Raw genomic sequence first — 1,153,433 nt, 5'->3', positions numbered from 1 at the left:
TGGACTTCAAGGCAACTGTGAATCCACAACTTGTGACTGCTTCTTTTCCTTTGCCCCGCCCGGAAGATCTTTTTGACAAACTGTGCCCGGGAAAATATTTTTCTAAATTGGACCTCGCGGATGCGTACTTGCAACTACCTGTGGACGAAGAATCCCAGCGCGTATTAGTGGTAAACACGCATCTTGGCTTGTATCGCTTCAAAAGACTGCCATTCGGGTGTGCATCCGCCCCTGCATTGTTTCAGCAATATTTACAAACTGTTTGTGCGTCGGTCCCTACTGCTGCGAACTATCTGGACGATATTGTGATCTCAGGAACGACAGAAGCCGAACATTTGCAAAATCTCCGAACATTATTTCAGGTCTTGCGTCAAAATGGTCTTCGCTTGAGGAAGGACAAATGTGTGTTTTTTGCTCGGGACTTACCCTACCTGGGGCATGTCATAAATGCCCAAGGTATACATCCGAGTCCAGAGCACCTCCGTGCCATACAGGACTTACCTGCTCCGCAAGATTTGAAACAGCTACAGTGTGTGCTGGGTAAAATTAATTATTATCATAAATTTTTGCGCAATGCTTCTTCCATTTCAGCTCCGCTTCATCGCTTACGCCGTAAAGGTGTTCCGTTCGTCTGGACGACGGAATGCGAACGCGCCTTTCGCCAGTTGAAATCGGCGTTACTTTCAAATACTTGCCTTACGCCATTCGATCCCCGAAAACCCCTATTGTTGATGGTAGATGCATCGGATTTCGGGATCGGTGCTGTGCTTGCGCACAAGGATGGCTCGCATGATCGCCCTATTGCCTTTGCGTCCAAATTGCTCTCATCTGCGCAAAGAAATTATTCACAAATAGAGAAAGAAGCTTTAGCTCTCGTGTTTGGTGTTACCAAGTTCCATGACTTCTTGTATGGTCGTCACTTTACCATCATCACGGACCACAAACCTTTGACATCGCTTTTTCATCCGACCAAGCCTGTACCTCCACGTACAGCGCAGAAATTCATTCGCTGGTCGCTTTTTCTCTCGCAGTACCGCTACGATATCTTGTATCGGTCCACTGCTAAGCACGGCAACGCTGATGCGTTGTCCCGTTTGCCTGTTGCTGAGGATAAAGCATTCGATTCTTCCGAACTTGCTTGCATGTTCATTGATTCGGAAACCGATGACGTGGTCGAATCGTTTCCGATTGATTTTCGTCGTGTCGCTACAGCCACAGCTGCTGACCCTGTCCTTGCTACTGTTTTGCATTTTGTTGCTATGCACTGGCCCTTGTCATAGTCGCGGATCGAGGATCCTTTGGTTCGCCGTTTTTTTGCTCACAGGGAGAGACTTTTTGTTCGACGTGGTGTTTTGTTGTCGCGTTCCGATAATGATCAATCCCGAGTCGTGGTCCCGCGATCGTTACAGTCCTCTGTCTTAAAGCTTCTTCACCAAGGACATTGGGGTATAGTGCGTACGAAACAACTTGCTCGTCAGCACTGTACTTGGTTCGGAATCGATGCTGCGATTACGAATATGTGCTCCTCTTGTGTGGCGTGTGCCGAACAACATTCCGCACCGCCGCGGAAATTCTTTGCATGGCCGAAAGCCACTTCCCCTTGGCAACGCTTGCACATCGATTTTGCTGGTCCATTCTGGAATGCTCGATGGTTGGTTGTGGTCGATGCTTTCAGTAATTTTCCTTTTGTTGTCCGGATGTCTTCCACGACGTCTTCTGCCACAATCCAAGCCTTGTCTGCTATCTTTTGCATTGAGGGTCTTCCGCAGACTATTGTTTCCGACAATGGCCCACAATTCATGTCCGCAGAATTTCAGTCATTCTGCAAGGCCAATGGTATTCAACATCTGACATCCGCGCCGTTTTCGCCTCAGTCAAACGGTGCCGCTGAACGATTGGTCCGGACTTTCAAGTCACAGATGTTGAAATTGAAAGAATCGCATTCTCGGGAGGACGCTTTGTTACTCTTTTTGTCCTCGTATCGCTCTCAGCCCCGCGATGGTCGCTCGCCGGCTGAATTGCTCCATGGTCGTCCTCATCGCACCCTGATGTCTTTGCTGCATCCGCCGCATCAGGTTCCTGTGCAGCGGCAGACTCCTGCTTTTGCTCCTGGCGACGTTGTCTATTATCGCAACTATCGCGGTTCACGGCGTTGGCTCGCAGGGCGCATTCTTCGCTGCCTCGGCCGCGCGATGTATTTGGTTTTGGGGGCCTCTGGTGAGGTGCGTCGGCATCTCAATCAGCTGCGCCTCTGTCGTCGCCTGGGTTCTGCCGCTCCCCGTCTGCTTTCAGCGACGGAGCCGTCAGGTCAGCGCCTTGGGGACCCATCTACTGGCTCGCCTCATCCCCAGGTGTTGCCGACGCTGCCTTCCATTTTGCCCCATGGCGTCGCGCCGCCGCCGCCGCAGCCGCCGCCGGCGCCGTCCGCAGTGGACGCTTCGCTGCAGCCGCCTGGCGCCTCCCTGGGTCACGCGCCGCCGCTCGCTTCCCGTGCCCAGCCGTCCTCCGCCATGGACCTCTTGCCCGCTCCGGACCAGGTGTCGTCGTCGCGCGTCGGCTTCCCCGACCACATGGAGGTCGACCCTTCGGCCCCTCTTGTCTCCTTACGTGCGCATACACCTCATGTTGACGTGCACCCTGGACTGGGTTTCCAGGCGTTTCCTAGCTCCCCTCGGACCGAATGGCCGGGTGCGGGTGGCACAGCCTCGCCTGTTGTTAGGCTCCCCACCTCATCGCATACGTCAACTTGGGGTCCTCCCCACGGCGGGCGGAAGCCTTATCTCACGACCGTTCGCCGATTTGCGGGGGAGGAATGTGGTGTCACCGTTAGACACCACACTTGCTAGGTGGTAACTTAAATCGGCCGCGGTCCTGTAGTACATGTCGGACCCGCGTGTCGCCACTGTGTAATCGCAAACCTAGCGCCACCACATGGCAGGTCAGAAGACACGGACTAGATCTCGCCCCAGTTGTACGGACGACATAGCTTGCGACCAGACGTACGAAGCTTTCCTCTCAATTGCCGAGAGACAGATTGAATAGCCTTCAGCTTAGTCCATAGCTACTACCTAGCAAGGCGCCAATTGTATCAGTGCTAATAGCGTACTAATATTCAAGAGATGTATTCCAACAAGAGAATAAAAGTTAAGTAACATCTACGTACTTTTCTTCTTATTCATTAATAAGTCTCATGTTCCAGAACTTCAAGCCCGTCTGCGTTAGTTTAGCGTGCACCTAGCTACCTCATTGTGTCTATGCTTTATGAGCTAGACACAACAGAAATATTTAAGAAATAGCGTGTGCAGAACTTGAAATTAGGGGCGAGTACTGCCACGTGGTGAGTACTGTGTGAGTCTCAATCTGTGTATGAGACAAAGGATAAAGAGAAGTACTCGTCCATGGTATCAGTTGAGGACTCGTGTGTGTGATGAATACGTTCTTAATATTACTTTGTGAGATATGTTTCCGTGTGATGCTTGATTCAAACTATAACACTCTGAGAGAGAAACAAGGTGAGTCAGCCGTCTATCCAGCAACACCACTTGGCTTGCATTGCACAGGAAGACGTGCATATATCTCCAGAGTTCATAGTAGGAAAGTAGAAGTACAAAGTGGGGCAGTGTCGTGTGAAACTGGGATAAATACTAATTGAAGTGGGAAAGCTGAAAGTGATAGTGTTGTGACTATTTATTGTATTGTATTGGCTCAAATGGTTCAAATGGCTCTGAGTACTATGGGACTTAATGTATTGTATTCCATGTTGTAGTGTGGTGTATGTCATGTAATTTGGGTATGTGTGGTTTTCATGGGAGAGTAGCAAGGTAGTTTCAAAAGAGTAGTGGGTTATGCTTGTTCCTTCTGTACCGCTCGGTCTGGAGGAAAGTTTCGTGATGATGATTGTGAGAGTCGAAGTGTGAGGTATAATAAAAGATCCACCATCCTATCCAGAAAGGGCACTGTAGCGTTAAATAATTACGAGACCGTAAGGTAGAGAATCACCAATGCCCACCATGCCCACTGGGCGGAATTTCTCATGTGTTATTGTTGTAGGTTATAGAATTTGTGTGTTTAGGTTATAGAATTTATCGGAATAAATAAGATAGTGAAAAGAAAAAGATTGGTGGACTTTTCCTTCGAATTGTATGTTGTCATGATGTCGCGAATTTATAATGTGTGCGCAATTCATATTCAGTGCGGTGGCCACGTGTTGATAAAAGCCGTTAAATAAAAAGAAAAAAGAAAATGTGGTATTGCCAGTGCGTAGTGAACAGTCAGAGTTCTGTAAATTACTGATAGTCAGATGTGCGTTTCCGTTGCGTATTATTAATACAGGAGGTTAATTTGTGACTTAATTGTGAGTAAGAGAGTTCATGCTACTCGATAAATAAGAATGAATTCACTCGCTTGGCAGACACTCATCTCGCAGGCCTGACTGCTTGATGCCATAGTATGAGCAAGGCATGTGGGTGCCTTTCAATACATATGACGAGAATTTTTCAGTGAAAAATACCTATGAGTTAGTAACAGGAATACATAATATTACCATACCGATAACAGCTAGATTTGCCACATTAGACATTAAAATTTGTATCCAATGTTCCGATGGCAGAAACAATCGAAATTATTAGAGAAAATCTTATATACCATAAGGTCCTGAATTACGATGAAATAATTGAATTAATGAATCTTCTTGAGACAACCTTAAGTTTTAACTATTTTTCGTTTAATGGTCTGATACATCAGCAGAAAGACGGCCTAGCTATGGGCAATTCACTGGCACGAACGATAGCGGACATTTTCATCAATAATAAAGAAGTTATGTTTTTGAAAGATCATCCGTGCATACGCCAGAAAATTATATACTATAAGCGATATGTTGATGACATTCTAATATTATTTGTCGGTACAATGGAGGAGATAAATAATTTGACGGAAATGTTGAACAGCATACAGCGAAAACTTACTTTCACGGTTGAACATGAACAACATAAATCTATAAATTATTTACACCTAACTGTTTTCCACGATAATGGACACCACAACTTTGGCATCTATCGGAAACCTACCACTACAGATACCATTATCCCTGCAAATTCATGCCACCCAAATGGATATAAAAAAAGCTTTCTTCTTCACAATGATACACAGGTTGAATAGAATACCATTAACACCAGAACAGAGACAGAAGAAGATTAACATATTAAAGCAAATTGCGATATCTAATGTATATAACGCATATAAAGTAGAGACGATACAACAGAAAATACACGTCAGACAGCCGAAAGTACCCGAAAAGAGAACTTTTGCGAAGATGCTGTATATGGGGACTGTATCAGATAAGATAAATAAACTGTTCAAGAATTCCGATGTTACGATTGCTTTCTCTACAAATACCATAGCTAATAGTCTTAGGCATAGTATAGGAGATGTTAAAAACAAGATGCTTGTTAAATCAGGTATTTATAAATTGACTTGTAAAGATTGTAGCAAAATTTACATCGGGCAAACAGGGAGAAGTTTTAATACCATATTTAAAGAACATACTACTGGAACAGCACGTAACAAATCACTCTTCGGACAGCATTTAGATATGGAAAAACACGCAGAAATCAATATAAGGGAAAATCCGAACATACTGCATGTAACCCAAAAAGGACGTATGCTGGCTATTCTAGAGAGCCTGGAAATTTTTATACATAATAAACGGAATCCGGCAGCGATGCTGAATGAACAAATAGAGAGTCACGATAAAAAAAATTTCGAGCTGTTCGTAAATATTATTTGTACACAATGATGCTACTTTTTCTTTTATTATCTTAATAAAGTCCTTTAATGGTGACGTAAACTTTTATCCTATCTTTAGATTTTTTAGATTATTCTTGATTGTCGATATTTCCACAACCTCAAATAAGTGAAAACTTCTCTGTGGATGAAGAGCCATGACATACCGCTACCACGGCAACGGACGCCGTGTCCAGGGCAAAGATAACACCATATGAACACACCAGCTGCTACCATGTAATCCATGGCAACGGCGGCCTCACCACAAGGAGTAGAGGGCGTTGTGCTCCTTCCATATTAACCGTTTTAGTAAATTGCCTCAAATGTTTTCTACGTAAATGTACGAATAGATATACTATAATACAAGACGACATCAGTTTTTATGTGTCACAGATTCTTTTACTTTATATTGTAGCACATAATCTAATATACTTTTACGAATTTTACGAGTTGACTACGGAACATTTGTTATTATTTTATAATTAACACTATGACTGTAACTCTTTTGAAATGGAATGGTTGCCGGACGGAGTGGCCGAGCGGTTCTAGGCGCTACAGTCTGGAACCACGCGACCGCTACGGTCGCAGGTTCGAATCCTGCCTCGGGCATCGATGTGTGTGATGTCCTTGTGTTAGTTAAGTTTAAGTAGTTCTAAGTTCTAGGGGACTAATGACCTCAGAAGTTAAGTCCCATAGTGCTTAGAGTCATTGGAACCATTTAAAATGGAATGGTTCCGTTTTCTGTAATTTACTGTCACTTAAATTTATGTTAAACCAAGGTGAGTAATAATTACATATAATAAACTGTATTACATGCCGTTGATCGCCGCTGGGGGTGTTGCCGTCTATTCAGGTGATCTCAGTACGCTATTTAAGCCCATACGAAGGGTTAGTCCCGCATAGTTTCCTGCCGTTATGCAGACAGGAGTGACACCACCAGCAATCGAACAATGGTTAACATATTTTAAAGTTACGTTATTTTAGCTGTTGTATAATAGAATCTTTGTGACGGATATCTATAATTTCACAGTGTAAACGCCCAGAAGATGACCCCTACGTCGGGTTGAAACCGGTTGGCGGTATAATAATAATAACAAATGCGAATAAGACTGTTTTTGAATTATTGAGTACACACTAGATTGAGAATGTAGATAGACGTCTGTACAGCACGTCCATTCATAGGTAATTCTCCAGTATTTACACCAAAGTATACCACAAAGCGATCTGCATATGTGTAGCACTTCGATTATAGGGCGTAGTTTACGATTACGATTGCCAATCTTTCCCTATGTGGATGGGAGTCACAGAGCATTTTTGCATTATTACGATAAAATTAGAGATTTGAAGATCTTCTCGATTGTTTTTGGCCAACGCTCCCTGCAATACTGTTGCAGATTTAAATTGTAGCTGACCAGAAGTAGACCACTACATTGCACGTCTCGTAAAGGAACAGAGTGAGCCGGTTCTGTAACCTCTCTGCAGTGAGCTCTGCTCCGCTCCGGTCTTACTCACAGCGCCCGTCCAAGTGCACAATATCTCTGCAGATGCGCCCATTCGAGGAGGTTAACACCCCTTACAGGTGTATAGTAGATACGAGGGTGTTGTGGTTTTATAACAGACGATTATAAAGAAGAAACGTGATTTATGCATGAAGGAGCTCCAGACGGATGCGGTTTGAAGCATTTTATGTAAATCAGCTGACACAGACATACAGGAAACAGAGAAAACGCACTGCAATTGTTGAATATGGTATTGGAGGTAACTGGATGCATTCTAATGCAGTGCTATAATATGCCGTCCCTTTTAGAAAAATATTGAATTTGTGCTAGGTGTTGGCAGTTTATCCCGCAATTGAGCAACACAGCCCAACGTAGGACCACGAGTTCTGTGTGCAAGTGGAAGGTTACCATGGGTGGTGGTAAACTGCGGTAAGACTGTTACATCTCCTCTGGCAACTGATGGTAGTGTTTATTTCCTCGTAAAATGTCACGGTTTCTTCGTATGGATTTTCGGCTGTCAACGATCATTTTATAGGGCTGTTGTGAACGTATCATAATTTTCGAACCGTAAGCGGGCATGAACTTGGTAAACAACAGGTCTTATACACCTCTGGAAACATACGTAGTGCTTTCTTTCTTTGGTGAGGAAGGTACTAGTTTTATCACTGTACAGTTTGACACCATAGGTCATCGTAGAGAAACTTTCATGGAGAATATATCGAAATATATTTCTTACATTGGAATATTAACAGCCTTGAATCCCACACGAGTCGAAGCCACACCGCTCTAGCGTTATTGCGTATTTTAAGTGCAGAACCGTGTAGCCTTAGGAATGCATGGTTCAAATGGCTCTGAGCACTATGGGACTTAACTACTGAGGTCATCAGTCCCCTAGAACTTAGAACTACTTAAACCTAACTAACCTAAGGACATCACACACATTCATGCCCGAGGCAGGATTCGAACCTGCGACCGTAGCAGTCGCGCAGTTCCGGACCGAAGCGCCTAGAACCGCTCGCTCACAACGGCCGGCTAGGAATGCATGTTTTTATGTTCCACGATTATTTCTCTCTTACCAATAGCTTATTGGTACTGACCTCAGATACTAGAACAATACTTCTGAGCTGATAGCGCTGATGATTACTTAAAATGCTTCAAACTAGAGCTCCATCGTGCCTAAACCACATGTTTCTTCTTCATAACCGTCTGTTACATCACCACAACACTCTCATATCAACTTTGTACTATACGCCAATAAGGGATGCTAATCTTCTCGACATTTTAACGTCCCAAACTTTTACACGAAATTACCCAGAATAATGTAACTATGCCAGACACCTCTGGATAATACACCAATAATCATACAAAGATCAAAACGTGTAATTAGTTTAAATAATCGTGAAACAACGGCACCCCTCTCCTTTCTTTTTTGCTCTGCTCTTTCGCTCTTTTTACCATTGTGTTTGTCTTTGCCGGCCGAAGTGTCCGTGCGGTTCTAGGCGTTGCAGTCTGGAACCGCAAGACCGCTACGGTCGCAGGTTCGAATCCTGCCTCGGGCATGGACGAGTGTGATGTCCTTAGGTTAGCTAGGTTTAACTAGTTCTGAGTTCAAGGGGACTAATGACCTCAGGAGTTGAGTCCCATAGTGCTCAGAGCCATTTGAACCATTTTTTTTTTTTTTTGGTCTTTCTTGTATAGCTTGATTCACGTTAAGCAATTAACTTTGCGGATACAATGAAATGGTCATAGGAGATCTTTCTTGGATTGTTACTTAACTATTTTTAACTGGAGTTATTATGAGAAATCAGAATATCAAATGCGTGCATATGAATATCGCGCGTTTCGTGTAGAGGATCTTTAGCTTAAAAATTAGGTTGTGTGGAATAGTGTAAATTGACTTTCGTTTCTTTAAAATATACTGTTAAAGATTAATCATGTTTCACTTCTAAACCTGTCCTTCCTTTACACATTCATAATTTTGTGTGTTTTCTTAAATACGAAAGCTTTTTTTTCGTTAACATAATTTGTGTGGGCCGTTTCATGCGCCATAGACATTTGTTTGTGGAAACCTGCAATCATTTTAATATTACCAAGTCCAATAATCAGTTTAACACTAATTTCCGCAAGGAAACGTGTTTAAAGTCACGGTCGCTAGCAAATATTACCAAAAGATTTGCTCTCCAAGCCAAAACTGCCGGCCGTTGCCACTTTAAGAAGAAACTGCATTAATTTTTGTAAAAGTACTAAATTAAATAAGTCATTTAACGAAGGAGGCCCCAGTCTCTTTTAACGTTGCCGCCATTGCTTTTCATTTTAATATACAAATAGCTCACAACCCGAAATCGCCTTTCGTATTAATAGCAAGTAAAATAGTTAAATCCCAATTAACGGGGGGTGACGTTAAATTGGCGACCTCAGACGAGGACTGCAAAGGAATACAAAATAAATGAAATTTAATTGTGTATATAATTGTTAGAATATCATGTTTGTAATTATATGAATTTTCTGTTGCATGTATCAAAAACATAACTAATGTATACAATTGATAAACATCAAAAGAGTGAACCAAGAAGAGGAATAATAAAAGTAATAACGTGGTAAGAAATCGCAACAGTAAGGTAAGGAAAAACAGTTCTAGGCCAAATCTCGTATTTCGTGTTAGAAAATAGATGGACCTGAAGTCAGATCCTGTGTAATTTATAAAATTATTTCGAGTGACGTTTACATATTTATGTACAAAAATTGGTAATTATTACATCTTGAAGTGATTTCGGATGTACTCGTAGGATATGTATTTGTAGGAAATTGTTTCTTTTTTTTGTGTTTACGGCTTTGGTCCATATAACTCATTGATATGGGGAAAATAGGAAAGAAACCGACAGCCGCAAAAAATGCTGATATGACGGCAGAATTAGTAGCCAAAATTGAATTACCAACTCCTGTGTTTGGTTCTTTTGTCGAATTGTATAAGGGACTACCAGATTTTACACAGCAAAATTTTGAACAACCTACGAAGAAACAAACGGCGCAAATGAATGAAAATTTCATACATCTTGTGTGAGAGTAGACCGTAAAAGTTAGTACGTGTATTCAGCTCAAAATGAACGAAACTTTTAAGCAATTTGTAAATCAACAGAAGGAACAAATAAGCGGTGAAATTTAACACCAGATGAATGTTAATGAACCACGGACCTTGCCGTTGGTGGGGAGGCTTGCGTGCCTCAGCGATACAGATAGCCGTACCGTAGGTACAAGCACAACGGAGGGGTATCTGTTGAGAGGCCAGACAAACGTGTGGTTCCTGAAGAGGGGCAGCAGCCTTTTCAGTAGTTGCAAGGGCAACAGTCTGGATGATTGACTGATCTGGCCTTGTAACAATAACCAAAACGGCATTGCTGTGCTAGTACTGCGAACGGCTGAAAGCAAGGGGAAACTACGGCCGTAATTTTTGCCGAGGGCATGCAGCTTTACTGTATGATTAAATGATGATGGCGTCCTCTTGGGTAAAATATTCCGGAGGTAAAATAGTCCCCCATTCGGATCTCCGGGCGGGGACTACTCAAGAGGATGTCGTTATCAGGAGAAAGAAAACTGGCGTTCTACGGATCGGAGCGTGGAATGTCAGGTCTCTTAATCGGGCAGGTAGGTTAGAAAATTTGAAAAGGGAAATGGATAGGTTAAAGTTAGATATAGTGGGAATTAGTGAAGTTCGGTGGCAGGAGGAACAAGACTTCTGGTCAGGTGACTACAGGGTTATAAACACAAAGTCAAATAGGGGTAATGCAGGAGTAGGTTTAATAACGAATAGGAAGATAGGAACGCGGGTAAGCTACTACAAACAGCTTAGTGAACGCATTATTGTGGCCAAGATAGATACGAAGCCCACAACTACTACAGTAGTACAAGTTTATATGCCAACTAGCTCTGCAGATGACGAAGAAATTGAAGAAATGTATGATGAAATAAAAGAAATTATTCAGATAGTGAAGGGAGACGAAAATTTAATAGTCATGGGTGACTGGAATTCGAGTGTAGGAAAAGGGAGAGAAGGAAACGTAGTAGGTGAATATGGATTGGGGCTAAGAAATGAAAGAGGAAGCCGCCTGATTGAATTTTGCACAGAGCACAACTTAATCATAGCTAACACTTGGTTTAAGAACCATGACAGAAGGTTGTATACATGGAAGAACCCTGGAGATACTAAAAGGTATCAGATAGATTATATAATGGTAAGACAGAGATTTAGGAACCAGGTTTTAAATTGTAAGACATTTCCAGGGGCAGATGTGGACTCTGACCACAATCTATTGGTTATGACCTGTAGATTAAAACTGAAGAAACTGCAAAAAGGTGGGAATTTAAGGAGATGGGACCTGGATAAACTAAAAGAACCAGAGGTTGTACAGAGTTTCAGGGAGAGCATAAGGGAACAACTGACAGGAATGGGGGAAAGAAATACAGTAGAAGAAGAATGGGTAGCTTTGTGGGATGAAGTAGTGAAGGCAGCAGACGATCAAGTAGGTAAAAAGACGAGGACTAGTAGAAATCCTTGGGTAACAGAAGAAATATTGAATTTAATTGATGAAAGGAGAAAATATAAAAATGCAGTAAATGAAGCAGGCAAAAAGGAATACAAACGTCTCAAAAATGAGACCGACAGGAAGTGCAAAATGGCTAAGCAGGGATGGCTAGAGGACAAATGTAAGGATGTAGAGGCTTATCTCACTAGGGGTAAGATAGATACTGCCTACAGGAAAATTAAAGAGACCTTTGGAGATAAGAGAACCACTTGTATGAACATCAAGAGCTCAGATGGAAACCCAGTTCTAAGCAAAGAAGAGAAAGCAGAAAGGTGGAAGGAGTATATAGAGGGTTTATACAAGGGCGATGTACTTGAGGACAATATTATGGAAATGGAAGAGGATGTAGATGAAGATGAAATGGGAGATACGATACTGCGTGAAGAGTGTGACAGAGCACTGAAAGACCTGAGTCGAAACAAGGCCCCCGGAGTAGACAACATTCCATTAGAACTACTAATGCCCTTGGGAGAGCCAGTCCTGACAAAACTCTACCATCTGGTGAGCAAGATGTATGAAACAGGTGAAATACCCTCAGTCTTCAAGAAGAATATAATAATTCCAATCCCAAAGAAAGCAGGTGTTGACAGATGTGAGAATTACCGAACAATCAGTTTAATAAGCCACAGCTGCAAAATACTAACACGAATTCTTTACAGACGAATGGAAAAACTAGTAGAAGCTGACCTCGGGGAAGATCAGTTTGGATTCCGTAGAAATACTGGAACACGTGAGGCAATACTGACCTTACGACTTATCTTAGAAGAAAGATTAAGGAAAGGCAAACCTACATTTCTAGCATTTGTAGACTTAGAGAAAGCTTTTGACAATGTTGACTGGAATACTCTCTTTCAAATTCTAAAGGTGGCAGGGGTAAAATACAGGGAGCGAAAGGCTATTTACAATTTGTACAGAAACCAGATGGCAGTTATAAGAGTCGAGGGACATGAAAGGGAAGCAGTGGTTGGGAAGGGAGTGATAGAGGATTGTAGCCTCTCCCCGATGTTATTCAATCTGTATATTGAGTAAGCAGTAAAGGAAACAAAAGAAAAATTCGGAGTAGGTATTAAAATTCATGGAGAAGAAGTAAAAACTTTGAGGTTCGTCGATGACATTGTAATTCTGTCAGAGACAGCAAAGGACTTGGAAGAGCAGTTGAACGGAATGGACTGTGTCTTGAAAGGAGGATATAAGATGAACATCAACAAAAGCAAAACGAGGGTTATGGAATGTAGTCAAATTAAATTGGGTAATGCTGAGGGGATTAGATTAGGAAATGAGACACTTAAAGTAGTAAAGGAGTTTTGCTATTTAGGGAGTAAAATAACTGATGATGGTCGAAGTAGAGAGGATATAAAATGTAGACTGGCAATGGCAAGGAAATCGTTTCTGAAGAAGAGAAATTTGTTAACATCGAGTATAGATTTAAGTGTCAGGAAGTCATTTCTGAAAGTATTTGTATGGAGTGTAGCCATGTTTGGAAGTGAAACATGGACGGTAAATAGTTTGGACAAGAAGAGAATAGAAGCTTTCGAAATGTGGTGCTACAGAAGAATGCTGAAGATTAGATGGGTAGATCACATAACTAATGTGGAGGTACTGAATAGGATTGGGGAGAAGAGGAGTTTGTGGCACAACTTGACCAGAAGAAGGGATCGGTTGGTAGGACATGTTCTGAGGCATCAAGGGATCACCAATTTAGTATTGGAGGGCAGCGTGGAGGGTAAAAATCGTAGGGGGAGACCAAGAGATGAATACACTTAGCAGATTCAGAAGGATGTAGGTTGCAGTAGGTACTGGGAGATGAAGAAGCTTGCACAGGATAGAGTAACATGGAGAGCTGCATCAAACCAGTCTCAGGACTGAAGACCACAACAACAACAACAGAGGAAAAGTTAAGTGCAGGTTTTCGGCGGGTAGCCGAAGAGCAGTCTGCTGAAATACGAAAAATAAATTCGAAGATAGAAACTGTTACTAATAACTTTGCTGAATCACAAATTGCATATAAAAACATACCCGAGTTTGAAAGGTAGTTGAACTCGGAAGTGAGCAAACTAAAAGAAACGCAGTCCGTATTGCAAAATACTGCACAACAGATCGCGTTGTAAAGTGAGCAGCGGAATGAAGAGTTCTTACCTGGTTGCTTGACAAAGACAAACAGCTTACCGAATGCTTAACAGAACAAGGAGACAGAATTAATATCGACTTCGTCAGCTGGTTGCATCGAAAGGATGTTGAAGTGTTATCTCAATACGAAAAGGAGAATATTGATGTAAAAACAGAATTAGAACAAACTGCCTGTTTGCTTCTGTCTCAGGTTCCTCCGCCGACGTTCGTCTGATGATTTTTCTGACGTTTCTCCAGCACGAATGGCTGGCATTGTCAAAGTTTCACCCTCCATTGGTGGTGGTGAACTGGAACCGAGCTCACGGCCGCAGACTACATGTACCTGGCGCGCCAATGTTCAAGGGCTTCTACGCAGTCATTTCCGGTGCGGTTCTCATGCTACCTGCGACGGTCGTTCGCTACAAAACGGGAAACCAGGATCCGTTTAGCCTTAGCCTATCTTCTTTCTTGTTGAAGCTATACTTGTGTTTGTGTATTTCTACAGCTTCTCTGAACAAGATAGTTATTCTCTACAGCCAGTACTTCCTTGTCGGCGAATTTTACTACGTGGTCTGTGTCACACAGCGCGTGCTCTGCCGCGGCCGATTTCTCTATCTGCCCCAACCTGCAATGTCGTTTATGTTCTGTGATCTTGGTGATGATTGACAGTCTAGTCATTCATACATCAACTTTTCTGCCTGTCGTAGTATGTAGTACATTCCCGACATTCCAAGTGGGTCATTTTCTGCTTTGCCGATGTGAGACTCTCTTTGATCTTCTTAGTCGGTTTCCATACGTTGCACCATTTCCGAGCTAATTAGCATTGAAATTAGATAATAAGGTCGTTGAGCGCAAAAATTCATGCTGTCTGCCAGAGACGATGTTGCCAAATGTGTACTTCGTTTGGTTCCCTAAAACAAGAGATCGATATAGAGATTGTACATGGGACGGTATTAACTAGGGAAACTCCCCATCGCACTCCCATCACATTTAGTGGCAAGACTGAACACGGATCGAGCATGAAAACAGGAAGAAGGCGTACTGCACTACGAAAAAAAAAAAATCAAAATGGAGACAGTGAACGCTCCAAGCTTAGTATGTGCAACGTCGAGCGGATTGGAAGATCCGTGTCGTTGTGGTTGTGTGACCACTACATTCATTAGTTACAGAATATGAGTCATATGAGAAGAATATATTACCGTCGCAAGTAAATGTGATGAATAGTGAGAGCAGGCGAGATGCCACGTAGCCCACTCACATGAATGGAAAGAACAAATAAACGGGTGTGAACTATGTTACGACAAAGGAATTAAAGCGTCAGAACTTCTAAAACGGAACGCTAGAGTCATAACTTGTTCTACGTGTGTAGAAAAAATATGAACGTACGTATGCAGGTCCATTTCTTACACTTCGCTGTTGCAAACGGATGTTACACCAAGACGCAGACACAAATTGGAATACGGTGGGCAGACAAGTCAATGACCGGGCGGACAGTCCATAATTTTGTGAGAGAAGAAGTGGAGTAGGAGGACGAATCGATCCCGGATCTCCTATTTTGCAATCCAAGACCATGACCACATAACAACGACGAAGAGGCTCTTCGGATTTGCTCGATGTTGCACATCTTGAGCTTCGACAGTTCACGATTTCTACTTTGCTTCTTTTCTCACAGTTCAGTACACCTTCTTCCTCCTTCCATGCTTCATCTGTGTTCAGTTTTTGACGGGCTGTCCATAGGGCTAACTTATCACTAAATCTGAGGGGTCTTCGATGGTGGGAGTTTCCAACGTAAGGAGTGAACCGAAGCCAAAGGCTGAGCAGTCTCGACCGCTATGATCTGCGCTACGAGAAAGCCTGACACTGATTGCGTCTGGCGCGCAGTCTGATTGGCTAACTTCACAGTTATTTGACTACAAAATGGAACATCGTATCGAATTTTTTCCTAACAGTTTTTCTCAGTATCCTTACTTTTCAGACTCTTTTTGACCACCCTGTATGTGTGGTCAATTTGGAATTCAATGCGTTGTGATACCGAGATAATTATGCCATTTGCTACCTTCATAACAACATCACCTAAGGCTACGAATTTCTCTAGGAAATTTTGGAGAATGTCAGGAACTTCAAATTATTCCTACAGTCTATCGATCTTTTCTGTTTGGCTTACAGACACCTGTAAGCATATGCGCAATAGTTCATACTTTGTTGGTGAGTCGAAACGAGTGTTCTGAAAGTTATAAAAGATGCGGTTCTCGATCGCACCCGAAATTTTCCTACTGGCAACAAACCCTTATCCCACGCCGGCCGGCGTGGCCGAGCGGTTCTATGCGCTACAGTCTGGAACCGCGCGACCGCTACGGTCTCAGGTTCGAATCCTGCCTCGGGCATGGATGTGTGTGATGTCCTTTGGTTGGTTAGGTTTAAGTAGTTCTAAGTTCTACGGGACTACTTTTCCCATCCCCTCGTCTACAGATATCTCTATCGAAATTCTTTTGTTTCCTAATACCCACTGTCACTTTCATTTCAGTCTTCTCCTCTTTCATTACTCCTTTCACTTCTTATAATACCAAACAAGGTTTGAAGGTGCTAAATTAATCAATATCAATCCTACTGCCTCCATTATCTTACCGTTATTATTAGTGTTACTATTACGATTATTATTATTATTATTATAAATTATTATTCTTATTGATAATGCTAATTATTATTATTGTGACTGTTATGTAATGTTTTTTGGTATATATTGTTCCTGGTCAGATGTAAGAGACGGCCTTAAGGCCCTCATCACGTCAGTCTAAATAAACAATAAATAAATAAAAGTTTCGGTTTCTTAGTTAACACGATCAGTTTTCCGTGAAGAGAGAAACCAGCAGAGTATTAAGATGTGATGATTTATAATTCAGTTCTAACTTAAAATATGTAAACGAAACAATGAAACGAGCGTGGATACATAGCAGTTTCTCTCAGACGGAAGTCTATCAGTTTTGTGCAGTTCCATGGAGCGTCAGGCATCACCAGGGGAATAAGACGGTTGCAGGAGTAGCCGGGGGACATTGCAAGAAGAAGCAGTACACTTTCTTTCGTGTAATTATTTCTTTTAAGACATTGCATCATGTCATAGGTTTAGCTAGCAGACAATGTAAGAAAGAGCTCCAAGTGTCCCCATTGCGAACCAGGATCACGAACGGTACGTGGGAACCAGAGGCAGACAATCGTTGCAGCAGCGTTTCGACCTCATTTCCGCAGTTCCTCGTCGTGACAACTGCAAGGGTCACTGGCTCCATCGATGGGAAAGTGCAGCGGTCTCTCAACAACTCTCTAACTTCTCAACTTCCTATTTGGCTATGACGAAACAGATAGAACTATCACTATCGTTAGAGAGAATGGACAGTACTGAATTTGAGAGCCAATTTTTATAAACTTTACTGTGTCGACAAACGGTTAGTAATCTTTGTACAAGGATGATAGGTCAAACCTAAATATGTGACGCAATCGCCTGAGGCAGTGACAGGGGAATCATCACTATAGATTGAGAGCGATCCACGAACTCGAAGAAAATTACAGAAAAGTGGCATATTAAGAAATGGGACCTGGATAAGTTAAAAGAAATACTGATAGTGGAGTGTTTCAAACAGAGCATTACATAGTGATCGAATGAAACAGGGGGAAGAAATAAAACAGAAGGCGATTGGACTACTTTGAAGTATGAAACAGTGACGGCAGCGTTAGGTAAATGGACTGGAAGACAAGGTACGGTAGAAATCATTTGATAACACACGAGATACTGAATTTAACTGAAGAACGGAGAAAATATAAAAACACAGGGAATGAAACAGAGAAAAGGAATTCTTCCTCTTGAATTCTCAGTCCATAGGTTGGCCGGCAGCAATTCTCGTTCTCCATTTTTCTTTGTTAACTGTCCTTTGCAGTATATGTAATTGTGTTGTTCAGGTTGTTCCACGGATCAGTTGTTATGCTGGCTTGTTACGTAAACAACTCAAAAGAATTTATCAGTAAGCACTGACATTGTACATACTTAGGCACTTTTGCAGCCTACACCTGGATAGCGTTCACAGACATTAAAAGCGTTGAAAGTCTCCAGAATCTACCACATCATTTCACTCTGAGCTACCCTTCATCTGTTTAAAGTCATCCCCCTCCTCATCAGTTTAATGGGTGTGAGGTGGCGAAAGTAACATGTAAAGACACGTTTAATAATAGAATAACGCTGCCTGAAGGCTAGCACTATTTTAATTTATATTAGTATCAACTTGAAAGAGTTTTTCGTTTGCATATTAAAGTTGTTTGAACGTACAGAATGTGTGGGCTAGAGGTATAAACAAAACATGCTTATAACAAAAAAAATTCGACATTTTATGTCGCTGGTCAAATACGCAATCGATAGAGACACTCTGCAAAATGTGATCTCATCATTTCATGAACAGCACTGAGCTGTATGGAACATGTGCACAAATGTGTACTGTGCAGTACTACTGACGGTCAACATTTGGACGCCACAACGAAATGTGTGTTTGATATACTTATCGGAGTTAAATCTGTAATACGTGTTCAGCGGTTTGCAAGAAGAGAATGGAACGTGGATCCTCCCATACGTAAATCCACTTATCATTGTGACAGAACTCCTCGAGAACAGGAAAGTTTGATTTCAAATTCTGAAAGACATCCTAAAATACATGTGAATGAAGAACCGTGGAACATGGGTTCGATGCATACGCTAGAAGTCCACTGAAATCCATTAGGCAAGCTAACAAGGAAGTAGGTTTGACATTGCACAACATTGTGCACAAACGTCGCTGTTTGCGTGCTTACAAACTCCGACTTTTGCATCACATTAAGCTTGAGGTTTACCGCGGAAGATGTGAGTTTGCTGTTGAAATGTTGCATCATATAGACGAAAACGACGACTATCTCGATGTGCTGCTATTCAGCGTAGAATTTATATTTCAAGTCTGTGGCAAAGTTAACCGACATAACTGTCTAATATGGACAATATGGGACACCAGGAGAAGAAATTGAGTACGAAAGAGACACACCAAAAGTTAAAGTGTAGTCGGGATTATGTAGACATAATGTGGTTGATCCATTTCTTTTACAGAGTCTACGATAACATGGCGAACTATGCAGTTTCACAGATGACTCCCGACGTCATTTTCCAGCAGTACCGTGTCCCACTCTACTATCATGGGGATGTTACCACATTCCTCCACGACGGTTCCTAATCGTTGGATCGGAAAGAGGACGGGGGGGGGGGGGGGGAGGAGGTGAGCGGGTTTCCATTGTCCGGCCCCCTCGGTTTCCCCATCTGACTCCGCTGGATTTCAGTGCATAAGGTTTATCAAGGACTCTGTTGACAGAACAAACTTTCAATATCTGGTAGATCTGAGACGAAAGATATACGCTGCAGTACAGGCCATAACAACTGTCATGATTATGGACGTCGGGTGAGAAATACAGTTTCGTTCCAAATCTGTCGAAATACTAACGTTTGCCACATTGAATTGTAGCAACATGCATAGAAATGTTGAACCTCCTGAGTACAATTTTGGACAAATAAAGTTATAAACCTTAATAGTACTGAAATATAAATAAATGTTTTTATATTGCTGTAGCTCGGACACCCTATATATTTATTAGTTAGTAACCATATTTAAGTCCACTATTAACTCAACAAAGCTCTCTGTTATCTTAGTAAAATAAAGGAAATGGTTTATGAAATTTCAAATGACTGAGAATTGACGTGTCCATCATCTAAAATGAATTTTCGTTCAGATCCAAAAACTAGCTTCAGATTGTGCTAGTCTGTAATATTTCCGAAGCAATGGAACATGTTATATTATGATTTATATTTCAATAGTATTAATTCAGCTGGTTCTTTTCGATTGTATCTGAGTGTGTAAGACATATCAGTTAAAGCTTCACCTGATAAACGTTACTCTTCAAAACAGTCGTTTAATGTAAATTTAATATTGCATAGCGGTTACCTTTGTTAAATCGGGGTGCAATTTTGGAATTAGCCAAATCAAAACGGCTCTAATGAAACCTACACTGGGATGACGAAATTCATGGGATACCTCAACATGGATTGATCTCAACAAGTCGTTGGAACACCCCTGCAGTAATGTTGAACCATGCTGTCTCTATAGTCGACCATAACTACTACAGTAGTACAAGTTTATATGCCAACTAGCTCTGCAGATGACGAAGAAATTGAAGAAATGTATGATGAAATAAAAGAAATTATTCAAATAGTGAAGGGAGACGAAAATGTAAGTCATGGGTGACTGGAATTCGGTAGTAGGAAAAGGGAGAGAAGGAAACGTAGTAGGTGAATATGGATTGGTGCTAAGAAATGAAAGACCGAGCGAGGTGGCGCAGTGGTTAGCACACTGGACTCGCATTCGGGAGGACGACGGTTCAATCCCGTCTCCGGCCATCCTGATTTAGGTTTTCCGTAATTTCCCTAAATCGCTTCAGGCAAAAGCCGGGATGGTTCCTTTGAAAGGGCACGGCCGATTTCCTTCCCCATCCTTCCCTCACCGAGCTTGCGCTCCGTCTCTAATGACCTCGTTGTCGACGGGACGTTAAACACTAATCTCATCCTCCTCCTAAGAAATGAAAGAGGAAGCCGCCTGATAGAATTTTGCACAGAGCACAACTTAATCATAGCTAACACTTGGTTCAAGAATCATAAAAGAAGGCTGTATTCATGGAAGAAGCCTGGAGATACTGACAGATTTCATATAGATTATATAATGGTAATACAGAGACTTAGGAACCAGGTTTTAAATTGTAAGACATTTCCAGGGGCAGATGTGGACTCTGACCACAATCTATTGGTTATGAACTGTAGATTAAAACTGAAGAAACTGACAAAAGGTGGGAATTTAAGGAGATGGGACCTGGATAAACTGACTAAACCAGAGGTTGTACAGAGTTTCAGGGAGAGCGTAATGGAACAAATGGCAGGAATGGGGGAAAGAAATACAGTAGGAGAAGAATGGGTAGCTTTGAGGGATGAAGTAGTGAAGGCAGCAGAGGATCAAGTAGGTAAAAAGACGAGGGCTAATAGAAATCCTTGGGTAACAGAAGAAGTATTGAATTTAATTGATGAAAGGAGAAAATATAAAAATGCAGTAAATGAAGCAGGCAAAAAGGAATACAAACGTCTCAAAAATGAGATCGACAGGAAGTGTAAAATGGCTAAGCAGGGATGGCTAGAGGATAAATGTAAGGATGTAGAGGCTTACCTCGCTAGGGGTAAGATAGATACTGCCTACAGGAAAATTAAAGAGACCTTTGGAGAAAAGAGAACCAGTTGCATGAATATCAAGAGCTCAAATGGAAACCTAGTTCTAAGCAAAGAATATAAAGCAGAAAGGTGGAAGGAGTATATAGAGGGTCTATACAAGGGTGATGTACTTGAGGGCAATATTATGGAAATGGAAGAGAATGTAGATGAAGATGAAATGGGAGATATGATACTGCGTGAAGAGTTTGACAGAGCACTGAAAGACCTAATTCGAAACAAGGCCCCGGGAGTAGACAACATTCCATTAGAACTGTTGAAGGCCTTGGGAGAGCCAGTCCTGACAAAACTCTACCATCTGGTGAGCAAGATGTATGAGACAGGCGAAATACCCTCAGACTTCAAGAAGAATATAATAATTTCAATCCCAAAGAAAGCAGGTGTTGACAGATGTGAAAATTACCGAACTATCAGTTTAATAAGTCACAGCTGCAAAATACTAACGCGAATTCTTTACAGACGAATGGAAAAACTGGTAGAAGCGGACCTCGGGGAAGATCAGTTTGGATTCCGTAGAAATGTTGGAACACGTGAGGCAATACTAACCTTACGACTTATCTTGGAAGAAAGATTAAGAAAAGGCAAACCTACGTTTCTAGCAAAACGGTGCGATTAGTAGACGAAAGGACGTGCCTCTCCAATGGGAACCGAATACATTTGATCGCACGGTCATAGGTCAACCGATTCCGCCACAGGAAAACACGTCTGATGTATTCTATACGACAGTGGTGACGGCATGTGCATCACATGACAGGAATATGTTGTCGACCCACCCAACTTGTACACTTGGCGAATGGGTAAAAAGATTCTTCTACCCTGCCCGATTTAGGTTTTCTTGTGGATGTGATAATCACTCCCAAAAAGTGATTAAAACATAAGAGTTTGTCACATAAACTGCAACAAATGAATGCAACAGTTTCACAGTTGCAGTTTTCCCTGTGATCTGTCAAAACATATGGTTTTCAAGTTTTCAAATTTTTCCGCGTGTAGACCGCCAAATCCTGCATATGTCCAAGCAAATCTGAACATGTCCTGGAATTTTGGAGAGCGAAGTTGATTATGTGTGAGTACCTGAACTTTGATAATTGTCTGAAAATAAAAATTTTTTCACTTGAGGGATGACTTGAACCACGGACATCTTGTTCCGCAGCTGCTCACGCTATCCACGGGACCATAGAGCTCCTCCATTCATACTTTCCTTGATGTTGCCTATCTTGCACATGGACTGCTCAGTTTGTATTTTTTGCTTCTTTTTTCATAGTTCCATACAACTTCTTCCTATTTTCTCAATTGATCTGTGTTCAATTTTTCAAGGCCTATCCACTGTGCCGACTTATAACTAAATCTGAGGGGGGTTCGATGGGGAGGTTCCCTTGTTAGAAGCTAGCTTAAGGAAAGGCAAACCTACGTTTCTAGCATTTGTAGACTTAGAGAAAGCTTTTGACAATGTTGACTGGAATACTCTCTTTCAAATTCTGAAGGTGGCAGGGGTAAAATACAGGGAGCGAAAGCTATTTACAATTTGTATAGAAACCAAATGGCTGTTTTAAGAGTTGAGGGGCATGAAAGGGAAGCAGTGGTTCGGAAGGGAGTGAGACAGGGTTGTAGCCTCTCCCCGATGTTATTCAATCTGTATATTGAGCAAGCAGTGAAGGAAACAAAAGAAAAATTCGGAGTGGGTATTAAAATCCATGGAGAAGAAATAAGAACTTTGAGGTTCGCCGATGACATTGTAATTCTGTCAGAGACAGCAAAGGACTTGGAAGTGCGGTTGAACGGAATAGATAGTGTCTTGAAGGGAGGATATAAGATGAACATCAACAAATGCAAAACGAGGATAATGGAATGTAGTCGAATTAAGTCGCGTGATGTTGAGGGAATTAGATTAGGAAATGAGACACTTAAAGTAGTAAAGGAGTTTTGCTATTTGGGGAGCAAAATAACTGATGATGGTGGCAGTAGAGAGGATATAAAATGTAGGCTGGCAATGGCAAGGAAATCGTTTCTGAAGAAGAGAAATTTGTTAACATCGAGTATAGATTTAAGTGTGAGGAAGTCGTTTCTGAAAGTATTTGTATGGAGTGTAGTCATGTATGGAAGTGAAACATGGACGATAAACAGTTTACACAAGAAGAGAATAGAAGCTTTCGAAATGTGGTGCTACAGAAGAATGCTGAAGATTAGATGGGTAGATCAGATAACTAATGAGGAAGCGTTCAACAGGATTGGGGAGAAGAGAAGTTTGTGGCAAAACTTGACTAGAAGAAGGGATCGGTTGGTAGGACATGTTCTGAGGCTTCAAGGGATCACCAATTTAGTATTGTAGGGCAGTGTGGAGGGTAAAAATCGTAGAGGGAGACCAAGAGATGAATACACCAAGCAGATCAGAAGGATGTAGGTTGGAGTAGGTACTGGGAGATGAAGAAGCTTGCGCAGGACAGAGTAGCATGGAGAGCTGCATCAAACCAGTCTCAGGACTGAAGGCCACAACAACAACAGCTGTGAAAGTGTTGCAGGGGGAGGATTTTGTAAGAGGACCCAGTTCGTTTTATGTAAGCGCGGCCCGCCTGACTATGGAGCTACTACCAGCTTGCACAATGTCTTGGCCGGCCGTTGTGGCCGAGCGGTTCTAGGCGCTTCAGTCTGGAACCACGCAACTGCTAAGGTCGCAGGTTAGAATCCTGCCTCGGGCATGGATGTGTGTGATGTCCTTAGGTTTGTTGGGTTTAAGTAGTTCTAAGTTCTAGGGGACTGATGACCTCAGATGTTAAGTCCCATAGTGCTCAGAGACATTTTTGAACAGTGCCTTGTTGAGAACTTGGGTCCACGGCTTCGTGGGGTTTGCGCTACACTCGAACCCTACCATAAGCTTTTACTAGCTGAAATTGGGAATCATCTGATCAGGCCACGGTTTTCCAGTCGTCAAGGGTGTAACCGATATGCTCACGAGCCCAGGAGAGGTGCTGTAGATGATGTTGTGCTGTTACCGAAGGCACTCGCGTCAGTCGTCGTTTGCAGTAGCCCACTAACACCCTATTCCGACGCATTGTCCTAACGGGTACGTTCGTCTTACATCCTACAACTGTTTCAGCGTTTATTTCACTCAGTGTTGCTTCTCTGTTAGCACTGACAACTCCACAGAAGCGCCGCTGCTCTCAGTCGTTAAATGGAGCCTATCGGCCACTGTGTTGCCTGTGGTGAGAGGTAATCCCTGAAATTTGGTACTATCGGTACATTCACGACACTGTGGATTTCGGAATATTGAATTCCTTAACGATTTCCTAAATGGAATATCGCATGCGTCTAGCTCCAACTACCTAGTTTCAAGGTTAGTTAATTCTCGTCGTTTGGCCATAATCACCTTGGACAGCTTCCCACATGAGTCACATGAGTACAAATGGCGCCGAGCGGGGTAGCCGCGCGATCTGAGACGCCTTAAAAAACGTCCGCGCGGCACCCTCCATCGGAGTGTCGAGTCCTCGCTCGGGCACAGATGTGTGTTGTCCTTAGCGTAAGTTAGTTTAATTGTATTAAGTAGTGTGTAAGCTTAGGGATCGATGACCTCAGTAGTTTCGTCCCATAAGATCTTACCGCAATTTTAGTACAAATGGCAACTACGCCAATGCCGTGCCCTTTTATACCTTATGTACCAGATACTAGCGCCTTCAGTATACATGCATACTACTATCCCGTGACTTTTGTCATCTCAATAATATATTAATTCTTCCCCTCCCATTCCCCTCCCTCCGGATGGAACTTGCGTACCCCCTCTGTCTGCGTCTAGTGCCACACCACGTGAAAGCACGAGAACCTTTTCGAAATGTGTGCGAACCGTGGAATTAAGTGGAAACGTGGGTAACAGCCCTGTATTCACCTACTCGGATGTGGGAAACCGCCTAAAAGCTACATGAATCCGGACGGCAGATTTGATCCGGGACCAGAGAATCCCGGAAGCGGCGTTCTAAGGCTTGCGTCTATTCGGGTAGCTTAATTACACTGAGGTGACAATATGCGCATATAGAAATGCCGGTAGTTCCGCGTACACAAGGCACATAAAAGGGCAGTTAATTGGCGAATCTGCCAATTTTAATCAGGTGATTAATGTGACAAAGTGTCCAATGTGGCTAGGACCGCAAGAAGGAACTGAAAGACTTTGAACGCGGACTGGTAGACTAGTTGAAGCTAGACGCAAGGGGCATTCCATTTCGGAAATCGTTAAGGAATTAAATATTCCCAGATCCACAGTGTCAAGATTGTACGGGAAATACCAAATTTCTGGCATTACCTCTCACCGCAGGCAACTTTGTAGCCGACGGACTTCATTTAACGATCGAGAGCTGCGGCGTTTGTGTTGAGTTACCACTGCCAACAGACAAACAACCCTGCGTGAAATAACCGCATAAATCATTGTGGGACGTAAAAACGAATGTGTCCGATAGGACAGGGCGGCCAAATCTGGCGTTAATTGATTATGGCAAGAGACGATTGGCGCGGCTGCCTTTGCTAACAGCACAACATCATCTGCAGCACCTCTTCTGGGCTCGTGACCATACCGTTTGGACCCTAGACGACTGGAAAACCTTGGCCTGGTCAGATGATTCCCGATCCCAGCTGGTAAGAGCTGATGGTAGGGTTCGAATGTAGTGCATACGCCACGAAGCCATTGATCCAAGTTATCAGCAAGGCCCTGAGCAAACTGGTGATGACTCCTTAATGATGTGGGCTGTGTTTACATGGAAAGGAATGGGTCCTCTGGTACAACTTAACCGACCACTGACTGAAAATGGTTATGTTTGGCTAGTTGGAGACAACTTACAGCCATTCACCTTTCCAAACAACGACGGAATTTTAATGGATGACAAGGGCCACGTGACGGACAACAGACGTTCGCGATTGGTTTGAAGGACATTGTAGACAATACGAGCGAATTATTTGGCCACCCAGACATGAATACCATCGAAAATTTGCAGTACATAACCGAAAAGATCGACAAGACAGTTCATGTTCAGAATTCCACAATAACAACACTTTCGCAATTATGGACGGCTTTGGAAGCAGAATGGCTAATTATTTATGCAGGGGACTTCCAACAACGTGTTGAATCCATCTCGAGTTGCTGCACTATGCGGGGCAAAACGATGTCATACACGATATTTGGAGATATCCCCTGACTTTCATTACAAAAAAAGGTTCAAATGACTCTGAGCACTATGGGACTTAACATGTCTGGTCATCAGTCCCCTAGAACTAACAGCTACTTAAACCTAACTAACTTAAGGACATCACACACATCCATGCCCGAGGCAGGATTCGAACCTGCGACTGTAACGATCGCGCGGTTCCAGACTGAAGCGCCTAGAACCGCTCGGCCATGACTTTCATCACCTCATTGTGTATCAAAAGGTACTGAACAGTATTGGGAGATAGAGGAAATACATGGCACGAAGTAACTAAGAGAAAGGGTAAATTAGTAACATAAAATCTGTGTCATCAAGAAATAGCCAGTTTGCTAACGGAGTTAAATGATTTTGGGTGTGTGGGCAGGCTTAAATCTAGTAGGAGGAGACGAAAGCTTGAGTAGAGTAAGATGGATCTACTGCTCGTTGGGTACAGTTGTTAAACGGAGATGTAGTGCATTCCACAGGCTAGCGAGGAGAGCTGCATGAAATGAGTTATAGGACTGAAGACCATAGCAACAAAATGACGATATGAGAGCCTAGATGGTAGACCTCCGTGACATAAACGACGTATTAACTGCTGGTGCTGGCAGATGCACGCGGTTGCGCCTACAGCGGACTGAGCAGCGGCGCACTGTAGTTGCTGTTGGACCCCGGCCGAGGGAACAGGCCGGCCCATCAATCATGGCGGAGGACGTGCAGGCGGCCGGCTGTGGCGTGCCATTCATCCGGCAAGTAGCGGCTCTCGCTGCTACCTGGCTGGCAGGCTCTTATCTGCAGCCGCGTGTTGGTAAACACGGCGGAGCCAGTGACCGGGCGAGGGGTGAACGGCCCCCTCTCTGCTCGCCGTTGGCGCGAACACCACATTCCTCGTCCGTCGCTGAGAACCCGTGCGACACAAAATGCGGGAGGCGAAAATGTTATTAAAACAAAGAGGAACAAAACATTAGTTGCCATTGGACACTGATTTATATCAATGGGGCAAACCGAAAATTTGTACTGGCCCGGTATTCGAACTCAGGTCTCTTGCTTATTAGGCAGACAATACTAGGCAAATGATCCTACGCAGATGAACACTACGCCATCCGGACACAGTGGTCACAACAGCCGCATGGACTACCCTACGACGCATCCCGTCACACCTAAATTCTCAACTCATACCACACACTACTTGGTTCAAATGGCTCTGAGCACTATGGGACTTAACTTATAAGGTCATCAGTCCCCTAGAACTTAAAACTACTTAAACCTAACTAACCCAAGGACATCACACACATCCATGCCCGAGGCAGGATTCGAACCTGCGACCGTAGCGGTCGTGCGGTTCCAGACTGTAGCGCCTAGAACCGCTCGGCCACCTCGGCCGGCCACACACTACTGCTGTAGTGCCCGTGCTCATTGGCCACATTATTCGCCGATTCGCGTGAGTTCCAGACTGGTGTGCATCTGCACAGAGGGGATCATTGGCCGTCACCGCAGTTATTATGTATGTGATGTCTGTTCTTCCAGACATGTCCGAAAGAGCGGACACAACATATAGAAAAAATGTAATTCATTTTCGCTGTCGTGTTCACATGTTAGTCTTGTATCCATTTTGCTACTCCGAGCAAATATTGGTTTCACGTGCGCCAGTTATTTCCTACATCTATATCATACCCCCCGCCCCCCCCCCCTCCGCCACCTCCTTCACTGTCCCACTCGTGAAAGGAATGTGCGAAGAATTACTGTCGATAAGCTTCATATTGCATCTAATTTCCCAAATTTTCTTGGTGCGGCTATTTCGTGAGATGTATGACAGAGGAAGAAATACGTCTTCCGACTCTTCCCCGGACATTACTCACTCAAAATTTCGATATTAAGCTTGTCCTTGATGCACAACGCCTCTCTTGAAGGCTGCCAATGGAGTTTTGTTGATCATCCCGCTAACGTCCTCGCACCGACTAAACGATCCTGTGACGAAACGCTCCGCTCTTCGTTGGATGTTGTCTGTCTCTTCCATCAGTCCTACCTAGTAAGGATACCATACTGATGAAGAGTGCTCAAAAAATCAGTCGAACAAACGCCTTGTAAACATCTTCTTTCTTGACTGAGCTACATTTCCTAAGATTCTTTATATAAATCACAGTCTAGCATCTGCTTTTGGTAGTATTTGTTATATGCGGCTATCCCACTTAAGGTCGCTCTGGATAGTTACTCCTAGTTAGTTTACGGCGAATACTCTTTGCAGCAGTTTCTTATCAATAGCAAAGTCATACAGATACATATCTTCTGGTAAACCTTCCGGGATGTAAGGTCGTGGTCCATGAAACTCTTCAGCTCCTAACGTTTCGTCCAGAACTGCGCTGGACATCTTCAGAGGGGTGTTTCTCCTCCGGTGAGTCTTGCCGACTGACGGGTCAGACTTTTTTTTTTTTTTTATTGATTTTCAATTCCCCCCGAAGGCAGTCAGACGTCTGAGAGCGACTTATATATTGTAGAAAGTGGGCGTGACCAGAGTTACACGTGATATCCAGAGATAATCTTTGTCAGAAATAAAACTTAACTATCGATCGTAATCTCGTCACGGATAAAACTGTCTAGCAATTCTGTAGTGCTACTGTCCAAATATCACCAAGTTTCATGGTCTCTTCTTTCCGATTAAAATTATCCCTATGTTTATATATTTCAATTGCTTCTCTACAAAGCCGTGGGTAATAGTTCGTCGTCGTAGATAAAATTTTTGTTTCGGAAAACCTAACTTGATGATTTCCTGACTGAAAAGCGTGTTCTGCTACAGCCGATTTATCTGTTTTTCCTAACCGGCAAAGACTTCTGTGTTCTTTTAACCGTGTATTTACGCTTCTTTTCGTTGTTCCAATATAAACTTTACCACATGTACACGGAATTTTATATACGCCACTGGCTGATAGAGGAGCGCGTTTATCTTTTACAGACCGGAGAACATGACAAATTATCTTCGTTGGTCTAAAAACAGGTCTAATATCATGTTTACTTAAAATCTTTCCAATCTGATACGTTACTTTCTGTATAAAAGGGAGAGAGGCTGTATTCTTCCATCGTTTTTCGGGCTTGTCCTTAGGCGAAGAAAATTTGTCATGTTCTCCGGTCTGTAAAAGATAAACGCGCTCCTCTATCAGCCAGTGGCGTATATAAAATTCCTTGTACATGTGGTAAAGATTATATTGGAACAACCACAGGCACATAGACACAGGCAACAGAGCATGCACAATGTCGGCACTAGTACAGTGTATATCCACCTTTCGCAGCAATGCAGGCTGCTATTCTCCCATGGAGACGATCGTAGAGATGCTGGATGTAGTCCTGTGGATACACGGTTAAAAGAACACAGAAGTCTTTGCCGATTAGGAAAAACAGATAAATCGGCTGTAGCAGAACACGCTTTTCAGTCAGGAAATCATCAAGTGAGGTTTTCCGAAACAAAAATTTTATCTACGACGACGAACTATTACCTACGGCTTTGTAGAGAAGCAATTGAAATATATAAACATAGGGATAATTTTAATCGGAAAGAAGAGACCATGAAACTTGGTGATATTTGGACAGTAGCACTACAGAATTGCTAGACAGTTTTATCCGTGACGAGATTACGATCGATAGTTAAGTTTTATTTCTGACAAAGATTATCTCTGCATATCACGTGTAACACTGGTCACGCCCACTTTCTACGATATATACACTCCTGGAAATTGAAATAAGAACACCGTGAATTCATTGTCCCAGGAAGGGGAAACTTTATTGACACATTCCTGGGGTCAGATACATCACATGATCACACTGACAGAACCACAGGCACGTAGACACAGGCAACAGAGCATGCACAATGTCGGCACTAGTACAGTGTATATCCACCTTTCGCAGCAATGCAGGCTGCTATTCTCCCATGGAGACGATCGTAGAGATGCTGGATGTAGTCCTGTGGAACGGCTTGCCATGCCATTTCCACCTGGCGCCTCAGTTGGACCAGCGTTCGTGCTGGATGTGCAGACCGCGTGAGACGACGCTTCATCCAGTCCCAAACATGCTCAATGGGGGACAGATCCGGAGATCTTGCTGGCCAGGGTAGTTGACTTACACCTTCTAGAGCACGTTGGGTGGCACGGGATACATGCGGACGTGCATTGTCCTGTTGGAACAGCAAGTTCCCTTGCCGGTCTAGGAATGGTAGAACGATGGGTTCGATGACGGTTTGGATGTACCGTGCACTATTCAGTGTCCCCTCGACGATCACCAGTGGTGTACGGCCAGTGTAGGAGATCGCTGCCCACACCATGATGCCGGGTGTTGGCCCTGTGTGCGTCGGTCGTATGCAGTCCTGATTGTGGCGCTCACCTGCACGGCGCCAAACACGCATACGACCATCATTGGCACCAAGGCAGAAGCGACTCTCATCGCTGAAGACGACACGTCTCCATTCGTCCCTCCATTCACGCCTGTCGCGACACCACTGGAGGCGGGCTGCACGATGTTGGGGCGTGAGCGGAAGACGGCCTAACGGTGTGCGGGACCGTAGCCCAGCTTCATGGAGACGGTTGCGAATGGTCCTTGCCGATACCCCAGGAGCAACAGTGTCCCTAATTTGCTGGGAAGTGGCGGTGCGGTCCCCTACGGCACTGCGTAGGATCCTACGGTCTTGGCGTGCATCCGTGCGTCGCTGCGGTCCGGTCCCAGGTCGACGGGCACGTGCACCTTCCGCCGACCACTGGCGACAACATCGATGTACTGTGGAGACCTCACGCCCCACGTGTTGAGCAATTCGGCGGTACGTCCACCCGGCCTCCCGCATGCCCACTATACGCCCTCGCTCAAAGTCCGTCAACTGCACATACGGTTCACGTCCACGCTGTCGCGGCATGCTACCAGTGTTACAGACTGCGATGGAGCTCCGTATGCCACGGCAAACTGGCTGACACTGACGGCGGCGGTGCACAAATGCTGCGCAGCTAGCGCCATTCGACGGCCAACACCGCGGTTCCTGGTGTGTCCGCTGTGCCGTGCGTGTGATCATTGCTTGTACAGCCCTCTCGCAGTGTCCGGAGCAAGTATGGTGGGTCTGACACACCGGTGTCAATGTGTTCTTTTTTCCATTTCCAGGAGTGTAAGTCGCTCTCAGACGTCCGACCCGTCAGTCGGCAAGACTCACCGGAGGAGAAACACCCCTCTGAAGATGTCCAGCGCAGCTCTGGACGAAACGTTAGGAGCTGAAGAGCTTCATGGACCACGACCTTACATCCCGGAAGGTTTACCAGAAGATATGTCATCCGGTCGTGAAAGCCTTCATACTATCATTCACATGCATTTTCCTATGTATGGGCGAGATGTTACATTTACCGGTATTTACGGTAAGGGTCAATTGTGTCATATATCAATGCTCTGTACGCCATTCTGCAAATCGGTACTGTCTTCTCCCATTGCTACCTAGCCGGGTATCCGCGTAGTCTTGGGCGCCTTGTCACGGTCCGTCCGGCTCCTCACGTCGGAGGTTCGAGTCTTCTCTCGGGCATGGGTGTGTGTGTTTTCCATAGCGTAAGTTAGTTTAAGTTAGATTAACTAATGTGCAGACTTAGGGACCGATGACCTCAGCAGTTTGATCCCGTAAGACCTTACCACAAATTTCCAAAATTTCCATTGCTACTTTGTTACACACAACCGCATCAGCTGCGAACAGTCTCAAAAAGCATCCGACGCTTCCTGCTAGATCATTTGTATAATATACTGTAAGCAATAACGGTCCTATCATAATTCCTTGGAGCATTCCGGAAATTACCTTTATATATGTCGATTTTGTTCTGTTACGGGTGACGTGTTATGTCGTCAAGGAAGCCTTTAATCCTGTCGCAGATCTGGTCCGATACTCGATTAACCGCATTTTAGTTTCACTAAACGGGAGTGCGGGACGGTGTTAAATGTCTTCCTGATGTAAAGGAACATGACACCAACTTGAGCACCGTTGTCTGCAGCGCTATGGAGTAACAGAGCGAGCTGAGACGAATGGTGTCTATAAATTAGATGTTTCCATTTCGTCAGCACTTTGAAGCGAGATTATCAGCAACATCGTAATTATTATCATGACGATAGAGTACGATTTCCTTATCGATGTCATCGAAGTCCTAAGGAAAAAGAGGAGGAGACTGGTCAAGGAGAAACGTTTGAAAATCTTATACACGCCAATTAATGCATGCGAAACTCTTTTGTTATAGCCACCTGACAACGCGATTTGTGGAGAAAAGTGTGAAGTGATCACTGATATAACTTTAACGTTCGTCAATATCTGGTGATTACACAGAAAACTCTCGAATCACTAATCTTGATTGCATATGAGAGGCTTTGGCACCAAAAGATAGAACATGTATATAGCAAATAGAGTTTTCTTTTTTCGAGCTGATCGCCATTTGACGGACGCTCGAGGATATTTAAGCACTTGAGGCAGCTGTAATTTCTGGAAAATTTTATTAGTTTGTATTGGCGTGAGACCATGCATTCGTAAATCACATATACAGCATACCTCAGGAGGAATGGCCGATATAAAAGGATATGACGTGAATGATCATTCGAAGCAAAAACGTATGGTAAACATGGACTCTAAAACGCATACCTTAAGAGCTAAGAGCTCTTGTTCAGTAGAAGAGATATGTTTAACAATATTGAAGATCAAGACTTGATAAAGGTATGAATTCTGGAGCCCATCTTATTAGACGTTTTTGCTTCGAATGATTATTCCTTTCACGTCCCTCAATATAAACCTTTCCTCCTGGGACACCTTGTACAACAGTTTACAAAGGTTATAGGATTTTACCAAGTAGTTTGATTTCGCTAATTCAAATATGAAAAAGTATGAGTCTCTTCAAGTACACGAAGGAAATCAGAAATTTTCTATGTTAACACATTACTTCCTTGCCTGTAATATGCACGCTACCATTTGAATGATTATCTCCCGCACTTGCTGTCTACATCTACACTCTGGGGGGGGACACCAAACAGTGAGGTCATCGGTCCCATCGGATTAGGAAAGATGGCTCTGAGCACTATGGGACTTAACGTCTGAGGCCATCAGTCCCCTAGAACTTAGAACTACTTAAAACTAACTAACCTAAGGACATCACACACACCCATGCCCGAGGCAGGATTCGAACCTGCGACCGTAGCGATCGCGCGGTTCCAGACTGTAGCGCCTACATCTACATCTACATCTACATGAGTACTTTGCAATTCACATTTAAGTGCTTGGCAGAGGGTTCGTCGAACCACAATCATACTACCTCTCTACCATTCCACTCCCGAACAGCGCGCGGGAAAAACGAACACCTAAACCTTTCTGTTCGAGCTCTGATTTCTCTTATTTTATTTTGATGATCATTCCTACCAATGTAGGCTGGGCTCAACAAAATATTTTCGCATTCGGAAGAGAAAGTTGGTGACTGAAATTTCGTAAATAGATCTCGCCGCGACGAAAAACGTCTTTGCTGTAATGACTTCCATCCCAATTCGCGTATCATATCTGCCACACTCTCTCCCCTATTACGTGATAATACAAAACGAGCTGCCCTTTTTTGCAGCCTTTCTATGTCCTCCGTCAATCCCACCTGGTAAGGATCCCACACCGCGCAGCAATATTCTAACAGAGGACGAACGAGTGTAGTGTAAGCTGTCTCTTTAGTGGACTTGTTGCATCTTCTAAGTGTCCTGCCAATGAAACGCAACCTTTGGCTCGCCTTCCCCACAATATTATCTATGTGGTCTTTCCAACTGAAGATGTTCGTAATTTTAACACCCAGGTACTTAGTTGAATTGACAGCCTTGAGAATGGTACTATTTATCGAGTAATCGAATTCCAACGGATTTCTTTTGGAACTCATGTGGATCACCTCACACTTTTCGTTATTTAGCGTCAACTGCCACCTGCCACACCACACAGCAATCTTTTCTAAATCGCTTTGCAACTGATACTGGTCTTCGGATGACCTTACTAGACGGTAAATTACAGCATCATCTGCGAACAACCTAAGAGAACTGCTCAGATTGTCACTCAGGTCATTTATATAGATCAGGAACAGCAGAGGTCCCAGGACGCTTCACTGGGGAACACCTGATATCACTTCAGTTTTACTAGATGATTTGCCGTCTATTACTACAAACTGCGACCTTCCTGACAGGAAATCACGAATCCAGTCGCACAACTGAGACGATACCCCATAGGCCCGCAGCTTGAGTAGAAGTCGCTTCTGAGGAACGGTGTCAAAAGCTTTCCGGAAATCTAGAAATACGGAATCATCTAGAGATCCCCTGTCGATAGCGGCCGAGAACCGCTTGGCCACACCGGCCGGCGGATTAGGGAAGAATGGGGAAGGAAGTCGGCCGTGACCTTTCAACGGAACCATCCCGACAATCGCCTGATGTGATTTAGGGAAATCATGGAAGACCTAACTCAGGTTGGGCGGAAGCGGGTTTGAACCGTCATACTCCCGAATGCGAGTTCAGTGTGCTAACCACTGTACCACTTTGTTCGCTAAGTGAGGTGCATGGCAGAGGGTAAGTCCCTTTGTACCAGTTATTAGGGTTTCTTCCTGTTCCATTCACGTACGAGGCGTGGGAAGAATGATCGTTTGAACGCCTCTGTGACTGTAGTAATTATTTTAAACTTATCCTAACGATCCCTGTTTGAGAGTTACGTTGTAGGTTGTAGTTTATCCCTAGAGTAATCATTTAAAGTCGGTTCTTGAAACTTTGTTAATATTCTCGGAATAGTTCGCGTCTGTCTTCAAGCGTGTGCCATTTCAGTTCTTTCAGTATCTCTGTGACACTCTCCCATGGATTAAACAAACCCGAGGCAATTCGCGCTGCTCTTCTCTGTGTACGTTCAATATCCCCTGTTAGTCCTATTTGGCACGGGTCCCACACACATTTGAGCAATATTCTAGGATGGATCGCACGAGTGATTTGTAAGCAATCCCTTTTGTAGACTGACTGCAATTCCCCAGTACTCTAGCAATAAATCTAAGTCTACCGTTTGCATTACCACAACTGGGCATATGAGATCATTCCATTTCATATCCCTACGAAGTGTTACTCCCAGGTATTTGTATGAGTTGACCTATACCAACAGTAAATCATTGATGTTGTAGTCATAGGTTACTACGTTTTCTCGTACGGTGAAGTGCAGGGTTTTATATTTCTGAACATTTAGAGCAAGTTTACAATCTCTGCACCTTGTTGAAATCTCATCAAGATCTGCCTGAATATTTATGCAGCTTCTCTCAGACATAACGTCATGATACATATCTACATAATTAGCAAATTGCCTGATTTTACTATTAATATTGTTTACAAGGTCACTAGTTGAATTGAAATACCTCTGGTATTCACCATGACGACGTTATTTTAAATGTCTTGGAATTTTCAAGTGACTCTCAGAAATACATATTAAGTGCGAAGTAGTTAAAGCACAAAATATAAAACGGCTATCGTTTTTTTTTAGCAAAAGTATAATCCATCAAAAGGACATACCTGATTTAGAGAGTCAGAGAGTTCGTCAAGTCTCAAAATGATTAAAAAATAAGAAAAATAAAAATGAGGCAACTTAGGGGCACCATGTAGTATTCAAAATAGTTAAACATAAATTTAACAAAATTAAAAGTGGTAGAAATATAATAAAAGACAAAATTATATTATAAGAAATTGATATTTTCAAGCTTTATGATCAAAGATATGACACCAAGTATTACTTAAACAGTAGTGACGTAATATTCAACTTAAGAGCGTGCACTGATGAATCAGAACATTACGATCACCTGCTTACTAGCGTGTTAGTTGAGGGGAGTTCACTATCATGCTCCCTGAACCACTGTAGCGTGATTGTGGCCGTGTGACATGGACGTCAAGCACGAAGGGATCCAAGCGGACTGTAATAATGGTCGCTAAGTCCATGGTAGTCATGATGCCACTGATTACCAACACATTAACTCTGATGAATGTCTACTATACATAACTCAGCTATGCATATTTCGAGCAACTGTCTGACAGGATGACAGCTTATCCAGACGCGGCGATCGACCTGATTTAACAATAAATGTGATTCATTCCGCCGGGTGACATGTTTCCATTGATCCACGGTCGAATCTCGATGATCGCATGCCCACTGCAACATAACTGGCAATGCCGTTGGGTCAACATCCGACCGTCGGCTACAGAGTCCCATGTTCAACCATGTCCGCTTAACACTGTGCTTTAAAGCACTTGCGACTGAAGCAGCATTGTACTCGGAGCAGGTACAACTCCACCCTCCACATTCCGTGTTGAGGCATGGACGTCTATCATTTTTCACCTAGTTGTGGGTTCGCCATCCTTCAACCATTTTCTACATATACTGGTGACAGCAGCACCGAACAGCCGACCAACTTCACCGATTGCGACTCGCTCATTTCCAGGCGCTGAGATGACAGTGTCTTTTCTCGTTTGCGGCCCACATCGTCTCTAGAACGATTTCCCTTTCTGCATGATTAAGTGTGCAGCAGATCATTGTAAGTTAACAAATGTGAGTGAAATAGGAAGGTGTTACTTAGATGTGGCGAAATCCATTCTCAGAACACTTTCAGATGAATGCCCACAGGTTCATCACATCTCACACATGCTTATACCTAGAAATGAACGATTTGCAGTAACAGAATCACTAACTAAAATTAATAAAATCTATCCTCATGTAACCTGTGTTTTCAAAAGCACTAAGCAACAACAGGCATTACCAGGTATGTAATATAGAGGTAGCATAGAAAACATCATCGTATAAACCCATAAACACATTTGTCATGAAGGCCTTGATTATCTACAGTTAAAATAAAAATATAAATTTCCCAGAGCTGAATCAAATAGTTATAGTTTACAATACCAGGCAAAACAACATTCATGTCTTCTAAAAGTTACATGAATTTTATGCTCACTGATAAGATCAAACAGAGCACTTTGATTTCTCTAGCCAACACATTGTATGCAGATCTGTGAAATCACTAATATTTTCTCTTACAGGTCGTTAAGTAATGATTAGTAAATAAATGAGAAAACAGCCATGAAGCTTACTATCAGCGCGATGTTCATTCAGTGAAATGATTCGACTTCATAGAACCTAGAACTTGATGTGAAAACCGTGTAAAGCTGTGTGACCAATGCACTCCTGCCCCAGCGGTGATGAAGTCTGTCCCAGCACCCAGTATCTGCCTCAGCGGGCTCAATAAACACACTAACCAAGAAACTGTCAAAAACGAGACCGCCACAGGAGTTGGAACAGAACTCTCACACCGTCCACATGGGTAGTGCCACTATCTGATATGAGGCTAACCGTGAGATGATCTCTGAGGTCACTGCCACATATCTTTGATGAGTCCTCAGTCCTTACATAATTACAGACTTAAGTGTGAGCGTCAATTTAAACTGGAGTGTGTGAACTCTTAACCCCTGGTTGGACCCTTTGAAAATATTATTCACAGTGAGGCAGCTAAGACAGGCCACCCAAATATATTCAGAATGAGTAAATACCGGGTGATCAAAAGTCAGCAAAATTTGAAAACTGAATAAATCACGGAATAATGTAGATAGAGAGGTACAATTTGACACACATGCTTCGAATGACATGGGGTTTTATTAGAACCAAAAAAATACAAAAGTTAAAAAAATGTCTGAGAGGTGGCGCTTCATCTGATCAGAATAGCAATAATTAGCATAACAAAGTAAGACAAAGCAAAGATGATGTTCTTTACAGGAAATGCTCAATATGTCCACCATCATTCCTCAACAGTAGCTGTAGTCGAGGAATAATGTTGTGAACAGCACTGTAAAGCATGTCTGGAGTTATGGTGAGGCATTGGCGTCGGATGTTGTCTTTCAGCATCCCTAGAGATGTCGGTAGATCACGATACACTTGCGACTTCAGGTAACCCCAAAGCCAATAATCGCACGGACTGAGGTCAGGGGACCTGGGAGACCAAGCATGACGAAAGTGGCGGTTGAGCACACCATCATCACCAATCGACGCGCGCAAGAGATCTTTCACGCGTCTAGCAATATGGGGTGGAGCGCCATCCTGCATTTTGGTTCTAATAAAACCCCATGTTATTCCAATCATTTGTGTCAATTTTAGCTCTCTATCTACATTATTCCGTGGTTTACTAAGTATTCAAATTGATACTGACTTTTTGATCACCCGGTATGTCGAACTGCGGTTTCTGCCAAGTTATGGCGGACAATAAGGCGAATTTCGAGATGTTCACAAGCAATTCTTAACGTTTATGGTCGCGGATTTACGATCCCGACTCTTTTTTTCTAATGGAAATATGCACTTTTTCTGTGGCATGTGGAAGAAGCTTCTAAGACAAGGTCAACGAAATGGCATATAGGGGATTTAATCAAATAGTATCAAGACAACAGGGCCACAAACAACTATCCCACTATGAGGAGAAGATGTTGCACCAATGTGTGACCTATTATACCAAATGTAAGCAGCATTATCCTGTACATACAACTTACATGCACACATGATGTGCAGCCAACCAAACACACACACACACACACACATACACACACATTTACACACCTATAAATTATGAAAACAATTCATCCAACTACTTCATATACACTTGCACACATAGATCTGCTGTTTAGAAATAAATGCGCATTCACATACTCAAACGAATAGTGTATGGAAGAGTCTTGATCCCTTTCACACAGATGAATCATAAGTTGTCATGATGTGACGAATCAATTGTAAGTTACAAAATAGTGTACACTTCATGGTCTCATGATCGAATGTTTGTTTGGCACACCACTTGCGGATAAGAAGAAGAATTCTCACTTGGTAGCAGGCTACGCAAGTAATCATCAATAATGAATGCCACTGAGATTGCATGACAGACACCTGTAGCCTGTCTTTGGGTGGCACCTGTTTACTTAAGGTACACATAAACTTTGGATTTATGACCCATGAATCCACACACTGTGTGCTGTTCATTGTGTCATTCTACAATGTTCTTGTTTTGAGGTATCATACCATAAGGATTATCGACTGCATATCCAGATATTTAGATTTCTTCAGGATTGTACCTAATTCCTTCACATGGATCGCAGCTTTCACCAAGCACATGAAATTGTCTATATCTATATATAGCAACTTTGGATCAGCAAAGTTTGACTTCACAATATGATAGTGAAATCGGTGCATGCAGAGTTTGGAAATTTCCAGTTTAGACACAGTTCAAGCAATTTCTTGCTGGCACTGACACTGACGTTGTGGACAACTTTGTCTCAATTTTAGCGTGAAATGGTTGCCACCCTTGGCTGTAGCGTCTCATTTGGTGGTGGTGAGCAAAGTATATATTGCGCTGGTAGGTGGAAAAAAGTTCGTATCATATGAAATTGTGGGTAACCTACAACAGGGGTAACCATACATTCAGGGGCAAACCGTATTGTCCTCTTTTGATTGACAGGCCCTCAACCTATTGTTCTGCTAAGAGGATTATGACCCCCTGGGGATAATACGTCCTTAACCGATTGTTAGGTTAATTGGTTTTCCATGCCACTTCTACCCCTGCTCCTTCCCTCTCCTTCCTCTGAGAAACCCAGCACCACTTCTGAAATCAAATTAATCGACTAATTAATTAAATTGACTGAAAAGTGGCGGGAAATAGCTCTGTTGCGTCAATTTCGGTGTTCACGATCTACTTCAGATTATTCGAATAGCCTCCCCCTACAACAATATCAGTTTGGCCGACTAATTAATTAAATCGGTATTCCTCAGGTTTCCTTGCCCCTCCCTTCTGGAAATATTGATTGATTGATGAAAATGTATTGAAGTGTATGAAATATTGTTTAACCAGTTTAAAATATGTGTGGAATATTCTTTATTTAAACAATTTACAGGATACTGTGTGGTGTATGGAATATAGTTTATTCAAAATATTTGTCACAAATCGATTGCAGTTTGTGGAATATTTAAACAATTGAGGTGCATTTTCATTCCGATCACGTAAGGAAACACGTAATTACCCTATCATACATCGCTTAAACAGATTTGAAAAAGTTTTTCGCATCTTACCACCCTCGCAGGCTGCCCGAAGTCTGGGTGCACTGCGGGACTTGGAAGCGCCAGTGGGCTCGCCGCACCACTGTTGGCTATCGGCTGCCCCACAGCTCTATGAAGTACTGCGCTAATCCTATAACAAAAGCACACACCTGGTCTGCGTCCTCTGCCATCTCAAGTAGTTACGTCCTGTTTCAGCATGCATGAACCACCCTGTCAGATACAAGCACACGCAGGACTCTTTGCTTCCAAAGCTAATGCATCACTGGGAATCGATCCAGAAATACTGCTGAAGTCAATAAATAATTAATTGATGACTAACTGACAACCTCAGCTGCCGAAAGGTGTTGTTGATATACCTCAATGTGGACAGCTGAAAATGTGTGCCCCGACCGGGACTCGACCCCGGGAATCCTGCTTACATGGCAGACGCTCTATCCATGTGAGCCACCGAGGACACAGATGAATAGCGCGACTGGAGGGGCTTATCCCTTGCACGCTTCCCGTGAGACTCACATTCCCAACTGTCCACAATTCTACATATGTATTGTACCTTATAGACATTTGCCCACCTACTCATTACTCGCGCACGCTTTGGCGATTCCCGTAAGAGTTTGGGCAACCTGTGCGCATTCGCACAGACGAAGCCTTTAACTATATATACGAAGACAGTAACTTTGAGAGGCACCCACATGCCTTGCTCATACTGTGGCATCAAGCAGTCAGGCCTGCAAGATGAGTGGTCTTCCAAGCGAGTGGATTCATTCTTATTTATCGAGTAACATGAACTCTCGTACTCACAATTAAGTTACAAATTATCTTCCTGTATGAATAATACGCAACGGAAACGCACATCTGACTATCAGTGATTTACAGAACTCTGACTGTTCACTACGCACTGGCAATACCACATTTTCTTTTTGTCTTTTATTTAACGGCTTTTATCAACACGTGGCCACCGCACTGAATATGAATGGCGCACACATTATAAATTCGGGACATCATGACAACATACAATTCGAAGGAAAAGGCCACCAATCTTTTTCTTTTCACAATCTTATTTATTCCGATAAATTCTATAACCTAAACACACAAATTCTATAACCTACAACAATAACTCATGAGAAATTTCGCCCAGTGGGCATGGCTTTACATTGGTGAATCTCTATCTTATGGTCTCGTAATTATTTAACGCTACAGTGCACTTTCTGGATAGGATGGTGGATCTTTTATTATTTCTCACACTTCGACTCTCACAATCATCATCACGAAACTTTCCTCCAGACCGAGCAGTACAAAAGGAACACGCATAACCCACTACCTCTGCAACTACCTACCTACTCTTCCATGCAAACCATTGAAAGGGTACAGTACCGCCCGACATTGAAAATAGGTACGAAACACTTCATTATTTTTGTCAGAACAACACATTTTTTTGTAAAATAACTCAATTTCAATTAATACAGCGAAGCCGGATACCAGTGTGGGAAAGAATGACAATTTATTTATTTAATTGATCACATGTGCACTCCCACAAAATAAATCCCTACATCCAGTTTGGTGAGATCTGTGAAATGAATGAATGTATGGTCGTCTGCTAACCGCAGATAGTGAATGTGAATATATGATCATCTTTGAGTCGATCCTTTGGCCACCTTTGGTGGGACCAAACAGATGAAATTTACCTGAGCTTTGAGCGCCTGAAATGTGGCTGGCCAATAAGGTAGCAAGGTGCTTCTCCCACTTCGACAGAGGTGCGAGAGAACCTGAATACGGCCATGTTTCAGCACTCTGCCGCTGGATCTTGTGCTGTTAAGACCTGTTTTAGTTGTGCTCCGTGATGACGAAAGAGTGGAGACATGGTATGCATGTGGAATATTTAAGAGTAGTTTGAAATAATAATTTCTCTATCTCAGGAACTTTTGTGGGGAGAATTAAATGTCAGGCAGGCAATATTAATGGGATTGTAGTAAGCATCGGAAGTGACCAACGGTCACAATGAAACCACGTGTAGCAATAAGTTGAAATACTTCCGTGTGCTTAAGTTAAGCTGAATTACTAGCGTGTTTACAATAAGTTGAAATATTTAAGAGATAGCGTGTGTACCATAAGCTGAAATATTTAAGAAATGGCGTGTGCAGGACATGAAATTAGAGACGAGTACTTCCACGTGGTGAGTACTGTGTGAGCCTCAATCTGTGTATGAGACAAAGGATAAAGAGAAGTACTCGTCCATGGTATCAGTTGAGGACTCGCGTGTGTGATGAATACATTCTTAATATTACCTTGCGAGATATAATTCCGTGTGACGCTAGATTTAAACTCTGAGAGAGAATCAAGGTGAGTCGGCCGTCTATCCAGCAACGCCACTTGGCTTGCATTGCACAGGGGGACGTGCATATATCTCCAGAGTTCACAGAAGGAAAGTAGAATTACAAAGTGGGGCAGTGTCGTGTGAAACTGGGATAAATATTAATTGAAGTGGGAAAGCTGAAAGTGATAATGTTGTAACCATTCTCTGTGTAGTATTTCATATTGTTGTGTGGTGTATGTCATGTAATTTGGGTATGTGTGGTTTGCATGGGAGAGTAGCAAGGTAGTTTCAAAAGATTAGTGGGTTATGCTTGCTCCTTCGGTACCGCTCGGTCTGGAGGAAACTTTCGTGATGATGGTAGCGAGGTAGTTTCAAAAGATTAATGGGTTATGATTGTTCCTTCTGTACCGCTTGGTCTGGAGGAAAGTTTCGTGATGATGATTGTGGGAGTCGAAGTGTGAGAAATAATAAAAGATCCACCATCCTATCCAGAAAGTGCACTGTAGAGTTAAATAATCACAAGACCATAATATAGAGATTCACCAATGTAAAGCTATGCCCACTGGGCGGAATTTCTCATGTGTTATTGCTGTAGGTTATAGAATTTGTGTGTTTAGGTTATAGAATTTATCGGAATAAATACGATAGTGAAAAGAAAAAAAATTGGTGGACTTTTCCTTCGAATTGTATGTTGTCATAATGTCCCGAATTTATAATGTGTGCGCCATTCATATTCAGTGCGGTGGCCACGTGTTGACAAAAGCCGTTAAATAAAAGACAAAAGTAAATGTGGTATTTCCAGTGCGTAGTGTACAGTCAGAGTTCTGTAAATTACTGATAGTCAGATGCGTGTTTCCGTTGCGTATTATTGATACAGGAGGATAATTTGTAACTAAATAGTAAGATACGAGAGTTAATGTTACTCGATAAATTAAGAATGATTCCACTCGCTTGGCAGACCACTCATCTTGCAGGCCTGACTGCTTGATGCCACAGTATGAGCAAGGGATTTGAGTGCCTCTCATAATTTCGACCCTGCCACGATTCCTTTGTCAGGATATTTTTTGCCAGGAGATTTTGTTGCCTGGATAATTTGGCGAGGATATATTTTGCCCGGATATTTTGCTGTTAGGGTTTGCTGTTAAGATTTTTTTTTTTGATGGAATATATTGTGATATCGCTAAGAAGTAAAATTTTTTCTGTTTGCAATTTCTTTCTGGATTGGTGAGGATCTTTTATTTTTTTATGTAATTAATTGCTATATTGTCCAAGGCTGGAAGATCGTGGTATAATTTTTTTTGCGTAATGGCCGCAGTAACTAGGTCGCAGTCGAAAAGTGTAGCCACCATGGAGAATAGAGAAGCAGTGCAGCAGGAAGTAGCTGTTGACCATGGGTTATTGAGCGAGAAAGACAAACACTCGGAACGGGGTGAATTTTTCAGTGGACCGCTGCTGGGTGATCCTTTATGCGGCGGGCTTTTTCCACAAACGCGGGCTTTTCCTGACGACGCGGGCGAGCCGGGACTAGGTCAGGTGTGCAGTGAAAGTGCAGCTACCCTTAGCGAAGCTACGGTTTCTCAGGTGAACGAGGTGAGCGCGTCGAAAGTAGCAAATGACGATGTGATACTGCAGTTTTTACAGAAGATGGATAGAGATAATAAGGAGAGAGATAGGGAGAGAGATAGGGAGAATAAGGAAAGATGGGAAGCGTATAAGGAAGGATTGGAAAAGATGGATAGGGAGTTTAAGGAAATAGTGGACGTGATGTGTAGAGGTAATAAGGAAAGATGGGAAGCGATGGATAAAGATAGTGAGGAAAGTATGGAGGCATTGGATAAGGGAAATAAAGAGGCAATGAGGAAGCTATACACAGTTATCGATGAGTGTCTGCCCGCAGTTAATAATCGGTTAGATGAGGGGGAGAAGAATCTGGGTGCGTTGAAGGAAGTATGTGACGCTGTGAAAGAAAAAGCTAATAATTTGGAGGTACAAGTATTTGCAATAGAGAGTGATACTACTGAGCGTATGGACGTGTTGCCAGATGAGCGAATCAAAGAGGTAGTGGTCAGAATGAATACGATTAGTGCAGATGTAGGAAAGATCAGTAAAAGAGGCGAGACAGGTTCTGACAGTACGGAGCGAGAGGTTTATGCCGACCAGGAGGAGATACAATCACTATTACAGTTTAAAGAGGCACAATTAGAAACCAATAGGAAACATAGGTAAGAACTCGCACAGTTGCAATTAGCGTGCAGAAGTGAAGGTGAAACACCACCAGGTAGACTGCAGATGGAGAGTGAGAAAAATTCAAAAAACGAAAATAGGCGGAAAGAGGAAGACGAATTCAGAGAGTCAGAAGAACGGTTGTGTCGGATAAAACAGGTGGCAGACCCAACTGGGTATAGTCCAAGGCTGTCTCAATTTCAAGATTCATTACCTTCATCGTGGGGACTGCTCCTCAAAACGAAGTTTGTGTATAACCATTTGAGGGACGAGGCTAGAGCGAAAATGCAGGAAGACATTAAGGACTGTAGTAGCTATTTAAATGAATTCTGGTCGAAAAGTAAGCAGGACCAGCTTAAGCAAAGCATATTGATGATGCCAAATCGTAACGAAGGTGGTATAAGGGATTCAGTGTCGTGCTATCAGGAAATGTTCAGACGAAACAGGTATTTGGATGTGACATACGAACCTGGGGAGTTCATTAGGATCTGTATAACGAAGTTGCCAGTGAGATTGCGCAGAGATATAGCGATAACAGGCAGAGGCGTAGACGATTCTGCGTCATTTCAGCACTTGTTACAAGGATTGGGTAATGAGAGCAATATCGTGAATGGAGACACGACTCATAGGTCAGATAGTGTCGAGGATAGGAACGGCAGAAGCTATCAGAATGACAGGAGAGCATGGAATCCTGGCATTTCTTTCTTGTCGTAATAAATTGATAGATAGGAGAAACTAATCCAACATATCAGCCCTTAATATCTTGCTCTAAAACACATGCAGCTGGCACTGAAAATTGTCTATGTAGCAGACATACTCTACTGATATGTAGGAACGCAAATACCATACTTCTGAACAGAGAATATAATGAAGTGCTGTGTATGGTTGTTCGGAATCTGGTGTTAGGGAAAGAGGCCACTAGCACCTAAGTTTCTAACACTTGGGCTGCCCATTTCTACCAGCTTGTATATTCTCTGCGCACATTTAATTTTCGTGTAAGCTCAGATTCCTAACTAGCAAATTTTTTACGGTGTATAGTGGACCATTCAGAGTGAGGCGGATTGTCCAGGAAAATGCTGTACTGATTGAGACGATCAAGGGAAAACAATCTCGTGGGCTTCATCACATTTCTAACATCAAATTGTGGAAAAGTTAAGGATAGATCGAAAGTAGGCTATTTATGGTAGATAGTCAGTGTATTTATTTGTGGTGTGAACGTTGTGCAGGGTCAAATCGAACATAAGAATTTTCAGGCGGGATGTCAGGAAGTATGACGGAGTTGACTGGTCGAATGAGTCATGAACAGGAGTCGACAGAGTGGTGTATGTACGTATTTTTTGTCATATGAATAAGGATCAAGCAGAAACGACGTGATGATTAATGAGTGAATAAAGATGGTAGATAGAGAAGCGACATGATAAATAGTAGTGGATAAAGGTGATATTTAAGGAAAGAAGCGACGTGAAGCAGTGTGATTAATAAAGAGAGATTCGACGTGATGAAACAGTGGTAAATAAAGGTGAGTGGAATTAATAATGTGGAGATGTCTTAGATGTATGTTACAGAGAGGCCTGTGTATGCCGCAATAGAGATTGACGCCAATGGCGAAGGAAGACCAGGAAATGATGGAGTAATGGACGGACGGAGAGCCGAAATACGAATGAAGAGATGAGGACAACTGCACAATGTGAAAGGACATAAAGGGAGTATGAGACCCAGATGGTGAACGTTGTGGAATACTGACGTAAGATGTAATATAAGTGTAGATCTAATTCTTAGCATAAAATTTGCGATTTGGCAAAAATAATATTTTTTGTTGTTGTTGAAGCCTGGTACCAGTATAACTAATCAAAACGGTACCAAGAATGTGTACAGTTATTTTGCAGGTTGAATAATTTGTGTATTTTTGTTCTTAGATGAAATGTCGCAATTCTAAAGTGATATTTAGCAGGAGCATTGATCAGTAAAGTGAATGCAGAGGTAAGCCAATGGAGAGAGGTGCCAAAGTGAAAGGACGAATTCGGAGACTGGAATGCTATCTCCGAAACAGCTTCATGTGTTATGTGGTTGAGTACAAGGGAGCAAAGGTATGGTATGTTGTCGTGAGTGTGGTGGTGTTAAGGTTAGCTGACTTCTAGACCTATTCTGTTAGTGTATTAATGAACTGAATGAGAAGGAAAATGTGATGTCTGGTGAGTGAGAGTTGTAGAGTAATGTGATCAATGCGCACACTCCTGTAAAGGGGATGCTACCGATCTGTAACTAAAACATTATTATGTATTGTTTGATTTGGATGAACCTCGATGGCAGGTCAGGATCTGACATCATGTGGATGGTTCATACGTGTCCTAGAAATGTTGTTATATATAATAAAATGTAAAATATGTAAAGAGATACTGATTTCAGTCTGTCACAAGCACAAAGGTGCATTGTATGTTGTAGATTTAGAGTCACCAGTTTCTAAAATGTTTATTGTGGTAGGATGTTAAAGTAGTTTACTATTTAATAACATGTGGTAGGTAATTGTGAGCTGTGTAGATTATTTCTTATTTTTTTGTTAGAACACTTTCAAGGGGTATTAATTTCAGTCTGTCACAAGCACAAAGGTTCACTGTATATTGTAGTTTTGGAATAAACAGTTTCTAATATTTTCACTGTGATAGGATGTTAGAGTAGCCTACTATTTTATATTGTAATTATGAGTTGTATAGATTGCTTATTATTCCTTTTTATTTTACGCTTTCATGTTTTGTATGAGGGACGACAGGTACAATCAATAGTAAAAGTGTGGGCTGTATATAGAAAAGAGATAAATGTTGATGTTGTATGTGTAGAAAACTAGGGTGTGTAATTTTATGTTTTTTAGAACAAAGATTCTTTTATTACCAATGTATCTAATAGATCATACATGTAATCAATGAGTATTTAAATAATGTAAGAATATCCTTTTTGTCTGTAATGTTGCGAGATGCATGGAAGGGTCTGACTGATTGGGAGTCGTAACGCCCATACCGCTAGCGGGCCGAGCTGACGTCGCCATGGCGATGGGCGACAGAGCCGCGGCACTCCCCACTCCACTGCCGGTCGGGGTACACTCCACACGCCCGTTACAGCAGGTCAACGGCCTGGGGCGACACGCACGTAACACTGGCCATTCATAAGTTCCGCCACCCTTACGACTGGGGAAAGTATCCCGCGGAGGCAACAGCGGGTGGTTTCTTCTGCTCAACGGCGCGCGCAGCGGCGCCACGGCAGAATGGACGACGCGCGGCAAAGCCCGGCGGGCATTTGTTACCAGCAACTATTAACTAGTACCGGACTGTGGAGCCGTGAAACAAGATGATTGCTCGTTACGTCTCCATAAGGTGGAAAGTGAAGGACTGGTGTTTCCACGTTGTGAGTGGTGGAAAAGATTTTGTCTTTAGCAGACAGGACGATCGTTTTGTTTTGTCTTGACCACTGAACGGTGGGATCCATAAACTTTTGGCAGTGACTTGTTAAGTGTGCTTTGTGAATTGCATGTGGGACGCTTGGCATACTTAAAGAGGACAGTTGTCGTTTGGTGACTAATTATTGTATGAACGCAAGAAACTGGAGTGGGACATTGACATTTGCGTCTGTAGTAGGAGACATTTCTTGAATTGGTGTGGGAATAAGTGCTGTTTGATGGAACTTACGACTTTTAATTACACCATGAACTGAAAGGACAGAACCGTGGGTAATAGTAGTTGTAGGGCCATTTCTGGACGACCAGATTCGTGTGGATGGTACTCTGAGAGTGACTATGACATTTGTGTTTAATGTGGGATACAGTTCACTGTTCAGTGCGTGTTCAAAATGCCGATTTGAGTGACTTAAAGACTTTCGTCCGGGTAACCATGGGAGAGCTTTGACACCGAGACAGTGTTTCTAGGAAAACTATCAACAACTTTTTGACCCCAAGAAAATCACAGAATGAAATGTTTCCGTGTGACTTGCAAGATAGGGAATAATGTATTTGTAATTGTGTAAATGTTTTTTTTATATGTTTCATTCCTGAAGGGACAGCAAGTCTAATTGTATTTTATTAACATTTGTGTTTAGAATAGTTAGTGTTTTTTTTGTTCTGGGTTATCAAGTTCACGTAGCATGTTTATTAGAATATTTGGTACAATGATGCTTTAATTATTAGCCGGTGGCGTAATACTAACGTAGCGGCTCTTGTTGCATTGGTCAGTAAGGTTGTCACAGGGGACAAGGGTTTGCATTGCACAACAAATATCGGAATTAACTGATGCATTTTGATGTCGTGGACAGTAATGATCTTGTTGGTGTGTTGACTGAAGCCACTTATTGTATTATCACAGTGGTGATATTTCACATTAAAGTGTAACGAAGGCTAGTCGAAATGCAAGTTCTTGTCGTCTAAATGTGTGACAACAGAGAAATGAGCAGTAGAGTAAGATACGAGAGCTACTGGTAGATTCAAGCACTTATTGCTAACTATTTATTGCGTGTATTGATATGGAGCCTAACTCCTACGTGTAACTAGTGTACGCAATTTTTTTTCTTTTGTTGATTTTGTTTTGTATTTAGACATTGCCGTGTAAAGATTATTATAACGCTATTTATGAATGCCAGATTACTTGTTCTGTGTTTGGACGGTGAGCTATTTAAAATTTCACGAGTACAATTACTATTTTCTTTTATTTGTCATAGAATTAGTGAAGTTTGGATTACTCATAAAAATAACGGAGATCCCGATAACTAAGCAATTTTTTATCTCACCATTACTTTTTATCTGTATGATGTAATGTTTTATTTGTCATGTGGATTGTTGTAAATTTGTATGTGTACGTTACTCCGCATTGTGGAGAGTACAATAATGCAACAACAGTGTCAATAATTTGGTAAAGTAACAACATTTGGTCGTCAATTTGAGGTCACCAGGGACTAAGGTACCCTCCTGGTTATTTTGATGACTTGCTATGTTTGTTCTAATACAGTTTTCTTAAAAAAATGTTCGGAACTACCCCCACATTGCAAGGATAGTACCGTGCCATTTTTTTTCTGCATGGGTAGCTGGTGGTGAAAGGGTACAGTACTGCCCGACATTGAAAATAGGTACGAAATACTTCATTATTTTTGTCAGAACAACACATTTTTTTGTAAAATAACTCAATTTCAATTAATACAGCGAAGCCGGATACCAGTGTGGGAAAGAATGACAATTTATTTATTTAATTGATCACATGTGCACTCCCACAAAATAAATCCCTACATCCAGTTTGGTGAGATCTGTGAAATGAATGAATGTATGATCGTCTGCTAACCGCAGATAGTGAATGTGAATATATGATCATCTTTGAGTCGATCCTTTGGCCACCTTTGGTGGGACCAAAGAGATGAAATTTACCTGAGCTTCGAGCGCCTGAAATGTGGCTGACCAATAAGGTAGCAAGGTGCTTCTCCCACTTCCACAGAGGTGCCAGAGAACCTGAATACGGCCATGTTTCAGCACTCTGCCGCTGGATCTTGTGCTGTTAAGACCTGTTTTAGTTGTGCTCTGTGATGACGAAAGAGTGGAGACATGGTATGCATGTGGAATATTTAAGAGTAGTTTGAAATAATAATTTCTCTATCTCAGGAACTTTTGTGGGGAGAATTAAATGTCAGGCAGGTAATATTAATGGGATTGTGGTAATCATCGGAAGTGACCAACGGTCACAATGAAACCACATGTAGCAATAAGTTGAAATACTTCCGTGTGCTTAAGTTAAGCTGAATTACTAGCGTGTGTACAATAAGTTGAAATATTTAAGAAATAGCGTGTGTACCACAAGCTGAAATATTTAAGAAATGGCGTGTGCAGGACTTCAAATTAGAGACGAGTACTTCCACGTGGTGAGTACTGTGTGAGTCTCAACCTGTATATGAGACAAAGGATAAAGAGAAGTACTCGTCCATGGTATCAGTTGAGGACTCGCGTGTGTGATGAATACATTCTTAATATTACCTTGCGTGATATAATTCCGTGTGACGCTAAATTCAAACTCTGAGAGAGAATCAAGGTGAGTCGGCCGTCTATCCAGCAACGCCACTTGGCTTGCGATGCACAGGAAGACGTGCATATATCTCCAGAGTTCACAGTAGGAAAGTAGAATTACAAAGTGGGGCAGTGTCGTGTGAAACTGGGATAAATATTAATTGAAGTGGGAAAGCTGAAAGTGATAATGTTGTAACCATTCTCTGTGTAGTATTTCATATTGTTGTGTGGTGTATGTCATGTAATTTGGGTATGTGTGGTTTGCATGGGAGAGTAGCAAGGTAGTTTCAAAAGATTAGTGGGTTATGCTTGCTCCTTCGGTACCGCTCGGTCTGGAGGAAACTTTCGTGATGATGGTAGCGAGGTAGTTTCAAAAGATTAATGGGTTATGATTGTTCCTTCTGTACCGCTTGGTCTGGAGGAAAGTTTCGTGATGATGATTGTGGGAGTCGAAGTGTGAGAAATAATAAAAGATCCACCATCCTATCCAGAAAGTGCACTGTAGAGTTAAATAATCACAAGACCATAATATAGAGATTCACCAATGTAAAGCTATGCCCACTGGGCGGAATTTCTCATGTGTTATTGCTGTAGGTTATAGAATTTGTGTGTTTCGGTTAGAGAATTTATCGGAATAAATACGATAGTGAAAAGAAAAAAAATTGGTGGACTTTTCCTTCGAATTGTATGTTGTCATAATGTCCCGAATTTATAATGTGTGCGCCAATCATATTCAGTGCGGTGGCCACGTGTTGACAAAAGCCGTTAAATAAAAGACAAAAGTAAATGTGGTATTTCCAGTGCGTAGTGTACAGTCAGAGTTCTGTAAATTACTGATAGTCAGATGCGTGTTTCCGTTGCGTATTATTGATACAGGAGGATAATTTGTAACTAAATAGTAAGATACGAGAGTTCATGTTACTCGATAAATTAAGAATGAATCCACTCGCTTGGCAGACCACTCATTTTGCAGGCCTGACTGCTTGATGCCACAGTATGAGCAAGGCATGTGGGTGCCTCTCACCATACATACCCAAATTACATGACATACAGCACACTACAACAAGGAATACAACACAATAAATAGTCACAACACTATCATTTCAGCTCTCCCACTTCAATTAGTATTTATCCCAGTTTCACACGACACTGCCCCACTTTGTAATTCTACTTTCCTACTATGAACTCTGGAGATATATGCACGTCTTCCTGTGCAATGCAAGCCAAGTGGTGTTGCTGGATAGACGGCCGACTCACCTTGCTTCTCTCTCAGAGTTTGAATCTAGCGTCACACGGAATCATATCACGCAAAGTAATATTAAGAACATATTCATCATACACGCGAGTCCTCAACTGATACCATGGACGAGTACTTCTCTTTATCCTTTGTCTCATACACAGATTGAGACTCACACAGTACTCACCACGTGGAAGTACTCGCCTCTAATTTCAAGTCCTGCACACGCTATTTCTTAAATATTTCAACTTATAGTACACACGCTAGTAATTCAGCTTAACTTAAGCACACGGAAGTATTTCAACTAATTGCTACACGTGGTTTCATTGTGACCGTTGGTCACTTCCGAAGATTACTCCAATCCCATTAATATTACCTGCCTGACATTTAATTCTCCCCACAAAAGTTCCTGAGATAGAGAAATTATTATTTCAAACTACTCTTAAATATTCCACATGCATACCATGTCTCCACTCTTTTGTCTTTACGGAGCACAACTAAAACAGGTCTTAACATCTCAAGATCCAGCGGCAGAGTGCCGAAACATGGCCGTTCTTCCGGTCCTCTCGCACCTCTGCTGAAGTGGGGGAGCACCTTGCTACCGTATTGGCCAGCCTCATTTCAGGCGCTCAGAGCTCCGGTAAGTTTCATCTCTTTGGTTCCAGCAAAGGTGGCCAAAGGATCGTCTCAAAGATGATCATATATTCACATTCACTATCTGCGATTAGCAGACGACCATACATTCATTCATTTCACAGATCTCACCAAACTGGATGTAGGGATTTACTTTGTGGGAGTGCACGTGTGATCAATTAAATAAATAAATTGTCATTCTTTCCCACACTGGTATCCGGCTTCGCTGTATTAATTGAAATTGAGTTATTTTACAAAAAAATGTGTTGTTCTGACAAAAATAATGAAGTATGTTGTACCTATTTTCAATGTCGGGCGGTACTGTACCGTTTCAGCTTGTTCTCGAAAGAACAGTTACTGTTGATGACCGTCCCGGTCGGGGTACACATTTTCAGCTGTCCACATCGAGGTATATCAACAACACCTGTCGGCAGCTGAGGTTGTCAGTTAGTCATCATTTATTCCAGCGAAACACCTGCACGGTCATCAACAGTAACTGTTGTTTTGAGAACAAGTTACTGTCTTCGTATGTATAAATAATTAATATCCGGTCCCATGACCATGATTAGGGGATGTAAGTCGGACACAGTAACTATTTCACACACAAACTGATGATGCCACAAAACTAGTAGCAGGCTGATTCAAAGTACACTTTAAAAAGACTGGAACTAAATGTTGTGTACAGAAAGAGAGACAGACAGAGAGAAAGAGACAGCCGTAGTTTGCTTTGCAGAAGAGAGAGGAACTGGCAGGGGATATCTAGACAATAACATTATTTCTTTCAACAAGAACTTTCTTGCTGTTGAGATGCCGGAGACTGTAGAAGAGTTTGCGAAACTTAATTATGTGAAGACAAGGAATAAAAACAATATTGGTAACGGCTGCATGGGGAAATGCCTTCTGTGCTGCCCGTATTGGGTTACGAGAACAGGCGGCATGTGACAGTGTCCACTTCCAAAGATACGTAGCAAACTGCAGGCGTATCGCTTTCATTATGAGTTTGCGAGAACCCATTTCGCAGATCCTTACTTTAGGTGGATGCAGTTAGATTCATCTATTTGGTGAAGAACTGCGATCCATATGAAGTAATGAGGTAGCACAGTAACTAAGTCGGCACGCCTTCATACACGACCAATAATCTTTATAGTATTGTTCCACAACACAAGATGGTTATCGGCCATACGAAAGGTGAAGCGAATGAATCGCCAATTTTGGAGTTTGCAGGTGTGTGACCAATAATTAATGGGTATCGCGCATTGGAAGGTGCCACCCAAAGGTGGGCTAAGGGTGTGCACTGTATGGTATGGAGAGCCGTCTCTATAGAGGAATGTTTGCAGGGCCTATACAGCGCTATTCATGGTGCTGCACCGCAGCTGCCGCATATGGTACGGGAGACCAGTATTCGATCGAGAGGACACGAGGTGTACACTGTGCTGCGGTCTAAAATCTGCCTGTCGCCCCATGATCGTAAACGGGTCATTCGTGATGATGGGACTGTAACTATCCCTAACACACATTACTCACATGTAGCGAGAAAGGGGTTTTGTTTGTGAGTGTGTGTGATGTAAATATTTATTTATTTATGTGTATTACATACATTTGTACATACACATATCAAGTGTGAAAAAAACGATAAAATGATATATACGCCCCGTGCGAAAAAGTGAAAAAAAATTAAAAAATCTATCTATATTTATTAAAAAAGGATAAACAGAAAAAATATTTATATTCACTTATACACATAGTGTATATTTCTACACTTCATTCGAATCTTGTAAATAGAAATTTTTTAAGCTTTTCACTTGCCGGTAGCCACCCAGTACAGATTAGTTTTTAAGTGTACACAGTCCATCATAATTGTTGTAAAACCTTTGCTATTGGGTCTGTGGAATTTAGTTGTAGTTAGAAAGTATCTACTCATTAGTTTTTTGAGCTTAAATTGTAAGTAGGCTGTTTAGGTTTTTATGTTGGTAACGCCACGTAGCGCTCTATATGAAAATCACTGACTGTGGTGTGTGAAGTCTGTGGCTGGTTGGCATTGTTGGAATAGTCGCTATTGTAGTGTTGGGCAGTTGGATGTGAACATCGCGTAGCTTTGCGCAGTTGGAGGTGAGCCACCAGCAGTGGTGGATGTGGGGAGTGAATGGCGGAATTTTTGAGAGCGGATGATGTGGACGTGTGTCCATCAGAGAGAGTAAATTTGTGAGACTGGATGTCATGAACTGATATATATATATATATATATATATATATATATATATATATATATATATATATATATATATATAATGACTTTTGAACATTGTTAAGGTAAATACATTGTTTATTCTCTGTCAAAATCTTTCATTTTCTTACTATGCCCATCCGTAGTTAGTGACTTCAGTAGTTAGAAACTTTTATTTAGCTGGCAGTATTGGTGCTCGCTGTATTGCAGTAGTTCGAGTAACGAAGATTTTTGTGCGGCAAGTGATTCATGAAAGGTATATTGTTAGTCAGGGCCATTCTTTGGAGGGATAATTGAAAGTCAGATTGCGTTGCACTAAAAATATTGTGTGTCAGTTTAGTGATGATCAGAATAAGTAAAGAAATAAATGTCTGAGTACGTTCAGTTTTGCTCAGTTGTTTGAAAATCAAATAACGTAAGGGGTTTACCAGCACAGTAATTCATTAATTTTTCTAAGGGAACGTTTCATAATTTATAAGAAAATTCTAAAAAAAACGTTCTCATCCAGTACTATTGGAGAAAAATAAATGTAAAAACTATTCTCAACCAGTGCCACCGTTGGGAGATACTGTTTTTCCTGGTTATTAGTAATAACGTGTAGGTTAAAAGTATATCTGCACTGAAACATCAGAGCCAAACTTTACCACAATAACTATATTTTACCTCACGAACTATATTGTAACTCAAGAACTATATTGTACTTTAAGAACTGAATTGTAGTCTCAAGAACTGAACTGTAATCTCAAGTTCTATATTATATCACATGAACTGAATTGTATCTGTGTGAATGTAATAAACGAAAAAATTTGTCACCTTACGTCTTTCCTGGTTTTTATTTACAGAAAACCTACCACTATGGCATTATGTATGCATATACTCTGAAGCGCCAGAGAAAGTGCTATAGGCATGCGTATTCCAATACACGTAAACAGGCAGAATACAGCGCTGAGGTCGGCAACTCATGTATAAGACAAGTGTCTGGCACAGTTGTCAGATCGGTTACTGCTGCTACAATAGCAGGTTATCAAGATTGAAGTGAGTTTGAACGTGGCGCTATAGTCGGCGCACGAGCGATGGGACACAGCATCTTCGAGGTAGCGGTGAAGTGAGGATTTTGCCGTACGACCATTTCACGAGTGTGCCATGAATGTCAGGAATCCGGTAAAATATCAGATCTCCTACATCGCTGAGGCCGGAAAAGATACTGCAAGAACGGCACCAGCGGCGACTGAGGAGTATCGTTCAGCGTGATAGAAGTACCGGTACAGCCCTTCCGCAGATTGCGGCAGATGTAAATGCTGGACCTTCAACAAGTGCCAGGGTGCGAACACTTCAACGAAACATCATCGATATACGCTTTCGGACCCGAAGGCCCAGTCATGTACCATTGATGACTGCATGATACAAATCTTTGCGTCTTGCCTGAATCAGTTAACACCGACATTGAACTGTTGATGACAGGAAACATGTTGCGTGGTCGGTCTCGTTTCAAATTGTATTGAGGGGATGGACGTTTAGGGGTATGGAGACAACCTCACGAATCCATGGACCCTGCTTGCCAGCAGGGGACTGTTCAGGCTGGAGGAGGATCTAAAATGGTGTAGATCGTGTGCAGTTGGAGCGACATGTGACTTTCGATACGTCTAGATACGACTCTGACAGGTGATACGTGCGTAAACATCCTGTCTGATCACCTGTATCCTTTCAGGCCCATTATGCATTCCGACGGACTTGGGCAGTTTCAGCAGTGCAGTGCGACACCCCACACGTCAAGAATTGCTACAGAGTGGCTCCAGGACCACTCTTCCGAGTTTAAACACTTCCGCTAGCTACCAAACTCCCCAGTCATGAACATTATTGAGCATATCTAGTAAGCCGTGCAATGAGCTGTTTTGAAAAGACCTCCACTCCCTCGTACTCTTACGGATTTATGGACAACCTAGCAGGATTCAAGGTGTCAGTTCCCTCCAGCACTACTTCAGACACTAGTCAAGTCTATGCTACGTCGTGTTGTGGCACTTCCGCGTGCTCACGGGGGCCCTACACGATGTTATGCAGGTGCACCAGTTTCTTTGGCTCTTGAGTGTATGAAGGCTGTGCAGGAGACAAATGGCATTAGTTATGAACGTAAGTGCTACTAAGGAGGGAAAGTTGAAGACAAGGAATAAAAACAATATTGGTAATGGCTGCATGGGGCAATGCCTTCTGTGCTGCCCGTATTGGGTTACGAGAACAGGCGGCATGTGACAGTGTCCACTTCCAAAGATACGTAGCGAACATTTCTAAAATTATAGCTCCTGTGCTAGAGTAGAACCACAGATGTGGGATCTGGGCAAAGTTGCATACTATCAAGGTGCGAGATAAAAGTACACGGGTTTTGAGGTAAAATATCATCTATTTTTCAACCAACTTATAAGTAACTTGACATTTTCATAAGCAGATAGAACAGCAACACTATTTTCACCGCTACGGTCGCAGGTTCGAATCCTGTCTCAGGCATGATGTGTGTGATGTTGTAAGTAGCGTGAATAAAAGGACGCTATGTGCAAGAAGCATGAAGCGCCCTTTGAATGTATCCTTGTTCCGCCCCGATATTGCCTAGTGACGTAGTGACATAATTCTCGAATGCCACATTTTGAAGGTATAACACACTGAAATTGTTTTCATCAATAGCGTTATCTTCAGCATGGGTGAGCCCGATAGGCATCCGAGATAGAGCATCAGCAATGATGTTCTTGTGCCCCGGAATGTACTCTATCGTGAAGTGGTATTCCTGGAGGAACACCGTCCACCGTCCGAGTCTACCGTGATTGATTTTGGCGCTCATTCGAAATTGTAGTGCTCGGTGGTCACTGTACACCCTGGTCGTGCGCCCGAACAAATAGTAACGGAATTTCTTGAGTGCCCAGACAATCGCCAGGGCTTCAAGCTCCGTGACAGAGTAGTTCCGTTCACTCCGCGAGAGCACACGGCTGGCGAACGAGATAGTTTTCCAGGTGGACGGGTCCTTTCCACCATCCATCTGGAACAACACCGCTCCCAGCCCCGTCAGTGAACTATCTGTCATCAGGCAAAACTCCTGATTCAAATCCGGATGGGCGAGCAATGGAGCGTTAACGAGTGCATTCTTTAATTCGTCAAACTCGCTCTGTGCTTGTTCGTCCCACATCCAAACGGTGTGCACATAAACGAGGGGTGGACAAAACATTGCGATTTATAAATCTCTTGTAGAAATTGCAAAGCCCCAAATAACCCCTGAGCTGACGCTTTGACGTGGGCGTTGCGCACTCCGCAATTGCTGAAATTTTTTCGGGATCCGGATGAATTCCATCCGCCGACACAATATGACCCAGAAACTTTATGCTTTCACGCCCGAACTGGGATTTGTCCAGATTCACGGTCACCCCCGCTTTCTCGAATACTTCGAGCAATCGATTTAGAACCCGGTTGTGTTCCTCCCATGACTTCTCTGCAATTAGAATGTCGTCCACATACACAGTTACGCGCGCTCTTAGGTCGTCAGGTAGTATGCTATTCAGGCCTCTTATGAAGGCGGCTGAAGAAACATTCAACCCGAAAGGGAGACGTTTAAACTGGTAGCAGCTCCCATAGCAGAGGAAGGCAGTGTATTGCCTGCAAGACGAATCGAGCATAATTTGCCAATAGCTGTTTCGGAGGTCAACGGATGACAAAACTTTCACGCCATGAAACCTTTGCAGCAGTTCCTCCAATCCTTCTGGCCTATCTGTCTCAGACATGATTACCGTATTTATTTGCCCCGAGTCCAACACCAAACGCACGGACTTGTCCCGCTTTGGCACAACGAGTAATGGCGAGTTGTATGAACTCCTAGCTCGCTCTATTATACCCTGCTCCAGCATCCTACTTATTTCGGCTTCCACACTGCTCTTGTGCACCAGTGGGATGGGGTAGGGCTTAACAAAGAAAGGAAGATGCTCGCGCACCGTAAAGCGGTACAGAAATCCATCAATTGCCCCCGGTGAATCCGAAAATACTCGGGAATGGCTTCTCAGAACGCGACACAGTTCCATACGATTCGCTTCCGAGGCTCCCGCACCAGCAATACACCTTTTCATCGCGCTCGTGAAAACATCGTTCCTACCATACTCATTAGGTTGTGAATCTAGGTCACTAATCAGATTGACCAAAACCTCCTGCCCAGGTCGCGACTCAGTCCTAACGTGAAATTTCAGACAGCTCACCTCAGACTCCTTGCGCAAAACACATTCCTCGAAAATTAGACTGACAGGGTTGCTCCCGGCAATGATAGTCATAACACCGCCAGCCACGTCGATTACGGCGCGGTGGGCATTCATGAAGTCAGTCCCCAATATCATCGCCACGCTCATCAGCGGCATCACAAAAAAATTGAATTCAAACTCATGTCCTTGACAGACGAAGTTTACTCGAGTCTGAACTTTAATTTTAACACTTTTTCCATATATCGCGCCCCTGACTGTAGTTCCTCTCACCTGGAAAGTCGGCCAACTCCCCGTTTCCTCAGACTTCCGAAACGCCGCCTCACTAATCAGCGAAAAGGGGCTGCCTGTATCGAGTACACATCTAAGACTGACTCCCCGAATGTAAACAGACACGACTGGGTTTACCGCGGGCACACCAATACTGTGGTCCTCCCTCAACAAATCTTCCCTAATATCGTCTTCCTCTATCAAATGCACATCAATATCACTGGTCCTCATTAAGTTGTCGCCAACCGAGTCAGCCGCTAGTCATTGATCCCTTTGATTAGGGTCATGTGGCGGATTGTGACGCGGGTTTGCGGGACGAATTTCAACACCCAATGGCGGACCACCCGTACTGTTTACAGCACCCCTGTTGTTGCTTGTTCGATAATTATTCTGTGGTCGGTCACGACTACCGTTCCTAGGTCCGCTATAATTACTCCAATATCTCTGCTCATTACCATATCTTCTAAACTCCCGGGGGTGTCTTTGATTTACTCTCGGCGAATGATGACGATTGGCATCGTTCGTTCTGCCCGCGTTCCGTGAGGAATCGCGACGCTGCCAACGCTCGCGCGCCCTGTAACTCTGAGGCGACCCGTTACGTCTGGAGTGCCACCTGTCTCTATGGCTGCGGCTTCGCTCGCGCGGCCGCTGCTCGTAGGCGCTCTGACCGTAATTCTGCGTGGTGCCATTCGCATCGCACTCAAGCTCTAAAAGGAAATTGCGAAACCCCTCTACGTCATCCTTACATCGTCCAGCAAGGATAACGTGCCGCAACTGCATTGGAAACTTTCCCAGGCAAATACGAATAATTTCTGCAGGTCCATAAGGATCGTCAAGATGTTTATTCGCCTGCAGCATGTGCTCGAACATCTGCACAGGGCTGGAGAATTTTGACCTGTTTAACTCTGGTAGCATAACGAGTCCGTGTTTTACACGACTTTGCGCTGCCACTGACCAATATATCGACAGGAAGTGTTGACGAAACTCCCCAACATTGTAGCAATTGCGTGCAATTGACCTCATCCGCGCCGCTGGCTCACCTTCGAGGTAGCCGCACATATACGCTATTTTGTGCGCACTGGGCCACGTAGGAGGGAGGGAGAACTCGAACTGCTGTAACCAGGCCCGCGGGTGAATCCCCGTAGCCGAGTTACGGAAGACTTCAAACTTCCTCACGGTCAGAAAATGTTTAAAGTCAAATTCGTGAGTTTCCCTTGGCGAACGTTCCTGAGGGGATCCGCGCCGTTCCCACCTGGTACGAGATCCGTGATCATGACGATGATCAAATTCGCCATCGTTCCTGGAATCATCGTCGGAATAATGGCCCTTTCGTTCATTTCTTTCAACTTCATGGGCCTTTAACCCTTTTAGGTGAAGTTCTAAACGGGCCATGCGCTCACATATTCCCTCGGTAACCCCTCTTTGTTGTATTTTTATTTCACACTGTCCACGCGGACATTTCGTTATCGACCGTATTTCGTCTGCATCCGCTGATGACGAGGTAATCGTTTCCCTATTATTGTCAGACTTACGCGCCACTGCGTCTGAGATCCTGGCTATTTCTTCTCGCATCTCTCGGTGGGCCGTGTCTTGTTTTGTTTGCGTAAGCCCTTGCTCTCGCTCGAGAGCTATTATCGCCTGGCTGAGGGTTTCTAGCTGCGCGCTAAGGTGGACCGAGCCGCAGTGTCCTCGATTCGGGACACAAGAGCCGCGTGGTCACTCTGGCATTGTTCCGCTAACGCGCGGAGATCCCTGGCGGAATTTCGTCCTACTCGGGACTCAAGAGCCGCTTGTTCACTCTGGCATTGTTCTGCTAGTATACATATATTCCCAGCAAACCTTTCTTCTTGCTCCATCACCTGCTTGCTAATGACTTGGTGCCCCTCTTCTAAGGCGGAGATGCGTTGGTCAATGATCGCCAGTTTCTCCCCAACACCCTGTACTATTTCACTAGTCAATCTTTTATTCGCTTCCTCGATATGCCTCCTATTTTCTTCTGCTTGTTTTTTATTCACTTCCTCGATATGTCTCCTATTACTGTCTAGTAATTGTCGTAGCATAGCCTGTAATGAATTTGCTTCTATCGAATGATTCGAAATCACTACGGCAGGCTCAGGATGGACAACACTTGTACTTGCGTTTTCCGCGTTCCTGGTCGGACTCGACGTTTTGACCTCGTCCTTGTTCAGGGTTATTGTCTGGCAGGTTTTTCCGATCGCGGCTCCCTGAACAGCTACGCGTCTCCATCATAAGGATAGTTACTCCGTGCTCCAAAATACAACAAGAATAATGCCAAAGTCTCCTAATGGACTCACAGTCCCCACAAAGCACCCAAGATTTACTATATGACACCGATACACGCCACAGGACAAGAGTCAACCCACACTTGTAACACAATTGAATACTAAATCACAATATCTATACAGTAATACATATACAAGATAAAACATGTAAGAAAATGCACACCTATATCATAAATTCACGTAAATTCTGTATCACAGAAAGACAATATACCAATTAGCACATCCAACCGAAAATAACTAATCCTCACTGCGCATCAGAAGATCTCTGGTTTACCGAAGTCCGTGAGCAGGGTAAGCCATGTGTAAGTAGCGTGAATAAAAGGACGCTATGTGCAAGAAGCATGAAGCGCCCTTTGAATGTATCCTGATAGCTAAAAGAGCCACGCGCACTTTGAATAAGAAAATGCTATTTGACACTGAAATCAATATAAAAGATAGGGTCGCCACCAACTCTAGCCACACGACAGAGAAGAGGTAGCACTGAGTCGGAAAATTACTTAATTTATTAATAAGAAAAACTCACAAAAGAACATTCATTGTAAAGTCATTGATAAAGAATGGGATGTAGTTATTAATATGATCCAGGCATTCTTCCCGTGAATCAAATATTGAGTAAAGTAAAGAGGGCGTGAACACCATGCGTAAGTGCAGCCTGCAGCAAGATTCGTGAAAACACGATCTATTCCAGAGCATTTATTTCAGATAAAAAAGGGACACTAATCACTACACCTGTGCACATGGAAACGCTATAGGTGGGCCAACAAGGAAAACTACAAGGTAAATGGCGAAGGTAACGGCGACGTAACATCGGTACACAAGATAAGATTGAAGGCAAAATTATTCATTCCTTAAAACATTGATGTAGTGCATCTATAGACTGCTGTTGCATGCTAACTATGTACAATTGCTTGTGAAATACTACACGTTTCATGACAGACTCGCGTGCCCACTCGGTCCGCGGAGACAATTTCTATGGACCGTGGCCAAATTTTAATCACATGAGACAAAGAAAATTCACAAGTACACAAAAATTACCAAGATCCGGAAAAGATTAGAAGCATACACACACAGTTGTAGGCACATAAACATTCACACTGAACCGAGGGCACTTCAACATATGCAACTCCTTTGTGCTGCGTTCCTCTCACGGATCAAAGTCAAGACTGCATTGGGAATCAAACTGAAAGTCTACAAAAGCCTTGCATTCCCTGCTGCAACCCAGCAAATAAATCTTTATAAGACGAAATTCGAGACCAAAAGCTAAAAGCTCCCCTCTCTATGTGACAACGCGCCACGCGGTCAGTCCAACTCACCCTTCTTCGACTGGAGCACAGCTGTGTACGCTTCCCGTACCGGCGGCAGACCGCCTCCCGCTTCTCCAGCCTCTTCCACGCTCCGCGTGGACCGGAAAACCCCAGGATGCCATTTCCGCCACCAACCTAACGCAGGTGGATTTCTCACAAGTAGCGGAAACCTCTTTGCCGACTTGACCACTACGAGAGTTGGCAATGAAAGGTGGCTACAGGACCCTTTCAATGTCCTTAGGTTAGTTAGGTTTAAGTAGTTCTAAGTTCTAGGGGACTGATGATCTCAGATGTTAAGTCTCATAGTGCTCAAAGCCATTTGAGCCATTTGGCAGAGTGGTTGGTGAACTATGTATAGCCACAGTGCTCCCTAACAAGGAGATACCACATGTCTTGCAGTGCCAGATCCCTAACGAGTGCCTGTGTGCCTGTAGTGACAGGTCTTCTGCCTGCTGAATCCAAGACGCTACTGAAATGGCCCCCTATGACATAGTGTTGTGTTGCAGTTGCCAAAAATATTTTGTCTACTGAGGTCGAAGTGGAGTGTGATTGTGAAGTTATCTGGACACGTTTAACAGGGCTAGGAGAAATAAAGTTAATTGTTGGGTGTTATTACCGGCCACCAGGTTCCACCGTGACAGTTCTAGAATCATTCAAAGGGAGTCTACACTCTGTAGCGCACAAGTACCCGGATCATGCTATACTAGTCGGAGGCGTCTTCAACCTACCTAGTATAGACTGGGATCTCTATGGATTCATTACCGGTGGTACAGACAAGCCGTCGTGTGAATTACTTTTGAACACATTATCCGAAAACTGTCTTGAGCAGCTAAATCGACAGCCAACGTGTAATGGAAATATTTTAGATCTGGTAGCCACGAACAGACCAGACCTCATCGACGGTGTCAGTGTTGAGACAGGGATTAGTGGTCATGATGTTGCCATTACGACTATGGTTACGAAAGTTAAAAGGTCGGTCAAGAAGGCTAGGAGAGTGTTCTTACTAGAAAGAGCAGACAAGCAGTTGTTAGCATCCCACTTAGTAAATGAATCGACTTTATTTACTTCCCGTACGAAAGACGTGAAAGAATTATGGGCAAATTTTAAACACATTGTAAATCACGCATTGGAGAAGTATGTGCCGAAAAAGTGGGCTACGGACGGAAAAGACCCACCGTGGTTTAACAGCGCAATTCGGAGAATGCTCAGGAAGCAAAGACAGTTGCACTCGCGGTACAAGAAATATCGGGAGAATGAGGACAGGCAAAAGTTAGTAGAGATTCGTGCTGTAGTAAAAAGAGCGACGCGCGAAACATACAACCACTATCACCGTCATACCTTAGCAAAATATCTTGCTGAAAACCCAAGGAAATTCTGGTCTTACGTAAAATCGGTAAGCGGGTCAAAGGCTTCCATCCAGTCACTCACTGATCAGTCTGGCCTGGCAACGGAAGACGGCAAAACGAAAGCTGAAATTTTAAATTTAGCATTTGAGAAATCTTTCACGCTGGAGTATCGTACAACCATACCGCCGTTTGAGTCTCGTACAGATTCCCGTATGGAGGACATAGTGATAGACATCCCTGGGGTTGTGAAGCAGCTGAATGGGTTGAAAATAAATAAATCGCCAGGTCCTGATGGGATTCCAATTCGTTTTTACAGAGAGTGCTCTACTGCATTGGCTCCTTACTTAGCTTGCATTCATCGCGAATCTCTTGCTCAAAGTAAAGTCCCGAGCGACTGGAAAAAAGCGCAGGTGACACCTGTATATATGAAGGGTAGAAGGACGGATCCTCAAAATTACAAAAAAATGGCTCTGAGCACTATGGGACTTAACATCTATGGTCATCAGTCCCCTAGAACTTAGAACTACTTAAACCTAACTAACCTAAGGACATCACACAACACCCAGTCTTCACGAGGCAGAGAAACTCCCTGACCCCGCCGGGAATCGAACCCGGGACCCCGTGCTCGGGAAGCGCTCAAAATTACAGACCAATATCCTTAACATCGGTTTGTTGCAGGATTCTCGAACATATTCTCAGTTCGAATATAATGAATTTCCTTGAGACAGAGAAGTTGCTGTCCATGCATCAGTACGGCTTTAGAAAAAACGCTACTCCCCCTTTCTTCACATGATATCTTGCGAACCACGGATGAAGGGTATCAGATGGATGCCATATTCCTTGACTTCCGGAAAGCGTTTGACTTGGTGCTCCACTGCAGACTCCTAACTAAGGTACGAGCATATGGGATTGGTTCCCAAATATGTGAGTGGCTCGAGAACTTCTTAAATAATAGAACACAGTACGTTGTCCTCGATGGTGAGTGTTTATCGGAGGTGAGGGTATCATCTGGAGTGCCCCAGGGAAGTGTGGTAGGTCCGCTGTTGTTTTCTATCTATGTAAATGATCTTTTGGATAGGGTGGATAGCAATGTGCGGCTGTTTGCTGATGATACTGTGGTGTACGGGAAGGTGTCGTCGTTGAGTGACTGTAGGAGGATACAAGATGACTTGCGCAGGATTTGTGATTGGTGTAAAGAATGGCAGCTAATTCTAAATATAGGTAAATGTAAATTAATGCAGATGAATAGGAAAAAGAATCCTGTAATGTTTGAATACTCCATTAGTAGTGTAGCGCTTGACACAGTCACGTCGATCAAATATTTGGGCGCAACATTGCAGAGCGATATGAAGTGGGACAAGCATGTAATGGCAGTAGTGGGGAAGGCGGATAGTCGTCTTCGGTTCAGGGGCAGAATTTTGGGAAGATGTGGTTCATCTGTAAAGGAGACCGCTTATAAAGCACTAATACGACCTATTCTTGAGTACTACTCGAGCGTTTGGGATCCCTATCAGGTTGGATTGAGGGAGGACTTAGAAGCAATTCAGAGGCGGGCTGCTAGATTTGTTACTGGTAGGTTTGATCATCACGCGAGTGTTGCGGAAATGCTTCAGGAACCCGGGTAGGAGTCTCTGGAGGAAAGGAGGCGTTCTTTTCATGAATCGCTACAGAGGAAATTTAGAGAACCAGCATTTGAAGCTGACTGCAGTACAATTTTACTGCCGCCAACTTATATTTCGCGGAAAGACCACAAAGATAAGATAAGAGAGATTAGGGCTCGTACAAAGGCGCATAGGCAGTCATTTTTCCCTCGTTCTGTTTGAGAGTGGAACAGGGAGAGAAGATGCTAGTTGTGGCACGAGGTACCCTCCGCCACGCACCGTATGGTGGAGTGCGGAGTATGTATGTAGATGTGGATGTATTCTTATTCAAGAGTGGAGCAATTTCTTTGGACTCCGGATAAAGCACCACAGCGAGATGTGCCGGAGGGTGCGTACACATTGACAATATGGACTGCTCCCTCCATAATGGCAAGGCCTCGTGCAGATGGCATCCAGTGCCTCGATGCCATCGCTCAAGAGGATGGCAGTTCCGCCAGCACCGTCGCTAGATGGGAAGCTGTAGGCCATGTACCTATAAATGTTCAATTGCAGTTCTGAGTGGACTTTTTGAAGAAGGATGATATCCAGGTCTGCCGCCTAGAGCATGTCATGGCACATGGGCGTTTTGATGACAGAGTGTATGCTTTTAACGTTGATCGTACCCACACGGTATGATTGGGACTTGTTAAAGCGGAGTATGTAAAAGCAAATGGCGGTCCCTTGGTGATAATGGGGTCAGTCTGCTACCCATCCTTATGGCAGCTTTAACACGGCACTTCTGCAGGTTTTAGGCTAACCTAAAGTGGGGGGGGGGGGGGGGCAGTCCCGTGTGGTGTAGGAGCGTCAAGGGGGTCTGGTGGGTCTTCTGCCTCCATTTCAGCAGTCCAGTAACCCAGTGTGGAAGGGGTCGGTGACGGCGCGTCTTCGCGGGCAATGGGCTCCATCACATGGTCTTTTTCCTTAGAGGCTTTGGTCGTGGGGACGTCTGGGGTGAGTGAGGCCGCCGTCCTGTCCGTGGCATCGGATGCCTGTCTTGGGACGGTACTTGTAGAGTCTGTTGGCAACGACGAGTCAGAGACTGTGTCAGCAGTTTGCTCCCTGTGCCCATCCCATTGGTCGTCTATCGAGAGGCGGCGTTTCTTATGATGCTCTGGTGACTATTGTTTCTGGGACTGCATGGTCGCCCCATCGAAGCACCTTCGGCCATGAGGCCCGTGTCCGGAACTAACGCCCCAGGTACGAGTACAGTGGTGGTGATGGCAGTGGTGGTGGTGGCACTGGTGGTGGTGGCAGTGGTGGTGATGGTGTTAGCGTGCGCTGTGTCCTTCAAGGGCGTCTCGTCGTGCGGCGCCACTGTCATGTCGTCATCGGCGGATGAACTCGAGGTCGCGTGAGACTGCGGCCTTTTATGCACACCGGAAGAACTGCTTCCACGTACGTAAGCAGTAATGCGCTCGACACCGCTGTCTGTACTTTTTCCGCACGTGGTTCCTGGACAAGGCTGCGCTGGAGGCAGTTTGATCGGACGTCCAAAGCCAGCACACATCCTCGGTTGTCCGTCATAAATATTGATGGTTCGGCAACCTCCGATGAACACGTACGACGGCACCTGTTCGCTGATTTCGATGCATACCTGTCGGACGCCATTGAGAGCATGATAGGTTTCAAATGTGACGCCGTATCGCATCAGTGACGAGCGCGGCCGGTACTTCGAAAGGCTGTTCGGATACGCGCACTGTACGTCCCCGCATAGCCGCGTTGTCCATGTTACCGTGCTGGCGAAAGCAGTAGCTGTTAGTGGAACGTCGGACTAGGGTGTCACAAGCCTCTTCGTTCTTCATCTTGAGGTAGACTGTAGTGGAAGCGATAGACAGGTGGATAGCTATCTGTTCGTGGAGATCGACATGCATGTCGTCTCTCTAAAAGCTTTCGATTTAATAAGCCTGTGGACGAGCGAAGGAATCGTCGAAAGTGAGTTTCACTGTCGCCTAGCGGTAAGAGAACGCCAAACTAGTGAAAGCTCTAAATCACAACAACGAACGCAGTACCTCGCACAGCGAGTAAACAAACACATGTGCGGATTGCTGCTCGGCGCCGTGTCACGGCCGATTGTCGACTGCGAGCTTGGCGCATGCAGCGAGCGCTTGATTCCTGCTACTTCTAATCGAGGGGGACGCAGCGGACTTCGTTGCCGAATGATGGGGGCGTAAGCCGTAAATGCATGCAATTTTGGACAGTTTCCCCTATCAGGCATCACAAAATGCCTTTCCATTGTTACTTCAAAGTTTTAAACGCGTTTCGATAGTTATTAAGTAAATCGTTTGCAGAAAAAAGAACGAGAAGTCACTAGTAATTTCATCTAAGTCACGTAATATACAAAAGCAGAGCCGACATTTTGAAATTTAGTGATTTTTAAACTTTTATTAGCATAAAAATAACAGGTATTTTGTGAGAATATTGACCGAAAATGTTTATGAAGAATGTATAGATGTTTGGTGAAGTTTATTATTTAATATCTTTCGTGCGGTGACGTTCGACGTTGCGTAAATAATAATAAGAAGTAAAGTAAGGTTAAGACAACGGGAGAATCAGACTGAGCATCGTAGCACTATGGAGAACAAATAGGGTAGGGATGAGAGCGTATCTGTGGATGATATGGTTTATTATACCAAGGACAGTCAGCAGCGTGTATCGACGATAACTAAAAAACAGCAAAAGATTATTGGAAGTTTGAACAAGTGAGCAACATGTGCGAGGAAGAAGTTTGAGTTGATGATAAACACGTAGATGCGGTAGTGAAGATCGGGGTTGACACAGAGTACGGGCACAGTGGGCTAATCCTGCCACATCAGTGGAATAGAGCGAGGGACTCGCGTGTCTCCTCACCAGTAGCCGACAGAGTTGCTGCCAGACGCACCCATAGCACTCTTGAAACAAATGGAAAGGGATAGAAAAAAAAGACGGAACACCATGTGAAAAACTTAGAAAAGAGGTTAGAAGAAGCAGGAAAGAAGAAGGAAAAATAAGCTAAAGAGGACAGAAAAGGCAGAAAGGAAGAGAAAGGGAACCAAAAAATTTAGAAAAGAAGACAGAAGAAGCAGGAAAGAAAGGGAACAAGTAGATAAAAATTTAGAAAACAAGCTAGGCGACAAATTCTAGAAGTCAGTTGAGAAATAGGCAGCACACATGAATAACATCGAAAGCTAGGCGGGGTAGTAGAGAAGTATGGAAGATGAGCACCGACTCAAAGCACATTGCGCTAGGAGCGAAGAAATATGCACAACTAGCTAGAATAGAACCGGCTGACGTCAAGAAAGTAGTGCTTGGCGCTGATATACATGCCAGGTTAGCCAGTAGCACCGCAAGGTAAAATACAAGAGTTTTGTCCTCACTAGAAACACTGGGTCAGAGTATCTCAGCGGAGAAGTCGAAGAAGACAGAGAAAACAGATAATGATCAGGTCCAATCAAAGAAACGTTTAAAAGAGAACCACGAAGGCATAGACCGTTTGGAACAGGAAGCACGGAAGGGGACACCACGCTCAGATGTCACTGAGTCTTTGCGTAGAGTCAATGACGGGATGCTCAATACACGCGGATTCACTGCGGGGCATCAGGCCGCAAGCCAGGTGCCACGGCATGGATACATGTGTCCCACTGAGAAGGTATGATACACATGTCATATACGATAATACAGAATAGCAGCAACATGTTACATGAGGTTTCGTATCGCGTGGAACAGATTAGAGTGACCGAGATTGGAATAAGCAAAAAGGCAAGAGAGGAGCCTGCATTTGACCACAAATATTTCTCTTTGGAGCTAAAGTTTAAAATTTTTCGGGATAATGGTAACACACCCTACCCGAGGGTTGACTGCATTGTGGCCACTGGTGTCCAAACTAGACTTCATTTGCGGACACACGGGGGGATGCACTGCTTTGCGACGAACTGTCGATCGTACTCAGAATTTATGGACGCTTTTCCCACCAGTTCTGGTTCTGGTTCTCTGTGATCACTTCCTCCTGACTGAGCATTCCTGTCATTTCTCCAGTCGTTGCTCCTACGTGGCTGTTGGTCGTTCCCATTGTAATTTCTTTTCCTTTCGCTCTCTACGGGCTCTGTTTCACATAAAATTACATCCCGTGGGCCGGCCGCTGTGACCGAGCGGTTATAGGCGCTTCAGTCCGGAAACCCACCGCTGCTACGGTCGCAGGTTCGAATCCAGCCTCGGGCATGCATGTGTGTGATGTCCTTATGTTAGTTAGGTTTAAGTAGTTCTAAGTCAAGGGGACTGATGACTTCAGATGTTAAGTCCCATAGTGCTTAGAGTCATATGAACCATTTTTGAACATCCCTTGGGGAAGGCTCTCAAATGCTTCCACATTATCAACGCATTTTCCTAAGAGCGCTCGGAAAGTGAGACACAGGATCGAATCAAACAAGAAATAATGCTGGCCGGATCTGGAGTAGTCAGGGTTCAGGTGCCCAGTCAAAATGTTTGAGGCACTAATCAAGAAAAACTGGTTCCTAGACACACCCTGTAGTGCAAACGAGATCATCAGATTCTGCTTCTCGAAACGTTCCGTGAATTGTTAGAAAGCGCTCTTAGGAAAACGCGTCGATAATGTTGAAGCATTTAGGAGCCTTCTCCACGGGGTCTAACTTGTATATGAAACACAGCACGTAGAGAGAGAAAGGAAAAGAATTTATGATGGGAACAACCAAGAACCACGGAGAGTAACTATTGGAAAAAGACAGGAATGGTCCGTCAGGAGGAAGTGATCACAGAGAACCAGAACCAGACAGAAAAAGGAAATGGGACTATACAGTGGAGGCAATAACATCCGGAGCTTTCATTGTACCTGGCACGAACCATACAGGAATCGTTAGGGGATCGAAATCGTGAGGACCTGGCCGCAAAACCTGACTAACGAACAGCGCTGTTGTAGCCGTACACAGGAGTTGTTTAAGAGACGGGCGCAAAAGATTTACGGAACTTCCATGACAGCTATCGGATTGAGTCGAATTCACATGTTGGTCTGTGAGAACACAGTAGAGATTTTGCTAGAAGAAAAAGAAGAAGTTGCGGGACAAAACCTACTTCCTATAATTATTGTCAAAATTGGAGACAATTGGCTGCGGGGAATTTAGACAGCGGCAGCAGTATCACCACCACTTCAGAGGCAGCGCACCAGCAGTGCATCAAGAAGTATTTTTGTCGAAAAAAAAAAGAGGAGCTTTGGTAGGCAAATGCACAGAGGAGAACCTCCAAACTCGATTAGAATTCGTGTGTCAAGGACACAAGCTTGAAGCAAATTTCTTGGTCATGCCGAACTTGGCGATTGATGTAATCATCGGCACGAACGGCTTGAATGAACATAAGGCTGTACTTGATCTCAGCACAGGCGAAGTTATTCTGCACAAGGGCACAACCGTCCGTATGCATTCGAGGAGCACGCCATACGAATGCAGATTTCAGCCAATTGTTAATAGCTCAGCCATACCAATAACGACAATAGCGATGATACTAGGTCCAGTCAGTTCACCAGGGAATCACGCGACGGAGAAAAGGAAGAAACAAAGGAACAAATCAAGGAAGTAATAGAGAAAAATGTGTAGATTATACTAGGTGTCGAGAGTACGAAGAGAAACAAATTAAGGAACATGTTACTAAAAAATACCGAAGTATTTTCCATCGGTTCGGAGTCTAAATTTGAGCAAGCGTGTGCCTTGCACAAGGGTGTGAAGAAACCATTTGCGAGGCAGCACTTTAAGAAAGCCCGAGCGGATTTTAGCCTCGCCATAGCAGCACTTCAGCCCAGTTTCGAACATTAAACTCAGTGACCTTTCCCAGGTGTCTGTTACAAGGCTTAACCAAGAAAGTACACCTGAATTCAGTAATGTGCATGAATTTGCAATTACACCCACATTCATACAACCCGGGTTCAGGAAAAGTGCTTAAAGGTACACGGTGTACTGAGTATCAAAGGCAATAAAAATGAAACTGAAGTTGGGTCAAAATCGGTTCCCAGCCTTATCTTATCCCCTGGGATGCTAAAAATAAAAGGTAACAAATGGTTCAAATGGCTCTGAGCACTACGGGACTTAACTTCTGAGGTCATCAGTCTCCTAGAACGTAGAACTACTTAAACCTAACTAACCTAAGGACATCACACACACCCGTGCCCGAGGCAGGATTCGAACCTGCGACCGTAGCGGTTCCGCGGTTCCAGACTGTAGCGCCTAGAACCGCTCGGCCACACTGGCCGGCAAAACGTAACACCGGCAGAAAAAAGACACTCTGCATAACTTGATAAAATTGCAAAATCTCATGATTGGCGGATTGATCGCCGCCATTCGGAGTAAAAACGAGATCTAGTAGATAAGCTGACAACGCTACAGGTACAAACAAACAGACTTGCTTTTAGCCAGGAGAACGTGAATATACGTTATACTAGACCAGAATTTACTACTAGTTGATTATAGGACAGCTACCGTAGCAATAACCAATCAGGGAACGAACTTGGAACAAACTTGGTCACGACTTCCATTCTGTTCGTCGTTATCACATAGCTCTGCCATGTCGGTGCCAGTTGCTACCATCAGTTTCAGACGTTACATACGGTAACGTAACAGTTGTTATTCCAGTTCGTTGTTGTCCTTACTTCTATGAGCGGCTTGTTTATTTTACGCATCATAATGTCCTAAAGTAGTTGGTAATATTACGTCCCTGGTAAACAAATCCAGTACTGCACGGTAGCGGACTGCGTTGGAAAGTATCCAAGAACAGCAACGTCCACCTGTTACTGCCGCAGCGTGTGTGCAGACATAAAAGAACGGACATCTCCATGACCCATGCTCGACCATCAGTCACATTATTTTGATCAATGTTTATAGGTATAAGATTTTGTCATGTCGTACGTTATGAAATGTGTAACGCTACAACCCAGTAGGAATAAAAAAAAAAACACGTCTGGTAAAATAAATACACACTTTTAGTAGTTGCGTAGTTGAAACTGAACTACCCCAAATAAGACTACTTTTTATCTGCCACATCACATAAAGAGAGTAAAGAACCTAAGAAAATGCAAAGACTGATGTCTGACGCGACATTAATAGGACCATTAAAATGTTTATCAAAATTTTTTCGAGATATGACTAGTTTCTTAGAAAGTCACGGCTTAGTGGAAAATGTTTGGTTTTGTTAATTACAACATCACGGATAACGGCTGTTGTAATTGGTGTTCAGGCTGGATTCCAGAATCTTTCTGCAACAGTGAGTTCTTTTGGTAAGGCTCATGTAATCTGATGAAATACCGTAGTCTCGGCGTTCTCAGTCTCGTAACTTACGGGTAAGAGAGCGATTTACTGCTGGCGAGGCTAGGAGGCTGCCAGTTAGTCAGAAACAGTTCCGGGTTACCGACGCCTGACCGCCGTATTTTTTCAGATTTATTTCCAGAGTCTTCCAACAATAATGAAGCCTTAGCAATGTCAAGAGGCAACGGGGGAAAGCTGTAGTAAATATTACGCTAATGTCGTAACTCAGGGCGACCTGGAAACGCGTAGCTAAATGTTGGCGATATCTCCAGGGTCACAAATGTTCACTAGGCCTCCAGTAGGTAATGCTTCAGCGCTCCACGTAAGCCTTCATTACCATTGTGGGACAGTTAACATTTAATACGATGCACTAATAACGAAAGCACAAAAAAGATATTTCTCTTCAACTGCACTATTCTCAATATCGGTTGAAATAGTACGTGTCATGCATATTACACGATCGACTTTCCTGTTTCGTTGGCGCAAGTTGCAACCCTCTGGCGCCAGAGAGCTCCGAATTGTAACGTGCAACGTGATGGGGCGTAACGCTGCTATGTCGGTGCGTGAGAAACATCGTGCGGTAACCGTGTTTCCAAAGCTCGAATTCCAAGAGTGCGTTCACAGACGGAGCACGCTCTCCTTCAGCAACACAATACTAGATCGCACTCGATCGCTGCGACATCTACAACAAGCCGACGCCTTGGAATAACTGTCATCGATCATCCTGCATCAGTCCCGACTTGGTCCAATCCGAATTCCTCTTGTTTCCAAAAGTTCAAGAACATCTTCGAGGAATTCACTTTGATAGTGTTGACGCGATGCAAGCAGAGTGGAGGTTGTGTCTGCGTCAACAGAACTATAGATTCTACAGTGACGCAATCGACAAACTAATCTCTCTTGAGAATTGTGTGTTTGTCGCCATGGTGACCATGTTAGAAATAAATCTGAAGGCATGAAGAATAAAGATGTAGAACGTTAGTAACGTTCGTTTTATTTAAAAATCTTAAAGAGTTTTCACATAACAAATTCGGAGGCATTGCTTTCCTGTACGCTCTCGTAGCAAGTAGAGGGGTTTAGCTGTGGAGATAGAAGGCACAGAGACAGTTACAACTAGAGAGAGAACAACAAAGTAAAAAAAAAAAGGGGGGGGGGAAATGAAGTTCACGATCGCTTCCCCTCCGTTTCGATTGCACACACTGTTCACTAGTCATTGGACAAAATTTTTTTCACGAAAAGATAATTTTCTGACTTACACTGTCAAAAGACGTGTTCCAGAAAGACCAACGTCTCATACATCTAGCTTATGAATGAGGACCACACAATCACTTCCAGATAAATAACGCCAATATTACTAACACCTTCTCCAGCGTTTATAACAGCCTCAGTTCAGCGAGAGAGAGAGTTCAAAAGTTTGTTTACTAATGCCACAAACAACTCAAGCCTCTCATCGATTACTAGTTTCCGCAGAGCTACCAAACTCGAGAATGTTGGTTACTACATTCCATCAACTGTCCCAGAAATTTTCTATGATATTAATACGAGCTGGTTTAGCCGAACAATAAAGGTTTGATAGGGTGTTTCGGTGCTCGTCAAACCTGGAACGAATGCCTGCAATACTGTAAACTCGGCTATTGTCAGCTTGGAAGAAGTGAGTGTTCACAGCGCACTCATAATGATGTAGTAAGAAGGTCAACAATTAGTCACGGATGATTTCGAGGTACATATCCTCGTTCATGTTCACATTAACGTGAAAGAGTGGGCCCATGATATGGTACAATAACCATCCCCAAAACATCAAAGAATCGACTCATATCTCAACTAAACCCTCTACATTCTGCAGGTTGAAGATCTCATTGGGCCGTCGGTGTTTACGGCGCCTTTCATCTTTTGAATAGAGGAATATTAGCGACTCGTTGGGCCAAATTACGCACCTCCAATCAACTACTGTGTTGTTTGTCATGATGAAGACGAGCAATTGTATGTAATAATTTGGGACCGCTCAATCGAATGGGCTTGTAAAAAACCACTTTCAAAGTCATTCCGTTGGTACCGGGAAGCAGACCGACGCTGTCCGTCAGCACTGGGTCTCGCATGAACGACTTGAGCAGTATTTGTTTGGGGTGACTCCACCTGCAAATCGCAAAAACGAAATTACAAATATCTCCTGAAATACCAGAGACAATATACCCGCTCATTCTTATGACAGACTCCCTGTGTGTGTTATTAACCATGCTTAGCCACTCAGGAGGTGAAGCTGAATACTGCCAAGGAGCAGGAAATGTGTTTTCAAGGTGTAAGGTAATAATCGTTTGCAGCCACTCAGGCAGAGTATTTAAGTTACAGAAAGAAGTATTCTGATAGTGTTATGGTTAAGAGTCCTTCTCATTGATACGGTCTTACTTTTTTTGTGTTTAGTGAGTGAGTACTCTGCTCCGTTTGAAACGGGCAATGGTCGTGAGCAAGAAATGTGGCTCAATATGTACACTATGTGATCAAAAGTATCCGGACACCTGGCTGAAAATGACTTACAACTTCGTGGCGCACTCCATCGGTAATGATGGAATTCAGTATGGTGTTCGCCCACCCTTAGCCTTGATGACAGCCTCCACTCTCGCTGGCATGCGTTCAGTCAAGTGCTGCAAGGTTTCTTGGCGAATGGCAGCCCATTCTTGACGGATGGATGCACTAAGGAGAGGATAGATGTCGGTCGGTGAGGCCTGGCACGACGTCGGCGTTCTAAAACATCCCAAAGGTGTTATATAGGATTCAGGTCAGGACTCTGTGCAGGCCAGTCCATTACAAGGATGTTATTGTCGTGCAACCACTCTGCCACAGGCCATGCACTATGAACAGGTGCTCGATCGTGTTGAAATATGCAATCGCCATCCCTAAATGGCTCTTCAACAGTGAGAAGCAAGAAGGTTGTTAAAACATCAATGTAGGCCTGTGCTGTGATAGTGCCACGCAAAACAACAGGGGGTGCAAGCCCCCTCCATGAAAAACACGACCACACCATAACACCACCGCCTCCGAATTTTACTATTGGCGCTTCAAACTCTAGCAGATGACGTTCACCGGGCATTTGCCATACCCACACCCTGCTATCAGCTCGCCACATTGTGTACCGTGATTCGTCACTCCACACAACTTTTTTACACTGTTCAATCGTCCAATGTTTAAGCTCCTTACACTAAGCGAGGCGTCGTTTAGCATTTACCGGCGTAATGTGTGGCTTATGAGCATCCGCTCGACCATGAAATCCAAGTTTTCTGCTTCCCGCCTAGCTGTCAAGGTACCTGCAGTGGATCCCGATGCACTTTGGAATTCCTTTGTGGTGATCTGGATAGATGTCTGCCGATTACACATTACGACCCTCTTCAACTGCCGGCGGTCTCTGTCAGTCAACAGACGAGGTCGGCCTGTACGCCTTTGTGCTGTACGTGTCCCTTCACGTTTCCACTTCAGTATCACACATCGGAAACACTGGGCCTAGGGATGTTTATCGAGTGAAGTGGCGCAGTGGGTTAGCACACTGGATTCGCATTCGGAGGACGACAATTCAATCCCGCGTCCGGCCATCCTTATTTAGGTTTCCGTGGATTCCGTAAAACGCTCCAGGCAAAAGCCGGGATGGTTCCTTTGACAGGGCACGGCCGACTTCCTTTCCCATCCTTGCTGAATCTGATGAGACCGATGACCTCACTGTTTGGTCTCCTCACCCAAACCACCCACCCCAACCCCAACCCTAGGGATGTTTGGGAGTGTGGAAATCTCGCACAAGAATTGGTTCAAATGGCTCTGAGCACTATGCGACTTAACTTCTAAGGTCATCAGTCGCCTAGAACTTAGAACTACTTAAACCTAACTAAGCTAAGGACATCACACACATCATGCACGAGGCAGGATTCGAACCTGCGACCGTAGCGGTCGCCCGGTTCCAGACTGCAGCGCCTAGAACTGCACGGCCACACAGGCCGGCTCGCGCAAGGACGTATGATACGAGAGACACAGAATCACCTGACCACGTTCGACGTCCGTGAGTTCCGCGGAGCACCCTATTCTGCTCTCTCACGACGTTTAATGACTACTGAGGTCGCTGTTATGGAGTACCTGGCAGTAGGTGGCAGCACAATGCACTTAATTTGAAAAACGTATGTTTTTGGGGGTGTCGGATACTTTTGATCATATAGTGTACGTATGTGAAGTAGTGAGACGTGCTAGGCTAGTAGAGTTTTAAGTGTCTTTGTCTTTTGTGTTGGTGTAATGGCAAAAGGGTAATTCTGTCGTGGACAGAATCAATGGGAGCGGAGTCTTCGATAGCACAAGGTGCTACGATGAAGGAGGTATTGAAAATTATAAAAGACGAAGTAGTTAAGATACGACAGGACAATGAAAATCTGTAGAAGAGACTGGTTGTATATTGAGCTAGGGAGAAGAAAATAGCCCTCCGAAAGTCTCCAGAGCATGAAGAGGATTTGCGGAAGACATTTGAGGGAACGAGGAAGGAGTTGAGGAGGGAGGACTGAAGTAAGAGGAAGCACAGAGAAGGAAGCAGGAGAAAATCGAAACGGAGGGGAACCAGCCTGGGTTTGGCTTTTCTGTTCCCATAGTACGTCCAGATGTACTAATGTGGATAAACCTGCCAATCCTGCGAGGAGCAAGCCAGAATTAAATGGATGGTGGCCCGATCTCGTGAATGAGAAAACCAAAATAATGAGTCAAGAGGGTAATGAAATCCTGCAGAGTTGGCTAAGTGTGCTGAGTACTAATTTTGTTGACGTTACGAAGAGCCTTGTAGAAGTATCAGATTTGATATCTTGTGGAATTGTTATTTTGTGTCCAAAACAACACCCTCATCAACATTAAATCGGAAAATGTGAGAAAAAAGTTAATAAATATTTTATAGGTCAATATATTTAAGAATGAACGCATCCTGTGATGTAAGACAGTTTATTAGAGCTTCGTTAGTAAATACAGTGCCCCAGTTGTCTTCTGTTGCTCGATCAGTTATCACGATAAGGAGCTTCCTGTTTCAGTTTCTTATGGTTCCGACTGATAATTATAGCCACTGCCGACTTCGTCCTTCGGTGGTCAGATATACGCTGGTGCCCGAAGTTCGAAATTCATTGACAATCTGAAGTTTGCCTGTGGTCGAAAGGTTTGTAACGCAGTTCATCTGGACACATCCCGCTAAATGCGAAGGTGCGTTATAAAATAAGTAGCAAAATTCACACATAAGGCGACGAAGTGGCGTGAGATAGGAAGGTTCATACCAGCCTGGGAGCGACACGTTATTCGCTGATTCACAATACCTATCTGTCACTATAGTTCCTTCAGAGAGCCGTAAACGACTCTTACTGTATAGTTGGGTATATGATCTGCAACCGTGTCTCCGATGATGACGTTATCACCGAAACTTTATTCCACATTTTTACGGAAAGGAAATTAGACGGTAATTTTTTCTATCTAGGAGTTCAAACGCGTGAATAGTGTTCAGATGGAATTTACACACTAATTTCTAAGTATTAGGCTTGACTGAAAAGGTATACACTCGAGGCTGTGTATTTTGGTTCATCTACCCTGAACAGAAATGCCTTCATTTAAAACAAGCATAAAATTAAATCCCATAGATTTTACAGTTAACGGAAGTAAGTGAAGGATCTGTTTCTTAGCGACATCATACTGTTCCACATATTTTTTATTATAGTTTTGACAACATCTTTCATCGCATTATTAAATTTAATAAAATGGTATTTATTTCCATATGATTAGGTGATGGTATGTATACATTTTTATTTTTTAAATTGCGCATGCGTCTGCTTGTGTGTGTGTGTGTGTGTGTGTGTGTGTGTATACACAAACTCACACACACACACACACACACACACACACACACACACACACATAGATACATACATGCCCCCCCAGTTAGCCGAGCGGTCTAACGCACGGCTTTCCGGATTGGGAGGGAGCGCCTGGTCCCCGGCACGAATCCGCCCGGCAAACTTGGGTCGAGGTCCGGTGAACCGGCTAGTCTGTGGACGATTTTTAGGCGGTTTTCCATCTGCCTCGGCTAATGTGGGCTGGTTCCCCTTATTCCGCTTCATCTACAGTATGTCGGCGATTGCTGCGCAAACAAGTTCTCCACGTATGTATACACGCAAAAATAGGGGTTACACTCGTCTGATGTGAGACGTTCCCTGAGGGGGTGGGGGGTGGGGGGGGCGAACCGCCCAAAAACCCCGGGTTCGGTGTGGGGCGGCGGAGGGGTGAAGGGGACTGCGGTAGTCGTCGTGGGGTTGTAGACCACTGCGGCAGAGGCGGGGACGGAGCCTCTCCGTCGTTTCTAGCTCCCCGGTTAACATACAACAGACACACACACACACACACACACACATGAACACAAACAGATGACAAACATCATAGAAACACTGAATATTTGTTAACTACGTTCCATCTTTATAGCTACATCATAGAAAAGCAGAGTGGCAGAACTTTTTATAACATATATATACGTCGTCCCAAATTTAAACTATATAATATAACAAAAATATGTGCGTATTCCAGGCCACTGAAGTGCCTTGCAAAGAATAAACTCGAAACGTGTATGGCACGAAAACTGTGTTTCATTTCGTTGTAATTAGGCGGTCCAAAAGTAAAATGCAACATACGGTAACTGTGTATACCGATTTATATTATATTCATTATTAGAAAAATAAAATGTATTCACTGTTGCAAAATTAACACGTGCTGCTTAAAGAGTCTAACAAACCAGAGTTCAGGGTGATATTTCTTCTACAATTTTTGGTACTTAAATTACGTTTAATATGTTTATTCTTGCTTAATAGTCATTAGTTATGAACAAGACATCAGATATTAGCATGTTGGTGGCTTCATTTACTGATAATGTTAAGTTATGTGGGGGCATTGGGCATATGGGACAAAAGGTTTTCCTTCAATTTGAGTGTGTGTCTGTGTGTGTGTGTGTGTGCCTGTGTGCTTAGTTTGTAATATTCTTTAAAATTCTGATAAAATGTGTTATTTGCTGCATCAGTATTTTTTTTATTTGAGAAAATGTGGAGTGATTTATGGTTATGTATAGAAGGTTCTAAGTATTCCAGAAGGACCATCTTTATTCTCTTTTCTATAGTGTGTAGAATATATGGGTTGGTTTGTATGTCTCTAACGGCTTGACTATGCGTATTTTGTGCCGGGTGAGCCGATGCAGTACATAGCGGGAGTGAAACGCTACATTTGATCAGCCTGTTACAGAGAGGTGCTCAGTGAACAAGGCAGCACGTCACTAGATAACCGATTTTGAATGCCAGGTGGTATTCGGTGCAAGACACACAGATCAAAGGACACTGGAGATTAGACGACAATCTGCGTTTCCGAGGTCCGCAGAGTCTGAGCCAGGTATTCAGTATCACAGAGATAAGGCTTCCAAATGTGTAAACCGTCGCACAAAACCTCCACAGCTGTTTGGCAGATGGGAGCTAGCTCGCCCCTCCTGAGCCATACGAGGCGACTGAGGTCTAGTATGAAACAGAAAGCCAACGATTTGATTATGGGACGTCAGGGATCTACATCTACTAAGTCTGTATGCAGACAAACACACCACCTAGGCTTTAGCACTCAGTGACCAACTCGTGTCCCTTTGGTGATATCGAGGCACAAAGCTCAGTGACTGGCCTGACCTCTGAATATTGCCACTCTGCCATCGAACAGTGGAGGCTTGTGGCATTGTTTCACTTGTATCGACCTGACTGGTGCTTCACAGTGAGGCATGTGTCAGATTAAACTATGGACTCAGCATGTCAATAAGATTATGTTCAGAGAACTGGTGATCCAGTTGTGGTCTGGCTTGCAGGTACGCCCCATTGCCCTGCTATAAGAACCAACAGCATATGCATCTATGTGAAAACTCTTGCATATCATCTAAATATCTTTCTGGGATAAGAGTACCATGATGCATATCCCATGTTACAGCAGGATAATGCGACAAGTTATCGTTATTTATTTGCATGCAGCAGAGATGGTGGGCGTTCCATGAGCACTTGCTCTCCCCCCGGCGACCACACCCCCCTATCATCCGATCTTCATACCATTGAGAACGTGACGGGATGCTATCTGTAGTGGCGTAGCAGGACAGCCAAGCCACTCGGAGGTAGCGGAAAGGCACGCGTTAAGCTCACGCACATTGGCGTGAGGTATGGAACAAGGTAAAGTAATTATCCTATAAAGAAAAGAACGTAGTTCTTGGAATACTTAACTTTAATCCACAATTGGAGAACATCGCTCTTGTTTAGACATTATTACACTGAATATAAACTGGTAATGGCGCCTTGCTAGGTCGTAGCAAATGACGTAGCTGAAGGCTAAGCTAACTATCGCCTCGGCAAATGAGAGCGTATTGGTCAGTGTAGCTTCGCTAGCAAAGTCGGCTGTACAACTGGGTGCGAGTGCTAGTAAGTCTCTCTAGACCTGCTGTGTGGTGGCGTTCGGTCTGCAATCACTGACAGTGGCGACACGCGGGTCCGACGTATACTAATGGACCGCGGCCGATTTAAAGGCTACCACCTAGCAAGTGTGGTGTCTGGCGGTGACACCACACTGTCGATACATGTGTTCACTCAGTGTACTCACCACTGACTACAGAAGAACCATTGTGGGCAAGACTGAAAGTTGAGTGGATCAATATGGTGTGTTCTAAAATGTTCTTTACAGCTTTGACTTCAGAAAAGGGGATAGGTAGAGAGGTGCAGTTTGCGTCATAATGTTCACACAAAGAGCTGAAGTTATAGTAGAGTTCGGCAGATTTCAGTGTATGTGACATCTGTAACATGTAATGTATCTAAGTTATATTCCAATTCCTCTCATGTCTGGACTAACATGCGCTTATTAATGTGTGCAATTGCGGATCTGATGCGAACTCACAGTTCATGTAGGTCCCACATTAGGGTCTGCTAGACAGCATCCTACACAAAACTCAAAAGAAAAAGGTGTAATGGGGTCACGTATGGTGACCAGAAAATGGGTCCCCCTCTGCCCATCCAGCAGTCTGGAAATGAGTAGTCCAAACTCTTCCCACGGATTGAGATCCAGTGAGGAGGGGCACCACCCAGCTGTAGCACGATGTCAGGTTGCAGTTCTTCAACCTGTGGAAATACAAACTGTTCGACCATATCCAGATAAACAGAAGAGGTTATTTACGCCTCCACAGAGAAAACTGGTGCTACCACATAGTCTTTGGACTATTGGTCACAATTTCCATGTTAAAGTTGGGATTCTTATAACTCCAGATCCTCACATTTTATCGGTTTACCTTCCTCAGCAAATGAAAGAGAGCTTCGTCCGTGAAATCATATTTTTCAGACTTCGCGTTTTGGCCTGTCAACAGGTTGAAGTGCTTTGCAGCAGTTGTATCTTGTAGGCATGAACCATCAGTCTCTTGTGTAGCACCCTGTATACAGTGGTTGGTGGTAACTGCAAATCTCGAGACGTTGGACGGATTGATATCACTGAGCTCCGGATAAATGCCTTTTGCACCTGTTTCACATCTGCATCACTCACGCCCAGACCTCCAGAACTCGTCCTCTTCATGATACTTCTGGAGTCCTCGGACCTCGTGTACCACTGTCTGTTGATCGGACGTGATGGTGGTGGGCTTCTGCAGCATGTTTGGCAGTTCTCTGGGTCAGGAAGTCAGATTGGTCTCTATCAACCATTCCACATACTGTGTCATTTGTTGGGAGTGAGAGGGAGGTGCAGTGGCCATTTTCGTCAGTAACTAAACCGGAAAACAAACTTGAAATACAAGTGATCAACGCTGTGAAGATCATTTTGGAAAACGTTGTATGTCTCCAGACCGATACCTAGCACCTCGTATAGTCTATGCCTTGGCTTGTTTTTGTAGTTTTTAGGGCTCGTGGAGAAGCAGTTTGGTGTTAACATCACATCTACTCAGCGTATAATGTCATCAGACATTTGTAATTTGATTGTTCCAGGAGAATACGTTTCTGTTGGAAATTAAATGTCCCTCGGTTTTGTAGTCGCTGAAGAGCGTGAACTCAGAATGAGAATGATGAGATAAGTAATCGGCAGTACACTTCTTCAATAATTCGATGTCTCACGTCTCTCGACTGATCAAGGAAATTCTGGGAAATCTACAACAGGATGGTGGGCGGACAAGAATGTTAGCCTCCCTTCTCCCGAATGTATAATGTGATCCTTTACTCACTTGTCTCCACTGATCAATAGTCGGTCACAGTAAGCTGCAGTGGTACTCGCGGTAAACATGAAATAATATTTACGATTGTTTTTCTCTTATGAACATATTATTAGCAATCATTGTCGTCGTAGGATAATATTCTCCAATGAAACAGTTCCTCATTTCTTCGGGAAGTCTGCTGCGATTGCTAACCTGCGAGCGATCTCACAAAGCGCCAGGTGAAGATCTGCTTAGTGTGCAACAGAACTAATGCTGGAGATTTTCTGGGCCTTTTGCTGCCATATTTCATGAAAGCTAATGAGCATCCTTCTGTCCTATCGATACACATCTGGTAGCTCCTGCATTAAATTACGACACATTAGCTAACACGGCTGGTCCATTATCTCGGAAAATTCTGACTGGACGCGGCTGGTCGCAGTAATGAAGCAGCTGTTATCGATCGCTGCGTGTCCACGACGTGTGGTACACGCGTGTCATCATGGACTGAGGAATGCTCTGTGGTTGCACAAGTCTGAGGCAGGGTGTCCTGCTCGTCTGCCATGCCCCGATCCGTTTACACTACTTTACATTTTCTCTAATGACCTCGTTGTCGACGGGACATTAAACACTAATCTTCCCCTTCATTATACTGATGTGAGTATCTTCATGTGCCAACAGTTGTGCAAAGGACAAAATTACTGCATCTGCCTATTGCTTTGAATTTGCGCGCATTTTTCTGTTGTTGGAAACACGCGGTGATGTTACAGTAAACAAGTACAGTGGTGCCTAAGGAAACCGCATCGCACTAACATTGCTTTCAGGACAGTTGAGCATACACTGTTAAGTGGTTGAGCGTGTCCTCGTGAAATATCACAACAAAGTCTCACAACGAGCCGACCGCAGCTTTCTCACTCCCTGGTCTGAACAATATTGTGATCGACTAGTACGATTTGTTAATCTGCGTACACTTATTTCTTTCTGTATAAATCGAGTGTATGGAATAGGGCACTTCCCGTTGCTGCACTTACTAGGGTATCTACCCACATCATTGATGTATGGTGTGCGGGAAGAATAACTGTTTAAACGCCTCTGTCTGCACTGTAGTTGATGTTGTCTCTGCGATCTCTACCAGAGCGATACGTAGGGTTTGTAGTATATTCCTAGATTTCTAACTTCAAGCTGATACTTGACACTTTGAACTAGCTTTCACAGGATTGCTTCTATTACAGGATTTTCATCTATTACAAGCGTTTGCCAGTTTTCTTCAGCATCTCTATGACGTCGCCTGTGGCTCAAACCAACCTGCACAGTTGCTGCTGCCCTTCTCTGTATATGTCCAATATCCGCTGTTAGTCCGACATGGCACAAGTCCCACACACTTAAACAGCATGGGTTGCAAAAGTGTTTTCTAAGCAATCTATTTTGTATACAGATTCAGTTTTCCAAGCATACTAACGAAACTGCCTCCTGCTTTACCTATGACTGAGCCTATGTGATCAACAATTTCATATCACAAAATATTGTTGCACGCGGGGATTTGTATGAGTTTACTCATTCCAGTTGTGAATCACAGATACTGTAGTCATAGCACAGTACGTTATTTATTTATTTATTTATTTCATTTTGTAAAGTGCATAGTTTTGCGTTTCTGGCCTTTTACAGCAAGTTGCGAATATCTGAACAACTTTGATGTTTTACCAAGGTGCGATTGAATATTTGTGAAGCTTCTACCAGAAAGTACCTGTAATGTCGTGTGCCTAGGGCCTCCCGTCGGGTAGACCGTTCTCTGGGTGCAAGTCGTTCGATTTGACGCCACTTTGGCGACTTGCGCGTCGATGGGGATGAAACGATGATGATTAGGACAACACAACACCCAGTCCCTGAGAGGAGAAAATCTCCGAACCAGTAGGAATCGAACCCGGGCCCTAGGGTTGACATTCTGTCGCGCTGACCACTCAGCTACCGGGGGCAGACAGTAGATATAATGAGATAACAGTACCTCTAATGAGGTAACAGAATAATTGCGAAAAGTCTGGGGTTCTATTAATACTGTCTGGAAAGTCACTGACATTTAACGTGAAGAGAAAGATCTTAAAACATTGCTCTGGTCACGCCTTGAGACTTCTACATCTGTCTAAGACTATCCATCCAAACTACATGTCGCATTGTCCCTACTAAGAAGTCTTCCAGTCCATTCACAAATTCCGCTTGATACCCATACGATCGTATTTTTTATTTCCCATCACAGTCAGTTTATTATCTTTACAGATAAACAATTACGAGTGTTTCAGACAGCCATCGTTAGAGGTGGGTGCTGCACTGGAGAATCATACATTGTTACCAACTTAAGAGTATTTTGCTACATTTACTAGTACATTACCTGTATTAACAATTATTATTTTTAATGTTTTCAAAATGTCGTTTCCTTTTAGTTCATAGTAAAGTTATTTTTTTTTATTGTGAATATTATGTTCTTTGTAGCTTAGGTTCCTTTCTGCGACCGAACAAAAACCATTTTTTTCTTTGCCATTGCATTTCGTTGCTTGTTGTACTTCATTAGAGACTTAAAATACACATATCTGTTTTGTAATATATACAAAATCAGGCAGCTAAGACAGGCCACCTTAAATTCTTCCAGAATGAATAAATATATCGAGGTATTGTTTTAGCTAAGTTATAGCGAACAGTATGGCCAATTTCCTATTGTTCTTAAGTAATTTTTATCGTTTATAGTCGCCGAATTACTACACTGACTAGGTTTTTCTGTAATGCAACTGTATACTCTTTTCTGTGACATTTGAAAGAAACTTCTAAGAGTATTTCAACGACATGACATATACGGGACTTGATATAATAGTATCAGTACAACAGTTCCGAAAACCACTGTCGTGCCGTCAGCTAAAGAGGTTTAACAGACGTCTACTCTATTATATCAAATGTAAGCAAACAAGCAACTCAAGTTCGGTTCATGTGTTTATTGTCACAACTGTCATACCAAGTACTTTGGAGCACCGTCAGCATTGCCACACGCTGTGAAGTGATTTTGGAGAAACAATACTGCGCGTTCAATTTCATCTTGAGTTAACGACAACACAAGCCCATGCTATAAGGCTTTCCGTGCCTTCGGAAGTCGTTGGTGATTCCTATTAGACCACTTGTTTTAATTTCCGCTACAGACAACAGTATACAAGTGTTTTAAGTTCAATGCGTATGCAGACCATTTTTTTTCCTGAACGACTGTTTAGTGTACTCCAAATGTTCTCTTTAGTGGGCCTGTAATTACATGTGCGGAATGGGAGGGTAAATGTCTTGTTAGTACCACACTGATTGCCTTACATCCTGTGGGATATCTTCCAATAACTGCAGCAGCAACATGTCTTAGGAACTCGACATATTTGAGCTCATTTAGCTTCCGTCAATAAAAAAGGGACAAATGATGCGGCTCTTGAAAAACACGCATCATCCGCGACCCTGCAAGAATAGTGACACAATTCAAAAATGCAATACTTGAGAGAAAGCGACTTAAGAATTCTAGAAAACTTATGCTGGTATGGTATAGGCTACATTTAAATTTAAATTAAGTATTTATGGCAGTAAATTCCGTAATATTTTATTCAATAGTAATGTGTACGTGTAGTTATGTCCTCGTCATTGCGGGAAGTTATCAGGTCATTATTAATTAGGTCTTTGAGTTGTGTAACTTTTCTTGTTTTTCTAAACACTTTTCTGCTTGAAAAACAAGTTGAAATTGTTTTATCAGGAAATACAAATTGCAAAATTATAATTTATGAATATTATTACAATTAATAAGGAGCATCAATAAGGTATAATTTAAGGAAAACAATTTACGAAAATACAGGTTCATAAACTCACACAATATTTGAGTACTTTTCGACGAGAAATGGGACGCTGTATGAACTCTCTTTACAGCAGAAGCTACCATTTTTTTGTTGTACGCGAATCACGAAACTTCGTAGCAGGACTTTGCAAAGTGAGGTATAGACACTGCATAAACACAAACACTGTAATAATCAATGATATTAAAATTACATTCAACTTATACACGAAAAGTGCCACAACTCAGAATCTGTCACTCTTCTTCAATGACCCACCCACACTTGCCAGAAGCAACACTGTTCTTGCCGTGGCGAATCATGCACAAGTGCACTTAAGTGGATAAAATGCGAGATGTAGCGTGTTTCGTGCATGTTGGGACAACACACGTGTGTTTTTCAGTACCACAAACTCAAATTTGTGTCACTTTTCTTGTCGGGGTGCGAAACGTTGCTAGACCTAGAGCGGTGTTTTTATCCACTTCTTTGCGTCAACGTGGATTTTCAACTGACAATTAGTGCAAATTGCGAAGATTGACTTGCTCATGGTTTGTATACGATGCTTCTTGTTTAAACGAAATTTTGCATAGATGTGCCCACATCAGTTTGCATTTTTTAAAGGTAACATTCGAAGAAATCTAACCAAGTCTGGAAGTCATTGGCATGAACCGGTAAACGCAACGAAACATGAAAAAGATGAAATTCGATGGAGTGTAGAGTACGCAAAACACTCGTTTGCTTCATCCCTCTCGTACTTCAGAGATATCTCTTTGCATCGTGCGGAACTGTTGCTAAAATACTAGTTTTATTTCTCTCATCAGTTGCTTTGATTTTCTTTGGCGTATTTTGTTCTCCAGACTTCCAGTTTCTAGAGATTCTTTTATAGTGTTTGCAAAGACAGATAGTGAGTGCCTGGCACTATCTGGATACTCTTCAGCATACAGCCGCTCCTCTGCTCGAATAGTTAGGTGACATTCGCCAAAAACAATGTTCATTTTTTCTTATGTCGTATACGTCGTGAATGACTCAATAGTTTTAATAGCAAGTTATCTGATGGTTGCAACAGCAGAACACAAACTGTAGAAGCGCACAGGTAAACACAAAAACCACACCTGAGTTACATGTTAGCTTACATTTGATATAATAAGGTACATGGCCTTTGAAAATCTTCTTTTGATTGTACGACAGTGGTTTGCGGGGCTATTACCTTGATAATATTTGAACAAGTCCCACATGTGTTATGTCGTACAAGTTCTGTTAAAAACTTGTTTCAGATACTACAGAAGAAGATATATACTCCTTCGCTGTAACTTGGCAAGGTAATGTGTTTTATAGAATACGACGCGAGGCCTTTTTAAAAAATCTGGTAAGGGCACAAAGTACTGGAGCTTTCATGTGTTTTAGGCGGGGCTTCCCGTGTGTTTGGCATCTTCTGTATCGGACACTGCACAATGTTTTCTTCAAATTCTGACCACAGCGGTTAACAGTGTCTGTTCTTTCTTGCATTTGCCAAAACTGAATAATAATTAATCAAGTCTTACAACCAATGCTGTTTGCATTTGCCGGCCGGGGTTGCCGAGCGGTTCTAGGCGCTACAGTCTGGAACCCCGCGACCGCTACCGTCGCAGGTTCAAATCCTGCCTCGGGCATGGATCTGTGTGATGTCCTTAGGTTAGTTAGGTTTAAGTAGTTCTAAGTTCTAGGAGACTGATGACCTCAGAAGTTAAGTCCCATAGTGCTCAGAGCCATTTGACCCATTTGTTTGCATTTTTGTACTGTTTTCACGGATTGTGGTACAGAAGTTCGATAAATACAACTCACTCTTCAACCCGACTGCTAAAAGAAAACAGAAAAAGTGCACAGTTCTTCATACAATTTTTGTTTGAAGTTATGTATAAAGAAAAACAATATATATAAGAAAAACAATTACTCTAACGGTTTAAATTCCCTGGTACGGTAGATGAAACTGACTGCGAGATGGAAAACGATATGGCACTTTTTCACAGCGCAGTGTAGCACAGCATTTTCTTTCTCACAGTCAGTGTTACAAAAAAGTCCTGTAGATCGTTGTTCAAAAATAACGTCCAATATGTAGCCTATGCCATCCGAACGCTTACTGGAGCTTTGTGCAAAAGTGTGAAGTACATCGTGCAAGTAACTTTCGAGATTTCTGGTAACAACTTCAAGCAACGACGTGTCTTTCAATAGTAATATAGATGAAGACTTAAAGCTGGGAATAACTGATCGCGAGTTTACAGCAAAGAGCAGTTTTCAGCCGGGAAGTAAATGACCGATTCTCTGACAAAGTAGGTGAGCTGATGGACAAGTTCAACTTTATAATCATTTACTATCCAGTTAAAACTTTTTTTCTACATCTACATCTACATGGTTACTCTGCAATTCACACTTAAGTGCCTGGCAGAGGGTTCATCGAACCATTTTCATATTACTTCTCTACCATTCCACTCTCGAATGGCGCGTGGGAAAAAGGAACACCTAAATCTTTCCGTTCGAGCTCTGATTTCTGTTATTTTATTATGATGATCATTTCGACAAGGAATTACAGAAAACTGTATTTAGTAACTCCGCTTTAGTGGCACCATCGTCGGTAACATTTCCATCGCTATCGCGCAGTGACGGTATTGACTGTTTTTTGCCGCTGGTGTACTTTACATACGACCAGAATCTCTTTGGGTTCTCTACCATATTTTGAGACAATATTTCATTGTGGAAACTATTAAAAGCATCTCGCATTGACTTTCGCACTAAATTTCGAGCTTCCGTGAAACTTAGCCAGTCTTGGGGATTTTGCGTTCTTCTGAGTTTGGCATGCTTTTTTCGTTGCTTCTGCAACAGTGTTCTGACATGTTTTGTGTACGACTGTGGATCAGTCCCGCCTCTTATTAACTTATGCAGTATGAATCTATCTATTGCCGTCAATACTGTATCTATGAATTTGAGCCATATCTGGTCTACACTTATATAATTAGCTCTGAAGGAAAGGAGACTCTCCATTAGGAAGGCATCAAGCCAATTTTTATATGCTGTTTTAAATATATATATTTTGCGTTTATTTTTAGTGGTTTTGGTTGATATGGTTTTGAGCCTCGCTACAATGACCTTGTGTTCACTAATCCCTGTATCCGTCATGAAGCTCTCTATTAGATCAGGATTATTTGTGGCTAGGAGGCAACCTTTTACAATTCGTGTGGGCTCATGAACTAATTGTTCAAAGTAATTCTCAGAGAAAGCATTTAGTACAATTTCGGAAGATGTTTTCTGTCTACCACCGGCTTTGAACATGTGTTTTCGCCAACAAATCGAGGGTAGATTGAAGTCTCCACCAATTATAACTGTATGAGTGGGGTACTTATTTGTAATGAGATTCAAGTTTTCTCTGAAGCATTCAGCTATTATATCATCTGAGTCGGGGGGTCAGTAGAAGGAGGCAATTATTATTTTGGTACAGCTGTTAGTTATAACTTCTACCCATAGTAATTGGCAGGAACTATCTATTTCAACTTCACTACAAGATAAACTACTACCAACAGACACAAACTCACCACCACCTAGTTTATTTAATCTATCCTTTCTGAACACGGTTTGCGCCTCTGTAAAAATTTCGGCAGAATTTATTTCCGGCTTCAAGCAGCTTTCTGTTCCTATCGATTTCAGCTTTAGTGATATCTACAGCGCTTGAGGCTCTGGTACTTTTCCAACACAGCTACGACAGTTTACAACTACAATACCGACTGTTGCTTGGTCGATTCTCGTCGTTTCTTTGCAATAGAAACGGTTTTCTTACACATTATAGATTCATGTCCGATATCAGCATTCAAGAATTTAAACGACCAAACTGCGAAGGGTAGAAAAAAATTTATAAAGTCAACGAACTTATATTTTTATGACATTGAGCTTTATAAGCCTATTACATAACGTTGTTGTTGTTGTGGTCTTCAGTCCTGAGACTGGTTTGATGCAGCTCTCCATGCTACTCTATCCTGTGCAAGCTTCTTCATCTCCCAGTACCTACTGCAACCTACATCCTTCTGAATCTGCTTAGTGTATTGATCTCTTGGTCTCCCTCTACGATTTTTACCCTCCACGCTGCCCTCCAATGCTAAATTTGTGATCCCTTGATGCCTCAAAACATGTCCTACCAACCGATCCCTTCTTCTAGTCAAGTTGTGCCACAAACTTCTCTTCTCTCCAATCCTATTCATAACGTATAGTTATACATAACGTATAGTAGTGTTATTTAGTATGATGAGTGTTCCAATACAACCTTCAGAAAATATGATCTCGGAAAAACTTACGTGTCCGATAGTAACCGAAGTTCTCCTACATAGGGCCAAGTACATGGGGCCACTACCAACGACCCACCCACGTAGCTGCGTGAAACGTTCTTTTCGTGTGTTCTTTGGAGCGGTACCAGACTCTCGACTGCGAGCAGAATCGACGCACTCTTGTTGTTGTGCGGAAAGCGAGACAAATTTACGCGACATACTGCTGTCCGCGGATTTAAAAGGAAACATTTATTGCCGGATCCTGATTGATTGTCTGCTCTGTGAAACTCGTTTTACACAGTCGACGTTCTTGTCTCCTTTGACTCCTCGAGACAAGCGAGTCAACTGCAGCGACCCTGGCGTTTTATCCCTGTACCGATTCGCGTGTGTCTCGAACGGTCATTTTTGTTCACACGTCAGCGGCAAATTGCGTGTGTCTGATCTTTAGTTTGGCGCCTGAACGGTGAAGTAACGTTATGAGGAACCATAAAAACCGTAATATAGTAACAAAAGGGCAGAATAAGCAATGATAACAGAGTTTATAAATGTCCAAAGCAAAATTCACAGTGGATGTTCTTGTCAAAAGTCGTGTAGTAATAGGAAATGTGTCGTGCAACCACTTCAAAACGTGCACATCTTCACCAGAAAGTATAAACGCGCAAACACTTCGAACACCGTCTAGAACGCAGTAAATAGCACATTTTTACTCTATCCTAGGCTTTTTTTATACTAAATGTCAAATAATATCAAAGACTTACTTATCTCTTCAAATAATTCTGTCTTTTCCGCTGCTGAAATAATATCCATTAAAAAACGGGTCTCTCTTTACGCTCTAGTATTTATTTCTGCACAGTGCAGACTTTTCCTCTGTAAAACGAAAATACATTATTCTCAAGTTGTCTAGGCTAATTTCTGACCTTAGCAAGTGTGATAAAAGTCTTATTAAGAGCTTATTCACGTCTCTCCTGTAGAAGAACATTAGTAGGGAACGTATCACTGAGCGAGGTGGCGCAGTGGCTAGCACACTGGACTCGCATTCTGCAGGACGACTGTTTAATCCCGCGTTCGGCCATCCTGATTAGGGTTTCCGTGATTTCCCTAAATCGCTGCAGGCAAATGCCGGAATGCTTCCTTGGCACGGCCGATCTCTTTCCCCGTCCTTTTCTAATTCGATGAGACCGATGACCTCACTATCTGGTCTCCTCCTCCAAACAACCCACCCCAAACCAACTCAAAAGTATCAGCACCTACTGCAACTTCAGTGCCTCACGAAAACAAAACAAACCACGCATAAAGCTTAAGAAGACAGGAAAACAAAGAATCTGTTTCTCTAGTAGAGGTTAATTACCAGTGTTAGCAGATCCTGCCATTATCCCCTGTTCCTGCGTTTGCGCGGCGTGCAGCGTACTGGGGAACTTAAAACCTTACACTCGGCACGATCTGCCTATACTGACAATGTAAGGTGGCACCTCATGCTGCATATGTAGCGCATTTATTATTAGTTGGTAAGCTACATCAATAGTATGTTATGAGCCCGCGATAGACTAACCATAGAAAAAGTCTGATAAGTTGGAAGCTGGCCCCAGTGTACCGATAAGTCAGCACCATTCGGAACACTTCGTGTCGACTGTCCTCTGTTTCAGCTTTCACGAAAATTTGTCCACCTTGCTTATTTTCATTCGCTTATGTCGTATGGTATTGTATTTTGGGGTCACCCTTCCATCCTCAAAGGACATTTTTGGCTCAGAAACGAGCAGATCGGGCAATAAGTCGTGTACCTTCGCAAACCTCTTGTCGACCCGTGTTCACTGGTCTGGGTATTCTGACATTGGCCTCTCAATATATATATTCTTTACAGTTAACAATATCGGCTTATTCCCAAGAATTAGCACTTTTCACTCAGTTAATAACAGGCAGAAATCCAATCTACATTAGGATCGCACTTTCTTGACTCTTGTGCAGAAAGGTGTGCAGTATACTGCTGCATCCATTTTCAATAAGCTATCACAAGAATTCAAAAATCTTAGCAGTAATCCACGGGCTTTCAACTTGAAACTGAAGAGTTTCCTCATGGGTAAGACCTTCTGTTCCTTCGAATAGTTCCATGAAAAATTAAGCTGATTCCTGTGTTATATTGTTGACTCCGTTTGCTTTAACTTATGGCTTGTCTTTGTTTGGGTTCATAAACCTTTTTTTTTCATCTGTTATTACTTTTATGTTGCAATTTCATGTACTGAAACGTTCCGTGACCTTGCAGAATTGTTCCTCAATTCGGCCCTACGGAAGTAGATGTGTAAAATGAAAGAAAAAAACAAATCCCTGGTTTAGAAAAACAACGGAAAGACTTGAAAGCAAATAAATCGCCAGGTTGGGATGGAATCCTAATTAGGTTTTACAAAGAGTACTCTACGGCACTGGCCCATTACTTACTTCGCATTTATCGCGAACCTCTAGCGCAGAAAAACTCCTAAGCGACCGGAAGAAGCGCAGGTGACTTCTGTGTGCAGGGTGTTCGGAAATGCCCGTTACAAACTTGTAGACGGGAGTGAGTACATACTGTTTTGAACAGGATCCCGTATCCGGAAACAACATCCAACGACGCAGCAGAGCGTCAAATTTGTGATGAAGTTACAAACTTTCTAGGATGATTGAGAAGGATGAATGTATCGTTTTGAGGTAACGGTCCCTGCATCGGAAACGAACGAGTCGAAAGCTAAAAGGGAAAACCGTTCTCATATCCCTGACAGTGGAATACATGCACTGGTACTATTGTTGATAAGACTGTAGGGAAGGAAACTTTCAGAGATAGTAGCACGGACCAATGTAAGAAAAAATGAGCAATAAAAATGGGCTCTAAAGTGTATACTTGAGGAGCTTCTCCTTGTGACACACTTCTCCCCTATTGAACAAGTGCTCATAGTTCTTAAGGTCTACATTTTCGAGCCCATGTTTTTTCTTCTTTTGGCCCGAATTACCATTCTGAAAGTTGCCTACCTACAATCTTAACAACAACGGTATCAGTACATACAGTATATTACACTGTCAGGGGTATCAGAACGGTTTTCTCTTAAAACTTTAGATTCGTTTGTTTCCGGCACAGGGACCCTTACCTCAGATTGACATATTTATCATTCTCCACCATCCTAGAAAGTTTGAAAATCATCACGGAATCACCCTGTATACACATAAATATACAGGCGAGGGCGCCTATAGCTTCGAAGCTCTGTAGCGACGTTGGATGACGTTTCCGGACATGGGTTGCTGTTCAAAATATTATCCACTCATTCCCGCCTACAACTTCTAGAAGTTCGTAACGGCAATTTCCCAACACCCTGTATAAGAAAGTTAACGAACGGACCCGAAAAATTACGGAGCAACATACTTAAGTTCGGTTTGATGTAAAACGCTTGAACGTTTTCTCAATTCGAAAATATTAAATTTTCTTCGAGAAGCTTACGTCCAAGAATCAACACGGTTTTAAAAAGTATCGTTCGTGCAAAATTCATCTTGCCCTTTTCTCACGTGATATTCTACGATCTATGGATGAAACGCAACAGGCATATTCCAGGATTTCCGGAAAGCTGAAACATCCCCTTAGAAAAATTAATGAATTACTGTGCTGATAATCCTCTACATTATTTGATTTTCAAACAGCTGAGCAAAACTGAACGTACCCAGACATTTCTCTCTTTACTTATTCTGATCAACACTAAACTGACAAACAATATTTTTAGCGCAACGCAATCTGACTTTCAAAAATCCCTACAAAAGAATGGCCCTGACTAACAATAACCTACACCTTTCATGAATCACTTACCTCACAAAAATCTTCGTTACTCGAACTACTGCAATACAGCGAGCGCCACTACTGCCAGCTAAATAAAAGATTCTAACTAATGAAGGCACTAACTACTGATAGGCATAGTTAGCAAATGAAAGATTTTGATGGAGAACAAACGATGTATTTACCTTAATAGTTTTCAAAAGTCATAATATATATATCAGTTCATGATATCCAGTATTACAAATTTACTCTTTCTGCCGGACACACGTCCAGATCGTCCGCTCTTAAAATTCTGCCATCTCTCTCCCCACATCCACCACTGCTGGCGGCTCACCTCCAACTGCGCAACGCTATGCGCTGTTCACATCCAACTGCCCAACACTACAATAGCGAATATTTCGACAATGCCAACCAGCTACAGACTGCACACAGCACAGTCACGCTACGTGGTGTTACCAACATAAAAACCTAAACAGCCTACTTACAAAGCATTTGATACCGTGTCCCAATACAGAGTATTAACGAAAGCGATAGGGTATAGAATAGGTTTCCAGGTACGTAAGTAGCCCAAAGTTTTCTTAAGTAATAAAACCCAGTACGTTGTCCCCGACTGTTCACCACAGCATGGGTATCGTCAGGAGCGCCCAAGGTGATTGTCATAGGATCACTCTTATTCTCTATAAACAGGGTGACAGTTACTCAACTATATGAAAAAAACCTAAATTAGTGCACACACTTTATTCAACGTGTAAACGTCACTACAGATATTCGGATTTAGGTTATGACTTGATCGATATGCCTGCCATCATTGGCGATGATGTGGCGCAGACAAATAGTGAAATTATGCATGGCCCGCTGAAGTGTCGGAGAATGGATGCTGTCGATGACCTCCTGAATGGCTGTTACCAGCTCAGCAATGCTTTTGGGGCTATTGCTGTACGTCTTGTCTTTAATGTAGCCCCAGGAAAAGGAGTCGCATGCGGAGAATATGGTGGCCAGTTGAGATCTAAGCGAGTGGCCTTTGGGTACCCGAGAGCGAGAATGCGGTCCCAGAAGTGGTCCTCCAGGAACAAAACACTCTCCTGCATCGTTGGGGTCGAGCTTCGTCTTGCATGAAGCACAGCTTGTCGAAATGAGGGTCACTTTAGATAATGGGGATCAAATCATCTTCCAAAACCTTGACGTACCGTCCGGTAGCCACCGTGCCATCAAGGAATATCGCACCGATTATTCCGTCACTGGACATTGCACGCCATGCACGCCACAGAGTCACCAGTTGATGGTGAAGAGACTTCTCCATCGCCAAATGCGGATTCTCAGTCTCCCAAGTGCGCCAATTTTGCTTACTGACGAATCCATCGAAATGAAAGTGGGCTTTGTCGCTAAGCCAAATCATGTCTGCGCATACTAATTCCCATTATACTCTGCGGCCAACCGTGCAATTTGAACATCCTAACGCAAACCGTTCAGAAATTATGACGATTTTATTTCATAGAGCTCAATATTTATCACCCTGTATGTAAACGATCTGACGGACAGGATGAGCTGCAACCTGCGACTGTTTGTTGGTGATGCTGTCGTATACAGAAAGGTGCCGTCGTTGAGTGACTGTAAGAGGATACAAGATGACCTAGATAAAATTTCTAGTTGGTATAATGAACGGATGGCAGCTCGCTCTAAATGTAGAAAAATGTAGGTTAATGCGGATAAGTAGGAAAAACAAACCCGTAATGGTCGGATACAGCATCAGTAGTGTGCTGCTTAACACAGTACCGTCCTTTAAATATATGGAAGTAACGTTGCAAAGCAATATGAAATGGAAGGAGGATGTGAGGATTGTGGTAGGAAAGGCGAATCGCCGACTTCGGTTTATTGGGAGAATTCTAGGAAAGTGTGGTTGATGGTGAAGAGACTTCTCCATCGCCAAATGCGGATTCTCAATCTCCCAAGTCCTTATGTACTGCTCGAGTGTTTGGGATCCGCACCTGATCGGATTAAAGGAAGGCATCGAAGCAATTCAGGGGCGGGCTACAAGATTTGCTATCTGTAAGTTTGAACAATACGCAAGTGTTACGGAGATGAATTGGGAACGCAGATGGAAATCCCTGGAGGGAAGGCGACGTTCTTTTCGAGGAACACTTTCAAGAAAATATTGAGAAGCGGCATTTGGTACTGACTGCAGAATGATTCTACTGCCGCCAGCATACATTTCGCGTAAGGACCATGAAGATACTAGAAATTAGGGATCATACGGAGGTAAATAGATAGTCGTTTTTCCGTCGCCCTGTTTTCAAGTGGAACAGGAAAGGAAATTAGTAGTAATGATACAGAGTACCTTCCGCCACGCACCGTACTCTGGGCTGCGGAGTACATCTAAATCTACATATACATACATACTCCGCAATCCACCATACGGTGCGTGGCGGAGGGTACCTCGTACCACAACTAGCATCTTCTCTCCCTGTTTCTATCCGAAACAGAACGAGGGAAAAATGACTGCCTATACGTCTTTGTACGAGCCCTAATCTCTCTTATCTTATCTTTGTGGTCTTTCCGCGAAATATAAGTTGGCGACAGTAAAATTGCACTGCAGTCAGCCTCAAATGCTGGTTCTCTAAATTCCCTCAGTAGCGATTCGCGAAAAGAACGCCTCCTTTCCTCCAGGGAAAGTTCCTGAAGCATTTCCGTAACACTCGCGTGATGATAAAACCTACCAGTAACAAAGCTAGCAGCCCGCCTCTGAATTGCTTCTATGTCTTCCCTCAATCCCACCTGATAGGGATCCCAAACGCTCGAGCAGTACTCAAGAATAGGTCGTATTAGTGTTTTATAAGCGGTCTCCTTTACAGATGAACCACATCTTCCCAAAATTCTGCCCATGAACCGAAGACGACTATCCGCCTTCCCCACAACTGCCATTAGATGCTTGTCTCACTTCTTATCGCTCTGCAATGTTACGCACAAATATTTAATCGACGTGACTGTCTCAAGCGCTACACTACTAATGGAGTATTCAAACATTACGGGATTCTTTTTCCTATTCATTTGCATTAATTTACATTTACCTATATTTAGAGTTAGCTTTCATTCTTTACACCAGTCACAAATCCTGTCCTAGTCATCTTGTATCCTCCTACAGTCACTCAACGACGACACCTTCCTGTACACCACATCATCATCAGCAAACAGCCGCACATTGCTATCCACCCTATCGAAAAGATCATTTATGTAGATAGAAAACAACAGCGGACCTAGCACACTTCCCTGGGGACTCCAGATGATACCGTCACCTCCGATGAACACTCACCATCGAGGACAAAGTACTGGGTTCTATTACTTAAGAAGTCTTCGAGCCACTCACATATTTCGGAACCAATCCCATATGCTCGTACCTTAGTTAGGAGTCGGCAGTAGATGTAGACGTGAGCTTCGTGCTACGGGTGACTCAATGCCCTCATATTCGATACGAGCACGAAAGTCGACAGACATGCCCGGCTGTCGAAACTGGGCAACAAGTACAGGCCATAGTGACGCCACGGAGGTGAATCTATCGTCTCCCCCGCTCCTGCAGCTTGCCAGTGTCCGTCCCAGCACGTCGGACAGCGAGTTCAGTGTCCGCGGCGTGCCGGCCGGGCCTGGTTGGCCGTCAGCGCCCACGCCCCGCGATCAGCTGAGCCGGCGTCTGAGCTATTCCTGATGGCGGCCGCGGCGGCGGCGGCTGAGGCGGCGGCGGCGGCCTCCCGCGTCGCCCACGTCACTGGCCCACGCGACTCCGCCGGCCAGAGGCCTGCCCGCCGGCCCCCTCCCCCTTCCAATTGTGCCCTCGTGTTGCCACAAAGTACCAGCCGCGCCACACCTGCGCCTTTCAACCCTGCCAGCACTTCCTCGTGTCTTCGCCAGGGTTATTTTTTTCCGAGGCCCTACAGCACATCTGGATCACCTGGCGACATCCCTGCCCCACGTGCCGCAGCACGGTTTTATCTAGACCCTTTCAACGTGCTTAAGGTTGGACACGAAGTCGCACAGAAGGCCTGCCCTGTTTCTTTATGGTTTCAAACTGTTACTCTTAATGAGAATTTTCTCTAATTTTCGATTATTTGTACGATTTTTGTATGATGAATGGTCTGTAATTTTACCATTTTTCCCACACTTCTTTCTCATCCCTACACCCTATCTTCGCTTTTCTTATCGGCCCTACTTGTACTTTGTTGGTTTATACACCGTTCTTACACTCATGTCTGTATTATAACGGGGCATCCATAATTAAAGTTCTAGATTCAAAACGATGTAGAATGAGAACCACTACGCCGGCTGGTGTGACCGAACGGTCCTAGGCCCTTAAGTCTAGAACCGCGCGACCGCTACGATCGCAGGTTCGAATCCTGTCTAGGGCATGGATGTGTGTGATGTCCTTCGGTTTGTTAAGTTTAAGTAGTTCTTAGTTCTAGGGGACTGATGACCTCAGCTGTTAAGTCCCTTAGTGCTCAGAGCCATTTGAACCACCTGAGAACCACTACTCAGACAAGTTGGTTGGTTGATTTGGAGCTAGGGAACCAAACAGCGAGGTCATCGATCCCTTCGGATTAGGAAAGGATGGAGAAGGAAGTAGGACGTCACCTCTCAAAGGAACCATCATGGCATTTGCCTGAGAGGATTTAGGGAAATCACGGCAAAACCTAAATCAGGATGGCCGGAAACGGGTTTGAACTGTCGTCTTCCAGAATGCGAGTCCAGTGTGCTAACCACTGCGCCACCTTTCTCGAAATGTGTGTGAAATCTTATGGGACTTAACTGCTAAGGTTATCAGTCCCTAAGCTTACACACTACTTAACCTAAATTATCCTAAGAACAAACACACACACTATGCCCGAGGGAGGACTCGAACCTCCGCCGGCACGAGCCCCACTCAACTCGATCGCTGCTCAGAATGATTTCAGATTTGAACAGCATATTACTGACGTTGTGGGAAACGTTATGGAGAAAAAATGACGAAAATCTTACCGATAGATGGCACTGTAAGAGTCTTCACTCAAATGGGGTAGGTTACAAATGCCAGATGAATCGCAAATGCTTGAAATGTCTCTGTTGGATTCCTTTCATGTTAATTTCTTAAATCTGTTGTCATTTACGGCATAAAGTCCTTTTCTAAATTTACTGTGGTGTTTCTGACTATCAGGGAGGAGACTGAGCAGTGAAACGTGTTACTTTTACACATAAACAAGAACGATCTGTCACACTACTACACTTTAAAACACAGTTTATATGTAATTCATGCCACACAGTCTCATACGGGACCTACATCCGCTTTCTTTTATATACTGTATATGATAAGATACTATCGTCCCCCTTCCCTTCTGTGTGAGAGGATGAATGAGCAAATGTATTTCTAGTTGCATGCTTGATGGTAGCAGACAAGCCTGTCTGCTAGACAACAGTAGGACCAACGTCGGAACAGGTAGCTACGCTTTCTAGAAGCAAAGAGGTTTCTATTCTTAGTATGGTCCTGTCTGTCCCCTGTCTTGTTGGTATAGGGAGCTGCCTCTCTGGTCACTTCCGTTTGTATTTAGGAAGCACGGTCGATAGGAGCCCAAGTCAGTCTGTCCGCGGCGAGCGTCTGAAGTTGTAAGACCTCCGGCTAAGCGCGTGTCTGCTAAGTCCGTAGGACAATGGATTTCTTAAGTTCAGCCTAACTGAAAATTTAATCACCTTTATTTCAGGTTTAGATCTAAAATATCTAATGTTATATTAAATTGCAACGCAGTGTATTTCGAGTGTGAAGTTCAGAATATCTTCCAGTAGTTGCTTTGTCACTACTTTGTGAGTAAAGTGGAACCACGTGTTGATCAGTAACTCTAACTAAGATCATCAATCTTAAATGCGAATGTGCGTGAGATTATAACGTCTCGTCTTGACAATATTTTTCAATATAGCAACTTTTCTTTATGTTCAACCCACGTGGGGTGTACTTTGTGAGACCAGTACCACGTGCTTATACAATTGTTTGACCCATCAGGTTAATAATAAGACGATAGTAACCAGTTCGAGGTTTTTCTTTTGTAAATTGCTTTTCGATGTAATTTATTTTAATTATCAAAATTACTGTGGAGTTACACTCTTTGTGTAAACCAAGTTGACCACGTAAAGCATGTGGTGTAATCATAAAAGTAGCCCTCAGCTATTCTTTTCGGGAAGATTTCACAGAGAGTTAGTATGAATTTAGTATACCAGTGTGTGGTAATTTCATGACGGACAGGATTGCGCTACGAACGTAACTTCTTTGGGTGAAAATTGAATCGGTTGGTTGTGGTTAATTTCCTCTTGCATATGTTTCAACGTTCTTCGTGTGTTTTTTATGAATGCAGTGTTGCATGTAGTCTCCCAATCTTGGCTCCCTTATTGAAGTGTTCCGTAAGATTACAAACTCACATTTACACAATCCTAAATAAGGCACCAGTTTAGTTATGAATCAAGTTTGATATTCTGAAATTTTAATGGAACAATGATCAATGTTAAAATAAATGTCCAAATATAAACTGATTTATTTCTTTTTATTTAAATTGTCTTTATATATATATATATATATATATATATATATATATATATATATATATATATATCACCGGTTATTGTAAGATGGATACTAAAAGATTATAATTAATGTTAGTCTGGATGGGAATTTGGTAAGCTAGACTGGATACCTGGTGAAACAGTTGCGCAGTAATGCAAGGTTAACTTCCCCAGACAGCTCACAGCTTTTAACCCGCTTTTATTGTCTATCAGCACCGCTTTCATAGAAAATTAATGCAACAACATTACATGTTTTAAATGGCTCTAAGCACTATGGGACTTAACATCTGAGGTCATCAGTGCCCTAGACTTAGAATTAATTAAACCTAAGTAACCTAAGGACATCACACACATGCATGCCAGAGGCACGATTCGAACCTGCGACCGTAGCAGCAGCACGGATCCGGACTGAAGCGCCTAGAACCGCTCGACCACAGCGGCCGACGGAGATAGAAATGAGCTTTGCCTGTCCACAGAATGTTCCACGGTCATTCATTGTCTATTTCCTTGCGAGTAAGAAATTCCAAAGCGAACGTTTATCTTGCTGGGAGGTCAGCAGGAAGCAAATCCTCAACATCGGAGAATTTATATGGATAGCAATGCAGGATGTTTCGAAGGTTTTTACGCACCGACTTTGCAGGCGGGTCTAACGTTCGGGTCTACTGCTTGTTTGTACTCCACCGCTCTGCCCGTCTTGGAATGCTGTGGTCACACTTCGACAGACGATTAAGTGATTTCCTACCTCTGTCACGCAGCCCTTCAAAAGAACCTATCTTTTCCAAATTTTGTAGTCAGTTTCTTCATACCCTCAGCAGACATCGGACCAATTCCTTTTTTCATATCCCATATTTATGCAGGGCTACACGCGCACAGTCACCGACGCCGGCCGGGGTGGCCGAGCGGTTCTAGGCGCTACAGTCTGGAACCGCGCGACCTCTACGGTTGCAGGTTCGAATCCTGCCTCGGGCATGGATGTGTGTGATGTCCTTAGGTTCTCGGGGACTGATAACCTCAGAAGTTAAGTGCCATAGTGCTCAGAGCCATTTTGAACAGTCACTGTTCTTGTAAAAGAGGTTTACCTTCAGCGCGCAATCATTCATGGAGATAGTCATGTTGAACGTCTCGGAGAGAAACTGAGGAACAGCCATGCGCCTCGCGTCTGTTGATGTGCATATTCTAACAGTTACAGTGCCATCTGTTGGTTAACTTTTCGTTTTTTTTTTCAATGACGTTTCCTACCGCGCCAGTAATACGCTGTACAGATTTGACGTATGTCTGGTTAGTGGCTGTCTTTCTGCAGCGTTTTGAAGTTTTGAAACTGAAACTTCAGTTATGGGTACCCTGTATATTCAGGGTCAGAATTAGTTCTCTGTTCATAGTTCTATTTTTTATTTTCATTGCCATGTTGTTCATTTACTTAAGTGGTCGCAAATAACCTCACTACAGTGATATCATCGCCGCCTGGTGGCTTGTTTGACAGTTAAGTTTCGTAACGCCGCTAACTGAACTACGTATGCTTCATACACTACTACGAGGGCAGTTCAATAAGTAATGCAACACATTTTTTTTCTCGGCCAATTTTGGTTGAAAAAACCGGAAATTTCTTGTGGAATATTTTCAAACATTCCCGCTTCGTCTCGTATAGTTTCATTGACTTCCGACAGATGGCAGCGCTGTACGGAGCTGTTAAAATGGCGTCTGTAACGGATGTGCGTTGCAAACAACGGGCAGTGATCGAGTTTCTTTTGGCGGAAAACCAGGGCATCTCAGATATTCATAGGCGCTTGCAGAATGTCTACGGTGATCTGGCAGTGGACAAAAGCACGGTGAGTCGTTGGGCAAAGCGTGTGTCATCATCGCCGCAAGGTCAAGCAAGACTGTCTGATCTCCCGCGTGCGGGCCGGCCGTGCACAGCTGTGACTCCTGCAATGGCGGAGCGTGCGAACACACTCGTTCGAGATGATCGACGGATCACCATCAAACAACTCAGTGCTCAACTTGACATCTCTGTTGGTAGTGCTGTCACAATTGTTCACCAGTTGGGATATTCAAAGGTTTGTTCCCGCTGGGTCCCTCGTTGTCTAACCGAACACCATAAAGAGCAAAGGAGAACCATCTGTGCGGAATTGCTTGCTCGTCATGTGGCTGAGGGTGACAATTTCTTGTCAAAGATTGTTACAGGCGATGAAACATGGGTTCATCACTTCGAACCTGAAACAAAACGGCAATCAATGGAGTGGCACCACACCCACTCCCCTACCAAGAAAAAGTTTAAAGCCATACCCTCAGCCGGTAAAGTCATGGTTACAGTCTTCTGGGACGCTGAAGGGGTTATTCTGTTCGATGTCCTTCCCCATGGTCAAACGATCAACTCTGAAGTGTATTGTGCTACTCTTCAGAAATTGAAGAAACGACTTCAGCGTGTTCGTAGGCACAAAAATCAGAAAACTTCTCCTTCTTCATGACAACGCAAGGCCTCACACAAGTCTTCGCACCCGAAAGGAGCTCACAAAACTTCAGTGGACTGTTCTTCCTCATACACCCTACAGCCCCGATCTCGCACCGTCGGATTTCCATATGTTTGGCCCAATGTAGGACGCAATCCGTGGGACGCACTACGCGGATGATGAAGAAGTTATTGATGCAGTACGACGTTGGCTCCGACATCGACCAGTGGAATGGTACCGTGCAGGCATACAGGCCCTCATTTCAAGGTGGCGTAAGGCCGTAGCATTGAATGGAGATTACGTTGAAAAATAGTGTTGTGTAGCTAAAAGATTGGGGAATAGCCTGATATATTTCAATGCTGAATAAAACAACCCCTGTTTCAGAAAAAAAAAATGTGTTGCATTACTTATTGAACTGCCCTCGTATCTATGCTCTTGTTGATATGTTCTGTAGGTTGAAATTTAGGTCTTTGTTTCTGTTATGCACTTTTTGGTTCCAGTACTGTCGCGGGATTAGCCGAGCGGTCTATGACGCTGATGTCATGGACTGTGCGGCTGGTACCGGCGGAGGTTCGAGTCCTTCCTCGGGCATGGGTGTGTGTGTTTGTCCTTAGGATAATTTAGGTTAAGTAGTGTGTCAGCTTAGGGACTGATGACCTTAGCAGTTAAGCCCCATAAGATTTCACACACATTTGAACATTTGGTTCCAGTAACAGGCTGTTTAATTGTTTCTGTGGGCACAATATAGCGCCAGTGTTCTTGTACTTTCACGCACCATGATGGCAAAACCTGTTAGTTAAGCTTTGTAACACAGTCTTTCTATCAGTTGAGTTCTGATGGTGACGGCTGACATATGTGACTCCACAGTTTGTATGAAAATTTTTACTTTTGCTATATCTACTTTTTGAACATTCCGTGTAAAAATTATTCTATATTTACTTCTAGTGACTTTCGCCAATTGCGCTTGTGTTTTGTAGCTCAGTACTTTTCTTTGACAGATGTTCTCATGATGAGCTCTGCCGCGAACGCACCAGTAAATAAGAATTTTTAACAGCGAGTAATCAGCTATTCTAGGGACCTATTCAGCAGTGGCATAAATCTATTTCTTTTTACAATTTACCTGCTTTTACGTGGACCAAATTCTCTACCTCAAAGTATTTGTAGCATTGTAAATAAAACCATTAATTTGTACATATAAAATGCAGAAGTTACGCCCTATAGTCCTGACGTCTCTCCATGCGATTATCACGCACTCCGTCCCTTAAAGGCCATGAAGGATCGATGATTACTGTCGAACGAGAACTTGCGGTAGGGAGGTACGGACTTCTTTACGCACCAGAACACGGTCTTTTACCAAACGGGTGTTTTCAACCTGGTGTGGATAATTGGCTCGATGCTCACGGCGATTTTGTCTGATTGGTATACAGATTCTGGACTGCAAGACTTTCGAATTGGAACTTTTTGATCGTCCCCTATATAACCGAGTGGAACAAGTTTTGTAGTAAGCAGCAAAACAAGAAAAATAAATGCATTTACTTCCGTTGCTAATAAAGTACTCTGACGCTTTCTACATTTCCGAGAGGTAATCATAAGGTTTAAAAACCTTCTCGAAAAAATCAAACTGTGACCGTGAAACGAAATGCAGGCGTGAAGAACACTATAGACTATAGTGTTCTCCACACCTGCACAAATGGACTTGCTCCACGCCAACGTTTTCTGCGAACGTCCAGCAGTGTAAGACCTGAAGAAGATCTCTTAGAATATCGAAACCGGTCATTTGAAAATAAAAACAAATAACTTAAATTCGATCACGGTCTTGTGTTTTGAAATAAGTTATGCGTTGATTTAGTTTTTGGTCACTATCAGTGTGAGTTGATACGAGAGAGGATACCGAATAATAAGAGCACAGGCTTGTAACCTATGGCTCTGAGACCTAGCGATTCGTTCCGTGGTTAGAGTGGGCCAAACTCAAAGAGAGTTGTGTGGACATTGATATATTTCTGTTCTCTCTCGTCCTGTGGCTAACTGTTGGTGGCTTTCCTAATGTCAAAAAGGCGCACTGCTAACCAGTGAGGCGTTTTTATAATAGAGAGTTGTGCAGTCGCGGAGCAGTTGGCTAGAAAGCGTTCTTGCTCTTGTGGTTATTTAAATACGCAGTTGATGCTTCGGGTAAAAATATCCGTCTACCGACGTGCTCGAGTCCTGTGTTCATGTGTGCTGTTGGTATATAATTAGAAGGGAAAATGTTGTCTGAGTTGCTTATTGTCTTATTGAATTAGGAAGCATAACGTTGTTTATGTACCACACACCTTAGTGTTCTCTCCTCTGGCGATAAATAATCATTGGTGTGATCTATTGTGGGCTTTTGGGATTATGTGTTTACTATTTTTAACATACGTATGATTTGGACGCACTTGGCAGTGTACTGCCTATTCTTAAAACTGCGGTATTAACCGTTAGCTGCGTTGAACACAGGCTAACTTTTGTTATGAACCTTGGAGCTTATTGTAATCGTAATTGAAGCTGAAGCTTGACCGGCACTTGTGTTTTGGAAGTGTGACTTGCATAAGTTCAGAAAATTGGGCGTATAGCTCGTTTAAACATCTAAAGACATTAATTTGAGAGTGCTGTGGCTGGAACTTGACCAACCTGAATCTGTCAGAGTTGTAAAAATTATGCATTTCCCATTTGCATATTTGAATTTTTAGAATTGTGCTGTTGATTAACTTTGTTTAGAGATTGTTTTGATATTTTGTAGGATAATTGTTTGCTCGTAGTTTGGAACTGGGTACAGAGTGTTTAGGAGTGGGGAATTCAGTTGTTGGAGAAATGAATGGTTTTAAAGAGTGTTCCCGTCTCTCAACCCAGCACCACCTCTCCACAAATCTCAGTTCTCGCTAGATAAATGTTTATGTTACTGCAGAAGTGCTATCATTTTTCTGTTTCATGTCGCTGGCTAACTAGGGTAATGCGCGGAGCATCATGGGAGCGACCCGGGCCCCGCAGAACTATATCTGGCCGCCAGCCACTGCGAGTCTAAGGTCGTCTCAACTGCGAGACGTACAATTCTTTGTCCACGGAATTCACGCTGTTCTTTCATTTTGACAACTAATAAATATTTAGTTAGTCTTTTTCACACCCTTGATTAAAATACATCATGTTATGCAGTCAGGTGTGCAATAAATAGGTATACTGAACTTAATTTGCCGAGTTCTTACCGTTAATACAATGCAGTAATAGGAAAATACTAGTTTTATTTGCGGCATACGTCGATCGAGATTTACGGGTTTCCTATTCTGCAAGGCCTGCAGAAACTTCTTCCATATTGTTTTAGCGAGAGAAAATTGAATTTGGATGTTTTAATAACACCGAATAAGAAAAAATATTTTATCGTCGGGTAAAATTATTGAAGATTTGATATTTACGTATAAGTTCTTTGAGAACATTACAATTTGTTGGTGGAGAGAACTGACAGTATAAATAATACGGAGTTTTCCTGCGTTATCGCCCTCCCTGCAACTTCTCTCACCAAGTTCCCGACTTCTCGTGTTGTAACAGCGAACCTGTTCGAAGCTTTCTTGAACATCCAAGCGAAGAAACGAAGTCCGAAACAAGAGGTCATTATTACACTAGGTAGGAATACTACAGTTTTCGTCTATACTCTCTTCGTAGGATACTCTGTAGTGCTGATCTTTGTCCTACGTGGATGTACGGTAGAAGCCTGCCAACGGAGAACTGAAATGTAGCATGCCTGCAGGTTGTCAGCTATACCGTCTGCCATGTTGTTGTTCGAGCAAAAAGCTTTGATAGGTCTGTAGCTGCTAAACGATTATTTATTTATTTATCGGTATAAATCGGTATCATTAACAGCAGCAGTATCTGAAGCACTGAACTATTTTGCAGTATCTCTTGTTATTTGATTCCTAGAAATTGCAGCAGAAAACATAGACCTACTTACTGAATTAAAATTGAGAAGACGTATTTACTGTATCTATTGTGCAGGAAACTAAGTATCACTTGCAACACTCTTCCCGAAACCTATTATCTTTCTCGTTACACACATTTCTCTGTTGGGAACACAGACCACGTGTGTTACCCAAAAGTACAGCATTCTTCCTGAAAACTCTACGTTTAATATAGTGCTGGGAGAAACTCATTGTTGTATTTTCAGCACGTGTCTCCACGATGCTGAGTGACAACATAAATGCTGGTAGGACTAGCCATATGAAAATTTATTTAGCTTTAGATTGTGCATTTGGATCCGATACACACGTTAATATAAGTTTATTTTTCCCTAAGAAGTACTTCAGTAATGCATACATCATTCGCAATTTATATAATCAATAGAGATATGTCTAAATAAATTATGACAACTGTGTTCAAGATGCGAATGTGATGTGTGGGACTTATCAGCTTAAGAATTACAGTATCTTTTATATCTATATCTGTTACAGCTCATGCGGTTGTTTTGCAAGACTGCTGAATGACTGAGTAACGCATATTCAGTGAAAATGGATGAAACATGAAACATAACGTTTTAATGTGCCTATCCAGATCTGGGTGACATTAAAGTTTTAAAGTGATACAGCAGAACTCTCACCGTTAGTTGCACCAACATGAAGTTATGGAAATACGGTTCTGCTTTCAGCAAACACAAATTCTTCTTGTTTAACACCAGAAATGAATCGGTGAAGTTTCATCATCGTCCGTGGGTTCATTTATTTTCTTCGTATAATGCACATACGTTAATCTGACGTATGGCATTTGTAGTACAGTTCATATTTTGTTCCAGTATGTCACTTCGTGTTGATCCAGCTTTTCCATGCTTCTATAGCGCACGCAAACTGTGCCTTCTAAGAAACAATATTACTGTTTGTCAGCTATTCACTTGTTCCGCCATCTTATTTTATGTTTACTGTGGAACAAGTGAATATCTCATAAACAGTGACAGCCCATATTAGAAGGCACCGTTTACATGGCCTATACAGTCATTAAAAAGTGTAACAAACAGAAAATTTCATACTGGAACAAAATAGCATCTGTACTGCAAATGTCAGAGAGCCGCATAAACATTAGTATCTCGTAATAAGAACATAAATGAACCCACTGCTGATGGTGAAATTTTTCCGAAACATGTTAATGAAAAATTTGTGTTTGCTCAAGGAAAAGCAGTATTTTCATAGTTTTATATCAGAAAGCAAACACGGCAGAAAGTGAGCTTCAACCTCAAGATGAATGTTACACTAGTCTTCAAATAGCTCATATAGCTCTTTTCCAGTATTCTGATAAAATTGATGCACCATATTCATGTGGGCACAGCATAGGAAAATGTTTTCTTTTGTGCTCAAGTGACGCTTCGTGGTCGCCATGAGGTACATTATGCATGTTAGGCCGATGCGTTCAGACAGCTGCAGTTCCACATCGCCTGGTCTATAAAGACTCGGTATATAATAAAATATAATATAATCAGGGGTAAGAATCTGTTACTTCAGCACCTATCTCGTATGCACATATAGTATTAATAAATTTCACACAACGGTACATACCCTAATATGAGTACATATAAATCGGACGATTTTTGGGCTATGATGAGTATGAAATTGGTAAAGTTAGGACCGTTTACGATAGAAGCGCCACTAGGATAAGTCTGTGTTACAATAGGCAAGAGTTTATACGTAGGATCTGTGAAGTTACTTTTCGCTTCTTAAGCTGAAACGTACAAAATTTGTCCTCTGTTAACCCGACTGTCGAAAGGCAGCTAAACCTAACGTTCCTGTTTCGTTTTAAATGTAATAAATGTATTACTTAGAAAAACGTTAAGAGAAGTCGATGTATTGGGAAATATTAAATTTACACGCTAAGCTTTTAAGGGCAAAGAGTCGAACATAAATTGCTACATATAACTAGGTTTTTTTAAAGTATATATGTATATATATACCGAGATATTTTATACAGCCAATTGACATCTTAATTTAGAGGCCTTCTCATTTGGTAATGAAATTTATTTCGCTCAACTCCTATTCAGACGCTATTGGAATACGTTTCTTTCGCCCAATAAAACGTGTGCGGAAGAGTTTATAAAAAGGAACAAGCAGGGACAATTGAAGCGCCCGTGTGAAACTCGTAAACTTTTCTTTAGATTCTAAGGCGTTTGTTCACGGCTTGTTACACAGTTATGTCGTACTGTGGGTGCTAGGTCCATGTTTTATTATTTATGAATTGCGAAGCTATGAACTGCTGCAGAACTTACTTCTAACTTTGTGGTTTTATCTTCAGATTTATATTCGCTATCCGAGATTAGATTTCTTGAACCACTTGGCTATTTGATTCTCTCTCTCACCTAGTCGTTTTTCTTCAGACAACAGGTACACACAGTTTCAGCTGACACTGTCAGTATTTGTGTATCTGTAAATTTAAAAATAGCTCGTTATTCAAATACTGTCAGTGACTCGTAAATGGATCTAAAGGAGAGATGAATACTTTGGACTTCGGAAGCATCTTAGTGTTGCTTGCGTAATGTGTTTCAGAACTGTATTACTTCATCTGCCGATCTGCAGCAAGGAAACAGCTGTCTCCTGTGTGTACTACCAGGAAGTTATCTACACTGATAAAGCTGCACAGTCATATGTTCAAACCTCTGGGAAAGCCAACAGTAGCGGTTCTACGTCAAGGATCACAGTCCGCTACCGACTAAGAGGACTGTTTTTACGTTCTACAAACAGCATCACTGGGTTAATCTGTTTCGAAAATTACTGATAAAGAGCTACATTCTGGCTCTCTCTGAGTCACGGGTGTTCTATCACGGACAGCACAATTGTTATGACACGGCAGCCGATTACACAGGGCTTGATCAATTTCAAAAGTGAAAACAGTGCCACCGATTACGCGATGTCGCTGTGTATGTGAAAGAAAATTATCACGTTTCTGGAAAGAGAACACGCAGATGCGCTCATTTATACATTATATCGCGTTGCTTACAAATAACTCTTATTCATTTTACGCAGATGGGATATTAGTTATAATTCAGTAATATAAGGAAGAATGCGCACCGTCACCTGAAGACGGGCATAAATCGCAAAACCAAGGACGAGCACGTAGACATTCACATACAGAAAACATGCGACCGTCGTTATTAGGGAAGTGTATCGGTATCCTTACTGTACATTTGGTATTGTAATGAAGTGGCAGAAAATGTTAATATAAAGTGTGCCCAGCTGAAAAGGGGGCTAAAGTTATATGTAAAGAAATTTTAATAACAATATTATGAAAACAGTTCATGTGGAACCGTTCAACTGTACATAATTGCAATTGACATTGATACATGCTTGGTAAGGGAGTGGATGGCTTCAGTCTAGAAACTCCTGGGTTTCTGACAGACCGAATTTTTCACTGTGTCCTGCACGTCCGTGTCCGATGTCTCAGAGATCGTTTCAAGGGGTCGTAGATGAGGGTGTCACATGGAGAGATATATGGCTATAAGGAGGATGTTTCAGGACTTCCCATCAAAATTTGAAGGAGTTCCAGAGTTTTATTGGCCACGTGTGGCCTAACATTGTCCTGAAGAAGCAATGTACCATTCGAGAGCTTGCCTCCGGATCCTGTTCTGGACCGCCTGTTCATGCCACAGCAACGTGCTGTAAAATTATTCAGCGTTAACTGTGGCACCCCTCCCCCCCCCCCCCCCCGGTAACTAGTCAACGACTAGAGGTCGTTCTTCGTCGAAAACGAAACTGAGTATCATTTCTCAGGCCTTCGGGCCAGGGTGGACTATTTTGGACGAGGGGAGCCGGGATGCCGCCGCTCCATGTTCATTTCTTTTTGGAGGCAGGGTCGAAGTAGTGACACCATCGTTCGTCATATCCTCCAATCTGTACAATGAATGTCATTCTATCTACATCTACATCCATGCTCCGCAAGCCACCTGACGGTGTATGGCGGAGGGTGCTCTTTGAGTACCTCTATCGGTCCTCCCTTCTATTCCAGTCCCTTATTGTTCGTGGAAAGAAAGATAGTCGGTATGCCTCTGTGTGGGCTCTAATCTCTCTGATTTTATCCTCACGGTCTATACGTAGCAGGGAGCAATATACTGCTTGACTCCTCGGTGAAAGTATGTTCTCGAAACTTCAACAAAAGCCCTTACCGAGCTTCTGAGCGTCTCTCTTGCACAGTCTTCCACTGGAGTTTATCTGCCATCTCCGTAACGCTTCCGCGATTACTAAATGATTCTGTGACGAAGCGCGGTGCTCTCCGTTGGATCTTCTCTATCTCTTCTATCAACCCTACCTGGTACGGATCCCACACCGGTGAGCAGTATTCAAGCAGTGGGCGAACAAGTGTACTGTAACCTACTTCCTTTGTTTTCGGAGTGCATTTCCTTAGGATTCTTCCAATAAATCTCAATCTGGCATCTGCTTTACCGACGATTAATTTTATATGGCCATTCCATTTTAAATCACTCCTAATGCCTACTCCCAGATAATTTATGAAATTAACTGCTTACAGTTGCTGACCTGCTATATTGTAGCTAAATGATAAAGGATCTTTCTTTCTATCTATTCGCAGCACACTACACTTGTCTACATTGAGATTCAATTGCCATTCGCTGCACCATGCGTCAATTCGTTGCAGATCCTCCTGCATTTCAGTACAATTTTCCACTGTTACAACCTCTCGATATACTACAGCATCATCCGCAAAAAGCCTCAGTGAACTTCCGATGTTATCCACAAGGTCATTTATGTATATTGTGAATAGCAACGGTCCTACGACACACTTGAAATCACTCTTACTTCGGAAGACTTCTCTTCATTTAGAATGACATACTGAGTTCTGTAATCTAGGAACTCTTCAATCTAATCACACAATTGGTCTGATAGTCCGTATGCACTTACTTTGTTCATTAAACGACTGTGAGGAACTGTATCGAACGCCTTGCGGAAGTCAAGAAACACGCCATCTACCTGGGAACTCGTGTCTATGGCCCGCTGGGTCTCGTGGACGAATAGCGCGAGCTGGGTTTCACACCATCGTCTTTTTCGAAACCCGTGCTGATTCCTACAGAGTAGATTTCTGTTCTCCAGAGAAGTCATTACACTCAAACATAATACGTGCTCCAAAATTCTACGACTGATGGACGTTAGAGATATAGGTCTATAGTTCTGCACATCTGTTCGACGTCCTTTCTTGAAAAAGGCGATGACCTGTGCCTTTTTACAATCTTTTGGAACGCTACGCTCTTGTAGAGACCTACGGTACACCGCTGCAAGAAGGGGGGCAAGTTCCTTCGTGTACTCTGTGTAAGATCGAACTGGTATCCCATCAGCCTTTCCTCTTTTGAGCGATTTTAATTGTTTTTCTATACCTCTGTCATCTATTTCGATATCTGCACAGCGCATCTCAACAGATCGGTCAGGAAAACACTCGTTATCACTGTCTTCTCTTTCATTGAAGAATGCTTGGGCACACGCTGTGCACCAACTTTGTAATAACGAAGCTTGTCGTGGATTATTGATGCACATTTCCTTTGCTCATCGACGGTTTAACAGCAATGTAGTGGTTCGACGATTCGCCTGCATGAGCTCCTCCCCAGCCGAAATCGTGGCGCTGGTAGTGAAGAAGTGCGGCTGCCCAGGGCGTGACATGTCCTTGATGTTTACACGTCTGGCCTCATGACGCTGACACCGCCGGAATGTTGTGCACTGTACGCTTTACTGCGCAAAGAAATTTTATAAGCGCTCTTTGTCCTGATCAGGAGGGATCCACAACGCAACGAACTGCGGAAAAAACTCTCCAGAAATGAGGATAGTGCTGCGACGTCGTTAACTCTGTTTGTGCAACTGCGAATATCACCACGGCATCTCTCAGCAGACACTGTGATTGCACACACTGTTGCTACAGCAGAGGTGTTCTTTTCAGTTGGGCCTACGATAGTAACCTCAGAGCTTCTGCAGACGGTACAGTTCTCTGTAATGAAGTACTTTAAGAAAACAGCTACACAAATATTCTTGATAATATTTCAAACTGGTGCTAATACTAGTAATTTGCTTTAAATTTTCAGAATAGTAAAATTTTTTGTTTCACTAAACTCAAGCACGTAGTACTACGACTACAGCATCTCACAATAGGAATTAGTCAACTCATACAAATACATGGGTGTAAGAATCTGAGTGGATAACGGAACGATCACTTAGACTCAAAAGTAGCTAAAGCAGGTAACAGACTTCGGTTTACCGTTAACATACTGAAATAATATAGTCTACAAATATGATTGCTTATAAAACACTTGTACTTCGTATCTTAGAATACTGGTGCAGCATGTGGGAACCTAATCCAGTCGGAATAACGGTGGGTATTAGAAAAATACAAGAAAAGTGCAGTACGGACGGTCACAGGTCTGTTTGACTCACGGAAGAGCATGGCGGAATTCCTGAAAACCTGAAGTGCCAGATGGTTGAAGACGGGCGCCAGATATACCGCTGAAACCTGCTTGCAAGGTTTCATGAAAGATCAAAACAAACTGCAAAACGATTTAGAAGAAATATCGGAATGGTGCGAAAAGTGGCAGTTGACCTTAAATAACGAAAAGTGTGAGGTCATCCACATGAGTGCTAAAAGGAACGCGTTAAACTTCGGTTACACGATAAATCAGTCTAACCTAAAAGCCGTAAATTCAACTAAATACCTAATTATTACATTTACGAACAATTTAAATTGGAAGGAACACATAGAAAATGTTGTGGGGAAGGCTAACCAAAGACTGCGTTTAATTGGCAGGACACTTAGAAAATGTAACAGACATACTAAGGAGACTGCCTACACTACACTTGTCCGCCCTTTTTAGAGTACTGTTGCGCATTGTGGGATCCTTTCCAGATAGGACTGACTGAGTAAATCGAGAAAGTTCAAAGAAAGGCAGCACGTTTTGTATTATCGCGAAATATGGGAGAGAGTGTCACAGAAATGATACAGTATTTGGGATGGACATCATTAAAAGAAAGGCGTTTTTCGTTGCGACGGAATCTTCTCATGAAATTCCAATCACCAACTTTCTCCTCCGAATGCGAAAATATTTTGTTGACACCGACTTACATAGGGAGGAACGATCACAAAGGTAAAATAACGGAAATCAGAGCTCGTACGGAAAGATGTAGGTGTTCATTCTTTCCGCGCGTTATACGAGATTGGAATAATAGAGAATTGTGAAGGTGGTTCCATGAACCATCTGTCACTCACTTAAATGTGATTTTCAGAGTATCCAGCAGATGTAGATGTAGTATCAACTGTAGAATTTAGAAAAACTGTACATTTCAGCCTTCTAGCCGGCCTGAGTGGCCGAGCGGTTCTAGGCGCTACAGTCTGGAATCGCGCGACCGCTACGGTCGCAGGCTCGAATCCTGCCTCGGGCATGGATGTGTGTGATGTCCTTAGGTTAGCTGGGTTTAAGTAGTTCTAAGTTCTAGGAGGCTGATGACCTCAGAAGTTAAGTCCCATAGTGCTCAGAGCCATTTGATCCATTTTTTCAGTTTCCTACGTATCGTTCTCGTAAGGGCCACATAGATAAGACCAGATATGTTTAAGGTGACATCCTTCCCCCGTTTCATACGCAGTTGGATGAGAGAGAAATCGAAACTTATAATACAACGAGGGCTGGTTTAAGGCCCAAATGACATAAGCCGAGCTGAGATAGCGCCGAGCTGAGATGGGAGCCAGAGGCGTCGCAACTGCAAGGTTTCTACACAGAACGTATCATAATTAGTAGCGGGCGCTTGGGGCTCAAAGCTGAGGGGGCGCCAGCGATGTCGAAGTGCCAGATTTATATACAGTGGGTGTCACAATTAGCAGCGAAAACTGACAGAAGTAAAACGTGTACGGTGGAAAAGGAGGAGGGGCCAGGGAGAAGGTGGTGTAGGAAGGGGGAGGGCTTCAAATGTTAAGTCACTCCTGTGGAAAAAATGGTCTCGAACCGGCTCTGATAACAATGTACGAGGGCCATCTAAAAAGCAATTCCTCCGAATTTATGTGAAGATATTTAAAGCTTTTTTTTTTTTAAAAAAAGGAAACAAACGTTGTAGCATGCTACATCTATATTCTTCATGTCCAGATATTTGCAGCCCTGAGCTTCTAGACTCCGAGCTGTAGTGAATAACGCGGTGGTGTGTGACGTATATGTGTCGGTCCGTGAGAAACAGCATGTTGTAATTGAGTTTCGAATTCGAAGAGTTCGCCCACACACTGATCACCCTCTCCTACACTAAGGCAATGCCATACCACACACGAACGCCGCAACACTGCAACAATCCAATGGCTACGGTTCGCTGTCATTAGTCATCCTCCGATTTGGTCCCATTCTATTTTCACCTGTTTCCGAAACTTAAAGAATACCATCGAGGACTTCACTTTGATAGTGGCGATGCTGTGCAAGTGGTGCAATGACGATATCGACAAACTATTCTCCCATTGGGAGAAATGTGTTCGTCGCCAGTGTGACTATATTGAGTAATAAATATGTAGACATGAAGAATAAAGATATAGATTGTTAATAATGTTTGTTTTATTTAAAATGCTTTAAGAGTTTTCACATAAAAAATTCGGAGGTATTATTTTTCAGCATACCCTCGTACAATACTAATTGCCTTCTTCCATGCACTTCATAGTGGCGTGTAGAGTTTCTATGCAGATGTTGTTGTACGTGTAAATTACAAGGAATGGGACAAAAAATTCTACGAATGTGTCGTGTCGATTGTGCTTCTATGTGGCGATAAACGAACTGCGGGCGTATTCACCTGATTTTGTCCTAGAACGTGTGACTTAGTCTCTCAAGGAAGTTGAGAACAAAAGCAAAGTAGTGAACTGCAACTATTCTGTTTTATACGTACTGTGCTATGCAGGTCATGTGATTCTCAGGAACTTCATTTTTTATGAATAAATGTCAGTCTCGACCACACAGGTTTTATTTTCGAAATTTTATTATACCTGACCTAGTTACAGTAATTTTTGACAGATTTTAATGAGTTGGATCAAAAGGACGTAGGTTGCAGTAGCTATTCGGAGATGAAGAGGCTTGCACAGGATAGAGTATAGTGGAGGGCTGCATCAAACCAGTTTTTTGACTGAAGACCAAAACAACAACAGTTATACCATAATAAATTTTTAAAAATATGTACTGTGCAGTCCAGGTCGACTTTTAGTCATGAAAGAAGAAGTTGCCGTGGTACTATTCTGATGACAGATCACTATTGTTAAGACCTGTAACAGAGTTTTATGAAAACGTTTGTCTCACATCCAGCATTAGCAAGTTTTTGGAGTTGCGTAAAGTTGATTGAACAGACTCATAAAAATCCAACAGAAGGCGTTACATTGTATCATTTGTTAGTTGAAAGAGAGCAGCACAGAAGGACTGCCGTACAGAAGGGATCCAGTCAACTGGGAGTGTGGGAATTGGTCACGTCGTCGCAAAAAGCTCTTTTAGATGGTAGCCTGCTAGTAGTCTTTCGATATGACGCCACTACGCCCACTTGCATGACTTTCCTTATTGCTCCCCAGACGTTCTCGTGAAGCTGATTAAAACACGCCGCAGAAGCGTTTCCCTCGAGAAAAGCGTAGTAATGTTGGTGAGTCAACACTGAAACCTGACCAGTTGCATTTATCAGGCGTCTTCCTGGAATATGAAGGACGAAGGACGATCGCATGCCTGTATCATTCAAACGCAGCCCTGCAATTAACATCCAACGGTAACAAATTCTGATGACTGCTACATATGGAACAATGTGATCCCTATTCTCCTCCGCATAAAAGGGAACTTCAGCTCCTAATAGCCAACCCTGACTTTGCAGTTGTTTTAGTAATGTAATATTATAAGTCTAGCTTCACAAAACACAAATCTTTCTTTCTTTTTTTCACACCCTTTAAAGGTTTTAACGAAAATTGGTTATCATCAGTAGGTGATTAATATTTTCCGTTCTTTCACTGGTAGTTGCAACGTTTGCGAGATCCTGTAGTGGCTGGCGTACGAGTCTTGACATTTCACCATAGCATCTGTGAAAGCACATACATGAGAGCTTTTATTGAAAAGTGGCTTTTTACAAACGATTGTGCAGTCTTCCACTTATTGGTTCGTTTCGTATACACGTAACTGGGCTGCTGAATTTAATGATTATATTCATGTCCAATAAATTAAAATTATATTTCTTGTTCTGTTAAATAGCATGTATTTGTCATTTCACTTATATGAAAAAATGGCAAATTGAAAATTAATTCCCACAGTTTAAAACCATACGGTATATGTAAATACACTCCTGGAAATGGAAAAAAGAACACATTGACACCGGTGTGTCAGACCCACCATACTTGCTCCGGACACTGCGAGAGGGCTGTACAAGCAATGATCACACGCACGGCACAGCGGACACACCAGGAACCGCGGTGTTGGCCGTCGAATGGCGCTAGCTGCGCAGCATTTGTGCACCGCCGCCGTCAGTGTCAGCCAGTTTGCACGGAGCTCCATCGCAGTCTTTAACACTGGTAGCATGCCGCGACAGCGTGGACGTGAACCGTATGTGCAGTTGACGGACTTTGCGCGAGGGCGTATAGTGGGCATGCGGGAGGCCGGGTGGACGTACCGCCGAATTGCTCAACACGTGGGGCGTGAGGTCTCCACAGTACATCGATGTTGTCACCAGTGGTCGGCGGAAGGTGCACGTGCCCGTCGACCTGGGACCAGGCCGCAGCGACGCACGGATGCACGCCAAGACCGTAGGATCCTACGCAGTGCCGTAGGGGACCGCACCGCCACTTCCCAGCAAATTAGGGACACTGTTGCTCCTGGGGTATCGGCGAGGACCATTCGCAACCGTCTCCATGAAGCTGGGCTACGGTCCCGCACACCGTTAGGCCGTCTTCCGCTCACGCCCCAACATCGTGCAGCCCGCCTCCAGTGGTGTCGCGACAGGCGTGAATGGAGGGACGAATGGAGACGTTTCGTCTTCAGCGATGAGAGTCGCTTCTGCCTTGGTGCCAATGATGGTCGTATGCGTGTTTGGCGCCGTGCAGGTGAGCGCCACAATCAGGACTGCATACGACCGAGGCACACAGGGCCAACACCCGGCATCATGGTGTGGGGAGCGATCTCCTACACTGGCCGTACACCACTGGTGATCGTCGAGGGGACACTGAATAGTGCACGGTACATCCAAACCGTCATCGAACCCATCGTTCTACCATTCCTAGACCGGCAAGGGAACTTGCTGTTCCAACAGGACAATGCACGTCCGCATGTATCCCGTGCCACCCAACGTGCTCTAGAAGGTGTGTAAGTCAACTACCCTGGCCAGCAAGATCTCCGGATCTGTCCCCCATTGAGCATGTTTGGGACTGGATGAAGCGTCGTCTCACGCGGTCTGCACGTCCAGCACGAACGCTGGTCCAACTGAGGCGCCAGGTGGAAATGGCATGGCAAGCCGTTCCACAGGACTACATCCAGCATCTCTACGATCGTCTCCATGGGAGAATAGCAGCCTGCATTGCTGCGAAAGGTGGATATACACTGTACTAGTGCCGACATTGTGCATGCTCTGTTGCCTGTGTCTATGTGCCTGTGGTTCTGTCAGTGTGATCATGTGATGTATCTGACCCCAGGAATGTGTCAATAAAGTTTCCCCTTCCTGGGACAATGAATTAACGGTGTTCTTATTTCAATTTCCAGGAGTGTATTAATTAATCTAGGATTCCTAAATAAAACTAGTGTCTGTTATAATAAATATCGTGTTGTTTACTGATGTCACTCACGATCAAGTACATGTATTTACTTAACCTTCTCAAAACAAGTTTCACACCGCCTACATATATGTGAACGTGTGTGAGCTTAAGTTCAAGGACAGTAAATGAAATAATGCACCTGTGACACAAAAATAAAACAATAACATAACCAATAATAGTCTGTTAGAAACTGCACATCTTTGTACAACAGTACAATCAAAGACTGCTGCTTGGTATTGCTCTATTCCATGAACTGTAACACGTTTGAATCCTTCTTGGTATGGTGCTCGATACTGTCCTCCTCTTCGACAGCAGTCCTTTTGAGGCCATCCAATGTGTGAAAAGGGTTCCTGAGATGACACGATGGAAGCTCCAACTGGCCTTAAACATGCAGACTCGGGTTAATGAAAAAAACTGCTCCAAAGAATTCCATTTAACTGATTCCCACCTACTGGGAGAAGGCGTTCATCATGTAGGCACGCTGTGCGTATGCATAATCTTGTTCAGTCCATCTCCAGTGCTAGATAATATAGACTGGGGCGCCCCGTCCCGATATTATTCAGTCCTCAAATTACTCTCGTTAGCAGTGGGGTCTGACTGTCGCACGTGGTGTAATACCAAAACGTGGCTGGCCTACCCCAGCATATGGGGCTGTATCCCTGAGACGGGAATTTTCACCATTCTTTTACAGCGATCATCAGTCGTCCGACAATTCTACACGCATGATTGAATTTGCTTCAAGTGCTTATATCTACAATACATACTAAATTTCTCAGGAACTGTGTCTGATCTTTCTTAACAGTTATTAACAAAGGAATTTAAAATACGAATTCTTGAAATATTGTCTCCTGGAATAGCGACCAACATAAAAAAGTAATGTTTGCTTTAGTTTACTATAGTGGCGCTTGTATCTTTTCAAATTAGTACAATTTTTGGTATCAAATAGCAGCCTACGGCCGTCTCACGATCAAAAATTAACAGTGCAAAATTCTAATACCTGTAAAGGATATTTGTAAAACATTTTTCTGTATGAAAAGCAAAGTTTGGTAGAAAGTGCAATGCCAAAATGTAGGCACCCTCTTACACCTCGAATGCAGTCATGATAATGACATAGACTGTTCAGCATACAGAAAGTTAAAATATTTTGATATGAAACACTGACAGTTAGATGCACTAGACCACACAGGTAGCAGGGTCAGCCATTAATATCCTGCAACCAGTGTATGACAGACTGCATTTTAGCAACGTACTGTTCATATGTATTCTCGAGCAAGTTCTTATAAAGATGGGAAAGACCCACCGCGATTTGATAGCCGTGATAAAAAAACTGATACCTAAACGAAGAGAGCTTTATCACAGATTGAAGAGGAGTCAAAACATAGCTGACCAAAAAAAGCTAAATGAAGCAAAAAGGAGTGTCAGGAGAGCAATGAGAGAAGCATTCAGTGACTTTGAAAGCAAAATTTTGTCAACCGATCTGAGTCAAAATCCTAAGAGGTTTTTGTCTTACGTAAAATCAGGAACATATCGATATGCTCTGTTCATTTACACGGTGACCATACTAGCACCGAAATGAAAGATAAGAGAGACAAGGTCGAAATACGGAGTTCGGTCTCAGGAAATTCTTTCACCGTGGAAGATCGTTGTCCGGTCTCTCCTTTCAGTTACCGTACGAACGTCGAAATGACAGATATTGAGATAACCTATCTCGGAATAGAAAAGCAGCTAAACAATTTAGTTGCCTAAAGAAGTAGACGACATACCTACAAGATTATGCGAAAGAACTTGCTCCACTTCTAGCAGCAGTTTATGATAGCTCGCTGGAGCCACGAAGAGTACCTAGCGATTGGAAGACAATCTCAAATAACTGTCGTTTTCAAGAAATAGAACTGTTGTTAATAGTTACAGGCTTGAAGCGTTGATGTCAATTTCTTATAGTACTACGGAAGAAGTTTTATGCTAAAGAATTATGAAGTTTTTGGAGAACGAAAATATCCTCTGTAAAAATCAACATGGAGTGCGTAAACAGAGATCTTGTGAAACTCAGCTCACTCTGGTGCTCTATAGTGTCCATAGAATTGTAGACAACGCCCCTCAGGTTGATGATATGTATCTTGACCTCAGGAAGCCAATCACACGACGATTAGTGAAAAAAAATACGACGTTACCGAGTCATCGGAACAGGTTTATCCTTGGATTCAATCCTTGCAGAGAGAACTCAACACTTTGCTCTTAACGGAACAAAATCGACAGTTCTGAAGGCAGTTTCCGAACTCCGAGAATGTGTGACAGGACCAATACGGTTTACTGCGAGCTAACATCCCAAAGATGTTAGGGCTCAATGCGGTTCTCCTTCATCGAAATGTCTTGGCTCAAACTCGTCTAGGGGTTGAACCGCACGTGTCGCATTACACGCCATAAATTAGACACTTGTGGCCCTTTGGTTAAATCGTCTGGCTGATGGCAAGTTTGCGAAATACGAAGTTAATATGACATATAATAACTGTAATAATAATATCGGGAACTAAATTATCGACCCATAAATGATGGAGGTCACACAGTTGCGATTTGGTTTAATGTTTATTCAGAAAGCAAACTAATTGCGAAAGTGGTCGTATTTAGAGTTACTGTTACACTCGATCGCATATCCATTTGACACGGTTCGATCATTCACAATCTCATCGCGAAACACAAGTCCGATACTCCACCTCGTCATTTACACGCAAAGTTAGACCAAGTTCCGCGATACCACACAACGCGAAATTCCTTAGGTCGTTTCACTTCCTGGCTGCCTAAAGATTGACTGTCCGCTTTCGCGTCTCAATCCGAACTATTCACTTTGGTGTCTCCAACCGAAGTGTCCCTCTGCCCGTCCCCGTCCACGCGTCTCGCGCCGAACATACTCGCTCAACTGTCGAGTACAGTTCCCTTCCCTAAAGCCGTCCATCTGAAAGGCTACAGCTTATTCTACATTATTTTACATTTTAATATATTTAAATAATCAAAGCTTGAGCACCTTCACGTTCTAAATAAAGTAACAATAATATTCATTGTTATATTCTTTTACGTAAAACCAATACAATTTCCTTGTTAACTTTGAATGTCACGGCCAGTAGCCGTGCACCACTGTGATTTCTGATAAATAAATAAAGAACGGAAGTAACTATTATGCAGTAAACTTTACAACAAATATTCTGTTACCTAATGATTCAATACGTTGTCATACTTTCATCATTAAATGTGTTTTGTGTGGAGGTTCAAATGGCTCTGAGCACTATGAGACTTAACATCTGAGGTCATCAGTCCCCTAGAACTTAGAACTACATAAACCTAACTAACATAAGGACATCACACACATACATGCCCGAGGCAGGATTCGAACCTGCGACCGTAGCAGTCACGCGGTTCCGGACTGAAGCTCCTAGAACCGCGGCCGGCTTGTGTAGAGGAAATGATGATCTGATGCTTAACTGAAAATACTGATAATTTAAATTTACTATATCTTTTAAACAAATGAAGTTACAGAGTTGACATTTACAACATTTTTCATTTTAATGATGCGCTTCTGTATGAAATGTCGATCGTTAAGATCGATCAAAGTGTTCATTTTTTAACATTCAGGTCTTTGTTACAAAACTTGTTAAGTTCACTTTAACAGTAAATCCTACACTATTGTAGATATGATCAATATTCAAGTTTTATTGAGATCGCCATGAAAATTTATGGAGGATTGCAGATTAAAATTTCTGTGGCTGCATTCCCTGAATTACTACAGAATTAAATAGTTTCAATAAATGTTACCCTTTATGACCGATCTTAGATCCGCCATATTTAACACTGCTATCTCTTCTTGGCCACAAAAGCCTTCCACTGTGTTTCCCTATGACATAGGTTCTCGTCTGTCTCAATCGCACGCTACAGCGCTTAGGCCTCAATAGACAAGAGACGCTTGGGAGTTTCCCCATCTCGTGGTGAATCTGCGCCCTTTGTGGCACGCGGTCCTGGACGACACAGTTCGTTTCACAATTCCTGTAGGCTGACTCTTTCGGCCATATATTTAAATGAGTGCACAGTGCCCCTTAAGTCACATTACAATGTACGTAAATGTTCTAGTAGAAAGCGTTGGAAGCTCATTAAGGCTTCGTAAATGATGCGGTTGTCTATAACATAGTAGCGACGCCAAAAACAGTGTTGAATTGCAGAATGTCTTGCGAAGAATTAGTGGATGGTGTAGTTTCTGGCGGTTGACCATGAACGTAAATACATGTTGCGAGGTGCCGGGGCTAGTAGTGTATTTAACACTAAATTCTACTAGAATCCACATGTGTAAATCATGCTCTAAGCCCCCCCTATTCTAACTCCGACTTTTGCTGTTGCACAAGGATAAAACAAATACACGAACTGACTCTAATCAACCCTGCTAGTGGAGTAGAAGAGAGTTTGGCACCTGCAATAATTTAATTTGATAAATAAGTTAAATAAACAAAGGTTTCATTAGCATAGTGAGGAATGATAGGGTTGCTCTATTGATTAACAGAAAGAAAGTTCTGTCCAAAATAACAATATGATTTATTAAGATTAAACGCAGAATAGTAAAAGAGACACAGGAAATATAAAACATCAAATCGGCTAAAATTGGAGATTCATACAAACACAGTAAAGGTGAAGTTGTCCCTAACTTAGATCGTGAGGTTTAGGACGAAGTGGTATGTGGAGCCAATTCCTTTCCACTCAAATCTCAAGAGAGACACACAGCTAACCCAATAGTAATTGCTGCCACTCGAAACTGAACAAAGTTAGAAAAGGATGAACAGGCGCGCTCTGCTGAGCTCTGATTATCACCTAGGAAAATCCCTATCTGCCGGTGCTGCGGACGTACATTACCAACAGTCTTCTTATCTCCCAGAACACGATGTGGCGTACCGCAGGCGAGGGCTGGTTGCTCAGACGTCCTCGACCGAAAGGCGACTGCCGACTACCCAGAGCACCCGCACAGGCCGAACACCGAACATTCCCGCCCCCACGACAGTGGCCGTGGTTACGTTCCAATCAGCAACTCGAAAACCGGCGGAAATTCCACTCCATTGCCGGAGCACTACCATTCCACCAATGGAGATTCTTGGCGCCAATTTCTGTGCTGATTTTGCAGAAAGTGCGGGAATTTTCCCGCCACAACTGCGTGGGTACACAAGTCATTCCCACGCCTCGCTGGTAGCCCGCCAGAAAGTGTTTTCGCAAGGTTTCTCTGAAGTAACGGAACCTCTAGCCCAGCCGCTACTTCACACCCCAGCGGGCGTGTCTCTTGACAATGTCGGCGTCTGAAAAGCATTCACTCGACTGCCTCACACACGTCGGCTTAACTCTCTCCAGTTCCACAGAGCCCGCCTGTCACCGGCCCACCCGGGTGACGAGAGACGCTGCGTGGGAAGTACGCGTGTTAAGGAAAAGCAACCCTCCACCGCATGCAACTAGAGAGGAGAATCGTAAGATAGAAATATGAGAGGGGGCTCATGCCACCTCTCATTGCCCCTACGCCATTTTAGATTGTAATTGGTGAGCGGTTGGCTCACTTAGGAGCAAGGTAGTGAGTCAATCGCCCAAGAACAATCTTACAAAGTGACTCCACATACCGCACTCTATAAAAAAGATCATTGCAACTGAAAAATGCAACTCATAGAGGGAGGATTATTTATGATGTAGCCAACTTCACCTTCTTAATATGGAACACTAACACTCACATCACACATCCATACCCAGGGAGCCCCTTCCAAACACCGATTCACGCAGACATTCACGCTCTAAACATGGCCCGGGCATCTGAGCCAAATATGGAGCAGTTTATTCTTTACAATCAGAGTTGGAGTGCTCCGCAATTAAATGCCCAAGATGTTACAACAATTTTAATCATTAAACTAACCTGACCTCACTCACACATGATAATATTTAAGTTAACAATCTCTTTGTGAGTTTTCAGAATCTAGTTACAACCTCCGATTCATTCTGTCTCCCTGCAGCAAGAATAACCTTTACAAAATGTTCCCTGAACTGATGGTCCATTCACAATGACAGTGGTGGTATCTGCTTCAGTTTATGGGGACTTCAGGCACACTGTTAGCATACACACAACAATAAACACAAAATACAAAAAAAACATGATGTGGAGAACAATACAGTAATCTGTAATAAGAATTACAGTGTAAAACACAAACGCATACAAGGTATAACATACATTACAGAAACAACATAAGAGAAAGAAATTTAAGAAAAACAAAAAAAACAAGGTTCATGGGGCATCAAATTGTGCGTGCACATTGCACAAAGTTCACGACTGTGCTGAGAATGAGGCACTAAATCACATTGTTAGAAATATCCGTGGCACTTCACAAATTCCATCGTACTGACATCACATAAGGCTAAACGTCGGGTGTAGTTGCTACGTTGTGGCAACAGCAATAGGGAGTTCTGGAGTGTCTGCAGTACGCTGTTGAGATTGTAGTCAGACCCACGCATATGATCACGGCAGTACGGTAGGAAGACACAGTGATAGGTTCTCCTCACGTCGATTAATTGTCTCTGAGATCTCCTTGTTGGGATACATCACTAGTCTAGGTCTCTTCTCTCGCTGGACAGAACTTTACGTTTCCCAATATTGCAGTTCGACGAGGGATGATGGCACGTGGAGTGACTCCACAAGTGTGTGAGGTCATCCATACAGGATCGAACTAGGAGCGACTATTGTTAAAAACTGCTCTCTAATAGAGAGGAGAAGTAAGACATGAGACCATACATTTGTTAGTGTGGCACGATACTGCTGTGTGTATGCAGATCGGCCAATGCTAGTGAGTTGTAAAAACCCAAACAGGTGAGTATAGAGCGTCCCTTTCTGTCCTGAGGCACATGAGGCGCAGGTTCTGACACGATATGTGATGTTCTTCGTGTACTCACGACAACGTGGTCTGCCGCAGGGAATCCCTCCAAGCGGCTGCCGCGTCCGGAGAGCTAGCAGGCTGTCGCGTGTCAGGGTCAACGGCCAGCCCCACTTTCGCTTGTGGCGGGGCAAGGGTCCCGTGTAATCCCTCAGGTAGGCAGCCGGGTGACTGTCAGCGTGTAGGACGGGACGCTCGCCCTCTAGCAGGTAGCCGAAGACCTCTTGTTTTTGCGCTGGCTGGCCTCTGCATTGCCACGTTCCTCGTCATCTGTACAATTCTTACAAAAGTCTTATGCCTAACTTTTTCCCATGACCTTCTATGTTATAATAAATTTACCTAATGAAACATTGATGGTCTGTCATTTCAGACACTCTTATTTTACTTTTATAGTTATTAATCTATGGCAATCATTATAACATCTAATCTAGACATGGAAATAATTTATTTTGATATACGTGTAGAGACCGATCTCAGTAAGTACATGGTGTGTGATAACTGATGCTTTGTAATGGATGAACAACTAAATGTGCGGGCCCGCACTAATATTACTATTAATTATATAGATCGACAGTAGACATGCTTCAAGAATTAACTACCATATCCCAACGATCTACATTCTACGTCTTTTAATTAAATTATGTTGTTATGCAGGTCTAAGTTTTACTGTGCTATAAAGAACATGCAACTACGCTACTTTCGCTCGCCCGTCGTCCCTCCATCTCGGGTCTGTGGTTTGGTGACCTGAAAAATAGCAACTCAACAGGCGCGCGCCACACTTGTGGTAGAAAACCCCCACAATATTAATCTAGTTATTGTTAAATCCTACAGTTTAACTTATCCTAGTATCGTACTTTCCCTTTTATTTATTTATTTATTTATTTTATTTATTTATTTATTTATTTATTTATTTATTTATTTTTTTATTTACCTTATACAATACCCTTACATAGTTCCTGTTACGCTGAGATGTCTTGCTGCTCGCCGCTATTGACGACAGTGATGTGCGCGCCGTACGACATGACCTCCGAGTTTTCATTACGCCTCACTGAAACTCCAGAGACTGGGTTAGCCATGGCTATACACGACAATAAATTTATAGTTGCAACTTCCTTCTCTATGTGAAGCGGTTTTCGCGATCGAAGTACACCTTTCCAGAAGCAATGTAATATGACCAAGCCAGGACTGGTTCCTGTTGAGGATTCAGACACCCAACACACGCCAGCTACACAGTATGTCACGAATATCCAAGTACAATTCCTTGGTGATTCATCTGTGACAAAAACGAGCAGCACGCTAAATCCCCAACCAGCACATTAGCATGGTAGGCTTTTATGCCCTCATTTCTCTCGTCTAGGGCACCATTAGAGTCAAATGCTCACAGGTTCACCCCGACTTGCAAGACAACGATACCGGCGCAGCTCTGCAAAAACTATACTGCCCATATTCACCCTCGAAATCGCGCAATATACCACAATCGTGCAGTGCACTGACGCGTGCCTGCAAGCATTGGTATGAACGTCTCACGAACTGGTTGTGGCCGCTATGGAGCGTATCACGACCTCTCAGAACGCTTCTAAGAGCACGTTCTTGTATGCGCCCGTTTGTGCGACGTCTCGTCACTCATCCTTATCCCTTAACATGGACACCAGATAGGAAAGGACAAAAACATTGCTCATGAAAAGGTAGTGTCTCCTACTCCATCGACATTGGAGATCGCGAACATAAACAAAAAGAGGATAGCAGCAGTAAATTCTTATGCAAGACAACGCAGCGTGTTAATACTTTAGCAATCTTAATCTATTAATGTAACGATTATTGTTCCCCGAAAAAAAGGTTCATATCTTTGCCTATTCTACTATGTACATTTCTTACACTACTACTATTCTACGAACTCCTTTATGTGAGAGAAGTGGTGGAGTCCTATGGACTAGCGTCAATCCCTTCTTAGACTCCCCCTCCTCTGACGTGCATTAGGATTTGGAGGTCTAATTTCAATCTCCTGGTTCTCCTGTTGTCCTTGATTTCGCTCCCTCCAATTACGGTCGCTTTGCCGTTCGTCATTCCTCCTGTCCCAGATTGCTTGTCTGGATTGACCCTGTTCCCTGACGTTCTGGTTTCCGTGTCTCTGGTTTCCATAACCTTGAATAGCGTAACCTTGATCTCGGTAACCCTGGTTTCCTAACTGACCAGTGCGATTATGCGATCTGTTGTCGTCTTCCCTTGCTGGCCCGTGGTATTTGTTATTTTGCGCCTTCTTCCTGTCCTTTGCGTCTTGTTTATCGAAGACTACTTCGAGTTCGCGCAGTAGACTCTTGAATGCATCTATGTCAGATCCACACTTCCCGACAAGTGTCTGTTGATACCTAACTGGCAATTTCGAAAAGCAAAATTTAATAATTTCTCCGTTGCTGTATGGACTATCTAAAAACTGATTCTTCTTGAGTAAGTCATCAAAAAATTTGGTTGCGCTCTTATGCCCGGACACTTCCAGTTCAGGACAAAATATTATTTCCTCTTTAATCCTGTCTTGCGTTTCCTTTGACCAGTAGGTCCGCAGGAATGCACCAACAAATTCCTGATAAGTCCGACACGTCGCTGCCACGCCCCGCATCTTTTCCGCGGCTTGGCCTTCGATGTGTCCACACATGAATTCTAATTTGGCCTGGGTTGGCCATGACGACGGTAATGAATTAGTAAATTGCATCACCCAGCTCTTCGGATGCATCGACCCTCCATTATCTTTGAACTTCTGGAATTTGAGTATCGACAGGAAGTGATTGTGATCAAAATTCTGTCCGATCCTCGCACTGGTGTTGTCAGACGTTTCCGATACTTGCACGTCTGCGGAGTGTCCTGATCTATCTTGCTGATAACTGTGATGTGCTACGTCTGTATCACAGTGGAAGTGGCATTCAGCATTCACTCTTCTAAGTGGGCTGCAATTATTGGGGCTATTACTCGCTGTTTCTGCGTGTGCATTGTTTGTTCCGCACGCTGTCACTGGGCTAGAGCACGGCGGGCTTTTCCTCGGAGACACAATCCTGTGTGCTCCATCATTGGTATCCGAACGCGCAGTGCTCGTGTGCCCATTTCGCTCTAGTTTTGCTATCCGACTCTCTACTTCTTTCATTCGTTTCGTGATGTTCGTAACCGCAATATTACCTTGAGTCTTTAAGGCCGCTAGGGATTTCGAGTGGACTTGTGTCGCACGTCGCAAGCGCCCTGCGAGTTTAAGAGTTACTCTTGCGATTTTCATTGCCCCTGTTGCTGCAGTTTTGGCTAGGCCTGCTACTTTTTGTGCTACCATTGACATTTGTTTTGCTTCTCCACATTCTTTCTTTATTGTTAATAATTCCCCACGAATTGCCCCTATATGCGAGATTATTGCCTCAGTGTCCCTCTTACGCTGTTCGTCAGCTTCTTCCTTCTCCTTCTTACGTTGTTTCTCCTCTTCTTCCTTCTCCCTCTTACGCTGTTCGTCAGCTTCTTCTTTCATTGATCGTAGGAAGCTCAGTATTGGGTTTACGTCATCTTCTTGATCCTCTTCAAACATGGGCGATGTAACTCTGGACACCTGGGCGCTAGAGCTCTGACGCGACCGAGCTGGCCTCTGTCTGCACTCGTTCGTTTGACTATAAACTTCTGCTACCGTCTCGACCTGTGTGCCTGTCTCTGTTTCATCCTCTACTTCACTATCATAATCACGGCCGCAACGCTGCTCTGAGATCGCGTCCAAATCACCTTCCTCATCAATGCCCCTGGCGTCCTGTCCTGCTAAAAATGTGCCCATCTCATCTCCGAACCTATTCCCGTCAGTAAACTGCCCCTTATCCATTATGCTATCCTCTTTTGTTTTAGCTTCGCCCGATAATAGTCGTGCCTTACTTCTCGTTATCATTCATAAAAACAAATTCATCTAAAATGCACAATAAAATTAATCTACTCCATATATTTTTTACACATAAACATAAAATTTCAACAACGCTGTTCCAACGCTGTAATCACAAACACAATTTGATGTGGTACAGAAACCGCACACAAATCCGACAAAGTGCGATGCGGTACAGACACCACATCAGCGAAACACAAAAAAAACAATGAACAAAAAATATATACACTGAAAACAAAAACTGTAGTCATGCGCCGCTACTTAAAACTAAACGCGGAACTACCAAAAAAAACTTGAGTATTAATCATTAAAAAAAATAGAGAGAAAAAAAAACTAGAATCCACATGTGTAAATCATGCTCTAAGCCCCCCCTATTCTAACTCCGACTTTTGCTGTTGCACAAGGATAAAACAAATACACGAACTGACTCTAATCAACCCTGCTAGTGGAGTAGAAGAGAGTTTGGCACCTGCAATAATTTAATTTGATAAATAAGTTAAATAAACAAAGGTTTCATTAGCATAGTGAGGAATGATAGGGTTGCTCTATTGATTAACAGAAAGAAAGTTCTGTCCAAAATAACAATATGATTTATTAAGATTAAACGCAGAATAGTAAAAGAGACACAGGAAATATAAAACATCAAATCGGCTAAAATTGGAGATTCATACAAACACAGTAAAGGTGAAGTTGTCCCTAACTTAGATCGTGAGGTTTAGGACGAAGTGGTATGTGGAGCCAATTCCTTTCCACTCAAATCTCAAGAGAGACACACAGCTAACCCAATAGTAATTGCTGCCACTCGAAACTGAACAAAGTTAGAAAAGGATGAACAGGCGCGCTCTGCTGAGCTCTGATTATCACCTAGGAAAATCCCTATCTGCCGGTGCTGCGGACGTACATTACCAACAGTCTTCTTATCTCCCAGAACACGATGTGGCGTACCGCAGGCGAGGGCTGGTTGCTCAGACGTCCTCGACCGAAAGGCGACTGCCGACTACCCAGAGCACCCGCACAGGCCGAACACCGAACATTCCCGCCCCCACGACAGTGGCCGTGGTTACGTTCCAATCAGCAACTCGAAAACCGGCGGAAATTCCACTCCATTGCCGGAGCACTACCATTCCACCAATGGAGATTCTTGGCGCCAATTTCTGTGCTGATTTTGCAGAAAGTGCGGGAATTTTCCCGCCACAACTGCGTGGGTACACAAGTCATTCCCACGCCTCGCTGGTAGCCCGCCAGAAAGTGTTTTCGCAAGGTTTCTCTGAAGTAACGGAACCTCTAGCCCAGCCGCTACTTCACACCCCAGCGGGCGTGTCTCTTGACAATGTCGGCGTCTGAAAAGCATTCACTCGACTGCCTCACACACGTCGGCTTAACTCTCTCCAGTTCCACAGAGCCCGCCTGTCACCGGCCCACCCGGGTGACGAGAGACGCTGCGTGGGAAGTACGCGTGTTAAGGAAAAGCAACCCTCCACCGCATGCAACTAGAGAGGAGAATCGTAAGATAGAAATATGAGAGGGGGCTCATAACATATTGCGCATATATACGAAAAGAAATCCACTGCTGTACAACTACGTATTGATGGCAAGTTGCTGGAAATGGTATCTGATGTAAAAAGTATAGCAGTAACCATCCAGAGCGATCTTAAGAGGAATGATCACATGAAACGAATGGTAAGAACAGCTGATGCCAAAGTGAGATTCATAGAAAGATTCTTTAGGAAATGTAGCTCATCCACGAAAGAAGTGTCTTATAAGGCGGTTGTTCGACTGATTGTTGAGTATTGTTCATCATTTTGGGTCCCTAACCGGGAAGGTCAGATGTAAAGACAGAGAAGATCTAACAAAGAACGACGCGTTTCGTCACGGGTTCGTTTAGTCGACGCGAGAGCGTTACAGAGACGCTCAACAAACTACAGTGGGAGACGTTACGAGAGAGGCGTTTTGCATCACTGAGAGGTTTATTATCCAAGATTCGAGTGAGCATTCTTCTAGAAGAGTCGGACAATGTATGCCTGCCTCCCACGTACATCTCACGAAATGAACAGAAGAAAATTCGAGAAATTAGAGCTAATACAGAGACTTAACGAGAATCGTCTTCTCATGTACCATTCGCAGGTGGAACAGGGAAGGGACAACCGATTAGTGGTGCCAGAAGTACGCACAGCCACACACTGTAAAGTGGCTTGCGGAATATAGATGTAGAGGTTGATGGATTGGTTGCTGCCAACAAGTACGGCCACTCTGTGAACATGAGCGTTTGATGGCTAGCATGCACTCTGCCGGCAGTCTCAGCGCAAGACCACCCCTGTGACGATTCCCTCACACTCGCAACTGATAAATTTCCTTTGTTAAAAGTAATTTGTAATTTCTTAAATTTCTTGGCGTTTTCCGAGATGCTTGCTTTTCTAGGGTCTTAGTTGCTGTACGAAAGTTAGCGTAGAAGTCTGAAAATAGATATGTGAAAAATGTGAGCACTTTTACTAAAACGTCCGTTTTCTTGTTGTCATCCTTTATATTCGCTCAGGTAGAAGACTGAGTTGAAAACTTTTCAATTCCAAGTTTTTTTTTTCTCCCTGATGGATAAAGTTCTGGTCTATTGCACCTTCACTTTGGTAGACCGGGATTTATAATCGAGGTTTGGTCCGTAGGACGTTTGGCTCCACTTCGTATAAAAAAGATTTTCCTCCTCTCAGCAGTCGCCCGATCCGGAACTATCCTGTTTACAGTATGGACTGCATGTAGCTTTCCATAGCTGTTACCTGTCTGCCAGCTGATCAAGTGATTCATTGTTACTGAGCCACTATCCCAACAGCCGTGGATATGATTATTGTAGGCAATGTGCCAGACCATATATGTGGCGAAATCAGAAATATGACGGAAGTGCAAAGGATCATAATGTAAGCTAGAAAGGAGTAGATTACTGAAGCAGAACGAGTGGATGATCACAGATAATCGAAGAAGACACAGAAGTGCATCGAGAGGGGAAAAGGAAACACCATCGACGACCAAGAAGATGGATGACAAATGTTAATGAACCTGGCACGAAATCCAGAGAGGTTTTGGCCGTATGTGATGTATACCAGGGCCAACACACAATCCGCACCTTCAATATGTGATAGCAATGGCAAAGTTATCGATGACAAAGCCATTAAAGCAGAATTAGTGAGTACCGTTTTCTTAAATTCCTTCATCAAACAAATTGCGGTAAATATTCCAGGGTTCAAATCACAAACAGCTGCCACACAAGTAATTTGGAAGTAAATACGTCCTAAGTCACATAATGACATTCTCCAGTTCACGTTGTATACTAATTAGGGGCCTTTACAAATATGCCGACGAAAAATTTCCACATTTAGCTGTCTTGTAGAAGATTTGTATCTAAAGACTAGAAAATAGCGCAGGTCGCACCAGCACACAGGAAAGGAAATAGTAATGCGAAGATTTGTAGAGGCGCATCACTGACATCAATTTGGAGTTTGATTTTGAAATGTATTCTGTGTTCCAGCATTAAGAAATACCCCAAAGAAAGCGACCTATTGACACATAACCATCACGGATACATAATATATCGTTCTTGTGGAACACAACACGAAGTAATGAGCGTTATTGACAAGGGATTTTAAATTGATTAGACTTCCAGAAGGCGTTTGATATTGTGTATGACAAGCGGCTTCTGATCGTATTGCATCGCTGTGAAGCATCGTCTCAGCTGTGCGACTGGGTTCACAATTTCCTTTCAGTAAGATCACTGTTCGTAGTAACTGGCGAAAAGTCATGGAGTAAAACAAAAGTCATATCTTGATATCTGGGGTCCACGATGAAGCGTTATAGGCCCTCTCCTTCTGTTAGTCTGTACATATTACTTAAGAGTCAATTTAAATAGTCCTCTTAGATGATTTACATATGGTTCTCTCGTTTACCGTCTGGTTACACCATTACAAGATCAAAACAGATAACAAAATGATGTAGACAATATGTCTGCAACATGCGTAAAGTGCCAGTAGACGTTACATAACAAACTGTATTACATCTCCACGAGCTTACCAAAAATTCAGTTAAATTTCGGTTACACGATATACTACATGAATGTAAAGCTTGTCTATTAATCTAAATACCTGGAAATAACAATTTAAATTGGTGTCGTCACTTAGGAAATGTTGTTGCGGGGAAGGTGAAACAAAAACTGTGTTTTATTGACAGGAGACTCAGAAGGTTCAACAAATCTACCAAATATGTGAAATGTATTTACAGTTGTGCATACAGTCAACTATCAGTTCTATAATGGAAGGACGACTATGAAAATATGTGCTGGATCGGGACTCGAACCCGGATTTTCCGCTTCACGCGGACAGTCACCTTACCGCTTTCGCTATCCGTACACGCCTCACAGCCAGACACAAATTTCTATATGTCGTCCTTCATGCATCACAACCTGCACTCGTAAACAATATGTAATTCCCCTGCCGGGGGAGGTTCAAATGGTTCAAATGGCTCTGAGCACTATGCGACTTAACTTCTGAGGTCATCGGTCGCCTAGAACTTAGAAGTAATTAAACCTAACTAACCTAAGGACATCACACACATCCATGCCCGAGGCAGGATTCGAACCTGCGACCGTAGCGGTCGCTCGGTTCCGGACTGAAGCCCCTAGAACCGCTCGTCCACTCCGGCCGGCACCAGGCGAGGCGAAACTCTTTGTGTCGTGCAGTCATCAAGAGTACACGAGTTGGCTTTCGATGATGTTTTGTTGACACTTGTTGATGGCCCCGCATTGGGATCTGTAGCAATTTACGGAAGGACTGCACTTCTATCAAGCTGAACGATTCTTTTCAGTTGACGTTGGTCCCGTTCTTGCAGGATCTTTCTCCGGACGCGGCGATGTCGGAGATTTTATGGGATTCTTGATATTGACGGTACACTTCTGAAATGATCGTACGGGAAAATCCCCAATTCATCGCTACCTCGGAGATGCTGTGTCCCATTGCTCGAGCAGCGACTCTAACACCATGCTCAGACTCACTTAAATGTTGATAAGCTGCCATTTTAGCTGCAGCAACCGATCTAACAACTGCTCCAGACATTTTTTGCCTTATATAGGCGCTGCCGACCGCAGTGCCTTCTTCTGCCTGTTTACATATCTCTCTATTTGCAATGGCATGCCAGTTCCAGTTTCTTTGGTGCTTCGGTGTAGTTGCGAACATACCAGTTTCTCGCATCCGTTGTTGTAATCTAACTAATATGGTATGTGATGTCATTACAACATAGACCGATGGCGGCACTCTCTTCTCAGTTTGTTTGCGCATCGTTAAACGAGAGATTTCGAATCTACATTATATCCAAACGGTACATTTCCAAGCATGGGTTCCTTGACTAAACTTCATCTGCTAAGTCCCCTCTAGAACCCCCACAGGTTGTATAATGGCAACAACGTTTCATAACGTTGACTACGTCATAATTCACGCAATTTAAAATGGAACTGTGCCCTCAGCATTATCAATATTATACAAGCGCTATAGATATGAAAGCCGGTCTGCAGACCATGCCTATGCAAGGGTCCAAATGAGGGCTATGCTGTCACGTTATGTCTTTCTCTCCAACCTTTGAGAAGCCTGTGTTTTTATTGTTTTTGAGAATTTTGCATTCCTCGCTTTTCTTGCTTAACTTTCTGTGGTTTGCCTGATCTACTCTTGTTGTCTCACGATCGTGTCGGATACAGTTTTTGCCGACAGGTACGGTCAATGTGCGAGTGGGCTCTTTTACGTGGCTGTGTCTACCATGGTCTAGTGCTTAGCGGCATTTCCTCAAGTTCATGGCATCCCATCTTCGATTTCCTGCCGGGTCGGAGATTTTTTCGCTTGGGTACTGGGCGTTTGTGATGCTCTAAACATTTCGTGGTCACCAGCTAGACGCGTTGCTTGGAGAAGTTGCCTCAAACAGCAAGATTTGCAGCAGGTGACAGTCGTGTTCTCCCATCTAAAAATTCCATATGATCAGTTACTTTCATGAACCTGGTTGGACTGGCACATTTACAAGATCGACTTCCCTGTCTCAGCTAACTACTCGAGACAAGTAAGACTGCTGCATTCTTGAACTGATTCTCGAATGTTTCGAGTGTTCGTTATCGTTTACGCGTCAGCGCCACGATTTATCTATTGTGAGAGCTGTGTGCAGTTTGGCACCTGAACGGTGCAAGTCAGGTTATGAGGGACTGTCCTCTTTACGAAAAGTTCGAAATATAGTAACGAATAGTGGAGTTAATTAAGGACCAAAGTAGAATTCATAGTGGAAGTTCTTGTGAAAGGTCGTGTGGTACATTCTTTACCTCGTGTGAACTGAAAGAATAGGAAAAATATCATCCAACCATTTCAGAACACATATATTAGTTTGTTCGAGAAAATACGCACTTGCAAACACATCAAACACTATCTAGAACACACTAAACAGCGCGTTTTTCACTTTAAGCTTCGACTGTTGTCGATTCCCGGCGGGGTCAGGGATTTTCTCTGCCTCGTGATGACTGGGTGTTGTGTGCTGTCCTTAGGTTAGTTAGGTTTAAGTAGTTCTAAGTTCTAGGGGACTGATAACCATAGCTGTTAAGTCCCATAGCGCTCAGAGCCATTTGAACCATTTTTTCGACTGTTGTTTTCTTGCTAAGTGCCAAATAAGATCGAAAATTATTTTTCTCTTCGATAATTCCGACTTTTCCACTGTTGAAATAAGTTTCAACAAAAACATTTCACTATGTAAGCTCTTATTTACATGTAGTGTACCCATTTTCTGTGTAAAATGTCAATACCTTTTACTTTCGGATGGTTCGTCTCTCTTGTAGGAAAACACTATTAAGAAAAATGCCCGCCGGGTTGGCGGTGCGGTCTAACGCACGGCTTCTCGGGCGGGAAGGAGCGCCTGGTCCCCGACACGAATCCGCCCGGCGGATTTGTGTCGAGGTCCGGTGAACCGGCCAGTCTGTGGATGGTTCTTAGGCGGTTTTCCATCTGCCTCGGCGAATGCGGGCTGGTTCCCCTTATTCTGCCTCAGCAACACTGTGTCGGCGATTGCTGCGCAAACAAGTTCTCCACGTACGCGTACACCACCATTACTCTACCACGCAAACATAGGGGTTCCACTCGTCTGGTGTGAGACGTTCCATGGGCTGTCCACCGGGGGCCGAACCGCACACTAACCCTGGGTTCGGTGTGGGGCGGCGGAGGGGTGAAGTGGACTGCGGTAGTCGTCGTGGAGTTGTGGACCACTGCGGCTGCGGCGTGGACGGAGCCTCTCCGTCGTTTCTAGGTCCCCGGTTAACATACAATACATACAATACAATACAATTAGGAAAAATACTAGGAGATCGTACAATCTTTTCTGTAACGAGAACTATGTAAACAATGCAATAAAGATTAAGAAGATGCTTAAACATAAAATCCACTTACATTACAGGAGTGCGGCATGGTAGGACATTTTCCTCTATTTCAGTATCAAGTATTTCAAAAAAGGGAAACAATCTCATTAATAGGAGAATCTCGTACTACTTGATACATTCTGTTAAATAAGAGCGTGGTCGGCACTACACACAGATGGTAAAATATATCGTCTCAGTCTTTTCACAGCCCAACAGAGGAAACCTTTGTCCTTCATGCAATGTTCATCAAGCATTACTTCACTTTTGGACTCTTGACCGACGCATATAAGAAGAGACATGAAAGCAACTTACGCGTCGCTTTTTAAGGCTGTAGCCACATTAAAGGTCCGAAAATGGGTGATGCCGTGGCGTCTAAATATATGGAGAAATCAAATCCAACTGTACAAAAGCACATAACACGCCATAAATTGGTGAAACACTTCGATGACTTTGAAGAACGTGGCTCAATTGGTAAAATGATTCTAGAAGTGGGAAAAAATTATTGCTAACCTCTGAAACAGCTGTCAACGAAAATTCAACGCATTTGGAAGTCTCTTCCAAGTGAATACGTGGAAAACTTGGTTTCAAACATTCCTTGGAGATGTCAAGCAATTATCGACGCTGCGAGAACTGGACATATTATTAACAATAATTACAATTTTTTGCTCATATGTGACCTAAGTATATGTTTTAGTTTGTTGTCAGCTACACTTTTCTACTGGTAACCGGACCACAATCTTACTTAACGGATTATATATAAAGGAACAAGCTTACCTAGTTGTGCGTTTTGGTAAAGGTGAGTACTACCTGACCACAATATTACTGCACTTGGCCCACTATGGCCGTTATCAGAAACACGTCGTAACGTTACACTAAACAAGTACAGTGGTAACTAAGGAACATGCATCACATTTTGAATGATTTCAAGACAGTTGTACATTTACTGTTAAGTGGTTCAGCGTGTTCTCCTTAAATGTTGCGATAAGAACTCACGATAAGCCGACGGAAGCGCGCTCACTCGTGGGTGCAATAATATTGTGGTCGACTAATAGAAAGGTCAGTTCGAGGATTAGAGCTATTTTTATTATGTATGAACGTTTATTACGCAGCACGATCTGTTGTGGTTGTTTCGTTTATATGCCGGAGGTACTTTGAAAGGGTCCTGTAGCCACCTTTCATTGCCAACGCTCGTAGTGGTCAAGTCGGCAAAGAGGTTTCCGCTACTTGGGAGAAATCCACCTGCGTTAGGTTGGTGGCGGAAATGGCATCCTGGGGTTTTCCGGTCCACGCGGAGCATGGAAGAGGCTGGAGAAGCGGGAGGCAGTCTGCCGCCGGTACGGGAAGCGTACACAGCTGTGCTCCAGTAGCAGAAGGGTGAGTTGTACTGACCGCGTGGCGCGTTGTCACATAGAGAGGGGAGCTTTTAGCTTTTGGTCTCGAGTTTCGTCTTGTAAAGATTTATTTGCTGGGTTGCAGCAGGGAATGCAAGGCTTTTGTAAACTTTCAGTTTGATTCCCAATGCAGTCTTGACTTTGATCCGTGAGAGGAACGCAGCACAAAGGAGTTGCATATGTTGAATTGCACTCGGTTCAGTGTGAATGTTTATGTGCCTACAGTTGTGTGTGTATGCTTCTAATCTTTTCCGGATCTTGGTAATTTTTGTGTAATTGTGAATTTTCTTTGTCTCACGTGATTAAAATTTGGCCACGGTCCATAGAAATTGTCTCCGCGGACCGAGTGGGCACGCGAGTCTGTTATGAAACGTATAGTATTTCACAAGCAATTGTACATAGTTAGCATGCAAAAGCAGTCTACAGATGCACTACATCAATGTTTTAAGGAATAAATAATTTGGCCTTCAATCTTATCTTGTGTACCGATGTTACGTCGCCGTTACCTTCGCCATTTTACCTTGTAGTTTTCCTTGTTGGCCCACCTATAGCGTTTCCATGTGCACAGGTGTAGTGATTAGTGTCCCTTTTTTTTATCTGAAACAAATGCTCTGGAATAGATCGTGTTTTCACGAATCTTGCTGCAGGCTGCACTTACGCATGGTGTTCACGCCCTATTTACTTTACTCAATATTTGATTCACGGGAAGAATGCCTGGATCATATTAATAACTACATCCCATTCTTTATCAATGACTTTACAATGAATGTTCTTTTGTGAGTTTTTCTTATTAATAAATTAAGTAATTTTCCGACTCAGTGCTATCTCTTCTTTGTCGTGTGGCCAGAGTCGGTGGCGACCCTATCTTTTATATTGATTTCAGTGTCAAGTAGCATTTACTTATTCAAAGTGCGCGTGGCTCTTTTAGCTATAAGGATACATTCAAAGGGCGCTTCATGCTTCTTGCACATAGCGTCCTTATATTCACGCTACTTACACATGGCTTACCCTGCTCACGGATTTCGGTAAACCAGAGATCTTCTGATGCGCAGTGAGGATTAGTTATTTTCGGTTGGAAGTGCTAATTGGTATATTGTCTTTCTGTGATACTGAATTTACGTGAATTTATGATATAGGTGTGCATTTTCTTACATGTTTTATCTTGTATATGTATTACTGTATAAATATTGTGATTTAATATTCAATTGTGTTACAAGTTTGGGTTGATTCTTGTCCTGTGGCGTGTACCAGTGTCATATAGTAAATCTTGGGTGTTTTTTGGGGACTGTGAGTCCATTAGGAGACTTTGGCATTATTCTTGTTGTATTTTGGAGCACGGAGTAACTATCCTTATGATGGAGACGCGTAGCTGTTCAGGGAGCCGCGATCGGAAAAACCTGCCAGAAAATAACCCTGAACAAGGACGAGGTCAAAACGTCGAGTCCGACCAGGAACGAAACGCGGAAAACGCAAGTACAAGTGTTGTCCATCCTGAGCCCGCTGTAGTGATTTCGAATCATTCGATAGATGCAAATTCATTACAGGCTATGCTACGACAATTACTAGACAGTAATAGGAGACATATCGAGGAAGTGAATAAAAAACAAGCAGAAGAAAATAGGAGACATAGCGAGGAAGTGAATAAAAAACAAGCAGAAGAAAATAGGAGGCATATCGAGGAAGCAAATAAAAGATTGACTAGTGAAATAGTACAGGGTGTTGGGGAGAAACTGGCGATCATTCACCAACGCATCTCCGCCTTAGAAGAGGGGCAGCAAGTCATTAGCAAGCAGGTGATGGAGCAAGAAGAAAGGTTCGCTGGGAATATACGTATACTAGCAGAACAATGCCAGAGTGAACGAGCGGCTCTTGAGTCCCGAGTAGGACAAAATTCCGCCAGGGATCTCCGCGCGTTAGCAGAACAATGCCAGAGTGACCACGCGGCTCTTGTGTGCCGAATAGAGGACACTGCGGCTAAGTGCCCGGTCCATATTAGCGCGCAGGTAGAAACCCTCAGCCAGGCGATAATAGCTCTCGAGCGAGAGCAAGGGCTTACGCAAACAAAACAAGACACGGCCCACCGAGAGATGCGAGAAGAAATAGCCAGGATCTCAGACGCAGTGGCGCGTAAGTCTGACAATAATAGGGAAACGATTACCTCATCATCAGCGGATGCAGACGAAATACGGTCGATAACGAAATGTCCGCGTGGACAGTGTGAAATAAAAATACAACAAAGAGGGGTTACCGAGGGAATATGTGAGCGCATGGCCCGTTTAGAACTTCATCTAAAAGGGTTAAAGGCCCATGAAGTTGAAAGAAATGAACGAAAGGGCCATTATTCCGACGATGATTCCGGGAACGATGGCGAATTTGATCATCGTCATGATCTCGGATCTCGTACCAGGTGGGAACGGCGCGGATCCCCTCAGGAACGTTCGCCAAGGGAAACTCACGAATTTGACTTTAAACATTTTCTGTCCGTGAGGAAGTTTGAAGTCTTCCGTAACTCGGTTACGGGGATTCACCCGCGGGCCTGGTTACAGCAGTTCGAGTTCTCCCTCCCTCCTACGTGGCCCAGTGCGCACAAAATAGAGTATATGTGCGGCTACCTCGAAGGTGAGCCAGCGGCGCGGATGAGGTCAATTGCACGCAATTGCTACACTGTTGGGGAGTTTCGTCAACACTTCCTGTCGATATATTGGTCAGTGGCAGCGCAAAGTCGTGTAAAACACGGACTCATTATGCTACCAGAGTTAAACAGGTCAAAGTTCTCCAGCCCTGTGCAGATGTTCGAGCACATGCTGCAGGCGAATGAACATCTTGACGATCCTTATGGACCTGCAGAAATTATTCGTATTTGCCTGGGAAAGTTTCCAATGCAGTTGCGGCACGTTATCCTTGCAGGACGATGTAAGGATGACGTAGAGGGGTTTCGCAATTTCCTTTTAGAGCTTGAGTGCGATGCGAATGGCACCACGCAGAATTACGGTCAGAGCGCCTACGAGCAGCGGCCGCGCGAGCGAAGCCGCAGCCGTAGAGACAGATGGCACTCCAGACGTAACGGGTCGCCTCAGAGTTACAGGGCGCGCGAGCGTTGGCAGCGTCGCGATTCCTCACGGAACGCGGGCAGAACGAACGATGCCAATCGTCATCATTCGCCGAGAGTAAATCAAAGACACCCCCGGGAGTTTAGAAGATATGGTAATGAGCATTGATATTGGAGTAATTATAGCGGACCTAGGAACGGTAGTCGCAACCGACCACAAAATAATTATCGAACAAGCGACAATAGGGGTGCTCTAAACAGTACGGGTGGTCCGCCAGTGGGTGTTGAAATTCGTTCCGCAAACCCGCTGCACAATCAGCCAAATACCTCTAATCAAAGGAATCAATGACTATTGGCTGACTCGGTTGGCGTCAACTTAATGAGGACCGGTGCTATTGATGATACTGATGTGCATTTGATAAAGGAAGACGTTATTATGGAAGATTTGTTGAGGGAGAGCCACAGTATTGGTGTGCCTGCGGTAAACCCAGTCGTGTCTGTTTAGTACATTTACAGTGTATATTTTCCAATGTTTTGATTCACTCTGGTGTGTTTAAAATTAAAGTGTATATTTTCTGTGAATTGTAAAGGGTCCCCCAATGTATGCGTAGTTATTTCTTCTTCTGAGCAGAAAAGAGTAGTGTTGTACAGCTTCATCACGTATGAATGTGAATGATTATGAGGCTCATATGAAGCGTTTCCTATTACAGTAAGATGGCTTTCGTTCTTTGATGACTAAAAAGGTATCGGGTGTGTTGGCGTGGCGAGTCAATGGTCGTAAGGTAATTCTTGATGATAAATTACAGTTTTAGTGTTCTTATTCCCCTTAGGTGAGCATGATTCAGTGAGATTTTTCAAATGTACTGCGATGTTAATGAAGCAACTTGGTGACTTGTAGGTGAAGGACTTGTGTATGAAGGGAGATTAATAGTGTTTGATTTTCAGAGCTGCCATCTTATAAGATATTTGGAAAGTGTAACTTGCCGTCACATACTACTAGGTACGGTTGAGGACACCAGGGTATGAAACCCCAGAAGATGTATATGGAAACAGCTTATAAACTCAAGCAGCTTGATATTTAATAGAGAATCAATGCGACTACCTCCAAGCTAAAATAACATGACGGTAGGTGAGGACCCCTGGGGACATTTGGTGAGTAAGTGTGTAATCATTATGAGTATCTTATGATAGCAGTAAGTTGGGTACTCATGGCCCTGGACAATGGATTTCTTTTGACAGTATTTTTTATGTACTTATAGGACGAAGTGTTTATGTGTTTGCTAATAGGATAGGATGATTTTTATTGCCATTTTTATGCCCACTGACCTTTTGCATTAGGCTGATGAATAGATGTTGAAACATTTACCATTTCAGATGTGACTTGAATGAACCTTCTGTGTCTCATTAATCATAACTTTTATTATGCAATGTCCATAGAAAAGAAGTCTCGGAAATTTTTCACAGATCAGCAAACATGTTCTACAAACCTTGGAGGAGCAGTCAATGGACAACGATATGGGTATTGGTGTTGAAAGGAATATTTTGTTTATATGTGGGAATTGTAGTCGGGCTATATGGTGATGGTGACTAGTACGAGCTGTGTAGATTGTGCATGAGAGCGTAGTTAGGAGTAGGTAGAGTTTTGTGTCTGTAGCTAGCAGCGGCGCCAAATCCTATCCAAATCCTGACCAAACCTTGTACAAGATCTACCCTGAATGATTGACAGCAGATGTAATGCTGGAACTATATTTTATAAAAAGGATTTTTTGTTTGTTTGAATATTGGTTATTTAATTTTCTTCGTTGTTCTTCTTATTAGTAATGTTAAGAAGGCCCTTTTTGTCAAGTTAATTTTGGGCACTATTCCATGTATTGATCAGGAGTGATAAACTCCGAAGATTTTGTGGTAATCTGTACACATGATATTTTGTAACGATCCCTGTGAGCGCAGTTCTTAAGTGGGTGCAAGGCCGCCTAGGGAGCATCCGCATCAGAAAGCACAGGGCTTGGTCCACCGGCAGGCGTTGCCGAACCCTGGTATCAACGGCGAAGCAGTGATGCGGCGAGCGGTCACAGCTGTTTCCCCGTCAGAGGGGAGGGGATGCTGGTCTTCCCCCAGGCGCAGGCTCACACCGGAGCCCGCAGGCGTGTCAACACGGCAGCGCCAGCTGATTGCCGGCGTTCCACCCCATGCGCTAGTCATCTGACAAGCGAAAGGGAAAGTGTGACGCACACCAGGCGAGGCCGCCGATTCCTGAGCGCCGCTAGTCCAGACGGCTGCTGCGGTGAGGTAACGCCCACTGCCCGGAGGGACACGGGTCCCACCACTGACGCATCAGCTGAGACGGTGCAACGAGGTGATAAGCGGGTCTCAAGCCCGACACCCGCACGAGTTTACGTCGACCTCGATGCGACGCAGAAGAGCGCGTGTCTCCCCACTGACACGACAGGAGACGGGGGCGTGTGTCGGTAAAACACATTCCTCCACAACACACGGACGACAACCGCCAAGCCGCCTTCTCGATGATGAGGCAGGGCCCACAAGTGGCGATGTCCTGCAAATCTGCAACGCCGAACCATCCCACAGTATGGACGCAGAGGGTGGAAACGGGCACGAGGCAACGTCGCGGGGTGCTGTCTAGGATGATCAACCTGGGTTACAACGGATGTTACAATCAACGCCGCTGCGAACTCCCCAGTTCAGTGTTGTGGTCCCCTAGTAGCTTATCCTCCAAGTCGCCTTTAGAAGAGACGCCCACCCCAGCACCTAAAGAGAATACCCAGTGAAACAACCATGTGACGAAAATGAAAAATGACAGCGTGTCAACGAGTTGATTTCTGGATGTGTTTTTGTACTCATGTCTTATTTTCCATAGGTGATTATTTACCAGCTGTCATACCATTGGGTTCATTAATGATTTTGTATCACTGTATTTGTTGTGAATATTGTATTTTGCACTTTCACTTGCATGTTTTTATATATGTCAGCACCAGATGATACTGCTTTGGTTCGTGATAATGATTTTGCATCATTGTATTTGTTTATATATTTATATATATTATGTACCTGTTCACCTATGTCTCTATGTTAACTTTTGATAGTTGGTTAAGGCAATTTTAAAATAATATCTCATGGTTGTGGTCGTAGTAGGTCAGATGACATGATGTTAGCGTAGGATATCACGCTTAATTTAATTTGTTCTGTTTGCTTTGCGGACCGCATGAGGTCACAATTATTGACTAAGGTCAGATAAAGCTCACTTGGATATAAGAGATTAATCAACTCTTTTGTGCTGCTGTTTACTGTTGCAATTGTTACTCGTTAGGGTATGTTTGTTTCGAAGACTGTTGGCGAATCTCCTAGCATGGCGAGAAAATTCGCGGCACAGTCTTCTCCGGGACGTTTGGGGTGATGAAAGGGTCCTGTAGCCACCTTTCATTGCCAACGCTCGTAGTGGTCAAGTCGGCAAAGAGGTTTCCGCTACTTGGGAGAAATCCACCTGCGTTAGGTTGGTGGCGGAAATGGCATCCTGGGGTTTTCCGGTCCACGCGGAGCATGGAAGAGGCTGGAGAAGCGGGAGGCAGTCTGCCGCCGGTACGGGAAGCGTACACAGCTGTGCTCCAGTAGCAGAAGGGTGAGTTGTACTGACCGCGTGGCGCGTTGTCACATAGAGAGGGGAGCTTTTAGCTTTTGGTCTCGAGTTTCGTCTTGTAAAGATTTATTTGCTGGGTTGCAGCAGGGAATGCAAGGCTTTTGTAAACTTTCAGTTTGATTCCCAATGCAGTCTTGACTTTGATCCGTGAGAGGAACGCAGCACAAAGGAGTTGCATATGTTGAATTGCCCTCGGTTCAGTGTGAATGTTTATGTGCCTACAGTTGTGTGTGTATGCTTCTAATCTTTTCCGGATCTTGGTAATTTTTGTGTAATTGTGAATTTTCTTTGTCTCACGTGATTAAAATTTGGCCACGGTCCATAGAAATTGTCTCCGCGGACCGAGTGGGCACGCGAGTCTGTTATGAAACGTATAGTATTTCACAAGCAATTGTACATAGTTAGCATGCAAAAGCAGTCTACAGATGCACTACATCAATGTTTTAAGGAATAAATAATTTGGCCTTCAATCTTATCTTGTGTACCGATGTTACGTCGCCGTTACCTTCGCCATTTTACCTTGTAGTTTTCCTTGTTGGCCCACCTATAGCGTTTCCATGTGCACAGGTGTAGTGATTAGTGTCCCTTTTTTTTATCTGAAACAAATGCTCTGGAATAGATCGTGTTTTCACGAATCTTGCTGCAGGCTGCACTTACGCATGGTGTTCACGCCCTATTTACTTTACTCAATATTTGATTCACGGGAAGAATGCCTGGATCATATTAATAACTACATCCCATTCTTTATCGATGACTTTACAATGAATGTTCTTTTGTGAGTTTTTCTTATTAATAAATTAAGTAATTTTCCGACTCAGTGCTACCTCTTCTTTGTCGTGTGGCCAGAGTCGGTGGCGACCCTATCTTTTATATTGATTTCAGTGTCAAGTAGCATTTACTTATTCAAAGTGCGCGTGGCTCTTTTAGCTATAAGGATACATTCAAAGGGCGCTTCATGCTTCTTGCACATAGCGTCCTTATATTCACGCTACTTACAACTTCTTGTGGGCTTCGTGCGGTGACGAGAACTGTAGGAGGCTGCTGTGCCGTACCCAGTTCCAGGGAATGTCAATGGCAGTAATCTCAGTGTATATATTTAATATTTTTGCAAAAGCATTTTGTTGAATTGGAAGAATGTCACTGTCTGAACTGGATGTCAGTCTAACATAAACGTACTCACTTACTTACTCCTTGGCGCTGTAGCCCGTGTAGGGCCTTGGCCTCCTGGACAATCTTCGTCTAATCTTCTCTGCTGGCTGCCTCGGCTCTCCAACCCCCATTCTTCTCGAGTCCTCATCCACGTCGTCTAGCCATCTGGTCCTTGGTCTGCCCCTTATACGTCGTCCTCCTGGCTTCCCTTTGAAAACTTTCTTGACTGTGGTACTCTCCATCACTCTTTCTACACGTCCCTACCAACGTAGTCTATTACTATTTATTTCTGTTACGATATCTGGTTTGTTGTACAATTCTCTGGTCCCCTTATTATTTCTGATTCGCCAAAAACCCCTATCGTTCACAGACCCGATAACTTTAATAAGTATCTTCCTTTCCCGTCTCTGCAACAACTCCTCATCATTTTACGTTATTGTCAAAGTCTCCAAACCTTACATCACCACAGGTCTCACTACTGTACGATACACTGTCAACTTCAGATTCCTACTAAGGCTTCTTGCTTTAAACACTTCAATCGGTTCGAAGTAGTTCCTGTTACCAGCTGTAATCCTTGCACGTGTTTCTTCTCTCGTATCATTAGTCTCAGTTACCAGTGAGCCAAGATATTTAAAGCTCTCACAGCGTTCAAATTCTTTCACGTTCAAAGTCATGCTTCTTTCTCGTTCACAATACCTTTTCCTATATGTTAACGTATACTTTGTCCTTAACTGATTGATTGTCAGCCCCATCGCCGCTCCATATCTTTCTAGTTTTTCAAGTTTTTCTTCCAGGTCCTGTTTCCTCCTGGGTAACAAATCAATAGCATCTGCATATGCAAGAGTCTGCGTCACTCTATTAAACAGTGTTCCCCTAGGGTTGCCGCTTTGTGTCTTTTGTATTCCCTTCTAAAGAGACATGAAACAGAATAATGCAGAGCACATCATCCTCTCCCAATCCTCCGTTAACTTCAAATGCCTTTGATAAAGTGTCCTCAACCTTCACTTTACATACTGTTCTTCTCAAGGACATTTGGACCTGTCTTATTAGTTTGTTGGTTACTCCTGCGTCTTGTGTTACCTTCCAGAGTTGATCTCTTTTGATACTATCATGAGCTTGTTTGAAATTAATGAACAGTTGGTGGACATCGATGTTATACTCATAACAGTTTTCAACGATCTGTGTGATGGTAAAGTCTGATGTGTGGTGGATCTATTAGTTCTTCCACTGTTCCGGCATATTTTCTTTGCACCATGTTTCCAATATAATCTCATGCAAAATCCTTACTAATTTTTCTCCACCATATTTTATCATTTCTGCTGTAATATTGCCTTCTCACAGAGCTTTATTGTTTTTAAGAGTCCTGATACTAGCTTTAACTTCTTCCAGTGTAGGTTCCTCGACAGAGTCTAACATAAAGACACATGCTAATCTCTTGTCAGATGTATTGTCAAAGTGTAATGAAGTCCTATTGTAAGTCCCAAGTTGTCGGAACACTGATTTGGTAGACGTCCGCCGAATCAGGATTTAAGAAGATTGCATCTAGTCGGGAGTTGGGTGACTACAGTAAGTGAGTTGTGCAGTTTATTAGTAACACACGTATTGACCGAAGTCTCGCAAGTGAGCCCGCCCAAAACAGGTTAAGTTCCGACGAAAGCCAAGCTCAAAAATTTCTGCGTGTGTGCAGCGTGCAGGATACTTGAAAATTTAGAACTACACACTCGGCACAATCTATAAAGGATTGACGTCGTAGATACACACACACCGCGGTTGTTTGCTGATTTACACGCAGGCACGAAAGGCGAACGCAACTCGGGTAGTCGATTTTGACGAGAAAGTCGCTCGTGTAAAACAGGCTTTACTGGTCAGGATACAAGCATATCCACGCGGCCGGTAGATGAATACTATCTTGTGTTAGATGTGTCCCGAAAGTTCCAGGATTGTTCGCCATTTCCAAGATCTACTACAGGTCAGTCGGTGGCGAAGTGACAGACAACGACGGTAGAGTAGTTAGAGACGGGAAAAACCGACCGGCTAAAGCAGATGCCTGTATGTTAGTTCTGATTAACAGGTATTTTTGAATACTTGTTTGGTCTCGGTTATAGCAGGGTTTTTTAATAACCGGCTAGAAAACCAAAATATCAGTTACTGATAGCAATTGTGTTAATGGTAAAATGGCTCTGAGCACTGTGGGTCTTAACATCAGAGGTCATCAGTCCCCTAGAACTCAGAACTACTTAAACCTAACCAACCTAAGGACACCACACACATCCATGCCCTAGGCAGGATTCGAACCTGCGACCGTAGCGGTCGCGCGGTTCCAGACTGAACCGCCTAGAACCGCTCGGCCACACCGGCCGGCTAATTGTGTTAATATTTTTGGTTTTCAAGTAAATCTTTTTTGTTAAGAAAAAACGAATAATTTTTGTTCGTAAAAGTTCCATTGCCTTGAAGCATTCTTTTATTATGCGAGTAGAAAATGGGAAAAGAGTTAAGGGCTCTTTTAAAAATAACGCAGACAGAAACAGCAATAAACCCATGGCATAAGAATTTGTACAGCATTTCTGAGAGAATAATGTACCTGTTACCATGTGCCATGACCTATTGAATGGTATACGCGTACAATGTGAGAGACTTGCCCCATCTGATATGTATCGTAATTTCACCCTTTACTACTGACTATTCGTAATGCCCATGCAGAGGTATGATCCTCAGTTACAGCAGGATTTTTGAGCAGAGTTTCAAAAAATTAGAATCAGCAGGAGAATACTGGTGATCGTTAGTAGTGAAACTTCCTGGCAGATTAAAATTGTGTGCCGGACCGAGACTCGAACTCGGGACCTTTGCCTTTCGCGGGCGAGGAGAGCTTCTGTAAAGTTTGAAAGGTAGGAGACGATATACTGCCAGAACTAAGGCTGTGAGGACAGGCCGTGAGTCGTGCTTGGGTAGCTCAGATGGTAGATCACTTGCCCGTGAAAGGCGAAGGCCCCGAGTTCGAGTCTCGGTCTGGCACACAGTTTAATCTGCCAGGGAGTTTCATTTCAGCGCATACTCCGCTGCAGAGTGAAAATCTCATTCTGATCGTTGTCAGTATTCAACCGCTTATCATTTTTCAAGAAAATAGCGAATGGTGGACAGATTGTTGTCTTTTATCTACCTATATAATTTAATATTTTAATCTATATATCTTTAAATTGAGGAAGGCAACATTTTTCAACTATTATTCGATTTTTGTGTTTATAACATGAAATAATAGCAATAAAAAAACTGAAAATAGATTATTTCATCAACCGATTATTTTGAGCGGTTTTAACGTTAAGGTTAGACTGATGTTGAAAAAAAAAAATACAAATCTAACTTAAAATCGGTTGCTTTAGCGATAACTGTCATAACTGTCGTCCCTAGGCCTAGCGCGGTCGGACGCTGGTGACCAGACTGCGAGCGCATGCGCGATGTCCGCCGCCAGACGGCGGCCCAGTGGCCCAGTGCTGCGGCCGGCCGTGACCCGTGACCCCGGCTGAGTCAGCGCCAGCGGCAGCCGCCGCCGCCGCCTGGCGCTCTGAATCACCGCACGGACTGCCCGCCACGACAGCCGTCACGCTTCGCCAGAACTCGCCTCTGAGCGCCCAGGAATCCCTGCACACTCACGCCAATCGTTTCTGCGATATTCCAACTTAGTCAGCGCAGCGCGGAAATCGTGCTAGCCCTGAGGCTGGTCGGCTACTAACTTTATGAATGGGAGGAAGTAACTGCTTCCTGAACAACTTCTGTGAGCTTGGTGTTTCGGATTTGCAGAGGTGTTGAATTTAATTGCCTCCTCGAGCATGAGTGAAGCTGCCGCTTCTATATACACTGAAGCGCCAAAGAAACTGGTATAGCCATACGTATTCAAATACAGACAGAATTCGGCGCTGCGGCCGGCAACGCTTATATAAGACAACGTGTGTATTGCGCAGTTGTCAGATCCGTTACTGCTGCTGCAATGGCAGGTTATCAAGATTTAAGTGAGTTTGAACGTGGTGTTATAGTCGGCGCACGAGGTAGCGATGAAGTGGGGATTTCCCGTACGACCTTTCCACAAGTGTACCGTAAATATCAGGAATCCGGCAAAACATCAAATCTCCGGCATCGCTGGGGCCGGAGGAAGATCCTGCAAGAACTGGACCAACGACGACTGAAGAGAATCGTTCAGCGTAATAGAAAAATGGTTAAAATGGCTCTGAGCACTATGAGACTTAACATCTATGGTCATCAGTCCCCTAGAACTTAGAACTACTTAAACCTAACTAACCTATGGACATCACATACACATCCATGCCCGAGGCAGGATTCGAACCTGCGCCGTAGCGGTCACGCGGTTCCAGACTGCAGCGCCTAGAACCGCACGGCCACACCGGCCGGCAACAACGTGATACAAGTGCAGTCCTTCCGAAATCGCTGCAGATTTCAGTGCTGGGCCATTAACAAGTGTTTGCGATCGAACCACTCAATGAAACATCATCAATATAGGCTTCCAGAACCGCAGGTCCTCTCGTGTACCTTTGATGATTGCACGACACAAAGCTTCACGCCTCGCGCAGGTCCGTCAACACCGTCATTGGACTGTTGATGACTGGAAGCATGTTGCCTTGTCGGAAGAATCTCGTTCGTTATTGTATCGAGCGGATGGACGTGTACAGGTCTGGAGACAACCTCATGAATCCATGGACCCCGCATGTCAGCATGGAACTGTTCAAGATCGTGGAGGCTCTATAATGTGGTGGGGCGTGTGCAGTTGGAGTGATATGTGACCGCTGATACTTCTCGGTACGACTCTGACAGGTGACACGTACGTAAGCATCCTGTCTCATCACGTGTATCCATTTCATGTCCATTGTGCATTCCGACGGACTTAGGCTTCTCAAAAAATGTTCAAATGTGTGTGAAATCTTATGGGACTTAACTGCTAAGGTCATCAGTCCCTAAGCTTGCACACCACTTAACCTAAATTATCCTAAGGACAAACACACACACACCTATGCCCGAGGGAGGACTCGAACCTCCGCCGGGACCTGCCGCACAGTCCATGCTGCAGCGCCCTGACCGCTCGGCTAATCCCTCGCGGCGGACTTTGGCTATTCCAGCAGGACAATACAATATCCCACACGTCCAGAATTGCTACAGATTGGCTTCAGGAACATTCTTCTGTGTTTAAACACTTCCGCTAGCCACAAAACTCCGCAGACATGAACATTATTGAGCATACCTGGGATGCCTTGCAACGTGCTGTTCAAAAGAGATCCCCACCCTCTCGTACTCCTACGAAATTATGGACAGCCCTGCTGGATTCATGGTGTCAATTCCCTCCAGCACTACCTCAGACATTAGTCGAATCCATGCTACACCGTGCTGCGGCACTTCTACGTGCTCGCGGAGGCCCTACATAATGTTAGGCAGGTTTACTAGTTTCTTTGGCTCTTCAGTGTAGTAATAGTAGCTGAGTACACGATGTTGCCCGGGTATGTATTCTTCTAAACATCTATTAATCCATCTCCTCCTTCCCACTCTCTTTGTCCATCTCCCTCTCTCTGTCCTCCATGCTTCGCTCCCAGTGACCGAGCGAGGTGGCGCAGTGGTTAGCACACTGGGCTCGCATTCGGGAGGACGTCGGTTCAAACCCGCGTCCGACCATCCTGATTTAGGTTTTCCGTGATTTCCGTAAATCGCTTGAAACAAACGCCAGGATGGTTCCTTTGAAAGGGCACGGCCGACTTCCTCACCCTTCCCTAATCTGATGGGAGCGATGACGTCGCTGTTTGGTCCCCGTCCCCCAAATCTCTCTTTCTCTGGCTGTCCTCCTCTTTCTCCTTCTTTATGTCTACCCCTTACTCCCCTTCTCTGTTCACTTCCACCTCCCCTGTCTCTGCTCACCTCATAGTCACCCTCTCTTTGTCCATATACTCCTCCTCCCTCTCACTGTCCACCTCCTGCAATCTCTCCCCTTCCCGACTATCTCTCCATCTTCTTTTCACATCTGCCCACCTCCTCCTGCCCTTTCTCACTACTCAACTTCTCCCACTCTCTCTGTCCGTCTCCTCCTCTTCTGTGTCCATCTCTCTTTCCCTCTATCGCTCTCCGTCTCCTCACCTTCCTCTCTCTGTCCATTTCCACATTCCCCTCCTCTCTATCCATCGCCTCCTTTCCCCTCTCTGCCCCTCCATCCCACCCTTCTCTGTGCATCAAACCCACACCAATAGCAGGTTGGTGCTTCTTAATCCCCCCCCCCCCTTCCCAAATACTTCTTTACAGATAGCAAGTAAAATATCAACTTTGGTTTAAATCAATGCAGGAATTTAAGAGGAGCTTTGTACTCACGTCTTCACCCATGAACACACATGTCACATGTAAACCACATATATTTAACAGATTTCTCTCATATCTGTAAATACATTTCATCTGTATCTCTAGCGAATATAACCCTGAAGTTTCGTTTTCAGGCAGTGCTATATTTATGAAATCTTATCTCCTGAACTGTGTGTCGAACATCGGTAAATTCAACGGTAAATTCAGCAGTATATGTGGATACTGTCTACGCAATGTGTTAGGAATAGAGTTAGTAGTAAAGAAGTAACTAATTAAAACGTCTTGTATGATGTGGAAGTTTTTCGGGTGTTTCAGTGTTATGACGTCATATCTCCTGAAATATGTACTGTACAATGACACAATTTTGCATGTGCTTTCAGTAATAGGTGTGAATACTATCTGCAAAATGTATCGGGAGTAGAGTAAGCAGTAAAGAAATAATATATTAAAACGTCATGACTGATGCAGCAGTTTTTCTGCATGAACAGCGAAAATGTAGTAAGCGATAAACTTCCTTCCTTCGATCATTTGGGAGAGGGGGGGGGGGGGGAGTGTTAGCGAGAAAAAGTTCCTTAAAGGTTTGCATTATGTGTAAAGTTTGCTGCGAGAGACTAAGTGCTCTCATTCCCAAATACTGGATGAATAAAGTCTGGATATTTGCGCGTCATTGACTACACATTTTTCTCACAGCCACCCCCACCCCTCTGATAGAAAGGTGGTTCTAATCCCCACAGCGCTTCTTTCCAGACAATAAATAATACGTTTACCAAGTCTGGTAGAAATCGATCCAGTAGTTTAGGAGGAGGTGTGAAACATACATAAATACGAACAGGTTGATTCAGCTGCCCCTACCGATGACGTTTTATGCAGCCCCCCAATCTTATATCTGGCTTTCAAAATGCCTGCGAGATGTTCATATTCACTCGATTGCTACGCGCAAACTCTTAATCTTACAGAAAAAATTAACAGGATCTTTTTGAAGGAAATTTAATGTAGTTAAATTTTGTACTGGGATACGTTTTAACTGGAGACAACAGGTTTCGAGGTATTCAAGAAATACGTACAAAAGTGACCTTCAATGTACCTCCACCCCTACACTCATACCTCACCAGTCAGGAGTGTTAGTATTTGTTCGTGGTATTCGCTCCTATTTGGTCTCTATTGTCTGAGATATGATGCCACCAGCATAAACGAACCTGTGAGGGTAATGAAAGAAAAATGACTTTTGCAAACGTTAGACTAAAACTAATCACATTGACAGCTCGATGCAGTGTTAACCATTAGAAGCTAAGTACTTTCGTACCCAGAAGGGTTGATGAAAACAACGTTGCAATTGTTTATCTTATGTTGTTAAAACTCACAGAACAGTCAGGTAAAATTTACACAAGCATCAGTTTCACAATTTGTAAATTTTCTACTAATTCGGTGGAGTAATAATACCATTCAATGAAAACCAAAAAGGGTATCACCGTAAAAATAGTTTGTGCAGTCTCAAATTTTTTCCAGAGGTATAGGAGGGAGAGCTGTGAACAACATACTAGAAATACTGACCGGTGGGGGCTGAGTGTGGGAGAGAGAGTGCGTCTGATTGTACGTTTTTCTTTTATAGTTCTAAAGCTACGGTCTCTAGCGAAAACCTATTCCAGTACGTAATTCAACTACATTAAAATTCCCACGAAAAGATCGTGTTTATTTTTTCTGTAGGACTAACAGTTTGCGCGTTGCGAGCGAGAAAAAATGGATATGTCACCCGTGGTTTTTGAAGGTCGGATATAACATCACTGGCTGCATAAAACGACATCGGTGTGGACACCTGAATCACTCTGCTCATTTTTATAATATGTATAATTTGTTGCTAGTCGCTTTAAAAACTTTTACAGTTAGTTAACTTACGAACCACTGGAGGCTTCTTGAGATGGTTGGTATTTATAGGCACTTTACATTTTATTCCAGATGCAGCTAGTATCTGGCAAAGTGGCCAACTGATGTAATTCCTGAAGTTCAAGTTGTGAGTATTGCACTTTAAAACAATACATTACACACCATCGCGGAAAGCACAGAACTACACTAAGAAGAACTGCAGATGATAAACGGGTATTCATTGGACAAATATATTATATTAACAGTGACATGTGATTACATTTTAAAGCAATTTGGGTGCATAGATCCTGAGAAATCAGTACCCAGAAGAACCACCTCTGGACGTAATAACGGCCTTGATACGCCTGGGCATTCAGTCAAACAGAGCTTGGATGGCGTGTGAAGGTACAGCTGCCCATGCAGTTTCAACACGGTACCACAGTTCATCAAGAGTAGTGACGGGCCAGTTGCTCGGCCACCATTGACCAGACGTTTTCAATTGAAGAGAGATATGGAGAATGTGCTGGCCAGGGCAGCAGTCGAACATTTTCTGTATCCAGAAAGGCCCGTACAGGACCTGCAACATGCGGTCGTGCATTATTCTGCTGAAATGTAGGGTTTCGCAGGTATCGAATGAAGGGTTGAGTCATGGATCGTAACACATCTGAAATATAACGTCCACTGTTGAAAGTGCCGTCAATGCGAACAAGAGCTGACCGAGACGTGTAACCAATCGCATCCCATACCATCTCGCCGGGTGATACGCCAGTATGGCGTTGACGAATACACGCTTCCAATGTGCGTTCGCCGCGATGTCGCCAAACACGGATGCGTCCATCATGATGCTATAAACAGAACCTGGATTCATCCGAAAAAATGACGTTTTGCCATTCGTGTACCCAGGTTCGGCGTTGAGTACACCATCGCAGGTGCTCCTGTTTGTGATGCAGCGTCAACGGTAGCCGCAGCCACGATCTCCGAGCTGATAGTCCATGCTGCTGCAAACGTCGTCGAACTGTTCGTGCAGATGGTTGTTGTCTTGCAAACTTCCCCACCTTTTGACTCAGGAATCGAGACGTGGCTGCACGATCCGTTACAGCCATGCACATAAGATGCCTGTCATCTCGACTGCTAGTTGGGATCCAACACGGCGTTACGCATTACCCTCATGAACCAACCGATTCCATATTCTGCTGACAGTCATTGGATCTCGACCAATGCGAGCAGCAATGTCGTGATACGATTAATCGCAATCGCGATAGGCTACAATCCGACCTTTATCAAAGTCGGAAACGTGATGGTAAGCATTTCTCTTCCTTACACGAGGCATCACAACAACGTTTCACCAGGCAATGCCGGTCAACTGCTATTTGTGTATGAGAAATCGGTTGGAAACTTTCCTCACATCAGCACATTGTAAAGTGTCGCCACCGGCACCAACCTTGTGTTAATTCTCTGAAAGGCTTATCATTTGCATATCACAGCATCTTCTTCCTGTCGGTCAAATTTCGCGTCTGTAGCTCGTCATCTTCGTGGTGTAGCAATTTTAATGGCCAGTAGAGTAGATACACTTGGTTTAATAGCAGAGCCACCTGAAGATGAGCCTCAGTAGTTTCGACACTAAGTAATGGAAGAAAAGCATTAGAAAGAATTGTTAATTTATAGCATCTGTTATTTCATACACTGTCACAGGTTCGACATTTCTAATGGACAAGATAAATAAATGAATGAAGTTGTTCAGTTGTGCCATTACTGATAGTGTAGACCTTCCGACATAGAATCCGTAACGACAAAATGAGTACATGTAAGGGAAGCTAGGTCAAGTGTATGCTTCATGTAAAAGTAGGCACTTCTTTCGCTGCAGTTTCCGGGAAACTGGCGCTGATTAGCCGTTGTAGCAGTGCTCTGTGACACTAAACTTGATATTTTCTGTGACTTATGCTATTTCTTGATATACAGATAAGTAAGCGTTTTTGCTGGGAGTGAAAGTGACAACCTCACTTCGTAAATTAAGCGTTTTTAAACTGTTTAATTTATTACATTTACTGTGAAATAGTAAGATGACAAGAACTATGCCCCTTACATGAAGTCATTAAAGATCACTGGACTCACGTTGAGTGGACAGTAGGGCTGAACAAAAATGACTGACAAGGCACAATGCATCTTGTAGAGGGTGTTGTATGAACGTATTGGAATAATTAATGTTGGGTGATGGTTTTAAAGTAATTCACGCGACATGAAAACTTTGTGGAAACGCGTCGATTTACTGGAGGCTGTTTTATCCCAAGGAAGTATTCAAAGTTGACTGCGGCCGGGCTGGGGAGCAGCAAAGGGAAGCGACAATAGGCAGCTTAGGACGGCTCAAACTCTGAGAAAGCGGTAACAGGGCGCGGTCTCCAGCTGCCTTAAGATGAGTGATAGTGAGGGGGGGGGGGTGGTTGACCCCATGCTGGTGTACCGGGAAGCAGATGGAGACCTTGTACGCCTGTTGATAAATGTCTGTTGCCCCGTTTTCAGTGAAACATGCGAGTAAGCCGTGCAAAGAGGCCAACATATGCGTGTCCGTGACTATAGCAACTTCATGCTGAATTCACGGTCCGCACATTCTGAAGTAAATCAGGTGAAGAGCGACAGAATGAAATACGCTGGCCTCCGATGGGAACATAGGACCAAGAAATTTGAAGTACTCTCCTGGGAGTCAGAATTCTGGAAAAATTGGTGTTTTGTGCAGACGCTAACCTTGATGGGTGGCCTGGGAGGAGCTAAACAGCAGAAGTTGAGAGGAAGGGAAATTTTTGTGGGAATTCGTTCACTTCCCGGAGCAGGCGTTGGTCGGCGCTGGGAAGCAATGCATAGTTAATGCGACTTGCTCTGCAATTGGTGTAAGTGATTTTGGTGGAGGAGAAACCGAGGCGAAGAGCAGACTGGCAGAAGTCTCTGTAGAGGTCTTCCATTCCCAGCTTGCCTAGAGTGCGGACGTGGCGTTCTTGACTCAGCTTGCCTGAGAAAGAGTGATCATCTCTGCAGTTTAGGACTTAGCAAACGTAACGATTTAGCTTGGAGATAGAAAGTTCTGGTTCAGCTATGTACTGAGCAGGATAGCTAGGAGTGAATAGACGAGCGCAGCCTTGCAGCACCATGAGGTCGGCCGACGTCTGCACAACAACGCCGCCCCGCAACGTTGAATTCGGTGATGTTGCGCCCACTCAGGCTTGAGTTAGGCATCTGATTAATTTGTTGGATCACGTCGGCAAAGTTTCCACGAGGGTTTCATGGGCCGTGTACTGTGGAATTCTTCTCGCACTTCGCATTACGCCTGGGTCAGTCGATAGGAATTACTTTTGAGTTATCGCGCTTTACTCCACGCTAACGCAATTTATTACCACTGCCTGTTAGGAGAGTCATGTAATGTGATGATTGAAGGTCGTGAGTTAAAATATGTTTGTGCTAATCGGCTGCATCTGTTTTCAATCAAGTAGTGGAAATCCCAAGTCACTTTCTTACTTAATGTTATGTTCAACATTTGCATTTGGTGTTCAATAGCTGAACATAACATCAATGTGTACCCCTTTTTAATTAAAAGTGATCAATTCTGAATCAATTAATGTCAACAATGCCACCGCATTTCAATCAGGAGTCAAAGGGCCTTATTACTTTTTTTGCGTTATCCGACATTGCGGCAGTTTTGCACTCTCTGTTGATCTGTTAGTCCATTACCTGAGGTGAACACACGCCAAAAGCAGATAAGTGACAGGTGGGGTGTTACAAAATCTACATACTACTGTTACATTGTGCATGTGGTAGAAGCCGTCTGTCTGTTATGTGGTAGAATTAACGATAGCTTTGTCAGTTAGTGATCTCTAGGGCAAGAGTACTCACCACTGCAGAAGTTTATTGAGAAGTGCCTACTGGTGGACAGCAACAGTAGAGAAGACAACATACAAAACTGCTGTTTAAATCATCAAATATAGTAGCATGACTGGAGACAATGATCCGGTGAAGTAAATCGCAAGCGCGCAAGCGGGAACGCCCATTTCGGACATCTGCTCTGTGTCAATATTGTCGTCAGTTGACACATGGCAGCAGAGGATCAAAACATCGAACACCTCCCGCTCACGACCGGTGAAGAATGATCTCTAACGGAAACAGGATGATAAGAAGAAGAAGTAAGCCCGAAAGAAAGGGAGAAGAAAAGAGAGAACGGAAACAGAACATTCTACAACAGGAAAAAACTCGTTTTGCAAAAAGGAAATTGCTCATAGCACCTCAGAATAGATATTCTAAAAACAATGTATTTCCCACGGATGTTTACACGACATGAGGGTGGATGTGTTTTGCGTACAAACGAAATGTAACTGTTCATAGTAATAGTGTTCAAGTCAGCATGTTGAGCCTGGTCAGTGGTTATCCAACCAAATGACACCTACGGAAGTTGTGCGTCTGCAGTTGAAACTCGATTTTTCCGCAACCAGAATCCGCAGTTTTTTATAACGAAGACGAAGTAACGAAGACGAAGTGCTTATGTTTTCCCAAAAGAAAAGAACTAAGTCCTTCGAAAAAAAAGAAAGAGAGAGAGAGAGAGAGAGAGAGAGAGAGAGAGAGAGGGAAAGGAAAGAAGTCAAAGTCAAACGTAGTATGTGCGGCCCCATTGATAAAGCAACTTCAGTCACAATTTATAGTATCGAAACAAGAAACTGTTTAATGCTGATCAAGCAAACAAACAGAAATCAAAACAGAACTCAAACACGTTGACAGAAAGTTTAGGAACATGAGAAGCACAATAATTCAGTAACAGTTGGCATAATGCGAGGACTGGTGCCATCAAGCCTGATTGTTTTGTGTACACGGCATGAGTGATATCTGACGAACAATTTATTATTGGAACTGTACTATTTCGTGCAAGAAAATAAATTATTTTTCAAAACAAGCATTTGAACAATACCTGGGGTCTCCAGCACGATCGAAATGTCGTTCCTTCCAAAACATATGTTTCATTTTGAAGGTAATACGCAAATTTACTCCATCAGATACGCTCAGAAGCAAAACGTGAAATTCTCATGGAGTGTTCTACTAATTAAAATGTTTTCTTACACGCCGTACAGCTCTCCAGATTTCGTCATGGGTGGGTTATTAATTCGACCTTCCATCTTTCAACCGCAGTTTAGCTGCTAGTTCAGTACTTCAGCGACTCGTTTTCGACCCAGTTCTCCTAAAGGGTCTACTCTCTTTCCAAAGCAGTAAAAGGGTATATTCCCCTCAAATAAATAGACCGTAAGTACACGATGAACCAGTTTCCTTTAGTCTAGACCTGCAATCCGTTCCTTCAGGCCCTTATATCCTTCATAAATTATCTTTACGCCGTTCGAAGTTTTTAACCCCTTTCAGCTTCGTCAACTGTAATAAAACGCAAACATTAGCAAGTATTTTCTGACAGTTTCGGGCTGCGTTACCTGTTGTAGAGGAAAGGGGTCACTCCTGGTGCTACTTCTGCAGAATATTCACTGAAATATAAATAACGTTAAATTATTTGTGTTATTTTAATGTAATTATTATTTCCTCCTTTTATTGGGCTCTGCATTCATTATCGTCAGCTTATCATAAATAAAGATGGGTAAGTAGTGGACATATAGGCATTCTGGAAAACCAGCTACTTGGCCTAGAGTCCATATGTACACAAGCTCCTGTAATTTATGACCTAATGCAAACAAACCGCTCATTTGGTGTATAGTTTTGTTTATTTACGATCTAATTATGGACAAATGCTTTTACCCTAATCTGCATAGCTGCCATTTTAATGAACATAATTTAGTATCGAAAATGACCGCCAAGTAGTCCATTTGCATAAAAGTCTAATTTAACTTTAACTTACCACAACTTACCATAACAGTAGCGCGTTCCTGTTGGTGAAATTTGACCATTCCACCACACTTTTAGGCACCCTGCGTCGCGAGATGGACTTGGCGTTGGTGCTCTTAGAGTGGTCGATCAACAGCAGCAGCAGCAAATTATGGTGATACTCGTAATTTGGTTGCTGCAATTTACAAGAGAGTATTGAGCCCCATGGCACTTTCTGCAAACAGCCCCCAATATACGGTTTTGAGGAAATTTTGTCGATATTCTCCTAGTATTCCAAAGATGCACATCAATACAAAACTCTAAATGTTTAACAGTTACCGCCACAGTGTGCTATTTTAACAAATACATTGGGGCCCATGTTAAACGATTGGCACAGTAAATAAATAGATGTCATGTGACTAGGGCCGCCCGTCGGGTAGACCGTTCGCTGGGTGCAAGTCTTTCGATTTGACACCACTTCGGCAACTTGTGCGTCAATGGGTATGGAATGATGATGATTAGGACAACACAACACCCAGTCCCTGAGGGTAGAAAATCTCCCATCCAGCCGAGAATGGAGCTCGGGCCCTTACGATTGACATTCGGTCGCGCTGACCACTTCGCTACTGGAGGGCGGATAATTGGCACAGTGCAATAATTTAACAAATGCAGAAATATCCCAAGTTAAACCATTTCCACAATGTATTATTTAACAACAAAATAATATGCTCCTGCTATGTACCTTCTGCAAACACACCAATGTATGGCCTAGCTATTTACAGCTTCAAGGCAACTTCACCGATTTTCTCACAGTTTGCCACAAATACCCACTTATGCATTGAGAGACACGCACATAAATGTGAGACTTTAAACGGTTAACAAGCAACACAGTGCAATATTTTAACAAATTACTCTGACATCCCAAGTTAAACAATTTCTACAATGCATTATTTAGCAACAAAAACACTCTTGCTATATGCTAAATATTTCATTATTACTGAGTTAAAAATAATGGCTGATGCTATCAGGCCTCGTAAGAGGAGTCTGATACTATAAGATTACCGTAAATAATGTGGGAAATCCGTTTAAGAACGTTTCTACACCCACTATACATCTCTGATACACACTATAAATAAATTACCACACCTGTTCCAAACCACTGTGATAGGAAGGAGGGCAACAATTTAATATTTATTTACAACAAATAAAAATTTTGCAAGACCTATCTGGCAATGTATTCAAGGGGCATCCATCAGCATGTGCAAATGGCAGCCCATCACCATTCACTGCTGTCACCAGCGCCGACTCAAGTGAGATGTCACATTGCAGTCCTCCTCCTCCAGACTTTATGAGATCTTTCCACATATATAACGAAGATTAAACGATTTATGATGGCTTCAGTAATTCTCTTAAGAATTCAACTGCTTTGAAACACACAATGCACAACGTGTATTAAGCGAACAGAGAATACAGAACACTTACCACATGCAGTTTTGAACTGCAGAGCAATTCTGAAATTTTATCTTAGCAGAGCACACTTGATGGCAATTGGCTAAAATGTATATGCTAACCCTCAGATGCATAATACAGATGTAATCTATTCCAGCAGCTGAATACCACATCATGATACCATAAACAACATCAATTATTCTACTGACACATTTTATTCATAAGTTTATGAAATTCACAACTGATTATGGTAGTTTTATCCTAATTATGACAGAATGATTGATGAATGTATCAACTAGGAACTGATATTACAGTTATGGGGGATGGCTCTCCCTTCGTTTGAGTTACAGCTACAGGGTACCACTCAGCAGAGTCATATGTGCATTTTTCTCTGCAGTTCCAGTATACATTTGCGATTTAGGTTTTGCAGTGTTTAGCCAGAATCGACCGAAACAGGGACATCAGAATCTGCCTGGACATCTAGTAGCACTAGCTCTATTGTAGCGATCGGTGCTGTAGGCTCTCACCTCAGAGAGTGATGTGTCATTAAAATACCATCAACCTGTTGTACTTAATTCCATATTAAGGCTTGTACAGTAGACATTTTCACATTGGCTTTACTGTGTTTAAAAAGGTAATGATGGTTACCACCTAGTAGTGGTACAGGGTGCCCTTGCGGAGTGTGTATGTAAATGTAAATGTAGGTGGTTTTGCTATTGCTGTAGTGCACCACACACAGCCCAGGATGCTCCAGACACATCCACGTGTAAGTCATTTTTCCTCAATGCACCTGATGTGCAATACATGTTAAACATGATTTCCCAGTGTAGAGCTCCACAACACTTTGAAGATACAGACCCCCTATTAATCTGATATAATATTAGTTTACCAGATATGTATTAACAGAGATGGTGTGGCTCAGAGACTCAGTGGTAAAGTGCCAGACTACAAATCCAAAGGTATCCAGTTTGATCTCTGGTCCATCCTAGGATTTTTCTGTCACTTATCACCTTTTTCTCCTCTGGAAATGTTTGAATGTGAAAAATATCGAGATCCACTGTTGTTCAGAATTCAAGTTAAACTGTAGGTCCTCATAAAACTAAGTTCAGAGGTTTGGGAGACAATGGAATACCAGCTCCAGCTGGACCTTGCCTAGCAATGCACTGAGGGGTCAAAACAGTCTGCAGACTGATAACTTCTTTACTCCCTTATTAAATGGGACATTGAGATGTACACCAAGCACCACTCCCCCTCCATGCACAGTGATGTGCTCCATGTATGTGGAATTAAAAGTGGATTTAGTACTTCAAGGTATGCATCTCTTAACAATATTACACACAGAAGAACGAAATATGTAATGATTTAATGGACTGTTAATTTTTTTCCAAATACTGCTTGAGAGTGCCGCATTTTCTTAAAATCTGTGGAATAACAGTACAGAACTTATGGGAACAGCTGATTATGCTTATTTCTTAAAACCTATGGAATGACAACATGTACAGCATCCACTTAACCACATGCTATTGCCATCCTTCTTTAGTCAAATAGGCATTCCGTAATATTATCAATGGCAAATTTATACTAAAAACATCATGTACGCTAACCGATGTCAGCTCTATTTCAGAGTACAGCTGCATGGTACCGATTTTTTCATAGTCTACCTCTCCACATGTGTTGCATTGAAATTACAATCTCTGACATATAGTATCTGCATTACCAACATCCACCTTCCTGATATTCGGATGCAATTTGGTTATTGCATTCTCAGTTACCATCTTCCTGATTTAAAATGCAACAAGCACTTTGTCACCAGCACTTCTTTATATGTACATCCCACATAATTATAATTTAGTAATCATCCAACGGTGTAGTAATCTATTCTTATTTTTAATGTTATTTTATCCATGTTGGACCCTCTGATTCCAAGCTGTTTATGGCAGTTGGTGAATGACGAAGCCAGGCCACAAATACTTTTTACATGTTTCATTTTAGTGCCATAATCGATGTCGGGTTGCCGTACTCGTGTAAGGATGGCTAATATTTTGTTAGACAGATGTTTTGACCAACAGCATGTCTTCTGCTACCACTCTGCTCAACAATATTTAATTGTTCAGTGCCACTTCATAAGTTGTTTCATTAATAAAAATACGCTAAAGTGTTTTTTTTATATTGGAAAAATTGTTGTGTTCACTTACATAAGTTCCAGCAGATGGTGATTTGTTTTGTTGTAGCTGTCTGCTGTCCACCCCTCAGGGGGTAGGCAGCGCCCTCTTCCCAGTTCGCAAGCGTTGCCTGACTGGAGCAGTAGCACAGTGGGTAGTGTAAAGTCGGCGGCCGCGACTGAAATGAGTGAACTGAATAAAGGCACAAAACGTATTGTGATTATCATTGTAAGAGTCAAAAGAATGTCAGCCAGTAACTTATTTAACTGCTAACAGCGATTTGTTAGATTATCGTCTAACAGTCTAAATGGGTTGCTAATCTACATTGTGAGATTTATACAGTTCAGTACAATTATGCAAGCTAATCATTAATATGCTTAAGAACTATTACAATGAACGGCGTGAAAATCAGAGTTGCTGGTGCTACGATAAGTTATTTAACAATTAATTAAGGCATCCTGTAATTATCGAAAAGAAATTGGGTAATCAGGAATTAAGAGGCTACAAACAGGATGGTAACTTCACACACACACGCACACATACACACACACACACACACACACACACACACACGTACCATTTTAATGCTAACTCGCTAAGAATTTATGGTTAGATGTAAGAGACGGCCGGAAATTCCGCAGCTTGACAGGTGAAACAAATGCGTAGATAAAAATAACTTATTCAGGCGACTAAACCGCGGAAGAGAGCGCCGCAAAAACGGTCGAAATGCTGGTTGTAGTTATTTTATTGTTTTATGATGATCTGGGATAACAAACAGTACTCTTTTATTCAGTTTAACACTGGTCGTGGAAGCCTAAGATCATATGCCCGAAAGCTATTTTGACCTTTGTAAATGCTTAGTTTGGGTTTTGAACGACCATTCCTCTTTCAATATACTCACATTTTCATACAGTGATTTAGCTTTATCTCCTTTGAACTTCCTATTGATTTCATTCCTGTAACGTGCCTATATGTCGGCACCATATGTGTTTTATTGTCATGAAAATGTTTTTACTGTTATGAGGCTAATGTTTTCCATTTTTTTCTTAGACATATTTGTATCTTTTGCATATATGGATTGCATTACCGATTCATATTTCCAGATAGCACTGCAGCTCCCATAACGTTCATGTATAATAACTACATAATTATTTCGTTATATATTTTACCTGTTTTCTGCGTTTTAGTTAATGTAGCTCCATTGGTACTTGTTGATGCTACTTTCCGTAAGGAATATGTTAAGAAATGTATTTTATGTGTTGTTCGGTATTATGCTTTTTGTCTGTGTGCCATATTTATGTCTGCTACTATTTATGTTTCACCATTTCTGTTTTGTTTTTTACACATATTTGATGATAGCCGTGTCCGAAACGTGTAATATTGGACTTATAAAGTCAGCTTGCTTCCAGTCAATGACTTTTCCTTAGCGAACTGTCTAGTATGCTGCAGAATGTACGTGTATTTTTTCCTGAATATTTTTGCGTTTCCTTCTTTCGTCAAGCAATTGAAGTATTTCTTTTGATAAACACAACTTATATTGGCTTGTCCATCTACTGTGACTATAATTTTCCGGGATTTCCATTCCTTCTTATCTGAACTTCTTTTCCTGGTATTCATTATTGCAGCATCTACACTTTCAGAGAAGAGAGAAGTTTCATATCACATCACTATTCCACTATATTACAGCATCAAACTTCTTTCCATATTGATTTTTCCTGACGAACTTTGGAGTGTGCTGGAGCTGCTCCATTACCTCAGTGAGACGAAGCAAAGCCGTGGAGAAGGATATGCAGACTCGCCAGCATGCGAGTCGCGTTCTCGTCGAACTTTTTTGTTTTTCTGTTAAAGCATCAAATTGTATCTAATTTACACCTCGAAAGTGCGGTATCTTGTGTATTTCTTTCTGTTACTGTTACCGTTATTTATACATTAAGACATAACATGAACTCCTCAAAGACGTAATAGACCATTTTGTTTCGTCCATGTCACAAGTAAAGCAAACAGAAAATAATAGTGAATACAGTAACGTCGTCTGTATCCATTGAGGTACGAAAACGCAATAAATAGGCTACACTAGATTTCACATTCTGCTACATGCAATAATTCCATTCTCTAAGTTTGCCGTCCAGCCTATCTTCGCAGAGCCGGTATGTACACGTATGAGCAACGTTTATTTAAGAGATGTTCAAAGCGACCACCTTGTATTTGCAAACACTTCGTCACTCGCTGGATCATACTTTGCTCGACCCTAGGCAACACACCTCCATCCATTACTTCCAAAGCGACACGTACACGCCGGCCACGGTGATCGAGCAGTCTAGGCATTTCAGCCCGGGACCGCGCGACTGCTACGATCGCAGGTTCGAATCCTACCTTGGGCATGGATATGTGTGACGTCCTTAGGTTAGTTAGGTTTAAGTAGTTCTAAGACTAGGGGACAGATGACCTCAGATGTTAAGTCCCATAGTGCTCAGAGCCATTTTTTGACACGTACGCGAGTTATTAGGTCGTGTACATGTATGGGTGAAGTACTATAAAGTTGATTCTTTAAGTGTATCCAAAAATTAAAATCTATTGGATTAAGCTCCGGGGAACCTGGAGAACAGAACATTGAATATCCACGAGCAATTGATTTCCCTGGAAACGCATCTTTTAAATCATTACGTCCATTCATTCCAAAGTGTGGAGATGTACCATCATGCTGAAATCATAGCTGTCGTCAAACACCAAGTGGAACTTTTGTAATGGGCGAAAGCAAAGTATTACAAAGAAACATACAATATAGGAGCGCTTTCAACTTCTCTGGCAATAGCTAAGCGCCCAAAAGCACTCCCCCCACTATTCCAGCACACAGGTTTGTGCCAAAACGTGCCTGAAGGCCACCTTCATGGGTGAAATGTGGCCTGTGTTCCGACCAATGATGGCTGCTGTGGAGGTTGAAAATATCTTCACGAGTGAAGTTAGATTCGTCACTACATATCACGTTATTTATAAAAGGTTCCTTCATATTCTGCTTGATGGGAAAGCCATTCACGAAAGTGCACTCGCCGAGTACGGTCTTCTGGACACTGGTGTAATGATGTGGATGTAGTTCTTTATCCTGAAACACTTTGACAACTAGTCTTTGAGATTAGAATTATATATTAATACCTTCAGCTGCTGACGGGCGTTGATATATATCAACGGGAACAGGTGAAAATGTGTGCCCCGATCGGGACTCGAACCCGGGATCTCCTGCTTACATGGCAGACGATCTATCCATCTGAGCCACCGAGGGCACGGAGAATTGCTCGAATGCAGGAACTATCTCGCTCACGCCTCCCGCGAGACCCACATGCTCACCTTATATGTCCACACGCTACTTTCGTAGTGTCCCTACCCAACACACTCACTACTCGTGGAAGACATTCTTACCAAGTCCCGTAAGAGTTCGGGTAATATGTGTGCATCCGCACAGAAGAAGAAGGTCATGGCCGGTATTGCCAGAACTATATACTTTATAAGGTATGGTGTCTGTTCTTTCGGACATGTCACTTCTTTTAGTCAAATTAGTACCTCCCCATTATTTACACGGTCTATCCATCTAATTTTCAACGTTCTCTTGTACTACCACATTTCGAATGTATCTAGTCTTTTTCTGTGTAAACCGAACGAGATGGTGCAGTTGTCAGTATACTGGACTTGCATTCGGGAGGACGGCGGTTCAAATCCCCGTCTGTCCATTGAGAAGGACCCGGCCCATTTCCTTCCAGATCCTTACATAATCGGCCTTGCGCTCCGTCTCTGATGACAAAGCTGTCGGCGGGAAGTTAAACTCTATTCTTCCTTTTTCTTCTTGTCTGAACTGTTTATCGTCTTCATTTAATTCCGTTCAATGCTACAATCTAGAGAAATATTCTGCTGAAAGGCTTCCTGTGAATTTACATTCGTCGTCAGCAAATTTCTCATTCGCAAAAATGTTTCGTACTATTGCTACTCTACATCAAACATCCTGTCCAGATGTGCATATCATGCGACGACCGGTTGGTCCCGCTTTGCTCTTCTGTGACCAGAAGGGCATTGCTTTGATGCTTCTTCTTCGACCGTCGTACTTATTTTGCTACTCAAATAACAAAAGTCATCTACTACTTTTAGTGTCTCATTTCGGAACCTAATTCCCTCTGTGTCGCCCTTAATTCGAGTACATTCTATTGCCCTAATTTAATTTGGTGGCATTCATCTTATAATTTATTTTCAGTACACTGTCCGTTCAGTTGACTCACTCATCCAAATCCATTGCCGTCCCAGACATATTAAAATATCATCGGCAATACACAAAGTTTTCATTTCTTCTCTCTGAACTTTAAATACCTTTCCAAAAATTCTTCTTCGTTTCCCACACAGCCTACTCAGTGTACATATTGAGTAACAACGGGGATAAGCTACAACCATGTCTCATTCCCTTCTCTTTTAGTGATTGTTTCATGTCTATCGGCTCTTATAACTGCAGTCTGGTTTCTGTAGAAGTTGTAAATAACTTTTCCTTCTCTGTATGTCATCCCTGCTGCATCCAGAATATCAATTGATATTCAGAGAAAATACTGAGGGACAGCTGCTATAATTAAAATTAAAAAAATAAATAAACAAAAATAAAAAGATCATAGTATTTTTATACAGGAACTGATATGGAGCGGTGGGAGGGTCGGACCAACCAGTGGAAGCACGATAAACAGGTTACTGTAAGCGAAAATAATTACATCCTGTTAGATAAGATAAATATGGAGGAAACGGGAACCTGTCATGGACGGCAACACATCTCTAAGTGGACGCAAAGTAACCGAAAAGATACATTTTTTTTAATTATGCCGTAGCAAACCTTTGTACTTTTTATATGAAGAAATTCACTGTTAACGTTTGTTTTATCTTGCAAGAAACGCTTTCGCCATACAGGCCGACTAAGTGAAGAAATGACATCTCATTGTGCTGCCAATTTGAAGAGAAAGAAGTAGAGGTACACAGATACTCACGTAAACTGGGAAATAGAGCACTAGCGACAGGAGCGGCTTGCGCAGTCGATATTATTCACTAAAGTCTATAACAGAGACTCCAAAATAATCATACATCATTACCGCTAAAAGTGATTAGGCATCAGTGTTCCTTTCGCTTTTATAAGAAGTGGCTTCCTTCTTCGAGTTGTGACGTGGACCTCAAAGATGATATAAGAATGATGAATAAATATTTCACAGAAATTCAACCGTCTAACAAAGACTCTTTCTCCAGTGTGGAACACCATAGTGCAATGTCAGATATAGGATTTTCATCTCTGGTATTAAAGGCAAATGCGTAACACTCATTCTTGTAGGTCTACGACACGTAATGGAACATACCACGAAGAGATTTTGCTACATGGCAAATGTTTAGTGGCAGTTTCATACATGAGTCTAAGGGAAAGTCCTGCACATCGATCATCCGCCATTTCTACTCTTGAATTCTCAAACGCTGCTGTCTAACCTATCTGTAATGTTTTGAGTGTGCTATTCTCTCTATCACAAAACGTAAGTGTTATACCTGGAAGCATTCAGAGTACCTCCACCACAGGTTGTAACAACAGTGCGACTAATGTCTCAGGAGGTAGCCCGCGCCGAATGAAAAATCCGAATCACGTTCCTCAGTAGTTAGGTGGTACGTCGATTTTCTTTTTTTTTTTTTTTTTTTCCAGGGTAGTCTCTGTACCTGAACACAGTGAATGAATGACTGGCTACCACGAAAACAGGTGCGTAAGGCCCATCGGCGGCCAATGTTTGTTTTGCGAATGACCATCGTGTGAAAAATAAACACTCAGGGACACAAGAGTTCTCCTGTCCACCATGCCTCGTCGCATACAGAGTGGATTACAAACAAGCGATGAACTTAAAAAGCAACGTAGTATTCAGGTTTCGCTAAGTAGTTACCGCCGCCACCCCTACTCCCCAAAGCTACTAACAAGTGTTTGCACAAGTGGCTCATCATATCTCAAACGTGTTGCGGTATAAACCGTGAGAAAAAGAAATAGCGATAATATCTTATGAAGCTGTTACAGCTCACATACAGTAAGACTGATAAAAATGTTGAGGCAAGAGTAACTGTTATGGCGGACGTACCGGTATTTGGTTTCGCTCTTGTGAACGATCTGTGATTCTAGCGAATAGATATAAAGTTTATAATGGAACTAATATCCAAAAACATGTTTCTAGTCAATCAAAGTGCGATAAATGTGGAATACATTAACTGCGGGTATAATTATAAACCTTCGTTTAACTTGCTATGTACCATATTTCAGGATTGCTTAGTCACAGTACGTAAAAATTTCGACCTTCAATATTGTGCTGAAGTGCTGTGGTCCACGTTTTTCAAGTTTTTCAAGCTTAAGTAGTCAAGAAAAATCACAGATATTGAGAGGCACACACATGCATTGCTCATACTGTGGCATCAAGCAGTCAGGCCTGCTAGATGAGTGGTCTGCCAAGCGAGTGGACTCATTCTTATTTATCGAGTAACATGAACTCTAGTACTCACAATTAAGTTACAAGTTATTCTCCTGTTTGAATATTGCGCAACGGAAGCGCACATCTGACTATTAGTAATTTAGCCGGCCCGTGTGGGCGTGCGGTTCTGGGCGCTTCAGTCTGGAACCGCGTGACCGCTACGATCACAGGTTCGAATCCTGCCTCGGGCATGGATGTGTGTGATGTCGTTAGGTTAGTTAGGTTTAAGTAGTTCTAAGTTCTAGGGGACTGATGACCACCGATGTTAAGTCTCATAGTGCTCAGAGCCATTTATTAGTAATTTACACAACCCTGACTGTTCACTACGCACTGGCAATACCACATCTTCTTTCTTATTTTGCGGCTTTGATCAACACGTGGCCATCGCACTGAATATGAATGGCGCACACATTATAAATTCTGAATATCATGACAACATACAATGCGAAGGAAAAGGCCACCAATCTTTTTCTTTTCACTATCTTATTTATTCCGATAAATTCTATAACCTAAACACACAAATTCTATAACCTACAACAATAACACATGAGAAATTCCGCCCAGTGGGCATGGCTTTACATTGGTGATTCTCTTTCTTATGGTCTCGTAATTATTTAACGCTACAGTGCACTTTCTAGATAGGATGGTGGATCTTTTGCTATATCTCACACTTCGACTCTCACACCCATCATTACGAAACTTTCCTCCAGACCGAGCGGTACAAAAAGGAACATGCATAACCCACTGCCTATGAAACTATCTTGCTACTCTCCCATGCAAACCACACATACTTAAATTTCATGAAATACATCACACTGGCAACATACAATACAAAGAATAGTCACAACGTTATAATCATATCACATTCAGCTTTCCCACTTCAATTCATATTCATCCCAGTTTCACACGACACTGCCCCACTTCTTACTATTATTTCCTACTATGAACTCTGGAGGATATATGCACGTCTTCCTGTGCAATGCAAGCCAAGTGGCGTTGCTGGATAGACGGCTGACTCACCTTGCTTCACTCTCAGAGTATTATAGTTTTAATCAAGAGTCACACGGAAACATAACACGCAAAGTAATATTAAGAACATATTCGTCACACACGCGAGTCCTCAACTGATACCATGGACGAGTACTTCTCTTTATCCTTTGTTTCATACACAGATTGAGACTCACACAGTACTCACCACATGGAAGTACTCGCCTCTAATTTCAAGTCCTGCACACGCTATTTCTTAAATATTTCAACTTATAGTACACACGCTAGTAATTCAGCTTAACTTAAGCACTCGGAAGTATTTCAACTTATTGCTACACATGGTTTCATTGTGACCGTTGGTCACTTCCGAAGATTACTACGATCCCATTAATATTACCTGCCTGACATTTAATTCTCCCCACAAAAGTTCCTGAAATAGAGAAATTATTATTCCAAACTGCTCTTAAGTATCTCACATGCATACCATGTCTCCACTCTTTTGTCTTTACGGAGCACACCTAAGACAGGTCTTACCAACACTAGATCCAGCGCCAGAGTGCTGAAACATGGCCATTCTTCGGGTCATCTCGCACCTCCGCCGAGGTGGGGGAGCACCATGCTACCGTATTGGTCAGCCACATTTCAGGCGCTCAAAGCTCAGGTAAATTTCATCTCTTTGGTTCCACCAAAGGTGACCAAAGGATCGTCTCAAAGATGATCACATATTCACATTCACTCTCTGTGGCTAGCAGACGACCATACATTCATTCATTTCATAGATCTCACCACTGGATATAGGGATTTATTTTGTGGGAGTGCACATGTGATCAATTAAATGAATAAATTATCCTTCTTTCCTACACTGGTATCCGGCTTCAGTGTATTAAGTGAAATTGAGTTATTATTACAAAAAATATGTTGTTATGACAAGAATAATGAAGAATGTTGTACCTATTTTCCATGTCGGGCGGTACTGTACCCTTTCAATATAATTAGTAATAATTTTTCCTCGTTTCCAATTCGAATTCTGTGATTTTCTTTTTTTATAAATCTAACATACAGCCTGTGACATGACTGTCACTATGCGATACTGTTTCATTTTTCTGCCGCTATTTCGTGCTTATTTCCTTGGTGAGAGTATTGACCTTGTTAGCCTGGGAGGAAAGATCTGTATCTTCTTGCTGGGAAGGTTCACTGCTGGTGTGCTCGCTAGTTATTGTTTGACGGCAGAAGGTGGTCAATGAGTTTCATTGGCAGTGCGATCATGCCCGAGTTAATCAGTTTCATGGAAGGAGAGCCATAGCGTTCTCCTTGCTTTTGTTGGGTAGAGCTGGCTCCTGTCCTCTCTGAAGGCCGCCATTACCATCCCCAGAGAATAACTGAGGATGCAGTCGTCCGAGCAGCATTGGAAAATCAGTTGCTGTCGCTCCAAATCTTTGATGTATCCAGTCAAATGAGTCGCCACTGCCATCGTGAATAGCATGAAGAGGCTATCCAATTATTGCACACTGTTAAATGTCAGAAGCGATCTCCTGTTTCTTAAGGTGTGTTTACACACCAAGGGAGTTGAGTTACTTGTCCCTGATCCGCAACTTGTGTTGCCTGTTTGATTATAACCTTGGTTTCATTTTCTCTCGTTAACTATGAATTAGCGAGCTGCCTTTCTGATGGAATCTTGCTGTTTTCTCCATACAGTCTTCCATACAATTTGGTACCCACACAGTGACAGCGTTATCGTGTACAATATCTATTGAGATTTTAGAGAAATTAAATATCTGTCTTTATTATTTGGATTATGTGCATCATAAAGAGCAAATGAAAATCTAATATACTCAGGCCTGACAAGGATTTCAAGATCTCTTAATTGTCCTACTTTTAGGCGACCCACAAACAACAAATATAACCTGTTGTATACCTAAGCTTTTGTTCATATTATGATGTTGTTTCGATTAGATACAGTGGCAAACATAACTGTCTGCTGTTTTAAGTTAGAGAGAGACCCCATCGAATTTCAAACATTTTTGTAGTAATAAGGCTCATTTTCACGAGATTGTCTCTGTCAGGTACAAAGTCTTCCAGCATTTGCATCGAACATAGCCTATATCTCCATCTCCTCGGTTTCAACGAAGAGCCTTTAAACTTTTAAATATTTTTGCTATGTAGCCATTAACAGATTATGCATATTTGACAATGTGGTGTTTGGTTGAAAACTAAAGCATCAACTGGTTTCAGTCTTAGACCATATTCAGTAGTTATCTAGTCAAAGGTACACACATAAATAAATAAAGATAGATTCCAAGAACAACTGGTTAACAACATCTTACAGAAAAAGAAAAAAAAAAGAAAAAAAAACGAACATTGAAATCTAGAAGATTACCTTGGTTAAAAATAAAATTAATAAAAGATTTTCGCTAGTTAAGTAGTGTCTCAGGTCAAACTGGAAGGAAAATAAAATTAAGGTTCCATGAACATATAAGATGTTAGAAAATTTCTCTGAAGTCTTTCACTTACCTATTCCAGTACCATGACCCCCTCTTCTCCCCCACCTATTCCACTCTTTATCTCTCCTCCCCTGCCCCCAATTGGGTTTCTCTTCATAATTAACCCATTACCTCCCAACTTATGTTTTTGGGAAGTGACAATGTTTTTCTATGTTTATATGATATAATGATGTCAAATGACGTAAATAAATCCTTTATTTATATTTTAAAGGGCTCAATGAGTAGAACTGCCTCATCAGTAAACAAATCACTGGGATAATACAGTATCTGATGTTTATACAAACATTTAGATTCTTATATTTCCTTTGAATATTCATATAACAGTTTTATTGTTTGTAAAGGAGAATTACATGTATTAAACAAAATTACATACACTTGTTACATTATTCATTGTTACTATATTTTCCTATTATAAATATCTTTCAGTTTTAGAAGACAAAACTTTATTACTTTTAAAATATACTTTACATACACCTGTCACTGTAAAAACCAATGATTTTCGGTTCTAACCACCTACTTTTACATTGTTTCATCTTAATTTATGTGGGAAGTAGTTGTGCCAAAGGGTAATGTTACATTTCTTACAAAATGTCTGTCGTCTGCCTTTGCAACTAGCAAACTGACAATGACAATGACTTTGGGATTTATGTGTTGACATGAACTGGTCCTTCCATCAGATCTCACTTCATGGAATTTTCTTTTTGCTGTTGCTAAGGGATTTCACACTCTACAACTAGTAGATTTTTCAGGTACTAGACGGAAAGACATCATTGGAACTCCAATACATTCAGATATCTAGCTAGATGTACCATGCAGTATACCATCCAGCTCTTCATAACAGCCATATCAATTATTCTTGTAAACAGAACCGAATATCATTCCTTGCTGCGTAAATAGTTGGCATTTTTACCAAATAGTCAGTCATACCAGTGTGCTCCTGCCATATTTATAAGTCTTTTTAATTCTTTATAAGCTGTTGCAGCTGAAAGTCGTCTTTCTGCTTAGTTATTCTACACCATGCGCTTGCAGAAGTAACCAGTTCCACAGCACCAAATTTGGTGCCAATAGACACGTTTATTGTCATTTCATATGACAAACTGGATTTCTCCACTTGTATCAAAGACAAAGTCGTAAGTGCCTTGTGGCAATTTTTCAATTTCTTTGCTCCATGAGGAGGGTACTTCTAAGTTCTGTTTTCTCACACTGTAGCTGTTGCCCTAAATCCAACATTTCGCAGATGCAGCAACAGATCTCGACTAGTGAAATAGTTATCAAAGTAAATAGTATGACCCTGACCATTTTCAATATACTCAAACATATTTAGCACTACCCTACATCCAAAACCAAGGTCAGTACAAGTCAGAACTGAAACAGTAACCTTTAAAGCACACAATGCCCATCATTTATGGCCAAATTGACTAGAATTGCCTCAAATGTACTGTATTAGTATGTGATGCCCATAATACTTCGTGATCATTTCTTCGACACTTAGCTTTTCTATAAATATACCAAAAATGCTGGAAGGACTCTTTTCATCTTTGTAATTAGTGGACTAACCTTAACCCTCTGTCATTTTTGTTGTCTTGAATTGAAAATAACCACTGAAATAAATTAAAGATTTTATGTTCTATTTACGACATAGATTTCATGACGATTTCCATTCCTAAGTCACCATCTTCAGACCAATAACGTGGTTTTGATGGATGTTTGTGATACCTTGACAAAAGTAGTAAACACACAGCAACATTCTCAGTTCTTCTGCATTAAAAGAGAAGTCATACACGTTTTTAGAATAGCTTGCATATCACAGTGATTATCTCGTGATATAATGAAACACATTATTCATATTCAATATATTTTCTCTAACTTCAAGTGAAATCCTATCCTTTCTATTGTTTCTCATTTCTTCTAGAGTTTCATCAGCTGAAACGTCATTTTTAGGAGGTGAAGTATATACTGGCTTCATTTTACTGTGAAATTGACAGTTTGTTACAAAGTTTCTTCTGTTTTCTGGAGTTCACTCTCTCTTCAGCACCCATTACCTCATTATCCACAGGTGCCAAACACATATTTTCATTACTTTGAAAACGAACTCCCACCAATCTGGGACCATCAAAAACATTCACAGTACTGTTGCATCATCATCTTCTTCATCTTCAATTGTCAAGGTATCAGAATCCAGAGAAACAACAACCACATCAACAATTTCATTGTTTTCTTCAACCAGTCTTTCAAAATTATCATTATTTCTAACGTCCAAAATTCCATCCATTGTAATGACTTTGAATACTACATCATAGTTGGCTTCCATTTTCTTTAATTTATTGTGCTACACTGAGTAAAGTAAACTTCACTCACCAACTCTACCACTAGAACTGAATGCTTTTAGTGTGTTGCTTTTATTAGAGCTGTGCCACCAGACAATACTGTTTTCTCTCAGGGACCCAAAAACAGATCATTTGTCTTTAAGCTCACTAAACAACTATGTAGGTCAATAATGGCAAATTAGTTGCTTGCATTATTATTGTATGTACCTTTTCCTACGCAATCAGTGTCAAAAGACACTAATAAGTAATTGATGAACATAGTGAGAATATAAAAAGTCACTTGCTTTACTTGCAATAATTGCAGTCTCATTTTAAAATATTAGAAAATGTAAGAAACGTCCCATAACAATTGCAACAGATTACTGAAATTATTTAGCTTTATAATTTGTAATTGTAGCTCAATATAAGACATCACATTATTAGTAATGAAACAAAATAAAAGACAAAAGAGCCTAAACAGATCTTTAATCTTGAGATGTTTTCTGATGTAAAACGGACATAATTAGTCAGTTTTTCTCTTTTACTGTGTGCTACTGTTGAATGACAATGACACATTCTTCATTACACATGTCTTCTTTTATGTGTCTCTGGAATGTGGCTGCACTACAAATGGGTTGTATTATGTTTTGTTTGTTTTTATCTGGCTGATTACCGTTTTTAAACACAAAATGTTCCTAAATATTTAAATGAGATGGCCAAACGCTGGCGACTTTTGGTCAGGGGATTACAGAATCATACACACTGGAACAGCACAAGACAGTCCCGGGATTGCAGGAGTGGGAATTATCCTCAATAAAGAGATAGGGTTAAGAGTAAAAGGATTTGTTCAACATAGTGAGAGGATAATTTATGTCCGATTGGAAACTAAACCAAGAGACACAATCATAATCCAAGTATACATGCCAACTACAAGGCACGAGGATGATGAAATCGACATGATGTATGACCACCTTGAAGAAGTAATTGGCAGAATTAAAGGAGCTGAAAACCTTGTCATCATGGGAGATATGAATGCCGTTGTTGGGGAAGGTAAACAAGAGGATGTGGCAGGGAATTTTGGATTAGGATTAAGAAATGAAAGAGGGGATAAACTTGTAGAATTCTGCCAAAGAAATAAACTTTGCATTACAAATACCTTCTTTAATCATCATCCAAGAAGAAGATATACTTGGAAAATGCCTGGTGACATTAATAGATACCAAATTGACTTCATATTAGTGAAGCAAAGATTTAAAAACCAAGTTAAGGACAGCAGATCATATCCAGGCTGTGATGTGGAAAGTGACCACATACTCGTTATGATGACGACTGAACTAAAATTCAAGAACATTAAAAGAAGAAGTACATGTAAACGGGATTTGACAAACCTGAAAAACGAAAATACACTGAAGCACTATCAACTAGAAACAGACAAGAAAACAAATACACAGGGCTGCAATGACATCCAAAGCAGCTGGGAAAAAATAAAAACTGGTAATTTAGAAGCAGCAGAAGAAGTAATAGGAAAAGAAAGGACAGAGAAAAGGAAGGAATGGATCACTAAAGACCTACTAAATATGATGGAAGAAAGAAGGAAATTAAAAAATTCTGTGAAGAAGGAAGACCAAGAGAAATACAAGAGTCTGAAAAACAGAATCAACAGAGAGGCAAAACAAGCAAGAGAAAAATACCTTGATGATCTCTGTATTTCAGTTGAGGACAACATGAGCAAGGGAAATATCGACAAGGCCTATAAATGTGTGAGACATTGCTTTGGAGACAGAAGAAACAAGTGTAGGGCTGTGATGGATGAAAATGGCAATATGTTGGATGACGATGATGAAGTTGCAAGAAGATGGAAACAATACATAGGAAAACTGTACAGTGGACCAGATCTGTCTGAAAACATCATGGAAGAAGAAACAGAAGTAGATGCACACAACATAGTTGAACCTATATTAAAGGTAGAGTTTGAACTAGCTCTGAAAAAATTGAAAAATAACGAATCGCCTGGTATAGACAATATCCCAGCCGAACTTCTGAAATCTAGAGGAGCAAAACTGAATCAGGAGTTGTATAATCTTGTTTTCAACATGTACGAGCAGGGTAAAATTCCTACAGACTTTGAGAAAAACATTATGATCCCCATTCCAAAGAAGGCAAATGCTACAAGATGTGAAAATTATAGGACACTCAGCCTAGTTACTCACGCCTCTAAAATATTAACCTCAATTATCCTAAAACGCATAGAACAAAAAGTCGAAGCTACACTCTCCGAAGACCAGTTTGGATTCCGGAAAGATAGAGGAACCAGAAAAGCAATATTTGCTCTAAAACTAATAATAGAGAAACGACTAGATAAGAACCTGAAAACATACATAGCTTTCGTAGATGTAGAGAAAGCCTTTGATAATGTTAAATGGGATAAGATGTTTGAGGTACTCAAAAAAGTAGGAATAGACCATAAAGATAGAAAAATGATATGGAACCTGTACAAAAACGAGACAGCAGTTATCCGTGGACGGACAAAACGAGAAGAGGTGCAGATACGGAAAGGTGTCTGACAAGGTTGCGCACTATCCCCTGTTATCTTTAACGTATACATTGAAGAGGCGCTGAAAAAAGTAAGGGAAAATTCACAGACAGGTGTAGTAATTCATGGCCAACGAATAGATATGATAAGATATGCCGATGATATAGCTGTCCTGGCTGAAAGTGAAGAAGATGTTGTAGTCCTACTGAATAGAATGGATAAAGTTATGGGTGAAGAATATAATATGAGAATTAATAAAGCAAAAACAAAAGTAATGGCATGCGACAAAGAAGATCAAGTGAAAGTCCAAGTTCATGTAGGCAATGAACTGCTTGAAAAAGTTGATAAATTTACTTATCTGGGCAGTAATACTACCAGGGATGGGAGGAGCAAGGTAGAAGTCAGAAGTAGAATAGCTCAAGCAAAGGCTGCTTTTAACAAGAAGAAAAACATATTAACATCTAAGAGCATCAGCCTTGAAACCAGGAAAAGATTTTTGAAATCATATGTGTGGAGTGTGGCATGCTATGGGTGTGAAACATGGACTCTCGGGACAGAGGAACAGCAGAAGCTAAATTCTTTTGAAATGTGGTGCTATAGACGCATGCTCAGAATAAAATGGATCGACAAGGTCACAGGAAAGAGCAGGTGAGAAGAGAAGCTTCTGGAGTTTCATTGTTAAAAGAAGAGTGCAATTTACAGGCCATCTATTAAGACATAAAGGACTCCTGAACACAATCATAGAGGGATATGTCGAGGGAGAAAGACCAAGAGGAAGACCACGACTGAGGTACATGTATCAAATCGTGAAAGATGTGGGATGTAACAACTATAAAGAAATGAAGAGAAAAGCTGAAAGATGCACAGAATGGAGACAAGCTGCCATTGTAGCTGTTGCAAACCAATCCTTGGATTGACCAATACAGAAGAAGAAAAAACTAGTGATGTATATGAGATATATTTCTTAGATCGTGGGGTTTCTTATACCCTCTAATATACACAGCCTCCAGTAGAATAATATGTCAAATATATTTTTGCTGGCATACTCACTAAATTAACATAAGCATTTATATCTCCATATGTTAGTTACACTTTTTCTTCAGAGCTATTTCAGTGCACTTCCTTTGCGACATGTCCCTTCCACTCTCTTGTTATATTTGTTACTGACATTATACACTTCTTATGGTCCTCCCTCTCAGAATACATGTTTTATTTTTATTATGTTTTAGGTCTCTAGGGTAGAACACTAGTGTAGCATTATTTTACTGTAATGTATCAGAAGAAGTTGGACTTTTATTGTAAATTTGCTGACTACTTTTCAGATAGTCCAAGATTTATGGTATGGAACATGGTCCTGAAAATCAAGGTTTCGTTGAAACATTTGGTCTACTGTAGGTTTCATTACACTATACAAGATTTTTATAAAATTTATTTTTATAAATTTTTAAGTTATTTTGGCTTATTAGACAATGTTATGTACTGGACAATTTTGTTCCTTTCCATTATTCAGTCTTAAACATATAGTCAATATGTCATCTTCTGTGTGAACTGTGCCGCTGTTATTCAAGATGCAGTTCCTTTGTATCTCAGAGAATAATATATCACATATTTTTTAACAGATACTATACTGTTAAATTTCTATGTGCATCATCTGCATGAATTGTAATTATTTGTTTATACACATGCCAGTGTGACCCCATATTTGCTCTAGACAATGTGTAAATTTGGCTGATACTTATCCTTCATAGTCATTGTTTTGGCGATTTTGATTACCATCTACTTAATATGGGACATTGTGTAATATTTGTTGGATAAGTCAACTGAAGCCTGAGGTCTAAGCTCCTTGTAATGTCTGAGGGCTCAACATGCTTACAAGTACGTATGGTATTTTACGTTATGCACCTGGATTAAATAATTTTCTTAAGTATCCTGCCTTACAGCTACATTAGTTTCTTAAAAGGAAAATTGCCTGATCATTATTAGTGTTGTATAAGCTTGCTACTAGCAGTTCATAAAGCCTAACTTGGACCCTCACTCAGTTATTCTGTGATTGGTTACATTTTCGAGATATAAATATTACTGCTAGATCAGGTTTTAAAAACAAACAATCTAACAGATATAGCAATCACGTGAGATGTGGTCCTTCACATGTAGTCGTTAATTTGAGGAAATGGCTGATTAATGTAACAAGGATGTAAATAAATGGTAACTGACAGTTTACACTTATTTTTAAGTACCTTATTTTCTAATCTGCTTCATGTTATGATCACCATTTTCATTACGTTGTGATTGATGATTGTTTTTTTACAAATCCCATAAATTATTATCCAATGATTACGCTACTGCTTAGCATTTATATACTGTGGAGGTTTGTACCTTTTTCCTGTGGGACAGATGTTTTTCTATATTTGTAATGGAAATTTCGTTTCCCATTTTATGTTTAAATCAGAAACGACGAAAGATGTTCGCCATAGATAATCTAGTCAATAAGCAGTTAACTCATGACAGATATACTTTGTCTCTTAAGGGGGCTTGCACACGTTCAGTATTTATTGACAGTGCTAGTTTGTCAAACGATGATATGAGAGATGTATTTACTTGAATTGTTTTTAATTTTGTAAGTACCAACATTCTTTTCGCACCTTTTTGTAACTTCTTACCATATTTTTGTATACTTTATTTACCTTTATTTGTACCTTTGGATAGATATCCATTGATGATCGACTAAGACTAAGCTGATTGATGCTTAAGGTTTTCAATAAAACAACTGATGGTCAAACAAGCATTTTATAAACATTAAACTTTATATCCATCTCATCATTCTTATTTCAGTATTGTGAGTCAAAGAAATGAAGGAAGACAGGTAACACTTTAATACTTCATTGACATAAGTGGTGGTTGTCCTTCAAAAAATACCTGACAAATGTGAGAAGTACTTGTTCTCTGAGGGTTTCAATAAATTTAATTATGTTTGGACATGATAGCAGCTTAGTGGTCTGGTGAAGTCCATTGGGCGCCACTTCAGTGACTTACATCTCACTAACGCACCCAAGTTATCCAGCTAGGGAAAGGAAACCTGGAATATTAAATGGAATCCGATCCTCATGTTGGTTATGGTGACTTCTCCTTTGAGAAGTGAAGGCTACGTTAAAAGGAAGATTGAAAAATACCTGTTCTGACAGAGTTCCGATCCCGCAGACACTCGGATTCCATGCAGGCACTTTCCCACTAGGACACCAATCTCGAATCACCTGGAAGTAGTTCATTTATAGGTTTTAGTGAGTGAGTTCGCGAGTACCAAAATATATGATTACATTGACTGCAAAACTTACAGTCAAGAACCATAAAATTTAGGAACGAACAGAAATTTCAACTTGATTATAGACTTGAATAATACCGTGTCGGGTTAACATGGCAAAACGAGAAGTTACAATTTATGTAAAAGTTGGTCACAAAGTGAAAAATATTGAAACAAATAGTTTTTGTGTTAATCGGAACCTGGATGCATGTGCTTGTCGATGGTTACTGCACAATAATTTTATGATAATGGTAGTAGTCTACAGAACCTCTCTGGGAAACTTTCAACTGTTTATGCGAAATCTAGATGCATTATTGATTTCTCAAAAGATAAGGACAGGAAAAATGAAATTTGGGCATTTCAATCTAATTTCAATAGTAAATTTTTCAACTCGTGAGCAGCAAAATAGTAGGACGCTGATTGATAAAAATTTTATAGACATACTCAGGTTGAAAGAATTAATGTGTACCCAGTTGCTAATGGACTATCTGATCATGATGCACAATTAATGGAAATAAGCATCATGGCATGTTACAAACTGGAGACAGGTTTATGCAAAGCAGTGAGTTCAGGATACAGTATTTCAAGGGTAAGATAACAAGGTGTTCACCCATGTACTTCATGTGGGTACCTCTTCGAGGAGCTAGGTGTTTTAACAGTGCTGTCATAATACATATTTTCGTTAGTGAAATTCGTCGTAAATAATCCATCACAATGACCTTTATTACTCATTGTTAAAGCTGACAGTGACTGAGAGAGGAGATCAATATATCGCTATAAAATGTTTTTATCATTCGTCCAATAACATAAAATGTCTGACAAGTAGCGAAGCAAGTTTTAAATCTGACTTAAAATCATTTCCCCTGGAGAGCTCTTTCTATTCTACTAACGAATTTCTTCTTAAAAAGTGGTACTCAGAAAAAAGAAAAGAATCATGTCTTTATGTGTGAGTAGGGATAAAATCATCAATCTGTTCATTACTGTTAACGATAATCATGTAAACATATTCTGTAAACTGACTCGTCCCTCATCATTTCGTTGGAAGAATCCTTCAAATTGTCTATGGAACATGTAACTAAGTAACTAACTAACTAACTAACAACCCTTACCAAGAAAAAACGGTCTTAACAGACAAACAGACAGACGGGCAACAAATGGCAAAAAAGTGGTGTGATTGCAGATTATCAATTTTCGAATTTTTTCCGTAGCTGTACAGAGAAACCTTGCTTCTTGTCAAATTTCATGATTCTACGTTAACCCTGTAGCTCTTGGCTTGTGAGTTTGAAAGTATCAAAATATTTGACGTAAGAGGTATCTTTTGACTTCATCGACTTAGAAGCTTAAATTTTTCGCGCCGCAAAGAGACCATACACTTTAGTATGTGAGATAAATTTCAGCTTGATATGTATACCCGTTCCTGTAAAAAAGCGGTCTCAGGTGACAGACAGACAAGCAGAGAGACAACAAAGTTACCCCGTAAGCGTCCCGTCTTTACCGATTCAGGTACGGAACCATAAAAATTATAAAAGAATGAGAGAAAGCGAAAGAATTCAGCAGTCGCATGGATTGGCTTACGGAAACGATAGGAAACCTACATATGGTTGAACGGATATAAAGCAGAACCTCGGTCTTCATAAATACGAATCCAGACTCTCTAGTTGTTTCTTCCTCATCACTATGCGATTCGCAGCACATCGAACTGTTGTACTTATTTCAGTCGGACACGGCTAGGCACAACATAAAAGATCCACACTACGACATTAATTCTCTCGATCGGAGAATGTAATGTAACTGGAAGGCTAAATAAAACGTACCTACCTTTTTGAAACAGTATGGAACGAGTAACGACCGTTTCCATTAAGCTGATAACTTTCGTAAATTATATTTTGAGGAACAAAAGTCAACTTTGTAAGGTTGTGTGTATATGCGTGTGTGTGTGTTGTGTGTGTGTGTGTTTGTTTGTTTGTGTGTGCCGTAAAAACGGTACTACTACCGTGAGCAGTTAATGAAATCAGGGAATATTAAGCTGAGCTGTAATATATGAACCTCTATGCACCAGAAAACAAACTGGAAACGCTCTCTGACCACGAATATTTAACGGAATTATCAAACACACATACACACACAAAGGGTTGCTTAATGTGAACACACCGGAAATGAATTTTATGTTGCCACTTGTTCAAACATTAAACGATAAGTAATTTCCACCAAGAAACTGTCGAGTGTGTTTGCTTACAGCCCTAAGCAATGCGAGTGAGAATGTTCCCTCTACCTCTGCTCCCTGCATCCTGATATGAATGAATAACTAAAACGTTACTTTCTTGAGCCACCGTGATCATTACTTCAAAATATGTTCTCCTCCCAGTACTGCAGTTAGAGAAACCCTCGATATCACGTATTCCACAAGATATCTCACATATTTACCAGACCACTGCACACTGCATTTACAAGGAAGCAATCTTCCAGAATAGCAGCCGACGACTTCCCTTTCTCCATCTAAAGGCAGACTCCACGCGAACATTTCTAATGCTTTACGATTGTAGAACGTAATTAATATAGTTAACTGTTTGTATCATATCTGCTATTTACGCGAAGAAATCGGCAGGCCGCAGTTGTGCACGATATGTCGGCGTGGCGGTTTGAAGTTGCGTTGAGAAAGAACAATAAATGACAGGCCTGTTTTGCACAAAAAAAGTTCAGAGGAAAACATTAGAAATGTTTACGTACACTGTTCTCAAAAGAATGCAGGTGAACAAAGATCTCACCCATTTTATTCATCATTGCGGAACCTCTGAACTAGCTCGCATAGACACCAAACAAAGCCAGACTGCCTGGCAAACCGAACAAATCAAAAGTTGCGGAGAATCAGCACCAAAGTAGTAAATACCATTCGACCTGTAGCATCACGCGGTTCCTAAACCGACGTCTGAAGATACACAGTGCATCACTGGAGACACAAAGAGCTTACTCCAAGAGTCTCACTAATCGGAATTGACTATAGCAGAAAGACGCAAAGGTATGCAAAGACAACTGTCAGTTGAATAAAATCAAAAATATTATGAGAAAAAGTCAGATTGCAGATCAACAGGCAACTGTCAGCTTCTTTTTCATAAAAGAGCTTTCTGCATTACGAGAGCAAGAAGAAAATTTGTCGGCCTAGAAAATAGATGCATAGATTTTTAAATTAACTCTGTACTGATATTTCGAATTGCTCTTCCTTTAGGTCAGTGAATTTTCTCTGATATTTATCGAAAGAGTGCATTCCACCTCTGAAACGCATTCCTGAGCCATACTCCATCTGACGCCGTTGATAACTATCAATCTCTCCTGTATTTTAGATCAGAACATGACCTAACTCGATTGAAACCTGTAATTACAACTTAAAGAAAAGAAACGCTGATCTAGACTGGTTCATAAAGTTCTGAGAATTTCCAAAACATTCATAAGTGGCTGCTGTAATCTGCTTATTAGACACAAATCGTTTGTCGCTATTTTTCTCCTTTAGTTCAAAATGGTTCAAATGGCTCTGAGCACTATGGGACTTAACTTCTGAGATCATCAGTCCCCCAGAACTTAGAACTACTTAAACCTAACTAACCTAAGGACGTCACACACATCCTTGCCCGAGGCAGGATTCGAACCTGCGACCGTAGCGGTCGCGCGGTTCCAGACTGGAGCGCCTAGAACCGCACGGCCACTCCGGCCGGCTTTCTCCTTTAGCGTCCCATCTGGCTTCATGCAGGAATGGGCAGAAGTCATGGGGCCCCAGGTCTAGTGAACACACTATAAAACTTGCCTCAAATTCCGAAGTTCTCGCTTTAACAAAGCACCTTTGTGGATAGGTGAAAGAAGACGTCATTATTTTGCGTTCACTTTTTCGTCTAAGTGGTGCAGAATCATTACGTATTCACAAATTAGTTTACCATTTTCAAGGGTAATTAACAGGAATAGTCCCCTTTGCACACCAGGAACGCCGTCCCTAACCTTTCTGGCAATTGGTATCGACTTCGTCCTCTTTGGGGCAGAGAGAAAGGTCCCCTATTTAATTTCTTCATCGACATCATGGACTTCCATCTAATCCACAGTAGAAAATTGATGCACAATATCCGTTTGTTATTACAAAGTCAAATTATCATTTACGCATTTGCGGTTGATCAAAGTTCAACAAATATGTCGACGTCGCACTCTTCAATGCTTTTTCACAATTTATGCCGTACTCGTTTCTTCTGATATCAGAAGATCTTCTTTAATGAATCGTATTCCTAGGAATAAAAAACTTCAAACGTCTGATTACTTTATAGATTAGTTAACGTGTAAAATATTTGACCTAAACATGTAAGTTAAGAAAAAAATAGTTTTTCATGATCTCAATGCTTATGACGTCATACCTCCTGAAATACTTGACTTACATTGCTATAGTTTTGGAGATTCATTCACTGCTATATGTAGATACTGTCTGCAAAACGTGTTGCTGATAGAGTTAGTAGTAAAGAAGTCTGAGCACTATGGGACTTAACTTCTGAGTTAATATGTTGTCCCTGATGTCGACGTTTTTGTGCATGAATAACGAAAATGTAAGCTACATACTTTTATCCTTTCATCTTTTTGTCGGGAGTATCACGGAGGGATGTTTCGTAAAGGAGTGTTTGTTGGAAATCGCTAAGTACTCTTATTCTCAAATACTGGACGAATGTAGACTGGATAGTTTTGTGCGTCACGAGATGCGCTGCTGCAGGATGTAAACACAGTTTAGAACTGTAATACTTGTCTTGCTGTGTTAAGCCTTTAATATAAGGTTATAACTCTTAATGAATAGATTATGACAGCATTTTAAATCATCAAACTCGCTCAATAAAAATATGAAATACTCTTTTTTTTATGTCTTCTGATAGAGAACTTTGGGTGACCGTGGCCCGGGTCAACAGTGTGGAATTAAATTATACTCATAGATGGCTATGGTGTCAGCTCGTTGGTGCACCTTTAACCGCCCGTCAAGCAATACCGTGTTGTGTATTTCTTTTTTCTTTTCATCTGTGACTGCAGGTTTTGAACGGCGTATTCAAGAAAAGTGCGCTACATCACAGTTTAGGCGCCCACTCCATGTTTGTTGGAAACCAAGGAGCAGATACCTCACAAGCAATCACCAGATTCGACTGGAATTCCATTTAAAGTAAAATTTCTTGCCGATATGGTGGCCCACTTAACTCATTTGAGCGAAACATACCCTGACATGACCATTTTAAGAATCCATACATACCAAGCACACAGATCACTTGATTTACGTTATTACTGAATGAGTAGAGTCATCACAAAAAATAAAATTACGTGGTGCCAATGCTATCTTTCTTCCGGGCCTAGAAATTCTCTCTTCTCGTTGTATTTACAGCAAACATTGCATGTAGAGTTATTCATGTGAAACTGTGCAAAAGTTTTCTGAATGTTTCCCAATCGTGTGACTGGGCCGGGACTTGGGTACCATCCCCGTATTCACCTAGTCGAATGTGGAAAACTGTATAAAAACCACATCCACGCTGTCCGGCAAATCGACACTTGTCGTTAATCCGCCAGGAAGATTTGATCTGTGAGAAGCGTAACTTCCCATTCCTAACGTGGCGCTTTCACATGTACGGCTATCCGAGCCGGTAAAGCATGGAATACGGTTACTGATTTCGAACCGTAGTCCTGTAGAAGAATGCTGTGGATCCGATGGGAGATAACATGAAGATTCATTTTATCCGCGATGGTCTGAGATCATCGCAGCAGTGCCTAGTGCTTACTTTAGACGAAACGTTAAGCTACGGGTAGCAACAGACAAAAGCTGTTGCAAAGTCACTACAGGGACTAACATCATGCGGAAGCTACTTGACATAACATAGGGCTTTTCGGCATCTACTTTACGAACAGCTTTAGCTTCGGTTTATTCTGCAACCTAATACTGCAGTCCCATCTAGCTTAACAGCGTCCTCTGTAAGAAAATAGACACCGAACTAATTTATGCAATGTGAAACATTTCGAGTACTCTCTCTCTCTTGCTACCAGTTCTATGTTATATACACTCCTGGAAATTGAAATAAGAACACCGTGAATTCATTGTCCCTGGAAGGGGAAACTTTATTGACACATTCCTGGGGTCAGATACATCACATGATCACACTGACAGAACCACAGGCACATAGACACAGGCAACACAGCATGCACAATGTCGGCACTAGTACAGTGTATATCCACCTTTCGCAGCAATGCAGGCTGCTATTCTCCCATGGAGACGATCGTAGAGATGCTGGATGTAGTCCTGTGGAACGGCTTGCCATGCCATTTCCACCTGGCGCCTCAGTTGGACCAGCGTTCGTGCTGGTCGTGCAGACCGCGTGAGACGACGCTTCATCCAGTCCCAAACATGCTCAATGGGGGACAGATCCGGAGATCTTGCTGGCCAGGGTAGTTGACGTACACCTTCTAGAGCACGTTGGGTGGCACGGGATACATGCGGACGTGCATAGTCCTGTTGGAACAGCAAGTTCCCTTGCCGGTCTAGGAATGGTAGAACGATGGGTTCGATGACGGTTTGGATGTACCGTGCACTAGTCAGTGTCCCCTCGGCGATCACCAGTGGTGTACGGCCAGTGTAGGAGATCGCTCCCCACACCACGATGCCGGGTGTTGGCCCTGTGTGCCTCGGTCGTATGCAGTCCTGATTGTGGCGCTCACCTGCACGGCGCCAAACACGCATACGACCATCATTGGCACCAAGGCAGAAGCGACTCTCATCGCTGAAGACGACACGTCTCCATTCGTCCCTCCATTCACGCCTGTCGCGACACCACTGGAGGCGGGCTGCACGATGTTGGGGCGTGAGCGGAAGACGGCCTAACGGTGTGCGGGACCGTAGCCCAGCTTCATGGAGACGGTTGCGAATGGTCCTCGCCGATACCCCAGGAGCAACAGTGTCCCTAATTTGCTGGGAAGTGGCGGTGCGGTCCCCTACGGCACTGCGTAGGATCCTACGGTCTTGGCGTGCATCCGTGCGTCGCTGCGGTCCGGTCCCAGGTCGACGGGCACGTGCACCTTACGCCGACCACTGGCGACAACATCGATGTACTGTGGAGACCTCACGCCCCACGTGTTGAGCAATTCGGCGGTACGTCCACCCGGCCTCCCGCATGCCCACTATACGCCCTCGCTCAAAGTCCGTCAACTGCACATACGGTTCACGTCCACGCTGTCGCGGCATGCTACCAGTGTTAAAGACTGCGATGGAGCTCCGTATGCCACGGCAAACTGGCTGACACTGACGGCGGCGGTGCACAAATGCTGCGCAGCTAGCGCCATTCGACGGCCAACACCGCGGTTCCTGGTGTGTCCGCTGTGCCGTGCGTGTGATCATTGCTTGTACAGCCCTCTCGCAGTGTCCGGAGCAAGTATGGTGGGTCTGACACACCGGTGTCAATGTGTTCTTTTTTCCATTTCCAGGAGTGTATTATTTATTCATTTATTTACACGTCAAGTTCCGTTGGACCAAATCGAGGAGGAAATCTCCAAGGTCATGGAACGTCTGAGTACATGACATTACAACATAAAAGTAATAATAGATAAAAATAAAATGTTTATGAACCCGAAAAAGTCAAGCCATAAATTTAAGTAAACACAATCAACAATTCGTCAAGAATCAGCTTAATTTTTCAAAGAAGTCCTCGACAGAATAGAAGCTATGACCCATGTCGAAACCGTTCAGTTTCGATTTGAAAGCGTGTGGATTCTTGCTAAGATTTTTGAATTCTTGTGGTAGCTTATTGAAAATGGATGCAGCAGTATACTGTACACCTTTCTGCACAAGAGTTAAAGAAGTCCTATCCAAATGCATGTTTGATTTCTACCGAGTACTAACTGAGTGAAAGCTGCTTGTTCCTGGGAATAAGCTAATATTGTGAACAAAAAATGACAGTAAAAATATATACATATATTGAGAGGCCAATGTCAAAATACCCAAACTCGTGAACAGGGTTCAAATTGTTCAAATGGCTCTGAGCACTATGGGACTTAACATCGGAGGTCATCAGTCCCCTAGAACTTAGAACCACTTAAACCTAACTAACCTAAGGACATCACACACATCCATGCCCGAGGCAGGATGAATCGCCTAGAACCGCTCGGCCACACCTGCCGGCTAACGGGGTGCGACAAGACGTTTGTGAGTTTACTCTACTTACTGCCCGAACCACCCGTTTCTGAGCCAAAAATATCCTTTGAAAATGGGAAGAGTTAGCCCAAAATATAATACCATGCGACATAAGAAGATGAAAATAAGCAAAGTAGACTAGCTTCCGTGTCAGATGTTAAGTTCCATAGTGCTTAGAGCCATTTGAACCATTTTTTTTTTTTTAATAGCAAGATTGGAGTCATTATGCGTCGGATGTGGATGTATATCGGCTTTTCGGTCATAGCAATTATTGATACCCTCTGAATCACAAAATTCCGGTGCCAAGAAGACAATTTACAGAGCAATTTCACATCAAGAGCCATGAGCAGGTACGACGACTTCGTATATGTGACACAGAATGTCGTCACAGCCATCACCTTTAGTATAATTAAAGTTTAGTATTGTACTCGTATTTATTTGCATGGACCAGTAATGTGCAAATAATAAGTGATCTAATTTCAACCTTGAGTTAGGAACATTAATTTATTCTTCTGTCTCTACCTGGATTGGTTCCTTTTCCTAGTCATTAAATAATTCCGAAAGTCCGAATTCTAATGAACTATGGAATCGCTATTGTTTTAAAAGTGTTTATTAGCTTTCATGGAGTAATAATTTTGTTAAGTGTTTAGTTAGTCCTCTGTGCTCCATATAATCAGTAAAAGTGAATGGTTAAAGTATGTTGACGGAAAAAATCGTCACACCGAAAAGGAGCTGTGTGACGTAAACCAAAGTTGGTAGGCGCGTTTCTACATCTGTAAGATGATGTCCTTCCCCCATGAACCATGGACCTTGCAGTTGGTGGGGAGGCTTGCGTGCCTCAGAGATACAGATGACCGTACCGTAGGTGCAACCACAACGGAGGGGTATCTGTTGAGAGGCCAGACAAACATGTGGTTCCTGAAGAGGGGCAGCAGCCTTTTCAGTGCATGCAGGGGCTGGGTCTGGATGATTGACTGATCTGGCCTCGTAACATTAACCAAAACGGCCTTGCTGTGCTGGTACTGCGAACGGATGAAAGCAAGGGGAAACTACAGCCGTAATTTTTCCCGAGGACATGCAGCTTTACTGTATGATTAAATGATGATGGCGTCCTCTTGGGTAAAATATTCCGGAGGAAAAATAGTCCCCCATTCGGATCTCCGGGCGGGGACTACTCAAGAGGACGTCGTTATCAGGAGAAAGAAAACTGGCATTCTACGGATCGGAGCGTGGAATCTCAGATCCCTTAATCAGGCAGGTAGGTTAGAAAATTTATAAAGGGAAGTGGATAGGTTAAAGTTAGATATAGTGGGAATTAGTGAAGTTCGGTGGCAGCAGGAACAAGACTTTTGGTCAGGCGATTACAGGGTTATAAATACAAAATCAAATAGGGGTAATGCAGGAGTAGGTTTAATAATGAATAAAAAAATAGGAGTGCGGGTTAGCTACTACAAACAGCATAGTGAACGCATTATTGTGGCCAAGATAGACACAAAGCCCATGCCTACTACAGTAGTACAAGTTTATATGCCAACTAGCTCTGCAGATGATGAAGAAATTGATGAAATATATGACGAGATAAAAGAAATTATTCAGGTAGTGAAGGGAGACGAAAATTTAATAGTCATGGGTGACTGGAATTCAACAGTAGGAAAAGGAAGAGAAGGAAACGTAGTAGGAGAATATGGATTGGGGGGAAGAAATGAAAGCGGAAGCCGCCTTGTAGAATTTTGCACAGAGCATAACTTAATCATAGCTAACACTTGGTTCAAGAATCATAAAAGAAGGTTGTATACCTGGAAGAATCCTGGAGATACTAAAAGGTATCAGATAGATTATATAATGGTAAGACAGAGATTTAGGAACCAGGTTTTAAATTGTAAGACATTTCCAGGGGCAGATGTGGGTTCTGACCACAATCTATTGGTTATGAACTGCAGATTGAAACTGAAGAAACTGCAAAAAGGTGGGAATTTAAGGAGATGGGACCTGGATAAACTGAAAGAACCAGAGGTTGTAGAGAGTTTCAGGGAGAGCATAAGGGAACAATTGACAGGAATGGGGCAAAGAAATACAGTAGAAGAAGAATGGGTAGCTCTGAGGGATGAAGTAGTGAAGGCAGCAGACGATCAAGTAGGTAAAAATACGAGGGCTAATAGAAATCCTTGGGTAACGGAAGAAATATTAAATTTAATTGATGAAAGGAGAAAATATAAAAATGCAGTAAATGAAGCAGGCAAAAAGGAATACAAACGTCTCAAAAATTAGATCGACAGGAAGTGCAAAATGGCTAAGCAGGGATGGCTAGAGGACTAATGTAAGGATGTAGAGGCTTGTCTCACTAGGAAAATTAAAGAGACCTTTGGAGAGAAGAGAACCACTTGTATCAATATCAAGATCTCAGATGGCAACCCAGTTCTAAGCAAAGAAGGGAAGGCAGAAAGGTAGAAGGAGTATATAGGGGGTTTATACAAGGGCGATGTACTTGAGGACAATATTATGGAAATGGAAGAGGATGTAGATGAAGATGATATGGGAGATAAGATACTGCGTGAAGAGTTTGACAGAGCACTGAAAGACCTGAGTCGAAACAAGGCCCCGGGAGTAGACAACATTCCATTAGAAGTACTGATGGCCTTGGGAGAGCCAGTCCTGACAAAACTCTACCATCTGGTGAGCAAGATGTATGAGACAGGCGAAATACCCACAGACTTCAAGAAGAATATAATAATTCCAATCCCTAAGAAAGCAGGTGTTGACAGATGTGAAAATTACCGAACTATCAGTTTAATAAGTCACAGCTGCAAAATACTAACGCGAATTCTTTACAGACGAATGGAAGAACTGGTAGAATCCGACCTCGGGGAAGATCAGTTTGGATTCCGTAGAAATGTTGGAACACGTGAGGCAATACTAGCCTTACGACTTATCTTAGAAGAAAGATTAAGAAAAGGCAAAGCTACGTTTCTAGCATTTGTAGACTTAGAGAAAGCTTTTGACAACGTTAACTGGAATAATCTCTTTCAAATTCTGAAGGTGGCAGAGGTAAAATACAAGGAGCGAAAGGCTATTTACAATTTTTACAGAAACCAGATGGCAGTTACAAGAGTCGAGGGGCATGAAAGGGAAGCAGTGGTTGGGAAAGGAGTGAGACAGGGTTGTAGCCTCTCCCCGATGTTATTCAATCTGTATATTGAGCAATCAGTAAAGGAAACAAAAGAAAAATTCGGAGTAGGTATTAAAATTCATGGAGAGGAAGTAATAACTTTGAGGTTCGCCGATGACATTGTAATTCCGTCAGAGACAGCAAAGGACTTGGAAGAGCAGTTGAACGGAATGGACAGTGTCTTGAAAGGAGGATATAAGATAAACATCAACAAAAGCAAAACGAGGATAATGGAATATAGTCAAATTAAATCGGGTGATGCTGAGGGGATTAGATTAGGAAATGAGACACTTAAAGTAGTAAAGGAGTTTTGCTATTTAGGGAGTAAAATAAGTGATGATGGTCGAAGTAGAGAGGATATAAAATGTAGACTGGCAATGGCAAGGAAATCGTTTCTCAAGAAGAGAAATTTGTTAACATCGAGTATAGATTTAAGTGTCAGGAAGTCGTTTCTGAAAGTATTTGTATGGAGTGTAGCCATGTATGGAAGTGAAACATGGACGATAAATAGTTTGGACAAGAAGAGAATAGAAGCTTTCGAAATGTGGTGCTACAGAAGAATGCTGAAGATAAGGTGGACAGATCACGTAAATAATGAGGAGGTATTGAATAGGATTGGGGAGAAGAGAAGTTTGTGGCACAACTTGACTAGAAGAAGGGATCGGTTGGTAGGACATGTTTTGAGGCATCAAGGGATCACAAATTTAACATTGGAGATCAGCGTGGAGGGTAAAAATTGTAGAGGGAGACCAAGAGATGAATACACTAAGCAGATTCAGAAGGATGTAGGTTGCAGTAGGTACTGGGAGATGAAGAAGCTTGCACAGGATAGTGCAGCATGGAGAGCTGTATCAAACCAGTCTCAGGACTGAAGACCACAACAACAACAACAACAAGATGATGTCTATTGAAATGCTGCACCAGTCGCATAATAGTGGCATAATTAGCACCACTATGAGAATGGAAATCTGGTTTGCTTTTTAATACAGGCTGTAGTGGTCGTGATAGTTACTTACCTTTGAGGTTGTACTTGGTGGCTCAATGTCAGACAAGAATATCTTTAAAGCTACAAAGCCGCGATTATCAACACGTGGCTGAGTTTGAACGTGGTCGTGTAATCGGACTACGAGAAGCTGGATGTTCCTTCTGCAGTGCTGCAGAAAGACTTCACAGGAATGTAGCCTCTGCACGTGATTGCTGGCAGCAGTGGTCACCCGAGAGCTCGCCCAAGGGCAGGGTGGAAGTTTGCTCTGTTTTCTGATGGAAGCTGGTTCTGCCTCTGTGACAGTGACAGCCATGTGTTGGTTAGAAGGAGGTCAGGTGAGAGCCTGCAACCAACCTGACTGCGTGCTGGACACACTGGACTTACACCTGGAGTTATGATCATTGGTGCGATTTAAATGACAGCGGGAGCACTCTCAAAGTTATCCCACGGACCATGATTTCAAATTTCTGCATCAGTCTGTGATTCGACCTGTCGTCCTTCTAGTCACTAACAGCATTGCAGAGGGTGTTTTCCAACTGGATAACGCTTGCTCGCATACTGCTGGTGTAACCCACTATGCTCTACAGCAGGGGTTCCCAACAAAATTTTCTCAAGGACCCCCTTACCGAGCATGATTGGTACCTTGTCATATCACAGTATCAAGTACCTAAAAAAGCCAAATTAAAAGTCTTTTTATACGTTTTCTATTTTTGGTACCTAGAAAAAATATTGACATATTCATTATTGAAAAAATATTGAGTTTAAAACTTTTTCAATTTAGCCATCATTGTTATTGTTAAATTTTTTATTATTACTCAAAATCTTTGTCTTCAAATCTGGCTCTTTCGTATAACATCCTCCTTAAAAAGATAAAAACTGAGTATGAACTGAAAATTATAGGAAAAAATTAAAGCTAAGTGTATTGGTCTTTCAAGTGTACTACACTTGAGATGGCATTGAGGAGATTGAGTAGACATGTGTGAAAAATAAGAAAACACTAATTTCATACAGGGTGTGGTAGTGTCAGTTGGCTCTAGGAAGACGCTAAACGCAGAAGTTAGCGTTCGCTAAAGCTCTGCTCATGCAGGAAGCGGCCAAAACAAAAAATCTGTTATCATATGAAATATATTTAACATATTTTTTTATTCTAATAACATCTTGCGGACCCCTCTTGCATAGCTTGCGGACCGCTGGGGGTCCGCGGACCACCTGTTGGGAACCACTGGCCTACAGGGTGTCGCCTGTTGCCTTGGTCTGCTCGACCACCAGACCTGTCTCCAGTCGACCGAGTGCAACAGGCGTGGAACTCCATCCCACGAACTGACATACGGAATCTGTACAAGACAATGAATGAATGCACGTTTGCAAGCTTGCATTCAACATTCTGGCGGCTACATTGGTTGTTACTGTGTCACCATTCCACATTTGCAATAGGTTATCTAGTGCCTACGTTAACCTGTGGTATCGCACTGTTAATCTCTTAAACATGTTATCTAGGCAAATCTATTCTCGATATTTCATTGCTCTACATTAAATGACGTTGCGATTGTTTTCCGTCTGGGTGTTTCAAAAGAATAAGTGTAAAGAAAAAAGCCTATTTACAATGTTTAACTGTCATTGATATTGAAAGCTTTGCTCGGTATTAAAAGTATCAGTATAGAACTGTAGTTGAAAGCTCCTCGCATATTAAAACTGTGTGCAGGATCGAGACTCGCACTCGGGACCTTTGCCTTTCGCGGACAAGTGCTCTACCAACTGAGTGTCCCAAGCATGACTGACGACCCGTCCTCACAGCTCTAATTCCACTAGTACCTCGTCTCCTACCTTTCAAACTTCACAGAAGCTCTTCTGCGAATCTTGCAGAACTAGCACTCCTGGAACAAAGGAAATTGCTGAGACATGGCTTAGCCACAGCCTGGGGGATGTTTCCAGAATGAAATTTTCACTCTGCAGCGGAGTTAAAAGAAGCATTGACGGACCATTGCATCTTAAAGGCCTGCTCCTGTATTATCTAATTGACAGATAGTAATAGTATTTTTATTCTTATAATTACGTTTATGTATTTTTGTTTATTTGTTTGAAGTGTTTGCCCAAAACCTACTCGGTAGGTAGCAAATTTTCTGAGTCCGCCCACCAAAATTGAGCCAGTACCTCTGTAATTCTCAGAGCGAAAGTATTTATGGAGACAACTGTGTTCTTGTGAATGTAACTGGAAACAATTTACTAAAACCGTAGTAGATTCAGGGTCCCCACGCTTCGCTTATGCTCTACGTAATGCAAAGACATATATGCTCCATTTGAAGACAAATAGTAATCATGTTGGTTAGTATGAGACTTTGACAATTATTTTTATTTTACTGTCTCTCGATAGTAAGGTGTAAAAGCCACCCCATGTCCAAGATACCTTTGCTCCTCCCTTACTCAATGGTACTGTGTAATAAACTTTCTTACTTTGAAACAGTGTACGTTAACGGGAGATAATTTGTTTCCAAGACATTTTATGCTTTTATCTGTGTTGTTCGGGAATAGCTACTTTTCAGACATTAGCTAGAGTATGCCATTGTCCAATTTACAAAACAGAACCGAATCCCATGAAAAGTCTCATACAGCCGTTAGTTTTCTTCATTAGCAGGGTATTTGTTTGGAATACCTTTGACTAATGGAATATCTTTGACTAATTAGGCTGGCGATCGTCTTTCATTTACATGAATACAATTTTACTTTCCAACTACAATAAAATTGGTTCGATTTCCGCTAAATTAACCACTGCTCATTATGGATAAGTAAATTTCTGGTGACAAAACATAATCCAGGTAATTTCCGTTAGCTCACGATAACGGTCAACTTTTAATTCCTGTAGTAGGAAAGAGGCCATGGGTAACAGAGAAAATACTTATTAGTCGACGAAAGAACGAAATACAAAACTGTCCAGGGAAATTAAAGAATATAAAAATACAAGTCGCTGGCGACTGAAATAAACAAAAAGTGTAGGGAATGAGAGGCGAAATGACTGGAGAAAAAAAGTGAAGAAATCGAAAAAGAATGATAGTTGGAAGGACTGAGTAAAATATAGAAAAGTCAAAAGGACCTTCATTAAAATGAAGAGTAAGGGGGGTAACATTAAGAGTGCTACGGGAATACCACTGTTACAGGCAGAGGCCAGAGCGGGTAGGTGGAAAGAGTACATTGAAGGCCTCTATGAGGGGCAGGACTTGTCTCTTGTGATGGAAGAAGAAGCGAAGAGACAGGGGATCCAGTATTAAAACAACAATTTCAAAGAACTTTGGACGATTAATGTCAAATAAGGCAGTAGGGACAGATAACATTCCTTAGGAATTTCTAAAATCGTTGGGGGAAATGGCAATAGAATGACTATTCACGTTGATGTGTAGAATGTAAGAGACTGGCGATATACCACCAGAGCTTCAGATAAACAACATGCACACAATTCCGAATACAGCAAGAGCCGACAAGTGCGAGAATTAACAGCTCACGCGTCCGAATTCCTGGCAAGAATGATATACAGAGGATTGGAAAAGAAAATTGAGGATCTGTTAGATGACGAAAAGTGAAGGAATTAGAGAGACAGTTATCACGTTGCGGTTGATAATGGAAGCAACACTGAATACTTTTTCGTAGGATTTGTCGAGCTGAAGAAAGCGTTCGCCAGTGTACAAAAGTGCAAGCTGTTCATGCAATATGTACAGAAACCAAGAGGGAACAATAAGCCTGGAAGACCAAGAACGAAATGTTCTGATTAAAAAGGCTGTAAAACAGAGATGTAGTCTTTCGCCCCTACTGTTCAAACTATGCAGAAAATAAGCAATGACGGAAATAAAAGAAAGGTTCAAGACTGGGATTAAAATTTAGAGTGACAGGATTTCAATTGTGAGATTAACTGATGACACTGCTACTTCAGTGAAACTGAAGAAGTGGTACAGAATATGTTCAATGGCATGAACCAGTCTAAAGAGTACAGATTAAGCATTGAGAATAAACTGAAAAAACACGAAAGTAATGAGAAGTAGCAGAAATGAGAACAGTGAGAAGCTTAATGTCAGAATTGAGGATCACGAAGTAGACGAAGTTAAGGAATTCTGTTGCCTAGGCAGCAAAATAACCCATTTCGGATGGAGAAAGGAGGACATAAAAAGCAAACTAGTAGTGGCAAGAAGGGCATACTCTGCGATGAAATGGTTAGTACGCGAGAGGAATTCGTGGTAGACTGCATCCAAACAGTGAGAAGACTGATGAGGAAAAAAAAGAAAAAAGAGGGTTTGGTGGTGACATTATTGGGGACTTAATCTCGTAGTAATAACCGTTACTACTGCAGAATGGCAGACTAGTAGAGGGTGTGCAGATTGCCATTGTGCGGAGGCAGCATGACAGATGTTTCCCCCTCTGTGAGGGGGTGGGCATTCATGTTTGCGGAGAGTGGGAAGAGAAGTGACCGCCTGAGCGAATAATCACTTTCATGAATAAACAGCGCTGCAGATAGCGAATCCGTCGGTAGGGAGTACCTTGTCGCGTGGCGGCGATAAGCGCGAGTCGACAACCTCGGCGGTCAGTAACTCCGGTGCGCCGTTCCCACGCCTGCCAAGGTCCCGAAAAAGCCGTCCGGGCCACGGCGGAAGGAAGCGAGGCCACGCGCCGCAGGTTTCGGTGGCATACGGCACGCACAACCTGCCGCCAGAGCGCACTGTCGTGGCTCAGTAGCAGCTACACTGGCCTCCCTGTACTTCTTGTTCTTTGTCGAGCCTAGGTCGTTGTTGTGGTCTTCAGTCCGAAAATTGGTTTGGTGCAGCTCTCCACGCTGCTCCATCCTGTGGCAAAGGCTCCTCATTTCTGCTTACCTACAACAACGCATGTCCTTCTCTGTAGCAGAGTGGCCACCAACAATCAATGTGGGACAAACAAGGTTTGTGAGAAAAGTAATGAGACATACAACGCTACGAGCGATCTGACAACGCCGTGTTGTTCCGTTTGTGTTCACAGATGTGTTCATCCATACCAGATACTCAGTCCGAGATTCAGATCCATACAGCCACCAATTTTTGAGAGCGACGTCATGAAGTTGTGTTTATGCTGTGAGTTACGAAAATGGATCAGCGGAATTTAGATCACCATTATGCCATCAAGTTTTGTGCTAAACTTGGGGAAACCACGCGTGTGACCTCTGAAATGTTACAACAGGGCCGTGAGGAACATTCCTTGTCAAGAGCACAAGTTTTTCGCTTGCAAAAATCATTTTAGTAAGGCTGAGGGGGGCATTCAACTCGAAAAACCAACGAGAACGTCGAACAATATTTTGAAGCAAATCACTTGTAATATGTTGGAAGCAAACGCTACTGTCTTCGCAGTAACTGATAAGGCTCTCCACTTTTCTAGTGTAAATACGTCTGCAAAAATTATCATGTTAGCTATTATTCTCGCTGTCGAAAAATTACGACAAGCTTGATGCAATGCCTTGGTTATCAGCAGTAGATATTTCCATTGCTTCGTTCAGCACAGCGAGTTCTGATTTCTGTTATAGTGGCCCCTACCATTGACTTGGCGGGAGATAATTAATTCCTCCAGCCATTTCTCGTTCACGTGAGGCACGTGGAAAAGCAAAATTACAGACATTATGTTCATTCCTGTCTTACTCATAATTTTAAAAAAAGTTAAAAGAAAGACATGCAACTATCATCAACATCTGTTAAAATCCAGTATATACTGAAGACCCAAAGAAACTGGTACATCTGCCCAATATCGTGTAGGGCCACCGCGAGCATGCAGAAGTGCCGCAACACGACGTGACACGGACTCAACTAATGTCTGAAGTGGTGCTGGAGGGAAATGACACAATGAATCCCCCATGGCTGTCTATAAATCCGTAAGAGTAACAGGAGGTGGAGATCTCTTCTGAACAGCACGTTGCAAAGCATCCCAGATATGCTCAATAATGATCATGTCTTGGGAGCTTGGTGGCAAGCGGAAGTGTTTAAACTCAGAAGAGTGTTCCTGGAGATACCCTTTAGCAATTCTGGACATGAGAGGTGTCGCATTGTCCTGCTGGGATTGTCCACGTCCGTCGGAATGCACAGTGGACGTGAATGGATGCAGGTGATCAGACAGGATGCTTACGTACGTCTCACCTGTCAGAGTCGTATCTAGACGTATCAGGGGTCCCACAGCACTCCTCATACAATTATAGAGCCTCCATCAGCTTCAACACTCCCAAAAAATGTTCAAATGTGTGTGAAATCTTATGGGACTTAACTGCTAAGGTCATCAGTCCCTAAGCTTACACACTACTTAACCTAAATTATCCAAAGGACGAACACACAGACCCATGCCCCAGGGAGGACGAACCTCCTCCGAGACCAGCCGCACAGTCCATGACTGCAGCGCCTGAGACCGCTCGGCTGATCCCGCGCGGCTGAACAGTCCCCTGCTGACATGCAGGGTGCATTGATTCATGAGGATGCCTCCATACCCGTACAGGTCAATCCGCTCGATACAGTTTGAAACGAGACTCGTCCGACCAGGCAACATGTTTCCAGTCATCAACAGCTGAATGTCGGTGTTGACGGCCCCAAGCGAGGCGTAAAGCTTTGTGTCGTGCTGTCATCAGGGGCTCACGAGTGGGCCTTCGGCTCTGAAATCCCATATCGATGATGTTTTGTTGAATGGTTTGCACGCTGACGGTTTTTTATGGCCCAGCATTGAAATCTGAAGCAATCTGAGGAAAGGCTGCACTTCTGTCACGTTGAACGATTCTCTTCAGTCGTCGTTGGTCCCGTTCATGCAGTATCTTTTTCAGGCGGCAGCGATGCTGCAGATTTGATGTTTTACTGGATTTCTGACACTCGTGAAATGGTCCTACAGGAAAATTCGCACTTCATCGCTACGCCGGAGGTACTGTGTCCCACCGTTCGTGTGCCGATTATAACACCAAGTTCAAACTCACTTAAAACTTGATAATGTGGCATTGTAGCGGCAGTAACCGATCTAACAACTGCCCCAGACACTTGTCATTTATAGGCGTTGCCGACCGAAGCGCCATATTCTGCGCGTTTATATATGTCTGTATTTCAGTATGGGTGCCTATTCCAGTTTCTTTGTCGCTTCAGTGTATTTCGCCATAGCTTACTGAGCCGTGCACGGTTCACGTTTATCCCATTTACTGTTTCTTTTCTTCTATTACGGTTCTGCCGCCTCGTTCTCTTATTCCATTTACTGGCGTCACTAACTTCCTGCCTTACTTGCCGCGAGCGGCAGCAGCAGCGCGTATCGACAAGTGCACTGTTGTACCATCTCTGGAGCGACCGATAGCATTTCCGGGTTGCTGTGTGTCTGGCAGTCAGTTCGGGTCGGACCAACAATGCAGTCGGGACGCAGCAGCAGTGAGGTCGGGGGACGGAGCGCCGGTGAGGCGCCGACAGCCAGTGCTCGCTGACCACTGGCGACACACATGAACTGTCCGACGGAGGGAGATTGGAGCGGGACGACCGTTGGTTGGTCGTTCGGTTGGTCGTCTCATCGGCCGACGTATATTTGGCCCTTTCACCGTTTCCGGGCCTGGGCAGTTGGTCGGTTGGTGTGGAGCAGCGAGAAAGTCTTCGTGGCGCGTGTCTGGCCGAGGTCTGGCTGCGTCCACGCGCGGTCGGAGTGTGAGGGTCTGTTTCCATTGCTATGATGTGCGTGGCTCACCGATCCCGGACAAGAGGGTTGAGTCTTTACTTAATCTACCAGCCATTCCCAACTGGTCACATTGTGTCGTTTGAATTAGTAATCTTGCCGCTTGATCCGTTGACTGTCTGTCGGTTTGGTTGTCGTCGGATCGTGAATGGTTGGTCCGACTGCCTGTCTCACATAAGCGAGAGTTAGTGTTTGACTTCCAGGCCGACCCTCGAACATCTGAGCCAGGCTCATGCAAGAATTGCGCCCGGAGCGCGAGACAGTGTAGTTCAGCGCCCCGTCCGCGACCGTGTCGCTAGTGTCGCCATAGGAGCGAGAGAGAGAGAGAGAGAGAGAGAGAGAGAGAGACCGCACAGCACTGCCCTGCGCTGGACTGTCCCGCGTTCAGATCTAATGTAAACAAAATATTCTATTTTACAATTAATTTTATGTAAGGGATATAGTCATATAGAGTCTCATTCTTACTGTTAGTAGTTACAAGTAAGTATTTTTTATTATACTTCATGCTACAATTTTTTGTATCCCCTTTCAGAGTTTAGAAATCAGATCCTTAGTTTGCTGTTTTGTAAGTAATAATTTTAACTGACAAAGTTTGAAAACTTATATAAAATAGGGTTAAGGTTACAAAGCTCTTTTATTCTTACAGTCAACATTGTTAAAGAAGACAACATTTTACACGTTTTTCTTTTTCGAGGAAACGATTTTGTCTAGGGTTGGTGGAATACTCCGTGAGACTGCTAACCTCAAATAATTGGTCAAATTTTTATCGCCTAGGAATGAACAGTTCTTAGTTTTAGGAAGTTACACATAAGAAAGCGGTCCTTCAGGCGGATATAGCACTGTAGGTCAATCAGCTGTAGTTGAAGCACTTGTGAGACGTCCTCTGCCCGAAGGGAAAACGGGCGAACAAATACACTCCTGGAAATTGAAATAAGAACACCGTGAATTCATTGTCCCAGGAAGGGGAAACTTTATTGACACATTCCTGGGGTCAGATACATCACATGATCACACTGACAGAACCACAGGCACATAGACACAGGCAACACAGCATGCACAATGTCGGCACTAGTACAGTGTATATCCACCTTTCGCAGCAATGCAGGCTGCTATTCTCCCATGGAGACGATCGTAGAGATGCTGGATGTAGTCCTGTGGAACGGCTTGCCATGCCATTTCCACCTGGCGCCTCAGTTGGACCAGCGTTCGTGCTGGACGTGCAGACCGCGTGAGACGACGCTTCATCCAGTCCCAAACATGCTCAATGGGGGACAGATCCGGAGATCTTGCTGGCCAGTGTAGTTGACTTACACCTTCTAGAGCACGTTGGGTGGCACGGGATACATGCGGACGTGCATTGTCCTGTTGGAACAGCAAGTTCCCTTGCCGGTCTAGGAATGGTAGAACGATGGGTTCGATGACGGTTTGGATGTACCGTGCACTATTCAGTGTCCCCTCGACGATCACCAGTGGTGTACGGCCAGTGTAGGAGATCGCTCCCCACACCATGATGCCGGGTGTTGGCCCTGTGTGCCTCGGTCGTATGCAGTCCTGATTGTGGCGCTCACCTGCACGGCGCCAAACACGCATACGACCATCATTGGCACCAAGGCAGAAGCAACTCTCATCGCTGAAGACGACACGTCTCCATTCGTCCCTCCATTCACGCCTGTCGCGACACCACTGGAGGTGGGCTGCACGATGTTGGGGCGTGAGCGGAAGACGGCCTAACGGTGTGCGGGACCGTAGCCCAGCTTCATGGAGACGGTTGCGAATGGTCCTCGCCGGTACCCCAGGAGCAACAGTGTCCCTAATTTGCTGGGAAGTGGCGGTGCGGTCCCCTACGGCACTGCGTAGGATCCTACGGTCTTGGCGTGCATCCGTGCGTCGCTGCGGTCCGGTCCCAGGTCGACGGGCACGTGCACCTTCCGCCGACCACTGGCGACAACATCGATGTACTGTGGAGACCTCACGCCCCACGTGTTGAGCAATTCGGCGGTACGTCCACCCGGCCTCCCGCATGCCCACTATACGCCCTCGCTCAAAGTCCGTCAACTGCACATACGGTTCACGTCCACGCTGTCGCGGCATGCTACCAGTGTTAAAGACTGCGATGGAGCTCCGTGTGCCACGGCAAACTGGCTGACACTGACGGCGGCGGTGCACAAATGCTGCGCAGCTAGCGCCATTCGACGGCCAACACCGCGGTTCCTGGTGTGTCCGCTGTGCCGTGCGTGTGATCATTGCTTGTACAGCCCTCTCGCAGTGTCCGGAGCAAGTATGGTGGGTCTGACACACCGGTGTCAATGTGTTCTTTTTTCCATTTCCAGGAGTGTATATCTATCGGCTGACGTTCGGGCGGTCCGCACGGCCAGCTAAGCGGCACGGCCCTGAACATACGAATTCGCCCGGGGCGCTGGCCGCGGGCGATCGCGGGCGCTACCGCCCCAGGGGCACAGTTTGGACGAACCTGATCTGAGCGCTCTTGGGTGTACTGCCTTTCCTTAAAAAAATTGTTCTTGTTGTTTGTACTTTTATGGCTTCTAGCCAATTTTTTGAAAATTACTGTTGATTTGCACTTAAGGCGTAAGCTTCTTTAGGTCTTCAGACTAATTTAAAGAACTGTTTCACGTAAGGCCTTTGGTATTTAAAAAAAATAATGTTATGGAGTTTTAAGTGTTAGGTCTTAAGCCAATTTCAATTTATCTTGTTTGCTCTTGAATTGTCTGATTCTTTGGGCCTTCAGCCTAACTAAAGAACTGTTTTAAGATAAGGCTTTGCCTTTTAAATTTCTGTTTTGGTCGAGTTTTGCCTGATTAAGAATGGTTTTACGTAAGGCCTTAGTTTTTTTTAAAAAAAATGTAATGTGTTGCGCTTTCACCCGATTTTGAATTCAAATTGTTTGCTCTGAAAATCTCAGATTCTTTGGGCCTTCAGCCTAAATAAAGAACTGTTATAAGATAAGGCTTGCCTTTTAAATTTCTGATTATGCTTGCGTTTTAAGTTATTGGCCTTCAGACGTTTTTAAATAAAAGTGGCTTTCAGCCGGTAATAAAGTCCCAAAGATTAAAGCTGTGTGTTTTTAAAAAAAAAATTGGACTCTTGTAATATTTGATCAAATAATAAAGTTGTATGTTCGAGTGCAACTGACAGTCCCTTATTTTGGCCCCTTTCCACAATTTAAACTACCTGTCCTGTCCTGCGGGTTAAATCGGACGTTTCACTTACTGCCACACGACAAGATTTCATACTGTACAGTGACAGAATAGTATTATGAAATGTCCCCTCACAAGCCTCTAGGGCAGACGGCGGCATTCACCAGCAACGAGAGCGTCGGCAGTACACGTCCGTCAAGGCACGCTGGAGCAGAGTGTTCCAGACTGTACACGCCGCAGACCCAGGCGCCGAGATTCGCGGCTGATACAGCGCCGAATTTACGCGCCTGCGCGGGGGCCTCAGTGCCACAGTTAACATTACGTTCCCATGCGAATGGGCTGGATACATAACGTTTTATCAAGCGCCACTGTAGGCCACCGCTGCTATAATTTCCGCCTCGCGCTTCCCCTCTTGACACGGGACATTTATGTCTGCGGGCCTTTTGGGTTCCACTGGTTCCCCGTTATCTGCTGTGACACCTGCGAACCATTGCCTTGTTCGTTACGTCCCTCCGAGCGCCGCTGTAACTTTTACTTCAAGGATTATAACAAACCGGCTCGGGTGTCTTTTTGCACAAATAGTATTTTAAAACTCTCCGCTCACGTTAAAAATAGACCAAGATTGTCGCCTGACGACGTTACGAATTAAGGGATGAAATGGGCGTCGAATTAAACACAGTAAGCCAAGAAAAGTTTTACGCTGATTAGGACGTCGACGAAAGTTATCTTAATGTCCAGGACAGTTGAGGGGCCTTCATAGGTAAAATGTTGTTGTTTTTCTTTTTTCTGATTACGGTGCTGATATTCAATAAAAGCGGGTTAAAGCTGTGAGCTATCTCAGGAAGTTAACCTTGCATTACTGCGCAACTGTTTCACCAGGTATCCAGTCTAGCTTACCAAATTCCCAACCAGACTAACATTAATTATAATCTTTTAATAGTCATACGACAACCGGTGATATATATATATATATATATATATATATATATATATATATATATATAGAGAGAGAGAGAGAGAGAATATATATATATATATATATTCTCTCTCTCTCTCTCTCTCTCTCTCTCTCTCTCTATATATATATATATATATATATATATATATATATATATATATATATATATATATATATATAGAGAGAGAGAGAGAGAGAGAGAGAGAGAATATATATATATATATATATATATATATATATATATATATATATATATATATAGAGAGAGAGAGAGAGAGAGAGAGAATTTAAATAAAAAGAAATAAATCAGTTTATATTTGAAAATTTATTTTAACATTGATCATTGAAATTTCAGCATATTAAACTTGATTCATAACTAAACTGGTGCCTTATTTAGGATTGTGAAAATGTGAGTTTGTAATCTTACGGAACACATCAAATATTGAGCCAAGATTGGGAGACTGCATACAACACTGCATTCATAAAATAATACACGAAGAACGTTGAAACATATCCAAGAGGAAATTAACCACAACCAACCGATTCAATTTTCACCCAAAGAATTACGTTCGTAGTGCAATCCTGTCCGTAATGAAATTACCACACACTGGTATACTAACTTCATACTAACTCTCTGTGAAATCTTCCCGAAAAGAATAGCTGAGGGCTACGTTGATGCTTACACCACATGCTTCACGTAGTCAACTTGGTTTACCCAAAGAGTGTAACTCCACAATAATTTTGATAGTTGAAATAAATTACATCCAAACGCAATTTACTAAAGAAAAACCTCGAACTGGTTACTATCGTCTTACTATTAACCTGATGGGTCAAACAGTTGTATAAGCACGTGGTACTGGTCTCACAAAGTACACCCCACGTGGGTTGAACATAAAGAAAACTTGCTATATTGAAAAATATTGTCAAGACGAGACGTTATAATCTCACGCACATTCGCATTTAAGATTGATGATCTTAGTTAGAGTTACTGATCAACACGTGGTTCTACTTTACTCACAAAGTAGTGACAAAGCAACTACCGGAAGATATTCTGAACTTCACACGCGAATTACACTGCGTTGCAATTTAAGATAGCATTAGATATTTTGGAGCTAAACCTGAAATAAAGGTGATTAAATTTTCAGTTAGGCTGAACTTAAGAAATCCATTGTCCTACGGACTTAGCAGACACGTGCTTAGCCAGAGATCTTACCACTTCAGACGCTCGCCGCGGACAGACTGCCGTGGTCCCTTCCTGAGCGTGGCTCACAAATACAAATGGAAGTGGCCAGAGAGGCAGCTTCCTATACCAACATGACAAGGGACGGACAGGACCATACTAAGAATAGAAACCTCTCTGCTTTTAGAAAGCGTAGCTACCTGTTCCGACGTTGGTCCTACTGTTCTCTAGCAGACAGGCTTGTCTGCTACCCGCAAGCATGCGACTAGAAATGCATTTGCTCATTCATCCTCTCACACAGAAGGGAAGGGGGATGACAGTATCTTATCATATACAGTATATAACAGAAAGCGGATGTAGGTTCCGTATGAGACTGTGTGACATGAATTACATATAAACTGTGTTTTAAAGTGTAGTAGTGTGACAGATCGTTCTCGTTTATGTGTAAAAGTAACACATTCCACTGCTCAGTCTCCTCCCAGATAGTCAGAAACGCCACAGTAAATTTAGAAGAGGAATTTATGCCGTAAATGACAACAGATTTCAGAAATGAACATGAAAGGAATCCACTACAGCAAATAAGAAATCACGAATCATCGTTAAGTTGTGTGTGCTTGTCGATGGAACAATGATGCGACCCTACGTCCTCCTCAGTCGTAAAAGTCGTGCCGTACTTTGTTGCTGCGGAAATGGATGGATGACCAAAGATATGGTTGTAGATTGGTTCCGTACAGTCTAAAGCTCGAGACAATGTGCTCTTTTGAAGAATCGTGGGATGTCGATTCTCGATGAACAGCCATCGGACACCAGAAGTGAAGGTAGAAATACCGGAATTAAACGCAGCTCTTATCGGCATTCCAGGAGGCATGGCTTCGCATCTACAAGTGATAGATGAGGTGGTGAATAAGCGATTTAGGGGCCATCTGAAACAGCTGTAATGCAACTTGTTACTTCAAGGTGGTCACGTTCTGACCCCCACCGGGAGGCTGATGAAGCCTTCAGTGTCTGTAATTGCGAGGTGGATCGAGACTGCTTGGACACGCATATCGAGTTCAGCTGTTGTAGACGGCTTTAAGAACTGCTCCGCAACAAATGCATTAGGTGGGTGTGAAGAGGATCCGCACTGGGAAGAAATTCAAGATAACCATGAAGTGACAGTGACACTGCAGATTCTGTGATTTATTCCAGGAGGAGGGCTAAGTGGCACCTGTATCTAACTAAGAGAGGCCTTATCTGATTTTCTGTGTACCGGTACTTTTATTGTCCCCTTCAGTTAAGTATAATAATACCGAGCGAGGTGGCGCAGTGGTTAGCACACTGGAGTCGCATTCGGAAGGACGACGGTTCAATCCCGCGTCCGGCCATCCAGATTTAGGTTTTCCGTGATTTCCCTAAATCGCTCCAGGCAAATGCCAGGATGGTTCCTTTGAAAGGGCACGGCCGACTTCCTTCCCCATCCTTCCCTAACCCTATGAGACCGATAACCTCGCTGTTTGGTCTCTTCCCCCAACCAACCAGTTAAGTGTAATATGATAACTATTTGTAAGGTTTCGGAAGTCTTGGATTCGGAGATACACGATATAGCGATATTTTACATCTGAGGTAGCATCAAAAATGATATTTTTCATCTGCTTTATCTATATGTCGATACTTCAGAAAATTCTGACATTTCTAGGCAGGCACAGTGTCGCGTCCCAGCACAGTTTTCCAATTTCTTTTTCCTTTGGCTTCGGTGTTATCTATGTGTTGTAATCAGGACGTCGACGACAATAAGGGTTTAGTTATCTTGTTTGTCAATCTTTATAACGGAAGAGAGGGAGGAGTTCTCCTTGATTGGGATGGTAATTCTCGTGGAGTTGGCAGGACTGATTTTCTTAAGTAGCAATTTATTACTTTTAGCCGATTCATTTATTGTTCTAACCAACACATTTGTTTGTTGTCGTATCAGACCAAAACCTCTTAACAGAGTATCAGATTCTCTCTATAACCGCTAGCAATATCATTTATCATAGGGCTTGTACTTACACTGCCGCTTAGTCTTCTATCTACTGGTCACTTGCCCTAAATCATAAATCATCAACACTTTGAAATAATTCGCTGCCATTCGAGGCCCACTTTCTGCACAGTACAAGAGCTATGTACCGATCAGTAACTTGTTCCTGCTACTCACTGAAATTTGTCTAACTTAATTAAAGACAGGCAGTCAGTGTTCAGTGCTACTTTGCCGTGTGTGTACCAGGATCTATCACCGGCTTCTCGTAGCTGAAGTGCCTACTGCTCCATCAGGCGTCGGTGTACTCCAGCTGCTCGGATTACTCGTTGAATCTCTGGCCTCTCTGAGCTTTTATTCCGTTTCACATTGGTTCGAGGTTCACACGGCCTTCTGCAGTATCTGTTGGGAATATTACCTAAGATACGATATTGGAGTGCCTATATTGTACGATGCAGCGTTCCTTCCGACATGCACGCCTATCCGAAGGAACATTGCAACGTAGTTCTCAAACAATACAGGCACTGCAATATCATTTTAATCCGCTAACACTTGGCAAGCGATCTTCAATTAAAATGTCACCTCTGTAAAGGAATATGCATAATGAATGTACGAGTGAAGGTTGTAGAGACATGGTTAACGACATATTGAAATTTGGGCCTGGCCGTGAGTCGTGCTCGGATATCCTACTGGTAAGGCATCTGCTTGTGATAAGCAGGAAATCCAGGTTCGAGTTCTGGTCCGGCATAAATTTTCACTGTCATCATTCCATTATACAGCTGATGATTGCCCACACTAGCGCCTGTGAATACTTTTACACGTATTCCCTTGGAAGCTTTCCTCGACATGTGATCATCTTGATGTTTGACTATCATTCTAACTTCTGCCAGGAATTCCTCCATTGTATGCATTGGAGGGTTACCACTCTGACACCTGTGACCGCGACCCGCGTTTCCTTGTTGAACCCCCACGAATAATCCTCACTGGCGTGTTTGGTCAGCCACTGAGATGAAAGCAGCTTTTGGTTGCTTCGGGACTCGTTATCTCATCCTGTTCGTCACCCATGTCTTCCATGCGTCTGAAAGCCTATGTCTGCTTCCACTGATGATCTAAAATCAACTCAAAATTATTAACATTTTCTGATCTGACCTGTAATTAAGATTACACTTAAGCCCCAAAGAAACTGATATAGGCATGACTATTAAAATGCAGAGATAAGTAAACAGGCAGAATACGGCGCTGCTGTCGGCAACGCCAATATAACAAGTGTCTGGCGCAGTAGTTAGTTCGGTTACTGGTATTAAAATGCCAGGTTATCAAAGTTTACGTGGGGATGAATGTGGACTTATAGACGGCGCACGAGCGATGGGACATAGCATATCCGTGGTAGCGATGGAGTAGGGATTTCCCCCTATGATCATTTCACGAGTGTACCGTGAATATCAGGAATCTGGTAAAACATCGAATCTCTCACATCGCTGTGGTCGGAAAAAGCGACTGCAAGAAAGGAATCAACGACGACTGAAAAGAATTGTTCAACGTGACAGAATTGCATCCCTTCCGCAAATTGCTGCAGATTTTAATGCTGGGCCATCTGCAAGTGTCAGCGTGCAAACCATGCAACAAAACATCATAGATATGGGCATTCGGAGCCGAAGGCCCACTCATGTACTCTTCATGACTGTACGACACAAAGCTTTACGCCTCACTCAGGGCCGTCAACACCGACACTGGACTATTGACGACTGGAAACATGTCGGACGAGTCTCGTTTCATACTGAATCGAGCGGATTGACATGTACGGGTATGGAGTCAACCTCTTGAACCGTTGGACCCTGCACGTCAGCAGGAACTGTTCAAGCTGGTGAAGGCGCTGCAGTAGTGTGGGGCGTCTGCAGTTGGAGTGATATGGGACCACTGATAGGTCTAGATGCGACTCTGACAGTTGACACGCACGTAAGCATCCTGTCTGATCACCTGCATCCATTCAGGTCTGTTGTGCCTTCCGGCGGACGTGGACAATTCCAACAGGACAATGCCACTCCCCACAAGTCCATAATTACTACAGATTGGCTCCACGAACACTCTTCTGAGTGTACACACTTTGGATGGCCACCAAACTCTCCAGACAAGAACATTATTGAGCATATCTGGGATGCCTTGCAACGTGTTGTTCAGAAGAGATCTCCACTCCCTCGTAGTCTTACCGATTTAGGGGCAGCCCTGTAGGATTCATGGAGTCAGTTTCCTCCAGCTCTAATTCAAACATTAGTCGAATCCACGCCACGTCGTGTTGCGGCACTTCTGCGTGCTCGCGGGGGCCCTGCATGATATTTGGCATGTGTACCAGTTTCTTTGGCTCTTGAGGTGCAGCCAGGTATTTTTCCTTAGTAACTGGAATGAGGTGCGCACAGCTTCGTGATGCCAGCAGAGAAGCTACTTGAGTGGGAAGTAATGGCTACAAGGTCTGGGATGGTGACAACGATCAGGAGACCTGTGTGTTGACTTAATGCCACTCCGCACTGCATCCTAACTACGCCATCGGCAGATGATGACATGGTGGCCGGTCGGTACTGCCGGCTCGACAGGGCCAGGAGAGTGAGCTTTAGCTTTTTAGACATGGACAGGTGACGGCGCCTCGTACTAGTTGCAGCGCGGCCACGCCCCGCACTGCGGCAAGCGCGGGCGGCTGCTGTCTGGCATGTGCCGAAGCCTGCGTCTGGTGCTGCGGCCGGGCTGCGGAGCGGCGGACAATGTCCGCGCGGAATGCGGGAGGCCTTGCCCGTATATAGGCCGCGCGGGGCGCTCGCGGCGTTCCCAGGGGTGACCAGGCGGCGCGCCTCCGTCCCGCGTGGCGCACGATGCGTCTCGTCTGTGATTGCAGCCTGCCAGTTGTGTACCCCACTACAGGGCTTACCAGCAGCCAGTACACTATAAGTCAATGTCAATTTGGTTTGTGTCAAGACTTACTAACAGACACAATTTTCTGCTTCACCAGTCACATTCTGCAGTTTCTTGCTATTGCGCCGCAGATTTCTTTGACAAAGACTTTTGATCAAGGCCCTCTGGTGACATCTATAGTTTCATACCTACAATCGCTACACTCTCTGGTGTGAAAGTTGTTACCGTTCGACAGCTGGAGTGACGCTAGCATCCCAAGCGGCGAGAAATCAGACAGTGATATGTGTCGGAAGGATACTGTATGTCTTATTTATTTTTCTACTTAATTAAAGAAGTAATTGTTATGTTTCCGCTTTCTATGTTTTTGTAAGCCCCGTCGCCAGTTTTATAAACACTCATCGCCACTTTTGTAAAGGGCTCGTCGCTGCTGCTGTGGAGGCCGGCTTCTGGTGTGGTACACCGCTAAGACAAATTCTCCCTGCCACTATTACACAGCCATGCTCCAGGGTCAGGTAGCAGGACAGGATAGCGAAGGTTCTACAACACTCCAAAAAATTAGTGACAAAGTCGAACTAATGAGTAAACTGATTTATTTATCTTTGTAACTTGTTGAATAATGAAGCCTGCAACACTGCTTGTAATATAACACGAAAAAGGCCCTCAGTGGCTAAGGGCAAGTAACCGTAGGTAAACTTCACAGTATATAGCGAATGCAGCTTACAACAACTGTCTGTTCACTTCTAAGAGTTCATTAAACGACGTTCCCTGTCTAAGTCAGCCCTGGACGGTGATCTATACACATGCTCATAAATTAAGGATAATGCTGATACATGGTGAAACAACGCTCTGGTGGGCGGTTTGCGGGTTTAAATCACCTCGTGGCATGACCATGCGGTTCATTTGACCTGTGGTCATCGCACAGTGGCGCTGGCAGCAGTGCACATACGCAGAGGTGTGTTGGTGCATGTCAGAGTACGGTGCAGCGAGTAAGTGTTCAGATGTGCTAATGGTGACTGTGTGTCAAAGAACACATATTGATGACGTTATGAAGGGTAGAATACTAGGGCGACGGGAGAATGGTCAAATACAGCAGTTCGTAGCACGGGCCCTCCGTGAGCCACAAAGTGTGATCTCAAGAGTATAACAACGATTCCAGCAGACAGGAAACGTGTCCAGGTGCTACAGTACGGGACGTCCACAGTGTACAACACCACAAGAAGATCGATATCTCACCATCAGTGCCCGCAGAGGGCCACGGAGTACTGCAGGTAGCCTTGCTCGGGACCTTACTGCAGCGACTGGAATAGTTGTCTCCAGACACACAGTCTACAGAAAACTGAACAGACATGGTTTATTGATCCGGAGACCTGCAAGGTGCATTCCATTGACCCCTGGTCACAGGAGAGCTCGTAAAGCCTGGTGTCAAGAACACAGTACATGGTTGTTGGAACAATGGTCCCAGGTGATGTTCATGGACGGGTCGAGGTATAGTCTGAACAGTCATTCCCGCCGGGTTTTCATCTGGCGTGAACCAGGAACCAGATACCAACCCCTTAATGTCCTTGAAAGGGGCCTGTATGGAGCTCGTGGTTTGATGGTGTGGGCTGGGATTATGATTGGTGCAGGTACATGCCTGCATGTCTTTGACAAAGGAACTGTAACAGGCCAGGTGCATCGCGACGTCACTTTGCACCAGTATGTGTGCCTTTTCAGGGGAGCAGTGCGACCCACCTTCCTCCTGATGAATGATAACTCACGGCCCCACCGAGCTGCCATCATGGAGGAGTACCTTGAAATAGAAGATAGCAGGCGAATGGAGTGGCCTGCCTGTTCTCCAGAACTAGACCCCATCGAGCACGTCTGGGATGCTCTCGGTCGACGTATCGCTGCACTTCTTCAAACCCCTACGACACTTCAGGAGCTCCGACAGGCACTGGTGCAAGAATGGGAAGCTATATCCCAGCAGCTGCTCGACCACCTGATCCAGAGTATGCGAACCCATTGTGCGGTATGTGTACATGTGCATGGTGATCATATCCCATATTGATGTCGGGTACAAGCGCAGGAAACAGTGGCGTTTTGTAGCACATGTGTTACGGGACGGTTTTCTCAACTTATCACCAATACCGTGGACTTACAGATCTGTGTCATGTGTGTTCCCTATGTGCCTAAGCTATTAGTGCCAGTTTTGTGTAGTGGCACGTTGTGTGGCACCATTTTCTGCAATTATCCTTAATTTATGAGCATGAGTCTATAACCAAGTGGGCGAGAGCTGCTATCCGTCTTCCGAGCAGGCTTCTGTCCGTTGTCGTCCGGTCACTGGCGGGTTGTACTCGGCCGGCAATTGGCCGAGGCGAAGTCGATATCTGCGTCCTCAGCGCCGCCCGTGGCGCTGGTGGAACTCGCGCAACTGGTGAGTCTCTGTGGCACTCGCACCAGCTCGCATATTTACGCCTGTGGTGCTTTTGACCTGGCTCTGTCTTGTTCGGACGACACATCACATGCGTTACCAAATTACCAAGTGACATGAATTTTTGCGAAATAAATGTGAAAACAAACGAGTTCCATTGATTCAGCGACATAACCTACATCTTATTTACGAAGAATTATTTCGAATATGGTATTGCAGTTCACTCCTTTGACAGCAAGAGAATATAAATACATATCTCACGTGTGAGAAGTCTGTATTTCAGCTGTTGTATGTTATTATTATATAGCGACGTTCCTTGACACGTATGAAACGTTTTTTGGACTCTAATGTTTCGCCCATTCTCACACTTCACTCGACTTTCTGATAGACCAATATTTTTAGTAAATGTAATTACTTTTGCATCGAAAGCGAATATGTTGAAGAGTCTTACCGTTTGTGGCTCAGGTGTGACCACAATTGTGCAACTGGTTTCTTCCCTTTTGCGAGACATTTTTATTGCTTTTTGAATTTTTATTACCACGTCTGTGCAGTTTTCCCTTTAGCTATGGGCGTGGTAGCTTATTTGGTACGGTAAATAATGTAGGTACTACATACATTCCATACAGTTTTCGTACATTACACATTCACTGATTTGTCTGGAAGTATAGTGAACAAGACTTCACGTTGTTGGGTAGATATATGACGTCTTTCTGCAAAAAGTACGTCTTCTGGTGTTTCCTGGCCAATTTTTGTTATTAAAGGAAAATGATATTGTTCAGTATGTGATTTTGTTGTAGAAATGTTGCATCGTACAGTCGAAAACACTGACTACCTCAATGCAGTGTTGTTCAGTGATTGAAAAACAACTACCTTCCATGTGTGTGGCAAAGTTAACTTACATAACTGTGGAATGTGGGGAAGTGAGACACCAAGGGAAGTGACTGAGTATGAAAGGGACGCATCAACAATTAATGTTTGGTTGGGATTACATAAATATGGTGCAATTGGTCGATTTTTATGGGGTTTACAGTGGTAGGGCACACACGTACGAAATTTCATAAAACTGCTTCACCTCCTGTGATAAATGTTGCACAAATAAAGTTATAAACCTTAATGAACAAATGTTTTTGTTCATATCTAATCTGGACACTGTATACTTGTTTGACTTGCTGAAGTTGCTTCTAACCTGTAAAATGACTTCAAATTTTATTTTGTCTATAGCTAGTAACCACGAGTACCATCACATTGATAGTTCCCAAGTACGAAGAATATGGCGTTATTAATAACACCAAACACATTAATTACAGAAACTGCAATAAGCGGTTAGAATGTAATAAATAACTTTAGCCATCAACTGTCATGGAAGTGCGTGCACTGCAGATGATGCAAGGAAGAAGTGAAATGGACCGAGTTGTGTATGGTGAAGTGGAAGTAGAAGTGTTGTCAAAAAATGTACGAAAGTGAAATGAATGGATTTATTTGTTACTGTAAATGACGTAACGTAACTTACATAAATTTTCTCCCCAAGTGATTTACATATTGGTTAATATGTTTCTGGAACAATGAGGGAAATGGTACACTGTGGTATACGAGTAATGCAAGAACATTGCAATCTCGAATAGCTTTCGCCTATTCCTAAAAATCTTAAAGTAAACATGAACGATCGTCTGAGAAATCGCATTTCTTAACCCTACACTGTATAATGGAGCATTTTTGCTACATGTAAGTTATTTGGTTGTAAATCTGTAGTCTTCCAACATATGACAGCAGCTGTTGTGTCAGAGTGTCTCCTTGACTTCTGTGAGGTTGTGTAACATCATTCTTTCTTAAATCTGTTGAAGCTGTGTTATATTGTGTGTTGTATCTTTGACAAACGTGTTCTATGATCTTTAATGGCGGCTGTCTACTGATACTGAATAAGTGTGTGCATTTACGAAGCAAATACGGGATTCTGAAGTCTTCAAAAATTATTTTTCTACAGAAAAGGTAAGGAATTATAGGTATCAATGTTGAATCTGTGTTTTCTTTTGGTTCTAGTGGGGAAAATATGTCAAAATATAAGTGTAGAATTTTTGCTACAACATGCAACAATGGTATTTTTTACGGTGTACAGTAATTGCCAGATTCATTTATTTGTAGTTGTTTCTTACATGGAAAATCGCTATTTGAAACCAAATGAAAGTTTTCGTTGCTAATGGAAGTAGTAATGGATGTAAATTAATTTTATTTTAGAGGTATGGACGTACAATTCATTGACGACAAATTTCTGAAAAGAAAGTTGGAGGAGGATGATATTCTTGCCATTCTTGAGTTGCCTTCTGGAAGTGAAGATGATTTCTCATCTGATGACTCAATTGCTGACCCCAATGTAAACATAGACACAATAATTGCCCGCGAAAGGCAAAGGTCCCGAGTTCGAGTCTCGGTCGGGCACACAGTTTTAATCTGCCAGGAAGTTTCTTATCAGCGCACACTCCGCTGCAGAGTGAAAATCTTATTCTGGAAACATCCCCCAGGCTGTGGCTAAGCCATGTCTCCGCAATATCCTTTCTTTCAGGAGTGCTAGTTCTGCAAGGTTCGCAGGAGAGCTTCTGTAAAGTTTGGATGGTAGGAGACGAGATACTGGCAGAAGTAAAGCTGTGAGACCGGGCGTGAGTCGTGCTTCGGTAGCTCAGATGGTAGAGCGCTTGCCCGCGAAAGGCAAAGGTCCCGAGTTCGAGTCTCGGTCGGGCACACAGTTTTAATCTGCCAGGAAGTTTCATATCAGCGCACACTCCGCTGCAGAGTGAAAATCTCATTCTATAGACACAATAGTTGGCCATACTGAGGACGACTGTAATAATGAAACTTCACATGTCTCCATAGTTTCAGGACCATATTCCTTGCCCATATGCCTAATAGGAATGATAAATCTGAGTCATCAAGGAAAAAGCTGAGAAGAGATCATATAACATGGAAGCTGCGTGATTTTGATTTTCCAGTTGATAAAAAAATATTCAAGGGGAACCTCCATCTAACAGATGAAGTTTGTGCTTTGGAAACACCATTTCAGTTCGTCACATATATATTTACAGATGGGTTACTGAATCACAATGCAGAACAAACAATATTATACAGTTTTCAAAAAGACCCAACGAATTCCTATAATACCAACTCTCAAGATATTTCCAAATTCATAGGAATCTGTCTCATATTGTCAGTCATGTCTGCAAGAAACACTAGGCTGTATTGGAACCCAGAAGTGGGGTTTTCTGTGATACGTGAGACAATGTCAGTGAATAAATTTGAGAAATTGAGGCAGTTTTTGCATTTTAATGACACCACCAAGGAAATTCCTCATGATCAGCGAAATTGTGATAAGCTGCATAAAATTCGTCCAGTCATAGAGTCACTAAAAAGCAGTTTTCCACAATACCACTTGAAGAGACTTGCAGTAGATGAGCAGATGTGTGCAACGAAATCAAGGCGCCATCTAAAGCAATACATGCCTGATAAGCCATAAAATGGGGCTACAGAATTTTCATGTTGTGTGGTATATCTGGCTTCACTTATGGTTTTGAAATTTCTGTTGGACAGGAAAATTTTCAAGCACACCACCTGGAAGATGAACCGGACTTGGGTGCCAGTTGCAAAGTTGTTATCAGATTAGCACGATGTATTCCAAATCATGTGGGTCATAAGTTGTACCTTGCCAGCTACTACACATCCTTAGCTCTAAGAACACACTTGGCTTCTCAAGGAATTTTGTCTCTGGGAACTGTTAGGAGGAACAGAATTCCAGACTGTAAACTTCCAACGGACGACGATTTGCAAAAGGAGTCAAGGGGAACATCTGTGGAGTATGTGACAAACATAAGTGGAACAGATGTATCCTCTGTAATGTGAAAAGACAATAAATGTGTCACATTACTGTCAACGTATGGAGGGGAACGACCGAGGTGTGCAGCCGAAAGGTACAATAGCAAGAACAAACATAGGGAAGTGATAAGAGTGCCTTGTGTGATACTTGAATCTAACAAACATATGACGAGTGTGCACCTTCACGATAGTCTGCTTGGATGGTACAAAATTGTAATGCGGAGCAAAAAATGCTACTTTAGACTATTTTATCATCTAATAGATGTTGCAACCATCAACGCTTTGATTCCCTCCAAGCGTGTTGTGACACACCAGTGTTGAAAATGTCTCCACTTTAATGAAGCTGTAATTCCATTACTGATAGCTGTTGTTACACTCTGCTTCTTATCTGTTAGATAAGACTTAATCCATGCCTCCACTATTGCACTTGCCCCGTAAAATTCTGTCTCATTGAGCAGAATTTCGTGTTGATACAGTCAAGTGCTGTGAATGGGTCACGTAGGGTCCTGATTGGTGCGAATTTGCTGTCCAGGCCCGTAATAGATTGTCAAACATTTTGTCAAACTACTTTGACCGAACTACTTCTGTGGCCCTACTAACAATATCGTCAGATTTTTCACCATAGTTCTTAGAGAATGGTTGCTGAAGTGTAAATCGTCTGTGCAGGAGCACTTAATGTAATGTTAGTGGCGAGCACATTACTTAAAAAGAAAGAGAAATGGAAACTATTGTAGGTGAAATCATGAATAGCGAGAAAAGAAGCTTGAAGGGTTCACCAGAATTTGCTCTATAAGCTACAGTGTGAGGACATATAGAGCTACGAAAATTATCTGAGAATAATCGAAAAAATATTTCAGTTTGTCCTTATGAAAGTAGCCCTTCATATTTGCAAACAATATACTCATTTAGCCCGGCACTGCATGAACTTATTTTTAATTATTCAATTGTGTTAAAAAATTATTTCAATAATTTTGAGTAGAAAAAATAAATTATAACTTTTAAGATTCCTTAATTTTTCACTTATTATTGCATTAAGGGTACAAAACGAAAAAAGTGCAAAAACGCTACATCATGCAGTAAGACTAATATTTGATATTGTGCAAAAATGCTACATCATGCAGTGTGACATGAAATAGGTTAGATTAGCACCATTCAACAAATTGTACAATCAATATTTCATAGCTTCTAAGAGGTAATTCAGCACAATATAGAAAAATAGTCATATATTTGCAAACTGTCAGTCACTATGAAATATTGAGAAACAACATGACACTGTAAAACATGACTCTTATTCAACGTGATAAATTTTGAAGGAATCAATGTTCTTCTTCTGACACAGAGCTATTCCACACGTTTCACACTGGACTACCGTAAGTTGGTACATTTACAGCGTTGACGCTTTTCCATCACTTTTGGGGACCAACACTACCTCTCTGTACATCAATTGTTGGCTGAGCTGCAAATGGAGACCTTTTCACTTCATTCTGAGGATTGCATGTTGGTCTACCTCACTTTCTTTGTATTCCTCCTACTTTTCAGAGACTTCTCCCAACGTCCATCTGAAATTCAGACAGTTTCAGTGTTTTTAAACCTCGATAATGGGACCATTGGTGGTTCTCATATTTATAGCTGACCGTATACTGTGTTCCACATCAGTTCACCCTCTTTGTCGACGATAGTTCTCTTTTAGTGCTTAAAAGAGCAGGGGAAGACCGTGAAAGCTCTGCTAACACTATGTTTGATAATATACACAACTGGCACAGCTACGATGGAGTCTCTTTGAAGGTCAAAAAACCCATTACATACAGTTTCATGTGATACAGAAGCAACAAGAGGACATAAGTATAATATATAATGGGCTACAAATACAGCTAGTCGATTCTTCTAAGCTCTTAGAAGTGTATACTGACAGCCAATTAAAACGGCTCGGGAATGTTGTACATCTTGCAAACAGGCTTCATTCCACAATTTTTGCCTCATACATAACTACATCATCTACACATAAGGATGCCAGTCAAAGTTGCTTACTTTGTGTATTTAGATGCACTGTTGCTTTACAGCATGATATTTTAATCAGTACTGAGCAAAAAAAGTTACATAAACCACAGGTTTTCACAATGGCATATCAATATATCTTCACCCTTATAGGTTTCGTTAGTAAAAACCGCCTTCTTTTCTAAACCAGTGGTGGAATACAAGGCCGAACAGGATTTACACAGTAAACAAACTTGATCCTTCTGCATAAAAAAGTGAGTTACTCAGGGATGAAAGTTTCCAACGCTCTAAGGGTACACATCAAAACTCTTGCTCTCGAAACACTAAAATTCAAGAGAAAATTGAAAGAATGCCTATTGTAAAGCTCATTCTACGAAATTTTTAGTGTCATCTGTAGAACAAGGAGTCATGAGAAAGTTGGTACCAGTCGGAGATGTCTGTATAGACACACCCGCAACTGTTTCCTTACGCCGCTGAAGCTCGAAAGTTATTTACGTGCGAGCTCAGTGACGGTCAGCTTACTCTTTTTGTAATCATAAATGATGTGCTAACTGATATATGTGTCAGCGAGAGCATCAATTTCATGTCATCTATGTGGACACTACTTGTCTCCAGAGTTAATTATTTAGCATGTTCAGGATTTAATAAGTTACTAGTAAGTTGCGTGTGCGTTGTAGCATCTGCTCGACCTCCTCCTGAACTACACTTTCCACCACAGTACACACAATTTGTGAATTTAGTAGCATCAGTAAGAGTGCTTGTATGTAGTTTTCTTCTACAGCTGGGACGTTTCACTAGTGCAAGCATAAATATAAATTATTATTGTAGTCTCGCTATGTTCACTAAGACAAGTGAGGAAACCAACATTGTCATACGAGAAAGCATAAAAAATTCTAAGAAAAATTTATGGTACCAGTGATATTAATGGTGTATGGATCAAAAGAAAAACTACAGATCTGTACACAGCACTAGACAAGTTCACTGATGCAATACGCTGAAGACACTTGGAGTTTTATGGTCTCATCTACAGAACCGTAAGACTGGATTAACAAAAAGCTATTTCCTATAACAAGTTAAGAAGGACTTACAAGAAGTGAACTTCACAAAAGATACCGTCAAAGAACGCAAAGTTTTTAGCATCCTAGTTGCAACTCACACATTCGCACAAAACCTTAATGGAAAATAGTGGACAGCGGAACACAAGAACCAATACAGCAAGTGTATGAAAATATTTTGGGAAGAGAGGAAGAAAAAGAAGCTGCCAGACCAGGCTAACAAGTTCAAATATGCTATTTAATTGACATAACGAAGAGAGAAGAAGAAATCAATAAATTATTGCCTTAGCAAACTGGGATGGATCTTGAAATACAATTCAAGTGACGTGTACCTGGACAAAACATCTGTATTTACGGTGATTACATTAGGTTAGTCGACAGAGACAGAAAACACTACAGAATTTACTGCCAGAGTTGAAAGAATGTTGAACTTATAAATGAATAAAATATCTTCGAAATGAAGAGTGAAAATACTGAACATCGTAACGAATGCTTTGGCTTTCCTTACAGTCTGCTTCGCTATTGCAGACGGATCTCATCATACTCATAAGCTGCAAATGGCCGAGGAAGTGGCTGCAAAATCAGTTATTGGCTTGGTATTAACAACTCCTCTCTGATTGCATCTAAGTTTATATCAACTCCATGAGAGCCTGTCATTCCAGCTGAGAGAAAGTTCCGAAAGAATGTGGATGTGGTTAAGATCTGTTTGACAAATCGTCTACAATGAAGCCTATAAGTGAAGAAGTCTGCCTGAGAAATGGCGCTTCTGACAACGAAAACTTGGAGCTCTGTTTCTCATCATATCGTAATTTTGATTGGCAGCATACTAATTCTTGCCCAAATGGCAGGTCCTCTGTAAATGCAGTCGCTCTCCTTTAACTTCTCTGAATGATTAATGTGAACCTATAGCAGACTTTGTTACACTTCCGTAAACATTCAGTCTGCATGAACCTGGATCTTTGTTCATGTTCCACATGCTACAAAGAAGTCGCAAACTTTCCTTTTCCGTTCCACCTTCTAAGATATTAACAGCCTGTGCCTTTCGGTGACGTCTGATTGCCCACTATCACCAGAAGGCGATGCCAGTGGCAAATCAGTCTATTTATACTGTCTTTTATTTGTTTGATGCTTTTCATGCGCAGTGGTAACATCGATTCCCGTCAGATCACCGAAGTGAAGCACTGTCGGTCAGGACAGCACTTGGATGGCTGACTGTCCAGTCTGCCGAGCGCTACTGGCGAGTGGGGTTCATTCAGCCCTTGTGAGATCAATTGAGGAGCTACTTGATTGGGAGGTAGCGGCTCCAGTCACGAAACTAACAACGGCCGGAAGAGTGGTGTGCTGACAATACGCCCCTCCATATCCGCATACAATGACGGTTGTGGGCTGAGGATGACACAGGGGTCTGTCACTGCAGTTGGATCTTCAAGGCCTGTTCAGACGGAGTTTGGTTTAGAGTAGTAATTCTTGTGACTGCCGACCAATAAAAAATAGTTCAAATGGCTTTAAGCACTCTGGGACTTAACGTCTGAGGTCATCAGTCGCCTGGACTTAGAACTACATAAACCTAACTAACCTAAGGACATCACACACATCCATGCCCGAGGCAGGATTCGAACATGCGACCGTAGCAGCCGCGTGGTACCGGACGCGACCAATAAGATGTTGTCTCCCTCCATTGCCCGCCGGAGTGGCCGTGCGGTTCTAGGCGCTACAGTATGGAGCAGAGCGACCGCTACGGTCGCAGGTTCTAATCCTTTTTCAGGAGATTAACCAGTCAAAAAACTTGTTAGTCTTGGCGATACAAAATATATGCGACTTACTGCCCCCCATGAACCATGGACCTTGCCGTTGGTGGGGAGGCTTGCGTGACTCAGCGATACAGATGGCCGTACCGTAGGTGCAACCACAACGGACGGGTATCTGTTGAGAGGCCAGACAAACATGTGGTTCCTGAAGAGGGGCAGCAGCCTTTTCAGTAGTTGCAGGGGCAACAGTCTGGATGATTGACTGATCTGGCCTTGTAACATTAACCAAAACGGCCTTGCTGTGCTGGTACTGCGAACAGCTGAAAGCAAGGGGAAACTACAGCCGTAATTTTTCCCGAGGACACGCAGCTTTACTGTATGATGAAATGATGATGGCGTCCTCTTGGGTAAAATATTCCGGAGGTAAAATAGTCCCCCATTCGGATCTCCGGGCGGGGACTACTCAAGAGGACGTCGTTATCAGGAGAAAGAAAACTGGCATTCTACGGATCGGAGCGTGGAATGTCAGATCCCTTAATCGGGCAGGTAGGTTAGAAAATTTAAAAAGGGAAATGGATTGGTTAAAGTTAGATATAGTGGGAATTAGTGAAGTTCGGTGGCAGGAGGAACAAGACTTTTGGTCAGGTGATTACAGGGTTATAAATACAAAATCAAATAGGGGTAATGCAGGAGTAGGTTTAATAATGAATAAACAAATAGGAGTGCGGGTTAGCTACTAAAAACAGCATAGTGAACGCATTATTGTGGCCAAGACAGACACAAAGCCCATGCCTACTACAGTAGTACAAGTTTATATGCCAACTAGCTCTGCAGATGATGAAGAAATTGATGAAATGTATGACGAGATAAAAGAAATTATTCAGGTAGTGAAGGGAGACGAAAATTTAATAGTCATGGGTGACTGGAATTTGTCAGTAGGAAAAGGGAGAGAAGGAAACATAGTAGGTGAATATGGACCGGGGGGAAGAAATGAAAGAGGAAGCCGCCTCGTAGAATTTTGCACAGAGCATAACTTAATCATAGCTAACACTTGGTTCAAGAATCATAAAAGAAGGTTGTATACCTGGAAGAATCCTGGAGATACTAAAAGGTATCAGATAGATTATATAATGATAAGACAGAGGTTTAGGAACCAGGTTTTAAATTGTAAGAGATTTCCAGGGGCAGATGTGGATTCTGACCACAATCTATTGGTTATGAACTGCAGATTGAAACTGAAGAAACTGCAAAAAGGTGGGAATTTAAGGAGATGGGACCTGGATAAACTGAAAGAACCAGAGGTTGTAGAGAGTTTCAGGGAGAGCATAAGGGAACAATTGACAGGAATGGGGGAAAGAAATACAGTAGAAGGAGAATGGGTAGCTATCAGGAATGAAGTAGTGAAGGCAGCAGAGGATCAAGTAGGTAAAAAGACGAGGGCTAATAGAAATCCTTGGGTAACAGAAGAAATATTGAATTTAATTGATGAAAGGAGAAAATATAAAAATGCAGTAAATGAAGCAGGCAAAAAGGAATACAAACGTCTCAAAAATGACATCGACAGGAAGTGCAAAATGGCTAAGCAGGCATGGCTAGAGGACAAATGTAAGGATGTAGAGGCTTGTCTCACTAGGGGTAAGATAGATACTGCCTACAGGAAAATTAAAGAGACCTTTGGAGAGAAGAGAACCACTTGTATGAATATCAAGAGCTCAGATGGCAACCCAGTTCTAAGCAAAGAAGGGAAAGCAGAGAGGTGGAAGGAGTATATAGAGGGTTTATACAAGGGCGATGTACTTGAGGACAATATTATGGAAATGGAAGAGGATGTAAATGAAGATGAATTGGGAGATAAGATACTGCGTGAAGAGTTTGACAGAGCACTGAAAGACCTGAGTCGAAACACGGTCCCGGGAGTAGACAACATTCCATTAGAACTACTGATGGCCTTGGGAGAGCCAGTCATGACAAAACTCTACCATCTGGTGAGCAAGATGTATGAGACAGGCGAAATACCCACAGACTTCAAGAAGAATATAATAATTCCAATTCCAAAGAAAGCAGGTGTTGACAGATGCGAAAATTACCGAACTATCAGTTTAATAAGTCACAGCTGCAAAATACTAACGCGAATTCTTTACAGACGAATGGAAAAACTGGTAGAAGCGGACCTCGGGGAGGATCAGTTTGGATTCCGTAGAAATGTTGGAACACGTTAGGCAATACTAACCTTACGACTTATCTTAGAAGAAAGATTAAGAAAAGGCAAACCTACGTTTCTAGCATTTGTAGATTTAGAGAAAGCTTTTGACAACGTTAACTGGAATACTCTCTTTCAAATTCTGAAGGTGGCAGGGGTAAAATACAGGGAGCGAAAGGCTATTTACAATTTGTACAGAAACCAGATGGCAGTTATAAGAGTTGAGGGGCATGAAAGGGAAGCAGTGGTTGGGAAAGGAGTGAGACAGGGTTGTAGCCTCTCCACGATGTTATTCAATCTGTGTATTGAGCAAGCAGTAAAGGAAACAAAAGAAAAATTCGGAGTAGGTATTAAAATTCATGGAGAAGAAGTAAAAACTTTGAGGTTCGCCGATGACATTGTAATTCTGTCAGAGACAGCAAAAGACTTGGAAGAGCAGTTGAACGGAATGGACAGTGTCTTGAAAGGAGGATATAAGACGAACATCAACAAAAGCAAAACGAGGATAATGGAATGTAGTCAAATTAAATCGGGTGATGCTGAGGGGATTAGATTAGGAAATGAGACACTTACAGTAGTAAAGGAGTTTTGCTATTTAGGGAGCAAAATAACTGATGATGGTCGAAGTAGAGAGGATATAAAATGTAGACTGGCAATGGCAAGGAAATCGTTTCTGAAGAAGAGAAATTTGTTAACATCGAGTATAGATTTAAGTGTCAGGAAGTCGTTTCTGAAAGTATTTGTATGGAGTGTAGCCATGTATGGATGTGAAACATGGACGATAACCAGATTGGACAAGAAGAGAATAGAAGCTTTCGAAATGTGGTGCTACAGAAGAATGCTGAAGATAAGGTGGGTAGATCACGTAACTAATGAGGAGGTATTGAATAGGATTGGGAAGAAGAGAAGTTTGTGGCACAACTTGACTAGCAGAAGGGATCGGTTGGTAGGACATGTTTTGAGGCATCAAGGGATCACAAATTTAGCATTGGAGGGCAGCGTGGAGGGTAAAAATCGTAGAGGGAGACCAAGAGATCAATACACTAAGCAGATTCAGAAGGATGTAGGTAGCAGTAGGTACTGGGAGATGAAGAAGCTTGCACAGGATAGAGTAGCATGGAGAGCTGCATCAAACCAGTCTCAGGACTGAAGACCACAACAACAACTCCCTTCTTTCATATGCTGGCCAATATGGCTGAACCTCTGTGAGCGCTCTCACACCCCTTACTTCAACTTCTAAACGATTTATGTGAACTAATAGTAGCCATTAGCCAACGACCTTGCCGCAGTGGTAACACCGGTTCCCGTCTAATCACCATAGTTAAGCACTGCCGGGCTGAGCAAGCACTAGGATGGGTGACCACCCAGTCTGCCGAGCGCTGTTGGCAAGCGGGGTGCACTCAGCCTTTGTGGGGCAAACTGTGGAGCTACTTGATTGAGAAGTGGCGGCTCCGGTCTCGTAAACTGACATACGGCTGTGAGAGCAGTGTGCTGACCATATGCTCCCTCCATAACTGAATCCAGTGACGCCTGTGGGCTGAGAGTGAAACGGCGGCCGGTCGGTACCGTTGGGTCTTCATGGCCTGTTCGGGCGGAGTTACTTAATAGTAGTTATTGTAGCATTTCATTAAGCATTCTGGCTGCACCTGGGCCTGTGTTTGTGTCCCACGTGCTACAACGAAGTACCAGACTTCCCGTTCCCGTTCCACTTTCTAACATGTTAACAGCGCATGTGTTTCGGTGATATCTGGTTGCCCACTACTTCTAGAAGGCGATACCAGTGTCAAATGAGTCTATTTATACTGTTTTTTATCTGTCCCGTACATTTTTACCAGTTACATAATGTATCATCAGCTTCTATGTGTTCTTTAGGTACTTAGACGCCTGCCGCTGTGGCCGAGCGAATCTAGGCGCTTCAGTCTGGAACCGCGAGACTGCTACGGTCGCAGGTTACAATTCTGCCTCGGGCATGGATGTGTGTGATGTTCTTAGGTTAGTTAGATTTAAGTAGTTCTAAGTTCTAGGGTACTGATGACCTCAGATGTTAAGTCCCATAGTGCTCAGAGCCATTTGTACTTAGACAAATGTTTTTTTAACCTCAGATGTAAACACGTGCCGGAAAACAATACAAGACCATCAAGGACTGCGTTTAGTGGCACCAGAGTGTAACATGTGCATACTAAGCGGTTGTAGTGTTAGCGATTTACTTGACTCGATCATCGACGATTAGAGGGCGCCCAGGAGGTCTGTGTGTGCAGCCTCTATTTCGACTTTTCAGCTAGTAGATATGCAGATTTTACAGGTGAACAGTGCTTGCAACATTCATTCTAGGGTTCAACCACGCTCCACGGATGAGTATGTCCACCTGTTGAATAGCTTCAGCCATTTGAACGGTGTCGCATTGTGGGCCTGCAGGAAGCTGGATGGACGTGCCGATGAACTACTGAAAGTGCTCCTCACAATGAATCGTTTTTGTGTCGATTCTTTCAACACCGATCTTTGGAAGATTACCACAACCACAGATAACGTTCTGGACGTCCGTGTAGTACAGACACACATAAAGGGCGACACATAGTGCGAGCAGTGGTGGCCAACTGAACATCATTCAGGGACCGAAATTCGGATACCTACAGTACCTGCTGTGTCATGAGAGATGATTGGGAACCATCTGCTTGCAGTAGGATTAAGACCACATGTGCCTTAGGCCAGGCTATCAGTGACACCGTGGCACCGTTAAGCGTGGCTACCCTGATGACATGAAAGAGCTGACTGGAGGAAATAACACTCTATTATCTTCAGTAATCACAGTACGTTCTGACTGTATGTGTTTGATGGATTCACACGTATATGTCATAGACCTAATGAGCTACCCACTCCAGAATGCATTCACTCACGACCAGCACCACCATTTCATCTAGATGGCGTTGCAATGACACACACATTCTGTTCCAGGCTTCAAGATGCGAAGGGCCATCAATTTTGTGGTCTCATTTGGTGTTTCTGCAGGGTAAAGTAACTAGTCCCTATGCTGATGTAAGCTGGACCAGCACACCGGTTGGCAAAGATGTAGCACAAAGACCAATCAAGCACACCTATCATGGGAGAGGCCAGAGACACACCCACAAGCAACATGCCGCCAACACCCTCTTGACAGCATGTATTTAGGTCACCGCCGCTGACCAGAGGGCCTCACTGACCCACTCAGTTGGCGTCTGTCACTTCACTTGTGGAGCCGACTCAGTTCTCATTGCAGGTTACAACGATACTTAGCGACCAAATTAGTGACCGTAAAGGGGCCAGCAGCATGACGAAAGTTTTGAATAGTAAGATTACCGATACTGTCTGCAAAAAGACTATTTGATGGGCTTGTACCACAACACATGGACTCTATTCAAGATAAAAAACTACTTCAAGTTCATGCAAATAAAGAACCGTAATAATCCATATATACAGTACATTTGTGTTGTTGAAAGTTGATACTGGCCACCCATAACAACATTCTCTCCCTTGCTTCCTTATGGTACAAGACAATACAGTCCCCACTACATTGCACGTCATGTTATTCCTATACTACTGGCATCTCTTCGACAGGAAGGTGTTGTGTGTGCTCTTTCGGCAGGATGATGACTGCCCACATGCAGCTACTGTGACGCAACGTGCTCTTCATGGCGTGCAACAAATACTCTGGCCAGCAAGATCACCAGATCTGTCGCCAATTGAACACATATGGGTCATGATGAAGTGGGAAATTACACGTTCTACTGGATCTGCAAAAAAATCATTGCCGAATTGCAACAAAAGGAGCAAGATGATTCGGACAGTCTATCGCAGGATGTAATTCGGCACCTTTATGATCGTTTTCATCCGAGAATACACGGCTGCGTTGCCGCCAGAGATGGGTACACTGTGTACTGATGCGATTCTTTGTGACATGTGTTCCATTCGGCTTGAATTTATTATCATGTACTCCTACAATGACTAACAACCTGCCGCCTCACTTGTCAATAAAACGAATATATCATTGAGGGTGTTGCATTTTTTTCCTTCAGCGTGAATAAAAAAGTGAAAGAAATCTCTGCAGATCAGTATGAAGTCATTTTTTCTTTTTTTTTCAGCAGCAGCTGTTGACGCTACAGCCATTTGATTTAATTTGTCTGATAGCCTGATACGCTGAAAGAGGCAGCGTCAAGTTGGAACACGTTCCGAATTGTCAATCAGCGCCCAGAGTGCTAGGAGACGCTTGAGTGACATTGTGTTTACCGTGTCTGTCACGCATTCTGGATTTCGAACAACGCGTGAACATTGCATGGGGGCTTAATTAAAACGAAAAGACTAATATTAATGAATAAATGCAATAATTTTACTAGCTGTGTGACCGGTTACGAAGTGTCGTAACCGATTGGCCCTGACTATTATTAGCACGCAATCCGACTGCTTGAAATAAAAATAGAGAATGACAAGGAATTTCCATTTACGCAATTGATTAATGAAGTTCCCTGCAACTATAAAAGTTACGAAACAACAAAGCACAAGTGTAACTGTTGTGTGTGTGGTAGTGTGACTCAACGTACATGTATCTGGCTCGGTTCTTTCTCAATACGACAAAATATTTTAAACACCATTTACAATGAACTAATTGAAAAACCAGAAATACTATAATTGCACATAGAAACCAGAATTACAAGTCTAATAAATGAACACGAGCCAGATGCTTTGTTGAATGTACCTGTGAGGAAGAGGGGTTGTTATTAAAGAAAACTGTAATACCTTTTTACGTCATTATATATTGACGAAAATATTACATTACACCAGCAGCATAAATCAAAAACCCATTTCCTTTCTCAAATATATTCTGACAATTGCATCTTCATCCATCTATACGTTACACTAACCGAGCAGTACAACATTTCAGTCAACACTCAGATCGTCTACTCTCTCGCCCAACAGAACTACGACTGCTCTCGACATCCTCTGAACTACTACTGCGTCCAGTGGAGGCGGCGGAATAATAATCTTTGGCACAATCTCTGGCGCTGTCACTCAGTGTAGCCACCTTTCAACATTAAGTTCTGTTTTAATTTGCATAAAAATGCCAAAAAAAATCCACGAAATGATGATACCGGTGTATGGCGAAAATGCAGTCATTCTGAAGAAGGTTTACAAGTTGTATGCGCGATTTAAAAGCGGAAATGAGTTGGTAGAAGACGAGCAGCGTTCTGGAAATCCACTTACCTCAAAATACGAAACCTAACGTCCAAAAAGTGGCAAAAATTGTGCGCTCAAGCGGGAGAATAACTATTGGAGAGCTTACTGAAGAACTTAGCACCTCATACGAGTCCTTGCAAAGCATTTTAACGGATTGTTTGTAAATGACACGAGGAATGCAAAATTTGTTCTCAGACTTAAGTGATGAACAGCAGGAACATCGTGTGTTAGTTTCCACGTATTTGAAGGATCGTGTTAACATGAGCTCTAGTACTCACAATTAAGTTACAAATTATTCTCCTGTTTGAATATTACGCAACGGAAACGGATAACACACATCTGACTACTAGTAATTTACACAACTCTGACTGTTCACTACGCACTGGCAAGGCCACATTTTCTTTCTCACCCAACGGCTTTGATCAACACGTGGCCATCGCACTGAATATGAATGGCGCACACATTATAAATCCTGGATATCATGACAACATACTGTTCGAAGGAAAAGGCCACCAATCTATTTCTTTTTACTATCTTTTTTATTCCGATAAATTCTATAACCTAAACACACCATTACATTTTCTACAAGAATTACACATGAGAAACTCCGCCCAGTGGGCATGGCTTTACGTTGGTGATTCTCTATCTTATGGTCTCGTAATTATTTAACGCTACAGTGCACTTTCTAGATAGGATGGTGGATCTTTTGCTGTATCTCACACTTCGACTCTCACACCCATCATCACGAAAATTTCCTCCAGACCGAGTGGTACAAAAGGAACATGCATAATCCCCTACCTCTGAACCTATCTTGCTACTCTCCCATGCAAACCACACATACTTAAATTTCATGAAATACATCACACTGGCAACATACAATACAAAGAATAGTCACAACGTTAAAATCACATCACTGTCAGCTTTCCCACTTCAATTAGTATTTATCCCAGTTTCAGACGACACTGCCCCACTTCGTAACTTTTCTTTCCTACTATGAGCTCTGGAGGCTATATGCACGTCTTCCTGTGCAATGCAAGCCAAGTGGCGTTGCTGGATAGACGGCTGGCTCACCTTGCTTCTCTCTCAGAGTATTATAGTTTGAACCAAGCGTCACACGGAAACATAACACGCAAAGTAATATTAAGAACATATTCATCACACACGCGAGTCCTCAACTGATACCATGGACGAGTACTTCTCTTTATCCTTTGTCCCATACACAGATTGAGACTCAAACAGTACTCACCACTTGGAAGTACTCGTCTGTAATTTCAAGTCCTGCACACGCCATTTCTTAAATATTTCCAACTTATAGTACACACGTTATTAATTCAGCTTAACTTAAGCACTCGGAAGTATTTCAACTTATTGCTACACGTGGTTTCATTGTGACCATTGGTCACTTTCGAAGATTACTACGATCCCCTTAATATTACCTGCCTGACATTTAATCGTCCCCACAAAAGGTTCTGAAATAGAGAAATTATTATTCGAAACTACTCTTAAGTATTCCACATGCATACCATGTCTCCACTCTTTTGTCTTTACGGAGCACACCTAAGACAGGTCTTACCAACACTAGATCCAGCGGCAGAGTGCTGAAACATGGCCGTTCTTCAGGTCAGCTCGCACCTCCGTCGAGGTGGGGGAAGACCATGCTACCCATTGGTCAGCCACATTTCAGCCGCTCAAAGCTCAGGTAAATTTCATCTCTTTGGTTTCAATAAAGGTGACCAAAGGACTGTCTCAAAGATGATCATATATTCACATTCACTATCTGCGGTTAGCAGACGACCATACATTCATTCATTTCACAGATCTCACCAAACTGGATGTAGGGATTTATTTTGTGGGAGTGCACATGTAATCAATTAAATAAATAAATTGTCATTCTTTCCCACACTGGTATCCGGCTTCACTGTATTAATTGAAATTGAGTTATAATTAGAAAAAATATGTTGTTATGACAGGAATAACGGAGAATGTTGTACCTATTTTCAATGTCGGGCGGTACTCTACCCTTTCAAGTCAAAAGCGGATATCAACGTCATGTTCTTAGCTTTTCTTTTTTTACGATACTGAGGGCGTAGTGGGATTAGTGCTACGTCCAAAGCGAACCGCTGTAAACACCGAATTCTACAAGGGCGTATTGCAACATTTATGAGAAGATGTACTGAGAAAGAGACCTGAAAAATGGACCAGTGGCTTCCTTCTTCATCACAACAACGCACCATGTCACACTTCGCTTTTGATTTGCGTGGTTTTGGACGGAAAAGGTGTTCTTTTCTGTCCATGTCGGCCTTACTCACCAGATGTAGCACCATGCGACTTCTGGCTGTTCCAAAAAATTAAAGCCGCTCTTAAAGGAAAACGTTTTGATACCATTTAATAGACAAAGTTATCGCGTTTTCGTTTGTGTAGGAAAGTAAACGGATATTGCGACATATAACAATTTCCTAATCAGGAATGAATTATTTAGTCTCACCTAAGTCCTTTGGCAGTTAAGTTTTTGAATCTCTGTGTATTGATCTAATTTATTCTACACAGTTCTTGCGTTTTTCTCCGTGTCTACAGTAGAGTTATGTAGTATACATCGTTTGTTCTTGTTTATCTGTATAGTGCATTTTCCACAGTCTTTAATACAGATAGGGACTGTGATTGCTGATTGCGGATGCGAACCGAGTTGGTGAGACTTCGCTTTCAGCTCCAGGCTGTGATGGCTTAGCGTACGCAGCTTAAAGTGGTAGTGGATGGGCATCAGTGTTGTGGGCCGGCCGTGGGGATCCAACGAACGTCCCGCATGTAGGAGTCCTCCAATCGATTCACACCAGTGGCCAGCTCAGTTGCTGCTTGCACTGAGGTTGACTCCTCAACCATGGTTGAATGGGAGGTCGCCTCAGGGCGTGGCAGGCTGCGAAAGACTTGCAAGAGGGCCCCACATAAGGCCTCCCCGGTTAATGTGACGAAGGGGTTTCAGGTGTTGCCTGTGGCTGGCTCTGTCTCTTTGCCAGATGCAGTCGCCTGTCCTGTTTCAGAGGGAACCTCTCGGCCTGCAAGATTCAATGAATCACAGAGGATGGGATTATTGGTAGTTGGGAGCTCCAATGTTATGCACGTTATGAGGCCCCTTAGGGACATGGTTGACAAGAAGGGAAAGAAAGCCAATGTGCACTCCGTGTGCATACCGAGTAGAGTCATTCCAGAAGTAGAACAGGTCCTTCTGAATGGCATGAAGAGCACAGGTTGCACCCAACCTCCGGCCGGGGTGGCCGAGCGTTTCTAGGCGCTACAGTCTTGAACCGCAAGACCGCTACGGTCGCAGGTTCGAATCCTGCCTCGAGCATGGATGTGTGTTATGTCCTTAGTTAGGTTTAAGTAATTCTAAGTTCTAGGTGACTGATGACCTCAGAAGTTAAGTTCCATAGTGCTCAGAGCCATTTGAACCATTTTGCAGCCAACTGCAGGTGGTGGCTCACGTCGGTACCAATGACGTGTGTCGTTTAGGATCGTAAGACATTCTCTTTGGTTTCGAGCGGCTAACAGAAGTGGTAAAGGCTGCTAATCTTGCTTGCAAGATAAAAGCGGAGCTTTCCGTTTGCAGCATAGTCGACAAGACTGACTGCGGTCCTCTGTTACACAGCCGAGCGGAGGGTCTGAATCAGAGGCTCAGACGGTTCTGCCACAGTGTAGGCTGCAGATTCCTTGACTTGCATCGTGGGCGGATGGGTTTCGGGTTCGACTAAGGAGTCCATTACACGCAGAAGGCGGCCACACGGGGAGCAGGGGTTGCATGGTTTGGACTGGGCGGTTTTTAGGTTAGAGGCTGAAATTTTTTAGAAGGTCCAATGATGTTCAGAAAGGCTAAACACAGTTGGCGGTGCCGTGTTTGTTGCTGTTAGAAGTAGTTTATCTTGTAGTGAAACTGAAGTAGACAGTTGCTGTGAGTTAGTACGTGTAGAGGTTTTTCTTGGCAACCGGAATAAAATAATAATCGGATCCTTTTACGGACCTCCCAACTCAGATGACACAACCACTAAAAAGTTCAAAGATAACTTGAGTTTAATTTCAAACACGTAGCCGACTCACACAATTACAAATAGTGATGACTTTAATTTACCCTCGATATGTTGGTGAAAATACATGTTTAAATACGGAGGTGCGCATAAGACATCATCCGAAATACCGCTGAACGCATTATCTGAAAATTATTTCGAGCAGCTAGTTCAAGAGCACACGCGAATACTAAACGGTTCTGAAAACACAATTGACCTCTTAGCAACAAATAATCCTGAGCTAAAAACGAGCACCAAAACGGATACTGGTGTAAATTAACACAGGATTTCCGCAGCGAGACCGAATATTATAATCCCCAAATCCTCCAAAAATAAACGAAAAGTATACCTATTTTTAAAAAATTAAAAAAGAAGAACCAGACAAAAATTTACTTGACGTCTTCCTGAGAGACAATCTCCACTCCTTTCAAATTAACAATGGAAGTGCAGACCAGATGTGGCTTGAATTCGAAGAAACAGTATATACAGCAATAAAGAGATTTATACCACATAAATTAATAAATGACGGAGGTGATGCCTCTTGGCTCACAAAAAGGCAGAAACACTATTGCAGAAACAACTAAAAAAGCATGTCGAATTTAAACGAAAGCAAACTCTCCAACGTTGGCGATCTTTTACAGAAGCTCGAAATTTAGCTCTGACTTCAATGCGAGGTGCTTACAATAGTTTCCACAACGAAACTTTGTCTCGAAACCTGGCAGAAAATCCAAAGAGATTCTGGTAATGTGTAAAGTACGCTAGTGCAAGACACAATCAATGCCTTCTCTGTGCGACAGCAGCGGAAATACTATCGACGTCAATGATGCCAAAGCAGAGATACTAAACACAGCCTTCCGAAATTTCTTCCCCGAAGAAGACGAAGTAAATGTTCCAGAATTCGACTCAAGAACAGCTGCCAATATGAGTAACTTAGAAGCTGATATCCTCGGAGTAGTGAAGAAACTTAAATCACTTAATAAAAGCAACCCTTCCGGTCCAGACTGTATACAAATTGGTTTCCCTTCAGTATATGCTGATGCAATAGCTCCCTACTTAACGATCATACACTACCTCTCCGCTCGACGATAGAACCGTACGCAAAGACCGGAAAGTTGCACAGGTCACACCAGATTCAAGAATGGTAATAGGCGTAATCTACTAAATTACAGGCCCACATCATTAACGTCGATATGCAGCAGGATTTTTGAACATACATTGTGTTCGAACATTATGAATTACCTCGAAAAGAAACGTCTATTGACACACAGCCAGCACAAATTTAGAAAACATCGCTCTTGTGAAACACAATTAGCTCTTTACACACACCAAGTGTTAAGCGCTATTGACAAGGGATTTCAAATTGATTCCGTATTTCTAGATTTCCAGAAGGCTTTTGACACTGCACCACACAAGCACCTTGCAGTGGAATTGCGTGCTCATGGAATATCGTCTCAGTTATGTGACTGGTTTCCCTGTCAGAAAGGTTACAATTCGCAGTAATTGTGGAAAGTCATCGAGTAAATCAGAAGTGATTGCTGGCGTTCCCCAAGGTAGTCTTTTAGGCCCACTGCCGTTCTTATATATATAAACTATTTAGGAGACAATCTGAGTAGCCGTCTTAGGATTATTACAGATACTGCTCTCGTTTATCGTTTAGGAAAGTCACCATAAGATCAAAGCCAATTGTAAAAGGATTTAGAGAAGATATCTGTATGGTGCGAAAATTGGCAATTGACCCTAAATAATGAAAAGTGTGAGGTCGTCCACATGAGTGCTAACAGTAATCCATTAAACTTTGGTGAGACGATAAATCAATCAAATCCTACGGATTGCGATTACGAACAACTTAAATTGGAAAGAAGATGTAGAATATGTTGTGGGGTAGGCGAATCAAAGACTAAGTTTTATTGGCAGAACATTTAGAAAATGTAACAGATCTATTAAAGAGACAGCCTACACTACGCTTGTTCGTCCTCTTTTTTAGTGCTGCTGCGCTCTCTGGGATCCTTACCACATTGTATTAACGGAGTACGTCGAGAAAGTTCAAAGAAGAGCAGCACGTTTTGTATTATCGCGAAATAGAGGAGAGAGTGTCACTGACATCATACAGGATTTGTGGTGGACATCATTAAGAGAAAGGCATTTTCCATTGCGGCGGAATCCTCTCACGTAATTTCAATCACCCACTTTCTCCTTCGAATGCGAAAATATTTTGCTGACCCCGACCTACATAGGGAGAAAAGATCATCATAATAAAATAAGGGAAATCAGAGATTGCAAGGAAAAATACAGGTGTTCGTTTTTTCCGCGTGCTGTTCGAGATTGGAATAATACAGAATTATTGTGAAAGTGATTCAATGAACTGTCTGTGAGGCACTGAACTGTGATTTTCAGAGTATCCATGTAGATATAGATGTAAATGTAGATGTAGATGTAGATGTAGATGTGGATTACTGATATTGAGATGGCTACGACAGAGCAGGGGAAGTCACCCAGAAATGCTTCCACTGATGGATTCAACGTCAGAATAGCAGTAATTTGAAAAGCGTAAATCAGACTGTGTATAAGCTTATTACTTTGTATCAAATTAAACTATTCGCCATATTTTTTGGTCGTATCTCGTAATTAGGTTTCCTCTCATTCCACTATTGCATCGTCGGGCATGGAGGGAATGACTGCTCATATGCCTTTGTACGATCTGTTAGTTGCGTAGTTCCTTCTCTACGACTTCTGCATGGTAGATTCGCAGGGGCTGAGAAATACTTGTAGCTTCTGCCCTGAGAAACTGTTGTTGTAGTGTACTATCGACGTTCCCGCAGGTTGAAAGGCAACTTCCTCGAGTGTCTGCCGATTGAGATTTTGTTCAAGATACGTGTTACACTCTCTCAGCAGTCGTAGGAGTCGCGACCAGTCACTTAGCTTTTCTTTGAAAATGCTCTTTGGTCCCAATTTGTTTGAACCCGTATGTAGCCCATACGTTTGAGCAAAATGGAAAATGACCCGCACAAGTTTTTTAAAGGAATCGCTTTTGAAGACGAACTGTAGTTTCCAAGTGTTCTTTCAATAAATCTCAAGACGCTCGAGGCAACAAGAAGAGAGCGCACTTCGACAGAAAGGATCACTTAGTGTAATGACAAATGACCTACTATGATGGCAACAGGTGCGGTATTTATCAGCTGTTAGAAGATCGAGTAGAAGACTTGGAATAAGAAAAATAGGGAAAATGACACTGTAGCGATGCTACAACAAAAAGTGTGTAGTAGTAAATACCTCCGTGATTACTTTTGTTCGCTCTTAAAAGTCTGAAGCATTTGTTAGTCATTCATTTTAGTACATGAAAATTTAATTTGAATTTCACGTCATATATTTGAATAGTACATTTGTTTTTTACGGACAGGCATTCTACATAAATTATATGCATGCATCGTGCACCAGCCCTAATTTGCATACTTGTAAATTACTAAATTAGTGGAGGATTTACATATTCGACAAGAGAAATTCATTCCAAACTGCTGTATACCTTCAGTATGTGGCTGTCGCTGTAAAACCACTATGCCGTCAAAGAGCATTTCTCTTTTAAAGATAAGGAATGGCTGATCATATACACTCCAATTCTGAAGATTACTTCGTTCGTAAGTGGTATACTTTCCACAATGTGAAAGTACACCGCCCAACTTTATTTTACGTGTTAACAATAAGAATCTGAGTGTAAATAAAAGAACTTTGTAATGTAATAGCGCACTCTTGTTAATGATCCGTGATGACAATAGTAATGACAATAATAAGAATTACAAGAAATTGAAATACTATGATCTCAGTAACGAAAATACTAATACGTGGTAGCTGAATGTGGACGTCACTGCTATCATGATTTTTGCCTCTAAATTTGAAGAGTTCTCTTCTTCAAACTCTAACATGAAAGATAAAACATTATCCGATACATAATGTTACTACCAATCACTAACATAACGAAAAAATGTTATACTACCGCCGCAATCAATTCTAGTAGCATACAGCAAACAACAAGAAGTAGAAATCAGTTCAGACACAACGAATGAGATAACCTCTTATCGAAATAATGACAGAATAATTCGCAATGAAAACGTCGGAGATTATGAAAAACAAATTCCGCGTATTTCTAATCAAATGGTATGTTCGAGGAGAGCTTCAAGTGCTTAGCTAAAAATAAACGACATTCTAGATGTCCTAATTAAAGCGACATGTATATGTGAATACACTAAAATACTTTGTAAAACATCAAAGAGAAAATTAAACGATGACATTTCCCTAAGCGCTAAGATAATGTCTTTAATTAAAATTCGTTTTTCTTTTTGCAGTTGTGAGCTGTAGAACTGGAGTATGACGGCACGCACTGAAGACGTAAAAATATAGATTTCATGTGACACTTCAATCGAATGATATAACTGCTTGTTATCCCAAGTGCGAAGCCCATAAGTGAAATGTGAAAACGCAAATTTTTACTAATGTTGTCAGTGTGCCAGCAAACTAAACATTGAAATACAGTTGGTTAGTAAAACTATTAAAGTAAATAGACACATGACTTGTTCAGCGTCTTAAAATGAAATGGGATGTATGTCAACGAACCTAACAGCACAACTGTATCGTCAGTGCTGTAAAAAACCTATTGTTGTTTTGCAGTTCTCAGACCGAAGACTGGATTAATGCAGCTACTCTGTCCTGTGCAAGCCTCTTCACCTACTAATAATTACTGCAGCCTACATTCATTTGAACTTGGCTACTGTTCTTGTCCCGTAGTCTCCCTCTGCAGTTTTTATCTCCCACATCTCTAGCGAATACTAAACTGACGATTCATTCATGTCTCAGAATATGTGCTATCAACTGATCCCTTTTATTAGGTAAATTACGCCACAAATTTCTTTTTTTCCTAATTATATTCAGTACCTCCTTGTTACTTGCCCAATCTATCTATCTAATCTTCAGCATTCATCTGAAGCACCACATTTCAAAAGCCTCTGTTCTCTTCTTGTCCGAACTGGTTATTGCAGCACTGTATGGCTACAATCGACATAGATGTCTTCAGAGAGACATCCTAATACTTAAATTACTGTTCGATGTTAATATATTTCTCTTCTTCAGAAACACTTTTCCAAGAGGTCGTGGAAACGAATCCCATTCGGACCTTGAATTTTTCAGTCTTCGTTTCAACTTAGCCTTCACCTGTCATCGATGTAAGGGGTCGCGACCAACAACTTGTTGTTATGATTTCACGTTAAAGTGTAGGAACAGTATATCATCCATTGTGTGGATGTCATTTGTTTATTTGAAAACCATAATTCTGCATTTTACATCCTCTCTACTTCGGCCATCATACGTTATTTAACTGCCCAAATAGCAAAACTCATCTAATATTTTTAGTGTTTCCTGTATAAAAGAACCTTTACACCAACAATAACAACTTTGTTTCAGACGTTACTACAGAAATATACTTAATATAAAAGTTTTATGGATTGTGTCATAACCAAAAACATAATCAGAAGAAGCTTTAAAAATTCGAGAGGACGGGGATGTGCGCAATTACTACCATATGGAATTTACGTTTCTTGTATTTAGTGTGAATTGTTATAGAATTGTGAGATATACACGTTGTGAACGTATCTACTACAGTTGTGCGAAACTCAGTTATGCATGCCACCATACACTGCTAGCGCTAAGCAGATGTGTGCAATATATCATGGTTTATCAGAAATAATTTTTGCTATGATGTAAGTACCTGAGGTGTGTACTTTTATAAATAAGGTGTTTTAAAATTACGCTGACAGATTTGTAGCAGATGTAGAAGGAGTCTTGAGGAACAAATTAAGGAAAAGAAACTGTAGCCAGGAACGCCATTCAGATCGTCACAGCACTTGTGCCTGCCGCTAGCCCTCCACTGCAGCAGCAGGTGTGGTGTAAGCGAACAGACCACAAGCAGGTTGAGACCTGTGTATTTCGATTTTCAGTGATCACAGCTGATTGCCTTGCTCATGAGGCAGATGGAGATAGATTTTGCATATACAGGCCTTGTCTCCTATGAATGCAATATTCTGTTGTTATGGTGTTTATTCAGTCTGCGCATTTGCACTTCCAGAAACTATGGCTCTTGAAAATAGAAACCTGTAAGCATTTATAGCACCACAGGCATTAGCATTTTCGACTCTATCAATACTTTAATACTTACCAGTGTTCTCATCTTTGCATCATGTTCCTCCTGATGTTTACACAAAGCATCTATAAGGAGGTGCATTAAACATGCATCACCAGTTGTGGTTCAAATGCATTGTCGTATACTTTGACTCTAAGATAATGATAATCAGTATTACATATGAATTACTTCCCGCCAATTGATTTTGGAGTGTTGCACTGAATTGGCTGGAGACATACAACAGCACCAGTAGTGGGACAAGGGCGGTGTGGCCCCACTCTCCATTGCTGCCAAATTTATTCAAGATGGTGGATCAAAGGTGGTGGCGATAGATATGGCAATGTCGCAAAGACATCATGGTGGGAAGCTGAAACTCTGGTGGGAAGATAGGTCAATTGGGATAATTCCACTAAAATAACCACCTCCCATCCCCCCTCCCCTGCCTACCTCCAGTAAATGGCGGGAAGATCAAATTCCAGCAGGACAATGCAGCACACCATGGCTACCATCGCTAACATAAGAAAATGGCGGGAAAATAGGTCACTTGGGCTACTTCCACTAACCTAAGTCATCCTATGTCATTTGACCACCACCTCTTCCTAGGAACTGAAGGGAAATGGACTCAGCCTGTGTTGGATAGGATGGACATAAGTCTTTATTTTGCATTTTGAGGCTGTAACTCCATCCTCTGACATGGCATCAATACAGCTTGCATTACAAATACTGGAGAAATATATAGCAGTGGCATGAGGGAGTTGCAAATACTAGTTTTATACCTCGTTCCTTAGCTGAATCACTTTCTAAATTCGGTATTTTATAATGTGGTTGCATCGTTGGCAACATGTAACCGCACAGTTGGTCTGATAATATACATCCTGGCAATCACCGTCTATATTCAATGTCGTGATATTTGTGTGGAAAAACCACTTCATTCAGATGTAATGCCATACCTCGATTTATAAAGCCAGTATAGCTTTTAACACGAATAATTGTGTGCACAGGTATAACCAAGACTGATTGTGATGGTAATATGGTCGTGCTTTTTTAACAAATAGTGGTTTGTAAGACGATTATGCGTATCTTTCTAAGACACAATGGCAGCTCTCGCAGGAAAAACTTATAAGACATGTCCAACCATCTGATTTTCTCTCAGTATTACTTCATGTTGCCAGCAATCAATTATTGGCACAGCAGTATACTTAGTAGTAGGGAGTGCAGGATAGGTTCGCCTTGAGCAACAGGCTTATAAAAGTTGTGTGTGTGTTCAGAAATGTGTAAAGGAAATGAGTAGTCCAGTTATAAGGAAGGTATGGATTTGACGTGGAATAATGTGATAGTGAAGGGGAAAGTACGTCATGTAAACCAAATTGTATAGATATTTCAATACCCAGAGCCACAGCCGTCAGCAGAGTGTATTTCCGATACTTCGTTCATTGTCGAATGTTGACCAATTGAGACCGTGATCGTACACTTAATTGTAAGTAAATCGATCAAATATATATGTGACTGGTTTCCTAGGATGATTCTGTCTGTGCCCATGAACTGTGGGGGGAATGATTCACATTTCCCTCTTACGGTAGAAGCTGTCTGAGTAAAGAGGCCTGTTGGGATGCAGGAATGTAGCTGAATTAACCGTGTCGTCCTCGAGACGGCCGAATAGTGAACTAACGCTTAGTATGTGTGGTTGCATAGAAATCTGAGATGGTTCAACATGGACGTGTGTTTGCGCTGAACCATTATTCCCTCCCATGTAAATTGTCCGATTGACTGCTTCAGCACATTTCCAATCTTTATTTGGTTGAGAGAACATTGATTGTGGTGTGCGCATCTAGCAGGTGAAAGACAAGTGGAAGACACGTTTGCTGGTTCTCTAGACATGAGAAACACCTTAGTTGACTTCGTAAATTATAAGGATAATTTGGTATCTGTGATATCACCGACATCGGTATTCGTGAGTGGAAATATCAGTTGACTCTATTTTTTTCGAGTTTTGAGGTCAAGATCTTCGCAGACAGGATAAGTTTCTAGTTACTCAATGGCTTACAGCACGTTCCACCTCGCTTAAGTTCCGTTTTTTTTTTTTTTTTAAGAAATAATTTCCTGTCTACATCTTCGGAATTATGTTGTTCAAGCTATCGGTAGCCTACTGCCATGTGCTTGATATCGAGAAGTATCGCGAAAATGGTATGATATTCTGACAAAATATGTGAAATTACATATGTTCTTGTAATCCCATAGTTGGAGATTGGTGTAGAAAGCAAGCAACCAAGCAGGTCGGGACCTGAAATCATGACGCCTTTGTGCCAAGGGGAACTGACCCAGCCTTTGTACAACAGTCTTCACGATATATGTACGAGTGTCTCACGGTCGACAGCTATATGAAAGATGCAAATGGTGTTGATTTTGTATTAGTGCAGGATATGAATTTTATGTTTACTACATCGACAGGGTACGTGGTGATATATTGTCGGGTTGGGGATTGGTTTCATGCTCTAATATTCAAACTTTCATCCTCAGTGGCAGAACAGTGAAATTGAATAAGAGTCTTTCCATATTTGATGTTCTTTGGGTCACTTTGTAGGATTTAATTGTCGGTGCAATATGGCGATCTGTACAAAATAGTTTTTTGCCCTGAATGTCTCATCTGCAGAAATAAAAAAATTGCAGACAGTGCTTACACACCAGCGGCATCAATAATTTAGTGGGTAAATTCAGTAAGAGTGAATGATAATGCTGAATTTATTCACAAGACGTTCTTTGTGCAGAGACATAGGAGCCTCTACATACTGGTGAGAACGTTTGCGTTTCAGAGATGTTTGTTGAAAGCAGGACTTAACTATTTCCAGGAAGGGTAACATGCGATGGGCAGGGTGCCACGTTAGGACCATCAGGGGGAATGCATCCGGCATTATTCTGCACTATTTTGCTAAACAGATTCTGTTAGGGTAAGAATTTCCATGCAGACAATCTGAGACATCACGAAAAATCCTACAAAAGCGGCCGTTAATCATTTCCGGGACACTATACAATTTCCGAGACGTTGACTGGGCTCTTATTTACATAGCCTTGTGACATCAGTATAACACTGAGAACCTTTTACATGCACCTGTCATGGTAAGTAGCCACATGAGCATTTCACAGCGATGCGTCTGTCACACTTGGCTGGTAAATGCGTGCATGGCTAGACAAAGCTGGCATGTCCCGTTAGGATTGCTGGGAATAATGCAGCCTGTCCTATTCTGGGAAGCATTGGAACATATTTCTTCTGTGGTTGTGAGGGTGAGTCGCTTGGCACTTAGGTCTTTCCTGGACTGCAGAAAGAGAGGCATCACAGAAGCAACAGTGAGCACACATGCATTCAGAGGATGACTTGGCTCTTATTTATATAGTCATAAGATGTCAGTATAACACTCGAAGAACTCTTAACTGTAGGTGAAACTCTTCCCTGCTGGCCACCAGCGCCAATGGTGCAAGTGCAATCACTCACACCCCATGCGTTTGTCTATCCAGCGGTGGCTTGCAGCGGCGTTGATGCATGCATGTGCTTGAATAGTTCGCTGATACGTCGTGGTTGACGACAGTTTGAAAGTGTTTTTTACGTGCACTGAGTGTTCATGCACGACATTATTTTCGGCTGTTTAAGGGCTGTGAGGGTGTCTGCAGAGCATTTTTCATGCATTATTTTCATAATTTACGAGTTGTTTTCGTGTCTGTACATCAGTGTATTGCATTATTTCGGTGATTTACGACTAGTTTTCATGTCTGTAAGCTGTGTATTGTGACCCCAAGCATGTCTGAGCGAGTGTTTTGTATCAGAGTAATAAATAAAGAATGTGAAATCTGTAAACAAATAAATGGTTAGAAAATAAATAAAGCACACTCCTTCCTTTCTCCAGCAGCTCATAACAGGCTGAGTCCTTTTCCCGCCAATTTCCCTAACCCAGACCGCCATGAGACGACAGCGCCCTCTGGTGGCAGTATTGTGTACTAGGTCAGTTGGACTTTGGACCTCATGGTGAGTACACTGGATGGTGGTACTGCCTCAAATTGTTTAAATAAAGACTGCAAACAAAATAAAGACTTACGTCCATCCAATCCAGCACAGGCTGAGTCCTTTTCCTGCCAATTCCTAGGAAGAGGTGGCATTCAGGTGACTATGGTTAGTGGAGGTAGCTCAAGTGATCTATTTTCCTGCCATTTTCTTAGGTTAGTGGAGGTAGTCATGGTGTGTTGCTGTATCCTGCTGGTATTTGAACTTCCTGCAATTTCCTGAGGGAGGGGAGGGGAGGGGAGGAGAGGGGTGGAGAGGGGAGGGGGGAAGGGAGGGTGTTAGGTTAGTGGAGGTAGCCCAAATCACCTATCTTCCTGCCAAAATTTGAACTTTGTGCCATGACGTCATTGCAACATTGCCATATCTATTGCTGCCATCTTTGAACCGCCATCTTGAAGAAATTTAACAACACTGGAGAGTAGGGCCACACCACCCTTGTCGAACTACTAGCACCCTGATTATCACAGAGGCAACAATAAATTGCATCTGGAAATTAATAGTAGAAAAGAACTTTTGGAAACAGAACTTGGTCCATTTAATATTGATGATTTAAACAAAGTCTTAAAATAGTCTCGAAAAAGGATGGAATTATGTGCAGTCATCAGTACACTTAAATCCAAAATGAGACAGTGAATGCAATGATTGATTTTAATCAGAAAGACACAATGTGAAGACAACTGGGTTTCACAAAAGGATTGGTTTTGAAGAAGGCTTCCAATAAATTTTACAGATCTGATGAGACTGTGTATGCACCGCACGGTCTTGGGCGCCACGTCACTGTCGCGAGGCTCTCCCCCGTTGGAGATTCGAGTCGTCCCTCGGGCATGGGTGTGTGTGTTGTCCTTAGCGTAAGGTAGTTTAAGTAGTTGTAAATTTAGGGATCGATGATCTCAGCAGTTAGGTCCCATAGAAATTACCACGAATTTTTATGCTACCAGTCAGTGCAGTTCGTGTCGACTGTAACGTTGCAACAACTCCTATTTCAATAATAGACTGATTGATACAATTTATGGATTCTTCCTGTCAGTTGGTTTGAAGTATATAAGACGGTAAAGCTATATATCTCCCAGTGACAGTTCAGAGATTGGATTATCTGGACCAGAGTAATAATTTAGAGAAACTAATGAAAACTTAAATTTCAGTGGCCAGACGTGATTTGAACCACCTTCTTCCGAATTGGGAGTGAAGTATCGTACATAATGATCTAATTTTGTTAATACTAATTGAAAAACTGTTGCCCCTGGATTCACATAAAATGTGGGAGCGGTACGAGAACAAGTAGGCATCAAAATAGATAATAGATTTTTTATTGAAATACAAGTATTCATATAATCCAGAATAGGATTTTCACTCTGCAGCGGAGTGTGCGTTGATATGAAACTTCCTGGCAGATTAAAACTGTGTGCCAGACCGAGACTCGAACTCGGGACCTTTGCCTTTCGCGGGCAAGTGCTCTACCAACTGAGCTACCAAAGCACGGCTCACGGCCGGTACTCACAGCTTTACTTCTGCCAGTACCTCGTCTCCTACCTTCCAAACTTTACAGAAGCTCTCCTGCGAACCTTGCAGAACTGGGTTCGTGGAGTCGTGCTTCGGTAGCTCAGTTCGTAGAGCACTTGCCCGCGAAAGGCAAAGGTCCCGAGTTCGAGTCTCGGTCGGGCACACAGTTTTAATCTGCCAGGAAGTTTCATATCAGCGCACACTCCGCTGCAGAGTGAAAATCTCATTCTGGAAACATCCCCCAGGCTGTGGCTAAGCCATGTCTCCGCAATATCCTTTCTTTCAGGAGTGCAAGGTTCGCAGGAGAACTTCTGTAAAGTTTGGTAGGTAGGAGACGAGGTACTGGCAGAAGTAAAGCTGTGAGTAACAGGCATGAGTCGTGCTTCGGTAGCTCTGTTGGTAGAGCACTTTCCCGCTGAAGGTACAGGTCCCGAGTTCGAGTCTCGGTCGGGCACACAGTTTTAATCTGCCAGGAAGTTTCATATTCATATACTGTCATAAAATTTTGCACGATTGCTGTGTATTTGAAGTGTACAAAGTAAAATGTAAATGAACATCACATTTATTTAGCGAGAGTCGGTTAACATGTTTAGGTGTGTGAAACTGGAACGTATTTTCAGCCATTCCACGTAATCTGAGTCCTCATATTAAATTATCATATTTTACACACAGAAAGGCCCAGAGCTTTTAATTACGCGTGGAAAGCGGAATTTAGAAACACGGATATTAATTTAATTTTGCTTCAGTGTTTATTTATCTGTGGAGATTTCCTACGTCTCCGCGCTAAAAAAAGAGTGAAAAGCGGATTTCCGAAACGGCATACGCGAACAGAAGAAGCACAGACGGAACTGCTAAACTGTCGGCAGTGCAGTGTGTGTGTAAGTATTCTGAGTTATTTCTGTTGTGGAAGGATTGTTTTTGAAAGTTAATTTGAAATTCTTTACGGCACATACTATATGACTGAATTTAAAAAACTGAAGATCATGATAGTTATGCTTCAAAACGTTGATTATTTTATTTCTCATTATTATTTCTATTCAAAACATGCCTAAAATCTCATATTAGTGCAGTCTTAGGTCACACCATGTACAAGAGTTTACGTTTAAGGGTGGAAAAACAGCGTGTTAGGCTATCATCTATTGCGAATGAACAAAAATTTTGAGTACTAATGATATTACTGAGTACACAGAGTCTTTCGTCGTAACAGTGGATTGGAATTATCAAGTAGAAAACAAAAATTAATTTGGTTGTAACATAGTCATACACACTACATTAGTTAAGAGATATGTAATTTTTTGTCTAATACATGTACTAGAACCTTGACCAGATAGCTATATATTCAGTTTTCAACGCTTAATGCACTTTCTCATACAGTAAGTGACCAATGTACCCGGGCACCTCAATGTAATGCGGAACCGATCATTAGATGTCACAGGAGGCGGGCCCACCAGTATAAAAGGAGGCGGGGAGTGCTGTGTTGCCAACAGAGCAGCAGTGACGCAGAGTGGGTCGGCCAGGAGGCCACAGTGACTTCGAACGTGAACTAATCACTGGATGTCGCGTAACAAATACATACGGGATAGTTCAAGCCTCTCATCAAGTCGATTGTTGGTGACGTGACTGTGAAACGGAAACGTGAAGGAACAGCCGTTGCCAAACTAGGACCTTACAGACGTGATTTATTGAGAGGCAGGGATCGTCAAGCACTGCGGTGTGTGACTGTGAAAAATCGCCGGAAGTCACAGAAAGGAGTCACATTTGACTTCCAAAGCGCTATCAGCAGTCTAGCTAGCACAATGAGCGTACGTAGGAGTACCCACACATTTCTGGAGTCTATGTAAGCCACGACTAAGCTGAGTACAGAGTGGGAGACTGGAAACGAGCGATTTGGAGTGATGAATTACGCTGTACCCTGTGCAATCCGTTGGCAGGGTTTGAGTTTGGCGACTGCCTGGAGAACCATAGCTGCCATCGCGTGAAGTATCAACAGAGAAGTACAGACGGGTTTGTGTTACGGTATGAGGGTGTTTCTCGTTATCAGCGTGTGTTTCCCTTATTTTGCTTAAGAAAATGATAAATGCAGAAGGATAAGAACTCATGTTACAGCGTTGTATGCAGTGTAATGAAAAGTAACAGTTCAGAGACTATGACTGTCAGTATTACAATGCAATCTACGATGAAGGAAACTTTGTGAGGTAATAGTTTCTGGACAATAATATTCCTGTAACGGAGTGGCCGGTCCTGAATCAATGCAACACCCGCGGGATGAGTTAGAACCGGAATTCGTTTCTGACCCCAGCATCCTGTGTCAAAATGTACCAGACGCCAAGTGTTGGCTCTTCTGCTTCTGTTACTCGAGGGTTAGGCCTAGGGCCTGTTGCAGTCTCACCGTGTCTTCCTCGGTTTACCCACACTCCTTTTGTCCCACGGTTTATAATCCATTGCTAGTTTAGGAAATCTTGGAGCTGACATACGAAGTACATGTTCTCTCCGTTTTACTTTGAACTGGATTGCCCTTTGAGGTATTGGTTGGACTCGTAATTCCTCCCTTATAGCTTAGTTTCCACTTTTGTCTTCCCTAGTGCAGCCTTTCACAGATCTTAGAAATTTTGTTTGTGATGCTTCTAGTTGCCGTAAATCTTCATTTCTCAGTGTCCAACTTTCTGACCCATATAGTAAAGCAAATATCTACCAAAAAATTCAGTTGCATTTCTTTCCTTGTTTTATTCTTAAGTGTTCATATTGTGTCACATATACTGTGGTAAGTATTAATTTTTTTTTTCAACCAACTTTGATTCCATCAGGAACCGTTGCGCACAGTGACCGAGGCTGTAGTGAAGTACAGACACACAGCAGTCAGTCGCAATCGCGTTAGTTTTTATTATGCTTGCAAATCTAGATTTCGGGTATAAATAGCCGTCTTCAGTGCAGTGCAGTGCCTGTTAAGAACTATAGGAGAAAGATACATGGAAAAATGTAGCGAAATCTTTGCTGTTTTTATAGATTTAGAAAATTCTTTTGACAGAGTTCAGTGGAACAAGCTGATGGATATTTTGAAGAGGAAAGGAGTAGATTGGAAAGAGAGACGACTGATACAGAATCTATATTTACAACAGAAAGTAAGGATAAGGATAGGAAATGAAATGTCAGAAGGAAGAAGCACTGGACGAGGTGTTACACAAGGTTGTTGCCTTTCCCCACTGTTGTTTAACGCATACCTTGAAGAGATTATTACGAAAGGCTTAGATGGGAAAAGAGCAATATGTATTGGTGGAAAGAGCATAGAATGTATAAGATTTGCTGATGACATGGTATTAGTGGTACAAATTGAGCGGGCAGTGAATGACATGCTGAAAGATCTGAATGAAGCTTGTGTGGAATATGGGATGCAAATAAACACAGCTAAAACAAAGAGTATGGTCATTAGTACAAGACGCAGACTGTCCAATATTAAAATAGGACGATCTACCATTAGCCAAGTAAGTGAATTTAAATATCTCGGAAGCACAATAACTGAAGACTTGAGATGTCACCAGGAGGTGAACACTCGAATTGCCATAGGGAAGTAGCGAAGGAAGCATTTAACAGAAAGAGCAGACTCTTATGTGGCAAATTAGATAAAGGACTAAGGAAAACGCTTGGCAATTTTTTTATCTGGAGTGTGGGGCAGAAACATGGACACTGAGACGAGAAGATGAAAAAAGGTTAGAAGCACCTGAGATGTGGATGTGGAGGAGAATGGAGAGAATAAGCTGGATGGAAAGAGTGAGTAATGAAAGAGTATTGGAAAGGGTTGGTGAGAGAAGATGTCTGCTGAAGGTTGTAAGAGAAAGGAAAAAGAGCTGGTTGCGACTTTCATTGAGAAGGGAGTGCTTGCTAGCAGATGCTTTGGAAGGATTGGTTTGTGAGAGAAGACTGAGAAGAAGAAGGAGATACAAGATGATAGACGACATAAAGGGAAGATGAAATTATGCAGACCTGAAGAGGATGGCAGAAGACCGGACAGCCTGGAGAACTACCATGTGGAAACCTGCCTGTAGGCAGAACACCGATGATGATGATGATGAGTGCATTTCCGTTACAATTCAACAGACTCGCGGCAGTTCATGCCACCATATGTTCGTGCAGGTGTATAGGCAGTGTCCTTCTGCCTGTACACCTGGAAGAACATATGGTGGCATGAACTGCCGCGAGTCTGTTGAATTGTACCGCAAATGCACTGAAGACGGCTATTTGCAGCCGAAATCTATATTTGCAAGCTTAATAAAAAGGAAATAGATTGCGACTGACTGCTAATATTAGTGGGGATCTGCCCTCGATTTTAGCCGATGACGAGGCGAGTGTCAAGAAAGTTTTAAGGTACTGTGATGTTTCTGGGCTTCAGCGTAGAATTTTAGGTTGGAACTTTTAGTGTGTTGCCGAGTGGCTTACCACTCCTTTTTTATTCTTGTAATAGGCCAGTTCCAAACATGCGCTATGTCTTTCATTTTACCCCTTCCCCTCCGTTCTCTTGCAGTTCTCCTCATTATGTGCTGCTTTCCTCTTTGCTACTGTAGACGTGCAAACTGCCTCTGTAGACTTTCACCTATAATTTTAATCCTATTTCTGCACTTGCTGCATTTTAGTGACACTCGTCCGTTGTTGATTCCGTTCGGGCGCTAAAGACTACACTGTTGAGCGCCCATAACACCATATCCATCCATCCATCTGCTATGTGCCTCTCCCTCATTAGTTTTTTTTCTATTTGCCGTATCTTGATCATATGATATGTTATATTCTAAATACGTGAAATGGGCTACATGTTCTACCGGTTTTTTATTGAGGACTATTTTTGTTCGTGGTGGGTGAATACCAGAAAAGGCCACAGCTTGAGTTTAATTTATAAATATAGTCAGATTTTAGCTCGCACTTATCTCTTTTACTTTATGTAATGCCATTTGTAATTTATCTTTACTGTCTCGTATGATATCTCTTGATCATCCACGAACAACATCCTTTTAAAATATTTATTCCGACACCCGCCCTCCCTCCCCCCCCCCACCCAATATTTATGCCTGATGATGTTCTATTTTTTTATCCATTCCCTGGTCATGTTATTTATATAGATACGGAATAATGTTGGCGACAAGCTACACCTTTGTTTTAGCCCTTGATTTGTTTGTATTTCACGTTTAACTCTTTACCCCTATCAGTTCTAATTCTGGTGTTCATAAAATATAATACCGACAAACCACAGAGACGGCTTCATGACTAGAAACGGAGGAATTAAGTCCTGAAATGCAGTGTTGCCACGGTAGAGAGCGCTGACGAATGAAAGTTCCCCTGACCATGTGGCGTGCGTTCCTTACGTGTTGCAGGCTGTGTGATTGACGTAACATACTGTAAGTAGGAGAATGGTCCGTTGTTCATGTCGGGAAGAAACCGCGTTGGTGTCAGCATACGGCCAAGCAGATGTAAACGGTCGAGAGGTAGCACGACTGTACCAATACAAGTACCCTCACAGACACGAACCACATCACATAATATTTCAAGCCCTTGTTGGGCGTTTGTGTGGTCATGGTTCCCTCCACACGGACGAACGTGCAATGTGGTGGCGGACTGTGCGTACACCATATTTGGAGCACCAGGTTCTACAGGATATTGAGACGTACCCCAAGCTCCAGGCAAGTGGCCCGCCAACATGGTGTAAGCCGAAGTATGACTATGTGTATCCTGCATGACAACCGCTACTATTCATGTCACCTGCAACGGGTACAACGATTGTCAGCAGCAGATTTTCCTCTACAGGAACAATTTTGTCGATGTTTTTTGCACCAAACCATCACAATTATGGGATTTCTGTCATCAGCCCTCTTTACCGACGAATAACTCTTAACAGAACTGACGTCATCGGTCTGCATAATCGTCAGCTGTGGGTTACAGGCAAGGTACGCGGTCAGAGGAACTTTGTCAGCGCCATCTACCGTGGTAACGATGCACTTCGGGTCAAGTGTTCACAAGACATTTGCTCCTCCATTTCCAGTGAGAAATTTTTCCCTGCAATCTGTCGTTTTCATTAATATTCATCCTGTATGTAGGCTTTGTGTGACTTCGATGTTTCGGGATTACTCTTTTTTTCCTTGTTGCCCTTAGCATGACTGTGTGACTTTGTCAAACGCTTTCTCATATCCACAAACGATAAGTGTGATTCCAGATTAAATTATCGTCTCTTCTGAATTATCTGTTTCAGTGCCAAACTTCGAATGTGTATGATCTTCCCTTTCGAAAACCTGCTTCTTCCTGCATTAAAATAGCATGAGGGATATTTCACAGTATTTCGTTTAATATTTTGCTGTAGATTTTGTAAGAAATACTAAGAATACTTACGCCACTGTAGTTACACGTACAGGGTGTTTCAAAAATGACCGGTATATTTGAAACGGCAATACAAACTAAACGAGCAGCGATAGAAATACACCGTTTGTTGCAATACGCTTGGGACAATAGTACATTTTCAGGCAGACAAACTTTCGAAATTACAGTAGTTACAATTTTCAACAACAGATGGCGCTGCGGTCTGGGAAACTCTATAGTACGATATTTTCCACATATCCACCATGCGTAGCAATAATATGGCGTAGTCTCTGAATGAAATTACCCGAAACCTTTGACAACGTGTCTGGCGGAATGGCTTCACATGCAGATGAGATGTACTGCTTCAGCTGTTCAATTGTTTCTGGATTCTGGCGGTACACCTGCTCTTTCAAGTGTCCCCACATAAAGAAGTCACAGGGGTTCATGTCTGGCGAATAGGGAGGCCAATCCACGCCGCCTCCTGTATGTTTCGGATAGCCCAAAGCAATCACACGATCATCGAAATATTCATTCAGGAAATTAAAGACGTCGGCCGTGCGATGTGGCCAGGCACCATCTTGCATAAACCACGAGGTGTTCGCAGTGTCGTCTAAGGCAGTTTGTACTGCCACAAATTCACGAAGAATGTCCAGATAGCGTGATGCAGTAATCGTTTCGGATCTGAAAAATGGGCCAATAATTCCTTTGGAAGACATGGCGGCCCAGACCAGTACTTTTTGAGGATGCAGGGACGATGGGACTGCAACATGGGGCTTTTCGGTTCCCCATATGCGCCAGTTCTGTTTATTGACGAAGCCGTCCAGGTAAAAATACGCTTCGTCAGTAAACCAAATGCTGCCCACATGCATATCGCCGTCATCAATCCTGTGCGCTATATCGTTAGCGAATGTCTCTCGTGCAGCAATGGTAGCGGCGCTGAGGGGTTGCCGCGTTTGAATTTTGTATGGATAGAGGTGTAAACTCTGGCGCATGAGACGATACGTGGACGTTGGTCTCATTTGGACCGCAGCTGCAACACGGCGAACGGAAACCCGAGGCCGCTGTTGGATCACCTGCTGCAATAGCTGCGCGTTGCCCTCTGTGGTTGCCGTACGCGGTCGCCCTACCTTTCCAGCACGTTCATCCGTCACGTTCGCAGTCCGTTGAAATTTTGCAAACAGATCCTTTATTGTATCGCTTTTCGGTCCTTTGGTTACATTAAACCTCCGTTGAAAACTTCGTCTTGTTGCAACAACACTGTGTTCTAGGCGGTGGAATTCCAACACCAGAAAAATCCTCTGTTCTAAGGAATAACCCATGTTGTCCACAGCACACTTGCACGTTGTGAACAGCACACGCTTACAGCAAAAAGACGACGTACAGAATGGCGCACCCACAGACTGCATTGTCTTCTATATCTTTCACATCACTTGCAGCGCCATCTGTTGTTGAAAATTGTAACTACTGTAATTTCGAAAGTTTGTCCGCCTGAAAATGTACTGTTGTCCCAAGCATATTGCAACAAACGGTGTATTTCTATCGCTGCTCGTTTAGTTTTTATTGCCGTTTCAAATATACCGGTCATTTTTGAAACACCCTGTATTAGTTCTTTCGAGTTTCTTATATACTGAAATGACCTTTGCTATTTTCTATTTCCCCTGGTATTTCATATTTTATCCAGGACATATTTAAGAGATGTAGCATTCTTAATCCCAAAAGCACGGTGTTCAATGAATTCCATATCTAGTCCTGGTGATTTTCGGTTTTCATTGGTTTTAAACTGTCTTCAATTCTGTCAGTTCAATATAGTCTCTTCCTTGCAGTTGCTCTATTTCATCTGCTTCTTTGATTGCTGGATTGTACCATGGTCCTTTATAGTGTATAATCCAGTCAGATGGTTGTATTAAATTTAGATTTACTGTATCTGTTTCTTCTTTGTTGATGTGTTTCATTAATTTGTGTAGTATTTATTGTCACCCATGGACATCATGTTCAGCTCTTTTATAAACGGGTCCCACGGTGTATTGTGTGATACTCTTACTATCGCTATTGCTTCATTTCTTTTGCGATGTTATTGCTCTTTAGCTTCTAATGATTTCTTCTGTAAGTATTCATTATAAGCTTTGTGTTTATCGTTTATGGATTTTTTTTAACCTCTCGTTCCTTATTTCTAAACCTCTTTTCCGATTGGTCCTATGTTTTTCACCAGGCATTTCAATTGCTATCTGTTTAACGGAATTTTTAATATTAGAGCATTCTTCGTTTGTATCTTCACTTGTCGTTTCATTGAGTGGTTGTATAAGTCAGTTATGTTACAGATTTCTCAAGCCCTCTTCTTGCAACAGATGTCCCTTAAATCTTTTATTTTAAAGGTTTCCATCTTTATTTTTATTTTTTTATTGATTCGGTTTTCCATCTTGATCATACCTAGAATTTTGATTTTACAATATAGTGGTCTGCATTAACATTTCTACGGCTGTATACTTGCGTGTCTGTTATCCTTGGAACTAACTTTTGTTTAAGTTTTACATAATCTATTAGCGAACGGCACTTTCGTGCAGACCATGTAAATTTGTGAATGTCTTTCTTCTTAAAGAAGGTGTTCGCTATCTTCAATTCGTTAAATGGTGTGAACTCCCTTACGTTTGCTCAATTCTGATTTATGGTATCTTTATAGTATCAACCTATCGAACTGAGAGTATGTTGTTTCCATGAACCCTTAGATGAATCTGACATTTCTTCGACTGTTTCCCTTCCTGTCGGCCTTCCTTGGCCAGCTACTGAGTCGACCAGCAGTATTAGGTTTCGAGATCCTTTCAGTTCCCTTTTCTGTCTCTATAGATGAAGAACTCAATGGGTCCCTGTGCAACTACTTCACTGGTGAAAGCTTCAAAGCAGCCTCAGAACGCTGCTGCCTTGCAGACAGGCGTCGACTCGTCAAAGGCTAAGGGAAGAAAATTTCGAACAAAAATTATCTGATCCTTCTGTATGCGGTTTTTCTATGGGTTGGTGATACATATATGTAGAAGAATAAATCCTCGAAAGTCTCACATCGAGCCTCGGAACAAGGCCGCCCAAAATAGAAAACGACCAGGCATGAATAAAGATGTGAGAAAAGATTAACGGATGCCCTAAATGTGGTCACATGGAATGTACAGGGACTAGGGCCAAATGAACTAAACAGAATTATCAAATAATTTAAAATAAATATATCCGTGATCACAGAAGCAAAGAAGCTTAAAGGCATGAAGGAGCTGGAAGACAATGTCATGCTTTACAGTGGACTGACACAAAGAAGAAGAACACATCGTGGAGTAACAGTTCTAATATATAGGAAATGGAGGCATAAAGTAAGGCTTTATTCTTTAGTATATGAGAGAACAATACGACTAAAATTCGACGGGGGAACAGTAGTATGAACTTATGCACCAGAAGAAGTTAAGTAGGACAAAACAGACCTTCACTATGAAGAAACTCAGAAGTGGCTAAATAAAACGAACAATACGCACCTAGTAAATAAAACGGGAAGCAGTCTTGTAGGGTATATAAGTAACGAGGATTCCAGAAAATCACTATTTTATCCTCTGGCGTAGAATGTTAGATTTTGCTGATTATTGGACGGGTTACTCTTGCTACCGATCCAGTCAGGTACGTTCTAGTGTGTTTGATGTTTGGTGATGCTACGGTATGATAACACTATGTACGAGTATTTCGTAGAGTAGCTGTTGATTAGTTACTTTACTGCTCACTGCAGGTCTGAGGAGGGTTCACGTTCAACCGGAACCAGTATTTAACAATTAATTTAATGCAGTCGAGAGGGACAATAATAAAGTCTGTGATAAGGTATGTAACTTACACCACCTACACGTGACAAATGACCATCTTAATAAAACAAGAGAAATGAAAGCTCGCTCGAAAAGATTTGCGTGTTCATTCCTTCCACGTGAGATTCTAAAGTTGAACGGTCGAGGTACATACACTCCTGGAAATTGAAATAAGAACACCGTGAATTCATTGTCCCAGGAAGGGGAAACTTTATTGACACATTCCTGGGGTCAGATACATCACATGATCACACTGACAGAACCACAGGCACATAGACACAGGCAACAGAGCATGCACAATGTCGGCACTAGTACAGTGTATATCCACCTTTCGCAGCAATGCAGGCTGCTATTCTCCCATGGAGACGATCGTAGAGATGCTGGATGTAGTCCTGTGGAACGGCTTGCCATGCCATTTCCACCTGGCGCCTCAGTTGGACCAGCGTTCGTGCTGGACGTGCAGACCGCGTGAGACGACGCTTCATCCAGTCCCAAACATGCTCAATGGGGGACAGATCCGGAGATCTTGCTGGCCAGGGTAGTTGACTTACACCTTCTAGAGCACGTTGGGTGGCACGGGATACATGCGGACGTGCATTGTCCTGTTGGAACAGCAAGTTCCCTTGCCGGTCTAGGAATGGTAGAACGATGGGTTCGATGACGGTTTGGATGTACCGTGCACTATTCAGTGTCCCCTCGACGATCACCAGTGGTGTACGGCCAGTGTAGGAGATCGCTCCCCACACCATGATGCCGGGTGTTGGCCCTGTGTGCCTCGGTCGTATGCAGTCCTGATTGTGGCGCTCACCTGCACGGCGCCAAACACGCATACGACCATCATTGGCACCAAGGCAGAAGCGACTCTCATCGCTGAAGACGACACGTCTCCATTCGTCCCTCCATTCACGCCTGTCGCGACACCACTGGAGGCGGGCTGCACGACGTTGGGGCGTGAGCGGAAGACGGCGTAACGGTGTGCGGGACCGTAGCCCAGCTTCATGGAGACGGTTGCGAATGGTCCTCGCCGATACCCCAGGAGCAACAGTGTCCCTAATTTGCTGGGAAGTGGCTGTGCGGTCCCCTACGGCACTGCGTAGGATCCTACGGTCTTGGCGTGCATCCGTGCGTCGCTGCGGTCCGGTCCCAGGTCGACGGGCACGTGCACCTTCCGCCGACCACTGGCGACAACATCGATGTACTGTGGAGACCTCACGCCCCACGTGTTGAGCAATTCGGCGGTACGTCCACCCGGCCTCCCGCATGCCCACTATACGCCCTCGCTCAAAGTCCGTCAACTGCACATACGGTTCACGTCCACGCTGTCGCGGCATGCTACCAGTGTTAAAGACTGCGATGGAGCTCCGTATGCCACGGCAAACTGGCTGACACTGACGGCGGCGGTGCACAAATGCTGCGCAGCTAGCGCCATTCGACGGCCAACAACGCGGTTCCTGGTGTGTCCGCTGTGCCGTGCGTGTGATCATTGCTTGTACAGCCCTCTCGCAGTGTCCGGAGCAAGTATGGTGGGTCTGACACACCGGTGTCAATGTGTTCTTTTTTTCATTTCCAGGAGTGTATATCTCCGCAAGCCACCGTGCAGTGCATAGCATCCTTCTTGTGCCACTACTAGCCTACTCATTTCTTTTTCATTCGCAAATGGAGGGAGGGGAAAACGACCATGTGTATGCCTCCATACGAACCCTAAGTTCTTTTATTTTCGTGGTCCTTACCCGAAATGTACTTGGCGGCAGTAGAATAGTTCTTCAGTCAGCCTCAAATACCGGTTCTCTAGATCCTCTCATTAGCGCTTTGTGAAAAGAACTTCGTCTTCACTACAGATATTCCCATTTCCGTAACTCTTGTGTGCCGATGGAAGCTGCCAATAAAATATCTAGCAGTACGTCTTTGAATTACATTGGTGTTCTCCTTTAATCCGACCTGGTGGGATCCCACACACTCGAGCAGTACTCGAGAATGGGTCACACGTGTGTTCTATATGCTGTCTCGTTTATTTGTGGGCTACAAGTTCCAAAAACTTTTGCCAGTAACCCGAAGTCACCCGTTCACCTTCTCTGCTACCGTCCTTACATGTTCGTTCCGTTTCAGATCTCTGTATAACGTTAGGCCTAGATATTTAATCGAGGCGTCTGTGTCAAACAGCACATGGCTAATGCAGTATGAGAACGTTACGCGGTTGTCTTTCCTACTCATCTGCCCTACCTTACATTTTTCTACATTTAGAGCAAGCTGCCATTCATCACACCAACTAGAAATTTTGTCTAAATCATTTTTTAGCCTCCTTCCCTGTGGCTTCCCTGACGGTAGCCTTGTCTCTGATGAACAGTCGCCGACGAGGATGACGTTCTGCATTCTGTTACTTAAGAAGTCTCCGAGTCACTCACATATCTACGAACCCATTCCGTCCGATCTTACTGTCATTAACAGTCTGCATGTAGCGCACGGTGTCAAACGCTTTCTGGAAATCCAGAAATGTGGAATCCGCCTATTGTCCTTCACTCTTGATTCGCACGATGTTATGCGATAAAAGGGCAAGCTGGATTTCGTATGAGCAGTGCTCTGTAAATCTCTGCTGATTTATGAAAAGAAGCTCTCTTATGTCAAGGAAATTTATTTTATTGTAACTCAAAATATGGTCAAGAATTCTGCAGCAACCGATGTTAAGTGTACTGGTCTGTAATTATGACGATCTGTTCTTTTATCTTTCTGACATACTGGGGTCGCCTGCGGTTTTTTTCCAGTGCCTTGGGACTCTGGACTGGGCAAGGGATTCGCGATAAATGCAAGCTAAATAAGGGGCCAATGTCGTAGCATACTCTCTGTAAAATGGAACTGAGATTCCATCCGGACCTGGTGACTTACTTGTTTTCAGCTCATTCAGTTGCTACCCTATTAGTGTCTCCTCCATACAAGAGTCTGTGCGACAGTCAGACGATAGTATTTCTGTACGATCCTCCAGCGTGAATGATTTCTTAAACGCGAAATTTAAATCCTAGCTTTCCTTTTGCTGTCTTCTATTGCCCCTCCAGACTGGTCGACGAGTGTCTAAATAGGAGCCTTCGACCTGCTTGTCGATTTTACTTAGGACCAGAATTTTCTCGTGTTCTTGGCAAGATTTTTCGCTAAGCTACGATGGTGGAAGATGTATCTTCGCACATTGATCTTCTTACAGACGCACGAATATCTACTAACTTCTGCCTCTCGACATTTGCGCGTTCTCTTTGAAGCGATAGTATAACAATCTCTACTTTCCCCTCATTTCCCGAATTCTGTAACTAAACCACGTTGGATCTTTTGCATCCTTAATCTGTTTACTTGGCACATAATTATCCTTGGCGCGATTTAAAAATAGTTTAAGAAGTTAGACGTATCCGTCAGGGATTGTCCACGATCGTTACTTATCCCAAACTGACCAAATTTAGTGTCCAGATAGCTTTTCCTTATTTCCACATGGCTGTTACATGACAGTGAACTTTCATTTCTAGTATATTTGTCCCGAAACAGCAAAGCCTAAATATGTGATCTGGTATTCTCTTGGTGCGTAACCAACGGGGACTGGTGGCTGAAACTGGTTGGATGAACCCACCGCCAAACTCGTAATTGTTAATTGCAGAATAACCGTATAGATGTAGATGAACATGTTCAATAAGAGGAAACGCTCCTCCGGTACTCTAAGTAACGTCAAAGTTTTCTCACTGGGAAAGTAACAGCGAACTGCAACTTAAATGACAGACAGTTCAGACCTTATACCGACGGGAACGACTTGTTATCATTTTAATCCTTACGTTCGTGCAATAAAAAACGAAAAAGTAAATAAAATAGAGATGAAACGAGGGCGTCCTCTTGCCGCATGTGTGTTACGTTTAGTTTAGAGAAGGAAGACTGAAGAAAATTAATGGGTCCGCTTGCGCGACAGCCTCCAGGCGTGCCTTAAAGAAGTTCCCCGACAGGCGCTAAGAGGGCCGCTGTGTAAACACTGCCCTCGCTTCCTGCGTCACATTTATCTGCGTCCCTCACGGGATAAAACACAACTAGACTCGGCGCACGAGTGTGTTGAAACAATGGATGTGCCGTTTGCATCACCTAGAAGCCGTCTTTCGGTCAAAAGCTGTATCATCGGCACACCAGTTACTTTCCTACTAGCCTCCGAGTATTAACGCGCCAGAGGGTAAACCTGCAAAAGGCTACGAGCTTTTCCACCTCTAGCTGCTGAACAGGAATCCGATCCGTCACATTCGCTTGCCTGGACGTTGTAACAGAACAAATGTGGACCTCAACTACAGGGTGTATCCAGTGTGCGATTTGCAGGGGGGGATGGGGGGGATTTCACCCCCTCTGCATCAGACCATCCCCTCCTCTGGTTTTAGTTTATGCATCCCAACCTGGGATGTTTATTTCCCACGCACTGGAGTAAAACTTTACATATAATTTAAATTTGTGGAGCCGAACACTGAAAGTTTACTATTAATACTATTAATATGTTTGCTTATTAATTTTGAAAAAGTGTTATGTAGTAGTTAAGCATTTCAAAACATTTAGAACTAAATGACAAGACGACGCACGCCACATTTCCGTAGCATGCCACAATGTTGCAAGACGTCGCCCCAGCGTAAACGAGGCTTTAGAGCCAGGTCTGTATTATGTGGTGGATGTGATGTGTTGCGTACGAAACTAAAACCTGCAATCAGATCCAAACGTCGTGGAAAACTGTGAAGAGGTGTCATCCTGCAGCAAGATAACGCTCGCCCACATTCTGCCAAACGGACAGCCGACGCAATAAAGGAGTTCAGGTTCGAGGTGCTGGAACATCCACCATACAGTCCAGACCTGGCTCCAAGCGATTTTCCCATGTTTCGACCGTTAACGGAAGCACTACAGGGAATAAGATTTGAAAGTGATGAAGACGTCATTGCTGCGGTGCAAAATTGGTTACAGATACAACCGATAAACGTATTATCTGATGAAATAAAAAAAACTCGTAAAACGTTGGGAAAACTGCATTGAAGTCCAGGGAGGTCACGTAGAAAAATAACGCATGTTTCAGTTTTCTATCATCAGAATAAATACAGCTTTTCACAAATGTGCCTTTACTTTTTTAATTCCCCTCGTATACCTGTATGTAGATGATTTTGTAAATAAGCTTTACCTAGAACGTACTTTTAAAGATACAACAAGGGATGGCTATTCCGATAGTGCATACGCGTGAATAGTGAGTTTCGGCATTAAAATCTATTTATAAATAATTATTTAACCATGGGTAACGCCACGGTCCACGCTAGTAACATATATAATTATACTAACCCCCTATGACATCCCCCCCCCCCCACACTGGTAAAACCACTAATCGCACACTGGGTGTATCATAATAACAGCGAAAACTGACACGAATGGAAGTGTACCTTAGGTTCGTTGGTTATTTCGGGGGAGAGGACCAAACAGTAATGTCATCGGTCCATCGGATCATTGAAGGATGTGGAAGAAAGTCGGCCGCTCCCTTTCAAAGGAACCATCCCGGCATCTTTCTGAAGCTATTTAGGGAAATCACGGAAAACCTGAATCAGTACGGCCGGACGCAGGATTGGAACCGTCGTCCCCGCGAATAGGAAACCATAGCACTAACCACTGCGCCACACCGCTCGGTGGTATACCTGAATAAAAGCAAAAACGTTCCAGTAAACATTGGCCATTTGCAAGATAATTACGCACGTGTGGTTACGAGATGGCACTGACTTGAGTGAGAAATATTGCCCTGTGTACTACAAAGGCATTTTCAACGTAGTCTTTTCGATTAAGCCCTTATCCAACAGGGCTCAAAATTCACCTACGGTCTGCGTTCATAAGTTTAACATAAATGGTCTGTTACAAGTCGCTGTGCGATCTTTATTTTATCTGAAAATATCTACGTTCCCTCAACTGTACTTGGAGAACGGACACGTGTAGTGATTATAGGAGCCAAGTTTCAATATTTTCTCTTGCGTAACACACCTCAGGCGAGTCAGCATCATGCTTGGGAGAGCTGGTCGCTTCGGAACCCAGAGCTCTTTTCCTAAGCTTCTCAAGGGCCGCAAAATTCTAAGAACACACGGGATGCCTGTGACAATTCTTGTTTGTCGGGAGAACAGAGCGCGCCCTTTGAAGTCAGAAAGTTCCGTTGAGCCCCGAACCTTTTGAAGGTGTTACGGATCTGTTAAACGTGCAGGGCACTGAAGTAAGCGGCTTTACCATTTTGTGTTTCCACAGCGTGAATGCATCAGTATCGCGCGTGGGATCGCTGGTATCTTCGGAACACAGGGCTCTTTCCCTGAGCTTCTCAAGGGCCGCAAAACTCTAAAAAACACACGGGATGCCTGTGACAATTCTTGTTTGTCGGGAGAACAGAGCGCGCCCTTTGAAGTCAGAAAGTTCCGTTGAGCCCCAGAAGGGTTGAGCAATTATGTATCTGTTACCTCTTGCAGGGCACTGAAGTATGCGACTCCACCATTCTGTGCTTCCATAACGTGGGAACTTTTCATATTCTGGGAGCTCCAGCAGCCGTCCACCTCTGTCTTGGGTTTACCCAGTGGGCGTAGAGACAGCAATCGGTATGGAAACTTTCATACAAATAAGGAATACGAAGTGGGCGCTGTTCAAGAATTTTAGCTGTTTCTCGACTGCGATTTGAGATGGGAAGAGAAATCCTGACTTCTCAGGCTGATAATCGTGACACATTCTTCCCACGAGGACGTGGTCTTCTGGAGGGGGTGTTTGTGGTTTTAGAAAGGGTGCTTTATTACTGAGGATAGTTTGAACTAGAACATTATTCTAAACATAATACCACTACCGTTTGTTAAGATTAGAGACATGCTCATGTCAAGCTTCTGAAGTCTTTCGTACTGACAAGTATGATCTGTTTTAATAAAATGCATATTGAAGTTTTAGGATAATTAACTAACTGAGGAATACGGCGTGGAATGGGTGTTTATTTATAGATGTGTCAGACACTTCGTACGCATGAAATTTATGTTTTACTTATAGAGATTCTTTGTGTTCACTGTTTGAAGTACTATGACTGGGGAAATGAATAAAGAGCTCGTTCGCTTCACTAACGCAGGAGATAACCACGTAGTTTGTTTACAGTCATGGCATAGCATAAGCTCACAGGGAACTGTACACGTTTAAAGTGAAATGGTAAATTGTCAGGAATAAGCGCTATCCGGTGTATAGAAACATGCTCGCCTGTGCCCCTATCCTTCAAAATTTTCGCTTTTGTGATGTTATACTGGAGAGAGATAATACATGACGCTTCAGATCAGAGTTAGTCCCATCTTGTTTTTGGAAGGAGTTTCCAAAGAGCTGTACTATGTGAACAAAAGTATCAGTACACCCATAAAAACATACGTTTTTCATATTAGATGCATTTTGCTGCCACCTACTGCCAGTTACTCCATATCAGCGACCTCAGTAGTCATTAGACATCTTGAGAGAGCAGAATGGGGCGCTTCGCGGAACACACGGACTTCAAACGTGGTCAGATGATCCGGTGTCACTTGTATCATATGACTGTACGCGAGATTTCCACACTGCTAAACATCCCTAGATCCACTGCTTCCGATGTGATAGTGAAGTGGAAATGTGAAGCGACACGTACAGCACAAAAGCGTACAGGCCGACCTTGTCTGTTGGCTAACAGAGATCGCCGACTGTTGAAGGGAGTCATAATGTGTAATAGGCAGACGTCTATCCAGACGATCACACAGGATTTCCAAACTGCATCAGGATCCACTGCAAGTACGATGACAGTTAGGCTGGAGGTGAGAAAACTTGGATTTCATGGTCGAGCGGCTGCTCATAAGCCGCCAGTAAATCCCAAATGATGCCTCGCTTGGTGTAAGGAGGGTAAACATTGTACGACTCAACAGTGGAAAAACGTGTGGAATGACGAATAACGCTACATAATGTGGCGATCCGATGGCAGAGTGTGGATATGGCGAATACCCGGTAAACGTCATCTGCCAGCGTGTGTTTTGCCAGCAGTAAAATTCGGAGGCGGTGGTGTTATGGTGTGATCTCGTTTTTCATGGAGGGGCTTGCATCCCTTGTTGTTTTGCGTGGCACTATCACAGCACATGCCTACACTGATTTTTAAGCACCTTCTTGCTTCCCACTGTTGAAGAGCAATCCGGGAATGGTGATTGCATCTTTCAACAGAATCGATCACCTGTTCATAATGCACTGCCTGTGGTGGAGTGGTTATACGACAATAACGTCCCTGTATTGGACTGGCCTGGCACCTGAATCCTACAGAACACCTTTGGGATGTTTTGGAACGCCGACTTCGTGCCAGGCCTCACCGACCGATATCGATACGTCTCCTCAGTGCAGCACTCGGTGAAGAATGGGCTGACATTCCCCAAAACACCTTCCACCACCTGATTGAACGTATGCCTGCGACAGTGGAAGCTGTCATCAAGGCGAAGTGTGGGCCAACACCATATTACCGATGGAAGGCGCCACGAAATTGTAAGTCATTTTCAGCCAGGTGTCCGGATACTTTTGATCACATAGTGTAGTTAAATGAAGGCTGATGTTTTCGATCCTCAGCATGCCTCACCTCACGATATTCATTGGATTCTTGATACTGCATAGTTCGTAACCTTCTAACCGATCTGGTGTATTTAAAAAGACGCGACCGTTTACTAGTCATTTTTATTTGTAAACGAAATTAAGTCAAAACGTAATGAGTAGTCACCCAAAGACAAGAAAAATTTAAGGAAAGGAATAGGAATAAAGCTTACCGAAAGAGGAAAAACAATGTCGTTACGGTTTAAAAACACCAAAGGAAATCAGTAAATGCCTATATCCCAGCCAGGTAAATTTGCAGTTAGTATGTATTCGTAAAGATAATTGACGTAAACTTCCGAAAATATAGGTCTCACTGAACTGAAAAGAAAAAAAAAAACTAACAGCGCCATTTACGGGTTCTTTGGTGGACTTCGCCTTAATGATTAAACATCCGAACTATCGATTGCTGGCGACAGAAAAATCGCAGATTAGTTGAAATACAGTTTTAAGGTAAAAAATAATGTTTATCTTTAAATTACGTGGATTAAAAACAAATATTAAATGTGTGTATAGGTCTAAGTGTAGCAGAGCCGTATTAAGGGCCAAATTGTGTTATATGGGTGTAACAGGTTGAAGGGGGAGATGTGTGGTGTATAAGCCGGAGGGAAAACAGGTGTCTGGATTGCGTTCATGCACTTCCCCCTTTCATAGGTCTGCAAACTGAAGATGGAGAAGGTGGTTCCCCACTCTCTCTTCCCACTACGTCACAAGAAAGAACTAAGGGCCTTTCACATAGTTGTAGCGGCTTGCCACAGCGCAGCCTATAGATCATTAGCGACATGCTGCGCAGACATGACCGGGACTGTTTAATTTCCAATAAAATCCGTCGGCAGTATATGGAATGCATATATAAGCTACTAATAATTCTAAAGCAAGTAATGTATATAGACAGATTGAGCGTAAATCTCTGCACACTGTTGTACACTGCCAGGGGGGAAATGGATTCTTAGTCATCCTGTGCGGCAGCTCTTCAGGGAAAGAAGACTTCCTCCACCACGAGCGCTGCACAGTTTTCAGTTTCCTGACACTCTTTACCTCTCCAGCATTACCCATCCCGTGTTTATATAGTGGAACTATTTTCAGTTAAATGAGCTCTTATTTGCAGTTGTTAAGTGAGGGTAAATGTAAAACATGTTCCTATAAAACAGAGGTTCCCAAACTTTTTTTTGTCACGTCCCCCTACTGCCGGAAAGAAAACTTCCGTGACCCCCCCCCCCTCCGTAAAAAAATAGAGATTTTTATTAAGTATCAAGAAACTGTTGAAAAATTTGTGATGGTGACGTCATGTAACATGGTGGGCTGTTAATGTATCGAGTCGCAGTTATTACGTCATCAGTCTACTCTTGTGATTATAAGCCAATCCGAAAGTAACGAAGGTCCTTGGTAAACAAGGAAAAATATTTGCGACCTTTGCAGATTAGTGGATGCGGGCTATTATTTTAAGTTGAGTGTAGCTTATTACTTTCACTCATTATCAAAAATAGTCACTCAGTCACGGTGTTAACGAACATCACTGATTTGTACGCCTATAGCGCTCACCATTGTCATTGCGCATAGGTTGGCATTTATGCCAACGACGACAGTTACCGAACGGCGACAAAGGCCCAGTTCCCAGAACCAGACAAAAAATAAAAAATTAGTTTTACGCAATAATCGTGCAGACTACGCAGAACTTTAAAAAATATGAATAAAACAACTTCCTTACCCTGATTACATTCCCTTGCTGCACACCATTTCTTCACCCGTATACGATTTTAGGACTACTCTTCGCTTGCCTCATCTAGGATAAACTTTCGCTGTGTCTTCATCCAGAAGAAATACTATAATTATTTGAAATAACATACCACACGTAACATCAGAATCCATAAGGATCACACGCAGTATTTATATTTAAATCAGATTCACTATGTTTATTTTATATTGTTTCTTCGTAATAGTTTTTTATAATTTTACAGTATTACCTACATGTAAGGATAGTTAGGAGGAAAATAACAAAATTTTAATGTGACGTATTTATTATAGAAATATTATTTCCACACACATATGGCAAGAAACAAACAAATAATTCAATGTGAAGGATGAGCTTGCATATCACATGGGGATCTGTGGGTTGACAGGGTAATAAAACGGCCTTTTTGCAGTTACGCGGTATAAGTGATTATTACTCTGATGAACATAGCCTACTAGGGCTAAAAGTTATAACATGATTACGTTCAGTTCATGTGTACAAATGTACGGAATAGTTAATACCTGACATTTCTGTTTTCCAATTGTCAGAAGTAAGTTGTTTACAAATCTGATATATTAGATTTAACGCATATCGCCTTCGTAATTTTGAGAGTTACTGTGTGTGACATTCTAAACGTGACATTCTAAACGTGATCTTCAAAAGCTGTATGTTCTAGGATAGGTTATTGAGATAGGATTGCGGGAAGTGGGACGCCAAACGATTGCATTTACCACCATAATCTATCATTAATACCTGCACATTCATTTTTATTAAAATATCGATATTAAAAAAATTTGGAGGGAAAACTCTTTATTTTATTATTAGACGATTGCAGAACAATCACTGGAAGCAGTCAGACCCGTTAAATACGTCGGCGTAAGCGTACAGAGTGATTTGAAGCGGAACGAGCGCATAAAGCTGATTGCAGTAAGACAGGTGCCAGAGGAACAGCCCTCAGTAAGTGTAGCCCCCCCCCCCCCCCCTCCGTAACGTAATGGGGTAGCTTTAGCTTACAAAACCCCCGTTCGACCAATTTGCTTGTCAGTGTAAGATGCGAAGCAGACAGCATTAACCAAGGAATTAGAGAAGATCCTAAGAAGAGGGTCGCGTTTCGTTACAGGTTTATTTACTAAGCGCGGAAGCGTGACTGATGTACTCGGCGGGCTCTTGTAACAGACGCTACAAAGCGAGGCGTTATGCATCAGAGTACGATTAACTGTTGAATTTCCTCCGAGGGTACTTTGCTAGAAGAGTCAACCAGTATATTGGATACTGCTAAGTACAAATCGCGAAAGGTTTATGAAGGTAAAATTAAAAAAATGGTTCAAATGGCTCTGAGCACTATGGGACTCAACATCTTAGGTCATAAGTCCCCTAGAACTTAGAACTACTTAAACCTAACTAACCTAAGGACATCACACACACCCATGCCCGAGGCAGGATTCGAACCTGCGACCGTAGCAGTCCCGCGGTTCCGGACTGCAGCGCCAGAACCGCTAGACCACCGCGGCCGGCAGGTAAAATTAAATATGAGGCATACCAACTAATCGTCCTTCCCAGAGACTACTCGTGACTGGAACAGGAAAGTGGAAAATTGCCAGCGATACACAAAACATCCTTCGCAACTCGCAATCAAGTAGCCTGCCGAGTATAGATGTAGACGTAGATGTATGCAGGCCACTTTGTGCGTTGGGAACAAGAACCGCACCACCGTTGCTCTCATCGCCTGTCAACAAGCTATCCAAACAGGAGATGAGAACCAAGAATGCGACATCTATCGCAATTGGACTCAGTAATTTATATGTAATTCTCGAATAAATGCTGCACCTGAAGCCTTTTCTGTCGGAGGAGCGGCGACAGTGCAAATGTAAAATGACAGAAATAAAGATTTACGAGCGGCCGTAACAGTGTCTGCAGCGGGAAAACGTCGATATTTGTTATGGTATTCTGGGTTAATGACAGTTGCGAGCGAATGACGACGTTCCTCAGTCCCTAACGATCTCGGCGCCAGACTCGGTCGGCTGCAGCTGGGAGCGGCCCCCGTAACAGCGCCATTTATCTTGCGCCGCTTGCTCCTGCTGTCATCGGCAGCGCACCAGCCGCAAGTAATTCTGTCTCTCGCGCCGTCGCACTGCCGCGTGCTGAGCGCGGTACAAACGCCTGCTTCGATTGTGTAGCCTACTGGGACCACAAGTGTCACTTGCGCTAATATTTATTAACCGTACAGTAACCAGGCAAGCTTGCTAAGCGATTCTCCATCAAGCTCAATATAAGCCGCGGGAATCCGCTCACCATCTCAAAGTAGTAGATAATTCACCGTTTTTTGGCATATTATGACAAGACGTGAAAGCAGGGTGGAAGGGACCGGACTCTCAATTCTTTTTCAGTTTGTACATGCAAGACGTGCAATGAACATAAGCTCCTTTTCGTCGTGAAATATTCCCGTGTATCCTCACAACTTCATTCCAAGACAAGTTAATGCTTACACACATAGACTTGATGTAGTCGCTTTAAAATTGGGTAAAAGGAAACGTACATGTAAAACCCTTATATTTTGCTAATTTATTTAAAGTCTGTTTGCCTCACTAAGATTCTCTCAAAATGGCTTTGAGTACTATGGGACTTAACATCTGACGTCATCAGTCCCCTAGACTTACAAGGGAACCTCCCCATCGCACCCCCCTCAGATTTAGTTATAAGTTGGCACAGTGGATAGGCCTTGAAAAACTGAACACTGATCGATCGAGAAAACAGGAAGAAGTTCTGTGGAACTATGAAAAAATAAGCAAAATATACAAACTGAGTAGCCCATGCGCAAGATAAGCAATATCGAGGACTGTGCGAGCTGAAGAGCGCCGTGGTCCCGTGGTTAGCTTGACGAGCTGCGGAATGAGAGGTCCTTGGTTCGAGTCTTCCCTCGAGTGACAAGTTTAAATTTTTGTTTTCAGTTTATGTGACAAACTCTTAAGTTTTCATCACTTTTTTGGGAGTGATTATCACTTCCACAAGTAAACCGAAATCGGGCAAGGTAGAAGAATCTTTTTACCCATTCGCCAAGTGTACTAGTTAAGTTGGTCGAAAACATATTGCTGTCATGTGACGCACATGCTGTCACCAGTGTCGTATAGAATATATCAGACGTGTTTTCCTGTGGAGGAATCGGTTGACCTATGACCTTGCGATCAAATGTTTTCGGTTCCCATTGGAGAGCCACGTCCTTTCGTCAACTAATCGCACGGTTTTGCAGTGCGGTCGCAAAATACAGAGACTAAACTTATTACAGTGAACAGCGACGTCAATGAACGAACGGACAGATCATAACTTTGCGAAAATAAAGAAAGTAAAATTTTCTGTCGAGGGAAGATTTGAACCAAAGACCTCTCGTTCCGCAGCTGCTCACGCTAACCACGGGACCACGGCGCTCCTGAGTTCACACCCTCCTTAATATTGCTTATCTTGAGCATGAATTACTCAGTTTGTATATTTTGTTTATTTTTTCGTAGTTCCACAGAACTTCTTCCTGTTTTCTCGATTGATCTGTGTTCAGTATTTCAAGGCCTATCCACTGTGCCAACTTATAACTAAATCTGAGGGGGGTGCGATGGGGATGTTCCCTTGTTAGAACTACATAAGCCTAAGTAACCTAAGAACATCACACACATCCATGCCCGAGGGAGGATTCGAACCTGCGACCTTAGCAGAAGCGCGGTTCCGGACTGAAGCCCCTAGAACCGCTCGGCCACAGCGGCTGGCCCTAAGCTCCTCCTTAACTCCTAGAAGTTATACCAAAACTACGTGATCAACGTGCTTCTTCGACTTCTCATGATTTTTAGCTTTTCATGCTAACACCATCTTTTGTCCAAGTTAAATAAGGAGAGCGAAACAATGCATTTCAAAGCCGCAAAACCAACTTTTCAGTTGGTGTCATTCAGGATTGAAACAACGAAATAGTTCTTGCTGTTGCTTATGCCTGTCTGAGATATTAGTGTATCAATGTTGAAAGACCTTTTCTCTTAACTGCAACTTTTTCCTGGAGAAACAGCAGTGCAAGCTTCAGCTGTTTAACTTGACTTGACATTCACATAGCTTAATTCTTCGGGATATGTCGTTGTTGTTGTGGTCTTGAGATCAGAGACTGGTTTGATGCAGCTCTCCATGCTACTCTATCCTGTGCAAGTTTCTTCGTCTCCAAGTAACTACTGCTACGTACATCCTTCTGAATCTGCTTGGTGTATTCATCTTTTGGTCTCCCTCTACAATTTTTACCCTCCACGTTGCCCTCCAATACTAAATTGGTGATCCCCTGATGCCTCAGAATGTGTCCCGTCAACCGAACCCTTCTTCTAGTCAAGTTGTGCCACAAATTTCTTCCCAATTCTATTCACCACCTCCTCATTAGTTACGTGATCTACCCACCTAATCTTCAGCACTCTTCTGTAGCACCACATTTCGAAAGCTTCTATTCTCTTCTTGTCCACGTTTCACTTCCATACATGGCTACACTTTCAGAAAAATCTTCCTGACACTTAAATCTATACTCGATGTTAACAAATTTCTCTTCTTCAGAAACGCTTTCCTTGCCATTGCCAATCTAAATTTTATGTTCTCTCTACTTCGACCATCATCAGTTATTTTGCTTCCCAAAGACCAAAACTTATTTACTAATTTAAATGTCTCATTTCCTAATCTAATTCCCTCACCATCACCTGATTTTGTTCGATTACGTTCCATTATCCTCGTTTTGCTTTTGTTGATGTTCATCTTATATCCTCCTTTCAAGACGCTGTCTATTCCGTTTAACTGCTCTTCCAGGTCTTTTGCTGTTTCTGACAAAATTACAATGTCATCGGTGTACCTCAAAGTTTTTATTTCTTTTCCATGGATTTTAATTCGTACTCCAATTTTTTCTTTTGTTTTCTTTACTGCTTGCTTAATATACAGATTAAAGAAAATCAGGGGTAAGCTCCATTCCTGTCTCACTCCCTTCCCAACCACTGCTTCACTTTCATGCCCCTCGACTCTTATAATTGCCATCTGGTTTCTGTACAAATTGTAAATTGCCTTTCGCTCCCTGTATTTGATCCCTGTCACCTTCAAAATTTGGAAGAGAGTATTCCAGCCACCATTGTCAAAAGCTTTTCTAAGTCTACAAATGCTAGAAACATACAGGGTGTTTCAAAAATGACCGGTATATTTGAAACGGCAATAAAAACTAAACGAGCAGAGATAGAAATACACCGTTTGTTGCAATATGCTTGGGACAACAGTACATTTTCAGGCAGACAAACTTTCGAAATTACAGTAGTTACAATTGTCAACAACAGATGGCGCTTCGGTCTGGGAAACTCTATAGTACGATATTTTCCACATATCCACCATGCGTAGCAATAAAATGGCGTAGTCTCTGAATGAAATTACCCGAAACCTTTGACAACGTGTCTGGCGGAATGGCTTCACATGCAGATGAGATGTACTGCTTCAGCTGTTCAATTGTTTCTGGATTCTGGCGGTACACCTGGTCTTTCAAGTGTCCCCACAGAAAGAAGTCACAGGGGTTCATGTCTGGCGAATAGGGAGGCCAATCCACGCCGCCTCCTGTATGTTTCGGATAGCCCAAAGCAATCACACGATCATCGAAATATTCATTCAGGAAATTAAAGACGTCGGCCGTGCGATGTGGCCGGGCACCATCTTGCATAAACCACGAGGTGTTCGCAGTGTCGTCTAAGGCAGTTTGTACCGCCACAAATTCACGAAGAATGTCCAGATAGCGTGATGCAGTAATCGTTTCGGATCTGAAAAATGGGCCAATGATTCCTTTGGAAGACATGGCGGCCCAGACCAGTACTTTTTGAGGACGCAGGGACGATGGGACTGCAACATGGGGCTTTTCGGTTCCCCATATGCGCCAGTTCTGTTTATTGACGAAGCCATCCAGGTAAAAATAAGCTTCGTCAGTAAACCAAATGCTGCCCACATGCATATCGCCATCATCAATCCTGTGCACTATATCGTTAGCGAATGTCTCTCATGCAGCAATGGTAGCGGCGCTGAGGGGTTGCCGCGTTTGAATTTTGTATGGATAGAGGTGTAAACTCTGGCGCATGAGACGATACGTGGACGTTGGCGTCATTTGGACCGCAGCTGCAACACGGCGAACGGAAACCCGAGGCCGCTGTTGGATCACCTGCTGCACTAGCTGCGCGTTGCCCTCTGTGGTTGCCGTACGCGGTCGCCCTACCTTTCCAGCACGTTCATCCGTCACGTTCCCAGTCCGTTGAAATTTTTCAAACAGATCCTTTATTGTATCGCTTTTCGGTCCTTTGGTTACATTAAACCTCCGTTGAAAACTTCGTCTTGTTGCAACAACACTGTGTTCTAGGCGGTGGAATTCCAACACCAGACACATCCTCTGTTCTAAGGAATAAACCATGTTGTCTACAGCACACTTGCACGTTGTGAACAGCACACGCTTACAGCAGAAAGACGACGTACAGAACGGCGCACCCACACACTGCGTTGTCTTCTATATCTTTCACATCACTTGCAGCGCCATCTGTTGTTGAAAATTGTAACTACTGTAATTTCGAAAGTTTGCCCGCCTGAAAATGTACTGTTGTCCCAAGCATATTGCAACAAACGGTGTATTTCTATCGCTGCTCGTTTAGTTTTTATTGCCGTTTCAAATATACCGGTCATTTTTGAAACACCCTGTAGGTTTGCCTTCCTTTAAGGTATCTTTTAAGATAATTCGTAGCGTCAGTATTGCCTCACGTGTTCCAACATTTATACGGTATCCAAACTGTTCTTCCCCGATGTCGGCTTCTACCAGTTTTTCCATTCGTCTGTACAGTTTTCGTGTTAGTATTTTGCATCCGTGACGTATTAAAATGATAGTTAGGTAATTTTCACGCCTGTCAACACCTGCTTTCTTTGGGATTGGAATTATTATATTCTTCTTGAAGTCTGAGGGTATTTCGCCTTTCTCATACATCTTGCTCACCAGATGGCAGAGTTTTGTCAGGGATGGCTCTTCCAAGGCTATCAGTAGTTCTAATGGAATGCTGTATACTCCCGGGGCCTTTTTTCACTTAGGTGTTTCAGTACTCTGTCAAATTCTTCACACAGTATCACATCCCCCATTTCATCTTCATCTACGTCCTCTTCCATTTCCATAATATTTCCCTGTAGTACATCGCCCTTGTTTCGACCCTCCAAACACTCCTTCCACCTTTCTGTTTTCCCTTCTTTGCTTAGAACTGTTTTTCCATCTGAGCTCTTGATATTCGTACAAATGGTTCTCTCTTCTCCAAAGGTCTCTCTAATTTTCCTGTAGGCAATATCTATCTTACCCTTAGTGATATATGTCTCTAAATCCTTACGTTTGTCCACTAGCCATCCCTTCGACATATAACTTTCTGTAAAATAAAAGTGAAGAAGTACGAATCAAATAGAACAGCTGGAAGCAGGATAGTAATCTGTTTCTGTACTTTATCACGTTCAAAAATACGATACAGGGATTTTTAAGCACAACACGCGCGAAGTAAAATAACTATCTGGCACCAATAGTGTCGACACTGGAAGAGCGACCCTGCTCTCTCACCAAAGCAGCCTCTTGGGTAGTTACCTACGCGTGCACGCAACAGCAAAGCACCACACCGCCGGAAATGTGAAGCACACAATTCCATATAAAGATTTCTGTATCTTCTTTATAAAATGGGAAGTAGCTACAAGCTTAAGTGACTTCTCAGGCTATCCAGACGGATCTGTTGCACATACGCCTCTCGTGTTTGTCATCGAAATATGTGAAGAAATTCCACAACATTTCATCGACACAACTATTTGACATCTAAAGGTGGTCGTATTTCATCCCCCTCACCCCATATACAGGAAAACTATGCAGATGAGAGGTAGTAAATGAGGTGGATAATTAGAAATACAGTCTGTGGATAAGACAGGGAGTGAGGAGTAATATATCGTGCGGGTTGAAAGAGGAAATGGATCGGGATGGATAGAGAGGGAAAGAAGAGAAGAGCCATTATGTGGAGTCGGGGAGGTGATTCAGAATTAAATTGGTAGGAGGGATAAATATCAGGGCTGATCTCATTGTATGGGAGAGGGAGTTCGTTGAAGCTGCGTTGGAATAGGATATGGAGTGTTTGTGAAGGGCAACAGCATACCAGAGTTGGTGATCAGAGGAGAGACAATGGGGTAATTGGAATCTAGTTCGTGAACCGTCTAGGAGACGTGGAGGTGTTCGATCTGGGTCAGGAGGGGTGGGAATTTGATGAGATGGTAGAGAATCCAGGAGGGCGAAGGTAAACGGATGGGGAAAGCGAGACGGAGTACATGACTATAGAGGATTTGGAGGGGCTTACAGAACTTTCGTGGGGCGAAGATCCATGCAACATTCGCATAGCAGACGATGGATCAGATCAGGATTTTTCGGTGTGGAGAATACTGGAGGGATTTAATCCCCAGGTAGTCACGGCGCGATGTAATAATTTATCAGGTCAGGAGGAGGAAATACGCATGCGTGGAGAGGCGGTCACAGTTGGATGAAATCGACACTCATAGAGCACCCCCCGCCGGGTGACTTCGGCCCGTGGGTTGTGGGGAATGCTTCGAGACACTCCTGTGGTTAATAGATTCTTCTTTCTCCCACTGGATTCCTAGTGGCACCTACAAGGGAATGATCCAATCCGACATGTTGAAAGATGCGGTGAATTTTTTTTTTTTTTTGTGCAAGAAGAATAAACCGACGCATTGCAAGCATTTAAAAAAATGTTAAAAACTGTCAAACTCGTAGCTCGGTGGGAGGCTTGAGAAAAAAGGCATGCGCATGTCTTTGATGGAAGGCATATCGATTAACAGAGAACACGAGTTGGTGCGATCGTAATTTGTAAAGTGAATTTCAGTTTTCGTTGATAATTCCTCTGAGACAATTGCGCATAGTTACTGTTCATTCAGTTTTGCAGCTCATTTAACATCCGTAATAATTACTATTTGCTTCTGTAGTTGCGCAAGTGTTAACAACGGAGGTAAAATTGAATTAATGTTCACTGTGTTTAAAGTTTAATGTTAAGCACTGTGCAAACCCTGTTTTCTTCATAAAAGCTGTCCTTGAATGCATAAATGGAAGAAAGAGTTACACGAAATAATAAATACGCGTCAAAATGAAACTCGCAAAACTATGAAAGAAAAACTGTCCGAAAAGATTTACTCAACAAGGTGGCCACAGAGTCCTGTTACCCCCATTAATAATCAGCATAAACTTCAACAAATAGCGCGAAAAACAGTTACTTAAGAGTTTTTTTTTTTTTTTTTTTTATTTTTTAGAGCACGTAGAGGCCCTATTACCGTTGCAGATGTATGAGACTCGGCCCTCCGAATCGCAGTTGAGATGAACACTGCTGAAATCGAGTTTTCTGAGACCCGGTTAAGCAGATTCAAGAAATCATACAGTGTAGGAAGTCGCAAACAACGATGTTTACTTCAGGTAAAAGTGTAGAGGAGACACAATTCGTAGCTGACGTAACGTGCTGTTAACCCGACATCTACTGTGTCTAAGGTGAGTCGGGCCGGTGTGTGTGCCCGAGCGGTTCTAGGCGCTTCAGTCTGGAACCGCGCGACCGCTACTGTTGCAGATTCGAATCCTGCCTCGGGCATTGTTACGTGTGATGTCCGTAGGTTAGTTAGGTTTAAGTAGTACTAAGTTCTAGGGGACTGATGACCTCAGATGTTTAGTCCCATAGTGCTCAGACCCATTTGAACCGTTTAAGGTTAGTCAGTCAGGTTTCGGAAAGGAACAGTGAACAAACAGCACTTTATCATTTCATGACGAAAAAAGACCGAGTCTGTTGTGCAATGACAGTGATAACTATGACTGGATTATTGTTTCTGCAGCTTTTTATCTGTCCTTAGCGTCCTCAACTCATATTAGGACCAAAAATAAAAAAAAGGTTTGTTCTGTAAGAAAATCTTATAATCCATCTATTAAAATTTAGAAAAAACAAAAATAATCATTTTTAACGTTTATTTCGAAACGGTTTCTAACCAACTGCAGAAATTAAGTCATTTCGTTTTTGGACTCTTGGCCTGGACATAACGATACCTATGTGTTTCTAGCGGATGACGAAAAGAGTGTTGATATAATTCAGACTCCACCGGAACAATCTGTGTACCTCTGAATGAAGAAATTTTTCGTCTGTGGAAAGTACTTTTAAGAAAACTATCGCACTATACAGGGTGATTCAAAAAGAATACCACAACTTTAGGAATTTAAAACTCTGCAACGACAAAAGGCAGAGCTAAGCACTATCTGTCGGCGAATTAAGGGAGCTATAAAGTTTCATTTAGTTGTACATTTGTTCGCTTGAGGCGCTGTTGACTAGGTGTCAGCGTCACTTGATGCTAAGATGGCGACCGCTCAACAGAAAGCTTTTTGTGTTATTGAGTACGGCAGAAGTGAATCGACGACAGTTGTTCAGCGTGCATTTCGAACGAAGTATGGTGTTAAACCTCCTGATAGGTGGTGTATTAAACGTTGGTATAAACAGTTTACAGAGAATGGGTGTTTGTGCAAAGGGAAAAGTTCTGGTCGGCCGAGAACGAGTGATGAAAATGTAGCACGCATCCAGCAAGCATTTGTTCGCAGCCCAGGAAAATCGACTCGCAGAGCTAGCAGAGAGCTGCAAATTCCACAATCAACTGTATGGAGAGTCCTACGAAAAAGGTTAGTTATGAAACCTTATCGTCTGAAATTGGTTCAAGCACTGTCTGCAGCTGATAAGATTAAAAGAATCGATTTCTGTGATTTTATCCTTGCTCAAATGGAAACAGATGAATCTTTCGTTTCAAAGATTGTGTTTAGTGATGAAGCAACTTTCCACACTAACGGGAAAGTCAACCGTCACAATGTCTGTATATGGGGCACTGAGAATCCGCGGGAAGCAACTCAGTATGAACGTGACTCGCCTAAGGTGAACGTTTTGTGTGCCATTTCAGCCAATAAAGTTTTTGGCCCTTTTTCTTCGAAGGTGCTACTGTAACTGGATTACAGTATCTGGAGATGTTAGAGAATTGGCTGTTCCCTCAGCTCGAACAAGAAGCACAACAATTCATATTTCAGCAGGATGGAGCGCCACCACATTGGCACTTATCTGTCCGTAACTACCTCAACGTCAACTACCCGAGGCGATGGATCGGCCGCCAGGCAGCCCGTGACAGAGCACTTCATCACTGGCCTCCAAGAAGCCCTGATCTTACCCCCTGCGATTTTTTCTTATGGGGGTATGTTAAGGATATGGTGTTTCGGCCACCTCTCCCAGCCACCATTGATGATTTGAAACGAGATATAACAGCAGCTATCCAAACTGTTACGCCTGATATGCTACAGAGAATGTGGAACGAGTTGGAGTATCGGGTTGATATTGCTCGTGTGTCTGGAGGGGGCCATATTGAACACCTCTGAACTTGTTTTTGAGTGAAAAAAAACCTTTTTAAATACTCTTTGTAATGATGTATAACAGAAGGTTATATTATGTTTCTTTCATTAAATACACATTTTTAAAGTTGTGGTATTCTTTTTGAATCACCCTGTATAATTTCCGATAACTTGAAGTTTATCATCAGAGCAATATTCTTAAATGTCAATTATTTGTGCATTATCTGTTTGCATTGACGCATCTTACGAACTGGATTAAGTATGCTCGGTATGCAGCACAATAAACAGAGCAATGGCCAGGACCATTGCTTACACCACTGCAATACCGTCTAAATACAACTAGCAATATCTGCGACATTCCTGCAACTAAAAATCGCGTGTTTTGCTATATACTACGGTAAAGTCAACGGAATGAAGCAGAATCTCACACATCGACAACATCACATAGGAATGACATAACAAACACAAAAAACGCATTTGAAAATGGGAATCATTTCCCGAAACGCATCGTGCGAGAAAGAAAACTGTGACTGGTAGCAGATGAGTTATTTATAAGCAAACCTTTCATTTTTATTTCGTAAGGTGTACCTGGCGTAAGGAAAATGTTTGTTTTCGTCATTCGAATGACACTTTACTTCACTGCAATGACTGGAGTGAAACAGGGAACTGTTACTTTGTTACTGAAATATACGTTATTTAAAAATTATATGATAAGTACTATGCTACTGGAACTGTTATAAAATGTATGTATGTATAAGAAATACTTTCTTTCGATAAATTAAAGTCGCAAATGATGAAAGTCGGCTGGAATGTAACATCAGACGTTGTCTTGATTTATTTTTCTCTGCTAGTCGCCTTTGTAGGAATTACATACGAAACAGTTTAGCTGTGGTTCAGAACTGGTTCTTATTCAAAAAATTAACGAACGTGACATTTTTTGGTATGGTTTAAGAGCTTCAAATTCTCTTTTGTCACTCCCGATATCAGCACTACATGGAGCTACGTTCACTTGACAGGGTCCATCGCGCGCTGGGGAGGAAGATCTGTACAAACCACTGTCATAAACGTTCCTTCGTGCGTCGAAAACGAGTGGTTAAATGCTTTTAGAAAAATACTTGCAGAGCGTCTTAGCAGCCAAAATTTTTGCAGTGCATTTCTTTCGTTGTACTTTTCCTGCAAAAAAATTTCAGTTTCGGTTTTCAGATGTTCGATTGGACCATTCCCTTGTAAATTGCAAACCTACATGTGTGCTGAAAGGGTTGTCCGCTTCTCTGCTGTACGAATGTGTATGGCCTCCTTAAAAACAGAGTCCCACAACGATGACGCTGAGGATAAATCTTCAATCTTTTTGTAAAACATGCGACACCCTGTGTTCAGGTAATCCTCGACTACCGCTGATTTAAGAGGTTGGCCCAGGCTTTAATGAAGCTGGTATTCAACAAAACGTTCTTGCACGGTTTGACGCGTCTGCCCAATATAAGTTTTCCCACATTGGCATGGGATCTTACGCACGCTGCATTTTCTAAGGAAACATCATCTTTGACTGAACACAAGAAATTCCTCAGTTTTTCTCGGGGACGGGAAACACGCTTGAGGATTCTATCTATTCTTGAAGACACACCGCCAAAATACGGCAAGAAGGCTGTTTAGTGGGTGCCTCCGCATTTTCTTTCACGTCCCTACTCTGAACTTGCTTGGAACAGATTTCTCTGGGCATATTCCTATCAGAATAACTGTTCGGTTGGAACACCGTTCTTAGGTGTTGTAGCTCACCAGGCAGACTGTCGGCATCTGACACCACATGTGTTCCACATTCGAGAGAGCGTAAGACATTACTGCTTTGGACAGGGTGATGACAGCTTGTGGCCTGCAAATATAACTCTGTGTGAGTCGGTTTGCGGTAGACCTTATGCACAAGCGTACCGTCGACTTTTCTTCTAACCACGACATCCAGAAACGGCAACATACCATCTTTTTCCGCTCCCATTGTGAACTGAATATCCGGATGGAGCGAGTTCAGGTGATGGAGAAGCATAGGTAATGTCTCGATTCAGTGGGGCCACACCATAAATGTGTCGTCTACATATCGCCAGAAGCAGGAATTTTGGAGACTTGCCGATTGCAGTGCCTTTTCCTGAATGTGTCCCATGAGAGACAGAGGACTTACTATGGTGGTACCGTCCATTTCTTCCAAATACTTGTTATTAAGTAAGAAATACGTTGAGGTAAGCATATGTATAAACAATACCACAATGTCTTTCTCAATCTTGAACTGATAAGCTCTAATGAGTCCTGTGGAGGTATTTTTGTAAACAAAGATACATCAATGCTAAACCGAAAGACCCGACGGCTGTAGTTCGTCTTCGGACGTCCTATGAAGTCGTCTGATTTGTGACAATGAAAACGCCTCCATGGGGCTCATTGGAGCAAGTCAGCGGTAAGTTTGAGAAAGGCATTGTAGCATTGTCTAAAAATATGTTAATAACTTTTGTTGTTATATACATATATATACTTCACAAAAAGTTTTGCATCACCTCGGTTCATAGAGTCCTGGAACCTGTACAGGAAAACAGGAAATTGGAATAGAGATCAACCATTTCCGCCCTTTTTATTATTCATGAAACCCACACGTTGCATGTTGCACCACCATACAGCGAGACCTTCAGAGGTGGTGGTCTAGAATACTGTACACACCAGTACCTCTAATAACCAGTAGCCCGTCCTCTTGCATTTATGCATGCCTGTATTCGTCATGGCTTACTATCCACAAGTTCATCAAGACACTGTTGGTCCAGATTCTCCCACTCCTCAATGGCGGTTCGGCGTAGATCCCTCAGAGTGGTTGGTGGGTCACGTCGTCCAAAGTTCAAATGGCTCTGAGCACTATGGGACTCAACTGCTGTGGTCATCAGTCCCCTAGAACTTAGAACTACTTAAACCTAACTAACCTAAGAACATCACACGCATCCATGCCCGAGGCAGGATTCGAACCTGCGACCGTAGCAGTCGCACGGTTCCGGACTGCGCGCCTAGAACCGCGAGACCACCGCGGCCGGCTCACGTCGTCCATAAACAGCTCTTTTCAATCTGTCCCAGTCATTTTCGATAGGGTTCACGTCTGGAGAACATGCTGGACACTAGTCGAGCAATGTCGTTATCCTGAAGGAAATCATTCACAAGATGTGTACGACGGGGCCGCGAATTGTCGTCCATGAAGACGAATATCTCGCCAATACGCTGCATATATGGTTGCACTATCGGTCGGAGGATGGCATTCACGTATCGTACCGTCGTTAAGGCGTCTTCCATGACCACCAGCGGCGTACGTCGGCCCCAGATAATGCCACCCCAAAACAGCAGGGAACCTCTAACTTGCTGAGCTCACTGGACAGTGTGTCTAAGGGGTTCAGCCTGAACAGGTTGCCTCCAAACACGTCTCCGACGATTTTCTGGTAGAAGGCATATGAGACACTCATCGCTGAAGAGAACGTGATGCAAATCCTGAGCGGTCCATTCGGCATGTTGTTGGGCCCATATGTACCGCGCTGCATGGTGTCGTGGTTGCAATGATGGGCCTTGCCACGGACGTCGGCAGTGAAGTTGCGCATCATGCAGCTTATTGCGCACAGTTTGAGTCGTAACACGACGTCCTGTGGCTGCACGAAAAACATTATTCAACATGGTGGCTCTGCTATCCACTGCAGTAGTAATCCTTGGGCGGCCTGAGCGAGGCATATCATCGACATTTCCTGTCTCTTTGTATCTCCTAACGAACCGCGGCATTAACCGTCTAGGCAGTGTTGAACTACAGACAACGCGAGCCGTGTACCTCCTTCCTGGTGTAATGACTGGAACTAATCGGCTGTCGGGCCCCCTCCGTCTAATAGGCGCTGCTCATGCCTGGTTGTTTACATCTGTGGTCGGATATATATATATATTTCCAGAGGCACCAATTTTTTGAGCTCGTTTTCGACTCGCGCCACAGCATCGACGTACACGGCTCGACTGGTGTCGTTAGAGGACCACTTGGAATATAGAACGGTGCACTGTTGTCTTCAGATTCTGGCCTGGACGCAAGTGATGGTCAGTTGCGCATATGACGTAGATATAGTTAGCGCTGTCTCGTAGAATTCATTCGTCCAAGACACTCTGGCCCCACCCCAGGTTTTAAGCTCCAAGATGTGATAAGCGACGATTCTCGTATGCCTTTGATGTTTCTGGAGGGGACGCTAACCAGCGCTCGGAACGTGCAGAATGTATTTAGACATTTCTTTTGTCGTTCTTGCAACAGGAAGATGATGTGTTGTTCAACAGGATAATCCTTGACCACACACTATCTGTGAAGCTCAATGTGCTCTGCAAAACTTGCAGCAACTTCCCTGGCCAGCACGATCTCTGGACTTGTCTTCAACCGACCACGAATTAGACTGTTGCGACTCGTCAGCCAACAGCTCTTACAGCACTATGTGGACAGGTCGATTAGGTGTGGCAAACTGTATCCCACGACAGTATTCGACATCTGTACGATCGGATGGATGCCAGAAATAGTGCCTGCATTGCCGCCATTTGGGGCTACACGACGTACTAATATAGAAGATTCGGCATGAGTCGATAGCTGGTGTCTCAGAACCGCTTGTGCTATTGATCCGCAAATCTAATCATTTCATGTACTCCCTACGCTCTGTTGCAAGAATAAATCTTTCGTGAACTGGAAACTGTCGGCGCGAACCTTTTACAACTCTATCTATTCTGTGCCATCTTTTTCTTTCCTTAGGTAAACGAATGTCTCTTCATGATTTTAGAACTCGAAGAATTTCTAATGTATTCCCACACAGAGTCCTCAATGATCACTTCATCGACAGGATGAAAGACCTAATCATGATTTTCTTCTTGTTTTTCATTTTTGAACAAAAACGTTACAATCTGAACAGTTGCATATAAAAGAGAAATATAGCCACTGACATAATTGCTTGGTAAAAAATTGAATCTATGCACCAGCGCTGGTGACACAAACGCTGAATAAATCCGGAATTAGTTGAAATCACTTTTTATCACCTTGCTAATTTTCTGACATGAAACCCTAGGGGCATTAGTCATTACTGCATGCGAAAGATATTTTCTCGACACTACGTTCGTCCCACAGTTCTCTTCCCTTTCACCGTAACCGAGGTCACCAAGTGGTGGTGGCTCTCATGTCGGAGGTAGCCGGTTCGAATACCGGTGATAGGGCTTTGGAAGAGAGCTGATGGTGTAGAGTTGCTTACCACAAGGGCTGCTCCAATGTCCTGGCTTAAATTTCAAACCTTTCTGCAACGACGTCAGGACACTAATACATCGTAAGGTGTGGGAATTTTACGCTCTCTTCTTGTTACATTTCACGAGTACCGTTTGGTGATGTGTTCAACATTGTCATTTGGATCTAGATCTGTGTTGGTCAAGGCAAATACAAACGCTTAAGTATACTCGTTGTATGCAAGAAGGATTATATGGTGAAAACTCTCAGGTGCAACTATTGAACTTTATGAGGGATGTAGTGGAGTGAGGGCGTTGAGAAGCACGTCTGGACTACAGAAACGTGGAGTAATGAGAACGTTTTTTCGTGGGAGTTACTTTCAGAGAAACGCATTGGTGAAGAAGAAAAGGCACGACAAACCAGTTTAACGGATGTAGGAAAGAACAAAAAGGAAGTGATGGACAGCAACATGTTTCGCAAGTGTCTTAGTTGACATTCCGCAGTACTCAGCCGTCCTTGAATGCGTGTTGCAGTGGACCTGAAGGCCCAGAAAATGTTGGAGGCTACGTGTTGTCTGGCGGATCACGTGCGGGCTGAGACGCCGGGGCTGTCCCTGTTTATCCTTCTGGGAATTACAGCGGTGGGTCGCGACGCCAGCGATCACTTCGCTCCAAAATGGGCGACGTCCTTGCCGCTGTCTGCAACTGCCGCAAAAACTCCGCAAGGGGGCGCATACCACCTGTCCGTGACCGGAGATCAAAAGTGGGCGCTGCGCAGAATGCAGACTGCTTCACACGCTCCAAAATCCATTACGTGATGCCGATCAGAACAACACATCCCCTCAACCCTGCCCTGTAATAACACAAGTCGCATCTGGAAGCAAGTGATGGGAATTAAAAATTTGGTATACAAGTTTTGGATGATTATAAATGACAGTGTTTCAGTTTTTCTACGCTCGTTGACGTTTATAATTGAGCTCTGAGGGAAATGGCGTGTGTCTTCTGAACTGCAAAAGACCGTCGCCTCACATCTAACATCGTTGAAATCATTCCTCTCAGTATCAGAGTTAAATACACACATCGTAAACGTAAGGGAGGAACATTTCTCATTTTCAGAGGTTCTTGGTTAGAGAGTTGTGCCTGGAAACTAAAGAACTCGTTGCCTAAAACGCAACCCAAGTGTAGCCACAACCAGGTCTACGCAACATCGCGGTGGCTAGCCCAGAAAAAATTTTCGTTTTAAAGGGGGCGGGAGATTTTTTGACCACCAGCCGCCAGTAACATTATCACCAGCTAGCGTCCACAGGGAATCACGCGTAGACAGTGCCTCTGAAACGTCTGTGCAATGTGTGTAGTCGTAGGGTCTGAGTTTGCCTGACATAGCTACTGTAAAGCTCAGGTTGCTTCACTTCATCAACCACTTCCCAGGAAACATACGGCATTCGTTCTTGTAATAGTGCTCACGAGATTTATGTTATTGCGTTTGAGAAGTACTGGTCTCCGAGTTGGTCCCACTTAGCCACTGTCGATCCTACACTGAAGAGCCCAAGAAACTGGTAAACCTGCCTAATACCGTGTATGGCCCCGCGAGCATGCAGAAGTTCCGCAACACGACGCGGAATGGACTCGACTAATGTCTGAAGTAGTCCTGGAGGAAGCTGACACCGTGAATCCTGCAGGGCTGTCCATAAATCCGGAGATGTCTTCTGAACAGCATATTGCAAGGCATCCCAGATATGCTCAATAATGTTCTTCTCTGGGGAGTTTGGCGGCCATCGGAAGTGTTTAAACTCAGAAGAGTAGCAATTCTGGAAGTGTGGGGTGTCGCACTGTCCTGCTGAAATTTCCCAAGTCCGTCGGAATGCACAATGAACATGAATGGATGCAGGTGATCAGATAGGATGTTTAAGTACGTGTCACCTATCTGGTATCAGGACGTACCAGGGGTCCCATATCACTCCAACTGCTCACGCCCCGCACCATTACACAGCCTCCACCAGCTTGAACAGTTTCCTGCTCACATGCAGGGACCATGGATTCATGAGGTTGTCTCTATACCGTACACGTCCATGTGCTGGATACAATTTGAAACGAGACTTGTCCGATCAGGCAACATGTTTCCAGTCACCATCAGTCCAATGTCGGTATTCTTGCAGGATGTTTTTCCAGCCGCAGCGATGTTTTACCGGATTCCTGATATTCACGGTACACTCGTGAAATGGTCGTACGAGAAAATCCCCATTTCGTCGCTACCTCGGAGATGCTGTGTTCCATCGCTTGTGCGCCGACATTAACACCACATTGAAACCCTCTTAAATCTTGATAAACTGCCACTGTAGCAGCAGTAATCGATCTAACAACTGCGCCGGGCTCTTGTTGTCTTATATAGGCGTTGCCGACCGCAGCATCGTATTGTGCCTGTTTACATATCTGCGTATTTGCCTATACCAGTTTCTTAGGCGCTTCAGTGTATGTTACTCCAGTTTATCAGCCACTTCCCATGAAATCCACTGCGTTTGTGCTACAGCACACGTGTTGGCGATATTTCTCTCGTTACGTTTGACGAATCAGTCCCGAATGGGGTCCTGCGCTCAGAGTTGGTCTGACCCAGCCAACGTCAGCCAAATGTTGCTTCAGTTTATGAGTAATTTAGCTTTACGCACAAGGTAGTTCTACCAGACTACTAGTGTTGTCGGCATATATTTCCTTTCGTTTGACGAATCGGTGCAGAATATAAACTCAGCGCCCTGATAAGGCCTTATTTAGCCACTGTCGAACCGAAATTACCCAGTTCATCGTTCCAATTGCCATGATATCCTGTGTATTTATACTTGAGTACCAGACTGGCGAGGTTTCTCTTCCTGTGCCTGATGAATCGTCGTCAAGTGTAGTTCTGGGTTCGAGTTTTACTCTACGTTTGCCTAGTCAGCGCCGAAGATACATGCGTGTTACATCTACTAAATATTTCTACTGTCAATGTACGAGCGTGGCTCTCATAGTAGACACTGGGTAGTCCGCGGAGAACTCTCGGTATAAATGCCTTGTGGTTGACCTATGAGCTTCGCCCTGACCCCAAAAGGACGTCAGATACTAGACACTTCAAACTATTGCCACAGCACATATTTACAGCCCAGTTGAAATCGTTGGTAAGGTTTTCCATACTTCGATGATTAAGTGGCCATTGAGGCAGTGATGCGCTACATCTACCGCTTACAGTACTGTACATCTATCACACATATGCTTGGTATTGGTTACTTCACCGACAGCTATAGCAGTGAACGACCCTGGCCTGCTTAGGGACTTAGTTGGCCAGAACTTTTCTTGAATTCTAGTGAGTCCTATTATGACCAGATGAAACTATAATCGTCTGGTCAAAACTATGGGTACTTTGATTGCCCTGGGATATGACTCAACGAGCTACAAGATATGAAATATTCTTTCACTTTATTACATTAGTGATAAAAATATTTATTTCACTTGATACAATTCTTTGCTACAGGAATGCTTGATAATTTACAACTGTCACTGACTGGAAAATCATCACTTGATGCATGCAATCACAAGCTTTTTTCCTGAACTACGATGTTCAGCATTTACAAATGTACATTTCAATCTGTTATTTGAAAAACTCTTTAACCCTAATCGAGGTGGATGTCTGTTTCAATGAGGTCACGAACTGGCGTGGAGCACTTCCAAACTCTGCTCTATATTTACCTCTATGTTAGGGCCCTGTTGGGCTGAGAGAGATGGTGTGTCTTCTTGAGCCTCTCTCATTCGTCGTTGTGAATTGCAGTGAGACATAGCTAATGTCTGCGGTGTCGATGCGTGTTGCCAACATAGTGTGGCACTGCAAATTTTCGATGACACCACAAATCCTACAATGGCTGTGGCCTGACATTAAATGCCTACCACAACGTCCACCACAAAGGATGTTGCATAGTTATTCTGACATGCTGTGTATCGTTGTTGGTGACGATGAATACAAACAACTACACAGGAATCATGTGGACTACCGCCAAAAACCACTGTGAGAGAACAGTAGGGATTATCTGAAGAATATGAATGACGGAAACTGCTACGACTACTGCCATTCAGCCCGCAGTGATTCACCCTCTTGGGACACCCCAACGGGCCCACAAACTACAAGAAACGTGGACATTGTAAAAATGAACGCACGAATGAACCGTCAAGTGATTTAATGAGTTAGTTCCCGATTTCGCATGAAGTCCTGTCAATCAACGTCGGTTTTCAGCACAGACAACTAACTGCTTTGACGTCTGTAGCGTTCACTACCAATGATATACTTCAGTACGACATCACTCTTTGCAGCTTCCAGGTTTGGTCTTGCAGGGGTAAATACTATTCAAACACTATCCGGTAAGAGACTGTGTGACTCTGGAGGTTTTCTATTCATTTGCAATTTCATTTTTGATCAATATAATAATGTCCTTTTTCTTAATCATGCCTCAATCTTTGCAAGGCTTTGCGCGTTTCCGCTATAGTCAGCTTCGATTACTTGAGCAATTCTTGGTCTATCCATCCAGGCGTTTCACATCTTTAGAAGTCGGTTTTAGCCACCACCCAGTCAGAAGGCTTCGTGGTTGTAGAACCACGAGACTTGTTTAGTTTGAATGGCCAGTCGTCACACTGTTTCCTTTTGCGTTTCTGCTTGCAGGTCTGCTGCTATTTTTCGTCGAGTGTTGCCCTGTTTGATTTGGAATTGTCTGGTTCTGGTGTGAACTGCTCCGGAATTTCAACAGCGATGAAGAAATATGGTGGTATCCTTTCAGTTACATGGTGAATATTAGGCGTATGTATATTTCATTTCAGAAGTATACTCAAAGTTCTACGCTGTTAACTAGCGATTACTCCTCGCCTAGACTAGCGGGGATGTACTTCCACGTGGCGAAATAGAATCTCATAAGTGGCCTTTTTTTTTTTTTTTAATCCTGCCGTATTGTTATAGGGTCAACATCTCCTAAGCAGCAAATGAGTTACTGCCTTGCTGGCAGTAGTGTATTAAGAGCTCCTCTTCTCGTTACTCATTGTACCTCTCAGTTAGCTGCATCTTTCGACACCACTTAAATTATTGCATTTAGTTAAACAACTGCATGCTGGCTCGGCATCGTGTTGGGCACTCTTGTTGGAACAGAATGAAGCACGTAAACACTATGAAATGGCACAATAAGTTGACCGACTTCATTTTGTTTTGAAATTGCAAACACTAGCAATAAATGTAGTTTATTTGCATGAAATTAGATTTCAGGTGGGGGAAGCCAAGTCGACGTCTGCTATTGTGGACGATCGACGCTTTCAAAACGTAGTACTTCGGTGAGAACTGGCGTATTAGTGAGATACGCAGTGAGGTGATAAAGTCGTGGGATCCCCTCTAAAATCGTGTTGGACCCCCTTCTGCTCGGTCTAGTGCTAGAAGTCCCCTGCAGAAACATTGATCTTTGCTGTCTCTCTAGCCGTCCATAATTGCGAAAGTGTTGCCGGTGCAGGATTTTGTGCATGAACTGACCTCTCGATTATGTCCCATAAATGATCGATGGGACTCATGTCGGGTGACCTGGGAGACCAGATCATTCGCTCGAATTGGCCAGAGTGTTCTTCAAACCAACTGCGAACACCTGTGGCCATGTGACATGGCGCATTGTCATCCATTAAATTTCCATCGTTATTTTGGAACGTGAAGTCCACGAATGGCTGCAAATGGTCTCCAGCTATCCGAACATAACCATTTCCAGTCAGTGATCGGTTCACTTCATGTAAACACAGCTCACACCCTTATGGGCCACCACTAGCTTGCACAGTGGCTTGTTGACAACGTCGGGCCACGGCTGGTGGGATCTGCGCCAAACCTGAACGCTGCCATCAGCAATTACCAGCTGAAATCGAGACTCCTCTTTCCATTCTTCTAGGGTCCGGCTGATGTGGCATGAACCCAGGAGAGGGGCTGCAGACGACGTGCTGTTAGCGAATACACTCCCGTCGGTCGTCTTCTGCCATAGCTCATTAACGCCAAATTTAGCTGTATTGTCCTGACGGATACGTTCGTCGTACATATCACATTGATTTCTGAGCCTATTTCACGCATTCTTGCTTGTCTGTTAGCACTGACAGCTCTTCGCAAACGCCAATGCTCTCGCCCATTAAGTGAAGGTCGTCAGCCTCTGCGTTATCCGTGATGAGAGGTAACGCCACAATTTCGGTATTCTCGCAATGCGGATCTTGGACTATTGAATTACCTAATGATTTCCGAAATGTTGTAATATGGCATGCGTCTAGCTCCAACTATCATTCCGCGTTCAAAGTTAATTACAGTCGTGGGGCCATAATCACGTAGGAAACCTTTTCACAGGAATCACCTATGTAAAAGTAACAGCTCCGCCAATGCACTGCCCTTTTAGAGCTTGTGTAAGCGATACTACCGCCATCTGTATATGTTCATATTGCTATCCTATGACTTTTTTCACTTTAGTGTATGATGGAATACGTGACAGCAAGAGGCTTCCTATTGCACATTTAACTTTTGTTCTGCTCTTAGTGCTTCAAGAAACCATTGGTTTAATTATTCTTGCAAATTCAGAGTCAGTGATTACATATCTGGGGGAACATCCTCATATGTATTGCTTGGAGCTATAAACCGAAAGTTCAAAGTGGTTCAAATGGCTCTGAGCACTATGGGACTTAACTTCTTAGGCCATCAGTCCCCTAGCACCTGAAACTACTTAAACCTAACTAACTTAAGGCCATCTCACACATCCATGCCCGAGGCAGCATTCGAAACTGCAACCGTAGCGGTCTCGCGGTTCCAGACTGTAGCGCCTAGAACCGCTCGGCCACTCCGGCCGGCATAACCCGAAAGTAAATACGCTATTCAATTCCTGGACAGCCTCTTGATGGATCATTACTTTTTATTTAATGTTTGAACATTACTTATGCAAACTACATTTTCATTTGCTCTTAGATTACGTAAGAGCGTGACTGTGATTATTATATTAGCGTTACTAATTTGTTTTTTGAAGCAAAAAGTTCCATATTTTACTGCATAGCTTAACATTTCAAGACTTTAGCTAACTGATCGTGGTAGTAGTTCAGTTTCTCCACTCACACACACACACACACACACACACACATCCGCGCGTACACGCTTACACGTACACACAAACGTACACATATCTTACAAAGTGTTTTTTCCTCTGTGCACGGGAATCCACCTCTGCAAGGGATCTATTGCCCAGCTAAGATATTACTGCACATGGCCTCCCTTGGCCGTTATCGGCAACACTCGGTGACGTTACAGTAAAGTAGTACAATGGTGACCACGTAAAACGCATCATACTGGAAATTTTTTCTGGTCAGTTGTGCACAAACTATTAAGTTTTCAACGTGTCCTCATAAAATATCGTCAGTAGTGCATCAGTACAACTGAGAATATAAACCAGAGTAATATGTCACGAAAGAGGACAGATTCAGGTGAAAAACAGCTGATGTACAGAGTTGCGGAATTTTACCAAGAAGGAAAAAAACAAGATACCTCCACAGAAAGATATCTTGCGAGGGGGTGAAATAGTAGGAATTCAGAACGAAAAGTGAAATACATTTGTAAAGATACTAAGAGAGCGGAAGACCACAGAAAATAAGTTAAAACTTCAAGAAAAAACGACGTTCTAGGGAATACGTTTCTGTGGGTGACTTCGGTAAAGCATTTATTTGAAGAATTTTTTTTTAATACACTCCTGGAAATGGAAAAAAGAACACATTGACACCGGTGTGTCAGACCCACCATACTTGCTCCGGACACTGCGAGAGGGCTGTACAAGCAATGATCACACGCACGGCACAACGGACACACCAGGACCCGCGGTGTTGGCCGTCGAATGGTGCTATTGCGCAGCATTTGTGCACCGCCGCCGTCAGTGTCAGACAGTTTGCCGTGGCATACGGAGCTTCATCGCAGTCTTTAACACTGGTAGCATGCCGCGACAGCGTGGACGTGAACCGTATGTGCAGTTGACGGACTTTGAGCGAGGGCGTATAGTGGGCATGCGGGAGGCCGGGTGGACGTACCGCCGAATTGCTCAACACGTGGGGCGTGAGGTCTCCACAGTACATCGATGTTGTCGCCAGTGCTCGGCGGAAGGTGCACGTGCCCGTCGACCTGGGACCGGATCGCAGCGACGCACGGATGCACGCCAAGACCGTAGGATCCTACGCAGTGCCGTAGGGGACCGCACCGCCACTTCCCAGCAAATTAGGGACACTGTTGCTCCTGGGGTATCGGCGAGGACCATTCGCAACCGTCTCCATGAAGCTGGGCTACGGTCCCGCACACCGTTAGGCCGTCTTCCGCTCACGTCCCAACATCGTGCAGCCCGCCTCCAGTGGTGTCGCGACAGGCGTGAATGGAGGGACGAATGGAGACGTGTCGTCTTCAGCGATGAGAGTCGCTTCTGCCTTGGTGCCAATGATGGTTGTATGCGTGTTTGGCGCCGTGCAGGTGAGCGCCACAATCAGGACTGCATACGACCGAGGCACACAGGGCCAACACCCGGCATCATGGTGTGGGGAGCGATCTCCTACACTGGCCGTACACCACTGGTGATCGTCGAGGGGACACTGAATAGTGCACGGTACATCCAAACCGTCATCGAACCCATCGTTCTACCATTCCTAGACCGGCAAGGGAACTTGCTGCTCCAACAGGACAATGCACGTCCGCATGTATCCCGTGCCACCCAACGTGCTCTAGAAGGTGTAAGTCAACTACCCTGGCCAGCAAGATCTCCGGAACTGTCCCCCATTGAGCATGTTTGGGACTGGATGAAGCGTCGTCTCACGCGGTCCGCACGTCCAGCACGAACGCTGGTCCAACTGAGGCGCCAGGTGGAAATGGCATGGCAAGCCGTTCCACAGGACTACATCCAGCATCTCTACGATCGTCTCCATGGGAGAATAGCAGCCTGCATTGCTGCGAAAGGTGGATATACACTGTACTAGTGCCGACATTGTGCATGCTCTGTTGCCTGTGTCTATGTGCCTGTGGTTCTGTCAGTGTGATCATGTGATGTATCTGACCCCAGGAATGTGTCAATAAAGTTTCCCCTTCCTGGGACAATGAATTCACGGTGTTCTTATTTCAATTTCCAGGAGTGTAGTATGAGCAGAAGAAGAAATCCCAACGTTGAGAAAGTTGCTTCTATTTTCGATAACTGTGATAAATTGTCAGAGGGGAAGCGAAACATTCCGAAAATTTTTTGAAGAGACGGTATATCGTTTAAGAAATGTAAAAAATAAGAAAAAGTCCTAACAGTGTTCCGATATTGTTACAAAATATGAGGAATACATGAAAGCTACCTGAATTAATAAAAAGGGGCCAAATAAACCAGTGCTATACAAGGACGAAGCATGGGTACATATACACTATACTATGAAAAAGTGCTGGTAGCATGAGGTAGTTCCGAGTGTAATGACTACAGGCAGCGCAGGTCAAAGAACTATTGTTATTCAAGGTAGAGGAGCAATGGGCTTCATAGGTGGAACAGAGTTAATTAATTATTCGAAATATAGATCCCACGATTATCACGATGATTTGAATAAGGATGTTCATCCCAAATAGTTAGAAGATAAACTGACACCTGCCATCCCAACTGGTAGTGTTGTTATCCTTGATAACACCCGGTATCGTACTGTTCAGACACATGAAGACCCCACTACTGCAGCTCTCAAAAAGGACATAACTGAATGGTTCACTGAGTATTTCAGAATAAAATCAGTTTTGAATCGTGCTTAACATAAAGTGAGCTGAATTGTGTGCCCAGAACAAAATCGGTTTGGATCGAGTTTAACAAGAAATGAGCTGAATTGTCTGTATAATAAGCTAACACCTCTTTTTAAAATAGAGGGTTTTAAAGCGTAAAGTATATACTGTTCTGAGCTTTCCACCATATCACTGTGCTTTAAGCCTATAGAACTAACCTGGAATACAATGAAACAAGAAATTGCAGAAAGAAACATTTCTTCCATTAATTTAGCCACCCTAAACAAATAACCAAATGTCTTTATCTAGGATTACTGAACATGATTGGTTAAAAGCTTGCGAATGTTGACATGGGGAATGAACATATACGTATATGCAACAAATGACGATATGAAAAGAACGGTGGGGTGAATGATCACATGCTACTTTACTAGCAGATCACTGTAGCTAAAATGTTGAATTTGCTAACTAGCTAGCACAGGAAGACATGTCATACATCTCGCGAGAAGGTACTTCGAGAACTTCAAAAACTGATTTTTCCGGGAAAAACTAAGTATATTCTTTAGTTCCTTAGCTGAAATCCATTAATTACGTTAGCTCAAAATGAGAGAGAGGGGGGCGGGGCGGCGTTGTCTAACAAAATCTCACTAAATCTCATTTTAGCGGACTGGGGATAACATGAATATCTCACATGTTATTACAATGGACAATATTTTGTTTTGTATAATTAATCCCGAATAGATAATATTTAAGTGCTAACCAGTCTTAAAGGCCTCTCTAAACTGAACTGAGTGCTTTACGCATGTGTATGCCCATGATTAACCTATTTTAAACAAGTGCCGCACAAGTGTCAGATTTCTTTCGGAGAGCTCTCTGTCACGCCGGTCGATGTTCAGCACGAATTTTTAGCAAGACTTCTACAATGCGTATGTTAAGCGGCATACCGACAACTCGAAACAAACGTTGGAGCAAGAAGTTGATCATTTGTGTAAGGAAGCTAAGCTGAAGAGTTCACCGACAAGAATTCTCTTAGTGATCATATATATCAAGGGACTGCAAAGCTAAGTAATCATACAATTCATAGGAAGATACAAAAGGAGTTGTCCTACGTCTACAAAGTAAGCGAGGTTCAGTGACATTTAATTTACATAATTTACCAATAGAACGTCAATCATTAGGGATCCGTCAAAACGGTTAATACTAGTTTGGTGAAACCTTTTTGTCCGTCTGTCTGTGTGTGCTTGTTCCTCCGAATACTACCCAGGGTTGGTGCGTTTAAAATAAGGTGTTTTTAATGACGTGTTAAAACAGAGTTAAACACACTATACAAATAAAACATAGTTTTATTGAGGTGTTTTAATTAAACTTTAAGAACATAATAAAAAATACGTCATTTTACACGACTACATGGTAAACCGCACATGAGGGTGAGGGGTGGGTGTAGGGTGGTGGTCCTGCCACCTCTCACCAAATCTCACCAAGGAGGAGAGGAGGTCTAAATTTTAATGAAAACCTCTCATATAATTATTGCACGTCCCCTCGTAGAGACAGTACCGACGAAGTTAAACAAAAACAATGTCATAGAGCGGCAAAAACAGTCATCCTAGACATGATCAATAGCTGAATCGAACAGGAAGAAACATTAATATACGGTAGCATTAAAAGTGCCTTCTGTCATGGATTTCATAGTGATTTCCGGGATATAGACATAGATATAGGTTTCTATCTGCCTCATAAGTAAGGAAAATAGTAGTGCTGTGGTTTTTTAGTTTACTATTTTTATCTGGAAGTGAAAGTTGGATGATAACAATTGTGGACAAGAAGAGAATGTAAGCTTTCGGTATGTGCAATTTCAAATGAACGCTAAAGATTAGTTTGATGGATCGAATAATAAATGAACAAGCACTGAATTTAATCGGAATAAAATGTATGAGAACTTGACAACAATAGTTAATTTGGATATGGAGGCATGTGTGGGGTGCATAAACTGTAGAAAGAAACTAATGACTGACTCCCATTGAATTTAGGTTCCAATACTTATACAAAGATGAAGCCTCCTGCATCAGATTCACTAGAATGTGTAGCTGATTTAAACTAGTGGAGGACGAGATTAGTGTTTAACGTCCCGTCGTCAACGAGGTCATTAGAGACCGAGCACAAGCTCGGACTAGTGAAGGACTGGGAAGGAATTCGGCCGTGCCCTTTCAAGGGAGCCATCCCGTCATTTGCCTGAAACGATTTAGGGAAATCGCGGAAAACCTAAATCAGGATGACCGGAGACGAGTTTGAAACGTCGCCCTCCCGAACGCGAGTCCAGTGTGCTAACCATTGTGCCACCCCGCTCAGTGTTTCAAACTAGTTTTCGGACTGAAGACCACAACCAACAACACACTAATCGTTATAGATACTGTTGGAACTACACTGATCAGCCAGAAGATTATGACCACCTACCTACAGTCGGTATATCTACACTACTGGCCATTAAAATTGCTACACCAAGAAGAAATACAGACGATAAACGGGTATTCATTGGACAAATGTATTATACTAGAACTGACATGTGATTACATTTTCACGCAATTTCGGTGCATAGAACTGGAGACATCAGTACCCAGAACAACCACCTCTGGCCGTTCAAAAAAAAAAAAAAAAAAAAAAGGCTTTGAGCACTATGCGACTTAACTTCTGAGGTCATCAGTCGCCTAGAACTTAGAACTAATTGAACCTAACTAACCTAAGGACATCACACACATCCGTGCCCGAGGCAGGATTCGAACCTGCGACGGTAGTGGTCGCGCGGCTCCAGACTGTAGCACCTAGAACCGCACGGCCACTCCGGCCGGCTCCTCTGGCCGTAATAACGGCCTTGATACTCCTGGGCATTGAGTCAAACAGAGCTAGGATGGCGGTACAGGTACAGCTGCCGATGCAGCTTCCACGCGATACCACAGTTCATCAAGAGTAGTGACTGGCGTATTGTGACGAACCAGTTGCTCGGCCACCATTGACCAGACGTTATCAATTGGTGAGAGATGTGGAGAATGTGCTGGCCAGGGCAGCAGTCGAACATTTTATGTATCCTGAAAGGCCCCTACAAGATGTGCAACATGCGGTCGTGCATTATCCTGCTGAAATGTAGGGTTTCGCAGGGATCGAATGAAGGCTGGAGCCATGGGTCGTAACACATCTGAAATGTAACGTCCACTGTTCAAAGTGCCGTCAATGCGAACAAGAGGTGACCGAGACGTGTAACCAGTGGCACCCCATACCATCACGCCGGGTGATACGCCTGTATGGCGATGACGAATACACGCTTCCAGTGTGCGTTCACCGCGATGTCGCCAAACACGGATGCGACCATCATGTTGTTGTAAACATAACCTGGATTCATCCGTAAAAATGAGATTTTCCCATTCGTGCACCCAGGTTCGTCGTCGAGTACACCATCGCAGGCGCTCCTGTCTGTGATGCAGCGTCAAGGGTAACCGCAGCCATGGTCTCCGAGCTGATAGTCCATGCTGCTGCAAACGTCGTCGAACTGTTCGCGCAGATGGTTGTTGTCTTGCAAACGTCCCCATCTGTTGACTCAGGGATCGAGACGTGGCTGCACGATCCGTTACAGCCATGCGGATAAGATGCCTGTCATCTCGACTGCTAGTGATACGAGGCCGTTGGGATCCAGCGCGGCGTTCCGTATTACCCTCTTGAACCCACCGATTCCATATTCTGCTAACAGTCATTGGATCTCGACCAACGCGAGCAACAATGTCGCGATACGTTAAACCGCAATCGCGATAGGCTACAATCCGACCTTTATCAAAGTCGAAAACGTTATGGTACGCGTTTCTCCTCCTTACACGAGGCATCACAACAACGTTTCATCAGGCAACGCCGGTCAACTGCTGTTTGTGTATGAGAAATCGGTTGGAAACTTTCCTCATGTCAGCACGTTGTAGGTGTCGCTAGCGGCGCCAACCTTGTGTGAATGCTATGAAAAGCTAATCATTTGCCTATCACAGCATCTTCTTACCGTCGGTTAAATTTCTCGTCCGTAGCCCGTCATCTTCGTGTTGTAGCAATTTTAATGGGCAGTAGTGTACCTTTGGCACGGGTAACAGCGGCGAAGCGTCGTGGCACGGAAGCAATGAGGCCTTGGTAGGAAGTAGGCACAACATCTACACACACGACTAACGGAATTCCAGTAAACTCCGTGGATGGGGGCGATGAACTCTGACCCCACGTCCAATCACATTCCAGATTTGTTCGATCTGGTTCAGATTTGGCGAGTTGGGCGGCCAGCACATCAACTAGAACTCGCCACTGCGATCCTCGAACGACTCCGTCACACTCCTGGCCTTGTGGCATAGACATCTGGTTGGAAAATGGCACTGATGTCAGGAAACATGAGTTTCTTGAAGGGGTGTTGGTAGTCTGCGAGCAGTGTGCGATACTCCGTGGCACGAGCTTCGTTGGACCCGTGGATGCCCACATGAATGTTCCTCAGAGCTTACTGGAGCCACCGCCAGCTTGTCTCCGTCCCGCAGCACAGGTGTCAAAGAGCTGTTCCTCTGGCAGACGACGGATTCGCGTCCTCTCATCGGCATGATGAAAAATGTTCTGAGATTCATCCGACCACGCAAGGCTCCGCACTGCGGAGGCCCATCGTCAGGAGTGTTCGGTGCACCGTATGTTCAGACACACTTGTGTTCTGCCCAGCATTAACGTCTGATGTTAGTTCCGTCACACTTCGCCGCCTATCCTGTTCTATCAGCCTCCCGAGCCTACGACATCCGACATCCGCAATGAAGGGTGCCCCCCCCCCCCAAACCCCACGACGTCTGGACGTCGTTTCGCCTTGGTTTCGCCACTTGTTGAAGGCGCACGCCAGAGCAGTTTCCGAAATGCTCGCACCAAGCTTGCGGGCCATCACATTCTGCACTCGGTCAAACTCAGATAAATCTCGTGCCTACCCTATTCTACACAGGGACAACACGCTCACTAATACTACATGCAGCGGTCGTGTGTCTGAGTAGCAGTCATTCCCCACCAGATGACGCTACTATCGCCTGGACGGGTTTATATCGAAAGGTTCTGGCTGATCAGTGTAACAGTACGGGAGAAGCAGCTATGAGGTTTCGCAGGCATGTTATTAACAAATGATTGCAATCTGAGAAACAATATTTCACGCTACACAGAGAAGCACTGTATACTACCTGACCGTGATATTATTGAATGTGACCTCCCATGGGTGTTTTCACCAACGAGTGAATGGTGTTGGCTTGGGCTCTGAGCACTATGGGACTTAACATGTGAGGTCATCAGTCCCCTAGAACTTAGAACTACTTAAACCTAACTAACCTAAGGACATCACACGCATCCATGCCCGAGGCAGGATTCGAACCTGCGACCGTAGCGGTCGCGCGGTTCCACGCTGAAGCGCCTAGAAACGCTCGGCCACTCTGGCCGGATGAATGGTGTTGTTATAGCAGCAACGTACAGTGGTCACTAAGGAAAATGCATTGCACTCTGAATGATTTCAAGACAGTTATGCATATACTAATCAAGTGGTTCAGCGTGTCCTTCCGGAGTGTCACTTAACTCACTACAAGCCGACCGAAGGACCCTCACTTCCAGATGCATTAACATTGTGATCGACTAATATTTCAGTATGACTTTGAGTTACGATGTTTGCAAGCACAGTTTCCCTGTGGTCCTGGAAGGGAATTATGTTAGTCTAGAGTTTCATACACCTGTAACTATGGTTTGTATGCTGTGCAAAAGTCATCGAAGAATCTCTCTTACTTAGGAAGAAAAGTGTACCTATAGCAACAAATGCAGTCAGTAGTAAGTGAAAAAATGATGAAATTTCACATGTAAAAAAAATGTGTTTTGTTACGTTTTTGAGATTCCACTGCTATGAGTATGAATATTTGTAAAAGTATAGACAGTGGAAATTAAAATGTCCTGTGGTGCCTCTCCTACTCCAAGTTGGCCCGTTTGACGTCCTACCCCCCTTAAGGCACCTGGGAATGATGGCGCTTCGTTGGTCTTGTAGTCAGTTAGCGCGTAATCGGGGGTTTGCGGAGGGAAGGAAGAACGGTAAAACTACATTTCTGAGATGAAAGCTGCGCTAACTTTGGTGATTAGAGTTATGGAATGGATGGTCCATCACACGAGTTCCATCTTCATCCGCCGTGTTACTTTCCATATGCTTTATATGCCCTGTAAATCCGATCTCATAAGGATTTCATACATATGAACAATATTTAATTAGCGGTCGAACGAGTGTTCTGCAGTTTTAGTAGTGACTTGTGGCTTACTGTTTTCTTTTCCACTTGAAATTTCTATGTATTTTTGTGATAAGACTGACTCCACATGTGACTTCTTAGTTTTACATTCCGTGAACTTCACGAAATTTATGGAATTAATGCAAGTCTATATATACAAACATTTAGCCTAATGATAATGTCTTAATTTATAAACTCTAAGCCATTCACACGTTGGTTGCATATCGTACCTATCGAAAATAACAGGAACACGCGAGAGATTGCCAACTTATTTACTAAACAGGTGTAGTTAGTCTTACATGTGTTTTAAATGCGGCATAGAGTGCATCGACGCTGTCTTAAAAATTTCTGTCGCCTGCCAGTAGTGCAATAAAAGAGCTACAGACGGATCGCAGCCAGGCCAGGCGATAACCCCTGAGAATCTGTATGCCCGCTGGCACAGTAACACATTTTTGTTGCAGGTTACGCAACAGCACCGAACTTGGCCGGACACAGGGGCAACGTTCGACCCTTCCCTTCACTGTTATCGCAGCCGGTCAAGGGTAACGTCTGCGTCACGGGACCGAGACTGCCCCACCAAGACTGTTCCTCTTACTGGACCCACTGCACCCTGGTGCTCTTAAAGCCTTACGTACGGAGATACTCCGCAAGAAAATTGTTGCACGATCGAATAAGGTGCAAACTCATTTTTCTTATGTGAAAATACACTGATGAGACAAAACATTATGGTCATCTGTTTCATAGGATATGAGTCCATCTCTGAAATGCAATGGAGCAGCGATTCTACATGGCATGGATTTAACAAGTCTTTGACAAGTTTCGTGAAGTATGTGGCACAAGATGCCTACCAACAGGATACATAACACTCTTAAATTAATAGCCAGTGGTTTGCGGACGCAGAACTGCCTCCCATACTGTCGACAGATGGTTCCATCGAATACAGGTCAGCCGAATATGAAGGCCAAGGTATCAACGAGAGTTCAGTGTCAAGCTCCTCAAATAATTGTAGTATTATTTCGACCTTGTGAGAAGGACATTTATCCTGGTGTAAGATCCTAGTGCCGTCGGGGAAACGTCAACCATGCAGCGTTGCAGGTGGTACGAATTACGTACGTGCAGTCCAAAGCTGTCATGATGCTTCCGAGTACAACCACAGATAGCGTTGCAGGTGGTACGAATTACGTACGTGCAGTCCAAAGCTGTCATGATGCTTCCGAGTACACCCACAAATGCAACGAAAGCCCACGTGAGTGCCACTCACAGCATTATAATGCCCCTAAAAGCTGCGTCGGTAGCGTGGTGCATGTTTCGAGCAGCTTTTCTCCTGGATGAAGGCGTATTCAGACACGAACATCGATCTGACATTACACTCTAATGTACCACGCATTTGCGAAGCACGAAATCCAGCTGTGATTGTCGGCGGAGAGACTGGTAATCGACGGATCTGGTTAAATCCTTTGCCTACTATATTAGGAAATGGCTCTGAGCACTATGCGACTTAACTTCTGAGGTCATCAGTCGCCTAGAACTTAGAACTAATTGAACCTAACTAACCTAAGGACATCACACACATCCGTGCCCGAGGCAGGATTCGAACCTGCGACCGTAGCGGGCGCTCGGTTCCAGACTGTAGCGCCTAGAACCGCACGGCCACTCCGGCCGGCCTATATTAGCAGAAGAGTTCTTGAATGAGAATCGACAGTATTGTTTTGCTCAGTCAGACTAAGTGCAAAGAGTAGATCTCTGACTCTACAAACCACATCCCCACTGGCTTAGCTACAGATTGCTCTTAGAGACTGCTCTAAGCTCATGCGTCTGGAATGGAATAGTACAGATGTAATAGTCTTCATCTCCGTCCTTACGCCTTCCTCGACAGTAGAACCAAAGAAAAAGTCTGAGCATGTTATTTCAAAATTAGCTAGTAAGTTATATGCCAACGGCCTTTCTGCAGTGGTAATATCCGTTCCCGTGGAATCATCGAAGCTAAACGCTCTCGGGCTTGGCTAGCACTTGGATGGATCACCGTCTGGGTCTGCCGGGTACTGTTGGCAAACAGGGTGCACTCAGCCCTTCTGCGGATAGATGAGGAGCTACTTGATTGAGAAGTAGCGGCACCTGTCACGAAAACTGACAACGACCGGGTGCTATCAACTGCCCTTCCGCATTTGCATTCGGTGACGCCTCAGGGCTGAGGATGACATGGTTGCCAGTCGGTACCGTTGGGCCTCCAAGCCCTGTTCGGGCAGTGGTTATTTTTTTTTAGTTAGTTATGTATTACATGAGTCACTTTGTACAATGTTGTTAAGACGTGCGACGAGTGATTTACAGAATACTAACGTGACTGCTATTCAACTACGCCAGCATATTGACCATTTAAAGATGGATTCACATAACAGAGAGCAATATTTAGTTTTATAGCTCAAGTAAGTTTGTAATACTTTTACGCTAAACAAGCTAATAGCATGCAAATGAAAATTCACCTTTAGAATAGAATGACTTGCCCATTGGCATGAAGTGAAATTCGGAAAGACTAACTACTTCCCCGATGACGAGTCCGCATAGACTTGTAAAATCCACGCTATACGTACCCACAACAGGCTCTTGCCTAACACGACCTACCAAATTTCTTTTAAACGCAGTGGTGTGCCTTTCGTTTTTCAGCAGCTGTATGGAATCTTTCTACTTCTGTAACTGGATCTATAGTTTTATGTTTCATTTGCTCTTTTTGATTTCGTTCGAAACCGGTAGTCTATACCTCGGGTCTACACTTCCTCCTCTTCCCACCTTCCAAACTAAATTACTGCAGTATATCTAAACAACTGATCTGAATGGAAATATCACAATAATACACCCTCTTGCTTAGACGCCCAGATAAATGACTAGTAGAGAGTGTGTCACTCAGAATTTCACTCAAACTACGTTCTGGGTGGATTAAATAGCAAAGAGACGTCCAAAGAAACAAGGGTTGAAATTCTGACGACTGACTAATTCACTAGGTACAAGCACAAGCAGCTACCGTAAAGAATCCTGCCGTATTACGTAGATATTAACATTACTGGTACTTTGTCATCCTATTAAGCACATAAAAGCGGTTGTGACAATCAAGATATATAATGAGTTCATTGTTCACATCAATTTTTTTAATGTACAATGCCAGACAAAAAATATGAAGCACCCAAAAGACTGTCGGATGTCAATATAACTTCGGTCGTGTATACACCACCGGCCTGTATGTAAATGGCTGATCGAATCGTACAAAATCCACACTTGTGGAGAATCCAGCTGTGACAGTGGCCAGACTTCAGACTGCAAGGGAACGTGAGGGCAAGCAAACACGTCCTCCAGGTTCTGATCGACCATATTTGACTGCCGCAAGGGAGAATCGTCATATTCTGCACAAAGCGCATATTAAACATTTCAAATCTGGGCCTGCTATCCGAGAACAAGTAATGGACTCCCAGCAACATTCCGTGTCATCCCGCTGCATTGATCTGAGACAAGCAGCAGACGGAGTAGGTGATTACAGTACCATTTGTAGGTTGCCGGTAACACAAGAAACAAACGGCTGCGTTTTGGAGTGGTGTCGCGACCGGGAAGCACGAACTGCTGATGAACGCCATCACATTGTGTTCAGCAATGAATCTCAGCTCTGTTGTGCACTACCCCGGAAGATCATCGCAGGAGAATACGGCGACGACCTTGGGAGAAGTCCGATTCTTTCAATGTTTTGGAGTCGGACAGCGGTTTCACTTCTGGCGTAGTCGCGTGGGGAGCCAAAGGGCATGACTTCTGGTCGCGCCTGGTAGTGACTGACGCAACTCTGACGATCAACATTGCGCTGCGTCCTCACGTGTTACCTCTTGTGTGACAGTAACGTCGTATCATTTTGCAACAGGATATTGCTCGTTCACATATGGAAAGCCTCTCTATGAACTGTCTGCGTAATGTAGAAGTACTTCCGCGGCCAAAAAGATCGCCAGATCTGTGCCTGACAGAAGACGTGTGGAACCAACTCGTGTGTCGCCTCTGTACCAAAGGCAGCATCCACCGTATCATGGATCAGTTAGAACAATGTGGGTCGTCTTGCACCAGGAGAGGATACAAGGCTTTATGTTAGTAATTCTAAGCAAATCAGCCAGACCTTGTGCAACAACGTACTGATAGTGAGCTTACACTGAGGTGACAAAAGTCGTGGGGTAACGATATTCACATATACAGATGGCTGTAGTACCGAATAAACAAGGTATAAAAGGTCAGTGCATTGGTGGACCTATCATTAGTACTCAAGTGAGCCGGAAGCTGTGGCCGAGCGGTTCTAGGCGCTTCAGTCCGGAACCGTGCTGCTGCTATGGTCGCAGGTTCGAATCCTGCCTAGGGAATGGATGTGTGTGATACCCTTAGGGTAGTCAGTTTAAGTAGTTCCAAGTCTAGGGCGCTGATGACCTCAGATGTTAAGTCGCATAGTGCTTAGAGCCATTTAAATTTATTACTCAGGTGGTTCATATGAAAAGGTCTCGGACGTGATTATGGCCGCATGGCAGGAATTTACAGACTCTGATCACGGAATGGTAGTTGGAGCTAGACGTGCGGAACATTCCATTTCGGAAATCGGTAGGGAATTCAATATTCCGAGACGTTCATTGTCAAGAGTTGTGGGCTGACAATACCAAATTTCAGGCATTATCTCTCACCACAGACAACACAGTGACCGACGGCCTTCACCTAACTACCTAGAGCAGCGATGTTTGCGTAGAGTTGTCAGTGCTAACAGAGAAGCCACACTGCGTGAAGCAGACGCAGATATCAATGAGGGACATACGACGAACGTATCCGTTGAGACAGTGCCGCGAAATTCAGCGTTAATGGGCTACTGCAGGAGATAGCAGGCGCGAGTGCCTTTACTGACACCACAGCATGGCATGCAGCGTCTCTCCTGTGCTCTTGACTACATCGGTTGGACGCTTGAGGACTGAAAACCATGGCCGGTCAGATGAGTCCCGATTTCAGTTGCTAAGAGCTGATGGTAGGGTTCGAGTGTGGTGCAGACCCCTTCAAGACGTGGACCCAAGCTGTCAACAAGACTCTATTCAAGCTGGTAGTGGCTCCATAATGGTGTGAGCTATTTCACATGGAATGAACTAGGTCTTCCGGACCAACTAATACCGATAATTGACTGGAAATGGTTATTTTCGGCTACTTGTAGACCATTTGCTGTCATTCATGGACTTCGTGTTCCGAAACAACGATGGAATTTCCATAGACGATATTGCGCCATATCACCGGGCAACAATTGTTCGCGATTGGTTTGAAGAACAGACTAGACAATTCGAGAGAATGATTTGGCCACGCAGATCACCCAACATGAATCCCATCGAACATTTATGGGTCTTAATCGAGAGGTCATTTCGTGCACAAAATCATGCATCAGCAATACTGTCGCAATTATGGATGGCTGTAAGACAGCATGTCTTAATATTTCTGCAGAAGACATCCAACGACTTGTTGAGTCTATGCCACGTCGAGTTGCTGCACTACGGCGGGCAAAAGGAGGTCCGACACGATATTAGGAGGTATCCCACGACTTTTGTCAGTTTAGTGTGTACTGCCTAGTTCTTTATAAATTTGACGTTTTTTTTTTTTTTTTTTTTTTTTTTGTAATCACTCACTAACGTAACATCACATATACTCTCAGGTCGTGAAGTTTCGTTTCGTTTCTTCCTCCCCTTTTGGGTGTATCACTTTTTTTGACAGGCAGCGTGTATCTTCCTGAAACGTGCCAACCCTTATTAACCATAACATTTAAATATCCATCTGTAACATAAAACCATTAGTTTATTTGGCTGCCAAGAGCTGCGCGCGAAAAACCAGAAGGAGATAATTTGCAAAGCTGCCTAAACTTAATATAGAAATGTAATTATAATTTGAAAACTAGGATATCAAAACATATTCATCTTTCGTACATAATTCTTGGGCCCAGAGGATCTTATTTTCGGTCACACACGCAATGGCCGTAATCGACAGTTTCTTTATTTTTGGGCAACCTGCCCTTGTATTGATGTCTTGTACCAAGTAATCCGTATGGGGATACCGTCTATTGTAATCTTCCATTATTTGAAAGCAGAGCTTTTGTTCAGGTATCCAAATGTAACTGTCAAAGTGGGTCATAATTGTTGAAGTTTCTTGCTGTTGGGACTCTAAGTGAAATAGTTTCGTAATGGTTCACTATCGCTTTCCATTATATGGTAAATGAAAACAGTTTAATAGGCAACTCGTTAGGGTGGCGCAGTCCACATTGTACTGCGATATTTATATCTTAGAGTAGAGTAATGTATAAAAGTATGGGATGAGCCCATCAGACTCTCATACAGTAACAATGCAAGTAACACCAGTAGAACGTCATAATACATAACAACACATTTGAGTGATAATTAAAGTTGGCTAGGGAAACGTAAGAGCATAGCTAGAATCCAAGTGATATTTCTCGGTCCATTGAAGGATACCTGTGGGATAGGAGTATATAAGAAACGAGTCAGTGAGAAGGAGACTGAAGACATTAGCCAGAAATCAGAAACTAAAGACTACAAAGAATAATGAAATTCCATAGGTTTTCATAGATAGCTATCGACCAGAGAGAAGAAGACCAATGTACTGGAACATGTTACATCTAATCTATAACAGTCAATTTATATAGCTGGTTCATTCGACAATTCTGTACATCCTCTGTGCTTGTACACACAGAAAATCTTTCTGTTGTTCATTTTCTTCCTTTTGGGCTTCGCGTTAGAGCGCTTTGTTTGAAGATGTTTTATTTTCTCGTTTATGTTTGATGGGTTGTATTATATTTAGAATTTAAGGACAAACACATTTTTTCTCTCTTTTTTTCGCAAAAAAGAGACATTCAGAGAAAATGTAGCATAGTATAATATAATCATCATCTTGAGCCATTTTCATAGATGCTGCATAGGCCTTATGGTCTTCAGCTATAGGCGCGGTTCCCATTGTCGCTTACCCACCTTCCATTACGTCATCGTCGCAGTATGTTTCTATTTGTTTGAATCCAATAGAGATGTACACGGTCCATCTACCACCCATCTGCCAGGATACATGTTTATTTCACTTCCATTACGCGTTCATTACATTACATAATTATTGTAGATGTCTTTCACTCTTAAGTTCTCTGCGCCACATCTTTTTTCGCTTACTTGTCTATCCCAAAAATTCAAAATGTTCATCGATCCATCCGTTTTCCTCCGAGTAATTACCAGTATCTGTATGATTTTCGCTTTGAAAGTACACTCACAGTGCCAGTAAGCAGAATTAGTAAAAACCACGCGTATCAATTATGCGTATCAATAGTATTTCATGCCTTTTCTTTCTTTTCTTTATTTTTTCCCATCTCATCCTGAGGTTTTCTTGAACTGCCACAAATTAGACATCAACTGTTTGTATGTCTTCATTCTTCGCATCTTTTACATACAAATGCAAAAATAACTACTGGATGGTACTGAATGAAGTACAAACATCTGAACTGGTCCAGAATTACATCTTCTTAGGGTTCTGTACCTCAATCGATAAAAATGTAGCCTCCGTCTGTTTGTCTGACTGTTAAACACTTCTTTTTCAAAGAGGCGAGTAGACGTATCAAGTAGAAATACTCGTACATGTCTCGTACTAAGTGCTATGGTCCTTTGGTATTGTAACAACGTTAAGCTTCTAAGTCAATGCAATCAGAGATACTACCGTTTGTGTTACATATCTTGATACTCGCTAAGTCACTCATTATAACTTATTGGGTACTTCACATTGACCTAGAATTATGAAATTTGGCAAGAAGCAAGGTTTCACAGTACAAGCAAACGAAAGAAAAAACCAGAAAATTATTAATTTGTAGTTATATCACAAGAAAAGTATTCCTTTTGTAATTTGTTATTCAACTTCAAACTTAAAATTAAAACATTCTTGGAATTCTCGGGACAGATATCTTGCCTGTATCAATGTCTATAACTGGCAAAAATCGACGAGATTCTCGACTCCGAGATAGGCGAACTGTCAATACATACAGTAACGTTTTCATGGAAACCGCAGAGTGTGAGTTCTACTCGCATCTGAACAGATTTTCGATTTAAGTAGCAATAGTACTCCTTACAAAATACTCTATAACACGTGAAATACTTAATGTAATTGATTTTCAGGCCTATATGCAAACTTGTTTTTCTAAATTCTTCCGTAGTTGCTGAAATTTTTCTTTACTAGAGACAAATGATATAATGTGATCAGTCGAACCGATTAGCAAGTGTTACTGCTTCTTTCTGTATACACTCGTGAGCCGAAACATATCCATTGTCCACCGTGAGACGCATTCTGCCTCGTGGCATTGCGGTTAGGCGACGCGCTAAGGAAAGCATACGCTGAATGGCCAAAGAAACTGGTATAGGCATGGGTATTCAAATACATGGATATGTAAACAGGTAGAATGCGTCGCTGCGGCAACGCCTATTTAAGAGAACAGGTGTATGGTGCAGTTGTTAGATCGGTTACTGCTGCTACAATGGTAGGTTATCAAGATGTAAGTGAGTCTGAACGTGGTGTTACACCGACGCGTGAGCGGTGGGTTACTGCATCTCCGAGGTAGTGATGAAGTGGGGATTTTCACGTACGACCACTTCACGAGTGTACCGTGAATACCAGGAATCCGGTAAAACATAAAATGTCCGACATCGCAGCGACTGGAAAAACATCCTGCAAGAACGGGACCATCGACGACTGAAGAAAATCGTTCAGTGTGATAGAAGGGCACCCCTTTCGCAAATTGCTGCAGATTTCAACATTGGGACATCAAGAAGTGTCAGCGTGCGAATTATTCTACGAAACATGATCAATTGAGGCTTTCGGAGCCGAAGGCTTACTCGTGTACCCTTGATGACTGCACGACACAAAGCCTTACCGACATTGGACTCTTGGTGACTGGAAACATGTTGCCTGATCGGACTAGTCTCGTTTCAGATTGTATCCAGCACATGAACGTGTACTGGTATGGAGACAACCTCATGAATCCATGGTCCCTGCACGTCAGCAGGGGACTGCTCAAGCTGGTGGAGGCTCTGTAATGGCGTGGAGCATGTGCAGATGGAATGGTATGGGACCGCTGATATGTCTAGATACGACAGCTGACACGTATGTAAGCATCCTGTCTGATCACGTACATCCATTCATGACCATTGTGCATTCCGACGGACTTGGGCAATTCCAGCAGGACAATGCGACACCCCACATATCCAGAATTGCTATAGTGTGGGTACAGGAACACTCTTCTGAATTTAAACACTTCCGCTGCCACCAAACTCTGCAGACATGACGAGCATTATCGAGCATATCTGGGATGCCTTGCAACGTGCTGTTCAGAAGAGAAGGTGCACAAAATGTGGTTGTACTGTACCAGGAAATTGCTACTACGTCGAGAAACAAGTTCACTAACTGAATTAAAATTGTGTTGCACTGTGAAGTTAACATTAGCTTATCTCCGAGATACGCTCTCTGATTGTTACAAGGAAGAACAGGGTCATTCAATTAAATTAAGCTTCTAGTGAAAATTGTCACAAATTATTTATTATTGTTCGGTAGCTCGGTTGTTAGAGCGATACACCGTCGAATTTTACGAGTTGATGTCCGTAGAACGCTGGTTCGATTCTAACCCGAAACAATATTTTAACTTATTTGTAAAATGACTAGAAAGTCTTCTCACATCAAAGCCAAATCATAATCACAAAACTTCACAACACCGATCAGAAACAGAATATTACCGCGTTTTGCTTGCTGTTTCCATGCTCTCACATTTGCAATCGCTAGTCACACACTCTACCTTCAAAAAATATTTTCCAGTTAATGTGACCACACACTTTTTACTTTATTAGAAACAGTATTTTTACCTTCGTACTGCCCAGCTAGGATGCTTATTGTTTAAATTTTTGGAGTTTCATCATCTTACATAAAGATGAAGTAAGTCCGCTTCAGTCGCTAACGTTGGTTTACGCTCCCAAACATCGCAGCCCTGACGTTTGTGTCACCTGCATGTTGTACACATTTCATATCTCTCCGTATAACCGCATCACCCTACACCTCGCTGTACTGTCGGCGTATGGTGATATCGTCACTAGTAACAATGATTTCCAAAAATTGTACATTGTTTCTTCGCAAAGTAAATGCGTTTGTGTTCCGTTGTTCATTTTTCAGACTCCGACTAGTGTGAAGCTACATAAAATACATCCCACAATCGAAACAACTGTTACTCAGTCCTTGCTATCGCTATTTTCGTACTTCGTGTAAAACTTTAAAATGACATAATTCTTTGGGGATTCGAACGTATGACCTGTTTATTTGCAATCGGACGTATTATCCGTTGCGCTGCAGACGATATCAGCACTAATTTCTGCCAAGAATAATTTTATTGTGCTTTGGATTGTAACTCATGACAGATAGTCTACAATCTAGTTATAAAATTGCAAAATTCTTCAGTTCCTTATTTCTGAGCGAGTTTAATGATGCTCCAGGCAGCTGCGAAAAGAATGTCAGTCGTTGCACATACCGCCTTTCTAAATGGGTGGAGCATAAACGCATAAACTTTCGCAAGGCGTCCACTTTATCAGCGTCCACAAAATTCCTTTCTTTTGTTTTTTAAAAGTTGTAATTGCGTTTTCCATCACTAAATAACGTGTAGGTTCGTCTTACTCCTAGCCTCTAACGTCACCAGAGCATCAGCCAATAAGAGAGTGTTTTCGACCACGTGACCAGATCTTGATATTTAATGACTTTATAGCTTTAATTACACAAATAGCAGATATTTTGTGAGAATATTAAAGGTAAATGTTAAATGTTATAATCAATTAGAATAACAACAATCCGAACATTATTTTTAACATAGGAAAACAGCCTATAGTCCACAAGAGGATGGATATGCATAGTGTAGGCAGTCTCTTCAGCAGATTTTCTACTTCTCCCTGAGCGCTATGTCAATAAAACGCAGTTTTTGGTTCGCCCTCTCCATAACATTTTCTTACGATGGTTCCAATTAAGCTGTTCGTAACTGGACCAACGGCGTCATCAATTACTATTGCAGTCAGCACGTGGTCATCTACATTGGACGGTTAATCGTTATAAGCGTGTCATCTGTTCGAATGAATCACGTCTTTTGTTGCATGCTGTCGATAGCTGTGTCCGATGCGCCGTCATCCAGGCGAACGTCTACATCTCTTCCTATCACCCTCTCTCCACCTCTCTGTACATCACCCGCTCTGTCCATCCTCTCCTCCACCTCTTTATCCATCTCCTCCTGCCCCTCTCTATCCCTCTCTCTGTCTATGACCTCCTCTCACCTCTCTCTGTCCGTATTTTCTTGCCTCGTGTCTCACCATCTTGTCCAGTCGCCCCTCTCTCACCGACCATCGCTTCCTCCTCCATCTCTATGTCCATATTCTCCTCCTCTTTCTCTCTCTCTCTCTCTGTCTTCTTCTTTGCTCTCACTAGGTCCGTTTCCTTCCACTCGTCGGTCCATCTCCTCTCCCCCACCTCTTTCTCTGACCTCGAGCCTTGTTTATTTTTAGTGCAAATTCTGTAGTAGAATTCTAATCATAAGCCGTAATCCATAAATACAACTGTTTGTTCATAGCATTTCACTCTTTTCAAGGCCGTTCAATAAGAAATGCAGTTCTTTTTTGTCGAAGGAGGTTGGTTTCATTCAGAATTTTAATACCTCATATTATTTCCCACTTTTCTGTCTTCAAAATCCCAGTTTTCAGCGTAATCTTTATCCAATGCGACAGCCTTACGCCACCTTACTGGGAGAGCCTTTACCATCTACTGGTGGACGCTGGAGACAACGTCTTGCCGCGTCAATAAGCTCCCCGTCATCCACGTACTGCTTCCTGTGAAGTGCATTCTTCACTGGACCAAACAGATGGAAGTCGGAAGGTGCGAGAACAGGGCTGTAGGGTGGATGAGGAAGAACAGGCCAATGTCGTTTTGTGAGCTCCTCTCTGGTGCACAGACTTGTGCGAGGCCTTGCATTGTCATGGAGAATGAGAAGTCCGTCTGCGTTTCCATGGCGACGAACACGCTGAAGTCGTCTCTGCAGTTTCCTGAGGGTAGCGCAATACACTTCCGAGCTGATCTTTGCGCCATGACGGAGAACGTCAAATAGAATAATCGCTTCAGACCCCCAGAAGACCAGTTGAGGGTGCGACCTTGACCATTTTCTTCGGAGAAGAGGTGGCGTGGCGCCACTTCATGAATTGCTGTTTTGTTTCCGGTTCAAAGTGATGAACCCCTGTTTCATAACCTGTGACAATGTCTGACGACTGAAATGGTCACTGTCTGGCTCGTATCACGAAAACAACCTCCCCCCCCCCCCCAAACACTGATGCCGCCCGCTGTGGCCGAGCGGTTCTAGGCACTTCAGTCTGGAACCGCCCTGCTGCTACGGTCGTAGGTTCGAATCCTGCCTCGTGTATGGATGTGTGTGAAGTCCTTAGGTTAGTTAGGTTTAAGTAGTTCTAAGTCTAGGGCACTGTTGACCTCAGATGTTAAGTCCCGTAGTGCTTAGAGCCATTAGAACCATTTGAACCCCACACTGATGGACGGGTGTGTCAGTGCCACCAACAGAGACGTCCAGTTGAGCAGCGAGGTGTTTGATTGTGATCCGTCGATCACCTCGAATGAGAGTGTCCGCACGTTCCAACATTGCAAGAGTCACATCCCTGTGTTGTCAGCTGGCACGACTGAGACTGGACAGGTTTTTGAGACCTTGTTTCTATGATGGCAGACGCCTCGCCGAACGACTCACCGTGCTTTTGTTCAGTGCCAGGTCTCCTAAGACATTCTGCAAGCGCCTATGAATATCTGCGATGCACTGGTTTTCCGCCAAAAATAATGTAATGATAGCTTCCTGTTTGGAACATGCCTTCGTTTTAGACGCTATTTTGAAAGGTAAGTTTAGCGTCACAATGTACTGGTTACTTCATGAAACTGCACCGGCTGAAGCGGAAATATTCTACGATTCTCACAACGAATCCATATTTTTTCAGTCGAAACTGGCCGACAGAAAAACTGTCTTGCATTACTTATTGGAAGTCCCTCGTAGATTTTGAGGGGTGTTCAAAAAGTCTCTCCACAGTGCCGTATGATTGTTAGCCGCGCCTGCCGTATGATTGTTCACCTGCCTAGGTTACTTCCCTTCAAGTGGACTCTCCCAACATTCCACTGTTTCGTTTATCTCAGCCAGCGTCAGTAGTATCGTTGGTGTGTGCCGTGACGTGTTGACGGGAACGTTTAAGTTTAGTTCCTTTGTTCGTTTGTTTCGTTTTTGTCACTGTTAAAATGCTAGCCATTGAAGAACGTGTATTTTTAGTCGAACAAGTGTTCAAAGCTGGCGGTAAAATCACAGTTTCAGTTCGCCAAACATTTAATTTAGTTTTCCCGGAGACAACACATCCACATCGCGATACTGTGCGAGATTTTATTAACAAATTTCGAAGTACGGGTTCACTGACAAATGCACCGAGAAATGGTCGTCATAGCGTTTTGTCTGAGGATCAACTACTCGATATTTCCGATAAAATGTCCATGAGTCAGAACAAGTCAGTAAGAAAACTCACCCAGGAAATCGATGATAGTGTCGGAACGGCCCACACAGCTGTAAGGAAAAAGATTAGAACTTTTCCCATACAAAGTGACAGTCGTGCAAGAACTGAAAAATACTGATCATGGCAAGAGACTGCATTATTGTCAATGGCTCAAAAATTTAGTTCAACAAAATGGAAGGCATATTCTTAATGAAACGTTTTTCATTGATGAGGCGTGGTTTCATTTATCCGGGTACATGAACTCGCAAAATTCTCGTATGTGGAGTACTGCAAATCCATTGAGTATTCATGAGGAACCACTTCATTCTGTGAAAATAGGAGTTTGGATTGCAATTTCTTGACGTCGGATTGTGGGTCCCATATTTCTCAACGAAACAATAAACGCACAACGATACTGCAGTGATATTCTGTACCCATTCATAGGAGAACTTGTGTTAAGTGAAATACTGAAAGGTTATTTTCAACAAGATGGTGCAACCGCGCATACAGCTCGCGTTTCAGTGTCACTGCTCGCTGGTGTTTATAGTGATCGCATAATTTCACAGTGACTTTGGCCTCCACGATCATTTAACCTAACACCACCTGACTTTTTATTCTGGGGTGCAGCGAAAGCAACTGTCTATAAAAACCGTCCAAAATCCATTGATGAATTGAAAACTCCAATACCCACTTTCAGTGCTTCTGTTACAGAAGAAGTGTTAAAGCTTGTGTTTGGTAACATGATTAGACGAATTGGTTCATGTATTCAACAAAAAGGGGGAAACTTTCAACATTTAATGTGAAAATTTGTAAGTAAAAATGAATATTCAGTAAATTAATAACTTGTATTTCACTGAGTTTCATTTCGGTATATTCCCTGTAGCACACGGCACGCGCGGCTGACAATCATGCGGCACTGCGGAGAGACTTTTTGAACACCCCGTATTTATATATTACTTATATTAAAATATGTAGCTGATGTCTGTCCGAGTGTTCATTAGAAAATTATGTAAAAATTTGAGGTAAATTGGTTGAGAACTTCTCGAGGTTTTCGGTAATAACGTTCTCTCTTTATATAATATATATTTATTTCCCGAGGACATGCAGCTTTACTGTATGATTAAATGATGATGGCGTCCTCTTGGGTAAAATATTCCGGAGGTAAAATAGTCCCCCATTCGGATCTCCGGGCGGGGACTACTCAAGAGGACGTCGTTATCAGGAGAAAGAAAACTGGCATTCTACGGATCGGAGCGTGGAATGTCAGATCCCTTAATCGAGCAGGTAGGTTAGAAAATTTAAAAAGGGAAATGGATAGGTTAAAGTTAGATATAGTGGGAATTAGTGAAGTTCGGTGGCAGGAGGAACAAGACTTTTGGTCAGGTGATTACAGGGTTATAAATACAAAATCAAATAAGGGTAATGCAGGAGTAGGTTTAATAATGAATAAAAAAATAGGAGTGCGGGTTAGCTACTACAAACAGCATAGTGAACGCATTATTGTGGCCAAGATAGACACAAAGCCCATGCCTACTACAGTAGTACAAGTTTATATGCCAACTAGCTCTGCAGATGATGAAGAAATTGATGAAATGTATGACGAGATAAAAGAAATTATTCAGGTAGTGAAGGGAGACGAAAATTTAATAGTCATGGGTGACTGGAATTCGTCAGTAGGAAAAGGGAGAGAAGGAAACATAGTAGGTGAATATGGACTGGGGGGAAGAAATGAAAGAGGAAGCCGCCTTGTAGAATTTTGCACAGAGCATAACTTAATCATAGCTAACACTTGGTTCAAGAATCATAAAAGAAGGTTGTATACCTGCAAGAATCCTGGAGATACTAATAGGTATCAGATAGATTATATAATGGTAAGACAGAGATTTAGGAACCAGGTTTTAAATTGTAAGACATTTCCAGGGGCAGATGTGGATTCTGACCACAATCTATTGGTTATGAACTGCAGATTGAAACTGAAGAAACTGCAAAAAGGTGGGAATTTAAAGAGATGGGACCTGGATAAACTGAAAGAACCAGAGGTTGTAGAGAGTTTCAGGGAGAGCATAAGGGAACAATTGACAGGAATGGGGGAAAGAAATACAGTAGAAGAAGAATGGGTAGCTCTGAGGGATGAAGTAGTGAAGGCAGCAGAGGATCAAGTAGGTAAAAAGACGAGGGCTAATAGAAATCCTTGGGTAACAGAAGAAGTATTGAATTTAATTGATGAAAGGAGAAAATATAAAAATGCAGTAAATGAAGCAGGCCAAAGGGAATACAAACGTCTCAAAAATGAGATCGACAGAAAGTGCAAAATGGCTAAGCAGGGATGGCTAGAGGACAAATGTAAGGATGTAGAGGCTGGTCTCACTAGGGGTAAGATAGATACTGCCTACAGGAAAATTAAAGAGACCCTTGGAGAGAAGAGAACCACTTGTATGAATATCAAGAGCTCAGATGGCAACCCAGTTCTAAGCAAAGAAGGGAAGGCAGAAAGGTGGAAGGAGTATATAGAGGGTTTATACAAGGGCGATGTACTTGAGGACAATATTATGGAAGTGGAAGAGGATGTAGATGAAGATGAAATGGGAGATAAGATATTGCGTGAAGAGTTTGACAGAGCACTGAAAGACCTGAGTCGAAACAAGGCCCCGGGAGTAGACAACATTCCATTAGAACTACTGATGGCCTTGGGAGAGCCAGTAATGACAAAACTCTACCATCTGGTGAGCAAGATGTATGAGACTGGCGAAATACGCACAGACTTCAAGAAGAATATAATAATTCCAATACCAAAGAAAGCAGATGTTGACAGATGTGAAAATTACCGAACTATCAGTTTAATAAGTCACAGCTGCAAAATACTAACGCGAATTCTTTACAGACGAATGGAAAAACTGGTAGAAGCGGACCTCGGGGAAGATCAGTTTGGATTCCGTAGAAATGTTGGAACACGTGAGGCAATACTAACCTTACGACTTATCTTAGAAGAAAGATTAAGAAAAGGCAAACCTACGTTTCTAGCATTTGTAGACTTAGAGAAAGCTTTTGACAACGTTAACTGGAATATTCTCTTTCAAATTCTGAAGGTAGCAGGGGTAAAATACAGGGAGCGAAAGGCTATTTACAATTTGTACAGAAACCAGATGGCAGTTATAAGAGTGGAGGGGCATGGAAGGGAAGCAGTGGTTGGGAAAGGAGTGAGACAGGGTTGTAGCCTCTCCCCGATGTTATTCAATCTGTATATTGAGCAAGCTGTAAAGGAAACAAAAGAAAAATTCGGAGTAGGTATTAAAATTCATGGAGAAGAAGTAAAAACTTTGAGGTTCGCCGATGACATTGTAATTCTGTCAGAGACAGCAAAGGACTTGGAAGAGCAGTTGAACGGAATGGACAGTGTCTTGAAAGGAGGATATAAGATGAACATCAACAAAAGCAAAACGAGGATAATGGAATGTAGTCAAATTAAATCGGGTGATGCTGAGGGGATTAGATTAGGAAATGATACACTTAAAGTAGTAAAGGAGTTTTGCTATTTGGGGAGCAAAATAACTGATGATGTTCGAAGTAGAGAGGATATAAAATGTAGACTGGCAATGGCAAGGAAATCGTTTCTCAAGAAGAGAAATTTGTTAACATCGAGTATAGATTTAAGTGTCAGGAAGTCGTTTCTGAAAGTATTTGTATGGAGTGTAGCCATGTATGGAAGTGAAACATGGACGGTAACCAGTTTGGACAAGAAGAGAATAGAAGCTTTCGAAATGTGGTGCTACAGAAGAATGCTGAAGATAAGGTGGGTAGATCACGTAACTAATGAGGAGGTATTGAATAGGATTGGGGAGAAGAGAAGTTTGTGGCACAACTTGACTAGAAGAAGGGATCGGTTGGTAGGACATGTTTTGAGGCATCAAGGGATCACAAATTTAGCATTGGAGGGCAGCGTGGGGGGTAAAAATCGTAGAGGGAGACCAAGAGATGAATACACTAAGCAGATTCAGAAGGATGTAGGTTGCAGTAGGTACTGGGAGATGAAGAAGCTTGCACAGGATAGAGTAGCATGGAGAGCTGCATCAAACCAGTCTCAGGACTGAAGACCACAACAACAACAACATAATATACATTTAAAAAATGTGTGGAAACACGCGACTTCCATTAAGCGATATTCGAATGCAAAGTTGTGTCAAAATTTAGATTCCAGGTTTTGAACAAACGAACTACATTTCTATTTATATAGGTTCCGTGCAAATACACACAGGTTATTGCTCACAGATTACTTGACAAGTACTGAAACGAGCTCTTACAGTGGTAACTTTCAGCGCCACTGATCTTTAGAATACTTCTCGTGAATGTGATCTACATATTAAATTTAACAGACACTTTTGTTTTGTTGTTTGAGTATTACGTGACTGCATTAAGTAAGTGGGGGAATGCTACCCGTTCCCTCTTGCACACATGCGCTTTGCTCTGCCTGTCCCCGTGTAGTGCGCCTTCCCGTCTCTCTCTCTCTCTCTCTCTCTCTCTCTCTCTCTCTCTCTCTCTCTATTCTCTCCGTCTAGCAGGCGCCGAGCGCGGCCACGGTCCAGCGCTCGGAGCCGTGCATGCATTTTGCACGCCTTTCTAATTTGTTAATGCGGCCGCGCATAAAAAGTGCAGCGTGTCGCCCGCTTTAAATGGCCGTCGCCGTTTCCCCGACAATTACACGGCCTGCGACTATTCCGGGCTGCGTGGTTGCTGGGCAACGGGCCGCCTGACGTCACAGATTACGCACGCTATCGCCCGCACATGCCTGCAACTCGCTCGCACGTGGCCAGGTCGTCGTGCCACAGCCGTACTCCAGGTGAACTTGACGCCGCAGACGTGTATAGTGGTAAATATAACCTTCCTTGTATCACGTAACTTGAATATGACTTGCAATTACCATCGAGTTAAATGTGGATTTTGTAAAACAGCTCTCTAACACTATTTAAACAATTTTGTTGTTCGCCCCCACTATCTACACCTGCATAACATTACTACTCTGCAAATCACACTTAAGGTTCATCGAACAACCTTCACACTAATTCTCTACTATTCCACTCTCGAACAGTGCGAGGAAAAAACATACATTTGTATATTTCCGTGCTAGCTCTGAGTTCCCTAATTTTATTATGATTCCTCCTTATGTAGGGCGGGGCCAACAAAATATTTTCGCTTTCGGAAGACAAAGTTGGTGACTGAAGCTTTGTGGGAGATCTCGCCGCAACGAAAAACACCTTTGCTTTAATGATCTCCCCTCCAAACCCTGTATAATGTCCGTGAAATACTCTCTCCTATTTCTCGATAATACAAAACTCACTGCCCTTCTTTGAACTTTCTCGATGTCCTCCGTTAATCGTATCTGGTAACTATCCTATACCGCGCAGCAGTACTCCAAAAGAGGACGGACAAGCGCAGTGTAACCATTCTCTTTAGTAGATATGTGTCATCTTCTAAGTATTTTGCCAGTAAGACGCAGTCTTTGGTTGACGTTCCCCACAGCATTTTCTATGTATTCTTTTAAGTTTAAGCCGTACATGTTTGAACTTACTAAGTCTTTAGTTACATTTAAGGGCTTTAGATTTGACAGATTTATCGCGTAACCGAAGTTTAACGGATTACTTTTAGCATTCATGTGGATGACCTCTCACTTTTCATTATTTAGGGACAATTTCCGGTTTTCGCACCATATATCTTTTCTAACTCGTTTTACAGTTCGCCTTGATCTTTATGCCTTTACTAAACGATAAATGATAGCATCATCTGCAAAGAACGTAAGACGGCTACTCAGATTGTCTCCTAAATATTTTATATAGATAAGAATCAGCAGAGGGCCTATAACATTACCTTGGGGAACCCCAGAAATCAATTCCGTGTTTTTATTACCATCTGTGACCCCTCTGACAGGAAATCACGAATCCAGTCTCGTAATTTAGACGATATGCCATTAGCACGAGGTTTAAAAGTCCTTTGTGAGGAGCGGTGTCAAAAGCCATCTGGAAATTTAGAAATACGGAATCAATTTGAAGTCCCGGTCGACAGCACTTAACACTTCTTGTGAATAAAAAGCTGGTTGTGTTTCACAAGAACGATACTTTCTAAATCCATGTTGACCATGTGCCAATAGATCGTTCTCTTCGAGGTAATTCATAATGTTCGAACACAATATATGTTTCAGAATCCTGCTGCATGTCGACGTTATTGATATCAGCTGGAACGTAGTAGATTGTTCCTTTTGACTTTCTCGAATATTGGTGTGACCTGTGCAACTTTCCAGTCTTTGAGTAAGAATCCTCTGTGGTTGTTTATGATTGTGAACTACGAAGCTATTGCATCAGCATACCCTGAAAGGATACTAACTGGTACACAGTTGAACCGGAAGGCTTGCCTTTATTAGGTGACTTAAGTTGTTTCACTACTCCGAGGATATCTACTTCTAAGTTACTCATGTTTGCAGCTGTTCTTGACTTGAATTCTGGAATATTTACTTCGTCGTCTTTGGTGAAGGAATTACCGAAATCTGTGTTTAGAAACTCTGCTTTAGCAGCACTGTTATCGATAGCATTTCCTTTGCTACTGCACAGAGAAAGCATTGTTTGTGTCTTGCCGCTATCATACTTTACATACGACCAGAATCTCTTTGGATTTTCTGCCAGGTTTCGAGTCAAAGTTTCGTTGTGGAAACTATTATAAACATCCCGAAAAGAAATCCGCGCTAAATTTAGAGCTTTTGTAAAAGATCGCCAATATTCGGGATTTTGCGTTCGTTTAAATCTGGCAAGTCTTTTCCTTGTTTCTGCAACAGTGTTTTGACCTATTTTGTATACCATGGGGGATCACTCCGTCTTTTGTTATACAGGGAAACAGCAACCGTGAGAATTTAGAACTGTAGAGCAGCCACAAGTCCCACATCATATTCTCCTTATTTTTACATGTTTCACTCGACCAAAGCGAGCATCTTCAGAAGTGTGGAAATACCATACTATACAATTAGATAAATTCACAAATGAAACTTACAACATGATGACTTACATTACGTAGCCGAAGGCCGCACGTTACAGATATAGAGCTGCGTATAGCGCTGTCATCATACCTAATATGGAGTAAGTTGCTTGTGTCCAATTTACGTAAACTATGTAGTCAAGTAAATTCTAAAATTAAACAGTAAGCCCTAACGAGATGCGCTTTGGTTGAAATTACGTCATGAAGCTTAAAGTTAAACAATGCAATACCAAAAACACTAATATCATTAAACTATGGCAAAATATCTGCCACTGTTTCTGGCGTTCACACGTACAAGTCTAAAAAAATACCTGGTTGTTAAAATAATTTTGAAAACACATAGTACAATTACAAGTCAAAATTATAATTGCCACTTTTACGTGCATTAATACACACACATGTGTACAGCAGGTTGTTAATGTCGCTGAAAGTAACTTATGTTGTTGTTGTGGTTTTCAGTCCGAAGACTGATTTGATGAAGTTCTCCACGTTGTCCAAGCGTCTTCATCTCCGAGTAACTACTGACTACTGCAACCTAGATCCTTCTGAATCTGCTTGCTGCGGGCATCACTTTGCCTCCCTCTACGGTTTTAACTCCCCCGTCCCCCCCTCCATCCCTTCACACACACTTCCCTCCAGTACTAAATTGGTGATCCCTTGATGTTTCAGAATGTGTCCCCCAAACCGATTCCTTCTTCTAGTCAGTTTGGGCCCCAAATTTCTTTGCTCCCCAGTTCTGTTCAGTACTTCCTCATTAGTTATGTGATCTACCCATCTAATCTTCAGCAGTATTCTGTAGCACGACATTTCAATACTTCTATTCTCTTTTTGTCGAAACTGTTTACCGTCCATGTTTCACTTCCATACATTCCATACAAATATTTTCGAAAAAGACTTCCTGACAATTTTACATCTGAGGTTAACAAATTACTCTGCTTTAAAAACGCTTTTCTTGCCATTGCCAGTCTACATTTTATATAGCGTAGCTTAAACGTACCTCTTAGACAAGGTCACGTGATTCCTCTTGCTTCCACATCTATTAGAAAGAAAATGTTACAAGCGACTTCTGACTGCTCTATAATTTTAATTTGAAATGTTACGTATTTCCCAAATTGTTAATGATTTAGTCTAAAACGCAGGTTACACGTTGACAATTTATTCTGCCTTTCACACGTTTCCTTTGTACGTAGCAGACTCATTTCTTTTATTTACTCCCTTCGTAAGCACACACATTGGGTTCTGTAAGTTTACATATTCAGGTAAGGAAATGGAATCAATTTAGACATATATACACATAAAAAATGAAAATGAAACAATTTTTGCCCAGAAACGAGCAACTGCTAGAGCATTTTCTTGTGGCTTGAACAGCCACTCCTAATTGCAAGAATTGTTGAAGTATAGCCACTGACACAGGTGCTTCATTGTCTGTACTTCTCCACATTCATACAGTGTTGGTCCTTGTAAATATTCTCATTTCATTAGACTGTTCTTACATTTGCCAACTAACGGTCGTAACCTCTTCAGTGAACTCCATATTGCTCAGTCTAAGTTGTGTCTGGCTGGTAAGCAATCTACTAGCTTTAACTCTTATTGGAGATAACTCATTTTTGCTGCCCACAGTTTTTCTCTGGGTTCCTTGGCTGATGTATTTAATGCAGATGTTGACTGTAGAAAGTTCTTCATAAACCTGAGGTGAATTTAATGCTCTACTTTCGATCGGCAACAGGTCGTCTAATCTGTATGGGCAAGTAGTGAATATTACGTTGAATATCTTCCCCTCCGATCCATGCCTCTGACGTCATTATGACGACATATGGATACAGCTTTCTGATCGGTTGCGTTTTTGCCAACATGCTCTCCATATTTAATGCAGGAAGTAAAAACGCATGGTGAATTTAGAAATGTTGCTGTACATGACAGAGAAACCTAAGACGCTTATTTTTGTGCATATTACGTATAAAAATCGTAAATCAACTGTCAAAAATGCAAGGGAGACATACTACGTAACTTTCACCATTTTCTAGTGTATGACGTCCAATAGTGCAGCATAATTTATTCGTTTTTGTTGGGTCATACCATAAATAAACTGACAGTAAATTGCGGTAAAGAAACCCACCACTACTGTTAAATTTTTCTTATTATTCCTCACAAACAGTATCTACCAGCTTCAGCCCACACGGCCCTTTCGAGGTGTCTTCGTAAGCGCAAGTAAAATATGAATCATATTTACAAGCGCCTAAATCTGTTCCTACGTCATGGTGGTACAGGTATAGTCATCCAAGTCTAGAGATGCTTGCCTCCAAAAGTGTTTGCTTAGATTGCGACAAGCGAACTCGTAGACAGCATACTCTACTCCATTAACCATATCTGAATCATATTTACAGGCGCATACTGACACATTCATCTGAAAATACCCTTCGTGCTGAAAGTGGCTGACAATGATGGTGCGGTTTAACAGCCACCACCTTTGCCTAGAATTTCTGATCCACTTTTCATTAATTAAAACTGGAAATGATTGTACCACTCGTTTCTTGCTCATATGGCGTGGCTCGGTAGTTAAGTGATAAAATGCCAGGCTGCACAGAGGAATTTTGTGTGTCACTTGTCACTTCTTGCTGTATTTGTTAGCGTAAAAAGCTCAGTGTTGCACAGGGGTTCGTATTCCGTGTTAAACTGGAGTTCTCTTTATAACTGGGTCGAGTGGTTAATTGAAAGGTTGGAGGAAGACAAGGATACTTCACCTCCAGCAGGACAACGCCTAGTAAAGCAGTTTAGTGTCATACCAACATTCGGGTTGATGGCAGCTTCAGTTGAGGTAAATACATACCCGACGTACTTACAATGAATCTGTCACCATCTGTGAGAGGTTTGTGTGAAAAATATCGCGTGTTTCACAAGGAGCTTTGAAAGTAATCACGATTTGTAAATATGAGGTCCATAATTATGTTCTGTTTCGGATCATATCCTTGATAAGCGCCTGTTAATATCTGTCATCGGTAAGTTAAATGCTTTCATGGATTGGTTACTACGTTTTATGTTTCACGTCACAGTATTTTCAATATATTTTCAGCATTACGCAGTAATATTCAGCCTCAAAGTGCAACTTAAATATGACTACACTGTAAATTTACAACATTTCACAGGCAACTTAACGAGAACAATGAAGTTCGAAGCTCCTAATGTCTACTTTCGGGCAGTTTTGGACTCTAAGAAGAATATCTTGTGTTGAAACTTTCAAGGAGATTAAAACCGTATGCCTGGTCGATACTCGAACTCTTGACTTTTACGTGCCGCGGGCAAGTGCTCTACCGACTGAGTCAATCAAGCACGACTGACAACCCCTCTTCACAGCTTTAATGCTCCCAGTACCTTCCAATCTGCCAGGAAGTTTTATATCAGCAACACTCCGCTGCAGAGTGAAAGTTTCATTCCGGAAACATGTGTTGCTTGGATTAGTGTGTCTCTGCGTTCTCTTATGAGCATTTACTTATTTATTTGCACGTCAAGTTCCGTAGGACCAAACACAGGAGCAAATCTCCAATGTCATGGAACGTTTCAGTACATGAAATTACAACATAAAAGTAATGTATATGAACCCAACAAAAGCCAAGCCATAAGTTGAAGTAAACACATTCAACAATACAACAGGAATCAGCTTGATTTTTCAAGGAACTCCTCGACAGAATAGAAGGAGTGACTCATGCGGATACTCTTCAGTTTCGATTTGAAAGCGCGTGGATTACTGCTGCGATTTTTGAAGTCTAGTGGTAGTTTATTGAAAATGGGTGCAGCAGTATACTGCGCACCTTTCTGAACAGGAGTTAGGGAAGTCCGATCCAAATGCAGGTTTTATTTGTGCCGAGAATTAACTGAGTGAAAGCTGCTTGTTCTTGGGAATAAGCTAATATTTTTAACAAGGAATGACAGGAAGGAATTTATATATTGAGAGGCCAATGTCAAAATACCCAGACCCTTGAACAGGGGTCGAGAAGAGGTTCATAAACTTACACCACTTATTGCCCGAATCGCCTGTTATGAGCCGAATATATGCTTGTAGATTGGAGAGAGTTACCCCAAAATATAATACCGTATGACATAAGTGAATGAAAATAAGCAAAGTAGACAAATTTTCGTGTCGAACGATCATTCACTTCAGATACCGTTCGAATAGTAAAAATGGAAGCACTAAGTCTCTGAACAAGATCCTGAACGTGGGCTTTCCACGACAGTTTACTATCTACCTGAACACCTAGAAATCTGAATTGTTCACTTTCATTACTCATAAGCCATTCTGTGAATTTAACTGTACGTTTTGTTGAATTGTGTTTTAGAAACTGAAGAAACTGAGTCTTTCTGTGATGTAGCGTCAGTTTATTTTCTACAAGCCATGAACTTATGTCATGAAATTCACTATTTGAAACCGAGACAATGTTGCAAATGACATCGTTTACCACCAAGCTAGCGTCATCAGCAAACAGAAATATTTTAGAGTTACCCGCAATACTAGAGGGCATATCATTTATATAAATAAGGAACAGGAGTGGCCCCAACACTGATCCTTGGGGCACCCCCCACTTGACAGTACCACACTCAGACCCCACATCACAGCCATTCTCAATACTGTGAATAATTACCGTTTTCTGTCTGTTGCTAAAGTAAGAGGTGAACCAATTGTGAGCTACTCCCTGTATTCCGTAATGGCCCAACTTCTGGAGCAATATTTTGTGATCAACACAATCAAATACCTTAGTTAAATCAAAAAATATTCTTAGCGTTCGAAATCTTTTGTTTAACCCATCCAGTATCTCAGAGAGAAAAGAGAATATAGCATTTTCAGTTGTTAAGCGACTTCTAAAGCCGAACTGTACATTTGATAGCAAATCGTGTGATATAAAATGATCAATTATCCTTACATGCACAGCCTTTTCAGTAACTTTTGCAAACACTGATGGTATAGAGATAGCTGTGTTCATGACGAACCTAGGAGTTCACCTCGAGTATCCACCTTCCTCTGTCTACTTCGTACGGCATATAACACCATAAAAAGGGCGTAACGATGCTACAACTGGAGATCTTGGTTTCAGATAGAGGGAGTGCTTCCAATACCATTCGACGATGAGAAAAGAATGAGTGCGGTTGCTATGTTGCTTTACAGCAATGGTAATGTGGAGCAAATTCATCATGCTGGAAGTACATTGCATACCATGTCTGCATCGCATTTAGCTTGGTTCTTAAAAACAACCGCAACTAATAAACATACCAACGTACACGAAACATATTACATATCGGAAAAAAAGTCGGGACAGAACATAAGACTGTACGAACGTTTTTACTCCAATGTACATACAGGTCTGTCACCTCACGTAATACTTATCTACGTTCCTGAAACTATCTGTGAAACACTGAGATGCTGAAATACTCTCCATTACTTTCAACAGCCCACTCACAAAATGATTCTGTTAACAAATTTGGTAGGGTATCAAGTAAAACTAAATAGCAAACCGACAGTGTCACATACTTACTGGACGTAACATATCGTCAAAAAAATGCCACCGAAATAATTTTTTCAATACTTTGAAACGTCCCCTTAGAAAAATTAATGAATTACTGATCTGATAAACCTCTTACATTATTTGATTTTCAAACGGCGGAGCAGAACTGAACGTACTCAGACATTTTGCTCTTTACCTATTCTGATCAACACTAAACTGACACCCAATATTTTTAGCGCAACGCAATCTGACTTTCAATAATCCCTACAAGAGAATGGCCCTGACTAACATTAACCTACACATTTCACAAATCACTTACCTCACAAAAATCTTTGTTACTCGAACTACTGCAATACAGCGAACGCCACTACTGCCAGCTAAATAAAAGATTCAAACTACTGAAGGCACTAATTACTGATAGGCTTAGTTAGCAAATGAAAGATTTTGATAAGAGAACAAGAAATGTGTTTACTTTAATAGTGTTCAAAAGTCATAATATATATATCAGTCCATGATATCCAATATTACAAATTTACTCTTTCTGATGGACACACGTCCAGATCGTCCGCTCTCAAAATTCCGCCATCTCTCTCCCACATCCACCACTGCTGGCGGCTCACCTCCAACTGCGCAACGCTATGCGCTGTTAACAGCCAACTGCCCAACACTACAATAGCATATACTCCAACAATGCAAACCAACTTCAGCCTTCACACAGCATAGTCAGTGATTTTCATATAGAGCGCTACGTGGCGTCACCAACATAACAGCCTACTTACAACATAAGAAAATATAAAATGTAATGAGGAAACAACAATACCGAATCTCAGTGAATTTCTTTCTTCGAGGAGTGCCATTTAAGCATGTAGCAATAGCCCTCGTGTGAAGTTTGGAAACCAAGAGAGAGGTACTGCGCAACTGAAGGTGTCGAAGTGGACCCTGACTTATGCCAGGATAGCTCAATCGATGAGAGTGCTGCCCGCGAAAGAGAAGCGGCCGGCTCCGACACCCGATCGGGCACGTTATTTCCGTGTTCAAGACGATTCCGTAATGTGGAGGGCATTCCACATTTAAAAGTGTTCATCGCTGTAAAGGAGAGTTGTACGTAATACTACAGTCAGAAACAAAAACAACCTACATTTTATTGTAATGCGTATTACATCTGTTGACTCGGCGTCTTACTACGGAAGCGCTCACGTCTTCGTTGTTGGTGTTGTGACGTCTTCAGTCCGAGTACTGTTTTGATGGAGCTGAGCACCTTATTCCACATTGTTCAAGTCTCCTCTAGTGTGTGTAACTACTGTAACCTACATCATTTGAACTTCATTGCTGTATTAGAGCCTTGATCTCACACGACACTTTTTACCCATCAATGTTTTCTGCACAATTAAATTTACGATTCCTTGATATATCAGTATGTGTCCCATCCACCCAGCCATTCTTTTAGTAAAATGGTATCGGAAGTGGTTTTTTTCCTATTAGATGCATTACTTCTTCATTAGTAACTCCATGTACCTATACAATCTTCAGCATTCGTCTTTCGTACTACGTTTCGAAAGTTTCAGTTCTCTACCAGACATAACTGCTTATCGTCGATGTTGTATTCCGTCTCCAAGCAAATACGTTCAGGATAGACTTCCCAACATTTAAATTTTTGATTATATTCATAAGGCTTTTACTCTTTCCTCCAGCGGCCTCTCTGATTTTCCATTGGGCAGCATCTGCCTTTCCCTAATCAAGCATACTTCAGCAACCTTGTACTCGTCCTTCAGCCGTTCCTGATTAGCCTTTTTACATGTTCTGTCATTAACGGTTTTTAGGAGCCTGTATTCCGCTTTGCCTTCTTCATTTGCTGTATTTTTATGTTTTCTCCTGTCATCAGTTAAATTTAATATCTCGTCTGCTATACCAACATTTCTGCTTGTCCTTGTATTCTTTAATCTCATCTGTCCCTCTGCTGCATTCATTTTTTCATCTGTCAAACTTACCCTTTTGTTTCATATTTCATTCTTCTTTTTTTATACTTAATCTTTCCTTAGGGCTGTCTTTGAAACACACGATGGCCACTGGTTCTTTTATCCAGGTCCTATCTCCTTAATTTAGTATCTTTCTGCAATCTCTTTGCCTTCAGAATGCAGTTCATCAGCAATAAATAACTATCATAGGTCAAATCTGCCTACGGAAACGTTGTGCAGTTTAAAATTTGGTTTCGAAATTTTTGTGTTACCATCACATAACCTATCTGAAACCTTGCTATGTCTCAAGATGTCTTCTGCTAACACCATATCAAATTAGTGGACCATGGACCTTGCCGTTGGTGGGGAGGCTTGCGTGCCTCAGCGATACAGATAGCCGTACCGTAGGTGCAACCACAACGGAGGGGTATCTGTTCAGAGTCCAGACAAACGAATGGTTCCTGAAGAGGGGCAGCAGCCTTTTCAGTAGTTGCGGGGGCAACAGTCTGGATGATTGACTGATCTGACCTGGTAACACTAAACAAAACGGCCTTGCAAGGGGAAACTACAGCCGTAATTTTTCCCGAGGGCATGCATCTTTACTGTATGGTTAAATAATGATGGCATCCCCTTGGGTAAAATATTCCGGAGGTAAAATAGTCCCCCATTCGTATCTCCGAGCGGGGAGTACTCAAGAGGATGTCGTTATCAGAAGAAAGAAAACTGGCGTTCTACGGATCGGAGCGTGGAATGTCAGATCCCTTAATGGGTCGATAAGTTAGAAAATTTAAAAAGGGAAATGGATAGGTTAAAGTTAGATATAGTGGGAATTAGTGAAGTTCGGTGGCAGGAGGAACAAGACTTCTGGTCACGTGACTACAGGGTTATAAATACAAAATCAAATAGGGGTAATGCAGGAGTAGGTTTAATAATGAATAGGAAAATAGGATTGCGGGTAAGCTACTACAAACAGCATAGTGATCGCATTATTGTGGCCAAGATAGATACGAAGCCCACCCCTACCACAGTAGTACAAGTTTATATGCCAACTAGCTCTGCAGATGACGAAGAAATTGAAGAAATGTATGACGAAATAAAAGAAATTGTTCAGATAGTGAAGGGAGACGAAAATTTAATAGTCATGGGCGACTGGAATTCGTCAGTAGGAAAGGGTAGAGAAGGAAACGTAGTAGGTGACTACGGATTGGGGGTAAGAAATGAGAGAGGAAGCCGCCTGGTAGAATTTTGCACAGAGCACAACTTAATCATAGCTAACACTTGGTTCAAGAATCATAAAAGAAGGTTGTATACATGGAAGAAGCCTGGAGATACTAAAAGGTTTCAGATAGATTATATAATGGTAAGACAGAGATTTAGGAACCAGGTTTTAAATTGTAAGACATTTCCAGGGGCAGATGTGGACTCTGACCACAATCTATTGGTTATGAACTGTAGATTAAAACTGAAGAAACTACATAAAGGTGGTAATTTAAGGAGATGGGGCCTGGATAAACTGACTAAACCACAGGTCGTACAGAGTTTCAGGGAACAATTGAAAGGAATGGGGGAAAGAAATACAGTAGAAGAAGAATGGGTAGCTTTGAGGGATGAAGTAGTGAAGGCAGCAGAGGATCATGTGGGTATAAAGACGAGGGCTAGTAGAAATCCTTGGGTAACAGAAGAAATATTGAATTTAATTGATGAAAGGAGAAAATATAAAAATGCAGTGAATGAAGCAGGCAAAAAGGAATACAAACGTCTCAAAAATGAGATCAGCAGGAAATGCAAAATGGCTAAGCAGGGATGGATAGAGGACAAATGTGTGGATATAGAGGCTTATCTCACTAGGGGTAAGATAGATACTGCCTACAGGAAAATTAAAGAAACCTTTGGAGAAAAAAAGAGCCACTTGTATGAATATCAAAAGCTCAGATGGCAACCCAGTTCTAAGCAAAGAAGGGAAAGCAGAAAGGTGGAAGGAGTATATAGAGGGTCTATACAAGGGGGATGTACGTGAGGACAATATTATGGAAATGGAAGAGGATGTAGATGAAGACGAAATGGGAGATCCGATACTGCGTGAAGAGTTTGACAGAGCACTGAAAGACCTGAGTCGAAACAAGGCCCCGGGAGTAGACAACATTCCATTAGAAGTACTGACAGCCTTGGGAGAGCCAGTCCTGACTAAACTCTACCATCTGGTGAGCAAGATGTATGAGACAGGCGAAATACCCTCAGACTTCAAGAAGAATATAATAATTCCAATCCCAAAGAAAGCAGGTGTTGACAGATGTGAAAAGTACCGAACTATCAGTTTAATAAGTCACAGCTGCAAAATACTAACGCGAATTCCTTACAGACGAATGGAAAAACTAGTAGAAGCCAACCTCGGGGAAGATTAGTTTGGATTCCGTAGAAATATCGGAACACGTGAGGCAATACTGACCCTACGACTTATCTTAGAAGCTAGATTAAGGAAAGGCAAACCTACGTTTCTAGCATTTTTAGACTTAGAGAAAGCTTTTGACAATGTTGACTGGAATACTCTCTTTCAAATTCTGAAGGTGGTAGGGGTAAAATACAGGGAACAAAAAGCTATTTACAATTTGTACAGAAACCAGATGGCAATTATAGTAGTCGAGGGACATCAGAGGGAAGCAGTGGTTGGGAAGGGAGTGAGACAGGGTTGTAGCCTCTCCCCGATGTTATTCAATCTGTATATTGAGCAAACAGTGAAGGAAACAAAAGAAAAATTCGGAGTAGGTATTAAATTCCATGGAGAAGAAATAAAAACTTTGAGAATCAAAATAACTACGGGTGTACTGCCGGTCTACAGTGGCCAACGGGCACAATATTTCGGCGATCATACATGTCGCCATCATCAGGTGAACTGACGGACTGAGCTCCTGTGAACGTGCCGGCACGGAGATCCGTACACTATGGCTACCCCTTGCCTAACTACCGACAATGTTCACAAACAATTGTCAATATCAATAAAATTCGCCAACAGTATGTAATCCCTGACACAATACTAGTTAAAGCCTGTGCTATGGTAAATGAGCGGGATTCACCTTATGGGAAAGGATGTTCGCATAGATATCGACCGCGTGTACCTGAATGGTGGCAAATCAGACTTACATCCATTCTATAATAACAATGATCCGTCAAGTAAGTTAGAAATGCAATCAGGATGGATCAAAAGCAAACCAGAAGATGCTACCAATGTGATAATAATACGGTCGCCAGCCTAATTAGGCATTAACTGAGTTTTTTCCCTGTACAAATTGGTATATATTCATGCAAAACAACAAGTTGTAACACTGCATAATATAGTAGAATTTTAGAACCAGAAAATCTAGTGAACTGATTGTTTCACGTTCTGTACTGATATGGAAAATCATGAATACATAACACTACACTACAATGTTTATTACAAAACTTTATACTTTCTATTAATCTGATTAAAATCGGGCATAGGTTACCCTAGAAATTATACTTTCATGCCACACACAAAATGTCAATTTTGAATTTTGATAAAGATAATACACTGATAAATTTTGACTTTTATGTTAACTTTAACCTTTTTTTGGCCAAACCAATTTAGAACACTTCAGAATTCAAATGAATTGGGGGGGGGGGGGGGGGCTGAAACTGCTATGATCGCTGTATTTAAAAAACATGATTACAGAATTTATTATTCGTTCAAGATTTCCAGTATATAAGTTACTACTCTTTTCATCTTATTTACTGCTCATTTAAATGCCTTTAAATCTGTCTCGAAATAATAAACTTCATTACTATATCAATACTAAAGTTATCTTTTGACTTCGTTAGACCTTCGCTATTCATTTACTGGTTCATTAACAAAACATTTTTTAAACACCATTCTAATGTAGCCAGTTCTGCAAACAATTATTATTAACACCATTTTTAATTTTCATTTCGGGACACTCGGATTGCACAACGTTTGGAAAGGACCCTGTCTAGGTTAGTTGTGACGATAATTAAATGATAGAAAAGTTATGGTAAAATTTAGGTTATTATTGCACCAAACAAACTCAGTTCACTCTCTGATCCATACGAATACAGTACTAAAAGTTTCAACCTGCTAGTATCGATGCGGCGGTTGGCAGGCGCGAGATAACGAGGCACAGAGCACACATACAACCACAGCTATGGCTCTTGACGTATCGGCATTTTAATTCTTCTTACCGTCGCAATACTTTTCCATTAGTGCCTATAGAATTTTGCCATGCTGTGTGGGCGTAGGGACGGCATACCCGAGGCTCAGTGAAGCTGTGTGTTCCAGGAGAGCCTCCTCGCCCCAGAAGGTGTTGCTCAAACCAGTGCCAAACTCCAACTACTACTGAGCCCGTTGTGCCGTGCAGTGCCCGTGTGCATTTTCCCGCGTTCGCCTGCCATCCACCTTTTACCGCTCCCTGACAAACCGGGTATTCACCCGAGGTTTTGCATTCTACATATCCTAACACATTACCTACGTATGGACCAGACGCACAGTTACAAATTTAAACATCTTACAACAGTTTCAACATTTGTTACATTTCAATTCTATTACAATATTACTTGACATTTGACATAAACAGTAATATTCACATTGAAACTTATTTACAGTTTTCTTAACATAATAGCATGAAACAAAAAGAAATGAAATCAGAACATCAATTACACAAGTTTATCGCAAAAATCAGATGAAACGAATTACTTGTATGTACAATAGTACAGAATCGTTGTTGTTACAAGTAGTGTAACTGAGATGTTATTTCACAAGTGCTGCATTCAGTGACTTGCTATCAAATGAAACGGTTCGAATTCACGACACTGTATGACATTATCGTTTATTTTGAGAAATGCATATGGGGCCTGAAGATGGAACAGTGGAATGCTGAAATTGGAAATCGTCAAAATAAAATAAAATAACGTCTCAGTTACTTTTTTGATGGCGATTTTCATTGATATCGACAATTACTTAACCAGCTGATGCCCCTCCCTGTCCATGATGGATCAACAGAGGTGTTGACAAACTGGTTCAGTAGTTTCACGGGACATACGTCATACCTTTATTTGCCCATCAGGAATGATACGACTGAAGTCAGGATTGATCGGACCGCGCTGGTCGTCGCCACTGTTCCACAGTCCAGTAACGAAATTGGTGGGCGCATGCCGGTTGTTGAGCTCTCTGTCAATGTGCCAGGATAGGTCCGTGAATCAGTCATTGATTGCTGAAGCATATGCAGTGCATGTTTCTCCATACAGTCCTGATATCTATGGGGTCTTGATCCCCACATTCAGATTGTTGGCGGTCAAATTCACAGCAGAGAAGCTGTGCAGGCCTACAGCCTCGTTCGCTACTCACCTACCCGAAACAGACTATTCACGCAATACGCCGCATCGAGTTGCGAGATTCGAACGTTATGCCACGGCACACTTTCAAACTGGAGAACTCTTTCCAAAGGTATTGGCTACGCAGTTTGTATTACTACTCTTGTTTTCGTCGTGGTCTACAGTCCGAAGACTGGTTTGATGCAGCTCTCAAAGCTACTCTACCCTGTGCAATCTTCAATGCACCACTACTGCAACCAGCATTCATTTGAACCTGCCTACTGTACTCGTTTCTTGGTCTTCTTCTACGATTTAGCTCTCCTCCCCCCTGCCCCTACCCCTCCACTGACCTCTCTCCCCCATTTCCCATCAACAGTTCATTGAAATTTCCTTGATGTCTCAGGATTTGTCCAATCAAACGATCGCTTCTTTTATTCAAGTTACGCCACAAATTTCTTTTAGCCTCAATTCTAGTTAGTATCTCCCCATTAGCTACACCATACACCCATCTAATCTTCAGAATAATTCTGTTAAGTCGCATTTCAGAAGCTTCTATTCCCTTCTTTTTTTGAACTGCTTATCGCTTACGTTCCACTTCCGTACATATGCCTTCCAAACAAACGCCTTCAGCAAAGACTTCCTACCACTTAAATTAGTATTCGAAGTTAACATATCTCTGCCGCCGGTGTGGCCGAGCTGTTCTAGGCGCTTCAGTCTGGAACCGCGCGACCGCTACGGTCGCAGGTTCTAATCCTGCCTCGGGCATGGATGTGTGTGATGTCCTTAGGTTAGTTAGGTTTAAGTAGTTCTAAGTTCTAGGAGACTGATGACCACAGATGTTAAGGTTGGTTGGCTGTTTGGGGGAAGAGACCAAACAGCGAGGTTATCGGTAACCACTGCGACATCTCGCTCGGTCAGATGTTAAGTCCCATGGTGCTCAGAGCCATTTGAACCATTTGTTAACATATCTCTCTTCTCCAGAAGAGCTTTTCTTGCTGTTGTCAGTCTCAGTTTTATATGCTCTCTACTTCCGAAATCATAAGCTGTTGTTCAGCTCTAATAGCAAAATTCATCTATTACTTTTAGTGTCTCATTTCCTCATCTAATCCCCTCAGAATCCCCTGATTTAATTCGACTACATTTCATTACTCTTGATTTTATTTTGTTGGTGTTTATCTTACATCGTCCTTTCAAGATACATTACTACTATATGAATAAAACTCGTGCCGGCGAGACCATGGAGATTACTCCATGAAAATAGGTTACAGCTATATTCTCTGCGCTGGACGTCTATACATTGGAGTGCCAGTGTGGAAGGAAGGGGGGTGTAGCTAGCACACTGGTCTCCCTGATGTTGAGTGTTGAGGTTCGAACATGCAGGTGCTACCTTCCATTCAAGTATCCCATCAGCTGCTGACTGTTCAGTTAAGTACATCACAATTACTGATGTAATAATAAATAAATAAAAACATCTGAATGTCTTACACAATACGTATACTGCAGAAAAAACTGGTAACGCCGTCAGATAAAGATAGTGGACACCGAATTGCGCAAATGTTTCCAGAGAAAAGTAGGCCGAAAGTCAACTGTTGTGAAGCTACGGTCATGAAACTGCAGCGAATCAGTGACGATCCGCTGAAAGTGTGTACCTTTTGACTTGCCCCAGTTGATACCTGTTTTGCTAAAGAACTTAATTATCCGTTAAATAATCTCAAAGTAATTACTAATACCGAACAGTCAAAGCTAGCTGACTTCGTTAGAAGCGGTTTCTCTATGATGATCCCTGGGTAAAGCTTGACTATTAAATCAAAAAGACTAGAAGTACCATAATTCAGTTAATTCCTTAAGGTAAAATTGTATCCAGCAGAATTATAACGGCAGGGGGTGGCCCTTCATGTAGAAATGTAAAGTGCAATGATATCAATAATGGAATACAGTCACGTAATAAATTTTGCTGATGCAGCTGATGAGAACAAGAACGAACGTTTGTTGCAACAAGCAGATCAGTAACTTTAAATTAACACACTGATGAGCAAGAAAATAGAAACTAAATTTTTGTGCTTAGTTTTCTTAGTCATCATTTTTTAAGCAGACGCTCTAAATTTCTAATTATTAGCCATATTGGCTAATTAGTCTTCCATGAATGTATTACAATAAAGTGTAAATGTATGTACTGCAAATGCTACAGAAACGAGGGCAGTGTTCAACCACCGCAACAACCAGTGCATGTATAAGTAGTAAGTTACCAACATACTATCCCAAAGAATTGTTTACACATCAGTATATCCTTTGGCAAGAAACGCAATACACATTTTTCCGCTTTCCTTTTAGGAAGGCAAACGTTCTGCACTTGCTGAAGAGACAAGAAATCCAAAACATTAGCGATAAACTACTGCAGATAGGTAATAATATTAACAGTGTAAATAATATTTAAGTATTTGTAGCCTATGTGTTGATGTCTGCCAATTAGTACTAATGGCTCAAAACAAAATTAATGTCGTGAGATCAATCATCATGAAACACTGAGACTAGTCGCTGTACATAAATACATATAGCCTCGAAAATGTTTATTAGGTCACTATCTCCAAAATTACTGGGCTAATGAGACTTGTTGACATAGACTTAAAAATTCTTGCTATTATCTTGACAGATGTCGGTCCTTTAGCGGACTGCCACATTTGTTTTATTTCGTAAATTCCATTAATCACAATTCATGTCATGCTTCTATCAATCATTTTACGTTTGATACATGTTCTGTAGTGATACCAGTGATTGTAAATGTTAACCCATTTTTCCCATTCAATTAATCTTCTCTGTTCTGATTGGGAATCTTTTCTTGAGGGCATTTTTTTCTGTCGTTGCAACTACAAAAATGCATGCTTTTTTCACAAGAAGGGTTTCGCTTTATTGAGGTCAAGTATCATCAATGGCCTGTAATTAAGTTATTTACATTTTGATTTGCTTTAAGATCGAAAAACAGTTTGTTAACAATAAGTTGATTTGTACTTACGGTAATTTCCGCTTGATTTCCCGCTTTCATCGGGAATTATCGCGTGCTAGCACATCGTTTCTGTTTTTCTTCTTGAGACACTGGTAGTTGTGGTCTAATTTCTTGTTTTGTATCACTATCCATTTCTTATGTGTTGCACACCACTCTTTTTCGCACAACACTGTTTACTGCTTGTTTTCATTCTTTTAAGTAGGTGTTGTGGTTTGCGTTCTGTAGTGTTGCCAACCATGAAAAGAGAACACAGCAACTACACAAAAACATAAATACTGTACACAAATATCTGAACTCAGATTCCTTTACCGAGACTTTGCCCAGTCAGTGCTGGTTGTATCTCATTTTTTTGTTCTATTAATGGTGATTTTGCCATTTGCTTTATTAAGAACCATGTTAAGTCATTATCTGATTCATGCACAATGAGAATGTTTATAATAAATTTAGATTCAAGTGAGCCATGATTTTAATTCATTATCTAGTTAATCTTTTTGCTATGTAATATACCATTAATGATTATTGTGTGCATGAGTCGTTTACCTCGGCCTCCGCTATGAAATCTGTTGCGAAAAAGTTCTTAACTCAGTACCTGAGTTCATTGGTAGCGCTTCAGTCTGGAACTGCGCGACCGCTATGGTCGCAGGTTCGAATCCTGCCTCGGGCATGGATGTGTGTGATGTCCTTAGGTTAGTTAGGTTTAAGTAGTTCTAAGTTCTAGGGGACTGATGACCTCAGAAGTTAAGTCGCATAGTGCTCAGAGCCATTTGAACCATTTGAGCGATAACAGTCCAAACTCCTCGTATATCTTTCTGCACCTAATCTGAATCAGAATAGATACAAACTGCTTATACTAGCTTGAAATTTTAACTTCTTTATATAAAGATCTTAGTTTTACTTTCATGAGAGCTAAGCTTTACGAATTTAATTGTTTTTCTGCTTATGGCTATAGAAACAATTTATTCTGTTATTGGAGTCCCAGCGGTATACCACCGTCGAGTATCTGAAACACACAGTGCAAGGTATGAGGAAAATACACTACACAGCAGACAGAGAAAGTAACATATTAACAACTCGGTGTAAATAAATGAGAGTGCTGGGTCGTGTTGCCAAAGGTAGCCCAGTCGTGTATAAAACGGTAGACGCCACATCATATGACGTTAGCGTAACTATAGCACCAAATGTGGCTGTTCAAGAAAGGGAAAAAGACAGTGTGTGAAAATCAGCGAGCAATTACGGTGCACTGTTGAGGTGTTACAGGCCGGCCGGTGTGGCCGTGCGGTTAAAGGCGCTACAGTCTGGAACCGCGTGACCGCTACGGTCGCAGGTTCGAATCCTGCCTCGGGCATGGATGTGTGTGATGTCCTTAGGTTAGTTAGGTTTAATTAGTTCTAAGTTCTAGGCGACTGATGACCTCAGAAGTTAAGTCGCATAGTGCTCAGAGCCATTTGAACCATTTTGAGGTGTTACAACTTGGCCCGGAGACTACATTTCGATGACTTCGCAGGAAAAAAATCTTTGGGAAACTGGAAGAAGGACGAAATGTACTGAGTGTAGGGCAAGAGCTTGGTGTAGTTCACAGCGTTGTTTCTCGTGAATGGGGACCGTTCCGAACCACAGGTACCGCTGCCTGAAGAGGAGAAGGGCAATCGACCAGTGTCAACTAAAGCAGCAGATCACCACTACACTATGCAGCAGGCAAGAAGGGAGGAACGTGAAACAGACAGGAGAGCAAGGTACGCAATCTTACGCTAGCCTGTAGCTCGGCGACTGCATGGGTTTGGTCTTTTTACCCGACGACCAGTACGTAGTGTCCCGTTGACACTCATACATCTGCGACGCTGTCTGCAGTAGGACAAAGAGCACAGGCGGTAGATCAACGAGGAGGGGGATAGCGTGCACTCCACGGATCAGAGAAGATTCAGTCTGAGTAGTGATTCCGTACTCACCCCTATACGGCGGGAGGTGGAAACATGTAATGCGCCCAGGAATATTGTCGAACATAATAGTTTTGGAGGTCCAGGTATAATGGTATGAGGAGGCATAATGTTGCAAGGGCGTACTAACTTCTATATCTTTGAATACAGTTCATTCACCGGTCAACGTTATTGTGACACTGTACTTCTTTGCTAAGTGCGTTTTTTTCAAGAGCGCATTCCACCCTGACTTTATTGTTATGGATAACAATGCGCGACTGCATTGATGAGCGCAGGTGTTGGAGCTCTTAGAACGAGAGCGTATTCGGCGAACGGACTGGTCTTCCCGTTCCTCCGACTTGAATCCCATCGAGCACGTGTGAGGTTCGTTGGGGAGACGGGCTGCATAAAGTCTACATTAACTACTGGATGGTAACATCCAAGGTCACACCACCGCCGCCTAGCGCAGCAACCAGCGCTGTCAACTTATTAAAAAAAATAATAATTTCACTAGCGGTCTGGCGCGACCAGTAACCACCACAACCGCCATCTCTAATGAGAGCGCGCGTTGCTAAATAAGTGGGTCAATGTTTTTATATTTTTTGGGGGATAAGGAATTAGGAAAGGGAGGTAAGTAATTTACATTTACTGTCTATAATACAAAATACAGTCACCAACTACTATTATTTTACAATTCCCATTGTCTAGTTCGGCGCAAATAAACAAGTACTCATCAGAATGCAACTTCTCCTTTCTTCTGTTTGACAATACAAATGGCTTACCTGGAACCAAAGTACCATATGGCATCTTCGCAAGTATGCCAGAGGTCTCTGTTATACTCCATGTCTTCCACGCTAAAATATTCGCATCAGGGAAAGCTTCAAGGCCACCGTAGTCTCCATGGTTAACCCAAACTACAAAAAGAGTCAACCATGTACTATCTCCAAAAACAGCAGATACATCACATGCGAACTGCAATCTCAGTTCTCGATACACATTAGGATCTCCAATAAGCTGCTGCTTTTTGAACTTGCCAGCAAGGTCAGCGTCTATAGCTTTCAGAGACTTGCACACGGACATCATACGTCGACTAGGCCTTGCAGAGGTACAGCACGTCCACGTCCAGCAGCTGTCAGTCGCGCTGGTGGAGGAATGGAAGACCGTACCAAAACAACTGCTTACCAACCTTGTGGTCAGCATGGGAGAACAGCCCGCATAGCGGTCCGTTGTGATCGCGCACTCAGTTAAGAAACATATCTCGCCTTTTATAATGTCCAGGGTATCATCATAAATCGCGGTGACTTCTGCGTAATTATTGTCGTTAAATAAAAGTGTCACTTCTGTTAGTCTCACTGCGTATTCCTTTCAGTCACCTTGTGTGCTGTACTGTAGTGGATTGTAGCAGTTTTTTCTACGGTCGAAGTTTCATCGCGCTATATTGGAAGTGGCACGTCATACGAAATTTACTTTCATCCTGATGTTTTGCACACCAGTGCATGTATTTATTTTCATATTTATCCTTCAGTCTTCTTGGATTTGACTAAAAATAAAGGAATATCAACAATGTAGCTTTAAGTAAATACCATAAAATGACCATCTTTTCATTGACTGTAAAAAATCTGTAAAATTTCGCGCTTTAATTAAATCTGCAACTTCCTAATGGACATTTTAAAGCTTTTGGTTGGTGAGTGGAATTCTATACCACTGGAAGCCTACCCCCGCGCATACAGGGTGACGGGGATAAAATAACAATATAGAAAAACTTCACAATACTAAATAACAAAACACTTTACGAATCTGAATAAAACCTTCTAGAGCCTTAAACGGAAAGGAGGTGCTTCAGACAATTTATACAGGGCTACTACATGAACAGCGAAAATGTGGTAAGTGGAAAAGCTTTCCCCTTTCATCGTGTTATGGTGAGGGGGGAGGTGAGGCGCGCCATCGATAGAAAGTAAGTTAATGGTTTGACGTTTTGAGTAAACTTTGCTGGAAGTTGCTAATGGTCTCATTTTCAAATACTGGTTGAATGTAGTCAGGGAAGATAGCGGGTCGTGAGTTATGTTGCCTGAAGACATACACAGTCCAGTACCATTAATGTGATCGCCGCCTAAGCTCGACGTCATCGTGCAAAAACGGCTCATAGACGTCACTTGGCAGCCCTAGCAGTGCAGGGTGTACAAAGGTTGCCGGATAACAGTACAGTCGTTGTCGCAATGTGGGAAGGTGCGGGAAGGGCATGATCATTGGCTTTCGGGACAATGGTGGAAGAGTTTCTGAAATGGCTAAGTTTGTAAGCTGTTCGCGTGGTGGCATTGTCAACGTACGCCATGCATGGGAAAATAACGCTATCAAAAATCGGCGGCAAAGCACCTGTGGCCGTAGATGAAAGGGGAGAACGACGGTCGTAGAGATGTGTACGGGCGAGTAGGCGTGCCGCTGTAGAGCAAATGTTACGCAACTGCCAACCCAAGGTGGCGCAGTGGTTAGCACACTGGACTCGCATTCGGGAGGACGACGGTTCAATCCCGTCTCGGCCATCCTGAATTAGGTTTTCCGTGATTTCCCTAAATCGCTTCAGGCAAATGCCGGGATGGATCCTTTGAAAGAGCACGGCCGATTTCCTTCCCCATCCTTCCCTAACCCGCGCTTGCGCTCCGTCTCTAATGACCTCGTTGTCGACGGGACGATAAACACTAAATCTCCTCCTCCTCCTCCAACTGCCCACCCAGATGAACCAAGGGACTACCAACAGTGCCTCCTCAACGACCGTTGAGCAAACGTTACTGCATATGGGCGTCATCAGCAGGCGCCATGTTCATTCACTCATGCTAATTACTGTTCAAGAGCGGTGAAGCCTGGAATTTGCACGTCAGCGCCGAGGCTGGATGTCCACTGAGCGACGACAGGTGGCCTTTTCAGATGAATCACGTTTTATGCTCCATAACATAAATAGTCGTTGGTGTGTACGGCGTAAAACATGCGATAGCAAATACCCTGCGTCCGGGGGGAAGTGCTGTGGTTTTGGTAACGTTTTCGTGTCATTGGCTGGGTGATCTAGTCATTCTGGAAGGGACAATGGATCAGCACACCTCTGTATCTATCCCTAGAGACCAAGTCCACATGCAGTTCGTTTTCCCTCGGCACGATGGCATCTACCAGCAGGACAATGCAACGTGTCACACAGCACACAGAGTACATGTGTGATTCGAAGAGCACCGGAACGAGCTTACCGTACTCCCCTGGCCATCAAACTCCCCGGATTTATACCCAGCCGGCAGCTGTGGCCGAGCGATTGCAGGCGCTTCAGTCCGGAACCGAGCTGCTGCTACGGTCGCAGGTTCGAATCCTGCCTCGGGCATGGATGTGTGTGATATCCTTAGGTTAGCTCCGTTTAAGGGGATACGGAATCGGATTTTGGGTTAAAAAATCGAATTTTTTTTTATTGGCGTATTATATTCTGCCATGTTTCCTCTTTAAAATGACGTATCATACATAGCTCTACTACAATTATAACTATTTTATTTTTATATATTTGTGAGATCGGGTATTGCGCTCTTCACAGTGGTATAATGTTCGCTATGTCAAATATCTGGGAGATGGTGACTCTAAAGCATTCAAAGAAGTTTTGGAAAGCAAACCATATGGGAACAGTGTAAATATAAGCAAACTTGAATGTATAGGACATGTGCAGAAGAGAATGGGTGCCAGGCTGAGAAGGTTAAAATCAGTTATGAAAGGGAAAAAACTAGATGATGGGAAAACCTTGGATGCCAGAGGAAGATTGACTGATTCCATAATAGACCACATTCAGAACTGCTATGGCCTTGCAATCAGGCAAAATACAGGCAATCTTGAAGAAATGAGGAGAGCTATATGGGCTTTATATTTCCACACCGCATCCACGGATGAGCATCCACAACATGGTTTGTGCCCCAAAGGTGAAAACAGCTGGTGTAAATACAATAGGGGACTAACAACAGGAGAGAAATACATTCACCACCACAGTCTACCATCAGCCATCATGGCAGAAATAAAGCCCATTTTCAGAGATCTGGCTGACAGAAGTCTTCTGATGAAATGTCTTCACGGAAAAACGCAGAACCCCAACGAGTGCTTGAATAGTGTGATATGGCATCGTCTCCCAAAAACAGTGTTTGTCGGAATTAATACACTACATTTTGGTGTGTATGATGCTGTGGCAACCTTCAATCTTGGAAATATAACTAAATGCCAGGTCCTTCAAAAGTTGGGTATGTGTGTTGGTTCCCGTACGGTACGTGCTATGTTCTTTTTAGATCAGCACAGACTAAGGCATGCTGATAATATAATCAAGACATTAGTGAAAAAAGCAAGACAGGTGCAGAGGGGTGCCAAAAGAAGACTTGAAGATGATTATGAAGACTGTGAAGGGGGTATTAGCTACGGATCAGGAATGTTTTAATCTTCTTTCTCCGTTTCCCGTAAGTTTACTTTTTACTTCATCTAGGAACATTATCTCAGGTGCTGGTCAACCTAGAAGTCTGAAATTTTTATGACGTAGTGACATAGGTCCCTATTACATACTGAAACAACGATTTTTTAATTACTTGATTTACAAAAGACTTAGGGGTGATAGTCTAGTAAAAAGCGATGGAAAAAATTTACTTAAAAATAAATGTACAATATCTCTGTAAGAAAATACTTTGACAATAAACTGTTGTTTCAGTATTGTTGTAACATATGAATGCACATACAGTAAAATTTTTACCTCTCTGTCTCCAGTAGTTTGTGAGAAAATGTTCCCTATAGTAGGCATATATTAACATTGCGGGGATAGGTGATTCCGTATCCCCTTAAGTAGTTCTAAGTCTAGGGGACTGATGACCTCAGATGTTAAGTCCCATAGTGCTTATAGCCATTTGAACCATTTATACTCAATCGAGAATCTGTAAGACCACCTCGATCGGGCTGTTTGCGCCATGTATCTTCAAGCCAGAAATCAAGCGCAGCTAGCTGCAGCACTAGAGTCGGCGTGGCTCTGATGGTATCTTCCACAATCTGACTGATTCTCTTCATGCGCGTCCTGCGTTGCAAAAGGAGGCTATTCAGGTTTCTGACAGTGAGTCACATTAATGTGACTGGACAATGTGGGATATATAATGGAAGTCCTTTTGGTATGAGCCTGCAGGCTACACTCAATCCGCGATCCGGTCCCGCCTGGTGGTGCAACGGGACGTCCGACCTTGCGGCGGCCGCCACATTGAATCTGTCTGCTTTACTTACCCACACCTTGCCTCGCCAGATCGCATTCCAGACGTCGCGAGGCTCAAACTACGGTGTGCAGAGGGAAAGGAAAAATGTGCGCCACCCGACTTCGCTGCCTTAATTGGCCGGCGAGCAGCTGCTCGGACTTAGTATGGTAACGGCACTTCTGGCAGAAGCAGACTGGGAGTAGCCCGGCGTGGCGTATCCAGACGGCAAGGCAAACCACTGTGCGTGTCTGTGTCTGCCAGTGGGAACGCCCTTCGGCCGCTAGCTGGCCGGCCAGAGCTGCCTGCCTCCGTGACCTAACTCTGTCGCGCCGTTTCGTCACGTGCTCCGCTTACTATTCGCTTCAGCAGACTTTGCCGGACACTAACACAGCAAGCGATCACTGTTATTATTAATCTAGCAATTTTAACGTAGCCGAGACGTTATCTGTATAAAAATCTCCCATCTTTGTTTAAAAGACACATCTTCTAAGCTCACAATACATAATGTCAGTCTCTCCTGTAGGGATTACGAAAGTAAGCTAAGAGAGATTATGGTGCGCACTTCCTCCGTCGTTTAGCGTGTAAATGGTATCGGAAAAAAATAGATAATGTTGTTGAAAGAGTTCTAGTATCATCGAACGGGTGGTGAACCTGAAACAGTGGGCTTAATGTAAATTATGTGATTTAGAGGATGGAAGATTAAGAGGGTGGGGGGTCGGAAGGGAACTGAATATCCTGGCAGGATGAGTCAAACGAAATATTTCTTTTATTGGGGGGGGGGAGGGGGGTTCTAATGGCTCTGGGGTCATTAGTCTCCAAGAACTTAGAACTACTTAAATTTAACTAACCTAAGGACATCACACACATCCATGATCGAGGCAGGATTCGAACCTGCGACCGTCACGGTCGCGCGGTTCCAGACTGTAGTGCCTAGAACCGCTCGGCCACAACGGTCGACTTGAGGGGGGGAGGGGGGGGGGAATAAATCAAAGTCAGCTGTTGCTATTGGTTCTGCTAATGATTTATTGCAAGGTTCGCCAGATGCCTGAGCATCAATAATTAATACAAAAAAAAGAAAGGGATTGTACCCTGTGGCCTGTAGGCTGGTCGGTAATCTACGAGGGTAGGAACATTAATAGTGGCAACTATTTATTTACAGCTCGTACAAAATAGATACGTGTTTCAAAGTTTTACTGACCTTCAAAGTAGTCACTAGCATTGTGCATAACCCGTTGCCAGCGGTGTGGAAGTCGTAGGATACTCTCAGCAGCGCCAGTTGTGTTGACAGTTCGAGCGGCACGATCTATTGCCCGACGAATTTGTAGCAGTTCTGAAGCGGATGCCGTGAAGTGTTTCCTTCACTTTAGAAATCGAGTTGAACTTATGAGGGCTTCAATCAGAGGAGTGCAGTAGGTGGTATAGCACTTAGCAGCCCCATCAGTCAAACAAATCAGTAACAGCTTGCACTATACGTGCTTGAGCATTGTCCTGCAAAATGATGGCCAGGTCCTGCAGAAAGTGTCATCACTTCTATCTCTATGCTGTTCATTTTTGGAACACAATCTACGACCAGCTTAGAGACAGAAGTCTGCAGGACCTGACCATCATTTTGCAGGACAATGTTCAAGCACGTACAGTGCAAGGAGTTACTGATTTGTTTGACTGATGGAGCTGCTAAGTGCTATACCACATACCGCACTCCCTTGACTTAAGCCCTCGTGAGTTCAACTCGATTTCTAAAGTGAAGGAAACACTTCACGGCATTCGCTTCAGAACTGTTACAAATTCGTCGGGCAATACACGGCGCCGCTTTAACTGTCAACACAACTGGCACAGCTAAGAGTATCCTACGACTTCCACATCGCTGGTAACGGTTTATACACAATACTGGTGACTACTCTCAAGGCCAGTGAAACTTTGAAACACGAATCTATTTTGTACGAGCTGTGAATAAATAGTTGGCACTATTAAAGTTCCAACCCTCGTATATTCAGGTGAGATGGGGTTAAATAATTAGCGAATTAATATCTAGAGGAACTCGATTATTCCACATTTATTTTAACAAGATCAAAGAACATGAAAAATGACTAAACTTGGCGAAAGTCTTTGTTAAAAGTAACAAGAAATACATGAAGTATTATACTGGGTCAATTATATTGGACGTATGGTGGGTCCGCAAGGTATTGGGTACCACAGGGTGAACGAGGCGTTACTCGCAGAGATCACGACTGACTCAACTTCATATGGTGTGCCAGAAATAGCTGCATTAGTCATGGTCTTAAGCAGAGGTTAGTCATGCACCAGAATTAATATGTGCACCAGGCGAGTTAAGAAGCTAGCCAGTGGTAACTCAAGAGTCACTGTAACGAACGTGGAGTTCCTACTCGCAAAAACATTGAAATGAAAAAGTAAGAAACATGACACCGACTGTGAAACGACTCTAACCTGATCGCAAGGTTCCTAAGCTTCACACGATGCTAATCTCAACCGCAGTGAAAATCCTCACAATTCTAGCTGCATCTAGGATCTCGAATTAAGAACAATTTCTCCCCGTCGATCTCTGTGCCATCCTCCTAAATCGGATATATTCTATCTACTTTCTCTCTCTAACTCTTTTAAAAATAAAAATAAAAACAGAGGAATGAATTTTAAAGAGAGAGACAAAGTTTCTGTTGAATTAGCCTGCTGAAACTTGTGGAAAACACAAGTCATTTACGTAATAGCCAGAGCGAATATAATTGCGCCGTAACACTCACTACGATATCTAAAATGAAGTATCACTTTCGAATAGCAAAACTAATATGAAAAATATCTTCACTAAATGTAATCTAGGTATACCGAATGTCTAAATTAAAAGAAATAGAAGGGGATAGGGAGGAGGAGGGGAAGGAATGCTGGCAGCACAAATAAGTTATGTCTCTCCACAATGCTTTTCCTATCAAGTATGTATAGTTGCGAAGTGTTAAAATGTGTAACGAAGACGTAAAACCAATTACTTGCCAGATAAATAACAGACATAAATTTGTTCAGACAGTACTGCGGAAGTTCAAGGTTTCTGGAAAAGAGATTGTTTGTCAATCTCCAGTGGCAGAGGGGCTTTCAGTGTATGAGAAGCGAAAATATTTCGGTATACTGAAGCTGCGCTGTAACAGTTATGATAAAGTGTTCATTTTGTTTGCCAGTTCAGTTAAAATGTTCCATTCATGGATGCATTGTGGAAAGAGTAGTGACTTAAATGCTGCTGAACGCCCTGCAATTAAGCTGATTTTATCTGTACAGTGCTTTCCACTGTATTATCTGCTAAATTGTAGACCGCGCCCGCCTTACTGACATAAAACCAGTTCTTAATACTTCACAAGAAAACTTATCCCCAGAAGCAAAAAAAAAAAAACAGCAATAAAAAATAACTGCTCAGTGCGTGTCTGAAAGTACTTCGGCAGAGCCAAGTGATGGGGACTGAAACTGCGAATGTTATACATGTTCCGAGGTCTTCACACGCAGAAGTTATAGCACTTACTTACTACTAGTCGTATTTGGTTCTCCTCATGCAAAAGCGTATATCCCATACAACACCTTCGATTAATTGCCACTTTGGCAGCTTATATCTCAAATATCTCCTTTGGCCTCGCGATGCTGATTGAACACAGTTCTAGTTTTATCATCACAGAAATCTCTAGCCCGATTACTGGTAATCGAATACACTATGAAACGTCCCCTTTGAACAATTATACATGACTGTGCTTAAACTGACACACAATATTTTTTAGCGCAACGCAGTCTGACTTTCAATAATCCCTACAAAAGAATGGCCCTGACTAACATTAACCTATACCTTTCACAAATCACTTACCTCACAAAAATCTTCGTTACTCGAACTACTGCAATACAGCGAGCGCCACTACTGCCAGCTAAATAAAAGATTCAAACTACTGAAGGCACTAACTACTGATAGGCACAGTTAGCAAAGAAAGATTTTGATAGAGAACAAACAATGTATTTACCTCAATAGTGTTCAAAAGCCATTATATATATATATATATATATATATATATATATATATATATATATATATATATATATATATAAAATCAGTTCATGGCATCCAGTCTTACAAATTTACTGTCTCTGTCCAAAACTCCGCCATCTCACTCCCCACATCCACCACTGCTGGCGGCTCACCGCCAACTGCGCAACGCTACGCGCTGTTCGCATCCAGCTGCCCAACACTACAATGGCAGACAACAATGCAAACTAGCCACAGACTGCACATAGCACAGCCAGTGATTTTCATACAGAGCGCTACGTAACGTTGCCAATAAAAAACTTAAACAGGGTACTTACAACACGACCTTCGCGTCAACAGTCAGTCACGCTATCTAGTACTCCACGTGAGTGGTCTAGAGAAATGTTGTAAAATTATGTAACACGAGCTTCCGCATTCAAAGTACAACATATTCAGCAACACATATGGAATCAGTTACAGAAAAATTGCGTAGGAAAAATTCAGTCAGTTGAGATCAGATAGTTTGAAAACAGTAATTACCAAGTATAATTATCTAAAGAGTATATGTAACTATATTACCTCAAAATTCGCTCGAAGTGAACGATTTACAGGTGGATGTCTGCGCTTGCAATGTTTTGTGTTTTGTAAGATAAGCAGTTGGGGATGCTGTGCTATCGATACGAACCATCTCCATTCTGAAGAACAACACATTCACGTTCAATACGGTGTCATAGCTCGTGATCAGGGTGATTATCTTTATACATTCTCTAAATAAACGCAGTTTCAAGTGGCATATTAGCAGCAATGATAAATACGAAGCCTGTTATCAGATTTGTACCTTCGTCTAGGGATTTAGCCTTCGTGTTACTTTACTTTTGTGGTCATCTCCACTAATCCGCATCAAATACTGGCACTCGATCTGAAGTTAATCTATTCGAAACGCAATAAAGGTAAAAATTTCCGTCTTAACTATTTAACCGAGAACTAGAAGCAAGTGCAGCATATAGTTCCTATTTGTAAGGTTGTACGACAACGCAGCTATTTGAGAAAATTAGGAACTCACATCAGATGTGGATGTATTCAGCACATGTCGATAAATTTAGGAATCTGTTCAGTTACCTTTGTCCGATAGTAGGCTACATGTTACGTCGAGTTTAGTCTCACTATTATTGTATGTGTTACGATTATCCACTATGATTCAGACATAATATCACATGTCATATTGTCCCTCGCAGTTATGTACAGTGTTCGGTTGCAGATTTCAGACGTAGTTCAAACTTAACTGCTGTTGCGAAATCATGGTTTCACGCATATCTATTCCGACTTGTAAGCACCGTGATAACTTCTTATGAATCGTAACCGCGTTAGAAGTAAGTTTCTTGTGGCACACTTAGTGCCATTATTGCATTAGGAGTTGGTTACGGACGGTGCTATAACCATTTCATGTCATTCAAACAGGCAAATGTCATCGATTATGATACATGATGTTAAGTACAAGGCACCCTCCGCCACACACCGTTTAGCGGCTTACAAATTATGCAGAATGCACTCACACCAAAGTAGCAAATACAGTAACACCCACGTTTTGGTGACCGGAAGCCTGAAGATAACACTAACCATTTTTGGTTCTGCATTTTAAAGACGTAGCTGGCAACGAATCTTCATATTTCCTAACAGAATTCAGAGAAAAGCATCGAGAAACTCAAGAGAACTGCATTAAAAAGATATTTATGCCTTATATCACATATTTAGCAGCTTGCAGAGAAGCTTTATCAAGGGAGTTATTATTCTATGCGGATTTCAGTTCGGAGAGTAATTTTACGTTACTTAAGTGCGGGACTACAGATCACCGTATGTACTGAGAAGACGACGAAGTATTTCCTAGGACTTTCCGGAAACGATCCTAGCTGTACGGAAGCTAGAGTCTTCTCTTTCTCGCCAGCTTAATTTTACTCCTGTTGTATAGAAACGGTTTGCCTTCATGTACTTAAGAATCTGACGATCGGTATTTATAGCCGATGTTAAGGCAAGCTAGATGCATTTATCAGGAACATTGTTAACGGTTATTTAGATTTATACAGACATTCCCTTCCATCAAAATATACACGGTGTATCAAAAAGAATCATCTGATTTAAAAAAAAATCATCACTATTATGTTATCTGAGATCTGTGCGTGAACGACGTACTGTTGGGAAGAGCAAACTCGAGTTTTATACGGTTTCCGTTATGTAGCAGCAGTGTGCGCCCACTTCAGTTCTAGAACAAATTGTGTCGGGACTACAGAAAGCATTTTGTGCTCTACGTTTTGCGCAGTGCGGATCAGTAATAACTGTTCAGCGTGACTTTCGTACTAGGTATGGTGTGGACTCTCTACAACACAGAGCATTAGATGATGGCATGATCAATTCCGACAAATAGATTGTTTGTGTAAAGGCAAATAGCGGGGCAGTCCCCGAGTGTCTGACACAAACGTGGAACGCATCCGCCATAGTTTTACAAGGAGCCCGCAGAAACCCGTTCGCCGTGCACTTCGACAGCTCAACATGCAACCGATGTCCGTTTGGCGTGTGTTGCGTCGACGCGTAATCGTGAAACCATACAATATTCAGCTACTGCAAGTTCTTCGTGAAAGTGACAAACAACCACGTTTGGAAGCTCTAATTTCGTTCTTGGCAAGACGGAGGATGACCGTTTTCTTTCATGCTTAGTGTTCAGCGCCGAGGCAACATTCCATTTAAATGGAAAGATGAATCGTTATAATGTGAGAATAAGGGGTACGGAACAACCACATGAAGCTGTACAACATGGGAGGGACTCTGCAAAATTTAGTGTGTTTTGTGAAATTTCACGGGAAAAGGTGTATAGTTCATTTTCCTTTGCCAAGAACACTGTTACAGGGAAGCATATATCTCGATATGCTTGAGAACTTTCTTTTGCCACAGTTGTAAACTGATTCGAACGGCATCATTTACCAGCAGGATGGGGGCACCGTCACACTGGCATCTGGAAATGCGGGCCTCCAGGGTGACCGGACCTGACTGTATGTGATTATTTCTTGTGGGGGTTTATAAAAGACTATTTATGTGCTTCCGTTACCAGCATCAGTGAAAGAATTGAGACATCGCATAACAGCTGCTGTGGAAGCTGTAACTCAAGACATGCTCGCTACAGTGTGGGGACAATTTGAATACCGCATTGACATATGCCATGCATCTCAAGGGGGCATATTTAACACCTATGAAAAGATATGAAAAAAGCTTCGTGAGTTTCGCGTTCATCAAAAAACAAAATTCATTGTATATGTTTATTAGTTTCAGAAATATAGACGTACCAAATCGGATGATTTTCTTTATACACCCTGTATTTAATTGCGTTCTGAAAAAGCATTACCTTCACTTTTAACAACAACATTACTTACAAGAAAGTAAAGCTTACGCATATTTTGGACGTCGTATAACTTGAATATAGATCATCCACCTTACAGACATTCTTATTGCCTAAGTTCGGCAACACAGAGATACAGATTTTAGCTGATACTAATGATGAAAGTGAAAAACCTTAATTTAGTTTGCCTATTTTAATTTTGTTTGCCTATTTTCGTTCGTTAATGTTTTAACCCAAAACGTTTGCTGTATTTCAATATTCGTAGAAAGTATTCCTAGAAAAAATCGTTTTTTCCAGGATGTATGGTGTCTAACCATGCAAAAATGATACATGTTGCCGAAGGGACCATCGATCAGATTTATCTTCACCACGAATCCGATGCTAGCAGACACACCGTGTGCACATTTGGAACACATAGAAGATAACAGGACGCGAGGAAGAGGTTATTTACATCACGGGCAGGTAATGTCAACTTCTTATCCTCTGAAATCTTGTCTACGAGTGCAATGCTGGTTTTCCACATACACTATTCAAGCACTTAGCTGCTTAGTGTTACATAAATCTTACGTCGCTGTTATTACTTAGCCTGCCTCAAGCACTGTAAGCAAGAAGGACGTTGATTTGTCTTTCCCGGAAACTGCACTTTTACACCTGAGACTCTCCCGTTTACGCCACCACGTTGTGACTTGTTTACGACGACAATTAGTAACTGTGTGCCGGCCGGGGAGTCACTGACGTAATTAAGCTTAATTTATGAGCTACCAGGAATGTCTGAAGGGAATATGAGATCAGTTTCGGTGTAATAACCTAAACAACTCGGTGATAATGTTAACAGCTCTAAGTGGCCGACGTATCGCACCAGCGAATTGTGGGTCACGTGCTTTGGCTAGAGAGTCGCATACATATCACTTTCTTTTTTTTTTTCGTTTGGAATTATCGGTTGAGTCGCGAGGTTCAAGGAAAATCAAAGATCGTTCATTGACTGTCTGCCATCAAATATCACCTCAGACGTCAAAGTTTTGTCTTCTGAAAGGTCGAGGTGACCGTGACCGGGTCACTGTTAGTATGAGAATTACGCCTAAACAGGCCTGACAGCCACTTCCTTAAGGTCGTTTATCTTGCCAAGCTGTAGGGTCGCGCTTCCGAAAAACAATGATTATGCTCATAGTGCCGGCTCGACTCCAAATTCCAACCTGTCACACATCTTGTTTATTTATTTTTTATTGTGCCCATTAGGAACATGTACAAAACTTTGCGTTAGAAACAAAATAGCAGACTTTTTATGTGCCATGGTGAAGTAGTTCAACTAACGATAGAGACTTTTATGCCTGTACTTGCGGACATCCACATTCACAAATACTTTTCGGACATCCGTGGGTGTACCTACTGATATCCGTACTAATAGCTGCTTCGTGTTTAAAAGTTAGAGGACGTTGTCGTATCAAATCGTTCAAATGGCTCTGAGCACTATGGGATTTGCCAGAATGAGATTTTCACTCTGCAGCGGAGTGTGCGCTGATATGAAACTTCCTGTCAGATTAAAACTGTGTGCCGGACCGAGACTCGAACTCGGGACCTTTGCCTTTCGCGGGCAAGTGATCTACCAAATGAGCTACCCAAGCACGACTCACGACCCGTCCTCACAGCTTTACTTCTGCCAGTACCTCGTCTCCTACCTTCCAAACTTAACAGAAGCTCTCCTGCGAACCTTGCAGAACTAACACTCCTGAAACAAAGGATATTGCGGAGACATGGCTTAGCCACAGCCTGCAGAGTGAAAATCTCATTCTGGAAACATCCCCCAGGCTGTGGCTAAGCCATATCTCCGCAATATCCTTTGTTTCAGGAGTGTTAGTTCTGCAAGGTTCGGAGGAGAGCTTCTGTTAAGTTTGGAAGGTAGGAGACGAGGTACTGGCAGAAGTAAAGCTGTGAGGACGGGTCGTGAGTCGTACTTGGGTAGCTCAGTTGGTAGAGCACTTGCCTGCGAAACGCAAAGGTCCCGAGTTTGAGTCTCGGTCCGACATACAGTTTTAATCTGCCAGGAAGTTTCACTATGGGACTTAACTGCTGTGGTCATCAGTCCCCTAGAACTTAGAACTACTTGAACCTAACTAACCTAAGGACATCACAAACATACATGCCCGAGGCAGGATTCGAACCTGCGAGCGTAACGGTCTCGCGGTTCCAGACTGTAGCGCCTATAACCGCTCGGCCACTCCGGCCGGCCGTTGTCGTATCATTATACGATATCCATCACATTTTATCAATGCTGCCAACGGGAGCATATGCACGAAGCGACACTGAAAGTCTATTGTAAGGAGAGCTGAAAAGAAATCATTTTTGTTGATTTGCAGTAACAGAGCTCAGTAATGCTATTAAAGAAAACTGCTGAAAAGTGTTACATAAGATGTTCCAAGATAAGCAGGTTTTAGACATAATCGGTTCACAAACTGACTCCTGTTTGAGCAGCACATGCAGCATAAATAATGTTTGGTACACAATCGCTGAATCTCTGAATGTTGTTATTAAGCATATTTGAAAGTACACAAAGCACCACTTGCTACTGGGAGAAGTACAATTCGTTGACATGATTTAACACTGTGGTGAATTAATGTACATATGGTTAAAGAATTTCGTAACTGACATTTAAGAATATGTAACATGTGACAACTTACACGACGACCTCATATGACTTATCGTAGTCCCTGAAATGTCCCGTTGCAAATTTCACAATTTCAGTTTCGGTAATAACGACAGCATGTTGTAATTCGTGGAACGTATCCAGAATTTGGCAAGCTACGTTGTATTAAAATGCCTCTACAGTCTTATTCTACGAACTGTTATTTAAGAAAGTACGAAATTTCGTATCAGCTAAAAGCGTTAAACAAAAGTAAAAGGTAATATCTGTGGCGTTCAAACCAAGAACGGGCTTGGAGCATGACTGCAAGCACAGTGCAGCCTTTCGTTCACTTTGGCCCTAGGAGGGGGTTGATGGAGAGCTGTCAAAATGTGTGTGAATTTCTAAGGGACCAAACTGCTCAGGTCATCGGTCCCTAGACTTACACACTACTTAAACTAACTTAAACTTACTTATGTTAAGAACAACACACACACCCTTGCCCGAGGGAGTACTTGAAGCTCCGGCGGGAGGGACCACTCTGGTGGAGAGCCATTCGCCCCCAGCGCCTTTCACCCCTGGGAAAGAACTTCGGTACTTAATGTAATAGCAAGTGGAACGGATCTGGGCCCCGATTGAATCCAGGACCTGCAGGGTCCAAGTCTATCGCACTAACCGCTAGACCAACAGGGCTACCAACTTCATTACAGGAAACTGATTTTTTATGCCACTCTGAGATGCAGACTGAAAATGAGGTTAATGCTATATGACTGACACTGAAATATATTGAAACATGGATGTTGACTTGAGTTTTGAGAAACTTTTTATGTGTTTTAGGCCGAGTAACCTCGTCAAAGAGTTGGAAGGAATTTAAATTGCGTAAAAGCTGACGGACCATTAGAAGTGATAAAAAATGGTTGATGAAACTGAGCCATTTAAACAGTCTATCTACATGGCGTTTGGAAATTCCCGTTACAAACTTCTAGGACCTGTATAGGGGAATGAGCAGACAATATTTTCAATTGGGACACATGTCCGAAAAATGCCGTTTCCGTGCTACAGCCGTTTGATAGCATGTGTGTTTGCTAGGTAGGTATGCAACAAGGTAGTCCTGGGGGGGGGGGGGGGGGTACATCGGATCGGATGATGGCTGATGTCATTTGACGTCTGTCTGTCCTACCTCTCTCTTACCTAGTTCGAGCTTCATTCAAGTGTCTCTGAGTGTTAGAGCAACGTGGTTGAGTACAACGTCCGACTCCATCGCATACCCTTTCCGCCACAGTTACACAAAGGCTTGGAGAAAGCGGTAACTTCACTGTCAGAACAAGTGATGTAGTAGGTCACGCCCCATAAACTACTTGTAAAGTGATCCCGTTACCAAAATGTTTCCAAATGGCTGCAGCACGGAGACGATAAGTTTCCGGACATGAGTTCCCGTTCAACGTATTATCTACTAAATCGTCTTTACAAGTCCCAGAAGTTTGCAACGGGAACTTCCGAACATCCTGTAAATAAGTAAAAATGCAGATGTTCGTGTTTTTGGGCCTTTTCCCTATTATTAAATTTGAAACTTCCTAATTAAAGATTTTACTTGGACTGCTGAGTGAAATTGAATGCAAGTGTCACTTTGCTAGTCTTCATTATTTCAACACTGACCCACAATATCCTAGCGCAACGAAATCTGGCTGCTCAAATATAATAACCTGACTTCAAATAATTAATACAAAAGGATAGCCCTGAATTAGAAGAAATTCTAACAATAACCCATACATATTATAAGTCACTTACCTCACAGAAAATCTTCATGACACGAACTACAGCAATGCAGCAAATATTCGCTGTTGAGAGGAATGTCGTTACACATATTGCCAAATGCATTGAGGTTGACGTACATCATTTTGAGCACTTATTGCATTAATGCGGTATTTACAGGTAATCATGCTGTAACAGCATTCGTTCTCAGAAATGATAAGTTCACAAAGGTACATGTATCACATTGGAACAACCGAAATAAAATGTTCAAACGTACCTACGTTCTGTATTTTAATTTACAAAACGTACCTGTTACCAGCTCTTCGAGTAAAATTGTGGGCCATATGATTGTGACTATTGCAGCGCCATCTACCACAAAGCGAAAAAAGTGATCCAACTAAAACATTCATATTTCTTTACGTACTACACGAATATGTAATAAATAAATTGGGGTCCCTATTTAAAAAAAAAAAAAAAAAAAAAACAAGTTGATATCCGTTTGACCTACGGCAGCGCCATCTAGCGGGCCAACCATAGTACCATCTGGTTTCCCCCTTCAAGCTAGACAAGTTTCGTTCTTTGTAGTTTTACGTTGGACGCTTATTTCGTGAGATATTTGGCGCGGTCACGATCAGTGGACCACCCTGTATATATTTGTTGATACTTGTTCATTATTTCATAATAATATACATATAGCATGATCACATTCCTCATTTAGCATCATCTTATTGATCATAAACATATCTCAACATCATAATGCACATCGTTGCCGTAATAATATCATCGTAACAGATCAATCAAATTTCAAAATCGTCGTAGTTTCTTTCAGTAATCTTAAAACCTCTAAAAAAAATTCTCTGCTCGTTTCAATAGTGTCATCTACCTCAAACGTATTTCAAAAATCACGATCCCATACAACATACATCACTCAAATTTCTTAAAGTATCACAATGGTTCCGAAAATATATAAACAGTTCACAAAGTGCAGACAAAGTACAGTTTCCTAAATGTGAAATAATCGAACTGTATAATTACGTAGGCATGTGTCACTGACGTAGTAAATGTTTGTTTCTCTCATTAAGATGACCAGATCGCAGTGTAATTCTGTGTTGGAGAAATATGGTAGCGACGTGTAAAACTGTATAAGCAAATACCACATTAGCTAGGGCTCCTTGCGCATACTACACACATGGTACACAAAGTAGGCGTACCCCCATGAGGGACTTAATTTCTCCCTTTTAAATGGCCAGATAGCTGTGTAATTCTGTGTTAGAGAAATATGGTACCGATGTGTAAAACTGTATAAGTAAATAACATATTAGCTAGGGCTCCTTGCGCTTGCCACACACATGGTACACAAAGTAGGTGTACCCCCATGAGGTATAATGTAATTATAGCCTCAGGTGATACAGATTAAAACAGCGGAATAAAGTGTATCGCCGAAAACCTCCTCTGTATCATAGTAGTTCGAAAATATTTCTAAAAATGTTCCAAGTACACAAGGTAATCACTCAAATGCAGGTCATGTAGCGCTAAACTGTAGTTCTCGTTGTAAAAAAAATTCTATCATTGCTTAGCGGTAAGAAATGTGCTGAGTGTCGTAGTTATTGTCGTCCGTAAGCAAAGTTCTCCAGAAGTCAATGTACTTACCTTGTCATATACGAAAGTAAAATACTACGTGTATAGCCCGCCCAGTTAGTTGTGCAGTCTAACACACGGCTTTCCGGATTGGGAAGGAGCGCCTGGTCCCCGCCACGAATCCACCCGATGAACTTGTGTCGAAGTCCGGTGAGCTGGCCAGTCTGTGGATGGTTTTTAGGCGGTTTTCCATCTGCTTCAGCGAATGCCGGCTGGTTGCCCTTATTCTGCCTCAGCTGCACTATGTCGATGATTGCTGCGCAAACAAGTTCTCCATCTAAGCGTAAACCACCATTACTCTACCATGCAGACATAGGGGTTACACTCGTCTAGTGAGAGACGTTCCCTAGGAGGAGGGGTCCACTGGGGGCCGCACCGCACAATAACCCTGAAAAAATGGTTCGGTGTTGGGCAGCAGAGGGGCAAAGTTGACTGCGGTAGACATCGTGAGGTTGTGGACCACTGCGGCTGTGGTGGGGATGGAGCCTCTCCATCGTTTCTAGGTCCCCAGTTAACATACAATACAATACTATGCGAATAGATGTGGTAGTTATTATGCTCATTGCTGTGACCTTGAAAGTACTGCACTGTAACATATTGTTGTGTTACCAAAATAATTCTCTCACTGTAGCTATGTCACAATAGTCATTACCAAAACATGTTTTATTTTCAGAAGAACGTAGAAAAACTGTGCAGACATAAAACAGATACAGCGCAAAAGCAATAATGAAGATTGTGTCGCTCATAAGTAGCATCGTAGTATAATCGTGTAACTGTCAACGAAACCAAACACCGTGTTATCTGTGATCTGTCAGAAAGTACTTTAAATACAAAATGCGTTTTCAGACACACCAAAAGGTTAAAGTAAAATCTCATTAGTAGTATATGTTCCAAAAATGTGAACCATTATAGTGGGGATGTAATCGTGCAACTAACACGTAACTGTACACTCAATAAGACTGTGTCGTCTGTTTCCTATAAAAGTGAACTCGCAAAATCATTTGTTAATATATTCCATAGGTTCTTGATTAGATAGTCAGCTTGAAAACATCGCTGCATACGAAATGTGACAAAGCTAAATACTAAGGTGAAGTAAAAAAATTGATAGCAATGACTAAGTCAGGAAAGAAATTATTTCTCAATAAACGGTTTCACATGAGAAATGTGATGTAATCTTTTATTAAATTATTTTTCTCGGTTTGATTGTACTTTAATGACCAATTACGAGGAAAGCAGTAAGAAAATGACAAAGCCAAGCCCGTGAATGTATATCATTACTAGAATCCTTGAATGTTCTGAATTTTCGCGTAGTGATGATAAGCTTATAGTCAAGGTCATCGTGTAGCCGATTTGCAGATCTGTCATTCTTACATCGTATCGGCGGTTCCATCTCAAAGTTCGGTGCACCTGCCGATTCCTTTCAAGATCTCCGAAATACCATGTATTATTGCCGGGTGACCTTTGAGTCATAATCGTATCTACTGTTTCCTTAAGGATTTCCTGATTTTTTACAAGTTGCGTGACCGTATTGGTAGATGCCACTGAGACAATTTTATAGCCAGCAAGGTGTCTTGATTTTCCTGAACAATGATCTGCAGTTCTTTTATGGCAGCTTCCTGATTCTGTAATATGTCTTCATGTCACGAAAAGATAGACAGAAAATATACATACATTTGTGTTTTTACATTTTCATAAACTTTTTGATATTTCGATTCGAATTCGGGTGTCTCAGCTGTTAAATCTTCAAGTGTTTTTCAAGTGGTTGTCCAATTGTGTTATATTTTTGGAGTCTTTGCAGTATTCGTTCTTGATATTGTTCCATAGTGTCTAGCTTTTGGAACTTCTGGTTTATTGTGTCTAGCTTTTGGTCTATTAGTTTCTGATTTAGTTCCATTTTTAGCTGTATTTGTTTCTCATTTTGAACAAATTGTTTCATTTGTTGCATTGCAATAACAATGTATTAGTGATCGAAACATGTTCCCTTGTGCTTTTCAGTATTGCATTTGCACCGACAACATTCGCATTTTGAAAATCAGAGAGTGAGTCTTGACTTAATTGAGAAAAGTGCAACAACACCTAACCTGAATCTTCGGTATTTGCAAGATTTTGTTCTATCATAACGGATTCCTGAGGCGAACAGTTACTGACTGATCGATCGACAATACTTCCCCGTTCACTAATTGTTTCACTGTCTACAACGTTATTTACTGCCTGGTCCATGTCAAATGGTTCAAATGGCTCTGAGCACTATGGGACTCAACTGCTGAGGTCATTAGTCCCCTAGAACTTAGAACTAGTTAAACCTAACTAACCTAAGGACATCACAAACATCCATGCCCGAGGCAGGATTCGAACCTGCGACCGTAGCGGTCTTGCGGTTCCAGACTGCAGCGCCTTTAACCGCACGGCCACTTCGGCCGGCCTGGTCCATGTCCCTATGCACTACTACCAAATTATTGTTTTTAACATTTGTTAATTTATTACTATGTAGTGCTAACACGTTACGCTCGTCTTCACTGTGTAAGGGGACAACGGCCTTGCACCTTATACGAGTCCATTAAACGTGACACTCTAGGTTTTGTTGGAGTAATACTCTAAATTACGGTAGGAAATCTATGTCGAAACGCATCGGCACGCGAGAATTCCGCGATTTTGTAATTATAAGATTTTGCGGAAAGGCAGTACGTGAGACAGAGCTGGGCTACATCCCTGCTTAGCCGCCGAAGGCCACAGCCTGATGGTATGAATGGTGAACTGGGGGATTTCTGTGATCCGTTAAGAGAGGCCACAGCGACCGCCAACCTCTGAGGGACGCGCGGCTACAGGTGTTCAAGTGTCTACCAAAACAGAGCAGTGGATAGCTGGAGGGGCTTTCCTGTGCGTGCTCTCGCCTATGTCCCACTAATTTTACACCTTCGAGTAACTCAAGTGGGGCAGGCCAGGAGTTCCGAATAACAAACTTTCAATGCAAGAATCTGTGTTCGCTACGACGGGGAATCTTGCTGGGAAAATCTCGAGTGGTCCTTGGGAAAAAACTTCCAGTAAACGTGTTCTTGTCCACAGCTGTGGTCCTTCCCAGCCTGCGAGGGCGGAGTTTACTTGTGAAATTTTGTTGAAATAAAAGAATTGTGGAAAAGAGTTCTATTCTCAGGCTGTTCATTGGTCGGCACTGGCAAAATGGCTATTTGAGAGCTTCTGGTGATGTGATTCGCTCGGTAAAAGTTGAGGTGAGAAAAGAAAGATGAAGAGCGATCTTGCTGGACTCTCGGTAGAGGTCTTCCGTTCTGGGCTCTCGTACTGAGAGGACGTTAGCCAAGTCGTCTCCCGTCTTGGTCTTTCATTCTGAGAGGACGTTAGCCACGCCAGCTCATTGCTGACGGAAACATTGTCGCAATTAGAGAAGTTTACGGACAGCAGTCTGTTGTTCGAATACTGTTGGATTGTACTTTTCGAGACGCCACACGCCCATCGCACGGCCGCGCCGTCGCCGTAGGAGACCGCCGCTATAACAGGAATATTACGGTGAGATCGCTCCCGCTTCGGCCTGTGTTAGGAGTAACGTTTAATAGTTGGATCAATTGCAATTGCTCTTTCCACAGAGGTTTCACGGTACTCTGGAGTGTAGTGGTTCTTCGTATATATGTTATAAGAGATCGCGTTTTGGACCGATTTTAACACAGTTACTGCCAATGCCAGTTAGGAGGATAATTAGTAAATTGTTCATTGTGTTTTATTCAGCATTGATCTGACTGTTATAATAAAATTATTGTCGTTCAGTAGAGCCTTTACTTTCAGTAGTTGATCCTGAATTCACCATTTTCCTTTATTTTATTTTTGCGTAAGTGATGTCATTGAACAGTGTTCGTGATCGTTCATGTTTGGAAGTAAAAATAGGTGTGATTTATCGTCAACACTACCACCGCAGATTAATTAGGGGTGACAGGGCCACATTTAAATCTAGCGTTATCTATTTTTGCGTACGGTTCCACTCCCAATTTCTCAGTAAGTTGTTTGTCAGGGGCGATCACACGCCAAAAATCGGACAAGCAACGGGTGGGGTGTTACAACTGTCATCTCTCAATTTCCTTTGCAGCTTAGTATTGCACTTCTCACGCACTGTAACTATTACAGTACTTCACACAATTACACAGAAAAAATACAATTTGTAAATCCAAAAAATTAGAAGATCACTAAATTAGCACTGAAAATAGTAAGTAATTAGTTGCAAAAGCGTTTGCGAGATACTTGGTGCAAATGCATATGCATGCCACAACTGCTTTGCACATTACAATATAGTAAAACAATGAGAAACTACAACTACAGAGGAAATTCTCTATATAAAATTACGCGCTAGCAGTAAACAATAACTAATTTCTCATCATACACTAATTATTCAAACGACCAGAAATTCAGAAGATTCTAGTGAGGTATCCTCGGAAAAGGGTCGACAGGTGAAACTTCTTAGTTAAAAGATTTTACTTGGTCTGCTTAGTGAAATTGAATGCAAGTGTCACTTTGCTAGTCTTTACCATTTCAGCACTGACCCACAATATCCTAGCGCAACGTAATCTGACAGTTCAAAAATAAAAACCTGACTTCAGGTAATTAATACAAAATAATGGCCCTGAATTAGAAGAGATCCTAACAATTACCCTTACAGATCACAAGTCACTTACCTCACAGACAATCTTTGTGACACGAGCTACAGCAATGCAGCAAACGCCAATAAAGGCAACCAAATAAAAGATTCTAACTACTGTAGGCTGTAACTACTAATAGGCATGTGGTTAGCGAAGGAAAGAATTTGTTGCAGAGCAAACAATGTATTAAGCAGATTGTACCTTAATCATGTGGCAACCGGTTTAAAAAAAATCATATAATCATCATTTATAAATCTCCATGATGGATATTCATTCAGACCGTCTGCTTGCACTAATACTGCAAACCTCCAATACTGCTAATTATTAACTTCTAACATCCATCACTGCTGACTACTCACTCCCAACTTCCATCACTGCTGGCTGTTTATCTCCAACTGCTATCACTGCTGACTGTTCACCTCTAACAACGAGTCCGACCAGCCACAGAGTCTCTTACAGAGTGCACATAGCGCTGTCAGAGTTATTTATGCTGAGCGCCACATAGCGCTGCCAACATACAAACAAATAAACAACATACTTGCAAATTTATAAAGAATTATGTGTTACACACACACACACACACACACATATATATATATATATATATATATATATATATATATATATATATATATATTAAAGGGAGAATATTGTTACCATACATCTCAAAATGTACCTTTCCGATTTATTTCAAAATTTTACACTTTTTAAAATAAACGTTTAAACACATATAGACAATATAGTACTTTAATTCACACACACACACACACATATATATATATATATATATATATATATATATATATACCTTTCCGATTTATTTCAAAATTTTACACTTTTTAAAATAAACGTTTAAACACATATATACAATATAGTACTTTAATAAAGTACTGTATTGTCTATATGTGTTTAAACGTTTATTTTAAAAAGTGTAAAATTTTGAAATAAACCGGAAAGGTATATTTTGAGATGTATGGTAACAATATTCTCCCTTTAATATATATATATATATATATATATATATATATATATATATATATATATATATATATATATATATATATATATATATATATATGTGTGTGTGTGTGTGTGTGTGTGTAACTATATATTCACGACCGGTACAAAAGAGTTACATGTATGCACCTGTTACTGTCCATCAAAGTAGTCACCAGGTTTGTGTAGAACCCGTTGCCAGCAGTGTGGAAGGCGTAGTATACTGTTAGCAGAACCTGTTTTGTTGATGGTGGCAGTCTAGTTTCTGTCGAATCTCTGGAACAGTTCTGAAGCGATTGCGACGAAGTGGTTCCTTCATCTTCGGAATCAAATCAAAGTCACAAGGACTTGAGTCTGGGGAGTGTGAAGGATGGTACAGTACTTCCCAGTCCCATCGACCGAACATAGCAGCTACAGCTTGCACTGTATGTGCCTGTGCTTTGTCGTGCAAAATGATGTGTGGGCTGCGCAGAAAGTGTCACCGCTTCTTTCGCAAAGGTGATCGCAGGTGATGCTCCAAACATGAACAGTAATGCTGTGCATTGACGGTCGGCCTTGGAGGAACGTAATGCGTTATGATAACACCGTCACAGTCATACACGAGAATCACCATAACTTTAGACCGCTTCATTCGCACAATCAACAGAACAGGCTCTGCCAATGGTATACTACGCCTTCCACATCGCTGGCAACGGGTTCTACACAACGCTGGTGATTACTTTGAAGGGCAGTAACAGGTGTAAACATGTAACTCTTTTGTATCGGTTGGGAATAAATAGTTGACACTATGTAAGTTCGAACCCTCGTAATTACGACTGCAAAAAATTTGGCCGAAAACAAAGAAGGGAACAGGTACTGATTGGTTTTTCATATCCTTCTGCTATTCATCTAGTACTCAGCGTCTGATGATATTAACTTTTAGTGTAAATTAATGCAGGGCATGATGACAGGAACTAAGACATTCGAAAGCAGTCACATTCATTAACTCTATACGAGACTGGTACACGCACTCCATAATTGTTTGAGGGACTCAAACCCGAAATCTTGCATTCCGCTGGCAGTTCTCTTGGAAAGTATGACAGAGTTAGTAGCACAAGTAAAGCTCTGAGGGCTGGTAGTCAATCGTGCCTGGATATCTCAGCCGGCAATGGCCATGAAAGTCCCAATCTGTCACAGAGTTTTATATGTGAGGGAAGCTTCGAACTAGCACACGCTCCGCTGCAGAGGGAAACATTTATTCTGGAAACAATCCACTAAAAAATCGATAACCCATTTCTTCGCGATATAGTTTCTTTCATGAGTACCATCGAACGAGGTATGCGGGAGGACATCGGTGAAATTTGGAAAGTAGGAGAGAGTTGTTAGCAGCAATAAATGGTTCAAATGGCTCTGAGCACTATGGGGCTTAGCTTCTGAGGTCTCAGTCCCCTAGAACTTAGAACTACTTAAACCTAACTAACCTTAAGGACATCACACACATCCATGCCCGATGCAGGATTCGAACCAGCGACCGTAGCGGTCGCGCGGCTCCAGACTGTAGTGCCTAGAACCGCTCGGCCACTCCGGCCGGCAGCAGCAATAAAGATGTGAGATGCAGTAGGGCATGTATAGATCATTTAATAATAGTGTTGCCTGAGACGGCCAAAGTTCCATTTTTGAGTACCCCTCTGTTAAACAGTTTTAATCTGCTTTGTCGTTTCACAAATAAAATGATTTACTAGAGTAACTGTATTTTATTCAGACTGCGCTAAAAGGAAGACTCGGTTGATAAGACATATTCTAAGACATGTCGGCGTTATATATATATATATATATATATATATATATATATATATATATATATATATATATATATATATATATATGGACAGAATTTCCAACGACATTTGTTCTGACAGGAAATTTTTAATGTTCAGTATAGTAAGTTAAAAACGCTTTTTTCACAGTTCGGATCATTGTCTCTTCATTAGTTATTATTCGATCTACCCACCTAACCTTCAGCCTTCAGCATTCCCCTGTAGCACCAATTTCAAAAGCTTCTATTCTCTTCTTGTCTGAAACGTTTTATTATCCACGTTTCAAAAGGAAAGATCAAGTAACAAAAAGCTTTCTAACCTTTAAATATATCGTAATACACAGTACATCGAATAAGATCAAAGAAAGGCACCACGTTTTGTATTATCGCGAAATATGGGAGAGTGTCAGAAATGATACTGGATTTGGGCTGGACATCTTTAAAAGAAAGGCGTTTTTCGTTGCGACGGAATCTTCTCACGAAATTCCAATCACCAACTTTCTCCTCCGAATGCAAAAATATTTAGTTAACACCGACCTACATAGGGAGGAACGATCAGCAAGATAAATAAGAGAAATCAGAACTCGTATGGAAGGATATAGGTGTTCATTCTTTACGCGCGCTATTCGAGATTGGAATAATAGAGAATTGTGAAGGTGGTTCGATGAAACCGCCCGGGATTAGCCGAGCGGTCTAGGCGCTGCAGCCATGGACTGTGCGGCTGATCCCGGCGGAGGTTCGAGTCCTCCCTCGGGCATGGGTGTGTGTGTTTGTCCTTAGGATAATTTAGGTTAAGTAGTGTGTAAGCTTAGGGACTAATGAACTTAGCAGTTAAGTCCCAAAGATTTTGCACACATTTGAACATTTTTCTGGTTCGATGAAACCTGTGCCAGACACTTAAATGTGATATGCAGAGTGGAGATGTAGATGCAGATGTATGTATTCGATGTTAGAAATTTTCTCTTTTTCGGAAATATTTTTCATGTTATTTTCAGTCTGCGTTTAACGTCATCTTTACTTTGGCCAAATCGCAAAACTCATCTACGTCTTCTGGAGTCTCATTTCGTGACTTTTGTGTTCCATAATATTGAACATAGATTTAACATTTCATTTGGAAACTATATGGGCTGTTATGTAACAATCGAGATTAATAAACAGTCGCACGTTATGGATTTTGTACGGTGAACAACATCCATATCGACAAACTGCCTATTGGCTTCTGTCTCGGGTTCTTCGGCGAACCCGATACAGACGCCAATAGGCAGTTTGTCAACAAGTGGCCACGAAAGCCTCAACAATTTTGTGTAACATCCATATCCCTTACTCCTTACAGAAGGAAAATGAATGAAATGGTTCAAATGGCTCTGAGCACTATGGGACTTAACATCTATGGTCATCAGTCCCCTATAACTTCGAACTACTTAAACCTAACTAACCTAAGGACAGCACACAACACCCAGCCATCACGAGGCAGAGAAAATCTCTGACCCCGCCGGGAATCGAACCCGGGAACCCGGGCGTGGGAAGCGAGAACGCTACCGCACGACCACGAGATGCGGGCCATGAATGAAATATCTGTTCTTTAAGTGGCAAACAAAAAGTTTCCGTTCGGAGGCCGTGTAGTCCTCATATTGGTATGATAGTCACTCTGAGTCGCTGTGAACACTTAAGGCAGTCGTCGCACCAATGCACCAGCTCCAAGATACCCGAATGGTAAAACACCGTGACCTGCTGCGAGGAGCAGTCCGTAACTGCCTGCTGCACGCCCTCGTCTACCAGAACAGGGGGTGTTAACCGCTTGGGGAGAGACCAGGACTATAGGGCGGGTGCTCAAGTGTCCCCCACTTGAGTTGGCGTAACTTCTGTGTTAAGGGGACGTGGATTATTCGAAGCAGCAACTCGCTTTAGCGCACCATTCCACAACAGTTGTTTTCCACAGAAGTTCTGCACCATAGACAATCTTCATTCTACGATGTCCACTACTGGCCATTAAAATTGCTACACCAAGAAGAAATGCAGATGATAAATGGGTATTCATTGGACAAATATATTACACTAGAACTGACATGTGATTACATTTTCACGCAATTTGGGTGCATAGATCCTGAGAAATCAGTACCCAGAACAACCAACTCTGGCCGTAATAACGGCCTTGATACGCCTGGTCATTGAGCCAAACACAGCTTGGATGGCGTGTATAGGTGCAGCTGCCCAAGCAGCTTCAACACGATACCACAGTTCATCACGAGTAGTGACTGGCGTATTGTAACGAGCCAGTGGCTCGGCCACCATTGACCAGACGTTTTAATTTGGTGAGAGATCTGGAGAATGTGCTCCACAGGGCAGCAATCGAACATTTTCTGCATCCAGAAAGGCCCGTACAGGACCTGCAACATGCGGTCGTACATTATCCTGCTGAAATTTAGGGTTTCGCAGGGATCGAATGAAGGGTAGAGCCACGGGTCGTAACACATCTGAAATGTAACGTCCACTGTTCAAAGTGCCATCAATGAAAACAAGAGGTAACCGAGACGTGTAACCAATCGCACCCCACATTATCACGCCGGGTGATACGCCAGTATGGCGACGACGAATGCACGCTTCCAATGTGCGTTCACCGCCATGTCGCCAAACACGGATGCGACCATCATGATGCTGTAAACAGAACCTGTATTCATTCGAAAAAATGACGTTTTGCCATTCGTGTACTCAGGTTCGTCGTCGAGTACACCATCGCAGGCGCTCCTGTCTGTGATGCAGCGTCAAGGGTAACCGCAACCATGGTCTCCGAGCTGATGGTCCATGTTGCTGCAAACGTCGTCGAACTGTTCGTGCAGATGGTGGTTGTCTTGCAAACGTCCCCATCTGTTGACTCAGGGATCGAGACGTGGCTGCACGATCCGTTATAGCCATTCGGATAAGATGCCTGTCATCTCGATTGCTAATGATACGAGGCCGTTGGGATCCAGCACGGCGTTCCGTATTACCCCCCTGAACAAACCGATTCCATATTCGGCTAACAATCATTGGATCTCGACCAAAGCGAGCAGCAATGTCGCGATACGTTAAACCACAATGGCGATAGGCTACAATCCGACCTTTATCAAAGTTGGAAGCGTGATGGTACGCATTTCTCCTCCTTACACGAGGCATCACAACAACGTTTCACCAGGCAACGGCGCCAACCTTGTGTGAATGCTCTGAAAAGCTAATCATTTGCATGTCACAGGTGCTTCTTCCTGCCGGTTAAATTTCGCGTCTGTAGCATGTCATCTTCGTGGTGTAGCAATTTTAATGGCCAGTAGTATATGTCTACCGGTGTTTGCCCTCCTGCAACTAAAAATAGAATAACAGTACGGTAGCCTTGTTTGGACGCATTTGGTAATAACTTCGCCATTGTTCACATTTCTGGATTTACAGCACGAACGTCGGCACGATATGAATCTCGCATTAATCTCTTGCCTACATGGGGGTCCTTATATACCCGCATCGGAGTCGCGCTACGTTGGATATACGCTGCAGCAACGACCTCAGACGGAAACTTTTTGATCGCCTGTTACAGTAAGCCATGCTCCCTTGAAACCTGAATCAAATTACAGTGTCGCTATAGCTTGGCCGTGTTCCCAATCTTCAAACTGCAAGTCATCTCTCTCAATGGACAAAAGCTGTCTGCTATTCACTTTCTTTTTTTTTTTTTTTTTTTTTTTTGTTACTCAGTATGGCACTCTATAATCACTGTGACCCCATTGTTTAGTGCTCTCGGTGGAGGGCGTGCGTTGTCTTGTAACGGTCATGTACTGTGCCGTAATTGTGTCGCAATAGCAAATGTACTGTTCTAACACTGTTTTCGTTATCATCAGTTTCTTTTAAGAATATAAACTGTTTTGGTTTTGACAACTTTTGCAGTTCTGTGTAACTTCTATATTTTGTTCTCTCCTTTAAGTTTTAGAAACAAAATAATCACTGCTGGAGACATCTGCAGATAGACCACCGGATATCCTGATCAGTATAAAGTCAATATTGCTTCAGACATCCACATCTGCTCAGAACTATACCTATTTGGTTTCCCACATACGGTTAGTGAGCGTTTGGATTAATGTGTAAGCCTTCGGTTAAAAATCTTTGAGAAAAATTGGGTGAAGAGTATTTTCTGCATTTGATGTGTATATGTTAACAAATGTACATTGTCCAGCAAAATGAGTGCGACTTTGAGTCAGCACAATATGAGGATATGAATAAGGTAGAAACGGAAAATAAGGAATCAAATGTAGATGTAAATATTATAATGCATTTGTTTTTGTGTTACTTCAGCTGTCCTGAAACCACTAATGGAAACATATTTTGAGAATATAATGCTAAATAAGGGCTAGCGGCGAGGGGGGGGGGGGGGGGGCACCCACCCGGAAACAATGTTAATCCCCGATTTCGTAGTTTGGATCTCAAAACTGCTCATTATTTATTCAAAGCGTTTCTCTTCAGGCCTCGCAATGCTGAGAGAAGATTTCTAGATCATTCATCACAGTCACTACAAATCTAATTTAGGACAAGCAAATGCCTGTAAATTACGGGCCGGTAGTTTGTAGGTGCGGGGTTAAAGGATATTGTGGTTACTACGATTTTGGTCAATTTTTGGATTGTAAGAGATCGGTAATAATAATAGCTACTGTGTTATTTATTATTATTATTATTATTATTATTTATGAATTCTCCCAATAACGGAAGACATTAAGCAAATGACATTAAGCAAATGACAATCAACTTTTTTTCTGGTTCTTCTTGTTGCTCCAATAGATCTTCATTCTTTTTGAGAAGGCTTGCTTTCGCTCTTCTGACCACTTCGGTCTGTACTGTTTTTGTTTTGGTTGCTCTGGTAAAACTTTCCACTTCTCTACTTTGTGCTTAAAAGTATCTCTGTCTGAAATATCGGTTGCTGTTATATCCGCGTTGGTGAGGTCTTTTCTAACTTCGATCATCCAAGGTGTTGAAGCTTTAAGTGAGGTTACGTAATTTATTAGCTTTCTGGTCAAACGGTTTTCTGGTAATCTGCTAAGATGACCAAAGAATTTCAGTCGCCTTTTCTTAAAATCAATTTCTATGTTTGAAAACTTTTCTGTTGTTTTGATTGTTTGCAGTCTGTAGCCATCTTTAGTCTGTCTCGCTCCTAAAATTTTCCTAATGATTTTTCTCTCTTCTTTTTTGATGTCTTCGAGTTCTCGCTTTCTGTTCAGTACTAGTGTTTCACTTGCATAGAGGACTGTTGGTTTTATGACGGTATTGTAATGCCGAATTTTAGTTTGTCTTGACAAGGATTTCTTGTTGTAGAGGTTGTGGACTAACCAGAATGCTTTTTTGACTTTTTGTAAACGATTTTGCTGTGATACTATTTCTTGGCCTGTTGGTTCAATGTATTCTCCGAGGTACTTAAAATACGGGATTCTATTGATTTTGCCATATTTTGTTTTTAAGCTTGCAATTATTATTATTATTATATATTACTTTTACTATTATTATTATTATTACTAACTTAGTTCTTGTCCGTTGGATTGGCTAGAACGCATAGTATCTTGCGCAAGGTACGTGTGGTGTCACAATGTGCTACAGCCAAACATGGTGAAGTGATGATCATCCTGGTTTTCTGCAAGGTTCAGGCTCAAAGATAGCCAATTCGATCTGTAATTCTCCTCGTTTGCAACTTTCCGTGGTTATTTTCCTTATGCGGGTGCTTTGTGTGATTGTACCACTGGATGTGGCTAGTCCATGCTTGAGGTTGTAGCTACCTCAGTATTGCCGTGATCTTTTACGTCTGCGATTTCTTGACTATTCTTTTTATTACTTCCGAAACTGGAATTAATGGCGTTTATTCTGTATGCTAATCTGCTCGGCCACGTGGCTCTTTCCTTGTCGTTTGGATAATTGCGTGCTCCTGTTAGACCGCTGAAACATACCTGTTTGCCGACTATATGTGATTAAGGTGTGTGTTTTAACTCATGTCGTTTCTTTCTTTTCTCTGTGTCGTACTGGAGTGAAAGTGGAAGAGCATGTGTGACATATGCCCGACTAACTGCCCCTGTTTTACAAGATATCAATTGTTCGTCAGCACATTGGGTGAAGTATTTTGTTAATTTCTGTACTCACGTGCCTAGAAATTCAGTTGTCAGCAACCTATTATGATCCACTGTAAATATTTCGTGGTTTTTCTCTAAAATTGTGGAATTGGTAAATATTTAATCTACTTTCAGCTGAGTTTCAGTGTCATTATTAGTAAGTTATCCTACACATGCCAACCTGTTTCCTAGGGTACACCAACGTCGTTTTACTTTGCGTAAGTGAATGCAGCCCCATTAATTTTCTTTATTAAGTAGAAGATAGATTTCCTAGTGCTGACATTAGAGGAAGATTGGTTATCTGATTAGTTATGTGTTTAACCTTTTAGTCTTCCATACTTCCAAAATAGATAGTTATTTTGAGTATGCATCGTGTTTTGCTGACTGAGGCTTTTTCTCTGCTAGTTGATTTTTTATTGTTGTTTGTTGAACTAAGGGAGTCCGGTGGTGTGGAAATGTTTTCAGTTAATCCTTAAAATTGGTTAAATGAGTAGCTGCACCCGACCACACTTTGCAGTGGCTCAGTCTGCTTCTATGGAAAAGAAAGAAAATAGAAAGCACTCGTTTCTAGTACGTATGGGAATTGGACGTGTGCCCAAATCTCCTTATCTCTGCTGTTTGTGTCCATCTCCTCCTCCCCCTTTTTTTGTCTATTGCCTCCTCCTCCCTCCTCTCTCCGTCCATCACCTCCGCCCGTTCTCTCTGTTCATCTTCTCCTCCCCCCTCCCTCTTTCCATCTCGTCCTGTCGCCCTCTCTCTGTCCATCCTGTCCTTCCCGTTTTCTATGCACATTTCCTCTACCTCTCACCCCTCTGTCCACCTGCTCTTCTCCCTCTCTCTGACCTTGACTCTTGTTTATTGTTACTGCAAATTCAGATTCTGCAGTAGTAGTCATATTCTAAACATAAACCAGTAAGCCATAAATACAAATTCCCTGGAACTTTAATAGTGACAACTATTTATTCACAGCTCGTACAAAATAAATACGTGTTTCAAGGTTTTACTGACCTTCAAAGTACTCACCAGCATTGTGTATAACCCGTTGCCAGCGATGTGGAAGTCGTAGGATACTGTTAGCAGTGCCAGTTGTGTTGACAGTTCGAGCGTCTATTGCCCGACGAATTTGTAGCAGTTCTGAAGCGAATACCGTGAAGTGTTTCATTCGGTTTAGAAATCGAGTTGAACTCACGATGGCTTAAGTCAGGGGAGTGCAGTAGCTGGTACAGCACTTAGCAGCCCATGCAGTCAAACAAATCAGTAACACCTTGCACTGTACGTGCTTGAGCATTGCACAGTGCAAGTTGTTACTGTTTTGTTTGACTGATGGGGCTTCTAAGTGCTATACCACCTACTGCACACCCCTGATATAAGGCTTCGTAAGTTCAACTCGATTTCTAAACCGAATGAAACACTTCACGGCATCCGCTTCAGAACTGCTACAAATTCGTCGGGCAATAGACCGTGCCGCTCGAACTGTCAACACAACTGGCACTGCTAAGAGTATCCTACGACTTCCAAATCGCTGGCAACGGGTCATGCACAATGCTGGTGACTACTTCGAAGGTCAGTAAAACTTTGAAACACGCATCTAGTTTGTACGACCTGTAAATAAATAGGTGCCACTATTAAAGTTTCAACCCTCGTATTCAGCTTAATACGGACTTTTGCGACTGTGATAAAAGTCTTATTAAGATCATAACCGTTTTACTTTATTTATCGTCAGTTTTCATTGTAAAAATAACGTGTTTTCTTATAGGCTGATTCTTGCAGAGAAGGTAACAGCAACCAGCCACATTTTATAATGCTGTTTATTTCCGTAAATAGAGCGTTACCGGTGTCGAACCGACAGGCTTCTCATCAGACGTGTTGTTTACGTTGAGAAGCACCTCTGTTGTAGTTCACATCATTAGATTTTGACCTCATTTTTAAATTTCACGCCAAAATTTAAAAAAAAACTTAAAATTATAATCACATCTTAACTAAATGGGAAGTGCGTGACTTCCCATAAACCCCACAGCACATTGTCTCCAATCACAGACTAAGACACATAAACAGAATTTTTGTACGCAGCACTTTCACTGAAACTGTATATATTTACGTTCTTATGTTGTGTAGGTCCATTGACATCTGCATTTACATGTCCTGATTTTTTTGACTGATGGAGCTGCTAAGTGCTATACCACCTACTGCACTCCCCTGACTTAAGCCCTCTTGAGTACAACTCGATTTCTAAGTGAAGGGAAGCGATCGCCATTTGTTTTTGGTTTGGTGGTAGAGGAAGCGTCTGCTATTGTTCTCTCTCTATGTCTCTGTCTATCTGTCTGTCTCTCTCTCTCTCTCTCTCTGTGTCTGTGTTTGTGCGTGTACCTGTAGTAGATAAGTAATAACTCCTCAAATCACAGCTAAAATAATATCACATAACCTAGAAAATATACCCACACTAAATCACCCACTGCGCTACCATAGTAAAATAATAACCTAGACACACGGAAGTTTGGAGATATTAGCTCCCTTCACGTAGACACACACACACACACTACAATAGCAGACACTACCACTACTAATGAAATTTTGAAAAATGGCGATCGCATCTCGCAATATCAAAGCAAAGTACACGAAATGGTGAGATGGTAGTGGACGTAACATAAAAACAAAAATATATATCGTGTCAGTAAAACTGCTGTGTACAACACGTAGGTTTATGAGTTTAAGAACATTAAGAAAGAGAGATCGAACCTTGAGTAATGATAATAACCCAACACAGTTTATGCTAGAAGTTAAAGCGTGAGAACTGTTCTTAATCATGGCAAACATAATTAAAAAAGAAAGAACGTTGTTACAGTGACGACTGAAGATGTGAAACGCTTATGGCCTTAATGAGACTTTCTTTACAGTCGCAGTAAATGTTGTTAACTGTATAATTTGACTGAATGAATCGTATCGTTTTTAGGGATGCCTCTTAGATTTCACCTAAAATAACGAAGGGGGAAACCTAAAAAAGGTGACCGGATGGACACTTAAACCTCGCTACTGCCTAATAAGAATTCAATGTCTAGACTACCCCGTCAAATTGCTTCGCTTTACCTGAGCCGTGTGGTAGAAGTGTCAGTAATAAATGAAAATCTGAGGTATCTGAAATACTGGTCTCTGACATTTCCCTTCGCAAGAATGTGTTCTCCTTCCATCAAAGGTTTCCATTTAATTTCTATAATCATTCTCGTAATGCTAATATGTGTGCTACAGTGAACGATGAGAAAAATAGCTAACCTTCTCTGAATTCCTCAATGCCTAAATCATGAAGTTCCTACGCTCTTTAACAGTGCTCGAGAACTCGCTGGCTGATAATAATGCGAGCAGTCTCTTACTAAGCGGCTTTTCAAGAATTCTTCGAACAGATAAAATCCAACATGACTATGCTGTCTCCGATGCACTTCCGTCTCTAATGGCCTCCATGTCGACGGGACGTCAAACTCTAACCTTCCTTACTTACTTCCATTCTCCAAATCACTCCAGATCGATCAGAACGTTTAACTGTTACAGAATCTAAAAATTTTAACTAACACTATAATCGACTGTAAAGCTTTTTTCTTATATTTATGAGCAGTATGAAAAATGAGATTCTTCCTCCATTGACACTTATTCGAGAGTGCGTTCGAGTTGCAGATATAGTATTTTGTTCCACTAGCAATCATGTAATCGTACATTAAAAAGCATTACGATTGTTTACAGTAACAGTTTTGCCCATTACTTGTCAAGGAAGCTGCTCACAGTTTTTCATCTTGCGTTTGAAGCTCCTTTTTCGTCCTTGTTATGGAAGCAGTATTCTGCCTCGAGAAAATACTTTTCTAACACGAATATATGTTTCTTTGAAGTTTCGCCTCTGTCAGCATGTATAATTTACTTTGTTACTGTCACATACCCTCACAGGAAAAAAAAAAAAAAAAACGCAACACCAAGAAGGAGTTGTGCGTCATAAACAATAATTGGTAGGTGTGTTTCTACATCTGAAAGATTAGGTCTTCAGATTCGGCGCCAGTCGCGTAAGAGTGGTGCTAGCTACATCACTATAAGGATGCGAATCAGGTTTTCTTTAAATACACTCACTAAGACCAAGTGTCACTACCGAGAGGGAAGACAATCGTGTTCGGCGTATGGCTATGGTGCATCGTACTGCGTCTGCAGCAGCAATTTGAGCAGCATTTGTCACCACAGCGACACAAGGAATTGTTACAAATCTGTTACTTCAAGGACATCTGCAAGACACCCTGCAGCGTGCACTCCACGGACCACAAACCACTGCCATTTGTGAGGTCAGTAGTGTCAAGCGAGAGCTCATTGGAGGTCGGGTGGAAGTGTGTTTCGCTTTCTGATGGAAGTTGGAGCTGCCTCGTTTGCCAGTGAGGACCATGTGTTGGTTAGAAAGACGTCAGTTGAAAGATTGCAACCAACCTGTATGCGTTCTAGACACGCTGGATCTACACCTTAAGTTAAGGTGTGCAGTGCTATTTCATATAACAACAGGCGCGCTCAAGTGGTTACCCTTCGAACCCTGACTGCAAATCTGAACCCAAGTCTGGTGATTCGACCCGTTATGCTGCCACTACTGAACAGCATTTCAGGAGGTGTGTTCCAACAGGATGACGATCGTCCACATACCGTTGTTGCAACCGAACAGGCTACACAGAGTGTAGTCTTGGTCTGCTGCACCACCAGATCTGTCTCCAGTCGAGCACATATGGGACGTCATCAGACATCAATCCCAGCGTCATTCACAAACAGCATTAGCTGTCCCTGTACTGAGCGACAAAGCGCAACAGGCATGTAACTCCGTCCCACAAACTGACATTCGGCACCTGTACAACACAATGCATGCACGTTTTAATGTTTGCATCCAACATTCTGCAAGTAATTAATGTACCAGCATTTGACATTTGCAATGGCGTGTCTCACGCTTACATTAACCTGTGATATTGCAATGTCAATCACTTAAATACAGGGTGTTACAAAAAGGTACGGCCAAACTTTCAGGAAACATTCCTCACACACAAATAAAGAAAAGATGTTATGTGGACATGTGTCCGGAAACGCTTAATTCCCATGTTAGAGCTCATTTTAGTTTCGTCAGTATATACTGTACTTCCTCGATTCACCGCCAGTTGGCCCAATTGAAGGAAGGTAATGTTGACTTCGGTGCTTGTGTTGACATGCGACTCATTGCTCTGCAGTACTAGCATCAAGCACATCAGTACGTAGCATCAACAGGTTAGTGTTCATCACGAACGTGGTTTTGCAGTCAGTGCAATGTTTACAAATGCGGAGTTGGCAGACGACCATTTGATGTATGAATTAGCACGGCGCAATAGCCGTGGCGTGGTACGTTTGTATCGAGACAGATTTCCAGAACGAAGGTGTCCCGACAGGAAGACGTTCGAAGCAATTGATCGGCGTCTTAGGGAGCACGGAACATTCCAGCCTATGACTCGCGACTGGGGAAGACCTAGAACGATGAGGACACCTGCAATGGACGAGGCAATTCTTCGTGCAGTTGACGGACGGTAACCCTAATGTCAGCGTCAGAGAAGTTGCTGCTGTACAAGGTAACGTTGACCATGTCACTGTATGGAGAGTGCTACGGGAGAACCAGTTGTTTCCGTACCATGTACAGCATGTGCAGGCACTATCAGCAGCTGATTGGCCTCCACGGGTACACTTCTGCGAATGATTCATGCAACAATGTGTCAATCCTCATTTCAGGGCAAATGTTCTCTTTACGGATGAGGTTTCATTCCAACGCGATCAAATTGTAAATTTTCACAATCAACATGTGTGGGCTGACGAGAATCCGCACGCAATTGTGCAATCACGTCATCAACACAGATTTTCTGTGAAAGTTTGGGCCGGCATGGTTGGTGATGTCTTGATTGGGTCCCATGTTCTTCCACCTACGCTCAGTGGAGCACGTTATCATGATTTCATACGGGATACTCTACCTGTGCTGCTAGAACATGTGCCTTTACAAGTACGACACAACATGTGGTTCATGCACGATGGAGCTCCTGAACATTTCAGTCGAAATGTTCGTACGCTTCTCAACAACAGATTCGGTGACCGATGGATTGGTAGAGGCGGACCAATTCCATGGCCTCCACGCTCTCCTGACCTCAACCCTCTTGACTTTCATTTATGGGGGCATTTGAAAGCTCTTGTCTACGCAACCCCGGTACCAAATGTAGAGACTCTTCGTGCTCGTATTGTAGACGGCTGTGATACAATACGCCATTCCCCAGGGCTGCGTCAGCGCATCAGGGATTCCATGCGACGGAGGGTGGATGCATGTATCCTCGCTAACGGAGGACATTTTGAACATTTCCTGTAACAAAGTGTTTGAAGTCACGCTGGTACGTTCTGTTTCTGTGTGTTTCCATTCCATGATTAATGTGATTTGAAGAGAAGTAATAAAATGAGCTCTAACATGGAAAGTAAGCGTTTCCGGACACATGTACACATGACATATTTTCTTTCTTTGTATGTGATGAATGTTTCCTGAAAGTCTGGCCGTACCTTTTTGTAACACCCTGTATATTACCTAGACAAATGTATTCACGAAATTTCATTTATCTACATTAACTATTTTTTGGTGGTGCAATTTTTTCCATCGGGTTTAAGGGCCAACGATTCCAATGGACGGTGCAGTTGCACGCCACACGTCGAACTTTGGGTTACCACGGACCTTTGCAGGAATGAGCTGCTGGTTTGTGCCCGAGCAGTATCGGAAATTTTGTTTATTGACAAACCGACTGAAATGAAAGTTCGCCTCATTGGACATCACAAGGTTCTTCAGATATGCGCCATTCTGGTCAATTCTGTCCAGCAATGTTGTGCAGAAATTGCGCCTAATCACACTTAATCTTCCAGCAGTAACTGCTGAGCCACTATAGCATGAAACTATAAATTCTGTTTCACAATCCTCTGGAAACATACGTGAGGGATTTTTAATATTCTGGCGACGGGTAAATCACAGTGGCCTTCGTTGCAGAGCTGCATGAGCTCGTCGCATATTTTATGGCTTTCTGACATCACAGATTCCTTACATTTCAGTTGGGTATCACGCCATTGTTGTATCCAACTGTATATTGTCCTTCTGTCCGGAACATGGAAATGGCGGTCTGTTCCAGGGTATATTACGCGTTGGACAGCGCCAGCGCTCTGATCACGACCGAACTCCTCCTTTATCTCAATACACACCTGCACTGCGCTACGTTCTGTACTGAACTGAACGCTGGAGTAGTTACATGTGTGTCAGATTAGATGCGGTAGATGGCGCAAGTACATCTGCATCTTAGCTGGATACGTAACTGAAAATGTAATACTCGCATTTCCCGTGGGCCACCCTCTAGTAATATTGTAGAGTACAGTGCTTTATAGGGTAAGCCTGGGATAGACGGCTGAGCAGGAGAGTCGGTCAACGCCTGCAGTTCGACCATCCGCTGTACAGCGTTGCCGGTCACTGGTAGACAGTTAATAACGTGAGGGATTGTTGCTGCTTCCGATGACTCTTTATTTCAACTAAAAGTAAGTAATTTCCATACTGAAATTTTTCAGTATGCAATGAATAGTATGTAGTATGTTATAACCGTTAAATTTAAACATAGCTTACGCTGTAAGCATAGACGGAAACTTTAGTTTTAGAGCTGTTTAGTCCATTAGAACTACTGACAGCCTTGGGAGAGCCAGTCCTCACAAAACTCTACCACCTGGTGAGCAAGATGTACGAGACAGGCGAAATACCCTCAGACTTCAAGAAGAATATAATAATTCCAATCCCAAAGAAAGCAGGTGTTGACAGATGTGAAAATTAACGAACAATCAGTTTAATAAGACACAGTTGCAAAATACTAACGCGAATTCTTTACAGACGAATGGGAAAACCGGTAGAAGCCGACCTTGGGGAAGATCAGTTTGGATTCCGTACAAATATTGGAACACGTGAGGCAATACTGACCTTACGACTTATCTTAGACGAAAGGTTAAGGAAGGCAAACCTACATTTCTAGTATTTGTAAACTTACAGAAAGCTTTTGACAATGTTGACTGGAATACTCTCTTTCAAATTCTAAAGGTGGCAGGGGTAAAATACAGGGTTCGAAAGGCTATTAACAATTTGTACAGAAACCAGATGGCAGTTATAAGAGTCGAGGGACATGAAAGGGAAGCAGCGGTTGGGAAGGGAGTGAGACAGGGTTGTAGCCTGTCGCAGATGTTATTCAATCTGTATATTGAGCAAGCAATAAAGGAAACAAAAGAAAAATTCTGAGTAGGTATTAAAATCCCTGGATAAAAATAAAAACTTCGAGGTTCGCCGATGACATTGTAATTCTGTCAGACATCAAAGGACTTGGAAGAGCAGTTGAACGGAATGGACAGTGTCTTGAAAGGAGGATATAAGATGAACATCAACAAAAGCAAAACGAGGATAATGGAATGCAGTCGCATTAAGTCGGGTAATGCTGAGGGAATCAGATTAGGAAATGAGACACTTAATGTAGTGAATGAGTTTTGCTATTTTGGGAGCAAGATAAATGATTATGGTCGAAGTAGAGAGGATATAAAATGTAGACTGGCAATGCAAGGAAAGTGTTTCTGAAGAAGAGAAATTTGTTAACATCGAGTATAGATTTAAGTGTCAGGAAGTCGTTCCTGAAAGTATTTGTATGGAGTGTAGCCATGTATTGAAGTGAAACATGGACGATAAATATTTTGGACAAGAAGAGAGTAGAATCTTTCAAAATGTGGTGCTACAGAAAAATGCTGAAGATTAAATGGGTAGATCACATAACTAATTAGGAACTGTTGAATAGGATTGGGGAGAAGAGAAGTTTGTGTGCACAACTTGACTAGAAGAAGGGATCGGTTGGCAGGACATGTTCTGAGTCATCAAGGGATCACCAGTTTAATATTGGAGGGCAGTGTGGAGGGTAAAAATCGTAGAGGGAGACCAAGAGACGAATACACTAAGCAGATTCAGAAGGATGTAGGTTGCAGTAGGTACTGGGAGATGAAGAAGCTTGCACAGGATAGAGTAACATGAAGAGCTGCATCAAACCAGTCTCAGGACCGAAGACCACAACAACAACAGATCTAACTGCGTCACAGTACGTAAGTTTTGTTTGAGTTTGCGTGCGCCATATTTGATGAGGCGCTACGGCCTCGCCTGATCGGGTGAGGTGGCTATGCGATCATCATCATAGATGGTCATCCCGTAAACGTGTTATTTACTAAACTTTGATGGCGTCATTACCAAATAAATACATTCGAAAGACCGGCTCCTCTAGCAAGCCCCAATCCACTACTAGATCCACCGACTCTACTTCATTGGACAAAAATCCCCTGAAAGGAGATCAATGTCACCTCTACCAGGACCTTTTACAGGACCAGACGATAAGCCTATTTGGCCTGTGATTTCAAATGAAATTAACCAAGTCATCCCTACAACAATTTTGAACAATGTTTCACCTTTAGTAGCTAGACCCGAACCTCATACAAACACAAACCTAGAAAGATTAAAGGTACAAACTTGACGTCAAAAGAAAATACAAAAGTTAAAATTGAAACTTAATGCAAAGACAACTAGGCATACTGGGAAAAAAATTACTGAAAAAGGCTGTGGTCAGAACGTTTCAAGGTATTTCAGACAGATGACGTTCACTTCGAAGATAAGTCAAGTGCCGAACTTCTTGAAGAGGACGAGTGCCCTATATCTGGGGCAAATTACTCAAAAACAGATAAAACCTCTGACTGGATTCAGTGTGTCAGGTGTAAGCGTTGGTTACGTGAATCCTGCACATCATATGTTGTGTGCCATCGACATGGTAATACAATTTTTAAAGAATAAACCTAAGCCTGTAAAGTAGATATCCCTTTTCATAAATTGGGCTTGTTTCTAGATTCAATTAACTACACAAATGAGACGATTTCTATTATTTTCTATATAATACTGGTATTCCAACGAGATAATAAAAATTTAAAAAAAATCAACAACTGTAAAATGCTTGTTGCAAACGAGGTTCTGTTTAAGTTACAATTTACCTACAGTTAATATCTTCATAGAATATTTTTTTTACATCAAACGATTCAATAAAATAGGTTTAAAGTGTTAAAAGTGTTTTTTTATAATTTTCTCTTTGATTTTAAAGTGTTTTGTCCGATGGCCATTTTTCCCTTGCATGTCTCTTCATCTGATCCAGATACTTGGGTAAGATGGCCAACTGTTAAATATTTTTAAGAATTTTTAGCTAGTATGATATTTCGTATATCTTTGTAAACGAAGTCGTCTTTCCTACGGTCGCAGGCTCGAATCCTGCCTTGGACATGGATGTGTGTGATGTCCTTAGGTTAGTTAGGTTTAAGTAGTTCTAAGTTCTAGGGGACTGATGACCTCAGAAGTTAAGTCCCATAGTGCTCAGAGCCATTTGAACCATTTTTTTTTAAATCGACTTTTATTTTTTATAAGATAAAAAGGAAGTTTATGGAGGTTTTCAGGTTGTTCTTGGTATCAGGTTGTAAAACTGGCTTGTGAAAATATCATCGCCATCCATCCCGGATTTACATTATCCCCAGCTCCTATGTGTCCCTTACTATATAGGCACGCGGTTGTGCAGTGTGCGGTTGTCCTAATGTGAAATCCAGACAACGATACAAATGACGTCGTGCGTACTCGCCACAGTGGTAACTTTATATATCTCCGCTAACAGCACGAAATGTTTTATAAAGAAGTTTCGTGCAGCAGAATTATAGTCCAGTGATAGTCTACTGAGTGCAGTGCCGCCTCGGGCAGACGCGTCGGCGCGGCGGTCCCGTAACCACATTCGGGCAGTCTTTTTCCTCTTCCGCGACTGCAGGCGGCTCCGCCTTAAACTGACAATCGAAAGAGAGCTCCGACGGCAGCGAGTGCGCCATTTGTTCTGCGCTGGAAGAGGCAATAGGACTTAATCTACGGTCGCAGCGGCCGAACCGTTATTTACGGTGATTTAAACTGCACTTCGTCCTGAGGAGGCGGCAAGCCGACCGGGACGGGACGGCCACCATCCACGCGAGAAGCCGCGATTTATAACTGAGCGCCGCTCGCCGATCATGAAGCGGCGATTTATAAAGGCCGCCGGCGATCGGGGTCGCCCTTTCTTCTCCGATGCAGCCAATCTCGCGAAAGGCGCCAGCCAGATACATCTTGCATTATAGCCGTCTCTCTCTCTCTCTCTTTCTCTCTCTCTCGGTCTCTAGGCGTGGATCCAAGATTCGACTTCAGGGAGGGCGGGGGGGGGGGGGGGGGGCGGCCTAGTAGCTTACACTGTACCACCTCCCCCTTCACTCTCTCGACTATACACTACTGGCCATTAAAAATGCTACACCAAGAAGAAATACAGATGATAAACGGGTATTCATTGGACAAATATATTACACTAGAACTAACATGTGATTACATTTTCACGCAATTTGGGTGCATATTCCTGAGATCCGGAACAACCACCTCTGGCCGTAATAACGGCCTTGATACGCCTGGGCATTGAGTCAAACAGAGCTTCGATGGCGTGTACAGGTACAGCTGCCCATGCAGCTTCAACACGATACCACAGTTCATCAAGAGTAGTGACTGGCGTATTGTGTCGAGTCAGTTGCTCGGCCACCATTGACCAGACTTTTTCAATTGGTGAGAGATCTGGAGAATGTGCTGGCCAGGGCAGCAATCGAACATTTTCTGTATCCAGAAAGGCCCGTACAGGACCTGCAACATGCGGTCGTGCATTATCCTGCTGAAATTTAGGGTTTCGCAGGGATCGAATGAAGGGTAGAGCCACAGGTCGTAACAAATCTGAAATGTAACGTCCACTGTTCAAAGTGCCGTCAATGCGAACAAGAGGTGACCGAGACGTGTAACCAAAGGCATTCCATACCATCACGCCGGGTGATACGCCAGTATTGCGATGACTAATACACGCTTCCAATGTGCGTTCACCGCGATGTCGCCAACACGGATGTGACCATCATGATGCTGCAAACAAAACCTGTATTCATCCGAAAAAATGACGTGAACCCAGGTTCGTCGTTGAGTACATCATCGCAGGCGCTCCTGTCTGTGATGCAGCGTCACGGGTAACCGCAGCCATGGTCTCCGAGCTGATAGTCGATGCTGCTGCAAACGTCGTCGAACTCATCGTGCAGATGGTGGTTGTCTTGCAAACGTCCCCATCTGTTGACTCAGGGATCGAGACGTGGTTGCACGATCCGTTACAGCCATGCGGATAAGATGCCTGTCATTTCGACAGCTAGTGATACGAGGCCGTTGGGATCCAGCACGGCGTTCCGTATTACCCTCCTGAACCCACCGATTCCATATTCTGTTAACAGTCATTGGATCTCGACCAACGCGAGCAGCAATGTCACGATACGATAAACCGCAATCGCGATAGGCTACAATCCAACCTTAATCAAAGTCGGAAACGTGATGGTACGCATTTCTCCTCCTTACACGAGGCATTACAACAACGTTTCACCAGGCAACACCGGTCAACTGCTGTTTGTGTATGAGAAATCGGTTGGAAACTTTCCTGATGTCATCACGTTGTAGGTGTCGCCACCGGCGCCAACCTTGTGTGAATGCTCTGAAAAGCCAATAATTTGGATATCACAGCATCTTCTTGCTGTCGGTTAAATTTCGCGTCTGTAGCACGTCATCTTCGTGGTGTAGCAATTTTAATGGCCAGTAGTGTACATACATATATAAGAAAAATGCATTTCCTACATTTAGTTAACAATAAATGGAAGAACCCTGGAGATACTAGAAGGTTCCAGATAGAATATATAATGGTAAGACAGAGATTTAGTCCCGGGTTCGATCCCCGGCGGGCTCGGGGATTTTCTCTGCCTCGTGATGACTGGGTGTTGTGTGATGTCCTTAGGTTAGTTAGGTTTAAGTAGTTCTAAGTTCTAGGGGACTGATGACCATAGATGTTAAGTCCCATAGTGCTCAGAGCCATTTTTATACAGAGATTTAGGAACCTGATTTTAAATTGTAAGACATTTCCAGGGGCAGATGTGGACTCTGACCCCAATCTATTGGTTATGAACTGTAGATTAAAACTGAAGAAACTGCAAAAAGGTGGGAATTTAAGGAGATGAGACCTGGATAAACTGACTAACACAGAGGTTGTACAGAGTTTCAGGGAGAGCATAAGGGAACAATTGACAGGAATGTGGAAAGAAATAAAGTAGAAGGAGAATGGGTAGCTATCAGGAATGAAATAGTGAAGGTAGCAGAGCATCAAGTAGGTAAAAAGACGAGGGCTAGTAGAAATCCTTGGGTAACAGAAGAGATACTGAATTAAATAGATGAAAGGAGAAAATACAAAAATGCAGCAGGTGAAGCAGGCAAAAAGGGATACAAGCGTCTCAAAAATGAGATCGACAGCAAGTGCAAAATGGCTAAGCAGGGATGGCTAGAGGACAAATGTAAGGGTGTACAGGCTTATCTCATGAGGGGTAAGATAGATACCGCCTACAGGAAAATTAAACTGAGCTTTGGAGAAAAGAGAACCACTTGCATGAATATCAAGAGCTCAAATGGAAACCCAGTTCTAAGCAAAGAAGGGAAAGCAGAAAGGTGGAAGGAGTATATAGAGGGTCTATACAGGGGCGATGTTCTTGAGGACAATATTATGGAAATGGAAGAGGAGGTACATGAAGATGAAATGGGAGATATGATACTGCGTGAAGAGTTTGACAGACCACTGAAAGACCTGAGTCGAAACAATGTTCCGGGAGTAGACAACATTCCATTAGAACTACTGACAGCCTTGGGAGAGCCAGTCCTGACAAAACTCTACCATCTGGTGAGTAAGATGTATGAGACAGGCGAAATTCCCTCAGACTTCAAGAAGAATATAATAATTCCAATCCCAAAGAAAGCAGGTGTTGACAGATGTGAAAATTACCGAACTATCAGTTTAATAAGTCACAGCTGCAAAATACTACCAAGAATTGTTTACAGACGAATGGAAAAACTGGTAGAAGCGGACCTCGGGAAAGATTAGATTGGATTCCGTAGAAATATTGGAACATGTGAGGCGATACTAACCCTACGACTTATCTTAGAAGAAATATTAAGGAAAGGCAAACCTACGTTTCTAGCATTTGTAGACTAAGAGAACGTTTTTGACAATGTTGACTGGAATACTCTCTTTCAAATTCTGAAGGTGGCAGGGGTAAAATACAGGGAGCGAAAGGCTATTAACAATTTGTACAGAAACCAGATGGCAGTTATAAGAGTCGAGGGACATGAAAGGGAAGCAGTAGTTGGGAAGGGAGTGAGACAGGTTTGTAGCCTCTCCCCGATGCTATTCAATCTATATATTGCGCAAGCAGTAAAGGACACAAAAGAAAAGTTCGGAATAGGTATTAAAATCGATGGAGAAGAAATAAATACTTTGATGTTCGCCGATGACATTGTAATTCTGTCAGAGACAGTAAAAGACTTGGAAGAGCAGTTGAACGGAATGGACAGTGTGTTGAAAGGAGGATATAAGATGGACATCAACAAAAGCAAAACGAGGATAATGGAATGTAGTCGAATTAAGTCGGGTTATGCTGCGGGAATTAGATTAGGAAATGAGACACTTAAAGTAGAAAAGTGTTTTGCTATTTTGGGAGCAAAATAACTGATGATGGTCGAATAGAGAGGATATGAAATGTAAACTGGCAATGGCAAGGAAAGCGTTTCTGAAGAAGAGAAATTTGTTAACATCGAGTAGATTCATGTGTCAGGAAGTCGTTTCCGAAAGTATTTGTATGGAGTGTAGCCATGTATTGAAGTGAAACATGGACGATAAATAGTCTAGACAAGAAGAGAATAGAAGCTTTTCAAATGTGGTGCTACAGAAGAATGCTGAAGATTAGATGGGTAGATCACATAACTAATGAGTAGGTATTGAATAGAACAGGGGATAAGAGAAGTTTGTGGCACAATTTGACAAGAAGAAGGGATCGGCCGGTAGGACACGTTCTGAGGCATCAAGGGATCACCAATTTAGTACTGGAGGGCAGCGTGGAGGGTAAAAATTGTAGAGGGAGACCAAGAGAAGCATACACTAAACAGATTCAGAAGGATGTAGGCTGCAGTAGGTACTGGGAGATGAAGCAGCTTGCACAGGATAGAGTAGCATGGAGAGCTGCATCAAACCAGTCTCAGGACTGAAGACCACAACAACAACAACAACAACAGTTAAAATGTAGGGAATGTAACGAAAATGTTCATACATAATACAAATCTTCTTTTAAAAAAGTCATAGTATCTTGAAAAATAATAAATATTTCAATATTAATAAAAGGGGAAGGAAGATTAAGGTATTTTGGTAATCTGTCCGCCTACCTTTTTTATATTGGGGAAGAAAGGAAGAGAAATGATAATCCTCGTCAAGCGCGGGAGTCAAAAGATAGCCAGCTTTTATGTCATATTGCCAGCATCACGCGGTGATGCATCATATATCTTGCGTCCAGCCGGATAAACTTAATCATCCCCGCCATTGGGGCGGCATCCCTATTTTGGGTGTCGGCGATTTGTCGGAACACTATGTGTGTCGTTGTAGCTGTTCACCATCGTTCGTACGACTCGTAAACATTATCCGATCACATCTGGCGCCAACAGCAGGTTCCATTCGTCTTCTCAACGTGCAGTATGCCAACATGCATAAACCGTGTACATTATCATCTCTAAACGTTCGGTCCCACAAGTCGTCTCATTCCTGGGATTCTACAACTATTGGGTGGGTTGTGAAATACACATCTTAAATAGTTGGCAAAGTAAGTTTTGCATTTCGTATGACAACGTATAAGCTGATATTGTTCTTGAAGGTATATATAAAGAAATTCTTTATCATAGCTGATGCTATGGTGTGTTTCCGCTGACGCCAATTTCGAACCACTGTACGCAGATAAATTGGCAAAGATTTGACGCGCACGTTCGTGAGGTTGAGGCAGTTGTTTCGGAGCAGTAGCATTAACATATCACACTTGATCTTAAATAACATTGCAGTACTAACATAACGCCCAAAGGCAGCCATGAGGTGGTCCGCGATACCCTTCCGTATTGGTAGGATCTGAGCCAAATGTGGCAGTCGTGACGCGAGCTGAACATTGGTGTACGCTACACGTTGAATCATGCCGCCGCTCTCAACAATTTTTTGCGTATGGACAGTCGATAGTTCTGAAGTAGCCGTCGATAAGACGCCGCCGCTGACAGTCTCAGAGAATGAGCAAATGTGATCGCTGGCATAGCAGCGTTTCGACAGTCTGAAACGATCCTGACACGTCTTCCAGACCTCGTCCAGAGTATAGTATTCTGGGCTTCGTCATGTTAATGAAACTACCTGCTGCCATCCCGTAATTACTGAACTGCCCCACAGCCTGGCGCACTTCATCTTCTGAGAGGACAAGGAGTATCAGGTTGTCCACATAGGCACGGCAAATGAATAAGGTTTCATATTCGCGTTATTCCACTGAGAGAGTATCGCATAACATACACCAGAGGCTCGATTGCTGTCGTAAAAATCACCACTGAAAGAGGACCTATCTGTTAATGTGAATTAGGTCCCTTTCCTGACCGTTTACCATCACGTTTGATGCAGCCCGACGTATCAGGTTCGTAACTGTGGACATGGAGACAGATGGAACCGACATTCGACTCATAACTGACGATAAAAATCATGATTTACCCTTTCGAATGCACGATCAAAGTCCACCGATATTAGAGCTGCTCGCATTCGACACGTTTCGCAAGGGCTACGATGGCATGTTATCCACTTAAAGCTGAGTTCATGCCTAGTTAGGGGAGATACCCCTCGTTATTGTCAATTTAAGACGAGACGCTAGAAATCTTAGGAAGACTTTGCAATCGTTATTATGCATGGTGAGCGGCCGATGATGATTCGCACTGCTACTCACCATCACAAAATTCGGCGACACGCGCATTTCAAGGCGCAGTAGCTCATCGTACATGCTCTCCCGCTGTGGCATCATTTCCGCGAATTCTCGTTAAAATTCTAACGCTGTAACCTCACCACACGTTATTTTGTTAAATAAAAATGGAAATGGAGCCAAGCGTAAACTCCCCACAAAAATTAAGGAATGAAAATTGACCATAAACCAACAATAATATTAATTAAATAATGAACCGTGAACGAAATGTAACCTCCTAACAGAAATAATAATATCTGGTAAATTTTATAAGGACAGCAGCGCTGACCTTCGGCCCTGTATTCTGAGTAAAACAAGCAAAAATTCTTACCTCAATAAAACTACAATTATATATCTGCTCTTATGTATACATTCTTCGACACAGCTTCGTGCAATGCTGGCGTATATTTTTTTGGATTCTTGGAAACAATGATAACGCATTGGAAAAATTCTTTAAACTGAAATGAATACTTTTCTTTAAAAAAAAGGTTACTTTATATTGTAAAAAATTATTATTGGGGCATTTTTTTGAACAAATTAAATTACAATTAACATACATTATTAATTATGCGCAAGGCTGCTTCTTTACCTTCTACAACAATACTCATCCTCCAGAGTCCTGACCAGAGTCGCGAGCAGAGCACACAGCCGACGCATGCCGACACCCGCAGACTACTACCGTCCACTCGCTACTAAAGCCGACCGACTACTACTGTATCCGACTGACTACAACTGCAGACTCGCGCAGACTCGCGACAAGCAACAACTAACAATAAACTACTCTCTGGTCAGAGATTCTGTCATGCCTCGCCCATCGCCGGCGAAGCATACACCTTACATAACCCTCCACTAGGGGGGGGGGGGGGGGGGGCAAAAATTTGGCAGCGATGGTGAGTCAATTGGTCTTGCCATGAGCAACAAATTTTTCTTAATTAATTAACTTATCACAGAATATTTACAGATATATAAGTGCAGAACATGAAATAAAATATAGTGCACACGCACTGAGTACAGAACATATCAGGAAATGACAAAATGTATACACAATGAGTACAAAACATATTAACAAATGGCAAAAGCGCATATGCACTGTAGTACAGAACATATCAGCAAATCACAAAATGTATATGCAATGAGTACAAATCATATTGATAAATGACAAAAGTGCACACGCACTGTAGTACAGAATATATCATCAAATCACAAAATGTATATACAATGAATACAAATGATGTTAACAGAATGACGAAAGTGCACACGCACTGTAATACAGAACATATCTGGGAATCACAAAATGTATACGTAATGAGTACAAATCATATTAACAAATGGCATAGAGTGCACACGCAATGTAAAACTCTCTAGCTTTTTTTTTACAACAAATAAACATATCAAGGAGTGAAATAAAGTGCACCTGCACTACAGAAGTCTTTAGTATTTTCAGGACAACTGATCTTATTAACAAATGAAAGGAAGTGCACACACACAGTATATGTCTTTATCATTTTACAAGAATTAGGAAAGGAATGGGAAGGATTGCGTCATGGTTGTAGCACTTTAGGTTGCACGCAGCTGCACTGAAAGTCCATATCTTTCTACAGAAGCACAACACCAAGTGAGACAATCTGAAGCTCTTTTCCTTGAAGTATTAATCAGTGTAGCCAAGACACTGAAATGTCGTAATAATATTCCATGCTATCATTTTGGTAGTACACTAGGTACACCAAACAGTGGGACCATAATAACATCTCCATCGCTCAAGGTGGTGGACAGCATGTCGTGTCAACACCATGTTCTTGTAAAGTAGACCAACGTAGAATTAGTGCAAAAACCAAATATAGTGCTCCATGATCATGAGGATAGACAGGACAAATGGATATTGCAGTAATTTCTGGTAATTAGGTCAGAATGTGAAGGACATTAAGTCACATAGTAGTCTTCATTGAGAATTACACTAGTCTAACAACTGATTTGAGTAATTGGTGGTACTCATCGCCCAGTTACTGAACATTTCTGTAGCATGTATGTAGTATTACAGAATAATGTTCATAAAATTATCTGAATATAGTAATTATTGGCATTCACTGCCCAGTTACAAACCATCAGAAGTCATAATTCAAAACAGAAGCTAATGAATGGCATAGTATTAACATAATTCACTTAATTATAGTAATCATTGGCATCATAGGTAATCTTATTACAAAAACAGTGGCATTCATTGGCCAGCTACAAAGCATTTTTTTTTTTGTATTATTCAGAAGTCATTACTCAAAATGAGTTAATTATTGGCATAGCATTTATACATAATTAATCTAATTATAGTAATCATTGGCATCATAGGTAATCTTATTACAATAAACAGTGGCATTCATTGGCCAGTTACAAAGCATTTTTTTTGTATTATTCAGAAGTCATTATTGAAGTGACATACTATTCAGAGCTGATCAGTATTATTCAGAACTCTCTTAAACTAGTAGCATTATTTGGGACTGGTAATTGCTTTGTTTGCTTTTGAGTTATTGCTGCAAATGAAGATGTGTAATGTCATTCGTCTTGAGTCAGCTGTAGCAAGGTTATGAAACAAGTAGAGTATATGTGATCACATTCATAAACGACATAGGTTTAATAAACAACTATTTATACCACATTAATTTCATGAATAATTTCTCCTGCAAAATATACAAAATGGATTATGAAACTGAAAGAAGAAATGCATATTATGCTGAAAAGTAGTGAACTTCGAATTAACAGGTAGTGAAATGTGTATAAAAATATATGTGTTCTCTAGCTGTCCTTTCCAAAACCTTCAGTCATCATACCATGCGATATAAGACATACTGTCAAAACGAACTGCAACAAATACTTAAATAACTACATAGCATCTCTTAACTAACAGCAAATATATAAACTTCATCATTATTTTCATCTGGAAGGAAAAACTTCATTATCCATATCACCATAACTCCATTATTATCATCACCTGTAAAGAAAAACTTCATTATCCATAGTAGCATATTCTTCATCATTATTCATCACCATTCATTATCATCTGCAAAAGAGTCACTTCATTATTCATTATACCACTATTCCTTATTTCTATTATATTTCATCACTAAAACTAAGATATGTAGTTCTGTCTGACAGCCTGCATCAATCACCTCGTATTCTGAAAGAAAAAATTATTTAAAACTGCTATTCTACGATGTGTATAGTATATTTTTGTTAATGCTTGTTAATTCTGATCCATTTACTCTTCATCACGAGGTATTGCATCCTCTTTCGTTCATTCCGAAGGTGAAATTCCCATTTCTGATTAAATTATTTCGTTTACACGTTACTTCTTTCTGAAAATGATGAACAAAGATTAATGTCTTGCATTTAATTCATATACCCATTAGATGAAAACTGGATTATAGTAACATAATTGAGCATACAGCATAGCATGACAGAAAACGTAATATGTCAAAAACATTGACAGTGTTCAGATGCAAAAATGTACACAGTGTATCACAATGTAGCAGCAAAAAAAAGTATAGTAGCCACGATGTTTAGCTATCATAAGGCAAAATGTTACAGTCAACTGGTGTTTGTTATATCTTAAATATTTCATAGTACATACAAACAAAACAGGAAAACAATCATACATACATAAAAATGGAAAATATGCACGCTCTAGGGTGTATAACGACAAGAAATGTGATCTCGTTCGTGTACAGCTTGTATGTTGTGTAGTTAATAGAGGCGAGAATTGAAGACTTTAATAGAGAGAAAATTTGATAAAATTAATATATCACTAGATAGAATTGTATAATTATTCGTAAAATACGTAATTTTATCTGGAAAATGTGCACTGTCTAATGTGTAACGACAAGAAAAGCGACCTGCTAACCTTACCTTGCCGGGCACTTGCCAAGAAAAAAATGCGATAATCATCAGTAAGTAGTCACATAAATATAATTGCATAAGTGGTCATAAAATGTGTAAGTTCATCTGGAAAAATATGCACGGTCTGATGTGTAACGACAAGAAAAGCGACCTGCTAACCTTACCTTGCCGGGCACTTGCCAAGAAAAAATTACGAGCCGGCCGAAATGGCCGTGCGGTTAAAGGCGCTGCAGTCTGGAACCGCAAGACCGCTACGGTCGCAGGTTCGAATCCTGCCTCGGGCATGGATGTTTGTGATGTCCTTAGGTTAGTTAGGTTTAACTAGTTCTAAGTTCTAGGGGACTCATGACCTCAGCAGTTGAGTCCCATAGTGCTCAGAGCCATTTGAACCATTTGAAAAAATTACGATAATCATCAGTAAGTAGTCACATAAATATAATTGCATAAGTGGTCAGAAATGTGTAAGTTCATCTGGAAAAATATGCACGGTCTGATGTGTAACGACAAGAAAAGCGACCTGCTAACCTTACCTTGCCGGGTACTTGCCAAGAAAAAACTACGATAATTATCAGTAGGTGTTCATGTGAATATAATTGGATAAGCGGTCATAAAAAATTAGGAAATGGCATTACAGTGTCATAAATCATAAAGTATTTTCATTCAATAAAAGGTTTGACGTTTGACACGTGGTGGTTCCCTTTGGTTTTTCTGGTTCTCAAAGTTTCGACGTGTACTACATTGTGCGACTGCTACGGTCGCAGGTTCGAATCCTGCCTCGGGCATGGATGTGTGTGATGTCCTTAGGTTAGTTAGGTTTAAGTAGTTCTAAGTTCTAGGGGACTGATAACCACAGCAGTTGAGTCCCATAGTGCTCAGAGCCATTTGAACCATTTTTGTACTACATTGGGGTGAGGAATGCTGCGAATCCGATATGGACCTGCGTATAGAAGCTCAAATTTACTGCATCTACTCTTTCCTTTGTTGGATAAATAGTGTGTACGTACTAATATCTTCTGTCCAATGTGAAATTCACGGCGTGTACAAACCTGTTTTTGCTGTCTTCTCCGGCGCTCTGCGGCACGTTTGATGTTGTTCAGCGCAATGTCAAGTATTTCATGGTGTCGTAGTCGACGAGATGTAGGAAATGTTACTAATTCTTTAATTTTGTTAGGTGGTTCAACATTTTTCAGTATAACAGACGGAGATAGCATAGTAGATTCATTCGGTATGGAATTAATTACATCTTGGAATGAGAGTATGTGTGTGTCCCAATCAATATGTTTTTTTATGGCAGTATATTCTACACAGTTTACCAATTTCTTTCATTATTCGTTCATAAGGGTTCGAAGAAGCATGGTACCTGGATATATATATCGGAGAAATGTTTCTAGCTCGTAACATACGTGTCCATATAGCAGATCGAAACTGTGGTCCATTGTCGGAAATTACTTTCAACACATGCCCTACATGAAATAGAAAATGTTTTACAAATGCTTTCGAAACAGTTTTAGCAGTAGCTTTGCGTAACGGAGTGAAGCTAACAAATTTTGAAGTGAGTTCAACAGCGACAAAGATGTAGCAAAAACCTCTATTAGTTCTGAGAATCGGACCAAAAATGTCTATAGCGGCCATGTGTCTCAATTTAACAGGAACAACGGGATGTAATGGAGGAATATGTGAAGTCGTGTCTGATTTAGCTTTCTGGCAGATTTTACATGACGCTAAAACTCGTCGAATACGTTTCTCCATGTTCGTAAAATAACAGTTCTGTCTCAGTATAAGAAAACATTTTCTGGCTCCGTAATGTGCGTAACTTAAATGAGTATACCAGATTAATTTGTTAACAAGTTCGTCAGGAATGCATAATAACCAATTGTTGCTGTCAGGATGAGAGCGGCGAAACAGAATGTCATTGCGTACAGTGTAATGGTTTCTAATAGTAACATTATTCCTATATTGCCCAAGGTGTTTAATTTCTTTCCACACGTTGTCTTTACTCTGCTCTTGTGCTATGTCTTGCAATGACGACGAAATGAAATTTTCAAATGCAACTTGTTGAATGTACATGACGCTAAAATTTCCTTTGCAGAAGTTGGTTGCGATGTCTTGCTGATCGTTGCTGAGAGAACGAGATAGTGCATCTGCTACATCATTTTGTGTACCAGGAATGTGAACAATTGTAAAATTAAATTCCTGCAAATAAAGTTTCCATCTACTTAATCCGTCGTGTGTAAATTTAGCCGAAAGTAAAAATTGTATCGCTCTGTGGTCTGCATAAACGGTAGTGTGTCTTCCATAAAGAAAATGCCTAAATCTGGTAAAAGCCCATACAACACATAATGTTTCAAGTTCTGTAACAGAATAATTTCGTTCAGCAGGTGACAGAATGCGACTTGCAAAAGCGATGTTTTTAATTACTGTACAACCATCTTCTTCAATTTCCTGAAAAATATGTACGCCTAAAGCGGTGTTAGAACTGTCGGTGGCAATGGAAAAATTTCTGGTAAGATCTGGGTGCGATAAAAGTGGTGCATTCAACAAGGCTTCTTTCAGGTTCACAAACTCAGAATCTGCTTGCCTATCCCAGGACCAAATAGTGTTTTTACCTGTCAATTGACATAATCTAGGGGTGTCTAAAGCAGAGTAATGAATAAATTTACGAAAAAAGTTAATTAAACCCAAAAAACTGCGTAGTTGTTTCTTCTTCGTAGGAACAGTAATGTCACGTAAAGCTTGAAGTTTTTCCGGGTCAGGCGTAATGCCCTCTGCTGAAATTACATGTCCAAGAAATTTTATAGAAGTTTACCAAAGTGCGATTTACTGAGGTTAACTGTGAGTCCTTGTGCACGAAAAGTTTGCAACAGTCGTTCAAGAATCAGATTGTGTTCAGACCAGTTAGCTTCTGCCATAAGAATGTCGTCTACGTACGTTGTGATTCTGTCTTTAAGTTCTGTCGGAAGTATTGTATTCAAACCGTGAATAAAAGCTGCTGAAGAAATTGTTAAACCGAACGGTAATTTACAAAATTGATAACAGTCACCAAAACAGAGAAATGCTGTGTACTTTCTGCAGTTCGGATGGAGCTGAATTTGCCAAAATCCCGATTTCAAATCTAATGTGGAATAAATAGCAGTACCATGAAATTTCTGTAGAAGTTCTTCTAGTGTCTGTGGGCGATCTGTTTCATTAATAATAATGTCATTGATGTGCCGCGAATCAAGTACGAGGCGATGTGAACCATCCTTTTTCTTAACAATATGGAGCGGATTTATGTACGGACTAACTGCCGGTTCAATAATTCCTTGGTCAAGCATAGCTTGCAATTCTTTCTTAACTTGTTCTCTGTGAATATACGGAATGGGATAATGCTTGGCTTTAAATGTGTCGTGCTGTTTAACTTGAAATTCATACATAAAACCGGACATAGTACCAGGAACGTTGTCAAAAACTGGAGCTTGCTGTAAAAGAATTTTGTGTAGTTGCGTGCGTTCGTCGTCTGTATTTGCACTGCTCTGTTCAACTTTATCAGAAATCGTCTGTATAACGTCATACTCGGCTTCGTCTGGAGTATTATAGTTGTGTACGTACGTATCTGTGAACAATGTGGAATTACAGTCTATGTTACGTGATGTGGAAATCACCTCTGTACGATTAATTGTTTGTTCTTCTGCAGATAAAGAGTGCTGAAATTCTAAAGCTAGTTGTACATTTTCATCCTTCAACATTAAATAGGAGTTTTGAAAGTGAATAATGGCATCGTGTTGTACCAGAAAATTCGTACCTAAAATAATGTCTGTCGTCAATAACGGAATAATCCAAAAATTTGAGTGAAACGTATGACCTGCAATACAAAATGATAAACGTGTCTGTAATTTTACATCTACTCCTTTACTAGATACTGCTCCTTTCACTTTTGTTTTGCCTAATGCTAACGTAGTATAGGTATTCTCTTTGTTACACTCGTTGAAAGTTTCTTCATTTATAACTGACATAGGTGATCCAGAATCGATTACTGCTGAAAATCTCGATGATCCAATTTTAACTTCGATGACAGGGTGTGAAATGGTTTTTTGAACAACTGGTCTTTCCTGCAAAAGAGTATCTCGGATATCGTCAAAAGTAATAACATTTTCGTGAACAAGATTCTGTGTATCTGAAGTATTGCTTACGTTGCTGGAATATGCAACCTGTACTGTATCTAGTCAAATTCTATCTGACGCGCTATTATTTTCAGGAGGATGCTGCGGCATTTCCACTATTTGTACTGTTCTGTTATTTCTTCCTGACGTATTACGTTCGGGATGATATCTACTGTCTGGTTCACTCATGATAATATGTTGTTGCGGATGATTTTGCTGTTGGTAAGATATACTGTTATTAAATGTACGCTGAAAATTGTGTTCATTACTTTTACGTCTGTCATGATAGTCATTTCGATATGGCGCATTGCGATAGGAATTTAAATAATGTGTTTTCTGTACGTACTGATTCCCTTGTTGCTGTGCGTTACTGTTTGTTGGAGCTGATGCTATACGTGTACGCGGCGAAACATTAAAGCTCGGTTGACCTTGTAGATTACATTGTTGGTTAGGTATGCTAAATGGCTGGTTTTGTTGCTATTGCGGAGAAAAACCCCTATTGCTACCAAAATGTGGTTCCCATTGCTGATAATTTTGACGATACTGATAATTAAAATTTTGTCTGTTATTAAAGTTCTGGTAGTTATCATTTCTGGAGCGGCTAATGATAAATTGTCACTTTCGGTAAAAACTTGTCATATCGGGTTTTCTTTACACTTTTCTTAATCCTAGGTAGAGCAATAGTTAAAGAGCTGTTTTGATAGATATAAAGGATAGTAGAAGAGAAGGCAGCAGTGCAGAAAACTAAAGATGAAACAGCATTACTACGGCTCGGGGCCCTGTGCACGCTACGGCACATACTCATTAAAGTGTAATGAATCCCCTGAGGTCTATTACGCGCTGCAAATAAACTTTGGTTTTTGCGTTACAGGCAATGCCGTTAAAAATTCCGAAGTAAATTGCTGTATCCATGCTAATTCTAATTTCTGCCTTACAGGCAATGCTGATGAAAGTACAAAAATAAATTGTCGTACACGGTTCAAAGCGTGTACCTGTGCTCTGTCATTTTCAAATACCTTAGACTTTCTTACGGATAAAAATTGCTCGTAATCAACGTTATCGTCACTGAATTTGTGAACAGGTTCACGATTGCATAAGAATCTGTTTGTCTGTGTCTTTACGGATTTTAAGTCATGTAGTTACTGTAAATTACTTAAGGGGCTCCGGAACGCCCTATACTTGCAATGTTAAAATAACGCTTATAAATTACATCTTTCCTCACAAAGTATTTGAGGTAGGAAGTTGAACTTTTACAGATTATTTATTGGAATATGGGCTACAACTTAACACAGGGATTTTACAAAATTTTAGTTCAGTTATTAAAGATGATATTTTTTTCAATTGTAATGAAAATTCACAACATTTTTTGCAATTTTTTATTTATATATTCAAAAATATACAGTTTTTTGGAAAAAGGCTGTGTTAAATTATGCAGAAGGTACTGTGTAACATTTACTGAAAGTTTGAAACAAATATGTTTGGAAGATCCTTAGAAAACATGTAATTAGTATGAGAAAATAAAAGTTTTGGGAATCGAGCGACAAAGATTGGATAAACTTTTTAGTGCATTCCAGGTCCATAGGATGGATTATCTTCATCCTCTGCAAACTCCTCCTCCAGCTTCCTCTTGTTCCTCCTCCTGTTTACTCTTGCTTGTATTTCTAGACTCTTTACAGCCCTGTCTGCAGCCCGAAGGCGTTCCTTGTCTAAAGCAAGCATCGCTCGTACCATGTTAGAACCTATCTTCATTCCCATATTTCTAAATACCTTGCACCTTACAATGTTGCCATCATTGAAAGTCGCAACAGCATCATACACACCAAAGTGAAGTGTTTCTATTCCAACAAATACAGTCTTGGGGATTCTCGACCATATAACACTATTTACACTTTCATTGGGGTTTTGAGTTTTTCCGTGAATACACTTTTTCAACAGTTCAGGTGCTGCTAAGTCTCTGAAAATAGGTTTTATCACCTCCATTATTGCATGAGGCAGACTATGCTTATCAGTGTACACTTCACCAGTTAGCAATCCTTTGTTATATTTACACCAACTGTCTTCTTCTTTGGGACACAAGCTATGTTGGGGATTTTCATCGGTTGAAGAAGTATGAAAAAAATAGAGCCCAAACTGCCTTCTTCATTTCGTCGACACTTCGTGTATTTTGCCTAATAGCCATTCCATAATAGTTCTGTATTTTGTCAATTACACTGTCAGTTAACCTTTCCTTCCCATCCAACCCTTTACCATCACTGAGTTTTTGTTTTTTGTACGAAGCTTTCAGTCGCCGAAGTCTTGTTCCCATTCGCTTCTGTACGTGTCCAATACACTCAAATTTCTGCACTACAACATCATCACCATAGGGCTTCAGTCCTTGAATATGTTTGAAACTTTTAGAATCACCGTCACCAAGGTAATTAACATATCGCACTTTATCACACGCCTCAGAACGCTGGAATATACTGGCAACACCAGCCACTTCCATTCCTCCACTACTGCCACTATAGTTAGCTTTGCAATTATTTTCATGTGTACCTTTATATTTTTGTGGACATCTACAATACTTTGATATTACTGCTACATTTAAAACTTTCCCTGTATACATACTGGTGGCAGATACTACACCATGAAGAGATGTGTGTCCCCGTTTATGCCAGGTACCATCAAACGCTGCAGTCAAATCTCTGTTACCATTATTTTCCATTACTGCCTCTTCCACAGCGTTCTTCATAGATTCTATACAGACATCTTCTACTTTAGACCCTATTAATTTATTATAGGTCGTAAACTTGGTTGGGGGATTTGGAAGATTCATGATGCCACAGAAAATTGCAGCTGCAGTAGCACCCTTACCAACTGAACGCAAGCAATAAACAAATCTAATGTTGTGTTCGTAGATTTTGCTACCATTTTCTTCAGTTGCGGTTACTGCAACACTGTTCCAAAAGGTGGTCATGTATGAACACTTATCACATTTCAGTTGTATTTCACTAGCAAGTCCTACGTGCTTTATTATGGAGAGTTCCAGACCAACTTCACTACAATGAATACATCTTACACAGTTTGAAAAAATTCCTTTGAGAACCGACATATCAAATATTTCATTCACATCCATTTCGCCCATAAAACATTCATAGTTTTCGCTCATTGAACCAAGCTTCTTCTGTGAAATATTTTCTTTCCCACTTTGACTGCTATGGGCAGGTGTACTTGAGAGGTTAGGTTCACTCACTTGGTTATCGTCTTTATTGTTTACAGTAATAACACATACCTTTGACTTTCCAACATTTCTCCTTTTCTTAAAAGCCTTCAGAGGATTTCTAATAAGTTTACTTTGACTCATTATTATACTTCAACAATACAGAGACTCAAGAAACAGAATTAATTACGAATATTTTCGAGATAACGACAGAGTAAATAAACATGAAACAATCGACAATCACACCAGCGATATATATTGAACCATCACAGGTTAGCCACAACACATACTTTATCTCACATCACTAAAATGTACCTGACGTTAATAATAACACCATTTGACAGCAGTTTAACAGCGCCACAGTGGGTCACGCCCATGTAGAACACATTTCAAAAAAAATTTAAAAATAGTTGTAGTCTTCGGTATTGAATAAATTATATATCTATTAAAAGGTAATGGTCTGAAGATTCAGAAAACGCAAAAAAGTAAAAATTGAACTTTTCATGATTTTGAGCCTTTCCGGAGCCCCTTAAGTTATACTGGCTGTGTGGGTGTGACAAATGTTCGGAACGTGGCGTATGCTGTGACGTGTTAGTGACTGAAACATTTTTCATTTCTGTCACTTTAAAACGTTCGTCAATTTGGTTGTTCTGTTCACATTTCTTATCGACTTCCGTATCCACAGTGTGTGAAAGTTCTGGTGACTTTAAATTAAATTCGTCGCGTAACTGTGTCGCATTTTCAAAACATTGTTCAGCGACTGCATTACTTTCATCTCTATGTGATTCTGTTGTGGCTACATGTGTATTGATTAATTCTTGTGCAACAGATCTATTTTCTTCACTACTTTTCCTAGCATGAGCCTTACTTTCTTCACATGATTGTTCTTTCGTGTCGTGACGTTGCACGGTAACAGCTGTAATCTGTTCACTAACTTGTTTGTTCTGTTCGTTAAGGTTGTCGTGTTTTTCGTTCGACTGTTTGCAACTTTCATACCACTGTTTGAACATTTCAATACGTTTGTCGTATTTTTCATTAAGCTGTTTGTAATGGTTGTCTTGTTTTTCACTGAATTGTTTGAAATTTTCATTACGTTGTTTGTACGATTCATTAATTTGTAGCAATAATGCCATAGCTTGATCCATGCCAATACTACCTACTCTATTCTCTGTGCTGTTCGATGGTGTGTGTGCATTTGTCACGTTTTCTGTAACCATTTGGTCATTCTGTAATTCTTGAAATTGTTTGCTAATCGGATGTGCACTGTTAGTCACTACAACGGAATTAAATAAATCTGTCGTATTCTGATTACACTGTTCATTTTCGTTACAAAATTTTGTCTGTTCATCACGTAAATTTTGCAAACCGGGTGTTTCAAGCTGGGCATCGTTCATTGTAACAGAACGTCCCGCGTCATCAATTGTCGTTAAATTAACAAAGGACACAATTGAATTCGTTTGTTCATCATTAGGATAAAAATCGTTACTAGCGGTCGGTACACACTGATTGTCTGAAAATGGAGGATTGTCATCATTATACTGAGTGTCGCAAATACTATCGGTCAAATTATAAGAATCGGCTATTTCACTCATTGTACATCGCGATGTACTGTTAACAGTTTTTCGCGGCATTTTTACACAAATCAGAATTAAGCACAAATAAAACAAGGACAATGCAAAATGCAACAAACACAAATACAACAAAGAGCAACAAATTGCCGATGATCTGTGAAAGAAAGTGGCCGCGCGGTTAAAGGCGCTGCAGTCTGGAACCGCAAGACCGCTACGGTCGCAGGTTCGAATCCTGCCTCGGGCATGGATGTTTGTGATGTCCTTAGGTTAGTTAGGTTTAACTAGTTCTAAGTTCTAGGGGACTAATGACCTCAGCAGTTGAGTCCCATAGTGCTCAGAGCCATTTGAACCATTTTTTTGTGAAAGAAAGAGTGACAAATTAGAAAATGTGTTGCGCCAGATGCAAACTACGTTTAAGTAATTAAGAGCAGATATATGACTACTTATCAGAAGATTCCCAAAGAAATACGATCCTGGCCGGATGTCGCCAAGTGTAACCTCTCCACACGTTATTTTGTTAAATAAAAATGGAAATGGAGCCAAGCGTAAACTCCCCACAAAAATTAAGGAATGAAAATTGACCATAAACCAACAATAATATTAATTAAATAATGAACCATGAACGAAATGTAACCTCCTAACAGAAATAATAATATCTGGTAAATTTTATAAGGACAGCAGCGCTGACCTTCGGCCCTGTATTCTGAATAAAACAAGCAAAAATTCTTACCTCAATAAAACTGCAATTATATATCTGCTCTTATGTATGTATACATTCTTCGACACAGCTTCGTGCAATGCTGGCGTATATTTTTTTGGATTCTTGGAAGCAATGATAATGCATTGGAAAAATTCTTTAAACTGAAATGAATACTTTTCTTAAAAAAAAAGGTTACTTTATAGTGTAAAAAATTATTATTGGGGCATTTTTTTTGAAGAAATTAAATTACAATTAACATACATTATTAATTATGCGCAAGGCTGCTTCTTTACCTTCTACAAAAATACTCATCCTCCAGAGTCCTGACCAGAGTCGCGAGCAGAGCACACAGCCGACGCATGCCGACACCCGCAGACTACTACCGTCCACTCGCTACTAAAGCCGACCGACTACTACTGTATCCGACTGACTACAACTGCAGACTCGCGCAGACAAGCGTAGACTCGCGACAAGCAACAACTAACAATAAACTACTCTCTGGTCAAAGATTCTGTCATGCCTCGCCCATCGCCGGCGAAGCATACACCTTACAACGCTATCTCATCGGACGCTGGTGATTTATGTGCCGCTCCTTTCTTGAGTGCCCCCATTAATTCACCTTCTGTTAGTGGTTCTATTAGTGCAGCCTTTCCTATATCAGTCAGTCCTCTGCAATTGCTACACTATATCCTCCCCCACCCAGTGGCCTGCCGGAGCGCCGCATACAGATGACATAAAAAAAGCACTCCGTCTTCAGGCCACGAGTGGCCTACCAGGACCACCCGACCGCCGTGTCATCCGCCGAGGAGGATGCGGATAGGAGGGGCGTGGGGACAGCACTCCGCTCTCCCGGCCGTTATGATGGTATTCTTGACCGAAGCAGCTACTATTCGGTCGAGTAGCTCCTCAATTGGCATCCCGAGGCTGAGTGTATCCCGAAAAATGGCAACAGCGCATGGCGGCCTGGATGGTCACCCATCCAAGTGCCGACCACGCCCGACAGCGCTTAACTTCGGTGATCTCACGGGAACCGGGGTGAGAACTGTGGCAAAGCCGTTGCCCAAACAGATGACATAAATGCTCCAAAAATCCAGCCGCACTGTCCTTTTGTGTCATCAGTTGACGACCCCCTGAGTCATGGAGCACTGCGACCAATGATCGGTGGTAAAGTTTGTGTTTTCATGACACATGATGCACAAAGGTGCATTCCCCAGCGATCTTGTGTAGGCACCTTGGCCAGATCGAGAGGCCTCCCAGTCTTCGACGCGTGATCGATAGGATGCATGCCTTGACACGATGAACTTCTGCTTGATGTTCTGGAGACGGATCCATAAATGACAACTCACGATAAACTCTGTAATTTGCCACGTTGAGGCACTCTTACCGATGCACAAGTCGCATCGTTTCTTAGCGTTCAGCAGCACGGTGAACTAAGAAAGCTCAACGTTAACAATAATATTATCTTGGAACTCTTCCATTTGGTCCGTGTTTGCATAGAAAACAGTAATATCACAAATTGAGACCGCCTTGATCCAAAACACCGTGTTATTTGTTTATTTCTTTAATATCCCAAACTAGTTTCGGCGACAAATATCACCATCATCAGTGGTTTTTTTTAAATCTAAAACATGCAGAAAATGGTATGGTTGTACAAACACAGTAAAACATTATTGGATTTTTACAAATCGTCTTTTGAAATATAGTTTTATATTGATACTTTTATACTACGTTATTTATTGTATGCTACAGCATATTTTAAGCTATTATTGGCGCTGTTTGTGGCATATTTTCTGTGCTCTCTTTTTTCTGTTGCCGTCTTTTTACTTAGCGAACATCATGTCATCTGCAACCATGTGAGCGTCTGTTAGAAAAAACATACTCAAAGGTGAACTTCGTATGTCAGCAGTATATACTTGGGGTTGTGGTAGCGTTGTGGAAACCAGATATTTTGGTGTGTATTTAGCTGTTGCTTAGCTATTCGTGTACTCACGTTCGTTGGATGGTATGTGGCTGCTTTTTACACAGAAAAACAAAACTTTTGCACTTTGTTTCTGATCCATAATATTACGCCGTCTTGCTGTTCGCGTGTGTCGCGAGAGGCGTATCGCAAGTGGCGAGAAAGGCTATGAAAAACTGTAGCGCGAATTACGACGACTTCTGTTCATTATTTATGTGTCTGTGTGTGATGGGGAAGTGGTTCTTTTGGGTGTGTGTGCTTTCTGTTCTGTGTCCTTGGTCAGTTCTTTAAAATGGTTCAAATGGCTCTGAGCACTATGGGACTTAACATCTGAGGCCATCAGTCCCCTAGAACTTAGAACTACTCAAACCTAACCAACCTAAGGACATCACACACATCCATGCCCGAGGCAGGATTCGAACCTGCGACCGTAGCAGTCGCGCGGTTCCATACTGAAGCACCTACAACCGCTCGGCCACACCGGCCGGTTTTGGTCAGTTCTCTCAGAGCGACAAAGAGCGTGTTGTTGCAGGATGTTGTGTTTTCATTTATTACATTTTTCCCTTCGACTATAGCCTTCTGTATGTGGTAATTTTCTTCTATCGTTAGTTGTCGGTAACGACTGTTGCTGTTTCTCAGAATGCGTAGATCGTTTTCGATATTAGTGGGGTTCTGGTTTTTATTCATTAGATGTTCTGCAAAAGTTGAATGTGTGCTGTCACTTCTTAGAGCTCTCATGTGCTTTGTGTACCTCGTTCGGAAATTTCTGCTTGTTTGTCCTATCTACATCTACATCCATACTCCGCAAGCCATCTGACGGTGTGTGGCGGAGGGTACCTTTGAGTACCTCTATCGGTTCTCCTTTCTATTCCAGTCTCGTATTGTTCGTGGAAAGAAGGATTGTCGGTATGCTTCTGTGTGGGCTCTAATCTCTCTGATTTTATCCTCATGGTCTCTTCGCGAGATATACGTAGGAGGGAGCAATATACTGCTTGACTCTTCGGTGAAGGTATGGTCTCGAAACTTCAACAAAAGCCCGTACCGAGCTACTGAGCGTCTCTCCTGCAGAGTCTTCCACTGGAGTTTATCTATCATCTCCGTAACGCTTTCGCGATTACTAAATGATCGTGTAACGAAGCGAGCTGCTCTCCGTTGGATCTTCTCTATCTCTTCTATCAACCCTACCTGGTACGGATCCCACGTTGCTGAGCAGTATTCAAGCAGTGGGCGAACAAGCGTACTGTAACCTACTTCCTTTGTTTTCGGATTGCATTTCCTTAGGATTCTTCCAATGAATCTCAGTCTGGCATCTGCTTTACCGACGATTAACTTTATATGATCATTCCATTTTAAATCACTCCTAATGCGTACTCTCAGATAATTTATGGAATTAACTGCTTCCAGTTGCTGACCTGCTATTTTGTAGCTAAATGATAAGGGATCTATCTTTCTATGAATTCGCAGCACATTACACTTGTCTACATTGAGATTCAATTGCCATTCCCTGCACCATGCGTCAATTCGCTGCAGCTCTTCCTGCGTTTCAGTACAATTTACCATTGTTACAACCTCTCGATATACCACAGCATCATCCGCAAAAAGCCTCAGTGAACTTTCGATGTTATCCACAAGGTCATTTATGTATATTGTGAATAGCAACGGTCCTACGACACACTTGAAATCACTCTTACTTCGGAAGACTTCTCTTCATTGAGAATGACTTACTGCGTTCTGTAATCTAGGAACTCTTCAATCCAATCACACTATTGGTCTGATAGTCCATATGCTCTTACTTTGTTCATTAAACGACTGTGGGGAACTGTATCGAACGCCTTGCGGAAGTCAAGAAACACGGCATCTACCTGGGAACCCGTGTCTATGGCCCTCTGAGCCTCGTGGACGAATAGCGCGAGCTGGGTTTCATACGGTCGTGTCTTTTTCGAATCCCATGCTGATGCCTACAGAGTAGATTTCTAGTCTCCAGAAAAGTCATTATACTCGAACATAATACGTGTTCCAAAATTCTACAACTAATGAATGATGTTATCAGATTTATTGGTGTATGTAGTGGGCCTGACAAGAGTTGCATGTGAGTTGATATATTCCAGCGTTGCTGAATTTGTCTGAGGTTTTTCTGACTGGTCTTAGTCTTTTCTGAACTGTATTGTTTGTTCTGAATGTTATTGGGATCCCTTGCTTTTTTAAGATGTTTCCTATTCTATGTGATATTTTGTTACTGTATGTTAGTGTGTACCATCTCTCTCTTTTTTTTCTGAAGTGGTGTGGTCTTCTGTGTTGTCTGTGTGTGCTGCATGTTTTCGTTTTACCTTGTTGTTGAGTTTTGCATCAAGGCGGACTCAATTTGTGATATTACTGCTCAACGTTGACGTTCGATAGCACGGTCCGTGTGCGGACGGCTTTAGCCGTTTAGTAGTGCAGGTAGTTTTGCACCGCTATGCGGCAGACTGCTGCACGACGAAGCGGGCAGCGCAGCGTGAAGTGCGCACGTGTCGGTCGCCTGCTCTTCCTGCTTTCGAGCCGGGATGGCGGCGGGGCGGCCGGCGTTCCCCTGCGTCAGGCCGGAGCGCGGGGGCGTTAGGCAAGAGCGGCCGCTAGGAATGCCCGCCGGTTTGCTGAACCCCGCGCCGCTCGCCTCCGGTGGCTCCTCAAGGACGTCGCCGGCATGCAGAGGTTCTGCTCTGGGCCTGCACGGCCTCCTGTACCATCATAGTCGCCTCCTCGTATCCAAATACCTGGCTCATCCTGGCTTCACATATGAGCTACCGCATCCATCCTCCCGCTGACGTACGCCAGGGCAGTGAGGAGGTGCTTCTGTACCAGTCGGTTGTGTTGATTGAGCAAACTGGGATGGGCTGACATGGAGACGTGACACAACGGCATAAAGGAAGTATCGTGTTTGGACGTGGCTGTGAGCACATCGTCGCCGGCATGCAGAGGTTCTGCTCTGGACCTGCACGCCCTCCTGTACCATCATAGTCGCCTCCTCAGACCCAAAAACCTGGCTCATCCTAGCTTCACATCTGAGCTACCGCATCCATGCTCCCGATGACGCAGGCCACGACAGTGAGGAAGTGCATCTGTAACAGTCGGTTGTGTCGACTGAGCACACTGGGATGGGCTGACATGGAGACGTGACACAACGGCATAAAGGAACTATCGTGTTTGGACGTGCCTGTGACCACACCGTGAATGACCGTATCCGATTTGTTGGTGTATCAACGTAGACTGTCCAACTTGTCTACAAGGAATGGGACTTCCAACACTTGCACGTATTAACAGTTGTACAGAGATGGAACGTGATGACATTTCTACGGATCCCAGGACATTTCAGGTAGTGGAGCTCGAAACAGGGTGTACCAGAAGTAGCATACACACGCGAACAGCAAGATGGCGTAATATTATGGAACACAACCAAGTGCAAAAGTTTTGTTTTTCTGTGTAAAAAGTAGCCACACACCATCCAACGAACGTGAGTACACGAATAGCTAAGCAACAGCTAAATACACACCAAAATAACCGGTTTCCACAACACTACCACAACCCCAAGTATATACTGCTGACATACGAAGTTCACCTTTGAGTATGTTTTTACTAACAGACGCTCACATGGTTGCAGATGACATGATGTTCGCTAAGTAAAAAGACGGCAACAGAAAAAAGAGCACAGAAAATATGTCACAAACAGCGCGAATAATTGCTTAAAACATGCTGTGGCATACAATAAATAAGGTATTATGAAAGCATCAATATAAAACTATATTTCAAAAGACGATTTGTAATAATGTTTTATTGTGTTTGTAGACCCTTACCATTTTCTGCATGTTTTAGATTAAAAAAACCCACTGATGATGGTGATATATGTCGCCGAAACTAGTTTGGGATAATAAAGAAATAAAAGAATTACAAGGTGTTTTGCATCAAGGCGGACTAAATTTGTGATATTACTGATACACCAGCCTGTCCGCAACTACCTGCTTCGTACTACTGGGGAAGATAATTTCTTGTGCCAAGAAACGTGTCCGTAAATTAGTGCATTGACAAACGGCTGTGGTGCGTGGCTTTCTCCCATAGTTCTGTACCACAGTTGATCTCTGACTGGCAAGTAGTGTTCCGTGTTCTAAGAGTGAATTTTTCTGTTATATAAATTGTGTGTGTGTAATGTAGTGTGCTTGTGCTCGAAACTAATTACTGAAAAAAGGTGATTACTTAAGCCCTGTATTGCACAGTCGAGTGAACAGTGGTGTGTTGCCTAAGCTCACAGTAGACCAAAAAGGTTCAAATGGCTCTAAGCAATATGGGACTTAACATCTGTGGTCATCAGTCCCCTAGACTTAGAACTATTTAAACCTAACTAACCTAAGCATATCACACACATCCATGTCCGAGGCAGGATTCGAACCTACGACCGTAGCAGCAGCGTGGTTCCAGACTGAAGAGCCTACAACCGCTCGGCCACAGCGACCGGCTCACAATCGTCCGTTTTCAACATCTGGAAGATATGGGATGTCGAATGAATTAGTAAATTTTGACTGAACAAATTTTCCATATTACTATAAAAGTCCACTGCTCATTTACGTACCTAACTTATGAAACAGAACTCACAATACGATAAATGTTTCACACACGAGTATATCACACTGTTCACTGATGTGTACTTTGTATGATAAGAAAATAATTTACAAATTGAATGTAAACTACCTCACCTGATCACTGATTGTGTAATGACACTGTTCAGTATGTATAGTGTAACTGTATGACTATGATCCTCAACTATTCTTGCACTTACCTCGGTACAATAAAAGCTTTCACTCGGGTTTGGAGCGCAGCGAGCAGCGCCGAAGCAAAGCTAAATTAAAATGGTAAACTAAAAACGATATTCAAAAGGATGTGTGTTGCCACGTGCAATGCGGACGCAAGCAACATAAAATTTCTTCCATGAGAATAAGTTTGGGCGCCAATGTTCTACAAACGATGTTTTCAAAAACAATTCAAAGCAAAGAATCATTTTATAACTTGACTTTCACGATCGCGAACAGTACTGACTTTATACAGAAATAACTGTTTTTTTAGCAGGTCGATTATTCAAAAACTTTACCTTACACAAAGATTAACCTACCCAAAATGATATCTTTAATTTCACAAAAATGTATATTTGGGGAAGGGGAACTAACGTCCCTAGCTGTGTGCAATCCACAAGACGTGTTTCAACCAAATTACGGTACGACATTTAATTTTGCAACAGAGCGGTAACTAAGTGCCAGTATGCAAAGCTGTCGATTTGCCTTGAGTCACACCTCTTTACAAAACTCTTTCCAAAATCTGTAAATACTCTCACCATTGTCTTATTCAGTCATTTCCATCAAATACGTATTCAATATTTAGCAGCTCAATTCCAGATAAAAATTTCCTGACCACTCAGTTCCACGTTTGCTTCTCATCAAACCTCGACTAATAAGAATATCTCTTTATGAACGCCCTCAGGCAGAGATGTTTTAGCAACGAAACCCAAAAAAGGTGGTCAGCGTGGCTTGCTGTAAGATACGTGCATATCGATATATGAAAGTAAGAAGTTACCAATTTTCTTAAAAAAACAAGGTGACATAACATGCCTGACAAATGCTGTGAAGATTGGCGTTGTGTTTACGTAAAAAAGAATAAATGTAAACATCTATGAACCCCTAAAAATAATAGGTGAAATTAGCCATTATTGAACTCCAGATGAAGCAGCAAAAGAAGGGCGAAAATATCTTTCTAAATGCAAGGAGTCTTAAAAAGAAACAGGCACTACAATTTCATCAATTTACGTTGATGAAGCAGGACTACGAGTTAGTAACATATTTAGCAACACATAGGAGTGCGAAACAGTAACTGCAATGTATCAGGTGTAAATACATGGAACCTACGCAAGATCCGGCAGATTATGGAGGAATATTCTTTGTACAAAATAGTTTATTGAACAATAGCAGCAAATATTTATTTATGGATGACCACAGGGGGCCGAATGATTGAATAATGGTGTCTGGCAGGGAAAAGGGAAAATCATGTTTTTCCAGTAGTGAATCATTCTTTATGCGTGGAATGTTCTAATGACCTAGTAGTTTGGATAATTGTTTATACTTAACAAATTCTTGAGGGAAAAGACACACTATTCCATCTCTTCACGTTCTGCTAACGAACAAAAAGCGAAAACATGTGATATTTTATTTAACTATTAAAACCAACGTGCCTGTATGGAACCCTGCTTCTCTCATGATGGACTTCGAAACTGCTATCGCCCAAGCAGCTGAAGTTTGTTTCCTTAAACAGAGATTATGAGTTGCAGTTTTCATTTTAATCAATGTTTTTTGGAGACAAGTTCAGCGTTGCGACCTTGTTTCTTCCTATAGGGGAAAAAAACATTTTTACATAATAATGGTTTGATATCTAGCATATCTTCACCTAGAAATGTTGGATAATGGTTGACTGTGTATTCAGGACAGCACGTCTGAAAACCAGAAGTATCAGGATCTACACGACTATTTCTGAACCGGTGACTCGGTAACAAGCATATGCCAAAGAGATATGTGGAACTGCAGTGGAAGGCGCCGATGCACTAACAACGTCCGTGAAAGATGGAACCGAAGGACAGATATGTTAACATCAAATGTTCATTCAAATGTCGACTTATCACAAAAATCTTCTAGAAGGTGGACTCCCTTTTGACCGATTACTTTTAAATTTCTTGCTAAAAAAAGAAGGACTTAGCAATTAAGACTAACGAGAGTACTGCAAAGACTTTAAAGAGACTCTAAAATGACGGCAGTTTAAAAATCATATCTAACTTGTGTGACCTACATACAGAAATTACAGTGTGGAAGTTATGAAAAACTTAGAATTTGTTTAATGCACGACATACTCATTGGCAATCTAGTAAAAAAATTAACAGAGGACTAAATGAGACAACCTCCTCATGGTTTTCCTTGGAAACGATACAAAGTCAGCTAAATGTCAATTGCAATTTCTAAAAAAAGTCGGTAATGAAGACTGACAAGACTGTCTCAGAGACCATGACTCTTCTAAGAAATCACCACGGCATTGCCCTTGAGATATTCTGTGAATTAAAATCTATATTGATAGACACTGGACACCAAATCGTTGCAGCAGAAGCGTAGACAAATGGCATACAACAACATCCATTCACACTCCCTCCTTCTGACGACGTGTAGCAGACTACGGCATGCTGTGCTATGCTGCTGGACTTCTTAGAGTGCCTGTGCAAATCCGCTTATCCCAGCAAAAGCCCCAGGCTCCCCACAAGTGTCACGCCGTAAGAATGCTACTCCATATAAGTGTGTTCCAACCCCAAGTAATCAGCAAAGTAACACTGACTAGAAGAGAGGCTCGTAAAAAGATCCTAACCGACAAATACTGGAGATGAGTGCCACACCTTGAAAATGACAATCGGTTTCAAACCTGACACGTATCGCTGCTGCCAACGAATGCAAGGCTGTCTCAAACAGCATCCGAGTGAACGCTGTGAACCGAGTGATCATTTGAAGAATCGAACTCGACAACGTTTTGGGGTCGTTTTTCCACCAAAAACGTTTTCAGTTTTGTTGTGTTCTCGGAACTCTGTTGCTTGTCTCTAGACTTGATCCAGGTGCCAAGCCTTGGAAACATTCTTTGAAACATGTGTTAATAAATAGAGCACTGCCTTTGTACCAAGCTGTGCTTCCCTCTTGAATTCAAAAATTTAAAGATATGAGAAGTCGTGACGGTTAAAAATACTACAGTTTTAATAGTTAAATACTTAATCTTATGTTTTTGTACTTATCACTAGCAAAACATAAATTGCCTTTTTTCAAACCGTAGCTATTTACAAAATACGAGTTTATTCTTTCAAAGTAAAAGCAGCAAAGCGGTAACCACCCATTGTTAATAATGAAATTAATTTATACAACGAGCGACGTTACCGGTTTCCAAAGGAGAAGTTCGTCTTCGAGTGGCAGTTCACAGTCATATTACATTTATTGTTGTTTATATCAGTTCTTGCAAAAGAAAACAGCCAACATCTAACGCATACAAGAACAATGTAATACAAACGTGAACAACCGTCTGAAGATGAATTTGTCACCTCGAAATCGATAACGGTACAACTTGTGTAGATAAATACGTTGAGTTATTGACAGTGGTTCGTGCTTGGAACCACTCAGTAACGTTAACGTGACCATAACGACTAACTGTTGCCATTATTTCAAGATGTTCACGATTAGCATGCTGTGGGCTCTTCCATCTTCCAAGATGACAACAGCCGTGTTCACAAATCTGCAAGCATACTTTCAGGCGCCCTGTCACGCATTAAGAACAGCAGGTGAAACGTAGCTCTCAGTATTCCCGCAGCTCGGTAACTCTACGGGGTCCAGTCGAAAATGGGTGGCTTGAGCTTGATAGGGAACACCTGAAGGAAGTTATGAAGCATCTTACTCGCCGAAATGAGACGATTATTAAGGCTAGGTAAAGTGTTATAAGGTTTTTTGGTGATATGTTCTGAAAGCGTCCATTTTTTCCCAGTGTGCTTATGTAGGTAGCTATGTAACCAACAATTCGGTCAGGCCCGACAATCACGTGATACGGAGCGTCCGCCGTCTCATCCCGGCATTAGTATGCTGAGGAAACGGCTTCGTAATCATTCCAGAATGAGATTTTCACTCTGCAGCGGAGTGTGCGCTGATATGAAACTTCCTGGCAGATTAAAACTGTGTGCCCGACCGAGACTCGAACTCGGGACCTTTGCCTTTCGCGGGCGAGTGCTCTACCATCTGAGCTACCGAAGCACGACTCAACCAGGAGAGCTTCTGTAAAGCTTGGAAGGTAGGAGACGATATACTGGCAGAAGTAAGGCTGTGAGTACCGGGCGTGACTCCAGATGGTAGAGCACTTGCCCGCGAAAGGCAAAGGTCCCGAGTTCGAGTCTCGGTCGGGCACACAGTTTTAATCTGCCAGGAAGTTTCGTAATCATTGTCAGCTTTCCCACCTTGTCTTATGTGTGGTGTTAGTTGTGCTGTTACTAAAGTTTGATCTCTTGCGACCAACAGAGAAAGGAAGCACCCCCTATGATCATGCATGTTAATTAAAAGAAATAATAATGTCGCACAACAGAAGCGTCTTACTCATTGATAATTAATAGAGCAGTATGGGTACATCATCACACACATGGCATTCTAATGAGAGGATGGGTCGATTATTAATGGGAGCAAGTGGTCATTATAACAATCAGATCTATTGTCGGAAAAAAACAAAGAGTTATCCACTGTGATAAACAACTGAACATTAAATATTTGGACGAGGAGTTCTAATGGTGAACTTTTTTGAGGACAAATGAGCGGGAATGACAGATGCAAACGAATGTGGATAATAACACGAATACGAACAGTGACTGAAAGCAATGTTAGCGAATTAGAGGGAGAACATAAAAAAAAAAGGATCGAACAGCACTGAGATCGCGGAAGTCTATACTTACTGAAAGCAAATTGGGTGGCTGCGAAGTATTAAAACGGAATAATTGGCTCCTGGAGGGGGTGAACTATTATAGAGTCCATACTGAATCGCTGATGGTGCATCTTACCACACTCTTAGCTTAATGCGGGAGGCAGTGGCGGTAGCAGCTGGATGTTGAAAGTTCAGCTCTCTTTCTCAGAACTCGATTGGAAACATCCTTCTCTCTGTGACGGCCAGATTTGTCTCATCAGATGTCCAGCAGCCTCTGTCACTACTCCTCCACGGTCTAGCGTGAAGTCGTTACTCTTCACAAGCATAAAGTGAAGTGTTCTCACTCTAGACACTCTGTAACAAGGCTACATTTTGTCAGAGCCAAAATTCGCCAGCCAATACTTATCCTGTTTTTGAATGTGTTTGCTAGTTCGAGCCTTTAGTGCTCTGAGGTGGGGAGGAAAGCAGAAAACCTCTCCCACTAGATGCCACAATTTTGGAAAGGACCCGTGAGAAAGCTGACACGGAGGAACTGTGAGGAAACAGCGTGATCTTCGGAAAATGACAGTAAGAACCAAGCAAAATGCTGAATTCCAAAGCTCAAACCGAACAGTATGTCGTGGCCTCGATACGGAGGTAACGAAGATTCACACGCTAATCGCTGGGAAGCGACACGTGGCTAGAGATCTCTCATATTGCTAAAATGCTTGTGCAAGCAATACTGAGTTTAGCGAACAGAAAGCGACCGTCCCACTTCCCACCTGGACAGAATGGGACAAGGGAAATGAATGCCTGTCTATCTATCTGAGCCTACAGTTTCACCTCGGATTCAGAATATATTTACGTTATCTCACTCCTCTTCCAAGGATTCTAACTTTTAGCTAGCCAGCCTGCAGGCTTTCAACTGTACTGACACTTAACAACATTAAAAAGAAAAGTGAGCAGAAAGCAAGAAAAGAAACAGTCGCTGGAGGTACTGAATCTTGATTGCAGTTACCGTGCAGCTTCACTGATGGACTACTAGGTGAGGGAAAATGAGCATAAAATATGTTGGGTGACAATTTCAGAGAAAACTGGCCACGTAACACTTGGAGTTCTTATTTCTCATTAAAGTATCTTCTCAGTTTGTTTTCCACCAAGAAAATGTTCTTGAGCTAAGTGATATAGCCTTCCCCTCTCCTGCCCGCCCACACAGTAATTAGACAAGGAGTAAGATAACTGCAGATAAGAACTTTGCGTTAAATGTTTTCATTAAATGGGTATGGTCCACAACAGTGACAATTGTGAATGCCACAGAGTTTAATAGTTGGTGTTTCACAGATTTTCTTAACATTTTGTGTGAGATTTTTTAAAGTAACAAATATGTATTACACAACCCAAGACGAGTCAGCCAGGCAGAGTGGGTATGTTGTTCTGACTATGTACTGGTACAATGAAATCAGTCAATCAGTTTGATGCAACGGTTTGAAAGAACGGTTTCCCACTTGTTCCCGCTTTTAAACCGCAAGCATAAGGTAATTTTGAAAATATTGTTGCAAACGTCTCGTGAACGTGTTAGTATGACTTCAAGACAGTCTTATGACTGTAATATATTAGGAAAGGTTTTGTGAATTTTTGTAAGGACTTACATGTCCGTCTTCGTACCATCCTGTTCCTGAAGCCGTATTTATTGCGTTAAAAAATGGTTCAAATGCCTCTAGGCACTATGGGACTTAACATCTGAGGTCATCAGTCCCCTAGAACGTAGAACTACATAAAGCTAACTAACCTAAGTACATCACACACATCCATGCCCGAGGCAGGATTCAAACCTGCGACCGTAGCATCAGCGCGGTTACGGACTGAAGCGCCTAGAACCGCTCGGTCACAGAGGCTGGCATTTATTGCGTCCTGTGAGGACTAAGCAAGAGGCTAATAATTAAAAACACATAGACAATGGTGAGATAAAAAAGTTCCCGTACAGTCCAGAATCGGTGTGTCAGTCAGGCACTGAGGATATCGTTCCACCGACGCACCAGATTGAAGATACCCGTTTGGTAAAAATTCGTATCCTGCTGTATATCCTCGCCCGACAAGAACTGTCGATCCTTCAAGGCTTTTTAAGGGACCGAATGCGTGATAATCAACTGGAGAGTGATTATGGCTGTAGGGAAGGTTCTCTAGTGTCTCCCACCCGAATTGGCGTAACTTTTGAGTGACGACATTTGCAATATGGGGACGTGGGTTATCATGAAGCAACAGTACCCCTTGGAACTTGGAGCAGCATTCCACAACAGTGATTTTTGACAGACACGCTGCCTCATACACATTCATCATTCTCCCATGGATGTCTACCGGCGTTTGTCATTCGGCAGCCAAGTAAAGCGTAACAGTACGATTCCACGGCACAATCTACATATGTTTTGTCTGAAGCATTATCTCGATTCTGTAATCGATGGAATACAAATGGGTACACAATCGTAATTTACGATATGCTGTTCAATGACCTTTGAATATCGAATGGCACGTGCGACCTCACCTCCATGCTGTGAGGGTAGGACAGTTCAGTATTTCGTTACTTCTGAGTGGAAATCCCATCTGCAACGTTGCATTCCTCCGACATGTCGAACAGGGCACTATACGACCTACTAGTGTGGCCGTTGCGCGAGGCGAACGCCAATCTACTTTTCCAATTAGAGTGAGTGTTCAAACGTAGTATCGCCAACTTCTATACACTTAGTGATCCACTTTTCAAATGACCACACACAGGACAGATGCCTATGTGCCGTTATGACAGCACACGTGTTTCTGATGGTTTCGACTATGTCTTCACGGTCTGTTGGCACTTGTTGGTACATCTTATCTTTTAAATATCTCCACAGAAAGAAAACCGTCGACGTCAAGTCCGTCAACATAACGGGCCATTTAATAGGGCCACCTCTGCCGATCCACCGACAAGTGTAAACACGGTCTAATACCTCCCGTGCTTCAATTACGTAATGCGCTGGACAACTGTCACGTTGAAACCTCATACGTTGTCGAGCGCCCAGGGCAACATTCTGCAGTAGTACCGTAGTTCCCTTTTCTAAAACGTTCGATATTTGAGTCCATTCGACGTGCCGACGATAAAATACGGACGAATGAGTTTGTTCCCAATGATGCCACAGCATACGTTAACCGACCAAGGACATTGATGGTCAACTTGATGTAACCAGTGGGGATTGTCCACACTCCAGTAATGCATTTATGCCGGTTAACGGTACTGTGGATTGTCAGTGTGGACTCATCGGAAAATAGTACATCGGAAAGGAGGCTGGCGTCGTTTCCGTTTTTTGACGTCCCCATTCGTAAAAAACTACACGGCTGTGGAAATCGGCGCCATGAAGTTCTCGTTGCGGCGATACATGTTGTGGATGATATTTAAGACGATGCAGTATTGTGACAGTACTACCTACGGACATACCGGAATCGCGGTGTAATTGCCGTGTGCTTATCCACGGGTTGTGGTGCACTGCCGCTAGTACAACTATTTAATTAGCTTCTCCTGTAAAACGTTTGTTTCATTTCCTTTTACCGGTCTGAACGATGCCATCAGACATAAAGGCATTCAAACATTGTTAAAGAACGGAAGAGAGAGAACTTTCTCTGGAAAACGGTCGGCATACAAGGCAAGAGCAGCCTCAACATTTCTCCTACATTCTCCGTAAATCAGTATCATTTCAATTTTTTCTTCTGAGATTGCAGCATTCATCGTTAATTTGCAGTCTGGTCTCCAAATGACAGGCGGGTGTGCGGGCAATAAACAACGCGCAAGTATTACGATGATGTTTGGTTTGTGGGGCGCTCAACTGCGCGGTCATCAGCACCCGTAAAAAGTCCCAATTTTTTCACGGTCCAATTTTTTTCACAGACCAGTCCATCCATTGTCACGAATGTTGTTGATGATGGAATGATGAGGACAACACAAACACCCAGTCACTGCGCAAGTATTGTAACGTAGATAAGCGCTACCTGTTCTACGTCTGCACGATACGTGATCCTCTATTGCAGCGTACATCCTGTTATGATATGTCGTAGTACGTTACACGGCCACGATAGTGCGTCGAGTCGTCTCTTGTTCGATATGTCGGAGGAATACAATGTTGCAACTGGGGTTTCCAGTTAAAAGTTATGAAATACTGGCATGCTCTACCCTCGAAGCATGGCGGTGGGATCCCACGTGCCACTGGATAGTCAAGGGTCATTGAGTAGCAGGTCGTAAATTACTACTGCGTAGCCATTTGTATTCCTTCTATTACCACGCCCTCTGTGGAGAAACGAAGGAAATGCTTCGGACAAAATGTTCGTAGATATTGCCGTAAAATCGTAATCTGCAATAAAAAACGGAGGTTCCCATTGAAGATTTCAAAGCTGTTCCCCACCACCCACGCACGGGGCGGGATGGGGGACGTCGAGTGTGGTATCGTTGGATGTCCCCCTCCGAGACAAACAAAGTGGAATCATAACTTTTTTTGATCCGATGTGTAGTTTTGGAGATGTTTCAATGTCTTGAGTTGAAATGACCACCCTGTAAACTGCAGCAATGCCCTCAAGCAGAAACCTTTAGGTCGCCCCTTATACATAAAAATAGAAAAGTAATTATATGGGCGATATCGCTTTCCGCACATCCCACCTCATGGGAAATCTATTAAAGCAGTTTAAATAAATGTTCCCATTCTTTAAGGGGGTGCCTTAGTATGTGTCGCATATTATCTCTTGTCTGTGGAAATAACGTGTAATACAGCAGATTGGGCTTAAACGAAGGGAACGCACATGTATGCATGGAAGTCATGTAGAGACATGCTATACTCATCTGATGATAAAGATGGAAGTCCCCGAAACAAGTCATGGACAGAAAATTGTGTAGCTGCTGAACCATCATCTTGCCAGATATGTCTTTCTCATATTGTACACCTTGCTCCGATCACAAGTAAAACGAGAAAACACAAACTAGACTGATATTAGTTGAAGGAAACATAACTACGATTTCAAGGAGGTCTATATGAGTTTATTAAATGGAATCAATAACAGGATGCAGGAATTTTAAAGAGATTGATAAGCATATACTGAATATTAATTTGTAATTGAATTACAAGGTATTACTGTGTAACGCATCTGATTGTCGTCACGATTCCATGTTTTAAGTTATTTTACATAGTTTCGAAGAATTGTGCGTCTGGGCATTGTTGCCATTTTCCACGTGTATTTTTTCTGTGTAAATAGGTGACGCGATGAATATACACAGATTTGTGTGTCCTTAGTTCAGTTGTCTTCCTTACTACCACTGTAGTAAAATAAGAGAAAAATGTGGAACAAGAAAGGAATATTACGTCTGAAGCCAACTGGACTGGCACGAATACAACACATCACGCACAAAATTACGCATATCATTAAAAAATAACGTGAGCATTATAGAATATTGGATGAAGAAGGAATACCCATTTACAGCTCTCACATGTATTTGCAATGTTTTATCCAACATAAAGTTAAAGAAGGTTATTATCCTGTGGTATCCATATCAAATAAGTTCTATGTACGTAACACGGCATCTTAGAAAACATGTTTGGTGTGCAGCTAGCCGTTCAGAGGTTCGTTCCAGTATTGTTGTGGTTTAGACCGAGATTTTCAACAAATTCATTTGAAGACTGTTTCCTTAGGATCTCGTGAGGCATTTTGCGTAGACTCCGTGCTACCCATATATTTATTTATTGCTGTGGCTGCTGTTATTACATCATTGTGTATTACGCGTCTGACATTCAGTATTCTTTACATTGACATTCGTATAACGTATTGCAGTACAAGGGAGTTAGCTGAACGAATAGCAGTTACGTAATATTTAAATGGGTTCATTCCTGAGCCTGAAGAAAATCTGTTAAATTACTTATAGTTTAGTTTCTCTTGTTTTTGCTCCTATGCGGCAAGAGCTCTATTGACATTTTGTGTAATTCTTATTTTTATTTTTACCGTGTATTTCCCTCACTGGAGGTACTGATTATGTATTTATTAATTTATATTTCCCCGAGTCTATCATGTGAAAGCTATTTTCCATATTATATTGTGAATTCTGTCAAGACTGGAAAAAGGAGGAAAGAAGATTACTTTCTTACGTCCTGTAGATGACAAACCTAGAACCTAAGAAGATGCTTATCACTCCAAAAAGATCTTTTGTGTGTGTTTTTTGTAAATGGTTTGTTTGGAGATCGCTGGTGTAATATATTGGGTAGTCTGTGCACATTCCTTTCAAACGATTTAGGGTTACTAGAGACTACTTTTGTCTCTAGCGCCGTACCAGTCACCAAATTCTACGAAGCACTGTCTTATATAGAAATGAGGGCTGCGGATACCGCTGCAGTGTTGTGGCAGCCTCACCGTTCCCAGTGCCGTTGCACTGTGCGGACGAACCTATCGAGTAACAGTCACAGACGCGAGACGTGTGCGTAGCGGAGTTCCGATATAGCGCAAAGTCCAGACTGCGTGTCCCTTACTGCTGGTTGATACTGTTGCCAGCTAACCTCATCGGACTATAAGTAAGCTGTCCCTAGAGAAATCATTAGAAGCATAATTGATTACCGTGTAATTCCACCTCTGGATTTCATAACCACCTGGATCTGGTTACCTAGCGAGTCCAAAAGATTGTGCATGTACTTCGTATCCGGGTTACGCCACTCGCTGCCGATATGATCACCAAACTGGCGGACGCTGATGTCGGTGTTTTAACCGCGGTTCTAACATGTCCCATAGATTTTCTGTGGGGTTCAAGTCTGGTGATTTTGCAGGTCAGGACTACGTGGCGACTTTAACACCAGTCAGTTAATTTTCCATTTCGATTGCATGGGCCAGTTTCATTATTTAACTTCTCATGCATTTCTGAACGAAGGTAGAGGGTAGGAGAAAAATGTACGAAGCCAAGGTAACACAGAAGGCAACCAATTCTTCAATTCAAATACTGTCTGTGTGTTCATTTCTATGAAAGCCCTTTCATCATATTTTACGACCTGTTTTAGATCCAGTATTACTTTATGTACATCAACATAGTGGCTGCCACAAGGGTTATAGATAACTGCAATGGTGAAGTAGGAAGTTTGTAGTGGATTCTCTCTCTTTGCAAAGAAATGATCTATGAACTCTTCCGAGTTCCCATATTACGTATTTATTGTCTCTATTGCATCTCGCTAGGGCGAGGGCGGTATTTTAACTCATTTACTATAGAATTAACACATGTATAATTTATTCTAATATTTCATTCCAATAGAGAACGATTTTTACGTAACAAACGCCCGCCAATGGTTCGTATGAGAAGTGGGTATCACATGATTTATACAGACGCTTTAAAATAAAAATAAAAATTCACAAACCCAATCTACCCTCGTATGCACAGCACAGAAATACCTAAGAGGAGATGAGAAAGACCGTAACAGTTTGTGTTATGTTCTAACGCTTCGTCAAGGGATCATTTGGAAATAGTTATGGCTAGTCTGCGAGTTATAGAGTATAGGCCCGAAAATATGCAGTAAAATATGTTATCCGACATATTCTTGAATCAGTGAACCTCTGAAGTGGATATCTACATCGAAATAGATGGACTACAAACAATTGCGAGGTCTATGGCAGATGGGACTTAACTTTATGCAAACGAACAATTTCGACAATGTACTCAAAACGTACGTAAACTACAAAGTTACAATAATATCCAGTAATTTCGTTTAGGTAACTGTTGAAGCAGGAAGCAGGTTTTAAATTCTGAGGCATATCCAAAGGCAGATGCGAACTCTGACAACAATTTACTGGTTATGAACTGTGTTGGGTATTGCCCACTTGTCCAATTCCGCGCTCCATTGGCCGACGTTTCCTCACCACCTTCTCTGGTCTTCTGTTCGTCTTCGTTCTGGCGCTTGTGGTTACGCCAGAACAAACTGTAGATTAAAACGGAACAAACTGCAAAAGGGTATGAATTTAAGAACACGGGACCTGGGTAAACTGAAAGAACCTGCGGTTGTAGAGAGCTTCGGAGGGTGCGTCAGGGAACGATTGACAAGAACAGGGGAAAGGAATACAGCAGAGGAAGAACGGGTAACTTTGAGAGATGTAATAGTGAAAGCAGTAGAGGATCAAATAGGAAAAAAGACGAGCGATAATAGAAATCCTCGAATAACACATGAGATACTGAATTTGATTGATGAAAGGACAAAATATAAAAATGCAGTAAATGAAGCAAGCGAGAAGGAATAAAAACGTCTCAAAAATGAGATCGAATGGAAGTGCAAAGTGGGTAAGCAGGAATGGCTAGAGGAAAAATGTAAGGATGCAGAAGCATAAAACTAGGGGTAAGACAGATGTCGCCTACAGGGCCTTTGGAGAAAGAGAACCAACTAAATGAATATCATGAGCTCAGATGGAAAACGAGACCTAAGCAAAGGAAGAAAAACGGAGAAAGATGGAAGAAGTACACAGAGGGCCTGTACAAGGACGATGTACTTGAGGGCAATATTATGGAAATGGAAGAGGACGTAGATGAAGATGAAGTGGGAGATATGATACTGCGTGAAGAATTTGACAGAGCATTGAAAGACCGAAGTCGAAACAACGCCCGGGAGTAGACAACATTCCACTAGAACTACTGATGGTCTTGTGAGAGCCAACCAAGGGACAACTCTACAATCTGGTGAGCAAGATGTGTGAGACAGGCGAAATACCCTCAGACTTCAAGAAGAATATAACAATTCCAATCTCAAAGCACGCAAAAGTGCCGAAAGACTATGTGGAATGGACTACACTAATGTCTGAAGTAGTGCTAGAGGGAACGGACACCATAAATCCTGCAGGGATGTCATTAAATTTGCAAGAATACGAGGAGGTGGAGATCTCTTCTGAACAGCACATTGCAAAGCATTCCAGATATGCTCAATAATGTTCATATTTTGGGAGCTTGGTGGCCATCGGAAGTGTTTAAACTCAGAAGAGTGTTCCTGGAGCTACTCTGCAGCAATTCTGGACGTTTGGGGTGTCCCATTGTCCAGCTGGAATTACCCAAGTCCGTCGGAATGCACAATGGACATGAATGGATGCAGGTGGTCAGACAGGATGCTTATTTTCATGTCATCTGTCAGAGTCGTATCTAGACGTATCAGGGGTCCATATCACTCAAAATGCACACGCCCCACACCATTAAAGAGCCTCCACCAGCTTGAACAGTCCCCTGGTGACATGCAAGGTCCATGGATTCGTGAGGTGTTTCTATACCTGTACACGTCCGTCCACTCGATACAATTTGAAACGAGATTCATCCCACCAGGCAACATATTTCCAGTCATCAACAGTCCAATGTCGGTGTTGACAGGCACAGGCGTAAGCTTCATTTCGTGCAGTCATCAAGGGTACACGAGCGGGCCTTCGACTCCGAAAGCCCATATCAATGATATTTCGTTGAATGGTTCGCAAGCTGACACTTGTTGATGGCACAGCACTCAAATGTGCAGCAATTTAAGGAAGAATTGCACTTCTGTCACGTCGAATGATTCTCTTTAGTCGTTGTTGGTTCCCTTCTAGCAGGATCTTTTTCCGGCCGTAGCAATGTCGGAGATTTGATGTTTTACCGGATTCCCGATATTCATGGTACACTTGTGAAATGGTCATACGGGAAAATCACTTCATTGCTACCACAGATATGTTGTGCCCCATCATTCGTGCGACAACTACAAACTCACTTTAATCTTGATAACCAGGCATTTTTGCAGTAGTAAGCGATCTAACAACTGCGCCAGACACTAGTTGTGTTATACAGGCGTTGCTGATCGCAGCGCTGCATTCTGCTTGTTTATGCATGCCTATACCAGTATTTTTGGGGCTTCAGTGTATCGTAACTGATAGTCATTCCAGCACATGTTTGTCTCTGTTAGACACTGATACATACATTTTGCAAATTAAAGGATATGTTCTACCGTGTTTGGGTACGAAATACAACAATGGTGCTTATTATGAAAGGATATTTTCTACCGTATTTGGGTACGAAATACAGCAATGGTGCTTATTCTGCACGTTTAAACGTACTGTTGTCAAGTCACTCAGTGTTTCTGGCTATTGCCTAATACAGTTTGTAATGTTAATGTCTGTCACCATGGAGAAAGCTTGTTCGACGTCTGCAGTCCCATGCAGCAAGACTAGTACTATTTTTACTAGTTTGGCATTATTTGAGAAGACGTACTGTTGATCAAAGTTTGTTATTTCATATACTGCACTCCAGAATCCGATGCTAATCTTTGAGTCTAACGCCTCTTTATCTCTACCAGAAAAGTGCACCTGCAGTTTAACTCTTTGACAGCTTCGTGTTTATTGACCTTACTGTCATAATTCTCGCAAGTTCTGTTGTATCACATACTTTGTCTGTATCGTGATTAAGGACAATTTTTGGATTCACAAAACACATGTTCTTATATAATTTGTTAAATTGTTGTTATCTGGAAATCTCTTCTACTCACCACGCTCTTTTGCTAGAATTTCACACAAATTACCCTGAACTGCTCTTTCTACCTCTCACTGTAGTATTTAGGCGCTTCTACTGTTTGTTCCCCCACATTTACGTTATCAAAAAATGGTTCAAATGGCTTTAAGCAACATGGGACTTAACATCTGAGGTCATCAGTCCCATATACTTGGAACTACTTAAACCTAACTAACCCAAGGACATCACACACATCCATGCCCGAGGCATGATTCGAACCTGCGACCGTCGCAGCAGTGCGGTTCCGGACTGAAGGGCCTAGAACCGCTCGGCCACAGCGGCCGGCATTAACTTCTTTTTTATCGAGCTACACATTAGGGTCAAATATATTTAAATTGTCTAACTTCATGTCCTTGCTGAGGAAGGAAGATTTGATGGTACTGTCTTCCAGTTTCTGATAAATCTTCTACTCTTTGGATACAAACTGAAGCGTCAAAGAAAGTGGCATAGGCATGCGTATCCAAATACAGAAATACGTAAACTGGTAGAACACGGCGCTGCGGTCGACATCGACAACGCCTATATAAGGAAAAAAGTGTGTGGCGCAGCTGTTACATCGGTTACTGCTGATACAATAGCAGGTTATCAAGGTTTAAGTGAGTTTGAACGTGGTGTTATAGTCGTCGCACGAGTGATGGGACACAGTATCCCCGAAGTAGCGATGAAATGAGGATTTTCCAGTACGATCATTTCACGAGTGTAGCGTGAATATCATATATCCGGTAAAACATCAAATCTCCGACATAACTGCGGCCGGAAAAAGATCCTGCAAGAAGGGGACCAACGACGACCGAAGAGAATCGTTCAACGTGACAGAAGTGGAACCCTTTTGCAAACTGCTGCAGATTTCAGTGTCACCGTGCAAACCATTCAACGAAACATCATCGATATGGGCTTTCGAAGCCAAAAGCCTACCCGTGTACCCTCGTGACTCCACGACACAAAGCTTTACGCCTGGGTCCAACAAAACCGACATTGGACCGATGATGACTGGAAACTTGTAGCCTGATCCGACGAGTCTCGCTTCACATTGTATCTAGCAGATGGACGTGTACGGGTTCGGAGACAACCTCATGAATCCATGGACCATGGGTGACCAAGCTGGTGGACCCTCTGTAATGGTGTGGGGCGTGTGCAGTTGGAGTGATATGGAACGTCTAGATACGACTCTGACAGATAACACGTACGTAACCAACCTATCTGATCACCTGCATCCACTCATGTCCATTGTACATTCCGACGGACTTGGATAATTCCAGTAGGACAACGCGACATCCCACTGGAACACTTTTCTGACTTTAAACTCCTCCGCTGGCCATCGAACTCCACAGACGTCAAAATTATTGACTATATCAAACCTTGCAACGTGCTATTCAGAAGAGATCTCCACCCCGTCGTACTCTAACGGGTACTCAGCCGTACAGGATTCATGGTGTCAATTCCGTCCAGCACTACTTTAAACATTAGTTGAGCCCATGCCACGTCGTACTGCGGCATTTCTGCATGCTCGCGCGGGTCCTACACGGTATTAGGCAGGTGTACCAATTTCTTTGGCCCTTCAGTGTAGATACTGTAAAAAGACTTGCCGTGATTAGAACATCGCATTGAAGATAAGACTTTTTGTAGCGATTTTGAAGTTCAGAAAAGATCACATTTCCTACAGCATTCTTGTCTCGAATATTGTTTTTTTTTTTCCGCATCTCGTTCAAGCTCACCCCCTATATTCCCTTTTCTTCTTTTATGTTGAATAGCCAGTATAACTACTCAATATTTAGCAGTATTACACCTTTAACGTTAGTGTATCCAAGTTACACGTATCCGATTCACACGACTTGTTCTAATGAATTGATTTAATGACATATTCTTATCTTATCGTGTGTTAAATGGCGCTTTAATTAATGATTCCGATTATTATTGTCGACTGCCAACTGCAGGGGGCATCTTTCTCTTTATGTGATGTCTTAAAATGCTATCGTCTCTGCTGGAGCTGTACAAAAGGTGCACAGTACTTATTAAATCTATATTAGTCTGTAAATTACTAACGTTTAAAATGAACATCATAGTGAGCTAAATATTTTTTTTTACTTTGGAACAGAAATTTAGGGGGGTTTTACTTTGAGCCAAAGCAAGTTAATTACGCTACATTTTTAACAATTTTAGAATTCTGCAGTTACATCTCGAAGATCAAAAAACTCCGCTACGCGGTGCTGATTTCTGGTACGGATAGCGACAGTGAAAGTAAGTTTTTCTTATCCTGGAAAAAAGTCAAGGCATAAATAGCCACATACATCTCGCTTACTGCAATGAGCGTAAACGTATCTTTTATTACACAAATTAAGTAACTGTTTGTGTGATTGACTTCAACTGCCTTCCACAACGCGTTTCAAGAGATTGTTCCAGACCAAGTCTTAATTAAAAACGATCAAGTTATCATACGTCGTGGCTGAAATGAAACTGACTGAATAGCTGAAAATACAGTCCATCTAAAAGCTGTCGTTTTGTTTGCTTAGAGTTTAGTGCGTTACCTTTCTACTGAATACAGTGGCCACTGCTTTCCATCATTTGCACACTCCAACAAGAAGATCAATGCTACATCTTCAATGTTTTTCTGAAATCTACGCGGAAGAGAGATAAGGCTTATTTACTGAATTGGCTTGTACCCACCATGTTTTTTTTTTCTCTCTCTCTTTTTAATTCTGAGTTTTACAAGTTTTCCGGGAGGTTCTGGGTGTTTGTCTACAGTATCAAGGATGCGTTTATTTCACGCAAGTCTGATTCTTGTATTATAAGAGGTTCGTTTGTTCCATCTAGCTGCTAAGTGAATGTTTATGAATTTCGCTGTCTAATTCGGAAGACGTTTGTTAGCTGAATTCGTATGCTGACTAGATGTTTTACGCATTTTTGTGTCCACATAATCCCTCTGATGCATCATCAGTTGGTACTGTAGCTGTCCCGGTATCAGTCACGCGAGAACTCGCAAAACTGATTTCCCTATACGAATCACTCATTCTGAAAGATAGTGTAGGTATGACTTTCTCCACATGTACCAAGACTGACTGTATGCTCCTTGTCGCCAAAAAGTACGACAGTCTGTCACAGGCGCACGCAAAGTCGGCCAGCTTTAACGGCGACCATCACCAACCAGTGCATGCTTTGGATACGACCTACTGTATGTAACAGTTCACAGTCTCTGTGGTCGTTAGAGATGCAACACAAGCTTGAACTAGGAAGGGGAAGAAGAAAAGTACGGTTCGTTACAGGTTCTTTTGTAAGCACCAAAGCGTCACGGAGATTATCATCCAACTCCAGCGGCAGATGCCATAACAGAAGAGGCGTTCTGCATCACGGTGCGGTTTATTGTAAAGTTCCGAGAACGTACGTTCCTAGAAGATTCAACAAACACATTGCTTCCTCCTATGTACCACGGACGCTAAATAAGTAATGGAATACTTTTTTCTGAAAGCAGGTTCGCTTTATTCAGGATTTCAGTACATCGTATTTTTATATGAAGATGGTATCTGTTCTTTCACACGTACTGCTTCTTAGGTACCGGCGTAAAAGAATTTATTTCTTCCTAAGTTTCTCCTTTCAACGATATTTTTACGGAACTTTCCTATTTTCTGAATCTCATCATTTTTGTTTTTCCTATCTGTGTGCTCATTACATATTCTGTTCCCTCTTTTACTTTCCTTTCTATCAGAAATTGTTGTCCTTCCTCTGACGCAGCCAACGCTATTTAATCATCTACATACTTGTTTGTTTTTTTTTCTTTTTTCCTACAACTATGAAAATTTTGATTTTTTCTAACACTTGGTCCGTTATTAGGGCGTATACTGCTACTAAAATGCTCTCAGTTCTTTTTCGCGATGTGTTTCATCTTTTATGTTAATACTGGCATAATTTTCACTAGCAAACCTAGATATTCCTTATTTGTATCTAACACCAGTACCAAATTAATTTAAGACCTCTTCTATGATACGGTAGGTGTACCAAAACAAAATATTTCCTCTTAAATAAATAATTATTTCTTTCATATTGTTTCCAGATAATTTAATGTCTAAAGTCATTAGATGGAACATGTTTGATGAAACCTAAAGTATAAATACAGTTGAAATAGACGAGTAATCTCGTCTACAAGATGAAAATCTCCCACACGGTAACTGAGGAAGAATAACAGCAAATAATTCAAATCTTTACGAGGACTTTTTCTCTCTGAAAACCCCACAAAATGATGAAAGGAAAAAGTTTATCGCTCCCTCCATTTTCGCTTTTCATGCAGTAAAACTGCAGTACGAAGAATGACTTTTTAAATTATTACTTCTTCACTACTAACTCTATTCGTGACAAGTTTTGCAGACAATATTCACATATACTACTGAAGGTACAAGCAAAATTATATTATTGTACGACAGGAGATATGACGTCAGGAGATATGACGTCAAACCCTGAGGTACGTGGAAAACTTTTGCATCATCCAAGACGTTTTAATTGATTACTTAATTACTACTAGCTCTATTCGCAACACTTTGCGCATACGGTATCCACGTATGTCGCTGAGTGTATCTACGAAAATATATCACTGTACGACATGCATTTCAGAATACATGACACCAAATACTGAGGTGTAAGAAAAACTATGACATCATAAATGACGTTCTGATTTATTACTTCTTTACTATTAACTCTGTTCGTAATACATTTCGCAGACAGCATCCACATATGCCGCTGAATACACCCGGAAAAATATACCACTGTACGACACATAGTTCAGCAGATATGATGCCGTACACACTGAGCTGTGTGGAAAACTGCCACATCACGCAAGACGTTTACTTCTAGTAATTCGTTGTTGCTAACTCTTTTCGTAACATATTTCCCAAACAGTACGTTCATATACCACTGGATGTACCTGCAAAATTATATCACTGTACAGCACATAGTTCAGGAAATACGATGTCATAAACATTCAGCTGCGTGAAAATGGTGCTGCAGGGCGAAATTCGCCAGAGACACAGGTAAAGTGTGTTACAAAAACGTGTAAAATATTTTAAATACACGTGAAATATATTTGACATCTGCGCACGTGGGCAAAGCCATGGTAAGAAGATCATCTTAAACCCCTGCAACGATTTCAAACAAATATGGTACACATATTAGTTACTATACAGAAAGAAATACTGTGCCTCCTATAGGGGCGGTGGAGAGAGAGGGTGCGTGGGATGAGGAGACAGACAGACAGCAATGGGGAATGAAGAGATGGACAGACAGCAAGGGGGAAGAAGGAGATAGGCACAGATAGGGAGGAGGAGAGGATGGATACAGAGAGTGAAAAAGGGTAGAGAAGCAGATGGGCAGAGAAAGGAAAGAGGAGAAGATAGAGGAAGAAGAGAGGAGGCGATGACTATGAAGAGGGACATGAATAGGCAGGAGAAGGATATGGAGAACGACAGGGGGAGAACAGGATAGGCAGGGAGAGGGGCAGGAGGAGAAGGACAGAGAGAAGCCATAGGAGGGCATCGACAAAGAGGAGGCGGAGGAAGAAATGGAATTATAAGGGTAAGAAGGAGATGGACAGAGGGGAAAGGTGCCAATAGACAGAGGGGTGAGGAGCAAGTGGACAGAGAGAGGGGGAGAAGGAGATGGACAGACAGATGAGCAAGAGAAGAAGGATAGAGAGTGGTGGGGTGGATGAGGTAGACAGACACAGGGGTTGGATGAGGTGGTCAGAGAGGGGGTGAAAGAGGAGATGGGCAGAGAGAGAGGGAATGAGCAAATGGACTAATAGAAAACAGGAATAAGTATATACCTGGGCGAGGGTGGGTACTCATCTATTACCATAACAAAAGTTTAGTCATCTGAAGATGGGCTTGATTGGTCGAAACTGGTCATGGCAGTAAAATAGAGCTTTTTAACTGTACTTGTGGTTGATTGTTTTGTTTACTAATAATCCTCACTATTCGCTATGAGTTTCTGGGAACCAGCTTTCGTCCACTGGCAGCCAGCTTCCTTGTGACGCCTACAGCGCAGAACTGGATGCTGCCCGTTTCGTGGCCGCGGTGTGCCGGTTCTACCAGCAGGGCTGATGTAGAGATCGCGATCGCTGCGCTGCCTCCGCCTGCAGCGGCCACTTTTGGACAGGAAATGCCTCTCGTGCCTCCCTGGCTCTCGCCTGCGAAAGCGGCCACTGCGTTCGCTGCCACCATCGAGGCCGTGTCGAGAGCTGCAGACCACAACCCACTGATGTGCCACAGGTCTAACGAAATGGTCTAAATAAATGGACGCGTATTTCGACTTAGATGTCAACACGCAGTAGCGACCGACAAAATAACGATCAACGTTGCGACCCGCCCGTTAAACCGACTCCGTTTATAGCGCACTGGCTAAGAGCACACTTTCAAAATTTTTCTCCCCGTGTTCAAATCGAGTCTTGCATTTTCTTGCCTTTTGTTGTCGCGGAAGAATGTGACATCATAATTTTTTGTGGCATTGTGAGATGCAATGAAATTAGTGGAAAAGAAACTAAATATACCCAATCTGATTGAGAACAGTTTTTATTGTCACAACTGACACGGAATGACATCTTCCAGAAAACTGGAACCAATAGTTTTCTTTTGTCTTCAAGAAGTTAATGACAAATTTTGTCCTTGAGTCCATCAAGAAATAAACCACTTAAAGAAACAACATCAGAATGTGCACGCAACATCCACTAAATCTGGAAAGCTCACAAAAGAAATCTGTCATCAGTTTCTGGACAAAGTTTGGCCACCTTACCTCTAAAAATGAAACTGTTTCTGTATGTTATTGACTAGTGGGGTGAACAAATGATCCGTCCTTATTACTATGTTTTGTTTGTCAATGAAATCGGATTACAGACATGTTCATTTAAAGTAATTCCGCCAAAGCGTATGCGGTTATGTAAATTCTGCAAGGCACACTTTTACTGACATATGAATAATTACAGAAGTGCCCTAGTGTCATCGTACAGCAAAGGGAAATGACAAGTACAAGCGGTACAATTAAAACTTGACCCATAATCAATGCAGGCTCCAACTTTCAAGAAAATGTCTAAGTATACGCGAAATTATCGGGAGATCGGAAGGTGTTTTCCGAACGATATTCAGTCCGGAATAAGTGGCTATAGTATAAGTGTCATCGCACGTTGCTCGTGGTGTTCGGAATTATCATGCTATGAATGTTCTGAGGAATGCACTCGTTCTCTCGAAGCAGAAAAGTAAAATACAAAGCAAAAATTGAAATACTAGAACATTCAGGTTTTTAGTTTTCAGTTACTCTTAATTACATAAGATTACATGAGATTTGTCATGATATATATTTTCGTACTATTTGAAATTCTTATTTCTTTCGTCAATAATTCCATTTTATCTTACGAAGTCGCAAAAATATTGATGTGACGTACTTCCGCCATAACAAAAGTAAAAAGAACATAAGATTGAATTTCAATACGAGACGTAAAATTCCGAAACTATGTTCTTACCCACTGCGCTACCAAAGCACTTTGGTTTAGGCTGCTTGGATGGACTGATGAATTCACGTAGAAAGTTTGACTGTCATTTTCTCGAAAACTATGAGTGTAGGCACCTAAGCTTAAATAGGTGTCCATTTATTTTCCATTTTCTTTCGACATGCCTGTGGCACGTTGCCCTTGTAGGTCATACTCTTGTAAGGCTTACTTTTTTTTTTTACAGAGCATGGAAAGGTAAATATTTATCAATTTATCATACATTTGCACGTCTTGGTATGACCAGCTATCCGTGATCTGTTTCTAATTTTATCACAAATCGCTCTAGGTTGTATGTGTCTGTCGCAGGATATTGCATACGTAGGGGGTATGGGGGTATAGACACGATGTCTGAGCAGACTGTTACAGACCTATAGGTAATGAAAACGGTAGGACGTCGCCAATTAACCAGCCTTAAACACGTGATGATAATCGCTGCAAGATGCGTGTGCCATAACATTTCCGAAATTGCACAAGAATTTTGGTTTTCGCGATCGATAGTGTTTAGTGTGAATGCTTATTATCGCAGTGTCAAAGTTTTCACATGCGTCAAAGGCGGCACAGAATAGCCACAAGTGTTGGACAAACGGATGCCGCATCGCTTCCGCACCTATGGGGCGAACGACGCAACACTGCCAGTTAGAGCGCCTGCGAAATGAAAACGAGGCTACAGGAGCCCATTTCTACCACAACTGTACGGAGACAAGGACACTGCGTAGGCCTCCGACCGATTCGTGCCACAATGCCTTCTATTAGTTTCAGGCAGTCAGTGTTTGGTGGATGAGGGAAAAAATGGTTCAAATGGCTCTGAGCACTATGGGACTTAACTGCTGAGGTCATCAGTCGCCTAGAACTTAGACCTAATTAAACCGAACTAACCTAAGGGCATCACACACATCCATGCCCGAGGCAGGATTCGAACCTGCGACCGTAGCGATCGCTAACTACTTAAACCTAACTAACCTGAGAACATTACAAACATCCATGCCCGAAGCAGGATTCGAACCTGCGACCGCAGCGGTCGTGCGGTTCCAGACTGTAGCGCCTAGAACCGATCGGCCACCTCGGCCGGCGATAAGGGAAAGCTGGCACACTTATAGAACGACAAAATGTTTTTATATATTTGACGACGTTTCAGCAGAGAAATGTATGTACCTTGATCCCTAATTCCGTCTAGTTATAGTTAAATAAATAAATAATTTAGTCACCCTATGGTAGTGGCACGAAGAGTAACACAGTGTAAGAGTTTTAGCCGAACTTGTACTTCGTAGCTTAAACAAATTCAGCGACCGTTCTACATATTTATAGCCAAGCAGAACGTTTTTCGAGTCAGTGCCAAAGGCAATTGAGAAACACGTTTATTACTAATTTCAGTATTCTGCCATTATCTGAAAATATTACGAACTAATTCAAATACCACGACTACAGTAAAAGACTGAAGCGCAAAGGAAACTGATATAGGCATGCTTTTTGAAACACAGAGATATATAAACAGGGAGAATACGGTGCTGAGGTCGGAACGCCTATATAAGACAACAAGTGTCTTGCGCAGTTGTTAGATCGGTTACTGTTGCTACAATGGTTGGTTATCAAGATTTGAGTGAGTTCGAACATGATGTTATAGTCGGCGCACGATCGATGGGACACAGTATATCCGAGGTAGCGATGAAGTCGGGATTTTCCCGTGCGACCATTTCACGAGTGTACCGTGAATACCAGGAATCCGATAAAGCATCAAATCGCCGACATCGCTGCGGCCGGGTAAAGATCCGGGAAGAACGAGACCAACGACGACTGGAGGGAATCGTTCATTGTGACAGAAGTACAACCCTTCCGCAAATTGCATCAGAATTCAATGCTGGGTCATCAACAAGTGTCAGCGTGTGAACCATTGAAGGAAGCATCATCGATGTGGGTTTTCGGAGCCGAAGGCCCACTCGTGTACCCTTGATGTCTGCACGACACAAAGCTTTACGCCTCGTCTGGTAACGTCAACACCGACATTGGACTGTTGATGACTAGAAACATGTCACCTGATCGGACTAGTCTCGTTTCAAATTGTATTGAGTGGATGGACGTGTACTGGTATGGAGACAACCTCATGAATCCATGGACCCTGAATGTCGGCAGGGGACTGTTCAAGCTGGTGGAGGGTCTGTAATGGTGTGGGACGTGTGCAGACGGAGTGACAAGAGACCCCAACACGTCTAGATACAACTCTTGACAGGTGATTCGTACGTCAGCACCCTGTCTGATCAACTGCATCCATTTATGTCCTTTATGCATTCCGAAGGACATGGGCAGTTCCAGCAGGACACTGCGACGTCCAGAATTGCTACAGAGTGACTCCAGGAACACCCTTCTGACTTTAAACACTTCCGCTGTCCACCAAACTCCCCAGACGTGAACATTATTCAGCATATATTGGATCCTTTGCAACGTGCTGTTCAGAAGAGGTCTCCACCCCTTCGTACTGTTGCGAATTTATGGACAGCCCTACAGGATTCATGGAGTCAGTTCCCTCCGGTACTACTCCGGACATTAGTCGAGTCCATACCACGTCATTTTGCTGCATTTTTGCGTGCTCGCGGGGTCCCTACATGATATTAGGCAGGTGTATCAGTTTCTTTGGCTCTTCAGTGTAATTCTTAATTGGAAATTACATCTAGTAACTACGTGGTAAGGTTACTGTTGGACTTGAGTAAAGAAAAAACTCTCTGTAAGTGTTGGCAATATGCTATGTTGACTGTATATACGAGCACTCAGTAAGACTAAAAGTGGAGTACGGTTATGTGCACTCCAGTGTATGTTTATTCGTAGTCAAGAGTAAATGCTACCCTAATGAGTGTCATAAAGTTGTACAACACAACTATACCTGTGTCAAAATAGTGAACACAGATACCTTTCGCAGTTTAAGTAGAGAACTCATAGAGTAAGAAGTTGGCATGTGTTTAGCTTCGCAGGTTGTCGTCTTTGGATACAGTTCTCTACTGGAAAAAGGGCATACAACCAGAATCCTAGGTAATATACAAGTATTAAAGTTTTAAGAAACATCGCAAAAAAGTCTTTCGTTTCGTTAATATAATATATGTTGTTTCACCAAAAGCGCAAAGTTGAATCAATTAAAAAGCTTTCTTTCTATTAACGTTAGCCGGCCGGAGTGGCCGTGCGGTTCTAGGCGCTACAGTCTGGAGCCGAGCGACCGCTACGGTCGCAGGTTCGAATCCTGCCTCGGGCATGGATGTGTGTGATGTCCTTAGGTTATTTAGGTTTAATTAGTTCTAAGTTCTAGGCGACTGATGACCTCAGAAGTTAAGTCGCATAGTGCTCAGAGCCATTTGAACCTTTTTTTAAATTAACGTTAGTTATTTTAGCCATACTGAAATTTTAGTTCTATTAGTTTAATTTTTATTAGTCCCGTGCAATAGAAAGATGTGAGGAAATGAACCACACTTTCTTACAACATAAAATTCATAATTTTGGAGAAACTATGTTTGTTAATCATAAGGTTATCAGGTTATAATAAATGTCTACCACATACAATGTACTTAACTTGGAGTGTTTATGTCGTGTGAGATTTGAATGTATTACTTTTCTCTCAGGATGTAACGCTGAGAGACGTGTGAATGGTTTCTGTACTCACATTTTTATAGTTTTTGACACTGGCTGCTGAAAATAAGGAAAAACATAGACGCTGGAAGTTCAGTGGTACTGGAAACTGTTAAAAACTAGAGCCATCTGGAATGTTCAACTGCAAGGAGAACAGCGGCAAAATACTGAAATATTCTGAGATTCCACGACAAATGGCTCTCGTTTTACTTCCCGCTGGTCAGTGTCCATTGTACGCTGATCAGCTAAAACATTATGACGACTGCCCACCACGACAGTAGATGCCGCCTGGTGGCGTTGCGGGCTCGTGAGGCAGTAACAAAAGTATTTAAACAGAACAAACAGGGAGTGGTATCGCCCTAGCGAAGATATGGGCTGCAAATGTGGAAATCCATTGAGACAAGCGACCTTGACAAAGGGCAGATTATTATTACGTAGAGCCTGTCAACGAGTATCTCGGAAACGGCGAAGCAATCGAATGTTCGCGTGCTACTGCCGTGAGCGTCTATGGAAAGCGGTAGTAGTACAGTGAAACTAGCACTAGGCGCTTAATTGTTGGACGTCCACCACTCTTTACAGAATCTTGGGTTCGCAGGCTCGTCTACTCTCTAAAGTGGGATAGACAGTGACCTGTGGCAAATCTGACGAAAGAGCACAATGCTGGAGCACGCACAAGTGTTTCAGAGCACACCGTTCATCGTACATTGTTGAACATGGAGCTCCGCAGCAGACTACCCCTACGTGTTCATATGTTGACCCAACGACATAGTCAGTTACGACTGCAGTAGGCACGGGACCATTGGGATACAACCATAAATGGAAACGTGTCGTCTCTTTGGGTGAATTTTTCTACACAAACGTGCAGTGCGCCACGAACGCAAGCTGGTAGAGCAGTGTTATACAATAGGAGACATTCCCCTGCCGTCGCATGGGACCTGTGGTAGTAATCGAAGACACGCTGACAGCTGCGAACCACCTGCATCCCTTAGTGCCTGATGTCTTCCCCGCCGGCAATGTCGTCTTGCAGCAGAGTAATTGCCCATTTCTCGGAGCCAGAACCGTGCTACAGTGGTTTGAGGGGCGTTATAGCGAACTTGCGTTGCTGGCACGGCGACCAAAAACGCTTGATGTAAATCCTGCGGAACCCCTCTGGGTCGCTATCGGGCGCCATCACCGCGTACGCAAATTAGCAGCCCGTTGTGCACGCGAATTACATGACCTGCGCGTAGATGTCTAATGCCACATACCTCCACAAACCTACCAACAAAGTCTGGGATCCCTGATACGCAGAACCAGTGATGTATTTCGTTCCAAAAACGGACAAACAAGTTATTAAGCAGATGATCATAGTGTTTTGGCTTATCATTGTACCTGGCTTTCTTTAGATTTATACTGATTGCGTTGTGGGAAAGATGACAACTCGGTTTGCAAAGATCACTTTACAGGTAGGTGACATGGGGGGAGGTGAGGCGGGGGAGGCGATCTGAAGGGGGAGAGGGCGAGCACGTGCCTACCTTTGCTCCTGCCAAAGCCACTTGCTAGGTAATTGACGGGAGACACTATTGTTCTAGGCATCTTTACATGCTGAGTGTTCTCTCAGAATCGAAAATTGCGACATTTTCGCTGTGGTTTTAATTTCGCGACCGATAGGAAGTTGAAAAAGGCAGCGATCGTAATTAGTACTCACAACGATTCTCTATGCAATGTGTCGTGTGGCCATTCGCAGTGCGTAGGCGCTGGTTCGTACATCAATCATCTTTGACACTGCTGCGAATAATGTGTCGTATGGAGGCTGACAATGACTCAAATTTCTGCGATGCTAAGACTTTTTTAAATTGAATTTGACTGGAAAATGAATAAAAACGTTCACAGTGATATGGTTTTTACGTATTACACACGAGTTTATTGATTGGCGACTCCACAGAGTGTTCTGTGCACCACGACCAGATAATGGATATAATTGGAAGGATGTGATCGCTCTAAGCTTGTTGATACCAGTGTCTACCAATTGTAATTGTATATTACAGCATTGAGGATGGTCACTAAGTGACCGAAAATCGATTTTGCGGATAATAAAACAAAAAAATACGACCAATGCTGTTTCTTCTTCCAATTATGCACACGAGTTTGATAGGATCGTAAAAGAAAATTCACATTACTGATCTACACAGTATATACCTACGTACTTTAATCTGCGTTGTTCACAGGTGAGCTACCCATCATGAAATGTCCACACCGTATCACCGTGAAACATGGCCTCCTCTTTCATCTTTCTTCAGCGTAGCAGGGACCACCATTCATCCTCCGTCAGCCAACCATAAGCTCTGGAAAAGTTATGCTTCCTCATCAGGAGATGGAATGTTTCTACCTCTGTGGACTCATATTCATAAATGGAATTGAAAGCAAACGTGTTGTTACCTTATAAGGCAATAATACATATCTCACCATGCTGTAAGTACGTGACTATGAGTACAGTCCGCTGCCCGTAACACTGCATCTGGAAGTAGTTTATCCTTGAGGTAGCGACTATGCTTTAGTTCACGTATAGGGATAATTAGCTATGACCGTTACTTAAAACCATGAGTGACCGCATCGGTACAGACTTTTATCCACAAAGTCAACATTACCACGGGTATAACAGCAGATATTCGTACCCGCGCATACTTCTAACCGTATTAACGAGAGCAGATCAAATTGGAAAATCACAGCCAGTAACTTTTGTTGCACGAATACTGGTGGGGGTGTATCGGAGGTGTCATGCTTTTGCATCTGATGTTACGTGAACTGCTTTACTCAGCCTGCTGAAAGGGTATCTAGAGCTTAACATATAATCCAGACAGTGATACTTCAGGCATTAATTGCAGGGGAGCAGTGTCACCTAGAATGAAGTTATCTACACCATATTTTTATTGCAACAAAGTGCCGCTTACATGCAGCTTCAGGAAACTGTAATGTGTAGGAAGAGAAATGTCGTTTACCGTAATTTCAGACATAGAGAGCCTTTGAGTTCATCGTTAGCCGACGTCTGCAAGTAATCACGTTATTCAAATAGGAATAATAAGATGACGTTACCCGATCGGAAGGCAAATTGCTACGCGTCTCGTTTACCTGGTCGTCTGCCCATACATACGCCCACACAGTTGTAAGTGGTGAGTGACTCGCATTAAGCCATCGATGGGAAATGTTCATCTACCATTTTCACAAGGATCTGAAAAAAAATTAAGGCTCACGTTGTTCCACAAGTGATGTGATTGATTTTATCGTCTCTGTATTTCAATGATACCCATCCCAATGTGATTTATGAAGTTACTAGTGCAAAATTAATCGTGAAATTTTATTAACGATATTTAAATTGATAATTTACCGCTTCTGATTTCAATTCCTCGCTATGTCAGCTTGCGTTTGCATTTCTTATTTTGTACTCTTTATTTAAATTAGTGGGTCAGTCACCAATGTGAGCGTCACCGAAAAGAAATCTACAATTACGGTTCTTTCTACATAAATGCGCGATAAACATGGGCATACAAAAGAAAATAAATACTTCATAAACTACGAAGATCGTCCAGAAAGTAAAGAAAGTTTTGGTGAATTAAATAAAAACGAAAAATACCAATAGAAAACTTATTTACAAAGTTACAGCAACTTACTCTATATGTCAAAGTTGTCACCATAATTGGCAAGGAACTTTTTGTAACATGGGACCAATTGCTTAATTCCCATGTTGTACTCCTCTATCGCCAAAGATATGAATCAGGATGTCACTTCTTGTTTGTGGACTTCATCGTCTGCAAACTAGTTTCCACCCAAAAATTCCCTTACTTTCCGGAATAAGTGAGAAGCATTTGGTGAACAAGTCAGAGCTGTAAGAAGGATGTCCAAAAGTTTTCCACTTAAGACGCTGAAGTTCTTGCTGTGTTCGATCTGATGCATGATGTGGCTCACTGTCATGAATCAAAACCACAGTGGCGATAACATTCCATGTCACTGAAGACTCGTTCATGCACTATCACCATAAACACTCTTTATTTGTCTATGAATCTTAATACGCCGAACATGTTGTGCATCCAGAAAACGAATGACACTATGCACTTCGCATCTAGGGGGTGGGGGGTGGGGGGGGGCAATGGGCGCCGAATCACCCGTATAATTTCATGAAGAGGTGTTCGAGTGGTCAGTATAATCCCTGCCCACACCGTTAGGGATCCTCCTCGGTGTCGGTCTCTTTCCACAATGTTTGGGTCCTGAAATCGTGTTCCATGTTCCATCCAGTTGTGAATGCGTCGAGAATTACTCTCCATACCAAATCGGAACTCGTCTGTGAAAAGAACCTCTTCGATCGTCCAGGAGGCACGTGACGACTCCCCTCTAGACGTTCTCTTCTGTGGAGACGTGTCAGAAGTACACATACAGCAGGTCTCTGACAATAAAAGCCACTCTACCGAAGCCTTCTGTACACCGTTTGCCTCGATACAATGCGTCCTGTGAATGCTGCGAGGTCGGATGCCAGTTGCTGTGCGGTACTAAGGCGATACCGTCGTATCCTTACAACTAAATAACGGTCCTCTCTTTCTGATATCACACGCGGTGGGCCCTGCCCTGGTCTTCGGGGTAACAGTTTCGGTCTCTATAAACTGTCACCACATTCGACAAACAACAGAGCGTTTCACATTATGCCATCGCGCCACATCAGTTTGTTACTGTCCTGCTTCCATTCTTCCTATGGCCCTCCACCGTACAATATGGTAGGCGTCGTCTCTATGCCATACTCTACCCTCTGTGTCCGCCTTCGTAACTGGGAGTACGCCGGCACGGTAGCTCAGCGTGTTCGGTCACAGCGCAGGCTGGCCTCTGCAAGAGAAAAGCTGAGTGAAAGGATCAACATCGAACTTCATCGGGTATCATGAGGCGTCCGCTACGACCAAATACAACCACCAATAGTGAACAAAAAAAGAATTGTAACCTGTTTCCCTCCCATTATTCAGTGGGTCCGGGTTCGATTCCCGGCCGGGATTGACTGTGTGTTGTTTTGTCCTCATCATCTTTTCATCCTAGTCAACGGCACGCAAGTCGCCCAGTGTGGCGTCGACTTAAATAAGACTTGCACTCGGCGGCCGAACTACGCCGGATGGCGCCTCCCGGCCAACAATGCCACATGCTCATTTCATTTCATTTTTCCAGCGCCTGTGACTCTGTACACAGCGATTGTGGGTGTGGATTATCCGGCAAACTCTCTTCTGTTTTGTAGGTGTCCTTAAGTCTTCGTTGGCGTCTTTGTCCGTTGACTGGAGCGCCATCTGGCGTGCAGAACACGATCGTAATCACACCTTGTGACAGTTTGTATGATTATATCGTGAATTAGACACGGGACGAGAAACAGCGGTTTTGTTACTTTAATTTTGTACACATTTATAAGAGACATCAGCGCTCATATGGAATGGTTTAAGTGTTCGTGTTTCACGCGTGCTGTTCAAAAGTGAAACGGCAGGGAAATAGTGTGAAGATGGTTCGATGAACACTCTGCCAAGTACTTGACTATGAATTGCTGAGTAATCATGTAGATGCAGAATAACATGTCACTTATTGTAGAACATTATGATTGTTTCATAGCGAAGCATTGCTGCCTATGCGATGTAGGAGTAGCAATGGAGTGTAAGGCTATACATTCGTCGTAGAGACGTTTGCTTAACATTTGTAAACAAAAGAGCTAGCTGGGGCATTGGCAACACACACGACCCGCATACCAGAGGACGACTGTTCAAATCCCGTTACGGTTTTTGTGATTTTTCCTAAATCGCTTAATGCAAGTGCGGGGATGGTTCCTTTGAAGGTGTAAGAACTATTTCCGTCCCCATTCTTCACTAATCCCAGTGGGTCCTGCATCTCTTATGACCGCGTTGTCGACGGGACGTTTAAGACTAATCTTTCTCCCTCCTTTTGTTTATTAACAGTAGTAAATGTTGCGTTAAAACTTTCGTTACTCCTGCTAGCACTTCGTTGAGGAAGTGTTGCATCCTGTGAAACAATTTTGTTTTACAAAATTGTTAATGCTTTCGTCGCCACTTGTTGACAAAATGCCTGTTGGCTTCAGTCTCGGGTTCTTCAGCCGACGTTCGTATGATGATATTTCTGATGTTTCGCCAGCAGGAGTGACTGGCATTGTCAAAGTTTTACCCAAGGTAATATCCTGCTAGTCGTTTACCTATATGGGCGTAACGTTGCAAAGCGATATGAGATGGAAGGAGCATGTGAGAACTGTGGTAGGAAAGGTGAATGATCGTCTTCAGTTTATTGGGATAATTTTAGGAAAGAATGGTTGACCTGTAAAGGAGACCACATATAGGTCGCTGGTGCGACCTGTTCTTGAGTACTGCTCTAGTGTTTGGTATCCGTACCAGGTCGGATTGTAGGAAGACATCAAAGCAATTCAGAGGCGGGCTGCTAGATTTGTTACCAGTATGGTCGAACAACACGTAAGTGTTACGGAAATGCTTCGGGAAATCAAATGCGAATTCCTAGACGGAAGGATGCAAGGCGACGTTCTTTCCGAGAAACATTATTGAGAAAATTTAGAGAACCGGCATTTGAACCTGACTACCACGTGATTCTACTGCCGCCAACATGCATTGCGCCGCGTAAGGACCACGAAGATAAGATACGAGAAATTAGGACTCATACGGGGGCATACAGACAGTCGTTTTTCCCTCGTTCTATTTGCGAGTGGCACAGGAAAGGAAATGACAAGTACAGGGTACCTTCCGACTCACAGCGTACGTTGGATTGCGGAATATCAGTGTATATGTATATGTAGATGTAGTGCGGGGGGGGAGGGGATGAGGGGTCAGATAAGTATGCGGGATGCTCTACAGAAGTCACAACTAGGTCAATTTTTCCTCTAGTATGTCCACCAATCGTGTCACATCACACTTTTGAGTTGTGATTGCACAGTGAGCACATAAAGCTACGTGAAGCAATAAATGTGTGCGTTGCCAGAGCATTTGACACGTTCCACATCATAACGGTTACCGTGAGGTTGGTCAATGGAACGCGTAACTAATTAACTAACTAAGCCCCGTCCCAAATTTGAAGTGCGTGCTGTCATTCACTTTCTTCAGGCTGAGACGTTCCGCCTGCTTTCATGCAGCCCACATATCGTTTCTGTCATGTTTGGCAGCAAAGCGCGCAGTGCTGCAGGAACTTTGAAGCAGGGCGCACAGACGCTCATGATGTAGGAAAGTGAGTGTCAGCCGATGATCTTGTTTAACGAGTGGATCAGGCGATTCGAGAAAATCGTCTATGAATGGCAGATAAGAGCAAGCGAAGAGTAGTATTGTCTTTAGGCATTTGTACTCTTCCATGACAGTGTCGGCTGCACATTGCATCTGAAACAAGGACATTCCTTTGGCATTTTCGATGGGAAGTGTTTGATCACCCACCATTCATCCCGCACTTGTCTCTCTCTGGTTTTCCTACCTTTAATCACATGAACCATTGGCTACGAGGACAGCATTTTTCCACCAGACCAGCGTACAGAATTGTCGGTTGCCTTTTTTGACGAGGGTGTTGGAAAGTTGGTACAACACTATGACAAACGTCTAAGTCGGAGCTGCGACTGTGTAGAGAAGTAGGTGGAAGGTGTATCTAAAAACTATTTTGATTTTCTCTGTGGTTCCTATTTCGCGACCGACTGGACAGTGAAAAAAGATAGCCCTTGTACCCATGTTATGCATTTGTAAGTTAAAGTTTAAATTAGACCACAAGACTGCAGCCCTCGATGTCTTCATGCAAGTCCTTCTAACATCCTTTAAAAACATGGAGTGTGCAGTTCTCCACAGTTCGTCTAACCCTAGACGCCACAGACACAACAACCTTAGTTCTTCAAGGTGACGCCACATATCCCTTGTCCCATTTGGATGTGGTTAAATCTCGCTCATTAGCGACAGGGAGGATGTGACCCTACAACTTTCGTCGCTGGGCTTTGAGTTAAGTGGGCGGTGTTGGGTGGATTTTCATTCAAGCGCTCTTTCCTGTTCCCAGTGAGGTCGTAAACGTCTGCGACACGAAGATCGATGCAAGATGGCTTGCCTGACTTCAGGAGTGCAGCTGGTGGATTGTGGAAAGTGCTATATAGAATTGAGTTGTTAACGGATTCTTGTCTCTTCAAAAATGTGCACCTTGGTACCTTTCGTCTGAGATAATAAGAAACAGAACAGTTGCAGTAATGCTCCTGACAGCCTTATTACACTGAGCTGTTGTTCCATGCGGTGAAAGCTGTTGAGGGTGCAAGTGAAACTCCAATAGGGCCTGGCGTGTCTACATTTGCTCCCTGGTTGTTTTCGGATATTTTATGGAGCAGATTTACTTTTGAGCCAAGCTTCTTTGACAGCTTCGTGCAGTGCTGCTTAAGAAATACGTAATATTGGTAGAAGTTTTTATGGGAAACACCATAAAATAGAACGTGCAACTACGTGTGTCTCTCCCTCTCTTATGAAGATGGAACGCTGTGAACTCCGTTTTACATGGGTTTGGCTGGATCTGTCGTTTGGAAAACTACTCATTCAGTATGCGAAACTCTCCTGACAACGCTTGATATCTTTGTTGAGACACATTAAGCCCACGTTATCAGTGCCTTAGATTTTCTGCAGCGCCGATCTAAGGTCCACAATTGGCCGCTTGGTACACCAAAATAAGACAGGTGACAGAAGTGTCAAAGTGCACATTTTCGTCTCGGACTGTAGTATCGAATATTGTTCTAGTTACAGCTAATTTATTTGGAATGTAAACTTTTTGCTTAAGTCTCCATTCAATTGAGCTGTAATTTCACCTTTAAGCTGTGTTTCTTGCTGGTGATAAACGTAATACCAGTCGGCAGGAAATAAACGGAGAAATTTTTACCTTACCACCCATTCTACCTGCTGGAAGTACTTTACCGCGCTCATTACCTTATATTACAAAAAGCAATTTTATTGACTTTTTCCAAATACTTTTGTAAGCTCACGCAACCTCCCGACTTTACCTGCATATGTAGCTAGTGGCGAAGAGCTTTAAAAACACTTAGTTCATTAAGAGATGCCTGAGGTCAACACTTTAGCAAGAACAGTTGTCTTCTGTCAACTTTCGCCATTGAAAGCGACCCTTGAAGTCAACAGATTTACATTCTATTTTGAACAATTTTGCTGAGCTAAAGGCTAGAAAAATTTCAATACAATGTATTTCTCGAACGGAAAAATTGCTGGTAAATCTATTGAAAGAATGTGAACATTATATACTACTTTTTTAATAAAATATTTCTCTTTCGTATTACACACAAAAATGGATCTTCCTTTTCAGTTGCACACATTAAAATTTCGCCCATATTTACGTATTTTCTACTACTTCTATGCAGATGTTGTAAAATTTAAATACTTACTGGAGATTTTTCTTAAAACATAACATATAACTTACGCAGTGTCTAATGTTTAACTTCCCAATATAAAATCAGATGATAACTTTTGTATTTCTGTTCCGCTTTTTCCAATGGATGATGCAATAATTTGCAAAGAACGGAATAAAAAGGTTCCGTTGTTAAATTAAAAAAATATCGTAACAGAAATTTTAAATTTTGTTGCTCTAAATTTCACTGACAGCACATGTCTATTGACACTAGTACAGTACGATGAGTGTAATTTTTTCTGATTTCACTAAGACCTTAAAAAAATATTAGGAATTACATTACATGGGAACAAACTATTTTTTCTTCTAATATTTAGATTTGGAATAAGATTCAGAAATTTATTGCTCTCTCAGAGGTAAGTTTGAGCCACACTTATTTTAAATGAATAAGCAATACATTTTCACGACCACTAAATGTATGTTTGTTTTTAAGAGTCTTACCTAGAGCCCAAGGAAAGGCAAGTAATGTATGAGGGAGGGCATGAAGGAGGGGGGAGGGGTCGTCAGATGATCTGTCACTTGTGTGCAAAAATGTTCTTGAACCGGCCCTGTGTATTTGGCAAGGCGTGGACATACAAATGAATTCAAAAATGTTACTTTTCTTCTACTTTGCCGAGTTCAGCTGAATTTTAAAATCATGTCTGACACATGAATATGTAGCAATATCCAAACTTTTAAGTTCAAAACTTAAGTGGTTTTGAGTTATGAATTTTTAATCACGTTTATAAAAGAATTTTTGAAAACATTGTTCAACGGTTCTATGCATTCATTTTATGAGAAATGTTATTAATTTACTTTGAGTATATTTCAATTTTCAGACTTAGATTTTCATTAATTACACAGGCCAACGAAATTATTTTATCAAAAACTTATTTTACTTTGATAGCTGATCTTTATAGATTTTTATGTGCTGAATCCAAATCTAGCCTTAGTTTTTTTGTATCACCCATAGTTTTCGAACAATACGCTTTTTATTATATAGTATAAAAATCGTATGCTATACGGTAAATTGGGAAATTAATGAAATGCTTTGTTACAACATAAGCATGGTTTGTATTTACAGTAAGCTACTTAAAACAATATGTGTTAATAGAGGTTTGACTTGTCAGCCGGAAATGGTTTGTATTTTCTTTCTCTTGTTTCTTTGATGCTTCTTCTTTCTCTTTTTTCTTTGATGCTTCTTGTGTAGCTTTTTCTACGATGAGGCACTTGCTGAACTTCTCGGTGAAGTAACCAACAGTAGTCCCCCATCATGTTGGTGTTTCAACGGCTTTGGTACCGTTTCTCCATCACTTTAACATCCTGTTGAAAACGCTCTCCTTGCTCCTCACTAACATCTCCCACATTGTCCAGGAAATAATCACAGTGACTGTTCAAAAAGTGAACTTTCAGGCTCATTAAACATCCTAAAGTATTAAACTTCTTTAACATTGGAGCTATAACAGAAACCTATTCTGGGTGTTCTTCATGTCCTAAGAACTTTGTAACGACTTTCTTGAATGATATCCATGCTTCTTTCTCATTTAAGGTCATTGTGGATTCAAAGTTAACATCAGACATCAATTTTCTAATGTCATGTCCGACAAAGACGCCTTCTTTTAGTTTAGCTTCTGAAAGGTGTGGAAACATTTGGCAGAGATATTTAAAACATGGTCCATCTTTAGGCAAAGCCTTTACAGACTATTTCACTAGGCTTAATTTTATATGTAGAAGTGGTAGGAGTACGTTTCTTGGATCTACAAGGTTTTTGCGTAGAATGTTCTTCTACCCAGGTTTTAAAGACTCCCTCAAAGACCAGTTCTTTCTGCGTCAGTGTTGATACCTAGCCCTACTGTCCCATTCACACAAGAAACATGGAAATTTGGTAAAGCCACCTTGCTGACCAAGGAGCATTCATGTTACTTTTAGATACCATTCAACCATGAGCAGAATAGCCTAGTTTATTTAGCTCTATTTCTAGGTTTTCATAGCTTTCTTTCATACATACAGAATGTACAGCAGGCATAGATGCATACATGTTACCATTGTGTAATGGAACAGCCTTTAAACTAGTTTTGGATGAATCAATAAACAGCCTGCAGTCTTCCATTTTGTATTCAATACCAAACTCATTCATCAGACTGGGAATGTCTGAGCAGTACACTAAATCACCTTCTTGTTGAAAAAACTTAGAAAATTGCTGCTCTTTCTTTCTATACAGGTATATGCTCGTTACAACTGCCAATAAACTCTTTTCTTTTAATCTAGAACCAAGCAATTCAGTTTTTTCTTTCGTTAAACCCAGATTCCTAACCAGATCGTTAAGCTCAGTCTGAGTAAACAATTAGGGCTCCAGACTTTCTGAATTACAGTGGAATCCATCATCATCTGTTACATCTAAATCACATTGCACATCAGATAATACTTCTGATGCAATAGAAATTAAATCCTCTGGTGGTTCAGGAAGTGACAAATCTACACCATGCCCTACTGGTCGGATGGCGGACGGAAGGTTAGGTTAGCTTATTACCTTCTTGTTTTTCAAATTATGAGCAATAATATCAACACCGCAAAAGTAGCAATCATCGGAATGATTTCTTGGCTCCCTCCATATCACAGGAACAGCAAATCTAAAGGTCTTTTCCTCCTTTTTGGACCATTTTCTCAGATCTTTAACACACACATAACATACCTTATACAGCACCCAAGATTTATCTTGGTCACCAAGTTAAGATCCAAAGTATGATAGATAAACCTTTTTCAGAAAGTCTGTAATGTTTCTTTGGTGTTTTTTAATCACATGTTCACCACAAAAATAGCAAAATATGTCAGCAGAGCTTTTACAACCATGATTAGACATTGTACTGACCACATGTACAGGAAATGGGAAAGTGAGGTTAGGTTTAGAGTAAACAAAACACTATCTGTTAACACAAAAATAGAATCGACCTTTTTTTGCCAGAAAATGTTTTTTAGAAATGCTACCAACGTCATCAACATTCATTACACCTCCTTTTTAAATTACTTTAATTATATAAAAGCTGTTAAATTCTTTAAAAAAATCACTTAATTTAATAAATTTAACTGTAAAATGTGAAGGAATGGTGGGTGATACAGTATTTTAAGTATCATATTTGGATTTACCACCATAAAAAACATAAGAAAAAGATATTTTCAGCAAAAAAGTGTTTCCGTCGTTGACCTGTGCTACTGACACATAAATGCGAGAATAAAATAGACAAAGCACAGTTTTGATAATATTAATGCACAGAAGTAAGCAAATACCTCAGGACTATTTGTTGCAAATATTCAAATGAGATTGGTTTATACTGAGGATAAAACAGTTGTCACTGAACTTGGAAAAAGAAACTAATGGGAATAAGAATTTTAACATTTTATTAAAAAGACGAGTGCTAGTACAAGCACATCCCATTAAAATTCATCAGCACTATACCCTTTCTCGTCCCGCTCCTGCATGGCTTCTGCTTCTTGTAATTTCAAGACGGGGTAGCCTGTTTCTTGAATTTTTTCTTCTCCAGTAAGCCTCTTACGGAGTGCTTGATCCGTCATTGATCTCTACATAACGAGATCTTCTGTGAGGATGATAGTGGTCCTGCTTTCTCCAGTCATCGATCATCCCTTACTGAAATGAGAAACAGCTTCTACGAGACCCACTTTTATTTTTTATTTTTATTTATTTATTTATTTATTTATCGTGGTGGCACTTGGACCAAATGACGCTGTGCAGACTTTAAGGTGGGTGTTGTGTCTTGTTATCAGTTGATCTTGCCAACAGTGCATCACACGAGGCTCTCTGATACACACGTACTATATTGCCCACTCTGGCAGCTACTAGTGTGCCATGTCTCCTCGCGCAGTCTATATTTCAAACACTTCTTAGATGTAATTCGAATACAGCGAAATCGTTTTGGGGTGTTTAAGACATGCCCTAAAGATATGAAATAGCCATTAAATTTTTTTTGAAAAAAAAAATTAAGCGCTACGGTTAAGTGTCCCCTTAAGAAAAATACGAACCACAACTTCGGGGATTTGGTGTCTTAAGCACGTATCTGCCAAATTCGCCATTTTGAAATGTTTGCTTCATCACTGTTTTAATATGATTCTGAAAATTTTTTCAGTGAAGGTAAACACACTCTAAGTACTATGAGGTATCTCGATTATGAGCAACTAGAAATTAGCTGGTAATAGTGAGAATGTTTCCATGTTGCAAAATTTCTTTTTCCTTTATGCCTAAACACGCATTTTGTAGATACGTCGTTATGACTCTAAACCTCCGATACTGACCCCTGAAGTACGCCACTGTTCAGGGCTTATTTCGTGGATGCAGAGGACGTAAATGAATGGATAAGGTGTCGCAGGACCCGACTGGTACGGAGAGGCAGAGGTAGGAGGGAGGGGGGGGGGGGTGGACTGCTACGCGTGTGAGTACGGGACGGAAACCTGTTGTGGGTGAATAAGGTGGCGCGGCGGGGCGGAATTCTAGGCCGTGCCGGAAACGCGGGCGGCGGCGGTGGCGTTCCACGTGTGTGAGGCGGCGGCGGCGGCGGCCACGCCCGCGGAGCGTTGACCCGCGCCGCGCAGGCGCGCCGGCCAGGTCCGGGTCCGGTCACGACTCGGACAATTCGCACGGCCGCCGCCGCCGCCGCAGCAGACGTAGAGAGACAGCCAGAGGCGGCGTCGCGCCGCACCGCGCCGCGCACCGCTGAGCCACTCGGCGGGGGCGGAGGGCCGCACACCGCCAGCCCAGCACCACCCCAGGCCGCCACCGCCACGTTCTCCGTTCTTTACCGTAGTTGTCAATCACCGAGTGTACGTGGCGTCACTATATTGACATAGGAACCGAAAACTCGTGAAGACTTTACCAGTTGGGGACTCTAGACTGCAAAATAGGAGTTACCACAGATAGCTAAAAACACAGTTCAAAAACAAACACTATTTGATCAAAAAACCCGGAAAGCAATGTGCAATGTGGAACTAACAACTAGTAGTCACGAGATGCGTACCCCAGTGATTAGTTTTAGATAATACTCTCTTCATCCCCCACATCAACCGTGGCCATTGCCGTCGATGGGGTGGCTTGTGGGACTCAGCGATACAAGTAGCCGTATCGTAGATGCAACTAGAACGGAGAGGTATTTGTCGAGAGACCGAACGAACGTGTCGTTGCTGAACATGAAGCAGCAGCCTTTTCAGTAGCTGCGGGGGCAACAGTGCAGGTGATTGACAGATCTGGCCTTGTAACATGAACCAAAACTGCTTTGCTCTGCTAGTACTGCGAACGGCTGAAAGCAAAGGGAAACTACAGCCGTAATTTTATCCAGAAGAAACGCAGCTCTACTATATGGCTAAATGATGATGACTTCCTCTTAGGTAAAATATCCCGGAAGTAAAACAGTCGTCCATTCGGATATCCAGGCTGGGACAATTCAGGAGGATGTCGTCACTAGGGCAAATAAAACGGGTGTTTTACGGAGCCGAGCGTGCGATGTTAGATCCCTTAATCGGGCAAGTAAGTTAGAAAATTTAGAAAGGGAAATAGACAGGTTAGATACAGGGGAAAATAGTAAAGTTCGCTGTCAGGTTGCAACAAGATTCCTGGTCAGCTGAATAACTGGTTGTTGTTGTTGTGGTCTTCAGTGTTGAGACTGGTTAGATGCAGCTCTCCATGCTACTCTAACCTCTGCAAGCTTCTTCATCTCCCAGTACCTACTGCAACCTCCATCCTTCTGAATCTGTTTAGTGTATTCATCTTTTAGTCTCCCTCTACGATTTTTACCCTCCACGCTGCCCTCCAATACTAAATTGGTGATCCCTTGATGCCTCAGAACATGTCCTACCAACCGATCCCTTCTTCTAGTCAACTTGTGCCACAAACTACTCTTCTCCGCAAGTCTATTCAATACCTCCTCATTAGTTATGTGATCTACCCATCTAATCTTCGGCATTCTTCAGTAGCACCACATTTCGAAAGCTTCTATTCTCTTCTTGTCGAAACTATTTATCGTCCATGTTTCACTTCCAAACATGGCTACATTCCATACAAATACTTTCAGAAACGACTTCCTAAAACTTAAATCTATACTCAATGTTAAAAAATTTCTCTTCTTCAGAAACGCTTTCCTTGCCATTGCCAGTCTACAATTTGTATCCTCTCTACTTCGACCATCATCAGTTATTTTGCTCCCGAAATAGCAAAACTCCTTTACTACTTTAAGTGTCTCATTTCCTAATCTAGTACCCTCAGCATCACCCGGTTTAATTCGAATACATTCCATTGTCCACGTTTTGCTTTTGTTGATGTTCATCTTATATCCTCCTTCCAAGACACTGTCCATTCCGTTCAGCTGCTCTTCCAGGTCCTTTGCTGTCTCTGACAGAATTACAATGTCATCGGTGAACCAATATAAGTGGTTACAAATACAAAATCAAATGACGGTAATGCAAAATTGGGTTTAAAATGAATATGAAAATAGGAACCTATTATGAACAGTACAGCCAGTGCATTATCGTATCCAAGAAAGACAGCAAGCCCACACCTACCACGGTAATACAAGTTATATGCCAACTTGTTATGCATATGCAGACGAAAATTTATTTGTCATGGGGGACTGGAATTCGACAGTAGGAAAAGGAAAAGAAGGAGAAATAGTAGGTGAATATGGAATGGAGAAAAGTAATAAAAGAGAAAGCCACCTAATAGAATTTTGCACTGAAAATAATTTATTCACGCTAAAATTTGTCTTAAGAACCATGAGAGAAGGGTGTATACGTGGAAGAGATCTGGAGACACTGGAAGGTCAAGACTGAGTATACAACTGTAAGACAGAGGTTTCGGAACCAGATTTTAAATTACAAGACGTTTCAAAGGAGATGTGGACTCTGACCACAATTTGTTGGCTACGAACTGTAGTTTAAAACTAAAGAATTTGCAAAATAGCATGAATGTAAGGAGGTGGGGCCTGGATAATTTGAAAGAACCAGAAGTTGTTGAGAGTTTCGGAGGAGCACTAGGCAACGGTTGACTAGAAGAGGGTAAAGGAATACAGTACAAGACGAACGGATAGCTTTGAGAGATGAGATAGTGAAGGCGGCAAAGCATCAAATAGGTAAAAAGAGAAGGCCTAGTTACTGAATGTAACTGACGAAAGGAGAAAATACAAAAATGAAGGAGGCGAAATGGAATAAAAACATTACAAAATTAGACTGATAGGAAGTCGAAAACGGCTAATCAGGAAAGGATAGAGACAGATGTAAGCATCTAGAAACGTTTTTGACCAGGTCAAAGATAAATACCGCCTACAGGAAAATTAAAGAGGACTTTGGGGAAAAGAGAAGCAGCTCTACGAATATCAAGAGCTGAGATGGAACTCAATTCTTAAGGAAAGAGGGAAAAGTTGAAATGTGGAAGGAGTATGTAGAGGGTCCATAGAAGGGAGATGAATTTGAAGGGAATATTATAGACAGGGAAGTGGACGTAGATGAAGATGAGAAGGCAGATATGATACTGCGAGAAGAATTTAACAGAGCTCTGAAAGACCTAAGTCGAAACAAGGCTCCGGGGTAGGTGATAAGCCTTCAGAACTGCTGATACCCGTGGGACACCCAGAGATGACAAAAACACTTCCATCTGCTGTGCAAGATGTATGAAACAGGCGAAACGCCTCGAGACTTCAAGAAGAATGTAGCAGTTCCAATTTAAAAAAAAAAGGCAGGTGCTGACAAGTATGAATATTGTCATACTGCCGAACTATCAGTTTAATACGTTATGGTTGCAAAATACAAACACGAATTCTTTACAGAAGACTGTAAAAACTGATGGAAGCCAACTTTGGGGAGATCAGTTTGGATTCCAGAGAAATACAAGAAAACGTGAGGCAATACCGACCCTACGACTTATCTTGGAAGATAGACTTCGTAGACTTTGAGAAAGCTTTCGACAATGTTGATTGGAATGCTCTCTTTGAAATTCTGAAGGTAGCATGGGTAAAATACAGGAGCGAAAGGCTATTTACAATTTCTTCAGAAATCAGATGGCAGTTAAAAGAGTCGAGGGGCATGAAAGAGAAGCTGTGGTTGAGAAGGGAGTGAGACAGGGTTGTAGCTTATCCTCGATATTATTCAATGTGTACACTGTACAAGCAGTAAAGGAAACCAATGAAAAATTTGGAGTAGGAATTTAAGTTCAGGGGGAAGAAAAAAAAACTTTGAGATTTACTGATGAAACTACATTTCTGTCAAAGACAGCAAAAGACTTGGAAGAGCAGCTGAACGAAATGGACAGTGTCTTGAAAGCAGAATATAAGATGATCATTAACAAAAGCGAAACAGGGGTATTGGAATGTAGTTGAATTAAATCAGGTGATCATGAGGATATTAGATTAGGAAATGAGACACTTAATGTAGTAGATGAGTTTCGCTATTTGGACAGCAAAAAACTGATGTTGTCCGAAGTAGACAGGATATAAAATGTAGACTGGCAATAACAAGAAACGCGTTTCTGTTGGAGAGAAAGTTGTTAACATCGAATACAGATTTAAGTGTGGAACATGAACGATAAACTGTTTAGACAAGAAGAGAATAGAAGCTTTTGAAATGTGGTGCTGCAGAAGAATGCCGAAGGTTAGATGGGTAGATCAAGTAACTAATGAGGTGGGTTCTGACCAGAGTTGGTGAGACAAGAAATCTGTGGCACAACTTGACTAAAATAAGGGTTCAGTTGATAGGACATAATGTGAGACTACAAGAGATCATAAGTTTACTACTGGAGGTTAGTGTGGGAGGTAAAAATCTTAGAGGGAGTCCAAGACACGAATAAAGTAACCACGTTCAGAAGAATGTAGGTTGCAGTAGTTATTTGAAGATGAAGAGGTTTGAACAGGACAGAGTATTCTGGAGAGCGGCATCAGACCACAACAACAACAACTCTTTTTACTGGATGTCAATGATGTGTCATCAGTTTTGTTCTATTGCAAATAGCATATGTACGCTGATGATCTCCAGTTGTATCAAAGTTCAAAACCAATAAACCTGAAGAGAGCTATCAAGAATCTCAATACGACGTGTGTACACTGTCAAAATGGGCGCATTGTCGAGAATCCCTACCATCCTTAATCCTAAACGGGACAAATATCAAGTACTCTCTTTCAGGAAAGAGTCTAAGAGTAATAGTAGATGAAAATCTAAATTAGGCTGATCACATACACTCCTGGAAATTGAAATAAGAACACCGTGAATTCATTGTCCCAGGAAGGGGAAACTTTATTGACACATTCCTGGGGTCAGATACATCACATGATCACACTGACAGAACCACAGGCACATAGACACAGGCAACAGAGCATGCACAATGTCGGCACTAGTACAGTGTATATCCACCTTTCGCAGCAATGCAGGCTGCTATTCTCCCATGGAGACGATCGTAGAGATGCTGGATGTAGTCCTGTGGAACGGCTTGCCATGCCATTTCCACCTGGCGCCTCAGTTGGACCAGCGTTCGTGCTGGACGTGCAGACCGCGTGAGACGGCGCTTCATCCAGTCCCAAACATGCTCAATGGGGGACGGATCCGGAGATCTTGCTGGCCAGGGTAGTTGACTTACACCTTCTAGAGCACGTTGGGTGGCACGGGATACATGCGGACGTGCATTGTCCTGTTGGAACAGCAAGTTCCCTTGCCGGTCTAGGAATGGTAGAACGATGGGTTCGATGACGGTTTGGATGTACCGTGCACTATTCAGTGTCCCCTCGACGATCACCAGTGGTGTACGGCCAGTGTAGGAGATCGCTCCCCACACCATGATGCCGGGTGTTGGCCCTGTGTGCCTCGGTCGTATGCAGTCCTGATTGTGGCGCTCACCTGCACGGCGCCAAACACGCATACGACCATCATTGGCACCAAGGCAGAAGCGACTCTCATCGCTGAAGACGACACGTCTCCATTCGTCCCTCCATTCACGCCTGTCGCGACACCACTGGAGGCGGGCTGCACGATGTTGGGGCGTGAGCGGAAGACGGCCTAACGATGTGCGGGACCGTAGCCCAGCTTCATGGAGACGGTTGCGAATGGTCCTCGCCGATACCCCAGGAGCAACAGTGTCCCTAATTTGCTGGGAAGTGGCGGTGCGATCCCCTACGGCACTGCGTAGGATCCTACGGTCTTGGCGTGCATCCGTGCGTCGCTGCGGTCCGGTCCCAGGTCGACGGGCACGTGCACCTTCCGCCGACCACTGGCGACAACATCGATGTACTGTGGAGACCTCACGCCCCACGTGTTGAGCAATTCGGCGGTACGTCCACCCGGCCTCCCGCATGCCCACTATACGCCCTCGCTCAAAGTCCGTCAACTGCACATACGGTTCACGTCCACGCTGTCGCGGCATGCTACCAGTGTTAAAGACTGCGATGGAGCTCCGTATGCCACGGCAAACTGGCTGACACTGACGGCGGCGGTGCACAAATGCTGCGCAGCTAGCGCCATTCGACGGCCAACACCGCGGTTCCTGGTGTGTCCGCTGTGCCGTGCGTGTGATCATTGCTTGTACAGCCCTCTCACAGTGTCCGGAGCAAGTATGGTGGGTCTGACACACCGGTGTCAATGTGTTCTTTTTTCCATTTCCAGGAGTGTATTTCCAAACTGCAAGAAGGTGTCAGCATCTCTCCATGTCGTACATCTCTCCATGCTTCGCCGGCCGGAGTGGCCGAGCGGTTCTAGGCGCTACAGTCTGGAACCGTGCGACCGCTACGGTCGCAGGTTCGAATCCTGCCTCGTGCGTGGGTGTGTGTGATGTCCTTAGGTTGGTTAGGTTTAAGTAGTTCTAAGTTCTAGGGGACTGATGACCTCAGAAGTTGAGTACCATAGTGCTCAGATCCATTTGAACCATTTTTTTTAACCTCTCGCTTCAATTATTTATTACAGTGTGAAGGGTAAATGGAAATAGGAAGGGGGAGAAAGGAAAGGAAAGGGAAGGGACTGTTGAAATCAGCTGCATCAGGACTTTGTGCGGCATCAACGGCGGCGAATCAAATTGTGTACCAGACTGGGATTCGAACGTGGGATCTCCTGCTTACTGGGCAGTTGCGTTAACCGCTGCGTCACGCGCACACAGTATTTGTCACAGCTGCACCGACTATCTCGTCACGCCTCTCACCGATCCAAATTCCCACCTAGCTCTGCCGGTCCGCAGTCCCCGTCCATGTCCTCCATGCTCCTTGCCTTGAGATTCCCACAGGAGGTAGTATGTAACTGTGCATCTGCACTGTTGTGGTTGAGTCATTCCCCATCGAGAAGAATCAATTATAGGAAAGCGCGGTGTCTGTTCTTTCGGACTTGTCTGCGCACTCATACAATACACTCACTCATAAAGCAGTTTTGTTAGGCGATGTTTTGTTTGCAAAAACATTTCTGAAATGAACTGACCTGGCCAGAGTTCATTCCTGAACCCAGTGGAAAACGTTTGGGACGCGGTGTACCGTTGACTTCACTCCAGACCCCAGCGTTCCATATCATTAACTCGTATGTTTTCGGCTCTTGAGGACGAATGGGCTACCATTCTTCTACAAACATACCCCATTTTAATGTCCACTAATAGGTCTCCACGTTCTTTTGAAAAGATAGTGTACGCCGATGAGCCATTACATTATGGCATTGTCCAGCGCCTGACTGAAGGCCATCCGTTGGCATTCCGGGAGCGTGAAGCACTAAAAAAAAGTAAATAAGAGGAGCAAAAGTGAATGGGTTCACTCTAGCGACTACGCGGTTCGCAAATGAGAAATTCCTTTCACGTTCGACTTTCACAAACAGCACTCTGTTATGTTGCTAGACCACAGAACCAGGATCTAGGCGGTACTGCTCGGCCGATCGCGTGTACTGTCCTGAGCCTCTACAGAAAGTGATTGAAGGACAGTGAAAAACGACGTTTAGACAACCAGGTGTTGGTCGCTCACACATCACAAAACCTGCAGGTCGGAGGCTTGCCTGGTCTGTAATGAGGGACAGGCGGCGTTCTGTGGCGGATCTGATGAGAGGGTGGAATGCTGGTCCAGGCATAAGTGTTTTGTAGCACACCATTAAGTGCACATGGCTGAACATGGGGCTCCCCCACATATTCCCACTTTGACCCAATAGCATCGTAATTTACGACTGCAGTTGAGGTTGTACCGCGAACATTTGGACCAAGGGTCTCACTTGTTTGGATGAAAGCATTTCTCGTTACACCATTTCGATAGTCATGTCAGAATGCGCCAACATTCACGCGAGCGGGACACTATTATTCTATGGGGACATTCATCTTGGCTACCATGGCACTTGTAGTAGTAACTGAAAGCAACATGACTGCTGTGGAATACAAGGACTTTATTGCAGACTACCTGCAGCCCTTCATACCTGATGTCTTCCCGAATGGCAATAGCATATACGAGCAGGATATTTGTCTGTGACACAATGTCAGAATGGTGCTACAGTGATCTGAGGAACATTATAGTGAGCCAGTCTGATTCCATGGCTACCACATTCGCATGATCTGAACCTGATGGAAGACATCGGGAACACTATCAGGCGCCAACTCAGTGGCCACAGAACCACCGACCCGTAATTTACTATGTGACCTGTGTGTAGACGTCTGGTGCCGTATATCTTACTGAGTCCATGCCACGCACAATCGCTCCTGAACTGCGGTCCAAAGAGTGGGCCAACGTTCTAATAAACAGTTGGTCATATTGCTCTGTCCCATAAGCGTACAAGGATCTTGATGTATGACAATAATAACCGAGCCACTACTGCGTATCTATACATCGCGGCAAAGAACCACGAGGCACAGAAGAAGCTACTACTCATTTCTACTCCATCGTCACTATATGTTTTTTGGTACCATTCCATCAGTCTGAGACCCAAAAGTTATGACGATGATATTAGTTAGAGCACGGTTGGGCAACCTGGGGCCCTCGGGTCGGATGCGGCCCGCGACTGATTTCAGCCTGGCCCGCGGAAGAAATTCTTGGTAGAGAGAGCGAGACGATCGCATTGTATTCTGCCCGGGATGCACTTTCGGATACTCACCATTCTGCTGTTCACATTTTTCCATTTTTGCTTCTGTATAATAGAGCCGACATAAGATAAGTTCAAGCGATGCAGACTTTTAAACGTTTTAAAATGAACAAAAAACGGCGGCTTAATTTGTTTAACATTACAGAACCAAGCCATGCCTATTTGATCAGTGCTCAGAGGCATTTTTTGAGAAATATTTTTAAAAAATGCCTGCTAACCATGTTTGTGTGTATTAACACATTGAATTTCAAACACTCTAATGACTAGTCGAATTCCTTGTCGACTCGGATTGCCTGTCTCATTGTCGTATTTTGTTTTTTTTTTTTTTTCTTTCTCGTATACACATTTGAAAATTATTTTTGTCCATTGTGTTCAGCTGTTGTAATGGAAGATGGTTTTCCATGATGACATCTCAAGATGCCTGGTATTTCAGCTTCAGATGTTTATACACTCCTGGAAATTGAAATAAGAACACCGTGAATTCATTGTCCCAGGAAGGGGAAACTTTATTGACACATTCCTGGGGTCAGATACATCACATGATCACACTGACAGAACCACAGGCACATAGACACAGGCAACAGAGCATGCACAATGTCGGCACTAGTACAGTGTATATCCACCTTTCGCAGCAATGCAGGCTGCTATTCTCCCATGGAGACGATCGTAGAGATGCTGGATGTAGTCCTGTGGAACGGCTTGCCATGCCATTTCCACCTGGCGCCTCAGTTGGACCAGCGTTCGTGCTGGACGTGCAGACCGCGTGAGACGACGCTTCATCCAGTCCCAAACATGCTCAATGGGGGACAGATCCGGAGATCTTGCTGGCCAGGGTAGTTGACTTACACCTTCTAGAGCACGTTGGGTGGCACGGGATACATGCGGACGTGCATTGTCCTGTTGGAACAGCAAGTTCCCTTGCCGGTCTAGGAATGGTAGAACGATGGGTTCGATGACGGTTTGGATGTACCGTGCACTATTCAGTGTCCCCTCGACGATCACCAGTGGTGTACGGCCAGTGTAGGAGATCGCTCCCCACACCATGATGCCGGGTGTTGGCCCTGTGTGCCTCGGTCGTATGCAGTCCTGATTGTGGCGCTCACCTGCACGGCGCCAAACACGCATACGACCATCATTGGCACCAAGGCAGAAGCGACTCTCATCGCTGAAGACGACACGTCTCCATTCGTCCCTCCATTCACGCCTGTCGCGACACCACTGGAGGCGGGCTGCACGATGTTGGGGCGTGAGCGGAAGACGGCGTAACGGTGTGCGGGACCGTAGCCCAGCTTCATGGAGACGGTTGCGAATGGTCCTCGCCGATACCCCAGGAGCAACAGTGTCCCTAATTTGCTGGGAAGTGGCAGTGCGGTCCCCTACGGCACTGCGTAGGATCCTACGGTCTTGGCGTGCATCCGTGCGTCGCTGCGGTCCGGTCCCAGGTCGACGGGCACGTGCACCTTCCGCCGACCACTGGCGACAACATCGATGTACTGTGGAGACCTCACGCCCCACGTGTTGAGCAATTCGGCGGTACGTCCACGCGGCCTCCCGCATGCCCACTATACGCCCTCGCTCAAAGTCCGTCAACTGCACATACGGTTCACGTCCACGCTGTCGCGGCATGCTACCAGTGTTAAAGACTGCGATGGAGCTCCGTATGCCACGGCAAACTGGCTGACACTGACGGCGGCGGTGCACAAATGCTGCGCAGCTAGCGCCATTCGACGGCCAACACCGCGGTTCCTGGTGTGTCCGCTGTGCCGTGCGTGTGATCATTGCTTGTACAGCCCTCTCGCAGTGTCCGGAGCAAGTATGGTGGGTCTGACACACCGGTGTCAATGTGTTCTTTTTTACATTTCCAGGAGTGTATTTATGTAGGTAACGTGAAAATCATTTCATTACTAACGGTATTGCAGAATTTTACAACGAAAATTTTTAAGGCAGGTATTGCAAAACGTAGTAATTAAGAAACAGTGTTGACAACTCGTAGATAAATGCAAACATTTGAAGATGGGGTGAACATAAAATGGATATTCTGTCAAAAATGTGTGTTTTGAGGTATTAGTTGGCATGGCATGTCGGGAAATAAGTGGCATTTATCGCTGTGTCGCCCCATAATCATTAACGTCACGGGTGCTATAGTTTTGACTTTATGGACTACGAGCACTGTTGTCTCGTCACTTGACGAACCGGCCCGCGAGCGTAAGTAATTCTCAGTCAGGCCCGCGGGTCGCTTCGCTGAAGGGTGCCCATACCTGAGCCACACTGTCTAGACCACAAATCAGTATATCTGGGGATAACGGGCAGAAATTTCAAAATGCCGGAGTAGGAATGTTGTCACTGGACGCTTGAAACTACAAATTACTATAAACGGACGTAATTTATTTTTATTTCCACTACGCGCTTCAAACTATTAAACCTCTATGAAGCCTGTGACCACAGAAAAATAGAGCCTCAGGATGCCCAAAAACAGTACGTACAATGCATAAGTGCCTTTTTAATCGACATAAACCTGCTGACATTGAGGTCTAACCCTAAGAAACACGGAGAGGAAATAAAAATAGTATGTGATTCGCTACAGGGTAGTTTTAATAGATATTTCACAGCAGTAATTGCAGTATCTAGTCTAAGTCATTCAGTCTATGTTGTACATCTAAGAAAGTATGAGCATGAACTATCAAGCACACAACGAGATATGAATGTTATTTCAGTGAAATACCATAACAAAATGGCTCTGAGCACTATGGGACTCAACTGCTGTGGTCATAAGTCCCCTAGAACTTAGAACTACTTAAACCTAACTAACCTAAGGACAGCACACAACACCCAGCCATCACGAGGCAGAGAAAATCCCTGACCCCGCCGGGAATCGAACCCGGGAACCCGGGCGTGGGAAGCGAGAACGCTACCGCACGACCACGAGATGCGGGCGAAATACCATAACAGGAAAACGTTAAAATTACAGAAGAAAAACTTCATACACAAAGCCCCTATAACGAACATGAAAGTAATTAACGAATAAACCAACACAAGTAGCAACGCATTGAGCATGAGACCCAAATTTTAGTAACGCACCGAAAAATAGAGCAAAACCACACGAAGCAATAACTCACACAACTTGCTTCCGTGCAGAGAACAAACGGATGCCTATAACAGGATAGAATTGCCTGTACTTGAACAAGTATTAAATTCCGGACATACGTTTGTAGGAGTTTTTTCTACTAATGGCCAGTACTACGTCGTGTAAACATAAAGAACACTTCCCTTAAATGTCCTATGTGACTGAAATGAAATGAAATGGTAATATGGGACGGATGGCCGGGAGTCACCACTCGATGAAGTTCGGCCGCCGAGTTGCAGGTCTTTTCAGTTGGCACCACACTGGACGACTTGCGTGCCCATGATGATGAAATGATGATGAGGACAACGCAACACCCAGTCTCCGAGAGGCGAAAATCTCCGTCTCGCCGGCCAGGGTGGCCGAGTGGTTCTAGGCGCTTCAGTCTGGAACCACGCGACCGCTACGGTGGCAGGTTCGAATCCTGCCTCGGGCATGGATGTGTGTGTTGTCCTTAGGTTACTTAGGTTTAAGTAGTTCTAAGTTCTAGGAGACTGATGACCACAGCTGTTAAGTCCCATAGTGCTCAGAGCCATTTGAACCATTTTTTTTTTCTCCGTCTCAGTTGGGAATCGAACCCAGGCCCCGCTCCAGTGCAGTCAAATGCGCCGACCCTTCAGCTAAGGGGGCGAACTTGTGTAAATGACGACACGGAAGACAAACAGTTAGCCAGAGGTGGTTATTAAAAAAACTGTTTTCGTTACTGGTGTATAATCACATCGCTTCACCAAGCGTTGCGGCAATGTAGACAACACACAAAATTAGCATTGTAACACACATAAGAACAAGAAAAACACTGAAAACAAAACATAGAACAGAATCCAAATTAATACAGATGGGTGCAGAAAAATGTAAGCACTCTTTGGTAGGCAATACCTTTGGAACAAAATGACAGATCGTTGCAGTTTGGCGCTGTAGAGTAGTCCGTTGTTTTCTCAACAGATCTTGGAGCGCGCTTTCGAACAGATGACAGTGCAGCGATGAATGAAGAAAGACTGTCCTCTGAGCAATGCAAGGCCGTACTCGAGTGGTCCGGAAAGTACCAAAACGTGATGGAGGTAAAACGGCAATGGCGTAGTGTGTACGGAACTCAGCTACCAACATGTACAGGAATCTGTCTAGTTCGGGATATATTTGAAGCCGACAGTATTGTTCGGGCTGTGCATAAGGAAAGGTCTGGCGGACCAGAAACATCAAGTCCAGCTTCCAGCGCTGCTGTTTTGCAACATTTTACTAGGTCACCTAAAATATCTGTGAAGTAGAGTGCAAGTGAAAGCGGGGTAAACTGATCAAGCATACGACCAATTCTGTAGGCTGCAAATTGGAAAGTGTACATTCAGACATCGCTGCACGCTACGAACGAGGACGACCTAGATCGGAGGATGGAGTACTGTGAGTGATTTGAAGGGGTGGTTACCCTGTCCGACGAGGCGCAATTTAAACTGAACGTTAGTGTAAAACGCCACATCTGTGTGTACTGGCCTCCTGAAAACCCTAACGTTCACGCGTACAAACATGTTAATCTACCGGGTGTTAGTGTGTGGTGTGGCCGTTTGTCATCGTACGGTTGGATTGGCCTATTCTTCTTTGAAGGTACCGTAACTGGTGAGGTGTATCTTCATATGCTGCAAACATCCTTTTTACCTGCCATCCGAGGAGTGCTTGGAAACAAACGATTTTACCTACAACAAGAGGACGCTCCGCCTCACTAGTACAGAGATATTCCAAGACGCTACTCCAGGAGGGTGTAAGATGAATATGCGCAACAGAAAATAATAAATGCTAAAATGATGATTTGGCCCTGTCTGACTACCCCCTGAAGCAGATCTTAGGATCTCTTAATTCCATAAATTACAATCTAAACATAAATGAATGATGAAGGCAACTAATACTACTAAATGATAAATGTTGTTTCTTATTATACGTTTCTTGCAAATTAGAAAAACAGCCTTTATGACAAATGCCTATATTTCCTAAGTAAAATTATTAATCAATTGGCCAACTCTGTCCCCTTTTATGGCCATGCGATCTAACATAAATAACGCGAAATGACTGACATTATCTACGTACCAAACACTACAAGACACTACTTTCAAAGATGATCTACAGTGGTGTAGATCCTCAATGGAAATAAACTAACGTGATCACAGCTGTTTAGCTTTATAGCCCTAATAAGCCGAAGCAATTTGCGATATCACCGTATGTACTGCGTCTGGTGCGTCGGCGTGCTGGTTCTCGTACACGTCTGCGTCGATGGAATAACTCCAGCCACAAAATAAAAACTCTTTCAAACACTAGGACGTCAGAAGGCGGTCCTCTGACTACTATAATCTAATATTGTCTTCTCCTCTCTGTATTCTACAGACGAGAAACGCGAACTCCCAGCCACAAGGACGGAGTTCAGATAACGTCTCAACGTAAGTATAGGCAGAAGAAGTGTTCTCAATTACTGAACACTATGTACTCAACGATGACTTCCAACCCGGAAGTGAAGTCCGGAATCGTATAGGTTCGCAACAGAACAGTGCCTAACTGTTCTAACTATAAACTCTCCCGAGAGCAAAGACAGCAAGTCCGTCTGTATCAATAAAGCCGATATCGAGCGACCGTCACACACGGGCGCTCACAATGGAAGGCCACATCTCTCCACCGCTGGCTTCCCAGCAAGGCTCAGCTCCCCACCCTCGTAATTCCGAAAACGAATCATATTCTCGAAACCACGGAATATTCTCCCTCTCTACAGATTCTTCCGAACGCTGACCAACCATATTTTAGTGTTTTGTCGTCCAGCGCGGAAAGTTTGCGAGGAGAAACCTATACTTGTACAATGGTACGCTTATGAGTAAAAATCCGCGGAAACAACACAGCCTGTGTGATTTCCAAGGTGACACTTCCTCGTTCCTCTCAGGTGCGTCCAAGATTTTCATAGTTTCCCAAGTGTAATCCTTCCCATCCAGCTACAATACCGCCCAGTCGCGACTCTACTGTGCTCCAGCACTCAGATGTCCCAACGTCCGACTTGCTGCTTCCTGTGCTTAAGCAGGACCATCACACCTGTGTGGGCCTCCCACCCAGGGTTTGAGTTCCGCCTGCCGTTTCATTTCTATTGTTCTTCCAACCTCTACTAGTATCGGCAATCATTCATTACCCCGTTCTGATAATAAAGACACTCCTTCACCTTTCATGCAATAAGCGTTAACAGTTATTTACAAGGCGTACGTGACAACGTCAGTCTGACCGAGCGAGGTGGCGCAGTGGTTAGCACACTGGAGTCGCATTCGGGAGGACGACGGTTGAATCCCGCGTCCGGCCATCCTGATTTAGGTTTTCCGTGATTTCCCTAAATCGCTTCAGGCAAATGCCGGGATAGTTCCTTTGAAAGGGCACGGCCGACTTCCTTCCCCGTCCTTCCCTAATCCGATGAGACCGATGACCTCGCTGTCTGGTCTTCTTCCCCAAACAACCAACCAACCAACCAACCAACAACGTCAGTCTCGTTTAAATATTCACATATACGATGTACAACCCATCACATGACACCTAATTTTGTTTGTAGATCACGGCAAAGTATGTGGATGAGTGCTTGTAAGGTGCGAAATTACAGCCACCTTACAATATCACAGCCTACTTGGATGAAAATCTGCCTGGAGAGTGGATAGTTTGAAGAGGAGCTGATGAATACTTCAGTACTTCAGACCGTACACCTCTTGAGTTCTACCTATAGGGGACGTTGAAAAATGAAGCTTATCAGCAGAAGCAAGCTACACTGAACGAGCTACAAGAAGCCCTCCTGTGCGGCTATCACACCGGCAACACTGGCAGCCGTAATTCGGTCAACAGTTCAGTGGCATGGACGTTGTTTGGGTGCTAATGGAAGTCACTTCGAACACATAAAATAACTTTCCGCCGTGGAAGAATTGTAGCAGTATGTCATTTTGTTCCATTAATATTGACCATCAAAGAATGTCAACATTTTTCTGGATCCCTCTGTTGTGCAACATAACGCACGTCCACCTTCGGAGCCGAGTGGTCGGCGCGACAGATCCTCACGCTAAGCAATTGGGTTCGATTCCAGGTATTGCCAGAGATCTTTCTCTGTGGAATGACAGGACTCGGGTGCACTCAGCCTCGTGTAGCCAACTGCGGAGCTACTCGACTTAGTGATAGCAGCTACAAGGCAGGAACGTCGACAAGCGCCAGGAATGCAGGCTGCTGGCCACATGCCCCTCCATACTGCATCTGACGATTAATGACAAAGGATGACGCAGCGATCGATCGACTGTCGTGTCTTCAGATCATGATCACTGGATCTCCTTTTTCCTTTTTAACCTCAAGCGCAGTAAATATAATGAAGGTCCATTTCACGAGTGTACACGAGTATATTCACATAAGGAATAAGCTAAAACATCAATTCTCCGACATCGCTGCGGCCAGAAGAACATACTGCAAGAACGGGACCAACGACGACTGAAGAGAATCCTTCAGCGTGACAGAAGTGCAACCTTTCTGCAAATTGCTGAAGATTTCAATGCTGGGCCATCAACAGTTGTCAGCGAGCGAACCAATCAATGTCTTCGATATGGATTTTCGGAGCCGAAGGTCCACTCGTGTACCCTTGATGACTGCACGACATAAGACTTTACGCCTCGTCTGGGCCCGTCAGCACCGACGTTGAACTGTTGGTGACTGGAAACATGTTGCCTCGTCGGACGAGGCAGGTTTCAGATTCTATTGTGCGGATGGACGTGTACGGGTATGGGGACAACCTCATCAATCCATGGGCCCTGCATGTCAGCAGGGGATTGTTCAAGCTGGTGGAGGCTCATTACTTGAATTCATTCGTGTCCATTGTGCATTCCGACGGACTTGGGCAATTTCAGCACCACAATGCGACACACCATACGTCCAGGATTGCTACAGAGTCTCTCCAAGAACAGTCTTTTGAGTTTAAACACTTCCGCTGGTCACCAAACTCCCAAGACTAGAACATTATTGAGCATACCTGGGATGCCTTGCAACGAGCTGTTCAGAAGAGACATCCATCCCCTCGTACTTTTACGGATTTATGGAAAGCTCTGTAGGATTCATGGTTTCAGTTTCCTCCAGCACTATTTCAGACATTAGTCGCCTCCATGCCAAGTCGTGTTGCAGCACTTCTGCGTGCTTGCGGGGTCCTACATGATATTTTAGGCAGGTGTACCAGTTTGTTTGGCTCTTCAGTGTATAATTCCCGCGCACAGGCTGAGCTCACATCAACGTATGTACGCCTAATGTAACGCCTTACCTGAGTACAAAGTGAAAATATCACCGAGATCCACCTTGATGTTCAAATGGTTCAAATGGTTCTGAGCACTATGCGACTTAACATCTGAGGTCAACAGTCCCATAGACTTAGAACTACTTATAGCTAACTAACATAAGGACATCACACACATCCATGCCCGAGGCAGGATTCGAACCTGCGACCGTAGTAGTCGGGCAGTTCCGGACTGAAGCACCTAAAACCGCTCGGCCACAGCGGCCGGCATCGTTAACCTTCTGAGTCTCAGATTTATGTACGAAACACTTTGGTAGAATTAGCTTCCACGTTGATGCATATGAGTCCATTAACTTGATCAATGGGTACTCACTTCTACCTCCACCATGTTGCAGACTATTTAGTTTTTAATTATATTTACTTAAATTTGTTTGTTTTAGTATTGTATTCCTCAGTGTGACTTTCATTTTATTGTCTGGGTCAATCCGATATACATTGTTGAGCCGTAGCATTATGACTACCAGCTTAATAGCGTGTTGTTCTACCTTTGGAATGCGATGCAGCAGCCATTCTACGTGATATGGATTTCAGCAGTCCTTGGTAGGTTCTTGGACGTGTGTGACACGAGGTGCATACGCACAGATCTCAAGATTGACGTGTACTACCGGCCGGCGGTTGTGGGAGCCTAGTTGGCACCCGACAGCGTCCGGGGGGTGTTCCATCGACTCCAGACCAGGCGAATTTATTGATCAAGACATCGAGCTCCTCAAAGCGCCTCCTGCAGCACTATTCTGGCCTTGTGACACCTTTAGTTACCGTACTGGAAGATATCATCGCTTTCGGGGAAGACATCAGGGGTGATGGGATGCAGATTGTCCGCAATAATGTTCATGTACTCCACATCTGTCATAGTGCCTTCGTTTATTACGACAGATTTCGTGGAAGCCGTGATGAATGTCCTTCATGGAATAGTACTGCCCCTACCGGCCTGTGTCCGTTGCGCGGTGTGTGTTTCGAGCAGCCGTTCATCTAGATGGCGGCATATCCAGACAGTAGCGTCGACTTGGTATTAACAACCAACGAGACGACACGTCTCCAACATCCACAGTCCAAAATCGATGACTACGCGCCTATTACAGTAGTAATTGACAGTGAAGTTGGGTCAACAAGGGAGATCTCTGCTGGTTAGTACCACGATAATCAATGTGCGCGCAGCCCTGTGCTCCGAAGCACTTGTGCCTGCACCAGAATTGTACTCTGTCGACGTATCTTCTATAGAAATCACCTATACTGCTTGCAAGCCTCTGACCTCCACATTCTGTGATGAGGCGTGCACGTCCAGCACTTTGTCGCAGAATGGTAGTTTCACAGTACTTCAGCACTTTTCATACAGGCTCACGACAGAATCATGCTAATAGCCGACGAGCAACGCCGAAGTACTCGTTCCCAGGCTGCAGACTATTACAAGCTGGCCTTTGCGACATCTGCTAATTGTTAAAAGGTTTTAACGATGTTAGCTGCATTTTCGCATTGAAATGTGTCAATGATAACAGGTAAAAATTTGTGCCGGTCGGGGACTCGAACCCGGGTTTCCCGCTTTACGCGAGCGGTCATATATATAAGGTGACTACTACCAACGATTCTTTCTTTCAGTAGAGTTGTCTTGCACACAGTACCCGATATCTTACGGGAGTCGGGAATTGCAAGTAAGGTGTCGCTACGTCAGTAGAGAGTAACAGGCTGGGAATTTAGGTCGGACCGGAAGCGTAAACTGATCGCCGAGGCGGTTAAAGGCGACTGCTAATGTAAAGCGGGAAATGTGGGTTCAAGTCACGGTACGGCACAAATTTTTCACCTGTTACCATTGATATACTTCAATGCGCAAATGTAGCTAACGTCGTTAAAACCTTTGAACGTTAAGTTTTATGGCTGCGGATTTTAAGCTGTCTGTTCTTTAGGGTATGTACGAAGGAACAGTGACCATACATAGATATAAAGTTGCTAATGTCAGTGGATTTCCCCATTTGAAATCCGTGTCGTTGCTAAAATGATTCCCCGTTCGTCTCTGCTCCACTTACACACTTTCCTTAGCGCGTCTCGTGTCCGCACGCCAACAGGCAACATCCAGTCTCGCGATGGGCAGTGTTCATAACGTTTTGGCTTATCTTCTGTCCCAGTACAAGCAAGGTTTAAGGCCAGTTGAAAGGAATGAGCAAAGACGAAGGTGATGAAGGACGGTATGAAGGAGGATAACTACTCGCTTTATATCAAAACTGGGAACGATTCAGTAGTGGTAGAAGTAAGAGAGAATTATATTTAGGAAAGTGAACAGCACAGGACGTCCTGAGGAACCAGATGTCAGAAGTAGACTGGAACAGGCGTAAAAAGCATGTTGGGCGTAGTAGCTGCCTAGTTACGGAAACATAAAAGACAGCATTAAATCTGTCGAAAGACTGATGACTAAAAAATAAGAAACAGCAGTGCCTGTTAATAATTTTTTCATAATGCGGGGCCACAGTCATAATGTATTAGGCAACTGTCATTTAGTCAAGATGGTGTACTCAATAACGAAGCAAAGCAGTAGGCTCTGCAAGAAACATCGACTCTTAGACAATATGTGTAATAGTGTATTTTAACACGACAGTATGCCATCTTAGGCAATTTATAACACTTAAAACACTTGATAATGGCACTTTGAAGCCGAAATCATGATTTTGAAAGTGTAAATGTAACATTGGAAATAAACAGTCAAATGGCAGTACTGACTTTAAAGAGGAGTACCATTCAACTTAATTCGGACATACGTGCATGTAATTCTTAATTAATTTCCTATTTATTCGCCAATACCTGGTTCTCGCCTCTCAATTCGTATGTCCTTCCTGAACGGGAATACTCGTGAAATATGAGTGAAGACTGTGACACAAGGACGACTACATATGGAAGTTCGAGTTTGACCGTGATTCATGCATGGATAGCCGAAGCGGTTAAGGTGATAGTTCGAGTAATGCGGGAAATCCGGGTTAGAGCCACAGTGCCGCACAAATTTTCATTGACCTCATTCTAATATCGAGCCGAAGGTGGTTCATATTCACAAATGCGAATACATTTCATGTACTTCTTGACGGCTGCAGTCGCAGCAGCGGCTGTTCGTTTCGACATGCATGCATCTTCGAAGGAACATTACATCATAAGCCTGTTTCTTAATGAGACAGGCACTGCCGTTTAGTACGTATTCGCCAGTACCATTCCCTCGACTCTCAATAAACACGTTCTTTGTGGACGGGGATATTCTTAACCTGTAGCTTGTGATACAAGGACGACGTCATATGGAAGTGTGGGTATGTCAATGATACGAACACGGCCGACGAAGCGGTTAAGGCGACCGCTCACTTAAAACAGGAAATCCGCTTTCCAGTCCCCGTCAGGTACAAGTTTTCACTGTCGTAATTTTGATATGTAGCCGTAGGTCGCTCATATTCGCAACTGCGAATACAATTCCTGAACTAAAAACTCGCTGTGTCTAACGAGAACCACATATTCGTCAGTATCGTTTCGTGCACAGAAAACTCCGCCGTGCTGCGGAGGATCTGGGATGCGGACCTACTGCCGGTGGCTCTGTTTGGGAGCTGTCCGCCCACCGCGCGCCACTCTGCTGCACTCTGTCGAGGCGGCCGATGCCCCGACTCCCACGCTGCGTCAACATCTCCTGGCTGTTACCGGGGCAGTAGACAGTTACTCCGGAACCGTTTGGCCACCGCAGAAATATCACATCAGTCTTTCTCCGTAGTTCCCAGAACTGGGAATGTGGGTGCACTGCGTCCACATGCCTTAGCGGTCAGCTGTTGTCAGAATTCTGGGAGTCACTTCGTCACTTCCCCGTCCGTCACTTCTGTTGGTATCCGGTGTAAAACGGCATTCGTCTACTATTAAAGAATCCGTTTCACTTACAGTCAGTGCAGAGGGGCTCTGTCGGTTATAAGTAGCCTATCATTAATATATTGCAGCTGACATCGGTATTTCTACTGGGTAATACACTGAGGTTACAAGTCATTGGATAACGATATGCACTTATACAGATGCCACTAGCGTCGCGTACACAAGATATAATGGGGCACTACATTGACGGAGCTGTCACTTGTACTCAGGTAATTCACCTGAAAAGGTTTCCGACGTGATTACGGCCCCACGACAGCAATTAACAGACTTTGAACGCGGGATGGTAGTTGCAGTAACACGCATGGGGTGTTCTATTTTGGAAATCGTAACGGAAATCAATCATCTGACATCCACATAGTCAAAAGTGTGCCGAGAATACCAAATTTCAGGCAATACCTTTCACCGCCGATAACGCAGTGGCCGACGGCCTTCACTTAACGATCGAGAACAGCGGCGTCTGCATAGAGCCCTCATTGCAAACAAACAAGCAACACTGCGTGAAATAAAGGCAGAAACCAATGTGGAACGTACGACGTACGTATACGTTAGGACAGACGCAGTGATTAGGACGCTGGGAGGACGACGGTTCAAAGCCACGTCCAGCCATGCAGTGTCCATGGTTCAAAATGGCTCTGAGCACTATGGGACTCAACTGCTGAGGTCATTAGTCCCCTAGAACTTAGAACTAGTTAAACCTAACTAACCTAAGGACATCACAAACATCCATGCCCGAGGCAGGATTCGAACCTGCGACCGTAGCGGTCTTGCGGTTCCAGACTGCAGCGCCTTTAACCGCACGGCCACTTCGGCCGGCGCAGTGTCCATGATTTGCCTAAGTGTCTCCAGGCAAATTCCGGGACGGTTCTTTGAAAGGGACTGGCTGGTTTTCTTCCCCATCCCTGATACCATCTGAGCTTGTGCTCCGTCTGCGATGACCACGATGTCGGCTGGTCGTTAAACCGTGTCTCCCTTCGTTCGATCGTTCGTTCGTTCGTTAGGACAGTGCAGGGAAATTTGGCGTTAATGACCCACGGCAGCAGACGACCGACGTGAGTGCCTATGCTAACAGCACCATACAGCCTGCAGCGCCTCTGCTGGGCTCGTGAACATATTGGTTGGTCCCTGGCCTGGTCAGATGTGTCTCGATTTCAGCTGAATAGAGCTAAGGGTAGGGTTCGAGCGTGGCGCAGCCCCTCGAAGCCATGGAACCAGTTTGTCAACGAGCTCTGTGCAAGCTGGTGGTGGCTCCGTAACGATACGGATTGTGTTTACACGGAGTGGACTGGGTCCTCTGGTCGAACTGAACAGACCATTGACGGGAAATCCTTATGTTCGGCTACTTGGAGTCCAGACATGGACGTCATTTTTCAAACAACGACGAAATTTTTATGGATGACAATGCGCCATGTCACTGGGCCTGAATTGTTCGCGATTGGTCTGAAGAACATTTTGGACAACTGGAGCGAATGATTTGATCCTCCCAGAGCGCACGACATGACTCATAGAACATTTATGCGACATAATGGAGAGGTCAAAAATCCCTGCACAAAATCCTGGACCGGTAACCCTTTCGCAATTATGGACGACTATAGAGGCAGAATACCCTTTATTTCTGGAGCGGACTTACCACGACTCCTTGAGTACATGCCACATCGAGTTGCTGCACTAGGTCGGGCAAAAGGGGGTCCTACAGGATGTTAGGAAATATCCTATGACTTTGGTCACCTCAGTATAACGCTGTTGTTGTCATCAGTTCGATGGCTGATTTGATGCTGCTCGAAGCGCTAGTCTATCACGCGCAAGTCTCTTTACCGAAAAGTTTCTATTTTACCTACATGTGCACTAAAACCACTTCAGATTGAAGACAGTGGTTCAGTTATCTCGTAAACGTATAATTTGAGTATCCATGTTTACTGAAACGATTTTCATTCTGTTATCATATACACGTGTCAGCGTTTGCTATCACTTCGTGATTTTTTATCAGGAACATGGAAAGTCATCGAGTAAAACAGAAGTGACTTCTGTGGATAGTGCTAGTGTTTAGGCTAGTGCTGCTCCTAGCATATATAAATGATTTAGTACAAATCAGAGCAGCCATGTTAGACTTTTTGCAGATGATGCAAGATGACTAGGTTAAAAAACTGGCAGTTGATCCTACATAATGAAACGCATGAGGTAATCCATATAGGACTGAGAGAAATCCGTTAAATTTCATTTATACGATGAATCGCACGAAACTAAAGACAGTCACTTCACCTAAATTCTAGGACTACAATTATAAACAAATTAAAATGAAATGATCACATAAATTGTGGTGTGGGAAAGCAAACCAAAGACTGTATTTTATTGGTAGAACACTTAGAAGATGCAACAAATCAACTAAAGAGACTGCTTTCATTACGCTTATCCTTTCTGTGCTAGTGATCAAAGAAGGGCAGCTCGTTTTGTACCGGGTGGTTATAATTAGAATACAGCTAGTTACTGAAGTCCAGTGTGGGCTATAATTATCTTATGCCAACGAAACTTGATATAGAGGGTAAAGCGAAATTCACGCACTCGGCCTTCGCAACGCGACTCCTCACATGACAGCGATAAAAAAATCTCTCACAAAATTTCGTCCGGCGAGTTCATCCGGCAGAAAAAGGACTTTAAAGAGTGGGAATCTGGCAACACTGTAACCATATGTACGGTAACTACCGCTCTGTGCAAGTAGTCCTCGTTCTGTACAGTACATGCAGTTTTGGGTTACCATGCAGGTGGTCGATGGATCGATCCTGGGTTGACGCATATGTTTTTTATTTGGTAAATGTATTCCAGGTGGTACGGTACATAGCATCTTAATCGTCAACAGTGATTGCAGCGAGTCCTCTAGAAAACATCTGCACTTACATACTACAGTTGTTGAAATGGAAGCTTGGTCAGCTTTGAAAGAACTCTTGATGCACTAGATGCGAAACCTGTTTTCTTTGTACCCTCCTCCAATGGTCCCATAGATTAGTACCAACTATTATTCTTTCCTCGTCCAGATCTATTAGATTTCGTTCGGGCCTTACGTTACCCGTAGGACTAGCAACGTGCTGTGCCAATAATGTTCAAACTTGGTTACTATTTGTATGTGTTATCACCATGATCCCACTTATTATGCCTTTCAAAACTGAGTCTGATAACCGCATGCTGTTTAGTACGTATCTCAGTGGATTATTCAAATGGTTCAAATGGCTCTGAGCACTATGGGACTTAACTTCTGAAGTCATCAGTCCCCTAGAACTTAGAACTACTTAAACCTAACTAACCTAAGGACATCACACACATCCATGCCCGAGGCAGGATTCGAACCTGCGACCGTAGTGGTCGCGCGGTTCCAGACTGTAGCGCCTAGAACCGCTCGGCTACTCCGGCCGGCTCAGTGGATTTCTATTATTATTGTTATTATTATTATTATTATATCGTTGGGATTGTGGAAACATCCCGACTATTACCGTCAGGGAAGCAGTGTAATTCGGTGTAATTCGAAATCGAACATTTCACAATTAGCGGTCTCGGCATGAATCATACAAAACAATATCTGTCAGAGGGGTAATGCGCGTTAGGTGGAACAGCGCACAGGACTGACGGCTTGTTTATACCGTATGCGCTGTCCACCAGACAGGGACTAGTTCCGAGCGGAGTGACGCCCCCTTGACAGACTCCAATGTACATGAATACACGTATAGAATTTTCTCATAGTAAACCTCCAAACCGGTGTGGCAGACGTATGGAATACACAAGCGATTATTACGCGGATATGCCTCTGGTCCTTGGTGCATCTGATAACCGGGCTGGTGATGCCGCTCGTGATTATGCTGCTTGATATCCTCGTCGACACCAGCCGGCTGAAAATGTATTTCGTCGTCTGGAGCTGCGCCTTCGGGAGTCAGGTTCTCCCCATCCACCATCGCGTGACAGAGGACGTCCACGGGCTCGCTGTACTAAAGCTACTGAGGAAGCTAATTCAGGAGTTCATACACTAAGAACCTCAGCGAAGTACACGTAGTGTAGCAAGGCAGCTGCGTCTCTCGCGACGCACTGTCGTTAACGTGCTGCACGAGCATGGACTGCACCCCTATTATAATGCTTTCACGCAACACCTGCATCCTGCAGATCGCCATCAGCGGATGCAATTCTGTGAATTGTTCCAACAACAACAGGAAGTCCACGGTGACTTCGTGAACACCGTGATATGGTCAGATGAAGCAGCATTCACTTGTGAGGGTGACTTCAATAAGCACAATGCCCACCACTGGTGTGAGGTTAACCCGCACGTTACCCGCAACTGTGGATATCAAGTTCGCTTTGGTATCAACATCTGGGCCGGAATATTGAGCCCCTATATGTTGCCTGACCGGTTGACTGCACGAAGGTATCATGCATTCCTCTCAAACTATCTGCCTGATGTGCTGGAAGATGTTGCACTACATGTTCGGCAGAGGATATGGTTCCAACATAATGGTGCACCTCAACAATCTGGAATTAATGTGCGACAGTATTTGGACAAAACATTTCCAGGGAAATTGCTTGGACGTGGAGTTCCAGTTGTATGGCCACCGCATTCATCTGACGTAAATCCACGGGTTTTCTTCCTGTGGGGACACCTGAAGAAGCACATGTGCTCTACTCCGCCGCCGGCCGTAATGACCGAGCGGTTCTAGGCGCTACAGTCTGGAACCGCGCCACAGCTACGGTTGCAGGTTCGAATCCTGCCTTGGGCATGGATGTGTGTGATGTCCTTAGGTTAGTTAGGTTTAAGTAGTTCTAAGTGCCAGGGGACTGATGACCTTAGCAGTTAAGTCCCACAGTGCTCAGAGCCATTTGAACCATTTTTTTCTACTCCGCCGACGTATGTGAAAGAGTTGGTAGCACGAGTTCATGCTACTCTTGTTACTATGAACCCAGCCTTGCGGGTTGCGCAATGTTGGGAACTCCACAGAGATCGCTTTGAGCATCTGTTGTTTTGAGGACAACGTATTGTGTTATGAAGGTCACGCGATTGTTAATATGGATACTATTATTGTCACTGGTTGCTGATGTGCGACATCTGAGCACTCGTATTACATGTAGTATAAATGACAAGTAGATGTTGTGTTATTGTACTGTGCTACAAGCCAGTAGCAATAATGACTGTGTGCACGATGTGGCCTATTCTATACCTTATTTTAGATCTATGTGACGATGCTGTGATATATTTATATGTTTTGACGATGCCATTATGGCCTAATCATTTTAGGATATGTTGTAGAAAAGATCGGAGGATGGTCATCATGGACTGAAACCGCTCATCGTCTAAAGAATAGATATTGGCATGTGAGAAGTCGAGCTGCGAAGCCCGAGTGCTCGTATTTCTCTTCACTCTGTATATGCTAATGCATCAATATGGATCCTATTTACTTTGAGAAAAAAGCAGTTTTAATTTTGGCCACCAGGTGCAAAATTGTCGTTGTACAGCATCTCGTTGACGTCTCCGGTGCTTACACTGAACAAGTTGTGTAAACGGCGGTTAATAATAAAATCAACGTTATGCCCCTCACACTTGTTGGATCTTTTCTGTCCACATTAATTACATATGGAAATATTTCTATACGTCTTTCTCGAATTCACAGCGCCAAATTTGCACCTGATGGCCAGAATTGGAATTAACTTTTTTCAGTGTTAAGCGGTTCCTCATCAACGCAATAGAATATACACCAAGTTTCACTGCCATACGATAATTACAGCCAACACTGGGCCTCTGTGAGTGGGTGCACTTTAGTCATAGCAACCGACACTATCGCGATGTAGGAGAGACTCATGGCTGGTATGACACGCGAGCTGAACTGGAAATCATTAAAGAAAGACGTTTTCCATTCCACCGAGACCTTTTCATGAAATTTCAGTCAACAACTTTCTCCTCCAAAGTCGAAAACATTCTGTTGACTGTAACCTGTGTAGGGGGAACGATCATTGCAATAAATTAAGAAAAATTGGAACTCACATGTAAAGGCATAAGTTTTCGTTTGTCCTGCGCGCTTTTCTAGTATAGAACTGTAGATACATCGTCTGAAAGTGTTTCGATGGACCCACTGCCAGGGACTTAAGCGTGAATTGCAGAGTAGTTATGTAAATGTAGACGTAGATGGAGATACATGCTGTAAGTATGATCCCTTGGCGAGGTATTCGCTGGTCGCACAGATTCCTTCGAACAACGTTTTTCTAAATTTTCCCAACAGGCTTTCGTGAGAATTATGTAGCCTTTATTCCAAGGATACCCATTTAGTTATTATTTGTTTCTTTTTTTCCCCTAAGCGTACTGCAATTTAAAAGTGTTTTACATCAAATTTTTAAGTTTCATTTACAAAGCATTAGCAATGGTTGTTCTGTAAATGGATTAAGTGTAATATGTATTTCTTTCTGCTATTTATAAATTAAAAAGAGGTTCTCTTTACGAATTTCGCATACAGTTTACTTTCGACAGAAAAGATTTACCCTTTCACCGTATTAATTGAAATTAAAATAGTTTTTATGATTCCTTATTGGCAAAAAAGAACTTAACAACTGTCGTGCTCGTATTATAGCCTATACTGAGTTCCTGAACACGATATAAAGTGTTCTAATTGGGTTATTACGTGCAGTATAAGGAAAGAGCAGCAAGGCAACATTTGCTCAGAAGCGTGTGTCGAACTAATAGAGCGTAATTGCCGCTTGTTTTCTAAGCGAGAACTTCGGAACGCGCGTTTACCAAGTACAACTACGAGACGGCATGTTCAGCATAGAAGAAACTGCGTGCCGCACTCGTGTACGACACATAGCTGACTGTTGTTGTTGTGCGAGGAATTTCTAACGCGCGAACCGGTAGCCGCGCTGAGAGCGGGCTCTGTGAGCTGCCTGTGCCGTATATCTCTAGCTTCTACGTTACCAGTGTGCGGATACCAGGTGGTTTGGCACTGGAATGCTTAAGGACACAACGACAAAACAACAATCTGAACAGGATGCTCTAGTTCTAAAATCTACTTTCTCGGGCCATTCCCTTTAAGACAATGAGGACAAAAATGCGTAGCGTTCTCGCTCTGTAAACAACTATTCATTCATTTCGTTTACCTCTGTATTCGTCAAATTTCTAAGAAGCGATCAAAAAGTTTACGTTCGAAGTCCGTACAGTCTGGAATCGCATTGCCAGTCAGACAAAATCGTCCTGAACATTGGGGCTGCCATCCCACAGACACAAAGAGTTCAAAATAACAGTTTGGTAAAACATTGTCCTGCTGTGTGAAGAAATCCGTAACTGCCTTCTGCGCATCCTCGTCCGGCAGGAATCGTCGTCCCTTCAAGGCCTTTATTAAATGACCGACGGCATGATAAGAGTCGATTTTAGTTGGCACAGCTTCTCCCTCCAAAAATGGCTATAAGCAAAAAATGGCTCTGAGCACTACGGGACTTAACTGCTGAGGTCATCAGTCCCCTAGACTTAGAACTACTTAAACCTAACTAACCTGAGGACATCACACACATCCATGTCCGAGGCAGGATTCGAACCTGCGACCGTAGGAGCAGCGCGGTTCCGGACTGAAGCGCCTAGAACCACTCGGCCACAACGGCCGGCTAAATTCTGCTTCTCCCTCTCTCTCAGACCGCCCAGCGTCTTGAGTCGAATCGCGAGCAGCAAGTAACTTGGCGTACCATTCCACTCCTACGGTTTTCGACAGGCATGCTGCCCCATACACATTCTACGTTCTCCTATAGATGTCTACTGGTGTTCGCCCTTCGACAGCCAAGTAAAGAACAACAGCACATTGGTTTCTCTTTGGACGGATTTGGTAAAAGCGTGCCATTGTTCATGTTTCCGCATTTCCCGAACACACGTCGGAAAGACACGAATGCCACACAAATCCCTTCCTTATCTGTAGGTACTTAAATACCCGGAGCGGATATTCGCTACGGTGTACATATGGGACAGCAACGTCCTCAGACGGAAACTTTTTGATCTTCTCTTATATATCACTAAATGGATAATGCGGTGCATGGTAACGCCAGTTTCGGTTTACCTATCTAACGGCTTGCAGCGGCAACGAAAACTAGATTTTCAATATTTCATACAGTAATTTAGCGGATTTAAAAATCAAAACTGTTGTCATAATCTGCTCATTAAGAGATGAGATGAAATGTCGTGTGGTGAGGGCCTCCCTGGTCGCCTGGTGCTAGTCGTTTGAGGTGACGCCTCTTCGACGACATTAAAAGATATAACCTTAAGTTAAAGGTTTAACACAGTAAGACAGGTTTTACTGTTAGAGACTGTGTTTACGTCTTGAGGCAGCTTAAGTCACAGTGTGCAAATAACCCATAAAGTATTCATCCAGTATCTAAGAATGAGTGAACTTAAAGACTTCCAACAAACTTTACTCATAATTTTAACCCCTTTCGAAACCTTTACTCGCTGACACCTCCCACAAAATAGTGAAAGGAAATAAATTTACCGCCTCCTATCTTTTTGCTGCTCATGTGGTAAAATTTCAGCATCAGGCATGACGTTTTAATTTATTACTTCTTTACTGCTGACCCTATCCGCAATACATTTTGCAGACAGTATCTGCATATACCACCGAATGAATCTGGAAAACTGTATCATTGTACGACTCATACGAGTAGTTCAGGAAATACGTCAAACATTGAAATGTTGAAAACAAACTAACTTTAAAAAACCGGAGTGAAAATTGTCCAGATGGTATTCACCCAGTACTTTTTAATGAGGGCACTCAACGATTTCCATTAAACTTTACACATCGTGTCAAACCTTTTCTAAACGTTTTCTCATTTACAAGCTGGACGTCAAAAATTTAACACATTGGGTCATTTGTAAAGTAATCAGATGTCTAAAATTGTTTTATACATGGCAGCTCCACTCTTTATGGAATCGGAGGGGCGAGGGGACGGGGGCCAAGGAGTTTACTGGTTATTTTCTAGAACAGACAGTGAAATATATGCTTGGCCTCGTTCCACTTGCCCATGCATAAAAAAGAAATTAATGGGTAAACGATTAACTAACGCATGTCTCATGCTGAGGTTTGAGTTAAAGGCCTTTAACGTCTCTCAGTTGAATAGAATGAACGGTCTAATGAGTGCAGAATATGAACTGAGAGTAAAGCAGAGAAAGACGATAGTAATGAGAAAATCGGGAAACTTAACATCAGAATTGTGGAGCACGAATTAAACGAAGTTAACAGTTTCTGCTACCTAGGCAGCAAAATAACCTATGATAGACGAAGCAAGGACAACATAAAAAGTACAGGCAAAAATGGCATTCCTGGACAAGAGAAGTCTACTAGTATCAGACATTGGCCCTAATTTGATGAAAAAGTTTCTGAGAATGTACATTTCGAGTACACTGCATGATAGTGAAACACTGACTGCGGGAAAACCGGTACAGAAGAAAACCGAAGCATTCGAGATGTGGTGTTAGACAAGAATGTTGAAAATTAGGTGGACTGATAAGGTAAGGATTGAGGAGGAGGAAAGAAATGTGTGGGAAACACTAACAAGTAGAAGGGACAGGACGGTAGGAAATTTATTAAGACATCAAGGTGTAACTCTCATGGTACAGGAGGGAGCTTCAAATCGTTCAAATGGCTCTGAGCACTATGGGACTTAACATCTGAGGTCATCAGTCCCCTAGAACTTAGAACTACTTAAACCTAACTAGCCTAAGGACATCACACACATCCATGCCCGAAGCAGGATTCGAACCTGCGACCGTAGCAGTCGCGCGGTTCCGGACTGAAGCGCCTATAGCCGCTCGGCCACCGCGGCCGGCTGGAGGGAGGTGCATAGGATAAAAACTGTAGGGGAAGGCAGAGATTGGAATACATCCAAGAAATAATTTAGGATATGCGTTGCAATTGCTACTCTGAGAGGGAAAGGCTTGCACACGAGAAGATTCGTGGCGCGCTGCATCAAACCACTTATCTGCTTTTCTCCAAACCAGTTTTTTTCAGTAGTGGTACGACTTTGGTGTATAAAATCATTGTGTCATTCGTAGTGTTGATGTCTTGCCTCTTGCCACAAGTCAAGAATCGTCACTAGCAATAGAAGGTGAAACCTTGCCACACACGTACCGAGCCGGGAAAAGAAAACTTGGCAACTTTCTCAAACACTACGTACTGACTTGGCACCGACTTTGATAGTGCTGTGGCTAAGACACTAGATCGACTGCGGGAGCACAAAGGTTGAAATATCTACTTGATTTGTAGCGCGACTACTGTTTCCCCATGTACAGCCATTAAATGTATATGCCTAATTAATCCACACACTATAATGATGAGCCATAACATAATGACCTCCTTTACTCTGATGAGCCATAACATAATGACTGCTTAATAGTTTACTTGCCCGTCTTTGGAACGAAATACTTCACTGATTCAGCATGTCAGGTTCAAATGGCTCTGAGCACTATGGGACTCAACTGCTGTGGTCATAAGTCCCCTAGAACTTAGAACTACTTAAACCTAACTAACCTAAGGACAGCACACAACACCCAGCCATCACGAGGCAGAGAAAATCCCTGACCCCGCCGGGAATCGAACCCGGGAACCCGGGCGTGGGAAGCGAGAACGCTACCGCACGACCACGAGATGCGGGCTCAGCATGTCAGGGATCCGACAGTTTGTTGGTAAGTTGCTGAAGGTTGTAACTTAACCTACAACTAGTATTGTCTACGTTCGTCTGTGAAAATGGACTCGATAAGCAACCTGAGCTATCAGTTAACGGAATCTAACCTGCATACCATTGTGTTCGTGTTGTACGAGTGTCAGTTTCACTGTCATTGAAGCCCTCAACAGATCGTTACATGAAACATTTATAACTAACATTTGGATAAGCTTTCTGACTGCGTGTTTGAATATGAAAAACTACAGAAACAAATGAATTTGTAACATTGAATACCTAAGCTATCTGACTGCGCTTTTGAACAAGAATTTACAAGTGGTACAGAATCTGGCTTGTACAACGGAATTTACTGGATTAGAGTACATAACATGTCGTGGTGTGTCAGTGTCTCTGTTTTGGCCTTACGTTTTGCACTCACCTCTTCAGATGACTGCCTTTTTCCTTGTGCTTTACAGAAATTTTGCAACAGCAAGCAGCAGCAGCGGCTAAATTTTATTGTTTCTAAGAATGAATTTAATAAAAAGAGGCTTGCTTGACTCCTATTAACTACTAAATAACTTGTGAGAAGGGATTTCATAGATTAAGTGTATTGAAAACTTCAGAAATCATCATGACCAACAACGGACAATAACTGTAAGTAGGCTGTTTGTGTTTTCTTATTGGCAACGTTACGTAGCGCTCTGTATGAAAATCACTGGCTGTGCTGTGTGCAGTCTGTGGCTAGTTTGCATTGTTGTCTGCCATTGTAGTGTTGGGCAGCAGCAGCTGGATGTGAACAGCGCGTAGCGTTCGGCAGTTGGAGGTGAGCCGCCAGCAGTGGTGGATGTGGGGAGCGAAATGGCGGAGTTTTGAAATTTGTAAGACTGGATGTCATGAACTACTATATATATTATGAATTTTGATGACTATTAAGGTAAATACATTGTTTGTTCTCTACTAAAATCTTTCATTTGCTAACTATGCCTATCAGTAGTTAGTGCCTTCCGTAGTTTGAATATTTTATTTAGCTGGCAGTAGTGGCGCTCGCTGTATTGCAGTAGTTCGAGTAACCAAGATTTTTGTGAGGTAAGTGATTGGTGAAACGTATAGGTTAATGTTAGTCAGGGCCATTCTTTTGTAGGGGTGTTTGATAGTCAGATTGCGTTGCGCTAAAAATATTGTGTGTCAGTTTAAGCACAGTCTTGTATAATTTTGCTAAGGGGACGTTTCATTACACTTACATAAGAATCAATAATGGCTGACAAATTATTCCAATTTCAAAGTTATATTAACATTTAATAACGACAACATATTTATTAATTAGAAGTGGAAATAAATAATTATTATTTGGAGGATAAAGAGGCTTCTTTAACTAACAAGCAAAACATGGGATTATTGCTAATTCGGAGTATCAATCACGAGCCTAAACCTGCAAGTGCTTTTGGGCTATGCTTGCGCATTCCATCTTCAAGAGTAGTTAAGCTATCTAAATCTGTCCTGACCATATAAATGAAAACAGGCCTTGAGTGTGGTAAGATCTGACATCACCGACGCGAGGGCAGCATGACACGTCTTATGTCTCCGAGCTCTCGAGCGATACTACTACTTCCACTCTCGCTGACTGACCTCTTCTCACAACAATGCTTAGAATCGCGCTCCCATGTTTCGCCCCCAGATTGTTACTATCTATATATATTTATTTCGAATTTTATACAATGCAAAGAATAGTGTTAAGTTGGCTATATTGTATCCAACGCAATAGAGAGTTCTGACACACTCCTTACAAGGTATGTAGCGTTACAGGTCTACGCACACGTCATGTAATTCGCATAAATAACGGGCCGTTGATTTGTGTACGTGGTGATGGCGCCCGATAGCGACCAGATAGATTGAGTAGGATTTACATCAGGCGAATATCGTCACCTAGACGCCAACGTGGATTCACTACAACTCTCGTCAAAACACTGTAGCACGGTTCTGGCTCCGAGACAGGGACAATTATATTGCTGAAAGATGACGTCGCCGTCGGGGAGGACATTGAGCGTGAAGGGATGCAGATGGTTTGCAGCTGTCAGCGTGTCTTCGATTACTACCACGGGTTCTACGCAAGCACAGGAGAATGCCTCCCATGGCATAATACTGCTCCCACCAGCCAGCGTCTGTGGCGCGCTGCACACTTCAAGCCGCTGTTCACCTCGATGACGGCGTTTGTGGAGACGACCATCGACCTAATACAGCAAAAATGTGATTCACCCGAAGAGCAGACACATTTCCATCGAATCCTGATGGTTCCGTGCCCATTCAATCATGATTAACGATTTCGTTCGGCCAGCATCTGAACACGTATCGTGGCCTGCTGCGGAGTTCCGTGTTCAGCAATGTACGATGAAAGCTGTGTTGTGAAACACTTGTGCGAGCATCAGCATTGTGATCTTACGGTATCGATGCAACAGATCACCATCTGTCTTTCTTTTACAGAGCAGACAAGCCTCCGATCCCCACTTTCTGTGAAGAATTGTGGACGTTCAACCCTTTAGCGCCTTGTGGTAGTTTCACTGTCCTTCCACCTCTTTCCGTAGATGCTCCCGACAGTAGCACGTGAACATTCGACCAGTTTCCCCGTTTTCGAGATACTCGTTCACGGGCTCCGCCTAGTAATAATCTGCCTTTTGTCAAAGTCGCTGGTCTCAGTGTATTTCCCCATTTGCAGCCCATGTCATAGCTAAGGTGATCCCCCGTCCGTGCCTGCTCTGGTTACATACTTCTGTTACGGCGTCACGTGTCCGTAACGCTACCAGGCGGCAGCCAACGGTGCAGTGGGCTGTCGTCGTAATGTTTTGTGTGATCAGTGTAAATAAGCAGTTAAAACTTTTCTGACGTAGAGAATTCGTTATATACAGGGTGGTCCATTGATCGTGACCGGGCCAAATATCTCACGAAATAAGCGTCAAACGAAAAAACTACAAAGAATGAAACTTGTCTAGCTTGAAGGGGAAAACTAGATAGCGCTACTATAGGTCAAACGGATATCAACTGCGTTTTTTAAAATAGGAACACACATTTATTGTTACATATTCGTGTAGTACGTAAAGAAATATAAATGCTTTAGTTGGACCACTTTTTTCGCTTTGTGATAGATGGCGCTGTAATAGTCACAAACATATGGCTCACAATTTTAGACGAACAGTTGGGAACAGGTACGTTTTTTAAATTAAAATACTGAACGTAGGTGCGTTTGAACATTTTATTTCGGTTCTTCCATTGTGATACATGTACCTTTGCGAACTTATCATTTCTCAGAACGCATGCTGTTTCAGTGTGATTACCTGTAAATACCACATTAATGCAATAAATGCTCAATATGATGTCCGTCAACCTCAATGCATTTGGCAATACGTGCAACGACATTCCTGTCAACAGCGAGTAGTTCGCCTTCCGTAATGTTCTAATGTTCACACATCCATTGACAATGCTCTGACGCATGTTGTCAGGCGTTGACGGTGGATCACGATAGCAAATATCCTTCAACTTTCCCCAAGAAAGAAATCCGGGGACGTCAGATAAGATGAATGTGCGGACCATGGTATGGTGCTTCAACGACCAATCCACCTGTCATGAAATGTGCTATTCAGTACCGCTTCAACCGCATGCGAGCTATGTGCCGGACATCCATCATGTTGGAAGTACATCGCCATTCTGTCATGCAGTGAAACATCTTATAGTAACATCGGTAGGACATTACGTAGGAAATCAGCATACACTGCAACATTTAGATTGCCATCGATAAAATGGGGACCAATAATCCTTCCTCCCATAATGCCGCGCCATATATTAACGCGCCAAGTTCGCTGATGTTCCACTTGTCGCAGCCATCGTGGATTTTCAGTTGCCCAATAGTGCATATTATACCGGTTTACGTTACCGCTGTTGGTGAATAACGCTTCGTCGCTAAATAGAACGCGTGCAAAAAATCTGTCTTCGTCCGTAATTTCTCTTGTGCCCAGTGGCAGTACTGTACACGACGTTCAAAGTCGCCGCCATGCAATTCCTGGTGCATAGAAATATGGTGCGGGTGCAATCGATGTTGATGTATCATTCTCATCACCGACGTTTTTGGGATTCCCGATTCTTGCGCAATTTGTCTGCTACTGATGTGCGGATTAGCCGCGATAGCACCTAAAACACCTACTTGGGCATCATCATTTGTTGCAGGTCGTGGTTGACGTTTCACTTCTGGCTAAACACTTCCTGTTTCCTTAAATAACGTAACTATCCGGCGAACTGTCTGGACACTTAGATGATGTCGTCCAGGATACCGAGCAGCATACATAGCACACGCCCGTTGGGCATTTTGATCACAATAGCCACACATCAACACGATATGGACCTTTTCCGCAATTGGTAAACTGCCCATTTTAACACGGGTAATGTATCACGAAGAAAATGCCTTCCGCACTGGCGGAATGTTAGGTGATACCAAGTACTTATACGTTTGTGACTATTACAGCGCCATCTATCACAAAGCGAAAAAAGTGGTCCAACTAAAACATTCATATTTCTTTACGTACTACACGAATATGTAATAAAATGGGGGTTCCTATTAAAAAAAAACGCAGTTGATATCCGTTTGACCAATGGCAGCGCCATCTAGCGCGCCAACCATAGCGCCATCTGGTTTCCCTCTTCACGCTAGATGAGTTTCGTTCTTTGTAGTTTTTTCGTTAGACGCTTATTTCGTGAGATATTTGGCCCGGTCACTATCAATGGACACAATGCGAGACATTGATGGGGTGAGAGAGAAAGTTCCGCGAAAGAGAAACAGATGGGTCAGGACAATAGCAGTGTGACCCAAAGAGAGAGGAAAATAATATTGATGGTCAGTGAGAGACAGCGGCAGTAAAAAAGAGAAGAAGCGATGGAAGCAGGTAGAAGCAGTGGGACCAAAAGAGATCGGAGGAGGGGACATAAAAAAACTGAGACCAGTGGAGACCATACGTACGTATACTTGCGTGGTCTGACTCCTCACAGACCGGCGAACTTCAACACGTAGGTGTACGAGAGTGCACATTTTGGACCGAAATTTTAAACTCATGGGTACAGGGCAAAATAGAAGTTGGACCCCAGTGAATTCTGGAGCTGCGGAGGTGCGGTGGAGGCAGAGGCAACGGAAAAGAAAGACAAAGGGAGACAGAATAAGTGAGAGAGGAGTCGTAGCAGCGGGATATACTATAAATCTATAGGGGGAAAGGAGACAATCGGAGAGAGACATATGTACAGTGGCAGTGAGAGAAAATTGCTGTGTGTTAAAGGATTAGTTACGAAGAGAGACTAGGTAAAGAGATTTAGAATGTTCTGTTCTACGAGAGCGCGAATATGCTCGCATGCCAAAATTTTTGGTTGGAAAGGCTGAATGAGGACTGAGGTAGCTCCCCACTTTCCTGTCAGACTCTCTCTCTGTTTTTTTTTTTTTTTTTTTTTTTTGCACACGTACTGCAGCATTTTTACGCTAGTACTGAATATGCATAACAAGTAAAATTTCGTCGTTTCGTATCCTTCCAATCTGCAGTTTTATGGCCAGCGGCCAGCAGTGTACTTCAAGAGTCTTGTTGGCAGAATTACGTAACGACAGTCACTCCTTTCGCTTCTTTAAGTACGGACACACTGGTCTCGAACTCCCGCTGCAGGTGTAACTGCGGCCCCGGTGCAGTGGAGCCTGCTGGCGTGTCCCGCTGACAGGCGGCGGCCGGCGCGCGGGCGCGAGGCTGTCACGACACAGCGCTGCCGGCCAGCCTCCGGCCCCGTTTCAATTAGGCGGCGGGCGGCGGGAGGCGGGCGGCTCGCGAGTCTTCGTCAATGATTTATCGTCGCGCGCTGCACGCTGCCGGCGAGCCGATTCTCGGAACCGATTTCCAACCGGGTGCCGTGCTTTCTCGCGTCACCTGGCCCGCCGAGTCATGATCTACTCGCCGGCGATACGTCACTGGGTGGCTGCCACTAAACCGAGTTTAATGGCCGCATTAACGGTGCCAGTCCAGCTCTCCACCGGTCGTGCAGGTGTAGCGATAGTTGGCGAACGTTTAGCGTGCTTTTTTTCCTGATTTCGCGGTGGTCTCGATGCTCTAAATAAATTGGGGTCCATCTTTTCCCATCTGTACTATACATGCTCAATAGTCTGTGTTTGAAATGACTTACTATTTTCTCACTTCAGTAATTTTACTCCGAATGCTCAGTGTCCCTACAAAACTAACTCCTACTAAGCTTCTTACAAGGTCACCGCGCCTACTTATCCTCACCGCTGTCGTCCAAATTTGTGGTGTTTCTATAGCTGGGCCTGAAATGAATGTTACAGGTGTGTGAGCCCCAGATTGGAAAGCGTTTAGAAAAGGAAAAGGGTTTGTGCCGCGATTTATGAGACGCATCAGCCATTTATGTTAGCGTACTTCTCAGACAGCGGTTGCTGCAGCAGAAGGTCTACAGGAAGGTAATCCGAGAGTCGTGTGCTCGAGTACCAAAGTGGAATTTTTTCATTTTATTCATCTATTTATTTTTCATTTTAAGTTTTTACTTTACTTATACGGCAAGTAAACCTTAATAATGCTTAATATGTTGTATTTAATAATATTTTCGTAACAGGCGTGAGAAGAAAGGCAAATAAGTGTTTAAGATTGCGATAAATTTCCAAAAGACGATAGTAATTAGAGCGCCCACGAGGACTCTGCTAATACGAGAGACGTTCAATAGGTAACGAAACACACTTTCATCTGAAAGCAGGTTGATTTTATTCAGGATTCCAATGCACCGTATTATTCCCAAACCTTTTGGCTACAAAATCCTGTTTTTCAACATAACTCCCCGTTCAATGCGACAGCCTTACGCCACCTTACTGGGAGAGCTCGTATACCTGCATTGTAACACTCTACTGGGCGATTTCGGAGCCAACGGCTTGCTTCAGCAGTAACGCCCTCATCATCCACCTACTGCTTCCCGTGGAGTGCGCCCTTCATGGGACCAAACAGCTGGAAGTCGGAAGGTGCAAGGTCCGCACTGTAGGGTGAATGAGGAAGAGCATTCCAACGAATATACTTATATGGATATGGTGTCTGTTCCTTCGGAGATGTCCGAAAGAACAGAAACCATATCCATATAATTATATAGTTCTGGCAATACCGGCCATGACCTTCTTCTGTGCGGATGCACACATATCACCCGAACTCTTACGAGACTTGGTAAGAATGTCTTTCACGAGTGTTGGGTACGGATACTACGAATGTAGTGTGTGGACATATAAGGTGAAAATGTGGGTCTCGCGGGAGGTGTGTGTAAGATAGTCCCTACCCTCTGTGCCCTCGGTGGCTCAGATGGACAGAGCGTCTGTCACGTAAGCAGAAGATCCCGGCTTCGAGTCGCGGTCGGGGCACACATTTCCACCTGTCTCCGTTGATATACATCAATGCCCGTCAGCAGCTGAAGGTAATAGTATATAATTCTAATTTCAGTCCAATGAAGTTTTGTGGGATCCTCTCGGTTCTGCATACTTGTGTGACTTCCAGTTGAGCAGCGAGGTGTTTGATTGTGATCCATCGATCACCTCGAATGAGAGTGTCCGCACGGTGCAACAATGTAGGCGTTACTACAGCTCTCGGCGAGCCGGCACGCGGGAGGTCGGACAGCTTTGCCCAACCGTGTTGTGATGGGGACAGACGCCTCGCCCAACGATTCATCGTGCTTTTGTTCACTGCAAGTTCCCCGTAGACATTGTGCAAGCGCCTGTGACTCTCTGTGATGCTCTGGTTTTGAGTGTTTGTTTTTCCACAGAAACTTTAAGACAGTCATGTACTGTATTTGTAAACGGCGTTTTTAACGTTTCCAAGATGCCGAGAAACTTACTGCTTTCCCTGTTTTTACGATGAATATAATTCCAGCATGTCTGAATTATCAGCTGTAAAATTATAAAAGTATCTAATTTTATGTACAAATTTCTCGTGTACCGTACCCTTAACAAACCATTCATGGAAAATTACTTGCAATCGCTAGTTTATCTTTGCCTAGCTCCTTTTTATGGCTTCTCTGAAAGAATTAAGAAATGCACCATATTGAGCATCATTTAGATTTATTTGCAGTTTCAGTAATGTAGAAACTGAAACTAAGAAAATTTACACGTAAGGACTCGACCCCACGATTATAGAACAAACGTTCTGCAAATTTCTGCAGCGCCAACCGCTGCCTGGAAGGTACGCGAACATAATCAACTGATGCCTTGCCCGACTCAAGCCAAATTATTTATCTTTTTTTTTCTATACGCTTTACTTGGAGCTTCCACTTATCACACATTCATTTATAACTAAGGCTTTCATATATCACAAGACTGTACGAAATCGGTGAGGACGACAGGGCGCGGTTCTTTTGTTAGATCGTTTCCTATACATGAGTCTCCTCCACTGTTACCGAATTACGCAGCTCAAAGATTTGAGCGTGACAATAGTGGCGACAGTGGAAGAAGTAAAACCAGTCATGAATCAGTTTTCAGTATCTTGCACAATCTTATGAACATTACAAACAGCCATCGGACAAAGCATTCTAGATACACAGGCCTACGCACAACGGCCGTATTGGCACGTGTCATCACAAACAGTTGACTGTTCGTTCATGAAGCTTCAGTTCGCGAATGTGTTCTACTGGAAGTTCGTGTCACTTGAAAGTGTTATATTTCGTACAGTATACGCCTCCAGTTCTTGTTTGAATTGTCGGATACACTGAGGTGACAAAAGTCATAGGATACCTCCATATGTGTTAGATCTCCTTTTGTTCCGCGCAATACAGCAACTCCACTTGGCATGGACGCAATAAGTCGTTGGCAGTTCTCAGCAGAAATATTCAGCCATGCTGCCTCTATATCCGCCGAAAATTGCGAAAGTAATGACGGCAGGATTTTGTGCACGAAATGACCTCTCGATCATGTCCCACAAGTGTTCGATCGGTGACCGAATCATTCGCTAGAAATGTCCAGCATGTTCTTCAGACCAATCACGAACAGTTGCGGCCCGTGACATGGCACAACGTCATCCAAAAAAATTACATCGTTGTTTGGAAGCATGAAGTCCATGAATAGCTGCAAATGGTCTCCAAGTAGTAGAACGTACCATTTCCACTCAATGACCGGTTCAATTGGACCTGAAGATGCAGTCCATTCCATGTAAACACAGGTAACACCATTATAGAGTCACCACCAGACTGCACAGTGCTCATTGACAAGTTCGATCCATCATTTCGTGGTGTCTGCGCCACTCTCGAAACCTACCATGAACTCTTACCAACTGAAATCGGAAATCACGTGAGAAGGCCACGGATTTCCAGCAGTCTAGGGTCCAACCGATATGGCCACGAGCGCAGGAGAGGCGCTGCAGGCGATGTCGTGCTGTTAGCAAAGACAGTCGCCTCGGTCGTCTGCTGCCAGAGCCTGTTAACACCAGATTTCGCCGCAATGTCGTAACGGACACGTTCGTCGCACGGCCTACATTGATTTCTGCCGCTATTTCATGTAGTGTTGCTTGTCTATTACCAATGATAATTCTACGGAAACACCGCTGCTCTCGGTCGTTAAGTGAAGGTGGTCGGCCACGGCATTGTTAGTGGTGAGAGGCAACACCTGAAATTTTGGTATTCTAGGCACACACTTTGCACTGTGGATTTCGAAATACTGAATTCCAAAACGATTTCCGAAATGGAATGTCCCATCCTTCTAGTTCCAGCTACCATTCCGTGTTCAGAGTCTGTTAATTACCATTGTGTGGCCACAATCACGTCGAAAACTTTTCACGTACGTCACCTTAGTACAAATGAGTTCCGCCAATACACTACCCTTTTATACCGTTTTTGCACGATACTACCGCCAGCTGCATACAGTTATCCCATGATTTTTGTCACCTCAATGTACAAGTGCTGCGTTAGCTATTTTGGACAATTACACAGATATCTACAGAATCATTTTGGCCATTTATACAATTATAGTTATTTCCGAATTATTTTAAACTTAAATTGTCTTTAAAACTTTTTTTAGTAAATTCACTGTTCCACAGGAAGCAGATCTTCGACCAAAGTGCTCAGTGAAGAAAGTAATCGCAGTCTCTGACAGGATTTTCTGTCAAGAATATAAAAAACGCCGAAAATATTCGTGTTTAATGAGCCAACAGGCCTGCAATATCAAGTATACAATACCTTTGTCGTGTTTTTTGATTTAATGAACATTGCCTCAGGAGAATCTACATTCCATCGAATGATTCGGGTTTCATAAGCAGTCATCACAATTTGAAGATTACTGAAGGGTATAATTTACTAAAATAACTAAACAAATAAATTCTTATATCCTATGGGAGCATTGTTGCTTGATTTCAAAAAGGAAATGTCTGTCTCTGGTTACGTATGACTGACTTTTTTACTGCAAGGTAAGGTAAATCCCCAAGGAGAACAAGAAGGAACGAATTTAAAATTACATTTGATCTTGAGGCATGAAATGCGTATTTTCTGTGAACTGTGGAAACAACATTACATGCTCAAAAATGGTAGAGCAGTTTTGTTATTTTACGTAACGGTGCAAATTTCCTTAGTTTTATTTCAAGGGTATATAGGAGAAGAAAACACAGAAACTCTTTGAAGTCCCTACACCTGCAGCGTTCGTTAAAGAACAGTTCCGATACTGATTTAGTCATCTGTGTGCGACGTTACCAGGGTGCGCGTAAGCCTGTAGTCCATGTGGCGTGGCATCAGGAAGGCTGGGGTTCTTGGAGGGATGTTGTCAAGATAAAGCTTTGCGAGAAGCTGTCCTACAGGTTGGTTTTGCTGCATGATAATGCGCCATGTCGTCCTGCACAGAACAAAGTTACACATTTTGCTTCTTCGGCTGCCAAATTGCCTCAACCCCGCCCTTCTCCCTCCCCGTTCTCGACTCTTAGTCTCCTCACACCGCGACCTCTTTCTCTTCCCTCTTAAAAACAGACAAGTCGTGTCAGATATTTCCGAAATGAGGACGACGTGATTTTCGAGGCGTACATTAGTTGAACAGGCAGTGTGCAGACTTCTGTAAGCAAGATCTGCGACAAGACGTCTATCTTTGAAAAATAAATAAATAAATACATTTAAAAAAACGGTACATAGAAGGACGAATGCGTAGACAAGCATTAACACCGTCACCAGGTTTCATCGTCACACCTTTAGTTTTTCGAGGTGATAATTGAAGCTTTCAGACTACCTCTCGTCCTACATCAACAACGCTATCATTTCTTTCAATCTTTTTTCTCCCACCCTGAACATTTCGACCAATTTTTTTCGGCTTTTTCATTTTTTAAATACTTGGCTCAGTGACGCTGCCGCCTTGTAGTACCACGATTTTTCGACATGCACCGCTTTCTGCATGAGAGCGGCAGTATTTTAGGGGAGGGTCATGCAGGCAGCGCACCGTTCTCTCGGCTGCTAACGTTAATTTTCGTAAATGGGCTGCAACTTAGCCTTTACATAACTTCTCAGGCGTTCTCAGTACACTGTATAGAGTTCATTCTTTCTACACTGGTAATTCCTCGAAGGTAATGGAGAAATATCCAAGGTTTCTCTTGTGACTGTCAAGTACACTGAACACTCAGCCTACAGTTGAAGCTTTTCAGATCAACTGTTTGTAAATGACGAAACAAACATGTCTTACTTCTATTTGTTCTGCATTCTGCCAAGTGACCCACTTACTATGGATGACTTATCAGAGGTGAAACAGAAATCTAGCGGAATTTCTGAGGTTCTTCAGGGATATTTTCTGAGTACATTGGTATAAGGGACCTAAGGCTTCCAGTGGCCCGTTGCGGAGTAACTACATGCCATTTGGTTTCTTACACCCACTTATCTTCGAACCCATATGGCATTGAAAATGTGTGCACAACGGTGGAAATGTTGACGATATATGATGTATGTCCTGCTTGGAAACAAACGTCTTCCCTTCCCTCGCGATATTTGCTCTACACCCTCAAACTAGTGTTCAGTACTGCTCGGTTCTGTCTCGGACGGGGCACATTCACAACGCGACCAGCCGGACGAACCATGCACACCAACCATCCCACCCACAGCCGCGATTCGTTCGGCTGTGTGTGGCGACCGGTGACAGTCTGGCCGTGTGCCGAACGAACAGCACAGAATCGGATAATGCACTAACCAAGCAAGTACCACTATATAATCTACGTAGAGGCTGTCTGTGGTTAACAGCGCTCAGTGTGGCAGCAACATGCAGCATTGGGCGCTACATTTGGTAACGTCAACAAAGTGAACATACTAGTTGTAAGTACTGATGTAACACAAGCTTTGAAGTTAAAGTATTTTTCTGAATCATACATTATGCCCAGTGTACGTTCAAAGTAGCAGAAGGGATGTTAAGAAATTATCAAACGCCAACTGCGAAGAATAATTTTCTCTTAAGATTATATTTTGATGTATTCAGAATGTTGGAAAATAGGCCGAATTTATTTGCTGCGTTTTATCACCTAATGATTTGCTCTGAATTTGGAGAGGAATGTAATTAGTGTATTCTGATAATATTGCTGTTAAAACATTCCTTCGCTTGTTAGTTACATCATTTGTACAAAACTAATGAAAGGTCTCTGTTGGATTCCTTTCATGTTAATTTTTTAAATATGTTGTCATTTACGGCATAAATTCCTCTTCTAAATTTATTGTGCTGTTTCTGACTATCTGGGAGGAGACTGAGCAGTGAAACGTGTTACTTTTACACATAAAACAAGAACGATCTGGCACACCACTACACTTTAAAACACAGTTTATATGTAATTCATGTCACACAGTCTCATACGGAACCTACATCCGCTTTCTTTTATATACTGTATATGATAAGATACTGTCATCCCCCTTCCCTTCTGTGTGAGAGGATGAATGAGCAAATGTATTTCTAGTTGCATGCTGGATGGTAGCAGACACGCCTGTCTGCTAGAGAACAGTAGGACCAACGTCGGAACAGGTAGCTACGCTTTCTAAAAGCAAAGAGGTTTCTATCCTTAGTATGGTCCTGTCCGTCACTTGTCATGTTGGTATAGGAAGCTGCCTCTCTGGTCACTTCCGTTTTGTATACGGAAGCACCCTTGGTAGGAGCCCAGGTCAGTCAGTCCGCGGCGAGCGTCTGAAGTGGTAAGATCTCCGGTTAAGCGCGTGTCTGCTAAGTCCGTAGGACAATGGATTTCTTAAGTTCAGCCTAACTGAAAATTTAATCACCTTTATTTCAGGTTTAGCTTTAAAATATCTAATGTTATCTTAAATTGCAACGCAGTGTAATTCGAGTGTGAAGTTCAGAATATATTCCGGTAGTTGCTTTGTCACTACTTTGTGAGTAAAGTGGAACCACGTGTTGATCAGTAACTCTAACTAAGATCATCAATCTTAAATGCGAATGTGCGTGAGATTATAACGTCTCGTCTTGACAATATTTTTCAATATAGCAACTTCTCTTTTTGTTCAACCCACGTGGGGTGTACTTTGTGAGACCAGTACCACGTGCTTATAGAATGGTTTGACCCATCAGGTTAATAGTAAGACGATAGTGACCAGTTCGAAGTTTTTCTTTTGTAAATTGCTTTTCGATCTAATTTATTTTAATTATCAAAATTATTGTGGAGTTACACTCTTTGTGTAAACCAAGTTGACCACGTGAAGCATGTGGTGTAATCATCAAAGTAGTCCTCAGCTATTCTTTTCGGGAAAATTTCACAGAGAGTTAGTATGAATTTAGTAATTACATGACGGACAGGATTGTGCTACGAACGTAATTTCTTTGGGTGAAAATTGAATCGGTTGGTTGTGGTTAATTTCCTCTTGCATATGTTTCAACGTTCTTCGTGTGTTATTTTATGAATGCAGTGTTGTATGCAGACTCCCAATCTTGGCTCCATATTTGATGTGTTCCGTAAGATTACAATCTCACATTTTCACAATCCTAAATAAGGCGCCAGTTTAGTTATGAATCAAGTTTAATATGCTGAAATTTCAATGATCAATGTTAAAATAAATTTCCAAATATAAACTGATTTATTTCTTTTTATTTAAATTCTCTATCACCGTTTGTCGTATGACTATCAAAAGATTATAATTAATGTTAGTCTGGTTGGGAATTTGGTAAGCTAGACTGGATACCTGGTGAAACAGTTGCGGAGTAATGCAAGGTTAACTTCTCCAGACAGCTCACAGCTTTTAAACCGCTTTTATTGTCTGTCAGCACCGCTTTCATAACAAATTAATGCAACAACATTACACTAAATCAATAGAAGACACAAGAAAACAGATCAAACAAATCTGCACGAAGTAAATATTGTTTAAACGATAATGGTTCGCCCTGTAACGCCGAAAATGCAGATAAAATAACTTCTGCACCATCAAAAATTTTTCATCGTTTAATATACCCATTGATAATTTGTACTGTGCTTCTAATACTGAATCTGTATGCTTTGTTACAGAAACTATATTTAATATGTAATGGACGTAATAGTGTATGTACGTCTCACTGTATATTACTGACCGCAATTACAACGTAATTATTGTAAATTGCTGGGTAATAGCCAAGGGAACTTTATTTAAATATATCGTAGCATGGAGAGTCTCTGTCGTGCTGCTAGCAGAGCAGCTTGAGTAATGAAAGACTGCGGAAGTATTTGTTGGGCGTTCCCGTAGACGCAGTGCGCGACTGTATTCGCGCCAGTGTAGGCGCACCTAATTGTTAACGCGCGAGTATTGGGAGCACGGTGGGAGTGGACTTGTGGAGGAAGCTGCAGTTCTAACTGTTGCCTGTCCCATAATTGTCCGTAGCTCTGGAGATGACTCGGAGTTCTCAAACAGCAGCAGCAGCAACAACGCCAGCTCAGGATTGTCGTCGGCTGTATTCTTCGTCGTCCGCACAGCTACAACATCGTAGGACTATCAAGTGACAAAATGTAACTAATCTTGTAGAGGCAGTACCCAGTGGCATTTCTTCCACAAAGTGTGATTAACTTCAATAACAACTTGCAATAGTTAAAACTTGCAGGGCACATGTGTTGTCATTGTCCTCAGACATTATTGCCAAGCAGGGTATCTTTCCTTTCCATGCAATCACCGAGTGTCGTAATAATGTGAAAATTGATTAATTATTTACTGCCAGTTCTGTTTGTGTGCTAGTGACCAGTTTCAGTCAAATTTTCTGCATCGGTAACTGCTCATTCTTGAATTGCGTAACAGAGGCTTAACTAATTTGCAATTTTGAGTATTAACCTCATTCGCTTAATGTAACGTAAAATTTCACTGGCAAAACTAATAACTAAAGACACAGCACAAATTACGAGTGCGCAATTTCATTTATACTGTATTCAGCTTAGCTAGTGGCTTCTGCTGGCTTTGTATGTATTTTATGGTTGTTGTATTAAACGCAAAATCTGTTGCTCATTTGCTTTAAGTAAATTCAATTCAATCTTTCAACAATCAAAAGTAAATTGCTTGTCTTTTCGGAAATTTTGCATTACGTTACACTGAGATTACTGAAAGTAATTTTTTTACGTAACAAAGTTTTAGTTACATTTCTTTAACATGTAACTCCATTAAACTTTACCTTCAAAATTTAGTATTTTAGAATAAGTAACTGCAAACTCAGTGCTTTCAGATTCATTTATTTTCTCATGGACTGTTATATTGTGAAAAAGCGTGATATCCTTCTACTGCCACGGCAGTGAATATTTGCTTAAATTTCTTAAGAGTATGGAGATTCATTGTCCCAGTGGGCTTATAACAGTTTAATTTTTGGATAATAAGTATTTTTTGTATTATCAGTATTTTTTATTAAATATTACACGGTACTCTTTCCCCCCCCCCCCCCCCCTTTGTGGTTCGTGACCGATTGCACTGCACTCGACCCGTTTCAAATTTATTTTCAGTACTTAGATTAGAATAGATCCTTTTCTCAGAAGGGTCTGTTGTACACTTTCGTGCTACTAACCGGTTTATTTTCTTTCGGTAACGAGAGCCTCACTCGCTGTTAAATTTCATCAGGCATACGCGATCACGGTCAATCATATCGCAAAACAGTAGGTCGATTAGGAAGCGGGAGATTATAGCCTCTCATGTAAATTGGTCTACTTAGGCTACTGCAGACACAGTCTCTCGCCTACATTTTAATGGCGAGTAACTATACTTCTAGGTACGAAAACACCATTTGTTATTGAAAGAGTTTTATTTAATTTCCCGTTAGTCCTGTTACCTTTACTACGTAAGTGTTAGATTGTTAGTAGAGATTTTTTTTCTCACCTCAGTGCACAACGTCCAATAATGTTGTTGTTGTGGTCTTCAGTCCTGAGACTGCTTTGATGCAGCTCTCCATGCTACTCTATCCTGTGCAAGCTTCTTCATCTCCCAGTACCTACTGCAACCTACATCCTTCTGAATCTGCTTAGTGTATTCATCTCTTGGTCTCCCTCTACGATTTTTACCCTTCCACGCTACCCTCCAATGCTACATTTGTGATCCCTTGATGCCTCAAAACATGTCCTACCAACCGGTCCCTTCTTCTTGTCAAGTTGTGCCACAAACTCCTCCCCAATTCTATTCAATACCTCCTCAGTAGTTATGTGATCTACCCATCTAATCTTCAGCATTCTTCTGTAGCACCACATTTCGAAAGCTTCTATTCTCTTCTTGTCCAAACTATTTATCGTCCATGTTTCACTTCCATACATGGCTAAACTCCATACAAATACTTTCAGATACGACTTCCTGACACTTAAATCTATACTCGATGTTAACAAATTTTTCTTCTTCAGAAACGCTTTCCTTCCCATTGCCAGTCTACATTTTATATCCTCTCTACTTCGACCATCATCAGTTATTTTGCTCCCCAAATAGCAAAACTCATTCACTACTTTAAGTGTCTCATTTCCTAATCTAATACCCTCAGCATCACCCGACTTAATTCGACTACATTCCATTATCCTCGTTTTGCTTTTGTTGATGTTCATCTTATATCCACCTTTCAAGACACTATCCATTCCGTTCAACTGCTCTTCCAAGTCCTTTGCTGTCTCTGACAGAATTACAATGTCATCGGCGAACCTCAAACTTTTTATTTCTTCTCCATGAATTTTAATTCTTTTGTTTCCTTCACTGCTTGCTCAATATACAGATTGAATAACATCGGGGAGAGGCTACAACCCTGTCTCACTCCCTTCCCAACCACTGCTTCCCTTTCATGCCCTCGACTCTTATAACTGCCATTTGGTTTCTATACAAATTGTAATTATCCTTTCGCTCCCTGTATTTTACCCCTGCCACCTTCAGAATTTGAAAGAGAGTATTCCAGTCAACATTGTCTACAAATGCTAGAAACGTAGGTTTGCCTTTCCTTAATATAGTTTCTAAGATAATTCGTAGGGTCTGTATTGCCTCACGTGTTCCAATATTTCTACGAAATCCAAACTGATCTTCCCCAAGGTCGGCTTCTACTAGTTTTTCCATTCGTCTGTAAAGAATTCGCGTTAGTATTTTGCAGCCATGACTTATTAAACTGATAGTTCGGTAATTTTCACATCTGTCAACACCTGCTTTCTTGAGGATTGGAATTACTTCTTCTTGAAGTCTGAGGGTATTTCGCCTGTCTCGTACATTTTGCTCACCAGATGGTAGAGTTTTGTCAGGACTGGCTCTCCCAAGGCCGTCAGTAGTTCTAAAGGAATGTTGTCTACTCCGGGGGCCTTGTTTCGGCTCAGGTCTTTCAGTGCTCTGTCAAACTCTTCACGCAGTGTTATATCTCCCATTTCATCTTCATCTACATCCTCCTCGATTTCCATAATATTGTCCTCAAGTACACCGCCCTTGTATAGAACGTCTATATACTCCTTCCATCTTTCTGCTTTCCCTTCTTTGCTTAGAACTGAGTTTCCATCTGAGCTCTTGATATTCAAACAAGTGGTTCTCCTTTCTCCAAAGGTCTCTTTAATTTTCCTGTAGGCATTATCTATCTTACCCCTAGTGAGATAAGCCTCTACATCCTTACATTTATCCTCTAGCCATCCCTGCTTAGCCATTTTGCACTTCCTGTCGATCTCATTTTTGAGACGTTTGTATTCCTTTTTGCCTGCTTCATTTACTGCATTTTTATATTTTCTCCTTTCACCAATTAAATTCAATATTTCTTCTGTTACCTAAGGATTTATACTAGTCCTCGTCTTTTTACCTACTTGATCCTCTGCTGCCTTCACTACTTAATCCCTCAAAGCTACCCATTCTTCTTCTACTGTATTTCTTTCCCCCATTCCTGCCATTTGTTCCCTTACGCTCTCCCTGAAACTCGGTACAACCTCTGGTTCTTTCAGTTTATCCAGGTCCCATCTCCTTAAATTCCCATCTTTTTGCAGTTTCTTCCGTTTTAATCTACAGTTCATAACCAATAGATTGTGGTCAGAATCCACATCTGCCCCTAGAAATGTCTTACAATTTAAAACCTGGTTCCTAAATCTCTGTCTTACCATTATATAATCTATCTGAAATCTGTCAGTATCTTCAGGCTTCTTCCATGTATACAACCTTCTTTTATGATTCTTGAACCAAGTGTTAGCTATGATTAAGTTGTGCTCTGCGCAAAATTTTACCGGGCGGCTTCCCCTTGCATTTCTTAGCCCCAATCCATATTCACCTACTACGTTTCCTTCTCTCCCTTTTCCTACTACCGAATTCCAGTCACCCATGACTATTAATATGATTCAGTTTTACCCACTATTAAATATTTCTTGAATGCCAGCGGCTGTAATAGTAATGGTTTTGCTTGCTAAACGGTAATGCTCCCTTTCATACAATGACAGCAACGGTTTGACGTGAGATTAGTGATGTCCTATAGAAGGTTGAATAGAGCAGCGCGTTACACAAATGTGTGAATATTCAATCTAAATACATGTTCTGGTAATCGCTCCTTTCTGAGAAAAAAATATCCTTACGCAACATGGCATAAACATGACAGTCCTGGCTTCTACTACAACTGCTCAAACCCACAGAAAAACAACATAACGCTAAAAAAAAAAAACCTTGTGTACCTATCTACGATTCTCCTCAACTGCATCGACAACTAAGCCTTCGAATCACGTTTTTAAACTTTTTTTTACTATATACAACTACGATCTGTTAAACTTATTTCTGATAAATATATAAGGCAGTGCTTCTAAGCGTGAAACGTCATTCGAGTTAGAAGTAGAATAACGGAATGTACCAGTTGTAAACGAATTGGCGTATATCTACATGGAAATATGCATCGGTAATTACGACAAATTACAATAAATAATTCAGCAACAAGCACACGTTGCAAATATCACGATTAAGATGATACAGTACATGACAAACTCACTTCATAATGGGAATCATTTCTCGAAATGCCTCGTTTCTGTGACTGGCAGCAACAAATGCTGTTTTATAACGAAATAAAGCATAAGATTCCGTTTTTTCGTACTATTAGTATCAACCAAACTCACGTTCCTTCAAATATGGAGGCACCTTGGGCAATCTGTGTTGTTTACATATACCGAAGGGACAAAGAAACTGGTATAGGCATGCGTATTCAAATACAGAGATATGTAAACAGGCAGAATTCGGCACTGCGGTCGGCAACACCTATATAAGATAACAAGTGTCTGGTCCAGTTGTTAGATCGGTTACTGCCGCTACAATGGCAAGTTATAAAGATTTAGGTGAATCTGAAACTGGTGTTATAGTCGGCGCACGAGCAATGGGACACAGCATGTTCGAGGTAGCGGTGAAGTATGGACTTTCCCGTACGACCATTTCACGAGAGTACCGTCAATATCAGGAATCGGGTAAAAGATCAAACCTCCGACATCGCTACGGCCGGAAAAAGATCCTGCAAGAACAGGACCAACAACGACTGAAGAGAACCGTTCAACGCGATAGAAGTGCAACCCTCCCGCAAACTGCTGCAAATTTCAATGCTGGCCCATCAACAAGTGTCAGTGTGTGAACCATTCAACGAAACATCATCAATATTGGCTTTCGGAGCCGAAGGCCCTACTGATGGCTACACGGTATAAATCTTTACGTCTCGCCTGGGCCGGTCAACACCGACATTGGACTGGTCATGACTGAATACGTGTTGACTGGTCGGACGAGTCTCGTTTCAAATTCAATCGAGCGGGTACGGAGACAAGCTCATGATTTCATGGACTCTGCATGTCAGCAGGGGACTGTTCAAGCTGGTGGAGGCTCTGTAATGGAGTGGAGTGTGTGCAATTGGAGTGATTAGGGGTCTGATCACCTGCATCCATTCATGTCCATTGTGCGTTCCGACGTTCTTGGGCAACTCAAGCAGGACAGTGCAACACTCCACACGTCCAATTGCATGAGAGTGGCTCCACGAACACTCTTCTGCGTTTAAACACTTCCGCTGGCCACCAAACTCCCCAGATATGAACATTATTGAGGATATCTGGGATACCTTGCAGAGTGCTGTTCAGAAGAGATCTGCACCCCCTTGTACCCTTACGGATTTATGGGCAGCCCTGAAGGATTCATGGTGTCAATTCCCTCCAGATCAACTTCAGACATTAGTCAAGTCCATGCCACGTTGTGTTGTGACACTTGTGCATGCTGGTGGGGACTCTACACGATATTAGGCAGGTGTACCAGTTTCTTTGGCTCTTCGTGTAGATACAACTCTGACAAGTGACGCGTACGTAAGCATTCTGTCTGATCACCTGCATCCATTCATGTCCACTATGCTTTCCGACGGACTTGGGAATGCCAGCAGGACAATGCGACACCCCACACGTGGCTCTAGGAAAACGCTCTTCTGAGTTTAAACACTTCCGCTGGCCACCAAACTCCTGAGTCATGAAAATTATTGAGCATATCTGGGATGGCTTGCAACGTGCTGTTCAGAAGAGATCTTCACTCTCTCGTCTGTTACGGATTTATGGACAGTCCTGCAGGATTCTTGGTATCAGTTCCTTCCAGCACTACTTCAGACATTAGTCGAGTGCAATCCACGTCGTGTTGCGGCACTTCTGCTTGCTCGCGGGACCCCTACGCGATTTTAGAAAAGTGTACCAGTTTCTTTGGCTCTTCGGTGTAGGTAGTTGGTAGCGACGGAGTGTGGTATGGCAGTTGACGGTCTAGGTAAGCAGGTAGCAGCGGCTCGCTAGTGGAACCGACGTACCCGGACCAGGGAGCTGACTGGAAGGACACACAGGTGAGCAGATCGGATCAGAACCGCTCCACTGACAGATCGGTCTGTGTACTGGTGCCCTTGGGTTTCTCTAGGTGTGTATTCACACCTGCTAGTACACCGTAACGTGCAGCGCACTAACTTGTAAAACTGGAAGGCGGGTCAGACCCACATCGAAACAACATGGTGAATTCACGACTGCAGTCTGGTACTCCATGCAGCCCTAGCTTGTTGTTGTACAGTGTCCCGTGCTCGTTCAGGAAAATGCTAGGCTGATCTCCAAATTCTCCCTCACAGAGTATGATGCATAAAATGTTAACATACGACAATATACGGAATAAAATTTGCACAGTTCACAGATAAATGGTGAACATGCCTCCGCTCTCATAGGTTGCAGTAACGATTTTGACGTTAGGAGCAGCATCCATCCACAAAGTTAAATAACAAAATGAAATTTGCCGAATCCTGTAAAGGTAGACCCTATACTGGACGGGATAAACACTTGAGGAAAGAAGAAGTCATACTGCCTGACAAAAAAGTGAAACACTCAAGAAACATGACCAGACATGAATGTAACTTTGTACACACGCACATCATTGGCGGGTATGTAGAGTATGACAGGTATAACGGCCACCAGAGTTTATTGGTGCTGTCCGTGTTAAGTGTTGTTACCAGATCTGGAGGGTATATAACGGGTGTGAACAACGCCAGATGTTGGGTGACCACTGGGAAGGACACGGAGATGTCATGTACAGTGTGTGACAACGTTATCAGCACCTAACAGAGTATGTAAGTAGCCTCATTGTGGACATCCTTGATCAGGTGGTCGAATAGAGCATTATCCAGATTTCTGGGGCATTTAGATATGATACAGTTTGCTTGTCACCAAGGTTCTGGTTAACCACATGTGACCACCATAAGGATCGCTGCATTGTGTACCAAGGACATTGTAACTGCTTCACGTCCTCCCATGTCACCTGAGGACATGTAACAGCTAACAGCAGCTGGAATAGAGAATTACCGTACCATACAGAGGCTGCTGTAAACACTAGAGAGGTGCGATCCACTGCTGAACCTATTTCAAGAACCAGAGCCTTGTTAGGAATGAGTGATCAATGACTCGTAAAAAAGGAGCGGTGCGCGTCTGATCTGAAGTGTCTCATTGTTGTAATTAGTGAATGGAATGAAGAGGCTGCAGTAGAGTGCTGCAACAGCGCCCTATGCCACATACTGAAGGAAATGTTGCCCAAGCTTCCAAAAAGTTCGCTGCAGACCTTACTAACGTGTGCAGCTTTTCTCGCCCATGAAGAGAACGGAAAATGAAGAAAGATCAGTTCTTCAGAAATCTGCAGTAACGCATAAAACACTTTTTCGCCTTTATTTCCCCTTCTCGATTTACAAAGAGAATCACTAAGTTCACAAGACCAAAGTTAACATATACTGAGAGAGGACAAGTTACTCTCTCACCTATTTTTCGTATACGGAAAATTATTAAAGATTTTATTACAACCAATATAAGAGAGGAGATATGTCATGAGTCGGATTTTATAGAGCAAAAAGCAGCATCCTTCTGAAAAAGTTCAAATATGCTTTATCCTGAAAATCTATGTGTTCGCTAAGGAGAAGGCATGAATCGTACCTTTGGTGGACAAAAAACTCAAGTTCTTCCAAGGTATCTAAAAGAAAGCCTTTTTAGACAGTATGTAGGGTTTACATGTCATGTCCTATACCACATTCTGAATGGTTAGACTCGTCACATGCTGTCCAAGTGCAGATTTTCTGCGGCCTGCACCCTTCATATGCTCTCTGAAGCTTGTCTGAAAGTTCCTACCAGTCTGTCCAATACCTATCTTATGTCAATCCTTGCATGTTAATTTATATACTCCAGGTCTTGAGAATCGATATTCTGAATTTCCGATAATGTATTTTAGTTTATCTGCAAGTACGTTTGTGGTGGAAAAAGCTAACGTTATGCAAGTATTTTTGAATAACTTGTTTATCCTGTCAGATGCAGTTTCCAAATAGGCCATTTGAGAGAAATACATTTTTGTAGTTGCCTGCGGTTGTTGCAACTGCATCTTCTGAAAAAGAGTGTCAATCATTTCATGTCCTGGTATGGAGCGTGTGGAGTTGGAGTGATATCGGATCCCTAATACGTGTAGATACAATTCTGACAAGTGACACGTACATACGCATCGTGTCTGATCACCTGCATCCATTCATGTCCATTGGGCATTCCGACAGACTTGGGAATTCCAGCAGGACAATGCGATACCCCACACATCCAGAATTGCTACAGAGTGGCTCTAGGAAAACACTCTTATGAGTTTAAACACTCCATTTGGCCACCAAACTCCCGAGTCATGAACATTATTGAGCATATCTGGTATGGCTTGCAACGTGCTGTTCAGAAGAGATCTCCACTCTCTCGTCTGTTACGGATTTATGGACAGCCCTGCAGGATTCATGGTGTCAAATTCTTCCAGCACTACTTCGGACATTAGTCGAGTGCAAGCCGCGTCGTGTTGCGGCACTTCTGCTTGCTCCCGCGGGCCCTACACGATTTTAGGCAAGTGTACCAGTTTCTGTGGCTCTTCAGTGTATTATGTACATGTTGCATCCACCCCTAACACTCGAAAGATTTCTAGCCCCCAAACTAAATGTGACAAAAACGTGATTGAAATTGATTTTACGTAGCTGTTTTAAGAACTTATTGTACTTGATAAAAAAAGCTTATGCTCTATTTAATAAATCGTATCTTGTTGCTGTAAATCTCTGGAAAATAGCTCAACAAACTATGTTCATAGTCCTGCAGAAAGTGTAATGTTTATTGTATGGAACTATCTCAATAAATATTCTTGTAGCCCAATATTTTGTAATTTAAGGAGGCATACATATGATATGAAATAACTTGTATAAGCGGTGACACTCGGCTTTGGTTGTGAAAATGTGATGACACATGTTGACAACAGCTGGTGGCTCACTGATGACTACGACTGGAACAGTCCGAGTGAAGGTGTGGAATTGCTTAAATCTGCAATACGCAAATTCATTTACGAACTGTTAGCTGGATGGTGTCAGAGCCCCCTATACGCTCGGACGTAACTATCGGTGGCTGAATCAGAGGATTTGAATGTCTTATGATGGAAACATAATGCAGTTCCTATTACGTGCGCCACCTATGCGCACTGATCATAACTATTGGGCGCCACACTGGAGACTGTTCGGCGTGTGGCGCCCTCCGTGGCTACAGCTGCATACCATAACCGACGGTAGACACAGCAAAGAGGCGAGCACAGAATAGTCTAACATGGAGACCTGCGTCAAATCAGTCTTCAAAGTGAAAACCACAACGAAAAAAGGTAGTCGATTTTAGTATTTCAAATACTTCTCCAAGCTGTTTCAAAGAACTTATTTCCTATAAACTGAATCGAATAAGTTACGCTGGAAATGTAGGTGTTGTGTAGCATTGGTCAAATTGGAACTATAGGTAATAATCCTCCCCTCCCCCAAAATTGATAATATAGTTTTTGGGGCATCGGTTGTAAAACCCATAATGCATACTCAAAGAGAAGGTAAAAATCAGTATGTGATATATATAAAGATACGCCATCTTGCAAAACCCCCTTGTCTGTATGTGATGTTCATCTGGATCTGAATTAATCATCAGTCAGGCACATCCTTAAGACCCAGTGCTGAATTTAATGTATGCAACAGGTTTGCTAACACTACAATTTATTTAGGCACTAGCAGTGTATCTGAAGTTGAAGGATTTGGCATAATATTTAACACTGTGAAGACCGAATATGGTAATAAATAATTTAAGAGTACTCTACGTTTTACTACCAAAGACAAATAGAATTTTAAAGGATTAAAAACGATCACACACAGTGATGTACTTTCCATTGAGAACTGCAAACAAAAACTCATAGCTAGCACAGTTGCAAAATGAGGTGGAGATGGCAAACAATCTCGCATCTGATTCTGTGAACTGTACTGCAGTCCGACTATGACGATCAAGGTGACCTTTTGTCTGTAACAAGAACATAAAAATCCCAAAGATCTGAGCAAGCACTGACGAATATCAGACAGTGAAGCCTACCGTGCCCGCATCTCGTGGTCGTGCGGTAGCGTTCTCGCTTCCCACACCCGGGTTCTCGGGTTCGATTCCCGGCGGAGTCAGGGATTTTCTCTGCCTCGTGATGGCTTGGTGTTGTGTGCTGTCCTTAGGTTAGTTAGGTTTAAGTAGTTCTAAGTTCTAGGGGGCTGATGACCATAGATGTTAAGTCCCATAGTGCTCAGAGCCATTTGAACCTTTTTTTTTTTTTTTTTTTTTTTTGAAGCCTACCATGAATTTGAACTACAAGCTCTCGCTTGATCTCTGATGCCCTAGCTGTAGGCGACACTTATCACAATCTCAACTGTAATGGGAGCAGAGGAAGACACTGTAGCTCTCTGGTCCAAATTCAGCACTGTGATCGGGTAGCTCAGGACTTTCACACTGGACTCCAGATGATTGCACCACTTGAGAGCGCGCAGCCGCAACTCTTCTCACCGTCTCCTGCCTGTGACTTAACTGCATTTCTCCTATTTTGTAAGTCTCCGAACGGTAGCTTGCTCCTTTCTTCCCACTAACAAAACATGTCCACCAGTCCTCTCAAAAGTTGCTACAGCTGTCCAGTGGCGTAACGTCTTTTTGATAAAATATCCTGTCAGAAACAACGAAATTCTCAATAAGCCATTGAATTTAATTCTTCCTCTCTTTTGTAAAGTAATCTTCTGCTAAGTTTTATGTCCTCCTGACATAACTTCTGAAACACTGATCAATGCTCATTCAGCTGCCAGCAAGCCTTGCTTTACAGGATTTGTGAAAACGTTAAAACACTGTCCACAAGGCTAGTTGCCAACTCTGCTGCAACGTCCGACTGTCAAGTAGGTCAGAGCTATTTTGTCATGTTTTTAGGAAAGCCAAGAAATGTTTATCTGCACAAGCATTTGTTTCAAAAAATACCTAGGGCCTACCAAACACTGGTAGAGTTCTATCTTCTAGAAGTACGGCTTTGACCTCGGCCATCCCACAGACCATGCTATAAAATGGATAATATCATCTCCACCTGAAAAGTTACTTTCAACCTGGACATGGCCAGCACCCTACATCTGCATGTCTCCTCCCTATGTTTCTCTGAAGGTCGGCACCCCACGGTTCCCCTCTGGTTATTTCACTGGGCCTCGCTACACGTCGCCAGCCATATGTTTACAGCACTCCTTACTTCGTAAGCTTGTCCGTAAAGCAAATCAGTATACCCAGTACCATGTTAGATTACAAAGGTTAAGTAGAGGAAGTGAAAAAATGGTTCAAATGGTTCTGAGCGCTATGGGACTTAACATCTGTGGTCATCAGTCCCCTAGAACTTAGAACTACTTAAACCTAACTAACCTAAGGACATCACACACATCCTTGCCCGAGGCAGGTTCGAACCTGCGACCGTAGCGGTCACGCGGTTCCAGACTGAAGCGCCTAGAGGAAGTTAAATCGGCTCATACAGTAACTCTGATGTCATGACTCCCGTTTAACATAATTCAGAATAATTAAAGGAGAATAAATGAACAGAGGTCAGTTGAAGGGCTTTCCGCCTTTCAGTCTATGAGCAGTTATTAAGAAAAATTGTTTTGAGGAGATGTATCATAATTCTTGTGCACAGACCGTCTTGCCTATTTGTAAATTGCACTTCCCCTTTGACACATGTTTCAGGGAGCCTTTTTGTGCAATGTTTAGACAGCTGGTATTCGGTACATAAGGCGAAAGGCAATTGGTTCTAACTAGAAGCATGCTTTTTTTTGTATAGGCGAATGTTTCCCATCTGACTTAGATCTCTGTCTCCAAACAATGGGCCAGGGATTAGGCAACCATAACCTAATCTACTTCTCGTTTTGACCCACCTTGCGCTGTAAGGACATCGCCTCCCTCATACTGATAGCTTCTTGACCTCAATAAATTCTAATGGCAGAATGATTTGGCACTTTGCCGGCAGCTTCTCCACACCACATAATTCTGATTTCTCTCTGCAGTCGTTCTCTGAGCGAGGGAAAGTGTGTCAGAGACCAAGTGCAGCACATCTGTTAAACATCTAATTTTAATTTCATCTATAAACCATCTCAAATTGCCTTACCTGTATGTCGCTGGGCATTTATGTAAAGCCGCACCAGTGTAAGTGGTTAGCTGCTAAAACGATTACCCTACCTCATTTAGTTTAGAACTGCAATGACTGTAAACAACTTCTGCACGTTTACCTAAATATACCTGAAGCACTGGATTGTAAATTGAATGTCGGGAAGTCATACGGCGAATATTGAGGTCAGTGTAAGCGCATAAGCTGCTCGAGTTCTGCTCTTACTGTGCCTGGGAAGCTTTCAAGAGATGAACAGTGGGAACATAAGTTTTTGTGAGCGCAGTTAAGTAGAGGGAGAAACGATCCATGTGGCAACGATGAAATGTTGCGTGCGTTTTCTCAAGAGAGAGTACGTACAGTTATTACTAGAGGAAGGAAGGAAGGGAGACTTGGATTTAACGAGGTCATTACAGACCGAGGACTGGCTTAAATGGCACAAGAAGGCTGGGACGAGAAACGAGACGTAGACTTTCCAAGGAACTGTCTTGGCAATCGCCAGAACTATTGTGAAATCCGCCCCTCGTGAATCCGTGTCTGCTGCGTTAGCCACAGCGCTATATTATTCTGTTCTACACAAAAGGAACGCACTGATGCCGGTCCCGTGGAAGGCACAATTGCGACGTCGAGTCACAAAATTAAATTAATCTACTTCACGCACCTGCTTTGTCAGGTTTACGTTTGGATACCAGCACATTATTACATATTATTGTGACAGAGATCAGCCGTGCGAGAAGGCGCGGTGGTTAGCACTGGTGTTCAGAAACGGACCAAGTACGATTACCTGAGTGCTAGCGTTCCCTATGTGGTTCCACCAGTGTGACGAGTCTGAGAGCTGTGGCGCTGCAGTCGCTTCATACTCGTCGACAATCTGTCACTGAAGCATGCAGGAGTGCAGGACCGCTGGGAGCGAGTACTGGGCCCGGGGCAAGATGTATAATTGGAACCATCTCTAAATGTAGCAACCCACTCATTGTTACTTTAAACAAGGTATTACATGATTTAAACTTGACGCTATTCGGAGCATATTGGAGAAACTCAAAAGATATTAACAGAGATGAAATATAGAATAAATATAGTTTCTTACTAAACACTAAACATATTTTCACAAAGGCAGTCGGTCAGTGCGCGACAGTGCACGGTACCAATAGGTTCTAAAGAGTTGCGTTCGAAAATGCCATTTTTCATAGTGTCATATCTTTGGTTCTATTGCTCAGAGAGAAGGGCTCAACTGTTTAGGATATCTTTCGGCCTAGTGATCATTTGTATACCTATAGGAAGAACTAGCACACTGTAGCTATTCAACGGTACAGGGTCAAAATTTAAACTTTATACACTTTCAGTAGCCCATGCAAATTGAGGAAATAGGTTGGTTCTTTTACAGAAGGTGTGGTATACGGTGGACCTTAGGGGCTTATAAAGCACCATTTGTTTATGGGCGATTTCCAAGAAAACCTCCAAAACCCACGATTTTTGAGTACGAAAAGTACCAGTTGTGGGGATGGCCATCTTTTTAATTTCTTTTCAGAGCGAATTATCGAAAACTTTACCATTTGTTCTGAAGATGATATTCTCGAGGAACGTCGAAACGTTTTCGATATTATTATCCATTACCGATTCACAAAGGTTCACAGTTACTATACTCATGCAGAAAACAGGAAAAATCGTTTTTAGCCGTTTTTGAGCAGCGGATCCCAATAGCAAATGGCTCAAATTTTAACTGTACGTCCTTCAGGCATTCAGTTGGAAACACCATTTTCCCTTTTTCGGAAATCTGTATCTATTATCACGATACATCCAATAACGAAGATTTTTTGGCACCAAAAGCACCAGTTGTGGGGATGGACACTGCTATATTTTCGATTAATGGCAGATCGTCGAAAATTTTACCATATGTTCTTAGGATGATATTCTCTGAGAACTACGAAACTTGTTTCGGTGTCATTATCCGTTGCCAAGACTCAGAGGCTCAAAAGATTTTTGTAATTACACAGTAAAAATGCACGTAGTGTTTGATCTGCGGCGTAAATGTGGTTTCAACTGACGTTGTGCACATAGCCAGGGTTCTAGAGTTTTCCTAAGGGTTCTGAGGTCACCGAACTACAGTTTAGTCAGAATCTTTTTACCAATAAAACTTCGGTGCACTGTCTCTGTATAGTAGGCACTTCATCCCTACACAACTATGCCCAAAGCGATGCTGCAGTAACAAAAATAGGCTAAAAAGTTTCTTACCATGCCTGGAAAGAACTTAAAATGAGTGACAAAAATTATGTGAAACTGGAAAGACTATAACTTCAGTAAAATATTTTTCATAACATTTTATTTAATTAAGATACACGTCATAAGCAGGCCTTTTTTTAAGCACTGCGATCGACGAACAAAGTAGTGAGAAAAAACTTGAAGCGAACCATTTTGTATTAACCTTATACAATCTCCGACAATAAAGTTCGGTGAATAGTTCTGTAACATTAACGCGGATGATCTATGAACTACATTCCTTCGAAATAGTTACCTCCCATAACTATGCACCGCTGAGCTCTGCGATACATGTCCTAGGAATATTGTCAAATCTCTTTCGTTTCAAAACGAGTCTGGAGGATTGAGATCCGGCGAGTATGGTGGATATTCAAGTTGCACCACCCCATTTTTTGCCAGGAACTGTTTCCCGATATTGGCAGTGTGTGGGCGAGCGTTTACGTGAACAAAAACCAGGAAACTTGTCGTGAGTACTGGAGTCGCCTACCCTGCGTAGACGTTGCATGAAACGGGTCAAAATTTCAACGTACTAAGCAGTGTTCAACGTCGTTCCCTCAGGTAGAAATTCCTTGTTGATAATACCTTGACTACGGAAAAAGGTGATAAGCATTGTTTTGATGCATGATTTTTTTGGCTTTGACCTTTTTCCAATGAGGTGATGTCAGAGAACAGAATTCCACGCATTGCCGTTTCGTTTCAGGATCATAACGCAGACACCAGAATTCAGCCTCAGTGACAATACAGTTCAAGAAACTGGGTGTCCATCCACCGTTTCGACAAAGTCCTGTGAAGCCTCTAAACGAGCCTGCATCTGATCGTCAATCAAGTGATGTGGCAAGACGTTTTCCCTATCTGCTGGGTAAGGATCTGTCACACGGATTCACTGTTCATCTGCAGCTCATTCGCTCAGTTAATCGACGGTCATTAGTGATTAATGTCTTCACTTTCTCAATGTTTTCATCACTGACGGCGGTCGTCGGCGATTGTCAGAAACACTTTCCCGGCCTTCTCGAAAACGGGCGAACCACTCGTATACACACTTTATGTGCAGTGCTTCTAAGACAAATTTTAAAGTGACCCTCTGCTCGTTCATTGTCCTGTTCTCAGTTCAGAACCAACGCAATAAGAAGCACTTCGTCCAACAGGTCTAATACGGTACACACACGATGCGCAATAGCACTAAGATGGAGGCAGGTTGTCAACACCGGCCGCTACGCTGGTGCAGCGTTGAGTCGCCAGTGTTGTCCGATCGACCGTTCTGACTCCATTCACCGAACTTTATTGTCAGGGGTTGTATTATGCATACTTATTCGATGTTTATATGTGTCAAAGTATATAAATTTGTCTATATAAATTGTCAAAACTTTAGTGACCTTTGCGATTCGTTTTGTATAAGCTGCATACACTGCTGTAGCTGGGAAAGGAGGGGCCGCGGAAAAATGATCCTGTCGGAGCACAAAAAGACGAATACATTCCTCTTGAAAAGAGTCACAGAAAAAAATGGCTAACCATCTGACTACATCCTCATTCCGCCCTCCTCACCAAAAATTTTGGCCAGGAAAGACATTCGTGCTATTTTGTTCTGCCAGAGAATAGCAGATAGACAGTGACGGTGCAAGAGACTGGAGACAATGCCAGTGAGATAGAAAGAGAGAGTTCAAAATACACTACTGGCCCTTAAAATTTCTACACCAAGAAGAAATGCAGATGATAAACGGGTATTCATTGGACAAATATGTTATACTACAACTGACATGTGGTTACATTTTCACGCAGTTTGGGTGCATAGATCCTGAGAAATCAGTACCCAGAACAACCACTTCTGGCCGTAATAACGGCCTTGATACGCCTGGGCATTAAGTCAAACACAGCTTGGATGGCGTCTACAGGTACAGCTGCCCATGCAGCTTCAACACTATACCACAGATCATCGAGAGTAGTGACTGGCGTATTATGACGAGCCAGTTGCTCGGCCACCATTGACCAGACGTTTTCAATTGGTGATAGATCTGGAGAATGTGCTGGCCAGGGCAGCAGTCGAACATTTTCTGTATCCAGAAAGGCCCGTACAGGACCTGCAACATGCGGTCGTGCATTATCCTGCTGAAATGTAGGGTTTCGCAGGAATCGAATGAAGGGTAGAGCCACGGGTCGTAACACATCTGAAATGTAACGTCCACTGTTCGGACTACCGTCAATGCGAACAAGAGGTGACCGAGACGTGTAACCAATGGCACCCCATACCTTCACGCCGGGTGATACACCAGTATGGCGATGACTAATACGCGCTTCCAATGTGCGTTCACCGCGATGTCGCCACACACAGATGCGACCATTATGGTGCTGTAAACAGAACCTGGATTCATCCGAAAAATGACGTTTTGCCATGCGTGCATCCAGGTTCGTCGTTGAGTACACCATCGCAAGCACTACTGTCTGTGATGCAGCGTCAAGCGTAATCGCAGCTATGGTCTCCGAGCTGATAGTCCATGCTGCTGCAAACGTCGTCGAACTGTTCGTGCAGATGGTAGTTGTCGTGCAAACGTCCCCATCTGTTGACTCAGGGATCGAGACGTGGCCGCACGATCCGTTAGAGCCATGCGGATAAGATGCCTGACATCTCGACTGCTAGTGATACGAGGCCGTTTGTATTCAGCACGGCGTTCCGTATTACCCTCCTGAACCCACCGATTCAATATTCTGCTAACAGTCATTGGATCTCGACCAACGCGAGCAGCAATTTCGAGATATGACCAACCGCAATCGCGATAGGCTACAATCCGACCTTTATCAAAGTCGGAAACGTGATGGTACGCATTTCTCCTCCTTACACGAGGCATCACAACAACGTTTCACCAGGCAGCGCCGGTCAACTGCTGTTTGTATATGAGAAATCGGTTGGAAACTTTCCTCGTGTCAGCACGTTGTAAGTGTCGCCACCGGCTCCAACCTTGTGTGAATGCTCTGAAAAGCTAATCATTTGCATATCACAGCACCTTCTTCCTGTCGGTTAAATTTCGCGTCTGTAGCATTTCATCTTCGTGGTGTAGCAATTGTAATGTATGCGAATTCCTAAGGGACCAAACTGCCGAGGTCATCGATCCCTAGACTTACACACTACTTAAACTAACTTACTCTAACTTATGCTGAGAACAACACACACACCCATAGCCGAGGGAGGACTATAATCTCCGTCGAGAGGGGCCGCGCAATCCGTGACATGGCACCTCAAACTACGCGGTAACTCCTCGCGGCAAAGAGAGAGTAGACGATACTGGTAGGAAGGAGAAAGTGTTAGCAAAAGAGATGGATGAAGCCAATGACAGTGGCAACCAAAGGGAGAGGAGATACTTATGGTCAATGAGAGACAGTGGCAGTAAAAGGGAAACTCACAGAGACAGATACAGAGGGAGGAATGGAGAGTGGAGACAGTGGAAACGAAAGAGGTTTAGTGGACACCTTACATAGGCTTGGGGGATCTAGACCCTCCCAGACTGAAGAACTTTTAAGACGTAGGTAAAGGGGAGGGTGCATTTCGGACCGAAATTTTAAACACATGGGTATAGGGGAAAAAATAAGTTGTACCCCCTTCTTTTCCCCATGCCCCTGAATATTTGAGCTGCTGAGCTATGGTGGAGACAGTGTTAGTGCAAAGAAATACAAAAGGAGACGTCGTAAAAGAGAGTGACAGTTGGATATACTGCAAATCAGTGGGAGAAAAAGGAGACAATGGGTGAGAGACGTATATAGATAGTAGCAGTGTAAGTGGGATGCTGAGTATGAAGACTTCACAACAGAGAGAGGCTTGGTAAAATGTTCTGTCTTAAAACAGGGCGAATATGTTCGCATACCAAAATTACTTTAGAGGAAGGCGGAATGAAGACTAAGACAGCTGGTTTTCCATTTTTCTGTCAGAATCCTTTAAAGAGGAGTACATTCGACTTTTTTGTGCTCCGACAGGAGAATTTTCCGCTGGTTTATTCTACGGTACTACACGTTGCACGAGGTATTGGCGTCAGAATTCGAGCGAATTCACAGTTGTTCATGGTGCAGTAGTTTGAATGTGGTTACGTGTGAGTACATACACGTGTATAAAAGAGCCACTTTTAACTCCACTAAGTTCAGTTGCATATTGATTGCAGTGTTATTCTGTATTACAAATGGTTCAAATGGCTCTGAGCACTATGGGACTCAAGTACTGTGGTCATCAGTCCCCCAGAACTTAGAATTACTTAAACCTAACTAACCTAAGGACACCACACACATCCATGCCCGAGGCAGGATTCGAACCTGCGACCGTAGCGGTCGCGCGGTTCAAGACTGTAGCGCCTAGAACCGCTCGGCCACTACGGCCGGGCATTCTGTATTACAGAGCCTGTGAATATTTTAGGTAACTATGCAGACTGTGACATGTCATTAAAGTGTAATTAGATAGTGGATGCTCCTAAGAAATACCTGCAAGTGTTCCGACGTAGGGCAGAAAGTTTATACGCAAGTATTTCAGAGTAACTGTTCCTAATTTTCTGATATAGAGGACAAGGATGCGAACATTACTTAGCAATAATACACTATCTACAAATTCTTCGTTATCTATAGAAAAACCAGATCTCATCTCTTTTAGACGTTTAGACGTTTTTGCTTCAGCAGTTATTATTACCATGGAAACAATGAACAACTGAAGTTCGTTCGTTACTGTTGGCCACAGAACGTCTTCTATGAAATTTGTTTACTTAGTTTAGGTTATGAAAATAAGTAACACTGTTTTTCTACGAATGTGAAGACAGAGTGCCTAATTACAAAACAGACACAAAAAGTTAACTTTTCTGCCTCCGACACATAATTTTTTTCGAGCACATTTTCTGCTGTCACAGTTCTGGTTTCTACACACATTTTGCCGGCCGCTATGACCTAGCGGTTCTAGGCGTTTCAGTCCGGAACCGCGCTGCTGCTACGGTCGCAGTTTCGAATCCTGCCTTGGGCATGGATGTGTGTGATGTCCTTAGTTAGGTTTAAGTAGTTCTTAGTCTGGGGGACTGATGACCTCAGATGGTAAGTCCTATAGTGCTTAGATCCATTTGATTTTTTACACACAATTTCAATGAGCATTATGGCAGATTGCGGTAGCTACAAATTTAACCAACATTTGTAAATATATTTACAACTGCCATTGTATTTAGTTATAATAATTTCATAGAAAGGAAACAGTAAAACACCTGCGTGATGTTCTCTTTCTAAAATCAATTTCTAAATTTCACACTCGTTTTGCAATAACTTCTTTCCATAACTTTTATTACAATATTAAGTTCCCTGCATCCCACTGAAAGTTCAATACGTCACACTATTGGGCTTTGCTTCATTAAGAAAACTTTTTAATTCCATACCCTCTATTATTTCAGAAACTAGTAGTAGCTATTATTACATGCCGGTACCCTGTATAATGTTCTATTACAACCAAAATTACAAGGAATTTAGAAACACAAAAAAGTCATCGTAAATCATGTCTCTAGTTTCCCCCTGGGGTTTTGAAAGAACTAACACAGCAATCAGATGGATAATGAATGAATGTTCAAAGGTTAAATATATCAAGAAAGCATACTAGCGCCACGTTGCTTTCATAAAGTAGGAGACCAAAAAAATAGTAATGAGCTGGTCTGGAAAGTATAACGAAGACAGTTATCAGGTGCCAGAGACCATCACAGCTAGGGAACTGATATTAACAACAAGCTTGCAAGTTAAACTTCAGGTGCTACTCACAAGGGAACCTCCCCATCGCACCCCCCTCAGATTTAGTTATAAATTGACACAGTGGATAGGCCTTGAAAAACTGAACACAGATCAATCGAGAAAACAGGAAGAAGTTGTGTGGACTATGAAAAAATAAGCAAAATATACAAACTGAGTAGTCCATGTGCAAGATAGGCAACATCAAGGACACTGTAAGCTACGGAGCGCCGTGGTCTTGTGGTTAGGGGGAGGAGCTGTGGAACGTGAGGTCCTTGGTTCGAGTCTTCCCTCGAGTGAAAATTTTACTTTCTTTATTTTCGCAAAGTTACGATCTGTCCGTTCATTCATTGACGTCTCTGTTCACTGTAATAAGTTTAGTGTCTGTGTTTTGCGACCGCACCGCAAAACCGTACGATTAGTAGACGAAAGGACGTTCCTCTCCAATAGGAACCGAAAACATTTGATCGCAAGGTCATAGGTCAACCGATTCCTCCACAGGAATTCTTTACGACACTGGTGACGGCATGTGCGTCACATGACAGGAATATGTTGTCGACCCACCTAACTTGTACATTTGGCGAAGGGGTAAAAAGATTCTTCTACCTTGCCCGATTTAGGTTTTCTTGTGGATGTGATAATCACTCCAAAAAAAGTGATGAAAACATAAGAGTTTGTCACATAAACTACATCAAATGAATGCAACAGTTTCAGAGTCGCACATTTTTCCCTGTGCTCTGTCAAAACATATGTTTTTTTACGTTTTCAAATGTTTCCATGCGTAGACCGTCAAATTCTGTATATGTCCAAGCAAATCTGAACATGTCCTGGAATTTTGGAGAGCGAAATTGATTATGTGTGAGTGCCTGAACTTTGATAATTATCTGAAAATAAAAAATTAAAATCTTCAGCCGAGAGAAGATTTGAATCAAGGACCTGTCGTTCCACAGCTGCTCACGCTAACCACGGGATCACGGCGCTCGTAAGCCAACGCTCTCCTTGATGTTGCGTACCTTGCGCATGGACTACTCAGTTTGTATATTTTGATTATTTTTTTCATAGTTCCACACAACTTCTTCCTGTTTTCTCGATTGATCTGTGTTCCGTTTTTCAAGGCCTATCCCTGTGCCAACTTATAACTAAATCTGAGGGGGGTGCGATGGGGAGGTTCCCTTGTCAGTATCGAATAATTGTAAAATGTATGTATGGTCCACTTAATTTTATTTTTTAAATTGGTTTAATTTATTTTCAGTTCGCTTCAAAACAAAAGGCTAAGTTTTATACTGATTCGTACATTGATGAAATGTCTGGTGCCAGTAACGCTGCGTAATGGTGTTGTGTTCTCGTTCCCTGGCACGCCCACGTATTTCATTTTTTTTTTTTTTTTTGATCTCCTGCTTAATGGCAGACGCTCTATCGAGTTTTTTTTTTTTTTTTGAGTGAGGGGTTTTATTTACTTATTTTATATGAAGGAAGGTAGGAGAAACAGAAACCTTTATTATTTACAAAATAAACACAGTACGTCCTGCCACATGATAACTGTTCTGGAAGGATCCTCGCTGCCGTCCTACCATGCAGCATGAAATAACAACAAAATCGAAGTGGGGCCACCTCCGGCACCCTAAAGAAAAGTATGTTGGATATGAAAACAAATTTTGAAATACATCCATTTGATAACTGTTCAAGCGTGAGTTTTTCGTAGGTCGCATACTCGCATAGTGTTCTTAGTCGATCACTTTAACTTGGTCGGTTTCACAACGACAGCACCGCCGCTCATCTTTGCGCACCCGGCACACCCCAGGTATATGGCGGGTCCGCAAAAACCGTTACTAGGAAATTGGCATACCAATCCTTGTACTTTGGTAGCCGTAATAGTGTTGTGTGTCCATCTTGCAAGTATTGCCAGTAATCCAGGACGTGGAGTAAGTTCGTACGTGAGTCTCTATAGATGTAATGGACCGTCATACCTGTGATCCACGCCACCGCGTTCGTCTGATGACGCGGAAAATACGTTTCCTCTGGAAAAAATACTATGTCAGAAGAGACTGCTGTATAGATAGTGCGCCGCATGAACGCTATTATCTTTCTTGCGAGAGTCCAGACAGCCAATGCCTCGCCGCAGACCAGCCGATGGTCGTCCGTATCCAGCACGCCGCATTGCTGACACAAGGGCGAATCCGCCAAATGTATTGCGTACTTTCTATCGTTTGTAGGGTATTTTCGGTTGACGACAATGTACCATGTTGATCTGACTGATGTAGGTAGGTGGGGGTGGTGGACCGTGCGCCACACCACGTGCCAATTAACAGTTGGATGTTTGCGTTCCACCCTATTCCGGGCGATCCGTCGAAGAAGCAAATGGTACACGTCCTTCGATGTCGACTGTCGGGTTGTCGGTAAACGCTCTCCAACGTAACTGTGTTCCACGATGAACGTGCGCACATACGTTAAAGGGGGCGATATATGGCCGACACTGACCGGAGGAAGATGCGATGTTGGTACGAGTTCTTCGATGATCGTCCCCGTAAGCGAGTGGTTCCTGTTGCGCCACCGTTTGAGCATAGTATTAATAAACATGGCACGCGCCTTCTCGTGCACGTTCACTAAACCAACGCCCCCCTCTCGCGCTGGGATGGTAAGCGTGTTGTACTGTACCTTAAAGAGTTGTCCCAGGCACACATAGTATCCAAAAGCCGCCTGAATCCTCATAGCCATCGTACGCGTCAAGGGGAGAAGGTGTGTCAGGTGGCACATCATGGGCGCAAGATAAAGGTTGACGAGTAACACTCGCTGCAGCATATCCATCGACCGTAGGGCGTTTAGTCGTACTGCCGTGCGGACTCTGAGTAACAGTCTTCGGTAGTTGTCCGCAGCCGTTCCCGCTGTCTCTTTATGAAAGGTGATACCCAAACAGCGGAGGGTTTCCACCGCAGGTAAGGGCCCTTCCGTTCCCGGTTCTAGTCCACGCCCCACATGCATGAATTGTGATTTTCGGTAGTTGACCACACTTCCAGCTGCCATCCCATACGTCTGTAGCCAATCCAGTGCTGTTTGAGTCTCCCTCTCATTCCGCACGAGGAACACAATATCATCCGCGTATGCTCTGCATTTGAATGATAAATGCCGTAGGGAGATCCCGGTAAGACGGCGGCGAAGGCCTGCGAGGCACGGTTCTAAGGCGATCGCATAAAGGAGGATCGACGAGGGGCAACCCTGTCTCACTGATCTTAAGATCTTAAAATACTCAGTTCTCCCTCCGTTGACCACCATCGCTGATCTGGCGCCGTGCAACAGCCGCATCACAGCATTGGTCAGTAATGGCGAGACACCCATCCTGTTCATCACCGCCGCGAGGTACACATGATCCACGCGATCAAAAGCATGATCGAAATCTACAGCAACCATCGCCCCCCGGAGGCGGCATGCAGCCGCGAGGGCGACGACGTCACGATAGTCTCCCAAGGCTGTGTGGATATTACTGATGCCGCCAAGACAAGTCTGATCGGCATGTATTCGATGCTCCAGCGACTTTTTGATACGACTTCCCACGATGCGCATGAAGATCTTGTAGTCACTATTAAGGAGGGTCAAGGGGCGATAATCACAAGGCCGTTTGCCACCATGGGGCTTCGGTATCGGTATCATGAGCCCTTCCGTGAACTGAATGTGAACCGGTACGTCTTGCCGCAGAAGCTCATTAAACATACATAGCCACATCGGTGTCATAATGGTCACGAAGACACGGTAAAATTCCAACGGGAATCCATCTGGACCTGGGGACTTGTTGCAAGCACCTCGTGTAATCGCTTCCTCCAGCTCTTCACACGTAATTTCAGATAACCCGTCTGCTTCCCCGTTCACACTCGTCGCGTCTGGGATCTCTTCCAGGACGTTCCCCAGCTCCCTCGGACCCTCCCCGTTTCTCGCATAGAATCTGCTAAAATGATCCGTGAACGCCTGTGATATGCCCCTTTGTGTTGTAAAACGACGGCCATCGCCGAGATCGATCTCATGGATTAAATTCCTGCGTCTTCTTCGTCTTTCCTTTATCACGTAATGCATCGAGGGAACCTCGTTGGGCAGGAAATCCTGCGACCTCGCGCGTATCATCGTACCTGCCATCCTCTGCTTCGCAAGTTGTACCAGCTTCGCCTTAACTCGGTGGACGGCCGTCTGGCGTTCTGGTGTAGGTGGTTGAGCTAACAGTTCCCGGAGAGCCGTAAAGTAAAACTCAGTGGTCGTGCGCTGCCATTGAGAAACCTCCTTCCCGTAACCTATTAACGTCCTCCGTAAAGCTGGCTTCGCGCACTCGATCCACCACTGCAGGATAGAACCGAAAGAATGTCGGCGACGGAGACAGCCATGCCACGCGTCCTCCACCATGCGTCGGCATTCTGCATCTCGCAGGTGGAAGACGTTCATCTTCCAATTACCCCTCCGTCTCCATACCTGCTGTCTATCAAGGTTAACCGTACAAATATATGCCTCGTGGTCCGTAAACGCTGTCGGCCATATTTCTGCGTCCACCGTCGACACTGCTAACGCCCTTGAAACGTAGAGTCGGTCCAAACGGCCCGCGGAGTGGCTAGTAAAAAATGTATATCCTGGTTGGTTGCGATACTTCAGGTCCCATGTATCGACTACTTCCATCCCGTTGACCAGCTCCCTAAATTCTGGGCTAGTAGTATAGTTAGGTTGTTGGTCCTTTCTGTCAAGCACACAATTAAAATCTCCGCCGAGTATGCAACCATCGTATCGTCCCTGGAACAACGGTGCAACCTCATGGGCGTAAAAATCTGCTCTGTCCCTTCTCTTATCCGAGCCTGACGGTGCGTATATGTTGATCAAACGTATTCCTCCTATGGTCACGGCCGTACCACGGGCAGAAGGCAAATACTCTACTTCGTCTGCACGTATCCCGTCCTTTAATAATATAGCTGTGCCAACGCCTCTCTCGTCACACGGGGAACAGTAAACGTCGTAACCGTAAAAGTCCGAGGGGGAAGTACCCGAACTTCTTGTAATAGTGCGATGTCTAAATCCGCAGCCTTTATCATGTCACTGAGCATCTTGATTTTTACCGGCGTCCCAATGCTATTGATGTTAACAGACCCTATCCGATAAGCTTGTTGCATGGCGGTCGACGTAGATAGGATACCGTACGGTCGCTAATTTTGCCGCTGCTGTCGGACTAACGTCCCCCGCCGTCCCCTCATATGGTCTGCCATTATTCCGTGCACTCTGCCGATCTTACACCGGGAGAGTGCGTGGGAGCAGTTCCTCCGGCATCATCTGTCCCCCACGGGGGTGGCACTTCTGACCAGTCCCCTAGTGTCCCATCGTTGTCGTGCGGTGCAGGCGCCGTAGCCTCCTCAGTAGCCTGTTGGCGTCTATTGAGCTCCTTCGCTGTGTCTGGAGCATCATCAGCGGTAGGTCGTGTCGCCGTCCCACTGGCCACCGTTGCATCCACGCTAGGCAGTTCTTCTGTATCCATGGTCGTCTGTTCTGTACCCGTAAACTTCTCAGAATTATCTGGTAGATCAGAGTGGTCGTTCTCCACCGTGAGGCGGCGCTTCTTCCGGCGTTTTGGTGAGCGCTGTTTACGTTGCCGGGCCTCGGAATCAGAGGTTAGCATGGTCTCCAGTTGTTCGTGGGGGACGTCAGAATCGTGCGCCGTCGTATTATCGACGTCTCCAAGTGCCTTATCGGAAGGGGCCGCAAGCGGAACCGAAGAGAGGGCGTCCTGTGACTGCTGCAGGCGGTCCAGCGCAACGTCGTCTTTCTGTGGCTCGCCACGATCCGCCGCTGTCTGTGTGTTCTGGCACGCGTCTGTCTCGCGGCCCACTTCATCGCGTAATGCGGCGACGTAAGTCATGGGGAGCACAGTCGGATGCGGCGTGAGGGGTGGATCATCCCGTGGCAGCTGTAATAACCTTCGTTGAGCACACTCAGAACGTGTGTGTCCCTCCTTCCCACATCCAGAGCACGTCCTTGGTTGTCCGTCGTAAATGACAATCGCCCTACAACCGGCGATGTACAAGTATGACGGGACGTGTTTTCGGAGTTCAATCCGTATTTGTCTGACGCCATTGAGGACAGGATACGTCTTGAAACTCGCCCATTTTTCAGCCACGTGGGATGGGACCGTTCCGTAAGGACGCAGGGCGTCTGTCACCAATTCTTCTGGCACTTCGAATGGAAGCTCAAAGACGCGGATCGTTCGGAGTCCCATGCCGGCGTGTTCAAATGTTACCGCTCCAACATTCCCGTCCGAATGACAGAAACGAAGTCCTTGTCGGTGTCGAAGTAGTAGTTCGTCACATGCCGCTTCATTTATAAGCTTGACATAAACCACGCTGCTGACTATAGATAAGTGTATTCCAACTAGAACGTCAGGTTCGATTTTTACCTCGTCCCGTAAATAACGTTCGATCTCGTAAGCCTTCGGTCGAGCATATTCGTTATCAAAACTAAATTTCAGTGTCGATTTGCGGAACGACAAGGCCATGATTCGTTCTATGTATTACCGCGACACACCGCTACACACGTAACGTAAACACCTCTCGCGCAGACGTGCGGCAGGGACGTAAACACCGTCCGAACCGCTGCGCCGCCGAAGGCTGACTGTGTTAAACAGACAACATCGCGCTCGCATATAAACCTCCGTGAGTTATGCAATATTATGACCTGCTTGCCTATAACTGACTATGGCACTTTGGAAGACTTTCGATCAGAAAATATTTCAGTCACAGGATCAAAGTATAGTTGCCTTGCCAAATTATATTCAGTTGCCAAGATACTCGAATCTCTGATACTTTCTTGTCGTACAGTTGATATGAGGCAACTTTAAGCACGAGCCAGATTGCTGAATGACCTTCTCCTTCAGCTACCTTCGCTGGAAGATTGCAAAATTTTGGCAAGGCTGCACTTAAATTCGGAAACTAACTTAAAATTTTAATCTAGTGCATCTGATTCAAGAGTTCTAATGATTCTAAAGTAAAATGTTCAAAGTTTGAATCATAAATTGTTTTCAGATAGTAAATTTCTTTTTTAAATCTGTTGTGACATCATTATGGTATACACTGATAAATAACTTACATTCATCAGCGACCTGATCGTCAATCATCTTTGAATATTTCCTTGCAACCCATATCTTTCGCTTAAAATCTTAACTTTTTCACACTGTGTTTTCAAATTAGACACCTGATTGTCAATAATGACATAAAAAGCATTTATCTTGAATAAATCGTTTGTATTTGCATCTGTCACTTCATTCTTGGTTCCATCATGAAATGGTTTTCTCTTCCTAGTGCGCACCTCCGAAAAATCGGGATTGCTATTAATTTCAATGACAACAACTTTACATCATGGAGGATGGCGTCTCAATTTTCACGAAGGTATTTTAAGTAATTTAATATGCTTTCAAAGTGTCTTCCCTCAACATCAATGGAAGTATTGGGAGTTTGTTGGAATTTGCTTCTGTAATCTGTTGGTATCAACAAGTTTAGCTAAATTGATGCCGTGATTATACACGTCAGTGATCCCACATAATCCAAAAAACCTGTACCACTGAAGATGTGTTAGCTGAAAAATGTAAGTTACTGACAGGTTTAACAACATGGCAATCTCGTCCTAGTAAGCTGCCACTGGTAATGCAGCCCGTCAACCCGAGCGCTGCAACGTTTATCAGACATGGAATATAAATATCATCCAACACACTGTTTCAGAATTTCCCATCGTTGTGTTTTTCAATGTCATCCGTCAGTCCCACCTGATGCGGATCCCACACTGCACAGAAATACTCCAGAACAGGGCGGACAAGCGTGGTGTAAGCACTCTCTTTACTAGATCTGTTGCATCTTCCAAGTGTTCTGCCGATGAATCACACTCTTTGATTTGCCCCACCCAAAACATTATCTATGTGATCGTTCCAATTTAGGTTATTTGTAATAGTAATCCCTAAGTATCTGCAGTAGAACCCCTCTAATCCGTCACCTTCGGGACCGGGACTATGGTCGGAACGAGAAAAAGGTCGGATTATCCAAAAAATCTAATATTTATCGCAGAAAATATAAAAAGACATTTAGTACAAAAAATTAAACTATTTAAGAACTAAAAGATGTCTACAGTAATATAAAAAGATGTTTTTTACACAGTGTTAAACAGTATATCAACTAAAAAACGTCTACACACACTATAATATGTATTGATTTTAAAAGGAAAAAGACAAACAAATTACAGCACTGTAGTGTACATAATAACGTATAAACGATATATACTGTAAACTAAAAAATGTTTATAGCACTGTATATATAAAAAGTAATTTTTTTACAAAGAAATAAACTACTGTATGTATAAACTAAGAAATGATTACACTGTATGCATTGTTTTTACAGTAAAAGCGAAAACAAATTACTTGGAAAAAAAGTCAGGGATATATTTTTGACGAGTTTTCCAAGGATCAATCCAGCCTTCACTGGCAGCAAATTTACTTTCGGCTTCCAGTTTTTTGTGCAACACTATCGCTTTTTCATTGAGAATTAGCCCGGATATTGGAGTTCCTTTCCTTCTTTCTTCACAAAACCATATCCACAATGCGTCATCAAGCAGTTCAAGTTTAGGCTTTTTTAATGTTTTGCGATTCTTCGGATTGTTTTCACCATCAATCGCAACTGTATAGGAGTCAATGTCTTTCCGATTCTTCCTCCAATCCTTAATTGTCGTAACACCTTCATTCAGTTTCTTTACAATTTTTTGGAGCGAATCTCCTTCGCCCAGCCTTTGTAGCACTGCTAATTTTTCATTTAGTGAAAGAGGTACGTGTTTACGTTCGAATCCAGACATGTTCAAAAACAGACAACTGTACACACAGTGAATCTACAGTAATAAGTACGGTAGAGAACACGGAATAAAGCAAACAACGAAGTTTAATCCCAACAAAGGATACAACTGCACAATAACGTACAGTATAACAATATGCACAGCGATAGACACTGCAACAATGGCCCGACAGGCTTCCAGTCAGTAACAAGTTGGCACAGGCTCGCGAGCCTCAGCATAGTCGGACTAACCGGAGTGACGGACCATCCAAGGTCGGATTAGAGGGGTTCTACTGTAGTTGTATTTACAGTATCCAGATTTGTGTGACTTATCGCGTAGTCACAATTTGGCGGATTTCATTCTGTACTCATGTGAATAACTTCACACTTTTCTTTATTCAGGGTCAATTGCCACTTTTCGCACCACACAGATATCTTATCTAAATCCTTTTGAATTTCATTTTGGTCATCTGATGACTTGCTACTCAGATTGACTCCTATGTCGTTAATATAGATCGGGAACAATAGAGGGCCAATAACACTTCCTTGGGGATCATCCGATATTACTTCTGTTTTACTCGATGACTTTCCGTCTGTTACTACGAACTGTGACCTTTCTGACAGGAAATCACGAATCTAGTTGCACAACTGAGGCGATATTCCATACGCACACAATTTGGTTTGAAGACGGTTGTGAGGAACGGTGTCGAAAGCCTTCTGGTAATCTAAAAATATAGAGTCAATTTTGACATCCCCTGTCGATAGCACTAATTACTTCATGAGTATAAAGAGCTAGTTGTGTTCCGCAAGAACGATATTTTCTGAATCCGTGCTGACTATGTGTCAATAAATCGTTTTCTTCGAGGTACTGCATAATGTTGGAATACAGCATATGTTCCAAAACCCTACTGCAAATCGACGTTAGTGATTGTTGTTGTTGTGGTCTTCAGTCCTGAGACTGGTTTGATGCAGCTCTCCATGCTACTCTATCCTGTGCAAGCTTCTTCATCTCCCAGTACCTACTGCAACCTACATCCTTTTGAATCTGCTTAGTGTACTGATCTCTTGGTCTCCCTCTACGATTTTTACCCTCCACGCTACCATCCAGTACTAATTTGGTGATCCCTTGGTGCCTCAGAACATGTCCTACCAACCGATCCCTTCTTCTAGTCAAGTTGTGCCACAAACTTCTCTTCTCCCCAATCCTATTCAGTACCTCATCATTAGTTATGTGATCTACCCATCTAATCTTCAGCATTCTTCTGTAGCACCACATTTCAAAAGCTTCTATTCTCTTCTTGTCCAAACCAGTTATCGTCCGTGTTTCACTTCCATACATGGCCACACTCCATACAAATACTTTCAGAAATGACTTCCTGAGACTTAAATCTATATTTGATGTTAACAAATTTCTCTTCTTCAGAAACGCTTTCCTTGCCATTGCCAGTCTACGTTTTATATCTTCTCTACTTCGACCATCATCAGTTATTTTGCTCCCCAAATAGCAAAACTCCTTTACTACTTTAAGTGTCTCATTTCCTAATCTAATTCCCTCAGCATCACCCGACTTAATTCGACTACATTCCATTATCCTCGTTTTGCTTCTGTTGATGTTCATCTTATATCCTCCTTTCAAGACACTATCCATTCCGTTCAACTGCTCTTCCAAGTCCTTTGCTGTCTCTGACAGAATTACAATGTCATCGGCAAACCTCAAAGTTTTTATTGCTTCTCCATGCATTTTAATACCTACACCGAATTTTTCTTTTGTTTCTTTCACTGCTTGCTCAACGCTAGTTGATATGTAACGTTAGTGATATGGGCCTGTAATTCAGCGGATTACTAATATTTCCCTTTTTGGCTATTGGTGTGACTTAAGCAATTTTCCATTCGTAAAACAATAAGAGCTTATCCTCCATTCCTAACGTATGTAATTTGAGACGGAGATGCCGCAGTCGTTACATCATGCACACGTGCTTACCTGTTTATCGCTGTGGCGGAGTACAGTGCATTGACCAATGGCGCTCAGAAAGCTAATGGGACCTAATGAAATTCTGAACGATTTCCGCAAAAGCAAGTCGATCGATGACGATGGCGGACTGGCAATCGAATTCGAAGATAACAGTGATACACTAGTTCTGTAGTCATCGCGACACTGTTGTCTAGCATATGGTGACCTTTCCAGATGATACCGGTAATAAGGAGTCGGTGCGTCCCCGGCAATATGTACACATTCAAAGATTGCACAGTCTATCTCTAAATCAGGATGAGTAATAATTAACCGAAGAACGTTATTAACTTGTATAAGAAATGAATTGAGAAGACAACGTGCAGTCTTTGTGCTCTAGATACGGATGTGTTACTATGCTTTCTTTGGTGAAGCTGTTGAGGGAACGCGACGCCATTTCAGTTGCCAGAAACGGCAGATAAAAATGTCTGTGTGAAGAGACAGCTTTTGGATGCTGACAGTGTGGTACTGCGTTGATCCTGCGCCCTTGGCAGAAATGCCAAAACTGTCTCCTCTTCCTCCTCCTCCTCCTCCTCCCCCCCCCCCCCCTGAAAGCTGCTTTCCGGCAATTTTATTCCAGACATATTTAGGGTATTTTGTTTTCATCCCTTTTAGTTGATTCTCATCGCCAGGGATGACTATAATTGTGATCTCCTTATGAGAGTCCGTACGATAGTGAAACGATGATACATCTGTACAATCCCCCTACATGAACGACTTCTTAAGCGTGAGATTTAAAATTCGCCTTTCTTTTGCTGTCTTCTGTTGCCACACCAGACTGGTCGACGAGTGACTGGATAGAAGCCTTCTTAGTGATTTTAGGCATGACCAGAATTTTCTCGGTTCTCTGGAAGATATTTCAATACGATATGATGGTGAATATTATTATATGCTTCGCGCATCGATCGTTTTACAAACGAACGAGTACCTACTAATTTTTGACTGTCGACGTTAATGTGTCCTTTTATGAACCGAGAGCGCAGCAAGCTCTGCTTCTTCAGCATTTTACAAATTTTCTTATTAAAACACGTGCGACGTTGCGGTCTTTAATTCACTTACTCGGCACATAATTCTCCAGAGCGTGATTTACAATCAGTTTAAACTTTACTCGCAATTCCTCAAAGTTCATATGTTTAAGCCAATCTATGTCCATTCCTTGTTTAAATAAGATGCTAACAACTGCTTATCTACTCTCTCCAGCATAAAATATTTCCAGCCCTACTCTTTAATAATCAACGGCGCTATCATAATATTTTCATCACTGGTGATTAAGAAAGAAAGACTCAACCTTTGCCTATCATCTTTTAACTGAAAACCACTCATACGACGTAGACCGTGAAGTTTTACATTCTGTTAAGTTCAAGTAAAGCAGAAATTTGACTGTACTGGAAATACTGTAAATCACCAAACAAATGACACAGAATGCAGTATTAAATGACCAAACTCAATTTCCTTTCCCCTCTCTGTTAATTTAAGTTCTAGCTACAAATAAGATATTAAAATAGTAAATTCAACTCCAGTTTTCATCACTTGTTGAAAATATAACCACAGGAAAAATTTCTTTTCCTTTTTTACTTGAGGTAACGATATTTGTCTGCTAAAAATTTAACGCTTCCAGTGCAAACAGTCTACGTATCATACTTTTTGTAACGTCTGAATAAATAACATCCGTACAATTTGAACCTCGTTTTATCTGTGTTTTGCCGGCCGGTGTGGCCGAGTGGTTCTAATCGATTCAGTCTGGAACCGCGCGACCGCCACAGTCTCAGGTTCGAATCCTGTCTCGGGCATGGATGTGTGTGATGTCCTTAGGTTAGTTAGGTTTAAGTAGTTCTAAGTTCTAAGGGACTGATGACCTCAGATGTTAAGTCCCATAGTGCTCAGAGCCATTTGAACCATTTTTGATCTGTGTTTGTGACATTCAGTTGTCACATGAAGATGACCTAAGAAGAGGAAAGCCTGTCCGTGACAAAATGAATATAGTTTTGCAGAACATTAGGAGATTTTTCTAATTTAAAATTATTTAAATTTATATTTGATGTTAACCAATTTCTGTTTTTTCATAAATACCTGTCTTTCTATTGCCAGTTTGCCGGAAACTCGACCGTCTTCAGCTGTTTTGCTGCCCAAATAACAAAACTCATCTATTGTTTCGAATGTCGCATTTCCTAATCTGATCCTCTCAACATCGTCTCATTTCTCGGCAGTGTCGGCATTATAACCTTTTTTCAAGACACTGTCCATTCCGTTCATCGACAAACCTAAGACATTTTATTTGATTTTTTTTTATTTTCCATTCCAAGTTACCCCTGTCTTCCTTCACAATTTGCTTTATGTGCAGTTTGAATAACATAGGGAACAGGCAATATTCGTCTCTCCCTTCTCACCTATTGCTTTCTTTTTATATCCTTCACTCCTCATTTTTAACAAGTTGTAGATGTACTTGGGGCATTTAAAATCCTCTTTCTGCAAAACACAATGTATTTCTTTTTTCTGTTCCCCTGAACATGATCTGACTCCTATGTGTTATGTTCTGTGGGTCTCGATTTATTTCTGTAAAAATGCTATATCTGTATTATTGTTGTTTCAGTCCTACAAACTACAACGTGTGACTGTTTTTATTTTGTTTTGGTTGCTCATCTGAAATTACGTTAATTGTAAATGTGGATTTGTACAGATCGGATTTCATTTATGCCTGTTTATTGTTTGTCAACGCGTAATCTGCATATTAATCGGAAGAATTTGCTTACAGAATTATTCATTACGAAACACTTTCTCCGGGAGTAATAGTTCTGGATGTCCAGTACTTACGTTTTTGGTCGTGTTGTGCATCTTTGGTGCGTTTTCCGTTTAGTTTTTAATACTTACACTGTTCACACCTTTTACGCTTCTCTTTCGCCTGTATTCACACACAGGAAAAGATTTGAAAGTAAACTTAGGTATTCACACTCTTGGGGAGTCTCTGTATTATAAAAAAGATCGTATGGCGCGTATTGCTGGGAAACCTTGAAGGGCAGGTTCAGCCGCTTAATTGGAAAAGCTTTTCCGATTCACGCGCCCACAGGCACTTTCTTGTCGCGAAGGAAGAGGGCTGTGTATGTAAGTGTATCTGTTAAGCATAGATTGTAATGGTGTGTGAATGTGTGTGTGTGTGTGTGTGTGAGAGAGAGAGAGAGAGAGGAGAGGGTTTGGAAGGGCGAAGAGTGTGCGAGGGATGGGGAGGAGGTGGCCAAGCAGATGTTTTGGGATACTCGAGTTGTCTGATATAATTTTCTCCCCTGTGTGCTATACCTGCTACGTTAAAAACTTTCAAAGCGTATTCCAACTTTCCGACACCATCAATTTTTTTCTATAAATCTAGAAACGTTATACGGAGGAGAATTATAAAGTTTTAACTATCACCTCTACAAAATAAAGTTATGTATTTAATGTTTTGACCATTTGCAGATAGATATCTGTAGTCTCGGCACATACCGACATCGCTGAACCACGTTACAGTAGCCCGCCTCTAGACTACTGGCCATTAAAATTGCTATACCACGAAGATGACGTGCTACAGACGCGAAATTTAACCGACAGGAAGAAGATGCTATGATGTGCAAATGATTAGCTTTTCAGAGCATTCACACAAGGTTGGAGCCGGTGGCGACACCTACAGCGTGCTGACATGAGACAATGTTCGAACCGATTTCTCATACACAAACAGCAGTTGACCGGCGTTGCCTGGTGAAACGTTGCTGTGATCCCTCGTGTAAGGAGGAGAAATGCGTACCATCACGTTTCCGACTTTGAAAAAAGGTCGGATTGTAGCCTGTCGCAATTTCGGTTTATCGAATCCCGACATTGCTGCTCGCGTTGGTCGAGATCCAATGAATGTTAGCAGAATATGGAATCGGTGGGTTCAGGAGGATAATACGGAACGCCGTGCTGGATCCCAACGGCCTCGTATCACTAGCAGTCGAGATGACAGGCATCTTATCCGCATGGCTCTAACGGATCGTGCAGCCACGTCTCGATCCCTGAGTCAACAGATGGGGACGTTTGCAAGACAACTATCATCTGCACGAACAGTTCGACGACGTTTGCAGCAGCATGGACTATCAGCTAGGAGACCATGGCTATGGTTACCCTTGACGCTGCATCACAGAGAGCGCCTGCGATGGTGTACTGAATGACGAACATGGGTGCACGAATGGCAAAACGTCATTTTTTCGGATGAATCCAGGTTCTGTTTACAGCATCATGATGGTCGCATCCGTGTTTGGCGACATCGCGGTGAACGCACATTGGAAGCGTGTATTAGTCATAGCCATACTGGCGTATCACCCTGCGTGATGGTATGGGGTGCCATTGGTTACAAGTCTCGGTCACTTCTTGTTCGCATTGACGGCACTTTGAACAGTGGACGTTACATTTCAGATGTGTTACGACCCGTGGCTCTACCCTTCTTCCATCCCTGCGAAGCCCTACTTTTCAGCAGGATAATGCACGACCGCATGTTGCAGGTCCTGTACGGGCCTTTCTGGATACAGAAAATGTTCGACTGCTGCCCTGGCCAGCACATTCTCCAGATCTCTCACCAACTGAAAACGTCTGATGAATGGTGGCCGAGCAACTGGCTCGTCGCAATACGCCAGTCACTACTCTTGACGAACTGTGGTATCGTGTTGATCTGCATGGGCGGATAACTGTACCTCTACACGCCATCCAAGCACTGTTTGACTCAATGCGCAGGCGTATCAATGCCGTTATTACGGCCAGTGGTGGTTGTTCTGGGTACTGATTTCTCAGGATCTATGCACCCAAATTGCTTGAAAATGTAATAACATGTCGGTTCTAGCATAATATATTTGTCCAATGAGTACTCGTTTATCATCTGCATTTCTTCTTGGTGTAGCAACGTTAATGGCCAGTAGTGTATATCCAATGTATGCTGACAGAAAATATATTGGAAATGACTTACACATTTTTTTTTTCCTTATAGGTCCAATAGGAGGTCTTAGAGTATTCCCGCCGATGACCAATGTTACGGCAGCAATACTTCCTTCCACCTGCTGCAGAGATTACAGGGAGCGACCGATATGGATGCAAAAATGATTTCTTGGAGACAATGGTATAAGGAATGAAACTATTTCATTAGATTTGGCAATGTTTTTTATTTTACTTGGAAAATATCACAAAAATATGTAAATTTTATCCTTTCAAAGACGGCTACCCAGTCAAAGCCGTCGTCGCACTGGACAAGTTAGCTAACGTAGTCGTGGAGCTCTAAGAAAAAAAATGGCTCTGAGCACTATGGGACTCAACTGCTGTGGTCATAAGTCCCCTAGAACTTAGAACTACTTAAACCTAACTAACCTAAGGACATCACACACATCCATGCCCGAGGCAGGATTCGAACCTGCGACCGTAGCGGTCGTGCGGTTCCAGACTGTAGCGCCTTTAACCGCTCGGCCACTCCGGCCGGCACACCAGAGCTCTAAGAGTATTGGGATGCCACTATCTGCCATTTCATATTGAGAAACCATTTCGTCACGTGAAACACTGAATAAGTTCTGCGATATTCCGGCAAAGTTCTACCTAAAGCAGGACGCAAGCAGAAAACGAAAAGCCATATCTTACTTTTCGTATTCAGTACAAGCCCGTATTCGGTGGGTTTTATGTTATACCTTAAACTCTATTAATATATGCTGTTTCCAAGCACCAGCTCATCGAATGTCTCGAGAAAGAATCGTTACTGGTACGTTGTAACAAACTGACGGGAAACGTCATGTTGGTGATAAAAGAACTTTCGTGTCTAGTTATTATCGCATTATAGTCCGCGTATTATGAAAATAAGCCGTTTTAAAGCAACAGCACATTGCGGATTAATGAAAATATGTCGTTCTAGTTATTATTTGCGATAATTAAATGTCAATTAATAACACTTCGGTGATTCAGGTGTCATGGGATATCCGGACGGAACAAATACAACGAATAAAATAGAAAAAAATGAGAACAACTAAAAACGGAGTTAATAGATGTGCCACGTTATGGAACAGAGAACCGATAGAGGGTTCGCGTCCCGCTGCACTTAATCTTTTTTTTTTCCTACTTCACGCTTTCTGAAGGGTTGACTTTTCTACATCTACATCTACATCTACATGGATACTCTGCAAATCACATTTAAGTGCCTGGTATAGGCTTCATCGAACCACCTTCACAATTGTCTATTATTCCAATTTCGTATAGTGCGCAGAAAAAATGAACACCTATATCTTTCCGTACGAGCTCTGATTTCCCTTCTTTTATTGTGGTGATCGTTCCTCTCTATGAGGTCGGTGTCAACAAAATATTTTCGCATTCGGAGGAGAAAGTTGGTGATTGGAATTTCGTGAGAAGATTCCGTCGCAACGAAAAACGCCTTTCTTTTAATGATTTCCAGCCCAAATCCTGTATCATTTCTGTGACACTCTCTCCTATTTTTCGCGGTAATACAAAACGTGCTGCCTTTCTTTGAACTTTTTCGATGTACTCCGTCAGTCCTACCTGGTAAGGATCCCACACCGCGCAACAGTATACTAAAAGTGGACGGACAAGTGTAGTGTAGGCAGTCTCCTTAGTAGGTCTGTTACATTTTCTAAGTTCCCTGCCAATAAAACGCAGTCTTTGGTTAGCTTTACCCACAACATTTTCTATGTGTTCCTTCCAATTTAAGTTGGTCGTAATTGTAATACTTAGGTATTTAGTTGAATTTACGGCTTTTAGATTAGACAGATTTATCATTTAACCGAAGTTTAACAAGTTCCTTTTAGCACTCATGTGGATGACCTCACACTTTTCGGCATTTAGGGTCAACTGCCACTTTTCGCACCATTCCGATATTTTTTTCTAAATCGTTTTGCAGTTTGTTTCGTTCTTCTGATGACTTTATTAGTCAATAAACGACAGCATCATCTGCAAACAACCGAAGACGCCCTCTCAGATTGTCTCCCAAATCGTTTATATGGATAAGGAACAGCAAAGGGCCTATAACACTACTTTGGGGAACGCCAGAAATCACTTCTGTATTACTCGATGACTTTCCGTCAGTTACTACTAATTGTGACCTCTCTGACAGGAAATCACAAATCAAGTCACATAACTGAGACGATATTCCATAAGCGCGCAAATTCAATACGAGCCGCTTGTGTGGTACAGTGTCAAAAGCCTTCCGGAAATCCAGAAATACGGAATCGATCTGAAACCCTTGTCAATAGCACTCAACACTTCATGTAAATAAAGAGTTAGTTGTGTTTCACAGGAACGATGTTTTCTAAACCCATGTTGACTGGGTGTCAATAGATCATTTTCTTCAAGGTAATTCATAATGTTCGAACACAATATAAAATTTTGCTGTATCTCGACGTTAACGATATGGGCCTGTAATTTAGTGCATTACTCCATTTCTTGAATATTGGTGTGACCTGTGCAACTTTCTAGTCTTTGGGTACGGATTTTTCGTCGAGCGAACGGTTGTATATGATTGTTAAGTATGGACCTAATGCATCAGCATACTCCGAAAGGAACCTAATTGGTACACAGTCTGGACCAGAAGACTTGCTTTTGTTAAGTGATTTAAGTTGCTTCATTACTCCGAGGATATTTACTTCTACGTTGCTCATGTTGGCAGCTGTTCTCGATTGGAATTCTGGTGTATTCTTGTGAAATTAGTAGAAATAATTTCTGTAGTATTTGATGTCAAGTAAATATAAGTGCACTCTCCTTCAGGAGTGAGTTTGCTCGGTTAAGTGAACTTTTGTATGCTGATGTCCCTACTGATTGAACACGTAACTATCCTTTTTGTCTCGTTACATGTTCACGGATTTTGAAGTTTTTATTTATGTATGCTGCAGACAGACCAACATGTCTAGCATGTGAAGAAGGGCGGAAATGAGCGTATTACTAAAGTAGGATTTCTACGCTCGTCCATTTTCGTGAAAAAACTGTCTGTTTTGTGAGCCAAATAAAGCCGAAAAGTGCCTTTGGAGAGCACAGAGGGCGCAAAATCAGCTCGTTCCGTATGCCTACGACGCTGTGTTTCGTGACGTTGAATATCCCGTCTGCTTGCACGTCAACGTTAGCTCTCTCTTTGCGTGTGACGACAGCTTAAATGAAGGCCAGTTCAGGTACAGCTGTCGAAGTCTAAAACGGAATGACGGCGATGCAGAATTGCTTGCTAGTAATGAAACTTTGGTTACTGGCCCGCTCGCAAGTGTTAACATCGGCTCCCGCGCGGGGCCTTGTGGTAGGCTGTAGTGTTTACAAACAGCTGCGGCAGCCGGCTCGGCGCGGAGAACGGGCACTCCACCGGTGGTTGCTGCTGCTGCTGCTGCTGCTGCCGCAGCGGTCGTTGACCCCGGCGGCTGCATTCCTTACGGTCGCTGTCTGCGGCCCCAGTCTGGCCGCTTCTTGCTCCCCCCCCCCTCTCGTCCTCCCCCGCGGCGCAAATTCCCCGCTTAAGCGGTCTGCACTCGTGCAGGTGCTCCCACGCCTGGAATCTCTGTCCATCTGCTTGCAGTCGACACCATCCGTTTATTTCCGTGTCTCACTTCAAAATGGTTCAAATGGCTCTGAGCACTATGCGACTCAACTGCTATGGTCATCAGTCGCCTAGAACTTAGAACTACTTAAACCTAACTAACCTAAGGACATCACACACATCCATGCCCGAGGCAGGATTCGAACCTGCGACCGTAGCGGGCGCTCGGCTCCAGACTGTAGCGCCCAGAACAGCACGGCCACTCCGGCCGGCGTGTCTCACTCTTCTCGTACATCACAGTCTTGCGATGAAAGATGCTTTCTCGATCGTCTGCGCCAAAATGTGCCAAAATGACAAATGGTGGTTAATAGTTAACTGGCAGGGCCAGTCCACTGTCATATGAGGCCTGTAGAAATCAGAAACCACAAGGCCCCCATTCCGCAATACATACCCACACTTTTTAAGCGTATCATTTTACTTGCTTATAAAATGAGAAGGTAACTTACAATGAAATTTTATTTCGCTAATTGAAGCATTAACTGATACTGTGCACTTTGAATTTTGAAGCATTATCTGAGCATCTTACCAAACATAAGACAGTAAAAGTGATCGTCACAACTGACTCTCACTAGCTACATATGCATCGTGATTCAGATGACGCTGCCCATGGGTTGCAGGCAACCTGCAACACCTTCAAATACCACACTCACACACACTCAAGATTTTCGTTTTCTCTCGCTTGTTGTTCATAAACTTTTACTCCTATAATAATTATGAGCGGGACCCTTCGCTAGAAGTCGTATTTTTCGAATTATTCAAGAAAAACCCACGACATTGACCATCAAACACGCTATTCTTGAATAACTCGAAAACCGACGCCTCCAGCGAAAACGTATCCTGGTACAAAATTTAACTGAGTTAAAGTTCCTACAAAAAATTCGTGTTCATTTCTTCTGTAGGACTAATAGTTTGCAAGTAGCAAGCGAGTAAACACGAAATACCACACGTGCTTTTGAAATCGTTACAGGTTGCAGAAAACCTATGGGGAGGAGCAGCTGAATCAACCTCTCATTTAAATAACAAGAAAGTTAAGAAAATAGTTAAATGTCACTCCACGTTTTGCAACCCTTCCAAACATGACAACTGTTAATCCACTGAGGTGACAGGAAGTGTCAAAACGAGTATCGCCTCTATTCGACACCAGATCGTACCAACGAGCTTCTACTGGTCATTCTTAGTGCTTTTTTCAAGTTGACCACACTTATCTAGACACTAGTGATCTGGGTAAGCGTTTCCTCTCTACGTTATGCTTCACTTCAAGAAGAAGAACATGAAAGAAATACGTTTACAACAAACACTAAAACCAAGTTTATTTCAACAGTCATACATACGCCAAGAGGTTTAGTCGCTTGTTTAGACAGATACACACAAACGACATTTATACAAGAAATGGTCATATTTTATCATATCGAATTCTATTTACACTGAATAACTAAACCACTGTGACCAACTCCTTAGCGATTCCGCGTGGCATAATTTCTACAAGTCCTTGATAGCTTTCTGGAGGTATGTGGTGGAAAGTGTATATGACATGCAGTTTCTGTAAATTACTAACCGGTGCTCCGTGGGTACGACGTTAGCGCCAAATATCGTCCCAGATGTGCTTCATTACGTTCAGGTGATGTAAATTTGGTAGCCAAGATATCAACGTGAATTCTGTATTGCGCTCCTCAAACTACTGCAGGACGGTTCTGACCTTGTGAGATGGACAATATACCCTGCTGAAAGATGCCTCCGCCACCGGGGAAGATATCAAGCGTAAAGAGACGGAGGTGATTCGCAATAATGTTGACACAGTTTTCAGCTGTATGGATTACTATCATAAGTCCCATGGATGGCCAAAGGATTATCCCGTATAGCAAACTACTGCCCCCTTCAGCCCGTATCTGTGGCGCGGTGCCTGCTTTGAACAGCTTTTTATCTGGATGGCGGCACATCCGGATACAACCAAAAACAAGATTCACCGACATGTATCCATTGATTCACGGTCCAGTCTCGAGCATTTTGAGCTGAACGAGTTGTTCCGAAACACTTGTACACGCTCCAGCACTGCTCTCTATCGTCAGTCTGCCACAGATTCCCACATACACTGCTCCACAGTGCAGGCAACCTCCTGTCTCCAGCTTTTCCAGTGGAACGTGGGAGTCTAGCTCCTTGTCGCTCACTCGTAGTTTCGTCGTCTTTCAATCACTTGCACAAGTGAACAACCTATCTACTCCACCCGATGTCCTTTCCCGGGCACAGGGCAATAACTGCTTGCCTTTGGTCAAAGTTGGTTGTCAGTAAATTTTCCCATTTGCGGTCCGTATCAGCGGTTGAATGATTTTCCACTCGTCTGCGAACACTTTCCAACCCTCTCATGTGCCGGAAACGCTTCCAGGAGTTGTTTGAAGGAAGGAAGGTGAAACTTCATTTTTGGAGCTCCCTAATATTGTTTCACGTCCACTTACTTTCCGTGGAGCAACGAATTCTATGAGAAAACTGACGGTATGACTATGGGGAACCCACTCTGTCAATTGAAGCAAATCTTTATGTGGAAAAATTTGAAGAAGCAGCTCTTCAAACGGCGAAGAAGAAACCCTAACGTTGGTTTCCATTGTATGTCCTCGTGCAAAAAAGGTCTCTCAGAATATTCAAATTTTCTAAATGATGTTAATATAAAGTTCACTACGGAAAAAAAGGAGAGACAAATTTCATTTTGGTATGCACAGGTGCTTAGAAACGCAGACAGAATTTAGGGCACCTGGACTACAGAAAACACATTCACACGGGCAGTTACCTTCGCTGAAATTGCAACCAACGTCCCAAGAGGAAAAGAGAAATGATCAAAAACGCTGGTGGCCTAGGCTATACGAATCTATTAAAAGCAGTACAAGGCGGTTATAATGAAACTTTCACTACTTCAGAGGGTACCCATGAAAAATCAGTGATCATAGTACAATGAAACTTTAAGTAAACATTTGTAAGGGCTTGAGGAAAAGGAATATTGAATAAACCATTGAAAAAAAAACACATGAAAGTGTTACTTTTGTCAAGTGCATTACGTTCGAAGCTACAAACGTTGCTCAATGGGAAGGTCATCTGCATCCACGATAGACTGGAAGGGCACCAGAGGGTGCCTTACTGCTTTCTGAAACAATGTTGGACCATGGAATGTTCAACTGTCGTGACACTTCTCATGCACTGCTTGGAGATCGCACAAAGCGCCCAGCATACTCAGCCATACCAACAGTAACTTCTTTAACAATTTGTGACGCAATTGACCGTCTGCTCCTCCCAGGAGCAAATCGCCAGTTAATTCGAACTTCCGAATCATGTTCCTCAACACCGGTGCAGAAAGAGGACTTCATAATCCTTTAGCGCGTCGATACTAGCGAAGAAAATTAGCACTGTTGCTGGTGTTTTGATAAAACAGCCTGCCTTGCTCATCTTGTGCTGACTCTTGTTGGTTGTCTGCACTATAATTCATATTGTCTAACAGTAATGGCGCTTAACGGAAACTCGTAACAATAACATTACTAACAACAACACAAATATTGCAACGCACAGTCCAAATATCATTCCTATGAAGTGGGGTACCCATGCGGTACACAGTTTTCCGTCTACACTGGTTCAAGTAACGGAAGTTTAATTATAACCATCTTGAAGGACGAGCTCCATTATTTAAGAATTGCTTTCTTAAGAATTAGTTGTTATGGCAGAGAGACATTTAGAGCGGCACACCACACAAGAGCTGCAGTTTCTTGTGACAAAGAACCAGCTTTTCCGCATTCGTATATACAGTCATAGTTCGCATCAGTGGAGTACTAAGAAGACAGCTCTGACACATGTGGTGTTTTATTGGCGGCTATCAGTGAGGGCAAATCACGACCCAATTTCTTGGGTTGACTCGTTCTAATCAGAATGGTCGGTTGTGAACCATCGATTGAAAGCCCATACGTTTAACACTAAATTAACTACAACTCTTTCCAGTAGGTAGGTACGTTAGCGTATAATACAAAATTATGTGAAATGATTGGATAAATGCCTAGGATTAGTGATGTTCTCGAAACCAGACGGCCATATTTTAAACAAAGCAAATGTTTATTAAATAATGTTCGCGCATATATGAATGTGGATTCAAAATTAGGAAAAAACCAACTAAACAATAATTAATGGATGTAGTACGAGCAGAGGATACGAGCGAACCAAGTTCGTTTAACTGAACAGTAATTAAAGAAATTCCACAACAGACAATGAATGTTCGAACTTGCATTTTCCCACTTTTCATAGCGACGTAAACTTATGTTCTTTACCCTCAATAATCACCGTGAAATTCATGCAAAAAGTCCATCATATATGAATATGAACTGCAGCAGTATCGAGCTGATATAGGTATGGGGAAAAAAATTGGAAGTTTGGGGTAAGGTCTTATGGGGCCAAACTGCTGAGGTCTTCGGTCCGTAAGCCTACACATTACTTAATCTAACTTAAACTAACTTACGCTATGGACAACACGCACACCCTTGCCCGAGGAAGGACTCGAACCTCCGACGGGGGGAGCCTCACGGACCGTGTCAAGGCGCCCTAGAGCGTGCGGCAAGGTAGGAGGGATACTGGCATAACATTCGTAGTCATAAAACTTTCTAGCAGTGCCCTGGGTTATATTCAACAGCTCTCCATAATATCTAATGGAGTGAAGACTCTTTTCGTGGTGATGCGTGCATGTTCTAGAACCCAGTTAAGGCAGTTTGATCACTAACACTTCTGCGAGGCATTACACACAGGTTAGTGGTCCAAGAGAATGTTATGAAAATCTAACCCAGGTCACACTGTTGTAACCATGCATCTTGTGAAAACAATCTTCATTGTTCAGTGCGTATCATAAAGGCCAATGACGAACGGCTGCGCTACGGTCGCAGGTTCGAATCCTGCCTCGGGCATGGATGTGTGTGATGTCCTTAGGTTAGTTAGGTTTAAGTAATTCTAAGTTCTAGGGGACTGATGACCTCAAAAGTTAAGTCTCATAGTGCTCAGAGCCATTTGAACCATTTGAACGAACGGCTGACACCACCCACATTAATCTCGTGGGAATTACTGCTGTGTACCATGTGGCTCTGTGTACCACGTGATTCCACCATAGCAGATCCATTACGTTCTGTGTTGTTGTCTTAACAAAGGAACTCTGATTCATCTTCTCCTTCTGCAATCTAGAAAGATAATGAACACTTGACTGTTCCTAGGGATTGCGTTAGTCGTTTCGAGAATTAGCCAAGTAGTTTTGCGCTGTTCCAATTTGAATTATTATTATTGAATACAAGAGTAACAAATATAGCATTATACAGAGATAGCAGATGTATCATAGTTCTTGCCTTGCGCTCAAAAAGGATGAGTAGTTTTCCAGGCAATAGGTAGGTAAATGAAAGGAATGACGTTCATGTGCAAGAAAAGAAAGATTGGAAAAGGGACTTCATAGTTGGACAGATTTTGCGTCTAAAGATTTTTAAAACGCCATTGATAATGTGAATGAGAGGTCGGGATGGTAGATTTTTAAGAAAAAGTGGTTATGAAAGGTACGTCATACAGACTGATATTTCTATACTAGTTGCCCCAAAATATTGCGACGAACTTTGAGACGTTGTAATGGGTGTCTTGAGGAACAAATCGAGCATAGGAACGCATGTCCAGAAACGTCCATCCAACAACAATAGAGACCGTCGAAGTTATAGGCTAGGCACCCCTTCAGCAGTCAATGTGGCTTTGTATGCTGACGGACCCTAGGCGGAACGTCTCGCAAAGTTGTTTGTTGCTCAGTAATCGAAGCTGATTGCCACGACCGTCAGTGGAGAAGTGGAGCTAGCTGCTGAAAATACAGGCCTTGTCTCCTATGAATCCAATGCTCTGTTACCTTGGTGGATGACTATTTCAGGCACAGATTTTCCTCTGCAATTTATTTTTCTCCTGTACGTCGAAAAGCACTGGAGACTTTATAGGGTCCCAGGAGAAAAATTAACTGCAGATGAAAACCGGGTCCAAAACCATCATACACAAAAGCAACAGAGCATCACATTCATAGAGTCCGCAGCTCGTGATGTGGTGGCTAGCGTTGCTGCCTCTGGATCACGGGGTCCCGGGTTGGGGATTTTCTCTGCCCGGGGACTGGGTGTTTGTGTTGTCCTCATCATTTCATCATCATCATCATTTGTTAGTGTGACTAGATTGGATTTTGAGAAGAAAACAAACTGCGTAAAAATTGGGACTTTGTACGGGTGCTAATGACCGCGCAGTTGAGCGTCCCACAAACCAAACATCATTATCACATTCACAGGAGATAAAGGTGTTTCTATGCATCCATCTTCTTCACTAGCGACAGTGGCAATCAGTCGCGATCACTGAACAACAGACAATAGTGCGAGACGTTCCGCGTACGATCCGCCAGTGTACAAAGGCATTTTTGCTGCCGACGGGGTAGCCTTCAGTGACAGGCGCCGGCGCCTGTAACTTCGACGCTCTGTAGAGCGTCACTGGATAGCGTTCCTGGACACAGGTTCCTGTCCACAATTTCTTTCTGAAGACACTCTCTGCAGCCCCTCGAAGTTTGCTACAACAACGAACCAACATCTTTCTCTTACACGAGTCCAACAGAACAGGTTCCCAAATTAAAGGAGGCAGTAACTGATGCGGCTTCTCAGTAGGACTTCCTAACGTGTTCATGGACTACAAGTCCTGGACACAGAAATCCAAGGCTGATTCACGATTTATTTGAAGAAATGAATGCTACACTATATGTTGATAGTCTATCCGATACACAGAATAAATTGGAATCGTTAGTTTAAGGAAACCAGCAACGCGCCCGGATAGCCGCGCATAATAGCATAATGCTTCCGGGAATTAAAAAAGTGTGTCGGTCCCAGATCAATACACTCGGCGGATAAACGGCCAGGACCGGTGTGCCTGCTAGCCCGGATGCGGTTTTTAGGCAGTTTCTCACTTCAGACTAGGTGAATAGTAGACTGGTACCCACGTCCTGCCTCAGTTACAGGATTCGCAAGTATGTCGAAAATGTCCACGAACTTGAACGCACTATAACACTACACGCAGACAACCGGGATACATAATCCATGTCCAGAAAGGGGGGGGGGCAGAGGGAGGAGGTAAGAAGAGAGGGGAAGGAGTGGCGACATGAATGATTTCAGCCACCCTATACCACTAACACTGACATATCCAAGGATTAACTTGTCGACCCTGCAAAGATGTGCGGTAATTCCGGGAAAAAGAAGAGGAAGACTTTAATTAAGCTGCAAAATTTCAGTCAACGAAACAACGACCAATGTATTCAACGGGACGTTGGTGGTACTACGAACTACAGTGGTCACTGAAAGGGTAATAACAAGATAATTACTTGCGATGTCGTATTGTGACGTCTATACCAGAATCAAGTCCAAATCTGAAGATAGAGTTGTCAATGAAGTCCAACATTTTGTACAAAAAGAGCGTACAGTACTGACTCTAACACACTGCCAGAACAAAACTGACGTCCTGGATGGACAGTGCAGATATTTATACAAATATTGACTGTTGCAGAATGATGGTATCTACACAAACTACATATACATCAGACTATACATATATAAAATATTTCAAGAATCTTCCAGAAATTGTAAATTATGTAAAGTAAATAACAGTGGGCGGTCGGGTTCAAACTAGCGACTGGCGCCACACCAGCCAGCGATACAAACCACTACGTATACTCCATACACCACTTGTTGTAGAAAAGTTTCACATTAGAATAACATAGACCCAGACGAAAAAATGTAACTTACTAAGAAATATTTATGCAGTTATTCACAGAAATGTATAAAATACACCGATCAGCCAGAACATTACGATCACCTCACTAAAAGCCGGTATGTTCGCCTTTGGCACGGATAACAGTAGCGACATGTCGCAATGGGGCATTGATGGGTCGCTGGAGGGAGCTGGCATCACATCTGCACGCGCAAGTACCTAATTCCCGGCAAGGCAAGGGGTGATGAACTCTGACGCCAAGTTCAATAACATCCCAGATGTGTTTGATCGGGTCAGATCTGGCGAATTGGGGACCAGCAATTGCAACTTTCTACTGTGTTCCTCGAACCAGTCCACCACTCTCTGGTCTTGTGACAGGGCGCATTATCTTTTTGAAAAATGCCACTAACATCAGGAAACATGGTCGTCATGAAGGGATGCACGAGATCTGCAACCAGTGTACGATACTCCATGGCCATCGTGGTGCCTTGCACGAGCTCCACTGGTCTTATGGATGCCCACGTGAATGTTCCCCAAAGCATAATGGAGCCGCCTCCAACTTGTCTCAGTCCCTCAGTGAAGGTGTCAAGGAGCTGTTCGCTGAAAGACGACGGATTCGCGTCCTCCCGTGGGCATGATGAAGAAGGTACCGGGAGTCATCAACCATGCGACGCTCTGCCACTGCGCTGACGTCCAGTGGTGATAATCGCGTACTCATTGGCCATATCGTGGTGTTAACATTGGCACAGGCGTACGTCGTCTGCTGCAGAGGCCAATCGTTAGGAGTGTTCGGTGCACTGTGTGTTCAGGCACACTTGTACTTTGGCCATAATTAAAGTCTGACGTTAGTTCTGCCACAGTTCCCCGCCTGTCCAGTTTTACCAGTCTCCCCAGCCTACGACGTCTGACATCTGTAACGAGGGGTGGCAGCCCAACATCCCAACCTCTGGAAGTGGTTTCGCCTTGGTTTCGCCACATGTTGAACACTCTCACCACAGCACTCCTCGAACACCCAACAAGTTGTGCAGTTTCCGAAATGCTCGTGCCGAACCTCTGGGATATCAAAATCTGCCCTCGGTCAAACTCAGATGGATCGCCTGCATTACCCATTTTACACACAGACAGCATGCCCACTGATACTACATGCACTATGCTTGTGTCTGACTAGCAGTCATTCTTCGCCAGGGAACGCTACTATCACCTAAACTGGATTGTATACATTCTTTCTGATCAGTGCAAGAGACGAAGGAACGCAATTCATAAATATATTTACTATTTAAGCTCTTATGGAACGAAGGCAGGTTACAACTATAGAATAACATTTTTTTACGTCCTTTGTTTGACAGGAAGAGAAACACTAACCTTAGAAACGAACTTCATGTGGCATGACTAACCAGCGAAATAAAAAGATCGAACTGAAGATCACGTAAAAATTTGCAAAAACGCTTATTTGTAGGTAACCAGCTGTAGCCTTGGAAGTGTCAAAAAACGAACAACAAATAAAGGGGCTGTGAACTAAGGGTACAACAAACGAATTCAAGATCCAAACTTCCAAAACAGAACAAAACTTCAAAAACGTTAAAAAGATATGCTTTGACAGAGCACAGAGAAAATGTGTGGTTATGAAACTTTAGCGTTCATTTGTTGCAGCATATGTGACAAAATGTTATGTTTTCATCATTTCCTTAGGAGTGATCACATTCACATTCATACGAATACCTAAATCGGGCAAGGAGTAATATTTCATTCACTTACCAGGCGTACAAATTAGGTGCTTCGATAAGAGATTCCTGTCATATGACACACGTACTGTCATTAATGCCGTGTATGACATACCAGACGTGTTTTCTGGTGGAGGATTCGATTGACTTATCGCCTTGTCATCAAACGTTTGTAGGTCCCATTCGAAAGCCACTTCCTTTCGGCTGCTAACAGAGTACTAGTGCGGAATAACTGTCATTATGGGCCCCTCCCTTACACCTCACTGTTGCAAACGGGCGTTACACCATGACATACACACAAATTTGACTACAGCGAACAGCCGAAAAAAGAAAAAAAACTGGAACCAGGGAGATTTGAACACGGTTCGGCCACGTGTTAGTACAACACCGTGACAACTTACCGACAACACCATTGCTCTATATTGTACTTCATGAACCGTCCAATGTTTCTATTTTTTTTTCGTAGTTCAGTGCACCTTCTTCCTGCTTTCATGCTTGATCTGTGTTCAGTCTTTGACGGGCTATCCACTGAGCTCTCTTACCACTGCATCTGAGCGGGGTGCGATGCGGAGTTGCCCTTGTGAGTCAAGTGTAACTAGTGATTTTTTTTTCAGTTTCATGTTTACAAAACACTGAAATTCGTTCATGGCTTTTTGTACTGAGTACCATTAGGGTCAATGTGACCCCAATGTAAATTTTGTTTTTGTTTCTCGAATAGTACTTATAAGACAATGGAATGACGACTGTTACGTTGAAGAGCTATAATTTATCTAGAATGAATTTTTCACTCTGCAGCGAAGTCTGCGCTGATATGAAACTTTCTGCCCTGTGCCGGACTGAGACTTGAACTCAAGAGTATCCTGTCCTCAAAGCTTTACTTCCTCTAATATTTCATCTCCCAACTGCCACACTTCACAGACATTCTCCTGTGTGAATTCCAAGACTTTCTCTCCTGAAAGAAATGGTCTTGGGTAGCTCAGCTGTCACAGCACTTGGCCACGAAAGGCAAATGTCTGGAGTTTGTCTTGGTCCTGCACACTGTTTTAAACTGCCCTGTAGTTTCGGCTGTAATGCTTGTTTTTGCGTTAGTTCATTAACATGTGTCAGTCACCAGGTGTCTTTATGACTGTGTGGTACTCAGTGAAACAAAATAATCGTGATAATAGGAGGGTTAAATTGAAGCTAATAGCCAAGCGTTCACGGCGTACACTTGCGAGGAAGGGAACAATTCGTAACTGATGACTTCACCAGTTTCTCGATGTAAACAGTAAGCAGTATGACTTAAAACAGGTGCTAAGTAGTGAAACGGTAAAGACTGAACAAAAAGGAAATAGGTCCTTCAAGTCTGCCTCGAGATACCGCGTAGATTTCTCTGGGAAATTATGTCTCCGCATGCTACCTTTTACAGCCATCGGTGGTCTTTTGTGTCAGCGCCCGCGCGCCGTAGGACGTATGTCAGACAATGATAAATGCGTCCTGGAGAAAGCGTACGCCCACACACGCCTTTGTCTGTAGGTGTGCGCCACTTGGCTTGGGATTTCATTGTGCTCATTTTGACATTACCAACACTCCCGATGATTGTCCTGCTTCCTCCCTCACTTTCCCTTTCGGTTTTTTAGTATTTCCCATTGACCTGCCGTAGCAATGAATGTCCTGAAAAATTTCTTATCCTAAAAGCTCGCTATGTAGTCATTAAAAAAAAAACAGAAAAATCGCTACCACAGTACCCACTTCCTTCTTTATGCTCAATGCTACTGTTTCTCCCTCTGTGCTGTCAAAGTTTGAAAGACCGCCATGTGTCTTTTCTGTCTCTCCATTGAATATAGCCATGTAAATTGACCTATTTTCGTCACATAGTCTGCTGAAAAGGCTTTAGAGAAGCCATTTCTAACCTCTCACAGTTCCATATGTTTATACAGGATTCTGTATTGCACTAACGAAAAACAAAAGCAGCACTAAAATATAATTAATCGAGAGTAATGAAATTTCGGGAATACGTCTGTGTAGGTAACATAGTTAAATGATAAACGTTCCAAGATCATAGGTTAACGTAAATCTGAGATGCGACATAGCAAATGTGAAATGCTGGTACATTAACAACTGGTGTAACGCCCAAAATGTTGAATGCAAGCGTCCAAACGTAAATGCACTGTGTTGTGCAGGTGCCGAACGTCACGTTCGCTTCTGGGATGGAGTTTCATGCCTGTTACACTTGGTCCGACAATACTGTTCGTAGATGACGCTGGAGTTGTTGTCCGATTCGGTCCCATATGTGCTCGATTGGAGACAGATCTGGTGATCGTGCAGGCTAAGGCAACATGTCGACACCCAATTGAGGATGTTGGAGGCGAACATTATCCTGTTAGAGAGCGCCCTCCTAGAAGGCTATTCATGAATGGCAGCACAACAAGTCGAATTACCAGACTGTCTTACAGATTTGTAGTCAGGGTGAAGGGGTAACTACGAGAGTGTTCCTGATGTCATACCAAATCGCAGCCCGGACCATAGCTCCAGGTGTAGATCCAGTGTGTCTAGCACGCAGACCAGTTTGGTTGTAAGCCCTCAACTGGCCTCCTTTTCACCAACACACTGCCATCACTGGCACCGAGGCAGAACCAGCTTTCATCAGAAAACACAACAGATCTCTACCCTGCCCTCCAGTGAGCTCTCGCTTGACACCAGTGAAGTCGAAAAACTCGAAGATTTGGGATCAGTGGAATGCACGATACAGGACGTCAGGTTCGGAGCTATCCTTGAAGTAACCGATTTGGACAGGTCGCCGTGTCACTGAGGTACCAACTACTGCTCAAATGATTGCTGCCAATGCAGTACAGCGCGCCACAGCCCCACGCCGAGTATGATTGTCGCCCCTCTCATTAATGCCACTTGGTCATCTGGAGCCCAGTCTTCTTGCGACCGTACATTCTCGCGATCGCCAGTCAGCAGCAGTCATGTGCAGTGGCTACATTCCAGCCAAGTCTTTCTGCAGTATCGCAGAAGGAACATCCAGCTTTTTGTAGCCCTACAACGCGACCTCGTTCAAACATAGTGAGGTGTTGAAATGGCGTCAATGGCGTCTTTGTCTCCTTAAAGGCATTCTTGACTAACATCAACTCATCACGTCCGATGTCAAAGTAACTAATGCTCACGAGCGTTACAGTATGTATTTAATGTAAACCTGCTTTGCATCCTCATAGTGGCGATACAAGCGCCACTCTTATGCGACTGGCGCGACATATGAATAGACGTCAACTTTCAAATGTAGAAAGACGCCTACCAACTCTCTTTTATGTTGCACAGCTCCTTCTTCGTACTGCGATTTTTTCTTCAGTCCGTGTAACTCGTGCGACCTGTCCAAGAAAATTACTCAAGTACGTGGGATCCAGATCGAATAAGGCTAATGGGAAATATTGACCGTATAAAGGGATGGGTGTCACGAATGGTCTCACGTTTTTTTTGGCCATTGGGAGCATGTCATAGAGATGTTAAAGATACTGAACTGTAATACACGTGAAGATAGTTGCAAACTGTCCCGAGGCAGTCTGCTTACAATGTTTCAAGAACCGGCTTTAAATGATGACACTAAGAATATACTACAACGTTCTATGTATCACTCGTGTAGGAATACTGAGGACAAAATTAAATTTATTACAGTGCGCGTAGAGACATTTAAACGCATCCCCCCCCCCCCCCCCCCGCATCATTCGTGAACGGAACAAAAAAAAAAGGCCTAAATAGCTGGTACAATGGGAAGTACCCTCCGCCATGCACTTCATCGTAATTTGCAGAGTATGGTTTCAGATGTATGTGTGATAACTTTGCTGATTTATCGTTGTTAAATATCTGTCACGGTACGGTTCATGTACTTTACTTTCCTGTAGTGTCTCTCACGAATGTCTGTCTGCGATTCAGCTACATTGCCTGAGGGATCATTCGTAACCTACATCATCACTTTACTTGATGGATTTTTTCTACATGTATTGCTTCGATCTCAATCATACCTTGAAATAGATTATGGACTCATCAGTTAATTGCAGTTGTAAAAAGTAAAAGGTTTTCTTGGTTACTTTTAAAATCCTTCATATCAAAGGACGTAAACTGTAGTCTACCGTAAACCACTTCACAAATTTTCGGTTACATTTGGTTGTCATTCAAATGGAAACGAGAATTGAACAGAATCGATCACAGCCTTAAAAAAGAAATGACCATAAGTGACAGATTTAACCGAAATATACGGTTGTAGCATGGTTGTTGCATTCAGAAGTATCTTCTTTAGTTCTTGACGGTGACTAGTTCCATTTTCAAACCATCCGTTGGTAAGCGTGACAATACAGGCGACAGCCCATGTAGAAAAACTGACCTTGCAGTGATGATCAAAGGGGCAGGGTAGTTGACATTTCATGGTCTAATAGCACTGTCGGAAACAAATTCCAATAGTTTCAAATTTTTGCTACCAAAAATTTACAGTCTTATGAGTGATCTAAACGAAAGAAACAAAACAAATATTGCGAATGAGAAGCAAAAAAAAAAAAAAAAAAAAAAAAAATTATTATAGGTTGAGTGCGTACAGCGAGAAATGCTTAACTGTCAATGTCGGCAGACGACGGCAAAACCTTCCCTCCAACGTAAACATTCAGCCGTTTCCGCGCACGTGCAGATTTCTGCACACTCAGGATTTTACGCATTCTAACAGTCGCAGAACCACTTGATCACTGGTGTCACCGCCCCAGTCGCGACAGGGTTGATGGCTGACATAATCGCTGGCGTCTGACGTGCGTTAGCCGCTGATAGTCGAATTACACAAGAAAGTAGCTCGTTGTAAAACAGGCCGTAGGCATGTGAATCCAGTCCTCGAGTTAAAATTCGTGTTTTACGTTTTACTGCTACCACTGCGCGGTTCCGCAAGATGCGGAAAAGATACATAGTAGCCACTCACAATCAATCAATTTCTCATTCGCCCCCTCCCCCCTCATATCACCACTCTCCTCATCTACTCCCCTCTCCTATCTCCTCTTCTCGTTCCTCGAGCACTACTCCCTCCCCCCCCCCCCCCCACCGTCCCTCTCTCTCTCTTTCTCTTTTTCCCACGCTCTCTTTCTCTCTCTCTCGCACACGCATGCACGCAAACGACTAACTGCTCTAGGCAACTGACTCCTGCCCGTCTATACGGCGCAGAAGATGGTGCCGACGGCCGTCTCTGGCCCACATCCCGCAGGAGCGCGGCGAGATTTATGGGACACGCAATTTGCTCGCCTTGTAAGGCGACCGCGGGTAATTGCTGTTGCGATACGGCGCCATCTGCATAGGCGGCCCGCTGTTCGGGCGCGCACCCTGTGTGTGTGTGTGTGTGTGTACAGCTGCCGCCGACGCAGTCGCTGCTTGCGAAATGGAAAATGCAATTAAATAAGGAAATGCTCGGTTGTCTGCACAGCGCGCGGTGCGTTGTTGCCGACTGCACGGCTTGCGCTGCTCCTGCGACAACTTCCTGCGTGACCTATCTGTACTGCAGTCTGAAATCACATGTGACTGTACCATCACGTATATCGCTTTGCGGTAATAAGTAAAATTGGCAACTTAATGATCTCAACTGAGCTGGAGGGAAACACAGTGACGGAAGAAAATACCAGCCGCAAGAAGGGAGTAGTGCGATACAAACGAAAGTTTGTAGGTGTGTTTCTACATCTGAAAGACGATGTCTGTTCTAATTTCACGCCAGTCACATAAGAGAGACGACTGTAGCGCCTCTAAGAGGATGCAGATCAGATCTGCCTTACATACACACTGTATCAGTCGTGAGCGGTAGTTGCCTTTTGAGACTGAACCCGGTGAGTTGGTGGTAGTTAAGAATGCATTTGAGGGGACAAAGAATCCATTATCAATACCTCACTGATCTTGAACCAGGTCGTGTAATAGGGCTACTAAAAACTGGATGTTACTTCCACGAGATCACAGGAAGTCTTAGAAGGAATGTAACCACTGTACACGATTATTGGTAGTGGTGGTCACGGAAATGTACAGTTGCAAGATGTCTGGGCTCTGGACGGCCACGTGGCAATACCAAGAGGGAAGACCACTGTGTTCAGTGAATGACTCTGGTATATCGTATTGCACCTGCAGCAGCAATTTGAGCAGTACCTGGCACCACAGTGACACAACGAACTGTTACAAATCGGTTAAGTAAACGACGGCTTCGAGCCAGACGCCTTGCATTCCACTGACCCCAAACCATCCCCATTTGGGACTTCAGTGGTGTCAAGCGAGAGCTAATTGGAGGGGAGGTATCTGATGGAAGCTGGTTCTGCCTCGGCGCCAGTGATGTTGGTTAGAAGGAGACTAGTTGAGGCTCTCTATCCAACCTGTCTGGATGCTAGACACACTGGATCTACATCTCGAGTTATGGTCTGGAATGTGATTTCGTATGACAGCAGCAGCACTCTCGTGGTTATCCCACGCACCCTCACTACGAATTTGTACGACATTCTCGTGACTGGAATTGTTGTGCTGCAGTTCATGAATAGCATTCCAGTGGGTGTTTTCCAATAGCATAAGGCTCACTCACATACCGCTCTTGTAACCTAACATGCTCTACACAGTGTTGCCATATTGCCCTGGCCTGCTCATTCACCAGCTCTATCTCCGATCGAGCTCATATGGGATAGGATCGGGCAACAACTCCAGCATCATCCAAAATCAGCACTAATCGTCCCTCTGTTGACTGACCAAGTACAGCAGGCATCGTATTCCGTCCCACAAACGGATGTCTCACACCTGTACAACGCTATGCATTCAGTTCTGCATGCTTGCATTCAACATTTCGTTGTTACACCGGTTATAGATGTACCAGCACTTCACTTTTGCAATGGCTTATCTCTGACTTATATTGGCCTGTGATGTTGCAATGTTAATCACTTAAATACACTACTGGCCATTAAAATTGCTACACCACGAAGATGACATGCTACAGTTGCAAAATGTAACCGACAGGAAGAAGATGCTGTGATATGCAGATGATTAGCTTCTCGGAGCATTCACACAAGGTTGGCGCCGGTGGCGACACCTACAACGTGCTGACATGAGGAAAGTTTCCAACCGATTTCTCATACACAAACAGCAGTTGACCGGCGTTGCCTGGTGAAACGTTGTTGTGATGCCTCGTGTAAGGAGGAGAAATGCGTACCATCACGTTTCCGACGTTGATAAAGGTCGGATTGTAGCCTATCGTGATTGCGGTTTATCGTATCGCGACATTGCTGCTCGCGTTGGTCGAGATCCAATGACTGTTAGCAGAATATGGAATCGTTGGTTTCAGGAGGGTAATACGGAACGCCGTGCTGGATCCCAACGGCCTCGTATCACGGCCTCGTAGTCGAGATGACAGGCATCATATCCGCATGGCTGTAACGGATCGTGTTGCCACGTCTCTATCCCTTGGTCAACAGATGGGGACGTTTGCAAGACAACAACCATCTGCACAAACAGTTCGACGACTTTTGCAGCAGCATGGACTATCAGCTCGGAGAGCACGGCTGCGGTTACCCTTGACGCTGCACCACAGACAGGAGCGCCGGCGATGGTGTACTCAACGACCAACCTGCGTGCACGAATGGCAAAATGTCATTTTTTCGGATGAATCCAGGTTCTGTTTAATCATCATGATGGTCGCATCCGTGTTTGGCGACATCGCGGTGAACGTACATCGGAAGCGTGTATTCGTCATCGCCATACTGGCGTATTACCTGGCGTGATGGTATGGGCTGCCATTGGTTACACGTCTCGGTCACCTGTTGTTCTCATTGACGGCACTTTGAACAGTGGACGTTACATTTCAGATGTGTTACGACCCGTGGCTCTACCCTTCTTCCATCCCTGCGAAACCCTACTTTTCAGCAGGATAATGCACGACCGCATGTGGCAGGTCCTGTACGGGCCTTTCTGGATACAGAAAAAGTTCGACTGTTGCCCTGGCCAGCACATTCTCCAGATCTCTCACCAACTGAAAACGTCTGGTGAATGGTGGCCGAGCAACTGGCTCGTCGCAATACGCCAGTCACTACTCTTGACGAACTGTGGTATCGTGTTGATCTGCATGGGCGGGCAACTGTACCTCTACACGCCATCCAAGCACTGTTTGACTCAATGCGCAGGCGTATCAAGGCCGTTATTACGGCCAGAGGTGGTTGTTCTGGGTACTGATTTCTCAGGATCTATGCATCCAAATTGCCTGAAAATTTAATCACATGTCAGTTCTATTATAATATATTTGTCCAATGAATACCCGTTTATCATCTGCATCTTGGTGTAGCAATTTTAATGGCCAGTAGTGTATTTCACCTAGACAAATGTATTCCCGAAATTTCATTACTCTGCATTAATTAATTTTTGGTGTTGCGACTTTTTCCCGTCAGTGTACATCGCTAGTTGCTTCTGGTGTAAGATTTGTAAATATCACTCCGCTGAGGCAACCTTGTGAGGGTACAGTGGCGTACGTGGATGGTAGTTGAGCTGTGAATACGGGACGGATAAGGTTTTCCCCTGCTGGGCTCTTGGCTCACAAAAATAAATGTTTACACACCGGCCGATTGCGGGTGTCTGCGAGGAGACACGGAAGATAACAGGGCGACCACAGGTCCCCTGTGCATTTTTGATGTGACGTATCTGCATTTCCTGTTGGCGTTTGCGAATGTGTGACACCGACATTGTACCGTGTTAGTTGTGGGAAAGTTCCAAAATGTAACTTGCCGGTTGATGTCGGCCAATCAGAAGTTGTCTTCAGCATAGGCGCTGTAGCGTAAAAATCTGAGCCAATGAGTGGCGACACAGCGTATATAATGACCAACTTCTGGGTATTTAATGGGCATACTGTAAGCGATAGCGGAGTAGTTGTGGCAGAATCCCCCAACGTTTCAGTGTGTTGAGAGGAATTCTCGGTCGTTGCTGTGATGAAAGTTGTAAATCTTCCCCTCCAAGCCGTAGTTTTCTGGGAGCGGAGAGGGACATTATTCACTCGTGGAGTCAGCTGGAGAACGGACCACGTGACCGAGAGGTCATGTCGAGAGAGGGGGAGACCCTGGTCACAGGGGAGTGACGGGGGGGGGGGGGGGTTGTAGGGGGGGGGGGAGGGCTGGCGCAGTTTTCGCTGAATCGATGGAGTAAGTGTCGCCCTTTCTACATTTTAGCGGCTCACAATCTGCGAGACAAATTCCGCAATTTGTGTTGCTTTCTCAGTCCTTTTACTTGTTTGAATCTTTGATTGGGTTTTAACCAGCTATTGCGAGCTGCACAGAGTTTGGAAAGCCAAACCACCGCAATTTTCTGTTCAATTAGACGTCTGCCCCACTTATTAGCAGAACAGCGTGTGCGAAGTGAGTTTCGCTCAGGCAGTCGTTTATGATACTTTGAACGTGCATTCCCTTGCGGGATTTGATTTGTTAGACTTTTCTTTTCCTTTTTTTTCTTTTTTGTAGAAACGATTTGTCACTTATCTGAGCATTTAACAATAAACTGTTCATAGATTCATTTCGAGAAAAATTCACGTCATTTGTGAACCAGTATAGGGAAAGTAGCTCCAGATTTTAAAGGAATTTATTTATTTTCCTCCTTTTCCTTACTCCTACGACATATTAGGTCAGACGAAATATGAGCGTTTTGTGTTGCGTAACTGAATGGTGCACTTACTGAGGCGGCTTTTCGTTGTAAAGCAGGTGCTCCTGTACAAAAAAAATATATGTGTGGTACGATATTTCTCTAATTTCCATGACAAACGATTGATGAGATATGCTCTCGTTTGTATTTAACTATTTTGGAAAGACAGAGCATTTTCAATTATTGTGATTACCAATTTGCTGGGTTAAGCAATGTAAGGCTTACACAGTTTGAATATCGTTAGTATGACGAGCACTTAATTGTGGCATGCAGGTAGCACTTTCCACTACCGAGTCCAAGCACATCACGCTCACAGCCACGATCTTACGAGGGATGCGCATTTCACTCACACTGGTGTCCAAAACTTACGGAAAAAAGTAAATTTCGCATGATTAATCACTGCCAAGTAACATAACTCGATACATCTTGGGCCTTATATAGACAACACTGCTACAGTATAGTACTGAAAATAACTGAAACAATTACGCCAAGAGACTACCAGAAACCACACTTTTATTGAAAGACATGCAATTGCACTGAAGTCACCTCGATTCGCTATGGTCCCCTGGGAATTACAAAAACAGATACATGGTTCTTAAGCAGTTGTGTGATCAATACGGACGGCAGCGCGTAGTCTGCAACGTGTCTCCATACTGGCCACATGGTTGATAAGTTCTTGTGCTAGGGCGTACCATTTCTCCACCGGTGCGTTCGACAAATGCTGGATGGTCGTTTATGCATGTAACGTGCTTCAGTACGTCTCTCGAACGCATGCCACACATGATCCAAGCAAACAGACAGGCTAGTGCATTCTCCGAATATCCTTTCGTCTCATGAGCTCAACCACCAACGCTGTTCAATGTGATCTTGCTTTGCCCTACATAAAAGCGAAGAGACGTCCGAATGCACGCACTTGGGGCAGGAGTACAGTACCACAATTACTTTGACCGCTGAGTGTACCGTGTTCAAAGCTGTGGAGGTCTGTGCGCCCATGCAACATCATGCCTCCTCACACCGTAACAACTGGACCACTAAAACGGTCGTTTTAGATAATTCTCGTCGTAGCCTCGTATGGCGAGAGGGGGGGAACACGTGAAGCACCCAGAAAAATTGTCGAACGTGATTATTTCGGTAGTCCAGCTTTTATGGTATGGGTAGACACAGGATTGCATGGACAATCACCTCCAAAACTTGGAATACAGTAAACTCACCATACAACGTTATTTAGGCGACATACTCTTTCCCATGTACCTTTTTTCAGTGACGCATCTATAGGGTATTCGGCGAATGAACTGCCTGCCCCGTCCCCAACGAGCTGTCAATAGCGCTGGTGAGGAAAGCAACGCTCCACCCAAGAAGTCTTAACAACCTTGTGGCCAGTATGGGAACACGTTGCAGACCATGCGCTGCCGTCCTCCGTATTAGGAACCATACCTTTTGTAATGACCAGAGATCCATCATTAATGTCCTTGATTTCTGTGTAATTATTGTCTTTCGCTAAATGTGACATATCTGCTTATCTCACTGCATATTTCTTCCAGTTACTGTACTTTACTGTAGCTTTTTTTTTCTACATTTATGTTTCAAGTTTCATCTAGCTATATTATTGTGCAGTGACTTATCATGCAAAAATTACTTCCGTTCATAAGTTTTGCACACCGGTGTATTACAGTGATAAGAACTAGTACTCACAGTTAAGCATATGCCGTCATTCCTTCAGCTGAAGTAAAAAGCTCCTCCATTTACGGTACCCTGTGCCTGTCGAGAGATCTCTGTGTACTTTCAACAACCTCTGTCACTGATAGCCTGTTTAACGCACTCCTTCCGTTCAGGTACACTGTTGTGCCGAGAGCCAGAAGGATGTTTGAGAATCCTCAGAGATGTGAACATCCTTAGAGGGGACTGAAATAAAAAAGAAGCAGGTCTAAAATAATTATTAAATATATTCTGCCAGTATGGTATACAACTGAGAGAGCCCTGGGGTAGATAAACAAACTGCCAGCCAGTCAAGGCGGTCGTCGTAAGATGTAGTTTTCCAGCAGACCAATGTCTGAGAGCTGTTTATGAAGAGCACTCAAATGAAAATCGAATACTCGTCAAAAAGTTACCACAGAATGGTTCCATTTAAGGTAATCACCATAGGCATTAAGATATTTATTCCAGAGAGAGACGATCAGTTCCTCGTTGGTACAATGCGGTCGGCCGTTGACAGATTCGCTACGACTCCCACTCTTGCACTTCTTCGTCCGGCTGAAACCGACGGCCACTCATGTCTTTCTTCATGTTGTCTAAAACGTCAAAACCAGACAGTGAAGGATCTAGGCTGTACGGGGGATGTTGGAGTGTTTCCCAGACAAACTGCTGAAGCACAGCCTTTGTCCAATTGGCAATGTAGTGGCGGGCCTGTAGTGCAGCAAGATGGCTCCGTCCAACAGCGTTTCAACAGCGTGACAGCAAACAGCAAAGCCAACAATTTTCCATCTACCTCGCCAAACAAATCGACAGCTGTTTACAAGTTCCAGTAACATTATGATGACCTTTTCAAAACTTTAGTGGCCCTCTGCTCTTCCAGTTCCTCAAGCGTGGAATCACAATCAATGCTCAAAGCTAAGAAAACGGTTTGCAGAAATTGTAACGTGCCATCAAGTCAAATAGCCCAGCAATTCTGTCATACAAAAGCATCCTGGTGCACAATAACGCCCGCCCCTACACTGTCAGTCGGACGAAGGGTTTGTCTCAGTGGTTTGCTTGGGAAACACTGCAACATCCTCTGTGCAGACCGGATCATTAATTCTCCATGTGATTTTCACATCTTCAGCGACCTGATGAAAGATGTAGATGAGTAGTGGAGCAAAGAAGTTATGAGTGCAGTTTTGAAATCAAATTGATATGTTACTTAAATGTGACAGCTGATTGATTGATCACCTTAATCTATTGTTACACCAATTGATTTATGATTCCCTGGGGATACTTTTTGTTATGCTGATTGGCTTATGACCCCATGGGGAATGTCCATCCTTCTGAGAAGCACCCCACCACACACCTTCCCCTCCTCCTCCCCCACCCCATGGGAAAAGGGACATTATTTTATCACTCCTCCCCAATTCAGTTATGAGCCGCTTTTCCCCCTCCTGAGAAATTCCCCAGCCCAGTGTGTGAGAACCGCACTCAAAAATTTTGCATATCAAGTACCAAGTAATTAAATTTCCGTCGCAAATACATTGTAGAACTAAGTATATCCGCGATCTTGTATGCACCAACATTTGAAAACAAAACCACCTTGCTCCACCATAAAGTTTCCACTAAAAATATCCTGTGGAAAAAACCTTCCAGTCACACACACACACACTATTAATCGTAAAGTGTGCACCATATGCCGACTGCCAGGGAGTCCAGCCTCCCTGAATGGGAGAGCAGGCCATGCCAGCAGCTGTGCACATACCTCCAGCCATACCAAAATCTCAGTGACCAGAGAGACTATCACTTGACCGCCAGAGAGCCAACCCATTGATTTACATGGGGGGAATAACCGTCCACCGCAAACACTCGTCATATTGAATCTTCTCATGCAACACACATGTCCGCTTCTGTCGCTGCTCAACAAGCTTACTGGTTACTTCCCCCTTCAGCCACGCAGAGGGCGTGTCTGCCAGGTTTTGTCCCCACAATTGTGGGTAAGATCTGACAGGTTGGAGTGTTCATTGTACCCTCTGGTCGAATGAAGCTCAGTCATGGCTTCCAGTCAGCCATTGTCTGTGGACGCTGTGAGACAAGCAGGTATATAATTCTAACTACAATTTCACCTCTACATAGCCTCCCCAGTCTAAAAAATTCACTTTACTCAATCGACATAGCCTCCCCAGTTTAAAAAATTCACTTCATTCAATCGTGTGTAATTGGATGGGTGTTGTAAGATAGTTACAGAAGTTTCTTCATAGAACAGCAGTTACAGTATTGTAATGAAAACACTGGTCTATATCACTAGCACTGGTCATTTTTACAAGTTTGTAACATATGTTATACTCTTCCCGAAAGCAAAATATCTGAGTGTACTGATTACGTGGAACTCAGCACGTACTGCTCCTTCAAGAGATGTTGAATGTAGCGGGTACAGTACCCTCCCACTTCTGATCAGTTCCAAATTAAATTGGAGATAATGTTGCAGGGAGCGTTTGCAAAAGTCAGAAAGAATTACGATATGCATAGAGAGGGACCATCTAGAGTTTTGCATGGTATCTTTAGCCAGAGAGGCAGCTCACTTTGAAACAGAGGAAAGAGTGCTGCTATGCATATGATTCATTTGTTAGGATGGTAACCATGAAATGCTAGAATACCTTGTGATTCCCATGCAGTTATCATGAGATAGTCAATCATAATAAAATCTTACCGAATTTATAAGTGTTTCGGTTAAGGAAGGTAGTGTTTGCACTTCCCACACTACAAAACAGTATTTGTGTCATGTACGTAGCACTTTAACAGGGGTCGTGATATGTCCACATGAATCTGTTTAGCAATAACACAGAAACTGAGAAAAAATTGGGAAATTGATTGGAAATACTTGAAGTTAACGAAAAGTAGGACAAAAATGGTTGCTATAGGGCTCCGACCTCAGCAGTTTGCTCATCTGTCATTGATGACAGTATCGTAGACCGAGTTCACAGTTTTACTCAGTTGGATGTCACGAAATAACGTGGAGGGAGGGATGTGAATTGTAGGTTGTTGTTGGGTGTAAATATTGACTGTGGTTCTTTTTACGACATGTGAATAGATAGCATGAAAGCTGCTGTTCTGTATTGATATTTATGCCTCTGAAATGTGTGTAACACCCACATAAATGACAGTTTATTTACATGACTTCCACAGACACTAATTCTGAATGCTTGGACTATGGAAGGCTGCTTCTGGAAGCAGAAGTGGCAGCTGGGTGGTCAGAGCCAGTATAGTGCAATAGTGACAGATCTGTCACACTCTCTGTCCCTATGCCCTCTTCCCACCAAGAGACGTAGCTGAGGCCCATAGCATGCTGTTGACTGTTCCATGTCAAATAGGCAAGTACTGCACTATTGGTCCAGGGGAAGGCATTTCCTAGAAATACGTTTGATATCTACCGATCTGAAACAGTATATCACTGTCAACTCGACATCGATCAAAGCAGAGAATTGCCAGCAGATCTTTTTGTGTGCCATCATCGACAGGATAGAACAGGCCTGAAGCTACCTACAGAAGCAGGGGAGGAGGCAGGGGGGAAGGTAAGACTGGTTCTAAGCTGCTTACTTTCTATCCATACATAGATGTGAAGACACATGCACTTTCTCGTGTAAAGTTTTTTTTTTCGATAGTAGTGTGCTATTATTACTATATTTCGTCTTCCTGCAGAACCATGGCGGAATGAACTCGTAGTGTAACGTAGTATTTGCTACGGTGAGGTGTTTTCTTTTCTTTCCTTTTTTTTTCTTTTTTTAAATAGTTGCTTGCTTATCCAAGGATTGCCTCTCTCCTCCTAAGACACATGGTACCACTCACAAGAAATACACATCTGTCCATACCAGAATGTCGTTTGATATTGATTATCATGTTGTTTTTTGGTCTTATCAGCACTACGTTATTGGTGAAGTCCTCTACTCACCATAGTGCGTGGAACTTGCTAGCTGAATTTATGTTTAAGGACTGTTCTATAGTGTTAAGTTCATATATTCAACGCAAGATTCAGTGGTATAGGTTCAATCGTCATCGTAGCACACATGAGTTCCTACCACAAGTGTGAGTTTAGACGTATTTATCCGGAGATTTCATTGATTTTAGCACTATATCCGCCACGCGCCAGGGTATACGAGAGTGCTAATGTTCTGCTTTCTGGACTGGGTTAGGCGCGCTGGCCCCGGATCGAATCCGCCTGGCAGATTAACGATGAGATCCAGTGTGCTGGTCAGCCTGGATGTGGTTTTTAGGCGGTTTTCCATATCCTGATAGGTGAATACTGGGCTGGTCCCCACGTTCCGCCGCAGTTACACGGCTCGCAGACATCTGAACATGTTCACACTATTGAATGGATTACACTAGACGCGGACAGTTGAGGTACACTATTTCCTTCCCAGCGGGTATAGGGTGATGGCAGGAAGGGCATCCAGTCACCCCTTCAACTAACATTGCACATCCGGTTAACCAGCAGGCCCCACAAGTCAGGATTAAAATGCTAGGAAAGAGAGAGAGAGAATACTACACTCCTGGAAATTGAAATAAGAACACCGTGAATTCATTGTCCCAGGAAGGGGAAACTTTATTGACACATTCCTGGGGGCAGATACATCACATGATCACACTGACAGAACCACAGGCACATAGACACAGGCAACAGAGCATGCACAATGTCGGCACTAGTACAGTGTATATCCACCTTTCGCAGCAATGCAGGCTGCTATTCTCCCATGGAGACGATCGTAGAGATGCTGGATGTAGTCCTGTGGAACGGCTTGCCATGCCATTTCCACCTGGCGCCTCAGTTGGACCAGCGTTCGTGCTGGACGTGCAGACCGCGTGAGACGACGCTTCATCCAGTCCCAAACATGCTCAATGGGGGACAGATCCGGAGATCTTGCTGGCCAGGGTAGTTGACTTACACCTTCTAGAGCACGTTGGGTGGCACGGGATACATGCGGACGTGCATTGTCCTGTTGGAACAGCAAGTTCCCTTGCCGGTCTAGGAATGGTAGAACGATGGGTTCGATGACGGTTTGGATGTACCGTGCACTATTCAGTGTCCCCTCGACGATCACCAGTGGTGTACGGCCAGTGTAGGAGATCGCTCCCCACACCATGATGCCGGGTGTTGGCCCTGTGTGCCTCGGTCGTATGCAGTCCTGATTGTGGCGCTCACCTGCACGGCGCCAAACACGCATACGACCATCATTGCCACCAAAGCAGAAGCGACTCTCATCGCTGAAGACGACACGTCTCCATTCGTCCCTCCATTCACGCCTGTCGCGACACCACTGGAGGCGGGCTGCACGATGTTGGGGCGTGAGCGGAAGACGGCCTAACGGTGTGCGGGACCGTAGCCCAGCTTCATGGAGACGGTTGCCAATGGTCCTCGCCGATACCCCAGGAGCAACAGTGTCCCTAATTTGCTGGGAAGTGGCGGTGCGGTCCCCTACGGCACTGCGTAGGATCCTACGGTCTTGGCGTGCATCCGTGCGTCGCTGCGGTCCGGTCCCAGGTCTACGGGCACGTGCACCTTCCGCCGACCACTGGCGACAACATCGATGTACTGTGGAGACCTCACGCCCCACGTGTTGAGCAATTCGGCGGTACGTCCACCCGGCCTCCCGCATGCCCACTATACGCCCTCGCTCAAAGTCCGTCAACTGCACATACGGTTCACGTCCACGCTGTCGCGGCATGCTACCAGTGTTAAAGACTGCGATGGAGCTCCGTATGCCACGGCAAACTGGCTGACACTGACGGCGGCGGTGCACAAATGCTGCGCAGCTAGCGCCATTCGACGGCCAACACCGCGGTTCCTGGTGTGTCCGCTGTGCCGTGCGTGTGATCATTGCTTGTACAGCCCTCTCGCAGTGTCCGGAGCAAGTATGGTGGGTCTGACACACCGGTGTCAATGTGTTCTTTTTTCCATTTCCAGGAGTGTATATCCACTATTGCTGCTACAGCATTTGTTTTAAAAGCGTAGGACTACCCGCTTTACACGATGTTAGGTGAAGTCTGTCGGTACAGTATTCATTGTAGCAAGCACAGGAATCACCAAAGAGCATAGAAATAAATAGAGTGGACTTAGGGCCGCGTGAGTTGTGTCAGGCTTCCCCCTCCCTCTGGGTACCCACAACCACTGACGTGCTGGTAGCTCCACGCAAAACGTATTCTTCGCTACTTGGAGAGTGAAATTTCATGTCATCCAAGTTGCCTGTAAAAAATTGTTTTACGTAGGTGAAGCAAAGCTGCATCCGTTTCTGTAGTTAGTTTGTCAGTAAAACATTTAATTTTCGCGTAAAAAATATAATAACCACCGTTTTGGGATTTTCAAGTGTTCTCCACTATGCTGTCTTCCTCATTACATTTTGAGCAAACTGTTAAGTAAAAGAATATTATTTTTTCGCATCTTAACGCCACACACTGCAGCTTGATGATGAAATTGTTTTCTTTTCATTATGACCCATAGTTATTGCCATACTTCGAAGTAATGTGCAACATCACTCATATTTTGAGAAGTTTGCAGTGAAAAATGTTGTCGCTGGTTACTTTATGTGCAGTGTGTTTTAGGACATAGGTTACTGCATACGAAATATAAGTAACATATTGAACTTGTTTTTAACGGTGGAAGGAGGACCGCTTCCGTTTCCATTCTCGAGAAAACACATGAGATATATTGGAGATTCTTCGTGGCGAGGTTGGCAGCTACACGCCTCATGCTCGGCTATTGCTGCCAATGTGGCCTCCTGCTACGCGAAATGCGGACTGCGAAGCTGCCTCTTGTTTTATTTATTGTATGCCGCCGATGCAAACGGAAGCTAGAAGTGAGGAAAAGACACTGCGAGTCATCAGCTCATGACACTGAGTGTGTGTTTGGTCTAAATCTAGGCTGCTTGGTTTTATTAAACAATGTTACTTATATTACTGAATTAATTCGGTCATTTATTATGATCTGTCCACTTCACAGTTGACGTTTTAGCTGAGCGCCCAGCGAACTGTTGACATGTCATGCTATAGATTGTCTCGAATGACGCACGAACGATATTACTGAGTTAAGTCAAAATGTTAACACGGATCCTGGACTGTATTTTGTGCAAGTTCAGCAAATAAAACAAGCATACATTCTGTTGTGTCTACGGAAAATAAAACTTGTTTTGCGGTCGCACAACGCAGCTGTGCGTGAAGGAAACAAGGAAACAACGGTTTTTTTTTTTTAATGTAGTCTCAGCTAGAGGAATGCGTAGGAAATGAAAACAAAAAAATGAAACTTTTATTACTCTCTAATAACTGAAGCGAATATGTAACTTAAAATTAATACGTTCTTAAAGAGAGAAATGTGCGAAATTAAAACGAAATTTTTGTCTTACGACCTAATAACTGGGCCGGCCGCTGTGACCGAGCTGTTCTAGGCGCTCCAGTCGGGAACCGCGCTGCTGCTACGGTCGCAGGATCGAATCCTGCCTCGGGCACGGATGTATGTGATGTCCATAGGTTAGTTGGGTTTAAGCAGTTCTAAGTCTAGTGTACTGATGACCTCAGATGTTAAGTCCCATAGTGCTTAGAGCCATTTGAACCATCTAATAACTGGAGTTGGGATTCAGATTAAAGTTGTGGGTATCTTCACATCGTTCTCGTTTTCTCTCATTGTTCTACGAAGGTGTGCACGCCATGCTGCAGTTTCCTCCTCCTCAACCAGAGGTATACTAATTTTACGTTTTCAAAATGAAACAAACCTTTCCGTTTTTCTTCAGGAGAGAACTAAACTACGTTACTTTCAACGCTTTTTCATATGAGCATACTCTATGATAATGTATATTTGCGTGATGACTATCCATTTCAGCAGACGCTCAGAATACGCTGAAGAAGTAACGCATTATGACTATAACGTGACAGTAAAACGCCGAAGCACGGGTGTCAGTCGTGTACTGTCGAGTATTGTCGGACGCCTTTGGTCCCGTCTGTACGTAAGCAAAGTTTAGTTCCGCGTTCTGCCACTTGCAAACCAACAACTTTAAAGCAAACCCGATGGAGGCGAGACGAGGCGGTGAGTAAACAAACAGATACAGGGAAGACATGATGCCTCTTTTGTTGCTAAGAGGTCAAATACGTTATTGCAACCATTCGGACATACAGTAGGCAAGTGACTGATTGCTCAAAATAATTTTCGGAGAAAGCATTCAGTAAAATTTCGGATGACGTTTTATGCCTACCTCCGGCCTTCTGTGTGTAATGGCCCCCGACCTATTATGCAGAATCGGGAACCCACCACATGTTGGCGCAGGTCGAGGTATCTGCAGTCGAAACGGTAGCAGAATCGTCTGAGCCTCTGATTTAGACCATCCACTCCGCTCTGTACCAAACGACCACAGTATGTCGTATTGACCAGAGAAAATCACTTCCGATCCAAGGGGAAGCACTTTTTATTTCATTTTGTTCGTTGTAGATCGTTGTGTTTGTTCGGACATCCGTTCAAGTTCGTTTGTTGATCGTTCCACTCAGTTTTTTATTACAAAGGCCAACCGGCTCTCTGACCGAACACCCTGAGCTACCGTGCCGGCAGCACATCGTTGCTACTAACATTATCCACCACTCGCAGTTTGCTGCAACCTGTGCTCTTCATGACACCCGGAAGCGTCTAGAATTACTCCTCCCGGCTTGTACACAGAATGCACATTGGATTCGTTTCCCTTCTTGGCAGACATATCCCTAAGGGGTTCAATTGCGCGCCTATGTTTCGAGCTCCCAGCTACTTTATAAACCCACCCTCCGTAAATGCCCCGACATTGATGGTCCAGAGGCTTCCTCTGGAACAGGGTGAGCGACTGTTGCTGGCTCAGGGACTTCGTCAGCCACAGATAGCGCCCGAAACCTGTTCGTCAGACTAACCGGGAGGGCCTCTGGAAGTCTTTCGCTGTTTGTCACGCCTTGGAGAGCGACCTCCATCTCGAGCACCGGTGACGGGTCAACCTCAGTGCGCGCATTACCAAGGATGGTCGCAGTAGTGGACTGACCGGGGGACATGGGATGTTGTCGACGTAACTTCGGATCTCCACATCCGTCCCCCCACAGTGATGACCATTGGCGACAGCTTTAAGTTGTGTGACCAAAACCAGTACCTCCTGGAGCTGTGAGCGCCGGGTCACCAAATCATTTCATATCTGATCACAGCAATAACAGTTCTTGTCCATACTAAAGACGGCGAAAATTTACTCGAGACAGTTCATAAACGACGAACTGCGAATGCTAAGTAAACAAGCACGAAATTAACGAGTTTAAACAAAAGATAACAGAGGAAATTTAAAATAAGCCACTTCTTATGGAAATCTGTGTCAAACTCACAGACGAAAATTGTGTCCTCTGATGTGCTGCTGTAGTAACGAAAGCTAGCACTCGACGACTCTTACATTAGTAACACGTTACAGCGGTGACGAGCGACGGTTTGCTGGGTGCCCTGTCTTAGCTCGTGCAGTTAACAGTCAGCTCCAGAATGTGCTGTTTGTGGCTGACACTCGCACAGCCAGATGCCGTCGCCTGTCCTGTTTCAGAGGAACCACTCAGCCTGCAAGATCCGGGCAATTAGAGAGGGTGAGATTATTGATAACTGGCAGCTCCAACGTTAGGCGCATTATGGGGCCCCTCAGGGACATCGCTGCCAAGAAAGGGAAGAGAGCCAATGTCCACTCTATGTGCATGCCGGGTGGAGTCATTCCAGATTTGGAACGGATCCTTCCGGATGCCATGAAGAGCACAGGATGCAGCCAGCTGCAGGTGGTGGCCCACGTCGGTACCAACTATGTGTGTCACTTTGGATTGGAAGAGATTATCTCTGGTTTCGAGCGGCTAACAGAGGTAAAGACTGTCAGTCTTGCTTTCGAGATGAAAGCAAAGCTGACCATTTGCAGCATTGTCGACGGGACTGATAGCGGACCTCTGGTACAGAGCCAAGAGGAGGGTCTGAATCAGAGGCTGAGATGGTTCTGCGACCATGTCGGCCGCAGATTCCTCGACTTGCGCCATAGGGTGGTTGGGTTCCGGGTTTCGCTGAATAGGTGAAGTGTCCACTATAACCAGGAGGCAGTTACACTAGTAGTAGGGACTGTGTGGCGTGGAAGGAGCGGCTTTTTACATTAGAGGGTCTCGAAAAAACACAAAAAGAGCTTCATTCACCAAGGGTGGAAACACGTACCCGGCTCATACAATTATAGTCGGTGGTGACTTAAATTTACCCTCGATATGTCGGCGAAAATACATGTTTAGTTCCGGAGGTATGCATAAAACATCAATAGAAGTTATGCTAAACGCAATCTCCTAAAATTATTTCCAGCAGTTAGTTCTTGAACCCACGCGAACCCTAAACGGTCGTGAAAACATACTTGGCCTCTTAGCAACAAATAATCCTGAGTTTATAACGAGCACCAAAACGGATACAGGGATTAGTGAACACAGGGTTGTCGTAGCAAAAGCAGATTCACTTGACGCCTTCCTGAGAGACAGTCTCCATTCCTTCCAAATGAACAGTATAAGTGTAGACGAAATGTGGCTTAAATTCAGAGAAATAGTATCGGCAGCAATTGAGAGATTTATACCAAATAAATTAACAAACGATCGAGCTGATCTTCCTTGGTACAAAAAACTGGTCAGAACACTGTTGCAGAAACAAAGAAAAAATATGCCAAATTTAAACAGACGCAAAACCTACAACGTTGGCCATCTTTTACAGAAACGTGAAATTTAGCGCGTACTTAAATACGAGAAGCTTATAATAGCTTCCACAACGAAAATTTGTCTCGAAACCTGGCAGAAAATCCAAAGAGATTCTGGTCGTATGTCAAGTATGCTAGGGACAAGACACAATCAATGCCTTCTCTGCGCGATACCAATGGAAATACTATCGACGACAATGCTGCCTGCCGGCCGCGGTGGTCTAGCGGTTCTGGCGCTGCGGTCCGGAACCGCGGGACTGCTACGGTCGCAGGTTCGAATCCTGCCTCGGGCATGGGTGTGTGTGATGTCCTTAGGTTAGTTAGGTTTAAGTAGTTCTAAGTTCTAGGGGACTTATGACCTAAGATGTTGAGTCCCATAGTGCTCAGAGCCATTTTTGACAATGCTGCCAAAGCAGAGTTACTAAACACACCCTTCCAAAATTCCTTTACCATAGAAAACGAAGTAAATGTTTAAGAATTCGAAACAAGAACAACTGCCGACATCAGTAACTTAGAAGTAAGTCTTCTCGGAATAGTGAAGCAACTTAAATCACTTAATAAAAGCAAGTCTTCTGGTCCAGACTGTATACCAATTAGGTTCTTTTCAGAGCATGCTGATGCAATAGCTCCATACTTAAAAATTATATACAACCGTTCGCTCGACGAAAGATCCGTACCCAAAAACTGGAAAGTTGCACAGGTCACACCAATATTCAAGAAAGGCAGTAGGAGTAATCCTCTAAATTACAGGTCCATATCATTAACGTCGATATGCAGCAGGAGTTTGGAAGATATATTGTATTCGAACATTATGAATTACCTCGAAGAAAACTGTATATTGACACACAGTCAATACGGATTTAGAAAACATCGTTCCTGTGAAACCCAACTAGCTCTTTATTCACATGAAGTGTTGAGTGCTATTGACAAGGGATTTCAGATCGTTTCTGTATTTAGGGATTGCCGGAAGGTTTTTGACACTGTACCACACAAGTGGCTTGTATTGAAATTGCGTGCTTATGGAATATTGTTTCAGTTATGTGATTGGATTTGTGATTTCCTGTCAGAGAGGTCACAGTTCGTAGTAACTGACGGAAAGCCATCGAGTGAAACAGAAGTGATTTGTGGCGTTCCCCAAGGCAGTGTTATAGGCCCTTTGCTGTTCCTTATCTACATAAACGATTTGGGAGACAGACCAGCCGTCTTAGGTTGTTTGCAGATGGCGCTGTACTTTATCGACTAGTAAAGTAATCAAAAGATCAAAACAAATTGCAAAACGACTTAGAAAAGATATACGTATGATGCGAAAATTGGCAGTTGACCCTAAATAACGGAAAGTGTAAGTTCATCCACATGAGTGCTAAAAGGGATCTGCTGAGCTGCGGGTACACGATAAATCAGTCAAATCTAAAGGTCGTAAATTTAGCTAAATACTTAGTAATTACAATTACGAACAACTTAAACTGGATGGAACACATAGAAAATGTCATGGGGATGGTTAACCAAAGACTACGTTTTATTGGCAGAACACTTAGAAAATATAACAAACCTGCTTAGGAGACTGCCTACACTACGGTTGTCCGTCCTTTAGAATACTGCTGCGCACTATGCGATCCTTACCAGATAGGATTGACGGAGTACATCGAAAAAGTTTAAAGAAGGGCAGCACGTTTTGTATTATCGCGAAATAGGGAAGAGAGTTTCACAGAAATGATGCAGGTTTGGGATGGACATCATTAAAAGGAAGGCGTTTTTCATTGCAGAGGAATCTTCTCACGAAATTTCCAATCACCAACTTTTTCCTCCCAATGCGAAAATATTTTGTTGGCGCCAACCTACATAGAGAAAAACGATCACCATGATAAAATAAGGGAAATCAGAGCTCGTACAGAAAGATATAGGTGAAACTTAACTGGCCGCACAGGTGTTTCCAGGAAACGGTGGAAAACACACGAAGCTTTGAGAATCTCCATCGTTTTCTACTATGGTATGTAATTTCGGTGTTCCCCATTTTCTTATGTTTTGGTGGTGCGGAATGTCGCCTTATCATTAAATACTTAACGCGAAAGAAAATTTGTATCATTCAAATGAACGCCCAGAATGCATCTACAAAATTCCGCACGTAGTTGATTATTATCATCATGAAAGGCACGCCCAACTGAATACTGTATGGCTTAAAACACAAAAGTCACTTCCGAAACATGCCAGAAAGACTCATGAGGGATGGTTGACACGACGAGAAGACTTCAGTGAATTACGTGCAAAACTTGAATGCGCACTACGTATTGAACGAGCAGTGTCCGGACATTTGCCACGCCGGACATTTGCCACGGTTTTACCTGCTCCGAAGGGTTGGGTCCCTTGTCCCCCCCCCCCTCCTCCTCCTCCTCCTCCTCACCCGCCCAATTGCTTTCGAAGTTCCTAACGTGACCATCACTATGCAAGTTATTACTACGAACAAGGGCAGGCCTCCTGCTCATTAGAAAGGTTACGCGTATCTTAAACAGAGGGAATCTAAAGAAGGTGTTGTTACATGGATGTGCTTACCCCGAAAAGCGGATCATTGCAAGGGAAAGCTGCTTTCGAGGAACGGAGAAGTGTTGAGCGTATTAGAACATGTCTGTGGACCACCTGACGATGCAGCTCTGAAAATGAGAAAGCAAGTGGAAAGAGCGAAGAGAAGGTTTCGAGAAGAAACTACACAGTTATCGGAGATATACGCGGATGAAATGGGAAATCTACATAATAAAGTTTATGACTTTGTTACAGTGATGCCTAATTCAGAATCTATGAAGAGAACCATGCGTCGTCGATGGAGTCAAGAGCGGGGGAACCAACAAGAGCCTAATTGATCTACATGAAGATCTATTAAAAATGGGAGATGGCAGTAGTTTTATTCTGGAAGACGATAGATTAGAGGTGAGAATAATGATTTTTAGTGGAGGCAAAGGAAAAGAAAGTCTAAAAACATGTTCCCATTTTTTTATGGATGGAACATGTAAGAGATGCAGCAAGCAGTTTGCACAGATCTACACCACACACGTAGACTTAGGAGGCCCGATAAAAGAAACAAACATTCTTCCTACTGTATTTGAACTGCTCCCTAGTAAGAAGAAAGACACATATGTTCGTCTGTTTCGTCTGATAAAACAGGCAGTGTCTGAGTGGTGTCCTAAACAAGTAAAGGTGGACTTTGAGGCAGCTGCGATATCGGCCATTCGTCAAGTTTTTCCCACAACTGAAATAAATGGATTCTACTTCCATGTGAAGAAGAGTTTATGGAGAAGAATTAGAATTCTCGGTCTAACTGAGGAGTACCGCTAGAACGGGGATTTAAGACTTCACGTCAGCGTGTGTGCAGCGCTGGCAGTTGTAAAACCGGAGGACGTAAGCAATGGATGGATTGAGATTCATGCAGAAGCTCCTGATAACGGAAGGTTCTCTTAATTTTTTGACTACTTTGTAGATAACTGGCTAGAGAATGAGGATATCGCAATAGAAATGTGGGACTGTTACGGAAAAAGGCGCCGAACGACGAATGTTGTTCAAGGGTGGCACAACAAAATAAATATTCGTAGTATTATTGGAAACCCTCACCCTAGAATCAACTATTTGGTGGGGTGCTTGAAAAAAGGAAGCAGAGCTTAAAAACTGCATGTACATGAAATTGGAAATGAATCTTGAAGGAAGCCGGCCGCGGTGGTCTCGCGGTTCTAGGCGCGCAGTCCGGAACCCTGCGACTGCTACGGTCGCAGGTTCGAATCCTGCCTCGGGCATGGATGTGTGTGATGTCCTTAGGTTAGTTAGGTTTAATTAGTTCTAAGTTCTAGGCGACTGATGACCTCAGAAGTTAAGTCGCATAGTGCTCAGAGCCATTACATTAGTTCAGCGTGTTTAAGCTGATTTTACACACGCCAGAATGTTAGATGGTCATTTAACATTTTCACGGTCCAAAGCCTGTGCAAAGTGTGATGCGAATCAGCCTTCAATGTAAAAATTAAAAAGTGTTTAAAGCCTCACAAAAGTATCCCTAATGTTGTCACGTTAAGATAACTTTTTTCTACCTTCCAGTATTATGGCCATACTATTAAATAATTGTGAGTTCTAAAATAATTTTCTGAAGCTTCAGAATCGCAACTATCGCCTAAAATATCATGATTTGTTAAACTGATAGTATACGCTTTTGTAAAAGAATATGGGAACTGAACCTTTGAATTGCACCTAAAATTGACATCCCAAAACTGATGTGATCCTAAGGTTGACAATTTTGGCACCTCAAATATTTTTTATTTCAGTTTAGCTGCAAATATTTGTAGTAGATGTAAATCTACTTAAGTACATTTAGATATGGTCCTTTAAAAATTAAAATTTCTTACTAAAATGTTGATTATCTTTAAACAGGTCAGTAAAAGCATGGAGCTTACTACTGAAAATTAATTGTTACTGAAGAACATCAGAAACAAATGTATTAGACCCACTTTTCTTATACATTAGAGACTTTATGAAAAGATATTTGATCGTTTCCTCTGTCACTGACAGTGTAATGTCAGTTGCTTTGCAACACCAGGGATATCTACTTCTAAATTATGTTTGCAGCTGTTCTCATTTCGAATTATGGAATATTTACTTCGTTTTCTTTGGTGAGGGAATTTCGGAAAATGCATTTACTAACTCCACTTTAGTGGCACTGTCATCAGTAACGTTACCGTCGCTGTCGCGCAGTAAAGGTACTTACTGAGCCTTGTAAGGTGTCAGGCAAATCCAACATCTTACATGAAAACCCTGACATGATAAGCAAATCCAGTAGTATGTCACATAGCTCCGAATAAATCGTGACATTAAATTAATCAAAGTAATACGAGTAAATAGTGAGCAAATGGAATACCACAGACTAACACAAGAATGCCTAAATGCATGTCATACTTTCCCACCGTGAGACAGACGCAGTTCCGAGGGGAGAAACGAGAACAGAAGCCGAGAGCAGAACCGTGCTAAGCTAGAAAGCCCTACGATAAGGGACGGACACCCACGTCGCCAGCTAACCGCTAGGACCACCCCCCAGCCCATGTTAAAAGCTAGAGCCCTCCAGAAGAACAGTATAGATCTTACGATAACACTAAAAGGGCCACCCCAGCCGCAAGTTTTAGCGTGAGACTTTTTCACGTTTCTGTTACGTCAGGACCACCCCCCAGCCCATGTTAAAAGATAGAGCCCTCCAGAAGAACAGTATAGATCTTACGATAACACTAAAAGGACCACACCAGCTGCAAGTTTTAGCGTGAGACTTTTTCGCGTCTCTGTTACGTTGCAAACTTTAAACATTGCCCCACCACGAAAAGTATAACGTTTCTCATTGGATAGACAGAATTTTTGTAGGCGGAGCTTAAGGTTAACATTGAGATCCAGATAGTTTTTTTTAAACCAACTTCGGTAAATTGTAGTATGGAGAAGTTAGGAGAGAGTTACTTCCGAGATGGCGAGGTGAGCGGAGCTGTGCTGCACGCCGCCCCCTGACAAACACCGACAAGGTAATGGACGCACACGATGCCGCATAACAGCGCATAAAGCTTCACTCAGAGCTGCAGAAGTATCTTCTGTTACATACCCGTTTTGCGTAATACTAGTGTCGATCGTCAATTAAAGCTCATGGTATTCACATTTGCTATGTAAGTTAAAATCTGAAACGCGATGATTTTTCTGTTATATAATTATTGAGAAGCCACATCAGCCACTGTAATTTACGACAAGTTAGATAAGTAATTAAAGATAATTTAGGGTCACTGTAGACCATTTTGATAGTTTTCTCTTTTGTGAAACTTAATTTAAACCTAGATTATAGATGTGATATGGCATAGGTCATCCTTCGATCCACTGTAGAACTTGGAAACCCATTCAGGGAATATTCGTTCACATTTTTGTTGTACGCAGTTGGCTTTTACCATCCTGTATTAAAACATTTCCTTTTATCAATAGTGCAGTTTATAAAAAATAATTTTTTTTGAGTAGAATAAAATTTCCAATGGTAAACTTAACTGCTTTTTCGACGTTATTTTACCAGCTAACTAAAAATAGGAAAGCCTTGAACCCCTTCCACTAAATTTAGTTAGTATTAAGATTCTTTTACAGGGAGTGCAGTGGAGCTGACGCTGAAATCATTAAGTATTTGGTTATATCATCGTTAGTCTCACTGAACTCTTCTGAACTCTACATGTCATGTGTGGTCTGACAGGTCCCAGGTTCAAACTAGTCAAGTCCCTAAAAAACACGCTCAGAGCGTCATTGTGTAAAAGTGGTAGGGAGACATGATATAGAACAACAGACACCACACAGAATGTTAGAAAATGGCGACCCTGCCAGGATGGTAAAATACCATGATTGAAGGTCGACCTCATGCCTAACTAGGTCAGAAAAATATCCTGTTAAAAAATTTTCGTAATAAATTTTTTTTTCAAAGGCATAAATAGTTGAAAACAGTAGCTGCAGCGATAGATAGTGAGACATTCTAGCAGAGACAATAGCATAATTAAGTTATGAATTTTAAAAATTGTTAGAATTAAGTTTTCTCCTCAATGCAAGCGCACAGGTGGCGGATACATCGTTGACAAGTTGGTTCTGACCCAACAAGTAAGTGAATGGATTTTCAGTCTTAATAAGTGTCAAGTCGTGTGAACAAAAAGTTTATGAAACGCGTGAGATCGTATGAGTTCAAAAAAATGGCTCTGAGCACGATGGGACTCAACTGCTGAGGTCATTAGTCCCCTAGAACTTAGAACTAGTTAAACCTAACTAACCTAAGGACATCACAAACATCCATGCCCGAGGCAGGATTCGAACCTGCGACCGTAGCGGCCTTGCGGTTCCAGACTGCAGCGCCTTTAACCGCACGGCCACTTCGGCCGGCGATCGTATGAGTGCATGTTGACTCGAAGTAGGGCGCATGAATTGCTTTTAAAACAGAAAATAAGGGATTCGGAAAGATTAGCAATGGCAGATCGAGACCTTGACCGAATTGAGGTAGAGATCCAGCATGAAAATGGACAGAGAATAGAGGACAGTACAACAGACGATGCAGTATCGCGAGAAATAGGACATATAACCCACCATAACGAGGATAATGTACGTCAAGGCATAGAAAACGTAAGTCAGCATACGACAGAGGAGCAGGAAAGTAGAGAGACAGTCGATGAGGATTCTAACTTGCGTCTTGAATACGTAGAACCCATAGTACAAGTAATCAGATCTCCCTCACCACAGAGTACAAGGAATGCGAGCAGAAACGTGTCACAGCAGAGTTCAATGCTATCGGCTGCGAACCAACAGTTGGGCGAAAACACAGAGCGTAGGACGTCGGAAGAAAACGCAATAGGACCCACCAATCTGGCAGAATTATTACAACAAATTACGGAAACCATGACAAGGCAGTATAAAGACATAGCGAACCAAATTCAAATTCAGAATGCAGAAATCACGAGACAAATGCGTGAGATTAAAGAACAAAACAAAAAAATTCAGTTACACCTAAGTCATATTGAAGACGAGGCAAAAGAATCTCGAGAAGTGATGGGAAACTTAATAACAGGTCGCAATCAATTGAGAACAGACATTGACAAGGTACAAGCGGACGTACAAACATTGCGTAATGACATTCAGGACGAGATCAAAACATTACGTAACAACACCCAGGGAGAAGTCAAGAAACTAGAGAAACAGATAAACGAAATTACTGGACAAGCAGCAGGTACAGCGCGTGAAATTGTTGAAACCAGTGTATTACACAAACGTATCACAAAAGCAGCGCTGAAAAGATATGATAACCGCATAGTCAAAATAGAAGCGCAAACGAAGCGACAATTTCAGAAATTGCGAACAGAGTTGTTGCAAACCATTGAAGAGCGTGGTGAACAGGATCGAACAAGCACTGAGTCTGCAACCGCATCCGTATCTGAAACAGCACCGGAAAAACAAGCAATTAACGAAGATATTACGCATTTGCGATTCCAATCACAGGCGGAAAGTAACATACGTGAAATCAGACAGCCTGCACAGCAACAAACACGTTTCGAAATTCTTGATGAACAAACGTCATCACAAACACATGCGGAACCACAAATGTAAGTTTCAAGACAGTTTGTATCGTGCACTGAAGCAGCAAGGTTAGCCAGACAAGATACCGAACCAATACCTGACAATGGAAAGCCAGATCGCGAAGAGTACAGTGCAATGCATTCAGCTACACGTTCACAACCGATGGAAGAAAATTATTGCGTACCACTCCAACGATACTACGCAAGGGTAGGCGAAAGTTACAGTGGACAATATCCAATGGATCTACCACAACCGGAAAGAACGACGGGAGAAATGATCAGAAACAAAAGTGGCGAAGAATCGCGAATTTCATATGGAACTATGACGAAGTACGACAACGATCATTTCCTCACAGTCAGAAAATTTCAACACTTTCGAGAAGGAAACTCATTACATCCACGAACTTTTATTGATCAATTCCGAGTAGGATTACCAGAACACTGGACGCTAGCACACAAATTAGACTTTATATGTGCACACATGTCAGGAACAGTCGCAGAAACCATGCAGAATGTTGCAGCGACATGCCGATCATAGGAAGATTTCAGAGAGAAGTTTCTCTCACGATATTGGTCCAGCGAAGCACAGAACAGAGTAAAGTACGAATTATTACAGAACCCATATTTTGAAAATTCAGGAGAGAAGAGTCCCGTGAAATTTTCGAATTAATGGCAAAGAAAAATCAATGCTTAGATGTACCATACAGTGACGGAGAGTTGATTAAATTATCCGCGATGAAGCTACCATTGAAATACCAGCAATCATTAGTAGGTCGCGGAGGCAATGACGTCGAAGCATTTAAGGGTATTCTAAGGGAACTAGAGTTCATATTTTCGGAAGATAACGCAAGAAAAAGACGAAGCGCACGTGAAAACGAAAGCAAAAAGCAGTGGAATCCACAAGACACAGTACGAAGAAACAGTAATTACGAACCACGTGATAACTTCGCGCCAAGAAACGACAATAGATTTCAACAAAGAACCGGTTATGGATTTAGAAAAGAATATGGCAATAACTATAATTCACCCAGGAACGGCAACAATTATTACAGAGGGAACAACGACAACCGGAACGGGTACTGGAGAATAGACCGACAAATTATCAACAAAGAAACCACTATCAACAAGCTGAACAAGAAAAGAGAATGCAGATAGAAGAGGTGGAGGTAAGACCACCAAACCCCGATAAACGTTCGAATTGACAGCTAAGCGCCCATGCCAAAGAGAATGACGCACCGACCCAGGAAAATTGCAGCACCTTGAACAGAGAAGTAAAAATCTTATCACGAGAAGAGAAGAAGGAAGAAACAAATCCGCAGGGACCAGATGAAAATGAACTCAAGAAAATAACAATATCGTGTTGGGATGAAATTAATTGGGAGAATACTGACGAGGAAGATGAATTACCAGAGGCATGCACAACGAATGTAGGAGGAAAGGACGAAGGAATGAGTATTGCAGAGCTATTTGAGATGGAAACCAGGCAAAGTGAATTCAATGAGGATAATGCGCAGTCGACAGAAGTTGAAAATAAGTTACTAGTGGGCACACAATCCAACGTATATAATGAAGGAAGTTATGAAGCAATAATTAGAGCATTTAGATGCGATTATGTGGAAGTAGCGACGAAGAAGGAGAAGATAGACGAGGATGAGGAAAAAGTAGAGGATGTTGAAGAAAGCGTAAATGAAGGAAGAAATAGAGAAGAGGAAATAAAAGAGAGAGAAGTAGCAGTCGAAGCTTATCCTACAGAAAGTTGGATTTCACAAGGGAAATTCCTAAAAAGACTCATGTATGATTCAGTGGAGGATTCGTTGATGCAAGAAGAAGAAGAACAGAACCAACCCTTTCAAATTCAACCAATTGTGAAGGCCATGGTAAAGCATATCCCAGTCAATATCGTAACTGATAGCGGAAGTGAACTGGCTGCGATCTCAGAAAATTTATTCATGCAGTGTAATGCAAATGAGGAATTGCCAGTTCTGAAAACATGTAAGATTAAAGTAAGAGGTCCTAGTAGAAACAATGCTGCGGAAGTTACGAGACAAACAAGGTTAACTCTTTCGTGTCAAGGTCAAAAGATCGAAGCCAACTTCATGATTATACCTAAACTAACTATAGATTTGATTATAGGTGCAGATTTTTTAAATGAGAGACGAGCGATAATAGATATTGGGAAAGGTAGCGTAACATTCGGGAATGTCACACTTCTCTTTGAGCAAACGCTAAAATTAGAAGAAATACCAGTTATAAACAAACAATTAAGAATGACGCGAGATAAAAAGGATGAAGAATTAGAATGGTATGCACAAAATGGGGAATCGCCTCAACTCATGTTAGAAGTCCATAAAGAAATCGACGAAAAATTGCAAAAAGTTCAAGGTATTTCGGAACACAGTAAAAGAGAATTAGAGGGTATTTTACGAGATAAAGCAGAGGTATTTTTACCTAAGACTGGCAGTATTAAACACTTTCAGTACAAGTTTGAAGTAAAACAACACAAACCATTTAGTGTGTCACCCTATATCCCATTAAGCTACAGGAATAAAGTATTCCAGGAGATATCTAAAATGTTAGATGATGATATTATTGAACCAGCTACCTCCACATATAACAGCCCGCTCCATATTGTACAAAAATGAGATGGGAGCATCAGGTTAGTGCTTGATTCCAGACAGATCAACGCAATCATAATCACTGAGACGGATCGCCCAGAAAAATTAGAGGAATTGATACAAAACTTCCACAGTGCTAAGATATTTTCGTCAAGTGATTTACGGAGTAGTTTCTGGAAAATACACTGCTGGAAATGGAAAAAAGAACCCACCATACTTGCTCCGGACACTGCGAGAGGGCTGTACAAGCAATGATCACACGCACGGCACAGCGGACACACCAGGAACCGCGGTGTTGGCCGTCGAATGGCGCTAGCTGCGCAGCATTTGTGCACCGCCGCCGTCAGTGTCAGCCAGTTTGCCGTGGCATACGGAGCTCCATCGCAGTCTTTAACACTGGTAGCATGCCGCGACAGCGTGGACGTGAACCGTATGTGCAGTTGACGGACTTTGAGCGAGGGCGTATAGTGGGCATGCGGGAGGCCGGGTGGACGTACCGCCGAATTGCTCAACACGTGGGGCGTGAGGTCTCCACAGTACATCGATGTTGTCGCCAGTGGTCGGCGGAAGGTGCACGTGCCCGTCGACCTGGGACCGGACCGCAGCGACGCACGGATGCACGCCAAGACCGTAGGATCCTACGCAGTGCCGTAGGGGACCGCACCGCCACTTCCCAGCAAATTAGGGACACTGTTGCTCCTGGGGTATCGGCGAGGACCATTCGCAACCGTCTCCATGAAGCTGGGCTACGGTCCCGCACACCGTTAGGCCGTCTTCCGCTCACGCCCCAACATCGTGCAGCCCGCCTCCAGTGGTGTCGCGACAGGCGTGAATGGAGGGACGAATGGAGACGTGTCGTCTTCAGCGATGAGAGTCGCTTCTGCCTTGGTGCCAATGATGGTCGTATGTGTGTTTGGCGCCGTGCAGGTGAGCGCCACAATCAGGACTGCATACGACCGAGGTACACAGGGCCAGCACCCGGCATCATGGTGTGGGGAGCGATCTCCTACACTGGCCATACACCACTGGTGATCGTCGAGGGGACACTGAATAGTGCACGGTACATCCAAACCGTCATCGAACCCATCGTTCTACCATTCCTAGACCGGCAAGGGAACTTGCTGTTCCAACAGGACAATGCACGTCCGCATGTATCCCGTGCCACCCAACGTGCTCTAGAAGGTGTAAGTCAACTACCCTGGCCAGCAAGATCTCCGGATCTGTCCCCCATTGAGCATGTTTGGGACTGGATGAAGCGTCGTCTCACGCGGTCTGCACGTCCAGCACGAACGCTGGTCCAACTGAGGCGCCAGGTGGAAATGGCATGGCAAGCCGTTCCACAGGACTACATCCAGCATCTCTACGATCGTCTCCATGGGAGAATAGCAGCCTGCATTGCTGCGAAAGGTGGATATACACTGTACTAGTGCCGACATTGTGCATGCTCTGTTGCCTGTGTCTATGTGCCTGTGGTTCTGTCAGTGTGATCATGTGATGTATCTGACCCCAGGAATGTGTCAATAAAGTTTCCCCTTCCTGGGACAATGAATTCACGGTGTTCTTATTTCAATTTCCAGGAGTGTAGAATTGGCCCCAGAATGTAGAAAATTTACAGCATTTATCGTATTCGGTAGATGTTACCAGTTTAAACGATTGCCATTTTGTTTAAACATATCATCAGTAGCGTTTATTGGGGGATTTAATACTATACTCAGTCCTGAAATTTTACAAAAAATTACTTGTTATGTTGATGATGTGATTATAGCAGAACCCTCCTGGGAACATCACAACGAGACATTAAATCAGTTTTTACAGATCATGAAAGAGCATGGGGTCACAGTAAATATAACAAAATCCAAATTTGGAAGGCGAGACGTCAAATTTCTAGGACACATAATTTCAGAGAATGGGGTAATGCCCGACCCAGAAAAACTAACGGCAATCAAAGAATTCTGTACTCCATATAATAAGAAAACTCCCAGAGGATTTCTAGGTCTCACCGGATTCTATAAAAAAATTATTTGGATCGACTCTCTCGCAACACCACGCCTATGTGCATTGACTGCAAAAAACACGTGTTGGGTATGTGATCAACAAGCCAATGAAGAAATTTTAAAAGTGAAAAACGCACTAACAACAGCACCGATTTTAGCACATCCTGATCTGACACAAAATTTTTGTATGGCCACTGATAGAGCGAAAACAGGTTTATGAGTTGTTTTATTCCAAGAATACGAACAGACAGGGCTAAGTTTATATAGAACGATTGCATTTGCCTGTCGGGTACTCACAAAAAGCGAGAAAAACTACTCAGTCACGGAGCTGGAAGCATTGACCATTGTATGGGGCTTCCAACGTTTTCGATACTTCCTATTCGGAAGAAAAACAAAAGCATACACTGACCACAAAGCATTAGAATGTATGTTATCCGCCAAACTAACTCATGGGAGATTAGCCAGATGGATGTTAATACTACAAGACTTTGACTTCACTGTTACACACATACCAGGACCAGCGAATGTATTAGCAGATGCTTTATCACAATGTCCGCAGGGTTTGGAAGCAGCAGAAGACCAGTTTACAATGTACTATATGAAACAAGTACCTTTCGAAAACTACATTACGACAGCATTGAAAAACATAGGCAAGGAACAGGACAAGGATCCCGAAATACTAGGAATCAAACACAAGTGGAAAAGTAACGATTTTCCAGACATTCGACAGCACTATCTCGTATAACAATGTTTTATTTTTTAGACGAAAGGTTGCAACGAATGAATGGTTAATTTATATCCTAGATGAACTAATTAATAAGTGCATATGGTATACACATTTAAGTAATGGCCACTTTGGACCAAAGAAATGCTTTTTAAAAAATAAAACAAACAATCCATTTTCCTAATATGGAAAGACGAATTAGAACAGTATTAGTCAAATGCAAAAAATGTATGAGGGCGAAACACATCACTTTCCAAACCAAACCACCTGTTTCCAATAATCCCTAAAAGATTAAAACAAATAGCTGCAACAGATTTGATGGGGCCCCTCCCACGCACAAAAAATGGATATATTTTCATATTTGTCGTTTTGGAACTTACTTCTAAATATGTTACCTTGACACCATTAAAATGGGCAACAGGTCTTACTATAAGTAAAGCATTTAGACAAGATTTTCTCAGACAAGTAGGTCGAGTGGAACGAATAATTTCGGATAATGGCCCACAATACAAATCAGTGCAATGGCAGAACACGTTAAAACAGTACAAAATAAAACCCATCTACATATCTAAGTACAAACCTAGTGTAAATCAAGCAGAATGATCTATGAAGGACATAGGCACTTTATGCCGATTATATGCAGGCAAAAGACACAACCCTTGGGATATATACCTTAAAGATTTTCAAGAAGTAATAAATGAAATGCCACATAGCACTACACTACTACATCCAGTTACTGTACTTAAAAATATTGAACCCCCAAACATAACCAGAGAAAATGTTAGATTTCCTATTGTACCACGTAGACAGTACAAACAAGTCATAGCAACAGCACTCTCGAACATCAGAAAGGCAGCCTTTAAAAGAAAAGAAAGAGGAGATAGAACAGCAATTAAAAGAACATTCTCAGTAGGCCAGAAAGTATTTATAAAAACACACCATCTCTCCAGCAAACAGAAACACAAAATACATAAGTTTTACGCTGCATACAAAGGACCTGTCATAATTAGCCGAATTGCTCATGATAATGCTGTGGAACTAATGAACCCAAAAACATGCAAAACCTTAGGACTTCACCATGTGATCCATATCAAAAAATTTGAAGATTAATTTTATTACTGGTAAATAATCAGCACAATATTTCAAGATTATGTTGCAGATAAGATCGTCAGGAAAAAGAAGAATGAAGAGAGAGGAAGGTGGGAAAAAGAAAGTAGTTTCAATAAAAACAAAAACAAAAACAACATCATTACCACCATAGATTAAGGTGAAGGGATAAAGCGTAGATAGTCTAACAGCATGAAATACTAAAATGCTATACACCATGACACTACACAAAAATAAAAAACGAATTTGAGGATTCTTGTAGACATTAAGACTCAAAATATCTTGTAACATGGAAAGGGCGCCGAAATTTGTAAAGCTTTTAAGAAGGCGTAAAACAATGTAGGTACTAGACATATGTTAGATGATTATAAGTAAAACGTTTTGTAAGAACCATTGTAAAAACTCCAGCAAGGACGAGATACAACGACCCACAAGTTGCAACGTGAGAAGTATCAAGAAACGATAGGACGTAATTAGCAAGACACGATTCCTACAAGGCAGAAGCATCGAGAGATGGGAAAGGACAGCAAGACCAACAGAAGGCCCTTGTAGCCGAAGTGGGCAGTAAATAAATCTGCTGCCAAGCTGAACCACAGGGTGGCGGAACCCTGCTGGTACAGAACGCCAGAAGGGTCTCGGAACGCCCCGAATCAGCAGAGTGAGCAAAAAACGCCCCAACGAGAAGACCGAGAAGACCGCTTGGGCAAGCCACCACTGGCAAAAAATGTGTGTAAAAGTCACACTACTGCTATTAAACAGCACGTTGATGCACGAAACTGAAGAAAACTTCCACAAAGTAAAAATGACGCGCCCAAACAATTTATCAAACTGTTACTAAGAGGAGAACTTCAAAGCGAGTGGTTATTAATAAATATTTCCATATCCTGCCCAGAGAAGAACCAAGAAGCAAGTAATAAGCAGAGAAAAAGCAGGAAGAACAGAAGTTGAAGATTCACAAGATTGAGACCAAGAAAGAAGATGGGTGAAGAATAGACGACATACCTTCCCAAATCCCTATCCTATTGTAAACTAGTCAGCTGCGAAGTATTACACCGAAAAACGACCACTTTCAGCGACACATAACGATGACTTTCATGCATACAAAGCCAGTAAACCACGAGATTCTGCACTCACAGCTCCATTCAATTATGGGATCTCCACAACAGCAACACACACTTGCAAAGCCAACAAGGAAGGACGAACAAAGCTGTACATCAAATATTTGCCGACATCCATCTCGCTCAAGTCCATCACCTTCGTGCAAAAAAAAAAAAAAAAAAAAAAAAACATTCGCCAACCTCATGCTTAAACATTCATAGGATTGTGTGAATGTGTGAAATCAAATTATGTGATGTAGGAATTGTGCAAAAGAAATGTGTGAAAAACTAAATAAGTTTAGCACACCAGACAGTTAGTAAACTACAAAATAAGTCATTGACTATGGACTGAAGTAAAAAATAGACTATCGATAAAAATAAGTCATTAGTTCTGAAATGGACAGTATATAAAGAACAAAAGTAAGGCATAATAAACACTAAAACTATATGCCACTTATTTTCTCCTCATAAAAATAAAAGAATAACCATATTTTACTTATTTCCTCCTTATAAAAACAAAAGAATAAAAAATTATCTTGTTGGATGTTTTCCCTTTTTTTTAACATTTGTACCATTTGTTAGGATAATATCTCAATACTTATGTATGTATATTTTTTTGTCAAAGCAATTCTTGGAAATAATTCTTATTTGTTAGTGTAACAATGTTGAAATGAGTGTCTAGAAACAAAAAAATTTTACTTGTACATGATATTTAGAAAATGTGTTAGGAATAGATTTTACTTAATTACTACATTTATAAAAACAGTATTTCTAAGAAAATGGATGTGAAAGACTCCTCACATTCGATAACAAACTTCTTAAAAAACAAACTTCACAATTAAATAAATAAAGAAAATAATTAAAAAATAATAATTATAATAGAATAAAAATATTCTTCCCTTGTCAATATAAACATATTTTTGATAATAATGTGGAAGAATATAAAAATATAAATCAGTAATACAAACTAGCATAGAACAGAATAACGTGGCTGAACAGTAGACAAAAAAATGTAGATAGCGGAATAATATTTGACTGGATTCGACAACGATTCAATCATTGCCTAACTTCAGTGCAAAAATTAAGTTCGAAGAGTGGTGATATGTAAGGTGTCAGGCAAATCCAACACCTTTCATGAAAACCCTGACATGATAAGCAAATCCAATAGTATGTCACATAGCTCCGAATAAATTGTGACATTAAATTAACCAAAGTAATATGACATTTCCTTTTATCAATAGTGCAATTTATAAAAAAAATGTTTTTTGAGTAGAATAAAATTTCCAATGGTAAACTTAACTGCTTTTTCGACGTTATTTTACCAGCTAACTAAAAATAGGAAAGCCTTGAACCCCTTCCACTAAATTTAGTTAGTATTAAGATTATTTTACAGGGAGTGCAGTGGAGATGACGCTGAAATCATTAAGTATTTGGTTATATCATCACTAGTCTCACTGAACTCTTCTGAACTCTACATGTCATGTGTGGTCTGACAGGTCCCAGGTTCAAACTAGTCAATTCCCTAAAAAACACGCTCAGAGTGTCGTTGCGCGAAAGTGGTAGGGAGACACGATATAGAACAACAGACACCACGCAGAATGTTAGAGCCTTTCCGCTGGTTTACTTAACGTGGGACCAGTATCTCTTTGGATTTTCCGCCACATTTCTAGAGCGAGTTTAGTTGTGGAAACTATTAAACGCATCTCGCATTGAAATCCGTACCAAATTTCGAGCCTCAGTAAAACTTCACCAATCTTGGAGATTTTGCGTTCGACTAAATTATACGTGCCTTTTGCGGTGCTCCTGCAACAGCTTTCTGTCGTGTTTTGTGTACCATGGGGGATCAGTTCCGTCTCTTATTAATTTATTTGGCATGAATATCTAGTGTGCTGTTGATACTATTTCTTTGAACTAAAGCCACATATGGTCTTCATTTACATACTTCGGAAGGATTGGAGACTGTCTCTTAGAAAGACGTCACACGAATGTTTAGCTGCTTTTATAAATAGATATATTTCGCGTTTAGTTTTGGTGAATTTCTTTGTTACGGAAGTGAGCCTCGCTACGACTGCGTGTTCACTAATCCCTGTATGCTCAGGATTATTTGTGGCTAAGAGGTCAAGTGTGTTTTCGTAACCATTTACAATTTGAATGGCCTCGTCAACTAATTGTTAAAAATAATTAAAAAAAAGCATTTAGAACAATTACGGAAGTTGTTTTCTATTTACAATAGGGTATGAAAATGTATTTTTGTCGCCGGCCGAAGTGGCTGTGCGGTTAAAGTTGCTGCAGTCTGGAACCGCAAGACCACTACGGTCGCAGGTTCGAATCCTGCCTCGGGCATGGATGTGTGTGATGTCCTTTGGTTAGTTAGGTTTAACTAGTTCTACGTTCTAGGGGACTAATGACCTCAGAAGTTGAGTCCCATAGTGCTCAGAGCCATTTTAAGCCATTTGTATTTTTGTCAACATGCGGAAGGTAGATTGAAGTAACTGCCAACTATAATTGTATGAGCAGGGTACCTGTTTGTGATAAGACCCAAGTTTTCTTTTCTTTGAACTGTTCAGCAACTTTTTCATCTGAGACAGTTATTAATTTATTTCGGTTGTCGAATATAACCTCTGCCCATACTAAGGAACTATCTGCTTCAAAGTCGATTGTGAGCTTAGATTATTTTTCTTAAGTTGTCCGTCTTGTTTCTGTTGTAGTGCAGATAATAACAATTACGGCTTTTCCCTCCAGAACCTAAGATGCTTTCTCTCTGACCCTGTAAATACCAGAGCTAAACAATGTAGAACAACAACGCATGTTACAAGCGTAGCATTCTGTATTACTTCATTTCCTTATTTCTAACATTTTAAAATTGTAAGTCGACTTTAGATGACATGTCAATCATAAATGTTCTTATCTCTATTTAGTGAACGTGTTTTCAGTTGCGTTTTGAACATTGTCCCGCTACACTTTATTAACTAATGTTTTTGGAGAGTAAATTAATATGGAGTATGTCGTTCTTCTTTTCAAACATTCACAAACCCATTTATTCTTTCCCTGTTGTCTTTTGGGTATGCAGTTGTAGTAATTAAAGTAGGCACAAATGCAGTGATTAAAAAGAAATGATTAGCGTACATTTGCATTCTCGTTTCATCATTCCTTTCTTGTTGCTCCCATGCCGATGGACTGTTTCTATCGCAATCATTAAGCGTGAAAGGAAGCTACCATACAGACAGAGGAATCTATATATATACTTGGCAGAACTAATTACATGCTGACATTATCGTCGGTATTGCTTTCGTTTCCCAAAAGTTATAAATATTTCGATTTCGGAAAAGAAGCTCTGTATTTGGCCGAGATGTCGAAGAAGAAGGTCCCTTACGTACTGGTTGTATCGAGTAAGATGTGGAGACGGCAGTTTGAAAGCGGACAGTGGTAGTGCGGGGAAGGGCGTCCCTTACCTGAGGGATCGCTACTCAAGCTACCTGGCGAAGGGGCAAGTGTGGCAAATGTCCAGCGTGGCAAATGTCCGGCATTCGAACGAGCACACGGAGGCTAGAGTACCACTTTAAAAAGAAAACAGCATAAAATATCCTCTTTCGTCAGGTGCCTGATAGGACCACTGCGCCCCGTTCATTTTTAGTTTGGTACATTTTGAGCATATCATATGTATTTCACGGATGCTGCAGAGCATTTTGGATCTCAGATCGGGCAGTTCTCGCGCTGTTCGGCTGCATGTAGCTCGAAATGGATCATATTGTGCTATGTTTTGAGCTTTTACTATGATAATGTGGCCTTCATATTTTTTCCGCAATTTTGAAGTTAATCTACCCGGTGATCCAAAAGTGAGTATAAATTTGATAACTGAATAAATCACGGAATAATGTAGATAGATAGGTACAATTTGACATACATGCTTGGAATGACATGGGGTTTTATTAGAACCAAAAAAAAAAAAATACAAACGTTCAAAAAATTTCAACAGATGGCGCTTCATCTGATCAGAATAGCAATATTTAGCATAACAAATGAAGACAAAGCAAAGATGATGTTCTGTACAGGAAATGCTCAGTATGTCCACAATCATTCCTCAACAATAGCTGTAGTCGAGAAATAATGTTGTGAGCAGCACTGTAAAGCATGTCCAGAGTTATGGTGATGCATTGGCGTCGGATGTTGTCTTTCAGCATCCCTAGAGATGTCGGTCGATCACGATACGCTTGGACTTCAGGTAACCCCAAAGTCAATAATCACAATAAAAGAAGAAGAAAGGGGTTTCACTTTCAATTGAAACTGAAGGTCATGCCAGATTTTGTTGCGAATCGTGGAAAATGTGATAACTATTCTATTTACAATATTCTCGTAGAATCAAGAACGCGTTCAAAGTGTTCGGAATGTGAGGTGTTTTTATGCGTCAATGAGTGAGAAAATTGTTTTATCAGAACGAGTTTTCAAGAAGTAATGTTTGTCGGTGACTGCATCATTACGACCTGATGGGACTCTATAGTTCCTTTTTAAAAAAAACAAATAATCAAGAAACGAAATCCAAAATGAAACAAAAGGTAATATACATGTATTCAGTTTTTTTCAACTAAAGCAATTTACAACTTGGCTCAATAACAGAAAAATACTGATAGTTTTCAGTAACATAGCACAAAACTTCAGTTCACAAAGGATGTCTTGAACGAGCACACGGGAGCTACTTGTCAGTTTTCCTTTACGTAAACAACTAATGTCTAGAAACTGCCGGTGTTATCGTGGAATGCTTTGAGCTATGTAAGATGCAATGACTTTCTTTCTATCAAAACCAGGCCACACGGTTATATCTGAATTGCACCGGCGGAAACAAAGACAGCAAAACACCTTTTGTTAATATGTCATCGGTAAGGTTCAGAGGACATGGGGTAAGGGACGTGCGAGCGAGGTAGTTGGACCATGGAGGTCACTTCTGGCAACCAGATGAACCAGCGCTTTCAACTGGAGCCATGTTGAAGTTCCAGTTAACCCAAAAGTTCTGTCTTCCTGCATTTAGAAATATAGTCTTGCGAAATCGGGTGAATCTTTCTGAAACACCCTGCAGAATTTAAGATCTGATGTGTGTGCACTACGTTCGTAAGCACCCAACACACGAAATCGAAGATTTTTGCCTTCTTTCAGTTCGTTTTCTTTTTGTTCCGTATCTCTGGCACGAATGGATTATGAGAAATTCCCATGCTGCTTACAACACTTCGCGTCTTCCGTTGACACTCTTCCGTGTGTTGTGTGTGTGGACACTCACAGCGACGTTACGCATGACCGCTGCCGGAGGACAACGTGTGGTCTTCGGAACACAATGAGTGTGCCCATTAAAACGCCGCCCACGCTCACAGCGGGCTCCGGACAGGCATCATTCGGCTACCGCTAACCAGTCAGCCTCAACGTATGGTCTTCTCCAGTAAAGGAACAGAATGTTAATATTGTAGTTTTGAAGGCCATCTTTCACAGCAGCTGTTACGAAATTTGCTCCTCTGCTTTTATCCGTCTCAGAAAAAATTAAAAAAAAAATTTCTTCTGTGCACAACCATAAGTACCTGAATGGTTGTTACTAATGTTTACGTAGCAATACGAGTTGTGACTTTAAAACAACGGAACTATTGCTGTAAAACATTTCCTTTCAAAAACATACGTCTTTAGTTACTGTTACCCTCAGTATACCCCCCTCCTCTATCCCTACAACGCTCCTTGCGAATTTTCAATTGATGAAAACAGTCCTGGATGTCTTCCTCTGTGAACCCCTTCACAAAATATGCCGCTTTTTCTCCCACTACTTCAACGGACTGAAATGTTCTTCCTCTGCTTTAAGCAGACTTGACTTTGGAGAATAGATAAAACTCATATGGTGCCAGATCAGGCGAATAAGGTGAGTAGTCTAACACGGCGATGCTGTACTTCGCTAAGAAGACAATGCGGTATGAGCCGGTGTGTTGTATTGATACAGATCCCATCACTTGTTCTTCCACAATTCGGGCCATCTTTTTTCACGAGTTTGAGCAAGAACCTCGAGATAGTAATGCTGATTAATAGTTGACCTTCGGAAACACAGTGAAGATACACAGTTCCATGAAATAACAGAAAACAATCGTGACTTGCTCGTGCAAGCTTTTTTCGTTCTCGATGGGGTTGGAACTTTCTGGCTCTTAGTTTCTGGATCACAAGTGAAAAACCAATATGAGTCACATGTTATCACTCTTTCCAAGAAATTAGGGTCATTTTCAATGGTATTCGAAGAGTGAGTTTCAATTGTTTTAAAAGTGCCAGTTCAAACATTTTCAAGAGCTTCTTTTTGTTCGATCTCGAGAATTTTCGGCACTAGTTCCGCACAAACTTTTCTCGTGTTAAGTCGATTATGTAAAATTTACATTACACATTCTTTGTCTGTTCCTTCAGTTTCAGCAATCGATAGAATACTGAACCGATGGTCAAATCGTATCAAATTAACTACTTTTTCGATATTTTCATCCGCTTTTGATGTTGAACGGCTCCCCGGTCGTGGATCACCTTCAGCATATTCTCGCTTGAAACGCTGAATAACACGCGTGCCTCATTAACAGTGTACACCATAAACTTCTTTTAGAGAAAGATATGTTTCAGTAGCATTTCTTCCGTGTTTCATGTAAAGTTCCACGACAGCTCGTTGCTGTATTATTAGACCTGTCATTTTTCTGGCGAAACAAAATAACGGCTCTTACACAAACGAAAGCTACGATCACAATGATTTGTCTACAGACAACAGAGATGCCACATTAGATTGAGAAGGCTTCGCGCTTGACAGCTACTGGACGTTCATTTTTGGTGCACGCGTACTTACTCTGTGACAGCATTAGTCCTCTTAATGAAATGATCGTATTGCATTGCCAGCTGGGAGGCCCCTATTATGGGAAGTTCGGCCGCCGAGTGCAAGTCTTGTTTCAGTCGACGCCACATTGGGCGACTTCCGTGCCGGTGATCAGAATGAAATGATGATGACGACAACACAACACCCAGTCCACGGGCGAAGAAAATCTGCAACCCGGCCGGGAATCTAACCCGAGCCTGCTTCATTGGAAGCAAGCACGTAACCACTTTTTTTTAAAATCTCATTTTGTTCGATACCGTTCTTTAAATGCGAACATTTTTAGGTTAGGCTTTACCGTGACTGTTACTGACATTAAATGAAACAACAAGTTTACTGTTACCAGTCACTGTTTTATTTTTCCACAACGCGTTTCGAAGGTTTAAACCTCCATCATCGGGTGGATTTACATTAATTTGTATTACATATGTGTTTTCAGCAACTGCCTACACTCTTATATACACACACACACACACACACACACACACACACACACATACACACACACACACACACATGTGCACACATCCTAATATTTACCATAAATATAGACAGCCGCCAAGAGTACAAAAGATTGACCTCATTCACAGATAATTCATCGCACCAACAGCATGTACCCCTTGTCAGCTTAAAACTGTATGTACATCAACTACTGGCACAAATGTATATCTATCTGCATATTTTGTAGTATTAACCAATGTATTACCCCAACATTTAGGCATCTAATATATGCAACATGTAATCTTAAGACTCCTTGCCATGTAAATGTTTGCTCTCATATAATCACTCTTTCCTCTCTCTGTCTCTCTCTCTCTCTCTCTCTCTCTCTTTCTTCAAAGAGTGTCATCCATGTATGATTTTACTGCTGTAGCCAATATGATCATTGTAATTCAAGTCTGTAACACTTCACCTAATTGTTATTATCAAGTATGAAGTTTAAGCCATTTTAACATTTCACCTGATTGCATAAACGAGTACGAATGTTTAGCTGTTTTAACTTTTCAAAATTGGATTTATATACCATCTGAAGTACACACACATATATTCGACACCTCAAAACAAACACCTGCAAATGCTTTAAACAATTATTCTGTAATAATGTTGTTACGATGTATATTTATTGCACTTTGCGGTTATGTCTTCTCTTCTGCTATACGAACCTTGCACCCAGCTGATTCCAGACGCCATATTTGTTTACAAATGTGGCGTATACATGTGATGTGTTACGACAGCAAAAGGAACCTGTGACCACTGGAGGTACTCTAGTTTACTTATTAAAGTTTACCATTAGATATCAGTTTAATTTTCTGTCAAAAGTAATCCAAAACCATATTCTGAAATAGTGTCTTGTTTCTCCACTAGACAGTGCCACAAGTTCCTCCAAAATCGTAACACAAAACACACATATGTAATACTAATTAATGTAAATCCACCCAATGATGGAGGTTTAAACCTTGGAAACGCGTCGTGGAAAAATAAAACGGTGACTGGTAAAAGTAAACTTGTTGTTTCATTTAATCGATGCTGTTCGTTGCATTTTTTCGTGCCGGACGTCCCATGACAACCGTTCAAGTTCATCGATGATTTGTTCACTCAGTTTGTTTATTGCAGAGGGTTGCTAACCCTCTGACCAAACACGCTGAGCTACCGTGCCGGCACTCAACTAAGCAGGCGGACATTAGTCATCTTCATATCTGAAAGGTGACAAGACAGTACTTACTTTCGACATTAAGGGTATGTGCAATAGGCTTTTAACAAAATTATTGAACAGTACATGCGAATATATACACGACAGTGTCTAACATACGAGGACACCTTGTTAATTGCCTGTTACATTAACGTAGGCATCGGTAACATGCGGCACTGTTATACAGTATAATGAAAAACTTCAGACGATATATACGCCCAGATTATCTATACATATTCTCCAGTGCGCTGGAAGGTTGATTATCAGATGTATATTACAGAGTTTTGTTTGTTATAGTAACTTTGTAAACCAGATACTCTTATGTACGTTTACTCGCATAGTGTCGGTCGTTCTTATGTTAAATCTCAGCTGTTAACTGCATAGTGGCAAATGCCATTATTTATTTCTGTTATCATTTTTATATTAGTGACATGATCACGGTGTACATTGACATTGCCTCTTTGTGGTTATCACATAGATCGGTCACTGACTCCTGTTTTACACATGTAAAAGATTTTAAGATTTTATATGTATATTTGTACAAGTTAGTTCATAATTAGTTCTTCCATACCACTGGAAAAGAAAAGCTATCTGTGCAGCTTCATATATATATATATATATATATATATATATATATATATATATATATATATATAATGTGCTGCTATCTGGTGGCTCTTTATTCACATACGAGCCTGGGCACTTAGCATCGGTCAGTTTGTGTACGACCATTTGATGGAAACTCTTACCGCCGCTGTCACCAGAGAGCATAGCAACTACATACGTCACTCTGTCAGCCGCTCGTGGTCTAGTGGCTAGCGTTGCTGTCTCTGGATCACAGGGTCCCGGGTTCGATTCCCGGCCGGGTTGGGGATTTTTCTCTGCCCGGGGACTCGGTGTCTGTCTTGTCCTCGTCATTTCATCATTATCATCATCCGTGACAGTAGCTAGATTGGACTGTGAAAAAAATTGGACTGGGTAATAATTGGGACTGGTACGGGCGATGATGACCGCGCAGTTGAGAGCCCCGCAAACCTAACATCATCATCATCATCATATATGTCACTCTGAACGCACGACAACATTGATTCTCTGTATTTGCTATTTACATATGCTACAGGTATGAGTTCGAAGGTATGCTTCTAGTGTAATGTTTCTCGTGTAACTTTTACGCATTTCTTGTCATGGTGAAACTTCCTGGCATATTAAAACTGTGTGCCGGACCGAGACTCGAACTCGGGACCTTTGGCTTTCGTGGGCAAGTCCTCTACCAACTGAGCTACCCAAGCACGACTCACGCCCCATCCTCACACCCTTACTTTTGCCAGTATCTCGCCTCCTACCTTCCAAACTTTACAGAAGCTCTCCAGCGAACCATGCAGGACTAGCACTCCTGAAAGAAAGGATATTGCGGAGACATGGTCCGACTTCGAGTCTCGGTCCGGCACACATTTTTAATCTGCCAGGAAGTTTCATATCAGCGCACACTCCGCTGCAGAGTGAATATCTCATTCTGGAAACATCCCCTAGGCAGTGGCTGAGCCATGTCTTCGCAATATCCTTTCTTTCAGGAGTGTTAGTCCTGCATGATTCGCAGGAGAGCTTCTGTAAAGTTTGGAAGGTAGGAGGCGAGGTACTGGCCGAAGTAAGGCTGTGAGGATGGGGCGTGAGTCGTGCTTGGGTAGCTCAGTTGGTAGAGCACTTGCCCGCGAAAGGCAAAGGTCCCGAGTTCGAGTCTCGGTCCAGCACACAGTTTTAATCTGCCAGGAAGTTTCATATCAGCGCACACTCCGCTGCAGAGTGAAAATCTCATTCTGGCATTAGCATGATGTTTCTTTGTCATTCTTCGCGTCGTTTGTTTCATAGATGATCATTTCTTTTGCAGCTGACATTCCCTTGCGTTGTTAAGAGCCAACTGCCAAAATGTCCTCTCATATTAGACACTGCTATGTATATTTTGGTGTGTACAGTTCAAAAATTTTGTTACCTATTTTTTCCCCCTAATGTTGAATGCAGTTCTTATCTCGTAAACATTCGTTTCAATATCTTTCATACTTGAAGATGCCCGGTAACAGTCGAAACTAATTATCAGATTTCCCATAGGCGATCTTGGCTAATACAGATTTTCCAAAAAATCAAGACTCCTTGCAAAAGATGTAATTGACGTGAAAATTAATACAGAGAACGGAAACAAATACAAGACCATTAGTCTTTCGTTGATGATAACAAAATTTTAACAGTTCAGACAAGAAGTGAGGAGACCTTTTTGAAATATGGTGCTACAGAAGGATGCTGAAGACTGGATGGATAGGTCATGTAACCAATGAGGAGGTACTGAATAGAAATCAGGAGAAGAGAAATTTGTGGCATAAAACTGAGTAAAAGAAGGGATCGGTTGCTAGGACACGTTCTGAGACATTAAGGGAGAACTAATTTAGTACAGTAAGGAAGTGTGTGTGTCTGGGAAGGGGGGGGGGGCTAGAACAAATAGTAGAGAGAGACCAAGAGACGAATAAAGCAAACAGGTTCAAAATAATGTTGGTTGCCGTAGTTCTTTGGAGATGAAGAGGCTTCCACGCGATAGAGTAGCAGGGAAGAACTGCAGTAAACCAGTCTTCGAACTGATGACCACAACAATACCACAGCAAAATTTTATAAAAACTTCTCTACTGATTTAGAATGAAAGAAAGAAAGAAAAAAAAACAGATTTTAATAGTAGGAAAAGAACAAGTTTGATTCTAAAGTTAATGTATTACAATGAGTCATGCGAAACCAACCGATGTTATACAGGGTGATTCCTGAAGATATTCAAATATTTTAATATGTTATTCTATAAGTAAAACTAAAGAAAATAGTTCATGTAAACATAGATCCGCAAATGTTTAGTTACGGAGTTACAGCTACTAAGTAATTTCATAAACTTTTTAATTTATTAACTACTTGGCTCAATTTGTTTTTTTAAATTCCAGACAACTGCTTCACGTTTTCAACAGAAGTTGTAGAGAATTTAATTTTGGAGAAATGATGGTAATAATGTACACTGGAACTGTGTGAATGTGTCAGATAATCCGCTTTTATTAATACTGTAGCACACGTGAATTCATGTTAAACAGGAAAGGTCAAAGCTCCGTGTTGAGGAAGTTGTACAGGTACATACAATTGCACAATACATTCACAATAAATTTTCAAGAATGTCTCCACCGACTTCAATGCATTTAGCTGCAAGTCTATGAACAGATTTTGTTGCTCATTTCAGTTTCACGGGGTTGTTCATAATTTCGTCTATTGCATTCATAATGCTAGAAAGTAATGCTTGACGTGTATTTACTGTGTCCTCACAAACTATGTCTTTCATATATACCCATAAACAAAAATCCACTTGTGTTAAATCGGGAAATCTGGGTGGCCACAGACATTTAACACCATGAAAAATCCATTTCTGGGGAAATGTTCGTTTAAATGGGTAGTAACGGCGTTGGTGAAACGTGGAGGCGCGCGGTCATGTTGAAAATAGATTTGCAATCGCGTAGCAAGTGGGACATCTTCGATCAAGCGGAGCATTTCTTCTTGAAGGTATTGTAAGTACGTCTCGCCAGTTAGAGTCCTGGGAAAATGAATGGTCCAATAAAGTGTGTGTTGATTGTACCACTCCACACATTAATCTAAATTGCTGCTGGAAATTGTACTGCACTGTTGCATGTGGATTTGCTTCAGACCTTACGTGCTCGTTATGTAAATTGTTTATACCCTCTCGAGTAAACTGTGCCTCATCGGTTGAAAGGGTACAGTACCGCCCGACATTGAAAATAGGTACAACATACTTCATTATTTTTGTCAGAACAACACTTTTTTTGTAAAATTACTCAATTTCAATTAATACAGCAAAGCCGGATACCAGTGTGGGAAAGAATGACAATTTATTTATTTAATTGATCACATGTGCACTCCCACAAAGTAAATCCCTACATCCAGTTTGGTGAGATCTGTGAAAGGAATGAATGTATGGTCGTCTGCAAACCGCAGATAGTGAATGTGAATATATGATCATCTTTGAGACGATCCTTTGGCCACCTTTGGTGGGACCAAAGAGATGAAATTTACCTGAGCTTTGAGCGCCTGAAATGTGGCTGACCAATACGGTAGCATGGTCTTCCCCCACCTCGACAGAGGTGCGAGATGACCTAAAGAACGGCCATGTTTCAGCACTCTGCCGCTGGATCTTGTGCTGTAAAGACCTGTTTTAGTTGTGCTCCGTAATGACAAAAGAGTGGAGACATGGTATGCATGTGGAATATTCAAGAGTAGTTTGAAATAATAATTTCTCTATTTCAGGAACTTTTGTGGGGAGAATGAAATGTCAGGCAGGTAATATTAATGGGATTGTAGTAATCTTCGGAAGTGACCAACGGTCACAATGAAACCACGTGTAGCAATAAGTTGAAATACTTAAGAAATAGCGTGTGTACCATAAGTTGAAATATTTAAGAATGGCGTGTGCAGGACTTGAAATTAGAGACGAGTACTTCCACGTGGTGAGTACTGTGTGAGTCTCAAACTGTGTATGAGACAAAAGATAAAGAGAAGTACTCGTCAATGGTATCAGTTGAGGATTCGCGTGTGTGATGAATACGTTCTTAATATTACTTTGCGTGATATGTTTCCGTGTGATGCTTGATTCAAACTATAACACTCTGAGAGAGGAACAAGGTGAGTCAGCCGTCTATCCAGCAATGCCACTTGGCTTGCATTGCACGGGAAGACGTGCATATATCTCCAGAGTTCATAGTAGGAAAGTATAATTACGAAGTGGGGCAGTGTCGTGTGAAACTGGGATAAATATTAATTGAAGTGGGAAAGCTGAAAGTGATAGTGTTGTGACTATTTAGTGTTTTGTATTTCATATTGCAGTGTGATGTATGTCATGTAATTTGGGTATGTGTGGTTTGCATGGGAGAGTAGCAAGGTAGTTTCAAAAGATTAGTGAGTTATGCTTGTTCTTTCTGTATCGCTCGATCTGGAGGAAAGTTTCGTGATGATGATTGTGAGAGTCGAAGTGTGAGATATAATAAAAGATCCACCATCCTATCCAGAAAGTGCACTGTAGCGTTAAATAATTACGAGACCATAATATAGAGATTCACCAATGTAAAGCCATGCCCACTGGGCGGAATTTCTCATGTGTTATTGTTGTAGGTTATAGAATTTGTGTGTTTAGGTTAGAGAATTTATCGGAATAAATAAGATAGTGAAAAGAAAAAGATTGGTGGACTTTTCCTTCGAATTGTACGTTGTCATAATGTCCCGAATTTATAATGTGTGCGCCATTCATATTCAGTGCGGTGGCCACGTGTTAATAAAAGCCGTTAAATAAAAGACAAAAAGAAAATGTGGTATTGCCAGTGCGTAGTGAACAGTCAGAGTTCTGTAAATCACTGATAGTCAGATGTGCGTTTCCGTTGCGTATTAATCATATAGGAGGATAACTTGTAACTTAATTGTGAGTATGAGAGTTCATGTTACTCGATAAATAAGAATGAATCCACTCGCTTGGCAGACCACTCATCTTGCAGTCCTGACTGCTTGATGCCACAGTATGAGCAAGGCATGTGGGTGCCTCTCACGGTAAATAATGCATTTGTGCAACTGCCGATTAGTATTTAACCAGTTTCACAACTCCAAGCGAAGGGATTTACATGATGCACATTTTGTTTATGGTAATGATAAAAAAAATGGTTTAAATGACTCTGAGCACTATGGGACTTAACTGCAGAGGTCATCAGTCCCCTAGAACTTAGAACTACTTAAACCTAACTAACCTAAGGACATCACACACATCCATGCCCGAGGCAGGAATCGAACCTGCGACTGTAGCGGTCGCGAGGCTTCAGACTGTAGCGCCTAGAACCGCTCGGCCACTCCGGCCTGCAGGGTACAGATTTTTGTACTTCAGTGTGCGCCATACCTTTGACTGTGAAATGCCTAACCGTTGAGAGTACTGGTACCCGTTGAACAGCATCCATAATAGCCTTATCATCCATCGTCTTCACGTATCGAGCGCTCGTACTGATTATGATTATGAAACTATCTCGCGTAACATTCGAAATAGGCCGACCGGAGTGGCCTAGCGGTTCTAGGCGCTACAGTCTGGAACCGCGCGACCGCTACGGTTGCAGGTTCGAATCCTGCCTCGGGCATGGATGTGTGTGATGTCCTTGTGTTAGTTAGGTTTTCAAGTAGTTTTAAGTTCTAGGGGACTGATGACCTCAGAAGTTAAGTCCCACAGTGCTCAGAGCCATTTGAACAATTTTCGAACATTCGAAATACTCTACTAATGGTTCGTGCATTTGGAATCCTCCGAGTTGGATAACGTTAGCGATATTCGTTAACTGCAGCCGTATCACTGCCATCACGTTTGCCATAAAGAAACACCATATCTGTTTATTCCTCTGTTGCAAATCTGAAAGCCATCCCTATTTCAAAATGGTTCAAATGGCTCTGAGCACTATGGGACTCAACTGCTGTGATCATAAGTCCCCTAGAACTTAGAACTACTTAAACCTAACTAACCTAAGGACAGCACACAACACCCAGCCATCACGAGGCAGAGAAAATCCCTGACCCCGCCGGGAATCGAACCCGGGAACCCGGGCGTGGGAAGCGAGAACGCTACCGCACGACCACGAGATGCGGGCTCCCTATTTCATAAATAATCTACTAACTACAACAGTTACTATGGGGTTTCACTTAAATACACTGTTGTTATTATGTTCTTTCACTGAACAATACAAAAAATTCATTTCAAAGTTAGGAAACGACTGAAACAACTCACTATCGGTTGCCAACAATGACATGAACGTTTCTACATTCTTAATGGAAAGTAAACAAATTTATTTGTATAATAGTTTTAGCTTTTCTGAATGTTCTGGAAAACTGCTGCAGATACACGTCTGTGACATGTTTTATTGGATTCATCCAGCAACAACAAAATGAATGGAAATTGTGCTTTACTTAAACCTCGTACAATTTTGTGATGGTTTCATATTAGCGAAGTTGCTAAATTTCAGGCAAAATCTTTTATTAGCCGTAACTCCGTAACTAAACATTTGCGGACCTATGTTTATATGAACTTCTTTCTTTAGTTTTATTTGTAGAATGACACATTATAATATTTGTGTATCTTCATGAATCACCCTCTATGAGTGGTATAGAGTTATCAGTCTGTCTGGCATTTTATTTATTTTAAATAAGCTTTTCACTTTGTTAAGAGTAAATCGTTGCTGAGAAAATGCGATAAGCAAGAAGCAAATCAAAAAGAATTACCTAGCGAACGTTAACAGCCTAAACCTAAATTCAGCAGGTTCAGAGTTGATAAAGGACTTAGACACTTGATCCTACCGCGGGAAGAACTTTTATTACGCTGCCTCGGACGAAATTTTCAAATTACGAAAGTGGAAAGTATGATGAGTTTATTGCGAAGGAGTTAGGGCAACACGTAAGAGGTCTTACGTGGATCGCTTCCGGTTTCTAGATGACATTGTACTATCTGTTTCAGTTTTTCTGAAAACACTTCAACACAGCATCAAAAATCAGAACAGCAGTCTAAATTAGATTCATTGAAACTAAAATGACGTGTGATCTGTGTTATGCATTTTGTAATCTAAAACAAGAGGCAGCCTCCGCAGTGTCTTTGAAAAATTGACATCGTGCAGTTAATTTCATTATTTTAATCAATTTACACCTACCGCTATCTTACTTACAGAAATGCATGTAACAAATATTAAAAAATTCGTACCTTGACGGCATGACACAATCGATTAATGTAAAATTTACTGTAACAAATCCATGTAATTTAGAAAACTAAAGACGATGGGCCAAAACACATTCAAACAAAAGAGAAGAGAATAAAGAAATGGCTAGCAGTTCCTCTCTAAAATTGGAATCAGCGCCGAACAGGATATTTCCAGTGTCTAGAATGACAGCTGCACAACCAATACGTGCAGATAGCTCTAACCTGCGGCATCTGGATGTCGAGCATCGAAACAACATCATCAAATAATGTAGAATGTGTCATGTAATTAACGAATGGGACAGTAAGGCTCATAAATGTGCATGAGAAAGTATGTACACTTGTAGAGTTATGTCATAGTGAGAACTATCAAACTGAAATAGAGATGGCTGGCTCTGAGCACTATGGGACTCAACTGCTGAGGTCATTAGTCCCCTAGAACTTAGAACTAGTTAAACCTAACTAACCTAAGGACATCACAAACATCCATGCCCGAGGCAGGATTCGAACCTGCGACCGTAGCGGTCTCGCGGTTCCAGACTGCAGCGCCTTTAACCGCACGGCCACTTCGGCCGGCTGAAATAGAGATGGACAGGATTTACAGCCAGATGATGGACAAAGGATAGATTACAGAAAAAGTTCACTGGATTCCTCCTGATGAAATACGAAACAGACGACAACCTAACAGATCAGTGCAACACGACATCAAAGCCGAGACTGTGCAAACGCGGGCGCATATATCAGTAAACTCTAAGACTGGTAACATACTCATTTTGCATAGACAATAGGCCGAAACCAAAGGATTTACTGATTCCGTCGGTTCACATTTCATGTTTCCTTCCTGGAACATTTCATTGACAGACTGGTGTATGCCGATAAGGACTTCTACAAAAGTTGGCACAGTGCTTTGGATGTTTTCCAGATTCTGCATCAGGCGCGTCGGACGAAGCTACTCGTATGATAGATGCGCTGGTACAATGCGAACTGCATAACAATGTTGTGCGCAGTCTCCTTGATACGCTCTTTGCGGTTTTCCAAATATTCTCTTTCCGCAGAGTGGGGGCCCACTGTCTGTTAGACAACACGTAACGCGTCTGCGTCCTGCATCTAGTTGGCGAGATTCCATCAACTGCGGCCATCGGCATATTCATAAGTGATGGAACGTCTTTTTCCTTTTACGTTCATGTAGATAAGATTTCTTTACTTGATCTCAGCTCTAAGCGATACGGTCACACAACACAGCTCTTGTGTTTATTCATTTCGGTTTTAAAGCTCAGAAAATAGTTCTCTAAACATAATCAAAAGAATAGCATGAAACGATGGCTATATTTCTGCATTGGTGGTTTTTATAATGGAGGTGTCCGCCCTTATTTACCCGGTGTTCCAACCACCACCTCGAGACCTTAATAAATGGTGCACAATTCCATATTTAGGGAAAATCCGTGTGAAAGTGACTGAAAAGCTTAAATCCAGGAACAGTAAAACATAATTTTATCTCAGCAGCGCTGTTGGACACTTTTTCCCAATGGTGAAGCCAGCCCTTGAGCTTTGTAAAATATTGGTATGTATAAAATCACATGTAATCGTAGTAAATTTTGTATAGGTTTGTTTCCACCCCCGTTGATGCTGGAGACTTAGAAAAGAAGACTGTGCTTTTAAGGAAAGGCACAGTAACAAGGTGCAACATGAACTCTTACACAGTATCGACAAAGGAATGAAGATTAACTACCTTGAAATAATGAAAATTAATAAACGTAATATGTCCTCTTTCCCAAGCTTAGTACTGGATGAGCAGACGACACTGTTCCCATAATCGCCACAGCTAGCTGTAGATACTTCTAATAATGCCATCCAAACCTCATTGTAAATTACCGCTACCACTCACATCGCTCATTTTTCCTTTATTTTAGTTGCTGTTCTTTCACTTGCCCTGTTAAAAGGATTATTTTGTATAATTAAGGCTGTTTCATTTACGTATTTAGTCTCACTTCTTATATTGCACCTCTTTGTAATAGTGGACCTCTTAAGCATAACATATCTTCTTCAGTCACCACCTTAGGACATGTCACTAAATTTCACTATATATTCTACACTTATTTTTCCCCTTAGAACAATTATAGTAATTTGGCAAGTAATTCAATATGTAATGTGTCATATAGTTTATCTAGCATCAGTATCACATTTTTCCTGAAATAAACCTTCACATTTTAGTCAGACATTAACATGTGTCATCTTTGGAAACAAACTGAAATATTCTGTAGTTCCACTAGTTTCGAAAGCTTTGATCCCATAAAAATTTCGCAGTCACGCACTTATGTTTGTATCTGACGATTGCATAACAGCCGAAAACAGGTTTCTAAAGCAATAAATGTTGCCGAATATTACACCAGTGTTGTATGTATTTTATTCATTATTTGAAACACTACTGTTCCTTCCTTCCTTTTAACGAAGTGTTTGAGGATCTGGTGGAAATTTCCACTTTTGACAAAGGTTCATGTCTGCGGATTAACTTTGCCCCTGTTCCACAGAGATACATGTACTTGCTACAGTTATCTTTTTCTGTTCATTACTGAAATTCATGTCAGATTGTCCTTGTGCTTCCGCAAAAAGTCACAATAACCTCAGTCTGAATCTGTGTTCCACGATAACGATCGTTCAGTATACATCACTGTATGCGATACATTAGTGCACGTGAATAACACAAAATAATTTCGGAACGATCGTGAATTGGTGTCTAGCCGAATAGGCACTTACACAATACGAAAATGTGTTTTCAGCTATTGCGAACAGGTATTTAACCGAGTGTGAATGCATGGTGCCAATTTGTGGAATTTTATGGTGAGAAGCTGATTTTTTTTTCTGGATTCTTACGTATAAAATGACAGAATTAGTCAGCTTCGAAAACCATGCGATACTTTTGTAACTAATAAGAATTTAAAATTATTTTCGTTTTTGTTGATAAACAAAATGGAAAGTGTGAGCCCTGCGCCAACATTAGGGGGACATCAAAGCGAATGCGCTCATTCGACGGATGAATCGTCAACAGCGATGCATGCCCTCGCTCCACACGACAAAAAACTGTGATGAAAATGTATTCTTCCTTTATAAGTCAAACCTCGCCACCTTCATTAGGGACCTCGACTATCTGGTAATAGTACAGAAAGCAAGCGACTTATTATGTGACTGAATATCTGACACATGTCTCGTTTCCTTTACTGCTGCTATACTGACCAAAATACGGTTGTTCGGAGAGTTTCGATCCAAGTGAGTACCATATTATTATGAAAGGATTAAGATTCTCTTCAGTGTTATCGATATATCCGACAAAGCGATATGAAGTCACAGATCCTAACACATCATTTCCATAGCTTCATTTCTGATGTAACACTAAAGCACTAATGTTGACTACGTGTTTGTCTTGTACTGTGAAATTAATGGAAGCCGTACTTCTGTACCGTTGGGGAGTTGTAATGATCTTCCGCTACGAAGAACCTCACAGAAATTTAAAAAGGGCAAGTCTTATGAGACAGCTTAGTTGATGCAACTGTGAAAATAATCTAGAACGTATTATGGATATTAAGAACTACAGCTGAATGAAACAATAAGTTTACTCTTACAAGTCACTGTTTAATTTATTTTCCGATCGCGTTTCAGATGTTTAAAGTTCCATTAACAGGTGAATTTACTTGTATTAATGTGGCATGCTTGAGTTGTTTTACGACTTTGGGGTAATATGTGGCACTGTGTCCAATGGTGACAGATTCACTTCTCTGTCGTAATACATCTTTGTAAACGGAGATGGTAACAGTGAACTTGTTGTTCCATTCGATACCAATAACAGTCGCGGTAAAGCCTCACCTACAATTTTCGCATTTAAAGAACTAATGTGCCAAGTATCGCATGAATATGAAAAACTGTAAGGAAAACTTCGAAAGATGATCTTAATCATCGCTAAAGACAGAGGAGGGAGGATAAAAGAGATCTGTTGCTGTAATAAGATGACCATTTGCATGAAAGTCCCTGCAGGTTCCTCACAAAAATTGTTCGTGGTAGAGTCTCCACTATCAATTGTCTTGAAAATTGGGTTTATCCAAAAATGTGCCACTGAGAACATGAAATGTAGTCCGACGAGTCTATTCTTCTTAGGACGGGACGCGTGTGCATATTGAGAACGATGGGGGGCAGTGCACAATCGAAACTCTCTTCTTTCAACAGTGATGTGTGTTCTGCATTCCGTAACGATTTGGACTGTCATATAGTGAGTTCCAGAAGGTTGAACTGTCATATAGTAAGGGAAGGTGATGAAGTTGGTTCAGTAACGCAAGCTTTGTTTCCATTGGGACCACACTACCGTAAATGCCCAATATCGATGTCACGACCTCGGTAATGAAATAACAAGTCTATTCTGGATAACTTTTTGTGGCTAGGGTTTAGAGCCATTGTCGCTTTTTACAGGCAAAAGACGTCTTTTAAAGGGAGACTCAAACCTAAAACTTCAATTTTTTTTTCAAAGAAACTGTAACGGCTGTGACATGTCTTTTGAGTCTTTACCCTTAGATGCCAAAACGATTTTGGTGTATTTAAATTACAAATATGTCTAACAAATATTTGAAATGTGAAACGCACGAGGGGCCGTACCACACTGTCAGCTGTCAAAGCCATCAGATATAACCTATCAGAGACTTTCATCAATTGCGCTAACAGCAAGATACATTGAGGGAAACACACAAAAATGAAAATCTGCGCAGCGACTTTTGCTCCAAGTGTTCTTAAGAAAAAAAAGGGAAGGAAGGAAGAGGGTTTAACGTCCCGTCGAAATAGAGATTATTAGAGACTCGAATTGTGTTACGGATGGGGAAGGAATGCGGCCGTGCTCTTCCAAAGGAACCATCCTGGCAATTGCCTGGAGCGATTTCGGGAAATCACGGAAAAGCTAAATCGGGATGGTCGGACGCGGGTTTGAACCGGCGTCCTCCCGAATTAGAGTCCAGTGCACTAATCAATGCGCCACCTCACTCGAGCGTAAGGAAAGAGATACTTTTGAGTCTTGTAGAAGCTGTTTCTCAGTTTATTGTGGGATGTTTGACGACTTAAGAAAGCAGGAGTCCTACCACTCTTTTATCATCCTCCTAGAAGAAGATCTGCTAATCTAGAGGTCAACGGCGGGTCAGGCAGTGCACAAGATGCTCTCTGGAGAAGGAAAAATTCAAGATAAAGGCTACTCTGGTACTGAAACTAAGAAGTAGAAACCTTACGGGAGCAGGAAGGAAAAACGTATGAGTCTGGTTAATTTAAGTGATATATCTCTCGCAACGGCATTCATTTTTTAAAAAAAGCTTTAAAATTCGTTTTCTCGTAAGTTTGTTTTCCTAAGTTAAGTGCCAACTTTTTATCCCAAACATTAACCAGTCTCAAAAAATTTTTGCAGGAAATATCCTTAAGATATTTGGATTCTTTTAGGTATTAGTCTTATCCATGTAGTGTGCCTGTTTTATTATCACATTTATGTATCGATAATTAATGAAAATTTAAGTCTGAAACTTGAAACGGATGCTGAAAGTAAATTAATAACATTTCTCATAAAATGAATGCATATAACTGTTGAATAACGTCTTGTAAATCTACCTTATAAGTTTGGAATGTGAAAATTGAGGTCTGAGTAGCAGAAGCTATTTTCCAAAAATACGATTAAAATCATTTTAACAATAAAAAACGTCAGACACCAATGATGTTCAGGGCTTCAAAACTTGGGTTTTGCTACATCTTTGCATGATACACATGACTTTAAAATTCGGTTTATATCAGCAAAATATAAGGAACGTTAAATTTTTTGGTGAAGTCCCTTGATTTCCGGAATATCCTTAGCTGAATATTGTCTAGTTACTGTGCTTTACGTAGGAAAGATAATTATTGTTCCATTATACTAGCAAAGATTTGAAAATCGATGGACGACTACGATTAAGAACCGGGCCACATCGAGGTCATTAGAGATATAACCCAAGCTCCGACTGAGAAAGGGTGAGAAGGGAAATCGGCCACGCCTTTTTCGCCTGTTACATTGAATAGTTAACATAAATTACTAAAAACATAGAGATGGGTGGCCGCACGAGGATTTTTATTGTCGTTCTCCCAAATGCGAGTCCACTTCTTACTAGTGCAGCGCCTCGCGACGTGCTAAGTAACGTAATAGTTTTGTTTATTTGCGATTAAATCTGTGTAATCCAACTGACCATATTAAATAATACAGGGTGTATTCGCAAAACAACACAGTACGTAGTAAAAGCGACACAAACAGTGATACTTTGCAAAAGGTTCAAATGGCTCTGAGCACTATGGGACTTAACTTCTGAGGTCATCAGTCCCCTAGAACTTGGAGAACTACTTAAACCTAACTAACCTAAGGACATCACACACATCTATGCCAGAGGCAGGATTCGAACCTGCGACCGTAGCGGTCACGCAGTTCCAGACTGTAGCGCCTAGAACCGCTCGGCCACACCGGCCGGCCGATACTTTGCATTTCGACCACGTGCTGTAGATGCGTAAGAAGGGAAATCAGCAATGAACGTGAATATATAAAGAAAGGAATAATATTTCTCTCGAATGCCGTGAATCTGAATAACGGAAAGTTAAAAACGAAACATCAGATCATTTGTTCTAACGAGTTATTGCAGAATAATCTAAGGAAAATATAAGGAAAAGACATCCGAATGGTGTGATACGAATATCAGCAGAAAGTATGATATAAAATGCGCTCCAACGCCTTTCTGGTTATACAATTTTATTTCAAATTTCGAGTGAAGGGTACGAGCAAATTTTTCATAGCAACCGGTATGGCCGAGAAGGATCTATGGAGACGGATTCGTAGTAGCGGTAACACTTGGGGTCAAAATTCGTAGAAGTCCCGGAGAATGTGTCAGCTGCCTTCCTGGGGAGCGACTTCCACGTCCCCTAACACGCGACATCTGCTTCCTTAGTTGCCCTGACAATTGTGTCAGCTGGACAGTTTCTAGGAAAGGACAGGTCGACAGGCGGAACACCTGGAAGGCAACCGGTCCTCCGAGTGCCCAGCAGAAAGAGCGCTCTGAGGCGACCCCCCCCCCCCCCCCGTCCCCCCGTCGTGCATATTCATTTCAGGGGAGAGCATTGGACTCTGGGTCTTGAGTTACCTCTGGTCGGCAGCCATCGTTGGCCGGCAGTATGGCTTGTTGAGAGGCTGCCCTAAAGTGCGCATGCGGGATCGTGACCTGCAACTGTTGATGGATCTCCCTGTCGCAAACGAGAGCTGTCAGAGATATTCTCAGTGTGACTGTCTCCAGGGAACGGCAGCTACTAGCGGGCGACATTGATGGACGTGCGTGCTGCAGAAGCGGGTCAAGTTAGTTTCGTATCCAGGATGACAGCGGGTAAATTACGGTGCTCCAGTACTCTTATGGCAGAACAACTAAAGACTATCTTTCCGGTTAACTTGGCCTCACCCGTCCAGCGTACACCACCCCAAGAGGGAAACGAACTCTTACTGCTCTTTGACAGCACAGTGAACTACTAAACAGATGAAGAAACGTCAGGTTCGCTGTGTGCTTGTCAGGTTTCCTGACCCCCACGGCAAACAAGAAAGGATGAAAGCACATCAGACAAAAAATTAGACACCTCCTTAGCAGACATCGCGCTAGTAAGGCGTAATGCAACCTCTAGCACTGTTAATCGTTTCAGTTTGGCGATAAAAATGTGCAAAAGTTTCTTCTGGTATGTCATATCTAGCTGATGACTACTCTGTTCAGTCACGTTAATGCAACCTCCTGCTCAATAACCAACTTAAGCAGCGCGGACTGCTTCGAGACATTCAGGACATTTCAATCACCAGTTTTCTCCTCCGATTGCGAAAACATTCTGCTGGCACCCACCTGCATAGGAAGAAATGATCATCTCGATAAAATAAGAGAAATGAGGGCTCGCACGGAAAAATTTAAGTGCTCGTTTCTCCCGCGTGCCGTTCGAGAGTGGAACGGTAGAGAGACAGCTTGAAGGTGGTTCATTGAACCCTTTGCCAGGCACTTTATTGTGAATAACAGAGTAATCGCGTGGATGTAGATGTAGATGTTTGGAGAGAGTCTGAGAGGTTCTGGAAGGTACTGACAGGAGTATGGAGCCATGGCTAGCTGCAGTAAGATTCTCGGGTGGGGGAGGATTCATGGCGCATACAGCACGATCCAGGTGGTAGCACAGATTCTCGATTAGGTTTAAATTAAGAAAGTTTGGTGGCCAGGGGAGTAGAGTTAACTCATCCTCGTGCTCTTCAAAACGCACGCGTACACTGCGAGCTGTGTGACACGTTGCATTGTCCTGCTGGTGGATGCCATCGCGCCGAGGAAACAAAAATTCCATGTAGGGGTCGACATGGTCTCCAAGCATAGTTGCATAATTGTGCTGATTAATTGTGCCTTCCAGAATGAAGAGATCACCAAGGCAATGACAAGAGAACATTCATGGGCTATATAGTCTGTCTGTAAACTCAAGAGCGAGCAGCGCTTTTGGTGGGGGATGTGGCCTTTCCCGGAAGAACGCTGCCACCGGCCTACAGAGGCACCAAAAATCTGTTGCCCGTTATCTGTCTAGCGGTGTAGATCGGCGTGCAGTGATATACGTCGTTTCTGTTCGTGGGATCTTAGTGGCCAGTGAGTTAACTTTGTATACTTATTGATGTATTTCGATATCCGGAAGTGATGGATAATCGTCTAGCATTTCAAGAAAATGTGCAAAATACGAAGAAGAGGAGGTATTTGGGGAGTAACGAGCGTTCCATCGTCTCTAATTTTATTACAGCGTGTATTAAAGAGGCGATCCAAAAAGAACTGTTGGCTAATATTACCAGTCCCAATCAAAGGGCTGCAATTTATGCAAACCTCAGCCTCACCTAGTAGGACGCGTAAGTAAGGAATTGAAAAATCGCCACGAAGGAAAACTAATAATTTTGGGAGGAAACCCATCGTTATGGACAGTTTCAAAACCACGTAAGACCTTTGATGCTTATGGAACACTAAATCTCTATCTCGGTCGCTATTCGCCTGATTCTGAGACATATTGCTTAAAAGACGTGCGCAATAGCTATTCTAAACACTGCTGAAATTTCCTTCGAAACAAGTACGCTGATTCTGGACTTCTAAGCAAAAAGCTTGACGTACGAGGTGCATTCAGATATAAAATTTTTTTTTTGGTAAGAACTTTATTTGTTAATCAACAGCAATGTTAACCTCTTCAAAGTATTCCCCATTACATAATATACACTTATGCCAGTGCTTCTTCCAGTTCCCGAAACACTTTAGGAATTGTTTCTTCGGGATAGTTTATAGGTCTCTTAACTGCGCATTTTTAATCTCATCCATGCTTGTAAAACCGCTGCCCTTTAATGCCTGCTTTGAAATGTTTATACCACTTGTCTGCCCTTGGTTTACTCATAACAGGGCCGGCCGCGGTGGTCTAGCGGTTCTGGCGCTGCAGTCCGGAACCGCGGGACTGCTACGGTCGCAGGTTCGAATCCTGCCTCGGGCATGGGTGTGTGTGATGTCCTTAGGTTAGTTAGGTTTAAGTAGTTCTAAGTTCTAGGGGACTTATGACCTAAGCTGTTGAGTCCCATAGTGCTCAGAGCCATTTGACCCATAACAGGCTCACAAAAAGCAACATTTACCATTTCTAAAAATTTCATACAATTTATTTCATTCTTATAACAAAATTTAATACAGATTCTCTAATTTTTATTTTATACAAAACAAATAACCGTTGATGCTACCAAAACACATGTAACCGTTCTGACAGCTGACAACAGAGTAAATACCCAATATGCATAACATTGAACACATACTTTTGAGGCATGTTTACGAAGACAGTGACAAAAAAGTTATGCAAATCGGACTAATACAACATACAAAATTATAAATTTCTGCTTACTTTTTAAAAACTCTTTGTGTTGCAAGAATTGTTAAGTTTCAATGCAGTGCTTCAAAGAAAATTTCTACCTTTTAGTAGAAACACAAAGTAAGAACAAGCCTTAAATTCTACAGACTAATTGCACTATATGGGGTTCGTTTTACTAATAGCAATAGAGGAACTTACATTCACATGAACAGGCATTTGGTTCTATGTTTGTAGTAGAACGCAATTTCCGTTCGTATGTTAATATTATTTACTCTATAATGTTGTGTTTCAGAAGAAGCTATCGTTTTTTGTATTCCTTATGGTCTTAATGCATTTGTCTAAAAATAAACGCAGCCGAGACGTATCCGTACACGGCTTCGCTACAGATTTGAAGCGCGCGCCGTGGCAGGGCCGGTACTACGTCGTGAAACAGCCTGTAGAAGCGCCCTGTGACGTAGCTGGGTTGGCGGAGTGGGGACTCGCTCGCTCGCTCTTCAGTTTACCGACAGACTATACCGCTCCCTCTTCCGGTCTAGACTCTTACTACGATTGTTGCAGGGTGTTCGCTTTCTGACGTTTCACGCCGTACACACCAAGGGCCAACCGCCCAATTGAGGATGAAACATGTTGGTCACCTTAAAAGGCCACCTATCGCCACCTTGGTTCATCTGGGCGGTCAGCTGCTCAACAGTTGCACGTATATTCGCGCATACATATCACCGCAGCCGTCGTTTAACCCTGTCATCTATGGCCCATGGTGCACCACAGTTGCCTCGGCACCAAATGTGGATAGCGACATTTTACCATGCACGGTATACTTCAACAACAGTGGCACGCGAGTAGTTTACAAACTGACCCGTTTCGGAAATGCTTCCACCTTTGACCCGAAAGCCAATGATCACGCTCTTTTGGAAGTGTTGTGTACACGGTTCTAGGCGCTTCAGTCCGGAACCTCGCGACTGCTACGGTCGCAGGTTCGAATCCTGCCTCGGACATGGATATGTGTGATGTCCTTAGGTTAGTTAGGTTTAATTAGTTCTAAGTTCTAGGGGACTGATGACCTCAGATGTTAAGTCCCATAGTGCTCAGAGCCATTTGAACAATTTTTTTTGTAGTGTACATAGTTCCGCGTAGTCAGTGTGTACACAACTTTCCCACTATAGCGCGCCCCGCTAAGCACAACAGCGCAGGCGCAGCGCTCGTCCGTCTCCGCACTACGAGATGGCGCTGCCATAGAGACAGACCAAATTCTGCTTCCGCCGATCCACGTATTAATATGTAACGCAGCCAATGAGATTGCTGCTAACGTAGAACCTTTTCTCCTCACGGATCACACTCGCGCAGTGATACCTAAACGCTCAAGGTATTATAACGAGTGTGCAGACCTCCGATTAGTCAGTCTGCATTTGTCTGCACCAGTCTGCATTAGTGTACCAGTCTATAGTCAAGTTTTAGTCTGCGCCTAATAAGATTACCGTATTCCTGTACATGGCCATGAAGATAAATGTATAGACACTTTTGTCAAGTATCAGAGATATATGTGAGAATAAGATTAACGTACAAATACCAAAGGAACTTCAGATTGTCAATTGTAAATAGCATCCAGAACCAAGTCAAGTAATTTTTATCCTTGTTATTATTTTAATAAATGTGTGTGAAAATTAATCAAGTTCTGCCTAAAGTTGGTCACCGTCAATCTCCTACTCTAGGTGTGCAAGTGGCATTTCTATCGTCTGACCTAACAGCAGAAGATAAACACGCCACGATAAGACCATGAGACACATTGCTGGCACTCGCCTACTTCGTTAGAGCGACAAGTCAAATAATCTGATGCTGTGTGTACTGAAGGTCTTACAGTACGCACACCACAGGAAGTCAGCTAAATCGCACTGTGTTTGGCGTCTCCCTCTTCCTCTTCCCGAAGCGCCTTATATACCCTCCAATGCTAGTGCTGCCACTTGCTGTCCCTGAGTGGTGATTGCACGTTGACGTCGAACGTAGACGTGGTCACGTTAATGTGACTGGAGCGTGTATTTTCTTCATTGAGCTTAAACGCTGGTCTACTTAGTGACCATCCCCCAATAAAACGATATGCTTTAACCGAATGCCCGAATCCTCACGAGTACTGCTGTCTCACGATGTCATCTCAGCATCTTCAACAGAGCCAGCACGATGACACAGTGGTTAAGGTCCTGGAATCGCATTCGGCAGGAACGAGGCTCCAACAGTCGTAATACCGGTTGATCTTTATGCACGCTAAGAGTCGCGGAAACCAATTAATCACAATTCTGCGACTGTAATACATCCAGAACGTTACTTACAGTTCAACGGGTAAATCAAGCAATAGGAATTATCAATGGTCTTTCGCGGAAATTCTACAAGACTCAAATGGCTCTATGCACTATGGGACTTAACATCTGACGTCATCAGTTCCCTAATTTAGAACTACTTAAACCTAACTAACCTAAGGACATCACACACATCCATGCCCGAGGCAGGATTCGAACCTGCGACCGTAGCAGCAGGGCGGTTCCGGACTGAAGCGCCTAGAATTGCTCGGCCACAGGAGCCGGCAGTCTAGAAGAATAATGGAGATTTTTATTACCAACAGCTTGCAGCGCAACTCAACAGGAGCTGTTTCTCTTTGTCTCGTGGTCACCAGATAAAGCGCCTGTTTGCACAAAAGTGATATATTGCTTTTCGAAGCAGCTGGAAGTCTTCGTTTCCTAATCTGACCAACCTAAAAAGCACGCACGTATTCCCGATGACCAAAGAGTTTCATGCTTCAGAAATATCGATAACGACAGGGTATCTTTGTTTCAGCAGGCACTTAGTCTGCTGAAACAAGTGCTGCTATAAATTGAGAGTTGACTGTGTTGCCTGTACGTACAGAAATAAACATTCAGCATACTAAGTTTCATCACGCTTCTAGTACTTAGTCTGATGAAGGCTGTACATAAATGTTGTACATCCAACATTCAAGTTATAACAGCTGTGATCCATTATGCCCAGTTTTTATAGAAGCTTTGCGGAGAGACCACTTGAGTCCGAGGAACTGGAACTAAAAGTCTTCTGGCAATATGATGATTATACGTTCGTAGTATGGCCCCATGGTGAAAAAAGACATTTCGCGGTTTTTACAATATCTAAGTTCATAAATTCACTCCACAATAACACCCCATTTGCGACTGAACTGGGAAAAGTTACCTGTCTGTAGCCTCGTATTAGTCATACGGAAAGTGGTTCGGTCACCACATCTTTCACAACTTTAACGATGAGTAAACGTGACCAGTTACAAGATAAAGTGGATAAGGACCTTATTCCCATTTGTGCGCAGCAGTTCGTCTAAATTCAGGCAGAATCCCAAAGAAAGCTGATGTTAAAATAATTTCCTAGTGTCTACAGACTACCATCTAAGTGCGACAAAGCCTACATTCGTCAAACGACACGTTAGAGCATCGAAGTTGCTTCAACATCATCGCCACACTCACCTTTTGCAACCCAGATATGTCGACCATAGCTCTAAACATGTATACCTCTACGGGATATTATACAGGGTGATGCCGTCTTGATAATAAAAACTTACGGGATAATGGAGAAGAGTAAACGCATCAGTCCGGAAGCTACAGACTTGAAAGGTATAAGCGAAGATCCATTCAAGTTCCGCCATAGCCTCGCACGGAGATTAAGCTAAGGGCCCCTTCTTCCTAGCCGTGATCATGACGCATAGAATTCCTGCTGAATACTTCGTAACACTCTCAGATAAATTACACTGTTGATGGGCTACTAATTGCGCACGTAACTTCAGAGCAGAGAGACCGAAAATCTTAAGTGTATAGTACAGTAATAACAAATTTCACTTACCTACACAAGTTTCACAAGCTGCTACATTTTCAACAGCTGTTCAAATGGCGACCACCATCATCAACGCAGGCATGGTATCGTCGCGCAAAGTTCTGTCGGAACCGTTCTAATATCCCGCGTGCAGTTTGAACAATGTCGCTGGGAGCGAGACTTCGTGCCAGAAGGTGTTCTTCAGTGTCGACAGGCGTCCCATACAAGACACTTTCACATAAGCTCACAAAAAGAAATTAATTGTGGTGAGATCAGGTGAACGTGCTGACCACGAAACAGGACCCCCTCTGCCTGTCCACTTCTCGGGGAATGACTGATTCAAAGGTCCATGAAACTGCCGTCTAAAGTGAGGTGGGAGTTTGACTGTGAAACCAAATCCGTTGACGAATAACAAGTCGGATATATTCCTGGAATCTACAACATTAGCAATAACAGTACCGGTACATATATTACACTGCCAAACGTATCAAAACGATTTTCGCTTATAACTTTGGATTCGGTCGTTGCCGGACCAGAGTCCCTTACCTCAAATTGATACTTGATGGTATTTTTGTTCTGTCATTGTAACTACAAAAACGCGTGTCTTTTTCACAAGACACGCGACGCTTTATTGAGGTAAATCATCTTCAGTAGTCTGTAACTGAGTTAAATACATTTTGATTTGCTTTAAGATCGAAACTTAATTATAGACCACTGATGATCCTTTATCTCAATAAAGCGAAACGCGTCTGGTGAAAGCAACAAGTATTTCAGCAGATGCAACGACAGAACAAACATACCCTCAAGAATTGTAAGCAACTACGGACAACATGATCATACAAATGAAGAATCAAACTGATGCATTTACCCTTCTTCATCATACCTGAAAGTTTTTGGCATCATCACGGAATCACCTTGTAAAGATTATTCTGCCATTACACTCCTAACCAGGACATTCTTCTGAGATTTAATTGTTAACGGATCTGCTGAAATACATTTGGTAGAATATGTTAACAATCGTGATCGCTTTCAACTGGAAAAACGTAGGGCTAGTTTATTTTTTTCATTTTCTTACAAAGAGTAAATTTTAAGCCTAATGTGACGTCTTTCAGTTAGTCCTAGTAGTCTGACCATTGAATATTAACTTCATAGCCCTTACGCTGATAGAGGATGCACGTGCTATAATACAATCACACATGTGCGCCTCAGAAAAAGCAATAATCGACAAAGGACAGAGGAAGGCTATTCAGCCGAAACTTACACGCACTTTCCTCCGCGCTAATTTTTGGTATAATCAGCGATGTGCACTAGCATTCTCCAGTGCAATGCTCACCCGAAGCAGGCTGTCTGTGTCTCAGCCGAAATATCGTAGCGAGATGCCAACGTCATACGACTGCAATCCGGAAACGACAAGCAAATCTGATCTATTGATTGGCGACTCCATGTTGTCCTGTGCACCACGACCAGATAACAGGTATACTTGAAAAAAAGAGACAGCATTGGTCGTATATTTTTCACTATTGCAAAATCGATTTTCTGTCACTGAGTGACCATCTTCAGTGCTATATTGTATAACTTAAATTGGGATGCACTGTTGTCACTAAGCTTACGGCGATCACATAGTCTATGTGATCGCCGTAAGCTTAGTGACAACAGTGCATCCCAATTTAAGTTATACAATATAGCACTGAAGATGGTCACTCAGTGACAGAAAATGGATTTTGCAATAGTGAAAAATATACGACCAATGCTGTCTCTTTTTTTTTTTTTTTCAAGTAAATCTGATCTAGGTTTCCAGTGGCTTTCCGAAATCGATTGATGCCAATGCCAGTATGGTTCCTCTGAGAAGCAGACGCAATTCCATCCCCATCCTTACTGTGGCCGAGTTTGTGCTTCATCCCTAATGACATCGTCGTCGACAGGGTTTTAAACCTTAATCTTCCGTCGTTCCGAGCCAAGATGGTATCGAATTTAGGCGCGGCGGGACAGTTTAACACAGGCATATCGAGTGATACATTATTAGACATAGGTGGAGAGTTTGTCCTCAGACATTCATTTAGATGAAGCTGCCGGAGAATCTTGTTAACAGGGACAACACTAACATGCAATTCTGCTGCTAGGGGGTCTCAACTGCAAATCTAGATAACGATATTCGAGGTGTACGAGGAAAGTAATGAAGCAGATTTTTTCTCTACGAAAGTTTTTCTTATTTTTCGGACAACAATATCTTCCTTTCAAAGTAGGTCCTTTCGGTAGCTATACAATGGCAGAGTCGACGTTCCCAGTCTTGGTAGCAGCGCTGAAAGGCTTCAGCTGGTAGGGAGTTTAACATGTCGGTCAAATTCTTTTGAATGATCTCCAGGCTTCCAAAATGATGCCATTTGAAGTTATTTTTCATTTTTTGGAAAAGAAAGAAGTTACAAGGACTCAAATCAGGTGAACAGGGGTGGCTGTGGAATAAAACGAAAGTAATAACACAAAGGGGTATCAAGCCATTTGTTAGTACTGTTTGCCTACATCAGGGGCAAGCAAACAGTCAGTGTAAAAATAATTGTTCTCTTTTGATTGGCAAGTCCTTAACTTACTGTTCTGCTAAGTGGATTAGGAGCCTTTGCAGATAATCTGCCCTTCCAAGAAAACTCCCCTCACCCCTCCCTCTCACCCTGTTTCTCCCAACTCCTCCAGAAACCTCCAACACACCTCCTGGGCCTGCTACTGCCGGATCTGCACACACCGTCAGTGGCACTCCAACTGAACTGCAACAAAAGCAGTGTTTACCTAGTAAACTACTGGCTGTGGGTGCCTTGGAAATATCTGTTCACTCTATCACATTCATTGACTAATTAATTAAATCGATATCCTCTGTGTGGGATAATTTCTGCTTGTTTCCTATTGGTGGATTCTAGAATTGAAATATTTGGCAGGATTCGATCCCACAACTGTCCAGTTTCCAAACACTACAGGATTTGTTTTCCCTTGCCTCCTACCAGTACATAGAGAAACAGTTAGGTCATTTGATAGAAAGTACATTATGTTGGAGGTAGCCTACAATTTCAAATTTCAGCTCAGTTGCATGCTAAGTCCTAAACAACATGTGAAAGGATTGGAGTGGTGTGTGTGCTTGCAATACCAGTATCGAAAACAGTAAATTAATCAGTAGGGAACCTGATGCTGAAGTTGGCTTTTTAAAGCACTACAGACATTGTGATTGGTTTCTCTCTGCTACATTCAGTAGGAGGAGGAGAAAGAGCAGGAGGAGGAGAAGGAGAAGGGTGTATTGCGTGATAGGATAGAGACAACGGCAAATACCATGGCAAGACAGAGTCCACTTCAGTGTATTCAGAAGCACTAAACACGAAACACTTCAATCACGGTCCAGTCCTTAGTAGTAGTAGTTATTATAGTTAGACGCCTGAAATCACTGGAAACACTCACACATCCCACGCACCCACCTCCCAGAACATGCAGCATGCCTATCCCCTCGTACCAGCACCAATGCTCAGAGGCCAGAGAGCACCGTCACAGTTTTGGACATGCATGTATGCCAGAGTGCACCACCCTTGGCCATGGAGGGCATCCAAGGATGATTGGAGTTGTAGGAAGTCGGATGTTGTCATCACGTGCAACGAAAACACTTGTAAGTTATTGATACTGAATTGCTTATTTTACATGGAGAATACATACAATGCATGCGGACACGAATACAGCCAACGCGTACTGAGTATTAGCTCACTATTTTGCTATCCAGAAGGCACCACCGTCGGAACGTGCCCGTGCAGTTGCGCGCAAGAACCAACTTACCGGCCGGCTGGAACTTTTCTTTGTACTCGCCACTCATGAGAGCCTTAAGACAGAAATGCATATTCGTTCCAGCCATAGGCTACCTCCGCTATACACCCTGCACGCGAAACGATGTCGTCCTTGGAAACCGGCTACATATTTACCACTGTAATTACAATTAAATATTATGATTGTAGCCTCCATCTGATGACATTCGACAATGAGCAAAGTATCAGAAATATCTCTGCCTGATGGCTGTGGCTCTGGAAACATCAATACCTATATCCTTCTTATGACTGGACATAATTTTCCACATAGAATCCTTCATTCCCCTTAAGACTGTTGGTGCATTGAAATTACAGTCTCCCATGTCAAATCCAAACCCCCATTACGACTGGACACACATATTTTCTTTGCACATGTTGCCACAATGACTACAGTAATCTTACACCCCAATAAAAACTTTATAAGCCTACCAATCACAGAGAATCTATCACACACTCCCTACTAAGTGTAATACTTCGCAAGTAACTGAATGCTGGTGGCACCAAACGATACTGAACGAAAATCTGCAATGGATGTACATGCCTGCTTTGTTCTTCTTGCAAGTAGTATCAGTGTGTCTTAGGAAGCGAACATAATCGTCTTATAAGTGACCAGCTGTTAAACACACGATCGCAACGAAAGTGTTAGTGTCACTCTGCATAAAAAGCTGTCTTTGTCCTACAGGCACATACAAGTCTGGTTAACGATATCCATGTTAGAAACTATATATAGTTTGTAAGTCGGAGCATGGTACTGCTTCTCAATGAAGTGATCTTCGACATAAATCTCATGAAGGGCTGTCTCCCTCCATTCAGTGAACGTCTAGCAGCAAAACAAAAAAATGGTTCAAATGGCTCTGAGCACTATGGGACTTAACATCTACGGTCATCAGTCCCCTAGAACTTAGAACAACTTAAACCTAACTAACCTAAGGACAGCACATTACACCCAGTCATCACGAGGCAGAGAAAATCCCTGACCCCGCCGGGAATCGAACCCGGGAACCCGGGCGCGGGAAGCGAGAACGAGCAGCAAAACATCTTGATTAGGGTGATCATGTACCATCATCGTGGATATTTAAGAGTATAAAAGGAGGAGTGATAGGCGCAGTGGGACGCCTTGGATAGTTGTTATTGCTGGAGGATCTGGACATCCTTGTTGCAAATACTGGTGATATAAATTATATCGAAGATCTTATGCTACTTAGCAGAATGAATTCAAATGTACTAACATCCACTGCAGAATCGTTTTGAGAAAATTATTTTGCTATATGCACAGCTGCAGCACTGTATAAGTGGTTGAAATCGAGACTTCGCAATTGGGATTATGCGTACAGTCTCTATGTGACTGTGTGTAGAGCTGTCAGCGTTGGATGGTTGTGGTTCGAATGCATAACTTACTAACTGGTCATCTATAAATGACACTGCCAGGGAGACGCTCTGTGGGTAGAGAAGGGAAACTCTTATGAGCCAAGATATTACCTGCAGTCAACACACTGTCGACTAACGAATACCTTATTACTGGTGTAAGGAAAATAAGTAGCTGAAAGCTGTAGTTTGTTGATGGCCTGCCAGGGTTGTGGGTACATGTCATAGTTGGAAGGCATAAACTGAAATAATGAAGCATATCTGGTAGGCAATAAGAGCATATATTTATGGAAAAAGAACTGAGCAGCAACAGAAATCAACTCTGTACACCTGTCAGATACATGCTGCAGCCTTTTACACGATGGAGTGGCAGTCAAATGAACAAAATGGCTCTGAGCACTATGCGACTTAACTTCTGAGGTCATTAGTCGCCTAGAACTTAGAACTAATTAAACCTAACTAACCTAAGGACATCACACACATCCATGCCCGAGGCAGGATTCGAACCTGCGACCGTAGCGGTTACGCGGTTCCAGACTGAAGCGCCTTTAACCGCACGGCCACACCGGCCGGCAGTCAAATGAACACGTAGAACTGTTGCCAGACTTTAAGTTTCCATCAAGTGCAGCACTACATGAGACTGAAGGCTCTCTGATGGATTGGAGCCGGCCGGGGTGGCCGAGCGGTTCTAGGCGCTACAGTCTGGAACCGCGCGACCGCTACGGTCGCAGGTTCGAATCCTGCCTCGGGCATGGATGTGTGTGATGGCCTTAGGTTGGTTAGGTTTAAGTAGTTCTAAGTTCTAGAAGTTAAGTCCCATAGTGCTCAGAGCCATTTGAATTCACTATTTTGGTGGATTGGAGCAGTACACTAAATTGCTTCCAGACTTCGAGTTTCGAGGACAGCTATCATTTGCTCCACTTGTTGAGTCAGGTATAGGTACGCAGCGACTGTTACTATACTTTTCACGATCGTTCTATCCAAAATACATGCATGTCTATCATCGGGGAGAGGGCAAGTATTAGGACTTTTTAGCAGGCTGTTGTGCAAGATGCGTAAATATTCTCGTAGAAAATCAAAGAGCATGTGGATATGTTAGCAATAAGACCATATAAATTTGGAAAATTGTGGAAAAAATACGAAAAAGACATGAAATCAGAGAAATTCGGGGGAAACCTCGTATGGTCACGAAAAATTGAAGTGAAATACATAAAAATTGAGAGAAATATGATGAAATATGTAAAATCCCAAAAACTTAGGGAAATCATGGAAACTGACTGAGAATACATAAAATTAGGGAAAAACACCATGAAATGAGTACTGAGCAGAATCAATAAAACTCCGTGTTCTGGAGGAGGAGTGTAGAATGGTGTTACACATAAACGCCTTCATTGTGTAAAGAGGAGGCGAAATGGAAATATTAACCTGTTCATGAGCAATACAGCCTAACATTAGACCATGACTTCTGTGTGCTAGAGGAAGGTTACCTAGGGGGGTCGTGAACTGCAATAACTCTGTTACATCTCCTCAGCCTGCTGATCGTGGTGTTTATGTCCTTAGAAGATATCACTGTTTCTTCACATTCATTTTCCAGACTGTAGCTATTTTTCCTTTCCTAGATACCTGTCAGCATTTACGAAAATTTCCAGTAAATAACAGTGCCTTAAGTTCTGAAGTTAAACTACTGATTTATTTAAACATAATTAATCCTATCGAAACACCTGCAACCAACAGTTGTATTCTCTTTAGTTCTATAATCCGAGAAAGACTTAAACTGATGAAATTTGTCCCTCACAACCATAAGGACTTTAGGCAGTACACTATTAGGTTCTGCAGAAACGATTAGCATTTCATCCAAAAAATGTTCAGATGTGTGTGAAATCTTATGGGACTTAACTGCTAAGGTCATCAGTCCATAAGCTTACACACTACTTAACCTAAATTATCCTAAGGACAAACACACACACCCATGCCGGAGGGAGGACTCGAACCTCCGCCGGGACCAGCCGCACAGCGCCTCAGACCGCTCGGCTAATCCCGCGCGGCGCATTTCATCCACCTCGGTTTAGCATGTGTCCTGTTAGCTTGTAGGGGCAGGGTCCACCATCGGCTCTGCTAACTTGTTCCATCCCTGATGACACCGATGCGAATAAGGCGCGAATGGCGTCCTGTGGTATAGTCATCCATGCTTTATTCACCTGTTCCAAATTTCATCTGTGGTGGTTGGCATTGGGTCACAGCACTGTACTTGTCGTTTCACCATATCCCACACATTTTCGATCGGCGACAAGTCTGGCGATCTAGTGAGCCAACGCAAAAGACTAACACCCTGTGACATTAAGAAGGCACGTGTTCGTGCAGCAACATGTGGTCTTGCAGTGTCCTGCTGAAAAAAGGCGTCTGGAGTGTTGTGTAGAAATGGTATTGCGACAAGTCGCAGGATGTCATTCACGTAGGTCACACTGGTCACAGTGCCCTGGACAGGCACCAACTATGATATGTGGTTGTGCCCAATAGCGCTTCACACCCTAAGGCATTAACTTGGCGCTGCATGTCTTGTGCGAATGGAGTCACTGTGATACCGCACCCCCTGCCTGCGCCGAACCAAAATGCGGCCATAATTTTCAGATAAACAGAACCTGGATTCGTCAAAAAAAAAAAAAAAAAAAAACACTTTCTGATGACATACCTGTCGCCAGTAACGTCGTTCCATACAATATTTTCATCTAGTATGTTTCTGCACATTCGTCAAAGGTAGGTGGAGAAATTGACGAAGTGCATGTAATCCATGCCGTAATACACGGCGACAGATTGTCACCCCTGATAATGTACGATGTGTTACACTGTTGCTCTAGAGGTGAGGGGGGGGGGGGGCAAATCTGTCCCGCAATGCTTCTCGGATGATGTGTCGAACTTCTAGAGGGGTGGTCTGGGTCGTGCGACCTGACCAGTCTTGTCGCGTTCTAGGCCTTACGTGAACCAAACTGCACACACTTGTTGCGCTTTCGAAACACATTGTCTCACGCGAGCAGCAGTTCCCCGAATAGATCACCTTCTCTCAACCCAAAAATGCGCTCTCTTTCAAAATCACTGATTTGACGGTACGGTTCGCACATACGTCTGAGAGGCACCCTGCACATCTACTCAAGTCACACTGACCCATAAACTTCAGTTTATAGCGATAACGAGAGTCGCAGACACATTTTACCGGTAGGTGGTGTTGCGCCGCGATATCGATGCTGAGCTTGAACCCATGGACCGACATGGTTCAAATGCTAAGCATTTCTGTAGAACATACTAATACACATGCCCTGTGAATGTGAACGTCTCGTCTATAGTCGTTCGATGTGTTCCGTTTTTTTTCTGAACTTGGGTGTAGTTTATAGTTTCAGTGTCTTGTCACTCGTTCGAAGATCGAGGCAGGAAAACTCTAATTATTAACAGCTGAGCGAAGTCCTCTACATGATACGTAGACTGCATTGGAAACGTCCCTCAAAACGTTTCCGTATTGCAAAAGTAGGTAAGTGCATGATGTTAAATAGGTGTAGGCAGCTTCTGTGTGAATCCAGAATGATTTAACGTGACACAAAATGACATTAGAAGATAGATGAAGTGGACAAAAGTTTAGTAACACAACGAGAAGTGTATGCTTGAACGTAAATGCAGATGCTAGGCAAGGCTGCAAATTGCGCTTTTGTATTTTATTACGAACGGCTCTTGTGTAACCTCTTCAGTACGTGAACAGTGTCAGTCATAGTAGTGATGCTGCTTTGCATAGCTGTGAGCGCATCATGCCGGAGCTAAGAGAATTTGTTGATGTTCGTATGATAGGTGCTTCAGCCACTAAGGGAATCGAAGTGCCTGATGTTTCAAGCGGTGCCCTGTCGAAGATTTATACCACACACAGGGAAAGTGGAAATACGCCATTCGCTAAGACAACGCGGACGACAGTGTATATTTAGTGATTGTGGTGGACGGTCATCGAAGAGGATTGTGACGACAAATAAGAAGATGATGGCGTCAAGAGACACTGCAAAAGTGAATGTCGCACTCGCGAACCCCAGTCAACATCGCCGAGGGGCTGCTTAAGCAGGGAATTGCAGGGCGAGTTGGAATTCCAAAGCCACTCATCACTGACGCAAATGATTCTAACAATGAAACGTGGTGCCGAAGCCATAAAATCTGGACACTGGGGCAGTGGGAAAATGTCATTTGGTCTGATGAGTCTTGCTACATACTGTTTCCAACTTCCGGCCGAATTCACGCGAAACATTGCTCGGGCTCGGTGATGATTTAGGTAACTACGCTTTGGTACTCCTTGGTCCCATTGGTACTCCGTAAGATCGATTTTTGTGACCCTCTTAAATAATGAGAACCATCCCATGGTACAATACGTGTTCCCAAATGGTGATGCTGTATTCCAAGGCGACAGGTTCCCTGTTCACACGGCTCGCATCGTCCAAGACTGGTTTTGTGAGCACGCGGATGACTTGTCGCATATCCGTAACCATATTTCAGTATTTTGAGCCTTTGTGGTCTATTTTAGAGAAAAGATTGCGTAATAGCTATCCCTTCCGTCATCATTACCTGAACTTGCCACTATTTTGCAGCAATAATGGTACAAGATACCCTTGACAACCAAACAGGACCCGTATTTATAAATTCCGAGAGAATTAGAAGCTGCTTTGAATGCCAACGGTTTTCCTACACAATATTAGGCATGGTTGTGTGTTGTGTTTCTCGTTTTACTATATTTATGTCCATCCCCTGTACGTACTTCACGAATAGAAGTCCGTCACAGTGTGGGGCGGCGGGTGGAATTATTGTTGTTAAAAATGTTCCTATTATTTAGAATGTTATTTATGCTGTCTTTCGCCGTTCTCAACACTGGCTCTCTAACTACAATATTGGCAACCAGAAAGTGATTAACAAAACGTGAAGCCTGTAATTAGAATTCCTAGTGCCCACTTCATCTGAGAACTACACTTATAGCTGCAGCTTATAGCTCTGAGGAATTAGGAGATTGTCTGGGATTTATAATCAAAAACGGTCGTGAAAAAACGTTCTGTATTCTGAAAGTCACAGATGAAAACAAAAGAATCCACACAATGTAACTAACAGAGCAGTTCAGAGTCTAATGCGCTGATGCAACTATAAATGTCCAAATTAAATGTTTAAATGAATGCTCGCCATAATTTGATGATTAGGTTCATCAAACGCCACGCTAAATAATGGTAGAATGTTTGTCCCGCGGCGGCACGTGAAAATACGACAATACGCAAACTGAAGATCGACAATTATAGTCGCCGGCCGGAGTGGCCGTGCGGTTCTGGGCGCTACAGTCTGGAACCGAGCGACCGCTACGGTCGCAGGTTCGAATCCTGCCTCGGGCATGGATGTGTGTGATGTCCTTAGGTTAGTTAGGTTTAATTAGTTCTAAGTTCTAGGCGACTAATGACCTCAGAAGTTGAGTCGCATAGTGCTCAGAGCCATTTTTTTGATAATTATAGTCATCCCAGAAATAACACTTCACTCGAAAATGATTTCATGGTACGCGTATCTCGAGTAACTTAATACGGCCTCCGAGGCTGTTTGTAGCAATGATACCGACGCGACGCGACTCCCGACACAGATGGCGTGCTATTCAGCGTCTGGAGAGAACTGGGGCCTTGCTTCCTCGCGCAGCGTTCTTATATATAAAGCCGCGGTGCGGACGGCTAAGGGAACGCCTGATCAAATCGGCTCTCCCGACTAGCCGCTGGGCTAGTAATGCACCACATTAAGTTATTGAATAAATCATAGCTTCTTTTGCTGATGGCCGATGAAGCTCTCAATTTAAATGTACATTCAACACACAGGTAAGTAATCATAATAAAATTTTGACGTGGCTAAGTTAAATATTTTGGGCGAGAGAATTAATTTAATTACACTGCACGCAGTAGACGAGCTCTGAACTGGCCCTTTGGAGATACGCTATCGCTATAGTTTTATAGGTATTCAAATGAAACTTCTCACATCCTTATGGTGATAGCGGATCTCCATTCTACTTAAATATAAACATCCTAGCCTTATTTATTAGCCTACTTAATCTATCTTGCTTCCTTAAGTTTTGAGACGAAAACCAGAAAATCATGAATTTCCACTAAAATCTTAATTTGTGAGATCCAGAAGACTGTTTTTATTAAATAATTATGAAAAATGAATCTAATTATAAATTTTAACTCTCTAGCTCTTTTCTGTTGCGCCAATGATTTTTACAGAAAAACGTCCAAATTTCGAAAATGGCTAAAGTTATCGAACTGATATTCAACACACATTAATTTAGTATTACTCCTGACATGCTAGAGATGTTTTAGGTTATTTGCTTGATTTTTAATGTATTGCGCAACATTTATGACGTCAGAGCTAGTTACAGCGGACTGGCTGGCACACAATGGAAAGACTGATGTGAATTTACTACAGCGTGAGTAGGCTGCTTCCCTACAACAGGACTCCATTTTTTTAAGGTTTTTATTTCTAATACGTGTTTCGGACCAAAAACTCCATCGTCAGGATCTGTCTCACACGAGGCTTTCCATCGTGACCCGATGAAACAGAAGTACCGTACCTGTACATTGCAAGAATCGGCTCCCCTGGCATCGGTGAATTTGCCCATGAGCCACCAGTGAAGCAGATTGTCGCAATATGCAGATGGGCCTACTCCACCACTTCAGTAGTTCGCTGAAGGCTCCTCCATCTAAATCTTCGCACCCCTATCGATGGAACTTCCGCTCTGAATTAAGCATCGGAATTAAAAACCCCCAAAGAAAGAAAATGAAAATACAGTCGCCAAAGAACTGTTGTCTGTAACACATATGGGATGCAGGCAGTGCTGCGAGTGAGTGTCAGTGGACTGCCCGAGACAGCGGGACCGGCGAGCCTGCGGCCGTCTGCAGACTGCCAGCCCTGCTGCGGCACCTGGGCCTGGCCCAGTGCCAGAGCCCTGCGTCACAGGTCGAGCGTCTGTCTCCATATCTGGAGACGTGTCCCGCGTCGCATCGACGCCTCTCGCTGCTGTCATCTCGTCGAAATATTTCCAAAACGCACTGGTACATTTAGGTTCACGTTCAGTATTGCTCCAAACTAACAAACGGATGCTTACAATTATACAGGGCGCATCACAAAGTATCATCCGATTTGGCACGTCTATACCTCTGACACTAACGTAGGCAATGAATTTTGTTTTATGATGAACGGGAAACTCAAAAAGATTGTTTCCATTCTTTTTCATAGGTGTTCAATACGCCTCAAAATGGCTCTGAGCACTATGGGACTTAACATCTGAGATCATCTAGAACTTACAACTACTTAAACCTAACTAACCTGAGGACATCACACACATCCATGCCCGAGGCAGGATTCGAACCTGCGACCGCAGCAGTCGTTCGGTTCCGGACTGAAGCGCCACCGCGGCCGGCCCAATACGCCTCCCTTGAGATGCACAGCATATGTCAATGCGGTATTCAAATTGTTCCCACCCTGTAGCGAACATGTCTTGAGTTACAGCTTCCACAGCTGCAGTTATTCGACGTCTCAGTTCATTCATTGTTGCTGGTAATGGAGGCACATAAACAGAGTCTTTTATAAACCCCCACAAGAAATAATCACACACAGTCAGGTCCGGTGACCTTGGAGGCTGATAATGTAAGGCTGAATCATCTGGTGCGGTGTGACCGAGCCATAGTTCAGTAATCCTTTGATTTAGTCCGCCTGCTTAGCTGGGTGGTACCGTGCTCGCCTCCCATGCAAGCGGGCCCGGGTTCGATTCCCGGCTGGGTTGGAGATTTTCTCCGCTCAGGGACTGGGTGTTGTGTTGCCCGACGTGGCGTCGACTAAAATAAGACTTGCAGTTGGCGGCCGATCTTTCCCGAATAGGGGCCTCCCGGCCAACGATGCCATACGCTCGTTTCCATTTTTCCTTTGATTTAAAAATTCCAGCACTTCCAAATGCCAGTGTGACAGCGCTCCAGCCTGTTGGAAATGAAGTCGTTCGAGTCAGTCTCTAGCTGTGGGAAAAGAAAGTTCTCAAGCATATCGAGATATGTGCTTCCCGTAACAGTGTTCACGGCGAAGAAAAATGGCCCACACACCTTTTCCTGTGAAACTGCACAGGGCACGTCAAATTTTGGAAAGTCCCTCTCATATGAAACTTCCTGGCAGATTAAAACTGTGTGCCCGACCGAGACTCGAACTCGGGACCTTTGCCTTTCGCGGGCAAGTGCTCTACCAACTGAGCTACCGAAGCACGACTGAAGCCCGGTACTCACAGCTTTACTTCTGCCAGTACCTCGTCTCCTACCTTCCAAACTGGCAGAAGTAAAGCTGTGAGTACCGGGCGTGAGTCGTGCTTCGGTAGCTCAGTTGGTAGAGCACTTGCCCGCCAAAGGCAACGGTCCCGAGTTCGAGTCTCGGTCGGGCACACAGTTTTAATCTGCCAGGAAGTTTCATATCAGCGCACACTCCGCTGCAGAGTGAAAATCTCATTCAAGTCCCTCTCATGTTGTACAACTTCATTTGTTTGTTCCGTACCCCATGTTCTCACATTATGACGTTTCGCCTTCCCATTTAAATGGAATGTTGCCTCGTCACTATACACTAAGCGTGGAAGCAAACTGTAATCCTTCATCTTGCCAAGAACGAAAGTACAGAACTCTACACGATGTTGTTTGTCACCTTCACGAAGAGCTTGCGGTAGCTGAATTTTCTATGGTTTCATGTGTAAACGTCGACACAACACACGCCAGACGGACATCGGGGGCATGTTGAGCTGTCGAGATGCACGGCGAACGGATTTCTGCGGACTCCATGCGAAAATATGACGGATGCGCTCGACGTCTGTGTCAGGCACTTGAAGACGGCCCAGAGATTTGCTTTTACATAAACGACCTGTTTCTCGGAATTACTCATACCATCGTGTAATGTTCTGTGCTGTAGGAGGATCCACACCACACCCAGTACGAAAGTCACGCTGAATGTGTATTGACCCGCACTACTAAAAAACGTAGAATACAAAACAGTTTCTGTTCTACCGACCCCATTTCTATTAGAACTGAAGTGGGTGCACAGTGCTGCTACATAGCGGAACTATGTAAACATCGAGAGTTTGCTCTTTCGAACAGTACGTTGTTCACGCACGTATCTCAAATAACATAATAGTTATGATTGTTTTAACTCAGATGATTCTTTGTGATACACCCTGTACTCGGGAACGCGCAGTCAGAAATTATTTCGTGTTACTGATGGTTTAGAGATTGCTCGACTGACCGCCACGGTCAGTGGTTCGAATCCTGCCTCGGGCATGGATGTATGTGATGTCCTTAGGTTAGTTAGGTTTAAGTAATTCTAAGTTCTAGGGGACTGATGACCTCAGATGTTAAGTTCCATGGTGCTCAGAGCCATTTGAACCATTTGGAGATTGCTGTTTACCGAGAGGGAGGCAAAGAGGCACGAACAGCGAACAGGTATTCGGTGGAAGTAAAGAGCATCAGAGTTTAAGGTACCATCGACGGCGAAGTCATTAAAGACAGAACGGCATCTCGGATTGAGGATTTATACAGAAAGAAATCGAACGTATCTTCTTGTAGAAATCAACCCAGCATTCACTTTGAAATATTTAGAGAAGCCACGGGAAGCAAAAAACTTGATGGTCCAGCGGTGATCTGAAGCGACTCCCCTCTGAATACGCCACCTCACTCGGTTAGTCCGGTGGAGTGGCACAGGTGCCCTGTGCTGCCAAGCCGATCATACTTTGCACTTGCTTTCCACGATCAATCTTTTAATGTGGAGTGGAGTTTGCAATGATCTATGACTTCGTGTCAGATTGTAACTGTGTGCCAGACTGTGATTCGAACCTGGAACCTTACCTTTGGAAAATAGGAGAGGGGTATTGGCAGAAGTGAAGCTGTGCAGCCAGGTCTAGAATCGTTCCTGGATAGCTCAGTCGTTAACACTACTCCCCGCAGAAGGCGATGTTTCAGATCGAGTGCCGGTCTGGCGTACAGTTTAATCGGTCAGGAAGTTGCATTTCACATGACTGCCTAGATGATTTTTGAAAAAGAACATCTTTTTTCCTTCCCGCAGCCTTGTCGAGTCACTTAATACTCATTCTCTAAGAAACGCAAGTATGACAGAGATTCTTAATAATTATCGTTAGTTACCAGCATCATTTGCAATAGGCATGGTGTAAAGTGCAATGTGCCTACTTGACTTTCTTATGACCGTCTGTTTGGCTGTTAACAGGGAATAGGTTTTGCTGTGTTTAGTGCTCGTAATTTCCTTACATTTGCAAGAGCTCACGTGTAGCTTTCTGGGTGTAAGTGTAGATATTTTTATATGTGGTACCTTAATAATTACGCACATCAGTGCATCGGTTGGCTTCTCCATGCAATGAACGGTCTTCCCACAAACACGTCACAAACTTTAAGACCTGATTTATTTATTTGCACGGTCGTAGCTACACACTTGGTGGACTATGCCTGTCAACACAGGCTAACCATACTCCAACACCTGACTGCTGCCCAGGGGAATATAAGCATTAATGGCTTACTCATGCCATGTGAACTAGGAGGTACTACTAAACATACTGCTGGTTATAGCTTTAATTATTGGTCTAGAAAGGAAGTAAATACTGATGTAATACTGTTCGGTATACTGTCCTCTGTCACCAACAAAAATACCTGCATTTATACCCATTACATCCAGTACGGAAAGTATTGTGGTTGTTCAAAAACGGTTCAAATGGCTCTGTGCACTATGGGACTCAACTGCTGTGGTCATCAGTCCCCTAGAACTTAGAACTACTTAAACCTAATTAACCTAAGGACATCACACACATCCATGCCCGAGGCAGGATTCGAACCTGCGACCGTAGCAGTCGCACGGTTCCGGACTGCGCGCCTAGAACAGCGAGACCACCGCGGCCGGCATTGTGGTTGTTAAGGGACTCGGTGGTGGAGCAGCGAAAAGCAGGAAGCTGTATTATCAGCTGTCGATCGGCTGCATACCGCTGTTTTTCTCTGCACAGTGTGTTGCGGATATACACGTCAATCTTGAAGTTGTTCTAGCAAGAAGTGAAAGAGTCCGTTAAAATCTCTTTTCGTCGAATTTGTCCCTCACAAACTATTAGGTAATTTCCAGAAAAATAAGCGAGTATTCTCAAGAAAGGCTTTACTGAAAGGATTCACAGGTTCGAGAGGTAGAAAACTTCTTTAGTTTTCTGTAGAAATCTACTCCGGTGTTGACTCAGCGTCGGTGTATATGTTTGAAGTCTGCTGACTGTGGGGAAATGGCCCTAAAATATTCAGAAGCTTGAGAATTCTGGTCAAATCAATCTATACGCGATAAGTGTCCACACAGTATATCTTGTGATATGTACGAGTGTTATTTCCTGTTGACACTTCCTGTCTTCATTTCCGGATTCTTCTTCAATGGTACACAGTTTGTGAGAGCTCTGGATCCTGTTACCCGTAACTGAGTTCGTAAGGCACGATCGTACAGTGGCACTCGATCACGGGCTGGTTCGTTAAAAATCTTGCCATTGAAGAAATTTTATTTATCTGTAATCGCTGGAATGGAAGGAGAGGTACTTCTACTTGCCAGTAGACTTCACGACGACGTTAAATTCCATTGAACATTGGATTGAGGCAAGTGGAAATGTTAACGGGTATCTACTGTCATTTACTGAGTAACGTCGGGCGTGAATGTAACGTGATTTCCTCTATCATTTCACAAAAATTGTATAAGTAACGTGCTTCGAATACATAACACTTTCCTGTGGCACGAAGAAAAACAGTCGTTGCGGTTTTGTGAGATCTCAACCCCGACACCGCTACGCAGCAAGCAATCTGCGAAATATATAGTTAACAGTTCCCTAAGTATGTTTCGGATTTCAAGTTGAAATCTTATTGTATGTCTGTTATTGTTGTCGATTTCATTCTGAAGACTGGTATGATGCAGTTTTCCTCTCTGTCTTGCACTGTGCAAGTCTTAATCTCTGCATAACTACTGCAACCCACACCCATTCGAACCTGCTTAATGTGTTCGAGCCCTAGTCTCCTTCTATAATTTTTGTTGCAGACGCTACCCCACATTACGATTCCTCACCCCCGGACAAAATTATACTCGAAACAAATACCTGTAGAAAAAATTCCTAACACGTTAGACGTTAACAAATGCCTCTGATAGCTTTCTTTCTGTTGGCAGTCTGCATTATATGTTACTTATACTTCGGCCATTATCAGTTACTTTGCTGCCCAAATAGTAAAACTCAGTCCCTTAAATAGCTCGTCCAAAGACTCCTTCCCATTTCAGTTCATCCCATATTTATTACTGGCTTGCCATCTAAGATCTTGATATTAATATAGCATTTCTTTTTCCTAAGGGTCTCTTCAATTTTCCTAAAAGCAGCATGTGTGTCTCCACTAGTCTTGCATGGTTCAACAGACTTGTATGGTTCAACAGCCTTGTATAGCCTTGTATTAGGCAAAACGTCTAGTTTGTGCGATGAATGGCACATATCTCTAAATGTAGAATAGAAGTAAGTTAGCGCAGACGAGTAGGAAAAACAATCCCGCAATGTTCGAGTACAGCATTAGTAGTGTGCTGCTCGATACAGTCACTCCGATTAAATATCGGTCACGAAATGGAAACTACAGAGAAAACCAGAAGCGTTTTATTTGCAACAGTCAGGTACACCTTCCACCTATTTCTCTACATAGTCGCCACTCCAGCTTCGAGTTTTGACGTAGTGTTGTATCAACTTTCCAAAATCCTCGTCATAGAAAGCAGCCGTCCGTGCTTTCGGTCAGTTATCCGCACTGGTCTGCAGCTCGTTGTCTGTGGAAAAATTTTTTCTTCATAGCCAGCGGCTCTTGGGAGCAGAGATGAGACTCAGGGAGAGTATTGTGGGTGATCAAACACTTCTCATCGGAAACGCTGCAGGAGCATCTTCATTGCCCCTGCAGTGTGCGGTCAAGAATTAGCATGAAGAAGGAACTGCTCGACAGTTGTGTTATGTGGGCTGCATGACACAGGCGAAATCTCTAACCAGGCCCTCATAGTTGGCGGGAGACGCTATTCCCTACGCATCTTTACGTGCTCACTGTTCACTCACAACTGAAAAGAGCGACGCGGCACGATCGACGGGCATACTAGAGACACTGCCCAACACATCTGTGCAAAGCTTTACCGGATTTTCCCAGTGGTTTCCATTTCGCGACCGATCGGGACTTACGTTCTGGACAACCCTCGTATGTAGGCGCGACGTTGCAAAGGGATATGAAACGGAATGAGCACGTATTGACGGTAGTAGGAAAGGCTAATGATGGACTTCAGTTTATAGGAAGAATTTTAGGAAAGTTTGGTTTATCTGTAAAGGAGTGGGACCCATTCTTGGGTACTGCTCGAGTACTTGGTATCCACACCACGTCACACTGAAGGAAGACATCTAAGCAGTCCAGAGTATGGTCCCTAGATTTGTTACTGAGAGGCTCGAACAACATGCAGGTATTACGGAGATGCTTCGGGAACTCATCTGAGATTCCAATGAGTGAAGGCGAAGTTCTTTCCGAGGACCATTATTAGGAAAGTTTGAGAACCACCTTTTGAAGTTGACCGCAGAACGATTCTACTGCCGCCAATGTACATTTCGCGTAAGGACCACGAAGATAAGACAAGAGAATTTAGGGAATGTACAGAGACATACAGATAGTCGTTTTTCCATCGTTCTATTTGCGAGTGGAACAGGAAAGGAAATGACGAGTCGTGCCATCATGTACCCACCGCCATGCACCATGCTGTGGCTTGCGGACAATGAATGTGGATATAGATATTTATGTTCTGTAGCAATACTTTTTCAGCCATTTTCCATTTTTTTAAACGTCTGTATCTTCTTTTTATTGTTTCATTGGTATATTTTCTCATTTTGTCAATTAAATTCAACGTCTCGTGTCTAACCCAAGAATTTCTACTGAGCCCAGTCTTTTTCCCATAAGTGCGTCATCTTTCAAAGCTATTCGTTCGTCTTCTATTGTTTTTCCTTCCCCTCGTTCCGTCAGACGTTATGTAGTGCTCCCTTTAAAATTCTCAGCAACCTCTTGCCCTTACAATTTCTCCAGATTCCATCTTCTTAGTTTCCAACCTTTCTGCAATTTCTTCAGTTTTAATCAACGGATCTCAACCAATAAATTAAGGTAAGAGTCAGCATCTGCCTCTGAAACTACTTATAAACTGCTGAAGTTTAAAATAGGGTTTTTGAAATCTCTGCCTTATACAGGATGTTCATTTTAACTGAAGACACTGAAATATCTCGAAAACTACACGCCGGATCAAAAAAAGTTATAATTTCAATTTGTTTGCCTCAGAGGGGAACATCCAACGATACCACGCTCGACTCGCCACCCAACACCACATTAGGTGGAGGGAGGCAAATTTCAAATCTTCAGCAGGAGCCCCAGTTTTTATTGCAGATTACGATTCTCCAGCAAAATCTACATACGTTGTGTCTTAATCATTTTCTTCGTTTCGCCACAAATGGCGCTGTAAACAGAGAAATAGAAATGGGTACATAATCGTAATTTACGACATGCTACTCAATGGTCCTTGAATATCCAATGGCCCATGGGACACCACTTCCATGTCTCGAGGGTCGGACAGGTCGGTATTTGATAGCCTCTTATTGGAAATCCTATTCACAACGTTGTATTCCTCTGACATGTGAAAACGAACCCTACTCTACTTGCAATCAGAGTAGGTGTTCAAACGTAGTCTCACCAGCTTCAATACACTTAGTGATCAGCGTTTCAAATGACCGTATACAGGACAGATGCGTTTCCGATGCGGTCAACCATGCCATCACTGCCTGTTGGCACTTGCTGGTATACCTTGTGTTTTAAATATATCCGCAGAAGGAAATCCGGTGACGTCAAATCCGGCGATCTAGTGGCCCAATTACTAAGGTCACCTTTGCCGATCCACCAACCAGTGTAAACATGGTCTAATACCTCCCGTGCTTCAGTTGCGTAATGCTCTGGGCAACCGTCAGTCTGAAACCACATACGTTATCAAACGTCCAGGCAACACCCTGCAGTAGTATCGGTAGTTGCTGTTCCAAAAATATTCGATATTCGCGTTCATTCAAATAAAATTGATAAAAGAGGAACCAATGAGTTTGTTCCCTATGTTCCTACGTTAACCGACCAAGGACGTTGATGATCAACTTGCCGTAACCAGTGATGCATGTCATGCCGGTTAACGCTACTACGGTTTGTGGATATAGACTCATCGGAAAATAGTATCTCCGCAAAGAACGTGGTTGTTCAGATGGTTCAAATGGCTCTGAGCACTATGGGATTTAACATCTGAGGTCGTCAGTAACCTGGAACTTAGGACTACTTAAAACTAACTAACCTAAGGACATCACACACATCTATGCCCGAGGCAGGATTCGAACCTGCGACCGTAGACTGAAGCGCCTAGAACCGCTCGGTCACAGAGGCCGGCGAACGTGGTTGTCGTTGGCATTTGTTGACGTACCCACTCGAAAAACACCATCTTGTTATGGAAATCGGTACCAACAAGTTTTTGATGCAGTGGCACGTGGTATGGAAGATACTTACGACGATGCACTATTATGACAATACTACCTACGGACATACTGGGATCGCGGTGTAATTGCCGGGCTCTTATCCGTGGGTTGTGACGCGCTGCCGCTAGTACAGCTACTTCATTAGCTTCTCCTGTAACAAGTTTGCTTCGTTTCCTTTTGCGTCTGTGCACTACCATCAGACATAAAAGCGTTCACAACTTTGTAAAAGAACGAACGAGAGCGAGCTTTCTCTGGAAAACGCTCGGGATACAACGCAATAGCAACCCCAACATTTCTCCTACATTCTCCGTACATCAGGATCAGTTCAGTTTTTTCTCTTCTGCTTGCACTATCCATCGCCCACTTGCACGACTGTTCTCCACACGATAGGCTGATGTGCAGACAATAAACACTGCGCGAGTATTGTAATGTTTAGAGCCGCTGTCTGTTCTACATCTACACGATACTTGAGCTCCAATCGCAGTGTACTGCCTGTTATCATACGTCGTAGTTTGCCGCACGGCCACGGTGGCGCGTCGAGTAATCCCCTATTCGATATGTGGGAGGAATATAACGTTGCGAATCGGGTTTCCAATTCGAAGTTATTAAATACTGGCCTGTCCTTACCTTGCAGCATTGGGGCGGAGTCTCACGTGCCATTAGATAGTCAAGGGCCATTGAGTAGAATGTCGTAAATTACGATTACGCACCCATTTCAATTCCTCCGATTACAGCGCCTTCTTTGGGGGAATGAAGAAAATGCATCAGATAAAATGTATGTCGATTTTGCCGTAGAATCGTAATCTCCAATAAAAAGTGGTGGTTCCCAATGAAGATTTCGAAGTTGCCGGTCGTTATCGTGTTGTAAAATACCCTACCTGTGCTACACTCTTGTTTCTAGGTGAGCAAACAGTTGCAACGTAAGCCCTTATAGGGAACTTAGGACAACTTTTCGTGGAAAGAAAGAAGATCGTATAGTATTTCTGGTATTTAGTCAAAGCCACATTTCTGTTCGGCGCAGAAATCATGGAGAAATTCAACTACCTTCCACGTTTTGACAGTAAAAATCTCAAACTAGATAGCCATACCGATTTCCTCTTCTGCTGACGTTAAAATTGTCTCGCATATGTAAACCATTCGTCTAAAAATTGTTTCATGTTTGTTAGATATTATCAATGATGAGAGATCGTTTTCTAGTCATTGTTTGGCCGTGCGCTTCTAGGCGCTTCAGTCTGGAACCGCGTGACCGCTACGGTCGCAGGTTCGAATCCTGCCTCGTGCATGGATGTGTGTGACGTCCTTAGGTTAGTTAGATTTAATTAGTTCTAAGTTCTAAGCGACTGATGATCTCAGAAGTTAAGTCGCATAGTGCTCAGAGCCATTTGAACCATTTTTCTAGTCATTGTTTTCCTTAAACTTAAAAAAGAAACTATACATCGTTGTACATTGGCAGTTTTCTCGACTATTCCTGGGGTGATGCATATCGGGGACAGACCGGGACACATTAGATAATAGACTGGAACGGATGATGTAGTTCGGATTGTAATGGAAATGAAACGTCAGAGAGCGGGGCAGGTAAATTGGTGAAGGGATGGTGGATGCAAGAGGGGAGTTCTTTGCTGTATTCGAAGACAGAAAAGAAAGAGAGAAAGAGATCTCAGGGTACTGGAAGTTGGGTAGAACCATACAGGAGAATCAGGAAGTGTGTGGTGACAGACTGCAATGATGGCAGTGATAATAATAATGAAATGATCTATCATATATCTGTCTATAGAGAGGCTGAGTAACATCATCACATGCAAATTCAAGATATCTAAGACGTATCGGACGTCTGGATGCAACGTGATGGAGCTTAGGAATCAAATGCCGCATAGATAGCTAGTACTGACAATATAAATTTCATAATTACCCTTTGTCACTGTTTAATGACCTCTTTATCAATATGATGTTAAACTGTAATCTAATCTCTCGTCGGTCAAAGAAAAGCACATCTACTCCCACACTATTAACTAAAGGTTATTTTGATTCATTATTTTAACCTTTGTAGCCATTCTATAATGCCGAAATTGTGCTGCAAATTGACAACAATTCTAGAAGAAACATCGATCGGTCGTATTTCTCCTTAATATACACTCCTGGAAATGGAAAAAAGAACACATTGACACCGGTGTGTCAGACCCACCATACTTGCTCCGGACACTGCGAGAGGGCTGTACAAGCAATGATCACACGCACGGCACAGCGGACACACCAGGAACCGCGGTGTTGGCCGTCGAATGGCGCTAGCTGCGCAGCATTTGTGCACCGCCGCCGTCAGTGTCAGCCAGTTTGCCGTGGCATACGGAGCTCCATCGCAGTCTTTAACACTCGTAGCATGCCGCGACAGCGTGGACGTGAACCGTATGTGCAGTTGACGGACTTTGAGCGAGGGCGTATAATGGGCATGCGGGAGGCCGGGTGGACGTACCGCCGAATTGCTCAACACGTGGGGCGTGAGGTCTCCACAGTACATCGATGTTGTCGCCAGTGGTCGGCGGAAGGTGCACGTGCCCGTCGACCTGGGACCAGACCGCAGCGACGCACGGATGCACGCCAAGACCGTAGGATCCTACGCAGTGCCGTAGGGGACCGCACCGCCACTTCCCAGCAAATTAGGGACACTGTTGCTCCTGGGGTATCGGCGAGGACCATTCGCAACCGTCTCAATGAAGCTGGGCTACGGTCCCGCACACCGTTAGGCCGTCTTCCGCTCGCGCCCCAACATCGTGCAGCCCGCCTCCAGTGGTGTCGCGACAGGCGTGAATGGAGGGACGAATGGAGACGTGTCGTCTTCAGCGATGAGAGTCGCTTCTGCCTTGGTGCCAATGATGGTCGTATGCGTGTTTGGCGCCGTGCAGGTGAGCGCCACAATCAGGACTGCATACGACCGAGGCACACAGGGCCAACACCCGGCATCATGGTGTGGGGAGCGATCTCTTACACTGGCCGTACACCACTGGTGATCGTCGAGGGGACACTGAATAGTGCACGGTACATCCAAACCGTCATCGAACCCATCGTTCTACCATTCCTAGACCGGCAAGGGAACTTGCTGTTCCAACAGGACAATGCACGTCCGCATGTATCCCGTGCCACCCAACGTGCTCTAGAAGGTGTAAGTCAACTACCCTGGCCAGCAAGATCTCCGGATCTGTCCCCCATTGAGCATGTTTGGGACTGGATGAAGCGTCGTCTCACGCGGTCTGCACGTCCAGCACGAACGCTGGTCCAACTGAGGCGCCAGGTGGAAATGGCATGGCAAGCCGTTCCACAGGACTACATCCAGCATCTCTTCGATCGTCTCCATGGGAGAATAGCAGCCTGCATTGCTGCGAAAGGTGGATATACACTGTACTAGTGCCGACATTGTGCATGCTCTGTTGCCTGTGTCTGTGTGCCTGTGGTTCTGTCAGTGTGATCATGTGATGTATCTGACCCCAGGAATGTGTCAATAAAGTTTCCCCTTCCTGGGACAATGAATTCACGGTGTTCTTATTTCAATTTCCAGGAGTGTATTTAATAGTCCATGAACTAGCTTCGACGTTAGACTAGAGTCATCATCAAATGATAACATTTACAACAGATTACGACGTAAGCAACTTCCAGGACATCGAAAACATTGAAAGTTGCAGTAGAAATGAGAAAGTTGTGCGTAACTTTTTTGTCGACGTAAGATACGAGGGCAGTTCAATAAGTAATGCACCCCTTTTTTTTCTGAAACAGGGGTTGTTTTATTCAGCATGGAAATACACCAGGTTATTCCCCAATCGTTTAGCTACACAACACTATTTTTCAACGTAATCTCCATTCAATGCTACGGCCTTACGCCACCTTGAAATGAGGGCCTGTATGCCTGCACGGTACCATTCCACTGGTCGATGTCGGAGCCAACGTCGTACTGCATCAATAACTTCTTCATCATCCGCGTAGTGCGTCCCACGGATTGCGTCCTTCATTGGGCCAAACATATGGAAATCCGACGGTGCGAGATCGGGGCTGTAAGGTGCATGAGGTAGAACAGTCCACTGAAGTTTTGTGAGCTCCTCTCGGGTGCGAAGACTTGTGTGAGGTCTTGCGTTGTCATGAAGAAGGAGAAGTTCGTTCTGATTTTTGTGCCTACGAACACGCTGAAGTCGTTTCTTCAATTTCTGAAGAGTAACACAATACACTTCAGAGTTGATCGTTTGACCATGGGGAAGGACATCGAACAGAATAACCCCTTCAGCGTCCCAGAAGACTGTAACCATGACTTTACCGGCTGAGGGTATGGCTTTAAACTTTTTCTTGGTAGGGGAGTGGGTGTGGCGCCACTTCATTGATTGCCGTTTTGTTTCAGGTTCGAAGTGATGAACCCATGTTTCATCGCCTGTAACAATCTTTGACAAGAAATTGTCACCCTCAGCCACATGACGAGCAAGCAATTCCGCACAGATGGTTCTCCTTTGCTCTTTATGGTGTTCGGTTAGACAACGAGGGACCCAGCGGGAACAAACCTTTGAATATCCCAACTGGTGAACAATTGTGACAGCACTACCAACAGAGATGTCAAGGTGAGCACTGAGTTGTTTGATGGTGATCCGTCGATCATCTCGAACGAGTGTGTTCGCACGCTCCGCCATTGCAGGAGTCACAGCTGTGCACGGCCGGCCCGCACGCGGGAGATCACACACACTTTGCCCAACGACTCACCGTTCTTTTGTCCACTGCCAGATCACCGTAGACATTCTGCAAGCGCCTATGAATATCTGAGATGCCCTGGTTTTCCGCCAAAAGAAACTCGATCACTGCCCGTTGTTTGCAACGCACATCCGTTACAGACGCCATTTTAACAGCTCCGTACAGCGCTGCCACCTGTCGGAAGTCAATGAAACTATACGAGACGAAGCGGGAATGTTTGAAAATATTCCACAAGAAATTTCCGGTTTTTTCAACCAAAATTGGCCGAGAAAAAAAATGTGTTGCATTACTTATTGAACTGCCCTCGTATTTAATCATTAGTAGAATATCATAAGCCGTAGTAAATAATTCATTGTTTCAGTAGCGTCGGTTAACAGCATACGGAAAAAGGTGATTTACCGATAGAGCGTGGTGTTATACCACAGTTTAAAAGAACTGGTAACTATTTTTAACAGATAACATAAAAATGTCGTGACAGATCAAATTCTCAATGAGTCTAAACACATTTACTAAAGCACGCGGTTTGGGTAGTATGTATGTTACGTTCATGGGCGCCCGAAATTGAAAAGTGCGACTCTTTCTTCCGTGAGGTGTGAGGTTACATCCATCTTGAACAGAGGGTACATTCCCATATGTGCCACAAACCACAGTATGTCTAAACTAAGTTTGCATCAAACTCAAACAACAGTTTGTTAGTTTAATTAGAAAATTGTGTATTTCACCATTACGACAGACTCAAAATTCTGACACCAATAAAACGAGGGGCCAAATTTAATATCCGAGTGTGGTATTTTAGTTTTAAAACAATCTGTGTTGGATGCCATTTCTTTACAGAATAGTCCTCGGCTTAAAAATGATTGCTCCTTAAGTGTGATGATTCTTTTTGGAAACCATACACCAGTAATTACGTGGGCTATTCGGAAAGTAAGGTCCCATCGCTCGCGATATCTAAACCACTCAGAAAATCGAAAATATTTTATTCACAACAGTTTTTAGCTATCTGTTTCAACTAATTCTCTACATAGTCATCGCTCCGACTCAGAAATTTGTTTTATCATTGTACCAACTTTCCAACGCCCACGTCATAGAAGGCAGCCGCCCGTGCTCTCCATCAATTGTCTACACTGGTCTACACTACAGCTCGTTGTCTGTGGCGGTTCATGAGAGGAGAGATAAAACTGAGGCTTGGGGAGGGGGGTGGGGGGGGGGTGGGCACTGGGCTAATTACGGATTGTATTGTGGGTGATGAAACACTTCCCATTTAAAACGCTATACGAGCGTTTTCAGTGCCCCTGCAGAAGAGGGAAACGCATGACATGTTACGTGGGCTGCATGACATCAGGCAAAATGCCTCAGCAGGCCCTCATAGTTGGCAGGAGACACTAGGCATCTTCATGTGCTTACTGTGCGCTCAGAACCAAAATCAGTGACTTGACACTATCGAAGGTCATACTAGAGACACTGCCCGACACATCTGTCCAAAGCCTCATGGGATTTTCACCATGTTCTCCACTCCGCGCCCGATTGACCTTACTTTCCGAGTAGGCCTCGTATAATCTGAGGTCCCATAAAGATTTTCACTCTTCATTAACTTATTGCTCTAATGTATCCTTGCAAATTGGAAACTGATCAGCATCAAACGAGATAGAAGGACGGAAAGCGGGAGGATACAACGGATGGATGATTGACCAATGAATTAATCCGAAAACGCCCGTCTCCAGACATTTGCTTATCTAGAAGTATGACGGACACGCAAACATGAATTTCGAAAACATCGTAAGAAGAGCAGTGGGCGGTAACGTGAGTAGTGACGCGTCAATTAATTATGCGGGTTCTACAGATTGTGAGGAACAGCTGACGTTCCGGAGGGGCGGTTAACGGCACACGTCAGCATGCGGGGAGATGGTAATCGGCGCGCGACCTACCCTAACGATGCGGGCGGGACCCTAGGGGTCGCGTGCCGGGCCGCCAATTCCCATGGGGGTTGCTACCCCCACACCAGCTTCGTCCCGCCCCCAGCATACGCGTGTAATCATCCGGCCATTTCACAGCGCTAACTACCCCACTAGGCGGCTTTCCGCCCGTTGCGTGCCGACCAACATGACTGCAGCTTTATTGTTGAGGTAGACGCGGGTCCTCTTACAGCCCACACTCCCTGACCTAGGACAACCTCCGCACAGGCCGCCGGTGAAAGATAATAAGTTACAGAAATATAGACAGTGTCTTTATTTGACAGTTTTGTTATTTACGTGCCAAAGTGACCGAGGAGTTCTTAATATTTAAAATTTAAGACATGAAAGAGTAGTTCAGTGGAATGGGTAGAGACTTGAAATGAGATTTTAAGATGACAATCAGGAAAAATAGAGTAAAGGTAATGGAATGCAGTCTGAATAATTCAGAGGAATCTGAAGTAATTAGATCAGGAAACGAGTTTTTTTACACATACAGAGATGAAAAAAGTCATGGGATAGCGATGTACACGTATCCAGACGGCGGTAGTATTGCGTACACATAATATATAAGGGCAGTGCATTGGTGAAGCTGTCATTTGTACTCAGGCCATTCACGTGAAAAGGCGTCCGACGTGATTAGGTCGCGAGACGGGAATTAACAGACTTTGAACGCGGGATGGGAGTAGGAACTAGAAGGATGATGCATTACATTTCGGAAATCGTTAGAGAATTCAACATTACGTTATTTACAATGTCAAGAATGTGAAGAGAATAACAAATTTCAGGTCTTACTTCTCACCGCAGACGGCCATCGCGTAACGACCGAGAGCTACGTGTTTGCGTAGAGTTGGCAGTACTGAGAGACAAGCAACACTGCGTGAAATAACGGCAGAAATCAATGTGGGATGTACGATGAACGTTTCCGTTCTGACAGAGTGACAAACTTTGTAGTTAATGGGCTTTGGAAACAGACGATCGACGCGAGTGCTCTTGCTAACAGCACGCCTGCAGCGTCTCTCCTGGACTCGTGACCGTATCGGTTGGACACTAAAGGCTGGAAACCCGTGTCCTGGTCAGATGAGTCCCGATTTCAGTTGGTAAGAGCTGGATAGGGTTTGGATGTGGTGCAGACGCACGAAGCCATGGACTCAGATGGTCAACAAGGCAGTGTGCAAGATGGTGGTGGGTTCGTAGTGGTGTGGGCTGTGTTTATATGTAATTGAACCGATCATTGAATGGAAATGATCATTTTCAATTACTTGGAGACCATTTGCAGCCTTTCTTGGACTTCATGTTCCCAAACAACGAAGGAATTTTTATGGATGACAATGAGCCATGTCACCGAGTCACAACTGTTCACTATTTGTTTGAAGTACGTTGTGGACAACTCGAATGAATGATTTGGCCACCCAGATCGCCCGACGTGAATCAGTAAATTCTATCGAAAATTTATGGGACATAATCGAGAGGCAGTTCGTGCACAAAATCCTGGACCGACAACATTTTCGCAATTATGGACAGCTCTAGAAGCAGCATGGCCCAAAATTTCTGCAGGGTACTTCCGACGACTTATTGTAAATGTAAATGACGTGTGACTAGGTCCTCCCGTCGGGTAGACCGTTCGCCGGGTGCAAGTCATTCGATTTGACGCTACTTCGGCGACTTGCACGTCGATGAGGATGAAATGATGATGCTTAGGACAACACAACACCCAGTCACTGAACGGAGAAAATCTCCGACCCAACCGGGAATCGAACCCGGGCCCTTAGGATTGACATTCTGTCGCGCTGACCACTTTTTTTGTGTTTGGTCGTTGCGGACGTCACATGACATCCGTTCTAGTTCGTTTGTTGATCCTTCCACTCATTTTTTTTTTTTTATTACGGAGGCCAACCAGCTCTCTGAGCGAACACGCTGAGCTACCGTGCCGGCATCACCCAGCTACCGGGGGTGGACAACGACTTATGGAGTCGATGCCACATCGATTTGCTGCACTAAGCTGCGCAAAAGGAGGTCCGACACGATATTAAGAGGTATCCCATGACTTTTGTCACCTCAGTGTAGGCTGGAAATTAATGTATGATGGTAAGTACAGAAGTTATAAAAATGGTTCAAATGGCTCTGAGCACTATGGGACTTAACATCTGAGGTCATCAGTCCCCTAGAACTTAGAGCTAATTAAACCTAACTAACCTAAGGACTTCACACACAGCCATGCCCGAGGCAGGATTCGAACCTGCGATCGCAGCGGTCGTGCGGTTCCAGACTGAAGCGCCTAGAACCACTCGGCCACTCCGGCAGGCACAACAGTTATAAAAACTGATTAGCTACAGTAAGAAAATAATTTCCGAAAAAAAACTAATTTGTTGGTATCTGGTTAAGAGGTCTTTTCGGACGGTATTGCTCTGGAATATGGCCTTATACGGTAATGTAGCGTGAACCATAAACAGATCAGACAAGAAGAGCCCAGAAGCTTTTGAAATGTGGTGCTACAGAAGAATGATGAAGATAAAATACGTAGAGTAGGTAATTAATGAGGAGGTGCTGAATCGATTTGGGGAAAAAGAAATTTATGGCACAAGTGAGTGGTAGACATGACACATCCTCAGACATCGAGGGAGCCTCAGTTTGGTAATGGAGGGAAGTGCGAGGGTTAAAATTTCTTGAGGGAGACCAAGAGATGAATACAGTAAGCAGGTTCAAAAGGTGTAGGTTGCTGTAGTTATGCAGTACTGAAGAGGCTTGTACTTGTGTGGAGAGCTACAAACCAAACCACAAGACCACAACAACAAATGTTTATTTCACAACTTACCCCACCCTTGTTGCTACCACTAGTAGTGTGTGTTTATGTATCCCGATTAAATTGGGTCCTTAAGTTCTAATCAGGCATCCTTCATTCTTAATCATTAAGTTACTTGTGACGCATTTGTTATAACAGACTGTTGATTTAGCACGGAAACGAATACTTAGAAATAGTAACAAGAGACGAAGTGAAAACAATAAAATTTATAAAAGAAAAAAGACGCTTTACCTGTTATGAAGAGTAGAATATACCAGCTAATTTACAAGCAAATACGAGAGCGTACTGAAAAGTGAAAACTCTGAAATTTTATGCGAAATTCCTATAGCTTTTTAAATAAAATGAATGTTATAAACATTCCACAGCTTTATTCCTGATTTCTGCATACTTATTTCTCAACATAGCCACGCTGCCGAAGAACATATTTCTCTGAACGACAGAACAGTTGTTGGTTTGTTGGTACCGTCACTGTAGAATGTTCGACTTCGTTGACGGAGCCACAAAACCTCACCTATGCTTGCATCGCTTCATCACTATCAAAGCGAAGTCCTCGAAGGTGTTCCTCAAGTTTTGGAAACAGATGAAAATCGAATGGCGCCAAGTCGGGACTGTATGGAGAGTGATCAATAACAGTGAACCTATGGCGTCGCATTGTTAAAGATGCCGCAGCGCTCGATTGTCCCCCGGCATTGTGATGCTGAAGGAGAGGGCATTCCCTGTGCGGACGAAATCTTCTAACTTATGCTTTCAGTTTTCTGCGGTTAGAAACTCGTCTACAGCACGCTGTTTCTCACGCGCCGACATTAGTGCGTTTCTCACCGCCTTGTTACACGCTACAATTCGGAGTTCTCTAGCCGCGGAGTGTAGCAACTTGCGTCACCAAAGCAGCAAAGTCCACCGAGTAACATGCATGTCATGTAACACCTCAACTGGTATTGAGAACAGAGCAAAAAATTCGGAGTCATTACTTTTCAGCACGCCCTCGTAGATTTCGACTCTGGGCTAGGCCAGCATAAGAGATTGGAGACAGGGAGTCAAGGAACGGTCAGAACACGATACGAGAGCTAAAGAGAAGAGAAAGGACGAACTATACCTATGTTGAAAAAGTGAACAATAAGGAAGTGTAGAAGGAGATATTTATATTTACTCATTGACAGAAAGAAAAGACCATATATTCGTACTTTAACTTTTGAGGGAATAATTTCAAGAAAGGCGTAAGGAAGTTCTTTAGCTGTCTTTTAAGCGCAACAGAGTATTGAGATGTGCTTATTGTACAGATTAGATAGTTCCAGAGGCGGAGAGAGGCACTAGAGAAGGAGTATCGGAAGGTGTTCCACTTGTTATTGGCGGATCATACTATTCACCGTCGACTTTCGCATACTGTACGTAGCAAAGAACTGGCGAGGCTTTTGTTCGTATACATGTCGGAAAATTTGTCAGTCTGCTGTATAAATGATTCTAATCATGGTTGGCGTTGCTGCATTAAAAGTGACCCCGAGGGTGGGGGGGAATGAGTATGAAAAATGGGACACACTAATCAGTAGGGAGAAAACGTAATAACCCCAGGTTGAACGCAATACGACACTGGATCTGGAAACTGAAACGGAGAGAATTAATGGCAAAAATCGTTTAAGCATTTAGAAATCATGCTAACAAACGGTGAAAGCGGGATTCCACAGGGTACAAAATTTTAACTGACCATTCTGTTTTCGTATGTTAGGTAAATGATTATGAACAAGAACACTTTAGTGTTACCATGAGAAATGATTCAGAACTAGTATGATATTGTATTTTATGCCAGTAAGGTGTCTCAGTCACTTCATTGATAGCCGGTTCCTTTGAAGTATTGAACGTCTTCACATGATACTGATTGCAGTGCAAGAAATGGACTACTAAGGTTCACTTATTCACATACGTTGTGTTATCACTTGCAAACGACTGATTACTTTTACAGCTTTTTCTGCTGCATGTAAATGTCTTATGGGAACTGTGCTGACTAAGTACTGAAAGTAGATGTAAATAAATAAATGAAGAAACCCACAACAATTTAGCGATTTACCCTTAAGGAGAAACAAAACTGGCGTTCTACGGATCGAAGCGTGGACTGTCAGATCTCTTAATCGGACAGAGTAGGTCAGAAAATTTAAAAACGAAAATGGATAGGTTTAAGTTAGATATAGTTGGAATTACTGAAGTTCGAAGGCAGGAGGAACAGGACATTTGGTCAGGTAAATACAGGGTGTCAGATCTCTTAATCGGACAGAGTAGGTCAGAAAATTTAAAACTGGAAATGGATAGGTTTAACTTAGGTATAGTGGGAATTACTGAAGTTCGGTGACAGGAGGAACAATACTTTAGGTCAGCTAAATACAGGGTTATAAACACAGAATGAAATAGGGGTAATGCAGGAGTAGGTTTAATAATGAATAAAAAAATAAGAGCGCAGGTAAGCTACTAAGAACAGCATAGTAAACGCATTATTGTAGCCAAGATGGACACGAAGCCCACGCCATGCCAACTAGCTCAGCAGATGACGAAGAGATAGAAGAAATATATGGTGAGATAAAAGAAATTAATCAGATAGTGAAGGGAGACGAAAATTTAGTAGTCATGGGCGACTGGAATTCTAAAGTAGGAAAAGCAAGACAAGGAAATGTAGTAGGTGAATATGGACTGGGGGTAAGGAATGAAAGAGGAAGCCCCCTGGTAGAATTTTGCACAGAGCGTACCTTAATCATAGCTTACACTTTGCTTAAGAAATATGAAAGAAGGTTGGATACGTGGAAGAGGTCTGGAGATACTGGAAGGTTCCAGGTATATTATATAGTGGTAAGACAGAGATTTAGGAACCGGGTTTTGAATAGTAACACATTTCCAGGGGCAGATGTGGACTCTGGCCACAATCTGTTGGTTATGAACTGTAGACTAATACTAAGTTGCAAAAAGGTGGGACTTTAAGGAGATGAGACCTGGATAAAGTGAAAGAACCAGAGGTTGTAGAGAGTTTCAGAGAGAGCCTTAGAGAACGATTGACAAGACTGGGTGAAAGAAATGCACCAGAAAAAGAATGAGTAGCTTTGAGAGATGAAATAGTGAAGCCAGCAGAGGATCAAGTAGGTAAAAAGACGAGAGCTAGAAGAACTCCTTAGTTAGCAGAATATATATTGAATTCAAATGATGTAAGGAGAAAATATAAAAATGGAGTACATGATGCAGGCAAAAAGGACTCAAAAACCAGATGGACAGGAAGCGCAAAATGGCTAAGCAGTGATGGCTAGGGGGCAAATGTAAGGTTGTAGAGCCATATATCACTAGGGGGAAAGGTAGATACTGCCCATAGGAAAATTAAAGAGACCTTTGGAAAAAAGGGAACTACTTCCATGAATATCAAGAGCTCAGATGGAAAACCAGTTCTAAGCAAATAAGGGAAAGCAGAAAGGTGGAATGAGTATATAGAGGGTCTATACAGGGGTGATGTACTTGAGGACAATATTATGGAAATTGAAGAGGACGTTGATGAAGATGAAATGGGAGATATGATACTGCGTGAAGAGTTTTAAAGAGCACTGAAAGACCTAAGTTGAAACAAGGCCCCGTGAGTAGACAACATTCCATTAGAACTGCTGATAGCTTTGGGACAAAACTCTACCATCTGGTGAGCAAGATATATGAGACAGGCGAAATACCCTCAGACTTCAAGAAGAATATAATAATTCCAACCTCAAAGAAAGCAGGTGTCGACAGATGTGAAAATTACCTATGAGTTTAATAAGTCACGGCTGCAAAATGCTAACACGAATTCCTTACAGCCGAATGGAAAAACTGGTAGAAGCCGACCTCGGGGGAGATCAGTTTGGATTCCGTAGAAATGTTGGAACACGTGAGGCAATACTAACCTTACGCCTTATCTTAGAGGAAAGATTAAGGAAAGGCAAACCTACATTTCTAGCATTTGTAGACTTAGAGAAAGCCTTTGACAATGTTGACTGGAATAATCTTTATCAAATTCTAAAGGTGGCAGGGGTAAAATACAGGGAGCGAAAGGCTATTGACAATTTGTACAGAAACCAGATGGCAGATATAAGAGTCGAGGGGCATGAAAGGGAAGCAGTCGTTGGGAAGGGAGTGAGACAGGGTTGTAGCCTCTCCCTCATGTTATTCGATCTGTATATTGAGTAAGCAGTAAAGGAACCGAAAGAAAAATTCGGAGTAGGTATTAAAATCCATGGAGAAGAAATAAAAACTTTGAGGTTCGCCGATGACATTGCAATTCTGTCAGAGACAGTAAAGGACTTGGAAGAGCAGTTGAACGGAATGGATAGTGTCTTGAAAGGAGGATATAAGATGAACATCAACAAAAGCCAAACGAGGATAATGGAATGCAGTCGAATTAAATCGGGTGATGCTGAGGGAATTAGATTAGGAAATGAGACACTTAAAGCAGTAAAGAAGTCCCGAGTGATAGTAAAACCGAGGAGTTGCCAAAACAAACTGACACTCCTGCATTCAAACAGTTAGGAATTAATGACAATATTTCTTCTGGGCAAGGAGCAGAAGTCAGCAATGTTCAAGCTATGTCCATACAGGATATGCTAACAGCATTATTTGAAAAGTTTACTATTAAAGAGCAGGAGCGTGAAAAACAACGCGATCTTAAAGAGTAGGAGCGTGAAAGACAACGTCAGCAGGAAAAGGAAAAACGTAGACAGGAAAAGCTTATAGAAAAACAGCAACAGGAGCTCAGGGACCAAGAAAAGGAAAAGAAATTTATGGAAAATATAAACAATATTTTTCTGGAAAGAGATAAAGAAATTGTCCGCAGGATAAATCAAGTGTTGGTCGATCGTGATAATGCTATTACTACCCATTTTAAGCAGGAGATCGATGCAGTAAAAACCACTATTGAAACGTTAACAAACTTTCCAGTTCAGGTCAATAGTCTTCAAACTGAAGTAGATAGACTAGAGAACCAAAAGCCTTGGCTACCGCTGTGGAAACAATGCAGGAGGACGTTCCCTTGGAAATCCGAAAGCAAGTCCGAACACAAGTGGCCAGGGTGCTGAGCTCTGAAAATCAAAACTTTGAAAATCTGACAGTATGCAGTAATGACAACACTGGTACTGACAGGGAAAAGATGGCAGATAATCTGACGGCGAATTTTAATGCACCAGAAGGAAGACCAAAGTTTGGTAATCAACCGATATTACCAGAGCAATATGTGACACCAAGGAACAATAATAGTGGAATAGAATGTACTTGTAATAAAGTAACCACACCACCTGCGAATGATAGCAATTCCCTGCACTTAACTACTTTGATGCATGAGGAAAGCCTAATTAAGCATAGACAGTTTCAAATATTTAACGAAGAAAGCAAGAAAAACATACATCCAGTCGTTTTCATTCTAAACTTCAAAAGTGTTCTTCCAAAATCATGGTCGGAAGAACAGAAAATACAGTTTGTGATTTCACATATTTCTGGTGATGCGTCACTCTGGGCATTAAATGCAGCAGAAGCTTGCAAGACTTTCCACGACTTTGAGAAGGCGTTCCTTCATCAATTCTGGTCAGCGACTACTCAAGAGCGACTCCGTAAAATTGTTTACAATGCAAAAATGTACAATCCGAAGTCAGGTTCCTCAAGAAAGTACTTTGAAAAATATATTAACATGACCCGGTACTGGGATGAGCCAGTAACCACCAGAGACTTATTGCGAGTGTTAAAAGCTAGATTACCCATACATATTAGAGAAAAATTATTTAATGTTACAGACACCGATCTGAAAGAATTTCTGTCTGTAATTGATTCTCTGGATCTAATGCAAGAAGACGCCAGAAATAATAATAGTCCTAATAGAAAAAATTCATGGAATGGAAATAATGGAAATAGGGGCGAAGGTAGTCCAAAGAAAAATAAAAGTAAAGCTTATAGTAACGGAAAATACAATAATAATAATAGTAGTAGGAATCCCTACAACCAAAATTTTGGTTATCCTAATAATAATAACAGTTATTATCAAAAGGCCGAAGAACACGAACAACCGAATGGTAATCAGAGGCCGTACCACAATGAAAACCCAAACAGTAACAATAGTAACCGAAAGAGACGAAATGACAACAGGTCAGACAGTCCATATAAAGACAAGCCTAAAAATATGCGGGGCTACAGTGAATATTGGCGACAGCCAGGGCCAAGTCATTGGCAGCCGCAGCAAAATTCTATCAATTCAGGTCAGCCAATAAATTATGTACAGGCTATACCTATACCAAGCAATCAATATCCACCGTGGTGGGATCCAAGCAGGCCTCCTCCGACTGAAAACTCACAAAATGTTAGAATAGTGGAGGTACCTTCGGAAACAAAACGAAACACTCAGAAGCCAATAAACTAATTTCGGTCCCTGTAGGCCTTCGCCAGGTGACAGAGGCCAACAATGAAGGCAATAGGTCGACAGAACAAAAAATAAACATGATACGGTATCAGGATGGCAACAGGATCGAAGATGAGCTATGTCAGGAACCTGCTGTCTCTGATAAGCCACAAAGGGAAATATCTAAGCAAGTGTCACCGGAGCTGTAAATGGTGTGACAACTACTATTCTGCTTGACACAGGTGCGAATGTATCAGTTATGAACACGCAGTTTTTCATGAAGGTATCGGAGATAAGGAGATTACCGATTTTGCCGGTTGCAAATTGTAAGGTTATAGGGGCATTGGGAAAAAAGGCACAGAGTATAAAATACCAGACACAGGTGGAAGTTTCCTTGGAAATGATCGCTTATTATGCACGTTCCTACTAATGGATAACTTGTTAGTACCGGTGCTTCTGGGTCTTGAGTTCCTTCGGGAAAGGGAAGCTGTAATTGATCTCCCCCTGTGGCCCATGTGCACTTAAGTACCAACAGCGACCCATAACATTAATGCTGAATCGGGAGTTCGGTGCGAACCTTCCGCTGATGAGAAAAATGAATCTTTCTGTCAGCAAACAGAAGTTGTTAGTGCTGGATCATAAGCACCCACAGATGTGTCACAAAAATCGAAATAACGATGCACCCAGCATCGTGAGTGACATCGTCACAACAATAGAAGAGAAAGTACAGGAGGCAACTTGCATTAATGCTTCAGAAGCTAGACAATTAACAGAATTATTATCCGGATACCTCGAAGTATTCTCGGAACGCCCTGGAATCTTAAAGGATTACCAGTATAATATGAAAGCATATCCGCACAAGACCTATTGCAGAGCATCTTACTCGGTCCCCTGGACTAAGAAAAACGAAGTGATACAAAGGACCAATCAGAAGTGCAAGTGCACTACCCCATAAATGTAAATATTATGTTTATGGTAAAATAATTAGCAGTAATAATGTGATAATATTATGTATGTATTAGTTAATAAACTTTTATGTCAAGTATTACACTGTAATGTTCTTAAATTATTTGAACAAGGAGTAGAGAATACCCATAATAAATGTATTTTGACTCTAAAAGGGATCAATAACTTGATAAACACTTGAGTGTTGTAGCATTAAATGTGAGGAATTTTACCTTCCTATACGTAGGATAGAAATGATTAAAATGCTTAAGTAATATATTTGTTCGTGTGTAAGAATGGATATAACAAAAATATTTTCATAAGATCGAGTCATGTAGTCCCACACACGAAGTGTGTGTTGGTGGTGTGTAAGCTGTGTGACTGAGAAAAATAAATAAATAAAAAATAAAATAAACTGCTTTCACCACTAGTGAAGTGAAATCTGAATGTGTACTGATTTAAGTACACAGTTTCATTACAAAGTCATTTAAAATGCTCTTATGAGCAACATTCCGGTTAGATAAACCGAACATGGACATCTGTCGCAAAAGCATGGTAAATAACAATAAAAAAATTAAAAATTGAAATATATAAATTTATGTATCTGTAATAAAAATGGAAATGTACTATTATCTGGACAGTTCAGTAATAATCTCATGGTCAAGATAATGTAGCAGATTCTGAAAGTTTTATATTGTCTCATGTTCATGTGACAGTGTAAAATTTTAAATTTTGTTATTCAGTCATGGTAATATGAACTTATATGCAAGTGTACCAGACCTCATTACTTGAAAAGTGTCATTTGCATATAGATTGTCTGTTAAGTACTGTGGAAAACTACTGACAGCAATCAGAACAGCGAAACGTATGTCGCAGGAACTAGTGGACGCGTGGAGAACTGTGATTTACATTGTGAATAATGATGAACAGTGATAAAAACTGTGATCACGTAACCTTATGAACGCTCTTGGAGTGTCAAGGTTAGCAGTAACGCTATAAACGTTGAGTACTGTTGACTGTATTAATAATCAATTTGAACTGACGACCTTTAGTAGTTTGATATGAAGCGTCTCCGGGTGGCAAATTTAATGTGACAGACTGTATAGACAGCCGCGCGGCAAAACAATAATGCAGCGTTGGCTACGCAGCGCGTCGCGAAAATATTTACATTCCGCTTAAGTAAACGAAGCACACTACGGACACTTGTATGATTAACGGTGCAGTGTTCAAAATGTGCATATTGTGATAAACTTACATGTGAATCACTACATTGTGTTGAACAGTGTCAAAAGACAGAACATACTCCAAAAACAGTCTAGTTCCATCCGTGTGAATGCAAGTGAAATGGACACTAATAGACTTTTCCATAGGATGAGAATAGTAATTATCTTGTCACTGATGCTTATATTTTGACCTTTTATGTACCCGTCTTAAACTGAGGGACGTGGGAAAGGAGAAACAAGACCTGCTGCAGCGCGACTTCTAGCCAGCAGCAGATCCAAACGAATACCGGACATTTGCCACACCGGACATTTGCCACACTTGCCCCTTCGCCAGGTAGCTTGCCTTTTCTGTTACGGAAGTGAGCCTCGCTACGACTGCGTGTTCACTAATTCCTGTATCCGTCGTGATGCGCAGGAATATTTGTGGCTAAGAGTTCAAGTGTGTTTTCGTAACCATTTACAAACGGTTCAAATGGCTCTGAGCACTATGGGACTTAACATCTGTGGTCATCAGTCCCCTAGAACTTAGAACTACTTAAACCTAACTAACCTAAGGACATCACACACATTCATGCCCGAGGCAGGATTCGAACCTGCGACCGTAGCAGTCGCGCGGTTCCGGACTGAGCGCCTAGAACCGCGAGACCACCGCCGCCAGCGTAACCATTTACAATTTGAATGGCCTTGTCAACTAATTGTTAAAAATAATTTAAAAAAGCATTTAGAACAATTACGGAAGTTGTTTTCTATTTACAATAGGGTATGAAAATGTATTTTTGTTGGTCCGCAGCTCATGGTCGTGCGGTAGTGTTCTCGCTTCCCGCGCCCGGGTTCCCGGGTTCAATTCCCGGCGGGGTCAGGGATTTTCTCTGCCTCGTGATGACTGGGTGTTGTGTGATGTCCTTAGGTTAGTTACGTTTAAGTAGTTCTAAGTTCTAGGGAACCGATGACCATAGATGTTAAGTCCCATAGTGCTCAGAGCCATTTTGTATTTTTGTCAACATGCTGAAGGTAGATTGAAGTAACTGTCAACTATAATTGTATGAGTAGGGTACCTATTTGTGATGAGACTTAAGTTTTCCTTTCTTTGAACTGTTCAGCAAGTGTTTTCATGTGAGACAGTGGGTCGGTAAAAGGAGCCAGTTATTAATTTATTCCGGTTGTCGAATATAAGCTCTGCCCATACTAAGTCACAGGAACTATCTGCTTCAAAATCGATTGTGAGCTTACATTATTTTTCCTTAAGTTGTCCTTCTTGTTTCTGTTGTAGTGCAGATAATAACAGTTACGGCTTTTCCCTCCAGAACCTAAGATGCTTTCTCTGTGACCCTGTGAATGCCAGAGCTAAACAATATAGAACAACAATATACGTTACAAGCGTAGCATTCTGTATTACTTCATTTCCTTATTTCTAACATTTTAAAATTGTAAGTCGATTTTAGATGACATGTCAATCATAAATGTTCTTATCTCTATTTAGTGAACGTGTTTTCAGTTACGTTTTGAACATTGTCCCGCTACACTTCATTAACTAATGTTTTTAGAGAGTAAATTAATATGGAGTACGTCGTTCTTCTTTTCAAACATTCACAAACCCATTTATTCTTTCCCTATTGTCTTTTGGGTATGCAGTTGTACTAATTAAAGTAGGCACAAATGCAGTGATCAAAAAGAAATGATTAGCGTACATTCGCATTCTCGTTTCATCGTGAAAGTAAGCTACCGTATAGACAGAGGAAACTATATTTATACTTGGCAGAACTAATCACATACTGACATAATCGTCGATATTGCTTTCGTTTCCCAAAAGTTATAAATATTTCGATTTCGGAAAAGAAGCTCTGTATTTGGCCGAGATGTCGAAGAAGAAGGTCCCTTACGTACTGGTTGTATCGAGTAAGATGTGGAGACGGCGGTTTGAAAGCGGACAGAGGTAGTGCGGGGAAGGGCGTCCCTTACCTGAGGGATCGCTACTCAAGCTACCTGGCGAAGGGGCAAGTGTGGCAAATGTCCGGCGTGGCAAATGTCCGGCATTCAATCCAAACGAATTTCCGAGATAATACAGTCACTGAAGTCATTTAAAGTACTCGATTCAACTATAATTTTATCATGTCTAAAACAACATTGAAACTAACCATTTGCATTTGAGAGTAGCAAATATACGTGGAAGAGGTGGACTGATAAAAAAAATATACAATAGATAAACTATTTTTTTTCTCAAAAGCAGTTCGGTAGGAAGATGTCAACGCTCATGAAACAAGTAAATTAACAATGCTAAATAGTTTGTTTTGGTACTCCGTAGCTGTAATAGATCACAATTTCAATTATTAAAATGAATAAATGTGCATTGGTGGCCCCACGTCGGGCGCCAGTGTGGCGTTTGCTGCGTTATTCAGTGGTTTGGTATTTAACTAATTAGTAAATGGAAATGATAATCTTATTTTATTACATTGAGTAATTACTAAATAATTTTTCTCCCGGCTAAAGATTTGATCAAGTTGCTAAAGAACTCCAAGATAACGTCGTGTTAAAGTGTTGTCTGTAAGCTGTGTAAGTGTCACTAAATCACAGTTCATACAACAGATTCCTTACAACTATTAATTAAGATGGAAGCAGTTATCTTCAGCAAAATGACCATTAAAACCACCGAATATCAGCCGCGCACAACACAGACGTATGTTACCTGAAACAATATTCTTCGCAACTCGTGCGTAATTAATTTCGGCTCCAACTATCAGCTAGAAAAGTTTCTTATAAGGATCGTGCTATGAGCACTGTTTTTAAAGAACCAATCTGATTCGAATCATTTTCATTAAAATGAGTTCGGGACCACCGGTGCACATTTATTTTTACACATTTGTATTACCTTCGACATTAATTCTGCAGAGTTGAGTAATTTAAATTTGAATTTGCCTCTGAGATAATTGTTAAGATGGCAGCAGACAATTGATAGAGACTTTCTATTGTTAGAGCAAATAAGTAACTATTTAAAATGCTTATTAAACTCTATAAAATCTACTTTCGTATTGTGCACTATTTAGACTTCATCAAGCAAACATTTGATTTGTTTCTAAGGAAATACAAACAAAAACGCGATACAAATCGCTATCATCAATGGCTGCGCTCCTTGAAGCGTAAAGAAATAATTAACGCATATAATGCTTACTGCCCCCCCCCCCCCCCCAAGAACCATGGACCTTGCCGCTGGTGGGGAGGCTTGCGTGCCTCAGCGATACAGATAGCCTTACCGTAGGTGCAACCACAACGGAGGGGTATCTGTTGAGAGGCCAGACAAACGTGTGGTTCCTGAAGAGGGGCAGCAGCCTTTTCAGTAGTTGCAGGGGCAACAGTCTGGATGATTGACTGATCTGGCCTTGTAACATTAACCAAAACAGCCTTGTTGTGCTGGTACTGCGAACGGCTGAAACCAAGGGGAAACTACGGCCGTAACTTTTCCCGAGGGCATGCAGCTTCACTGTATGATTAAATGATGATGGCGTCCTCTTGGGTAAAATATTCCGGAGGTAAAATAGTCCCCCATTCGGATCTCCGGCGGGGACTACTCAAGAGGACGTCGTTATCAGGACAAAGAAAACTGGCGTTCAACAGATCGGAGCGTGGAATGTCAGATCCCTTAATTGGGCAGGTAGGTTAGAAAATTTAAAAAGGGAAATGGATAGGTTAAATTTAGATATAGTGGGAATTAGTGAAGTTCGGTGGCAGCAGGAACAAGACTTCTGGTCAGGTGAATACAGGGTTATAAATACAAAATCAAATAGGGGTAATGCAGGAGTCGGTTTAATAATGAATAAAAAGATAGGAGTGCGGGTAAGTTACTACAAACAGCATAGTGAACGCATTATTGTGGCCAAGAAAGACACGAAGCCCATGCCTACTACAGTAGTACAAGTTTATAGGTCAACTAGCTCTGCAGATGACGAAGAAATTGAAGAAATGTATGGTGAAATAAAAGAAATCATTCAGATAGTGAAGGGAGACGAAAATTTAATAGTAATGGGTGACTGAAATTCGGTAGTAGGAAAAGGGAGAGAAGGAAACGTAGTAGGTGAATATGGATTGGGGCTAAGAAATGAAAGAGGAAGCCGCCTGATAGAATTTTGCACAGAGCATAACTTAATCATAGCTAACACTTGGTTCAAGAATCATAAAATAAGGTTGTATACATGGAAGAAGCCTGGAGATACTGACAGGTTTCAGATAGATTACATAATGGAAAGACAGAGATTTATGAACCAGGTTTTAAATTGTAAGACATTTTCAGGGGCAGATGTGGACTCTGATCACAATCTATTGGTTATGAACCGTAGATTAAAACTGAAGAAACCTCAAAAAGTTAGGAATTTAATGAGATGGGACCTGGATAAACTGAAAGAACCAGAGGTTATACAGAGCTTCAGGGAGAGCATAAGGGAACAATTGACAGGAATGGGGGAAAGAAATACAGTAAAAGAAGAATGGGTAGCTTTGAGAGATGATGTAGTGAAGGTAAAAACACGAGGGCTAGTAGAAATCCTTGAGTAACAGAAGAAATACTGAATTTAACTGATGAAAGGAGAAAATATAAAAATGCAGTAAATGAAGCAAGCAAAAAGGAATAAAAACTTATCAAAAACAAGATCGACAGGAAGTGCAAAATGGCTAAGCAGGGATGGCTAGAGGACAAATGTAAGGATGTAGACGCTTGTCTCACTAGGGGTAAGATAGAAACTGCCTACAGGAAAATTAAAGAGACCTTTGGAGAACAGAGAACCACTTGTATGAATATCAAGAGCTCAGATGGAAACCCAGTTCTAAGCAAAGAAGGGAATGCAGAAAGGTGGAGGGAGTATATAGAGGGCCTATACAAGGGCAATGTACTTGAGGACAATATCATGGAAATGGAAGAGGATGTAGATGAAGATGAAATGGGAGATACGATACTGCGTGAAGAGTCTGACAGAGCACTGAAAGACCTGAGTCGAAACAAGGCCCCAGGAGTAGACAACATTCCATTTGAACTACTGGCGGCCTTGGGAGAGCCAGTCCTGACAAAACTCTACCATCTGGTGAGCAAGATGTATGACACAGGCGAAATACCCTCAGACTTCAAGAAGAATATAATAATTCCGATCCCAAAGAAAGCTGGTGCTGACAGATGTGAAAATTACCGAACTATCAGTTTAATAAGTCACGGATGCAAAAATACTAACGCGTATTCTCTACAGACGAATGGAAAAACTGGTAGAAGCTGTCCTCGGGGAAGATCAGTTAGGATTCCGTAGAAATGTTGGAACACGTGAGGCAATACTGACCCTACGTCTTATCTTAGAAGCTAGATTAAGGAAAGGCAAACCTACGTTTCCAGCATTTGTGGACTCAGAGAAAGCTTTTGACAATGTTGACTGGAATACTCTCTTTCAAATTCTGAAGGAGGCAGGGGTAAAGTACAGGGAGCGAAAAGCAATTTACAATTTGTACAGAAACCAGATGGCAGATATAAGAGTCGAGGGGCACGAAAGGAATCAGTGGTTGGGAAGGGAGTGAGACAGGGTTGTAGCCTATCCCCGATGTTATTCAATCTGTATATTGAGCGAGGGGTGAAGTAAACAAAAGAGAAATTCGGAGTAGGTATTAATATCCATGGAGAAGAAATAAAAACTTTGAGGTTCGCCGATGACATTGTAAATCTATCAGAGACAGCAAAGGACTTGGAAGAGCAGTTGAACGGAATGGACAGTGTCATGAATGGAGGGTATAAGATGAACATCAACAACAGCAAAACAAGGAAAATGGAATGTAGTTAAATTAAGTCGGGTGATGCTGAGGGAATTAGATTAGGAAATGAGACACTTAAAGTAGTAAAGGAGTTTTGCTATTTGGGGAGCAAAATAACTGATGATGGTCGAAGCAGAGAGGATACTAAATGTAGACTGGCAATGGCAAAGAAAGCGTTTCTGAAGAAGAGAAATTTTCTAACATCGAGTATTGATTTAAGTGTCAGGATGTCGTTTCTGCAAGTATTTGTATGGTGCGTAGCCATGTATGGAAGTGAAACATGGACGATAACTAGTTTGGACAAGAAGAGAATAGAAGCTTTCGAAATGTGGTGCTACAGAAGAATGCTGAAGATTAAATGGATAGATCATATAACTAATGAGGAGGTATTGAATAGAATTGGGGAGAAGAGAATTTTGTGGTACAACTGAACTAGAAGAATGGATCGGTTGGTAGGTCATGTTCTGAGGCATCAAGGGATCACCAATTTAGTATTGGAGATCAGCGTGGAGGGTAAAAATCGTAGAGGGAGACCAAGTGATGAATACACTAAACAGATTCAGAAGGATGTAGGTTGCGGTAGGTACTGGGAGATGAAGAAGCTTGCACAGGATAGGCTAGCATGGAGAGCTGCATCAAACCAGTCTCAGGACTGAAGACCACAACAACAACAATGCTTACAGAGAGAGGAATTAAAGATACAAATAATTATTCACTCATACTTATAATAATGATGAACTCTACTTTCAAGTAATAATTAACAAATAATTACAATTTTTCAACAGACCTTAGTTCGATATGCGTCCGCAACCAATAAAAGCCAACCAACAAAAGGTAAAGTAAAAGGAAGACAAACGCAGATCATAAAAAAGTGTTCAAATGTGTGTGAAATCTTATGGGACTTAACTGCTAAGGTCATCAGTCGCTAAGCTTACACACTATTTAACCTAAATTATCCTAAGGACAAACACACACACCCATGCCCGAGGGAGGACTCTAATCTCCGCCGGGACCAGCCGCACAGTCCACGACTGCAGCGCCCTTAAACCGCTCGGCTAATTCCGCGCGGCCGCGGATCGTAAAAGGAATTTACAATTATCATTGTCTTTGTATGATACACATCGATATGTCCAATAACATCATAGAATATTATATAAAGAATTAATATTTATCATCGTTTTCATTCGCTTTCACTGTTTTTTTTTTTTTTCATACGTCGAATAGATAATGCTTATAACTGTTAGAGGCGTAATTTTCTCTCGTCGCACTGTAGCTATAATTTATCTCGTGGATGTTACATGTCTTAACGTCATACGGTATTATGGAGCAATGTGAAACGAGAGACTCTACTGCAGAACGTCACAAGAGACGAGTGACCAGTACTTAAGAATGATCATATGCCAACAAAATGTCATACAGAGTGACACGGCGATTCGCAACGTGGAGACACATGAGACGGCGTAGTGATGAACTGTTTGCATTTGCTGAGAGGGTGACAGAGAGAGCTGGCGTTCCTGCGAATGATGTATAGCGGTCCACGTGCCTCGATTTACTTCGGCTCCGTACCGTTAAGGTCTACGACCGACTGGACAAGATTCATGTGCCGATTATTCGCAGAGTGGGCGACCGTTCCACTCTGTATTCGTGCAGCCCGTTGAATAGTTGTGTGCTCTGACAACAGTCGTTTGCAAATGCCCTCAGCCGACTTTAATGGTCGTTTTCACGTTTGAGAACTTACAAGATGATCTAATCAGCTACGCTGTTACTACCAAGACTTAACTGGCCGTGAGAATTCATTATACAAGTGCACGGGCATTAACGCGGGACAATAGCCATCAACGAAACTTAACAAACTAGTTCGCGCCCGTTGATTTATACTTTGTGTCTTTTTCAAACGGAAGAGACTTTTTTGTTTTTGCCTGTTTAGCTGTCTGTTATGAAATAGCGAAATGAAAGAGAGATTACTCGAAAAAAGTAAGTACACTGTTCACGATTTCAAAAATAACCCCCGTAACTGCTAATACGTTACCTCACTGTGAGACAAGACGGTCCTTGCCTTCAAGAAAAATGTTTGCAGTTACCTGCCGATCGAATCGTGCATCTCTTCGTCCAATGCAAAAGTCTCTCCTCAAGGCTCCAAAAGTACGGAAATCGCACGAGGAGAGATCGGGACTTAATGGTGGATGTGTAAGGGCTTCTCTGCGAAACTTCTGCAGCACAGTCGCAAAAACCTTGGCAACTTGTGGTGGGAAACATCGTTCCGTAAGTAACCGCAAACGTTTTTCAATTGGGGCACTGGCTGCCTTGTCTTACAGGTGGATAAACGTATTGCCGCGCGGGATTACCCGAGCGGTTTGAGGCGCTGCAGTCATGGACTGTGCGACTGATACCGGCGGAGGTTCAAGTCCTCCCTCGGCAAGGGTGTGTGTGTTTGTCCTTAGGATAATTTAGGTTAAGTAGTGTGTACGCTTAGGGACTGATGACCTTAGCAGTTAAGTCCCATAAGATTTCACACACATTTGAACATTTTTGATATACGTATTAACAATTATTGAGATTACTTTTCAAATAATAAACAGTTTACTTACTTTTTTTCCATTCCGCTCGTTTTCATTTGGATGCCCCTTATAATTTATTGGACAGTGTGCCGCAATAACATCCACTGACTACGAATTTACACTATTGTACAGAACTTAAGGACGGAATTAACTTTAGTATTATGCGTCACTCCCGTTAACATAGCTCTATGAAACTTAAACCACAAAAAGAAAGAACCGCTACAGAATAGTACAGAAAGTAACTGAAATAAATACGGAATGAGGCAGAAATTACACTTTGAAACCAATACAGAATTACACTGAAGTCACGGCGAATTACGACTGTTCCCTGGACATTACAAAAGGCAAGACATGTTCTCAATAGAGTGAGTAATCATCACGGACAGTAAAGCATGCTCTTCAACGCGCTCTCATGCTGGCCACAAGACTGATAAAAGGTTCTTGTGTTAGAGGGTTTGCCGCGCAGGATTAGCCGAGCGGTCAGGGGCGCTGCAGTCATGGACTGTGCGGCTGGTCCCGGCGGAAGTTCGAGTCCTCCCTCGGGCATGGGTGTTTGTGTTTGTCCTTAGGATAATTTAGGTTAAGTAGTGTGTAAGCTTAGGGACTGATGACCTTAGCAGTTAAGTCCCATAAGATTTCACACACATTTTTTGTTAGAGGGTTCCATTCCTCGACTGGCGGGGTTGATGACTGCCGGATGTTCATTATTACATGTGGACTTGCTGCGACACCCCTCCCCAAAGTATCTCACCCGTGCTTAATGGAATTTACGTCGGGGGTAAGGGCAGGCCAGTAAATTCGCCGAATATCCTCTCTCGTTCCAAGAGCTTCTCCACTTGGGCTGTTCGATACGGTGTGCATTGTCATCCTCATAAATGTATCAGGGCCGAATGCACTCCCGAAAAGACGTACATGGGTAAGGAGTACAGTGTCACAATAACGTTGACCGATGAAGGTACGGTGTTCAAATTTTTGGCGGTCAGTACGCTCATGCAACATATGTCTCCCGACAGCATAACATCTGGTCCACGTTCGACACTGTTCCTCGGTACATTACGTGTTCCCACCTCTCTCCCTGTGAGAATACGTCCTGAATCACGACTCAAATTGGATCTTCTATGACCCAAGAAGAGCCGCCGACCCTCCACACCTCACTGATCCGGTCCATAGCTAAGGTGCTATCGCAAATGTTGCCATTGATAGCCAGCGTGGACGGAACGCAACTTGCTGGTCGTCAGGCACAGACACCACCCCCCTTGCAGTCGCCGTTCCACTGTGGATCATGAGAATGTGTGCCTTGCGGTCTTCTTACACTATTGGCCATTAAAATTGCTACACCACGAAGATGACGTGCTACAGACGCGAAATTTCACCGACAATAAGAAGATGCTATGATATGCAAACGATTAGCTTTTCAGAGGATTCACACAAGGTTGGCGCCGGTGGCGACACATACAACGTGCTGACATGAGGAACGATTTCTAATATACAAACTGCAGTTGACCGGCGATGCCTGGTGAAACATTACTGTGATACCTCGAGTAAGGGGGAGAAATGCGTACCATCACGTTTCCGACTTTGATAAAGGTCGGATTGTAGCCTATCGCGATTGCGGTTTATCGTATCGCGACATTGCTGCTCGTTTTGGTCGAGATCCAGTGACTGTTAGCAGAATATGGAATAGGGTTCAGGAGGGTAATACGGAACGCCGTGCTGGATCCCAACGGTGTCGTATCACTAGCAGTCGAGATGACAGGCATCTTATCCGCATGACTGTAACGGATCGTGCAGCCACGTCTCGATCCCTGAGTCAACAGATGGGGACGTTTGCAAGACAACAACCATCTGCACGAACAGTTCGACTACGTTTGCAGCAGCACGGACTATCAGCTCGGAGACCGTGGCTGCGGCTACCCTTGACGTTGCATCACAGACAGGAGCGCCTGCGATGGTGTACTCAACGACGAACCTGGGTGCACGAATGGCAAAACGTCATTTTTTCGGATGAATCCAGGTTCTGTTTACAGCATCATGATGGTCACATTCGTGTTTGGCGATATCGCGGTGAACGCACATTGGAAGCGTGTATTCGTCACCGTCATACTAGATTATCACCCGGCACGATGGTATGGGATGCCATTGGTTACACGTCTCGGTCACCTCTTGTTCGCATTGAGGGTACTTTGAACAGTGGACGTTAGATTTCAGATGATTCACGACCCGTGGCTCTACCCTTCATCCGATCCCTGCGAAACCATACATTTCACAGGATAATGCACGACCGCATGTTGCAGGTCCTGTACGGCCTTTCTGGATACAGAAAATGTTCGACTCCTGCCCTGGCCAGCACATTCTCCAGATTTTCACCAACTGAAAAAGTAGTGTCAACGATGGCTGAGCAACTGGCTCGTCACAATACACCAGTCACTCTCTTGATGAACTGTGGTATCGTGTTGAAGTTGCATGGGCAGCTGTACCTGTACACGCCATCCAAGCTCTGTTTGACTTAATGCCCAGGCGTATCAAGGCCGTAATTATGGCCCGAGGTGGTTGTTCTGGGTACTGATTTCTCAGGATCTATGCACCCAAATTGCGTGAACGTCAGTTCAAGTATAATATATTTGTCCAATGAGTACCCGTTTATCATCTGCATTTCTTATTGGTGTAGCAATTTTAATGGCCAGTAGTGATAAATGTGGCTGCAATTGTACCGCTGTTTACTTGGGTCCCTTCTTGCATGCTGTACAGTGTAACGCCATCTGCTACTGTAGTTGACCGTGGTCGACCACTCCTTTCCTTCGGGCAGCAGTGTCTGTAGTTCGGAACTGGCCCCATGCACGTGAAACAGTGCTGTGAGCAGTACCTAACTCGAGGGCTGCACGCGTCACATTTGTACTTCTTCCAATTTGCCCTTTGATTTTTATCATTCCGTGGATCAATCTGGAAAAACGGAACCCTTATAGGTTCGCTTTATCGTCCGTCTCTCTATCTGGCTGTGAGTCTTTTAAGAACCCATTTCCTCAGGAACGGGTAGACGAATCAAATTTAAATTTCTGTCAGATATTTAAGTCTGTTGTACCTTGGTCGTTTAAAAATTTATAGCATGCAAGTACTTCCAATCAAAAGATACGGTCATTTATGTCCCATATTTTGATATTCGAAAGCTCACTCATCATAACCTATAGGATGCTTGCCGTTGACATAGAATCATGAAGTTTGGCAAGAAGCAAGGTTTTACAGTACAGGTAAAGGGAATAATCTGAATTTATTAATTGGTATTTATATGACATGAAAAATATATTTTGCCATTTGAAAATTTATTGCATTTACCACTCCTCAAGGCCGGCCGAAGTGGCCGTGCGGTTCTAGGCGCTGCAGTCTGGAACCGCGAGACCGCTACAGTCGCAGGTTCGAATCCTGCCTCGGGCATGGATATGTATGATGATCTTAGGTTAGTTAGGTTTAACTAGTTCTAAGTTCTAGGGGACTAATGACCTCAGCAGTTGAATCCCATAGTGCTCAGAGCCATTTTGAACCACTTGTCAAAAACAAATATAAAATGTAAATTGTAGTAATGTTTTGGTAAGTAAATAAAAAAGGTTTTATTATAAGTTCTCTCTCTGCATATACACTCCTGGAAATGGAAAAAAGAACAGATTGACACCGGTGTGTCAGACCCACCATACTTGCTCCGGACACTGCGAGAGGGCTGTACAAGCAATGATCACACGCACGGCACAGCGGACACACCAGGAACCGCGGTGTTGGCCGTCGAATGGCGCTAGCTGCGCAGCATTTGTGCACCGCCGCCGTCAGTGTCAGCCAGTTTGCCGTGGCATACGGAGCTCCATCGCAGTCTTTAACACTGGTAGCATGCCGCGACAGCGTGGACGTGAACCGTATGTGCAGATGACGGACTTTCAGCGAGGGCGTATAGTGGGCATGCGGGAGGCCGGGTGGACGTACCGCCGAATTGCTCAACACGTGGGGCGTGAGGTCTCCACAGTACATCGATGTTGTCGCCAGTGGTCGGCGGAAGGTGCACGTGCCCGTCGACCTGGGACCGGACCGCAGCGACGCACGGATGCACGCCAAGACCGTAGGATCCTACGCAGTGCCGTAGGGGACCGCACCGCCACTTCCCAGCAAATTAGGGACACTGTTGCTCCTGGGGTATCGGCGAGGACCATTCGCAACCGTCTCCATGAAGCTGGGCTACGGTCCCGCACACCGTTAGGCCGTCTTCCGCTCACGCCCCAACATCGTGCAGCCCGCCTCCAGTGGTGTCGCGACAGGCGTGAATGGAGGGACGAATGGAGACGTGTCGTCTTCAGCGATGAGAGTCGCTTCTGCCTTGGTGCCAATGATGGTCGTATGCGTGTTTGGCGCCGTGCAGGCGAGCGCCACAATCAGGACTGCATACGACCGAGGCACACAGGGCCAACACCCGGCATCATGGTGTGGGGAGCGATCTCCTACACTGACCGTACACCACTGGTGATCGTCGAGGGGACACTGAATAGTGCACGGTACATCCAAACCGTCATCGAACCCATCGTTCTTCCATTCCTAGACCGGCAAGGGAACTTGCTGTTCCAACAGGACAATGCACGTCCGCATGTATCCCGTGCCACCCAACGTGCTCTAGAAGGTGTAAGTCAACTACCCTGGCCAGCAAGATCTCCGGATCTGTGCCCCATTGAGCATGTTTGGGACTGGATGAAGCGTCGTCTCACGCGGTCTGCACGTCCAGCACGAACGCTGGTCCAACTGAGGCGCCAGGTGGAAATGGCATGGCAAGCCGTTCCACAGGACTACATCCAGCATCTCTACGATCGTCTCCATGGGAGAATAGCAACCTGCATTGCTGCGAAAGGTGGATATACACTGTACTAGTGCCGACATTGTGCATGCTCTGTTGCCTGTGTCTATGTGCCTGTGGTTCTGTCAGTGTGATCATGTGATGTATCTGACCCCAGGAATGTGTCAATAAAGTTTCCCCTTCCTGGGACAATGAATTCACGGTGTTCTTATTTCAATTTCCAGGAGTGTATAAATTGAAATCTCCTGCTCACTTCTTTTTTGTATGCCCGGGCTAGTCTGAGGAACTACTGTAGAGATTTTGATATCGTTTTGGAATCCTCAAGACCAATATGTTGCTAGTATCGATATCGATGACAGACAATAATGGTTGAGATTCTCGATTCTGAGGATTGTATATATATATGGCGCTACTGTGACGCTGATCTCATGCCATGTGACGTCCAGTTTTCTGTGCACAACTGGCAGACCAGTGAGAATATGCTCCCTCACTGTAATTCATTTCCACTGAGTATTTGATGTGTAACGTAAGTTTATCTATCTCGTGCTTCAGTTTTACAAAGCCGCGTACACTGAGGTAGCAAAAGTCATAGGATAGCGATATTCACAAATACGCATGGCGGTGGCATCGCGTACACAAGACGTAAAAGGGCAGTGCATTGGCGGAGCTGTCGTTTTGTACTCAGGTGATTCAAGCGAAAAGAACTCCGACGTGATTATGGCCGCACGACGATAACTAGCACTCTTTGAACGCGGAGTGGTAGTTGGAGCTAGACGCGCGGGACACTCCATTTCCGAAATTGTTAGGGAATTTAATATTCCGAGATCCACAGCGTCAAAAATGTGCCGAGAATACCACATTTCAGGCATTGCCTCTCACCACGGACAATAGTGTCCGACAATCTTCACTTACGGGCCGAGAGCAGCGGAGTTTGTGTAGAGTTGTCAGTGCTAACAGACAAGCAACACTGCGTGAAATAACCACATAAATCAATGTGGGACGTACGATTAGCGTATCCTTTAGATGTCGCCTCTCCCGGGCTCGTGACCATATCGGTTGGACCTTACACGACTGGAAAACCACGGCCTGGTCGAATGAGACCTAATTTCACATGATAAGAGCAGATGATAAGGTTAGAGTGTGTCGCAGCCACCACGAAGCCATGGACGCAAGTTGTCAGCAAGGAACTGTGCAAGCTAGTAGTGGCTCCATAATGGTATGGACAGTGTTTACGCGGAACGGATCATTGACTGGAAATGGCTATGTCCGGCTACTTGGACACCATTTGCAGTCATTCATGGACTTCATGTTCCCAAATAACTGTTTCAGCGGGGCACAGTTGTTCGAGACTTGTCTGAAGTACATTACGAACAATTCGCCCGAAAGATATGGCGACCCAGATGACCCGACGCGAATCCCATCGAGCATTTGTGGGACATAATAAAGACGTCAGTTCGTGCACAAAATCCTGCACTAGTAGCAATTTCGCAATTATGGAAGACTATAGAGGCAATAAGGCTCAATATTTTTGCAGGGGACTTCCAACGACTTGTTCATTCCAAGCCACGTCGAGTTTCTGCACTAAGCTGTGCAAAAAGAGGTCCGACTCGATATCATGAAGTATCCCATGACTTTTGTCACATCGCGGTACATTGCTAAACTGCCAGAACGTTGCAGTCTCCCTCTCTAAAGGCTTTCAGGGGCAACATGATTAGATTTTCAACATTTCGTATAATTTTCGACTGAATTTAAAAATTTAAAGTATTATCATGAACTACTCATAAGATGTATGAGTTTACATTTAATGCTTATGACAGTAATTCACGTATTAAAGACAGAAATTGTATATATTTCTTGAGGGTGTGAAGAAACAAGCTTTAGGCATGGTGTCTTTGACTAGTTATCGAAATCTCCTGGGTTCCAGGTTCGAACAACGCAACTGCTTAAATCTTGAATACAAACCACTACTAACGGCGGCGCATGACTTCCGGCATAAGAAATCACTAGGATCTGTCGACAGCCTTGTCCAAGAACGTGGAGCAGCGGACAGAGGTTCAGGGTTCTCTCTTGCCCAAGGGGTGGAAAATTGACACTTAAACGCGGAAGAATCAACAATGAACAACGGTATCAACGGTATGAGGATGCAGGAGGCAATGGAAACCTCTTATCTTTAGACACATAAGTGTATCCGCAGGATATGTGGCCTGTAATTCAAAAAGTGTCATGATGATCTCTCCACTGGCAAAAGATTCGGCATTAGTCCCCCATTCAGAGCTCCTGGAGGCAACTGCCAAGGAGAGGGTGACCAAGAGAAAAAGATTGAATAACCAACAAAAGGCCAATGTTCTACGAATCGGGGCGTGGAATGTCACAAGTTTGAACGTGGAAAAAAAAAATCAAGAAAATCTGAAAAGGGAAATGTTATGCAAAATTGTTGAGGCTTTCGTGGCCACTTGTTGACAAACTGCCTATTGGCTTCTGTCTCGGGTTCTTCGGCCGACGTTCATCTAATGATTTTTCTGACGTTTCGCCAGCACGAGTGGCTGGCATTGTCAAAGCTTCACCCTCCATTGCCGGTGGTGAACTGGGCCTGCAAATCTCCTCCCCGTAGAGGCATAATACAAAATTGTTGAGGCTTTCGTGGCCACTTGTTGACAAACTGCCTATTGGCTTCTGTCTCGGGTTCTTCGGCCGACGTTCATCTAATGATTTTTCTGACGTTTCGCCAGCACGAGTGGCTGGCATTGTCAAAGCTTCACCCTCCATTGCCGGTGGTGAACTGGAGGCCGAAGAACCCGAGACAGAAGCCAATAGGCAGTTTGGAAATGTTATGGCTAAATGTAGACTCAGTGAAGTCAGTGAAGTGAAATGGAATGAAGAGAAGGATTTCTGGTCAGAAGAGTATAGGATAATATCAACAGCAGAAGAAAATGTTATAACGGGCGTAGGATTCGTTATGAACAGAAGGCAAGGCAGAGAATGAGTTACCGTGCACATTTCAGTGATAGGGTTTTTCTCATCGAAATCGACAACAACCCAACACCGACAATAGTAGTTCAGATTTGGCCCATATCGTAAGCAGAATATGAAGAAATACAGTATTTGAGGATACTGAACGGGTAATTCGGAACGCACAGCATACAGAAAAGTCAAAACAACATTGATCGAAATAAAAAGCAAGAACGATGACATTAATAGTGCAATGTATAGGTGAGAACGAATAGGTGGAACGAGTACACTGAAGACCTCTATGAGAGGAAGGGCTTGCCTTACGATATGATATAAGAAGAAACAGGAGTCGACAGGAAAGATACAAGGGGCAGTACTAAAGTCAGAATATAAAAGAGCTCTGAACGACTTAAGATCAAATAAGGCTGAAGAGATGGACAACATTCCATTAGAATTTCTAAAATCATTTGGGGCAGTGAAAACAAAACTTTTATTTACTTTGTTCTGTAGAATTTGTGACTGGCGATATACCATTAGACTTTCGGAAAAATATCATTCGCTCAGTTCCGAAGATAGTCAACAACTGCGAGAATCATCGCACAACCAGCTTAACAGCTCGTGCATCCAAGTTACAGACAAGAATGATATACAGAAAAATGGAGAAGAAGATTGAAGATGTGTTGGATGACCATCAGTTTAGTCTTAGAAAAGGCAAAGCCACCAGAGCAGCAGTTCTATCGTTTCGGTTGATACTGGATGTAAGGCTGTAGAAAAATCAAAACACCTTCATAGGATTTGTGGACCTGGAAAAAGCGTTCGACAGCGTAAAATGGTACAAGCCCTTCGAAATTCTGAGAAAAATACGGGTAAGCTATAGGGAAAGATGGGTGATATACAACATGTACAAGAAACAAGAGGAAACAATTAGACTGGAAGACCACGACCGAAATGCTCGGATTAAAAAAGGTGTAAGACAGGGAGGTAGTCCAGAATGAGATTTTCACTCTGCAGTGGAGTGTGCGCTGATATGAAACTTTCTCGCAGATTAAAACTGTGTGCCGGACCGAGACTCGAACTAGGGACTCGAACTCCCGAGTTCGAATCTCGGTCCGGCACACAGTTTTAATCTGCCAGGAAGTTTCAGGGAGGTAGTCTTTCGACCCTAGCGCTCAATCTACATATCGGAGAAGCAATGGCGGTAATAAAAGAAAGTAAATTAAAGAACAATTTTAAAATCCAGAGAAGAGAAACAGCTAAGCTTTTCCGTAATAAAAAAAGAAGACAATTTCAGGATAACCTAGAACAGATTGAGGAAGACTTTAAAAGAAATAATTCTAGAGATTTCTACAAAACTTTTAGAAAACAGCTAACCAAATACCAATCCCCAAATTTATGTTTTAAAGATGAAGAGAACATGCTAGGTTTGACAAACAAGACTAATTGTGAAATATTAGCAAAATATTTCGAGAATCTACTAAATTGTGAACCCCCCAAAGATAAAATGAGTTTTGAAAACCACCGAAATACTAATACTGAGTCAAAACCTCCAGACGCTGAAGAAATAAAACACATAATACACAGTCTAAAAAACAATAAAGCCCCAGGTGAAGACTCCATAGTACCAGAAATCCTAAAAATAATGGATACTTACCTCCCACAAGTTTTGGAACATATGTTTAAGAAGATCTGGGACGAAGAAAGAATTCCTGAAGACTGGCAGTGTGCCCTGATACACCCACTACACAAAAAGGGGGATAAGATGAATGTTAATAATTATAGAGGGATCTCGCTACTACCAGTAGGATACAAAATTTTGTCAAGGAAATTACTTCAAATCGTGGAGCCAGTTCTGGATAAAAACATAGGTGAATATCAAGCAGGTTTTAGACAAGGTAGATCCTGTGTTGAACAAATATTTAACCTGAAAACACTAATTCGTTACAGAATCTCAAGAGGCCAGAGACTTGCAATAGTATTTGTAGATTTCAAAAAAGCATACGACTCGGTAGATAGAGAAACATTACTGAAAGTATTGGAAGAATTTGGGGTCGATAAGAAAACAATTCAAATTATCAAACAGACGCTAACAAACAGTAAGGCCAAAGTTAAATTTATGGGTGAAATTTCAAGGAAGTTCGAAATTAAAACAGGTGTTAGACAAGGTGATGGTTTATCCCCAATCCTCTTTAACTGCGTACTGGAAAAGATATTGAGAATATGGAAAGAAGAACTCAAAGGCACCAAGAATGACATCAGAATTGGAACAAAAAAAGAAAAAATAGAAGTGGACTGTTTAGCTTTTGCAGACGATCTGGCAATAATTACAGAAAACGAAGAAATAGCTCAGAATTACTTGGAGAAACTACAAGAAGTTTCGGCCAGAGCTGGACTGCAGATTTCATTTGAAAAAACCGTGTATATGTCTAATCATAGAAATAACAAGAAAAATCTTATTACTAAATACGGCAATATTAAGAGAGTAGAAAAATTTAAGTATTTAGGTGAAATAATTCAAGTGAATGGTTTAGACAAGAGTGCAAACCAGGCGAGAGCAAGGAAAATGGAATTTGCTTTTCAAAAAACCAAAGACATATATAACAAAAAAAACATTTCGATTCAAGCTAAATTAAGACATTATAAAACTGTCATTAGACCAGAATGCCTGTATGCATCGGAGTGCCTAACTCTTAACAAAAAGGGGGAAATAGAAAACATGGAAAGGAAAGAAAGGAAAATTTTGAGAAAAATATTAGGACCGAGAAAGATTGGAGAAGAGTACAAGCTAAAGAGTAATAAGGAAATATACAAAACTATTGAGAAAGTGAGTGATGCAATGCGTAAACGCAGACTAACGTTTTATGGTCACCTGTCGAGGATGGATGGAAACAGACTAACAAGAAAAGTGTTTGAACATAGTAACAGGAACGAAAAAACCAACAATAAATGGATACAGATGGTGAAAAAGGATTTGGCCTATTTTAATGTCACCCGTGAGTCAATCAGGGACAGGAAAAAGTTTAGACAAATAGTGAACGAAATTAAGTGTTTTCCAGAAGAAACGAAACTAAAGAATAATGACAGGAAATGGTCGGAAGAGCGGAGGAGGAACCATTCGAAAATGATGAGGAAATATTGGGAAGAGAGAAAAAAGATCAAAAAGCCGGGCAAGTGAATTGTTGAACGTGGTCCAAAGATGGCCGAAATCGAAAGAAGAAGAAGAAGAACAACGGCCTTCGGTCACAATCGTGATTTTATTTCAGCGCACGATGCGAGCCATGAGGGCTTAGCTTCAGGTGCTTTGACAGTCTACATCGATTATTTTTCCAGATTTAGGTTAATTCTGCTCCTGACAACATTACGACAGTGTATCACAAAACGGGCACATTGTGAATGTAAGATTACAAAACTAATACAAATCGAAAAGTATTGTATTAGTTTTGTGAAGTTATATTCACAATGCGACCGCTTTGTAATGTACCATTGTAACTTACCAGGACCAGAATTAACCTAAATCTGGAAAACTAATCTATGTAGACCGTCGAGTGTACATGAAGATGAGTCCCTAGGGCTCGAAATGCATCGTGCATTGAAGTAAAAGCACGATTGTGATTGACGGCGGTTCTTCATTATTTTAGGAAAGTAATACTGTCACGGTAGAAGCACTGACAGAAATGGATATAATTAAATAAAAGAAAGGTTGAAGAGTGGGATGAAAATTCAAGGTGAAAGGATATCAATAAAGTGAGGAAAAGCTACAGCATGTATTGAACTGAATGGACATTGTAATGAGTACATAATATGGATTGGCAGTAAATCGATGAAAAACGAAAGTATTGAGAAGGAGCAGAAACGAGAACAGCGAGAAACTTAACATCAGGATTATAGTTCATGAAGTAAACGAAGTTAAGAAATTCTGCTACTTAGGCAGAAAAATAATACATGATGGACGGAACAAGGAGGACATAAAAAGCATACGAACTCTAGAAAGAAGAGCATTACTGGCAACAGAAGTCTGCTGGTATGAAACATAAACCATTATTTGAAGAAGAATTTTCTGAGAATGTACGTTTGGAGCACTTCATTGTACGGTCGTGAAATGTGGATTGTGGGAAAACCGCAATAGCAACCGCAGGAGCATTTGAGGTGTGGTGTTACAGAAGAATGTCGAAAATTAAGTGGACTCATAAGGTAAGAAATGAGAAGGTACTCCACAGAAAGGCGAGAACAGATATATATGGGAAATACTGACAAGAAGAAGGCATAAAATAAAATGACATCTGTTATGGCTTCAGGGAATAACTTCCATGGTACTAGAGGGAGCTGCAGTGGGTAAAAACGGTAGAGGAGGACAGAGATTGGAATACATACAACAAATAATTAATGAATGGCTTCAAGCGCTACTCTGAGATGAAAAGATTGGCACAGGAGAGGATGTCGTGCCGGGCCGCATCAAACCAGCCAGAAGACCGATGACTCGAACAAAAAAACAATCTTTAGGCTGTGTAACTAACAGCGCGAACTAACCAGCCTACATTCACCCAGCATTTGGGAGCGAGTAACCAGGCATTTGACGTTATTTTGTACATAGGAGATCGATTCTTTGAAGAATCGGTATTGGGCTTAACTGGTTGGTAATAAACACTGGCAAATGTAGAGACAGCCTTTTCTCAGGCTAAATGTGAACTGAGTTTCAACTGCTAAGAAAGATTAATTACAACTAGGATCAACTGCACCAAAGGAGCCGGCTGGAGTGGCCAAGCGGTTCTAGGCGCTACAGTCTGGAACCGCGTGACTGCTAAGGTCGCAGGTTCGAATCCTGCCTCGGGCATAGATGTGTGTGATGTCCTTAGGTTAGTTAGGTTTAAGTAGTTCTAAGTTCTAGGGGACTGATGACCATAGCAGTTAAATCCCATAGTGCTCAGAGCCATTTGAACAATTTTTTGCAGCAAAGGAACACTCGTGATCAGATGGGTATCAATTAGCGAGTATCACAAAACGAGGCTGAGTGAGATATATATTCATTTCGGGTCATTACAGTCCATAAAATGGTGGATTTTATTTGTCATTTGTCTTTTTCATTTCGACAATTTCAGGCTTGTTTATTTATTTCGATACGAACGGTTTCTTCTGCGACTTCACCCTCTTTCGATTTGCACTGGTTATTCTCAATTCGCACTATCGTCAGGTCGCCTCTAATACATGTTTTCTGTAGGAAGCAGAACTACTTCTGAAAGTCGAGATCCTTTGCATCTAAGAACTTGAAGATGTTAATTATACTGGAACGCTAATTAAAGTAAGGTTTCTGAAATTAAGTTTCTGTAACTTAGTGTGTTTCAGCCAAATATGACCCCACTTATATTAATCTTATTTACATTTTCCAGGACGTATACTGCGCATTCGGTGAATTCACTGTAAATGGCCAAGAGTAGTTCATTCTAGATTTTAGCAAACACGAAGTTCGCTTTTCATATTACGTTAATCTAAAAAGTACCTGTCTGAAAGAAGAAACTTGTCTTTCATACGAAGTTTTCTTCGCACTAAGTTGCATACCACCAGAAGGTTTTCTTCTTTTGTTTTTACTTTTTTTAAAGTGTTCACAGAGACATATTTTTTTGCTATTTCAATCAATGTTTGCCCCAAATTATTTTTGGAATGAGGAAACTGCTGATCAGATTTACAAACATGTAACATACTCGAGGTCCCTAAATGAGTATGTAGGAACTTTTTAGACAATTTTCATTGCGAGACACCAGCCGATTCATATAAATCTTTCTCATAAATGCACGACAACTTTTACCCCGCTGGGCCTGGGCTCCGTTTCATGGCTGGCATACAGGGTGTTAGGAAATTCCCGTTACAAACTTCTAGGACTTGTAGAGGAGAGTGAGTACATAATATTGTGAACTGGAACTCATGTCTGGAAATGTACCGTTTCCGCGCTACAGCCGTTTGAAAACATGTTTGCTAGTTGGGTATTTAACAGGGTTGTCATGCGGAGGGGGCGGGGGGCGTTCTTACGTCGATTCGGCTGTCATTTGATGTCCGTCCTACCTCTGTAACCTGGCTCGAGATTCATTCACGTGTCTGTGAGAGTTAGAGCCATCATGGTTGTTAACACGTTTACAGAATGTACCGACATGATCCTTCTGTATGACGAAGCTCACAGTAGTGGAAGAGGTGCTGGTTACCTTTATCAAGGTCGTTATCCACAACGTCCGACTACATAGCATTTTCACCACAATTACACAGAGGCTTCCGGAAAGGGGTACCTTCATCGTCAGGAGGCAGGACAGTGGAGCTCAAAGGAGATGCAGTACGCTCGAATTGGAAGAGGCCGTACTGCATAACGTTGATGAGAACCCGTCGACAAGTACATGAAAAACTGATCGTGTCTCTTTTATTATTAATAAGTGTAATTGTAAAGTAACTTATGTACTGAGTCATATCTAATAAATTACTTGTAAAAGCAATTGTTTGAGAGAAAATCCGAGAAAGACGAAGGTAATGAGAAATAGTAGAAATGAGAACAGCGAGAAACTTAACATCAGGATTGATGGTCACGAAGTCAATGAAGTTAAGGAATTCTGCTACCTAGACAGTAAAATAACCAATGGCGGACGGAGCAAGGAGGAGATCAAAAGCAGACTCGCTATGGCAAAAAAGGCATTTCTGGCCAAGAGAAGTGTACTAATATCAAATACCGGCCTTAATTTGAGGAAGAAATTTCTGAGGATGTACGTCTGGAGTACAGCATTGTATGGTAGTGAAACATGGACTGTGGGAAAACCGGAACAAAAGAGAATCGAAGCATTTGAGATGTGGTGCTATAGACGAATGTTGAAAATTAGGTGGACTGATAAGGTAAGGAATGAGGAGGTTCTATGCAGAATCGGAGAGGAAAGGAATATGTGGAAAACACTGATAAGGAGAAGGGACAGAATGATAGGACATCTGCTAAGACATGAGGGAATGACTTCCATGGTACTAGAGGGAGCTGTAGAGGGCAAAAACTGTAGAGGAAGACAGAGATTGGAATACGTCAAGCAAATAATTGAGGACGTAGGTTGCAAGTGCTACTCTGAGATGAAGAGGTTAGCAGAGGAAAGGAATTCATGGCGGGCCGCATCAAACCAGTCAGTAGACTGACGACCCGAAAAAAAAAAAAAAAAAAAGCAATCGTGTTGCTAACATGTTTTCAAATGGCTGCAGCACTGAAACGGTACGTTTACGAACATGAGTTCCTGTTCAAAATATTATCTACTTACTCCCCTCTACAAGTCCTAGAAGTTTTTGACGGGAATTACTGAACACCTTGTATATTCCTCTGGTCTTAATTTCTTCTCAATCTCTTTCTAAGATTGGTTTATTCATTTTGCTGCTCCCATCAACATGATAAATGGGCTGCAGTACACTACCTACGCAAATATCTACCTGGGTAGCCACGCTGAATTGATAGCGCAGCCTGCTGTCAGGTGTGGCAGGGTGAGCGGATCCCATGAAGCTTGCCAGGCTCGAGGTGACCCAGGTTGGCCTGCTTTAACAACCGCGCTTCCAGCAGTCTTGTGTCTCTGTTGCCGCAGGTTGAGTAGCTGTGATGGTTGCGGCAGAGACAGGGGCAGACAGGCTGGAAGGAAAATTTGAAAACCTCCGGTCTCGGTGCCAGCGAATACTAAAAGACGCAAGTGTCGCTGTAAAGTGTCAGCAAGCATTTTATCACTAAAAACGTTGTTCCCCACATCATCCACCATCCTTAAACGTTTGATGCATAGGCCCTCTTCATGAAAACATATACAGGGTGAATCGCCTGTCACCTCCATCGCAGATATTGTGGAAATAGACAGTGCTACTGATGTGCGGCTTCCACAGAGAGGACTGCCAGCCAGGGGCCCGTAGTGTTAGCCAATAAACAGATTGCAATAAAACTTTGAAAGTGTGTTTTTGTATAAACATACTTTTTTAAACGGAAAAATGCCTGTTGACATTAACAAAATGTTGGGTAAATTAGAAAGTCAGTTGAGCCGTCCACGGCTCGTGTTCATGCCGTTTATTGGTTGGCATCTTGTCATTGCGGTTGTGGCATCTCGTTTCTTATTCGATTTACTGGCGTCACTATGTTGCTGGCTTGCCTGCCCGTGAGTGACAGCAGCAGCGCTTATAGATACGATTACTGTGGTACTATCTTTGGAGTGACCGCTAGTATTTACGGGTCGCATTGTGTGGAGCGGGAGTGGCGAACGGACATCAGGTCGGTTGGGGGGCAACAGCGAGCAGATCCGTGCAGCGCGGGGGCAAGTCGGGGCCGCTGGCGGTGTGCTGCGACTGCCAGATCGAGGAGGGGTAGCTGCGAGAGCGACGACTTCGTTGCACACCGTACCCTGGACGTTTAAGTTGAGTGGAGAGTTAACTACTAATGCAACCTCTTCTACTCTGAGATCTCGCCTTTCGCCGACAGGTTGTTGCTCCCAGGGCCACTGAGCCTGGTGGCTACGAGTGAAGTGTTTCGAGGCGGTGAAATTTTGCAGCCGTCTTTCTCTGTTTGTTATTCATAATTGAATTTAGTATTATTGTTATTAGTGAAGCGCAACCAGCGGTATTTTCTGCATTGTGGCCATTAGTGGCCCAGTTACCTGCCATGGAAGTTAGTGTACTTTTCCGGCAGTGTACCTTTCCTCACAGTGTTGATGCTGTCTGACACCGTGTGTAGTTGTACTGTGCATTTTTTGTTTTTTTGGGAGGTCTATCGTGCTTCTAGTGTTTCCTTCGGGCTTGGGTGTTTTCTGAAGACGTAGTGCTGTCTGTCTCTTCGCCCTTGCCTAAAAATATTCCATCGTTGTACCGGTGAACGGACGTTAGGCGGATTGGTTAGTCGGTCGGTCGGCGCTTAAGCTGCCCCTAGTTGGAGTTGTCATCCTGTTACGTGAGTACAACTCTTGGCTGCCTATCTCACCTTACCTTATGTTTGAGTTACCTTCCCATGCCGACCTTGGAACACTGGCTGAGAACAGCCTGATTCCTTAGATTGTCATGTTCATCTTAAGGATGTTTCTAATTTTGTAATTATTGTTGGTGTGGCCTTCAGCCGAGCAATAATTTCACCTCTTTCATAATAAAGCCTTCGGCCATGTTACAATAAGTTTTTTTAAGCAAATTTATTTTTAAAACAAGTTTGCTTAAAAAAATTATTGTAAGGTATTTGTTCAGATGTGTGCTATTTGGAATTGTTTTCCTGACTTCTAATTCAGGCTTTCAGCTGAATGTGATTTGAAGTCGTGTGTGGCCTTCAGCCGAATGATAGTTTCATTTCTTTCTTAATAAGGCCTTCAGCAATGTTACAATAAGTTTTTTTTAAAGCAAACTTGTTTTAAAAGCAAAGTATTTATTGAGATGTGTGCTTTTTGGTATTGTTTTCCTGACTTCGAATTTAGGCCTTCAACCATTTGTTATCTGAAATTGTTTGTGGCCTTCAGCCGAGTAATAATTTCACTTCTTTTACAAAAATGCCTTCAGCCGTGTTACAGTTTGTTTTAAAACGAAGTATTTATCTTAACATGTGCTATTTGGAATTGTTCTTCTGACTTCTAATTAAGGCCTTCAGCCATCATACAGTCAATTGTGTTTTTTTAAGAGATTGTTTTAAAATTTTAATTTCTTTAAATAAAGTTTATGTATTTGTTGTGCAACTGGATGTAACTGATTACGGTCCCATCCACAATCGTAACCTTATTCTGCCCCATCCTGAGAAATCAGCTCTTATTAGTAGTGTTTTTTGCAGGATTGTAGTGTGAATCGCGTACGAGATACCGTATGGTGCGAAGTTTCTACACCGACAGGTCTTTGTGCCATTCAACCTGCGTAGATGCGACCTACGATGTTTTTATGTTCGCTTACAGTGTGTTAGTGCGTTCCTTGAGTGCATTGCTACTTGCTAATCGTGGCCTACAGGTTCAAGGCGCTTCAGTCTGGAACCGCGCGACCGCTACCGTTGCAGGTTCGAATCCTGCCTCGGGCATGGATGTGTGTGATGTCCTTAGGTTCTAAGTTCTAGGGGACTGATGACCTCAGATGTTAAGTCCCATGGTGCTCAGAGCCCTTTGAACCAACTGAACTTGCTAATCAGTGAGAGGACAATGGGATTTATGAATGCAGAGAGAGCAGACATGCTCATGATGTATGGAGAGTGTAGGAAGAATGCATTTCGTTCTTGTGCGGTATATGTGGCAAGACATCCCAATAGAATTCAATCATCTCAGCAATTATTTATCAGCTTCTTCAACCAGTCACACGAAAGGGCATGTGTAACACCTAGACAACGCAACAGAAGGAAACAAGTGACGAAAGAAGAGGGAGGAATTAATATTCTTGCTGCTGTTTCCGTTGACCGGCGCGTTAGCTCTAGCGAATCGCACAAGGCAGTGTCATGAGTCAGGCAAGTGTCTTCTGCATTCTCCATCGACATAGGTTACTACCCTATAACATCTCTCTCCATCAAGAGCTGCATCGAAAAGATTGTGAGAAAGTTCTGTACATCGGCATTAAGACAGGATACTCCAGATGTATCACGTTTCTTGTTTAGTGATGAAGCCCCATTTACCAATCATGGCCAGGTAAAATGCCGAAACATGCACTATTTGTCTGTTGACAGTCCTCGTTGGCTTCGGCAGATGGAACGTCAGCGTCCATGGAGTGTAAACGTCCGGTGTTGGATAGTGAACTATCAGCTCATAGGCCCGTTTTTCATAGATGGAATACTGAGCAGGCACAACTGATTCAGCCTCCCAACAGACAATCTTCCACGGATACTAGAAGACTTCTCTCTGCAGGCTAGGAAGAACCTGACCTGTGGTAACAATACGATGGCTGTCCAGCCCACAGTGCGCGAAGTACTAGGACCTGTCTTCTTGTCTCCAAATCGCTGGATTGGACGCAAAGGACCCGTAATTTCGCCGGTCCATTTCCCGGATTTGACGCCTGTACACATTTTTCGAGTGGACAGTTGAAAGACACTCTCTACAAGGACATTCCAACTACACCCCATGACTCGTAACGAAGCATTACTACAGCCTGCTCGGGCATCTCCGGTGAAATGGTAGCACGTGTGAAGCAGTCGTTCCAGTGCTCATTTTGAACACAACCTGTGATGGTCAGTTGTCTCGTTACTTGCCTGAAGCGAATGCCGGACATTTGCCACGGCGGACATTTGCCACGCCGGACATTTGCCACACTTGCCCCTTCGCCAGGTAGCTTTTCCTCAGGTAAGGGACTCCCTTCCTCGTACTACTTCTGTCCGCTTTCAAACCGCCGTCTCCACATCTTACTCGACACAACCAGTACGTAAGGGACATCCTTCTTCGAAAACTTGGCCACATACAGAGCTTCTTTTCCGAAATAGAAATATTTATAACTTTTGGGAAGCGAAAGCAATACCGACGATAGTGTCAGTATGTAACTAGTTCTGCCAAGTATAAATATAGATCCCGCTGTCTGTTCGGTAGCTTCCTTTCACGCTCACTGATTGCGACAGGAACAGTCGATCACCATAGGAGCAACAAGAAAGGAACGATGTAAAGAGAATGCGAATGTACGTCAGTCATTTCTTTTTGATGACCGCAATTGTGCCTACTTTAATTACTACAACTGCATGCACAAAAGACAATAAGGAAAGAAGAAATGTGTATGTGAATGTGTGAAAAGAAGAACGACATACTCCATATTAATTTACTCTCTAAAATGCGATATCCCTTTCGGCGAAACATTAGTTAATATAGTGTAGCGGGACAATGTTCAAAACATGACTGAAAATACGTTCACTAAACAGAGATAAGAACATGTATGATTGACATGTCATCTAAAGTCGACGTACAATTTTAATATGTTAAAAATAAGGAAATGAAGTAATACAGAATGCTATGCTTGTAACGTACGTTGTTGTTCTACATTGTTTAGCTCTGGTATTTACAGGGTCACAGAGAAAGCATTCTAGGTTTTGGAGGGAAACGCCGTAATTGTAATGATCTACACTACAACAGAAACAAAAAGCACAACGTAAGGAAAAATAATGTAATGTGTGTTGCAGCTCACAAGCGACATTGAAGCAGATAGTTCCTGTGACTTAGTATGGGCAGAGGTTATATTCGACAACCGGAATAAATTAATAACTGGCTCCTTTTACCGACTTCTGGTCTCAGATGAAACAGTTGCTGAACAGTTCAAAGAAAACTTGAGTCTCATCACAAATAGGTACCCTACTCATACAATTACAGTTGGCAGTGACTTCAATCTACCTTCCGTATGTTGACAAAAATACATTTTCAGACCATGTTGTAGATAGAAATCAACTTCCGTAATTGTTCTAAATGCTTTTTTTAAAAATGATTTTGAACAATTACTTCACGAGGCCATTCAAACTGTAAATGGTTACGAAAACACACTTGACCTCTTAGCCACAAATAATCCTGAACATCACGACGGATACAGGGATTAGTGAACACACAGTCATAGCGAGGCTTAATACTGTAACAAAGAAATGCGCCAAAACTAAACGCGAAATATATCTGTTTATAAAAGCAACTAAACATTCCGTTGATGTCTTTCTAAGAGACAGTCTCCAATCCTTCCAAACTATGTAAGTGAAGACTGTATGTGGCTTAAGTTCAAAGAAATAGTATTAACAGCACTCGAGAGATTCATACCAAATAAGTTAATAAGAGACGGAACTGATTTCCCATGGTACACAAAACACGACAGAAAGCTGCTGAAGGAGCACTGAAAAAGGTAAGTATAATTTAGACGAACGCAAAATCTCCAAGATTGGCGAAGTTTTACTGAGGCTCGAAATTTGGTGCGGATTTCAATGCGAGATGAATTTAAGAGATTCCACAACGAAACTCTCTCTACAAATGTGGCGGAAAATCCAAAGAGGTTGGTTGTATGTTAAGTAAACCAGCGGAAAGGCTCAGTAAACGATGAGGAGGAGGAGGAGGAGGAGGGGGAGACAAGGGACCCAACCCTTCGGAGCAGGTAAAATCGTGGCAAATGTCCGCACACCCCCTGAAGCCACACAAATGGTGCATGCTATTATGTTATTCTTTAGTGTGAGCTACCACAGGTACTGCACAAGGGTCGGTGTCAGAACTTTTCAAAATACGATATCTCATAAACGACTCGCACTAGAATCCTGCAACAAACACCACTGATATTCTAACTTACCCTTCATTTATATGAAGATGGTATCTGTTAAATCGGACATGTCCGAAAGAACAGATACCATCGGTGACCATGCAGGGCTCTAGAATGAAATGATAATCAAATCAAGACCCTACGCTGCTGACAGGCGTTGATATACGTCAACGGGGACAGTTGAAAATGTGTCCTCCGACTGGGACTCGAACCCGGGATCTCCTGCTTACACGGCAGACGCTCTATCCATCTGAGCCACCGAGGGCACAGATGATAGTGCGACTGCAGGGACTTATCCCTTACTCGCTCCCCTTGATACCCACATTCCCAACTTAATGTCCATGCCCCTGCCCATTACACTCATTACTTGGTGCAGAAAATCTTACTGAGTCCCGTAAGAGTTCGTGCATCCGCACAGAAGAAGAAGGTCAATGGCCGGTTAGCCTTAACTATATGAAGATGGTATCTGTTCTTTCGGACATGTCCGAAACAACAGATACCATTGGTACCACCTTCATCGTCTGCCATGTAAGCAGGAGATCCCGGGTTCGAGTCCCAGTCGGGGCACACATTTTCATCTGTCCCGGTTGATGTACCGGGTGATCAAAAAGTCATTATAAACTTGAAAACTTAATAAACCACGGAATAATGTAGATAGAGAGGTAAAAATTGACACACAAGCTTGAAATGACATGGGGTTTTATTACAACAAAAAAAAAGTATTGCTAGACGCGTGAAAGACCTCCTCCGCGCGTCGTTTAATGATGTTCGTGTGCTCAGCCGCCACTTTGGTCATGCTTGGCCTCCCAGGTCCCCAGACCTCAGTCCGTGCGATTATTGGCTTTGGGGTTACCTGAAGTCGCAAGTGTATCGTGATCGACCGACATCTCTAGGGATGCTGAAAGACAACATGCGACGCCAATACCTCACCATAACTCCGGACATGCTTTACAGTGCTGCCCACAACATTATTCCTCGACTACAGCTATTGTTGAGGAATGATGGTGAACATATTGAGCATTTCCTGTAAAGAACATCATCTTTGCTTTGTTTTACTTTGTTATGCTAATTATTGCTATTCTGATCAGATGAAGTGCCATCTGTCTGACAATTTTTGAACGTTTGTATTTTTATGGTTCTAATAAAACCCCATGTCATTCCAAGCATGTGTGTCACTTTGTACCTCTCTATCTACATTATTCCGTGATTTATTCAGTTTTCAAATTTATACTGACTTTTTGATCACCCGGTATATCAACGCCTGTCGGCAGCGTGGGGTCTTGATTTATTATCATATCACACTACGTTTAGTCTGATAAGAGTCAATGGGAATTGTTGAATTTAAAAGGAAATGTATGTTTGCACAAAAAATTCACTTTCTAACTGTTATTACAGTATTTTGTTGGGTAACAGTACGAGCCCCTGGCTGTTAATCCATTCTGTGAAGACCGCACATCAACAGCACCTTCCATTTACGAAATATTTGTGGTGCAGGTTTTAGGTGATTCATCCCGTGTATACGCTTCTCCTGAAATGTTGCCCGACCTGCAGACACCTAGAAGTAAGCAGCGGGTTCTTTGTCTCCAGCGAGCGCCGCGCTGCGGCCTCGATGCGCCGGCAGCCGGGCCCATTGAGAGGCTGCTGGCGCGCCAGCGCTCGCCCAGACGCCCGGTGCGTGCTGCGTGGTGCCTGCAGCCGGCTGGCCGACTGGCTGCTGGCGCGTGTCCTTGTGCCAGTGGGGCCGACGTCTCGGCGCTCCTCCTCCAAGGACTCCGCGCCAGCCGTGGGAACAGCGCCACTGCGTTGGCGGAAAGCTGCCGCAGACTCCGCCGTTACGTAAGCCCGCTCGCCCCAGCCAACTGCCGAAGCCACCGGCGGAAGGTTACACCAGCTGCGCCGCAGTCCGTTGACTCCGAAAGCGAGGTCTCTGCCGTACGTTAGTCGCAAGGACAGACGTCGCAACGAGTTCCGGTTCCGAGGTGACTTCGCTACAACTGGTTGGCCGGACTAACACGAAAACAGTTACTTTGTATCAGGGCTTGCCTTCGCCACGAAGGTGAGACGAAACAGTGTTCGCGTGGCCACAAGTAGTCGGCGTCTTACAAACAACTTTCTCGGGAGGGTAACCGCAGCTCAGAGACCTTTCGAATAACGGTAAACAACACTCAGCACCCAATAACCGTTCAGATTACCGTAATCATTATAATAATTAGAAAAGTCAAGAATGATGAGGTGTTTCCATAGCTGTTTGAAGGCGCTTTATTCACAACTACCTGTTTCATGTCAGGGTAGATACAACTTCAGGTTTATTTGCCAAGAACATAAATCACGGTAGAAATACAGAATAAAAAGAGACATTTACACTCAATGTTTATATTTTCATAAGGAAAACGTGGACCGTTATGGAGTCATAGCTTTCGGAAAGTTATCCATATTAAGAGTAAAACCACACGAGTGGGCTACCATAATGAAACTGAGTACACACCAAAGACACTTGTCAAAATGTGCAAAACATGATTGCTAAATGAGCCATCACTAGACAAAAAACAGGGTAAAAACAAATAATGAATGGGACTCTACTGCGAATGGGGATAAAATGTTTAAAAAATCACCTAACGTCTAAGGAATATACTATAAATACAGGGGAAATATCAAAAAAATAACACTTTTGTACGAACCGAAACGTCAAGAATGAAAGAAACTCGAAAAATAGCTTACGAGATAGCATCCTGTAGGATGTATTGCAAGATCTGCTAGACAATAGCTGTATAAATCCACTGTAAATAAAACTTAAAATCCTGTGTGGTTGCACTCTTCAACTGCGTTGTTAACAGGCCAATGTGGTGTAAGCAACGCGTGCAAGCTGGCAATACACTGGTCGGGAGCAGGCCAAAATGTCAAAGAGAGGGAGAGAAAGAGAGAGGGAGAGGGAGAGAGAGAGAGAGAGAGAGAGAGAGAGAGAGAGAGAAGGATCTTACGAGCGTTCCACGGTGAAGTAATCAGCGTCATTACACACATTAAAAGAAACCAACGTGGATAAAATAGCGAAATGTTTACGTATGCGTGAAGACAACGAAGAAATATTCGTTATACAGGAGATTAAAACACAAGTAAAACGACAGAAGAGCTAAAAGAAAGGCACAGGGAAATGTGATTGGCTCACCACTTACAAAAAACGTGGGTGAGCCAGTCACCCTGTCAACACATTAAAACCATTCCACTAAAATCTTGGAAAAAATATTAGACAATTCACAAAACTGCAAAACATCGTTTGAATATTACTTAAAATAGAGGCAGGTTCGTCGGCAAATCCGTGCTGTCCGATGGTCGGAATATAAGGGAACGTCAGATAAAACGTGGCACACGGTGATCTGTACGCCACAACCAGCACACATTGGAGGGTCCTCTCACCGGAGCAAGAAGTCATGTGTCATAGAGCTATGGCCTACGCGAAGACGATTAAGGAGGACTTCGTCCCATTGACATGCCTAGAAGGATGTACACCACGGCCGCGCTGTGGGCTTTACTAGACGGAGTTATTCAGAATGAAGTTTTCACTCTGCAGCTGAGTGTGCGCTCATTTTAAACTTCATGGCAGATTAAAACTATGTGTCGGACTGAGACTCGAACTCGGGACCTTTCGCGGGAAAGTGCTCGACCACTGAGCTACCCAAGCATGACTCACAAGCCGTCCTCATAATTGTAGTTCAGCCAGTACCTAGTCTCCTACTTTCAAAACTTCACAGAGGTTCTCCTGCGAAACTTTGAAAGGGTACAGTACCGCCCGACATTGAAAATAGGTACAACATACTTCATTATTTTTGTCAGAACAACACATTTTTTTTCTAATAATAACTCAATATCAATTAATACAGCGAAGCCGGATACCAGTGTGGGAAAGAATGACAATTTATTTATTTAATTGATCACATGTGCACTCCCACAAAATAAATCCCTACATCCAGTTTGGTGAGATCTGTGAAATGAATGAATGTATGGTCGTCTGCTAACCGCAGATAGTGAATGTGAATAGATGATCATCTTTGAGACGATCCTTTGGCCACCTTTGGTGGGACCAAAGAGATGAAATTTACCTGAGCTTTGAGCGCCTGAAATGTGGCTGACCAATACGGTAGCAAGGTGCTCCCCCACCTCGGCAGAGGTGCGAGAGAACCTGAAGAACGGCCATGTTTCAGCACTCTGCCGCTGGATCTTGTGCTGTTAAGACCTGTCTTAGGTGTGCTCCGTAAAGACAAAAGAGTGGAGACATGGTATGCATGTGGAATATTTAAGAGTAGTTTGAAATAATAATTTCTCTATTTCAGGAACTTTTGTGGGGAGAATTAAATGTCAGACAGGTAATATTAATGGGATAGTAGTAATCTTCGGAAGTGACCAACGGTCACAATGAAACCACGTGTAGCAATAAGTTGAAATACTTCCGTGTGCTTAAGTTAAGCTGAATTACTAGCGTGTGTACTATAAGTTGAAATATTTAAGAAATAGCGTGTGCAGGACTTGAAATTAGAGGCGAGTACTTCCACGTGGTGAGTACTGTGTGAGTCTCAATCTGTGTATGAGACAAAGGATAAAGAGAAGTACTCGTCCATGGTATCAGTTGAGGACTCGTGTGTGTGATGAATATGTTCTTAATATTACTTTGCGAGATATGTTTCCGTGTGATGCTTGATTCAAACTATAACACTCTGAGAGAGGAACAAGGTGAGTCAGCCGTCTATCCAGCAATGCCACTTGGCTTGCATTGCACAGGAAGACGTGCATATATCTCCAGAGTTCATAGTAGGAAAGTAGAATTACGAAGTGGGGCAGTGTCGTGTGAAACTGGGATAAATATTAATTGAAGTGGGAAAGCTGAAAGTGATAATGTTGTGACTATTCCCTGTGTAGTATTTCATGTTGTAGTGTGGTGTATGTCATGTAATTTAAGTATGTGTAGTTTGCATGGGAGAGTAGCAAGGTAGTTTCAGAGGTAGTGGGTTATGCGTGTTCCTTTTGTACTGCTCGGTCTGGAGGAAAGTTTCGTGATGATGATTGTGAGAGTCGAAGTGTGAGAAATAATAAAAGATCCACCATCCTATCCAGAAAGTGCACTGTAGCGTTAAATAATTACGAGAACATAAGATAGAGATTCACCAATGTAAAGCCATGCCCACTGGGCGGAATTTCTCATGTGTTATTGTTGTAGGCTATAGGATTTGTGTTTTTAGGTTATAGAATTTATCGGAATAAATAAGATAGCGAAAAGAAAAAGATTGGTGGCCTTTTCCTTCGAATTGTATGTTGTCATGTTATCCAGAATTTATAATGTGTGCGCCACTCATATTCAGTGCGATGGCCACGTGTTGATAAAAGCCGTTAAATAAAAAAAAAAGGAAACTGTCGTTTTGCCAGTGCGTAGTGAACAGAGTTCTGTAAATTACTGATAGTCAGATTTGCGTTTCCGTTGCGTATTATTCATACAGGGGGATAATTTGTAACTTAATTGTGAGTACGAGAGTTCATGTTACTCGATAAATAAGAATGAATCCACTCGCTTGGCAGACCACTCATCTTGCAGGCCTGACTGCTTGATGCCACAGTATGAGCAAGGCATGTGGGTGCCTCTCAACTTGCAGGACCAGTATTACTGGAAGAAAGGATATTGCGGAGACATGGTTTAGCCACAGCCTGGGGGATGTTTCCAGAATGACATTTTCACTCTGCAACGGAGTGTGCGCTGACTTGAAACTTCCTGGTAGCACTTGGTAGACCACTGGTAGAGCACTTGCCCGTGAAAGGCAAAGGTCCCGAGTTCGAGTCTCGGTAAGGCACACAGTTTTAATCTGCCATGAAGTTTCAGACGGACTTATTGTCTGTCAGTTCCAGCCACTCATCGTCCCACTGACGCAAAACTTTGGATCTCAACAACTAGACTATAGCCTGCAGAGGGATGGCGCATTGAAATTACTAAGGATCACGGCACACCTCCATGGCTGCTAGTTTCTCCCTTTCGTTCCCCGCAATACCCATGTGCCCTGGTACTCAGCAGAGAAACACCTTCTTCCCCAGTCGTTGTAGGTGGAGGAGGACATCCTTGATCTTCTGGACTACTTTATCTGCTGGGTAGAAATGTTGTAGAGAATCGGGGCAGGAAATTTAGAAGTGGAAGAACGTCACATCTGCTCCAGTGCACGCGAGATCTCATATAATTCTGCTTCGAAGACAGTAATGTCTTGAGGCAGTCGGACCTTGAGGACACGATTCGGGAAAACAACTGTACAACCAATGGAGTCCCCCTGTTTGCACCCATCCGTAAAGACAACTACATTGTTGTGGTTCTCAGATAAAATGTCAGAAAATATAGTTTGGAAAACAGAAACAGGAGTGCAACCTCTCCTGTTCTGCGCTGAATCTAAAATGACTCCAGGCCTCTGCAGTAACCAGGATGGTAGACGGTTAAAAGCCTGGATATCAGGTTGTACTTGCTCCACTCCAAGTGACTCCAGCATATGCCGAACGCGGATGCCAAATTGCCTTGTTGCCTGTGGACAATGGGAGAAAAGAGTTTGCCGCGCGGGATTAGCCGAGTGGTCTTAGGCGCTGCAGTCATGGACTGTGCGACTGATCCCGGCGGAGGTTCGAGTCCTCCCTCGGGCATGGGTGTGTGTGTTTGTCCTTAGGATAATTTAGGTTAAGTAGTGTGTAAGCTTAGGGACTGATGACCTTAGCAGTTAAGTCCCATAAGATTTCACACACATTTGAACATTTTTTGAACATTTTTGAGAAAAGAGTTTTAAAGGGAGACGAGCGACATATGATATGCCGATGAATTGGAAGCCGCCAGGAACTTACGTGCCTGATGCAGCATGAGGAGTTGCCATAAATTTAAATTGGCGGTTCACCAACATAGACTAAGTATGGGGTTGTTCAGTAAACACACGTGGCCAGCCTAATACCCTCATACACCGTGCAACCATAGCCCAGCCGCGGAAGCACGAAAGCCCTGTAAAAGTGGAGCAGACGCGCCAAAAGTGCTAAAGAGGAAAACAAAGTAAACACATAAACAACTCCAAGGAGGGAATCATAACTAGGAAAACAACCGTAGGCTGGAAACCGCATTACATAACTTTAAAAAATCTGTAGTTTATTGTAGATATAAACTAAAACATAAAACATAACCTGCCTTACATCAGTATCGCAACATTATAAAATTACCAACCGTGTAAATTTTGAGTATTATACAGTTGCTAATAGGTGTTTTATCTTTCTGTATTTACATAAATACTCGAAAAGCATTACTGCATGACTGACGAACATCGCACCAGTGTTATCAAGGTCACACTGTCTACGAATACACTTTCTCTAACTGAAACTAGCCAAGTCAAACTGTGATATACGTATTAACATCATCTATATATTGCATGAAATAATAATGGACACCACTGCAAAGCAATGCACCAAGGAAAACTGACGTCACCTATTAGTGCGAAGTCAGGGCTAAAGCAGGGATATTTTTTCTCTGTTTCTATAAGGGACAGTTAAATAAAAACCGAGCAGCAGCCACAGTGGAACCATGAAATGGTTCCTTTAAAAAATATTCACTATAAGCTTTAAGACATTTATCACACTGCCGGCCGGTGTGGCCGTGCGGTACTAGGCGCTTAAGTCTGGAACCGCGTGACCGGTACGGTCACAGGTTTGAATCCTGCCTCGGGCATGGATGTGTGTGATGTCCTTAGGTTAGTTAGGTTTAAGTAGTTCTAAGTTCTAGGGGACTGATGACCACAGATGTTAAGTCCCATAGTGCTCAGAGCCATTTGAACCATTTGAACCGTTTATCAAACTGGGGCCGGCCGAAGTGGCCGCGCGGTTCTGGCGCTGCAGTCTGGAACCGCGAGACCGCTACGGTCGCAGGTTCGAATCCTGCCTCGGGCATGGATGTGTGTGATGTCCTTAGGTTAGTTAGGTTTAACTAGTTCTAAGTTCTAGGGGACTAATGACCTCAGCAGTTGAGTCCCATAGTGCTCAGAGCCATCAAACTGGGAGGCGAGACGATCAATTCTTGTTTCGTAGAGCGCTGTCGGCCACAGACGAATGCACAACTGCTCCCACTTTTGCTCTTCCTCATCCGACTGAACCAGACGCCACAGATGTCTTTCTTCAGATCACTAAAGACGTGAAAACCACGCGGAGAACGATACAGGCTGTACGGTGGATGTTGCAGTCTTACCCAACCAAATCGCTGAAGCGTAGCCTCCGTCCAGTTTCCTGATGAATTTGATTTTATGGAGCGTCGCAGTTTCTGCAAACTGTCTTCAGAACGCTGCTCATTTATTGTGGTTCCACGCTCTAGGAACTCGACTAGCAGAGAGTCCCTGCGGTCGAAAAAGACGGTCATCATGACCGTACAAAGTGTCTCCATTTCGAGCTCTAGGACAAGCGGCGAAACCAACAGTGGGAACATCCCACATCTCTACCGCCAAAGAAATCCAAAGATGCTCACCCAAGTTCTGGTATGGTCATGATGACCGTCTTCGACTGTAGGGCCGCCCTGCTCCTCGATTTTCTCGGGCGTAGAACCATAATAAATGTGCAGCGCTATGAAGACACTTTCCAGAAATTTCGACGCACCATGAAGGCAACAATCCCAGGGATGCTGTCATAGGGAATCATTTTGTTGCTCGGTAACGACCGCACCCACACTGCCAATCGGTAGAAGGGTACGCTTCAGCGAATTGGCGGGGAAACGCTGTAACCCAGCCCAGATCCTTCACCGTGTGATTTTCACACCTGTGGTGACCTGAAGAAAGACATGCGTGCACGTCGGTTTCAGTTAGACGAGGAAATGGAAAAGTGGTCGGGGTTGTGTACCCGTCAGTGGCCGACCGCTGTCTACAAAACGGTAAGCGATGCCTTAATGCGTGTGGTAATTACTTTTGATGGAACCGTTCCATGGTCCAGTTGTGGCGATTTTCAGTTGACTGTCTCTCTTATCTTCTTAATTGTGATGGACTTTTTGTGACAAAGACAAATGAAGTCAAAAGAACAGAAATAAGCTAGAGCTCCACCGACCAACTACAAAGGACACCAGTTCAACCGATAACGTATGTCACCTCTCTTAAAACTTCAGGTATATCATTGATGTTGACAGGACCCTTGAAATAAATGGAAGGAATGTTGGTGACCTTGAAGCTTCACCCATCTCGGAAGCACTGAGACCAAAACTGGAGGAGCCGGCCGACGTGGCCGAGAGGTTCTAGGTGCTTCAGTCCGGAACTGCGCTGCTGCTACGACCGCAGGTTCGAATCGTGCCTCGGGCATGGGTGTGTGTGATGTCCTTAGGTTAGTTAGGTGTAAGTAGTTCTAAGTCTAGGGGACTGATGACCTCGGATGTTAAGTCCCATGTGCTTAGAGCTATTTGAACCATTTGAAAACTGGCGGAGCCGAGGAGGACGTCTGTAGCAGAAACGGGAAAGCAAATGCGGCCTTCATCCAACTGCATCCCATCTGGGAAAATAGTGAGATTCCTTCCAAAACGACTTCGAATGTTCAAGGACAACGTAGAACCATTGTTGTTGTTCGAGTGTGAAACTCGGAAGGTGACAAAAATAGTCACCAAGAAAATACCGACTATTACAAATCAGTGCTTATAAATATACGTGAAAGTATTTCCCCTCCCCCAGAGTTCTGTATTTATATCCTGTTCTTTCCTAACAGCCACTGTCACTGTCGTTTCAGGTTTCTCCTCTTCATTTATCCATCCCGCTTGTGACTGAATATGGTTTTAAGTGCACTATGCTAACGTATTCTAAATGGTCTTTGTCATTATAATAATTATTATTTTTATTATTGTTAATATCAGTTATTATTATTAGGTTGGGACATAAGTTCGTAGAATTTTTGTTTCTCACGTTGGTATTCCAGCTGCGGTGCGTTTTTTATCGGTTGTCGTTTTTTATTTGTGGTTCACTGTTGCTATTTGAGTTTGCATGTTGTCATTTTGTCATTTAGTGAGTGGAGCTGTGGACGCTATAAACTGGAGTGCCAAGTGCGGAAGTTGGAACATTTCTAACGTATTACTCGGTTTGCGTTCAGTAGAGGAGTGACGGCAGCAGAGGCAGCTAGAACCATCTGGGCCTTGAATGGGGATAATGCCATTTAAGAAGGATCATTTTGACATTAATGACTCCACGTTCAGGAAGACCTGTGAGCTTTGATGAAGATCGTTTAAACGCATTAATCCACAATGATCCACGTCATTGCACTCGAGAACAGACAGATGTGATGAACTGTGATCATCCCACTATCGTGCGATATTTGCATCCAATGGGGAAGGCTCAATAACCAGGTGTATGGGTTCCGCATGCTAGCCAGAATCACAAAAATCAGCGGGCTGCTTCACATGTGAATGTCTGCTCGCTGATCATCAATTGTTTCGTAAACAACATCGACCATTCCTATCCAGTATCGTGACTGGTGGCGAGAAATGGTGTCTTTTGCGAACGTAAGGAAAAGAAAGGAATGGTTGAACCCAGGAAAAGTATTAACTCCGTGTATAAAGCACTGCGCGCATCCACAGAATATATTGTTATGCATCTGGTGCAACAGCGATGGTGTGGTTTACTATGAATTGCTACCCCGAGGTGCAACCATCACTGGCGACGTTTATTGTCAGCAGCTGACTCGCTGACGCTGTCCTAGAACAACGACCCGGAAGACTGTGTGAGGTGATGCCACCCACCGATAACGCCCGCCCTCATTCTACTGGACTGACTAAACAGTTTACAGGAGTTGGGTTGGAAAGTCATTCCCACCCACTTTATTCACCTGATCTTGCGCCCTCGAATTTTATCTTTCCGTTCCCTATCGAACAACCTTCAAGGAACTTCATATCTGGATGGAATTGCGCTCCGAACATGGGTTAACGAGTTCTTCTACCCAAACTACGTGATTTCTGCAGTCACGAAATCGAAAAGCTACCCCAGTGTTGGCAGATTGTTGTAAATAGTGAAGGAGAATATATTATTGATGACTAAGGTCTCTGTTATGACTATCTGTTGCGTTCATCAAACTCACGGAAAACGCTACGAACTTATGCATTAGCCTAGTGTTATTATTATTACTATTCCCATTTTTGTTATTTTTATTTTTATTAGTATTATTGTTATTGTTATTATTATTATCATCATTATTATTATTATTGTTAATGAGAAGTTTTGCAGTAGCTTTTGTCAGTGTTTCTCCTGGTCAGATATAAGCATTATTGTTGTTGTTATTATTATTATTGTTAATGAGAACTTGTGCAATAGGTTTTGTCAGCGTTTCTCCTGGTCAGATACAGGAGAGGGCCTTAAGGTCCTTATCAGGCTAAATAAGCAATAAATAAACTTTTTCGCGAATATAATATCTTCTGAAGAGCTGTGACACAATACGGAAGAGGCCAGACAAAGGTGTGAGAATGGAAACGAATGGTCACACTCTGAGCAACAATCAGACGACAACAGAGAGACAAGCCTTGATCTGGAATCCTTAGAGTCATCGCGCAAGAGGAAGACCCAGGATAACATGGAGGAGGACGGTGGAGAGAGAATCAACCGAAGCGGGATGAACTTGGTGACAACTGAAGGCAATGATACGAAACACAGTCAGCTGGCGATGCTTCGTCGAAGCCCTGTGGTAAAGCGATTGTAACGAAAGGACATCAGTCAAGTAAACCGTATTTACTCAGCACAGCTTTGTGAGGACTAAGACGTCTTTCTTCCAAGACGAAAGACGCCGAAGATGGTAGCATATCGTCGCTCTACCGAACCAGCAGTTCGATAGCTGCATTAGACATAACTCACTGTTGACAGTGGACATGTAATGTTACAGAGTTAAGTATTTCACATTGTTCAAGACGTAATAAAGTAACCTAATATTTTATATACTGTAGTATCACTCGGTCTCCTCCAGGAGTAAAGCAAGGAACCCATCACTGTACCGACAAAGTATTAATTCGTCCTGTACAACACAACGATTCCCATCTAACTTCTCTGAGCATTTCTTTTCCACTATCGTATCAGCTGCACCGACGTGTTAACGATCCTAGCAGCATGTTTCTGTTTTTTTCGATGTATCTTGTTGTGGTTACTTGATAAGAACTCCAATCAAAATGGTTCAAATGGCTCTGAGCACTATGGGACTTAACATCTATGGTCATCAGTCCCCTAGAACTTAGAACTACTTAAACCTATCTAACCTAAGGACAGCACACAACACCCAGCCATCACGAGGCAGAGAAAATCCCTGACCCCACCGGGAATCGAACCCGGGAACCCGGGCGTGGGAAGCGAGAACGCTACCGCACGCAATCACTCGAACAATTTTCTAGACCTGGTCGCAGTAGCGACCTATATGAAATATCCTTTACAGACGCAACTGCATTTTCCCAGCACCCTTTCAACAAATCTAAGTATTCCATTCGCCTTCCCTAATACTGATTTTGCGTGGTGGTCCGATTTGTATTGCTTCTCTTTATTACCCCTGAATTCTTATACGATTTGATATGCTGAAGATGATCACCATTTATCTTCTAATCAGTTACCATACGCTCTAGTTACCACCCAGAAGGTGGCTCGTAGGCTTTGTCGTCAGCTCGGTGTTGCTGCCTGTTAGTGACATACACTAAAGCACTTAAATAAAAGACTGGTTATTTATGTTTGTTTGACGTAACATAATAATTAAAACCCAGGAATATGACCTTGAGAACATTATGAGCATCACGTAAGTATTATAGATTCCTTTTTCTAAATTTTAGTGCTAGTTGAGTACCGGGCATTGCCTGGTATGTATTTATTTCTGCCTTCTATCAGTCAACATCCTCCTTCCCTCCCTCTCTGTCCATCTCCTCCTTCCTCCTTCTTTCTCCACATTATCACGCTCACCCCAGCAGACGCTGATTGTTCATACCGCCACAGCATTTCTTTCCAGATCGTAACTAATGTGTGTATAAGACTTTGTTCAAATCGTTCCGGGGAATTACGATGAGCTTCTTACCCATGGTTTTGCTCGCGTATACACACATCAAAAAACGTTTTGCATCACCCTGGTTCCCAGAACTATTGAAGATAGACGTTGACTATGGATACTGTATCACAGACACAGTCCCTTTGACTGTTCAGAGATGTCGCTAAACCCTCCCAAAGACGTAAACAACCATGCATGAACAACGCCCATTAGACGGCGGGGGTTCGACAGCCGATCAGTTCTAGTCATCAGGAAGGAGGTACACGGATCTTGTTGTCTGTAGTTCAACCATGCCTAGATTGTCAATACCACAGTTCGACCGCGTCCGCATTGTTACTTTGGGCCAGAAAGGGCTCTCAAAAAGGGAAGAGTCCAGCCGTCTCCAAGTAAACACAGCGATGTTGTTAGGACATGGAGGAGCTACAGAGTGACAGGAACTGTCGATGACATGCCTCGCTCAGGCCGCCCAAGGGCTACTACTGCAGTCGATGACCGCTACCTACGGATTATGGCTCGGAGGAACCCTGACAGCAACGCCACCATGTTGAATAATGCTTTTCGTGCAGCCACAGAACGTCGTGTTACAAGTCAAACCGTGAGCAATATGGTGCATGATGCGCAACTTCACTCCCGACGTCCATGGCGAGGTCCATCTCTGCAACCACTGTACCATGCAGCGCGGTACAGAGGACCCAACAACATGCTGAATGGACCGCTCAGGATTAGCATCATGTTCTCTTCACCGATGAGTGTCGCATATGCCTTCAACCTGACAACCGTAGGAGACGTGTTTCAGAGGCAATCCGGCCAGGATGAAAGCCTTAAACACACCGTCCAGCCACTTCAGCAAGGTGGAGATTCCCTGATGTTTTGGGGAAGTATTATGTGGGGCCGACGTACGCCGCTGGTGGTGGTGGAATGCGGCGTAACGGCTGTACGGTACGTGAATGCCGTCCTCCGATCGACAGTGCAGTCATATCGGCAGCATATTGGCGAGGCATTCGTCTTCATGGAAGACAATTCGCGCCTCAATTGTGCACATTTTGTGAATGACTTCCTTCAGGATAACGACATTGCTCGACTAGAGTGGCCAGCATGTTCTCCAGACATGAACCTTATCGAACGTACACGGGATAGACTGAAAAGGGCTGTTTATGGATGACGTGACCCACCAACCACTTTGAGGGATCTAAGCCGAATCGCCGTTGAGAAGTGGGACAATCTGGACCAACAGTGCCTTGATGAAGTTATGAATAGTGTGCCACGACGAATACAGGCATGCATCAGAGCCAGAGGACGTGTTACTGGGTATTAGAGGTACCGGTGTGTACAGCAGTCTGGACCACCACCTCTGAATGTCTCGCCGTATGTGGTACAACATGCTATGTGTGGTTTTCATGAGTAACAAAAAGGGCGGAAATTATGTTTATGTTGATCTCTATTCCATTTTTTGTACAGGTTCCGGAACTCTTGGAACCGAGGTGATGCGAATTTTTTTTGTGTGTGTGTTTCACATTGTATTTAACATATATCACCCGTATTTGTACACGTATTTCACCTGTATCTCTAGCAAATCGCGTTTGCAATTTCATTTTCGCGCACTCATTCTTTATGTCGTCTGTGTGGCGTACAGTGGTGTATTTTTCTACTTACATTCAGTGGAATTTGTGAATGCTGTTAGTGAAATGTGTTACGGGCAGAGATGGTAGTAAGAAATTAATAAATTAAAAAGTTGTACTTGATGTCGCAGTTTTCCGCGCATCTTAGTATTTGACGTTATAATTTTTTCTAGGTACATTCAGCGGTATATGTGGATTTTGTCTGCAGTTGAGTGTTGTTTCTTGTAATTGTAAAATCCAGGAAATTTAGTATCTTGCTTTTTTCTATTTACACTGTGATGTGGATGAACTGTGTTAACGTTCCTGTATAGCTCCACAGCCGCGTTTTGTTCTTCACCTATGAGACAGATAATGTCATCCATATATTGGTACCAGTACACTGTTTTATACCCTCCTGTTTTATATTGTTGTTGTGCGAGGTGCCGGGGCTAGTAGTGTATTTATCACTAAATTCTACTAGAATCCACATGTGTAAATCATGCTCTAAGCCCCCCCTATTCTAACTCCGACTTTTGCTGTTGCACAAGGATAAAACAAATACGCGAACTGACTCTAATCAACCCTGCTAGTGGAGTAGAAGAGAGTTTGGCACCTGCAATAATTTAATTTGATAAATAAGTTAAATAAACAAAGGTTTCATTAGCATAGTGAGGAATGATAGGGTTGCTCTATTGATTAACAGAAAGAAAGTTCTGTCCAAAATAACAATATGATTTATTAAGATTAAACGCAGAATAGTAAAAGAGACACAGGAAATATAAAACATCAAATCGGCTAAAATTGGAGATTCATACAAACACTATAAAGGTGAAGTTGTCCCTAACTTAGATCGTGAGGTTTAAGACGAAGTGGTATGTGGAGCCAATTCCTTTCCACTCAAATCTCAAGAGAGACACACAGCTAACCCAATAGTAATTGCTGCTACTCGAAACTGAACAAAGTTAGAAAAGGATGAACAGGCGCGGTCTGCTGAGCTCTGATTATCACCTAGGAAAATCCCTATCTGCCGGTGCTGCGGACGTACATTACCAACAGTCTTCTTATCTCCCAGAACACGATCTGGCGTACCGCAGGCGAGGGCTGGTTGCTCAGACGTCCTCGACCGAAAGGCGACTGCCGACTACTCAGAGCACCCGCACAGGCCGAACACCGAACATTCCCGCCCCCACGACAGTGGCCGTGGTTACGTTCCAATCAGCAACTCGAAAACCGGCGGAAATTCCACTCCATTGCCGGAGCACTACCATTCCACCAATGGAGATTCTTGGCGCCAATTTCTGTGCTGATTTTGCAGAAAGTGCGGGAATTTTCCCGCCACAACTGCGTGGGTACACAAGTCATTCCCACGCCTCGCTGGTAGCCCGCCAGAAAGTGTTTTCGCAAAGTTTCTCTGAAGTAACGGAACCTCTAGCCCAGCCGCTACTTCACACCCCAGCGGGCGTGTCTCTTGACAATGTCGGCGTCTGAAAAGCATTCACTCGACTGCCTCACACACGTCGGCTTAACTCTCTCCAGTTCCACCGAGCCCGCCTGTCACCGGCCCACCCGGGTGACGAGAGACGCTGCGTGGGAAGTACGCGTGTTAAGGAAAAGCAACCCTCCACCGCATGCAACTAAAGAGGAGAATCGTAAGATAGAAATATGAGAGGGGGCTCATGCCACCTCTCATTGCCCCTACGCCATTTTAGATTGTAATTGGTGAGCGGTTGGCTCACTTAGGAGCAAGGTAGTGAGTCAATCGCCCAAGAACAATCTTACAAAGTGACTCCACATACCGCACTCTATAAAAAAGATCATTGCAACTGAAAAATGCAACTCATAGAGGGAGGATTATTTATGATGTAGCCAACTTCACCTTCTTAATATGGAACACTAACACTCACATCACACATCCATACCCAGGGAGCCCCTTCCAAACACCGATTCACGCAGACATTCACTCTCTAAATATGGCCCGGGCATCTGAGCCAAATATGGAGCAGTTTATTCTTTACAATCAGAGTTGGAGTGCTCCGCAATTAAATGCCCAAGATGTTACAACAGTTTTAATCATTAAACTAACCTGACCTCACTCACACATGATAATATTTAAGTTAACAATCTCTTTGTGAGTTTTCAGAATCTAGTTACAACCTCCGATTCATTCTGTCTCCCTGCAGCAAGAATAACCTTTACAAAATGTTCCCTGAACTGATGGTCCATTCACAATGACAGTGGTGGTATCTGCTTCAGTTTATGGGGACTTCAGGCACACTGTTAGCATACACACAACAATAAACACAAAATACAAAAAAAACATGATGTGGAGAACAATACAGTAATCTGTAATAAGAATTACAGTGTAAAACACAAACGCATACAAGGTATAACATACATTACAGAAACAACATAAGAGAAAGAAATTTAAGAAAAACAAAAAAAACAAGGTTCATGGGGCATCAAATTGTGCGTGCACATTGCACAAAGTTCACGACTGTGCTGAGAATGAGGCACTAAATCACATTGTTAGAAATATCCGTGGCACTTCACTGATTCCACTGTACTGACATCACATAAGGCTAAACGTCGGTTGTAGTAGCTACGTTGTGGCAACAGCAATAGGGAGTTCTGGAGTGTCTGCAGTACGCTGTTGAGATTGTAGTCAGACCCACGCATATGATCACGGCAGTACGGTAGGAAGACACAGTGATAGGTTCTCCTCACGTCGATTAATTGTCTCTGAGATCTCCTTGTTGGGATACATCACTAGTCTAGGTCTCTTCTCTCGCTGGACAGAACTTTACGTTTCCCAATATTGCAGTTCGACGAGGGATGATGGCACGTGGAGTGACTCCACAAGTGTGTGAGGTCATCCATACAGGATCGAACTAGGAGCGACTATTGTTAAAAACTGCTCTCTAATAGAGAGGAGAAGTAAGACATGAGACCATACATTTGTTAGTGTGGCACGATACTGCTTTGTGTATGCAGATCGGCCAATGCTAGTGAGTTGTAAAAACCCAAACAGGTGAGTATAGAGCGTCCCTTTCTGTCCTGAGGCACATGAGGCGCAGGTTCTGACACGATATGTGATGTTCTTCGTGTACTCACGACAACGTGGTCTGCCGCAGGGAATCCCTCCAAGCGGCTGCCGCGTCCGGAGAGCTAGCAGGCTGTCGCGTGTCAGGGTCAACGGCCAGCCCCACTTTCGCTTGTGGCGGGGCGAGGGTCCCGTGTAATCCCTCAGGTAGGCAGCCGGGTGACTGTCAGCGTGTAGGACGGGACGCTCGCCCTCTAGCAGGTAGCCGAAGACCTCTTGTTTTTTGCGCTGGCTGGCCTCTGCATTGCCACGTTCCTCGTCATCTGTACAATTCTTACAAAAGTCTTATGCCTAACTTTTTCCCATGACCTTCTATGTTATAATAAATTTACATAATGAAACATTGATGGTCTGTCATTTCAGACACTCTTATTTTACTTTTATAGTTATTAATCTATGGCAATCATTATAACATCTAATCTAGACATGGAAATAATTTATTTTGATATATGTGTAGAGACCGATCTCAGTATGTACATGGTGTGTGATAACTGATGCTTTGTAATGGATGAACAACTAAATGTGCGGGCCCGCACTAATATTACTATTAATTATATAGATCGACAGTAGACATGCTTCAAGAATTAACTACCATATCCCAACGATCTACATTCTACGTCTTTTAATTAAATTATGTTGTTATGCAGGTCTAAGTTTTACTGTGCTATAAAGAACATGCAACTACGCTACTTTCGCTCGCCCGTCGTCCCTCCATCTCGGGTCTGTGGTTTGGTGACCTGAAAAATAGCAACTCAACAGGCGCGCGCCACACTTGTGGTAGAAAACCCCCACAATATTAATCTAGTTATTGTTAAATCCTACAGTTTAACTTATCCTAGTATCGTACTTTCCCTTTTATTTATTTATTTATTTATTTTATTTATTTATTTATTTATTTATTTATTTATTTATTTATTTTTTTTTTACCTTATACAATACCCTTACATAGTTCCTGTTACGCTGAGATGTCTTGCTGCTCGCCGCTATTGACGACAGTGATGTGCGCGCCGTACGACATGACCTCCGAGTTTTCATTACGCCTCACTGAAACTCCAGAGACTGGGTTAGCCATGGCTATACACGACAATAAATTTATAGTTGCAACTTCCTTCTCTATGTGATGCGGTTTTCGCGATCAAAGCACACCTTTCCAGAAGCAAAGTAATATGACCAAGCCAGGACTGGTTCCTGTTGAGGATTCAGACACCCAACACACGCCAGCTACACAGTATGTCACGAATATCCAAGTACAATTCCTTGGTGATTCATCTGTGACAAAAACGAGCAGCACGCTAAATCCCCAACCAGCACATTAGCATGGTAGGCTTTTATGCCCTCATTTCTCTCGTCTAGGGCACCATTAGAGTCAAATGCTCACAGGTTCACCCCGACTTGCAAGACAACGATACCGGCGCAGCTCTGCAAAAACTATACTGCCCATATTCACCCTCGAAATCGCGCAATATACCACAATCGTGCAGTGCACTGACGCGTGCCTGCAAGCATTGGTATGAACGTCTCACGAACTGGTTGTGGCCGCTATGGAGCGTATCACGACCTCTCAGAACGCTTCTAAGAGCACGTTCTTGTATGCGCCCGTTTGTGCGACGTCTCGTCACTCATCCTTATCCCTTAACATGGACACCAGATAGGAAAGGACAAAAACATTGCTCATGAAAAGGTAGTGTCTCCTACTCCATCGACATTGGAGATCGCAAACATAAACAAAAAGAGGATAGCAGCAGTAAATTCTTATGCAAGACAACGCAGCGTGTTAATACTTTAGCAATCTTAATCTATTAATGTAACGATTATTGTTCCCCGAAAAAAGGTTCATATCTTTGCCTATTCTACTATGTACATTTCTTACACTACTACTATTCTACGAACTCCTTTATGTGAGAGAAGTGGTGGAGTCCTGTGGACTAGCGTCAATCCCTTCTTAGACTCCCCCTCCTCTGACGTGCATTAGGATTTGGAGGTCTAATTTCAATCTCCTGGTTCTCCTGTTGTCCTTGATTTCGCTCCCTCCAATTACGGTCGCTTTGCCGTTCGTCATTCTTCCTGTCCCAGATTGCTTGTCTGGATTGACCCTGTTCCCTGACGTTCTGGTTTCCGTGTCTCTGGTTTCCATAACCTTGAATAGCGTAACCTTGATCTCGGTAACCCTGGTTTCCTAACTGACCAGTGCGATTATGCGATCTGTTGTCGTCTTCCCTTGCTGGCCCGTGGTATTTGTTATTTTGCGCCTTCTTCCTGTCCTTTGCGTCTTGTTTATCGAAGACTACTTCGAGTTCGCGCAGTAGACTCTTGAATGCATCTATGTCAGATCCACACTTCCCGACAAGTGTCTGTTGATACCTAACTGGCAATTTCGAAAAGCAAAATTTAATAATTTCTCCGTTGCTGTATGGACTATCTAAAAACTGATTCTTCTTGAGTAAGTCATCAAAAAATTTGGTTGCGCTCTTATGCCCGGACACTTCCAGTTCAGGACAAAATATTATTTCCTCTTTAATCCTGTCTTGCGTTTCCTTTGACCAGTAGGTCCGCAGGAATGCACCAACAAATTCCTGATAAGTACGACACGTCGCTGCCACGCCCCGCATCTTTTCCGCGGCTTGGCCTTCGATGTGTCCACACATGAATTCTAATTTGGCCTGGGTTGGCCATGACGACGGTAATGAATTAGTAAATTGCACCACCCAGCTCTTCGGATGCATCGACCCTCCATTATCTTTGAACTTCTGGAATTTGAGTATCGACAGGAAGTGATTGTGATCAAAATTCTGTCCGATCCTCGCACTGGTGTTGTCAGACGTTTCCGATACTTGCACGTCTGCGGAGTGTCCTGATCTATCTTGCTGATAACTGTGATGTGCTACGTCTGTATCACAGTGAAAGTGGCATTCTGCATTCACTCTTCTAAGTGGGCTGCAATTATTGGAGCTATTACTCGCTGTTTCTGCGTGTGCATTGTTTGTTCCGCACGCTGTCACTGGGCTAGAGCACGGCGGGCTTTTCCTCGGAGACACAATCCTGTGTGCTCCATCATTGGTATCCGAACGCGCAGTGCTCGTGTGCCCATTTCGCTCTAGTTTTGCTATCCGACTCTCTACTTCTTTCATTCGTTTCGTGATGTTCGTAACCGCAATATTACCTTGAGTCTTTAAGGCCGCTAGGGATTTCGAGTGGACTTGTGTCGCACGTCGCAAGCGCCCTGCGAGTTTAGAAGTTACTCTTGCGATTTTCATTGCCCCTGTTGCTGCAGTTTTGGCTAGGCCTGCTACTTTTTGTGCTACCATTGACATTTGTTTTGCTTCTCCACATTCTTTCTTTATTGTTAATAATTCCCCACGAATTGCCCCTATATGCGAGATTATTGCCTCAGTGTCCCTCTTACGCTGTTCGTCAGCTTCTTCCTTCTCCTTCTTACGCTGTTCGTCAGCTTCTTCTTTCATTGATCGTAGGAAGCTCAGTATTGGGTTTACGTCATCTTCTTGATCCTCTTCAAACATGGGCGATGTAACTCTGGACACCTGGGCGCTAGAGCTCTGACGTGACCGAGCTGGCCTCTGTCTGCACTCGTTCGTTTGACTATAAACTTCTGCTACCGTCTCGACCTGTGTGCCTGTCTCTGTTTCATCCTCTACTTCACTATCATAATCACGGCCGCAACGCTGCTCTGAGATCGCGTCCAAATCACCTTCCTCATCAATGCCCCTGGCGTCCTGTCCTGCTAAAAATGTGCCCATCTCATCTCCGAACCTATTCCCGTCAGTAAACTGCCCCTTATCCATTATGCTATCCTCTTTTGTTTTAGCTTCGCCCGATAATAGTCGTGCCTTACTTCTCGTTATCATTCATAAAAACAAATTCATCTAAAATGCACAATAAAATTAATCTACTCCATATATTTTTTTACACATAAACATAAAATTTCAACAACGCTGTTCCAACGCTGTAATCACAAACACAATTTGATGTGGTACAGAAACCGCACACAAATCCGACAAAGTGCGATGCGGTACAGACACCACATCAGCGAAACACAGAAAAAACAATGAACAAAAAATATATACACTGAAAACAAAAACTGTAGTCATGCGCCGCTACTTAAAACTAAACGCGGAACTACCAAAAAAAGACTTGGGTATTAATCATTAAAAAAAATAGAGAGAAAAAAAATTGAATGTTCCTACTAAGAATCCTGTTTGTTTATCAGAGATTCACAGGAAAGATCCGAGGCCAAGGGTCGCCATATTATGCGAGGTGCCGGGGCTAGTAGTGTATTTATCACTAAATTCTACTAGAATCCACATGTGTAAATCATGCTCTAAGCCCCCCCTATTCTAACTCCGACTTTTGCTGTTGCACAAGGATAAAACAAATACGCGAACTGACTCTAATCAACCCTGCTAGTGGAGTAGAAGAGAGTTTGGCACCTGCAATAATTTAATTTGATAAATAAGTTAAATAAACAAAGGTTTCATTAGCATAGTGAGGAATGATAGGGTTGCTCTATTGATTAACAGAAAGAAAGTTCTGTCCAAAATAACAATATGATTTATTAAGATTAAACGCAGAATAGTAAAAGAGACACAGGAAATATAAAACATCAAATCGGCTAAAATTGGAGATTCATACAAACACAGTAAAGGTGAAGTTGTCCCTAACTTAGATCGTGAGGTTTAAGACGAAGTGGTATGTGGAGCCAATTCCTTTCCACTCAAATCTCAAGAGAGACACACAGCTAACCCAATAGTAATTGCTGCTACTCGAAACTGAACAAAGTTAGAAAAGGATGAACAGGCGCGGTCTGCTGAGCTCTGATTATCACCTAGGAAAATCCCTATCTGCCGGTGCTGCGGACGTACATTACCAACAGTCTTCTTATCTCCCAGAACACGATCTGGCGTACCGCAGGCGAGGGCTGGTTGCTCAGACGTCCTCGACCGAAAGGCGACTGCCGACTACTCAGAGCACCCGCACAGGCCGAACACCGAACATTCCCGCCCCCACGACAGTGGCCGTGGTTACGTTCCAATCAGCAACTCGAAAACCGGCGGAAATTCCACTCCATTGCCGGAGCACTACCATTCCACCAATGGAGATTCTTGGCGCCAATTTCTGTGCTGATTTTGCAGAAAGTGCGGGAATTTTCCCGCCACAACTGCGTGGGTACACAAGTCATTCCCACGCCTCGCTGGTAGCCCGCCAGAAAGTGTTTTCGCAAAGTTTCTCTGAAGTAACGGAACCTCTAGCCCAGCCGCTACTTCACACCCCAGCGGGCGTGTCTCTTGACAATGTCGGCGTCTGAAAAGCATTCACTCGACTGCCTCACACACGTCGGCTTAACTCTCTCCAGTTCCACCGAGCCCGCCTGTCACCGGCCCACCCGGGTGACGAGAGACGCTGCGTGGGAAGTACGCGTGTTAAGGAAAAGCAACCCTCCACCGCATGCAACTAAAGAGGAGAATCGTAAGATAGAAATATGAGAGGGGGCTCATGCCACCTCTCAGTTGAATACTGAGTTCTCTATACGATTCAAGAAAATATTGGATAAAGTTCCTCCGATGAAGGACCTCGTGGGTTGCAAACAAAAGTTGTTGTTGAAAGTGAAGTAATTTTGTTCTGTGATTAGCCTAAGAAAATGGATGAGATTTCATTTATTTGTATGTCTGGGAATTCGTTACTTTTTAGCTGTAGTTCTATAACTACAGGTAACTAATGCTCACGACCGTTACGGCTTGTATTTGAAACAAACCTGATTTGCATCTTCACAGTGGCTCTACCAGCGCCATTCATGTGCGACTGACGCAAAATTTGAATAGAGATCATCTTACATATATAAAAACACGCCGACCAACTTTCGTTTATGTCGCCAACTCCTTCTTGGTGTTGCGATTTACAAATTATGTGTCCTTAGGAAGTCAGATCTGGAAGCTGGGAAGATCTGGAGAGATTAAATAAGAGTCTCTGACCGTTCTTTCCACCAACCTGTCATCTTCTGAAGCTGTGTCCCCAGCTGAGAAGACACCTCGTCAGTCGTGGGATCTTCTTCGGTGGAGGCCGCTACGCTGTCAATTCTAACCTGTGATTGTGCTTTTTATGAGATGCCACTCGCCCAGGTTAATCTCTGTATCTACAGAAGGCAAGATCTGTAGTGCTGACAATGATGGTAGGCGACACTTCTCATTAATGTATCCTACTTGGTTATTATTCAAATATTCACACATTTTACTCTGTGTTTTACAACACTCGACATAGCTTTCTTAATTGTATGGTAACTTTTCCATCCAACTTCCGAAATATGATAAACGTGTCTGTCTCTCCGGTACGCACAAGACAGAGTGAGTATTACATACGACTAAGTTACGCCTGATATAGAATACAACATGCCCGGCTCTGAAGAATACCCGGAACAGAGTGACTATTACATATTCACATCAAAGTAATGTACGATTCTGAGACACGTGTCCGGCCCTCCAGAACACCCGAAACAGAGTGACAAGCGCAGCCGAAGTATTTCGCCTCCTAGGCGAACGAAAGCGTCCCGAATGTATCCGAAGCACTCCGGTTACAATATAGTTACTCTTATGTTTCTCAAAACTAGTGAAATTTTATAAACAAAAACGATATAGACCCTTAGGGCAACCATGAGAGATTGTGATACTAAAAACTGGGTTAAATACAATGAAAACTACATACATGATTAACAGGAGAAGTTAGGCGTTTTGGCGTGTAGCACACGAACGTGCCGATCAATCAGAAGTATATTCAGTACTATTGGCGGACTCTCCCACGGGACTGGTACATACGGTACCCTCTGTCGCTTTTACCACACTTTTGTACCATTTGCTGCTTCACGTGTATCATGCTGCATCAAGGCGCGCTTCTACACTACTGGCCACTAAAATTGCTACACCAAGAAGAAATGCAGATCATAAACGGATATTCATTGGACAAATATATTATACTAGAACTGACATGTGATTACATTTTCACGAAATTTGAGTGCATAGATCCTGGGAATTTAGTACCCAGAACAACCACCTCTGGCCGTAATAACGGCCTTGATACGCCTGGGCATTGAGCCAAACAGAGCTTGCATAGCGTGTGCAGGTACAGCTGCCAATGCAGTTTCAACACGATAACACAGTTCATCAAGAGTAGTGACTGGCGTATTGTGACGAGCCAGATGCTCGGCCACCATTGACCAGACGTTTTCAGTTGGTGAGAGATCTGGAGAATGTGCTGGCCAGGGCAGCAGTCGAACATTTTCTGTATCCAGAAAGGCCCGTACAGGACCTGCAACATTCGGTCGTGCATTATCCTGCTGAAATGTAGGGTTTCGCAGGGATCGAATGAAGAGTAAAGCCACGGGTCGTAAGACATCTGAAATGTAACGTCCACTGTTCAAAGTGCCGTCAGTGCGAACAAGAGGTGACCGAGACGTGTAACCAATGGCAGCCCGTACCAGCACGCCGGGTGATACGCCAGTATGGAAATGATGAATACACGCTTCCAATGTGCGTTCACCGCTATGTTTCCAAACACAGATGCGACCATCATGATGCTGTAAACAGAACCTGGATTCATCCGAAAAATGACGTTTTGCCATTCGTGCACCCAGGTTCGTCGTTGAGTACACCAGCGCAGGCGCTCCTGTCTCTGATGCAACATCAAGGGTAAACGCAGCCATGGCCTCCGAGCTGATAGTCCGTGCTGCTGCAAACGTCGTCGAACTGTTCGTGCGGATGGTTGCTGTCTTGCAAACGTCCCTATCTGTTGACTCAGGGATCGAGACGTGGCTGCACGATCCGTTACAGCCATGCGGATAAGATGCCTGTCATCTCGACTGCTAGTGATACGAGGCCTTTGGGATCCAGCACGGCGTTCCGTATTACCCTCCTGAACCCGCCTATTTCATATTCTGCTAACAGTCATTGGATCTCGACCTAAACGAGCAGCAATGTCGCGATACGATAAACAGCAATCGCGATAGGCTACAATCCGGCCTTTATCGAAGTCGGAAACGTGATGGTTCCAATTTTGCTCCTTACACGAATCATCACAACAACGTTTCACCAGGCAACGCCGGTCAAGTGCTGTTTGTGTATGACAAGTCGGTTGGAAACTTTCCTCATGTCAGCACGTTGTAGGTGTCGCCACCGCCTCTAATCTTGTGTGAATGCTCTGAAAAGCTAATCATTTGCGTATCACAGCATCTTCTTCCTGTCGATTAAATTTCGCGTCTGTAGCACGTCATCTTCGTGGTGTAGCAATTTTAATGGCCAGTAGTGTAGCAAACTAAAATACTAGCGGTCACAGCCAGGAACACCACAGATTTTTTTCCGTCAGTGTATCAGTAATACCTATAATCTGATGTATGGTTGTCAGCCCTTGACAAGAACAGCTCGGGCGATCTCCAGTTTTGCTATAACATTCGCTCCATTCTCAGCCCTAGCTTTCCTGGTGAAACTATTCGTCAGGCCCAGGTCTTTCCGAAAGCTGGAGGCGGAGTAAGTCATTAATGAATTCCACGACCTAGTCCTTCCTTTAAACGCTCCCGGACGCCCTTCGTCTCAGGTTACGGTCGGCGGGCGGCGTTCTGTTAACACGGCAACAGCTAGAGCGCCGGTCGCCGGGGCTTGCCTTAGGCCGCTCGCTATCAGCAGCGCGCTTCTACTTGTCTGCACAACCTAACGTCTCGCGCCCCGGGCCGCGGTTTAGTGTTACGCCGTGAGAGACCAGAGCTGGACAGTATCTGCTTACCGCGCCGCCCTGTTTACGCCCATCGTTTTAGAATTTAACCGGCCGCCTTCTCTTCCGACACATTTTTCTCTTCGTTGGCTACGCGGCCCACGAGGTTCCAATTACGAGGGTTGAATTCTACGCCCGCATTACAGTATTCTACCTTTCTGCTTCGTATCAAGTATAATACATGAGATTTTACTTCAAATGTCCATTAAGATATTTACTATTATATTATTTTATAATCACTTATTGGTGTCTTAGCAATCTAATATTGGCCGTTCATGTAAAGCACAGATACAGAGAATTCTATTGCACATTTCTACAAGGTGAATCCAACGCTTGTCTGAAAATCTTGTACTGAAATTTTGCATTCATATCAATGAAGTATCAACGGAAAAATATTATAGGACACTTTCAAGCGACATGTTCACGCTCGTGTTCAAAATAGGTAATCGGAGATGCTTGATTGCTTAGTTATCTCTGAAAGGACATTTTTCGTAGCGTTATCCAAATTATCACCTACCTGATGTATTCTTGCATACATTTTACAAGATGCTTGGGACAATAAGGAAAGTCTTGTGACTCATTCTGTTTAGGCCCCAGGATATTTTAGTCACTTTGTTCAAGATACATTACCAGATGTCTACTACAACTGGTGGACCAGTTTAGTGACATGCCTGGCTGCGCGATCTCAAAGCTTTCAATTTTCATGTCTTAGAACATCTAAGGCTATTGTAAGGTGGCAACGCCCTTGCACCTTACATGAGTCCATTTAACGTGACACTTAAGGTTTTGTTGGATTAATACTCTAAATTACGGTGTAGGAAATTTATGTGGAAACGAATCGGCAAGCGAGAATTCCGCGATTTTGTAATTATAAGATTTTGCGGAAAGGCAGTATGCGAGACAGAGCTCGGCTACCTCCACGCCTATCCGTCGAAGACCACAGCCTGACGGTATGAATGGTGAACTGGGGGATTTCTGTAATCCGTTTGGAGCGGCCGCAGCGGTCGCCAACCTCTGAGGGACGCGCGGCTGCAGGTGTTCAAGTGTTTACCAAAACAGAGCAGTGGATAGCTGGACGGGCTTTCCTGTGCGTGCATTCGCCTATGTCCCACTAATTTTATGCCTTCGTGTAACTCAAGTGGGGCAGGCTAGGCATTCCGAATAACAAACTTTCAATGCAAGAATCTGTGTTCACTACGACGGGGAATAGTGCCGGGAAAAACTCGAGTGGTCTCTTGGGAGCAAACTTCTAGTAAACTTGTTATTGACCACAGCTGTGGTTCTTCCCAGCCGGTGAGGGCGGAGTTCACTTGTGAAATTTTGTAGAAATAAAATAATTGTGGAAAAGAGTTCTACTCCCAGGCCGTACATTGATCAGCACTGGCAAACTGAGTATTTTGAGAGCTTCTACTGATGTGATTCGCTCGGTAAAAGTTGAGGTGAGAAAAGAAAGGTGAAGAGCGATCTTGCTGGATTCTCGGTAGAGGTCTTCCGTTCTGGGCTCTCGTACTGAGAGGACGTTAGCCAAGTCGTCTCCCCTCTTGGTCTTTCGTTCTGAGAGGACGTTAGCCGCGCCAGCTCATTGCTGACGGAAACATTGTCGCAATTAGAGAAGTTTACGGACAGCAGTCTGTTGTTCGAATACTGTAGGATTGTACTTTCCGAGACGCCACACGCCGATCGCACGACCGCGCCGTCGCCGTCGGAGTCCGCCGCTACAACAGGAATATTACGGTGAGATCGCTCCCGCTTCGGCCTGTGTTAGGAGTAACGTTAAATAGTTGGATCAATTGCAATTGTTGTTTCCACAGAGGTTTCACAGTACTTTGGAGTGTAGTGGTTCTTCGTATATATGTTATAAGAGATCGCGTTTTGGACCGATTTTAACACAGTTACTGCCAATGCCAGTTAGGAGGATAATTTGTAAATTGTGCATTGTGTTTTATTCAGCATTGATTTGAAGGTTATAATAAAATTATTGTGATACAGTAGAGCCTTTACTTTCAGTAGTTGATCCTGAATTCACCCTTTTGCTTTATTTTATTTTTGTGTATGTGTTTGATGTCATTGAACACCGTAAGTGTTCGTGATCGTTCATGTTTGGAAGTAAAAATAGATGCGATTTATCGTGAACACTACCACCGCAGATTAATTAGGGGTGACAGGGCCACATTTAAAGCTAGCGTTATCCATTTTTGCGTACAGTTCCACTCCCAATTTCTCTGTAAGTTGTTTGTCAGGGGCGAACACATGCAAAAATCGGACAAGGAGCGGGTGGGGTGTTACACTATTTCATATATATTACCGACATAACTGGCAAACCTGCGAGTTACTGACTTCTCTGCTAATGCAATGAGGCTTTGCGATTCACCAATAGTTCTCGGAAGGGAAGGCATGTATAATGAGTCTTTTCCAACGACAGGAAAAAAATCACTTAACACGAGATCAGGCGACCTTGGACGCCTTTGTGCAATACGAGATCGGTATGCATCTTATTACCGATTGATCATTGAAGTATCTCATTAATAGAAATGGTCTTAGGTGCATGTCAACCTGCCGGCAACAACAAAAATTCTGTAAACATCAAGTTACAGCAACTCAGTGCCTCAAGACTTAGGACGAAAGCTGCAGCAGCCGGACGGAAGAGCCATCCCACGAAATCGGCCTGACAGGAACACCCAGCCCTAGAGTAGCATCAGCCGCGAACTACACGATTATAAAAGGATATGAATGTGAGGTGGTGTAAGAATTCTTGTAAGTGTTTTTATTCATTTTTTTACTACCGAGGAAAGTATCTAATCATTCCCAATGAAAAACGCACAAAAAAGAAGTTCGATGATGCACCGACCTTTAGAAAATTGAAATCTTCGGCAATGAGACCTCCAACACATTCAGGTACGTGATTCCTGTAAATGAGGGAGCAAGCTAGCTGCAGCCGTTAGTCCTTTACCAGCAACAAGTGCCAACTTACAGCCGACGCGAACGCGAACGCGACCTTTCGTTTTTGATGAGTAAGTTTCTATCTTCATTTAAGTAGAAGGTACAGTCTTCTGAAATGAGACTAATATTTTTGAAACACTGTGTAGGTACAGTCATACAGGGTGTCCACATGAAATCTCACACGAGAGCAGGGTAAAACAGGCCATGTGGTTCAAACAGAGTTCCTCCAGATCTCTGTGACAATTGCTGCCATTGTAGTAAAATGGAACACCTACAGCCGTCCTTAATATGTTATTTATTATATGGCTATCAGTTTCGGCGTTTCAGTGCACCATCTTCAGGCCTTAACTGACGATGAGAGGGTTAACACCATCCGTACAGGTAGTCTGCAAAAACCAGTCACATACGTTGGTCAATGATGAATCGTGTGCACGAATGGTGTTAACCGCCTCAGCGTCAGTTAAGGCCTGAAGATGGTCCACTGAAGCGCCAAAGCTGGTAGCCATATAATGAATAACGTCTAAAGGACGGCTGTATGTGTTCTGTTTTATTATATAAGTCGGCGAAATCCCTCAGACCTCCAGTCACACGGACGGACATACAAAAGTGCTGCCTTTGGTCTGTTAATTCCCGGAACTACTGGGAGCCCTCAAGGCTGGAAGTTGTAGGTAAACATCACTAGCGGATGCATGTTGTTTTCCGTTCTATAACTTTATAAGATTTTCGCTGACTTTTCTCCGATGATGGCGCTGTTCGGAACAGACCTTTGAATGGAAACATTACCTAATAAGAAGCAGCTAAGTAATTGTTTGAATTAAGATTGTTTTTCAGTTTATTTCAGTGATGGTATGATTCGCATCATCTGAATTCTGACTTTACAACGCCAGGTTTTGTTCAGTTTTGCACTGTGGGGCAAAAACGGGTACACAAGTGGAGAAAAACCGGGTCAACCGTGGTTTAATGCAAGGTACTACATGGTGAAGTATCAGAATATGAGGCATTTGAAATGGTTCAAATGGCTCTAAGCACTATGCGACTTAACATCTGAGGTCATCAGTCCCCTAGACTTAGAAGTAATTAAACATGACTAACCTAAGGACATCACACACATTCATGCCCGAGGCAGGATTCGATCCTGCGACCGTGGCAGCAGCGTCGTTCCAGACTGAGGCGCCTAGAACCGCTCGGCCACAGCTACCGGCGAGGCATTTGAAGATCTCACTTCCCAAACTAATACACTCCAAACAAAGTTTCTCAGTGTTTCACAACGAAAAATTTCCAGAACCATAAGATGAATCGGAAGCTGTTTCGGGGGCTTTGGAAGTGAAATTAGTGGCATTGTTTGTGGTTGCTGGAACTTCGGGTAATGCATCATGATTTTCTGTGTCACCTAAGCTTCTAATGCCTCCTCCAAAGGTTCACTTGGAAGGAAGTGCAGAGAAATTCACCAGTAGGTAAAAGAGCAAATCAATGATAGTGACTATTGATCTCCTCTCCATATAAAAATGATTCTGAAGCTGAAGAGAAACCCAGAAAAGAGAAAGAAGAAAAGGATAAGTCAAAAAGAAGACTTTTATGGAGAAGAACCAAGAGGGCCAAGCTGTAAAGAAGTTGAAGAAACAAAAAATGAGATTTGGGAAAACTAGACAGGCTAAAAAGAATTTAAAAGCAAGATTCTTCGACTTTCAGGTGCATAAGAAGCAGTCGAAGCATGCATATTTTGTAAAAAGGTATATTCATACTCATTATTGAAGGGGGGATAGATCCAATGTATATCTTGTCGTAAATAAACTGGAAGCAGTCTTGATCACATTTTTTTTATTTACCACATTAAAAAAATTTATGCGATCAAGACTGCTTTCAGTTTACTTATAGTAGTTATAGATCGCTGTCTCCTATAATAAGAACTATGTTCGACCGAGCGAGGTGGCGCAGTGGTAGCACACTGGACTCGCATTCGGGAGGACGACGGTTCAATCCCGTCTCCAGCCATCCTGATTTAGGTTTTCCGTGATTTCCCTAAATCGTTTCAGGCAAATGCCGGGATGGTTCATTTAAAAGGGCACGGCCGATTTCCTTCCCAATCCTTCCCTAACCCGAGCTTGCGCTCCGTCTCTAATGACCTCGTTGTCGACGGGACGTTAAACACTAACCTAACTAAGAACTATGTTCTTTAAAGTATCTTGTCGTCCTTGGAGTCATGAACACTGTTCCAATGCTGAGGAAAAAGACAACTACTTCATCTCCGATTTCTTTTCTTGATTAAGTATGTTTCTGTTTTTTTATCAGGATCAAATATTGAGAACTTTGCCTATATTAATGACATATTTTGAAATTTGAAGTTCTTTGTTGAAAACAAGTTAGATTTGTGGCATCCTCTGATTCTGTTTTTAAGGACTTCTATTGTACCACACGAAATAACACTCGTCGGTACAAAGAAGGGTTGTTAGTTTTACTGTAGAAGGGGCAGAGATGATACTACAACATGTAAAACTTCACCTCACTTTAATACAATTTCATCAAGTCGAAGTAATTAACTTTCATAATTTTAGGTATCATCATCAGTGATATCCAGTTAAGTAAAATTAGTAATGAACAGTCCCGATCGCACAATCATTTACTGAAAATATGACCGACTTAGCCTCTAGTATAGGCCATCTTCAAATAATGCACTATAAAGATAAAACTGAAAGTACTGATTTACATAGGGAAGTAAGAAAACATTTTTAAAAAATATACATTAAAATGACGTATCGTTGCCCATCCAGCTGACGAAGATGACTCTTGGAACAGCTGTGCTGACCTTAGTCTGAAAACTGTTGCTGGTGGCCGAGCAGCAACGGGTTAAATAAAGTGAAAGAGGGCGACACGAGCCGCGTAACGTCCATGTCACCCTACAGGAAGCGATTTACAAGTCGTATGTTAAAATTTGAACATAATTTTTTTTAAAAAAATATACATTGGTTTAACTGTAAACGGCTAATAAACAGTAATTTCAATACTCTACGGATATTGTTAAGAACAGTTTTATAAACATTTAACATTAAGCCAAAGTGATAGGTTAAGCTATAAACCAGAACACCGTCTGGAGGCCACACTTAGTATCAATAAGACTCTGTTTCCATAGCAACTGCTATGTAATAATCAATTATTACTATTAAAAGAATGAGATATAAAATTACCATTAAATACACCAGTATTTAGATTAGTATAATTGTTTTGTTAAAAAATACTACAACGTAATACGAAAAGAAGAAGCTTCGTGGTATATGAGCGCCGTCTCGTTGCATCGGTTATAATGCCTAAGGACGCCGTTTCCAAGGAAATATCTCGGTTGAAATGGCTGTCGGTTGTCAAAGGTGTATTCGATGGACGCCGTGTGTTGCCTTGACGACTGTGATCGACACTCACGGCCAAAAATGAAAGAGAATGGCGTCGCTGATAGAAGTTGCGCCAGTGTCTTGAAATTTTGTAGCCAGTAGCAAGACGTCAATAGATGCTTGCAACAAAAATACAACTGATTACAATTAAGCTCAAGCCAAAATTGGAAGACACAAAAAATGTTTTCTCAGGAAGTAAAGTCGACATATAAAGCTGGGTTAAAATGCATCAGTTACAAAAATGAAATAAAAAGTTAAAATCATTGCTAAGGTGATAGATTTTATTTAATATTAGTCATGATACGGAAATCCCGTACAAGAATAGACAAATATTTGAGATGAAGTATAACTAGAAAAGCAGCTATCCTCTTTCTTACCCACAGATCTACTCCGCAAACTCCTCCGTGTTACATATGGTCCTCATGCCTCTCTGAATCCGTTCACCACTACCATCACCATCTCATCCAAGAAACCTCAGCCTCCTCGCTGTCCCCCACGCTCATTACCTTGGTCATGAAGCTTGGTCCGAAGATCACAGCAGAGGAAGTAGTTGCAGAACTCAATTCCAATCCTTCCATAAATATGTGCCCTGCCTGCCGTGCCTACAATGACCTTCCCTATGCGATTACTCTCAGAGTATACTCCCACTGTCCATCGCCTCCTCACGAAGTCCTCATCTACTACCGCTGTCACAAGGTGAAGCCCTCCAAATCCTCCACCCCGCCCCCTCAATTACACATATGCCAAAACCCCTCCTACATAACGACCACCTTACTACTGATTTTAAGAATGCTCCCACCTGTCCCCGCTATAAACAATACCACTCCCTTAAGCAATGTCCCAACCTAAGTTCCCTACCCTCTACCTACAGCACTTGCAATGATATTCACCTGAATGTACTGTGCCAAGTGCAAGGCCAAACCCTCACATGTCAAACGCGAATTAATTATTCCTGGCCATCCTATTGAGCATCCCATCCATCCTAACAACTTCCTCCATACACCCTCAACTAATGAGAAATTCATCCATTTCCTTACGACAGCCCTCCTAAATATCCAGCCCTTCCAACAATCCCACCTCCTTCAGCAAATCTCCGTTGCTGCCATCTCAGTATTCCACCTGAACGCCAAAGTCGCATACTCCCAGACGCAGGTGCACTTTGTTTCCACCCATCTCAACACACTCATATAAACCTCTTCATCTACGAGGGCAGTTCAATAAGTAATGCAACACATTTTTTTTCTCGGCCAATTTTGGTTGAAAAAACCGGAAATTTCTTGTGGAATATTTTCAAACATTCCCACTTCGTCTCGTATAGTTTCATTGACTTCCGACAGGTGGCAGCGCTGTACGGAGCTGTTAAAATGGCGTCTGTAACGGATGTGCGTTGCAAACAACGGGCAGTGATCGAGCTTCTTTTGGCGGAAAACCAGGGCATCTCAGATATTCATAGGCGCTTGCAGAATGTCTACGGTGATCTGGCAGTGGACAAAAGCACGGTGAGTCGTTGGGCAAAGCGTGTGTCATCATCGCCGCAAGGTCAAGCAAGACTGTCTGATCTCCCGCGTGCGAGCCGGCTGTGCACAGCTGTGACTCCTGCAATGGCGGAGCGTGCGAACACACTCGTTCGAGATGATCGACGGATCCATCAAACAACTCAGTGCTCAACTTGACATCTCTGTTGGTAGTGCTATCACAATTGTTCACCAGTTGGGATATTCAAAGGTTTGTTCCTGCTGGGTCCCTCGTTGTCTAACCGAACACCATAAAGCGCAAAGGAGAACCATCTGTGCGGAATTGCTTGCTCGTCATGTGGCTGAGGGTGACAATTTCATGTCAAAGATTGTTACAGGCGATGAAACATGGGTTCATCACTTCGAACCTGAAACAAAACGGCAATCAATGGAGTGGCGCCACACCCACTCCCCTACCAAGAAAAAGTTTAAAGCCTACCCTCAGCCGGTAAAGTCATGGTTACAGTCTTCTGGGACGCTGAAGGGGTTATTCTGTTCGATGTCCTTCCCCATGGTCAAACGATCAACTCTGAAGTGTATTGTGCTACTCTTCAGAAATTGAAGAAACGACTTCAGCGTGTTCGTAGGCACAAAAATCAGAACGAACTTCTCCTTCTTCATCACAACGCAAGACCTCACACAAGTCTTCGCACCTGAGAGGAGCTCACAAAACTTCAGTGGACTGTTCTTCCTCATGCACCCTACAGCCCCGATCTCGCACCGTCGGATTTCCACATGTTTGGCCCAATGAAGGACGCAATCCGTGGGACGCACTACGCGGATGATGAAGAAGTTATTGATGCAGTACGACGTTGGCTCCGACATCGACCAGTGGAATGGTACCGTGCAGGCATACAGGCCCTCATTTCAAGGTGGTGTAAGGCCGTAGCATTGAATGGAGATTACGTTGAAAAATAGTGTTGTGTAGCTAAAAGATTGGGGAATAACCTGGTGTATTTCAATGCTGAATAAAACAACCCCTGTTTCAGAAAAAAATTGTGTTGCATTACTTATTGAACTGCCCTCGTATATCCCCCACAACCTACTTCATAACCTCTCACGACAGCATGGCAGCACTACAGCAACTTATATAGCAACATCCGCTCCCTACCCACCAACCTTAGGTTAGTTAGGTTTAAGTAGTTCTAAGTTCTAGGGGACTGATGACCGCAGATGTTAAATCCCATAGTACTCAGAGCCATTTCAACCATTTGAAACATTCCTCTAAGCCCATTACACCACCAGTACCTCTCCCTGTATCCTCTACCACACTAATAATCCTCACCCCCTGGTCAGAGGTGGAGCAGCAATTGATCGTCACAGGAGAGTCCCCGCTCATCCACAAACCTTACTCAACAATCCCACTAAACACCTTATCCCCAGACTCTTCTTCCAAACCCTTCCTGTTACCTGTGCTACCACCTACATCCAACCAAATAATTCTATCCCCTATGATTTCCCCACCCTATCGACCATATCTTTCCTGCCTGTTTTGTTGCCACAGACCTCAACATCTGTAGTATATCCCCTGCAGAACTCCAGTGGTGGCGTTAGTTTACTCAATCCCTCCAAGATGACAATGTCCCCATTCCACAGCACACTTGTCCTGGAAGCCACACCACCCCCGACGCCATCGTAGCATCTTCCAGACTCCTAGCGTGCCTCACTGCAGAAGTCCTCGATAAAATTGTAAGTGACCACCTACCCATCCTTCTCACAATATCCTACACACTACCCTGTCCGCATGCACCTCATCCCAATCTATGTCGAAAAAGGCATCTTCCATCCCCATGACTTCTTCCTGACGATTTAAGACCAACACACTAAAATACTTTAGACTAACTTTTGAATGGCAACCAAGATGGAAGCCTCACATACTAAAACCCAACAAAAAGCACACAATAAACTAAAACTATTAACCGGCCACATTTTCGTCACTATCCTTAAACAATCCATGTAGACAGCATTATATTATTTATATTTCTCCCATTCACGCTACGTTTTTCAAATAATTCATGGTACATATCTTTCCTTTTCTTTTTTTTTTAGCATCTAAGTTAGCGTTAAGTTCTACTGGCTGAAAAGCGGATTATTTGTACCGCTGACAGCCCCCTTCCCCCCGCACAGCGTGCAAGTGGGGTGAGGTAAGATGAAATAACGATAATGAACATAAAAAAGCCCAATTGCAGCAGTTTTGCGACTGGGGTCATCACAGCTGTACCAAGAGTTATCATAGTCAACTGAATGGGTAACGATGCGTCATTTTAATGTATACTTTTTAACATGTTTTTTTAGTTCCCTGTGTAAATCAGCAGTTTTAATTTTTTCGGTGCATTATCTGAAGACAGACTACCAGTAGAGGCCGAAACCGGTCATATTTTCAATAAACGTCTGTGCGATCGAGACAGTTTTTTACTAATCATAATTTTGTTACAATCCGCATCCACAGGAATGTCATGAGTTTTTGTACTGCCACTGAACATTAACGTATCACTTGATACAGAACAAGATACTAGTCCCTTTACACAGAGAAACAAATGTGCACAGTCTATCACAATTATCACACTGTTATGTTTATTTGTAGTTTCGTCGTCAGACAGCAGCCTCACCTTGGCACCTGCCTCTTCATACGACACTGCAACTTCTATATCTTTTCATATGTTTTTTGCAGCAGAAGAACTTTTTTTTCCACTCATTTCCCACGTTTGTGGTAATTCCAGGTATTTTGTACCTAATGATGCTATTAATTTTAATGTCGATGTGGTTTATTTTAAACTGAAACACAATTAGTATCATATTGTTGATATACAGTCTATAAGAGATCTGAATAACCTTAATTTATGAAGCTATTGATCACTGATATTAAATTTCTTAAATTAAAAATTAAGATACCCAGTTTTATCCCACTGTCGCCTACTTGCGGTTTGCAGCATCGTGTAAAGTGACTCAAGATATTTTGTTCAAAAATTTAATACACTTCTATAAGAGATCCTTTTATAATCCGTAAAATTGTAGACGATAGTCTATCTCAAACCACATGCGCACAACCACGTCTGGGGTGATGGATGCTATTGCATCCAAAGTTCTCCTGCGGGCCGGCTGCAGTGGCCGAGCGGTCCTAGGCGCTGCAGTCTGGAACCGCGCGACCACTACGGTCACAGGTTCGAATCCTGCCTCGGGCATGGATGTGTATGATGTCCTTAGGGTAGTTAGGTTTAAGTAGTTCTCAGTTCTAGGGGACTGATGACCTCAGAAGTTAAGTCCTATAGTGCTCAGAGCCATTTGAACCATTTGAACCACTGGGAAAATGCTGAGAGTCAGAGGCTGTTGAACTCGGTTCAAAAGAGAACGCGGAAATGACAACAAGGAAAGGCTGGTAGAGATTCGTACGTCTGTGAAAAGATCTATGTGTAAAGCATGCAGGCCAGCCGCAGTGGCCATGCGGTTATAGGCGCTTCAGTCTGGAACCGCGCGACCGCTACGGTCGCAGGTTCGAATCCTGCCTCGGGCATGGATGTGTGTGATGTCCTTAGGTTAGTTAGGTTTAAGTAGTTCTAAGTTCTAGGGGACTGATGACCACAGATGTTAAGTCCCATACTGCTCAGAGCCATTTTTTTGAGCTCTACCATTAGATGTGCGTTTTCTGTCAAAACCTGTGTGGTTTCCATGAGCAATGAAAAGAGCGGAAATGATGTTTATGTTGATCTCTAGTCCAATTTTCTGTACTGGTTGCGGAACTCTCGGAACCGAGGTGATGCAAAACTTCTGTGAAGACAGTATGTCTAACAGTTCCTCTTTAATTGCATTTGGAAGTAATGGGCGTTTCGTGTGGATACCCTGTATTGTAAAACTATATGAAAAGAAACAAACATGTAACATCGGTACCAAGAGAAGCGGATGTAGGACATATCAGTTGGAAATATTCTGCGATACTGCAGCACATCCACAACATTCATTTCAGCTACCCACATTTTGGTCCACGAAAATGTTATGTTCTTCGAACGACTTGTTACTTTAACAATATGGAAAAGAGAATTCGAAGAGTCTTGTCTATTTGTAAACTTTATCAAAAGGCGAAACCATCTACTATCTCACATCGTGCTTCGTTGTTTCCTATCATTCCTTCTAAATTAAAAGAATTTGCTGCTGTTGATCTCTCGGGACCCCTTGTCAGAACATCGAATGGATTTTCGTATGTTCTAGTCGCTGTTGAACTTACTTCAAAATTCGTTTCTTTCACTCCGTTACGTAAAGCCACTGGACGGTCGGTATCCAACGCCTTTGTTAAAAATTTCTTACGTGAAGTTGGACACGTTAGTAAAGTCATTTCAGATAACGGACCGCAATTCACATCTGCTGTTTCGTCACGCATGCTTCGGAACCATAATATCAAACCTGTTTTTATTTCATTGTACTCACCACATTGTAACCCATCTGAACGGATTATGAAAGAAATCAATAAGCTTTGCAGACTTTATTGTCACAGAAAGCATCAGCATTGGGACAGATATTTACACTTACTTCAAAACGTGCTGAATGAAATGCCTCATGACTCCACTGCTTTACCACCTATTCTTGTACTGAAGAATGAAGAACCACCGAACAGAATCAGACAGCTTGTACCTTTCCCGAATGCACGTAAACTTCGACACAAAGACATAATTGATTTGGCTATTAAAAATATAAAATCTGCAGCAGACAAAAGGAGAAAACTACACGGTAAAGCAAATGCAAAGAAATTATATATTGGTTATAAAGTTCTTATTAAAGCTCATTCATTGTCACATAAGAAGAAACACTTGAGTCACAAACTCTTTCTGATTTACAATGGACCTTACAGAATCCGACGTATACCACATGATAATTGCATTGAAGCTGAAACTCTGCGTACTAGGAAGAGTAAAGGATTGCACCACATTTCACATGTAAAACCGTTTATTGAAAGATAATCTGCTTTTTAACTTTGTCTTTGCCATAAAACTTTTCACTTCACATTTCTTGTATGCTTTGTCAGACTTATAAATTGTTAACATGCAACAATGTTTGAAGTTAAATATCCAGTCAAGAACCTAGGGAACTTATTTAGACAGGTAATTACAAATGCACTGCTATATTGAATAGAGGACACAGTGTTATTGTGTGTGTACATTCTTGCTTGTTAGTTGCACGATTACGTAACGACTATAAGGCTTACATACTTAGTACATACACAGGTACTGCTAATCAGATTTTAATGTAACATTTTGGTTTACTTGAAAATACATTCTGGAGTTAAAGTACTTTCTGAGAGATACCAGATGACACAGTGGTTAGTTTATGTGACAGCAACACGATTATATCACGACGCTACTAATGAGTGACAATTTACATTGTTGCTTTTGCGGTGTATCTGTTTTATATCCGCACAGTTTTTCTGTATTATTCTTGAAAGTAAAACATGTTTTAGTAGTAACTTTTGTGGTATAGCTACAATGAGAGAGCCTTTTCTGTAGCACAACAATACGTTACAGCACAGTACTTTCTTCATCACGGCAATAAGCGTAATAACTAAGATATCTATACGCAAAGCATTTCACTTTTGTTTATGAGGACGTGAGTACATTGACTTCAGCAGAACTTTGCTTACAGAGGACGATAACTACGACAGTTCCACAGAATTATCTTACAGCAAGATGCACATTTAGCACTACATGACACGCATTTAAGTGATTAATTTTGTACTTAAAACATTTATTTTTAAATATTTTTGAATTGCAATGACACGAAGGTTTCCCGTGATACATAATTGCTGTAATCTGTAACACCTGAGGGAATAATTACATTAATCCTCAGGGGGATACACGCTTACTTTGTGTACCATGTGTGTGGCAAGCACAAGGAGCCCTAGCTAATATGGTATTTGCTTATACAACTTTACGCATCGGTACCATATTTCCCCAACACAAAATACACAGCTGCCTGATTATTTAACAGAGAAACAAGCATTCTTTTTACTACATCAGTGACATGTTTAAGCAATTACACAGTTGGATAACTTCACACTTATGAAACTGTATTTTGTCTGTACTTTGTGAACTCCATATTTTTTCAGAACCATTGTGATACTACGAGGGCTTTGAATGATGTATTTGGCATGAGATCATGATTTTTAAAGTACGTTTGAGGTAGATGACACAATTGAAATGAGCAGAGAATATTTTTTATGGTTTGAAATTATTGCAGAAAGCTACGACGATTTTAAGATTTGACTGAGCTTTTATGATGTAATTATTACGATGACAATGTGCATTATGCTGTTGAGGTATGTTTATGATCAATAAGCTGATGCTATATGAGGAATGCGATTACGTGTTTATATGTATATGAATAATGAATAGAAGTCCATGCGTGAATGTATCACAACGCCGGCGAAAATTTTTTGGACACTGTTATATTCATAGGATTTTGTTTCTACACATTTACAAAGCAAATTCTCGACCTACGAAATTTTTTTTATGAGACTGTCACTATAGTGCAAACTGGTGTTGTAAATATTTCGGTTAGAAAACTAAGTGACCTTGACGTAATGCATTATGGGCGACCAGCTGTGCGAGTCGCCTGGAGAAAAGGCCATTAGGTAGAAAAAAAGAGAGACCATTAACCTCGCTATTGACATTCCTTTGTAGAAAGCATCGCAAATACGACACGCTCGAACTTGAAAACATATGATTACACTGTGGAGCTCTTAATTTATGATATTTACTAAAATGCCTAATGAAATGATGAGAAACATTTTACATCTATTGTCTTTCTAGTTGAGAGATTGCTCATTTTGTTTAATATCTAGTTTCTAGCTGCACTGCAGCATTGGTTCAAATAAAATTTTATAGATGTACTAATATAAATATTTTATGCCTACAGATCCAGTAAATAATAACTTTATGATGTACTTAAAAAAAACGAAGGAGCACAAAAAGACATTTCCCTTCATAGGAATTGCATACAGAATTTTCTTTTCATGTACTTGGTAATTTTTGGTAGAATAACTTCATGTGGTGCACCACTTTAATTACATAGACATTAAGATGTGAATATACATTTCCCTTATCTGTCCGACTGAAGGAAACATCGAAGCAACTCAGTAACCAGCTGCTATATTTGTGCCAGCTGCTGTGGGCGAGTGGTTCTAGGCGCTTCAGTCCGGAACCGTGCGACTGCTACGGTCGCAGGTTCGAATCCTGCCTCGACCATGGATCTGTGTGATGTCCTTAGGTTAGTTAGGTTTAAGTAGTTCTAAGTTCTAGGGGACTGATGACCTCAAATGTTAAGTCCCATAGTGCTCAGAGCCATTTGAACCATTCGAACGACCAATGCTTTGCGGCACAATCAATGCGGCTTGTTTGTTGTTCATTTTTGCCTATGGTGCGTGTAGGATGTTCTGGATAATTTGTAGGTATTCAGACTGCTGGTTTGCTGAGGTCTTTTTTGCAGGGTCCCTCTATTCCGTATTTTCTATTATTATTGCTTGTAGGTTCTTCCTTGCTTGTTCGGAAACGTCAATTCCTAACGTTTTGCAGTATCCTAACTACAACTGATAGGAATCTGATTTAATCTGATTTGTACAGAGTTCGTTCAGATACGTTAGCTACGTGATACACAAAAATAGTGTTCTATTTAGAAAGACTTATAACTCGTTGGTGTAATTCTATGGAAACTGAGTAAAAAAAACGATACAACTAACTCCGCAGAAAGAGTAACGCCTTTCTTACATTAAGCTATCTAAATAAGTATTGCTTTCACATATTATTTTGTAACTGTAAAGAAAGCACCTTCATGTGAAACATCGTATACGTGGACGCAGACATAGAGGTTGATGAAAAGAGAGTCATTTCGATACGCGTGTTTACGTAACACTGACTGTAACTTTAAATGAGTCGAAAGCAGTTACGTATAAGGTTTACAACAGCTGAGCTATTCCTATCTGTAGTTGCCCAGCTGCGGAAAAGATGAACCTGCAGGACAGGAGAAGAACGCGGAAGAAGCGACGGGGGGAGAGAGTGCTCTGCTCGCGGACCTCCCAAGTCGGCGCCGAGTGGGGCCGCGGCTACTGTCGTGCGCGTCCACGCTGACCTCTGGTCGGGGAGGGCGCTGCTTCGTTGCCTCGGGAGGACTAAATTGCTGTGGGGAGGTCGGATGGTGCCAGCTCCAGCGTGACCTGCGCCTTCTAGTAGTCGTTACCCCAGGGTGCAGCACAGGTAACACTGGTTTGACGTCTACATGTACGTCTGCTGCTAAGACAGGCCACTCCAAACACATCCTAAATAAATAAATATATCGAGTTTCGGTTTTGCAAAGAACCAGCGGACAACTTGCTGCATTTCCTTGCATTCGCAAGTAATTTTTATCGTCCACAGTCGCCGTATTATGTCACCTACTTCTAATGGGAGTACATTTTTTTTCCTAAGGCATTTAAAAGAAGATTCTAAGACAACTCAGTGACATAATATGTATGGGACTTGATAGAACAGTATCAATATAGCAGTGCTGCAAGGTACTGTCCTGCCGTCAGGAAAAGAGGTTCAATAAACGTCCGTCCTATTATTCCATATGTAAGCAAACACATAGATCGTGTACAGGTCATGTGTTTATTATCACATCTGTCACAGCAAGAGATCGAAATATTGACCTTGAGCATTGATACACGCCATAAACTAGTTTTCGAGAAATAATACTGTACCTTATATTTCGTTTGGAGTTAACGGCGGCATGTTCCGTGTTATCAGGCATTTAATGGCTTCGGCAGCTCTTGCTATTCCCTAAGACATCATGGTTTAATTTTCGCTACAGACAAAAGTATAGAAGTGTTAAGTTTGTTGAGTATGCAAATCATTTTGCATTTCCTGAACAATCAATCCAATTATCTCCAAATGTTCTGTTAATAGTGTCTGTCGTCAATGCTGAATGGGAAGGACATCCATCGTATTGGAACTGCACTGATTCCCTTACGGATGTCTTCCAATAACTACGGCCGTAGCATATCTCAGCAACTCGAGATACTTGAACGTATTTATATTCCCTCTAGTAAAACAAGGACCAATAATGTGGATCTTGAAAACATGCACAGAACTTTGGTAATGCAAGAGGGATGTTTTTATCTTCTTTGATCCAGCGTAGATTTTCATCTGACGATAACTGCATATGGTAGAGATTTACTTCCCTGCAGTTTTTAGATGATGTTTCTTCCTGAAACAAAATGTAGCATGGATAAGCATCATCACTTCGCACTGTTCGTAGATAACATTTGGGGTTTTGTAGCCGGATTTGGGAGTCACTGCCAGGATGGTGCAGGTGCAGCGAAATGTGAAGAGGATAATATGCGATGGTTCAAAAATGGTTCAAATGACTCTGAGCACTATGGGACTTAACATCTGAGGGCATCAGTCCCCTAGAACTTAGAACTACTTAAACCTAACTAACCTAAGGACATGACACACATCCATGCCCGAGGCAGGATTCGAACCTGCGACCGTAGCGGTCGCGTGGTTCCAACTCAAGCGCCTAGAAACGCTCGGCCACCCCGGCATATGCGATGGAATGTAGTGTTCGCAGAACACTCATTTGATTAATACCTCTCGTACTTCCGAGACACGTCTTAGTGATATTGCTACTGCTGCTAAAATTTTAGATCCATTTCTCTCATCAGGTGCTCTTCTTCACCTTTGTGTATTTTATGCTTCATGCTTCCAGTTCCTAAGACTTCTTTACAACGTTTGCAAAGAAAGAACATGAGTGCTTGGCATAATCTAGGTACTCTTCAGCATACAATCGCAATGCTTCTCTAATAGTCTGGCGAAATTCGCTATAAAAATGTTTGCTTTTACGACTGAGATATACAAATGAGAACGTGTCAGCGTTTTGCGAGCAAGTTATGTAATTCCTACAACATCAGAACACAGACAGATGGGCTTCAAGTGCACAGGTACACACAATAACTCTATCTGAGTTTTATATTTTCTTACATTGGGTATAGTAGGGCAGACGTTAGTAGTGGGACAAAGTGGTTTCTGGGACTCTTTCGATACAAACTGATGTAAAATTAAATATGTAAATTAATTAGTTGATCAACTAATTACTCCTCATCTGCTGATGATATCATGAGCTATCCCCAGCTGACATGTGGTCCCCCCTTCAGGGAACTCACGGGCTCCTCACCTCCCCATCCCCTCCCATGATGTAATACAATATGGCAGCCCAGGAAAAATGGCGGAAAATTCAAATTTATTGGGGAATACCAAATTTTGTATGTTGTACCAACTGATCTAGTTCAAAATCTGATCACCAGGGGGCGCTGTTATATATTCCCTTTCCCACCTCTCCCCTCCCCACTCCCACCTGGAAATTGGCTGAAAAACGACTCAGTCTGTGCTGGGCTGCTGGATAGGACAGACATAAGTCTTTGTCATTTTGTACACAGTGCAGAATACCGTTTGTTTACACAATATCAGATGTCATTGATTGGCCATGTGTGTGGGAGTCATGGAGTATTCTTGCATTCATGAGGTAAAATTGGAGATTGAAAGGTGTCCCTGCATTGTCTTTGACCAACCCTCCCTTCAACACCGTCGTTAATTTAATTTGCAACTTCCTAGAAGTAGGAGGGTACTACATTCCACATCTCATGAAGGAACACAGTAATCTGAGTTCATAACTGCGGTTCGGCAAATATTGTTCTGCATCGATCTTATTCATGGCACCCATCCAGGTGCATAAGATCTCTCCAGATGTGTACACGCCAAGGATGTTAGATCCCATTACCAGTGTACTATAGATATGGGAATACTGCAGTGACATAACAGACACCTAAGAAGAAGAAATATGTAGTTTACGCATGATGGAGTTCCAGATGCACAGAATTTGAAGCATTTTACGTAGATCAATTGCACTATCACTTCTGATGTATTGTTTTAGTGTGTGGAGTCAGTACCGAGATGGTATTGGCAAGAGAGAAATGATTGCAGAACATAAACACTTGCACTCCTAAGGCTACACAGTTCTGCACTTAAACACACTGAAATGTTTAAGTATGCGGTTTCTGAAATTTTAGCCATGCAGAATACAATGCTCTTAACATTCTGATGCAGGAAATATAATATGTCCAACAACATCGACATATACCCACCCTGAAAGTTTTTGTCCCACTCAGTATGGTGACAAACACTGAGGTGATAAAACTTCCTCCTTCTACACAAAAAAAGTGCAGATCCCTTGTGACACAGGCACAATGCACTGTATGGAAGTGTATAGTGTCCAGTGCCCAAATGTAATTACAGTTCAGAAATTATGCTATGTTTGTATTAGACCTATAAAGTAATCGCCAGTAATGCAGAATATGTCTGATGAGGAATCAGACAAATGCATAACAGCGATGTTTACTCGTGAAATTACATATAATACTGCACTAACTCCGCAAACAGAACAACTGTCAAGCAAATGTACACACACATATGGTTTGCAGTACCTCACAAACCTCTGTCAGTGACTTCGAAAAGAAGTTTGAATCATTTTACGTAAATCACTTGTGCTAACAATTCTGAAGTATTGATCCAGTATTTGGTGTCCTTACCAAGAAGATACTGAAAAGAGAGAAATGATCATGGAACATAAACACATTTCGAGGGCTACACGGTTCTGTACTAAAAACATATTATAATGCTAGAGCTGTGCAGTTTCCGACCTAGTAGTCATGTGAAATGCAAAGCTGTTAATATTCCAATGTAAGAAATATATTTCCAGCACATGGTACACATTCTCCCTGCAGATTTGTCTGCAATAAACTATCATGACAAACTTTTATGTAATAAAACAACTACCTTGGACACCAAAGGAAATTTCGCTTCTTTGTAACACAAACGCTAGATAGCTTTCCAGAGGTGTATGAGACCTGCTGCTTACGAGGTTCAAGCCCAATTATGGTTCAGAAATTATGATATATTCGCAATAGGCCCATAAAATGATCGTTGGCAGTTGAAAATGCACACAAAAAATAGTGACATCTTATGAGGAAACAAGCACCACGATTTGTAGCCAGAGGAGCTGTAGCAGCCTTAAAATGGTCTATCAGCGCCCTGGTAACCTTCCTGTTCCAACAGAAGTCATGGTGAGATTTTAGGTTGTATGGCTCATGTGTGGGACAACATTGCCATTTCGTCTTGACACCATGTCTCTAGAATGCCTCCTCTCTCCACTATTGAGGTGTGTATGTGTAGCATGAGTCCACTCCCTCCTTCACAACATGCAATTTCATTGATTTCACTCTGTACTCATTTCATGGTACTTTTTCTCTAATTTTATGTATTCTCAGCCAAGTTCTTTAATATTACTAGGTTTCTCGTGATTTTCTCGAATATTACCGATTTTATATCATTTTTCATATCTTTTCGACAGTTTCCCATATGCATATGGTCGTATTGCTGACATATCTATCTGTTGTTTGACTATGAGAATATTTGCACATATTACACACCAACTGACTAAAAAATATTGTAAGACTTCCCCTCTCCCACATGCATGCATTTTGGATAGGACGATGATGGAATGTACAATAACAGTTGCTTCATTCCTATATGAGGCTCAATGTGTAGTTCATATGATGGATGTATTGGAGGTCGATATCTGGAAATAGTTTTTCCTACTGTTCTTTCCCATCAGAGAACGTGTCAGCAGAATCGTGTAGTGCTGTACTTGATGGAAACTCTGTGGTATCGATAGATGCGATGCCACGACGTAGGTACAACTTCTTAGGTCGGCACTACAACACCGACACCAACGACAGCGCCCTCTAGCCGGCGCTGTGCAGCTCTATGAGTGCCACTCCAGATTCTACCCATATGATTCTGAGCCGACGACCAAGAAACTTATCTTCTACTTCATAGGGGGCTAGACATTACAGACTTTGTTACTTCAGTTACTTCAAGGATAGTTTATCCAACTACTAGTAGCTGTTAGCATTGATACCTGTACGGTTTCGCACCTACATGCTCATCTGTATGCAAAGTTGAGTAATACCATTATTTGTATATGTTCATACACCAGTAAAAGAGCTTTATCCTATATGCAGTACCGAGACTTTTACCTCGCCTGCTCCTATCTGCTTCCTACATCTGGCCTACCCTTCAGTTTACAGGAGCAGACCCACGCGCTGCTTTCCAGGTGGGATACAAAAAACTCAAAGACGGGAAACAGTTCCGTATGTTCATCTAACATCCATTCCATCGTGTAGGGGTCTGAAACAGGGATCTGACATGTGTACAGAGTTGATTTCTGTTGCTGATCAGATTTCTTTCCATAGGTATATGTTCTTATTGCTTATCAAATGTGCTTCATTATTTCTGTTTGTACCTTACAACTCTAATACATACCTACAACCCTGACAGGCCATCCACAAACTATAGCTTTCAGGTATTTATTTTTATTACCCCAGTAATAACTTATTCATTAGTTGGAGTGTGTCAACTGGAGTAACGTCTTGCGTCATAAAAGTTTCCCTTCTCTACCTACAGAGTGCGTCTCCCCAGCAGTGTCATTTATGAATGACCCAGTTAGCAAGTTATGTGTCCGAACTGCAACCATCCACCACTGACAGTTCTACACACATACACATAGAACTCTGCATACATATTAACGATTGCGAAGCCTCGATTTCAACTATTTGTACGTTATTTTCGAGAGAGCTACAGCTTTGCTAATACCGAAATACTATTTGCAAAAAGGTTCTGCAACAGGTGTAAGTACATTTAAATTCATCCTGATAATTCGCATAACATTTTGGATGTAATTTATATAGCAAATATTTGTAACAAGATTGTCTACATTCTCCTATAATAAGAACAATGTGGATGGATCCCATGCCCCAACGTAGGCCTGAATTAGTGTTCGAGTGTGGGGCGAGAGGAGCGAAGGAGAGGAGGGGGTGAAGTGAATACACAAAATTAGATATTCCCACCAATAAATCTGAATTTCCCACAATACTTTCGCATGTCGCCATCTTGGATTATGTCATGGGAGGGGGAGGGGAGGGAACTGGGAGTTCCCTGAGTGGGACCACATGCTGGCTGGGGAAAGCCATGATGTCTCTGTGTGGGGAGCATGGGGGCTATGTAAGTAGGCTGTTTAGGTTTTTTTATTGGTAACGCCACGTAGCGCTCTGAACAGCGCGTAGCGTTCCACAGTTGGTGAGCCGCCAGCAGTGGTGGATGTTGGGAGAGAAATGGAGGAATTTTGAGAGCGGATGATCTGGACGTGTGTCCATAAGAAACAGTACATTTGTAAGAATGGATGTCATGAACTGCTATATATATTATGACTTTTGAACACTATTAAGGTAAATACATTGTTTGTTCTCTATCAAAACTTTTCATTTGCTAACTATGCGTATCAGTAGTTAGTGCCTTCAGTAGTTAGAATCTTTTATTTAGGTGGCAGTAGTGGCGCTCGCTGTATTGCAGTAGTTAGAGTAATGAAGATTTTTCTGAGGTAAGTGATTCATGAAAGCTATAGGTTAATGTTAGTCAGGGCCAATCTTTTGTAGGGATTACTGAAAGTCAGATTACGTTGCGCTAAACAGAGAATATTGTGTGTCAGTTTCAGCACAGTCATGTATAATTTTTCTAAGGGGACGTTTCATATGTCGACTCTCAGCTGAGGATACCTCACTGGAATCTTCTGATTTTTTTCTTGTAGTTTGTGTAATTAGTGTAGCTATTGTTTATTGCTAGTGCGTAATTATAGAGAGAATTTCCTTTGTAGTTGTAGTTTTTCATTGTTCTACAGTACAACAGTTGTGGCATGCATGTAGATTTGCACCAAGTATTGCGCAGCTGCACTATCAATTAACGAGATTTATTTTCAGTGCTATGTTAATGTTTTTTTTTTTATTTTGCTCTTCAAATTGTGCTTTTCTGTGTTGTCGTGTGAAATATTGTGACAATAATGGCATGTGAAAAACGTAATACTAGGCTCCAAAGTAAACTGAGAAATGACAGTGAAGACGAAAGCAGTGTGTTAGCGCCACCATGTAATGAATTAACTAATGTTCAAAGTAGTAATTTGGTAATTGTGCATAGGGAAATGGAGCGGGCTGCAAATAATGGTGTAGGCAGTGAAACAATTAGTGAACAGGGAAGCATTATCGATCGATCGGTCGGCAACAGTTCGCCTCAGGAATCCGAAAGGACAAGACACAATCTTGCAAATACTGTAGATTCACATTTTGCGTCTTCACCGTTTTCTCAAATAAGTCGAGACACATTTTCTGCTCGTCAAAATGTGAATGTTGCCGGTGCAAATGCACTGCCGAAAAGCATAGAGGAACAGAGTCCATACACTAATACATTATTATTGCAATTAATGCAACAAATGAAACAAAATCAGAGAGAAACAAAGCAACAGTTAGACACAATGGAACAAAATCTTCAAAAGTTAGACACAATGGAACAACACCAGAGACAAACACAGTAACAGTTAGACGCAATGGAACAAAATCTTCACACCACGCTTGAACAAACACGTGAAGATTTAACTACTGAGTTACATAAAATCGAATCGAAATGTCAAAAAGTCTGTAATGAGGTAAAAACACAAATTTGTGAGCATTTCCAACCTATTTTTTCGTGGCATGAAAATATATTACAGTATCACGAAGCAGCCATAAAAGAACTGCAAACTATTGTTCATGAAAATCATGACACCTTGCAAGCTAAAATTGACTCAGTTGCATCTACCCATTTGGTTACGCAACTTGCAAAAACTCAGGAAAACTTAAAGGACACAGTAGATACGATTTCAACTCAAATGGACACTCTGAAACTTGGTTCAGAAAAACACACTGAGGAAATAAATTCACTATCGGAGAAAGTTCACTAACTTATCTACAAGGGTGGATGATGATCTGAGTGACACAAGACCTGTAGCCTTCACTGACACAGAAGAGTATGAACAAATTAAGAAATTCAAACAAAATCAGAATCAAATTAATACGCAACACAAAAGAGAAATCCGGGAAGTACAAGATCAGTTGACACAAGTAATACAAGAATTACATATTTCAGAGGACACTCGCGCTCCAGTACGGGAAGAGGGACATAGAAATACGGAACAGTCACAAAATAATAACACAGCGCATTTCGGAAATTATGAAATAAATTGGCAAGGTGCACCGAATTTTGAAATGGAACCGCCGAAACGACATAACAATGACCGACATGCAACTCGCCGAGACGATGATTTTGATTATAAGCTGTTCATTACTACACGAAAATTCAAAACATGTAAGAATTCGTGCAACGACATTCCTCCACAAGCATGGCTCCAACAATTCTCTCATTGTTTTCCTCCCAACTGGTCATTAGAGCACAGATTAGAATTTATGTGTGGCTATTTAGAGAATGAACCAGCTGTAAGAACGCGATTGGTCATTCATGATTGCCACAGTGATGGATTTACTGTATGATTAAATGAAGATGGCGTCCTCTTGGGTAAAATATTCCGGACGTAAAATAGTCCCCCATTCGGATCTCCGGGCGGGGACTACTCAAGAGGACGTCGTTATCAGGAGAAAGAAAACTGGCATACTACGGATCGGAGCGTGGAATGTCAGATCCCTTAATCGAGCGGGTAGGTTAGAAAATTTAAAAAAGGAAATGGATAGGTTAAAGTTAGATATAGTGGGAATTAGTGAAGTTCGGTGGCAGGAGGAACAAGACTTTTGGTCAGGTGATTACAGGGTTATAAATACAAAATCAAATAGGGGTAATGCAGGAGTAGGTTTAATAATGAATAAAAAAAAAATAGGAGTGCGGGTTAGCTACTGCAAACAGCATAGTGAACGCATTATTGTGGCCAAGATAGACACAAAGCCCATGCCTACTACAGTAGTACAAGTTTATATGCCAATTAGCTCTGCAGATGAAGAAGAAATTGATGAAATGTATGACGAGATAAAAGAAATTATTCATGTAGTGAAGGGAGACGAAAATTTAATAGTCATGGGTGACTGGAATTCGTCTGTAGGAAAAGGGAGAGAAGGAAACATAGTAGGTGAATATGGATTGGGGGAAGAAATGAAAGAGGAAGCCGCCTTGTAGAATTTTGCACTGAGCATAACTTAATCATAGCTAACATTTGGTTCAAGAATCATAAAAGAAGGTTGTATACCTGGAAGAATCCTGGAGATACTAATAGGTATCAGATAGATTATATAATGGTAAGACAGTGATTTAGGAACCAGGTTTTAAATTGTAAGACATTTCCAGGGGCAGATGTGGATTCTGACCACAATCTATTGGTTATGAACTGTAGATTGAAACTGAAGAAACTGCAAAAAGGTGGGAATTTAAGGAGATGGGACCTGGATAAACTGAAAGAACCAGAGGTTGTAGAGAGTTTCAGGGAGAGCATAAGGGAACAATTGACAGGAATGGGGGAAAGAAATACAGTAGAAGAAGAATGGGTAGCTCTGAGGGATGAAGTAGTGAAGGCAGCAGAGGATCAAGTAGGTAAAATGACGAAGGCTAGTAGAAATCCTTGGGTAACAGAAGAAATATTGAATTTAATTGATGAAAGGAGAAAATATAAAAATGCAGTAAATGAAGCAGGCAAAAAGGAATACAAACGTCTCAAAAATGAGATCGACAGGAAGTGCAAAATGGCTAAGCAGGGATGGCTAGAGGACAAATGTAAGGATGTAGAGGCTTATCTCAGTAGGGGTAAGATAGATACTGCCTACAGGAAAATTAAAGAGACCTTTGGAGAAAAGAGAGCCACTTGTATGAATATCAAGAGCTCAGATGGCAACCCAGTTCTAAGCAAAGAAGGGAAGGCAGAAAGGTGGAAGGAGTATATAGAGGGTCTATACAGGGGCGATGTTCTTGAGGACAATACTATGGAAATGGAGAGGATGTAGATGAAGACGAAAAGGGATATAAGATACTGCGTGAAGAGTTTGACAGAGCACTGAAAGACCTGAGTTGAAACAAGGCCCTGGGAGTAGAGAACATTCCATTAGAACTACTGACGGCCTTGGGAGAGCCAGTCATGACAAAACTCTACCATCTGGTGAGCAAGATGTATGAGACAGGCGAAATACCCTCAGACTTCAAGAAGAATATTATAATTCCAATCCCAAAGAAAGCAGGTGTTGACAGATGTGAAAATTACCGAACTATCAGTTTAATAAGTCACAGCTGCAAAATACTAACGCGAATTCTTTACAGACGAATGGAAAAACTGGTAGAAGCGGACCTCGGGGAAGATCAGTTTGGATTCCGTAGAAATGTTGGAACACGTGAGGCAATACTAACCTTACGACCTATCTTAGAAGAAAGATTAAGAAAAGGCAAACCTACGTTTCTAGCATTTGTAGACTTAGAGAAAGCTTTTGACAACGTTAACTGGAATACTCTCTTTCAAATTCTGAAGGTGGCAGGGGTAAAATACAGGGAGCGAAAGGCTATTTACAATTTGTACAGAAACCAGATGGCAGTTATAAGAGTCGAGGGGCATGAAAGGGAAGCAGTGGTTGGGAAAGGAGTGAGACAGGGTTGTAGCCTCTCCCCAATGTTATTCAATCTGTATATTGAGCAAGCAGTAAAGGAAACAATAGAAAAATTCGGAGTAGGTATTAAAATTCATGGAGAAGAAGTAAAAACTTTGAGCTTCGCCGACGACATTGTAATTCTGTCAGAGATAGCAAAGGACTTGGAAGAGCAGTTGAACGGAATGGACAGTGTCTTGAAAGGAGGGTTTAAGATTAACATCAACAAAAGCAAAACGAGGATAATGGAATGTAGTCAAATTAAATCGGGTGATGCTGAGAGAATTACATTAGGAAATGAGACACTTAAAGTAGTAAAGGAGTTTTGCTATTTAGGGAGTAAAATAACTGATGATGGTCGAAGTAGAGAGGATATAAAATGTAGACTGGCAATGGCAAGGAAATCGTTTCTGAAGAAGAGAAATTTGTTAACATCGAGTATAGATTTAAGTGTCAGGAAGTCGTTTCTGAAAGTATTTGTATGGAGTGTAGCCATGTATGGAAGTGAAATATGGACGATAACTAGTTTGGACAAGAAGAGAATAGAAGCTTTCGAAATGTGGTGCTACAGAAGAATGCTGAAGATAAGGTGGGTAGATCACGTAACTAATGAGGAGGTATTGAATAGGATTGGGGAGAAGAGAAGTTTGTGGCACAACTTGACTAGAAGAAGGGATCGGTTGGTAGGACATGTTTTGAGGCATCAAGGGATCACAAATTTAGCATTGGAGGGCAGCGTGGAGGGTAAAAATCGTAGAGGGAGACCAAGAGATCAATACACTAAGCAGATTCAGAAGGATGTAGGTTGCAGTAGGTACTGGGAGATGAAGAAGCTTGCACAAGATAGAGTAGCATGGAGAGCTGCATCAAACCAGTCTCAGGACTGAAGACCACAACAACAACAACAACAAGCTGATGCTATATGAGGAATGTGATTACGTGTTTATATGTATGTGAATAATGAATAGAAGTCCATGCGTGAATGTATCACAATGCCGGCGAAAATTTTTTGTCACTGTTATATTCATAGGATTTAGTTTCTACACATTTACAACGCAAATTCTCGACCTGTGAAATTTTTTTATGAGACTGTCACTATAGTGCAAACTGGTGTTGTAAATATTTCGGTTAGAAAACTAAGTGACCTTGATGTAATTCGTTATGGGCGACCAGCTGTGCGAGTCGCCTGGAGAAAAGGGCATTAGGTAGAAAAAAAAGAGAGGCCATTATCCTCGCTATTGACATTCCTTTGTAGAAAGCATCGCAAATACGACACGCTTGAACTTGAAAATGTATGATTACACTGTGGAGCTCTTAATTTATGATATTTACTAAAATGCCTAATGAAATGATGAGAAACATTTTACATCTATTGTCTTTCTAGTTGAGAGATTGCTCATTTTGTTTAATATCTAGTTTCTAGCTGCACTGCAGCATTGGTTCAAATAAAATTTTATAGATGTACTAATATAAATATTTTATGCCTACAGATCCAGTAAATAATAACTTTATGATGTACTTAAAAAAAACGAAGGAGCACAAAAAGACATTTCCCTTCATAGGAATTGCATACAGAATTTTCTTTCCATGTACTTGGTAATTTTTGGTAGAATAACTTCATGTGGTGCACCACTTTAATTACATAGACATTAAGATGTGAATATACATTTCCCTTACCTGCATTGTTGTCTTTAGTGTAATATTTTTTCTGCTTGAGCTTTGTCATGTTTAGATATAAGTTATTGCGTTTGCTGATGCTGTTTGGCAGGCATAGTGCTACTAAATTTCACTTTATATTACTCTGTTAAGCCAGTTTTACTACTGATTTATTTTTCTTGTTGCTTCACATATGCTCATATTAGTTGTAATATTGCAATTTCTCTGCTAATTTAGATTTACTGCTGCTTGCTTTGCCAATTTGCATTTTTTTGTCCTTGCTGTTTGTGTTAATTTGTTATGTGCTGCTGCATTGCCTCGTCTCTTGGTATATATATCTGAGCTCAGTAGATTTAAGTTAGCTTAAGAGGGGGTAGACTGTATAAGAAACTAACTATGATGAATTGGAAGAAATGCATTGAGAAGCTATAAGAAAATGATTTGGCCAAAAAAGTAGTGTACAGTGGAGAAAAACTATTTTTGAAAGAGGATGTGAACAGAATACAGAAAGCATGCTTGGATAGGATATTTTTGATGGAAACAAATGTTGAAATATGAGGAAAGATCTACAGAATGAAGTTTTGGGTTGGACTGCAGTACCAAATGTCACACTGAAAACAAACCCTGTCCTGTACCTTTGTGTTATTATGCTATGTGAATTTGTTTTTTTCCTGTCTGTATGTGTTTAGCTAATAAGATTTACGTTGTAGAATTTTGCTGATGTTTAGACATTATTTATGCTGTTTTGTTTTAATGCTCATGTGTGAATTTGATGTTTCAAAAGTTATTCTGATCTTTTATGTATGTACTTTTGTCATAATTCTTGTAACACTTATGTACATGTTTATTTCTATTCTTTTGTAAAGCCTGTTTTACTAAAATGTTATCTGTATTGTTATGTTCTTTAATGATGTATTTTGTACCTTTGTTATGGTATTCTTATGTTATAAAATTGTAATTGACACCAGTTCATCAAATTAAGTAACTTGTAAGTTACATTTCACTGCACACGTTTCTGTTGGTCATAGTATATGGACAATATGTGAGAAGTAGGGACTGATAGTGTTTGCACGTGTGTTAATAATTCAGCAAGGGACTGGTTAACAGCATTGCTGGTTCTAAGGACAATTAGAAAAAAACTTTGTGAGTGCACAACTGGTGGTTTATGGACTTGCTATATTGTCCACAAGACTCTTCTATGGTGATTGTGCACCTGCACAGTCGCAACAGATGGCTGCTACCCATCTCTACAAGGACTACAGTGGGTCTGCACCTTTGGTGGCCCACCAATACCATACTCTCTACCAAGACTATAGTGGGTCTTTAAAACTTCGACTAACTCTGCTGTAGGTTTGCTCTGTTGTGGCCCATTACCTGCCTGCATGTCAAGAGTCAGCACTGTCTTTCCATTGGAAGGACAACACTACTTCGTCAAGACTGCATGGAAAACCACTACTTCCGTGTGCATTCTCTTTTACTGCTCCGACTTAGAAAAAAAAAAACCTGCAATTTTACTGTGATGAATGATCAGGACTGTCTTTATGGACTGTGAGAAAATTTTAGGTTTTAACCAACATTGTATCAATAAGTGTGTGCATTTCATATCTTTCTTATTTCGATTTCGGCCATCTTTGGACCATGTTCAACAATTCACTTGCCCGGCTTTTTGATCTTTTTTCTGTCTTCCCAATATTTCCTCATCATTTTCGAATGGTTCCTCCTCCGCTCTTCCGACCATTTCCTGTTATTATTCTTTAGTTTCGTTTCTTCTGGAAAACACTTAATTTCGTTCACTATTTGTCTAAACTTTTTCCTGTCCCTGATTGACTCACGGGTGACATTAAAATAGGCCAAATCCTTTTTCACCATCTGTATCCATTTATTGTTGGTTTTTTCGTTCCTGTTACTATGTTCAAACACTTTTCTTGTTAGTCTGTTTCCATCCATCCTCGACAGGTGACCATAAAACGTTAGTCTGTGTTTACGCATTGCATCACTCACTTTCTCAATAGTTTTGTATATTTCCTTATTACTCTTTAGCTTGTACTCTTCTCCAGTCTTTCTCGGTCCTAATATTTTTCTCAAAATTTTCCTTTCTTTCCTTTCCATGTTTTCTATTTCCCCCTTTTTGTTAAGAGTTAGGCACTCCGATGCATACAGGCATTCTGGTCTAATGACAGTTTTATAATGTCTTAATTTAGCTTGAATCGAAATGTTTTTTTTGTTATATATGTCTTTGGTTTTTTGAAAAGCAAATTCCATTTTCCTTGCTCTCGCCTGGTTTGCACTCTTGTCTAAACCATTCACTTGAATTATTTCACCTAAATACTTAAATTTTTCTACTCTCTTAATATTGCCGTATTTAGTAATAAGATTTTTCTTGTTATTTCTATGATTAGACATATACACGGTTTTTTCAAATGAAATCTGCAGTCCAGCTCTGGCCGAAACTTCTTGTAGTTTCTCCAAGTAATTCTGAGCTATTTCTTCGTTTTCTGTAATTATTGCCAGATCGTCTGCAAAAGCTAAACAGTCCACTTCTATTTTTTCTTTTTTTGTTCCAATTCTGATGTCATTCTTGGTGCCTTTGAGTTCTTCTTTCCATATTCTCAATATCTTTTCCAGTACGCAGTTGAAGAGGATTGGGGATAAACCATCACCTTGTCTAACACCTGTTTTAATTTCGAACTTCCTTGAAATTTCACCCATAAATTTAACTTTGGCCTTACTGTTTGTTAGCGTCTGTTTGATAATTTGAATTGTTTTCTTATCGACCCCAAATTCTTCCAATACTTTCAGTAATGTTTCTCTATCTACCGAGTCGTATGCTTTTTTGAAATCTACAAATACTATTGCAAATCTCTGGCCTCTTGAGATTCTGTAACGAATTAGTGTTTTCAGGTTAAATATTTGTTCAACACAGGATCTACCTTGTCTAAAACCTGCTTGATATTCACCTATTTTTTTATCCAGAACTGGCTCCACGATTTGAAGTAATTTCCTTGACAAAATTTTGTATCCTACTGGTAGTAGCGAGATCCCTCTATAATTATTAACATTCATCTTATCCCCCTTTTTGTGTAGTGGGTGTATCAGGGCACACTGCCAGTCTTCAGGAATTCTTTCTTCGTCCCAGATCTTCTTAAACATATGTTCCAAAACTTGTGGGAGGTTGGTATCCATTATTTTTAGGATTTATGGTACTATGGAGTCTTCACCTGGGGCTTTATTGTTTTTTAGGCTGTGTATTATGTGTTTTATTTCTTCAGCGTCTGGAGGTTTTGACTCGATATTAGTATTTCGGTGGTTTTCAAAACTCATTTTATCTTTGGGGGGTTCACAATTTAGTAGATTCTCGAAATATTTTGCTAATATTTCACAATTAGTCTTGTTTGTCAAACCTAGCTTGTTCTCTTCATCTTTAAAACATAAATTTGGGGATTGGTATTTGGTTAGCTGTTTTCTAAAAGTTTTGTAGAAATCTCTAGAATTATTTCTTTTAAAGTCTTCCTCAATCTGTTCTAGGTTATCCTGAAATTGTCTTCTTTTTTTATTACGGAAAAGCTTAGCTGTTTCTCTTCTCTGGATTTTAAAATTGTCAAGATCTTGAGGATCTTTTGTGGAGTTCCATTTCTGCCACAATTTCTGTCTCTTCTCCAGGTTCTCATCACATTCATTGTCCCACCATGGATGTCTTCTTACTCTTTTCACGAGACAATTTTCTTTTGCTATTTCAACTATTTCGTTTTTGATCTCCTCCCATCCCGCTTCCTTATTTATTGTGGATATGCCATCGCTATCTTTGTGCAATGCTCTTTGAAACCGTTGTTTAATTTCTTCATTTTTTAAAGTTTCTGCGTTATATTTTGGAATTTTGTAAAAGGTTTTCTTCTCTTTTCGAAATGGGAGTGGTCTGAATTTAATCGTAGTCAAATAGTGGTCTGAATCAACATCAAGGCTTTTCAGCACTTTAGTGTTTTGAATTTCTTCTTGACAATGAAGTGAGATAGCCACATGGTCAATTTGGAATTCTCCGAGAAGTGGATTTGGTGATCTCCATGTTTTAGTTTTTCGGCTCAGCTTTTTGAAATGTGTTGTCATTATTTTCAAGTTGAAATGCCTACATACCTCTATAAGCCTTTCTCCATTTTTTGAAGTTCTTTTGTGACCTGGGAAGAGGCCTACTGTTCCATGGTATTTTTTCTCCCTTCCTATTTGTGCGTTAAAATCGCCTACTAACATTTTGATGTTCTCCTTTGAGCACCTTTCCAGTTCCATTTCAAGTATCTCCCAAAATTCTTCAACTTTCTCCGGGTTATTTTTGTTGTCCTGGTTTATGGGTGCATGGCAGTTGATTATAGAGTATCCTTTGTTTTTACATTTAATCTCAAGAATGGATAGTCTCTCAGAACTCGAGTAGAAGTTAGTAACTGAATCTAAAATTGAGTGATGTACCAAAAATGCTGTTCCCAGGTATGGCATTTGTTTCATTAAGATTTTACCTGGTTTTCCTTTAAATAAACGATAATTTTCAAAATCTAAAGCAGTTTCATCTAAAAACCTTGTTTCTTGCAATGCACATATTAAAATTTCTTTCTGGTTCAGCTTTTCAATCAATAATTTCAATTTTCCTACTTTAATTAGAGAGTTTACATTTAGGGTTGCAAACATAGTTGCTTTCTTAAATTTCAGTGTTGAGGGCTGCATACATGTTGGTTGGGGTCCTCCAAAATCCTTTGACCCCTTTGCATTGTTTCTACGAACAACGGAGGATTTGCCATTCGGTCTACCTCTTGGAGTAGTGTCTATCTTTGACGACGTTCCCATCATGCTTTGCAGTAATTGTTGGATAATAAATTAGGGGATCGGGTTGCCCCGAATCCGAAATTAAAACCAAGGTAGTAAGCCCTGGAGTTAGCTCTTCCGCTCTCTCTGCCGTTGGGAAAATGTTCCTCTTCCGCCATTGAGACCGTTGGCTGGGTTTCACCTAGTAACCCTAGGCAGGGGCCCTATGACAGGGTGCTACCATCTGGAGCCAGACGGACCCTGGTTTTTTTATGAGGTTGTTACTCCTCCCCCTCCACACTTCCCCATCCTCTTGTTTTTAGATGGGCCCGGGCTTGGGACCGGCTTGCGGCGGTGTTGCATTTCATATCTTTGTTAGTGTCTATCTTTGACGACGTTCCCATCATGCTTTGCAGTAATTGTTGTATTTACCTTAATAGTGTTCAAAAGTCATAATGTATATAGCAGTTTATGACATCCATTCTTACAAATGTACTGTTTCTTTATTTAATTTATTATTAATTTATTATCCAATTTATTATCCAATTTATTATCCAATTATTAATTTATTATCCAACAATTACTGCAAAGGATGATGGGAACGTCGTCAAAGATAGACACTACTCCAAGAGGTAGACCGAATGCCAAATCCTCCGTTGTTGCATTTCATATCTTTGTTATTGTAATTATGAAAAATTTTATCAAATCATTATTGGCCACTGCCAAAAACAATTTGTAAAATTTTTTGTGGGGAGCATGGGGGCTATGTAAGTAGGCTGTTTACGTTTTTTTATTGGTAACGCCACGTAGCGCTCTGTATGAAAATCACTGGCAGTGCGGTGTGCAGTCTGTGGCTGGTTTGTATTGTTGTTGGCTATTGTAGTGTTGGGCAGCTGGATGTTAACAGCGCGTAGCGTTCCACAGTTGGAGGTGAGCCGCCAGCAGTGGTGGATGTTGGGAGAGAAATGGAGGAATTTTGAGAGCGGATGATCTGGACGTGTGTCCATCAGAAACAGTACATTTGTAAGAATGGATGTCATAAACTGCTATATACATTATGACTTTTGAACACTATTAAGGTAAATACATTGTTTGTTCTCTATCAAAAGCTTTCATTTGCTAACTATGCATATCAGTAGTTAGTGCCTTCAGTAGTTACAATCTTTTATTTAGGTGGCAGTAGTGGCGCTCGCTGTATTGCAGTAGTTCGAATAATGAAGATTTTTCTGAGGTAAGTGATTCATGAAAGGTATGGGTTATGTTAGTCAGGGCCATTCTTTTATAGGGATTACTGAAAGTCAGATTGCGTTGCGCTAAAAGAAAGAATATTGTGTGTCAGTTTAAGCACAGTCATTTATAATTTTTCTAAGGGGACGTTTCAACCGGTCACCATTCTAGCTGCCCTCACTGCACACATCCAATGTATCTTGTTAACCTTCTTTATTATGGATGGTTCACAGTTTGCGAATATTCTACGAAGGTGGCACTTCTGAATTACAAGGAATGTCCTCAGTAGGATTAAAGCATTTTGCTAGTATTCTACCAATGAACCTCAGCCTGCCACCTGATTTACCTACGATCGAGACTATGTGATCGTTTCATGTTATAGCCCTGCAAATTCTTACACAAAGGTATTTGTGTAGGAGTTGACTGATTCCAAATTTTACTCATTAATATTGTAGTCATAGGGTACTACATGTTTTCGTTTTGTGATGAGCACAGTTTTATATTTCCGTGCATTAAAGCAAGTTGCCAATATTTGTACCACTTTCAAGTCTCATCAAAATCTGACAATGTCTGTACAGCTTATTTCAGACTGTACTTCATTACAGATAACTATACCTTATGCTAAAAGTCGGACGGTGTTACTGATATTGTCCGCAAGGCCACTAATACAGAACATGAGCAGCAGTGTCTCAACACATTCCCTGGGGTACATCTGAAGTCGATGTCTCTTCATCCAAGGTAACTTGCTGTGCACTCCCTACCAAACAATCCTCAGTCCAGTCATAAATTTCGCTTGATATCCCATACGACCGTACTTCAGATACTGAGTGTAGATGTGGTAAGGGGTCAATGGTTTCTCGGAAATCGAGAAGTGTTTTATTTACCTGACTGCCTTGATTCACGGGTTTCAGTATGTCATGTGAGAAAAGTGAAAACTGGTTTTTATACGGTTGATATTCCCGGAATTCATGCTGGTTGGTATACAGGAGGTCATTCAGTTCGACTTACCTCGTAAGTGATTACATTTGATTCTAAGATTCTACAACAAATGGATGTCATGAATACTGGACGGTATTTTCGTGGTTCACTTCTGCTACCGTTCTTGTAGGTGAGTTTCACTAGTGTTTTCGGTTCGAGGGATCAATGACAGATCATATTTAAAAGAGGCGATAACTCAGCGGCAAATTCAGCATAGGATGTGGTAGGGGTGCCACGGGCCCTGTACCTTTGTTCAGTTTTAACAATTTCAGCTGTTTCTCGAGCCACCCACACTAATATTTATCTCACCCGTCTTTTTAGTGGTGCAGAATAAAATCGAGACAATACTCCTGGATTTTCCTCTGGAAAGGAATATATGAAAAAGCAGGTAATCGTTTCTGCTTTTGCTTTGCTGCCTTCAGTTTCTGTTCCTGTCTCGACCGCGAGTAATTGGACACTAACTCTGGTGTTACGAACAGACTTTACATAATCCCAGAATTTTTTTCGGGTCTGTGAAAAATCTGTCGACAGTATTCTGCTACGGTAGTCTTTGAAAGCTTCACGCATTGCTTTCTTGACAGCCTAATGCGTTTCATTCAGCATCTCCATATCTATAACCCTATGCGTTGTTTTACATCTATTAAGCAGAAGACTGTCTCTTTTTTTTTTTGTTTTACAGTGACTGTATACTATGGTGGGGTCCTTACATCATGAAACTGTTCTACTGGATACATATTAGTTCAGTGTGTGGTCAACTAATCTTTTAAGTTTAAACCATAGTTCGTCTGTATGCACCTGTCCTGAGCTAAAAGTTTCAAGTTCCTCTTTGATATACGACATTACTGCTTTTTTTTGTTTAGTTTACTGAACAAATAAATCTTTCTACTCGTTTTATTTACCCTTTATACCTTTGGTGATCAGTGCTATTAGAACTACTTCATGGTCACTGATTCCAGTTTCAATGTGAACATCCTCAAAGAGGCGAGGTCTGTTAGTTGCCGTTGGATCTAATATATTAGCTTCCTGACTGGTGCTCCTAACTACGAGGGTGGATATAACGTAGTGGCAACACTGTGGTAATATGAAGGATGTGCGCCAAATGGCACGTGCACCATCTGTAGCTGACAGCAGAAGGTCAGTTGGAGTACTGCAGTAAGCGGCGACCACTGTATATGAATGAGTTGTATTTGTATCGTCTGAAAGTGCCGGAAGCCAGTTCAGGTACCATAACAATATGTTTAGATAACTCGAACAACGTGCGTGGATCAAGACCGAAGTGCCTCGGGTCGCAGGGCACAACGTTTTCATGAACTGCGAGAGGCGTGTGGTGATGCAGCGTTGCCATATGGTACGATGGCGAGATGGATGAAAGTGTTTCGGGATAGCAGGGATGTCATTCAAGATGACCCCCCCCCCACCCCCCCAATTCCGAGCAAAATGACAATAGAGCTCGTTGCTTCCCTTCTGGATTTGGATGGCTGTTGGACTGCTTGTGAGTTAGCCTCATAGGTGTGTGCCATAAAACAGTGCTCAACGTTTTGCACGACATTCTTGGTTTCTGTAAAATCACAGCGTGTTGGTTACCCGCACGGAATGACCGAGGTGCAACAGTGGTATTATTATGCACTTGGAGAGGAATTACTGCCGGCCGGAGTGGCCGTGCGGTTCTAGGCCCTACAGTCTGGAGCCGAGCGACCGCTACGGTCGCAGGTTCGAATCCTGCCTCGGGCATGGATGTGTGTGATGTCCTTAGGTTAATTAGGTTTAAGTAGTTCTAAGTTCTAGGGGACTAACGACCTCAGCAGTTATGTCCCATAGTGCTCAGAGCCATTTGAACTCTTCGGCTTTCTATAACAACTCTCTATAACGTATGACATAGCATTTGTAAGTAGCCTTCTTCTAGTATGAATTTACAAATCTTATTTATTAAATACTTAGATACCTGTTCTTTGTGGCGCAGATGTGATCCACACCTAGTTCCCTATCTAGATGCGTAATATTTTCTTCCTTGTTTAAGACTGTTCACTCAGTACGTTCAGATATCTCAAATAACTTCATTTCCCCTTTATCAAAACAATAGTTTCTAAAATTTTCTTTATAGATATACATCAGGAGATGCAACTTAAAAGTTGCGTTGCCAGTTGTGTGCGTCTCTAACTAACATACGTAAATACATCTACAACGGACTGTCGGACTTTTCATACAGTTTTGTACTGTAATAGTTTTAACACCTGTATTTAAATACCTGGTGTACTGTATGAATTGGTCAATCAGTCATGAACATTACTCCAATTTCTTGCGACATCATTTTTGTCCGTCACTTAGAATAAAGCGACAGCACTCTCTGGAATCCATGATTTTCATGACAATGCACAATGCCACACGGCGAAACCCTGCAGGCGCTCTTGCGTACGTGGTGTGGGAGATACTGGAACGTTCACTGCAGTCTCCTGATATGAGAGAGGCATTATCTGTGCCATAGGGCGCTCCTTGCTTGACATCGACAGAGATGGACGCGCTGACGGTGTATGATACCATCCACTTACGAGAGGGAAGTTGACTGAGTGGAGGGGCGATTCTGTTGATGGTATGTAATACAATGAATGTCTGTCAATAATGTCTTGCACGAATTATAACAGTTTCATCACTACTTTATATCCAGCCCATGTAGCTACCCTAGGTATTTTACAGAGAAGTTATTTGGAACATTTCACGGGATGTCTTGACACTCCCATTACTGATAACACTGTAATTAACCCATCAGATGGTTGGACGATTAATGTGTTTTCCAATGATTACAGTGCAGGAAACTCACGTACAAATGAAATGAGCCTCCCTAAGTTTTTCGATTACATTAAAAGGTGAATCCGGTGATCAATAGGATACGTTGTAGTCGTACTTAAACGTTAACAAAAACAAAATCTTAATATGCAAACTATTTGAAAATTATCAACGGAAATAGGAGGGTATATGCCTCCGTAGCTGAAGTTTCTACATAATATTGTTATTTCCCATGATCGGACACAAGGGAACTATGGACTGCTGACTAACGTCTGCACCTTTTGCTTATGACGTAATTGGACGTCTATATGGAGGGGCGTGTTGAAAGGGGGCGTCCTTTCAAGGACCTGTGTAAGGTACGTGATTCACTAATTCAATTTAGTTATCTTCATACCATTGCAGGTGTCATGGAACCTATTTAAGGAATTTCCTTCAGTCTGTAAGAACGCTTGTGGAAGGATTTTGCTTTGCAGCGGACTTTACACAGATTTAAAATTTTTGCCACATTAAAACTATGTGCTACAACGGAACTCGAATCTCGGACCTTTGCTCTACAAGTCAGAGAACGCTCTGCTGCAGAGTGAAAATTCATTCTGGAAACATATCCTAGAGTGTGGCAATATCCGTTCTTCCAAGCGTTCTAGTCCCGCAAGGTATGCAGTAGAACTTGTGTGAACTTCGGTAGGGAGGAAAGAGGACCTGGCTGAAGTAGGGTGGAGAGGCGAGGAGTCGTAAGTCGTGTTTAGATAGGTCTATCGCTGAAGTAGTTACCTGCGAAGAGCAGACGACTCTGATTCGAGTCCCGTTACGACACAAAGTTTTAATCTATTATTGGCACAATCTGCATCGGAAATAGTAAAGCTCAGAACCAAAGGGGATATCTTAAAAGGGGGGACGTGGATGTCTTAAACGTCCTTTCTGAATCAGAAAGGGTGGGACTCTGAATTTACAATTTTCTAAATTATCATTTCATAAGAACATGAGCGTTATAAACCCCTGTGGTCACTGACACATAAGAAATTCGCAATCAAGGCTTAGAGATGAGGTGCCTAATAACCATCACAACAAGCTGAATGAAATTATCGATGTGTGGATCACAGAATCACATCTAAAAATGGTTCAAATGGCTCTGAGCACTATGGGACTTAACATCTTAGGTCAGCAGTCCCCTAGACTTAGAATTACTGAAACCTAGCTAACCTAAGGACATCACTCACATCCATGCCCGAGGCAGGATTCGAACCAGCGACCGTAGCGGTAGCGCGGTTCCAGACTGTAGCGCCTAGAACCGCTCGGCCACCCCGGCCGGCCAATCTCATCTAATCCTATCTCTATAATCATAACAGAATGCAGATAGAAAGCACTAAATATTTAAAGAGAGAAAGAAGCTCTGTAAATTCTATTAAACTAAAGGTAATTTAGACTAGAAATAATCTTCTGATCTAGGCTAGACATATACAACATGGATCGTTATGATCACCACGAAAACCGATGTAATCCAAGACAAATCTCTTGTAATTATGCCTTAAAGAGGAACAAGATGAACTGCCCTACTACACAACGACCAGTCAAAAACACTCTGCGGTTGAGATGGGTACCAGGCTTTCATAGCCCACTGCTGCGCAAGTTAACTGCTCACCAGGTACACGTCTGCTGTTGTTGATTTCTGGAAACCAGTCCCTCCCTTGCAAGAACGTGAGCAGTGGAAATTATGACCTTACTACACACGAGGACCCGAAAAAAGCGAGTCGTTCTGCAAAGCACACACCAGAGACGCCAGTCAGAGAAGTAACTATCGATACTAATGACTTTGTTCTAAGTCAGAGATATCACTAGCGAAATTCAGCGAATATCGTAATTACAGATACTATTAGAGACAGGGCTGGAGAAAGCACCAAAGGTAGAAGCTAAATAAACACACTGTCATTTGCTAAAACATCTGTATCGCTACAGGTCAGGACAGTATGGGCAACATGCAGTCTTGCTTTATCTTGTTGCCAGATAACGTCTCGGAGACCTCCAAGGCAGGGCACAGCCACCACTCTTACTTGAGAAATGTAACATCTGCTGTCTAAATTGTTGGCTTGAGGAACCAGAAGAGATCTTGTTGTGTACCCAATGGGACTCAAGTACTGAGCCCATATGACGATCAAGCATGCAGACTGACAACGATCGTTCTGCTCAGAGCCTCTACACACACATACGCCCATAGTGTTGCTGTACGCAGAACTTGGACTCGTTGAAAAGACAAGACGGTCTTCTTCTGTGTCCGGTGTTGTTGGTGGACGCATTGCTGTCGACGGGCCTTACTGCGGCAAGCCACAGCAATGATCGCCATGCTCACAGGCCATAGTGCCCCCAGTATCATCATACTGTGCTTGTCGATACATATCTTGCTTTAAACAAGCTCACGTCCCGCATCAAGCTACGATCCTACATGACTGAGTCTGTCCTCTCAATTGGTAGTCGCATTGGGTGGTTGAGATCCAATACGGCGTTAAATATGGCGGTCCTGAATCCATCGATTCTGCACTTGCATGACACTCAAGAGAGCTCGAGCAATGCGAGCTGCAGTATCGCGGAAAGAGAAACTGTGGTGTCAATAGGGCACGATCACAAACGAGGCATAACACGAACTTATCACAGACAAACAACATTCAGACGCGATTTCTGAAGGAAAAACATGACGTGTAATCATCATTATACACAGAATGCAGGTGACCCTATTTCTGCCGACTTGGCACTGTTGCACTGAAATGCTAATTGTTATGACCATACCTGTGGGTCTTTTGATTGCTCTTGGAGATGCCTCACCTGTACTACAGCATGCGAAATACACTGAAGCGCCAAAGAAACTGGTATAGGCATGCGTATTCAAATACAGAGATATGCAAACAGAAAGAATACGGCGTTGCGGTCGGCAACGCCTAATGAGGCAACAAGTGTCTGGCGTGGTTGTTAGATCGGTTATTACTGCTACAATGTCAGGTTATCAAGATTAAAGTGTTTGAACGTGATGTTACAGTCGGCGCACGAGCGATGGGACACAGAATCTCGGAGGCCACGATTAAGTGGGCAGTTTCCCGTACGACCATTGTACGAGTGTACCGTGAATATCAGGAATCCGGTAAAACATCAAATCTCCGACATCGCCGCGGCCGGAAAAGGATCATGCGAGAACGGGACCAATGAGGCTGAAGAGAATCGTTCAACATGACAGAAGTGAAACCTTTCCACAAATAACTATAGATTTCAATGGTGGACCATCGACAAGTCTCAGTGTGCGAACCATTCAACGAAACATTGGGCTTTCGAAGCCGAAGGCCCATTCGTGTATCCTTGTGACTGCAGGACACAAAGCTTTACACCTCGCCTCAGCCCGTCAACACCGACACTGTACTGTTGATGACTGGAAACGTGTTGCCTGGACGGACGAGCCTCGTTTCAAATTGTATCGATCGTGTACGGGTATGGAGACAACGTCATGAATCCATGGACCCTGAATATCAATAGGGGACTGTTCAAGCTGGTGGAGACTCTGTAATGATGTGGGACGTGTGCAGTTGGAGTGATATGGGACCCCTGATACGTCTAGATACCACTCTGACAGGTGACAGGTACGTAAGCATCCTGTCTGCTCACCTGTATGCATTCACGTCCATTGTGCGTTCCGGTGGGCTTGGGCAATTCTAGCATGATAATGAGACACCCCACACTTCCAGAACTGCAACACAGTGGGTCTGGGAACACTCTTCTGAATTTAAGCATTTCCGCTGGCCAGCAAACTCCCCAGACACGAATATTATTGAGCATATCTAGGATGCCCTCTCGTACTCTTACGGGTTTATGGACAGCCCTGCAGGATTCATGGCTTCATTTCCCTCCAGAACTACTTCTGACATTAGTCGAGTCCATGCCATGTCGTGTTGCGGCACTGGTGCGTGCTCTCGGCTGCCCTACAAGATATTGGGCAGGTGTCCCAGTTTCTTTGGCTCTTCAGTGTGTTAGTTCACTTTCTTACATGAATGATAATAAGATTAACTTAACTTGATACTATCTTTTTGAGTGCTTGATAATTTACAGCTGTCATTGACTATTAAAGCATCACTTCATACATTCAATCGCAACTCATCTCTTGAAGTACAATGTTCACCATTTACAAAAGTGCAGTTCCATCTGAGACTTGAATAACTCTTGGTTCTACTTGATGATGTTGACTGCTTCAGCTGAGGTCTCGAACTGGGGTAGAGCACTTCCAAGCTTCTCTCTATATTGACTTCCGAGCAATGGCACTGCTGTGCTAAGAAAGAGGTGTGGTCTTCAGGAGTGCCTCCTATTCGACATTGCATATTGCAGTGAGACCTCGCTATCGTCTATGGTATCGATGTGCGTTTTTGACTGATGTGGCACTGCGATCTCTGGATAACAGTATACTAATCATCTGCATATCCAAGCATGTAATTCACTCCTGCCATGTTGACTTTGTTGAATGTCGCCTTCGTGGTGTCGCTATATTAATGACCAAAAGTATAGCTTCTTAACTCTGATCAAGTCTGAGTGTAACACTTTCCATACATAAGAAAGAATGCTAGAAGTGAACAGCATCCTCTCAACTGTGGAGGTATACGCTGTCTACTCTATATTTCGGTAGGTACAGTAGTTTGTGTGAGAAAATACAGGGGTGAATTGTGTCATGGTCTATTCAAATGAATCACTATCGCACTCGCCTGGAATGACTTAGGGAAATGAAGATAAATCTAAATCTACACTCCAAGACAAGCAGTTGCCTGTTGCATCACTGTCACTTCGGGAACCATAAACGGTAGTTGTATGATGTGTTCTTGGTGGACTATTTACAATTCATGAGCCCCCGCCACCTCTCCCCTACCCCATTTTTTTAACTGAAGTAATGTGATATCATCTAATGTCTAATTTTGAACGTACTATCTGACTTGATTAATCTCTCCATGTAGCTAAACAAAATATGTTGTATCAAACTTATACAAACCATTTTGAAAAGTGATAATGTAACACCTCACCCATCACTTACCTGGTCTTGGCGTGTGTTCACCCCAGCTAATTGACTAACAGATCAACAGAGAGTGCAAAGCTGCAGCAATATCGGCTAACGCAAAGAAAGAAGTAAAGCCCTGTGATTCTTGATTGAACTGTGGTGACAGTGTTGACATTAACTGATTCAGAATTCATCACTTTTAATTAAAAATGGGTGCACATTGATGTTATATTCAGCTAATGAATACCAGATGCAAATGTTGAACATAAAATTAATTAAGAAAGTGACTTGGGCTTTCAACTACTTGATTGAAAACAGATGCAGCCGATTAGCACAAATTTATTTTAACTCCCGACTTTCAATCATCACGTGACTCTCCTCACAGGCAGTGGGAATAAATTGCGTTTACATAGAGTAAAGCGCGATAAATCAAAATTAATTCCTATCTACTGATCCAGGCGTAATGTGAAGTATGAGAAGAATTCCCCAATACACGGCCCATGAAACCCTCGTGGACACTTTGCCGACGTGATCCACAAATTAATCAGTGGCCTAATTCAAGCCGGAGCGGGTGCAATATCACCGAATTCAGCGTGGCGGGGCGTCGTTGTGAGGACGTCGGCCGGCCTCGTGGTGCTGCAAGGCTGCGCTCTTCTTTTCACTCCTAGCTATCTTACTCAGTACATAGCTGAACGAAAACTTTCTATCTCCAAGCTCAATCGTTCCATTTTCTAAGTACTAAACTGCAGAGATGCTCACACTCTCTCAGGCAAGCTGAGTAAAGAACGCCACGTCCGCACTCTAGGCAAGCTGGGAATGGAAGACCACCACAGAGACTTCTCCCAGTCTGCTCTTCGCCTCAGTTCCCCCTCCAGCAAAATCACTTACGCCAATTCCCACAAAATTTCCCTTCCTCTCAACTTCTGCTACTTAGCTCCTCCCAGGCCAGCCATCATGGCTAGCGTCTGCACAAAACACCAATTTTTCCGGAATTCTGGCTCCCAGGAGAGTACTTCAAATTCCTCAGTCCTACTTTCCCATCGGATGCCGGCGTATTTCTTTCTGTCACTCTTCACCTGATTTACTTCAGACACTGCAGACCATGAATTCAGCGTGAAGTTGCTATAGTCACGAACACGCATATTTTGGCCCTTGTTGACCGCTCCACCGTAGCTTTGCGCGGCTTTCTCACATGTTTCACTGAAAACGGGACGACGGACATTTATCAACAGGCGTACAAGTTCCTGGTACACCAGCATGGGGTCAACCACCCACGCACTGTCACTCATCTTAAGGCAGCTGGAGGCCGCACCCCCTTACCGCTTTCTCAGAGCTTGAGCTGCCCTAAGCTGCCTATTGTCGCTTCCCTTCACCGCTCCCCAGCCGCGCGCCGCGGTCATTTCTGGGTACTTCCCTAGGATTAACTAGCCTCCAGTAAATCGACGCGTTTCCACAAAGTTTTCATGTCGTGTGAATTACTTTAAAACCATCACCCGACATTAATTATTCCAATACGTCCATACTATACCCTCTACAAGACGCATTGTGCCTTGTCAGTCATTTTTGTTCAGCCCTACTGTTCGCTCAATGTGAGTTCGGTGATCTTTAATGACTTCATGTAAGGGGCATAGTTCTTGTCATCTTACAATAAAAAACTTTGAGGATTAAGCATTCAGAATTAGAAATTTTATGCAGATAGCATGACAGACACGTAACGTCATTTAAAAAATTTAAAGTGTACTTTGTGATTACAGTGACTGTAATACTAGCTTGGTATGTATTCTCATCCCACATTTCTTAAGATTTACAGTAAAATATAGGGAAACTGTCTTGTGACGGTATGACATCACTGAAAGATATATGGGTAAATGGGGAAAAACACAGAATTACGTTTTTCTCAAAACAGAATCCTCATGATATATGTACTGCCCAACTAATCACGGGCATAGATAATGAGCTTTCCTGAAGAAAATTCCTTTGTGAGGAATCGGGAATGAGCCTTTCTCAGCGCAGCTGTCTTTAAAGCTCTTGCCAGAATAGAACTGTGTGCCAGACTTTACCTATGCAGGGTAGTGCTCGTACCAGCTGAGCTATCCAGACACAACCACGACACGCTGCCACGCTTTAATTTCGTCGAAAGCTCTCCCCCACATTCCAAACGTCACTCTCCTGCATATCATGCTGGACTATAGCTCTCCTGTGTGAAGAAAGGATATGTCGGAGCAATAGCTTAGCTGCAGCCCAAGAAGATTGTTTCCAGAATGAATTCTGCAAAGCAGGAATGTGGTACTGGAGGTACTAAAGCTGTGATGAGAAGCTCTGAGTCATGCCTGGATAGCTCAGTGGATAAGAACAGAGCAACCGAAAGGCAAGGTTCAGGACTAAAGTTCCGATCCGAAACATACCTTTCACCTGTCAGTAAGTTTCAAAACAGTAGCCTATATACTTCGCTGTAGAGTGAAATTAAAGTTCAAACAATCCCCTATCTGGGGCTAAGACCTTTCTCATCAAAATTCTCTCTTCTGTATGTGACTAGGAGAAATTATCTTATAATTTTTTGTCCTGTTTGAAAACGAGAAGACTTTAGTTTTATCAAAATAATTATTTTATGTAACTGTATAATAACAAGAGTGTACCCATGATCTGATCTGGGACTTAAGGTGGGGGGGGGGGGGAGGGGAGGGATTGGGGGAAGGATGGATACCAACTCACATTAGTTTCGCGGTGAAAGACTGAGATTTCACGCCAAATGGTTCTGGGTACACTTGCTGCTAGTCAGAATCCACGATCCACACCTCAGACTGACACACTAGTGATACACATATCTCGGTGGTGGGGCACTATGCGAGTTCTGTCTGTGAAAATCAGTTTTCTTTTCTCTAGCGGTGAGGAGGGAGAGGGGTGGGAGAGCGGGATAGGTCAACTGCATTCATGCGATATGGTATTTTAGATAAAGATTATGGCAGAATTTTTTGAAAATAAGAATTCATATAATGTTTATAATGAAACTCTTTCTCTCGTTACACATTATTTCAGTTATATATATATTCGAAAACTGAAATACTAGGATGACGTATTTAAGTACAAGATTTTTGCTGCGTTATTTATTGACTCGTAGTGATAAAAGTTACACGACGAGCTCCTTTCGACATTTTGCCATCATGAAGTATACCTGTAAAGATGATACAATAGGTATAATATTGTTCCTTACGTCTATGTTAATCTGTGTCTTCGTATGACAGCTTATACTTACGTCCTAGCTGATATGACGCTGTCCATATGGCATCTTGCAGAAAAAATGTCGATTGTCTTTTTGTTATGATTTGATCATGTTATTTACATGTTTACTTTGTAATTGCGTGATCTTGTAAAGTTATTTTAAGAGCCTTTTTTGACAGCTTCAGCTCCAGCGATATTACTTGTCTGCACAGGAATTTCTATTTCGCGGGAAGTCAGTGATTATGTTCAATTTTTTAACTACAGTATTTTCTGATTTTTATGTAACTGATGAGTGTTCTATTGTTTTGTGCTTATCGCGATTATTTAGCCTTTTTCTTCCGTGATGTCAATAAAATTTTCTAGGTATTTTTCATGTATAAAATCTGTTTGTTCGTTGAGGATGTTTTCTGGATATTTTTCTGTATGAGTGTAAATTTCCGCTCCTTCCGTAATGTTCATTGTATGTTCTTGAGGTACTTTGCATAGAATTTATAGAGCATTTTCAATATTTTCTGCTTTATGTTCTTGTATTTTTTAATGTAAGTAAGTCGTGGACTGGTCGCGTTCGCTGTTTCGTATACAGGGTGAGTCACCTAACATTACCGCTGGATATATTTCGTAAACCACATCAAATACTGACGAACCGATTCCACAGACCGAACGTGAGGAGAGGGGCTAGTGTAATTGGTTAATACAAACCATGAAAAAATGCACGGAAGTACGTTTTTTATCACAAACCTACGTTTTTTTTTAAATGGAACCACGCTAGTTTTGTTAGCACATCTGAACATATAAACAAATACGTAATCAGTGCCTTTTGTTGCACTGTAAAATGTTAATTACATCCGGAGATATTGTAACCTAAAGTTGACGCTTGAGTACCACTCCTCCGCTGTTCGATCGTGTGTATCGGAGAGCACCGAATTACGTAGGGATCCAAAGGGAACGGTGATGGACCTTAGGTACAGAAGAGACTGGAACAGCACATTACGTCCACATGCTAACATCTTTTTATTGGTCTTTTTCACTGACGCACATGTATATTACCATGAGGGGTGAGGTACACGTACACACGTAGTTTCCGTTTTCAATTACGGAGTGGAATACAGTGTGTCCCGAGATGTCAGGCCAATAGATGTTCAATGTGGTGGCCATCATTTGCTGTACACAACTGCAATATCTGGCGTAATGAATGTCGTACACGCCGCAGTACATCTGGTGTAATGTCGCCGCAGGCTGCCACAATACGTTGTTTCATATCCTCTGGGGTTGTAGGCACATCACGGTACACATTCTCCTTTAACGTACCCCACAGAAAGAAGTCCAGAGGTGTAAGATCAGGAGAACGGGCTGGCCAATTTATGCGTCCTCCACATCCTATGAAACGTCCGTCGAACATCCTGTCAAGGGTCAGCCTAGCGGTAATTGCGGAATGCCCCACTGGAAACGCGTCGACGTATGTGGTATCAGCATGATGGTGCACCTGCACATTCCGCAATTAACACTAGGCTGACCCTTGACAGGATGTTCGACGGGCGTTTCATAGGACGTGGAGGACACATAAATTGGCCAGCCCGTTCTCCTGATCTTACACCTCTGGACTTCATTCTGTGTGGTACGTTAAAGGAGAATGTGTACCGTGATGTGCCTACAACCCCAGAGTATATGAAACAACGTATTGTGGCAGCCTGCGGCGACATTACACCAGATGTACTGCGGCGTGTACGACATTCATTACGCCAGATATTGCAATTGTGTACAGCAAATGATGGCCACCACATTGAACATCTATTGGCCAGACATCTCGGGACACACTCTATTCCACTCCGTAATTGAAACCGGAAACCACGTGTGTACGTGTACCTCACCCCTCATGGTAATGTACATGTGCGTCAGTGAAAAAGACCAATAAAAAGGTGTTAGCATGTGGACGTAATGTGCTGTTCCAGTATCTTCTGTACCTAAGGTCCATCACCGTTCCCTTTGGATCCCTACGTAATTCGGTGCTCTCCGATACACACGATCGAACAGCGGAGGAGTGGTACTCAAGCGTCAACTTTAGGTTACAATATCTCCGGATGTAATTAACATTTTACAATGCAACAAACGGCACTGATTACGTATTTGTTTATATGTTCAGATGTGCTAACAAAACTAACGTGGTTCCATTTAAAAAAACGTAGGTTTGTGATAAAAAACGTACTTCCGTGCATTTTTTTACGGTTTGTATTAACCAATTACACTAGCCTCTCTCCTCACGTTCGGTCTGTGGAATCGATTCGTCAGTATTTGATGTGGTTTACGAAATATATCCAGCGGTAATGTTAGGTGACTCACCCTGTATACATCAAACTCAAGTTAGATCAGAAATTTTCGAAATTGGAACTAAAAAATTTGGTGACCTGAACAAATGAAACTGAGATTAGATTGCGCACCATATTGTTTGTGAAAGCTGAAGTGGAAAATAGAGAAACTAGCATGTCAGAATGGAAATTCCAGCAAACAGCGACTGTTTTGATTTTAACCAGCAACCCAACCCGGCTTTGCACCTGTATCACTCCATTGTGAGACGTGTTGTCTGGCGTAGAAAATTATACACGCCAATCTTCCTCGTAAATAAGTTTATCTATTAACACAAACTGTATCAAAATCCCTACGGTATTCTTAAAATGAAGTGAAATGATCGTATGGCATTTTTGGCCGGGAGGCTCCGTCTTGAGTTCAAGTTACCTTCCATTAGGAATGTGGAATGCACTCAACGACTGTGATATGACTTTCGTAATGATGGAGCACAGAAATCAGTCGTCCTTTCCTTTCAATCTTTATTAAACTTAATCTAGATTTCGGCTAGTGCCTAGCCATTATCAATGCAATATTTCACAGTTTCAATACATGTTCTAGTACGTACGTCAGTCCCCTGTTGTTCGGTCTTCTGTCACAGTTCATTCAAAAAACAGAATTAACTGTTAAAGAAGCCCGAAAGACAGGGAACTGAAGTACCGCAGAAACTGCGCCGAGGGAGTTTTCTCGAAATTTGTGTTAGGTTCTTGTGGTACCAAACTGCTGAGATCATCGGTCCCTAAGCTTACGCACTACTTAATGTAGCTTAAAGTAACTTACGATAAGGACAACACGCACACCAATGCCTGAGGTAGGACTCGAACCTCCGACGGGGGGAGCCGCGCGAACCGTGAGAGGACGCCTTAGAGCGTGTGACTACCCTGCGCGGCAGGGACTTTAATTTATATTTAAATACATTCCCTATCAAGCAATGATCTTGGCCTGGTGCATCAACCGTTTGCGAATAAAATAGAACGGAAGAATGTACAATATCTGATTTCTTCATGGTTTTCATTCTGTAGCCATGTCGTACGGAGAAAGTTCGTCGGATGTCGTTGCTCATGCAGTTGCCTGCCGGCTGATTTATCTTCCACACTCCATCGGAATTACTGCGTGGCTCGTTACAAAAGGTCGCTTCTCTAACATATGTTCCACAAACGTTAGTACAAACACATTCCCCCTCTCCCTCCCACCGCCCCCTCCCGAGTCCCCAACACTTGCAGTTCGCTTTACCATTCTGTAGCACTGGTCGTTAAAAAATCTCATACCTTGACGATAACTCGAGGGTCAAAATCAGGGCTGGGAAAACGATACTCACTTTCAAATGGGCTCGAGATTTCCCGACACGCCGCGTCGTTCGATGCAGTACCAAGCTTGTTCGAGCAATCGCGTGACTTTTGACTCGCGCAGTGTGGGTGTACGGGATGTGCAGTAAAGCACGAACAAGCGACAACAAAAAGCTACGGCTCTCGTGAGTGAGTCTGAACGAGAAACAGATTTCAACCGTTGATGCTGCCTGATACTCTCGCTGACAAATCAATCACCACACATAATAACATAGGCTCTGTTTAAAATCTGATAATTTCGTGAAATACTGGAGGAAATAGCATTAAATCCTTCTACTGTACAAACTTCTAAGGTGTTTGGACAAATTTACGTTACGAGCTATCACACAGTACCGATATACACGGATTTTTAGCAAAGGTAACAGAAAAAGACGAAAATTTTGTCGTCCAAAAACTATTACTTGATTCAACCCAATATAATACTTTTTTATAAGAGATAGTTATGGTCTACGTAGTAAGTTGCATATGAGTAATTCAGTTCCCGTTCACATAGCAGAATGGCAGTTAAAAACGATACCAGATTTTAATCAGTTTGAAAACATTACGGCAATATTCAGGTGAAACAATGAAGACAAAAATCGAAAATTTAATATCGAAAAAACGAAATAGATTGTAATAAACTGACTGCAATTTTTATCGCAAGAACGCAAGAGCCGTCTTGGACGTAATACTATCAGACGTCACTAAATCGCGGGACAAATCAAACCTCGAGAACTGGACGAAATTTTAATTGCAATCCTTTATTTATTAATTAATTGCCTTTCTTAGAACGTATTTCAGACTGTGTTTCACAATTATATTATCATTATATGTGAGTGCAGGCTTTCTCGGCGAATTTCATATATGAAGTTTTTACGGGTTCTCAGCCGAGTAGCGTCGTCGTCTCGTAGCAACGTTTTGACGCATTTTCATCGAAACTTTGCTACAAGACAACGACGCTACTCGGCTGACAACCCGTGAAGACTTCATATAAGTTATTTTTATCATTAAAATCCACTCTAGAGCAGGTCGTTGTGATAGTACCAACAAAAATCGCTAGATCACAGGAGAATCAAGAGATCGAATAGAATGGGAAATAATCATCTTGGGGCTGAAGCTTTTTTTTCCATGTTTGCTTTAACAATACGTATGTTTTTGGATAGGTTCCGTCTTTAGCAAAACACAGTTTTGTTTTTTAACCCAGAGATGTTTCACTGCAGTTGCAGCATCTTTAGTCGGCTTTTATTTTATGGCTGTTAGAGAGAAAGATCGTTCTTTACTGTTTGTAAACATGTAACGATTAGTTTATAAATCGTAATTACAGATATTTGAAAAAACATCTGAGGTCATCAGTCCCCTAGAACTTAGAACTACTTAAACCTAACTAACCTAAGGACATCACACACATCCATGCCCGAGGCAGGATTCGAACCTGCGACCGTAGCGGTCGCTCGATTCCAGACTGAAGCTCCTAGAACCACTCGGCCGCAACGGCCGGCTGAAAATAACACATAAAATTATGAATTCATATGTTTTTACCACAAGGTGTGATGTTTTTGATGTATTGTGATTCTACAGTGACTGTTTTGTTCCACAGTTTGTCATTTGCAACCACTTACATCTTAAAGTAGATGAACTGTTTAAGCCAAAATTACGATTTGAAAATTGTTATTTCTATGCCTGAAATTAATTATATGTGTGTGTATATCTATTTACGTTATGTTTCAGTTACGTTTTCTTTTTCCTCATCTTCATCACTGTCAAACATTATATATTGAGCTGTCACTGTCACTGTTTCACTGTTTACCAGCTGTAAAAACAAACATGGAGGACAGTGGATCAGTTGAAGGTGTAAAATTAAAAAAAAAAAAAGAAAGAAAAAGAAAAAGAGATGGCTGACAGTTTAACAGTTGAAGGTGTTCCTGGCGTTGTTCTGAATCTTTCAGAGGTGTCCGTGCATTTTTGTGTGTGTGTGTGTGTGTGTGTGTGTGGTTGTGTGTGTGAGTGTGTGTGTGAGGGAGAGAGAGAGAGCAGGTTTCAGGATTTTTCATTATTATTATTATTATTACATGTTTTTTTCCTGTGTGTGTGTGTGTGTGTGTTGTGTGTGAAAAGGGGGAGAGCGAGGGCGAGCGAGCGAGAGGGACAGAGAGAGAGAAAGTGTTTATCTAAAGGCGGAACCTATCCACAAACATACGTAGCATGCGAAATATCCTGAACTGCGACGTAAACATTAGAGGCGTGTTCAAACGCATCCCTAGTCAAAATAAGTACTGACGGCTGCACTGTGCGCAGTCAATGAGAAGATTGCCGCCGCAAGGGAAGGATTCGAGCCCCAGTCGGCACAGAGGTTTAATCTACTAGCGAGTCACGCCCACCCTCCAGACGTCACTCCAGGTGACACGGTGCGCTTACGGCAGCGAGCGCGATGACGGCCGTGGCCGGAGCACGGGGTTGGTGGGGTGGCGGAGTGGCGGGCCCCCCATTCAGCCGCGCGGCCAGCCGATTGAGAGGCAGAGTACAGCACAGCACGGCACAGCGGCGCGTGTCGCACCGCGCCGGGCGCCGCATTCCTGCGGCCGGCCGTGAGTCACGCGCCGCTGTGACGTCACATCCGCTGCCAGGGGGCCACGCCGCGCGGTGTGGGCGGATGCGGGGCGGGGGCGGCGGCGGCGGGAGGCACAAGGTCGACCGGCGGCATCCGTCACTGCGGCCGCCGTGCTCTCCTCTCGCTCCCAGGCCGAGGGGCTGCGTGGCGAGTGCACCACGCGACGGCGGCGCCGCGGCGGGAGACCGCTCGTGAATGAACGTACGCCCGCCACAACCGCACTAGCTGTGGGAACTGGACACCAGTCGCTACGCGACTAACACTGGCGTTAAAACAAACGCAAGACATTAACGCCATCACAACAAACGATAGAAAGCTTTTAACAATATTGACTGGAGCCATAAATTAAGACCGTTTTAAACTTCATAATTCAAATGCCATATTATCTTCACAAGGAACGAACTATTTGAGCCGGCCGGAGTGGCCGTGCGGTTCTAGGCGCTACGGTCTGGAACCGAGCGACCGCTACGGTCGCAGGTTCGAATCCTGCCTCGGGCATGGGTGTGTGTGATCTCCTTAGGTTAGTTAGGTTTAATTAGTTCTAAGTTCTAGGCGACTCATGACCTCAGAAGTTATGTCACTTAGTGCTCAGAGCCATTTGAACCATATGAACTATTTGAGGGCTATTTAGAAAGTAATGTCCGATCGGTTGCGAAATGGAAAAAAAAACAGAGGAAATCAGAAATGCTTGTTTCTCTTCACAGTCGCTGCGCCCACTTAGTCATTTATCGTGGCACTGTACCAGCTTTCTAACACCTTTGCCGTAGAAGGCAGCCCCTAACACTTTCTGCCAATTCTGGTGCGTGTCTCTGCCAAAACGTTGTCTTCGAAGATAGTGGTTCATCTGAGGTGCCAAGTCCAGGCTGTGTGGTGGGCGATCAAACACTTCCCATAGAGAACGCTGCAGTAGCGTCCTCATTGCCCCACAAGTGTGCGGCGGAGGACTGTCTTGAACAAGGAAATGCATGACAGTTATGTTGTGTGGGCTGCATGAAATCAGGCGAAATCACTCACAGGCGCTTATGCTTGGTAGGAGACACTATTTTCCAGGCATCTTTATGTGCTCACTGTGCACTCAGAACTGAAAAGAGCGACTTGACACTCATACTGGAGACACTGCCCAACAAATCTGTGCAAAGATTCATTGGATTATCACTGCGGTTTGCATTTCGTAAGTAATTGGGCTTTACTTTCCAAAAAGCCCTCGTATTTCATTTACACCCCTATGAATTTCAAAACAGACTACTTGTCTCATCCATCAAATTAAACTATAATATAATTATCTGATCCATCTGAAGATGAGTGTATAAGCCTTCGAAACGCGTCAAGGAAGAAAATGAAAGTACCAACAAAAAAAGAAATGGTCGTATGGCTTTATTTACGAGAAGGCAACGTCAGGGGCTGTTCAGCTGCCTCGTGCACGTCACTTGGACGACTTACGCTTATTTGTGATGAAGATGACATGAAATGATTAGAACAACACAGACACACGTCCACGAACGAAGAAATTCTCCAACCCAGATGGGGATCCAACCTAGGACTGTGAGCACCAAGGCAGCGACACTAACCACTAGAGCACCAGCTGCTGGCAGTGACTGTATAGATAATATTTTTCATTTTATTATGTATATATTATAAACAGTCGCAGATTCTACCCTACAGTCTAACATGTACCACACCACGTAACATAGAGTGGAATACACCTTTGGAAATTCTGACAGTTGTTGTTGTTGACGATGTGGTCTTCAGTCCCAAGACTGTTACTATATAGCTCTCCATGCTAGTCTGTCCTGCACATGCCTTTTCATCTCCGCATAATGACTGCAACCTACATTCATTCGAACCCACATACTGTATCGAAGCCTTGGTCTTCCTCTAGAGTTTTTACCCTGACCCTAATCCAGCCTTCCGTTCATTATCAAACTTCCGATTCCTTGACGCTTCATGATGCATCGTAAAATCTATACCTTCTTTTAGCCAAGTCGCGGCATTAATTTCTTCTTTTCCCCAATTCAGTTCAGTGCGTCCTTAATTACTTCATCTATCAATATAATACTCAGCAATCATCTACATCTACATAGATATTCCGCAAGCCACCGTCAGGCGCGTGGCGGAGGGTGCCCTGTACAACTACTTGTCATTTCCCCTTCTGTTCCACTCGCAAATAGAACGAGGGAAAAACGACTGGCCGTACGCCTCCGTATGAGCCCTAATTTCTCATATCTTATCTTCGTCGTCCTTCCGCGCAATGTATGTTGAAGGGTGCAGAATGGTTCTTCAGGCAGCTTCACATGCCGGTTCTCTAAATTTTCTCAATAGTGTTTCCCGAAAAGAAGGCCGCCTTCCCTGCAGGGATTTCCATTTGAGTTCCCGAAGCATCTCAGTAACACTAAAGTTTTTTTTGAACCTACCCGTAACAAATCTAGCAGCCCTCCTCTGATTTGATTCGATGTCTTTCTTGAATCCGACCTGGTGCGGATCTCAAATACTCCGACTGTAGGGCCGCGCGGGATTAGCCGAGCGATCTGAAGCGCTGCAGCTATGGACTGTGCGGCTGATATCGGCGGAGGTTCGAATCCTCCCTCGGGAATGGGTGTGTGTGTTTGTCCTTATGATAATTTAGGTTAACTAGTGTGTAAGCTTAGGGACTGATGACCTTAGCAGTTAAGTCCCATAACATTTCACACACATTTGAACAATCGAACTCCGACAGTACTCGAGAATAGATCGCACCAGCGTCCTATATGCGATCTCCTTTACAGGTGAGCCACTCTTTCCTAAAAGTCTCCTAATAAACCGGAGTCGACCATTTGCCGTCACTACAACACTTTTCATGTGCTCCTTCCATCTCATATCGCTTTGCAACGTTACGCCCAGATATTTACACGACTTGACTGTTTCAAGCTGGAAACTAGTAATACTGTATCCGAACGTTACAGGTTTGTTCTTCTTACTCATCCGCATCAACTTACATTTTTCCACATTTAGGGCTAGCTACCATTTCTCACACCAACTGGAAATTTTGTCTAAGTCCTCTTGTATCTTTCTACATGCATTCAACTTCGACACCTTACCGTACATCACGGCATCAGCAGCAAACAGCCGCAAATTGTTACCCACCCTGTCTGCCAAATCATTTATGTAGGTAGAGAACAACATCGGTCGTATCACACTTCCCTGGGTCCCTCCTGATGATACCCCTGTCTCTGATGAACACTCGCCGTCGAGGACACGAAGCTGGGTTTTATTATTTAAGAAGTTTTCGAGCCACTCACCTATCTGTAAGCTCATTCCATATACTCGTACTTTCGCTAACAGCCTGCAATGGGGTGCTGTGACAAATGCTTTTCGGAAATCTAGAAATATGAAATATGTTGACCTTCATAAGTAGTTCTCAGTGAATCATGTGAGAAAAGGGCAAGGTGAGGTTCGCACGAACGATGCTTCCTAAAAGCATGTTGATTTGTGGACGTAAGCTGCTTAGCCTCAAGAATGTTTACTATATTCGAACTGAGAATGTGTTCAAGGATTCTGCAGCAAAAAAGAAGTTAGGGATATTGGTCCGTTATTCTGCGGGACCGTTCTTTTACCTTTCTGATATACTGGAGTCACCTGCGCTTTTTTCCAGTCGCTTGGGACTTTGCACTGGGCGAGAGATTCAGGTAGGAGGCCAACGCCGTGGAATACTCTTTGTGAAATCGAACAGTGATTCCATCCGGACCTGGTGGTTTACTTGTTTTCAAATCTTTAAATTGCTTACCTACGCCAGGGATGCTTATTTCTATGTCGTCCATACGTTAGTCTGTCCGATGGTCAAATAACGGTACGTTTGTATGGTTCTCCTGCATGAATGATTTCTTGAACGTGAAATTTAAAACTTCGGCTTTCGTTTTGCTATCTTCAGCTGCCACACAAGACTGGTTAACAAGGGATTTAATGGAAGCCTTAGACCCGCTTATTGATTTTACATACGACCAGAATTTTCTCGGGATCTCTGCCAGATGTTTAGCTAAGGTGTGACAGCGGTAGTTGTATGCTTCTCGCATCGATTTTTCCACAGATGCACGAATCCTTAGTAACCTTCTCTTGTCGTCGATTGAGCGTCCCCGTTTGAACTTAGAGTGCAACAGTCTCTACTTCGTCATCATCTTGCCAGTTTCCTTATTAAACCATGGTTGGTCTTTTCCATTCTTCACCCACCTACTAGGCACGTAACTCTCCAGACCACGATTTACAATCTGCTTAAACATTTCCCACACTTCCTCTACATCCATCTTATATGTACTAAGTGATGCCAATTCACTGTCTAAGTAGGATGTTAATAACTAATTATGTGCTCTATCTAGCAGAAACGGTCTCCTAGCCTTCTTGACTGATTTATTAATTTTCCTAATCATAGTTGCTGTAATACATCGTGATCGCTAATCCCCCTTTGTGTACTGACATTTTCGATAAGGTCCGACCTGTTTGTAGCTACAAGGTCTAAGATATTTCTATTGATTGTAGGCTGCGGAGATAGCTGCTAAAGACAACTTTCAAAAAACATGTTCAAAAGTGTTTTGCATGGCTGTCAGTCTGTACCCCCCGCAGTGAATCCATGGACATCTTAGCTATACTTGGCAGGTTAAAGTCTCTCCAACTAGTATTACATGATCTGAGTATTTGCGCACTGTTGCCCGTAAAATTTCTTTGAATGACTCTAGAACTGCCACAGCGGAATCGGGTGGCCAGCAAAAATATCCAACAACTAACTTGATTTCATCTACTCCTGTTATACGCGACCAGACGACTTCACTGTCACACTGTACTTCGACACCAACAGGGACAATATTGTTGTCAACTGCCATGATATCTCTCCATCCAATGGCCTCCAATCTGTCTTTCCGATATATGTTCCACAACTCACTAAATATCTCAGCGCTTTCCTCTACGGGTTTCAGCCAGGTTTCAGTCCCGAGAGTAATTTGAGCGCGAGAACTTACCTGGAGGGCAGTAAATTCTGGAACTTTATTACGAATACTTCGACAGTTTACTGATAAAATGCTGACAGTCGAAGTGTCATTATTCTGAAGGCTGTTTGACTTCCCTCCCTATGAATCGACTGGCAAGTGTACATCAGTGGAGGTGTCAAACTATCGCTTTCCGTAAAAAAAAAAGAAAAAAAGAAAAAGAAAAAACCCTCATGTGCTTCTCCAATATCGCAAGTTGGTTTTTTATTATTTTCTTTTCTGAAGAGCTTATCGTCCGTCCTTTACTTACGTACAAGGCTACATCAAAGAAACTATTTAAGTTTATATTAGATGCTAAAAAAATCCCTCTTCTTCAGAAATATTTTTCTTCCTATAGGTAGTCTCCGCTTTGTATCAACTCAACTTTGGAAATCATCAGTTTGTGAACCAAATAGCAAAACACATCTACTTCTTTTAGTATCTCATTTCCTATCAAATTCCCGCAGTGTCACCTGATTTAAATCAAGGACATTCTACTGACTTTGTTTTACTTTTGCTGATGTTCATCGCATAATCTCTTTGCGCGACATATCCATTCCGGTCAACTGCTGGTCGAAGCCTTTCTTGTTTCTGGCAGAATTACAATGTCCTTGGAAAACCTCAAAACTTTTATTTCTTTTCCCTGAACCTAAATTATTGTGTTGTTGTTGTGGTCTTCAGTCCAGAGACTGCTTTGATGCAGCTCTCCAAGCTACTCTATTATGTACAAGCTTCTTCATATCCCAGTACCTACTGCAAGCTATATCATTCTGAATCTGCTTAGTGTCTTCATCTCTTGGTCTCCCTCTACGATTTTTACCCTCCACGCTGCCCTCCAGTACTAAATTGATGATCCCTTGATGCCTCAGAACATGTCCTACAAACCGATCCCTTTTCTAGTAAAGTTGTGCTACAAATTTCTCTTCTCCCCAATTCTACTCAATACCTCCACATTAGTTATGTGACCTACCCCTTTAATCTTCAGCATTCCTCTGTAGCAACACATTTAGAAAGCTTATATTCCCTTCTTGTCTAAACTATTTATCGTCCATGTTTCCTCTCCATAGATGGCTACACTCCATACAAATACTTTCAGAAACGACTTCCTGACACATAATCTACACTCTATGTTAACAAATTTCTCTTCTTCAGAAACCCTTTCCTTCCCATTGCCAGTCTCCATCTTATATCCTCTCTCCTTCGAACATCATCAGTTATTTTGCTCCCAAAATAGCAAAACTCATTTACTAATTTAAGTGTCTCATTACCTAATTTTAGTCAGCAGCTCGTAGTCTTGCGGTAGCGTTCTCGCTTGCCGCGCTCGGGTTCCCGGGTTCGATTCCTGGCAGGGTCAGGGATTTTCTCTGCCTCGTGATGACTGGGTGTTGTGTGATGTCCTTAGGTTGGTTAGGTTTAAGTAGTTCTAAGTTCTAGGGGACTGATGACCATAGATGTTAAGTCCCATAGTGCTCAGAGCCATTTGAACCATTTTTGAATCTAATCTTACTCTCTCAACATCACCCGACTTAATTCGACTACATTCCATTATCCTCGTTTTGCTTTTATTGATGTTCATCTTATATCCACCTTTCAAGACACTGTCCATTCCGTTCAGCTGCTCCTCCAGGGTCTTTGCTGTCTCTGACAGAATTACAATGTCATCGGCGAACCTCAAAGTTTTTATTTCTTCTCCATGGATTTTAATTCCTACTTCTAATTTTTCTTTTGTTTTCCTTACTGCTTGCTCAATATGCAGATTGAATAACACTGGGGATAGGCTACAATCCTGTCACATTCCCTTCCCAACCACTGTTTCTCTTTCGTACCCCTCAATTCTTATAATTGCCATCTTCTTTCAGTACAAATTGTAAATAGCCTTTCGCTCCCTGCATTTTACCCCTGCCACCTTCAGAATTTGAAAAAGAGTATTCCAGTCAGCATTTTCGAAAGCCTTATCTAAGTCAAAAAATGCTAAAAACGTAGGTTTGACTTTCGTTAATCTACCTTCTAAGATAAGTCGTAGTGTCAGTATTGCCTCACTTGTTCCATTGTTTCTTCGAAATCCAAACTGATCATCCCGGAGGAAGCTTCTAACAGTATTTCCATTCGTCTGTAAAAAAATCGTGTTAGTATCTTGCAGCAGTGACTTATTAACTTGATAATTCGGTTATTTTCACATCTGTCAACACCCGCTTTCCTTAGGATTGGAATTATTATATTCTTTTCAAGTCTGAGGGAATTTGGCCTGTCTCACACATCTTGCTCACCAGGTGGTAGAGTTTTTTCAGGGCTGCCTCTCCCAAGGCTATCAGTAGTTCAAATGGAATGTTGTCTACTGCAGGGGCCTTGTTTCGACTTAGGTTTTATCAGTGCTCTGCCAAACTCTTCACGCAGTATCATATCTTCCATTTCATATTCATCTACGTTCTCATCCATTTCTATAATATTGCCCTCAAGAACATCGCCCATGTATAGATCCCCTGTATACTCCTTCCACCTTTCTGCTTTCCCTTCTTTGCTTAGAACTGGGTTTCCGTCTCAGCTCTTGATATTCATACAAGTGGTTCTCTTTTCTCCGAAGGTCTCTTTAATTTTCCTGTAGGTAGTACCTATTTTACCCCTAGTGAGATATGCCTCTACATCCTTACATTTGTCCTCTAGCCATTTTGCACTTCCTGTCGATCTCGTTTTTGAGACGTATGTATTTCTTTTTGCCTGCTTCATTTACTGCCTTATTATATTTTCCCCTTTCAATTAAATTCAATATTTCTGCTGTTATTCAAGGATTTTTACTGTCCTTTGTCTCTTTACCTACTTGATCCTGTACTGCCTTTACTATTTCATCTCACAAAGCTACCCATTCTTATTCTACAATATTTCTTTCTTCTGTTCTAGTCAATAATTCCCTAATGGTCTCCCTGAAACTCTGTACAACCTCTGGTTCTTTCAGGTTATCCAGGTCCCATCTCCTTAAATTCCCACCTTTTTGCAGTTTCTTCAGTTTAAATCTACAGTTCATAACCAATAGATTGTGGTCAGAGTCCACATCTGCCCCTGGAAATGTCTTACAATTTAAAACCTGGTTCCTAAATTTCTATCTTACCGTTATATAATCTATCTGAAACCTTCCAGTATCTCCAGGCCTCTTCCATGTATACAACCTTCTTTCATGATTCTTGAACCAAGTGTTAGCTATGATTAAATTATGCTCTGTGCAAAATTCTACCAGGCGGCTTCCTCTTTCATTTCTTACCACCATTCCATATTCACATACTTCGTTTCCTTCTCTTCCTTTTCTTAGAATCAAATCCAGTCACACATGACTATTAAATTTTCGTCTCCTTTCACTATATGAATAATTTCTTTTGTCACATCACACATTTCATCAATCTCTTCGTCATCTGCGGAGGTAGTTGACATATAAACTTGTGCTACTGTGGTAGGCGTGGGCTTCATGTCTATCTTGGCCACGATAATGCGTTCACTATGCAGTTTGTAGTAGTTTACCCGCACTGGTATTTTTTTTAATCGTTATTAAACTTACTCCTGCATTATCCCTATTTGATTTTGTATTTAAAACCATGTATTCACCTGACCAGAAGTCTTGTTTCTCCTGCCATCGAACTCCATTAATCCGCACTATATCTAACTTTAACCGATCCATTTCCGTTTTTAAATTTTCTAACCTACCTGCCCGATTAAGGGTTCTGACATTCCACGCTCCGATCCGTAGAACGCCAGTTTGCTTTCTCCTGATAACGACGTCCTCTTGCGTAGTCCCCGCCCGGAGTTCCAAATGGGGGACTATTTTACCTCTGGAATATTTTACCCAAGAGGACACCATCATCATTTAACCATACAGCAAACTGCATGCCCTCGGGAATAATTACGGTTGTAGTTTCCCTTTGCTTTCAGCCGTCCAGTACCAGCAGAGTGCAAGACTTTTTGTTAGTGTTACAAGGCCAGAGATCAGTCAATCATCCAGACTGCTGCCCTGCAACTGCTGAAAAGGCTGCTGTCCCTCTTCAGGAACCACACGTTTGGTTGGCCTCTCTACAGATACCCCTCCATTGTAGTTGCACCTACGGTACGGCTATCTGTGTCGCTGAGGCACGCAAGTCTCCCCACCAACGGCAAGGTTCATGGTTCATGAGAGGAAATTATTGGACAAGGCGTAAATTATTGTACAAGGCATAAAATATAGGAAGCGAAAGATTATCTACAACTTCTGCAGATACATGAACACAGTCAGAAGAGTCGGACATGAAAAGAAAGCAATAGTTGAGAAGGGAGTGAGACGGGATTGTAGTCTATCCCGGATTTTAACGGATCTGTCCATTCATAGGGCAGTGTCGGAAACCAAGCAAAAATGTGGGGTGGATGTCAAATAGTAGCGAGAATGAATATACACGTTGAAGTTTCCCGATGACATTACAGATTATTGTACTGCGAAGAAAAGAAACTTATGTCACAATTTGATTAAAAGAAGGATTTGATTGACAGGACACATCTACAGGCATCAACGAATCATCATTTCGGTAATTGAGGGACTTGTGTGTAGAGGGAGGACAGAAATTGTAGAGGGAGATCAAGCCTTCGCCGCAATAAGTAGTTTCAAACGGATGCAGGTAGCAGTATTTATTCAAAGATGAAAAGGTTTGCACAGGGCAGTCTAGCAGCAAGAGCTGTAACAAAGCCATTCGGACTAAGTCCATAACAACAACTTATGCCAGAAAAAATTGGTTCTCTGCTAAATCAGTGTCGTTAGGACCTCAAACAAATAACTGTCTAATATTATAAACTGTTTATTTGAATGTAAACTGTAAAATGATCGACAATTTTCTCTTCAGATATTTGAAAGAAGGAAGGAACTTTAGAGTTGAACATATTGCCGATAATGATGTCATTAGAGACTGAGCACAAGCCTAGTTTTGGGAAAAGATGGAGAACGAAATCGGCCATATTCCTTTCATGGAACCATACCAGCATCTGCCATAAGCGTTTTGGGGAGGCAACTGAAAAATCTGGTTCTCCTTGCAGTGATTTGAACTACCGCCATCCTGCACACGAGTCCACCGCTGTTCGACTACGGGGCAAGGAACCACTTTGAAAGTTAATTATTTCGATACTGCTGGCGCTTCATTATTTCCGGCCTGTTCCTCTATTCAAGAGCGTTTTCTGACTACAGTAGTAAGAGGGACGATTTATTGGTACAGGAGCAATGGCTAATAAATATTGATGAAATGCCACATTATTATATTGGAAGACATAGCGACCGGTTGTATAATACTTGTAAAAGAGTAAACAATATTTTGCTCCATTTTTATTGGTGGTTTCCATCTATACTTTGATTGTCAGTTACGACTTTTTATGAATAAAATCGTCTAGATCACGTATTAAAATTTCCTAATGTATTAGGAGATTTCTGCTGCTGCCATCACAGATATCTGCAGTTAAGATGAAAGGAACTCAATGAAAGATAGGTGTTTGTTATACAACTATAAGATAACAAAACATATGGATTTAAGACTAAAAAATATTTTTAATGGTACTCTCATCAAAAAGCTTGGAGCTTACAAAAACTTACTAAATACTCTGCCTAATCGAGGTGTGAACTAGGAGCTTTGTTGGAATATTCTACAACGATCTATGTTTCAGTCGACAGCTGGCGCTAGTGTTGGGGTTGTTGCCTTCAAATATTATTTGATCTTTTCATACTTCTACACTGACAGATCATCTTTGAAACACGAACATTCAAACTTAAATTATAAAACCATGATTTAAATGTCTAGAGATCCGTATTTTTCAGTTATATATTCAGATGGCACCAGTTAGCCCACGTGGAGTTGTCAGGACTCTAATTTTAATAAGTGATCTAGATAGTTTCATTCACAAAATATTTACAATGATTGCAGGCTCATACATGAAGTACATATCCTATATTAGCATCAGATAGATCTTTCACTGCAAAATATCGTGTAAAATATATGCAGACGTAAGGAACGAATGAAAATTTGTACCAAGGTGGGGATTCCAACCTGGGCCTCCTGCTCACTAGGCAGATTTTACAACCACTACGCCACCCTGGCACAGCGGCCTTGTAAATTGTACGGACTACCCTAGCACACTTCTCTAGTCATTCCAAATACCCACTAACCCCTCAACCCACTTGATATTTCCTATAATGTGTAATGCGAAGTTGGAATGAGAAGGGAGGCGTCCTAGGGCAGTACGTATAGTTGTGCAAAGCCACAGTGCCAGGGTGGCATAGTGATTAGCACGTCTGCCTAATGATCGGGAGACCCGGATTCGAATACTGGCCTTGGTACAAATTTTCATTCGTTGCTTCAGTCTGGTTATATACATCATCGGTCTCTGAGATTTGGAAAGGTCTCTGGAACAAGGTAGCTTCATTTTATCATCGTACAAAACATAAAAATTTCGCAGCCAATACAGGCACCATCAAAAAATGTAAAGATATAATTAAACCATAATAAACAGACACAATCGACTAGTAGTATAAGGCCACTATAAACATCCTGTGACCTTATAATATTTTAGCGTGAAAGACACGCCTCACGAAAGTCGTATCCATTTATGTCTGTAATGAAACAAAAAAAGTAGCTATCAAAAATCGTTTACATTCCACAAGTATAATAAATTTTGTTTAGTGGGAGAAATCTACACAGACCTTATTAAATCAGTTTCACGAATGCTCCTGCTGGATATTTCAGTTTCACAAATGCTCCAGTTGGATGTGGTGTTCTCGTGCTTTCTTTTGACCTCCCAACTGATCGACCCAAACAGTTTTAGGGGAACCTACAACTGTACATCAACTTCGAAAAATGGAGCTAACTGGTATTTTCCATACGCAGACAAAATTGCCATGGGTGAAAGACATGATGAACGACCACCACTGAAAATACAACAACAAACGTCTGACATTTACCCATCAAGTCACCAAGTCCAGGCTATATTTGTCCTACAATGGGCCAGCTTTGCTGCCTAGAAAATGTGGGTGTCTAACCAGTAGTCTGGACCATACGAAATTAGGCAGGGGGCGTTCTCCAGCATTCGTGGAAGGTATCATTACATAGTCACTACTGGAGATTTCGCTAATCCTGAGTCAGCAGTCAAAATTTAGCTCAGTTGCGTGACTGATATGTAAACTTCCATCTCTATTCTTCACGAAATATGGTTCAAATGGCTCTGAGCACTATGGGACTTAACTTCTGAGGTCATCAGTCCCCTATAACTTAGAACTACTTAAACTTAACTAACCTAAGGACATCACACACATCCATGCCCGAGGCAGGATTCGAACCTGCGATCGTAGCGGTCGCGCTGTTCCAGACTGTAGTGCCTAGAACCGCTCGGCCACTATACTTCACGAAAAACCAGCAAACTGCGGCAACACAAGCTAAGTCTCAGCTAGTACGCTGTGTAGCCAATGAATCTGGTGCACCTGTCTAACATCGTGTAGGACCCCCGCGAGCACGCACAAGTGCCACACTACGACGTGGCGTGAACTCGACTGATGTCTGAAGCAGTGTTGGAAGGAAATGATTCCATGAGTCCTGCAGGCCTGTCCATAAATCCATAAGAGTATGAGGGGATGGAGATCTCTTCTGAACAGCACCTTGCAAGGCATCCCAGATATGCTCAATAACGTTCATGTCTGGGGAGTCTGGTGGCAAGCGGAAGTGTTTAAATTCAGAAGAGTGTTCCTGGAGCCACTCTGTAGCAATTCTGGACATGTGGGGTGTCGCATTGTTCTGCTGGAATTGTGCCAAGTCTGTCGGAAAGCACAATGGACATGAATGGATGCAGGTGATCAGACAGGGTGCCTACGTACCTGTCACCTGTCAGCGTCGTATCTAGACTTATCAGGAGTCCCATATCACTCCAACTGCGCACGCTCCACGCCATTACAGAGCCTCCACCAGCTTGAACAGTTCTCTGCTGACATGCAGGATCCATGGATTCATGAGGTTGTCTCCATACCGGTACACGTCCATCCGCTCGATACAATTTGAAACGAGTCTCGTCCGGCCCGGCAACATGTTAACAGTCATCCACAGTCTAATGTCGATTCCTGACGGGCGCAGGCGAGGCGTAAAGCTTTGTGTCGTGCAGTCATCAAGAGTACACGAGTAGGCCTTCGGCTCCGAAAGCCCATGTCGACGATGTTTCTTTGAATGGTGCGAACGCTGACACTTGTTGCTGGCCCAGCATTGAAACCTGCAGCAATTTGCAGAAGTGTTGTACTTCTGTCTTCAGTCGTCGTTGGTGCCGTCCTTGCAGGATATTTTTCCGACTGCAGCGATGTCGGAAATTGGATGTTTTACTGCATTCCTGATATTCACGGTACATTAGTGAAATGGTCGTACGGGAAAATCCCCACTTCATCGCTACCTCGGAGATTATGTGTCCCATCGCCCGTGCGACGACTGCAACACAATGTTCAAACTCACACAAATCATGACAACCTGCCATTGTAGCAGCAGTAACCGAGCTAACAACTCCGCCAGACTCTTGTTGTATTATATAGGCGTTACTGACCGCAGCGCCGTATTCTGCCTGTTTACATATCTCTGTATTTGAATGTGCATGCCTATACCAGTTTGTTTAGCGCTCCAGTGTAAGATGAACTTTGAATGAAGTTCGTGTGCAAGTATATGGATGCATTTTTGTTACAGAAGGCAACAGTTGTACAGAATGTGGATAGATTATAGCTTTACTCGCTGATATGTTGCAATCAATGTGAAGTCATCTGCGGATTGGAGTAGAAATCTTTGTTAAAAGAAGACTGCTAATCAAAGTAAAATAGTTGCCTTGAACGATACTATACCTAACAACTTCAATCATAAATGCCTTTACGTTCGTGTAACGCAAAAATACCAGGCAAGCCAAGACATGAGTTACTTTATCAAGAAAAATACCGTAGCGTTTTGAGAAATTAACAACTGTGAAAGCAATTCCCTAATACTGGGATACTGTTAGTACCATCATCAACTCACACAACGACCTTCGCTTGGTCATTTCCCCCGAGTTTTGCTAGATATCAGATTGCAGTTTCCAAGAGTAGCTGTAAAAAAGAGGCAAGATGTTAAATTTTGTAGAAAGAGACAGTCCTTGAATATTGAATCAGCGACTAACTGTACAAAAGGTCAACAAACCGGTCAAGGAACATGAAGATAAATTTTCATGTTGTCATCTCTAGTTTACCTTGAAATAAGCTTTTAAAAGGTCGTCCGCTTCCAGTGTCAGGGAAATCAGATAAATGGAGTGACCAACTAAAGGAATTCGAGTGCTCTGAAAGAAAAAGAAAAATACTCAACTCAAAATCTGCAGTGTATTTATTCTTGGTATTAATAATAAGCCACGAAACGTGACACATCTAAGGTTCCGTACAAGAAGGCAATAGTTATCACCACCGACTTTCCATAGAGTATTTCAAATGCCTGTTTATAAAGCGCGTAGCAAACTGTAAATGTTATTCGAGATTTCGTTTCTGCCAGACTTTGCTGTCGTTGCTAGTGTCGGCTATCTAGTAACCCATATCTTGTTCAGTACTTTTGCGTTGCGTTGGTAACTCCTGTGACGCTCAGTAGCCTTTCTGTACAGACGACGATAAAACTGTACGTGACACGTAAAACTCAAGCCCTAGATAGTGTTTGGTTTTGTTTTAGCTCTCTCAGGTTAAAAAGTTATGTGCCTAGTTTGTGGGTAAAGGATAGAAAAGAGCCACCATGATTTAAGATCGAAATTCTGAAGATGCTGAGGACGAAGAGGCTGTTGCATACCCGGTTCAAAAGATAACGCACAAATGACGACAAGCAAAGATCAGTAGAGATTCGTGCGTTTGCCAAAAGATCTACGCGCGAAGCATACAACTACTGCCACCGTCAACTTTGCAAAAGATCTGCACAAAACCGGAGAAAATTCTGGTCCTATGTAAAATCGTTAAGCGGATCGAACGCTTTCATTCAGTCCCTTGTTGATCAGTCTCGTGTGGCAGCTGAAGGCAGCTAAAAGTAAGCCGAAGTTTTAAATTTCACGTTCAAGAAGTCGTTAACACGGGAGAATTGTACACACATACTGTCATTTGACCATAGGGGAGACCCCGTATAGACGACATAGTAATAAGAATCCTTGGCACAGACAGACAACTGAAAGGTTTGAAAGTAAATAAATCACCAGGTCCGGATGGAATCCCAGTTCTGTTTTACAAAGAATACTCTACGGCATTGGCCCCTTACCTAGCTTTTATTTATCGTGGATCTCTCTCCCAGCACAAAGCCCCAAGCGACTGCGAAAAAGAGCAGGTGACTCCAGTGTATATGAAAGGTAAAAGAACGGACCCGCATAATTACGGACCAATATTCCTAACTTCGATTTTGCTGCAGAATCCTTGAACATATTCTCAGTTCCAAATAATAAACTTTATTGAGACTGAGAAACTTATTTCCACGAATCAGCATAGTTTTAGAAAGCATCGCTCGTGCGAAACTCAGCTTGCCACTTTCACACATGATATACTGCAAACTATGCATGAAGGGCAACAGACAGATTCTATATTTCTAGATTTCCGGGAAGAATTTGACACGGTGCCCCATTGCAGGCTGTTAACGTAGGGGCTCGAGAACTTCTTAAGTAACAGATCCCATTATGTTGTCCACGATGGCGATTGTTCATCAGAGACAATGTTATCGTCAGGAGCTCCCGGGGGAACTGTGATAGGACCTCTGTTGTCCTTTATATATGTAAATGATTTAGCGGAGAGCTTGGGCAGCAATCTGCGGATGTTTGCTGATGATACCGTGGCGTCCAGTAAGGCGTCGAAGTTGAGTGACTGTAGCAAGAGGCAAGATGACTTAGAGAAAATTTCCAGTTGGTTTGATGAATGGCAGCTAGCCCTAAATGTGAAAAAATTTAAATTACTGGTGTCCTGCTTGACACAATCACGTCATTTAAATATCTGGTCATAATGCTGCAAAGTGATATGAAATGGAACGAGGATGTGGGAACTATGGTAGGGAAGGTGAATGGTCGACTTCGGTTTATTGGAAGAATTTTAGGAAAGAGTGATTCACCTATAAAGGACAGCATACAGGACGCTGATGCAACCTATTCTTGAGTAATGCTTGAGTGTTTGGGTTCCGCAGATCAGATTGAGGGAATACGTCGAAGCATTTCAGAGGCGGGCTGCTACATTTGTTACCAGTAGTTTCGAACAACACGAAAGTGTTACGGAGTTATTTCGGGAACTCATATGGGAACTGCCGAACGATTCTACTGTTGCCAACAAACACTGCGCTTGAGGACCAGGGAGATAAGATTCGAGAAATTATGGCTGATACAGAGGCATATAGACAGTCGTTTTTCATTCGCTCTATTTCGGACTGGAAAAGGAAAGGAAATAACTGGTGACTGACGCAACCAGCCTCAAATACTTTTCGAAGGTTTCACAGCAATCAGACACCAATTGGATCCCTAACAGTCACACAAATGAAGTTTGTGATACTAGTATATAGTTTTATAAACATAAACTACCACATGAATAAATGTGTTCTTCTCATCCCCCCGCCCCCCCCAACTTTTTAACATTGTATTTCTTGCAGTTAATTTACGAACTGCATTGGTATCCAAATATCTGTATATAAAATTCATGTACATATGTATCTACACTCCTGGAAATGGAAAAAAGAACACATTGACACCGGTGTGTCAGACCCACCATACTTGCTTCGGACACTGCGAGAGGGCTGTACAAGCAATGATCACACGCACGGCACAGCGGACACACCACGAACCGCGGTGTTGGCCGTCGAATGGCGCTAGCTGCGCAGCATTTGTGCACCGCCGCCGTCAGTGTCAGCCAGTTTGCCGTGGCATACGGAGCTCCATCGCAGTCTTTAACACTGGTAGCATGCCGCGACAGCGTGGACGTGAACCGTATGTGCAGTTGACGGACTTTGAGCGAGGGCGTATAGTGGGCATGCGGGAGGCCGGGTGGACGTACCGCCGAATTGCTCAACACGTGGGGCGTGAGGTCTCCACAGTACATCGATGTTGTCGCCAGTGGTCGGCGGAAGGTGCACGTGCCCGTCGACCTGGGACCGGACCGCAGCGACGCACGGATGCACGCCAAGACCGTAGGATCCTACGCAGTGCCGTAGGGGACCGCACCGCCACTTCCCAGCAAATTAGGGACACTGTTGCTCCTGGGGTATCGGCGAGGACCATTGGCAACCGTCTCCATGAAGCTGGGCTACGGTCCCGCACACCGTTAGGCCGTCTTCCGCTCGCGCCCCAACATCGTGCAGCCCGCCTCCAGTGGTGTCGCGACAGGCGTGAATGGAGGGACGAATGGAGACGTGTCGTCTTCAGCGATGAGAGTCGCTTCTGCCTTGGTGCCAATGATGGTCGTATGCGTGTTTGGCGCCGTGCAGGTGAGCGCCACAATCAGGACTGCATACGACCGAGGCACACAGGGCCAACACCCGGCATCATGGTGTGGGGAGCGATCTCCTACACTGGCCGTACACCACTGGTGATCGTCGAGGGGACACTGAATAGTGCACGGTACATCCAAACCGTCATCGAACCCATCGTTCTACCATTCCTAGACCGGCAAGGGAACTTGCTGTTCCAACAGGACAATGCACGTCCGCATGTATCCCGTGCCACCCAACGTGCTCTAGAAGGTGTAAGTCAACTACCCTGGCCAGCAAGATCGCCGGATCTGTCCCTCATTGAGCATGTTTGGGACTGGATGAAGCGTCGTCTCACGCGGTCTGCACGTCCAGCGCGAACGCTGGTCCAACTGAGGCACCAGGTGGAAATGGCATGGCAAGCCGTTCCACAGGACTACATCCATCATCTCTACGATCGTCTCCATGGGAGAATAGCAGCCTGCATTGCTGCGAAAGGTGGATATACACTGTACTAGTGCCGACATTGTGCATGCTCTGTTGCCTGTGTCTATGTGCCTGTGGTTCTGTCAGTGTGATCATGTGATGTATCTGACCCCAGGAATGTGTCAATAAAGTTTCCCCTTCCTGGGACAATGAATTCACGGTGTTCTTATTTCAATTTCCAGGAGTGTATTTTATAAAATGTAGTGGCTTTGAAATACGTCGTCCATAATTACCATTGACAGTACAAAAAAAAAAAAAAGAGAACAAGAAAAATTTACCAGCAAAACCAATTTCTCCTATTGTCTTTTAATAATAAGTTTACTCGGAAGGTGCAATTACACTCCTGCAAATTGAAATAAGAACACCGTGAATATACACTGTACTAGTGCCGACATTGTGCATGCTCTGTTGCCTGTGTCTATGTGCCTGTGGTTCTGTCAGTGTGATCATGTGATGTATCTGACCCCAGGAATGTGTCAATAAAGTTTCCCCTTCCTGGGACAATGAATTCACGGTGTTCTTATTTCAATTTCCAGGAGTGTATTTTATAAAATGTAGTGGCTTTGAAATACTTCGTCCATAATTACCATTGACAGTACAAAAAAAAGAGAACAAGAAAAATGTACCAGCAAAACCAATTTCTCCTATTGTCTTTTAATAATAAGTTTACTCGGAAGGTGCAATTACACTCCTGGAAATTGAAATAAGAACACCGTGAATTCATTGTCCCAGGAAGGGGAAACTTTATTGACACATTCCTGGGGTCAGATACATCACATGATCACACTGACAGAACCACAGGCACATAGACACAGGCAACAGAGCATGCACAATGTCGGCACTAGTACAGTGTATATCCACCTTTCGCAGCAATGCAGGCTGCTATTCTCCCATGGAGACGATCGTAGAGATGCTGGATGTAGTCCTGTGGAACGGCTTGCCATGCCATTTCCACCTGGCGCCTCAGTTGGACCAGCGTTCGTGCTGGACGTGCAGACCGCGTGAGACGACGCTTCATCCACTCCCAAACATGCTCGATGGGGGACAGATCCGGAGATCTTGCTGGCCAGGGTAGTTGACTTACACCTTCTAGAGCACGTTGGGTGGCACGGGATACATGCGGACGTGCATTGTCCTGTTGGAACAGCAAGTTCCCTTGCCGGTCTAGGAATGGTAGAACGATGGGTTCGATGACGGTTTGGATGTACCGTGCACTATTCAGTGTCCCCTCGACGATCACCAGTGGTGTACGGCCAGTGTAGGAGATTGCTCCCCACACCATGATGCCGGGTGTTGGCCCTGTGTGCCTCGGTCGTATGCAGTCCTGATTGTGGCGCTCACCTGCACGGCGCCAAACACGCATACGACCATCATTGGCACCAAGGCAGAAGCGACTCTCATCGCTGAAGACGACACGTCTCCATTCGTCCCTCCATTCACGCCTGTCGCGACACCACTGGAGGCGGGCTGCACGATGTTGGGGCGTGAGCGGAAGACGGCCTAACGGTGTGCGGGACCGTAGCCCAGCTTCATGGAGACGGTTGCCAATGGCCCTCGCCGATACCCCAGGAGCAACAGTGTCCCTAATTTGCTGGGAAGTGGCGGTGCGGTCCCCTACGGCACTGCGTAGGATCCTACGGTCTTGGCGTGCATCCGTGCGTCGCTGCGGTCCGGTCCCAGGTCGACGGGCACGTGCACCTTCCGCCGACCACTGGCGACAACATCGATGTACTGTGGAGACCTCACGCCCCACGTGTTGAGCAATTCGGCGGTACGTCCACCCGGCCTCCCGCATGCCCACTATACGCCCTCGCTCAAAGTCCGTCAACTGCACATACGGTTCACGTCCACGCTGTCGCGGCATGCTACCAGTGTTAAAGACTGCGATGGAGCTCCGTATGCCACGGCAAACTGGCTGACACTGACGGCGGCGGTGCACAAATGCTGCGCAGCTAGCGCCATTCGACGGCCAACACCGCGGTTCCTGGTGTGTCCGCTGTGCCGTGCGTGTGATCATTGCTTGTACAGCCCTCTCGCAGTGTCCGGAGCAAGTATGGTGGGTCTGACACACCGGTGTCAATGTGTTCTTTTTTCCATTTCCAGGAGTGTATTTTTTGTCATTAACATGTTACATTTTCCACATTCAACATCATCTTTGTTCTCTGCATCGATAGTCGACATTCAATGTATGATATCTTTGTACCTTGCTTAATAATATTTTTTGCATTGTAAAGAAGAAGATGATGTGTACAATACATGTGCGATGTTCAACACGTATTTTAACAATATAGTGAGGCGTGCCAAAATAATTTTTTTACAATGTGTGTGTTTTGGTTGAATTCAAGAACTATATACATCCAGCTAGAAAACTACATAGCCTGCAACAAAAAGAACCGCTTACTACTGGAACATATGTAAGTAAACACTACTATTTTGCAGTATAAAATGGCACTAAGTACTCAAATATTCTTGTACAGTGTGGAGTAGACGATATGCTGTTAACCACGACACCTATGTAACGAAAAATGTTAGCCATATGAAGATTGCGAAAACGATTAAAACAGTAAAATAACGGCCGAGGAGTTCGAAAGATTCAACATGGATACGAGAAAAGGAAATGATTAGTAGTAGTACAGCGCATCCTCCGCACGCACCGTGTGCTTGCAGATCATCTGTGTAGAAGTAGATGTATAAAAACATTTATTACGAAAGCTGAGTTACTGGTTTCGCCTAGAGGACAAATCATTTAAAGATGATCGTAGCTATGATCTCCGCAAGCGTGTTGTTACCATACTCTCGTTGTTGTTTGCCAGTTTGCTGCGCTTCAGTACAGTTCTTATCAGATGAAGCCCATGTGAACCGGAAGCACTTTGACGAAATAAGTTACTACATCAGAACACGAACAGTTTGTGGTTTCCCACTAATAAATGAAAGTTGTAACTGCGTGCGCTTCTGTGGCCAGAGTCAGTCGACATTAAAATTTTTTGGGTGTCCGACCGCGTCGTGTTGTAGGCTGATTGTCACTACATGATTAAACATACGTTTCAGCCACTATTACAGCTGCCGTCGCCTGGGTCTTGCGATGGTACTGGTGGGTGCATAAAGAGTTTAACTTGCTGTTGTTGTATTGTGCTTGCATGTCTGAATTTCGTAACCTGCGAAAACCAGTGGACCGAGATCTTCTTTGTACTGATCATACAAAATTTACTCCCATCTATACCTCTGTCCCCTATCACACATCCAACACTGTGAGTACACAGCATGTACAACTACGTTAGCAGGAACTAATAAAAACACTAACGTCGCCACCTGGTTCTCAACCTGTAATAAACTAACTAAAGTCAGAAAAATTATGTTGTTTATTACAATTGTCGCACCCCACTATTCCGATCAGTTACACACAAACACTAAATTATGATACCATTATTTTCACTAAAACGGATAGGCCACGAATTGTTCCTGGATACGGAAAACCAACATCAATGGAGCAGGGTAACTGGTGCACAACATGTCATCAGTGTTCTGCAACACTGTAGTTAAACCTATCCTCAAGGTCGAGAGTGTCGAGGAAGAAGTACTCAGAGTCTTCGTGTCTCGAGTGTTGAGGAGGAAGTGCTTTCACGAGCGTATTCGTCTCCTGACCAACGTACAAGCCGGATGTTTGGGCCAGCCAACCAATGATTGGTACCTTCTTAAACACTATTTCACCTTTTAACCAAATTTTAGACCAGAGGAAAAATGCTGATATCGGAGCACAAGAATGCGAATATGCTTCTATTGAAAAGACGATCACTGAAAAGGGAGGTACCAGCTGCCTCGTCCCAACTTCCTCAGCACCTTCAAACTTCGTCGGCAGGTGATGGCTGAAGTGATCACTGTACCAAATATCTACTAATATCAGTATTCCTGGCCCCTGTTTTGATCACAACGGAAAATCCTTCCTACACGTCGGTCAGGTGCCTGAAGATGGCGTAGTAAAACGCTGAAACTGGTTACCAAATAAAATAATGTTGAGAATTGAAGGCTGAAAGGTATTTAATTTGACATCCTCTATCACCCTGAGAATTGTCTTCCAATATTTATATTCGATGTCAAAAAGTTCCTGCCTTTTTTTTCTGAAACGCTTTTCTTGCTGTTGCTAGTCAGCATTTTATACCGTTTCTACTTCATCATTGTTTTTTTTTTTACTACTCAAATAGTAAAACTCATCTACAGATTTTAGTGCACTATTTCCTTGTCTCAGCGTCGTCTTATTTAATAGCACCACAATTAACTGCCGTTGTTTCGCTTTTGTTGATATTGTGGATTTATTTGAAGCTCGGCAGCATAATATTATGATCTCATTTGATTATCTCAAGTCTAATACCTGACAAATCTCTCCGATTGTACTGGAGAGAGGGTAGGTCTGAAATTAATTGCCAAATTCACTCACTACATATCACAAAATGGCACTTAGCGACAATCTTCTGCTACTAAAAATTAATTTCTTCACGACGCTACTGTTTTAATGGGCTTCCTTTTTTTATGGAACTTCGCGGCGAAACGTGCAATCCGTGGTCGAACAAAGCACGCGCTTAATTAAAAGAATCACACAAGACAAAGTCAGCCAAGGAAATTCTTGCAGATGGCCACTCATAACATGTCGGGACTTCGGGAAACTTCACAATAGAAATCCCACAATTGGAAACACTTCATAACATAGACAAGTTAGCATGGCGGAAGAGTGTGTGAGGTTTCTGTTCTGTGCTGACAATGGTGTTTAATCCTGCACTCACAACAATAGCTTCACCAGCAGTTCAGAAGAAATACATGTAGCACAATAAGAGCACTAACAGAAAGTAATAGAATATATTGAACGAAGGTGCCTAGGACAGAACTGTTTGTAACTTACATGTATAGTATCAAAATATCTAAATTGAAAGAGTATAGGCCTACGTATTTCGGGCCATTGACAATAAAGTGAGGTGAAACGCTTCTGGCGAAACATATATTGCCATTAATCGGTTGCAAACAGATAGTCTTAACCTAACTAGCGTAAATACAATATTAACAGTAACTGAGAATTGACAAATGAACAACATTCAAGATATAACTGTGGTGTTATTGTGTGACATTCCTTACGTCTTTGAACTGCGTACTCTGCTTTGCATTAGATGGAGCTCATTGCCGGAAGTTCCTAGCAGTAATCAGGTGGTGATATATGAAATCTTAGCGGTGGCATTTTCCAGTCCGACAGTCGGGTCTCGGAATCTTACTGAAAAAAGTTAGCTACAGTGCTTTAATGATTCACTTTGGAATCATTCATTCACAGATGTCGTGATCAAATTCTGTGGATGTATTACAGTTCAATAGTTTCGATTCTAATGAGTCACCATCACAACTAAAATTCTAATATTTTATTAAGAAAGTAACACTTCGTCATAATACAATCATTCTGACCACTCGATTTTAAGTGAACACAATGAGTGCTTCGTGACACACTTGACGCTACTTTGGTAACAAGATACTGAATTTTTAGTACTCATTGGTTGAAATTGTTTAATTGTATTGTCGTTGTCGTGGTCCTTAGTCCTGAGACTGGTTTGATGCAGCTCTCCATGTTACCCTATCCTGTGCAAGCTTCTTCATCTCCCAGTACTTACTGCAACCTACATCCTTCTGAATCTGCTTAGTGTATTCATCTCTTGACCTCCCTCTACGATTTTTGCCCTCCACGCTGCCCTCCAATACTAAATTGGTGATCCCTTGATGCCTCAGAACATCTCCTACCAACTGATCCCTTATTCTAGACGAGTTGTGCCACAAATTTCTCTTCTCCCCAATTCTATTCAATACGCCCTCATTACTTATGTGATCTACCCATCTAATCTTGAGCATTCTTCTGTAGCACCAAATTTCGCTTCTTGTCTGAACTATTTACCGTCCATGTTTCACATCCATACATGGCTACACTCCATGGATTTTAATTCCTACTCTGAATTTTTCTTTTGTTTCCTTTACTGCTTGCTCATTACACAGATTGAATAACAACGGGGATAGGTTACTCCCTTCCCAACGACTGCTTCCCTTTCATGCCCCTCGACTCTTATAACTGCCATCTGGTTCCTGAACAAATTGTAAATAGCCTTTCGCTCCCTGTATTTTACCCCTGCCACCTTTAGAATTTGAAAGAGAGTATTCCAGTCAACATTGTCAAAAGCTTTCTCTAAGGCTACAAATGCTAGAAACGTAGGTTTGCCTTTCCTTGATCTTTCTTCTAAGATAAGTCGTAAGGTCAGTATTGCCTCACGTGTTCCAACATTTCTACGGAATCCAAACTGATCTACCCCGAGGTCAGCTTCTACCAGTCTTTCCATTCGTCTGTAAAGAATTCGCGTTAGTATTTTGCAGCTGTGACTTATTAAACTGATAGTTCGGTAATTTTCACATCTGTCAACACCTGATTTCTTTGTGGACTTGAAGTATTATATTCTTCTTGAAGTCTGAGGGTATTTCGCCTGTCTCATACATCTTGCTCACCAGATGGTAGAGTTTTGTTAGGACTGGCTCTCCGAAGGCCATCAGTAGTTCTAATGGAATGTTGTCTACTCCCAGGGCCTTGTTTCGTCTCAGGTCTTTCGGTGCTCTGTCAAACTCTTCACGCGGTATCATATCTCCCATTTCATCTTCATCTACGTCCTATTAAATATCAATAATATTGTCCTCAAGTACATCACCACTGTATAGACCCTCTATATACTCCTTCCACCTTTCTGCTTTCCCTTCTTTGCTTAGAACTGGGTTTCCGTCTGAGCTCTTGATATTCTTACAGATGGTTCTCTTTCTCCAAAGGTATCTTTAATTTTCCTGTAGGCAGTATCTATCTTACCCCTAGTGATATATGCCTCTACATCCTTACATTTGTCCTCTAGTTATCCCTGCTTAGCCATTTTTCACTTCTTTTGGAGTCTTTTGTATTCCTTTTTGCCTGTTGCATTTTTATATTTTCTCCTTTCATCAATTAAATTCAATATTTCTTCTGTTAACCAAGGATTTCTACTAGCCCTTGTCTCTATACTTACTTGATCCTCTGATGCCTTCACTATTTCATGTCTCAAAGCTATCCATTCTTCTTCTACTATATTTCTTTCCCCCGTTCTTGCCAATCGTTCCCTAATACTCTCTCTGAAACTCTTTACAACCTCTGGTTCTTTCAGTTTATCCAGGTCCCATCTACTTGAATTCCCACCTTTTTGCACTTTCTTCAGTTTTAATCTACAGTTCATAACCAATAGATTGTGGTCAGAGTCCACATCTGCTGCTGGAAATGTCTTAGAATTTAAAAACTGGTTGCTAAATCTCTGTCTTACCATTGTATAATCCATACGAAACCTTCCAGTGCCTCCAAGCTTTTTCTATGTACAAAACCTTCTTTCATGATTCTTGAACCGAGTGTTAGCTATCATTAAATTATGCCCTGTGCAAAATTCTACCAGGCGGCTCCCTCTTTCATTCCTTACCCCCATTCCACATTCACCTGTTACTTTTCCTTCTATTGCTTTTCCTACTATCGAATTCCAGTCACCCATGACTATTAAATTTTCGTCTCCCTTCCCCCTCTGAATAATTTCTTTTATCTCATCATACATTTCATTAATCTTTTCGTCATCTGCGGAGCTAGTTGTCATATAAACTTGAACTACTGCGGTAGGCGTGGGCTTCGTGTCTATCTTGGCTACAATAATACGTTCACTATGCTGTTTGTAGTAGCTTACCCTCACTCCTATTTTTTATTCATTATTAAACCTACTCCTGCATTACCCCTATTTGCCTTGTACTGAGAAACGGAACTGTAAGACCAGAAGTATTGTTCCTCCTGCCACCGAACTTCACTAATTCCCACTATATCTAACTTTAACCTACCCATTTCCCTCTTTAAATATTCTAAACTACCTGCCCGATTACGGGATCTGACATTCCACGCTCCCATCCGTAGAACGCCTGTTTTCTTTCTCTTGGTAACGACGTCCTCCTGAGCAGTTTTTGCCAGGGGATCCTAAATAGATCACGTGCACCATTGTGAGAATTTTAAATTTTACTGGATTGACTTCGTAGTGAGAAACTGAACACTTATTCATGGGTCAAAGGAATGTCGACGACACTTAATTTAGGTCGATTTAACGGTGTGGTAGTGCTGAGGATTGATCGAATTCCGGCAGTAAACTTTTGCTTTGTGTGTAAGTCTGGGGAGCATAAGAACGCGTCAAACTGCGAATGCCCGTAGTGCTGCTTGGAGGCTCAAGATGCTATTCATCAGTACTTAACCAGCATAATATCGCAGTTATAAGGAAAACGTTGTGGTGATGTTTAATGGCAGTGATATGCTTGACTAGTCACAGATGGATCTGTGATTTGCGTACTGAAGAATGTAACACTTAATTTATCGATCTCGTGAATACGGAGCAAAGCTTCACATTACGGCAGTACGTGTTGACCCAGTCTTCTCTTGAGCCCACGCGATACGAGTGGGCGTCTTCAGCTGACGGTCGCAGGCCGCTGGGAGTCCCCTGGCTGCTTCCCTATTCCTCCGGCGCGAGGCGCTGCGCTCGGCAGGCTGGTCACGTGACCGCCTCCAGGAAGCGCCTGGGCGTATGAGGAATGTCGCCGGAGACCGTTCCACGGCGTGCTTACCGCTTCTCGGTACAAGACGGTGGCTGCCTTCCCGATAACCAGAACTGCCAGCCCCGAGAATTCTCTCGCGTCAAGCGCGCGAGTTAACGCTGCACGCTAGGCCGCGAAGGAATCCAGAAGATCTAGTGCAGGCGTGAGACACGGAGATGGATGGGGGCGCCGGTACTTGTTCTGTCAACAGTTAGACTAGGGACATTATTAAGTTCTCATTCCCGCAGAATCGAGAGAGGTAATTCGGACACTCGGTACAGAAAAGTAAGTCACTCTGGTTTCGATTTCCCTACTTTAATGGAGAAAGCTCCGAGGTTTTTTCTTCAACAAATTTACGGCCAGTTATTCCCCCTTTTCTTTGTGCCAGTAGGGTGTTTTGATGATGGAAGGATGCTGAAGACGTTGAACTACGCCACTCTCTCCTCCGCCTCTTTCGCTTCTCATAAAGCGAGCACACAAGGCTAGCGAAGACCAGTTGTAAATTGTCGTAGATTTGTTGGGAAAGTACCAGTGCTTCAAGCGCTAACAGAAAGCACTGATGCACAATTCGTTATGGGCACTGAAAGCTGGCTAAAGCCGGAGAGAAGTTCAACCGAAATGTTTGCGAAGATCCTAATGGTGTTCAGAAAGGAATAGGCTCAACACAGTTGGTGGTGGCGTGTTTGTTGCTGTTAGAAGTAGTTTATCTTGTAGCAAAATTGAAGTAGATAGTTCGTGTGAGATAGTATGGGCAGAGATAATTCTTGGCAAAGGGAATAAAATAATAATTGGAACATTTTACCGACTTCCCATTTCAGATGATACAATTGCCGAAAGTTTCAAAGAAAACTTGAGTTATTTTCAAACATGTACCCGACTCATACATTATAGTTGGTGGTGACTTTTATTTATCCTCGATAGTTTGGCGCAAATACACGTTTAAATCCGGAGTTACACATAAAACGTAGTCCGAAAATGTGCTAGAAGCATTCGAAAATTATTTCGAGCAGTTAGCTCATGAGCCGATAGTAAACAGTAAGCGAATAGTAAACGGTTGTGAAAACACACTTAACCGCTTAGCAAAAAGTAATCCTGAGCTAATAAAGAGCATCTAAACTGATACAGGGATCAGTGAACACAGGGTTATCGTAGCGAGACTGAATATTGTAACCCACATAGTCTCCAAAAATAGACGAAAAGTATACTCATTCAAAAAAGCAGATAAAAATTCACTTGATGCCTTTCTAAGAGACAATCTCCACTCCTTCCAAATTAACAATGTATGTGTAGACCAGATGTGGCTTGAATTCAAAGAAATAGAATTGACAGCGACTGAGAGATTTATACCAAATAAATTAACAAACGACGAAGCTGGCCCCCTTGCTACACATAACGGATGAGAACGCTATTGCAGAAACAACGAAAAAAGCGTACCAAATTCAAACAAACGCAAAATCTTCAAGATTGATGATCTTTTACAGAAGCCTGAAATTTAGCATCGACTTCAATGTGAGACGCTTAACAGTTTCGATAAAGAAATTTGTCTCGAAATCTAGCAGAAAATCCGAATATGCTGTCCGTATGTAACGTATGCTAGCATAAAGATACAATCAGTGCCTTCTCTCGGCGATAGCAATGGAAATATTATCGACGACAGTGCTGCCAAAGCAGAGTTACTAAACACAGCCTTCCGAAATTCCTTCACCAAAGAAGACGAAGTAAATTTTCCAGAATTCGAATCAAGAACAACGGCCAACACGAGTAACTTACAAGCAGGTATCCTCGGAGTAGTGAGGCAAGTTAAATCACATAATAAAAGCAAGTCTTCCGGTCAGAATGTATACCAAATAGGTTCCTTTCAGAGCATGCTGAGGCAATAGCTCCACACTGAACAATCATACACAAACGCTAGCTCGACGAAAGATCCGTACCCAAAGGCTGCAAAAGTTGCACAGGTCACACTATTATTCAAGCAAGGCAGTAGGAGTAATCCACTACATTACAGGCCCATATCACTAACGTCGATATGTAGCAGGATTTTGGAACATCTTCTTCATCATGCTCCGCACAGCAGGTGGAGAAAGAGAACCCTTGCTCAATCCTTTCAGCCCGCGACATTCTCGAAGTGCAGCTGCAGCATTACTGTTGTTTTGATAACAGAGTTTCACCAGTGATGAATTACTCCTTTTGTCCAAGTTCATGTTGATACTTCAAAGAGTGACTGCGACTGGTTAGGTGGTGTGAGACCATGAATCACGAAGACTGATCACGGCACCTAGTGGCCATGATTGGAACGGGATGGCGGCGCTGTGACGTATGGCAATCACACATCCCGTACTCTGGATATTAATGCTACCAAGTCTGGTATTCGCACGATAATTAGTTTCCATGTTATAACGTGCTAAATAGGGAATTTTCATTATAACCACCAGGTACTAATGCAGTAGGACACAATTATGACGACAGGAACGTTACAAAGATGGTCCCTATTATAAGTATTGCTGACTAATGCTCTGTGTTAGCCAGGTTACTGAAAGAGGTGGAGTTACATCAAACCTTGGATCTAATTCTGTAAGATAGGCACAGTAGCCTAGCTGTGATGATTTTCCTGGAACCAACACCCAAAAATCCTACAGAGCTGAGGTAGATCTGATTAATAAGCCAATGGCAGCTATCTTGCAACTTATCAACAATACAGTAGTTTTCCCTAACATGCAGGAGCTGTAAGCAATGCTTACCATAATCTTCACTGAGATACGAGCAGAGTGGAAACAAAGTGACTTACCGACTTGAAAACACAGCCGTAATCCAGCCACCACCTTTCCCTAGCGACGCCTTTTTGCGTCCACGTTTCCCAGGCTTGTGTTCCCAACGACTCCCTACGGCCTCGCCTTCTCATCGACTCCCTTTCTTGTGTCTCTAAAACTGTAGCTTGTTGCTGTCTTCCCACCAACAATATGCATGCACCAATCCCACTAAAAAGTTGTCAGTGCCGCCCATGACGTAATGTTTCATAAGTAAGCTTCCGCACCGGTCAATGAATCACATTTATTCCCCTGTCCACATTATACCACAACTAATACGCCGATCGTCGCTCATTCTGCCGTCAGCTAACCCCGCATTACAGTTCCCGAGGAAACGTAAAAACCTTGCTACGACGCTAAGCTGGCTCTGCTTCAGTAAAGTAAATCGTAACTGTTTTTGAGGCTGTAATGAATGCTCGGAGAAGCTGAAATCCCAAAAAATGTCGCTCTACACGTTCCCTGAACCTATCACCTGCAGGCAGAGTCTGTTTTTTTGGATCGAAGATCTTGTTATCTTAGCCGCCAGCTCACCATCAAAAATGGACTATTGTTGGTCTGCCAGTGCTCCTTCCACCCAATTTACTTTCATCCCCTGGGCAGGAGGTGGTGTCTCAGCTACCAGTCTTCCCTTTTTCTGCAAATGGATGGCATAGCCCCTATTAATCGCTTCACCAAGCCTCGCCACATGACGCCAGTCTCATGTTCACAGCACTCCTCACTTATATAGTAAGCCCAGAAAGCCATTGAAAGTATCCAGATGTCCAGCACCATTTAGAGAACAAGAAATTTAAGAAGACGAAGTGAGCTCATCACATCTCATCATTGTGATAGTACACATCCAAGCAAGCTAATTCAGCTCCCTGCCATATGGATAGTTGTTGTTGTTGTGGTCTTCAGTCCTGAGACTGGTTTCATGCAGCTCTCCATGCTACTCTATCCTGTGCAAGCTGCTTCATCTCCCAGTATGTACTGCAGCCTACATCCTTCTGAATCTGTTTAGTGTATTCATCTCTTGGTCTCCCTCTACTATTTTTACCCTCCACGCCGGCCGCGGTGGTCTCGCGGTTCTAGGCGATCAGTCCGGAACCGCGCGACTGCTACGGTCGCAGGTTCTAATCCTGCCTCGGGCATGGATGTGTGTGATGTCCTTAGGTTAGTTAGGTTTAAGTAGTTCTAAGTTCTAGGGGACTGATGACCACAGATGTTAAGTCCCATAGTGCTCAGAGCCATTTGAACCATTTTTTACCCTCCACGATGCCCTCCAATACTAAATTGGTGATCCCTTGATGCATAATCCCTTGATGCATAATTAAAGGCGGGCAAAGAATGGAAAGACACTCACAGAAGAGTTTGCCGCGTTTCAAGTTTTATAGCCTGGCACCCATCTCCGTATTGAATGTTCACTGCTCCTAAAGGGAAAGCAAATCTGCTGGCCCAGCAGAACATGGCCAGAGACAGAACCTGCACAGCTTTCTGATGCTGGTGGGCCCCCATGCTTCCTTGTTGAAACCACCCGGCCTCTACGACTACCTGCCTACCTGTTCTATGGCATGTCTCTGGCCTCTTCTGTTGAGTGTAAGTGTTTACTAATGTTGTCCTCCACCTCTTCCAACTCATATTCATGGACAAACACAAACACACACACAAACAAACACACATACACATGCACTTTTTTCAATGTTTAGTGTTAAACTTTTTTTATTTGTTTGCTTCATATTGACTTACTGATTATCTTTAAGGTTGTCAATTACTAAAGTGACTGTCTACGGCTGTTAAGTATTTTGGAAGAAGCATATTAGTGCCATCAGCTGTACAGTTGTGTATTTATTCTCTACCTTTTTCAGCTGTACATCAGTGGATCAAAAATACGTTTTCGTCGAATATAACACAACCAGATACAAAACATACATAACTCTCATAAGAGACTGTCCGAACAGAATCCAATAAACGTGCTGTACATTGCTGTATTTGTAATATGGATAATGTAATATTGTTATATGGCTTATGTTCAGAAAGACCATTATGACAGTTATGTATATTCTACATTTGGTTGTTTCATACTTGATGAAAATGTTTTTTTTATACATTGATGTATACTGTTTCTCTCCTGTAAATGTGTTTATTATAACTGAAACCAGTAGAAAATTAAATGCACAATTGTACAGCTGCTAGCGCAAATACGCCTTTTTTTTTAAATTTCCATTACGTTACCCATTACGTGGTCAAATATGACATTTACTCTGTGCTTCCTCCTAATTCTGCATGTTTAGTATCTAATCAGTATTGTTCACCAGTATTGTATCCACTTTGATGACAGTAGTTAAAGTCTGCTGCCGGCTTTGCAAGCAAAAACCCGGTTAATGAAATAAATTAATATTGCAGAACAGCTGCAATTTTATGATTTTCATTTATAATAAGTTTTGACAGTATTTGTTGACATGCTTTCAAGTACATGTAAGAATTAGTTAAATTTTAATTGTGTTCCATTGTTAAGTTTGATTTCTTATTGATATACTGAACCAATGTTTTTATTGGCACTGTAGATGAATAACTAACAAGTAATAGCAACTAAATAGAAACTAAATACGTATAAAAATAAACGCTTTGACTTACAGATGCAACATGTATGACTACTACTGAAACGGAAGCAACCATTTGCCTTCCTGAGAGAATCAGTTTTCGTATACGTGCCTGAGCCCGGATATTTGCTTTGCATATGTAATAAGTAGCCTGAAGATTGTATGGAACTGTCAGGTGTCCAGCCAGCAGGGTGCAGGGACGGGTACACTGAGGTGAATGTACCGCAGTTATGTAAACAACCTGATTAAATCCCCTTCACAGTCGAGGAGCCGCCAATGCAAATACCACTAGACATCAGTATGACATCATAGTCTACCGGCACGACATGCCGCCTGTACCATTTGCATCAGATCATTTTACGACCCAGTCAAGAAAGAAGGTTATGCTTATAATTTATTATGTATTTACATGCAACTGTGATGTGTGAAATCAATTGTGCAGTACCAATATCAGGTGCTGTTGGCTGTTCACTTATAACGTCATAGGACGCATAGCTTCTATTAACAAGTAAAACGTGAAATAAATTGGTAATACTATTATGAAATAAAAATTATCAACGATGTGTGAGCTCTTAGCATGGACACAAGCAAATCGATACTGACTAGTATATCTCTCGGTCCGAGTTAAAGTACAGATTTTCTTTTCCGATAAATATTCAAAGACCTCAACTGTTTAATGTTAGCTGTGGAGAAATGAGGTAATTTGATGATGTCATTCATAACATCTGAACTGATGTGTTCAAGCAGCTAGTGCTTACATAACTAAATGAATCATATCGATGCTGTATCTTCATCTAAACTGCTATAATTGCTTAGAAAACTGAAAAATGACTAAGCGTAATTCCACACCCACGCATGGCAGCATACTAACGAATTCTTGAAGGCTTTCCATATTGTACAGTTAACTTTCCTGATCATTCAACAATTAAACCCCTTCAGTCAATAAAAATGATGGCACTATCATCGGCAGTTTCTTGCCCCCACCAATAATATTGCTCTGAAACATGCTACTTCACACCAGGTAGATTTATGTCCAGCATGTGCTGAAAAACACTTGACCTCATGGAAAGGTCATTACTCTTAAGCCAGTATAGTAGGCTTTAGCAACAAAACATTCAACTTCAAGTACAGCAACAAACATCCTTATCTTACTTCTTACTATTTTGTGAAACCTACAGAGTACTGAATTTGTTCACTAGGATACAATATTTCAGAATAAATAATATCATAACATCTTGGTTATTAAGTTGGCATATTGCATTGGTTCTTGTTTCATGATCTACCGGTCGCTATTCGTCCAGATGAAAAGAGGTTAAAATATAAGAAGTAAAAAGTTATGTGATGTGAAAAGCTCAGATGCCTACCCCTATTGCAGTGAAAGTATGATCTTACAACGAATCCGTTCTCCCATTCTGCTATACCCTCATAACTTCGCAGACGCTGGGGTTGCAGTTGTAGGCAGAAATAAGAATTAACTTCAATCACAATGATAATTTGAATTGGGCTTGAGTTGTCTTTAGATAACAAAGGATTGAAATTCAAACATAAGACCACCCTTCACAACTGGTTAAGTGTCATTAATTAATTCATACTGGTAAAAACCTCTCCTAAATCAATAAGAAAGCGTTGCTATATTGCAAGGCCCAAAGGCGAAGGTATTGCCTGTGGATTGACCAGAAGTATCAGTTACTCAAAAAGTTTGTTTCATCATCAATTTTATCTTACAAGAAAACATTAGGGTAACAGAAGATTACTTTCCTCTTTAACGAAAATTTAATTTTCATCGTAAGGTTTTAAGATTACGAGAAGATTTAGATTCGCAGGACTTCTCAAATTCCAAGATTTCCAAGAAGATGCTAAAGATCACAAAATTCCAGAGGTCAAGGCAGACAGGGAATTTCCAACAAGAATTTGCAGTCCTAGAAAGGTTTCTTTCGCAGATAACATTAAGTGCATGTTAATTAATCCGACTGCTAGCAAAATCGTGGTATCCGGGTTCGGTTTGACCCAATTTATTCAATAAGCTACTCTGGCACCGAGGTTGTAGGCCCTCTTGGAACTGAAGTATTCGCGACACATCTTTATACTTTTTGGGTGCTAGAGGACCTGTAAGCGTGATGTGCTTAAAAGGTCTGCTGAACTGCTTATCAGATGGCATCGAAGAACATTTTTTAGCATGCAAGACATGGCCTCTCACTTTTACTCCAGTTGCTAAACCATATCAGAAATGATGGAAAGACAGAAGAGAATGTACAGAATCATTCCTGCGTAACAGACAGTACAATAACAGAAAACAGAAGTCATCTGTGTGGACGAGTGTGACGAACCGATACTTACCAAAGAGTTCCGAGTAATTTACTATACTATAACACACACTAACACGAATGAAATTACAATAGTGATGTAGGACTGCGTAACACTATTTACCCCTTCAACAGTTTTCCGAATCTGGTGGTATTTGCGGTTGAATCCACCTTCTCTCTAGACGGCCTTGTGACCCCCCATGGCGCTCAGTCGTATACACAACCATTTGGGAAGGGAGACTTGACGTCTGCGTACCTAGGATAGGCCCTGTGATGGTACTTGGTGCCGAAATAGGTTATCAGAAGGCCAAATAACGTACGAATATAGACTTAAGGAAATGAATTTTTCAGCTTCAGAAGTGTGCAAGCAACTGTCACATTCGGCTAAATAGTATCGGTTCTAGTTCCATCCCAAACACTGACAAGAGAATGAAAGACAAATTTTCGTCCAGAACAAAGTTACACATGGCCAAATTGGTGAAATGTTATGTTTCGAAGAGCGTTTCGAGGACAGCTTCAATGTCAACGTTAACTTAAAATTATGTTCTCACATATAGAGAAGTAAATTCACCTGTTTCTGTACTTTCTTATTCCATATTAATAATATCATATATTGTACCAAGCAAATCATCAGCGGTTATATTTGCCTCCTCCCTTCACTTATCAAGAACTGTAGTTGGTATTGAAAAGAAGCCAGAAACAGTAGAGCATTACAACAAACAAAAGGGGGGGGAGGCGACAAGGGGGTGTCGACACAGTGGATCAACTTGTGGGCACCTATAGCATGAAAGGTAAAATCAGGCGTTGTACAATATGACTGACATTGCTGGAATCGCTGCAAAGGTTAAATGGTTCCATCATCACCCACAAAATTGTCAAAAATGGTTTAAATGGCTCTGAGCACTATGGGACTTAACATCGGAGGTCATCAGTCCCCTACAACTTAGAACTACTTAAACATAACTAACCTAAGGACATCACACACATCCACGCCCGAGGCAGGATTCGAACCTGCGACCGTAGCAGTCGCGCGTTTCCGGACTGAAGCGCCTAGAAACGCCGGCCACAAAATTATCTTCAGGTCAGTTGCAGTTCGGGCAACATCCTTACATCAGCAGAAGACTACTTGATAGGAGGTGCCTTGAAAAGGAAGCAAAAAACAGTTTCCTTGGTCTTGGATATGGCTGTTACCTAAAGGACACAGTACCCCTATGAAGCACAAACCCTTCATAAAATGAGAAAGGTGTTCAAAATGGTTCAAATGGCTCTGAGCACTATGGGACTTAACATCTGTGGTCTTCAGTCCCCTAGAACTTAGAACTACTTAAACCTAACTAACCTAAGGACATCACACACATCCATGCCCGAGGCAGGATTCGAACCTGCGACCGTAGCAGTCATCCGGTTCCGGACTGAGCGCCTAGAACCGCTAGACCAACGCGGCCGGCTGATAAAGGTGTCCTTTGGGTCTAAGAATCATAGACAAAAATAAAAACAATTTGTAACAACTGTGAAAATTTGTACACAGTTCCCATTCCAGCCAGATAGTGATGTGCTTAGAATGTACTAACTATAAGTAAGTGTGTTATGTTGACTTCACCATTTCCAAGAGTAGTAAAACTGTTACAGGTACTTCATTATTTTTAACTTTTCCTTTTTCTATTTATTGTTACAATCACTTTATCTGTAACAAAAACTGAGAAATGAAAAATGTCTCAAATGTCTTAAAAAATATGAAAGGAAATGATACATCCTTAAAATGTTTAGTATGTAAGAATGACAATAGTGTGTAAATTGTAAAAGAAAATAAAGATACTGCAAGAAAAATCAATGTAAAATAAAATTTTGCAAGATATATAAGTAGTGAAACAAAGTCAGTGTCACCCCACTCTGCATGTCTGCCAAATTTATTTGAGAGGGGGATACAAGGTAGCAGCTGTAGACGTGGCAATGTCGCATTGGTGTCATGGCGGGAAGTTCAAATTTCGTTGCGAAAATAGGTCAATTGGGCTGCATTAACTAACCTAACACCAACCCCTCCCCCTCCCTCCTAACCCTCCCCTCTCCTCCACTCCCCTCTCCTCCCCCATCCCTACCGAGTGGGTTAGTGCAGTGGTTAGCACACTGGACTCGCATTCGAGAGGACGACGGTTCAAACCCAATTCCAGCCATCCTGATTCAGGTTTTCCATAATTTCCCTAAATCATTTCAGGCAAATGCTGGGATGGATCCCTTGAAAGGGCATGGCCGATCTCCTTCACCATTCTTCCCTTATCCGACCTTGTGCTCCGTCTCTAATGGCCTCGTTGTCGATGGGACATTGAACAGTAGTCTCCTTCTCCTCCTCCCCCATCTGGAAATTGATGGGAAAAGGACTTATTGTGTACTGGGCTGCTGGATAGGATGGAAGCAAGTCTTTATTTTGTATGAATTGTGGTATATTGTTCATTTAAACAATTTGAGTTGTCGTAGACAGTGGCTCCATCCAGTGTGTTCACCTGGCGGTATGGAGTCTAATGGACATAGTTCCCCTTCCCTCCTGTGATGTAATCCAAGATGGCGGTCCAGGGAAAATGGTGGAAAATCACTCAGTCTCTGTCTAGCTGCTGGACAGTGAGGATCTCATGACAATAAGCTAATATAGCGTGCACAAGGCATTGTTCAAACAATTTGATTAAGAAGATCGTTTATTTATTTAAGAAATCACAATACACCTGGAAATTGACACTGGTGTTTTAAACAATTTAGGTGGTACTAAACAACTGCAGCGCATTTCCATTCCATTCGCATAAGGAAACGTGTAGTCACATTGTCACAAATCACTAAAATGTATCTGGAAAACTTTCTAGCATCTTGGCAACCCACGCAGGCTGCTTGGAGTCAGAGTGCACCAGAAGGACTCGGATCTGCTGGTGTTCATGCCGGCCATTGGAAGAAGCCATATACTGAGCTCGCAGTGCTGGACCATGGTAGCCGCAGGGTGGCCACATGCTAAGAAATTTCTGTCATGCTGGAAATAACTGCAGCATTCCTCCTTCTCATCCCCAGCATATGGATGCTCCTTTTCGTTGAACATAAACTAATTCAAGAGTTATTAAATCTGGTTTTCAAGCAATGTGCAAAACATTGTCACATACATGTCTTGAAGGTTTCACAGGAACTAAATTTACCACTGCAGAAAGAGAGAGAGAGAGCTTTGCAAATAACATAAGAATATTTAAACAATCTGCGATGTAAGTAGACTTTTATTCTGAGGAATACCACCACCACATTTCAACACTGACTCTAGAAACAGATTGCGGCACACTGGTGAAACCATCCCTTGGCCACTTCGAGCGCTTTTGTGGGAAATACCACATCCTTCTCTTGCTTTGAGAATGTGATGCTTCAGGAGTTACAAAATCCAACTGAGTATGTATGTAGATGCACTTTCAAAAATGTTGCTTCACAGTAATTCGCAGTTATACCACCATACTTGAACACAGACTCTAACAAGATTATGGCACACTTAAGAACCTCCCAGCTTTCTCCCTGAGACACTTGACATGCATTGATGGGAAATGGATCCCGAAACCGGTATCAGCTGCAGTCTCGATCTCACACGCCAAAAAGACGATAAGCCCGCATCTCGTGGTCGTGCGGTAGCGTTCTCGCTTCCCACGCCCGGGTTCCCGGGTTCGATTCCCGGCGGGGTCAGGGATTTTCTCTGCCTCGTGATGGCTGGGTGTTGTGTGCTGTCCTTAGGTTAGTTAGGTTTAAGTAGTTCTAAGTTCTAGGGGACTTATGACCACAGCAGTTGAGTCCCATAGTGCTCAGAGCCATTTGAACCATTTTGAACCAAAAAGACGATATTTGGAAGCAGAAATAAATTTCTCTGTAATTCCACTTTTCGAGCCTTACTTCCTTGTTTGAAGACACTGCCAAAGAGAGAAAAAATTTCTGAGATCTGCAGCTGCTGCTACGTTCATCACATTTCTGAAACGCTGAGTGGCCTTACTTTATATTCGCTGCTGGACTCAGAGACGTCAAGGCTCTCATTTTTTATTTAACTCACTTCTCCAAGCACACTGGTGTCTAACGACAGACGGGAAAATCAGAAAAGTTACATATCCAAAAGTTTATGACATTTTTCGAATCCCACAACAGACAGTGAAAAAATTCCGAACAGAATTCGAAGCACTGTCCTATAGAAGTGCAAAAAGGCTGGAATTCGCGGTGCATACGCCTACAGCTGCTGGTCTGGAGATGCTCTAAAGCCACAATGGCAGGTGGGGGACAAACCAGAGGAAGATGATCTGCTTGGACTTTTCTCTGAACACTCTAACAAAGAAGACATCACGTGACTCTCAGACGTCACGGTACTTTCCGTACATACCTTGGCCCTGTCTTGTTCGAACCCGTCTGTATAAGCTTCTAAGCCCCGCACAAAAAGGATATCTTGTGACTCTCTGATGTCATGGACTTTCCAGTGAATGGGATATTCTGATTGGTTCTTGCTGAATTTACCCGCCCTGCTGCTGGTGGTGTGAGAACACTGTTCACCACTTTCTGCAGATGGACAAATTACGAGACATTCAGTGGCAGAGCAACTTTTTTATAGATCGGAAAAACCTTACAGCAGTCATATTGCAAATGTGGTGTACAGATCGTGAAGTTTCGAAACTATCTCCAAAGATACTTATTCAATCACTCTGCTCTGCTACTGCCGAGGAAAGCTTGAAATTTTAGATGTGAAACCCACCTTCAACAATGCTATGTCACCACAAAGTACTGTACCACAATACCATATTGATGTATCAAAACACAGTTCGTATCCTGCACCTCACAAAATAATCACTTCTGCCCCTCGCCTATAGCAGACCCTCCTACCAGTCCGCGAAGACAGACAGAGTGGAAAAGAAACATAAGCACATGAACTGTATATAGCCGCAACACTAGATATTTCCCACGAGGTCACTTGATCACTGCTGCAGCAACCATCACGAGGCAACTGCCCTCAAAACATTGGCCTAATGCGGGAGAGCGTCATCCACCGACAGCTGTCGCTGTGCAAACTCGTGCACAATCAATGGGTTGGTTCATCCGGCACAGAGGTGTTACTGTTGCCGGCCCCGACTTGCTTGCTTGCTGCCATGTTTTCTACAGCCATCTCCATACTCTGGGTTTACAAGATCATATGCACATCGTTCGCCAGAATATCGTACCATTTGCGCGATAGTTCTGTATATCAGCAATATGGCAGTATGATACCAATCCCTTGCATAGCGTAATTCCAAAGATAACGAACGGAAATTGTATCTCTAGAAACCTTCAGTGGGTTATGAGGGACGTGCGGCAAACCATTGAGTAACTAGACACTTATCTTGTCTGCGAAGATCTTCCCATGACAACTCGAAAATAGAGGAAACTAGAAGTTACACTCGTATTCTTTAACGAATACCGATGTCAACGATATAACAGATTACAAATCATGTAATTTACGGAGTCAACTAAGATGTTTCACGTGTCATCACAACCAGCAAATGTATCTGCCTCCTGCTTTTCACCATCCAGATGCACGCAAGACACATCACAATCGGTGTTCTCTCAGCCATTTAAAGGTGGGAAATGTGCAGAATAGCAGTACAAGCAGTGAACCAGTCGGTTTAAAAGGGGGAGGGGGGAGATTATTGATCAGTGTAACACTCACACATATTCAGTCTTCCCAAATTTCCACGGACAATACTCACAACACACGCAATCACGAAGGCTGCCCAAAAAATGGTTAAATGGCTCTGAGCACTATGGGACTTAACTTCTGAGGTCATCAGTCCCCTAGAACTTAGAACTACTGAAACCTAACTAACCTAAGGACATCACACACAACCATGCCCGAGGCAGGATTCGAACCTGCGACCGTAGCGGTCTCGCGTTCCAGACTGTAGCGCCTAGAACCACTCGGCCACTCTGGCCGGCAAGGCTGCCTAACACATACTCTGTAGTTGTTACCTAATCAGTCACCTAGAGCCCGACACGGTAGGTCAGCTGCACGTTGTGCCCCAGAGTGTCCAGTCTGGGCGGTTCAAGACCACGGCTTCCGCCATAAATCAGAAATGTCAAACGTTCCGGCCACGTGCTACCTCCGCCACGCACCCCGCACACCAGGAAGATCATCCTAGAAAAACAGCCATATATTTATCACTGTAATTACAATTAAATATTATGATTACAGTATCAATCTGGTGACATTCGACAATCAGCGAAGTATCGGTAATATCCCCTCATGACGGCTGTGGCTCTGGAAATATAGATATCAATATCCTCCTCATGACTAGACATAATTTTCCACGTAAAATCTTTCATCCACTTTACCGTTAACGATGCGTTGCAGTTTTCCAAGTTAAATCAATATCTTCATTACGACAAGACACAGTCATTTTCTTTTCACATGTTGGAAGACTGACCACAGTAACTTATCACCCAAACACATACTTTATAACACTGCTGCTCATAGCGAATCTGTCGCATATCCACTGATAAGCATAATACATGGCCAGTAACTGAATGCTGGTGACACTAAGCAATACTGAGCGTAAATCCACTTTGGACGGACATGCCGCACTTGTTTTTCTTATGAGTGATACCATTGTGTCTTAGGAAGAGAGACGTAATCGTCTTATAAGCGAGCAGCTATTAAAACCACCATCGCAACGGCTATGTTACTATCATAAAAAAATCTGTCTTATTTATACAGGCACACACAACTATCACTAATGGTATCCACGTTAAAACCATATAAGCCTTATATATCGAAGTACTCTATTGATTCTGAATGAAGTGGTCTTCCAAACAAATAACGTGACATTGAACATAGACGGTGATTACTGGGTTGTGTATTAAGAGACCGAAAACGCAGGTGCACATTGCCAGCAGTGTAAGCTCGTTATAAAACCGTCTTTCTCACCTTACTTAGAAAGTGATTCGGCTGACGAACGTGGTATGAAGCCGGTATGTGCAACTCCCTCAAGCCACCGCTAAATACTTCTCACACTCTCAAGCAGTATGTGTAACAAATTCTACCTCGATACAATGTCATAGGTTCTGCGGCTTATCCAGTCGCTTATAGGCGAGGGAGGATGATGTTTGATTGAGAAAGATCTCATACAGTAGGTGGTGTACTATGTGACGAATCACTTTAAAAAATTCAACGCTAGATTGAGATTGCAAGAAATGTACAAAATCCTATGACCAGTACATTCGCTTCTCAGATCTATAGTGTTACACTTTGCAGTAGATATGGTCTGTCTTGTGGAATCAAGTCTCTCCATTCAACCACATACTTCCAACCTATGGAGATATTTTTTAATGATTACAATCACTAGTGAATCATATTCGAGGCACTCTCATACCTCGCAGTGAATCACCTTCTTCGAACCTGTCTGCGAAGGACACCATAGAGCAAAACCACAACGTGGTTTTAGACAGTCTGTCTGCATATTGTAACTGTCCCTCCGTCCCTGTCCTGCCTTACTAGCAGCTCTGTCCATGTGATCATCCCAATTTAAGTCAGAACTGAGCAGAAGTCAGGGAGTGCTATATTTACCACCTTCTGCAACTCAGCATGAGCTGAGTTAATGCGACAGGATCATGTTCCAACCACTCGGTGGCAATGAGAACATGTCGTAGCTCCAGCAACTATCTACAATGTGTAAGGCCAGAGCAAAACAAAGCTTACTCCTACTACACGAGGTAGTAGAAAAGACAGTATCAGTAGTTCGCGAACTGGAAGAAGGACAAGAATTTTGCTACTGCATTGCGAAGCATCTCCATACTACATGACGGTACTACAGCCCAAAGGAGATCTGTGTCCCTTGATGTACATTCACTTCTGTCACATGAACATTTTATTTATCATCGTAATGTTGTACCATACTATAGAGATAAAACACGAAGTATAAAAATTTCGTTAATGTCTTCCAATAGAGAACTGTATAAGATATTACCGCATCTCCCTCTACCATTATATCGGGAAGCGAATACCATCCGTGCACTATCATCGAGCATATGTGGTGACTTTAATGAATATGCATGTATTGATCCACTGGAGCAGGTGGCCAGTGATCGAAGTCCCTTGCACAGATCTGTGTAAAGTTTCATCACCTGTACTGCAGGAGGACCATATGCCACAGACCATCAGTTGGATGTGAGGGTCCCTGTGTTGCTTCACACATTGTTCTTTCTCCTGTAACACATCCAAGCATAATTGAGGGGGTTGCAAATACCGGCTTAATATCACGTTCGTCAGCCGAATCACTTTCTAAATCCGGTGAGAAAGACGGTTTTATAACGAGCTTACACTGCTGGCAATGTGCACCTGCGTTTTCTGTCTCTTAATACACAACCCAGTCATCACCGTCTATGTTCAATGTCACGTTATTTGTTTGGAAGACCACTTCATTCAGAATCAATAGAGTACTTCGATATAGTATAAGGCTTGTATGGTTTTAACGTGGATACCATTAGTGATAGTTGTGTGTGCCTGTATAAATAAGACAGATTTTTTTGTGATAGTAACATAGCCGTTGCGATGGTGGTTTTAATAGCTGGTCGCTTATAGGTCGATTACGTCTCTCTTCCTAAGACACACTGGTATCATTCGTAAGAAAAACAATGTGGCACGTCCGTTCAAGGTGGATTTTCGCTCAATATTGTTTAGTGTCACCAGCATTCAGTTACTGGCAATGTATTATACTTAGTAGTGGATGTGCGATAGATTCACTGTCATCAGCAGTGTTATAAAGTATATGTTTGGGTGGTAAGTTACTGTGGTAAGTCTTCCGACATGTGCAAAGGAAATGACTGTGTCTTTTCGTGAGGAAGATATGGGTTTAACATGCAAAACTGCGATTTCAGCGCATCGATAGCCGTAAGGGGGATGAAGGATTTTACGTGGAAAATTACGTCCAGCCGTAAGGAGGATATTGATATCTGTATTTCCAGAGCCACAGCCGTCATGAGGGGAAATTACCGATACTTTGTCATTGTCGAATGTCACCAGATTGAGGCTGCAATCATAATATTTAATTGTAATTTCAGTGATAAATATATGGCTGGTTTTCTAAGATAATCCTGCCTGGCGTGCAGGGCGCGTGGTGGAGGTAGCCTGGGGGTGGGGGACTGACATTTCTGGTTTAAAATTGAAGCCATCGTCTTGAACCGCCCAAACTGGACACTCTGGGCCACTATGTGGAGCTGACCTACCGTGTCGTGCTCTAGGCGACTAACTAGCGAACTAATACAGAGTATGTGTTGGGCAGCTTTCGTGGTCGCGTGTGTAGCTAGTATTGCCCGTGGAAATTTGGGAAGTTTCAAAATGGGTGAGTGTTTGCACTGGACAATAATTCCTTTCGACATAAATTGACCGGTTGACTGTTTGTACTGCCATTCTACACATTTCCCATCTTGTGAAGCGTGTTTTGTGCATGTAGATGGTGAAAAACAGATGAGAGACACATTTGCTGGTTGTGTTGACATCAGAAACACCTTAGTTGACCGCGTTAACTACAAGGATGATTTTCGATCTGTTATATCATTGACATCGGTATTCGTTAAAAAATACAAGTCTAACTACCAGCCACGCGGGGCAGCCGAGCGGTCTTGGGCGCCTTGTCACAGTCCGCGCGGCTCCCCTCATCGGAGGTTAGAGTCCTCCCTCGGGCATGGGTGTGTGTGTTGTCCTTAGCGTAAGTTAGTTTAACTTAGATTAAGTAGTGTGTAAGCTTAGGGACCGAGGACCTCAGCAGTTTGGTCACATAAGACCTTACCACAAATTCCCAAATTTTCTAACTACCAGTTTCCTCCATTTTCGGGTTTTCACGTAAAGATATTCGCAGATGAGATAAAATTATAGTTACTCAGTGGTTTGCAGCATGTTCCACATAATTACCTCGTTAAAGGTATGGGTTTCTACAGATATAATATCTGCTCTTTATTTCTAGGATTAAACAATGCAAGTGATCGATGTTATACTGCTGTGGTGCTGAAATTGTGAACTATCGCGTAAATGATATGATATTCTGGCAAACCCTGTGAAAATACGCGTGTTCTTGTAATCCCAGAGTCGGGAGATGCTGTAGAAAGCATGGCAGCATGCGAGCAGGTCGGGGCCGGAAACAGTAACACCTCTGTGCCCGGTGAACTAGCCCAGCCTTTGTATACTAATTTGGGGTGTGACTTCTCCATAGAGGGCGCTCTGAACGTGCATCAGGCTAGCGTATGTGGAGGTAGTGTCCTCGTGACTATTGGCCGCAGTGGATAACCAACTGACCTTGTGGGAAATATCTAGTGCTGCGACTATATGTAGTTCATGTGCTTATATTTTTGTTTCGAATTTGTCTGTCTTCGCGGACTATTAGGCGAGAGGCAGTAGTGATTATTTTGTATGATTCAGGATATTAACTGTGTTTTAGTACATCAATATGGTATGGCGATACAATAGTTTGTGATCATGTAGGCTGGTTGAAGCTGGGTTTCACACCGAAAATTTCGGGCTTTCCTCGACAGTAGCAGAGCAGAGTGATTGAATAAGTGTCTTTGACGATAGTTTCCATATTTCATGACCTGTAGATCACTTTTGGAGTGTGTAACTGTCAGTGCAATATGACTGGTGTATGTTTTTTCGATCTGTAAAAAATAGTTTTGCCGCAGAATGTCTCGTAAATTGCCTGTCTACAGAAAGTAGTGGACACTGCTTCTCCACACCAGCATCAGCAACTTTGGTGGTAAATTCAGCAAGAATCAATCAGAATGCTCCATTCACAGGAAGTTCCATGAGATCAGAGAGTCACAAACATCCCTTTCGTGCTGGGCTTAGGAGCCTCTACAGACTGGTTCGAACAAGACAGGGGCAAGGTATCTATGGAAAGTTCCGTGACGTCTGGGAGCCAATTCTTCTTTGTTAGACTGTTCAGAGACAAGTCCAAGCAGACCATCCTCTTTTGGTTTGGACAGGTGGGATGCTGTCCCCCACCCCCCGTTGTAGCTTTAGAGCATCTCCAGAACAGCAGCTGCAGGCATCGAATATTCACCCCAAATTCCGGCTATTCTTTTCGTCTGTGGGACAGTGCTTCGAATTCTGTTTGTGCTTTTTTTTTTCAAGATCTGTTGTAGGATTCGAAATATATCACGACCTTTTAGATATGTAATTTTTCTGATTATCCCGTCCGTGCTTGGATAGCAGTATGCTTCGAGATGTGAGGAAAATAAAAAGTGAGAGCCTTGATATTCCTGAGTCCAGCAGCAAATACAAACTAAGCCCACTCAGCGTTTCAGAAAAGTGATGAACATCACAGCAACTGCAGAACTCCGATTTTTTTTTCTTTGGCAGTGCCTTCAAACGAACAGCTAAATCTCAAAAAGTGGAGTTACAGAGATATTTATTTCGACTTCCAAATATCGTTTTTTTGGCGTCTAAAATCGGGTACTGCAGGTGATATTGGTTTCGGGATCCATTTCCCATAAAAGCATGTGAAATGTCTCAAGGAGAAAGCTGGGATGTTCTTAAGCGTGCCATAATCTTGTTAGAGTCGTGTTCAAGTGTGGTAGCGTACACCGCTAACTACTGTAAGGCGACATTTTTGAAAGTGCATTTAGATGCATATTCAGTTGGATTTCGACTTACAAATATCGACGTTTTGGCGTGTAAAATCGGATATTGCCACTCATATCGGTTTTGGGATCTACTTCCGATAAAAGGGTGTGAAATGTCGCAGGGAGGAAGGCTAGGAGGTTTCACAAGTGTGCCATGATCTTTTTAAAGTCTGCGTTCAAGTGTGGCGGTATACGCTGCAAAATGGAAGCAGACTATTGTGCAGCGATGTTTTTGAAGCTGTATTTAGAGACACACTCAGTTGCAATTAATAAATCGTGAAGCTGCCTGTCCTCAACGAAAAGGAAAGGCTGTGGTATTTCCCACAAAGGCGCACAAAGTGTCACAGGGATGAAGGCAGGGAGGTTTCACAAACGTGCCATATTCTTTTTAGGGCCTGTGAACAAATGTGGCGGTATACATCGCAAAATGGAAGCAAACTACTGTGCAGCGACATTTTTGAAAGTGCGTTCCCCATACTCAGTTACATTTAGTAACTCCTGAAGCAGCTTGTCTCGAAAGATAGGTGAAGGATGTGGTATTTCGCACAAAAGCGTGTCAAGTGTCTCACTGATGGTATCACAAGTGTGCCATTATCTTTTTTATAGTGTCATTGTTTAACTGTGGTGGTGGTATTCCTCGGAATAAAACGTGTAGTTGCACTGCAAATTGTTGAAATATTCTTGCGTAATCTGCAAAGCTCTCTCTCCCTCTCTCTTTCTGTGTGTGCAGTGGTACATTTAATTCCTGTGAAATCTTCAAGATATGTATGTGGCAATATTCTGCACATTGCTTGAACTCCAGATTTTGTAACTCCTGAAGCAGTTCGTGTTGAATGGCAGGGGGCATTCGTGCACAGGGAGTGTGAAGGAGGAAAATGCTGCAGGTATTCCCAGCGTGACAGGAAGCGCTGCAAGCCTGGCACTTAGCTTCTTTCAGTGGCTGGCATGGACAGCAGAGGTTGCAAATTCCTCCGGCGCACCCTGACTCTGGCCAGCCTGCATGGGGTGGTGAGATGCAGGAAAGTTTTGCAGAAATGTTTCAGCATTCTATAACAGTGTAACTACATTGTTTCTTACACTATTGGAATGAAAAAGCACCACAATTGTTTAACGTTATCTAAATTGTTTAAAAACCAGTGTCAATTTCAAAATGCATTGCGATTCCTTAAGAAAATAAACCATATTCTTAAACAAATTTTTTAAATAATGCCTCGTGCACGCTCTATTAGCTCCACATCGTGAGATCCTCCCAGTCTGGCAGTTAGACGCAGACTGACAGAATGTCTCGCCATTTTTCCCCGGACCGCCATATTCGCTAACATCATGTGAGGGGAAGAGGAGGCCAATACCATTGTGGTGTTGTGAACTATGTCAGTGGGACTTTAAACCCAAGGTGAACACACTGGATGAAGCTACTGTCCATTACAACTCAAATTTTTTAAATAAACAATATACCACAATGTGTAAAAAAATAAAGTCTTAAGTCCATCCTATCCAGCAGCCCAGCACAGACTAAATCCTTTCTTGGCAATTTCCTGATGGGGAAGGGAGGAAGGGAGGATGCGAGGCGAGGAGAGGGGAGGGATTCAGGGGCAGGGGAGGGGGGTGGAGTTAGGTTACTGGAGGTAGCCCAATTGACCTATTTTCCCACCACAGTTTAAACTTCCTGACAAGATTTCAGTACAACATTGTCACATCTATAGCCGCCATCATGGATCAGCCATTTTGATTACATTTGGCCGCAATTCACAGTCTGGGGATGATGGCTTTGTTCCACTACTTATACACTCCTGGAAATGGAAAGAAGAACACATTGACACCGGTGTGTCAGACCCACCATACTTGCTCCGGACACTGCGAGAGGGCTGTACAAGCAATGATCACACGCACGGCACAGCGGACACACCAGGAACCGCGGTGTTGCCCGTCGAATGGCGCTAGCTGCGCAGCATTTGCGCACCGCCGCCGTCAGTGTCAGCCAGTTTGCCGTGGCATACGGAGCTCCATCGCAGTCTTTAACACTGGTAGCATGCCGCGACAGCGTGGACGTGAACCGTATGTGCAGTTGACGGACTTTGAGCGAGGGCGTATAGTGGGCATGCGGGAGGCCGGGTGGACGTACCGCCGAATTGCTCAACACGTGGGGCGTGAGGTCTCCACAGTACATCGATGTTGTCGCCAGTGGTCGGCGGAAGGTGCACGTGCCCGTCGACCTGGGACCGGACCGCAGCGACGCACGGATGCACGCCAAGACCGTAGGATCCTACGCAGTGCCGTAGGGGACCGCACCGCCACTTCCCAGCAAATTAGGGACACTGTTGCTCCTGGGGTATCGGCGAGGACCATTCGCAACCGTCTCCATGAAGCTGGGCTACGGTCCCGCACACCGTTAGGCCGTCTTCCGCTCACGCCCCAACATCGTGCAGCCCGCCTCCAGTGGTGTCGCGACAGGCGTGAATGGAGGGACGAATGGAGACGTGTCGTCTTCAGCGATGAGAGTCGCTTCTGCCTTGGTGCCAATGATGGTCGTATGCGTGTTTGGCGCCGTGCAGGTGAGCGCCACAATCAGGACTGCATACGACCGAGGCACACAGGGCCAACACCCGGCATCATGGTGTGGGGAGCGATCTCCCACACTGGCCGTACACCACTGGTGATCGTCGAGGGGACACTGAATAGTGCACGGTACATCCAAACCGTCATCGAACCCATCGTTCTACCATTCCTAGACCGGCAAGGGAACTTGCTGTTCCAACAGGACAATGCACGTCCGCATGTATCCCGTGCCACCCAACGTGCTCTAGAAGGTGTAAGTCAACTACCCTGGCCAGCAAGATCTCCGGATCTGTCCCCCATTGAGCATGTTTGGGACTGGATGAAGCGTCGTCTCACGCGGTCTGCACGTCCAGCACGAACGCTGGTCCAACTGAGGCACCAGGTGGAAATGGCATGGCAAGCCGTTCCACAGGACTACATCCAGCATCTCTACGATCGTCTCCATAGGAGAATAGCAGCCTGCATTGCTGCGAAAGGTGGATATACACTGTACTAGTGCCGACATTGTGCATGCTCTGTTGCCTGCGTCTATGTGCCTGTGGTTCTGTCAGTGTGATCATGTGATGTATCTGACCCCAGGAATGTGTCAATAAAGTTTCCCCTTCCTGGGACAATGAATTCACGGTGTTCTTATTTCAATTTCCAGGAGTGTATAATGTTCAATTTTCCCCACTTCAACACAAAAAACAAATTTTCCTTTGAGATATATCATTCACCAACGAGAAAAACCGTGTGGAAGATATCAATTTGATGTTGCAGCAAGAAATTATGACAAAACTCAGCAATAAATAAAGTGCTCCAGTAAAATGAACTGGGGTCTTGAAAGATCCCCCAGTGTCATGTCACGTAATTTTTCCTATGTGTCCATTGGAGAATAAAGGCAACCACTTGTGGTAAGCAGCAGATCCAGGTTCGAGACACAATCCGCTACAAATTTTCAACTTTCGATGCCTGATTGGGGCTTGTGTTAAACTTTCCTTGGAAAAATAATTTAACAGAAAATGAATTTTTTCCATAGGGGACGCAGCTGAACTCCATGACTATTCCGTTACGGGATGTAGAATAATAACAGCTAATAGTCTCACCAGAAGGTGAATTGAGCGTCGAAACATAAATTGAACATAAACCACCTGAAAATGGGCACAAGCCCGAAACTGGTCGGTGTCAAAATTACCTTCTATTGTAAATGACAGCATTTGTTATTCTAAGCCCTATGAATTTAATAGTTATACTTGCTGAAGCATGTGGACATAAATGTAATTAATATACATTCACCACTAAAGTAACATGTACATAGAAGGATGTCAAGAGGAAGCTTTAACATTAAGAAATGTACAGAATGATGACTATACTCCAGTAATATTCTGAGGCAGATTGTAATGTTTCATAAATCTTAATTTTCAATTACCGAGTTGTTCCTTTTCAGAATTTAGGCTCACGTATCTCCTTGAGTTTATATAGTATCACTAACTTTCTTTCTGTAACTTCCTATTGTCTATACCTATATAGTAAACATAAGCTTCATTGCAGGTTCAACTAAATTATAGAGAAGTAGAAAATTAATCAGGAAAGTATTCAAAATATTAATGTACAAGATATAATAATTTTTATTCTGGTTAATATACTTAATGTGTACAATTAAATAGGGTTAGTATTTCATCCAACATATCATACATATATGCTAAAAAATTGGTCTACTCTATATGCGTATTATTGTATTAAATACTACCTGAAGAAGCATTTTCGAAATTCTTGTCCATCACTTTTTAATTATTGATTTTAAATACCAGTTTGTCCTAAATTTTTCAATGTACATGAAAATTGTTTAGAAAGTATTCTTCATTAATTGTGATAAACTAGAAGACTGTAAACCATATACAAAAGAAATAGTGCATGAAAGAAATAATTGCTCATTTGCACATATCATGGCGTCGAAGAAGCACCTGCTTCCTTAAATTTTGTAATAAGAGTGTAATAGTACTCCTTAGTTTACCGTTGCTACATTACTACAATATGATTTACAGGCGTGTCGTGAGGATTGGCCAAGATAAATCACAGGCGTCCTCCTACTTGCGAGTTCGGAAACTAGTGGTAAAGTCTGTTTTTGGTAGGGTGTGGGGTTCGAGTGTTAAACAGGTAAAAGTTGCGTCGTTGTGGCCGATTTCAGAAAGGAACAGGGAAGGGAAGAAACAAAGATGTGTGGGCCTCGTACTTCTCCGTGACTGACTGAACACATGAAAATATGTTTCAGTGAGGACCCCTGAAAATGTTCTCCAGTTTATACACAATTTTGACCAAAAAAATTCATATCGCTATCTTACGACGGTTCTATAAACATTGCATGAGCAGGAGATGCTTACGTTGAGCAACGGGGTGAAAGAGACGCACGAATGAATACTTGAATGAATTTAAGATCACAGTTTTCCGGAAGTTTCGTAAGTTGACTTAGTTAATGTGTAGCTGATAGTCGTTATTGGCAGACCACAGCCGATGAGAACGTGAACCTTACATTGAACGCCTAACGTTTATCCAGAGAAGAACGTGAAATACAAGTCATGTCGAACTTAATCTGGGAAACAGCACCCAGTCTCGGTATACCAGCAGCTTTAATTACCTTGTGAGTTGTAAAGGCACGCAAAGAATTGAAAAAGCCTATGCTGATTGCAGTTTTGAAAAAAAAAAAAAAAGCTTCTGCTGTTAGCAGTTTTGTTTCGCTCCAACTAACATTCCTGCTGAGGGCTAGATTGTGGGGCTGAGAAAACAAGTGTTACAAGTTCTTGCTGAAGTAAACTAACAAGGGAACCTCCCCATCGCACCCCCCTCAGATTTAGTTATAAGTTGGCATAGTGGATAGGCCTTGAAAAACTGAACACATATCAATCGAGAAAACAGGAAGAAGTTGTGTGGAACTATGAAAAAATTAGCAAAATATACAAACTGAGTAGTCCATGCCAAGATAGGCAACATCAAGGATGATCCGAACTCAGGAGCTCCGTGGTCCCGTGGTTAGCATGAGCAACTGCGGAACGAGAAAAAAAAAAAAAAAATAGGTCTTTGGTTCAAGTCTTCCTTCGAGCGTAAAATTTTAGTTTTTATTTTCAGACAATTATGAAAGTTCAGGCACTCACACATAATCAACTTCGCTCTCCAAAATTCCAGGACATGTTGAGATTTGCTTGGACATATGCAGGATTTGACGCTCTACACACGGAAAAATTTTAAAACGTTAAAAACATATGTTTTGACAGAGCACAGGGAAAAGTGTGCGACTGTGAAACTGTTGGATTCATTTGTTGCAGTTTATGTGAGAAACTCTTATGTTTTCATCACTCTTTTGGGAGTAATTCTCACATCCACAATAAAACCTAAATCGGGAAATGTAGAAGAATCTTTTTACCCATTCGCCAAGTGTACAAGTTAGGTGGGTGGACAACATATTCCTGTCATGTGACGCACATGCCCTCACCAGTGTCGTATAGACTATATCAGACGTGTTTTCCTGTGGAGCAATCGGTTGACCTATGACCTTGCGATCAAATGTTTTCGGTTCCCATTGGAGAGGCACGTCCTTTCGTCTACTAATCGCACGGTTTTGCGGTGCGGTCGCAAAACACAGACACTAAACTTGTTACTGTGAACAGAGGCGTCAATGAACGAACCGACAGATCATAACTTTGCGAAAATAAAGAAAAACTTTTCACTTGAGGGAAGACTTGAACCAAGGACCTCTCCTTGCGCAGCTGCTCACGCTAACCACGGGACCACGGCGCTCCTGAGTACAGATGAGCCTTGATGTTGCCTATCTTCGCATGGACTACTCAGTTTGTATATTTTGCTGATTTTTTTTTATAGTTCCACACAACTTCTTCCTGTTTTCTCGATAGATCTGTGTTCAGTTTTTCAAGGCCTATCCACTGTGCCAACTTAAAACTAAATCTGAGGGGGGTGCGATGGGGAGGTTCCCTTGTAAGTAAATATCTGCCAAAATTAAATGGCTATTTATAAATTATGTGAGTTACTATCGAAACATCAAATATTTTTCCTGTGTATAGTTGTAGGTTGTTGTGCCCCCTGAACTATTTTGTATAACATATTAACAATACTTACACCCCATGCGTATCAAAACTGTTTAGAGAAAACAGGTACAAATGCAAACACATTTTATTTACTGTGATCCATTTTGAAATTTTCTGGTACAGCTCACATGATATTCATATCACAACACTCGTTATAAAGCAAGCATATATCAGTAACTAAAGCGAAATTAATGTGACAAGCTGAAAGACAATCGACAAATAGCATGGTACTAAAATATATGGTTTGGTTCCAACACACAACAGAGTATTCATAGTCACTTTCCTCTTAGAGCCAGTGTCTTTAGAATCATAATACTTTCCTTCTGTGGTGTCTCTTTAAGAATGTCCTTCCTCGGCAACATTCGTGATTCTGTACATACTAAGGTGTTGTGCCCTTTCAATCTTCCTCGTCGCTTCTTTGACCGTCTCCTCTTTTTTCTCCACTCGTCTTTTTACACCCAAGGAACCTCACGATTGGGAGTAGGACATACTGTTACAGAATTCATGATAAAGTGGAGGGATATAGGTCTTCGTCTTCTGAATTTTTTTTCATTTCTCAAATTTTATTTCAAACTTATCTTGATGCAAAGGTTGCAGAAGAGGTCGTGATCGGGCACCAACGTCAGGTCTCCTAAGATCACGGTTTATTTAATGGTTGAACTGCATTGTTGGAGGACTTTCTTTCCTGATTCAGATCCACATGGTATTCGTCCCCTGATTTTTGTTTCCTTCTGTGTTTTTAGCAATTTTATCCTTTGCTAGTTGGCCGTTGTGGCCGAGCGGTTCTAGGCGCTTCAGTCCCTAACCGCGCTGCTGCTACGGTCTCAGGTTCGAATCCTACCTCGGGCATGGATGTGTGTGATGTCCTTAGGTTAGTTAGGTTTAAGTGGTAGTTAAGTCTAGGGGACTGATGACCTCAGATGTTAAGTCCCGTAGTGCTCAGAGACATTTGAACTATTTTCCTTTGCTATGGGTGTAATTGAAATAACGTTTCTGTTTTCACTACCACTACGGAAAATATTCCGCATCACGAGACAATCGAGGAATCGCAAGCACCAGCCATAGGGGTAAACGCTATATAACCCTTCTCTATTTTTTAACCCCATATAAAAATGTACAGTTTGTAATTTTTACTACAGCTTTTTTGTATCTTATTTTATGGCCATATGTTATAATACTGTTTGTAACTTTGATGTTTGTAGCCTTGCAGGGCCAAGAATTCTGAAGATGGCTTTCACATAAGTCGAAACCGGTAAATAAACAAACATTGTTGCGATCTTGATTGTTCATTCTAACTTAAATATTCTGCTGACCTGCTTCACTGCTCGCATTCTGCCTTGGGAAACAAATATTTGCCTGGAGTGCTACATTGCCTTTTCATAGGCCAAAATCATTATCACATCCCACATAAATACGACCAAGTTCAAGGACCTTATGATCTGTTGTGTCAATTTGCTGATTTTACCTGAAGATGGACAACTGGTACTTGAAAATATGGCCTATTTAACAACGCATTAAATATTCTTAAAAAAAACTTAAATCCAACGGCCTTGCCGCAGTGGTAACACCGGTTCCCGTCAGATCACCGAAGTTAAACACTGCTGGGCTGGGCTGGCACTTGGGTGACCATCCAGTCTGCCGAGAGCTGTTGGCAATTGGGGTGCACTCAGCCCTGGTGAGGCAAACTGAGAAGCTACTTGACTGAGAAGTTACGACTCCGGTCTCGTAAACTGACCTACGGCTGAGAGAGCGGTGTGCTGATCTCATGCCCCTCCATAACCGCATCCAGTGACGTCTGTGGGCTGGGGATGATACGGCGGCCGGTCGGTAATTTTTTTTTTTTTTAGTAAACACTCTTAAAGCACACGCATCGGGGTAGTAGTTATTTAACTCGGAAGGGATCCACACCTTGGCCTTCGAAATGTGCATTATGTAATTTTCTTGTGAAATGTCAGTTGTACCACTTTCATTCTCAGCTCCTCAATTCACAGTACAGTTGATGCAAGATTTAAGTACAAACACAAAAATAAAGATACCAGCACGCGTGTATTTGAAATTTACTATGGTTTTTATAAGTGACCGAGGAGGGAAAATAAATCATAGATATTTCATTTAAATTCCTTGTTATTAAGACTCAATTCAAAAGCATTAACAAACAGAAGATTGCAATTCTCCTGTGATAGTCTCCGTGACATACAAGTCCAAGGTACATGAAAAACTGAACAAATGAGAAGCGCAATACGCATTACCAAATGCTGAGCACTTTTAAATAAGCGGTAACGTGACCGAGCCAGTACGCTAACTTTACCGATGAACAAGTGAGAAACCAATACTGTGCCACAAGCATGGAAACAATCCACTTCCCTGAACTACAGAAGTTCAACGCACGCTGCACCGCCGTCAAAAAGCAATCGTAGACGTCTGCTTACTCAACCTACAGATCGTTCATATACTCACTGAAGAAGCACACTCCGCCGTATACAGTACGGTGGGTTCCAGAATACAGTTTGGAGGTACAAGTCGTGCAATTACGACATGACCTTTATATCAACGTGAACGTTGTAGTACATTCCCGCGTGCAGACGTCCTGGCAGCGTCAGGGACATAAGGAGTGAAAATTATTTAAAGCGACAAACTCTTGGAGGTTGCGTGGGACACCAAAACAAATAATTTTCTCATTGTCTTATTTTCCTTTGAGAGTTATGTAATCTGGTAGAGCGCGTATTCACTCATCAGTTATAATGACTGATTTGTTGTTCTAACGGTTCCTGTTGCACCGGTAGACGGTACGCTTCACTCTTCACTTGTAGTAGCTGTTTCACCTTCACATTTAATTGTGCACCTTGACCCAGCACAGCACTTTTTTGCTAATGGAGCGGTACACCTGGAGTGAGTACACTAACGTGATTGGTTCTTACTACACAGCGATGGTATCTTCTGCACCACAGTTCACATGTGTGGAGTGAGTTTAATTCACCTGCCACACTAACTTCGCGATCATGAGGTGCGGTTCTACGTGAATGTCCGGGCAGGTGCTGTTGGTGACTATTTAACTGCGCAGTATCTCCTACCTAGGCCATTAAATGACAGGGATTATTACAATTTTCTCATCAGGTGAAAGGCAGAACTGCTGGATGAAGTGCCACTCGCTACAAGACAGCATATGTCGTTCCAGCATGACCGGATGCCAGCACTTTCCAGTAATAATGGACTGGTCGAGGTAGTCCTGTACCGTGACCTACTCTACACTTTTTTGGTGTTAGTAGAGATACATGCCCTTGTTTAGAAAACAGCTATCGCATCAGAAGAGGATCTGTTTACCCAGAGAGTAACAGCAGCGGGAGAAATTAAGGACCCTCCTACTGTCTTTGACCGTATTAGACTGAACATGTCCCGTCGGTGTGACCTTCGTTTACAAGTCAATGTAGGCATTTTTGAACTTCTGCTGTAACTGACGGTAACTGTACTGAGTTAATATTTTTGTATCTTGGCAATAAAGAAATAAGAATTGTTTTTGTTACTTTTTGTCTACTCTAAGTAAAATCTTATGAACGGTATCGCAGTGTGTTCGATCAGAGGGCTGGCTGCAATTTGTAACAAAAAAATCGAAGTGAAGCATTCAACGATGAATTTAAAGGACTGTCAGGTGAAGTCTGCACAGACCAAACGCCAAGAATAATAACGACCAAATTAAAGAAAAGTTAAATAAAAAGGATGTGCCTCAGAGGGAAAAAAACGCACGCATTAGAAAACTTGTTTTTGGTGTCTGTTACAGCTTCCTACAGCTTGTTGCTTTAATTAAGTTTCATTCAGAGAAAATTGCTTTTACCGGCTTTAAAAAATCCTCACATGAATACATTTAGAAGTAAATATTTATCGAGACAAGAAGAACTGATTGACATAGCTGCTAGTGGGCATTGATTGAAATCAATGGGGGAAGTTGAAAATTTGTGTCAGACCGGGATGCGAACCCGAGTCTCCTGTTTACTGGGCAGATACGCTGACCACTGCGGTATCTTTTTTTTTTTTCACGTCTGCTGCATTCAGACTGAAGAGGCTATAAAAGTATTTTGCGCCAGCTGCTCTCGATCCACAGACATTGGGAACAGAAACAACGCACGCTACCGCTTTTTTTTTTACCTTTGCCTTTCGCGGGCAAGTGCTCTACCAACTTTTTTTGTTTTTTTATTTATTTTTTGTTTTTTTTAATTTTTTTAAATTGTAAATTATTTCCTCTGCCAACCTTTGTTTTATATATAGAAAAAGGCGTCTTTCAGTTACGACAAACAAAATTAGAATGTACATCCGTAGCAACAACAGAACAAGAGTTCCTTCTAAACTATGAAACAGAATTTGAAACTAATAGTGTGATGACAGATAATAAAGAAAGAAAAATGTAACCAAATCCTGCACGCCATTCCATGTGCATGGCCCATCTGTGTACAGATTCCATGCTCCAAATTGGTACAACATTTCGCAGCGTGTGGAACCACATGAAGGCGGTCATCCTCTGCCCGGTACTCCACAACTGTGAGGGGGGGGGGGGGGGGGGGTTATCGAAGACACTGCGCAAATAGTTCGCAAATAGTTGTCGGTATCGGGGTCTACACTCAAGTGTGCTATGACTGTCCTGGAGAAATTGCCAGCAATCAAGCACCATCTTCTCATCATCTCGAAAGAGGTAGTATATGGACATGCCTTTAAACCATGTGAGAGCGTGAGTCTTCGCAGGTGGGAAATAAGTATCCTCTGGACAAAGGAGGAGCCGCGGCTCAACTGTGCGAGGCGCGATACGTAGGTAGCAGGCGAGGATCTTCTGCACTAGCAGCCATACCTCTAACGCTGATCCACGAGGTGGTAACGTGGGCAAAGGGGGGAATCCGTCATCCCAATAGCGTGCAGCTTGGTATCAGGATACAGTCGTCAGTGCATCTGCACGGACCACCCTAACATGCCTCGCACAGTGGTCAACGCATCTCCCTCATAAACAGGAGATCCAGATTCGAATCCTGATCTGGCCCAAATCTTCAACCTTCACCACTGATTTCACTAGCAGCTAATGCCAGTCATTTACCTGTGTCTTGATTCATAATGGGTGAAAGATCAAAATGTGTCTCTTCTTTCGGGCATGTGTGAAAGAACAGACAGCACATATAAAAAATACTTCTTTTGATATCCCGTGCAACCTCCCACAGTTCGTCAGTTTAAATAATTTTCACCCTGTATCTCTGTATAACTAGGTAATATCCGCTTCGTTCCAATATTGTATGACCACTAAGTTTCGTGACGTGAGGAACGACATGTGACTATGTTGTGACGTAGAGAAGCAGATGTAGAAGTAGTGAAACGCTGAAATTACGTTTATATTGACCTGAGCGTCATAATCCACATCCGACTGCCGACGTCCTGGCACTGTCAGAGACATACACTATTGGACATTAAAACTGCTGCACCAAGAAGAAATGCAGATGATTAACGGGTATTCATTGAACAAATTTATTATACTAGAACTGACATGTGATTACATTTTCACGCAATGTGGGTGCATAGATCCTGAGAAATCAGTACCCAGAACAACCACCTCGGGCCGTAATTACGGCCTTGATACGCCTGGGCATTGAGTCAAACACAGCTTGGATGGCGTGTACAGGTACAGCTGCCCATGCAGCTTCAACACGGCACCAAATTTCATCAAGAGTAGTCACTGGCGTATTGTGACGAGCCAGTTGCTTGGCCTCCATTGACCAGACGTTTTCAATTGGTGAGAGATCTGGAGAATGCGCTGGCCAGGGCAGCAGTCCAACATTTTCTGTATCCAGAAAGGTCCGTACAGGGCCTGCAACATGCGGTCGTGCGTTATCCTGCTGAAATGTAGGGTTTCGCAGGGATCGAATGAAGGGTAGAGCTACGGGTCGTAACACATCTGAAATGTAACGTCCACTGTTGAAAGTGCCGTCAATGCGAACAAGAGGTGACCGAGACGTGTAACAAATGGCACCTCACACCATCACGCCGGGAGTTACGCCCATATGGCGATGACGAATACACGCTTCCAATGTGCGTTCACCATGATGTCACCAAACACGGATGCGATCATCATGATGCTGTAAACAGAACCTGGATTCATCCGAAAAAATGACGTTTTGGTATTCGTGCACCCAGATCCGACGTTGGTTACACCATCGCAGGCGCTCCTGTCTGTGATGCAGCAGCAAGGGTAACCGCAGCCATGGTCTCCGAGCTGATAGTCCATGCTGCTGCAAACGTCGTCGAACTGTTCGTGCAGACGGTTGTTGTCTTGCAAACGTCCCCATCTGTTGACTCAGGGATCGAGACGTGGCTGCACGATCCGTTACAGCCATGCGGATAAGATGCCTGTCATCTCGACTGCTAGTGATACGAGGCCGTTGGGATCCAGCACGGCTAACAGTCATTGGATCTCGACCAGCGCGAGCAGCAATGTCGCGATACGATAAACTGCAATGGCAATAGGCTACAATCCGACCTTTATCAAAGTCGGAAACGTGATGGTACGTATTTCTCCTCCTTACACGAGGCATCACGACAACGTTTTACCAGGCAACGCCCGTCAACTGCTGTTTGTGTATGAGAAATCGGTTGGAAACTTACCTCATGTCAGCACGTTGTAGGTGTCGCCACCGACACCAACCTTGTGTGAATGCTCTGAAAAGCTAATCATTTGTATATCACAGCATCGTCTTCCTGTAGGTTAAATTTCGCGTCTGTAGCACGCTATCTTCGTGTTGTAGCAATTTTAATGGCCAGTAGTGTATGAACAAGAGGACAATAATATCCTAAAGCGGAGTATTGTAATATCCGCTCGGTTTCGATACTGTACAACCACGATGTTTAGCGACATGGGGAAGGAGATGGGTGTATGACAGAGTACTTGACGACAAAACAGAGCAGTGGGCGGCTCTCTGTGAACGTCGAGCGCAAGATTACGACGCCGGTGAACCTCCCCATTGTGGCCGGCTCACAGCGGATCGCGTTATCTCGGCCCCGCTTTCTGAGCGGCGCGGCGCGAGGGACCGGCTGCTGGTGGCGCGACAGCTGAATGGGAAGCGGCTCGGCGAGGGAAAAAACGCCCACCGGATGTCGCCTCAGATAAGGAGGGCTCCTCGCGCAGCGCAGCCGGGCAGGCAGCTACTTGTTGAATGAGGAGGCGGCGCCGGTGGCGGATGTCGCTGTGGCGGCGGCAGCGCCGGCTCAAATTTCCCGCTGCGGCAGTCGCCGCGCCGCTCTGCCGGCCGTGACTAAGCGCCTCGGCGCACACTCCGCTTGCGTGTCCGTCGGCGCCAACTCTCGCCCGATGGTCGCTGGCCTCCACAGCTGGCTGTCAGCAGTCTAGTAGCCCAACCGCGAGGACGATGGGGACGGTCAGCGGAGCACTAGCTCAGACGAAGAACGACAATGGAAGCTACTGAGGACGTCCACATCTACAGCTACAGTCTGAAGGCACTTCATAGTGAAATGCAGAGAGTCCATGACCTACTTACCAACTACTTGCACTCACAAAAACAAGTCTGGCTGCCAACGTCTTAAAGGACAAAAAATTAGTCATCCCTAGAAAAACCATTACAAGCATCATTTAATACTCTGTAATTCCGCCCCTAGATTTGGTTATTAAGTGAGTTCACAAGGTTTTCAGGAACGTCGCATCCAGATTAAGCCACTTGGTGAGAACGGGATCGCACACTTTCACCAGATTTCGGAGATGCTCATATTGGACAGGTGATTTGGCAGGCCGATCGAGATGTAAAAGTGTGACGAAGTGTTTAGAAATCCAGTCGTTTACGCTCCCAGCTCGAAGAACTTCGCTGCTGTCGTCTTTATGTGTGTATGTGAGCAATGCCTACTTGCAAGGTAACCGACTCCAAATGTTCACTGTGTGCAGTTCCCATCGCAACGTCCTCTCGCTAACAGGCTGATAAGGACGTTCATTCACTACCAGCAGCGACTCCTGTCGGGTCTAGAAGCGATTTCGATTCACAAATCGTGAAACGTGTCTCCGGTCACTCTCAATCAAGATCTTTTTCCGACCACATTTCTGAAGACCTGTTTCGTGGCTACGTCTTCCACCTTGCTTGTAGACACAACGAACATTTCGCCGTGAAACACCAAACAATCCAGCAACTTCACGCGACGTATGGCCTCGGCCACGGCCACACGCGATTGCCACTTTTTGCCACTGTGTCACCCCATGTTTACGTAGAATCTCCGCTTGAAACATTAATGCCTAACTGATTGCTCCCGTAGAGCCAGTGCGAGCGCGGTTCAACACGTGACTCGATCACTGCGTCATCTGTAAGGCTTCACTGCGGTGACTAATTTCTTTGTTCCGTGAACTTACAACTTAGTAGGAAGCGCAGCACCTACCACAGGAAAGTACTTCTTCTACAAAAGTAGCTTTCTAGCACGCTCTCAAATAATTTCAACTAGTACAAAGATAAACAACAGCGTTTATTAAAATTACTTCCAGCAGAAATAATTTTGAGTAATGTAGACTGGCAATCGCAAGGAAAGCGTTTCTCAAGAAGAGAAATTTGTTAACATCAAGTATAGATTTAAGTGTCAGGAAGTCGTTTCTGAAAGTATTTGTATGGAGTGTAGCCATGTATGGAAGTGAAACGTGGACAATAAATAATTTGGACAAGAAGAGAATAGAAGCTTTCGAAATGTGGAACTACAGAAGAATGTTGAAGATTAGGTGGGTAGATCACGTAACTAATGAGGATGTATTGAATAGGATTGGGGAATAGAGAAATTTGTGGCACAACTTGACTACAAGAAGGGATACGTTGGTAGGACATGTCCTGAGGCATCAAGGGATCACAAATTTAGCATTGGAGGGCAGCGTGGAGTGTAAAAATCGTAGAGGGAGACCAAGAGATGAATACACTAAGCAGATTCAGAAGGATGTAGGTTGTAGTAGGTATTGGGAGATGAAGGTGCTTGCACAGGATAGATTGGCATGGAGAGCTGCATCAAACCAGTCTCAGGACTGAAGACCACAACAACAACAATGACGCGTGTCTCTGCAACTGAAGTGCTACACACTAATCTAACAAAGCCGAGTGAAAGAATCTATAAAAGACAAATGTAGACTACTAGAGGGTTAGAAATTTAACAGTGGCGACTATTTATTTACAGCTCGTACAAAACAGATACGTGTTTCGAAGTTCTATTGACCTTCAAAGTAGTCACCAGCATTGTGTATAACCCGTTGCGATGTGGAAATCGTAGGATACTCTTAGCTGTGCCAGTTGTGTTGACAGTTCGAGCGGCGCAATCTACTGCCCGGCGAATTTGTAGCGGTTCTGAAGCGAATGACGTGAAGTGTTTCCTTCAGTTTAGAAATAGAGTTGAACACACGAGGGCTTAAGTACGGGTAGTGCAGAAGCTGGTATAGTAGTTAGCAGCCCTATCAGTCAAACAAATCAGTAACCGCTTGCATTGTACATGCTTGAGCATTGTCCTGCAAAATGTTGGTCAGGTCCTGCAGAAAGTGTCATCACTTCTGTCTCTAAGCTGTTCATTTTTGGAACACAACCTACGACCAGCTTAGAGACAGAAGTGATGACACTTTCTGCGGGACCTGACCATCATTTTGCAGGACAATGCTCAAGCATGAACTGAGAGGCACCCACATGCCTTGCTCATACTGTGGCATCAAGCAGTCAGGCCTGCAAGATGAGTGGTCTGCCAAGCGAGTGGATTCTTTCTTATTTGACGAGTAACATGAACTCTAGTACTCACAGTTAGTTACAAGTTATCCGCCTATATGATTACTACGCAACGGAAACGCATATCTGACTATCAGTGATTTACAGAATTCTGACTGTACACTACGCACTGGCAATACCGCATTTTCTTTTTGTCTTTTATTTAACGGCTTTTATTAACACGTGGCCATCCCACTGAATATGAATGGCGCACACATTATAAATTCGGGACATTATGACAACGTACAATTCGAAGGAAAAGTCCAACAATCTTTTTCTTTTCACTATCTTATTTATTCTGATAAATTCTCTAACCTAAACACACAAATTCTATAACCTACAACAATAACATATGAGAAATTCCGCCCAGTGGGCATGGCTTTACATTAGTGAATCTCTATATTATGGTCTCGTAATCATTTAACGCTACAGTGCACTTTCTGGATAGGATGGTGTATTTTTTATTATACCTCACACTTCGACTCTCACAATCATCATCACGAAACTTTCCTCCAGATCGAGCGACACAGAAGGAACAAGCATAACCCACCAATCTTTTGAAACTACCTTGCTACTCTCCCATGCAAACCACACATACCCAAAATTACATGGCATACATCACACTGCAACATGAAATACAACACTAAATAGTCACAACACTATCACTTTCAGCTTTCCCACTTCAATTAATATTTATCCCAGTTTCACACGACACTGCCCCACTTTGTAATTCTACTTTCCTACTATGAACTCTGGAGATATATGCACGTCTTCCTGTGCAATGCAAGCCAAGTGGCGTTGCTGGATAGATGGCCGACTCACCTTGATTCTCTCTCAGAGTTTAAATCTACCGTCACACGGAATAACATTAAGAACATATTCATCACACACGCGAGTCCTCAACTGATACCATGGACGAGTACTTCTCTTTATCCTTTGTCACATACACAGATAGACTCACACAGTACTCACCACGTGGAAGTACTCGTCTCTAATTTCAAGTCCTGCACACGCCGTTTCTTAAATATTTCAGCTTATGGTACACACGCTATTTCTTAAATATTACAACTTATTGTACACACGCTAGTAATTCAGCTTAACTTAAGCACACGGAAGTATTTCAACTTATTGCTACACGTGGTTTCATTGTGACCGTTGGTCACTTCTGAAGATTACTACAATCCCATTAATGTTACCTGCCTGACATTTAATTCTCCCCACAAAAGTTCCTGAGATAGAGAAATTATTAGTTCAAACTACTCTTAAATATTCCACATGCATACCATGTCTCCACTCTTTCGTCATTACGGAGCACAACTAAAACAGGTCTTAACAGCACAAGATCCAGCGGCAGAGTGCTGAAACATGGCCGTTCTCTAGGTCCTCTCCCATCTCTGTCGAGGTGGGGGAAGCACCTTGCTATCGTATTGGTCAGCCACATTTCAGGCGCTCAAAGCTCTGGTAAATTTCATGTCTTTGGTCCCACCAAAGGTGGCCAAAGGATCGACTCAAAGATGATCATATATTCACATTCACTATCTGTGGTTAGCAGACGACCATACATTCATTCATTTCACAGATCTCACCAAACCGGATGTAGGGATTTACTTTGTGGGAGTGCACATGCGATTAATTAAATAAATAAAGTGTCATTCTTTCCCACACTGGTATCCGGCTTCGCTGCATTAATTGAAATTGAGTTATTTTTACACAAAAAATGTGTTGTTCTGACAAGAATAATGAAGTATTTTGTACCTATTTTCAATGTCGGGCGGTACTGTACCCTTTCACCACCGGCTACCCATGCAGAAAAAAATGGTACAGTACTATCCTTGCAATTCGAGGGTAGTTCCGAACATTTTTTTAAGAAAACTGTATTAGAACAAAAATAGCAAGTCATCTAAATAACCAGGAGGAGACCTTAGCCCCTGGTGACCTCAAATAGACGACCAAATGCTGTTACTTTACCAAATTATTGACAAGTTGTTTCATTATTGTACTCTCCACAATCTGGAGTAACGTACACATACATATTTACAACAATCCAAATGACAAATAAAACATCACGCCTTACAAATAAAAAATAATGGTGAGATAATAATTGGCTTAGTTACCGGGATCTCCGTTATTTTTAGGAGTAATCCAAACTTCAATAATTCTAAAACAAATGAAAAATACTAATTGTACTCGTGAAATTTTAAATAGCTCACCGTCCAAACACAGAACAAGTAATCTGACATTCATAAATTGCGTTGTAATAATCTTTACACGGCAATGTCTAAATACAAAACAAAATCAACTAAAAGAAAAAATCCGTACACTAGTTACACGTAGAATGTCAGGGTCCATACCGTTACTCTAAAATATACATCAAATCTACAGAGAATGAAAACTGAGAAGAAAAACAATGAAATATACCACAAATTACATACTGGTTACGTAATATAGTTCGTCTAAGACATCATGTCATACCTCATTAACTATCATCACCTAAGCAATTGCCACAACTACTCGACAGTGAGTTTAACCTTATCCTTATCCACCAGTACTAATACCTGCTGCTGAGCCAGTCAGTCCATCAACTTTGATCAACACACGCAGTAAATAGTTAGCAATAAGTGCTTGAATCCACCAGTAGCTCTCGTATCTTACTCTACTGCTCATTTCTCTGTTGTCACACACTTAGACGACAAGAACTTGCATTTCGACTAGCCTTCGTTACACTTTAATGTGAAATATCACCACTGTGATAATAAAATAAGTGGCTTCAGTCAACACACCAACAAGATCATTACTGTCCACGACATCAAAATGCACCAATTAATTCCGATATTTGTTGTGCAATGCAAACTCTTGTCCCCTGTGACAACCTTACTGATCAATGCTACAAGAGCCACTACGTTAGTATTACGCCACTGGCTAATAATTAAAGCATCATTGTACCAAATATTCAAATAAACATGCTACGTGAACTTGATAACTGAGAACAAACAAAAAACAAACACTAACTATTCTAAACACAAATGTTAATGAAATACAATTACACTTGCTGTCCCTTCAGGAATGAAACACATAAACAAATTTACACAATTACAAGTACAAATACATTATTCCCTATCTTGCGAGTCACACGGAATCATTTCATTCTGTGATTTTCTTGGGGTCAAAAAGTTGCTGATAGTTTTCCTAGAAACACTGTCTCGGTGTCAAAGCTCACCCATGGTTACCCGGACGAAAGTCTTTGAGTCACTCAAATCGGCATTTTGAACACGCACTGAACAGTAAACTGTATCTCACATTAAACGCAAATGTCATAGTCATTCTCAGCGCACCATCCACACGAATCTGGTTGTCCAGAAATGGCCCTACAAGTACTATTACCCACGGTTCTGTCCTTTCAGTTCATGGTGTAATTAAAAGTCATAAGTTCCAACAAACAGCACTTATTCCCGCACCAATTCAAGAAATGTCTCCTGCTACAAGTGCAAATGTCAATGTCCCACTCTAGTTTCTTGCGTTCATACAATAATTAGTCACCAAACGACAACTGTCCTCTTCACGAATACCAAGCGTCCCACATGTAATTCACAAAGCACACTTAACAAGTCACTGCCAAAAATTTATGGATCCCACCGTTCAGTAGTCAAGACAAAACAAAACGATCGTCCTGTCTGCTAAAGACAAAATCTTTTCCACCACTCACAACGTGGAAACACCAGTCCTTCACTTTCCACCTTATGGAGACGTAACGAGCGGTTATCTTGTTTCACAGCTCCACAGTCCAGTACTAGTTAATAGTTGCTGTTAAAAAATGCCCGCCGCATAAAGGATCACCCAGGAGCGGTCCACCGAACAATTCAGCCCCTTCGGAGTGTTTGTCTTTCTCGCTCATTAACCCATGGTCAACAGCTACTTCCTGCTGCACTGCTACGTTCACCCCAGAATCGCTATTCTCCATGGTGGCTACGCTTTTCGACCGCGACCTAGTTACTACGGACATTACGCAAAAAAAATTATACCACTACCTTCCAGCCTTGGACGATATAGCAATTAATTACATAAAAAAATAAAAGATCCTCACCAATCCAGAAAGAAATCGCAAACAAAATAAAATTTTACTTCTTAGCGCTATAACAATATATTCCATCAAAAAAATAAAAAAATCTTAACAGCACTAATCCTGGCAAACTAAATCCTGGCAGGGTCGAAATTATGAGAGGCACCCACATGCCTTGCTCATACTGTGGCATCAAGCAGTCAGGCCTGCAAGATGAGTGGTCTGCCAAGCGAGTGGATTCTTTCTTATTTGACGAGTAACACGAACTCTATTACTCACAGTTAGTTACAAGTTATCCTCCTATATGATTACTACGCAACGGAAACGCATATCTGACTATCAGTGATTTACAGAATTCTGACTGTACACTACGCACTGGCAATACCGCATTTTCTTTTTGTCTTTTATTTAACGGCTTTTATTAACACGTGGCCATCCCACTGAATATGAATGGCGCACACATTATAAATTCGGGACATTATGACAACGTACAATTCGAAGGAAAAGTCCAACAATCTTTTTCTTTTCACTATCTTATTTATTCTGATAAATTCTCTAACCTAAACACACAAATTCTATAACCTACAACAATAACATATGAGAAACTCCGCCCAGTGGGCATGGCTTTACATTAGTGAATCTCTATATTATGGTCTCATAATCATTTAACGCTACAGTGCACTTTCTGGATAGGATGGTGGATCTTTTATTATACCTCACACTTCGACTCTCACAATCATCATCACGAAACTTTCCTCCAGATCGAGCGACACAGAAGGAACAAGCATAACCCACCAATCTTTTGAAACTACCTTGCTACTCTCCCATGCAAACCACACATACCCAAAATTACATGACATACATCACACTGCAACATGAAATACAACACTAAATAGTCACAACACTATCACTTTCAGCTTTCCCACTTCAATTAATATTTATCCCAGTTTCACACGACACTGCCCCACTTTGTAATTCTACTTTCCTACTATGAACTCTGGAGATATATGCACGTCTTCCTGTGCAATGCAAGCCAAGTGGCGTTGCTGGATAGACGGCCGACTCACCTTGATTCTCTCTCAGAGTTTAAATCTAGCGTCACACGGAATAACATTAAGAACATATTCATCACACACGCGAGTCCTCAACTGATACCATGGACGAGTACTTCTCTTTATCCTTTGTCTCATACACAGATAGACTCACACAGTACTCACCACGTGGAAGTACTCGTCTCTAATTTCAGGTCCTGCACACGCCGTTTCTTAAATATTTCAGCTTATGGTACACACGCTATTTCTTAAATATTTCAACTTATTGTACACACGCTAGTAATTCAGCTTAACTTAAGCACACGGAAGTATTTCAACTTATTGCTACACGTGGTTTCATTGTGACCGTTGGTCACTTCCGAAGATTACTACAATCCCATTAATGTTACCTGCCTGACATTTAATTCTCCCCACAAAAGTTCCTGAGATAGAGAAATTATTAGTTCAAACTACTCTTAAATATTCCACATGCATACCATGTCTCCACTCTTTCGTCATTACGGAGCACAACTAAAACAGGTCTTAACAGCACAAGATCCAGCGGCAGAGTGCTGAAACGTGGCCGTTCTCTAGGTCCTCTCCCATCTCTGTCGAGGTGGGGGAAGCACCTTGCTATCGTATTGGTCAGCCACATTTCAGGCGCTCAAAGCTCTGGTAAATTTCATGTCTTTGGTCCCACCAAAGGTGGCCAAAGGATCGACTCAAAGATGATCATATATTCACATTCACTATCTGTGGTTAGCAGACGACCATACATTCATTCATTTCACAGATCTCACCAAACTGGATGTAGGGATTTACTTTGTGGGAGTGCACATGCGATTAATTAAATAAATAAAGTGTCATTCTTTCCCACACTGGTATCCGGCTTCGCTGCATTAATTGAAATTGAGTTATTTTTACACAAAAAATGTGTTGTTCTGACAAGAATAATGAAGTATTTTGTACCTATTTTCAATGTCGGGCGGTACTGTACCCTTTCAGTACAATGCAAGCGGTTACTGATTTGAAACTTCCTGACAGATTAAAACTGTGTGCCGGTCCGAGACTCGAACTCGGGACCTTTGCCTTTCGCGGGCAAGACTTCACGTCATTCGCTTCAGAACTGCTACAAAATCGTCGGGCAATAGACCGCGCCGCTCGAACTGTCAACACAGCTGGCACAGCTAAGACTATCCTACGACTTCCACATCACTGGCAATGGGTTACACACAATGCTGATGACTACTTTGAAGGTCAGTAAAACTTTGAAACACGTATCAATTTTGTACGAGCTGTGAAGAAATAGTTGCGACTATTAGAGTTCCAACCCTTGTATAACTGACAGTTTGCTGATCAGGCCCCAAACAAGTTAAAACTTTCACATTCGGTTTTTCCTGTCTGACGATCGCTCGTTAATAGTGCTGGCTATAACAGCGGCGGCTAATGATCTGAAAAGACTGACGGTAACACCGGACTGGACAATTGTCAGTGATGAACTTTCCGAGTGTGGCTGTGCGTCCACTTTCATCTGCAAGCGGCAGAATGATGTCCGACTGCGATCTAATTGACGGGTGTAGAAGATACACTGCGCAACAGAATTAAAGGATCTCTTTTTTGAGACCCCATAATTGCCTCCTACTACGAGGCATAAGTGTGAATTTTGGCTTAAATGTGCCTGCAGCTCCCTCTGTAAGGGTGCAAAAGCGTTGCGCCCTGCGGTGTCACCCTCAGGCTTGGCGATGCTTCAAACAGCAAGTGTCAACACCTGCCAAAAAATACCACAGCTCATGTGAGATGTAAGGTGCGTTAATGATGTCACATTGGCACCAAAATTCACCACAATTCTGCCCAACGTCACCGCGGACGTGTCACACCATGGGAAGGTCGTCATAGCCGCTCTTACCCATATTTCACCCCATCTTGAAACGTCTCTCCGATGGAGGTCATAACCGTGACACTACCAGAGTCGAAATCAGATACACCGCCATTCAGAATCAGCACGAAGAGGCCTCAGGAGCCAACATAAAGATAATCAATGAAACCACCGCTTTCCCTTGGCAACAGGGAGACGTTCTTGAAAACCTTTACTGACACTCTTGGACATTTCAATTTTTCTCTAAGGACGCCGTGGGGCTGCATCCCTCCCTGAAGGTGATCTCACCCATTTGGAGATCAGGGAGACTGCAATTTTCGCTCTTGTGTACAAGTTCTAACCACTAGGGACGGTTCAAAACCATTCAACGAAATTTAAAAGTGATCCGAACCATTAACTTATCGATCCTTTAAAAAAGCTATTCACAGGGGAACGTAAACTACAGTGACAATTCACTATGGTGTGAATAAAAAAAATGTGTGTGAAATTACAAAAAAGAATTACAGTAGTGAGATAAAATTCCTGTCCGCTCTGAAAGCGCTGTCTTAATGCTGAAGGCACCTGAATGGTATACTGAAGACTGCTACTCAACAAGCAAAGGGCTTTTCAGAGTCTGAGGAACTCGCAAATGTAATAGTACTCGAGAAGATCATCTCACGATCCCAGCACAAAAACTTACCACAAAAAGCGAATTAACATTGCTGAATAAACACATAGATTGTGAGCTGCTCAGAAGAAAATCAGCGCAAGTGCTAAACGTGACACTTCAGCAAAAATGAAGAGCCAGGTTGTGCCGGACAATTCTCGATATCTCTGTGACGAAACGTCGCCCCTGCAGTCCCGACCGGTGAACACCAAGTGTGTCTCTCCTGTCTATATTCCAACCCGCTCCTAAATAGCACTGGTTGGGAAGATTCGTGACTTTTTCCACTGTGCTCCCTGTGAATTTTTCCGCACCTTCTAAGTTTCAGCGCAAGCCCGGAGAATTTTCTCCACAACTGTTTGTGGTGTTTCTGTAAACTGACTAGAAGTCAGTGGACGAGTTCTCGCGTAGCCCGTTTATGGGTAAGGTAAAATGGCGTTGGCTTGTTACCTGCCTATTCTTGTAGGAAAGTCCGTGAGCACTTCTGGCTACCGCCCAAGGACCATTCGTAGTTCACACAGCTCTGAGAATGCGTTTTTTGGTTCCCCGGCCTGGGAGCACCTCTACCTGCGTGGCCTTCTCTCATGGCTCTACCGTCATTGTGGGAATTTGGGGGAAACTCCTGATGATTTGCACATCGACCACCCAACGCTTAAAGTTTGCTGCATGCGTTCCTCACAACGTTCCAGCCGTGAGGGACTTAATAATAAACAGCAACGAATTTATCATCGCTTAGCAACATGTGACTAAACAATTACATCACCCTCTCCTCTCCCCAAGCTGAAAGAGTAAAGCTTTCTTGGTACTGATCCTGGTTCATCACTGGGTAGTGGCATGGCAAGAGAAGAGAATTCCTCCTCAAATTTGACATCGAAATTGAAAAAAAGAGGAAAAACTGGTCTGGTAGCAGTCTTCCTGTAAGAAAATTAATGAAATTTGTCGAACTCAGTCCCTGCCTCACAATACAAATCAAAACTGTAGTGCCAAGAATTGTAAAGCAGCTACTGACACTATGGTCACACAAATGAAGAATTTAATTATTAAAAAGTTTCATTAGCAAATTAGATGTAATTTTTCGTGATTTCATACAATTGGGACTCATAAAATCACCTTGCGCAACAAGGTTACGGACAACAACAAACTGACAAACAATTTTGAAAAAGGAAATCTGCTAGTTAATCCATTTAACAGGCTCACCAATGGCTCCTCATATAAAAATATCTAGCATTGTGTGCATTCAAATGTCACCATGTGCGGTGCTGTTTTTGTCAGGTGGCTATGCAGAATCAATAAACTGTGTAGACGTACATGAGTGGTTTTGTAACACTGCCGACGTCCATCTCATCAGGCTCTTGGCCTCTGGCAGTTGTCGCGTAGCTACGGCGTTTGTCACATAGGCGGGCTGAAGAAGACAGCCAAGCACATGGGACCGGTTGTAGCGGCTAACGTGTTTACAAACCTGGATGCGTGAGGCTCACACATGCCCCGCATGACGCTCGTCCCGGCAGGAGATTAACTTCAGCAAGCACTTGCCCGCTCTTTGTCGCTGTCACCGACCTCGACAACAGCTATGTGGAGGCCTCGCTGCATTCTGTGGACCAAATCCCCCCCACCTCTGAAGCACATCGGAACCTCGAATAAGCAAAGCACATCGTTGCTCACCCTTGTACAACCTCAGATTGTCTGCTCTACCTCAGTTCGATCAGCGCAAATTCTGTAGCTGAAGCACAGCCATCGTAAAAAATTGAATTTATGAAATTGTACTGAGTAACTGAATGGTTATTGATTTTTTTTCTAATTTTGTGGTAAGTTCCTATATGACCAAATTGCTGCGGTCATGGTTCCCTAGGCTTACACACTACTTAATCTAACTACAACTTACGCTAAGGACAACACACACATCCATGCCCGAGGGAGGACTCGAACCTCCGACGGGGGGAGGCGCGCGCACCGTGGCAAGGCACCGCGCGGCTGAATGGTTATAGTTGGAATGGTTGGCGAAAGACAAGTATGAAGAGTGGTGTTTCCTCCAAAATTTTAAGTCTATCGAATATACCAGGTGCACTCTTTTCCAATTTTATCTTAGTCTTTGCGCTTGACAAACGTGAGGCAGAATATTTCCACAATTCGGAGCTAGTGAGAGCAGCAGTTTTAAGGGGGGTAGGACGTCAAACGTGCCGACTTGGAGCAGGAGAGGCATCAAAGGACATTTTAATTTCCACTGTCTATACTTTTACAAATAAATTCATAAAACTTTGTCAGCATCACTAGGAAGGATTCAGGAGTCACACTCATTGCAGTGGAATTTCGAAAACATAACGAAGTAATTTTTTTACATGTCAAATTTCATCATTTTTTTCACTTACTAATGGCAGCATTTGTTGCTATAGGTACACTTTTCTTCATATGTTAGAGAGATTCTTCGATGAATTTTGCGCAACACACTTATCATACTTACAGGTGTACGAAACTCTAGAATTTATTTAATTTATGAAAAAGCGAATGAACTGTTATATTTTAAACTCCATGTTTTCAAAAAACACAAATTTTATGGTTAATTACCTCAATTTTTACCACAGTTTTTAATAGATTTGGAAAATTCTAGAGTTTCATACACCTTTAAGTATGGTTTCTATGCTGTGCAAAATTCATAGAAGAATCTCTCTCACTTCTGAAGAAAAGTGTACCTACGGCAACAAATACTGCCATTAGTAAGTGGAAAAAATGATGAAATTTCACATATAAAAAAAATCATTTCGCTATGTTTTCGAACTTCCACTGCTATGAGTATTGTGAATCCTTCTTGGTCATGCTGACAAAGTTTTATGAATTTATTTGTAAAAGTATAGACTGTAGAAATTAAAATGTCCTGTGGTGCCTCTCCTGCTCCAAGTCGGCCCGTTTGACGTCCTACCCCCCTTAAACTCTGTATTTTGTGCAATGAGTTACTTGAGTGAAGACGAGAGATACTGCGAGCGTAAATCAGACTATAAAATAAATCTTGTCAACCCTTGTTCAGCGCTTAATAGCCTTTAACTGGCGGCTGACAACGCAAGTCTCCAAGAAACTAGCCTGTTGTCTGGTGAGCTAAGAACTCTTTTTAGCGGGAAAGACCATAATTAGACGTGCAACAAACCACATTAACTCCAAGATATTCTACCGACAACAATTGCACAAGGCTAAATGCCTCCCCGAACCCCTATTAAAACTTCGCTGAGAACCAGTTTCTTCCAACGACGAAAAGATACCGTTGCTTCACTACAAACAATGATAACACGGCAGTTCAGGACATGACAATCATATATACGAAGATGAGGCACCATATTACGTACGAGTAGACAGTCACAATTATAAGAAGGGGATGTAACGATACATGACGTTGTGTTACATTTCGCTGCCATTTCTAGTACATCTGAAATAAATACCCACAATTTTCCGTAGCAGAAATGTCCAAACTTGCTGTCCATTCTTGTGGCTTGTCGCTTCCCACTTCGACCTACAACAGTCCAAATCGAGTATTAACATGTGGTAGAAAATAAGGGTTTTACAACATTGGCCTAATAGAAAGGGCACAGCATCAAGTGTGTAAACGGACACGCAGACCTTTACAGATACAGCCAAAATATACAGAGAATGCCACGAAAATTAAGAAAACACCTGTACACACAAGCCAACAAAGACTAAAAATACTGCAAAACTGGACATTGGCAACAGTGAAATAAAATAACAAAGTAATCTGTAACTAATGCTACGTAGAACTTATGGGTAAAGAACATTTTACTACAGAACTAAACCACCTGTCGGCTTTGAGCTGGTGCAGGGATCCATATTTCAATTATTTCCCGAAATCCATTATCTCGCTCTGTTGCTAAGTCGTCAGTACACTCTTTTCGTTCGTTTGGCCCTCAAACGGCCGAGACTTGTTAGCACTCCGTTAGGTTTCGAGTTGTCTCTCCCAAAGCGTTTACCAACGTCCCTTGTTTTTGCGTTTGCGTGCTTGCCGTTATGGTCACTTTTATTTTGTCGCCTTTCATATTCCATCTCTGAATTACGTTCCTCTCTCTCATATTCTTCGAGATCAATCAGTCTCAGCCTAAATACCTCTAGATTTGTCTTTTCCTTTTCCGATGAGTGACCGCTTCTGTTCGGTAGCCATCGAGTTGATGAAAAATTGCATCAACTCCCAGATTCTGTATCGGTTATCCCAATGTTATTTTCTCGTAAAAAGTCATCAAAGTCCGCCACGTACGATGTGAAGTGTGTCGCCACCTAGCGTGCGACTTTATTTATGCTCAGATACACCCTACTGGCTCAACCAACGAACACTACATCTCCGTTATTTTGGATTTGAAATCGGTCATGGACTTGCATCTATGGATCTACATGAGTAAACCATTTCCGACTGAAATGCATTCGTATGCACAGTTTTTTTTTTTTTTCAACCTCATCGACCCACTATAAACAGAAAATCATTTGACGTATTATCTTTTGTTTGTTCGGAAGTCTGCCAGATTTTATTAGGACTTTCTGGCTCACGTGATATTCTCGTATTCTACCCTTCATGTCCGGATGTCCATTTCTCTTGTGACCTGCATCTTTTATTTTGCGCAACGCCCCGTCGACCAATTCCCTACGCTGCTATCGCATCCGTGGCAGAAAATCTGCTATTTCTCTCATTCTATCTGGTATCTGACGATTCTTTAGCACATAAATACCTGTAGAGTGGCCAAACCATTACTTCTTGCAGTGGAGTCACCACCTCTCTCTTTCCTGAGTTGAAACCTATACTGCTTGTTGCCCCACATATCAGTAGTTTGATTTTGCGCTACATCTACACTAATTACTGGTATGAATTACTGGCCCGCCTGGAACTTCATAACCCTCACCAGGCAAAACTTCCACTACGTTTGCTAGTAGCCTCACATCTGCCTTACGTTGTTCTGTGTTAAATCCGCCGGGCTCTAAGACTCGGATTCGAGCAAAATGCGCGCTCTCCTGTCGAGCTTTCGGTTCTCCTCAGCACATAAGTCATCTTCAACATTTATCTTTAATGATTCCACATTGGATTCAACTTCCAACGTTGTTTCTACAGGCAAGGCTTGCCCAGAAGGCTGAGCTAATATCATCCCTTGAAGTAACACCCACCAACTCACACAAACTGACTGGCGATGTGCCATCTCACATAGTCTCACCTTCAACAGTCAGCTGGACTATAGTGACAGCAAGTTCAAGTTTCGTTCCAGCCGCATGTATGAGAAAATGCTCTACGTAAGCGTTCTCAGTTACCACTCTACCGCCGGCCGGGGTGGCCGAGTGGTTCTAGGCGCTACAGTCTGGAACCGCGAGACCGCTACGGTCGCAGGTTCAAATCCTGCCTCGGGCATGGATGTGTGTGATGTCCTTAGGTTAGTTAGGTTTAAATAGTTCTAAGTTCTAGGAGACTGATGACCTCAGAAGTTAAGTCCCATAGTACTCAGAGCCATTTGAACCATTTTGGCCACTCTACCCTCTGCTGTTTCCTTATCTGTTGTTATCCTAATGTTCTCAGTTTTCATTGTACAGGCTGGCAACACACAGTCCGCTATTAAATGACACACGTGACCAGTGGTCTCAGAACTGACATGGCAGCTTGGCATCGTTTCTTTGCTCTGAAGTCTTTCCTCGTTGCGTTTACTCTCCTCGGCTGGCTCTTTGTGACTTCCTACATTGCTGATCTATTGTTTCAGGAATGTAATCTGCTTCTGCTATGTTCCTATTTCAATTAAACGCGACTGTTATGTGTTCAGTAGTGCACACGACTCCGTTTTCGTCTCTTCACATGCCTTCGTAATACCCTCGGGAAGTGAGATCTCTTTCCTTTTTCCATTAGGTTGTACTTTCGATGTGCCGGCCTGGCTGAACTAAACGTCAATAACTTACTTTACTTCAGATTTACGATATCAGACCTCACGGACTGCACACTGCTATAAATGTCCTTCTCCATTATCTTCTAAGTATCGCTGCTATCCACCATCCATCTACATCTATCGCTGACAGTTACACAAGGAAGCCATCCATCCTTCCTTCTGTTCCTTGGTTTTCCCGAGTGTCTCCTACTGTGAGGATGAAGTCCAAGAGCTTCCTTGGCCACCTGCCATCTTTCATCCGAACCAGTACAGTCGCCTGTGTTGTATCTTACGATTGCTGATACACTGGCATCTCGGTGCGGCTGATCTGTGTCATGGTTGTGTCTGACTCTCCATTCAACAATGTTTGCGTCCAACACCGGACCAAAGAGCCCCCGCAGCACTTTCCTCTCAACGTGAAGTTTATGAAAGTCCTGCTTTCGGGTACTCCACATCTCACAACCATATATTACCATGGAGTGGATCAGGGTTTTATACAGGACGTTCGGAAATACCCGCTACGTACCTCTAGGACTTGTAGAGGGGAGTGACTAAGTAATATTTCGAATAGGAACCCATATACGGATACGTACCGTTCTGTGCTATAGCTGTTTGAGAACTTGTTTGCCAGTTAGATATGAAACAGGGTGGTCGTGGGGGGTTGTTGAATCAAATCTGGTGATGTCATTTGACGTCTGTCGTACCTCTCTGGCGTGGTTCGAGCCTCATGTTAGAGCAACATGGTTGAAGCCGGCCGCGGTGGCCGAGCGGTTCTAGGCGCTACAGTCTGGAACCGCGCGACCGCTACGGTCGCAGGTTCGAATCCTGCCACGGGCATGGACGTGTGTGATGTCCTTAGGTTAGTTAGGTTTAAGTAGTTCTAAGTTCTAGGGGACTGATGACCTCAGATGTTAAGTCCCATAGTGCTTAGAGCCATTTGAACCTTTTTTTTAAAATGGTTGAGTGCACGTTTGCAAAATACGCTGACATGATCCTTCTGAATGGCGAAGATCGTGGTAATGGAACACCTGCTCGTCGCCTTTATCAAGAGCCTTCTCCACAACATCCGACTCCATCACATAGCTTTTTATCCATAATTACGTGGAGACTTCGAGAAAGGATACCTTCGCAGTCAGCAGGCGTGACTGTGGTGCTACAAGGAGACGGAAGAGGTAGTACTGCATCGCTCTCGGGAGAATCCGTCAACGAGTACACGAGTAATTTCTTTGGCTGTTAATAAGTGGTACTGTAAAACATGTGCTGTACTAAGTAACGCGTAGCCAGTTACTTGCAAAAGTAGTCGCGTTACCAACATGTTCTCAAATGGTGTGGCACGGAAACGAACATGGGTTCAAGCTCAAGATATTACTTACTGACTCCCCTCTGCAGGTCCTAGAAGCCTGTAACCGGAATTCCCGAACATCCAATATAACCGTATCTTGAACTGTCCCGAGAGGTACCTGGACCGAAGCAGCTGTGTTAAAGGATTGGTTTTCTGCTTCTGTCGTGGAGTTGATCTCTACTTCGTATGACGAGTTCTCCGTGGAAAGCGCTCCCATATGTCTGAACTAGCTGACTCTCTTTCAGGACCGGTCTCCCACCCGCAGTGACTGTAGTTGTTCAGTGTCCTCAACTTGTCGACGAGTTATAACGATTGCGTGCATGTATTTCGTCATTAGGTCTTAACGGTGTGTTTGCATCACGATCAGTTTCGCTACAAACTTCCTGGCAGATTAAAACTGTGTGCCTGACCGAGACTCGAACTCGGGACCTTTGCCTTTCGCGGGCAAGTGCTCTACCATCTGAGCTACCGAAGCACGACTCACGCCCGGAACTCACAGCTTCACTTCTGCCAGTATCTCGTCTCCTACCTACCAAACTTTACAGAAGCTCTCCTGCGAACCCTGCAGAACTAGCACTCCTGAAAGAAAGGATATAGCGGAGACATGGCTTAGCCACGGCCTGGGGGAATTTTCCAGAATGAGATTTTCACTCTGCAGCGGAGTGTGCGCTGGTATGAAACTTCCTGGCAGATTAAAACTGTGTGCCCGACTGAGACTCGAACTCGGGACCTTTGCCTTTCGCGGGCAAGTGCTCTACCATCTGAGCTACCGAAGCACGACTCATGCCCGGTACTCACAGCTTCACTTCTGCCAGTATCTCGTCTCCTACCTTCCAAACTTTACAGAAGCTCTCCTGCGAACCTTGCAGAACTAGCACTTTCTTTCAGGAGTGCTAGTTCTGCAAGGTTCGCAGGAGAGCTTCTGTAAAGTTTGGAAGGTAGGAGACGAGATACTGGCAGAAGTGAAGCTGTGAGTACCGGGCATGAGTCGTGCTTCGGTAGCTCAGATGGTAGAGCACTTGCCCGCGAAAGGCAAAGGTCTCGAGTTCGAGTCTCAGTCGGGCACACAGTTTTAATCTGCCAGGAAGTTTCATATCAGCGCACACTCCGCTGCAGAGTGAAAATCTCATTCTGGAAAATTCCCCCAGCCTGTGGCTAAGCCATGTCTCCGCAATATCCTTTCTTTCAGGAGTGCTAGTTCTGCAAGGTTCGCAGGAGAGCTTCTGTAAAGTTTGGAAGGTAGGAGACGAGATACTGGCAGAAGTGAAGCTGTGAGTACCGGGCATGAGTCGTGCTTCGGTAGCTCAGATGGTAGAGCACTTGCCCGCGAAAGGCAAAGGTCCCGAGTTCGAGTCTCAGTCGGGCACACAGTTTTAATCTGCCAGGAAGTTTCATACCAGCGCAAACTCAGCTGCAGAGTGAAAATCTCATTCTGGAGTTTTGCTACAGTCAACTTCACTCGCGCACATTTTGGGTTTCGCATTAATTGCAGACTCTACCATGACTGAGTGAAGGTAGGAGATTCTGGGGTGCTGTAAGAAATTTAACCTTTTTCGTTATTAATGGTTCATGTGGAAAATGTGAACATTCAGTGCCGTAGGATTCTCTACAATGATTGCTGGCGCAAATAACTAACATTCTTTCTTTCTTAATTTCTATATTTTCGTGGATTCTGTTCCACGTCTGATTGGTTATTGGCTTCGTGATGTAAGGATTGAAAATTTTGGAGGGGTTTTATATATGTATTTGTGTCATATAATTCATATGTTGCGTATGAAACGTTAGGTAAAAGGGTGATGTGCTTTCTTGTTGCTGTTACAGTAGATTCTCAACAATTTCAATTTTTCTTGTACCTATGAGAAATTTTGCCAAATCCAGGATGGGGGACACTCGGTCAGTTTGCCGTTTTTAAAAATATGGTTTTGAGAGGTGACTAAAGAAATATAGTTTTCTAGATACAAGTGATACTGGACAAAGAAGGGGAATCGAAAACAGTTGAAGGTCACGGTAGCACTAGGGCTGCAATTGTAAGAATTAACGAAATGGGATGGGAAGTTGTTGATCGAAGATGGTGGATACGTCAAAAGTATGACGAGGATACTATGATAATTTTGCCGGAATGTGATTTAGAAGCTATAATAAAAGAACACAGGAGGTGGAGTGCATGGAGTCGTTTAGATCAGGAAACGCTTGAGCGGAGAGCAACGGAGTTCCATGATAAGTCAGTTACTGTAAGTACTGGGTATAGTTAGCGCGCAGTATCAGAGAATACGTTGCAAACGGATCCAACAGAAAATGAGAGCAACGCGCAATTGACCTATAAAGCGGAGGGGCGGAGTGAAATAAGCGGTGAGAAACCCATAGCCAAAGCTCACTTGAGCCAAACACCTGCTGTTACGGCGTCAAAATTTCGTGTAGTCAGAGCAGAATCGATGGCATACTGTAGAGTGTAGACAGAAGATGTAAAGAAGTGATGAAGGCGGTGAAGGTAGTTTTTGAGTTTTTGAAAGAGGATTCGAAGGCAGGAAGAAGTCTGAACCGGTAAGCAGGAGCGACAATGAAAATGAACTCATCAGTCGTGTAGAGAAAGAAGTACTGACGAATAATCGGACAGTCCAAAGCTGCTGAACATAACTATCCCATGATGCCAGAAAGGACCTTGCAAATCTGTATAGCAAAGTGAGAGAGCTGAAAAGACGGTAAGAAGGGAAAAAGGACAGAATAAAATAATTACCAAGGAAACTTAGTCAAAAGTAGTTGCAGTAAGTCGTGCAAAATCAGATTATGACGCACTTAGGACGCTCAGGAACTGAAACAAATGACCAGCACAACGAAGATGGCTGCCAAAAAATTTGGGCTTCCCATAAACTAAGCCAAGACGGATTACGCAACGGAATGATAAACACTATGAAAGATCATGACCCTAGTAGTGAATATTAAGGTGGGGAATACGTATTTTATCGTTGAAAAATATTAAATATGACCAGGGAGACACTAGCTACTCGAATCAAATACATGAATAAAGTGACATCTTTATTTCATTACAAAAGTGAATGAGAATCAACAAGCATCTAAATAAGGCGTTCCGATGCATTCAGCACCAAGTGCAGAGGCGAAGTCTCCAATTTCTAGTCAGTAAAGAACTGACTCCTCAGTTAGGCCTGCCAAGATCCTCGGAAACCAATTCTCTTTAAATTATACCAGTCTGACAATGGAACCAATAATCTCCATTTCGACCTCACTTTTCCTAAGAACTTCGTGAAACGTAGTACGTCCTCCTGACGTCACATCAATTTCACCAGTCGCTGCTCTCTCAACCAGGAGCTTACCTAGCATCACAGGCAGTGGGAAAAGCTAAAAAACTGTGTGGGGGGCTTTCCGTTAACTCTGCAGTTCTACGAAGGATGCGCTCCCTCTGCCCTCGGGGAATCCGTGTTTGTACGCCACTCTTGTGATTCCCCTGTCCCGAATCCTCAGCGCATTTCAATGCTAAAGCTCTCCCAGACAGGCAATTGAAATAGTCAACACCGTGTTAGATTAAAGAATGTTAAGAAGAAGAGATATCAACACTTACAACCATCTTAATTGCATTAATCCATATCAAAATTTATATTCTGAGACCCTGTATAACTCGGCTGACATAGTAAGTAATTATTTATCAAATATGAACAGAGAGTTGAGCGGAACAGCTTACCACTTCTCAAATTAACATCATAAACAGTTTCATATGCGTTCTCTGTCGCATCTACCTTAAAAACACCGTCTGCAATTCCACTCTGCATGAGGCAAAAATCAGAGGCACCTGCATTTCCCTGCACATCTGGCCCAGAGTGCACGGCTTCAAAACATCTATTATCATCCAATAATTTAGATACCATTGCACCTAATTCGGTATCACCCACGTTGCTACTCACACACCCAATTTCTTCTGTGCAGCACACACGTACTTCTTTCGGCACTACAGGTACATCAGGCTCCACATTTTCAAAAGACATTGGAGCTGATATATTTACATTAGTCCCTGTTACTTCCACAACGCCAGTACCTTGCGTATCAAGTAACCTTACAGGAACTTCCACAACCTTCCATTCCTGACACATATTCGCACTGTCTAGTGTCATACAACCACTTTTCAACCGCAAATCCTCCTGCTTCTTCATATTGACAGCGTGCTGAACTAACCATATCAGCGATTTGCTCCCACCAAACATCCATTTTTTCCCTCTCTTTCCTCTCTTTCCTTTGGAGTAGCAAAACGATAATTTGTTGTTCTCCCTTTCGACGTATTTTTTTTCCTCTATAGTTGCATTATGTGCCCCTGTAGCCTTTACCATTTTAAGCATATTCACACTGTTCGATAGTACCTGTGCCTCGTCTTCCAAATTTCTGCTTCCCAAGTTTTCCGTACAAGCACTGCTTGTAACCAAACGATCTGCTCCGTCGTAACGGCAACAGAATCACCCGCATTTGCAGCGTGTGTTTCCATCGGCGTCTTTTTACATTCTACTGCTACCAACCAAAAAATGAATATACTGTATAATGCAAAAGGAAATGAATACCAGGTTGAAATTACAGAGTGCACAATATACAAATTACTCTACTTCTTACAGCGTATGGTAGTCCACTTACATTCAGTACAACCCCGTACCAAATGGCCCCAATGTCGAAAAGTGAAGGATATGGCTGGCACAAACATCGTGCAGGGCAACTCGCGCCCAGAAAGACTCCAAAATGTACAACTGGCAGGTGCTAAATACGACTTCAAAACCAGACAAGTCAGAAGGTTCACACGGCTGTACGCTAATTACCGTCAGATTAAAACGAACTTCCTTACGATCCACCAAGATCAATGAGTTACAAAATGAAAACAGCCAATAACAAGGTAAACAAAATTCATCTCACTCACCACCTTGTCTTGTTTGAGGCTCAGAATGCAAGGTGAACGAAACAGCTGTGGTGATGATAGAGACATCAGAAAGTTGTTGCAGCAGAGGTCAGCCAGTTATGACGCCAGTTGTAGCGGTGTGACTGTGAGGCCCACTTCTGGCCACCACTTGTACAGCCGTTGACCTGAAGCCCACGTCTGATCACCAGCTGTGGCAGTGGTGATGTGAGGCCCGTTCTGGACACCTATTGTAGTCGTGGCAGTGTGAGGCCTACTTTTGGACACCAGTTGTAGCTGCTTCGGCATGAAGCTCACATCTGGTCTCCATTTGTGGTGATGGGAGCCTCAGGCACACTTCTGGACACCAGTTGTAGCTGTCACCTCTCAGGTCAGGCTCTATAGTGGGCGTGGAGGCTGAGCAGGTGAGGAGGTGATGCTTCAGGTGCAGGAGGCCGAGCTCGGGACCCGGTTAGCGTAGCTGTCACACACCCAAAGGTGTCACTTAAACAGCGTTGTCTGGAAAAATATTTATTATTCTCTCTGGCGTCGCAGATGGCGTGCTGAATCACACAGTTGGATGCGACAAGAATTGTGGACGTAGTGTTCCGTCGCATGCAGCCATTGTGCAGGTCAGGTCTTGACAGCTTTGTCATGCAGGTAGCTGAATCAGGTGTCTGCAGGCGCGAGCGTATTGTGGCTCACCAGCAACAAGTGCAGCTCACCCCAGACATCTTGAAAACGGACGCCACTTTGGCGGATGCCTACAGCACATCACGGATGCCGGAGGTCGTGAAAGCGAAAGCCCAGGACGCAAATCAGCAACACAGCATATAGCCGGGGAGGTGGTACTCAGGTGCTTCCCCATAAAAGATTGAAGGCGGTAGTTTGCAGTCACTTGGTAGGGCTCTTCGGCGGGGGTAGAGTCAGGATAGTCCACATCTTCTATCAGTCATGGAGGTGACCAAACAGCAGTGGCAGCTTGCAGCAACTAAATTCAACTATAGCCAGCTGGCCCAGCCTTAGAGACGAAGTCTTCTTCGAGGCAGTACATCAAGATTCATCAACCAAGTTATCTTGCAACTAGCGAGACTGTCATTCTGTTGGAATCAGAGATGTTGACGAGGTAACCAGACACTTAGGCTGAGGCTTCGTAAATGGATGTATTCAAGGTGGACATCACGTAATTGTGGCTGGTGATGTGTCCATTTGCCCTCATTATCTGGAGCTGTTAGCGGGCTTGTCATCACCCTGCTCTCTCACTTATTGTCAGTTCTCCTTGCCTTAACACTTTCCGTCAATGACATGACATTGTGGAGCAACTGAGTTAAGGTGTTACATGTCAGGGCTCGCTATTTAAAGGCTTTCAGAATGACGTATTGATTGCTGTCACACATCGCCGTTTGCACTACGTTATGGATCAGCTCAGTTTGGCAATGAGTTACGAGTGGTGCGCTGCCTTCTGCAACACTGCCGCTCTTTATGACACACGCTATGAGCCGGGCCTAGTATACAGGGTGGTTTTTTCCGCCCTGTACAAACACTAAGGGATGATCGCTGAAAGGATGCTGAACAAGAGAAGTCTAATGAACTTCTGTCTGGAAATGCTTGGTCTCCATGATAGAGATCATTTATTCATTGATACATTGTTACAGAGACTGTCGTCTGTACACGCTCTCCATACAACCACAGTTACAGTATGTGCTGAAAATGGTTTCCATGTGCCTCAACGCATGCACCCACACGCCATAGCGTGTTCTGCCTCACGTCCACTTCGGTCAGGCTGCATCTAAAAAGTGTTGAAGGCAGCATGAATTCATTGCTCCAGTGTCTCTACATCCGGAATGGGCTCTGAATACACGATACTTTTGAAATGGTCCCATAACCAGAAATTTCACGGGTTGAGATCCGGTGAACGAGCACGCCATGCAACTGAACCCCCTCGTTCGATCCATCGACCAGGGAAGACACGATTGAGATGCGTCGAGACTTTAATGGCGAAGTGGGCGGCAGCACCATCATGTAGAAGCCAATAACTCGTCGAATAACCAATGGCACTTCTGCCACCATGGGAGGCAAAGTCACTCGCAAGAAACACTGGTAGTTCTGGCCTGTTAGGCGACGTGGAAGGAAGACTGGTCCCAAAATACGGTTGCCAATTATCCCGGCCCACTCATTCCGGCTACACCGATGCTGGTGATTCGTTGTTACCATACCACGAGGGTTCCTACAGATGACTGCTTTGAAAGTTGAAGATACCATTCCGCGAAAAGGTGTCCTCATCTGTGAATAGGATGGACGATAAAAATCCTGGAGTCTTAGTTGCCTGGTGTAGAAACCAGTGACACAGCTGCTCCTGATGTGGAAAGTATGTCGCTAGGAAGCTCCCCACGCGGTGTAAGTGATGAAGGTAGTAACAGTTGTCATGGAGAATGTGTGACGCAGTCGTCTGGCTGAACCTGTACTTGCGGGCCAACTGCCTGGTTCTGACACGGCGGTCGCCTTCCTCAGAGTTAATCACATTTTCCTCCGTGTCTGAACATTCCTTCTTTCTCAAACGACCCGTCTGTCTGCGGGTAGATCTCCTGATACAAACTTGATGCCCGCTGCCTGTTGTCGGCAAGTTCTCGACTCGAATACGGAACCATTGTGTACAACGCTGTATAACGTCAACTACAAGTTAGTCAGCAAGGGAAGTGAATCGGGCACAACATTACCAATTACTACGGCAGGAGAGGATTCTAGGGCATGACTTATGAGGAACAGTACCACCCTCTAGTACGAAACCATGCATACTGTAACTGTGGCTGGATGCTACAGTGCATATTAGACCGCCGTCTGCATAACAAAGTATGGTTGAATAATTGGACTCTAGCATGGAAACCATACATTTCCGGACATAAGTTCATTAGACCTTTTTTTTCAGTGTCCTCTCATCGATCAATCCCTAGAGGTTGTACACCTTGGAAAAAATAACCCTGTATATATGTCAAGCAGTAATTTTTAAAAATTTATATGTACACCCAGGATATGGCGCTGCTGTGCAACAATACCTAATACAACTTCCCTCACCTCTCACAACGTGAAATTAGTTAATGCCCTTATGATTGATATTTTAAACTAATGTGTCTACAGAATATCTCCATTTCCAGAGATGAAAATGTTAATGTTAGAAGTAGGAAAAAAACGGATTATTTCAGTGTAACTGTGATATAAGATTATTTAACTAAGATAAAATATGTGACATATTAACTGATGAACTATAGACAAATTACAACAGTTGTACATACACTCCTGGAAATGGAAAAAAGAACACATTGACACTGGTGTGTCAGACCCACCATACTTGCTCCGGACACTGCGAGAGGGCTGTACAAGCAATGATCACACGCACGGCACAGCGGACACACCAGGAACCGCGGTGTTGGCCGTCGAATGGCGCTAGCTGCGCAGCATTTGTGCACCGCCGCCGTCAGTGTCAGCGAGTTTGCCGTGGCATACGGAGCTCCATCGCAGTCTTTAACACTGGTAGCATGCCGCGACAGCGTGGACGTGAACCGTATGTGCAGTTGACGGACTTTGAGCGAGGGCGTATAGTGGGCATGCGGGAGGCCGGGTGGACGTACCGCCGAATTGCTCAACACGTGGGGCGTGAGGTCTCCACAGTACATCGATGTTGTCGCCAGTGGTCGGCGGAAGGTGCACGTGCCCGTCGACCTGGGACCGGACCGCAGCGACGCACGGATGCACGCCAAGACCGTAGGATCCTACGCAGTGCCGTAGGGGACCGCACCGCCACTTCCCAGCAAATTAGGGACACTGTTGCTCCTGGGGTATCAGCGAGGACCATTCGCAACCGTCTCCATGAAGCTGGGCTACGGTCCCGCACACCGTTACGCCGTCTTCCGCTCACGCCCCAACATCGTGCAGCCCGCCTCCAGTGGTGTCGCGACAGGCGTGAATGGAGGGACGAATGGAGACGTGTCGTCTTCAGCGATGAGAGTCGCTTCTGCCTTGGTGCCAATGATGGTCGTATGCGTGTTTGGCGCCGTGCAGGTGAGCGCCACAATCAGGACTGCATACGACCGAGGCACACAGGGCCAACACCCGGCATCATGGTGTGGGGAGCGATCTCCTACACTGGCCGTACACCACTGGTGATCGTCAAGGGGACACTGAATAGTGCACGGTACATCCAAACCGTCATCGAACCCATCGTTCTACCATTCCTAGACCGGCAAGGGAACTTGCTGTTCCAACAGGACAATGCACGTCCGCATGTATCCCGTGCCACCCAACGTGCTCTAGAAGGTATAAGTCAACTACCCTGGCCAGCAAGATCTCCGGATCTGTCCCCCATTGAGCATGTTTGGGACTGGATGAAGCGTCGTCTCACGCGGTCTGCACGTCCAGCACGAACGCTGGTCCAACTGAGGCGCCAGGTGGAAATGGCACGGCAAGCCGTTCCACAGGACTACATCCAGCATCTCTACGATCGTCTCCATGGGAGAATAGCAGCCTGCATTGCTGCGAAAGGTGGATATACACTGTACTAGTGCCGACATTGTGCATGCTCTGTTGCCTGTGTCTATGTGCCTGTGGTTCTGTCAGTGTGATCATGTGATGTATCTGACCCCAGGAATGTGTCAATAAAGTTTCCCCTTCCTGGGACAATGAATTCACGGTGTTCTTATTTCAATTTCCAGGAGTGTAGAAGAAAATAATTGAAAAATAAAATCTGGTGACATTTTCCAAAGATGTGGTTGATAAATTAATCTTGCCTTTAATTGTCCTGGATCACAAACAGATGAGATATAACACTGATACTGCGGAGGTCAAGGAGGAAGCTGTGGTTATACAAAGAACAATTTTTTAACACAACGAGAGGAATTACATTAACCGAAATAAAGGAAAATGTGTTATATGAGTAAGATGGGTGATTTACAACCTGGTTTGTATGGAGTTATGAGTACTATCTGAAGTTAGAAGTGGCGAGTAAGGGAACTATGTCTGGTCATTCAACTTGGGTTGATGGAAATATGTTTATTAATTTCCAAAATTTCAAGGTAGTTCATCTTCCTTCCTTTATGGGTGTGGTGTAATGTTTCATATTTCACCTTGTAACTATGGCCTTTTTTAAGCAGATAGTCTGCAAAAGTAGAGTATCGTTTCCTAAGTTTCCAAACCTGCAGTGTTCCTTCGGGCATGTACATGTCACACTGCCAGACTGGTCTACATAGAATTTGCCACAATTACAAGTAATTTTATATATCTGACTCTTGTGAGACTTCTCCTAAGTATGGAGTAGGGTGTACCATTTATTGCGTTCTTAACTTGGTGGGCCAAGAACAAGGTAAAGAAGAGAGTACACCTGTTGTTTCCGCCTTTTGTGCATTATTGAGTCCACTAAGGTAGGAGGAAAGCCACTGTTTGATTCTCTTTGTTTGACTGTATTTAATTCCATTTGGAAGCTGTCTTCACTCATGGGGGTGAATATTAGACGATGTATCATTGAACGAAAGACAGCGTGTTCATAGGTCACTGGGTGTCGAGAATTCGCTGGTATTACCATTACCGTGGCAGTTGATTTCCTATACATCTTGAAAGTCTGAATATAGTCACTGATGTCTCTGCTTAGATCTAAATAGTTTATACAGTTACCCCCAAATACCAGTGTGAATTTTAAACTGTTGCGTTTAGAATTTCTTAAATGCCACCAACTTCCAACACATACAGAAGGAACCCACACGATCCTGTAATGATAAAATTAAAAGTGTTATCAGACTGTGTAAAAGTATAATATTAGGCTCTGATGTCTACTTCCTCACCATCATGAATCCTATAGCTCCCACACTTTGTGACCTCCTTAAACTCCATAAAGAAAATACCCCAATCCATCCTGTGGTGTCTTCATTCTCAGCTCCATGTTACAAATTAGCCAGAGAGGTAAATGATGTGATCAAGAACAAAGCCAAGTTCCAACCTAGTTATGGTATCTTTAAATCAATTAACTTCGTAAACAAGTTAAAAGGTATGCAAATCCCCCTAGTGACAAGTCGGTTCTTCTGATTTTAGCAACTTATTCACTAAAATATCTGTTCAGGAATGGCTAAAGACTCTCGCAGACTTTCTAGATAATTCAGGAGTTCCCACAGATGACATTAGGTTGGCTACAGAATTTTGTCTAACACAAAATTATTTCTGTTTCAATCACAGGTTATACAAACTGTTGGAAGGTCTAGCTTTGAGACCCATTTGCTGAGCAAGTACTGAGTGAGGTCCACAGCCTTCAGTCATAGTCCCAGGTCCTCTTAGCAGACGAAGGCCAGAAACTCATCCTTCTTGATGCTCTGGAAATAGACATCTAGCCCACAGTCTTGATTTAAGGGGAGATTGTAGCTTCGTAGGGGGCAAAATATAAAAAAAAATTTTCTTTGCTCATAAAGATTTCTTGGAGTGTATTTTGCTACGGAAATATGTTTTCTAAGGGCATTTTAGCAACTAAAGGCTTTAAATATTCATTTACTTTAAGGGCAGCACATGTTGCCACGCCCCCCCTTTTAGAAATCCTGCTGAATTTTGTTTTATATTGTGTTCTCTGTATTGTGTATTATTTGAAGAAATTTAGTTCATTTCATGTGTAAGGAAACATTATATTTTAAAAATTTATTTACAGATTATCATTACTGGAAAGATTTTGTATTATAATAATGAGTTAGCTATTATTTTCAATTAACAAAATACGTGTACGAGTATGTGAAACGGTAAACAAACCAAAAAAATTAATAGAAAACGTAAAATAACATTTAAAGCATAAAACAAAGATAAGCCAACAAATAACTAGAATAACAACGTACGTAATTAGGTATGTTGAAAATACTCTGATAGCACACTGTGTACAGCTAATTTTCTGAAAATGTTATTTAAGAAACCAGCTTTCTTATACATGGGTGTAAGTAGCCTGCTTTTAAAGTTAATTGATGTGGTTGTGTATTTTGCAAAATTTCAGGTTATCAGATAATTCACTTACACAGTTTTCAAAAACGTTAATTGCATATCAACTTTTATGTGAGAAAGTCTATTTTTATATCATTGTTTCGAAGATATTCCCTCGAAACTTAAAATGCCAAATTACCTTTCGGGGTGTGTTTTACCTCTTAAAATTGAAATTGGGCGCTAACAAAAAACACTTATTGCATTATTTTTCCCCCTTAACATAACCGCCAAGTTTCACCAAGATCGTTTGTTGATACATGGGAAAGTTCCTTTGTAAGTGATCGTTTCAGTTGAAAGTGTAATCCCCAGGTATTTAGTTGCAATGACTGCCTTGAAATTTGTGCTACTTATTATGTAACCAAAAATTTGACGGATTCCTTTATTTATCTGAGTGAACTCAATTTTAAAAAATTTTTCTTATTATTTATTTATTATTTTTATTATTATTTTTACTTATTTAGTCAGTGGCTACTTTTCGCACTACAGAGGTATCTTGTCGAAATCATTTAGTCTTGTCACATGCATCTAGTTCAGTTTCAAGGTAATTAAACCCTATGAACATCTTGTAAATTACGTCACTGGAGAGCACCGAGTTCCTTGTATTTGCAGTGAAGTTTTATGTCGAACATCGGAGAGTATGGATTGCGCTATTGGGCGAGATAAATATGCTGTCCAATCACAATAGTGTGACCACTTGTCAGAAGGCTGAATAACCAGTTTTGACAGCGCAGTAGGTGCATGAGGAGAGTCAGTGAGTTTTTGGAAGTTGCCGAAAGGGATGTGGAGACACACCTACTCCAGTACCATGGCTAGCTGTGCTAGGTTTCTCATTTGGCGATCCACGGGGTGAACAGCCCGATCGAGGTGGTACCACAGATTCTCAATAGAGTTTCAATTCGGGTTGTTTGATGGCTAAGGGAGTACAGTGAGCTCATCAAGCTGCTTTTAGACGTTTCACGGCGTACGGGCCAAGGGCCGTCATTCCGATGGGGCATACAACGTGATTCATCTGAAAAGGCCACCTCTCGCCACTCACTGGACTCCAGTTACGGTAATGGCGTACAAATTCCAGCCTTCGTCGCCGATGAACAGCAGTCAGCTTTGGTGCGTGAACCGGGCGTCTGCTGCGGAGATCACACGCAGTAACGTTTGCTGAGCGCTCGTTGAGGAGACGCTGTTGGTAGCTCCTTGATTTATCTGGTAGGTCAGCTGTTCAATAATTGTACGTCTATTCACCCATAGCTACACATCTCTACAGCTGTTGTTGACCCTTGTTACCGTATGTTCCTTTGATGCGCCACAGTCGCCTAGGTGTTGGTTTTGGACAGCGTCATTTTTCCATCTACATCTATGTCTATACTCTGTAAACCACCGTGAGGTGCATGGCAGAGGTACGTCCCATTGTACCAGTTATTAGGGTTTCTTTCTATTCAATTCACGTATGGAGCGTGGGAAGAATGATGGTTTGAATGGCTCCATGCGTGCAGTAATTATTCTTATCTTATCCTCACCATCCGTGTATGAACGATACGTAGGGGGTTGTACTATATACCAAGAGTAATCAGTTAAAGCCGGTTCTTAAAACTTTGTTAATATACTTTCTCGGGATAGTTTACTTCTGTCTTCAAGAATCTGCGTTTCAGTTCCTTTAGCATTTCTGTGACGCCCTCAAACGCCTTTAACAAACTTGTGACCATTGGTGCTGCCCTTCTCTGTATGCGTTCGATATCCCTTATTATTCCTATCTGGTACCGGTTCCACACACTTCAGCAATATTCTAGGATGGGTCGCACGATTTTTTGTCTGTCGCAGGTAGACTGATTGGACTTCCCTACCATTCTACCCATAAACCCAAATCTACTACCTGCTTTACCCACAACTGAACGTGTATGACCATTCCATTTCATATCGAAATGGTTCAAATGGCTCTAAGCACTTTGGGACTTAACATCTGAGGTCATCAGTCCCCTCTTTCATATCACCACAGAGTGTTACACCCATTTATTTGTATGAGTTGGCCGATTTCAACAGTGACTCATTCATATTATAGTCACAGTATACTACGTTTTTTCGTCTTGTGAAGTGCACAATTATACATTTTTGAACATTTAGAGCAAGTTGCCAATCTCTGTAACATATTGAAATCTTATCAAGATCTGACTGAATATTTATGCAGATGCTTTCCGATAGTTTCATTATAAATAACTGCATCATCAGTAAAAAGCTTGATTTTACTATTAGTATTTTCTACATGGTGATTAATGCACAACATGAACAGCAAGGGTCCGAACTCTCTTCCCTGGGGCACATCCGAAGTTACTTCTACATATGATGATGACTCTCCAACCAAGATAACTTGCTGTTTCCTCCCTACCAAAAAGTCCTCAATCCAGTCACAAATTTCACTTGATATCATCCACGGCATGCTTTAACCATGTTGGTACGTAAACAGTTTACAAATTTAGCCATTTCGGAATTGCTTCCACTCTTGGTAAGAACGCCAACAATCAGGCCATTCTGGACGTCAGATAAATCGATCCAAGCCATTTTGGACGTCAGACAAATCGATCCATTCCGCGTTTTGACAAGAGCTGCACTGTTTCCCGCGTCTCCCCGACACGCTTTATTTACCCTCCACTGTTAGTGCTGCCACCTGGCGTGTGTGATTGGCCACTGCACGTTGACGTAGAACACAAGTGGTGGTCACGTTAATGTGACTGAACCGCGTATATCACAGGGCATCACCCAGTTACCTTTCCTCGTACCTGCAACATTTAATCGCGCACGCCGGGGAGTCTGGATTGCGCTATTGTGCGAGACAAATAGATTCGCTGTGCCGTCAGTTGGTAACGTACGAGCCGAAGAGCCCGTAAAGCGCTCAGCGAGATAAGACGGGGCTGGCTGCCGGCAGTAACCGCCGCACGCGTCTGTCTCGCCTCCCCCCGGCGCAGCCGCAACAGGTAGACGGCAGCGGCAGCGGCAGCGGCACCAGGTGACGTGCCCCGCCTCCAGACAGCGCCGCTCACCGCCTCCAGTCGCGACAGCCGGCACGCGTTTCGCACAGCAGACGGCTCGTGCCGGCACGCATTGTGTGTAAATGGGCGCGCGGCCTCGCAGCCCCAGACGTGCGACGTGCGGGATCTTATCTCCTCCCGCGCACGTGGGGCCGCCGGCCGGCCGCACTAAGCGGAACTGCCAGCCATTAACGCCTCGACTCGCGCCCTGACTGCGTTTCCCGTTTTAGGCCTCCGATTGGCACTACGTCACTGATGGAGGCGGTAGGGCTCCTGTTCGAAATATTTGGGTTTTACTACATCATATGAGTAAACTGACCAGTACTCACGCATATCAAAAATAACCTTGATAATTGCTGTAAAAAAACAGCCTACCCATGACTAGGGAACAAGATATACACTGATCTCATTATGATCAGGACCTTTGCCAGAGAGGATGCCTCCTGGTGGCGTTGTGGGTACGTGACGCGTTAAGGAAAGTATAGGCTATCTGATCAAAACTCTCTGGACACTTATCAGTGGATATTGATATGGCGTGTTTCAACCTTAATGACAGCCTGAATTATGCTGGGAACCCTCATTATGATCAGGACCATTGCCAGAGAGGATGCCTCCTGGTTGCGTTGTGGGTACGTGACGCGGTAAAGAAAGTATAGGCTATCTGATCAAAACTCTCTGGACACTTATCAGTGGATATTGATATGGCGTGTTTCCACCTTAATGACAGCCTGAATTATGCTGGGAACCCTCATTATGATCAGGACCATTGCCAGAGAGGATGCCTCCTGGTGGCGTTGTGGGTACGTGACGCGGTAAGGAAAGTATAGGCTATCTGATCAAAACTCTCTGGACACTTATCAGTGGATATTGATATGGCGTGTTTCAACCTTAATGACAGCCTGAATTATGCTGGGAACCCTCATTATGATCAGGACCATTGCCAGAGAGGATGCCTCCTGGTTGCGTTGTGGGTACGTGACGCGGTAAAGAAAGTATAGGCTATCTGATCAAAACTCTCTGGACACTTATCAGTGGATATTGATATGGCGTGTTTCCACCTTAATGACAGCCTGAATTATGCTGGGAACCCTCATTATGATCAGGACCATTGCCAGAGAGGATGCCTCCTGGTGGCGTTGTGGGTACGTGACGCGGTAAGGAAAGTATAGGCTATCTGATCAAAACTCTCTGGACACTTATCAGTGGATATTGATATGGCGTGTTTCTACCATTCGCCTTTATGACAGCCTGAATTATGCTGGGAACACTATCAATGACGGGGCTGAACGTCTGTGGATAACTGGCAGCCCATGCTTCCTCAAGATCCTGTAAGGTGGCAGATTTTAGCACATTACGTGATATTTGTTCAGAAAATAATATATGTAACAAATGCCAGGCAATTAGAGATAGCTATTTGACAGAACGATACTCGTAGTATCAACATTTCAAGGTTAATACTGGTACGTTAGATTTTAGAATCGTGGATATTGTCATAGGGAAGATGGTTTGGACGGACACAAGAAAGAGTTGTTTGTGATGTCGAACAAGCGAGATGGCTGGCAGCTGGCCGGTGCTTCACACGGCGGCTGCTTTGTCGGCTGAGTGGCACTTGTGACCACAGGTGGTGCTGGGGGAGCCTGAGACCTCATAGGTGGAAGAGCCGGCCTATGTGGCCAAGCGGTTGTAGGCGCTTCAGTCTGGAACCCCGTAGCTGCTACGGTCGCAGGTTCGAATCCTTCCTCGGGATTGGATGTGTGTGATGTCCTTAAGTTAGTTAGTTCGAAGTCTAGGGGACTGACGACCTCAGATGTTAAGTCCCGTAATGCTTAGAGCCATTTGAACCATTTGAACAGGTTGAAGAAGAGAGAGAGGGCATATGTGCGAGACTGAGAGAGACTGTTTCCCGCCGTTGAAGCTAACGGGATGCAAATATGGCGCGCCCATGAAAGGTGGGAGAGCCACGCAAAATTTTACAGTTCTGATTGGCCGAAAAGCGTAGGAATGCATGTGAGAGGAGCGACAGTTTGGCGGCAATAAGATGGGGACGCTGGTGCCGGCGATGGTGCTAGGCGGACTCTGAGTGTCTGCTCCGCAAGAGCTCTCACAGGTTAAAGGCGACATCACGCTGGTGCCTGGGACGACCGTCGTAATCTTCGTGCTGAATTATGGTGATATCAGAGCAAACAGCTGGCAGAGTAGGGCACTGTAACTGGAATTGCGTATGCGCTCCACTAGCTCTTTGCTTGAGCTCTCTGATTCTGTGTCCGTCTAGGTGGAACTTCAGTAAAACCACTTGTGTGGCCAGTATTAACCTAGTTAAGTTAGGGAAAGGGACGATTAGGGATAGAGTCTCCATTGTGCCAGTGTTAGGATAGTTAGTTTAGGGAATTAATTTGTTTGTAATGTTTTAGGTTTGGAATATTGCTCATCCTGTTTTCAATGAATAATTGTAATATTCAATAACAGACCACAATCAATGCATTATCATTTCTGTAGGTAGCAAACTACTGATAGAATAAGAGTTTTATTAATAAAATATATTATCATATTAATCGATGCAAGCGATACTGGGAGTATATTCACGCATCGAAACAGAGCCGAGGTCAGGTAGCAGTTGTGAAACAAGAAGTTTCACATTCATTATAGCTCCGTACGTTGCAAGCCGAAACCAGAGAAGATATTAATTTTGGGTGTTAGGGTCCGGAGCGTAGTCGACACTCTCACGCACTCCATAGCTCTTCCAATGGCCTCGGGTTGGGACTCTGGACAGTCCAGTGCATGTAAGGAATGTTGTTGTCCACAGCTCATCCACTCACAGATGCTGCTTCATGGCAGGGTCCATTTTCAAGCTGACGCAAACAATCGCAAGCTGTAAAATCTATTCGTATCCTTCCTCATAATCGCTTTCTTGAGCGCAGTACCGAGACGACACAATAATCACCGAAATGTAATACCAAATACCATCTCCTCCGCACTTCACTGTTCCCACTACACACGATGGCAGCTAACACTCTCCAGGCGTTCTCCAAACCACTGTCCAGTGACATCTCTCGTTAGACAACCTCATCCCTTCGCTTGGCATTTACAGAAATGTGTGATTTACCAGGAACTACCCGACAACGGTACTCCATTCCTTTCAGCTCCATGTGCCAGGACCGACCGCGGAGTGACATACCGCACGCAAGCCGGATGTGCAGACGGCGTGCAGGCCGAGGCTCAGCCTGTCTGGGCATTACTCAGTCCTGTAAAGTATCCGTTACAGTGCGACTTTTCATATGTTACTGCGTTGTGGCATTTTTCTGTCGGTACAACTCTCTACAGTTCGGTAGAATCATGGTGTCAGTGATGTTTTACCTTCGCTATTTGTTCATGGCATGAAAAAGAGGCAGTCTAGCGGTCTCTCGTCGTAGGTATTTAAAACCGAGTGGAAATGAAGGAAAAGAGGCATGCGAATTCTCATTGCCTATTATGCAGTCGCGTAATCGACAGGTACTGCAAAGTTCCTATGAAGCGACATTTCAGTACCATGCAGAAAAAATTTCAAGATTTAGTTGACAATGAAAGAGCAAAAAATTGCAACGATCGACAGACTGGATCCATTGTTCTGTACATCAGGAAGGTTTCTAAAGGCTTTGAGGATACTGACAATCTTATATCTGAAACTTCCTGGCAGATTAAAACTGTGTGCCCGACCGAGACTCGAAATCGGAACCTTTGCCTTTCGCGGGCAAGTGCTCTACCATCTGAGCTACCGAAGCACGACTCACGCCCGGTCCCACAGTTTCACAGTCTCGGTCGGGCACACAGTTTTAATCTGCCAGGAAGTTTCACATCAGCGCACACTCCGCTGCAGAGTGAAAATCTAATTCTGGAAACATCCCCCAGGCTGTGGCTAAGCCATGTCTCCGCAATATCCTTTCTTTCAGGAGTGCTAGTTCTACAAGTTTCGCAGGAGAGCTTCTGTAAAGTTTGGAAGGTAGGAGACGAGATACTGGCAGAAGTGAAGCTGTGGGACCGGGCGTGAGTCGTGCTTTGGTAGCTCAGATGGTAGAGCACTTGCCCGCGAAAGGCAAAGGTCCCGAGTTCGAGTCTCGGTCGGGCACACAGTTTTAATCTGCCAGGAAGTTTCATATCAGCGCACACTCCGCTGCAGAGTGAAAATCTCATTCTGGAATCTTATATCTGTTCTCGAACTGTTTACGAGAGCGTTTGAAATTTCAGCTGAAAGAGCCCCTGTGTGTGTGTGCAGATGTAACTGATTGACCTGCAAGGTAATTCTCGTTTTAAGACAAATACTTTTACGTTCAAACTGTCCAGGACGTCTACATTGTTTCCCCCTTTAGAGTTTACACTTGAGGTTGCAAAAGTGTTGTAATATTTTTATCAAGAAGTGTATGAGATAGACTTCATTTTTTTGTTTATGAAACTAAACAAGTGACGATTAAATGGCAACGTGAGTCACAAAATCTGTGAAATCGCCTGTGATTCTCCGTATGCCGACAGTTTGTATCAATAAAAATTATATCTTCAGCGCGCCAAAAATACTTATAATTAAACAATACATCTACATCTACCTGATTACTCTGCAATTCACATTTAAGTGTTTGGCAGAGGGTTCATCGAACCACAATCATACTATCTCTCTACCATTCCACTCCCGAACAGCTCGCGGGAAAAACGAACACCTAAACCTTTCTGTTCGAGCTCTGATTTTTCTTATTTTATTTTGATGATCATTCCTACCTATGTAGGTTGGGCTCAACAAAATATTTTCGCATTCGGAAGAGAAAGTTGGTGACTGAAATTTTGTAAATAGATCTCGCCGCGAAGAAAAAGTCTTTGCTTTAATGACTTCCATCCCAACTCGCGTATCATATCTGCCACACTCTCTCCCCTATTATGTGATAATACAAAACGAGCTGCCCTTTTTTGTACCCTTTCGATGTCCACCGTAAATCCCACCTGGTAAGGATCCCACACCGCGCAGCGATATTCTAACAGAGGACGAACGAGTGTAGTGTAAGCTGTCTCTTTAGTGGAATTGTTGCATCTTCTAAGTGACAGTATGTTTTGTTTACGATCTATGTTGTTGAGAAATGTAAAATATAAAATCAAGTCGTAAGCTGTGCGATTGCATTGGCATTTAAATATGGTGCATTCGCAGTTGGCAGTTCCCCCCTCTTCCCCCTTCTCACGCTGAGGCAGCGTGCTGTGGAGGTGGGGGAACTGTGCAGCCAGACGGAGCGCTATGGCACTCTAGTCAGGGCGTGGCTAGAGAGCCGAATTCTTGACCGCTCCCGCCATATGCACAGCTATTGAGCCAGCTGGACCGCTGGTAGCACTTTCGAACTCGAGAGTGATTCCTGCCGCTGATATGATGCGATTTCTTACAACCATCCTTAGCAATGCTCGACGATCCCTGTTCCGTCAGTAAATGGAGTCTGTGTGGTCTTGATTTAGCAGTGGTTGTTCTTTCCCGTGTCCACTTCATAGTCAAATCATGAACAGTCGACTAGGGTAGCTTTAGAGCGTCCCTAACAGATTTGTTACTCAGCTATCGTCCAATGACTAGTCCACGCTGAAAGTAATTTGCGGACTTTCGGAAATAAAATGAATGAAATGGTGTTGGTGTGGCCCTCAACTACGTATCCTCCGACTCAGAGTTGCAATATTAAACGTTTTAGCTGGTTTCGTTGTCTAGGGGCTGGGATACGTAGTTGCCGCATTACAGGCCAAATACTGCTGAGTCTACTGTATACGATAAGAATACACACATGAATCGAATGGTCGAAGGTATCTATCACTCGGCAATCTCGAATTATGAATGTAACATATAAATTTATAAATGAAAGATTGCAATTAAATAAAATCTGCAGGTACTATCTTAACGACTTTAAATGGGGAGTACGACAGTAGAAGCATGCGATATATTTCTGCAAAACACTTATTGGTGTCGATGGTCCAGCAATTAAATAAAATATGAGTTGAATAACAGGGAAACAATAGATTCCTACTGCACGTAATTATTTATGAACAACAACACAGCTCGCGAGATATTCACTTCTAAACGTATACTACGTCTTCACTGTAGAAGCCATAGAAATCACACAAGAGTACAAGTCGGCACTACAAAATATTTCTATCTCGCTCGACCACGTGCAAACTTCTCCAAGTCTTTCCCGCGACCGTACGTCGCGCCTTCATGTCCAGCACTTCCCCTGTCCAGTCGTAGTGTCCCTCGTGCCGCCCAGTCCACAACTCGCCCTCCATTCACTTCGGTAGTTGCCTGTCTTAGCAACGAGCGCTGTGACTGGCGAAAGCGCTTCTGTCATGTCTCCAAGCCAACGCACACTCACAAACAGTTTGAAACACATTCGAAATACTGGGGCCGGCCGAAGTGGCCGAGCGGTTCTAGGTGCTACAGTCTGGAACCGCGCGACCGCTACGGTCACAGGTTCGAATCCTGCCTCGGGCATGCATGTGTGTGATGTCCTTAGGTTAGTTAGGTTTAAGTAGTTCTAAGTTCTAGGGGACTGATGACCTTAGAAGTTAAGTCCCATAGTGCTCAGAGCCATTTGAACCATTTTCGAAATAATGGATTTACATTTAAATAACTTGAAATTAAATAAATATTCCTACGGCTGAACCACAAACACGCTCTAATACACATTATTAAATACATAAACCAATGAAATAAACATACATCAAAGGAATAAAAACAAAATTAAGCCAGTAGCGTAATGTCTCTGTGCTTTCTAAACCACAGTAAATAATTGACCAGCTTCTTCATGAATAGCATATATCGGATACAAACAAAGACACAGATGAATAAATATACTTATAAACATGCTGCTACCGTTTTTTCGCGTAACTGTGGAGTACTTACTGCCTGACTCGATCGATAATAATCATCCACTTTGACCTCCAATAACTCAAGGACTATTGACGTTACAAGCCCGTAATTCATACCAATTTAGGTTTACACTAATAGCTTTATAAAGACACGTCGAACGATGAAATCTGATGAAGCGTTTCTATTTTGGAAATTCGTTACTGGATGTTACTCGTATAATTTACAGTCAGATACTGAAAGATATTGAAAATCTGATTACACCATCAGAATCGTCGTGCAAATAATAGTAATGTACATGTTCCTTTTTGAGGTGTCATCATTCATCTGGCTACTATTAATTTCTATACGAACTGTGAAATGTCTGCCATTAAGGGGCTTCGGAACGCCCTATACTTGCAATGTTAAAATAACGCTTTTCATCACAAAGTATTTGAGGTAGGAAGTTGAACTTTTTACAGATTATTTATTGGAATATGGGCTACAACTTAACACAGGGATTTTACAAAATTTTAGTTCAGTTATTAAAGATGATTTTTTTTTCAATTGTAATGAAAATTCACAACATTTTTTTGCAATTTTTTATTTATATATTCAAAAATATACAGTTTTTTGAAAAAAAGGCTGTGTTAAATCATGCAGAAGGTACTGTGTAACATTTACTGAAAGTTTGAAACAAATATGTTTGGAAGATCCTTAGAAAACATGTAATTAGTATGAGAAAATAAAAGTTTTGGGAATCGAGTGACAAAGATTGGATTAACTTTTTAGTGCATTCCAGGTCCATAGGATGGATTATCTTCATCCTCTGCAAACTCCTCCTCCAGCTTCCTCTTGTTCCTCCTCCTGTTTACTCTTGCTTGTATTTCTAGACTCTTTACAGCCCTGTCTGCAGCCCGAAGGCGTTCCTTGTCTAAAGCAAGCACCCTTACCAACTGAACGCAAGGAATAAACAAATCTAATGTTGTGTTCGTAGATTTTGCTACCATTTTCTTCAGTTGCAGTTACTGCAACACTGTTCCAAAAGGTGGTCATGTATGAACATTTATCACATTTCAGTTGTATTTCACTAGCAAGTCCTACGTGCTTTATTATGGAGAGTTCCAGACCAACTTCACTACAATGAATACATCTTACACAGTTTGAAAAAATTCCTTTGAGAACCGACATATCAAATATTTCATTCACATCCGATTCGCCCATAAAACATTCATAGTTTTCACTCATTGAACCAAGCTTCTTCTGTGAAGTATTTTCTTTCCCACTTTGACTGCTATGGGCAGGTGTACTTGAGAGGTTAGGTTCACTCACTTGGTTATCGTCTTTATTGTTTACAGTATTAACACATACCTTTGGCTTTCCAACATTTCTCCTTTTCTTAAAAGCCTTCAGAGGATTTCTAATAACTTTACTTTTACTCATTATTATACTTCAACAAAACAGAGACTCAAGAAACAGAATTAATTACGAATATTTTCGAGATAACGACAGAGTAAATAAACATGAAACAATCGACAATCACACCAGCGATATATATTGAACCATCACAGGTTAGCCACAACACATACTTTATCTCACATCACTAAAATGTACCTGATGAACACGGACGTTAATAATAACACCATTTGACAGCAGTTTAACAGCGCCGCAGTGGGTCACGCCCATGTAGAACACATTTTTAAAAAAATTTAAAAATAGTTGTAGTCTTCGGAATTGAATAAATTATATATCTATTAAAAGGTAATAGTCTGCAGATTCAGAAAACGCAAAAAAGTAAAAATTGAACTTTTCATGATTTTGAGCCTTTCCGGAGCCCCTTAAGGTTTCACAAAGTCCACGATCTTTCGCACTCCCAGCGTGTCTGCTTCATCGACACAGCGCCACCATGGAATTCCCGGCCACTCTGTGGATGGACCCCGGCTAACGTTCGGCCCCACGTGGCCGCCGACGAGCCGCGGACCGCCGAGAGGCCCCAGCGCGGCCACGCCAACTCCGAACATAGACTATTTCCACGGCGCCACAACTCGCCTGCTACCTCACACACTTGGTTCTCCAGACCAACCCACTCTGCTGTTACGGCTTCTCTGCTGATAATACGATACTCCCCGCCTCCTTTTATACTGACGAGTCCGCTTCTCATGTCATCTACAACACACCAGTCATCAGTAAGTAAACCAAATTAAGAAGAAATATTCTCAAAAACCAATTAGAAGGTAAAAACTTTTGAAGTAGAGGCTATTGGCAACTAACTCGAATTCCCATTTTCAAGACAAGGAATATAGTTAGGACATTAAAAAAGCTCTGCTCATTTGAAAATATCAGGGGTTCCGCGGCAGAAGTGCTTCTTCAATTTCAAGGTACAAGATGGTGCACGCAACTGACAAAACATGCATTAACTGTCCACATGGTGTGTAACTGGTTTTAAAAGTATACAGAATTTTACCCTCCATAAAATCTCAAACTGGAGAGTTATCAGTATCTTTCCTAAATCCTTAACATTTTATGTAGTACTTAAATATGCAGAACTCTTAATATTTATTAATGCCGCACAGAACACTACCACATGTCTCAATACAGAAACATTTGGAAATGCCGGAAACTGCTTAGCGTGCACGTGGTTCTAAAATCAACCAAAAGACTGAAACACCAACCAGGAACTATCATAACCTTCCTAGGTACATTATCCTCCATGTACAACACTCTCCCCTACTCCCAGAGTCAAGACACTAAAGGGCACACTCCTGTGGAGACTGAAAGATTCGCCCCGGATGTAACAGATAGGCTGCGGAAAACCATTTCTCCAGGTATCGTAACCCGACACACCTTTATGTTCATCGAGATCACAAGAGTGCTCACTCCACTGCCAAGTGACAGATTAATTCTAGATACTCTCAGTGCGTCAGGCAAGATTGTTATTACCAGTCGTCCCTACCCCAATTCAAAAATCAGTTATGTTCCAAGAGGATCTTGACTGTGGCACTGATTGACAAAATCTCAGGAATTTTCCACAGTGGATAGGCAAAAGAAGGTTCTGTAGTGATGCTTTTCACTAGTGCGATATTTTTTCCAACTTGTAACGGAACATCTGCCTCTAGCATTACTTTTCCGCAACAGTAGTTCTGGGGACTTCTCCGGGTGCAAGTCTCTTTATCGGACTCTACTTCGACGACTTGCGCTTCGATGATGATGAGGGCAACACACACTTCCAGTCCCGCGGGGAGAAAAGTCCCGACTCGGCTGTCAACCGAACCTGTGGTCTCGTGATCAAACGTCAATACACGCCAACTACAAGATCATATAACATATTTTCTTCCTCCATATACGAGGAATGTTTCCTGGAAGTTTGGCCGTACCATTTTGTTACTCCCTGTACGAGGAGCAATTCCAATACACGATACAATTCCCCACTCTTCTGGCTGCAAAGCCCTATTTTTCATCATAATCTCCGTTCACTGCTGCGGCCTTACGCCACCTTACTGACAGGGCTTGCATGCCTGCATGGTACCACTCTACTGGCGACGTCGGAGTAGACGTCTTGCTGCATCAATAGCCTCCCTGTGAGTGCATCCTTCATTGGGCCTAACAGATGGAAGTCGGAAGGTGTGAAATCCGGGCTGTACAGTGGACGAGCAAGAATAGTCCCAAAAAGTTTGTGAGCTGCTCTCGGATGCGCCGACTTCTGTGAGACTTTGTATTGTCATGGAGTAGAAGAACTTCGTTTGTTTTTTACGGGCGACGGACACACTCAAGTGCTCAACAAACTTCAGAGTTGGTCGTTGGACCATGATGGAGTATAACAAACAGGGTAGGCTCTTCAGAATCCCAGAATTATTTGCCGACTGAGGATGTGGCTTTGAATTTTTCCTTCAGGGGAGGGGTGGTGTAGCGACACTCCATGGTATGCTGTTTTCTTTCCTGTTCGAACTGATAAACCCATGTTTCTTCAGCTGTGAAGATGTCTGACAAGAAATTATCACGGTCAGCCTCGTAAAGCTCAAGCAAGTGTGCATAGATGGTCCTTCGTTGTTATTTATGGTCTTCTGTTAGGCGTTGAGAAACCCAGCGGTTATACACACCTTTGAGTACCACAACAGGTGGACAAGTGTGTCAGCACTACCAACAGAGTCCGGTTTTGCAGAGACGTGTTTTACTGTGAGCCATTGATCATCTCGAATGAGAGTGTCCGCACGTTCCAACATTACAGGACACAGTTTTGTGCGGCCGACCGGCATGCGGGAGATCGGACAGTTTTACGCGACCTTGTGGCGATGATTACAAATGCTTCGCCCAAACACTCCCCGTGCGTTTGTCACCGCCAGGGCTCCGGAGACATTCTGCAAGCGCCTATGAATGTCTGCGATGCTCTGGTTTTCCGACAAAAGAAACTCAATTACAACTCTTAGCTTGGAACGCACCTCCGTTACAGACACCATTTAGAAGATTACTTACGGCACTTTATGAAACTGGAGGGGCTGAAACGGGAATATTTCACGATGTCCCACAACAAATAGTTCATCTTTTCAGCTGAAATTGGCCGAAAAAAAGGTGTTATAATAAGTACTGAACGCCCCTCGTGTAATCGACTATAGAACGGTCAAAAGCCAGTTCTCTTACAGCAGCCTCCTCAGACTGGTAATTGTCAGCTTCGTTAAGCCACCGTCTTCTCGCCGCCATCGTCACTGGACTCTCGAGTACGACATCGCTCCATTCAAGTGGATTGTGCCACTTTTGTCCTGTAGTCCCATTGTATGGCCGTGCGACAGTAGGTGCTCGGCTGCAGGCGATAGATTCGGAAACATTTCCTGTGGAATTCACTGCTACAGTGACCAGTGTCGTGCTAAACACTGTGAGCATGCTCATATTATTGTCAAGTGTCACTGATCGCGTTATAAACACTGAATTTCCGAAACATTAAGTGTAATCTCCCTTTGCTGCGTTTATTGTCTCGTGGACTTTAATTTTTCCCGAATACAAGAATATGGTGAATAGTTTACAGCACAAAGTTTGCGCACTTAGAGTGGGTCGCGTCCACGAGCGTGGTCGCGTGCGCCTCGAAGCGGCGGTGTGCGGTGTGGGCAGGACCGGAAGCGGTTAGCGCCATCAATCTCGGCCGCTCCTTTGTTTTGTGGGCGCACATTCTTGCGACCCCCTTGCCGCGTGCCTGCACGTCCCCCGGGGCCTTTTTCTTCCGCCCCTAACAGCCGGCAGGCAGCCGCTGCCGCTGCTCGTTATCTCTAACCCACTCCTAAGATGCTCGCCGCGCCCGGCTACAAATTACTCCAGGAGTCACAATGTTCGGTCCGAGTGACGTCCCCTGTTCACCAAAATGATATTTCCCACCCGCTGAAGATGCCATTGTCCTGCTTGAACGCCAAACCACTCATTATTAAATTTGATTCAGGTTATTTCCAGAACCACAATCAATCACATAATTAATTAGATAGTTAGTTACATGTTCCAAAGATTACTTGCACGACCCTTTTTCGAAATGATGTGAAACAAGTCAGTTTGCAGGGTATGTGCATATGATTAGTGTTAACATTAATAAACACATGATTATTTTTAGACCTACTCGTACAACAACACTTACTTTATTCCTTTTTTTCACTGTCTATCAGTTTTTATGTAGAACTTCCTCAGCGGAATAGAGAGAACTGACCAGGAGAAATGATTTTAAATTAGATTTAAAACTTGCTTCACTCCTTGTCAGATATGTTATGTTATTGGGCAAATGATCAAAAATTTTTGTGGCTACGTATTGAACTCCTCTCTGAGACACTGACAGCTTTAACAATGAGTAATAAAGATTACTTTTCCCTCTAGTGTTGTAGGAATGGACATTACTATTCTTCTCAAATTATGATGGGTTATTTATGACGAATTTCACTCTCGAATATATGTAGTATAACAGCGCAGTGAAAATGCCTAGCTCCTTGAACAGGTACCTACGGCACGTCCGTGGGTGAACACCACATATTATTCTTACTGCTCTCTTTTGCGCAACCAATACTTTCTTAATAGTGATGAGTTACCCGAGAAAATTATTCCGTGAGGCTTTATTGAGTGGAAATATGCAGAATTGTAAGGAGGTTAATAAGTTTGTTTTCAAGATTAGTAAGTGTACGAAGAGATAAAGAGGCTAAACTTAATCGTTTAAGGAGCTCAGTTATATGCTTCTTCCATTTCAGGTTTCCATCAAGAAGTACACTAAAAAATTTGGAGCATTCTTCCCTAGATACTGACTCCTTCACATCTGCTACATCGGCAGATAGTATGATTCTGTTTGTTGTACAGAACGGAATGTAATGTGTTTAATTTTTAGAAATTTAGGGTGAATCCATTTTCAGAGAACCACATAACAGTTCTTCAGAAAATGTCATTTACAAACTCCTCTTTGCTTTTTCTATAATGGAATTTATTATAACACTAGTGTCATCACAAAGTGCAAATACTGCTCGTTGAATGTTGAGAAGAATATCATTCACTTATGTAAGGAATAGGAGTGGACCCAAAATTGAACCCTTTGGGGCTCCCTTTGTGATGATTTTCCACCTTTCTGACACTGTCTGAATTGTTCAGCACAACCTTTACCTTATACCAACCAGTCACGAATAGACTCATAAAGCTAGCTTAAATCAGACGACAACATCCCACCAAACCACGAAGGCCCACATGCATGTCATATCTCATTGTCGCTTTCCGGGAATCCTGTTTCATATGAATCACCACAACTCCACATCAAGCTGGCAGGTGAGGCTGGAGTGTACAGTAACGGCGCAGCATCGGCTATGCCCGTTTTAAACAGCACAACACGAAGTATGTATCCTGAAATATTTGTAAACGCGTTTGGTCGTGAGGGTTTTGATCCTACTGTAACGTGTGTTCTACGCATACACGGTTTGCAGACGCCATGGTAACTTTCTATGCACAGGCAGCCCGATTCCAGTGGCACCGCAGTTGTGTGTGTTAAAACATAGTATTTTTTGTATCACATTCTGCCATATCATTAAAATTTAAAGTCTGTGGTGCGTGTACTTACTAGCGCCATTAGCCTATCCCAAACTGAACCTCTCCCGAATCGGATGGATAGAAATTCTACATCAGTCACCTTAACGGGATACGAAACAAGATACGTGCTTTCCTCACTTTAGATTTCACACAGATTAAATACGACGCTTAAGTGACAGAGTAAACTTCAGTCTTACAAATTTTCAAAAGTTTCGAGGGACTCATACCCGAATTTTAAATATAAAATACAGCATCATTATCGACTCATTATCAAGAAATTTGTTCCTTATGTGTTAAACATGTATTTGGGTCAATAAGAGCTAGATTCTGGCACGTAAATTAAATTCTCCAAGTAATCAGTACACACTCGTTATTGTGATATTTTGTGTACAAGAAGAGGTAAACAAAGCGTCAGAACAAAATTGACTGCAATGCAACAACCCATAGCAAAGCACGTACGCTTTCGCGACATTCTTCAATATCCGGTATGTAGCCCTTCAGATTTGTGTTTTTAAAGAAACGTTTGAAATACCGATCAAAATCATAGTGGCAACCTGTGACAATCTCTGAAGCGAAGCGTGTGCTGTCATTCACGCTCTTGTGCCTCTAGACAATGCCATGTAGTACCAGACACCGATAAAATCCTTACAACACGTTCTGAGTGTGTGTCAAATGGTTTCCCATAAACTAGGATCTTCATTTGACTTTGGGAGAAAAAGGTCATCCACCTTATATACGGGATGATTCCATGATGACGTTTACAAACCCTCAAAGATGATAGAGAAGGGTAAATGTATCAATGCGAAATAGAGAGTCCTGGTGCGGAAACGACAGAGTCGAAAGTTATAGGTGAAAATGGTTCTCATATCTCAACAGTGGACCTCTTCTGTAGGAAGCTCTTTGTTCTCATCTTTTGGGAGGAGGTAGTATGGACGACAAAAAAAAAAAAAAAAAAAAAAGACTCCCATTAAACATGGACTCTAAAGTACAGACCTTAAGACCTGTGAGCGCTTGTTTATGTCTTCTACTGGGCACACACAGAATTTGGTTTTGTGCATTCTGTGGGTACGCTGTCACCACGACCGACACTCTACTTAACAACCAAACCGAACTTATCAATTTCATATTGCAATAATGTCCTAAGGCAACAGAGCAAAAATCAAAATCATGCATTATTCTTAGTTTTTTACTGAATAAAAGATTTCTGAAACAGATAAAATATCTTTATTGTTCTCCTAGAACCAAAACAGATTTCTCTGTTCACCCAAATGACCAGCTAATAGAAAAAAAAAATTAACGCTGCTCTTTCTATTCACCCCGCCCTGTAGGACGAATAGAAACACAAAGTTTGTATATTTTTTAATATTAAAAATCATGATCTAGGTCCCAAAACTAATTATAAGTTTATGATTGGGCATAAGCGCCATAATCCCATAATATTTTGATTTACATGTTTGTGTTTAAAATTATCAGTTGTTTTTTCGTTTAAGGTAGAGAAGTGTTACTATTCACCTCATTTTACGGTAATCCTGTTGCGTAGCCAGTGGCACCACATACTATTCACGTTCAGGTGTTGGGCCATTATGGTGATGACGAATGAGGTCTGTCAATTTTAGTTTTTCTTTCTGGTTCTGTAGACTGATACGTCCATCGTGATGCTGTACAGAGACACGGGACAGGTCTGAAAAGGCGGAATCGTGCAACCATGGCGTCCGTTGTTGGCACTCAACACACCGTCATTGGCGCGCTTTCCTCTGCTGCCGCCTCAGTGTAAACTGTAACGATGGTCACCCTGTTGACAGTACTTGCTGTCCCAGACATTGTCACACTGGCCATCTGCATGGGTGACACTTTTCTTGCTATAAATAAGCGCATTTCTTGACTAAGTGAACCTGACCTAGCCGCATGATCCTGCATGGACGAGCGAAAAATGTGTCTGTCCTCTCGGAAGCTAGTCGCGTGGGACTGTGGATATCGTGTATGGCGCTGAGTATGGCTCTTCTGAACCCATCGACTCCACATTCGCATGCCTGTCGTGAGATCCTGATCGCCGTGAGCAGCAATATGGAGGAAGGATAATCTACAGTCTCGATAGGCCACGAGCCTTCCGCTGTCAGATTCCGACACGTGGTGGTCACAAACACTCAACATTCAAATACCAATTTTTCTTATATACAGAATGTACGAGTGTGAGTCAATAAATAAGACGCAAACGCCAGAATACCACATATCGTTTATGCGTATTGTTACGCCCACAGGACAGCATCCCAAATGGACACTAAAAATTCGTCCAAGTTCTTCATTGGCAGCTCAAGAGATACCGTCATACTAGTGACAAAACAATGTGTCGTAAGGGAAAGAGCATCTGAAAGGTGAAACTGGGAAAGTCTGAAGTCAGTAGGAGAGCAGACAGCGAGAGAAAACGAGGACCCATGGTGTCACTGCCAACCGCAGCGCCACAGAGCGCATGAAAGCGTCAACATAAATACGCTGTCGTTCTTAACAAATGTTTCATTGCTGAGTGCTGACTGCCGACTGCCCAGTACACATTTTCAGCCCATGTGTCAATTGCAGCTATCTAGCGAGTGTTGGAAACTATGGAGGTCGACCTTCGGCACACCTGGCTGTCTTCAGCCGTCTATGGAACCACGATACCAGTTTGAAGAACACTGCTGCTCCCAGCTACACTGCTAACTTTCGAGGCAACACTGATGGACACAGAGGCCCACCATCTCCTGCAGGCTTGCTGAAGGCTGCCATGACCTGGACTCTGTCCGTCACCCGCCTTCGTGACGGGGAGGAGCGGGAGGGGGGGGGGGCATTGCTGCTGCTCATCTCCACCCTATGGCAGACACTGATGCTGCTGGTTTCTGTCTCCGTTTGGGTGCTGACAGCTGACTCGTGCATGCCAGCGAGTACTTTACGTGGATCTGGGCTACTCCTGAGTGCAACTCTTGGATGTCAACATGCACTTTGAAGAGGGACACAGAGCTGGAAGCCACCGGAGTCCGCGGTCGACGACCGCCCCGTGATGTAATAGCCGCCACCCGACGCTTTGCTGCGCTATCGACACTGCGAGACGAGCGCACGCCGGCCTTTCACCACTGACGGGGCCGTACACCGCCGGCTCGGTTGCTGCTTTGCGCTTTGGAAGACAACCCTACATTAATGTCTAATGTCTGTAATTGTCAATTATGTTTCCTTGGCGCTCTCTAGTGTAACTGGTTTTCACCACCGCTTCCCGCCGGGCTCTCTCCTGACGACTGTAGGAGTCTGGGACCGCATCCCCTACAGTGTCTAGAAGGTGGTAGCGCATGTCTCGTGGAAGGTAGCCGAAACACAGCATTCCGTGGCCAATGGTTAATGATCTTCAGTCAGACCAAAATGGCAGGTGTGCTATGAATGTGTGCCCGACTAGAATAACGTCGCGTCGAGAAATTGTCCGCAGAGCACGTCAATAGTGACAAATATCCTTGTATTTCATGTAAATTTGTGTTTAGTGTGGTATAGGAATTCAACAAAGGACAAAAAATGTCAGGTCCTTGCCGCACTGGCCACAGCCCTGTTTGTCCAGTGGCGGCACATTGTTCTCTGTATATGGGTATTTAGCTGCCCATTGGACACATCGGTCTTGTGGGCTGCAGCAGTTTAACGCACGAAATATGCTTATTATATCCCCAGAGGCCCCTTACTAGACGCGAACACTGCCACAGGAATCCCTTGTTGAAAGATGGGGTAAGTGTTTAAGCTTACAAGGGGAATATGTTGAAAAGTGAAATAAATTTCAGGCTAGTACACACGGCACTGATGTCTCTACTCCTGTGTGTGACGTTATTGACTCACCCTTGTAACTGTCGTTACTCGAACATATATTTTGCTATTCTGCTGAGATACTAATCATCTGCATGTCCAAGTATGCAGTACACTACACGCCAAATTGATGCTTGTTGCAACCCGCCTTCATGGTATCCCAGTTTTAATGAACAACAGTGTTATTAGAAATGAATTATTATATACTTTAACAGAACAAGCTGCATTATATGTCTACGAAAACACTTCCAGACTATTAATATTAGATCAAAAGTTCTAACTATAGTGCTTAGGTATTATTTACTTGAGAAGAGGTATATTCAAGAGTGTCATATGAAGACTAGTTACAGCTAGTAATTTACTTACTTCTAACGCTAGTAGCTTTCCCCCCCTCCCCCCTTCATTAACCATGGACCTTGCCGCAGGGGGAGCATTGCATGACCCAGCGATAAAGATAGCCGTACCGTAGGCGCAACCAAAACGGAGGGGTATCTGTTGCAAGGCCAGACAAACGTGTGGTTCCTGAAGAGGGGCAGCAGCCTTTTCAGTAGTTGCAGTAGCAACAGTCTAAATGATTGACTGATTTGGCCTTGTTACATGAATCAAAACGGACTTGCTGTGTTGGTACTGCGAACGGCTGAAAGCAAGGGGAAACTACAGACGTAATTTTTCCCCGAGGGCATAAAACTTTACTGTATGGTTAAATGATGATGGCGTCCTCTTGGATAAAATATTCCGGAGGTAAAATAGTCCCCATTCGGATCTCCGGAGGAGACTACTCAGGAGAACATCGTAACCAGGAGGAACAAAACTGGCGTTCCACGGATCGGAGCGTGGAACGTAAGATCCCCTAATCGGGCAGGTAGGTTAGAATATCTAAAAAGGGAAATGGATAGGTTAAAGTTAACAATAGTGGGAATTAGTGAACTTCATGACAGGAGGAACAAGACTTTTGGTTATGTGAATACAGGCTTATAAATACAAAATCAAATAGGGGTAATGCAGGAGTAGGTTTAATAATGAATAAATAAATAGGAGCGCGGGTAAGCTACTACGAATAGCATAGTGAACGCATTATTGTGACCAAGATAGACACGAAGCCCACGCCAACCACACTAGTATAACTTTATATGCCAGTCAGCTCCGCAGATGACGAATAGATTGAAGAAATGTATGATGACATAAAAGAAATTATTCAGATACTGAGGGGAGACAAAAATTTAATAGTCATTGGGAACTGGAATTCGATAGTAGGGAAAGGAAGAGATGGAAACGTAGTAGGTGTATATGGAATGGGGGTAAGAAATGAAAGAGGAAGCCGCCTGGTAGATTTTAGTTAGTGTGAACATGCAGAGGGTCATCTTTTTAACCAAAGTATACTTAAAACTGGCTTGAGCGCTGATATACGAGCTCCAGGTGGTTTAGTGGTAAACGTTGGATTCGTATTGGGCTGGATAGTGCCTCAAATCTCAGTCGGGTGTTGAGCTTTTTCGTGTTTTTTCATTTCAGGCGAATACCCGAACGATTACCTAAAGAAGGGAACTTAATCATAGCTAGCAATTAGTTCAAGAATCATGAAAGAAGGCTGTATACGTGAAAGAGGCCTGGAGACACTGGAAGGTTTCAGATAGATTACATAATGGTAAGACAGAGATTTAGGAACCAGGTTTCAAATTGTAAGACATTTCCAGGGGCAGATGTGGACTCTGATCAAAATTATTGGTTATGAAATGTAGACTAAAATTGAAGAAACTGCACAAAGGTTGGATGGGACATAGATAAATTGAAAGAACCAGTGGTTGTAGAGCGTTACTGAGAGAGCATTATTGAACGACTGACAAGACGGGGTGAAAGAAATACAGTAGAAGAAGAATGGGTAGCTTTGTGGGATGATATAGTGTAGGTAGCAGAGGATCAAGTAAGTAAAAAGACGAGGGCCAGTATAAATCCTTGGGTAACAGAAGACATGTTGAATTTAATTGATGAAAGGAGAAAAAATAAAAATGCAGTAAATGAAGCAGGCAAAAAGAAATACAAACGTCTCAAAAATGAGTTCGACAGGAAGTGCAATATGCCTAAACAGGGATGATTAGAGGACAAAAGTAAGGTTGTAGAGTCATATATCATTAGGGGTAAGATAGATACTGCCATAGGAAAATTAAAGAGGTCTTTGGAGGAACGAGAACTACTTATATGAATACCAAGAGCTAGGATGGAAAACCAGTTCTAAGCAAAGAAAGCAAAGCAGAAAGGTGGAAGGAGTACATAGAGGGTCAATACAACAGCGATGAACTGGAGAATAATATTATGGAAATGGAAAAGGACGTAGATGAAGATGAATGGGAGATATAATACTACGTGACGAGTTGGCAGAGTACTGAAAGATATGAGTCGAAACAAAACCCCGGGAGTAGACAACATTCTATAAGAACTGCTGATAGCCTTGAGAGAGCCGGACCTGACAAAACTCTACCATTTGGTGAGCAAGATGTATGAGACAGGCGAAATACCCTCAGACTTCGAGTATAATATAATAATTCCAACCCCAAAGAACGCAGGTGTTGACAGGTGTGCAAATTAGCGAACTATCAGTTTAATAACTCACGGCTGCAAAATACTAACTCGAATTCTTTACAGACGAATGGAAAAACTGGTAGAAGCCGACCTCGGGGAAGATCAGTTTGGATTCCGTAGAGATGTTGGAACAAGTGAGGCAATACCGACACTACGACGTATCTTAGAAGATAGATGAATGAAAGGCAAACAGACGTTTTTGTCGTTTATAGACTTAGAGAAAGCTTTTGACAATGTTGACTGGAATATTCTCTTTCGAATTCTGAAGATGACAGGAGTCAAATACAGGGAACGAAAGGCTGTTTACAACTTGTACAGAAACCAGTTGGCAATTATAAGAGTCGAGGGGCATGAAAGGGAAGCAGTGGTTGGGAGGGGAGTGGGACAGGGATGTAGCCTATCCCCGATCTTATTTAATCCGTGTATTGAGAAAGCAGTAATGGAAACAAAAGAAAAATTTGGAGTACTAATTAAAATCCATGGAGAAGAAATAAAAAGTTTGAGATTTGCCGATGACATTGTAATTCTGCCAGAGACAGCAAAGGGCCTGGAAGAGCAGTTGAATGGAATGGACAGTGTCTTGAAAGGAGGAAATAAGATCAACATCAACAAAAGCAAAATGAGGATAGTGGAATACCGGTCGGAATCGAACACTGTGAACTCTCCAAATGGAAGACGAGATTCTGCGACATGGTGAAGTTACTCGATCTACAAGTACACGACGTATTTCACGCATCCTTAGCGTCAGTGATAGCTTTACGTGTAATATGTTACGTGTCCAGCAGCTTCATCTTTTCTATCTTCTTCCAATGGCAGGGCTAGCAACTGAAAATTTTCCCCAACACGTGCAGTTTTCACAAAGGTTTTTACAACATACTACCCTGACTTACCTGCACTCTTTATTTCCGGCCGAGGTCCTGTATATGGTCGAGGCTTTGTTTAGTGGTGCGCTACTTCAATAGTATAATTCATATGGTTGGACACACGTGAATCTACAAGGTACTCGAACTGTTGCTGATCAACAGCGATTCGATGCTAATGGTTGGGCTGGCATTGTCGGTGATAGGTTGATTGGACCATAGATTCCTGCATTGCGCCTCAAAAATCGCATCTTTGTGGAGTATGTGTTGCCAGAACAGCTGGAGAATGTACCTCTAAATGTTAGACTAAGAATGCACATCCAATACGGTGGGGCACTAGTCCACTTCAACATTGCTGTGAGGAATCGTTTGAGAGACAACTTCGGGAATCAATGGATCGCCCGAGGTGGCCCTGTGGCCTGACCATCCAGGTGAAGTGACGTTACGTATCTTGGTTTCCTTCTTTGGGGGTATATGAAGCAGCTGGTGTATGAAATCGTTGTGGAAACAGAAGAAGACCTCGTCGCTAGAATTGCGGTCGCTGCTCGTACCAGGAGTCCTCGTACGGACACGCCAGTCAATGGACCGACAATGCCCTGGGTGTATAGAGGCCAATGGTCGCGCAGTAGGGCAGTTTCTGTGAATATCAGTGCTGTAATTAGCTTGCTAAATTACAATCTGTGTAAATCGCTCCTAGCTTTATAAACTGCTATCAGGGACCGCATATACCATAACTAAACATATTTGTTGTTATTTTCTCTACCTCCTGTACTGATCTGAACGAAAAGTTTCAGAACACCCTGTATAATGAAGTACTATTTGAAAACAGCTGCACACATATTCAGTCAGATGTTGATAAAATTTCAAACTAGAGCAAAAACTGGCAACTTGATTTAACCTTTCAGAAATGCAAAATAAGAATTTCACAGAAAAACTATTATCCTATGAATACAATGTCAGTGAGCTACGACTGGAATTAGTCAACACATACAAATACTTTTGTGCTAGAATCTGTGTGGGTATGAAATGCACTGATCACATACACTAAGTCGCTGGAACCGAGCGACCGCTAAGGTCGCAGGTTCGAATCCTGCCTAGGGCATGGATGTGTGTGATGTCCTTAGGTTAGTTAGGTTTAAGTAGTTCTAAGTTCTAGGGGACTGATGACCACAGCAGTTAAGTCCCATAGTGCTCAGAGCCATTTGAACCACTAAGTCGCAGGTAAAGTAGGTAGCAGAATTCGTTTTATTGGCAGGATACTGGAATAACGCAATCCGTCTACAAAGGAGACCATTTAAGAAACATATGTACGGTCCATCCTACAACAGTATTCAAGTGCGTGGGACCTATACCATAAGCGTATACGATTTACAGGTGATACTAAATTCAAATGGCTCTGAGCACTATGAGACTTAACTGCTGAGGTCATCAGTCCCCTAGAACTTACAACTATTTAAACCTAACTAACCTAAGGACATCACACACATCCATGCCCGAGGCAGGATTCGAACCTGCGATCGTAGCGGTCGCGCGGTTCAAGACTGTAGCGCCTAGAACCACTCGGCCACTCCAGCCGGCTACAAGTGATACTGAATACATACAAAGAAGCACAGCACGAATGGTCACTGGTTTGTTCGACCTGTGGGAAAGTGTCAGAGAGATTCCGAGAAACGTCAACTGGCAGATGCCTGAAGATGGGCACGAATTATCTGGGAAAAGTCTACACGTAAAGTTTCAACAACCAGCTGTACCGTGAAGTGGCACATTTGTGATGGCAAGCGTCTTTGACTCTTGGTGGTGGCGCCATCCTTGGCCGGAAACCGGAGCCAGAGGCGCAGAGTGGCAGTCAAAGTAAATTGGCACGGGGGGACGGAAGGTTCCTCCTGGGCACACTCAGTACGGTCTGTGTACGAACTGTCTGCCAAAAGACACTCAGTGGACCTTGGAGACATCTGTGTTAGTCCAGATACCAAGTTCGGGTACGCAAATGGAAATGTGCAACTGTGGCCTGAGACAGAAATTGTTGAATTTTACGCAACACTATTATACTACGTGACCTATGGACAGCAGAGCATTAAGGCGGCAAGTCTAATCGTATGTTCTACGCCTTTATAGCTGCTGTATAACGGGTGTCTACATTTCTAGTCACGTATTCGGATACAAGTGGTGACAAATCGGTATTCCATTATAATTTTGCTGCTAACGTTTGTGGTTACATCACAGTATGGACTATTTTAGCAGCAGGTGTAATTCGTATGTTAGATCGAGCCGTTTCTCACTTCGCCATAACCTTTATACACTGAAGCGCCAAAGAAACTGGTATAGGCATGCGTATTCAAATACAGGGATATGTAAACAGGCAGAATACGACGCTGCGGTCGGCAGCGCCTATATAAGACAAGTGCCTGGCGCAGTTGTTAGATCGGTTACTGCTGCTACAATGGCATATCATCGATTTAAGTGACCCTGAACGTGGTGTTACAGTCGGCGCGCGAGCGATTGGATACACCGTCTCCGAGGTAGCGACGAAGTGGGGATTTCCGCGTACGACCATTTCACGAGTGTATCGTGAATGTCAGGAAGCCAGTGGAACATCAAATCTCCCACATCGCTGAAGCAGGGAAAAAATCCTGCAAGAATTGGACCAACGACGTAAGAGAATCGTGCAACGTGACATAAGTGCAACCTTTCCGCAAATTGTTTCAGATTTCAGTGCTGGGCCATCAACAAGTGTGAGCGTGCGAACCATTCAACAAATCATCATCGACATGGGCTTTCGGAGACGAAGGGCCTCTCGTGTACCTTTGATTACTGCACGACACAAAGCTTGACTCCTCGCCACGGCCCGTCAACACTGACGTTGGACTGTTGATGACTGGAAACATGCTGTCCGGTAGGATGAGTCTCGTTTCAAATTGTATCGAGCGGATGGACGTGTGCGTGTATGGAGACAACTCCATGGATCCGTGGACCCTGCATGTCAGCAGAGGACTGCTCAAGCTGGTGCAGGCTCTGAAATGGCGAGAAGCGTGTGCAGTTGGAGTGATATGGGACCCTGGCATGTGTAGAAACGACTCTGATAGGTGGCACGTACGTATACATCCTTTCTGACCACCTGTATCCATTCACGTCCACTGTGAATTCCGACCGACTTGGGCAACTCCAGCAGGACAATGCGACACCCCATACGGCCAGAATTGCTACAGAGTGGCTCCAGGAACACTCTTCTGAGTTTAAACACTTCCGCTGGCCACCAAATTCCCAAGACATGAACATTTCTGAGTACATCTGGGATTCCTTGAAGCGTGCTGTTCAGAAGAGGTCTCCACCCCCTCGTACACTTACAGATTTATGGACAGCCCTGCACAATTCATGGTGTCATTTCCCTCCAGCACTACTTCAGACATTAGTCGAGTCCTTGGCAGTTCGTGTTGCGGGCCTTTTGCGTGCTCGCGGGGTCCTACATGATATTAGGCAGGTGTGCCAGTTTCTTTGGCTTTTCAGTATAATAATGTGTATGTCATATGCCAAGCCTGGGTGGAAGGATGTAGAGTGAGGTATTTCTTTACGGTGTAAAGAGATTCATTTAAATGTTCGCATTACAATGACAAACATTCAGATACAGATGTATGTGCTGTTAGCACACGAGCTAATTACACGTCCGGGGTATCTGAGACATGTGTAAAGTTCTAGTGCTATGTGACTGACAAAATTATAACGTGTGACCACTGTGTTAATGTTTTAAGAAAAATAAATCTGGAGGAGACTAGTCTCTCAGTGGTGCCACTGTAATTTTCTCGCAGCTTGGTGAAATGGCGTAGGTATCTGCACTTAGGAACTAATGTTCATTCTGAACTAATGTTCCAGGAACTAATTATTGTTGTTTTCAGGTTATCTGGTGGAATGTCTGATTTAATGCAACGTTCGTAGAGCTCCAACGAATATTGTCAATAGTACTAGTCCGGTGCCATTTGGTGTTGTAGGCTGCGGCGCTGTTGTGTACGTAGCGGGTCGGAAGCTACTAGGTCAAAAGAAATTTGCTAATCCTTCTGAGGTGCTGGTGCTTAATTTAACCGTAAGGGTTGCCAAAACCTACTTGGTTGTGGCAATACGTGAGATGGTTTTATTGCCTCGTGTGCGAGGCGAGGACGTAAATTTGTTTACGAAAATCGTTAATTACTGTTTCATGGTTAATAGAAAATCGAACATGGTATACTGAGACGTAATGTGGTTTTAAGGTTTTTCTCTTCATTCTGTTTCAGGTAAATTATAATTGTGTAAATGGTCATTACGCTTTTACAGTTTCTTGGTTAAGTAATTTCCAGTAAATTAAAATTTTGAAAGGAAGTAGTTCTATTTATCTGCTAATTTCAGTGAATTATTTAACTGAAAGCAATTTCCTAAATATCCCCTGGAACATATAACCCACAAAATGTGTTTCTAAAAAGCAAAATTGTGATTAATGATTTAATAATTTCTATGAATGTTCAGTTGTAACAAAAATTTGAATGAGTCAGTCCGCTTTTCTTATGAGCAGTACTCGCTTCGTGGTACCTCCTGGTACACAGCTTTAAGTGAGGAACCTAGTCTTTCCCTCAGGTGACGCAAAGACAAGATAAGACTAATTAGAGCGTGCACAGAAGCGTTTAAGGGCAGAAATTAGTGAACACAAGTGGAAATCTTAAAAAAATTGTCAGTTTTTTGAATAGTGTAGGTCTAAGAATAATTGTTGTAAGCCCATGTAATGCTTACTATCTTTCAACAGATCTTTTGGAAACAACTTTGTTGAACGACAGCTTTTGCTTTTGGTCCCACATATTTTTCTGAATTATATTATGTGTTGCGAGGGAAATGAAGCATGTTCATTATTTAGATCCGGCATAGGTACACACATCTCAAAATTGAAAGCAACTTAGAGGCTTGATTTTTTTCTGGGAGTTCTTTACATTAATATGTTTAAAGCAGACTTTTAGAAAGATGTAGTTATCATAAATTATGGTTCAAAACATTTATAAATAATGACTATCATAAATTTCAGTCATTAACTCATAATTTTTCTATAAAAAGATCTTTAATTTTCAAATTTAAATCATAAAAATAGTCTGCTTTTCAATTAAGTTGGTTTTAAGACATAGAGAATTTCAGCCCGCTAATACTTTCTAACAACGTGCAACAGAACGTCAAGAAAGTGAACTTCCTGGAAATTCATGTTAAAGTTATAGCTAGTTTCTCGCCTAGCCTACCCAAGTTCACATTCATCTTGTTTCTGCCGGCCGGTGTGGCCGTGCGGTTAAAGGCGCTTCAGTCTGGAACCGCGTGACCGCTACGGTCGCAGGTTCGAATCCTGCCTCGGGCATGGATGTGTGTGATGTTCTTCGGTTAGTTAGGTTTAATTAGTTCTAAGTTCTAGGCGACTAATGACCTCAGAAGTTAAGTCGCATAGTGCTCAGAGCCATTTGAGCCATCTTGTTTCTGGTATTGTTCTCCCTCCGTTTTGTTTTTCAGACTTCTTTTTCTTGATTCTTTGGTGAACTCCAACAGTGATATCTCGGCTTCGAACAGTCTCCTGTGGTCAATGACAGTTTTTTGGTCTCCGTTTCCATATTCAGTTGCTAAAATTCTCATTTGGATTTTGAGTCCCACCGTATCATTACTTTTCTAATAATCTTATTCCATTAAGACATTAGAGACTAAAAGGTCATACAAAAACAAACAATTGTGAATAAAATTTTGTTTTTAACGGAACTGTCTGCGTTACGCTGCTGGGTCGTCATGTGTGGAGATCCTTTTAAAGCCCTCTAATTTTGGGGCTTGCTTCAGTACAGTTTCTACGAAGTAAATTTTTTCTTGTTCAGGAAACTACAGAGATTTTTTAAGACAAAAATTAATTTTTTTTTAATTTTTTTCATTTAGTACTTGTTCACGTAGTCCCCAAAATCCGTCACTCTTCCCGCGAATCGAACGAGAAGAAGGCCTAATAACTGGTACAACGGGAATCACCCGCCGCCACGTTCTTCTCAGTGGTTTGCAGAGTTCGTATGCAGATGTGGAACCCCTGTTACGTTACAGTGATGTAAGAGGTCGCAGCAGAGGAAATATGGGGCGGGGCTGCCGCCACGGCTGCGTGGTTCGCGCCCGTTGAGTCAGCGGTATGCGCGTGGTCCGGACGCCGGATGTACGGCACATGTGTCAGTCACGGGACCTCAACAGAGTCCTGCACTTGACACGATATGGCGCAACTGCTCGATATCCTGACTACAGGCATGAGAGGAAAGTTCCAGTTCGCGCTGTTCCAGGCCACGCTACGCTAATTAAGTTGTTGACGTCCATATCTATAACTTAACTTCTATAGACATGATAAGAAGCGTAGAGCAGCCACCTAAGGTGTTGTTGCCCCTTACACTGAAACTGCGAATTACATCTATTAACCTGTCACACCGAAAGGGCCTTACAGAAATATGGGTCACCAAGACAAGGTAAATGCATTGACGGAAAAAAATAGCGACACCACGTAGGAGTTGTGCGACATAAATGAAGGTTGGTAGGCATGTTTCTCCATCTAAAAGAAGATATCTATATAAATTTCACAGCAGTAGGATAAGAGTGGCGCTAACAGAGACGCTCTGATGATGCAAACATAGTTGTTTTAAATACACGCTATAACGGTCGTGAGCGTTCGTTACCTCTCAGACTGTATGTAGGTGGTCAGTTGATGTAACTCAAGAATGCCTTTAAGGTGACAGAGATTGAAAGAGCTCTGCTGGATTCCTTTCGTGTTAATTTCTTACATCTGTTGTCATTTACGGCATACATTCCACTTCTAAATTTACTGTGGTGTTTCTGACTCTATCTGGGAGGAGGCTGAGCAGTGGAACGTGTTACTTTCACACATAATCAAGACGATTTGTCACACTAATACACTTTAAAACATAGTTTATATGTAATTCATGTCACCCAGTCTCACATGGAACCTACATGCGCTTTCTTTTATATAGTGTATATGATAAGATACTGTCATCCCCCTTCCCTTCTGTGTGAAAGGATGAATGAGCAAGTATATTTCTAGTTGCATGCTTGATGGTAGCAGACTAGCCTGTCTGCTAGAGAACAGTACGACCAACATCGGAACAGGTAGCTATGCTTTCTAAAAGCAAAGAGGTTTCTATTCTTAGTATGGTTCTGTCTGTCCCTTGTCATGTTGGTATAGGTAGCTGCCTCTCTGGTCACTTCCGTTTTGTATCTGTGACGTACCCTCGGTAGGGGCCCACGGCAGTCTGTCTGCATCGAGCGTCTGAAGTGGTAAGATCTCCAGCTAAGCGCGTCTCTGCTAAGTCCGTAGGACAATGGATTTCTTAAATTCAGCCTAACTGAAAATTTAATCACCTTTATTTCAGGTTTAGATCTAAAATATCTTATGTTATCTTAAATTGCAAAGCAGTGTAATTCGAGTGAGAAGTTCAGAATATCTTCCAGTAGTTGCTTTGTCACTACTTTGTGACTAAAGTAGAACTGTAAGTTGACGATCCGTAACTCTAACTAAGATCATCAATCTCAAATGCGAATGTGCGTGAGATTATAACGTCTCCTCTTTACAATATTTTTCAATATAGCAGCTTTTCTTTATGTTCAACCCACGTGGGGTGTACTCTTGTGAGACCAGTACCACATGCTTATACAATTGTTTGACCCATCAGGTTAATAGTAAGATGACAGTAACCAGTTCGAGGTTTCTCTTTTGTAAATTGCATTTCGATGTAATTTACACTCCTGGAAATGGAAAAAAGAACACATTGACACCGGTGTGTCAGACCCACCATACTTGCTCCGGACACTGCGAGACGGCTGTACAAGCAATGATCACACGCACGGCACAGCGGACACACAGGAACCGCGGTGTTGGCCGTCGAATGGCGCTAGCTGCGCAGCATTTGTGCACCGCCGCCGTCAGTGTCAGCCAGTTTGCCGTGGCATACGGAGCTCCATCGCAGTCTTTAACACTGGTAGCATGCCGCGACAGCGTGGACGTGAACCGTATGTGCAGTTGACGGACTTTGAGCGAGGGCGTATAGTGGGCATGCGGGAGGCCGGGTGGACGTACCACCGAATTGCTCAACACGTGGGGCGTGAGGTCTCCACAGTACATCGATGTTGTCGCCAGTGGTCGGCGGAAGGTGCACGTGCCCGTCGACCTGGGACCGGACCGCAGCGACGCACGGATGCACGCCAAGACCGTAGGATCCTACGCAGTGCCGTAGGGGACCGCACCGCCACTTCCCAGCAAATTAGGGACACTGTTGTTCCTGGGGTATCGGCGAGGACCATTCGCAACCGTCTCCATGAAGCTGGGCTACGGTCCCGCACACCGTTAGGCCGTCTTCCGCTCACGCCCCAACATCGTGCAGCCCGCCTCCAGTGGTGTCGCGACAGGCGTGAATGGAGGGACGAATGGAGACGTGTCGTCTTCAGCGATGAGAGTCGCTTCTGCCTTGGTGCCAATGATGGTCGTATGCGTGTTTGGCGCCGTGCAGGTGAGCGCCACAATCAGGACTGCATACGACCGAGGCACACAGGGCCAACACCCGGCATCATGGTGTGGGGAGCGATCTCCTACACTGGCCGTACACCACTGGTGATCGTCGAGGGGACACTGAATAGTGCACGGTACATCCAAACCGTCATCGAACCCATCGTTCTACCATTCCTAGACCGGCAAGGGAACTTGCTGTTCCAACAGGACAATGCACGTCCGCATGTATCCCGTGCCACCCAACGTGCTCTAGAAGGTGTAAGTCAACTACCCTGGCCAGCAAGATCTCCGGATCTGTCCCCCATTGAGCATGTTTGGGACTGGATGAAGCGTCGTCTCACGCGGTCTGCACGTCCAGCACGAACGCTGATCCGACTGAGGCGCCAGGTGGAAATGGCATGGCAAGCCGTTCCACAGGACTACATGCAGCATCTCTACGATCGTCTCCATGGGAGAATAGCAGCCTGCATTGCTGCGAAAGGTGGATATACACTGTACTAGTGCCGACATTGTGCATGCTCTGTTGCCTGTGTCTATGTGCCTGTGGTTCTGTCAGTGCGATCATGTGATGTATCTGACCCCAGGAATGTGTCAATAAAGTTTCCCCTTCCTGGGACAATGAATTCACGGTGTTCTTATTTCAATTTCCAGGAGTGTATTTTAATTCTCAAAATTATTGTGGAGTTACACTCTTTGTGTAAACCAAGTTGACCACGTGAAGCATGTAGTGTAATCATCAAAGTAGCCCTCAGCAATTCTTTTCGGGATTACAAACTCACATTTTCACAATCCTAAATGAGGCACCAGTTTAGTTATGAATCAAGTTTAATATGATGAAAGTTTAAAGGAACAATGATCAATGTTAAAATAAATGTCCAAATATAAACTGATTTATTTCTTTTTATTTAAATTCTCTTTATATATATATATATATATATATATATATATATATATATATATTACCGGTTTATTAAGATGACTATTAACAGATTATAATTAATGTTAGTCTGGTTTTGAATTTGGTAAGCTAGACTGGATACCTGGTGAAACAGTTTCTCAGTAATGCAAGGTTAACTTCCCCAGATAGCTCACAGCTTTTAACCCACTTTTATTGTCTTGAATATCAGCACCGCTTTCAGAACAACTTAATGCATCAACATTATAAGATGCCATTATCAACACCTTACTGGATCTGAACGATGTAGTGCAATAGGGCTACGAGAAGTTTGATGTTTCTTTTGCGATGCTGCAGAAAGACTTGGCAGTAATGTAGCCACTGTGCATGGTTGCTGGCAGCGGTGGTCTCGAGAATGTATGGTCGCAAGAAGACAGAGCTCCAGAGGCACGTGGCAGTGCAGAGAGGGAAGACCATGTTTGGCGTATGACTGTGGGGTTCACATTGATGTATCTGCAGCAGCAACTTGAGCAGCAGTTGACACCACAGAGACGTAACGAAGCCTTACAAATCGGTTACTTCAAGGACAGCTCTGAGCCAAACAGATGGGCAGAATGGGCTGTCGAGATCAGGCCAATTATAAGGCTTCGGATCTTTTTAGACAAATACCATGTGGTAATAGCACAGAGGGGTTCCCAAATAGGAATTACTCAATGGGAAAGGGCTACCCCAGATCGGGACATTTGTCTTACAACCATGGGGCGCTTTCCAAAAACTGAAATTATGTTTTATGATACGATTGTAATCTATGCATTACAATTTAGATGTACGGTTTTAAGTTTAGCGACAATTCGTTAAGTATATTCTTCTACTTACTTCGGATGGATTGGTACTGTGTGAGTGCACGTTATCTCTGAATGTCTCTTAGAGCACCTGTTCACTTTAGAATAAATATCGGGGATTTTGTTACGACCATTTCATTGTCAGGAAAATATAGGAAAATTCCTACTCTAATGAGCTAAATCTTTAGAACCACTGTGTGGCGAAACAAGCGCTGTATCATTGTGAGAAAAAAAAAGAGAGATGGGGCCCCTCCACGCCCGCACCAACGTGGTGACCAAACCAAAAGTTCTACTGTCACCTCCGTAAAACATGTTAGTTATCTAGTAAGTGGATCACAGGATGCTGGGCTGTGATGTTGTCCGTGCGTCTGGGTAAAACTACGCATTAACACGGTCCATCAGGTGATAGATAGTGGACGAAACGCGAGTGAGGGTAGCGATTTGAAGAGCAGAGGGAAAAAAAGTGCCATGGCTCGTGCCGTGGGAAAAAAACCTCTGCGACAGTGGGATGGGTAGTAAGAGCAGTAGTGGCTTACTAGCTGCGACAGCTCATGCAAGGTTGGATTTGTTAGTATGGGTATCATGCATCATTACCGTGACAAGCGATGGCGATGTATCCCAGTGGCTGCAGCTGCTACATTCCTGGAACAATCAAGATCGTTATACAGTAGTGGGAGATCGGCCATAGATCGTCTCACTGTGTGGGGGATGTGTGGAGCTTGTTTGCATGCAGTGTACGGTACGGCTTCCCTGTGTGGTGCCAGTTGTTCGGCAGTGTATTTCAGCTGGATATCCAGTAATAGCGTCTGATTAACAGGGGCTCGCCTGTGCCGTTATGTTTGCGTATGCTTGGCCATAGATGTTATGCCCTTACAAGTATATCTTTTGGTCTTTTATGTTTCCATCTATGGTTGTGGTCGTAGTTCCCCAGATTCAGAATAAACGGGTTCTGCGAATGTCTGGAGTTTCTGTATAGTCTTGTGGTGAGTTTGTGGATTACCTCCGTGAGAGTCTCAAGTCGGTATTCCCGGTGAAGGTCCGCGATGCGTGTGTATCGTGGAGCATTGCTTATGATTTTGAGTACTTTGTTTTGTATGAGCTGCAGACGGCGCAGGCGTGTAGGCGCAGCATATCCCCAGACAGGAGCTGCGTACGTCATCAGGGGTCGGATAAGTGTCATGTACATGGACCTCGACACCCTTCTGTTCAGTGTGCTACGCCTGTTGAGCATAGGATTGAGCTGTTTGAGCCTCGCGCTAGCTCGGTTGGTCATGTGTTGTATGTGGTCCCCCCAGAGTAATTTCCGGTCCAGCCAGACACCGAGGTATTTGACTTTCTCGCGGAAACGTATTGGGCGTGCATGTAGGGTTATTGGTCTGCAGTAACGGTGTTTGCGCAGTTGCTTCGGTCTTCTAGTGAACAGAACGGCTTCGCACTTGTCGACGTTTACTCTAACACGCCATTTCTCCAACCAAGGCTCGGCCACTCTGAGTGCAGTCTGTAGGCGTGACGTAATGTTTGATGGTTTCCAATCTTGCGCAAGGATGGCTGTGTCATCCGCGTAGATTGCCATCATTGTGTTGTGTGTGGTTGGGAGATCGTTTATGTAGAGGTTAAACAGTAGGGGCCCTAGGATGCTTCCCTGGGGTACTCCCGCGTGTATACCGTGTCGTGTTGATTGTTTTCCCTGCACATCAGTGTTGAAACTCCTGTCTGTGAGGTATGAGTGTATGAGACGCAGCAGCCCGTCGGGGAATCCCGCGTCGCTGAGTTTGCGAATGAGGCCGTTGTGCCATAGACGGTCGAAAGCCTTTTCGATGTCCAGGAACACTGCCCCTGTAGCTTTGTTTATGTTGAAACCATGTGTTATATGTTCAACGACCCGTAGGAGTTGTTGTGTTGTGGAGTGGTGATTCCTGAAGCCGAATTGCTCCGGTCTCAGGATGTCATTTGTTATGCAGTGCCTAGTGATGCGTTTGAGAATCACCTTCTCAACAATCTTACTGAGCGAGCTCAGAAGGCTGATGGGTCGGTAATTTTGTGGGAGGCTGTGGTCTTTCCCCGGCTTCCTGAACATCAGGACCTTGGCCGTCTTCCAAAAGGCGGGGAAGTGTTGGTGTTTTAGTATGGCATTCGTTATGTGTGTTAGGTACTCAGTTGCTTTATCCGTGAACTCCTGGAGGACACGGTTTTGAATGCCATCATGACCAGGGGCTTTCCTAGCGGCGGAATGCATTATAGCCCAGGAGACTTCGGCTGTGCTAGCATGTCGAATGTCGTCGCGCGATGGTTGGGCTAGAATGCGTGTAACCTCTTGGTCAGAAGCAAGTGTGAACACTGGATCTGATGGTACCAGGTTCGGTGTGAATGACGCTGCGAGTGTTCGGGCCATTAGTTCTGCTTTCTCTTCCGCTGAGTATGCAGGTCCGTCGGGCCCTTGAAGCGTTGGGGTGTATATTTTCTCCCTGGTGAAGTGTCGGGCTAGTTGCCACACGCCAGGTCGTGTGGTGTCCAGCCCTTCGAGTTTTTGGTCCCACTGTTGTGTTCTATGTGTTTGTATTTTATCGTGTATGATGCCCTGTAGTCTGTTAATGTGCCGTTTGAAGTACGGACGCCTGGTGCGCTGCCATTGTCTCCTGAGGCGATTCCTCATTGAGATTAGGCCCAGGATTTCCTGGGGCAGGGCCGCACTGCGTTGTTGTGAGGTGCGATCAGGTATGGTGCCTGCCATTGCGTCCTGGACGGCTTTAGTGAGGGTTTCTACTGCCTCGTCAATTTGTGCTGTTTCATTAATTTCGTGTATAGGTGGGATGTGGCTATCGAGCGTTTGCTTGAACCTTGTCCAATTTGCACGCCCGTAGTCCAACATCTTGCGTTGTTCCATGTGCTGCAGTGTTTCCTCAATGTATAGTATTACAGGTTGGTGGTTTGAGGGCAGATCGTTTTCAACGGCAACGTTGAGTGTCGTTGTAATGCCCTTGATGAGGGCCATGTCTATCACGTCTGGCCTGAGTCCCCTCTGATAGGGAATGTGCGTCGGTTCAGTCGGCGCTAGTATAATGTAGTTTCTGCCAAGTGAATGTTCGTACAGTTTTTTGCCGTTGGGATTTCGTATGCGTGAATTCCATTCTGGGTGTTTTGCGTTCAGATCTCCAGCGACGATTACTCGCGGTGAAATGTTGAGTAATGTGCTGATATCGCGTGTTGAAATGCCTACAGGGCTGTTGTATACCGATATCAGTGTGGTGTAGGCTCCGTTGAACTTGACTCTGACGGCCGTAGCCTCGATTTTTTCCAGTTCAGGGAGCTCTATGTTTGTGTGCTCGATGTCTTTGTGTATGACGATTGCAGTTCCACCTGCCACGGCGTCGCCCGGTCGGTCGGTACGATAGACACAGTAGCCAGGAAAGTTTAATTGTTTGTGCGGTTTAAGTTTAGTCTCGCTCAGTAGCGCGACAAGGATTCCCTTGCGCTCCATGAACGCGGCAAATTCTGCCCTTTTGTTGTGGATCGAGTCTGCATTCCAGAACAGGATCCGTGATAGTGTGTGCGGGTCTGCGTTATGGGCCAGGTGTGGTGTATTATTCATGTAAGAGTGTGAAAGAGTGTTGTGATGGCAGTGTGTATGACAGCCCAGTATTGCCCGGGTTCGGCGCTCATGAGCTGGGTGATGAGTGTAGTGACGGCCATCAGCACCTTGGTAAGGATTTCAATGGTCGTGTGACGGGGGAATAGTGTTTCCAGTATTCCCCCAGGTGATGTGTTGGTGTTGGGTGTGGCAGCCTGAGGTGCTGCTGTGGGGTTAGCGGCCGCTTGTGCGGGTATTGGTGTGTTGTTTGGGGCGGCATTTGTGTTTTGTGACAGAGGTTGTGGCGCCTGCGTTACTTCTTTGGTGAGGGGGATGGTAGTGTGAGTTACAGTCTCGGTGTCTTGTTGACTGTTTTCCTGTGTGTTTCTGTTCTGTTGTTGCTGCGTGGCCTGTTGTGGTGATTTCGTGTTCCCCGCCCTGTGTTTGCGTGTACGTCTATTCCTCCTCTGGGCTTGGGGTTCGGGGCGTTCTTGTGTGGTTGTGTTTTCCTGTATGTGGTGCGTTTCTTCGCAGCTCGTGATTTCCGGGAGTGGGGTCGTGTTGTTTGGGGGCATAGGTGTTGGTACCGATGCTAGTTGGGTTTCAGGTGTTGTCTGTAGCTGTTGTGTGGCTGTTGCAGCGGTTGTTTCACGTGTGTGTGTAGGGCGCTGAGGTTCCGCAGCCTGTGCCGTTCCGCCAGGGCGTGCAACCGTGGCAAACGTTACGCCGTTCCTTACTGGGTTCGGCGCTGGCCTTGGGCGTGGTATGTCGTACAGTACCCTGCTTTTTTCTTGTTTTCTCTTCAGCGCCTGTTTGTATGCATTGCACTGTCTGAAGTTTGCCGCATGGGGCCCACCGCAGTTGGCGCAGCGTCGCTGGTTTGGCTGTATTTGTGTGCACGTGTTGGATCTGTGATTGCCAGCGCATCCGCGGCAGCGAGTTGCCAGGCCGCAGCGGAGGGCCGAGTGGCCGAACCGCTGGCAGTTGTTGCATTGTTGGGGGACGTTGGGTGGTTCGTATAGTTCTACACGTACGTCCATCCGCAGAAAGCTCTTTATCTGCAGGATGGCGCGGGAATCAGCCGTGTCGGCTAACTCAACCATGTAGTGTGGTAGCGGTGCGTGTGTACGGAACCCTGTCATCCGGGAGGCACTTTTACAGTCGAATCCCAGATAACAAAGGGCCGCGTGTACTGTCTCGTTGGGGGTGCTGGGATCCACTCCCTTGATCACGTACTGCTGGGTTCTCTCGTCCAGCGTTCTGTACGTGTAATGTTCGATCTTCCGATCTTTGAGGAAGGTCAGAAGATCTTTGTATTCGTTGTCTGTGGCAACGTACAGTGAGGCCCTATCCCCCGAGTACTTTGCGTGTAATGTGCTGTTTATGTGCCTCTCCGCGAATGCAGTGTTAAGGGCACTAAGGTTCCCGTAGTTTTGTATAACAACTGGGGGGAAACCAGTCTTGTGTTGTGTGGGCACTGTTGTGGCTTTGTGTGCTTTGTTGTTGTTCGCCACAACTGTGTTTGCGTTTTGTTGTGTGTTAATGTTGCTAGCCTGAGGTGAGCTAGTGGGTGTAGGCAACAGCGCCTTTCGGTTGCCTAGCGAGTTTGGTTGCTCGCTTGTTTGTGCTGGTGTTTTTTTGGGTCTGCGTTTTGGGCCCTCCACCTGCCAGGGCTCTGTGTAATGGTTTTCTGTCTCCACATCCGCCGTCGCTGCCTCGATCTCTTGAGGCTGCGGCGTCGGTGGGAGAATGGTACATGACTGTCCAGTGACAGGTGAGTGTATCGTGATGTTCAGTGTACTTGTTTTTGTGGGAGAGACGTCCGCCCCGAAAAGTTCGGTGATTAGCCGGCGCGTCTCAAGCTGCTTTTGCGCTTTCGCGCCAAGCTGTTGAGCGTCGCCAGCCGCTCCCTTGCCTTCGGTAGCGGGCGGGGCGCAAGTTCCGGCGGGTGCAGTCGATACTCGCGCCTCTTGTGTTGCAGCCTTGCTGCGGGTGACAGCGGGGGAAGTGCTAGTAGCGTCCGCCATCTCGCACTTAGGATTATTTATTGGGTGGGAAGGGGGAAACGACAATTTTACTTTTCTCGAAAGGCGAGAGAAGTGTTGCTTGTTCCCTATGGAAGTGGGTGGTCCCTAATTTACGCTAACATACGCTGTTTGTGCAAGCGCGGCACCTAAAGGAGGTGCGGAAGAAGAATGGCCTGCAGTACGCGGGCTTGGTCCCGTGAAGGAGCCCTGGTACTGCCTCAGAGTCCCTAAAAGAACGTGAGAATCACGTTGGGGGCGTTGGGTAACCGGAGGCTACCGGGAGCTGCGAGCCGAAGCTCTTTTCGCGGCAGTCCGCGACTGGTTGCGCGGCTTTGCGTCGAAGGGGAGCAGGCTCAACCCTTCGGCACTCGGCCGGTTGCCGCTGGGCGGCTGCGCCGGGAGCGGCTGATGCGCACTCCCCGGGCGCTGCCGGGCGACTGGCTGCGGAGCGCTGGTAGCGGCCGGCTGGCGCGCGGCCGGCTGGAGGGGGTAGCGGGCGAGCTACGGCTGCTGGCGGTCGTCGGCTGCGCTGCGAGGTCCTCTCCGCTCGGCGTCCACGCGACGACTATCATTGTGAGAGATACATGATGAATGATGTTCAGGAATACAAAAAATATCAACAGGATTTGTAGATTGTAGCTCAACTAAACAGATCTGGAATTCATTAACCTTGTTTTTTAAACCTCTAATATTTTGATGTAGTGAAATTACTGTCACATTTTTTCTCTTCACAAGTATTATGCTTAACATTTTCAGATACATCTTGTTTCAATACTGATGTGTAAATAATGAGCTTAACCTAATAATGAGCTTAACCTAATTATATTACAAAATATTCCACAGCATAACTTTTGCACAAAAGAACAATTAAAATTAGTTATAAAAGAATGCAATAAAAAGACTTCTTTCACTTCATAACTTCCAAGAAAGAAAAACAATCCCTTTACAAAAGTAGTAAAATTCGAAGGGAGAAAGAAACCGAAATGTGCCTATTGCATGCTGCCTATCAGTGTTCGGCTTTAATAACACAGGCACAATATGCTAGCGTATGTTTGACAACACTTGCACGTCCGACACTCCACTCCTTTCTACAGGGTATTACAAAAAGGTACGGCCAAACTTTCAGGAAACTTTCCTCACACACAAATAAAGAAAAGATGTTATGTGGACATGTGTCCGGAAACGCTTAATTTCCATGTTAGAGCTCATTTTAGTTTCTTCCACCTACGCTCAATGGAGCACGTTATCATGATTTCATACGGGATACTCTATCTGTGCTACTAGAAAATGTGCCTTTACAATTACGACACAACATTTGGTTCATGCACGATGGAGCTCCTGCACGTTTCAGTCGAAGTGTTTGTACGCTTCTCAACAACAGATTCGGTGACCGATGGATTGGTAGAAGCGGACCAATTCCATGGCCTCCACGCTCTATTTATGGGGGCATTTGAAAGCTCTTGTCTACGCAACCCCGGTACCAAATGTAGAGACTCTTCGTGCTCGTATTGTGGCTGTGATACAATACGCCATTCTACAGGGCTGCATCAGCGCATCAGGGATTCCATGCGACGGAGGGTGGACGCATGTATCCTCGCTAACGGAGGACATTTTGAACATTTCCTGTAACAAAGTGTTTGAAGTCACCCTGGTACGTTCTGTTGCTGTGTGTTTCCATTCCATGATTAATGTGATTTGAAGAGAAGTAATAAAATGAGCTCTAACATGGAAAGTAAGCGTTTCCGGACACATGTCCGCATAACATATTTTCTTTCTTTGTGTGTGAGGAATGTTTCCTGAAAGTTTTGCCGTACCTTTTTGTAACACCCTGTATATCGGCCATCGCTGCCATACGCTTGTCGGTTTAACGGGTGCGTTGACCCCTGACGGACTCACTGGTACCCGAAGGGCAAAGCCCATCTTTGGCCTTGCGCTGACGCCTGGCTGTGTACCTTGCTGACAGCGTAAAAGGGAGCCACTGTCGCCTCTTCATTGCGGGCTCGGATCAGCCATGGTCTCTGTGATTCTCGCTCCATAGGCGCTTCATCCAGTGTGGGCAGATACAGATCCTTCTCCACTGGTCGCTCTCGAGGTCTCCCGGTCGTTGACGTGACTGGAGACGTGCTGTGCTCCCAAACATCGCCATCCACGACATAGGTCGACTTCTTTTGGATGGGTACCACAACGTCACCAATTCTAAAGAAAGTTGCCGTTCTACCAGACTGAGCAGGCTGTCTGGTTTGCGAGACAAATAAAGCAGATAACTGCCGCTGGAGAGCGCTGAGAGCGCAAAACCACGTTAACTAGTTCGTCCCCTGTGCTGATGTTGCTGTGTCTCATGACGTTGGATACCCTGTCCAAGTGCGCGTCAACATTAGCTGCCTCGTCCCATGTGATGACAGCTTAAACCCCAGCATCGATGCATAGTTACCGAAACCTACGTCTACTTCAATATACTTACTGGAGGTTAGCCTTGATTTACCTTCAATTACTTTTGCTTTCATCCGCCGCCCTCCCCCCCCCCCCCCCCAATTATTCCCTCGTTACCAAACTGACCGTTCCTTGATGCCTCAGGATATAACCTGTCAGATGTTAGTAAAATTGTAATACAAATTTCTTACCTCCCCGATTCGATTCATTACCTTTTATTAGCTATCTGATCTTCATCAGTCTTCTGTAACACCACATTTCAGACGTTTTTATTCCCTTTTTGTCCGAACTATTTATGGTCCATGTTTCACTTCCGTAGAAGACTACACTCCATACAAATACCTTCAGAAAAGAGTTTCTAATACGTATATTTATTTCGTGGAGGTGTATTCCGTCTTTACGTCTAAACGAAGGACATTTTGTTTTTCGCTATACGTGTTTAGCTTCTTTTATTTGTAAAGCTTCTTTAGACGTCTGTAGTGGTTTGTTTTATGTCTATAATAAATGTATTATGTAGTAGTTACAAATATATTACTATATTGTCTTTTCTGTTGTTATTCTTATATTTTCAGGTTAGAAACAATTTTTGCAGCGCAATTTTCGTGAGGTTAAATTACCATTTGGTGTAGCTTAGTATTTCTGATGTTGTTAATCCGTGTTTGTCGTCCTGGAAATGTTTTTAGGTGTTCTGCAACCAAGAAACGACTGAAAACGCGTTGAATGACGAAAGTGACTTAAATTTATATTAAACTGTAAAAATTTATCTTTTCTCAAAAACTTTTCTCTTGGTATTGCCAGTCTGCATTTTATATCCACTCTAATAATAATAATGGCAGCCTTATTACTGTAAAGTTGCAAATAAGCTATCGATTCTCGTGTTTTATGCCTGCTACTATCAGAATTTCAAAGAGAGGATTGTCAACTGTACTTCACTATTATTGGACTGCAACTACGATCTAGGTATTCTAAACGAGAATTTTCAGTTATCCTAAATTTATTGCTGGACGACTGGTCCTCTTCTTCAGCCCCATAGAGGATGAGGCCTATTTGTGAACTGGTGTTTTCCACCTGCACTGTTAAACAAACTGACGTTATTAATCACAGTTTCCTCAGCTCCGTGCGACGTGTATTTTGAGTCCAGGTATACCATAAAAGCCCTGGTTTGTTGCAGGGTCGAGAGACGCCAAATCTACTGGGTAAGAGTGGCCCACATAGACAAGAAGAAACTGTAACTGTAACTATAAATGAAATCCTAAATTAAGTATTTTTCGAGAACCTTTATTCTACCTTCCAATCCATATAATGGTCACCTGCTTGGAGCCCGACCGCCTTAGTGTCACGATCGCGTGTGACTTTACTTTTTATCGCCATTTCCTTAATGTTTACGACGACTTTTCAAATTTCGTCCAATGTCGTTTACTCTTCTCTCGGGATTTCTTCAAAGTTCCGTATTATACCAGTCGGCCATTGCCCCATGAAGACCTAACAAGGTGCTCTGGCAGTGGTGGAATGAGGAGAACTAACGAGTAGCTCCTCAAAAATGTATATATTCGTGCCAGGGGCTCATGTTCCACTTCGCTGTTCATTTTGAGGCTGTAGCACTTCGATATAAGAATCGTTTTCATTTTCAATACGCCATTAATTACACACCATTCATTTGCATACACTGTGGCACATTGCATTGACCATTTTCGCCAGCTTGCCTATGTGGGTAGTGCGGCACTATAAACGTTACGCGCGACTTTTCATCACAGACCTGCCTTAAGTTAACGCAACTGAGCGCAATTCAGCAGCACTTACATGATCACAAACACGTAAGCGCACTCGTTGTTAAACCACGGAAGCATACCACACGCCTAGGACTACTAGGTATTTTATCCTTTTGAACACGTTTAACATGACTCAGTTATCATACTTTGGATTTCAGGTACACATGTGCGAAACATGCCACGCCATGTCATTGACACATCCAATCTCTTTGAGAAACGGAGAAAGAAAAGGCTCTGATGTCCCGTCGGCGATACAGACAAGAATACGAGGTCGAACTGTCCAAGTACGGGAATTGAAATTGGTGTTAGCCTTTCGGACAAAGCAGTCCAGCATTCGCCATAAACGGTCTATAAAAATCACAGAAAGCCTACATCTTGATGACTGGATGAGTAATTTAACCGTCACCCATCCCGAAAAGAGTCTAGTGTGTGATTACTGTGCCACTTGACTTGGAAACGTTCCTTCAGTTTCTTCTCGTAGTTCTTAGTACTGAAATGTACTGAAAGGAGTGTGACTCAATATACCATATCAGCTTAACACAATATACCAGATCAGTTTAACATTGACTGCACCCATAATTTTATGAGTTAGTGGATTGGAATAGTACACTATTTCTGACTAAATAGCACTCATATACTTCTGCCATCATGATCCATAGAATATCGGGAGTGCAGCCGCATAAATTTGACTTCTTCTTCTAATATTACGGCCGAATACCGTCCACCCATCTTCAGAGTGAGCCGAGTCACCTCGGCTCACTCTGAAGGAATATTAGAAGAAGAAGTCAAATTTATACGGCTCCACGCCCGAAATTTTATGGAACAGTATTTGCGCTGCAGAAATATGAAGATGCACTTCTGTCATCCTTTTTACGCGACCATATTCCACGATGCTTACGCTCACTGCTCTCTGCCTATATGACATAAGATGATTTAGATATACCGGGTGATCAAAAAGTCAGTATAAATTTGAAAACTGAAAAAATCACGAAATAATGTAGATAGAGAGGTACACGTTGACACACATGCTTGGAATGACATGGGGTTTTATTAGAACTAAAAAAATACAAAAGTTCAAAAAATGTCCTACAGATGGCGCTTCATCTGATCAGAATAGCAATAATTAGCATAACAAAGTAAAACAAAGCAAAGATGATGTTCTTTATAGTAAATGCTCAATATGTCCACCATCATTCCTCAACAATAGCTGTAGTCGAGGAATAATGTTGTGAACAGCACTGTAAAGCATGTCCGGAGTAATGGTGAGGCATTGGCGTCGGATGATGTCTTTCAGCATCCCCAAAGATGGCGGTAGATCACGGTACACTTGCGACTTCAGGTAACCCCAAAGCCAATAATCGCACGGACTGAGGTCTGGGAACCTGGGATGCCAAGCATGACGAAAGTGGCGGCTGAGCACACGATCATCACCAAACGACGCGCGCGAGAGATCTTTCACGTGTCAAGCAATATGAGGTGGAGCGCCATCCCGCATAAACATCGTACGTTCCAGCAGGTGTTTATCAGCCAGGCTGGGGATGATGCGATTCTGTAACATATCGGCGTAACTCTCACTCGTAACGGTAGCAATTTTGCTGTCCAGCGTCATCTGTCGGACATTTTGTGAAATTTGTTTTTTTTTTTCGGTTCTAATAAAACCCCATGTCATTCCAAGCAGCTGTGTCAATTTTTACCTATATATCTACATTATTGGATGGTTTATTAAGTTTTCAAATTTATACTGACTTTTTTATCACGCGGTACACTAAAGCGCCAAAGAAACTGGTATAGGCATACGTATTCAAATGCAGAGATATGTAAACAGGCAGAATACTTCGCTGCTGTTGGCAACGCCTATATAAGACAGCAAGTGTCTGGCGTAGTTGTTACATCGGTTACTGCCGCTACAATGGCAGATTATCAAAATTTAAGTGAGTTGCTATAGTCGGCGCACGAGCCATAGGACACAGCGTCTCCGAGATACGACCATTTCACGAGTGTACCGTCAATATTAAGAATCCAGTAAAACATCAAATCTCCGACATCGCTGCGGCCGGAAAACGTTCCTCAAAGAGCAGGTTCAAAAATGGTTCAAATGGCTCTGAGCACTATGGGACTTAACATCTGTGGTCATCAGTCCCCTAGAACTTAGAACTACTTAAACCTAACTAATCTAAGGACATCACACACATCCATGCCCGAGGCAGGATTCGAACCTGCGACCGTAGCGGTCACGCGGTTCCAGACTGAAGTGCCTAGAACCGCACGGCGACACCGGCCGGCTCAAAGAGCAGGACCAACGACGGCTGAAGAGAATCGTGCAGCGTCACACAAGTGCAACCCTTCTACAAACTGGTGCAGATTTCAAGCCGGGCCATCAACAAGTGTCAGCGTGCGAACCGTTCAATGAAACATCATAGATATGGGCTTCAGAGCCGACGGCCCACTCGTGTACCCTTGATAACTGCACGACACAAAGCTTTAGGCCTCGCCTGGGCCCGTCAACACCGATATTGGACTGTTGATGACTGGAAACATGTTGCCTGGTCGGACGAGTTTTGTTTCAAATTGTATCGAGCGGATGGACGTGTACGGTTATGGAGACAACCTCATGAATCCATCGATCCTGCAAGTCAGCAAGGGAATGTTCAAGCTGGTGGTGGCACTGTAATGGCGTGGAGTGTGTGCAGTTGGAGTGATATGAGACCTCTGATACGTCTAGATACGTCTCTGACAGGTGACACGTACGTAAGCGTCCTGTCTGATCACCTGCATCCATTCGCGTCCATTGTGCGTTCCGACGGACTTGGGAAATTCCAGCAGGACAATGCGAAATCCCACACGTCCATAGTTGCTACAGAGTGGCTCCAGGAACACTCTTCTGAGTTCAGACATTTCCGATGGCCACCAGACTCCCCAGACACTAACATTATTCAGCATATCTGGGAAGACTTGCAACGTGCTGTTCAGAAGAGATGTCCACCCCCCCGTACTCTTACGGATTTATGGACAGCCCTGGAGGATTAATGGTGTCAGTTCCCTCCAGAACTACTTCAGACATTAGTCGAGTCCATGCCACGTCGTGTCGCGGCCCTTCTGCGTTCTCGAGGCAGTCCTACACGATAGTAGGCAGCTGTACCAGTTTCTTTGCCTCCTCGGTGTATTTACCCACTGTTTACTAGCGGTAACTACCACATTTAACGTTACTCCACAGTAGACTCTGTCTAATATGTCACCGTGATTGTAACACAGGTTCAACAGGAATACATTCAAAAGTATTACGTTTCGGCACACTGCACCTAAAGGATTGCATCAAGTGCCGATTACAATACGTACAGTGGAAATCAGCACAACTAAATGCATGCGACCAGACCAGCCCAAAGCGGCTTCGCAAAACATCGACACAAGCAAATCCACACGTATTGTAATGCAACAGTGGCGTGTCAACACTTGGTGGAACTGTACAGTCTAGAGGAATGCAGGTCTTTACTCGGTTGTGGTGACGCAACAAAGGGCGAATGAACTTTGCATTGCTTGCAGGAAGCTACTGGAGGTAACCAGTACTACCTCACCTACTGAGGGAGCCAAGTGCACGGTGCATATGACCACACGGCGCATACACTCGGCTGTGTCCACCTGCGCGTAGGTTGCGAGGTCACAGAGTTTGCAGGAGCAATGCGCTTCCTTGACTCAATACTACAACTTCTGCTGCGCTGTGACGTACTCAGCCGCCCTGTTTACTTAGCCGCGTGGGAGGCCAGGCGCCTCTTGGGTGGCACTCGGCGAGTGCCGCCCGTGTGTGTGCGTGTGATGGCTCTGTCGGCAGAATAAAGCAGAGCAGTGTGAAAAGCGAGAAGCAAACAACGAGAGCAGCTCACGAGAACTACCTACACGCGTACGGTGGATTTTAATATTTTGTACTAACATTGACGCAGTTTATAGAGGAGGCGATAATTAGTATTGCTGCTGTAATAAGTCGTGTCATGTAAACTTCAGACGTCAGTGACAAATATTTCCATGCAAATTGATGATGTTGCAATAACTGCACCGATTTACCTCAAGAATGGTTCCAAAACGCAGACATTACTATGTGTTTTTTCTGTGGAAAAAATATGAGACGTGGAGATATTGTGGAGGCAAATTTGTACAATATTCTCAACTGTACTCCTTCTGAAAAGGATAGCTACAAACAATATTCTTCGTTACTAAACAATTATTTGGAAGCCAGACTTATGTTAACCTAAGATGTGGTGGAAACGTTTTTGGATCGAAACGATAATAGTTAATTCACAAAAGTTTTACCTTCTTATTCAAGTACATCCTATTTACAATGCTTAAAGGCTATCTTAAAAATGTTATTTGTTAAATAGAAAAGTAATTGCATTTAATGTAATGTTTCTGTGGTTAATATACGCTAGAGTGCGCTGCAACGCAAGTTAGATTACATTGTAACAGTACTTGCATAAATTAATTTGCTTAGTATCTTAAGACTAAAATGAATTTATTGTAATGTCAATAACTAACAGCATTTTTCTTTGAAAAGATTCGTGAATTAGTAGTTAACTAGGAAATCGTTAAAGATCTTGTGAGTTTCATGAAACACTAAAAGCAAATATAACGTTATTGAAATCTCAATTCATTAACAGTTCCAGTAATTATTATAAGGTCGAAGCTCCTTTCTTGCCCTAATACTTGATAAGGAAATGTGGTTCTACCCTAAACAAACACAATTTTTTCTGTTTTGGTACACAAAAACTTTTCAGAAAATTTTCTTCATCTTCAGTGGGTTCATTTACTCTCTGTTAAATAACATACAAAAAATTTATTGATCGTAATGTATTACAGCTTTTTAAGTTATTGTATTTACATTAATAAAAGTACTGACACAAATATTAACAGGAAGAATAACTCTATATCTGAATATTACATGTTGGTGTTCATGTGGCTGTTTGATATTTGCATCACAGCTTAAATTATTACCTTCAATTATGTCATATGCTCTTAATAAGCGTTTGTCAATGTTTTGTTACATGATTTGCCAAATTTTAGTGCTAATGTGAAATAATCGCCTTTAATTTTTTCTAATGTTTTATTTTTTTCTATTTCCTTTTCATAAAACTACTGTAGTCACATTTAATTGTGTTGTAAACAAATACACGCTAGTGTACTCTTTGTAGCATTTTTTTAGGTTAAAGTAACAGTTTTCGAAAAATGTGTTCATGTATATGCTTGTTGTGATTAGGCTTTGTGGAACGGTGAGTCTGAGGGGGAGGGGGCGGACTATGTATGTAAGTGAGTGTACTTACTTCTTGCAGACGTCGCGTTTTCATGCTTCCACGGGGTGGTTGATTGGAGTTTCTAACGCAGACTGTTTACCGTTTGTATGATGTTCACTTGTTCCGCCATCTTGTTCTGGGTATTCGCGGCGGGTGTTTTATGATGTATCATGTAATAAGATTACTATGCATTAATGTGACAGTACGAGAGAGAGAGAGAGACAAAGATATTCTTTATTACTCTGTGGGGTAGTGCGCTTGGGTAATTATGCATAGATAGTAAGCTTTTGTTCTTGTTAGGATAGAATTTCATGAGAGAGGAGTCTGTTCTTTATTGAGTAGTACAAATTGACGCCATTGTGAGATTTTGAAGGAAATTTGTATACACATCTGTATACATGATAGAGAATCGCTAATTCATGTGCGAGAATAATTTCATTGACACTAAGATCAATAAAACTTTGTTCATTTCAAAAAGGTACATGTTATACCCAAGTGTGATCTATTAATAAATACCAGCTCGAGAACAGTTCCGACGGGAGCGTTCAGTTCTAATTAAATAATTTGATGCTTTCTTCGGAAAAGACGTGATTTCACGGATCAATTTTTTGCCACCAGTGTTTCTAAGAACTGAAGGCAAATCTGATTGTATGCAACAGAGCCCCGACGAATATTTCTCCGCAACTTTGTTTAACATTTCAGCTTCAATACAGCATCTCCGGAAGCTGGAGCAGATCGCCATAACAACGGAAGCGTATAGATTAGATTAGATTAGATTAGATTAGATTAATACTAGTTCCATGGATCATGAATACGATATTTCGTAATGATGTGGAACGAGTCGAATTTTCCAACACATGACATAATTAGGTTAATTTAACAACATACTTAAGTTAATATAACAACTTTATTTTATTGTGTTTTTTTGTTTTTCTTTATTTTTTATTTTTATTTTTTTAATTTTTTTTAAATATTTTTTGTTTTTTTTCTCAATTTATATCTAAAAATTCCTCTATGGAGTAGAAGGAGTTGTCATTCAGAAATTCTTTTAATTTCTACTTAAATACTTGTTGGTTATCTGTCAGACTTTTGATACTATTTGGTAAGTGACCAAAGACTTTAGTGCCAGTATAATTCACCCCTTTCTGTGCCAAAGTTAGATTTAATCTTGAATAGTGAAGATCATCCTTTCTCCTAGTATTGTAGTTATGCACACTGCTATTACTTTTGAATTGGGTTTGGTTGTTAATAACAAATTTCATAAGAGAGTATATATACTGAGAAGCTACTGTGAACATCCCTAGATCCTTAAATAAATGTCTGCAGGATGATCTTGGGTGGACTCCAGCTATTATTCTGATTACACGCTTTTGTGCAATAAATACTTTATTCCTCAGTGATGAATTACCCCAAATTATGATGCCATATGAAAGCAATGAGTGAAAATAGGCGTAGTAAGCTAATTTACTAAGATGTTTATCACCAAAATTTGCAATGACCCTTATTGCATAAGTAGCTGAACTCAAACGTTTCAGCAGATCATCAATGTGTTTCTTCCAATTTAATCTCTCATCAATGGACACACCTAAAAATTTGCAATATTCTACCTTAGCTATATGCTTCTGATTAAGGTCTATATTTATTAATGGCGTCATACCATTCACTGTACGGAACTGTATGTACTGTGTCTTATCAAAATTCAGTGAGAGTCCGTTTACAAGGAACCACTTAGTAATTTTCTGAAAGACAGTATTGACAATTTCATCAGTTAATTCTTGTTTGTCAGGTGTGATTACTATACTTGTATCATCAGCAAAGAGAACTAACTTTGCCTCTTCATGAATATAGAATGGCAAGTCATTAATATATAATAAGAACAACAAAGGACCCAAGACTGACCCTTGTGGAACTCCATTCTTGATATAGTGTGAAAGCAGTTTCACCCATCGCCCTGTGTCCCACTAACGGTGTATGTATTGACTACAACAGAACACACACACAAACAATCACTCAAACATATAAAGCCACAACACAAGGTGGTGTGGGAAACACAATGAAAGGCTCAGTATAGGCAAAATACAAATAACAGTAAGTGAAGATAGCATAGTGATTTTATAGTTTTGAACCTTGCTGTGACAGTGGGCTTTGGGTGTGTCTTTATTCGTTTGTGTGTGTGTGTGTGTGTGTGTGTGTGTGTGTGTGTGTGTGTGTGTGTGTGTGCGTGTGCGTGTGCGTGTGTGTGTGTGTTAACATTCTGGTAGTTCTTTTAGAGCAGAGAACTGGGTTTCATTGCATAATGCTATGTATTCATTCATTACACCTTTTCCTTTCACTATAGCTTTTTGTATGGGGTAATTTTCTCGTCTTATAAGTTTCTGTGGAGAGCTGTTGCTGCATTTAAGAATTTTTAAGTCTGTGTTTAGTGCAAAACAGTAATTATTAAAACGATAATTTACGACATTAAGTGAAGTGAAGTGTAAATTTGTTTCCTGATAGAACAGTCCCTCATATTCTACTAAACGCTCTGGAAGAAGTACGATAGTCTAATTAATATTCAAAGTGGTACAAACCCGGTAAACAGTTGTAGAAGAGTTCATTTCAATTCAAAACAGTGCTGAAAGTGTAAATTTATTGTTTATATTGGCGAGTCCGAAGTTAGGCGCTAAGTAAGATACCCAAGGTTGTAGCAAGATCAGGTATTTTAGCAGGCGCGATTGGTTACTCTCAGTAAACGACGATAGAAGTACACTGTATTTACGAATAGTGTAGAGAGGCGCAGTATCGTTATAAAATGTTTATGTTCATTAGTTCACCGATTGCATTTTGTAGTGCTTTGGGTGAGATACTCTTTTTTAGCTACTTACAGAGCTTATTGGTCTTCTTCTTTTTAAAAAATTATTTCATTGCCTAAATTTTAGCCTTTGAGCATATTTTAATTTTATTTTATTATTTTGTTTCTTAATACTATGCATAGTTCCTGCGTACAGAAACATTTTCATTATAGTTCAGTTGTGTTTCATAATGGAGTTGTGTTGTCTTCCTTAGAAAACCCTTTTGGTCACTGGTCCAGTATCCTAGCAGCTTGCCAGTTTCCCATGGAGGGACAACACATTTCATAGGTATCGACAATTCTTCCCTGTCTGAAATCACTCAGATGCCAACGTTGCGGCCATTGATGTCAACACAGTAGTCTGGTATTCGCTTATCAGATTACACATCGATCGTTTTTCACCGACAGAGCTTGGCACAACGCAGAATTTTTCAGTCAACAAGAGAGCTGCGGTTGCGCTCTGTGTACACTGCCTGAAAAACAGGGGAACCACTCAGAAAGGGAGGTGGAAACGAAATGAAGTTTCACGAATTGAGAGGGTATGTGATGTTATTGCAGTGATTAGGAAATAAAATCAGATTTACAAACAACTTGGCAGTATGAGTCCACTTGCCAAAACAACGTTTCACTCCCTCTGGTTTGGATGCATCCACTGATTCCGTTGGTAAGGGTGTCGTAAGGCCGTGGTGTCTTCTCCAGAAGCGAACTTGTCCACAACTGTTACAACTGGTCCTTTAAGTCCTCTACGCCGGTACTGGAGGGAAACTGATGCCCAACTGGTCACACACATGTTCTATTACAGACGAATCGGGAAACCGTGCTGGCTACTGGAGTACGTGAACTTCACGCAGAACGCTCATTGAGGAACGTGCCGCGTGAGGAAAAGCACTGACCTGTTGGGAAATGGACACTAAGGTTAACACTGCTGTGCCTCCCCCAAACTTGGAAGAACGGGACTTTTCCCCAGGCAACCGCCATACTTGCCGACGATTGTCATCTCGGGTAGTGCAGGACCATATAGTTCGTCGCTGAACTTGGTACGAAGCCGTTCATCAGTACTCCATGCTTCCCAGTCACTTCACCACTCCAGATACAGTAGTTCTGTTGTGATGTTAAGGGCAGCCTACGCAAGCAACGGTAATTCCCCGGTCTAGCCACTACTATAGCCTGCGACCAATGGTACGGAATGAAACAAAATTTTGCAGGTGGTCCATTACTTCTTCTCACAAGGTAAGTGCAGATGTGAGGGTGTTACCATGTGCTTGCACATTGCGGCGATCTTCCCTTGCGGTGGTCAGACTTGGTCGACTGGAATCTTGACGAAGAGTATGTCTGCCTCCACCTTCCCACGCAATGCAAGATCGGCCACTGTCGTATCCGAACGCTTCACGAATCTGGATACTGCACGATTCGACCACCCGACCAAATGAAAGCCCACAATGCGGCTTCTTTCAAACTCTAGAGCTGGTAACGCAGTCTAGCTCAAGCATGCTGAATCTCCAATTCCTTCACAGCGATCATTCAACGTCTGTTCGCGCCCCTCATATACCCTACCACGTTTTATAAAAACAATAAACAAGAACAACGCTACTGTATTCCAGTGGCCGGGAATTGTAACTCCACTCATTTACAAACATACCGACAGTGTGTCCGTGTGCCAAGTAACTCTGATATCCTACCATGTGTTCTGGATGCTTCTTTCTTGTCATACTGTGCACAAGGATTGCCCAGAAATTAATGCACCGCATTTTTTTCCTGAGCGAAAAGAATTCTACGAATGCGAAACGGTCCGTATGTAGCACCTATTTGAAGTCACTTCCGACAGATAGCGTAGCTGCAGGACAGTTTTAAAATGGCGTCTGTAGGTGATGTACGTTACAAGCAACGTGCCGTCACTGCAGAGAAAGAAACTTTGGGGAATATTCACAGACGCTTTTGCAAAGTCTATGGGGAATCTGCTGTCGACAGCAGTACAGTTAGTCGCTGGGGGCGGAGGGTGAAGTCATCAGAAGGCGGTAGAGAAGAGCTCCACGGAGAGAACATCCACGGAGAGACCATCCACGGCTGTCATACCTGACAGCCCTGACCTGGGCCCCTCGAAATTCCACTTGTGTGGGCCATTAAAGGATGCATTCGTGGAAGATACTTTGAGGACGATGAGGAGGTGATTCACACAGTGAATCACTGACTCCACCACCAGGAAGAAGGATTTGTGCCGACATAGCATACAAGCTCTTGTTTCACGCTGGAGGAAGGCTATAGAACGGGATGGAGATTATGTGGAAAAATTGAGTGTCTAGATAAAACACCACTCTTTCGTGTGTGTAATTCTCATTATGTTCAATAAAAAACTGCTGAAGAAAAAATGTTGTGCATTACTTTCTGAGCAACCCTCATTCTTTGTCTCCTTCTAATCTTCATCTCTTAGTGCTAATTTTATACGTCTTCAGAGTTTGGCTGCATTGACTTGTTCTCACTGCAGGTTCGTAAAGAGTATCAGCTGAAAGTCAGTAGATAGCAGGGACGTAGCAGAGGTAATGAAAGGTTATCTACATATCATACAGAAACCAGACTGCAGTTACAGAGGTTGAAGGACATAAAAGGGAAGCAGTAGTTGACAGGCGAGTTAAACAATAATCTAACCTGTCTCCGATATTATTCGATCTGCACGATGAGCAAGCAATAAAAGGAACAAATAAGGAATTTGAAGAGGAAACTGAAGTTCTGGAAGAGGAAATAAAGCATTTCAGGATTGCTGATAGTCTTGTAATTCTGTAAGAGACAGCAAAAGATCTGGCAGAGAAACTAAATGGAATGTCTTGTAAAGAGATTTTCATATCAATATCAAAAAATGTAAAACAAGGGTTATGGCAGGAAACGAGTTAAATCTGTTCATCCTGAAGGAATTAGATTATGACGTGGGGCACTGAAAATAGTTGTTGGGTTTTCTTATATGAGCTGCAATATAACTGACGATGGCGTAAGTAGGTATAAAATGCAGACTGGCTACAGGTAGGGCAGCATTTCTCTAAAAGAAGAATTTGTCAGCAGGAGAGCGATCTCTTATTATGAACAGTATAATATTTTTGTCGGAGAAATTTTACCTGTCCAGATCGCAGTAATTATTGAGTCAGAACCGGTTTCCATACCACAGGCAGTCTTAGGGCTTTACAATGGCAATGGCAACAAAATTCATCTTTATGTATTATTATAACATGTTATACTGTATATCTCTTTAACACACTCCCTATGCTTGTGATTAGCCATCTCACAGCACGGTCCTTGATTCCATTTACATTGCCCCTCCGACTTTTTTTCTCTCGTTTGTAGTTCAATGATGTATATAGCTTGACTTTTGACCTTTTTGTAGACACATAAATACTGTATTATGAATAAACTGTATATCTTACGCTTCGAGACAGTCTGTCGTACACATTGTAACAACGTGAGCCGGCCACGGTGGCCGAGCGGTTCTAGGAGCTTCGCCCGGATCCGCGCGATTGCTACGGCGCAGGTTCGAATCCGGCCTCGGGCATGGATGAGTGTGATGTACTTCGGTTAGCTAGGTATAAGTAGTTCTAAGTTCTAGGGGACTGATGACTTCAGATGTTAAGTCCCATACTGCTCAGAGCCATTTGAACCATTTGTAACAACATGTCGCTATGTTAAATAATATAGACGTGATCTGTGTAAATCACTATCTCCTGAATGGCAGATGCGAATCCGAATTAGACTCTGTATGTATCATACCTGTCAATAAGCATGAACTCTGTTTGTAATTTGCTGTTATACTGTTAATGTATGTTCAAACACTGTAAACGTCTGTGTAAATGTCAAATAGTATTCTTTCAAGAACAGAAACGAAGCAGTCACCTGTGAAGTCTACTTCATTTCTTGGTTTTAATAGTGGAATATTGTGAAATATTTGTTATGATGTTTTGGCAAGTACTGAATGATTGGATTGTCTTCTTCTCATCGTAGCGAAGTTGCACCTGATTGTCTGTGCCACTTCCTACCTCTTAAGAAAGTGTATCGAAATTATTTTAAAATTCTGTATAAAAATTAGAAATGTAGATTAATGTCATTATTGTGCGTACTGTACAAAGACGAAAAGTACGTCTGTATCATGTTCGTAAGTTATCAAGTAGAAGACTGCTACCATCTGTTGGTACTCCATAATACGAAACATTCCGTTTGAATATTGCTTGGCAGTGTGCTGTGAACTGTCAAGGCGGATAGAGCAAATAGTATCTCGTGTACCAAATGTATTTTATCAGGATCCTTTGTGAGCCTTTGCCACACTTATGTTTTTATTACCTGACGTATGACGCAATACTGGTTTGTCTGTTCCGGCTAGGTATGTGCACCTCTGAAATATTTTGTTACCATCTTGATGATGGATTTCCCATGAACGCTTGTATCTATATTACAGTTGAGCTGTTATATGTCCATGTCTAGATGACAGTGCACTACATACAGTGGTCAATGTTTGATACATATAGATAGTATGTAAGGCTTACACTTTCCAAAACTGTTCTTGATAATGAATTTAGAATATTACACTGTAAACAACAGTGGCAAAAATTTTGTTGTAAAAATTTCTTTCAGATTGAAGACGTAAAATAAAATTTGCCGAAACAAGTTGTCTGTAAATGTAATTGCTGCGATCTGGGCAAATAAAACTTCTCTAACAAGAAGATTATATTCTTCATAAATTGAAGTGTAGGGAAGTCGTTTCTGATGGTGTTACGTGGAATATAGTCTTTTGCGGAAGTGAAATGTGGACAGTAAACAGTTCAGACGTGAAGAGAATGGAAGCATTTTAAAAATGGTAATACAGAAGAATGCTGAAGATTAGATGGATTTACCAGATAACTGTTGACGAGTTAACTGATTGAATTGTATGGCACAGATTGCTAGAAGAAGGGGTATATCGATAGCCTCGTCCTGAGGCTTTACGTAATCATCACTTTGGTAATGCAGAGGACTGTGTAGAGGTAAGAATTGTAGAGGGAGGCCATGACTTGTCAGTAGTAAGTAGTTCAAATAGTTGTACAGGATAGGCAAGAAGACCCCGTGCCTCTGTAACCCGTGTTTAGTACCATTTATGCAGGTTGGTAGCTGTGTTATTTCTTATCAGCTGTTACAGTCAGTTGTTGGAATTCTTTTTTACATGTTTTCGCAGTAGCAGTCGAATTTTGATGTCTAGCCATGGCAGACGTGAGCGGTCATAGTTACACTATTGATGAGCGCATAATGACATGTGTGTGGGCGGAGGAACGACAACACACAGAACAAATAATGAGACAAATTATGAAAGCATTGTACGAAAAATTTAATCAGGCTCCACCGCGAAAGGCAACACTTCTTGATTGGAAAAGACGAACTTTTGCCTTAGGCAGAGTTGAAGACAGTCCGCACAGTGGAAGGAAGAAGATAGGAGAGGAAACATGTGCCGGAGTCCCTGCTTTGACTGAACAATTTCCTATGACGTCGACACGTAAAGGTGCTTCGGAACTCGGTATACCCAGGACAACAATGCTAGGTCACATGAAAAAAGTCCTTAAAGTCAGACCTTCTCGACCGATGCTCGTAAACGAGTTATAAGATACAGACCGAAATGAACTCGTTTTAGCATGCCGTGCTTTGTTAACCCAGTTTCCAAATGCAGCAACCATGCCAAGGTTATGTTTTCAGATGAATGTGCCATTTACCACTGATTACGTACTAGAAATATTTTCGTTTCGGCCAAAGAGAATCCTCATTACTCAGTCGCATTAGGAAGGGACCCGCCTCACGTAATGATAAGGGCAGCGATGCCCACGCGGTTAGCCGATCGATCTAACGCACGTCTTTCCGGAGTGGGAAGGAGCGCCTGGTCCCCGGCACGAATCCGCCAGGCAGACTTGTGTCGAGTTCTGGTAAGCCGGCCAGTCTGTGGATGGTTTTTAGGCGGTTTTGCATCTGCCTCGGCGAATGCGGACTGGTTCCCCTTATTCCGCCTCAGCTAGACTATGTCGGCGATTGCTGCGCAAACTAGTTCTACACGTACGCGTACACCACCATTACTCTACCACGGAAACATAGGGGTTACACTCGTCTGGTGTGAGACGTTCCCTGGGGGGGGGGGGGGGGTCCACCTGGGGCCGAACCGCACAATAACCCTGAAAGAGTGGTTCGGTGTGGGGTTGCGGAGGGGTGAAGTGGACTGCGGTAGTCGTCGTGGGGTTGCGGACCACTGCGGCTGAGGCGGGGACGAAGCCTCTCCGTCGTTTCTAGGTCCCCGGTTAAAATACAATACATACAATACAAAAGGGCAGCGATGTCATCACAACATCTGCTTGGACTGTACTTGTTTGAAGGGACTGTGAGTGGCGTAAATTATTTACACATGGTGCAAACCTGATTAATACTTCAGTCTGAGGTAAAGGGCCTCACAGAACGCATAGGGTTGCAGCAAGCCTGAGCGCATCCTCATTACGCTCGTGCAGTGCACAAGTTACTAAAAGAATATTTTCCAGGACGATGGATAGTTCGTGGTTCATCGGCAATATCAGCTCCCTTGAAATGGCCACCGTGAAGTCTGCACCTCACGACACCTGACAACTCGCAATGGAGAGACTTTAAGGGGCATTTATCTTCAGACCGATGTGCTACAAACGAACTCCGCATTGCTGTTACGGATGCATTTCGCATCATAACACGGGACATGCTCAAAAAAATTTTTGGAAATTTGTGATGAGGTCTTATGGAACGAAAGTGCTGAGGTCATCGGTCCCTAGGCTTACACATTACTTAATCTAACTTAAACTAACTTACGCTAAGGACAACACACAGCCATGCCCGAGGGAGGACTCGAACCCCCGATGGGGGCGAGCCGCGCGGTCCGTGACAGGGCGCCCTATACCACGCGGGTACCCCGCGCGGCCACCACAAAGAACATGGAGGCGTATGGAAACGTGTTTGCAGCATTATGGGTAACATATCGATATACAGGACACCGAATACATAAGTAACTACTTGTGCTAAAGTAAAACAAACCCGTTAGCATTCCATACTAGGGGTACGGGAACTTCTCGCGCACCCTGTAGATTGTAGCTGTTAAGCAGAGATGAAGATAGACTAACTTATAGGGCTGCATCCAATTAGTATTCAGACTGAAGACCACAACAACAACAACAACAACAACCAAAGAGACTTTATTTGGCGTAGCCAGAAAGGTTTCTGCTGATGTTATATACTCACCGCTGTCGTAACCGGAAAATCGAGGAGAAGAAGATCCTGCTCTCCGCTGTTCGTGTGATTAGCCAAGTAATTAAGGAGCGGTGCCGCAGACCGCCCAGCTACACGGCCGCAGCCGCCAGCGCCGCCGCCGCCGTCGCAGGATTACAAATTGATCCCGGCGCTAATGGCCAGCCTGCGGCATTCAGCGCACGCGCGCCGCTGCGTTCTTTCCATTAGGAGCCAAATGAACAATGATTGATGCCTCAAGAAGAGCCGCAACTTTGTCGCCGAGCCTCGCCAGCACCGGCCGAAAGTTTTCGCGGCCATGGAGAGGTGCGACTAGCGGAAAGAACCGGCTGTGTCTACAAATCTGAGGACATGAAGTGTGATACTGTGAAAATGGAGAGAAGAAAACACCATTTATCGTACATTGTACTTTGTTGAAGTAAAGATTATTGAAAAGTTGGGTTAGGCATATTCTTTCTTCAAGGCTCTGCTCGGATTTACATCAAATGAAACCGTTGAAGATGATTCTACGCCAGTCAATGAGATTCCAGACGGAAGACGTGTGTGGAGAAGCTCCGAACAGCGTTGGGAAACCAACCTGATTGTAGCCCACCATATGGCCCGATAATCAGAAGTGCCATTCTGGGCTGCCATTTCTAATTTTCATTGCAGTACCCCTCTGGTTGTTATCCGCGACACCCTTACAGCACAGCAGCACGCAGCGATATTCTACGCCTCGTTTTGTTGCCCTTGATTGCGAGCCGTTCTGGGCTTACATTTCATCAAGATAAAATGGTTCAAATGGCTCTGAGCACTATGGGACTTAACATCTGTGGCCATCAGTCCCCTAGAACTAAGAACTACTTAAACCTAACTAACCTAAGGACAACACACACATCCATGCCCGAAGCAGGATTCGAACCTGCGACCGTAGCGTTCACGCGGTTCCAGACTGAAGCGCCTAGAACCGCCTGGCCACACCGGCCGGCCTTCATCAAGATAATGCATGCTCGCACACACACGGCGAGAGTTCCTACTGCTTGTGATCATGCTTGTCAACCCTAACTTGGCCAGCAAGGTAGCGGGCCTCCCCACAATTAAAAACGCTTGGAACACTATCCACAGAGCCCTCTAACCAGCTCGGTATCTTGACGGTCTAACACTCCAATTGGACAGAATTTGGCAATATATTCCTCAAGAGAACAACTTACACTCTCTCTAAGATTTTATTTTGATCTCGCAGACTCATCAACCTGTGTGATATTTCCCGTTGACATAGAATCACGAAGTTTGGAAGAAAGAAGGTTGCACAGCGCTAATAAAGGAAAAATAAGACAATTTCAGAATGAAATTTTCACTCTGCAGCGGAGTGTGCGCTGATACGAAACTTCCTGGCAGATTAAAAGTGGGTTCCGGGTCGAGACTCAAACTCGGGACCTTTGCCTCTCGCGGGAAAATGCTCTACCTCTGAGCTACCCAAGCACGACTCAGAAGCCATCTTCACAGCTTCAATTCCGCCAGTACCTCGTCTCCTACCTTTCAAATTGTTAATTTTATATCATAACTAAAATACATTTCTTTTGTCATGTGGTACGATTTCGAACTTAAAATTAAGACGTTCTCGAAAGTCTCGGAATTTCGACTACCGAAATCATGTCATTATAAATGTCGATAATAGGCCAAAATCGACGAGACTCTTCGCAACGGAACAAGACACTCACTTGAGAGGCAATCTTCCTCTTCCTAGCAGCTATGTCCACGCGTTTCTACTACGCCGTGAGATATCCGACACAGTGTGCAGTGTGCAGGAAATTATGAAGTTCAAACCCCAAAGGGGATGTTTCGAGGGGAGGGAAACGGAGGTCACATTTGTATTCCTGAAACAGAAAGTGTGGTGCTCCGAATTTCATTTTTTACTCTTTCACGTGAATGTTCAACATCAATGTGCGAGTCCCGCTGTCCATTGATACAAAAATCGTAGCGCCTGTAGCAGTCTGCTACTGCCATCGTAGAGCGTATTATTCATATTAAGGAGCTGAAGATTCACGCTGGATAATTACATGGGCAATGACTCATCCAAAAATATACAGTAAATATACTGTAGTGCAGAAACAGGCCTTTAAGAATTAGTGCAGGTGCGTATCAAACAATCACATCCAACCTCATCCCCACTTTTATGTCAGAATGAAGATAGAAAGCTCAAAAGATACAAAGACACAGGGCAGAACGACAAATTCTACCAAAAAGTAAGACAAAACCACGACCACGACTCATACTACCGGCCGCAACACACTGGACCTAAGTGCAGCCATATAGAATAGTAAAATAAAGGAAAATCACAGAACCACCAATAAGTCATAGTTTTCATATGACACGGCTGGCAACGACGTGCCGAAAATCTGAAATCCAACGACTCCAAATATTTTCAGTCAAACGTTGGTCCAAGTCGAGGAGAGGAGATCCAAGTAAAGACGTTCGATCATTAACGTAGAACACACGGCGTGACACAGTTTCTCACCAAGATGTTGCTGTCGTGGTTTTCAGTTCGAAGACACCATGCTGAAGACTTCAGTCTACATCCTTTTGAACCTGCTTTCTGTACACGTCCATTGGCCTCCCTCTACAAATTTTACCATCAAATTTCCCTCCATAACTACACAGATGATTTCTTCACGTCTCAGAATGTGTCGGTTTGTGCCACAAATTTGTTTTCTCTCTAATTCTATTCAGTACTTCCTCATTAGTTACGTGATCTACTCATTCAATATTCAGCATCCTTCTGTAGCATTCTGGGCGCTACAGTCTGGAAGCGCGCGACCGCTACGGTCGCAGATTCGAATCCTGCCTCGGGCATGGATGTGTGTTATATCCTTAGATTAGTTAGGTTTAAGTAGTTCAAAGTCCTAGGGGACTGATGACCTCAGAAGTTAAGTCCCATAGTGCTCAGAGCCAGCCTTCTGTAGCACCACATTTCAAAAACATCTAGTCCCCTCTTGTCTCAACGGCTTGTGGTCCACTTTTCGCTATCATATAGGGCTGGACTCCAGACAAATACTTTCAAGAAAAACTTCCTAACACATAAATTTGTATTCCATATTGACAAATTTGTCTTCTTTGCAAATGATTTTACTGCCGTACACAGTCTACGTCTTGTATCCTCTCTTCGGCTATTATCAGTTATTTTACTGTCCTAATACTACTCACACATTTAGTATCGCATTTCCTAATCTAATTCCCTAGCATCGTCTGATTTAGTTCCACTACATTCCACTACCTTTCTTTTGCTTCTGTTGATGTCCATCTTAAACCCTCCTTTCAAGACGCTGTCCATGCCGTTCAGCTGCTCTTCCAACTTTTTTTGTTGTCTCTCTCCGAAGTACAATGTCATCGGCAAACCTCAAAGTTTTTACTTAATCTCTCTGAGCTTTAATTCCTTCTCTATCTTTTTTCTTTTTGTTTTCATTTACTGCTTGCTGAATGTATAGATGGCACAGCATTTGGGATAGGCTACAACTCTGTCTCAGTCCCTTCTCAATCACTGCTTCCCCTTCATGCCCTGCCGCCTGGTTTCTATGCAAGTTTTAAATGACCTTTCACCCCCTGTACTTTACACCTGCTACTTTCAGAATTTCAAAAATTGTATTCCAATCGACATTTACAGAAGTTTTCTCTAAGCGTACAAATGCTATAAACATAGGTTTGCCTTTCCTTTATCTATTCTCTAGCACTAGGAGCACCGCAAGCAGGTTACTACCTACAAGGACCGACAGGGCCAAATTGGCCCCATGTTTATTTTTATTTGGTCAGATTGTGATAGGTAATGGAATGTAACACACATATATAGCTTTTGTAGATTGTTATTAATAAAATAAATACATTATACACACCCACACCCACACACACACTCCACCGTAGTTCACTGCTGTTTACTGCTGCACTTGTCGCACCACACTCATTCAGCAGGGCGGAGAGGGAGGGATTAGACTAACTACAGCGTGCACAGAGGAGTTGAGCAGTCATGTACTTCCCGACCTTCATACATTAGTGGAAGGGTAAGGAACATAAATACGTGGTGGAATCACAAGTACCCTCCTACATACTCTCCACAGCGGTTTAGAGAATCGATGTCGAGTTAGCAGGCAAGTGTTTGCGCAATAATTCCGTCGTTCACTACTCCTATCTATTCAGTGGCTGGCACTGTACTTCTCTTTTAGATCCTCGTGTGGGAGTTGCATGGTGGCTGTACAGGTAAAAAGAAGGGTAAAGCGTACGGCGCAAGCCAGTAACAGGGCTATTGGCCTGACAGCAGGTGGAGTACAAATTTGTTTCAAATGGTTCAAATGGCTCTGAGGACTATGGGACTTAACATCTGAGATCAGCAGTCCCCTATAACTTAGAACTACTTAAACATAACTAACCTAAGGACATCACACACATCCGTGCCCGAGGCAGGATTCGAACCTGCGACCGTAGCGGTCGCGCGGTTCCAGACTGAAGCGCCTAGAAACGCTAGGCCACACTGGCCGGCTACAAATTTTTTTCTCTGCGCCATTAGTAGGGGGAAGGTGGCGGGCTCAACGGTCCAGATGAGTTTTACTCCCTCCCCCCCCCCCCCCCTCACACGGAATGACTCCGGTATTCATTTCACAACAAGCTGGGTGGACGGTGGGCCGTCCTGGAGCGAGTGCGACGAGGAAAAATCCCCACACCTGTTTATAATAATCGCCACTCCCGCAGTCTAGTGCTCTACCCAGTTGACCACCACACGACGACAATAATTAGGCGGAACAGTTTTAAACGAGACCTTGATCTGAACTTCACACCAGACGAATGATCGGTTTCCTTTCCAGTACGACAAGCCTCTGGTTTGATGCCACAGATCTATCTTGTAATACAAATCAAAGAGGAAATGAGATGTTTCTCAAACGATTGTTCCATGTAAGTTTTTAATATCATTAAGAATGAAAGACTTCCAATTTTTTTTTTCCTCCTGTAGCTCGCTTTGGGATGCCTCAGCTGTTATATTGTATTCATTCACGTATAAATCATAAGAATGCAGTCATCTTTCTTACTGTCATCAATTAGGGAGTAAAAAAGAATTTCATCATATTCAAAACTTTTCAGAATAGTTTGTGTTTCTTAAATTTTTATCATTGACCGTAATTATGAAAACGTTTCGGTTATCTAGTTTACCGCAGGGAGGCGCTCTATGTGGTGACGTAGGCCGTTGCAGCGCTATCTGCTAGAGGAATGACGGAGCGCACATGACCGGCGACAGGGGACACTGTGAGTGTGAAGCTATCACAAGAGTGCCGTGTCTTGCCTGTGGAGTCAGCTGCATGGAAGTCAAGAGGGCCCGCCGGGTTAGAAGCGTAAACAAAAATGCATCGCTTACTGTACTGCGTAGATATTATGGTCGATTTTTCTGCTTGTGGACAGTGACAGCAACTACACAGAGAAAGGACGAACACAATTGTCCTCATCAGACTGCCTTTTACATTAAGATGTTATTCGACAAGTTGATCTTATGCACTGAAGAGCCAAAGAAGCTGATGAACCAGCCTAATACCGCGTAGGACAGCAACATGACCTGGCATGGACTCGCCTAACGTCTGAAATAGTGCTAGAGGGAATTGACACCATGAACCCTCCAGGGCAGCCCATAAATCCGTAAGAGTAAGAGGGGATGGAGACCTCTTCTGAACAGCTCGTTGATGTCGGGGGTGTTTGGTGCCCAACAGAAATGTCTAAACTCAGAAGAATGATCCTGGAGTCACTCAGTAGCAATGCTGGACGTGTGGAGTGTTGCATTGTCCTATTGGAACTGCCCAAGTCCGTCGGAATGCACAATGGACATGACGTATCGGGGGTCCCGTACCGCTCCAACTACATCCGCCCCAAGCCATTACAGGGTCTCCAACAGCTTGAACATTCCCCTCCTGACATGCAGCGTTCATGGATTCATGAGGTTGTCTCCATACCTGTACATGTTAATCCACTCAACAGAATTTGAAACGAGACTCGTTCGACCAGGCAACATGTTTCCAGCCAACAACAGTCCAATGTCGTTGTTGACGGGCCCAGGTAAGGCGTAAAGCTGCTGACACTTGTACATGGCCCTGCACTGAAATCTGCAGCAATTTGTGGAAGGGTTGCACTTCTGTCACGTTGTACGATTCTCTTCAGTCGTCGTTCGTCCCGTTCTTGCAGGATCTTTTTCCGGCCACAGCGATGTCGGAGATATGATGTTTTACCGCATTCCCGATATTCACGGTTCATTCGTGAAATGGTCGTACGGGAAAATCCTCAATTCATCGCTGCCTCGGAGATACTGTGTCCCATCGCTCGTGCGCCGACTGTAACACCATGTTGAAATTCACTTAAATCTTGATAACGTGCCATTGTAGCAACAGTAACCGGTCAAACAAATGCGCCATACACTTGCTGTTTTACATAGGCGTTGCCGACCGCAGCGTCTTTATCTGCCTGTTTACATATCTGTGTATTTGAATACACTTGCCTATACCAGTTTCTTTGGCGCTTCTATGTAGAAGCAGTTACCGTTCTGTTTAACGTGCGATGATTTCTCTTAAATGGAATCACCCTACCCGTGGTCCGCCCCGATAGCAGAGTGGTCAGCGTGACGGATTGCCGTCCTACGGGCCCGGGTTCGATTCCCGGCTGGGTCGGGGATTTTCAGTTCAGGAATTGGGTGTTGTGCTGTCTTCATCATCATTTCATCACCATCCGGCGCGCAGGTCGCCCAATGTGGCGTCGAATGTAATAAGACCTGCACCAAGGCGGCCAGACGTGCCCCGCAAGGGGCCTCCCGGCCAATGACGCCAAACGCTCATTTCCATTTCCACTCCACCCGTTAGCTGCCGTTGAGAATGAGACCTCTGTTGCTCGTAACTAATCTCCTATCACTTCTTGTTACCAGCTGCTTGTTGTTAGAAGTCTACACCAAGATGACAAAAGTCGTGGGGTACTAATATGCACATAGACAAATGGCGGTAGTATCGCATACTCAATGTGTAAAAGGGTAGTGTATTTTCGGGGCTGCCATTTGTACTCAGGTGATTCATGTGGAAACGTGTCCGATGTGATTATGGCCGCACCACGGAAATTACCAGACTTTTAATGCAGAATTGTAGTTGAAGCTAGGCGCATGGTACATTCCATTTCGTAAATTGTTAGGAAATTCAATATTCCGGGACCCACGCCGTCAAAAGTGTGCCAGAATACCAAATTTCAGGCATTACCTTTTACCACGGGCAATGAAGTGGCCGACGGCCTTCACTCAACGACCGAAAGTAGCGGCGTTTACGTAGAGTTTCGGTGCTAACAGACTAGTAAAAAGCGTGAAATAACTGCAAAAGCCAATGTGGGACGTACGACGATCAATACCTTTGGACAGTGCGGCGAAATTTGGCTTTAACGGGCTATGGCATCAGACGACCGACACGAGAGCGTTTGCTAACAGCAAGACATCACATCGCCTGCAGCGCCTCTCCTGGGCTCGTGACCGTATCGGTTGGACCCTAGACGACTGGAAAACCGTGGCCTAGTGAGATGAGTCCCGATTCCAGTTAGTAAGAGCTGATTATAATCTTAGAGTGTGGCGCAGCACCCACGAAGCCATGGACCCAGGTTGTCAACAAGACACTGTGCAAACTGATGATGACTCTATAACAGTGTAGGCTCTATTTACATGTAGTGGACTGTGTCTTCTGGTCCAGCTGAACCGATCATTAGCAGAAAATGGCTATTTTCGGCTACTTGGAGACCATTTCCAGCCCTTCATGGACTTCATGTTCCCCAATATTTCACCAGGCCACAAATGTTCGCGATTGGTTTGAAGAATATTCTGGGTATTTCGAGTGAATGATTTGGTCACCCAGATTACAGGAATGAATCCCATTGAACATTTATGGGACATAATTGAGAGTTCAATTCTTGGACAAACTCCTGGACCCGCAATACTATTGCTGTCATGGACAGCTATAGAGGCAGCAAGGTTCAGTATATCTGCAGGAGACTTCCAACGATTTGTTGAATACATGTCACGTCGAGTTACTGCACTACGCCGGGTAAAAGGAGGTCTGATATGTTATTAGGAGGCATCCCACGACTATTGTCACCTCAATACGTTAAGCCATTGTGTAGGTCCGATCTGTATCAAGTTTCCTTTTACATACTTCGGGATTATTTTAGGTGTTAGCAGTTCGGTTGGGTTTGTTTAAATTTTTTTAGCTGGAATGTATATTTTGTTGGAACTGTAAATATCAATACATGTATTCTAATACTAAAACGGTTATCTTTAAGAAAATTTAAGTAGTTAATTTTTTATCTCCTCAGTAAATTGTTATTTCATTGCTAAATTAAGAAACGTGAACTTAGAGCTCTTTCCTATATATGTATCTGGCTGTCTCAGCGTCTCAGTCATCCTGGATGTTATAAATCTATCTACAAAGTTAGGTTTCTGATACCATCTACAATGCGCCACAGACACATTCAAACAGATCTGGTATTTACTGCATATAAATTGTATCGCTTAGCGTTTGCCTGTTTCTTACGTATTCAAGACTGTTCTTCCTTACTTCTTTCTTTTTTGCGGGGTAGCTTGAAATTTGAAACTAAATTTTGGGGTACACGAATTTATGATTCGCAACGTTTCAAACTTCATACACTGTTAACGTTGCATTGTGATCAGGGTATTGGGAACTTAGAGCGATCCGATACGAGCCACGTAATTCTTCCAAATTACACATCGGTGAGAAATCCGTTTTGTAAAAAAAGTTGTTCTCAAATAGTACATTAGCGTTTGGAAAGAGAACCCTAGTGCGATCGAGAAACATCGCAAGTGCAGTTCGTAGGATCATTTCGAAACAATGGCGCCCGTTGCGCAATACACGCACGCGGAATTTCTTAGCGGACATTGACTTTCGCCACGTTGGCCCACCCAAGGATAAACTATGTGTGCTGAAGGACGGGCCTCTTCGTGAGAGACAAAGGAAAGGTCTTAACCGCCTAAAGACTCCAAATGTGAATTGCGTTTGTGAGCAGGTAGCCATGTCCCATTGTCAAGAATAAGTATTTAAAGAGAAACCTGTGTTCATTACTAACTGATACTATAATTTCCGTGTATTAATTACATTTATATGCCAATACAGCCTTCTGTGGGCAGGGGAAATATAAAAATTGCTCGTGATTTTTTCATTTCGTCTTACTGCATCTTTTGTTTACGCCCTTTGTGGACGTTTTATAACTTACTGGTATTCCTTTTTAATTCTTCCAATGAAATGATATGTTGTATTAATTGTAGAGATACTCTTCACCTAAGAATGAAGGCGTGTGAAAAGTAATACCAAGGAATATTTTATTCTGTCCTCAATATCGGTTCAGGTATCACATGTCATGATATTCCTCGTTCCATTTTGCCGCTTCATTGGCGCATGTTGCAACCCCTTGCCGCTAGAGGGGTCCGAACTGTATCATGTAACAAGGCGGCGTGTAAAGTAACTACGTAAATGCGTGAGAAACAGCTTGCTCTAATCGAATTTGTAACCACATAAAACATGCCTGCAATTGAAATCCATGGAAGAATGTGAGCTGTGTACGCGATGATTGTATCGACATCAGAAATGTGCGACGTTCGGTTGTTCGTGCTTACTGTTGTGATCCCGAAACAAGAGAGCATCAGTGTAGTTCCGCCACAAAGTATCACTGACGCCAGAAAAATTCAAGATCATCCTATCAGCAGGCCAAGCCATGCTCACAGTGTTCTGAGATGTTCAAGGTGTGGCGCATTTGAAAGCTCACGCCTAAAGTCACCACCACAAACTCTGCAAGGTAGTGCGAGAGCCTCATAAAACTGAAATCAGGAATTTGAAGAGTTCGTCTGCACATGGTGCACCATATCCTTCAAGATGACAATTCTAGGCCAGACACACAAGCGCTGCAACATCTGAAACCATCCGATCCCTTCGGTTCACTGTTACCGGTGGTCAGCGTGACGGATTGCCGTCCTACGGGCCCGGGTTCGATTCCTGACTGAGTAGGGGATTTTCTCCGCTCAGAGACTGAGAGTTGTGTTGTCTTCATCATTATTTCATCCCCATCCGGCGCGCAGGTCGCCCAATGTGGCGTCGAATGTAGTAAGGCCTGCACCAACGTGGCCGCACCTGCCCCGCAAGGGTCATTCGCCATACAGTCCTGACTTGGCCAAAGCTGATTTCCATGTGTTTGCGAAACTTAAAGAACACCTTCGAGGACATCACTTTGATATTGATGAAGCTGTGCTAGCAGCATCTGGCTCGGTCCATATAGTCAAACATTCTACGGCGACGGCATCTGCAAATCGCTCTCTTGTTGCGAGAAATGTGTTCATCAGCAGGTTATGTATGTTGAGAAATATATTTGTAGACACGAAGAACAAAGATATAGAATGTGAACAAAGTTTGTTTTATTTAAAAAGCTTTAAGAATTTCGCATAAAAAATTCTGAGGCGTTACTGTTCACCTTGCCCTCGTAGGTTCATTCTCGAAAAACGATCTTCTTTGAACTTAAGTTGCTTTTATACCGATTTATTTCAACGAGCACCTCCCACAGCCAACGATACGACCTGCCCTTTTCTAGCGAGGAATATGTCGTTCATATCCTGATCTTTCAGAATTCAGCGTCCATAAAAATTCTACTTTCTTTTCCTGGTTGCAATAGCGATCTTTCCGATTAACTTATATATTTATTTGTCGAGCCTCATTTGAAAGGCAAACCCTCCAGAATTTCTTTGGGTTAAGCCTTTTCCCCACATAATTCTTTTTTCTCATTCGAGAGTTTTCCTTCCGGGAAGGAAACATCACAGCTTCCATATTACAAATCTGGGGTTAAAAAAATCGTCAATATTCTATTCGCTGATTTTCTCGTACTGATCCGGATGACCATTTCATATTGCAGAAAGCTAGGCTCTCATCTAGTTGACGTATAGCGTGCTTCAACACTACTGTTAGCATTACTGTCATCTGATTCGGTCTGAAACTGAGACGACTGAATAACTTCAATATTTCTTCAAATCCCGTGTTATCAGCACCAAGTATGGTGACTCCATATACAAGGCGCCACTGGGGTAAGGCTCTAGTCAATCTGTTTTGGCACTGACATGCACTGGGTATCCCCTCTCGTTGCACAAGTCCCCACTACGGCCCAGAATTATGTAAAGGAGTACTGTGCACGCAAACGGAAGAAAAGAGTTGGCCCTAACACGTCGACTGTAGTCGTGTGCCCTGATTAAACATTAATAATTACTAAGTTTTGATGGAAACTGTCAGCTGCTGTAATGAAACAAGGTTTACGAATTACGTTCATGTATTGTCACCACTTAAATGATTGCTAAGAACAAGCAAGGATCAAATACTCATTGTGGTAGAATGAGTGCATATATGAGGGTGTGATAATTGTGCACCTTCAGAGGGAGAGAATTGGAAAAGTTCTCATAAAATAGACGAATAAACAAGAAATCATGTTATGTGACTGTTAATCACGAAACTGAAGGAGATGACTGCTTGAAAGGTTAGTGAGCAAAGAGAAATAGAATCAAAGAATAAAATCATGGCTGAAAGGTCACCACACAGTGACTGATTGATCAATTAGAACCAACGTACGTATCATGCTGTGCGAACTTCCTACGCCGTTGCTGTGTCACATAATGTGCACGAGATGCACGGTGAGGTTGCGGGCGAAGTCGGACGCTAGCTTGCGCGGCCCGTCTGTTCGCGAATTTCCTTCTCCTCTCACGGTGAAGGATACCGTTCTCTGCGCCTGTCAATGACCAAGACCGTCTGCTCTGGCTAACGGCAAAGAAGGTTTTTCTGTGGCTCCCATCAAGGAACTGTTTACTACGGCTTCCATGAAGTGTCACACTTTTCTCCAGCTCTTTCTCAGTATCAGCCCTCCAGAACTGTCATTTTGGTCAGTTTGATACCGCGTACTTCATTTCACCAATCCTAAACCTCCTAACAGTTTTGTTGTGGAAAAATATAAACGTTGACCTATCTGAACTCTTTACAGGAACTTTCGAGTGCCGCTCAATGACACACGGCCGTTCCCAGAGATTTAAAGTTCCGACCTCTCAAATGGCGCACCGCCAAAAATTTTCTGTAATTTTGTCTTTCCGGTGTTTAAGCTCAAGGCATCAGTGGCCCATCCTGACTAAACAAAAGACTCGCCTCCAATGGCACCCCGTGTGTACCGGACAAAGCAATACTATCGCAGGCGACATGCCATTTGAGTATGTGTTCGGTCATTTGGACAAACCTCTGTTTTCATTTTCGCCCTCTGGCGAGGACAGGGCGAGTTCGCTGAACTCAGCACAAAAGTGCATTCTTTCCTGTGTGTGACTAATTTTGTCAAAGACGCATGCCGACCTCTGATGTGGTGAATGCGACAGCGGGTGGCCGCCCCACCCCCTGCCTGGCCATCCCTTTCCCCAGCCCGCGTCAGCTCAGCTGCCTTGTCCACTGAAGCCGAGAGGAAACTCTAAGGGCCACGTTTCGACTTCCCCCTAACTACCAGAATTTCAGAACGAATTCGTCATGCACTTTAGAATTAAGAGACGTTAGAGGAAATTCTCTACAAGCAACAATGTCTCTCACGGATAATATTGCCTTTTTGCAGATACATCGTAATTTATTGATAAATTAGACCTATCTTATCGAGGGATTAAGAGTGTTGGGTAAAAATGGGAAAGAAACATGATGCCTTACACACAGTAGCACCAGCAGCTCAAGTTTGTGCATTGCTCTTGTTTTAGTCTTTACGTAAGCAGAATCTACTTTTGAACTTAATTCCTCACCTTTTTTTTCGTCCTTACAAACAAACAAGTTCGCATCACAATGTGACTTGGGATTGTGACCTCTGGCCTTTGCTACATCATCACGAATTTGGCTGCTGTTGACGAATGGCTGTAAGCTTCGTTGGCCACTGTCGAAAGATTTTGCAGGGCTCTTGCAAAAAGTACTGCTGATGTAGTGGCAGCGAATGCAACACGAAATTTACCAGCTACTCATTTAGCTATGTGGTCTATGGAGAACCGCGATCTGGCATCAAGCAGTCATCGTATGGTGACTACCGGGAAATGTCCAGAAATTGAGCTGCTTAGGGAGGAAGATAGTATGAGTCTATTGAGCGAAAGACTATGCACATACTTATAAAATATAGATTTGATGTACTGCCGCCTGCTGATAATGCGACATAGCCACAGATCTTGCCTCTCCTGCCCTTACAGTGGTCTCCCGACACTCACAGTCAGGGCACCCACAGAGGGGAAAGAAGAAACTGTTAGTAATAGGCAGTTCGAATGGCCCTACTTAATGACATGGCGCGCCGCGCTGAGTGGCCGCGCGGCTTGAGGCGCCATGTCACGAATTGCACGTTCCTTCCCACCGAAGGTTCGAGTCCTCCCTCCGGCATGGGCGTGTGTGTTGTTCTTATCTTAAGTTCGTGTAAGTTAGCTTAAGTAGTGTATAAAAGTCTAGGGACCGACGACCTCAGCAGTTTGGTCCATTAAGAATCCACACACATTTCAACATTTTAGGAAACATCGTCACCGGAAAGGAAGCGAAGAGAATGTACACGGGCTGTGTGTCCCGGGAGGATTTGTTTATCAAGCGGAAGCAGCGATCCCAGGAGCCACTGAGAACACAGATCAAAGACTGTCGCCGATCGACCCTCCACCCTACAAAGATCCTCTCTGCAAGAGAGAGTGCAGGGATGATACAGATAAAAGTTAACAGAAAGTCGTGCACCTGTAAGGACCATGCGTGAAGCCTACAGCAATTTTCAGTTAATTGGTCAAAGTTTTATCAGAAAATCCTAGGTACCTCTGACATACGAGTAAAGTCAATGAATGGGGTGAAACCTTCCAACCAATCTCTCATAGATATGACTGGTCTCAAAACTGAAGACAGCAGAAAAACACCAGAAATTTTAAATTTTGCGTCTAAATGTACATTCACGCAAGAGAATTCTACCGTACTACTATTTCACAGCCGCACATCCTCAAAATTGAATAATGTCAATAACAGAATACTTGGTTTTGAAAAAGACGTAAAACTACATGAAGTAAATAATGCATCAGGCCGTGACCGAATTCCTGTTATATTTTACATTGAATCTCATTATCTCATTTCGTGACGTATTTATTGAGAGTTGCTTGTGCAGGGAAAAATCCCATGTCACTGGAAAAAACTCACTGTTTTTTTAAAGTATCACAGAGCGTGGTGAAAGTCTTGAAGGCGTCACATCGTGTAAAGTTTTAGGGTCAATACTAATGAGCGATATGAAATAGGACGATCAGGTAACATCAGTTTTGGCACGCGAAGGGTACGGTTTGCAATACCGAATAGTAAGGGCTGGGCACACGCAGCAGAACAGACTTTCCAAAAAGAAGGAAGATTAGAGCTTACCGTCCAGTAGACAGCGGGTTTTTAGAGACTGAACACAAATGTCATTTGGAAATGACATCCATTATCAACATCAGTGCGAGCTGTGACTCACACATGTCTACCAATACACTCTTAAGATTGCTGACTGGATGTTGGTATGTCGTTCCCATATCGTCACAAACACGCATCACGGGTGACAAATCAGGGCAGCAGAAAGGCTAGACAGTAATCCCTAAATTCCTGTAGGCATTTGTGATGTGAACTGCAGAATGTGGTACTGTGTGATCCCGCTGTAATGTCCCATTTGGTATCCTGATAATGAAGAGTATGGCAAATGAGTTTACTACTCTTGCCATATACTGCTGACCACTCAGCCTCCCTTCAGCAACTGCGAAATAAATCCTAATGTCAGATCTCGAAGTTGGAAGGGTATGCGTTCGCGAATCGCTGCTTGCTGTGACCTTTGACCCTATTGTCTACGGACGACTACGGACACGTTGGTGTCTACTGACTGCCATAAACAGAGGCGAAGCTCATAGTCGTACACTATATAATCCAAATTAGAGCTGTAAATTGCCATAGGCTACCGTAGACTATCGCAAGAAAGCGTAGAGTACGGCAATTTTCCTAGCAGTTTTGCTCAGTTAAGATCGTACCAGTGTTACTTGTTATATACCTGTTGCATACGTATTAGATGTTACCTCATTTCGATCGCTTAGAAACTGATTGAGGATGCAGAAAGGACAAAATAATCTATGAAAAAGTTTTGTTCTACCTAGTTTTGCTCCTGCCTGTTAATTAAAAGTAAGCAGCATTTATATCAAAATTGAAACTGTCAACGTTTAATTGGCGCTTTATTCGAAAATTATTTATTTATAGCGTGAAATGGAAAGAGGTTGTAGTAAAAACAAAAATAAACAATGTAGTTCAATCAAATAGTGCTAGAAAAAGCAATGTCATCAAAAAGCGATACACTTGAAAAATGCAAAACAAAAACTTCTCAAACATCGCTTCATTACTTCGTCAAGATCACATACGACATGCTTCTGTTATTGCGAAACAACTTTGGCTTTTGTCAGTAAAAACAGGAAAAGTTTCCTTTGATCATGAAGATGAAAGTTGCATCGAGTACAAAGTAACAACAAAAATTACATAGATTTTGAATTTTTGTGGATGTTGACTGTACTTGTATCAAATGTCATTGCCTCAGTTACAGAAAAGTGTAGACGTACCTATAAAATGAAATTTATAAGCCTTAGGAATATAAAATACACAATATACTAAGACTGAACGATGTGTGGCTCTTATTATGTGAAAAACAAACAAACGAACAAATAAAACACAAAGAGAAATCGTTGGCTTCCAGTTCCTCTTTCACACATTCATTTATGTTTCTTTCCCTATCAATGCTACCAATACCATCAGTACTCCTACCGTTTAGTCCGCCTGCTTAGCTCGGTGGTGACGTGCTCGCCTCCCATGCACGCGCACCCGTGTTCGATTCCCGGCTGGGTTGGAGATTTCTCCGCTCGGGGACTGAGTGTTGTGTTGTCCTCAACATCATTTCATCCTCATCACCGGAGCGCAAGTCGCCCAATGTGGCGTCGAATGAAATAAGACTTGCTCTTGGCGGCCGAACTTCCCGGAATAGGGGCCTCCCGGCCAACTATGCCATCCGCTCATATCCATTTCCTACCATTTACTACGCCATTTATGCACTCTACCATAACTACCAAACCATTATTTTGGTAGAGTGGAACTCTAAACCTATTCCATGTCGCATTTCGCTCTGGCTTTACATCACGTAAATATCCATTGTCTGTGATATTGTGGCAGAGGTAAACGACCTATGGCAACTCAACATCTAAATCCAGTTTCCAATCTATCTGTTCTCGATGGTTCGTAGTGATAATCTTCGTGTTATCTCAATCCGGATTTCAGGTATACAAGGTGGTCCATTGATAGTGACCGAGCCAAATATCTCACGAAATAAGCATCAAACGAAAAAACTACAAAGAACGAAACTTGTCTAGCTTGAAGGGGGAAACCAGATGGCGCTATGGTTGGCCCGCTAGATGGCGCTGCCATAGGTCAAACGGATATCAACTGAGTTTTTTGAAATAGGAACCCCCATTTTTATTACATATTCGTGTAGCACGTAAATAAATATGAATGTTTTAGTTGGACCACTTTTTTCGCTTTGTGATAGATGGCGCTGTAATAGTCACAAACGTATAAGTACGTAGTATCACGTAACATTCCGAAAGTGCGGACGTTGTTTGCTTCGTGATACATTACCCGTGTTAAAATGGACCGTTTACCAGTTGCGGAAAAGGTCGATATCGTGTTGATGTATGGCTATTGTGATCAAAATGCCCAACGGGCGTGTGCTATGTATGCGGCTCGGTATTCTGGACGACATCATCCAAGTGTCTGGAACGTTCGCTGATAGTTACGTTATTTAAGGAAACAGGAAGTGTTCAGCCACACGTGGACCGTCAACCACGACCTGCAACAAATGATGATGCCCAAGTAGGTGTTTTAGCTGCTGTCGCGGCTAATCCGCACATCAGTAGCAGACAAATTGTGCGACAATCGCGAATCTCAAAAATGTCGGTGTTGAGAATGCTACATCAACATCGACTGCACCCGTACCATATTTCTGTGCGCCAGGAATTGCATGGCGACGACTTTGAACGTCGTGTACTGTTCTGCCACTGGGCACAAGAGAAATTACGGGACGATGACAGATTTTTTGCACGCGTTCTATTTAGTGACGAAGCGTCATTCACCAACAGCGGTAACGTAAACCGGGATAATATGCACTATTGTGCAACGGAAAATCCACGATGGCTGCGACAAGTGGAACATCAGCGAACTTGGCGGGTTAATGTATTGTGCGGCATTGTGGGAGGAAGGATAATTGGCCCCCATTTTAACGATGACAATCTAAATAGTGCAATGTATGCTGATTTCCTATGTAATGTTCTACCGATGTTACTACAAGATGTTGACAGCATGACAGAATAGCGATGTACTTCCAACATGATGGATGTTCGACACATAGCTCGCCTGCGGTTGAAGCGGTATTGAATAGCATATTTCATGACAGGTGGACTAGTCGTCGAAGCACCATACCATGGTCCGCACGTTCACCGGATCTGACGTCTCCCGATTTCTTTCTGTGGGGAAAGTTGAAGCATATTTGATATCGTGATCCACCGACAACACCTGGCGACATGCGTCAGCGCATTGTCAATGCATGTGCGATCATTACTGAAGGCGAACTACTCGCTGTTGAGAGGCATGTCTTTACACGTATTGCCAAATGCATTGAGGTTGACGGACATCATTTTGAGCATTTATTGCATTAATGTGGTATTTACAGGTAATCACGCTGTAACAAAAATGGTTCAAATGGCTCTGAGCACTATGGGACTTAACTTCTGAGGTCATCAGTCCCCTAGAACTTGGAACTACTTAAACCTAACTAACCTAAGGACATCACACACACCCATGCCGAGGCAGGATTCGAACCTGCGACCGTAGCGGTCGCGCGGCTCCAGACTGTAGCGCCTAGAACCACTCGGCCACCCTGGCCGGCTCACGCTATAACAGCATGCGTTCTCAGAAATGTAAGATCACAAAGGTAAATGTATCACATTGGAACAACCGAAATAAAATGTTCAAACGTACTTACGTTCTGTATTTTAATTAAAAAAACCTACCTGTTACCAACTGTTCGTCTAAAATTGTGAGCCATATGTTTGTGACTATTACAGCGACATCTATCACAAAGTGAAAAAAGTGGTCCAACTAAAAAATTCATATTTCCTTACGTACTACACGAATATGTAATAAAAAATGGGGGTTGCTATTTAAAAAAACGCAGTTGATATCCGTTTGACCTATGGCGGCGCCATCTAGCGGGCCAACCATGGCGCCATCTGGTTTCCCCCTACAAGATAGACAAGTTTCCGGCTTTGTAGTTTTGTCGTTTGACGCTTATTACGTGATATATTTGGCCCGGTCACGGTCAATGGAACATCCTGCATATATATGTTTATATTCGATCAGGGCCAGTCGAACAATCCTAGGATCTTCTCATGGCGTAGTCTGTCTGGAAGTGACCCATGCCCACTCGTCTTGTTACATTACTGTCCTGAGTGCGTCACCACCTCTTCTGAAGTAACTGCACTGCAGCCAACTGTCTGTACGATCTGTCGGTACGCTGTTCCCGCGTCCTTCATGCCAATGCTTTCCAGAACATGATGATAAACTGCACTTGAACTTCTTATTAGCGTACTGTGTTACGGTATCAACCTGAGAAGTTCCAGTAACGTTAGACATACTCTACAGGCATCATTTACTCACACCATTCTTTATATTTGGGAGTGGCTCTTTTGTTTACTGAAAATATGCCTGAATAAGGAGAATATTTTAATCCACAATTTTCATAGACATGAAAATACTGAAGTGTCAGTTTGGTAACGTTCTGTCGATGTGTTTATGGTGTAAGAATTATCAGATCCGTTAGTTCATTAGACCTTTGTATTACTTCTCAACGAAGCAGAATATTGAGAAATAAAACTTCTTCCCCTGCAAAATCCTTTTGTTCTGGGCACTGCCGGTTTCATATATGTTCATATGTGTGTGAAATCTTATGGGACTTAACTGCTAAGGTCATCAGTCCCTGAGCTTACACACTACTTAACCTAAATCATCCTAAGGACTAACACACACACCCATGCCCGAGGGAGGACTCGAACCTCCGCCGGGATCAGCCGCACAGTCCATGACTGCAGCGCCTAGACCGCTCCACTGCCGGTTTCACAGCACTTACAGCTGCATCTCAGGATGTAGTCAAGTCGTTTAAAAATGACTCTGAGCACTAAGGGACTTAACATCTATGGTCATCAGTCCCCTAGAACTTAGAACTACTTAAACCTAACTAACCTAAGGACATCACACAACACCCAGTCATCACAAGGCAGAGAAGTCAAGTCGTGATATACACTACATATTACGGGAAGACCCAGCGTACATAGTCAGTCTCATGCAACAAATTATCTGCAAAAGAGGGGAACATTCTAAAGATAAAAGAACTGTTGGAGAACATTCCCCTAAAATCGAACGTCAACGTGTATAGTGTCATGAGGTCTCTAGGTAACAGTCCACTGGGTAAAAACTCTAGCCTCGTAATTGCTATATGTCAAAGAAAATGACCAGAACAGAGGTAAGCATCGATGTGGGGAGTGGATTCTCTTTTTCGACTGTGATAGGCTGTTGTCAGTGTTCCCTTTGTCATTGGCACTGAGTACTTGGTTAGATCGTTCCCTGTCACAACGCAATATAGTGCGGCCCACACGTGGCGAATGACTGTGAAAAGTGTGTGTTCAATATTGGGTTTGTGCTGCTGACGACGGCGAGAGAGAAGGGACAGGGCAAGACTCTGGTGCTGGCACGTAGCCTTCTCAATTCCCTCTCATGTACGGACACGCGGTGACTTTAAAACTACCACGCGAAGGGCGGATCAAAACTGTTAAGAGCCTCACTCAGGAGAGGCCTGAAATTTAACACAAACGATTGGAGCGTATTCTTGTGATCAGTTCCCTTTTTGGCAACCTGCGTTTCCGGCCAAATAATGCTGACGATGGTGTCACTCAAGCAGGTTTCTAACCAGTTAACTACGACTGGAGGGTCAGTCTATTGGCGTTTATGACTGCAACTACGGATTTTTTTTCTGCTTCTACACGTATTTATTGTACAGGCAGCACAGTACATTACATAATATATACAGAGCCTGGCGGTAATCCGGAGCAGAGTCCAGGGGCAACACTCAATCGAAAGACAAATGGTTTGTCAGCAAGCAAAGTCCGTAAGACAATACGAGACAGAGTCCGAAGCACAGCAACCAGTTGTTAGTCCGAAGGTCAATCCGTAAGCAGCGTCTAGGTCAGCAATATCAACTACAGTGGCCGGCTGTGGTGGCCGAGCGGTTCTAGGCGCTACAGTCTGCAACCGCGCGCCCGCCACGGTCGCAGGTTCGACTCCTGCCTCGGGCATGGATGTGTGTGATGTCCTTAGGTTATTTAGGTTTAAGTAGTTCTAAGTTCTAGGGGACTCATGACCTCAGATGTTAAGTCCCATAGTGCTCAGAGTCATTTGAACCATTTGAGCCATCAGTCCCCTAGAACTTAGAACTAATTAAACCTAACTAACCTAAGGACGTCACACAAATTCATGCCCGAGGCAGGATACGAACCTGCGACCGCAGCGATCGCGCGGTTCCAGACTGTAGCGCCTAGAACCGCTGGGCCACCACCGCCGGCTCATATACAGTCCGGACCAACGGATCAGCCCAGGTCACACGGTGCGGCCACTTCCATAATCAGCTCCGCGTTTGCCTCTGCAGGCTGTACACATGACTCGGTGGTGCCCTCTGTTGCTGTGGTCTTTCTCTGGAACCAGCTCCAAATTAGTCCCCAGTTTCCAGCACCCTACAGCCAAATATCTTGGTGTCACGTTGGAGAGGAGACTGATGTGGCGTACGCCAGGCCAGACGAAAGGCATTCAGAAGACAAACAGAGGCAACCTTACACGGCAAGTGACATAACACGATTTCCGAGAAATTTCTCTCGATGGAAAAGGGGTGAAAGTAAGTAAATACGTGTCTCGGCTTATCCACAGATATTCGACCGTTTGTGAAAAACATACGGTCGAAGTTTTCAAGGTCTTTTCCAGGTAGTTCATGTGCCTTTTGTCGGGCGATATTCACACACATCAACATCACTGTATCAGTGCAGGATGCGTAGTCTATATGTTTGTTGCATGTAGTGATGTCTTGATACTCTCAGTGTTCTGTTAAAACACTTCAGAACTTTGAACATAACAACGTTACAATGGATTCCAAGCAAAAGATTGTGGACACTCGGAAGGCGAACAGCGAGAAGCCGATGGAAATAAAATAAAATAAAAACGCTTTAAAGGTCTATGACTGAAGAAAGTATTCGTCGTATGGGAGCAAAGAAATAAACGTCTCCGTAATTTTCCCAACATTTTCATTGTGAAAAAGAAATTTTTGTTTTTAGGAGGAACATTCAGTGAATGAATATTCAGTTAGATCAAGTTACTATATTGCTCTTCGTCTTGCAAAAGGTTGCACAGTTTCACTCATTTTCAGGTTATGTTGTCAGTGCTCGCTGTACACATGACTCGGTGGTGCTCTGTGTTGTGTTCTGTCTCTGGAACCAGCTCCATATTTATTCTCCAGTTTCCAGCGCCCTAGTGCCAAATACCTTGGTGTCACTTTGGAGAGGAGACTGATGTGGCGTTAACACATACACCATGTCAGACGAAAGGCTAGAACTACAGTGTCACGTTTGCGTGATTAGTTTCATACCAAAATTCGTATCATAGACTTGTGTATCCACATTGTAAATTTTCGCGACTTTACAAGTCTGCAGTTATGATTATGTCGATGTTTAGACATACATGCTAATGCTGCTTTTTTAGGAGGGGAGAAAACGAAATCCACCCACAGAAGCTCACTGGCAGAATTCAACTTAAGAGCATGTCTTCCAATTAGCATTCTCGAAAAGTGGTACCAGACACTGACCTCTTAGTGAAAAGCAAAAGTAGTAATATTCATTGACATGTTGTGATTTTATTTTTATAGTTTAAATAAAGTGATAACGAAATGTAAATTTATCAATTTTAACTTTAACATGGAGGAGAAACATCGACAATGACAGAAAGGGACTGGAGCAGACTGCAAGCAGGGGAAATGAAATTTCTCAGAGCAGTTAAGGGAAAAACAAGAATGGACAAAGTAAGGAACGTAGATATCAAAAAAATGGCTCTGAGCACTATGCGACTTAACTTCTGAGGTCATCAGTCGCCTAGAACTTAGAACTAATTAAACCTAACTAACCTAAGGACATCACACACATCCATGCCCGAGGCAGGATTCGAACCTGCGACCGTAGCGGTCGCTCGGCTCCAGACTCTAGCGCCTAGAACCGCACGGCCACTCCGGCCGGCCGTAGATATCAGAAAGGACCTTAAACAAGAAAGTATGAGAGAAGAAATTGAAAAAAATAGATTAAGATGGTACGAGCATGTTAAGAGCATGTGTGGGCAGAGACTCCCCAAAATTATGGAGGAACTAAAGATCGATGGAAAATACCTAGAGGGCGCCCAAGAACACGGTGGAAAACGGGATAGAGAATATCTGTGGAAAGGAGAGGTGTGACCTGGCAGCAAGTGGAGGAAGAAAAGTGGTGGGAGGACCGAGCCAAATGGAGAGGACTCGTCAGCACCCAGACCCGGCAGTAGCTGGAGCGGGATCCAGATGTAGGTAGATAGAACTTTATCATAAAACGGCAGTCATCATAAGGCTGCAACAGTCGTACGAAATACCATGTTTCTTAGTTAGCATCATCAAAATATTAAAAGAGATGTTGAATTTTATTGTCAGTTCTCATTATGTTGAATTTCATTGTCTCGTTAATACAACAGTCTTAAAAATAAATTTGCCAGGGAACTCGTTAATGAGCCACCCTGAAGCGGTACACGGTTGCTCGTTGCTGTGGTGTGAGCGCAAGCCAGCTCGCACTAGCAGCTGTGCTGAACTGCTAGACTTCTTAGTGTCCCTCTTGAACTTTCAATAAAATTATGATGACACTAGACATTTCAAATGGATAAAATAAAATCATACACGCTTCCTTGACAATGGCCTCAATTATCTCGATTTTTGTATAATAGCAAGATATTTTTGACTTACGCTAAGGCGTGGTGTCGTGATAATTTTATTGAAAGTTCAAGTTATGAAGCCACCGAGGTTTTTTTCGGCAACAATCTCGAGGAGTTGGAACACTTGCACGGAGTGATTTTTGCGAGGAGTGACACTTGCATGGGGCCTGTGGCTCTTGCCAGGCCAGCTGGCTTTTCGCAGCTACAGGCACACCAGTAAATCTAGCAATTCAGTATAGCTGCTCGTGCGAGCTGGCTTGCGTCCACACAGCAGCAATGATCAACCGTGTATGCTTCAGAGCGGCTCATTAGCGTGTTTCGTGGCAAATTAATGTTTAAAACTGTTATATTAATGAAAACTGACAACGAAATTCAATAGCCCTTTTAATACTTTGCTGATGCAAAGAACGGTGGGCAGCTAAGTAAGAAACATGGTATTTCTTACGACTTTTGCAGGCTTATGATGACTGCGATTTTATAACAAATTCAAAATTGACAACTTTATATTTCGTTGCCATTTTATTTAAACCCTAAACATAAATATTACTACTTTTGCTTTTCACTAAGAGATCAATGTCTGGTACCACTTTTCGAGTAATGCTAACTGGAAGATAAGTTCTTAAGTTGAAGTCTGCCAGTGAGCATATGTGGATGGATTTCGTTCTCTTCATTGCGCAAAAAACCAGCGTGTACATGTGTATCCAAATATCGACATAATCTCAACTACAGACTTGTAAAGCTGTGAAAATTTACATTGAGAAAACAGAAGTGTAGAGACTGATTTTGCTATGAAATTAATCACACAAACGTCACACTGTAGGTATATAGGTTCCAGCTGTTGCGAAGTTTCCACACTGTCAGCAAGACCGGAAAATCAATGAAATTGTACAACGCTTTACAAGCTCTTAAGCAGTATGGTACTTGACCTAGCCACAGATTCATTCATTGAATGTTCCTCCTGAAAACAAAAATTTCTTTCTTAGCGAAAATGTTGGGAAAATTATTGAGACGTTTATTTCTCTGCTCCCATAAGACGAATACTTTTCTCAGTCATATCACTTAAAAGCGTTTTTTTTTCATTAATTTAATTTAATTTTCTCTTCGGCTTCTCGCTGTTCGCATTCCGAGTGTCCATAATCTTTTGCTTTGAATCTGTTATAAAGTTGTTGTGTTCAAAGTTTCGAAATATTTTAACAGAACACTAAGTGCATCAAGACACCACTACATAGAACAAACATATAGATCAGGCATCCTGCACTGATATAGTGATGTTGATGTGTCCGATCTCTTTGAAGCTCGTGACCCGACCATCACGCTACCTTTCCTCCCTTTAAACACAGATACTCTCAATTTCAAGGGAGACTCCCTCCTAAAACTTCAATTTTCTTCAAAAAAATTTAATGGCTATTTTACATCTTTGAACTGTTTGCTCTTAGGACCCAAAACGATTTGGCTGTATTCCAGTTACAAATATGTCTAAGAAATGTTTGAAGTAAGGACTGCGGAAGGGGCTGTAGCACATCGAAAAATGTCAAAGATAATTTTTTATTTCTATCACCATGAAACGGAACCATCTTATTCCGACCTGGGTATAAACTTAAACTGGCAAAAACAAGTTGCAAGATTTCCAGGACAACTGAAGCGAAACAATCGGTAGGCAGTCGTTGGAAATCAATTACTTTGCCTTTTGACCGTGTAAATATAAATATAAGGAATACACTAAAATCCTGTTCAGTGTAATCAACAAGCCCCAAGGAAATAGGCACTAACTTACAGTCAGATATGCCTACCACTGCACCTCCTCAGGAAGAATGTTAGTAGATTTCTATTCAGAAAATTCAAGAATGGCGCGGGAACAGCGAACTTTGTGTAAGAGATTACGTTGCAGGTAGCACCGGACATGCCGGCGTATCCTACTTCTAGAACACCTTGTCCTATACCTGCAGTGTCCTGGGCTCCGTGCAAATGTCAAAATATTCCCTCTCCGTATAAGTGACATTCCGTGCAAGGATCACAAACTCCAGCCTCGAATATCTCGACGTATGAATTAAAGGCCAAATAGTTTTGACTTACGCTAAGGCATGGTTGTACGCGCACGACAACGGCTTAAGTACCGTATTGCCAACCGTCGATGAAAAATTAAAGATTACAGCCAACAGCGGAAAGACAATGTCGTTCAAAAATTTATATCTGACTGTGATTCAGGCATCAGAAGCTATTCTAATACATTTTTATTCTCAATAGATTTCGCGCTGTCTGCTTAATCACAAGAAGAGTGATTAGGGTGTAACGTCCTATCGACAATGAGGTCTTCAGAGTAGCATAAGCTCTGATCTACACTACTGGTCTTTAAAATTGCTACACCAAGAAGAAATGCTAGAACTGACATGTGATTACATTTTCACGCAATTTAGGTGCATAGATCCTGAGAAATCAGTACCAAGAACAACCACCCCTGCCCGTAATAATAGCGTTGATACGCCTGGGCATTGAGTCAAACAGAGCTTGGATGGCGTGTACAGGTGCAGCTACCCATGCAGCTTCAACACGATACCACAGTCATCAAGAGTAGTGACTGGCGTATTGTGACGAGCCAGTTGCTCGGCACCCATTGACCAGACGTTTTCAATTGGTGAGAGATCTGGAGAATGTGCTGGCCAGGGCAGCAGTCTAACATTTCCTTTATCCAGAAAGGGCAGTACAGGACCTACAACATGCGGTCGTGCAATATCCTGCTGAAATGTAGGGTTTCGCAGGGAACGAATGAAGGGTAGAGCCACGGATCGTAACACATCTGAAACGTAACGCCCACTGTTCAAAGTGCCGTCAATGCGAACAAGAGGTGACCGAGACGTGCAACCAGTGGCACCCCATACCATCACGCCGAGTGATACGAAAATATGGCGACGACGAATGCACGCTTCCAATGTGCGTTCACCGCGATGACGCCAAACACGGATGCGACCATCATCATGCTGTAAACAGAACCTGGATTCATCCGAAAAAATGACGTTTTGCCATTCGTGCACCCAGGTTCGTCGTTGAGTACACCATAGCAGGCGCTCCTGTCTGTGATGCAGCATCAAGGGTAACCGCAGCCATGGTCCAGGAGCTGATAATACATACTGCTGCAAACGTCGTCGAACTGTTCGTGCAGATGGTTGTTGTCTTGCAAACGTCCCCATCTGCTGACTCAGGGATCCAGACGTGGCTGCACGATCCGTTACAGCCATGCGGATAAGATGCCTGTCATCTCGACTGCTAGTGATACGAGGCCGTTGGCATCCAGCACGGCGTTCCATATTACCCTCCTGAACCCACCGATCCCATATTCTGCTAACAGTCGTTGGATCTCGACCAACGCGAGCAGCAACGTCGCGATACGATAAACCCCAATCGCGATAGTCTACAATCCGACCTTTATCAAAGTCGGAAACGTGATGGTACGCCTTCCTCCTCCTTACACGAGGCATCACAAGAACGTTTGACCAGGCAACGCTGGTCAACTGCTGTTTGTGTATGAGAAATCGGTTGGAAACTTTCCTCATGTCAGCACGTTGTAGGCGTCGCCACCGGCGCCAACCTTGTGTGAATGCTCTGAGAAGCTGATCATTTGCATACCACAGCATCTTCTTCCTGTCGGTTAAATTTCGCGCTTGTAGCACGTCATTTTCGTGGTGTAGGAATTTTAATGGCCAGTAGTGTAGAAACGGAAACAGCCTTCCACTTTCAAAGCAACTTTTAAGACATTCAGCTTAGACAATTCAGTAGAACCGGGGAAACTGAAATCTGCGTGGCCAGACAGCGTTCTGAATGCGACTTCTGTGTCTAGCTTGTGACCTACTTTTCTCTTTACAAAATCACAGCTTTCCCCTGGCCGTATTCCGCTGTGCTTTTAAAGCTGCACGTTCCCAGGCGTCGCGTGTCTGCCGCAGAGTACGTCGAGTCGCGCGCGGCTAGACAGCGTCGTCATTATGGCCCAGCAGGGTGGGGTTGTGGTGGCGGGGGCGGGGGCGGGGGCGGCGCTGAATGAGGCCGAGGTCGGGAAACCTGAGCCGGCGCAGCTCCGCTCGGCGCGGCCTTACGTTTCCCGCCAAAACGGCCGGCACGTGCTGGCGCCCGCCTAGTGACGTCACCAGTCGATAGGCGGCCGCCCGCTGGCGCGGCGCCAGGCCGCCGCCCCACCCCGCCGGCCCCGCCGTCGCGACGCCCGCCACGACCGCGGCACTAGCGTGACGTCACGGAGGCGGCGCCGGAGCTGTAGTTGCGTCTGCAGCCGCCTGGCGGCAGCGCCGTTTAGTGTCTGCCCGCCGAACGTGAAGAGATTCGTTGCTCTTATACTACTCCTTCCGAACAGACCTTGGAAGGCCCAACGGATCCGACCGACCGTCATGTCACCCTCGGACGAAAGGCGTCACTGGTTGCGGGTATAGAGGGGCACGTAGTCAGCACACCTCTCTCGACCCAAGTCATTTTTCGTGGCAGGAGGCGCTGATTCTCAGATAGCTCCTCAGTCAGCCTCACAAGGGCTGACTGCACCCTGCTTGACAGCAGTGGTCAGCAGACTGACGGTGATCCATCGAAATGACAGCCAAGCTCGACAGCGATTAACTTCGGTGATCTGACGGGAACCGATGTTACCGCTGCGGCTAGGTCATTGCGTCTTTGACTACTTCACTTGCGAAAAATTGTTGGAAGGACAGCTACCGCTAAACACTTGCGAGTAACCGTTCGCAGCGACCTACAGTGAAATGAACTTTTACAGCTAACTGCACAAAAAGTACGGAGCAACGTGAAATTCATTACCAAATTCTTAAGGAAATGTAAGGGAGACTGGGCCACGTTTACACACGGGGACGTGTCCGGAAGTATAGGCGCCACATAAATAATTGTATAGATAACAAATGAAAAGCACCAGTTTGCTTTTGTTCTACATTACTTTTATTGTTATCCGGTTTTCGGCTTACAAGGCCATCTTCAGACATTTACTGAGTATTATCACCAAAGAAGTTAAATGTTAGCAGACAACATTCGAAGAGAAGTAACACATCTAGGCTGAAGTAGAAATATATAGTAAGTAACATCTTTGCAATGTAAAAGTAAAAACTGAACGGTACATAAATAAAAATGGAGTAGACAGGAAAACCTTTAGCACAAAATAGGAATAGCATGCCTACATAACAGTTTCTATTAATAAACAAAACTTATAAAATAAAACAAAATTAGTACTAGACAAGCCCGTTGACGCCATATTTCGTCACACTTTCCTAAGGAATATGTTAATCGTTCGCCCAACTTAATTTCCACCGTTGTTTCACGCAATGTGCTTGTCTGTTAGCACTGACAACTCTACATAAACTTTGCTGCTCTCGGTCGTTAAGTGAAGGCCCTCGGCCACTGCGTTGTCCAGATTGAGAGGTAATGCCTGAAATTTGGTAGTCTCGGCACACTGCTGACATTGTGGATCTCGGAGTGTTGAATTCCCAAACAATTTCCGAAAATGAATGTCCTATGCATCTAGCTCCAGCTACCATAACACATTCAAAACCTGTTAATTTCCATCGTGCGCCCATAATCATGTCGGAAACCTTATAACATGAATCACCCGGGTACAAATGAAAACTGTGCCAATGCACTGCCCTTTTATAGCTTGTGTACACGATTTTACGCAATATTGTTTACGAGGGGCGTCTGAAAAGTCCGTGCAAAGTCAGAGAGGTGGCAGCACCAGCGCGTATCGAGGTCATGTTTAGTTAGTAGCATCTTTGGAAAGAACGCACACCTAGTTTCAGCCATATTGTTCTATTTCTTTGTGTTTGGCATTCGTGTGAATCAACGAAGTCGAGTGATTCTCAAGAAATGGACGAAGAAGAATTTCGTGTGGTGATTAAACATTAATTTATGAAAGGCAAAACGCCTCAGGAGACTAAAGAGAAGCTTGATAAACATTACGGTGACTCTGAACCTTCAATTAGAACAGTTTATATGTGGTTTCAACATTTTCGGAGTGGCCATATGGGCACAAGTGTGCTGAACGTTCTGGACGCCCTGTGGAGGTTACTACTCCAGAAATCATTGATAAAATCCATGATATGGTGATGGATGACAGAAGAGTTAAGGTGCGTGAGATTGCTAGTGCTGCGGGCATCTCGAATGAACGGGTACATAATATTTTGCATAAACATTTAGAAATGAGAATCTTGACCAAAAACGGAATAGTGGGAACAGTGTAAAGTGTTGCAGTGTTGCAAAGATGGTTTGTTGCTGTTCAGGAAGAATCCGCAGGACTTTAAGCGTCGTTTCGTCACTGTGGATGAAGCATGGATACATTACTATACTCCTGAGACCAAACAACAATCTAAACAATGGGTTACCAAACGAGAATCTGCACCAGAAAAGGTGAAGACCATTTCTTCAGCCGGAAAGGCTATGGCGACTGTCTTTTGCGATTCCCAAGGAATAATCCTCATCGACTACCTGAAAAAGGGTAAAAATATTACAGGTGCATATTATTCATCGTTACTGGACCGTTTGAAAATCGGGTTGCAAGAAAAGCGCGGGCGATTGGACTGCAAAAATGTCGTTTTCCATCACGACAATGCACCAGCACACACCTCAGCAGTTGTGGTCGCAAAATTATTGTAAATAGAACTGAAACTCGTTTCACATCCCCCTCCCTCCCCCCCCCCCCTTATTCTCCAGACTTGGCTCCCTCGGACTACTATTTATTCCCCAGTTGGACGAAGTGTATAAGTCTAAAAGGAGACTATACCGAAAAATTAAAATGGTTTACCCCAAACATCTAAGTAGTTTTTATTTTTGCACGCACTTTTCAAACACCCCTCGTACATGCGTATTGCTATTCCATGACTTTTGTCACCTTATTGTACAGTGAGATTGCGAGCAACATGGAAAATGAACGGTGTCACATCATTAATGGCGGCCAGCATTTCGGAGTATGAGTCGGACAGGGAGCATCCCGAACAGGCCGAGGCGGTCAAGGCGACCATTCGCGAAAAGCCGAGAGTCCGGGTGCGTGTACCGGACCGGCCACAAATTTTCAATTGCAGCTGTAGAATTATTTCTACACATAAAGATAATGCAAATTTTCCTATAGTTGTGCATGTAAGTCTGTGTTATTCGATTGTTGGTGTCTGTTCTTTCAGACGTGTCTGAAAGCTGTGAACAACAGTGAAAATGAACGGTGACAAAACATCAGTGATGAGCAGCACTGGGGAATGTGAGTCGGGCGGAAAGTTTGTTCGGATGGCCGAGACTGTCAAGGCAACCGTTCGCAAGAAACGGAAAATCCAGTTTCGAGTTCCAGTCCGCTCACAAATTTTCAAGTGCAGCTGTTGAAGTATTTCAACGCGCAAAGCAACCAAGTCATACAAAATTCCCCTTAACTTAGGCTTTGACTTCTCTCAAATCTGTGATGAAGGTCTCTTTGTTTCCATACCACGTTTCTAACATGGCTATTAAATCACGGTGGTGCTCCTCATCTTCACCCACAGAACTTAGTATTCAGGTACTCTGCAGTTTGTGTCCTGTCGCTCTTGCCAAGGAAAGATATTTTCCTTTCTTGACATTCCTTGTATACTAGCAGTCACTGATGCTATTGCAGCCTTTTGATCTCTGATACACTCCTCTGCTTTAACTGATTCGAAAAGCGCAGGTCTTCTTGTTGCTGTGAGGTCAAAGATGTTACTCTCGCTAACTGGTCCTCTATCTGCTCAGGGCAGAACAATTAACACGAATTCTTGTCTCTTGTACTGGGTTTCATTGCGTGATTCTCTCATTGTATAGCTGGCAAACTGAAGTTTCCCCCAATTGCAACAGCGTTATCAGGAACTTTATTCGCGATACTCTGCGAGTTCTGTCTGAAGTTCTCTGCTACTACAACTTCAGATGCAGGTGTCTACAACACCTACGATTACTATGTTTGTAACCCACCTCTGATGTTCTTCATTGTCCTCAGAGGATGCCTTCCGCAGTCGAAGGCGAAACGTCAGGGGATAGTCTTATGTATGGACCACGGCATCTCAGCCCGGAAGTGTTAAGTGATGACAACATCCGCCGTGAAAGCCTTCATTCTATGGTCCTTAGGTTAGTTAGGTTTAAGTTGTTCTAAGTTCTAGGGGACTGATTACCTCAGATGTTAAGTCCCATGGTACTCAGGGCCATTTGAACCATTTTTTGACTCGTTTCCATTGATGCACGATCCAGTCTCGATGATCCCGTTCCTACAGAAATCGTAACTGACAATGTCGTTGGGTCACCATGAGACCGAAATACGAATCATTTGCTGCGGACTTCCCCTTCAAAACAATGTCAGCTGAATGCTGTGCTCCGAAACGCTTTTGCCTACACCAGCAGTGTACTCTCTCGTCATATCTGCCACAAATCGGCGATTATCCTGCATTACAAAGTAACAAACGTCCGACCTCCAGGTTATGTGATGATGCCTGTACGTCAAACATCTTATCGCTTTCTCGTGGTGTCACCGACCTTCAACCAATTTCCATATAATATGCTCATGAGAGTTGCGTATATGCTTGTAAGAGTTGTCTGACGTTTCTAATGTGCTCCTTCCCGGGCATTGGTCCATAACAATCTGCCCTTTGTCATTACCGTTTATGTCAGTGGAATATTGTTTTTCTTTTTTTCCATTTCCTGCTCCTTTCGCTGCTAGAATCATTCCTCATTCGTCGCAGCTCTGCTTACAAACTTTCCTTACCACGTGACGTGCTGCAACGCCACCAGTCAGCATCCGTTCTCGCGATGGGTGCTAGTCACTATGTTTTGGCTCAACAATGTATAGCCGTGCGCTCAGCACGCCTGTGACGTATTCGTTCCTGCTGAAGCGGTTACCTGTCACGTTACAGCTCGAACTTCCAGCAAAATATTGTCCCACAAATGCGTTGAGAGATGTATTATGCGGCAAAGCGAACTGAAGACCTGCCCAAGGTGACAGCATCCTCGTGTTAGGGCCCGGGAAGGGACGTAGTAACAGAGTACTTTTCAATATTCCCACAAGTGAAATGCTGCCACACGCTACACACCTGTACGACAATGCCCTGCATAGTATAATACCTAAACACTGACCAGGGGTTTTGTTTCACAGTACTCTTCGTATACTACACTACCGGCCATTAAATTGCTACACCACGAAGTTGACGCGCTACAGACGCGAAATTTAACCGACAGGAAGATGATGCTGTGATACGCAAATGATTAGCTTTTCAGAGCATTCACACAAGGTTGGCGATGGTGGCGACACCTACAACGTGCTGACATGAGGAAAGTTTCCAACCGATTTCTCATACACAAACAGCAGTTGACCGGCGTTGCCTGGTCAAACGTTGTTGTGATGCCTCGTGTAAGGAGGAGTAATGTGTACCATCACGTTTCCGACTTTGATAATGGTCGGATTGTAGCCTATCGCGATTGCGGTTTATCGTATCGCAACATCGCTGCTCGCGTTCGTCGAGATAAAATAACTGTTAGAAGAATATGGAATCGGTGGGTTCAGGAGGGTAATGCGGAACGCCGTGCTGGATCTCAACGGCCTCGTATCACTAGCAGTCGAGATGACTGATCGTGCAACCACGTCTCGATCCCCGAGTCAACAGATGGGGACGCTTGCAAGACAACAACAACCTGCACGAACAGTTCGACGACGTTTGCAGCAACATGGACTATCAGCTCGGAGACCATGGCTGCGGTTACCCTTGACGCTGCATCACAGACAGGAGCGCCTGCGATGGTGTACTCAACGACGAAGCTGGGTGCACGAATGGCAAAACATCATTTTTTCGGATGAATCCGTATTCTGTTTACAGCATCATGATGGTCGCATCCGTGTTTGGCAAGGTCGCGGGGAACGCACATTGGAAGCGTGTATTCGTCATCGCCATACGGGTGTGTCACCCAGCGTGCTGATATGGGGTGCCATTGGTTACACGTCTCGGTCACATCTTGTTCGCATTGACGGCACTTTGAACAGTGGACGTTACATTTCAGATGTGTTACGACCTGTGGCTCTACCCTTCATTCGATCCCTGACAAACTCTACATTTCAGCAGGATAATGCACTACCGCATGTTACAGGTCCTGTACTGGCCTTACTGGATGTACAAAATGTTTGACTGCTGCCCTGGCCAGCACATTCTCCAGATCTCTCACCAACTGAAAACGTCTGGTCAATGGTGGAGGAGCAACTGGCTCGTCACAATCCGCCAGTCACTACCCTTGATGAACTGTGGTATCGTGTTGGAGTTGCATGGGCAGCTGTACCAGTACACGGCATCCAAGCTCTGTTTGACTCAATGGTCAGGCGTATCAAGGCCGTTATTACGGCCAGAGGTGATTGTTCTGGGTACTGATTTCTCAGGATCTATGCACCCAAATTGCGTGAAAATGCAATCACATGTCAGTTCTAGTATAATATATTTGTCCAATGAATACCCGTTTATCATCTGCATTTCTTGTTGGTGCAGCAATTTTAATGGCCAGTAGTGTATTTTTGTAAGAACATAGTGTATGAAGAGTGTCAAGTGCCCGAATAAATCGCTGGTGCTTTAATTGTGAAGCTTCGTTTGTTTCTTAAGAATCTGATGTAGTGCACATTTTATGAAACTGTTAGCTGACGAACCAGGCATTGCCCGGGTACTCATTTTTCTGTTAGAAACTAAAATGAAAAAATAAACTATGATCGTGGTGTAATATTGAAAAAAATCATTTGCCTGTATTCGTGAAAGCACCATTGAAATTATGAAACAGTCGTACAAAGAAATATGTACGATATAGAGATGTATAAGTCCAGTACCCCGAACAGTTTCTGTGTGTCGTGCGCAGCTGCCTCGCGTGTCTACAACGTGAATTAGTGAAAAGTCTCTGTGGCAACGTCTCTTCCTAGCTCTATTAGATGGCTATTGCTTTCGCCTACAGCCTTTTGCGCTTCGCAGTTGAAAGCTGTCAAAAGTGCTGGCAGGTATCAGGGATTTCCTGAAGATGGCTCGACTGTCTTAGTGGTAAAGAATACGTTTATTAATACTTCATGCAGGATGCGAATTTTTTCACGCATTTCAGTGTTCATGATGTCGTATGAACTGTGTGTCGTACATTGATATATTGATGCAGGTAATGAGTGGCATATGAGGACACTGACTGCAAAATAGGTTGCGAATATAATTAATTGCAAGCGAGTGATAAAGTTAAACGTCGTACATAATGCGGCAGTTTCTCACGCATCTCATAGTTTACGACTCATATCTTCTGAACTATGCTTGGTATCATGATATAATTTTTGTAGGTGCATTTAGTCTCATATTCTTCTTCTTCTTCTTCGCGGATGGATCACTTAGGACCACGCGTAATCAACATTTGTTGGCCTTCCTTTTCGCCCAGTATTCCTTCATAAACAGCGAATGGGCTAGCTTTCGTTGCGTAGACCATGTATGTCGGTTAGGTTTTCTCTCTTCTTCCTCAAAACCCCGTGTGTTTGTGATTTTTCTGATTTCATTTCTATCATGTAGATTTGGAGACCCTAATTCTCTCAGGTCTTTTTCCGTCTGTTTGTACCACTTCGGTCTTGTACTTTTGTTCTTTAAAAATGTATGGATTTTGTGCGTTAACCTGTTTGAGTCCATTCTTTCTAAGTGCCCCATGAATTGGATTCTTCTCATGCGCATTGTGTGTGTTATTTTGGAGATATTTTTATATATTTCTGCATTGGGTTTTGGATAATGTACCCCATCTTTAGTTCTTGGTCCTAGGATTTTCCTCATTATCTTACGTTCTTTCACTTCTAATTCCTCTTTTAGTGTTCTGTGTTGAAGGTTTAGTGTCTCAGATGCGTAGAGAGCTTCGGGTCTAATTACTGTTGTGTAGTGTCGTATTTTGCAGTTCCACGAGAGACTCTTTTTGTTGTAAATGTTTTTTGTTAACTGAAACGCCGTCTCCATTTTCTGGACTCTTGATCTGACGGATTTCTTTTCATTACAATTTTCTGCAATCCATTCACCTAAATATTTAAATTCTTTTACTCGAGAGATGTAGTTATTACCAATTTTGAGATCCGAAGGTGCATCTTTGACGTGAGTCATAAATTTTGTTTTTTCAAATGAAATTTGTAATCCTATTTTAGCTGCCTGTTCTTGTAATAATTCTAGCTGTTTCTGTGCATCAGTAATGTCTTGTGCGATCAGTGCCATGTCATCAGCAAATGCTAAACAGTGTAATTCTATGCCCTTATGTCTTGGTCCCAGTCTGTGTGCTGGTGCATCTGCTTTTTTCCATTCTCTAACAACTTTTTCAAGAGCACAATTGAAGAGCACTGGGGACAATACATCCCCTTGTCGTACTCCTGTGTCTATTTCAAATTCTGTGCTCAATTCTCCCATAAATTTTACTTTGGATTTGGTCTCCGTGAGTGTTTCTCATATATAGATACTGTCTGTGAAATTTACTACGAATAGATATTCGCATCTCACTGTATATGACAACGCGTCTCCTGGATTATAACAGACAGGTGGTTCTTCCGACCACAGTGATTATTGGCTGACAGTAAGGGATTTGTGTGCCAAGTTTGATTGAAATCAGTATAGTGGTTAAGGAGGAGATGTGAAACATACATACCCACACACACACGTACAGGGCGTCCCAAAATAATGTATACACCCTTTGAAACTGAACATCTCTTTAATGAAAGGGGTTAGAAATACAATTTCAGTGGTGTCAGGTGCCTCATGGTCCGACTTAAGCTGCTAAGTGTTCAAACTGATGTCCGTCCATCGCAATACACCGTCGACAACGACTTACAACTGAGAGACATGCCAAATTTATTGTTTCCAACGGAATAGCATCACAGGCTTGTTCAATTGGCTCTTTAAGATCATCCAGTGTGTGTAGTCTCGCTGCGTCAACTGTGTTCTTGAAAGTATCCCTCAGAAAGGAATCTAGAGGGGATCAAGCGGGATACTCCACACTCCTACTTCGTCCTATCCATCTGGCAGGGAATGTACGATTGAGAAATGCCGTCACATCCAGGTGAAAGTGAAGTGGCGTCCCATCCTGTTGAAAGCAAAAGTCTTCATTTCCAAACACAACGCTAAGACGAGGAGTTATCATTTACAACATTTGCAAGTACAAAATTACGGCCCTATTAACCCTCTAGAAGACAGACAACACCAGACTGTTACTCCTGGTAGATTAGCATGCCTTTGCTCGGTTACGTATGGATTCTCCCTGGCCCAGTACACGCCATTATGGCGGTTAATTGTTCCATCAAGTTTAAACGTTGCTTCATCTGACCAAAGAATTCGATCATGGAAACGTTGCTCTTCCTCACATCTGTTAATGAACCACTCACAAAATTCTCTTCGCCTATCAGGCTCATCCTCGTTAAGAGCATGGAGGAGTCTTGGAATGTAAGGCTTAAAGTTCTGAGATCACAAAATTCTATGAAGACCTAAGTCTCACGAGAGCATTTCCTCACAGATTTCTTCGGAGATCGTGTGTATGCCTGGATTACTGCATCAGCACTCTCATTGTCTGTTCAACTTCTCTTTCGTCCGCTATGTCCCCTCTTCGTATCATGCACCGTTCCTTCGACTTCAGACTTATCTCTGATTCTTGTAATTGCTTCTATTGTCGGTGGTGGTGTTCCAAATTCAACTCTCCAACGTGGCGTACCGCACTCACATTCTCTGTTTTCCAGTAACACTTTAGCACTCATTTCCATTGTTCAAACGATAACGCCATGTTTGCTGACAATCCTGAAACAAAAGAAAGCACTGTTATGTTTTTCACCGCCTTCTAAATTATGAGCCATAAAACTGGTGTTTCTGTCTCCTTTAATTAAAAGAGATATTCTGTTTCAAAGACTGTATGCATTTTTTTTTTTTTTTGGGACACCTTGTATATACGTCTTTAGAATATGTATGGATGTCCGCTCGTTCGCACATGATGAGTCATCTAATCTATCCCTTCTAAAACCAAATCCCACAAACGGAGTAATTTTTCATACTTTCCTTGCTAAATCTGAAGTATAATTTTGTGTGACAAAAGGTGTGAAACTTTTCCAAAGTTGCTCTGTCTTTGTAGTGTTCGTAATATCGAAAAGAATGATGGGCAGTATTGCGAATAGGCTGATTCATGTGTGCACGTTGCCTCTTCTTCTTCTTCTTCTTCTTTGGAATAGGTACTTCAATCGCAGTGCAGTCGGTATCGTCTCTCCTTTTATTGTGATGCGGACCAGCAACTAAGTTTTAAATTTTCTTACATTATTAGTCATTTTTTTCTTCAACAACGTCATTTCTTTCTCTTTCACATCTACAGGTTAAGGTAGCTGAGACAGGCCTCCCGAAACATATCCAGTACGAAGAAATACGTCAGAGTACGGCTTTCCTCAAGTTATAGTGGACAATATGTTGAATTTTTTGACGTTCTCAAGTAGTTTTTATCGCTTGTAGTCGCCGAATCACGACATCACGACTGCGCCCCCTGTGCTATTTACAAGAAGCTTCTAAGGACTTGATAAAATAGTATCAAGATAATTGCGCCACCAACACTATAGTTCCGCCGTCAGGAGAAGTTCCTCAAACCTCTGCCCTATTATACCAAATGTAAAAAACACGAGACTCAACAGTCGAAAAAGTGAATACCTTTTATGACGAATGTCGACACACTATTAGAGCAGTGGTGCGGATGTATGATGAAGAGTATCCAGATCATGCCAGATGCTAAATTTGCAAACATTATAAAAAAGTTATAGAAACTATAAGTGTGGTCAATGAAATACACCAAGCAAAACGAAGAGCATATGATGAAAGAAACGAAACTAATATTCTGGCAGCAGTAACACACATTGCAAAAGTCGCTAAGAGGCATCTCGTAGCTACGAGAGAGAGAAACCAAACGAGTATTCTTCGAACACTACACTTCATCACATTTCATCCTCTTCACATTTCGCCGCAGTTACAGCTCCGTAGCAGTGACTTTCAAAACTGGTTACGGTTCTCCGAATGCTGTCTGCGAATAGTGCAAATTGATGAGACATATCTATGCAAAGCATTGTTTAAGGAAGAAGCATCGTCAACAAACCCTGAGCAAATTAATCTTCGCAATATGCAATAATCGACAGTTGAAAACCCAAGCTGACACAAAGAAATGGATGAAAACAAAGCTCTAGGTCTACCAACGTTTGGTGCGTGTTTTTCAAGACCTGCATCACTGGTACCAGTTTTTTTTTATGGGAATCTAAATACACTGAAATATCCCGGATATAAGGCAATCAGTGTGATACCAGCATGAAGGATGTCCCTCCAGTCTGCATAACTAACGGTAGAGCCTCTTAGGAGAACGTTTGTAGAGCATTCGAATGGTCGTTCAGGAAACGCAAAACGGTCTGCACACTCACCAAACTTAGCGCTTCTATACAAATAAAACAATTTCTGCGTCAGTCATTTGTTTATTTTGCCACTACGCATTTCGATGGTTCGCACCATCATTTTCAGGTGGAGAATTGTTCATTTACTTGGATGGTGGTGGTGAAGAGTACAGACGTCTTCTCACAATCGTAGACCAAGGGCAATGTGCTTTTTGCGTCTTTTGAGGGCCGGCAGAGTTGTAATCTGCATACTGTGGTCAGTTGTATGTCCTCTTCACTGCACACTACCTTTCCTTTCTCATGTTTGTTACAGTAAATCACGTCTCTGCAAGTGCTCGTAACTCTTAAAGTATGGGCTTTAGAGCTCATGTTTACTGCGCATATCTTTTTCTTGTTTTGATTCATACTACCTGTTCTCACTGTATGGTAAGCAAACATCACGCAGTGAAAGAGATATGTTTTACGGTATCGAAAATGAAGAAGTGCTCATAACTCTTAAGTATGCATTCCGAGGCCACATCTGCTAGATATTTTCTTCATATTTTGGTCCATACTGCCACCTCCTAAACTTTGTCGGTGGACTTGTGCTTCATCCCGTTAACATAATTTAAAGATCCGCGACGTGTTTTTCTGTCTGTATGTGTAGGCTAATCTCGGCAAGTACATTTTTCACGATAACTGTTTTTGTATATAATTTATCACCGGTACGCCAGACAAGTCGTCGCGCTGTTGGTACGTAGTGCTACCCATGCGAAGCCTTAGTGTGTCGCTACTGTTTCATAAATTTATGTTAATAGCAAACCATCGCGTTTGCCTGCGATGGAGTTTTTCGCTATCAGTTCCGTGCTTGCACTATGAGGTAGCAACACGCATGTCTTTGAACTACACTCATGTTCACAAATTAAGGATAATTGCAGAATGTGGTGCCACACAACGTGACACTACACAAAACTGGCGCTAATAGCACAGAGACATAGGGAACACACACGCCACAGATCTGTAAGTCCACGGCATTGCTGGTAAGTTGAGAAAACTGTCCCAAAACAAATGTGCTAGAAAACGCCACTGTTTCCTGCGCCCGAAATCAATATGGGATATGATCACCATGCACAGGTATACACGCCGCACAATGATACTCTGCATCAGGAGGTCGAGCAGCTGTTCGGGTATACCCTCCTATTGTTGCACCAGTGCCTGTCGGAGCTCCTGAAGTGTCGTAGGGGATTGAAGACGTGCAGTGATACGTCGACCGAGAGCGTCCCAGACGTGCTCGATGGGGTTTAGGTCTGGAGAACAGGCAGGCCACTCCATTCGCCTGATATTCTTCTGTTTCAAGGTACTCCCCCACGTTGGCAGCTCGGTGGGGCCGTGCGTTATCATCCATCAGGAGGAAGGTGGGACCCACTGCACCCCTGAAAAGGCGGACATATTGGTGCAAAATGACGTCCCGATACACCTTACCTGTCACAGTTCCTCGGTCAAAGACGTCCAGGGGTGTACGTGCACCAATCATAATCCCACCCCAAACCATCAAACCACGACCACCATAGAGGTCCGTTTCAAGAACATTAAGGAGTTGGTATATGGTTCCTGGTTCACGCCAGATGAAAACTCGGCGAGAATCACTGTTCAGACTGTACCTGGACTCGTCCGTGAACATAACCTGGGACCACTGTTCCAAAGACCATGAACTCTGTTCTTGACACCAGGCTTTATGGGCTCTCCTGTGGCCAGAGGTCAATGGAATGCACCTCGCAGGTCTCCGGGCGAATAAACCATATCTGTTCAGTCGTCTGTAGACTGTGTGTCTGGAGACAACTGTTCCAGTGGCTGCGGTGAGGTCCCCAGCAAGGCTACCTGCAGTACTTCGTGGCCGTCTGCGGGTGAGATGTTGATCTTGTTGTGGTGTTGTACACTGTGGACGTCCCGTATTGTAGCGCCTGGACACATTTCCTGTCTGCTGTAATCGTTGCCATAATCTTGAGATCATACTTTGTGGTACACGGAGGACCCGTGCTACGACCTGCTGTGTTTGACAGCCGCCAGTCGCCCTAGTATTCTACCCCTCATAACGTCATCAATATGTGTTCTTCGAGCCATTTCAACACACAATCACCATTACCACCATTATCACGTCTGAAAACGTCTGCACACTTACTCGCTGCACCGTACTCTGACATGCACCAGCACACCTCTGCCAGCGCCATCTTGCGACCACTGCAGATCAAATGCGCAGCATGGTCATACCCCGAGGTGATTTAAACCCGCAAACCGCCCACCAGAGCGTTGTTTCACCATGTATCAGCATTATCATTAATTTATGAGCATGAGTGTAGAACGTAATTCAACCTAGCCACGTGATGACTACACTGAGGTGACAAAAGTCATGCGATGCCTCGTAATATCGTGTCGGGCATTCTTTCGCCCGGCGTGGTGCAGCAACTCGATGTGATATCGACTCAACAAGTCGCAGGAAGTTCCCTGCCGAAGTACTGCGCTATGCTGCCTCTGCGCAAGTGTTACCGGTGCAGGCTTTTATGCGCAACTGACCTCTCGATTATGTCCCTTAAACGTCCGACCGATGTGATTCGTGCTGGGGGATCTGGGTGGTCAAATCATTCACTCGAATTGTCCAGAATGTTCTTCAAATCAATTGCGAACAATTGTGGCACTGTGGCACAACATTGTTGCTTGGGAACATGAAGTCTATAACCATTTCCAGTCAATCATCGGATCAGTTGGGCCAGAGGACGTAGTCCATTGCATGTAAACATAGCACACACTTTTATGAAGCCACCACCAGCTTGCATAGTGCCTTGTTGACAACGTGGGTCCACGGCTTTGTGGGATCTACGCCTCACTCGAACCCTACCATCAGCTCTTACAGTGAAACCGGGACTCACATGACCAGGCCACGGTTCCCGAGCCGTCTACCGGTCAACCGGTATGGTCACGAGTCCAGGAGACGCGCTGTAGGCGCACTGATAACTCCACGCAAACACCGCTGCTCTCGGTCGTTAAGTGAAGGCCGTCGGCCACTGCCTAGTCCGTGGTGAAAGGTAATGCCTGATATTTGGTGTTCTCGACACACTTTTCATACTGTGCATCTCGGAATATTGAATTCCCTAACGATTTCCAAAATGGAATATCTCATGAGTCTAGCTCAAACTACCATTCCGCGTTCAAAGTCTGTTAATTAATTCCCGTCGTGCGCGCATAACCGCGTCAGACACATTTTCAAGCGAATCACCTGAGTATAAATGACAGCTCCGCAAATCCATTGCCCATTTATAGCTTGTGTACGCTATACTATCGTCTCATGTATATGTGCGTATCGCTGTTCTACAAAATTTGTCACCTCATTGTACAGGGTGAATATAATTAAAGTTAAACTTTCAAACCGCTGTAGAAATAACACCACTGGTCAGAATGACGTCAAATTGCGACAGAGTATTATCGGAGAAGGGGGAAAACGTATGGCAGAAGAAAAATAAATAGTTACAAAATGTAGCAATAGATGGCGGTGTAAGCATCATAATTTAATGGTGGTCGATTACAAATGACAGATGAATCATACAACAATGCTAAGGTGTTTGGCGTTAAACACACTGTACTACTCAGCGTGCACGGGTGTACAGGTGTCATACTATTAGTTACCTAAGCCCATCCACCGATGCAAGGTCATATCACATCGGGTGGGAAACATCGGTTTTTAACTGTCCTGAGGCCAAAAACCGCATAAAAGCCTCGCTCACATCGGTTTTTAATTGTCTTGAGTCAACAACCGCGTAAAGCATCAATCACATCGGTTTTTAATGGTCCTGAGGCCAAAAACCGATTAAATGCATCTATCACATCTGTTTTTAACTGTCCTGAGGCCAAAAACCGCGTAAAAAGCATCAGTGAAAATCAAATCGGATTATTAATTTCCGTGTGACTGGCGCAAAACATGTTCAGTATGCTGGCCACCGTTATCTGCAACAAGTTGAAATCGAGAAACAGCATGTTCCACAACTGATCGAAATGTTTCCGGGGTCACGTTCAGAGTGTGTTGCGTAGTGCGGGCCTTCAGTGCCGCTAAGTTTGCAATCGGAACGCTGAACACAACATCTGTCAGATAGAGAGAAATGATAATTAAATCAAGACCCTAAGCTGTGCCCCGACTGGCACTCGAACCCGGGATCTCCAGCATACATGGCAGACGCTCTATCCATCTGAGCCACTGACGGCACAATGGATAGCGCAATTGCAGGTATTTATCCCTTGCACGCTCCCCGTGAGACCCATATTCCCAACTTAATGTCCACACACTACATTCAGCCAGAAGTCACACGGATTAACATCAGGTGATCGGGACGGCCAGGTTGTAGGGAAATGGCGGATGATAATTCTCGCATTTCCGAAATGGCACTTCAGCAGCTTCTTAACTAGATTTGGAATCTGCGGAGGTGCGCAGTTCACACATCAACACTGCTGGAGAGTTGGAATGAAGTAGTTACGAAAAGATACTCATAACGCTTACCAGTGACAGTACATGTAACAGGACCGGAAGCATCTATCTCTTCAAAAAACTGTGGCCCTATGATAAATGATGCTGTAAACCCGCACCACACAGTGATCTGGTTGATTTTCGTGTGGATTTTCCGTTGCCCATATTCGACAATTCTGTGTATTGACGTATCTTGTCAGGTGGAAGTGGGCTTCGTCTGTCCTAAAATCTTCCACAGCCAATCACTGACCACTTCCATGCGAGCAAGAAATTCTAATGCAAAGGTCTCTCTTCCTGGAAGGTCAACAGCAACAAACTCGTGCACATGTGTAATTTTGAATGGATAGCAAAGAAGAATGTTTCGTAGGATTTTACGCACCGTGGGCACGGGTATGTCGAATGTTCGGGCAATTCTCCGTGCACTACACGTTTGCACAGCACCACTCGTCTTGTCCTACATTTCTGTGGCCACTTCTTCCACTGACGTCGGATCAATTCGTTTTCTCTCTCTCCCAGGTTGCACACCATAAGAACCCGTATTTTCGAATTTCCGAATTATTTTCTTCAGACCCACGGCAGTCATCGGACCAACGCCTGTTTTCAAACCCTTGAATGTCTTCTGCAGAGCGACGTGTGCATAGTCATCATTCTTGTAATACAGCTTTACAAGCAGAGCGCGATCCTGCATTGAGACAGTCACGACGAACGTCGCAGACTCGAAAGGAGGAAAAGCCGTGTACTCGGCGTGTTAATACCAACTTCAATAGGTCGTGCTCATGACAGGTGTTTTCATTTACGTATTCTGATGCATACAGCGCCAGCTATTGATCAATTTTCGCACTATTCTTTTGTGCTGCCATACGTTTTCCCTCTTCTCCGATAATATTCCGTTGCAATTTGATGTCATTCTGACCAGTGGCGTTATTTCTGCAGCGTTTTGAAAGTTTAATTATGATCACCCTGTAATTCCGGTATTTGGTTCGGTTTACTAAGAAATACATATGTCGCTGATTAGGGACACGCTTTTCAATTTGCCTAGGACCTAATGCACCTTCTTTCCGAACATATTTTGACCTGAATGAGATTTTCACTCTGCAGCGGAGTGTGCGCTGATATGAAACTTCCTGGCAGATTAAAACTGTGTGCCGGACCGAGACTCTAACTCGGGATCTTTGCCTTTCGCGGGCAAGTGCTCAACCACATGAGCTACCGAAGCACGACTCACGCCCTGTCCTCACACCTTCGGTTAGCTCAGTTGGTAGAGCACTCGCCCGCGAAAGGCAAAGGTCCCTAGTTCTAATCTAGGTCCGGCACACAGTTTTAATCTGCCAGGAAGTTTCATATTTTGACTTATTCGCAAAAGTCGGCGCTGACGTCAGCATATGTGTGGTAACTGATCAGATTCATGATTGTTTGTGTGTTGACAGTATTTTATTTCTGTAGTGTACATATAACACGACGGCAGACGTTTGCGCAGATCGTTTGAGACAGATTAAGATACGAGGCTCGGGAAGCGCCGAGTCCAGCGACTGCGTTCAAGTTAGGGGCATCTCGTCAGCGCAGCCGTGGGCGTCGACGGCACCAGCTGACGTCGGCTCGCAAACAGCGGCTCTCCTAAACATCCGGGGGCGACGCACCTCTGCCTACGCGGCCGCAGGTCGCTACTGACGTCCGACGCGGATTACTAACAGCAGCTGCGAGGGAGGGCAGTCATGAAAGGCGGCCGCCATACGTATCGTCTGCCTCAAAGACTTGCCATTCCTGCAGTTAGGTATGGGAACAACCGACCGGTTAAAACCGATACCGGTAGGTCTATTTTAGTACTGAGTAACTGGTATTTTATAGTAAATGACTGATCTCGGTTATAACACCTGCTTATTTTTTTATTTTTGTAATAACCGGGTAAAAAGTACGAAATATCAATTAGTCACAGCAGTAGTACTAAAATATCTATTTTTTAAATAAATATTTAAAAACAGGGAGAAATTTTTTATCTTAAAATTTCCTTTGCTTTAATCCTTAAGTCTGCCCTGACAGCTGAGTGGTCAGTGCGGCGGTCTGTCACGCCAAGGGGCCCGGGTTCGATTTCCGGCTGGGTCGGTGCTTATCTCCGCTCATGGACTGGGTGTTGTGTTGTCCTCATTATCATTTTATCATCATCGGTAGAAGGAACCGGGAAACTACCACTGGGATCACTTCCCTAGACGCTCATGCGGTGGACCTCTGACGAGGCTCCCCCCACGACAAGACCAGCAGTAAGGCAGAACACAAAGTTTAAGTTTAATCCTTAACTACCCTAGTGAAGTGCTCATTCTAGTTGGGTTCGGAATACCCCAATAAGTTAAACGAAACTGTAATTTAAAGACTTTTACTTTGAATTGAACTTTTATCACTGGATATCATAAACATTTTTACGCATTTGAGATTTGATTACAATCAGTTTTGGCACACTGAAAATTTGTGATTGGGACAAATACGTTTTGAGCATTTTTCGCACACTCTTTTGGTTTTCTTGTTCGCATTTCTTGCACACATGTAGCGTCTTGCTTTCCTCATTGGTTCTGTCTCTGAAGTTGTTGAGGCAAGAGAAGTCCCACCAAGTTTAACAATAACGTCTCTCATTTCACGAGAAAGGGGCAGGACATCTCGACGTTGTAATTGGGGTTTTACTAAATCCATTCCAAGCCTCTGTAGCAATCCTCTTCTTTTTAAATCATCAGTTTGATCAAGTTGTTTGGTACACTGAAGTAAAACACTAGCGTTGACTCCTACTATGTTTAAAATGGCATAAAATACAGACGTTGGCCACATATTTGTTCGCCGTGATACCGAATAGTTCGCGCACATTTGGTCCAGTGCGTCCACTCCTCCTTTTGTGGCATTGTAATCATTTCAGGTTTTCTCTTTTGAGTACTAATTTTCTGATCGTGGTGCTTAGATGAAAGCAACACAACAAAATGGTTTACATGGTTCTAAGCACTATGGGACTTAATATCTGAGGTCATCAGTCCCCTAGACTTAGAAACTACTTAAACCTAACTAACCTAAGGACATCATACACATCCATGCCCGACGCAGGATTCGAACCTGCGACCGTAGCAGCAGCGCGGTTCCGGACTGAAGCGCCTAGAACCGCTTGGCCTCAACGGCCGGCCGAAACACAACAGCTCGACCTTTTCGAGGAACATAATAACAAATTGTCTCTCCTTCGATATGCCTAAATAATGCGGATTCTACTGGGCGCTTTCTGTTTGGTTTGAATTCTGGGATCTGCGGTTTATTTAGCTTTAGAGTGCCTAAGACATACAAATTTTTGGCTTCCAATTGATCACAGAGGTCAAGTGACATGAAACATTTTTCTACTGTCACGTTTCTATTGCTTCCCTCTGATGGTGTTATTAATTTCAAAACACCCTGTGTTGGAACTGATAATAGACTTTTATTTGTCCCTATGCTTGTGTAGACAAATACATTGCATAAATAGAATGTTCGTGAATCACAAACGCACATAACTTTGAGGCCGCGTTTGGTTCGCTTCTTAGGCATATACATGCGAAATTTGTACCTACCACGAAAGTGTACTAATATTTCATCCATTGTCACTTTCGCTCCTGGAGTATAATACTTCTGACATTTGTCTATAAATAGTTCCAGGTATCTTTAACAGCTGAAAGTCTGTCATCAGCCTTCCTAGCATCTCTTGTAGTAGCACAATCGAAACTCAAACAAGACAAAATGAATAAAAATATGTGAACGCTCGTAGTGGCTCGACACACAACACGATCAATCCAGCAACATTTTTGTGATTGGATTTCATTACTCCAGACAAGTAAAGCAGACCTAAAAATGCTCTCAGTTCTATTATATCTAGTGGCTTTATGAATTATGGTTGAGGAGCTCTGTATTTGTTTAATATGTCATGTATCTTGACGTTTGTATTGGTGAGTATTAGTTGTGATAAATCTTCAATAAAGAACAATTCCCAAGCAGATAATATGTCAGTTAATTGCGTTTTTGCTTCACGTCTAGCGCCTGGAAGGCGACTAACTATACTGTGAACACGGGTAAGAGTTGTAGGAGGAGCTTCTTTTGACCACTTGTAGCACTGCTTTTTTCCGAAAAAGATATTCGTCAGCGGAAGGCCTAAAACACGCCTTTTCATCTGAGTCTTCACAACTACTTTCTGATGTAACCTCAGAGGTGGAATCATGATCACTTAGTATAAGTTCATCCTCATATCCTGTGCTCTCTCATCAGATTGCAAAAACACAGAATCATTCAGTATTCTTTCCAACTCGTCATCTGCTAATGACTTCGATTAATCCATTCTGAAAAATAATGCATACATACATAACGTTAAAAATTGACGTTATTATTGAAATTTTGCTCTTTTCGAAGTACTCAAAGACTTCAGTCGCGTAAAAGACTAATCGAAATAATGAAAAACAACTTACGTTAATACTCTGGTGGGGTGTTCTGAGACATCTTTCTCTTTATCTCACAAAATTTACCGGAAACATCGCATCCAATACTCCGCGTTAAGCGGCATAACTTCACTGAGGACTACCAAGAACACAGGCGCCATCTGTTGTTCCGTTCATATACTATGTATTGTATTCATATCGCCTGGGGTTCTTCAGGATACCACTACAGCAGTTAATAGTTAAAATATTACTTCTTAACAGATAACTGGAAAAGCGATCAGCACTCTTATAGTAGCAATGCGGACAGAAGCGAGTAACAAGCACAGGGAATAATACTTGGTACAGCCTTGCTGAGACAATAATGTACTATTACTATTACCATGTGGAACAGATGCCGCCGCGCGGGGTAGCCGCGTGGTCTTAGGCACCTTGCCACGGATCGCGCGGCTCCCCCCCCCCCCCCCCCCCCCCCGTCGGAGGTTCAGTTTACGATAAAAATAGAAAGAAGCTGATCTGCTGACTGTGTCTACACAATAGCTGCTTGTAGCGCTTGAATATGAGCTAATTAGCACGAAATCCAGAGTTCTTCAACCTCAGTCTTCATCCTTTAACACTGACTATTCCTAATGCCCGAATAGAAGTGTGATTCTCTATTACTAGGTGATTTTTGAACAGAGTTTCAAAAAAGTAGAATCAACCAGAGAATACTGTGTGATTTTTGTAGTATTCACCACTTATCAGTTCTCGAGAAAAGCAGCGAACAGTGGACAGACTAAGTTTTATTTTTCAATTTGATTTAATACTTTGATTCCATGTATCTTCAAACTGAGAGAGTCAAAATTTTTCAATCTTTGTTCGATTTCTGCGTTTATTACAGGAAATAATAGGAATAAAAAAGCGAAAATCGGTTATTTAAAAAACCGCATATTTTGAGCGGTTTTATCAGTCAGGTTAAACTGGCGTCGAAAACACCTGATATAACCGAAAACCGGTTCTTTCAGCGATAACCGCCATCCCTACCTGCTGTAAACAGCAGCCAAACTCACATAGTACTTTGACGAAATGATTAATTTCTGCAGTTCATAGTTTACACTTCACAGAAAAAGTTACAGTGCTAACAGACTGAAGCTTAAACAATGTTCTTAGGGTCTTCAGTCCTAACAGTAATATGATGCAGCTCTCTACGCTAGTCTAACCTGCGCAAGTCTCTTCATTTGCGATTAACTATTGCAAGATGTACTGGTGCCGATTTGCAGAACTAACGAGTGCTACAACGCGTGCATTTGGGAACTGGTACCAAAGCATTTTCATTGTGGGGCAAAAACTGTTGAAGTAGCAGCATACGAATATATAATTACAATTATATTCAACGAAGGTTATTTATCTATTCTGAAGACTGTGGTTGTGCCAGGTATCGTCGTAGGGACGAGGGGGGGTTGGGTGGGGGTGGGGGGGGGGGGGAAAGCAAAAACTCCACAGAGTTCATATGACAGGAAATGTGTGGTCGCCGTGGGGCAAGGAATGTCTCCGTTTGCTAACAGAGCTCGGATTGAAAAAAATACAGCACGAAATTCAAAAACAGAACATGTCTGAGGAAGAGGAATGATGCCTCTATGGTACTGGTAATGCACATAAACAGCAAGTTTTTAAACAATGTTTCTTTTGTTACTCCAAATTTTAAATATTTTTATCTCGAAACAACATTTTTTCACAAAGTTGTCATTTTTAACGAGCTTTGTTTCAAACCCACACAGTGGAAGTCCCTCAAATTCATTCTTATTTAAGGATTTTATATTTTTATGGTTTTCCGAAATTGTCACGAGTCTGTGCAACACTTCGCGCGAACCAGGACGCGCCGCCAGACATATACTTTGAAAACGGCTACAGTCACCAGTTAACTTCTTACGAAATAAAAACATGTTTTCATACACGAATTCATGTATAACAAAGTAGTAAAACCCCATTTTAATAAAAACAATCCTTTTATGCAAAAAATTCTAAACTTATCCATTTTCCGGACTCTCGACCATAACCTCCCCTTAACTCGAAAACTTAATAAAATAAAATACAATGATTTTACACACGGAAGAACTCGTTACGCTGTCAACGTTAATATAAATCTAACTACAGAATTCAGTAAACGGAAGTTCAAAGTAGTATTACTTATAAAAAATCTCAAGACGATTTAAAACAAAATGCCATACAAATAATATCTCCCAAAGATAGTGCAAAGCATATAAGATCATCCACGATTATGAAATACAGTCATCTGACAGGTATCAAATTTAAAACCCTCACGGAGAATATACCACGCACAAGTGAGAAATGACCTACTTTATTCTGATTGGTCGGGCCATAGCGGACGCCACAGCTTATACATTTGACTAAATACACCACTGAGTACGTGAATTACCTAAAAAAAATACTAGCCATTAAAATTGCTACACCACGAAGATGTCGTGCTACAGAGGCGAAATTTAACCGACAGGAAGAAGATGGTTTGATATGCAAATGATTATATTTTCAGAGTATTCACACAAGGCTGACGCCGTTGGCGATACCTACAACGTGCTGGCATGAGGAAAGTTACCAACCGATTTCTAATACACAAACAGCAGTTGACCGGCGTTGCCTGGTCAAACGTTGTTGTGATGCCTCGTGTAAGGAGGAGAAATGCGTACCACCACTCCATCGCGATTGCGGGTTATCGAATCGCGACATTGCTGCTCGCACTGGTCGAGATCGAATGACTGTTAGCAGAATATGGAATCAGTGGGTTCAGGAGGATAATACGGAACGCAGTGCTGGATCCCAACGGCTTCGTATCACTAGCAGTCGAGATGATAGGCATCATATCCGCATGGCTGTAACGGATCGTGAAACCACGTCTCGATCCCTGAGTCAACAGATGGGGACGTTTGCAAGACAACAACCATCTGCACGAACAGGTCGACGACGTATGCAGAAGCATGGACTATCAGCTCGGAGACCATGTCTGCGGTTACCCTTGACGCTGCATCACAGACAGGAGCGCCTGCGATGGTGTACTCAAGAACGAACCTGGGCGCACGAATGGCAAAACGTCATTTTTTCGGATGAATCCAGGCTCTGTTTAAAGCATCATGATGGTCGCATCCGTGTTTGGCGACATCGCGGTGAACGCACTTTGGAAGCGTCTATCCGAGTGTATCACCCGCCGTGATGGTGCCATTGGTTACACGTCTCGGTCACCTCTTGTTCGCATTGACGGCACTTTGAACAGTGGACGTTACATTTCAGATGTGTTACGACCCGTGGCTCTACCCTTCATTCGATGCCTGCGAAACCCTACATTTTAGCAGGATAATGCACGACCGCATGTTGCAGGTCCTGTACGGGACTTTCTGGATACAGAAAATTTTCGACTGCTGCCCTGGCCAGCACATTCTCCAGATCTCTCACGCATTGAAAATGTCTGGTCAATGGTGGCCGAGCAAATAGCACGTCACAATACGCCAGTCACTATTCTTGATGAACTGTGGTATCGTGTTGAAGCTGCATGGGCATCTGTACCTGTACACGCCATCCAAGCTGTTTGACTCAATGCCCAGGCGTATCAAGGCCGTTATTACGGCCAGAGGCGGTGGTTCTGGGTACTGATTTCTCATGATCTATGCACACAAATTGCGTGAAAATGCAATCACATGTCAGTTCTAGTATAATATATTTGTCCAGTGAATACCCGTTTATCATCTGCATTTCTTCTTGGTGTAGCAATTTTAATGGCCAGTAGTGTATTTATGTCTAAGTACATCCCCAAAAGATATGTAAAGGTACATACAGTAGCAATTAAAATAAAAAAGGCGAAATTAGCAAAGAGTAGTGACAGAAGAATAATACACTCCTGGAAATTAAAATAAGAACACCGTGAATTCATTGTCCCAGGAAGTGGAAACTTTATTGACACATTCCTGGGGTCAGATACATCACATGATCACACTGACAGAACCACAGGCACATAGACACAGGCAACAGAGCATGCACAATGTCGGCACTAGTACAGTGTATATCCACCTTTCGCAGCAATGCAGGCTGCTATTCTCCCATGGAGACGGTCGTAGAGATGCTGGATGTAGTCCTGTGGAACGGCTTGCCATGCCATTTCCACCTGGCGCCTCAGTTGGACCAGCGTTCGTGCTGGACGTGCAGACCGCGTGAGACGACGCTTCATCCAGTCCCAAACATGCTCAATGGGGGACAGATCCGGAGATCTTGCTGGCCAGGGTAGTTGACTTACACCTTCTAGAGCACGTTGGGTGGCACGGGATACATGCGGACGTGCATTGTCCTGTTGGAACAGCAAGTTCCCCTGCCGGTCTAGGAATGGTAGAACGATGGGTTCGATGACGGTTTGGATGTACCGTGCACTATTCAGTGTCCCCTCGACGATCACCAGTGGTGTACGGCCAGTGTAGGAGATCGCTCCCCACACCATGATGCCGGGTGTTGGCCCTGTGTGCCTCGGTCGTATGCAGTCCTGATTGTGGCGCTCACCTGCACGGCACCAAACACGCATACGACCATCATTGGCACCAAGGCAGAAGCGACTCTCATCGCTGAAGACGACACGTCTCCATTCGTCCCTCCATTCACGCCTGTCGCGACACCACTGGAGGCGGGCTGCACGATGTTGGGGCGTGAGCGGAAGACGGCCTAACGGTGTGCGGGACCGTAGCCCAGCTTCATGGAGACGGTTGCGAATGGTCCTCGCCGATACCCCAGGAGCAACAGTGTCCCTAATTTGCTGGGAAGTGGCGGTGCGGTCCCCTACGGCACTGCGTAGGATCCTACGGTCTTGGCGTGCATCCGTGCGTCGCTGCGGTCCGGTCCCAGGTCGACGGGCACGTGCACCTTCCGCCGACCACTGGCGACAACATCGATGTACTGTGGAGACGTCACGCCCCACGTGTTGAGCAATTCGGCGGTACGTCCACCCGGCCTCCCGCATGCCCACTATACGCCCTCGCTCAAAGTCCGTCAACTGCACATACGGTTCACGTCCACGCTGTCGCGGCATGCTACCAGTGTTAAAGACTGCGATGGAGCTCCGTATGCCACGGCAAACTGGCTGACACTGACGGCGGCGGTGCACAAATGCTGCGCAGCTAGCGCCATTCGACGGCCAACACCGCGGGTCCTGGTGTGTCCGCTGTGCCGTGCGTGTGATCATTGCTTGTACAGCCCTCTCGCAGTGTCTGGAGCAAGTATGGTGGGTCTGACACACCGGTGTCAATGTGTTCTTTTTTCCATTTCCAGGAGTGTAGTATGGCAAACAGTGACCACATGAATGTTGAGTCCACTCACTGTAATACTATAATTCTGCAAAGAAACATATCATGAGAAAGGTTGATTACGTTTAGAGATGCTTTCCAAGTCTTATCGAGATTCAATTAACAAAGTACATTTTCAATCAGTTGCTGGGTATTATTTATTTATTTTTAACATTTGACCCAGGTTTCGATATGGCTAAGGGTATCTTCTTCAGACGACAAAGGAGTTACTTGGATTACATTAGGCAAAACGTGTAACGTCCATCACGAGCTGAGGCGTTCAAGTCACATGCAGACAATGGTATAATTAAGTAGACGTTAGTTAGCGTTTGTTTGGTCAGTAGCCATATCTGTTTTTTGCTTTTAATTTTAGAGTTCTTTATGAATTTTAATCATATTCTCTATATGTGACGTGAACGCCTCAGCTCATGATGGTTGTAAAACGTTTTACGTAATGTAACCCAAGTAACTCCTTGTTCTTCTAAAGTAGATAGTCTTAGTGGTATAGAAACATGGATCAAGTCTGAATAGGCAGCTGATTAACTAAACTAAAACTAAACTCCTCCCGAAGAGGCCATGAAGGCCCAACGGTACCGACCGGCCGCCGTGTCATCCTCAGCCCACAGGCGTCACTGGATGCGGATATGGAGGGGCATGTGGTCAGCACACCGCTCTCCCGCCCGTATGTCAGTTTCCGATACTGGAGCCGCTACTTCTCAATCAAATAGCTCCTCAGATTGCCTCACAAGGGCTAAATGCACTCCGCTTGCCAACAGCGCTCGGCAGTCCAAATGGTCACCCATCCAAGTGCTAGCCCAGCCCGACAGGGCTTAACTTAGATGATCTGACCAGAACCGATGTTACCACTGCGGCAAAGCCGTTGACAGCTGATTAACAGTGTACTTAATTAATTAGGAACTTAAAATTGAGGGGGTTAAAGCCAAAGTGGTGTAAATCATGTTTCATGCATTTTGAGAAACTGAAGGTTTTGTGACAAGCATTATAATAAATGCCACAAGAAATCAATACCACTTTTTTGTGTTTTACATCACAGGAAGGTGTCATTGTTTCAATGTGTTCATAATTGAAAACGGTTTAATACAAAATTATGTGTCTTTTGAAGGGCCCAAATAACTTACACCATTTTGCCTTTAACCAATCTTGTATTTGCAGTAAATTTAAATAAAACCAAAAGGTATTTTTAATGATAAATGATATATTTCAGAAATAACTAAGAGCAGTACAACGAAATATCCTTTCTTAGCTATGACAATGTTCATTCACGTTCAGTATCAACAACATCCAGCGGGGCTGCATCATCTACTGTTGCTTTAGCTGTTGTAAGTCCCTGGAAGTAAGCATGGTTGATGGGTGGAATGTATGGTAGAAGATCTAGCATGTCCCTTTTCTTTTCCTTGGTTACAGGTCTTGGTCCATGGTATAGGTTTTCCATAGCAATACGTCCAAGTGAAACTGGCCTTCCTGGTTTGGCTGGCAGACATAGAGCGGAGAATGGAAACAAAATTGTTGAGGCTTTCGTGGCCACTTGTTGACAAACTGCCTATTGGCTTCTGTCTCGGGTTCTTCGGCCGACGTTCATCTAATGATTTTTCTGACGTTTCGCCAGCACGAGTGGCTGGCATTGTCAAAGCTTCACCCTCCATTGCCGGTGGTGAACTGGCAATGGAGGGTGAAGCTTTGACAATGCCAGCTACTCGTGCTGGCGAAACGTCAGAAAAATCATTAGATGAACGTCGGCCGAAGAACCCGAGACAGAAGGAGAATGGAAAATCCTCATTAAGAGTCTCCTTGTAATAGAGCATAAAAGGTTCGTTCTTCAGTAAACGAATCCACTGCATATTAAGCCACGACACTGGTTTTTTAGCGACATTTTGTTTTCTCCTTGTAATAGCTTGTTCAAGATTCTTCGTAGACTTGAAGTCTTCACGTGACATTTGCGTAACAATAAAAGCTTTCTTTCTTCTTGATTTTTCGATTATGGAGCACCAATCAGCAGGAACATAAACTGTTTTACCTCTTGCATAGGATTCTATAGATCCAAAATCTGAATCATTAGGGAGATAGGAGTGGCCACTAACCATAAATTTATGGTCCATAATGTCGATGTTAGCACTGGTGTGAAGCAATTTCATGAGACACAATGCAAATTTCAAATTCCTATTTTGCCCCGTACAAGTGTCACTATACATGACAGCATGTTTTTAAGCTGAAGCTCTTGTAGTAATATGTTTTGTAACACAAGAACCTATTTCTTGTGACCCACGTGAGGCCATTGTCTCATCCCATGTGTACATAAAGCCAATATCAGTTGACAGCTCATGACAGCCAAGATTGCATAAGTACATGTTTCTTTTATAATAGGCCACAGAAGTGGTCAGTTTGAGGAATGGTACAGCTTTCTGCAAGTCAAAAGTGAAGGCATAATACAATTTATCTTTCTGTGACTTTTCTTTATCTAATTTCATGGATGTTCTAGCAGCCTCCGCCTTTCGAAGATGAAGTTCGTGTTGTACTTCCACGTTCTTTCTTTCTATTGCATCTTCTAAAGTGGACATCTGTATTTTGTACTTGTCACACTTCACACAGGTATCTTTACGTGGAGCATGAAAGTGCAAGTTGAAGTCAGGACTGAAACATTTGCGATAAATGGGCTCTTTAACAGGTAAGATTTTTTTCTCTTTGCAGTATTCTCTGTATAAGTTATACATAAGACGTACATTAAGGTCAGGGGATAAATATTTTCTGTTTGGATTTTGAGCTCTTGTGTAATGAGACTGGTATGAGGGGAATGATGAAATACGCTTCCGGACAATATCCAGTCTTTCATCAGAGATTTTGTTCAAGGGTATCCCACTTCCTCGTTTGTCCGATCCTGGTTGCTCTCCCATTTTCAACTTTTGTACAGCTCTGGTCATCCGCCCATCTGATATTTGAATGTTTCAAGGAAATTTTTTTGCATACTTTAACACTAGTTCCATCAACTTTAATATAAAATTGATTGCTGGTTGACTTTGGCAATCTTGACCCATCTCTAGGACGCCTGTGTTGAGGACTTATTTGCTTAATTAACCAACATAGAAAAGCATTCTGACAGGAAAAAGAACCTAAATTCCAAAATGTTTCGAATGAACTTCTGCGTGCCACTTCTGATATCTTATCTACACATTTTAATCTGCAGTTACAATTTATGTTTGAGAACGTCTTTTCAGGAACCTTTTTCCATTCCTTAGTTTCATATGCCTGACCAAAATTTCTATTTTTCTTTCTTTCCTGCTTCGTAGTCCCCCTTTCTTTGCCTCTTTCTACTTCGATTTGGTAATTCATGTTGTGTTATTTCCACTTCTTCCTCTGCAACCAAACAAACAGGCATAATTATTTTCCGAATGTTATGCTACGACGTTTTGAGGTTGTGTATCAAGACTGTTATTATTTTTACGAATTGTTTTACAGAAATTATGCTACACCGTTTAGCTCGCGCACCACGTTTGCTATTATTTTCAGTGAAATTGCGTTTATAGGCCAGTCATTGTTGAACTTCAAAGACATGATAATGTGTTACTAACGTAATTGGCCAAATGATAGACTACGTGAGTTAAACTTACCTGAAGAACCAAACATTTCATTCTCTGAAGGATCATAATCATCACTAGATCCTGCATTTAGCAATATACTGGGTTCACTACTTGTGTCCTCATCAAATTGAGGATCCATCTTCACCAAAACACGTAAACTACACAGTACGAAAGCACACCTTAGAAGCACTTAGAGGAATAATGGCGTAAGTCAGACTTGCACCGCAATGCCTGTAAACAAAGCGGCCGTTTCATTCACAAGTGAAACTGCTAACGCAATCTATGGGGGTAAGAACAAAACTGTGAGTTACATCATTCTTCCATTTAACAGATCTATATTTCAAAATTGTATTGCAGCACTTAAGTCAATAATTTTAAAAACGTGACTTACACCACTTCGGCTTTAACCCCGTCAATTGTTGCTATCAGTCGTATTCAAGATTGCCTTGTTTACTGAGACGGAGCGTTATGTCAAATATCTTAACTGTGAGTGGAAGGCGATATGCGTTGTCGTCACTAGCTAAGTGGCAGCAAGCGATGTTATAGTAGGTCCATCAGCGGTACAGCTAGTAACTGTACTTCTGGAGATATTCCTAAATCTCGCTTGTGCGGAAGACATAGCTGTTGGTGTGCAAGAAAGTCTATGGGCGGAACTGAAAGGATATTAACAGACGATTCCTCTGTCTTGTGGCAGTTCTATAGTAAGTGGCGATTCTAACACAGCACTAGTAAGAAAGCATGCTCGTGCTTTCATCTCAGTAACAGAGAGGCCACTGCCAACTGCCAACTGCGTATCAACAGCTGCATCACTTCTCTAGTCTGTACTGGAATCAGGGTACAGCACCGCAGAACACTGCGCTCCTGTATGACTAAACAGTAACCACATCAGCAAGCTCGGCACCCAACCCAATGCAACAGTGCATACGGTCACAAGCTGTTTGAAAACTACACCAGCTTACTGGCTCCAACACCAAGTTGGAAGACGCGCGAGCTATCTGAGACTGAACGAGAGCATATTGTGATGGTCGGGGGCTCAGCAAGAGCATTTCGGAAACTGCACGACTTGTCGGGTGTTCGAGAAGTGCTGTGGTGAGAATCTTCAACACCTGGCAAAATCAAGGTGGAACCACGTTCAGAAGTCTTGGGGTTGGGCGGCCATTTCTCACTACATATCTCGGACGACGTAGGCTGGGCAGACTGGTGAAACAGTGCAGGCGGTGAACTGTGGCGGAACTAATATCAGACTTCAATGCTGGGCAGAGTACAAGTGTGTCCTGACGACGGGCCTCCACGGCCAGCGACCCATGCATGCATCAACGTTAACGACACATCGGCAACTACACTCCTGGAAATGGAAAAAAGAACACATTGACACCGGTGTGTCAGACCCACCATACTTGCTCCGGACACTGCGAGAGGGCTGTACAAGCAATGATCACACGCACGGCACAGCGGACACACCAGGACCCGCGGTGTTGGCCGTCGAATGGCGCTAGCTGCGCAGCATTTGTGCACCGCCGCCGTCAGTGTCAGCCAGTTTGCCGTGGCATACGGAGCTCCATCGCAGTCTTTAACACTGGTAGCATGCCGCGACAGCGTGGACGTGAACCGTATGTGCAGTTGACGGACTTTGAGCGAGGGCGTATAGTGGGCATGCGGGAGGCCGGGTGGACGTACCGCCGAATTGCTCAACACGTGGGGCGTGACGTCTCCACAGTACATCGATGTTGTCGCCAGTGGTCGGCGGAAGGTGCACGTGCCCGTCGACCTGGGACAGGACCGCAGCGACGCACGGATGCACGCCAAGACCGTAGGATCCTACGCAGTGCCGTAGGGGACCGCACCGCCACTTCCCAGCAAATTAGGGACACTGTTGCTCCTGGGGTATCGGCGAGGACCATTCGCAACCGTCTCCATGAAGCTGGGCTACGGTCCCGCACACCGTTAGGCCGTCTTCCGCTCACGCCCCAACATCGTGCAGCCCGCCTCCAGTGGTGTCGCGACAGGCGTGAATGGAGGGACGAATGGAGACGTGTCGTCTTCAGCGATGAGAGTCGCTTCTGCCTTGGTGCCAATGATGGTCGTATGCGTGTTTGGTGCCGTGCAGGTGAGCGCCACAATCAGGACTGCATACGACCGAGGCACACAGGGCCAACACCCTGCATCATGGTGTAGGGAGCGATCTCCTACACTGGCCGTACACCACTGGTGATCGTCGAGGGGACACTGAATAGTGCACGGTACATCCAAACCGTCATCGAACCCATCGTTCTACCATTCCTAGACCGGCAGGGGAACTTGCTGTTCCAACAGGACAATGCACGTCCGCATGTATCCCGTGCCACCCAACGTGCTCTAGAAGGTGTAAGTCAACTACCCTGGCCAGCAAGATCTCCGGATCTGTCCCCCATTGAGCATGTTTGGGACTGGATGAAGCGTCGTCTCACGCGGTCTGCACGTCCAGCACGAACGCTGGTCCAACTGAGGCGCCAGGTGGAAATGGCATGGCAAGCCGTTCCACAGGACTACAGCCAGCATCTCTACGATCGTCTCCATGGGAGAATAGCAGCCTGCATTGCTGCGAAAGGTGGATATACACTGTACTAGTGCCGACATTGTGCATGCTCTGTTGCCTGTGTCTATGTGCCTGTGGTTCTGTCAGTGTGATCATGTGATGTATCTGACCCCAGGAATGTGTCAATAAAGTTTCCCCTTCCTGGGACAATGAATTCACGGTGTTCTTATTTCAATTTCCAGGAGTGTATGACTGAAGTGGGCTCGTGACCATCAGCACTGAACGCTGACGCAGTGGGAGAGCATTGCATGGTCTGACGAATCTTGATGCCTTCTTCAACATGCCGATAGGAGGGCGCGAATACGTAGTATTCCAGGGGAACAGATCCTTGATACCTATACTGGGGGACAGAGACAATCCGGCGGCGGCTCCCTTACTATCTGGAGAACATTCACGTGGTCATCCATGGGTCCAGTGGAGCCCGTGCAAGGCACCATGACAGCCAAGGAGTATCGTACACCGGTTGCAGACCACATACATCTCTTCATGTCGATCATGTTTCCCAACGGCAATGACATTTTTCAACAACACATTGCACCATATCACAAGGCTAGAAGTGTGATGGAGTGGTTTGAGGAGCACGTGGCGAGTTCCAATTGATGTTCAGGTCCCACAGCTCGCCAGATCTAACATATCTTCAATGTAATATTACGTGGCGTCAGAGCTCACCATCCCCTCCTCGGAATTTACGGGAATCAGCTGACTTTTGTGTGCAGATATGGTGCTAATTTCCTCCAGCTATCTACCATGGATTCCATGCCACGACGCGTCGCCACTGTTATCCGTGCCACAAAGGTGGACAATCGGCTATTAGGTAGGTTTTCATAATGTTCTGGCTAATCACTGTACATATGAAAGTATTTTAGCCGACTTCTTTAGCCCGCGTCTCGTACACGTTGTCCCATTTGATTTCTTCTCCGTATGTCGCGAGATGTTTTCCGAGGTAACATTAACAATTAATTCCGTCATTACTCGGAGTTGCACTACACGCGCTAGTTCGCGTGTTGCCACCTCGAAATCCGATCGTAGGCTGCCTTGGGTTAACACAACATCCCACAAGTACTCGTACTTATCCGAGGCAATTTTTCAACAAACTGTTCCGTCTTTACATGAGATGATATTTGATACTAAGATTCATGTATTATCCCCTCAGAAACAGTAGTGAGCTGTCTTCGCAGTTTGGTGCCTGTTCTCATAGGGTGCATTGGTGATTGATGCATCCCTTCCATCAATCAGCGCTGACAGTAGCTAAAATTTGTAACTAGCATTTTCTGATGAATCGTGTCCTATTGAAATTATTGTTGACAAGCCCCCAGTGCAAGTAACGTCATCGTCACGGCTGGAGCTGTATATTAACATTTCAACAGTGAATATAAATAATAAAGATTCGCTTCTTGGTGCCCTGCGTTATAGGTGAATCCCCTTTGTCTCTCTCTGTTCCACTAAGATACGGCTCTTGCTCGCCGGCCGTTCTCATGCTTTGTGACCGTCTGGCGCGTCGTTAGATGAGTCTGCCTTGTGATGCTACCAACCAGCTAGCCTCTCATAACAAAATCTTCTAGCAAAAAAAAATTTAATAAACATGGAGAGGGATAAACGCCACACCAGGAGCGGTATCTAGCCAGTATCAGAGTCGATAACACGCAAAAATCGTCTAGGTTCTCGATCCCGGGATGGATGAACTGCCTATACCGGGTGTTCGGAAATTCCCATTCCAAACTCCTAGGACTTGTAGAAGGGAGTGAGTACATAATATTTTGAATAGAGACCCTTGGGAAACGTACCGTTTCGATTCTACGACGGCTTCAGTTCAGATGTTTAACTCATCCACTTCTCGTTGAGGAACTGAATTAAGCGTGACGCAGTACAATTTTTAGGTAACCGTTCAGCATAGCGAAACATCCATTTATCACTTAAGCTTATTTGTTTGTGAAACCTGCAACTATGGACAAAGGGATATAATGCGAAAGGTTAGGGCCCATGTACCATCTTGTGTCATTTCCCGTTACTACCTTATTGACATAACTACCTCTGAAAAAGGTAGGCCTATGGCGATCACAATTTCAGTTAATTACAACACAGACTGAGTAAGGAATCAGATCTAAATAATAGGGCATAAAAACAGATTTGCCTTGATTAATAAGAGTTTCATATAATCCAAATTATGAAATAGCTCATATTAACAGAATCTTCCGTCGGTTCTTGGTAGAACAACATTATAATAATAAATGAAAAGCACCAGTTTGCTTTTGTTGTGCCTATTCGTCCAGTTGTATCATCATTCACTGCTCCATCTTACAAACTAGCCAGTAAACTTGATGTCCTAATTAAGAGCAAGACTAAATTCAAACCAAAGCATGGTATTTCAAACTCTGTGGACCTGGTAAACAAGTTAAAAGGTATATCTGTCTCACACAGTGATAAATTAGTATCCTTTGATGTCAGCAGTTTGTTTTCTAACATACCAGTAGTAGAATGTATTGACATTCTGACAGAGCTGATGCACAAGTCTAATGCCAATCCTGTGGAATTGAATGACTTGAGACTGGCCACACAGACCTGCATTGTACAGAACTATTTCCAGTTCCAAGGCACTCATTATAAACAATTAGATGGCTTAGCTATGGGTTCCCCTCTTAGTCCACTGTTGGCTGAAATATTTATGGACCATCTTGAACAAAATTTTCTAAAAACAGAACCTTTGAGTGCAAACATCAAATACTGGTTTAGATATGTAGATGATGTTCTGTGTATGTGGACTGGTACTACAAGACAACTCAACACATTCTTGAAAAACCTAAACAGTCAACATAAAAATATCCGGTTCACTGGAAATTGGCAACAAATCCATAAACTTCTTAGATCTCACCAATGACATCAGTACACACACACATTGTTTCAAAATTTACAGAAAAACAACTACAGACACAGTAATAGCTTCTTGCTCACAACACCCCATAGCTCACAAACATGCAGCTTTCCACTCAATGGTACACCGTCTCATATCTATCCCCATGTCCAGAGATGATTTTAAAGCAGAGTTAGATACAATAAAATTTATTGCCTCAGCCAATGGCTACAATCCAGTTCTTATTGACCACATCGTGCACAGGAAACAAAAACGGAAAATTATACCCCTCCTCTATGCCCCACCTGCTTCCCCATCCACTGTCTGCAAAAAATGGTGTACTCTACCATTTCTAGGTCAGGTATCACAGATTGTAGCCAAAGCACGGAAATCCTGCAAGTATAGAGTTTCCTGTTATGTCAGGAACACGACAGCCCAGTGTGTTTTTAATAGCAAAGACAAGATCCAGTTATTAGCCAACAGTGGGGTATACAAAATCACCTGTTCTGATTGTGACAAATTTTACATTGGTCAGTCAGGCAGAGACATATCAACTAGGCTGGCTGAACATGAACGCAGCTGGAGGTTGCAGAATTCAGACTCTGCATTTGCTGAGCATGTACTGAGTGAGGGTCACAACTACCAGCCAGTGTCCCATGTACTTCACTTAGCAAACAAAGACCATAAACTCAACCTGCTCGAAGCCATGGAAATTAACAAACATCTTGCTCACAGTCCAGATCTCATCCTAAATGACCAGACACAACTCAACACTTCCCCTCTCCTAAACTTCATATAATCATCTTTGTTGTTCATTACTTCCCACACTTTCTCTTCCTACATATTCCCATTTTCCTGTAGTCATTAAGTTGTTTTATTTGTTGCAGTTGTCTTTGCATTCCACATATGCTGTAGTTTCAATATTTAAGGGTTTGCTTTTAACTTGTTCTTGTATTACTGTCCATGTTTAACTCCCCTTGTAGTTGTCTCATCAAATACTGTTCATATTTTACTTTGCTCATTTATTTAATGTAAACTGGTATACAGCCACTGCTTTGATTATAGTGTTAATGTTAAAATGCAGTACCACCACACTCTCAAACTGTAGATTCCCTCAAACACCTCAATTTTCCTGCATTTACTAATTTATGTTTATCTTATTGATATTGTTTAAGTTCCTCGTGTACTCTGTATTTACATTGACAACTGTCTCTTCCTTTTTTTTTTTTTAATTGGTTGTGTATCACTCTCCATGTTTCATACCTCTTGATGCAGCCTTGTCTAGTACTAATTTTATCTTATTTCATTAGTTTTGTTTATTAATAGAAACTGTTATGTAGGCATGCTATTCCTATTTTGTGCTAAAGGTTTTCCTGTCAACTCCATTGTTATTTATGTACTGTTCAGTTTTTACTATTTCATTGCAAAGATGTTACTCACTGTATGTTTCTACTACACTCTATATGTGTTACTTCTCTTCCAATGTTGTCTGCTAACATTTAACTTCTTTGGTGATAATACTCAGTAAATGTCTGAAGATGGCCTTGTAAGCCGAAAACCGGTTAGCAATAAAAATAATATTGTAGAACAAAGCAAACTGGTGCTTTTCATTTATTATTATGAAATAGCTCTTAATTTAATTAAAGGGGAACAGGTAGACCTTCGACAATAACAGCTTCAGTTAAGTAAAATTACCAAATACAAAATAGGCAGGCCTTCTTTAATAACAATTCAGCTAAATGAAATCACAGCTTTAGTTTAGTAAAATTACCAAATAGAAAGCAGACAGGCCTACAGTGATAACAGCTCCAGTTAAGAAAAGTTACCAAATAGAAAACAGGCATGCCTTCAATAATAACAGCTTCAATTAAGTAAGATTACCAAATGGGAAACAGGCAAGCCTCCAATGATAACAGCTTCAGTTAAGTAAAATTACCAAACAGGAATCAGGCAGGCCTTCTTTAGTTACAGCTTCACAAGGGGTGCTCCAGAAGGCTTATACGTGAGGAGTACAAGACTATCCCAAATAGGAAGGCCAAGAAAGTTCACGACGAGAGGTCCGGCCTTCCAAGCCCCCTTTCGTTGGGTACAGACCGGCAAAAGAAATATTAACACAGCAAGGTCAATTACGTGAAAGCAACAATAACTAGCCAAACGGTATACCTGTGTCACTGCAATGTACCATCTCTACAACAACGGGAAAACGACCGAAAAAAAACCAGACTCCCAAATCCAATTACATAGCCTCAGAAATTGCAAATTTTGAGACCAATGCACCTCCTGAGCCAAAATAATTAACAGGGCGATGACGTCTGCAATGCCCGAAGGCATCTCGAAGCCAGCAGCCGGCCGCATCACAAGAGAAAGGTACTTATCTGGTGTTCAGAGACGTTTGGCAGGAAGATTGGCTAAAACCCAACAATCTAGGTACTGGATGACGACGGGGGAAACGTCCGGGCACAGCTTAGAAGAAACACGTTATCGCTCCGTCTCAGGAAGCACCATCGGCTCACACAGTTAAAGACATTCTGTTAACAAACAACCAAGGCCAGTATCGACTCAGGAAAAGCAAACAACAGCTACAACTCAAGGAACCATCTGGTGGTAAAGTAGATCAGCTAAGAAATCGTAACTGTCACAACAGACCTATAGATATTAACACGAAAACAACAGATAAGACTTCAAAATCCAAACTTAACTGAATTTCACGAATCGAAGCTCAAGCTTCCCGGTTCCAAAGGGGGCTCAGAATTTGGCACAGCGAAACTGGCTTCAAGTCTCTCATCAGTGTGTCATTCTACGCACGAAGACGGCACTCGAAGTCAGCCACGGACTCAAATCGGCCCACAAATATGCCCAGCAACGAATCGCCGGACTCTGTGCCCAAGAGGCTTGCGCAAGTGCTCGCCTTACTCGTCGGACGGACCTCTCACACCGTCCTACTCGCTTCGTTACCACTCCAAAACTCGCCACGCCACAACACGCCCCGTCCCTATCAACAACCACGAGCAAAGATCTTAGTGGCCACAAACCAGAGGGATATCACACGACAGATCCAGATAGTGGTGCCAGGAATTCTAAAGGCGACGCCAGCAACCCCGTCACGGCCCAGTTTGTATTAACATTTAAAAATTACGTGGTTACATTATTCCAAGACAAGAAAGACTCCAGTAGACCTTCCTCTGTCTTTACAGGAGTCTCGTAAATTAAACTTTGCATACGACTTCAAAAGAAGTAGTCCACAGAGTTAAATCCGGAAATTTCGGCGGCCACGCTGTTGGATCATCTTAGTCTATCCCTCTTTCATCATATCGTCTGTTTAGATGCCTCCGAACCGCACGTGTGATGTGAGGTAGTGCACCATCAGCGCTGAAACCACATCTCCCGAGGGACATTTGGTGGCACAGCTTCCATGAACAGGTCCAGTACGTTTTGTAGGAATATCATGTATGCAGGACAAGATAGCTTGAGTGGAAGGAGGTATGGCCGAATCACATGACCGCCCAGAATACCTGCCCACACGTTAATTCCAAACTGGTGGTTAAATCCCCAAACATGCGCGGCACGAGGGATTTCGTCTGCGAGAGCATGGTTGTTTCGCGAATTCAGAACAGTCTATAGTAAACTTACAGTCATCTGTGAACAGAAGCCGGCCGGGGTGGCCGAGCGGTTCTAGGCGCTACAGTCTGGAACCACGTGACCGCTACGGTCGCAGGTTCGAATCCTGCCTCGGGCATGGATGTGTGTGATGTCCATAGGTCAGTTAGGTTTAAGTAGTTCTAAGTTCTAGTGGGACTGATGACCTCAAGTCCCATAGTGCTCAGAGCCATTTGAACCATTTGTGAACAGAATACGACGCGGAAACACGGGTATCTCGATGCAGTGGTACAGGAAGCACGTGCAGTAGGCCACACGTTGTGTAAAATCGTCTGGACCCATTGCTTGTACCCTCTGTAAGTGGTACGAATATAATTGTTGCTCACGTAGAACGTCCCAGACGATACTGTGACTACTAACACCCGTTGAAAGTGCTCCTAGACGGATGCTCTTCAACGCAATGAAATACAGCTCCTTCAAATTCGGGCGTGCCGAGTTGCCGTGGAGAATGACCACAGACCTCACTCCTCACGGTGGAAGTGTGAAGGTACCTGTTCCTGGGAGCCGCTGCGTAACTTGGGCAAAACGTTCGTGCGACGTTGCGGAAAATTTTCGTAATGCAGCCGACTAGCAACTCTTTCGTTACCTCGATCTTCGCCTTAGACAAGCAGCATGTTTGTGTACTCTGAAAATGTGTATCGTACCATGTTTACTGTATCGGAGAAGCACAGGCGTTAAAAGGTCTCGCAGCAACAGACGTTAAGTAGCATCAGATGAGCGTCTGCCGTTGAACACGTCATCCCGTCTACCCCACTGCATAGAGGACAAGCAACTCTGGGACTTTTCTCTTTCCCTCAGCAGACGTGAACTTGTTACACATCAGCACTGGAACCGTCGCAGAACGGAAATCGTCCATTTTCTTACATGGGTTCGTGTTCAAAATGTTATGTACGAGGCGTGTTTTTTAAGTAAGGTCCGTTTTGTTGTAGACACTAGTAGTTCACGAGCATACCGCAACAAGCGCGTGCGTCGTGTACCGGCATGCCTCGGGAACAACTGTGCTCAGTTTCAGCTCTGTAGCTAATCTGTACAGTTCTGTGCTTTCAAAATGTTTAAGACTATCAACTCGCCCGCCACGTGTGAGGTTCGCTCAGTGACACGGTTTTTGTCAGTAAGGAACATGTCTGCTGCTGTCTTCATCGACAGATTTGCGAAGTGTACGGTGATACTGTTATGAGTGAAAGCAAAGTGCGTAAGTCAGTACGAGAATTCAAAAACGGCCGTAACAACGACCATGATGAGGACCGCTCCGGTCTCCCTTCTTTGATCACAGACGATTTAGTGGCTTCAGTTGAAGCGAGGATTCGTGAGAAGAGACGCTTCACAAAACAGGTCTCTCAAACGAATTTACTGACGTGTCGATATCAGTGCTTTACAACCTTGTTTCTGAACACCTAAAGTTTAGGAAACTGTGCTCCCGTTGGGTCCCGAAACTTCTAACAGAGGACCACAAAAACCAAAGATTTGAGTGCGCGATGAAGTTCTTGACTCGTTATCACGAAGAAGGTGACGGCTTCTTGAGTCAGATCGTAACTGGAGACGAAACATGGGTTTCGCATATCACGGCCGAATCGAAGCAACAGAACATGGAATGGATGGTTCAAATGGCTCTGAGCACTATGGGACTTAACTTCTAAGGTCATCAGTCCCCTAGAACTTAGAACTACTTAAACCTAACTAACCTAAGGACATCACACACAACCATGCCTGAGGCAGGATTCGAACCTGCGACCGTAGCGGTCACGCGGTTCCAGACTGTAGCGCCTTTAACCGCTTGGCCACACCGGCCGGCTCATGGAATGGAGACACACACACTCTCCTGTAAAGGTGAAGGCCGAACAAACTCTGTCCCAGCGCAAAATCATGGCATCGGTGTTTTGGGATAATCATGGTGTTTTGTTGGTCGACTTCATGCAGCGAGGAACCACTATTAATGCTGAAGCATACTGTCAAACCCTGAGAAAACTACGCAGAGCGATTCAAAACAAAAGACCCGGCATGCTGACAAAGGGAATTTTTCATCTCCGTGACAATGCAGGATCTCATACTGCAGGTCAGACTCGCGATTTATTGGACAGTTTTGGTTCGGAAGTTCTAGACCACCCACTCTACAGTCCTGATCTTGCGCAGAGCGATTACCATCTGTTCCTCTACCTCAAACAACACTTCAGTGGCAACCGTTACAATGATGAAGACGGCGTGAAAACGGCAGTGAACTCTTGGTTATCGGAGCAGGCGGCAGGTTTTTATGAAGAGGAAATTTTAAAATTGGTTGAGAGGTATGATACGTGTTTGAACTTGGCAACTATGCATAAAAATAGAGTGAAGTATGTACTTTCTGAAAATAAATTTAATTTTTTGGAATAACCTTTCGTTGTGTGCTTATGTTCAAACGGACCTTACTTAAAAAAACACGCCTCGTACTTAGCCTCGTCTACAAGTTCTAGAAGTTTGTAACAGCGATTTCCGAAATCCCTGTATATGTAATTAAGTTTGTAAGGGACCCCCAGAGGGCGAGTCCTAACCGCACCTGGCCAAATTACAGTAAAATTGTAGCACATTAGCACGTCGCGTGTGGCAGTTGCCTGACCGTAAAGTGTTTGAACAGGAGACGAGGCGGAGCTGCAAGAAAGGTCAGAGGTAAACGACGGCGCCGGCGGATGGTGTGCTGCGGGCGTCACGCCTGCAGGGCAGGGCATGGCGCGTGGGCGGCGGTGACGCAGGCCGGCGGCGGGGGCGGCGGCAGCGGCGGCGGCGGGGGCGGCGGCTGAGGCGAGTGGCTTCCCGTGTCGCCCGCAGCGCCAACCCCGGCCAGCGGCCGGCTCTGCTTAATCATCCCGGCCTTATCCTGCGCCACCCTCCTCACGTTTCTCCTCTGCCCACCAAACCACGCACACCGCCAGGCTGCACACCGCGCAGCGGCTAAAGCCGTCGGCACACGGACCGTGCTGTCTAACGTTAACGTTGAGCGTGCCAAGTTCAACGTGCTGCTGAACGCTCAGGAACGATGCGACTTGTGCATACGGTACGTGGGCCCCAACGTGGTATACGCGTTCGCAACGCACTCCAGCGGCAGTTGAGGGATGTTTCTAGTTCGTAAATCACACTGTTTACTCAACGGGCGCGCGTAAAATTCCCACGTTAGCTCCATTAAAACGCACATTTTCTCCATCGTCCACGAAAAGGAAAATACCATGTCCAGTCAGTAAGGACATAGGCTTATAAAAATGCCAATACAAATAGTGCGGTACAAATTTGGAATACTTCTCCGCATAAGGTAAACATTATTTCGTCATTCCTACATTTTAGTAAAACCCCAAGGTCAGTCTTACTTGAACACTGTTCCTGCCCGGCAGCAGAATCTTTGCAACATGTGAATTACGAAGCGTAAAAGGAAAAGGAGGAAAATATCTGTATACAAGTAGCGCAAGCTGTCCAGTAGATTAAGTCAATGGAACAAAGTCACCCCTCAAAAGAAAAAGGTGAACTTATATTTACATAACATCAGATATTATAGTATGTACTTATATTAAACTAATAATAAAGTATCAGAAACTAACAAAACGCGAATGTTAGGAAAAAAAGTTTGAGATTGTGAAGACGCGAACAACCGCCCCAGCAAACAACTCAACACAGGTCAGTGACGCTACGCGTTTCGCTGAACCAACAAGACACACCTTGTATCTAATCATAGAAAACTAACCTTTGCTGAAAACCTTAATCGTAGATATGTTACTAATTGCAATATAATTATAACCTAATTGTACCAAGAACAAAGCGTTTTGGGTGGATCTTCAGTGTGTCGCTGCCTTAAAGTAGCATACTCTCATAATACGCAAGTTACAATAATTCTTTTGCCACGAATATAACGTTTCTCAATATTATATGGGAACGAATCACACTGTTAACAACGGGTTTTACAGTGATTCTCAATTGTCTGGTGCTCAGAAACGGCAAATATACATATAGGCTTTAAATGAATGCCAAAATGGCGCCTCACAACTCTGTACTGAAGGGAGACGGAGTGCGTGTGACGTAGGTGGCGTTGTGCCATCTCATTGGTCAACGCTCAGAATATCTGACATGCCAGATATTGCTCTGCACGTTCGGAAAGACTCCCGAACGTGCTATTCCACGCTATGACGTCAGAAAGTCGGCACGTTCAACGCTCGGATGCACGGTCCGTGTACCGACGGCGTAACTGTGGGCCACGGAGCCCGGGGTCCTTCGTTAGCATACCGCTTCGATTGGCATACGGCAAGAGGACTGCCAAACGTACGCCGCTTCAGATGTGTTTTACTCTACGTACATCTAAAATAGTCGATTAAAGGGTTCACAAAACAAAAAGGAGATACAAAGAAGCTACCTGCACTACCTGATGAGAAAAGTGAACCACCCAGATGGGAAGAGTAAACGAAATGAAACTTTACTTGCCTGTCTCGATGAACAGACGTTAATGACGACTGACAGCAGTCCTATATGAATTTCAATAAATTTGCTGAACGCAAAAATCTTGGAGGAAGAGGAGGAGGAGATCAGTGTTTAACGTCCCGTCGCCAAACCCGTCGATAACGAGGTCATTAGAGACGGAGCACAAGTTCGTATTAGGGAAGGAGGGAGAAGAAAAGCGGCCGTGCCCTTTCAAAAAATCATCCCGGCATCTGCCTTACCGATTTGAGGAACTCAGGGAAACCTAACTCAGGATGTCCTGCAGCGGGAAATCCGGTTTCTAGTCCCGGTCGGGCACACATTTTCGTTTCCCACCGGTAGGTACTGCATCGATACCTAAAACAGCTACCGGCCGGTGTGACCGAGCGGTTCTAGGCGCTACAGTCTGGAACCGCGCGACGGCTACGGTTGCAGGTTCGAATCCTGCCTCGGTCATGGGTGTGTGTGTGATGTCCTTAGGTAGTTAGGTTTAAGTAGTTCTAAGTTCTTGGGGACTGATGACCTCAGAAGCTAAGTCCCATAGTGCTCAGAGCCATTGGAACCATTTTTGAACCTAAAACAGCTGATGCCAAGGTATTTGTATTCGGCGAGTTTATTTGTAGATTCCTAGAAGGCTTTTGGCGCTGTTTCTCGCAAGCGACATTTACGCAAATTGTATGCCTATGGAGTATTCGTTCAATTGTACGATTGGAGTAGCAATTTCCCGTCAGAAACGTCACAATCTGTAGTACTAGACGGAAAATCATCGAATGAAACACAAGTGATATTTGCCGTTCCCAAAGAAAGTTTTATAGGCTCTGTGCTGTTCCTAAACTACGTAAACGATTTCGAAGACACTCAGAGCAGCCCTCTTAGATTGTTTGCGGATCTACAGAAGTCGTCATAAGATCAAAACCAATTACAAAATGACTTAAACACGATGTCTGTATGCTGCGGAAAGTGGCTATTGTCTCTCAATAGGGAAAGGTGTGAGGTCGTCCATATGAGTACAAAAAGTCGTAGCCTGAGTGAGTCAGTGAGGCCCTCCAGTCAGCGGCGGCTGCTTAAATACCTGCTGTCGAGTGGGGGCTGGCGGCGCGTTGCTTGTCGGTGTGTCTCTGGCCTCTCTAGTGGTAGGCGCGCTTGATCCAGGACATACTATCGATCCTCGCGCTTCATCTTTGCCAACCAGTGCGCTGCCAATAGCTTACGCCAGCACACAGTCACCGTGAGGGCTTTAGAAGGATTGAAATGTCTCTGACAGATCACTAATCAGTTGAAAACCTACAACTAGTCCATACTCGAAGTCACTGAGCTCCCTTGACGGACACACCCTGTTGCTGCTGCTTCCCTACACAATGCTCCCCGCCTCCTTTCACACTCGAAAGTCCTCTCTCCCCATGATCAATCCCGCATTACATAGGAGTGTCCGAACATGTTTGATAGCGTATTTCTATGAACCAACAGCCTACGCAGAAAATACCTTCATACAGAAAGGGGCCTGTGTTAAGGAGGGTGTATGAAATATGAAGGTAGCAGATGACATGCTTATCTACCTGTGTACGTTTTACGATGAAAGACTCGGGAGGTTGTAACTACTTGTGCAAGTATTATTTCGGGAATTATTAATGCAGTAACGTTAAGCATGCTCGTCAATAGACGTTAATATCTTTACGATTTCCGGCTGTCAAAGAGCACCGAATGATGAATGCGCGAGAATAGAGAAGTTCACTGTGGGAAAGAGAGTCATAAAAAGACTGAAGTGAACGGAGTAAGAGCAGAGAGACACAGCGGGTGGCGGCCTCTGGAAAAACCTGCGATGCGTTCTGGAGGGCTGTAAAACTTGGCTGCAATAAACCGCACAAGTATGTCTGGAACGCGATATTCGGATGTCGGAATTGAGAATAAAAGGAAAGACGGCGGCGGCGCGCCGGCAGGATATTGCTTCAAGGCGCGGGGCTCGGCGTCGATGAATGGCGACGGCCGGCGTAGCAGGGCGCAACTCGTCGCTGGATCGTTCCCCTTAATCAACAGGGAGCGAGTGAGCTGCACCCTGTCAGTGACAGACGATTTTTTATCATTGTTTTCGCAGAATTATTTGCTTGAAGGTCCTAATATCAGATCTGATTAAAAAAAAAAAAAAAACAACCAAACTTCTGAAAATTTCGTCCATAGAGGACGGTATTGAGAGGTCTGCGACTGCTAATAAATATAAGTAAGAAACTTCTTGGTATATTATAATGAGGTCGCGAAAGCCATGGGTTAGCAATATGCACATATACAGACGACGGTAGCATCGCGTACACATGGTATAAAAGGGTAGTGTGCATTGGTGGAGCTGCCATTTGTACTCACATCAATCAAGGCAAAAGGTTTCCGATGTGATTATATCCGAACGACGGGACTGTAAAACTTGGCTGCAATAAACCGCACAAGTATGTCTGGAACGCGATATTCGGATGTCGGAATTGAGAATAAAAGGAAAGACGGCGGCGGCGCGGCAAGCCGGAATGGTACTTAGAGTTAGACACAGGGGACATTCCATTTCGGAAATCATTAGGGAATTCAATATTTCGAGATGCACAGCGTCAAGAGTGTGCCAAGAAGGCCAAACCTCAGGCATTGCCTTTCGCCACCAACAACACAGTGGCCCATAACCTTCACGTAACGACTGAGAGCATTGGCGTTTGCGTAGAGTTGTCAGTGCTAACAGGCAAGCAACACTGCTTGAAATAACCAGAGGATCAATGTGAGATTCAGGACGAACGTGTCCGTTAGGGCAGCGCGGTGAAATTTGGCGTTAATGGGCTACGGTAGCAGACGACCGTTGCGAGCGCCTTTACTAAGTGTGCGACATCACCTGCAGCGCCCTCTTGCGATCGTGACCCATCGGTTGTAACCTAGCCGATTGGAAAGCCTGGCCTGCTCGGATGAGTCCCGGTTTCAGTTAGTAAGAGCTGATGGTAGGATTCGAGTGCGGTGTAAATTCCACGAAACCTTGGACCCAGGTTGTCAACAAGGCACTATGCAAGGTCTTGGGGGCTCCATAATGGCGTTCCCTGCGTTTACATGTTCCTCTGGTCCAACTGAATCGATCATTGACTGGAAATACACTACTGGCCATTAAAATTGCTACACGACGAAGATGATGTGTTACAGACGCGCAATTTAACCGACAGGAAAAAGATGCTGTGATATGCAAATGATTAGTTCTTCAGAGCATTCACACAAGGTTGGCGCCGGTGGCGACACCTACAACGTACTGACATGAGGAAAGCTTCCAACCAATTTCTCATACACAAACAGCACTTGACCGGCGTTCCTTGGTGAAACGTTGTTGTGATGCCTCGTGTAAGGAGGAGAAATGCGTGCCATCACGTTTTCGACTTTGATAAAGGTCGGATTGTAGACTATCGCGATTGCGGTTTATCGTATCGCGCATTGCTGCTCGCGTTGGTCGAGATCCATGTTAGCAGAATATGGAAACTCTGGGTTCAGGAGGGTAATACGGAACGCCGTGCTGGATCCCAACGGCCTCGTATCACTAGCAGTCGAGATGACAGGCATCTTATCCGCATGTCTGTAACGGATCGTGCAGCCACATCTCGATCCCTGAGTCAACACATGGGGACGTTTGCAAGACAAAAACCATCTGCACGAACAGTTCGATACGTTTGCAGCAGCATGGACTATCAGCTTGACGCTGCATCACAGACAGGAGCGCCTGCGATGGTGTACTCAACGACGAACCTGGGTGCACGAATGGCAAAACGTAATTTTTTGGATGAATCCAGGTTCTGTTTACAGAATCATGATGGTCGCATCCGTGTTTGGCGACATCGCGGTGAACGCACATTGGAAGCATGTATTCGTCATCGCCATACTGGCGTATCACCCGGTGTTATGGTATGGGCTGCCATTGGTTACACGTCTCGGTCACCTCTTGTTCACACTGACGGCGCTTTGAACAGATGTGTTACGATCCGTGGCTCTACCCTTCATTCGATCCCTGCGAAACCCTACATTTCAGCAGGATAATGTACGACCGCATGTTGCAGGTCCTGTACGGGCCTTTCTGGATACAGAAAATGTTCGACTGCTGCCCTAGCCAGCACATTCTCCAGATCTCTCACCAATTGAAAACGTCTGGTCAAAGGTGGCCGAGCAACTGGCCCGTCACAATACGCCAGTCACTACTCTTGATGAACTGTGGTATCGTGTTGAAGCTGAATGGGTAGCTGTACCTGTACACGCCATCCAAGCTCTGTTTGACTCAATGCCCAGGCGTATCAAGGCCGTTATTACGGCCCGAGATGGTTGTTCTGGGTACTGATTTCTCGGGATCCAAGCACCCAAATTGCGTGAAAATGTAATCACATCTATTATAATATATTTTTCCAATGAATACCCGTTTATCATCTGCATTTCTTCTTGGTGTAGGAATTTTAATGGCCAGTAGTGTAGTCATGTTGCGCTACTTGAAGACCATTTGCAGCCGAACAAGGACGCAAATTTTATGAATGACAATGCTCCATGTCACCGGAACACAGTTGTTTGCAGCTGGTTTGAAGAACATTGTGTGCAATTCTAGCGAATGATTTGGCCACCCAGATCATCCGACATGAATCCCATCGAACATTTATGGGAAATAATCGAGAGGTCAGTTTGGGTGCGAAATCCTGCATCGGCAACTCTTTCGCAGTAGCGGACGGCTGTAGAGGCTGCATGGCTCAGTATTTCTGCACCCCCGCACCACTTGTTGTGTGCACGCCACGTCGTGTTGGTGCACTACGTCGGGCGTAGCTGGGTTCGGCACGATACGGGAAGGTATCACATGACATCTGTCACCTCAGTGTTAAAGTGTGTGTCGCAGTGGGGCTCAAAACTGGGATCGCTGTTTTGCGTGGACGAGTGGTTTACCAACAGAGCTGACGAAGCACTACTAACAACCCTTCCTCAGAGCGATGCTTGCGGCCGTGCCTCGTCTCCTCCTGAACTTCCGAGAAGCAATCCTGCAAAATTTGCGGTACTGGGAAATGAGGTACTGGCGGAAGTAAAAGTGTGACGACTGGTCGTGAGTCTTGCTCGTGTAGCTCAGTTTGTAGAGCACTTGCCCGAGAAAGACATAGGTCCTGGGATCGAGTCCAGTTGTCTGGTGATATCTGACGATGCATCAAGATAACAGTTCTGTCTTAACGGTCGACATTTGAATTTTTGGAGGGCAGAAATGCTCTATAAAGAACGTACAACATGAGGATGCCCCATTGCTTAAAAGTACTTACAGAAAGCGATATGAACACTTGACGACTAAAGTATGCCATTAATGACTTTCCTTAACAATATTTATTTGCTTAGTAGCCAAACAGAAACGTTGCGATACGCTCAAATGTTTGATCACAGACCTATGATACATTTTTGTGGTCCTGATACCGTAAGAGTCCCAAACGTAAGCGCAATATACGTTGGTGTGGGGGTTTTCTTCAGATTTCAGTAAATGTTGTATACTGTACTTGCTCTATCTCTATCTTAAAATGTAAGAACTGTTTTAATGATTTTTTAAAAAATAAGAGAAAATTAAATGGATGATGTTGCAGTGGCTTTGTGCTATACACAGAGAGGACAGGAACGTCAGTGAATATGTGAATTAAAAAATAAGAGAAAATTAAATGGATGATGTTGCAGTGGCTTTGTGCTATACACAGAGAGGACAGGAACGTCAGTGAATATGTGAATCAGATGTACACTTTTTCTATTAAAAAGACTGAAAAGTGCCTGTAAATGATAGGTAATGAAGTTTTTCAAGAACATCACATCGCGTCCGAAGAATCCTGTTGAGACTGAATGGACATGCAATTTACACTATTGTTTCCCACTACTAAATGGGTCTTTATCAATCATATACAGCCACTCGCTCATAGGAAGATTAGTACTCAAAGACTGAAACACTGCATAAGTCACACCGTTACCCAGGAAAGGAAATGGGAGTAGTTCGCTGAATTAACAGACATATGTCACTAACGTCGATTTTGGAACATATATTGTGCCCGAACGTTACGAATCACCTCGAAGGAAACGATTTATAGACAAATAGCCAGCACGCATTCAGTAAATATAGTTCTTGTGGAACACAACTAGCTCTTTATTCTCCCGAAGTAATGAGTCCTATCGACAGCGGACGTCAAATTGACATTTTTAGATTTCTAAACGGCTTTTGACAGCGTATCTCGCAGGTGATTCTAATTAAATTGCATCCAATGGAGTAACGTCTCGGTTGCGTGACTGGGTTCGTGATTGCCTGTCAGAAAGGTCAGAGCTCGTAATAACTGACGGGAAGTCATCGTGTAAAACAGAAGTAATATTTGGCGTTCCCCAAGGACGTGTTATAGGTCCTCTGTTGTTTCTGATCTACAGCAACGATTTGGAAAACACTCTGAGCAGCCCTCTTAGATTGTTTGCAAAAGATCCTGTCATTTACCGTCATTAGTCATCAGATAATCAAAACAAATTGCAAAATGATTAGGACAGATTGTCTGGGCGGTGTGAAGTCATCCGCATTAGAACTAAAAAGAATCCACTAAATTTCATTTACATTATAAATCACCCAAATCTGAAGGCTATAAACTCAACTAAATATTTAGAAATTACAACTACGAATAACTTAAACTGGAACTCTCGCATAGATAATGCTATGTGGAAATTAAACCAAAGAATGCGATTTACTGGGAGGACACTTAGAAAATGTAACAGGTCTGCTAAAGAGACTGCTTACAGCGCGCTTCTCCGCCGCATCAGATAGCATTGACGGAATTCATCAAAAAATTCAAAGAAGGTCAGTTCATTTGGCATTATCACGAAATAAGGGAGAGAATGCCACGGATGTGATTCACGAAGTGGTGTGCGAGTCATTAAAACAAAGGCGTTTTTCGCTGCCGTAGGACCTCCTCATGAAATTTCAATCACCAAATTTTTTTCTCAGGGTCTTGTCGGCACCTATCTACATACAGGGCGACAATTATTGAATTACATGAAATAAAATCGTAATAAATACTGAACGGTTTGCGTTACGACGTTCAAACTCCACGGTTGGTCGTGGATCATGATGGGAACTAGTATGCGCTGTGTGGTGTGGTTCAGCGACGAAGCCCACTTTCATTTTGATGGGTTCGTCAGTAAGCAAAATTGGCGCATTTGGGGGACTGAGAATCCGCATTTCGCGACCGACAAGTGTCTTCACACTCAACGGGTGACTGTGTGGTGTGCAGAGTCCAGTCACCGAATAATCGGTTGGATATTCCTTGATGGCACAGTGACTACCTATTGGTACGTGAAGGTTTTGGAAGGTGATTTTATCCCCCTTAGCCAATGTGACCCTGATATCTACAAGATGTGGTTCATGTAAAACGGAGCTCGACCCCGTCGAAGCAGGAGAGTGTTTGATGTCCTGGAGGAGCACTTCTGGGACCGCATACTATCTGTGGGGCACCCACAATCCACTGGCATGGGGCTTGATTGGCCACCATATTCTCCGGATCTGAACACGTCTAGGTGTATCGATGAACTCTCTGAAATGCACTTCAATGTGTATTGCAGAGTAATCATATAGATATAAATGTAGATGTTATTGTGTTTAACCTACAGATACCACATTTTTTACGTGTACTTACAAACAGTGACATGAACATTTAATGTATTAAGAGGCGCACCAACCGTTCTTCTTAAAACATAGGCAGGCCGGTGTGGCCGAGCGGTTCTAGACGCTTCAGCCTGGAACCGCGCGACCGCTACGGTCGCAGGTTCGAATCCTGCCTCGGGCATGGATGTTTGTGATGTCCTTAGGTTAGTTAGGTTTAAGTAGTTCTAAGTTCTAGGGGACTGATGACCTCAGATGTTAAGTCCCATAGTGCTCAAAGCCATTTTTTTAAAACATATCTACCAGCTTAGTGACCAAACACATATGTAGCTTGGGGTTCGCACTAGCTTAGTGACCAAACAGATATGTAGTTTGGGGTTCAAATGTTTGGGCGTATACCTTGTGGTCCTGTTAACATCAGACACTAGTGGATCTACGGTTTCGCCATTTTCTGTAAAATGTTTATGGAGTAACAGCTGTATCTAGATTCTAAAATTTAAATAGATGTTTTTAATAAGGACAAAACCAAGGTGGCTTAGTTGGTGGAGCACTAGCACCCGAAAGGCAAAGGTCTCGGTTTCGAGTCCTAGTCTGGTACATAGTTTTAATTTGCTAAGAAGTTTCGTATCAGCGCACAATCAGCTGCAGAGTGGAAAACTCATTCTACATAAATCAGGCGGTTTCCTACGTCAGTCACATGCATTTTCCCGCTACGCGTTTCGATGGTTCACACCATAATTTTCAGTTGCAGAGTTTAACAGTACGATTCTCCGTCTCAAGATGATGGTGTGAAACATCGAAACACGTAGTGGGAAAATAAAAATGTGAAGAGTGTAAATGTCAAACGTTCTAAATGCTAAATTTCACAGCTATCAAGTCATTAAGGAAACAATGTATCTTTTTTTATGCATAACTTTTTTCTACCCAAAAACTGATAAAGTATTCTGACGTTACAGAATTATGCCGCTCACCTCCTAAGTGCCAAAACTATACTGACTAATTCGAGAATACATAATGTATTGAAGAATGTTCTAGGTGCCACACTGGATAAATGAATGATTCTAGGTTCCGATAACAAAGCTTTTATTTCCAGTGCCGTTAATACTGAACACTGCATTTTATTTATGATAATACAAATACAGAAAGACTGTAGTAATATTTTAACTAGTAGAACTGTAGGCAACGAAAACCATTTTTCGTTCATTTTTTGGACCAGATTTTGTGAATTTTACTGTAGAACTCCCTGTGCTCTTAAGGAAGTAGTACCCTGTTACTACATTCCAGTCACACGTTGTTTCGACTGTTCACTTCCCCCAATTTTTTCACTAATTTTGAAACCCATATTACCTCGTTCCATTATCAGATACTTTACTGATACAATAAAAAGTTTACATGCGTTCTGCTTACCACATAAACTGTTCTTCATCTACATGGAGGAGACATAAGCACATGGTACGAAACTCCAAAGTGAATCAGTATTTGGTACAAAGATCACGTGCCCTGTAGTAACGAATGAATCAGATATTTGCTCCGTGATATGACACTTGGAACAAGTCTAGGAACAAGCAACAGAGTCAGCTACTGCAAAATAATACTGCAAACGCGTTTTGTGAGAAGCGCCACTTAGAACGTTTGACGTTTCCATTCTTCATGACACAGTAAACTGTCATATTTATAAACAGATCTTCTTATAAAAGACTTTCATTCTCCAGTGTTCCACTCTGAGGGCATGAATGGGATGGAGGAGAGTGTATAGGATAACTGAATTTGTATTTCATTTACAGACACGAAATACCACCGTGTATTCAAAAGTATTGTCATAACACCTCAGTACCACATAAAATCTGTTCAGAGAGTTTGAAATTCCTCTGTGTATAGTAAATTTCCATACAGGTAGACAAACGCGGCCCAACATCACATTCTTTGGGTTCGTAACGTGACTTAGAACTACTTAAGCCTAACTAACCTAAGGACATCACACACATCCATGCCCGAGGCAGGATTCGAACCTGCGACCGTAGCAGCACCGCGGTTCCGGACTGAAGCGCCTAGAACTGCTCGGTCACAGCGGCCGGCTACTGTGTAGCACTATGCGCTTCTGACCACGAAAGAATACATTCAGAGCCATCCCAAGAGCATCGCTGTGATGATCGAGCCATGTTTACACGTAATACTTAAACATCTAACGGCTCCGAAGTGCATTCCAAACGCTCGTTTTTGCATTCTAAATACTCGTTTTATACACCTACCTGCCGACGAAGGTGGAAAAAACGCTGCAATAATTCCTTGATGCCAACAGAGTGCAGCACGTACGGTAAACGTAATGAAGTCAAAAGCACATAAAATATACGGCTATGAGCCAGATCTAATATCGCGTCAAAATGAAGATGAATGTCACGTGGCTCAACGTAATGTTACGTAAAAAGCAGTGCTGCGTAAAATTTTAACAATTCTTTGTTGTAGGATCACCAACCGTTTAATTTCACGAAGAGTTAGTTGCAAATATTTCGCAGTTGCAATACAACCAATTTAGCAACAAGTTTCGAACCGATTGATTCATTCTTGCCTGACCTACTGAGGTTGCACTGAGAGTGGCTGATCTTAATGACAACCATCTGAAATTGGCAATACATGCGTCAGACAGTGACGGCAGATGAATATCGTAATATAAATATGCTTATTATAGAAGCCAGAATCAAACTGTGTGGCTTGATCACGGGGGGATTCGACAGTGACACATGGGTGAATAAAACGGGAAAGGGTCCCCCTAAGACCTCCCAGTTCGGCAAAACCCTCGATGGCATCCGCCAACCTTTATTGAGAATTCTAAAAATTTTCCCGTACAGACACAGCTCGTGATGAAGTCCTAGGATCTTGCAGACCGACAGCCCCTTCGATTCTCTCCTACTCTGGATGGTCTACCGTCAGGTGCAAGAGCTGCAGCGTAGCGACGAAAGAGCAGCAGCGTAGCCTGCCTGCAGGCGCCTGGGACACCCGTCATGGGTTCTGCCTATACAAGTGCATTTGTAACGTGCGCAACAAAGGCAGGTGGGTGGGATAGTGGGCTTTTCCGAACCGGAAGGGGGGGGGGGGTTCTTAGAAGGACCCTTTACCGTTTTATTCATACATGTGTCAATGTGACACACCTCTCCCGCTTCCCCCCCCCCCCCCCCTTCTCTCCCTGATCACGCTATAGGGCGACGTAAAATAGGAGGGATGACAAAGCATGGGCACCCTTTGCTGTTTCATATCACTTTCAAATTTCGTTGAATGGTGTTGAACGATCCCTATTGGTTGCAACTTGTACACGAGAGCAAAACCCGTGGTCATGTTACACTCCAAAGAGGTAGGATCAAATTTAATGTGGATGCAGCGTTGCAGTGTACTTAGAGAAGGGTTGGAATACATGAGGCCGTCAGCAGTGTCAGACATTGTCGAGACTATCTTCCTGCGGCTCATCGCACTGTCAACTGTCGTTTTCGAAGGCGAAATGTGTGAGAATCAGCACCCCAGGGATAGGTGCGGTTTCATTGAGATCCTTTATGTCATTCCTTAAGGCATTTTCGAGCTGATTCTGAGCGGCGGGTGTGTCTGAGATGTGTTCCTCGGCCATTTGTAAGAAAACGGCTTGAGTTCAACGAATTGCGTTGTAACCTCCATCGCAGAAGCGTCAGAGGCTGTACCAGAACATGCTCTAGAAAACGGACACATATAAGAAGCTATGGAGATAATAATTTGTGAAAACATTTTCAATGGAAACGGCGGCCTGCAGCTAAGCGCAGCTTGGATCCCGGCCATGGGAAGGCTGAAGCGGGTGCGGTAGGCGAGCAAGGGATTCATTAGCGCATTGACGCTGGAGCGAGCACCAGTGACGTCACTGACGGCAGCGCGGCTATGTAAGGACCTGCAGAAATTCAGAATACTTGAGGATAAGAAAGGAGGCGTTGGTCCTATGTGTCCTAAGGATCTGCAGAAAATGGTTACAAAATTCGAACAGACAGATTCTTTTGAAATGCAGGGTGACACAGGGAGGAAATCAATTGATCCGATGTCTCTCGAAGATGTGGCTACAGCATTGCAGGAAGGATCGAGCGGCGATGTGCAAACATGCAATGCATTGGGAATTGCACGAACGTTGGATATGCCTGCGATTCCGGTAAATGATATTCTACGAAACATCCTGCATTACTATCCATACAAAATCATCGCTATTCATGAGTTGCATCCCGCTGACGTGCTCTGGAATTTCTTGCTCGCATGGAAGTGGACAAAGAATGGCCATGGACCACTGACGAACTCCATTTCCGAGTGCATGTCAATACGTAAAATTGCAGACTATAGGCAACGCAAAATTCGCATATACGTCAACGATACCACTTCATCCTGCAAAGGTGTCTGTTTTGTGCCGGTTGACGGCATCGTTTATCATAGGGTCGTATATCACCTGATCTTAATCCATGTGACTTTTGGCTGTGAGGTTACCTAACAAATATCGTGTTCAGAGCTCCCATTACAAACATAGCTGAGCTGAAGGCACGCATTGCGCAACGCATTCTGAACTTTGCGCCCGAGACACTCCGATCTGTTGTGGAACGTGCCGTTCTTCGATTTCAACGTCCGGTAGAAAACGGTGGACAGCATATTGAAGAAGTCTTGTGGCAGTCTCAGGACAATTATAGACTGGTGTCGTTTTCCTTTTTGTGCCGTTTTTGGCCCCAGAACAATTAAAAACAGATGTCATTTTGATTTTTTTGCTGTTTTTGGCCTCAGGACAGTTAAATTCCGGTTTTTCCCATCCAATGTGGTACGACCTTGCCGAAGTGGACCGGCTTACCTGACTGACAGTGCCACATCTGTCGATTGCCGGACGTGTACCGTCATGTGCATTGAACAGTACGAATGGTGTAATGTGCAGCTCTAATCATAGTCGTCGTATTGCGATTCATCCGTGACTTGCAGCCGACCGCAGTTACGTTAAGACTCTTACAGTGGAATTTACATGTAATTATTCATGTGTTCGATGACGTTACCCCTGCGTCAATAATATGCTGTTCAAATGTGTCATTCTGAGCAGTCGTTCTCTTTTTACGGTGTCTTGAAGTTGGAACTTTAATTAGTTTCCAGTACTGCTGACACGCCTTAGGCTCTCTAAGGCTAAGTGCAAATTGAGACGCATGTAGTACATGTGACGTAACGCGACACTACAGCGCCACGCTATTGAGACGCGTACATACACTGTGCTTTGCACGTGCCAGTTAGCGACGTTCTGTGCTGACGGAATTGAAGCGCGCGCACCCTGTAATCTTCCTCAAACCATGTTACAGAAACTATTCAGTAAAAATATTTGGTTTTTACCTTACTTGTAGCGCTGTATGTCAGCTTCGTGGCGAAGTGCCCATCATCTCGCTAATGGTCATACTTATTGCGATATATATATATATATATATATATATATATATATATATATATATATATATATATATATATAGTAAATAGGGGCGCTATGTTTTTACGTTTGGTGCGTATTACACCATATGTTGCTGCGTATGAAATTTAGGTAACATACTGAATTTTTCTTTAGACTTGGGAGGAGGTTTCTATCTGCGTCCGACCTCGAGAAAATGGATCCTACATAGCGTCTTCACTCTCGATCTTACGGCCACGAGAATGAAATATTCAATCCCTCATATCTCCTAAACCGCTAGAGATATCTAAAAGAGATTTTGGCGATAGCACACAAGGAGGAGAGTATTTTGCCAATTCGTAAACACACGGAGCTTCCATGTTTATGGCGATATATCAGAAGTTATACTTTCTGTTATATTTTTTCACTCCAGTAGCGGTAATTTTTAAGAGTTATTGACAGCTAGCGAAACAAGAGTTTCCTAGTATGAAAATAAACATGAAATTTCTTATGTTATGTTAACGCAAACCAACACAAGCTATTGAGCTCTCTGGTCGCCAATTACTTGTTTAATGAAACACTCTGTTTCAGAACTCTGTCGCAGTATCTTCTGCAAGATGAGTTTGTGCAAATTATACTGTGTTTTGGAAAAAGAAGTACAATTAAACCAGCCAACAAGAGAAATGTGGCCGTTACTCATAAATGTTGATGCTTCTCTGAATGAGAAAAGGTTAACAATTCCCAGGAAAATAAATCGCCAGCTTTGTTGGAATTTTGGTTGATTCACTGTAACCCATCGTATTTTTAACACTGAAAGACTGGAATGGAAACTTACCATACGATTTTATTGCTTTTCTTCAACTGAGCAGCATTAAAATAATGACGAGCGCACCCTTCAGGCGGAGTGACAGGCACACGCCAGATACTGGTTACTCAACTACGGCTTGCAAACTGACAGTGTGGGATTCGCGAATAAAATAGTTCCTATTGAGCAATGTAAACAATTGGCCCATCTCACAACACAATGGTCAGTGTATTGTCAGCAGCTGAGAATAACGCGTGGGACAGGAACGCGGAAACTAGCCAGGTGTGTCTAGTGAGCGTAAGAGTCCACGTCGTACGAGAAACATTGTCATGAAAATAGATGTGCCTTTGTCAGCAGTACATTTAAACAAATTAAACATATCAAATCATTACACTCTTTCAGGGCGCTCATACTTTCGGAATAATACCGACCACTTCTCCATTTACAAATTATAGAGCGCAGGAATCAGTCGTCCTTTTTTGCAGGTTTTATAACGCAAATCCAGATTTCGGCTAGTGCCTAGCCATTATCAGTGCACTATTTTCTAGTCTCTATGCATGTTACACTACTGGCCACTAAAATTGCTACACCAAGAAGAAATGCAGATGATAAACGGGTATTTATTGGAGAAATATATTATACTAGAACTGACATGTGATAACATTTTCACGAAATTTGGGTGCATAGATCCTGAGAAATCAGTACCCAGAACAACTACCTCTGGCCGTAATAACGGCCTTCATACGACTGGGCATTGAGTCAAACAGAGCTTGGATGGCGTGTACAAGTACAGCTGCCCATTCAGCTTCAACACGATACCACAGTTCATCAAGAGTAGTGACTGGCGTATTGTGACGAGCCAGTTGCTCAGCCACCATTGACCAGACGTTTTCAATTGGTGAGAGATCTGGAGAATGTGTTGGCCAGGGCAGCGGTCGAACATTATCTGTATCCAGAAAGGCCCGTACAAGACCTGCAACATGCTGAAATGTAGCGTCTCGCAGGGATCGAATGAAGGGTAGACCCACGGGTCGTAGCACATCTGAAATGTAACGTCCACTGTTCAAAGTGCCGTCAATGCGAACAAGAGGTGACCGAGACGTGTAACCAATGGCATCCCATACGATCACGCCGGGTGATACGCCAGTATGGCGATGACGAATACACGCTTCCAATGTGCGTTCAACGCGATGTCGCCAAACACGGATGCGACCATCATGATGCTGTACGCAGAACCTGGATTCATCCAAAAAATTACGTTTTGCCATTCGTGCACCCAGGTTCGTCGTTGAGTACACCATCGCAGGCGCTCCTGTCTATGATGCAACGTCAAGGGTAACCGCATCCATGGTCTCCGAGCTGATAGTCCATGCTGCTGCAAACGTCGTTGAATTGTTCGTGCAGATGGTTGTTGTCTTGCAAACGTCCCCATCTGTTGACTCAGGGATCGAGATGTGGCTGCACGATCCGTTACAGACATGCGGATAAGATGCCTGTCATCTCGACTGCTAGTGATACGAGTCCGTTGGGATCCAGCACGGCGTTCCGTATTACCCTCCTGAAACCAGAGTTTCCATATTCTGCTAACATGGATCTCGACCAACGCGAGCAGCAATGCGCGATACGATAAACCGCAATCGCGGTAGTCTACAATCCGACCTTTATCAAAGTCGAAAACGTGATGGCACGCATTTCTCCTCCTTACACGAGGCATCACAACAACGTTTCACCAAGCAACGCCGGTCAAGTGCTGTTTGTGTATGAGAAATCGGTTCGAAGCTTTCCTCATGTCAGTACGTTGTAGGTGTCGCCACCGGCGCCAACCTTGTGTGAAAGCTCTGAAAAGCTAATCATTTGCATATCACAGCATCTTCTTCCTGTCGGTTAAATTGCGCGTCTGTAACACATCATCTTCGTCGTGTAGCAATTTTAATGGCCAGTAGTGTAGTTCCCTGTTGTTCGGGCGTCAGTTAGAGTTCCATGCATAGGGACTAGAAAATAGTGCACTGATAATGGCTAGGCACCAGCCAAAATCTGCATGTGCGTAATAAAACCTGCAGAAAAAAGTAAAATGGACGACTGATTAAAGCGCTCTGTAATTTATACATCACGTAAAAATCGCTGAGTGCACCCACTTTCCTAATGTAAGGTAACCTGACTTCATCATTTGTGCAGCCTGTTGAGTAATTAGTTTTTTAATGCTGGTATTGTTTATACAACCACTGAAATGCTTTTATCGTCACGACAAGCCAATTAAAACACTGTTATTCGTGAGGGCTTCTGGACTTTTTTCTAGTTTTGCAGTGGAAATGTGATGTCCACATATACGTAGTGTAATGTATCTTATTGCATCCACATCGAAGTATGATAGTGAAACTTATGTACTTCAAATCTTGGACGCTTTTTACCAGGACCACAAACGTGTCATATCTGTGGAAATTACGCCTTTTCGTATTTTTTCGTTTCACTTTCCTATCTTGCTTCTAGATCCATGATTTTATAATATTCTTTAGTGCCTTATTCACTACCCTCACGATGAATCGTCTGTCTCTTCATACGATATGAAAGCATTGTGGAGGCAGAAGATATAATCCCAATAACTAATGGGTGACCAGTTACTGAACTGTGGATTGTTATTAACAATAGAATAAGCAAAACAAAAAACTATACAGGTATATGTCAAGATTTTAAACATGGCTGCAGCAGCAACTGTTAAAATTCTTCACATGAAAGGATGACAGCCAAAACAGTTGCAGGATAAAAATTTTTTTATTAAAATTCTTGACCAAGGTTTCGGTACATATAAATATACCTTCATCAGAAGTAAAACTTCCTGAACAGAAAGACACATTCATTAGAAAAGCCATACCAACGAAAGTGAGAAACAGACGCTTAAGTAACGGTGAAATTACCAAAGTAATACAGGCACAAAATCTTTAGTACTTACTAAAATTACATCATGCAATGGAGAATAATAAAACAATTATGCCAAAGGCGTCGTCAGTAATTAAGATATCATCTCCATTTGTACAACATGTGTAATGGGCGCAGGGTCAAAGCGAACAGTTTAGCACCATTACTTCGCCTATGAACTATTGAAACACGAGTGTGAAAGCACTAGGGCAGATGGTTTCGCCGAGAGAGGGCACTTGCATGTGCCAGACTCGCACATATTAAAATCCATGAATACATACATAAGCGCATCATTAACACAACCTTTAATAATTTTTGATGCGCTTATGTATGTATTCATGGATTTTAATATGCGCGAGTCTGGCACATGCAAGTGCCCTCTCTCGGCGAAACCATCTGTCCTAGTGCTTTCACACTCGTGTTTCAATAGTTCATAGGCGAAGTAATGGTGCTAAACTGTTCGCTTTGACCCTGCGCCCATTACACATGTTGTACAAATGGAGATGATATCTTAATTACTGACGACGCCTTTGGCATAATTGTTTTATTATTCTCCATTGCATGATGTAGTTTTAGTAAGTACTAAAGATTTTGTGCCTGTATTACTTTGGTAATTTCACCGTTACTTAAGCGTCTGTTTCTCACTTTCGTCGCACCCCTTCCTTCCGCCTCCTTGATTTCTACATCACCATCTATGGCCGTCCCATCGCCCTCACTCCCACCCTTAAGTACCTTGGCGTCACCCTCGACCGTCGCCTCTCCTGGACTCCCCACCTCCGGACAATCCAAGCCAAGGCACGCTCCCGACTCAGTCTCCTCAAGCTCCTCCCCGGCCGTACGTGGGGTCTGAACCCCTCCACCATCCTCCACACCTATAAATCCCTCATCCGCCCTATCCTTTGTTATGCCCATCCGGCTTGGATCTCCGCCCCCCCCCCTCCCTTTTATAAATCCCACCAAATCCTTGAACGCCATGCTCTCCGCCTCGCCTATCGCATCCGTCTCCCCTCCCCCACGCGGATCCTGTATGATCTCATCCCCTTCCCCCACCTCCTCCTTTTCCTTGAAAGGATACGGATCCTGTACACCTCCCGTAAACTCGACCCCTCTCACCCGCTCGTCTCCCCGATCCTCACCCACCCCCGCCCGCTGCCGCGCCTGTATTCCCATGTCCCACCCGGTCTCCATCTCTCAACCCTCATTACCCTCTCCCAAGGTGGCTTCCGCCAGCTCCCCCTCCCTGATGATGTCCTCCTCCCCTGCATCTACCCCTCCTCTCAACTTTGACCCTGCCTCACCCCCCACTTCCGGTGTCCTTTCCCTTAGGCACCCTCCCTCCCTTCTCTTCCCTTCCCTTCTCTTTCCTTTTCCCACGTCCCCTCCCTCCATCGCTCTTCCCCCGGGCTTCCCCTCCCCCTTCCTCCCTCCCCCCCTTTCTCCCCTGCCCGTGGCATCTCTGCTCTCCCCTCTCGCTCTCCCACTCCCCTTCCTCCTCCTCCTCTCTTGGCAGGTCCCCGGACTCGCACACGCATAGTGAACATTCGCGCGCCGGAGGTCATCGCCATTAGTGTCTCGTGTGTGTGTCTTCGTTTGTGTTTAGTGTTTGTTCGCCGGAACGCCGCCACTGTTCACGTGTACCATCGCCATCATCCCTGTTTTGTGCGCCGTGTCCACTAGTGTCAGTGATGTTTTCTCATCAGGTGTGAACGGCTCCGTGTTTTTTGTTTTTTGGTGTCTACATTGTTTTGCCCGCCATTTTTGATTGTATTCTCTGTGTCCCCTCTATTTCTTACTTATTGTAAATTTCAAGGCTGAAGAGCGGAGTACTCAGCTGCTGACAGCCCGCCTTGTGTAAGGTGATAAAAATTACAATAAAGAAAAAAAAACACTTTCGTTGATACAGCTGATATGCCCAAGCCACCCCCACCAGTCCACCTTCTCCAGTATGCTGATGACACCGCCTTCCTGGCTCTCTATCCTACCCTTCAACGGTCTCAACGTACCCTCCAAACCCACCTTAACCAGTTCACCACTTGGTGTAACCAGTGGTTCCTCCGTCTCAACCCCTCCAAAACCCAGGCAATCATCATAGGCTGCACCACTCGCTCCTTTCGCCTCCATGATTTCTACCTCACCCTTTATGGTCGTCCTATCCAACTCACCCCCAACCTGAAATACCTTGGCCTCACCCTTGACCGACACCTCACCTGGACCCCTCATCTCCTGACCATCCAGCAGAAAGCCCATTCTCGCCTCCGCCTTCTGAAACTCCTGTCTGGCTGGACATGGGGATTGCATCCTTCTACCATCCTTCACACCTACAAATCCCTCATCCGTCCTATCCTCTGTTATGCCAGCGTTGCCTGGATCTCTGCCCCCACCCGCTTTTACAAGGCCCTCCAAATCCTTGAACGCCATGCGCTCCGCCTTGCCTTCCGTATCCGCCTTCCTTCCCCCACACGGCTCCTGTATGAACTGATCCTCTTCCCCCCACCTCCTCCTGTTCCTCCAACATCTCCGCATCCTTTACATTGTTCGCAGGCTTGATCCCCCCCACCCTCTGGTTTCCTCCTTCCTCTCCACCCCCCGCCCGTTGCCGCGCCTCTATCGCTGTATCCCTCCCTCTCTCCACCTCCACACCCTCCATCTCCTTCATCAGGGCAATTTCCAACGCCTCCCCCTCCCGGATGACGAACTTCGCCGTGACATCTACCCTTCCTTCCAACTGTAACCTGGCCTTGTTCCCCCCCCCCCTCTTCCCAGGGCCCCCTTTCCCTCTTTCTTCCTTCTCCCAGAGCGGATTTTCCTCCGTCCCCCCCTCCCCTGAGACCCTGCACCCCATACTTGCCTCTCTCCTTCCCACATCCCTCCCTACCTGGCCCTCTTCTGCACACCCCCTGCTCACCTCCCCCATCTCTTCCCCTCCTTCCCTTCTTCAGGTCTCCCTCATATCCTAGCGCCTGGCAGATCCTCTGTATTGCTCTTCATCAGTGTGCCACATCAGTGTTGTTTAGTGCTGTTTCTCGTGTGCGTCAAGAGGTGTGCTTTTCATTGTGTCCTGCCTTGAGGTTTACCGTCAGTGTTACATTATGTGCTATGCCATCCGTCGCTACCTTTATGCTCCAGTCATACTGTGCCTTGTGTTCTTTTAACCGTCGCAGTGTGTGGCTTTTTGTGTGTGCTACTTAGTAACAGTTTTTTTTTTATCTCCATTTTACAGTCACCCCGTTTTTTGTCTATTGTCTTCCATTATGTTCCCCTTTTTTATATCTATGTTCACCTTATTCTCTCCTTTGCTGTTTTTAAATGTCTTCTATTGTTTTGTTCTATGTCTTTCGGCTGAAGAGCAGCGCCTATGCTGCTGCCAGCCCGCCCCGATGGGGAATTGAAATACAATAAAGGAAAAAAAAAACTTTCGTTGATATGGCTTTTCTAATGAATGTGTCTTTCTGTTCAGGAAGTTTTACTTCTGATGAAGGTATATTTATATGTACCGAAACCTTGGTCAAGAATTTTAATAAAAAAATTTTTATCCTGCAACTGTTTTGGCTGTCATCCTTTTATGTGGACAGGTATATGTGACTGAAAACTATTATGCACTAACGAAAGCAGATGGTGCGCTTAAACGAAACACTACTCAGTGGCATAAAATAGAGCATATTGTAAGGCTGTATGTTTCAGGAGCGCAGAACTTGATCTGCCCATATGAGCCATGCTGAAGTGAGCACCTAGCAGGACTGCCTTCCTGCTCCCCCCCTCAACACTACCTCAGTGCTCGCGTGGCGCGCGGTGCGAGAAACTGCGACCCATGTTCGAAACTTGATGCGCGGAGCTGTATACGTAGTCATTTTCAACATTAAAAGCAGGCAACTAGATCGCTTAGCTGGCCGCCCCTGAAACTTAACTAGTCCTCGCTACGCATCACGTGGTGTCTGCCAAGTGAGCTGACGCAGTATCACAGGCTGTGGCAGAGAGCTGCAGTCCTTGGCGGAGGTGACCACACGACGGCGCTCCCAAGGCGACGGACCGCAGTCTCCAGCCTCTGTGGTAGCCATGTGCGCGTAATTACTATACACACAGATTTTTCTAGTTACTGTGAGAGGCGGGTTACTCGTACACAACATACACCAAGTCTTACGGGCCGCGCACTGAAGGGGGGCACACGCCACACTAAACTTTTCTTTTTCCTCAGGGGACACTAACTGTTAGCAGTCTTGAATGAAAAACGAGAGTACTCTTCACGATTATGTTTGTGTTGTACTTTTGTAGTACTGAAAATAGTAGGTAATTGACATACAATTGCGTGTATTCTCTAAATTATGAATAATACACTCGTCACAGTACTATTTTATTAAGCTACATTTCACGCATTACAAATTTACACAAAAGTTTTCCTGTGTAACATTTTTATCTGGCCCTCATTAATCCGGATCTCCTGTTCATCAGGATCGTTATTTTCTTTCTTTTTTTTAGTGTAGTAACTAGTATATTAATTGTACAGTATTTCATAATCCGGTAATAATAGCAGCAACAGTCAATGGTGACGTGACAATGATTAAATTTAAATTCAGCGAGCCCCGACACACGAATCGGGGGTCGGTGTCGGTCAACAAGCTAGCAAAAAAATGGTTCAAATGGCTCTGAGCACTATGCGACTTAACTTTTGAGGTCATTAGTCGCCTAGAACTTAGAACTAAATAAACCTAACTAACCTAAGGACATCACACACATCCATGCCCGAGGCAGGATTCGAACCTGCGACCGTAGCGGTCACGCGGTTCCAGACTGAAGCGCCTTTAACCGCACGGCTACACCGGCCGGCAACAAGCTAGCACTGTGTTATGTAACACAGTACTGTTCCTGTCCGTTGCGGGTGTAATATGACATCAAAGAGAAAGAACGGGGCAGTGTCAGAGGACAAAAATTGAGATACCAGCCATTTGTGAGTCCACTGATGCAGTTTGCACATTGAGTAAAGTAATTAGTGACAATGCGGAACTGCTGGAGTGCGCTGAAGCATTTACAAACATGCCACGGTGCTCTGACATAGGTGTTAATGACGTAAATGACGGTATGTTTTCTGACGACTAAACTATCGTTGTTTCTTCGTCTGCACACAAGGGTGACAGTGACGATGGAGTAGCGTAGCTCATCGAGTAGAGGCTCAATCTGGAGACATTATGCCACATGCAATAGCAGCAAAACTTTGGTTTATTTGGAACACTAGGTGGGAACTACTTCGGCGAGAAATAACGCTGGTGAAACGCATGTCATCGCCCTTTGCATAAACACAATACGAATCTGGACCAAAATAAATTTACTGATTATTTCAGTTTATAAAACTCACTGTTTTTTCCACTATCCGCCTCCAGTACGTGAAAATAATGTTCAGTTTCTGTGTTTATGTAAGAATAAATAGAGGTGTGTATTTATAGTTGTTTGGTTGATTTGGGGGAGGGGACCAAACAACGAGGTCATCGGTCCCATCGGGTTAGGGAAGGATGGGGAAGGAAGTCGGTCGTGCCCCTTCAAAGGAACCATCCCGGCTTTTGCCTCAAGCGGTTTAGGGAAATAACAGAAAACCTAAATCAAGATGGTGGGACGCGGGCTCGAACCGTCGTCCTCTCGAATGCGAATCCAGTGTGCTAACCACTGAAACACCTCACTTGGTCTCTATGGCATTTAACAAATGTCACTCTATCTTTTTCTGAACTTTTAGATTGTCCGAATTTTCTATAATCCGGAGGATTTAGTGTCACTCCTAGTTTGGATAGGCGATGTTTGACTGTGTTTACTTGTCATGGCCCACTGTCGTCTGCTGACGATTATTACGAACTTGGATTACAATAAAATCGACAAAGATTATTTACTTTCCATTGTTAACAAAACTCTTCTAAAAACTGTTAACTGATATTCATTCACTACATTTCACTGTGTCATTGAACTATGGATGCGTCGGGAAGTTTTATTGTTTTCAGTGCTCTAAACTTTATAATACGTAGCATTTTTCTGTTTAACGTGAGCTGTAACGAATTAAATCAGTTTTGAGACCGTTTGCGCAAGTCAGCGGCTGGAACGGCGCCTAAGTGTCAATTTAGCTTTCCGGTAGTTCCAGCGATGATAAAAATCAGCTACAGCGGTTACCTTACTCGTTCGGGTTATTGAAAACATCGTAAGTAATTTTGGTCGAGAAGTGTTATTTCAGTTTTGTGACTGAGAGATTTATGAATCGTAAATACAAGTCAAATGTGATGAATAGTCTTAGTGGCTTGAATATTTTTGGCTATCCTTCTCACGTAATATGTGATCAAAAGTATCCGGACCAAGTCAGATGTATCTCATGTGGGATTAAAGAGTATATTTCACGAGCTGGTCTAAAAAAATTTCAAAAAATCACTGCCCGAACAGGCCATGAAGGCCCCACGGTACCGACCGGCAGCCGAGCTATCCTCAGCCCACAGGTATCACTGGATGCGGACATGGAGGGGCATGTGGTCAGCACGTCACTCTCCCGGCCGTATGTCAGCTTACGAGACCGGAGCCATTACTTCTCAGTCAAGCAGGTACTCAGTTTGCCTCATAAGAGCTGAGGGCACTCCGCTTTCCAGCAGCGCTCGGCAGACCGGATGGTCACCCATCCAACTGCCAGCCCAGCCCGACAGAGCTTAACTTCGTTGGTCTATCGAGAACCGGTGTTACTACTGCAGCAAGGCCGTGGAGGCCACGGAGCTGGTCCCTCCAGTATAATAAGAGACGACGAGCACTGTGTTGTCAGTTGAGAAGCAGCGACAACAGAATGGGTCAGGCCGCGGTGGTCTCGCGGTTCTAGGCGCGCAGTCCGGAACCGCGCGACTGCTACGGTCGCAGGTTCGAACCCTGCCTCGGGCATGGATGTGTGTGATGTCCTTAGGTTAGTTAGGTTTAAGTAGTTCTAAGTTCTAGGGGACTGATGACCACGGCTGTTAAGTCCCATAGTGCTCAGAGCCATTTGAACCATTTTTGAACAGAATGGGTCATTCGGTTTCGGCTCTTGAGTAGACACAGACATTCAGACACATCATTAAGTGTGACCCCAGCAGAATTTGGGGCGTCATAAAGGCGAAGGGTAGGCACACCCCTTGTTATCGTCCCCCATTTTAATTTGTTCAGTTAGTGTAGAATAGCTCACAAATCAAGTTGCATAACATTTGTTAGGCATAAATTAATGCTATACAAATTTACTGGATCAAACCATTACATATTACATATAAATAAAACAGCATGTTTAATAAAATTTGAGTGCAAACTCTGGTGTAGATGCCCTGCTGTTCATCTGTCCCATCGACCCAGCCCGAATGTAAGCTGGCACTGGTTATTGTTGATAGAGAGAGAGAGCTTGGAGTATCAGTCTCAGCATACGTGTTACCTCATCTACATTTGTGTTTGGCAAGCTCCTTACGGTGTGTGGCGGGGGTTGCTGCCCCCCAGCTCTCTATTCCATTCACGAATGGCGCTTGGGGAGAATGATTGTAGGTACCTGCTGCTTCCATCAGTTTATTTTTTGCAATCCTTCTGATTTCCAAGCGACATATTAGGGACGGTTAAAAGACAAGACCAGCAATAGGGTTAAGAGGCACCACGATTCGTCTCTCAGGTAAATTACGGTAATGGATTGTACGTGTTTAGGCTAAATCCATTGATTTTACTACCACCTTTCTGGTGCCCTTTGTCTTGAACTGATGATGGTCTAAGTTCGTAGAGATTTTGTTTGCATCATGATAATTCGTCGCTAGGATGTTTACTGATCATCATCTTTCACGAAGTTTCTTAGATAATGTGTGTGTCAATAAGTCACAAATTTTCAGGTCTCAAGGAAGTTTGTACTGTTGGTGATCTTGTGATTATGGAACGTGTGTTCACAGTTCCCACGAAATTCTTATATGACTCCATAACACCTGCAACTATTAAGTTTTAGCTTAGTTTTGCACTACTGCACAATTTTAGCCTTAAGTCATTTTCAGATACCTACAAGCATTCGCCGGCTATTTGACACGGTGAAACAGCAGATTTTCCAACAGATGAAGTGTGCCTCACTTTCCTCAGTTTCCTTCCATCTACTCTTATGCAATTAGTCTACTAGTTAACCGCGTTTAGTGTCCTCCATATCGAGGGTTCACAACAAAAAATGTTGCGTTGAAGAGCCAAAACCAGCTATGAGTCCTTCCTCCTTTAATTCTTTCTCTAGTGATTTCAGGGCTTCCATCATTATACTGGCATGCTGGGGATTGCATGCTGCAGAAAAACTGAAGACTTTGTTATATCTAAGGACGATCTTTAGCCTCATGCGTAGTCCTGTAAATATAGTGAAAATTACGCTGTTAATATCTCGAACAGAGACATATGAAGAGTTATTTTTTCGACGCTGCAACTGAAAACGAAAGAAGAATGGGTCTTATTAAGCGAAAAGTAGTGGTTTTCAGCGATTTGCACAACAATGTGTACATGTCTTTAACATTCCACTACTTGTGATTCTGTATGTGTACATAAAGTATTTCTATTTCTGAGAGAATAATATTGCATGCGGCAACAGGACTCGAATCCGGATTAGCTTTTCATGGGCAAAACTCTTAAGGAGCTCTCCGGGTACGAACGCGTCCAGTAAACGAAATGGAAAAATTAATAGTGATTTCTCCATTTTTACCTGCCTGTTACAAGGGGCTACGATGATTCCTAGCTTCAGTTATCTTCCATAAAAGATAAACCTGGGTAATTAATGATTTGCTGAATTCGTAGGAGAATGAAAATTCACACCGGAAATCTTTGTTTGCTCCATGATACAAAGCCGGCCGCGGTGGCCGAGTGGTTCTAAGCGCTTCAGTCCGGAACCGTACTGCTGCTACGGTCGCAGGTTCGAATCCTGCCTCGGGCATGAATGTGTGTGATGTCCTTAGGTTAGTTAGATTTACGTAGTTGTAAGTCTAGGGGATTGATGACCTCAGATGTGAAAGTCCCATAGTGTTTAGAGCCAGATACAAATCCGCAAATCTGGTAGACAACAGTGCGACAGTGCGATAGCACGCCTATAGAGGAGCAAAACATAAAAAACTGGCGCAGTCAATGATAAACAGGAATATATTGCTGTATGAGTTTTGTGCAGTTGGAGCGGAACAGCGCTTCAACAAACCACGCTTAGTTCGGGGGGGGGGGGGGGGGGAGGTGTAGTGCATGACTACCCCGTCATACAGGGTCCAGTCACTTTAAAGTGACCACCGCTTGTGTTCGAAGTCAACGTGCAATAACCACTCACAGACGGCAGTTGGCGACACTAGCAATGGAGGGCGTACAAAAAAGTGTGTCGGGGGTCGGGGAGTGGGGAAAAGGGCGGATAAGAGTGCAGACCTTGTCGTACTGTGGAAACTGAGAGATTTATCTGACGTTCAAAACTTCAGGATCATTGGCTTTCGGGCCAAAGGTGGAAGCATTTTCGAATCAGTTAAGTATATAAACTATTCGCGTGCTTCCTTGGTTCAAGTATACAGTGCATGGCACAACGGCTCTATCCAAAACCGGCGCCGAGGCAAGTGTGCCGCATCACGGGCCATAGATAACATGGGTGAACGACGGTTGCGGAGATGGGTACGAGCACTCAGACGTGCAATTTTTGAGCAACTGACCGCCCAGATGAAACAAAGGGCTACCTACAGTGTCTCCTCAAAGACCGCCCAGTGAATGTAGGTGCGTATTGGCCTCCACAGCAAGTGCCTCGTTCACGTACTCATTCTTTCTGCTACTCATTGACGACGAAGGTTGAAATCTGCGTGCCAGTACCGCGACTGGACGTCCACTGAGTGCCGACAGGTGGCCTTTTCAGATGAATCACGTTTTTTACTCCATCAGACAGATGGCCATTGGTGTGTACGGCGTGAAACGCCAGACAGCAAATACCCAGCAAAAATCGTCCAACCGTTGTGGTCTGCGAAATGTTATCTCGGCATTCTCAAGGCACAATGGATGTTCACAACTATGCATCCATCCTTGGCGACTATGTCCACCCTTAGAAGCAGTTTGTTTTACCTTGACACTATGGCATCTATTAGCAGGATAACGCAACGTGTCACACAGCTCGCAGTGTACATGCGTGGCTCGAACAACCCATAATGAGTTTATTGTACTGACGTGGCCACCCTGATTAAAACCCAACTGGGAATCTGTGCTGCCACCACGATCGGGCTGTTCGGTCTATGGAACCGCTTCCGAGGAGTCCAGTTCAAAAAATGGTTCAAATGGCTCTGAGCACTATGGGACTTAACTTCTGAGGTCATCAGTCCCCTAGAACTTAAACCTAACTAACCTAAGGACATCACACACATCCATACCCGAGGCAGGATTCGAACCTGCAACCGTAGCGGTCGCGCGGCTCCAGACTGTAGCGCCTAGAACCGCTCGGCCACCTCAGCCGGCAGGAGTCCAGTGCAGCTGGACAGAGCACTGGAGTCGGCATGGCTCCGCAAACCTGTCGGTACCTTCCAGAACTTCATTTACTCTCTTTCTGCAAGTCTCACAATGATCCGAGCTGCAAAAGGGGGTTACTTAGGCTTCTGACTGTAAAGTTTATGACAGAGACGGGGTCTTTTGGTACAGCCGTGGTGCTAACAGATTATGTTCATAAAGGGCAAACCACCACAGAAGCGTTCTAGTGAAATCTCCTAGTGATGTAACGAGGGGCTGTCGAGAGTACACATCGCAAGAAGCTGTCCTATGGGGTGATTTTGCTCCACGACAACGCCCCAGTTCATTCTCCACATAGTCACACATGCTGCTTATTTCACTTGGCTCTCATTGTCCTGACATGGCACGCAGTGGTTTCTTCCACCACGGCATTACACGTGTTTCCAGAATGGTTGTAAGGTGAATTTAGATGTGGAACAAATCCTGAACAACCATACTGCAGTTTTCTAAATCCGAGTTTCCTCCAATTTATTCTTAATTGGGAGAAATATGTTGCACACAAGGATGAATACAGTATGTGGTTGAAAGCATCTGTATAGCTGCACATAGACATAAGTATGATGTGTGTCCACCCTTCCCCTTTATGATGGCTTGAATTCTGCTGGCAACGCTGTCTGTGGAGGAATAGCAATCCATTCTTACTCAAGAGAAGCCGAAAGTGTTCCCTTGAGTTCAGGCCGAGACTCTGGGCAGTTATTAAGTTATTGTCCACAAATGATGGCCTCGGAGATGATGCCTTACGAGAGGATGCATTGTTACGCTGATAGAAACAGTGATCGTCTCCGAACTGTTCCTCTACCGTATACAGTATACTATGTTCATATCCTTCCGCATTTAACATTTTCTTGAGCACGTTAAGGGAACCACACTTTTACGACATACAACCCTGTACCACCACCACCTCCATACTTTCCTGTTGGCACTGCACAAGATGGCAGATAACGCCTGTAGGAACTCGCCAGACCCAAACCGTTTCATCGGATTGTCACAGGGTATAGCATGATGCATCTCTCCAATTCACTAGTTTCCAGTCATCCACTGTCCGATGGGCGTTGCTCTTTCCACCATCTCAAGCATTGCGTGGCACTGACTACAGAAATTTACGGCTCATGAGAAGTTGCTCCCTTAGCAAGGTCTAGCTGGACTGCTGGTATCACTTCCCAACTGACAACTGATTCATTCTGCTGATTTCATGCGATTTATTACAACCACTCTCAGCAATACGCGGCGGCCCTTTCCAACAGAACGCGAGATCTGCTTTGTCATGTCTTAGCTGTGGTTGTTCGTACGTGTTTCCACTTCACTATCAGACCACCATCAATGGACCTGGGCAGCTTTAGTAGGGTTGAAATGTTCCCGATGAATTCGTTACTCACGTGATATCCTATGACTACTAGTCCAAGTTTGAAGTTACTGGGCCCGCCGGTGTGGCCGAACGGTTCTAGGCGCTTCAGTCTGGAACCGTGCGACCGCTACAGTCGCAGGTTCGAATCCTGCCTCGGGCATGGATGTGTGTGATGTCCTTAGATTAGTTAGGTTTAAGGAGTCTAGGGGACTAACGACCTCAGATGTTAAGTCCCATATGCTCAGAGCCATTTGAACCAATTTGAAGTTACTGGACTCTCCTGTCTACTATTACTCCTTCTCCACTGACAACACAATAAATTGCGAGGTGCCGGGGCTAGCAGTGTATTTATCACTAAATTCTACTAGAATCCACATATGTAAATCATGCTCTAAGCCCCCCCTATTCTAACTCCGACTTTTGCTGTTGCACAAGGATAAAAAAAATACGCGAACTGACTCTAATCAACCCTGCCAGTGGAGTAGAAGAGAGTTTGGCACCTGCAATAATTTAATTTGATAAATAAGTTAAATAAACAAAGGTTTCATTAGCATAGTGAGGAATGATAGGGTTGCTCTATCGATTAACAGAATGAAAGTTCTGTCCAAAATAACAATATGATTTATTAAGACTAAACACTGAATAGTAAAAGAAACACAGGAAATATAATACATCAAATTGGCTCAAATTTGGAGATTCATACAAACACTGTAAAGGTGAAGTTGTCCCTAAACTAGATCGTGAGGTTTAAGACGAGGTGGTATGTGGAGCTAATTCCTTTCCACTCAAATCTCAAGAGAGACACACAGCTAACCCAACAGTAATTGCTGCTACTCGAAACAGAACAAAGTTAGAAAAGGATGAACAGGCGCGCTCTGCTGAGCTCTGATTGTCACCTAGGAAAATCCCTATCTGCCGGTGCTGCGGACGTACATTACCAAACGGTCTTCTTATCTCCCAGAACACGATCTGGCGTACCGCAGGCGAGGGGGCGAGGGCTGGTTGCTTCGACGTCCTCGACCGAAAGGCGACTGCCGACTCCCCACAAGAGCACCCGTACAGGCCGAACACAGAACATTTCCGCCCCCACGACAGTGGCCGAGGTTAAACGTTCCAATCAGCAACTCGAAAACCGGCGGAAATTCCACTCCATTGCCGGAGCACTACCATTCCACCAATGGAGATTCTTGGCGCCAATTTCTGTGCTGATTTTGCTACGTCACGGCGCTATGCCCTGAGCAAACCAATCACCGTTACTATTTTGCAGAAAGTGCGGGAATTTTCCCGCCACAACTGCCAGGGTACACAAGTCATTCCCACGCCTCGCTGGTAGCCCGCCAGAAAGTGTTTTCGCTAAGTTTCTCCGAAGTAACTGAACCTCTAGCCCAGCCGCTACTTCACACCCCAGCGGGCGTGTCTCTTGACAATGTCGGCGTCTGCAAAGCATTCACTCGACTGCCTCACACACGTCGGCTTAACCCGCCTGTCACCGGACCACCCGGGTGACGAGAGACGCTGCGTGGGAAGTCCGCGTGTGAAGGAATAGCAGCCCTCCACCGCATGCAAATAGAGAGGAGAGTCGTAAGATAGAAATATGAGAGGGGGCTCATGCCACCTCTCATAGCCCCTACGCCATTTTAGATTGTAATTGGTGAGCGGTTGGCTCACTTAGGAGCAAGGTAGTGAGTCAATCGCCCAAGAACAATCTCGCAACTGGCTCCACATGCCGCACTCTATAAAGAAAATCACTGCAACTGAAAAATGCAGCTCATAGAGGGAGGATTATTTATGATGTAGCCAACTTCACCTTCTTAATATGGAACACTAACACTCACATCACACATCCATACCCAGGGAGCCCCTTCCAAACACCGATTCACGCAGACATTCACGCTCTAAATATGGCCCGGGCATCTGAGCCAAATATGGAGCAGTTTATTCTTTACAATCAGAGTTGGAGTGCTCCGCAATTAAATGCCCAAGATGTTACAACAATTTTAATCATTAAACTAACCTGAACTCACTCACACATGATACTATTTAAGTTAACAATCTCTTTGTGAGCTTTCAGAATCTAATTACAACCTCCGATTCATTCTGTCTCCCTGCAGCAAGAATAACCTTTACAAAATGTTCCCTGAATTGATGGTCCATTCACAATGACAGTGGTGGTATCTGCTTCAGTTTATGGGGACTTCAGGCACACTGTTCGCATACACACAACAATAAATACAAAATACAAAAAAAACATGGTGTGGAGAACAATACAGTAATTTGTAATAAGAATTACAGTGTAAAACACAAACACATACAAGGTATAACATACATTACAAAACCAACACTAGAGAAAGAAATTTAAGAAAGAAAAAAAAAAAAAGGTTCATGGGGCATCAAATTGTGCATGCACATTGCACAAAGTTCACGACTGTGCTGAGAATGAGGCACTAAATCACATTGTTAGAAATATCCGTAGCACTTCACTAATTACACAGTACTGACATCACATAAGGCTAAACGTCGGGTGTTGTTGCTACGTTGTGGCAACAGCAATAGGGAGTTCTGGAGTGTCTGCAGTACGCTGTTGAGATTGTAGTCAGACCCACGCATATGATCACGGCAGTACGGTAGGAAGACACAGTGATAGGCTCTCCTCACGTCGATTAATTGTCTCTGAGGTCTATTTGTTGGGATACATCACTAGTCTAGGTCTCTTCTCTCGCTGGACAGTACTTTACGTTTCCCAATATTGCAGTTCGACAAGGGATGATGGCACGTGGAGTGACTCCACAAGTGTGTGAGGTCATCCATACAGGATCGAACTAGGAGTGACGATTGCTAAAACTGCTCTCTAAAAGAGAGGAGAAGTTAGAAATGAGACCATACATTTGTTAGTGTGGCACGATACTGCTTTGTGTATGCAGATCGGCCAATGCTAGTGAGTTGTAAAAACCCAAACAGGTGAGTATAGAGCGTCCCTTTCTGTCCTGAGGCACTTGAGGCGCAGGTTCTGACACGATATGTGATCTTCGTGTACTCACGACAACGTGGTCTGCCGCAGGGAATCCCTCCAAACGGCTGCCGCGTCTGGAGAGCTAGCAGGCTGTCGCGTGTGGGTCGCGTGTCAATGTCAACGGCCAGCCTCACTTTCGCTTGTGGCCTGGCGAGGGTCTCGCGTAATACCTCAGGTATGTGGCCGGGTGACTGTCAGCCTGTGGACCGGATGTTCTCGCCCTTCACGTCAGGTGGGGTGCTGACGCTCTTTTCTTGCAGGTAGCCGTAGACCTCTTGTTCCCGCTCCGGCCGGCCTCCGCATTGCCACGATCCTCGTCATCTGCACAATTCTTACAAAAATCTTATGCCTAACTTTTTCCCATGACCTTCTCTGTTATAATAAATTTACATAATGAAACATTGATGGTCTGTCATTTCAGACACTCTTATTTTACTTTTATAGTTATTAATCTATGGCAATCATTATAACATCTAATCTAGACATGGAAATAATTTATTTTGATATATGTGTAGAGACCGATCTCAGTATGTACATGGTGTGTGATAACTGATGCTTTGTAATGGATGAACAACTAAATGTGCGGGCCCGCACTAATATTACTATTAATTATATAGATCGACAGTAGACATGCTCAAGAATTAACTACCATATGTCAACGATCTACATTCTATGTCTTCTGAATAAATTATGTTATTATGCATGCTGAAGTTTTACTGAACTATAAAGACATGCAACTATTCTACGTTCGCTCGCCGGTCGTCCCTCCATCTCGGGTCTGTGATTTGATGACATAATTCCTGTTACGTTGAGATGTCTCGCTGCTCGCCGCTATTGCCGACAGTGATGTGCGCGCTGTACGACATGACCTCCGAGTTTTCATTACGCCTCACTGAAACTCCAGAGACTGGGTTAGCCATGGCTATACACGACAATAAATTTATAGTTGCAACTTCCTTCTCTATCTGATGCGGTTTTCGGGATCAAAGCACACCTTTCCAGAAGCAATGTAATATGACCAAGCCAGGGGTGGTTCCTGTTGAGGATTCAGTCGCCCAACACACGCCAGCTACACAGTATGTCACGAATATCCAAGTATAAGTCCCTGGTTATTCATCTGTGACAGTCACGAGCAGCACGCTAAATCCCCAACCAGCACATTGGCATGGTAGGCTTTATGCTCGCATTTCTCTCGTCTAGGGCACCATTGGAGTCAAACGCTCACAGGATCACCCCGACTTGCAAGACAACGATGCTGGCGCAGCTCTGCAAAAAAAACTATACTGCCCATATTCATCCTCGAAATCACGCAATATACCACAATCTTGCAGTGCACTGACGCGTGCCTGCAAGCATTGGTATGAACGATTCACGAACTGGTTGTGGCCGCTATTGAGCGTATCACGACTTCTCAGAACGCTTCTAAGAGCACGTTCTTGTATGCGCCCGTTTGTGCAACATCTCGTCACTCATCATTATCCCTCAACATGGACACCAGATAGGAAAGGACAAAAACATTGCTCATGAAAAGGTAGTGTCTACTACTCCATCGACATTGGAGATCGCGAACATAAACAAAAAGAGGATAGCAGCAGTAAATTCTTATGCAAGACAACGCAGCGTGTTAATACTTTAACAATCTTAATCTATTAATGCAACGATTATTGTTCCCCGAAGAAAGGTTCATATCTTTGCCTATTCTAATATGTACACCACTTAAACTACTATTATTCCACGAACTTCTTTGTGTGAGAGAAGTGGTGGAGTCCAATGGACTAGCGTCAATCCCTTCTTAGACTCCCCCTCCTCTGACGTGCATTAGGATTTGGAGGCCTAATTTCTATCTCCCGGTTCTCCTGTTGTCCTTGATTTCGCTCTCTCCAATTACGGTCGCTTTGCCGTTCGTCATTCCTCCTGTCCCAGATTGCTTGTCTAGATTGACCCTGTTCCCTGACGTTTTGGTTTCCGTGTCTCTGGTTTCCATAACCTTGAATAGCGTAGCCTTGATTTCCGTAACCCTGGTTTCCTAACTGACCAGTGCGATTATGCGATCTGTTGTCGTCTTCCCTTGCTGGCCCGTGGTATTTGTTATTTTGCGCCTTCTTCCTGTCCTTTGCGTCTTGTTTATCGAAGACTACTTCGAGTTCGCGCAGTAGACTCTTGAATGCATCTATGTCAGATCCACACTTCCCGACAAGTGTCTGTTGATACCTAACTGGCAATTTAGAAAAGCAAAATTTAATGATTTCTCCGTTGCTATATGGACTATCTAAAAACTGATTCTTCTTGAGTAAATCATCAAAAAATTTGGTTGCGCTTCAATGCCCGGACACTTCCAGTTCAGGACAAAATATTATTTCCTCTTTAATCCTGTCTTGCGTTTCCTTTGACCAGTAGGTCCGCAGGAATGCACCAACAAATTCCTGATAAGTCCGACACGTCGCTGCCACGCCCCGCATCTTTTCCGCAGCTTGGCCTTCGATGTGTCCACACATGAATTCTAATTTGGCCTGGGTTGGCCATGACGACGGTAATGAATTTGTAAATTGCATCACCCAGCTCTTCGGATGCATCGACCCTCCATTATCTTTGAATTTCTGGAATTTTAGTATCGACAGGAAGTGATTGTGATCAAAATTCTGTCCGATCCTCGCACTGGTGTTGTCACTCGTTTCCGATACTTGCACGTCTGCTGAGTGTCCTGATCTATCTTGCTGATAACTGTGATGTGCTACGTCTGTATCACAGTGGAAGTGGCATTCAGCATTCGCTCTTCTAAGTGGGCTGCAATTATTGGAGCTATTACTCTCTGTTTCTGCGTGTGCATTGTTAGTTCCGCACTCTGTCACTGGGCTAGAGCACGGCGGGCTTTTCCTCGGAGATACAATTCTGTGTACTCCATCATTGGTATCCGAACGCGCAGTGCTCGTGTGCCCGTTTCGCTCTAGTGTTGCTATCCGACTCTCTACTTCTTTCATTCGTTTCGTGATGTTCGTAACCACAATATTACCTTGAGTCTTTAAGAATGCTAGGGATTTTGAGTGGGATTGTGTTGTACGTCGCAAGCGACCTGCGAGTTGAGAAGTTACTTTTGCGATTTTCATTGCCCCTGTTGCTGCCGTTTTGGCTAGGCCTGCTACCTTTTGTGCTACCAATGACATTTGTTTGGCTTCTCCACATTCTTTCTTTATTGTTAGTAATTCCCCACGAATTTTCCCTATATGCGAAATTATTCCCTGAGTGTCCTTCTTACGCTGTTCGTCAGCTTCTTCCTTCTCCTTCTTGCGTTGTTCGTCAGCTTCTTCTTTCTCCTTCTTACGCTGTTCGTCAGCTTCTTCTTTCATTGATCGTAGGAAGCTCAGTATTGGGTTAATGTCATCAATTTGATCCTCGTCACACATGGGTGATGTAACTCTGGACACCTGGGCGCTAGAGCTCTGACGTGGCCGAGCTGGCCCCTGTCTGCTCTCGTTCGTTTGATTATAAACTTCTGCTACCGTCTCGACCTGTGTGACTGTCTCTGTTTCATCCTCTACCTCACTATCATAATCACGGCCGCAACACTGCTCTAAGATCGCGTCCAAATCACCTTCCTCATCAATGACCCTGGCGTCCTGTCCTGCTAAAAATGTGCCCATCTCATCTCCGAACCTATTCCCGTCAGTAAACTGCCCCTTATCCATTATTCTATCCTCTTTTGTTTTAGCTTCGATCGATAATAGTCGTGCCTTACTTCTCGTTATCATTCATGAAAAACAAATTTATCTAGAATGCACAATTAAATTAATCTACTCCATATATTTTTACACATAGACATAAAATTTCAACAACGCTGTTCCAACGCTGTAATCACAAACACAATTTGATGTGGTACAGAAACCGCACACAAATCCGACAAAGTGCGATGCGGTACGGACACCACATCAACGAAACACAAAAAAACAATGAACAAAAAAAATATATATACACTGAAAACAAAAACTGTAATCATGCGCCGCTCCTTAAAACTAATCGCGGAACTACAAGAAAAACAAGTTGGGTATTACTCATTAAAAAAAATAGAGAAAAACAATTGAATGTTCCTACTAAGAATCCTGTTGGCTTATCAGTGATTCACAGGAAAGATCCGAGGCTAAGGGTCGCCATTTTATGCGAGGTGCCGGGGCTAGCAGTGTATTTATCACTAAATTCTACTAGAATCCACATATGTAAATCATGCTCTAAGCCCCCCCTATTCTAACTCCGACTTTTGCTGTTGCACAAGGATAAAAAAAATACGCGAACTGACTCTAATCAACCCTGCCAGTGGAGTAGAAGAGAGTTTGGCACCTGCAATAATTTAATTTGATAAATAAGTTAAATAAACAAAGGTTTCATTAGCATAGTGAGGAATGATAGGGTTGCTCTATCGATTAACAGAATGAAAGTTCTGTCCAAAATAACAATATGATTTATTAAGACTAAACACTGAATAGTAAAAGAAACACAGGAAATATAATACATCAAATTGGCTCAAATTTGGAGATTCATACAAACACTGTAAAGGTGAAGTTGTCCCTAAACTAGATCGTGAGGTTTAAGACGAGGTGGTATGTGGAGCCAATTCCTTTCCACTCAAATCTCAAGAGAGACACACAGCTAACCCAACAGTAATTGCTGCTACTCGAAACAGAACAAAGTTAGAAAAGGATGAACAGGCGCGCTCTGCTGAGCTCTGATTGTCACCTAGGAAAATCCCTATCTGCCGGTGCTGCGGACGTACATTACCAAACGGTCTTCTTATCTCCCAGAACACGATCTGGCGTACCGCAGGCGAGGGGGCGAGGGCTGGTTGCTTCGACGTCCTCGACCGAAAGGCGACTGCCGACTCCCCACAAGAGCACCCGTACAGGCCGAACACAGAACATTTCCGCCCCCACGACAGTGGCCGAGGTTAAACGTTCCAATCAGCAACTCGAAAACCGGCGGAAAAATCCACTCCATTGCCGGAGCACTACCATTCCACCAATGGAGATTCTTGGCGCCAATTTCTGTGCTGATTTTGCTACGTCACGGCGCTATGCCCTGAGCAAACCAATCACCGTTACTATTTTGCAGAAAGTGCGGGAATTTTCCCGCCACAACTGCCAGGGTACACAAGTCATTCCCACGCCTCGCTGGTAGCCCGCCAGAAAGTGTTTTCGCTAAGTTTCTCCGAAGTAACGGAACCTCTAGCCCAGCCGCTACTTCACACCCCAGCGGGCGTGTCTCTTGACAATGTCGGCGTCTGCAAAGCATTCACTCGACTGCCTCACACACATCGGCTTAACCCGCCTGTCACCGGACCACCCGGGTGACGAGAGACGCTGCGTGGGAAGTCCGCGTGTGAAGGAATAGCAGCCCTCCACCGCATGCAAATAGAGAGGAGAGTCGTAAGATAGAAATATGAGAGGGGGCTCATGCCACCTCTCAAAATATCCCCTGCCTTCTCTTATACTGACGGTTTCGCCTCTCTTGACGTCTAGTTATCAATTCCATATCACATAGTGATGTCTGGATATTTTTGAGACGGTATTTTATGTTGAGAAGGATCATGGTCGCAGCATGAATTCAAATTTTCAAATGTGTGTGAATTCCAAAGGGACCAAACTGCTGAGGTCATCTGTCCCTAGACTTACACACCACTTAAACTAACTCATGCTAAGAACGACACACTCTCCCATGCCCGACGGCGGACTCGAACCTCCGGTAATCCGTAACATGACGCCTCAAACTGAGTGGCCACTCCGCGCAGCGCAGATTGGATCACTCGAAGTGATAATTGGAACTATATGCCTTTCCCCTCGTATCTAACGAAATGTGGATGTGGTCTTCGGAAGTCAGTATGGAAGGCGTTGCGGACGAACCTCGCCTGACGACACCTGGTTAGGCATTGGGCAGAGGGAGCGAGCGCTTGGCCCGGGCCGGCCTGGCGTCGCGGCGGCGGAGGCCGCGTGGCGGCGCCGGCGCCGCATTGCAGACAGGCGGGCGGCGGTCCGTCTGCTGCAGTCCGCCTGCAGTCGCCGCCCCGCGCCACGCCACACGCCCCCGCTCCGCCCCCGCCGTCGTCCTAGACGCCGTCGCCGAGACTGCTGCCACCGCCGCCGCTGCCCCACTGTCTCCACAGCTTCCGTCACCTCGTATCGAGCCGCAGGGGCCTGAGACTAGGGCACTCGACCCGTATACTGCAGGGGCGGGGTTCAGATCTCTGTCTCTCCAGCTAGACATTTCTCCATGATTTCCCTAAGTCATCTCAGACGAATGTGCGAAGGGCCATTTGAATAGGCTACAACAGATTTCCATCCTCATCCTTATCCATGCCTACAAAAAAACTAAAAAAAGCTCCTCCCGAACAGGCCTTGAAGGCCTAAGGGTACCGACCGGCCGCCGTGACATCCCCAGCCAACAGGCGTCACTGGATGCGGACATGGAGGGGCATGTGGCCATCACACCGCTCTCCCAGCCGTACGTGAGTTACCGAAACCGGATATCCATGCCTAGGCATGGGTCCAACGGGAAGTCACCTCATATAACATTCTTACTTATATTTGCTGGTGAAGTTACTTTGATTGACTTCCAGTAAATAATTTATTTTAGCATGCAGTCCCTCTCTCTGCTTCGGGGTAGAGAGTGTCATAAACAGTTAAATTCATCCAGAACAGAGGTCTCGGAACAAAAAGGTCATGTTTTGATAAACAAAATTCACAAGCCACTGAAATCAGATAGATTTGTTCCCTTCGTTGCTTTGTATCTTATTTTACTCTCATTACATCACTGGTGTGTAACCTTGAACAGTAGTTTATTTTCATTATTTATAAGTAACCATCGCAAATGCCGTTGTTTCTATAAGTACGTTCATATTGAGTGATTGCCTGCGAGTCCCTCAAGAGAGATATTCAGCCATCTATTTGCACGCTCTTCCAACTGGTCGCCACTTGGGTGACTTGTGCGCCCTTAACCTACCCCACTTATGGTACCGGGGAAAGGGGACCTGCAGGTTAATGTCGAACCCCAATCAGCTGTAAGCAGCAGAATGATATTTTACTCATGAGCCGGACGGTTTTAGGCGCTTCAGTCTGGAACCGCGCGATCGCTACGGTCGCAGGTTCCAATCCTGCCTCGGGTATGGATGTGTGTGATGTCCTTAGGTTAGTTAGGTTTAAGTAGTTCAAAGTTCTAGGGCACTGATGAGCTCAGATGTTAAGTCCCACAGTGCTCAGAGCCATTTGAACCATTTCGTTACGTCGGGAACAAGTCGAGATGGCCAAGCAGATGGGCACGGTCGAGAGGCAGCACATCTATACCAAAACAAGGACCCCCACGGGCACGAACCAAATCACACAACATTTGAAGCGTTTTATTGGCGTTTGTGTGATTCTAGGGCCTGTCAGACAGACAAGCCAGCAGGGAGGTGGCAGACTGTGCCTGCACCAGAACTGGAGGGCAGGGTTGTGCCTCTCGACCGTTTCCATCTGCTTGACCGTACACAAACGGCTTGTTCTGACATGAATACCGGACCATTCTGCTGCTTACAGAACGCTGCGTCAATCACACAGCCTGCAACACATAAGGAACACACTTCACGTGGTCAGAGATACTTTCATTCGTTAGCGCCGTCTATCGTGGCAACGATGCATTTCTGGACCATGCTCACAGGACATTTTTCCCTCCGTTTAGTCAGGAATCTGCCCCTCCAGTTTGTCGGTTTTAGTAACGTGCACGCTGTCTAATAGAAGGGTTAGATTCAGAACGCAAAATAATGTTACTATAAAAAATAAATCTAAAGTAATGACAATACGTGTCAACAGTACAAACAGCAATAGAATAGCAGGTATTCCAGTAATGAAAGAATGTAAATGTTTGGTTGACAGAATGAGGTTTTCACTCTGCAACGCCGGCCGAAGTGGCCGTGCGGTTAAAGGCGCTGCAGTCTGGAACCGCAAGACCGCTACGGTCGCAGGTTCGAATCCTGCCTCGGGCATGGATGTTTGTGATGTCCTTAGGTTAGTTAGGTTTAACTAGTTCTAAGTTCTAGGGGACTAATGACCTCAGCAGTTGGGTCCCATAGTGCTCAGAGCCATTTGAACCATTTTTTTTTTCACTCTGCAACGGAGTCTACGGTTTTAGTAACGTGCACGCTGTCTAATAGAAGGGTTAGATTCAGAACGCAAAATAATGTTACTATAAAAAATAAATCTAAAGTAATGACAATACGTGTCAACAGTACAAGCAGCAATAGAATAGCAGGTATTCAAATGGTTCAAATGGCTCTGAGCACTATGGGACTAATTGCAGGTATTCCAGTAATGAAAGAATGTAAATGTTTGGTTGACAGAATGAGGTTTTCACTCTGCAACGGAGTCTACGCTGACATGAAAGTTCCTGGCAGATTACAGGCAGATTACAGGCCCCAAAAACTGCTTATATGTCATTGAAAAATTGCATAATGAAAACATGACCTTTGCTTATAATGTCATATATTAGAATTTATCTCCTACTATTGTAACAACTAATTAGTAACACACAGTAATTCTGTACTACATATAATGTTTGTAATCTTATTTGTATGTAATTTTATTTATTCCTTTTTAGATTAATTTCATACAATAGCAAAGAGATATTTTACTGTACCCGTATCGACTATACAGCATCTGTAAGTTAACATCGCTATGACTGTAAGCTCTTTGCAAATATTGTTCTCCTTTGTAATGTGAAGCTGGGCCACTTTTTGTAAACGTTATTCGTGTGTGCTGCGTGTGTAATTAAGATAAATTGAGGTTGAAAGTGACGTCCATTGACTGGAATAGCACTCACATAGTGCATATTGAAAAGTGTATTAAGCTTGCGTTCGAAAATATAAACGCACGAATATTTCGTCAGGCAGAACTACACAGCTCGTAAGTACACTAACCTGCAAGTTTACTAATGTTTATAAAAACCGTCTCATGAGCTATTAGATTTTTTAAAGGAAGTAAATCTTTCGTTAAAATACCATTACCGATATGACAACAAAAATATTTCTTTTCTTTCCCAGTGCAGCAAACGAATAACACAAACAAAACTAGGTCCAACTAAGAATGCTTGTAACTGCCATCTGAAGATGGATTTGTAAAGAAAAATCCGAAACCGGTCATGGTCTGAAGATAATAATCCTTTTTAAACCATACATGTGGCTGGTATCTGTTTTTTATATAAATTATAGACAAAAGAATAGTTTCTAATGCAGGCACGTGTTATGGCAGTGTGCTCTAATGAGTCCTCATGGTGAAAGAACTTTTAAGCAGAGTTTCAGACGGCAAGAGAAAAAAGGTTGCACCGTAGTAATCCTGATGACCAGGATTTGTAAAAATGTTCTTGATTAAACACAAGATCTCTTCTAATTGTCTAACGAAGTAAACGTAGGTGACGCTGTCAATGATAATCCGTCCGTCAAATCGTGACATTAAGCTCGACAGTACCCTGGATGCTATTCGAGAGGAGTGGGCTTTGTGCCTGCACCGTGTTTTACCCTCTCCCTTCTTCCTTCATCGTTCAATCAACTTTAAGCCAGTTGCCAGATGGATACAAACTGTGTATGGGCGGATGTTTTACCTGGTCTCCTCATTTCGCACTTAAACTATGCACAGTACGTCGATATGGAACAGTCACAAAAGTTAAGTAACATTTTAGCGCCTATTGGTGACTTTACGTGATTTACCCTGACGTGACAAAAGTCATGCGATAACTCCTAATATCGTGTCGGACCTCCTTTTGCCCGGCGTAGTGCAGCAGCACGACGTGGTATGGGCCCAACAAATCGTTGGAACTCCCCTGCAGAAACGTTGAGCCATGCTGCCTCTATTTTTTTCAGTCATCATTATTTTGAGTCGTCTGTCTTCTGACAGGTTTGATGCGGCCCGCCACGAATTCCTCTCCTGTGCCAATCAGTTCATCTCAGAGTAGCACTCGCAACTTACGTCCTCAGTTATTTGCTGGATGTATTCCATTCTCTGTCCTCCTCTACAGTTTTTGCCCTGTACAGCTCCTTCTAGTACCATGGAACTCATTACCCCATGCATTAACAGATCTCTCGTCATCCCGTCCCTTCTCCTTGTCAGTGTTTTCCACATATTCCTTTCCTCTCCGATGCTGCGCAAAACTTCCTCATTGCGTACCGTATCGGTCCACCTAATTTTCAACATTCGTCTGTAGCACCACATCTCAAATGCCTCGATTTTCTTTTGTTCCGGTTTTCCCATAGTCCATGTTTCACTGCTCTAGAATGCTGTACTCCAAATGTAAATTCTAAGAAATTTCTTCCTCAAATTAAGGGCTATGTTTGATATTAGCAGACTTCTCTTGCTCAGGAATGCCCTTTGTGCCAGTGCTAGTCTGCTTTTGATATCCTCATTGCTCTGTCCGTCATTGGTTATTTTGCTGCCAGATAGTAGAATTCCTTAACTTCATATAATTCGTGACCATCAAGCAGAATGTAAAATCTCTCGCTGTTCTCATTTCTGCTACTTCTCATTATTTTCCTCTTTCTTCGATTTACTCTCAGTCCATGCTCTGTACTCATTAGACCGTTCATTCCATTCAGTAGATCACGTAATTCTTCTTCTTTTTCACTCAGTATAGCAAGGTCATCAGCGAATCGTATTATTGATATAAATTCACCTTGAATTTTAATCCCACTCCTGAATATTTCTTTCAATTGAATCATTGATTCTTCGATGTACAGACTGAACAGTGGAGTCGAAAGACTACATCCCTGTCTTACATCATTTTTAGTGCGAACACTTCGTTTTTAAGCGTCCAAAGTTATTATTCCATTTTGGCTCTTGTACATATTGTATATTACCCATCTCTTCCTATAAGTTATCCCTACTTTTCTCAGAATTACTAACATCTTGCACTGTTTTACACTGTCGAACGTTTATCCGGATCGACAAATCCTATAAGCATGTCTTGATTTTTCTGCAGCCGTTCATAATTGCGAAAGTGTTGCCAGTGCTTGACAGGGCACATCGTCATCCAAAAAAATTCCATCGCTATTTGGGAACATGAAGTCCATGGATAACCATTTCTAGTCAATGATTGGTTCAGATGGACCAGAGGAAGCGCCTTGTTAGCAGCCTATGTCCATGGCTTCGTGGGTCTGTATCACACTCTAAATCTGTCATCAACTTTTACCAACTGAAATCTGAACTCATCCGACCAGGCCACGGTTTTCCAGTCGTCTAGGATAGAACCAGTATGGTCAGGAACCCAGGAGAGGCGCTGCAAGCGATTTCGTGTTGTTAACACATGTACTCGAGTGGATCGTCTGCTGCCGTAGCTCATTAACACCAAATTTCGCTGCACTGTCCTAACGTATGCTTTCGCCGTACCTCCCACATTGATTTCTGTGGTTATTTCACGCAGTGTTAGTTCTCTGTTAGCACTGCCAATTCTATGCAAACGTCGCTGCTCTCACTCGTTGAGAGAAGGCCGTCGGCCTGAGTAGAAATTTTTATCAAATGAGGAAGAGGTAGTTGCAGTAAACGAGTTACCTGTTTACTGATATGTAGCCACAGTGACGTGAAGCTCTTGATGGAGTGGCGCACTTTTATGCGTTGCTTTATTGTGACTGCATGCAAGCGGTACTGAAAACATAATACAGCAACTATGAAATACTTTTGAGCGCTGCTGTAGAGTATGTCATAGAGAAACACTGTACGCTGAAAGACCAATCACCAACAAAAGAACAATAGACTGACAAACTGATAACTTACCAGCGAAAAGTATCTAAAAGTAAATAAAAAATATTAAAACTAAATATAAAATAAAAGTACATATCTAGAAAGAAATATACGCACGCACGCACACACACACACACACACACGCACACAGAGAGAGAGAGCTGCTTTTTACATTGCAGCAGCCAGGAAACAGCGGTGCTAAATCGTAGGTGAAGAGGTAAAGAAGGTGGAAGATTGGTTCATTGGTAGGATATTGGTAAAACATGATGAGTGTGCGATGGAAGTTGCTTACAATAATATTGCTCAGATGTGTAGGACCTGTACCAAATAGCACTAACAGAGAGTATTAAAATTACGGATCAGGACAGCACGATTGATCAAGGGCTTGTTTAATCTACGGGAGGGCGTGTCTGAGATGCTAAAAGCATAAACTGGCAGCCGGTTGAAGACTGACGTAAGCTGTCCAGTGGAAGCATATTTACAAAGTTTCATGTATTAAGAGCGGAATTTTAGAATATACGATAAATTTCTGCGTATCACTCCAGTAGGGTCTATGAAAAAATAATTAAATTAACTACAACGCCAAGAGACATTTAAGCTGATCATTCATTCTTCCCACACACTGCTCGCGAATGCAACGGGAAGAAACTTTAATACGAGGCATAACTGTAACTGCCGTCTGCCACTCAAATCACTGTGGTTTGCAGAGCACAAATGTATATGTAGATGTAGATGTAAATGAAGAGACAATCCACCCCACACACCGATGAAATGAGTAACAGACCTGTTTCGCAGCTCTGTCACGACATTTTGCTGACATTTACATCTGCACGAGCAGGTTGTACTGGTGTGTGGTCAACGCTTTGAAATGAAATCAAAATTTTCAAACAAGCAGCTTCATTATCTCCAGAAGAGAAACAGCCACAGACATAGTAAGACACAATAAATCAAAAAGCCGTCTTTCTCATAAATTGACAGTCATGAGATATACAGAATCAGCAGAACATATTAAAAACGAAAATTATCAAAAAGCATTAAAAGCGGTCATTGCTACAGCGCAAAACAATGGTACAATAGTATAACAGTTCACAAGCAACACGACAACATTAAAAGGAGACTACAAGGCAGAAAGAAAAGATAGCCTCCATCATATACAATAAAAGAAAAAAAAGCAGCATCACGAAAGAATTATGCAAAAGAGGTAACATATTCATACATTTAATATGTAATCGTTATTCATACAGGTATCGGCGGAATGCAAAACTGTAAACTTCGACGGCCGATGGACAAATGTGTGATGTTCCAGCACAATTTCACCACGCAGTTGACAAAGATAATTAGCAAGCGGCATGTCGACACTAGGACAGTGAAACTATGCTTTGCAGACAGGCGAGGGCATAATATAAGCAAACGTCAGCATTTGAGAGAGGACGTCTAGCTAGGCTCAAAGGAGCCAGTTGGAGTAATCAGCGAATCGCTAGGTATTTGAATAGGAGCGGTGTCACTATTCGACGATGTTGACAGGAAATGGTGAAACATAGCCGAACACAGCGTCAACAGGGAAGAGTTCGACATAGAAAGACGACAGAACGAGAGGACGGAGTGGTCGTCGGAGAGGCTCTAAGAGCACAGGTTCATCACTATCATCGAACCGACGTGCAACTGGTGTTTCAGTGACCACAAAGACCATTAATAGGTGGCTCACAGAAAGGGGGCTCAGTTCACGGCAACTCCTACGCTATCAATACCTCTCTACACCAAAATCCCGTTTGCACTGGTGTTGGGCAAATCTGGTCTGAAATCTCGTTGACTGGAGTAGAATTGCATTCAGTGATGAGTCTCGCTTCGAACTGTGCCCAGCGAAGATGTGTCTGGAGACCCCCCCCGGATACCGTTGGGATACCAACTTACCGTCGCTTGCCTTATAGCCCGACAACCAGGAATGACGGTCTGTGGTGCCATTTCATTTCATAGCAGGAAATTCAACATACAATTCAGCAAGATAATGCCCGCCCGGAGACGGGCCAAATCCTACCTTGACCAACAAGGTAGCCAGATCTCTCCTCGGTTGAGAACGTTTGGAGAATTATGAGCAGGTCCTTCCAACCATCTCGGGATTTTGACGATCTAACGTGCCAATAGGACAGAATCTGGCACGATATCTTTTACGACGACATTCAACAACTGTATCAATCGATACCAAGCCCAGTAACTGCTTGCATAAAGACCGGAGCTGGATCAACGTTTATTGACTTGCTCAATTTGTGAAGCTCTTTCTCTTGAAGAAATCATCCAATTTTTCTGAAACTGTAATCATTTGTTTGTCTGTAAATGTACATCACATCTACCGATTTCTCTCGCATTTAGATAATTCCTTCTGGTGCGTCGGTTTGGTTTTTTTTGTCTTAGATTGTATATTACAATAACTCAAACAGAAAAGTACTATCGTAAAAAGTATGGTCGTAAAATGGTCTGTGAAATAAACGCTATAGCAGGGAAAGATAAGTTTGATGTTTTTCGGATGTTGACTTAAAATGGAATAGTTGTAACTACATATGTATGGGGGATAGCTGCCACAAACATTAACATTAGGCACAAAGAAGACATTAAAGCACAAATGTCACGGTACTCGTATTTCGTACAGAGAGCGATGAAGAATAAAGAAATTACTGTACGGTGAAATACCAAACAAATCACCAACAAAGTAACTGTAGTCTAACTGGAGCATCGTGCCGCCCTTGTTTCTTGGGTGTTGGTGTGGAAACTGCAGCTCTGCTATGGCTGTGTGGACAACTGACGGGTGTTGAGGTTCTGGTTTGCGGATTTCATCAACAATCCTGATCGAGCGAGGTGGTGCAGTGGTTAGCATACTGGACTGGCATTCGGGAGGACGACGGTTCAATCCCGCGTCCGGCCATTTTCATTTAGGTTTTCCGTGACTTCCCTAAATCGCTCAAGGCAAATATCTGGATGGTTCCTTCGAAAGCGCGTGGCCGACATCCTTCCACGTCCTCCCCTAATCCGATGAAACCGGTGACTTCGCTGTTTGGTTTCTTCCTCCAAACAACCCAACTCCAACCCAACAACCCTGTCTACCCACCACGAGGCTGGACAGACCGCGACATCCTGGCGGCATAGCAGACGTACGGTGCAGCTGTGGTACTACATATGTGTTTACTACACTGAAGAGCCAAAGAAACTAGTACACCTACCTAATACCGTGTAGGGCCCCCGAAAGCAAGCAGAAGTGCTCCAACATGACGTAGCATGGCTTCGACTAATGTCTGAAGTTGTGCTGGAGGGAACTGACACCATGAATTCTGCAGGGCTGTCCATAAATCCGTAAGAGTACGAGGGGGTGGAGATCTCTTCTGAACAGCACGTTGCAAGGAGTTCCAGATCTGCTCAATAATATTTATGTCTGGCGAATTTGGTGGCTAGCGTAAGTGTTTAAACTCAGGAGAGTGTTCCTGGAGCCACTCTGTAGCAATTCTGGACCTTTGGGGTGTCGCATTGTCCTGTTGGAATTGCCCAAGTTCGTCGGAATGCACATTGTATATGAATGGATGCAAGTGACCAGACAGGATTCTAACGTACGTGTCACCTGTCTTACTCGTATCTAGACGTATCACGGGTCCCATATCGCTCCAACTGCACACGCCCCACCCCATTATAGAGCCTCCGCCAGCTTGAACAGTCCCCTGCTGACAATCAGGGTCCATGGATTCATGAAGTTGTCTCCATACCTTTACACGTCCATCCGCTCGATACAATTTGAAACTATACTCGTCCGACCAGGCAACACGTTCCCCGTAATCAACAGTGCAGTGTCAGGGTTGACGGGCCCAGGTGAGACGTAAAGCATTGTGTCGTGCAATCATCGAGGGTACACGAGCGGGCCTTCAGCTCCGAAAGCCCATATCGATGATGTTTCGTTGAATGGTTGTTGATGACCCAGCATTGAAATATACAGAAATCTGCGGAAGGGTTTCGTTTGTGTTACGTTGAACGATTCTCTCAGTTGTCGTCAATCCCGTTCTTTCAGGATCTTTTTCCGGTGGCAGCAATGTCGGAGATTTGATATTTTACCGGAATCCTGATATTCACGGTACACTCGTGAAATGGGGGACGGGAGAATCCCCACTTCACCGCTACCTTGCAGGTGCTGTGTTCCATCCTTCGTGCGCCAACTATGACATCAAGTTCAAACTCACTTAAATCTTGATAACCTGCCATCGTAGCAGCAGTAACCTATCTAACAACTGCGACAGACACTTGTCTTATATAGGCGTTGCAGACCGCAGCGCCGTATTCTGCCTGGTTATATATGTCTGTATTTGAATACGCATGCCTATACCAGTTTCTCCAGCGCTTCAGTGTACATCGTAGAGTCATTTAGGTCTCGATTCGTACGAGGTTGAAGCACTGCTTAGGCATAATAAACGTGACATTAACCAGTTTAAATACTCGTTGATTTTAACAGAGATATGAGCAGTCTGTAAGCACCCACTACGATGCAAGGGCCACGCGTCATTTCCAGGTTATGGATCAACAAACAACCACTGCAAGTCTGGGCCGCCATATCTGCCAGGCCAGCTCCTGGTTCTAAGTCCATCACCTGGATACTTGCCGCTGTGTAATGGATGAGCCACTTGCTGGTTCTCTACAGCAGCAGCCATTTGTCTGCCTTCGAGGGCAGTGGTTCGTGTGCGGGGCAGTGCAGCCACCCGCATACCAACACTGGGGCGAGTGCTCCAGTACCAGCCATTGTCGCCTGCTGAGGCGAGCTCTTTTTCCGGGTCTTGATGACCTCCACGAGAATCCTGGTAGACGTACGTGCCGCCTGTACTTGCTGTCTGATTCCACGCTGTACTAAATGGGCCACCCCTTGCTGCCAGCCAAAACAACTTTCAGCAACACGAGGCGCAGACTTCACAGTTAGCAAACGCTGCTGGCAGTCGGCTTCCAAAATTGTCAGTGGGCCACCTCGCCTCTCGCCTGAGGGGCGTGTCCGAGGCATCGCAACACTACAAATGTTATAGCACAAGCTGAGTAAAAGAGTTTTACCTTCCAGCAATGTTTTCTTAGCCACCACCGACCGTCTCCAGCCCCAGCCGCACTTGAACCTCTACACCACAGAGGCCCCTCATCCCTGGGCCACTACATCTGCCTCATAATCTACAAGCCATCTAACGCTGTGTGGTGGAGTGTACTTTTGATACCACCAGCTGATCCCCCTCTAACTGGTTTTACACGCGAATCACATGTGGGAAGAATGATTGCCAGTAAGCCTCTGCATTAGCTCTAATTTTGTGAAATTTTCTCGTCGTGGTCATTTTGCGAAGTGTATGTGAGAGGAAGTAATATGTTGTCCGACTTTTCCAGAAAGCGTTCCCTCCAAATTTTAATAGTAAACCTCTCTGTGATGCACAACGCATCTCTTGTAACGTCTGCAGCTGGGGTTTGTTGAGTATCTCTGTAAGGCTCTCGAGCCAACTAAGCCATCCCATGAGGAAAGATGCCGTGCTTCGTTGGATCTTCTCTATCTCTTCTCTCAGTCCTACCTGGTACGGATACCACATCGTTGCAGTACTCAAGAATCGGTCGAACAAGAGCCTCGCAAGACACTTCCTTCGTGGATGAGTTTCATTTCCTTAAGATTCTACCAATACATCTCAGTCTGTCACTATCTTTTCATGTTATTCGTGTGATCATTCTACTTAAGGTCGCTCTGAATAGTAGCTTGATAGATACGGCTTGCAACAATTTGTGATTAATAGTGAATAGTACAGTAGTCTATTTATTTTCCTATGTATGCGCAGTATGTTACATTTACTCACATTCAGGTCCAACTGCTGGAGCTTGCACCATTCATGAACCCTCTGCAGGTCATTCTGCAAATCGATGTAGACTTCTGACGTTGCTACTTTATTATAGACAACCGCATCATTTGCGAACAGCCTTAAAGAGCTCCCGGCGCTGTCTATTAGATCATTTATATACATTGCAAACAGTAACGTTCCTATCACCCTTCCTGTGGATATTGCGTAAATTACCTTTAGATCTGTCGATTTTATTCCGTTAAGGGCGGCGTGATGAACGACGACGCCTTGAATCCAGTCGCAAATCTGGCCCGATGTTCGACGAGCTCGTTTGCTTTCTGCTAATCGGAAGTGCGGGACGGTGTCAAATGCCTACCTGAAATCAAGGTATCTTATGAAGGAAAAGAGCGAGATGAATTTCCCACGATCTGTGTTTTCAGAATCCATGTTGATCTTATAGAGGAGATCTTTATTCTCCAAAAACGTCATAATTCTTGGACATAAAACATGTTTCACATTTATAAAACAGATTGACGTCAACAATGTAGGCCTACAATTATGTGCATCTATCGCACGGTGGTTACCGAGCTGTGTAGCGCAGTGGTCAGTACACGGGACCCGCATTCGGGACTCATTATTGTTGCAGGCATAGGGTACTACAATACTACATTATTGTGAACTGTAAACTGCTACATTTCTGAAAATTTAAAGTGAAGTTGTTACTCTTTCATCAAAATTTTGCAAAGATCTTACTGACTATTTGTGCGCTTTTTTTTGGGACAGCGCTTTTTTATGTAGTACGGTCAGGAACAGCCTGAAAAGCTTGTAAGGGTGTTGCAGGGTAACTTGAGCTGAGAAATAATTGTTAAGAAAAAATTCGGAAAGTTGCGACATTTCCTAGTTAATTAGCATTGAACTTCGCCAATCAGGCCATTAGGCGCACAAATTCAAATGGGTCGCCAGAAACGGAGTCGCCAAGTGTAGTCTTCGTTTGGTTTCCTAAAACCGAACAAGGATGTGATATAAAAATAGGACATGAAACGATAGTAAGGATCAAATCCGAGCCAAAGACTGAGCTGCGTCGTGCGCTGTCATCTACGCTGTGAGAACACTGGACACTAACTGTATCTGGCTGACCGTTTGATGTTTCTGCGCCCAACGGCCTCATTGGCTAACTTCCATGCTCTGAAACGGTGCGACGTATCGAATGTTTTTCGTAACTATTATCTCTCAGCACAACCTGCCTTGCAACACTGTTACAAGCTGTTCAGGCTGTTTCTGACTACCTTGTGGTCAAATGAAAACGAGATAGTTGGAAAAGAATTTGTGAAACGCTTATTATTTCAATCGGCATAACTGTTGAAATACCAGGTGATCAAAAAGTCAGTATAAATTTGAAAACTTTATAAACCACGGAATAATGTAGAAAGAGAGGTAAAAATTGACTCACATGCTTGGAATGAGATGGGGTTTTATTAGAACCAAAAAAGAGAAAAAACAAAGTTCACAAAATATCCGACAGACGCGTGAAGGATCTCTTGCGTGCGTCGTTTGGTGATGATCGTGTGCTCAGCCGACACTTTCGTCATGCTTGGCCTCCCAGGTCCCCAGACCTCAGTCCGTGCGATTATTGGCTTTGGAGTTACCTGAAGTCGCAAGTGTATCGTGATCGACCGACATCTCTAGGTTTGCCGAAAGACAACATCTGACGCCAATGCCTCACCATAACTCCGGACATGCTTTACAGTGCTGTTCACAACATTATTCTTCGACTACAGCTATTGTTGAGGAATGATGGTGGACATATTGAGCATTTCCTGTAAAGAACCACATCTTTACTTTGTCTTACTTTGTTATGCTAATTATTGCCATTCTGATCAGATGAAGCGCCATCTGTCGGACATTTTTTGGAATTTTGTATTTTTCGGTTCTAATAAAACCCTATGTCATTCCAAGCATGTGTGTCAATTTGTACCTCTCTATCTCCATTATTCCGTGATTTATTCAGATTTCAAGTTTATACAGACTTTTTGATCACCCGGTATTTATCCCATTGTGAGACAAGACGTTCAATGGCTTCATGGAAAAAGTTTTGCGGTTGTCTAAAAAACAGTGGATGGAAATCGCATGGGGAGAGACGGTAATTGTATAGAACGTGAGTAAGGACGTCCCAGCGAAACTTCTCCATCATAGTCGAAACAACCTTCACAACATGTGGTATAAATGTATTAACAATTCTGGCAATTACTTTTCAAATAATAAACAGTTAACTTACGTTTTTCCATGTGTCTCGTGTTCATTTGACTGCCCCTGTTAGATAACTGCATCATCTGCAACACGCCTAGCGTTACTGTTGACTTGTCTGCCAGGACATTAATATGCAGCATAAACAGCAAGGATCCCGACACATTTTCCTAGGGCAGACCTAAAGCTGGTAATACATCTGTCAGTGACTATCTATCCAAGATAGCATGCTGCAACCTCCCTACCAAGAGGTTCTCAGTTCAGTCACTAATTTCACTAGATTTCCTCCATGATCGTGCTTTCTGCAATAAGCATAAAATAGTTTCCTGAACACAATTCCCTGCGAACAGTCTTCTGGTAAAGAAATCTGTAATCATACCTATTACAGCTTTAGTGTCGTAAATTCCGGCCACAAAGCCACCGGGTTCACCGAGTTGCCGAAAACCTGTGGGTCGCTGCAGAACTGCGTGTGGCTGTCTTATCCTATTCGGGTTATCTCTGGTATTAAACAACCCCTCGTTTCCGCCGTCAGCAGACAGATACCGCACAGCGACTTCCTGTCGGTGCGTTTTAGGGCTAATTTCTGTGCTGTCTAGTTTTTTTTCCTCTTGGAAAAGGACAGGAACACAAAGGAAAACACCACTGTCACATTTATTATCTCTGCTGATAATAATCGTAGCGGCGTCAAGTGGAAAACTGACAATGCCAGCAAATCTTTCGATAAACTACGAGTTACTTTTTCGTCGTTGGACGCGCCTTCCTGTGTGTTACGAGTGGTCGAAAGCAGGCTGATGCAAACGAAGAAAGCTTTCGTCAACAAGAGACATGTTCCGCTATCATACATTGACTCACATTTGAGGAAGTTTGGACGTATCTACAACAATCCATAAGAAAAGACATTAACAGACATCCAAAACATAAGCCACCCAGTTTCGGTAAATGATCTCCAGTCACTCCACGTTATTTAAAGAGGGACAAAGCTACACCTGATGGAGATGCTATAAATGTACATACAAAATAATACCCAGAAAGAGAAAGTAATGAATGAAAAAGTCGAAGTCTGTAGCACTAATCGTTTCTGTAATTTTAAGGAACTTATGATGTAAACAGAAATTCGCGTTACTTTCAAATCATTCCATATAACATCTTCTTGGAATATTGTTAAATGCAGATCCGTGTATACGGTTGTCTATTACTCATAAATGCTAGTTTTTAAGAGAACATGGAAGAAACATTTAAGCACACTATCAAACGTTGTCACATCTTTGACAACCATGTTTAGAAAAGGGTATTTTTGTACCAAAACACACACACAAAAATTCTTGTTAAAAGTGAGGAAATACGAAAAAAAGATTTTTTTTCTAAATGTAAGATGTACTATACAATAATGAAACAAGGATGGCTCCGACTTTTTGCAATTACGTAAATTATTGTTTTGCTTTAACACCCAAAAATTTTTTACCTCAGCTTTAGAAACCTCACTGGTTTTTTTTCTATACGCAGTATTCACAAATGAGCAGGAAAAACCGTCAGTCCAGCTTCAAAAAACAACAAAGACGCATCTGACACAAAAACAAATCTGTCGCAGCTCAGGACTAGCCAGATACTACAATGAAGACATGGTGTACTAATTAAGACCTGTGGCTGACTTCGGTTGGCACAGGACACACAGAATGTAAAAAAGAAAAAAAAAACACTGAGGATGCCATAACAGTGATGAAACATGTTTGGGTGTTACAGAAACAAAAATTTATGTACTTCCTAAAAGAGGACCCATCCATACTTCATTATTGTTTTCTGCAAACACAAAAAATTAGCACAAAACTTCAGTAGCTACTATATAAGCCTTCAAAAGGAGTGGTGGTGATGCAAAAATATTTGTATTGTGCTAAGATATACTGCTAAAAGATAAACAGTGCGCCCATATAAGGCCAGGCGATTGTTTCTCATGATCTCTGGTGAGCTGCAGTTTTTCTAACACAGACATGGCTGAAAATATGACTTCAGCGTCGTTAAGTTGATTTTACAGCATCCGTTGAATCTTCGCAGATGCTATTGAATAAAGAAAAGACAATAACAACAACAATAATACTGAACAATTGGTTAAATTAGGACAGGCTTCATTTTATATTATAACACGCAAATGTTTTTCGTCTCAGACACAAGCATATATGGTATCAGATGATGGACAGAAGTCCGGTAAGAGTAGTGCTACGGTCATATGAGCAATAAAAACATTTGGATTGTTAATGTTACGTTATTGTTTGCGGCCCTAAATAAAATACCTCCATTTTTGCCACAGCCGCAGACAAATAAGTCGATAGGGCTCACAGATTATTAAGGAAAAAAAAGAAAAGGTTCCTTACACCAAAACCAAAAACGTCTAGTAAACATGGGCTCTAAAATTCATACATTAACAGCTATCATTTCCTTCTCATATTCACTAGCATAAAAAAAATTTATTGTATTGCAAGGACTTTTCTTTCCATATTTTGGAGGGAGGTAGTATGGACCAAACTAAGAAAAATTGTCCGTTGAACATGAGTTCTAAAATGCATATTTTAAGAGATGAGCACTTGCTCATATTCGCTAGTGTGAAACACATCTCTTCTCAACAAGTGCTCATAGCTCTTAAGTACGCATTTTAGAGCCGCTGTTTAGACCTATAGGATTTCTATCTCTTGCTTTGATGTACGAGACCTGTCCCTAAAACTTGTGGTTTTTTTCGTATACCCTGTATTATGTAGCTACTCAGGGAGTTGCTGTCATAACTACCTCAGAAGTTCGGCTTCTCAGCAAAAAACAACAAACAAAATGAAAAATTTTGGCTATGGATACAACGAGAAGAACCTGCAGAGAATTTTGCTCAGAAATAACACGGGGCGTGAAGCACACTTGTAAAGGAAGTACTACTCGTAAACGAAGACAATAACTTTGAACAACAGTAGGAAATTTCGAGTACTTATTAAACTGCATATCTAGAGATTACCTGTGATCTCTACAGTGTATACAATGATGAGCCAGAACATCATGACCACCTACTTAAAAACGTGTTTGTCCACTTTTGGAATGCAATTTATCTGTGACTGAGCGTGCCATGGATTCGAAAAGTACTTGCTAAGTTTCCAGAGATGTGTGTCACGAGACACCTAAGCAACGAATCACACACTTCTTGTAATTTACGGGCGATTGGTTTGTAGGCGCGGAGCTAGCGCCCGATAGCGTCCCAGTTAGATTTCATCGGATTCAGATAAGCCGAATTTAGTGGCCAAGACATCAACGTGAGTTCACTATCATGCTCCTCAAACAATTGCAGCACGATTCTGGCCTTGTGACACGGACAGTTATCCTTCTGGAAGTTGCCATCGCTCTTGACGAAGATATGATGCTATTGACAACGGATTTCAGATCGATTCCGTATTTCTGGATTTCCGCAAGGCTTTTGGCACTGTACCACACAAGCGGCTTGTAGTGAAATTGCGTGCTTATGGAATATCGTCTCAGTTATGTGAGTGGCTTTGTGATTTCCTGTCAGAGAGGTCACAGTTCGTAGTAATTGACGGAAAGTCATCGAGTAAAACAGAAGTGATTTCTGGCGTTCCCCAAGTTAGTGTTATAGGCCTTTTGCTGTTCCTTATCTATATAAAAGATTTGGGAGACAATCTGAGCAGCCATCTTAGGTTGTTTCCAGATGATGCTGTCCTTCATCGACTAATAAAGTCATCAGGAGATCAAAACAAATTGCAAAACGATTTAGAAAATATATCTGAATGACGCGAAAATTGGCAGTTGACCATAAATAACGAGAAGTTTGAGGTCATCCACGAGAGTTCTAAAGGGAATTCGTTTAACGTCGGTTACACGATAAATCAGTCAAATCTAAAGGCCGTAAATTCGACTAAATACCTAGGAATTACAATTAAGAACAACGTAAATTGGAAGGAACACATAGAAAATGTTGTGGGGAAGGCTAGCCAAAGACTGTGTTTTATTGGCAGGACACATAGAAAATGTAACAGAACTAATAAGGAGACAGCCTGCACTACACTTGCCCGTCCTCTTTTAGAATACTGCTGCGCGTTGTGGGATCCTTACCATATAGGACTGACGGAGTACATCGATGAAGTTCAGAGAAGGGCAGCACGTTTTGTATTATCATGAAATATGGGAGAGAGTGTCACTGAAATGATACAGGATTTGGGCTGGACATGATTAAAATAAAGGCTTTTTTCGTTGTGACTGAATCTTCTCATGATATTCCAATCACTAACTTTCTCCTCCGAATGCGAAAATATTCTGTTGATACCGACCTACATAAGGAGAAACGCTCACCACGGTAAAATAAGGGAAATCAGAGCTCCTACGGAAAGATACAGGTGTTCTTTCTTTCCGCGTGCTATACGAGATTGGAATAATAGAGAATTGTGAAGGTAGTTCGATGATCCCTCTGCCACGCACTTAAATGTGATTTGCAGAGTATCCATGTAAATGTAGATGTAGGAGTTACAGGTGGTCCTTAATAATGTTCGCATAGTCCACAGCTGTCACGGTGCCGTCGAATACTACCGCAGGTCCAATGGGGTCCCGGATGAATGTCCTCCGTAACAAACAGTACATGATCAAAAGTATCCGAACACCCCAAAAAAACATACGTTTTCCCTGTTAGGTTCATGCCAGGTACTTCATATTAGCGACCTCAGTAGTCATTAGACATTGTGAGAGAGCAGAATGGGGCGCTCCGCGGAACTCACGGACTTCGAACACGGTCAGGTGATTGTGTGTCACTTGTGTCATACGACTGTACGCAAGATTTTCACACTCCTAAACATCCGTAGGTCCGCTGTTCCCAATGGGATAGCGAAGTGGAAACGTGAAGGAACACGTACAGTACAAAAACGTACAGACCGACCTCGCCTGTTGACTGACAGAGACCGCTGACTGTTGAAGAGGGCCGTAATGTGTAATAGGCAGACATCTATACAGACCATCACACAGGAATTCCAAACAGCATCAGAAACCACTGCAAGTACTATGACAGTTAGGCGGGAGGTGAGAAAACTTGGATTTCATGGTCGAGCCACACATCATTCCGGTAAATGATAAACGACGTCTCGATTGTTATAAGGAGCGTAAACATTGGACGTTGAAAAACATTGTGTGGAGTGCCGAATCACGGTACACAATGTGGCTGTCCGATGGCAGAGTGTGGATATGGCGAATGCCCGGTGAATGTCATGTGCCAACAGTAAAATTCAGAGGCGGTGGTGTCATGGTGTGGTCGTGTTTTTCATGGAGGGGGCTTGCACCCCTTGTTGTTTTGCGTGGCACTATCACAGCACAGGCCTACATTGATGTTTTAAGCATCTTCTTGCTTTTCACTGCTGAAGAGCAATTCGGGGATGGCGATTCCATCTTTCGACACGATCGAGCACCTGTTCATAATGCACGGCCTGTGGCGGAGTCGTTACACAACAATAACATCCCTCTAACTGTCAGGCCTGCGCAGGGTCCTGACCTGAATCCTATGGCCTGCACAGGGTCCTGACCTGAATCCTATAGAACACTTTGGGATGTTTTGGAACGCCGACTTCGTGCCAGGCCTCACCGACCAACATCGATACCTCTCTTCTTTCAGTGCAGCACTCCCCAAGAAACCTTCCAGCACCTGACTGAACGTATGCCTGCGAGAGTGGAAGGTGTCATCAAGGCGAAGGGTGGGTCAACACCATACTGAATTCCAGCATTACCGATGGAGGGCGTCACGAATTTGTAAGTCATTTTCAGCCAGGTGTCCGGATACTTTTGATCACATAGTGAATATTTATAGAATGTGATAAATACCATCATCCAAGAACAATTGGATACTTAACTGTAGAAATGTGCTAAGTGCCAAATTCATGAAAAATGTGATAAGTGGTTTGAAAGGTGCAGGATACCGAGGAGGTTACATATGAAAAGTGCTATGTGTACCGAGAATTCCAAGTGGGTACATGTGTCACCACTAGATGAGGGTTGGGTTGGGTTGTTTCGGGGAGGAGACCAGACAGCGAGGTCATCAGTCTCATCGGATTAGGGAATGATAGGGAAGGAAGTCGGCCGTGCCCATTCAAAGGAACCATCCCAACATTTGCCTGGAGCGATTTAGGAAATCACGGAAAACCTAAATCAGGATGGCCGGACGCGGGATTGAACCGTCGTCCTCCCGAATGCGAGTACCACTAGATGGCTCTAAGCACTATGGGACTTAACTTCCATGGTCATCAGTCCCCTAGAACTTAGAACTACTTAAACTTAACTAACCTAAGGACAGCACACAACACGCGGTGGTCTCGCGGTTCTAGGCGCGCAGTCCGGAACCGTGCGACTGCTACGGTCGCAGGTTCGAATACTGCCTCGGGCATGGATGTGTGTGATGTCCTTAGGTTAGTTAGGTTTAAGTAGTTCTAAGTTCTAGGGGACTGATGACCACAGCAGTTGAGTCCCATAGTGCTCAGAGCCATTTGAACCATTTGAACAGCACACAACACCCAGTCATCACGAGGGAGAGAAAACCACTGGATGGTAACGGTGCTAAGTTGCCTGCTGGTTTCATAAGAATGGTGCAATGTGCCATTCAGTTGTGTTTCTTTCACTTTGCTGTACATCGATTGATATGCAGCAGGTCACGTTTGTTCCCCACTAACGCACTTCAAGGTGTTTTACCGCCGCCAGTTATCTTTTTACAACATGTATCTGTAGTATCTGTAGGTAACACCCTCCAGTGTTACATCTACATTTATACTCTGCAAGCCACCCAACGGTGTGTGGCGGAGGGAACTTTACGTGCCACTGTCATTACCTCCCTTTTCTGTTCCAGTTGCGTATGGTTCGCGGAAGAACAACTGTCTGAAAGCCTCCGTGCGCGCTCGAATTTCTCTAATTTTGCATTCGTGATCTCCTCGGGAGATATAAGTAGGGGGAAGCAATATATTCGATACCTCATCCAGAAACGCACCCTCTCGAAACCTGGCGAGCAAGCTACACCGCGATGCAGAGCGCCTCTCTTGCAGAGTCTGCCACTTGACTTTGCTAAACATCTCCGTAACGCTATCACGGTTACCAAATAACCCTGTGACGAAACGCGCCCCTCTTCTTTGGATCTTCTCTATCTCCTTCGTCAACCCGATCTGGTACATGTGAATGCTGGATGAGGGTATCGCTGGTAGGGGTGGAAATGAAATCGTATCATGCGTTCTGAAAGCGTTAAACACCGGGATAACAACGAAGAAAAATCTTATTTTTTGGAGTGACAACTGTGCTGCACAAAACAAGAATTGAATAATGGTGTTTCTTTTTCTTTATCTGGAGGCAAATGGGTTGTTCACACGAACAGAACAACGGTTTCTTGTTTAGCGGGCACAGCTTCTTCCCCTGCGACTCTTGAGTTTGCCTTGATAGAGAGAAGGAAGTCGGTGACTAAGGCATTTGTATCCAGCGACATATGCAAAATGGTCGAGGAAGCAAAGGTTGTTAGAACTTTCAAAGTAATGTCCATGAATACTTCAGATTTTTAAATATTCAACGTATAGCAGACGAGACACTCTCTACAAAAAAGCTGAAGATTTCAAAGACTGTTAGCATCACATATGATTCAACAGCTGTAGCACGTGTAGTAATAAGAGAATGTTACACCGACATGGAAAGGATCCGTAAGGTGACGTGCTCAAAAAAGGGAAACATGCATGAAACATTCAATCTGCGACCTTTGAATCTATTTCCTCAATCCGTTCATTTACAGATGAAAACAAGAAAGGTTTAAAGGCTATGATACCTTACCTGGAAAATAATGAGCATAAAAAATATTATATACAGATCTGTGGAGGGTGACTAAGAAGAAAGCGCCTAGAATAATTCCATGGCACTTAGCACCTTTCATAAGTGCTTCTGTTTGAATTGCCTTCAGCACAAAACAACTCCAACTTTGTCATGAAACCACCTCAAATATATGATACGATAATCTCATTTGTAACATGGAAAAGTATGAGGAATAAATAATTAAAACATTGCACTACAGACAGTTTGTTCATAATAACTTCAGTTCATAAATTTGGCACTTTGCACCAATACACTGTACAGTATCTAAAAAATGGTGGATTGTTTTTCTCTTAAGGCAGCTCTTACTTCCATTAACACGCCTGTTGCCAAATGTATTTGCCATTTCATTTGTATTCGTAAAAGGGAACTTAAAATATTGAGTATCTCTTCCGTGTTTCATTATGTATGTATACTACTGATCATACAATGTAAACTTTCACGGCCGGTATTGTCTTCACTTAAAACTTCCGGGTTGATAGGCCGTGGTCGAAGTATAAAACTGTCTCCTGACATTTCGTCTCCGACTGCGGGAGACATGCTCGGAGGTGAAGCGGCGAACTGCGAAGAGAACTCGAGGAAGCGCTGATTATATAGGCAGTACAGAGGGCGCCACTGTCTGTCACGTGGCGTCGGCTATGAGATTGTCTCTGGTAATGCCAACATTCTCGATTGAGAGTAATCGATCGTCACGCTTGCGGTGCAACGTTGACATCCAAATTTTACGATGTTTATCAATCTCGATAGCCTCTCTATACAAGCGTGCATAATAATGTTACACCAAGAAGAAATTCAGATTCATTGGACGAATATATTATACTACAACTGACATGTGATTACATTTTCACGCAATTTGGGTGCATAGATCCTGAGAAATCAGTACCCAGAACCACCACCTCTGGCGGTAATAACGGCCTTGATACGCCTGGGCACTGAGTCAAACAGAGCTTGGATGGCGTGTACAGGTACAGCTGCCCATAGAGCTTCAACACGATACCACAGTTCATCAAGAGTAGTGAGTGGCGTATTGTGACGAGCCAGTTGCTCGGCCACCATTGACCAGACGTTTTCAATTGGTGAGAGATCTGCAAAATGTGCTGGCCAGGGCACTAGCCGAACATTTTCTGTATCCATAAAGGCCTGTACACGACCTGAAACATGCGGTCGTGTATTATCCTGCTGAAATGTAGGGTTTCGCAGGGATCGAATGAAGGGTAGAGCCACTGGTCGTAACACATCTGAAATGTAACGTCCACTGTTCAGTGTGCCGTCAATGCGAACAAGAGGTGACCGAGACGTGTAACCAATGGCAACCCATACCATCACGCCGGGTGATACGCCAGTATGGCGATGACGAATATACGCTTCAAGTGTGCGTTCACCGCGATGTCGCCAAACACGGATGCGACCGTCATGATGCTGTAAACAGAACCGGAATTCATCCGATAAAATGACGTTTTGCCATTTGTGCACCCAGGTTCGTCGTTGAGTACACCATCGCAGGCGCTCCTGTCTGTGATGCAGCGTCAAGGGTAACGGCAGCCATGGTCTCCGAGCTGATAGTCCATGCTTCTGCAAACGTCGTCGAACTGTTCGTGCAGGTGGTTGTTGTCTTGCAAACGTCCCCATCTGTTGACTCAGGGATCGAGACGTGGCTGCACGATCCGTTACAGACATGCGGATAAGATGCCTGTCATCTCGACTGCTAGTGATACGAGGCCGTTGAGATCCAGCACGGCGTTCCGCATTACCATCCTGAACCCACCGATTCCATATTCTGCTAACAGTCATTCTATCTCGACCAACGCGAGCAGCAATGTCGCGATACGATAACCCGCAATCGCGATAGGCTACAATCCGACCTTTATCAAAGTCGGAAACGTGATGGTACGCATTTCTACTCCTTACACGAGGCATCACAACAACGTTTGACCAGGCAACGCCGGTCAACTGCTGTTTGTGTATGAGAAATCGGTTGGAAACTTTCCTCATGTCACCACTTCGTAGGTGCCGCCACCGGCGGCAACCTTGTGTGAATGCTCTGAAAAGCTAATCATTTACATATCACAGCACCTTCTTCCTGTCGGTTAAATTTCGCGTCTGTAGCACGTCATCTTCGTGGTGTAGCAATTTTAATGGCCAGTAGTGCATGTATACATATGACTGAACGTTACGACAATAATTTTGTGCTTTTATTGTAATGATACAGTCAGAATAAAGTATTTTGTTGACTCCTTATCTTGTGTAACTATTGTTCTGATTAATGGAATTTGTGTTTAATTTGTTTTATATTTTGTAGTGAAATCAGACGAATATCCTGTGTGTATCATTGTGTACAATAACTGCATCTGGTAAAATGGGCTCTGCCTTAACCTAAATAAAAGAAAAGAAAAGGAAAACAGAGTACATCGCTGTGCCGAAATTTAGTCACGAGGTGATAATCAAATAAGGTTAATAGGTAGTGATAGAAAGAAACGGCGTCGAAAGGGCGTCACTGAGTTAAAGCGAGTTTTATTTTTAGTGGCATCGCTGTCGAGTAACGCAACAGGAATCTGCATGTTTCCATATACATTTACGCTAACGCCACTCGAGTGGCGGCCGACTGCCGTCACTTTAGTTGCTTCTGGAAACGCGGCTTTAACCACTGCGCCACCTGGACCGATTTAATGATTAGAGATACAAATTGGCTGTGTCTGCGAATACCCAGATGGCGTCAACTCGAAATCCGTCATTTGACGTGCGACGACCTGACACAATGTAAGGAAAATTCTCTTCTAGTTGGTGAGCGCAGAAGTCAATAAAAGAGCCCGTTTCCTAAGCTGCGACGTAAAGCACAGCGGGTGCCACCGCAGGGCGCCCCGACTACAGTGGCCGACGGGCATAAAAACGGGATCATCCGAGCAGCTGCGCCCGGGTCGACACCTCGAAGAAAGAAGCACGGAGGAAGGAAGGGTCGACCACCTGAGGGGGCAGCAGGAGCCGTGCTCAGTGCACGTGCTGGCGGGGAGGGGGAGGGGGGGGGGCGCAGCCGCAGCGGCACCTGCGGGCAACAACCAGCAGCAACCCTTGCGCCTTGCCCGCCTCCCAGCTGTCGCGCGGCATCTGTTGCTGCTTCCGGCCCGGCCAGGCGCAGACACCTCCACACATGCTGGCCGGCTCCTAACTGACCTTGACACCCGCCTACTCGCCGGAAGCGTCCACGAAGGACGGACAAGACGGCGCTGGCTGGACAACAACTCCCGCTTACTCAGCAAGATCGGAGAAGTGAAGGATGCTTTTAGTCTGTCCCCAAAGAAGCCTTTGTTACCGAATGACGAGTATTGCTCTACACACAATGATGGACTGTTGTTGTTGTTGTGATATCGTTGTTTATGTTTTGATTTTGGTTGCCGTGTTGTTGATGGTGTTATGGTGCATCTTCCACATTCACTGGAAGTGTCACAGTATGGACCACCAGTCCGATGTGTATCAAACTTTGTGGAGATGCTCATCACGTAAAATGTATTAAGAATGTCTCTTTGAAAATTTCGACAAATCGGTTTTTTCCTTGCCTAAAACGTTCTCTGGATGTCCACTTTTTTGTAGTATTCATACGAATTTCGCCAGAATGTCCGTTATCGAGTTACAAGGCGATCTGTGAAAAAGTGTCTTCAAAAATCGTTCACAGCGGCAAAATAACAGTCGACATCGTGGGCAAGGCCGCAGCATGGAATTTCAGCGTCTGCCTATCAAGTATATGGAAATTATGGAAGTGCTCGAACTTGAGATCGAACAAGCGTGTTACAACTTCTGCACAATAGCGGATGAAAAGCGTATCGAGTGAGCACAGCAGCGAATAACAGAGGCTGCCGAAGAGGCTCGCAGGACCACCGTGGCCACGAAGAAGACGGAGGAGGACTTCAAAAATGGTTGAAATGGCTCTGAGCACTATGGGACTTAACTTCTGAGGTCATCAGTCCCCTAAAACTTAGAACTACTTAAACCTAACTAACCCAAGGACATCACACACATCCATGCCCAAGGCAGGATTCGAACCTGCGTCCGTAGCGGTCGCTCGCTTCTAGACTTTAGCGCCTAGAACCGCTCGGCCACTCAGGAGGACTTCCTTTTGGATCTGGAAAGGACTGCTGTACCGTCCAGGAACCGCTGACTAGAAAACGTAACCCACATCTTTAAACGCGTTTTTCTCGAAACCATATACACTCCTGGAAATTGAAATAAGAACACCGTGAATTCATTGTCCCAGGAAGGGGAAACTTTATTGACACATTCCTGGGGTCAGATACATCACATGATCACACTGACAGAACCACAGGCACATAGACACAGGCAACAGAGCATGCACAATGTCGGCACTAGTACAGTGTATATCCACCTTTCGCAGCAATGCAGGCTGCTATTCTCCCATGGAGACGATCGTAGAGATGCTGGATGTAGTCCTGTGGAACGGCTTGCCATGCCATTTCCACCTGGCGCCTCAGTTGGACCAGCGTTCGTGCTGGACGTGCAGACCGCGTGAGACGACGCTTCATCCAGTCCCAAACATGCTCAATGGGGGACAGATCCGGAGATCTTGCTGGCCAGGGTAGTTGACTTACACCTTCTATAGCACGTTGGGTGGCACGGGATACATGCGGACGTGCATTGTCTACATCTACATCTACATCTATACTCCGCGAGCCACCTTACGGTGTGTGGCGGAGGGTACTTATTGTACCACTATCTGATCCCCCCTTCCCTGTTCCATTCACGAATTGTGCGTGGGAAGAACGACTGCTTGTAAGTCTCCGTATTTGCTCTAATTTCTCGGATCTTTTCGTTGTGATCATTACGCGAGATATATGTGGGCGGTAGTAATATGTTGCCCATCTCTTCCCGGAATGTGCTCTCTCGTAATTTCGATAATAAACCTCTCCGTATTGCGTAACGCCTTTCTTGAAGTGTCCGCCACTGGAGCTTGTTCAGCATCTCCGTAACGCTCTCGCGCTGACTAAATGTCCCCATGACGAATCGCGCTGCTTTTCGCTGGATCATGTCTATCTCTTCTATTAATCCAACCTGGTAAGGGTCCCATACTGATGAGCAATACTCAAGAATCGGACGAACAAGCGTTTTGTAAGCTACTTCTTTCGTCGATGAGTCACATTTTCTTAGAATTCTTCCTATGAATCTCAACCTGGCGCCTGCTTTTCCCACTATTTGTTTTATGTGATCATTCCACTTCAGATCGCTCCGGATAGTAACTCCTAAGTATTTTACGGTCGTTACCGCTTCCAATGATTTACCACCTATGGCATAATCGTACTGGAATGGATTTCTGCCCCTATGTATGCGCATTATATTACATTTATCTACGTTTAGGGAAAGCTGCCAGCTGTCGCACCATTCATTAATCCTCTGCAGGTCTTCCTGGAGTACGTACGAGTCTTCTGATGTTGCTACTTTCTTGTAGACAACCGTGTCATCTGCAAATAGCCTCACGGAGCTACCGATGTTGTCAACTAAGTCATTTATGTATATTGTAAACAATAAAGGTCCTATCACGCTTCCTTGCGGTACTCCCGAAATTACCTCTACATCTGCAGATTTTGAACCGTTAAGAATGACATGTTGTGTTCTTTCTTCTAGGAAATCCTGAATCCAATCACAAACCTGGTCCGATATTCCGTAAGCTCGTATTTTTTTCACTAAACGTAAGTGCGGAACTGTATCAAATGCCTTCCTGAAGTCCAGGAATACGGCATCAATCTGCTCGCCAGTGTCTACGGCACTGTGAATTTCTTGGACAAATAGGGCGAGCTGTCCTGTTGGAACAGCAAGTTCCCTTGCCGGTCTAGGAATGGTAGAACGATGGGTTCGATGACGGTTTGGATGTACCGTGCACTATTCAGTGTCCCCTCGACGATCACCAGTGGTGTACGGCCAGTGTAGGAGATCGCTCCCCACACCATGATGCCGGGTGTTGGCCCTGTGTGCCTCGGTCGTATGCAGTCCTGATTGTGGCGCTCACCTGCACGGCGCCAAACAAGCATACGACCATCATTGGCACCAAGGCATAAGCGACTCTCATCGCTGAAGACGACACGTCTCCATTCGTCCCTCCATTCACGCCTGTCGCGACACCACTGGAGGCGGGCTGCACGATGTTGGGGCGTGAGCGGAAGACGGCCTAACGGTGTGCGGGACCGGAGCCCAGCTTCATGGAGACGGTTGCGAATGGTCCTCGCCGATACCCCAGGAGCAACAGTGTCCCTAATTTGCTGGGAAGTGGCGGTGCGGTCCCCTACGGCACTGCGTAGGATCCTACGGTCTTGGCGTGCATCCGTGCGTCGCTGCGGTCCGGTCCCAGGTCGACGGGCACGTGCACCTTCCGCCGACCACTGGCGACAACATCGATGTACTGTGGAGACCTCACGCCCCACGTGTTGAGCAATTCGGCGGTACGTCCACCCGGCCTCCCGCATGCCCACTATACGCCCTCGCTGAAAGTCCGTCATCTGCACATACGGTTCACGTCCACGCTGTCGCGGCATGCTACCAGTGTTAAAGACTGCGATGGAGCTCTGTATGCCACGGCAAACTGGCTGACACTGACGGCGGCGGTGCACAAATGCTGCGCAGCTAGCGCGCCATTCGACGGCCAACACCGCGGTTCCTGGTGTGTCCGCTGTGCCGTGCGTGTGATCATTGCTTGTACAGCCCTCTCGCAGTGTCCGGAGCAAGTATGGTGGGTCTGACACACCGGTGTCAATGTGTTCTTTTTTCCATTTCCAGGAGTGTATTTTAAATTAATGTCGTGTGACTAGGGCCACCCGTCGGGTAGACCGTTCGCCTGGTACAAGTCTTTCGATTTGACGCCACTTCGGCGACTTGCGCGTCGATGGGGATGAAATGATGATGATTAGGACAACACAACACCCAGTCCTTGAGCGGAGAAAATCTCCGACCCAGCCGGGAATCGAACACGGGCCCTTAGGATTGACAATCTGTCGCGCTGACCACTCAGTTACCGGGGGCGAAAATATTTCATCTTGATGGGTAATATTAACTTTAGAACGATACATAAAATTTTGATCCAAATTTGATGCCGGCATTCTATCTATCAGGAGTCGTAGTCGTTTTGAGATATCTTCCGAAGTCTGTTTTGCGTGATTTTTAGGCGAAATAAATTCTGCCAAACAGAACAGTCTCGGCAATCGCTGCATGCCTCACGTTGTCACGAGGATCCTATGCTGTTGGCTTCCGGTCTTCAGAATGATGTTTCCTGCATTCTGCCGTATTTTAAATTGACTGCCGAACTCTTGGACGGTTAAATTTTTTTATTATAATTTATCAGAGAATGTTGGGTTGTCTACTGGTAATCGCTCCAACCAAGTTGTGTGTTAAATATGTATCCCTGCAGATGTGGCTCTAACGTCATCACACTAGTTAGATCATAAATAAATATTTATCATACTGCTGAAGGAGTCTTTTTCATCATGAACAGTCCGCAATACATAATTTATTTTAATCACAGCATAAACTCCTGCGTTGAGAACAGCGCCAAGTGGTTCTTCACTTCCGTCAAATTCTTGGCCTGCTCCTGAAGAAACACTGACGGTTACCCTCTCCACCAACCCACGAATCTCGAAAACATAGCCCTACGTTTTCAACTAATTGAAACACAAGCCAGATTAAAGTACCGGAACCTTTGGTTAATTAAACGAAATTAAAAATTAGAACGACGCAATTTAGATTGGTACTTACACATAAACTTCGAAGTCAACAAATTGAACACCACATCTATTGTGGACAGCAACTGGCTGTGTCGCCAACTTTCAAATTCATAATTTCCCTGTTACATTGATTCACTACCAACCTAGACAGACAAATCTTTGAATGATATTGTCATTCGCGTCGGACACGATAGCAGAGAACATTTTTCGAAGTTTAGTTTCTGTTCATCCCATTGTCTTTGTTTACCCTACTGGATTCATAGCAATAGTACACATTGGATGTCGAAATGTGTAAGTCACATGACGGGTGGTACCACATCCCGCCAACACAACAATCTCAGTCCATTCATCCATCGTTAATGGTTCACATCTCAGAAAATGAAAAAAAAATTGTTCACCATTTCCACTTTTTGCATGAACAATTATGACTCATTAAGTATATATCCACAATGTGTTATTTATTTCAATCAGTGCCAATCACATCCAGTTTTTGGCCTTATTCCAAGCTTCCAATTTCAACGAAAAAGAAAACTGCGAGTGTGATGCTTCCACAGACAACTGGAAAGACTTGCACCAAACCAGATCTTGAATGAACCAAATTTAACTGAATTCGTACGATTCCTTATAACACGCCACATACCAAACTATTCCAGTCACAAACGTCGACAAAAAATTATAACTTCCATTACAAGTAAAGATCAGAAACACAATCTATTTAATTGTTTACTTTTTATTTATTTATGCATTTGTTTCACCTGGCAAGATTAGGGCCTGCAGGCACTCACATCTAACTAAATATCCTTAGTAAGTCAACATTACATTAGGCATATTTTTGTCGTATGAGAGTAATGATATCTAACAGAAATGTATGGTAGCAGTAAAGCACTCAAGTGTGGAGAAGCTGACTTGTCAGAGGGAGGGGGGGACGAAAGGAAAGAGAGAGAGAAGGGGAGAGAGGGGGGGGGGGGAAATGGTAGGCTAGGATTTTTAATTTCAGTGGAAGGAAGGAAACAGAAATAGAAGAGGATGAAAAAATAGTGTACAGTTTGCAGTGGCACAGATACTGTTTCTCAGCTGCCCAGGAGAAGAACTACTCGGACATGAAGAGAGGGAAGCTACGCCGATGGCAACACAAGAAGCTTTAATTTCCTCTTGAATGCAGAGCGGTTTAAGAGACGGCGCATGTTAAAGAGTGCCGGTCGGAGTGGCCGTGCGGTTCTAGGTGCTACAGTCTGGAACTGAGCGACCGCTACGGTCGCAGGTACGAATCCTCCCTCGGGCATGGATGTGTGTGATGTCCTTAGGTTAGTTAGGTTTAAGTAGTTCTAAGTTCTAGGCAACTGATGACCTCAGAAGTTAAGTCGCATAGTGCTCAGAGCCATTTGAACCATTTTTTTTATTAAAGGGTAGTCTGTTTCACAGTCGTATGACTGAAATAGAGATGCTGATGAGAAAGATTTAGCGTTATACAAAGCAGGAGTCATATTTATTGCACATATAATCGGTAATTTCCAAGAATGATTGCCTATCGAAGTCGCGGGACCCAAACGATGCATATCGAGCGTGCGATCGTAAATCGATCATGGGACTCTGGTGGCGGGCGTTGTGATCAATTATTTGTGATAGTCATTTTTATCTGTTTTCCGTCGTTCCCTTCGTTGCTGTAAATTACATACCTCCGCGAATTATTTGTGAGTTGCTAGGGAATCCCAGACGATTTATGTCGTTAGTGAGTGGGATGTATGGTCTTCTTGACGTTTCTTTGGCGGATTCTCTCACATGGAAAAATCAAATTCCATATTTATCCAGCGCAGAAAATTGTTCGACTTTTTGTCGCAAATATGGAGTACTACCGAATGACGAAGGAAGGGACTGTGTAGACTGTGGTGGTGCAAAGTGTGTAAAACTTGGTAAGAACAGTTTCGAAGCTGAAATACCGTTTACAATTTCATTGCGGACACTGCGGAAAACGAACAAGTATAAGGAAGAATACATGGTTTCACTCTTCCAAATTATCCATCCAGACTTTCACATGATGACAACACCGACGACGAGTAAGGTAAGTCGCTCCTTTGCAATTACAAGTGTTTTTGTAACGCTCTTCTTTTGACGTTGCTGTAGCGACCACCGTAAACATACTCATAACGCCCGCCACCGGAGTCGCATGATCGATTCACAATCGCACGTTCGATATGTATCGTTTGGACCCCGCGACTTCGATAGGCAATCATTCTTGGAAATTACCGATCTCTTACAGTAACGAAAGATAATAAAAAATACATCTTCTATACGAACGAAGAGACAGAAACACAACTTACCAGAATGGTCGACGAACCGGGCACGCAATTGAGAGATGACAACAAAACAAACTTAAATAAAATACGAATGAGGGTATTATTAGCTTCGAAGGCAAGTACAAGAACTGCAACGCATTACAGCTGCCGTCGTCCAGCACTGTTTTGGCGAATGATTGTTGCAGACTGGCGTGACCATGCTGTGTTACCATAGAAATGGCCGTGGTATCTCTGGAGGTGTAGCCCTCATTGAGCTGGGGTCCCTGTCATGCAGCGAGAACAGACCTCCTCTCCCTTAGTTGCTGTGCGTGGGTGTCTCTCAGATCTGATGAAACGCCGCTCAGCGGAGCATCGTGAATGCTATCTTTCCGCGCGCTATACGAGATTGGAGTAATAGAGAATTGTGAAGGTGGTTCGATGAATCCTCTGCCAGGCACTTAAGTATGATTTGTAGAGTATCCATGTAGATGTAAATGTATGCATGGCGAGTATGCGTAAGCTAGGAAGTTACCAACATAACTCTACTGTTGCTTATAAGTTTGGTTTATACATACTTTTAAATGCAGGAAGTAGTTTATTGAAAGATTTGTGCACTCGATCTTTTATCTTTTGTTTGTTTGGAAATGACGTTTATGTTCTGAAACAACATTAAGTGTTGCTAGTTTGTTACGTTACTTCACCCCAGTTTTTGTGTTCCTTCGCGCTATTTTAGGTTGTGCATTGGTAGAAAATGTTTTTAACCTTAACAAGAACCTATTTTTCTCATAATGTTCTTTGTAATGCTGCGCCGCAGAGAGGTATTGTAATGGCGGCCTTAAGATTGGTGAGGTGAATGCATCAGTGCTTACCAATCCCACGTGGCATTCCTGCTGCCACAGCCTCTGTCGCGGAGGAGATGATTCAGTTGCACAGCCAAACAGTAAACGTGTAAACCGCTAATGCTTTCTCATTAGCGCCCCTAGGCACCAGTCATGCACACACCACCGCACTGCACGCTTCATCATCCTGTATCCGTAAGGTTCCCTGTATCCGTAAGGTTCACATCACACGGCTGCCTACATACTGGCGTCAGAATTGGCTGTCACGTCAAGAGTTTGGCGACTGTGTTACCGCATCTGCTTCAGCAGCCACCGTCGCCTATCTGGACTTGTAGTCTGATGCAGTACACTGCGGTGAGTAAACATTTTTCTATTCGCCTGCTTTTTGTGTGTATTTGATTGTGGCCCTATCGAGTCATAGGGACAGTCATAGCACTTTAATTGTGTCATTTGTTAAACCGCGGAATACTGCAGATTTGTCACAATTTAGAGGAAGTGTATTTAAAACACTATTGTGATGTACTCACTCCGTCGTCAGGCCACGAGTGGCCTACCGGGACCATCCGACCGCCGTGTCATCCTTAGTGGAGGATGCGGATAGGTTGGGGTGTGGGGTCAGCACACCACTCTCCCGGTCGTTAAGATCGTATTCTTGACTGAAGCCGCTACTATTCGGTCGAGTAGTTCCTCAATTGGCATCACGAGGCCGAGTGCACCCCGAAAAATGGCAACAGCGCAAGGTGGCCTGGATCACCCATCCAAGTGCCGACCACGCCCGACAGCGCTTAACTTCGGTGATCTCACGGGAACCGGTGTAACCACTGCGGCAAGGCCGTTGCCCCTAGTGTGATGTAAATTCTGTAATTTGTCAAGGCATGAGTGCACTGTAAGTGCAGTTTTTCCCATTTTTTCTTTTATTGCAACGGCAGTTGTAGAGTATACAAAATACCAGACACATGTACACCTACTACGGATGAGACTGTTGCCACTGTATAAATAATGAGGTTATTGGCAGTTAACATTCAGCAGAAAGAATACAATGAGGAATTACATAGAAAAGTGGAAGTATTGCAAGCCCTTCAACACCAAATACAACTGGGAACAGGGGACGTAAAATCATTGTTGAGTGTACTCCCTCCCTCTGTGGGTCCATTGGCAGCCAACTTGAAAACGCCTTTTTGCATGAAAACAACAGAGACTGTAATTGTATTTATTACAGATATTGTAGCTACTGCCAAATAGAGTAATTGGGCAGACAAGATATGTCTACGTACGGCTAATATGTGGTTGGCCAGTGAAGCTAAGACATACATTACGAATCATGAAATACTTGGTAATGCAGAGACGTTCAAGCAGTTAGCAAATAGCCTGTGGCAGCGCTATCACAAACAGGTCGGTATGAGATCCTTCAGGGAAATGCTTAGTAGTTTGGTACAGAAAAGCAATGAATCTGTGGAATACTTCTCGAATATAATCCGAAAGATTGATGCACAAACATATGAGATGACGCGGAATGCAGAGGCCGACAGAGTCGTCCTGTGTGACAGTGAAAATAGGGCTCTCGATGTCTTTTTTTATCGGCTATCTCCACTGAAATGTCATGTAAAGTCAGGATGGAGATTTGGAATGTACTATCCACGGCTGTTAGGATAATCACGCAGTTAAGGGAAATCTGTATTACTACAAAAGGGTGTAGTGACCATCAGCTCTTTTTCTCTGAAGTAAAATATCACAGATGTGAATGTAAGGACCATTTGCAGAAGCGATGCCGTCATTCACACGGCAATAAATGCGGGAGAGTCGGCCATAAAGCACGGAAGATTAGATATAAGAAACAGGAAAAACAGCATTCGTTAAATTCAAATGGGAAAGTTTCGCCCATTGGAAAGCATTAAAGCATTCCCAGTAGGACATAATACCGCACACGTGTATGCAGTGATTGAATGCTGCTTTTTAGGTTTAGCACAAGTCAAGGAACATAAATTTACAAATTTTAAGTAGACGCAGATGCACACGTGTCAGTTGTTAGTCTGAACCTCTTAGGCAGGAAGAGACGCTCGTCTCCATGTTACAGGTTATGTTGGGTAGCTAACAATGACCCAAAGTCATTAGGGGCAACGTTGCTCAACTTAAGCATTAGAGCTAAGAGTTTTCATGATCACATGGAAGTGTTGCCACACGTTGGTGAAGGGTTTCCTGAAATCCTCGGAATTGACTTCCTTGAAAAACATCACGCTAAAATCGATCTTTTTCGGTGTACAGTTGAGCTCAATTGAACTTTGTTTCTGCTGAGAACAACAATTGAAAGATAGACAGCGCCACAAGGTGCACCGATCTTGAATGTGTTTCCAGCTGAATTGCAAACACGCATACAAAGGATCGGTTCACATATAACGTAATGTTGGGTACAGGGAAGTCAGTTTGTGGGCTACAGTAGATACCGCCTTACACAAGATATATAGCACGTTGTGCAACCACTAGAGAACAATGACGAATTCGATAAAATTCAGTATTTTGTGCACAGAAACATAACGCACATTAGTAATATAAACGGTGAGTTTAGGGTTCCTGTTGCCTAGATAATTTTGGCATGGGTGGGGTTAGTCTGCCAAACAGCTTAATGATTCTCACTGTAGATAGTTCTGATGAAGGAGACTCACAGGTCATATGATGACCAGAGAGTCAAGCAAACCATTAGTACATCTGCATTACGTAAAAAGATGGACCACTTACAAGGTAGTGACCGACAAGCACTGGAAGCTTTATTGCCACAATTCATGGATGTGATTAATACAAATGGTCCATTACACAACTTTGTATATAAGAAGCCATATCTTGTACCTATGCATCTGCTGCTATTAATGGAGGAATTCACTGATCAGAAACTGGTGGACTGGATAATAAAACATGATGACAGACAATGGAGTGCTGCAGTAGACATTGTCCTAAAGAAATCACCTATGCTACCCAAAAAATACAGGTTCTATTGCGATTATCGTTATCTGTACTCAGAAATTGTAACTGATGCATATCTCATCCCAAAAATTACTGAGACTTTCGAAACTTTGGGCCAGAGCAAGTATTTCTAAACAGTGGACCTGAGGAGCAGATATGACCAGCTAAAAGTAAGGCCAGAAGATAGATGGCCTTAGTAACACCATAGGGCAAGTATCAGTATCACAGAATGCCATTTGGACTGAAGAACGCACCAGATACATTCCAGAGACTGTTAGATAGAGTACTCCTTGGATTAAAGCCTAAAAACTCTATGATATGCTTGGATCACATCATAGTGTTCTTGAAAAAATATGGAAGAACATGTGAGATGTTTAGAAGACACATTCAGTAGGCTACAGACAGTACGTCTGATGCTCAGTGTGCATAAATGCCATTTTGCACAGACAAAGTCAACTACTTCATTAGTGGAAAGAGTGTAAAAACTGATCTCCTGATTATTATTAGGTGTGTGTGAATTCTTAACATCAAAAACAAACAAAAACGACTTCAATCATTCCTAGACCAATGTAACTATTATGGAAAATTCGTCCGAAATTTTGCAGAACTCACGATATCGTTGAATCGTTTATTAAGAAATGGAGCAAGATCTGAGTGGCTAGTGGAGCCTCAAACAGTATTTGAGACATTGAAAAGAGTTTTGATATCAGATCCAGTACTGATATTTCTTGACTGTGAAATATTTTCTCATGTGATACCAGCAATGGAGTGTTAGACTATATTTTGAGTCAAGACATAGATGGTAAACAACATCTAGTAGCTTACTGGATCAAGGCAACTAAACAAAATGAAAAGGAACTACTCCATTGCAGAATGGAGATGTTAGCAGTAATTTCTGGAATCATCTACTTTCGCTGCTGTTTTTATGGTCATAAATTTAAGGTATTAACGGATCAAACATCACTAAAATGGTTGTTGGGAATAAAAGATCCTTCTAGCACACTGATGAATTCGGTTATGAAGTTATTTATAAGCCAGATAGGAAGTTTATGAATCCAGATACTTTCAGCAGGGAAAGCAGAGTGCAGAGACTGCTAGGCAAAAGCGTGGCTGAATGACAAAAGGTGACGTAGACTGTCAGGCTTTGAAATCGCAGCTGCAGTTAGTGATGCATGACGGCTTAGTCTGCAGATTGACAGAGTCGACCGTGCATGGTTGTTTTGCCAGCATTCAGGGAAGAGGTATTAAGACAAGTGCATGACCACATGTTAGCAAGTCATAGTGGTCGCAGAACAATGGATAGAGGAATTCTGAAAAATTCTGGTTGATAATGAGGAAACGTATGTGAAAAATTGTGAACGTTGTGTGCATTGGGCTGATCTTAGTGATTATAAAATTCCACTACAAAGATTTCCAGAGGCTACATATTTTTGGATCGTTTATTAGAACACTGTCAGGGAATAAGTATATACTGACGATGACATACCTTTTTTGCTGTTCACAACAATAGTAGCAATTCCTGATCAGCAAGCTAACACAGTGGCACTTGCGATGCTGATTAATTGGGTACTCACTCAGATTTAGTGTACAGGATACCTTAATTGCTGAACAGTGTACAAATTTCGTATCAGATTTAATGAAATAGTTTTGCTTTAACAAACTCTGAACATATCCTTTTCATTTGAAAGGAAATGGGTCAATAAAAAGGGCGCATATTATCATTTCTAATACGGTAAGCCACTATGTAAATACTCAACACGACGATTGAGTCACATAGCGCGAATTCATAGTCTCGATGTACAACTCCAGAGTCCATACAAGTACCTGTTTTTCACGACATGATGTAGTTTACAGCAGAAAGATGGAGATCTTCAACATGAGAAAGCCTAAACTGCAAGGTGGCTATAATTTCGCACCATACAAGCACTCATCCAGCTACTTTGCTGTGAACTACAACCACAATTAGGTATCATTTGATAGGTTGTACATCGTATATATGAATATTTAAAGGAGACTGACACAGTCACGTACACCTTGTAAATGGTTGTTAATGCTAATTGCATGAAAGGGGACGGATTGTCTTTATTATCAGAACGGCGTAATGAATGGTTGCCTGTACTAGTAGAGGTTGGAACGCCAGTGGAGATAAAGCGGCAGGCAGAACTCAAGCTCTGGGTAGAAGACCCGCACAGGTGTTGGTCCTGCTTAAAAACAGGAAGTAGCTAGACGGACGTCGTAGCACCTGAGCTCTGGAGCACAATAGGGTGACGGCCGGCCGCTATTGTAGCAGGACCAGAGGGATCACCGGAACTCTGCAAATCTTGGACGCAGGTGAGGGGAACGAAGAAGTAGCACCTTGGAAACCATTCAGGCTGGGTTATTTCCAAGGATTTTTACTGAGAAGCGTACCATTGTACGTGTATAGGTTTTTCCTCGCAAATTTTCCGCACTGGACGACAAAAGACTAAAATAAGGTTGATCGGCGTTCGGAAGAATCTGTAGAGAGGAAGAATATTCCGTGGTTTCGGGAATACGATTCGTTTTCGGAATTACGAGGGTGGGGAGCCGAGCCTTGCTGTGAAGCCAGCAGTAGAGAGACGTGGTCTTCCGTTGTGAGCGGCGTGTGTGACGGTCGCTCGGTACCAGCTTTGTTGGTACAGACGGACTTGCCGTCTTAGCTCTCAGGAGAGTTTATAGTTAGAACAGTTAGGCACTGTACTGTTCTGAACCTATACGATTCTGGACATCACCTCCGGGTTGGAAGTCGTCGTTGAGTACGCGGCGTTCAGTAATTGAGAGCACTTCTTCTGCCTATACTTACGTCGAGACGTTATCAGAACTCCGTCCGCCGGCCGAAGTGGCCGTGCGGTTCTAGGCGCTACAGTCTGCAACGACGAGACCGCTACGGTCGCAGGTTCGAATCCTGCCTCGGGCATGGATGTGTGTGATGTCCTTAGGTTAGTTAGGTTTAATTAGTTCTAAGTTCTAGGCGACTGATGACCTCAGAAGTTAAGTCGCATAGTGCTCAGAGCCATTTGAACCATTTTTTGAACTCCGTCGTTGTGGCTGGTAGTTCGCGTTTCTCGTCTGTAGAACACAGAGAGGAGAAGGCAGTATTAGAGTATATTAGTCAAAGGACCGCCTTCTGCCGTCCTAGTGTTTGAAAGAGTTTATTTGTGGCTGGAGTTCTTCCATCGTCGGAGACGAGTACGAGAACCATCACTTCGACGCACCAGACGCAGTACATACGGTGATATCGCAAATTGCTTCGGCTTATTAAGGCTATAAAAGCGAAACAGCTGTGATCACGTTAGTTTATTTCCACTGAGGTTCCTTACCACCGTAGATCGTCTTGAAAGTAGTGCCTTCTATTGTTTGGTACGTAAATGATGACAGTCATTTCGCGTTACAGATATTAGACCGCACAGTTATAATAAGGGGCAGAGTTGGGCAACTGATTAATAATTTTATTTAGGAAATATAGACAATTGTACTTAAAGGGTTGATTTTAATCTAAAATAAATATATATTGGCTCAAATGGTTCAAATGGCTCTGAGCACTATGGGACTTAACTTCTGAGGTCATTAGTCCCCTAGAACTTAGAACTAGTTAAACCTAACTAACCTAAGGACATCACAAACATCCATGCCCGAGGCAGGATTCGAACCTGCGACCGTAGCGGTCTTGCGGTTCCAGACTGCAGCGCCTTTAACCGCACGGCCACTTCGGCCGGCAAATATATATTGAACAGCAACGTTTATCATTTAGTAGTATTAGCTGCTTTCACAATTCATTTATGTTTAGATTGTAATTTATACGTTAAAAAGAGCATTAAGAGATCCTAAGATGCGCTTCAGCGGGTAGTCAGACTGGGCCAAATCAACATTTTAGCGTTTATTATTTTCTTTTGCGTACATTGATTTTTACACCCGCCTGGAGTAGCATCTTAGAAAACTTGAAACTAATAGTGAGACAGAGAAGGAATTTGCAAAACATTTACGTGAAGTTTGGCAAAGGCTGAAACGAGCCAACACGAAAGCCTTAGTATGTCAGGAACTGATAGGGCAGTGAGTAGAGATACTGCCACAGTAAAGAATTTTGTCACTGGGTACTATTAGCATACCCATATACGTCTAAAGGTAAAACCAAGAACTTTTGAACTAAGTACCACAGTCCATGCCACATTATTAAAATGACTTCGCCAATAAATGTTAAGTTACAATTACCAAAGAAAACTTCTGTTTTTCATGTGAGTAAGGTCAAGCCATTCAAAAGAACTGTGGATGCATTGCCGCAAGTTTTATTACCTAGACCAGTGCCAAAGAAAACATCTAAGAAAGCTACGAAACAATTACTTAATGATGATTAGGATACACACATTGTACCTTACGTCTTCAGATCACGGGATACGTCGTTTCTGATTAGGTCTTTATGTTGTTTCTAGGGTTATTGTGTACATTTTTGGCCTTTATTTTGATATGTGTTACTATGAATTTATTTTCATCGTATATATGGTGTGTTTTAGAACATTTTTGTTGTTGAATAGGGTAAGTGTAGTTTTCATGGTTGATTTTTCATATTTACGTATTTTCAGATGAGGGAGGGAACTGATTTAAGACTCCTTTCTCTTAAGTCGGCACAAGTACGAACGCAGGAAATGCTGATAAATTCGGAGCAGAAGGAAGTTTATGTTCTCATGTCACTGGAAGACTTGCGGGGATTTGTCCAGCCAGAGTTGTACAAACTAAGGCACAGGCATATGAAATACTGTTGTACTTATTGTTCTTACGGAAAACGGAAGCAGCAAAGTGTCAAAGTTCCTCATTCCCTGAGATTGAGAGCGCTTTGCATTTCTTTAGCTTTCTCACCGGAAATCGTAATCATGAACTGTTACGAGAACGAAAGCTCAAATACATGACAAAAGTGGAAATACGGATCAGTGATACATTGATAAATGATACAACTTATGATACAGGAGGAGCGCAGTTTCGCTTTTCAGCTGCCATCGCCGATACAACTGCAATCAATTTATCACACCCTGCGTTGTATTGGCTGGATAAACCACTGAAACTGTTACCTGCGTAAAACGTAACTCTCCTAAACATCACCTTCAACCGAACAATTACACTTATTGGGTGAAAAATATAGCATCAGCGAGAGGACGAATTCATGTGGAACAAGTGTTGCAGCATATCCAGCAATACTGAGATGAACAACGTTATAACATCACGACTCTTAAGTACTACAATTACCAGGTCATGGTTCTACTAGTAGTTTGTGCACTCTAATGAGTTACTGGTACACCATGTATAAGTGAAGTGGCTTATTAGTTGGTTCAAATGGCTCTGAGCACTATGGGACTTAACATCTGAGGTCATCAGTCCCCTAGAACTTAGAACTACTTAAACCTTACTAACCTAAGGACATCACACACATCCATGCCCGAGGCAGGATTCGAACCTGCGACCGTAGTGGTCGCGCGGTTCCACACTGAAGCGCCTAGAACCGCTAGGCCACACTGACCTGCGACTTATTAGTATGAATAAAAAACAGAAAGTGTAACGTAACGAAATTATGAATTTGTGTTAGCATGTAAGGTATAAATAGAGGTAGCGTGAGATTAATCAGATGAGCTCAATGCATCACACATAGAAAACAGCGTCACAGAGTTAAGAAACAAAACAAGAGCCTTGTGGTTCACATGTCATGATCTTCCAAATTACAAAACCCCTACAGTGAATAATTGTCAATGTACAAAATATGTTAATGATATTGTTTCCGAAGTAGCCTGAAAAAAAAATTGGGGCGAATTTTCTAAGGGAGAGGGGAGTGTTGCACCCAGAAAGACATCCTTGGTGTATGTGAATTCTTTGTATCTCTACCAGGCCAGCGCAACGCCAAGCCAGGGCACGCTCATGCGCGATGTCGGCATCAAAATGTCAAATAGGCAGAAGGGCTGACACTGCACATAGTGACACACACCCGAGGCCACTGCTACGCATTGTTATTAGTGAATAAAGAGAAACAGAACCCTAAACAGCAAAATCATGGCCAGAAAGTCACGACACAGGGACTGATTGATTAATCTGAACCATTACACCTATCATGCTGTACGAACTTCATATGCCATTGCTGTGACACTTACATCATTCGTGGGAGACGAGGTGATGGGAAATCACAGGCATGGAGCGGGTCGTCTGCTCGTGAATCTGCTGGTCCTCTCCAGGCCTTTTCCTCTCTCATGCCACTTAGCGAGGTGGCGCAGTGGCTAGCACACTGGACTCGCATTCGGGAGGACGACGGTTCAATCCCGCGTTTGGCCATACTGGTTTAGGTTTTCCGTGATGTCCCCAAATCGCTCCAGGCAAATGCTGGGTTGGTTCCTTTGAAAGGGCACGGCCGACTTCCTTCCCTAATCCGATGAGGCCGATGAGCTCGCTGTCTGGTCTCCTTCCCCCAAAAGACCTCCCCCCTCTCATGCCGAGCTGTATTCAAAGAGTATGAAAAACATTTTACACAATTTAAATAAAGTTATGTTGCGACTGAGGGCTAAAATTATAACGACATTCTTTTAAAATGACAGATCTGTAAAGAGCGACAGTTTACACCCACATGAAGTTGACATGTTACATGTTTAGTGGCCTGTCAGTTAGTATTTTATTTATTTAGCGGATTTCCTGCGACCACGCATGCCAAAGCAACTTAGCCATGGAATTAGTCAGTGCATAGCGTTCAGAACGCTGACCAGAAAATTTATAAATTAAATAACTAGTAACACATGAAAAAATATCGTGGGAGAATGTACGAAAAAGTAAAAGATTCTAGAGAACAGTTCTTAACTACCCCGAGAAGCTCCTGTACAGAACAGAAGGAATGTGCCACAAGGAAACCCATCAACTTAGATTTGAAAACTTAAGCTTTCTCACTTAATGTTTTTCTGTACTTCTGGAAGAATTAAACCTATTGAATAATGCATACTTTTCCGTGCAATGTGCTTAGGGAAGTGTTATCCAAGAGTAAATGTTTTACAGTCTATTATTCACAGAAGGAATGTTGCCGTTTCTTCTGAATCCGTTAACACTGTCAACGACAAGCTTCAAGATGGACTATACGTACAAGGTTGGCAGAGTTAGATTTGTGTGATAAATGTAAAATGAACTACACGAAGTTCGCGGCCTGATAACTCGGATCTGGGCTAAGAATATTCTTGGCGAGTGTACAGAGTTGCCCTGAAGTATGATACCATAGAAGGTTGTAGATGGAAGCACGGAAAGTAAACTTGTCTCTGCGTTTCATTGTCAGAGACTATTAACGTTAGTCTAATAGTGAAGACGGCACTATGCATTTTCGGCAAAAGATGGTGAACATTAAGCAACATTTTGTATTCGTATAAAGTTGCTTTTGGTAATAACCAGAGTCAGCGAGAATTCCCCTACCCCCTGGTATTGGATGCTAATTGATTTGATTTGTTTTAGCAGAAGTGTTTACTTACATTTTAAGTGTCCACTACATCAGTAAGCTTCCCATCATGCTGTCAACGCATTTCCATGTCTTAACGTCCTCCTTGACTTATTTTTAGCTTGTCCGGTGTTATAGTTCGAAACGTATCCGGAACAGCACTGCGCGTTTCTTCGTTTGTGGCATAACAATGGGCAGAATATGAGTCTTAATGACTCCCCGTAGCCAGTTGTCAGGTGTGTTTAAGTAAGGACTTCTTTGTGGCTATTTCAAGGGAAATGGGGTTACTGATGAACCATGACCTATCCACCGTCCTGGTAAGTGTTAATTAAGAACTCGCGCACTGCAAGAGCTTAGTGAGCTGGCACTCCGTCTTGCTGCAACCATGTGAAATCTGTGAGGTTTAACCATGTTTATAACACGTGTAAATAAATTGCGCCATTCGCAGTCCATTCAAAAAAGTACGATCCAAGCAGCTGTGATGTCATCGCTGCCCGTAAGTTTCTTGAGGCGGGTCCCTTTGTAGCTCGACTGTGTAATGAGAATTCTCTTTGACTCAATTTACAATATTTCTAGTAAGTGAATTGCGATAAAAGGCACATTCGACTGAAAACATAACCTTGACTCAATTTACAATATTTCTAGTAAGTGAATTGCGATAAAAGGCACATTCGACTGAAAACATAACCTTGGCACCGTTCACTGCACATGGAAATTGATGCTGGCCGGAGTGGCCGAGCGGTTCTAGGCGCTACAGTCTGGAACCGCGTGACCGCTACGGTCGCAGATTCGAATCCTGCCTCGGACATGGATGTGTGTGATGTCCTTAAGTTAGTTAAGTTTAAGTAGTTCTAAGTTCTAGGGGACTGATGACCTTAGTAGTTAAGTCCCATAGTGCTCAGAGCCATTTTTTTTGGAAATTGAGTTAACAAGCGCTCTTTTCTGTGTGTATCTGATAAGCCGTTTAAGAATGTCGGTCGAAAAGGTCTGACCGTACGGCCTATTCAAGTGATCTCGCGTTGTTATCTTCGGTATACCGAGTTCCAGAGCGCCTTTTAACTTGTCAATTTCATAGACAACTGCTCAAACGAAGCAGAGACTCCAGCCCATGTTTCTTCCAGCTTCTTATTCCTTCCACTCCGCACCCTGTCCTTAATAATGCCAAAGCCGGCCGCTGTGGCCGAGCGGTTCTAGGCGCTTCAGTCCGGAACCATTTTTTTTTAACACTGCTAAATGCAAAATCACGTCTTTCCCAATCCAGAACTGTTGCCTTCCGCAATGGAGCCTTATTAAACCTTTCCTGGAATGGTCCCATAATCTGTCTCATTATCTGCCATGTGTGATGTTGTTCCTGCACCCACACACGTGTCACTAAGCGCTCATCAATAGTATAACTCCTCGTTTGACTACTCACATCTTCCATGGCTTCAAACTAAAGCTCGACTGCGACTGCAAAAGCATGTAACCACGAATTCCAACTATGATTGCAACAATTCGTAAGAAGTGACATAGCTACTGTAAGGTTATGGTTATGTGGTTTTACATTCTATGACTGAACACAACTGTGTAAGCTGTAATAACATTGTTTAGTATTGCAATCTTGTCACCGAAATACACGCTTTTACACAGTTTACAATGTGACAATGTTAAGACCGTTGTCAAAAGTGACGCATCTCGTCCTCTGAAAGTGAACTAATCCTAATCACAACAAAAAACGGTTCATATCGCTCTAAGCAAAATGGTACCTAACATCTGAGGTCATCAGTCCCCTAGACGTAGAAACTACTTAAACCTAACTAACCTAAGGACATCACATACATCCATGCCCGAGGCAGGATTCGAACATGCGACCGTTGCAGGCTCGCGGTTCCGGGCTGAAGCGCCCATAACCCCTCGGCCACAACGACCAGCTAAACACAACAGTATTAAGTTTTAACTCTCAGAAAGTTAAATAATCCTAAACACAACAATATTAAATTTTAAATAGAAGTTTCTTTACAAAATTATTCTTACATTTACGTTATGATGTTGGTCAGTGCTACGATAAATCATCCAATCCCGGTTTAAAGTTCAGTTCTATTTTTAGTATGACAATCAAGTCTACGGAGGATGGTTAGTTTTGTGACAAACTGAGCAAAAGATTACCCAGGGTCGCTCGAGTTTACAGTGGACGCAAGCTGGTGAACCAACAAGTTTACATCTCTGCACACGTTATTTACCTTAGCTGTGATGAGCTGTCGTCTGCCTGGCTGCTCTTGCCCTCTGATATTCCTGTAAAACGAATTATATCTTTGCTGAATTTTCCAGCAGAAACTCTCCCTATGTTTCTCATTATGTGAGAAAACATGAACCCATCCCTAGTCTCAGACTATGGCGATATACATGCGCATGGCTGGGGCAGCTTGCATATTATAATGCCCTCTCAGTTCTCGGAAGAACAATTAACTAACTGATGTGACTTCTGAAGTTTTCCCGGCGTATTTCGTCTTCTAATAATTTCCAGGTATGCAGCCGGATCCCGTCGACATTCTGCCACCGCGACTGCACCTGGGCTCTTCAGTATTTGTGTACTCACCTGATGATGGCCGGACGTCTCTGGGCCGAAATATCGTGGCAGAATGTCGACGGGATCCGGCTGTATACCTGGAAATTATTAGAAAAATTAACTAACTGGCTATTTCGTTTCTCCACAGTTGGAGCTCAACGATGCTACAGCTGATTTCTAGCTGCAGGTCAGCCGCTGTGAACGCAGTGTTCACATAAATTTCTTCTCTGCGTCTTACAGAGCGTTATGCACCCCATTCTGAACTAGATGCCAGTTCAGAGAGGAGTCCCTGAAAATTCCCGTCTTGTCTTTCTCATAGCCGAACTGTCTCCCCCCTGGCTCGTTTTGTTCTCCACTTCAAGGGTTTTTTCAAGCAATTGGAGAATTCCCCTTATTTTTTGGGAACTCTCTCTACCAATCACAAGGGTCCTACCATTCAACTGCGTCGAAATCTCGGCATTTTACTCCTTCCCAGTGCGTTTCCGCCAATCGGATGTTTTGTGCCCGCTCCAGACGCCTAAAAAGTTACATGTGTCTCTCACTTGTGTACCACTTGCATTTCATGTTATCGAATGCGTCACTGGTTTTGTTCATATCCATTTGGAATTCTGAAATGCAGTTTTCTAAAGACTTTTCTGTCAGACCGTTACTCTCTCCAGTCTGAGTCACCTGGTCGGTTGGTCGTTGACTCTCGCCTGTGATGCCCCTTAAGTCGTTTCTGTGGTGCACCCTGTGGTGCGGCATTCGCCTCTGCCTGCCCTTGCTTCCAAACTGGAACGTTTCCTCTCGCTGCTTGTTCCACCTTCTGCTCATAAACAATCATTATATAGGATTGGTGTGTTAATACCGACAATTGAGTGTCATCCCTTTTTGCATTACATACTGTTAGGCAAATTTGCTCATTACTTCCGGAATTAAGTTAGGTGTCATATTCACCGTCCTGTTGCGATATATAAAGTTCTTATGTAAGATGCGAAATTATTGTGCCACCTTACACTACCAACCTACACAGTAAAATTTGACAGTGACCAGGGTTTACAGGGGTACGAAGATTTCTCGCCCACTCCGATTTCAGACGAAGATCTAATGCAGATTCAAATTAACTCTCACACATACTAGAAAGAGTGTAGAAAAGTAAGAAGGGGTTTGACGTACAGTAAGCAATCACATGACGATACTTTGTAGGAGTACCAAGAGCAAGACGAGGTTAGATTATATTCGACAGACTGTTAGTTCCATATATCAATTCTTCCACAAATCTTTAATTGGGATGGACCTCAAGCATAAATTTGACTCTTCTCGTTAATACAGAATTCCATCGACGAAATTTCAGAGGTTTTTCAGAGATATCTTCTGAGTATTTTGCTACACACCAAGGTGAGAAAAGTCACGAGACAGCGATATGAACGTATAGACATGGCGGTAGTACCGCATACACGCTCCAAAGGGGTAGTGCATTAACGGAGCAGTCATTTTTACTTAGTTTATTTATGTGAAAAGGTTTCCGACGTGATTTGATCTGCACGACGAAAGTTAACAGACTTTGAAAGCGGAATGGTAGTTGGAACGAGTTGTGAGAGTCCACTTCGGAAATCGTTAGAGAATTCAATATTCCGATATCCACAGTGTCAACAGTGTGCCGAAAATACCAAATTTCAGGCATTGCCTCTCACCACGAACAAGGTAGTGGCCAAGGGCTTTCGCTTAACGACCGAGACTAGCGGTGTTTGAGTAGAGTTGTCAGTGCTAACAGACAGGCAACACTGCGTGAAATAACCGCATAAATCAATGTGGGACGTACGACGAACGTATCTGTTAGGACAGTGCTGCGAAATTTGACGTCAGCGGGCTATGGTAGCAGACGATAGACGGGAGCGCCTTTGCTAACAGCACGACAACGCCTGCAGCGCATATCCTAGGCTTGTTACCAAATCGGTTGGACCCTAGACGACTGTGAAAGCGTGGCCTGGGCACATGAGTCCCGATTTCAGTTGGTAGGATTTGATTGTAAGGTTCGAGAGTGGCGCGTAGCCCACGAAGCCATGGATCCAAGTTGCCAACAAGGCACTGTGCAAGCTGGTGGTGGCTGCATAATGGTGTGGGCTGTGTTTACAAAGAATGGATTGGATCCTCCGGTCCAACTGAACCGGTCGTTGACTGGAAATGGTTATGTTCGGCTACTTGGAGACCATTTGCAGCCATTCATGGACTTGATGTTCCCAAACAAAGATGTCATGTACCGGACCACAATTGTTCTGAACAGTTCGAGCGAATATTTAGTCACCGAGACCGCCCAATATGAATCCTATCGAAAACATGGGACACAATCGAGAGGTAAGCTTGTGCACAAATGCTAAGCCGACAACCCTTTGGAAATTATTGACTTCTGCAGACCCAGAATGGCCCAGTATTTCTGCAGGGAACTTCCAACGACTTGTTGAGTCCACACCAACTCGAGTTACTACACTACGTCCGATACGATGTTAGGAGGTATCCCATGACTTTTGTCACCTCAGTGGATATTAATGATGAGGATATCCTTCAGGATGTGGAATTCGTCAGAAAAAACTTGTACGCTCATGTTTCCTCCACAAATCTTAAGGGCATTGATCTCAAGCATGTGTAAAATTTCAAAAAAGTTAGGCTCTTCTCGTTTATACAGAGTGAAGCAGAATTCAGCGACCAAGTTTGAGAGGTTGTTTAGGGATACCTTCTGAGCATCTTGATATAAGCGACCCACACTCTGTAGCGTAAGGATGTAGTTACGCTTTATTCAGTTTGTTGCCCCAAATACCTTCGTTTCTGTAGAAGTGCTCTCAGAACAATGAAAAAGATTGTAATATATACAACCCAGTCTCAAGGAAGGTTAGGCACAGATGAGAAAGCAGTATGAATCGGTAGTCGTCACTGCAGGAACAGCTCAGCATAGGTGTCGCTCTTCAGCTGCATGCACCGAAACCACATACGAATTGCATATTGGTCAACTCTTCATTAACAAAACCTATCCTTACCGCTGTATGTCACTCTCAACGTACAGCTTATTCTGCCGGATAAACAAACCTCAGACAGAACGCTGCACTACTGAATGCAAGTTTGATGGCGAAGAGTAAAGTGGGCGCCATTGATGTCATCAGCAAGTTCCGTGAATGAATGTCAAGAGTTTGTTTCCAAACACAACACAGAGCATACCGTCGACATTTGCAATGTTGTGTATTGCTCTCACTGCAATACAGATACTAAGCTAAGTGGAGTAAGAAACGAAAAAAAATTGCAATTACTCCGTAACGAGCCGCTGGAGACAATGGGTCCCTTGAAGCAGAATACTTAGAGGGTGTCCCTGAACAGCCTCTAAAACTTCGTCGGTGGAGTTCTGATTCACTCTGCATATTATTAAAACTTCTTTCTACAAACATTATAATACATACGTAGTAAAGGGCATCGGGTACTCTCAAGGCTATGTTAATCAAGCATCGTCATAAACACAAATTTTTTGTAATGCTCGCATATGGCGTTGATACACTTCCAGTCCCAAACCCCCACCCTTCCGCCACCCTCCTCCAGATCGCACTACTGGACTGCAGTTGTGCTGAAGGGAGACATTACCTAAGTGTTCATGTAATGAGATAAGTTTAATAATAAATAAATCAATTTGTTCTGCTAAGAAATTCGTCATTGGAGTAGATGTTCTGAGAAAGTGCAGCCGCCCGGGATAGCCAAGCGGTCTAAGGCTCCTTGAAACGGTTCGCGCGGCTCCCCCCGTCGGAGGTTCGAGTCCTCCCTCGGGCATGGGTGTGTGTGTGTGTGTGTGTGTTGTCCTTAGCGTAAGCTAGATTAAGTAGTGTGTAACCTTAGGGACCGATGACCTCAGCAGCCTGGTCCCATTAGACCTTACTACAAATTTCCAAATTTGAGGAAGCAAAGAAGACCACTAAACGAATGTTGATGTGCCTTTGAAGCGGAATTCTGAATGCCAGATAGGCCTTGGTTGGCGATAAAGCGCGTTGCAAAATATGTATTTCGTGGACGTTGTGTGCTCCACGTAGAACAATAGATATAGATGATTTGGATGCTGTTGTTAATGAACATGACAGAAGAAATGAACAGGAAGAGCTGTTTACTGTGAGAACTAACGAGCTAGAAATCGCACTTTTAAACTGTTGGTTTCTGCGTTGGGCCCCTGGGACACCTCATTTCAAATGCTGTTTCGAACATTTGAGATTCATGGCTCCCAACCTGATTGCTGGTTACAGTTCTTATAAACAGTGCTTCCTGATTCTTGTCCCTGACCAATACAAGAACATATTTCCACTATATTCAAAGGGATGTCAAATCCCAATAAAACCAAAGCTATGGACTACATAAACAACGGATTTGAAATTAACATAAAATGCAAATTAATTAGACCTAGAAAAGCACTATGCGTGCATTATATAGATTTAAGGAAATAACGACTAAAATAGGATGTGTACTGAGTCCAGTCTAATATGACCACCACATGCATTCGACGTCAACGAGCAATAACCACTTATAGTCGGCGAGTGGCAGCACTAGCAGTGGAGCATATATGAAGTGTATCAGGGGCCGTGGGAAAGTTTGCAGCCCAAGCGTTTTCGAAACCTCTAAGTTTGTGAACTGTTCGCATGTCGGTGTGGTTAAAGCATACCGTGCATGGCAAAATGGCGCTGTCCAAAACGGGCACCGCGGTCCATAAATGACAGGGGTCAACGGCAGCTGCAGAGATGTGTACGGGCGAATAAAAGTGCAACTATTTAGCAACTGACCGCCCAGATCAACCACAGTACTACCAACAGTCCCTAAAGAATGTTTAGCGATCGTTGCTGCCTATGGGCCTCTGCAGTAGACGCCTGGTATATACACCCTGCTGATTGCTGTCCATCGGCGACAAAGGCTGGAATTTGCGCGGTAATACCTCAACTCGATGTCCACTGACTGGTGACAGGTGGCCTGTTTAGATGAATCACATTTTATGCAGCGTCGGACAGATCGCCATTGGCGATTTGTGGAGGAAACATGAGCGTACAAGTTTTTTCTGACGAATTCCACATCCTGAAGGATATCTTCATCATTAATGGCTCTGAGCACTATGGGACTTAACATCTATGGTCATCAGTCCCCTAGAACTTAGAACTACTTAAACCTAACTAACCTAAGGACATCACACAACACCCAGTCATCACGAGGCAGAGAAAATCCCTGACCCCGCCGGGAATCGAACCCGGGATCTTCATCATTAATATCCGCTGAGGTGACAAAAGTCATGGGAAACGTCGGAAAGCAGACACCCTGTAAAAATCGTTGCAAGGTCCCAAGCTGCAGGAAGGCGTTATGGTCTGGAGAATGTTTCCATGGTGTTCCCAAAGTGATCTCTTCATTCTGGAAGGCACGAAGGATCAGCAGTAGTATGCATCTATCCTTGGGGACCAGAGTCAGTCTTTTATCAGGTGGCCACATCAAGGTGAGTGAACAATGCAGGAAGGACGTGCGGTAGTCTGTGTGAAGGGTATGCTGTTCGCTTAATGGAAGTAGAAAATAGGAGAAGTGCAGTGCCATTTAGTCCTGTACTATATAAATACTTCAGCACGTTGGATAAAACCTGGAAAATTACCGATACACTATTTAATAATCAATTAAACCTCCGCAAATTCTCACGAAAAACAAAAAAATATATATGTGAATTGCCTCGCATTCTAATATTTCATTCATTTCTTTGAATTTACTCCAGTAGCGTAAGTGTATGTAATATCCATTTGTATTTCTTTTGGATTGAATGTACAAGGCGACATCTTCACAGCGGCGTAGTTCTCTTCAATTACGGGAAGATTCAGGATCAGCTTCTTGACTTTTTTCCTTCCCTTTTCTGAATTCAAAATGATATTTTTGCTGGTTTTGTACATGTTCAGCAACAATCAGTAGTTCGAGATTTTAAACTGCAGGTAGCGCTTTATTTCAAATTTTTCTGCTAAACTGACGCGTCAACTGGAGTACGGTAAATTTATGAAAGATTTTTATTCGCGTAGATAGGAAAGTTTGCTTTGTACTCTTAGTACGTGGAAGAATGTAACAGACATAAAATGCAAAACTTCTCTGCCGTCCGTACAAATATGTCGATAAAATGTCGTAGTAAAGAGTTGTTAACGGCTCGCTTTCATGTTAATCCGTACATGTCCGCATTGCAATGCTGTCTTTGAAGGAGTGCATACGTCACTGTTCCATACGTCACTGTTCCTTCATACTTAGTATTATTCTCCTCGTCTTCGGGGCTGTCTGTGTAGTAAACACTGAATAACAAGTTCGTGAAGATTGGAATTTCTATATTTTGCTAGCATCTACCGTCCATAAATTCCTAATATACTAAAGTGAGCGGCCTAAAGTCATGGGAGGGAACTGGAGGACATGTCCGTCGTCGGCCGCTGAAGCTTAAGCGGTCTGTTGTCTTCATACAATCTTGGTACGAAGGGGTTCTTGACGCCCCACACTCAAATTGGCGGCGATCCGAACAACAATAGTCTGTCGACCGTTCCGGGTTTAACAGATCGAGATGCAGCAGTGGTTAGCACAATGGACTTGCAGTCGGGAGGACGACGGTTCAGATCCGCGTCTTACCATCCTTATTTATGTTTCCCCTGATTTTTCTAAATCCCTCCAAGCAAACGCCAGGATAGTTCCTTTGAAAGCCCGAGGCCGATTTCCTACTGCATCTCTTTGAACACGTAAAAAACAACCTATATTCGTAATTTCTTCACGTAAAATAAAAAGTAATGCTAGATCTGATGATATAGTTTTATTCTTTACACTTTTGTCTTTAATAAATCATTTTTGTATCCCTATTGGACTCTCCCTATAATCTCTGTTCCAAATGAAAGGACCCCCTTGCAGCCACAAAATGGGATATCAGCGGGAAGTGCCGAAGCCCTGCTACAGATCTGTAACAAATTAATTCTGCATAAGACATTTTCAGTATATTTTCTCTCAGCATACATGGGATGATTGGAAAATACTAAGTTCTAACAAAATGGTGTCGTGTTGACATAAACTTCGAGACAAAAGAGGGCACCGAAAATAGACACTTAAAAATATCGCAAAACGGCCACGTACGCTGATAGAAAATTGAATTTAGAGTTACGGCACCAAATTACGATAAAAACTATATGTATCGATCTCAGTTATAATTCCCGCAAATTTGAAAAGTACGATTTCGTGAAAAACGCCTTTGAAGTTTTGGTTTTTTTATTTTTATTTTATTTATTTATTTATGTTTTATTTTTTATTTTATTTTATTTTATTTTATTTTATTTTATTTTTTTGGTGAAGTTAAATATACCTATAACCAGCGAGCCCTGGACGATATAGCAATTCCCCCCAGGTCAAAGATACGCTTTTCGTACGCTTTTCTGCAGAAGCTGTAACACACTGATCAAATCACAAGTTCGAGCATGCTCATAATTTCCATCACGCCTGTTAGGCCGTGGTTGAAATTGATGGTGCCACATTGGCCGCGATGGCGACAATTTTTTCCCCCTGTGAACGGTTTTCTCACATATGTCTTGTAATTCGACAGAGGAGTTTTGTGGCAAACTTGGGTGAACGCTGCACTAAAGTAGATACCATAGACAACATTTTAGCCAAAAAAAGATCGATTTTCTTGAATTTTAAAAGCGGACAACCGCTTTAAAACTGCCCGAACTTGTGCTTAGTCTCTAATGACCTCTGCTATATTGAAGATCCAACCTAGACGCCGTTGACCTAGAAATTCCTGTATAGTACAAACGTATTGTAAAAAGTGTGTGTGTGTGTATGCGTTTTCCACATCTCCTCCTAGACTATTGGACAGCTCTACAACCAATCTTGGTACACACATCCCTTACTGCCAGACAAAAATCGCTATGAGGGTAGGAACCACCTACCTACCATTGTTCAGAGATAACACGTGATAAATAATGAGTTTCATGAAAGACTGCCGCATACAGGTTTAAATTTGTTACTTGTTTGCCACTAACTCGGTTCGCAACATATTTCGCAGACAGTATCCACATACGCTGCTAAATGTGCCTACTCGAACGTATCACTGTGTGACACATAGTTCAAGAGATATGACTTCATAAACACTGAGAAGCGTGATAAATGGCATATCAGGCGTGAAGTTTTAATACATTTATTCTTTACTACGAGGGTAATCCCAAAAGTAAGGTCTCCTATTTTTTTTTATAACTACATAGACCTGTTTATTTCTACAATGGTTTACATCAGTTTACAGCTTAACCATTTAGCTATTTTCCGACATAATCACTGTAGTGTTAGCAGTTAGCCAACACTACGCACACTACTTGGTTGAGGAGGCCGAATGCACGCGTTAAACTCACGCAGGCTAGAGATAGGTCTGAAACAGGATACGTAATGAATGCTATAAAGAAAAGTACGTAGCTGCTGGAATACTTAACTTTAATCCATCATTGCTGTACATCGCTCTTGACGATACAAGTGAGACTCTGTAGATCATGCAATGTAATAGTAATGGCGCCTTGCTAGGTCGTAGCCATTGACTTAGCTGAAGGCTATTACAACTATCTGCTCTGCAAATGAACGAGGCTTCGTCAGTGTGCATCGCTAGCTAAGTCGTCCGTACAACTGGGGCGAGTGCTAGTCCGTCTCTCGAGACCTGCCGTGTGGTGGCGCTCGGTCTGCGATCACTGACAGTGGCGACACGCGGGTCCGACATGTACTAATGGACCGCGGCCGATTTAAAGCTACCACCTAGCAAGTGTGGTGTCTGGCGGTGACACCACAATCACCATTTCTGTCGAAGCATTTTTGTAGACGCTGTGGCAGTTTTTGTATGCCCATGTCATACCAGCTCACCGGCATGCTGTTCAGAAAGTTATGAACCTCTTCTTTCACCTCGTCGTCTGAGCTGAATCGCTTTCCGGCCAAATGTTCTTTTAACCTAGGGAACAGGTGGTAGTCACTGGGCGCCAAGTCAGGACTATAGGGTGGGTGGGTAACTATGTTCCACTGAAACTGTTGCAGGAGAGCAACGGTTTGCTGAGTGATGTGTGGGCGAGCGTTATCATGGAGAATGTGTACGCCCTCTTCTTCGGTTCTGAATTGCCCGTTTGAGCTCTTCCAGAGTCTCGCAGTACCTGTCAGCGTTAATTGTGGTCCCAGCGATTCAGCTCCGACGACTAGGTGAAAGAAGAGGTTCATAACTTTCTGAACAGCATGGCGGCGAGCTGGTATGACATGGGCAAACAAAAACTGCCACAGCGTCTACAAAAGTGCATCGACAGAAATGGTGATTATGTCAAAAAATAGCTAAACGTTCAAGCTGTAAACTGATGTAAACCATTGTAGAAATAAACAGGTCTATGTAGTTATAAAAAAATAGGAGACCTCACTTTTGGGATTACCCTTGTACTAACACACCGCTACAGCTGAACCAACTTAAGGAAAATCCCTGACACCTTGCTGCACTTTTGACAGTTTCCAACCGCGACGTGCAAACAGCTATAGGAGAAAACTGTAGCCGTCTATAGAGCTATGAAAAGGCGTAGTTATAAAGACGTTTACAACATCGCTTCTTGTTTATTTGCAGTTTGCTCCATTAAAATATCTGTAATACTACATGTATGAATCGTGTTTGTGTGTGTGTGTGTGTGGAGTGTTGTGTTACGTGTGATGACGATGGTGATGGAGGGAAGAGGCTGAGAGCCGGTGCCGCCATATAGCCTATTCCTTCCGAATAGCACCAAAGGGGCTGCAAAGCGTTAGGTCCTCATCCGATGGACGATCACCTTCAACAGTGTCACAGGCTCCACTTCATGGGACACTGTTGTGTAAAGTACCGTATACACCAATTAAAAAGGATTCGCACTGTTTAGTATGAGTCCAGCATATGTAAACAGATGTGCTTTTGTGTACCGTATTTGTATAATGTGCAAGCGTCTGTGAGCAATATGTGTATGGACATGGCGTATTGGACAATGAGCTGTGTGTTTTCAAACATTTTAGAGACGACAGACGCTCATAATGTGCTGAGTTTTCACTTTGCATCTTGTGCGTAAGGTTCAGCGTAAAATGAACATGTTTTACTACAAAAATATGTTTAAGACACGAAGATGACAACTAAGACTATTTATTGAAACCGGTTGCCCTGAAAAAAAAAAAGAAACACTTTGTGTTACCTTGGCTTTTGAATGGTTTTTAACAACTGAAACAGATCACCCTTCAATACTCTCATAACGAGAAAATTCAATTTCAAATGAGTTTCCACAAATTTATGGATATGAAATTTTTTTCGTTTGTAAAAAAAAATTGGCAAAGAGACAATCCTGAGTTTTTCATGTAGTCTGATATATTCTTCCCATGCGTGTTGCTCCAATTATCGTTCCACGTTCAAAGTCGGTTAATTCGCGATGTACAATAACATAGTGCTCAGATATCTTGTCGACAGCTGTGCGGGATTAGCCGAGTGGTCTTAGGCGCTGCAGTCATGGACTGTGCGGCTAGTCCCGGCGGAGGTTCGAGTCCTCCCTCGAGCATGGATGTGTGTGTTTCTCCTTAGGATAATTTAGTTTACGTGGTGTGTAAGCTTAGGGACTGATGACCTTAGCAGTTAAGTCCCATAAGATTTCACACACATTTTTTTTTTTTTTCTTATTGACATTCACGCGAGACGAGGGACCTAGTCGGAACACTGGGGCATCATACACACCACGTCTTCAAATGGGACAGCCTTCCAGAGACTTTCAGCTACTGGGTTTACAGTTACCATTACAATTACCAAGAGTTACGGGAAATAGGGTTTAAATTCGAGTAGAACACAAAACATGATGTTGCAGAGGCGCTGGATACCGGCAGTGGAACACCCTAGACCCCTTCACGTTGTCATTAATGCTTCTTCCATGCCTGCACTGCTCGAAGGCGCAGCCTGTGGAAAGTTACAAACGAATACGTATGAGCAGCTCTCGCGAACCTGTATCTCAGCCATGGCTGACGCTGCCAATACGTAGCAGAAGCGTACACCGGTAGGCGACGATATCCAACATGGCGGAAGGAGAGAAATGAACGTGTTGTTGTCGTGGTCTTTAGTCTGAAGACTGGTTTGGTGTACCTCTCCAAGCTAGTCTACCCTGAGCAAACCTTTTCATCTACGCATAACTGCTACTAAACTACATCCGTTTGAACTTGCTCACTGTACCCGCCTCTGTAGTCTACGATGTTAATGCACGCTTATGCAATGGCCCTCTTCTCTGAGGTATGCCGGTTCGATTTGAGGTGGTGGATGAAACTTTCACTGAAAGTATTTGGCCAGTAATGATGGAGAGGTAGTAGCACGAAGTTCCTAACAACGAGTCTTTGCCCAACTATCCTGGATGAAATTCCATCCTCTCAGCAGTGTCTTCTGAAGGGAAGGCAAGTGACAGCGTTGATGGTGATCTGTCTGTTGGATGGCGACATTAAGTTCGTTGTCCCCATTTGCACCTGGCTTAACCCCTTCGCGTCCATTCATCTAAAACAACACAAACCCTATACTACACTGTACAAGCGCTCACCACTGACATCCACACGACACAGATACACTTGTCACGTCAAAACAGATCAGAGGAAAGCAAAGGATAAATGACTCCACTAGCGCCGTGCCTAGAACGGCGAGGCAAGATTCGTGCCTCTGCTCCCCTGCGCTCGTCACCTGAGCATGGGACTACTATGACTTGACTACTTACTATAGTTAAATCTTGCTCTTCCTCTACAATTTTTATCCTCATCCGCCTCCCGCACTGCCCCTCTCACTTCCGTGCATTTTGAAAGCGTTTTTAAGGAGAATAAAAAACCTATCTCAGTGGAGTATTTTAACATTAAAATTGTAACAGGCTTGATCACAATGGAACATGTATTAAAACTGATCAAAAAGTGACCGTCTTCAGACCACATGCACTGAAATGTAAGTACGGTATACAGTAGATTTAGGGGGAAATTTAATAATAACAGTGGAAGAGTTAATGTAATGTTGCTATGATTACGCTCTACGAGTTTTCTTCAAATGCCCAGAGAGGAAATCTGCGTACAAGCCAATTTCAATTGGCTATTCTACTGTACATTCTCTTGCACCTATTTTAATATAATTTATGTAGCAGTCATTTATGTGATGTTATATAAACTTTTTATTAAACTTTTTACAGTTTTTTATCTCTGTATTATTTGTAACGCTTTTTGTGTGCTATATGCCTAATTGGCTGTTACCGACGTAATGCGGTAAGAGGTGGGTGGAGCATCCAGTGCTTAACCCACAATCGCTCTACCCTAATCAGCAGTTGAGTTGGTGCGTCCACGATACCCGCTTTGTCCACCGCCACCACTTGCCGTCATGGGTGTTACTTATTTTAATTCTGGTCACACTTTACGTTTCTTGCATGGACTGTTATTAGATTTCCCCATAAATCGATATTGTACTTACATTTCAGTGCACAGGTTCTGAAGATGGTCGCTTTTTGACGGAAACTGGATGCCATTTTTTATGAATATTCTATTGCGATCAAAGCTGTTTTAATTTTAATTTTAAAAAAATCGACTATTCCTTGATGCATTAGGCTGTGACTTATCTACTGAGCCTTTCCTTTAGTCACATTGTACCTTTTTTTTTCTTTTCTCTTCCACTAAGCATGTATTCCTTCATCATAATCTTTCCTTCTCATTTTAAAGGGGAATCTTATTGGTCTGTCCACCAGCTGATAACGTATTTTTTTCCTCTCTCTATTTTTTACTAAACATTCCACAGTTACACATTGACCTGCCCGGAGAGGCGAGCAAATTAAAAGTGCTACTCCCTGGATTCAGGAAACTGAATCAGCCCCGTATTGAATCATCTTCATGGACTAATGACGAGGAATGTTGAAACGGCCATCTGGGATGTGGCTTTTAGGTACTTTCCCGCATCCACCCAGGTAAATATCGGATTGGTACCTATGTCCCGCCTCAGTTACACGTTAAGCAAATATTTAGAAAACCTTGAACCTTGTAACACTTGAGCTTGGGATTTACTGTAGACGCAAGCAGATTGAGTACACAGATTACGTTCTGGGGGGGGGGGGGGGAGGGGGGAGTGGTGGCGTCAGGAAGAACATCCAGGCCACGAACTGCCACCAACACTGCCAAAACCCACATGACAAATAGCGATTCCGTATGGACATGGAAATGGCGAAAAAGAAGAAGATTCGACAGTTACACTTTTAAAAAATCTTTGTATTGAGCAAGCAGGATCACGAAACAACTTCAGTTTCAGTTCCTTCCCCCTCTTCGTTATTTCCTGGTTTTCCAGTACTCCTTCATCTCCTCCTCAAGTTATCTTTACCGTTCTTCTGTCCTGTTGTTTCAATTTTTTTATTTCTTCTGGCTTGAAAGTCTTCTACATTTACTATGTTATTCTTAAAAATGTTTCTTTCTGTTATTTCCTATTCTTTGATATCATTTCATTCTAGTCCTTTTTTATTTCTTTTATCTTTTAGGTATTGTTGATTTGTTTTTTTTTTTTTTTTTCAAAATTTGAGGAATATATGTTTCGTTAGCCTGGTGTCAATCGTTCGGTGGAGGTATCCAACGAACATTGATCTTCACTTTACCATTACTTCTCATACTTTCTCTATATTTTCGTCGATCTCTTCCGTTTCCTATCATCAAACAGTTTGTGTAGCACCCACTATTTTTCGAATAACCCTTTCTTCCAGTATCCGTATTCTGTCTAGCTTGTAGTTCGTCGTTAAACATTCACGTGTTTATAACAATTCTAGTCTAATCAATGTGGTATATTGTTTTACCTTTTTGTTTTTCTATATATGCATTTCGTCAGAGTGGGGCTGGGGGAGATCCTTAAACTAATCGCAATCAACGAAAAGTACACCAATAACATAAAAACAAAGCATAGCTGTGGAACACTTATTTCCGAAGCAATAAAGTCGTCATTCGTTATTTGATCTACCGATGTAATACTCGGCACTGTTCTGTAGCACCGCTTTTAAAAGCCTCTGTTATCTCCTTGACTGAACTGTTCGTTGTCCACTTTTCAAAAAATTGGCTCTGAGCACTATGGGACTTAACATCTGAGGTCATCAGTTACCTAGAACTTAGAACTACTTAAACCTAACTAACCTAAGGACATCACACACATCCATGCCCGAGGCAGGATTCGAACCTGCGACTGTAGCGGTCACGCGGTTATAGACTGTAGCGCTTAGAACCGCTCGGGGGGCAGCCGGCTTTAAAGTACAGGGGTTAATAGCTTATTGTTTTTAAGGAACCTGGTGTCTCTATCAAAGGGGAAAGCAATGCGCAACGCTAGAGAAATTACGACGTGCAGTTAAGACGAAAAGTTTGGGAAAGCTGCGACAAGCGGTGCCGCTATTTCGCGATAACGAATGTCCCTATATCGCAAATGTTGTGACGCAAAAGTTACGTCAACACAAGTGGGAGACACTTGGACACTCGCCCTGTAGTCCTGATTTCTCTCCATGCGATTATCACGCCATCCGTGCCGTAAAAAAGGCGTCGAAGGGTCGACGATTACTGTCGAACGAGAAAGTGGAGCAGGCAGTTACGGACTTATTCCACGCAGCAGGACGCGGTGTTTTAGCAAATGTGTATTTTCGAGCTAGTGCGTTGAATGGATGGTTGCCTCAATGCTCACGCCGATTTTAACTGACTGTCAAAAGTATTCTGGACTTTACGGCCTACGAAAGGAAAATTTTCGATCGCCATTTATGCATTCGACACAAAAAATTACGTTTTCAGATACGCTTCTCCCGTTGGTATCAGTTTGTATATCATACCCTTTGTCTCTGCCCAAATAGCAAGTCTCGTCTGCTACTTGTAATGTCTCACGTCCTTTACATCTACATGGATAACCTGCAAATCACATTTAAGTGCCTGGCAGAGCGTTCATCGAACCACCTTCGCAATTCTCTACTATTCCAATCTCATATAGCGCGCGGAAAGAATGAACACCTTTATCTTACCGTACGAGCTCTGATTTCCCTTATTTTGTCTTGGTGGATCGTTCCTTCCTATGTAGGTCGGTGTCAACAAAATATTTTCGCATTCGGAGGAGAAAGTTGGTTAATGGAGTTTCGTGAGAAGATTCCGTCACAACGAAAAACGTCTTTGTTTTAATGACGTCCAGCCCAAATCCTGTATCATTTCTGTGACACTCTCTCCCATATTACGCGATAATACAAAACGTGCTGCCTTTCTTTGAACTTTTTCGATGTACTCCGTCAGTCCTATCTGGTAAGGATCCCACACCGCCCAGCAGTATTCTAAAAGAGGACGGACAAGCGTAGTGTAGGCAGTCTCCTTAGTAGGTCTGTTACATTTTCTAAGTGTCCGGCCAATAAAACGCAGTCTTTGGTTAGTCTTCCTCACAATATTTTCTATGTGTTCCTTCCAATTTAAGTTGTTCGTAATTGTAATACCTAGGTATTTGGTTGAGTTTACGGCTTTTAGATTAGACTAATTTATCGTGTAACCGAAGATTAACGAGTTCCTTTTAGCACTCCTGAGGATGACCTCACACTTTTCGCTATTTAAGGTCAACTGCCACTTTTCGCACCATTCCGACATTTCTTCTAAATCGTTTTGCAGTTTGTTTTGATCTTATGATGACTTTATTAGTCGATAAACGAGAGTGGCATCTGCAAACAACCGAAGACGGCTACTCAGATTGTCTCCCAAATCGTTTATATACACTCCTGGAAATGGAAAAAAGAACACATTGACACCGGTGTGTCAGACCCACCATACTTGCTCCGGACACTGCGAGAGGGCTGTACAAGCAATGATCACACGCACGGCACAGCGGACACACCAGGAACCGCGGTATTGGCCGTCGAATGGCGCTAGCTGCGCAGCATTTGTGCACCGCCGCCGTCAGTGTCAGCCAGTTTGCCGTGGCATACGGAGCTCCATCGCAGTCTTTAACACTGGTAGCATGCCGCGACAGCGTGGACGTGAACCGTATGTGCAGTTGACGGACTTTGAGTGAGGGCGTATAGTGGGCATGCGGGAGGCCGGGTGGACGTACCGCCGAATTGCTCAACACGTGGGGCGTGAGGTCTCCACAGTACATCGATGTTGTCGCCAGTGGTCGGCGGAAGGTGCACGTGCCCGTCGACCTGGGACCGGACCGCAGCGACGCACGGATGCACGCCAAGACCGTAGGATCCTACGCAGTGCCGTAGGGGACCGCACCGCCACTTCCCAGCAAATTAGGGACACTGTTGCTCCTGGGGTATCGGCGAGGACCATTCGCAACCGTCTCCATGAAGCTGGGCTACGGTCCCGCACACCGTTAGGCCGTCTTCCGCTCACGCCCCAACATCGTGCAGCCCGCCTCCAGTGGTGTCGCGACAGGCGTGAATGGAGGGACGAATGGAGACGTGTCGTCTTCAGCGATGAGAGTCGCTTCTGCCTTGGTGCCAATGATGGTCGTATGCGTGTTTGGCGCCGTGCAGGTGAGCGCCACAATCAGGACTGCATACGACCGAGGCACACAGGGCCAACACCCGGCATCATGGTGTGGGGAGCGATCTCCTACACTGGCCGTACACCACTGGTGATCGTCGAGGGGACACTGAATAGTGCACGGTACATCCAAACCGTCATCGAACCCATCGTTCTACCATTCCTAGACCGGCAAGATGGTTCAAATGGCTCTGAGCGCTATGGGACTTAACAGCCATGGTCATCAGTCCCCTAGAACTTAGAACTACTTAAACCTAACTAACCTAAGGACAGCACATAACACCCAGCCATCACGAGGCAGAGAAAATCCCTGACCCCGCCGGGAATCGAACCCGGGAACCCGGGCGTGGGAAGCGAGAACGCTACCGCACGACCACGAGATGCGGGCGAGACCGGCAAGGGAACTTGCTGTTCCAACAGGACAATGCACGTCCGCATGTATCCCGTGCCACCCAACGTGCTCTAGAAGGTGTAAGTCAACTACCCTGGCCAGCAAGATCTCCGGATCTGTCCCCCATTGAGCATGTTTGGGACTGGATGAAGCGTCGTCTCACGCGGTCTGCACGTCCAGCACGAACGCTGGTCCAACTGAGGCGCCAGGTGGAAATGGCATGGCAAGCCGTTCCACAGGACTACATCCAGCATCTCTACGATCGTCTCCATGGGAGAATAGCAGCCTGCATTGCTGCGAAAGGTGGATATACACTGTACTAGTGCCGACATTGTGCATGCTCTGTTTCCTGTGTCTATGTGTCTGTGGTTCTGTCAGTGTGATCATGTGATGTATCTGACCCCAGGAATGTGTCAATAAAGTTTCCCCTTCCTGGGACAATGAATTCACGGTGTTCTTATTTCAATTTCCAGGAGTGTAGATAGGGAACAGCAAAGGGCCTATAACACTACCTTGGGGAACACCAGAAATCACTTCTGTTTTACTCGATGACTTTCCGTCAATTACTACGAACTGTGACCTCTGTGACAGGAACTCACAGATCCAGTCACATAACTGAGACGATATTCCACAAGCAAGCAATTTCACTACGAGCCACTTGTGTGGTACAGTGTCAAAAGCCTTCCGGAAATCCAAAAAAATACGGAATCGATCTGAAATCCCCTGTCAATAGCACTCAGCACTTCATGTGAATAAAGAGCTAGTTGTATTTCACAAGAAGTATGTTTTCTAAACCCATGTTGACTGTGTGTCAATAGACCGCTTTCTTCGAGGTAATGCATTATGTTCGAACTCAATGTATGTTCTAAAATGCTGCTGCATATCGACGTTAATGATGTAACGTTGTAATCTGATTCCAGCAGCTTAGGCTGACAAACGTATAGAATAAAGAACTATAAAATTATTAATACATTTTATCGACTGTCTCTCTCCATATGGTAAGCGTCGCTTACCTAACATCTCTTGCATACACACCGCTGAAGTATGGAGTCGACTTTCGCTACTTTTATTTTCGGGAAAATTTCTCTAACGGGCCATTGCGAACACGTGTGCGGACTCCAGTGCTGAAATGGGCGCACAACAAAGCCGTGTAAGTGGCAGACAGTAGTGGAGAGCGACCGGAAGGCGGAAGATTGGCGGGGACCGGAAACAGGCGGCAGGTGCTGCGGGAAGCACCTGTTGCGAATCGCGTGCGCCGTGGACAACGCGTTCGAGCCGGCGCTTACGTCAGGGCGCTGACTGCCGAACACACAGCCCGGCGTCTGCCGCTGCGGTGCCGTTCCATCAGCATCGATTATAATGGCAATATAAGAGGAGTCAGATTAAAAATTAGTAAGTATGAGAGGTGGCATGAGGCCCCTTTCATATTTCTATCTTACTCTGACTAATTCGATTTTCCTCTCTAATTGCATGCGGTCAAAAGTTGCTATTCCTTCACACGCGGACTTCCCATGCAGCATCTCTGGTCACCCGGGTGGTCCGGTGACAGGCGGGTTCTGCTGATCTTGAAAGTGTTAAGCCGACGGGTGTGAGGGAGTCGAGTGGATGCTTTCCAGACGCCGACATTGTCATAAGAGCGCGGGCGACACGCCCACAGGGGCCTGACGGAGTGGCCGGGCTAGAGATTCCGTTACTTCGCAGAAACTTAGTGAAAACCGTTTCTGGCGAGCTACCAGCGAGCCGTGGGAAAGACTTGTATTCCCAGGCAGTCTTGGCGGGCAAATTTCCGTGTTTTCTGAAAAATCGTAACTGTGATTGGCTTGCTCAGGCGATAGCTCCGTGACGTAGCCAAATCGGCGCAGAAATTGGCGACAACTATCTCCACTGGTGGAATAGTAGTGCTTCGGCAATAGAGTGGAATTTTCCGCCGGTTTTCGAGTTGCTGATTGGAACGTTTAACCACGGCCTCTGTCTTGGGGGCGGGAATGTTCTGTGTTCGGCTTGTACGGGTGCGCTTGAAAGGGCAGTTCTCGCCTTTTGGTCGGGGTAGGTTACAAGACTGAGATCTCGCTGCTCTGGACAGCCTGCCTTCCATTGGCTGTCTAATATACTTTCATTTAATTGTAACTGTTTGACGAAGTTGCTGAAGTTTCGACTTCAACGTAGCTTTCCGAGTGTCCGTGTATGTTGTCCGTCTTGAGCAGTTTTGGCTAAAGTTGAATGTATCGAAGTTACTGTGTGACTTCGCTGGTTAAAATCAATCACTGTACCGTCAGTGATTGTGTGGCTAGCCTTCTTCGACTCCCTTAGAGGCGCATTTGTATTGATAGGAAGTCTTTAGTCTGGAACAACCAGACCAGGATAATTTGTTTCGGGCTATACTCGCGACATTATCGTCACCACGACGGGACGTCGAAGCAATCACCCTTCGCCTCCAGTACGCCAGATCGTGTCCTTGCAGTTAAGAAGACAGCTTGGTAATGTATGTCCGCAGCACCGGCAGATTAGGGAATTATGCTCTGTGATAATCAGAGCTCAGCAGAGCGCGCCTGTTCCCGTCTTTTCTTACGTGGTGCTGTCTTGGATGTTCATTGTCTCAGTTCTCACTATTGTAGCAGCAATTAATATTCGGTTAGCTGGGTGTTTCTCTTAAGATTTGAGTTGCAAGGAATTGGCTCCACATGCCACTTGGTCATAAACGTCACAACCCTAGTTTGTGGACAACTTCACCTTCACAGCATTTATTTGAGTATCCAATTTGACGTATTGTAAATGTTTCATGTGTTTGTTTATTATTTTGAGTTTAGTGATAATAAATCAAATTGTTATTTTCGACAGAACTTTCATTCTGTGGATCGGTAAAGCAACCCTTTCATTTCTCACTACTTAATGAAACTTTCCTTTATCAAATTAATTTCTATCAAATTAAATTATTGCAGGTGCCAAACTCTTTTCTACTCCACTTTTAGGGTCGATTACAGTCAGTTCGCGTTTCTTCTTAATCCATGTGCAACAGCAAAAGTCGGAGTTAGAAAAGGGGGGGGGGGGGGGGGGAGGGGCGTAGAGCATCATTTCCATATGAAGATTCTAGAATAACATAATGTTAAACACACTGCTAGCCCCGGCACCTCGCAAGTAAACTGTTATTATTTCAAAAGTAACCGCCATAACTGGTAGTATACACTGAAGAGCCAAAGAATCTGTTACACCTGCCTAATAAAGTGTAGGACCCCACGAAAACGCAGAAGTGCCGCAACGCGACATGGCATGGACTTGACTAATGTCTGAAGTAGTGCTGGAAGGAACTGATACGATGAATCCTGCAGGACTGTCCATAAATCCCTAAAAGTACGAGGGGTTGGTGATCTCTTCTGAACAACATTTTGCAAGGCATCCTAGATATGCACAAAAACGTTAAAGTCTGGTGAGTTTGGTGGCCAGCGGAAGTGTTTAAACTCAGGAGAATGTTCCTGGAGCCACACTATAGCAATTCTGAACGTACGGTTTGTCGCACTGTCCTGCTGGAATTTCTCAAGTCCATCGGAATGAATTATGGACATAAAAGGATGCAGGTGATCAGATAGGACGCTTACGAAAATATCGTCTGTCAGAGTCGTATGTAGACCTATCAGGGGTCCCACATCACTCCAACTGCACAAGCCCCACACCATCACAGAGTCTCCACCAGCTTGAACAGTCCCTTGCTGACCCGCAGGGTCCATGCATCTTGAGGTTGTCTCCATACCTATATGCATCCATCCCCTCTATACAATTTGAAACCATTCGTCCGACGAAGCAACATGTTTACAGTCATCAACAGTCCGATTTCGGTGTTGACGAGCCCAGGCGAGGCGTAAAGCTTTGTGTCATGCAGTCATGAAGGGTACACGAGAGGATCTCCGGCTCCCAAAGGACGTATCGATGATGTTTCGTCGAATGGTTCGCACGCTGACATTTGTTGATGGCCCAGCATTCCAACCTGCAGCAGTTTGTGGAAGGTTTGCACTTTTCTCATGTTGAACGACTCTATTCCGTTATCGTTGGCCCCGTTTTGCAGGAGCTTTCTCCGGTTGCAGCGATGTCTGAGATTTGACGTTTCACCGGGTGCTTGATATTCACGGCACACTCGTGAAATTGTCGTACAGGAAAATCCCCACTTCATATTATTAACCTCGGAGATGCTATGTCCCAACGCTCGTGCGGCGACTCCAACATCACGTTCAGACTCACTTAAATCTTGATAACCTGCCTCTGTAGCAGCAGTAACCGATCTAATGACTGCGCCACACAGTTGTCTTGTGTAGGCGTTGCCCAGAGCAGCGTCGTATTCTGCCTGTTTACGTATCTCTGTATTTAAATACGCAAGCCTATACCAGTTTCTTTGGCGTTTCAGCGTATTTATCCCACTGTGAGACACGACGGTCTTTCATGAAAAAATTTTTCTGCCGTCGACGGAACCGTGACTATACCTACCTGTAAGCAAATCGACGACGACAAATCTCTCTTCATGCCTCCAGAAACTGGGAAAACACACCGGAGAGATTGGGACTGTACGAAGGATGTGTAAGTGTTCCCCAGCGAACCTTCTGCAGCGTAGTCGAAACAAATTTGGCAACATGTGCGCGGGCCCACATCTTACCAAGATCGTTACTGCTACCTGCAGAAGTTGCGCTGGGAAGATCATACAAAACCTCCATGCAGTCCCGATCCCACGCCACGTGATTTCCATATTTTTGGAACCCTGAAGAAAGACATTCATAGCCATCGATTTGCTTCGGACAAATAGGTGCTCACCTGGATACAACCATGGATCCGTAAACATGCGCAAACATTTTTCCATGAAGGCATTGACCGTCTTGTCTCCCAGTGGGATAAAATATGTATTATCTGTTGCAACGATTACTTTTCAAATAATAAACAGTTTACTTACTTTTTTCCTTGTGTATTATTTACATTTATTTTTCCTGTTATACTTCGAAACTGAAAGCTGCTAGCGTCTTCCCCGAGTATTAGTCTGGCTATTTGTTCCTTTCTTGTTATATTGCCTTGGAAAAGAGGACATGACCACGATTTCCTTAGTTGCCTATGTAAGTTTCGTCGCACTGAGTGCTTGGTTACACACGTGGAGAAACATCACTGTTTCTTGTGAACTTCCTTACAAACGATATTACAGAACAAAATGTCTGCGTCAGTCAGAAATTATACAGGAAACATGCAGCACTGCAACGCTAAGAGAGACCATAAGTTAAAAAGCCTGATTTATTTATCTATCGTATACACTGAAGCGCCAAAGAATCTGGTATAGGCATGCGTATTCAAATACAGAGAAATGTAAACAGGCAGAATACGACGCTGGGGTCGGCAACGCTTATATAAGACAACATGTCTCTGGCGCAGGTTATTAGATCGGTTACTGCTGCTACAGTGGCAGGTTATCAAGATTTAACTGAGTTTGAACGTGGTGTTACAGTCGGCGTACGAGCGATGGGACACAGCATCTCCGAGGTAGCGTGAATATCAGGAATCTGGCAAACATCTGATGTCCGACATCGTTGCCGCCGGAAATAGTTCCTGCAAGAACGGGCCATCGACGACTGAAGAGAATCGTTCAGCGTGACAGAAGTGCAACCATTCCACAAATTGCTGCACATTTCACTGATGGGCCATCAACAAGAGTCAGCGTGCAGACTATTCAACGAAACATCATCGATACGTGGTTTTGGAGCCGAAGGCCCACACGTGTACCCTTAATGAATGCACGATTCGCCTGGGCCCGTTAACACCGACATTGGATTGTTGATGATTGGAAACATGTTGCCTGGTCGGACGAGTCTCGTTTCAAATTGTATTGAGCGGATGGACGTGTACGGGTATTGAGAGAACCTCATGAATCCACGGATCCTTCATGTCAGCAGGGGACATATCAAGCTGGCGGAGGCTCTGTAATGGTGTGGGGCGTGTGTAGTTGAGTGGTATGGGACCCCTGATGGGTCTAGATACGACCCTGACAGGTGACACTTACGTGAGCATCCTGTCTAGTCACCTACATCCATTCATGTCCATTATGCATTCCGACTGACTTGGGCAATACCAGTACGACACTGCAACAACTTACACGTCCAGAATTGCAACAGAGTGGCTCCAGAAACACTCAGTTGAGACATTTCCGCTGGCCACCAAACACCCCAAACATGAACATTATTGAGCATTTCTGAGATTCTTTGCAACGTGCTGTTCAGAAGAGATCTCCACCCCTGCGTACTCTTACGGATTTATGGACAGCCATGCAGGATTCATGGTTTCAGTTGCCTCCAGCACTACTTCAGGCGTTAGCCGAGTCCATGCTACGTCGTGTTGCGGCACTTCTGAATGCTCACGGGGGCTCTACACAGTATTAGGCAGATGTACCACTTCCTTTGGCTCTTCAGCGTAAACTACAAACATTTAAATTTTTAATGTAATCAACTGCGTCGTTCGTTACCATCAGGAAATCATTGAAAGTTGCACGATATTTCCTATTGGGACATTCTATAATAATGTGGCGAATGGTTTGCGTGTCTGCTCCACAGTCGCAGTTTGTAGATGGAGCCTTGCTCCAATCTATAAAGAGAATCCGCGTTTCTTCTGTGACTCTTATGTATTCCGCTAATCGCAATCACGTTCTGCGCGATTGGTCGAAAGTAGTGGGTTTCTTCGCTATTTGGGGAAGATCTGGCTGTGCAGAGTAAAAGTTTCTGACCAGTCTTGGAGTTGTTAACATTGTCTACTACATACTTTTATGACCTGCAGCCGTCTAGATCGCAATTAGAATGATATATTAATACCTTCAGTTGCTGACGGGCGTTGATATATATCAACGGGGACAGGTGAAAATGTGTGCCCCGACTCGGACTCGGGATTTCCTACTTACATGGCAGACGCTCTATCCATCTGAGCCACCAAGAGCACAGTTGATATTCAGACTGCAGGGACTATCCCGTTCACGCATCCCGCGAGACGCACATTCTCACCTTATATGTCCACACACTACACTCCTAATGTCCCTACTAAACACAGTACGTAGGAAAGAAGGTAAACATCCTCCTTAATTTTACGCATGCAACAGAAAATATACGATAAAGAAATGCGGAACAATGGCTAAAAGCATGTAAGCATTAAAGATACCCCAAAATGCAAGGTTAGCCTATACACAGACATCCCAATCCAGGAAACAGTAGATACCATCGAATAAAACCTACTCAAATACGGAAAAATTCTGATACAAAGCACTGCAGAAACTATACAATTAATAAAATTATTATTGCACTAAAATTACTTCGGGTTTGACAACAAAATATATATACAGAAGGATGGATTCGCCATGAGATGTAGCATTGCTGGAACTATAGCTGACGTTTTCCTTAACAACTTGTAAGAAGAATTCTTCAGAAATAAAAGTTTAATAAATCAAAAATTCATATATAACTACAGATACGTAGACAACACTTTAATGGTTATAGGAAGTAGGCTCACTAGCACAGATTAAACACATAAAGCAGTGAATCAATTACATCCCAAAAGGAAATTTACCATAGAACACGAAACTAAGAGAATAATTAACTTTCCCGATTCAAATATTGGAAACATCAACAACAAACATTATTTCGAAATTTATAGAAAGCCTGCAACGATGGACTGTATTATCAGCACACACTCATGTCTTCCTATAGCCTACAAAGTCGCATTTTTAACACTATGCTTAACAGATCGATACACTTAGAGGACACTAGAGGAGGGCGGCCGGAGTGGTAGAGCGGTTCTAGGCGCTACAGTCTGGAACCGCGGGACCGCTACGGTCGCAGGTTCGAATCCTGCCTCGGGCATGGATGTGTGTGATGTCCTTAGGTTACTTAGGTTTAAGTAGTTCTAAGTTCTAGGGGACTGATGACCTCAGATGTTAACTCCCATAGTGCGCAGACCCATTTGAACCATTTTGAACACTAGAGGACAAAGCAGTTCAGAAGGAGAAAAATCTTAGAATACATAGCCCAACTAAGTAATTATGACCCCAAAATTATACCAAAACTATACTACAGTAAAATGTAGCTGAAGGCTCGATATACATTAAGAAACAGTACTAGACACACACACAATTAAAAAGAAGAAAGCAACACACGTAACCACAACTTATCTAGGAAACACCTCAAACAAAATTAACACACTATTCAACGAAACTAACATCGCCTTTGCGTATCAAAACAGACACAGCCACAAACACAAAATCTGCAAAGGCATCTCGATAGTTACCACACATAACAACACCGGGATTTATAAAATTTCATATAACATATGCTACAAAATCGACATAGGACAAACCGACAGAAACTCCAACATTAGACGCAAAGAATACATCAGAGGCAGTGAAAATAACAGAATCACATCCTTTCAACGTCTAAAAACAGAAAAATACGATGTAAAATCCATAAATGGAGCACTGTGAATTCTCCATATTACGAAAAACGGGGCAATCATGAACATCGTTGAAGAAATAGAGATATATTTACATGGACACAGTAACCTTCTAAATTTACTGGACATACAAACCAACCTCAACCACAAAAAATATATTTATTGAAAACTTTATTGACATCATGAATCAGGAAAACCTGTAAAATAAACGAACAAAAAAACTAAGTAGTCCACATCCATAGCAACAGCATTAACATTGTACAATAAAGATATAAAACGAAGAAAACATCACAAATCATAAACCATAACAAAATTATTACGCAAATATATAAAACAAAACATTATACTTCCAACACAAACCTGACGAAAATTCAGGTAAAATACATAATCAAAACCAAACCTTAGAAAACAATCAAAATGTAACCAAATTTCCATACATCACGTACTTCTGTTGGTAACTGTGTAAACATGTAATATCGCTGATCCACTGTCACCCAAGCTGTCAAGAGGGAAAATAACACACAAAAAGTGACTATTCTACATCTAAAAGTCGGATATAACAGTACGTTCGCAACGAACGAGCAAGCAACCCCTTAATACAAATTCCAACTAAGACAGCATATGGCAGTATCGATATTTCACGTAATTTAAAAACACCAATTGAGTATATAATAACTTTACAATCATAGTCACAGTTTACAGTATCAAGACTATATTAATGGAAAACCTGGCGATGCTAATAGGCGAAAATGAGCTCATTGTGATTTACGTAATAAAATGCGTATAAAAAGAAGTGTACCTGCTGTATCATTATCATAAAAATGTCACTAAAAGACGTTTTTTGCACTGTCCCCCTCACCCTCCCGCCCCCTCAAAAACAAACTGTGTAATAAATAATGAAGAATAGTCACACTATCTCAAAGTTGTCCTCTGACACGATCCCACATTAACGCAATGCGACTATCTATGAATACTGTTTGCATGTGATAGTGGATAATGTAGTTAGTGGGTACAGCTAGGAAATTGTGAACTTAAAATGTAGTTGTTTCGTGCCCTGCTGTCTGCAAATGTTTTTATCCGCCTACACATTTTCTGTAAAATACTTGTACTTTCTTATTAACTGTATATTGTATATGTATGTATGTTCCTTCTACGGTACTATTACTTACTGAACCATGCAGTTAACTTTCTAGATTGTGGGACACATAATCCCTTTATAAATACTGTGTAAGATTGTGTGCAGGAACAATCGTGTATCAATACGCTCGCGCGCACTGACACACACACAAACACACACATAGTGCTTGTAGCAGGAGATTTTGCACTTTCTTGTTTAAAGTTTTGTATTTCAGAGGCTCTAAAACTTCTGGCACTGAATAAAAGCAGTGGTAAGAATGCCCTTAGGGTTGAAATAATTTTTATCTTACGTGGGACGCTATTGTAAATTTGTGTCACATAGTTTGTAATAGAAGCTTTCAAACCTGACATCGTCATTGACGGCACATTCATCTTTCCTTTTTGCCTTGTATCATATTCATTATATTGAGATTTTTATTTGTGTACCCTACCGACAGAACAATGTGGTTAGCAATTTATGTGGGTATAATACGCAACTAGTCAGTTTTTGAAATTTCAATACCTTTCATTTTTTGTACGATTAACTTGTTTTCAGTCCACTGCAGGATCACATCATATGAGGAGATACTGGTATGTTACAGGAACCTTATCAGGGCCATATCTGTCTAGATGGTATGTTCGCGGTGTTGGCGGAAATAACGGAAATTCAGTTACCGGTGACGAAAAGCACCACGGCCATAGCATCTGGCAGGGCTTGGTCCAGGCGTAATGTTCCTGTAACACCTCCGTCTGATGACGATCCTGCAATGGCCTGAAAACTTTCTATTGGTAGAACGAATAAAACATATCATAGTTGATTTGATTGTTGCGTGTAGGGTCCAATAACTTTAGACCTTGTGCTGGAACTTTATAATAGAAGTCGAACTCCTACATTTGGGAAAAGGGTCTCCTGCGATTGAGACGTGCGAAAGAGCATCCATTGACCAACTGAAAACTCCTTCTTGCCATAGGCTCCTCTCCATTCCTCCCAAACCGTGCACAGGATCCCGAAATACTGCTGCAGTACCCACCTTCGATAAGGGATATAGATATATACTTATTACAAATGAAGTAAAGTCTGTCAATTGTAAAAGAATTCTCAACAGAAAAAATCCCTGAGGTTACATTTAACCCTCATGAGTGTTCCGAGTGTTCTTCCTCTTGGTGCTTCCAGCAGTCGGTTCTCTAGTCGGTGGCTTGTGACAAATCTTCTAACAATCTAGAGGCAGCTAAAGGCAATACCCGTGTCACTTAAAGCTGGAGAATGTGGAAACACAAGTGAGGCGTTGGGTCTAAAACAGTTGATCCGCCTCTGCCGCCACGAAATGGCCGTCTTCAGACCTCCTCCACTTCCCGCCCGTCATTACGTGGCTCGTTTACGGCACCTTGTTAGGTGTAGACCAAAAGCAATCATAATAAAAAGTTAATGGGGCGCGCGCCGACATACGGCGCAGACCAGCACCCTAGACCAGAAGCCTGCGCACTGCAGCGAGATTGCCGCCAATGTCCGGCCAGGGATTTCTTGACTGCTGCTTTCTATCTGCCGACAAGGGTGCAGCGCATCTGACACACCGGACTCTTGTTCTGAAGCGGATACGGAAAAGTCTCAGCTTAGAGATTTAAGCTAATGAATTTTCTCTGACCCACACAAGTTCGATCTCCAACAGGCTTTTCTCCCACAGACGTCCAGTCGAGATCGCTTTGTTTCTCTTTCTGTTTCCAAGTTCAATGCAGAATAAATGTAAAACATTATTTAGCCACAACAGACACAGCTACATCTACAAACAGGATGTAACAAAAAGTTATGGGCAAATTTTCAGGAAACTTTTGTCGCACGTGGAGGAAGAAAATGTGTTCAATCGATATAGGTCCGGCAAAGCTTTATTCACTTGTCACAGCTCAGTTTCTACAACATGGTTTTTCCGCTGAGGCTGGGTGGGAGAACACGAGACCCTAAAAACAGTCACTAACGATGCCGGCCCAAACGTTGACAGAGAATCTTTGTCGATGACGTGACTGTACAATTTTGTGAGGATTCTCGATAGCCCGTCGTACTGATGGTGCAAATTTGTGATTTGGGCACGTCGAAAGGAAGCCTCATCCGTGATCAGCACATTTGCAAAGTGAGGTGTGACACGTTGTTAAAGAACTGTTCGTGAAGTGTACTCGTGCAGAAAAATCAGCTACTGATCGTGTCTGAACACGCTACACGTGGTACGGACCAGTGGGTTCTTTGGAGTTCTCTACGGAGCTAATTGTTGCAAATAATTGTCTTACGCTGCCTCTAGACTTTTCCTCAACTGCACGAAGTTTCTCCTCCAGTTGCGGTGTCCTCGACCTTCTAGTCCTCACACAATCGCGAGTAGTAGTTTTAAACGTCCCATACTCCCTAAGATGACCATCAATTGCTTCAAAGTAAACGTCCTCCTGTCGGGGACCAGTCGAAATAGTCGTTCTGGAAATCTCTCCCACGAGAATCGTTGAGCACTATTGCCATTACCATCTGTAAATCCTTACAGTCAATTGGCATTTGCCAACTCCAAATTTGACTACACTTCCATTGCACAGTACCGGAAACCGAGTCCATGACGAACACTAAACATTTGATGCTTCGTGCAGCAATGAAATTAGTCGTAAGTGAACCAAGCAATGAAGTGAGTCACATGTCAACATTATTTTCGTTCAACTGAAACACTGGAAGTGAACCTAATAATTACAACTTACCGTGCATTGCAATTATGAAACGAAGTATAAAATGAGGTCTAACACACAAATAAACTATTTTCGGACCCATATCCATGCGAGACAATCTGTGTCCCTGGTAGCTGAGTACCTGGCACTGATTAGATATGTGTTTATTCCAGTCTACTATTCCACTACTCTTTCACCCTCTATATCTCATATTTCCACCCATCTCTATCCACCTCCTCCATCCACTCTCCGTACACATCCTCCACCCCCAGTCTCTGTCCATCTCCTTGCTCCTTCCTCCATCCACCTGCTCTACCCCTCTGTCCATCTGCCTCTTCCACCTCTGTCCATCTCTTCTTCCCACTCTAATACCATCTCCTTCTTTCCTCTCTCTCTGGCAGTCCCCAGTTCTCCCTCTCTTTGACAATTTCCTCCTCCCATCTGTCTACCCATCTCCTTCTCCCACATCTCTCTGACCATCTCCATGTAGAGTTTTCCAAAAAGTGAGGAGTTGGGTCTGACAAAAATGTTTCACCATTTGATTTATGTCCTCTGTAGGAAAAGGACCAGGATGTAGTTAACAGTTATAAATAACAAGTTAATTTTTAAAAAATATTATTGTTCCAATCACTTGAATTTCGTTATTGGAGGAGCAAGCAGACACGAGGCTCTACCCCAGGTAAAATTGTAAGACATGTAAATAATCGCATAATTAATCGCTAATTTGAGTTAATATGTTGCAGATTTTACGATTTTTCCCAAGTAACGACACTTATCTTAAGTGTGATGTTAACAAATTAGAGCAAAGTCCTTAACTGTTAAAGAAATACCACAGTACAACATAGAAACAAATAAACTCTTTCTAAGTCATACCCAAATCACCAGTGTGTGCAAAGTCACGGAGTATGTATTAAAACTACTGTATTTTTCTGTTGGTAAAAATACTGGTGACACAGAACATTCTGCCAAATCTTAGTAAATGTTACCAAAATGCATGACATAAGATTCCAGTGTGTCACATCGTAGAAAACTTTAGTAAACACTACAGTTTTACCAATTTCCAAGATTGCCAGCCAAGTGTAAATAAAATCAATGAAAGAGTTAGCATAGTGTCACAGATGTGAACCAAACGAAGTGACTAGCGACAAGTGAAATGCCTGAAAGGTATGCTAAACTACACACACCACTTAAGAGTCTCTTGATTACGGTCACAGCTACAGAACCTGTAAGGTGTCAGGCAAATCCAACACCTTCCATGAAAACCCTGACATGATAAGCAAATCCAGTAGTATGTCACATAGCTCCGAATAAATCGTGACATTAAATTAACCAAAGTAATACGAGTAACGAGTGAGCAAATGGAATACCACAGACTAACACAAGAATGCCTAAATGCATGTCATACCTTCCCACCGTGAGACAGACGCAGTTCCGAGGGGCGAAACGAGAACAGAAGCCGAGAGCAGAACTGTGTTAAGCTAGAAGGCCCTACGATTAGGGACGGACAACCACGTCGCCAGTTAACCACCAGGACCACCCCCCAGCCCATGTTAAAAGCTAGAGCCCTCCAGAAGAACAGTATAGATCTTACGATATCACAAAAAGGGCCACACCAGCCGCAAGTTTTAGCGTGAGAGTTTTTCGCGTCTCTGCTACGTTGCAAACGTTAAAAACATTGCCCCACCACGCAAAAGTAACCGCCAGGACTACCCCCCAGCCCATGTTAAAAGATAGAGCCCTCCAGAAGAACAGTATAGATCTTAAGATAACAAAATGGTTCAAATGGCTCTGAGCACTATGGGACTCAACTTCTGAGGTCATTAGTCCCCTAGAACTTAGAACTAGTTAAACCTAACTAACCTAAGGACATCACAAACATCCATGCCCGAAGCAGGATTCGAACCTGCGACCGTAGCGGTCTTGCGGTTCCAGACTGTAGCGCCTTTAACCGCACGGCCACTTCGGCCGGCTTAAGATAACACTAAAAGGGCCACACCCGCTGTAAGTTTTAGCGTGAGACTTTTTCGCGTCTCTGTTACGTTGCAAACTTTAAAAACATTGCCCCACCACGAAAAGTATAACGTTTCTCATTTGATAGACAGAATTTTTGTAGGCAGAGCTTAAGGTTAACATTGAGACCCAGATTGGTCAGATGAAAACACAGCCAGATAGTTTTTTTAACCAACTTCGGTAAATTGTAGTAAGGAGAAGTTAGAAAAGAGTTGCTTGCGAGACGGCGAGCTGTATGGAGCTGCGCCGGCCGCCGCCCCCTGACGAACACCGACAAGGTAATGAACGCACGCGATGCCGCATTTTTGAGCGCATAAGGCTTCACTCAGAACTGCAGAAGTCTCATCTGTTACATCCCCTTTTTACATAATACTAGTGTCGATCGTCAATTGAAGCTCATGGTATTCACATTTGCTACGCTAGCCGTATAACGTATAATGTATAACGTTAAAATCTGAAACACGATGATTTTTCTGTTATATAATTATTGAGAAGCCACATCAGCCACTGTAATTTACGACAAGTTAGATAAGTACTTAAAGATAATTGAGGGTCACTGTAGACCATTTTGATAGTTTTCTCTTTTGTGAAACTTAATTTAAACCTAGATTATAGATGTGATATGGCATAGGACATCCTTCGATCCATTGTAGAACTTGGAAACCCACTCAGGGAATATTCGTTCACATTTTTGTTGAACGCAGTTGGTTTTTATCATCCTGTATTAAAATATTTCCTTTTATCAATAGTGCAATTTATAAACAATGTTTTGTGAGTAGAATAAAATTTCCAATGGTAAATTTAACTGCTTTTTCGACGTTATTTTACCAGCTAACTAAAAATAGGAAAGCCTTGAACCTCTTCCACTAAATTTAGTTAGTATTAAGATTCTTTTACAGGGAGTGCAGTGGAGCTGACGCTGAAATCATTAAGGATTTGATTATATCATCGCTAGTCTCACTGAACTCTTCTGAACTCTACATGTCATGTGTGGTCTGGCGTCTCCTTACCAGAAACAGGTCCGAGGTTCAAACTAGTCAATTCCCTAAAAAACACGCTCAGAGCGTCGTTGCGCGAAAGTGGTAGGGAGACACGACTTAGAACACACAGACACCACGCAGGATGTTAGAAACCAAACTGAGGAGTTAGCACTCCCCCCCCCCCCACATCATCCCAGCAATGATAGTGAAACTTGAATTACGTAAACAAATATTTGTGGATACCTGTCTGGCAGGACTGATCTGGTTTCACGCGGAATTGACAAGCAATCAGGGTGTGGCACTCACTACACCAAATAGTCTTAACTAACCAGCTTCTACACCTTCAGCAGTAGAAGTCTGTGGATGGCTTTGCAGATAAGGGTGGCTTATAGTTAAAGTGCCAAGCTTTCCCCTACCCTCACCCTTTCTCACAGGATCAAAGAGAAACAAGCTTAACTTCATTGCCCAACCAAATAGCTTTTAATATTAGGCTTCTTTTGGTTCTGTTCGCCATATGGATTGGATCATCATGAAATACCAGAGATAGCAGGCATTAATCAGGCCTCCCAGGCAGAATAAAAAGATACATAATTGCTGATAACGTGTACAACACAATATTTATATAAATAAACTCTTTCTAAGTGATAAGTGAGTGGCGTCACTGATAGACTCGTAAATAACTATGGAAAAATCAGAGTAAGTACACATACAACACATTGCTATAATCAATTACCACAGCTCATTATTATAACTAAATACACTGGTATCTGGAAGGCATTATTTAATAAGAAATAAATTCTTCATTGTACCTGCTGTAAACACACACTGACTAAGATCTTATCCCTCAATTATCGAATAACACTTAACATTCCAAAGGTACACACATAAATAATGACCCAAACAACTAGCACACAGACTAACTGCATACAGGCACATTAGCTACCAGTAACTATTGGAAAACATTCTAGATATACCTGATAAACGTAAACTCCCCACCGTCCTCCACTGAAGTGTACATAAACCACGTATCACATGACTGGCTGGAGATTGATCGAGATACAGGAAATACATCCTGTCTACAGCAGACTCTGTGGCTATGAGGAAGCCTCTGGCAATCGCCATCTGGGAACAACTGAAACTCCATGGTCGTTTCCCCTTAACTTGCAAATCTTGGATGTCACATGTATATTAGACCGATAATGGCCAAGCATTCCATACATCGATATGAAGTGCACATCTGATGTTACAAATAACACTCTTAAAAGCCAGCCACCAGGAGCATAGCCCATGCATGGAGACAGAAAGCCTTGTGTGCTCTTCAAAGCAGTCATTGATATCCTAAGATGAAATACGTTTGTGAAATGTGAATATGATATTATATCATCTGTATTGTTTCTGATATAAAAACTGAAATTGGAGTGAATTGCGACTGAAACCCAGATCGCCCACTGATTGCGACCAGTAGCCTTGACCACTTCGGCTATCCATGCACTCCTCTTGAACCAATCCAGACTTCTACGTGTGCTGGCATAAGCCGTCTTCAGCACACTGGTCGGCAAAGAGGTTGCAAGAAGATCGATAACAGGCGCTGAATCAAGCACGCCTATCAGGAGAGAGGCCAAAGACAGGCTCGCAAGCAACATGTCGCAACGCCGTCTCGACCACTAGTATTTTAAATGATGACTAACTGACAACCTCAGCTGCTGATAGGTGTTGTTGTTATACCTCGATGTGGACAGCTGAAAATGTGTGCCCCGACCGGGACTCGAACCCGGGATCTCCTGCTTACATGGCAGACGCTCTATCCATCTGAGCCACCGAGGACACAGATGAATAGCGCGACTGCAGGGACTTATCCCTTGCACGCTTCCCGTGAGACTCACATTCCCAACTGTCCACAATTCTACATATGTACTGTACCTTATAGACATTTGCCCACCCACTCATTACTCGCGCACGCGCTGGCGATTCCCGTAAGAGTTAGGGCAACCTGTGCGCATTCGCACAGACAAAGGTCAATGGCTGGGTAGCCTTTAACTATATATACAAAGACAGTAACTTGTTCTCGAAAGAACAGTTATTGTTGATGACCGTGCAGCTTTTCTCTGAAAAGGTATAACAACAACACCTATCAGCAGCTGAGGTTGTCAGTTAGTCATCATTTATTTCAGAGAAAAGCTGCACGGTCATCAACAATAACTGTTCTTTCGAGAACAAGTTACTGTCTTTGTATAACTAGTATTTTAAATCGACGCCGCGGACTGGGGGCCCTGTCAGCAAAAACAAAGTCGCAGTCTGTCGCAGTTACAATTGCAGTAGTGGTCAGATCAATTACTACCTCAGTCACTATTCTAGTTGACGTCTCCCAGTTTACATTACTGGCTATGGGAGTGTAGTGTTTATACTGGGACTTTTCTTCACCAGCAGTGAGGCTAACATGGACTATTACAGAAGAGCTTGAACCACAACACATGGAAGCTTAAAGATAAGCAGATTCGGCCACCAAACAGCATCCTCTCCCTTGCTCCCCATAGTACAAGACACTACAGAGGCGACGACGACACAAAACTATTGGTCGTACTGTATACAACCCATAGTCCTAGTACACTGTTTGTGTGTCCTGCGCAGGGAGAGATATTGTTTTCTCGCCCATTTGCCTCAGTTTGACATGAAATGCAATTAGTGCAGTGACAGTGTCTCTACAGTTCAACGCAAATGAACTGTTCTTTTCCAGAAATAATTTCACAGTCCGCTTTGAAGCAACCTCACACATTATAGCATTTTTTACATTGTTTCTTAGCAACGTGCATTAACCACTGTATCTAAACAGCGCCTAATTGCTGACAGCATAATTAATCAAGCAAAATTAGAAAATTACCACTAAAATTCCGAGTAGGGCACTGTTAATGTCCATATATGTACAAGGATAATTCAAATGAAAACCTTATAAGTGATTTAACATTTTTAATTGCAAAAATGAACAAAAACTTACATGTCATTTTTCGACATAGTCTCCCCGAAACTAAATCCACATATTCGGAAGTACATAGATACCATGATAAAAGAATTCCTTTGGTTATATACACTGCTGGCCACCGTAAATGCAACACCAAGAAAGACAAGAGGTAGCATAACAAAATTTATTTTGTAGATAACATGTTGACAAAGTATCAAATGATTACGTTTACAGACGTCTGTGACATGTGGTTCCTGCCAGAATCAGTAGCCAGAGTAGCCGCCATTGTTGGAGATCACCGCTGCCACACGTCTCGGCATTGAGTCAAAGAGACGTTGGATGTGTTCCTGGGGTACAGCAGCCCAAGCAGCTTCCACACGTTGCCAAAGATCATCTGGTGTGGCAGCTGGGGATGTAATCTGGGTCACTCGTTGAGCAACCATGGACCACATGTTTTCTATCGGCGAAAGATCCGGAGAGCGAGCCGGCCAGGGTAGCAATTCAATCTGGTTATTGACGAAGAACCTTTGGACAATGCGTGCCACTTGTGGTCGCGCATTATCCTGTTGAAATATGGCTGTGGCCGAGCCCTGAAGGTAAGGAAGGACAACTGGCTCCAGCACCTCGGATATGTAGCGCCGGCTATTTAAAGTACCGGCAATGCGTACTAGAGGCGTGCGAGAGTAATATCCAATAACCACATGTCACAGACGTCTGTGACATGTGGTTCCTGCCAGAATCAGTAGCCAGAGTAGCCGCCATTGTTGGAGATCACCGCTGCCACACGTCTCGGCATTGAGTCAAAGAGACGTTGGATGTGTTCCTGGGGTACAGCAGCCCAAGCAGCTTCCACACGTTGCCAAAGATCATCCGGTGTGGCAGCTGGGGATGTAATCTGGGTCACTCGTTGAGCAACCATGGACCACATGTTTTCTATCGGCGAAAGATCCGGAGAGCGAGCCGGCCAGGGTAGCAATTCAATCTGGTTATTGACGAAGAACCTTTGGACAATGTGTGCCACTTGTGGTCGCGCATTATCCTGTTGAAATATGGCTGTGGCCGAGCCCTGAAGGTAAGGAAGGACAACTGGCTCCAGCACCTCGGATATGTAGCGCCGGCTATTTAAAGTACCGGCAATGCGTACTAGAGGCGTGCGAGAGTAATATCCAATACCGCCCCATACCATAATACCCGGTCCAAGACCAGTGTGGCGGTGCATAATGCAGCTGTCCAGCATCCTCTCTCCACGGTGTCTCCACACTCGAATCCGACCATCGTGGTGCTGCAGACAGAAGCGTGCCTCGTCAGTAAAGACAACGTCATTCCATTCTGCCGTCCACATCCGTCTGTCATCACACCATTGGCGACGGAGACGTCTGTGGTTCTGCGTCAATGGTAGACGAAGCAATGGACGTCTTGCGGACAGACCACTCTGCTGTAAACGGCGTCGAATGGTACGCGCAGACACTGGATGATGCGTTACAGACGCAATGTGCTGTGCTATGGTTCGGGATGTCACTGAGCGATCCGTCACTGCCATGCGCACAATTTTCCTATCAGCACGTGCAGTGGTGCACCTAGGTGAATGCGATCGACCACGTCGGTCCGTCGTACCCTCCTGCATCCTACGGTCACATATCCGCATTACAGTTGTTTGGTTTCGTCCAACACGACTAGCGATTTCTCTGTATGATAATCCACAATCTCGGTAAGCCACTATCCTTCCTCTGTCGAACTCGGATATTTGACCAAATGATGTTCGCTGTTGTCTACGAGGCATAACTGATCGTCTTGTGAAACAACCACAAGGTAAACACACGTGCCGAACGTACACTCGTCGAAATCTCCAAGCCTTAAATGGCGCTATGAGGTGGCGCCACAGGCGCGCGTGATGTGCTTCTGCGCTGAAATTTTAATCAGTTGCATATCTCATCGCTGCAAACTCATGGTGTAAATTTCACTTGATTCGGATGCTTCCTTCAGGGTGTTGCATTTACGGTGGCCAGCAGTGTATGTAGCCAGTCTTGCACCATAGTTTCACCTTTTTATGACTTCTGAAAGGCCTTCCTTACATTGCTTCTTTGAGTCCACTGAACAAATGAAAGTCACTAGGAGTAAGGTCGGGTGAATAAGGAGGATCTACCAGACATTTAGATTAAATTTCCTGAATAGTCTGAACTGTCTTACAGGCTGTATGCAGTTGACCATTGTCATGCTATAGCAATACTCCTGAAGTTCTTATCACTTACTCCTGATTGCAGAGTGAAGTTGCTTTTTCAGCATGTCTCAATAAGAAGTACCGGTTACCATCACTCCCTTATCCATGTAATGCTCCATTTGCATCCCAGAAGAGAATAAGCATGGCTATTCCAGCAGATGGTTGAGTGTGGAATTTGTTTGGTGGCTCCATTCATTGCTTGCCCTTTCCGTTTCTAGTTGGTGACACAGTCTCATTGCCTGTAACAATTTTTCCCAGAAATATATCACATTTGACGTGGAAACGATGAAAATGTTCTTCACAGGCACTGATGCGACAGTCTTTCAATTCGGCACTCAACTGACGTGTCACCCATCCTGCAGACACTTTATTGAAGAGCAGTACATTGTGAACGATATTCTGCGCTTAATCAATACTAATCTTAGTTCAGAGTTATGCGTCTGTTTTCTTTTACAAGCTCCTCCACTAACGCAGTTTTTTCGTCTGTCACTACGCGTGAGCCTGTCCTGGTCTTGGAGCATCCTCCGCTTTGACACGTCCTGCACCACTCGTACACTTTCTGCAACGACAAACACGAAACACCATACTACACTGCCGATTGGTTTGACATCTCCACCACACAAAAAACCCATCACAGGTTGCTGCTCAACCTCGGTGCATGTTGACAGCAGAGCGGCCATCTTGTTGAGGACGCTGTTGCTTTCTTCTTCTACATTGTAGCATCCCTCTGCCACCTGTCGGCTACTTTCTGAACCTAGATGTATACTAGTACCACCTACGAACTCCAATACATAATTTTTCTTAATTTTATAGAACTTTTAATGTTTTCATTTGAATCACTCTCATATTTCAACTGGTATCTCGCAGGGTATTTCCGAGGAAATCACATGTACAGGAAGGCAATGGAGCATCAAATTTTTCGTTTGTCTTGACACAGTGGCATTAGTTTAATCTATATTTTATTTTAAAGTGGTAATTCCTTCCGTTTTCATATACTACATACATTGCCTTAAAAAGTGAAGCTCCCAGAAGAGAGGAGGGAACGGTTTAACACTTTCCACACTGAGAGGGAATGTAAGCCCACAACTGCTGTAACTGATCCTTTGTATCCTGGATATTGGCATTAGGGCGGAGTTGTCATCAGAGCTGGTTCCACACATGTTCTATCACGGACGTGTCTGGCAATTTTTCAGGCTGTAGGAGTATGTCAGCATCACACAGGTAGCCCATAGAGTCCCGTTCCATATGTGGACGAACATTGTCCAATTGAAACTTGCACATCGATACTGTCACATGGGACATAACATGAGACCACAGGATGTTCGCGACATACAATTGTAGAGTCAGAGCTCCCTCAGTCACTACCAGCTGTAGCCTGTAGTCACACCCGGTGGCTCCCTACACCCTAATACCAGCAGTAACATCACTTTGACTATCCATAGCATGGGAAGAATTGGACCTCTCCCCATCCAGGTATTGCACAAACCCGATACATTGCTGAACACAATGCGAAGCCATTTAGCAGCAGTCCATACTTCCCGGTCATGACACCACTCTAAAAGCAGACGTTTATATTTCCGTGTTAACAGTAGCCAACACGAGGGGCGGTAATTCCCCAGTCCGGCTACTGCCAGTCTCCAGCCAACGATGCGATGTGATACAGAATGCTGCATGGAGTTCATTCCTTTTCCCTCTGATGACTGGAGGCGAAGGGGTTCCGATACGCTTGGTGCACAATAAGGCGATCGTCAATTGTTGTGGTCAGGCATGACCGACCGGATCCTTGACGAGCAATCCTGACGTTACATTCTCATGCAGTCCTACAGCGGACTACTGTCACATCCGATTAGATCAGCCAGCCAAATGGAGACCCACAATGAAGCCTCTTTCAAACATTTTAGGTAATGATACTTACGTATCACACGAGTACACGACGGCTCCGTGTCCCTCACAGTGACCACTCAACATACGACTTTGGTCGCGCCCTTTTATACTCTATCAAGAGTACTAACGCTACTAAACATTAACAACACTAAACGCACTCCGGTGGCCTGTCACAGAGAACTGAAACTGTAAACGTTTACACACAGGCCAGTGGTGTGCACGTGTACAAAGCTACATTTCACATCCGGCCAATTTTTTTGGACGTTTCACCGTTTTTGTCAGGCACTGCAATTGAGAGAAACAGTAAAGAATAAACTAGGACACTTTTGTCTCTCTCTCTCTGTCTTTCTCTTTATTTGAAATTTCTCTTTACTTCACCTCTATCTTCTCCTTTGTCCATCTTGTAAGCGTCCCACTCTCCCTTCACTTACAGCTGCATTCAGTGTTCACTGTGTAGTACTAGCCTTTAAGTCTTTAAACCGTCAATCTCCTTCACACACAATATACATCTTCCGTACCACACTTCCATTCTGCTTACATTTTTAAATAAATATTCTACATATCATGATGGATAAAATCCTCATAGTACACAAATAACAGTCATAGTTAACAGAAAAATGTTGCTTGAAATGAACACCGAGACAGGCAGTTAAGCTGGTATCCCTAAACGCACAAAAGTATACATTCATGTGTAGTAGTGGTACAGTATTTAGCCGGTTGCATACGAAAGTGAAAATATGGCGAAAATAACGTGCAAATCTAGGAATACCTGACATACACACAGAGGGTACTTCCGGATATTAACGGAAAAAAACAAAAAAAAACGGATTAAATCCATAACGTGAAAGAAGCTTCCTTCAAAAGCTTATAAACGAGCTCGTTTTAAATTTATAATCAAACCAAAATTGTACATATGTTCCGGTCCACACTACTAATGATGATCTAACACACCAAAACAAAATGTGTGTGTTGTGAAAGAAATAGCACCGAGCTCATTACCTTATACATTTAGATCTAGATCTACATTTGTATTCCAAAAGTTGCCTTACGGTAGCACAGGGAAATTGGTCTACCTCTGTCACTGCCACCCTCTCTCTTTTTCCCGTTCCAGTCCAGAATGGTCCGCGAGGAGAAAGGTTGCTGGTAAACCTCGGCGTGAGACCGAATCTCTCTAAATTTCCCTTCGTGGTCTTTCTAGGAGGTATATGCAGCAGTAAGCACTATAGCAGCCAGTTAAGCTGGTACCTCTAAACACACAAAACTGTCTAATGATGGTGTAGTATTTTAACAGCTGCAAACGAAAGTGATAATATGGCAAAAATAACGTGGAAAAGCTTTGAGGAATGAGCAGATAATCGAGTTGGTAAAACAATGAGGGCTAGTAGAAATCCTAGGGTAACAGAAGAGGTTTTGAATTTAATTGATGAAAGGGAAAAATATAAAAATGCACTGAATGAAGGCATGGAAAAAAGGAATACAAACGTCTCAAAAATGAGATCCACAGGAAGCGCAAAACGGCTAAGCAGGAATGGCTAGAGGACTGATGTAAGGATGTAGAGGCATCTATCACTAGGAGTAAGACAAATACTGCCTACAGGAAAATTAGAGAGACCTCGGAGAAAAGAGAACCACCTGTATGAATATCAAGAGCTCAGCTGGAAAACCATTTCCAAGCAAAGAAGGGAAAGCAGAAAGGTGGAAGGAGTATATAAAGGGTATACACCAGGGTGATGTACTGGAGGGCAATATTATGGAAATGGAAGATGACGTAGATGAAGATGAAATGGGTGATATGATACTGAGGGAAGAGTTTGACAGAGCACTGAAAGACTTAAGTCCAAACAAGGCCCCGGGAGTAGACAACATTCCATTAGAACTACTACTAGCCTTGGGAGAACCACCCCTGACAAAATTCTACCCTCTGGTGACCAAGATGTACGAAACACGCGAAGTATCCTCAGACTTCAAGAAGAATATAATAATTCCAATCCCAAAAAAAGCAGGTATTGACAGGTGTGAAAATTATCGAACCATCAGTTTAATAAGGCACGGCTGCAAAATACTACCACGAATTCTTTTCAGACGAATGGAAAAACTAGTAGAAGCTGATCTTGGGGATGATCAGTTTGGATTCCGTAGAACTGTTGGAACACATGAGGCAATACTGAGCCTACGACTTATCTGAGAAGCTAGATTAAGGAAAGGCAAACCTACGTTTCTGACATTTGTAGGTTTAGAGAAAGCTTTTGACATTGTTGTCTAGAATTGTCTCTTTCAAATTCTGAAGGTGGCAGGGGTCAAATATAGCGAACGTCTAGCCATTTACAGTTTGTACAGAAACCAGATGGCAGTTATACGAATTGAGCGGCACGAAAGGAAGCAGTTGTTGAGAAGGGGTTGAGACAGGGCTGTAGCCTATCCCCGATGTTATTTAACCTGTATAATGGACAGGCAGTAAAGGAAACAAAAGAGAAATTTAGAGTGGTAATTAAAATCCATGAAGAAGAAATAAAAACTTTGAGGTTTGCCGATGAGATTGTAATTCTGCCAAAGACAGCAAAGGACCTGGAAGAGCAGTTGAAAGGGATGGACAGTGTCTTAAAAGGAGGATATAAGATGAACATCAACACAAGCAAAACGAGGATAATGAAATGTAGTAGAATTAAATCAGCTGGGCCGGCCGCGGTGGTCTCGCGGTTCTAGGCGCGCAGTCCGGAACCGTGCGACTGCTACGGTCGCAGGTTCGAATCCTGCCTCGGGCATGGATGTGTGTGATGTCCTTAGGTTAGTTAGGTTTAAGTAGTTCTAAGTTCTAGGGGACTGATAACCACAGCAGTTGAGTCCCATAGTGCTCAGAGCCATTTGAACCATTTGATTTAAATCAGCTGATACTGAGGGAATTAGATTAGGAAATGAGATACTTAAAGTAGTAGATAAGTTTTGCTATTTGCGTAGAAAAGTAACTGACGATGGTCGAAGCAGAGAGGATATAAAATGTAGACTGGCAATTGCAAGGGAAGCATTCCTGACGAAGAGAAATTTGTTAACATCAAGTATAGATTTAAGTGTCAGGAAGTCTTTTCTGAAAGCATTTGTATGGAGTGTAGTGAAACATGGACGATAAATAGTTTAGACAAGAAGAGAATAGAGGGTTTCGAAATGTGTTGCCACAGAAGAGTGCTGAAGATTAGATGGATAGATCACGTAACTAAAGAAGAGATATTGAATAGAATCGGGGAGAAAAGGAATTTGTTGCACGACGACTAGAAAAAGGGATCGGTTGATAGGACATGTTCTGAGGCATCAATGGATCACCAGTTTAGTGTTGGAGGGCAGCGTGGGGGATAAAATTCGCAGAGGGAGACCAAGAGATGAATATACTAAGCAGATTCAGAAGGATGTAGGTTGCCGTAGGTACTGTGAGATGAAGAAGCTTGCACAGGATAGGGTAGCATGGAGAGCTGCATCAACCCTGTCTCTGGATTGAAGTCCACAATTACAAACAAGCGCTATAGAGGTTGATTCATCTAGGAATGTGTTGGCTCAGTGTTTTACCCGTAGACCGCGCAATAAAGTGCAACTCCTCTCATGAAGCTTTTGCCACCGCAGAAGGATCAGAATTTTCGTGACGGCTTTGCGTTTACTAAACGAATTTTGCAACGAAATGCGCTGCTCGTTCTTGGAGCTTCCCAATTTCCTCTATCAGTCCTATCTGGAAAAAGCCTTATACTGACAAGCTACACTGAAGTCTTGGTCACATCAGTGTTTTTTAAGCTACCTCCTTCGTGACTTGATTATACTGCCTAAGGATTCTTCTAACGACTCTCAGTCTGGCGTGACTTTCCTACGATTATTTCTACATGGCTCTTCCGCTTTAAACCGTTCCGTATCAATGCTACCACAGATGCAAGGATTCATCAAGTAGATGTACAGAGGTCAGGCACTTGTAAGCCAATATTGGATGGAGTTTCCATGCTTTTTTCCACTTTTCATTTGTTCCTCGATCTATATTTAAACATCAGAGCGGACGCAGATATCCGTGGATATATCCATGCATTGCTACAGAATATTGACCTCGAGAATACAATCCTGTACCAACGTGGATATCTGAGGCTATCCGCTGTAAAAATTACTTTGCGGTCAAAAGTTAAAGGAAAGTTCGTGTATTACAATTTTCAATTATTTTGCATTACAAGCTAGCGTTAATATTCGTTATTATTTTTTTAAGTTACTTTCATCACCCATTCATGGCAGAGTGCAGCTATATTAGATCCGATGAGCAGTATCGCGGAAAGGGTAGACGTGCCGTTGACATTTACTAGAGCTATACATGGCGACATGACCTTCTGGCTCATTTTTGTAATTTTTGCTTATGCATCCCGTTTCTGTCGTAGGAACAGCTTACTTACGTCTGAGTGTTTCCTTTTGCGTTTGTACTACGTTCCCACATAACCACTCCAGATACATGTTCGAACTGCCACAAAGCGACATGAAGACTTTCCTACGGCAGTCCATCTATTGATATCTTCGTTTCATGGTCTGAGACCTCAGTGATGCTATGAATTTTTCTCTTATAAATATACAGCCGGAAAAATGCCAAAGTCTCAAGGACCAGGTAATTTTATTGACGAGTGAGAAGACAGGTAGTTCGTCCTTGTAGGAGTATGTGATAAAATTCAGACTAAATGAAACACCCATGTCACAATAAAGGTTTCCCAAAGAATAGCATCAACACACAGTGCACTCCCCTTCGGCGGCAACGCAAGCGCGTATTCTTCAAGGCAAACGGTCAAGAAAGTACCGAAAGGTATCCTGCAATACATTGTCCCAAGCACCTTGTGCCTTTTGTCGTAATTCAGCAATGGTTCTTGCAGACCCTGGAGAGCGAGTACGCTCTCGCATCATTATCCTACATACATATTCAGTTGGCGAGAGACCTAGTGATCTTGTTGGCAGAGCAGTTGTTTTACACCTCGAAGAGCACATTTAGACGCAGCAGCCGCATGTGGACGTTCATTGTCCTGCTGGAAAATGACATCACTTACCCGTCAAAGAAACGGCAGTACGATGGGGATAACAGTCTGTGTAATGTAGTGGGCACTGGTTGCTATAGTCTGCAGAAACATAAAATGTTGTAACAGATGGCCTCGTGCACCACGAAGCTCGGGAAGGGACCTGTGTGTCGAGGGCGAAGGCAGTCTGGAACAGGCAGCTCACCTGCTCTACACTATACGCTTGTCCGCCCATCAACTCGCATACAGACAGAACCTGGTCCCATCACCTAATACTACAGAACACCATCCCATTGTGGAGTTAACTCTTCAATGACGTCAAAATAGATGCGCTTGTCAGTGTCGTGGTATCAGTGGTAGCCTGGCTAGACGCACACGTGATCTTAATCCTGCTGCAAGCGTACTGTTCCCAATGGTCCCTAATATCACAGCAGGTGCAACATGTGGCAGGATTTCGCCCTTGCATGGTGTTCGGTCAGCTACCGCTGCTCGCAAAAGGTTCAAATGGCTCTGAGTACTATGGGACTTAACTTCTGAGGTCATTAGTCCACTAGAACTTAGAACTACTTAAACCTAACTAACCTAAGGACATCACACACATCCATGCCCGAGGCAGGATTCGAGCCCGCGAACGTAGCGGTCGCTTGGTTCCAGACTGTAGCGCCCAGGACCGCTCGGCCACACCGACCGGCACGCTGCCCGCACTCTGGGCAGATATCTACATGCGTCTGTATTACATGGAGGTGCGGAACGTGGTCTACAGGTGTGGAAAAGATTCATATACAACTGTATAAAGCAGCAACACAGCACCGATACATTGTGTCCATATTAACTTTGTCGATATGTCCATACAGCTCCCCGCAGTCCAACGATGCGACCCAGATCAGATGGCTGAGGCTATTCACCAGGAATACATAATAATCGGTGGGGCATCATTGTACCCTAGAATGAATGCTGCAAACACTACTCGCCGCTAAACTCAGCACAGTTACTGCCTGGAGAGTCAAAACGGAGGGAGCCCAGGCAGGCCTCCTGAGCGCCATCTGATCGCCGACGATCGTGACAAATGAATAACTAACACCAAAACCCCTCAATGTGCACATGTTTTACTCTGCTGCAACTGAACACAGTCCAGCAGTGTACACTCCTGGAAATGGAAAAAAGAACACATTGACACCGGTGTGTCAGACCCACCATACTTGCTCCGGACACTGCGAGAGGGCTGTACAAGCAATGATCACACGCACGGCACAGCGGACACACCAGGAACCGCGGTGTTGGCCGTCGAATGGCGCTAGCTGCGCAGCATTTGTGCACCGCCGCCGTCAGTGTCAGCCAGTTTGCCGTGGCATACGGAGCTCCATCGCAGTCTTTAACACTGGTAGCATGCCGCGACAGCGTGGACGTGAACCGTATGTGCAGTTGACGGACTTTGAGCGAGGGCGTATAGTGGGCATGCGGGAGGCCGGGTGGACGTACCGCCGAATTGCTCAACACGTGGGGCGTGAGGTCTCCACAGTACATCGATGTTGTCGCCAGTGGTCGGCGGAAGGTGCACGTGCCCGTCGACCTGGGACCGGACCGCAGCGACGCACGGATGCACGCCAAGACCGTAGGATCCTACGCAGTGCCGTAGGGGACCGCACCGCCACTTCCCAGCAAATTAGGGACACTGTTGCTCCTGGGGTATCGGCGAGGACCATTCGCAACCGTCTCCATGAAGCTGGGCTACGGTCCCGCACACCGTTAGGCCGTCTTCCGCTCACGCCCCAACATCGTGCAGCCCGCCTCCAGTGGTGTCGCGACAGGCGTGAATGGAGGGACGAATGGAGACGTGTCGTCTTCAGCGATGAGAGTCGCTTCTGCCTTGGTGCCAATCATGGTCGTATGCGTGTTTGGCGCCGTGCAGGTGAGCGCCACAATCAGGACTGCATACGACCGAGGCACACAGGGCCAACACCCGGCATCATGGTGTGGGGAGCGATCTCCTACACTGGCCGTACACCACTGGTGATCGTCGAGGGGACACTGAATAGTGCACGGTACATCCCAACCGTCATCGAACCCATCGTTCTACCATTCCTAGACCGGCAAGGGAACTTGCTGTTCCAACAGGACAATGCACGTCCGCATGTATCCCGTGCCACCCAACGTGCTCTAGAAGGTGTAAATCAACTACCCTGGCCAGCAAGATCTCCGGATCTGTCCCCCATTGAGCATGTTTGGGACTGGATGAAGCGTCGTCTCACGCGGTCTGCACGTCCAGCACGAACGCTGGTCCAGCTGAGGCGCCAGGTGGAAATGGCATGGCAAGCCGTTCCACAGGACTACATCCAGCATCTCTACGATCGTCTCCATGGGAGAATAGCAGCCTGCATTGCTGCGAAAGGTGGATATACACTGTACTAGTGCCGACATTGTGCATGCTCTGTTGCCTGTGTCTATGTGCCTGTGGTTCTGTCAGTGTGATCATGTGATGTATCTGACCCCAGGAATGTGTCAATAAAGTTTCCCCTTCCTGGGACAATGAATTCACGGTGTTCTTATTTCAATTTCCAGGAGTGTATTTACACTGAAGAGCCAAAATCTCGTATACCTGCCTAATATCGTGTAGGGCTCTCGCGAGCACGCAGAAGTGCCACAATGCTATGTGGCATGAACTCGACTAATGTCTCAAATAATGCTGGAAAGAATTGACACCAAAAATTCTGCAGGGCTGTCCATAAATCAGTAAGAGTACGAGGGGATGGAGATCTCTTCTGAACAGCACGTTTCAAACTTCCTGGCAGATTAAAACTGTGTACCCGACTGCACACTCCGCTGCCGAGTGAAAATCTCATTCTGGAAAGCACGTTTCAAGATATGCTCAATAATGTTCATGTCTGGGGAATTTGGTGGCTAGGGGAACGGCTTAAACTCAGAAGAGTGTTCCTGAAGCCACTCTGTACCAATTCTGGACGTGTGCAGTATCGCATTGTCCTGCTTGAATTGTCCGATTTCGTCGGAATGTACAATTGACATGAATGGATGCAGGTGATCAGACAGGATGCTTATGTACGTGTCAGCAGTCAGAGTTGTATCTAGAGGTCAAGGTGTCCCATACTGTTTCAGCGCCACACACCCCACACCATTACAGAGCCTCCACCAGCTTGAACAATCCCCTGCTGACATTCAGGGTCAATGGATTCATGAGGTTGTCTCCGTACCCGAACACGTCCATCCGCTCGATACAATTTGAAACGAGACTCGATCGACCAGGCAACATGTTTGCAGTCATCAACAGTCAAATGTCGATGCCAACGGGCTCACGCGAGGCGTAAGGCTTTGTGCCGTGCAGTCATCGAGGGTACACGAGCCGTCCTTCGGCTCCGAAAGTGCATATCGATGATGTGTCTTTGAATGGTTCGCACGCTGACACTTGTTGACGGCCCAGCACTGAAATCTGCAGCAATTTGCGGAAGGGTTGCACTTCTGTCACGTTGAACGTTTCTCGTGAGTCGTTGGCGTCGTTCTTGCAGGATCTTTTTCCGGCCGCAGCGATGTCGGAGATTTGATGTTGTACCAGCTTCCTGATATTAACGGTACAGTCGTGAAATGGTCGTACGGGAAAATTCCCACTTCATGGTTACCTCTGAGATCCTGTGTCCCGTCGCTTGTGCGCCGACTATAATACCACGTTCAGTCTCACTTAAATCTTGATAACCTGCCATTGTACCTGCATTAACCGATCTAACAACTGCACCAAACACTTGTTTTATACAGGCGTTGCGACCGCAGCGTCGTATTCTGCCTGTTTACTTATTCCTGTATTTGAATACGCATGCCTATACCAGTTTCTTTGGCACTTCAGTGTATATATACGCAATGCAACGCCTATTACACTTTTTGGTGTACTAAAGCTCATTTGACAAACGAACTCTATGGCCGACATTTAAGGGCATACATGTTGCGACAACTTGTAACATGACCTTATTTAACTTCTCAAAATTCAGTAACATTTCAGCAGAAAAATTCATGAATTCCCTCTCTGCAATTTTGACAGGAGTTTGCAACGTACAGAATATATATAAAGAGGTATCTTTATCAAAAACCCCATGATCAGCCTAGCCTTCACGTTCTTAATCTAGTTCTGTCGTAGGCAACCTTTTGTGACCCAATGGCCTGATGCAGACTCTTACTTAAGCTCGCGGGTCACCTTGTCATGTGACACGACAACAGCGTTCCTAACGCATAATATAAGAACTATAGCATCCATGACGATACTGTTTATGGGGTAAAGCACCGATGTGAATGACACCCCTTTCCCGATATGCCTCTGTAACAAACACGCGTTTTTGAGATTGCACTCATTTTATGTTCATCCTATCAATGGACGATTACATTCATTTAAGCGTGTGAAGATTGTTTACTAAAGACTTTTGACAGTATCTGTCTTAAAAACTTTCGTTTCAATATTCTGCAACGCCGTTGGTAAGGAAATAATGTCCACGACATGTAAATAAATATAAACGTTTGAATACGGGATGCCAGACATCTTGAAATCTCATAATCGAAAAATAGACTCCCATAATGGGTACTGGTTGCAGCTAATGCATTATAAATTACCCATTTGCAGTATTCTAAAACGTCTATAAAGGACAATAATTATTTGTTATGTCAATAGGAGACAGAATAGGAAAACAAAGTACGGCAGTGAGATATAAAAGCAATTAGCAGTAGCTCTGCGAATTTTGGCCACATGCAGGACATTCGAATGTCCGTAATTTACTGTGTTAATAGCCGCAAACACTATTAGCAAGCAGTTTTTAAATATTTGTACAAACGTGCTTTTGAAGACCGAACACATTGGCATGGGTTGTAGCTGCAACCCTAAATACATTAAAGCACATTTTTGTATTCGTTTTAAAAAGTTTAAATATCTAAATCGCCCCAATATTGGTTTCACAACTCGCCATTCTGTTCTCATAATTTTTCCAGTTTGGCTTCAGTGTGATACAGTCGTGTATTACGCTGAAGCCAAACTGGAAAAATTCGGAGAACAGAGTGACGAGCTGTGAAGCCAATAATACTCTTTCTCACACGCTCAATATGTGTTCGTCATGTGGAGTATGTTGTTGTGGGAATCAGTACCGTTTGTCATTACTTCCAGTGCTGAGAACGCGACAAAACTTGCCCTCAGACGGTCTTCGTATCGACGTACTATCAGAGAAAGCCAGCATTGTCCTGGTACCTACTATAACTGTGCGCCCACGCCCGTACGGCACAACGTCTACCCTGTGCTCAATGTTTATAACGTCATATCCACGGAGCTATGTGTCGTACAATGACATAATATTGTAGGTAAATTCAGCGACATATGTGGATACTGACTGCCAAATGTGTTGCGAATGAGCCGGCCGGTGTGGCCATGCGGTTCTAGGCGCTGCAGTCTGGAACCGAGCGACCGCTACGGTCGCAGGTTCGAATCCTGCCTCGGGCATGGATGTGTGTGATGTCCTTAGGTTAGTTAGGTTTAATTAGTTCTAAGTTCTAGGCGACTGATGACCTCAGAAGTTAAGTCGCATAGTGCTCAGAGCCATTTGAACCATTTTGTTGCGAATGAAATAATCAACAACAAAGTAATAAATTTAAACGTCAGCACGACGCGACTGTTTGTCACGAATCTCAGGGTTTTTCACCTCATATCTTCTGAACTATGTATCGTACAATGATATGTTATTCTATGCACATTCAGTGACATATGTGAGTACTGTATGCTAAATTAATTGTGACTACAGTTAGTGGCAAAGAAGTAATAAATCTAAACCTCATACACGAAGCAGTATTTTTTCGCGCATCTCGTTGTTTACGACGTTAAGTTTCCTGAACTATGGGTCGTACAAGGATATAATTTTGCGCTCACACTGAGTAGTATAAGTGCATTCTGCCTGTAAAATGTGTCATGGATGCAGTTGGTAGTAAAGAAATAATAAATTATAAAGTCATGTCTCATGCAGTTCCTGGTGGCCGAGCGGTTCTAGGCGCTTCAGTCTGGAACCGCGCGACCGCTGCGGTCGCAGGTTCGAATCCTGCCTCGGGCATGGATGTGTGTGATGTCGCTAGATTTAAGTAGTTCTAACTTCTAGGTGACTGATGACCTGAGATGTTAAGTCCCATAGCGATCAGAGCCATTTGTGCCATTTTTATCTCATGCAGTACCGTTACTGCAAGAGCAGCGCAAAAGTAGTAAGCGATAAACATTATTCCTTTCACCATTTTTCAGGGGTTGTCAGCGAGAAAAAGATTTCGTCAAGGTTTGAAATTATGTTTAAAGTCTGTTGCAAACCATTAAATGCTCTCGTTGTCAATTACTGGATAAATGAAGTCTGGGAATTCACGCGTCGTGGGCTACACTCCTTTTTCATTCCAACCACTTTGATAGGTAAGCGGTTCTAACCCTCACAGCAATTGTTTCCCTACAGTAAGGTATGTGTGCACCAAGATTGGTTGAAATCGGTCCAGTGGTTTAGGAGGAGATGCGGAACATAAACACATACATCCTTGTTTATAGCATGTATAGATTGACAATGATACTGAACGTGTGAGAGCCCCTTTAGTTTCGTGTGACTTTACAGCTAATAGGCACGAATAGTTTGTTGTTAGCACTGTACTAAATGGCCGAAACAACTCAAACCCTAGGCAGCAGAGCTCATTAAATCTTTGAACATGCTGCATAGCCAGTAAGAAAGGAGTAATCATGTAGCGATCCGAGAGGGGGTGGAAATTTTTGAAAATGCATCCCGGACGCAGTGCACTGTGAGCGCCTCGTTGCCTCTCCCTCACGAATTTCTTCCGCGGGCCGGATCAAAACCAATCACTGGCCGGATCCTGCCTGCGGGCCGATGGTTGCCCACCCGTGGTCTAATGAATGTGAGTGACGAGGTAAAACTTTGACAGACGAAAATTCAGGCGAAGTGCAAGGATATATACTGCAGTGGCTGTATTGTTCAGAAGTATGATGCAATTTTTCTTCGGACATGCATGTATGTCCTAAGGAACGGGCACTGCGGCGACTACTGCTGTTACGAAATACATGAAGTGTATCCGCAGTTGCGAATATGGACAACGATCAGCTGCTTAATCGAATGATTACAGTGAAAATATATGGCGGACTGGGACTCGAACCTGAATTTCCTGCTTATAACGAGCGGTCACCTTACTACACTCCTGGAAATGGAAAAAAGAACACATTGACACCGGTGTGTCAGACCCACCATACTTGCTCCGGACACTGCGAGAGGGCTGTACAAGCAATGATCACACGCACGGCACAGCGGACACACCAGGAACCGCGGTGTTGGCCGTCGAATGGCGCTAGCTGCGCAGCATTTGTGCACCGCCGCCGTCAGTGTCAGCCAGTTTGCCGTGGCATACGGAGCTCCATCGCAGTCTTTAACACTGGTAGCATGCCGCGACAGCGTGGACGTGAACCGTATGTGCAGTTGACGGACTTTGAGCGAGGGCGTATAGTGGGCATGCGGGAGGCCGGGTGGACGTACCGCCGAATTGCTCAACACGTGGGGCGTGAGGTCTCCACAGTATATCGATGTTGTCGCCAGTGGTCGGCGGAAGGTGCACGTGCCCGTCGACCCGGGACCGGACCGCAGCGACGCACGGATGCACGCCAAGACCGTAGGATCCTACGCAGTGCCGTAGGGGACCGCACCGCCACTTCCCAGCAAATTAGGGACACTGTTGCTCCTGGGGTATCGGCGAGGACCATTCGCAACCGTCTCCATGAAGCTGGGCTACGGTCCCGCACACCGTTAGGCCGTCTTCCGCTCACGCCCCAACATCGTGCAGCCCGCCTCCAGTGGTGTCGCGACAGGCGTGAATGGAGGGACGAATGGAGACGTGTCGTCTTCAGCGATGAGAGTCGCTTCTGCCTTGGTGCCAATCATGGTCGTATGCGTGTTTGGCGCCGTGCAGGTGAGCGCCACAATCAGGACTGCATACGACCGAGGCACACAGGGCCAACACCCGGCATCATGGTGTGGGGAGCGATCTCCTACACTGGCCGTACACCACTGGTGATCGTCGAGGGGACACTGAATAGTGCACGGTACATCCAAACCGTCATCGAACCCATCGTTCTACCATTCCTAGACCGGCAAGGGAACTTGCTGTTCCAACAGGACAATGCACGTCCGCATGTATCCCGTGCCACCCAACGTGCTCTAGAAGGTGTAAGTCAACTACCCTGGCCAGCAAGATCTCCGGATCTGTCCCCCATTGAGCATGTTTGGGACTGGATGAAGCGTCGTCTCACGCGGTCTGCACTTCCAGCACGAACGCTGGTCCAACTGAGGCGCCAGGTGGAAATGGCATGGCAAGCCGTTCCACAGGACTACATCCAGCATCTCTACGATCGTCTCCATGGGAGAACAGCAGCCTGCATTGCTGCGAAAGGTGGATATACACTGTACTAGTGCCGACATCGTGCATGCTCTGTTGCCTGTGTCTATGTGCCTGTGGTTCTGTCAGTGTGATCATGTGATGTATCTGACCCCAGGAATGTGTCAATAAAGTTTCCCCTTCCTGGGACAATGAATTCACGGTGTTCTTATTTCAATTTCCAGGAGTGTATTAGGCTATCCGTGCACACTTCGTGGCCACACCCACACTTCCATATGTCGTCAAGTGTCTGCCTACTACTTGCACTCGTATGTCCATTACGTACGTTGGAGACATTCTAATTGAAAGTTACTCTACCTGTGTCGTTAGATAAACACGATACTGCAATACTTGCTTCTTCAGAGACGCATGCAAATCCGAACGAACATCGCGTCGTTCTTCTTAACAACACAGGCACTACAATATCGTATTTATACGCCAGTACTGTGCAGCGAAATTCAATAAAAATGACCTCTGTTCGAGAATTACGTAATATTTGTACGAGTTCAGGCTGTGATCTAGAAACTACGAAATACTGAAGTTTCGATCTCGCCGTGAAGCGTGCAACAAGAAGACCGCTCACTATAAGCGGGAGATCCGGTCCCGCACAAAGTTTCGTTGTCGTCATTCCCTTATACAGCTGACGGTTGTCCATATTCGCAACCATGAATTCATTTCATCTAAGTGCGGGAATATCGTCAGAGTTTCAGTGTACTCAGCAGATAAAACCGGTTTGCAAAATATTAGTATCTTTGGATTCGGAGTACAGACTTGTGCAGGGTGAAAAGTATTTAAACCGACAAACTCTGGGAGGTTGTAGGGGACATCAAAAGAAATATTTTTCCCTAATGTCATTTTTTCCTATGAGGAGTATTTAAACCGGTAGAGGATGATTTCTCTGGCGGCAAATTAATTAAACCAACAAACACTTTTCCATTTTTTTATGACCAAGAGGCAACACATTAACACAACCCAATTTCCATTACAGTAGATTTTCAAAAATGCCTCCATTGACACGTAAGCCAAGGTTACACCGTCGGATCATGTTCCGTCTGACACGGGCAAAAACCCCAGGAGTATTCTGAATTGTTCCTGCTGCTGCTACTATCCGGGCAAACCAGATCCTCTTCTGATGCAACAGGAGTTGAGTAAACAAGGTTGCGCATCTCTCCCCATACAAAAAAAAGTCCAGAGGGGACATATCTGGTGATCGAACAGGCCATGGTACAGGACCACCTCTGCCAATCCACGCTTCTGGGAACCATAGGTCCAGGAATCCACGCGCACGACGACTGAAATGTGCCGGCGACCCGTCATGTTGGAACCACATGCGTTGTCTTGTAGTGAGCGGGACGTCTTCCAGCAATTCTGGCAATGCTCTGGCGAGATAATTGTAATAGTGCCAGCCATTTAATGGCCTAGGTAGTAGATACGGCCCAATTAAATAGTCCCCAACAACACTGACCCACACATTAACGAAGAACCGCACTTGATGAGCGCTAGCACTGTGGCATGTGGGTTATCCTCACTCCAAACATGCGAATCGTGCATGTTGGAGACTCCATCGCGCCCAAATGTTGCTTCATCGGTAAACAACACAGGGGATGGAAATGCAGGATGCATTTCACACTGTTCTAGGTACCACTGCGAAAACTGTGCTCTGGGTGGATAATCAACTGGTTCCAGGTTGTGGACACGCTGTAAGTGAAATGGAAGTAACAATTGCTCTCGAAGGACTGTTCTTACATTCGCCTGATTCGTCCCCATGTTGCGTGCAATTGCACGAGTGCTGATTGACGGACCTCGCTCCACATGCTGCAAGACAGTTTCCTCAAATTGCAGCGTTATCACCTTGCGACGGCGAACCTGTCCAGGTAATCTGCTAAATGACCCGGCCTCACGCAGACCTTGCTACACAGCAGCAAAGGTCGTATGATGCGGGATACGGTAATTAGGATATTGTTGTTGACTAACCCGCTGTGCAGCTCGTCAGTTGTGGTGCGCTACGTAGTACGCACTAACCGTATCAGTGTACTCACTTCAGGTGTATCGCTCCATTAATAAACAGAGACAATGCACTACTACACTGGTGGACAGCAGTTGCCTACAACTCAAGAGCGTAAGACGCCCTCTAACAACTGAAGAGCGTGATACGGCCTCCACCGGTTTAAATAAACCTCGTAGGAAAAAATGACATTAGGGAAAAATATTTGTTTTGATGTCCCCTACAACCTCCCAGAGTTTGCCGGTTTAAATACTTTTCATCCTGTAGATACAGATGAGGAACTTGAGGATACGGTATTGATATGGGCAGCATTTCTCTTATTCACGCAGTCCGCTACTCGATCCTTGACCCTTGTTGCGCAATGTATGAAAAAATCATTTTTTCGAAGATGCAGGTCGGAAGCAGGGGTGGCATCCCGGCCAGTGCAGCTTGTGACAATGCCGGACACTTCTTCCGAGAAGGTGGCCCGCCATTCAGGTGTTTGCACCCTGGGCTTTGTACCGGTGATTCTTTAGGGACCGGGGTCAGGGCCCTCTCTGCTCATCCCCGTGCAGAGCGGGGCCGCCTCACACACGAGTTCCCAGCACAGCACAGCACGGCACAGCTCGCGGTGCGCCGCGCTGCTCCCAATAATAAAAGGGTGAGTGGCCGCGGCAGCTGCTGTGGCAGGGCCGGGCCGCCCTTAATTTTGTAAGGCCCTCGCTCCCTTTTCTTGCGCGGGCTCCCCTTCTTCTTATAGATCCCCTTCCGTTGCTTTATGTGACGCCGCGCACGCACCGCTCCGTTGGCCGCGTCGCGTCTCTCTGCCCCTGCCCGCCACTACTGGCCGGCGCGAAAACATCGGTCTCCTGGCTGCGCTAGTTTGTAAACAAACGCTTGCCTGAGGTTTCTGCACTGCGTCAGCAACAACGCTCTCCGACTCAAATGAGTTTTTTTCTACATCTCAGGAACAGATCCGAATTCCGAGATTCTTTAACTGTGCTGTCTATTGTATCATTCAGTTAAGCTACGGGTCGTCTCTGTCCTAACTTATTTCTACTGACCAGAACGAAGACATTGAACTTCTGGCTAGGCTGGTTTGCAAACAAGCGCCTTCTGGTAGGGTCTGTTTTGTGTCAGAGACCATGCTCTTTCACCCAAATTCGTTCTTTTTTCTGTCTCTAGAGCAGTCCCTTATTTCGCAAATCTTTGAATTTATCATCTGTTTTATGATTCAGATAGGCCACGAAGAGTCTCTGCTAGTACGCCAACCTGCATCTACCGGTCAGCACAAAAATAATGCCCTACTGGCTGCTTTTTTGTTGCCTCTCTATGCACCTGTTTCTGCAGGCCAGCACGATAAAATTGTCCCTCTGAGACTCCACTTTGGAAACAAACGCCTTCTGATGGTTTCTGGATTGTGTTAGTGACGATGCTCTCTGATTCAAATTCGTTTCTTTCTGCATCACGACAGTAGGCGTTAATTTACAGATTCTTCGCTTTTGTCGTCTGTTCTTTGATTCAGTTAACAATTTCTCTTTATGTTTGTTGAAAAACATAACCAGTTACACAAAAGAAATTATCCTTCTTTGCAGGTTTAGGCACCTATATCGCATTATTAGCGAGCGTCTAAAAAAGCAGATGTATGTAGCATTTTACTCTAATCACAGTGCCTATAAAAATATGCTTATTTTTTACACTCGCTAATAATGTAATAATTATAACTTTCTGAAGGGCAGTAGGTGCTTGAAACCGGTAAAGATATAAATTTTTTGTGCCTACAATTCAAAGCTCTTCTAGCTGGAGCGCAGTAACACATTACTGGACTACACGACATATCCTGAATAGTACATCAGCTTATCACTGACCGTACTTTTGTTTACTAATAATCCTTCCACACTATCGCTGTTACTGCATTTTCAACTAACCACTGGCTGCTTTAATCCTAATACCTCATTTTCTCCCAAAAATCCAATTATTATGCCTATTTTGAAACTATGCGCCTCTTCGCATATGATGACTCATTTATTCAGCATATTTTAAAACCAAATGTAAGGCAGAACTACTTTTTCAATTTCCTTGCTAGAGTTCAAATCCAGTTCTCTGTGATAAAAGGTGTGAAGCTTTTTCAAAGACGTTATTTCTTCGTATTCTTCTTAATATAGCAGAAATTTCTTCCTAATAGCAGATCTGTCTACATCAACAGTGGGATATTTATTGTTCACTCTATCATTTTCCATCTGTGGTGTATATTTAAATGCCATAAAGCTCAAAATCTTCTTCCTGCTGCTATATTTTGCTTACCATAGGCTTCTTTAACTTCAATATTTTACTTGAAAGTTCCAAGACTTTACTGTTGACTCAATTTGTAATCTAACTTGCCATCACCACCACTTTTAATGTGCCACAGAATTTAGTATAATAATAATTTCTTTACATTGGTGCCTACTAAGCTCACCAGAGTAGAATAAAGTCACCTCAGTGCACAGTTGAGTCGTTAAACCTTTACAAATAGTGCAGCGATAGTCACGTGCTCTACCATGCCTCTACGTGTTTCAATTGAACATTGTACGTAAGCTTAGGTAAATGTAAGGACGCGACAGTGTGGCAAAAAAGGGCAATCGTGTTTGGCCGTGCGGGTGACCATAGGGTTGTGAAGTTGCTAGATTCGTTGGTGTTCCACAGCGGAGTGTTCAACGTGTCCGCAAGTAGTGCTGTAGCACACAACGTCAACAAACACGGCGTCAGCATTGCGGTCGACAAAAGATTCTGACTGAGAGGGATCGGAGACACGTTTCACGGCCTGAGTATAAAAATCGCTTCCAGAATTTGTGCAGGTAGTGAATGAAGATCCACTGCAACCTGTTAGCGAGAGAAAATTGCGACGGGAGCTAAATCCAATGAACATTTGTAGTCGATCACCTCACACAAGCACATAATACTGCGCATCTTCAATGAACCAGAAATCATTTAACGTAGATAGTAGCTGAATGGCGGAACGCAGTGTGGTCTAACGAATCACGTTTTTGCCTATATTAGAATTAAGCACTTCGTCGAGTGCACTAAAAGCCATATGAAGCGTTTCATCCTGAATGTGTGCAAAGTCATGTTTAAGCCCGAGCTGGATCTGTTTCTTGCATTTTAGTGGTGTTTTCCCTACAGTAAATTGGGCTTGCTCACTGAGGTGACCACTAACATAGACCAGCATGTTTATTTAAACATTCTGATCAGGTGTTGCCTTTCAGTCAATATCTGCATGATGATCATGCTACTGATAGCCTTGTTTTTCAAAGCGAAAACAGCAGAGGTCATTGGGCTGCGACAAACAGGGTTTCTGCATACGGCCTCACCCTATTACATCTCGACTGGTCTATAAATCACGTGACTTGAACACCGTAGACTATCTGTGGGACATATTGAGACAGCCAGTAAAATGCCGACATCAGCGTCCGCTCAATTTGGTGGAATTGCGCTATCAAATCCTCAGCGAATGGCCTAATCCGGAAGCGACGAACGTGCACAACTTTGTGGACTCACTTCTTGAGCGAATCGAGACGGTTATCAAGTATAAGGGCGGAATTACATGGTATTAAATGACGCTTGTAATGATTTCTTTACTTGTGACTAATTTTTTGGCTAGTGAGAGCACATCGCTTTAGCTTAAGATCCAAGCGATTACTACACTAACGGAAAAAAACACAAAAAAAATATTAATGCACTGTAATGAAATTTTGGGACTACATCTGTCTAGGTAACATGTTTAAGTGGTTAACATTGCAAGATCGTAGGTTGAAGTTGTCCCACCCTTAGCCTTGATGACAGCGTCCACTTTCGCAGGCATACGTTCAGTCAGGTGCTGGAAATGTTTCTTGGCGAATGGCAGCCCATTCTTCACGGAGTGCTTCACTGAGGAGAGGTATCGATGTCTGTCGGTGAGGCCTGGCACGAAGTCGGCGTTCCAAAACATCCCAAAGGTGCTATGTAGGATTCAGGTCAGGACTCTGTGCAGGCCATTCCATTACAGGAATGTTACTGTCGTGCAACCACTCCGCCACAGGCCGTGCATTATGAACAGGTGCTCGATCGTGTTGAAAGACGCAATCGCCATCCCCGAATTGCTCTTCAACAGTGGGAAGCAAGAAGATGCTTCAAACATCAATGTACGCCTGTGCTGTGATAGTGCCACACAAAACAAGATGAAAAACACGACCACACCATAACACCACCGCCTCCTAATTTTACTGTCGGCATTACACACGCTGGCACATGACGTTCACCGGGCATTCGCCATATCGACACCCTGCCATCGGATCGCCACATTGTGTACCGTGATTCGGCACTCTACACAACGTTTTTCAACTGTTCAATCGTCCGATGTTTACACTCCGTACACCAAGTCGGACGTCGTTTATCATTTACCGGCATGATGTGTGGCTTATGAGCAGCCGCTCGACCATGAAATCCTAGTTTTGTCGCCTCCCGCCTAACTGTCATAGTACTTGCAGTGGCTCCTGGAGCAGTTTGGAATTCCTGTGTGATGGTCTAGGTAGATGTCCGCCTATTACACTTTACGACCCTCTTCAACTGTCGGCGGTCTTCGTCCGTCAACAGATGAGGTCGGGCTGTGCCCTTTTGTGCTGTACGTGTCCCTTCACGTTTCCACTTCACTATCACATCGTAAACAGTGGACCTAGGGATGTTTAGGAGTGAGGAAATGTCGCGTACAGACGTATGACACAAGTGATACCGATCACCTGACCACGTTCGAAGTCCGTGAGTTCCGCGGAGCGCGCCTTTCTACTCTGAGAGATGTCTAATGACAACTGAGGTCGCTGATATGGAGCACCTGGCAGAAGGTGGCACACAATGCACCTAATATGAAGAACGTATGTTTTTGGGGGTGTAAAAATTTTGGAAATTTTGATCACATAGTGTAAGTGTGACATAAGCCATTGCAAATGTGAAATGCTGGTCCATTAACAACTGGAATGAGATTTTCACTCTGCAGCGGAGTGTGCGCTGATATGAAACTTCCTGGCAGATTAAAACTTTGTGCCCGACCGAGACTCGAACTCGGGACCTTTGCCTTTCGCGGGCAAGTGCTCTACCATCTGAGCTACCAAAGCACGACCCACGCCCGGTCCTCACAGCTTTACTTCTGCCAGTATCTCATCTCCTACCTTCCAAACTTTACAGAAGCTCTCCTGCGAACCTTGCAGAACTAGCACTCCCGAAAGAAAGGATATTGCGGAGACATGGCTTAGCCACAGCCTGGGGGATGTTCCCAGAATGAGATTTTCACTCTGCAGCGGAGTGTGCACTGATATCAAACTTCCTGGCAGATTAAAACTGTGTGCCCGACTGAGGCTCGAACTCGGGACCTTTGCCTTTCGCGGGCAAGTGCTCTACCATCTGAGCTACCGAAGCACGACTCACGCCCGGTCCTCACAGCTTAACTTCTGCCAGGTCCCGAGTTCGAGTCTCGGTCGGGCACACAGTTTTAATCTGCCAGGAAGTTTCATTAACAACTGGTTTAACCGCCACAACGTTTAACGCAAACATGCAAATATGCATGTATTGTTTTGTACAGGTGCCGGATTTTGTGGGATGGTGTTCCATGCCTGTTCCACATGGTCAATAAATACAGGGATGGTTAATGCTGTTCCTTGATGATGCTTGAGTTGTCATCGGATGATTTCCCGTGTGTGTTCGAAGAGACAGACCTGGTGATCAACAGGTCAAGGCAATATGTCGACACTCTATAGAGCATGTTGGGTTACAACAGCGGTATAGGGGCGATTATCCTGTTGGAAACCACCTCCGTAATGCTGTTCATGAATGATGAATGGCAACACAACAGGTCGAATCACCAGATTGAAGTACAAATTTGCAATCAGCGTGCGTGCGATAACCACGAAAGTGCCCCTGCTGTGATACGAAATCGCACCCCAGACCATAACTCCAGGTGTAGGTCCAGTGTGTCTCGCACGCAGACAGGTTGGTTGCAGGCCCTCAAGTGGCCTCCTTCAGACCAACACACAGCCATCACTGGCACAGAGGAAAACACAAGAGACCCCCATCCTCACGGTTTAGGGGCAGTGGAATACGTACTACAGGGCGTCTGACTCGAAGCTGGCCTTAAAGTAACCGATTTGTAACAGTTCGTTGCGTCATTGTGATGCCAATTGCTGCTCAAATTGCTACTGCAGATGGAACACGATGCGTCAGAGCCATACGCTGAACACGGTGGTTTTCCCTCTCGGTAGGGCCACATGCCCTGTCTTCTTGCGACCGCACATTCTCGTGATCATCGGTGCCAGCAGTCATGTGCAGTCACAATATTCTTTCCAAGTCTTTCTGCAGTGTCTCAAAAGAAACATCCAACTTCTCGTGGCCCTATTACACGGCCTCGTTCAAACTCAGTGAGTCGCTGGTAACAGCGTCTTACAATGTCCAATCTCAAAGGTAACTAATGTTCACGACCGTTACAGTGTGTGTTTTGAGCAAAGTTGAATGACATCATCATAGTGACGCTATTAGTATCACTCTTACGCGACTGGCGTGAAATCTGAACAGACATCATCTTTCAGATGTAGAAATACGACTGTCAACTTTCGTTTATGTCGCACAACTCCTCCTTGGTGTTGCGATTTTTTTCCCGTCAATGTAATTAGAGAAATACAGTATTTGAAAATCATTCATCCTGTAATTTGAGAAGTACTTACGTCACCCATTTGATTTACAAATCAGATAGCTACAAACTCTCACAAGTTTAAATTTACGCACTATAAAATCGATCTGTGAGTTCTCGATTACCAGGATATCTGCTAGCACTACATCTGTGAATGTGGGTACTCAGACTATGGCTGTGCGAACATATTAAATGAAGACAATGTTGTTTCTTCCAGAAATTTTCGACGTTGTTTGGGAAGACAGTCATTCTGTTATTTCTGTCTTAGTGTGTCTATGTTAAGGGGGCCGGGGGGGGAGGGGTGGGGGAGGGTGGGAGGGGCTGTGCCTTTCCCATACTTTCTGGAGTTACCCAGCTCCCTAAGGCTTGCCGATCTCATTAGTCGATTCTGTCACCGTGTCGGATTTGTTGTTGACAGCTGATATGGGCAGACTGTGGATGAGCGCCTTTACCTTGCATAGGGCCAGCATGTAAGCCCATCCACCTGGGCAAGAAAAGTATTGTGTGTTAAAGGCAGATTATAAACTTGTGGAATTTCTTGCCATTTCTGCGGCTCCTATTGTTAGTTTACGTATTACTACTTTCTCCAAACATTAACTGAAACATGTAGAAACTTACATATACGCGAGAACATACCAGTCCGCAAAGCCGTATATCTCCAGCGCCGCTTCCGCGACGGGGAGGTAACCCGGCCCTGGATTGAATCAACCTAGAATTAGTGTGTCAGCCAGTAAGGATGTGGTTTTTAGGCGGTTTCCCACATCTCATTAGGTGAATACGTGCCTGGTACCCAAGTCCCGCCCCAGTTATACGATTTGTAAATAGTAAACTTTCTCTCACTTTCATATGAATAACACTACACGCAAATAGTTGGAGTGCACATGTTCTGTCGCATGGGGTAACAGGGTGGCGACAGGAAGCGCATCCGGCCACCCCTTAAACGAACCAAGCCAACCAAAACCTTATATAACCATGCCGATTCTTCACTGTTGGCACTAGAAAGAGAAGGAAATATATGTAAAAAGGTAAGAGCTTTGCTTTGCTGTGAATTAATTCATTTCCTGTTAGAAAGTGAATAACGAAACAATATGTGGTCCCCTGCAGTAGCTACCTACAACTCGAAGAAGACATTTTTATGAGATATTTAAGCATATTTGACGTATATGTCTCAATTATATTATCATAGAAGCATGACAAAAAATGTGATATTTCTGGTTTTCCTCAGAGCAGGAGAGATTGCAGTATTATGCATATGACGTAATAGGTATGTGAGACACCAGTAGGAGATGGTACCTTAATTTCGGGGGAAAGACCGCCAGTGCGATCGGGTGGTACTTGCAGAGGCTCCGTACTAAACTGCTAACTTTCTTCCATTACTATTTTAATAACGCAACATTAAACTTGTTTAGCATTCTGGAATTCGTATCTCCAAGCAGCAAGCTATGGCGTAAAATTACATTCATAACTAAAAAGAGAAGCTAAACGAAAAGGGGGAGCTGTTAGTGTGTCTTTGGAGCTCCGCCTAGAGCGAGCTTCCAAGCGAAGTAGCGGCGCTGCCTTATCAGACAGGAAGGGGCTGTAATGATGGATTGACGTTTTGTCGCTCAACAACAGTTACGCTTCAGCTTTATGTAAATGCATAAAAATATCAGATCGGAAAGAGGTACTCATGGGTCACTGACATATCGTCTGGTGTGGCCGGTCAAATCATAATTTTGTGCAGAAATAGTGAACTAGAACTTTTTAAGAATTCGTAACATGTAATGAGTTACTGATGTAGCAAGATAAAGTTTGTTTATATATTTATAAGGTGTGACATGCTAAAAACAGTGAATAATGTTTGTAACTCACAGTTTAATAAAACGAGTAGCATCCCTGAAATAGAAGTGAACGAACTTCTTAAATACATAACATCAATTATTCGTAAACGGTCCATTACAACCTCAAGACAATGGATCTACGACCTGCGTCCTGCTGTCTGCGAAACGGACATCTTTAGAAGACTGCAGGTTCGTCAGGTCATTACAGCTCTATGCATTTCATACAGGGCTGTGAAAGGAACTAGGCACTTGCGTTTAATGCATTCCCAGAACAAATGGGATCTTTACAACACATAATCTATGGTAACACAGAGGAGATTAAGCGATAATATTAGAATATTCCTCTTCGAACACTGTAAGAGTAAAAAGTACGTGCATAGTGATTTGACTACGAAGTGTGTCAGAAAAGTTATGAGACTGACTTTTATCTATGAACGTTTTTATTTTTTCCAAACACCAATATTAACTCCTTCTAAGTAATTCCCTTCGGTAGACTTGGCGAAGTCGGTGAAAGGCTTCAACTGGTAGGTCCTTTAAAATGTCGGTCACGTTCTTTTGAATGTTCTCCACAGTTCCGCAATGACGCCCTTTTAAGACATTTCTCAATTCTGGGAAAAGAAAAAAGTGAGAAGAATATAATCAGGTGAATAGGGGGCTTGTGCGACAACAGGAATGCTTGTTGAGGTCAAAAATTCCGTGACGGAAGTGGCCACCTGACATGGGAAGTTGCCACGATGCAGCATCCTCTTGTCTGCAATGTCCAATCTCATTCAATTCACCCTTTTCCTGAGACTTTCACGTACATTTTTGTAAAACAATCGGTTGACAATTTGTCCTGGAGGAACAAATCTCACAAGAGCACCTATGTGTTCGACGTTCTCGTCTGTTTCCGACATTGGTTGTCTTCCTGAGCGAGGTACATATCCAACGTGTTCTCAGCCCTCCAGAAATGATTTGCGCCAGCGAAAAACTTTTTTTCCTGATAAGGAGTGTTCTCCACAGGCCTGTTTCTATTTTTGAAAGATCACACTCTCGGATTCCCCAACTTTAAAACAAAACTTGATGACATAACGTTCCATTTTCGTAACACACAACAAAAACACAACTTCATTCATGGCGCTCTCAAAATTCACGTGATGTGTTTACAAAGCTGACACTAGGACCGAGCATCTGGAAGAAATGAACACACCGGTCTACAGAAGTAGAACAACCCAGCGTTGCCCGCCCGCTTGCAGTGTTGTCGGTCTCATTACTTTTCTCATGCATCTCGTATATGATTAAGAAGATGTTCATTTATTCATTTCACAAGCTGTAACCTTCCACCACATTGTGCCACACTTTTTTTTTTCATCCATTTTCTGACTGGTTTGATGCGGCCAACTACGAGTTTCTGGTATTAGTTAATGGTAATATTTGAAAAAATGTAATTATTTTTATGGCATCAGTATTACAGTCTTACGAAAATGTGATAAAATTAACAATGATTTAAAAATAAAGACGTTCGAACCGTTTTGTTTTTACCTCTCAGAAATTTCATTTCACGCCCCAGAGGGTAATAATTACCAAGTTGGGAACCACTGCACTAGAAGAAGAAGAAATAAATTTTCAAGGGATCTGCGAATGACGCCACGTTTTACATCTGCGACTGCTTCTTCTCTACAGATTTAATTGCTGGAATACAGAGGAACTAAAAAGTTGTGACTGGTGGCTCGGTGGTGTTGTTGGCAGAGTCAGACGGGCACGCTACTTGTCCACGGTGACAGGCGAGGCGCCTGCTAATAGGCTGCCCGCGGCGCAGCTAATGGGAGCGCGCACGCGACGCGACGCGATCAACAGGTAGCGACTTGTCCGGGCCAGCCGGCAGCCGGCAGCCGAGGTGCGTCGCGGGCGAGCAGCGAGCAGCGAGCAGCGCCAGCGAGCAGATGCGCGCAGCACACGCCACAATGCCCGGCCTGGGAGGGAGGGAGGGCGCAAAAAGCGGCCGGGCAGCAGCACGTGACGCGATACGTTACCGGCCGTTAGCACGCGCGCACCTCCGCATTCACACTGCACTGGCTCACCCGGCCGACGCCTTTGTCGTTCCAACGCCCAGGAGATCGCGAGTCTTGCGTGAAATAGGTTGCGCTAAACCAGAGCTGGAGGAGAGGGCTCTACGTAATCTTACGAGGACAAACGCTCATCAGAGGGATTCAAGGAAATTTATTGCAATGTACATGAAATATGCACTACTGGCCATTAAAACTGCTACACCACGAAGATGACGTGTTACAGACGCGAAATTTAACCGACAGGAAGAAGATGCTGTGATATGCAAATGATTATCTTTTCAGGGCATTCACACAAGGTTGGCGCCGGTGGCGACACCTACATCGTGCTGACATGAGGAAAGTTTCCAAGCGATTTCTCATATACAGACAGCAGTTGACCGGCGTTGCCTGGTGAAACGTTGTTGTGATGCCTCGTGTAAGGAGGAGAAATGCGTACCATCGGATTGTAGCCTATCGCGATTGCGGTTTATCGTATCGCGACATTGCTACTCGCGTTGATCGGGATCCAATGACTGTTAGCAGAATATGGAATCGGTGGGTTCAGGAGGGTAATACGGAACGCCGTGCTGGATCCCAACGGCCTCGTATCACTAGCAGTCGAGATGACAGGCATCTTATCCGCATGTCTGTAACGGATCGTGCAGCCACGTCTCGATCCCTGAGTCAACAGATGGAGACGTTTGCAAGACAACAACCATCTGCACGAACAGTTCGACGACGTATGCAGCAGCCTGGACTATCAGCTCGGAGACCATGGCTGCGGTTACCCTTGACGCTGCATCACAGACGGGTGCGCCTGCGATGGTGTACTCAACGACGAATCTGGGTGCACGAATGGCAAAACGTCATTTTTTCGGATGAATCCAGGTTCTCTTTACAGCATTATGATGGTCGCATCCGTGTTTGGCGACATCGCGGTGAACGCATATTGGAGGCGTGTATTCGTCATCGCCATACTGGCGTATCACCCGGCGTGATGGTATGGGGTGCCATTGGTTACACGTCTCGGTCACCTCTTGTTTGCATTGACGGCACTTTGAACAGTGGACGTTACATTTCATATGTGTTACGATCCGCGGCTTTACCCTTCATTCGATCCCTGCGAAACCCTACATTTCAGCAGGATAATGCACGACCGTATGTTGCAGCTCCTGTACGGGCCTTTCTGGATACAGAAAATGTTCGACTGCTGCCCTGGCCAGCACATTCTCCAGATCTCTCACCAATTGAAAACGTCTGATCAATGGTCGCCGAGCAACTGGCTCGTCACTATGCGCCAGTCACTACTCTTGATGAACTGTGGTATCGTGTTGAAGCTGCATGGGCAGCTGTACCTGTACACGCCATCCAAGCTCTGTTTGACTCAATGCCCAGGAGTATGAGGGCCGTTATTACGGCCAGAAGTGTTTTTTATGGGTACTGATTTCTCAGGATTTATGCACCCAGATTGCGTGAAAATGTAATCACATGTCAGTTCTAGTATAATATATTTGTCCAATGAATACCCGTTTATCATCTGCATTTCTTCTTAGTATAGCAATTTTAATGGACAGTAATGTATTCGCAGTTACGAATACGAACAACCATCGCCTGTACAAGGGAATTACGATAGCGGCATAGATCAGATTTCCCGCTTTATGCGAGCAGTCGTCGTAATAGCTTTGCCTATTGTGCACGACTCACGGTTAGACCCCAACTCCCTTATGTAGTCGTTCCTGCGTCACAACCTGTACTCGTACACACATTACGGAAGTCGTGTACAGAGGAAGACATTTTAGTTGAAAGCCGCTGCCTGATATCGCTGGGTAAATACGATGCTGCAGTGCCTCTGTTGTTAAGAAGAACGATCCTGTGTTCCTTCGGACATGCGTGCATGTTCACAGGCTGAATTTAAGCTTTGCCTACGATACCGTAATACTGTTACTGCTGGAAAAAGAAGTGAAATGTCAGTTTCAACGGAACAGTTATGCCTTGAAAAGACACCAAAAAGTGAACATCGTCAACAATAAAATGAGTAATTGTGGGTAGTCGAATACAGCTAGGTGATGCTAGGGGAATTAGATTAAGAAATTAGATGCTGAAAGCCGTAGACGACACTTATTTTTTTGGCATAAAAATAACTGGCGAAGTTAGAAGTAAGGAAGTAAAAAGAAATTTGTTAACACTGCACATTATTTCAAATGTTAGAAAATCTTTTCTGAAAATCTTATTTTTCTGGAGTGAAATGTGAACAATAAAAAGTACAGGCAAGAGGAAAATAAAACTGTGATAAATGTGATCCTATAGAAGAATGATGAAGACCAGATCTGTGCATCAGACTGAGGACCACAGTAACAATAGACAAGTTAAAAATAACTGTAAGGTGGCAAGAGTTCACACTTTACAATTCTTTCGAAGCCTACTATGATCGGGTTTTGGTATCATCTGATAGGAGCAAAGGCGTTTCGTACTGAAGACAGAATAATAACTGATGAAGGATAAAGTAAAGGAGAAATAAAATGAAGACCGGCAACAGCAGGAAAAGTGCTTCTAGTAAAGAGAACTTTGTTAACACTATATAATTTAAAATATTAGAAAGTCTTTCCTGTAAGTGTTTTTCTGGAGTGTAACCTTATATGGCACCGAAATATCGACAGCAAAAAGTACTGTGAAGAGAAGAACAGGGCTATTTTAAATGTTCTCCTGCAGAAGAATCCTGAAGACCAAACTTGTGCATAAGATAAGTAATGAGCTTCAAACTAAAGACCACCAAAAACAACAACAAACAAGTTAAAAATAATGTACAAAAACGTTAACCCAAAAAGCAATTCTCCACAGATAGACTAGTGCAGGCTTAGAAAATAAATGCCCTCGTTTTACTAGCTTGTCTGACGAGCCTATACACTATACTATGTTGTCCTAAGATCTGGTATTAGCTATGTCAGGGCTGGCCACAGCATGCGAAACCACACAAAAACATGTGCATGAAAGACCTTTTTTCTATTACAAAACTACATAAGACGCAATTATGTGGCAACCTGTGTGAAAGACATCTGCATCTGTCCATCAAAGAACAGTTTGTACTAGATAATCATTGCATTATGTCCTTAGCACTCCAGTAATAGACAATACTAAACATTTGTTTTGTTTGTGATCTATGTTGTTGATAAGTGTGAAATACGAAACCTAGTCGTATGCACTGTGACTGTATTTGATATTTGAGTGCGGCGCTTTCGCAGCTTCCCCCTATTCACCCTGTGAAAGTATATCATAGCGGTAAGGGAAGTGTGCAGACGAACTGAGAGCTATGGCACTCGTGCCAGGGCATGGCTTGTGACCTGAATTCTTGGTTTCCCGTGAACTATGCAGTCGTTTAGAGCTCTGTTTATCTATTCATAGTAGCAATGTCTGCTCACATCTAGCGCCATCATGCTAACCTGTGCAATCCATTGACGATGATATCGTCATTACAAAGTGAACCACATATGATAAAGACATAAATATATCTGCATAACTATCGGCTCACAAGTGAATAACTTTTCTACCTAGCAATACTTGCCACCCTTGTCATTCTTTCTATTCTGAGCTTTTGAAGAGTCTCCATGATCCTATTTTATCCGGAAACCTACCCTCAGTGATACTTCTACCAACTTACCAACATCACCTTAATGTTCACTTTGGTGTTCTTTTTTAAAGGGGTAACTGGAATTTCGACTGACGATTTTAAGTGTAATTGACAATAGCATTGTCAAAAACACATTTACTATGGCGGAGTTTTTAACTTCATTACCTTTGTGAAATTGTTGTGTTTAGAATTTTCGTGTTCAGAATTGGATGCCCAGAACTGAATTTAGCTATAACCTAAACTCAGTATTAAAGTATTAACATCTGCATTCTTGTATCTGGACCACATTAACTTTATCTCTGTGCAATTATAAATGCTCCTCTTAAGTGCACAAGGCAACTAGCATAGGCCACCTAGATAACTCAGCCACTTTTAGTGATATCTCTCAAACAAATATCTTTCAGACAAAAGTTATGTTGCTTGAAGGGTGATACAGTGTGGTGTTCATTATTTTCTCGTAGGTGGAAGGGTGGAGGAGATATGATAACCAGTTTGGCTATTTTAAAGGGATTGTCACGTTACACTACTTACATTTTAATAACACATTTGAAAACGCATACAAGGCATTACGTTGGGCAGTATTTATCTTATATAAGATCGTGGTGTCGGCCTTTTACAAGTGGATTTGCAAACTCATACAATAAGAGGAGGATGGAATGTTCAGTAAGTTATATAGTGACCTCAGATAAGGTTGTTACGAAAGCTGTGCAAAATGGTGACCATTAGCAACCATACATGCTGTAAAACGATTGGATGTGGACCATACTGCACGCCGAATTTAGTTCAAGCTGATAACAGAACGAACTCGTGTAATACGATCTTTCATTTCGTCGCGATTTGTTGGAATTTCACCGTAAACATGTTGTTTAAATTTACCACACAAGCAAAAGCCCAGACCCGTTCGTCGAAAGTATCACCATGAAGTTCTTGATGAAGTGAAGGACTATGTGGTATGGGTGAAATTTGATGGTGGCTGATTCCACCATCGCTTTCGAACTGTCTTGCACTATCACGTAGGTTGTATGCTGCAGCTGTTAAGATGTCAGTTGCATATCGCTCTTCGGTTAGTGATTTGAGCCGTTTACGTGTTTTACTATCGAATTTTCCTGTTTCCTGAAATGTTTGTACTGTGTTTGCAAAGGTAGATCGCGAATGTATTGCACGATCAGGATGCTTCTCAGCATACAATCACTTTGCTGCTCTCATATTTTGGCGCCGTTGGCCGTAATAAAAACCATATCAAATTTCTCTGCTTTTGTGTAGAACGTTGCGAAAATCTGATAACTTTATGAAGACGTCATCTACACGCAACGACAGCAAACCACAGACTAACGGTCTTCACGCAACAGGTAAACACACAAACCTTCATTGAGAAGGATGTTGTTCGCATTCGATAGTCATCATGTAACAAATAAACACATGAAACATGCAATGAGTGCAATGTTGTTTACATTCTATATGACCTGTGCACTAAAACAATCATGTAGTATACCAGTTCTTTGTCGCTGTTACTCCATGTTAATTATTATAAGACTGATTAGACCAATAAATAAACGAAACACATTTAATATTATCGGGAGTTTTTCCTTTTCGTTACTTAGATGTTTCAAAATCCATGGAGGTATGTGCACACATAACAAAACACATACACACTCACACCAAATAAAAGAGGACAGATAAACACACAGCAACAACTGGGAACATTACACACTATAAACACGCAAACGTTCAACACACAACGGGAAATGCAAGGGAATTATTATAATAAATGTGTGTGACAAAAGGCCAGAAGCCTGCCATCTGGAGTATGGGGTCCGAGTAAACAACATAGAAGTCGTAAGTAACACCAAACGATAATTTAACCTCACGAAAATTTTGCTGCAAAAGTTGTTTCTAACCAAAAAACAAGAGAAAACCACAAGAAAACGTAACATAGTAACATACTTGTAAACTACTACATAATGCATTATATATATATATATACATATATATATATATAAGAAGCAACATGTATTACACTCCGCTGAAGATTCATCATAAATAACAGAAGCGAAACGTGTATGGCAGAAAGAAACTACCTCTCACTTGGTTGAAAAGACGGAATGTACTTCCGTGGAAATTTAACCTCGTTTTATTCTCACTCACACCCAGAGACCTCCTGTAGACTATGTACTTCCTCAATACGACTTTTCCATACTTGGTTGTTTAGCGAAATATGACTATATTTGTTGCAGTTTCCGTCGTCATAGCTGTCAGTTTGGGAACTCATTTTTGAACACCTTGTATAATCGCTGCCTACCGCATAACAGAGTGCTCCAAATAAATCTATCACTACAGAATTGATAATTTGTAAGGTAATTGTGACCGTTGTATTTTAGCTTCGCGCAATTTGGGCACATAGCAAACAGCAGCACAAGAATTTGAGGTTATAGAGATATAAATGATTACAAGAGTTGCTTGAAGATAATCTCAGGAACATAAATTCAGCAGTGGATTCAGTTTAGCATAGAACAGTACGGCAAAATGAATATCATGGGAAGAGAAATCCTTGAAGGTAAAAAAGAAAATGTAGGAACAGATCATTGTTACGTAAAACAGTTTAAACTGTATAGCCTTTGACAATAATAAACATAACTTGTACAGAATTCTGCTTTCAATCCACATATAGAAAACATAACAGGAAATTTAGGAAGCAGTCCACATTTTCATATGGACGAAATTATTTGTGTAGTATTGTCTAACACCAAAGTACGGAGACATGAAGTATTCGTTTACTGTCTTTTCTGCGTTATTCTTCTCGAGTGATATGAAAAGTTTTGTTCCGATAGTAAGAGCTGAGAAACTTTGTATGCTATCTGTACATCAGTAATAGTCAAACGACGAAACCTTTTTAAAATATTATAGCGTTTATCGTGCAAAGGTGAAAATATTTCAACTTTTAGTGCAACAGGTGAGACAGGGATGACTGCTACCAGATTAGATATCACTTGAGTCACTGTGATGCCACAAACGCGAGAAAACTTAGAAGGATGTGATACTGTGATTGGAAGAAACAGATGATAGTGCCGTAGGAATGATGTCGGCAACCCGTAAAGCAGTGTTTCGCATCGACTGGAGTAGGTCTATCTTGCAGTGTCCTGACTAACGAGTAGGGTAGAAGCTTACTGATTTTGGCAAACATGCCTCTCTCGACAGTATTCATGGGACTTATCTGACTTTAACCTTGAGATTTATAATTTTTTAATTAATGTGTCAATCAATTACATTTCCGAAAGAGTCGCACGACGTTTTACTTCCTGCCACATATGTCTGGTGGAATGACCACAACGAGATGATTAAAAAAATTAAAGTCAATACAGAGGTTTACCAAATCCTCCCATGCGCCATTCATGAATAGAAGAGGGAAGGGGGTGTTCAGTTAGTGGTACCAAAAGTCCCTTCTGCCACGTGCCATCAGGTGACTTAAGAAGTACTGATGTAAATAACGTAGATGAATATATCTGTAGACTCCAGAGGGTCAGTCGTAGCAGAAATTACCAGTTACATTAGCAACAACAAATTTTATGTACAAAAAAACTGTAGCAAATGAGACTGTACAAATTAGGTAACTGTACTTCGAAACGAGGTACGCTGCGCCTACAGACCATCATACGGAAGCAAGCTGTCAGGAAGGAAAGAGAATTAATACAGTGCTATCATTAATCACAGTTTCTGATTTCCTGATCTGCTGTTTCACACAAAGATACAGTGCGATAATTTCTAAATTACGAGGTGTGTTTTTTTAAGTAAGTACGGTTTTGAAATTAAAAAAAGACGTGCTAAGATATCTCATTAATTTTATTTTTACACGAAAGCCTGTATCTCAATCTACTTTTCTACATAATTTCTGTCAATATTGAGGCACTTGTCACAACGTTGTACCAGTTTTTGAATACTCTCCTCATTAAAGTCTGCCGCCTGTCTTGTTAACCACTGCATCACCACTGTTTTGACTTCGTCATCGTCTTGAAGACGCTGACCGCCCAGGTGTTTCTTCAAGTGCAGGAATAGATGGTAGTCACTGGGCGCAAGATCGGGGCTGTACGGAGGATGATCTAGAGTTTCCCATCGAAAAGATGTGATGAGATCTTTGGTCTGATTCGCCACATGCGGACGGGCATTGTCTTGCAGCAAAACGATGCCCTTGCTCAACTTCCATGGACTGTTGCTTTGATTCTGGTGTGACGTAGGCCACCCATGTTTCATCGCCAGTGACAATTTGGCTTAAGAAATCATCACCGTCGTTGTGGTACCGCTCAAGGAAAGTCAATGCACTGTCTAAACGTTTGGATTTGTGCACATACGTCAACATTTTCGGTACCCAACGTGCGCACAATTTTCGGTACTTCAAGTGCTCGGTCACAATACCATACAAAACACTACAGATACATTTGGAGAGTCATCCCTGAAGGAGGAAATCGTAAAGCGTCGGTTTTTTGTCACCTTATTGTCCACTTCCTGCACCAAACTTTCATTAACGACCGAAGGACGCCCAATCCGTTGTTCATCATGCACATTTGTGCGGCCATCTTTAAATGATCTCACCCACTTTCTTAACACTCCATCCCTCATAATGTTTTCCCCGTAAAGTGCACAGATCTCTCGATGAATATCGATCGCTTTTAGGCCTTTAGCACTAAGAAATCTTATAACAGCCCGTACTTCACAGTCGGCGCTACTCACGATTATCGGAGGCATCTTAAACACTCATTACACAACGTAAACAAGGAAGATTCAGACTGTAATGGCGTCAGTGCGTAGATTAAGGTACAGGCTTTCGCGTAAAAATAAAATTATTGAGATATCTTAGCATGTCTTTTTTTAATTTCAAAACGGTACTTACTTAAAAAACACGTCTCGTAAGTGATTTCGCCTTCTTTGTTTCCGGACAAGGAGCAATAGAATGCCATTGAACAATACATTTCGTCACAATCGGGCGTGCTTCCCGCCTCGCATGCATTTGAAAAATGCCGCCACCTTCCATGCGGTGCGCTGCCTGTCGGTGTGACGCTCGCTGTAGGCTGCTGGCGCGACTTCACGAGTGCAATGGGCTGGGTGTAGGGTCTATTCTCGGTGCTGCAGTACCGAATTAGCTGCTAGTCTAGGATAGTAAGGTCTTCTTACTAGCGACGGTTAGCTAAGTGTTTGTTCAGTTCTCCAGTCGCGCTTCTCACTTTCTCGTCTTTGAAGTGTTCGCCTCTACTTTTATTGTCTGTTTATGTCCGCTGTCCTAAGAGATTGTTTCGCCAAGAAAGTTATGCATCCGTGGTACAGTACTCTGCTGAAAATGAAAGTGATCTTGAATTCTTCTGTCTGCTGTCACACGTGTAGCCTTGTTTAGCTTCTACCAGCACCACATTACAGCTGTTGCTGGTGGCTGGCAACTTACATGCAACTCTCGGCGTGCTTTTGTAGGAAGGGTAAAAGGGCTTATGTTCCTGGTCTACTTTGTGTCGTGCGTTCGGGAATGCAGTATAGCTGCGTGGGGAGCGGTTCCACTGTGACTTGCGAGCAGGGATCAGTTACGCATGACAGGTGTGAATTGTTATTCGAACGTTTAGAATGCATCCTGCGATCGGCACCCACAAGCTGTTGTCAGAGCCGGTTTGTGACGTCATCGGCTTGTGTGTGTTCATTCATTTGGATCACACGTACGAGAATAGGTGGTCGCTCCACTGCTACTGATTCCACTCTGATGTGTGAACAGTAATGAGGCACACATGTCACGTGTTTTTGTTAGTTCAACCACGTAAAAAATAGTGCTGTAAAATTTCGCTGTCTGTTTTGTTGCATTCGCTTATGTTAAGACCGTGTAGCGATTGTTTGAAATCTGGTTGACTCAGTGATTTAGCGCTAGAATACGAGTGGTGTTTACTGACGAAAAAATGATTTGTTCATGCCCAAGAGGATGAGCGGGAAGTATCGCGTGTGTATACTAAGCGCAATACCAGTCACTAAATTGAGACTGCGGTACTACTGTTTGTTAGATGCCCACTTTGCATAGTGACCTGTGAACATGTTTGTGCGAGCTGTGTCTGACACAGTGCTGTATTTGTTTAGTTGGAAAATAGTTTGCTGTGATCTCGATGTTCCTCCTCTCGGCCATCCCGCCGGAAGGAGGCTATTTTAACTTGGCTGGGTATTGGGCACTACATTTTTAGAAATCGTCATTTGCTAAATGGCGCTACCCTACCACTTTGTACGCATTGCGCCCAAGTTTAAACTGTCCACCACTTCCTGATGGAATGTCCATTTTTTAACCTTTTACGTTCCCATTTTCGTTTGCCGTATGAGTTATCGGCCGTTTTAGCAAATGACGCGCGGGCTGTTGACCGCGTTTTACTTTGTATCCGCCAAAGCAATCTGGAGAACGCCATTTAATTTTTAGTTTTGGATCTCCTTTTCCGTATGGTTTCTTTTTTAGCCCTTTTTCCACGTGCCTGTTTTTAGCTGTCTTCTGTTATGTCAACTGGGCTCTGTCTTCATGTTCTATAGGTTTGAGTTGGGCACGTATGACCCCAATTGTTTTTGCGCCCTAAAGCATAACAAAACCAAACCAAACCGTCTTTAAGAATTTGAGGAAAGTAAAGTCATTGGTATGACGGACATGGGAACAACAGCCAAAGATCACAGTGATAGTTGACTGTATTTAAATGACTGCAGGACAATAGGTACGAGAACAGACTCAAGATAATAACGCAATTGGTCGAACCAGAAGGATTACATCAAGAGAGAATCTTAAAATTGCCGGACAGATGAATGATGAGAGTTAAAATCTGGGCAGAAATTACAGGCAGAGTGCCACTAGAGACTGTTGGGAACAGATCACTGGAAACTGGGTAGAGATATCATGTTTCCATAGACTGTTTATCCTTGACACTATATAGAGACAATTGAAAGTTGTCTGGTGTAGATACAGAGTCACTTGCGACTTTGACTGCATTGTATGGCGTTGAGCGATGAATCAAGCTTTTGTATGTAGTCAGAAGTGGCCGTAGACGATCTGGTGAAAGGATGCAGAAAGGAGCGATGCTCAAGACCCATACTACTCAAACTCCTGGAAACGTGATATGTTGGGCTACTGGGTGTGACAAAATGACTGATTTGTCAATTTTTGAAACGATTCCGATGCTCTCAGTGCATGGCAAGAGTGGGAAACGTTGTTGTCATACATTCTATGACCATGGTACCAAATGACACATTCCAGCAGTTCACACTAGGGACGCTTTGAGGAATGTACGCAATCTTGGTTGACCTTCCCAAAGTTCAAATGGTTCAAATGGCTCTGAGCACTATGCAACTTAACGTCTGAGGTCATCAGTCGCCTAGAACTTAGAACTAATTAAACCTAACTAACCTAAGGACATCACACACATCCATGCCCGAGGCAGGATTCGAACCTGTGACCGTAGCGGTCGCTTGGTTCCAGACTGTAGCGCCCAGAACCGCACGGCAACTCCGGCCAGCTTGACCTTCCCGGTCACCCGATTTTTCAGCTATACAGTATGTATAGAATGTGATAGAGATGTAAACTTTCACACCAGCCTTTATCAACCAACACATCACATCTCCAGGCACGGCAAGGAATTCCTAAAGATGAGATACCGAGGCGTTTGGCTTCCATAACACAACGAGTATACCTGTAAAAGTGTGTTCATGCTCGTGACGATTACATTTCACACCGATGTTGATGATGGAGGCTAATTCCTACTGGAATGACAGTTTAAACATTTATGAGGGCTATTCATAAATCAATCTCTAACTGGATATAATAAATGTCCAAACCCTTGTAGCTTCACGGCACTTGCTTTGTTGGAGAAGAATACTGTGTAGGTCACGTTGCGTCAATCAGCTATCTGTTTCGTTCGTCAGTTTGTAAAATGTACCGAGCTACTTCGTTTCCCTTCAGTGGCGAAGCACTCTTTGTCATTCGCTTCCTGCAAGCAGGAGGCGTCAATGCTGCTCAGATTCCTAGTCTACTGTGTCGTGCATATGAGGATGGATTATGAGTGGTGGTGTTACGAGTGAGGCACAAAAATTCAAGGCTCGTCGCACAGATACGGGCTGATGATAGCGATCGAGCAAAAACTGAGGTGTAGACGAACTTTGTGCGAGACGTCCGTTCACAATTTACGAACTTTCTAAAGATGTTCCTCACATTTCAAGGACAACCGTCTTTAACACAGAGACGTTAGGTTATCGTAAGTTTCCAGTGCAGTGAATACCAGAATATCTAGTCGATATTCACAAAACAAAAGGAATTGCTTTGGCCTTGACATTCCTCCAGCACTACCATGAATAGAGGGACAAATTAGCCAACAGAATCGTCACTGGGGGCGAGACCGTGTGCAATACGTGAGCACTGAAACTAAGGAATAGTGTAAAGAATGGAAACACATTCTTTCGCCCAGTACGTCCAATAAATACAAGCTAACGCTGTCAAACAGCAAAATCATGGTTACGGTTTTTGGCTTCGCAAAGGAATCTTGACAACATATTTCGTGAGAAGTGACGTGTGAGACTGAGAATACTGTGACATCACAGGTTTATTTAAAGACTCTTACGAAACGCCGAAGGTCATTCCAACAGGAACAGTGCGGGCTGTTACCTAAGCAACCATTATCTTTCACAATAATGCGCTGTCCTCATACTGGGAATCAAACGAAGGAAAACCTCAGACATTTTGGCTGGTAGATTTTTAAACATTCTCACTATAGTCCGGACTCGGCACCAAACGATTCCCATCTCCCCCAGGCTTGGATGGCTCCCCAGCAGTTTATGACCGACGATGAGCTAAAATGTTCTGTCAATAACTGGCAGAACCATCAGTGGGCAGCGTTCTTTGATAATAGGTACGACAAATGTTTCAGTTTAATTGTTGACTATGTGAAGAGAAGTAATAGCAGCATTTAAGTATAAATTCTATACAGTGTGAACATTAATAAAACCGACAAATTGCAGGGACGTATTCTTGACTGGAAATGGAGGAAAAAATGTACTATGAACAGGTGTCCAGAAATGCATCGTTGCCACGGTAGATGGCGCTGACGAATGTAAGTCCTCTGACCACGTGTCGTGCGTTCTTTGTATGTTGCAGGCTGTGTGACTGGTGCAGCGTACTGTAAGCAACAGAATATTCCGGGATTCATGTCGAGAACAAACCGAGATGGCGTTCGTAAACGACCAAGCAGATGGAAGCGGTCGAGAGGCAGCACGGCTATACCAAAACAAGTACCATCACAGACACCAACCACATCACACAACATTTCATGTCCTTTTTGAGCGTTTGTGTGATCACAGGTCCTTCCTGACAGGCGAATGTGCATGGAGGCGGCGGACAGTGCGTACACCAGATTTGGAGGACCGGGTTCTACAGGATATTGAGACGAACCCTATTACAAGTTCCAGGGAAGTGGTCCACCAACATGGTGTAAGCCAATGTAAGATTATGTGTATCCTACATGACAACCGGTACTGTCCCTGTTACCTGCAACGAGTGCAAGGATTATCAGCAGTGGATTTCCCTCTACGGGAAGGTTTTTGTCGATGGTTTTTGCACCACATCGTCACAATTACGGAATTTCTTTCATCAGTCCTCTTCACCGACGAACCATTCTGCTGCTTACAGTATGCTGCGTCAGTTACGCAGCCTGCAACACACAAGGAACACAGGGCACGTGGTCAGAGGAATTTTCGTTCGTAAGCGCCACCTACCGTGGTAACGATTCATTTCTGGACACACGTTCATAGTACAGTTTTTCCTCAATTTCCAGTCAGCAGACTGTCACTGCAGTTTTTTGGTTTTATGAATGTTCACCCTGTATAAAAAATTACCTAATCCTTTTTTAATAGGCGAAGCTATAATGAATGTCACACTAGCTATTTCAGTTTACAGTAAATCTCTAAAATGGGAAATAACAGAAGCTGGTCAGACAGACATAGGAACAAGGAAGATAACACAGAAAAGTGTTGGGTAACGGAAGAAATTTTTCACTAGATCGACGAAAGAAGAAACTACAAAAATATTCCGGGAAAGTCAGGAATACAGAAATTTAATCATGGAAGTGCGGGGAAGGTAAGGTGAAATAGCTGCAGGAAAAATGTGAAAAAGTCTAAAAAGAAATGGACATCGGAAGGACTGATTCAGCATATAGGGAAGTCAAATCAACCTCCTATGAAATTAAAAACAAGGGCGTCAAAGTTCAGAGTGTAATGGAAATTTCACTGTAAAACACAGAGAAGAGAGCGAACAGGTAGAAAGAGTACAGTGGAGGTCTTTACGAGGCGGAAGAACTCGTCTGATTACGTGACTGAAACATGGAATCCAGTATTAGAATGAGTTTTATATAGCTTTGGATGACTTGGGATCAAATAAGGCAGAATGGGTAAATAACATTACCTAGGAATTTCTGAAGTGACAACCAAGCGACTATCCATTTTGGTGTGAAGAATGTATGAGACTGGCGATATACCATCAGAGTTTCGGAAGAAAATCAGCCACGCAATTCTGAAGGTAGCAAGAGCTAACAAGTGCAAGAATTATCGCACAATCAGCTTAACAACTCATGCATCCAACTTGCTGACAAGAATAATAGAAGAATGGGAAATAAAATTAAAGATCTGATAGATGATAATCAGTTTGGCTATTGGAAAGGTAAAGGCACCAGTGAGGCAGCTGTGACGTTGCGCTTGATCATGGAAGCAAGGATGAAGAAATAGCAACACACACTCATGGTATTCGTTGATCTAGAAAAAGCGTTTAATAATTTAAAATGGTGCAAGATGTTCGAAATTCTGAGAAAAAGAGGAATAAATTACAAGAAAAAATGGATAATTTACAAAGGTATAAGAACCAGAGAGCAAAAAGAATGGAGTGCTCGGGTTAAAAAGGGTGTAAAACAGCGACCTAGACTCTTTCCCCCCTACTATTCTAACTATACATAGAAGATGCATTGGCTGATACAAAAGAAAGTTTTAAGAGTGGAATTAAAATTCCGGGTGAAAGAATATCAATGATAAAATTAGCTGATGAAATTGCTGTCCTCATTGAAGGTGAGGAGGAATTATAGGACGTGTCGAATGTAATGAACAGTCTAATGAGTAATGAATATGAGTTGCGATGAAGTCGAAGAAAGGCGAAAGCAATGAGAAGCAGTTGAAATGAGAATAGCGTTAAAAATAACGCCGAAATTGGAGACGACAAAGAGTACGAATTATGCTACCTTGGCAGCAAAATAACAAATGACGGACGAAGCAACGAGGACATGAACAGAGCATTCCTGGCCAAGAGAAGTCTGGCGGTTTCAAACGCCGGCATTAATCTGAGGAAGCAGTTTCTGAAAAAATACGTTTGGAGCACAGAATTGTATGAGACTGAATCGTGGACAGAAGGAAAATCGGAGAAAAAGAAAATCGATGCGTTTGAGATGTGGTGCTCCAAACGGATTTGCAAATTAGGTGGACTGAGAAGATAAAAAAATGGTTCAAATGGCTCTGAGCACTATTGGACTTAACTTCTGAGGTCATCAGTCCCCTAGAACTACTTAAACCTAACTAACCTAACGACATCACACACATCCATGCCCGAGGCAGAATTCGAACCTGCGACCGTAGCGGTCGCGCGGCTCCAGACTGTAGCGCCTAGAACCGCTCGGCCACTCCGTCCAGATGAGAAGATAGAGAATGACAAAATTCTCCGCAGAAACGGCGAAGATAGGGACGTAATTATGGAAAACAATGACAACTAGAACTGACGGGATGATTGGACGTGTGTTACGACAGCAGAGAATAACGTCCAAAGTACTATAGGGAGATTTAAAAGGTAAAAGCTGTAGGGGAAGAAAGAGATCAGCGTACGTCCAGCAAATAATTGAGGACGTGGGGTGCAAATGGTACTATGAGCTCTGAGATGAAGAGGATGGCAGGGGAAAGGGCCGCAACAAACCAGTAAGACTGATGATTCAGAAATAAATAAATAAAAGTAAAGAGGCCGAAGAGGTGTGAATTTATGAACAGACCTAGTAAGGCCCATTATATGATGAACATTGCCACAAAGTTTGATAAATATCTCTCTGGTGCTTCGTGGTGTAACACTCTCCATATCCGTCAATGCGCGATGAGACGTGTTGGGAGGGGCGATCTACTGTGCCCTGTCCCGTTTGAGGTGCAGCGGCGCACAGTGAAACCTGCCGGCTGCTGCGCCAGGCTGGAGCAGTGCAGCTGCCGCTCCTCCACGGTGCAACGGTCCTCGCTGCTCTGGCTGCAGCCGCGCCACCCTCTGCGGGGTCGTTGCGAGCTGGGAGGGGCGTGCCCGCGCTGTCCGGCCGCAGGTGTGCTCCGCAATCCCTCCCTCCCTCCCTCCCCCCTCCCTCCCTCCGACCCTCCCACCCTCCGGCCCCGCCGGCAGCCTCTTCCTTTCTCATTCCCATCACCCTTTCTGATACCCTTCCTGTTCCACGTGATACTTGGAGCCGCCTTCCGAACCACCTTTTATCCCTCACCTCTCACGTTGCTCGATCAGCCTCAGTATTCCATACTATTGAATACCTGTTCTACATTCACACTCTTCCCGCAGCACATGACACTCTTCCGGGGGTTTGTCAAGGTTGGAAGAGATGGAGGAACAAGGAGCCACTTGCAGTGCAACCAGTAGCATCGCAGGTCCAGGTGAATCAGAACCACACCGGCAAAATTTCAACAAGTCGTTCAGGGATATTTTCTGAGTAACTTCGCATAAGTGACACGTGCTCTCCCATGAGTCGCTACAGAGTAACTGCAATTTCTTTCGTTGCTTTCTCCCATTTGTCTTTGGACTTCCTCCATAGCCAAGGTCACCAATGCAGGCTTGTATGGTGGCTTTCGACTTTAGAGGTGAGTTGGTACGAATCCTGGTGATGGAAAATTTTCACCACCAGAATCTGGCCGGCAATAGGAGGAGAAGTGATGGCGTGAAGTTCTTGTTCACCAGTCTTTGCGCGAATGTCCCGGATTAAATTCCAATCTCGTCCGCAGTTTCTCATAAAGTGATGGCCTTTGACACAGTTGATGGAGATACGTCCGTCGGATGGGGACGGTATGTTGAGCGGCCCCCTTGGTGCTATTGAAGAGGAATAGGCTATGTGCCGGCACCGCTTTTCGCCGTCTTCCTTTACTTCATCGACAACAACAGAGATAGAACACTAGACTGTGTAAGCAATTATCACAGTCGTACATAAGACACAAAAGCCCAACTAACACTTCACATGACGTCGGTGGAAGGCAATGGCAAAGCAGCTCTACTACGGCCTTGCCCAGTCGACGATGCACGATTCATGCATTTCCCCACCAACACTCATTTCTTGAGCATGGGACTACATGTCATGTACGAAATTAGAATTATATTAATACCGTCAGCTGATCATGGGCGTTGATATATACCAACGGGGACAGGTGAAAATGTGTGCCCCGACCGGGACTCGAACCCGGGATCTCCTGCTTACACGGCAGACTCTCTATCCGTCTGAGCCACCGAGGGTACAGAAGATAATGCGACTGCAGGGACTATCTCACGCACGCCTCCCGCGAGACTCACATTCTCACCTTGTATGTCCACACACTACTTTCGTAGTGTCCCACCCCAACACACTCATTACTCGTGGAAGACATTCTTACCAAGTCCCGTAAGAGTTCGGGGAATATGTGTGCATCCGCACCGAAGAAGAGGGTTATGGCCGGTATTGCCAGAACTATATACTTATATGGATATGGTGTCTGTTCTTTCGGACACCATATTCATATAAGTACATGTCATGTACTCCGTACTAATATATAGAGACAAGTTGTTGCTTAACATTGTTACTAAAAATCTTGAATATTTCTTCACCGGTTTACTTTAGATTTTTACACGACATTCTAATAAACGTGCGGACGGACATAGGCTACATATTTGCTAATGTATGTGGTGTATAAATATATAATTAATATATAAACAGGAAATGGGTTAGCAAAAATCTCGACAAGTTCTTGACCGATTTACTTCAAATTTTTACACCATACTGTAATAAACATTCAGACGGACATAGGCTATATATCTTTTTATCAACAATGTACAGGTTTCCCGTTAAAACCGGTTGTGAGAAAGAAAATGCTGTACTGTGATGGTGGGCGATTTCGTTTTCTTTCTTACAGTCACGTTTAACTACGTCAGCAGGCGAAATAAATTAATAGACAAATTCTTTCTCCCATACGTATTCTTCCTCTTTTTATATAATTTTAAACAGAAATTGTATAGTCAAGAATGTACTGTTTTGTTTCCTTATTGTAACAGAGAACACGAAAGTTGTGTGTATGGTATATCTCCTTATGACTACTACAGAATCTGTATCGTGCAAAACATTATAATCCCATTCGTTTGAAGATTTATCTCTGCGAAGTACTGTGTCTGAATCTATTATCGTCATAGATCCAGCAGTAAGAGAGATCTCTCATATTCCGGATAGCAATGACCCCAACCGATTTACACATTTATTTTAAGCAACTTAAGTTCCCAGTCGAGTTTCCGTTGGCTGAAACTATAAATGAGGCTCAAGGTCAGCGAGAGGGGGAGGGGAAGAAGAGGTGGAGAAAGACGGTCGGAGGAAATCGACATAGAGAAAGGGAAGGACAAGACGGACAAAAAGGTAGGGAGGAGAAGGTGGACAAAGATAGTGGGAGGAGGTATCAACAGTAAGAGGGGGGGAGGGAGGGAGGAGAATCAGATCAGAACGTATATACAATTCCGATACATACTTAGCAACTAGAAGCACTGCCGGGTTCTATATTGTTATTTATATTTGTATCCGTGCCGCACGGAAAACACCCACACAACAAAGCAAATGTCGACGTATTGTGCTGAACGTCGTGGCTGGAAACAAATTTAAACCTGTCACTGAGGGCACCTGCTGTTTGTTATATTAATCCAACGTTACTCTTCTCCCTCATTCGCAGCTCGTGTTCTAGTCGTTAACGTCGCTGCCTCGAGATCCCAGGCTCCCGGGTTCGATTCCGAATCATCTCATCTTCATCGGCGCGCATGTCGCCGAAGTGGCTTCAAATAAAAATACTAGCACCAGGCCGCCGAACAAACTCAGCCGATAATGCCATTTCATTTTCATTTCATTTGCATCAAGCTTGAATTCGGTACTGCTCTATTCCATTTCGGGTTTGTTCTTCCGGCAGTGTCAGCAGAACTTTATCCAGGGACAGACAGCAGGATAACTATGTTTAGTGACGAAGAGATGGGTGACATGTACCTCCTCTATGGGTTCAGTGAATGCAATGGGAAAGCACACAATTCTGTGCTGAGCAATTTCTGGAGCAACGGCAACCACATCACAGCACTTTTGCACTTCCCTGAGGTTTGTAGTATTACTCAGTTCTTGTGTTGTACTTTCTGGTGGTTCAATATTACAGGCTTCTTCACTCTTCCGAATCTATTTTCACATAGTCAAAGGTGGCTGCGGGAACAAACAGAATAAATCGTGAATAACGTTATTGCTCTGTAACGAGCCACTGGAGACCAACGGCCCGTCATACTTAATACTCATAAAATATCCGTGAATGACTTCTGAAATTTTTTTGGTGGAAACGTAAATTTCCTTTGAGACGGAAAGTAAGGATAGTTGACAGTTGATGGTCGGAGAGGCGACACCGCTGTTACAGGTAGTCTGTGAAAACCAGTTATAGATGCTGGCCACTGATGAATCGGGTATACAGATTTCGACGGGTGAAGGACGTGAGGGAGGACAAAAACAAAGATGAAGAGGTAGGGTGAAGCAGTAGGGAGAGAGGAGAAGAAGTAGGAGTAGAAAAAAAGGACAAGAAAAGAGAATGTATTGGAGACCACCAAACCGCGATGGGCGAGAACATGAGGGAAGAGAACTCGTGAAGAGATTTGGACTGGACTGTGTTGCATATGTCTTGCTTCCGACTGCCATACAGACCCTTTTTCTTTCTACTAGATGGGTCCATAGGCATTTTGTCAAGTGAGCCAACCGAATGATAGTCTAAGAACTAGAATTTGTGTTTGTTATTCTGTTTGTTATGGCTTCGCACTGATCGGTAATGAACCAATGAAAAAGAACCGTATTATTGGTGTAGGACTTTGGTCTGTATATTGTCCCATGTTTTGAACTATACCGCAGAAAAAAATGAAACGTCTACCTTTTACTTCATTTGGAAATTGTGGTGATCTCAATAACCCAATTAATAGCGACGAAGATTTAATAAAACGAGGGAACGTCGTTCCTGGTGCCAGTGGAGGGGGCGCAAACTCGATATTTTGTCCTCGATGCCATTACTCTTGTTACGCCGCTGATTTCCCTATCTGTGCAACATTTTGTGTTTGTACCAATAAACATTTATTACATTAGCAATGTAGGAGGTCTCGAGTGGATAGAGATATAAACAATGATAAATCTACATCAGCACAGTTCTCATAAGCTAAAGTGGAAGCCGCCTTAGTTATAAAGAAAACCAGTCCGTGAAACAACTTGCAATCCAGATTCATGAGATACTAACAAAAGAACAGTCACAGAGAAAACAAGTCGGTCTGAAGGATGTGACAACTGATTACCAAGAATCATTCACTCAGCACTGGCAGCGAGTGCTTTTTAATTATTCTCTGGCCTTAAAGTGGGAGTGAGCTGTTCTAATACAGATCCACTGTAGGGACATTGAAGCATCCGGAAGACTTGGTTGAATGTCAACCTAGCTTCGTACACGTGCACATCATCGACCGATATGCAGGTGATAAGAAATTAATTTCTCTGTCACAGGTCTATCATCGGCCACCAGACGGGGTTAGTATCGTTCGTGATTAGTGTTGTTACCAAGCTTGGTAGGGTATATAAGGGGCGTGAACAGCGTTTACCTTTCACATTTACGTCTGCAATTAGAAAAGAACTAATGAATTTCCTACAACATTCTGTGTCATCTGGCACTAGTGAGTCAGCAGCCTGGCTAAGGACTTACTGTTCCATGTGTAGGCTGCTATTAACACCATACACAAACAGTTGCCTTTGAAGTTGTACCTTGACCGGGAAGCTTGGGATGACAGTTTCCTAATCCGGCTGTCATTGTAATGTGGGATGACACAGACTGTTACTTGCTCTCTGATGGGAGGTGCAAATGTAAAGGGGCTACAATGTGCTTGGTGGACAGTACAGCCTTAGTCCTGTTGTGGTCAGATGTGGTCGACTAGAACATCGATGATAAGTCCACCTGTCCCAGCGTTCCTGTGTAGTCCAACATCAGGCCATTGTCACATCAGAGTGTTCCATAAATCTGGATAACCTACGGTTGATTCGACCAGCTGATCAATCGGTGACTCACAATGAGACACTTCTCAAACTCTGGCGTGTACTGATAATGCTATCTCACATGTGTACACTTCATCTTGGCGTCTGTCAAACATTAAACACAAATAACATTAATGCTTTTTGGTGGGCGTTCTACGTGCCACAGAAAAATGTAGCTCTAATAATTAACATACCTGCCACTGGCGTATACATGCAAAAAGTCTTCTTGGTGGTTCAGTTTTCGTTTCATCCAGGGTAACTGAGCCTGTTGGGTGCAAATGCTTACCTAATACGAAGAAGTTGTAAAATTAAATTAGTGTGTCTGTACTTAAATTACAGAATGACTGAGAAGATGAAACTTCTACGTTATATGATTCTGAAACAGCTGAGTAAAACTGAACGTACTGAGCCTACTTTAAGTTACTTTTTCTTATCATGTCAGCACTGAACCACAATATTCTACCGCAACGCAATCTGACTGCTCGAAAAAATTACAACCTAACTTCAAATAATTAATTGAAAAGAATGGCCCTGACTAAAAAGAAATCTTAACATAACCTAAACATTTCATTAAGCACTTACCTCACAAAAATCTTCATTACGCGAACTACTGCAATACAGCGAGTGTCAATACTGCCAGCTAATTAAAAGATTCTAACTACTAAAGCCAGTAACTACTAATAGGCATGAGGTTATCAAAGGAAAGATTTTGTTGCAAACCAAATAATGTATTTTTTACCTTAATAATGTGGCATCCAGTTCAAACGCGAATATAAAGCGTCATTGACATCCAGTACAAAGATATATAACCATGAATAATTTTCAGTCTCCAACTCGGATACTTCTAGATTGTTAGCCTACGCTAACACTTCAGACCTCTACCCTCCATCAATGCTAACTTCTTACATTTATCATCCATCACTGCTGGCTGTTCACCTCCAACTGCCCAACAGTACTTCCATCACTGCTGGCGACTAACTTCGAACTGCCCAACACTACTGGCGATTAACTTCCAACAACGAGTCCAACCAGCCACAGAGTCTCTTACAGAGAAAGCGCAGTCAGAGATCCAATGCAAAGCACTACACAGCGCTGCCAACACAGAAGCAGCCCACTTACAGTTGTACATGTGAGGGTCTGATGACACCCCATGCCCCTTCCCCATCAAACACATGAAATGATAGTTTGACAGGCTACTTTGTTGCCGCGCGGGATTAGCCGAGCGGTCTCAGGCGCTGCGGTCATGGGCTGTGCGGCTGGTCCCGGCGGAGGTTCGACTCCTCCCTCGGGCATGGGTGTGTGTGTTTGTCCTTAGGATAATTTAGGTTAAGTAGTGTGTAAGCTTAGGGACTGATGACCTTAGCAGTTAAGTCCCATAAGATTTCACACAGATTTGAACATTTTGAGCTACTTTGTTCTTGAGCAAGTTAGTCAATTATTTACTCACGACAAGGTAGTTTGAGCCTTATAGTCTATGGGTTTCGTGGATGTGTCACTTTTGTAACAGAACTAAGCATTTTATACAGTCTAAGACAAAAATAAAAAACACGTACCACGAAGGAATTATCCGAATGTGACGGAAATCGGTACATGTGATGTACACGCACAGACACTCAAAAAATTACGATTTCAGAAAAATTGAATAATTTATTCAAGAGAAGAGCTTCACAAATTGAGCAAGTGAATAACGGTTTGGTCTCCCTCTGGCCCTTACACAAGCAGTTATTCGGCTTCGCATTGATTGACAGACTTGTTGTGTACCCTCCTGAAGGATATCGTACCAAATTCTATCCAGTTGGCGAGGTGGTTGGAGGGCCCTACCCACGATCTTCCAAACGTTCTCATTTCGGTAAAGATCCTGTGACCTCGTTGGCTAAGGTAGGGTTTGGCAAGCATGAAGACTAGTTGAATGCTGAAATGCAAGCCGAGGACGACTTGCTATGAGGAGCAACAAAACTTTGCGCAGAATATCATCGACATACCGTTTTACTGTATGCCGCGGATGACAGCTAAAGGGGTCTTGCTATGAAATGGCACGCCCGGTTGTTGGGCGGTATGGTGGGCGACCGTCTTGTTTCCTACCTCTGTACGAGGCGTCTCCAGAAACGTTTTCGGCCTGGCATCTCATTGACTGGAGTAAAATTGTCCTCAGTTATGAATCTCGCTTCGAACTGAGCCCCGACGACCAGCAAAGAAGTATCTGGAGACGCCCCGGACAGCCGACCGGGATTGCCGAGCGGTTCTAGGCGCTACAGTGTGGAACCGCGAGATCGCTACGGTCGCAGACTCGAATCCTGCCTCGGGCATGGATGTTGGTGATGTCCTTAGGTTAGTTAGGTTTAAGTAGTTCTAAGTTCTACGGGACTGATGACCTCAGAAGTTAAGTCCCATAGTGGTCAGAGCCATTTGGACCATTTGAACGACCCGGACAGCGGTGGGGTACCAGCTTCATTGTCGCCCGCCATACGGCTCGACAACTGGAAGTGATGGTCTAGGGTCCCATTTCTTTTCATAGCAGGACCCCTTTGGTTGTCATCCGCGGCACACTTATAGCACAGCGGTACATCGACGATATTTTACGCCCTGATTTGCTGTCCTTCTTGGTAAGCAGTCCTGGGCTTGCGTTTCTGCAAGATAATGCCCGCCCGCACACAGCAAGAGTTACTAATGTTGGGCTTTATGCTTGCCAAATCCCTGCTTGGCCAGCAAGGTCGGCGGATCACTCCGCAATTTAGGACGTTTGGAGTACTATGAATAGGGGGCTCCAGCCATCCCGGGATTTTGGCGTCTAAAGCGGCAATAGGACAGAATTTGGCACGATAGCCATCAAGAGGGCATCCAACAACTCTATCAATTAATTCTAAGCCGAATAAGCGCTTGCAAAAGGTCTATAGGTTGCCCAACGCGTTGTTGATTTGCACAATCCTTGAAGTTCTTTCTCTTGAATAAATCATCCAGTTTTCTTGTAATCAGCTGTTTGTCTGTACGTTTACACCAGATCTGACAATTTCCGTTCCATTCGGATAATTCCTTCGAGGTGCGTCCTTTATTCTTTTTTTTCTTAGATATACTTACTTCTGTGTTGTATTGGGAGACAGTCACGAGTTTTCGAAAAAGAGATGCTTTAATCGTCTTGTATACTGTGTTCCGCAGTGTATACATCTGCACAACGCATTTGGTCACCTTTTCGATGCCCCCGTAGTTTTATCCCATTCCAATACAGAGGTTTAAAATGTGGCTAAAGGCGCCTCAACCTTTCTCTCTAATGGAGCAAAAGCGTGCGCCATGTGAAGTCACCCTCTGGCTTGGCGACGCTCCAAACACCAAGCTGTGGACACATGCGAAGAAACGGCCGGAGCTCGGATGTAAGGCGGCTTAACAATGTCACATTGGCACCAAATCGCTCCACAGTTCTGTCCAACACTAGCGTAGTCGTGTCACACGATGTAAAGGCCATTAGGCTCCGTCTTACCCACACTTCATCCCTTCTTTTGACACCTGCAGCGACAAACACTGACACACCTACAGGTCCGAATACCAGCTAGCAGGGGCTAGAACAGCAGTGCAGTTTGCCTTAGGAACTTAGGATTCCGTCATGAGTTGTCCCTGTCCAGGGCCATTTTTAAAGTCTTCAACAAAGGAGCGCGGGTGGCATGTTGCTGAAGTGGATGGTCTTAGAGGATCCATCTGCCATATTATTCACGCATGTGTCAACGTCTCATTCTCCCCCCGCCCCCTTCCACCCCCTCCCAGATCACACCACGCCACAGGAGGGCTGACCCCTCGCTACTTAGGACCTTCGTCCAATGGTTTTGAACGATTCCTAGTGATTCCATCCTGCACGCCAGAGCACAGATTGCGGCCACACTGCTCTCCAAAGAAGGGCGATTATATTAAATAACGTTGCTGGCCCACGATGTCCTTAGAGAAGGGTTCACTCGTGCTTGGTGAGTCAGCAGTGCCAAAGGTTATCAAGAACGTCGTCCTATGGCTCATCGCACTGCGTACTGTCGTTTTCGACAGCGTAGTGTATGAGATTCAACACCCAAAGGAAAGGGGTGGTTTCATTGACACCCTATATAGCCCATGAGGCCTTTCCGTGTCGATTGTGAGGGGTGGTGACTAAAATGTCTTCCTCGGTTACCCATAAGAAAACCGCGTGATTTCAACGATGGGCTTCACTGTTCTGACCTCCGTCGCAAAGGCGCCGAAAGAAGGGGTGAATGTGGGTAAGAGGGAGTGTGACGACCTCCCTATCATGTGACACATTCACGATGGCTTTGAGCAGCTTTGTGGTGACATCTGGCACCAACGTGACGTTATTAACCCACTTTGCGTCTTACCTGAACTTTTGAGCTCTGGTCTGTTTTTTCTATGTGTCGACACCTAGCTGTCTGAAGCAAGACGGAGCCCGAGGGGGACTTGACAGGGCCCCGAGGGGGACTTGATAGGGCGTCATGGTTTATCACAACTACAGAGGAAGACTGTAGGCACATTTCAGCCAGTTTTCAAACTTCTTCGTCGCAATGGGGGAAAATTACGAGGTTTCGAAAAAGTGGCCCTTTAATCGTGTTGCGCAATGTATATGACAAATAACCAATTGAAATAAACCGACAAGACCGTTATTCAGGTGAAAAGGACAAGAACAAGAAACGTGAGCAAACCGGTTACGAAACGTAAAAGAAGTCACACAACGTTCACACGCCCAGCACGTCGTCCAAACAGATAACGTTGTACATGGTGTGCCTCCACGCTCGTAACTCGAGTATCGTTTTCTCAGAAAATTACAACACATCATTTTCTAGTGGTGCCTGTGTGCTCGTTCTCTTGACTTTTCTGGACGCCAGCGCTATTTAACAATGAGAAGAAGGCTTTGTTCAGCCTTGGTATGCTAGACTGGTCTTTCTCTCATTCTCCGAAATGGGTACTGATCGGGCCATACTAGGCTGGTTTCAAAGGCGAATCTTTTCCACTATCTGATGCTTAAAGTCCTGGCTGGAATCAGCACCTTCTAGAGCATTTACCTTCTAGAGCGGGAGCAGGAACTGTTCAGTGAAAGTGACTGCATTCTGCTCTGGAGGCTCTTGGGCTGAAAAGTCCGAACCTTAAAACAATTTCATAGAGCGGTTAGGATCTCGCGAATTCGAGTAGCCGATCAGCAACCCTCGTGAGGTGTAAAAGTCGGGTGCCATCTGGGACAGATGTGTCGTTTTCGTAGTGCGTTTCAGAGGACTGGAGTAAGTGATCCTTCGTGATGAACAGAGTTACTTCTTGCACAACGAACAGCTAAGAGAATCGTAAAATGTGTTTCTGTGCGAGGGTGTGTAGTTTCTGGTTGAGTCATTTCTGATTTTCTAAACGAGTGCTGCCGTTTAGAGTGCGTTCAAATGCTCTGTGAACACAGACCTGGATGTAAATTACACTGCTCCACAACTGCTAAGGAGCAAATGCCACTTGGAACGGAAGAAACGACAATTGCTACGGAATAATTGACCAATAACAGTAAAAGGAAATGAGGAGGCCACAGGAATGGGTGATTCCAAAATATCATTTCGTGATTAAAAAAGACCACAGAATTGGAAATGCTATGCGGAAGCAAGCTGGTGTTTGTCGACAGACCAGCACATCTCGAGAGGATCGATAAGCAGCCCTGGTGGTAAAAAGGAACAGACATCTGACGATTTAGATAAGATATCTGTATGGTGCGAAAAGTGGCATTGACCCTGAATAAAGAAAAGTGTGATGTTACTCGTATGAGTACTAAAAGAAATCTGATAAATTTCGATTACGCGATGAGTCACAGAACTCTGAAGGCTGTAAATTCAGCTAAATACTTAGGGATTACAATTACAAATAACCTCAATTGGAATGATCACATAGAGAACGTTGTGGGTAGTGCAAACCGAAGACTATCATTCATTGGCAGAATACCTAGAAGGTGCAACAGATCTACTGAAGAGACTGCTTACACCACGCTTGTTCGCCCTGTTCTGGAGTATTGCTGTGCGGTGTGGGATCCGTATCAGGTGGGACTGACGGATGGCATCGAAAAAGTTCAAAGAAGGGCCGCTCGATTTGTATTATCGCGAAATAGGGGAGAT

The sequence above is a fragment of the Schistocerca nitens genome, chromosome 4 (genome assembly GCF_023898315.1).
Source record: "Schistocerca nitens isolate TAMUIC-IGC-003100 chromosome 4, iqSchNite1.1, whole genome shotgun sequence".
Lineage (NCBI taxonomy): Eukaryota > Metazoa > Arthropoda > Insecta > Orthoptera > Acrididae > Schistocerca > Schistocerca nitens.
The sequence above is the reverse complement of the archived record's forward strand: the minus strand, read 5'-3'. Positions refer to the sequence as shown.